Consider the following 1,015,087-nt stretch of genomic DNA (forward strand, 5'->3'; position numbering starts at 1 on the left):
ATACATATATAGTATATATACATATATAGTAGATAATTTGGGACTGGTCATTAGGCACAATAGACACTCATTCCATTAGCCCTCAGCCAGGAGTAGGCCGTCACAATAAAAATGCTTCTTGAATCGTCTGCCTTTTCTTTCGACTTTTATCAATTTACACAAGACAAGCGGTTGACAATAAACCAGTATGAAGATTAGCTAAAAATATATTTTGTTTATTATTATTAGCCGTTAAGTTTCCCACTTGACGGCTCATAATAACCTGGTGGGCAAAGTTCTCGTTTTCTTCTAACCATTTAGGCCGGTCTTGTGCCAAATCTTCCCAATTCATAACAAACTTGTTCAAAATCGTCTCGCAATCGGATATTTGGTCGTCCAGCTTTTTTATACTACCAAGTAGGCAAACAGCAATGCGGCCCACCTGATGGAAAGCCGTCACCGCAGCCTATGGACGCCTGAAACTTTACACTTGTTTGTAAGCCAAGAAATGGTTAAGTTCATTTCAATATAGCTATCTTCAGACATCCATGATTTCTGTTCGTGGGCGTAGACCGAAATTACTGACTTTGTCCATTAATTATGTGCGTATAATCTGAGGAAACCCACTTCTTGAAATTCTATGAAAATATGCTTGGGATTTAGTGAACATTCCATAAGAATTGTGAAAGTTGGAATTAGATTTTGTGAAAGGCAAATAAGCGCGTTACGATGTTTTAGGTAGGGACACTCACGATGCTACGAAGAAATAATGATTTATATAGCTTGTGTATGTATTCCAGTGCTGGGCAAAGACCTTTCCTTTGTCTTCCATAGGTTTTTGTATATTGCCAACTACGCTGAAATTTTTCCAGGTCTATCCTCACGCATGCGCCTTTCGGGAAATATGTGAATACGTGCTCATCTAAATGAATAAATAACATACTAAACTTAATAGATAATCATTAAACTTTTACCAACAAATATCGGTTACTAATAGGTAAAAAAAATCTATACATCAGTATCAGAAATCGGTAGCAATCAACACCCGTCGCTGTGTCATCAGCGTGGGCGTCACGTGATCAGGTTTCAGGTAATTGGGCGAAATAATAACCGCGTGCGCAGCGTGGGATGGTAGCTGTACACTCGATGGCAGGGATAATCGCTTATAAAAGTCTATTTTCAATTGTGTTGATTTTAAAACCTTTTAAAAACCTGATCAGTCAGTTTTAAAGAACTTCTTAATAAGTGTCTACTTATTAAGCCCCGGCCCCAAAGGAAATTATTAGAAGTGTATTCCATAGTACTAACTAGATTTTCTTAGATCTTTACGAATTAATTACAAAAGCTCTTTCTGTAAGTTCTATCTGTGAAATCTGCATCAGTTGATAAATATTACATAAAAATTTCTGCGATATAAATTAGTAAAGGGTGAAATCAAAATTATATTATTACAATATTTCTAATATAATACTCTACAAATGAGTTATTATAGAGGATACATTATTGAATAGACACACGATTGGATGGTTTTAAAAAAAGTTGCATATAAGACTGAAACTATAGTCAACTTTGTCGTCGAAAAACATACGTGAAAATACAGGTCGTATTTTCATTAACAAAAGTAGCATATTTTATTTGAAATCCAAAGTATCCCTTTTTCCGTGTCTGCCATCACACAAACCTACCAATGATTTTAATCGGCGATCCTAAACGGTGTTATGAAATAATGCCGACATAATTATGACGTGTGATGGTGTTGATTAGCAGTTAAGTGTAACGATGTCCACGTTGACAAGGCTTTTAATTTTAATCACTGTTACTAACAAAAATTATGCTTCCTATAAAAATAGTTTCACAATTTTTATGGAATGAAGGTAAAATTAGATTTTAATAATTACTTTTTTAATGGAGTAATATTTTAAGCAAATGAGTTGAAAATATGATTAGAAAATAAATTTTAATGTATACAAAATCTAATATGAATATATTTTATTGTGTTTGTTCTGTACTTGTCATGTTTTTTTTATTGCGAGCTTTTTGGTAGTATATTTAAAAGTTTGCACCGTTAAATTTGACGTTGATTTTAACCGGCGTGCTTTAACTTTGTGTTTTGGCGCACTTTAAAGTTAACGTCAAAGTTGATTGGTGCAATATACACTAACACAACTGCCTTTTGGCAACTTCGATAAAATCGTGGTTCATATGTCAATATGTAAGATTGTTTTTTTTTTATGTAGCTCTCAGGTCCCACTGCTGGGCAAAAGCCTCCCCTTTTTGTTTCCAACCACTTTTATTCCTCGTCAGTTGTTACCAATCCTTATCGACGGTCGACAGTTCGTCAGACCATCGCACCTTCGGCTTGCCTTGCGATCTGTTCCCATCAGTCGGGACCCAGGTAGTCACTCTTCTGGCCCATCATTCCTGCGGCATGCGGCTCACATGACCCGCCCAATCCCACTTCAGTTTCGCAGACTTCCTACCGACGTCAATTATTTGCGTGAGATGGTATTTCTGACGCGATACACTGTAATGATGTGATGTGATGATACATAACAAAAAAGCTAATTTTATAGAACCTTCCGTTAAGCCCTTTCAATTACACATATATCAGCAGATAAAATCATTATGCTATATATGATTAAGATTCTACGATTATGATTTATTATTAAATTAATAGTGGTGATCTACAACTTCTAGATCTATACAAGATCTATACACGAAAGACTACAGACGCATACAAACTCATTGCAAGCAACAATAAAGTAATAAATAATGTGCAATTCTCTATATACATACAGTCATACAAATCTACAATTTACATACATTGACCGATGCCATGTGTGGGTCTCAACACATGTCATATTTATTACAGTCGGATACGTACTTGTCCGTCATGAAGAGTCACATCTCTCTCTTATCTACGCGTGTTCACGGCTGTGGCCAATAATAAACCATTTGGAGATTGAGCTCTGATTTTGTGAACCCCCGCCCTGTCGTCAACCCTCTTTGGGAATACTATTGTTGCCTATCAGCTGCCAAGGCTAAATAGCCTGTATAAGGCAACCAACGTACACATGTACGTTGGTTGCCTTATACAATATGCACGGGATTGTTCTATACTTAGCTGGGGCCACGAGTCACGGACAAATTTGTGGAAACTAGCTGCGCCTCGGGGCTTCGCTCATGTGGGAATTTAGGGACAAAAGTTATGTAAGTATGTGTTATTCCAGTTTATATTCTACTGGTGTACCAAATTTCATAAAAATCTGTCCAGTGAATTTTGCGTGAAAGGGTAACAAACATACATATATTGCATTAATTACAATTAAAAAACAATGAAGGCTTACGACTAAAACTAATTACTTAACATAATGACCGCCTCGCTTTTTGTTGCATTAATTTTATACTACTGAGTGGCTACTGTTCAAATATAATCGACATTAAAGATCCATTCACACTGTCATAAGTAGTTTAATGAAACAGAAAAAATATTTTTGTACAATAGAAGTGATATTCTCTGAAACTCTGCATCAGATTTAAATAAATTGTTTCAAAAATATTATTAAAATGTGAAAATTGCTTGCGTAAAAAATATATATAATTTCATTCTCATAATTAAACACGATAAATAAATGTCACTTGAAAATTGATCGATTTTATTGATTGTATGATTTAATATTTTTATGTTTACATTAAAGTGTGACGAAAAGAAATGTGTTATCACATGTCTTATGTCATGATATCATTGTATGAGACAGTGTTTTTTTTTATTTTTGGGATTTCTAAAAAAATATCTAAAATTAACTTGATGGGAAAACTTTTCTATTGTACCTATAAGTAGGTATTACCAAAATATAGCGCGCTATTCTCGTAACACATATAAAACAAATTTATAAGAAAAAGTAGCTTCTTATAAATTTGTTTTATATGTGTTACTATAATCACTAAACTAAATTGTTTTTAATCTCAACATTCGAATTGATGTCGTATGTTTTTTTTTTTTTTCAGAGCAATATAAAATAAGAATTACAAGTGTGCAAGGGCTCTAAAACGAACAAAATAAGAATGACAATCAAATCCGAACCTTAACAACACCCAAAAGTAATCCTTTTATTTTAAACTCATACATAAAATCCTTGCATACAATGGATAGAGAACACATTAGTATTCGTCCATACAAAAATAAATTTTCCCATAATTACACCGATTTCAGTCTTACTCGTATATACATAACGCCTTTATCGAACGCACGAAATCCTGGTCAGACTAACATTACTTCTGGTTATGATTACTGTAATAAATACATTGGAAATTAAACTTAATGTCTTTGTACGTAGAGTTCAATTAATGTATTCGGACAGTTAAGGAGCATGCGTTAAACTTTGCCAAGTGGAGACAATGAGTTTGTAGGTACACCTAAATAGTCGAACGTGGATGTATGAAGAAAATGAATTAGCAGAGATCCATGAAGTAGTATAAAAATTATGAAATTCTTTACTCAACTCAATTAGGATGATATATATCACTTATCGACGCAAAAAATTTACTTAAAACTAAGTTCACTGCCGACTTCCAAAGCGCAGGTGAAGAAGAAGCGGCGCAACAAACTTCACCGAAGACTTTTCCTCAAAATCATGATTACCAAAGGTGGTCTTATCAGTACGTTTTAACTGAAATAGAAATAATATGTGAAAATAGGTGTAATGTGTATACGAGTACCTGCCACTAGATGGCGGTAAGTAGCCTTGATACCTGCCACTAGATGCCTTTAGGCGACTTGAATAAAATCTGACACCAGTGTCAGTAATAACACACTCTATATGACGACGAACTGAAATAGACAAATGTAAGTTATTATTGAATTGGGCTGCTGGGCCAAGGTTTTTCATATTGAGTATATCATATATAATATAATATATATATCATATATAATATACCAAAATTGTGAGAATACGAATCAAATTAAAAATTCTTTATTCAAATTAGAAACATCACTTATTGACGTCAAAAATGTATTAAAAAAAAATGGTTGTCTGTAAAGTCGGTTTTACGGGCGAAGATTTTACGTGACAACGTCTTTTTACGCGCGCGGCAGACCGATCATAGTTGAGTGGGAGAGAGACGCAAGGCATTCGGCGGGCCTCTCTCTCGTTCGGTGACTCATCGTAACGTTACCGGGCGTTACACTTTTTCATAAGTGACTCCCAGCCGCAACCTAATTTAAGACGTTGTCACGTCAAAACTAAATAAAGTAACATGACATTTTAAACATGCCTGCTCCAAGATTTATGACACCTTGTCCCAAGAACTAGTTGAATGACAATTAAACAACAGTTTGAACACAGTAGCTACTCGACTCCTAATGTATCAGAGATGGGATGGTCCGGGGTTAGGAGATCAGCTTTGTTTGGAGAATATTATGATATGACGTATTACATTCCACCCGTGGTGAAACTTATAGGGATTACGACATAAATGTCATTATATAAGCTATGTGTGTCAATAGATTTTCAATAGACTAAAATAAAAGACGTTGTAACAAAAAGCAAAAGACGTAGAGTATTTTTTTTTATAAACACCACAGATAACATTAGGCTGACCACAAAAGGTAGTTACCAACATTGTGAAAGAAAGAAAAGCTATTTATTTGGTACCACACAATTAGCACATCAATCTTACATTTATATATGAAAAGTGGAATATGTACCAAATTAGTTTCAAGCTCAGCATATGTCACGATGTTTACCACGACGCTGGTCTTCCGCGGACACCAATTGAAAAAAACATTAAAATTAAAAATTAAATCGAAATGACGGCAGTTTTGCGGCGCAACATTATTTGTGAATTAAACAAAAGAAAAAGAATGTTACATTACAAATAAATAAATTGAATAATATTAATATAATTATTTATATTAATTAATTTTGATATTTTTAACATAAACTATTGTTAATAATTCTGCCGTGTCTTATTCTGTAGTAGTTAAATATGACAATATCGTCAAAGTGCATCAAAATGTGTCCAATATATGTTGTGTGGAAGTGAAATATACGTATATAATATGGTAGTTGTCAAGGACAGAGAATCGTAAAGAATATGTATAATCTAGATAAAATATATTTAGGATCATTATAATAATTCACAGACTGTAAGCAGCTGGATCTAAATAGAAAGATTTAAAAGTTGGTTGTATAGTCAATTTTCAAAAAGTATGAAATTATAAAAATAAATTTAACCATCATAAAAAACTAAAATATAGTAACAACTTTTATTAAGAAATCATCACCATAAACGTAATATTTAATGTAGCTGTCGAACAAACATTTCTTCGCGAACATTTTCGCACGTTGTGACGTCACTTGTTCGTGGCATTTTATTAGTATGGAGCGTTTGGACGATCCAAAAATGTGTGAATTTATTTTTGTCATATCTTTGAAAGTATTGTCATTATCGCAGTATTGTTTTCACTGGTGTTTCTAATGATATAAGAACCTTCGAATAGTCATCGAAACAAAAATTCGGAAACTAGCCTACTTTCACACTCAATTTATCTATCTACCCTTTACAAAGAAATTTCCACACCAGGTCGATGTCTCTGGGGATCCAACTGATATTTTGGCCAACGTTTGAGTTTGGCCGTACAAAGAGGAAATGTCGCCAGCCCTCTGGGAACTTTACCGCACGACGACGGCGATTTAGTGTCAGTTTTTTATTTAAATTAATTTAATATTTATTATTTTAGTTTTAATTTTAACAAATAGCTTAAGTGTGCATGTGTAGTTAATTTTATATTCGATATTGGCATAATTTATTTTAACATCCCACTTATTTACTGCGAAAGTTTGAATAAGAGGATGTTTATTACTCAGTCATGCAAATTCTACTTGACAATATCCAATGAGTATTGGCAAACGGCTTGGACATAACCTGTATTACTCTAAAGAGAGCACAGAGAGTATTTTTTATCCCAAAATTGTCATGGAGGCAACGCCCGGAGGCGCTTATAGGTATATAATTGTAATCATCCTTACATAATATAAAACAAAGTCCTCTGCGGCGTCTGTCTGTCTATTCGCGATAAACATAAAAACGACTACATGGATTTTCATGCGGTTTTCAGCAATAGATAGTGTGTATCCTGAGGAAGGTTTAGAAGTATAATTTATTATGTTTTTTTCTCGAGCGCCGCTTTTATACCAATCGAAATATCAGAATGCACAACAAAGAATATTGTAAAAACATTATGTGAATCATAAAATTATTCCAATTTCGAACACGATAATAACAAAAAACCCATCGATGCGCGGGAGTCATACGAATTATATACTTTGTTTATCATACAAAAGATAGTAATGTGCATGCAGGTTTACTGATTGACAGATTGAAGGGTTGTTAACACCATCAGGGGCTTTATTTTGGTGTTGGGTGCGATTTTTATTGTTAATTTATTTCTTTGTTTTTACATTGATGCTTAATTTTTGTTTACTTTGTTATATCTTTAGGATAGTCCTTGTTGTGGTTTAGTTTAGTAAAACAATCTGTTGAGAAATTAGCGTTTTGTAACAGATTATTTTTCGGTTTTATACTTTTTCTATATTCAAAGTGTGTTCCACAATTTTATAAATAATTTAAGAAAATAACATTAAAATTTCCAGCCAGTCCTAATCCAACAGGAAACGGCAGTCATCGACCGTATGTAGTCCACATTACACATTCAGAAGTGGCACTAAAACTAATAAACACTTAACCTAACGTAGCACGCGTCTTATACATTACGTTTCGTACAATCTATTGTACTTTTCAACTTGTAGTGCATCAACTGTGTCCCTTGGTAATAAAGGCTATTTTGCAATAAATTAGAGCAAATAGTTGTGACTGTACTTGCTCCGAAGATCAATTTATTTGCATGCACGCATTCGGAATGACAATTACTAAGGACTACGAATGATCTGGTTGAATTTTTCCATTGATGTTGTTTTGACACTGTGTTCTTAGAACTTGAGGTGTGTGACTCCCGACCTAAAATAGGACCATCCTATATTCATCCGGAAATGTTGTACATCGCTAAAACAGTCAAGCATACAATCGGGAACACTTGAGAATATTTTAATATGTTTTTATTTGAATCTTCAAGATATTTTTCTCCTTGTCTCTGTTACCCGCAATAAAAGGGAGGTAAAATCGATGGCAGAGGACAGGTCGAAATAGAGTCTGCTCCACCGACTAGAACGACGTTCTTAAATACTTAAACATGTATCCATGTCACTATATACTATAATACAAAGTCGACAGTTGCGTCCATTTGTTTCTAAGCTTTCTTCAATCTCGCAACGGATTTTGATGCAGTTTCAACTGTTGTTTAGACAATTTATTAATGTACATTTATATATATACAAACAGCGTATTAGATCGTGCCAGAAGCCAGGCCAGATCGTTAGTAAATAATAAAATATGCCCTTGAAGAGCAATCTGTACTGTAGACTGCTTACCATGCGATGGTATCAGGGATTCCGGCTGCCCGCGGCACGTGCGGTTCGATTTGTCGTCCACTAGTCATTGTGTCTTGGTGTACGAGACATACTGACAGCGAATTACAAGACTATACTTTCGTAATGAACATCTATCCTATGTACAGCGTGTATCGTAAACCCCGTGCACATACGAAACGGGGTGATAGAACTGGTACCTTAATTTTTTACTACCTTAATTTACAAATAAAAATCTGTATTGGGTGTAGTGTAAAGTAAAATAACATTTGATTTTTAAGATTTTTAGAATTTATTTTGAAGGAGGGTAATTACGGCGGTCAAAACGCTCGAAAATCACGATGCCTAGTTTCAAGTAAATATTATCATTTAAAAATTTTTAATATTAAGATGCAGTAATAGCGGCTAGTTTGCAAAGAATTTGGACAGGTTGATGTGTTTTTTAATGTACCTATATTTTTATACAGACTTTTGAGATAGTTGTAGCTGACTTATTATTGGGTCATTGACCTACTGGGGCATCAATAAAAAACGGCAGTCCCATTCGCCACCTAAACAGCGCATTTGAATGGGACCGTTAATTGAGACCGCAGTTGCATAACTTTATGTGTTGTGTTGACTGTACAGTCAACAGTAAATAAAGTATACAAACGAAATAAATTGTCACAAAATCGCTACATCTTTATCCTTGTACCACAAGTAATACGTAATATGAATTTTAAGTTATCAATGTGACATCATTGGACGAACCTGTAGGATTTAGATATTAGGTCTCCGTAGTGCCACAGGAGTAGGGAATCGGAGAGAGATTAAGCTTCATACAAGGGTAGTTGACAAGATCAGAGAATGATCAAAAATATGTATAATCTAGATACAATAGATATATTTAGATATTAACTTTTATTAAGAAGTCATTACTATAAACTTAATTTAATATAGCTTTCGAACAAACATAGCTTTCTTAGCGTACATTTTAGCACGTTGTGACGTCATTCCTACATGTTATTTAGTATGGAGCGTTTGGACGAATCTTTGAAAGTGCTATTGTGAATATCACAGTAATTTTGTCACTGGTGTTTCTAATAATGTAAGCGCCTTCGAATAGTAATCAAAACAAAAATTTGTCAAGTAGCCTATTAAGTTTTTGTAGATACACTACTTTAAGTATGCAGTGAATGTGTGCGTGTCTACTAGCCGCTTGTCGCGTACTCACCGCAACTGGATAAAACCTGTTTACGCGCGATCGGCCAGTAGACTCAGCTGAGGGCTACTCAACGGCTGTCACAATATTTCGCGCTTAAGCTCAGTAAAAAATTAAGAATTTTTAATTGTTTTTTGTGGAATACAATGTAAATCTTACACTATTATTATAAAGAGGTAAGCGTTTGTATGTTTGAGGTGGGTAATCTCCGAAACTACCGAACCGATTTCAAAAATTATTTCATAATTAGAAAGGTACATTATCCGAGATTGCTATAGGCTATATTTTATCTCAAAATTCATACGGTAGCGAAGCCCCGGGCAACATCTAATAGGTAAATAATTAGATTCGAAGGTTTAAATACACATGATAAATATTTTGTTTACTTTATTTAGGTCCTTTGCCAATCCTACTAAAACAGGTAACAGTTTCGGAGCGTCCGAAATTCGAAAGCTTAGCCTCTGTTCCGATTCCTTACTCCTGTGATAGTGCCACTGCTGGGTCTAGATACAGCATATTATAATGCTCAGTGCTGGCAAGGAATATTGAGTAGAGAGGTACTAAAACGAGGAATGACATGACAGGGAATGTGAAGTGTTGGCTGTGTACAATTATTATAATAATTTTCTTTTGTGTTTTTCTTCTTTTGGTTCAATTTCACTAATTTTAATAATATTATTAATTATAAATTTTATTAATTAATAATAATTAATTTGACGACCTCGGTGGCGCAGTGGTAAAGTTCTTGCCACTGAATCGAGAGGTCCCGGGTTCGATCCCCGGTCGGGTCATGATGGAAAATGATCTTTTTCTAATTGACCCGGGTCTTGGATGTTTATCTATTTATGTATTTGTCATAAAATATAGTATCGTTGAGTTAGTATCCCATAACACAAGTCTCGAACTTACTTTGGGGCTAGCTCAATCTGTGTGATTTGTCCTAATATATTTATTTATTTAATTTCATCAGCAAAATTATTATATTTTATGGTTCAGTTACAGCTTTAAACAATTTAAATGAAATAGTCGATACATGAACCACTATGTCCTTATGCTCATTAAAAAATCCTAGGTTCAAATCCCACTCGAGTCATATTTTTTTTACATATTTGCTTTCAGTGAGAAAGCTGACACCTTGAAGAAACTTACGTCCTGACGTCAATAAGTGATGAATATCACGGTAAATGTGGGTTGCATCGTCAACTTTGCCGTTAATTGTAACATGCGCAGAAAAAATCAAATATCATTTTGTCTAAACGTCAGCGGCACGCCGTTTAAAATCAACGTCAAATTTAACGGTGCAACTGACCCTAAGCTAAAGAAACAATTTTGAAAAAAGAAAAGGAGAATTCCGCCAGCCAGTTGTAAATATCATCCGTTTTTTAAACATTTCTGAAATGGCCAGTAAACATTAAAACATTCAAAATATCTAACAAAGATTGGAAATGAATTCAGAAGCGCCTCTTCACCAGCTAACTTATCGCACATCTATCACAAACGCCGATGGACATTCCTGCTCGTGCGTCGGCGCGTGCGCACTGAACTGCTACGATATCGATCATGGGTGTAAAAATTGTATTTACATTTTTATGTTTAGTGTTTCCTGCTTTAGATTATCAGGGTTAATAGGTAGCAAGAAAAATTGACGTACGATATTGTTGACGAGCTTCTGAATAGCTAAGTGATTTCTTGCATTTTTTAAGTTAGATTGATCCGTGATGCATCCCTATCATTGCTCAGTACTGCATTAGATAAGAGCTTGAGATGACATGTTTGTGATATGATAATTTTTTTATGATAATGATACGATAATTATTTTAAATGGATTGGTTACACGTACGTGGCACACATGCTTTGTAACTTATTTCCCTTTCTAGTTTTCAAGTTAAAGTAAATTTAAAAAATTGCTGAAAGTATTAACTGTATTAGATCAAAAGAACCGCATTTATTTGTGGCTTCTTTTATCTTTTAAGAAAGAAAGAAAGAAAACATTGATTTGCCAAAAACGTGAGTACAAATAGACGAATTGATGTCAAAATTAAACCTACATGTTTTACCGAATATAGGTATGCAAATATAAATAAATAAAGAGGAGCATGCTATCCACCACAAATAACAAAAAAAGAATTATAATGTATACTAGCACTAAATTCTATCCGAGTCTATCATTAAAGAAATCATTTAAAGTATAATAACATTTATCAGTTAATAAAGACTTGAGGTGATTTTTAAATAGATGAAATTTACGGTGAAATAATTACTACAGGTTATATATATAATTCCTCTAAGAAATCTCCCTCTTAAAACATATACAATGTAGAATAGGAATTAGTCCAAAACCACGACCTCCACGTTCTCGATTCGCAACACGCCATTAAAATTCCAAAAACTCACATTACGTACAATTTAAGCTCTATTTAAGCTGTATTTATCAGGTACCGTGGGAATGCCCGCCTTATCTGCCATCTCATCTGATAAACTATCTGGCACCATCGCGCACGCGCGGGCCGCTTAGGAAATTCAAGCGATGATATGTTTTAGAATGAAGGTGGTATTTTTATACAATTCATTTTATTCTATTTGTTCTAGAAATTGCTCTAAATACGTTTTTTTTTTTTACAAAAATATAATTTTTAAGACAAGCTTTTATTGTTTTACTACCCTTTGCCCGCGGCTTCGCCCGCGTGGCTTTCCCACGGAAACAGTATTTTTTCCGAGTTGAAAGATACCCTATGTAATTCTCCATACTCCAAACTATATGTATGTAAAATTTCAAGAAGATTAGTTGAGTAGATAGAGTGACAAGAGGTAATAAATAAAGTTACTTTCGTTTTTATAATCAAATCTCAATCTGTGTGATTTGTATTCGTAATATATTTATATTTATTGCGCGACAAAAAACATGTCTTTGTAGTAAACCGTAAATAAATAAACTGGTTTATACGAATTTGGTTTTTGTTTCACAATTTAATCCCCAAACAATAAACATACAGACTCAACCCAATTTACTAATGATCTGATTCATACCAAACAGGATACAAGCGTTATTAAACACAACTTAAATTCATCAAATGAGATAAACATCATACAAAAAGCGATACGAATCATCGAAGTATCGATACATCGATACCAAACAAAACCTTAAACTAATTACTGGATCGTTTCACATCGGGCGAATCAAATCTGAATCGATAATACAAAATCAATAAAATTAAAAAAGAATAGATCTAGCGGTGCGTTTGATGGCTCGATATTACAGAGGAGAAGAAATGGAGTCAAAGCACTAATGAAATATTTGATGATAATTAGAAATCTATGTTTACTTACTAGCCAACTAATATATTTGAGCCATAGATAAATGTATGTTATACGAATTGAAAATAATTAACAAATGTTAAGAAAAAATATGTATTTTAACAATTTTAATTTCAATATAACTTAACACAGAGAAAATATATCTATCAGTATACAAAAGTTTATAAGTTATATAAAAATACATACATTTTGGAAATAAATTCGGAAATAAATTCAGAAACAATTAGAAATTAATACTGTCTGATCCTAATAATAATTAGATTAAATACAAATATGTATTATCTGCTTTTGTTTTCTGCTTCTTAGAAATAAATAAAACTATTTTTTTTTTGTACACAGAGTAAATAGAACTTTGGCTATGGGTGATATCTAATCTGTGGTTAGACGGCGTCTTTGAAGTCCTAATAATGCGACCAAATTAAGTCAAAAGCGCTAAGTGTGTGACGAATTGAGTTATCAAAGTATTTCTTTTGAGGTGATGACGGGTGATTCCATTGCAATATTCTTATTAAAGGGTGTTTAGAAACTAGATAGTTAATTGTGGATAAGTTAAGTGTCGATAGTTAAGTTTTGTCCATGAATAAATGCTTCGTAGATGCGTTTTATTGCGTGTATTTTCTAAAGGAACACTTTATCGAGAAATTATATTTTTTGTTTTGAGATTGAATTGCATGTTAGTATTTTTGGCTCGGTTTTTAGTTAATTTTTCAATTACAATAATTCATTACATAAAACATACTACTTACAGTGTACAAAGCGATATTTGAGTCTATGGCATTAAAAAAATAGACGATACATGTATGTATGTATGTATATATGTAGTAAACATAAAATACTACCGATATAGATAAATAAAGCAATATTATAATCATAATTACAGTTTAATTTACATTAATTTAATTACAAGTTCGTTTAATACAGATTGATTGAGATTTAAGAAATGTTCATTTATATCGTGAATATCATGGAATTCATACATGTCTACGCCAGTACACCACAACACTAGGCACGTCCCGCCCGCGACCCCTCGCGCGGCAGCCAATGGCTATCGAACACGACAATTTAAATTTTATTCCTGCGCGCGCACTACAAATCTAGTTTTTTTTTCTATTGTTTTTTTTTCCCTGTCATTCGATTCGATTTCTGTTCTTCATTATACCAATTTGTAAGAACAAAGGAAAATATAATTATCTAATTCTTAGCTCCAAGTATTTTATTTTAACTACCTATTAGTTCCGTAACGAACAATACACGTTAGACACTATTTTACTACTGATTTTTGTAGCATATAGATAGGTATTTCCTGTAATTCATAAAATGTTAAAAGCTAAAATATGTTTTACATCTCTTTCTGTTAATAAAACATATTTTAGTTTGGAACATGTTTCAACTTTTTTCATGAATAACAGAAACTAAGCATATTAAGCTAGTATTAATGACTTTAATACAAAAATATTTTTTGAAAATCATCCTATATATGTGGGTGAAACGTCTAGGCACTCGCGTTAATGTCGAGGTCGTGATTTCACGTCGAAAAATTATTGACTTTGTTCTCTAATTGCAAGATAATAGATCGATATCGCTTGATTTTTGGGCGTCAAAGTGGCTTCAGTACTAGTATTATATTAATATTAAGCTAGTTACAATAACTAGCTTTTCCCACGGAGACAGTTAAGTATATTTCCGGGATGATACACTCATGTAGTACAAAATTTCAAGAAGATTGGTCTAGTAGATAAAGCGTGAAGCGGTAACAAACATACTTTCGCATTTATAAATTTTAGTTAGGTTTACATTTGGAATTGCTTCAAGCATTTTCTACGTATATAATTAAGTATATAAATATGTATGTATGTATATAGTATATAAATAAGCATTCTAATGTATTGACATTAGACCTTTATATACACTACTAGCTTTTGCCTGCGGCTTCGCCCACGTTTAATTCATGCGTCCGCTCATAACTTATTGTCAACATCTCGTGTTCTAAGAAATATATCACGATGAAGAAGAAAAGTCGTTACGTCACTTCTTACTTCCCTCGAGGACAATTTTCCGCAGTTAGGCCTCTTGTCTGGGCCCTTTCTGCGTGCGGAGTCTGAGCCGCTGATCATTCCAGCCAGCCCAGATCCTTCAGGAAGCGGAGCACCGCCGATGGTGTACGGCAGGCTTCGCTCATGGTCCCTGGATTTCCCTGGAACTCTTCTCTTGTTGATGCAACGCCATGACACTCCAATAGGAGGTGGTTTGCAATGCTCAGCCTCCATGCATGCTCTGCACAGTGGGCTCTCTGTAAAACCTGGGGTAAAAGGTGTTTGTTTAGTACACAGTGACCAGTAATGATTTCGACCCGATATGATACGTTCTTGGTAGTGAGATCAGACGTCTTGAGTAGCGACTGTCCCAGTATTTTGAATTAAAGTAAGAAAAGTCGTTTGTTATGAAGGTTAATTTTCATGCTAACTCACAAGTCACATCTTCGCATGAAACCGGGGAATCGTGAAAATTAATGACAAAATATTTTTGTGTCTTTAGTTTAAATTAAAAAAAATGCTAGTTTCAAAACCATAACGAATTATGTGGAAATGTTACAAGCATTTATCTAACAAGCAACTTCTAGACATTCATTCAATGAATTTGAATTAAGAACAAAATGAATTTAAATTTAATTCTAGGATTCTAAATTTCTTGAGGCTTCATTACAAGCACCTACTAAACGTGGACCTAATTAAACATTTGAAACTGCGCGTGTCCGATAAGGGCTCGTTCACACGGAAGGCATTCCTGGACAGGTGACCGCGCGGTTGCGTGTGCGCACACCCTAATTGGGGAGTCGCTACTGTACATTACTGACAATGCAAATTGGCTATTTTAAGAATTTTGTTTCGGATCTAGCAATATATAAGGGACTCATTGGGACATATAGGATGTGAATAAAATGTTCTGTAAAATAATTGGAAAGTTAAAAGTTTTAATGAAGAGACAACGTGTTGTCTAAATTAAACACTTTTATATGTGTTTTTTTAATATATTATAGCTATGCTTATCTGAGATAAGATATTTGATATTAAAAATATAGATTTTGCAACATAGGTACAGTTAGGTACATACTTTATTTTCGACAATTTATTTAGATTTTTAAGATAATAAAATTAATAAAATTTAAATGCAGTGTGTGCTTCGTAGTAGCTATTCATATATTCATATTGAGTGTGTTATTGCTAACACAGATTTTATTAAGCCGCCTAAAGGCATCTGACATGACTTTTACGACTATAAACCGCTGTCTAGTGGCAAGTAGTCGCATACGCATTAGGTAAAGTATGTCTTGAAAAGATTTAAAAAAATGTATAGGTTTGTAATGAATAAACTCAAAAACTACTTGACCGATTTTGTTGAAATTTGGGACAGAGATAGACTAAATATTCAGGAGTAACATAAGCAAATTTTTTTATTATGTTTTATTTCCAAACTCAGTATTGTAACAGTTTAACATACTTAATATTTATTTTAGTTTTGGGGATACATTTTGTGGTGACAAAGGAATGTCTCAAAAGTGACAAAGGCAGACAAAAGGCAAAGGCAGCTTCTGATATAATTAACAATAATTTATTGGAGATCACACATTATTTTTTTTTTCACTAATTTATCTAATTTCGGTCGCTGGTTTATAATATTTTAAGCACGTATAGAAAAAAACTGAAATGATGATAATTTAGCCCACTGCTGGACATTGGCCGGTGGGCTGCGGGTGGTAATGGATCACAAAACAGTCATCAAGATAATGTTATCTTCGACATCGGGAGATCAGAACGTTCAGACACGCTTAATTGAGCGATTATTTGGTTCAGGGGTATTGCCGTTGATGACATTGAGTTCGATACTTATAACTTTATAAATTGTTCATACAAATAGTTTAATTGTAATCTCTTTATTTAACGAATAAAACACATACAGAGAAAGCAGAAAAATAAAAAAGGGAAATTATAAATAGTTTTATTCATTATTCATTTGTTTTTGTAGGATATGTGTAACATTTGTTTCTTAATTTAAAAACTAGAGGCCCGGGAGTGCCCCCGCCAAGACGAGCGCAATAGCACTACCTATCTTTTCACGAAACGTTTTGTCGTATTTTTGAACCCTCGTAACTTTGGTTTGGATAATGCCCGATAGTTAAAATTTTCAAGATATAATCAAACCTAACCTAGCCAAGCTGCACGTTTTAACTAGAATGTGAAGTTAGCTATGGTAAAGTTAGGGTGATCAGGGTTATCAAGAATCTTGGCTCTACATGAAACCTGACCACTTTTTTCATACATTTTGACTAAAGTGTAGGTAGAGTTTGTGAAGCAAACTAGACTCGTCTTGGCAACATTTTTTCATGAAAATGTTTTTGGTGTGATATATTATTCTGCTTGCTACACTTGAATATATATATTTTTTAAATGAAATATTATATAAATATAATCTCAGGAACTTTCTTGAAAATAATAAAAACAACTTTAGCATGTATGTATTTTAATGGCTCCTGTATTATTATGCCCACAATCTGTTAAAAGTACATTGCCTAGCATATTAGCTGTGTTGTCGAAGTATATTGCTCAATGTTCAATGTAGTGACGTATAATCAAAATATCTCTTTTATTTTAGAATAGCTGCTGCCTGTGGCTCCACTTTCGGCAAAAAGTAGCATATGTTACTCTGTAGCTTTCAACAATCTCCATACCAAGAATCATGACATTGGATTTCATGCTATCATTGGATCTGAAAGAAACACATAAAAACACAATTTATAATATCAGTATGGAAATATGGATAGGTAAATTAGTATCGAATCACATATCCTTAACGTAAGTAGCCCCACTAATCGTGTTGGCCGAGCCATCACTCTAATAATGATCAATGATCTGGCCCCCGTCTCAAAAATGCCAAATATTCCATACATCACACCATACTTTGGATATTGACAGGCGGATGGTGTTTGGTACTTTACAGAGTTAAGTAGTGATTAGAAGCGGGAAGCAGATATTATGATAAAAAGACGAGAAACAATTATATTATGTACTTAATTTAAATGTTAATAATAATAAGTAATACATTGATACATTGTGTAACGACTTATTATTTTCAAAAGACGAAAATATACATATTAATTGAAGTTATTACAGTAATAACATTTTTATGAATTCATCCAATTATAATTACATTAATATGTAGTCACAAGAAAGAATGACAATTTACATGACTTTAAAACAACTGATTGCCTTAGTTATAATACTTTTCTAACACATTTATATACCTTTGCAGCGTTTAAGAGTCGCATAAGGTCAATAACGTAAACTTAAAAAATCGATTGGCGATGTAACACAAGATCGCTTTTGATTACTATTTGTAACGTTTATATTAATCCAATTGAATGGCACCGCATTGATTGACGGGCCGTGTAACGAGTCTATTTTGTTAGGGTCGAATGCGATGGCAGCAATGGGAGTTGACCTTAGGTTAAAACTAACTCAGTAATTAGTTGAGATGATTTCTCCGTGTGAATTTTTTAAGCACATTCTTTGGCTTTCACCTACGTTTACTTGAAAAAAAAAAATAACATCTCCTGGAATAGAATAGTATTGGATTCTTACCAATATTTGCATGTGATTATCTTGGTTCCTTCTGTATGATACTGGGACACGTAGAAAATATATTTTTTTTTATTGCAAAAATAAAGATATTTGACGTGAAGTAAGTAACATAAACATTACCTAAACCTGACCTTTTGGGACCAAAGTGGGATACTGGACGTTATTCTATCTCTGTCTGTACATGATTATCTCCTAATCTTGACCATTGTCAATACCGCCAAAATTTGACCCTGAGTCCTCAGCCTCTATTATCAGTTTGACCAGCTGCTGTGAAGATAAAAGGTATAAATTGGATTCCAATGGACTTTAGCTTCTGTAAAATAAAAATGCCACGTATCATAACCTAACTTTTTAAAGTATTTTTTCATTGTACAGCAATTTTTAAAATTTGTGGATTGTGGATGTCAAAATTTTAAATTTATCTTATCACAATAAATAAATACTTTTAAAAATACCTAATACGCATTTTTTGAGCGTTATAACATTTTTGAGTCATTTTGCGTGTTTTATGGATAGCTTTATATAAATATTATCAAATGTATTGCAACAGCTCTCAATGTCATAATGTCTAAAATTCATTTCGAAGATATTCTTTGACAAACGTTAAAAATACACAACCAATTAAGCTATAGCTAATGAGCGAGAATCTGAAAGGGCAATCAGAATAACAATTTAAATAGCTGTCAATATTGTGTCATTATTTGAATTTAGAATAATGAATTTAGTTTTTAATTTAATATTTTGCAATGATGAATGTATTGCTGCCAGTTTTTTATTAATGCTTCATCCACTTGTGGTTTTTGAACTGATTCATTAGTATATGTTTACATGTACGTATGTAAATGCTGTAAAAAATATCACTGAGTTTACGTTTTTTGCGGTTAGCATTTGCTTGCGGGTTCACCCTTTCGAGAATTTCTTATAAGACTAGTACGTTTTTCCGGGACGACAGGAACCTTATAGGACATAGGGCCCACCTTTCGTCCCGGAAAAACGTAGTTCCAATACTTCTAACTACAGGTATCTATAACATCTATTCTTCGAAAATTTTTTAAAAGTTAATTTATTAATTAAAGCGTATCTAAAATATCTCTCTAATCTGAGCGTGTTCCTGTTTTCTTCGAGAGATACTATCCTGATTTTTTTTCACACTTCGCAATATACCTAAAACTGAATTAAAGCTTCACATTATAACAAACTATTAACTTCCATTAAAAACGCTGATGTCATTCCCCAAAAAGACCGTTAGCATAATTTCATGGAACTGAGCATTAAAAAAATATGTCAGTCAATATTTAAATTTGGAACACAAACAAAAGTAGCGCGTTAGAATAACAAAGGCATATACCCCGCAGGCTTCTGTGTTGTTCTCATTAACACTGGCCACTGTGACAGAAGAAAAAAAAATTTAGAACTAATTTTGAAGTCAAAACAGTCTGGTTCTTAGAAGCCTAGTGATGTCTGTAGCGAATTTTTAATTTTCGAATTTACAGGATGATTGAAATTATTCAATTGTTTTATTTCTTCGATTCTAGGTCTATATTTTTATAAGTCTTTGATTTGAATGACGATATAATATAAATTATTTAGTATATATATAATGCACATAGCATTATGTTCTAGCAAACGTAAAATAAATGTAATTTAGAATTGTTGTCAATAAATCTGAAATTATTTTTAAAATCAAATATTATAATAAAACTGTTTTTTGAGAATAAATTAGAACAAAATATTAAAAATAAAATCAAAATCATCTACATATAAAACCTTTATAACTCAATACATATTTATATTTTAAAGTTGAGTAATAAAAGTAACCGGGTTAACGCATTTGAAGAATACAAAATTTTTTTAAACCTTCGAGAGTACAATTTCAATCAACCTGTATACAAAATCTGTCAACCCATCCTCAAACAGGACACCCCGTGTCGTTCGAAAAAAGCTCATAATTAGTCATAAATATTCTACAAAGAATGTCAAAAAAGAGTAGCTGTCATGTCAAATATTGCTTATCAAAATGACACCGTATTCCGTTGCATTAAAGTCGATAATTAGGTTATGAAAAATTATGATGATTTAAGAGATATAATCCAGTTAAATCCAGTTATGAAAAGCCCATTCGTTGTGGTCATCTTACTTTTGTGTCCTGATTTATATCGGATATATGTTTGGATGTCTTAATTTATCAATGATTTGTGGTCTCTGGGAAGTACAGATTAAAAACGCACATACTTACATATTTTAATTTCTTAACGGGTTTAGAGCCATATTTTGCTCGTAAATTAAATGAGAAATTAATAGATTGACGACTTTTCACCGATTTAGATATAAATAGTTTTTTTTTTATTTAAATAGTTTTTTTTTACCGCGGCTTCGCCTGCGTTTTCCCACGGGAGCAGTTATTTTACCGGGATGAAAGTACCCCATGTCCTTCTACACACTTCAAGCTATATGTATGCAGAATTTCAAGAAGATTGGTCGAGTGGATATAGCGTGAAGAGATAACAAACAAACTTACTAGATGGAGAGCAACAAAGGTACGCGTCTCCACTCCTAACAGCAAAGCTAACCACGACTGCTCTGCCAAGAGCACCAGAAGACATGTCTTCAGGAAAAAACCAGCATCTGCATAATTATCCGCAAAACTATTCACAACATTGTCCGTATTGACCTACAATTTATTAAACAAAAAAAAATGTTACGCGCATCTGCACTCGACGCGCGATCTTCATAGTTCTTCCTCAGTCGTTTATAGTTGAAGAACAGTTGAAGGAGCGCGCCATTTTAATAAACTACTCACCTATATTAAAAATATTGACTCGTTCGCCATATTTAAAAAAAGGCTGGCCATATAATCTTAAATATATCTATCTAGACGTTACTTGATCGGGTGTGAGTGATATATTGTACTTGATACCTGCTACCTAGTGATAATCATGTTTTGTTTTATTTTCATATAGGTACTAAAGTTAAATACTTTATTTCACAATAAAGTATTTCACATTAAAGTATTTAACTAAAGTTTCAAAACTTTTAGGGACAAGGAACGATTATCTAATATAGAAAATATTAATTTAAGTTATCGTGTAAGTGACAAATTTAAGGTACTTTAAACCTAAATTTAAGGTACACAATGCGTACAGAAACCCCCTATTCAATAGAGGAGTTCTCAAACCGCTAACGGTGCGGTGGTTACCGCACAACGAATGTTTAAAACAGATTATATTTTTACACTTCCGCGGACAAACAGGCGACGACCGCAATGAGATTAGTTAAGTTAGGTAGTTTAGTTACCTTTTAGTTGACACAAATAGTTTTGATGCTTGTGTTATAGGTAGATAGATAGATGATTTATTTGCCAAAGAAACAACAGACTATATATAACAGACTATTATACAACAGACTATTATAAGACTATAATAAAAAAAAACATAAAATGAAACAAATTGGTGTGCTGCAGCAAGGGAAAAAGGCCATAACTCAGCGAAACTTTCTGCACCTTAGTACAGAAACATTGATTTTCAGTTATGGCCAGTATTGTAGGTGCGAGTGCTTATCTTAAACTTAACAAGAAGATGTTATTGTGAGTTTGTTACTAATCATTTTCGCTTGTCGTGTATTGAAATCAAGCCTCGTGTAAAATTATCCACAAGGCAAGTCATGTCAATGCATTGAAGTTATTAAATAATATTAAAAAATAATTTATGTTATGGTGACGGCAGTCACTTTGAGTTGAGTTTTCCAATATATTTTTCACTGATTTCTAATAAATTAAACTAGACTATCTACCATGATATTGTAATTTAATGTAATTCTCCAAAGGCACCTGGAAAAAATAATTTTAGCGATAAATAAGACTTTATCGCTTACAAATTTAAGCCTAATTTAATTTGTCCTGATTTTCGATTAGAAAAAGATATTTTCGAATTTCAATATGCATAAATTAATCACCGTAATTTCGACAGTTTTCGGATTCGCCGATAACATCGAGAATAGAGATATTCTAAAATTGTATAATTTATATACTAAATAACAGGTATTAAACGCGCCTAAATACCTTTTCTATTTCCCAGACGTTTCGAAGCTTGTTACAAAGGTCCGTGGTCACTGGGCGACTAGTTGTAATATCATTATGTAACGCGGAAGTTTAAAAGTTGTATTATTTCATTGTTCATAAGCTTTACACGTCAAAAGCAAGTATCAAAACTCATTACGCACGTTATGATGAAGACAGTAATATAATTTCATTCTATCTTTCTGAGCGACACCGCAGAAAATTCAAATATATATGTAATAATATACCTAACACAGACAATCTCATTTTAATGTCAATTACTTTAATAACATTCTATTTTTATTGTAACTGGAAACTAGATGATTACACTAGTTTCGACAGAACGAGGAAGGGAGTTATGTGTTTGACGATAACCGGGAAGCAACTATATTATATAGTGATTAAAATATTGATAAGGCGCTGTGCCGTATCGGAGGCATCTTATTGGTCCTCACTAATACGATTCGCCCAGTCGATACGCAAATAAGAAGAATTTAGAACAATTTTTGTCCAACGATTATGTTATAATAATATTTAAAAAACAAATTGATTTGAATTTTGGAAAATTTACTCGGAATTGTTTTTTGAATTAATAAAAAAGGAATATCTATATTATTAAACTTTTGTCATCTCTGCCATAATATATATATGTATATATTTTAATGTATAATATTCTTGCATGCAATTCACTTTAAGTACAACGTGTCGTTCACGTATCTGTATATCTGTCCGTGGCATCGTAACAGCCACACAGTTAATTTTGATCTAGTTTTTTTTTATTATTTAAAAGTGAATTTAATCGCGAGTGTTCTTAGCTATGTTTGAAAAATGTGCGTTCAGCTGTTTGGAAACCGTCAGCTTTTTTCTTGTTGACGAGATGACGAAAACAACTCTCGATTCAAAGATTTCTTTATTATGCATCAATAGATGACAATAAAAAAGTGTTTCCGCCCTAAAACAGTACTCTTTATCCTCTCGTGGATGTCGTACGAAGTGACTAATAAATAACAAATATTTTGAAAACAATAAATATATATTATGATAATTTACCGAATGAGCGAAGCTAGCTGAAATATTCATAATTTTGTATAATTATATTGTGATCGCGAGGTCAAGTTCGCGGCGAACAACTATTAATGAATGATAAATATATCATTAATAAGAGATAAAAAACACCTTAAGTATTATTCCAGGTTATATACTACCCGTGTACCAAATTTCATAACGATCTGTCCTGTAGATTTTGCGTGAAAGAATAATAAACATATACACATACATTCTCACAAACTTTCGCATTTATAAAATTAGTAGGAGTGCATGTAAAAGAAAATATAGCTCAAAAGGAAAAGAATAAAAAACTACAGATGGTAATTATTACAAAGAAAGGGTGCCTTTTCTATGCCTTTCTAATTTAATAATTAGAGAGTTTATTATTATAGAAAGGTACGATTTTAATCTTCTATAAAATCACCGTGACAAATCACGTGATGAAAGATTTCCACCAATAATAACATTATACCATAAAACGAAACTACCACAATAAAACGTGTAGTAATTATAATTATAAGATTAAAACTAAATATCTTCAAATCTCATAAACACTTTGAGAATTTCTTTGAAATTACAATTTACACTTTGCTACTGTTATTATGAAGTTTTGATCGCAAGAGAAATTTATATCGCACTTCCTCATAAGAGACCAATTTACGTTGACCCATGTCTTCAAACCAGTTTATAACATTTAATAAGAAAGTTTCCAAAAGCTGAGATCAATTTATTATGGTTACAATGATGCTAACTAAATACTGGTCGCTAATATGTTTAGCACAATTCATTCCCGTGTGAATACTGTCAACTAAAAATATAGGAATAGCGTATTACTGCACCTTTATCCCGCCAGAGTACAGCACTGTATGTTAGGTACACAAAAGCTTTGCCGAATTTTGCTATGTCGATGAAAACGTTTATTTTAGAGTAGTTTATTAATCCTTTCATTATGTAAGCATTCGTTTGTGAATATATAAAACAATGTAGCAATTCGGCTGCCGAAATATTGGGAAAAATCGTTTTCTATAAGATAAAAAACTTCGAAAACTATGGGTTTACGCCTCCCGCTGTAAAATTTTCGAGCCAGTAAACGATAGAAAAAAGCTCGAAACACTTCACACGTGAAGACTTATTAAAATATGGACTTCATACAGGTAAGATTTTCAGTCAAAATCAAGTTTATATCAGTTCATCACCACAGTTGACCAAATAATGCAGAACATAACCTAAAATAGTGTTATTATTTTCAGGATAATCCACTAAATCCTTCCTTTTCCCTTTAAACTCGCACCACGACTGCGTAGAATATTACACGAATATTGAACATTAGCGCTTTTTGCCCTATTATTTGCCCTATTATTTTGATTTAAAAAAAGGATGACTTTTTTTGATTAATAAATACCTATTTTGTTGTGTATATAATTCGTAAAATAGCCCAGTTGTAAAATAATTTTCTTTTAATTTATTATGAAGTTAATGAACAGATCCATGGTTGATTTTAGGAAACACCTTGAGAAACTTGTTGGTTCTTAGAAAAAATGTGCAATTTTTACTTCTAAAAGAAAATGTCGTTTTCGAAATTCAAAATTTAGTTTGTATAATTTTCCAGTCATCTGTCTTCGTGAAATTAGATTAATATATTATCTAATTATACTTTTATCTAACTTGAAAATATTTTTTTAAACTTTAAACTAGAATAATACCTATTAAGTTTAGCTTAATGTTGTGCTCATCTAGACGTGCATATTACGCGTGTGTGCTTACTTTGTTTTCTGTATAAGATTCATGTTATATTCTTGATGTGCCTAATAAATAAATAAATAATTATTACGTCCACATTTACTTTGTTTCTAGAATAAAAACCCAATGGTCCAACACGGGCACATCCTTTTAAACTTATGAGATCATCCAATCACGCGATGATTACTAAGAAAACCTATTTGTCCATCACGATTAGTTCTTGGTCCAATTACAAAAACCTTAGGATACAAAAATGAACATTAAAAAAATATAATGCAATATATTTTTTGCGGATGCACGTTGCGTTTGAGTGAAAAAAAAAATCAATAATGATGACTCGTGCCGTTTTTGATAAAGGTTTTTGAGAGCGGACATAAAAAATGGTAGGTACGAATTGTAATTAAAGTTGAGCTTCCACCGCCACAATTGCAATGTAGTGTTCTTCGTCGAGTCGACCGTTCTAATTGCAACATAAATTTAAATTATCCTTAAATATCATAAAATAAAGCCTGTCTGTTCGCGTTAAACTCAAAAACAAGTATTTTCATGCGATTTTCACCAATAAATAGCATGATTCCTGAGATAGGTTTAGGTGTATAATTTATGTTTTTAGCCGAGCGAAGCCGGGCGGTCCGCTAGTTTTGGAATCAAATTTTGCCAGTTCATTATTTGTGCTTTTCATAAGGTCCGCCACCGTACACGAGTTTGGGCAAAATGGACTCAAGCAATTGTGGTTTAGTAATATCGTGCATCCTTACATATTATAAAACAAGGTCCTCTGCCGCATCTGTCTGTCTATCTGTTCGCGATAAACTCAAAAACTACTGCACGGATTTTCATGTGGTTTTCACCAATGGATAGAGTGATTCCCGAGGAAGGAGGTTTAGGTGTATAATTTATTATGTTTTTATCCGAGCGAAGCCGGGACTGGCCGCTAGTATGTAATATGCTGAAAAAGGATAAAAAACATAAATTGGATAAAAAAAATAAACTGTTGTTTTTTTTTTGTAGAAACCTAATTAAAATTTTATTCTTATATTTATGTTTGATTATACCATGTTATGTTCGTTAAGCACTTTGTCACGTATAAACATACAAACATAAAACGGTACCCAAAAAAATATCTATCACGTCCCAGTAATTACGTTAGCGACTCGACGATCTCAAAAGTTATATAAGTATATAATTTCAAAATCATTAGGGTTTTGTACAACTGGCTACCGGTTGGGTCGTTATTGTTTTTTTTTTCTCTCAAGATCACGCATTTTGCGGGTGGATTGGGAGAATTATATTTTTTTTATGATGTCATTTTTTGATTGCGCGTGAAAATGGTTAATTGATTTGTTATAGGACACAATTTTGAGATAAAGAATTAAATTGTGCATTTGTTTAAGATTTGTTTATCATACTATGTTATTACGTTTCATTATCTCAGCCACAAGAAGTCCACTACTGGGACAAAGGCCTCTCAATACTTCCACAATGACCGATAGATATGGAAGATATACAGAGTGGTTATTATTCTAGTGCATAATATAGTATCAAAATTGATTGTAACTATATTCTTCTTAAGGTATTCAAATCATGTTGTGTGTGTATCTGGAACACACTCGCCATTGCCAAGAACATATTGGCAGTTTCAATAATAACAAAGCTATTGAATTGCCATCCAAAGACAAAGAAAATTATTTAGATGAAGGATGAGTGTCGTTAAATCGTTAAGTTGTTAAATTTGACGACCTCATTGGCGCAGTGGTAAAGTGCTTGCCTCTGAACCGAGAGGTCCCGGGTTCGATCCCCGGTCGGGTCATGATGGAAAATTATCTTTTTCTGATTGGCCCGGGTCTTGGATGTTTATCTATATATGTATATATTATAAAATATAGTATCTTTGAATTAGTATCCCATAACACAAGTCTAGAACTTACTTTGGGGCTAGCTTAATCTGTGTAATTTGTCCTAATATATTTATATTTATTTTTATATTAAATGAAATAGGAAATGTTCATACAACCCAGCTAATTATATACTTACATAGTCATAGAAGAAGATTCGGCCGAGCACACGAGGGTCAAAAGGTATCGCTCTGTCTCTTTTCTTCTATTTTCATATTCATATTATCTTTGTTATAATACGAGTGAAATGGAAGATATGACGGGGTCTACAGCTTTCTCTGTCTACGGTGTCATCAGTAAACTATGGTGTCTGAGCAATGTCGATTTAGAATCATTTCCGTAATAATATATACCCTGTATTGGCAGGTAGCCTACAGTATTCATGTCGTATGTTAATGAGAATCTATGCCTACTTAAAGTATTGTTATATGAGTATGTATACTCATATACAATACTATAAGTGGGCCGTTTGTTTGGGCAAAACGTAAAAACTAACTGGATGGAAAATGATGCGGTTTTCTAAGTTGTATAGCGAATGGTCTAAATTGAAATCTTGTATAGATTTCGTCGCGATATGCCTAGAACTCGAGATATCGACAATAATACGTTATGAGCGGACGCACGAATTAAGCGCGAAGTCGCCAGCAAAAGCGAGACTAATACAAACTGTTTACTTTGTACAACTTTTTCAATATTTTTGTATGTGATTTTAATCAAAATTCTACTGACGCTCTATTTTAATTTTGAAAAATATGTTTTTTTTTATATTTCTTACGCATATAACGCTTGAAGGATTACAAAGAGTTAGTGTTATTAAAGTTCGACAATTTAACCGATATAACAAATATTTTTTGTTTCTGAATACGCTGTATTTCCTGGCTTCCGCGCCAGTAGTCTAAAATGGAACCATATTAACCTCTGCTATCTGTGGAACGATCATAGGTAGACAATTGAATTGTTTAATGTCATTTAGCACAATATAATGTTGATAATTTTTTACAGATTTTGAATGAATACAACCTATACAATATTAAATTATACAACTTTATTTCCAACGCGGTATAGAAATCATTCCAAGCACCCACTGATAAGCAATAACAATTCACAGGACACGATCTAAAAAAGCATAGACACATTTCCATAGTTTAAAAAAAAAACTACGCCATCCAAAAAACTTCGAAATTGGAAATCTCGCCGCGTTCCAACGCTTCCTCGACAGCCTACGTGCCTTCCCGCGGCGCTTTACGAATCCTAATCGCTTGTGTGTACCTGTGCTATATGTATCCTGTGTTTTGATTGATAGGGCAGAGATGGACCGGCGAAAGGAATATAAGGCTTAGCTTGCACTGATATGCGAGCGACTAAAGCTATCTTAAAAAGCGCGTGTGTTCTGAGGGCCCACTTCTTGAAATTCTACGAAAATATGCTTGGGATTTAGTGAACATTCTAAACGAATTGTGAAAGTTTGAATTAGATTTTGTGAAAGGCAAATAAGCGAGTTATGATATTATAAGTAGGGCTCTCAGTCCTTACAGTGTGGTCTGAGGGCCCACCTGTATCTTAAAAACTATACATGCTACAGATAAAGTTTTGACGCCAAAATCTAAGGTTTTGCATAACAAATGTGAAAACAACACATATTGTCCTGAAACACTCTCCTATATTACACAATCTTCTTTTGAAATTGGCCCTCAGACAACACGTTCGTCAAACTTTCCAAGCCAATTACAGACTGACAACATGTTAATTATCTGTAGCATGTATAGTTATATCCTATTCCCATTAGAAAAGTAAACAGCCGCTAACGAATTAATATCAATGTCATTGCGCATTGTAAGCAGGAAGAAATTTGTTTGTTTTCTAAATATTTAAGGTTATCCACTTGACGACCTCGGTGGCATAGTCACCACTTTAATGTCCTGGGTTCGACTGAAGCGCCCCAAGCCCCTCCCCCCCGCGCGCGGAGAAAACATTTGTATTTGTTTTCATAAATATTTCTCAGCGTTTCAGGGTATACCATGCCTGTGTTAGTGTCCATCGGACCCAAGACAAATGTAAGTGTTTTCCATTAAAAAAATATAGCTTAGCTTAGCTTAGCTTAGCTCAAGCAGGACCACAGCCGAGGCCATCGAAGTAGCTTGGCGCGTGATAAATCGATCAAGTGCACTGCGGCTGTATGTTCGCGATTGGGTTTCGACGCGAGTGTTGTTCATATAAATGGTTCTCAGCTTTTGAACCCGGTCTTTTGTGTAAACTTTGACATTGGAGGGATAAACTCTTGTTTTTATGAATGAATGAATCTTTATTGCTTTTGAATATAGTGGTATCGTTTAATCGTATCATTGTCATAGCATGAAAATAAAATTTATTACAAATTTACAGTCGAAATACATATATGAGAACATTATGTTCTTATATGAGCCGAAAATAGATTTTAATGTCAACACAATTGTCACCAAAAATTCGGTCGAATACTATCCCCAGACTATCCCATACCATACTTCCCATCACACTCTGAGAAGTGAGAGGGAAGATATTATGACGTCAATTGAGAATCTGAATTCGTTTAAGAACGATGTTATACTCTCTTATAGTACAAATTCCCGTGAATATTTCTATCACGTCGATAGAAATTGGGATTCAGTTTGAAATTCCCTGAATAAGCGACGCAGACGGCGGAAATCCCGTACATAAAGATCGTATCTTTTCGATGCGACATTTAAATAAGAGTTTTAGAATTTATTGGCAAAGAGTATAGAGTATATAGTTTTTCAGAAAGATCACTTATATGTATCTACATATTAACTATTAACTTTTAATAAATATTAACCATATATTCAGTAGATACTTGAATTATTATATCTGGATAAAGATATATACCTATAATTATACCTATATACCTCCTAAGACCTGGATAAAGACGCGATATTGTTAATCGAAGACAGTCAGGACTTGTGACACTCTAAACGTTATATAGCGGGATTATTGGTGGAATTAAAATTTAATAGTTAATTAATTAACCAAATGTACTATCTAAATGTACTATCAAATGTAACTTTATTGTCTGTATAAGTAAAATCTTTAGTTTATGAGCTTTTCCTTTGATTAACTTTTCTACGTACTATGTTTCTCATTTGCTCGCTCTAAGTGTCTGATTGGAATAATTAATAAAATATGAGCCGAAAATTAAAAAACAATTTTAATCATTAAAGTAAATATTGGCGATCAATGGCGATCTGAAGCGAAGAAAATTTTAATGACATAATCTCAATGAGGAGCGTTCGAGGAGATTTTTAAATTATAATATACACATCAATCAATGTATTGCAGATGGTAAGGTTTGTTGAATAGATATTTTAAAGAAGTAAGATTTTGTTTATACTACTCAGCAAGCAAACAGGCATACGGTCCACCTGATTTGAAGTGATCTCCGCAGCCAAACCCCTGCAATACTAGGGTTGTCACATGCAATTTGCCAGCCCTGAATAAATCTTTTCACGCCCTTTCTGAAGAACTCCGTGTTGTATCTAGAAAAATAACACAACCACAGAACACACGGGTTATATAGAAGAAACGATAATGACATATAAACATTTGACAGTTTCGAATACCCTTCTGTTTTATTCACAACTCTATGCCGTCACTCCCGACTCTGATTATTAATTCCGCCGACGACCGCCGCTCGTGTACTCGTATATAGATCATTATATCGTAAATATTAAGGATCCAGCGGACGTGTGTTGCATGTGAACGTCTTATCAGTTCGCTATTGTTGGTCATGTATAACAGTATTGGTTTCTGGAGCATTGGTTAAATAAATATAATAGGACAAATTACACATTATCATTATCTCATTCACTCCAAAAGTTGGCTGGAATAAATTGCATTAGGGATAAGTCCGTCCGCCTTTGCGTTATATATATATATATATATATATATATATATATATATAAATAAATAAAATAAAAATAAAAAATAAAATAAAATTCATTTATTTCAGACCCACATTAGTCCATAGTTATATAGATATGTTGTTAGTAAATAGATTTGAAGGTTAGTAACAAAATGAACTTACATGCTATGTTAGTATTGTTAGTTACTTATATTAAATAACAATTTATATAAGGCCCAGACCTATCTCTACCCAGTGTCTCTGGATGGGGCAGTCCTGCCTACCACTAATCATCCTCAAGATGCTATTTCGACTGTTACGTAAGCGCTGAAGCAGGGAAGCCACTTTCTTACGCATAATGGCGTGGAAGCCATCCGTATGTGCTGTCGCGAACATTCCCGACGCGCTACAGCGCCACGGCAGCCGAAGCAGCATCCTGAAGATATTGTTGTACTGAACACGAAGGGCGTTATAGGCACGGTTTGTATACAACACCCACAGGCCACTCGAGTAAAATGACTGGCAGAACGCTTTAAATAACATCACTTTAACGTCTGCCGTACACCGAGCAAACCTACGGGCGAGCATATTGCCCCGCACTGCCAACGCCCTTCGCTCCCGCTCTATGTCACTATCATCCCGCAAGTCGCTAGTGACAATATGCCCGAGATACTTAAAACTATCAACCACTTTCAGGGCTAGCCCACCGAGATATACCGGAGGTACACGACGCGGCTGTTGTTTAGGTGCTTTGAAGATCATAATTTCGCTCTTTTTGGAGTTATATTTAAGGCCGTGGACCTCCGCATACGCCTCGCATGTCGAAATCAATTTCTTGAGGCCGCCCATTGAAGGACTGAGCAGCACCATGTCATATGCGTAGCTGATATTATTTACACAGGTATCGTCAATATAACACCCGACATGTGTGCTGCTCAATCGCTCAATGAGCTGGTTGACATACAGGTTGAATAACAGAGGCGAGCTTAGCCCCCCCTGCCTAACCCCACATTCCATTCCATACTCTTCCGATAGAGTACCGACCCACTTCACCCGGTTTGTCTGGTGCGCATACCAGTATCTGAGCAGGGATGTATACTCAGCCGGCACACCCGCATGCCTCATATATATATATATATTATAATCAGCACTCGGATCACACAAAACAGGTTATGATAACCTGTTTTGATATACCTTTTGACTATGTACATTATGTACTTTTATATATTATTAGAAAGAGAAAAAAAAACATTGTAAGAAACAATAATGGTAAGCCGATCTGGCATGATAGGGACCAACACTGTTCAAATGAGTTTCTTTCGGCATTTCTTCTCAGCAGTGGTCGTTCCGAATTGCCAGTAGTTTGTAGCTTGTGAGAAATAACTATAAATTTAAAGATTGACGAGAAAAAGTGCCTGTGAAGGTCTAATTTCTGAATAAATGATTTGAATTTGAATTTGAATTTGCACTCAGTATGTTTGAATATATTTTTGTAACTTATAACTCCTTTGTGAATGGTGCAATAAAGAGTTTATCTATCTAGCCCCTTCGGTGGGCGAGCGAGAAGGAACACAAATTAGAATCAATATTAGGAGATACTAGAGAAGTAAAGAGAAATAAAATATTTAACCTAGATGATAGAATAGTACCTCTGGTAATCTAATGGACATCATGTCAGACTACACAGGAGGTCCCGGGTTCGATCCCAGGTCAGGTCACGATGGAAAATTATTTGCAAATTGACCTGGATGTTCTGTACATGGATGTGTCTTAAAATTTACACAAGTCTCGAACTTATTTTGAACTAAATGTTTATCATTTGTCTTTAAATGTTTATTTATTATTTTTCCATGTCATATTACAAAGTAGAACAGAAAATCTTATGTTCTACATATCCCTTACCAAAACTTCATTTAATCGAGGTCACTCCCTTCTTGTCGAGGTTTGGGACTAATTTTGATTATTTTCTGATTTGCACTTAGAACTCGGATACCTGGACAATTTTTGTAACAATTAAAATTTGCAAAGAACGTTTTCATTACGATCCAACTGAGAGAGAAACGTTATTTTTCAACTTCTTATTGAAGATCATTAAATTGTATCAGATCATACATATAAAGTATCAATATGAAAAAAAATCTATTAAATTTAGATGATTTAAAATCCGGCTCGAAGGACCTGATTTATGTACGAGCCACTGCAATTCGTACGGTTAGATTAAGTTTATTAAAAGTTAGCTACTGCGTGAACTATAAAATCAAAGATACGTTAACACGTATCTTCACTTACGCATATATTTTTATCACTATAATTATATTAATTACATAGGTACAGCAGTTATGACGGCGGTGGGGCCGAAAGTAAATAATTAAATAAATATATAAGGACAAATCATACAGATTGAGCTAGCCTCAAAGTAAGTTCGAGACTTGTATTACGGGATACTAACTCAACAAATACTATATTTTATAACATAAACATATGTAGATAAATATCCAAGTCCCAGGTCAATCTGAAAAAGTTCATTTTCCAATGTTGAGCTGACCGGGGATCGAACCCGGGACCCCCAGAGAAGCAGTCCGGCGTGATGACCATTAGGCCACGGAGGTCGTCAAAGAACACACATGCACACATTTTTAAATTTCATTTTAAAATATGTACGGTTTTGGCTCGTATATTTTTGTGGCACGGTTGCATGTTGCATTCTGCAGCGATGGATCATCCTGTTTAGTATGTGGGCAAGGTTTGGTCGTGTCAGATCTACAAGTATAGTGTTTCCTGCATTTGATTTGGATCGCGCGATCCTTTCTCGGTATCGTGCAGTCATAGTGCTTAGACAATGAGCATTCATAGATTAGATTGCGACATGGTGCGTAGAAGTGACAGTAGGTATTTATTGATGAAGTGTTTTTTTTTTTCGTATCATCGGAGTGTTTTGTATAATCTATATCGATAGTAGACTTAAGTTTTAGGTATAATATTTTCGACGTTAATAAACTTGATTATATATAAACGTGATTTGTATCATCTTAAATTGAATTAAGAATTTGAATTCAAATGAAATGCTATTTACATCGGTAAACTTCAAATATAATAATATATATTTAAACAATTTTCGTCATTACTTTTAAATATCAACACCAATAGTTTAAAAAGGATTTTTTTATTAATTTTGATGTCTATAGGTTGTGTGTTTGTCTTGTTTGCTAATCTTCGGAACTACATATAGTAGTGTATGCAATCTTATAACAAGAGAGACGTCATGGAACGTAACTAGTAATTTAATAAATAAAATTGAAATATGTTAATTTTATTGTCTCTGTGAGACACTTGTGTGTAACTACAAAACTTGGCGACCAAACTCGATCGATTGATCTATAATTGTATTATGGATCATCTGTTACTTGAGCGTGGGCGCCGCCGAGGCGTGATCGCGCATATGTATAGATTCTAATCGAATTGTATCGTAGAATTAGTATATCGTGCTGTAGTAATGTAATTATGCGTATGCGCTGATAGACAATGGACTGTCGTTGTGATATGGTTTAATTATAGAGATTAGATTGGTCGAGTGATTTGATTTTGTTTTATTCGATTCTTCATTGCGTGTCGATGGCTTATAATGAAAATAACAAATTGACCCCATCCTCTTTATAGCTGAAGCTGAGGAAGGAACCGGGAAAGTCCTCAAGTAAGAGATTCATCAACATATCGAGGGTGTTATTGCTAACGCTGGTGTCAGATTTTATTCAAGTCGCCTAAAGGCATCTGACATGACTTTTACGACTACTTACCGCCATCTAGTGGCAGGTAGTCGTATACATACTAGTGAACCATACTGTCCACCAGTGTGCAGGTTTCCTCACGATGTTTTCCTTCACCGGAAGCATTTGGTAGTCTATGAAAACTACTGTATATGAGTCAGATTGGTAATATAACAATGTAAGTACACAATAAAGTACATGGTCAAAAGGTATACTGAAACATATTATGATTGTGATCGAGTGCTGATGAAAGGAATATATATAATTAACCACAAAGATCGAGCTGACCAGTTCCCCCCGGCAGCACCCGTTCAAGAGTTGACGCGTGAGTCAGCCATCGCGAAGCTCAACCACAATAGAGGGAACCTCCCGACCCGATCCACGATATAAGCGAATCCATTACAATCGACCAATGTGAACTACAAATAGTACCCAATTGTCTTCTATCGAACGTCACTGTTACTAGGTCATGTTATAGTTCAATATGTAAGGGTATAATTTAAAGTTTATAATTTAAACACTTTCGTAACTCATTGATGTATAATTTATACACTGTCACCTTTGACGGTGGGACATATAATTTTATTTATGAAAATTTTAATGGAGAAAGCTACGCGGCAAAATTAACTGACAATAGATGCTTGAAAGAATCTAGCCTTATCTTGTACTAGCGGTTCGCTCCGGCTTCGTTTGGATGCAATCACATATCCTTACTAATATTATAAATGCGAAAGTAAGTTTGTTTATTTGTTACCTCTTCACGCTCTATCTACCAATCTTCTTGAAATTTTGCATACATGTAGTTTGAGGCATGGAGAAGGATATATGCTACTTTTCATCCCGGAAAAATAACTATTCCCATGGGAAAATACACGGGCGACGCCGCGGTAAATATAGGAGATAGTAAATTATACCTTCCTCGTGAATCACTCTATCTCTTCATCACAATCCATCAAAATCCGTAGCGTAGTTTTAAAGATCTAAGCATACATAGCGACAGACATACACCGAGAAGCAACCTTGTTTTATATTACATAGTGATTAAAATATTGATAAGGCGCTATGCCGTATCGGAGCGTCTTATTGGTCCTCACTAATACGATTCGCCTATTATTCGATATAATTTAGAACAATTTTTGTCCAACACTTGTTTTATAATGTTAATATTTTTTTAAATTACATTTGAATTTGGAAAATTTACACTGAATTGTTTTATGACTGAAAAAAAAATATGCCATTATATTTTTTTTTGTAAAATATTTTGGTGATAAATAATTATGATATTTATTTTTTAATAACCAACCGATTGTATAATTTACTGCTCATTTCCATATTTTATTACTCATAATGAATTATATTTTTTTGTGTAAAACCAAAAGGTATTAAACCGATTATCGAACTTAATCCTTTATCTAACTTTAATAAAGCAATTAAAATAAAAAATAACAAAAACATATATAATGGTATAATAAAAATTAGAACTTCATCCCACATTTTAACTCGATAACAAATAAAATCGAATAATCGTGATTTCTGATCGTGATGCAATCGACCGATGGAGGTCAAATGAGGTTTATTCGATTAAATTAACAATCGATGCCATGATTCCGATTCATTTATTGAGTAGGTATGGATGATCTAATTTTACGACCGGCATTATGATCTCAATAGAGTTATAAACTTTTAGATATTTTAATATTGTAATTACATGTGCTTGCCTGTCCACATTAAAGAATTGGCTAATCATTGACATGTAAAACATTAGTTTAATTCAGTTTTAGTTAAACATCAGTTTAAATCTAATGTTTTTAAACATTAAACGAATGTTTTATTACAGAATTTATAACGATTAAACTTATTTTATGTATCGTTAAGTGTCCAAACTTAATAAGGGATAAAATAATAATTATATTATTTTGTCCTTTCATGACACTAAATTGGACACTAATTGGTAGAGGTAAAGTGTGCAGCAAAGGGTTAAAAGTCAAAACAGAAATTATATTTTCCCTCCACTATTCAAACAAATTTGTTAAATAGAAAGTATTATTTAAAGACATATATTTAAAAATACGAGCGTTATAACCAATTTAAAATACATCATTTTAAACATTGTGGTTTCAAATAAATGTTACATCATAACAAATCAGTCAAACACACTCTATCGAAAGTATTTTGTCTTTAATTTTCATTTCTAAATCTTCACAACTCTGCGTTCATTTTAGGAAGTGCTACAAAGAGTTCGTTTAATAAAACACGAATCGTCTGGACTAACATTACGATATTATCTGTCGAAACGTCTTCCGCATTAATTTCCTGTAATTAATTTACAATATTTCAAATACAAACAATAATATGATATATTATCATAAATCTTGTGGCGTGCCCACATATAATATCTATACAGTGGTGATATGTAGCGGGAGCTAGGTGATTATGCTCGACCGCCACAAAGGGAAGATCTTCCCGCCAGGCTAGGTGTTGCGCCTGGGGAACCGCACGGCTCCGACGGTGTCATGTCGGAGGTTGTATTTATGCTTCCAATCGAAAACGCACTGTCTGCGCGGTCTAGGCTTGTTAGCTGTCCATAGTGAGTCGACCGTTGTGCCATCTGTCCGTAGTGTCCTGGATCACTTGTGTGGCTTGTTATTAGTTGCGTTTGGTCGGCTTTTTACATCTGCGCCGTTGTGCATGTGGCGTGGTAGATGTCGCCACATTACTCCTCCCCAAGACCGAAGGTCTGATGAAGTCTTGATGTGCAGTCTGTGCTTCTCGTGTGTGCCATGTTACTCGATGTCCCAGTGAGTCGGGATGCGTAGGTTGAGCTCGTAGTCTGCGGTGAGTCGAGACTGTCGTGAGCGGAATATGACTTGTTGGCACCGGTCCCTACATGGCTGCCACGCCGGTGAGTGCGCGCGTCCAGACGTGGGCTGCAGGGTGCGTCGGCGTCGATGAAGTCGAAGAGAGTTGCGGGTGCCAGAACCAGGAAGCGCGTTGCGTCGGCTGCGATGGTCCTGTAGATGCCCTTGAAGATGAGTGATGGCTTGCTGCTGCGAGTGACTGTTTGCTGCTGACTTGAGACCAATGAGGGTGCGAGGAGTGATGGTGAAGATTGGAGAGTACGACGTTGGCGATGGCTGCTTCAATCACGTCGGGTGTGATGATGACGAAGGCTGTTTTCAATCACGTCGGGATCACACTGAAACAAAATATTATTATGTCACTGCGCAGCTGGAACCACGGTATGCTGCTGAAGTAAAGGATATCATTGTTGCACCACCATCGAAAGGCAAATACGAGAAATTGAAGTCGGAGTTAATTAGAAGATTATCAGCATCGAAGGAAAAACAGGTTAAGCAGCTCCTTATGCATGAGGAGTTAGGCGATCGTCGACCTTCACAGTTCCTTCGCCATCTCCAACACCTGGCAGGGCCTAACGTTCCTGAAGATTTTTTACGGACAATCTGGACCAGCCGTCTGCCTGCTAACCTGCAGACGGTAATAGCATCCCAGCCCGATTCAACCCTTCAGGCTTTAGCCGATCTAGCAGATAAGGTTCACGAACTCGTACCTTCAGCCCCGCAAGTAGCAGCAGCCAGCGTATCTCCTGATCCAACAATTGCCAAGTTGACAAAACAGATCGAGGAACTGACTCGCAAAGTTGACGCTCTCTCGTCAAAAGATAGGAGGAATCATCGTCGATCAAATTCAAGGTCACGTAGTAGTTCCCATAGCCAGCGTGGTCGTCGGTCGCAGTCAAATTATAGAAGATATCCTGTTTGCTTCTATCACTTTAAATATGGAGAAGAAGCTAAAATGTGCCAACAACCGTGCGACTACAAACCGGAAAACTCCAGAGGCGGTCGTTAATGGCGACAGATGACTGCCCTATTTCATACAGTCGCTTGTTTGTCACCGATCGGAGGACTAGAATGCAGTTTTTAATCGACACAGGCAGCGACCTATGCGTGTATCCCCGTTCTGCTGTTAAACAATGGCGAGATCGCACTACTTATGGATTATTTGCAGCAAACGGGACACCCATTGCAACTTATGGAATCATTCACTTGGAGCTTAACCTTGGTCTTCGACGGGATTTCCCCTGGCGCTTCATAGTCGCCGACGTAACCAAGCCTATCATTGGAGTAGATTTCCTCTCCTTCTATAATCTTGTAATAGATTGTCGGAATCGTCGTATAATTGATAATAAAACATCACTGTCGACAATTGCGTCACTAGCGACTTCAACGACCAGCATATCATCAGTAAAAACAATATTTGGTGATTCGAAGTACCACAAACTTCTCAGTAATTTCCCGGAAATAACACGTCCCTCTGGTACACCGCGAATACCACGGCATCAAACTGTCCACCACATACGGACAACGCCAGGCCCGCCCGTTTCATGTACCCCAAGAAGATTAGCGCCGGACAAACTGAGAATCGCCAAACAGGAATTTGAAGCCATGCTGAAGAACGGAACTGCCCGACCATCGGAGAGCCCCTGGGCGTCGCCGCTGCACCTAACTCCTAAAAAGGACAACGGATGGCGACCATGCGGTGACTACAGGATGCTCAATGCCCGCACAATTCCTGATAGGTACCCCATAAGACACGTACAGGATTTTACTCATCACGCATCTGGTTGTACAGTGTTCAGCACTATTGACTTAGTAAAAGCCTACAATCAGATACCGGTAAACCCGGAGGATATCCCCAAAACAGCGATCACCACGCCCTTTGGAATGTTCGAGTTTATGTTTATGACATTCGGTCTCAGAAATGCTGCACAGACATTCCAAAGGTTCGTTGACGAGATGACCAGAGGCCTGGATTTCTGTTTTTGTTATTTAGACGATTTTTTAATCTGCTCACGTGACGAGGCGAGTCATATGGAACACCTACGACAAATATTCACCAGACTCCAAGAATTTGGAATGGTCATCAACACTTCCAAATGCGTTTTTGGGACATCAGAGGTCAATTTCCTAGGCTACAATGTCTCAGCGCAGGGTATAAAGCCTCTGGATATAAAGGTTCGAGCCATACAAGAATACCCGGTCCCGAAGAATGTCAAGGAACTCCGTAGATTTCTTGGGATGATCAATTATTATCGCCGATTTATTCCAAAAGCAGCGAAGATACAGGCTCCTATGAACGCACTATTGACAGGATCAGTCAAAGGCTCTTCTCCTGTTGATATTACCGGAAGTCTGCTGAACGCATTTGAGGAATGCAAAACCAGTCTTTGTCAGGCAACTCTTTTGGCACACCCAGACCTAGAAGCAAAATTATCATTAGTAACGGACGCATCAGACACTTCTATGGGTGCAGCTTTACAGCAGCTGAAGGACGGCGACTGGCAACCCTTAGCTTTCTTTTCTCGTAAGTTGAGTCCATCACAACAGAAATATTCTCCTTACGATAGAGAATTACTTGCCATCTATGAAGCCATCAAGCACTTCCGCCACATGCTGGAAGCTAGACACTTTACCATTTTTACGGACCACAAGCCAATCTGTTTCGCGTTCCAGGCCCGTAAAGAGAATTGTTCGCCGCGCCAATTCAGGCATCTGGACTATATCGCACAATTCACCACTGATATAAAACACATATCAGGGAAAGATAATGTGGTAGCGGATTGCCTGTCCAGGATAGCTGAAGTTACACAGCCCATAGACCTGACAGCTTTAGCGAAGTCTCAATCGTCAGATGCTGAGCTGCAGAACTTGTTGGAAAACACAGAAACAGCGCTTCGACTTAAGCAAGTGAAGTTAGATGGAACTGATATTCCCATTTACTGTGACATCAGCACAGGAATAGAAAGACCTTTCGTCACTGAACCATTTAGAAGACAAGTGTTCGAAAGTATACACTCATTCAGTCACCCTGGTGCAAAGACTTCTGCAAACCTAGTTGCTCATCGTTTCGTCTGGCCAGGAATAAGAAAAGATTGCAGAGAATGGACGAAAACATGTCATGCTTGTCAATCGTCAAAGATTACCCGACATGCGTCATCACCTCTCAATTCATTCAGTCTTCCTAAAGCTCGGTTCCAAAATGTACATATTGACCTTATAGGGCCTCTCCCCATTTCAGATGGATGTCGTTATTGCCTGACAGCAGTGGATAGGTTTACAAGATGGCCTGAAGCATTCCCAATAGCAGATATCACAGCAGAAACTGTTGGAAAAACCCTGCTACAAGGTTGGATCTCACGCTTCGGATGCCCCACGGAGATCGTTACTGATCGCGGCAAGCAATTTGAATCTTCGCTATTTAGGTACCTGTCTGACATAGCTGGATTTAAACACAAAAGGACAACGGCATATCACCCCCAATGCAATGGCATGGTAGAGAGGATGCATCGTCAGCTAAAAGCCGCGATTACCTGTCATGGCTCAGCAAACTGGACCGAAACGCTACCCTTGGTGCTACTGGGCATGAGGAGTGCCATTAAGGAAGACTTGCAAGCGTCACCCGCTGAACTTCTTTATGGCGAAACCCTAAAACTTCCTGGAGAATTCTTCAACCCAAGTTCAGTCACATCGACGGACTTGACCGACTTCATTGTACGACTTCGTAACATTATAAGCAATATTCGACCAGTTCCAGCAACTCGTCACTGTAACAAAAGCATATTCATCTTCAAGGACATGGAAGCAGCAACTCACGCTTACCTTAGAGATGACAGTGTAAAGTCTCCACTCCAGCCGGCGTATTCTGGCCCATACCAAATCCTTGAACGAAAAGACAAGACATATAAATTGCTAATACGAGGCAGAGAACAAACTGTGTCAGTAGACAGGCTGAAACCAGCTTACCTCGTCAGTAATAATCCGGTTGCGGAACCTAGCTCAACTGAAAACAGAAAAGGAAGAAGCGCTGAGAAAACTGAGGGGTGGAAAGGAGAAAATGTAGCAAATGAAAAAGAAAATCCTGAAAGGGAAAAAGAAATTAAAGAAAATAAGACTGAAATAGATAAAAACATTCAGATTAATAACAAACGCACTCGTTTTAGAAGAACGATAAAGCCTCCGGCCCGTTATCGTCCGTCCTAGGACGGCCTCAGGGGGGGAGTGATGTGGCGTGCCCACATATAATATCTATACATATAAATACTTTATTTATATATCAACATATATATTTGCTATTTATAATAATTTCATTTACCTCGCAGTACGACGAGTCGTGCCGCAGATCTGCAGTCGTGTCGTGATATGTAGCGGACCTAGCACAGCATGCGCGCAAGAGGTCGAAATTTGTCCACTTCCGCGCAGACGGCCGCTTTCACCGTCTCGTGACACACCGATGATGTCTGCTGCACCGTCCGCATGTTGCCTGCTTTGTCGTCGACGCTATCCCTGATGCATGCGCTATTTTACATCCTTACTTCCTAATAATTGTATTGGATAGTGTGAGAGGTGTTCATATTACCGTTGTAAAAGAAGATTAAATAATACTGTTGGAACTCCACGAATTTCATTTCATCAACTCGTCCGTGGATTCCACAATCTAATTACTTGCATTTGAATTTGAAAATAATTGATTAATTGAAATTCGAATCTGCGCAAAATTTAAAAATATTTTAAAGAATATTATCATTAATTTCATTATAATTTATCGTAAAATGAATTTCTTACGATAAAACTTTTATCGTATATTGAAAATTCTATTTTGATTCGGTTTCGCTTGAATCGTATTTTATTGTAACGTGACCTCATGATAAATGTATTCAGGACTGATATCTCAATATATAAAATTGACCAAGGGGCTTACCATCTCTTAACGCGATCCACTTTACGACCTAAACTGAACTGCATCGCAAATTCGTACCAATGACTTAATTTTTTGTATATGAATGCGATTAATTTTAGGTCCTTAAATTGAACTGAGTTGCATTGGAATCGTTCTGTAAAAGTTGATGGTAGGCCTGCAGGATGCACGTTTCTGCACAATATTTTCCTTCTGGTAAGAGTCGATCAAAAGTTCCACAAATGAGTCAAATTAATAATTTATACCATGTGATACAAACTGGATTTGAATCTGAGACTATTCGGTTCAGAGGCATGAATCCTAACCACAAAACCACTATAGCTGACTAGCTAAACCACCTGGACGAAAGAAGCTGACGCTGTAACTACAAATTTTTTTCACTGTTGAATTGAGTTAATTTCACTTTCATCCTATCAGTCCACAGATCACATAACTGGATCAAAACGCTGGTCGTGACGTCGATACACATCAGAAACCCATAAACTTACTAATTCCCATCATGTTATGGTATAAAATAAATAGTGGCTCGTGAAACGGACAAGTTATTGAATTATAAGTTTGCGCCGTTTGGTTTGTGATGAGAGTGACAGGTTTTGATACTTTTATTCCTTTTTACCGCTTCATTGTTTATTAATACATGGAAAGTACTTAAATCAGTACATCCAGATCTTTATCGTATGTTCCAATAATTATAATGGATAAATAAATAATTGGAAATTTTACTGTGATAATATGTTATCACACACAAGAAGGCATAATTTATAAATCCTAATATATTATTATAGAGGTAGAAGTAAATGCGAAAGTTTGTAACAATGTATGTGTGTATGTTTGTTGCTCTTTCACGCAAAATCTACGGGACGGATTGTGATGAATTTTGATACACGGGTAGAATATAACCTGTAATAACACATAGGGTACTTTTTATCTCGAATTTCCCACGAGTGTGCCCCGGGGCGCAGCTAGTAACTTGTAAATAGTGTAACATTGGTTCCGCCTAAGAATAGAAGCAATTCAATAGGACGATTCCTCCCGTGGATATCATATGATGGTAATGATAGAAAAATATATAACTTTGGCAGCTGGTAGGTAACAATAACCAGCATTTAGCCAAGGAGGGTTCACGTCAGACAGGTCATAATAATATTACAGCGGAATAAAATAATTAAGACATTTTTTACGCTTTGCGACCTCACAACCCCGTATGAAACTGGGAACATTATAGCGATAGATAGCGAATTATGATATTTTCAATGACCGTCTTGAAATCATGACAAATATTTTGACCTGTGCACCATGGCAACGACAAAATTCAAAATCGGTACAGCAATGTCACCAATGCGTTTAGAACCCATATAACATACAATTTTCTATTTTTATGTATGTGATAATCTCGATTTTTTATATCTTGAACAATGTACTCGTATCAAATCGGATTAATTAAATGTAATTTTGAGTACATCATACTTACACAAATATTAATATAATTTCAGAAGTGGCCTTGACATTGAAACATGCAACCCACGCAAAGTTCAATGAGCAAAAAGAACCATTATTACACACCAATCATAACAAAATTGTGTTTCGTTCTTAATGATCTTTTTTCACACAGCGTAATATCGGATGTGAAGTGTCAAGTAATTTGGTCGTACTACAGTTTGAAGGAAGTGCTTGTACTAGCTTTGGTAGTAAAAAATTGAAATATAATAAATCAATTTGGAGGTTGTATTCGTGGTTAGTTCGACACGACGACGGGCTAAGGGCGAGGTCACAATAACGTGTGAAGTAATTACACTTTGGCGATCATAATGCAAGTGAATTTATCCGTATAATTAAGCTATTCGTTTAGTATATATACGTTTATAAATTTATTGGTGAATTTGATATGCTTTTATCAATTTTTAAAATAAATGGTGTGTTAATACTTTTACTTACTCCTAAATATATCATAAATTTTGCTTACATATATGCAAAATTTATAATAATAATTTATGGTATTCCTCATGGCTGAGGGTCGTGGTCATTACGTGGAATGAAACACACACAACTTTCTTGGTATTATTAATGGAGTGCCTTGCCATTGCCTTCTCCATTTCACACACAAGTTAATAAGAATCAACCAGTGTGTGTGGTTTCCTCACGATTTTTTCCATCAGCAAGTGGTGGTCGATGAAAACTACTATACATGAGTCAGATTAATATACAAACTCATGTGGTACGAGTAGGATTCGAACCTGGAACCTTTCGATCCACAGGCGGGCGTCTTAATCATTACACCACCACCGCTTCCGCATCCGCATATAAATTTAGCCTTCTATAAATAGCCTCCCATAAGAATGAACTGTGTATTAATATCCTACATAATATAATTATATCTACATGAAAATGTGATTTTAAAAAAGAAAATTAGTAAAATGGCCGTCACTGCTGAGACCAATCAGCACGTGCCTTCCAAAACTCATCTCTAAGAGTTCAAGATAATAAGTTTTTGGTCACCCATCCAATGACTGAACATCACGGATCAAGCGTGCTAACTCCTCATAAGATTAGCAGATTTTCTTTTTCAAGTCAAATCATTTTTTGTTTGTATAAAACAGTGCAGATCATATTCCCATAGGCAGTAGATAAATAGAAAGCGAAGCAAGTTATTTGAAATAATATTTTTTCATTATAATTAATTCTCCGTTTAAAATGAGAATTAATTTACAACATTCTTTTTTTTCATTATTACAGTTCTATTTTCAAATTTTATTCTATTCTCCGTGTTGTTATTGTGAAGCCAGCCTTAGTGTCGTGCCCCAACTGTTCTCCAGCGATCACTTTGGATTGATATTCACTTATTTATTTACAGGTCATTACAACCTTCTTTATGGAACGGCTCCGCGGGAACCAGCCAGTTGAAATCGAAAGTTCCTCTATAACAAGATCATTTTGTTAAAAACGAGCTATTTTGCTAGCGACCGATGTTAAGTTGTAGGTTGTACCAGTCAACTTTGACGTTAACTTTAACTCTTTACTTTAACTAGATTAAAGTCACCGTTAAAATTGACTGGTGCAACTGACTAATAACATTGATTGTACTTGATAGAAAAACGGGTGAAACGGAACACGGGAAAAAATTAGTAGTCATAAAATAGGCAGGTAAAGTGGTCACCACAGCCTATCGATGCCTGCAACACCAGGGGTGTCATTAGCGCGCATTGCCAGCCCTGAATTAATCTTTAGATCGAATATGCGTAATAGACAAACATACAGACCTATGGACTGGTAATAAGATGTTTACGATACGAACTCTGGTCTTACCCGAGCATTCCTATCTGCTTTCTAACAAAACAATTGATCGATAGACTTTAGAACGGATTGGATATGGCATACGTTATTATTTACCCCTGACGCAAAAAAGAGGGGTGTTACAAGTTTGACTGTTTAGTGTAACTGTTTGTCTGTGTACGTGGCACCGGTGAAACGATTTGGATTTGTTTTTTTTTTTTGTTCGATATCTAATTTTTATGCGATGGCGGTTCAAAGATATGTTTGATCAAAATCGGTTCAGCCGTTCGAAAGTTGTAGCGGAATGAATATTGAAAGTCGGCGGCTTTTTAATTTGTCTAACAAATAAACTTGTTTTTTTTTAGATATCGTTATCAATTGAAAAATTTACAAGTGAGATTATATTCATTGAAATATTCTGAAGGAGAAAAGTCTTAGACGATTGTGCGTAGAAGACAAAAAGTTGAAAGCCGGACCGAAGCCTCATCTCCGATGGCTGAAGAAGCACACGATAACGCTCTAATGAGAGAAAGTAAAAACTTCCGCATCTGCAAAACAATAATTGTATAGAATAACCGCTCAATTTGCAACATAATCTCCATTTTTCCCACATACTAGCCTATTTATGACCGCGGCTTCGCCCGCGCGAGTTTACCACGGGATCATCTTCTCCGTACTTTAAATTATAATATAAGCAAAATTTCAAGAAGATTCGTTAAATAACAAAAGCGTGAAAAGGTTACAAAGAAACAGACTTCCACATTTATAATATTAGTAAGCTTATCGTATCCAATGACTTTTAAATACCAAATTCAAATAATAATTCTATACATAGGTACTGTCTACGCCTGTACACTACAACACTAGGCACGTCCCGCCCGCGACCCCTCGCGCGGCAGCCAATGGCTATCGAACACGACAATTTAAATTTTATTCCTGCGCGCGCACTACAAATCTAGTTTTTTTTTCTATTGTTTTTTTACCTGTCATTCGATTCGATTTCTGTTCTTCATTATACCAATTTGTAAGAACAAAGAAAAATATAATTATCTAATTCTTAGCTCCAAGTATTTTATTTTAACTACCTATTAGTTCCGTAACGAACTGGTACTTTCTTTTCCTCCTACATAAACATTCACACGGTGCATCGTTTTAAATGTCTTTATTAATTCGTCACCACTTCAAACCAACGTTGCTCTAATTTCTCTCGCCACAAAATAAAGAGTCACCATATCAAATTAACGCACCTCCGAGTGAAATTCGAGACTTTATTTATTCAATCCAAGACCGAATATTCGAGTGGCATCTGAGAGCACTCGACTGAGCTGGAATCGAATGATTCGTTTCCGAAAAATAAACTCGAGTACCACTACTCGCTAAGCCTTTGGTGTAAGTTTGTTCATTTGTTCTGTGAAAGCAGTGTGGGTGTTGAGTTATGTTTCAAGGATTGGAAGATCCTCGACCAAACAGTTGATGTCGCCTGGGCTCCGTGGCCGTGAAAGAAACCACAAAGCTCAGATGAGAGAGAAATCTATCCAAGAGTATTTTTGGTTATCTCTTTCAATTACGTCTAGTCCACCGACTTAAAACTCTTAGTGTTGATATGATAAAAGTTATTTGTGACTTTAAGCAAGACAATTTAAGTGTTATGAACTACCAATTCATATAACAGGTCAGCGTAAAAAATAATCTTATAATATTAAGACCGCACACAAGGACCAGCTGCTCGACTGACGTAAACCCTACATGGGAATGTTATCTATTATACTATTATATTATACCTCTTAATCATCTTGTACGATATCTACGTGAGGAAAATGTGTGATTGTATTTTAAGGACGGCCGCACCACAAAAATATGACTCTTCTCTCAATATTTCTCTTCTAACTGTCTCGAAGCGCTGAAACGATTTTTAATACTTTCAATTTGAATAATATCAGATAAACATTTCTCGAAACATTATACCCATATCTTCATCTATATAATAAATAATAAACAGACGAATTTAATAATATTACCTATTGATGAATATAAACACTTGTATTTAAGTTATAAGTTCGTAAATTCTCGTATAAAATTCCATGCGATCCGAGCAGAGGGCACCGCTGGCCGAGCTGGGTCGCGGGTCTGAATGAACAATGTGCGAATTGCCAGCATTGTGCTAAAATAATATATTGAGACGCGATAGGTCGGATAGCTGAATAATTCGAGCTTTGACCCACTATAACTGTTGGTTGTCTTCATTCGCTGTTCCCATCTTCAGTCTAGTTGAGGGCATATTAGTTAAGTTCTCTTCAAACTTCAGCATTTATCCAACGAGAATATTTACGAATTCAAATTCAGCTAATTGAAAAATGTATAAGAACGTATATATACGAACCGGCTCAGAACTATTAAAAAAAAGAATATGTAGAATCTATTCGGATAAAATATGTAAATCTGCTGGAAATTCACGCATCTTATTTAACGCTAAAATGTAACGAAACTGGTGTGATTATACTTTATTCACAATATAATAATAAAGTTATGATGTACCAGATTTTGCCCGCGGTTTCACATGCGTAAATTTCCCACGGGAACAGTTATTTTTTCGGGATGAAAAGTACCCTATGTCCTTCTCCGTAATTCAAACTACGTATATGGAAAAATTCAAGAAGATTAGTTGAGTAGGTAGAGTGTGAAGAGGTAACAAATAAACAAACTTATTTTCGCATTTAAAATATTGAAATTAGGATTTAACGGCAAAATTTCTAATTAACTACGAGGAAAATTTAGTATTTCAGTCGTAAAAGCTTAATTTCGAACGCAATTTTTTCTTAGTATTCTTATACTGCATGTTATCAGCGCAGCAGACGACAATGTGCAATGATGTGTACGCGCAGTATAACCAATATACCGCGATCACCCCGCGACCTGCGCAAGCGACTCATTAGTATCACCTGTGTCTGTTAGCGGCACTAATATGGCGCTTAGGTATGAATATTATTATTTTAAAAATTCATGTTCAAGTTTGAAATCGAACTGAAATAAACTGCGTATAACCGGCTTGATATTTCATTTCATTGCTCAATACCGAATATACCTATATATAAAACTCATCTCCTCAACATTAACATAAAATATTTAGTCCCATTATCAACCCAAACATATATAATCTCATTGATATCATTAAGCTGAGAATCAGAAAACTAATAGGTGAAAACTAATTTTCCATATTTCCGCGTCAGTATTGCAAAAGCACAGTTTTCAATGTCACATAACCAATAAAATGGTTGACTATTGTGCCTGTCCATACTATCACCGAACTCCGGACAAATACCTATACGAATAAATAAATAAAATTAATATATATTAGGACAAATCACACAGATTGAGCTAGCCCCAAAGTAAGTTCGAGACTTGTGTTATGGGATACTAACTCAACGATACTAAATTTTATAACAAATACATATATAGATAAACATCCAAGACCCGGATCAATCAGAATAAGATCATTTTCCATCTCTGAGGTCGTCAAATATATTTAATAGAAGTATACATATATAAATAAGTAATGCCGGCATTAGATAATGCTTCTACCATTTATTGTGGAAATAAATTCTACCTATTTAATTTTTACAAAATTCATTGTGTACAAATAACGTTTAAATATATAGATAAATATACCGGCTAAAAGTTCAAATAAGAGAAAAAGAGAGAAATAAAAAATATGCTATACTTTTCCAGCTTAGACCGTTGGAATTATTCTACTTAAATCACCTGCCAAATTTACCCAAGTAATTTAAGTCCACTGAGTCGGTGTACTTAAATCACCTCCGCTCAGGTGATTTAGGTCGACCAGAAATTTCACAAAAATTTGTCCATCTAAAGCACCCGCAAGGCAATAAGGTGATTTAATTAAACAAATTGTACGTAATTATCCTAAGGATAATGTCATGAAAAGTTTATAAAAACAAAACTCATAGTATTTTTTCTTTTTTTAATCAACTAAATTATAAAATAATACTTTGCGTTTCATTTTCATATTTTCTTCTTCATGGCTCGAGAGTCGTGGTCATTACGTGGAATGAAACACGCATAACAACTTTCTTGGCATTATTAATGGAGTGGTTTGCCATTGCCTTCTCCATTTCACACACAAGTTCATAATAATCAACCAGTGTGCAGGTTTCCTCACGATGTTTTCCTTCACCGGAAGTAGGTGGTGGTCGATGAAAACTACTAAATATGAGTCAGATTTGTATACAAACTCATGTGGCACAAGTAGGATTCGAACCTGGGACCTTTCGATCCACAGGCGGGCGTCATAACCATTACACCACCACCGCTTCATATCTAAATATTTAATTTCATATGTAAAAGTATTCAATTCTCATACATTATCCTAAGGAGAATTACGTACAATGATTTGTTTAATTAAATCACCTTGTTGCCTTGCGGGTGCTTTAGATGGACAAATTTCAGTGAAATTTCTGGTCGACCTAAATCAGCTGAGCGGAGGTGATTTAAGTCCACTGAGTACTTAAATCACCTGGGTGAATTAGCCAGGTGATTTAAGTGGAATAATTCGACCGTTGTCGCAGCGTTTTAGCGCCCATAACAACATATGCTTTTAGTTTAAAACCTGTTGTAAATAACCGAGGTATTGTATTTATGGGTTATGTAATTTGAACTCGCGGAGTGTATGCGATACATACGCATATTACAGCTTATATAATGCGTATTACACATGGGAATAGTACATTATGTATGAAACATTAATGGTAAATCTTTCTGGCATGATATGGACCAACACTGTTTGACACTTTGGCTTATAATGTGTACGGGAATCACACACACACACACACAGACACTATCACATTGTCACCCTGCAAATACTCCAGTCTGGCTGCGACTACGACATCTGCAAAGTCGTAGAGATGTCAGTAAGAAAACAGTGCTAAATCCCGTTCATATATCATAATATATGAACGGGATTTAGCACCTTTTAAATCCGGGATTTTTTAAATCCGGGATTTAGCAGCTTTTTTCTTACTGACATCTCTACGACATTGCAGATGCCGTACTACATGTAGTAATGACAGATAACTGGACATTTTGAAATAATTTAGGCTTCTTGCTCATCTGTGGTAGTATATAAACAGAGGTCAATTAATAAATTAAACGCGGACGGGGCTCGCTGGTATGCGAGATAAATGCGCCGCAAGCAAGCTTGAATGAGGCGCTTTACTCCCTCGGTATAGTCACCGAGACAATAGTATATAATTGTGACGATTTTTTTTTGGTTACCCAGCGAGTCTATAGTATTTTGAAAGGTATTCGGTTCACGCTGTCTCGATAAGTGTGAAATGAATTCTGTGTTTGAGTAAGGTTGTTTTAATTATGCCTAATCATTAGAAGAATTTGTAAGTAATAAAAAAAATGAGTTTCCTTTGGGTGCAAGTCATCAAATGATTGATCAAAATAATTTCTAAATTAAATTTGGAATAATTTTTGACATAGCCGTATAGTTTTATTTTCAAATTTCAAATTGGAAAATAAAATATTTATATTTGACATTAATAATTAATTTATTAATGTCAAATATTATTATTTCATAACAAGAAAAAAATATTTTAAAAACGTTATCAATAATTCGATCTTTTATTTCATAAAATAAAATTAATTTTGTGACGTTGCGTGGGTACTTTATGAAAGACTTTTAGTTACGTACATTATATTTTTGTAAACTTCTATTCAAAAAGTATTTTGACCAAAGATAAAAACATGCATAAAATCTGTCCGTAAGCCATTGAAGAGTCAAAATTATTTCTGTGCTGGGCGACTATCTGACTACAATATAGTCTAGGGGCCGGCGGCGTATGCGCTCGCGCATCTATTGTGAACATTTTTATAGAACGCTAGAACAATGAGATCACTCCACAAAAGCTTAGATATTATTATTACATACGTAGCTCCAACCACCTGCTTGAAGTGTTTTTGAGTTTACCGCGAACAGACACATAGACAGACAGACGAGGCACAGGAGTTATGTCAACTCAGTCTTAGTGTTGTAATATGTCAACTTGAATAAAATAATGATGTATTTATGTTAAACATTCTTTCACAACCTAAAAATAACTACAATAAATAATGTAATAGACTACTGAGAAACATTTCTAAAAAGACACGTATCAATAGGTCACTCTCTCACGTTACCGAATACACTAATATGAATGTCGCAACACTCGAATCGATTGTCGATGGTTCGCATCTCGAATTTCACTAATTTACATTACAATCGAATTCTCGATAAATCGAGTCGAGAGCTGGGCAAACGTTGAATGCGTCTTATTAATTGTTTTCTTATGAAATTGTTTGTTTTATAATCGACTTTCATTAGATAACGGTCGATCGGTAATTTTTTAGGGTTCCGTGTCGACGATACCATGACCACAAGTAAAAATTAATTTAACTCACTTTAAATTGTCCACAAAAATAGTTGCAGACAAGACATTACTTTTTTATTTATTTATTATAACTTTATTGATAAAGCATACTTATAAACAAATGGCAAACTTAATGCTAAAATCCATTCCATTCCATCCCAGCTAACAATTAAGACAAACAGAAAAAAAATGTGCGGCGCAAAAAAGCAATACTATTAAACTTACGTAGATAAGAAGGGTTTTCTAAATACCTGCAAAATAAAATAATTATTTAATTATTGTTATATTTAAGTATAATAAACTTACATAATATATTTAAATTTAATATAATCGAATATAGTAATGGTTAAATAAGCTAAGCTAATTAATTATTTTTTGCAAGTATTTAGAGAACCCTTCTATAAACCGACTCGCGCTTAACCAATTTTTGTTGTAAGTGTTATCGATGTGACATATTGCCATCGATTCAATTTGACATCGAATAACTTGTACTCGTATTGACACGAATTTTCAGCCTATTCATTATAAAGTTGATTTGCATAAACGAATAATATTATTCGATTGTTTGTTTTTATGTTAATATTTAAAGTTAAACTGGTTTTATGAGTGACAGGAATAAAAAAAAATCAAGCGTTTATGAATGAAACTCATTCATGTTTCAATCGATTATTATAATGTAGTAACTTTTACATATTGCTAGCTGTTGCACGTGTACGCGGCAGAACGTAGCCTACAACTGTTTCCACAACTAAAAATATTTGTTAGTCTCTTTCGACGTGAAAAACAGACAAACAAATATACTTTCACTTAATATATATATTAAATAAATAAATATATTAGGACAAATCACACAGATTGAGCTAGCCCCAAAGTAAGTTCGAGACTTATGTTATTATGTTATGTTATGTTACTAACTCAACGATACTATATTTTATGACAAATTCATATATAGATAAACATCCAAGACCCGGGCCAATCAGAAAAAGATCATTTTCCATCACTGAGGTCGTCAAATATATTTAATAGAAGTATATATATATAAATAAGTATCTGTCTTATCTGAGCGTTTTTTCGGTATGTTCCTTGAGCTGTTGGACGTCGGAGCCTTGGGTCCGCTATCCTACGTTTTCGCCTCCGCTTCTCACGATCGTCGGCATCCCTAGTTGTCAGACCATTAGCACGGCAGCACGGATAACTATATTGATATTTAAGTAGTAGTATGAACTAGTTGTTTGCTTGCAATTCACAAGAAAACAAAAGAAAACTTAATGGCTTTCATTATGACGCAATTTTGTATGGGGCGCAATTGCCCTTGAAGGGTTATGAGCGCAAAATAGGAATAAAATACAGATTTAGAACAATGCAGTAAATTATTTTATTTTTACAGAGCAAAGCTACATACATTGTTGGCGACCATTTCTGAGAGAGAGAGGGAAACTATTTCTTTCTTCTTTACAACTGACAATGTCAGTAACATACAATGAGTATCAAAGTATTATATCTAATTTAGTTTAAACACTCTAATTCAGCCCTAATTCTCTTTATTATACTGTGTCCCAATATGTAAAAGGATATTACATATATGTCCACATGTACAATCAATTGCACCGCTACGTGGAAAATAACTTAATCATGAATGTCATTGTTAAATTACCAAAACGGATCGATTATGCGTAATCGACTCGTGGCTAAACAATAACTGTATCTCTCTGTCTCCAAAACGAATTGTCCGTAGAATATTCAAAATGAAGCCAATAAATGATCCATTAAAATGTCTAATATCATTTGCCCTAATTAAATAACTGTCTATAATTCAATGCGTCATGGGAAACAATCTAGCAATAATATTGTAATTTGGAGACTGGTCGATATGGTTATCATCGCAGAAAAAAAAAAACAAAAAGACAAACACATTTTAATAACTTAATTGTCCAAAAAGATATAAAGGGACACGCATTTATAAATAAGTCATTATATAAATTTTTATTGTCAGATTTCGGTCACGCAATATGCGTGTCTACTCCTTGGAACTATTGTATTTGTCCCACATATTTTAAAATCACTGGAAATAACAAAATCTCAATTTCTGCAAAATAGTATAATCGTATTATATTTAGTAACAATTTGGTATTATTTTGTATTATTATTTTCACCGCATATTGTTATATATAAATAAATGTTATAAATAAATATTATTATATATATAATATATAATATAATGAGATATATATCTCATTGATATAAATTGGGCATGCGTAATGGAAACAGTGAATTTTTTCAAAACATTTTTAACTTCTTTTATAATTAATTATACTATACAAAATATGCTCAGGAATACTATAGTTATATTATTATATTATTTGACGGGCCTTTTTGTTGACAACACATGTTTTTAATTTTTTTTAATGCTTACCCAAAAAATCTTCTATATAATATAATTTCATACAAGGAATCGATACACATGAGTACAACAAGAATAAATCCACATGTTTGTTTAAGAGAAAGTAAAAGACAATACGATTATGTTGCCTCTTTAATTCGTACAGATGAATTGACATCGAGTCTTGTTCGATGATTTATCGACGTTTTAAATCGATAGTTGTTAACAGCACTTGTGACTGTGCACATTCGCTTAATTGCGATTTAAATGAACACGAAAATCGGACATTTTTTATCGATTTTCTGTTCAATTTGAATCCGTTGTGTCTCGTGAGAATGGACGTTTGGTTTTTCGAATCACAATTCGAAATATGAAAAGTTTTAATTGTGATTGACGCTTGACGATTGACATTTAAGTTTGGTTATACGATTGACATGAAAAATAAGAAGGTAAAGTACTGGTACTTACCTATGCATAAAATAAATGCTGTCTAGGTCAAATGTCAAATAGATAAGTATAATTTAAGAATGTTTTAAAAGTGAAAGTCGATCGAATACGTTAAAAAATGTTTAACTTTAATTGATAATAGACTTTAATATTGGTAAATGACAGGCTCTAATAATACCTTGTAAACGTAATTTTATCATTTTGCAATTTAGGTGTAATGTTTGATTTTCAAAACATCGACGAATAGGTATACTATTAACCGATATTTCGAAAATATTGCCAATTATAAAATGAACATACAAAATTAAAAAAAAAAATGTAACCACAAATTGTAATTTAAAAATATCCATATTTTCTATAATATTGTATCTATATTTCATTAAATTGCTCCTATCCAAAATAACAAAAAAAAAACAAATCACTGCTGTCCAAATAATAATAGTGTTGACAAGAGGCCATCATCGAAATGTCGATATGGAAATAGGAATGAGTCAGACTCAGGCTGACATCATAAAAATCTACAAGTATCGTTCCTGACCTTTGCCGTGATAAATGCGATGAGTACGTAGGTCGGGTTAGGTTGGGGCCATAAAGTCCGCGATATACGAAAACAGAATAAATGTAGAGAGAGGAAGATATGAAAAGAGATTTATGTATGTTGAAGGTGACGTGGACGTGTGTATAACATATTTATTATTCTGTTCTGAAAATTGAGTTCTGTAACTGAAAAAAATTGCTTCATACTAAAATCTATAAATAAATAAATAAATAAACTACTTTTTGAAATTCTATGGAAATATATGCTTAGGAATTAGTGAACAGAATACAGAACAAAACATAAGAGACAAACAAAATAATTGTTCAAGTAGTTTTATAATTACATATATATAATGGGACTCAGCATGAACCTAATTCTATACGTTCATATTAAAGCCAAAATATATAATTTTATGTGCCCAAAGTCCGACAATTAAAAAAAAAAACAAATCGTATATATATTATTCGACGGCATATATTTCCTATTTAATTTTAATTCATTGCAATTGATTAGTAAAATAATTCTTATATTTTTTTTATCTCATAAAAAGCCTTATGTCCAAGAATCTCATGGCCCAACCTGTAATCTGAAATCTAGAAAACAATATCGATATCGATGAGGGGCGGTGCCGCCCCGCCCTATATGAATAAATATTTAATTAAACTTATGAGAGCGCACGATTTCATACACCAGCCCATGATTTGATTTTTTTTGTATGTAGACTTAGCCATAAAGCTGTCATAACTGTTTTGGTATTGATATTGTACATGTTGTATTGACTATAATTATTGGGAACGATGAACGACTCAAGTTTTAGGCTAAGTAAGTTAATATTTTTATAAATTTTCTATCAATTTAAATAAGTGATAAACTAATACAAATGCATCAGATATTGTTAAAATATTGTTTCTTTTTGAAGTGAAAACTTCTTTAGCGGCGTTGTGCACTTTTTGTGATGGGTGAAAAATGTTAAACTCGCATCTTGATCGAAAATTCGTAAGACGTCAAAAATGCACAACGTTGACATTCAAGTTTTCACTTCTGCCGGCACTCCCGGAGTGCAACCTGTTTTATTTTTTTTAATTCATACACGAATTCAAATTCAAAATTCTCTATTCGACTTACGATAACAAAAATGATTGATGTCACTCATTCACTTAAAATTAGTCTACTACTAACTTCCAAAGCGCAAGTGCAGAAGACTTTCACTATAAAACAGAAACTATTACGCATCATCACATGCTGTGGGTTCAATTCCCATGCGTAATTAATACACGCCTACTTCTATCGAGTCGAACTCGCGACCTCTGTTGTTTTGTTGTTGTGGATACTTCGATTTCTTATTGTATTTCGAGAGTTCATATTCAATGCGGTTCATTTCTAAACTCGAAAAACTTACCCTTAGGTATTTGACGACCTCGGTGGCGCAGTGGTAAAGTGCTTGCCCCTGAACCGAGAGGGTCGGGTCATGATGGAAAATGATCTTTTTCTGATTGGCCCGGGTCTTTCATGTTTATCTATATAATATGTATTTGTTGAGTTGGTATTCATAACACAAGTCTAGAACTTACTTTGGGGCTAGTTTGTAACGCAGCTACGCTTTGTTTGGAATCTTTTTCGATGTATTTCGCCTGCGCTGGCACATTTGGATCTACTGTCATAAATTTTAAAATTCAAAATTAGCTCGAACACTTTGACGCGAAAACATTACGATCAAGCTAGCGAGGCAAGAGGGCGGCCGTGATAAATTTATAAACATTAAATAAAATAATAAGAACAGACCCAATAAGGGTAAGTGCTCCATTTATTGTGAATATATATAACGTATCCTAATTGTACATTTGTCTGGGTACATAGTTAGCTGCAATTTAGATATATATTATGAAATTTTATTATCTACATACTTATAATATGACATTTATAATAACAATATTATGTTTCTGTAATCCGACCCGCATTGCTATATTACCTTGTCTAGTAGCCTGAATGAAAAAATGATTGAAAAGAGAAATTTTATCATAAGGAGTTAAGTAGTTGAAACCAGTTTCATAAAATTATGTAATTGTATTGTGAGAAATGTTTCAATTTTGTGAATTTTCTGCAATTTTTTACACAGCCATCGCTTATATGTTGGCTTTTCAAGTAGCTAATGAACTTTTTGTAAAACTGTTTTGTGTTCTAATACATAAATAAATTGTGTTGTATTTATGTAAGTTTTTAGCGTTAATTGAAAGGGGAATACAAGTGTAATTGAATAGATAATCGATTCTAAAGAACAGCAATTACAGACGCAGGCAAATTGTAATTAATATTGGAGGAGTGGTAGCTTTGATGGTTTATTATGTACTAGCATTTGGCCGCGGCTTCGCCCGCGTGATGTTGATTTCTTAAAAGTATTGAAGTAAAATCTCAGTCATTATTTTATCGTGTATTCTGTGAGACTGGTGAATTCGTATTTTTCTCATCTTTAGTTCATTTTCCCGTTTCCCGCTACGTGTCTCGTCCCGCAACTTGTCCAATCCGGCTTTCTGCAATGTAGGTATCCCGTACCGTTTCCTGCAAATTGTCCCATCACGTTTTTCGCAATGTGTCCCGTCCCGTTTCCCACTACTTGCCTCGCCCATTTTCGACTTGGTCTCCGTCCCATTTTCCGCTACGTCTCCCACTCCCGCTTGCTGCATCGCGTGCCGTACTTATTACCAACGACAAGTTACGTCCCGTTTTTTATTAACCACAAACGTAAATTAAACATTTCAATAGGTCTCTCTTCAAAAAATAATGAAGTTTCGTACAAATTTCAATTAATCCCTAGAGTTGAAATTTTCAAAATCTAGATAACGCATTATTATATTTTCTTCCTATTCCTCTTACCTAAGATTTCAAGTTATTTTCACTTCGAAAATGATGATGTTCCATACAAACTTGTAACCCCTATTTTATCCTCTTTGATTATCATAATAAAAAAAAACTGGATAGATATTTTCATAGCAGTAACAATATTGTCCTTCTTTATAGTCGTATTACTCACGGCACACTACAACTTTCTTGGTATTATTAATGGACTGGTTTGCCATTGCCTTCTCCATTTCACACACAAGTTAAAAATAATCAACCAGTGTGCAGGTTTCCTCACGATGTTTTCCTTCACCGGAAGCAATTGGTGGTCGATGAAAACTACTATATATGAGTCAGATTTGTTTACAAACTCATATGGCACGAGTAGGATTCGAACCTGGGACCTTTCAATCCACAGGCGGGCGTCTTAACCATTACACCACCACCGCTTCAATATTGTAATCTAAAGTAATGATTTACCTATGTTCATAACATGAAAATGGAATTATATCCTATCACTGTTAAAACAAATCAAAACTTAAAATAGATTAATTTTAAAATTGATGAAATGTCATTTTTGTAGCTGGTTATCAAAAACGGTTATAACTAAATATATAATATTCTTTTTGATATTCTTTTCTGAAAACGATGAAGTGATTTTGTAATTTTGAAAAACAGCAGTATTAGATGGAACAAGGAAAAAATTAAAATCAAAACACACGCGATGACGTATTTGTCAAAATGGCGATGAATCAGTCGATATAAGAGCATAGAGGGATCATTACCGGTAGCGAGCCCAATCTAAACCAACCGCAACGCTGATTTGCGAAAATAAAACGAGACCGGATTACAGACGGCGCCGAAGTAATGGACTAGTGTTGTGTTTGTTTCATACAAATATCGATAAAATAAATTATTTCAGACCTCATGGTGATCGACATAATAGCAGGTTAGTAATATGTCAACGTAAATTATAACAAGTGTTAACTAATATAAATTAAAATATTCTTTTTATTGTTAATAATTTTTTTTATAATTTATTTGTTCTATTCAACAATAAATAACAATTTATGATATATGTAATATATAGATCTTTTCATGACACGTTATTGAAATTATAATTTCCGTTATAAATTGATATTTCTTCCAATTTACATTTAAAACTTAGTATAAAGTAAGAATTATCAATGTGTAAAATACTCGAATAAAGATTTAATCGATAACTTATCTACTACCTATAGTTAAATTATGTTTAATATAAACCATTTATCTTAAATTTTTTAGTGGTAGTAACTTAATAACAAACAATTAAATCTCAACGTTTGAAACAACTGAATTCATTTCAATCCGTAGATCAATAAAAAGAAAAAAAAAAACCTAATTAGGTACTAAAATATTTCAAATATTTTTTATCGACATTCCTAATTGTAACTAAACACAACACTAGTAACGCAGAGGATTCGCAAGTAATCATTTGTCTACTTGACTAAACTGAATTATATTATTTTTATTATTATTTAATAATGAACCGTAATTGAAGGTTGTGGAGGAGCGCCGGCTTCTGTTCTAAGCTCGAGCTTATTCGATTCATTGTTATTAAGGCTATGCTCTTTTTATTTTTTTATTTAAAGCGCTAAAAGTTGCATTTTTTTATAAATTTGCCAGTAGTTAGTATGTCGTTTATTAGAAAGTTACTTTTTTGAGTTGCCGGTTTTCTAAAAACATTCTGAATATAGCTGAATTGATTGATGTCACATTTATGTATAAATAAGTGAAAAATTGGAATCATGATTCTAGATTTTGGTTAATATATTTTAGAAGTTGTAATAATACACTCTTAAATTTTATACAACTTTGAAATTGTCTGAAAACTCTAATTAAAGTTTAACATTTAACATTAAAACGAAACGTCCAGTATTTTATCGTACACCTTCTTCAACTATACAATTTATATATATATTTAATTTATATATATATTTCTGTGCTTATATATTATAATTTATAATATATAAGCACAGAAATCTATGCTTGTACGACAGAATATTATAATCAAGGGATTCTTCATGATCTCGACGAAGTACATTAGACTTGCCCTTAAATATTCGTTATTAGATTACTCTGCGATCTGCCTCGTGATGATCGCAAGTTCGCACGATATTTGTTGTGTATGACCTACTACGTGACTACCATATATCTCTTATGATAACTTAAATATAAAGATATTGATGCATAAGTTTTGTGAACAATTTTAAAGTAAACATATTGAAAAATCAGGAGAAGTCATCCTTATTCGAATTTCGTTTATTTTTGAAATTGTATGTCTAATTTACCATATCATTATTACCATTTTTTGTAACACCCTCTTTCTTTGCTTCTGGTTTCATTCGCGTCTGTGATGCCCAAAGCCAGGACGTAAAAAAGAAATCTTTGTGTTTTGAACATTCGACTCTTGATCGGTGGCACAGTGTAAATACATCAGTATAATGTTCAGTCTACCCAAAGTTACCTCACCTCATCGTAATGACCAACCAACACAACCTGTAACCTGTAAGAACTGAAGTATAGACCGGAGTAATAACAGTATTTAAAATGATTTAAGATTTCACAGGCTCTTAAGGTGAAGTGTACTTAACAGATATCATCAACTTACTATAAAAATGAAGGTCTATTAAGGTATCGTCTGAAAATTTGGGAATCTTTTTCAAAATCTATATCACGACCATCTTCAATCAACAATATATTTTTATACATGTTTTTTTCTATAGTTGTATGATGGACACTGAAAACGCAGCCTCCTTGGGAGTGTAGAAAATTCCTAGGAAAAGAAAAAACAGCTAGCAAAGCCAGTCACTACGTAGTTGCTCACCGAGTCTGTCTGTTTCTAAGCTTTATTCTTTTAAACCATGCAACGGATTTTGATGAAGTTTTCGCTGTAATGTTGTTTACATAATTTATTAACAAAGGTTTATACGTACAAAATAGCTTATTAGATCGTGCGAAGCTGTGCAAGATGGCTAGTTTCATTTGAAGTAAAATATTTTTAGACACTTTTCATATTGAACAATATGGCACCTTCCAACGACATACCCAGGACATTCCATTGTATAAATACGGATAAAACCTAGAAATATCGCATTTGTCCAGTACTTACCTGACCTCTCCCAGGACCACCCTCGGATTAACCCTATTAAACATTATCATTATACGAAATTAGTATTATTTGTTACGTAGTCGGATAAGCGCGGGTTATTCTCTTCTTGGCCACACTGACCAAAGTTATGTGGTCAGATTTTGAATTACTTATTTCAATATGAAAATCGTGTATCAGATAAAATCTTCTTAAAGTCGGTGTTATGTATGGAACATGTGATCACATGCGTATGTTTGTGCAAATTCACGTCCAAGTTACCCTTCTACGCGGCGGAAACAACGACAAATTTGCAAAGAATTTGAGTAGCTTGAAGTGCTGTTGATTATACGGCTAAATGACAAATCGATAAATAAGTTTGTTTGATAACTGGTACGTTCTTTTTGAACTTTAATTATTAACCAACCAACTTAATTAATCAGAAAAAACTTAATAAGATGGCACTCAAAACTAATTTTGGCCATAATGGTTGTAACACATTTTGCGCCGAAAGGTATCGACCATGTGCGCAAAGAATATGAAAAGATAAAGTAAAATGAAATTATAAAAAATATTTAATACCTATCCTTCGTTCCTGGAAATAATATCAATTAAACAACAATAGGATCACAGTCAGATCGGGCCGCGCGCGAACATTAAAGCTACGTTTCATTTACCCTACCTTCAGTTAACAATGTCCACGGTAAAAGAATGTGGGAATATTTTCTGCCATCTATATTGAATGAATACCCTAACAATATTTGTGAGTAAATAATTAATTTGGAAACCAGTATAACCAAATGTAAATTAATGCTTAAGAACTATATATTAACTGAGTAAATTTGTAATGAGTTGTGACTCGCCTTACCACGTATAAACCTATATAGGTTTTTGTTGGTAGTGCTTGTATTTTTCATGTAAATTATTGTAACATAAATAAAGAAATAAAAATAAAAAAAATTGACCACAGCCGTAAGCTCTGTGTGGTCAAACAGGGAATAACCCAAGGCCGCAAGGATGTGTAATTCAATAAATTGGCATATTAACTTGGAGTGTTCAAAGGTGTGCGGCTACAAATTAATTGGAGAGGATAAATCGTGATGTCGCGCAGCATTTGTGGATTTTTTCGTAAATTTCCTATAGCAAGTAGTGCCTAGTTGTATTAAGAGTCATTGTAGGTACTTATAATCGTAACAAACAAAGTGTGTAGAATGTTTATCCGATGACTTTAGAAAATATCGATTGTTTTTTTTTCTGTGTAAGTTTCCATTAAGTTTTAATCATTGTGCGTTTGATTATTGAAATATTTGACTTCAAAATAATAAAATATACATAAATATAAATGATGACCCCGAGGTCATCATTTAAGAGGCAAGTATTTTACCACTGCGCCACCGATGGCGCAGTGGTAAAATACTTGCCTCTTAACCGAGAGGTCCCGGGTTCGATCCCCGGTCGGGTCAAGATGGAAAATGATCTTATTCTGATTGGCCCGGGTCTTGGATGTTTATATATTTGTTATAAAATATAGTATCGTTGTGTTAGTATCTCATAATGTGTTAGCCCCAAAGTAAATTCGAGACTTGTGTTATGATATACTAACTTAATGGTCCATAATATAATTTATACATATACATTGAAGACCCAGGTTAATGACCTGATCTTGACCTGACCGGGGATCGAACCCGGTACCTCCAGTGTAGCAGTCCGGTATGATGACCATTAGGCCACAGAGGTAAAGTAAGATATAGTTTGCGAAATCAGAAAAATTGTGTATTACAAAATTTATATTGATGACTAGCTTTTGCCCGCGGCTTCGCCCGCGTGAATTTCATAGCAAAATCTCAGTAATTTTTTTATCGCGTATTTACCGGGATGAAATGTATCTAATTTTCCTACAGGACTCTCCTAATTTTCCGGGATTAAATGTCTATAAGATATCTATAACCCGGGATTCTGAGGCATTTTTAATTCATAATTAGTTTTTCAATTATCCTACGGGAACCTGACCATTTACCGGGATGAAATGTATCTAAGATGTTAACCCGGTATATAAGGTACCCACATACCTAATTTCAAGCAAATCGGTCCAGTAGATTTCGAGTGATGCGCGTTCAGACAGACAGACAGACAAAAATTCCCAAAACTATATTTTCGTCATCTATATCAGTAACTAAGATATTCCATGAAGAATTAAAAAAATATATCCAATGTACAAATTTGGCCTTTCTTCAATTTTATTATATGTATTGATTAGGTGGAAAAGGCACATGACTGTAAACTAGAAATAATTAGGATTTATAAAAAATTAAGTGTCTCAAAATGACACGAATAATTAACTAAGCCTCGGTTGCACCAGTCAACTTTGACTCCAACTTTAACCGGCGCACAACAACGCAAAGTTCGTCATTTTATCTAATAGGCGGCAGCACGCAGATTATAGTTAACGTCAAAAGTGACTAGTGCAACTAATGCATGTTGCACCAGTCGTTGCACTTTGACGTTAACTTCAACCTGCGCGTAGTCGTCGGTTAGATAAAACGGCGTGCTTTGCTTTTTACTGCGCCGGTTAAAGTTAACGTTAAAATTCACTGGTGCAACTGAGGCTAATTGTTCTAAATTCAATATCTGGTCGTATATAACCTTTAAAAGATCCGGAGCACACGATAACTCATCTGTCAATAGACACGCAATTACTGTATGATTTATTTGGAGCAATTATTTATGTATATGGTTATTCGCGTTATAATTATTGGAACGGAGATCGTATTTATTATATTTTTTTTAATGGACCACCCGGAGTGGGCTTGTTATGTTTGTAATATATTTTGTCTATGATGTGCTATAGTTATTCGAAGTGAAGAAATATACCATAAGTCACAGTACCTACATGAATTGTTTTGATACAAGCGGATATTTTATCTGAATAAAACAGTGGTAAAAAAACTAGTCTAGTAGTCATGTTCCATTGCTCAGTCGTGCTTTGTTGCGACGCAGCGCGTTGCAGCTCCGTTGTGCCACGTTGGTTTCTATATAGGTTTTGACATTGACGTGCGTCGAAATTTCATACAATTCCTACGTTCTCTCACCTCACTTTTATAGTTCAAAAACATATACGATAGTCATATTCATATGGGTCAGTACAAATTCTTTGTCCAATAATATTGCTATTCTAGTCGTGATATTACGTAAAACGAAAAATATGACAATAATATTGACCGATCAATTTAATAAGCGAACTCGCGCCTTTATCTAAAACATCTTGGTAGAAAACGTCTTGGCTCTGTCTACCTCGTAATGGATAGAGACGCGATACATCATCTGTATCTTGGTCATCAATCCGTCGCCATCACAAATTTATTTATTTATTTATTTATTTATTTAAATACACATAACAATTTGTAGTAAAACTATACATAGTAGTAAAAATTATAAAGTTACGATCTACACTACAATTCAAAAACAGTGTACATACAAAGACCATATAAGAAAAATGCAAACAATTAAGAAATATGTGACAATGATATATAGATAAATATTAACTAAGAAATTTTGGTTTACAAAATCATAGACAAGATAAACATTAACTGAGAATTTTTCAATAGGCTTTTTACCGGGTAAAAAAAAATAAAAAATAAAATGTTTGAAGTATCTTAAATATTCACATACAATAATTTATTTGTAGTCAGTGATGTCACTACGACATCACTGTTATACAAGTTCCATAGAAAAAAAAAATGTTTATGACATTTAGAAAAAAGTATTTGATTTGACCTGTTGTAATAAAAGCCTATTGAGTATAAGGAATCATACATCTGTGTAAAAGTATCTCAAAGTACAAATTCACCCAAAAAGATTGCAGGAGGGTTTAAGTCTCTATGTCTCTCTCTCTCTCTCATATCTGAGCGTTTTCCCGGTTTCTTCCTCAGCCGTTGAGCGTCGGAGACCAGGTTCTGTTTTAATACTTATGCATCTGCACTTGGCACGGTCGTCGGCATCCCTATTTGTCAGACCATTGGCACGCATATCATCCTTGACGACATCAAGCCAGCATTTCTTGGGATTTGTCCTTCTGCGAGGCCAGGTAGGTGTGGCATAGCCAGACATTTGTTCCCTACGCAAGACGTGGCCGTACCAGCGCAGGCATTCTAGGAGTTTATCTGTCGCTAAAAATAAAAGATATTCGATGAAAATGCGACGGTGAAACTAGTGTACAGGCATAACACTATAAATAAATAAATATATTAGGACGAATCACACAGATTGAGCTAGCCCCAAAGTAAGTTAGAGACTTGTGTTATGGGATACTAACTCAACGATACTATATTTTATAACAAATACGTATATAGATAAACATCCAAGACCCGGGCCAGCCAGAAAAAGATCATTTTTCCATCATGACCCGACCAGATCAGGATCGAACCCGGGACCTCTCGGTTCAGTGGCAAGATCTTCACCACTGCGCCACCGAGGTCGTCTATGACACATAAAAACTCGCAACCGAAAGCGGCTCGTACGAAGTTCAAACTTGAACCTAATACTTTACTAACCACAATATTAGCTGAGGAATTCCCATATAAAGACATTATAGTTTTTGCTGAATCAACATGTAGTGGTTACAAAAACTAAACAGCTGATAGTATGATGCACCGCTGATATTGATCCGGGAACACGTTGAAGTAATTCAGGTTCCAAAGCTACGAAACATTTGGAGTTTCTTAAATTGGAGTTATGAAATAATTTATTTTAAAGTGATTATGTATGCTTTACTCCTCGTAATGACTGTGACCCTGGTATATTAAATATAAATAAATATAAATATATTAGGACAAGTTACACAGATTGAGCTAGCCCCAAAGTAAGTTCGAGACTTGTGTTATGGGATACTAACTCAACGATACTATATTTTATAACATATACATATATAGATAAACATCCAAGACCCGGGCCGATCAGAAAAACATCATTTTCCATCATGACCCGACCGGGGATCGAACCCGGGACCTCTCGGTTCAGAGGCAAGCACTTTACCACTGCTCCACCGAGGTCGTCAAAAATATTCAGAATAAGACGAGATGATACCTCTAACATTTAGAAATTCACAACTCCTTGTTCCACAGTTGGAAAAAGCGCTACTGTTCAGTGGAACCTCACCGCAGTATAATGTGCTATAATAACTGAACGAGCATCAGCAATGGACCGATAAGTAAATAAACGTAACACTTAAGGTCCATATCCACTAACACGACCGGCGACCGCAATTGTTGTAATATTATTATATCAAAAGGTAATTAGATTTACCATTTTTGTACTTCCAAGTTTTTATACTTCCAAGTGGGCAAAAGGGCATGCGGCTCACCAGATGGAAAGTGGTCACCTAAAAACGAGAGTATATATCGCACATTTAGAATTAAAGAGACCTAATGGAAAAACAAAACTTTTAGGAAAATAGCGAATAAAGATTTCACAGGTGCTAATATTTTTAAGTAAACTGATGACAATTGGATACGGCCTAAAATAATTGCTGTTTGACGATTGGATTTCATAGTACGCTTATTTATCTACATATTTTTTAGTAAAATATATAAATAATATTTATTGTTAAATTTATATATATTTTTTTAAAATACGGTAGCAATTTAGGTCTTTGTTTGATTAAATTCATATATTTTTTAAAAGACCTTTTCTTGTTTAGGTCTTTCTTATTCTAAATATCAAAGCGTAACCTCGCTTTATTTATAACTAAGTCTGTATATTTATGAGATTATCATTATTTAAATGGTATTATTATGTAATAGGTTGTATACCCTACCATATTTAAATAATAAGAAATTATATTTACTATAAAATAATGTTCGAAACTATCTTGAAATATAATATTTATTAGATAAAAACCTTCTACAACATAAAATCTAAACAGTGTGTTTACTTAAAGTAGGTATTAAAAAAAGTATGTTTACTTCTATTCAGTCCTTTGGTTTGTAGGAACCTTCATAAAATCACATTATGACTTAAAACTATATAAAAATTACGTAATAATATAAGAAATAACAAAGTTAAACTTTGGTTAATAAGTAACTGAAACTTTTGTACTTAAAGAATAGTACTGTAAAAATTTGCATAATAACTAGGAATTAAATTTTTATTAATGAGATCGCGTAAGTCTTTTCTTTTATGTTCACCTAACTGTAGTCTTTGTGGGAATGCTTTGGTAAGCGTTATTTCTCCTGCGTTTGGCATTTTTTTTCGTTTATTTCTCACATTGACCATTGTAAATTCCTTTTGACTGTATGAAGTTTTATAATAGAATGCAAATGGTTCCATCTCACAAAATTTCAGAACCTTCACGTCGTTCAGTGGAACATTGTTTTTATGTTCATCTTCATTATAATTGTATCCCCAACTTTCTTGTAAAGCTTTCAAGTCGAAAAAAAAATCGTGTGTCAGCTCAATTACAGTGAATGGTTTACCATTTTTACGGGCGTTTTTAATTAACGTAACATATTGATACGGTGCGTATATAGGTCCAGATTTTTTATTTCTTTTTATTTCCTTTTCTATAAGGCTGTGGACGTTATCTCCTTCATTTTGAGTGTGCCCTTTTATTAAAAATTTGTGAGTGATAGCATGGATACTAGCTAGATTAGTTACAGCGTAACAGTATAAACTTGTGATATACTTATTTTTATTTTGAGAATAGGTATTGTCCGAGTAAAATGTAATGTTCAGTTTTTTGTATGGGTTTTGCTCATTTAATCTTCGTAGGTAATCTAAAACACATGACCCAATCTCATTAGCGCCTCTTTTTTCTTGAACCTCATCCCAGAAATAACTGAACACATTTCCATACGCCCCTATCTCATTGACTGTTTCTTCTTCGTTTTTGTTTCGCTTTTTAACTGTCTCTGTTTTTTTAAGCAGTTCTACAATGGTGAAATTAAGACAATTAAGTTTGGATTTATAATAGAAGGACGAAATTTCTCCAGTAGGACACTGCATAACTGCTTGTAAATCGTACACCGCGCAAATATTTACCTCATTTATATTCTGACGGTCCACACGTTTTTCTTGTCGGCATAAGTTCTTTTCTGCAAGATGATCTTCGTATTTCTTTTTAATTTCTATATTACGGTTCGGTGTAGCCAGTTCAAAATCTAAGCACAAGTCACATCTGTCTTTTTTTGGTTGAAAGAAACTAATATTAAATTCTTTGTTAAAAATATCATAATATAGCCAATACTCACAAAAAGATTTTCCTTGAATTTTTCGCATATTATCAAAATCCCTCCAAATGTCCATTATTGTTTTATCACCGCTGATGTACTCCCTGCTAGTATTTGCTCTTAAATAATGCGATTCTATTCGTGGGATTGAATCAATATGTTGTCTTATGCTTTCGATGAGTGTAGGATCTGTGGGTTTTCTTGACGCGTGCTTTCCTCTAATGTCTTTACTAATGAAACCTTGTGGATCTGTTTTCTTTTTTACAGTTCTGATTTGACGATCACAAATATCTAATGTATTTATAAAGAACGTTTTGCAGACACGAATCTTTAAATTATTTACTGTGAAATAGAATGCGTTATTAGGCAATCTTGGTTTATCTGCATTGGTATACTTGTATCTAGGTTTAATTTCCATCATACAAGATCTTATATAGGATCTCTGAAGCTCAATGTTTCCTATTGACCAATATGATTGAAACAATGTAGTCCTATCGGTATCGTTTATGTTTTCAGGACACTTTAGTCTACATTTACAAGGAGCTTTAACAGATCGGGCAGGTATTTCCTTTTTAGTAGTACATGAAACATAAGCTTTACCAGAATTTCTCAATGTTTTAGCTACATTTTTCTTCCATTTTGATGGATTTCGCTGACGTTTTCTTGATTTTCTATTTGTTTCTGGATCACAATTAATATCATTACTTTCTTCAAAGGATGAAGGTGAAGAATTAATGCTTGATGACCGAGATCTATGCACAGTAAATGTTGGGTCTGAGTCACTTAGATCCACGTCGCTTTCATTCGAGTTTATAGGAGATACACGATAATTCTTTTTAGCTCTCCATGTGACTTTCCCGGCAGACGAAGTGGAAGGTCCATTAATGACGGGATTTGACTTATTACTTTTGTCTGAAGAACTTGATGATGAGGTACTCGAACAAGATGAACTACTGGAGCTTGACGATGAAACGCGTGTTCTCTTGGATTGTTCTTTTTCTAATTCACCTGTCGTAATAATCTTCTTGGAAGTTAGTTCAGGCTCTAGTTCTATTCCACATTTATTCACGACTTTTTTTCCGCTATGCTGAAGGAACGACTTTGGATCATTATATAGAATAGATCTATCAGGAGAATTTTCTATTACCGAAGGACTAGATGACATGATTTTTTCATTTTCAGGCGTACTCTGAAACACAAAAATTAAATCAAAATGCTATTCTAAGGAAACAAACCAAAATCCACGACTGGTCCAGGCATTCACGACTTTTAAATGTTATAACAAATACGTCTTAAATTAAGGGTGAGTTGCACCAGATAAATTTGACGATGACCTTAACCTGCGCACTGCCGTCGTTAGCTTTGTGTTTTTCTGTGCAGGTTTAAGGTACACAACATCAAAGTTGACTGATGTAACCAGTTCTAAGAAGATGAATAATAGTGATGATTACTTAATCACTATTATTTATCTTCTTACTTCAGGAATATTTTGGTTACTTCACCTGATCTACTTGCCTCAGAAATATTTTGGTCCATTAAGTTTATAGTATCCGTCTCAGCCATTTCATAACGATGAGATGGTACAACATTTTCTTTATTGACATTATCCTGAAAATATTTTAAGATTCATAAAAATGCTTACATATAATTATATGTATAATAACATCGCAATATTTTCATATAAAAGGTATACCTACACTCAAAATATTATCATAGCGAATAATACATAATATTGAACTAAAATTATCATACATAACATATTATCTTTACGTAATAGTTATGTATTAAAAGTCATTTCATTTAATCTTACCCGATGTACACCAATTTTTTCTAATATTAAATCTGCCCTCTTCTTCATTTTGTATTTTGAAACCTAAATCATAAAAAACAATCAATATATTGCATGTTCAATGATACGAGCCGGCGACTTGAATTCGCCAAACAACATACCATATTTATGTTATAACAGACCCATTGCTAAAACAGTCACGGGAATTGCGATATATTTATTACAAGAGAGACGTATCTCTAAATACATTATAATATAAATAATTCTTTATAACACAATACAGACCAAATCGCTATTGGGTCTTCTTTTTGTATAATATGTTCAGTATTAGAGTGACTTAAAGACAAATACGTCAAAGTTAATATGAAAATTTTTGCTATAAAATAGACTCAACAAGCAATAGGTCGTTATTTTAATAAAAAAAAGTTTTTCCAACTTACCTAATGTTTAGCACTGCGCCGACGCAATCCAGATTAGGTCTTTACAGGAATAAACTAGCAGCGACCTGCTCGGAGCTCTCGCGGCGCACCACTGCTTACGTCACTCTCAAACCGAACGAACATTGGGCGAAAGGGTGGTGTGAAAGAGACCGAAATATATGCGTAGCTCTTCGCACGCAAAAATAAGCCTATGTTTTATTATAGGTCGATAGACATGGTTGTTTTATGTCATTCTATGAGTAAAAGTCGAAAGCCCAAAATTTTGAGTTAGGTCCCTGTAATTCTAAAGGTGCGATATACACACATATGGTTTTCTTCGATCAGAAGCAGGTAGAGTAATTGATGTGAAATGCTAGAACGTAACTCTTTGGACGTTAATTGAGCTTCTAGGAAGTTGAGACGCCATTTTTTTTTTTTTCAAAAATTTGACTCAGTGTATTGTTTGCGGCGTATAAGTTGAACCAAAATACCGACCGTCAATCAGCGCAGGCTTAATTAGAGGCGAGAGTGTTATAAATAATTTTTCGTGGTTAATATTTATTTATAAAAAATATCGCGATTTTAGAATTTTGCGGGTACAACCACGAAAAATCTAAAAAAGACAAAGATTATTTATTTGCAAAAACATGAGTTTACATTTTTTTTTTACAATGTGGTGTTAAAAGAAAAATTTAATTCTACATATTTCACCGTCCACGGATATGCAAATTTAAATGCGAGCTTAAAACATTTAAGAGACAAAAGTACTTTTGTCTCTGGTTTTTGGCGGCCATCTTGGTTCAACTTATATACCCGGGGCTGTTAGTTATTACGAACAAACAAAAATCAATTTAATACACACAAATATCGACCAATCGAATTATCAATTGAAATAGATAATTATCCAGTTTCCGTTCTCACGATACACAAATCGATATATTATACGAATGTTACATTAATTTTTTTGCCGATAATGAATGACAAGGAATGGGCGTGCACTTCAATAGTGTAAACACGCCTTTATTTCCAAATTGTTCGGTATACTTTGAAATGATTTTTAGAAAATATGTTTGTATCTACTTAGAACATGAATTGAAGAAAAACATCTCTAATATTACAAATTAATTTAATATCTTACATCTCTTCATAGTCGTATTCCTCATGGCTGAGGGTCGTGGTCATTACGTGGAATTAAACACACTTAACAACTTTCTTGGCATTAGTAATGGAGTGGTTTGCCATTGCCTTCTCCATTTCACACACAAGTTAATAATCAATTAGTGTGCAGGTTTCCTTACGATGTTTTCCTTCACCGGAAGCAAGTGGTGGTCGAAGAAAACTACTATACATGAGTCAGATTGGTATACAAACTCATGTGGCACGAGTAGGATTCGAACCTGAGACCTTTCGATCTACAAGCGAGCGTCTTCACCATTACACCATCACCGCTTCTTACAATATCTTATGTACATAATGACAAATATTTTTCTAGTAGTGTAGTGTAGGAAAGAATCGAGAAAAATCAGCAAAGATCTCTTTTGAAACTCGTGATCTCACAATGTTTTCGTACGTCAGAAAATAATTACAAAATGACTATACTCAAACAATAATTAAGCAATCAACAAGTCTCGTGAAACCAATGATACAGTTATTCACGATTCCAGAAAAGATGGCGCCAATTTCAACTCGTTCGAAATTTAAAAATCACAAACGTATATAAAAATGGACTCTCCTTGGATGGTATAAATTTTAAAGGCAGCACTGTATTTGAAAACGAGATAATTGTTCATATTTCGAACAGACAAATATTTAAATTTGAAAACGGAACTTTTGTTCGGTTCGTTTTTAGCGTTCCGCAAAAATGTACTGTCATGTGTAACTTGAGAATTAATTCAAGTAAAATTTTAACGTAGATTAAAAATCTTACTTGAATTAATTATATATATACAAAACTGTTTAGATAAAAAATGTATTACAAAATATATATTGTGGATTTTTGCAACAGATTTTTACTACTAACATATTTTTATGCGGAACCTGTCGTTTTATATTTTTCTCTTTTTAAACAAACACCCCGATTTTTGGAACACGCACTCATTCACTTAGCGATGCGTTCCGAAAATTAATTTTAAAGTGCTTTCTTTTTACTTGTTTTGACTGAACACAGGTTGCCAGTGACATTTAAGTGCAATAATTTTCGTTGCCCGAAGATAAAATATTATTATTGTTTTTTTTTTTTTAATAACTGGTCTTGAAATTTTTATTTATCATTCCAACAATTCGTAAGGGCTGGTTGATTTTCGTGGTAATATCAATTGAATATTAATATATGAATGCTATGTTGTCACTAGTTTTGACAAAAGGGCAATTCCAAAAATCTGTAATTGTAGGCTTGATCAAGAAACAATGTGAAGTAGAGAATATATAAGATAAATAAAACCGTGAGAAGGGGAGACACTGGGCTCCGACGCACTATGGCTATGGAAGAAACCGAGAACAATGGCTGGAGAAGTGGAGAAGATAAGGTAGGATACAATAGCATGCTCTCCATTTAGCGTACTCATAATCAGTGAATCATTTAGGATTAAGTTTTCTTAACACAACATTATTACATAGTATAAAACAAAGTCACTTCCCGCTGTCTGTCTGTATGTATGCTTAGATCTTTAAAACTACGTAACGGATTTTATATTTAAATAGTGATTAAAGACGAAGATATGTATATAACATATATAATAATGCTCCCGTGCGAAGCCGGGGAGGATCGCTAGTTAGAAACAATGTAAACTAACGTTTTTGTAAATAACCTTCATTTTGTGGAACCTGGGTTCCAACTCTCCATACCTAAGGAAGAGCGGAACCTGGGTTCCAACTCTCCATAGCTAAGGAAGAAGCCGGTAAGACGCTCAGTTGGTATAGACTGTTCGAGTTGTCTCAATGGGTGATGGAAATAGAAAAAAAAATGAAGCTACGTATCTCTGTGGCGTGGTCAGGTGAACTTTCCGCGTTGATATCTCTACGTCGGAGAAGAGAAACATAGAGAGATGTTAATACCACTTCTGGTAAAAAGTTTATTTTTATTTAACGTCTTACTTTCGAACTTCGAATGCGCCGGCAATATCAATTGCAATGGCAATAGTATTGTGTCTCGATTCTTTGTTTAATAACTTCTAATTTAAATATCGCGGATGTAAATATATCATGGTTAGGTTAGATTTTTGAGGCGTATGAGTATGTTAGCTGCCGTTAGTCCAAAGTACGCTATAAAGCGTAACAAAATTGTTAATAATTTCTGTTTAGAGCTTCTTATTTTTTATAATTATTTATTGATCTATTTAGAAAGTATTACCAATTATTTTCGAATACTGCTCATCTTTATAAAAAAGTCGAATAAACCAAGTTAAATTTTATTATTCCGCAAAAAATTCGTATTAACATCTCTATGAATATACATAGAACACATCAAACCCACACCGTCTCAAATGAAAACAATTTTACTACCTTGATATAAAGTTTAAAATCCTTCACACATCCAGATCACTGTCGAAACAAAAAAAAAAATAGCAACAGAAGCTTGCGAATACTGTGAGAGAGTCGACAAATAGGTAATTTACATATAACAAATACTGAAGTCACGTTTTCAGAATAAAAATCATCAGTTTGAGGACTAGACTCCTTAAGAGGTTATTGTTTGGTACCATTCGTTTTTTCCTATCTTCTGAGCATTTCTATACACAGTCGATAAAATGTGAGGGCTGTGTGTGTGTGCTTTGAATAAAATTACGTGTTTTTTTCTTTGGGAAATCGTGGAGAGAAAAGAAATATTATTATTACAAAGTTTAAACATTGATTGTTGATTCTCTGTTCAAAATTGAACCCGTTAGGCGACTATTTATCTTGAATTTATACTCTGTATTATTGGAGACTAGGTGTTGCCCGCGGCTTCGCTTCCGCGGGGCTTTTGAGATAGAATATATATAGCCTATAGCAATCTTGGATAATGTGCCTTTACAATGTTGAAAATAATTTGTGAAATCGGTTCGGTAGTTTCGGAGATTACCCGCCTCAAACATACAAACTGACAAACGCTTACCTTTTTATAATAATAGTGTAGATGGTACTTTATAGGAAAGTTCACTTTCTGAAGAATCGATAACTTTTGATTTAATTTATTATGGTAAATTTTCTGCCGCTGACGTCGTAAAGGTACGATTAGTAAGGGGAGTTTAGGTAAGTTAAAATATCGGGTGATATTTGAACTTATCTAAACGAGAAAGCGTTTTTGTTACATTTTAGATTGTGATTTTGTTCACGTATCACGTATGATATAAAAAAAATCTGGTTGTCAATTGACACAGAGAATGAAGGAACACTTTTCAGATCGTACTGTTTTTTTTTGTTGTAATATATATATATATATATATATAATATAATTTATAATCTTAAATTTCATTATTAAATTGTAATATATATATATAATATATTATATATATAATATAATTTATAATAATATATATCTGTTTTTTTTTGTTGTAATATATATATATATATATAATATAATTTATATATATATATATATATATATTACAACAAAAACAGTATGATCTGAAAAGTGTTCCTTCATTCTCTGTGTCAATTGACAACCAGATTTATATATATATATAAATTATTGTCATTATATCCCATGTCTTGTACTAGCCCTGATTTTAGGTCAAACGATTTGACAGTTGACTGAGCATGGCAATTTGATTGAATATGGTAATTTGTAAAATATTCAAACAAAATTAGACCACAATTTTCAAACACAAAATCATTTGCCTTTACTGACTTGTAAATTCTCACATAGCCTTCTAAATAGAGGTATAAGCTCATAAGGTTAAGTTTACGCGTTAATTGCGTACGTGCCCGTCTAGACGCGTGAGTATAGATACTAGATGGGAATCAACACATTAGGCAAAAAAAAAAGCTTATTGCGATTTATATTGGACTATATGGTCGCAATCTAAGAATACATCAAAAAACCAATCAGTCCACGATTGTCGTAGGTTTCGTCCTGTTTGAGTTCCTTAGCAAGTTTCAGACCTGTCTCCATGGGCGTTGCAGCTGGCTTGCAGTCCTCCATACGAAACTTCCTAAGTAGTCTCTGGATGTAGTTAGTTTAATATGACCTAATGTAGTTACTTTGGCTTGCGCTCAAGGGCCAGTGTTGGACTATATGGTCGCAATCTGAAATAAAAATAAAAAATGTCATCTTGACTTCTGGCTGAATAGTAAATACGTTTTTCACTCTCAACAAAATATAATAATCTTGTGCAATCTCGGCTGATGTTTTATATCATCGATTGCTTTTGTAACAATTTATGCAACAAAGTACCCTTTTACTAACAATATCATATAATCTATAATATGAGTTTTATGTGTACACGTTAATAGGACATGTTTTCTTCTATGTTTGGTCTGTGGCGTGTGACGCAGCCACTGAGTTTCTTGAATATGTCGTACGAGGCGACTAAGGGCTATATGCTCCTTAGTAAATGAAACCAAAGCATGGTTGACATTAAGCACAAATGTCTATGACGCTCCCACCTGGCCCTGGTAGAAGTGGCAAACCTAAGAAGTTCTGGTTTGATGTCGTCAAGGATGATTTGTGCCAATGGTCTAACAACTAGGTATGTCGACGACCGTGCGAAGTGGACACAAAAATATAGGAAAGCGGGTCCCGATTTTCGGCACTCAATGGCTGCGGAAGAAACCATAAAAACGCTGAGCATCTTTATGGTTACGAGAGACTTATATGTTTCTTTTTTCCAAGTATTATATTACTATTTTCTAAGTATTTACTCATGTTGTATGGTCGAGTGGTCGCCGCTCGGTTATGGCCGCCATTGTGAAGTCAGGTGTATGTGAAATATTTTGTAATGCCGACCCCGCCAGCAGAGATTTGTAGATAGCTTTTATTCGTTTGGACTCCGTACGTAATTCATTTATCATTGTCAGTGAGTTGTGGGGTAGTGTTTTAGCTTTCTACCATTGCTATCTTGGGCAAACATGGGTTTCCGACAGGATAGTTATGTTCAGTTTAAGTCCAGGCGTAAACATTTTTTTAGGAATCAGTTTCATTGCTCTGTCGTGCTTTTACATAACGCGTTGCGCTTCGTTGCTGACTATACTAAGAATGGTTATAAAGTCACAACCAATTATTAAAAAAATAGATGATCTGTAAATGATTTCTAGGTACGACTGCATACGTAATGCGAAAGCAATAGTGCATATTGAAAGAGGAGACCTATATCCAGCGGTGGGCTATGATGAGCTTGATTATATTCAATTAAAAATCATTTTATTGCACGATGCCCACTATCATTCTTAATTCGTTTTCCAATAATTTCAAGCAATCTGTAGCCTCTTGCCAACTAATTGGAAACTACAAATAAAGATCACATACTACAATTTACCCTCATTTCGTAACATACAAAATACTATTTAAGGGAAGAAGCAATCACTCTATTCAGTGTAAATTTTGCCAATCACAGCATTTAAAAACAAATTAAAACTAAGCGTAGGTTAAACTATTCAGGTCAATTGTTCACTAAACTTCAAAAGCCTTTATACTAAACACCCACTATTCCGCTACAAAAACTTTGTAACAATTAAAAGATTACACAAATCGACCTTGGATTTATTTAACTGGAGATTAATTATTTCTTTTATGCTATTTAAAGTTACATTAGATGTTTGCAACACTATAAATGAATCAATATTGTAATTCTTCCAAATATTTTTTATTGTTTTTAATATTTATTTCAGAGAGAAGTTTCTCCCGCATATTCTGAGGGTGGAATGAAATAGCTCATTCCAGTCATAGCTTTCCCCGAAGTCTACAACATGGAGTTCTTGTAAAAGGCGTGAAAAGTCAGGCAACGCGCGTGTTACACGCCTGGTGTTGCAGGCGTCGACAGACTGCGGTGACCACTTACCAGCAGGTGGGTCGTATATTCGTTTGCTTGCTTAGTAGTATAAAAAAAAACTTGGTGCCATGTGGAGGAAGGATTTGTTTTAACCCTATTTAGAGCACATTGCCCAAAGAGAGGGCTTTTTTATTAGTACTCTGATCACAATATCACAACATGTCTGTGTTGCTAATTGACTATACTTATTGATATATATATATATATATATATACCATTATTGTTTCTCACATATTATATATACACTGTTCAACAAATGAGTTTCTTTCGGCATTTCTTCTCAGCATTGGTCGTTCCGAAATGCTTGTAGTTTGTAGCTTTTAATTTGAGGATCTTTGTCTCCAATACTAGAGTTTTCCTTTCCCTATTGTTCTTCCCCAATCATAAAGTGTTGGATCCCAGAGTCGTCTTATCTAAGTTTTTTCTATTGCATTTAACTGTTATAATATTACTTATACAATTATAATACTTCTTATATACATCACTGACAATACCAAATTAGCACTTATTTGCAAAATACAGTAATTTTACTAATATCATAGATGCGAAAGTTTGTGAGGACGTGTGCATGTATTTATGTATATTTGTTACGTTTTCACGCAAAATCTACTGGACATATTGATGTAAAATTTGGTACACGGGTAGAATATAACCTGGAATAACACATAGGGTACTTTTTACCCGTAAATTCCCAAGAGAGCGAAGCCGAAGGCGCAGCTAGTAGTTACATAAAAGCTTCGTCAAGTTAATCCAATTCTAATCATCACAGAGCTAAATGGAACTTAAAGCTCGCACCCACGGCTACAGCTTTGAGCTTTTGACTCGCGCGGGCGGCCGTCAAGTGTGGGTACTGTAATTACTTTCCAACGTTTGCCGTAAAGCTCATTAGGAGCTTTTATAACTTACCGTATTGTTGACGGTTACAAAAATATACTTTAGGACAAATATAAATATAAATAAATATATTAGGACATATCACACAGTAGTAAGTTCGGTAAGTTCGAGACTTGTGTTATGAGATACTAACTCAACGATACTATATTTTATAACAAATACATATATAGATAAACATCCAAGACTCGGGCCAATCAGAAAAAGATCATTTTCCATCATGCCCCGACCGGGGCTCGAACCCGGGACCTCTCCGTTCAGAGGCAAGCACTTTACCACTGAGCCACCGAGGTCGTCAAATATATTCAATATCCTCACGTTGAGATAAAATTGATGAATGTATGAATTTATTTGCAGGATGAACAATTAATTAATTAATTTAGCGTCTATCGAACTGTTTACTAGTTTTTTAAATGCTGAATAAAACTATTTAATACCAAGCGATGATATTTGATATAGGCTTCTGAAAAATATTATTAAAAGACTTTTTCCATCATCAACCGTTAATCAACACTTCCTTTAATTTCAATTTATAAATTCAGCCCTTTTAATAATCCCAGTGCATGGTCTTATAGAGAATGTGTAATTAAACAAAAAAATAATAATTTAAAAATAAATCGAAAGCATAAATATATTTACAGTAATTTAAAGAACCGGATACGTGATAATTACTAATTAAATATTTTATAAATCCAATTAACATATTTATAAGCGGTTTTTTCAGTTGTATAGCAGAAGGTCTAAAATCTGTTATAGGATTCATCGCGATACGTTGCTCAGAACCCGAGATATTGACAAAAATAATTTATGAGCAGACTCACGTTATAAACGCAGCCAAAAGTTAATTTTATATATTTTTTTTTGGTCGTATCGTTGAGGACACTGATCGGAGAGTGTAAACGACGTTCAAGATGAACAAGGCTTTGCCCTGATTAGTGTGATGGGGCTGTGGGCGTGCCCTTGAGTTAATTCTATTGTTTTTGCATCCATAGTTTCGGGTAATCCATTTTGTAATCGAGTATTGATTAATTTGATTTAAGATAAAGAAATTTTAAATGAATTTAATCTCGCCAAATACGCGCACAAAGTTACCGCAATATTATCATCATCAATACATACATACATATAATAAGATTGAAGATGGATATTTTTTTAAAATTCTTCATGGAATATACTTAGTTACTGATATAGATGACGAAAATATAATTTTGGAATTTTTTTTGTCTGTCTGTCTGTCTGTCTGTCTGTCTGAATGCGCATCACTCGAAATCTATTAGATCGATTTGCTTGAAATTTGGTATGTAGGTACCTTATATATCGGGTTAACATCTTAGATACATTTCATCCCGGTAAATGGTCAGGTTCCCGTAGGATAATTGAATAACTAATTATGAATCAAAAATTCCTCAGAATCCCGGATTAACATTTTATAGACATTTCGTCCCGGAAAATGAGGGGGGTCCTGTAGGAAAATTAAAATAACAATCCACGGAGCCGATTTACTTTAAAATTTTGTAGAAAGGTGTAAACAAAATATAAACAAATTGTTTTTATCGATAAAAGTCTGATATAGATATAATGGGCGCAGTATGTATCAATATATCAGTATAAAACTCTTCCGTTACTGACTGACTAACTGACTGACTGACTGACAGACAACATACACCTGAAACTGTTGGGCGGGAAGCTGAAATTTGGCATGTAGGTGAGTGTAGGTGAGCACTAAGAGAGGATTTATATGATTGGTTTATTGTAATATTTATTAATATAACACAGTAATGATCTGCATATCTTTGAGAAAAATGTTTAACAAATCTAACCATTTTTCTCTTGTGAAAAATAGAACAAAGGAAGAAATTGGGGAAGATCTTTGCCTGAAAAAAAAAAGATCTATTTGTTAAAAAAAAACAATATAAACATCAAACAGTATATTATATCAAATTTACTTAGGTATTATTCAAATACGAACAATTTCTTCAACACAGCAAACACAGTGGATTCGTAGGTTTTAGTAAATTATCGTGGGCGTGCGAACCCGCGCGGGCGCAGTTCGCGCGATGCTTTATCTAGTTCGCTTATGAGATATCTGTCGGGTTAATCTCGATCGATTTGATAATAATGATTTCTGTCTTTTATTTGTGACAATTTTTTTTTTAGATTTATCGTACGTGTATAAAGGGATTTGATTTATCATAGTTAAGAAATTAATAATTTAATTGATTCATTCATTTAATATTGCCAAGAAAGACGTGGCTCTTATTTAAATCTACATATTGACTAAAACTGATTGCGCGTTTATTATCTACAGGGTACAAAATTTATATGTAGTAATAACTACAAATAAATTTTGATTTTTTGCTGTGAAGTACTAATTTTTGATTCTTTTGATTATTTATTATTAAATATTATATTAGGGCGAAATATGTCCTAGTTATATGCAGGTCCCAGTTTGCTTTTTCTTTTTCATACATGGCACATTTTTTTAATATTAATAATATGTCCCACTGCTGGGCAAACGCTGGTAGTCCCACACTTTTTACATAGCACGGCGAGCATGGCTAGCCCGACAACTGTTTTACCTCTGATTTTATCGCACTTCTCACGTTATCTACGTTGCGAGCACGGATTTTATACATTGGATAAAAATTTTACAGTCGACCTGTCTGTCTGTCATTTTATCATAGACAGCAATTATTTGTCTCGAGTGCGTGCGAAGTTTAAGCGCCGCGACTGTTATCTATCGCGCGTGCCATGCTCGGCCGCTGTCTCTGATATCTTCTATTCATCTCTTATCCAAATCTCTATTCATCTGACCATCTCATTTCTTGGTCACAATCATCTGAAAATTTGTGTTGTTGAGTCTATTACCGACAAACAGACCGACGCGACAAAAACTTCATATTATACGTTACGCACAACTATGTAATTGACAAATTTCAATAATATTCACTTTTACTTAATTGAAAATGAACAAAAGAATAGCCCACACAATCTAATCACAAAGCTTCGTCTGTTTGTTATGTCATTATTCCTAAACTGGGATGGTAATGAGATCGTGATTTCACTTTATGAGTAATTCCGCCTCATTGTCCCTGTGACATTTGCTGAACAATCCCCCAGGTGCTCCAAAATATGCTATTTGTTGGCAAATGAGCACAAATGTCAAATGGTTATTGGAATTTAAATGATTTTTGCCAATTTGTGACGTTGGGAATTGTACCAAATTGGAATGTAGGTACTGTGATTTGGCTGTGTGATTAGCCTTTTCCATAGTAAAAACGAATGAGATCATTTATTTCACAATGGTTCGTTTACATTATAAGGAAATATTTTATACCGACTTTAATAATGCTAACAAGTCATCATATTGACTGTATTATTGCTAACACTGGTGTCAAAATTTATTCAAGTCGCCTAAAGACATCTGACATGACTTCACGGCTACATACCGCCATCTAGTGGCAGGTAGTCGCATACACACTAGTGAACTAAACTGTCCACCAATGTACAGGTTTCCTCACGATGCTTTCCTTCACCGGAAGCAAGTGGTGGTCGATGAAAACTATATATGAGTCAGATTGGCCATAGTCAGGAATATTCTTAAATTAAAATCAATCATTATATTATGACGACCTCGGTGGCGCAGTGGTAAAGTGCTTGCCTCTGACCGAGAGGTCCCGGGTTCGATCCCCGGTCGGGTCATGATGGAAAATGATCTTTTTCTGATTGGCTCGGGTTTTGGATGTTTATCTATATATGTATTAGTTATAAAATATAGTATCGTTGAGTTAGTATCCCATAACACAAGTCTCGAACTTACTTTGGGGCTATTTATTTATTTATATTTATTATTTATTTGTTATCGTTATCCATCCTTACATATTATAAAAAAAAGTCCACTGCCGCGTCTGTCTGTCTGTCTGTCTGTCTGTCTGTCTATTCGCGATAAACTCAAAAACATATGCATGGATTTTCATGCGGTTCCATTGATAGATGCGAGCGAAGTCGGGACTGGCCGCTAGTATAGTATAAAACATACCTGCTGTATAGTATATAGTATAAAATATTCCTGCTGTTCGTCTGTTCTTATATATGCTTACGTCTTCAAAACGATTTATCTTTTGTAATAACTGAATTAAATTTACACAACACTTTTTATCGCGTTAGCTTGTTTAGTTATATCGTATAATTAAACTTTATATTTCAGTTGTGGACATTCTATGCATTAAAGACGGTTTTGTTAAAAGTGTTCTCTTTAACAAAATATTTAAACAAACAAAAATACCAAACCTATAAACACAACAATAAAATTAAAAATTTTATCAATATTTCATTGCCACTTATGTAATATTTAACAAACAAATATTACAGACTAGATGTTGCCCGGGTCTTCTCTCCCGTGGGAATTTTGAAATAAAATATAGCCTATAACAATCTTAGATAATGTACCTCTCTAATGATGAAATATTTTTTGAAATCGGTTCGGTAGTTTCAGAGATTACCTGCCTCAAACATACAAACTCACAAACGCTTACCTCTTTATAATAATAGTATAGATATATTACGGTAAGCCCTTCTGGCATGATAGGGGCCAACACTATTCAAATGAGTTTCTTTCGGCATTTCTTCTCAGCAGTGGTCGTTCCGAAATGCTAGTAGTTTGTAGCTTATGAGAAATAAATATTTAATATAAAAAGTGACGTGAAAAAGTACCTGTGAAGGTCTAATTTCTGAATAAAGAATTTGAATATGATAGCTTAAAAAATTGGCAAACAACTTGTGGCAGATCTAGGAGTAGCAATAGATCTAGATTTAATAGATTACGATGTCTGAGCGTTTTCTCGATTACTGCACCGATCAGCAGTTGATACCCCAATGTTAATACGCAGAATTCGCTTTTCTGCTTCATATCTGTTAGATTACGATACGATATTGTACCAGAAAGACGTGAAACAGACCATAACTTTTTGTCCCATTTTATTATTCGTCAAATAAAGTTTGAAACAAATGAATAAACATTAAACAGAAGTAGTTCCAAGCCATGTCGCTATAAGATTCATCGATCTAGATCCACGGGGCGTTGTAATGGGAAATACCAATAAAATATCAGATCATTTCCTGTCAACCGGATGTGCTAGCACAATGCTATCGCAGTCGTGCGACAGATGCGCGACGCCCACGCCACAGTGGTGTAAAGCTTGTTGAGGATATGACGTTGATTTTGAAAATTACCCCCATCAAAAGTTGAAGAATATTTTTTGAAATTTTTGATTGAATCATTCTTGTTTTATTTATGCTTAGTAAAAGAATGTGACCTTAACACCCGTTTAAGTCTTTTGATAGATAAAATATCAACGAGGTTTACGTTCATTACGTGGTTTGATTTGAACAAGTTTATGTGTTGGACAAATTAAAAAATCTCCGACTTCCAATATTCATTTCGCTATAACTTTTGATCGGCTGAACCGATTTTGATCAAACATATCTAAGAACCACCGCATAAAAATTAGCTATCAAATCGGCTCACCCGTTGATAAGCTGTAAAAGTTATAATAGCAATAAAATGCTCAATCGTCAAAATGTCCATCCATACAATCCACCATCACATCCAGAAAACTGCCGATAGTGATCTCTGCCTGAGCATAGTGTACTCTACAACTGGATAATTCAACTGTTTTTTATTTTTACGAGTATATATATTCTAAGCTTTGTCTAAAAAAAATAAGTTATTTATTCTTTTTAACCCCCGACGCAAAAAGAAGGGTGTTATAAGATTATCGTGCCTGTCTGTGGCATCGTAGCTCCCAAACGGATGAACGGTTCTCGTTTAGTTTCTATAGTGTCATAGATAAATAGATAATTTTATCCCGCGTGTTCACAGTCATGTTTCATGAAAATCGGTTCAGGCGTTCAAAAGTTGTAGCGAAATGAATATTGAAAGTCGGAGTTTTTTTTTCATTTGTCTAACAAATAAACTTGTTTGTATTAAACTGTGGTTCAATTATTTCACATAGGTATAAAATAAAAATATTTTCTTTGTATTCTTTTATGTAGTCCTTTATTCCTTATTATAGAAATAAATTACTCAGCTTACTTTACGCCAATATTACTTCATAATAATGTACCCAGGATCGGCTCCCACCGAGGGAACTTCTTAACGGTTTACTTGCAAGGAGTTTCTTCTTTTGTCACACATGAAATAAATATACGTGAAAAAAATATATATATTTTCGTAAAAAACTTGTTTTAAGTCTCATTATTTCTCTTAATAATAAATTTCAATAAAATTAATGCAAAAGTGTTTTTATTTGTCCTTATTTGACACAACAAAGCTGTTTATTGGTAACAAATATGTATGTATGTTAGTTTTTAACCACCCTTACAACTTTATAAGAATTATTAGTAGTAAGAACAAACAAAATTAGTCCACACATTCACACAAATCACTATAATCGAAACAACTGTGTGTCAAAATTACGTCTATGAACAAGAAATTCCCATGGTGTCCAATGATGACAAGTCAACATTATTATAAACTCATCACCTAACGCTTTGCCGGAAGGTCACCGAGGTTCATTGATACTTCCTATGCTTTTTTGGATTTTTTTTTTTGATGTCATGGGAAGTGATCAGGGATGGTCGTTTGGACGCCCCTGTTTTACATATTTTTGTATGTAACTGGAATACATTCTAGTGATTAACTTCTCCTTATGCCTCTATATACTTAAGACCTGTTTTGATTGTAATCTGTTTTTGTATCAACTAAATAAATAAATACATTTTCGTATGAGGTTGGTTTTTTTTCAGCCAATTTGGCTTATTTTTGTCTATATACAACAATAAATAATATACAAGTTAAAAATATAGATAATGAAACACATTCGTTGTGTTTTATTGTGATTAAATTTTACAAGCAAAAATCGACGACACCTATTGCGATGAAATCAAATAAAGAAATACTTACTAGTGTTAATTATTTACCTGTCTGACTCGGCTGTTAAGGCTTTGTCTCCCTTAGTCATCTCGTACGACGGGAGGATATGGAGTGGTCCTATTTTAGGGCGGAACCACACGTCGCAATTTTTTTGTTAGGATCCGCCATGTTTTGGATCATTACACGATGTTTGGTGATAAATTAAGCTAGTATTGTATTGCCTCGACAAAGATTTTCCAAATTTGTACAAATAAAATGTACTTTAAAATATTTAGCTTTCATTTTAAAACACAAAACATTCAGTAGATTTTCATGAAAATCTCCTTACATATGATTCAGAATCTAACCTATTGATCTGCATGCCATTCCACATACAAAACAATGTCCCCTCTCACCTCAAACTTTGAATTGTAAATATTCCCGCCCTCCTTTCGTTTTATAGGGTTCCGTATATAAATATATTATCGGCGGGAGCGTGAAAATGTTCCGTATTAAAACATTCATGAGTTATAACGCTAAACACGCGGTCCGCCACGATTCGCGTTGTCGCGAAGATACCAGGCGACGTTCGCACGACAGAGGCCTAAGGCCTGTGTTACACATGGCAATTATTGTTGAGTGACACAGTTTATTCTTCTTCTTCTCAGTCGTACACTCCTGACGGAGTGATCGTGGTAATGGATCATATGTTATGCTTGTTGTGGCTTTTGTGATATTTCTCCACTTCTTTCATGGCACTACGTGTACACTCCGTAAGGGAACCCTTCGTCGATGTTTTAATGAGATCTGTCCGTCTTGTGGGTGTTCGGCCACGAGAACGTTGACTTTAAATAATTACATAGTTTATAAGACAAGCAAAGCTAGCTTGGATTTGGGCGTTAACTCAAATTCAAATTCAAATAATTTATTCAGAAAATAGACCTTCACAGGCACTTTTTCTCGTCAATTTTTAAATTTATAGTTATTTCTCGCAAGCTACAACCACGACCAATGCTGAGAAGAAATGCCGAAAGAAACTCATTTGAACAGTGTTGGTCCCTATCATGCCAGATCGGATTACCATTATTGTTTCTTACAATGTTTTTTTTTTCTTTCTAAAAATACTAAACGAAGGATTATAATGCTTCACGCGTTAAGATGTGCATATTTGTTGGCATTATGTAAACAAATGAAATGCGTTCATTGCAGTATGTCATGTACGGTCTTTTTTTTTAATTACAAGATAGCCAGTTTTTAGTTTCTACGTGTTTCTTGAGAGATTGGCACGGCTATTCAACGAAGCAACAATTTTTTGGTCTAAACTAAACTTTACCAATTATTTGTTTGGCATAACCACACCAAAAATGTATACAACAGGCCACAATATATTGTTTACCAGTGTTGCGAAATGACAATGAGACATCTACCGTTACGTTATATACATCTTAAAAATAAAATATGAAACGTAAACATTTTAGGTTGGTTAGCTTTATATAGATTACATACATAGCGGACCACGGTCTCCGACGCTCAACGGCTGAGGAGCGGCTGAGCTAACAAAGATAACTGTTACACTTAAATCTATTAAGATTTCCTATTGATATACATACGACAATCGGCAACTAAGACTTGGTACCAAAAGTTGCCTAGTGCGTAGGAGTCTCAAACCCAGTTGACGGTACATGGATCGAATATTGAATTGGAAATACGTAGACGACACGAAGGTAGTGGTTATTTGAAAACTATTCGAGCTAAAGACGGGTTTACAATGTCACGAATCATGCAGATTTTACTAAATAAATGCGTCTTAGCTAGACATGAGAATTATAAAATAAATTAGATAATTATTAGGGTCATTTTCTCATCTTCTCGTGTTTCTGATTAGATTCGGAGCTGTGACACCGAGGTCAGTGTAAGAATTAAATTTAGAAATTTTGAAAATTCGGCTGTGGTTTTACAACCGACATCTACACAACCTTCAACCCTCCTTGCGATGCTGTTGTTCCTTGGCGAGTGTAAAAGAACTAAAAAAATACTGTTAGTTTTTTATGAAGAACTGATAAAAACTTTATTTTTTACACGCGTAGTCGCGGGCAAATGCAAATCCTACCTATTATAAATGCGATGAAGTTTGTTACTCTTTCACGCGAAATCTACTGGACGAATTGCTATGAAATTTGCTACACGGGTAAAATATAAGCTGGAATAACACATAGGGTACTTTTTATCCCACAATTCCCACGGGAGCGAAGCTCCTGGGCGCAGATAGTTATTCAAAGCGTCGAATATTCAGTCGTAAATTCATCTGAACAGTTCCTTAGTGTCGTGATAACCCGACCGTCAAGTTCACGACTGCTTATTAAGAGAATATTGTTATTATTGAAAAATTGTATTGTATTGTGACGTCACACGCCACGTAATTGGTCCTCTCACGGATTCTGTGTTCCGTTCCATCGTGGGAATGAGATGGGGACTCATGTCATATTAATGAGTAGTAGGTATTTATTTATTTATTTATTTACTTATATATTTATACAAAGAAGTCTGCACTCTAATTAAGTATATAGATATGTTTAAAAAGTGATTAATATTACATTTACTGATAACAAGACTTCGCTGATAACATGCCAATGGTGGAATAGAATACATGAAGACATGATTTAAATGCATGAATTTATTGCATTTAAATAAGAAGTGAAACAACGATCTGACTAATTAAGAGAATTTTTCAAGATATAAAAATAAAATGCACATTGTATTATGATAATATAATGTGTATAATATAACTATTCTTTTTTTTTTAATATATTTATTTCACATATAAAGAACAAATATATATAGTACATAATATAAGAACACTGACAAAAACCACAGAGGTTTGTCCACAGTGAGCATCAACGTCAGCAGTAGTATAAAATTCGTACCTCCTTGTAAAATTTGAACTCTAAAAAATTAAGTCAGGTGTGTACATTTAGTCTAAAATGTATCAAAAGGAGTTCATCATAATATTGAATGTTAAAACAAATCCTTGTTCAATTATCATATGTTCGGTATTACCTATTATCCTATATACCGTCATTATTTATATATTTTTTTTTTTTTAATTTTTTGTGTTAGTGTGTCTGTAGTTTTTTGAATAAACTTATTTCTGTTCTATTCTATTCTATTAAGATCAGATTGGATCAAGATCTAAATTTGTAGTCGATTATTATTGGCATAGTACCGATTGTATTCGGAGCTGTGACACTCGAGTCCTGTGTTTCTGGACATCATAACCGAAAAGAAATAAGAAATATGCAAAGATAAAAAAATTGAGGCTTCGATTTATGTTTTCTCGCTCGCTCGTTAGCGTCGCCGTAGCACTGACGGATATCGAGTCTGCCTCTGATTTTATCGTTGGCCTCAGATCAGGGAGGATCACCCGCCGAATTTAAGCATATTAGTAAGCGGAGGAAAAGAATCTAACTAGGATTTCTTCAGTAGCCGCGAGCGAACAGGAATGAAGCCCAGCGCCGAATCCCGCGGTCGTTCACGATCGCGGGACATGTGGTGTTCGGGAGGTTCCGCTTTCTCGTAGCTTTGGCAGTTTGTAGCTTTGGTAAATATCATTTAATTTATATGACGTGAAAAAGTGCCTGTGAAGGCCAAATTTCTGAGTAAATGATTTGATTTTGATTCTGTAATGGTATGTTAAGTTTGTTCAAATAAATAATTAGTTTAATTATCGTTGTCTACTTTAAAAACTGCTTTACTCGGTAATAGCACAGTATGTATGGCACTGAAAATTTACAACAAAATTCCAAATCAATATAAAAGCTTAAATTTAAATCTATTTAAAAAGCACCTCAAGTCTTTATTAACTGATAAATGTTATTATACTTTAAATGATTTCTTTAATGATAGACTCGGATAGAATTTAGGGCTAGTATACATTATAATTCTTTTTTTGTTTTGTTATTTGTAGTGGATAGCATGCTCCTCTTTATTTATTTATTTATATTTGCATACCTATATTCGGTAAAACGTGTAGGTTTAATTCATTTTGACATCAATTTGTATATTTGTACTCATGTTTTTAGCAAATAAATATTTTCTTTCTTTCTTTTTTTTTCTTTCTTTCTGTCAAAGATCCATAGTTTATAAAAATTTTGATGTGCTTTAAATAAGAACTAATATTATCACTAAATAAACCTATAATTAGACCTATCGTACGAAATGACTTTGAAGAAGAGCCTAATAAAATTAAAGTCTAACGACCCGATACTAACCGATATCTATTAAATGACACAGAAAATGTTGTAAATAAATGGTATTGAGTGCAAAAATCGTCTTTCTAATTAACTATAATGAAACCCATTTAAATACACTGGAAAGATAGCAATTGCCACTGAAAAGTATAAAAATAACTTTACGTTAGTACGCAAAAGGCAATTTTAGAAATTCATACATATTACATTTTTTATGGAAAAATAAACCTTATTTGTATCTTAATTGAGTGGAAGGAAAACGATGTAGGTGTAGTGATAAGTTGGTCGGATAGGTTATCGAAACCGTTTCTCGTGCTAACTCGTGAGATAATCAAGCACCTTTATATTACTGACACACAGTCGGATAGGATCAATAACATTATATATATATATATCTCGAGTTATAAATAAAGATTATATATATATATATACCTAAACTAAAGCATTGTTTTTTACCGTATATATAATATATATGGTAAAAAACAATGCTTTAGTTTATCTTTATTTATAACTCGATATATATAGTAAAAAGTAAATTCGAGACTTGTGTTATGGGATAGTAACTCAACAATATTATATATTATAACAAATACGTATATAGATAAACATCCATGATCCGGATCAATCAAAATATATATATATATGGTAAAAAAATATGTTTTAGTTTAGGTACAGTCAACAGCACAACACGTTACCCAGCTTGTATCTCTATGGCGCGCTAATAGCGGCGAGTTTGCGATGAATTTGCGTAGATTGATGTGCTGCTGTTGACTACGTACGTGTGGACGTGTTTTACATATTAGGCTTATACCCAGCAGTGGGTCACGGAGAACTGCAGATGATGGCGATGATGTGATTGACGTGCTCACTATACAAATCGAAGAAATTTTTGTATTATAATAGGTATAATATATAGGTAGGAAGCTACTAAAGCTTTCTATTTGATATGAAGTCTTCATCTATGTACTTTCGTGATCAAATTTTTCTTACCAGTTTTTTTTTCCATTGTGTAAAATACATGTATTGTATATTGCTATGTAAAAAGTTATGAGGAAAAAAATATATTAAATAATATTAATTATAAATAATAAATTACTATCCATAACCTTTTCTAATCATAGAAATAATTTTAAAATATGCATAAGAAATTAGTTTAAAAATAGTAATGTTCATTTATTGTCCAATCTACACAACCGTATGTGAAACAGTATAAATGGCGAAAATGATATCTGAGAAGCAATACTAATGCGTTTGGAAACATTCTGCTGATAGTCTATCTGCTAGATTTGTCTATCTGGTGGACATTAAATCGTTTTTATTAATAAGATATCGGAATGGACGCAAAATGTCCAATTTAAACTGTCCTTGAGCTTCAATTAGAGGCAATTTGCATAATGTCCAGATGATTACTCACTGTGTTACCGGGAGCTATAAAGCACTATGTTTAATCCAGACATTTTCACGCTTTAAATACTCATCTGGGTTTTTGTTTCACATATACAATGAATTTATTCAAAATCCGTTCAGTTTGTTCAATAAACATACGCATTACTTTTATCTTGAATATAAATAAATAAATAAATAAATTAGGACAAATCACAGAGATTGAGCTAGCTCAAAAGTAAATTCGAGACTTATGTTATGGGATACTAACTCAACATATGTTATAACGAATCCGTATATAGATAAACATCCAAGACTCGGATCCATCAGAAAAATATAATTTTCCATCGAGACCCGACCGGGTATCGAACACGGGACCTCTCGGTTCAGAGGCTAGCAGTTTACCACTGCGCCACCGAAGTCCTCTAATGTTTAATGCACAAAATGTATTTGTAAAGTTACATTGAGTGTAGTAACATTCTAATATATTTATAATTGATCATTCCGTACATATTTACAATAACAATTATATGAAACAAAATCAATACAAAGTCATTATTTAAAATAAAAACTAAATGAAAAATACTCACATCAATATTATTATATATAATAATAATAATCAGATCGTAGCTTTACTCCTGTAAGAGTTTTGGGATAAAAGTAAATTTTATTAAGTAAAGGTTATATTCTTAGTATTTACCTATCATAAAAATCAGTATTGCGTGTTTTTTTTTTAAATATTTTTAGGCCTGTTTCCCACGACGGCACAAAAATCGACACTCACATACGCACTTTTACAAGTTACGCATTTTTATTATTAGTAAGATATTAACTTGGCACGCTAGAAAACTATAAAGTTACTATATCACATATATTTTCGAACAGAGAATATTCTAGATTTTCCGTGTTATGTTTAAACCTAGGTGCGTATAAACGTTTTGTTATTCGATATTATTCTAGAATAGGTGTTCAGACCTTTATGAGCACTAACGTTTAGTTTAATACACCAAAGCAGTAAAATTTAACCGAGAATCGGGGTAACCGCTACCTCTAACCGCGGAGTTTAAACTAGCTAAAACTGGATTTTTTCACACCGATCCGGTTTCAGCCTTATTTATATCCTGTAGGTTTTAAAACTGCTCAGTTTAGGCCCGGCGCTTGCGTATAACTGGTGTAAACTAGATTTATGGCTAACAAGAAATAAGTTTTGTGCTTAACTTGTTGCTTAGTGTAAATAACTTATGTCGAGTTAGGATGGGAACTAAACATTTTAAGGCCTTGTAAAATTTATAACACATTATTGAACTTTGCCCGTAAATTACTATGAATATCTAAAAACATTGCTTTTGTGGTATATGTTAGTTATATTTTAGCATTTGTCTTTTTCAATTAAGTCTCACAAGTCCAAATTTGTCCTTTTGTTCTTTGGCATAACGCTTTTCGCATAAAATAATTTTTAATTTTAAAATATTTGGCATATAGCATAATTGTACCGTTCTAATACTAAATAAAGCAGTTTTTAATTTTATGAGATCATTCATTAGATCACGCCAATATGATGAAGAATACGAAGAAAAGAACATTATGTGGTAACCCAAATTTGAAGCGTTGGTTGAAAAATCAAATTATTTTTTTTATGGCCACTAAGGTATTTGAAAGATGTGCCGAAAGGTTGGTCCCTATCATGCCAGAAAGGCCTAACATTAACTTTAAATGGTCAAAAAGCATGTTATGACTGTGATCGAGTGCTGTTAGAAATAAATATAGATGCAATGAGAAAAATATTTGAATTCAGTGTCCTGTCGACTGTAAAACCTTATAATTTTATTAACATAACTATTATCATTCATAATTCCCAAAGGCCGTTAACATCTCAACGTTCCGTTGTAGCCTTGCTATATGAATGAAACAGTCGTGAGGACCGATCTTGTCTTGGTTTATTTGTTGAAACGGAACGGTCCGGGATGGGAATTATAGGCAATTGATTTATTTATATAACACGTTCGCCGTAAATAACACATAATTATTTATGTACTCAAAGTATTAACATTCTATGGTATGGATTTTAATTTTTTATAAGATAATTTTTGTCCCACCGCTGGGCAAAGACCTCCACTGTCTGCTTCAATAACCATCGATCCAATGCGATTACCGCCACTCTACCAGAAGCGTTGGCTATAGTCGCACACTTCGTTTTCGATTGTTTTATGGTCTATATGGAATTAAATTTAATTCAACTGCAAGTTCATAAAAAATGAGTTTTAATATTGGTAAAAGACGAACAGCGTAATGCGTATGTGTTTGAATTTATTGTATGGAATTGTGACTGTATACACAACACACGTAGTCTACGCCAGCGTTAGAATTCTGTGCAATAAACGTGATACATACTCGTACGCATTACGCAATAGTTTTGCAACATACTTTATTCAGGATTGTGTGGTTATGTGGCAGTGTAACAAACATCATTATCGTAAGCAAAATTGATTTTAAAGTTTAATATTGACAAAGAGATTAAACTTTAAGCTGAAATTTGATTGCACACAGTCATAGACAGGTCGTGGAGCTTGAATAAAACTAAAAAATAACCGCTTGGCTTTTCTGTGGTCTGTAGAAACCAAACAAACAAACAAACAAACAAAAGCGAGTTGCGTGTAGAGTGCTATGAATGGAACATTCATTGAGAGCTGATACCATCCGGTAGCAAACACGACTGGGAAAATGAGAATAAAAAGATCGTAGAATAAACCTATTATTTATTTATACAAACTTTATTTACCAATATGGTATGTCTACGCCAGTACACCACTAGGTACGTCCCGCCCGCGACCCCTCGCGCGGCAGCCAATGGCTATCGAACACGACAATTTAAATTTTATTCCTGCGCGCGCACTACAAATCTAGTTTTTTCTATTGTTTTTTTTCCTGTCATTCGATTCGATTTCTGTTTTTCCATTATACCAATTTGTAAGAACAAAGAAAAATATAATTATCTAATTCTTAGCTCCAAGTATTTTATTTTAACTACCTATTAGTTCCGTAAGGAACATGGTACAAGGTAGAACTTAATGCTAAAATCATTCTCTAACAGTCAACCATTGAGGAAAACTGAAAGATCATTCATACCTATAGGTTTCATTTCTATCTTCCTATCTTCGCTTGGGTGAATGTACACCTAAATCTTCCTCAGAAATCACACTATCCAATGGCGGAAACCGTACAAAAATCGTCCGGCAGTTTTTGAGTTTCATCACGTGTAACAGAAAGACGCGACAGGGGGACTTCTTTTTATTATATGTAAAGAAGTAATGCTTCTTTACATATTATAAAAAGAAGTAGCTAATCACTATCTCTTTCTGATCCAGGGTCATCAGGATCTGGAGTCCAGGGTTCGATTCCACGCTTTTTCGTTTCCATTTGGCATGATCGTCGATATCATTCCCTCATTGTCAGAATACAAATAAAATATTTATGTTGTGAACGCCTATTAAAATATTTTATTCGTGATTAACAATTTGACCACAAAAGCGGTTGTGGCGTAACGGTGATCCGAAAGGTCCCTGGTTGGAATCCTACTCGTGCCGCATGAGTGTATACCAATCGGACTCATGTGTAGTAGTTTTCATCTCTGCCAATTGCTTCTGGAAACCTGGTTGATTGTCAACTTGTGTTTGAAATGGCGAAGGCAATGGCAAACCACTCGATTAATAGTGCCAAGAAAGTCGTTGTATGTGTTCCATGTAACGACTACGACCATGAGGAAAACGGCTATAATTTGACCATAAATGTGGTCCTTGTGGTCGCGTAGTGAATAACCAACCTTTTATATTGTGAAAGGACACAATGGAGTATTAATCAAAATTATAATACCCTTAAAAGTGTTTAGTAACAAAATCACATATTTTATTGACAGTAAAGTGAGCAATTTTGTTACTTAGTTTAATAATAAGATTGTTTATATATACAGGGGATAAAGTAATCACCTATCGTTGTAAATTTTAATGGCTACGTGGGAAAGAAGATGGTTGCGGTCTGTAGTCAAAAGTAGACGCTAGGATTGTTTGGTACGAGTGTTGGATTTGTTTCTAGAACTGTTAGATGTTTGAACTAATCTATAATCCTAAAATAAATATTATAAATGCGAAAGTAAGTTTGTTTGTTACCTCTTCACGCTCTATCTACTCAATCAATCTTCTTGAAATTTTTCATACATGTAGTTGAAGTATCAAGAAGGACATTGGGTACCTTTCATCGCAGAAAATCACTGTTCCCGTGGAACAGTGAAATTTACGCGGGCAGTGGGCAACATATAGTCTACTGATATTATAAATTGAAAGTCTCTTTGTTTGTCCTTCTTTTACGTCAAAACGGAGGATTGGACTTTTATCTCCAAACCAAAAATCACCACGATTTTTGGTTTGGAGATAGTTGGAGAGTGAATCGAGCCGTCGATATACCGTCTATAAAATGTAAAGAAAGATAAGAATTATTATTATTAGTCAATTTTATACAGGAAAATATCTATTCTGGGATGAATGTCAAACCCATACTTTACTACTTTCATATTCATATTAAAAGTTTAAAAGTCTGCTCATCAAACTGTTTGTTCTCTTTTACGGCTACACTGATTTCGATGAAATTTGATGTCCCAAGGTCAAATATAAGTCACCGCGGGCGGAGCAGCAGATAAAAGCTAGTTTCACATAGTTTAGCTCCAAGCTGTAGGTGTGTATAAAATAATTGCATGAAGACCTCGATTTCTCGACAATTCAGACAGCATATTAAAAAGGGTGAATTGTGAAATTCTCGAAATTCCCAAGAGCACAACGCCTCAGGGCACAGCTAGTTGGTAATATTCAGGAAATAGTCGCTATTACAAACGTATACCAATTTGTGCTATGGTATTTGGAGCGGCGGGCCTGTATATCAAGTTCGCGTTATTCAAGGAGCTACGAATATTTCATTCTTACTTATAATTCTTCTCTTGAAACTGTTTCTTCCCTTATTTTCAATTTACTTTATTGATTTTTAAAATAGTAATGAGATGAAAAGATTCTAGAATCCAGCGGGAATTGAACCCGCCACGCCCTTATATCTATCAGTTTTATTTACTCTGTTGAGTTCACAGTGTTAATTTTGGGCTATTGTATTATCTTATGATACTCGCGTTTGGATTTTTCTATTTCATACTGTTATTTCTATATATTTTTAACTTACTAAATACTAATAATAGTTTATGCTATCATATTTATATTATGAGCTGAAATTAAGTATAATGTGAGTATGATTTTGAAAGATCGTAGCTGTTGATTGATGAACAAGTTTTTAGGCTGACATTAATATAGCACAAAACGATTAATAAAGACTACTCCATATTTTTCGCCGCTCCGTGGCAAGAGCCTGCCCACGCGCAGCTCTGGGAAAGGGCAAAGATGAACAGGCGCGTACGCCCTTAGAACTATGATATCTCATAACTATAATGCTTACAAGTGAATGTACTATATCATGTGTGGTTTAAAATGATTTTATGTAGGTACTTCATTTATATAACCTTTTAATCGATTCTCTCTCTCTCTCTCTCTCTCTCTCTTTATCATTTCCAAATGTTGGTTGCGTTCAAAGATACGATTATGTAATTTTGCCACAAACTTTTATAGTCCCCATACTGTTATTGCTATTGTGGATTTGTGTCTTTAGCAACAAACACATTGGATTGTTTTAATACTGAGATATTTCATAAAGTTGTTGTGTCGTAAAAATTGAAGCAAGAAGAGGAAAAGGAAAGCCAAGAAGCGCATTCCTAGATGAAATAAAAGAGAAGGCAGAGCTCGTGTCGTGTAGGGAGGTGAAATCAATGGCTGAGGACAAAATTAGACGGAAAATGCTCCACCGACAATAACAAAGTTCTCAAATTAATTGATGATTAATGCTGAGACCCGTTATGAGAATATCATTTCACCGTATCATTTGACGACCTCGATGGCGCAGTGGTAAAGTGCTTGCCTCTGAACCGAGAGGTCCCAGGTTCGAGGCCCGGTCGGGTCATGATGGAAATTTTTCTTTTTCTGATTTCCCCGGATCTTGGATGTTTATCTAGATATGTATATGTTATAAAATATAGTATCGTTGACTCAGTATCCCATAACACAAAACTCTAACTTACTTTGGGGCTAGCTCAATCAGTGTGATTTCTTCTAATATATTTATTTTATTTACCATCTTGGCATTTCACCAAAATTAAAACATAATTAGAAAATGTATGTTAATGAAGTACCTTCTTCTTCATTGCGTTTCGATGGGAAATCTATAAACGCTCTAATAGATACTAAGTATTTTCTTGACTGAACCAAAGCTGCCATCAATACCTAACAGGCAATGATCAGGCACAATAGAAAATTTAAATAAATTTCGAAAAAAAATAATCAAAATCAAAATCAAATATTTTTTCAGAAATTAGGCCTTCACGGGCACTTTATCGCGTCATAGTCTAAATTAAATGATATTTACCAAAGCTACAAACTACTAGCATTTCGGAACGACCACTGCTGAGAAGAAATGCCGAAAGAAACTCATTCAAACAGTGTTTTGCCAGTGTTGTTGTATTACGCCAGAAGGGCTTACTATTTTTTAAATAGAAATTTATGTATATTTTTTTATCAGTAATATAACAATGTAAGTACATAATAAAGTACATGGTCAAAAGGTATACTGAAACATATTATGATAATACAAGTCACATATAACATAAATAGTAAGTTATTGCATCAGTGACATTTTCGATAAACAAATGCGCCAATCAGAGGCGTGTATTTAAAACTCCCCGTACCGTTTACGAAACCACATAGACATTCACCGATTCTTTCAGCGCGTCCCATATTCAAACACACGGACATACAACGTGATTGTTGTGTGATTGATACATCTGATTTCATTTGCCACGTGAACTGTGCCTCTGAGGTCGTGGGACTGACTATCAATACTGCCGCATGAGTAAATATTAGAGAAAAGGATCTTCATCATATTACGTTGAATCTTTATGCTCGACGAATAAGAAATGTACATACTTAAGTAATATTAAGTTTATAAGTAAATGACTGTATGTTAAATGCTTGATAATTATATTGAATACCTATTTTTAAAATTTCCACCAACAACTGATGTGGAATTCATGAAGATTAGCTAAACTGTTCACCATAAAGTTTTCCATATATTCTTATTTTATGATAATAACTTGGCGCCCGAAGGAAAAGCCCTCAGTATATTGTTCGGCCACGCGAACGAAGTCGCGGGCATCAGCTAGTATTGCATATGAAGGATGGTTATAGTGGATAGGGATCAGGTGAATTTTAGTACTTTAGGAATGGATACGAATATAATAAAAAACAAAACTTTGTGGTAAATGACAGATATTATGTTAAAATATCAGACCAATAGGTAAGCAATGCGAGTCGGTCCAATAAATAGATAATAAAGGGAATAGTTTAAACTTCAACATTTTGCAGGTAAAATCTGAAAAATGCATGTCTACGCCAGTACACCACAACACTAGGCACGTCCCGCCCGCGACCCCTCGCGCAGCACACGACAATTTAAATTTGATTCCTGCGCGCGCACTGCAAATCTAGTTTTTTCTATTGTTTTTTCCTGTCATTCGATTTGTGTTTTCCAATATGCCAATTTGTAAGAACAAAAAAATATATAATTATCAAATTCTTAGCTCCAAGTATTTTATTTCAACTACCTATTAGTTCCGTAACGAACAATGCACAACAAAATATTTTAGTCATACCTCTAGTAGTTGCCAAGTAAATTGATACTGTTTTTAAATAAGGCTAATTATTTCAATGAAACTCTAAGGAAATAATTTACTAATTTACAATTTATGAAACAATTACTACTAAATCATTCTTCCTCTCTGGAGTGCTGTTATTACATAAGTTCGTATCGAACTCTGATTGCATTCTTACTCATGTGGCTTAACCTTCGTTTGCTAACGCAAGATCCAAGTCATTTTTAATTGATTTTCAGTGACAGATGCTTTGAATTATAACAATGAACTCGATGATTGGTTAAAATTTAAACTCAAGGTTCACCATTTTTATTTAAATAAGCAGTTAATTAATAATACTTGATGTATGCTTATACGATTTCTGAACTTTCAACATGTGATGAAATATTTCACGAAAAAAAAATATAAAAAATTGATTTAGTATCTAATATTGACACTACCTATTAATTTAACTAAGGAAACATATAGATTGTTATTATAGATAGCGGTTCTATTAAGCAGCTAGGGAATATATCTCGTTCCATAAATTAGTGAAAATATTTAACGAGATCGTTCATTTGTAAGAATCAATCAATTTTGCTAACTCATATAGATTTATCTTCCAATTTAATTAATGCGAAAGTATGCGGAAAATATATATGCGAAGCGGTGGTGGTGTAACGATTAAGACGCTCGCCTGTGGATCGAAAGGTCCCAGGTTCGAATCCAACTAGTGCCACATGAGTTTGTATACCAATACTATATAACTCGTGTATAGTAGTTTTCATCGACCACCACTTGCTTCCGGCGAAGGAAAACATCGTGAGGAAACCTGCACACTGGCTGATTATTAAGTTGTGTGTGAAATAGAGAATGCAATGGCAAACCACTCCATTAATAATGCCAAGTAAGTTGTTGTGTGTGTTTCATTCCACGTAATGACCACGACCCTCAGCCATGAGGAATACGACTATGAAGAAGAAGAAGGGAGAATAGATGGCTCTGTTTTACGCAAAAAATATGTAGGTAATTGGTAGAGGTTTACCAATTTTAGATTGTTGATTCCAGGATTGTTGTAGAGGCTCTAATACTAGACTATAAATGTCCCGGGATGTTTCCAATCGACCTTTTTTTAAGAGCTAGGCTGGCCCAGTTAAATTATCTTCTAGCTCATGACATTTTTGTAAAATATTTTGTATAATATAATTTTATTTTGTAAAAAATCTAAGGTGTACTCTCCCTGTCTAAGCATGTGACTTCACTTCTATAAAAAAAAGTTCAATAACTATTTAGTGGTCATAATTATCTGAATCTAACGTGTGAGAAAGGAAATCGCCCAAATAAGAGAGAGAGAGAGAGAGAGACATATATTTAGGTAAACAATAAACCCATTCTGACACAATACTCGGACGATTGGTACCATAGGCGCTATTTATGTTAGAAACTATAGTGTCGCTGTATTAAGTATATCATAACACGAGTCTTGAACTTACTTTGGGGCCAACTCAATGTTGGCCCCAAAGTACGTTCGAGACTCGTGTATTTTGTTCATACATATTTTTATTATATTTTTTTACTGTACCAGATGCCCTAACAACCCAAGTATCTTGGGTACATGATATAAGAAGTACAAAACGTGTTGCAGTCAAACAAAATCACAAACTAATGATCTAGTTTCGACGCGCACAATAACAAACTAAAAAAATTGAGCAATAATCATAATTTATAGTTACAAGATCTGGTAGATCACATGCGGATGTTGTGGCGTACAATTTACACAGACAGACGGACAAAAAACAGATGAGTTGCCGAATCGAGAAATTGGGGTCATATCGGTCATATGCCATTTGGTGCTATTAAATGGTTGACACTTCAATAAATGGTTGCGCAATGATTGATTTTTTACCGAATTGTTAAAGTAGAGGTTCTAAAATCAAAGATATGTTCAATTACTAGCGGCTTGCCCCGGCTTCGCTCGGGTAAAACTATAAAAAAGCCTATGTTATTATCAGTTATATGCATAGGCTTCTTTCGTCTATCTCTGTGCAAAATTTCATCAAAATTGGTCCAGTAGTTTTTGAGTGTTTACAAACGAAATAGGTAACAAAAAATCTTCATCGTAATTCAACCACTATCCATAATAATATTATTATATTGATTAGTATTTTTGTTATGTTGTTAATTATTAAATGGTAAATTTACGTTCTAATGCACTTTAAAGAAAAATATCGTGATGATACTTCGTTACATATTATAGAGGAAATAATAAAAAGAATAAAATTGTGGAATATATAAAAGGTTATAATAAACATCAGTGTGTCTCTCTCACAGCATCCTATCTCTTTTTGAATTTTTATTCCAACCAATAAACCTAGAATCTTTCGCATTTATAATAGGTATTATAAATGCGAAATCCTTCAGTCGGAACGAGTTAAAGTTAGATGTATGTGCTTAACAGCTGTGTTGTAAAAATTATACTTTTCGGCACTAATGCGCCAACCATACTAAACCATTTTGAAATCGGAGGTGATCCGTTGGACGATAATTGCAGCCGCAAACATTAAGACTAAGGACACTTCTAGTAGTCGGTTCGTGTTTTTATATCACCATTATGATCAATGTTATGATGGATCCCGGAACAAATGTCATTATTTTGGATGTGGCTTTTAATCATTCTAATATTATAAATGCGAAAGTTTTTGAGGTGTGTTGTGTATGTTTGTTACTCTTTCAAGTAAAATCTACTGGACGGATTGTTATGAAATTTGGTACACGGGTAGAATATAACCTGGAATAACACATATTATGGTACATTTTACCCCGAAATTTAAACTTCCACACGGAAGCGAAGCCCGGGGCGAAGCTAGTAAAAAATAAATCTTAAAATTTTAAAGATTGGTCTGTTATTTTCATATTCTACGAGCTGCCAGCTTGATGTTAACACTTTTTGGATATGTTGTTATTGTCTATCAGCTGCCAAGCCTACATATCCCGTGATCGCCTTAAGAGGAGATGTCGTAGGCGTTCCTAGGGCGGAAATACGCTTTATACATCAAGGCAAGCAATGGTTTTTTTCTTATTATGTATCAAAAAACACTTATTGTCTATAACCAAATATTGCATTCGCAATTAATGTATCTTTTCACTTAAAAAATAAAACACATACTTAGGTCATTCCAAAACATCTTAATTTATGACTGACTCATAACCATAGTCCAATTCGAATCCGATGTAATCGATATTATTAATCGATATAGTTAGATTGCACGTCCAAGTTTATTACATACACTCAATTGGTCACAACTAAGTGTTATTTGGAGTATAAAATGGCTTTAGGTTGTACTGAAAATTGTGAAATAATTGTTAAGAAATAGATTGTATTAATTAATTTGATATAGCTCGTTTTAATTTCCTTTCTCTTTTGTATTGCTTCTTTTTCCCTTTGTGTCTGTAGCTATGTCTTTTTCTGCCAGTTGACTGGAAGAGATCTCTCCATGGGATAAGTCCGCCGTTAGTAGTATTTTTGTATTTCATGTGTATCTGGGTTTTCTTACACAATACATTTATTTCAAACAAGCGGCCCGCCCCGGCTTCGCTCGGGTAAAACAAGAATAGAAAAGTAGCCTATGTTACTCCTGATGGTTTCGTTTATCTCTGTACCAAATTTCATCAAAATCGGTCCAGTAGTTTTTAAATTAATTCATTGCAAACAAAAAAACATAAATACAATATTTTTCTCCTTTCTCTTTATAATATTAGTATTAGTATGGACAAACGTATAAACAAATAAAAAAGGCTATAAATTTCGATCCAGAAGTTGACGCAAAGCCAGGATAATGACATTTAAAGTTATCAACAAATCTATTTAGGAATGCCACATCAAAACTTTCGCACATCCACGCGATCATTACTCGTCGTTCCCCACAACCTTGACATTTCCGATCGGTGTATGAAATAATTTGACATAATACCGCATCTGTCATTACATTGGGTCATTACTTCATGTGCAATATTGTTAATTTTGTTCACGCGAATATAGGTCTTAGATTACTTAGGTTTCAAAGGAATTCATTTGAGCAATTTGAATTTGATCTAGCCGAATATATTATTTGGACAATTTTGTTCGAAATTAGGAAGAAAGCTCGCCCCAATTTTTACTTTCGTTTCAATTGTATCCGATAATTTAGAAATTAATTTTATTTTCTGTAACATTAAATGTAACTATTATTAGCCTAAGTTAAGAATCTGTTACATTCATTTCTACCTCTGTTACCAGTTCTCGTCCGCGCCACCTCAAAGGCGCCAGCTGTTACTTTGGGTAACTGGATATAGCTGAGCTGTATGCTTTTTTGTTACTTTATGGCATAATGTAATTGTTCGTTTTATGTAATATTAGTTATATTATTTTTCTTTGTCTGTAATTGTGTGAAATAGTAACAAATAAAGCTTTTATCTGTCTATCTATCTATCAATTTGTTTCCTCAGCCGTTTAGCGTCGGAGCCCAGGATCGGTTTTCCTATTTTTTACTAATACAAGAAATTGTGCAATTTTCTGGCAGAATCTATGTGAATGTTTGTTACTCAATCACGTGTGGAGTGTGGTCCCTTTGATGGGATTCTCTCATGGATGTCGTACGAGGCGACTAAGGGATATAATTGTGAGGGTTGATGTCAGTCTGGTGGCCGGTTGTAGAATCAGAGCTGAATCTTCAATATTTTAATGTTTATTACGGGCTTTGAGGCGCCACAGCTCCGAATGTGAACATGCGGAGATGCTAACAAGCGTAAATGTTATTTGGACTATCTGTGATGATGTTTTCAGCTTGATGGTAATTATTTTACTAAAATTCGACTCATTATTTGTTTGAAGCGAGAATATTTTGAAAGTGTGTCATCGCCAACTACGAAATCAATTTGAGACTTGTGTATAATTGATTACACATATCGTAAAATATGTTTGTTATGATAATTTTAATTAGCATCTACGGATCAAATGCATTTTGTAACGTGTCAGTGACTATTTCATTTAATTGGAGAGATTTACGTCAATCGTACTGTCTTAAAAATTAGGTAAAACATGCAAATCAAATAAATATAATATCAGTAAAATAAAACGTGTTATTTGTAGTGTGTAGATAGAATAGGACCACTAGATGCCAATCCATTTCGGGGTTTAATAGAAGAAAGCGTAGAAACAAATAGACAGTGGACAACTATGTATTATATTATGTAGTGATTATTTGTGATTAAAAAAATCTGATACCTATCTATATAATCTACACCACGCTAAGAAGTAAAATATATATTTGAACCCGTTGCGAACATGCGTTGAAGTACATAAAATCATCATATTTCAACTCATAAAGTCCCATAAAAGATGCTTTGGCACTTCTGGATTCGTTGATGGGCCCATCAAGAAAATGTCTGGGTAAAAACCACATTTGTATGCAAACAGCTATAGAAATGGTCAACAAAAACTAGACTTCACAGGGATATAATCCGGTGATTTTGATAACAGAATGTGTATTTTGACAGGTGACATTTGAACGGTTAGATTTGGGTGGGGTGTCATTGGCGGCAGCAACTATGAAGATAAATTATTTGATACCATACCGTTTCATGGCAAATAAATAAACAAAATACAATATATTTGGCCATGTATGTGGCTATGGTGGCTTCTTTATTACCTTCTTTTCGTTCTACACAAATTGAAGTGTCCTACAGAGTTGGAACATATTTTTATATTGTCATCATTCTAAATTTTGTCGATGAATAAAATAATAACTGATTCTTCGTTACTATTTGCGGTTTAGTCACACTTGATATAATAAATAAATAGGCACGTTGATTATGAACAATAAATAATGCTTAAAACACTTTAAAATTTCATTGACGTTAAAATTTACTTAAAACTTAGTCTATCGCCGACTTGCAAAGCGCAGATGAAGAAAAAGCGGCGTAAGAAACTTCACCACAGTCTTTTTATTAAGGACGTCAATAAACAAATGTGAGTCGTATATTTATATTACAAATAAGTGGAAGAACTTGATCCTCGCTGTCACTGGCACCACACCCCACGTGTCACGAGCGCGGTCAAGTAAAGCGCACATAAAGCGTCATGAATGGTCCAGTTTAGATAAACCTGTGCATTAGTGGACGTCATTGTAAAGCTATCGCCCACGTGACTCTCTGGCTTTGAATTAGATTTAGTAAACGGGTACATGGATTATAGCGTAAAAATGGGAATAGAAGCTGGTATACATGAACTAAAATTAGTCACTACCAAGTATAAAACATTGTCCGTTGTTTCTAAGCTTTCTTTTTTAAAACCACTCAACGTATTTTGTAGCAGTTTTTACTGTTATTTAGACAAATTATTTCCGAGATACCTCGTGTGAAGCCTAGCGGGGAATATCATGAAAAATATCAAGACCAATCTTTTAGTCCGAATTATGATATAGTTAAGTTTTGTAGTACACTTTTTACAAATGAAAATGTTTGATAAATTGTTTAAAAATAATTAAATTCGTATGAAATATATGCATAATAAGGGAGAATTATTAACAATTATAGTAAGGAATAAAAAATATTATAATTCTATACCTACGTCTAATGCGAATCACAATACAGGTACAGGGAATGACCTCAAGAAAAGGTTACGTAGTAAACAATACTTACATAATATTATAAATGCCCTTTCCCTTGATTGAATTTTACAATCTACGCAGGTGGAAAAATAACTGATACTTTTTAGGTTTTATTTTGCTTTCAGACCAGCAGCAGTCACAAATAAATATGAAAAATACGAAGAAGATCAAACGCTAAATCAACGACCTAAATACTTCCACCTCCACTTTCCTTGCCTCATGATGGACTATCATCGATATAACCCTTCCATTATGACTACACGACAATAATTCATGAATATATTGCTATGGGTCATTTTTATCACGCCGATATTCCGTCCGATGATAAAACGGTAACACGGACCACCCATTTGAACACGTTAGAGTAATATGGATTTTATAAGTGTTGTGTCGTCAAAGATGATATGCATGCTAATAGTCTAACAATTATAGATGCAAACTATGCAAAGTGAAGAATAAGAATGGAAGGAAAGAATTCGGACTATTACTTTTCGGCAGAATACTTTTCGGTGACAATTTTAGTAAACATTGACATGAAAAGAGTGAATAAAAATATTGGAAAACAAAATGGAATTGATGATTTATCAGAGAGCAAAAAGCAATTAAAAATCATAAGTCAGGAAAGTTGAAGAGGCTCTGATATGTCCACACAAATCCAATGTGCCCGTGTATGTAATTGGATTAAACGATTTTTTCTGTCATTGTTTCCGGCCCATTGTTCTTGTTTGTGTGTTTGTCTGTGACTGCGTGCTAATAAGCCGTAATGATATTCGATATTTCATTGCGATAGTGAAGATCTAAGACATTTAAATATTGTTACAATGGAATATAGATAAGGTATTGGGCTGAATAAAATGTATTTTTTCAAGCTCTACTCAAGAACTTATATTCGAAGGAATGAAGATTTCTTCTTTCTATTTTAGAATGTTTGTGGTCTGGTTTTGTCATTTGCCTTTTGCATTTCACATTTTCATATCTTAACAAGATTCTGTGGAAACACAACATCAATAAAGTGATGCCTATTTGTCTTCAACATAAGTGGAAGTTCTTTGTTGCAGTGTTTTTGTATACTTTTGGCTATGCACTTTGTTATACTATTAGAAAAAATATTTAAAAAAAAAACAATAATCTCAATACATTATGGTATAATAGGATAAACACTGTTTAAATGAGTTTCTTTTGACATTTCTTCTCAGCAGTGGACGTTCCGAAATGCCAGTATTTTGTAGCTTTTTTAGGCTGTGTCTAGTATTATCAGCGACCCCCTATGATGTTTGCCTTCACAAAGATTTTTATTGTTCTAATAATTTTATTATATTATGTCATTATATATTTAACTGATTTTTTTGGATCATGAATTGTCCTGCTGATAGGCGTGACACGAATATGCCTGATTAAACTTTATAAAGCATCATAAACAATAACTACTTAAGTACGTTTAATGATATTTTCGATATACTAAACCAGCAAATTACCAATCGAAAATTTAAAAGAAAGTCCAGAGATGCGGCTCCAAAATTACAGACACTTATAATGAGATCCAACCGATGCTTACCAAGCGTTTAATACCTACAATCATGGATGCCAGATCATAGATTAAGCAATAGTACTGTCGTTCAGATGGTGCACCTCGTATGTTATTAACGTCGAAATTGTTCGCTTGGCTTAATACTCGCCAAAACCTTTTTTAGAAGCTATTATTAAACTTGCAATGTATGTATCGGATGGAAACTTCTAACTCAATTTTGAAGCAGATCTTGAACCAATTAAGCTGAAATTTTGTATACACCTTTAGTTTGGATGACCATGAAGTATTGTGACAAGAATGGCCTTGATGGTGCACCCATGATTGGTTTGCAACAAGGGAGCTCCTCCACAGTTGACTGCACGAACACGATTTTTTTGTCACGCATTGAATGCAATAAGATCTGACAAAAATAAAAGCTTGTGTCACAAAATCACACTTTTGTAAAATATCTCGCAGTTGAATTGCCTAACGGCTTTACCCCACGAGGGGCGGGGGGTATGGCGGACTTACCTAATCTTCAAAATGATACCTCCTGACTTTAATGCCTACAATCAGGTACGTTCGGCGGCATAACTTTAATAGCCAAATTTATGAGGTGACCAGACATCAATTTCGCGCAATTTATGGGTTGGTTCTGTTGAAAGCAACCTGACTTTTTTATTTTTTATTAACTTATTGTTAAGCTACGGTCTTCCAGTTATATTTTCGTGATTACACAATCACGTTATGTGCTGTGAACGAAGCGCCGCGAAAACAATAAAACCATTTGAAATGAGTGTATTATCTAGTAGAGCCAGTCTAAATGAAATTAATTATAGCTAAGCAACTTTTCAAAATCGGTTCAGACGTTTCGCTTCTATGATGCCACGAACAGACATATAGATACACAGACACGTTCAACTTTTATAGGTTAGTTGATCCAGTTATATACGGTATAATAGAAAGGAAAGACTAGCTGCGCCCCGGGCCATCGTTCTCGTGTGAATTTCGGGATAAAAGTACCATATATATTAGTTTGGGTTATATTCTACCTGTATACCAAATTTCATAACAATCCGTCGAATAGCCGTAAACGAGTAACAAACATACATACACACGTACATCCTCACAAACTTTCGCATTTATAATATACTCGTAAGTAGGATCAAATCTGTCATAATGCCCGCGATATTGTAACATCTTATGAAACTTTTCAACGGGAATTTCCATCGCTCAAAAACCTTACCCTTTAAACATAGAAATCTCATATACTGGCATATCTTAAAAGGCGTTTAGCACCATGAGCGATTCCTGGGTGGTCCAAAAATATATTATAAAACGAAAAACCCTACTCTGTACATACATTTTATGGAGTGTTAGTTGCTTTACGTTAAATTAATTTTATGGTGAAATGGAGCGTTTTAGTAGTAAATACGGCAATTTGGACCAATAACTGAGGCCTGGTATGGTTATTATGGTGGGTGTGCAAGTCATAAGTTTACGCCGGACTTTACTAATATAACCATCTTGAAAATTAGTTACATACTGCACAATTTTGTATCATATCACACCTATGCTACAAGACTATCTTAATTTATTGTCTGACCACACTAGTGGTTTATTTAAAAAAATATATTTACGGTCACATGAACGTATTGTAATGTTTCTATAGATAATAATTAAAATTTGTTATTTTATTAAACATTAATTAGCTATTGGCTACTGGACTAACAAATCAATGGTATGCTCAAATAATGAGTACAAAAATATTTTATTTGAACACGGAATTGTTAATTCTTGTTGGTCACATATTATCTCGCCATCTTATGTGATAAATCGCTATACGCTCATGAATTGCTACCGCTGTTATATTACACTGGATATTTAAAACTTTTTTTACATCTTTGGCCATTTATTCGCGATGAAATACGGCCTATTTATATAAATTTGCTACATTTTAGCGCATTCTATTGCCTTAATTGGGCAATTTTTAGTTACTTTGAATAGATTTTGTTTGTATCCCACATCGAAAGTGAAGGGTCATGTGATTTTTCTAAATTATTGATATTGATCGATTAAAATATGCCTAGTTTTATTATTATTGCTTTTGATTTGCACGATTTTAAAGTTACATTATTCACAAAAAACATCTTCATACTGGAAAGTCAGAGCAAATTATGTTAAAATTTGAAATTTAATTTTTTGTGTTTTTTCACCATTTAGTTCTACTGATAGAACTGAACGTTAGAAATGAACGGATAGAATGAAAACTGAAATTTTGTATGAATAATTATGTTAGGACAAATTACACAGATTGAGCTAGCCCCAAAATAAGTGCGAGACTTGTTTTATGTAATAATAACTCAACGATACTATATTTTATAACATATACATATATATATATAAACATCCAAGACCAGGTCCAATAAGAAAAAGATCATTTTCCATCTTGATCCGACCGGGGATCGAACCCGGGACCTCTCGGTTCAGAGGCAAGAACTTTGCCACTGCGCCACCGTGGTCGTCGAATTATGAATTGCAAAAATGGAATCAGTTTCAGAACCCACAGTTCAGTTTCCAAAATTTTATTACCGCTTCGCACGGTCTTCGACAACTTCAGTACTTTTAGTTCTTTGCGTGTCGATGGAAAGAAAAATATTTTATTTGATATCACAAACTTAAGTATTTTATATACAGGATTTCACAATTTGGGCGTATTTGTGTACACCAAAAAGGCTTCCTCTCAGCATAATGTTGCGGTGATAACCACAACGCTGGTCTTCCGAGGACACCTTTAGATATATCCTCCCTGGCATCCTCAAGCAAACACCTTTTAGGTTTGTCTCTTCTACCACGCCCACGGTTACAATACAAACATTTAATAGGTCGAGAGTATTTTACGGGGTCTAATATTCTACTTGAGGCTAAAATATTTTTTTTTTGTATGTATGTATATAATATAACTTTCGAAATGTATATATGTAAGATAACTTTCGAACCGTTGGTCTGATTTTGATGAAATTTAAATGTTATGTTTTTGTACTGCCAATGGAATTTTGGAAGTTCGTGGGACATCAAAATAGGTTAAGTCGTTTTTGAAATATTCGCAATTTTAAAAAATATAATGTGTTCGCGAGGTCTAAGATCGCGGCGAACAACTAGTTAACTTCAAATTCAGTTTTGTTTCTGAGAAAAGCATCACTCTGTACGTTATAAATCGATTGCTCCAATAAACTCGATACACAAGTCAACGAACTATTGACACAGACCATATCGCTCTTACACACCACATAAATCATATATAGCTACATCGATTAATCAAACCGATTCATCTCATCGGAACCATTCGATTCATCTCTCGATTAGACCGATTTGATTCGGTGCGAAACAATCGCTCGGGCATTTATGAATAATTCTTAATCGATTATGATTGTATGATTAAGCGTGGTGATTTAATGTTGGTTTAGATTGAAAGTAAATGTTGGTATTACATTCGACTTTCACTTAAGATAAGGTTACGTTTAAAGTTTTAATAATAATTACATAAAAAATAGGGGTGGGTTGCACCGTCAATTTTGAAGCTAATTTTAACATGCGCAGAAAAACGCAAAGTATGCTATTTTCTCAGAGGCGCGCCTGTTAAAATTAATGTCAAAGTTAACGGTGCAACTCACCCTTATGAGTTTTGACATACTTCTTTTGATTTTATGAAATACTTTCGAAGTAAAATAGAAAGCATAATCCAAATTAGTGAAACGAAAGTTGTATAACATTTCCCAAATATAACGTTTTAAGTAAGTGACAATTTACAAAACATTTAAAGTTTTTCACAATAACATTTTGCAAAAGTATCTGCATCAAGACCGTCCAATATGACTGACGAATGCAGCGCACGCGCATATAAAAGTCTCAACATTGTCTCGGCGCCCACGCCGGCTCTAGATAAATTATTAATAGTGAATATGTAATGAGTTGTAGATCAGACAGGTACAGAAACTATAGGCTATTATATACAATAATATAGTTGAAAACTGGATTACTGAAATGATACTAGTAACGCAAATAATCCAGATGATATTTAGTTACCATCTTTCAATCTATGGTCGATATTCCTTCCTATTGTGCCTCTCGGGTCGCCTCCTTCCTCGTGTCACGAACCATTAACTTTTGGAATTTCATCCGTGTGTCACTTTTCTCTAAACCTATGATTTAGGCAGAAAAATGCATAGCCATTTTTTGAGCTTACAAAATTTTGAATGCCATTTCAATAGAAGATCAATAATTAACAATATTGTTACGACAAAATAGCTATTTGTCGTAGCGACAAATGTGTTAGCCAAATACACGATCCTAGGATCGTGTTATTGGCTAACACACTTGAAAAAAAAAGCCATATAGTTTTTGTTTCTCCGTAGCAGTTAAGTACATTTTTTTCGTTTTTTATTGTTTACTTTTTTCAAAGTATCTCATTGTCGCTACGACAAATATGATTAAGTTTGCCAACTTGGACAAAAGATTATGTATAATAATGCCGACTTGTTAAATTTACAAAGAACGAAAATGGTCTTCCTTGTCTAAGACAAGACGCGTCAAATTTTCAGCATTATACCGATACCAACAGCACGGTAATATTTTCAACTTTTTTCCTTTCTGTTGTTAAGCTGTTACTTTCTTAGCTTTTTCATCCTTTCTCTGTCAAAACTTTTTCTCTTTAACAGTCTTTGCCACCCATCTACTTAAGCAGTTCAGGTAAGTTATATTAGTCACCGCACGACAATGGCCTATAGCATTGTTATAATACAATATAGGATATCGCTTTAACTGGCTATTTGCATAATTCGACACGAGTAATAGTCGAAACCATAGATTAGGGCAACGGAGATTTAAATGCGATTTTCGCTTCAGTATTTGGGCTCTATGGCTAAATTTGTGCAAATTATGTCCTAATCACGTCATATCTAGCTTTCTATTCGTCATTATGTCTAATGATTGAATAATTTTAATGTAAAATAGGAAAGCTACACCTATACTAGATTTTACAAAATTTATATGTAGTAAATAATTTCTAAAATCTCATAGTTAAAACACTTTATTAAGATCCATATCTACAATTCCGACATCACAACTCAAGGAATTCCACAAGCGCCTTTAACGACAATAATTCAGCTTTAGATTTACATAATGTATGAGCTATTCGCTTGTTGATACTGTTTACTGCAATGTACAGCTGTTATGACAGGGCAAATAAATCTGACGTGACAAATTGGAGCACAGCGAGTTGACTTGTTGGTGGTGTATGTTCGTGCATTTTCTTGAAATGTCTAAAGTAAAAGATCAATTTAGTTTTGTTGCTTTAAATAGAAATAAATAAATTATTCAGTTCGAATATCAGGAACAAATTCTAATCACGCTGAAATTCGACCTTCACATTTTTAAATTGGGGCAAAAACATAAATTTCTTTTCTATGTATGAATGTGACGCGATAACTTTCGAACCGTTGTTCGTCTGATTTTGGTGAAATTTAAAAGGTATGTAGTATCTGTCAATAGAATTTTTAAGCTCGTGGTGCAACAAAATCGTTGAAGTCGTTTTTAAACCTCAGGTTGCTGATTGGTAAATGTTATTATAATTCGAACGATTTTTTTTATGATAGACTCAGATAAAAAGTTAGTTAATTTCGTTACTTTTATTTATTTTAGATTTTTGATTATTTATTAGATTTGCATGCCCGTGGACGGTGAAACGTGTAGGATTAAGTTTTTCTTTCAACACCACATTGTAAAAAAATGTAAACTCATGTTTTTGCAAATAAATAATCGTTGTCTTTGAAATATTCACAATTTTGTAAAAATGTATTGTGTTCACGAGGTCTAAGTTTCCGACAAACGAGTATTAAATCAAAAATCACACAAAGTTGTAACTTCTCATGAAATTCCAACCTGGGAACTTTAGACTCACAGCTTCTGTTCTCTTCTCTTCTTATATTTTGTATATATCTCATATCATACCTACATTACATAACATTCCTAAATAGGTACCAAATAAAACTGTAAATAATATCTCCCCAAACAAGCCACAAACATTCCATACCATTCAATTAAACATACAGTACGGTGTTGACAAAAATTATGACACACAAACAGAGATTTTATCATTACCAATACCAATAAATATCGATTTTTTTTTCTGAGCCAAAAGAATTTTTGAAGTCCCCTATATTTATGGGGCAGCTTTCAAACAAATCATCGGTTTGGCTATAACGCCATATATCGGGAACCAAGCGTGTGAGATTTATGTACAGACAAAAAAAAAATATAGAGAATACAAACTTTTGTTAAGTGGCAAGCGTTACTTTATGATCTAAAGGACTCTTTTTAAATGGAATAAAGTTAGGGTATTCGGTAAAAATGGTTTAAGTAATTGCAAATATCTATATTAATATGTATATTGTAAATGCGAAAGGATATAGTTTAACTTATTTATTAGAAGCGGTGGTGGTCTAGGTAAAACCGTCCGTCTGTGGTCGTAGTGTTTCAGGTTCGAATCATACTCGTGTCACATGAGTTCGTATACCAATCTAACTCATAACATGTACAGTAGTTTTCATAGGCAACCACTTGCTTCCAATTAAGGAAAACATCTTGAGGAAATCTGCCCACTGGTTGACAATTTATGTTCCCTAGTGCGTACGCGACTGTTTGCCACGTTCACGTAAGTATGTGGTCGTAAAAGGCACGTCAGGTGCCTTTAGGCGACTTTAATAAAATCGGATACCAGTGTTAGTAATTTACGCGCTCGAAAGTAAAAGAAAGATTCGATTTTTCAGTTTATTTCTATATTCTCTAAAATATGGATGACATCAATAATAACTATTGCATTCGGGTCTGTGATGCCACGAGTCCCGGGGTAATCAAAGAAATAACAAGTCTAGAAATTAACATTATTATAGCCAAAATCTATGCAAGATATGTATCTATAACAAAAATGGGTTTAATTACTGAAATGACATCAACTTTTTTTTATTAAAACGCGATCTATCCGCATTCTTATAGATAGGTATTTATTAATTAATTAGGTAGTTAATATTCAAAAGTAAGTTTTATATTGTTATAAATTATTATCGAGTTTCACTTCCAGTTTTTGCGTCTATTATTATATATATATATAGAAATTCTTAATCACATATAATTATAATATTTTATTAATAAAAAAAGTAGAATACGAGTTTAATTCAATTTATTAAGCAAGAATTTAATTCAATTTATTTTAGTTTTATACCTATTACATACAAACTTTTATAATACAATTGGAATAGGTATTTCAGATTTGTTACTTCTCTAATAACATTCCCATAAAAACTTTCATATTTCAAAACAACGTGTGTTTGTGATCAAACCCAGACTTCCTGGAGTCACACCTGACCATCGAATGTAACCAAAAATATGCAAACATAAGAAAAATAGGTATATTAAAATTCCAGGCATACAATTTATGTAAAGAAGCGGTGGTGGTGTAATGGTTAAGACGCCTGTGGATCGAAAGGTCCCAGGTTCGAATCCTACTCGTACCAACATGAGTTTGTATGCCAATCTGACTCATGTACTTATAGTAATTTTCATCGACCACCACTTGCTTCCGGTGAAGGAAGACATCGTGAGGAAGCCTGCACACTGGTTGATTATAAACTTGTGTGTGAAATGGAGAAAGCAATGGCAAACCACTCCATTACTAATGCCAAAAAAGTTATGTGGGTGTTTCATTCCACATAATGACCACGATCCTCAGCCATGAGGAATACGACTATGAAGAATTTATGTAAAACTATCTGTATTAAAAATAGTCACATCGACGACCTCGGTGGCGCAGTGGTAAAGTACTTGCCTTTGAACCGACAGGTCCGGGTTCGATCTCCGGTCGGGTCATGTTGGAAAATGATATTTTTCTGATTTACCTGGTTATCTATACAGTATTTGTTATAAAATATAGTATCGTTGAGTTAGTATCCCATAACACAAGTCTCGAACTTACTTTGGGGCTAGCTCAATCTGTGTGATTTGTCCTTAGATATTTATTTATTTACATTTCTATTGACATCTGCTCTTTAAAATAGTCATAATAAAGGCTATGAGTAGTTGCACCGTCAAATTTGACGTTGACTTTAACCGGTGCACCGCTCACATAACGTAACGTTGAAACATAATGACGTACTTTACGTTTTCTGCACACGTTAAAGTTAACGGCATAGTTGACTGTGCAACCAAAGCTTTTGAATAGAAGTTTGACAAATGTCAAAATATTTCCCCCCTCATTATGAGGTTAAATAAGGTAACTAACCGACCGTTTTCAACTATGTCACTTAATTTTATTTATGAAGCGTGATCTTTTAAATTTAAACCATAAGGATACTCAATAGCTTTTCGACAATTTTAATTTTCAACTTAGAACACTATATTCTATGCGATTTTAAGCCTTGAGTGTTTTGTATTAAAGGTTATGTATATTTTTATCAAAACATTAGCACGTTTGTTCGGAACTGTATAAAGTAGCAATAAATAAAGTATAGTACAGAATTGTATCGAAATGTCGCTATTGTATGGGGCGCGACAAATCCTTTCAACAATTTGTTCTAGCCTTTAAATAAGGATTTAATAGACATTTTTGACTTTTATAAAGTACCAGAGGACTTGCTAAGGATGATACAATGTCTGTGTGAAAGGTAACATATTGCAGTAAAAAGAATTGGGCCAAATAGATTTTGTAATAGTTTTCTAACGCTTCTTTTTTATATAGGTGCTACTGAGCAAGCACGCTGTGTGCGGCCCACCTGATGGTAAGTGGTCACCGCAGCCTATCGACGCCTACAACATCAGGGGTGTCACACGCACGTTGACGGCCCTGAATTAATATTTTCACGACCTTTTTAAAGAACTCCATGTTGTAATCTGTTGGGTTTGAAGGTACATTGCGCTTATTTAACATATTAATTTAATAATAACAAAATCCCAAATATAATATTATAAATGCGAAAGTAAGTTCCCACGTGAGCGAAGCCCCGGGGCGCAGCTAGTTTAACATACTTTATCTTCGTGTATTCTTGACAGTGCAGTCGTGGTGAAAAACACTGGTGGTATCAGTGTATGAAAATTACATTCCCGGCCTTAATACAATACGTATTTTCAATTTCAAGTATTATTCAATAAATAAAACAATGGTCAGAATGCTTTTTGTTGAAAGTAATTTATAATTTAAATATTGCTAATTCTTCGCATTCTAAAGTAAAAAAAAAATAACGAAAATAATTTCCTTATTGCTGTAAAATAAAAAAGACAAGGCTATATTGTTTATGTAAGATTTGTAAGAACTGTGCTTTAGTTTTTGCCGGGTCAAATATTTGTAGTCTGTCATGAAACATAAAACACGTAGCGAGTCTCTCTCTTTTTACGTCGGTGACGACCTTGGTGGCGCAGTGGTAAAATGCTTGCCCCCGAACCGAGAGGACCCCGGTTCGATCCCCGGTCGAGTCATGATGGAAAATGATCTTTTTCTGATTGGCCCGGGTCTTGGATGTTTATCTATATATGTATTTGTTATAAAATATAGTATCGTTGAGTTAGTATTCCATAACACAAGTCTCGAACTTACTTTGGGGCTAGCTCAATCTGTGTGATTTGTCCTAATATATATATTTATTTATTTTTTATACGATGCGTAAACGATATTTAAAAAAAGATACAGCATGTGGACGTTGGTAACGTGTTACGTGTTTCGTGATAGGCCTTCTGTACTCGAGTATAACTCAAATTGAGACAATAAACAGAACATATCAGGAGCATTAGTCACCGAACGCAACGTTATGCTAATAAAGTAAGAGAAGCAATCACATCGGGCCAAGGTTAGCTCATGGAGCTAATATACCGCGAAGAGAGCGTAATTTTGTATGTATTTAATGCATAAAAATATAAGTTAGGCTGCTTTGACATCTTGACAGGAATATTAAAGGTGTCGAAATGGACACAGAGTACATAAAAGTGCAATGTTAATCAACTGAATAACCACTGTAACACTTTTCATTTATAATATAAATTTTAAGTAATAAAACATGTTAAGAAATAGTCGAAACGTGGTTATACATTTCACTCGTATTTGCTATCATATTCTTCTCCATTTTGTGGGTAATTAACAATGTTTTTTAACTTTTATTTTTATTTTATTTTTTCTCAAATTTGTTTTTTAACGTGGTCAGGCGAATATCTGCCCTTTTAATTATATTGTACTATACGGAAATAAGTATTTTGTAAATTCAAATCTAAATGCGTTATACTATATACTAACAAGATAGTCTAGATACTGACAAATAACATTTACATAAACTAAATAAAAAATAAATAAATAAATTTAATATTACATAAAATACATTTAAATATTTATTAAATATTTCCCGCTCGATTTCTGATTTTTTTCATCTCATTAGTAGCATGTATGACATGTACCTATTTAAATAAAATATACTTGTTACTTTTGTTTATGGTATTCTTAAGTCTTAAGCAATTGATTTCGTTAGCGCGGCCACAATAAGCTATTTTCCTCTGAAAGTCTGCCTCTCTTTTTTATCTCATGATCATTATGACATCAACAATTTAATAGGCAACTCCTCACCGGCTGTGTCTAGACTCATGTGTTCAATCCGTGAGATATTAAACACAGCCCAATAACTCGTCACAAATGTTCAAGTGCCACCTACGCCTTGGCACTCACCTCAACGTACACCTTGGCTTGCTGTCTTATTGTTGTGTAACACCGAATTGTGGTAACTATAGCAGCTGCCACAGGTACTAGGTTAATATAATTAATACTTTTAAATGTCATTATGCTTGTCGTCTTGTTCTCTTTGCTCGGATTTTTAACTTTGTCACCACGATATTTTTTGCTTCAAGTTGTACCGATCTGTAAGTGTTTTTATTCTTTTTTTAGCGTGGCGAGAAACATTTACATTTTATAAACTATATAAAGCTTCTTAACTTTGAATATCAAAAATGAGTATTTCGACTATTAATGAAACGAAAGAACGCTATTTTAATAAATAAAATATCCGAGAACAAATATCAGTATTTATTATTCGACAGCCATTACCAAAGTGGACGAGACAACACCAAACATATACTTTTTAATCTTTTAACGGTTTTACAGTACATTCATTCGGTCAACAGTGTTACCACTTTAATCATTCAATTGTTCGCTCGATTATTTCTGACGTTATTGTCCGACGGTTTGATCACAGACCATCAGGATAACACAAGACTAATTCGTTTTATTAAGTTGGCAACACTGATTGAACTTTGTCGATATTGTATACAAGTTCGAGTTGAAAACTGAGTGAACACATGTTCAAAGTACAAAATTAGAAATTTGATAAACATTGCCATTAACACTATGTAGGTATGTGTATTGTATATGTCAGTAACAGTGACAGTGACAGTGACAATATATCTTAGTCTTAAATAATCTAAACGTCTTAAACGTATTTTTTTTTCATTTATCATTTAAGAACATATTTTTTATCAGTGGAGTTCCTTCCATCTCTCTCCTCTCTATCCTCAGCCATTGTTCTGACCTCCCTGTACGACATCAATCTTGTAAAAATAAATAAATATATGGGACTGAATAAATAAATATATACGGACAAATCACACAGATTGAGCCAGCCCCAAAGTAAGTTCGAGACTTGTGTTATGGGATACTAACTCAACGATACTATATTTTATAACAAATATATATATAGATAAACATCCAAAACCCGGGCCAATCAGAAAAAGATCATTTTCCGTCATGACCTGATCAGGGAACGTCGAACCCGGGACCTCTCAGTTCTTCTCTCAAAAAATAAAAGATTGAGATCTTGATCTTGGTCCATTTAAGCCCTTCTTGGCTTTTCTTTTCTATTTATCGCTTCTACTTTGCCTTCTATTAGGTTTCTATCAGATTATCATATCGAACAAGGTGTCCAAACATTTTTCCACGCCTTAACAGTATAAATTTAATAATATGAGATACGACGACGTGAATAATCATTAATTTAGTTTTAAATCTGAAAACACAAGTCTAAATTAAAAACCCTAATCTTAACTCGTAATCTATAACAATTTACGATCGCAAAACCTTGTTACAAGATACAACATAATTTTATATGACCGTATTGATAAATGGTATAATAAATGTCCGGCGTAAAAGATTATCTCTATGCACAAAAACTGACGTAAAGTCGGAGCGTCTAACGAAGCGTATTGTTGGGAGGTGTAGGATCGTGTAAAATTGAACATACTGTATGTTACATGTGGTGTGAGCGACGCGCGGCAGCGATTTTGATAAACGTGACGTGGACTGCGTTGAAAATTGATTATCTTTTGTCGAGGTCTCAATATGTAATTTTTTAATATGCTATTTCAACAATCTGTGATTATATACATCATCAAAAATCCACAGTGACTTTTACATATAATTTACAAATTGAAACGTTGATTATTATGAGGTAGAAAAGCAAAAAATATTTAAAGACCTTTGTGGTAAGTTAGGGGTTAGCGTAAGTGGAATAACAAGTAACAGATCAAAAAACCAATTATTATACCTATGTAATTGGTTACATAGGTATAATAATTGGTTTTTTGATCTGTTACTTGTTATTCTAGACCAATTCACCAGTTTCTAGACCAATCTAGAAATCAATCCTATTAGGCTAATCCACGGAAAATTCACTTATCAGTTTCCACTTTTTATTACACTGTGTTTCATCGATGACTTTGTTGTGTTTTGTTTACATTTTTTTTTTCACAAACTAAAAACGCTATAAGCCAGTAAATTACACCAAGCCCGGACAAATCCGAGCAAAATCGAAGTGCCAAGCACAATGGCGAGTCCTCAATACAAAATTGACAATAGCGGAGAAGAACTATGGAATTTATCGCCCACTGTTTCTCGCGAACACATTATTCGAGAACACTGTGTCCAAACGTTTGTTATTTTTCAGTCTTTTCACAAGCCTTAGTTATATAGTTCAGACTAGAGGCTCGTCCCGGCTTCGCTCGGGTAAAACCATAACTAGCCACTATCGAGAAAGCTGTTCGTTTCGCTATAAAAAGTTTTGAAATCTCTATGTAAATCCAAGCCAAGGCTAAGGCTCAGATTTTACGTGACTTGGCTGTTGACTTCTATCTATCAACACGTATTGTGTTTGACGACCTCGGTGGCGCAGTGGTAAAGTTCTTGCCACTGAACCGAGAGGTCCCAGGTTCGATCCCCGGTCGGGTCATGATGGAAAATGATCTTTTTCTGATTGTCCCGGGTCTTGGATATTTATCTATATATCTATTTGTTATAAAATATAGTATCGTTGAGTTAGTATCCCATAACACAAGTCTCGAACTTACTTTGGGGCTAGCTCAATCTGTGTGATTTGTCCTAATATATTATTTATTATTATTTGTATCTCCTTTTGGGATTCACGGCACATAGTCCGGTCCTTTGAGAGGCTTGCGTGGGGATATGGATCCAACACGTAGAGGCCCTTTGGAGAATTTTGATGTTGTGTAGGTCTCCCGCCAAGACCCACTCCCGGATATACCAATGAAATGATATGCCCATGAGCAGGTCTCGGCGGGAGTGTGAACTATTGCAGAATAATAATAGAAGTACTGGTCTATAGAATGAAATTTGGATGGACTGAGAATGGGCTATTGCAAAGAGTGCGGTCACCTGCCATAATCATGATAACTGACTATTCAGTGGCAGGTGGTGACTCGCCGCTCACTAGATGGGCCCCTCAAATCAGTCGCCGTGATTGGCGACAAAGGGGCAACATTGACGTGGGCGGCTAAGGGTGTAGAGAGGTGAGTCTGCGGGGCGCGAAATCGTGGTGATCCAGTCAGACACCCCCGGCGTTATGACATTTTACACTTCCACCCTTCGAGCATATAGCTCTCGCGACTCCACTCTGGCCGGCCGGTGAAGGCAAGCCAGAGGTAGGGGTCCTGTTACCTCTCGGTTTCCACTCCGACCTTGGGGAAGGAAGGCGGAGGTGAGGAACAGGGGCCTCCCCTGGGAGCACTCAGGTCCGTGGGGTCGCTACTCCCCAACAGCTCGCCACAAGCTGCCCTGCGGGCTATTATTATTATTATTATTAAAGTATGTTCAACGGTCGGTAATTACAATTTTCAAATTATTTCCAGTAAGAAATGTATTTTTCTTAACCGCTAACTGATCGTTGCAACACAAATCAGTCGACCCGCATAATCGGATTGCAACTCTTGCGCCTATGACATTAAATGTGTGATTTCTATCTCAGCTACAGATGTTTCTGTTGATGATAGCATTAGTTCAATTTATTGATGAAAATATTATTACAATCTAAACAACGAATAGTACCTATACTTCCAGAGTATTAAACATACGAGTAGTAAGTCTGTCAGACTCATGTGCTGGCTTCAATTGCATTTTTATGGGATACAGAATAGTAGCCAGTTACCTGATGGCAAGTTGTAACCGCTGCCTAAGTGCAATATGCTGGAGCGTTACCGACCTTTCGAGAAGTAAACTCGTTTCTTGAAGATTCCATCATGAATTGGATCGAAAATTACACCGTCTTTTATTGCTAAATGCCATATAATTAATAAATCATTATATATAGGCATATAGTATCCAAGCTACTGTCGACTAGTGCCAAATTTTATTCCATTAAAGCAAGTAACGTGGTTTTTCCTACTAACTAATAGAAAATATTCGGAGACTGAGGTTAGAGTGAAAGAGGAGCCAGAAGTCATATCGTATCGAGACCTTAGAAGCAAAGTCGAGGATAGAGAGGCTTGGCGTATACTCCACCGACAAGAGCATAGCTCTTAAATATGAAGAAGAATACTATAAAATTGAACAGTTTTTGTACTTTGAACCGTAAGATACCAATAGTACTAGATTACCAATAATATATTACCGATATCTTGATTACCAACAATTTGATTAATCTATTTATATAACTGAACGAAGAAATAATTTAATAAAGCATCAATAATAAAAAAATATGCAGATCATAGTTCAGCACACTGAATTAATTTACGCAAAACCGCCAAATAGGCCACACCCCATTGAACGTCACCAGAAAGACAAAAAAAAATCACAATCAACACCTGGATCAGGAGATACGAGCGAGCAGAACAACAGATGTTCGCAACAATAGCGTTTATTTGGTAGGCGGTGATCAGTTAACAACATTGCAGTAGTCGGTGACAGGTAAGTATGGATACGCGTTTTTGGTGCTGCGCTTCCTTAAAAATAGTTACACTATAATTTAACCTCAATATGTGCTGTTATAGAATATGTATTGTAGAATATTATTAATATATTGTAAAATATTATATAAAGCAAAATGTCCCAATTCTACTTTATGATTATAGGACGAAAGTATATTTTAGAATAACCTGAACCACATTGGAATAAAACGTTTTTCGTTTTTTTATGGTTTTTCATATTTTATATTAGGTATACTATATGTATTGTTACAGGACACATCTGGAAGGCCTGTGCCCCAGCAGTGGGACGTTTAAATGGTTGATGATGATAGTATACATTTATCACGTTATATTTTTATCTAAGTCTCAACACATAAATAAATAAATATATTAGGACAAATCACACAGATTGAGCTAGCCCCAAAGTAAGTTCGAGACTTGTGTTATGGGATACTATATTTTATAACAAATACGTATATAGATAAACATCCAAGACACGGGACAATTAGAAAAAGATCATTTTCCAACACGAGCGGGGTTCGAACCGGGTCCGCTCGATTCAGAGGCAAGCACTTTACCACTGCGCCACCGAGGTCGTCAAACATGTTTAAACGTATCCACACTAACCTTACTAATAATTCAAACAAATTACTAGGATGGCAATAGTAATTTATCTTCACCAACCACAATAGTAACGAAAACATTGTTCACAATATTGACACGTTTTTGTCCAAAACTAAGGGACGAACGGACCCCCACTTAACATTTCATTGTACATTTAACGCGAAAGCGTTTTAGTGTTGATGGAGTGTCGAAGTTATGAGCGCAAGCGTTATTTGCCATACCTTTGATGGTACTTATAGTTTAATCCGTGAAAAGGTTAATGAAAAGGTTTTTATGCTTCATGTCCTAAATGTTACTATTTATTATGCTAGTAACAGCAAAAAGCAAGTTAAAATTAGCATCAACTTGTCTAAAATAGTTCTTAATATTTTACTAATCTTTAAATGTACATTTATGATGAAAAGAAAAAAAATATGCCGTACCGTTTCATTTTTCCGGAAAATGACAAGAAATTAAAGCATTTAATAATAATAATAAAAAATCCTTTTCAATAGCTTTAAAAGTACACGTTTATTTATTATTATGATAAAATTCCGTTTCACGCTCGTCGCCCATCGGTTATGACTTGAAACATTGCACGTTTCGAACTACAATATTTTGAGAGATTGTGTCAAATGATTACATTATTTTGCATTGGTTTCGCAACCCATACAAAGTGTATGTACTTGAATGGGACCTACAATGAGAAGTGGAAATGTATATCGGGTAGCCATTCGTCAGGGCACTTAAATCTTTGTGTGATTTCTTTGCATTTTGACTTTGAAAATATTGGTGTGTATTATTGTGGTCGAAAACGCAGATTTCTTAAAATCACATCATTTTCAGCTTTTATGTTTGTAAGCGGTCCAGCATCTGAGGAAGTGAAGGACAATTAAAAGAAAACATTTTTGAAAAAAAATATCTCCTCTACATACTTAGGTTGCGCCGTCATCTTTGACGTTAACTTTAACGTGCGCAGAAAAACGCAAAGTACGACATTTTGTCTAAACATCAGCGGCGCGCACGTTGAAATCAAGGTCAAAGTTGACGATGCAACCTATAGCCCTTATAATTCAGAAAAGTCATTATTTAACTACAAAATGATATCAAAATCAGTGATTGTCAGAATTTTTTGTTTGAGCAAGTGAAAAACAACGATCAAAACTTGTATCATTATTATTTTATTAGTCAATTGAAACTAGTAATGAATCATTGTATCTATAAAATCAAATTAACTTAATATTTATAACAGCTTTTCTCAGGACTGGGGTTTTATATTATTACGTGGAATAAAACACAATAATCTTCTTGAAAGCAGGTGAAACTAAACAGATTGCATAAAAATATTTTTGATCTCAAAATTTATAAAAGAAACATAACTGCAGTGACATCAACATTATTTATGGATGCACGAGAATTGCATAAATGCGCCTGCGCAGAAATGTTGCTCCAAAAATGATAAAAATCGTACGGATGCATTAATCAAATCATTGGACGCAAAAAATTGGATGCGTGTGGGTGGATGGAATGAACATGGCCGAAAAGAGAGCATAGCTTTAAAGGTTCCGTATAGGTTTTATATATTTGTTTATTATAACTTTATTTTTAAGACAGTAAAAAGGGCTTCATGCTAAAACTATTTTCTACCTGTGAATAATGGTTTTCTGGACTAACTCTGGATTTATTTTATATAATTGTTTAATGTAAATATCTAAATAATGAAACGCCATACGATTAAATTAAATATCAGTGAAGAATACGAAAAAAATTATAATAAAATAAACATTTCAGGTAGGTAAGTAAATTTTTGATTGAAATCTTCTTGGTATTAATTTAGAACTGATAAATACAAAATCTAAGTAGGTTTTATATAATTTTTTTTAACAAATAATGACAAAAAAAATCAACGACGTGGAAGAAATTAAAAGTGGCTTTTACCCAGCAGTGGGTCATTAATATGTAGCAAGTAAAAAAAAGTATAAATAATATTTATTTATGTCAGGCGTTTTTTAAGATACGTGCTTGAATATTTTATTCTCAAAACTAATACCTATGTAGATGGAATGGTTCTGATTATAGAACTAAGGAACCCAAAGTATTATATATTTTGCTTTTCTGTCCACACTCAATGGTAAACCATTACATCGATATATAGAGCATAGATGTGGGATTCAATAAATCTTAAGGACATAAGAACACTTCTAGGAACAGTCGAGTTTGCGCACTGATTTCATAAAATACTTAAACACTTCACACGATTTGTTTAACGACAATATCATAATCTCGAAAAAAAACATCGCACAGATCACAAGATTCGACTGCAACAAAGACAATCGTAAAGTTTACGAGACGTAAAATGTTAATTGTACTGACTCATATAATTTCCGTGGACAATTTCCAGGTTGTAATTTTTTGAGATTATGACAGATGATAGGTTTTATAATGTTACTAAACTCTCGCTACTTGCTGTGACGCCCCAAAAAAGCCCAAATCGAGTAAAATATGAACCTTAACATTTTAATATTTACCTGAGATTTTAATACCGGCCGCCTCTCTGACGTCAGTCACCAAGATAATTCCAAAAAAAGAACGAATGACATAAATGAGCACATCGTTACGTATTATAAAATAAAATCGTCTAGTGCGTCTGTCTCTCTTCGCGATAAACTCGAAAACATGGACATTCGTATAAATTTCATCTATAGATATAGGTTTATCTTTAAAATTTATTATATTCGTACTTAAGCAAAGCCGGGACGTGCGGCTAGTTTAGTATATATTTTTTTAGAAAGTTTTGAACCTATATAGGTATATAGGATCGATCGATCTGCCTAAAAAATATATTATTTAAATGTGTTCACTGGATCTCATTTTGCTTTCGGGTCGAATCCCATAGATCCAATGGGCCCAAAACCCACGTGTTGCTATTAAAAATGCTTCAAAGATTAAATCACATTTTAAGTCTTTAACATTACGACTCATAAAATATGATGTCATATGTAAGTAAACCAGTGTGCATTTAATTGACTGCAGTTGCACTTTACGATTCTCCTTTGTTTAACTGGAAGCATAACTTTTATTTGTTTTGGGTAAAGTGAGGCATAATACCAGGCATAAAAAATAATTGCCTACTATAATAAAAAGTGCGACTACTGGTAACTATTAAATTTAATAAAGTACATTTTTTTTGCGTGCATTTTTGTTATCACATAATATATTGTAATCATTGAAATAATAACATTTAAATTGCAAAGTAAATCGTAATTACCTTAACTGAATGTAACGAAATATTTTATTATACACATAATCGAAAATAAAAACATACAATATTGTCACAGATCTCTTTTTTCTTTATTTACGTGTACAAACAGTGACATTATATTATAGTTTAATTAATCAACTCAGAAAATGACGCAGTTTATTAAATTTCAATAAGTAAACTATCAAAATTGCCAATTAACAGCGGTCGATCTGCAGGTGGTACTCCTAGCGCCATCTAGTATACAACTTCGGAACTACTACGAGCTTCGTCAAGTTGACACGCATGCTCGAGCGCATACTTTGACAGTAGCCTTCATGACATTCCTTGCGACTGCAGTATGCAAGGGAAACTATAGTGAGGATAGAAATAGCATAATCTATACTATTATTCTAAAGAGATAAGCGTTTACGGGTTTGTGACTTTGTGAGTTTGTATGTTTGAGGCGGGTAATCTCTGAAACTACCAAACCGATTTCAAAAATTCTTTCACCATTAGAAAGGTACATTATCCAAGATTACTATAGGCTATATTTTATCTCAAAATTCCCACGGGAACGAAGCCCCGGGTAACATCTAGTTAATTATAATTAGTAGACAATATTGAAAGCGAAATTTGGTTTGTTCGTCTAATTACCCCTATTCCACAGATCTATCGTGAAATTTAATTTGAAAAAGTGTTTGAAATTTTTAGAACTTATTTGAAACAGATTCGCTAATCGATTTTCTAACTAGAACTGAATAATACTATAAAAATCTTATAAGAATGCGGATAAAAACCTAGGTACTTCCAACTAATATTGGATGAGAACGCTTTTTGTGACATTCTCATTCAATATTATTTGGAAGTATATACAAAACACAGATAGGTGGAAATGTGAAGGTATGTGTATGTATGTTACTTTTTCAAGCAGAATCTACTTACTGGATATCCATCAAGATTGAATTTAGTACATAACAATAATATCCACTTTAAATGTCACATCACTATTTACATTATAAATGCAATTACAAAATTATAATTGCATACCAAATTACAATCGTTTTTTTTATAAATAAAGACTTAACCATCATCGCATTTATTAAATACTTAGTAAAATATTACATTCGATAAATAAACAGTATAACATTTAACCTATTACATAACCCTGTTATAAATATTGCCAGCCATTTTATATCAAGTTAAACTTGTTAAATTACTCATTACTAAAGAACAGTGCCAGTGTGCCTAGTCGTCAACTTGATCTTTGAACTTTAAAGGTATCATTCCACTATAATATTGCGCATTACAAACACTATCAAAAGTATTTTTAATTGTATTTTACTTTTTGCATGTGCATGTAACGTCATTGGAAGTAAAACTAACATTATAAGTTTTTTATAGGCAGAAATATATAGATATATTGTATAGTCTAGATCATACGTTGCCGATCAGAATTGAGATCTCCGGAAAATTATTGAATTGCTAAAAGTAAACGATAGTACTATATATTGCTTACATAAACAAAATTACGTAGTTTTTTCTTGATTTTCTAGTGCATTATTGCTAACACTGATATCAGATTTTATTCAAGTCGCGTCGCAATATTTTTTTCGACAATTTATCGCCATATAGTGACAACATGTTACATAAACACTGGTGAACTTTATAGTCAAACAGTGTGCAGTTTTCCTCGCGATGTTTTCATTCACTGGAAACAAATGTTGTGTATGAAAACAACTAAACATGAATCAAATTGGTATATAAACTCATGTGGCACGAGTAGGATTCGACGAACCTTAGGATTCGAACCTTTTGGTTTGTGCCCTTTTGGTTCACGGGCATCACCACAATTTCAATATCTAGTGGATTTGCAGCTTTACCGCAAAAATACTTATAGCCAAACGCCTACGTAAAGTGTAGTTTTGAAATAATTTCGATGTTTCTTAGGTTTTTACTGCTTCTCAACGTAAAGTAATACGAAATCTTTGCGGTTATGCGCGAACACAATAAATTTTGATGAGTTTATACGAAATTGTGAATATTTTCAAAACGACTTAACCGATTTTGATGACCCTTGATGAGCTTAAAAATTCTATTGGTAGATCCTACATAACTTTTAATGTTATCGCGTTACAAACATGCATACATACATACAAACAAACAATGGATTTTTGTCCAAGTTGATTTGTAGAACTCGCCTCGCTTCGTTCGCTCACACAAAAAATCACAGTTGAAAAACTCAACTGAATATTTTTGATTTAGAATTTGCCTTCGAAAAAATTGATAGAATAATCTTCGATTCCGTTTTGCGTTCGAATTGGGCCCTATATTAAATTAATGTGACGTGAGTATGACTCGCACTTGGTCACATTTAGTGCTCAGGTTTTAACTGTTATAAATTACATTATTTATTTATTCGAAATTACATATATTTCCAGCTATGTTACATACATATCAGCCATCATACAGTTCCACCAGCCAGCTATCTATTGGAGCAATGGTGGTGACCTGTGGATCGAAAGGGATCAGGTTCGAATCCCACTCGTGCCACATGAGTTTGTAAACCAATCTGACTCATGTATAGTAAGTAGTTTTCATCGACCACCACTTGCTTCCGGTGAAGGGAAAGATCGTGAGGAAACCTGCACACTGGTTGATTATGAACTTGTGTGTGAAATGGAGAAGGCAATGGCAAATCACTCCATTAACAGTGCAAAAAAAGTTATGTGTGTGTTTCATTCCACGTTATGACCACGACCCTCAGTCACGAGGCATACGACTATGAAGGCTTGTTTTAAGAATGCTTTAACATATTGGTACAAAGACTTAATGCTAAAAGCATTCCCTACCTATGCACATGTGGGTAAAATTGAAATTTTATGTTCCAATAAGATTTTTTTATAACCTTGAAGTCCTATTTGATGCATTTGTGATAAACTTTCTTGACGTAATTTAGATTTGTATTTTATCTACGATTGCATGTTGCTGATGCAGCTTATTACGTATGCATTTGTTTATTAGGTATTAGCTTTTACCTGCGGCTTACCCCGCGTTAATTTCTCAGCGGAAGCAGAACTTACATGATTTTTGTACAAACTTTCACCCCCAATTATAGTCATTTGGGGATCGATTTTACAAAAATAAGTAGCCTATGTTCGCACTGAAATTTATAACTACGAAACATGTAACGGACAGACAGACAGACAGACAAACGCATTTGTAATATTAGCAAGGATTGCAGCAATAAAATGGAAGTTCGCCAGGTCGAAAGGACCGGTAGCCGATACCATATCAATAAAGTAATTAAACTATTAGCTTTATTAAAGGACAGCATATACTGTGTTAGGTTGTTTACTAACCAACACATTAGCCCTCGTGATGGTGACCTTATGATGTAGGTGAATATTTTTGTATTTAATTATAAAATTTCTTAGGTTTTAGAAATTAACACCTTTATTACTTAAATAATTCAGTGATTTTTGCTTATGTATAATTAAAATTAAATCGAAAAAAAATATTAAGTCGTATCGTATGATAATAAAAATTGTGCCACATAAAAAGACACTATTAGTTGATGTAAAGTAATAAACTAATAATTATAATTTAAATTATAACTAATAATCAAGAGATCAGGAAAAACAAAAGGCGCATTAATTAGCATTCCATTCTAACATCAACACGCAACATGACAGAAAAATGCGTACAAACAACTTAATAAACAAACATTTAATTAACCACAAGCCATATGTCACATCCCCCCTGCTCTAGAACCCCCCCCACTTTCAGTCAATGCCCCCTAACGGTCCAGGCGGGGCTTGAGCACGCAACACCAATCACAACAAATGTGTTGCGATCTAAACTTGTGATCTAGCTCGCGTGTCATTTCGCGACCACTGATTGGCTGACATGATCGGCGACAAATTCGGATAATTGTGATCTAGTTTCGCAATTGTTTAACTTTGACCTAGTTTTGATAAAAAAATATTCACCTTTTAAAAAATCGTACTGTTGGTTCTTCATATGATACTTATTAAAAAACAGATAATTATGTTAATAATGAAGCGTCGTATACATTAACGTCGTGGAGAAAGTATTTCAAAGCAGACGACGCGACCTTCTATCCCAAAGGCCGCGCGTCGACTGACTGATGTGCAAAGCTCAACCTTTGATAATAAGAGAAAGGGACAGACACATACCACTTTACGTGGCGTGAAAGAGACAGGCTAGGTATCTTCTTCGGTGATCGTGAAGTACAAGATGAGTATACAGTCACATACGAACCGTATCCGAGTGAACCTCGAAAAAGGTACGGAGTTTCGGCGCGCGCGCATACCGCGTACAATTTTCGAATTCGCGTACGCAAATTTTTTACAATTGACATTTTGTTAAATTTTATTTACCGATTGGATTTTTAATTGAATGTTTTAGTGCATTTAGTGAGCGAGCTGTGTAGTTTTGTGCGAAAATGAAAAACGAAAAATTCTAGTTTTTGTGTAATGAAACTTTTGATTTGATAGCGGCAGCAGCTGGTCAGAAATTTTCTTCTTTTCAAGGTATGTTTTGTGTTAATTCACGAGACACATTTTTATTTTTACTGTATGATTTATTAGTGATTTATTTAGTGACTTTTCATTTTAGTGCGATAAAGAGGACTATAATTCGATCGATACTATCATATTACAGCTTCTTTTCTAAGTTCCAATCAATTGTCTTTTGTTATTTTAATTGTGATTTCAACGAAAAAATATTCGAAACTTATAAGCGACCAGAAAATGTTATATTCCGGGCATTGAATCCAGGAAATATTTGATCTCAATTGCACTTTTATGTATACGAGGATATCATAATAAGAACGTAACAATGTTTATGACATAGCGCATATATAATAAACAGTCATAAATTTGGTTTAATTATGTACAGGAAGCTATTTCGATGTTACTAATATGAATACATTAATATGGAAGATCAAGAGTTCACAATGCTATCAAAACGATGTGTATTGTTTTAAATTTGGTATAATAACTCACCGCGAAAACGGTCAAGGGTGAGTTGAAATTTATTTCCACTATTATATTTGTTACAATTCATAAAATATAAAAATATATGATACAAAATTTGTATGTGGGATTTTAAGTGCTGACTATTTTATTTATTCAGGTACTCTGCGATTTTGAAATACCAAAAATGTTTTGTAGATTATGATTAAATTAAACAAACAATTTTTTTTTATTCCAAATAAAAATTCACGTTACTTAATTACTTTTTTTTATTCTGTTTTCAAATTTTCTAATTGTTCTTTCATATGTTTTTTTTTTTCAATATTTATCTTAAAATCAAGTTCATTTACGCTTTCATTTTGTGCAATTAGTTATGAGATAATATTATAATAAAAAAAATAATTCTATTGAAAAATTCTTCTGTCTTTTATATAAATCAAGCTTATATTTAGTTTTGTTTTGTATGTATGTAATAAAAAAATGTTTAAAAAGTCAAATTTCACCAACTTCCGCTTGTCCACGGAGTTGAAATTTTTCAAGTCGCTTCAGTTCCTATCGTTATATTACCGGATGCACCCTGGAACGGCTCCCAGCGAGGAGACTCTCCGTCGGTCAATTATACTGGTAATTTTGTCACATTAAATGCCACATGCTTGAATGACAATAACAGCAGTTAAAAATTTCGTTATCGTACATAAAAAAGTTTTCGCTCGCTTTTTAAACATGTAAATTTGTTATTTTATAACTGAACCCTAAAATGAAGTTTGAGACGTGACCTTAAGTTGGATATAAAATATCGTATGATCCCTAACGTGTGTCAGATTCAACACAATCAGAATTTTGATTGATTATTCTCATACATATTGCTCAATATATCGTATACCTACGAGATTTTTATATCACGAAAAAGACCTTGATGGAATTACTATAATTGTAATTGATGGTAAATTATAATGTAATTAACATCCTGATCACGAGTTCTGTCAACAAATACAAATTCAACATTTAAGTTAAAATCATTTATTCAGTAATAAGACCTTTACAAGCACTTTTTCACGACAAATTTTATATCATACTACATGTTGCCTGGGGCTTCGCTCCCGTGCGGATTTTGAGATAAAATATAGCCTATATCAATATTGGATAATGTACCTTTGTAATAGTGAAAGAATTTTTGAAATTGATTCGGTAGTTTCGGAGATTACCCGCCTCAAACATATAAACTCTTACCTCTTTAAAATATTAGTGTAGACTGATATTTCGGAACGATCACTGCTGAGAAGAAATACCGAAAGAAACTCATTTAAACAGTGTTGGTTCCCATCAAAACCAATCTAAGCCACCTTTCGCGTGCAAAAACGGCTGTGAAGCCTCAAAGCCCGGTCGTATAAGTTCCCTTTCAACTTTGAAGATTTGACATTGGTTTTACGCCCAGCCGTCTGTCTGACGCAAACCATCTTTGGGAATACTGTTGTTACCTATCATTTGTGAAGTACTTTTCACCTCTTAGTAGGAAGATATAAAATGGTTTTATTCTCTAGCAAAAATTACGAGACCGCCATCTATACTATTATTATAAAGAGGTAAGCGTTTGTGACTTTGTGCGTTTGTATGTTTGGGGCGGGTAATCTCCGAATCTAACGAAGCGATTTCAAAAATTATTCACCATTAGAAAGGTACATTGTCCATGATTGCTGTAGGCTATATTTTATCTCAAACTTCCCACGGGAGTGAAGCCCCGGGCGATGTCTAGTTAGGTATAAAATAAGATTTCACAAAAAAATATCGAGAATCGCCATTTGGGCAGTTGAACAAAAACTGTATGCAATATGCAGTTTAACGAGCGATACAAAAGTACCGACCAGTGAGTAGCAGATACAAAAAGTTATCTTAGTAAGAAAACGAAATAACAATTAATCTTTTCGATAAGTGACAGAGCTAAACAAAAACTTAGCTAAGTTAATTTGGCACTAGATATTCTTGCCACAGTCTAACTTAGTGTTTCTACTCAAACACTCGTCACTCTTTTACGGAAGTCAACTCCTTACAAGATAATTCTAGGGAATCACAAAAAGTGTTCACTGTAAGGGAATATTGTTTAGTCGTGCTGTAACTAGGTATTTTATGCCCTAGGTCGTAAACGTGTACACACGACTGTTTTTGTAATAAGTTTTATTCATTGCACAAAATAATTGTGGTTTTCGTTTTATTGTATTCACATTGGTACAGGTGGACGTATGCATAAGTATATTACTCTCGTATATTTACGCCGCAATATATTATCCATTTTGAAGTGTGAGAGAACCAGTGTGAGGTCACAGGTTTTTGCGTACAGTTTGTGTGCGTACTTGTCTTCATCTACATGCTATATGAAAAATGGGTAAATTTGTGTCCGTAATGAAATCTTGTAAGACAGTGGACATCTGATTTATGTTTTCAGAAGCCTGCTTCCAATGAAGGAAAACATCGCGAAGAAACCTGCACACTGGTTGATTAATAACTTGTGTATGTAATGGAGAAGGCAATTGCAAATCATTCCATTAAGAGTACCAAGATCGATGTTGTGTGAAAATAAATCGTCTATCCTATTATATGAATTCTTCAAAACAAGGAGACTCAATCGCTCCTTATGCATATCTACAATTTGTTAGCTCGAGATAAGTGAAACACGCTTTAAACTACCAAAACTATCCAAATTAATTGCAAACTCACCCCTGTTACCGCACCATTGAGGTTCATTCAGAGTAATTTGGTGTAATGTTGACTGTACATTGCTTTACTTCCATTTGAGCTATGTTAGAATACAAGATAAAACTTGGCATTGTAAGTCATTTATCTGCATCCTCACTGCTCTACTAATATTATAAATGCGAAAGTTTATTAGGATGTATGTGTGTTGTGTGTGTGTTTGTTACTCTTTCACGCAAAATCTACAGGGCGGATCGTTATGAAATTTGGTACACGGGTAGTATATAACCTGGAATAACACATAGGGTATTTTTTATCCAGCAATTCCCAAGGGAGTGAAGCCCCGGGGCGCAGCTATTATTTGAAATATGTCCCTTAAGGTTCACTAACATAGGATAATTTTTCTTATCTATTTTGTAGCGTAGCTAGTAATAGTATAAATATCTTCATACACTTTGTTAAGTATAACAAAAGCAAGACAATAAATCCAGATAATGCTCTTTGATATTTCCTTATTAAGTTTATCAACAATACACTGGAGGTGTTAATAACATTATAACATACGCATCGCCGTCTATTCATCTCGACGTAATGATCGCTGCAACTGCCCCGTTCCAACGGGAACGAGAATTCTGTTTACAAACTAATATAAGTACATTATGGATTGTGTAGGTACATATAGGTACTATTGCATCGTGACCCGTTTACATTCGGAGTTGTGGCGCCGCGAAGTCTGAGCTCGGGATAAAGAACAAACTTAATTTTGTAGATACCGTAAAATAGGAGCGTGTTGTCACATATTTTTTAAATTTCACTTTACTAATAATAAATTAATTACTAAACTTATCGATTAATATTTAATAAGATATATTTTGGCCAACGAGAACGCCAAATTCCATCAAAATCGGCCTAGTAGTTTTCGAGTTTATTTGTTAAAAACCAAAATACAAATCTTCTTTACAACAAAAACACAAAAATTATCTCTATAATACTGGTATTAATATAGATCTACGCATACAGGACAGACAGACAGTGAGAACCTTTATTTTATACTATGTAGTACTTTTATAGGTCTATTTTTTATAATGGTAAGTATTGAGAGCATTAAATGTCCCACTTCTGAAGGAGACGCAATTTTTTTTTTATATTAATTGTCATCCCATTTTGACGGGAAAATTTCTATATAATATAAAGACATATGACACGAAAATGTGTTTTGGTCCTAACACGATTTCACAAACTGTAAATCCCATAACACAAAAGCCACTAAAGAACTTTGAAATAACAGCGCGCGCCGTACAGTCGAGGCGACAAGCAATAAAACGAAATGGCTGGTACAGTGAAGCACAAAAGGTGAAAATGCCATCTTTCGCTGACCGCAGGCACACCCTGCTGTAAAAACCGAAACTTTCTACGTTCGGCTTATGCCGCTATGAGTTAAAGGAGTAAGCGATTTTTACATGGTAACTTTTAAAGTACTCGCTTTTTGTTTCACGAGAGTCTTTCATATATATGAAAGTCCTCAGCCGCGTCTGTCTGTCTGTTCGCGATAAACTCAAAAATTGCATAGATTGCAGTTTCAATTCGATCGTTTTTCACCAATAGATAGTGTGATTCCTGAGGAAGGTTCAGGTTTATCAATTGCTCCGTTTTTACTCGAGTGAAGACGGGACGGCGCCGCCAGTTAGAAAATATTTAAATCTGCCTGAAAATGAAATACAGTTTCCAACTTTACCAGTTCAACAGGTTACATATAGACTATCAGATATTTTATCAGCAAGTAGTTCAATAATGATATATTATAAAGGCTTGCTTGTTTTTGAATTTAGATATTTCATACTAGATTGTTTTCAAATTCAAAGTTACATCTTAATGTTACGATTTTGTGCAATATTTATAGTGCGATTCAGTCATCAAAATTGCCATGAATTATTAGTGAAATTCAGATCTCAATGTGTGAATTTTACCATATAACACTTTTATATTGCTTAGAGTATTATCAACATCACTATTTCCGCTTATAAGTAAATCCACAGTGCCTTTCAGACCAAAATCGGATAAATTATCAGTGAAATTCAGACTTTACATTACATTTTGTTTTGTCTCACATTAATATTGCTCAGAGCATTATCAAAATTAATACAAACCGCTTATCTCTCATCCTATGGATCCATAATCGTAACAAAGACCACAGATTATAAAATGGTCACATCACTCGTAGATACAATTACTACTCACAGAAACATTGCGCATGCGTGGTTGTAAACTCATACATGTTACAGCATGATAACTATGTTAATAACTGTATTTAAAGTGTTAAATAGATAAGGTATTCATTTCTGCATATTTTCATTGCTGAAAAGAGTTATGTATATTTCCCTATAGTTTTAATTTAAATTAAATTATCTTTTGTGGAACAAAATTTATAGACGTAAATTTGTTTTTTTTTTTTTTGGAAAAAAAAATTCAAAATTGCGGGATTACTTTGACAATATTTTTTTCAATGGCCAGATTTTGCCTTGGTCCAAAATGGATGGGAATAAACACAATAGTATGTTTATTACATAAATAAATAAACAATAGTTATTCTTATAACGTCAAATTGTCACGATAGTCATCTTCACACCATACATCTGCAATTACTAACAATTAATGCAAACAAATAAATCATTTTAATCTAATAATTATTTATAAGCCGTTTAGTAGCAAAAGGATTTGCACTTTTTGCAGCAATGAATCATAACACACATAATTTAATTGCTGAGATGCCGCCGCGTGCGTTGGATGCCATCGGACACTTATCTAGTGTCATAGGTGAGTGATGGAATGCTGCATGACGCGGTGCGACGTCTCCTCTTCCAAGCGTATCGGCTCGGTTAATTTGTTTGGATCAATATGCTATTGATACAACACTACTACTATTCTATTTACCTGCATTAACTAACTCTTTCACTATATTTACGCATGTAGCCAAGCGTATATAAGAGTGTCTTTGAGAAAATTTGGCTGCGAAAAGAGCCTATTTGAGACGCTTGATGGAGAAAAATGTTTTCCTCAGAAATGCCAGAGAGATGAGCTTAATAATAAATGGACAGACATTCAAAAATATATCATTTGTGACAATACAATTACAGAAATACAGAAACAATACGAAAATACAGATTGTATGTCGATCTTTACAGCAGACCTTTATGCTCTGAAATATTTAGAACAAAAATTAAATAATAACTATATCAATGCACATCATCAATATTCATTCCAACCAGTATACCTACTAACAATCGAAATTCAAATTGGCCACAAGTAAACAAAAGACTGTCAAATCATTTGATTTATAACTACTCAATGCGTCGCGCTGCCTTGCCACGTCTGTCGTTCAACTAGGACGCCTGGTGAGACACTCAGCTCTATACAAAATCTTTTTTTCATCTAAGTCGTATATAAGGAATGGAATAGCAGTACAAAATTATAGTTATTACGTTATTAAAGTTTAGCGTATTAGGTTGAGAGACGCTGCTAGAATACATAATATAATAAATTACTTATCAGACCTAAAAAGATAATTTTAAATTATGACTCTTGTAAAGTATGTAATAAGATGCATATTTTAAGTTATTATATACTAATATTATTGCAATTACACAGTGACTATGGCTTTTAAAAATGCGTCATTTTTGGTTAAGTTTTAGATGTTAAAACTTTAACTATAGAACGATCAATTTGCCGTGATTGGTTTGTATTAAAACAATTTACTCAATAAAAATTGTTTAAAGTTAGTTGCACCGTCAACGGTAACTTTAACCTGCGCATAAAAACGCAAAGGTATAAGTATTGTCTAAATGTCAGCGGCCGGTTAAAGTCAAAGTCAATTTGACGGTGCTACTCACCTCGAGTAGTTGTAAATATGTAATAAAAATAACACAAGAAATTTTCATTTTTATTTCATCACATTAGAAAAATAATATTTCAGAAAAAGTTATTAAAATTATTAACTTTGCATTTGGAATAATGAAAAAAATTTTGTGTGTTTCTCACCCAATCAAGGCCAACGGAACGGATCTGAACGGTTTTCAATAAATTTAGTGTACGTCTAGAATATAGAAAAGCACAAACTACTTTCCAGCAGAAAATGAAAAGAAAATGTCGAAAAAAAAAAAACTTAACTTTAAAAAAAAAAACTAAACAAAAAATAGTCAACCTGTAATTCACTTTTTGTTTGCGTAAAAACGAATTGAAATTTAAACTATAAAATATTCGCGCCAAAACGTTGATTGATTTATGAAATACAATAAATGACGCATACGCAATTACCGTTGGAATTACGAAAGCGCGTTAATTGTATGATATACTAGTTCTCTGGATGACATATAATTGTCACAATTACTAAGAACTCCTGCAATACTGCAATTTGTCAATCAGTCATACAGGCCTATATAAGGAACTGTTTTATCGGGTGACGTCTTTATATTCCTTTTTCAAATATTCTGTCGATATTCTGACTATTTGAAAAAGGAATGTGAAAAAATTCGAACATAACTATATTCGAATTTAGAAAAAAAATCGAAGAATCGATCGTAGTTCGAATTTTGATGGGTGAATATTAAGTCGTATCAACTGACTATTAAATAAATATATTAGCACAAATCACACAGATTGAGTTAGCCCCAAAGTAAGTTCGAGACTTGTGTTATGGGATACTAACTCAACGATACTATATTTTATAACAAATACATATATAGATAAACATGCAAGACCCGGGCCAATCAGAAAAAGATCATTTTCCATCATGACCCGACCGGGGATCGAACCCGCTGCGCTACCGAGATCGTCAAAGATCATAGAAAATGTTCGATTTTTTTAAAATAAAATCTATTTTAAATATTTCATATATGTATAGTGAAACAAGTAAGCATTAAAGCAATGATTAAGTCCCGTGAATAAATTAATAAATGCCAAGTGATTGAATAAAAGAAAATAATATATATTTTTTTAAACACAATAGTCACAGGTTCGATTTGTACTTTATATATAAATTTAGTTTTTTATGTTGGTTTATTATATATTTTTTATACAACAATAATATAAAAATAATGTATATTCGTTTTTGATGGAAAAATATCATGAAAAAAAATGTGCATGTTTCCAAATTTTTTTACATAATAATTAGCGCACCTAGTAGGTATACTGGTATAAAGTAATTTCTCTTACAAATTCAAATGCTAATTAAAACTGATAGATATTTACAAATCACTATAAAATTTCTCACACTACGTCACAGCACATTCCAGTGTGCTGTGACCCTTATGCCCTATTTCGTGAGATATGCCGCCGACAGATTTAAGCTCTCCAAATGAGACAGTTTTGTTAACTAGATTTATTTCCACACTTTTTATGTTCTTTACATAACAATGTGGTTTAAGAATACAAATACAAGGTTCCGTACATATTATTACAGATATCAAAGTAACAGCTTATAATTTTATCATTAATATTAAGTCTATTAAGTTGATTATTTGAAGTAATCATACATGTTTACTGCAAATATTTTTTTTATTATTTACAACTAATAATAATTACTTCATTGGTGAATTGTTCTTTTGGTAAAATTTTTATAAACACAATAATTTATAAGAATGCACACCTTTTTGGTGGTCGTATTGTTTAATTTGTATTTGGTGCATGCGATTACCTGTCACTAGATAGCGGCAAGTAGTCGTAAAAGTCATGTTAGATGCCTTTAGGCGACTTGAATAAAATCTGACACCAGTGTTAGCAATAACACACTCGATATGATGATAATTTGAATTTTACTACATTGTCTTACTTACTAACAACTAGGCTAGACTATTGATAAAATTTGCTGCTTAAATTGTATGCAGTTAAAAAAAATAATCTAAGTTTATCCTATGTGAGTGAATCTTAAGCGACATATTTTCTATGTGCGCTCTGGGGCTTCGTTCTCGTGGAAATTTCGGGATAAAAAGTATCCTATATGATATTCCAGGTTATATTCTACCCGCGTACCATGTTTCATAACAATCCATCAAGTAAATTTCGTAACAAACATACATAAACACATACATATTCATAAACTTTCGCATTATTAATTGGTTAAAACAGAATCTTCGCACCACTCGACCCGGGGGATGAAGTTAATAAAAACAAAGGTTTTACCATTTCGATACGGGACCCTAAAAGACCTGTTTCTGTGGCATACGCCGCCTATTGGTAATGTAGCATTTTGAATTGATTTAAACCTTATTTTTATCTTGTATACGACGTTACCTTAATTAGTTGCATTTGTTTGAATTTTAAATACGACTCCATTCATTCGATTGATTTGTCTCGATCGTATACATGTAAACAACATTATCAGCTGTTAAAATATTTGTGAGAAAACGTTTAAGTAAATATTTATTAATTTCGTATTTGCTAAATATTGAACATATATATATATATATATATATATATATATATATATATATATATTATTATAAAATTGTAAATTTGATGTTGTCACATGTCTATGATGATAGGAAACTAGATTCGCCCCAATTTCGGGATAAATAGTACCATATATGTTATTCCAGGTTATATTCTACTCGTGTACCAAATTTCATAAAAATCCGTCCGGTAGATTTTGCGTGAAAGACAAACAAACTTACAAAAAAAACAAGGATACTCATTATATTTTAAATGATATTTTTTAAGTGAACGCAACGATCCTAGTTTATTTATTATATCTATTGTCACGGATGTAATGTTAACCGTTATTATCAGGTCATTAGTGTATATATATATATATATACATCAGATATAGTAATGATGGTATTTATGTCGGTTTAAAGAAGTGCCGTTGACATCAATAAATTTATTGATAACTGGCGACAGTAAAGCCATTAAAATTAGCCTATGTTACTTCTGAACGTTTCGTCTATCTCTTTGCCTAATTTCATCAAAACCGACTCAGTAGTTTGTAAATTTATTCATTACAAACAAAAATACAAATATTTTATCTTTATAATATTATTGTTTGGATTAAAAAAAATAGAAGGCGCTTTTTAAGACAAAGATTATTTATTTGCAAAAACATGAGTTTACATTTTTTTACAATGTGGTGTTGAAAGAAAAACTTAATCCTACACGTTTCACCGTCCACGGGCATGCAAATTTAAATGGAGCGCACGCTATCATCCCACAAAACAAAATCGAATAGATAAAACTAACTAAATTAACAAAATTCTTATCTATCACTAAAAAAACGTTCAAATTATAAATAACATTTATTTAAGAACTAAGCTTAACGAAGAACCCCGTGTAGAAAAGCCCTTATTCAAGAAGAATTTAAATAAAGAGCAAGCCCTGGGCATTTAGTGAAAAAGTAGAATGGCCAAGTTGCAAATGACTCAAGTCACTATAATTTCCGAGAATCACCAGTTACACATAGTATTACTTAACAGTGCGCTCGGGATAATTGCAAAACTGGGCCCATTGAGCTTCGTTTAGATGTGCAAGTAAAATTGTTTAGTTACTTGTTACAAATATTTGTTGATGATAATTAACGACTTGCAGTGGCAGCACAAACTGTTTACATTATGAAGTGAGAATGAAAATTAATGTCCACTAAAATTTTGTTTTAAGTGCCTTGTTTGATATTATGTCATTTATTAAAGCAAATGTATTTAAGGAATATATTTGCCAAGTGTGATTTCTCGCATAAAATATAAATATGTTTTTGTTGCTAAATATACTTAAAATTATATTATGGGTTTATAAATAGCATTTAGATTTAAAATTAAAGTGCATATTTTATAGCACTCAATTAAATTATTTAAACGTCGCCCGTCTCAGTATCATATTCTGCTAATAAAAATATTCTGCTAATAAAATAAATTTAAGTCTATGGACTTATAGAAACATTAAGAACTTAGTGATAGGTTCACATTTATATTTAAAAGAAAATTTTAATGATTCAGAAACCAAATTTAACTTGCAATCTTGCATAGAGTACGATCTCACAAGAAAACCAATGTCTTAACCTATAAAATAGACACAGATTTTATTGAACTTAATTTTTTCTTGGCTCTTCATTAAAATTAGTAGCAAATATTGCAAACGCAGCACAGGAATAGTATGCCCGCACATCTGCGGCCAATTCCAGAATTTAGCAGTCATACGATGATGTGCTATGTGTGAAATGTAGTCCACACTTGCAATGTTTTGTTGTGATTAGTCGGAATCGAGTAGGCTGTGCGAGTTCTATATTTGGTCAAGTATTTAAACGCTCCTTCTAGCTGTTCACGATAACGTATTGTATGTGAGAACGTGAATATTCATTTGAATATTTTTTGCTTTGTTTTTAGTTTTTGTTATTATTATTATTTTTTTTTAATGAAAAATTACTGAACTATCGGAGGTTTTTTGAAGAAAACTTGGAACTGCGTGGTAAATGCCGATTTTGACTGTAGTGTTGTTCGCAGAGCGCTTCGACCGCTGCGGCCGCGCTGTCATTACGATCCGTCAATTTCCTTGAGGTGGGAATCATTTCCAAAATCAATTATTCATAAAATTTACATTACCACTTATTTTAAAGACATATAGTAAAACTTATTCTTTTAATTTTTTTTAAAATTGTAATGACAGCGCGTCACCACCCTGTAATGAACAGATAACCATATGAAATCATATAATTATAATACTTATAACAATGTCAAATAGACTATTATAAAAATAAATTTATAAATAATTTATTCTCAAATAGACTGTTATAAAAAAACTCTCAAATTAAAAATTATAATTAAATGATGATATAAATGAGATATTTTAATGCTGATAAAATCATATCATAACACACAAAATTACAATTTTTATTGGATAAACTATAAAAATTTGTATCAGATGCACGATGTTGTAATAAACGGGATTATATTAAAATTCTTAAATTAACAATTATAAGACTTTAACTTGAAACATAAACAATTATCATTATAATCTAGTTGAGCTGTTTTATAATAAATACATTTTATGACATCATCAATATGATGTTCCGAGTTAAAAAAATAAATAAGTTCGAGACTTGTGTTATGGGATACTAGCTCAACGATACTATATTTTATAACAAATACATATATAAATAAACATCCAAGACCCGGGGCAAAATTGAAATTGCAATTCATGAAATGTTTGAGTTTATCGCGAACAGACAGACAGACGCCGCAGAGGACTTTCATATATATAGAGTAGACTCTCCTGAAACAAAAAGGGAGTACTTTAAAAGTTACTAAGTAAAATCGCTTACTTCCTTCCTTTAACTCACAGGGGTATAAGCTGACCAATTTGATTTTTCTCAGACCAATTTGATAGTTGGGAAGTTTCGGTTTTTACAGCAGGGTGTGCAAGAAAATTAGTGCAGTAGTGTTTTAAATAAATAAATAAATAAATATATTAGGACAAATCACACAGATTGAGCTAGCCCCAAAGTAAGTTCGAGACTTGTGTTATGGGATACTAACTCAACGATACTATATTTTATAACATATACATATATAGATAAACATCCAAGACCCGGGCCAATCAGAAAAAGATCATTTTCCATCATGACCCGACCGGGGATCGAACCCGGGACCTCTCGGTTCAGGCGCACTCACTACCACTGCGCCACCGAGGTCGTCAAGTTGTTTTAGTTTGTCGCGAACAGACAGACAGACGGGGCAGAGCACTTTGTTTTATAATATGTAAGGATATAGAACTGTAGAAAACACACACACAGGAGGCCTTGGTCCAATTAAAAATGTATTACGTGTATAAGTGTACTAAAAACAAAAAGAAAGCACAAATTTTAATAATGTGAATATTTCAATTGTGATAAAATATTCAAAAATGTACGGAACTATGTATGGACAGACATAAAGACGAGCCAGTTTCACAATGCGATTTGCATAGATAATATTTTATTGCAGCGGCCCAGCTCAGATCAAATGTTTGTTGTGGCCATAGAGTAAACATACGTGGCTATAGAGCGCGCAAACATAACATGTGACAGGCAGTTTGTTTAGGAAAAAAATTTTTGTTAATCAACTATAAACATTACAATATTTTCGTTTTCTTTTATTTATTTTTTCTTTTTTAAATATATTTTATGCACACGCCAGTCTGCCTCTATGTACCACATGTACCACATATCCTCTCATGGGTCTACTGGAAGAGATTTCATTTGAAATAAGTAGCTCCCTTGTACTCATTTTTATAATGTAATTTATATTTTAAGTTTTTGTATACATAAATTGATAAATAAATAAATAAATAAATAAAAACTAGTATCAAATTTTCTCAGAGCTAAAATATATTAAAAATGCGAATGTATTTGTCATCATTTTAATGCAAAATTTGATGAAAAAATATTTCATATTATTGTAATTTACTGATTTTCATTCATATAATCACTTTCTCAAGGCGAGAGTCTCACCAAGAGCCACAGCTTACTACTGCACTTTTCTACATGTCTAAAATAAAAACCCACATTTTAAATTCTACCAACGTAGTTTTAAATCTTCTACTAACAGAACATTGGCTAGTATTTTATTAGTGTACAGTCTGAAATAAACAATTTAATTTGAATATACATATCGTTGTAATTGATTTCCACATTATAGGTATGTCAAATCTCATCAGTTTACTAAATTTTATTGGATTGAGCGACAAACTTGTTACTTCCTTGGCTATAAAGAGCCGAAGAACAAAATTCCGCTTACCAACATTTTTCTTCTCCATTTTGTAGTTGTTCTCTCTCTCTCTCTCATACCAGCGCATGAAGAAGCAATTCTTCATCTGCAAATATTCGAAGCTCAGCGACCGCGTTCCTACTTTTCGCCTTCGCCAAAGCGAATAAGAATTCGCCAGACTCGAATAGAAAACTAGTTCTATAGCAATAGGTACTCTTAGGATGTAGCTCTCACTTCACAAATATACTATGCAAATGAGACTAGTCAATTTACCGGGTTCGTTTGGTTTTATAACCTCTGTGTAATTTGTGAGTGGTTCTGACCACACATAGTTACACACACACACACACACTTTTACTCGACTGCCCAAAACGGAGTGTTGCTGTTGCATTAATTTTGTTATAGGCTATAATGACGACACCATATTTTTCATTGAAAAATAGACACTTAAGTCGTTATCATATTATCAACAACTGTCATTTTCTCACTTTCTTTAATGAGTAGACGACCTCGATGGCGCAGTGGTAAAGTGCTTGCCTCTGAACCGAGAGGTCCCGGGTTCGAGCCCCGGTCGGGTCATGATGGAAAATGATCTTTTTCTGATTGGCCCGAGTCTTGGATGTTTATCTATATATGTATTTGTTATAAAATATAGTATCGTTGAGTTAGTATCCCATATCACAAGTCTTGAACTTACTTTGGGGCTAGCTCAATCTGTGTGATTTGTCTTAATATATTTATATTTATTATTTATAGTATTTAATGAGACTGTTCGACCTATATCATCTTTGTAAATAAAACCCTTAAAACAAGAATGTTCATTGTTTTAATCACATTATATAGTATAATTATTCCAACACTAGCTTCATCTCGGGGTTTTACTCCCTTGGGAATATTAGGAAAAGTACCATATATTCACTGATATTTGTATATGAATATCTCTGCGAAAGCGGTCATGATTTTCATTTTTAAAACCAAAAATAGCCTTAATTTGAATTTGGGATTTAACTATACGTATATTAAATTTTATCAAAATCTGTCCAGCGTGCGTTTAGCCGTGAAAGTGGAACAGACAGACAGACTTTCGCATTTATAATATTAGCATGGAAGTATGGATTGTATTTTTTTTTAATCTGTCTATAACGTCACAAAACAGATAGACCACATAGAAATCTGACGGCTGTCGATTTCTCACAAACAAACAACGTATGTTTGACCCCATGACCATCAGCAATTATATTATAAGGCGCAGTTCACACAATAATATTGCAACATATCCGTGGTGTGATTCCCTCCTAATAGTGTCTTGAAAAAAACTCATAGTAATATTTATAGACCACCACTTGTATCCGGTGAAGGAAAACATCGCGAGGAAACCTGAATCTAGTTAACAAATTTATCATCTACTAGCTGCGCCCCGGGGCTTCGCATCCGTGGGAATTTCAGGATAAAATATGCCCTATGTGTTATTCCAGGTTATTTTCTACCCGTGTACCAAATTTCATAACAATCGGTCCAGTATGATAATGCGTGGAGAATTAACAAATAAAGAATTGCGTGAAATGGAGAACAACAATAGCAAAACACTTCATTAAAATTGCCAAGTCGTTGTGGGACAAATCACACAGATTGAGCTAGCCCCAAAGTAAGTTCGAAACTTGTGTTATGGCTATACTAACTCAACGATAATTTATACTGTATAACATATACATATATAGATAAACATCCAAGACCCAGGTCTATTTGAAAAATATCATTTACCATGTTGACCTGACCGGAGATTGAACCCGGGATCTCCAGCGTAGCAGTCCGGCAAAAAGTAATTATCCTAACTAATATTATAAATGCGAAAGTAAGTTTGTTACCTCTTCACGCTTTATCTCTTAAACCCTTCTTGAAATTACATACATGTTGTTTGAAGTATGAAGAAGGACATAGGGTACTTTTATCCCGGTATTATGTTCTCGTGTGAAATTTACGCGGGCGAAGCCGTGGGCAAAAGTAAGGAATGATAATAAACTTAATTAACATAAAACTAAACTGAAAATCGTATCTAAGTACTTATTATTACCTAAATATTAATTTATCTAAGACCTAAATCTTATCATCTACTTTTGTCAAGACGTCAAGTGTTTGGAGAAAAGGCTGCGGTGAAGTTTGTTGCGCCGCTTCTTCTTCACCTGCGCTTTCGAAGTCGGCAGTGAACTTAGTTTATTTAAATATTTTTTTAAGTCAATAAGTGATGTATATGGGTGATTCTCAGAGCGTTCCGACAGCTGCGCACGCGCTGTCATCACAATTTTTCAAATTTGTTATACTGTCTCACTTTACAATAATTAGTCTGTACTGTGGTAATGTCAGTTTTATGAACGATTGATTTTGGACATGATCCTTTCCTCAAGAAAATTAATGGATCGTAATGACAACGCGGGCGCAGTGCTCGAAACACTCCAAGCCACCAAGTGTTAAATTAAAGAAATAATTTTTGCTTGTAAAGTGAACATATAAGTGTAAATGAATAGTTATAGTTACAAGTCCGCCATGACGACCATTTTTTGCGCAATCGCTCATGTAAACATTAATTGCGTGGGCGCACTTTTTGCACGTTCAATATGTAATTGAATTACTTTTTGTTCCTCACTTAGGACTCGCCTGATTTATATTATTAAAATCAATACGGATATTTTAGTTAACAATTTAATCAATTTTTTGTCGAGACACTAAAAAGTCAGACCAAAAAAAAAATTTAGTATCTCTCTATTTTTATTATTATCATTATGTGGTGTAATGGCTAAGACGCCCGCCTGTGGATCGAAAGGTCCCAAGTTCGAATCCTACTCGTGCCACATGAGTCATGACTGATGTATAGTAGTTTTCACCGACCACCACTTGTTTTCGGTGAAGGAAAACATCGTGAGGAAACCTGCACACTGGTTGATTATTATTAACTTGTGTGTGAAATAGAGAAAGCAATGGCAAACCACTCCATTAATAATGCCAAGAAAGTTGTTGTGTGTGTTTCATTCCACGTAATGACCACGACCCTCGGCCATGAGGAATACGACTATGAAGAAGATCATTATATTAGAAATTGTTACCTTTATTTTATTGAGGTTTATTGTATCCAAAATTTTATTCACCAAAAACAGCATAGTACAGTAGATATTACGTGCTAATAGCATTTTAAACCAGTAAATTTTTAGTTGGGGAAAAATGAAAATAATAGTAAGGAAAAAATGTACTTAGATTTAATTGATCGTAGTCTTATTTCTAACACGTAATTAATTAATTACTTACATGTGTTTCTCTTTATGTTGAATTATAGACAAAAAAAGTAATATTTTACATTATATTCAAAGAATTCTCTTCACACACGTAAAATGTTGTTCACAGGCGCCCATAGCAGCGGCAACCGCTTACCACATACACTTATCAGATAAAGAAAGTAAGAATATCGGCTTACCGCAGACATATCATCAAAACTAGATCTTATCGCCACATGAATCACAGCGCAGTGTGCGTAGGCCTTTACGTAAAGGTATGGTCTGACATGACTGTGCATGTTGACACGACTTGTCAGAGTTCCCGACAGCTAGTGACAGACGAGTTAATTTGAACGATTTGAACACTTTAGCGTATTGTAATTTGGGGTTCCGTTTTGAGTTTAAGTTTTAGTTTAAGTTTGACTTTTAACGCTGTCAAGATATGTAGAAATTGAGACGCCTTATCAAAAGAAACTGCAACTTATGAATCTCTCTCTCTCTCTCTCTCTCTCAACTGAGACCAGTTTGGTCGAATAAATTCGTCTCTTTACGTCCTTTGTCCACATAGATGTGGGTTCAATTCCCCCTCGATTCCACTTTGTTTTTTCACCTCATTATTATTTTATAAATATTTATTTTTGCGCTCAAAAACAATTTTATAATACCTGGATATTTTATTATGAATGCAATTACAATACATTTCGCGTGGAACACTGATAGTGAAATTGATTCGCGCTTGACTATGCAGCAAGTTATTAAATTAAACAAATTTAGTTTGGTCACGACATTGCAGGGTCGATCGAAGGCCGCGAGTTCAGATCTTGAGCAATTTGGTTTATTTTTTGTAGTTTTCAAGTATCAAATTAATTTGATAAGATGTTTTGTTAAAATATATCTAATGAACTTAAGATTTTTTGTGTTTAAGTTTGTGGTTTGTTTTTCAAATGTACTTGAAGTATATTTCTGCTTTAAATCTGATTGATTTTGCTGACTTTGTAATTTTCCATAAACACAAATTTGCAAATATTTTTTATGCGCCAAAATAATAATGTAAAAAAAAATTTGAAAAAAAAATTGCTTGCGAATAACTTGAGTATTTATAAAATACAATATTTTCACTGATTAGCAATCAAAAATAAATAAATATATGTTCAACTACCGTCAACTAAAATTGGAACGTCAAAAAAATGTCCAAGAAGATTTACGAAGCGGGTAAACTTTGTGGGGGGCCCAGTGAACTGAGGGAGTGACCCACTGACGGGTCAAGCTGTCAACACTTGACCGTACGACCACCACTTCACTGGTCACTTTCGCCCTTATGTTAATGGGCTAACATCCTTAACAATTTAATTTTTTTTTAGATAATTCTTCCGTGATTATTTTGTAAAATTAGTCATATATATATATAATCTTATATCTAACTAGCTTTTACCCACAACTTCGTATGTGAGTAAAAATCCATTTCCCGTGGGAATTTCAGGCTTCCCCTTCCTAGTGCTTCTCTACACTCCCCAGGGAACGTGCAAGCCAAATTTCAGCTTCCTACGCCCAGTAGTTTCGGCTGTAGGTACGTTGTCTGTCAGTCACGCAGTAACGGAAGAGTTTTATATATATTAATTGATTTAAGTCCGCCTTTTATAAAAATCCGTTGTGTAATTTTAAAGATCTAAGTGTACAAATAAACAGACAGCGGGACGCGACCTTTTTTATACATTGCTTCCCACTGTCTATTTGTCGTAAGAAATATAAATCAAAAAGCTAATTGGTAAAATGGCTTCCGGGCCTCACAGGCGAGGAAGCAATAGCATAGAAAATCGGACATAAAATGGTATACATCCATACAAATATAATGCAAATATATAAAATCAGAATTTCTACGAGTATGCAAAATTCATATTAGCACAATAAAACGATAGAGGTCACTTTTAAATACATAATTTAACAATAACATGATATCTAGCATTTAGTATCGAATTATACGTGACTTTCCGATGACAACATGAAAAGCCGTTATTCCTAAACTAGATAAAAAAAAGGTGATGTCACCCGGTCGTAGTTCATGGTGCGGGCGCGGATCCACAGCTGTAGGCAAAATGGACAAGACAACATCCTTAATCTTTTTCCAAAAAATAAACTGTAATAATTACTAGATGTAAAATAAATTTTATATTTTTGTGAAAATAATCTTTTATAAATAATTCAACAATCATTTTTGTTTGAGCCATTACACTCTCATTCGCTACTACGCTCTAATGGATTCAGACAATGTATTCCAAAATCTGATTTCAACTATGACAAAAGAATTGGAGAACAAGCGTGTACGAGAATGAGTTTCAAGAGTCAAAGTAAAAGTATAAGAACTAAATAAAAAATATATATTTATGAGGTTAATCAAACTCAACACTCTTCTACTGTTCCATGAAATTCTAGGGAACTCTATTCTAGGGAATCTAGGGAATTCTAGGGATTCTAGGGAATCTGAAATTATGACTAGTAGTAGTAAATAAAGTAAATATACGAATAATATGTACGAAAACTACAAAAAAGATGTTTATTGGGTAAACATTAATTTTACATTTGATTAAGTTGTGGGAAACTTCCTTTTAAGCAAAGTGTGCTTATTATTTAGTTTAGAATATGACGTGAAAAAGTGCATGTGAAGGTCTAATTTTTCAGAATAAACTATTTGATTTTGTCTGCCTTTGATTTTGATTTTGATGCCCGGGCTCCCTTTTTGAGCTGGATCTGCGCTTGAAGGCACGGCAGGTAGCGCTATCAGTGATTTATCAGGCAGTTTTATTTGAAGTATCAGGTGTCAGTAAGATAATGTGTGGGCGGAATAACTCGATTAAATGAGTTTTGGATGAGTTATCATAGTACTATCGTATTTCTTTTGGATATCATTGGGATAAAATCATTTTAATATCAAACTCGTATTGAATGAAATTTGAATTTCATAAAAAAAGCCATTAGCATATTCGAAGTGTGATTCATTATTAATCATAATGCAGGCATTCTTGCACTGTGATTCCTTCTTCGTTTTCGTGTGGGTAATTTCAAGAAGATTAGTGTTTTTACTACACGCAGTGTTGACGAAGCATGTTGCAGATTTCATACAAACTTTGTCACCCCTTTTCACCCCTTTAGGGGTTGAATTTCAAAAAATCCTTTCTTATTTCAGTACTACGTGACAATATAAAGCTGTACATTTCAAGATTATAGCGTCTGTGGTTTAAACTGGGCGTTGATGGATTAGTCACTCGTGTTCTTTTATACCTATAAATGTTGACGAAGCATGTGTTACAAATATGATATTTCTGTATTTTTTATTTTGACGAAACTTTTGCTTATGCTACAAAAGTTGTAAAATATTTTAAAAATAATTTTATTCTTGTTTCTAAAAGACTTGTCTGCGCATTTAATCGAGGCAACAGGAGACAGAGCTGTGTGCAGTGTGGTTGTCGTTGAGTGACAATGGCGCACTGTGATTGGTCCGCTGCGTCTCACTTCGAAACGATTCGATGGTGAGAAGTGAAATGCAAACCCGCACTAACCCCTCTCGCATTCTTGAAGTCCTGCCTCAATCAGACGAGCGACGAAATATTTACAATTTTAGTTTTAATATTTGATTAAATTATTTTTTTAATACTCTAAAAAATATATTAAAATAAGCAAGTACTCGTATATTTGTTGCTTATATATTATATATTTTAACTATTTAAATTTTGCCTTAAATTATAATATCGCTTCGCGGTGTGGAAATACTTATTAGAATATAACTTATACCCTGAATTAATCTCAATGGCGCGGTAATATATTTGGGCATGTTTATGTGCTGTCGACTGTACAGTGAATTGAAAGTACATATTTCCCTTATATATTTCCAATAAATTGTCAACAACAAATCAATTTTGCAATGTTATGTCGCAAGTGTATGTCTGTTTGTCACTTTCTGAGAACTTAACCGCCTTTGGACAAAGTAACCGCTTTATGGCCATAGAGTTAGAACAATAACACGTTAACCCACTAAACGGTGTTAAAATATTCTTAGAATAACGTTAGGTTAACGTTAGAAATGAACATAAACAGAATTGTTCAATAAATAAATATGTATCCTAATTCCTATTATTATAAATTTGAAAGTGTCTATTCGTTTGTCAACTCAACACATTTTATCTATACTGCACATGTAGATTGAAGTACAGGGGGTATAAAATATGGTGTCTCGGAGAAATAACTGCCCTTTCCCGTGGGAAATTCACGCGGGCGAAGCCGCGGGCAAAAACTAGTTACTTGTAAACGTATACGGCTCATATACGAATTATCCGAAACGAAAGAAAAACATTTATTTGCTAAAAACATGAGTACAAATAGACAAATTGATGTCAAAATGAATTAGACCTACACGTTTTACCGAATATAGGTATGCAAATATAAATAAATAAAGAGGAGCTTGCTATCCACTACAAATAACAAAACAAAAAAGAATTATAATGTATACTAGCCCTAAATTCTATCCGAGTCTATCGAATAAATATATAATAAATAACTGATATTATCTTTCTTTTTTCAGGTAAACAATATTATTTTTCATGGATAGTTATCACCGTTGCGTAAGTATTATTCACATTTCTAGGAGAATCATGTAGGGTTGGAAATGTATGCGAAACTTTAATATTTTTGAAGAGAGGTCCATGAAATGTTTGGCACGCGTTACGGGAAGCGGGAGTGGGACACGTAGCGGGAAATGGGATGGCGCACGTTGCGGGAAACGATATGGGACAATTTGCAGGAAACGGGACAGGACATATTTCGTAACGAGACATGTAGCGGAAATCATAGCGGGAAGCGGGGAATTGAACTAACGATGACAAAAAATACTAATTTAAATCATAGTATGGATAGTAATAAATAAATTTTACCAGTCTTAGAATACGCGATAAAATATTAATTGAAATTTTACTTCGATTCCTTTTAAGAACTGAAATTCACGCGTGTGATGCCGCGGGCAAATGCTAGTACCTATGTATATATATTTAAGAAATTAAGTCCATCCTTATATTGCATCTATATATATATTAGTACCAGCATAGAGGTACCTATATAAATATGGTTTTAAGCGAGGAACACAATGTTGTAAAGAAATTTCAAATCACACCAAACCACACGTGTGTTGCTTTCCATCAGCTCGTAAACTTGGGAAAAGTGAATGTTCATCTGTTTGTTTATTGCTAAACTGTAATGTTTAAAACCACATCATTTTATGTACATTCTGCACCAGCTTTTCTCACAGCTTCGCCCGCGTTGGATGGAATTTCCAAAAAAAATATTACCCCATAGACATTTTTCTGCTAAGGAGACAGTCTATGCTCCTTGTAAACAGAAAAATCTGTCTGTTATATTATTATTCAAATAAATTTCAATTCAAGGTCTTCATAGAACTTTTCTAGGTGTGTACATGAGTCAGATTGGTATACAAACTCGTGTTTGTATAGTAGAATAAGTAGAATTCGAACCTAACACCTTTCGATTTCAGTCGTTTCTAGAACACCACCTCTTGACTATCGTAAATGATTCACAAATAAACAATAACTTTCACATTCATAAAACTATCATCTTTATATTGTTAATAGAATTAACAAATAAAGTTCAGCTTTGTTTATTTAACAATCTTAAATATGTCAAGTTTATACATATTATGCAAAGAGCCAATTATTTTTACTGTCTTTTTATTACGGCTAGTCGGAACAATAAACTGTGGAATCCAGTTATATTTTATGTTGAAAATATTTGAATTCTCATTATGATCGAAAAATATATATCTCATATTTTTAGGATGATTAAAGGTCGATGACAAATGAAAGCATCACGCTTAGGTTTTGAGGCAATTGATACTCACGCTGGTAACAGAGTAATTAAACAAGTTTGTCCTGTATAATATGTAGATTTGCTTTAAAACAAAAATACAGATTTTTTTTATATACTTTTGAGCAATTACATAATGGTTGATTTAATGGCAAGCGATCACCGCAGCCTAGACAGGACGCCTGCAACACCACAACACAACACAACCTGGTTGCCGGCGGTGTGTGTCTTTTCACGTCCTCTTTATACTCGTAGAACTCCATTTTATAGATAGTGTCTAGAGAAAACCGTGACAAAATTGACAAAATTCAGTATTTTATATGCAACTAAGCTTCGCTCCTGGGCTTCGTTCCCGTGGGAATTTTGGGATGCCTTTTATAGTCCAATGTGTTATTCCAGGTTATATTCAACCCGTGTACCAAATTTCATACCATTCCATCCAGTGGATTTTGCGTGAAAGGGTAACAAACATACAAACATGCTCGTTACACACACTCACATATTAGTAGGATTATCTTCGTACTTACTTCAAATCGATTGTATGTGAATGGTATCGATAAAACTTAATCTCGCAATTCAATCCTGATGTTTCCTTGTCGAGTTAGCTACCCGTTGATGACAGATTAAAGTTTAATCGATCTGTGAGAGCGCTCATCGGGAAACGAACCTATTTGACCTTAGGGTCATACGCGCCACTTTATGGGTGGTGTGGCCCAATTTGTAAGTTCTAGCGATCGTGTCTCTCGAACTCGTCGAGTTCATTAGTATCATATTATTACTTAGTATTGTGGTAATCATTGGTGAAGTACATGTCATTTATATTTATATTAGTTAACTCTGATGTAAAAGCTTATAAAAATCGAACTATAATCCATAAAATACCATTACTATTCATGGAGATACATGAAGGAAGGGATAAGGGCGCTATTGCACAAATTATTTTTCTAGTAATAAAGCAGCTGTGATTTAAGCCTGATGGTGTAAAAAAATAATCTTCATTTCTGAAAGTTAGACTATTTTGCGATCGGCCGTTGATATTAATCAGCTTTAGAACAGGAACTATGTTAAACATTCTAATATTGAATCTAGAATACGCACGGGAAAGAAACGAAATGGCACAGGTAGTTATAGAAAAAACGTAACGTTTTAATGCCTTTGTGGTTTCATCTATGAAATAAAATCGAACCTTAATACGTAAATTTTATAGCAGCCATTTTATAAATATTCATAGATGAAGGTAATTATATATGTAATTAATACCACATGAGTTCAACTCTAAATAAAGTGCGGTATTGCATTTAAATTTGCATAAATGATGACGTTTCTTACTGCATATGTAATTTTAATTGAAGACACGTGCATATTTAATTATAATAATCAACCATTATCCCGTAAATATCAACAACATCCTATTTATAAATCGTTAAAACTAGTATTGACTGTAGCTTCGTTTATCCAAACTCAAATTATTTCTATGTGGGTCAAGATGTTACATCTAGATTGCTTAAGTACCTATTAAATTTTACTTTAAAAGTGTGCACCTGAATTTAGAAAAAATATTATTAAGTTTTTACCGAAAAAATATATTTTTATAGCAAAAGGCTGGCCGTCCGGGCTTCGCTCGCATCACGCTACCTATTGGTGAAAATCGTACGCAAATCCCTGCAGTATTTTTTGTGTTTATCGCGAACAGACAGACAGATGCGGCTGAGAACTTAATTGTATAATATATAAGGATGTAAGGATTGCTAAATCCTTAATTTTTATACAAAATGTGTATTGTATTATTGTCATATTGATAAAATAATTCTTGGTTTACAAACAAAAACTAATTATCCTTTTGTAATATAATCAATTTAAATCTTGTATCCGATTAAATATTCATTTTATTATCAAAACAATACTATTATTGTAAACAGGTAAGCGTTTGTGAGTTTGTATGTATGAGGCGGGTAATCTATGAAACTATATTAAAAATTCTGTCACCATTAGAAATATACATTATCCAAGATTGCTATAGGCTATATTTTCAAAACCAAGTCCCGGGCTGTTGCCCGGGGCTTTGCTCCCGTGGGGATTTTGAGATATCTAGTCTTTATATTCATAATTGAGATTAAAGTTGTCATGTCTCAAATTAAATACATTTTTACATTTTTCTGGTATATTATTATACTTTCGCGGACACGACTGACAGCAGGTAAAACATTTTTTCATTTATTTCTTTCATCAAGTGTCCTCTAGCGTTAAAACACTTTCCGTTTATCGCTTGCACCAAACGTCAAGCTGCCTAGACTGTACCAGCACTTTTGTTCCACAAATTAACTGCGCACTGTTCGAAACAATTAAACAAATCCTAATTAGATCCACCGGCACGAAATACTCTGATTTACTGAGCATGGGAAGTGTTCTGTCCTATTCCCTTATATGGTGAAAGAAAGAGCCAGTTGACGATTCACAGATATGGTCAAAGGGTATTTGAGTCAAAGTAGATTGACTGACACAAATAGGTCTATTGTTTTGGATCCTTTACGGGTTTTAAAATAATAATTGAATGAGCTCGTTGGCGCAGTGATAGTGGCGATTAAGCTACTACTGCAATGGTCAGTTACGGGATGGGTGACCGAAAATGTGATAATTTCGAAATTTTCCGTTCTTTGGAACACACGTCAATCCACTGGCTCTATTTACAGGCGTATAAATCGACCAAACCTCATTGAGACAGGTATTAGACCCAATGCAGATGATGATATAGAGATAGATGGATTACTAGTCATCACATGGAATGAAACACACTACAAAATAACAGTAATTTTTATTTCACCATTTCAAAAGAAAAACAAAGTTTAGATTTTCACGTGTTATTTAAAACAAGATTCGAACCTGGATACCTAGCATCTTTAAGCCAATCTTCAAGGCTTTAACAATTAGTCATTACTATATTGAGTAAATATATCCTCTCAAACTATCACTTGTTGACTGGAAGAGATCCCATCATGGGATAAGTCCGCCATTGTATATTTACCTTCTTGTTATGTATGTACTTTTAACACGTGTTTTTTGTACAATAAAGATAGATATTATAAACATTTTTCTTGTCTATGACATTCATTTTTCTTGTGTATGACAGAAAGTAGATAAGGTCGTGTAACCCGATGAGAAGATGTAAATGACAGCACTATATTATTGCTAGTATCGTGTATCGATATTGGATATACTATAACTCAGAAGCAATATCTGATTCAATTAATAACATTTCATGTTTCGTGTTCAGGACAACGCTTGATAGATTTTATTTTTAATATAATTTTATTTCGATAAACGGTAGTAGGTAGGTCATGAACACTCAATACTATTTTTTTTAATTTGTTTATTAACGTCAATGAATGATATATACGTACTCCGTACGAAGTACTTACTAAGTCCGTGGATATATTAACCTAAATAGTTTTTTTTTGTAATTTAGAGCTGTAATATCACAGACAGATATACGGACACATCAAGCTCATGGTACCTTATATTTTCGTAAAGTAAAAATGACTTAAACAAATCATTACACTTGACTAAGTCAGAAATTTCCATGTCTTCTACGGTAAACTAAACAATTTCTGAGAGAACTTCAAGACAATTTTATACTACATCCTTCAACAGTAATTTATTTTTGCAAAAAAAAAAAAATGGCAGTAACAGCCGCAATTACATAACGACATCCGCCATTTTTCTGTCACGAGATAAAAAAATATTGAAAAGTAACATGTACAAATATAAAGATGTATAGAAACTGTCATGCCAAACAAATCGGTTATTAATTTTCCAATAATAGATATGGCCGACCAGTGGCCACTTCCTAATCTAGTAAGAGATGCGCCGACTACTTTCCTACTAATCATTAATCATCCCGTGTGCGAAGAAACAAGATCCTGTTTACATGTACTTAGTAATTAAAGTTAAAAAAATTAGAATATGTCGTCGCTTGATGACATTGTCGACCTCGGTGGCGCATTGGTAAAGTGCTTGCCTAAGAATCGAGAGGTCCCAGGTTTGATCCCCGGTCTTCCGGTCTTTTTCGGATTGGCCCGAGTCCTGGATGTTTATCTATATATGTATTTGTTATAAAATATAGTATCGTTGAGTCAGTATCCCATAACACAAGTCTCGAACTTACTTTGGGGCTGGGCTCAATCTGTGTGATTTGTCCTAATAAAATAAATAATATATTTATTTACTTTAGACTGGCATTGATTAGAAAATTTCTGCAGAACATTCTTTTCGTGAATTTCCCACGGGAACATTTATTTTTCCGATAGCTACCCTATGTCCTTCTCCATACTTCAAACTACATGAATGCAAATTTTCAAGAAGATTGGTCGAGTGCATGCAGCGTGAAATGGTAACAAACAAACTTACTTTCGCAATTATAATATTAGTTACGATAACTCCGTGCGAAGCCGAGTCGCTATTTACTTTAATAGTTTTCAAACATGTAATCTACTTATGTAGTTACTAATTATTAACTTTATCACCAGCAGGAAGGACAATAAGCTATAATGAGCTAAGTCGCAAGTTGTAACGAGCGAGTTCATACTCGCTCGTTACAACTTGCGACTTAGCTCATCCAAACAGAGCAACGCTCGTCCTTACCGTTCATAGGTCATCGCTTTCTAACCTGATAGGAAAGTAAAAGTTCATAGAGCGTTCAAGGGTATAAATTACTATAAATTAAATACTGGTCTGTCTCTTCCTTGTTATTACGCAGGTTATAGTTGCAACTACAGTTGAAAATGAAATGTTAAACATGAATTGATAAGTTTTACTCGGTGGATATAGTTATCACATATTATATATTTTTATTTCTCCACTACTAAATATGTTTCGCCTTCATTACGATGTAAGAAAGCGGATCCTGGGCTCCGACGCTCTGCAGCTAAGTAGGAAAACGCATGCCCGTTTCCTTACTCAGCTGCAAGAACTTACTTCTTTTACTCAAACTACTACTAGTACTAAACTGACTATTTAAACTTTTGTAAAAATAAACTAAATAAAAAACTTTTGTGTACGACTAATACTAGATCTGGCACAGTCTAAAAATCAAGCTTGAGATATATAGATCAAATTAATTATTATGATCCATAAACTAAGCACACTTAGTTAAAATCAAATTTAAGACAGAATGACGGCTGTGTTAAAACAAGAACTTTTGACAGTTTTAGGAATAAAGTGACGATAACAAAAACCTTGTAAATTTTGGTTACATTTCTAGTTTTCAATATCATTTCATATTGAAACAAAATATAGATAATCAGCACCATCATATGATAATTCTGCAGTCCTCCGTGACCCACTGCTGGCCTCATTCCGTTTCCGCCAACCATCTCTGTCGTGGGCCATCCTTATCCAGTTGTTGCCAGCAATTTCCTTTACATCGTCACACACTCCGAGAAGCGTTTTATTGAAATTTGAAAAATAAATTTTTAATCTAGACCATTTTATTCATTCATTTAACGTTCAAAAGTAAACATAACAATGCTTCATACATATATTACAATACAAGCATTCCCAAGGAAGATTGACGTCAGGCAGATGGCCAGTTGTAAAATCACAGCCATTTAAAAAAAAAATATAGGTTATTTCTTACATTGAGCGCGTTTAACAGCCCCAAATTATAAAAAGATCGGAGATTATAAAAAGAGATAAGTGGTAATTTTTTTTTATCTGTAATTTCTTCAAATAAAGAACACGCGTTAAAAAAATACCGAACACAAAACGAACGTAACACATTTTATACGGAATCCTCAAAATTGATCGCTCACGCTTGGTGGTTGCTATGTTTTTTTTTCATCGGGTCGTGGTTTAATTGGTCCGCGCGCCAACCCATCACGTCGACACCACGGCACGAAGTGTTTGACATGCCTTATCTCATATGTGGAGCGTTATGAGCTCGAATTTATATTCTAACATGTTAAAAATTATGACATATGTTTTGACCTCAGATTAAAGCATGAGCGATTTTATTAGATTGCGTTTTAAGTACAATTAGTTTTAGAAGCAGTTGAAACGTTAATAAATAAATATATTTGAGTTTTTTTTAACTGTTGAATTAATAATTAATTTGTTGAATTAATAACCTTTATGAATCGAGTTGACGATTACTTGAAAGGCGAAATCTCCTGTAATGCCCTCGTATTACAGTTGTTCCTAGGCAGCGGTGACCACTTACCATGTGGTGACCAGTTTACTCGTTCATCTATACAATGTTTTCGAGCGAACATATACACATTTATTCAATAGCCTCACAATTGGAGTATTAAAGATGCATAATGAAAAACTAGTTAAAACTTGGTCCATTCTAAGACATTTAAACAACATAAAAACGCGATTAAACAGTTTATAATCGCGTTTTTATTTTAAGGTTGTTTATATTCGTGTCAATTACATTTCCAGTTAAATGTATATAGCAAAGAATTGAGATAAGAATAATGTCTCAATGTTTTGGATAAAGAAATAAAAGCAATGTCTACTAAACGTTAAAACAATACCAATATTCATTGAAAATTCGCTTCTATTACGACTCCATAAAACACTGCGAAAGGTAACTCAACTTGCAGTGAACTGTACTTTTACATTCTAGTATATATAAATAAAATCTGATAAAACCAGTAAAGATGAGTGAGAATGAGCCAAAGAATTCAGTATGTATTGGCTTTGTCATAAAATAGAAGTATTTTTAAATTACAACCAAGACGTGGCTTTAAACTGTTGATCTTATTGGTTGATCTGTTGGTTATAGCTTCATTTCTTAAGACTATGCAGCTCATTACTCGATGTTTTAACGATTCATAAAATTAAAACTAACTGTGAATGAAAATTAAAAGTGATCTTTACTTTTAAGACCTTAAATTGTTGAGTAATATTTATTTTATCCATATTCATATTATAAGGGAAAGTGTGTTTGTTGTCCTTATTTTCATTTCAAAACAGAGAATTGGATAAAGATAATTTTTGGTGTTGATTTAATTGGAGATCTGAAGAGTAATTTCAAATGTCTTTTAGGCGGCTTGAATAAAATCTGACACCATTGTTAGCACACACTCGAAAAAGCCTAATTTTTGCCGCGAGTGGATTCCCCAGGAACAGATTGTGTAAATACAGACAATTGATTCGAGTAATAGAAAGAGCTAAGATTTAGTTCCATCAGTCACTTTGACGTTGATTTTAATGTAAACTCGATGTTCAGACTAAATGGCGTTGTTTGCTTTGCACAGGTTATAGTTAATGTCAAAGTTGACTGGTGCAACCCAAGCTTTATTCTACACGTGCAACCAAAAAGGTAATAGATCTTGAACTTCATTGTGTTTCAGAATACATAAGTTTCGGAAATTTTAAGGTTAAATCCACTCAACCTTTAAATCTGGTTGAAAATATTTTTTTAGGATTTTTTTTTTATGGAATATTTTTTGGTCTGTGATTTAAAGACGACGATGACTAATTATAATCGAAATTATTTAAATCGATATTTATGAATAGGAATGTCTATAATCGGATTACTGAGTAACCCACGTTTCCGACTCGATTCGTAATACATGAAAGTGTTATTTAATCGATACAAATGTGTGATTTATTATCTCGTTAGTAATAGGGATTCCAAAGCATATTTCATTACGATAATAATTCCATGTTTTGTATGAGAATGGATTGTATAATGAAATGAATATTTTATGAAAATCGATACATGCCACTCCGATTGCCGATTCGAATAGAGACTTATTATAATCGAAAGCTAGCGTTTTATCGTCGAATTTGAATATTATCGTCAGTTTGATCTTATTTTGATTCTAAAAAAAATAAAAACTTACGTTTAAAAATAAACGCTCCGCTAGATGTTATATATCATACACATCTAGCGGGGTAGACAGAGCCATGAGTTGCACACTAATCACTTAGTTTGTGACTCGGTTCCCATGGACACAAACATAGAAACGGACACACACCCAGAAACACAGACAAATATCTGTGATGTAATGTAAAAATATTTACCCGCGCTGGGAATCGAACCCAGGACCTCCAGACAACGGAGGTCGTCAAAACCTAAGCTTCTTTATTGGTGATCACTAATCTAACACGGCTAATTCGAGTACATATTACATTAATGTTACACGAGTCAGTTATTACGGGGTTACTTGTTCAATTTGTAAGATATCTTGTTTCTATTACCATTAAGGCGCGTTCAGACTGGTCAGGTGTGTGGTTCCGCCCTAGATGGGACCACTTCATATCCCCCCATGGATATTGTTCGAAGCAACACATACAACACATAACATTGATAGTTGATAGACAAAAACAACATAAAGGAGGGTTGACGTCAGGTAGGCGGTCAACATCATACGGTGCTTCGCAAAACGTTCGACCGCAGCGGCTGCGCGGTCATTACAATCCGTCAATTTGCTTGAGAATTGAATCATTTCCAAAATCAATTATTCATAAAATTGACATTACTGCAGTACAGAGTAATTAATGTAAAGTCATATAGTAAATAAAACTCATTCTTGTCTTTGTTAAAATTTGAAACATTGTAATGACAGCGCGACCGCAGTGGTCGTAACGCTCTGCGAACCACCCGAGTGTGTTATCGCTAACACTGGTGTCAGATTTTATTCAAGTAGCCTAAAGGCATCTGACATGACTTTTACGACTACTTACCTCCATCTAGTGGCAGGTAGTCGCATACACACTAGTGAAATAAACTGTCAACCAGTGTGCAGGTTTCCTCACGATGTTTTCCTTCACCGGAAGCAAGTGGTTGTCTATGAAAACTTCTATATATAAGTCAGATTGGTATACAAACTCATGTGGCACGAGTAGGGATACGAACCGGAGACCTTTCGATCCATAGGCGGGCGTCTAACATTACACCACCACTGCTTCAAGGCAGACGGGTGGTTAGTAGTATAAACATAGTCGAATCACAAGAATGTAAAGATTTATTTTTAACCGTCGACGCTTTGTATGTTTGAGGTGGATAATCTCCAAAACTACCGAACCGATTCAAAAACTCTTTCACCATTAGAAAGGTACATTATCCAAGATTGCTATAGGCTAAATTTTATCACAAAATTCCTACGGGAGCAAAGCCCCGGGCATCATCTAGTTTATAAGTAGCCTAGTCGTCAGCCAGCCGCGTCTGCTGCAATAAATACGGGAATCTCCTTATGACCACCCATTTTAGAATTATTGATAAGACTTAATACTTCAAAGGCGGGTATAGAGCCTTAGTTCATTAATAAGTGTTACACATTGAATCTGTTCCAGACAGATTCCTGTAACACTAATTTGGGTGTTTTAAACCTGTTTTGCTTCGAACACTTAACAAAAGTGTAACAGATATATATTTTCCTGTAACCAAACTGTTAGAAAACTGTTTTTACTATTTTCTGTGTGTGAGTAAACAGCGTCACTGTATAGGGAAGTCCCATTGGCTACCGGCATCGTCAAAGCGCGCGCTGTTGCCGTTCCGTCTTATAACGAACCGGCAACTACACGTCGGCTGTCTCATTGTTATACCATTATAAACCTTATAGGTTGTAACAGTTATAAACACTTTTGAACGTGTTTTTCAAAAAACAGATTTAAAATATTACAGTTTTATTTCTGCTTTTCTTTCAACCCTAATGGAAAAACCGTGTTCAAACACTTTATTCGGTTATCCCAAAAGTCCCTGCTGGTTACTGTATCTCACCATTTCGTATGGTTATTATTTTGATTACAGTGTGTACACGCCTTTACATAGAAATAAGAAATACAATGTAGAGCATTGGAAATCGTATCGGAAGGATTATAGCGATAAATTAGTAATGTTAGCTACTAACTGATTAGTGATAACTTTAATTAAGTAGAAGTTGTAATGGCTAGCAAGAATTCTACACTTTTCTGTGATATCTCTCAAGCAAGAAAGTATAGCATTCGATACGCATATAAACGTATGTAGTAGCTTGTAAGTACATAATATATTAACTAAGTGAGATGTAAAATGAATCTGCCATGAATCTATATTACAGTAAGGCCCTATTGAGACAAAATGACGCGATAATATAAATTTATGGAGATTCGCTACTGTGCGAGTTTCGGGATAGAAAGTACCCTATGTGTTATTCCAGGTTATAATCTACCCGTTTACTAAATTTCATAACAATCCGTTCAGTAAATTTTACGTGAATAGGTTACAAACATACATCGTAATAAAATTTCGTTTTTATAATATCTGTTCATAGTCGTATCCCTCATGGGTCGTGGCGATTACGTGGAATGAAACACACACAACAACTTTCTTGGCATTGTTAATGGAGTGGTTTGCCATTGCCTTCTCCATTTTACACACAAGTTAATAAAAATCAACCTGCTCACTGAGCAGGTTTCCTCACAATGTTTTCCTTCATCGAAAACAAGTGGTGGTCGATGAAAACTACTATACATGACTCAGATTGGTATACAAACTCATATGGCACGGGTAGGATTCGAACCTGGGACCTTTCGATCCAAAGGCGGGCGTCTTAACCATTACACCACCACCGCTTCGCTTTTATAATATACGTGTCCTACGAGTATATCTACAAAATGATTATTATCGTATCGCGTTGCAGCGCATCGCGTCGCGACTTAGAGATTTAGATTTTAGTGTAGATATAAAACTGTAATAAATTCTAATAAGACACATAAAATTATGACATAAGGACAAATCCCTGCTTTTATATAGGTGTATTATATTGTTCAATATTACCTACAAATAACGGATTCCAAATTCAAATGTAATATTTTGTTACTTTTTAATTGTAACAGTATTTATGGCCAAACTCTCTGTTTTAGTTAAAATACTTCTTATAATATTATGACCGATTTTGATGAAATTTCACGATATTGTACATTGAGCAGGTCAGGTTTTTTATCTATTTTATACAATTTATACCTTTTATACAAGTTATGCTTTTAAGTCTTAATTATAGACATATATAAAACTTAATTTAGGTTGAATTAAAAAAATTGTTCCCATATGACATATGTCACCAATACTCTAATACCCTTACACATAACCCCATTGTCTCACTGTATAATTTATTACACCACTTAAACCAGTCCAAAAATTGACTTCTGGTTTGTTGTCCATTGTTCATTTAAGTGGCGTAATATTCAAATAATGCACTTAGTTCTTTCAAAAAAAAAAAACTTAACCCTTACAAAGTAGTTCATGATTTTGGAGTACCCGAACCGGTTTTTGAAGGGTCATAATGTTTTTTTTTTTTTTTTTGGGTATGTAACTGTAACATTTATATTGTATGTCTGACTTCTCTATTATTGAATAGTAAATTATAATATGATGTAATTTCTGTGAAATAATGAAGTGACACGTAGCATTATCTAAGACAATCTGTTTTTGAAATATTACTAGTCTAAAATATTTAAAACTTGATGTTGTCCGCGGCTTCACTCCCGTGGGAATTTTGTGATAAAATATAGCCTATAGCAATCTTGGATAATGTATGTTTCTATTGGTGAACGAATTTTTGAAATCGATTCAGTAGTTTCGGAGATTACCCGCCTCAAACATACAAACTCACAAACGCTTACGCTCTTTATAATATTTATATTTAAATGAAATTTAGATAAATACAAAAATTGACTGACGTTTGACATTAAAAATATTTGTTGTAATCTCAATACATATTTAACATTTTATAAACATGCGTTTACATTTTATTAATATGTAACATTATGTAATATGTATATATACATACAAATAATATAATAATATATAATAATATATTAGGACAAATCACACAGATTGAGCTAGCCCCAAAGTAAGTTCGAGACTTGTGTTATGGGATACTAACTCAACGATACTATATTTTATAACAAATACATATATAGATAAACATCCAAGACCCGGGCCAATCAGAAAAAGATCATTTTCCATCATGACCCGACCGGGGATCGAACCCGGGACCTCTCGGTTCAGTGGCAAGAATCTTACCACTGCGCCACCGAGGTCGTCGGAATATATGGAGACCACACGCATTTTCCAATTAAAAATATTCTAAAATGATTGTTAATAAGACATAAAATTTGAATGTTGCATCTAATTTTTAATTTGTTATTGTTTTTAGTAAATTTTAAATTGATGAGATAATTATAAAACTTTTATTTCATTAGCTCCATGTATGAATTTATTAAATACAAAATAATAACAAAAAAATATTTCAAATAATTGATCATGAAAGAATAATACCTTTAAATTTAATTTATCGCAATCTATGAGAAAGTAAAATGTGATCTTTACTATAATATATATTATATATATATATATATATATATATATATATATATATATATATATATATATATATATATATATATATATATATATATATATATATATATATATATTTCTATATGTAACAAATATATTAAATTGTATGAGAGAAAACCCTCAAACACATGTATTGTGTAGATTAAACGTAAATTGAATTTCCACTGCAAATTTCAATTCACACCACTTTTATAAAATGTTTAGGGTTCCTCACAGTATTTCTCTTACCTCAGAACCCCCGCTAAGGAACCCTCAAAGAAAGTGGTCTCGCCTTCCACCCATAAAGTATGGCTACAATATAGTACATTATACCAATTGGCAGATGACCTTTTGGCAGTCGTCTTAAACATAAAATAAATATGCTACAGAAATGTAACTTACTAGATGTTGCCCGGGGCTTCGCTCCCGTAGGAATTTTGAGATAAAATATATCCTATAGTAATCTTGGATAATGTACCTTTCTAGTTTCGGAGATTACCCGCCTCAAATATACAAACTCACAAACGCTTACCTCTTTATAATAATAGTATGGATATGGATTTTTATTTTAAACTTCACTTTATACACGCCAAATGTAAATATATTATTAATATTGACAATGTCGTCGAGTTAACAATATTAAATATACGGCGTTTTAATAATAGTTAGATATTTTTTATAACATTGCTGTCTGAGATTGATATTTTGTGCGTGAACTATTGCCACTCACTCACATTCATTCAGTTTATTTATTCAGCTCATTCAACCATTTATTGTAATTATAAACTGGTTTTCTTCTCGTAGCTGTATCAACCTGTCACTATTAAATCTCAATTTCACCTACAAGTCCACATTTCACATACAACTCAATATAGCTTTCGAATTTCTGTCCCTTAAGGAAAAAGACGTATAACTTTATCTGTATGTACAGTAAGAAGTAATAAAATATAAAAAAAATATATATTTATCAAAATGTAGAAGAGGGAAAATTATCTTGTGTATACATCTGTACACTTTTATTTTGCATTTTAACGGTGCCTTGTACATTTTATTACAGTAATATGGCGCAATGTGATAAGGTGGATAAAAAGTGTTCGCTTTTGGATATTGTGATGTCATTTTTCACTCGTGTACTAGTTGTAATCTTTGTTGAGATTAAAAGAAAGAATTGGGACCGTTTGTGTTACTTTTAAGCAATTTCCATGCAGATTAAAAAATAATAATTTCGTGTATTTTGTTATCAATATTATATGAATAAATATTTTTGTCGCTTGAAAAAAAAATATTTATGTTACGTGTTGTAAACGTTTAACATAAAAAAAATTGACAATTTTATCTAATTTATTAAAAATATATTACAAGGTCTGATATATATAAAAGTCACGAAATTCCGATACACAAACACGAACAATATTAAAATCAATTCATGTAACCTAATTTTAAAAAATCGATCGTTCGAGAAGTTCGAGCCATATATGAAAATATAGAATATTTTTAATTTTTTCAAATAAATAATCACACGTAATATTGTCTGTTACAGAATAGGTTTATTGACTCGATTCGAATTTCGAATCGATCCGTTGCGGCTAGCAAATTTGACGTTTGACAGCTTGAAGGTGACGCGGCAATTTTTTTGGTCAAAATTGGATATGACGAATCTCATAATGATAGACATGGTGTAAAAAATTGTAACGAACACATGGAATACAATTTGAACATTCAATATTACTATTCAATGGTTGGTTTAAGATACAGGGTAGATACCATTTCGAGACATAAAAAAAAATACTTTTTTTAATTTAAAGGTGGTGTAATGGTTAAGACCCCCGCCTGTGAATCGAAACGTTCCAGGTTCGAATCCTACTCGTGCCGCATGAGTTTGTATACCAATCTCACTTATTATATAGTAGTTTTCACAGACCACCACTTGCTTCCGGTGAAGGAAAACATCGTGAGGAAACCTGCACTCTGTTTGATCATCAACTTGTGTATGAAATGGTGAAGGCAACGGCAAACCACTCCACTGACAGTGCCAAGAAAGTCATTATGTGTGTCTCATTCCACGCAATGACCACGACCCTAAGTAATGAGGAGGTTGTAAGTTTCTTGATAAATGGCATAACCAAACTATAAAATGCTCATTGCTATTCGGAGACTATATACTAAACGACAACAATCGTATACAATTCTATACTTAGTAGTTATATATTGACCATAAGCACCTATGTAGGGTATATATATACTCTTTTGAAGAATAGCTTCTTCAGTTTTCCGGACCCAGAAATTAAAAAAAAAACATTTGGTATCTCATTATTGATAACACAATTACATAAATCGAATTTGTATCGACAAAAAAAAACACATCTATGAATAAAATCACACCATACATATACTATTTTTAAAATTCATTATCAAAATAACATTTTAATTTATATATTAGTGTACAAAAAATTTAAATATTATATTACCCGATTTACATATTAATAGAGTCAAATTAATACATTAACAGTATCATTCAATATATCGCTCCTATTTCAATAATCGCAATTCTAAAAATACTTTTTTAAATATTACATTCGAAATTCAAAAAAAAAGGGTCTATTCACAACACCGTTCGTCTGAATGTCTTATTGTAGCTATTGTGACAATTTCTTTGACAATACGAGTAAAGAGTGTGCTCGTAAAATTAATCATGCGACACAACTGTTGTTGGTAAACTATATCACAATCCTCTATTGTGTTCTAAGCTCCCGGTCCCCAGGAGCTACAAACCAATTGTGTTAAAAAATGGAGTCCCATTAACTGTTATGCTTGCTTGGTGCCGAATTCTTATGCAAAGTTTACAGGATGAATGGTGTGTGCGGTTTTGTGATCTAGAGTATCTTTATGATTGCAATCACAAATTGTAGTGGAATAGAATTTATTGACATTACTATCTTTTTGTCAACTTTATGGCAAGTTTCGAACACAAATATTATTATACGATTATTATATAGTGATTTTCATTAACCCTAGTATGTACTTACAATAGAATATTATAATATGCATGCATATTGGTTGTTATAGATTATTTTGGCCGAAGTAATATTTGACGATTTTTAAAAATGATAAAAAATCTATATACTTATATCATTCACAAAATATAAATAAATAAATATATTAGGACAAATCACACAGATTGAGCTAGCCCCAAAGTAAGTTCGAGACTTGTGTTATGGGATACTAACTCAACGATACTATATTTTATGACAAATACATATATAGATAAACATCCAAGACCCGGGCCAATCAGAAAAAGATCGTTTTCCATCATGACCCGACCGGGGATCGAACCCGGGACCTCTCGGTTCAGTGGCAAGAACCTTACCACTGCGTCACCGAGGTCGTCAAAATATACACCTAATGTATTTTTTTAAAACATTTTTATAAAAATTTAATAAAAACTTCGACTGACATACAGTGTGTATCTATGTCCTAGACTACATCATAAATCGACTCGATCTTACGATCGAATTATACGCAACTGTGAAGTAATAAACGTATATTTGTATCGATAAAACGTATCGATTGAGTAATATCTCATTGAGCGAATGCCTGCGTGTGGCGAATAGTGGCGTAGCTTGAGTATCACGGGCCTGGTGTAAAGAAATCTGGAGAACCCTTTTTAATATGGCAACCTTTTTAATGTTGCACAATTTTTATGAGCAGATTAAGATAATGAAAACAAGAGTTTGATAAAGGTTCCAATTCAGTAGTATTCCAGGAAATCTATTTAAAATGTCACAATTTGGTTTTTTGTTCCCCCATACAAATTGACTGACCGAAATTAGTGTCGTAATTTTATTGTATTTATTATGTATTTATTGATTTATATATGTACAAAACATGACAGTTGTTATGTTAGTAAATAATTTCCTTTGTTTTATACCATATAGGTACTAAGTATATCGTAAAAATATGCAGTGAATAAGAATAACCTGCATAAAATCATTATGCGACCTTTAAACATTTTTTCCGTTAATCTAGATCTGAGGGCCCCTTGTCCTTAGAAGCCCCGTGCAGGGCACTATCTTCTCTTTAGATAGCTACACCACAGCGGATCATCCGAATCGAATAGAGAAAGAAATACGATTTATGGTGTATTGAAATGTCTCAGTTTTTCTCTCTCCCTGTTCTTAAGTTATTGGCGTGATAAATATGGAGTTCTTTTCAAGTGAGAGCTCTTCTATAGAGTTTACCAGTACCCATAAGGAGTGTTTTTAAAATATATCAGTAAATTTGTAACAGTTCTTTTTTATATATGTATTTTCACTAACAGTTCATTTTCATTAACAGTTCTTTTTTACAAATAAATATGTATAGACAAATCACACAGTTTGAGCTAGCCCCAAAGTAAGTTCGAGACTTGTGTTAAGGAATACTGACTCAATGATATTATATTTTATAACATATAAATATATAGATAAATATCCAAGGCCCAAGACCTGAACGGAGATCGAACCCGGGACCTCCAGTGTAGCAGTCCGGCGTATTGACGATTAGGCCACGGAGCTCGTCAATATCTGTTGTTAAAAGACTACAAAGTTTGACAAATAAATTAGCGAGTCGGCCTGTTGGCGATGACCACACTGACTGAAAACCTCCTCAAGTTTTAACGTTTTTCAAGAAAAAAAAAGTCCTTGAAAATAATATATTCAAAATCAAATCATTTATTCAGAAATTCGGCGTTCACAGGCACTTTTTCACGTCATATTCTAAATTAAACGACATTTACCAAAGCTACAAACTACTAGCATTTCGGAACGACCACTGCTGCTATTGGAAAATAAATGTTGCTTAACGCCGCTTCATCGTTTAACTCACACAATTATATAATTTGAACCAGCTGACGGTGTCGTCTACAAGGTCCCTAGACCCATGGAAGATAGGACCACTACACATATATTCCCCGGAAGTCGTACGAAGGGATTTAGCTTTAGCAGCTTAAAGGTAACAATAGCATTGCCATTACACACTAACATTGCATAGTCTGGCACGCGGGCGGTTGTAAGAATATTAAAAATTTTAATTTGTTTCGATTAGATTTGAGACTCAGTTCGTTACTGTGTCGACGGGATATTCTAGTGGAACGGACGGGAAATTTTTATTGGCGTTGGCATGTGTCGAGGGGTTAGCGTGTATATCTTGTAGATATACCTATCCACAGAATACAGACAAAATTTTCATGAAAAATTAATTGCAACTCGTTGTATGTGTTATGTGTGTGTCCCATTGACATTTTAAATTAAACTTATTAAATTTATTATAAAAATATATATAAGCAAATGACTTTTGTTTGGTAAAACGTAATTCCTGGAATTGTCATGTATTCTTGAAATATTTGTATTCTTGGTAAATAAATATAGAATCACGTACTGAAAAAAAATAATATGAACTACCAATTATTTTTCTACATAATATTTACTTTATTTGTACGATTACGTTCTCGCAAAAATTCATGCTAACATAATAAACTTTTGTAATTAATAATTTTTCTTTCAACACCACATTGTAAAAAGAAATTAAACTCATGTTTTTGCAAATAAATAATCTTTGTCTTTGTCATAAATAAAAATAGTATTTTGTAGCTTTCATAATAATCAAGATAAAATTATAAAACAAAATGTCCCTTAATAGCACGAAAAATTTAAATATTTACTTTCAATCCAACCGGTGAATGTTAAACAAATAATATCATGTTTAATTCATAAAATCCTGTTATATCAGAGTTTAGGCGAGATGAATGTGGTCGCATTTAAATCACATAATTAAGACGTGACCGCAACCGGCCATTAGTTTATTTTGGCACAAATGGCCGACTATATTTATCTTTGTAGACGATTAATTACTGTAAAACTGATACAGACAGTCTTAAAATTGATAACTCGTTTAATTCGTATTATCATATATGACTGAGCCAGAAAGGAACCAAGAAATTGCGGAGATATAACTTTTTTTTAAAATTTATTTACAAAAAAAAAACATCATATATTTAGTTTTTGAACAACGCTAGCGTTCTCCGCGCGGGTAATATGTTTTTCAGTTATGTATGTTTTGGTTAAGTGCCTATTTTCTTATTCCCTAATTGGTCACTTATGTATACTATAATAGTGTGGTAGGCCGGGTAATATATTTGAAGGTAAATCGAGAGCTTTCTTTGATATTCCATCTGTGTAACATTAGGATGATCTAATTTTAAAAAAATTAAGAAATTAATGTGCAATATATACCTATAGGTCTCTTAGTTCATTAGTAAAAAAATATTTTTTTAATTTTTTTGGTAATATAATTATATTTTTTTGACAACGGATATTCAGTCAAGGATGTTGAAAAAAATGTTCACAAAGTTTGTTTAGGCCGCCGTCAAAAATTGACATCATTAGTCTTCGTAACGTCAATTGAACAAAAACAGATGAAACAAATTGAATATTCCCACATACTGAGGTGAAAATCCAAGGATAAATACAGGATATTACGTTATAATAAATGATGCGAGCGACATCGCCGGTATTATAGATCTTATTGTTCAAGTGAAAGAGGATAAAATGGCTTGCAAGGAAGTAGCCGCTATAGATATCATTAGTAAGGAAGGTATTAAAGTTGACAATCAAAATGTAGTTTTGTGTGATACAGTCAAAAGAAAAGGCGATTCACATGTGTACTGTGTGATTAATGATGTTACTCCAAAACTATTCTCACTAGACACCAAAGAAAGCGAGACAATTGTTGGAATTATTGAAGATCGTGACGAAATCCACACGCAAATTTAATATCTGAACAGTTTACAATAAAGGTGGATTTTGTTTGTGTTTTAGATAAGATTTCGCGTGGCATTGTTGATAATAAAAAGTTGACTAATGATTCTGGTTTGAGATCAAATATTCATGTTTATTTTTTAACTGTTGGCATGTTTTGTTACACTTAACGCTTAAGTAGATCGTGTTCAATATGAGCGTCTGTTTCATTGTTATATGCTATTATAAGTGCATATGTATTATTCATGTTGAATATAAAGTACTTGAGACAATGCTCTGGTAGCTACAGTTTGGGGAATGACATGTATTTATTATCTAATGGTAGTGTTAGTCGTATTAAGAGTTAGTATAATGTAATTTTCGAATGCTAGTGGCTACTCTAAGTTATATGTTATTTTGATTGTGATAAGAAAAAAAATCTCACTTAATCTCAGTTCTAGATTATTAATAAGTTATTTTTTGCATACTGTCTGCAGTTCAGTCCGCGGTAGCCATATTTGAGCTTGGGTTAGTGACTACATCTACCGAATTTCGTCAAAATCACCCTAGCGTTTTGGCCGTGAAAGCGTGATCAATAGACTTTCGCCTTTTAAAATATTAGTATGGTTTTAAAAGGGTGCACAAATTTGACGTTGATTTTGACCAACGCGCGGTACGACACTTGCTATGGCAAAACTTCTGCGCACGTTAAAGTTGACGGTGCAAATCACCCTAAGTTTATTACTGGTTTTAAGGGCTTACGTTGTAATTTTCGATACTAAATTTCACCTACCACATAATTTAGAATAAACATAACTTTGATTCATATAAATCTAAAAGAAATACTAATTCAAATTTAAGAATTAGCAGTTTTTGTGATATTGTTAAAAAAAAATACTTTTACTTTTTAAAATTACGGAGATCTCGATGATAATACAACTAAAACACTTTCCAATCACATCCTATCGTTCGTAATAAAATTAAAAAAAACGAACAAGTGTGAAATTGTGTATGAAATCGACATCCCAGCAATTACGACCGATAGCTCCCACGTTGATGTAAAAGATAACAAATATCGTTGCGTAACATCAGCCTAGTTACCACGGCAACGTGTTTGTTACCATTTATTTACTTCTTCCGTTGACCAGTGAGTCATGACTTCTTTTATTTTGCCTACGTGTCCCACTGCTGGGCTAATGGTTCATTGCTTAGATTTTTTTTTAAATATATTTTTTAAGATTGGCCCGATAGCAATTTCTCTTATATCTACTAAAAGAATCACTAAATTAGTATTATATTTATTGACCGAGCGAGCGAAGCGAGTTGTAACGCGATGTTTGTAACGCGATAACTTTCGAACCGTTGGTCTGATTTTGATGAAATTTAAAAGGTATATAGGATCTTTCAATAGAATTTTTAAGATCTTCGGTCATCAAAATCGGTTAAGTCGTTTTTGAAATATTCAAAATTTTGAAAAAAACTCATCAGAAAATTATTGTGTTCGCGAGGTCTAGGTTCGTGGCGAACAACTAGTTTATTATAAGCAATCAGGTGTACCACAGTTGGGACTATAAGATATGGTTTTAAAATTCCTCACATCTCCTAGCTATCATATCAAAACTAAAAAAAAAACATTTTTTTAGAAGCTGAATACATTAATACCAATATAAATTTTATGTGACATTCTACGAGAAAATATATCTTATGGAGGGCAGTCGATTATGACTAACTATGCGGGTCTGTAATAAAAATTTACACAAATGTCTTAAGCGACTTCTTCGCTACATAAGGTAACTTTTCACGTGGTGTATATTAATCGTTAGTAAACACTTAATACTTACATTTCGTTCGATAACAAGATATCTGTTGCGTAATAATTTTTCCCACATCCCACTTTCCCGGCGACTTGAACTCTGGCTCCGTATCTTGTGCTATCGTCATTATTGTCACAATATACAATCGTGCGTGGTCAGAATTTTAATAAGATTGTTTTCCAATTGATCAGCCCACATATCTGAAGAAAAGATCTGTATTATACATATACTTTATTTGTCATTTTAATATAAGAGTGTTTCTGCATCAGTCAGCTTTGACGTTAACTTTAACCCGCGCGTCGTGGTCGTTAAGACAAAATGGCGTAGTTTTCGATTTTCAGCGTCAACTTTGACTGTTATTGCCAAAATCCACTCTAATTAATGTCGTGTAAAAAAATCACATTCGTAGAAGACTGGAAAATGTAATATTGTATTATTGTTTCTTACAAATGTTAGCTTTATTTGTAAAGAATATCGTAAAAATAATTAACTATTTAAAAAAAGGTCTAAAATGTATTGTGTTCACGGAATATGGAATATCTCATTGTCTGTTTCATCTGAGCTTTAATCCTCAACTCTAAAGCGTCGAAGTCCCGGGTCCGTTTTCCTCCAAAAATTACGGAATATTGTATGGTTTCTATAGAAACACATGGGACAGAATCATCATCTATACGATTAATTAGCCGATTCCATTCTGAAGTAACTTTCTCAATTTGATAATTAATAAGATTATTCGTATTAAAAGGAAAATTTAATTGCAAAAATTAATATTCATCCGATCACTAGAAAATAGGCTTCAGAATTCATTTCAATGCAAATTTACTATAAAATATAGTAATAAAATATACATTTTAATTAATTCTATGTAAGTTTACATTATATTCTTGTTGTCAAACATGTATATATTATTTAGAAATTTTATTTGCAACATAAAGAATTTTCATTATTATTAAAATGTATAACAAAGCGCGTATCACGTATCGTAACAAACAATAAAATATATAGACCAATGAGTCTATAATCATATTGACAAAACTATTTAAATTTTCGAATTAGATTTCTTTTTTGTTTACTTTGTACTCATTAAATAAATAAATAAATAATTATATTAGGACAAATCACACAGATTGAGCCAGCCCCAAAGTAAGTTCGAGACTTGTGTTATGGGATACTAACTCAACGATACTATATTTTATAACAAATACATATATAGATAAACATCCAAGACCCGGGCCAATCAGAAAAAGATCATTTTCCATCATGACCCGACCGGTGATCGAACCCGGGACCTCTCGGTCCAGTGGCAAGAACTTTACCATTGCGCCACCGATTGGTCTATATATTTTAGTATTTTCCCGCGTTTAACAGTTTGTCACGATACGCGATACGCGGATCGTAACAAACTGTTAAACAGTCGGAAAGTCGGTTTTCTTTCATGTTTACGAGTTCTACATACATTATATTCAATTTTCTCAAATCTTAGACATTAATTGAGATACTTTCGAGGTTCGCTTTTCAAATATCAATTAATATTATAAATTGGTTGAATTCAACATTTACATATTTCTAATTTATTGTATGTTTAAATTAGGAATCAGTATGTTAAGTTTCATGTTTGAATATCGCCACCTGAGTTATTGTCTAGTTACCTTATAAGAATATGTTATTACCGATAGATCCTATTAGATATAGGTTTCATTGATAAGAACTAGCTTTTGCGATACGATACACTTAGGACCTGTTCGCCTAGGCGAAGACGTTTTTCCAGGTGAACGTTCCAAAATAAACGTTTTTTTTTTCATTTCCTTCTATAGAAAACAGATATTTTGTAATCATTTTTAACACTGAATTGAGGTGATTTTTGAAATGGAGACAAATTGAGAATGACATTAGGTTACTTTATGTCACATGTGTGTTCCAACTTTTGCGTCAAATTTCCAGTTTTTTTTTTTTTAACGGGTGACATACAAATGTTTTACTGTGAGAAATTTCGTGGAAATGGAAATATATTCATGTATTCTATACAAAAGTACGTTTTCGGACCCATTCACACTCACTATTATCTGAGCCACGCTTTCGCTCAAATGTATGTAAATCTAACTGTTTTATTACAAATTTTATAGGTGCATCGATGCCATGATACCGTGTTAACGAGAGTTAATAGCCAGTTAAAATATAGTTACGTTGTTACGGGTTAACGAAGACTCTCCCACCATTCTTGTCTCCTACTCATTTTAATAGAATTACTCCCCTTTTCTCTCCTAAATAAATGTAAGTATAATCAAATGCAAAAATACAATGTACAATTTTTTTATTATTTCATTTAAACAACTTTCAAATTTTGCCACTCAAATTCAAATTCAAATTCAAAATTCTTTATTCAATTTAGGATGATATACATCACTTATTGACGTCAAAAATTACTTAAACTAAGTCTACTGCCGGCTTCCAAAGCGCAGGTGAAGAAGAAGCGGCGCAACAAACTTCACCGCAGCCTTTTCTCCAAGGACGTCAATTAACAAATATAGGTCTTATACACTAAACGATCATATTTTAACCCGTCGATCGCGCAGAATCGAGACACAATAGATGAACAATTGTTTGTTCCGCGCATTTGCACCAGTTCGTATTCACATTCTGTGAAACTTTGATTTTAACTTTTACACTAATAAGTATAGAGTATGACTGTAAGTATAGTAAAGGTAGTCTGATGCCTCAAAATTTCTATAACGGAGGCGTCCTATATGATCTTCATTGATATTGTTTGCAGAATCGACTCACTGAGAAGACGATAAATATACATTTATCGTCTTCTTAGTGTGTCGATTCTGCAAACAATATTAATATTTAAATACTTAAATGAGATCCTCTTTCCAGTAGAAAACAAAGCTTTGAAATATATTTCTTGTAACAGCGTTGCAGAATTATATATTAAACAACAGGTATTAAACGCGCACATACCTTCTTTATTTCCCAGATGTTACGGACCATTACGGTCTTTTATACCTTGGATCTTGGGAAATAAAAAAGGTATGTGCGCGTTCAATACCTGTTGTTTTTTTTTTTTTTGGTGACCAATGAGCGGCAGCAGTCAAAGTTGACCAGTTGTTACACATCTGATAAGTTACGTAACTTGTTACTTAACACGCTGACTATGTACTAACTCGAAGAAGGTTCTTCAAGATTAAGGTCTTTAGTTTTGTCACTGACAATATTTTTATGGCCTAGTGCCTTGACGTCGGGGAAGTTGAAACTAAAATAAATTTACATGTCGATGACGTCATAGATTTAATTAATACTTTCACTTATTCCTTTACTATACTTTCAATTATTCCAACTAATATACAACGCGAATGTGAGTTGGTTTGTTTGTTAGCTCTTCACACTTTAAATACTCGACCAATCCTCTTGAAATTCTGCGTAAAATTTAGTTAAGAATTCGGAAACAATCAAAAAGTTACACTATGTCCACGTTTTAGTCCAAAAAGAGTCTTTTTTTTTAGTAGGAATTTCGTGCAGGATTAGCCAAACTAGTTTTAAATAAATTGTTAAAACCAAATGTATTTTTGAAAGGGGTTTGTTTTGTGCTTTGATGGTTTATATTAAAGAAAAATACAATTATTTCCTTTTGTTTATGTATTTCTTTTTCAAATTTATGTTCACGAAACATAATCGAAACACATTTAAAGTAGAATAAAATTAAAAATGACAATACGCTGTTTTTAGGTAAGACGCAAATATTTTAAATTCATCACAATTTACTTTTTTATTATTGCACTGTTCACATCAGAATCGTAATGCTTTCCGAGCCAACGAAATAAAATAAATATAAATCTATTTAAAAAACAAACAAACAAAACATTTATTCCAAATTGAATGACTGTGCATTTCTTCAACCACTTGGCTCATTTTTCACAAACACTTGAACATCAACAGAATCATTAATAAATATTTAAAGAACATCTGTCCTTGCGTGACAATTTTACAATAAACAATATTTCGCACTAAACTATAACATTTATCACCACTCACGAAAATCAACCTTATTTTTGACACGATAGAGTTCCAAATTTGATAATTACCGTTGTTGATCTTTGGACATTTAAAAATGGACTTTATTTTCTTAAATTTAAAGCCAGTAATAAATGTTAGGAATTGGATTTTTGAATCGTAGTGTGTGGTATTAGTACGGGAGCTCAAGTTTGATAAATGATTTGATTTGATACGCGCAGCGAGGCTTGGGAACCTTACTGATTAAAATTTGGGACATGTTATATGTTTCCGTTGCAGTGACGAATATGTTGACTTGTTGATTTGATGGGAAGTTGTTCATTTTATGGAAGTAGATCACGCGCTTGAGAAGCGTTTAATTGGTTAACAACGTATTGACAATATAATTCTCGGAATGTAAATGTTTTTTTTTAAATATATTTTTGAAAAGTATTCAGAAAAGAGGTCACTAATTAGTTAATATATATTCACTAATTAGTTAAATTTTGAAATGCGAATTTTTTCATAACACATCAATGACATTATATATAGGTTAGTTTCTTTGTATAATGATAAACTTTATAGTCAAATATTTTTTCTAGTGAAGCATAGTTTCTTAATATTTTTTTTACTAATAAATAGAAAAAAAATTCTCAACCATGACATTTTTAGGGGCTAACGGCTTTTTGTAACAAATATCCACCATATCCCATACAATAATCAAAGCGCGTAAATAATATTAGGGTCTAGTTCTCTAGAAATAGATACTATACACACTCTAATACTCGTATGCGCAGGTATTACTATTTCTAGAACCAATTAAATAGAAGCAATAAAAACATATGCACATTACGAGCAACATGACCCTCTTAAAACGAAGCAGTTGAGTAAAACTGGGTGCATAAAATTTTAAATAGTTATAATAAAATCTTCAGTAAATGTAGGAATGTATGTACGCGTGCGCCTCAACTCGTCCTTGTAAAGTGTAGGTTATGATTTAATGAGCATACGGACTAGAAATGGGCAATTAAAATGCAACAAAATTGTGGGATTAAGTTTTATTTGTGTGTATAGTAAGAGTTCAGATGGTGACGAAATATGTATGGAATATACATGTCCTCTCAACCTATCGCCGGTTGACTGTTAGAGATCCCTGTATGGGATAAGTCCGCCGTTGTACAATGTATCATTCTTGTATTTATTTTGATTAATGCCCTTATTGTCGTGCACTAAAGTTATTACAAACAAACAAGTATTAAATTAAGTTTTAGGTTTAACACAGAAATTAGGCTTCACAAAGTGTTAATCGAGAAAATATTTGCTAGTTTCTTCCTCAGCTTTAGAAAGTTGGAACCCAGTGTACCTTTTTTTTACTCTTTTACTTACTTTGCACGCACATCGGCGTCCTTGTCAGGTCATTGGTATTTTAGTAGTGGTTTGATCAGCATTCAGCAACCTTGTACAATAGAATAAAATAGATATTTATTTAAAGTATATTTGTTTCAAAATATTTTTAAATTAGTTATCTTCTAGACTACATAATAAAGCAAAAAAAAACAACAGTTATACGTATTTAAAAATAAATACAACATAGTTCGAAAATTAAATCAAAAATGGAATTGCCTGTTTCCTCATTTACACCAACGCGTAATTTATGACAAGTGCAGTGTGGCATGACCGAACCTAAACCTGCTATAAAATTCGAAGCGACCACCTAGAGTTCAGAAAATTTCAACCTATGAGGTATTAAACTGTCGTAAAATGTTGGCTTATAAATTTTACGAGGCACACTATCGGTCTGTTGCGTAAAAGTATGGCAATTGTGTATTCGTATCACGTGTGAGATAAAACCACTAGGTAATCAATTATTGCATTCAGTCGGTATCTATGATAGAAGTACGTACGTAAGTACGTACGTCCTTGTAAGTACAAGTCAGCTGTTTGATATAACTATTTAAACGCAAAATTTGCAGGCTTTACAATTGTCAAGAAGGATAATTTGCCAATGGTCTGAATATTAAGCATGGCGAAAATTGTACGAAGTGAATATGAAAAAGTAGGAAAGCGGACTCTGGTTTCCAACGCATAGGAAGCAGAAGAAAGAGAGACAAATTAACTAACGAATCTCGATAACCAATGGCACAGAACTCAGAAAGTAATAAACCAAACAAAATGTGATTTGTTGTCTTTTAAAACGGCCTGTCACGAAACGCAAAATAAATTAAAGTATCAATTAACTTAATTATTTTTGTTTATTTATAATCGATAAAAATGACTTATTTAAGTACTAAAATATGGATTAGCATTTTAAGTACTCAAGGTCGATTTCCGGAAAGGACTTTTACAGCTACCAGTAATTTTGGGATAAACATAAAATTTTTACGTAACGTTCCGGTGTGAATTTACTGTCTCTTTATTTGACGGTAATAATAAATTTTATCTTTTCTTTACTGCTCATTTGCAAATTACGCATGTATCTGATAATTTATATTAATTTTTTAAATACGTAAGAATTTGCGAATTTTAATATCACGAGTACATTTTAAAATAAATAATTAGTGAATATGAAACATTTTGAATATAATTATTTATACTATACTGCGTGTAAAGAGCAGATACCTCTCTCTCTCTCTTCTTTCCATATTCTGTTTTATAATATTACGCCGCCTTACGTCAATATTTTATTGACAATTTAAATATTGCTACTTAATCAGTTGGCATTTATATCTCTAAGGCACTTCGTACGACTTCCACAGCAAGATATAGAGTGGTCCTATTCTAGGTCGGAACCACACGCCACACACTGAAAAACTATAACTAATTTACGAGAAAATAATGTGACAAAAGCAGTGTCATTTTGTGTGTAGTCGACTGTACATTCTAGAACACGAGTCACCCAACTAAAGCGGGGACAGCATTTAGCGGCCGATTACAAATTGTGATGTTAATATCGAGATTGAGTGTATGACTTAAAGTACAAGCTTGAGCGAAATTTAAAACATTGTTTTGTACAAATTATGAAATAATTGACTGCTTTTTTTTTAGTAGATTTCATAACAAATCTTCTCTTCTTATTCTCTCTTCAGCCTTGCTCAAGAAAATATTTGGTTTCGTTCAGTTCCCGCCACTTTTCCCTCGTCTGCAAGACGAGACCACTTCTCAGGTAGGCCCACATGAGTCTAGCTAAATTTTACAATATATACAACATACTATTTTTTAAATTAATCTATAAGAAAATTATATATAGATCTCAAATTGCGTTTTTATTTGGTTTCACCTTGTCTCGACTGAACAAATATTACAAGTTGAATTTCACATGCTCCAGGATGTCTAACAATGTTGAAATATTTTGTCTGCAGTTTCTTATCATAATTTTATTTATTTGTTTCAGGTATGTCAAGAAGGTGTACACGATTCGAGCAACGGCTAAGTTTATAAGATTTTACTCGCAGCCGGCCTATTATTGACCTTAGGTCATCAATTGAATGAATTGAATGAATGAATTGAATGAATGAATTGAATGAATGAATTGAATGAATTGAATGAATGAATTGAATGAATGAATTGAATGAATGAATTGAATGAATGAATTGAATGAATGAATTGAATGAATGAATTGAATGAATGAATTGAATGAATGAATTGAATGAATGAATTGAATGAATGAATTGAATGAATGAATTGAATGAATGAATTGAATGAATGAATTGAATGAATGAATTGAATGAATGAATTGAATGAATGAATTGAATGAATGAATTGAATGAATGAATTGAATGAATGAATTGAATGAATGAATTGAATGAATGAATTGAATGAATGAATTGAATGAATGAATTGAATGAATGAATTGAATGAATGAATTGAATGAATGAATTGAATGAATGAATTGAATGAATGAATTGAATGAATGAATTGAATGAATGAATTGAATGAATGAATTGAATGAATTAATTTAATGAATTAATTTAATGAATGAATTGAATGAATTAATTTAATGCATGAATTGAATGAATTAATTTAATGAATGAATTGAATGAATGTGAATTTCATTAAAATCAGTCCAGCGATTTAGCCGTGAACGCATGACTTTCGAATTTATAATATTTGTGTGGATTTCTTTTAATTAAAAATTTTATAATCGTCGAGACATAGGACAAGTTGAAAACACGCGTAAAGTAAATGATGTGATCTTCTTATACACAAATTATATAAAGTTAAACCAGTAATCTTTTCTTAGGTTATAGAAATCTTATAACTTAAACCATCTCCAACCGTGGGTGGTTATGGCGAACAATAATGTCGTCACCGCGCATAGAAATTGACACAATCTCACAAATAGCCACAAACAAAACAAAATTCAAACTGAATTCAATATTAACTAGATCACGATTGAGGAAAACAGACGGACAACGAGGTGATCTTATGGTTCTAGTTTTTCCTTTTGAGGTCTGTAAGGAAGGCCTTACAGACGTATAATATCGTATGACAGTATCGTAGTCATTAAGTGGAAAGAAACACACTGAATCTTTTGGAAATTTAATGGTTGTGTGCTTGCCATTGCCTTCTCCATTTCACACGCTAGGTAATATATCAACTAATGTGCAGGATTTTTCATGACTTTTTCCTTCACTGGAATGAAGTGGTGGTCTATGAGCGCCGAAATATGGGTCAGATTTGTATAAAAACTCATGTATCGCGACTATGATTCGTACCTGGGATCTTCCGTTCACAGGTGGGCTGTCTTAACTACTGGTCAACCTTCGCTTTTTTACTAGATAGATATAGGTTTATTTTTTCGAAATGTAAATCCTCCCAGAGAAATGATTACCTAGTTTCTACTTCAATATAACTTTCTCTCCGTGCCAAATAAGATATATTAATAAATAATAAATATATATTAGGACAAATCACACAGATTGAGCTAGCCCCAAAGTAAGTTCGAGACTTGTGTTATTGTTTACGTACAACTTTTTCATAAAAATAAATTAATAATTAAATTTAAATTTAAATTGATTCGTGTAAAAGATTTACCTACATTATTGAAACTTAATGAAAACAGACTAAATGAAAAAAAAAAAACTATTTTTTTTTAAGCCAAGTAACGAAGCACTTCACAGGGACGACTTGCACCAATCAACTTTGACCTTGACCCGCGCACCGCTGGAGTTTAAACAAAATGGCGTATTTCGCGTTTTTTCTGCGCGTGTTTAAGAACACCTAAAGTTGGCTCCAATCTACTTAAATAATTTGTTATGAGTATTAGTCATTCTATTGACGACCTCGGTGGCGCAGTGGTAAGGTTCTTGCCACTGAACCGAGAGGTCCCGGGTTCGATCCCCGGTCGGGTCATGATGGAAAATGATCTTTTTATGATTGGCCCGAGTCTTGGATGTTTATTTATATATGTATTTGTTATAAAATATAGTATCGTTGAGTTAGTATCCCATAACACAAGTCTCGAACTTACTTTGGGGCTAGCTCAATCTGTGTGATTTGTCCTAATATATTTATTTATTTATTTATTTGTTTAGCATTTCCAAAGAGATATGGCTATATAAGGAGGCGGCCTATATAGTCATATTTCTATTTTATTTTTCATGTCCCGGTTTGCAGTTTTACTCAGTATTACTTGGCTATTTATCGAATTCCCCATTATTATAGATTAACTGCAGATTATAATGTGACTGATGATTTCCGCATCTGTCCAATTCGATTACTATTTATTTATTTATTCTTTTATTACACAGAAGTAGGAAATATTGTTCTTAAATCTGCACCTTTAAGGTATCGTAATCAAAACCGTAATCGCCGAGTCAGGGAAATAAACGATAAATTAAAAATTAATGTAGATCATAATCATATATTTCTTTTTATTCGGCAAAGTAATCTTAACAAATCAAATCGTTATATATTTTTTCATATAATTTTCCTCCCAAATATAAAAAAATGTATATGCCTACATTTTTTTTTTATATTTGGGTGGAATTCTTAATGAGACACATTCAAATTTTAAACAATAAATAATTATTGACATATTCATTCAATTTATATTGCTATAATTGTACCACCTCGCTGTTTTTGATAAACATTTCCCATTTGGAACTAGTTTAGTACTCATTAAACGGCTGGACAGAATTTAATGAGACTAATTATCAGATTACAGCAATATTTTATGGGTAAGGTTGCCTAATCGATGGTTTTACGATGCGATCGATATTTACTGATTTATTGGTTGGGTAAGCATTATGTCATTTTAAATGTAATTTGTTATTACAATTCTATATTCATTTGTGGTATAAATTCAGACACATAATTCAAAAACTTTATTTCTTAAAGTGGGATGCTTGCAATCAAATATCTACATAACAAAAAAAAGTGTCAAAGTCGCCAGGGATTTTAATAAAATCTTATACTTTTTTCTCAATCCAGACCTACAGTTGAATACCAGCGACCACTGATATATATATATATATATATATATATATATATATATATATATATATATATAATTTTAAAACCATCTCATAAAGTAGAAGAATGGACGCACCCAACAAACCGATTCAGTATGCGATACTTTCGCAAATCGAGCGATTTTTCTTACGTATCGATACTCGAACAATTATCGATCATTAATCATTCGAGCCACTTTTGAACAACGGTTGCGGCATTTTAAAGGTTTCAATAATGGCGCCTTTTTGGTTTACAAATTGAAAACTAATTTATCTTGAAATAATACTAAGAGTGTAAATATTAACAACACACTCAGTTGAGAAAGAGAGGGATAGAAAAATAGAGAGAGAAGAATATTAAACCAAGGTTTATGCCATGAATTTCTCTTGAGACTACAACATTGAGTTCTTTAAAAAGGACAGACTTTCTTTGTTTTTAACTAACAAATTAACTTTTCGGTTAAGTAAGTTCAGCCCCTTTTGACGCTCATGGTTTGAAAAAAAGCGGGAGAAAATTATGTTCCACATCTTTTTTAACCCCCGACGACGGAAGGAGATGTGTTATAAGTGTAACGTGTCTGTGTACCTTTATGTCTGTCCGTGGCATCACAACCAAAGCCAAATGGCACACAACCAAAACAAAAGACAGACGATAAAGGTGAGCACATTTAACACTGTCCCGCGATGTTATTTAAATCGATATTTCCGAATCGATCTCTCGAATAATTGTCGGTAATAATCGAAATATCGAAGGTGTCGATGTAATAAGATATGGGTCCGTTACTTGCAGAATACAGGTGGTCCGATTTTTTTAATGAATCGGTGTGTAGTGATTCGATGTTTTCGATTCGATTCCGTTTGACAGATTGCTGTGTTTTTTTTCGATTTTGACACCGTAATGGATTTTTTATTGCATCTGGCAAAGGTAGAAATTAAACTGTTAATTAAATTAAGTACCTATATTACCGGAAGCGGTGGTGGTGTAATGATAAGACGCCCTAGCCCGCCTATGGATCGAAAGGTCCTAGGTTCGAATCCTACTCGTGTCACATGAGTTTGTATATATGACTCATGTATAATAATAGTTTTCATCAACCACCACTCGCTTCCGGTGAAGGAAAACATCGCGAGGAAACCTGCCCACTGGTTGATTATTATAAACTTTTGTGTGAAATGGAGAAGGCAATGGCAAACCAGTCCATTAATAATACCAAGAAAGTTGTTGTATGTGATTCATTCCACGTAATGACCACGACCCTCAGCCATGAGGAATACGACTATGAAGGGATATTACCGACATACATTTTTTAATGACTGCAAACACAGGCTCAACGTTTCATTCGAACCACGGAGGGACTCAAGATAATACATTTGTGGTCACCCATCCAATAACTTACCATCGTGAAAGTTGCTTAATTGGCACTATCGCAGACAAAACACACAACACATTGTGCTATCGTGCTTCTCAATAATCACGTATAAAAAAGTAAAAAAACATAATTTTTACTTTTTTATATCTATCTACAATTAAAAAATTTAATTACAATTTCTAATGGTACTTATTTAAAAGAATTAAATGCTTTGATAGCTCATGTATTTGTTGTACGCAATTTGCGTATCAGCAAATTTGTCCGTCTGTCCGTTATAGTGTTGTATGTTGGTTTTTCACACAGCCTAGTTTTGAGGCGCTCGAAAGTCTTTGAAGCGTTACACACGGGCGTTTTTTAAACGCTCGCTGTTATGTTTTTTTAAAATCTTTTTTGTCACTAGTTTTCGTTGAGATACTGATATAGTGCTGAAAATAATGAATTATTAATATTTTTCGTTTATTACTCGACAAACGTTCTACTTTTAAAACCTATGCTACTTATACTTATGTACACAAGAATTTTAAAACATAGATTACGTTATGTAAATGAGTACATAAGGGTGCTACTTATTTCAAATGAAATCTCTTCCAGTAGACCTGTGTGAGATTTATGTATCATGAAAAACCACTTATGATTAAAAGTCATAGATCTTATTGTATGTTAATAATATTGATTAATTGAAGTATTGAGTGTGTAAATCCATTCTTAATTACATCAGCTGTAAGTAATTTTAATATCTTGTGGTTATTTAAATTTGTTTCTTATTCGCATCTAAACTAGATTATATCATAATTCAAATTAGAACGTATTTTCTCACGTCAAAAAATAGCCAGTCTGTTTCAAGCACATTTGAATATAGAATGCGCTATAACAAACATTACCTATTGCTGTTCTTCGTCTTATGTTGACGGACTACAAGTTCATTGCCCAATCACCACAGACCTACATTCGGTCCAATAATGACTACACCAAGAGATCAACGAGTACTGGCTATTACAGTTTACATGTGTAAGGTTTTTTAGAAATGAGATCGTTATGTTGGCACCACGAGCTCTATTGTTTGACATGCCATTACATTTAAAATTGGAATTTGAATATACCGATTTCTAAATTAAAATTCGACATTTAAAAATAAAATGTTTTATCGTTACGAAACTGGCTGGAAATCGTACTTTATTCAAAAAAAAAAAACAACAGAAATTCCGTGAAGAGAAATTTACTGTATTATGGAACCAATAAATGGTCAATTTAACTGTATAATTTAATTATTACATACGATTGACAGCTCCAAATTAATAGTGAGCAGCATGACTCGACCATAACGAGAGGTCGTTGAAACTTAGCATCTGCAAATATCAAATGTATTATGTAATTTGGTTGCATGTTCGTCTAGCTGTTTGGTCATTAGTAGATACTGCTACTGGTCATTTGGTTTTTATATGTATACTTACGTCTATTCCTCTTACGGGTTAGACAAAACTTTAGCATAAAATAAACTTTGAAATTAAATCTACTTACAGAAATTTTCTTATAAGATCGGAGGATTTAGAAATTTTTCATTAGGCAAGTTATCAACAGAAATAGCTACCTAACATTAAAAAAAAAATAACAATTTTCTTGATATTGACTGAAATTGTACATAATTTTGAAATGGGTCGATTGTGTTACTAATTTAAGAAAAGAATACTATATTTTCAACATAAAACAATCAATGAAAAATAAAAATTAATTAGACAAAGGAGGCATAAATTAAAAAGTTTGACATTCGCTTATTAATACCGTTCGGTCAATCGTGACCAATCGCAATTTAAATATCAATTCATTACGACGATTTTTTTTTAATACCTATTTTTGATTTAAATATTATTTTACGAATACGATTTGTATGTTAATACAAAAAGTTGTAATAAATAATTTAAATAAGAGTATATTTTTGAATCACACGTCATTTTTTTTTTTTGCTTTTAACCCTAAGTTCTAATTAGATTCTAATAATCATATATGAAATGTATAGCATGGCTGTTTTCCGATTTTTTTTATTTTGATGTAATTTAATATATATATTTTTAATCGGAATTAACTATATTAGGATTTTGTTCTGTTTTTATTTCTCCTTTATATTTTATATAGTATAAGTTAAGGGAAGCAATTGTTATTCCTTATAATTAGTTTATCCGCTCCTGCTATAGTAGGAGACAGCCCAGCATTTATAAAAGGCATTCAAAATACATTTTATATAATGAAATCTTGTCATCAAGAAATTCAAATATTTAGTCGCGTTCAGATAAAAATCGCACGATTTAACCACGCTAATGAAACCACACCTTAATCTTCTCACTCCCTCAGGCGCTGCAACGAGACCTCTTTTGATTAATGAATTTCTGTATCCAAAAATGTGGAGCTATATTTTTTCTCTCTTTCACCCAAATTGAGGTGAGTGAACCCGTTTAAGGATAAGTCATTATTAAATACTGTGAAAAAAATGACTGCTAATACTTCTTCAGATTTGAGGGTTAACCTGAAATATGTTATTGCGTGTAAATGGGGTTATTCACAAATACACTTTTCCTCAACTGGACACCAACATAGCCAGACTAAGTAATTATGTCCATTCTAGTAAAAAATACTCATCATTATATTATTACGTTATTTTGTCTTGTCAATTGGACATGCCAAAGTTTTTTCTCATATCCCTTGTGCTTAGCCTGCCTGCATAGAACCTTGTACTTTAAAATAATTACATTATCAAAAATTAAAATATATTTTACAAATAATAATTCTATGTTAAGAAATTTTTATACATTCTTAAAAATACATTTTCAGCTGAAAGTGAAATAAAGATAGAAGATAAATACATTGATTTCGACAATTGGACACGCAAATCCAAATCCACACGTCCAGATAGAGAATAACCCTGTTGGGCAATGTTAATATGCATTGTGATTAAGGTTGCAGATTATGACACCTGATGTTTCGAGGTGAAATCGATACGAGCAACGATTGAGTGCAAGGCGTGACTTACTAATGTTGAGAATCGCGCCCTTGGCTTGCCCTAATGATCTCGGGGAATCTGAACTCGAGAAATTATTTAAGAATTGTGCGAAAATTATTTTAGGTCACATTATATGCCCTGCCTACTATATTTTGGTCGATATTATTTATAGTGGTAGAAGGTTGTAGCTCTTTGAGAAATACTTAATACTTTATATGAACTAATTTCGTCAATAAAGTATATTATTGTATTGTATGGAATAGATTAAGTACCTATAAATAAAATTATGTAGAATTAATATTTATATCCATCAAAAATTAGTATTTATAAGCGAATTTTGTTGTTTTTAGTTAAAGTCGGTTGTTCATTAAACTAATACTTATATAGGCAAAGTTGAATTGTATTTTGTGAAATATTCGTAACAAAACTCTTATAAAAAATATATATTTTATGTTATTCCAAGACGTGTATTTACAAGGTTAAATGGTATTAAGAAAAATAAGTCTTTTAAAATAATAAATTACGCGGGGCTTGATACACTCATCTTACCACTGAAATAACAAATTACTATTCGAAATGAGATCAAATGTCAGTGTCAGGTAACTGCTAATTTATCCAATTAAAATAATAAATGCCATCGAGTAGATAACAAAATATTTATTTATTACATAACGAACTAATTACCATAATTTATAGATTAATTTCATATGTAAAAACTACGATTTACTAAATTACACGCTTGTCATGACCTACCTGGTCAAAATTCAAGAGAAATGTCACAAATTTTCACAAAATTACCGATGTCATTAATTATATTCGAAATAGATAAACATCAGCAGTTATTTAACCGAATAATTATACACAATGACATGTCAAAAATCGATACATACCTCAACTCGAAATTCTCCGTCGATATTTGCATAAAAATCATTTAAAATCAATCGCACCAACGAAACTGCACCTTAAGTTTCACTATTAGAATTTGAAATTCGAAAATTCTTTTTTTTTTTTTCAAGTCTGACTGTACGTTTCACGAAACTGGTGCATAAAATCCACAGTCTAAGCTAGGTCGTTGAACTTTTAAGTATAACGGTTGACATTCGGAATTTCTAATATGTGTTTTGTTTAAATTTTTTTGGTCGTAACGTAATTTATTGTTACCATACACGTTCGGTCAACGGTGGGATAGCGACAAAGGTGTTTGTTGGTTGCTTGGAAAGCCGTGAAATTGACGGTTGTGCATGACATAAGGAAACTGTGACGTGTAACGCCGGTTGCGGCTTGACAATTTAAACTGTAACAGCCTAAAATACTCGAGTTAAAATATTTTGAACGTCTTTAACATTCATTTCTTTTTTAGGGTTCCGTAGCCAAAGGGTAAGACGAGATTAATGAGAAGCCGCTGTTCGTCTGTCTGTCAACGGGTCTCGTGACTCGTGATAGACAATTGAAATTTTCACAGTTGACGTACCTCTAGGTATTTCTGTAACCGCTATAACAACAAATATAGGTACTACCTCTAAAAACAGAAAATTACCTAATTAAAGGTGCTCTCATATAACAAACATATTTTTTCTTATATCAAAGTTATTCAAAACTTACATTCGCAAAACACGTTAATTTATTTTATTATGCATACAGAATTCCTGTGTTACAATACTTAAAAAATCACCTCGTCATAATATAATGAGCATTCAAATTGCAGGCTACTCAGTCATCTCAAAATAAAAGTTCGTGACAGCCGAAAAATGGTGGATCGTCCTTCACGATGTACACTGAGCGTCAAATTAAGGGGTACAATATTATACTGAAATAAATAAATATATTAGGACAAATTACACAGATTGAACTAGCCCCCAAAAAGTAAGCTCTAGACTTGTGTTATGGGATACCAACTCAACGATACTATATTTTATAACAAATACATATATTGATAAACATCCTAGAGCCAGGTCATTGATTTTAGATTGGCCCGAACCCGGGACCTCTCGGTTCAGTGGCAAGCACTTTACCACTGCGCCACCGAGGTTGTCACTTAATATCTTCTGTATTAGTCGCGTATGTGATACTTCTGGTGTCGCAGACGTCCATAGACTGCGGTGACCACTTACCATTTGGTGGGCTGCATACCTGTTTACTAGCTCTGTAGGTACTATAATATAAAATACATTTATTAATAGGTCAGTAATCAATACTAATATTATAAAAAGAAAATATTTGTATTTTTGTTTGTAATGGATAAACTCAAAAAACTACCGGGCCGATTTTGATAAAATTTGGTACAGAGATAGAAGTAACCTTCTGGAGTGATATAGTTAAGTTTTTTATTATGGTTTTACCTGAGCGTAGCCGGGTGAGACCTCTAGTGTATTATGTAATAACAAAAAAAACAATTGCAATTTACAGTTATATATTCCGGTAAGTGTACACCCATCCAATTAAAACTGTCTCGAACCACGCGATCCGCAAGCCCTGACACGAAATTAATTCAAAAATTAAACAAACACAGATACAGTTTTTAAAATCGCGATGGCGTAGGGTTGATCTCCAGAGCAGAGAGAAAAGGAGATCAGTATATACTTTTGTAAATAAAACGCTTGAAATATTACAACAAAAATTGTTACATTCTGAAGAGTTCAATGGATACCTATCTTTTGGATATCATGGCTTTTTCGTTAACTCGGTTTTGTGTGTTTGAGCAGTATTTTAAGACGTTACGTTTTAACGTTTACGTTAATTTTCAGTATTTTTAAAATAATTAGGAATTCAATGAGAGAGAGAGAAGCCTTTATCTAAGACTGGGACATAAATTTTTACATATACTTTGTTTAATTTACACGAGTTTTTAAATTATTAGGAGTCAGATGAGAGAGAGAGAGACCTTTACCCAATACTGGGACATAAATAACTATATTAAATAACACTGCAGTTATATTCTTCTGGCATTTTTTGAAAATTGCATTTATTACATTAAATTTTCACATCTTGTGACGCTTTATTATCATTAATATAATATTTACTGTCATACTCATGTTTTCTTATTAGAATAATAATCTTTATCATGCTGTGTGTTGGGCATATACACTTTTGGTCTTACAACCAGCCTTGTAAACTGTTGATTCTTTTTTTTACCATAAGAATGTATAAGTTGTAAGCTGTTGTGTGCACCAATAAATAAATAAATATGGGTAGGTATTTATTGGTTCCTGTACATTGTTTAAAGTTTATTGCAACATCTCCTTTCCTCTTTGCTCTGGTGTAGGCCCTAACCTGGTCATTGATTTCACGTGTGAGTGTAATTACATTTTGATTTTGAAGGGTTAATATTATCCTGTCAGCACTTTCCCTGAAGTGTGTGGTCGAGATCTGATTGATTGGTGTTACCGCTAACAATTAAAGGTTAAGTTTGTGAGAGGTGTGTTTTTTTGCTGGAGAAATGAACTCTCTTTACCGATCTGTTGTATATTTTGTATAGCAATCTGACTCATATGTACTAGTTTTTATAGACCACCACTTGCTTCCGGTGAAGGAAAACATCGTGAGGAAACCTGCACACTGGCTGACAGTTTAAGTGTGTGTGCGATTACTTGTCACTAGGCGCAGTATGTAGTCGTTAAAAGTCATGTTTGATGCCTATAGGCGGCTTGAAAAAGAAGTTAAAGTGTAGAGATATTACAGATGTTATGACAAGTGTTTAAAAAGACACTCCCTGATTATTAGCCCCGCCATCACGTTTTGTATCAATTTATTTTAATTTATAGCGTAAACTAATCACAATTTTAAGGCAAAATTAATAAAATAATTTCAAGTGCACTTTTTTAAAATAAAGTTTATTTGTTAGACAAATTAAAAAGCCCAACTTTCAATAAATGATTATTGAAAGTTGGGCTTTTTTTAATTTGTCTAACCGATTTTCATTAAACATGGCTAAGAGCACTATGGCACAGAAAGACAAACACAGACAGAAACGTTAAACTAACACGCCACTTTTTGCGTCGAGGGTTAAAAAGAAGAATTGATTTGAGAAATAGATGGGAAATTCTGTGCCAACGTATTATATAGTTCACGCATGTATCTCGATATTTTAACTGTCACGGTTATAATTACTTTTTTATCTACAAAAATTTAAATTAATTCGCAAAAATTGGTGGAACAGTTTTTTTTTTTTTAACGAAATTACTCGTTTTTATGGCCAGTGTTAATTTTTGTTGGCGAAACATTCAATTAAAGATAGTAATCGTTAAATTATAATATTGCTTATTTACGAGTTTACTCTTGTTCGAGAATAACGAGAATACAAAATTGACACTTTTGAAGAGGCCATAGTGGACGTGGACTGAACAAGTCCATCAGTGCAAATTTTGTGGCTGAGAATTATGAAGTTCTGCGCCCCGGGTACTTCGCTCCCGTGATAATGTCAGTATAAAAAGTACCCCATCTGTTATTCTAGGTTACATTCTACCCGTGTATAAAATTTCATAACAATCGGTCCAGTAGATTTTGCGTGAAAGAGTAACAAACATACATACACATATACATGCATACATATACATACATAGTTACAAACTTTAGCATTTATAATATGAGTAGAAATTATCAGAGAACCTCTGTTTCGTTTAGTTTATTTAGAAGGATGACTGTAAATATCACTAAGACAATTTTTTAACGTAATTTTCTGCAATGTATCTCCAGACTGCTTCATGAAGATTAACTATAGAACATCGCGAAAGCTGGTGTCTATATAAATTCTAATTTTTGCGGATCCTGGGCTTCAAAGTTCAACGGCTGAGGAAAAACCAGGAAAACGCTCAGATTAGAGAGAGTATAATGAATTCTATTGAAAAGCTTTGAACGTTTTAATCAAAGATAAAAATGGTTAATACCAATATTTTTATTCTAAATTTAGTAGAAAAACATAATAACAAAATACAAAACTTAATGAAATTACTTTACTTATTTACAAATAATATGTAGGCGAATCTCTTCCGTTACATCCACATTTTATATACTCGCGTAGGTACAAAAGTAGTAATTTTTGAGTTAATAACTTTCTGAAATTGGTGTCCTATTATTTCCAGATTGAGTCGTCATGTCAATTAAAATACTATAAAAATTGCTTCTTTTTTAAATCCTTAACGAGAAAATTAGCGGGAAAATGCCGAGTTATTTTGCCAAATTTAATGAATGACCTCTGTGAAATTCTTTTACTGGGATGTTTCAGCTTTTTGTCGATATCTTCCGTTGAGGCGAGAAAAGTGGGTTATATTAAGCGTGTTTTTTTTAAATACATGCTTTTAAACCGTGGTTTTTGCACGTTTTAATTTTAACTTTTAAGGCTTCGCTTTTGTGGGAACTTTAATATAAACATAAATTCTACCCGTGCAACAGATTCTATCAAAATTCGTTGTATTAACTGGGTGATCGACGATGAATCACATTAACTGTTACGCACCAAAAGTTAAAAAAAAAATCCTAATCAATTTTGAAGATTCCACTGCGTTTTTAGGACAAGCCTGGCTGACGTCGGCCCTCTTTGGGAAAGCTGTAGTTACCTGTCAATTTTCAAAACTGTTCTCGTACGGACATCCAAAAGAGGACAAGTCATTGTGATATACATATGTCAGAAACCACAAGATAAATCACTATAATCGTATTTGTATGTTAGGCTTCAATATTTTATTCGTATCAATAGGTATCCGGCTTAATTCTATGATTACCCCATCTAACTATAATCTAATCACTAACTAAATTCTAAATCAATCGCTCCGCGTGCCTTTCAAGAATTCAATTAAGACTCAAGCAGCCCGCATTTAGTACACCGGTGTGTTTAGAGCCTAGTTGAGGTTCCGTATAATGAAGCGTGTCATTGTCTGTTTAGGGCTTCGGTTTTACTGACAGCGGATTTCATAGCTATATATTTTATTTGCAATTTTATTGCAATCTCTAGGGTTGCCTGCAGTTTCGCCCACGGCAGCCTACATAATGTTTGATTCCGGATTTTTTATGGATTTATTCCACATAATGATCATACATTTCAGCTGGAATATTATTTTTATGCCGACCTCACGCTTCGCGAAGTTACAGCCTCAAATAAAACTATAAATAAAACATAGAAATGGTTTCCCAAGCAATTAATTTAATTTCGAAGACGTACGTATCTATAATATTTTTTTAAATGCGAATGTATATCTGCTACGCTTTTAAAATTGTTAATGACCCGGGACAAATTATGTTTTGTCAAAATATATTTTGTTTAAGTAAAACTGTTAGGTGCTGCACGTGGAAATCCTGACTAATATTGCAAATGCGAAAGTAAGTTTATTTATTTGTTTGTTATCTCTTCACGCATCATCTGCTCAACCAATCCATCTGATATATTTTTTTATCGTACACTTAGTAGTAAAATACATAGAGATTCATCGCGGAAAAAAACAGTTCCCGTAGCTCGTAAAAAATAATCAATTTGCTCTCTAAACAAATGTATATGTATATCTAATCCGCTTTCAACTAAACCCCAGCCGTACATTAATGTTAACAACTGTTGTCCTTGTCTTACACTGATTGATTGATAGGCATTTGTCGACCTTACTATACGAGATTGCGAGAAATGTACTATTTAAAGCGGTAAATATAATAGTTTATTGGTTGAAGCACTTTACATGGCCGATCGTTTTAAAGCTAAAGGTTATTTTACCAAGGAACTTATTTATTTATTTAGTTGATACACAAACAGATTAAAATCAAAACAGGTTATTACTTCTTACTGGATATTACTTGAGGTACAAGTCAAATTGGATACCTTTTTCGAAATGCCATACTAATAATATTATAAAGAGAAAAGATTTGTATTTTTGTTTGTAATGAATAAACTCAAAAACTACTGGGCCGATTTTGATGAAACTTGGCATAGACATAGATGAAACCTTTAGAAATGACATAGGCTACTTTTTATTATAGTTTTATTCGAGAAAAGCCGGGGCGGGCGGCTAGTAATTTATATAAATGTTGTCCGACTGTTATGTAAAAACTTAAAAATGAAAAAAAAAAAACATTGCTAATATCTTATGACATGAACTAAACAAATCAAGATTGTAGAAAACTGGTGGATTTCACGTGAATTCGAAATTAAGGGTGGGTTGCACCGTCAACTTTGACGTTAAAACGTGCGCAGAAAAACGAAAATCACACCATTTTGTCTAATCGTCAGCGGCGCGCCGATTAAACTCTAAGACAAATTTGACGGCGTAATAAAAAAAAAGTATACATAAGATTCAAACGATTTACATAAACATTTAAAAAAAACAAATCTTAATATCGTATAATTATATTTTATTATAGATTACACAAAATTTCTGTCCAGTTTAAAAAATGTAAATTCGTCTCCATTATTATAATAACGTTCACTGTCGCCATGCTAATTAATTGTGTCGGTATTTTAACAATAAAAAATGTATTTATAGTATACTAGCTTGTGCCCGCGACTTCGCCGTGAATTCTCACAGAAGCAGTTATTGTTCAGGTACCCTACTGAATTTTTTTCATACATACTAGATGTATGAAAAAAATTCAAAGAGATTTTGGTTGAGTACATGAGTTGAGTACCTTCTGGCATGATAGGGACCAACACTGTTTGAATGAGTTTCTTTCGGCATTTCTTCTCAGCAGTGGTCGTTCCGAAATGCTAGTAGTTTGTAGCTTTGGTAAACATCATTTAGAATATGACGTGAAAAAGTGCCTGGGAAGGCCTAATTTCTGAATAAATGATTTGATTTTGATTTTGATTTTGAGTTGTTTTTTTTTACCTTTTCACGCAATACTTTGCGTGAAAAGGTAAAACAAACTTGTTTCGCATTTACAACATTGGTTATAATCAGCTGCAAATTGCAATATTTCCCGCCGTTTATCATTATCTATAATTAGTTAAAAAGAATACTTATCCACGTGTTTTGTTTTATGCCCAGTAACGCAATAAAGCGTCATTGTCTGTTAGATAAGACACAAGATTATTATCAAACGACGTCTTAGTAGAAAAGGCTGCGGTGAAGTTTGTTGCGCCGCTTCTTCTTCACCTGCGCTTTGGAAGCCGGCAGTAGACTTAGTTTTAAGCAATTTTTTGACGCCAATAAGTGATGTATATCATCTTAAATTGAAAAAGAAAACGTTTTTTTTTCCCAAATCGAATCGCATTATTTCGAGATAAAATTGTATCAGCTACCTCAATATTAAATTTCATAAAAATTGTCAGGCCCAACCTTATGAGCGTGAATACGTAACAAACAAACTCACAAACTTTCGCCTTTGTGATAATAGTCGGTTTATCAAAACAGAATACTAATACAAGTAATGCTACTTCGAATCGCGTGACAAACAGACGTAAATTAACACTAACGGCGCAATATAATCTGAAAATTTCAACACTTGCTTTGTTATTTTGATTTTGAATGGTGTCAGTTTGTCGCTATCGCTAATGACTGTTTTAGGGTTCCGTATCCAAGGGCTAAAAAGAGACTGTAATATTTAGTAACAGGGCTATTTCGTAATAGTAATAGACTCCGCTGTCTGTCTGTCACCATTCTATATCTCAAGAATTATGATAGACAATTAAAATTTCAAAGTCATTAAGAAATTAGACTGTCACATACAATGATAGATAAATTAATAATTTTCACATATGTATTTCGGTTATAACTATTATATTATATAATGGCAAATACTAAAAAACAGAATAAAATAAATATTCAAGGGGGCTTCTATACAACAAACGCGATTTTTCAGATTGAACTGACCCGAATATTAGTATATTTTATAAAATATAGCACCGTCCATATTTATTTATAATTCTTCAAAACTTTGGTGTTTTCGAGATTTAACATGCAAACCAACGTCATCTACTGAAAACTAGAATTTACGCAAAAATAACACTATACCCGAAAAATCGCGCAGCAAGTTCTCGATTAAATTAAAATCTTCTAATCTCATAACAAACTAACCTGTGATACTAATATACCCTATTATAAACACATATTTACAGTGATTATTCAGAAAAATATATCTAAAATCGCTATAAATTGTATCGATAATCACCAATTAATCGGACAATAAATTCTTCCATAGCCGATAACCATATATGAAGCTGATGGGGTATTTACTACATTTAAATTATATAATAAATCAGTATAAATTTGGAACTATGTAACAGCCAGATTGTATGTTAATATCTAAAGGATAATCTTAACTCCTAATTAAAATTATAAATGCGAGAGTAAGTTTGTTTGTTACCTTTTCACGCTCTATCTACTCAACCAATCTTCTTGAATTTTTCCATACATAGAGTTTGAAGTATGAAGAAGGACATACCTTTCATCCAGGAAAAATAACTGTTCCCGTGTAATTTCATTTATAAAATCTTAAAATCAGTATTCTGTAAATAAAAAAAAAAATTACGAAATGTGAGAAATCGAATAATGAGTTTCATAAAAAATGCTTTAAATATTTCATACATTCAAAAACTGGTTTTAATCCACGTATTTCGTGCGGATTCCCAAATATGCGAGTCCTATCGCTGAATCGATCCGCCCAATCGATTTATTTGTAATCGATTGGAGTGTTCGCATTCGGTTCGGCCGGGACAGGTGTCGGGTGTAACAGTACGTGTCGGATATATAAATGACCTACTAATTGCAAAGAGGGATGATGTACTTAATGATATTGTGATGTTATAGTCAAGTTCTTGCCACTGAACCGAGAGGTCCCGGGTTCGATCCCCGGTCGGGTCATGATGGAAAATGATCTTTTTCTGATTGGCCCGGGTCTTGGATGTTTATCTATATATGTATTTGTTATAAAATATAGTATCGTTGAGTTAGTATCCCATAACACAAGTCTCGAACTTACTTTGGGGCTAGCTTAATCTGTGTGATTTGTCCTAATATATTTATTTATTTATTTATTTAAGTACCTGCAACGACCTACAAACCTAATTCAGGTTTCGTGTCTAGATGATTTTCATCATTAAAAGTATGTAAACAATTTTTTTCTAAGAAAACAATTTTAAGATTTATCATTTCAACAAAAACTTACGTAATTGATATATAGTGGTCATAATACTTATTGCGTTTACTGTTTCTTTCCTCTGAAAAAGCATTACTAAGAAGTGGAGATGACACCGAAAGGACCCAGGTTCGAATTTTGCCCGTGTCACAAGAGTTTACATCCCTGGTGTTGAGAGGCTGCGGTGCGTCCGTAGGCTGCGGTGTCCACTTAACACAGTTAGGCCGCATGCCTGCTATTTGCAATTATTATATATAAACGCCTATCATAGTTTTCAAAATTATAATAATCAGTGTAGAACAAGAGAACTCAACTACATTACACCGGATTTTTTAAATAAACCTCCTTTTAATGAGCTACAAAAAAAATATATAAGTATTTTTTTAAATACTAGATTAAAAAATATACTTTATTTCAAAACGTAGTAGTGACTCATCGAACACAGATAATGCAAGGTTTTCGCAGTTCAAGAATATATATTACGCAAAGCTCAGCGCAGATGGCGCTACTGGTACAACTAAGGTACATAAATATTGCCAATGGAGGCAAAAAGCGCCAATTTTCAATATTGTTGCAGATTTACGACCAAAAATACCTTCTACGCAATCGTGGTGCGAGTTTTAAGGAAAAAGAAAGAGAGAATTTAAAAAAAAAAAGAACGAATTTAGTGGTTTATCCTGAAAATAATAACACTATTTTAGGTTATATTCTCGGTCAACTGTGTGTCATAAACTGATATAAACTTGATTTTGACTGAAGATCTTACCTGTATGAAGTCCATATTTTAATAAGTCTTCACGTGTGAAATGTTCAGAGCTTCATTTCGACCATTTGACTCGAAACTTGCTCGAAAACCACCAAGCCACTGGCTCGAAAATTTTACAGAGTAAGGCGTATCCCATAGTTTTCGAAGTTTTTGTATACCTAACATACAGTGCTGTACTCTGGCGGGATAAATGTGCAGTAATACTCCCTATTGTCGAATTTGTATTTATTTTTAATCTTGCATAGAATAAGTGAACGATAAAAAAAAACCGTGTAGATACATCAAGCAATCCAGCCAGAGACCTTGTGAATGTTGTCGACGTGTGAAAAAGACAAAAGTGAGCAGTATGGTAAGATGGCTACCACCTTTCTACGTGCGGCGATTTGCGAAGACCATTTTTGATCATGACCACAAAATAGTGAGAGCACAGGAATATATTTAAGGTATCATTCGATTCGTCATCAAAATCTATATTACTATTTTTATGAAGAGGTAAGAGTTTGCATGTTTGAGGCGGGTAATCTCCGAAACTACCGAACCGATTTTAAAAATTCTTTCACCATTAGAAATGTACATTATACAAGATTGCTATAGGCTATATATTATCCCAAAATTCCCACTGGAGCGAAGCCCCGGGCAACATCTAGTTGTTAATAAAGAATTTTGAATTTGAAAACAATTATGAATTTAAGATGTGACGAGTTATCTTCCAGCTAATGGACCTATGGACCTTTGAAATTCATGGCAAATGGACTGTGACAAACTGACATTTTACAACTGGCAAATTGCCTGACGTCAACCCCTTCTTCGAAGTACTAATAATCAACTGCCTAGGCTATGTGTCCCTTAGTCGCCTCATACGACATCCACGGGATGATATGGAGTGAGTATTCTAGGAAAGAACCACATGCCTCGATCAATCAGGTGTAAACATTTATCTATTTGAATGTTAATTTGAACATTATACTGAATGCAGAATGTCTGGAAAGTTCCATCTACACAGCAGCTCAGCATATCTCTTTTACATGGCAATAATTATTCTGCAATATGTTAGAGTAGTCCTGTCTTGCAGCTTGTGATTCTGCCCTAAAGTAGACCCACTATAGTGGGTCTACTTTGCAGTCAACAGCACATCAACCTACCCAAATTCATTGCAAGCTCGCCGCTATTACCGCGCCATAGAGGTTCGTGCAGGGCAACTTGATGTGCTGTTGACTGTACAAGGCGGCTAAGAAACACATAGGCAAGGCAGCTAATAAACATGAATATAAGGTTCATGTTTGTCTAATGATGTCTGTCAAAAATAACAAACGAAACTTTCAAATTTTAGTATTATGTTTCACGTCGAACTTGGGCTTCGCGGCGTCACAGCCGCGGACGAACTCGGGTTTATATAGAGATTCTTATTCTCTTGAGTCTCATTTTCTTAAGTGAGACGATTCTGTAACTACCATATTTTGTCACAGAACGTCTGTAAATCTGCTCCGGGAATGCAAAACAGAACACCGTCAGTGTCGATCCATAGTTAGCCAGAATCCTTATATGCTACATTTCTCGCATTGATTTGACTCTGTTTAGCTGCCAATTGGACGCCTTTTTTGTTAGTAGATAACATTTTTTATCATAATTTTCCATGTCGAACTATAAGTGACACGGCTTATTGATGTATGTTCGTGTGGTCCGAGGGCCCACTTCTTGAAATTCTATGAAATTATGCTTGGGATTTAGTGAATATTTCTAAAGAATTGTGAAAGTTGGAATTAGATTTTGTGAAAGGCAAATAAGCGATGTTTATTTTGAATTGTAGAGACATCCCTCAAATCACTATGATAATTAAAAATTGTGTGCTGTAATTGGCCTAAAACTACTTAAACTTTCGCGTTGCATAATTGTATATTAAACTAATTGTAATTAGACTATGTATGTAAGTAAAAACACATGATTGCACCAAAAACATGACACAATTTAAACAAGACAGCAAGTAAGATATTATCACGTTGTATTTGGGCGCATTATAAGTCAAAATATTAGTTTTCATAACTAAAAAATATACAAAAGCCTATGTCTATTTTCACTTCTGTAAAAGTTAATAATGACACGGCCATAAAGGCTTGTTTCAATAACAGTTAAAAAAATTATAACAATCCAATTTCAAATTTAAATTTTATCGTTACGAAATTTACTTATTTGACAGAACAAACGTCATCGCCAAAAATCCCGTTCGGTCTTCGACAATTAGCATTAAAATGAAATAAAAAACAAACAAGAGTTGCGTGCAAACTTGTGTATTTTACTAAGATGCTGCTTAAACCAGTATTCACTTAGTTTCCGTGGGGAATTAAATAAATGTTTTGTAATAATATGTTGCGGATCGCGTGACTCCAGTCTGTTTGTTTCGACCCCTCGCTGACAGATTGGGCGCGCCTGCGTCTTTCTTTTTAACCGATTTGCAAAAAGGAAGGTGACTTAAGTAAAGTCGGGGCATTTTCGAATCGTGTTATTATTTTCTTATATCGTTCGATATCACAAGATTGTTCTAAATCAAACTAAATAATAGAGGTTCACGCTGACGCTGACTGTACCACCTTATACTTTGTAAGGACACAGTTAACGCAATAAATATTTTTGAGTTTGAATTTGGGAACTTGCATGCATTGAGCTAAGATTTTGGACACACGTTTAATTTGGATGACAATGCTTTATTATGATAATACATATGACGACCTCGGTGGCGCAGTGGTAAAGTGCATGCCTCTGAACCGAGAGGTCCCGGGTAAGATCCCCGGCCGGGTCATGATGGAAACTGATCTTTTTCTGATTGGCCCGGGTCTTGGATGTCTATCTATATATTATGTATTTGTTATAAAATATAGCATCGTTGAGTTAGTATCCCATAAAACAAGTCTCGAACTTACTTTGGGGCTAGCTCAATCTGTGTGATTTGTCCTAATATATATTTATTTATCTATAAACTTGATGCATTTAGATCCAGCTGATGCGAGAAGCCGCCGACGATTTTTGGTATAATAAATCGATTTTTACTACAAATAAGTCGCACACCACAAGCCCCTTATTAAGATTTCATCCCACAAGACTTTGATAAATTTACAAGATTACATCAAGCCAAAATACAGCAAGGTTTATTTCAAAATGGACGAAACCTTTAGGTTGCTCTGCCAGGTGCAATATGTCATTACGTTGCTCGTTAATTATTTTGGGAAATACTTTATTACTACTCATTATGTCTGTGATATAAGATTGTAGTATTGTAACGTGTATTTATAACTTAACATAATGATATTCTTATTTTTTATTGTCCATTTAATTAGTATAAGGTGTGACGGGAGGAAAAACACACGTTACAGTCTTAACAAGAATTGCCATTGCATTACTAACTCATTACTGCATAATAAATATGAATCTGTTACAAAAAAAAATATTATATTTCGGTAATATAATATACTCGTATTATATTCGGTATTTATAATATATTTCGGTAGTTTTATAAATTGTCAATTGTTGTCCCTGTACATATCAGAAGTACAGTTAGACAAAATACAATTAAGTATACCTAAATAATCTCAAAGGATAAGAGTGAATGAATAAATGAGCCAAGATCAAACCTATACATTTATACATTTACAACAATATATAAAGATATAAAGAAAAATATGTTTTTTTTTTAAGAAAAACAAACTAAGAGGCAATGATTTGCAGTGAAGTGCTTAGAGATAATACATTGGGTGATATGTATTGTGTATAAACGTAAGGAAAGTATGAATCTTGAGTTTACCAAGCCCCATCAACAATAACATAACAAAGACACAATATCAATAAAAAATAAATTAATGAAAGTAAAAGCAAAATGAAATTAAATGCCAACGTACACGTCAAGAAAATGTCTATCTATAGTCAGAAATTAGATAGAAAATAGAAGACATTTATATAGATAAACTCTATCTAAAAGTGTATAATATCGTCAGGCTGTCTAGTCCGGCTCTGAGTGAATTAATATGTTTGTTAGCTAGTACACTCTGTTTTTATTTATTTTTACTGCACTTTCCAATTGACAAAGAAACATTAAAAAGTACGCAAAATACGCAACCGTCAGCTTAAACAAAATTACACGCGGCTCAAAAGTTTTGATCTCAAAACACGTTACGTCACCTCACAATTGTAGACTCTGATTAAACATGGCGTTCTTCAGAATACACTTGTGACCACTCGACAATATTTTTACAATCGTGACCAAATGTTTGTTTAATTTTTTGGGAGCACCCGATTCCTCGCCCGGAATTGTACTGTGATAACACTCGATGTCCGAGTGACGATTCAATTTGAATTTGGAACCGTTTGGTGTCGATCGATTTTTGATCGATGATTTTGAAATGTGGGGTACAATAAGGGCACTATGATAAATTTATTGGTAATGCCACGCATAACAACAACAAAACGCAATTACAGTACCAACTCGGTCGTTACGTTTGAGAGTTTGAGTATTTTGATAAATACACATATTTTTCCTAAAGTTTTATTGAGACGAGTAGATGTGACTAGTAAAATCTTGTTTTTATTAATATATAAATCATATAATGAAAAATGATGACAAAAATTAAGATATAAAACAGATTATATAACGATGTATTGCCTTTTCACTTAACATTTCATTTTGAATTTAGAAAATAATTCTTTTATTGCACGAAAGTAAGTACATACATTTTGTAATAACCTAAAATAAAAACTAAATAAACACTAATTTTAACAAATAAAATTAAAACTTTTTGAAATCGTTTAAAATGTATATGTAAATATATGTAAAGTCTCTATGTAAATTCGATTTAATAAAATAATCAAAATATTTAATTACACTGCACTAAAAATTATTAATCAATAAGATGAGAGAGAGAGAGAGAATCTATCATAACAGGAAATATCATATAGATAATTTACAATATCGCTCCGCAAAAAATTGTAGTAAGACAAATATTGATATTTGAATTCTCACTTCACACTCGATTTAGTTTGGAGTTTCCGTTCCACAAATCGAGAATCGAGTTCAAATAGTACGGCTGCGTGATCGTGGAGTATGCGCAAGCGCAAATATTGGTACTTTAATGAGGTCAGAATCAAGGCGATTTTAAAATGATTTATTAAAGTTTGAGTTTGAGTTTTGTATACTTCTTTAGATATAGTAAAATATTACCTACTATACTATACGTATGCAAAAACTATACTTTAACGTATGCAAAAATATGGAAAGTACGCCATTTTGTCTAAACGTCAGCGGCGCGCCGGTTAAAATCAATGGCAAATTTGACGGCGCAACTCACCCTAAGTATACAAAATGCGTCGGTAGTTTTATAAATTGACAATTGTTAGTTATATAAATTATAGTTTTATAAATTATAATTTGTTAAATAAATAACTATACCAGAAGTATCACTTAATTCATGTGCCAAAGTACGATTTTTAAGAGAATAAAAAATGTTTCCGAAATTATATCATACTTTTTATTGTGTGGACTGACTTTAACATAGTTTAGGGAAAGGTTTCTTAGATTTTAAATTAGGTATCTATAATTATTTTAATATTGGGATCTATAAAATTAAATAATTTCAAAAAGGAAAATTTTAATGTAAACGACCATTTTATCAGAATATGTAAATTAAGTTTTTGTCTAAAAACTCCTAAAAGTTTTTTACTTAAACCCTTGTTACTCTTAGTCCTGGATTCTTAAAAAGAGCACAACAATTTTACCAATAATATGTCATAATAATTAAAGGGCGTGCATTCATGACACGTTTTAAAGTGCTTCCGTACAATATAAATAAAAAAAACTATAGGTCGTTGAGGATTTAAATTCATTCTTATCAATATTAATTGATTTCAATTAAGACAATTAGTAGCTATAACTCACGGGCCACAGGCATGTGATTGTTGGTAATAAATATTTAAATTTCATTGTGTTAATTTATTTCACGACCTCGGTGACGCAGTGGTAAAGCTCTTGCCTCTGGACCGAGAGGTCCCGGGTTCGATCCCCGGTCTGGTCATGATGGAAAATGATATTTTTCTCCGGGTCTTTGATGTTTATCTATATATGTATTTGTTATAAAACATACTATCGTTGCGTTAGTATCCCATAACACAAGTCTCGAACTTACTATGGGGCTGAGCTCAATCTGTGTGATTTGTCCTAATATTTTTTTTATTTAATATTCGCTTCTCTAAATAAGTGTCGAATAATATCTGACTGTCCAAAAAAGGTACATAGGATATGTAGGGTAAACATCAGCCATTTAATATCCCACAGAACTGGCCTTTCTTATGGAGTATGGGCCATGACCCACCATGCTGGCCCAATGCGGGTTGATTGGTATTAACTGACTGCAAACACAGCCACAAGCGACCACTTAATGCATGTGTATGAAAGTTTGTGTCAAAAAAATTACATCTTTGCAAAAACTTGTAATACTATATTGCTCTCCTGTATAGTACTCACGTAAAGTTATTTTTCCGGGATGAAAGGTACCCTATGTTCTTTTTCATACTTCAAATTTCATGTAGGTACCTATGCAAAATTTCACGAAGATTGGTTTGGTTGAGTAGATAGAGCGTGAAGAGGTAACAAACTTACTTTCGCATTTGTTAAGACTAGGATATACTACGTGCATTTATATCTGTTTATTCAATTTACATCTAACCTATTATGTTAAAATGAACTTAGCGCAGTCTGTAGCAAAAACATAAGATATGACAGAAAGGACTTTTAATTTAAAAAAATTAAATTAAAAAAGGAATTATTTATTTAACAAAATTTTCGTGTTCACAAATAGAGAATCAAAATCAAAATCAAATCATTTATTCAGAAATTAGGCCTTCACAGGCACTTTTTCACGTCATATTCTAAATTAAATGATGTTTACCAAAGCTACAAACTACTAGCATTTCGGAACGACCACTGCTGAGAAGAAATGCCGAAAGAAACTCATTCAAACAGTGTTGGTCCCTATTATGCCAGAAGGGCTTACCATTTTTTATCAGTAATATAACATGTAATTACACAATAGAGAGGGTTGGGTTATTACGCAAATATTAATCGTGCCAGACAGATACATACATAATACAAACTTATATTAATAATACACAACATTATATATTAATACACACTTTTTGATAAAATATATGTAAGCAATAACAACTTTAATATTTTAACATTTTAACTTAATAATTCAACTTATATATTCCAAATTCCGTGTATTGGTTATACTTAAGTGGCGAAACGTGTTATCTTGTTATTAACTAATTATCTCCTTTACAGATGAACCAGCAATGTAAAGTATGCGGGGAGCCTGCGGCTGGCTTCCATTTTGGAGCGTTCACGTGTGAAGGGTGCAAGGTAAATATCTCGGAAACTTAAGCTATAGATATTTTGTTTTATTTTATTTATTCGGAAATATACAACAACTCATTACCTATTTAAATGCCGATAACAAATCTTCATATTATGTAGATTTGAAATATAAAACTAACATTGTAAATAAGCAATGTGCAAAGAGAAAAAGGAAAGGACGAGTGCAAAATTTACAATTCATAATATTATAAATGCGAAAGTCTGTCTGTCTGTTCCACTTTCACGGCTAAACCGCTGGATCAATTTTAATGAAATTTGGTATGCATGTAGTTAAAGACCCCTGTTCAAACATAAGCTATTTATTTTTTTCCGAAAATCAATACCCAAATGAATAATCATTTGATGGGGGGGTGAAAATTTGTATGAAAATCGTGTATGTTCCGCTTTCGCAGATAATATCACGCAGGCGAAGTCGCAGGCAAAAGTTAGTAAAAGTAGAATTATTTTTTTACCTGACTTTTGAAATTGAATTTTTCTTTTTCATGAAAGTAATGCAAAATTTTATTTTTGACATGGTCGTAGTCGCGTCATGATACCATAATGAGTTAGCTATGTCTCACAGCGGTAAGTTTCGACAGTATTATATCGAATAACAAAATGCCACTTATGGCCCTCGATACGAGGTAAGGACTATAGTGTGGGCAAAAGCTTGTACAGAGTAATCTAGATCTTTCGAGTTCTACTTAATCTGTACACTTTTTCACTTCATTAGACATTCCAAATAGGGCCGCTAAACCATTTTTAGGGCCATCTTATCTGACATCTGTGAGACATATTGCTATCCCATCGGTGTGTGTGTCAGTGCCACCATTCAGACGTCAATCTCTTCTGTATTTAGTTGTGTTTTAGTACACTCTTTGTTATAGTCGGTTAATACTTGAAATATTTAGGATGTTTTTGTTTTCAGTTGTTCTCTTATTAATAGCTTTTGTTTGCGATTTTGAATGTTATTATTTAAACAGAGATGTTCATTTGTTATTTGAATTGGTTACGCCGTTTGAACTCGGCTCCTGTATTAATAGGTAACTAACATGTATGTTTCTCATGTAAAGAACAGTTTTCATAATAGTTAGCTACACACGAACCTATATATAGATCTTCAGCTTTCTACGTCCATTAGTTACGGCTGCTTGTTGTCTGTCTGTCAGATACGGAAGAGTTTAATATAGATTCAGATTTGATTTTTGCTAGTCACAAGTTTGAAGTTGTTACATTAGAAAGAATGATAAGTACAAGCGACGCCCTGCAAGGGCACAGCAAACATGAGGACTTTATTACCAATTTTACTTCGCAATTGTTTGCTTTTCATAAAACTTACATGAAGTAGAGAAATTAAGTGGATTTCATATTGAATATGATGAAAATTCATTAATTTGTGAATTTCGAATGAAGGATTTCGAAAGGAGCTACAAAAATCAATTCGTTACCCTCGTATCTCACATTAAAAAAAAAAATACTAGTACCTATATAAATTGTAAATGTCTCACACGGCTACAAGAAATATAGTCATTGCATGGATACCGCACATCATCACAAATTGCTGCAGACATTGAAACAGACATAAAATCAATCTTGTCAACCTGCCAGTAACTTTTTGAGGAAAAAATTACGATACTCTGTTTGCGTGTCAATACATTAAGACAATGTTACTGCAAAGTTAGATCAGAGTAAAAACAGAATTGTTTCTGTTATATACGCTCTGTATTATCTTCGAAAAACTGTTAGTACGGGAGCTAACGACTTATATTTTTCGATAATTTTTATCCCTTTTCCTTTTTACTTTTTTGTAAGTACATTTTGAATCTGTTGTGATGCAAATAAATTAAACAATTAGGCTTAAACAAGGCCAACGATAGAGCTATATCACTATATATTGGTCGAAAAATTGTTTGATAGCCATTCGGACTCGACAAGATTAGACATTTTTTTCTAACTTCAAAATTATAATATATATATATATATATATATATATATATATAGTCAACTTTGACATTATATATATGAACATTATATATATATATATATATGAACGACACAAATTCAAAATTAGCTACTTTATAAATATTGTTATTTTATGTTTAGCCTGGTGTTGACAATGACCTTTTGCCAACTAAATAAAAAAAATCTTAATTTGGGTGAAAATAAAGTACAAGAACTTTTCGAAAATTTAAAATTGTTTTTAATTAATTGCACAATAATTTCACAAATTAGCTCTTAGACCATATACTCGTATTGGCATTTGAGTACTCGATGTAAATCTTTTCTTGTTGGAGTTCAATTCGACCGCTACAAGGGCGACAGACTTGGGAGCGTAAGCGCAGATGGTCTATTCATATCGTACGGACATTATATCATAAGAGAATATAGAACATTTCAAAGAAAGTGACTTTATATTAACTGATTTTTGCATGGTCAGATTAGGCTTGTGTGATGGACAATAATAATATGTCATAACAACTGATGTAACCACATTTATGCAAATAAACTATTGAGTATTGATATTGCATCTATATATAAGTAAATAAGAGTGATACAATTAATGTAAATATTAAAAAAAAAAGATCGTTTGATATAACTTTATTGTATCCTCGGTGGCGCAGTGGTAAGGTTCTTGCCACTGAACCGAGAGGTCCCGGGTTCGATCCCCGGTCGGGTCATGATGGAAAACGATCTTTTTCTGATTAGCCCGGGTCCTAGATGTTTATTTATATATGTATTTATTATAAAATATAGTATCGTTGAGTTAGTATCCCATAACACAAGTCTCGAACTTACTTTGGGACTAGCTCAATCTGTGTGATTTGTCCCAATATATTTATTTATTTATATTTATTTATTTATCCTCCCCTTCTCCTCGCGTCGTTTACCTCAATAATCTTGACAACCTTGAACGAGCGACGAAATTAACCATGTATTTGATAATATACAATTATTCATTTTCGTTTCAATTTCTGCAATCAATAGTGCAATAGTGCTCGAAAAATTTGCTAAAAAAAAACAAAAACAAAACAAGTGCGACACGACTAACAAATTTTAAAATTCGAAAGCGTAGCGGCCATGATTTCCGGGAAGAGAACCTAACGGCTGAACCAGAAGCAACTTATCCTTCACGACACGTCCCCACTTATTCCGATGATTGGAACGTGAAGAGCTACACAAATTTTGGTATCCAGAGCAGCTGCTGCTCTGGATATCCTATTAGATGATCTGATCTGTGCAGCACAGATCAATAGGCAGTCTCTCATGCGTCTGTCAACTTTGCCAGTGGCCATTGCTCCAGATTGTGTCCGTCCTTCCGAGCGATGCGGCCGTAAAACTTCAGTATCTTTCGCAGACAGGTGGTAGAAAGTTTGGTTTTTATGCGTGTGTCATATATGGCCTTATTTCAGCGGAATTTAATTCATTGCAAAAGCGTCAATATGCTCGAGGTTAGCAATTCCATTTTCTCTAATGTTTCTTCTTCAATAGAATATTTTTAGTACTTTTTAATTTATCTTTTTATCAAATTATGTTTTTCTTCTAATACTAAGTGGTTAGTATTGCTCTGTCGTTAGCCTTGTAGAGATCCTCCATGGTACAAGTATCAAACAACTGTAGGTATGAAACGGCCCGACAGAAAATTGATTCGAGCGACATTACGGGTGACAAAAAGCGCGCGCAAATTGATTCGCAGTAGCACATTGCTTGCCACCGTCGGCTGTTGCCTGTCTTATTACGTGTCGCGATAGGAATCATATTGCCGGCTTTATACTATCGGCAAACAGTTCGCCGAACTTTGACGTGTTCGACATACGTTATATATATATATGTTACACGTAATAATGTGTAACACTCCATGTAATGTTTGTCAGTTATAAGTAAGAATACTGGCCGTTAATACACGGCAAATTAAAAAACTATTTTTTTTCAGTTGAAACGAATTATTTTCATTCTTGAGATTGTTAATGGCCAGTATTATTATAAATTTATAAGTAATATTTATATTGCAAATGGCTCAATATAAAATTGTTGTGCCACGGGAAGTATAATGTTTTCTAAATAAAATTTACGTACTTCTAAAACTAGGTATTGGTAACTGTGGTATTGTATACGTAATAGGACGTTAGATATCATCAATCATAAGACTGTTACCTATAGCAATGATTTTAATGAGTAATTTATAAGGGATCAAGTTTTTATTCTAGTTTGACTACCTAAGTACTGCAACGATTGGGATCGCTTATTAAATAAAATATATTATTATTAGATTTTAATTAATAAGCGATCCCAATCAACTCAACTAAAGTAGAATATAAGAAAATTCGAGTAAAATGAGAGAATAAAAATATATCGATTAACCGTGGTGACATGATACGAGTATAACGAAAATTTGTGTAAGCAATATTTTTTTTACATTTAATTTTTCTCTAACGATTTGATCTATCGAATATTCACTTACTTGATTTTAAAAAAATATGAGTCATTTTTTATACGTATTTTACATGTTTATTCAAACCTCATAAAACTTAATTTTATGGGTGTCACAATCTTGACTGTCACTCTTCATCAGTTTTAGAGCTGGTAGAATTGCTTTTAGGTTTCATAATTAGGCCACACCCACAATAAAAAGACCACATACAACGAATATTTTACCAAAAATTTGAACGCATCCATATGTCACTATAAAATACATTTTTAGTCAAAATTCGAACACATACATAAGTCACTATAAAATACCGAAAACGTGTATTTTAATATTCGAATCATATTTTAAAAACAAATTGGCCAATTCATCAGCTTTAAACTCAAAGAGCCGCATTCGAATTTCGAAATGTCATATTTCAACCGATTGGAGTAATTAGGCATCTAATAAATATAGTATTTAGTCGATAATTTGGAACCATAAAATTTTATAACCACATTATGGTTAAGTAGTTGTCACAGACAAAGATTTAAAGAATCTCTAATCAAAGTTTTTGTCAAAGCTAGCTTAGATTTAAACAAGTATTTTTTTTTTGCAATTTAATTCTAGTTTTGCTGTGTAATCGTTTAAAATTTAAGATTTCATTAAAAAATAATATAATAATAACTTTTTAAATTTTGAAATTTATTCGAAAATCAAAAATAGATTTTCAATTACAATCGTATCGATTGTAAATAAATTTACGTCCTACATCCAAAGTACGGGTTATTTACAATTCATTAAAAAAAGCTCCGTTCCACTGATTAGTTATTAACATAATTAAGTATTTATTCAAATGACATTAAAACAAACACATCTGTGACAATGAGTGGGCGTTATCACCAATTCATATGCAAATATCAGCCCTATTTCAACGCAGTAAGTGTCAAATTACAGTGAATAAATTACAATTATTTGAATTTCGAACCAACTCGAATATAATAAATATTATCTAATTAAAAATGAAATGGCGGAATTTATCATAACATATTTCAAAACTATATTTTTTATTACGTAATATTTTTACCAAAATATTTTTGAAATGGTAAACAGATATGACATAGATTAACGCTACTACTTAATTCTTTTGTCTAAATTATGCCTAACTTAAGTGTTAATCAAATTTTAAAATTAACTTGTATCACACAAAATACATTTATATATAGGCAAATAGAAAAACTCCCTATCGGTATGTTTAAATGCAACTACGTTATAAAGCGTCGTGCACTTATGATTAATACGTAGGTATACTTTTTTTTATATAAAAAAAGTATTTTAAATATAAAAAAGACGTTCGAACTGGCAGTTTAGTTATTGATTAAAAAGTGAAAACTACAGATATTAAAAAATATATATTTGGTACAAGTAAGTACATTTGAAATAAGAACAAACCGGAGATTTAAATTAAGAACTCATTACTTTCTAAATTTAACAACATTTTAATTAATTCCTGACATTAATTAAACAGTTTCCTTTGTCTAACTAGTGTTTCTCATTATTTTAATTGACTAACACTTAATAAATCCGAAACTGTCGTTTTCAAAGTACATACATTGCAATGAGCATTCGAATTACCATTTTAAATTATCAATTTTCTCTTACACTTCCGATGTCTCACTTAAAATAAAACGTTACGGTTCACGATCGTGTTAACGTTATTAAATAATCGATATAAAATCGATACAAGTAGCATCGTGTATATGTGGTACGGCGAAATTACAAAGAATTTAAGTGAAATTATCCGGGTCGGTAATCGGGATATTATTACAGGCCAATGTATCGATTACCCCGTAATTTGCACACTTTTCAATAATCGGCTCGATGAATCGATAGCGCTCGTCTTTTTTTATTATTTATTGCGGGTTAAACGTCTATGGTATGTTATGATCATCATCGATTTGTAGGTGAGAATCGAATGTTATAGATTTTGATGAAATGGTTTTCGAATTACCGTAGTGGTGTTCCCACGATTTGTAGTGATATTTTTTTTATTTATGTTTTCAGCATATTTTAGTAATAACTAGCTGCGCCTCGAGGCTTTGCTCTCGTGGGAATTTCGGTATAAAAAGTACCCCTGTGTTTTTCTTTGGGTTATATTCTATCCGCATTTCAGCATTTCATAACGATTCGTCTAGTAGATTTTGCATGAAACGGTAACCATCAATTAATTTATGAACCAATTATTAAAAACAATTACAAAACAAGCCACAGATATAAAAAATAATGAAATGTAGAATGTAAAGTGTCTAAAATGAAGATAACAATCACGAACTAATTAAATGTTAAGAATGTAGAATAATTCTTTTAACAGTTTTAACAATTTCTATGTAAGAAAACATTAATGATACACAGGTTATGCTCTGTGGGATTTATAAAAACAAAAAGAATTATTGATAAATATACTTGATATTGATGTATTTATTATACAGCTCGTGGTAAGCTAAGAGAAAAATAGAAAAAATATTTTATCATTGACATCGCAATTAATTTATATCCAAACTAATAAATACATGTTTATTTGTCCTTAACGTAGTAATTAATGTTATTTATAATGCAATACACAGATAAACAGAAACACATTATACAAGAAGGGTGGAAAATGCTATTAATGGATGAAAATATTAATGTATGTATGTATTTAAAATAGGGCTGTTGTAATAAAAGTTCCAGAGGTGACGAAATGCGTGTATTCGTCCAGAATGAGAAGGGAAGAGAGAGAGAGAGAGAGCGAGAGAGGGAGAGCACGCGGGAAATATATCCAATGACAATATATATATATATATATAAATATATAACAAGACAATGCTAAAATGTTGCTATTTCCAACAAATGCAATACTTTTTGTCGCGTTCAACGCATGGCTAATTTTAATAAGAAAGTAACATGAAAAAAATAAAGTTCAGTAGTTAAATAGGGCAACATTTTTCCCTTTTTTCATCCCTTTTTAAACGGGAATAGACTCTATAATGCTATTTTCATACTGTATTTTGTTATTCATTACATTTTTGTTAGACTAACTGGCAGGCAAGTATTATTATTTAAATTTTTGATTCTACAACACAATAAGTAACAACAAAAAAAAATAATGAAAATATTGGTCATAATTTTGTATTTTAGACTTTTTAAATGATCGTAAACTCGAAGAAACAAAGCTTTATTTCTGTAAAATCAGAAAAAAAATGTTCTATGCCGGACGTGTTATGTTGGACATTCCATACAAAAACGTGGCATTGGAAATTAGTTCACGGAATTGTATGATGACGTTAATGACAAGCATTTAAATATATATTAAACCTTTAAACCTCAACATAAATATGGAAAAATAACAAATTTTTAATTTTCATTACATTCCCAAAAAGGATTAACGTCAAGCAGGCGGCCAGTCATAAAATCACTGCCAAATCTTCGAATTTCATAATAATAAATACTAGGGGAACTGTGGCTTCGAGAGATCCCAACCACGAACGTCACCGGGAACAAGTTTGCATCAGAAACTCAACGAATAAAGTGATATTTTTTTCTTTCTAAATATGAAAATTAATCTGTCGTTCCACGGGTGATCTGTGGTCGGCTTTATACGAGGTAAGTACCTATTTTTATTTTTGATCTGTACTTTTTGAGTTGCAGCAGTAGTATCTACTTAAAAAAATTTCATTATTTTCCTATGTCCATACTTATATTAAATAGGTGTACTATTGCTGTAAATTATTAGCACAGATATATTCTTATGTAAACTTAAACTGCCTTTGCGTGGTTGGTGACAGCGAGCCGGACGCATTACCTTGCCGTCATACGGTTTGATGCTAGTACGGAGGGTAGTGGCCAAAGGTCAGCATCCCATCTAGCCAATGTATAATGCATATGTAAACATATATTTGTACCTAGGCTAAGTTATTGTGAAATAAAATTATTATTATGTGTCTCAAATCGCAAAATAAACTGGTAAAATGAGACAGAGCTAGTCACCAAACAATACCTATAACCATAGGAAAAATATAGATTACAAAACTAAAAATATTCTATGCCAGATTAAGGGAACAATCTTCTATCAAAACTAGAATTTTATATCCACGTAATGAACAAGTTTTACGACCTAAATTGAAACGATCCTTCCAATAAAATCTTGTTTTAAAAATATTTAAAGAATAATACCAAGAAGAAGCCGCACACATTGAAGAAATTAAAAAGTTAAGGCACGTAATCAGAGCAGTGGTTATTTAATGATTTTTTATCAAAATGTCGCGAGTTAATGTTGTCTGATGGAAGGTTTCGACTAAAACTTGTATTTTCACGCGGCCCGTGTGATTTTGATGGAATAAATACCGAAAAAATTGAAGCTATTAATTTCCGATTTAAAAACTTGTTCCTTGATGGATTTTGTGTGGTGGTGGTGGGTTATTTAATCTTGTGACTTCGTTGTAATCAGAAATAGATTAAAGATTGAGTATTCCGTACAAAAACGCATCAAAATCCTACATATTTTAAAAAATGTAAGTGCTAAAATTATAATTATGTATACTATATTAAAAAAGTGTTAAAAAATATTTGAGAATATTTCTGTTCATTGACTTAACGTAATCGGCTGTAACGAACTGTTCTGTGCCGGAGAAAGTTTGATATTGGCACAAACAATTCAAAATTCGCTCCATCAAATAACAAAATAATTTCAAAATGGTCTCTAAACGCGTCCATTCCAAATTTAAACATCGTTAACGGACTCAACACTTTCTTTTCTTTTGTGCCAGTGTCTAGGTGGACAGCACGTCACTATGTCGATCATTGAATCGATACTGAATCGAGCATGATTATATCGAATACGAATTATAGTGACGCAGTAACGGTAGTGGTTTTTGATTTCCGAACGCTGATTGAGTCTATTGTCAGCTTTTTGGGGTTTAAATAGAGTGCTCATTAAAAAGATCAAACGCGGTTTGTGAATCGTGTTCGTGAAAATATTAAGTCGATTGTATGTATGTGTGAATCGATTTGACTCGTTGTGAAACGCGGAAGCGTGGGATCACAAGATCATGGGATGTGACATCTAACTACCAGGTTGGTAAATGCTAAGTTAGATTGGAAAAGTTCAAGTGGTCTTTGGATATACTATCTTTCTCGGCAGGTAACTGAATGTATTTAACTTGCTGACATTTTTCGTATAAACAACACTTTCTAAGTATATAAACTTGGGATCTCGTAGATGTAGTAATGTAGATTTCACAACAAAATATTTGGAACACAGATTCATTGCTCATTCATTATATATTTAATTCAATTCTAAATATTTATAAAGAGTAAAAAGAGTAAAAATTATTTATTTACTACTTATATAAATTTTATTTATTTTTATTTATTTTTAAGTCTAATTATAAAAATAAATAAAATTTATATTTTCAATTTGAATCTTCACGCACAGTTCACACATAAAATTTCCTAATTAAATAAAACATTTATTATGATAAACAAAACTTGCCTTCATAATTAAATTCAAAATTTAAAAATTATTATTAAGTACATAAATTCATTTTATAAGCATTTTTTCATCTAGTTTATATAATTACACATGCAGTGTAGTAAATCAGTAAATCAATAAGATTGTAATGACACTGAATAAACCAGAGCCAACCGACTTCCCCGAAAAAGATAAGTAATGACCGCGAACGCATTCGGCAAATTCGCAACACAAATTGTGTACAATCATCGTGGAAATTATATCGAGAGCATGGACATCGATGGTGGGCTATATCACTCAACACTCGATTCATTGGAATCGATATAATACGCTCCCGTTGTAATGAAAATGATTATTTTTAACTTACTAAGAGAGTATTCACATGGAGAAAGTCATTTAACACGTAATACATAGATTATTAGCAGCATTTCATATTTGTTTTCTAGATTCGAGAAATAGTCTGGTAATTGATGTGCTTATAGCTGACAATAATAGACAGGACAATTAATAGACAAATTATAAATTTATATCTAGACTACCTTTTGCCTCACTTCAAAATTAACCCCTATTTCACCCCCTTAGGGATGGAATTTCGAAATATCCTTTCTTAGCGTACATCTTCTAGTCACAATGTACCTTCCTGCCAAATTTCATCTTCACGGGCAGTATGGTGCAGTATCCTCGTAACATATGTAATTGATTTATGACATTATTACGTACGTTTCGTACATTTAGCTTATATATATATATATATATATATATATATATATATATATATATATATATATAGTGTGACAATTTTCAATAATTTTATTGGAAATACAACTTTTATTTTATTTATTCATTAAAATTTTGACATTTTTAATAATGATGTAAATTCGTCCTCCTAATTTTTAATATATGTCTAAGACCTATATTTGTTAATTGATGTCCTTGGAGAAAAGGCTGCGGTGAAGTTTGTTGCGCCGCTTCTTCTTCACCTGCGCTTTGGAAGCCGGCAGTAGACTTAGTTTAAGTAATTTTTTGACGTCAATAAGTGATGTATATCATCCTAAATTAAATAAAGAATTTTTAATTTGTATTTTAATTTGGGCTCAGTAGTTTTCGAGATTTCGTGTTACGTGTGTGAGTGAGTGTTTTTCGCTTTTACATATATAGATATATTTGTATAATTTGAATGATAAAATTGTGACCAAATAAACGGATTTTCGTTCTTTGCCACTACATATAGTTTAAAATAACAAACGTATGTGTAAACTGAACTATCCTCAATACCCACTTTATGCTAAGCAATTCCATATTACATTCCCACACCCAGTAGTGTGGTCTGTTCTAGATTTGTTTGTGACCACAGAGGTTTACTGCACTACATAACTACTTATGTAGTGTAAGTGTGGTCAAAGACAGGATAATTTATATCGCGTGGTCACCCCTTGCGGTGGGCCCATCATTCGTAAAGGCACCGAGACAGCGGGATGACATACTCGATTCATCGTCAACTCAAATAGATCTGGTTTCGCTTCATTTATTTTAACTATTATAATATATCTTTAATATCTTATAATATATTTCAGTAAAATTCGTGCTAAAAATAAAAATAAAAAAATTAAAACTTTCGTAAAAAATTTCCTTGGTTATATTAGAAATATTCTGTATTTTATATTATTGATTAGCCTGCATAATAGCAAAGTGGCATATGAATTTATTCTACTGCACGCACAGGACACATGAAATTGCTATACCATTATCGTGGAGTGCTTTTTACCTATAAATCGTTCGGTAAATGTTGGTTCAAAGCACGTCACGCCTGTGCCTTAGTTTAAGGGATGTCACAGCGTAGATATTGATTCAATAATAGAGATACAACAAACCAATACGTGATTTGATATAAAAATAATCCTATCAAGTTCAACCAAATTAAAACAAAAAAAAAAAAATCAAGTTCCGATGTTTATCACGGACAAAAAGTAATGAAATCAATATTATTCACGCTCACCCACTTGGCCTCAGGCGAAAACTTTTCCATCCCAATGGATGGGGGACTATTCGCAAACAACATCAAATGTATTGCAATGCAACTAACACAGCGAGTGGCAACACAGTCGCCCGCTGGGGCATCTATAAATATGTTTGGGCAAAATATGGGGCTTTTCGTGTAGGCAACGATGTTTTAGTAGAATGCTAGTAGATTGTAGTTGACACGAGCGGAATATTTATTTGATGGTAGCTGCGTTTTTGTTACGTTATTTGGATATATTTACAAACGCAGGGGAAGTCCCTATGGGAACGGAGCGTGGCGCAGTTAGTCATTATATAAGATTAACTTAAATATTATGATCATACTTTAGTTTTGTTCTCTTATGTCATTGTACCGAAAGAGCGGGACTCGCCAGATACAGGTTTTACAAACTTAATTGGTGAGCCCCTGCAACCTCTGTATTGTAAATCTTTGTTATAGAATAAATGATTTTGATTTTGATTTTGATTTTGATTTTGATTTTGATTTTGATTTTGATTATAATACTTATTTACATAAAAATGTTGCATCAAAGAATAGGTTTCTTCGATAGATCGTGTGAAATATGGGTTCTGTTATTATAATATAATTAGCTTTTAACTAGCCCGCCGCTTCGCCCGCGTGATTTTCCCTTCAGTGAAATATTTAGACTCTTTAACTAATCGCGTATTCTAAAACTGGTCAAATTTATTTATTACTATGATACAAATTCGTATTTCTTGCCATCTTTTGCTCAATTCCCCGTTTCCCGCTATGATTTCCGCTACGTGTCTTGTTCCGAAACTTGTCGTGTCCCGTTTCCTGCAAATTGTCCCATGTCGTTTCCCGCAACGTGACCCATCCCATTTCCCGCCCACTCCCGCTTCCCGTAACACGTGCCGAACATTTCATTTTATTCTTTTTTACCCCTATAAGGATGTAATTTTCAGAATCGAATTAATGCATTATTATCTTTTATCAACTACAAATTCAAATCAAAAATTTCATGTGTCTCACTTCAAAAATGACGAAGTTTCATACAATCTGGAAACCTCTATTTCACCCCCTTAGGGATGGAAATTCAAAATATTCTTTCTTAGCGGATGTCTCCTAGTTACAATCTACCTATCCGCCAAATTTCATCTTCATGGGCTTTGGAGATTTCAGTAGTTTTGGAGATTTCGAGATATTACTCTCATACTCATTCTGACACTCACTCATTCAGTGAGTGTTTTTCGCTTTTCAAATTCAAATTCAAAAATATTTTATTAAACTCCACAAGTTACACAATCAGATAACACATTAACAGTAAAAAGATAAAACAATTACAAAAACTTGTTGGAGTCCTGGAGACTCAAACTAGGCCGGAACCTGTATCTTGGGCCACCAGGTCCCCTTGTTACTTCCGATGTTTACAAATGTGAAGTTACACAGTGTTCTTTTATACATATATATATATTTATTTATTTATTTAAGACATGATTTCCAAAATGCTCTCCGTAGCCTCATAATCTAAATCAATGAACCATTTTTTAAGTTTTAGTTGAAATTCTTTTTTTCTACAATTATATAAATCCAATTTCTTATTAATAATATTATACAACATTCCTCCACGAAAATCATAAAATTTATGTGCAAACGACGTATTTACGAATATACGCTCACAGACTGCGTACTTTCTTCTTTTCACGTCCATATCTTTCTTTACATTTGCCAAAAGGGTAGAGTGTATACGAGTAACCGTTGCCGATATATATAGCTGTCTAACTGTCAATACTCCTGCCTCTTGGTAAAGTTTAGCTGTGGGATAAAGTCGCGGTTTAGACAAGCTAACTTTGAGTATTAGTCTTTGCGCCCTTTCCAATTCCATCATATCTGTTTTGTTACATCCACCCCAAGTGGAAATGCAGTATGTTATAATTGACTTAGCCAAAGCATCATATACCATGTTAATTGTACTATTATCTGCCACGTCACGTAATTGTTTGAATAAATAAGTCAATTTCCTAACTCTTTGTGATACCGTATGTATATGTTGTTTAAATCTTAAATTTGAGTCAATATGAACACCTAGATATTTTATTGTTTGGACAGAAGAAATGCTTGGACAGTCACAAGTTAAATGTGTTGGGAAGATGCATTTGTGAGCAATGATAGACTGCGATATACCTGCAATTTCGGCCCAGTTACGAATGGAAAACAGCATGTATTTCGTTTTGTCCTCATTAAGAGTGAGGCTGTTGGCCATTAACCATTGAGAAACCCTATCAAAGCCCGTCTGTGCAATTTTGAAAAGTTGGTCCCATGTGGATGCATAGAAGGTGAGTGTAGTGTCGTCCGCATAAGATGCAATTCGACAATTTTCTAATTTCATTTGGCATAACTCATTTATATAGCAAAGAAAAAGTTTAGGCCCAAGAATACTGCCTTGCGGTACGCCAAATTCGACTGGTTTGTCGTCACTTATATATTCCCCTATTTTAACACATTGTGTTCTATTTTTCAAATAGTCTGAGAATAGTGACAGTGCTGAACCTCTTACACCCAGAGCTTCTAATTTTTTAATAGGGACGGAACAGAAACAGTGTCGAAAGCCTTACTAAAGTCCATAAAAATGGTTAAGCATTTCACTTTAGTATCGAGTTTTTGCACGATAAATTTCGTAAAATCTAAGACTGCGTCGTCAGTGGATCGACCGGACCTGAAACCATATTGCATATCAGATATCAATTTATATTTATCTAGATAATTAGTCAGGCGGACACCAATGATGCGCTCAAATATCTTTGATAAGGTATTCAAAATGGCAATTGGTCTATAATTTCCGACACATCCTCTGTCCCCAGCCTTGTATATTGGATGAATTACGGCTTTTTTTAGTGCATTGGGAAAAACGCCTGCCTCAAGGCAACGATTTATTATACTTGTAATTACAGGTGCTATGGTTTCAGAAATGGCCTTTAGTACCTCGGCACCAACTCCGTCCCAACCTGGAGAACAATCGCTTTTTAGATTTTGTATACATGCTTTAACCTCTTCGTCATCGGTTGGCAAAAGTACGAGTGAGTTTAAAATAGAATGTGTTAAGTTTGATGTTGAAGGTGTGCACGTGGGAATTTTGTCAGCCAGTTGTTTGCCTATAGTAGCAAAATAGTCGTTTACGTTGTTGATTGAAGTCACTTGGTCAACATCAGTGGTCAGAAGCTGTAGAGGTACGTTTTTACTCGCATTTGTATTTGTTATAGTCTTAATAGTAGCCCATAGTTTTTTTGCATTGTTTTTATTCATCAATAACTGGTCTCTTTCATATTGCTTCTTTAGTCGTTTAAGTAAATTATTGCAGTAATTTCTATACCTTTTATAGGAAACTTGCAATACACTATCATTTGGTTTTGTGCGTAATTTCTGGTGCATCCTATCTCTTGTACGAATACATCGCAACAAGCCAGGAGTTATCCATGGTTTTATGGTAATCCTGCTCCTAGGTATTATTATTTTTATTGAATTTTTGGTTATTAGCATTGAGAGAATTTCTATTAATGTATCGGTAGCCATATTCAAATCACTTTCCATGTATATTTTATCGAAATTATAATTACCACAATCAGATTTGAGACTTTCAAAATTTATTTTGAGTTTGGTCAGGTACGATTTGTGTTTAGGACTCTTTTGATTTCTCTTGATACAGCATAGTACAGAATTATGGTCAGTTATGGTTGTATTTAAAGTAAATGTATATGATGTCAGTCTGGTTTTTAAAATGACGTGATCTAGACAAGAATTTTCTCTAGTTAGTGTATTAGTTGCAGGGTGTAGACCGTGAAGAGCAACTGCATCCAGGTATGCCAGTGTATCATCACAGTTGTCCAGTAAGTTAATATTAATGTCTCCTACCACCATTATATTTTTGTATGATGACAAAGTACCCAATAACAAGTTAAGCGCATTAACAAACTTGTCTACGTTTACAAAACTGGGGGATCTATAAATCGCCACTATGACTGTGTCAGTTCCTATTTTTATGATTAATCCGGTTCCTTCCAAGAGATCCGTTTCGGTTACTGTACAGTTCATACTATTGCTTATATAGACTACCAATCCACCATTTTTGTTATAATTATTAATTGTTTTGTGAGACTGATATCCCTGAAGTATCGGTAATTGTGCATTCGTAGCACAAGAAAGCCAGCATTCCGAGAGCACTATCACATCTACAGGGCATTTGAGTCTGGCTAATAGTAAGTTCAGCTCATCAAAGTTATAGTTGATACTACGTATATTTTGCTGTAAAACTTTCAAATAGTCCTTATGCGATTCTAGATACTTAATACAGTTTTCTGGTTCACAAGTCACGCCTGTGGTTATGTCAAACCCGTCTATATTTTCAATTAATGTATTGGTACTATCGAATTTGTATAAATAAAAAATTATGGAACAATCTAGAAACGACATTACGACCTGTTTTTAATTTGTGATCGGTAGTTATTTGTATAAATATATCCTCAAGTAACAACTTATAATTTACTAAAAGCTTATCCACATGCAATTTACAAATTTGTTTACGAATGTGTTGAGGAAATACGAGTATGAGCAATTTTTGCTTATATGCTAGGAGAAGAATCATGCAATAATGTTTTTGACAATAAAAACAGCTATTTAAAGTATTAACATGCATAGAAAAAAGAAAATTGTATTGGATCTGCCACAAGTATTGTAGAGGGCTTGTTAGGTAATGTAATCTAATACTATTCGAACATTCAATATTACAATGCGATAAGATTATGCTTATTCTATCTAATAACACTAGTTCAGGTACATATAAACAAAATACAAAACTAGTAACCTCAAAAAATTTAGAAAACCTATCTAATAATTGAATTTGGAATTTTACAAAATAGTGATATTGACATTTGGTATCAAGCGAGTTTTTCAGAACCAACTGCTTCAGGGCCAAAAACCCTGATTAGGTCTTTGTTCGTGCGAATGCGTATTCGCGGAGAATTTGGCTCGTGATGTTGCCGTACGAAGATTTTGCCTTCCCGCGTCCAAGCAAATCTCCAGTTGTGCTGTTTGGTTGCCTCACGTGTTCGACGGAAGAGGTGGCGATTTAATTTGGTGAGCCGCTCATTTACGTAGAAGCGCCTAGTTGGTAATCCAGTATCAGCGGTGGTGATACCCCGTCGCACCCTGGCCGCTTGCAGCAACTCATCACGTACAGCTTTCCTCGCCAGTCGAACTAAAATTAGGCGGGGACGCCGAGGTTCCACTTCAGATCCGGAGAGAGCAGCGGCTGTCTCAAGTGATGGTCCCAATCTGGATACGTTCATTATATCCTGGGCGGCCAAAGAAACTCCCAGTTTATTGGCTAATGTCATCACTATATGAGGTAGATTTTCTCCTTTTAACTCCGGTACAGATGAAATCTCGATGTCATTGAGAAGAATATCTTGGTCGCGGTCGTTTATCTCCATTTTTAGGTTTTCAACAGATCTTATTAGTTCATGGCTATTCTGTTCAGATTTCTCAGCAACTTGCCTCTCCAATACTTGCAGGCGCGCCTCTAACTTTTCCACCCTCCTGTCGCTATCATCCATTCGTAGTGATAGCTTTGCTAGATTTTCATTTATCAAGCTTATTTGCCGTTCGCTTGCGTCCATTCGTTCTCGAAATTCACCACGAAATTGTCGTAGTTCCAACAAAACCGCCTGAGAATCAGACAGCTCCAGGGTCTCATTATGAGACGTAGTATCTAAGCATTGCACAGACATATTACTCTCTTCAGGACTTAACGCTGCAGCACCACGTCTAAGCATGACGGTCTCCATAGCCACTCGAACTGGTGTGTTTGAGTTATCCGATCTGGGTTGTTTACTAACGCAAAGCATACATTTCCAATTCTCCCTGTGCTCTGTTGACATGGTATTAAAAAAGCGCTGCTCGGAGACATTCGCGCATAATAGATCATAACTTTGTCGACAATATCGACAGGTCAGATACTGCCTATTTTCAATCTCCTTTAAGCATCCAGCGCATGTCAATCTATCTCCGTCACGGGACATTTCCAAAATAGTACCAAAAAAAAAAAAAATTTTTTTTTTTAAATTTTTATTTTTTTTTTTTTTTTGCTGGATTCGAACTTTTATTTAAGTTTATAATGTAATGTATATATTGTTTCACTCGATAGTTCACTTATATATTCACATGTATCATAGGACAAAGAGTCTAGTAGTATAATTTAGATAGCTAAATTCACAATAAATTCCGATGTTTAGATTTTATAAGTACGAGCAAACAGAACAACGTGTTGTCGCAGGTAGCGCGCGCGGGGGGGGGAATTAATTTATATAGATAGATAATATCTAAAACTTTTAATTCCAAAATAAATACCTACTCAAAATATGAAGATATAGGTACATAGATAAAATACATTTTATAACAATTACACACGTGTGGAATTGTTATAAAATGAAACCATGCCACAAGAACCACCTGAGATCGTCTTACTATAATCTATGCCCTCACTCTACGGAATCTTGATTGGTTAGAGAATTGATTTTTTGCTGATATTCATTGCAGGCGATTGTGAGGTATGTAGGTATGAAATATATTTATCATTAGAGTTTCTTACGATCCTTTTTATGTCTAATTTAAATCAAACGTCAACGGCATTCTAAACGGGAGTTGTATAAAAGAATTATAACAGGATGTAATAATTTTATGCACATATTATATAGATGTAATTGCATTTAAACTAGATAAAATTTATTACTTGCAGTGTTAAGTTCGTGTTGATAAAAAGCCATTATTGGTTCGACAACGATTTATAACATACGAAAATTATTACTTTTAGGGTTCCGTATTCAGAGAATAAAACGGGACTGTATTACTAAGACTCCGTTATCTATCTGCTGTATGTCATAAACAGTAAGAGACAGTTGAAATTTACACAGATGATTTAATGACTAGGCCGCCATAACAACGAATAATGAAAATACAGAATAAAATAAACATTTAACAGCTCATATACAACAATCATGATTTTTTTTTCATTTTTAGAGTTCCGTACAAAAATTGTGAAAACGGAAACCTTTTAGCATCACCTCGTGCTCACTCACTCCTTCTATCTATCCGTCCGTCTGTCATAGTGTAGCCAATTTGTTCCGAATGTACTGGACTAATAAATCATGTGAAATTTGGTGTGATGCTGTAATTCTATGACTCTAACACAGATGTGCAAAGTAAATAAATATTTTTTTGTAAATAATCGTAATTTTCGGAGGATATAAATTAATAAATTTAAAAAAGTTTTTGCATTATATCAAATGAACGGGTTTGTTGTGAGGATTGCAAATATAGTTTCGTTATTATCAATAAATATTCTAAAACAAAACTAAAAAACTACTGGATGGATTTTTATACGATTTTCACCAAAAGATAGTGCGGTTCCTGGGGAAGATTTAGGTGGATAATTTATTTTGATTTTAACCGAGCAAAACCGGGAAAGGCCTCTAGTTTATAATAAAAAGACGAAAATGGACCATTTAATACATAAATAAATACATTCAAATAGGATGTATGTAATTCAGAGTCAAAGGTTATAATAATCACTTAATATTCATATAAATTGATATTAATATTCAAATAATTTGTATTAAAGTAATATATTCTCAGATTTAAGGAATTTATGTTATAATTATTGAGATTTGCACTTTCTTACTTATTATTTATTGGAGCCTAATAAACTATACCGGAACTGATTGAGTTTGTATTTATGCATCATATCATAAATACATACATAAAATTAATGAATTATGATATTCATATCATGAATTAATTATATACACATTTGGCGTGGTCCTGTAATACGACCATCTCATATCGTCCTATGAATGTCGTACGAGGAGACTAAAGGGGCCATGCCAGCTAATATGCGACAGCAGCATTCCCAAGGAGGGTTACCGTCTGTCAGGTGGTTATAAAATCACAGCCAGTAGTTTGTAGCTTGTGAGAAATAACTATAAATATTGACGAGAAAAAGTGCCTGTGAAGGTCTAATTTCTGAATAAATGATTTGAATTTTGAATTCAGTCGTAACATTTTAAATTTTAATTGTTTCATTTTTTACCTCGAGCTTCGCGACGTCACAGCCTCCAATTCAATGAAGACCATGCAGTAATGATACTCAAAAAATGTAATAACCTTGTGCTATATAAAAACCATCGTTCTCAATATGGAGAATCTAATATTTCAACACGTACAGACAACAGCACTTCAACCTACACAGATTCATTGCAAACTCGCCCCTATTACCGCGCTATAGAGATTCATGCGGGGTAACTTGATATGCTGTTGACTGTACAATGTCATTTAGCATGGTATGACGCCATGAGATTAAAATTGAAAGTCAAAGTCTCAATTTAATCACTATATGTTTATATATTGATTAATTGATATTTGCACCCTTTTAATTAGCGCCTATATCAACAACACCTGTTTTTCACATTATTGCATCGACTGATTTAGATTAAAATCGTGTTAACCATACATCCATATCCATACAAATATTATAAAGAAAAAATATTGGCATATTTGTTTGTGATGATTAACTCAAAATCTACTGGGCCGATTTTGGGGAAATTAGCAGAGAGATAGGCGAAACCTTCACAAGTAATATGGGCTATATGGTATAACTCGAGATAAGCCGGGATGAGTCGCTAGTATGAAATAAAGAAAAATACGATATATCAGTACTGAAAAATATATATCTAATATATGTTATTTCGCGGACTGAAAAATATAAATCTAATACATTTTATTTTTTTTGTCCGCGAAATAACATATATTAGATATATATTTTTCAGTACCTCTAACGCAAACTTTCTAGAAAATTGGTTGATAAGGTAAAACGTGCAGCAGCGGAATTTCGACATTGTCAAGGGAGTTCCGCCTCGCCCCGCAATCACTTGGCTAGCGCTAGTGGATCTTTCGAAAAACTCACGTCGGATTCCTCGCGAAATCTGATGTGAGTTTTTTGACGTTTTTCTTACAGAATGCAAATTTGCACGTGATCTCATACATATTTGTCAAAATTCCGTAGTGAGTTTAGTTCAACTCGCCGACGCACCCGCAAGTGTAGCGCTAGTGTTCGAGTGAGTTTTACACAATGCAAATTAGCCATATCCGCGCGGAATCCGACGTGAGTTTTTTGACGTCTCTTACAAAATCGAAACACAGAGGTAACATACATACATACTTTACAAAAATAAATATGGCACGATGATATATTTAGATGGTTTTCTGTGGGGATAGCGAAGTACTGCATTTATTTAGAGAAATTTTCTTTATCGCAAAGCTACAATCGCCATATGTCACTTGCATAATTTGTGTTAATTCTAAAATCCACACTAACAATATAAATGCCAAAGTCTGTCTGTCTATCTGTATGTTTGTTCCGCTTTCACGGCTAAACCGCTAGACCGATTTTGATGAAATTTATGTGTATTGATAAAGGCTAGTTCGAATATAGGGTACTTTTTTGATAAAGGCTAGTTCAAATATAAGTTTGTCCTCGGCTTTCGCAGAATGGCTCACGCGGGCGAAGCCGCGGCCAAAAGCTAGTGTAAAATAAAGATTGGTGCTATTGAAATGGGTGCTAGTCAAACCAGTGCTCTGTTTATAGTCGATTGATTAATATCGTGTCATTTGTTACACTCTCAAAGCCATCTATTACTTTTTCTGCTTCATTAAGAGTTTGTGATTAAATGTTACACAGTAATTAATAGTTCACATTGCGCTAGTGGAGTGGCGAGCTGGATACTGAAATATTTATTTCGATTTTGAATTTAACGTCGGGCAGGCGACAGGTCGTAAACACAGCCGAATCACGCATCACGTAGAATTTCCAATATTTACTTTTTTACATATGTTAAAAATATCTTGTACCTGTAAATTATAGCAAAATTCACATTACATCAATACATTAGTAATAGTTTGCATTTTAATTAGATTTCAAGACACGTATCTTCTTGCTCTGTAGGGATTAAAATGTGATACTGTATAAAAATGTTTTTTTTACCTTTTTTTTACAATACCATTTAAATTCAACCTATTATCATTATATAAAACACTAGCTGCGCCCCGGGGCTTGTCTCTCGTGGGAATTTCGTAACCTATGTGTTATTCCAGGTTATTTTCTACCTGTGTACCGAATTTCATAACAATCGGTCTAGTATGTAATGCGTGAAGGGTAATAATAAATAATAATAATAAATATATTGGGACAAATCACACAGATTGAGCTAGTCCCAAAGTAAGTTCGAGACTTGTGTTATGGGATACTAACTCAACGATACTATATTTTATAATAAATACATATATAAATAAACATCCATGACCCGGGCCAATCAGAAAATGATCATTTTCCATCATGACCCGACATACAATAGACAAACAAACATACTATCGCATTTATAATACTAGTTGGCATTTAGTTTTCCCTATCTCACTTACAGAGGTGTTTCTCTACTTGCTATTTCACTCGCCCACTCTGATCCAATCTTGGATATTGATAGGCTTATGCCAATTAAACGTTTTATCGTAATTGATGCAATGGCACAAAAACTAAATTAATTTCGATGTACATCTCACTTTATTGCTTGTCAAGAGGAAACAGTAACTAGAGTACGCGATATTTATTGCGTGAACTTTGGTAATATCTACACTGGCATACAATTTCATCATTTACCGTACTTTATTATGGTATATAAAGTTATATATTTTTAGGCTTCGTGTCGTGTATGTTAATATATTTTTCTAGAGTCCTAAACGGTAAACAAAAATCTGGATATATAAAAAAAAATTTACCCGCGCCTTCGCCCGCGTTCGTTTCATGCATTCGCTCATAACTTATTCGTTAATATCTCTGGTTCTAAGCATTATATCGCGATGAAATCTATACCACATTTTAAATTAGGTCTTCCGCTATATAAGTGTGATAACTGCTACCAGACAAAAATTTTAAAAAATAATTATTTTGCCCTCTGTTAGTCTCATAAAGAATTTTTATTAATTATTGAATTGACGACCTCGGTGGTGCAGTGGTAAAGTTCTTGCCACTGGACCGAGAGGTCCCGGGTTCGATCCCCGGTCGGGTCATGATGGAAAATGATCTTTTTCTGATTGGATGTTTATCTATATATGTATTTGTTATAAAATATAGTATCGTTGAGTTAGTATCCCATAACACAAGTCTCGAACTTACTTTGGGGCTGGCTCAATCTGTGTGATTTGTCCTAATATATTTATTTATTTATTTATCTTTGATGATATACGTGCCAATTGTTTCGCTGCTAAGGATTCCGAAAGCCGTGCAAAATGGAAAATGATAGGTGAAAAATAGGAAGTGAAAAGTCGGACCCTGGGCTCCAAATCTTTGCGGCTGAAGAAGAAACTGGAAAACCACTGGATAGAAACACGGTTCCGCTATAGATACTTATTCAAAAATAAACCATTTGTATAACAATTTACGTTCTATAACTAACATCCAAAACTGTGTATTTAAAACATTTGACACATTGAGAAATATTAATCGTAGATATATCAAACTCGTTTCAAAACTAAACCATTGCTAGTGATCACGTAAGCTTTTCAAAATTCAATAAAATATTGTTTATTGTTATTAAAGTGTAACCAAACGAGCATTAGGAGTACAACCTCTATAAAAAAAAAACCAAGTACGATTAATTCACACGGGTGGTCTAAGAAGATGCTTCGGTTGTCTGTTAGTTTACATATTCCATTCGTATCGAGCATAAATTGTCATTACAGCAATCGCTCGATACATTCTATCGATAACTGCGCTCACTTCAATCGATTTCTCGACTCTCGGCTGGACGTCTGTAATAAGGCTTGCCTTCCAGTGACATAACTTTTCTCTTCTTCATAGTAGTATTCCTTATTGCTGTGGGTCGTGGTCATTACATGAAATGAAACACACACATCTTTCTTGGCACCATTAATGGAGTAATAACATTACCTTCTCCATTTCACACACAAGTCAGTAAACAACGAGTATGTGTGCAGGTTTCCTCACGATGTTTTCCTTCACCGGAAGCAAGTGGTGGTCTATGAAAAATATTATACATGAGTTATGACTCATATTGGTATACAAACTCATGTGACACGAGTAAGATTCGATTCTGGGATCTTTCGGTACTCAGCCGGGGATTTTAACCACGATATTTGTATGTTTGAAATATTTTTATACACAAAATGAAATATAAGAAAGCAGTGCAGATATTAAAGAGACAACTATTTCTATTTAGTCGGTAAATATATACATAAAATATATATATAAAACAGTGGGTAGGAGACTGTTCAAACACAAACAAATATATTACTAATATTATATTTTATTTTATTGTCTTGACATCGAAAACTCCATTGACAAGTAAACAAACGTGCTGAATCAAATAATGGGTTTTGTATTGTATATCTTTGCTTAGCTTAGCTGATATAGTTCGCGATGGATGCCCGGCTTTAATCGTGGCGCATTTGAGAATCTATTTAACCTAGAGATGTTACTTTTTCACGGGCAAATGGTAACGTGTCCGTTTACATATTTTATCTGTTACTTTATGACCCTTTATCGGTTTAACTTCGTAAATAAAGTTTCGATGATTCTGAGTACGTACGGTCAACATATCTCTCTCTCTTTCTCTCATCTCCGTATGTTTGCTTTGGTTGGGTTCGTGGCTGTGAAGCCGCGAAACCTGGGCTCGGCGTAAAAAATATTCTTTAAATCTTGAAGATTCGGGTGTGATTTTACAACCGGCAGCCTGCCTGACGTCAACCCTCTTTGGGGATGTTATTGTTGCCTGTCTGCTACCTATGCTGTGTCCTTTAGTCGCCTCGTACTACATCCACGGGAGGATATGGAGTGATCCTATCCTAGGGCGGAACCACACGCCACATCAACCGTACGGTCAACAAATCTACCCAAATATTATGTACACGCCATTATTATTGCCTAAAAAAAAAAAACTTGACTTGTTAACTGTTCTTCTTTCCATTGAAGCCTAAAAACCAAACAAATATATATTTTTGAGAAATATTGATATAAGTGAGAAGAAAAGTGTTACTATAACATGTAAAAAAAAAATGCATATCGGATTCCTGTTTACTTGTTCGTAACATGATCCTTATAAGACTCGTATCATATAAGCACATAAAATAGTGATCTTGCATCCCTTACAAAGTAACATAAGCATTGAGAACGAATCTATACCGCTTTGGTATTAACTATGTAGAATAAACATTTTGTGAATAAATTTATAAAGCGTAAACAAACCACAAATGTGTGCTACATACAGCTAAAAATTAACATTAAATTTGATTTCAAATAGGTATTATCAAAAGATATTTTATATATATATGGCAAAAATTGTGTGCTACATATAACTAAAAATTAACATTAAATTTAATTTCAAATAGGTATTATCAAAAGATATTATATATATATATATATATATATATATATATATATATATATATATATATATATATATATATATATATATATATATATATATATATATATATATATATATATATATATATATATATATATATATATATATATAATATATGACCCTGAAAGGGGTAAAAATTGGGGTTAAGGTTTATATGAAAAATAACGAAAATCTTGAAACTTTTGCCCAAAGGTTATGCAACAAAAATAATGAAAACCCTGTTTCGGGATTTTTTTTAATTTGACTTTTAGGTTAGTTAAATGAGGATGAAAAGAAATAACGAATAATCCCATTCGAAATTTCGTCAACTAAATATATGAGTAGACAGCACAGCGGTAAACACCACTGAATTCACGTTGTTACTGTTGATGGTTCGAATCCTGAACTTCAATTATTTTGAATAAAATCTGATACGGTGATTTATGTGAAAGTTTTATTATGGTTTTACCCGAGCGAAGCTGGGACGAGCTGCTAGTGTATGTATACCTAATAATTAATTAATTAATGTGTAATTTATTGCAAATTCAATTTCTTACAGCCAAACTTAGAGTAGAGTGCCATAGAATAGGATTATATCTTAATTTTAATAATGCAATCAATAATAATATGTGTGTCAAATATATGGATTTTAACTATCTGAAATAAACATGATTTTATCTTGCACATTATAAAACAAAGTCCTTTTCCGCGTCTGTCTGTTCGCAATAAACTCAAAAACTACTGCACGGATTTTCGTGCGGATTTCACCAGTAGATAGTTGATTCCTGACAAAGGTTTAGATGTATGATTTATTTCTTTTTACCGAGCGAATCCGGGACGAGCCGCCAGTTTTATTTGTAATATAAAAAATAATTGATGTTTAAAAACAAGGCTGTAAAATGACAGATTTATAAAGGCTAGATTTAACGATCAGAATAATCACACATCGATAAAAGAAAAATCGTTCGAAAAATTACCTTTTCGACCACAACAAACATCAAACTCTGTCTCGTAACAAAACGCAAGTTGAATTCAAATTAAAAGAATGAGTTCGATTACAGACCTTCAATAAAACGAACACATTGACACATTAATCCAATTCAACAAATTACATAATAGGATCGTTGTAGGAATTAATAATTGGAGATTGTATCGTTAGAGTATGAAAATTCTTTTAAAATATTATTTTTGTAAGTACGTCTTTGTCATTTTCATATTTAGGAAATGCCTATGACAGATACAAACAATGGACCAATAAAACAAGTTTAATTTATCAATTCTTTAACATCTCTTTCCGTTCTTTTTTTATTCTTAAATATTTACCATTCGTAATATAACACTTTTTTTTACGTTAAACTATAACTAAAATAAAAGAAGTTCAAACCAATTAAAAAAAAAACAAACTATTTAAAAAAAAAGATAAGACGACCTCAGTGGCGCAGTGATAAAGTGCGGGTTCGATCCCCGGTCGGGTCATGATGGAAAATGATCTTTTTCTGATTGGCCCGAGTCTTGGATGTTTATCTATATGTATTTGTTATAAAATATGGTATCTTTGAGTTAGTATCCCATAACACAAGTCTCGAACTTACTTTGGGGCTAGCTCAATCTGTGTGATTTGTCCTAATATTTATATTTATATATTTATATAATTATAGTGGCTATTACTCCGGCTACTGCTGGATATACCCAGGCTAGATGATCTGCAATAACAGTATAATAAAGGTCTCGAGTACAACACGACTGTAATGTCAATAACAACTGAACTATGTGTAACAATAGAACTCGATCAATGCCTTCGATTTTGTACGCAGGTTGCGTTCAGAAATGGTTATTGTGATGCACAGCACAACGACAAGCAAACGCTATCATTTAATGTTTTATCAAAACAGGGCTGTCTACTCGTGCATCCACATAGTTACTATTTGTCGAGCAGCGCAATGAAACACGGCGATAGTAGACAAAATACTATTTTATATTGACGATACTTAGCAGAAACCTTTATTTATATTTAACTAGTCGCCCGTCCCGACTTCGCTCGAATAAAATATAATAAATTATTCATTTAAACTTTCCTCAGGTTTCATGATAGGGACAAACACTGTTTGAATGAGTTTCTTTCGGCATTTCTTCTCAGCAGTGATCGTTCCGAAATGCTTGTAGTTTGTAGCTGGTTGGTAAATGTCGTTTAATTTAGAATATGACGTGAAAAAGTGCCTGTTAAGGTCTAATTTCTGAATAAATGATTTTCTATTGGTGAAAACCTTTTTGAGTTTATTGCGAACAAACAAACGCTGAAGAGGACTTTATTTTATAATATGATAGTTAAAATCCATATATGTAATTAATGTGAGGATTCAGTGATGTAAGGATGTGGCTGACGTTTCGTCGACATTACCACCGTGGTCGCAGTCAAACTGGAGTACCTATATAGATACGTATTAAGTTTTTTAAATCTTTAAACAAATATTTATGATTCGAATTGTGACATGAAAAAAATTAAAACTTGTGAGGAAATTGTGGATTCAATTCCCGCTTATAATATAAACCACACAAATTGAGTTAGCCCCAAAAGTAAGTTCGAAACTTTGTGTTATCGAATACTGACTCAACGATACTATATACATACATTCAAAACTTAGGTCTCCCTTAGTCGCCTCGTACGATATCCACGGGAGTATATGGAGTGATCCCGTTCTAGGTAAGATTAAACTTCGATTTTCTATCTCTTTCTCTTATATCAAAAGAACGAGTGTTCTTTTTTATGTTTGTAAATATCATCGCTAGATGATAGGTATTACTCGTGTTATTGTTTATGCGATAATAACAAACTTTTATTGGTAATAAAAGCTTTTGACAGAACGTCGTCAAGTAAGTCTTCGCTAGACCATGTTAACTGCTATAAGGGCCAGTAAATGTAAAAGATGTAACGTACTGTGTTGAGTAAACTTGTGGTGTGTGAAAGGGTCGTATACTTCATTATTAGGAGTATTTCATAATACTATATGACTAGAAAATTGTGAAACGCTTGTAAAATTGCGAAAACTATGAACAAACTGATATAACTATACTAACAATTTATGAACTTTTTTATTTTATTTAATCTGATTTTTATGAAATTTATTTATTTATTTCATCAAACTTAACCTACCATTACAGAAAACTATATTCCAATACGACAGGCTAACCTTTTATATTATTTGTGTATAACACGTTATTGTGAATTCATTCAGAGAACAGGAGAAAATATCAATTTTCTTGGCCAATGTTCGCGTTAGAGGCCTTGCGCAGTAGCTCGGTGCGGGCCAGCGGGCCTCTAGCAGCGGCGGCCTGTGCCGGCGCCTGTAACCGTCAGGAACCAACGTGTTGAAATGTTTATTTGGGTGGAATCTCCCAATCAATTTTGAAGCGGATATCTTCAATCATACTTGATTAAAAAGTCTGATGAGCATCTTCTGTATATGTATCGTTACGCTTTGTCTATACCGTTAAATTTCTCTAATAATTTTGACTCCTTACCAAAAATTGTTCGGCCACGCGAACGGATTCGCAGGCAGCAGCTAGTTGAAAATATTAGCATAAAAAAATGTATGAATAAATAAATTTCTTTCCCGGATTTTGCGAAACCAAATTGGTAATATAATTGCATCACCATCTGGTGTGATCACAATCATATAGTTCTAAGAATCACAGACTAACATAAATACATACGTTGATGTGATTGGTCATTAACATGTGGTCCAAATAGCGACCTTGGATCGACCGCATTCATGACCTTGAATTTAATTTCATCTTTAAATTTATAATTATTGATTATGTTACACTAGCTGCGCCCCGGGGCTTCGCTCCCGGGGGAATTTTGGGACAAAAAATACGTTATGTGTTATTCCAGGTTATATTCTACCCGTGTATCAAATTTCATAAAATTCTGTCCAGTAGATTTTGCGCGAAAGTGTAACAAATATCACAAACTTTCGCATTTTTAATATAAGTAAAATTTATGTCATTGCAAAGTGCAGTTACGGATAATTTATCATGAATATTTTTATGTTTGATTTGAGTTTTGTTTCAAATGAAAAGGGGTGGTTTTAAAGTTTGTGTGACTAGATTAGTTAAGAGTCTAAATATTCCACTGAAGGGAAAATCACGCGGGCGAAGCCGCTGTCAAGCTAGTATATTACAGGCAAAAACAAGCCTCCCTAAACCTCTTGGCTTAGCTGAGAGAGAACCATGGAAAGCACTTCACCGACAAGACCTTTCTCTTAATTGACGACCTCGGTGGCGCAGTGGTAAGATTCTTGCCACTGAACCGAGAGGTCCCGGGTTCGATCCCCGGTCTTTGACTTTGGGACTATTTCAATCTGTGTGATTTGTCCAAATATATTTATTTATTTCTTTAATTAATTAGATGACGATGATTTGATGATTTGACAACTTTCTTGATCAAATGGCTATCATACTACTACATTAGAACTGGGTTCGATCCCCGGTCTGTTGACGACCGCCGTGGCCTGATGGTCATCATGCCGGACTGCTACGCTGGAGATCCCGGATTCAATCTCCGGTCAGGTCAACATGAAAAATGATCTTTTTCAGATTGACCTGGGTCTTGGATGTTTATCTATATACGTATATGTTATAGAATCGTTGAGTTAGTATCCCATAACACAAGTTTCGAACTTACTTTGGGGTTAATTCAATCTGTGTGATTTGTCCCTATATTATTCGAAATGGAAAATTTTCCATTTCGAAGGCGAACATTTTCCGAAGATTGACCTAACACGCCTGTGCTATAAACAGCTGTCAGCAGAAGTTCGGCAGGAGGCCGGTTGTAAAATCACAATGGAATCTCCAATTTTTTAAAATATTTTTCCGCTGACCCTGAAATTTTCATAGCCCCGTATCCAGGCGGCAACATGCGAAGATAAGTGAGCCGATAGTAAATCACAACGGAAAATCTGCAATTTTAAAATTATTTTACTCTGACTGACGGGCTTCACAGCCCCGAAAGCAGGCTGCAACATGCGAAGATGAGATAAATTAGTTTGGATTTATTTATTGAATATATAAAAAAACACACCAGCTTATGAATCAGAAGCGAAAATAAACAAAATCAACAAGTCAACAGATAGATCATCTAAAATCAATATTAACGCCATTTCTATCATCACCGTTCATCGATTATGGTCCTTATTGTATTGGTATAAGTGCTAAGTTATTTAGATAAGGATAGAATTGATCCTTACACGTCTTGTAAGTGAGTAGTTTACAAATTGGTCACGTAAAGGCACGCGCGTGCGTAGGGACGCCAATAATAGTATGAAATTTATACAATTATTGACACATTTCACTTGGTTAGTATATTGTTCTCCATTAATACTACTACACTAACTTTTGCCCGCGACTTCGCCCGCATGTGTTTCTCAGCGAAAGCGGAACACAAACTTTCACCCCTCATTATAGTCATTTGGGGGAATATTTTTGAAAAAAAGTTACTCTGTGTTTGAACGGGAGCCTTTAACTATATGTATGGTAAATTTCATCAAAATCGGTCCAGCGGTTTAGCCGTGAAAGCGGAACAGACAGACTTAAAAATTTTCGCATTTGTAATACTATATGCGCCCCGGGGCTTCGTTTTACTATTCATTATTATTCCTCTAAAGTATCTGATATCAAAATGTTTGCCTAAATTAATCTGCAGCATATGCCTATCCCTACCTAGCAGAAGATAACAATTTCATTTCGATTGAGTACTAAAGTGATTTAGGCATAACAAGATTTCATTTTAAAGCGGTCTAGTCTTTAATACCTCCCCTGTCTCATATCTATTCATATTGAGATGTACTGTTTGAGATCCTATTCTATATATATTATATATGGATAGGAAAAAATTGATTAAAATCTTCTTCATAGTCGTATTTCCACTTGGCTGGAACGAAACACAACAACTTTCTTGACACTGTTATTGGAAAAGTTTGACATTACCTTCTCCATTTCACACACAAGTTGCATCAACCAGTGTGCAGGTTTCCTCACGATGTTTTTCTTCATCGGAAGTAGGTGCCACCACCTACAAAGCCCACACTTTGAAAACACTATACGTGAGTCAGATTTGTTATACAAACTCATGTGGCACGTGTAGGACTCGAACTTGGGACATTACGATCCACAGGGAGTCTTAACCGTTACACCACCACCGCTTCAATATAATGTTTTCAAAATTCTCCAACGCCGTCCCTGTCACCTCAATTTCAAAACCCTAATCTATTTATAGGATACAAATGTACTATTACAATCACTATCCAGCACTCCTTAACCAATTCCGAGCGCTTCAATGAATATTTAGTTGGAATTAATCTCCAACGACATTTGTCAAGATCTCATAAAAATTCCACCGGTAACCCTAAGCTACAAATACTTGAAGGATATATTGGCGTCCATCGGCCTTTACAAACGCCGACGTCACACACTCACCCATAGACAACCAGCATTGTATTTTAATTTCATTCGTGTTCAGAATCGACAAATAAACGTGTGCGCAATGTATCACAATCTAATAGATTTTCTACTTTATTCCTTTGGCTATAAAGTTTGGATTAGATTGAGTTATTATTCATACTAAGTTATAGTTTGTATGAAGAGTATTGAGATGGACTGTCGTATCATTTTATTGGTCGACGATAGAAAAGACGCAATGTTGTTTAAATTTATTGCAGTCTTTAATTCTTTTCACGTAAATTTCTCTAGAATTTATAGAATAATTTCCATCGGCTAAGGCTATTAATCGACAAATAGGCATGTATTTTCAGATGCATTAGACCTTTTCTACTTTCTATGTCATGTTCTTTGTGAAGTACCTATTAGTGGTTTATACGACCCTTGCCTTAGAGCACGGCATCACTGCTGTGTTGCGCTACGTTGCGTCGACGTAGAGCGTTGCCACTGCATTATTTTAAGTACGACTAAGTATGTTGATACTTAGTCGTTACTGAAATTCAGTATGACGGAACTCCTGAAGGAGGCCTGCCCCTAATGAGCAACTTTCGGAATAATCGATCAAGGGTTATATCTCACAAACTATTAACTGTAACGAAGAAACTATTAACTATTATATATTTGAATTCAATTATATCAAAGTCTAAAAGTTCACGTAGCAGGGTCAGAATTCGAACCTTAGACCTTTTCACAGGAAACGGCTACACCATTCGGCCACCAACGTTTCAACAATTTAATAAACCTGGATAATACACGAGTAAGTGGTAACAAAAACTGTCGTTTACGTGCATTATACATTGAATAATTACACGAGCAAAGTCGGCCGGCTTGTGACAAAAAGCAGAACTATCTCATTCGCATTTCACGATCGTCTTCTGTTTGCATTTCAATGCTGCATCTTAAGGGAATAATATAGAGTTGATGATACAGTTAAAAAAAAATTTTGAACTGGTATCATCAATTCTATATTACGAAATTTTTAAAAAAATCAAAAGCGGAAATTATTTTCAAGTCAGATTCTATGAAATAATGAATTTCATCGAATCATGATGAATCTAATAATTATGGGTGATTCTCAGAGCATTTCGACAGCTGCGGCCGAGATGTCTTTACAATTTTTATAATTTTAGCAAAAACAAGAATTATTTTTACTACCTATCTGACTTGAAATAAATTTCCGCTTTTGATTTTTTAAACAAAACCTTCCTCATGAAAATCGATGAATCGTAAGCGCGGCCGCGGTCAAAACGCTCTCTGATCCACCGACTGTGATTTCCGTCGACGACAATTCCTAATCAGCCACATAGCATTCTCTGTATGAGCCAAAGTTTGAAGTTAGTTTATGATTATAGCATTAATATCATATTTTACTTTTACAAATTGTATTTCTTGCAATATACGTTTAAAAATAAATTAATCAGTATCTACCATGTTCTGTGCATTATTCAACTAGATACCTCTACAGATTTTTTTTATCTCCGATCCGATACGATGTTGGAGTCTTCAAAAGATAAGAGAGACTAAAGACTTATTTAAAGACCGCCAACACTCATTTAATGCATCGAGTTTTGCAGTTATTCGCGAGCAGCGGTAAACAATTCTCCAAGACTCGCTCGCTCATTTGCAGTTATTATTGTATTTAAAAAACAAGTGTTACATCTCTAGAGATATCTACAAGCATATCAATATGTCGATCGGTAATCAAATCAGTTGGAGCTCGATTGCGACTCGTTTCACATTAAATTGTACTTTATGATACACTGGCGGCCCGTATCGGCTTTGCTCGGGTAAAAACATAATAAATTATACCTCTAAACCTTCCTCAGGAACCACTCTATCTATTGGTGAAAACTACGTGGAAATCCGTGCAGTCGTTTTTGAGTTTATCGCGAACAGACAGACGCGGTAAAGGACTTTGCTTTATAATATGTAAAGATACATGCTGACTGTCAATGCCACTGCACAATGCATAACAATTGGTCCAGTAGATTTTGGGTGAAATAGACACAAACATATATACACATATATCTTCACAAACTTTCGCATTTATAATAATTAGTAGGATGAGTTAAGTGATGACGTGAGCTTTTTAAAATACCGTTTTAAATTATAATACTTTGCTATCAACCCATATGCATACTATTATTAGATGGTATGTAAAAAAATTATAATACTCGGCTTAATTAAAGCCCTCTACTATCCGCGATAATCCCGCCTTATATTCCCGCCTACATTTTGCACTCTTGTATCTAATGTAGACACAATTTTAGTATATGACAAAATCTTCCAATTAATAAAATTTCCTAAACAACATAAGCTATAAATTCGCAGACACGTCAATAGAAACAGCAAAAGCTTTTCCCTCGGCTTTACTTAAGTAATGAACGGGTAATACCTAAAATAGAATAACGGATCACCTTAAGAGGAGTACTTGCGCGTCCAAAAGTGATTTCTGTGATAGATTTATTGAGATTAAACACATAAATATTCTGTGGGATAAAATAATTAGAACAAAAACCAAAGTGCTTAGTAAAAATACTGCTCTTTTAAATTATTTTACAGAAAATGTACTAATAATGAAAATTATTACCTAATAGAGATCAATATTGTTTCTTCAACAATGATAGTAGTGCTAGTGGTTTGTTGCATTGAGTATCAATATAATTTACAATTTGACGAGAAACTAAACTATACATACTGATATAATATGTAATTTTGTCTTGTCTTTCTTTCACGTCAAAACTGAACAATTGATAAATATAATTTCTGATGCAGATATAGTTGATGGTGGAGAAAGTATAGGCTACATTTAGCCGCGGACGGAGTAACGGGCAATTTTAGCTAGTTTCTGAATAAATTCTCTTAAAAATAAACTCAAACTCAAACTCAAATAATCTTTATTTCTCTCTACAATCCTGGTTGTATGATTTATACAGATATTTTTACATATTGTACATGGTAAATTTAAATAGTCAAGATTGTGAGAGACTGGTGTCTGAACTAAGCAGAGCTTGTATCTCAGTACACCAGGCTCTCCCCGCTAGGAGTAAAACAAAAGTACAATGTCTAGGAAAAACTAACATTTACAAAAGCAATACTTATTATGAAACAATGTGGAGCTTGTACAAAAATAATAAATCTAAGCGTTTAATTGATAAAATACAAATATTTTAATGTGTGAATTAGCTATACTTGTTCGAGTGGAATTTGCAACATTATTTCGAAGAATATAATAATCTTCAATCGATTGAGCTGAAATTTTGTGTACACATTTTGAATTACAAGCTTTATTATTATGTACATGATCTGATGGCGTACTCAAGACCGGGTCCAGGTGAAGAAATACCACATCGGTTTACGGATAGTATATTTTTTTGTCACCCGATAAAAATAAAAGGTTGTTTAAATATTTTTATAAAACTTTTGTATCAAAATATTTTTCTGCCCTATTGTACCCATAAAGCATTGTTAGCACTCAGTAATGTGTTTGAGCAACTAATGAGCTCATATTTGAGCTGTAATCGCGGTTACTTGTTGCTTGTTATGTCTGTTGATTTAGGAAAGTAGAAAACGGGTTAATTTTGAACCGTCATAGCGGACCAATAGAATCTCATTGGCGTAGTGGTTAGCGCGTTCGACCTTCGATAGTGGCGGTTAAGTTACTTTCGAAATGGTCAGTCATTGGATGGGTGGGAACAATTGAAAGACCAAATCTTGAGCTCCTCCTGCCATTGTTGCCGATTGTATTTTCAGTCGTTAAAATCAGACAAATCCGCAACGAGAGCACGTGATGTATCGCGACTCATAATTTTGTATATAATATAATTTTTGATGCAATTAGTTCACGAAAGTCAACCCAAAGCGCACAATTTACGTGGATAAAGCTGAGAAGAAACAGTAAACAAAATAATTATAGTATGTATGAGTCAATCAACAGCTTTCATTTATCGATTATTGAATAATTACTTCCAAAAATATGTTCCCATGAAATTGCTACTTTAAAATTAAAGTTTAATGACTTAATCTAAATCTTTGAAATTTTGCGATCGCTCATTTGATCAATTATATTGAAGTTTAATTTAAAAAACTGGTCAAGTTCGAGTTGAACTGGCACCTCGAGGTTCCCATATCTTTTGATGGAGTTAGATTACAAGTTGTTATATGTTGACATAGATAATAACCAGAGGTCAAACATAGCCTAGCTTGTGCAAAGCTGTGAGCAACAGCTAGTTCGACATTAATTTCAATTCCATACGCGTTCACGCGCGAGAAAAAAATCTTGACGGACGGCCAGACGACTACGTTGCAACAGTTACATTTTTAAATTTGTTATACGGATCACTAAAAACAAAATTATATTTTATATGTGATTAGGTAAAAGCCGGCGAGTCAAAGGAAATCGCTGTTTAATATAGATATAGAGCGGGCTGCGGTTTGTTTGACACGATTATTCATAAGCGATTAGTTTATAATATTATTATATAGAATCGATGCTTGATATTGATATTATCATTTCATGATACTGCATTATTCAGCATTATACCTACATATAATACTTGAGATTATTATATAAGTCTGTATGTATATATATATTATAGTTAATTATGAGTACTTTTGTCCGTATTTTGATTAAACTTATATATCAAACGTTCGTTGTCATCATAGAAGAAGAGGTCGCGGTGAAAGTTTGTTATAACAAATGCATGGAATACGAATATATCTGACTCTGTTAGACTATAAATATAGCTATCTATAGATATAAGAGTATATATATATATATATATATATATATATATATATATATATATATATATATATATATATATATATATATATATATATATATATATATATATATATATATATATATATATATATATATGTAGAATATGATACCTGACAAACTGTTTTAAATTTTGTTAGAAGATGTAAATCTTTTGTTCAATGACTTTAATAATGAAAATACAAAGCAAGTAACATTCATACATTTGATTATATTCAAAATGTGGATTACAAATAGACTACCTATTGAATAATAAATTCAATTTATATTTGCTTTAATCTTAATAATAGCTATATAGATTTATTTATTGTAAAAAAAATATCATTGCGCGATTGAAGCGTTTATTCAAACCCGAACTTAAAAAGACGTGGTATTCAAAATCGGTGATTAGATCTAATAACAGCTACCTCTAATTGTGTAATTTATACTTAAACGCCGCAATAAGGAGGTTATTAAAACGATTTAATTTCGATCGGATCGATTTTATATCGATCTTTATAGGTGCTTACCGGAACAACGGATTGGGAATCGAATTACCGGCCGGTCGCACGATTGATCAAATTTCATTGATTTTTTTTTACTTTTATAAAGCTCTATATATATATCAGGATAAATCACACAGACTGAGCTAGCCCAAAGTAAGTTCGAGACTTGTGTTATGGGATACTCACTCAATGATACCATATTTTATAACAAATACATATTATATAGATATACATCCAAGACCCGGGCCAATCAGAAAAATATCATTTTCCATAATGACCCGACCGGGAATTGAAACCGGGACCTCTCGGTTCATAGGTTCAAATTAGTGACAAATAACACTCTCGATAAAGAGAAAAATTAAAATCACAAAAGTTTCTTTTTTTCATTTATTTTGGCACAAACAGTCATAAGACAAAAAATAGTTATAGAACAGTTTACAATACTTTAGTTACAATAACCAATATACCAAACTTTGCCGACTATGTATATAACGTATAACGTAATAATATTAAAGCGAAAATTACACGTGTTAACAAACATCACAACTTAACTAAAAGAACATCAATAATAAGTACTAACATTATATTAGGTAGTATAGTAGATTATAATATTATAGGAGCTGCGTGTAGGCAAAGACGTTCTTTTTTTCATAAACCAAACCTTTACACAAGGCTTTACGCAAGTTCCCGCATAGTTCCACACGCTCATATTTCTAGTTATTACCAGCCAGTATTGTGCCTGTTATCAAAAACTAACTGTTATTACTGAAAATATAACCAACTGAATCGCCGGTTACCTTCCCACGACCTCAGAACTACATTTCGCTGTGCTCTATCCAATTCTACTTCCTAGTACGGGCAAATCCCAATTCTATTGCACTGTAACAGAATTCAAAATCGATTCGGCAATATCTAAATCCATTCAAAACCGATGGCCCAAGCACACATGTAAACGCAACACCTTTGAATTTATCTGTGTGAGTGAAGAAGATACCATTCATTGGATTCCAGTTTCAAAAGCCGCATTGAGATTTGGAACTTATTTCATTTCGATTAGAGTTGGATTTGGGTTGTAGGGTTTCGAATGTGTGCGTGTGTTGACCAATAGTCAAAGAGTATTAATAATGTAGTGGCTAGGAGGTCGCCGCCGAGTCGACAGGTGACGCTGACATGTACTATCGATGCTATGCATGTGTGTGCGGAATGTCAGAGTTTATGGCTTAGATCTGCGGTACATTGAGAGACTTTATTTATTATTATTTAATTACATAAACATACGATACCGGAACCTTGCAAGACAAGCGGGATTAATTGCAATAAGAACCTCAACAACATTTAGTTTTTGAATTTATTGTAACCGATCCCTAATTATTTTCAAGTATTCTTTGGTTTTCCAATATAAAATAAATCCATTTCACATACTATATAGATGACAAATTATCAAACAGAGTGTAAATTTCCTCACTATAATTTCCTTCACTGGACCTAAGTGGCGGTCGATGAAAACTACTATACATGAGTCAGATTGTTATACAAACTCACGTGGTAATTCGAACCTTGGAGCTTTTAGTTCATACCTCCCTTTGGCTCATAACCGTCACACCACCGCTGCTTGTGCTCAGATGCATTACCTTATGCTCAGATGAGAAAAATCAAGAAATAATAAATAAAAAAATCCCAGTGTGCCCCGGGCAGCGAGGTGACAGTGCGCACGAGTGGATCTACAGGCCAGGTGACTGCGCGCGTGTGTGTGAGGTCAGCGCGTCGACACAATATTGCACATGTGTTATTGAAGCGGTTCTTTACCTTTGGTCTATATTTTGTTTATTTTTTGTTCCAACATTTAAAACACTACATAAATTGCTAATATTAAACTTTTTTGTGTTGTAAAATGTTATTTATATATAAAATATTTGGCTTGGAAGTATATTGCCCCAGACTGTATGTTTTTTCATTAAACAAAACACATTTTTCAAGCCATATCTATTGCACACAGTACTTACAGTTACCGAACACATTGCTTGTAATTGTTAAATAATTGATTAAATTTAGATTTACCTTTCACAGATGCTTAAATTATTAAGATTTGTAATTATTATAAAGAAGGACATATAATGTAAACTGCGCATAAATTTTAATGTAATAATGCGCAATGTGCACAAAGGTTGATCACCTCTGTCGTAAACCTGTGTGCACATAAGGAAAATATCACAAAATGCTAGTGAACTATGCCCGCTTCCTAACACAATAAAAATGAAAGTTTATTAGACTGCAAGTTTCTCAATCAGGGTTAACTCATACATATGATTTGTGAGTCTGTTATATTTAGCTAATTAGTTTATATTTACATAACATTTTATTTGTGAAACACGATAATTTATTTTGGTTAACATTAGGCCAACGACCTGAGATTTATATATAGATAAGTTGACATTAAACATAAATAAAGTTATTTTTATGCATAAAACATTTTATTTGCTTGATAATCTTTTTTGTGCAAAGAACACATGCTAAAAGTACATAATTACGCAACAAGAAGGTACACCATAGGGGACTTATCCTTTGAAGGGATCTTTACCAGACAAACAAGCGATAGTTTTGTCTCCGATATTGTTAAGTTTTTTCTGCGTTCACCGTAATATTAACATACTAGATCGATTTTTTCAATTCTCTATGTATTGCGTGTTATAATTTGAACACTTTCACTGCGTGTTTCCACGTGTAATGACTTTGTATGTAATTTCGGTTTCGTGATATATAGAAGTACAAAATGCGCTCCGGGGCATACACAAATATATACAAACGTAACAGAAAGTCAAAAATTAGCGTGGAGCGTTATCAACTAAGTATTTTAGGATGGAGTTATACAGTTTTCTTTTTTACGATTATAATTTTCAACCGCGAAAAATAAATTGATTTTCACATTTCTATATACGTTCAACGCCAATTAATAAAAATATGGCGATCGGAATATTAATTCAATCAGTCAAGCTTCTATGAGATGAGACCACGTCTCTTGAATTAGATCAAAAATTAGACCATTAATCAACAAGCCATACAATACGATTGTCCGTCGTTCAATACAGATTTATAAAAGCCTAGATAACTCTTTTACATTCAGTGGCATGTGGCCCGCTTTAGCTACCTTTTTCATTTAGAATAGGACCACTCCGAATTCTACCGTGGATGTCGTGCAATGTGACTAAGAGACAGCTAATACAATAACATCCCTAAAGAGGGCAGACATCCCTAAAGACAGCCGGTTACAACAGCTTAGCGAAAATTTAAAGTTTGATTTTACAAACCTGGGACTTCGGGATGTCTCAGCTCCTAATGTAAGTAAGAACGTATGAGAGAGAGAGAGAGAGATACTATATTGAAGCATGTCATTGTTTCGTATCGACGATGAATAAAATGTACATATTAAAGTGGCTGAAAATTGTTGAAAACCTTTATTTTAAATGTCACTAAAAACTTTGTAATTTCTTCGTTTAAATTTTATCATATAATATTGTTACTATATGAAATCGCTCTAAATTGCGAAGTGCCAGCTTTATATTGACACGAATTAGGACAAGTCGAAACCAGCATGCGGTATCTATTCGAACATCAATCTATGAACTGTGGTAACCTCTAATTAAAGAAAGAGAGAGTCCTTATAGCCGCGGGCGATAACAATTTTTTCGGTAGCAGCTACCACACTTATCTTATACATGATAAATTATATTCGGTACAGATCATAAGATTTTTTTTTTCAATGACAGCGCCAGAATTTGGTCCGGATCATTTATTTATTTTAATGACAGCCCCTCATTTCAAATGATGATAATTGTCGATCGTGTTAATAATTTTTTTTATGATGATAGGTTATTAATTTTTTTTTTTATTATTACAATGTTATCGCGCTGATGAATGCGATAGGGAATTTTAATATGACACTTTTGATGGATATGGTTTAGTGTGATTTAATTTATTTCAGACACTTCAATTTTAAGTGGCGTGTTCTCATTAATATTGGCTATAACTGACGTTCAATCTATAATAGATATCTGTTCACATCATAATCTAAGGTCATGTAGTATATGAGTATTTTGTAAGTAACTAACGGCGTAAAAATATAACACATTATATGCTTAAACCTTCATCGGGAAACATATTATCTATTTGTGAAAACTGTACAAAAATCCGTTCGGTTGTTTTTGTGTTTATGGCATACCTATAAACAGACAGACCCAAAGCCCCTGAAAAATAGGAGAGCGGACTCGGGGCTCCGCCAGAAAACAAGAAACGGGAAAATCGTTCAGACGAGGGAGAGATATAATAATATTTTTTGCTGTTTCATTTTTCTTCTATTTTGTAATAATCCTACCTATATTATAAAAAAAAAGTTTGTGAGACTGCGTTTGTTACTCTTTCATACAAAATCTACTGGACGGATTGTTATGAAATTTGGTACACGGGTAGAATAAAACCCGAAATAATATATAGGGTAAATTTTATCTCGAAATTCCCACGGAAGCGAGGCCCCGGAGCGAAACTAGTTTCCAATAAGGATCTAAATATTGTTGTGATATTATCTGTGCGATTTACAAGATATTAGCATTTATAATTTTGTTTAAAAATGTAGTATTTAATAGTGTGCAATACTTAAGAGCAATGCTTGTTACATTCATTTTTCACCCAATTATGAAACTCCAGAAATTTTTCATTTTAGACCTCGACATTATCCAAACCGTTACGTAAAGTCGTTATCAAAAAGCATAATCGCATACACCAACAGTCAACTAAAAGTAGCACACATATCGATACGAAAATTCTTCCCACGTCAGAGCTTCGGACGGCTCTATTAGATGAGGATCACTTAAATTACAAAGTAACACGCTAATGAACACTCGCGCACTGTAATTACTGGGTATTACAAGTTTATACAACCGTCAATTACGGCCATGCTTTTTGTATTTAAAAAAAACGCTAGTTTTGCGCTGCGTTAAATTTGTGTAACGTTTACATTTTTCACACGGGGCGTGTTAAAGTTATTTTTTAAAGTGAAGGTAAATAAATAAATAAATATATTAGCACAAATTACACAGATTGAGCTAGCCCCAAAGTAAGTTCTAGACTTGTGTCATGGGATACCAACTCAACGATACTATATTTTATAACATAATATACATATATAGATAAACATCCATGACCCGGGCCAATCAGATAAAGATCATTTTCCATCACGACCCGACCGGGGATCGAACAGGGACCTCTCGGTTCAGAAGCAAGCACTTTACCACTGCGCCACCGAGGTCGTCAATGTGTTAGGAATAGTGTGTGTAAGATAACGCGTGTGCAATTTTTTAAGTTTTTTTTTTTCTAAATAAAAAGCCCAATAATTAAAAACATTTCAACGATTCCTATTATATAGCAAGAATTAAAAATTCATGTGTTGTAATTGTTCTGTTTTTTTTTTTCTAAATATATAAGAAGCGATGATGGTGTAATGTTTACGACGCCCGCCTCGTGATCCAAGGTTCGAATCCTACTCGTGCCATATGAGTTTGTATACCAATCTGACTCATGCGTTTAGTTTTCATAGACCACCTCTTGCTTCCGATGAAGGAAAACATCGTGAGGAAACCTGCACACTGGTTGATTATTAACTTGTGTGTGATATGGGGAAGGCAATGGCAAACCACTCCATTAATAGTGCCAAGAAATTTGTTGTGTGTTTCTTTCCACATAATGACCAAGACCCTCAGCTACGAGAAAATACGACTATGAAGAGAGATTCTTATGTGACACTTTCCTATGCACTGTGTTCCGCTATTCAGAATCTATCGGACGCTCTGCCGCTCAAAGGTGAATTTCACGAGCGTTTGAACGCGGCGTATAGCGTTTCATTAGTGTCCGACATTATTTTTTATTAAAGAATCTTTTTTTAAAAATTAAACATTTATATGTTCGAGGGTGCAAGTTCCCAATCCTCCGGCTTAGACGAAGAGGTTTCTCAGCATTGCAATACGTTGTCTGAAATCGCTATAGACAGGGATGTAGTTCTTCGCAAACTTAGGCAACTTGATGTTAACAAGGGAGCTGGTCCCGATGGTATCCCGGCCAAATTCTTAAAACAATGTGCTGAAGAGTTGAGTCTGCCACTTTCTTTATTGTTTAACATCTCATTGCGGCTTGGCGTGTTTCCCTCATATTGGAAAAATGCGCATGTGATTCCAGTTCATAAATCTGGGGACGTTTCTGATTGCAAGAATTACAGGCAGATTAGTATCCTATCCCAACCGGCTAAAATATTTGAATCCGTTGTGTATGATCATATTTACCATCAAGTAAGACCTTTGCTTTCAGATAAGCAGCATGGATTTATTAAACACAAATCTACTATCAGTAATTTGTTAGAATATAAACAATATCTTTGTGAAGTTTTTGATAGGGGGGGGCAAGTGGATAGTATATATACGGATTATAGCAAGGCTTTTGACAAGGTTGACCATAGTTTGCTATGCCAAAAAATTGCAAAGTTTGGTATCCATGGCTCAGTGCTAAGATGGGTTAAATCTTATCTTGCCAACAGGAGCCAACTCGTGGCTCTCAGAGGTTATGTCTCAAGTCCCATTGATATTACTTCAGGTGTCCCTCAAGGCTCCCACTTGGGCCCACTGTTCTTCCTAATCTTCATCAACGATCTGGTTGATAGGCTCTCTTGTAATTGCTTATTGTATGCGGATGATCTTAAAGTTTTCCGTAACGTTAACAACATCCAAGATTGTGAGCTGCTTCAACGGGATCTTGATGAAATTGTAAGTTGGTGCAGAGTCAACAAAATGTTCTTGAACATCGAAAAATGTTGTGTAATCTCTTTCACCAACAAACACAATAAAATTGATTTCTGCTACCAACTGGAGGGACAAACGCTTTGCCGCAAGAATATGGTTAAGGACCTCGGAGTCTTTTTTGACGACAAACTAACCTTTAGAGGACATTACGACTATATGGTCAAAAAATCTATGAAGGCCTTAGGCTTCCTTGGTAGGATAACTAAAGATTTTAAAAATATCAAAAGCCTCTTTCTTCTTTTTAATTCTCTAGTGAGGAGCAATTTGGAGTATGGATCAGTTATTTGGTCGCCCTTTTACGCAAACCATACCGAGCATATTGAGAGTGTCCAGAAAAAATTCCTTCGTTTGCTTAGCTTTAGACTTAAACCCGGCCGTAATCGTTCTTCATACCAGGAAAAACTTAAAACTTTTCACGTTTCGGATCTTAGTACCCGCCGTCACCAACAAGGTCTCATAACTTTATTTAAATTACTACATTCTGTCATTGAATCCCCGACATTGCTCTCTCAATTGAATATCAATATAAGATATAATCCCCGTCGCACCCTACCCATCTTTGTACTGCCCGTTTATAAAAATAATACGTCGTTCTCGAACCCATTGGCTAGGATGTGCCGGAAATACAATGAGATCTCTTGTAATGTGGACATAGACATTGATATATTTAATTGCAGATTGCGTAAATTTAAAAATGATACGTCCAGAATTCTCGGTACCACATCTAATACATAGTCTGGCATAATTATTTCTGTAACTGTTTGTAATTAACTGTATGTAATTGTAAATGTTTGTAATTTTAGTACATCAATATTGTAAATACTTGCTCATAACAAGTTTTATTTTTATATTGATTAATAAGCTTATGCAACTGAGCATACACGCTTAGGATGCTAAGTTGGAACATTTTTAGTTAGTAAGAAACTTTGTATCTTATCACTTAGTGTCTGGTGTGTTGCCTTATGAATAAATAAAAATAAAATAAAATATAAAGTTTACATCGTGCATTGGTATGATGTTAATTTTACAAATGTTTAATTTTAAAAAAAAACAAAAAAAAAGTAAATATTAACTTAGTTATTTTAATAATAAAATAAAATAAATATTTTAAGTAGTTAGACCTTATAGAAAATTTAGGACAAAATATAATTTGACGATTTTCTAGCTACAATTTGTTTTTATGCCTATTTATATGACATTCATATATAATATTATAATCGAAATTGTATTATTTAAAAAAAACCGTTATTTTTCGGTGTAACCCGTTAATAACGATAACTAATTTAACTCGCAATTACGATCGCCACAAAAACTAGACAATAAAAAAAAACAATAACTTTTCCAAATTCATTATTGAATATCAGTATGATATCCAATTACCGATAAGACACGCTCGACTTTCAATAGACAGACGGACGGACAGGCCGAAAATTATAATAAATGTTTTATATTTTATATGTGATGGAAACAATTACTATGTGTGAAGTTGAGACTCAAATCACGAACGTAAGCGGGTAAGCAAATTTATTTAAGGATATATAAAAATTATCCCACTAAAAACATTTTCATATAAAAATGTTGCCAGGGCGAGTCTAGTTTGCTTCACAAACTCTACACTTTAGTCAAAATGTATGAAAACGTGGTCAGATCTCATGTAAAGCCAAAATTATTGATATATGCGCCCTAACTTTACCAGACCAAACTTTGCATACTCTATATTCTAGTTAAAACGTGTATAGTTCTTAAAAAAAATGTGTTAGCAGTTGACGATTAATGAAATCACATCCTTCATTGAACATGAATTAAAATAAGTACTTATAACGGAACATTTCCAAAATCACAAAAATACCGTCGCATTTCGTGTTTATATTTCATACACGACAGTTATGAGAACAATAATTTTATCTGTGTGTTAATAAAAAAAAAAACATATAATTATTATTAATCAAATTAACACTTTTTTGTGTTCTTAAATTAAAATATTTGAAACAAAAACCAAAGATTTGTAACTAGGCATAGGACTGTCGGATGAGCATTCGACAGACATTGGATGGAGAAGACCAAAGAAAGGGACACGTGGAAAGATAGTAGAGAGGCTTTTGCTCAGCAGTGGGACATGTTATAGCTAATTAAAAAAATATCTGTAAGATCACACATCATCATACATAACATTTTTCGTCAAAATTGCATTGGCTACAGTTTCCGCTACAGCATATCAATTGATCCACATCGTGAGAATTAGTCAGTGGCAACTCTCGCTGCATGTGATTGATTTTAGATTTGAAACGAATCGCAAAGTGACTTCTATATTTATTGTTAAACTGAGGTATAAAATTTCTGTATCTTTTGTCGGTTTTTTTAATTGGAAGAACACCTTTATCGTGCATTTTTAGTTTGAAAACTAATATTTTTCCGACTAAACTAAATTAACTTTCATAAGTGTTTCAATTACCTATTATCAAGTTGGATTAAGTGGCTGCTTCTACATAGTCGTATTCCTCACGGCTGAGGGTCGTGGTCATTACATGGAATGAAACACACATAACAACTTTCTTGGCATTATTAATGGACTGGTTTGCCATTGCCTACATTGCCTACATTTCACACACAAGTTAATCAACAAGTGTGCAGGTTTCCTCACGATGTTTTTCCTTCTCCGGAAGCAAGTGCTGGTCGATGAAAACTACTATACATGAGTCAGATTGGTATACAAACTTATGTGGCACGAGTAGGATTCGAATCTGGGACCTTTAGATCCACAGGCGGGGGTCTTAACCATTACACCACCACCGCTTCAGTAAGTAGCTACTAAATTCACTTTAAAAACTTTTTGACAGAATGTCTAAAGACTTTGTATTTTTTTATGTAAAGGATGATGGCGCGATAGATTATATATTACATTAATAAAAGAAGTAGAGGAAATAATAATTTTAATTTCATTCCATTAGGTAAAATCATTGTGGTAAAAATATATAAATATTTATTCGATAAAAAATCCAAATTTTGCTAGAAAGAAAATAAGGAGATTAACATCAACTTCGGGTTTTTCTCTCTACAAGCATTTTCCAACATCTTTTCATCTTCTTCTTCTTTCAACAAAATTCCTTAGATATGGATTAATTGCTTCCTCCACAATCACAATTCGCCCAACAACCGTCAACATTAACAAATCAATTATATTAATACTATCAGTTAAATAGTTTTATATCTAAATTAATGTTAAAAGCCGGATCTCAACGAATATAATGTTAATATTTTTATAGTTTTTATCAACAAGTCCAAAACCTGTATTTTGCTACAGTTATATAATTATTATGGTAATATTATAAGGGAGTGTCATTGGTTTTATGTCTACGAATTAAGGTGTGTTCAAAAATTTATATATATTTTTATTATATAGGTATTAAGAATGTTAAATTCTCAATTTGTTAAATAGCTCATTACTTAATTGGTTTTAATGTAATATAAGAACTTAGATGACAAGTAATCTAAAATAAATATCCACGCATCCACTCGAGGCAAAAAATGGCTTATGTCACTCGACTCTTCAAATTTATTTTCACACACAAAATTCACCTCAATCCAATGCTTGATTGAAAGTATATATTATTTACATAAATGTTGTCAGAGAGATCTTATTTGCATTGAATGCGTGACAAAAAAAAATCATGACCGTTGAGGAGTTCCCTCGTCGGGAGCACCCTCCTGGCTACACCATCGTTCTCTGCTTATCATAATAATGAATTGTCATCGAATCTAAACGTGTGCACAAAATGAATAGGTTGAAGATACATATATGCGAGTTGAGGAGTTCCCTCGTCGAGAGCCTCTTCTGGGGTGCACCCAGAACTATTATTTATCATACCATGATTATCACTATAATGCAATGTCATCCAGTCTAAACGTGTGCACACGATTTCAGCTCAATCGGTTGAAGATATCTGCTTCAAAATTGAGTTGAAAGATTCCATCCGAATATACATGCATACATTGCAAGTTAAATGAAAGCATGTAAAAAGAAGGAACAGATATTTAAGTATTATTTATGTCGAAATATGAAAAAAAACCTGATATACCTACTGTTTTTCATAGCAAAAAAATACTATATCAGTTTTCAAATACTTTCTTTACCCGAAAAATGTCGAACATAGGTAGTATCAGGCAAATACGCACGGAACGTATCAGACGTACTTTAAAATTTCACAGCTTGTTCTCAATAATTAAATCGATATAGTTTCACCAGGAAATCGATCATTAATCGAGAGTTAATTATAACTTGGAAGTCGTAATAGTGTTGATGGATTTATTAAACGTAGTATATAGTAATTAATTGTTATTAATCATTACGTCGAAGAAATCATATTGATCTAAAAAAAAACACGAAAAATAAGGTATTACTAAACAAAATACATACTAATATTATAAATCCGAAAGTTCCGCTTTCACGGCTAAACTGCTGGACCAATTTTGATAAAATTTGGTATGCATGTAGTTAAAGACTCGCGTACAAACATAGGCTACATTTTTTTTTCAAAATTCACCCCCCGACTGACTATAGTGGGGGGTGAAATTTTATACGAAAATCAAGTCAGTTGTGCTTTCGCAGTGAAATTCACGTGGGCGAGGCCGTGGGCAAAAACTAGCATAATCTATTTTTGATGATGATATCTGATGAGTACATGCGCGTGCGCACCGTCGTAAATGGTACTCATGATAGATCTGTAGACTGGATGAATAGAATCTGACACTAACGTTAGCATACACATTCGATAAGAAGAATATTCGAACACAAATACTGTCACGCATAAAATTTCACAAAAAAAATGTTATCTCAAACATATCACTTTGTCGACCTTACTTAAACAAGTTTCTTAACATATTCCCGGACATCGAGAGACAAGCAAACCAATCCGAAGTCGCTGTTAATCTAATTAAAAATCTCGTGAGTCGATAGTTCGGTCAACAGCACTGCAACTACCCAAAGTCATCGCAAAATCGCTCTTATTACTATCACATAGAGGTCAGTCAGGATATCAATATTCAGTCGATAGTTCATGTTATCTAGCTTTCGGATCGGCCATTACTGGGTTGAGGCGGTCAAAGGTAATGAGGTGGGATGGTGATGAGCGGAGCGGAGAGGAAAGCGATTTGAGAGGTTTTGGAATAAGTATAATCTCAGTTAACGATTGTGTAGCTATATGCTCCAGTAAAATTTTGAGATTATATTAATTTTATAGTAAGATATATTTGTCTATGTTAAATAGTAGTTTTTAATAAATAAATAAATAAATATATTAGGACAAATCACACAGATTGAGCTAGCCCCAAAGTAAGTTCGAGACTTGTGTTATGGGATACTAACACAACGATACTATATTTTATAATAAATACATATATAGATAATCATCCAAGACCCGGGCCAATCAGAAAAAGATCATTTTCTATCATGACCCGACCGGGGATCGAACCCGGGACCTCTCGGTTCAGTGGCAAGAACCTTACCACTGCGCCACCGAGGTCATCAGAAATGTTTTTATATATATCTTGGTTTGTTAACTCATTAGGCTAAGTATTTCATTCTCAACGATTCGTAAAACATTTTATTTTAAATTTAGCGCAATTTAAAATAAAATATCTGGAGTAAAATAAAACAAAAAACATGTTTACGTTTTTACAAAAAGAGTATCTTTTTACTACCCGCCAAAGAAACATATTATATCTGAATTGTAAGTAATTTATGAGTAAGATTAAGTATTTACAGAAATCTGTTTTAACATAAAAAAACTTTTTCTTTGAAGATATACTATGTTGTTTTATATAACATTTAAATAAGATTGTATTTTCCCGCTAAAGTCCGTGTCCACTGTAACCTCACCCGACGCCCGCGCACCTTGCACCGCAACCTTTCCCGACATTAAGATAACACCTTACTTATAGTCCCCTTGTGCTATACTTATGGCACTGATCCCTAATCTTTGGATAAATGTTATATTTTTATCAAAGAGTTATGAGGCAGATTACACGTTATAGTTGAATTTTGATTACAATTAAAATTATTTTCGGCACATACCTATAGGTTCCTACATTGTTTTTATTTTAAAATCGGTTCCAAATCATGACAAAAATACTATCGATTTAAATACACGTTTCAAACGAATAAAAAATAGATCAAATTAAGTTCCGTTTACGAACTGCAATGCTATATATTAACACAACAAGTCAAACTTATGTCGAGAATCAAAAACAGTCTAAAAACAATTTATTTCGATTGTCACATGACATTTTCTACGGCGTACAGAAAAAATGCGGCCACCGACCAATCCCTAATTCACTAGAAAAAACCTATTAAAAGGGCCGTATAAATATGGATGGGCAATTTACTGACCGAAACTGGACTCCAGTTTTGGCCCAATGTATTTACATTGGATTCAGATTGAATGTTTTATAAAAAGCCTTAATTAAGTCCCAATTATTGCCCAAAGAGTCTCCGTGGCGTGATAAGCGCATATAAATTTATCACCGTACACGGGGCCCCTAAATCTCGACAATCTATAAAGCACAATGAAACACCGACAGTGTGTGATGACCCTAACAATAAAAAATAGTTGCCATAATTTTTGATTACGAAACTAAGTGGGGTTCAAATATCGGCGCTTAGCGTTATGGAAATTTAGAAACGGTTAAAATCTGTACATGTAATAATAATTATTTTATTTCAATAATATATGTGTACTTAATATTGTTTACATAGATTTTTTGTGTCACACGACTGCAACACGTAAGTTGAATAAGATAGTGGTTTTAAGTGTACATCGATATGTGTCGATATGGAACGTAAAAACTAGAGGCCCGTCCCGGCTTCGCACATGTTAAAACATAATGAATTATATAGCTAAACCTTCCTCAAGAATCACACTATCTATTGGTGAAAACCGCATGAAAATCCATGTATCGGTTTTTGAGTTGAGAACAGATAAACAGATAGGCGGCAGTGGACTTTATTTTATAATATGTCAGGATTAATGACGACCACGGTGGCGCAGTGGTAAAGTGCTTGCTTCTGAACCGAGAGGTTCCGGGTTCGATCCCCGGTCGGGTCATTATGGAAAATGATATTTTTCTGATGGGCCCAGGTCTTGGATGTTTATCTATTTATGTATTTATTATAAAATATAGCATCGTTGAGTTAGTATCCCATAACACAAGTCTCGAACTTACTTTGGGGCTAACTCAATATGTGTGATGTGTCCTTATACAATATATTTATTTATTATTTTAATTAATATTATAAACTTTTGCCTATATCACAAAACAGTTGGACCTTATCAATACCGCTACTGCTTTTATTAGCTACCATACTTCAACTGGTATTTTCTGGTATTTTATCGACTCGTGCCTCCGAGATAAAACCCGAATAAATATAAAAAGCAAGACGCATAAAGAAGCTGAATTAATTTACACAATTTTGATGTCCGCCGACTGCGAGACGCTGCTTCGCTAACGCACGACAAATTCTTCATGTTAATGGATGGTGTTATGCGGTAAATACTAATTATATTTATATATTATAATCAGCACTCGGATCACAATCATAACCTGTTTTGATATACCTTTTGACTATGTACATTATGTACTTTTATATATTATTAGAAAGAAAAAAAAAAAAACATTGTAAGAAACAATAATGGTAAGCCGATCTGGCATGATAGGGACCAACACTGTTCAAATGAGTTTCTTTCGGCATTTCTTCTCAGCAGTGGTCGTTCCGAAATGCCAGTAGTTTCTAGCTTGTGAGAAATAACTATAAATTTAAAGATTGACGAGAAAAAGTGCCTGTGAAGGTCTAATTTCTGAATAAATGATTTGAATTTGAATTTGAATTCAAAGCGGTGCGACAATATTAAGTGTACCATACACTTAATATTATTACCAGTTGCAGAATAAATCCATATTTATTCTGTAGTGTCCTGTATAGTCTCCATAGGACATAGACATATAAATGTCCATAAATTTAATAGTTTTTCAGCTCTCAAATTTGTTAAAAACATAAATACAGTGTGAAAAAATCAGAGATTTAATTTATTTCATATATAAGTTTTATTTGAGGAGTTCCCCGTTTGGAGCCTAGCCTGGATGCACTATTAACTCATGCTATCCGAATAATGCTTTGTTGTGGTAACTGAAGGGACGTGGGAAATTTTGAACTCTTGTATTACAAGCGGAAGTAAGGGAAATCCAAATTGCAAGATTTTATTACAGACAGACATCGGGGACAGGTGAAACTAAATATAGGGAGGGAGGCTGAGGTACATAGATAGTAAATAAAAATGAATGAATGAATATTTTTTGATATATAAATAACGAGGATTTTGTCCGTAGTGCTTATAAACTATGTTAGTACAAAAAAATAATTAAAATTAAGCACTAAAGTGGCCATTCAAAAAATAGTGTTACATCTTGTATAACGCACTCCTCGCCCACGCGCCACACCTATCATACACTTTTCATGTTTATACTCATCATAAACTTGAACTTAAAGCCGTGACGTTTGACCGAAAACTTTAAATTAATTAGCCGACCGTGAATAATATCGATTTATCGACATCCTGTGAGGTCGAGTACAGTTATCTGCACATCAACTTAGCCAGATTAATTGCGAATTCGCCCCTATAGTCACGGCATAAAGGTCAATATAGGGTAACGTGACCTGTAGTTAAAATTACTGTATGAAATATTTATGTTCTCACAAAGTTCATCATGATATTTTGGGATTTATGTTGTCATATCTGAAATTATGCAAGGAATATATTGTTATATTCCACTGATTGAAGACGCTTTGAGCCAAAGAGTCCCAGGTTTGATTCCTAGTTAGTGTCACGCGAGTTCTATACTAATTTGACACTAGAATCTAGATTATCCATCACTACTTACTTTCGGTGAATGCAGGATTCTTTGAAGACCTCTGTGGCCTAATGGTCATCATGTCGAACTTCTGTACTGGAGGTTCCGAGTTCGATTCGATGTCAAGATGGAAAATTATCCTTTTCAGATTTACCTGGATCTTGCATATTTATCTACATGATATGTTTTTAACATATAGTATCGTTGAGTTAGTATCCCATAACACAAGTCTCGAACTTACTTTGGGGCTAGTTCAATCTGTGTGATTTTTTTATATGTTTTTATTATTTATATATTATTATTCTAAGGACAGGTGAAACTAAATAAAAACTTGTAAAAATTACCATAAGTCAATAAAAAGATACTTTTCATTCGTTACACGTATTTTAAGTCTCGCGGCCATATTTTAAGTTTAAACAAGGTAACAGACTTTAATAAGCCATTAATTAATTTTGGCAGTAAAACGATTGTTTTTGAATTTTATGGTGACTTTAACTGAATACGTAAAATCGTATTGGACTAATTTATGACCTCAATTTTATATTTGTGTGTACTGTTTAAATTTTATATGGATTTTCCATTGATTTTAAGAAATTGGTGTCAGTATTATTTATTGTTTTACATCCCATGTGAAATATCGAGAAGAAGTGTGATTTAAACTAGTTTGTCACATCCCAAATGTTTGGCGGTGTTTTAGTAACAGACGAAAACAAATCTGAGATAACAAACTTTTATTTTTTTTTTCCTTCACCATAATTTTTGATACCCACTCTTAAGTTTTCGTGAGGTTCTTGTTATTATTATACCTGTCTATACTTTTTCTCTCACCAGAGCATTTGCCTGGTTTCTTCCCTGGTTGAGCGTCGGAGCCCAGGGTCCGCTTTCCTACTTTTTCGTTTCCACTTCGCATGGTCGTCGGCATCCCTAGTTGTCACCATTGTCACGCGTATCATCCTTAACGACGTCAAGCCAACATTTCTTTCCCCTTCTGCCAGGGCCAGGCGGGAGTGGAAAGCCAGACATTTGTTCCCTACATAATATGGCGCTTTGGATAAAACTATGATTAATATAATAGCAAAAACATTTTCTATAAACAAGAACAGATGCAGTGTGCAAATGCATTACATTCCAAGGTTACCAAGGTCCGCGAGTGACATCATAGACACGTAGAGGAGCACGAACTGTGTATCTGCAAATCTTTATTTATGGTCATCATCATTCGTAGTAATCATTTCCAATGGCTGTTGGTTTATTATCTTTCTTGTGTTCAGATTTATGTATTTCTATATGTAAAAAAAATGCAACTTTACCAATGAATAAACAACTACAAAATATATATTATAATTACGTTTGCGGAGGTTATGTACTAATAAAATGTAAAATAAAATAAGTAACAAGTATTTTGATAATTTTAGAATGATTATTTCAAAGATATAATAATATTTAGAGTGGTTTGCACTTGTCAACGCGGCGTACGCGTTTTTCTGCTCAGGTTAAAGTTATCGTCTAAAGTGACCTGATGCAACTTTAAAGGACATTAAAATATCAACTTCTTGTTGAGTTGTAATCAACGCGGTAGCAAAAAATTTGCTCGAATATTGTAACGTAACATTACAAATTTGAGATAGAATCTTAGCATAAAATTATTCGCAGATATTCCCCTATAAATTCTTACTACTTGTTCTATGTTCATTAAAACAACACACTGATACGATTGCGTCACTTTTATAATGGTCGGTCAATAGATAGGTGACCAAAAATGTATTATTTCAAGTTCCTCCGTGCTTCGGAAGGCACGTTAAGCCAACGGCTTAACCCGACTGTATTTACAGTCAGTTAAAACCCATAAATCCACATTGGATCTAGTGTATGCTCCCATAAGGAAGGTCTGTACCTCAGCAGTGGGAACATTAAAATGGCAAAAAATGAACGCACTGCGTAGTGTTTTCGTGCCGTTCACTTAGGACCAATCAAGATAGAAGATTACCCTCAAGATAGCCTTATTTACTTGAGACAAACCTGGCTTCGCTATTATTTTACGTAAATTTCTACCTTGGCTAACACCTAGAGAATACCTTTTTTATACAGTTTCTCGATTTTAACCCTTTATAGCCTCTGACAATCACATCTAACACGTTTCGCGTATAATTTCTTTTTAAATTTTTATACGATATATTAATTCATTGTTCGTTCGCGTTGTATAGTCTTAACTGATGTTATGAATGTGAAAGTATGTGTGTTTGTTAACTCTTGTGTGTTTGTTAACTCTTCAGTCTTTATCTGCGCATCCAATATTTTTGAAATTTTGCATAGATCTAGTTTGATGTACGGAGAAGGACATAGGATATCTTTCATCCCGTAAAAATAAATGTTCCAATGGGCAAAAACCAAAAACAAAAAAAACAAGTAGCGTGTGGTTTTAGGTCTTGACCCTGGAATAGGTGGATGTATTACTAAAATACTCTCATGGATATCGTAGGCGACTAAGGGATACATAGTATTGGCAACTGAGAGGAAACAATACCATTCCCAATAGGGTTGACGTCATATAGGCGGCCTGTTGTGAAATAACAGCCGTGAGAGGGGAAGAAAGAAAAGTCAGATGGCTGAACCGATTTTTATCTATAATCTCAAGTGATATACTTCTAAATATTATTTTAATGTCAATTACTTTTTTATAATTTTTATTGTTTCATTCAGCTATAGTAAAGATATGCTTTAAGAAGCACTTCATAGATCAATGCTCTGGCCTGTTTGTAATCATTGATTTCTGTTATATTCTCATTAATTTCATAAAATAAATATTAATGAGACATGAAAAACCTTGAACTAAAGACCTGAATATGTTTAATTTAAACGTTTCCATAACAAAAGATCAAATAAGTGGAGCTATTAATTTTAATTTATAATTTAAATGTATACCGGATCTTATTAAGAATTTTAAAATAATGAAATTAGTCATACAATACTTTATAAATATCAACGAAACAGGTATTGGTTGATTTCATAAATAAATTAAAATCTGTTAAGAACGAGTTGGAATCGCACTCGAAGGTTCCGTATTTTTTTTTCTTGTTAGTGATATATATTAAAGGTCGCGGTGGTAATGTGATGGTTAAAACGTCCGTCTGTGGATCGAAAGGTCCCAGGTTCGAATCCTACTCGTGCCACATGAGTTTGTATACAAATCTGACTCATGTATAGTAGTTTTTATGAACCACCAGGTTCATGAAAACTACTATACATGAGTCTTGCTTCCGGTGAAGGAAAACATCGTGAGGAAACCTGCACACTGGTTGATTATTATTAACTTGTATGTAAAACGGAGAAGGCAATGGCAAACCACTCCATTAATAATGCCAAGAAAGTTGTTGTGTGTGTTTCATTCCACATAATAACCACGACCCTGAGCCATGAGGAATACGACTATGAAGAGAGATATATTAATGGACATAGGATTAGTTTTTCTTATGTGCAAATATACTTTGCTTCTTACTAAATTGATTTTAGTGACCTAAAATCAATAAGACTCTTGGGAAATCTCAAACAATGCGACATTTGTCTTATCTTATGATTAAGTTCGCATTTATTGTTAAGTTTTTAATTTCTTCTTCCAAGCGTTTCGAATTGGCGATCGAGTTTTCTTTTATTGGAAGACTTTTCAGCTTGATACCTCTAAAATCTTCCTGAGACAGACAGACAACAAAGTGAACCCAGAACAGGTCTGTTTTTACCTTTTATGATACGGATCCCTAAAAATACACGGTCAAAGGCTATATTTGATAAAAGAAATAGTCGAATTAAGTAATAAAATGGTTTGGTTGAATATTACCAATCGAATTGGTTTTATAATGTTTTTGTATTTTTATAATGAACAACACTCAATGTACCATATAATACTTGTATTGTGGCTTGTAACGGACAGATTTCTATATACAATTTCGTGTATCTTCACCAGCGCTTTGTGCTCTATTATTAAGAGTTTTTTTTCGATTGCTTAATATTATATTTTTTGACTACTGTTTTCCTTTCGTCAGCACTTGATCACAATCATAATATATTTCAGTATACCTTTTGACCATGTACTTTATTGTGTACTTACATTGTCATATTATTGTTTAATAATTAATACCTACATAAATCCAACACTGTTTGAATGAGTTTCTTTCGGCATTTCTTCTCAGCAGTTTTCGATCCGAAATGCTAGTAGTTCGTAGCTTTAAAGCTAATAGAACGCAAATAGAAAATATGCCTGTGAAGGGCTAATTTATGAATAAATGATATGATTTTGATTTTTGATTTTTGATTAGTTTTAAGTAAATTTTTGACGCATTATACGATGTAATTCTAAGTATAATAAAGACACCTGAGCTTGACATGTTTTAAATTCATCATCATAATTTTCAGCGTAAATCAACCGAGTGACCTTGTGAAGGGTACAAATAATGCGCTGGCCTTGGCAGAATTCTATTCCAAAAAAAAATAAGCTAACTAACTGATATTATGTTGCAAGTTGCAATTAGAACGGTCGACTCGACGATGAAGCCCATGTCAACCCACGGCTGGGTATATTATAGGCCTCCATTTTTCGCGCCATTTTTTTCGGTCGTGTCAGCCCTATGCATTGCTTTCCCGTGCCCCGAACAATTTCAAACCGGTCTATCTAAGTTCCTGTCTTCGCCACTACTCCGTCACTGCTTTGGTGCATCAATTGTTTAGATTGCTTCCAAAATAAAAGATAAGAAGATATTTTATATGCAAAATTAAGTGTAAACTGATAAATAATATCTGAAAACACTTAGACTCATAATAATATGTGGCCGTCCAAATCAAAAGGGACCTTATGGCGCCCGGCGCTTACGCCCTTATTGCCGTTGTTTTGTATTCGAACAACTGCAATAAAGACCTAAGTGCCAGCCGCCATAAGGTCCATTATGATTTGGACCGCCACATATATCATCATAATATAAGTGTTTCTTTGCCAAAGCCAAGTTTTTAAAATAAATCCGTGAATATAGAATGGAAATAATAAATGAACATAAAATCAAAATAAATTCGTGACTATTGACCTCTTCATATGCAAATTAAATACTAGCAATAACGTTTTAGGCGCCACATCATTCTTTTCTACTATGGTAAAAGTGTTATTTATATATTAATTCATGTCTCACTATCGGGTTTCAAAATCTTTCACTTTTTTATGATCAAAAGAGATCTGAATTACTAAACTTATTAAACTAATTTGTTAAGCTTCAAAGATAACTCTTATTTGTGTAATTAAAGTGTAAGCTTCAACACTTAACAATTCGGTTAATGAAATAATTAATGCAACACGTGATTTCACTATAACAAATGAACTCTTTTGGTTGGGCGAGAATAAGGCCAGAATTGGGCTTTAAATTGACCAGTTACAACAGTCCTCCAGAGAAGTAATGTGGCCAGTCAGCACTTGGAGAACCATGATTTTGATGAGGTATTCGTCGAATTGTACCTATTTAAATGACGCTGTGTAACCGGCACACTAGCACTATGTCAATATATTTGAGAAAAAAAAATATTAAAAAAAAAAACACAATATTCGAATTACGTTTTAAAAATAATTGTTACCAAATTTATTTCTGGCCAGTTCATTTCGAATAAAGAATTCTGTTCATCAAAAATCTGGGCTGAAACTTAGTTTGAAAAAAGTCCTAAGTTTTTGACCGGCTTGAACATTTCTGGACTCTAATTAACTTGTTAAACCTCTGTCAAAGCAACGTTTTAACCTTTCAGAATTGAGATAAATTGGATTTCACAAACTACAACCTAGTACTTGTTGTCGTGATCGTTATTATTAATAAATGAAAAGATAATTATGAGAATAGAGTAGGTAACGAGTTATGAGTCAGCTACGTAAACATATAGATAAAAATATATATATTTCATGTAACTTTCAGAGATCCCGTTAACTCTAAATCAACTTTCCAAACCCCTGAAGCTACGAAATTCCCCAAATATCAACACGATTTTTCATTTCGTATGCTAATATCGGCTACTGTACTGAACAATGGCGGATCACAACAGTTCACGATAGTAAGAAGCACAGATTGTAAAGCCACGGTCACTCTATGTTCTCACGGGTGGGAACGCCTATCGCTCTGCTAAGGGTGCGGTTTTGGTGATGAGATCCGCGTGTAATTTTTTTTTACAAGTGTTTCAAGAGAATCAACTGCCCCATATTTGAATTGCCCTACGTTGTGTATTCGAATAAGACCTGTTTTCGAATAAGACCACTTACACTCCTGTGGATGCCGTCGTATAATGTGACTAAGGGATGTGTATCCCTTGTCACATTATACGACATTATACGAAGCTATGTAGCTTTGGTATATAGGCAACAATATACATATTTTTTACATGTGAAGGGCAAACAGTATTGACGTTAGGAAGACAAGTAAAATCACACATGATACTTTAAAACTGTAAAGTTTATTTTTTTGCCAAACTCGAACTTCGCAGCCTGTGAATCACAAATGTAACCAATAACCTGTGAGAATGAAGTAGAGCATTGTGTGATCTCATCCAGAATCCGCTCCGCTTAACACCAAGTCATTGGTACACCTGAGACGAAATCGCTCGCCTGAGGCGATCCGTGCGTATAGTAGCGATGCTTCCAATCGCTACGACCTATATGCACGTATATTATTATAATGATAGCTATAAATATACAATGATGTGTGTCTATGTATCATTGTCATGATCGCTATATATTGTATAACTCAATTGTTACACTTCAAAAATAACAATTTGATATATAGTTATTTATCATATTAACGATTTGAAACTCCTGTGAATATAAATACATATTCATAGTAATTATTCATTGTGCGAATTAAAAATATGATTATGATATGTAGCCAATTAAAATGGTTCTCGTTCTAGAATAAAATTAGCTACTCTATACGCTTCCATGGATGGTCGTAGGAGACTAGACGCTAGTATACAAGATGGTTGATATCAGATAGCTTCAAAAATAGGTAAAGCATTAAGTGAATGGTGACCTAGAATTGGAAAAACCAATGCAACACTTTCTAGTTACTTTTTACATTTGCTGGACAAAAGCTTATCTTAGTTTCTTATAGATATCAGTGAGGATGTATGTGTGTATGTATGTTTGTTTGTTTGTTACTCTTTAATGCAAAATCTACCGAACGGATTGTCATGAAATTTGGTACACAATTAGAATATAACATGAAATAATATATAGGTTACTTTTATCCAGAAATCATATTATTCCCACCGGAGCGAAGCCCCGGGGCGCAGCTAGTTGTCTATAATTTTATAGCAATATAAATGGCAATAATCAATTTAAACCAATAAATTTGACATCAAACAACTTGTCAGTTACCGTGACAAACTACCCGTCTTGAGAAGAGACGTATTCAAATATCACATTGCGTAATTTACTATGCGTTAGGTTGCGCTTGCGCATAACGTATAAATCAGCCTGTTACGCAGTTTATTGAATTTGCGCACTGGAATCCTAATATGTCTGTTTTAGGATCTATTGAAAATCAATTACGCATGACAAAAATATATTTCTAAATGATTTTTAAGATCTCATGCTAAATATAATTTTGTAGTTAAATTAATTTGTGATTAATTTAACTGATAATAAATACATTTTAAGTATTTCTTATACTTACAATACAGTTCATTCAGTTAATAGACGGTGTAAAAAATAATATGCACAAAGGTATTTCAAAACACGATAATTAATGCCACCTTAATTAATCAGTTTTAATTTGTCACACAGATTGAGCTAACCCCAAAGTTATGGGATACTAACTAATATATATATATATATATATATATATATATATATATATATATATATATATATATATATATATATATATATATAATAATCGTGCATCACAGTGGTAAATAACACAGTGATAAAACATAATACTGTATCTCTCTCTCTCTCTCTCACACCTTGAAAATAAAGCTATTTTTGATAAGATTCGTCTTTGATATGACAATAGCATTGTTATAGAGTCAGCGGACTAGCCTGATTAGAATGCTATATCTCCCTATGTTGCCAAATTCACGAGAGGATATGGAGTGGTACTATTCTAGGGCGGAATCACACAAAACGTTATATCTTTTAAATAATATCAAAATATTTTTATACTAACAGTTTCTGAAGACCAAAGAAGGTAAATGCGCAAATTTCTTACGTAACATTACCCGTGTCATAAATTTGTACTCTTCGAGGGTCATTAAAAGCGCTTTTAATGTGACATTTACATCGCAATTTGCGTTCGTATTCAGTGATCAAGTTATTCAATTCGTACAATTTATTATATATTTTTACCCGTGTCGAATAACGATTTAAAAAATGATACAAAGTAACTTTTTGTTTGTTATTGGTATCAAGTGAAAATGTTTCTTTTTTGTAATATAAATTGAAAAAAAAAAACTCAAATGAAATTTAATTAAACATTTTATACGTGACAGTTAAATTTGAAGAAGCCCATTTAAAAAACTTTCCAAGAGATAATTATTATAATTTGAGAAACCCCCTTAGCTGACACAAGATTCCAATTAAAACCAACTAGACTTAAGTCTATTCGGTTAAATCTAGGTGTAGCCAGCCGCTCTTCGGAGTTTAGCCGTAACAAATTTAAAAAATAATAATTTCCGACATTTTCCCAAATGTATCATCCTTTCACTGCTTTTATATCAGAATTACCATCATCAAACATCAATATTTTTATATTATACAATAGGCTCGTCATAACGCCAAACCCACAGAATAAAAAAAATAAAATGACAAACGCCCAAGGAATGTCAAGCGTGGGTCGAAATTCTCACGGCTTTGAGATTTATATTCTGTGCTTTTTCTATATTATGATGTTTTCCAACTTTCGTCCATTTAGACAAATGGTTATAAGAATATGCACATTCATTATATGTCAGTGTTTTGAATATTTAAGTGAATAGTTACAAAACGAGCACGTATGCAGAGAGCAATGAGTTTAGAGGAAGCGAATGAGATTTGTCAGGATTGTGGCAAGTGGAAATACCTAGTCTGCCTAGTGATTTCAGTGGGGGTTAAATGGAAAATGATATTTTCTGATTGGCCCGGGTCTTGGATGTTTATCTATATATGCATTTGTTATAATATATAGTATCGTTGAGTTAGTATCCCATAACACAAGTCTCGAACTTACTTTGGGGCTGGCTCAATCTGTCCTATTTATTCTGTCCTATATATTCGGTGGCATGTCTTATGCATTGATAAAAATACAATTTTCTGCCCAACATTAAATTAATATTGAGTGAAAATTGATTATATTAAGTATTCCTGTAAATATAACTTTTTCAGATGATAACACAACCAGACTTAGCCAGGTATTATTTAAAAATCCAAATAAAACGGCAGCAATTTCATAACAATCGGAGTTTATTTCACTTTCACAATCTGTTCGAGAATGACTCAAAAATTACATCAACGCTCGCTTTTATGCTTGCGACGGTGGTGGGGCAACAATATTACCGGTATTTTATCATATTTTGAATTCAAACATCTTTCAATTAAATCAAGTTTGTAAATACATATTTTATGGTATAAAAATAAAGGTATATTACATCATTTAATTTAAAAAACTATTTTATAGAAAATTAAAACGAAAACAATTGAGTGATTGTCACTATCAAATCAAATTCAAAAACACCTAATATCTTAAAATGTAAATATTTAAATTAAACAGTTTATTTGTAAATCATGTTTAGTATTTTAGGATACTTCTATATAACAATAATCAAAATATAAATTACTACAATCAACTTGACAACCGTTAATGTTTGAACATTAAATGGTTGTCAAAAGCAAGTGTAAACAAATCACTATAGTGACAATGTGTTAGATTCTAACAGTTCGGCCTTCCTGAAACATAAAGTTTGTCCTCAAACTACAAATCAGAGCCCAAAGAAAAAGTGAAACAAAAAAAAAAAAAAAAAAAGGCTGTATAAATAGTTAAACACAATATTTTAAATCAGGCAACTATACACAACTTTTAATAAATTATTCATAGAAAATCATTAATTAAACTCGTAATATAATCAACAATAATAACCTGGCACTTCTTCAGGTATTTTTAATAAATTGCCTGGCATTTCTTCAGGCTTTAATAGCTTATTTTGTACCTGGCACACTCATCAGGTATTAACCAATTCATTAAATTTAGATATACTGTTATTAATGATTAATATCACCTGGAACTCTCATCAGATGACCTCGGAGCACTCATCGAGTTCATTAATATCAATATACCTAAACACTTCAGTAACCACTAATTTAACACTTATGTCTGGGACTTCTTCAGACTCAATATAAATTATACACTTATGTCTGGGACTTCTTCAGACTCAATATAAATTATACACTTATGTCTGGGACTTCTTCAGACTCAATATAAATTATGAACAATTAGGCGAAATCACTTTATTCACTATCAGAACTATTAATATTGTTAATATGAACATTGATCCAAGGTTGAATTTGATCAACCGCCCATACATTGCAATAGTTTCTTTTACTTATTCCAGATCCTTCTATGCTCGAAACCTCATATCTATCATTATCAAGTATTTTACTTATTTTATAAGGGCCCGAAAATATTGGTAACAGTTTTTTACTTGATCCATCATTTGAATTTATTTGTTTTCTAATTTTGACTAAATCTCCTACAGAATATGAATTAGGGACTTTCCGTTTTTTGTCAAATCGCGTCTTTTGTTTTAGTTGATCGTCAGATATATGTGCCGACACTTCTGACCTGACAGTATTTATATCTTTGGAATTAACTCTAGTTTCTGGAAATATATCACTAAAAACATTTTCACTGCTACTTGTTAATGATCTCCCAAACAGAGCTTCAGAAGGGGTTTTACCTATTCCTTTATTCAAAGTATTGTTTAAACCCCATTGTATTTTTCCTAATTCTTGGTCCCATTTCGATTCACCTAATTTATCAGTATATGAAGATAGAGCATTTAATACAGTACGATTATATCGTTCCACCTGTCCGTTAGCTCTAGGTGAAGCTACTGCGTTTAAAATATGTTTTACATGTGATGATCTACAAAAATTCTCAAACTCTTTGGCTGTGAAGCTTGAACCTCTGTCAGAGATTAATCTTTCAGGAAACCCGAACGTGGAAAATATCTCCGTAAGTGCTTTTATCGTAAGGTTTGATTTTAAATTACGTAGTGGTTTAATTATGCAAAATTTTGTGAATCCATCAACTACTAATAGTAAATACATGTTCCCACGACTACTTTTAACGAAGGGTCCTAAGTGATCTACATGAACTGTGTTAAACGGAATGTTAGTTTTTGGTATAGGGTGCAAAAAGCCTTCTTTTTTTGTTGCCGTATCCTTACCATAAGCACAGTGTACGCAAGACTTGACATATTTAACGATAAACTTTTTCATTTTAGGGAACCAAAAATCCTTTTTTATTTTAGTTAAAGTTTTCTCTACAGAGAAATGTCCGATGTCATCATGATTTTGACGACATATCTGCCATCTAGCGCCTTTAGGTACTACCCACTTTAACTCGTCATTTTCTGCCTTTCGAAATAGTTTATTATCTTTAATTATAAAATTTTGCTTAATATCTACAATTTCAGAATACTTTGGATCCTCTAAAACTTCCCGAATGTGACACAACTTGGGATCAGTTAATTGTAAACTTAAAAGCCAATCTTCTTGTGTAATATTCATAACCCTAGTAGTTTCTAAATCAGTTTGAGAGGAATTAGCTGGTATTGGATTTCGACTAAGAGCGTCTACGTGCGTCATGTTAGTATTAGGTCGGTATATTATGTTACAATCGTATTCTTGTAAAATTAACCACCATCTAGCAATTCTAGGTAAAATATCTCTTTTTGTAAATGTAGCCCTTAACGCGTTACAGTCTGTTATTATTGTAAAAGTAGTACCTAATAAATAGACTCTAAATCTATTAAGGGATGTCACTACAGCCAAAGTTTCCAAATCGTATGCATGAAATTTTTGCTCGTCAATTGTTGTTTTTCGACTGAAATAAGCTACGGGTTTTAAAGGAGCACTATCTGATTCCTTTTGAAGCAATATGCCAGCTATTCCTATTTTACTAGCGTCTGTGTGAAGTTCAGTTATATAGTTTGGGTTATACAGAGCTAAAACTGGACGCTGTACAAGTTTTTCTTTAAGAGTATTAAATGCACTGATTTGTTCGTCACTCCATTTCCACGGATGATCTTTTTTTGTTAGGTCAGTTAATGGTCGTGCAATCAAAGCAAAGTTCTGAATAAATTTACGAAAGTAGCTTGCCAAACCAATAAACTGTCTTACTTCATGAACGTTTTTGGGTGATGGAAAATTTTGGACAGCCTCAATTTTAGCTTTACCTGGTTTAATACCTTCAGAACTAATATCATAGCCGAGATAATCAATATTTTCTTGAAAGAAACTACATTTTTTAAGATTGAGAGTCAAGTTAGCTTTATCGAGCGTTTCTATTGTATTTTCCAATTTCTCAAGGCCTTCATCAAAATTTTTTGAGGTAATAAGGAGGTCATCCATATATGCTAAGGCTGGTTTAGCAAAACCTCCGGGGTTTCCTGAACAAAGAGATAATGCCTTAGATATTGTCCTCTGAAAAACTGCAGGAGCATTGACAAGGCCAAACGGCATGCGTTTGAATTGATATAATCCGTCGGGAGTTATAAATGCAGTTAGGTGACGAGAGTCTTGTTTTAAAGGTATCTGGTAATAACCACTAGTTAAATCTAAACTTGTGAAGTATTTGCTACCACTTAACTGATCTAGCTGGTCTTCAATTCGCGGTAAAGGAAAATGTTCTTTAATTGTTTTACTATTTAAAGCACGATAGTCAATACAAAGGCGTTGACCACCAGTTTTCTTTGATACTAGTAAGATTGGGCTAGCATATGATGAAGTAGATTCTTCAACTATGTCGTTTTGAATCAATTCGCTAACCATATTTTTAACTGTTTCGCGTTCTTTGTAACTTAACCTATAAGGTCGGTATACCACCGGTGTTTTGTCAGATAATTGAATTTCCATTTCAGTAATATCAGTACAACCTAATTCGGCCAGATTTTGCGCAAAAGTTTTACGATGCTTATCAATTAAATCATAAATTTTATTTATTTCATGAGTCTGAAGATTAGGATTTAATTTAATTTCACTCTTTTCGATAATTTCATATGATTGAATATTGTAACAATGTGTTTCATCCTGATTAGCTGTAGTTTCAATGGTATCAATAATATTGGCTCGAGATATCAATGTGTCCTTTTGAATTTTAATATTTTCACAAGGAGTGGTTACAAAGAGACATGTTTTCCCATCAACAATTTTAAAGACACCTTCTTGAACCCAGTATTCATATTTTAAACAATTTCTGTAACCACTTGGAACAAAAATATCGCAATTACTTATATCGTTTGTATAACAGACTATTTTGGAGTCTTTATGTAAAACAGTGTCTTGAACAACGTATAACTTAATTATATTTGATTGCTCGTGTTCGATTTCAGGTAATTCTGTTGGCATGTTACGATTTAAAATATGTAGGGCATCATTTGTTTTAACGACTAAAATATTAGGGAGTTCTGTAAAATTCTGTCCGATAAGAATTGGTACATGTAACTGATCAGATATGACAACATAAGCAGTAATTAGAGCCTGTGTATCGTCAAGCATCAAAGTAAACTGTGTTTTACCTATTGGAACAATACGCGATTCACCTACCCCTTTTATAACAGCAATGTTATCTTTATCAATTTTAAGGTTAAATTTACGTACTAAGTCAATGGTAATTAAAGAACAGTCGCTCCCGAAATCGATAAAAGATAATATAGGTTCAAGAAAGTCGTCGATTCTCACCATTTTATAAAATTTAGATTTTAAGTTAGTATTAGTAGTTTCAGCGATCATTACTCTTTTGTCAGAAACTGGTTTTGGAGCACTACCTTTATTAGCCTGGCTAGACTGATTATTTTTATTTACATAACAGTCCTCCGATTTATGACCAATTTTATGACAAGTATCACATTTATTCACTGGTAAGGTACATTGGGAGATTTTGTGTCCAAATTGTTTGCAGTTGTAACACAAATTACTCCTACATTGTTTAAAGTGGTGACCTGGTTTTTTACAAGTAGTACATACGAGATCATTTTGTTGCAACTGTTTATTCCTAGAAAATTTTGAGTTAACTATGGGATTGTCTCGACACATATCTTTTAAATAACCTAATAAATCTTCAGGATTAGCAAAACGAGCAGAAGACGCACTAGCCCTAATGGTTCTATCATCAATTCCGTGTATTATACAATCAACTGCTTTTTTATGTTTTATATCACAAGCATTAATGAGAACCATTTTTTCATAATAATAATCATCTAGTGATTCACCGGGTTTGTAACGTCTAGCTAACATTTCAGACAAAAGAACCCCGTAATTACTCTCTGATGGAAAGGCACGTTTGAGGCATTCCTGCCATTCTGTCCAAGAACGATTAATGGAAAGCAACCCCTCATACCATTTTTTGGCATGACCGACTAACCGTGGCAAAGCAAAATGAGATGTCTGTTGTTCAGACCAACCATATATTTGGGCACATTCATTAACCTTACTAATCCAATTTTCTATCCTATGGTTTTTAACTGAGGGATCAAATTCAGGGACCATGTTCTTATCAAAATGTAGTTTATGGAATGAATCGTGCTTAGCAAAACTGTTCATAAACTGCATAAACTGTTTAAAAGGGTTATTTTCTTCAGAATTAACAAATCTTGACATACCGGAGTGGCTCGAGGTGCGATGTTGGTCCCCTGTGCTGCGGCTGTGGTGTAGCTCTGGTTCACGGCTGCGGCTGTCACGTGGAGCAGGACTGGGACTTCGGCGTGACCCGAAGCTGTAGCTGCGTCGCGTTTCTGGCTCGTTGACAAGGAGTTGAGATGCCCTTGATGGACTGCGACTACGGAGCTGGTCTCGTCGATGCGTTGTTATGTACTGGTCTTCTTTTCGTTCTCCAATATACCTGAGGTATTGTAAAGGAGATGAGCAATGGCGTGAACGAGAACGCATAGTAGTGTTACCAGTCTGCGACCGATTAAGTAGCAATATGGGGCTTCTACTCCTTGAAGCACGACTAGGCCTGCCTCGACTACAGCGACTGCGGCTTCTAGTGGTTCGACCATGCTGATTAAGGGCACGCGCACTTCTTTCGCGGCTGCGGGAAGCGCGATCTGTCTGCCGATGAGCATTAGGTGATGGAGTGGCCACTCGTCGTTCACCGTTCATGTTTACTTCTGCGGCAACTTCTGGAAAGTAAAATATAAACCGAGCAGTTTTTCTTCACTAAAGAAAACACTAAAATCAAAATCAATCAAAGGGTTTTTTGGCAATCCCACTCAGCGATATCATGTGTTACACGGTATTATGGCTAAGAGTCCGAGATATGATGCATACACGGTATTATGGGGCAGACAGAGCTAAGAGCTGGACGGAGAATTAAAAAAAAAAAAAAGTCAAAATCAAAAGTTTATTCAGAAACTAGGTCTTCACAGACACTTACATAATTATATTGAACAAAGCTACAGACTACTAGCATTTCGGAACGACCACTGCTGAGAAGAAACTAGTTACGCTTATGGACAAGAATAATTATGAAACAAAAACTTTTAATATATATTTTTTTTAATGTGCATTATATCATTACAATTCTTATATTCACTCGGAATATTTCTTTTTATAAATCTAATTATTTAACTAAAAAAAAAATCCATAAAAAAAAATACTCACATGTGGGCAATGATATCCTCCACTTCTGATTGATAACACAACCAGACTTAGCCAGGTATTATTTAAAAATCCAAATAAAACGGCAGCAATTTCATAACAATCGGAGTTTATTTCACTTTCACAATCTGTTCGAGAATGACTCAAAAATTACATCAACGCTCGCTTTTATGCTTGCGACGGTGGTGGGGCAACAATATTACCGGTATTTTATCATATTTTGAATTCAAACATCTTTCAATTAAATCAAGTTTGTAAATACATATTTTATGGTATAAAAATAAAGGTATATTACATCATTTAATTTAAAAAACTATTTTATAGAAAATTAAAACGAAAACAATTGAGTGATTGTCACTATCAAATCAAATTCAAAAACACCTAATATCTTAAAATGTAAATATTTAAATTAAACAGTTTATTTGTAAATCATGTTTAGTATTTTAGGATACTTCTATATAACAATAATCAAAATATAAATTACTACAATCAACTTGACAACCGTTAATGTTTGAACATTAAATGGTTGTCAAAAGCAAGTGTAAACAAATCACTATAGTGACAATGTGTTAGATTCTAACACAGAGAAGTATGGCACACATAAATTGACATATTGCACTCAAATGTTTATACAAACAGGCACAAATAATTCCATGAGCCGATAACAGATGAACTCTGGACCTCTAGAATGTCTGTCTGGCACGTTAACCATTACGCCATGGCAGTCACCCATTCAAAATTCAATCTGCCGCGCGGTTACATAAAGCTTGGAATCTGTAATAACCTCCTGTATGTTCTTAGGTCGCAGGTCGTATTGAATGTCGTAACGACATATGTTATGGCGACTTAGAATCGTCCTAATCAAAATTTCTCAATAAAACGTGTAAATTGATCATTACCAGACTGTTTTCGTCTACAAAACGCATTATAATTTTATTGCTAAGTTTTACTGGTTTCATTTATTTTAAGACTAGCTGGTGTTCGCGGCTCCGGCCGCGGCACGAAGCAGTATTCTTCTTGACCTTGATTTCCCGCATTATGGAACGTATTTTGCGTTTTTAGACCTCAAATCATAAAATGTAATAAAAAAAAACACACTAAAAATCATAACAATCGAATGCATGGAGCATCTGGCGCGGAAGGTCAATGAAAAACACTTTTACATTTACGATTTGTGTTTGTATGCTCTGTTCTCTGTAATAAGTCAGAATTTGATAACCCTTTTCCATCTTGTGTATGATAGCCGAATTCATAACGAAGTTTATACACACGGTCATTAGTTCCAAAGTTTATTGGAACCAAGCCGTGGATCACAGCTAGCAACAAGCGCCGAATTCTATAATCGAACGTTACAAGAAACATAATTATGCTAAAACATTAGGACATCTTTAAATTGTTGATTAAAAATTAATTGCATAAAATACAAATATAATTGAAAATGGCGTGTTTAATCTTCAAAATACGAACATAAATACAGAATTGATGCAGATTATTGTTTTTGTGTGGGAGTAATTGAATCGGACAGATGCGGAAATCATCAGTCACATTATAATCTGCCGTATTAAACAGTTCATCTATAATAATGGGGAATTCGATAAATAGCCAAGTAATACTGAGTAAAACTGCAAACCGGGACATGAAAAATAAAATAGAAATATGACTATATAGGCCGCCTCCCTATATAGCCATATTTCTTTGGAAATGCTAAATAAATAAATATATTAGGACAAATCACACAGATTGAGCTAGCCCCAAAGTAAGTTCGAGACTTGTGTTATGGGATACTAACTCAACGATGCTATATTTTATAACAAATACATATATAGATAATACATATATAGATAAACATCCAAGATAGATATATATAATTAATCAGCACTCGGATCACAATCATAATCTGTTTTGATATACCTTTTGACTATGTACATTATGTACTTTTATATATTATTTAAAAACAACATTGTAAGAAACAATGATCGGCACCAATACTGTTCAAATGAGTTTCTTTCGGCATTTCTTCTCAGCAGTGGTCGTTCCGAAATGCCAGTAGTTTGTAGCTTGTGAGACATAACTATAAATAAAAAAGTGCCTTTGAAGTCTAATTTCTGTATAAATGATTTGAATTTGAATTCAATTTCCAAGGATGATATGCGTGCCAATGGTCTGACAACTATGGATGCCGATAACTGTGCGAAGTGAAGACGAAAAAGTTGGAATGCGGACCCTGGGCTCCGACGCTCAGCGGCTGCTGAAGAAACCGGAAAATCGATTAGAGATAAAGAGAGCTTTCAAGGATGGAATAAAGGAAACCAATATGTCCCTTGGTCGCCTCGTACGATGAGAGGATATATGGAGTGTTTGTTGAAAACAGCATTTTTCAAATAAAAACATTTTTTTCTACGTATTTGCAACATTGAACCTAATTATAGTAACAACGTCCTTGTTATATAAAATGTCGTTGACCTCTAACTCTGTGCAGCCTCCGCTTATCTCGTACAAAATTGGTCAGTGCTATACTAAAGCTTATTGTCCACTGAAATATATTATGACGATATAATATCAGCTCGATAAACATTTTTAATCACCCATCTTGTGACCACCCATTATGATAGTCACGTAACTAACGCTATTAGAGGGCAAAATTAAAAATCAAATCATTTTGAAGGCCTAATTTATTCAGAAATTAGGCGTTCACAGGCACTTTTTCACGTCACATTCTAAATCGAATGATATTTACCAAAGCTACAAACTACTAGCATTTCGGAACGACCAATGCCGAGAAGAAATGCCGAAAGGAACTCATTCAAACAGTGTTGGTCCCTATCATGCCAGAAGGGCTTACCATTTTTAAATATAAATTTATGTATAATTTTTATCAGTAATATAACAATGTAAGTACACAATAAAGTACATTACAAGTAGGTCAAAAGGTAAACTAAAACAATATTTTGATTGTGATCGAGTGCTGATGAAAAAGTATATGAAGTTTATATTAATAACAAAGTCGTGTGTGATAACTAGCTAAATATGAGAGTATAACCTTGGAATTATATTGATGATGGGTTTGACAGGTAATATGGCTATCTTGTCTTTAAAAAATATTAAATATCATCACCATTATTAAGTGTTTTTTTTTTAAACATGTGATTAATAATATTTTACTATCGTAAATACAGTATTGTCTTTATTCCATAGACAAAGTCAGGAGTTGCGAAGGTCGAGGGCAAAACTGAGTTTAAATAGTGATTGATAGGTTTCTTTGAAGAATCTCCGATTTATAGCGTACTAGATGTAGCCCAGGGCTTCGTTCCCGTGGGGATTTTGAGATAAAATATAGCCTATAGCAATCATGGATAATGTACCTTTATAATGGTGAAAAAAAAATTGAAATCGGTTCGGTAGTTTCGGAGATTACCCGAATCAAACATACAAACTCACAAACGCTTAACTCTTTTAATATATCAGTATAGATTTCCTTCATTAGCTATTACAATATTCGAGGTATATAATAAATTCGTTGTTAAATTTGTAAAGACAACAGAACAAAAAAAAAGAGTTATGTTTTTTTAAATATTATTCGTATTTATTATAGTTTTATATATTTATTTATATATGTAGTTCTTGGACACGCCAATGCTTCTTTCCATTTTTCTTTCGTGGGTCTACTGGAAGAAATTTCTATAGATATAAGATAAATATAAGTAGTAACTTTGTACTAAGTTTTCTATTTATAAGTTTAATATTCACATTGTTATATTGTATTATGTACATAAATAAATAATAAGATGAATAAAAGACACTATGTACACCTGTTTCTGTATCGACGTCATGGAAACAATTTTAAATCAAATTAACTAGAGGTTTTTTTTTAATGGCTATTCATGGAGAATAGGCCTAAATATTATAGTTGAAATAACAAAGTCACGTACTGAGAAAGCTCAATTAGTTATATCTGTAAACATGCTCCCGTAAGGAAGCTGGGTTATCGCGAATTTCTAATCTTTTTAGTCATATGTTTTCGCGAATCTTGATCGCGTATGGGTGGACTGTTCCATTTACCGACTTCAAAAATGAGCTGGTACAATGCGTGGGTTTTTTTTTTGCGCACTCGTTGGATATTAAAAAAAAAGTACTTTCTTCTAATCGAGTTTTATTTTACAAATGGGAAACACTCAACGGCCCCATACTAAGCTTGTATCGCGGGTCCGATGGGCATTAAAACAGGCATAAAACACCCAAAACCGTAGACAAATATTTGTAATCACTAGTATACGGAATACGGAAAGCACACTTGTAATAACGGGTTAAAACAGTAATTTTCAAAAACTTCATAGGTGTACAGTCAACAGCACACCAATCTACCGAAATTCATTGCAAGCTCGCCGCCATTACCGCACCATAGCGGTTCATGCAGGGCAACTAGATGTGCTGTTGACTGTACGTGTAATACGTTGGTTATAAAAGGATAATTTTCACAAATTAGACCAGACACAAATGCATTGACCAACAAGTTAGGATTTAGTCGTAGTGTAATAAATTAAAGTGTGTCATTTTCAAGAGATAACGGTTCGAAGTATGCCATAAATTTTATCTGTGGGTGACGAAAACATCTCGTTATGTTTCCATTCATATGTAGATCCGAACGCTTCGCTTGTGGACTTAACGATTTTCTATTTCTTTTATTTAAATTGTTTCTTTTTTATTACTCTTTTTTTATTAAAGGTCAAAAGCTGCCAGTAAATTTTTCTTTTAGTACGAATTCCATTTTTTTTTCGTCACTATTAGTGGCCAGACACTGGTCTTTAGTAACACTTAAACTTGCCGCTTTTGATGGGTCGTATCTGGACGGTCATGACCAGAAAGTGCTGGCTTGATGACGTCAATGAGGGTATGGCATGCGTGCCAGAAAAGTGGACCCTAGGCTCCAACCTATTATGGCTGAGATAGGAAACAAGAAATAAGTTGATGTGCGAGAGAGAGAGATAGAAGTAGCCGGCACTACTCTCATTATCTACTTTTAAAATTATAGATTTAAGGTGATACATACCTGCACACAAGCGCCATCATCACATTTTTACTAAATTTCTTTTAAATTATTCTACACTAGATAAAGAAATTTGTTTGCAGTGTTTGCCATTACACGTAGTCACAATCTACTAAACCGAAAACGGTGGTCAACAAAATCTTCATAGTCGTCTAGTAAATCTTAATTTTCGCTAATAAATAAAATAAATTCGTAAAAATGTGATGGTGGCGCTAGTGTGCAGTTCTGCATCGCAACGTTAAAATAAATTCTTCTCGGTTCTGAACGCAATCAGCGTTCAATTCCTAAGAACAATTAGATTCAAAATTAATGTAGTTATAATTACAATTTCAAATTGCGAATATTCAAATAAGCCGGTTGGCATAAGCGCATATTGCAATACAAAATATTGTTATAATCCGAAATAATGTGGCAGACGCTTATTTACTGAAAGCGTACGCAACGAGAGAAACTGTAGCAGAATCACATATTTTACGCTTTTGTACGGATTTAATTGAGTAAGAAGAGACCTGAAGCCCAGAAAGGCGTACGGTCCGGGCATAATTGCCCTTTTGAAAACGGCCAATTTCAGCCCCATTTAAACTCTTTTGACAAAAAAATCGAAGCATTTTAAAAAGACCGATTTCAGTCTTAACATTGCCCGTGTGTTTCCGAGCCGCTTCTCAGCGGGTAACTTCCAAAATTTATTTAAAAAATCCGCGAAAGACACCCATTATTTACATCGAGCCTCGCTACAGGACCGGACAGTTGCTTTAGTAATATTAAGTGTGAGATACATCCTTATTCGCATTGACCCAGATTTTGATACGCCTCGCAATACACTTTACGATGACTTTTTGAAAAATGTAATTTTTAATTTCGTACCCATGATTCTTTCGCTTGGATCTTCGACTTGGACTCTCCCTGGATTTTTCTATTTGTTTAATTTGAATTATCGACTTCAGTATTTCATTAATTCGTTTTATAAAATCATTATTCAAACTTGTTATCTGGATTGTTATATTCATTTGATTTATCTGTATAAGTTATTCATAAAATTGTATCAAATCGCTTGTTGTGATTAATAAATATTGTATGATATAGATGAGTAACATAATAGCAGTTTATCTACACTCTCTATAACAACCCAAACACTTGAAAAATTTGTCTGTAATACTCGTAGTACAGTCGTCCACTTGGCTATTGTCCTAGTGGCTTTGGAGTAATCCTATGGCGGAACCATATGCTCAGTAAATTGAAAAGTATGATTCATGTAAAAAAAAATCTCTGACAGGAACGGCAATTTTAGGTCCATAAGGAATCGATGGATTGATATGACTACAGAAGATTCAGCTTAACTGTATTGCTTAAAAATTGTTATTTTGTATAGGTACCTACATTATCGACGGAGTCTTTCGATATGTTATACTGAATTAATGCCGGCCAAACTTTTTTGGAGGCGGTTTATGGTACACGTTTAAATTTTTTAAACACATTTCTTGGGAACCAAATAAGAGTAACCTATAAAAAAAATAAAGATGTTCCTACTTGGTGTTTTCTAAATTATCAATAAAGTTTGTTACTTAAAATGATTACCAAGAGTGTTTTATTTGAAATACACCAATCTTCATACCTTATTTAGGTACCACATAATTTATAATGTCATCCATATAAAACTATAGTAATGTTTGTATGTGTGCTTTTGTGTTTAAGAAAAAAAACCAACTATAAAGTGTAATAACATTAAATTTTCTCTTGTTACAGTCATTCTTCGGGCGGACCTACAATAACATCTCATCGATATCAGAATGCAAGAACAACAGCGAATGTGTCATAAACAAGAAAAACCGAACGGCGTGCAAGGCGTGCAGATTACGAAAATGTCTCTTAGTTGGCATGTCGAAGTCTGGGTCAAGATATGGCAGGAGATCCAACTGGTTCAAGATCCATTGCCTCCTACAAGAACAGCAACAACAACAAATCAGTCATTTACAGACAAATAAATCACCGCCTAATTACAATACATCCATAAATCCAACTTTTCTACCCACGAATTTACTACCAGCTGCTGCTCTAGCGGAATATTACAAAAACTCTGAAAAAAACCATTTCACTGATGACGTTATGAGACAAAGCGTGTCCCCATCTGATTCTGGAGCTTCATCGGCTGATCCAGAAGATGATAATAGTTCTAGAAGCACCAGTGGACTAAGCATCTTTAGACCAACGTCTTCTCCGTGCAGTGAAAAGGATGTTAGGTTACAAGGAATAAGGAATCAAACGAAGGATGTCAGAAAACGGAAACCATCGACTATGCCGCCGTCTCCTTATGGTCCATTAACGGCATCACCAAGTTTTTCTCCCAGGCTTTTCTTGCCAGCATCGTTACAGAATTTCAGAAATGTCCCACCTGCAATTGCCACATGGCAAGTTAGAAATGGTGGCGAATCAATACTTCAGTCACCAGCGGTTGCTGGAGTAGCGATTGACCAAGACCAACCTATAGATCTATCAATAAAATCCACAGCAGTTTTATATAGAAGTCCCAAAAATGATGAAGTAAGTGACTCAGAACCTGAATTGAGAATCGATTTGGGTGAAGAAAACACAAAGGACATTATGAAGAATCCTTTAGATCTATCTCTAGTTCCAAAAAGAACTGAAGAAGTACCCATGACAGGGTGAATGTTAATGAATCTATATGGATTCGGCCATGTTTATTTTTTATTTATTTTGTAAATACTCATACATTAGCTAATATTTCGACTTTTCGTATTTTGAAAATACTCTGCCATACAGTATTTATGAAACTTGTACATTCCATCTCTTCAATTTACCTAATATGACTGACTACCAGTTATAGTTATATATTATTATTATTTAATTTTAAGTTTTTTTTTTTTTTTATACAGAAAATGTTGAGAATAGTGTTCAATTCCGGACCCAAATTTGATTTAATAATTCGTGCTCAAATTAGATACGACGTCGATATAATCGTCAATTGTGAATCATTGTTGTAAAATGTTCCCTCTTCAAGCTGGTATTGAAGAAAATATTTAGGGTCGACTGCACCGTCAACTTTGACGTGAATTTTATCGTGCACAGAAGAACGTAAACTATTTTGTCTAAACTTCAGCTTTGACGCTGCAAGTCAATCTTAATCTCACATCCTTTTTATTGATAAATTTAGTATTGTGGGTATCAGGTTTTTAATGGGAGAGACTAACGTCTAAAAAATGTTCAAATTCAAATTAAAATTCAGAAATTAGACCTTCACAGGCACTTTTTCTCGTCAATTTTTATATTTATAGTTGTTTCTCAATTGAGAAGGTCTAGTATACCAGACCACTCTCCCAATTCATGTGGTGTTCAATATGTACAAGACAATTTTGTCAATAGTGTCATTTTTATGATACTAAAACTTCTAGTTTTAAGATTATATTAATGCCAGTCTCGAACTATGCCAGTTTTTATTATTACCACTAGATATAACTTAATGGGATCTGCGGCCAGTTAGCAAGAAGCTCAAAATTTATTAGACGTACAAATATATTTAGACTCTTGTATATTATTGGTTGATTTGTATGAAAACTTGTATAAGTATTTATTATCATAGTTCATAGGCCAGTGTATTGATTGAGTCATTTCTTAATTAGATATAATAAAGCACAGTAAGTAGTTATTATTAAGTTAGTTTTTTTTTTTTGTAATTTATAATGTAGCTTAGTATAATGGCTTGCGTGTTACTATTTGTTATTTGTTTCATTTTTAGAGATTTTAAATATATTTTTTTTACATTCCTGCAAAGATGCTCGTGCCAACAGTTTGAATTTAACTTTATAGCCATTTTATTATATTTACGAAAAATATTGCCATTTCCACAAGTTTTTATATGTCGATCACAAATTTTAAATAGGTAAACAATATAATAATTATACCTCTGATTCAGTACTAGATTATGAAACAAAAAATTAATTAGAACAAATCAAAAAACAAATCACAAAAATGTTTGATGATGGATTTTATACTCCTTGATTTTTTATTGTAAAAGTAATATTAATAGAGATTTATGTAACTTTTGTTTTTTTATCCATCCAGTAATAAAATAAGGTTTTCTTGAATGCTCAAAATTATAAATGAATACGATTATAATGATTCAATAGGTGCCATTTTTTTATTATAATAAGTACATTCGACATATTATTATATTAATAAAATTGAATGTGCGTTTAACGGTAAACGGAGATTAGATAGATAATAAAAATAAATGTCAACAAAGTGTTCGATTAAAAAAAATACGTTTCTAAATTTAAATGTATTCAAATGAACACTAATCATTTTAAATTTCGAACGAAGAATGTACAAATTGAATGTACGAGAAGTTTTGTTGTTCTGAATGTTGTTATCAGTGTGATACGATATTTTTATATGTATTTACATTTTTTTTACATTTATAAGTAAAACTTAATATATTGAAGGAAATAAATGTGAGTGCCTTTAAATATGTGAATGTTTTATTTTATCTTTGATATTACTACGATACGAAATTCGGTATTTTTTCCATTGAGATTAATAAAACTGGGTGGAATGCACCGTCAACTTTGACGTTAACTTTAACGTGCGCATAAAAACGCAAAGAACGACATTTTGTGTTAATGTCAGCGGTGCGGTGGGCCGGTTAAAAAATCAACGTCAAATTGGACGATACAACTCACCCTTAGTGGCTCCAGTCAAATTTAACGTTAATATTAACCTGCGTAGAAAAATGCAAAGTACGCCTTTGTATCTAACCTAAACGGTGCGCAGGTTAAAGTTAACGTCAAAGTTAAAAGAGAAGAACGGCAAAAAAACTTAACACGTCTAAAAAATTGTAAATATTGAACAATCTAAATTTACAATCTCAGGAAATAATTAACAATTCTAATGACATTGACTTAAGAGTTGTTATTGAATGAATTATTAAATTTTTTATTAATGAAATCCCGACATAAGTTTTGAATTATTCAGTGTAATGCTACCAACCAAACGACTGTATTATGAATATATAGTACAATTTTTAACAAACAATTATTTAAAAAATGCGACTGGCTGACTGACTGATTCAGTTAAGAATTAAAAAGGAATTTTTCTTCTTCGTTAAAATGGAGCATTGGTTGGAAGTAATTTTTGGTGTGGACATCGATATGAGACAATTTCCACAAGCGTAGCCGTGAGCAACAGCTAGTTAACTAAATAAAAGACGGAAATATAAGAAGGTCAATATAAAATTCAGAAAAAATAATCTCATAATAAAAATTATAGTTACTTGTAGTATACTAGACTTACTTTAAATCCTACCATCCTTAGAAATGCCGTTGTTGTCTACAGTCATGACTTTTTATCACTCAGTCGACATCATCTACATGGAGAATGTGGAATGGTCGTATTTTTAGGCGGGAACCAAACGTTGGAACGAAATAAATATTTAAGATTTTATAATTGTCCGAGTGGTTATCAGACTCTTTAACTTAGTGGTAAAAAAGCTACCTTGGATAGACAGAGATCGCGTGTTTGATTCCCGCTCGAATCCAGATTATTTTTCAATAAAACCAAAAATCCATTTCGAATTGAGTTATCATCTCCCCTCTTCCGAAGCAGTGTTGCCATGTTGACAAGATTTTTGTCACTCAGTTTAATTGGTATAATGTTGCAGCGCGAAACGGCAAATCATTATATTTTCGGAATGGCCGTCGGTCATTTCCCGATACAGTTGCAGAAAGAAATGTAGCTCGTTAGCTGGTATAATGGGAGCTTTACATTATTGAGCGGGGTACAGTCGAGTACAGATGTGAGAGAAAGGCCTATGTATAAAATATTTTAAATATTAAATGACTTAATAAAAAAACTTTAAGAAAGTTTTTTTAATCAAAATCTATTTAAAATTTTAAATATAATACGTATACCAAGATTTTTGAATAAATAAATTTAAAATAACGTTGTTTATGCTGACGGATTCCAACGACCGTGAGAAGTGGACACGAAAAGAAGAAAAGCGAACCCTGGGCTCCGACGCTCAATGGCTGAGGAAGAAACCGGGAAAACGCTCAGTGAGAGAGAGAGAGAAATAACGTTATTTCCTACGGATTCACAGTTGAACTAGTTGTCAGAAACAAACCATTCATTAATCGTAGAGTTGTTCTGATTTAATTATTCACAAAATCATTACATGATTGTTGTTTGTTTAAGATGTGAAAATTTGCCAGACTACTTTTCTACTCGACAGTACCGCCAAAAGGCCCAGTTTGCACGAGCGATTTTAACGAGAAAATATATCGCACTAATTGAGATTGCACCATGGAATAAAATATATAGTATACAGATTCGACCCCTGACATCTACCTTTCATAGTAATTTAATAAATAAAGATCGAATGAACTATGTTTGTAAATAAGTACTTATTCAGTTTTGCATTAAATAAGTAAAAAATACTGCTCCTACTTTTAATAATAATTTTAATTTTTTTCAATAAATATGAAAAAGAGTATTCAATGCTTAAGAACTATACATTAACTGTGTAAAGTTGTAATGAGTTGTGACTCGCCTCACCACGTCTAAACCTATATATGTTTTTGTTGGTAGTGCTTGTAATTTTCATATAAAAATATTGTAACATAAATAAAGAAATATTAAGAAATATTAGAAATATTATTTATAAAACAAAAAAAATAAAATTTTAAAATTTCATATTTAGAAAATGATTTCAAAAACATTCATTTCTATTTTTTTCTCTTTTATTCACTTAAGTATGTATAGCAGCGATTAAAACTATAACTATATTTGCACACCATTCTATGGGATGGCATGTTGTATCCAGGTGTTTTAAAAAAAATCTAAATTTACCAAAAATTAAAAAAAAAAGCTTTTTTAAAAATTTTTGGTATACCTACTCGTATCAATTTACACGTATTTTACAAATAAAACACAGGTATTTTATTTTTATGCCTAATATGTATATAGTTTGAACCTTGAAACAAACCCTCTAAATTTCCTCGTAAGCAAAGCCGTGGGGCAAAGCTAGTACGTATCTAAACGTATTTTTCTGTACTCTCAATGTTTGTGCCCATACATAGCCAGCCGAAAATCGCATCATTATAACCAAAGATGGCGACGATTTATTAAGACATCTCGCAAATAGACATTCGAAATGGGAGCAACGAAGCACTTTTTTCTCCGAGTGTACATTTGGACATGCCCGGACACTTTTTTATGTGAATATAATACTGACATGTTAAGATTTCAATTGTATTTTAATTCACTTACTAGCCGCTCGGAGATTCAGTTTTGAAATGTGTCAAAGACTAGAAATATGTAAACCTAAGGCGTATGAAAAAACATATTTGCCAAAGACCCGCCTTCACGTTTTAATTCATTATCTGCAGTCCTCAGTGACCTACTGCTGAGTAGGTATTGCCCAGGACAGAGATGGTTGGCAGAGACGGAAAGAGTCTCCGTCAACCATCTCTGTCCAGGGCCATCCCTATCCAGTTGTTGCCAGCAATTTCCTTTACATCGTCGACCCATCTAGCCGCCGGATGTCCTACGCTCCGTTTTCCAGTTCTGGGGTCCCACTTGAAATTGCCGATCTGACATGATAGGGACCAACACTGTTCAAATGAGTTTCTTTCGGCATTTCTTCTCAGCAGTGTTCATCGTTCCGAAATGCCAGTACTTTGTAGCTTGTGAGATATAACTATAACGTGGCGTGTGGTTCCGCCCCGACAGTACCTCCTGACTGCAAATACGTATCTATTTTTGTAAAAATTCGTCAACACTATTATATTTAAGTAAAACAGAGAACTAAAGAAAAATGTTATACAGTCAATACATGATGTTGCCCGTGTTATAAGATTATCAGCAAATAATAGAGGGGATATTTTTAAAATTTTCTTTAGCATATTTTCCAAACATTTTTTAATACTTACTTCATCGCAATAAAAATGGTTACAATGCACGTATTTAATAACATGTCGCACCAAAACTCAAGGTTGTCTTTTATACATTTTATTTGACACTAACAGCCGCCGCTGTGGTAATTATTTTGGACAAAAATGTAAATAACTTGACGCAAAATCCGGGATTGGTCACACGGTTCTTTATTTCGATATGTTTTGGATTTATTGATACTGACAAAATCGGTGTGTATTTTTTATAATATACGTATAAAGAAAAGGTGAAAAAAATTGTCAGTTTGTCTTTCTAAACTAATAAATAAAAATTCTGTTTATACTATATATCTAAACGTTAGATAGATATAATATTGACTGCTACTTATTCTATAGAAGTTTTTAGGATTTACCAAATAAATCAAAATTCAAAATACTTCCTTGGAAATTGTTTTTTTCTACTAAATCCTTATTAGCCAAAGTAATGTGTCTCTTCGACTCGTATCCATCCACGGGAGAATATGGAATAGACCTATTCCGCAACGGAATCAGATGCCCCAAATAATGAATTAATAAAAAATGACCTTAAAACACATTATAATTACTTTATGAGCGCAGTTGCACAAAAGTTATATGAAGATGTGACCTAATGCGAAAGTTTACGACACGTTTTTCGGAACTGGTAAAATTTGCATCAAATTCTAATGAAACACCCAGTGAGAAATATCGACATTTAAAAATAATCGCATTGTCTCAATTTTATTTGAGTATATTATATATTAAGTCTGGGTTATACCGATTTTAATGTGGGTCAATTTAGCATCGTAAATATTTTATGTACAGTTGACAACACAATTGATTTCTCTAAGAATATTAATATGCTCTTTTTGTACACACAAACAAACATTTGTTTTCACATCACACCAGCGCGCGTCATTGTACCAAAGTTATTCAATATGCATGTAAAACAAAACTAATGAGCAATAGTGTATTTGGCAAAGCCCCTTTAATATATAATAAATTGCCGAAATCGCTACAATTGACCATAGATGTGGGTAGTTTCAAAAGAAGCCTCCACGATTTGTTAGTTCAGAAATGTTATTATAATCTTAATCATTTTATGAGTGACAAATTGTAATCTTTATTAATTTAATTAGCTAATATATATTTAATTATTCTGACTGACATTTCTATGATTTAATTTTGATTTAATTTTATTTTAAATAATGTTTTCTAGATTTAATAGGTACTAATATTGACAAGATTATGTACGCCTGCCAGGCAGAAAACAGAGTTCTGTTATATTAACATTTTTATCGAGCCATTGTACCTGTTTTCACGAATAAATGAATTTTGATTTTGATTTTGATTTTGATGTAAATTCAAATTCAAATCATTTATTCAGAAATTAGACCTTCACAGGCACTTTTTCTTTTCAATTTTTATATTTATAGTTATTTCTCACAAGCTACAAACTACTGCTAATCAACTAATGCAGCTGAGCGTACGTACTTAGTACTTATTAAACACTGATATATATTTAATAAATAAAACAGTACTAGATAGAATTCCTTTATATTATTATAAAAAGATCAACACATTTTTTATTGTTCGTTATTTTTACACAACTATGGAAACTCCTGTCACGTATATATTAACAGCTATTGAAATTGATATAAGAATTGCGATAAAGTATTGAGTCGAGATTATCGAATTAAATTTGAGTTCGTTCATAATACAGTTTAATTTTCAATTGATGTACAATAGGAGAAATCTTGAAATACTCACATATTATGAGGTTAAAATAATTATACTCGTGCAATCGAGAAAAATTATAAGATTTTTTTACTTATTTTCGAATATTTCCAACACGAACTATAATTGATAATGAGTAGAATGCAGATTCAATCAGAACTGCAGTAATTGACTGAAAATACATTACATTACTCAAAACCTTTATATTACAGTTGCTTATATCACAAACAATAAAAAATGTATTTATATAAATACACAAATAAAGTTTATTTTTTTGCCTGACTGTACTTCATCTAATTTTCTGACTAGACATAATGGTAGCGATTCCAAAAGTTCATTCAATGCATAAAATCTAAAATGACAATATTGATTCCAATTTGTGCATAATTTTGACATAATTTACTTGAAATATCTGTTTTTGGAACAGATTATAGGTAGTTTTAACTTTTGTGTTTGATGACCCCCGTGGCTTAGTGGTGATCACGCCCGATCGCTAGGTATCTCAAGACCTGGATTCGATTTCCAGAGTGTGAAAATAGAATATACAATTATGATTACAGATTTGTCTGTGCTTCTGGATGTGCTGTGTTCGCTTCTGTGTGATAGGATGACCCAGGATATAAGCCAACGGCCCATAGGAAGTGCCAGTCCTATTGGCCTTTGAGCGTTGTCCATTTTTTGTGTTAAATTAATAATAATAATAACTTTATTCGCCAAAAAAGTATAATAGCTTACAGAATCATTTTAGAAGGTAGATTTACAATTTATAAGTTAGTTGGAATGTGAACTCTGCACTAAGCGAGGCTTGTATTGCAGCGTCCAGAACGTTTTACAATTTACGTTACGATTTTTATCGGATCGAAATAAATACAATTTGAAGTAACAGAAGCAAGACATTGTGGTTTGCTGTTGTGTATGAGTGTACGTGCGTATGAGAAATTAAATACGACTAAACTGCTATTTGCAAGAATTGTTCAGTTTGGGAATAATCTAACGTCTTTAACCAAGACTCAGCGACGCGTTTAGCACTAAAAGCTATATACTTAACGTGTGACGAGTGGCTTGTATTTGTCTGGTGCATTTGTCTGGTGCTATTGTGTTAGTTTCGGTTTAAATTTAATTCGTATTCGTTTAGTCTACCTCCTATTGTCTTCATAATATTAGCAATGTTATTATTTTAAATGTGTTAAGTGTGTATAATTAATTATATAATTACTATGGCACGACCGTCTTCGATATGCGTGAAACCCCGTGTACCCTCTGGTGGTATCTGAAAACCAGTGCCCTGCTCTCTTTGTCGAGCTGAATATGCACTGAGATACTGCCCTTTTATATCGCCGCGGCACATGAGTGTATAGTTATGCTAATGTCTAAGAACTAAGGATGCCAAATATCAGGCTAAGAGTGGGTTGCACCAGTCAACTTTGACGTTAATTTTAACCTGCAAATAAAAACGGAAAGTTCAACATTTACACCATTATGCACATATTTAAAGTTACTCATAAATCAACGCCATTTTGTCAAAAAGGCAGCGGCGCGCAGGTTAATGTTCGTCTGGTGCATATAACTGCGAAGATAACCGGGATACAGCTCAAATGAGATAGTTTTATAAAACAAGTATATTTGTTAGACAAATTAAAAAACTCCCGTCTTTCAATATTCATTTCATACAACTTTTGAACGGCTGAACAGATTTTCATGAAACATGGCTAACAACACTCGGGATAAAATTATCTATGACACAAAAGAAAAACTAAAGCAAAATCGGTTCATCCACAGACAGATATACAGACAGACACGTGAAACTTATAACACCCCTCTTTATGCATCGAGGGTTGATAAAAAAATAAGAGGACCAAAACAAGGCGTTTGAAAATATATTTACCAGTCCGTTACGATCTCTGGAAACCATTTCTAGCCATCAGATAGCTGCTCAGTAGCGCCACCTATCGCCATATCGGGGTGATTTATTTGTGCCGTGTTTTATCGGCGCTAATTTTGGTGCGCCTCGATTGTAGATTGCGACTATTGTTTTAAGGGTGTGGCATTCTTAGGATTTTTGAAATACTTTGTGCTTGTCCATTTCGGTTGTACGGTTCCCGTCTGAAAATATGACCACTGTATATCCTCCAGCGGATGTTGTTTGACCTACGAGAATATTTAAAGATAAACAGTAACTGATATGCATCAACTGCAATCACAAAAAGGGATGACGTCAGGGCAAATTTTCCTTTAATGATTTATTTTATTTATTAATAAAATATCTTAATAAAATATATATTTTATTTTATTGAGATCCAAGAGTGTTTCTTTGTTCAATAAAGCTTCACAGTCAGCGGGGAAATACTGCCAGCATTTCGGGCGCATTGCCTGGATGCGTCGCATTCGACGAGATTTTTTATTTATAATACATATTGTATTGTTGTAATTTGTGTTCAATAATGGATACTTTCAAATAAAATCAGAAAGTAAAAAAAAAACTGTAGTAACAGATTAAGTTTGAAGGATAGAATAACAAAAAGTAATAATTTTAGTAGCGTAATAACTACAGGTTTCGACTCCCGCGAAAATTAAGTGAGATCACGACGAGGCGGTGCGCGGGAGCAGGCAGGAGTCGACAACGTTGTTGTAAGTATTAGTGTTACCGCTCGATATTCAACTATCGATAGTCTTCCATAGTATCGATAAACTCGTCATCACGTTTCGATTTCATCGATAGTATTGTTTTTTATGAATAGTATTGCTCCAAAATCGATAATATCGATTGGCATATCGACAGTATTATCGTTTATCGATTGAAATCATAGATATTTCGGCAACTCTAGTAAGTATGTTAATATTTTATTCTGTTAAAAATTTATAATGGTAGCTGAAGCTCTTGAATTCTGTTTTAGAATCGATACAATATGCAATATCTTTTGTTTTTTGAAATAAATGTATAGAAAAAATTATTAGTTGATTAATGTTCTATAAAATATTATAAATACTTGTGCCAGCTCTTCCAATATACAAAATATCAATATCAAAAATTGTATTTTATAAATATTTTAGAACATATTTTTATATATTCTGTTTCCAATTTGCAATTTCTTATTACTTCAATTTAAACGGTAAAAGAAAGCACGTGTATGCTATGTTTTGAGAACCGAACCTAGAACCTTATTTCGAATAAATGTCTTGAAAAACAATACTGAAAAAATTAAACATTTTAAAATTACTTATCTGTGAGTTAAACAAAATACACATAAACTTTTTATTTAATTTTCCAACTAGCCAGTACATTCTTAACTGCACATCGAAAACTTCCAAATTTAAAATGTAACTATATCACACAGCCAGTACGTTTTGAACTCCTGTCTAGAGTAGCGGCGTCAACAAAGGGCGTCGAAGCCCTCACGACTCGCAACCCGTGCTTACCTGTTTAGCTACTGTATTTTACTCTATACGTTGCAATCTGTACTTACTACTTATTATAGTGAAGCAGTGGTGGTCCCAGGTTCGAATCTTACAACACATGTGTTTGTACGTACACCGATCTGACTCTAGATTAGTTTTTCTATTTATATAAATCAGTCATTAATTTCATAAAACAATTCACAATTGTGTTTTAAACACATTGTAGAAAACAAATGCAACAGTGATTTTTAGTGAAATGTTTCAATATTTGCAATAAGTGAATTAAAAATAGCCATTTTATAGATTATTATTTTCAATTGGCATTTTCTGTAGTAATATAGACCATACTAATATTATACTTGCGAATGTCTGTATCTGTCTGTTCCGCGTTCACGACTAAACCACTAGACCGATTTTAATAAAATATAGTATGCATGAAATTAAAGACACCCTAATATTTTTAACGAATATTTTTTTCAAACAAATTTTTTTTTTTTCAAAAATTAGCCCTTAAAATGAAGCCCTAAAGGAGGAGATGAAAGTATGTATGAAATTCACGTTCGTTTCAAATTCACGCGGGCCAAGCCGCGGGCTCAAGCCAGTAAAAAAGCTGTCTGGATATACAATCAAAGGTCAGGCGCTGCACGTATGGTGTCGCTACTGCAGATATAATTTGACTGTCGTGCATAGATCATGTCGAGGTTGACATGTCACTTCCTGTTTGCAAATACCTTTCGAAATTTCCCTTGATAATGTTTTTGAGATATTTTTTTCAAGTATACTTTCGTTATACATGCATTTTTTTAAATACATGTATAATTTTGTAAAAAAAAATCAGAACTCGAGCGGAAAATTTTGGGTAAAATAAAAAAATAACACAGGACAATAAAAATAAAGAAACTTCAAAGTTTTTTTATTGTATTTTATCGACATTGTTCATTTTTTTATATCAGAAAAAGATTTTTATAATAATTGATATTTATAATCATATATATTTTTTATCGAAACTACGACATTAAACAGAAGCTATAAACACTCTCGATTATTAAAAAAGGAACAATGTCGATTTGTCTATTCTACAGACAGATAAGGTAAATAAATAAATAAATAAATATATTAGGACAAATCACACAAATTGAGCTAGCCCCAAAGTAAGTTCGAGACTTGTGTTATGGGATACTAACTCAACGATACTATATTTTATAATAAATACATATATAGATAAACATCCAAGACCCGGGCCAAGACAAGAAAAAGATCATTTTCCATCATGACCCGACCGGAGATCGAACCCGGGACCTCTCGGTTCAGTGGCAAGAACCTTACCACTGCGCCACCGAGGTCGTCGATGTATATAGACACGTAAAATATATAACATTCCTGTTAGCGTCGAGTGTTATTTATAAATTGCCTCAAAAATTCGGGTCAGCCATTTTGATCTTATTCTTATTAGGATGTGAAAATTCGTGACCTGCCATTACGCTTTCTTTCTTATATACTCACAGCCAGGATGCTCGGGCATCGAATAATTGAAGAAAAATATATACCTAATAGCCGAACCCAAAAATTCCACCCGAAAAAGACCAACCCAGATGATTTCGCGACTCATGCGCACAATTGATGATGCGCGTTCATCAGATAGCGCTAACAAGCGGTAGCAGTGCGTGAGATAAGGCGAAATTTGGACAGGACCAATGGGCTTGACGGATTTGTGATGACTCACTTTGGAGATTTTAGCTTTTCAAAAATCCGTGGCAAAAAAAGGATTTTATTTCGTTTGACAAGTTCCGATGTTTATATGTTTTTTTTTTGATTGGCCCGGGTCTTGAATGTTTATCTATATATGTATTTGTTATAAAACATAGTATCGTTGAATTAGTATCCCATAACACAAGTCTCGAACTTACTTTGGAGCTGGCTCAATCTGTGTGATTAAAAAAAAAATATTTGTAATCAAATTTTGCATGTTAAATTTCAGCCACTTCAATTATTATGATAAGCATGACTGATATACCCAGTATAGGCTCCCGAAGAGGGTACTTTTCAAGGCTTAATATTAAGATTTTTCTGTCACGCGTTGTATGCAAAAATATCTTTTCGATAAAAGCTTGTGGCTAAATTACACATGAAATGTTTTCAATTCATGTAAAAGACTTGTTATTTTCAAAAAGACGCTGGTCTTACCAGCGTCTTTTATAGGGAAGGGAGAGATAGAGAATCATAAAATAAACCAGTTGTCTCTCTTCTCGCGCATATTGTAAAAGTCTATCAAGGGAAAAGAATTGTCGGAACTTCTTAAAAGCGATGAGTAAATTTCTATCTGTCATTATTTCTGAAATCGCATTTTTGTTGTCAAGTCCACTATCCAATCAAACGTTAGGTGATGGATGTCGCTTCTCTAGCTCTGTCTGCCCCGTAAGAGATAAAAACGTGATACTGTATTATAATCGCCAAAAACAATTGCTGTTTAAAAACTATACTGTCACTTGTTATATTATTAAGACCGACAATAATATAATATGTATGCCTTCTCAGATACGGCTCACTTATAAAATAATAACAAGTTAGTAGCTTTTCTTGTACCGAATACCCAATAATCATACCCTATTAATGCATTAATGTTGGTATCAATGAACGCAATGAGATACTTAATTGTAATATTTATAAAACCTTTACGAATTTTCATTGAGGCTTATCATATGCTAGCGGCCGGTGCCGGCTTCGCTTCGCTAATGAAAAAAATATATGAACATAAATCCTCAGGATTAAACACTACTTATTTATTGGTGAGGGAGGATCTAATGTGGAGGGTTTAATGTTTGAGTAAGGGAGGATCGTGGCGTTAAATATGTCGGGAAGGCGCCCAGTCGGACGGTCCCAGATATCGCTGGAGTGACACTGTGAAGGCTGATCTGCACGAGCAGGGAGCGGTTAATTAGCAGAACTCCGTGCAAAATAGAAGATTTATAGCGTACTCTCGTTTCGGAAGCCAAGATCCACTTTGGAGTCACTGAGCCAGCTTAGTAATAGTATATATTGGTGAAAACAGTACAAAAATCCGTCAGGTGGTTCTTGAGTTTATTACGTTCATACAGACTGACGCGCGACACTGGTCCTTTTTTTTAAACATGTAATGCATGCGAAGCGGTGGTGTTGTAATGGTTAAAACGTCCGCCTGTGGATCGATAGGTCTCAGGTTGGTATCCTAATCGTGCCATATGAGTTTTAAGTAGTCGTAAAAGTCATGTCAGATTCCTTTAGACGACTCGAATAAAATATGACACCAGTGTTAGCAATAATACACTCGATATGATAATAGGATAGCTTAAGGTAGGATCTGTAAACCAAAGTATGAAAAGAGGTGAAACGATTTTAGCCCGTCTCACTCATTCGCTCGCTCGCCGTGTGGCTTGTCCTTATAGAAAATGATAATGAAGTAGTTCCATTTTGGGGCGAGAACATGACCACACAGCACGACGACAAACAAAACGAGAGCTGTCCATTTTGTGATATTTTACTTTTGTGAGTACGGTATCCTGTCATTTTATCCTATTTCTTCTGAAAAGAGGATGATTTTAATCCTTAAAAATCATTGAATAGTAATCTTATACGCCATTAAACAAAAAAAAAAAAAACTGCATAATCTCTAAGAATTACTTCAAAATGATTACGCATCACAAATGGACAGTTACATACAGAATAATAAATCATCCAAAACAATTTTGAGGGCAAAAAAATTTGGCCAAAAACCGTTACACTTAGCGTTACTATAAAAGGAATCGCTGCTGGACCAGTTAAGAGGCATTCGCCGACAAATTGCCCGAAATTCGGCAAGATGGCGGCAAAAACTAAGCTGTCAGTAATTAACTGATTAATTGTTTAATTAATTGTTCACTTTGCACATTTCGTCCGGTTTGGAGTTTTTGATTGTGATTTTCGTTACGTATATAAGTAGTGCATATTACATTAACATTCGGTGATGTATAAAGTATAACATAATATTCGTTTGTCTAGATAAAAATTAAAACTTGTAATAAGAATTTTAGTCGTGGATTTCGAGTGACATGAATTACAACAACAGTCGATTGTATTATTTTGATTTTTTTTATATTTAATTTCATTTGTCCATAAATACTTTATCTGTAGCAAGTATATTTTTCGCAAAATCTAATTCCAACTTTCACAATTGTTATCGAACGTTTCTTAAATCGCATGCATATGTACATAGAATTTCAAGAAATGGGACGCACATTGTTTTGCTTGGTCCACAATGAAACAAAGTTACGACTTTTACAGGGGATGTTTTAACAGTCTGTAAAGGAAACTTCATTCTGTGTCTTTCTTTTACATAAGTTTTTATATTATGATAAATCACACAGATTGAGCTAGCCCCAAAGTAAGTTTGAGACTTGTGTTATAGGATACTACGAGTAACTCAACGATACTATATTTTATCTCGTAAATAGATAAACATCCAAGACCCGGACCAATCAGAAAAAGATCATTTTCCATCATGACCCGACCGCGGTTCGAACCCGGGATCTCTCGGTTCAGAGGCAAGCACTTTACCACTGCGCCACCGAAGTCGTCAAATGAAAATGAATTTCAGAAAAGAAATGTATTTCATATATTTTTAAATCTCTAACAATCTTAAGAAGCTGCATTTGAAAAGCTCGAAAAAAAGGGCTACAAAGAAACAACAACAGAAACTTTAAAAATTATTTGAGAAAATTCTAAAAGTGATTCCATTGTGTGACTATTACCATTGTGAATATTTTACTCTCAGTCATAGTTTCTTAAGTATTACTCTCTTGTCATAATTAGCGCTATCTTAATTAAATATTGGTTATCAAGTGCTATAAAATATTATAAAGATCGAACGCACAGAGGGTCGTCGCACCCGTTTCGCGGACAAAAAAACTGGAGCACGGCTACGCTCATGAAAATTAATAAAGCCTTTCGGCAAAACCTTTCGGCTCCCACTGTTTCTGCATTCGGGAATTTTTATCTGCAATTTGTCTTCTCCTCAACCTTTTTTGCCTATATACAGGCTGATGCGGTTGTGAAACGGCCAACTAATTACTTCGCCATATAAAACCGTGCGAAATTGAAAACAGTTACACCAGATAATTGACTGCGGACAGTTAATAAGGGTGCAAAATATATAAGAAAGTTACAATTACAAGCAAGGATCCTTGTCGAAATTTCAATATCTCATCTTCGAAAAAACAAAAAAAAAAATTGGGCATCGATTTTTCTTAAAAATTAAGGTGAAACAGTCAAAAACTGGTAGGACGGCAGGTCATCACATCGCCTTATACGTTCGCGTTCAGGGGGCCAGCATAAATGATTCAAAATTGTTTCCGCAAGCGCTCGAGACGACACAAAAAACACGTGTCATAGTAATAAATCATCCGGACCTGGCGAGTTGAGTTTACTCGATTAAACGAACCATTCGATTGCCGATTCGATGCCACAATTACATACTCGAATACTCGCATGTGTTTATAGAGAGAGTTGTGAGTAAGAATGTCGTCGGGCGCTTTTTGTTTAAACTCTTTTTGAAAGTACGTTTTTGCTTGCAATTTTGTAAGAACAATTAGTGATTAAAGTTAATAAGCTGGAGTTTAACGCTTCTTTTTAAATTGCCGTTTTTATATTTGTGTCAATCCGATTCGGGAACATGCACCTTGTGTGTTTTGTTTTCTTATTAAATCAGTCAATTGGTAAACGTTTCAAGAAGCAAAATTTCAAGAAGATTGGTTGAGTAGATAGAGCGTGAGGGGTAACAAACAAGCAAACGAACTTACTAACTACTAATATTACAGAGACAGAGATTATTAAACGGTCCAATGTTTGTCAATAACGGGAGGCCGGTGATAAGCTACCAAGCTTCTAAAATCTGAACTCACGGAGGTCATCGCAGGCGCCTTAAATCTTATTGGCAATAACTGTCTTGTTAGTACAGATTCAGTATCTTTAAGAATAATTATCACACCTATTAGTGTTTATAGTTTACGTTTTATTGTTAAAATTTATTATTTTTTAATCTTCTTACACGAATGAGGATTGTAATTGTAAAAAAAAAAAATTCAAAAGGTCGTAAATCAAAATAGAAGTTTACAACAGCAGCTTAAGTGTTGCAAGATTTAATAAGTTTACTTTAACTTCTAATTCAGGAAAAGAATTTTCGAATAGAAAAAGAAGTTGCATGCGAAGCCCAGGATCAGCGTAAAAAAAAACATCTTAAAATGTTGAAGATTAGACGTTAACCCACCCTGGGAATGCTATTGTTGCCTATCAGTTGCGTAGGCTGTGTGTCCCTTAGTCGCCCCGTACGACATCCACGGGAGGATATGTAGTGGTCCTATTCTAGGGCGGAATCACACGCCATCTCATGACCATCTGCCAAGCCAAAGCATATATCTTGAACGACTAAGAAGATTAATTATCTTTCTCTAAATTTCCACATATTTCCGTAGCGTTCGGAGCTGTGACGCCGCGAAACCCGGAGTTGACGTAAAAAAATCCCATTTTTTAATATTCATGTGTTCCTTAGTTCTTACGGCATCCACGGGATGAGATAGAGTGGTTCTACTCTAGGGCGGAACCACACGCCACACTAAGAAGAACTATCCATAAAACAACCGGTCATTGCCCCTTTATGCAACGGATGTTTCAACGCATGCGAAACAATTCGATGCATTGTCCCGTACAAAATTAAGCCATAAATATTGCACACGTAATTTCCGATTGTGCAATTTTACAATATACATATTCGGCCCACTTGCCTGTCAAACTTTTAAAATTATTTCACGGCGTAGAAAGTTGAAATTACAAAAAGAAACGGACTAAGATCAAAACAGCTGATTTTATATGAAAATCATTTTTTACTTTGAACTTTAGTATTGTAATATTGGGGTGGTGTAATGGTTAAGACGCCCGCCTGTGAATCCAAAGGTCTCAGGTTCGTATCCTACTCGTGCCATATGAGTTTGTATACCAATCTGACTCGTATATAGTAGAAGAAAAACATCGTGAGAAAACCTGTACACAGGTGGATAGTTTAGTTCACTAGTGTGTATGAGACTACCTGCCACTAACTAGATGGCGGTAAGTAGGCGTAAAAGTCATGTCAGATGTCTTTAGGCGACTTGAATAAAATCTGACACCAGTATTGGCAATAATACATTTGATGATCATTGTGATATTCGTTTTACAGCGGCTACAATATCGATAAAGTAATATATATTTCATTAGTTTTAGTAAAAATATTGGAATAACACATTATATAAATATGATAGCTGACAGGCTAGACTGTGACTTTGTCAATCATTCATGTCCCATTTCGGGGGGTATTTTTCAATAGTCCCTACTTAAGGGACCTTCTGTCTTAAGTTATTACGTAAGTTATTATCATATCAATATTGAAAATCTTTTAGACACTACTAATTTTAAACACCTACTTAACACTTTCTTTCTTTCATGGAAACATCAAGGGAAATTTATATACATGTATAGAAACTATAATTTTTTTCAATTCAGAATCTCCCACCTAACCACAGATATAAGAACCAATACATTGAAGAAAGTTACTATATCTGTGCACCAAACAAACCTCACAGAGTAGCATAAAAATAATTCGTAGTATATGAAATAATATAACCTAAAATTCATCTCATCATTGTTGTGTGAAAACAATTTGTTTAATTAATTGCATATATGGATATTCTAATCGTGATTAAGAAATTGGCACTACATTTATTAACATTAAAATATCGTTTCTTTTCTTAAAGTTTTGTTACTGAAAACTTGTATTTCATGTGAATCTTAATGTACAGTCAACAGCGCATCAGGTTGCCCTGCATGAACCTCTATATGGTGCGGTAATAATGGCTAGTTTGCAATAAATTTGGGTACGTTGATATGCTTTTGACTCTACATTTAAAATAAACAAAATAAATATTTTCTCACAGAGAAACTCAATTGTGTTTAGATTTAGTGTGTCGTCTAAATAACAAACATATTTTTGGCAATCTTATACACAATTTTTAATCAACACAAAGCAGTAGTCTAGTGCAAATAAACAGTGGTATCAATTAAACGGCCGGCCTCAGGCCACTGTCGGATCGTGACTACTATAACTTGCTCTGTGCTACCGTTCGGAAGCCGTGTGAACATGCGCGAATTGATTTTGAAATGAGATTTCAATTTTGATATCTATGAATTAGGTATTTATTTTAGTAGCTGTTGCCCGCGACTCCGCCTCAAATATATAATAGCATAATATGTATAATGTAACAACTACGTCCATACAAAAATCTATACCTAGGGATATTTTTAGGGATTTAGATATACTATATACTTAAAAAATCCGAAAAGTTACACATTTCTATAACCTTATTATATAATAAATAGAATAAGATATGTACTATGTAATAAACGTATGTACATAGAATGAGAATTAATCGGAAAACACCAAAAACGATGTGAATATTACACGAATAACCAGACTAATTAATATATATTACAACTGTAGTACTTTTTTCTTATCATATTAATGTAAGAAATCATTTCAAATACATGATATTTTATACAATTTAAAAAGAAAGCGCGTAACTAAGAAAAGGCTTTTCAATAATACCACGATATAGGCAAAATATATTTATTTAAACTATTCATAATCTACACTACATAAATCTCCCGTCGTCGGTTCCCACACCTATTCTATTAGCTACAGGGTGATCACAATTTATCTGAACGAAATAGCCATTCCACACGCCACCGAGATGGTTCAATTTAACTGAATGCAAACCAGTTTTCGGTTAAATTCCTGCTAAAGCTGGCGGTGTTCCAAAATTGTAATGTCTATTGGTAACCTCTTGTCGTGAGATTTTCGCCTTATAGGTATTAAGTGGAGATTTTCCTTACGTGTAAGCCATTTTGGAAATTCTTTGTCCTTCATTTGCATGTTTTAATTTTAATTTTGGACTGTGACGCCCTTAAAAGGGCCCGAAAAATAAAACTGAATTTTGAAGATTCAGCTGTGATTTTACCTGTTTGATCTCAATCCTCATTGGGAATGCTTTTCTTGCCTATAAGCGGTTTCAGTGATTTTTAAATCTTAGTCGCCTAATATGAAATTTTCTTGAAAATTCATAATGGACCTAATTTAATCCCATTTGGAAGCACGCACGCTAGATACGAGTAATAGTGACTCGATAGTGAGTTGCACAAGTTTACTTTGATGGTAACTTTAATCTGTGCGCCGCCGTCGTTCAGATAAAATGGCGTACTTTGTGTTTGTCTGCGCAGGTTATAGTTAACGTCAAAGTTGACTGGTGCTAGCCCAAGAAAAACCACAAAAGAAAAAGACTATCGCAAAATGTTACCTAAATGTCATAATTTTTTCAACACAGATGCTGTTCGCCATCCTTTACATGTCATGATATGAAATAAAATCAATACGGGGCGATTTCTGCTCGTGTTTTACGATGAGTTTACGAGAAATAAAGATAAACACGAATGTCTTTGAAATGACGCGTTATCATATGACCATCGATAATAGTATGGAAAACGATCTGATCAGTGTTTAAGAACAAATAAATATTACATTTTGCATAAAAAAATTAACAGTCTCTATTAAACATAAAATGGTATATTAAAATTTAACGTTTACGTGAGAGCTTTAAAAAAAAAACGAAATATCGTGTCAACCATTTTGAAAACCTCTACGTGATATTCCAGTGGTTTTGTATGCTTATACTACAATTTATCAAAAACAGTGCAGAAGATTTTGTTGAATTTATATTTAATATGAACTTTATCGAAGACAGTTTGCATTATTTACTAAAAAAGATTAACACTCCAGCAGTCTCAACACCATCTAATTTACTGCTCTTATGTCCCAAGCGAATGCTTTGGAAAAAGTGTATTAGGAGAACCGAGCCCAATTAAAAATGTAAGAAAGGCCTGACTGAAAAAGTAGATTTATTTAAAAAAAGAAAGCTTTTTAAATTTTGCAGATTTCTTGCTAATTAAGCAATATCACGTATATAAAAAATATTTATCGTTCCAATAAAAATATTTTAAAAAGTCGAAAACTGCTAAATATAAAATTTTAAATACATATAACAAAATGTAATGTATAAATAAAAAAGATTTTTTTTACGAGTGAATTCGCTTCCAGTGCAGTATTAATTTTATTAATTTATCTTTGAGTCATCTTGACGACCTCGGTGGCGCAGTGGTAAGATTCTTACCACTGAACCGAGAGGTCCCGGGTTCGATCCCCGGTCGGTTCATGATGGAAAATGATCTCTTTCTGATTGCCCCGGATCTTGGATGTTTATCTATATATGTATTTGTTATAAAATATAGTATCGTTGAGTTAGTATCCCATAACACAAGTCTCGAACTTACTTTGGGGCTAGCTCAATCTGTGTGATTTGTCCTAATATATTTATTTATTTATATAATCTTGAAATATTATTGTAAATATTGAAATGGGGAATTATAATTACTGCAAATGTCTTGCTTTATGTAATGTTTAATAACTTAATGATCTTTATTTACTTGATATTAAAAATGATTTTACAAAATAACGGAATTTGTGTGGTTGATTACAAGTTTTCATATAGTTTCAGCTGTCCCGATGTTTGCTTGTCTGTCTGAATCAAATCTTGCAAGATCTTGATCAGACAAATCTCTTTGGTTTTGAATTTGAAGGTCAAGAATTTTCGACATAGGTTTGTTGGATTAGCTTTTTTTTTAAATAGTATGTTTTAATTATAAACACGGTTAATGTCGACGAACTTTTAATCACAAAATTAATTATGATAGGTGTAAATAAATTTAAATCTGTTCGAAATTCTGAAAAAAAGGAAAACCTGTAAACGTCTTTTTTTATTATGATAACAATAACATACTAAAAATCATTAAGATTGAATAATATTTTGAAAAATCGTAGTCTTTTTCGCAAACGTTTGTATGGCCAAGAGTGACCGCTGGACCTGCCTCTTAAATTCATTAATATGCTATCAAATCTAACTGGTGAACCGGAGTAGGAAAAGCCTACAATCTTATATTTACTTCACCGTCTTTATGGACGAGGCAAAAAAATGTACACTTTAAAATTCGAGCATAACTCAACGCGTTGCATGCCTAGCAATACTTGCAAGTATTCTACATAATTTAATTACAAATGACAAATTTAACCGCCAAAAATGGCGCGAAATATTCAAATTTCCTGCAATGGCCGTAAATACATGTTTCAATTATACGAAAGGTTATGGATATGGCATGTTAGAAATGCGAGTATCGCCTTTTTAAGATAAAGTATTAGCAGCTTGAAAAACAGCGTACGATACGACTTAGGATTAGTGGGTTCTGCTTGGATCTTTACATTTGTCCCATAGGATAATGTGATGCATATTTTTGGTAATAACATTTTTGCATAATCTTGACATATTTGAACACAGTTCTAAACATAAATAAATGATGAAGTAGATTAATCAAAAACAATTGATATTTATATCTCATTAGTCCAAAAGATTTAATTTCACAAATCTGCTATTTCACTTGTTTTATACCTATAGAATATCGATACAATCATATTCATTTCTTATAATGTTATCATTTTTCGCATATCATTAAGTGTGACATGCACAGCGATCTCCTTTGCAAAAAGCCGACAATCGCCATAAAAACTGGACTGGTGTCATCTTGTCCCATCCTTCCTGGAACCGATGAATATTCAGATTGTTCAGTTTTCAAAAAAAAATACTTGTCTCTCCCGTATCACCATTAAAAACAATTACGTCCAAATACGAACAATTAATTATGGCTGGCCAAAGAAATATTGGTGAAATCTGTTCCTTGCGTACCTTATTGCGTCAAATTTATTGCTTGCGATGCTCCGTATACAGACAGGACAAACTTACCGATTGTATGAACAGTGACTCAGAATAATAAGAGTACAGATGTGACGCGTTATGAAATGATGATACAGCTAACAGGATATCTACCTTCCAAAATTCATTTCAAATAATATAACTTTCGTCTATCGATTTATCAGTGGCCAAAATTGGCAATAGATTGTTTATTTAAGTTTATTTAAAATCACAATCGACGTTAAAAGTAGAGTTATCGTATATCGAAATTTAATTTCACCCTCAGTGTGACTTTCCACTCTAGCCTATGGCTCGACTAATTTATTTGTCTAGCTTTTGACTGCGGCTTCGCCTGCGTTAATTTTTTGCGAAAGCGGAAGAGACATAATTTTCATACCTAAAATAGTACTTTGGGGTTTGATTTTAAAAAATGTTGTCTACCTTTGAAAGGGGGGTCTTTAACTATATGCATACCAAATTTCACCAAAATCAATCCAGCGGTTTAGCCGTGAACGCGGAACAGACAGACAGGCATTTATAATAAATATTCCTATGGATTTAAATACTATTACATGACTTTATCTATTTAATTGACATACGTAATAAATACTTTATTGTTAATACAGATTCGCAATGACGTATCGCAACACACACCACAATTCTGGACTCTTTTTAATTTACACCGATTGTAAGAGCAAAATCGATTTTTGGAATATCGATTTAAATTTTAATCCAGTTATTATGGACGTGAAATATTGCATATTTATCGGACACTGTAATTAAGAATCACGCTATGAGAAAGTAGTGACCGTTAAAAATTTAACTTTGTTGTTATTGATATGTTTAAATAACGTATGTAAATTTAGTTTTGATTGGAGTATTGGTACGTGTAATCAGAAATTAATATATAATTAGTTTTCGTGTGAAAAATAAACTTTATATATTTCCTCGATTATAAATTATAAGTAATTATTTAGAATATATTTGCCTGGTACACTTTATCAATACAATTTTTACCTTTTGTAACTTTAAGAAAAGAAATCAATAAATCCATAATTCTAATAGGAAAATGTACGTCCGTAAGAACCATTCATCACAATATTTCCACAATTTTATGATCGATGCTGAGCAAAGACCCCTTTTCTGTTCTTTATATAGGTACTTCCTTTATCGTCGATGTTGTCAAGGATAATATGTGTCAATTATAGCTAAAAATGAAGAAAACAACTTTTATTCTTTAACTAGTTGAACTATAAAGTTATATAAGACGAAGAAAAGCAATAGGAAAAAAGTTAAGATGTGAGAAAATATTCTGTGTACAGTGATTTACTTATTCAAGATTGTGTTGTAACGCCACGCATTATGACCTCTTTAGTCATATCGCGTGCGCGCTGGCATGATTTTTATTTCTTTCATTCTAAATTCAAAATTTTAAATTATTGTTCCACTTGATATTGATTGAAATCACATTTTGACTCATTCATTACCATAACGATATCGGCACGTACCACAGTACGGTGTAATAATAAAATATATATATAATAAAATATCTTAAATTATTTATAGACCCTTGAAGGGTAAGTGTTTTAATATGTTTCGGAAAAGTGTTCTAAATTTTAGTTAGTTTAGTTCTAAGTTTATATTTTTTGTTATTGTTCACAGGGTCTGTATTTTATTTATTAATTATATTATTATATAACTGTCTGCCTTTGACTATCAACCCTACCTGAGATTACCCTACCACCTAACAGTGTGAACAGACGCGACAATAAAATTTATGACTTATGCAAATCGATATAGTGGGGCGGGGCATATTCTTACCCGAAACCAATTGAAAGAATTGTAGACGAAAATGAAAAACGCCGTTTTCGAGCTAGGAAATTATTCGAAAAATTACATAGATCGAATCGCGTGGCCCCAATCGGACTATATCGAATCGATACGAGATCTATTCCACGCATCCAGATCACCCGCGACCAATAAATCAGGAGTACCAAATACGACAAGATGGCTGCCATGTATGGCGGGCCGAATGTTACGCGTGCCGCATAAAGCAAGCCCCGACGTAAATTTATAGGGATATGATGGGTTGCGTAAGTATTGCTCGGTTTTTGCAAGAAATATACATTTTATTACACATGTAGGTAGGCAATCAGACCGGTTACAATGACTTGTTATTGTTATGTAGATAGGACATAAGATACCTCTAAGAATCTAAGCAAGAAAACACAATTATCATATAATTATTATGATAATTGTGTTTCCTTGCTTAGATTCTTAGAGGTAAAGAATGTCTTTCTCTAATCCAAGTGTGTTCATGGTTTATTTCCGACTTTTTCTTGTTGACTTTTTCTTGTGGCGTCATTACGTCTTTTACTACTTTATTAATAAATATTTAATTCTCTTAGGCTTGGAGTAGTTTCTTTGTTTTGTCCCTCTTTCTTTTCAATATTTGACATTGAAAGAATGAGACAATACAAATAATAACAATTCCGTGGCTAATCAGAGGATAAGGTTATTAATAATAAGGGGGTTGGTATGCAGATGGTAGCATATAGGACATATCGAGTGTGTTATTGCTAACATTGGTGTCAGATTTTATTCGAGTCGCCTAAAGGCATCTGACATGACTTTTTATTTTTAGTACTACTTCTTCTCAGTCGTACACTTCTGACGGAGTGGTCGTGGTTATGGATCATCCGTTATGCTTGTTGTGGCTTTTGTGATATTTCTCCACTTCTTTCATGGCACTACGTGTACACTCCGTTAGGGAACCCTTCGTCGATGTTTTAATGAGATCTGTCCATCTTGTGAGTGATCGGCCACGAGAACGTTGAACGTTGTACTTCTACTTATCGCCATCTAAAGGCAGGTAGTCGCATACACACTAGTGAACTAAACTGTCCACCAGTGTGCAGGTTTCCTCACGATGTTTTCCTTCACTGGAAGCAAGTGGTGGTCTATGAAAACTACTATGTATGAGTCAGATTGGTATACAAACTAGGATACGAACCTGAGACCTTTCGATCCACAGGCGGGCGTATTAACCATTACACCACCACCGCTACAACATAGGACATGATATTGATTGAGCTCTGGTTTGGAGAGAGACACCATATTCGCAGGCGGTGTTACAGCTAACCCCATGTGGACATGTATTCTTTGCATCGGCCAACTTGTGTCCAGAGCCTATTAGTAGACTTCGATGTGAGCCATGGTAAACTAAGTCCAAGTGGAAGGTACCAGCAACGGGTTGGGAGACTCTGCGGTATATCTTTGCCATAGATCAAGCCGATATTGTGTTGGATTCGCCAGTTAAAGAAAATACTCCTTTAATAACTCCGGCTGTGACGCCCGAAAGCAAGGAAGTAAAAAATATTTTTTGAAGATTTTGCGGCCGGCCTCTTTGGGAATGCTATTGCTACCTATTAGTTGTCGAAGGGCTTCTTACCCCTTATTCGCACTGTCTAGACAAACTTTACGACTACATCTCAATAAGCACAGATAGACAAATAAACTGTAGCGAGAGTGGACTAGATCTATGTCAATTTAACTATGAAAGCGAATTTACTAAATCGAAATTGGACGAAGTTTCAGTTGGTCTATTTATCGTTAGGGTATATTCAAATTCAAATTCAAATTCAAAACATTTATTCAGAAATTAAACCTTCACAGGCACTTTTTCTCGTCAATCTTTATATTTATAGTTATTTCTCACAAGCTACAAACTACTGTCTACTATACAGTTTGAAGGTGTTGGTATAATGGTTAAGACGTATCAAACGGTCCCAGGCTCGAATCCTACTAGTGCCACAAAACTTATAGATAGTAGTTTCCATAGATTACAACCTGCTTCCGTTGAAGGAAAACATCGTGAGGAAACCTGCACACTGATTGAATTTTAACTTGTATGTAAAATGGAGAAGGCAATGGCAAACCACTCCATTGATAGTGCTAAGAAAGTTGTTGTGCGTGTTTCATTCCACGTAATGACCACGACCCTCAGCCATGAGGAATAACTGTAGACTGTGAAGATACAGTTTCCAGTATTCTTCCAGACTTGGTTGACGTCTTTTGAAATAAAAAAATACAGATATAAATTTATATTTAAAAGTGGACACGGAACATTGGTGGCGCATTGAGACGTAACTTGTTAAAGTTGTAGACTTCGGCTAAATTAAATACTTATAATGAATTCGACATTGTTAAGAATGAAACGAAACTTAAACCAATGGGTCGTATTTTAAAAACCAATTTATTTTTTACACATAAAAACGACATGGTAAATGTAAATAGTGTGTTAATTTAAAATGAAAATTACACAAAACATCAATAATGTATGTGATAGGTTTTGTTTCTTATTTAATAAACACGAATTGTTTTGGTTTTTGATCAACAGTTCTTTATTTATTTTTCATCAATACATTTTAAAGTATATATTTGAAATGAAAATCAAACAATTCATTCAGAAATTAGACAATCACATCACAGTTTTTATTAAACCTACAAACTACTAGTATTTTAGGTCGACCAATGCTGAGGAGAAATGCTGAAAGAAACTAATTTAAACAGTTTTGATCCTTTCATGACAGAAAAACATTTTCAATCAATTTTTTTTACTAATAAATAACGTGGCGATACATGTGTGTACGTAGTTACGCTTGATTATATCAAACAGTTAACGCTTAATCACATAGAGTGGGTTGCACCAGCCAACTTTGACGTTAACTTTAACCTGCACAGAAAAACGCAAAGTTCGCCATTTTGTCTAAGCTTCAGCGCCAGTCAAAGTTGACTGAAACAACTGACCTTTGATCTTATAATGATTAATGTGGTTTCAAAAAAAAATATTACTCCACAACTTCCCTACATATTAAAGCGAGAAAAAATATGGTATTCCGAAATATAATATCCTTAAAGTTAATTTTAAATTTGAGGTTAAGTTATTTAAACTATATCTCCCGTTAGTACTACTAGAATGCGGCAAACACATCTAAATAAGACTATATTTTATTCCCTGCCGTCATTTCGTTCAACAAAATAGACTTACATAAAATATTTATGTAGAACTGCCAACAATAAAATTGAATCACAGATTTGTATTCGAATAATATAATTCCAAAGCGTATACTTGCAATAGCTCAGGAGCATAATAACACCTCTCCGGTTAAGTCGGTTAAACCAATTTCCGATGTAGACGGTCTGGCAATTTTATTGGCTACCTACTCTATTGTAATGTTAAAGTACTGTTAGTAAAATAATTTTTAAATACAAATATAATAAACTGATAATATCTAGGAAATTAATAAAAAGAGAAATCTATATTTTTGTAGTGATCCGAATTAATTTTGATTTCTTCACTCATTCGAAGAATGTTTTCGTATTAATATTAAATATCTTTGCATTATTAAAAATAATCATGAATTCTTCTAAAGATATGCATTCCTGAAGCATATTCTAATTATTGTCATCAGAAGAGCAAGGAAAACATCGGAATAATACGAAACGAAAAATATTGTGGTATAAATAAATATATTAGGACAGTTCGAGACTTGTGTTGTGGGATACTAACACAACGATACTATATTTTATAACAAATACATATATAGATAAACATCCAAGACCCGGGCAAGTCAGAAAAAGATCATTTTCCATCATGACCCGACCGGGGATCGAACCCGGGACCTCTCAGTTCAGAGGCAAGCACATTACCACTGCGCCACCGAGGTCGTCAAATGATGTATGATAATATATTAAAATAAATATATCTTTTCAAAAATCTGCTACCTATATTTCTCACTCTAATTGTAATCAAAATGATCATTAAATCACATTCCATAATTTGGAAATTAAAATAATTCAATAATAATTTGATTATTAATATTTAATAGTATAATTTTTTTAATGATATGTATTGGTTGATAATAAGTAACTGCCTATTACCGATATTCAGTACCTACCTAAATTCTTGTGGTACACTTTTGTGTGTGAATTTTTCACACGAAAAACTCACACATAACATCACATGTTTAGGTTTGAGGTTTAACATTTAAATACCTATGTGTGGATATGTTTAAAATGTTTACAAAACAGACTGATTATTAATTAAAAATTCAATAAAAGGATGCCTAAAAATTATTATTGGGATAAAAAATATAGGGAGCCATTATACAGCTGTTTTTTGACAGATTTTAAATAAAGCCCATTATAAATGTTATTATACTTTAAATGATTTCTTTAATGATAGACTCGGATAGAATTTAGGGCTAGTATAAGTACATTATAATTCTTTTTTTGTTTTGGATTTGTAGTGGATAGCATGCTCCTCTTTATTTATTTATATTTGCATACCTATATTCGGATAAAATTAATTAGACCTACACGTTTTAACGTGTAGGTCTAATTCATTTTGACTATTTGTACTCATGTTTTTGGCAAATAAATGTTTCTTTCTTTCTTTAAAATATTAAAATTGTAAAAAATACAAGTCTTGATTTTTTTTTTGATAACAGTACAGCTCTGAAAATCGACATTCCAAGTCGTCATACAATGTCAAACTGACGGTACGGTCGGCAACATACAATCAATATTTTATAGTCAATGCTAATAGAAACTCTTCTGGACTTTATTGATATTCAACCATAATAGATAACATTTGTAGATCTTGACCAAGTATTCAGTTTTATCCAGTCGCTTTACTAACAATAATTTTAATAGGTAATTGCCCTAGGATTGTGTTTTTTTTTAAATAGTTATTGAGTAGCAGATTACAGAATATAATTCCATCACAAGGTACCGTGGAATGTCACATTTATTTAAGCTAAGTGCAAATTATTATCTAATACCAGTATAAACTAAATTATATATAAGGTAAAATTAGGAATACATTTAAATTACTAACTTAAGTTATAATATAACTTAAGTTATTGTAATTATATTGCACAGATAAATGAGCAATTCCGTGCAACGCACCAATTTGATTTTTCTATGGATGTTAAAAAAGCTACTTGCCAACTTCTAAAGCGCAAGTGAAGAACACGCGACACACTTCACCGCAGTCTTTTCTTCAAAGACGTCGATTGACAGAGGTGAGTATTTTGTGTTTATTTACTTACTAATTCACTTACATGTCACAACTTGACCAATTAACTGATTAACTAGTGAAAATTTTGAACAGAAACAGAAATTGTCACAGAAGAAAAATTTAATCGACAGACCACCCACGAAAATTAAATATTATAATCACAGCGTCACAAATAAAATTCGTAAGTTGTTTTAATTTATCCAACTCCGGAACTCGTGCCTTCTGGCAAAGGTTCAATTTTTGGATAAGCGATTCTTAATTGCTCTCGATATTTATTCGTTTATCATTCGATTTAAATCAATAAGTCTTTTCATTGGTTAATATTGTATTTTTTTTTAATGTGAGCGTCGGTGAATAAAAGTTTTAGCGTAACTTAAAAACTTTGTCTTTCTTTTGCTACCAAAACAAAATTATTTCTTTTTATCGAGTGTGTCATTCACTAGTATCAGATTTATTTTTTTTCGCCTATAACATTGTATACGACTACTCGCCATCTACTAGTGAACGACATACATACTAGTAAACTAGACAAATTAAATAAATAAATAAATATATTAGGACAAATCACACAGATTGAGCTAGCCCCAAAGTAAGTTCGAGACTTGTGTTATGGGAATACACATATTAGATAAACATCCAAGACCCGGGTCAATCAGAAAAAGATCATTTTTCAAACTGCGCAACGGATTTTGATGCGGGTTTTTTATATATATAGAATGATTTAAGAGGAAGGAGTAATTCATTATACTTTTACCCGAGCGTAGCACGGACTGGCAAACAGTCTTAACTTCACTACATAGTACAAAACAAAGCCTGATTCTGTCTGTCCATACAAACGCTTATATCTATAAAACTACGCAACGGATTTTGATGCGGGTTTTTTTAAAAGACCGTTTAATTCCTGAGGAAGGTTTATGTGTATTTATTAAGGTTTTACCCGAGCGAATCAGGGACGGTCCGCTAGTATATTATAAATGCGAAAGTAAGTTTTTTGGTTACATCTTCACGCTTTGTCTGGCTACCAAATCTTCGTGAAATTTTCCATACATGTAATTTGAACTACAGAGAAGGACATATCTTTCAGCCCCAAAAAATAAATGCTCCCGTGGGAAATACATATTCATTATTCATATTATATCACAATATCCAGTCAAAGTTCATACCAGGTCGTGTAGTTTGAGAATTAGGCCACACAGTGTCAGGCTGTCCGCGCGTATTGTCGTACTATGATTTGTGACGCTCCCGACTGGTACGTGAGTCTCAGGAAACTGAGGACACGGTGGCTTCGAAAGCGGATACCGAGGAGTGTGTGTGATTGCTAATAATCTCCTTTATGATATTGAAAGCCTCACTTTCTCGCTCGATGACGCAGTGGTTAGAGCATTCGGCCTGTCACTAACACAGTGACAGTTATGACCAGAAAAATCTGTTGATGATGAATGATGTTGATTGTATGTATATGAACCCGGGACCTCACGGTTCAGAGGCAAGCACTTTACCACAAGTTACGTATGTTTGTTACTCTTTTGCGCAAAATCTACTATATGGATTGTTATGAAATTTGGTACACGTGTAGAGTATGACCTGAAATATCACATAGGGTATTTTTTAGGTAGGGATAAAAAATTAATTACTTATAATTAATTAATTATTGTTAATTAATTTTTTATCAATTTATTATTTATTAATTAACTATTTATTAATTTATTTATTAAATTATTATTTATGTATTAATTAATATTATTTCTAACTTCGACTTTCCTCCTCCGCGGTTACTAAGCTCTCTTATACACAGTCGGCAGATGTCCCAGGTCACATACGTGTGTAGTCAGTAACTTGCCGCATTAGTAATAATTCGATTCTACGGTCAGGCACCGACGACGTGTGGTACACTTTGTTCCCATGTATGTTGTACTGGCTTTTGCTCGCGGCTCCGCCCGCGTGAATTTACAACGGGAATTTAAAAGCTATGTTTCCTGGATTAATGGACCCTATGCTCTTCTTTGTACTTCAAACTACACGTGTACGAAATTTAACAATCAAACTTACTTTTCCAATAGCAATTCCAAAATAACAGCAGAATCTTAAAAATTTTAAGGTTTTTTTTTACGTAGTCGAGAACATTCAGAGATGAGAGAGACAGCTATGGTTTTTAACCATCGGCGCAAAAAGAGAGGTGTTATAAGTTTTACTGCTAAGTGTGTCTGTTTGTGTACGTGGCACCGTAGCTCATCAAGGGATGAACCGATTTGGATGCAGATTTTTTTGATAGTTAATTTTCATGCGGTGGTTCTTAGATATGATCAAAATCGGTTCAGCCGTTCAAAAGTTTAATGAATATTGAAAATGAAAATTTTTTTAATTTGTCTAACAAATAAACTTGAATATGTTTTCTGTGTTACGTTAGTAACAGCCCGTCCTGATTCAAATCCTACTCGTGTACAATTTTTCGACTGTGAACAGGACTTCACAGTCGAAAAATGCCCTAATTTTGTTAATTATCAGAAAATCACTACTGATATTTAACTTCGTGTTAATTCTTCACTTGTTTTCAGCGACGGGAAATGTTTTGAGAAAATCTTGATACTGGTTGATTGTTTAGTTAAATTTTAAATTAGAAATTTAAAAAAATCTTAATTTTAAAATTATTAATTATCGAAACCTTTTTCTTCAATTTGACAGACCTGCACCGTGTCTCATGCGCAAGCCCCGCCCAACAATTTATCATACAAAATGTATCAGGATCTTAACCCATAAATAACATAATCGACCTCGTAACTCACTGATTGTCTCTTGTCACTGCTTCTCATTGTGAAACTCGACGCGGTCTCGGAATAAATTTCGACAATTTTGGTGCAATGGTTAAGTAAAATTTATTATGTTGGTGGAATAGGGATCAACACTGTTCAAATGAGTTTCTTTCGGCATTTCTTCTCAGCAGTGGTCGTTCCGAAATGCCAGTAGTTTGTAGCTTGTGAGAAATAACCATAAATATTGACGAGAAAAAGTGCCTGTGAAGGTCTAATTTCTGAATAAATTATTTGAATTTGAATTTGAATTTGAAATACTGAATTTAAAAAAAACATATAGAAACTGGAGTCAATTTTAATGCTTGCCTCTGAATTGAGAGGTCCTGGGTTCGATCCCCGGTCGGGTCATGATGGAAAATTATCTTTTTCTGATTGGCCCGAGTCTTGGATGTTTATCTATATATGTATTTGTTATAAAATATAGTACCGTTGAGTTAGTATCCCATAACACAAGTGTCGAACTTACTTTGGGGCTGGCTCAATCTGTGTGATTTGTCCTAATATAATTATTTATCTCATTCAGATCACGGTCTTTTTCAAGATTTATTAAGCTCGTCTTATTTCTGTGTTCCATACACTTTATGAGCATGAAAAAGTCAGAGAAAGCTGATTTACTCATCCGCGTGACATTTGGTTCATTGTACAGTCGACAGCAAAACAAGCTACGCAAATTCAATAAAAATATCGCTCTCGGGTGGTTCGCCGCGCTGTCATTACAAATTTTCAAATTTTAAGACAAGATTTAGTTTTACTATAATAATGACTAAAATAATTAATCTGTACTCTGGTGATATCAATTTTATCAATAACTAGATGTTGCCCGGGGCTTCGCTCTGGTGGGATTTTTGAGATAAAATATAGCCTATAGCAATCTTGAATAATGTACCTTTCTAATGGTGAAATAATTTTTGAAATCGGTTCAGTAGTTTCGGAGATTATCCACCACAAACATACAAACTCACAAACGCTTACCTCTTTACAATAATTGTATAGATGACAGGTCGTAAGAGAAAGAAAGAGAGAGAGTTGGCGTAGTTTAACTTTTGCAATCGACTGTACAAAATGAGTCATTAGACAAAGCGACAAGCACGTCTCAAGCGAGCTTATTTATTCATGAATATATTTTTTTTTTCGATAATATCTCGACACGTGTGTGGAATCCCGAATATTTTGTTTCATTATACAGTTGTTTTCAAAACTGTTACAATACTAGACTATAGAAATGTATGCGAGAGATTTTTGACCAACAGTGGATTTTTCTTCGACTGTAATAATATTAACTAATAATGAAAATATATTTCAGATTTTGTCTGTTTATTTATTTGGGCACACACCTTAAACATCAGTCAACAAAGTACTTTCAACATTATGAGCCAGACTGGAACCCAAAAAACTTGTACGCACATTATATAATTATATGATATATCGATTTTATGTAATGTGTGGTTCTAAATAGGACCACTCTGTAGCTTCTAGTGGATGTCGTACGAAGCTTTAACAGCTGATAGGCGGCAATATCATTCCTAAAGAAGGTTGACAGACAGCCAGTTGGAAAACCATAGTAAAATTTCAAAATTTTATGGTAATTTTTTTCGAATTTCAGAAAACTTGCGCCACGTTTAGTTGGATCGACGACACCAGAGGTTAATAAAGGGAATAGTGACTTTTTTTCTTTCATAATAAAGACATCAACGCGTTCCTACAACGTAGAATAAAAATCTGAATTTGTTGTTATTATATAACATGATTTGTAAAGATTTTGGAAAAAACTATAAAACATAAATTAATATTAAATTACCTAAGTAAAATATTACAGTATAAAATATAGTGCATAACAATTTGTCCCGTTGTCTCCCTGAGGTCCCGGGTTTGATCCCTGCTCAGGTCAAGATGGAAAACGATCTTTTTCAGATTGACCTGGGTCTTGGATATTTATCGTTGAGTCAGTATCCCATAACACAAGTCTCGAACTTGCTTTGGGGCTAGCTCAATCTGTGTGATTTGTAGGGACAACTATATATTTATTATATTTTTATTTTATATAATCGAATTTCAGTTTAGTCTAATTTTGACAATGGTTTAATCAATCTAGATCACTAGATATGTAAGCTTTTCAATGTTTTATTTCAAAAAAAAAAAAAACTTCCAAAATGTAAAATTGATCCACAAAGAAACAAAAGCGCTAAAATAGAAAAACGTTAAAAGCATGTGTATTTTAGCTTTTAACTTTTTCTATTTTAGCGCTTTATATTTTTATTTTTGAGCAAGTCTTTCAAGGCCTATTGTGAAACAGATAAATATAAATGTTAATGAGAGAAATTATTTTTTTTATTGAGCAAGTCTTTCACTTTTGAACGTTTTGATTTTTTTTTTATGTTAAAGCAGCGAGTCCTACTGACATTTTTGAAAAATCCATGATTGATGTAAGAATGAGTTCAGAGTGAAGCCGTGACGAAGTTTACTCTTTCACCTTGCTTTGTTTATTTGTATTGAGGGTACAGATTATGGATGTATAGAGCGATTGTAGTCAATGAACGGATGCTGTTGTGCTTTTTATTAATATATTTACATTCAGTATTATTATTATCAGTATATGTATTTGTGATTTTGGGAAATCATGAAAGCGTGATTTACGATTTTAACAAAAACTCGAATGTTTGAATAGTGAAATATTTTTCTAACAAAAAAAAAAACATTTTTCTTTTTCTTTCTCTAAACATATTGATCTAACCTTATCACCCTTGATGTTGTTAAGGATGATATAGGTATGTGCCAATGGTCTGACAACTAGGGATGCCGACGACCGCGCGAAGTGGAGACGAAAAAGTAGGAAAGCGGACCCTGGGCTCCGACGCTTAATGGCTGAGGAAGAAACCGGGAAAAACCCTAGTTTCGACCTGTCAGAAGTTTTAAACACTTGAAACTGCTCCGGGCTCTAAAATGTTTACTAGCCAACATCTCCACGCTCTCGTGAAATAATTTCTGCAAATTCATAATGCGTATTTCTTATACATTTGGTATTTATTGTCCTTTAATGTACAATCACCCTCACAATTTCTCATACAAACTAATCGACGCCGTGTGTGGTCTTATTGGAAGTAACAACATCGACACCTCGCGTCGAGTCAACATGAATTATATTCATGACGATAAAACAGGTCTTTATGCGATTGGGAGCGCTAGATATACGGACCACGGTCCCAGTTGTCCAAGCACTATATCAGAATGGGTTTATTGGGACCGCAGGTTGTTAGAGCGATCCAACCGCCAAATCCGGACCAAAATATTTTTGGTGGCTAGTTGGTGTCTGGTGGCTGGTATCAATGTAAATTGATTTAATGTATGCATAATAAAATTACGCGACTTCTGTCGTAAGAATTCGGTCCTAATTGTTGAATTCTAAAATAGTTCTTGAAGAATATTTGTCTAAGAATTAGTACTTTACAGTATTAAAATAGAATAATTAAAGCGTAAATAAATTTGACGTTTATAATTTATATTCTCATTCATGAGCTAATTTTGATATGATTGATTGTGATTTGTAATAATTTTAAAAATATGTGTTTCAATTTAAATGTGCAGTAGTAGGAATACCATCAACCTACTGGATTCTGGAAAATAAAAAGGGTTCCGATTTCTGGTCCCAGTTTCTTGCGGTCCCAATTGCGTAACGACCCGACAAAACAGTGTTTGCACTGCCTCAAAGATGACTTCTTAAGTAGCTGTCTCTTATTGATTGGAGATCAAACATGAAGGGCGTAGCTTTTTGTGGGTTTAGAAAGGTCATGTTAAATTAGTTTCGAGAGGAGAGGCAAGATTTATTACTGCAAAAATTATTCTCAGTGTCAAATATTTCTTTTTGTTAGAATTAATTTATTTTGTTTATATTTTACAACATAAAAATTGATTAAAAAAATAGTGACAGTAGTAAGTAGTGATTGATAAAAATTAAATATAAAAAATTATTAAAATTTGTTTTATAGCTTTTATTTTAAGGATAAGGGGGAATATTAAAGCTTCTATTTGAAGTATACATTTATTTAACTTTGACAGATTTTCTATATATATTTCTGATAATAAATTATATAATAAAAATTATATATATTTCTGATATAATAAAAATTGCATTATTTTCATAAACATCATAAATACTTGAAAAAAATCGCCACGAAATTTTCAAGAAATGACGCAGCGAGCTATTTCTTTTTGCTATAAAAAATAATTATTAATATGTTATTACTTAAATGTTAGTTGTCGTTTCTAATCTTCCAATGGCTATGGCAATTACCTATAGATTTTCAGTTTACTTTTCCATTTAGTGGTTTCCATTGTTAGTATAAATTTGTCTGTTTCTCCTGCGTGGGCTCCAGTGGCATGTTTAGATTACATAATTAATTATTATCACGAATTCTCTCATACATTAGAATATAATGAGGTCTCTTCCTGTCTTTTGATGAATTAAAACAGATGCTCTTATGTTTTCGATGTTGTATCTAAATTATTATATTTTAATATTATTTTTATCAAGACCTGGGTGTAACCATCCGAGTCTGCTACCGAGGTTTAGAAGGGGTGGTAACAGCTAAACCTATTGGATTATTAAGTTTAGTACCTACTAATTCCATAACCTACATCTATCCAAAGACATAAAGGATAATTGCTTGCCTTTTGTTGCAGACTGTATTTATATATATAGGTTCTGGTGTAGGTTCTTCAAATAAAATTACTATTTAGAAGAAATAGAATAATTATTTAGATAGGAGTACATGGGATACGAGCGATGCCGAAGAAACCCGAGAGCGACGAACACGTCAAGATTCACCTTCGTATCCTTGAGTCAAGCTCAAGGATACGAAGGTGAATCCTTGAGTCAAGCTCAAGGATACGAAGGTGAAGCCTTGAGTCAAGCTCAAGATACGAAGGTGAAGCCTTGAGTCAAGCTCAAGGATACGAAGGTGAAGCCTTGAGTCAAGCTCAAGGATACGAAGGTGAAGCCTTGAGTCAAGCTCAAGATACGAAGGTGAAGCCTTGAGTCAAGCTCAAGGATACGAAGGTGAAGCCTTGAGTCAAGCTCAAGGATACGAAGGTGAAGCCTTGAGTCAAGCTCAAGAATACGAAGGTGAAGCCTTGAGTCAAGCTCAAGGATACGCAGGTGAATCCTTGAGTCAAGCTCAAGATACGAAGGTGAATCCTTGAGTCAAGCTCAAGATACGAAGGTGAATCCTTGAGTCAAGCTCAAGATACGAAGGTGAATCCTTGAGTCAAGCTCAAGGATACGAAGGTGAATCTTGACGTGTTCGTCGATCTCTGGTTTCTTCGGCATCGCTCGGCTCCCAGCGCGGTTGTGGGATCCGATCGCCGCCAATCAACGTATGGATGCATGCATATGCATCTATTCATTTGAGGCCGGTTAAAACTAGATGTAACCGTGCTTTGGGGTTTAGCCGTAACACATATACTTGAGCATGAACTTCAAAATTCTAATCATAAATAATATGAAAGTAAGTTTGTATGTTTGTTTGTTACCTGTTTACGCTCTATCTGCCTGTTTGAAGTACTAAGAAGGAAATAGGGACCTTTCATTTTTAGAATAAATATTCCCGTGGGAAATCCACGTGGGTGAAGTCGCGGGCAAAAGCTAGTGTAGAAATTAATTTATCTAAATTAAAAATGTGAAATACTATATCAATTCCGAGTAAGCAATCAATCAGAATGCTATTAGTTTTAGAGAAAAATGACATTGATAGTCACACATACGAGGGGAGGTCAAAATGTTCGCGGAATAAGGGGGAAGGGGGTTGAAATTAAACACCAAACTATTTTTCCTTTTCAATATATTCTTCCTTAACTCTAATACATTTTTCAGATCTCTCAAATAACTTATTTCTACCATCGAAAAAAAATGATTTATCTTTGGTGTCAAAATAAGCCAAAATTGCCGACTTCACTTCTTCATCGTCGCCAAATTTTTTTTCCACGCAGCTCTTTTTTCATTTTTGGAAATAGATAATAGTCACTGCGTGCCAGGTCTGGACTGTAGGGTGGGTGGTTCAATTGTTCGAAGCTGCATCGGTGAATGGCAGCCGTCGCAACATGGCTCGTGTGAACGGGTGCGTTGTCGTGCAGAAGGAGCACACCTTTTGACAACTTTCCTCTTCTTTTTTCCTTAATAGCTTCTTTTAATCTTTCCAGTAAAGAAGCGTAGTACTGTCCCGTTATAGTCACACCACGTTCTTTGTAATCGATCAATAAAATGCCTTCTGTATCCCAAAAGACAGTCGCCATGATCTTGCCAGCCGATTGTGTCACTTTGTACTTCTTTGGAGGAGGTGTGCCTTTTTTAAGCCACTGCATCGACTCTTGCTTCGACTCAGGTTCATAGTGGTGAACCCAGGTTTCATCACCAGTAACAATCCGGGCCATAATTTCTTCCTTTCTCTCTCCACAGAGCTCCAAAAACTGACGAGAAAACTCGACACGTTCACGTTTTTGAAGTGGCGTGAGCATTCTCGGAACCCATCTTGCACTGACCTTAGTCATGCCAAGATGATCATGTAGAATATTCAAAATAATGGTTTCGGATACTCCAATCATTGCTGCAAGCTGCTTCTTCTTCAACCGGGCATCTTCCAATACAAGTTTTTCTACTTTTTCGACGATTTCCGAAGTGGTGGCCTCAATTGGCCGTCCGGAGCGTGGATCATCTTCAATGGACTCTCTTCCTTGTTTGAAAAGACCATGCCACTTGTAAACCATGGTTTTTCCAGGGGCAGAGTCCCCGTAAACAGCCAACAGCTCTTGAAAAATAATCTGAGCGGATTTTCCTTGCTTGGTAAGGAACTTAATAACGGCGCGGTGTTCAATTTTCTCCATACTGGCTGATTTCTTCCCGATTCAGTTGTTTACAGGTCGATAACACAAAAGTTAATGACCCGATTACGTTCAAACTTGATATATATATACTCTTAATGAGGTGCTCAACTAGTAACTACCTGGACGAGTAAACCTACCCCCACCAACCACTCCATTCCGCGAACTTATTGACCTCCCCTCGTAATTAATCAATTTTAATTCACATAATAACCTTTACATTTGATATAACTTGAGGTGCATTTTGAATCCTTCCGTATAAGATATGAATGTGCGCAAGAGCATCAATCATTTTTTTAATATAAGCAAAAGGTCATTTTTGTTTGAGTTACACGATCTAGATTGAAGTTAGTATAACGTTATTTTAGTTTGTAGTAGAGTGCTCAGAATCAACGCAATACACCTAGATCTTCAACAAACTTTATTAACGTCGCCTAAAGGCATCTGACATGACTTTCACGATTACTAACCACCACATAGTGGCAAATAGTCACACACACTATCAACCAGCGTGCAGGTTCCTCGCGATGTTTTCCTTCACCGGGAATCAAGTGGTGGTCTATGAAAACAACCTACTTACCATACAATACATGAATCAAATTGGTATATAAATTAAATAGTAGGATTCGAACCTGGGACCTTTCGACCACCACCGCTTCACCTAGATGACACACATCTGCGCAAACACAATTATAGACTCAGTCAGGTGTAATAATATGTAAATTTAGATGTTGAAGTGTATTTCCAAATTCATTGCAAACTCATCGCTATTACCGCGCCATAGAGGCTCATGCAGGGCAACTGCATGTGCTGTTGACTGTACGTTGTAGTAATCCTCTGCATTTTTTTTACTAAGTAAAGGGAAATATACGATTAATGTAAACATCATAAAATAAATAAATAAATGTTTTCATAAATTAAAAAAACCACTTACGCGCGTTCTGTTTTAACATTACTCAATGTAACCGTAATAGGAATTTGTAACAAAACGTGACACAATTTACTTCATCTACCCAAAGAATTCTCGACTTTACTACTCAACACATTAAGACCTGCGATTTTCTTTAGATTCAGTAAACAAACAATGATATATCCTTGATATTTGGATGATATAATGCTCTCATGGATGATCATTGAAGACTGTAGGGCAACAAAATGCCACGATGACGGATGCGAAGTACTAATTATAGAATAGTAAGTATAAGATTTTGTTTGAAATTGAGTTTATATTTTATTCGCAAGTTGATTATCCGTCCGTCTGTCACCAGCTTAGTTCAGTGATGAGTGTGAAAATCTCATCTCTCTTTTTTTATTTATTTATTTATTGCCTAATATTTAGGAAAACTTACAGAGTAAGTAACAAAAATAGTATGAAACAGAGAGTCAATTAAAAGTCTCCACAGGCAACATAAAAGTAAGAAATTGTATTTTCTTGAATGAAAACATCGTGAGGAAACCTGCAGACTGGTTGATTGTTATTAACTTGTATGTGAAATCGAGAAGGCAATGGCAAACCACTCCATTAATAATGGCAAGAAAGTTGTTGTGTGTGTTTCATGCCACGTAATAACCATGAACCTCAGCCATAAGGAATATGACTATGAAGAAGAAATTTTTGGAGACAGGTTTACAAACATTATTATAATAGAAGATTTCTATAGAAATATCATATATAATATATTTACCCCAAGAAGGATTAAGGTCCGTATTTTAATTAAGTTATTCCCAACTTAATTAATTATCTTGGATAACAATGCATCTCCTATTCCATATAGAGTACATACGATTTATTTGTAAACTTAATGTCGACTGCCACACGCGATTCTTGAGGCAATTCACACGGGTGGTTTTTACCCGTCTAGCGTTTTAATCTAGGAAACGTTAAGGGAAGGGCAGTAAAACAAATATATAGGATATTAAAAAAGCACTCCAAGTAATGTTACAATTTTATGATTTCAAGTTGTGTGCGCTTTGACCGCTGCGGCCGCTCTGTCATTACGATCTGTAAATTTTCTTCAAATATATTAATTGTTCATCTTGATGCTGTGGTGCTGTAATGGTTAAGACGCTTGTGGATCGAAAGGTCCCAGGATCGAATCCTACTTGTGCCATGATGAGTTTTTATAACAGTCTGATTGATTTATAGTAGTTTTCATCGACCACCATAACCTTGCTTCCGTTATCTTGACCTGCATACTAGTTGGTTATTAACATATGTGTGATATGGAGAAGGCAATGGCAAACCACTCCATTAATAGTGCCAAGAAAGTTGTTGTGTGTGTTTGTTCTACGTAATTAACACGACCTTCAATTATGAGGGATACGACAATAAAAGAAGAAATGGCTCGTCTGGTTGAGTCCAGCTACTGGTTCACTAACTGGGCTATCACACATCGCCCGCGGGCCAGTTTGCACACCATTACTTACCTCTGTTCATTAACACAACATTGTTTTGACTTTATAGTAGCTGAGGTGGTTATTTCAAATTTAAATGAAAATTTATATGAAAAACCACTCTTTACAAATGTAATAATTTAATAATAATAGTTTTGCAAGTGGAAACTAAGCTCCAATTGTGGCTGAGAAACACGATAGCTTTGCCTTGCGAGTTACCTTTTGGTAATAGTGTGTTTGTTCACACCAATTTTTACAAGCTTTTATTAAACTTGCAATATATGTCACAAAGTTTCTGTAGATTTCAGAATACCTACATGCTTTGATTTTGAAACAACTGTTTTTTAATGCACGCTGTGTCTTTGGAGGTTAAGTCCAAAAACGTCCTTCCTAACACTAATTTGCAATGAGTGACTTCTCACCTGGTTTGCTCATTACACCTAATTAAACTTGTGCGGTGCGCCTTAGCCTTTATAAGGGGTGATGTGCACAGCGCGTCGGAGACAAAGTAAATGGGAATACGGCTACGGTCTGACTATACGCGATAAGAGGTTTTGCATTAAATATTATTAGTTGTACAAGAGAGATTAGAGGTCTCGGTTTCATTCGCGGCTGTAACTACCTACTCGAAGCAGAGTTGCGTAATTACATATTAAGTTTTGAAAATTTGGCTGTGGTTTTACGACCGGCCACCTAACTGACATCAACACTCTTTGTACTCTTTGTAGCTTGTCAAGCGTAACATTTACGGCTTTTTATCACTTAGTTGCATCTTATGACACAAAGTATGTAGAATGGTTCTGTTCTGGGACGGGAACCATACACCACAGGAACGGGACGGGAACCATTTCAGCGACTGCTCAGTTTTAGACCTTTTATGATTGAACGACATCGTTATTATAACTTTGCAAAAAAAGTATATTTATTTCAAAATGTGATGTACGTGAAGATATTTTTGTAAAAATATTCACATAATATTATATTTACGCAGTTAGTTATGCTTTAACGCTATGACTGAATATATCGCTATATACTGACAGAATATATGTTGATTATTAGATATCATAAATTCTAAACACAATTTACAGTTTTTGTGATTATCAGTGTCTAAATATTAATAATATATTATGCCCAAATCGAATATAAAATTAACTACACATTCACACTTAAACTATTTGTTAAAATTAAAAATTAATTATGAATTAATCGACATAATTAATTGATTTAAAATTAATTAATTATGTTGATTAGTTCAGAGTACCTACTACTCTCAAATGAAAATACTGTACGTCGGCGTAACACGTAAAGAGATGAATTAATTCAGCCGAACTGGCATGGTCTCGATAGCTCAGTGGTCAAGAGCACTGTCCCGGATAGACAGGGGCGTGGGTTCAATTCCCTCTCGACTCCAGATTTTCATTATCTCATAATTTTTTTCAAAAATAAGTTGATAAGGATTATAATATTTTTCATGTCGTATTCCTCATGGCTGATGGTCGTAGTCATTATTGATGGAGTGGTATGCCATTGCCTTCTCCATTTCACACACAAGTTAATAAGAATCAACCAGTGTGCAGGTTTTCTCACGATGTTTTCCTTCACCGGAAGCAAATGGTGGTCGATGAAAACTACTATACATGAGTCAGATTGGTATACAAACTCATGTGGCACGAGTAGGATTCGAACCTGGGACCTTTCGATTCACAGGCGGGCGTCTTAACCATCACACCACCACCGCTTCGACATGTATAATAAATCCATTTAAATATCGCTATAAGTCAAGCTTTAGCCTTTAGATTTATCGACATTGCCCTATTTAGGTGCGACTAGGAAGTGAGGTGATGGGAGACGAAACGGTTTGCTTTATTACCTTCTTTATTTATTTATTTATTGTGGTTTTATTCCCTTTTGTGGCTTCTCCCTTTTTGTGCGATTGGGCATGGGTTTATGAAGTCAAAAGACCTCTAAAACATAAGGCTCTGTAAGGCGGAGAAAATTGGTGTTTCATAAAATTATATCTTCTTGTGATGTTATCATCAGCTAGAAGGAGTTAAGTATATTATTTGTTATACGTGACGCATATTCTTTTTAGGCAAATTTAAAATTTAATTTAAACATTTCGAGATTTCAGAGGGAATCCAACTCTGCTAGACCGAGTGGTAAAATTATTATTATTTACGTGTTAATTCGTCACCGATCTATAATATGCTTCATATACTGCATTTATTGACAGATGTATAAAAGACGTATAAAAGATAACATACAACCAACGTAGCAAGAACTAGATCATCAAATAAACAGATCAACTAAAGCGTATCAAAATTGTTAGCTCCCATTCTTGTATCATTTATAACAATCATTTTCCAGAACTTACCGTACAAGGCGCGGGTCGTTGACCCCAATAAAAAATCAATTAATAAAAGAAAACTTTCGCCAGACCAAACTCATTCATCTTCTTGCCTTTTTCATCGGTACTGTTTTTGCAAAAATCGAATGACATGTTAACGATATGACTTGTTCGGATTGAAATTAATCGATGCACCGATCGGCGGGTACACAGACACGAAATTGTTTTTTTTTTTTTTTTCATTATTAATGAGATTACTTCCATTGTGACGCTGTTTTAACGCCAGGTGCCTACAAAGTTGCTGATATTATATTAGCAAGCCTTTACAATAAGATCGTATTTTAGATATAATTATATTATTATTCTAAAGAGGTAAGTGTTTGTGAGTTTGTATGTATGAAGCGGGTAATCTCCGAAACTACCGAACCAATTAAAAAAAAAACAAATTAAATTAGAAAGTTACATTATCCAAGATGGCTATAGGCTATATTTTATCTGAAAATTCCCACGGGAGCGAAGCGCCGGGCAACACCTAGTCTTATATATTTTTAATAAAATTTAAAAATGTTTATTTTTCTTCCGTCGCGAATCGTCCCGCACTAAATAAGTCCAAATGAGGCGCGCAAAGATAAAATTTCGTCCAAACCAATGCGGTGCCCGAAATTCTTCGGAAACATATTTATTTTGTGCTTTCTCTTCGATTTAAAATGCTCGAATTTTTTCGCCGACCGTACACCATTGCATTGTATTTAAATTTGTACGGATTTATTACGATTACATAAGATTAAGGTTATATATTTTTTCGAAGATATCTTTGCCGATTGTGGATATTTAATTTTACCAGACAAAATGGCGAAGTCATGAAATAAAAATACGTCAAAAATATACGAAAAAATATATATATTCCCAAAAAGTGTACCTTATTCCCAGCATAATTATGTAGAAAACGAAATTCATAAAAAAATGTAACCGTGTCTGCATTTAAATAATAATGTTGACGACTAGACTATGCACTGCACAGCTTGTCCGCTATTGCAACGATGCTGCGTGCGGCTCCGTTATTTTCTATGTGTCTGATACTGATGTAGGTTGACGTATGTCGAAACTTCATGCAATGTCGACGTTGTACGTCGACGGACGTGAAAACAACACGACTGAGCAATAGGCCCGCGCGTCTGGCGCAGTGGCACGCTCGTCTGTTATTTTGTGGTACTGGGTTCGATGTAGACCGTTAAATTATTGTACTCGCGATCACAGATTTCTGTCCATCGATCGCACGATACATACAAGCTTGGCACTCAATTATGAACTGTTGAGTGTTGTTCATTTGTTTATAGAGAAAATTAACTAAAAGTTACAAAGACAAAACTATAAATATTGTCTCGCAGAAAGTCAAACGGATTGTTTTCAAGATTTTAGGTTAGTCAAATAATCTCGAGTCTCGCTAGAGTTTGTTCTTACTTTCAATGCAAATATTAGTTTTGCAGTTTTTGAGTGCGCTCTCATCCGAGTGTAGTGTAGGCGAGTGCTGTCAGAGATACTATTTTAAGATAATAATATCATGCTTTTATGACGTTTTGCGAATATCTAACTGCGACCGAGAGCTTATTTTTACATTTTTTTCCTCTTATTGTTTTTAATACATTAATTTAAAATTACTGATCTTAATCCTACTTAATCAAACACTATAAAATCACCTAAAAATCATAAACTAATATTATAAATGCGAAAGTAAGTTTCCTTGTACGTTTGTTTGTTACCTCTTCACGCTCTATCTATTCAAACAATCTTCTTGAAATGTTGACATGTAGTTTGAAATATGGAGAAAGTCATAGAATACCTTTCATCCCGGAAAAATAACTGTTCCCATGGAAAATCAACGCGGGCGAAGCCGCGGGCAAAATCTAGTAATATATAAAAGTGGCCTGACGCACGTTGCTCCTTAAAATGGACGGTTATAGTTAAAGCGATGTTTTAATTTTTCACAAACGTTTTTAATCTTTTTACATAAACCGCCTCCCCCTCGCGGGTATACATTAAACAATTTTAAATCATTTAGTTATGATTTTATCAGTCCACATTAAAGGCACACAGTTTTGTCGAGAGAAAAGATGCGGACACCTCCCGCCCAATTTACTTGAAATTAACTTAAAATTCAAGGCAAATGTATAATTGAATATACCATAAAGACAAGTCAAGCGTATGCGCATTTTGATGAAGCAAAGTGCTTAAATGTAGTATTAATTTAAAATTATAATTTTTTTGGTACGAAAAAGTGTGGAATTCGCCATAATGTTGCGATATGAAAAGTAATGGGAAATGGTTTTTATATTGTTAAATGTCAAGACTATGAATACAACAGATAAATAAGACACTCATGTATGTTAAGTCGCCATTTGTTAGGATCTTGTTTAATTCCAAAGACTGCTGTATAAAATATATTTTATTTTTATGACAGACTTCGTAGCCGAAAATTTTCATAGAATAACAACCTTATAAAAAATAAAAAAATAAATCTACTTGTGTTGCCAGCAACACTATGTATGCACACACTGTGCCATCATTGTGATTTTTATCAATTAAAATTATATTTCTCAGCGAAAAATTAAGAAATATGCCAAATTATGCCAATTTATGTTTATGAGAATGTATTATAGATTTTCATTACATAATGTAGACAATTTAAGACAATGAAGTCAAAGATGACTAAATCGAAAACGGTGGCACCCAAAATCCGTTTAGTCAACTGACCTCATTTTATTTATTGTTTAAGAACTTTATTGCACAAAATTACAAAAAAAATATATGTACGAAAGTTGGACACAGAATGGCATTCTCTATCAGTCAACCATTAGACCAAACAGTGATAGCAACGTGGTGCCAAAAAGTACATTGTATTTTTTAAATAAATAAATATATAAATATATTAGGACAAATCGCACAGATTGAGCTAGCCCCAAAGTAAGTTCGAGACTTGTGTTATGGGATACTAACTCAACGATACTATATTTTATAAGATATACATATATAGATGAACATCCAAGACCCGGGCCAATAAGAAAAAGATCATTTTACATCATGACCCGACCGGGGATCGAACCCGGGACCTCTCGGTTCAGTGGCAAGAACTTTACCACTGCGCCACCGAGGTCGTCAAAAACTATATATAAAACATTCTACTGAAATTCTTTATCTAGTGTAGCATAATCTGTTTTTTTTTTAATTTTCGCTAATGAATAAAAGATTGATGGAAATATAATTGTGGCGCTTGTGTGTTCCTAGTATGAGTAACACCTTAATTATCAAGTCGTATTTTAAACTCCATTTTAAAATATTCAAAAATATATGAATACATACCCTGTTTTAATTAAAATGTTAATTATGTTGTCGTAATTTCAATGGACGTAGCATATTTTGTCACATCGATGACTTATTGGTTGATTTCAACTAATTAAGTTCCGTACTGTTTTTTTTTTACATGATTTATGTGTATTAAGTATATATTACGTACATGATTCATCAACATTATACTTTAACTGGAAACTTTTTCAACTAACTAGTTATTTATGTCTTACTTGTTAAAAGTTATTTGTTAGCAAAGAGATTTAAAATATCCTAACTAACATTACAAATGCAAAATTAAGTTTGTTTGTTTGTTACCTCTTCACGCTCTATCTACCCAACCAATCTTCTTGAAACTTTGCATACATGTAGTTTGAAGTATGGAATAGGACATAGGGTACCTCTAATCCTGTAAAATTATCGCAGGCGAAGCTGCGGGCAAGAGCTAATCTAACTGTAAATTAATCAAACAATGAAAACAATGTAAATTTTTTTAAATATTATAATATGGCCTTAATTGTTCAAAGAATACGTGCTTAAATATATGAAAAAATAAATATTAATTATACAAGTAATAAAATATTTCACAAAACGTACCTAATTGATATTAAAAGTTAACCCAAAAAATAATTAGATCAATTAATTCGGTGGAAGATCTTGTCACTGAACCGAGAGGTCCCGGGTTCGATCCCCGGTCGGGTCATGATGGAAAATGATCTTTTTCTGATTGGCCCGGGTCTTGGATGTTTATCTATATATGTATTTGTTATAAATATAGTATCGTTGAGTTAGTATCCCATAACACAAGTCACTAACTAACTCGGGGCTCAATCTGTGTGATTCGTTCTAATATATTTATTTTATTTATTTATTAATTCACGCAATAAAAAAATACTGTTACTCGCTACTACATACGATGGGAACCAGTAGTTTAATATAAACGTTATAGCCAATAACTTAGGCGGCGTAATCAAAGGCAAATTAAAATTAAAACTTAATTCGTCTGGAGATATAAAATCATCAGCGAAAATTGTGCTTAATCGTGTGAACTGGTCCTTATTATAGTTCGTTATAAAAGAAATTGGATAACATTGAACGAGTAGTGAAATTAAATCAATCTAGCGCCTCATTTGTGTGCTCATATGCAAATGCATTCAATCGTTATGAGACAGGCACCACATCGCCGAGGTCAGACACATGCCGACGTGAACATTGCGTAGTTAGTACGAGTGCGGTTTATTTACCGCAATGGAAATCCAGCAATTTATACCGAATCCGACAAAGTTTGGTGAACTGTTCGACGACAGTGTGGAGCCGTCATTTAACATGGTATAAGTTTTACGTTGAGCTTCACCCTGGGGCTTCGTTCCCGTGGGAGTTTCGGGATAAAAAGTACCCTATGTGTTATTACAGATTATATTCTACCCGTGTACTAGATTTCATAACAATCTGTCCAGTAGATTTTGCGTGAAAGAGTAACAAACGTACACATACACATACATCCTCATAAACTTTCGCAATTATAATATTAATAGAATAGCATATGAAAATGTTGCGAGTGGAGAAAAATGTTAGGAAAGTGGACCTTGCGCTCCGACATCCGACAGCTCAGGAAGAAACCGAGAAAACACTCAGATGAGAGATAGCATACAAAAAAATATAGTATAGATCTACTGTATGATACTTATACGAGTATAATATATACTTACCAGAAAAAAAACTAGGGGTCTCGCGGGTTTAACTTCAGTACCACAGACAGTACAAGGTTTTGTGTTGGTCTTTGTTTTGTAATAAGACTTTTTTAGTCTATGGTTTGAACTGGGCTTAGTCCTGGTATTAAGGATAGTCCATATTTTAGAATAAGACGGATAGATTTTAAACTTTAGTCAAACTATGTTTGCATACCATTATAAAAGACCTGGTCTAGCGGTTAATGCGAGTGAGCTTCTTATAATAAAAATAAAATATATAATATAATTTTATTAGATACATACAATAGAATTTTTATATTCGATCGGTCAAAACACAAAATCGAGTTCGGTTAATTACATATTTATGATTCATTGTAAATATATTGTAAAAACTTGCACTGTTTTAATTGTTGTTTTCAACCGATACTCCTCTCATTAAGGCGTGATAAAATCACAATACTGGCAACATTAACGCACAGATTTGGACAATGACAATAAAATGAAACGAGGTGGTCCGAGTTACGCTTTTATGACAAAAAGTAAAAGCGCGCGTTGGAAACACTGCATACGAAAATGTCAATTAACAAAATTTTTTTAAAAGTTCTTATTGATTGCCTATTCGACTGGGTAAAAAATGAAATTTATAAAGGTATTTAAATAATCAAATACGGAAATTAAATATTACTTTAATTTATCAGTTTTATTAATTACGAGATTTACTATATTTTCGTTGTCTCCAAAATCCGTTACTGTCATACAAGCTCCATATAATATGTTGTTTTTGACATCTGGAAAAAGTATCTGATTCGACTAGATGGAGAATTTGTTTGTAAGTTTGTATGTTTGAGGCGGGTAATCTCCGAAACTATCGAACCGATTTCAAATATTCTTTCATCTTTAGTAAGATACATTATCCAAGATTGCTATAGGCTATATTTTATCTCAAAATTCCCACGGGAGCGAAGCCCCGGGCAACATCTAGTAGCATATAAGATACAATTTATTTCGACTTTGTAGTTACTACATAAGAACATTTTGCATATATTAACCACAAAGGAAACTCAAATATTAGTAGGTAGCTAAATTTCCATTATTAGTAATGTCACCTCCAGCCTGATCGGAGGTGACACCTGGTGTGGACAGAGTTCAACTTTCCTGGGGCATTACACCATCAATGACCGGACAAAGTGCCGTGCACCGCTCCCACTATTGATTTATGAAGCGCCGCCGTCTGTCTGTACGTGTGTTTGGGATCCTGAGACATATCTGAAGATATGTTTTTTAAAATCATTTAGGTAACCATGGTATTATTGGTTCAAGTTTCGTTTTATAAAACAACTAGATGTTACCCGGGGCTTCGCTCTCGTGGGAATTTTGAGATAAAATATAACTTATCTTGCATAATTTACCTTTCCAATGGTGAAAGAATTTATGAAATCGGTTCAGTAGTTTCGAAGATTACCCGCCTCAAACATACAAACTCACAAACGCTTACCTCTTTATAATAATAGTATAAATAATGCTGAATAAATTGAGTATAAATTCTTAACTTAATCTTTGTGCGTAGTCTCTTAAGTAAGTATTTATATTTACGTTGTATGTGCTGTAAAAAAATGGCTGAATAAAGAGTTAAAGGCCGTTATTTTTGAAGTGAACTTAAAACTTCTTTAGCGGCGTTGTGAACTTTTTGTGATGGGTAAAAAAATGTTAAACTCACGTCAGGACACGTGACCCTGATCGAAAATTCGTAAGACGTCAAAAATGCACAACGTTAACATTCAAGTTTTCACATCTGCCGGCACTCCCGGAGTGCAACTCATTTTTTTATTTTATTATACAAACCTATAAATATTCTTGACACATAAAATGATGCATGTTTTTGTTTCATTTAACCTAACATGCGTGTTCTCTCTTATCACGTACCAACGTTTGGATGGATGACCTTGTTCCAGCTCAGTTCTCTATTACTCTTGTAATTGTAAAAAAATGTTAAAAGTTTGTCGGCAGTTTTGCAACTCATGATAAAAACAAACGAGTTATCATACGTTTTTTTGTGGTTTAAACTTCCATGGAAACTCTTAAAAGAAAATATCTTATCACTTTTTTAAACCTTGATATTCTATTGGTTGAAGCAGCCGCGTTAATGCTAAGGCGTAAGAGAATGTATTGAGATCTCAAGATTCTACCACGTGTGAATCCCGTTAACCAGATAAGGTACACTGAAGATGCCCAGCGCGGTATCGGTATGCGTTGGAAAGTACTAATTGAGGTGGGCGAGAACCGGTGCGGGGCCATGCGAAATGCCAGGTTTTAGGTTATAATAATAGCTTTTGACTGGACGCAATTTGGTCTCCGCCTTTGATGACCCCATTGGGATATTTTATTTTACGTTAATCAAACAAATTGTTTTTATTTAACAGCCGTTTATGTCCAATTCTCTCTTTCTTCCACGACGCTCGGCCCAGAGCTGTATCAAGCTGCACGGTCGCATTTATCACAATTAAATGAAATAAATCAGCAGTAAGATTGATTAATGAGATTGTCATATTGGTTGTTAAGACAATATATAGATATATTATAAGGTCTTTATCTATTACGTTACGGGTTAAAACGATTAAACAGTTGTAAAACTCGGCTACGTTTAGCTGTATGGTTTAAGTGAAATAAGTTGCAATTAGAACAGTCGACTCGACGAAGAAGAAGAAGCTATATGGTCGGCTTATCGTTGGAACTGAGATTAAATAGTAACTCATCGTCCATGATAGGAATCTGCCGCTATAATTCATCTTTCAGTTTTTCCAGAAGGTCTACTAGATAATGCTTTTATACAAAGGGCGGTTTTTTCAGAGGGAAAAATTTTCGAATCGATTTGCAGTCAACCAATCATATTGCGGCGTGGTTATCGCCGCGACACAATGGCGCACTGTGATTGGTTAGCTGCATCTCACTGCGATCGACTCGATAATGAGAAATAAAATGCGAACTCACAATTCGACATCTGTACTGCGTTAGTTCTTACGTTAGGTTTTGGGACGCGAGGGGGTTAAGTCGACCCTTTGTACACTATATTCAATAAATAAAATAAATATAAATGACAAACATGTTAAATTTTATAATGCGTTTAACGGTGCGCCCATGGAGGTAATGAAAATAAAATCTTTTTCTCAAAAACAAGCCCTTTCAATCAAGTTTGTAAAAAGGAAGCGGTTAATCACTTACTCGTGTCTGTTGCGAACCGAATTTTAGGGTTATTCAATATGAGGCCATACAATGGTTAAATTTTTTTTTTTACTCTCGAGAAAAATATTTTCATTCAATTTTTGACCATGAATATATTAGTACTATAACAGTCGCGGAATCATCAACTAATATTACTATATATTATACTTTTCTTAATATTTGAAATATGTAAATTATATTTTTTTAATTTTACATCAATTTTCCATTTGTCAGCGAATGTAGTAATAAACAAATGACGCGATCTCAAGACGAATATATATTTTTTCCCCGGCGTCTAGATACAATAAACTTGTAAATGAAAGAGAGAGTGGGTATTTATATAACACAATATTGTGACAGACTGGTCTAAACTGAGCAATATCTGTATTTTATTTTTTTCATCATAATATTTTTTTTTTTATTTCATTTTTGATTTGACAATTTTATCACACAGTCGATTTCGTGTGACTTCAAACTGAATAGCCCAGTCGCGATTCGAATTTTAGCCTGAACTCGTAAACTGCAATAAGATATAATTTGCCGGTGTTAAGATTCCGATAATAATTTGTATAAGAGATTAAATTCTACTTCATTTGCATTGGCATGTTAAGTGCAAGTTATTAGTAAACATATTATCTTATTTATTTATATATTAGACGTTGTTTTTTAAGTTATTTCCAGTCTGCAAACTTTCGTCTTACACATGTTAACATGGTGATATAAAAAATAACCTAACCTAACGCAATTTATTTCAGTTGACTTGGGTGGAAAGGGAATAATGTGAACCGAAAACAGTGAAGAAAAAAATTATACTCGTATAATTAAGTAATACCAAATGTAATATTTTAATTTATTAAATAATTTTCTGTTCATATAATAATAAAGAGAAATATTAAAAATAAAAAATAATTATTATTTTAAAAAGGTAAAATTGAAGCTTCGCTTTAACAAAAATCTGCTTGAAACACTAAATTGATACGGAAAACTTTAAAACGTCCATAAACTTCTCGCGTCGCGTCGGCTATTTGATAAGAAGTGTAAAAATATATGCGCCTGCGCACGTATACAATGTGCAAGAAGTGGCGTATGTGAAGTTAACAGACTGCGATGTCGAGTTGGGTAATGTGTTTCTTAAATTGCTGCATTTTTTTTATACTGTTTTTTTTTTAAACTCCGTAGCGTAGTGGTCACGCCAATCTGGAAGTCCTGGGTGCGTTTCCCAGTGCATATAAATATTCACAATGTAGGATATTAGAAAAAAGTAAGAAACAATAATAATAGTAAGCCCTTCTGGCATGATAGGGATCAACACTGTTCAAATGAGTTTCTTTCGGCATTTCTTCTCAGCAGTGGTCGTTCCGAAATGCCAGTAGTTTGTAGCTTGTGAGAAATTGCTATTTAAAATAAAAGTAAAAAGTACCTGTGAAGGTCTAATTTCTTCCTTAGACTTAGACCTTCACAGGGAAGCTCTAAGTAATTTCTGAAAAAAAGATTTGAATTTGAATTTATCCTTGTAATCACAGGTATACGCTATACAAGCTTAAAGCTTAGTGTGGACCGTTGAGTGTTGTCCATTTATTGTCCATTCAACAATATTTGTGTCTGCTTAGGACATAATAAGCACAACATAAAAGTATATATGCGAAAAGATGCAAATTGAGCAACTCCAAATGAAATAAAAACAAAGGATAATGGCGATAGCTGAATCTTGATAAATTACAGTTTTCTTGTGTTATCATTTTAGGGTAAACACCTACTGATACCCTTGGTAGATTTATAAAAAATTTCTCAAATGAAAAACAAAGTTAATTTCACTATTTTCTACTGTGGGTGCTAACTTTTTAGTGGATAAGTCTATATCAAAAATTTAAAAAATCACCTAATCTTTATCTTTTACGAGTATAAGATTATTATAAAGAGGTAAGCGTTTTTGAGATTATGAGTTGTATGTTTGATGCGGGTTATCTCCGAAACTACCGAACCGATTTCTAAAATTATTTTCCTTCACCATTAGAAAGGTACGTTATCCAAGAATGTTATAGGCTGTAGTTTATCTCAAAATTCCCACGGAAGCGAAGCCCCGGGCAACAACATCGTCTTTTATAAGACAAAATGGGATTTATATAAAAAGTTTAATAAGTTTAATTCCAGTTTAGACTGTTATAAACAGCATACTGCTAATTTACGACAAACTATTAATTAAACAAAAATTTCCATTGCCATATTAATTAACCTCTATAATTATACAAATGGCGGGAAAAAACGAATTCCCTCAATTATTTATCAGTATTAACAAATCGCTGAAGTGTTCCCACCGTCTTGCCAGGTCCTGGATGGTACAGTCAGACAGACAGACACATTTCCCTAATTAATGACCGGGCAAACGACGCCGACGATCAAATGAAAGCACATACAAAAACTCGTATCATACATTTTTTGTAGTCTACCATCCATTACTATGACTATTTTGATTGGAAATATATCAAATTTTATGAGATTATTGAAAAAAATACTACGCTTACATGTTTTTAAATTGGGTATTATTAGGACATCATAGTAACCAAACCTAAAAATTGCCATGAATAAATTGAATATGTATTTGTGTTTATTTAATGGCCGTGTGCAAAAAAAAAAAAGTTAAAACTGATAAATGATTTGCTCAAATTACTGTGGATCTATTTGTGTGTGTTGTTGTTGAAACATTTTGAAAATATATCAATTCACATGTAACCACTTGATCATGATATATGATTCCAGACTATATAAAGGTTCGCGATAGAAATCACATATAAAGAGATAAACATGTTCAAACAAATTAGGGCTTCGAAATATTGTCCCCATGTCTCGACGACTATACCGCATCTTGTCGAGCGCAGGCCAGTCAGTGGCGGCAAATAGCGGACAAATTAAACGTAGCAAAAAGATTCGACCGCTATAGGAGCCCTACTATGGAGTCGCGACCACCATCATACGCAACTGCGTGTGTAAAACATCTGCACGTGTTAGTTGATAAATTGTTATAATTTGAACGCTACATTGTGGGCCGTATTCTGATCTTAGCGAATTTACCTCATTTTTCTTTAATCAGTAGAGTGTTGAGGTAGTACGTTTGAATTAACACCATACATTTATATTTTCGTACCAATTTAAATCTACAAATAAATAATATCTATTATGAATTTGACAATATGTAACAATTTGTAATTTTTTATTTATTTATTTAGACGATGTGATTTGGAATCAAACTCACACTCTCCCTCTTCCAAACGGGAATACCTTGATGCAGCTAATTAACATTAGCTGCCATGACATGGTGCGAACGTTTTTTTGTAAAAAGACATGCGATTTATTTGAAATACTTCTATTTAAAATGCAAATACAAAATTACCTATTTTGAATTTTAGGAAAATAGGAAAAGCTGCGCCCCGGGGCTTCGCTCCCGTGGGAATGTCGGGATAAAAAGTATTACACCTATGTGTTATTCCAGTTTATATTCTATCCGTGTACCCAATTACATAATAATCCATCCAGTAGATTTTGCATGAAAGAGTAACAAACATACACACATCTTCACAAACTTTCGCATTTATAATTTTAGTAGAATTTAATCATTTTCCATATCTCTCAAAATCAGACATGAGCCTCATCTCAAAATATTAATAATAATTTCAGTACTACTTCAGTATTTCGTCAACGTCGTAACAAATTCGTTCTTGTTTCGTAGTAGGGGCACAGATGAAAAATTCAGTACGGCCGGCTTTATGTCATCCGGCGGGAATATAGAATGACATGTGCGGCCATTGAATGACATATCGAGAGAGGACTCGAATAAAATAGAATCGATTTCAACCTGCTTATTGAGCAATGTATTCGGTATAATAAGTAGTTTTATTGATTGAATGCATACCTTGGTAGTATACAAATACTCATGATATGTATGTTCATTATATATCAACAAGTTTTTTTTTTACAAAAATGACATTTTTGTTACAAGCGTTTATTGTCATCAGAGAAATCTTGTGGCATTTAACGCCTTACAAAAAACCCATGTCCGTGCTGTAAACGGTTGAGGAGTTCCCTCGTTTGGAGCTGATACGGGCTGCAACATCATGATGTTGCAGCCCGTATCAGTTTTGTATGACAATGCGTATTATGACATGTCATAATAATGCATTGTCATACAAAACTGAAACGATGTGGGAAATTTCAACTCTGTAGGACAACTGGAAATAGGAGAAATCTAACTTACAAGATTTGATTACAGAAGTCTGTCTGTAATTCGGGACTGGTGGAACTAAATAAAAAAACTTGTAAAAAATGTTTATTATTAGTATGTTACATTTGTTTCTCTATAAAAATAGTAAGGAAGTCTTACTTGACAAAATGCATACAGTCGATACATATAATGTTCAAATTCTCAGTAAAATAATCAGTCTATAAGTATGTAATTGTTATGATTAATCTCATTAAATTTTGATTCCACTGGAATTATAATAAGAAATCACATCGACACATAATTATATTATTTATAAATTAGTTAATTACATCAGAACAACTTAGATTCCAATTACACCTCACATAAAAATTAATTATGAGTTATTTACCCGCCAAAATAATTAACGATTGGTCTCCCAAAAATATTCCGCCATTTTGTATACGATTACCATGAACATTTATGGTCAAAAAATGTGATGGCTCGATATCCAAGCGACTCACGTAAGGCTGGAGGAAAACTTATTAAATTTTATGAGTCTTTTCCATACTTGCCTTGCTCCAATTTTTTGTGTGTTCTTACGTTTCGGGTTTGGTGACTTAGAGCTACTGGAAGCGACTTTTGTATTGTCATTTTACGAGTATAATATTGTAATTGGCTCCGTCATATTTTTAAATATAAAAAATATTAGGTGGGCCATGTGGTAGTATAAACCATCAACTATTAAAAAAAAATCTGATTGAAATATCAGTTTTTTAAGGTGCTTCCTCGGTGATGACTTGGGAAGGAAAGTAAAGCAGAAAGTAGGTAATGGTTCCCATAACCAAGGGAAAGAGACAAAAACTAGATATTTTAGAATCAGCCGCTTGTCTGACGTCAAACTTCCTTACGAATGTTATTCTAGCTGCCAAGGCTACACAGCCTCATAGTCCTTTAGCCGTGTCGTGCGATATCTGCTGGATTATATAAAGTGTTATAGTCCTATTCTAAAGCAAGACCACACGCCACGACATGATACTATACTATTGAGCGTCGCTTCCAGATTTTAAAGATCATTGTCCGCACGGCAAGTCCTGGAGATCTTGATCCTCATAAAATTTTATGTGTTTCGGACAAAGAGAATTTTGTTAATTAACCATTTTGCCCACCACTCTCCTCAGCTTTCTTGTGTTACGATCGCTGGCTATATATCTTTGTAGATCACGAATGCCAAAAGAGTATAACATGGCGCCCATGGGTGTCTCTCGATTGAATGAGAAATTTCCTATTTCACTCCTGGGCAAAGGTTTCCTTCAATCCAACCTTCCGAGATCCAACCTTTTCTGAAAATAAGAACGCTTTGCAAGCCCATATGTTTTGAAAAAGTTTAGATTTTACTAATTGATCGCTCCTTTTTTTGTGCAAAACTACATTAAAATTAAATGGTCAAAATGTTAAAAAAGAAAATGTATCCCCAAGTTGAAGATTTAGTTCAGGATAACAGGTTTACTTTTTCACGTCAAATGTTTCGTCAAAAATTCTCAAAGCTCAACTATAATTTCAAAATGAAGAAATAAATAATAATAAATAAATATGTTAGGACAAATCACACAGATCGAGCTAGCACCAAAGCAAATTCGAGACTTGTGTTATGGGATACTATCTCAACGATACTATATTTTATAACAAATACATATAATAGATAAACATCCAAGACCCGGGCGAATCAGAAAAAGATCATTTTCCAACAAGACCCGACCGGGAATCGAACCCTACCTCTTGGTTCAGTGGCAAGAACTTTACCACTGCGCCACCGAGGTCGTCAAATTAAAAAATGTCTTCTAAATATTATTTGATCTCTATTAATATGGTGCGCTGTGGTTGCGATAGATAATATTTTTTTTTTTGTATTCTCCATTAACTGTCGAGTTTTGTTGCTCGTTATTTCAATTTCCGTATTTTGGATTTGTTCCACCTGAAAAACATTCAATACATTGTATAATATTAATTTAAATATACCTAGCATCACACTGTTATTATTTACCGTTTACGTTATCTTTATGTTAGTGCAACTATTTGTCAGGGAAAACTTGTAATTAGCCATATCTCATATTGTTATTGCATTGTAACATATGTCTTTCGGCATTTCTTCTCAGCAGTGGTCGTTCTGAAATGCCAGTAGTTTGTAGCTTGTGAGAAATAACTATGTGATATAAAAATTGGCACAGGACAGTGGAGGTTGGCGTACGCGAAGAGAGGCCGTGCTCAGCAGTGGGCTCAAAGAGGCTGAAATGATAATGATGATAAAAACTGACGTGAAAAAGTGCCTGTGAAGGTCTAATTTCTGAATATAGGTAAGTGATTTAAATTTTATAATATTATTTAGAACAAAATTTGCAGCGAATAAACTGTAAGTTTTGTTTGTTATCTTCGCAACTTTCTGGACATAACCAAATTTTTTTGACTTTTTCAAAATATAATCTGTACTTGTAACTTCCAGTCCAACTCAATCAAACCCAACCGGTCTCTTGTCATCTGTATTGTCAAAACGGTCGCAGTATGGCGCGCAAAAACCATGTAATTGCACTCTTCATTAAGACAATGGAATGCATGAGATAAATTCGTTATTTACGAGGGCCGTGCGCCGACGCTTCGCAATGTAAGTACAGTCGACAGAATATTAATATATCCAAATTTATCGCAAATTTGGCCTGTAATGCCGACGCATAGAGATCAATGCTATTTGATATGAAAAGCTTTAGTGCGACTATTCACTTTTCACTCTCTCCTGTTTTCCCGGTTATTTCCTCAGCCATTGGCCGTCGAAGCCCAGGGTTTGCTGATCACTTTTCACTATGAAATTTTTTTAATAATACTTTTCAACCAATCATTTTTCGGTATAGTTGTTGTCGTGTCACAATGCCGTGCCGTGATTGTTTGATTGCATCTCACTGCGAAAAGTTTCGATGGTGAAAAGTCAATACTCACATCAAGTCCTTGAGAGTATTTCGCCTAATGTAATTCGCTATATATATATGTATATATTTATATGTATTTCGTTTATTTTCTTTTTATATATATTCTTCTCTGTTCATGTCGTACGTTATATTACTATTATTATACTAGCCTGCTACTGTATACATACATGTCCTCTCGACCTATCGCCGGTTAACTGTAGGAGATCCCTACATGGGATAAGTCCGCCGTTGCACATGTTCTTGCATTAATTTTAAGGTGATACATAACTGCACACTAGCGCCATAATCGCATAATTACAATTTATTTTGTTTATTAGCGAAAACTAAAAATCCTCATTCCAAATTACTGTACACTCTATGAAGATTATGATGCCCATCGTTTTCGGTTTAGTGGACTGTTACTACATTGTGTAATGGAAAACTATAATACTACAAAAGAAATTGGTTAAAATGTGATTGGTGGCAAGAAAGTTGACAACAAACAAACAAACAAAAGAATTTTCGACAATCCGTCATACTCCTACGACCATACCGTTTCTGTGATTCACAATAGGTATCTTTTACAATGATTTGCTCAGCAGCAAGTTGCTAAAAGGTTATCTTGGGTCAAACGATACGCCAACTTTCACTGCCTAACCTTAAATATTACACGTGACAATCAATTATAAACTCTATATATATATGTGTGGAAAGTTCGAATTGTGGAAATCGATGTGTTATGTATGCGATATATTTAGTGGTGAACTTTATGGCTTTGTAAATTGACGATTGACGCAATGTATTGTGTAAAAATACGCAATTTATGTATAAATTGATAATTAATTTGACTAAAATATATATTTGCTTACCTGTTTTTTGTTAAACACTAAGCTGTAAGCTTGTAACGAAGGTCCGATGGACAAAGAAATAGGAATGGGCACAACACGTAAAGTATCGGCGAAAATATTTATTTATGATCGTATTGTAATATTTGTCCGCGCCGGCCGGGAATCGAAACCGTGATATCTAGATAGCGGGCGGGCGAAGTGACCACTATGCCACGGAGGTCCTCAAATGTTTTGCCAATTTCCTGACAACTTTGTCAATGCTGACGACCGTGCGAAGTGGAAACGAAATGTAATAACCATGGAATTAGTAAATAGTCTTTAGTAACACTAATTCCATAGTATCACATTGAACTGAACAGCTAAAAGGTAAAAGCAGAGAGTTCTTGTTTATTTAAATACTTTTAAAGCCAATTTTGTATCTTATTGTTGGTCAAAAGTCTTGTTATATTTTATATATTCTTTTTTTATCATCGTCATTTTCAGCCCTGCGTTTCCCACTGCTGGGCATATCCATCTCTGTCCTGGGCCATCCTTAACAAGTTGTTGTCAGCAATTTCCTTTACATCGTCGACCCATCTAGCCGCCGGATGTCCTACGCTCCGTTTTCCAGTTATGGGGTACCGCTCAGTTACAGTCTTACTCCACCTTCTATCATTTCCTCTAGCCAGGTGCCCAGCCCAGTTCCATTTTAATGTGACGACTCTGGAGACCGCGTCTTGAACTTTCGTTCGACGACGTATCACCAGGTTGCGAACTCAATCTTGTTTTTTTTTTATATTTAATTTTATTTGGTTCCTTTTCATATGAATACATTCATGAACTCAACAACCAAATACACAATTGCAACAATTTCTACAGCGATTTTGAAAAATCACTCGAACATTCCACAAATATGCATCTGATACAGTTACACATTTCTTTAAATTATGCATTTTCTAAATATCAATACGTTTTGTACCTTATATACACTCGAATAAGGTAAAGTTTAGTTTGGTGTAACCTTGAATGATAAATCAAGATAGGTATGCTGACGGTTACAATTTAGTAATTTACTTGTCAACATGATCCAGGCCAATTACTGGACTGGTCTAAGTGAAAAACTGATGCATTTGTAGTATAGCTAACACGCCAGTCTGTGATGGAAAGTATTACCATAACTCGAATTGAAAGTAGACGTTTTGCCCGTGGGCCAGTTTTTATGCAGCACAATCGTCCTATAACACAATTTTTTAACGTGTAACACTTTTTTATCCCATAAACGAACGAAATCGCTCATATTTTATACCTTAAATCACGTATTTGTACACCCAATTATACGTATTCTTGAGTTATTCGAGTTAAAATTGTGCAAATAGGATATATTTGAGAAATTTTATTTACATAGCACTAATGAATCTTAAATCTTATTCAATGTCCGCTGTTTAACTATTGAACCGGTACTAAATTGAGTTCATTTAGTGTTTAAATATCATGGTTTATTTAAATATCATTCTGACTTTGTTTAAAAGTGAAGAGAAATATTTTTTTACAGGTTTAATTTTTTATTTTTTTTTAAACTGAATTAAACTAAGTTAGACTTTTAAATCAACCCCCAAAATGTTTTAATATAAACGTAAATCGTATTATTAAGAATTATTAATTAATCGTTTTATTTTGCGCTGCTTCTTCTTCTGCGCTTTGGAAGTCGGCAGTAGACTTTAATACATATTTTTTTATAAAAGACTAGCCGCACCGCGCGGTGTTACCCGCGATTATCATTCGTTGTAATTACTGTGTAATTATTTTTTAAAATACTTACGTTTGATATTAGAACCATTGGCTATCAGTGAGAGGTAAGGGACCGGTCGTTTGAGCGTGAAGAAGTAAGAAACATACTCATAAACTTTCGCTTTCATAGTGATACTTTTTCCACGGAAAGAAGTAGCGGGCAACTTTTATTAAGTAGTATTATTAGGTAGCATTTATAAGTGGCGTTCCCAAGAAAAGGGAGCATTTTTTGCTTGATTTTTGGCACATTCAAGTTTCCTAGATAATATTCGATATGACGACCTCGGTGGCGCAGTGGTGTAAAGTTCTTGCCACTGAACCGAGAGGTCTCGGGTTCGATTCCCGGTCGGGTAATGATAGATAAACGATATATATGTTATAATCGTTGCTTAAGTATATGATATACGTTTTGCATATGTTCCGTTTTAATTTCAGTTTAGATAAGTAGTGTTTTAGGAGGGTTCTCAGAGCGACTCGACCGCTCCGCTCTGTCATTACAATCCGTCAATTCATAATTTCCAAAATCAGTCACTCATGAGATTGATATATTATGTACAGAGTACACATTAATGATATTAAAGTCATACTGTTGTTGTCTTTGTTTAAATTTGAAAAATTTCAATGACAGCGCAGCCACATCGTTCGGAACGCTCGGAGAAACACCATTTATAGAAATGTCCTTCCGATATGAAAGGATTTATTCTAAGAAAATCCATTGAAAAAATGTCAATGCGTGGGAAAATCGGAATCGTGAAACATCTCGAGCAAGATTACCGCGCTCTCGTTACGATTATGACAGACTATCGCATTTACTTCTGATTTATTCAGAAACACGGTGAGAATTCGAGATCTCGATTCATCATTTGACTCGTTCCTCATTGCACCCATAGTTTGTTTCCACATAAACAACACGCTATTGTGACGTCCACCAGTCCGCCGCCAGCCACCGTTCCTTTACGGATCAGGAGGTATTGGAAGCTAAACGTCCTTGGGTGCACATCGACTGCAATATATAATCTTTTCTTCCAGCTCAATATGTCGTACGATGCGTTTCCGACTGTATTGACAGCGGCTAATATGAATCAACAGCCTACTTAAAGAGACGAAATGCTGACGGTCGTAAAATTGTAGTCGACTCTTCAAAATTTCGAGATAATTTTTTACGTGGACCCTAGGCTAAAGGACGTCACAGTCGCAAATGAAATCAAGATCACGCGAGAGGATGACAGATTTATATTTTTTTAATGTCGAGTATAGTTACAATAATTAAAAATTATTATTTATTACTAATTACTTATGAATAAGAGAATGAGTTGTAAAATCATAGCAGTATTCACGTAAAAAAAACTATTAATTTTTGAAATTATAGTTATTTTTACTGGGCTCAGTGGCGTCGCAGCTCCGGATGTAACCGGGAATGCGCCAAGACGAGAAAGTAGAATTATAATTTGAGCGTAAATAGGTAGTGCCTAAGTAGTACAAATAGGAACACTCTAGCACGATCGATATTGAGATCAATCTGCAATACGATCATTGATAATTCAGATTAAAATAAGATAATTGGAGTTATTAAGGCTGCGATTGATTTTATCGAATTAATCGTTATTTAATGAAAATTGATTTCATTAATGTATGGAAATTAGAGAGCATTTCATTCAAAGTCACATTTAAGTATGAGAATTTTCCGAAAATGTTACTTAGGGTAAGTTGCACCAGTCGACATTGAAGTTAACTTTAACCTGCTCACCACTCTTTCTGCGCAGGTCAATTGTAGTCAACGACAAAGTTGACTGGTGCAACCCATTCATACTTACAATATTTTTTATTTTATTATACAAATCTGATACCAGCTTTAAAATAAAAATAAATAAAATAAAAATGAACTTTATTTATCTCCAATGCAGGTTTCTAGACTAAGTTTACAATATACAATTTGACGATTGTAAATTATCCGCTGTGGAGAACTGGTGCCTGAACCAGGTATCTAATGGAACTACCTATCTAATGGATGGTCCAATGGAACCTGTCATACAGGACACCAGGCCTCCCCTCAGAAGGAATAAACTGACTTAGGTTGTTAAGGGAATTTATACAAAAATAGTGCTTAAATCTAATTATGTCCTTTAGTAACTTCTCTTTCCCATTTGAGCGTTTTTCAGTTTCTTCCGCCGCCGCAAAACGCCACTAGATGGCGGTAGGGAGTCGAAAAACTCATGTCAGATGCCTCTAGGCGATTTGTATGAAATCTAACATCAGTGTTACCAATATCAAGCTCGATACACATACACACAATTCAACAAAAATCCAGCTATTCAACTATACTGTGATCTGGCAACGAGTTTCGCGACTCTCGGCTCTGTCTACCCCGTATAGTTATAATTTGAAGCACCTGATCAGATTAGCAAAGCGCCTAGCGACATTATAACGCAGATCAGTCTTACATTACACTACAAAGCGTCATAAATCCTCTATTCGCGTGTCGGTATGTCTGTATGGCTCGTAACTCAGAAACGTAACGAGCGAGTATCAGTCTAAATCTGCCGGGGACGAAACAATGCATAATTGTACATTAAACTAATCAAACAGAATGTTGTGTGTGGTTGATATGGTAGTTTGTTTTTTTTTTACAGGTAATTTGTTACATACGGCCACGTTTTGTGTAAATCCTAATCCTATACTAATTCGAACTAATATTATAAATAAGTAAGCTTGTTAAAGCGGTGCTGGTGTAATGGATAAGACGCCCGCCTGTGGATCGAAAGGTCCCAGGTTCGAATCCTACTCGTGCCACATGAGTTTATTATACCAATATGACTCATTTATATTAATAATTTTCATCGTCCACCACTTGGTCCAGTGAAGGAAAACATCGTGAGGAAACCTGCACACTGGTTGATTCTTATTAACTTGTGTGTGAAATGGAGAAGGCAATGGCAAACCATTAATAATGCCAAAGCTGTTGTGTGTGTTTCATTCCACGTAATAACCATGACCCTCAGCCAATGAGGAATACGACTATGAAGAAGAGAAGCATACACGTACTTTGAAGTAGGAAGAACTTACGGTACCTACCTTTCATCCCGGAAAATAACTGCTCCCGTGCGATATTACGCGGGCGAAGCCGCGGACAAAAGCTAGTAAAATCTACAAGCAGCTGGTAAAAGCTAAAATCTAAAACTATCATATCCCTATCATATATAACATCTGCACTTATTCGTGTTAAGTACAGATGTACTTAACATCCTTCTGTACAACACTCGCATTTAACATTGATCAAAATACGGGCATAACATTTGTGATCATGAGCGCATTGACACAATTGATATGAAGGATTTATCTCTTGCTTGTAATTAACATTCGAAAAAGCATTATTTTCATCAATCAACAGCAATTTTTAAAGGTTCCCAATCCTGGGGCACTCCTTACGGATGGATAAGGAGTTTGGGCCATGACCCACCACTGTGGGTTGACAGCAAATACAACCGGGACCAACGGCTTTGCGTGCCGTCCGAAGCAAGTAGGAGCTCAAGATAATTTTGGTCACCCATCCAACGACCGACCATTGTGAGAGTGCCTTAACCGCCACTATCACAGGCCGGGCGTGTTAACCACTGCGCCATTCAGCTCCTCATTATTTAAAAAATATATAATCATACCGCATCCAAATATTAAAAGGACGCAATGTGCATTTACCAATTGTAGAGCTATCACAATTTCAGGGTTCTTAATAGTTTGATTGTATTCATTATAATTGCAAGCCAATATCATAAGTCCACAGGAGTTATTGTGCCGTTTTGTGGCGACTTTTAATGAGTGACCGGTCTTAAATGGACCATACTGTCCATTGATAACCTGTATACATAGACTAAAGAGACCAAATAAATTGGTATAGATTCCAATAATTCTAAAAAATCTTTGGAATCACTCATTCGGCACTATGCTTGTATTAAAGGTCCGATGGACCGCAGACAAATATCTGTGATCACTAATGCAATTGTTTTCTCTCGCTGGGATTCGAACCCAAGACTGCCAGATAGCGGACGGACTTGATAACACTATTTCACGGAGGTTATCCTATGACTCATCCAATTCCTTTAAAAGTAAACTATACAAGATATACAATAAGTATGATTATATATTGTACCGTCAACACACATAGATTGAGACTGGAACCTGTAGACGGCTTCGACGTCAATAAGTGATGTATATCATACTAAATGGAATAAAGAATTTTGAATTTTGAATTTTTTTTTTGGATGAGCCTGTATCACTTCAATTTGATGAGACTTTGGTCATCCGAAATCTGATCATTTAGGCAGCAGGTGATCACTTACCATCAGATGACCTGCATGCTCATTAAAATTTGCCATCTTATATAAAAACAGTGGTCTGTAATCATCCGATTTCTTAATTCATTCGTAATTCATTCCTTACTCACCCGAATCAATTTATCCAAAAATTGGCATAGGTTCTCAGAGCTATGATACAAAAACCAAAAACTTGTGAATGATTTGTCGCTTAGACAAATAATTCACAGTTCGGTTGCTTAATAAATAAACTTATCCATTGCGGATGTTTAGGTACCATTTATATAACATATATAATTATATATATATATATATATATTACACACATTGCAACAGGTACGATTTGGATTCGGATTTCGGGGCGGTCTACTTGACTGACGTACTCAACGCCCCTTTTTTTTTATTGACATTTGTCTTTTTTTTTTCAAATTATCCTTTTTGTATTGTGTAATCGTTTTATTTAAACTATCATTTATCCATTTCATATAATATCAGTTCAAAAGTCCATTGTTGACGATTGATTTGGGCGTCGCATACGGAGCGGGGAAAATTAATGAACGCGGACCATTTATTTTATGGGATATTGTTTTTTTTTTTTACTGAAATAAACAGTTCAGCTTTTATCCCAAATTGAGGAAACACACGAGTGAAATATTTTCATTTTATCTATTTATCGGAATCCCAAAATCAAAACTATTTATCTCTGTTTAATTTTGTTTATTACATTCATATGTTTTGTTTAGTAAATCCATGTTTAACGATAATAATTGGAACTTAAATAACTTTTGAATAGACAAAAGCCCCTCGACTCTGTAATAAAATAATATATTCGTTTACATAATTTACATGGAATATATACATACAATTTAATATACATCGTTAGGCATTGCGTCAAGAACGCTAGCTAATTCCTACAAAAAGAGCCAGATCGCTTGTCAAAAATTAAATTAATCTTATTAAATAAATGTCAAATGTTCCAACAAGTTGTACAATACTGTTGTGAATCGATAGTTGTTTTGTTGGCTGCACCATGAACAATTTTTATGCTTTTATAATATTAATGCACCTAAAACAAGAATTTTTATTTTAGTTAATAAAATTTTAGATAATAAAATAGTTAATAAAAATATATGTGTCTATGTGTGTGTATTTAAAAGGGTTTGTTTTAAAGAAAAAATAACAAAATTTAAATATTCATTTTTTAAACATTTTATTAAGCAAATTTATAAAACGTTGAGTCTTAATAAACATGATAGGTTATCCTTCATTCGCGTCATCCCTATTACTCAACTTTTTCATTTTGAATTCTAGGTACATTTTGTTTGGTGATTATGAATATGCCATTAAAAAAATATTACTTGAATATTTTCGGATGGGATGACTTGTAATGGGATGAATTCGGAATAACGTAATAATACTATCCAATATTAGTAGCAAGTACCCTCTTCGATAGGTCACGAGCTACTCTGCGAGATCCACCTGTAAAGAAAATAATAATAAAAAATTAAACAAATAAACACTGCATTAAGTTGCCCTGCTATGGCGCGCTAATAGCGGCGAGTTTGCAATTAATTTGGGTAGGTTGATGTGCTGTTGACTGTACCTACTCGATTAGGAGTACAATATATTTGAAAACAATTGAAAGGTATTTTTCTTGTTAAATTTATTTAACAGCAGCAACGTCTTTACTGCTTCATATTAATTTGTTCGTTTGTAATATCAAGTGAAATTCAATTTCTGACGAGAGTGTGTGTTTATTTATTTTAAAGGTAGAATCAATTTTTCTGCCAGTCTGTATTAAAAAAAAATCTTTAAAAAAAAATAAAGCACGTCGTTGTCATAAAATTTAGATATAACTCGACGAAATTGTGTTCGGATCTGTCTTAGTGAAGTTTGTATTCAGCGAAGTTTTATTTATTTCCGCATACATACACATTTCCATATACATTATATTATTCCCGAGGGAACAATGGAATTTTATATAATTTTTCGCCCAGATTTTTGTACGACTGCAATACATACCTACTTTGTCTTACAAGTTCAAACATGGAATATGATTCATGGGATATAGTGGGAAACAGGACGGGACAAATTGCAAAAAACACGATGGCACAATATGTAGGAAACGGTACGGGACTTTACATTACATAGCAGAAAGCGGGATGGGACAAGTTTGCGGGACGAGACACGCAGCGGGAAACAGAAAATTGAACTAAAGATGAGAAAAAATGCGAATTTGAATCATATATCATATATCCGTTTACCAGTCTTACAGAGTATACGCGATAAAAAAATTACTGAGATTTTGTTATGAAATACACGCGGGCGAAGCCGCGGGCAAAAGCTAGTATTATTATAAAGAGGTAAGCGTTTGTGAGTTTGTATGGTATGTTTGTGAGTTTGTATGAGGCGGGTAATCTCCGAAACTACTGAACCGATTTCAAAAATTCTTTCACCATTAGAAAGGTACATTAACCAAGATTGCTTAGGTTATATTTTAGCCAAGTATGAGGCAACAAAAGGACCGAGTATGAGCCTAGACAGCGAATAGGTAACAATAGCATTCTCAAAGAGGATTGACGTCAGGCAGACATAAATAACGAAACCATAAAAAAAAACTGTGAACACTTGAATATTAACGTTGTAAATTTTTATCATGATGCGAGTTTGAAATTTTGTAACCATCACAGAAAGTCCATAAAAGAAGTTTTCACTTCAAAAATAACCTTACTTTTTCCATTCCATTTTCAGATGTACGGTGGTGTAACCTGTTCAGTCTCAATTTCACCAACCTGTCAAGATTGTTGATAAATTAGAAGAATATCCTGTGTCCTTGATCGAGTTTTACAATCTGCGCGGGAAGAGAAGCATCTGATGTATCTCCTATATTTTTCTTTCGCCACCACTACGTTTGTCAGTTTAGTTCATTAGTGTGTTTGCGACTACCTGCCAACAGATGGCGGTAGGTAGTCGTAAAAAGTCAAGACATGAATAAAAACTGACACCGGTGTTAGCAACACACTCGATTATGATAATGATGCTATTAGATCAGCATGGAAGAATACTAAATAAATATAAATAAATATATTAGGACAAATCACACAGATTGAGCTGGCCCCAAAGTAAGTTCGAGACTTGTGTTATGGTATACTAACTCAACGATACTATATTTTATAACAAATACATATAATAGATAAACATCCAAGACTCGGGCCAATCAGAAAAAGATCCTATTCCATCATGACCAGACCGGGGATCGAACCCGGGACCTCTCGGTTCAGAGGCTAGCACTTTACCACTGCGCCACCGAGGTCGTCAACTAAATTAGTTATACGGTTATACTTACAGAAGTTAAGTTACCTAACCTATACAATTTTACTCACTTGTTAAAACCCAAGGCGTGACTCCTCTAACTACCCTGTAATCTTGTGGTAGTGCTGTAACAATTTTAATTAATATATTTTCATATATTTGTTATCTATATCTATACATATAATAAAACTGTAAGTGGACTACGTATGTATTTTCGCGCAAAACGTAAAAACTATCGGATGGAATTTGATGCGGTTTCTCAGTTGTTTATAGTGGATGGTCTAACTTAAAATCTTGTATAGATTCAATAATAACTTATGAGTGGACACACCAAACGCGGGCGAAGTCGCGGCCAAAAGCTAGTATTTAATAAAATAATGTAATAATATGATAATGAAGTTTTTAGAAGCCAAATACAAAAATCAAAATATATTTAATCCTAACAATATTATAAATGCGAAAGTTTGTGAGTACGTATGTTTGTTACTTTATCACGAGAAATCTACTGGACGGCCTGTTATGAAATTTGGTACACGGGTAAAATATAACCTGTAATAATACTTAGGGTACTTTTTATCTCGAAATTCCTACGGGAACGAAGCCTCGGGGCGCAGCTAGTTTTTAATATGTTTATTTTATATTCACCAAAAGACTAGATGCGTTATATTCTGCATGTGATCTCATAGTGAAAAACTCTTTTATATAAATGCAACTCGATTAAATAGTAAATTATATTTATAGTAAATTTATGATATCTTACAACATAACATAACATTTCTTTTTGAAGAACTTAGGTGAACGTAAATAGACACAAATGAACTTTAAAATAATGACACTTCTATTCAGCAGTCACGAAACATTTGAGAAGAATTCTGTACAAATAAACACTTGGTTTTCTGAGAATGTGTTGAACGATTCAGTTTTGTCGTTAATTTAAACCTGCGCAGAAAAACGCAAATTACATCTAAACGTCCACGGCGCGCAGTTTAAAGTCAACGATAAAGTTGAATAAGTACTTCAAATAATAATTTTATGCCATAATGCCTAATTGTAAACGAGAAACTGTGTGATGATTTTTAGATGTACATATGTAATTCTATGTTAAATGTTCTTCTACCAAAACGGAACATTGGATTGAGGTGAATATTGTGGACATAAAGAAGTGAAAAGTGACTCAGGCAACTTTTTATAATAAATTAAATAATGATAACTTAAATCGAATTCGTATTCGTTTAGTCTACCTCATATTGTCTTCATAATATTAGCAATGTTATTATTTTAAATGTGTTAAGTGTGTATCATTAATTATATAATTACTATGGCACGACCGTCTTCGATATGCGTGAAACTCCGTGTACCCTCTGGTGGTATCTGAAAACCAGTGCCCTGCTCACTTTGTCGAGCAGAATATGCACTGAGATACTGCCCTTTTATATCGCAGCGGCACATGATTGTATAGTTATGTGGAATGTTTCTTGTGTATTTGTCCTTTATTTTAATGGTTTACTGTATCATAAATGTATATTGTGTGTCTTCGATATGAATAAACAGTTTATCAATCTATCTAACTTACCATTGGCAGCCACGGTACAAGCAACTAGAGCCAAAAACAAAAATATTATGAATCGAGACATTTTAAAAACTAAAAGCATTAACACAGCCACATCCTTTTATACTCTATGATGTTTTCTTCACCTATGACATTATAGGTACAGTCAACGAGCACTCCAACCGGATTTCAGAGGAAAGTCACCCCTATTACCATTGCATTATGACTTGTTATGCGGATGACTGTAGAAAAAAGCTAGTTTTATTTATTTTGCCTAAATCTTGAGCAGGAATTGCCTGTGTATCAGGTTTTTAGCGTTTACAAAATCTATACTATCATATCATATAAAGAGGTAAGCGTTTGTGAGTTTGTAAGTTTAAGGCGGGTAATCTCCGAAACTACCAAACCGATTTCAAAAATTATTTCATAATTAGAAAGGTACATTATTCAAGATTGCTACAGGCTATATCTTATCTCAAAATTCTCACGGGAGCAAAGCCCCGAGCAACATCTAGTAACATATACAAGATACGACTAATAGCGAATTGAACACGTCCGTAGTAGCAAACATATAAGGGACTCATGTTGAGAAAAATGACAATTCATCAAGCAAGAAACAGGTTGGTTTACCTAGTATTTGTATAAATAAAAAAATATCACAAAAACTACTGAGAGCAGGTACATATATCTCGATCAAAAAATTGATCGTACAAAGTGATAATCGGGTTTTTTAGATATTCTCTTATTCTCAAAGAGGCAGGATACACTTTATTCTATATTGGTATTGTCTCCTAAAGAAAAACAAAGTAAACAAAGATTAACTTCATTTGTTGATTAAAATAACTTAGGAAAAAGCTAGAAAACGAATCTTGTGCCAACACATATGGTCTGATTTCGACGAAATTTAAAAGGTATGTAGAATCTGTCAATAGATTTTTTTTAGTTCGTGAGGCATCAAAATAGGTTTAGTTGTTTTTGAAATATTCAAAATTTTGTAAAAAAAATATTGTGTTCGCGAGGTATTAGTTCGCAGCGAACAATGATGTATGTAGTATGAATGCATATAATGTACTTTTATTTTTTTTAATTTTCCTATTGCAGTTTTTTCATTAAATCTCTCTCTCTCTCTTCTCCCTTGCTGTCTTTCTCGCCATCTCCATCAAGCCCAGGGTCCGCTACTTTTGTCACAAAATACTCAAGTAATAGTACCTTCCTTTTGTGGAGAATGAGTGTAACTGGTTGTCTGCATATTGCCCTACGGTAATATATAAGTGTTTCTGTGAACTTGGCCCCGTATCGTATAAGCATTCTTTCAAAATCAATTTTCTTGTTTACTCTGACCACTAAAGGCAGGTATTGAGTTCCATTACTTACCCTCGCAAGGGTTGCCAATTAATCAGTTTTTTATATGTGAAAAAAAAAGTTCCACTATTCTAGAAATCTGGGAGGTAGATTTTGATAAAGATACGCAAGTTTGGAACAGGAAATAAGGGAAGTACATGCTAAAATATTGGCCTAATAGTTTTCTATAATCGAAGCATACTCCCATAGTTTGTTAGTTTTTATGAGCCTTTTTAACTTGCAATGTATGTAAATATGTATGTTCGGGTCGAATATTGTAACTCAATTTTGAAGATATTTCCAATCAATTGAGCTGAAATTTTATACATACACTTAGTACCTATGGATGCATAATCCAGAAATGACTCTCGACGAGGGAGCTCCTCAACGGCGCGGCCATAATTTTTGTCACGCATTGATTGCAATAAGATCACTCTGACAACAATAAAATCTTATGTCATTTGAAAATCACAGATCTTTAATTCAATTGTATTTAAGACTAGTAGATGTATTCGAGATTAAATTATTTTTTAAGTTTATTAATTATACATATTTGGCAGCCCTGGATCAGCGAATGTTTTCTAAGAAAGCACTTTAAAAAGATCCGATAACCGAATTTTCAATTAAGTGTCATAAGTGTGGCATGATGTATTTTCCTGAAATTTATTTTAGGGTAATTTTGTACGTGCCCGCGATCGTTATAGTAATTGTGGGTCTTGAAAGGTCTGTGTTTCTAGCATTAATTTTTTTCAAAAGTTTCACTTAAGCTATATTCTTTCAAAGACTAAAATAATAACCATATTACCGTTTGATATTAAAAATGTGTACAATCTGAAACTCTTCAAAACGAAATTATAATATTGTATTGTATTATGTATTGTATGGCTATGTAAAAATTCTTTTTGATGATTAAATTAGTTTTTTTTACAAAAAATACATTTTTGACACAAGCTTTTATTTTTGTCAGAGAGGTCTTATTGTATTCAACGTGTGACAAAAAAATTATGTCCGCAGTAAACCGTCCAACCCCACGTCTGGAGCCGTTTCTGTGTGCTGGTACACACAGAAACGGCTCCAGACGTGGGCATCCGATCACGCTTATCACAACAATGCATTATCATCCAAACTAAACGTGTGTACACAAAATCAGCGCAATCGGTTGAAGATATCTGCTTCAAAATTGAGTTTCAAGATTCCATCCGTGACATAGCGACGATAGTAGTTTACAACATACATTACAAGTTAAATAAAAGCTTGTAATGCATACGAGTAAGTCACTTTTCTCTATTAGCATCATGCTAATTTATATATTTTTACCCATTAAACATAGGGATGTTTAATGGATTTATTTTACCAACATAATTTTGTAACAATGAATACGCGCCTCTCTTTCTTTCATCTTTAACTCTTACTTCTGAATACAATCTTGTTCTATTTCCTTTGTAACATTCTGTGTTGCTTGTGGCCTTCGTATTATAGTGTGTTGTGCATACCATCTTTCATTTCTTCTTGTCATTTCACTCGTTGATTTATTTCATATAAAGCTTTCATAGCGCGTACGCTGTAATTGTAACCATATATATATATTTGACGACCTCGGTGGCGCAGTGGTAAGATTCTTGCCACTGAACCGAGAGGTCCCGGGTTCGATCCACGGTCGGGTCATGATGGAAAATGTTCTTTTTCTGATTGGCCCGGGTCTTGGATGTTCATCTATATATGTATTTATTATAAAATATAGTATCGTTGAGTTAGTATCCCATAACACAAGTCTCAAACTTACTTTGGGGCTAGCTCAATTTGTGTAATTTGTCCTAGTATATTTATTTATTTATTTATTATTAAATACCTGTTAAACAGAAAGTTAAAATTAACGCGTTTAAATTAATCCAATCACGGATGTAATAAGCAATTAACGAATATCTTCATTATTTAAATATTTTGACACCTTTAATAAATTATCCATTTAAGGGGCCGCCCTATTTAACTACACCTTTTTTGGTTAAATATAAATTGCTATATTTTCGTATGTAAGTGAGTTCGCTTGCTTTTTTTTTTACTTGAAAACTTGACGTTCCTTTTTTAAAATTTATGAAAAAACAACTTTTTTCGTTGTTCAAAAAATCATGTTGCATCATCAAAGACGCCTGAAATAATATAACATTTATATTTTTCCTATATTTAGAGCCGGTGTTAGATTTTAATAAAGTCGCCTAAAAGCATCTGACGTGAATACTCTTCTATAATTAAACAATACGTTTACGTTTTCGATTACTTAAATAAATAAATAAATCACACAGATTGAGCTAGCCCCAAAGTAAGTTCGAGACTTGTGTTATGGGATACTAACTCAACGATACTATATTTTATAACAAATACATATATAGATAAACATCCAAGACCCGGGCCAATCAGAAAAAGATCATTTTCCATCATGACCTGACCGGGGATCGAACCCGGGACCTCTCGGTTCAGAGGCAAGCACTTTACCACAGCGCCACCGAGGCCGATTCAAAATATTATATTCCGTAGTCACAAACAAAATCAAAAACAAAACAATGCCGCTCTGCTTTAGTAAAATGTGTAGTTGATTGCTTTTAATCCTGTCGTAAAACCAAATCTCGTCGTGCAGCCTTCCGTTACTCACCTAGGGCACTGTTCAAGTGAAGCCACGAACCGAAGCTCTGAATGCGTTAAACAATACAACCATTAACACGTCCTGTCAGTCAGCGACTAGCGACGCGCCCCGGCTCTATTCCATGTCAATCTGGCTATCTGATCAGATACCTATCGGAGAACGAAGAAGCCATGGGAAATTATCTGATATGCAAACAAGGTTAAAAGGATTCGTGTATTACTATTTTTCTTATTGTTTTTGATTTGATTTTGATATTGATATTAAAATCTCTAGATTGTGAAAATTTCTGGATAGACGACAGACAGTATAATTTTTATTTATAACTTTCATCGTCAAATCGAAGAAAGAAGAAGCGGTGGTCGTGTAATGGTTAAGACGCCCGCCAGTGGTCGAAAGGTCTCAGGTTCGTATCCTACTCGTGCCACACGTAAGTTTGTTTACTAATCTGATTCATATATAGTAGTTTTCACTGACCACCGCTTGCTTCCGGTGAAGGAAAACATCGTGAGGAAACCTGCACACTGGTTGACAATTTAGTACCCTAGTGTGTGTGTGCGACTACTTGCCACTAGATTGAGTTAAGTAGTCGTAAAAGTCATGTCAGATGCCTTTAGACGACTTGAATAAAATCTGACACCATTGCAGTTAGCAACACACTCGGTATTATGATGATGATCATTAAATCAATCATGAGTTTCACCGTCAAATTTCACATTGATTTTAACCGGCTCTCCGCTGATATTTAGACAAAATGGCGTACCTTGCGTTTTTCTCCGCACGTTAAATTTGACGGTGCAACTCACCCTTAAAGTTTTGATCAACAGCTTTTACCACTTAAACTCGTAGGTGTTCCTGCTCTCCCTCTTTCAATCTGGCGTTTTCGCGGTTTGATGCCGGAAGCCAAGAGGTTCCGCGTAAGTCTGGTTTTATGACCGTCTCATCAGGCCGGCGACGTCAATCCTCTACGGGAATGTAGTGGTTGTATCTCGGCTGTTAAAGTTTCTAATATCTTAAATGCCTCGTACGTCATCCACGTGAGGATATGAAGTGGTCCTATTTTAGGGCGGGGATTACTTAAACTTCGTTTATTTTGCATCATGTTAGTACATACAAAATACTTATAATTATCACATAATTCTTGATATTTCAGTAAAAAAAAGATCCATTACTTTTAATAGGCGTCCATTAACAGTTTTCCTTTAAAAATTCATCGTGAAATCGTAAATTTGTATTGATAAGCGTAATTTTTATGTATTTCACAAAGATTTCGTCTTTGATAAGCAAGTTTTGACTGTCGATAATATATAATGAGATTATTTCAATTCAAAAAGCGCTCTTTATAAAAACCTTCAGTAGTTTGGAAGGTGCTTAAGGTCTGTTATGGTGTTTAATGATCGATGTGTCAAGAAGATCATATCTTTATTATATGTTTTTTATACCAAGAAGGAGGTATATGCAAATCCTATTCGATTTTAAAGCATAAGTGATTTTAGGTGTGGTCTAAAATTGAAAAATTATTCTGATTTTTTTTTTGTATACTTTTTGAGATGTACCTTTTTTACTATTAGATGCCGGAGAGAACTGGTCCGCTCGATTATCATATATTTTTGTGTGATTATTTGTGTTTTACATCAATTCAATTCATTTATTCATAAAACAAAGTAAGCATTGCATTCAAATATAGGTACATACAACACAATTATACATAATTAAATTAGAAAATAACAACTTAAATTAATGTTAGTAACAATAAATAAATAAATATTCAATTGGACAAATCACACAGATTGAGCTAGCCCCAAAGTAAGTTCGAGACCTGTGTTATGGGATACAAACTCAACGATACTATATGTTATAACATATACATATATAAATAAACATCTGTATCTGTTCGCGATAAACTTAAAAACTACTGCACGGATTTTCATACGGTTTTCACCAATGAATAGAGTGATTCCTGAGGAAGGTTTAGGTATATAATTTATTATGTTTTTACCCGAGCGAAGCCGGGACGGGCCGCTAGTTAAAAGTAATTATGGTAGTAGAATCTATTCAAAATTCAACCTTTTGCGGATTCGTGGCGTCACAGACAAGAATGATCTAGAAACATGCAAGGACGAGTAGTGTATGTAGAATAACTAAAATGAATAACCACTTGAAACAACTTCTCTTTTTAGCAGCTACATCGATTTTTCTCCTAGATCTCTGTAACATGTCAGTTTGGTTTTTGCCGCGCGCCACCGGCGCAGTTTGAATTAAACAGTGTGAGGTGTCGATTCAATTCCGATGAGGCGCTATTACTCGCCTCTCCTTAAGGGAGGTTATTAATTGCCTCCACGTTAAATTATTGCACTACGATGTAACTAATCGGAAGCAAGTTTTGTATCAGTTATATGACTGTATGTATAGATAGAAAGACTGTGGTATTTCATAACATTATAAAACACATTTATAAAATACCGTGCAGTCTTTAATTCATATCTCATTATTTTTCACATCCTTAAAAAGTAAAGTGCTTGCCTCTGGACCGTGAGGTCACGGGTTCGATCCCCGGTCGGGTCATGATGGAAAATGGTCTTTTCCTGATTGGCCTGGATCTTCAATGTTTATCTTATAATGTATTTGTTATAAAATATAGTATCGTTGACTTAGTATCCCATAACACAAGTCTCGAACTTACTTTGGGGCTGGCTCAACCTGTGTGATTTGTCCTAATATATTTATTTATTTATTATAAAAGCGAAAGCTAGTTTGCTTGTTATCTCGTCAAGACTCATCCACACATACAATACTCCTGAAATCTCCCATACACATAGATTGGAGTGCAAAAAAGGGGACTAGAATAGTTTGAAAGAAACGCAAGCATTGCTACAGACTCGGGGGGGCAGTATAATAGTGTTAGGTGGTAGGGTAATCTCAGGTAGGGTTGGAGTAGGAATAGGCAAAGGCAGACAGTTATATAATACCTAATATAATTAATAAATAAAATACAGACCTGTAAATAAAAAAAATATAAACTATAGTACTATAACTAAATCACTGTAAAATTTAGAACATTTTTCCGAAACATATTAAAACACTTACCCTTCAAGGGTCTATAAATAATTTAAGATATTTTATTATATATATATATTTTATTATTACAGCGTACGTGTGGTACGTGCCGATATCGTTATGGTAATGAATGAGTCAAAATGTGATTTCAAAATATCAAGTGGAACAATAATTTAAAATTTTGAATTTAGAATGAAAGAAATAAAAATCATGCCAGCGCGCACGCGATATGACTAAAGAGGTGTGCGTGGCGTTACAATATTATACAAAACGAAGGTAAGTTTATGTACTATCTTTTCAAAATTTATTAACCCAATTTAATCTTCTTGAAAATGTACATCGTACTAATATTATAAATGCGAAAGTTTGTGACAATGTGTGTATGTATGTTTGTTACTCTTCAGGATCGATTGTTATGAAATTTGGTACACGGGTATAATATAACCTGGAATAACGCATAATGGCACTTTTTATTCCAAAATTCAAAGCTAGCAAGGAGCAAAGCTCCGGGGCGCAGCTAGCATACTTAAATAGTTTGGCGAAGAGGTGTTGGTATAATAGTTAACACGCCCGCCTGAGGATTCAAAGGTTCGAATCCTACTCATGCCACATGAGTTTGTATATCAATCTGATTCATATATAGTAGTTTTCATCGACCAACACTTGCTTCCGGTGAGGGAAAACATCGTGAGGAAACCTGCACACTGGTTGACAGTTTAGTTCCCTTGTGTGTATGCGACTACCTGCCACTAGATGGAGGTAAGTAGTCGTAAAAGTCGTGTCAGATGCCTTTAGGCGACTTGAATGAAATCTGACACCAGTGTTTATAATACGATGCGATAACACACTCGATATGATTATGACCGCCTGCCTGACGTCAGCCCTCCTATATGTTATTTGTGTCTATCAACTATCACTAAGTTGATTATTTACTTGTGTGTGAAATGCAGATGGCAATTGCAAACCGCTCCATTAATAGTGCCAAGAAAGTTTGATTCCTGTGCAAGGTTTAGGTGTGTAATTTATTATGTGTTTACACGAGCGACGCCGGGACGGACCGATAGTAGTTGATAAAATCCTCCGATTACGATATTTTGTTTCTACTAAAGACTACTTGAGTCTTTAAAAATAACCATAAATGACTCAAAATGGCACACAAAGTCACAAGGCACCAGTAGGATTCGAACCTGGAACCGGAGGTCATCTTAACCACCAGATCACCATTGCTTCCAACTGTGATAAATAGTCTGTCCTTAGTCCCTTTGCGCTGATACTAAACGTGACCACAGTTGAATGACGACTGAATGGCCGCGTACGCGAGTGATGCGCGACACTGCGTCTGCGCAATCTGACTGGCACTTTGGGTCCAAGATTAGTGAATATACGAAGGGATTTATAAGAATCTCTTTAACAATAAGTAAATATTATATTGACAAATCGGCCACGCATTGCGTAGACTGGAAAATCACGGCCATGGGTTTGCCACCCATGAAGTGGTCTGAAAACTATATGCCGTGCGAAGTAGAGAGGAAAATGTTTGAAAGCGGACCCTGGGCTCCGCTCAACGGCTGAGGAAGTAACCTGAAAAACGCTTATATGATAGATTATAATAACAAATCAATTATTTAGATCCCGAATGATAACAAAAGTCCAAGGATGAGATGGTCCGAGGAACTGTCGTCCTTCGATAGGTGATGACAAATGCTGGTGAGAGAAAAAAGTGATTGGATAAAGAAAGACATTCCTTTTACATATCTTTGGGATCTGATAGCTATATAAAAATATTAGCTTCGCCCCGCGGCTTCGCTCCCCTGAGAATTTCGGAATAATAGGTTTATGTGTTATTCCAGGTTATACTCTACCCGTGTACGAAATTTCGTAACAATCTGTCCAGTAAATTTTGCATGAAAGAGTAACAAACATATACGCATACATCCTCACAAACTTTCGCATTTTTATTATAAGTGGGATAGGATATTGACAAATCAGACACTCAAAGTAAGTTAAAGATACGTGTTATGTGATACTAACTGAGCGATATGACATTTTATAACATTTACTTAGTAATATAAATATCAAAGACCCAGGTCAATCTGAAAAATTATTTTCATTTTTAATCAGAAATTAAGTCAGATAAAATGCTATATTTCTGTATATTTGTCGTAGGGTTTAAAATGCCAAAGATAGGTTTCGTGTCAAGTGATATAAAAACATTCGACCAATAGAAAATGGCAATGGCAAAAACTGTGCAGAAACTCGCATGACAAAACTATATCAGTGGCTGGTAGACTATAGTCCTATTCAATGGCGGCGCGATAGTTATCTTCAATGGGCGATGTCTTACGGAAACATCGCCTGTCGCGTTCGGGTAAGATCGGTATGCTAGCGCGGACATACTACGATAGGACAAGTTTATGTTTCGCTGGATGGGCGACTATACTGTCGTGTTGGATCGTATCGCGGTGATGAAGCTTTTGTGGATGCCGATTTCAATTTGATCGGTTTGTTTGTTTATTGGATCTTCCTAAACTCCGAACATAGATTTGGAAGAAAATAATGACAATGATCTGCCAATAGGCTACTTGACATTTTGTTGTTTTGATGACTATTCAAAGGCCCTTATAATATTACAAACACCAGTGAAAATATTATTGTGACAATGATAATACTTTCAAAGATATGACAAAAATAAAATCACACATTTTTTGCCGATTGCCGTGCGAAGTGGAGTAGCTGTCTCTGCTTTTTGTACACGCAAAGTGCACTTCGTATATATCAACAAAAAAAAACTTTTTTTTTCTTTTTGTTGATAAATACTACAAAACTACACTTTTCACACACTGGGCATTGGGCATCTATCGCGAAACATGTATATGACTTTCCTAGACTGAAAACAACTTACGTCCGTCTTCTCTCTCTCTCTCTCTCATCTCCTGTTCGCGTTCGCGGCTGTGACGCCGCGAAGTCCGCGGTTAACGTAAAATATGACCTTAAAATTTTGTAGATTCGGTATTACCATTAAAACCGCCGCCTGATTGTGATTGATGTTTTTGCTACGTGTCCCTTATTTGCCTTGCACGACATCTACAGGAGGATATATGTGTCCTATTCTAGGGCGGAACCACACGCAATCGTCTTCATACATCAGCTTATACAGTTCCGTACACATTACATTACGTAGGTACATCCAAAAAAGACTTAATTCTCTTTCCGAATTCATACTATCTGTCCTCTTCTAGTTATTTATGTCTGCAGGTACGATTTAAATGACAGCTCGTAATTATCACATTTGGGCGTGAAATTCAATTCTTTGGTCACAAAGTATGGAGCAAACAGAAGAGTAACAAGGTAAAGGAAAATGTTTTGGCACTTGGTTAGAGCGGCGGTGGTTGGTAGGGAAGGTTGGAAAGGTACAGATTAACAAAGTTATCTGTCTCTTTAACAGAGTCGCTGCTGTGTAATAAATTTGAAAAAAAAAACAATATAATTGTTGTTTCTGACTATTGTCCTCGTCACAGATTCTCGATAGTACATAAATTAGATCGTATTATATTATTCAAATTTCTATGGTAACAGATAAAATTAATGTTAAAGATTAACCAGCCAGTGCTCGTTCATTCATACAATTTACTAACATAATACATATTATTATTTTAAAACATTATTCTAAGACACAGATTAAAACAAAAATATATTTACCAATTAATTATAATAATGTTTCGGTTAGGGCTAAACAAAATAAATTAATAAAATATCTTCACATTTGATTTATATTAAATCTGTGACAAATTAAAATAATCAACTTCTATCGAATACCGACGATTTCTGACTTCTCTATAATTTTCTCGGATGTCGAAATCAGTGATTATAAAGTGTCGTTTTAAATGTTTCCAATTTACATTATCTCACAATTTTAATTGCTTGTTCTGATAACGAAATATGTTTCGACACGAGTCACGATGAGCAACGTAAAGTTTAATAAGCTTTTAAAGCACATATATAGCACTCCTGCCGGTCTCTCTGCTATTCCCGGCTACGTTGCCCCAAAGCCCAGGAATTGTGTAAAATTAACCTTTAAACTTGAAGTTCTGATGTGATCTTACTTGCAATGTTTTTATAGCTGTTTTTATTTTTATTCCTTAAGTCATTTCTTACAATATCCACGTAAGAATAAATGAAGTATCAATATATGGAGTCAAAGCTATATACACGCGAATTCGTACGCCCATCATCCTGTCCACAGTTATCTTTTAATTGATGACAAAACCAAGGAAAAAGCAACCGAGAAAAGAATATCAGCAATTAGAAACAATCCACACGTTGGAATGCGCCGACAAAGCAAATTATTCTGCTCATTACATTAACATTGGATGCAAAACAAATCATTTGGACCAACATTATCTTGGCCCATTCAGCGGCAGTGGAAACCAAGAAAACAATATTCATTAAACGAATACCGAAATGGCAAAGAGTTTTGCAATGAACGCGCACAGATGCGTCACGGTTTATAACAAAAATAAAAACAAATTATCTCGAACTCATGGCGCCGGCGAGCAGATGCGTTAAGTTTGTAACAAAAATAAAATCAAATTTAATAAAATCATGGCGACGTTGAAACTAATTTTCAGTTGCCGTAGACCCGACTGGGATATCATGCAATTACATGGACGGTTTTTTTTTTTTTGAGAACAAAAAAATTTCGAGCGCAGGCAATCTGCCCTTTAATTTTATTATTTTTAAATTTATAAATTTGCCTATTTTTCAATTTGTCCTAATTTAAATGAAAATTCTGCAAAAATTTTGTACTTTTATTAAAGCAGAGATGATGTTGAATGAAATAGATTATATTTATAATGTACCTAATTCACATTATAGTGAATGACGTATGTAACACATGTTTATTTTTATAAAACATGATTTCAAATAGACACCTAATCTATATTTAAATAAATTTAAATTAATTTAATTTAAATTCAATTCATTATTTTATGTTAATTTTAATTTTATTCTAAATATGAAAAACAATACAATATGAATGACAATTAATGCATTTAATTAAATTTTAAAGGCTTCAATTGATTATTTTATAAATTTCGTCTTCTTTTATGAAAAGTACACGAGCCTTCTGTAACATCAAAATGTTTGACCCTATTATTGTTATGAATTATTAACCTAGCATTAAAAACATATAAGAGTTGACGCATCTACACCCACACCACATAATCTCTGCGAAATAGTCGCTCCAATAACTGCTGCCTCCATTTAGACGTATAAAACTGAATAGGAACAAATTTGTCCGTGCAAGCTTTACAAAACCGCTTTAGAAAAGCGGACATTTCCAAAGGCCCCACTGGAAACTTCTGATACCTCGTTAGTTATCTTGCGTTGCTACTAAATAATTGTAGCAACGATCACAATTTCAACTTTATCATCGACTTGGTAAGGTTAAAATTCAGAATTGTCCTAATGCAACAGCGATATCTAAAATTAATGTAAATTCTACCTTATTAATTAACAATAAAGTTTGTTTTTAAATATTAGTAGGGAATTTTTATCCAGATATACTTTTGATCGATTCTGAACCTAGTCGAAAGATGTTTAAGAGATATTAACTTTCGTTAAGGTGATCTAAAGACTTGCGAGCAATTTAGCTGTCTCCTGTTTATATAATAGAACTTAATGATATATTAACATACAATATTTATTTGGTACAAGAAGATTAAGGATATTTTATGGTGACAATTAGGAATAACAATTATTTACGAGGCCATAAATGATTTGATTGCAGTAATATTTAAAAGTCATTCAGTAAATAGGCTATCGAGAATCTCGAAATACATAAAATAAAAAAATTATACTAAATCACAAAACAAATATTTATTAACAAAAAAAAGTTATTCAATACAAGAATTATGTTAGCCTACGGCTGCTACTTTAGCTATAATTTTGTGGAATTACGATTAAAAGACATTACGAAAACAATACTTATTTAACACAATATTCATATATTAAATCCTGTAGAAGTATAATAATCAATAAAACACCATATTCAAATATAAAAAATAAATACCCATACACAAGCGATGAGCTTGATATTCCTCAAAAGTTTCATAAGAATTATTGCGCAAATCGAAACAATGGTATCAGATAAAGTTGAAAAATTGGAACATATTAAGTACAGCGTGATACGGACCACAAAAACAGTCAAGCTTTTTAAGGTTTACATTGAGTCAAGATTAAATTTTTGGTTCCGTTTTCGAATGGTAAAACCACCTATGGGGCTTGAATAAAATCTGATACCAGTGTTCCTGTGGGGGTAGCAGCGTACTGCAGTTAACAGACATTTCTGGATTCTTCCAGAAATCTTTAGTAAGGTGAGGCAGTTCACCAGCAGTGGGACACAACTACATTAAACTAAACTTAAACTAACTACATTAAACAAAACCTAGAGGAAGAAAAATTGAATCGACAATGATCACAAAACAAGAAATTAACCAAAGGTACTTAACCGTAGTTAATTTTATAACGATGCAAATACACATTAAGATGTTTTATAACATGCCATAACTCGATCATAATTCCAGCTCCAATATCGTTAATTAACATTAACTTCAATAAAACAAAGATAATAAAAATTAATTTCCAATATTGCAACTGCAAAATGACAATTATAAAGTGTAATAAAATGCGTCTTACAAATCTGCTTGCGTGTCGGTGTCTTTTGTCTTTATCTGCCTCGCAACATCTGAAAGAGAAATGAGATGTAATGTTGTATAAATATATGATTGACTTCTACAGAAGTAAGTCGGTGTACGTGAGATATGATTTTAATGGTCACAAACAATGTCCTAGCCAGTTTAATGGCATAGTAAATCTCTTTAATTGGATGATTTCTTACTGATACCCATTCGTTAACCGATATCGTGTGAGAAAAACGCATTTCTTTCTGGACGTCATTCATCTTGGATTGTGAGGCGGTGGAGCAAGTGAAATAAATAGATATATACGGACAAATCACACAGATTGAGTTAATCCCAAAGTAAGTTCGAAACTTGTGTTATGGGATACTAACTCAACAATTCTATATTCTATAAACACAAACTCGTATATAGATAAACATCCAAGACCCAGCTCAATCAGAAAAATATAATTTTCTATATTGACCTGACCGGGGATCGAACATCCCGGGTTCGATCCCCGGTCCAGTATAGCAATCTGGCGGACCTCCGTGGCCTAGTGGTCAATAGACCACTAGGCCACGGAGGTCTTCAAAAGATTTTAGCGATTTCAAAGATTTGGCTCGACGACAATTAATAATGAAACACGGAAGTTTAAAATTAGTTCAGGCTGTGGAAGTTCTGAATTATTTTCAGTGGCTTGCTTTCGTCGAAGGAAAATATACAGGTTTCCGAATGAATATAATGCTGCTACATAGCGGTAGGTGTTGTTGATTCATATCTTCTTCTTCTTTTTCTTCTTCATAGTCGTATTAAACACACGTGGAATTAAACACACACAACAACTTTCTTGGCATTATTAATGGAGTTGTTTGCCATTGCCTTCTCCATTTCACACACAAGTCAATATTCAACCAGTGTGCAGGTTTCCTCACGATGTTCTCCTTCACCGGTAGCAAGTGGTGGTCTATGAAAACTACTATAAATGAGTCAGATTGGTATACAAACTCATGTAGCATGAGTCGAACCTTGGATCTTTCGATCCACAGGCGGGCGTTTTAACCATCACACTAATTCATATAAGATGTACTAAATAAACACTCGTATAATGTCCATTGGTCAGCATTTAGTCGTTTTTTTTTAATATTTTACTTCGGCTTTAAAATATGTAGAACAGCTTCTTAGATATATGATAGTTGAAGCGATATATGAAGTGTGTTGTGGCATAAAAATTTCTTAGTGGAAAAAGCAAGCCGCTTTAAGATCAGATCTAAGGACTTTAAAGTACATAATTTTGACTCCCATCAACATTATCGTTTTAAACGGTAGTGGCTAAAACATAAATGGACTTTACATAAAGCAAGTTAGACCTATAGCGATGTAGATTTGAAGAGCTATAACACATTCGACTTATTATTATTGAAAATGTTATGATAACCGCTCTGTTTTCATGACTTGTATACCACGACCGATTGAAATCCTCTGAAGATTAGTACGTGTGCGTGTCGATGTTCCCATTTCTACGAAACTAAGTGGTGTGAGATTCCGACGTGTTCATACAATTGAAATGACATGTATGAAACGATTTCCGAACAATTTGTAAGCGACAAAGATGTTTTTGTGGACTGAAATATTTCTATAGCAATTTTTATACGATCGCGTATGAGAATTGTATTTCATTAAAATCAAAGTTATGAACGCCACACAAGGAGAGGTCTTTTTTGGAAGTCGGGAAAAATATCATCCCACTGTATGTGACAGCCCGCGGAGAATTAAAAATTCTATTTCTCTATACATTTATAGAACAAGAAACAGCTTGTCATACAATTAGGTTTTCGAGTTTTGCTACTCTGTCTCCTTCCACATCGTCCATTCAATATGAAGTAAAAGTAATATATAAATCTGTGAATTTGAAACAAACATGATTTTCATACAAACATTCACCCCCAATTAGTTATTTGGAGCTTGATTGTTTGAAAGAAAATGTCCTATGCATGAACGGGGGCTTTTAACTATTTGCGTACCAAATTTCATTAAAACCGGTCCAGTGGAAGCCGTGAAAGCGGAACAGACAGACAGACTTTCGCATTTATAATATTAGTATGATAGTATGGACATTAGTATGGAATTTTTAAAGAGTTTAAAACTCGGCTGTACCATGGTTCGCCATTTATTAGAGTGTTATAGAATCAACTACAGGAATACGTTAACCATTGAACATCCACATAATTTACAACGTAAAGCGATAAATAGTAAGGTGATATTGACATAAACTTAATCTGAATAGCCGATGACATGCAATGATCGCAGATTGCAGGATCATTTGCATTTTAGTTAAGCGACTTGTACAGCCTTTTTTCATTATAAAGGTGTGTTCACATAACTTCATCTCTCTCTCTCTCTCTCTCTCTCTTCCCTAATTCAAATTCAAAATTCTTTGTTCAATTTAGAATGATATAAATCACTTATTTACGTCAAATATTACCACAGCTGAGTGTTAAGTTCTTCTAATGCACACTTCACTTCATTCGTTCCTGTTTTGAACGCTTCCAAGTCTTTCCTTTTATTTGAATTCTAATCATCTGCGTATCTTCTCAGTGTCTTTCCCATGCTTCTGGGTGTTTCTTAGAGCGTTTCGAAAATTGGTGCCGCGCGCGTCAATACAATTTTTTAAATTTTCAAAATTTCAACAAAGTCGAGAATTAGTTTCACTGTCTGACTTTGAAATAATTAATCTGTACTGTAGTAATGTCGATCAGTCAAAATTGTTTTTAGAAATGGCCGACTGGCCGAAGAAAATTTACGGATTGTTATTGTGATACGGTTATGATTGCGGTCGCAGCGGTCGTAACGCTCTAAGACCATTTCTCAAGATAAATAAATAGAAATATTTATTTGCCAACTATACTACTTCATAATGAATAATCTTTAGTTTAAAAATATATTAATTCAGTTTAATTCCGCGAAACAAAACGAAATAGAAAATTAAATCTGAACAAAGAAAGAGATAAACAATTTATATTCTGGTATACGTAATTTTTTGTCGTGTGTACAAGACGCCTTACATTTTTTTTTTGCTTTTTTCTGATTGCGTGTTCAATTAGCAAGTGTTTAAATTACAAGATATGTATGGAGATCACAATAAATGTCTGATAACGTATTTTTAAGGGGAAATGAGTAATGGAATGGAAATATACTTTCGTGCCTATTAGTAGTTAGTTAATTTTAAACCAAAGATAACCATATTTGTTTTACTTTTTATAAACTAAAGAAATATTTCGAAAAATATTGGCCGGTTTTAAAGTGTCAAAGTAAAAGTAAATTAAAAATATTAAAAGCTAAACTAAATTATGTTAATTGTATTCCAAAAATAAAAATGTGTTCCGAAATTGAAAATGTATTCCAGCATTTTTTTTCATAGAATGCTATATATGCTGAGCACAGTGTCGTGCGCGATCATTAAAATAAAAATGTCTAAATTACCACAAGATTCGGTCTCGTAATCTTATAAAATCAAGTTTCAAAACAGACAAAAACCGAAGGAATACTTTAAATCTCTCGAGGTCTTAACTAACACATCTAAAGGGGCATTTACACTTATAAGGCAAATCGTTCTGCGTCCAAGCGGACTTTTCGCTAATTGTTCTAGTGGCATGCCAAGTAATTCCCTTAGTGGTACTAATGGGTCGTTAGTTCCTTAATGGCGGAGTTGGGTACCATCCACCTGAGTATTTAGTATTTGGTTGTGACCAGTTTGTCACTTAGAGGAATTTGAATTGGTTTTTACGCCCCGTATGGCTGTATTAAAGGTACTGGTCAGTGATTTATGATTTGGCAGTAGCGCTTGCGTGATGATTTAGATTCGCTCCGGATCCGGATGAAACCGGAATCGTTTTCCATTTTCAAATAAAAGGACTGAGTGAAATTGCACTCATTAGCAATTCGCGCAATCGGACGTTTTTTCATTATAGATTTATTTATCCACTTAATGTCGCATAGTTTATCATTGTCACTAAAGCATTTTATTAATGAGGTGAGGAAACATTAAAATTTAACTTTATGATTTAATTCTTATTTAAGATGTCATTAAAATTTGTTATGTATACACGAGTCCACGGAAAATTGACTTTAATATTGTTATAAACCTAGAACTAAACAGTTCTATATTTCATACATGTAATTGTTAGAAAATAACTAAGCTCTGCTACCATGTTGGAAAATTATAGGTGGAATGAAACACTCGGCCGAGATTACACAAGATTATTTATTCTCCTTGAGAGCGATACAAAAAAAACCTACATTACCTAAGCACAGATAAAAATTAAAAAGTAAAAATGTCAACTTTACTTGTCAAGTTGACATTTTTACTTTTTAATTCTAGATTGCGACCATAACACAGTTTTCAACAGTAATCTCTATAACCTCAAAGCTTTATGTACACGTTTTAGCGGATTTTTGTATTTGTCTTCTTAACCGGATGCACGTGCTTAATTTACTTCGACTAACATGTCATTTTCGACCTTAAGGTCCTTGTCTTAAGACTTTCCTGTCAGACGTTTCACTTGTACAGGTTTAAGTGAGTAGCCATGCCGTGTTAAACTGGTGTTAACTGGAGTGTGAAGTAAACACGACTGTTTAAAAGGTTTTAGAAGCATTGGCGAAGTCTATTGTACTTACACGTAGCGTTAGTAATTTTCATTATTGTTTAATTAATTATTTGTTAATATTTTCAAATAAGAAACAATTTAATCCTAATCCTTACTAGGTAATATTAGAAATTGAAAGTAAGTATGTTTTGTTTGTTACCTCTTCACGCTCTATCTACCTTATTGAAATCAATCAATGTTATTGAAATTTTGTATACATTTAGTTTGAAGTACGGAGAAGAATCGAAAGGTCCCAAGTTCAAATCCTACTAGTGCCACATGAGTAACAAAGCGAGGTTTATTTAAACTGTCATCCTTTAATAAATTGTCCAAATTTGTAATTTTTAAAAGTAGCCCAGTGTTACAAAGAACTAAAATGGCTAAAATAGAATATGAATTTCTATGACGTGAAAAAAAGCCAGAAAGTTCCAAATTTCTAAATGAATTATTTGATTCGATACCTCCCAATTAAAGATGTCACGTTTTAAAATAACATTCGCTTATTGTCAATACCTTTTTATTTTTAACGGGTAACGTATTTAATTCTAATAAAGCTGTTCCTTTTTTTTTTTTTTTAATAAAGGTATTTCTACATTTCAAATGAAGATTAATACATTGACATTAATAAATGGGACTGATTGTATCTACATTCAACTTTAAACTGATAATATTATCTAGAAGACGTATCTGTTGCCGAAATTATAAGGATGCCTCCAGTAGTGCTATAAAAATATATTTGATTTTTTAGTAAAAAAAAAAATCAAATATATTTTTTACAGCACTAAAATTTGCAGTATTCAATAAGAACTTTAGATGTATTCTTCAAAAAATTGTAATCTTATGCAAAATTTGCAAATATAAATATTTTCACGTGCATTAATAAAAGTTTAGTAATCTACATGAAATGAAATGTAATTATATTCATTTATATTATTGTGAGAAGAACTGTTTTAATATTAAAAGTTTATTTTGGTGTCAGATTTCAATCCCCAATATCAATCAATAACAATACACAATAATACACGTTTTCTAGAATGATTAAAAATACTTGAAAAAAAAAAGCATTCCAGTAAGTGCATTAAGTATCTTGACTACCTATATTACTTCAAGATTTTGTATATGTTGGATTGGAAATAGATTTAAATTTTTTTGAAAAAAGAAAAGAAAAAAAGACTTATTTTTCTTACAGCAGGCGTCATCGAATGCCATTGTTTATATTGTGTCTTGTCCTGGACCATAAATATCTTTATTTTCTCAATTTTCAATTTCATGTATTTGCCAGTTATGTAATGATCTTTAGTAGCGGTAAAAGAGTGCCAATAACGTAATTATTACTGACGCCAGTGCAACCACAACCGAAAAAAATCAACCGACATTTCTGTCAACGCCGATGACCAATCAGATTCTTTTATTTTTGACAACACAAATTTACAAATGCGTTTTACAGTTTATTCTTAAAACGATGTAGCTCTTAAGCTATTAAGAATAAAAGTTATATTGCACCTTATTTTGGTTTTCGAAATATTATAATAAAATTGTCGTTCGATATTCAAAAAGCCCGCATCATGTTCTTTTGTTCGAATTTTATGCATGCAGTTTTATCAAAAACAAGTGAACTGGAATGTGCCTGTATGTTTAATTTATTTTTTGGAACAGTTTAAATTAAGCTATGGTTTTGATGTATTTTAATATCGCAATAAAAAAGAACTTTTATTTATCTCAATGACATTGTAAAACGTGACTCACATTTTTATTCAATGAACATACATATTAGTTTTCAAACAAAATTTTACTTTGTCATTATATTTAGTTGTTAACATTTTCACATTTAAATAGACATTTCCTAAATTTTCTTAAATAACTACATTATTTCAAATTATTAGTTATTAATAAAAAAGAGATATTTTAATCTCATTATGAAAAATTATTCGTTATTATTGAAAATCACAAATATAATAATATTAAAAAAATCGGAGGTCGAAGTTAGATAATGAATTAATTATGAAATCATAAATTCTCACCAACCAAAGCCATCATCAGTGTCAATCAAAATAACTGAACTACATTCGATGGCACAATTACCCAACAAAATTACATTATAATCACCATTAGGTCCAATTAGGACTTTATTTTGGCCCAAACCCACTGACCTATGGCAAGAACATACACTAGATTGAATTTTTCTGTCAAGCCTATTGGTATATACCATTTACTTAAATGTTTTTGGATAGGCATGTTATTAAAATTCGAGTTATTATAATTGCGAGCGAAACGAGCGAGGTCTCACATTCTACTTGGGGCAAAAGTACATATTTTGTACGTATGTAAGTATGTATGTATATATGTTTGTTACGCGATAACTTTCCAATCGTTGGTCCGATTTTGATGAAATTTAAAAGGTATGTAGGATCTGTCAATGGAATTTTTAAGTTCATGGAGCAAAAAAATCGGTTTTGTAAAAAAATATTGTGTTCGCGAGGTCTACGTTCGAGGCGAACAACTAGTGTCATTAATTTCACAAGCCATTTATTAAATCATATAGCGGTTTATTTGGTAGGTGTATGTATACTCATTAAAATAGCTTCAGTGTTAGCCTTATATAGGCTAACACTGAAGCTATTTCAATGAGTATTCTTCATCCAGATAGGCTAGCCAATCTACAGCTTCGGATGTTATATATAAAGGTTTCCCGGGTCACCACGATATTGTATTTTATGATAAGTAATACAATAATGCAATTTTGAAGAAAACCGAGAAGTGGCATGAAACGTGTAGTTTTCTTACATATCTTATACTAAAGAATTTTTTTATTATGATGCAAAATCACTAGACTCGTTCTTCCTAATAATATTTTAGCCTACAGACATTTTGCTTTGTTTTCAAAAGTTCTATATATAAAATTAAAATCAAAATATTTCGCCATTCTTTAAAGTGCTGCAAGCACGCTAAAATGCATTTTCGAACCATAATTGGCAGTGTTCAACAGTGCCCACTCCAGGACATTTAGAAGTCTACTTTAGGTCATAAATTCGCACGCATGATGACAGCTGTCATTACAACGTCCGCCATCTTGATATCGGCGAATTTCACTTAGCTTCTTTATAATTTTGATGTGAATACGAAACGTGACTCCGACGCCTATAGCGTACGTGTTTTGGACGGTCCAAATTTTGGTAATACACCTACCTACATGGTGTTTGAATCCGATCGGCATTTCTTCACAGCAGTGCTCGTTCCGAAATACTAGTAGTTTGTAGCTTTAGTAAATATTATATAATTTAAACTATGAAAAAGTGCTTGTGAAGGTCTAATTTCTGAATTAATGATTTGATTCTGATTTTATAGGTCTTTAAAAATAAAAAACAAAAAATCTCTTTATTTTTATATATTTAGCATATTTATTTTAGTTTTAGAGAAACATTTTGTAATGACAAGTGACAAAGGAATATAGGTCTAAGCTTCTGTTATCACCAATAATAATTTGTTGGACATAACGCTGATATGCAGACACCACTGTCCCTGAGATTTTGTGCGGAAGTTAATGTGTAACGAGGGCAAAAAAAATGTTACAAAAGCCTGGCCTTATTGACTAATATGCTAAAATATAATTCTTTGAACAGCAGTTGGACATCATAAATAAATATATATATTAGGACAAATCACACAGATTGAGCTAGCACCAAAGTTGGTTCGAGACTTGTGCTGTTATGGGATACTAACTCAACGATACTATATTCTATAACAAATATATATGTAGATAAACATCCAAGACCTGGATCAATCTGAAAAAGATCATTTCCCATCATGACCAAACCGGGGTTCGAACCCGGGACCTCCAGTGTAGCAGTCCGGCGTGATGACCATTAGGCCACAGAGGTCATCACATAATAGACTAATGCATATACAAAAACGCATTTTACCATTGCATGTTTCTGCGTTGTAATAGTCTAAATAGTTTCAGGAATTCACATTATCATCCTGTATACACTATTAAGACCTAATTGAAATTAAAGACTATACCATAATGAGACAGTACGCTGTTACAACACGTCGTAATTTCCACTGCATTATGTCGATACATTTGTCTGAAATTGAGTGGCAAAGGAATAACAGGTGATATGATATGTTCTCTTTGGCACTTCCTTGTAATGACTTATTAGTAATGCGAAATATGCAGTGGGCATACAATGCCAAACTGCAAAATATCGAAACGAAACGATTAAAATTAAAATTTTAAAGGTCATTTGTATGATAATATTCTTAAAAACAAAATCAATACCAGATAAGCCTACTTCGGCTTAAATAAGTTTGTAACGCTATAAGTATTAAACATTTTATTTCAAAAATGAATCTTCAAATAAAATTTTGTCTCTCTTAGACTATTATAGACCATAGTCAAATCCACCAATACAATAATATAAAATATTTAAAATGAATACATATTATTTGTACAATGAAAATGGCACTCATCCAACGTTGCTTCAGTCAAGTTTGAAGTTAACTTTGACCTGCTACGAAAAACAAGTACGCCATTTTATCTAAACGTCAGTGGCATGCAGGTTAAAGTCAAAGTTTCCATAACTGCTATATGACTATTACGCCTATGTCCATTCCAATGGATTTACAAAATATGACTGAGATGATAATAAATGGGGGTAACATAAGGAACCACTCAAGTTACCATCGCCCGTAGCCCAACCATCATGGCTCATTAAGGTTAATATCAAATTTTGAGCGAATATCGATTTAAATGTATCGATGAAAGTTACGATTCCGTGCGATTATAATCGAGTCCTCCAGGCGTCAGGCATTTAGTTAATAATGACCGTAAATGTGGTTTCGGAAATTTTATTGTCGATTTTATTTTGTTTTTGATAAAATCTTCAAGTCATTCTAGGTATGTGTTCTTTTTTTAATTTATTTTTTCGATTTTATCAATATATTTTCATTCAAGTATATAGTTAGGAAGTTGGTGTCGCGATCCACAATTGGTTGAAAAAAATTATTTAAAAAAAATATATTGCAAATATAAGTTGTCTTTTTAATTCATTTTATACATAGCCTTTTTTTCGTAGTCCCATTGCATCCAATAGGATACCTCCCATTAATGGGACGATGGAAAAAATCATTTAACCGTAGACCCATTTACTTACCCTTGTAGATTTACCACGGTTCAGCGCCTACTTACACAAAAACTTCTCCAATCAGTACTTTTTTTAAATATATCAATGATTTATTGTAATCGATATGTTTATACGCTAATAAAATACTTAAATAAGTATCTTCTTTTATTATTACATATAAATAATTGTTTAAGCTTGATACAATTTAATAATTTGCGTGTGGTCCGAGGGCCCACTTCTTGAAATTCTATAAAATTATGCTTGGGATTTAGTGAACATTCCAAATGAATTGTGAAAGTTTTAATTAGATTTTGTGAAAGACAAATAAGCGAATTACAATATTTTAGTCTAGTATAGTCTGAAGGCCCACCTGTATCTCAAAAAATGAAAGAAAATATAACGAAATACATAAAGTGAATCAAGCTTTCTATTTCTTAATGACTAAGTTACAAGCTCTCACTTAAAATGTTTGAAAATTTAATTACCGCGCTTTCTTGGTAAACAAGTATCAACATCGAATTCTACTCAAAGTAACACACGTACACCACACAATCTAATCAACTGAGATCTGATCAAATATCACAAAAACTTAAAGTAGAGATAATGGCGGCCTGGGCCGGGTCGTTATGGTTGTGCTACGCGATGGCTGACCCATGCGTCAACTCGTGAACGGGTGATGCCAGAGGGAACTGGTCATCTCGTTTCTCATATATTTTTGTGTAAGTTAATTGTGTTTCATATTCATAACTTGTTTTGATATACCTTTTGACTATGTACAGTATGTACTTTTATGCCCTTCTGGCGTGATAAGGACCAACACTGTTCAAATGAGTTTCTTTCGGCATTTCTTCTCAGCAGTAGTCGTTCCGAAATGCCAGTAGTTTGTAGCTTGTGAGAAATAACTATAAATATAAAAATTGACGAGAAAAATGCCTGTAAAGGTCTAATTTCTTAATAAATGATTTTAATTTGAATTCGAAATAAAAAAATATTTTTGAATATCTAATTAAATGAAAACATAATAAACACATTATTTCCTACTAATATTATAAATACGAAAGTTTTTGAGGATATACCTGTTAGTATTTAACGCAAAATCTATTGGACGCATTGTTATGAAATAGAATATAAACTGCAAGATCACATAGGGTACTTTTTATCCCGAAATTCCCACGGGAATGAAGCCCTGGGGCGCTGCTAGTTTGTAAATAAATCTGTGAAATCTAATTATTTTGGAAGTTTTTCTAAAACAAAATTATCTTTTAAAGCGATCCGGGAAGATTTGGGTTCCGTTAGAATTTTCCACTCTTTTCTGTTAAGGCATCAAGCCACATCTAGAAATATTGAATATGGAATATATATTTAAATAATTACGTTTCGCTATGGCTTTTTTACTGTTGTTTGAACTCTCTTCGAAAATATACAAATCGTTCACATTATAAGTTTTCCTTTTAATTTAAGAATGGAAGAAGAATCTTTCGCTTTAAAGCAGTCTTTTGAAAATAATCTAAAAATAATTATAAAATATTTTATATAAAAATACCCGTGTCTACGTAGTCTGTGTAGATTTAAAGCATTCAGATTTTTAATTTTGATATAACTTTCACTTAAAATTTTATTTTATACCAAATCTCGCTCATAAAGCAATGTATTTTCTCCCTTTCTGTTTTGTATATATTTTTTACTAAAATGATTTGATAATTAACGGTTTATGGACCTAAATTGATGACTTCCGGTCGGTTATCGTACATTAAGAACATTTATTTTTATTCCCTATATGGGCTGGGCACATCTTTTTGTGAAAAATCCGACCGATTTTCATAGAACGTTCCGATATTTTTTTTAATTAGTCGAAAAGTAAAAAATATAAAATTTTTAAGACGTTGTTTCAGATTAATATTGTTTTTTTTAATCTACTGTTTTACGTATCCTATTGTAATAAAATTACAAATTCTAAAGTTTGTAATTTTACTACTAGTTACTTTTTTTCGTTTACTAGTTACTCTTTCACGCAAAATCTACTGGACAGATTGTTATGAAATTTAGTACACGGGTAGAATATAACCTGGAATAACACATAAGGCACTTTTTATCTCGAAATTCCCACGGGAGCGAAGGACACAGATAGTTTTATTATAAAAGTACGTTTAAGAGTGGTAATTTATTTATTTTTAAATCGAATTAGGAATTCATTACAAATTGATTTGTCACAGTCCAGTTTATAAGACTAAAAAATCTTGACCGGTGTGTTTAGCTCCCACGAAAATTCTGTTTGATGTTAATATATTATTTCGGGATAAAAAGTACCCTATGTGTTATTCCAGTGTTATATTCTACCCGTGCACAAGCAACAAACTACTGGCTAACAAACATACATACACACATCCTTACAATCTTTCGCATTTATAATATCAATAAACGGTTTCAAACATTACATTGGCTTCCTGTGTTCCATTAATTAGGTACCTATAATATGTGTCGCTATTGAACAAGTTTCTTTTATTCATCGAATATCCATTCTACACCCAAGCATTTAGGAAAACACTGGAAAAGAGTAGTGATATTATGAAACAAGATATTAGACAATTTAAATACAGAAGCCGGTGTTGTATGATTATTAGTATTAACATGAGGATGGTAAAATAATAAATCAGTTGTTGTCTAGCACTCACGGCGTTTCATTCAACATAACATGGTGACAGCGGTGGGATATTTGATGACCTCAGTGGCGCAGTGGTAAACTTCTTGCCACTGAACCGAGAGGTCCCGGGTTCGATCCCCGGTCGGGTCAAGATGAAAAATGATCTTTTTCTGATTGGCCCGGGTCTTGGATGTTTATCTATATATGTGTATTATGTGTTATAAAAAAATATAGTATTGTTGAGTTCGTATCCCATAACACAAGTCTCGAACTTACTTTGGGGCTAGCTCAATCTGTGATTTGTCCTATTTTTTTTAAATATATATATAAAAAAAATAAAAAAAAATAAAAATAAAATAAATATAAATACGCTTCATTACGTGAAGCAAACTGTAAGAATGTTATTAAAAAACGTATTTGGTGCTTGTGCAAAAGTATAAAATTTGTAAAAGAGGTGAAATTTGTAGTGAATAATGGAGCACGCTTGACCACCACCGGAATTAAACCTGGACGGCGGTCCCGTTAGCAGGGCTAACGCGTGGAAAAAGTGGAGACAGCAATTCATGTTATTTATAAAGGCTTCTGGAGCGCACTTCCTAGCACTCACTGCGTTTCATTCAACATAACAGCCGGCTTACGATTATTAACTGTTATAAATAATACCTGACTTGCAAATGGATATATTACAGCATCATAATAAACATATAATCACGACAATAAAATTCAAAATTTATTGTAAATATGACTGTCCGTTATAAGCAAAGCAATTCATGTATTCTTAATACTCAAATATATTATAAATAACGAAGTAGATTTTGCATGCAGCTTCCAGTGGGAAATATTATATTTTCTCCTATATCATAACTAAATAATTTTTCTGATATAAATCTCAAACAATACAGATTTTGGTATAAAACTTAAATCGTTGGAAACAATAGTCATTATTTTTTTTTAGTTTCATTATATTTCTTGGTGTTTAATTGACGACCTCGGTGGCGCAGTGGTAAAGTACCGATAGGTCCCGGGTTCAATCCCCGGTCAGGTCATGTTGGAAAATGATCATTTTCTGATTGGCCCGGGTCTTGGATGTTTATCTATATATATGTATTTGTTATATAATATAGTATCGTTGAGTTAGCATCCCATAACACAAGTCTCGAACTTACTTTGGGGCTATCTCAATCTGTGTGATTTGTCCTTATATATTTATTTATTTAATTTTCTAAAGTATATGCGAAATGCATTCTTAATATATTCAATTTAAGTACTCACATTACATATATATAATTATTATAATATTCCTAGTACATTATTCTTGATATTATAAATGCGATAGGGTAGTTTGTTACTTCATGACGTTGTATATACTAAACCATTTATTTTTATTTCGAATAAATATATCGCTATATAGAGAAAACAATGGAGTGTGAAATAGGCCACTTTTCATACTGGGATAAAGGATTTATTTTAATTTAGAAAATATTTTTAATATGTTAACAAATGCACAAATGAGTTTTCCCGATTTGTTATAATAATAAGGATTTCTGTTATATAAATGTTACTACTATTAAAAATGATAGTTAATATTTAAATTTACTTACTATAACTTTTAACCGTAGAACATTTATTTAGATGTACCTACATAATTATAATCACTTCTGTTCATTGCTAAGTAACTCATTATTTCGTCATATTCAACTTGTGTAAATTCAAGTGATAATTTTACAGTTAGATATTAGTATCATAAAATATGAAACCGTATAAGATACGTCAAAAAATTTACAATATTATGATAAAATATATATATTTATAAATAAATAAATATATTAGGACAAATCACACAGATTGAGCTAGCCCCAAATTAAGTTCGAGACTTGTGTTATGGGTTACTAACTCAACGATACTATATTTTATAACAAATACATATATAGATAAACGCCCAAGACCCGGGCCAATCAGAATAAAGATCATTTTCCATCATGACCCGACCGGGGATCGAACCCGGGACCTCTCGGTTCAGAGGCAAAAACTTTGCCACTGCGCCACCGAGACCGTCATAATCATTGATTTAGCTTTAACTGATTGATCTCGTTATTTTTTTTTTTGTTGAATTTGAGTTTTGTGTACATAAGTAAATACACATAAAATTTTTAAAACATTTGAATTGAACTGCTGTTTAACGGCAAAAATTACTATTCATACCTCTAAATTCATAAAATTTCATAAAGTATACGATAAGTTGTATGTTACCTACATACTAATATTATAAATGCTAAAGTCTGTCTGTCTATCTATCTGTCTGTCTGTCTGTTCCGATTTCACGGCTAAACTGCCGGACCAATTGTGATGAAATTTGATAAACATATAGTTAAAGAACCCCGTTCAAACACAGGCTACTTTTTTTTTTCAAAAATCAACCCCTAAATTACTACAACGGGGGGTGAAAGTTTGTATGAAAATTGCAAGTTCCGCTTCCGCAGATAAATTCACGCGGGCGAAGCCGCGGGCAAGAGCAAGTATTTTATACATATTTATGTATTAGTAAACCTACAATATTGCTTTCGTGTGATCACTATTATAATGTTAAGTATATTAAAAATTTGTTAAACAAATGTTTATTAATATTACATACGTGATTTTTTAATTTAATTGACAACTGAATTAAAGCTAAGAGCTTAATTTTATCTTGTAAACACGACGACTCGCAGTACGAACGAGCTTTTAAGCTTCGACTTAATTACCTGTTACACCTGTATTTTATTTTGTTTCTTTTTTATTTAAGTCCCATATTATGACGATGTGTAAAACAGGTAAGTATATACTTTTTTAACATGTCCAGTAGCATGCTACTTGACAAGATTTTAGAATGGGGAAATACACGAATTAGAAATCTTATATCTATAATTCATACATATAATAAAACTGTAATCTGGCTATGTATACATGTATGTACAGACATAGCCCACATACAGTTAAAGAAAAATAATTAATAATTATGGGTGTTCTTTTGAAACCAATTCTTTTAGAATGTTTGTCTGTCTGTATGTTTGTTGGCGCATCACGCAATAACTATTAGGTGGACTTTGATGCGGTGTTACGGTGTTATAGCGGATGGTCTAACTTGATATCTAGTATAGGATTCAACACGATATGTTGCTTAGAATCTAAGATATCGATAATTAATAAGTTATGCGCATGAAACGCGGGCGAAGTTGCGGGCAAAAGCTTTTTTTTTTGTCAATAAAAAACAATAACAAAATGTGACATTAAATTTACAACTTCGATTTTTAATTTAGTAGAATTTTGTTACGGGAATAGGGAGTGGGTCACGTAGCGGGAAATGGGATGGGGCGCGTTGCGGAAATCGACTTGAGACAATTTACAGGAAACGGGACAGGACACGTTTCGGAACGAGACACGTAGCGGAAATCGTAGCGGGAAACGGGGAATTGAAATAAAGATGACAAAAAATACGAATTTGAATCATAGTAATAAATAAATTATATGCGATAAAAGGATAAATTAAATTTTATTTCGATTCCTTTTAAGTACTGAAATTAACGCGTGCGAAGCCGCAGCCAAAAGTTAGTATATTATAATACCTTGAACGATAATTAAATCCTAAATCCTAGATCTAGATTTAGAGTACCGTGAGAACGAAACCGAACCATTTTAGGAAATCTCATCGATCGAAAATCTATCCAGTTATGATACTGACGTTTTTGATTCACACTAGTGCCCGCGCGCAGCTTTTCTTAGTATATTTATTTAATATCATAAAAGAATACGTAGAAAGGACGATTTTTCTTTTGCTAAATGTCATGGTGAAAAATTGGGACACTTTAATGTCATTTTTATCAATATCACTATTGCAAAATGTTTTGCATGTTGTAATTTTTTTTTTCTCATTACTAATCCATACTTCTATAATAATAGTGGTGGTGTAATGGTTAAAACAGCCGAGTCAGAAGATCCCAGGTTCGGTAAGCAGTTGTTTTCATTGATCTACAGTTACTTCGGGTGAAGGAAAACATCGTGATTAAATCTGAATACTGATAGCTTATGACAACCTCGGTGGCGCAGTGGTAATGTTCTAGCCACTGAACCGAGTGGTCCCGGGTTCGATCTCCGGTTGGGTCTTGATGGAAAATGATCTTTTTCAGATTGACCCGGGTCTTGGATGTTTATCTATATATGTATTTGTTATAAAATATAGTATCGTTGAGTTAGTATCCCATAACACAAGTCTCTAACTTACTTGGGGCTACCTCAATCTGTGTGATTTGTCCTAATATATTTATTTATATTTATTATTTATTTATTTAGAGCAGAGGCCTCTTTAGAAAAAAATAATATTTTGCCAAATGAGCTAATTCTAATAATTTACGTACACAGTTTGTACAATCTGTACATACAGACTGACAAACAATATTCCAACTATACCCAGACCGCGTGACGGGACCCGCTCGATATTCACGACGTCTTTCGGTTCGATTCCCGGGTGTGCCGTGACATAGATTATATAATACTATGCTGGCCGTGACTGAGCGCACAGTGGTTCCATTGCTGTGGCAAATAGGAAAAAACGTGACGGAGTTTTTTGTATGAATTACTGTATTTTTTTTTTCATTTTTTATTATGGACATAGCTCTTAATGGCCATTTGTTTTAAAATATATATTTTTTAAATAATTAGATGATAGATTAGATTTTTTTACTTTTCGACGTCAATAAAATTCCGATACAGATTCAAATAAAAATATAGCTTACGATTATTCAAGGATGAATATACTTTTTTAAAGTCAATCTTTATATTCAATTTTATAAACAAATATAAAAATTAAATAGCATTCATCGCGAAGCCGCGTCCAATAATTTCGGTCTAAAAACCAACTTGCATGAAATATTCCCGGAACCCATCTCAACCGTATTTGAAAACCAATAAATACTCACACCATACAATTTGCTTAAAGTTATCGTTCAATTTGCCGCTATAAAAGAAATTCTGTTCCGTTTTAAACTGGGCCCCGTAAGGATGTATGGGAGATTGTTCAGATAATGTTGGAATTAAGCAATAACACTTACTCTTTTAGGCGGTCACTTCGATATCGAAGCAACTCATAAAATTTTATATTTTCTCATCGATACACATTTTATGTTATAAGCGATAGCGGGTTTAAAGTTGTTGCTACTAAGTTCAGAGTTCTGTAGGCTTACTTCTCCACGGCAGTGGTTAAAATGGTGAATGTGCTATGAACTTTATTATTTTGATGTTAAATCACAATTTAATCATCACTATTTACGTTACCTTTGGCTGCCATCAAAACGGCTGGCTTCGTTCGCTAGTTTTTGGTTTAGATTCTGAATTAGATTTATCTTCTTCTTCTTGTAGTGCCTCTCCATTACTAGAGGTTGGCCGTCAGTTCCGCAAACTTCTCCCTGTCCATCACCAGGCGAAACAGGTGTTCCACTCTGTTGATTCCAGTCCCTTATGTTTCTCAGCCATGGTTTCTTACGTCTACCAGCACGTCTTTATCTATTTCCATCCTACTAACAAATATCGACTTTTAGAATAATTTTTATATCACTCACTCGATTATTCGACTGCCTCTGGCTCTTAACATTTTATTATTAATATAAATATCATAATTATTACTAAACTATTAAAAATAAAGTCAAAAAAGAAAAAATATGAACTGCATTGTGGTCATTTTAATTTTTCTTCTTTCATGTTTTTTTTTTTCAATTGTCATTCCAAATTAATTTACTTTTATTGGACAATCGACCCATTTTTCTCATAACTTATGCCGCATGCGGTAAAAAGCCTAAAGCGTGTCGTTCCCGATATTATTGCAACGCTACTGCTCCACGACGAAATTAACTATCATAAATGTTAACGTCTCTAGATTTCACAAGCGTTTTGCGTGAAACAGATCAAGTTTGGAATTAATATGAGGAAGAAATATGGTCACCCACCCTTCCGAAACTTGTTACATGGAAATTTAACTTTAAACCTATAAGACCCACAGTTGCCTTTGGCGAATCGGCTGCGGTGAAGTTTATGGCGCCGCTTCTACTTTATCTGCGCTTAGAAAGCTGGCTTGTTAAGTAATTTTTTGACTCAATATCACAATAAAATTACTAATGTTATATAATATAATTGTATACACTTATATAATATTTTATCTATTCATCTAAATCAATTAAGTATCAAAATGCGTTATATTATTAGCCATATCTGTAGAACGCCCAGTGGTACGCTTTCTAACTGATATAGGATAAAGACATTTATTTATTACATATTTTAATAAATGACGCCATAAACTATTCGTTTAATCCATAATCAATTAACAAGATATGCCCGTTCATTCTTATTACGACACAACTTAAAATAATTTAAAAATGTCTACCAACAAACTTAAATCACAATTATGTTACGCATACGATATTTATCACTCGTATTCGGATCATAAATCGGACCGAATCGAATTCGATGCCAAAAGAATCGATTCAATCCATTCTTGATTGTAAAATGTTATTGTTCCATCGGAAAATTACTTTCACTGTAATATTTTTTATTTTCGATAACCATAAATATGTTTTGGTGTAATTGTGTTTATGGTGTATTTAAGCCGATTTATTTGTATAAAAATCGGTGTAAAAACATCGATTTAAGGTGTTTTACAGCTTTTGGGCTTGTGTCAGTATTATCATCACTATTATGTAAGTACTGTCGACTGCACGTCAAGTCTTGCATGGAACTCTTACGTCCTTGTTAATTGATGCGAATTTGGTATGATTGTCTCTTCATATTCGTATTCCTCATGGCTGAGGGTCGTGGTTATTACACACACATAACAACTTTCTTGGCATTATTAATGGAGTGGTTTGCCATTGCCTTCTCCATTTCACTTACAAGTTAATAATAATCAACCAGTGTGCAGGTTTCCTCACGATATTTTCCTTCACCGGAAGCAAGTGGTAGTCGATGAAAACTACTATATATGAGTCAGATTTGTATACAAACGGGGACCTTTCGATCCACAGGCGGTCGTCTTAACCATTACACCACCACCGTTTCTTCATGGTATGATTGTACTGGCTGGTAATTTACTTGATAAACTTTATGAGTAATTTATTTGAAGTCAGACACCCAGATTGAAGGTTGTAGTGTATCAGGTGTCAACCTTTTTTATTGGTTTAAAAATATAATTCGTATCACGTCTCTATATTTTGCGGTGTAGGCAAAGCTAAGATTTTGCGAAACGTGAAGGGCACTTATCGCGAACTTGTGAACGATTGGTGTGATTGCATTCAATTAATAATTCAATAATACTTAATCCTAAGATATTGCTAGCGTCTTTGAGAAAAAAAAACTGGTTATAGATTTTTTCCTTGATCAACTTTTACAATCTGCGCGGGAAGAGAAGCAGCTGGCATATTTGTATATTTTCCCAACATAGGTAGGTATATACTACTATAGGTAGTTTTTTTTTTCAAATTTACATAATGATGTAAATTTGAAAAAAAAAAGACGATATAATATCGGTATTTTATACAAGAGTTAGTTTAAAAGTCTAGGTTAATAGCTAAATAGATTAAGTCAATACCAATTTAAACCTAAGTTAATATTCAAGAAGTAGTAAATCTTATAAAGGTGCTATTAGTCAAGGCTTTCGTCCTATAATGGTCATTAAAAAATGTGACAACAGACGCACCCTGCTGTGTTCCTAACAGTAGCTATAAAGGTATAAATCTGCACTGTTGCCGTCTCCCTCATACGCATTCTATCACACTTTATTGACACTTCAAGGGCTCGTAATGAGCAATTAAATGATACTTTTTAATTTGTGGGAAATGTTCAACTCTTGGGTGGCGCGGAGTCGGAAAAATTGATACGGCATTTTTTACTTAGATAAATATCTTTTTCAGATTTATATGTGTATTTTTTACATTTATTTTGTAAAAATAAAAAAAAAACATTTTAATTTAAGAAAAATAAAAAATATTTTAATTTAAAAGATTTTAATTTAAAAAACATTTACTAAGATATTTATCTCTCTCTTATTTTCTCCCGTTTTCGTTTGGATTTGAAGATACGGCGCCGCGAAGCTTATAGCGTAATTTTATTTTATTTTTTCTGCTATTAATGATTTTACTACAGGCCGCCTACCTGACTACAACCCTTTTTGAAATGCTATTGTTGCCTGACTGATGTGAAGGCTTTTTATCCCTTAGTCGCCTCATACAACATCTTCAGGAGGATATGGAGTGTAGTAACCACACGCTAGGCATTTAAGCTGTAAAACATCTAAATATATAACCATAAAATATTCATAACTCAGTAATTCTATAAATTTGAAGATTCTCACATGCGTGTTCTTATTTCCAAGTAGCCGTTTTTAGTAGAATTCCCGCGTAAAAATGTCGGTGCGTGTGCGCAGGTGAGAAATCCGCGCCAACTAATAAGATCTAAGTTTTTCTCAGTAATTGCTTACTTGCACGGTTTTTTACGCTAAAGCTATTTGTATAGTGCACACTGTGCATTTCACACCACGTTATATACACACGAATATACATATATATTTTTATACTTAAACGGCAGGTTTTTTATACAAAAATGTCATTTTAGACACAAGCTTTTATTGTAGTCAGAGAGATCTTAAGGCATTTCATGTGTGACAAAAATATCATATCCGTGCAGTAAACCGTTGAGGAGTTCCCACGTCTGGAGGTGTACCATCAGGTCAGGGTTATCACAATAATGCATTGTCATCCAAACTAAACGTGTAATTACGACGTCGGTGGCGCATTGGTAAAGTGCTTGCCTCTGAAACGAGAGGTCCCGGGTTCGATCCCCGGTCGGGTCAAGATGGAAAATGATTTTTTTCTGATTGGCCCGGGTCTTGAATGTTTATATATTTGTTATAAAATATATTATCCTTGAGTTAGTATCCCATAACACAAGTCTCGAATTTGCTTTGGCGCTAGCTCAATCTGTGTGATTTGTCCTAATATATTTATTTATTATTTATATTTAATAGGATCAATATATCGGCTTCAAAATTGAGTTTCAAGATTCCACCCGAGACAGAGACATAGCGACACACAAGTTAAATAAAAGCTTGTAAAAATAACAAGTAGGTAAGATTTTATCATAAAAAATGAGTTCAACAAATCGTCGTAAGTACATAATCATGTTACAATTTTTTATTGTAATAACACATTGGTATAACTGGACCAGTTAAGAATGATGACTGGACAAAAACGATCGACAATGATTCCTCAAAGTATTGTCTTGATCATCTCATTATGATGATTTATAGTTGAATGAATGAATGAATGAGTTTTTTCTTTAATACCTTCGCTTATAGGTATCTAATGATAGATTCTGATTGAAATGTATCATGTCTTCGTTATAATTTCATTCAGCGCGTGGGCGTAGGTAGAAGGGGGCCAGGTAAGTCGTACTCACCCTAGAGAACAGGCACCTCACTCTCGACCCATCCCAGAATTTTGATGAGAAGAAATATTCCCGGTCAGAATCCTGATGTCGTAAATGTTAAAGACTGACTTTAAAAAGGTTATTAAAAATTTCCAAACGTTCATGATAAACCTGGACCTTAGTCCCACCCTGATTAATATCTCTAGATACGCCATACTAATTATTTCTTTCTAATCTATACATATAATAAATTTATAAGTGGGTTATGTCTGTATGTAGAAAATATTAAATAAAAATGATAATAGGGGTATTTATGGGACAAATAAAAGCCAAAACAATTATTGTTAGAATTTATGTCTGTCTATCTGACTTTTTGTGTATAGCAATAGGTGGTTTGTTTACCGAAGATGCTAGTGTCGCCATCTGCATTTAGCTTTGCATTATCTTATAAACTATTTAATGTACTCGTAAAGTTCAGCATAATTTAAATTTATCCTGCAGAATTTGTTCATTAAGCTTATACACACTATTAACAAACTTCGACGTATGCGCACGCACACGAATCACCATACATTGCCTAGTTTTAACGTAAGCTACATATGAATGCAATAAAAATCCTGCAATGTACGATAAATTCGCCACGATTCCGTGAATTTGCTTGTGCATAGACGCTATAAAATAGGCTATAAATTAATGTACAACAGTATTCAATATGCTTCAAGAAGAGAAATGAATTGTATGCTCATCTAAACATCGTAAAGTGTATTTATGAACCCTTTTCCTATATTATTCGAAAGTGGATCAGGTAATTGAATTTCCCCATAGAGTTAATGAAGTTTAAACAGGACAGCACTCAAATGTATAATAGAATATTTCACTTCTTATCGAGTGTGTTTATTTGACATGACTTTTACGACTACTCTCATCTAGAGACAGCAGTTGTATACATACACAATGGCTATTATATATTATATATATATATTATATATATATATATATATATATCATAGGTGAAGTATAATTCGATTTTGTATTTTGCCGTTATACACACGTGGACTCTAACTGGAAAAAATTTAAACATTACTTCTGTTTTTTAGTGGCGTCATCAATAAAAAAAATTAATACTTTTTTAACCTTTAATTTATATGTCCTATACTAATACCAGAGTTATTGACCACAAAGTGGATCTTAACCACTAAAGATACTGTTTTTTTTAGTAAAATTATATTTTTCGTCTGGCATGTCTAGTGTCTGCCTCTTTTATAAGGCTATCCTGAATGATTGATGATGACGTATTTCGATCTCTGCTACCCTCAATCTGTATCAGCCATTTGCTTATAATTCGCTGAGCAGATTCAATTTGCTCGCTTTTTGCGTTAACCTCGACTTAATCGAGTTTCCCATGTGAAACCAGCTTTATATTAAGGTTTGTTTCATTCACAGATTTATGAAAATACAGACGTGTATTTTGAAAAAGAACTTATAATGTTCCACGCACATATTTTTACGAAACAACTTTCGAAAATTCATTTAATATTTATTTATCGATAATAATGTAATGCTTTTTTAATCACAGTAATGCTTTTATTTATTTGATATTAAAGTATTCAATTTGATATAAAATAATTAAGCCAATCGGGATCCAATGGAATTTTGTATTCTTCTAAAAACTTACATAATCACATACACTTTTATTCATTATAAAAGTGTATTAAACTTAAATAATATTAAAAATAAACTATTTTCAACATTGTGAAGAGCGCTACCGTCATTAAAATCACTTCTCTGTACATTAATATGTCTATAATTATAACGCAGACGGCGAGAATGTGTTGATTGATTTTTTGTAAAACAACTAGAGTAATCATTATAAAGAAATAAAGTAATGACTTTTTATCTGTTGGAGAATTTGTTTTAAATATCTTTATAGTACTAGGAACTTAATTATGTTAAAAGTTAAAATATAATATAAAAAAATAAGGTAAACATATAATGTTGAAAAATATCCCATGAAAGGATCTCTTCCAGTCAACCAACGATAGTTTCAGAGAGAATTTATCCTGATTTGGACACCAAATATACACATAACAATATAAAATAATTTTAATATAAAAAAAAAATATTTAAACATTGATAATTGCTATTATATTATATTATTTCAATAGCACAAGTGCGTGAAATTGTTTTTAACCCCCGACACAAAAAGAGGGGTGTTAAAGTTTGACCCCTAAGTGTATCTGTCTGTATATGTGCGTAGCAACATAGCTCCTCAACGGGTGAACCGATTTGGATGCCGTTTTTTTATTTGATAGCCAATTTTTATCCGGTGGTTCTCAGATATGTTTGATCAAAATCGGTTCAAAAGTTGTAGCGAAACGAATATTGAAAGTCGAAAGTTTTTTAATTTGTCTAACAAATAAGCAACTTGTATCGTGCCCAAATTTAAACTACAACCCGAAAACAGTTAAAACCACAAGGAAGTATCGCATAAAACTGAATACATTAGCTCACAGAGCCGGTATTTATTTTGCACCTAAATATTTGCCTCGAAGCAGCGGGTCAAACACATAACTCTGCGCGCGCATGTAAATAAGGGCATATTTCAAATGGCTGGTCGCTTCTTCAAATGGTAAAGGCAAGGTTTCACTAGTTGAACATTGGTTTTAATTTGCGCATGCACAGAAGTGTTTGTTTACCTATTTTGATGTTATCTTTACTGATATATAAATAGAAATCTGAAAATTATATAAATTCAGAAATTGGGGTTGATTCAATTCAGAAATTGGGCTTTCACAGGCACTTTTCACGTCTTAAAATATCATTTATCATAATTTCTCAATAAACAACCACTACTGGAACGACGACAATAAAAGCTTGTGGCAAAAATGACGTTTTTGTAAAAAACTTGCTGTTCCTCTATTTTTTTCCACGTGTGACAAATGGTGTGACAGCGAGTCTGCACCCCCTCCATTTCAATTTACACATGTGTAACCCCCTTTAAATGGTTCCTTACTCCTCAGGAATGTGTGTGTAAACTTAAACATGTCTAACTTAACAACACTACCATCTGCGAATTGTATATCACAGCGCGTTATCTGAAGTCCTAAATCAATTACAAATGAAATAGCTTGAAAGGTATAGATATTTACCTTAGTTATTTGTCTACATAACAATACCAAAATAAAAAGACAACTTTCTATTGGTATTGTGTTTTCAAATAAATAATTCTGTTTTAACATTCTATGTACAAATATAGTTCCAATAAATTTTATGGTACAACAGATTTTTTATATTTATAAAGTCTGTTTTGATTAAAATTTTAACATATTTTTTTATGGATGGCGCAGTAACAGGTGAGGCTTTTGCCCAGCTGTGGGACACCACAGGCTAATAAAAAAAAGTTAATTCGTTCGTTCGTTCGTTCGTTCACTCGCTCGCTCGCTCGTTCGTTCGTTCGTTCATTCGTTCGTTTGTTCGTTCGTTCGTTCGAAATCAAAATCAAATCATTTATTCAGAAATTAGGCGATTCGTTCGTTCGTTTGTTGTTTGTTTATTTATTTATTTATTTATTTCATACATTATATTATCTTATACTATCATTACAGGTGCTCCCTACGCAATAGTTAAGATATAAAATTACACATAGTTTCTACCATAGCACATTATATACAATGTAGCTCATGTGAACTCTATGAAAGGACAAACAAATAGGTCGATTTGAATTGCAACTTCTTTTAGGACCCTCAACGCTCTATTCAGAGGTACATGTTTGAGAATATTCGCTTGTGGTGTTGGTATTGGTATTATAGATAGTATAGAACTCAAGTACCTATATCAATAAGCTTCTAAATAATAAGCGTTACGTTCACATTTTGCCCCACTTGATTCTGTCCACCCCGTAAGAGATTAAGACATGTTTCTATATCATTTTATGAATACTTTAACTAAATATTATTAAAATTATCATTAAAAGTTTAACATGGTTTAAGAATGTCTACTTATCTCAAAAGTTTCAACCAGCCTTCAGAAGTCCGATGTTTTATGGTTTAACCCTCAAAAATTACTGGAAAGGTTAAATTATTATTACCATTATTATGCATATTTTAACATTTAATCTTAACAATAACCTTTAATCTTAAAGATGCCAGGTTAATATGATGTAACGCACTTTGTTTAACACTAATTGGAACTTTAAGTTAAAAAAAATGGGTCGGCTATAATAAATGTCAATTATTATGATTGTTTTTATGAGTTACAATTTCATAATGTCGAATTAACTGTGTCATAAAATTTTAATGTAAACGTTATGACCAAACCCCCAATCGCGTTTCAACCTTGGTTTAGTCGGCTGGACCGAATTCAAATCCATATAATTTATTCATAAAATTAGACCTTCACAGGCACTACTTTTTCACGTCCATTTTTATATTAAATAGTAATTTCTCACAAGCTACAAACTGCTGGCATTTCGGAATGACCACTGCTGAGAAGAAATGCCGAAAGAAACTCATTTGAAAAGTGTTGGTCCCTACCTCAGAACCTACCTACCTTTGAACAGAGTTAGGTCAATATGGAAAATGATCTTTTTCAGATTGACCTGGGTCTTGGATGTTTATCTATATGACAATGTATATGTAATAGAATATAGCATCGTTGAGTTAGTATCCCGTAACACAAGTTTCGAACTTATTTAGGGGCATTCTGTGTGATTTGTTCCTATATGTATATTAATAAAAGTATTTATAATTTTTATTTAGTTGCTATAAATTAACGTGTGACATCGTAATCAACAACAACGCCATACAAAACTCACCCATACACTTCCATAATTACGATAATCATAGCAATAAACTACTGGACGCCGAATACCCAAAGTTAACAGTTAACCGGTGATTAACTCGCTAATTACAACGTCAGTTTAACTTGTTAACATAATTTTATACAGGAATTTCAACATAATCTCTCTCTTTCTCATCTGTGGTTGCTTCGATGTCCCTTCGGATCCCTTAAAAAAAAAAATTTTTCTTTTTCGCCTGAAAAAAATTTTTGTAATCCCGACTTGAAAAAAAATCCCGCCCGATTCCAGAATTATTTCATCTCATATGAAAATATGAAAATATAAATTACAATTAAAATGTTCTGAAGTCTTTCTTTTCATAGTTTCCCAGTGTCCCAGTATAGTCTTTTAGAAAATTAAAATATTTCATAATTTAGATATATGGTGAGGCCACAATATAAATAAGTATAATATGTTTTAATATTTATATATGTAGGTACGCCACAGGTTTTTTAAAGGACCATGGGCTTTGAGACGTCACAGTCGATAATGCAACAAGTTCAGTAGACAAACGGAGAAAGCGTCGGTTTCTCATAATTGTCATCACTGTTGCGGTGTAGGTAGATATCAATACAGCATTATATTACGTCCCTATAAGAGTCACGTACTTACACAGACAATCATGCCTGAGATCTGTTTTAAATAAACTTGGTAGACCGCGATAGTGAATCATAATGATTTAGGAGAAAAAAAGTGACGTCTGCATATATTGTTTACATGGAATGAAATGACGAATTTTGTGTCCTTTCTCTTTGGTTTTCCTTGTTATATTTTATTAAAATTTTTTCTACATTTTCTCCATTGTCTATGTGAAGTTAAAATTATGTTCGTTCAGAATTAAAATAAACTATTATAAAATGTCGATTTAAAAACAAGATTAAAAAAGTAGGAACGCGGACCCTGGGCGCCGACGCTCAATAGCTAAGGAGGATCATGCTCAGACGAGAGAGAAATATTTTCTAAAAGTTGGTGCTAAATTTCTACTAAAATGTAATTTTTGCCACATGCTTTCGATGTCGTCAGAGTCATCTCATTGCATTCAACGCGTGTCGAAAAAACCATTTCCATTCTGTAAGCCGTTGAAGAGTTCCCTTGTTGGGAGCTAATCCTGGTTGCACCATCAAGTCATTCTTATCATAATAATGCATTGTCATAGAATCAGAAGAACACTTGTAAGGAAGTGAAATTTAACTTGTAAGATTTGATTACAGACAGACAAACAAACACTAGTGCAGTTAAGCTATAAAAGCATTTAAATAGTGGCGTTCGCCCATCGTAGATCATAAAAATATTCAAAATTATATATTGAAAAAAAAAATTAAATCTTGACAAATAACTAAACAAGTCTTGAACAAATTTATTCAAACTATCCGAATTCGACTGACCACGGGCAAGGATTAAAATTCAAAAATTCAAATGAATGTGGGAGCGGCCGCTGGATCTGAATTGATCTGAATCTGAATCGATCTGAATCTGAATTGATAACGATCGGAGTTCGCATGATGCACCTGGCACTGCCATTTGTCTAGATAATATCCGACGGTTATAATTATTTATTAGTTTGCCGAGTATTTTAAATATTTCATTTATTCAACCAGTATTACCAATTTAGGTACCCTGTTACCCAGCATTGATCATTAAAGTTAAATTTTAATACAGTTTAATCCAGTTTTCAATCTGATTATGATGGAAACACAAGTTTTTTTTTATGTGCATCCAAACATGAAGTAACTTTATCAATTAGTAAATGCATTTTAGGGTTCCGTAGCCAAATGGCATGATTTAGTATTAGAATTAATCAGAAATCTAATAGTTTAAATGGAATTAACGGTGTAATGTAAAGTTCATTTTAATTTTTGAATATAATATTTTTCACTGTAAGCGATTTTCCCATGTCCCAAAATCATTTTTGCAAGGTGTTGCCATATTATATAAATCTGTAAGGTTCACCGCAAACCAAGGTAACGGACCAACAGTCGTGTCACATGTAATGTAGTTTATGTGAACAGAAAATATGCAATTGTTGTGAATTTCCAACTTTAAATTATTGTCACCGTACTAAAGTACGTCTACGTTTATATAGAAATGTATGTTATAGATATATACGTATTTTAACAAAATGTTGATTTAAAAATAAACGAAACTTTATTTTTGGATTCCATTAAGAAGGTTCCTGGCTGTATTCGCAGCTATGACGCTTCCAAACCCAAACCAAGTGCAAATGAACTATTAAATTTCGAAGATAGCCTTCAACTTCACACCCTGATGTCCAACATTTGCTTTATCAGCTATAAAATACCTAAGCACAAAAATACTACTTATTTCTATAGAAATATCTTCCAGTAGAAAAGGTGGTGGTGTAATGGTCAAGTCGCCCGCCTGAGGACCAAAAAATCCCAGGTTCACATGAGTTTGTATACCAATGTATAGTTTTCATCGACCACCACTTGTTTGCGGTGAAGCAAAACGTCGTGAGGAAACCTGCACACTGGTTGATAATAATTATTAATTCGTGTGTGAAATGGAGAAGGCAATGGCAAACCACTCCATTCATAGTGCCAAGAAAGTATGTTTAATATCACGCAATAACCACGACCCTCAGACATAAGGAATACGACTATGAAGAAAATCTTCCAGTAGAACCGCGAAAGAGAAAATTAACAAAAAAAAATGAGAATTATAGTTTTATTAACTTTTACCGCCAAGAGTCCTATTCTAGGGCGGAAACCACATGACGAACTTACAGAACTATGTAACAACGTACGTGCACGTACCGTATGAATTACACCAAAGTAGGTACATACATACAACATACAGCAAAACTGAGTGTGAATCAGAAATTTCGTTATTTTCCTGTCACACTTCTCAGGAACATAAACTAGGTCGACTTTATTGTTGTGTCGTCACGTACATTATATTTATCGTAGACGCGTAAATTTACATTGGTCGAGTTTAAATACAACAACAGTTTTCGCAGACGCGGCAAATGCAGAAAAACGTTAAGCTTAGATAAGGGTGAATTAAGAGACCGTTTGAACGCGGCGTGTAGCGCTTCATTAGTGTCGCACATTTTTTTTGACGTGACAACGTCTTAAATTAGGTTGCGGCTGGGAGTCACTTATGAAAAAGTGTAACGCCCGGTAACGTTACGATGAGTCACCGAACGAGAGAGAGGCCCGCCGAATGCCTTGCGTCTCTCTCCCACTCAACTATGATCGGTCTGCCGCGCGCGTAAAAAGACGTTGTCACGTAAAATCTTCGCCCGTAAAACCGACTTTACAGGCAACCCTTTTTTTTAATTTAGAAAAATTTTTTTAATAAATATTTTTAAAATTAACATTGTATCAGTACTCTACTTGTTTATAAAATAGGATTAATAAATTGATTACTGTGAATGAGAGCCCGCGGCGAAGTTCAAAACCCTCGTGAAATTCACCCATAAATTAAGTCAATAAAAATTAGTTCAAAGAACGTGTTCAGTGGGTTTCAGTTTCATTAATGAAATCAAAAAATAAATTTAAAATAATACTTGCTATTTCACTACCTACCTACCTATATCAGTTAGCAACTCGGCTAATCTGAAAAATGTGTAAATATTTCGTTTCGTTTGTGGTTCTTTTGCGCCTTTGTAGGTATGTTCCACTACTAATTGGTGACAAAACATGAGCTAGTTCATTGAAAAACCAAAAAAATTTAGAATATGACGTGAAAAAGTGCCTGTAAAGCCTAATTTATGAGTAAATAATTTAATTTGTTTAAATAAGTTTTCATTCCGCACTTAAAATAAACTGCAATTCGTGGGGCAGATTATAAAATAGCCGTTACAAAACGCAATTCAATAATATTTCTGTATACTGATGCGTTTCTCGAGATATATCTCATTTCGTACAAACTCATCAATTTTAATGCCCCATACGTTAACTCGAACCGTTTCATGCGCGATGTATCGGATTCAGTTTGTGATAAATAGTTCGATTTATTTCGAAATGGTTAAATTATGTCTAAACGGGTATAATAACCTGTAAATTATCCTAGTAGTACATAAAAATGTAATCAAAAAATGATCTGAGTTTAATATAGCGACCGAATCTGAGTTTAAATTGACGACCTCGGTGACGCAGTTGTAAAGTGCTTGCCTCTGAACAGAGAGGTCCCGGGTTCGATCCACGGTCGGGTCAAGATGGAAAATGATCTTTTTCTGATTGGCCCGGGTCTTGAATATTTATGTATATTTATTTATAACATAATAAAATATAGTATCGTTGAGTTAGTATCCCATAACACAAGTCTCGAACTTACTTTGTCTAGCCAATCTGTGTGATTTGTCCTATTATATTTATTTATTTATATTTATTTCTTTAAAGAATAATCTGAGTATGAGAAAATTTCTCCTTTTCTCTAATCCCGTCCTCGCGTGTTATCCGTTTCATTCCAGATCCATACAATAAACGAAGAGTTACACTTCACAAATTATACAAAAAGTCTATTCTCCAATTAGTCATACCTATCATATATTGCTTCAGCGGCGGGCCGATTGAAGTCAACGTTAAATTCACCCTCATGCACCAAGGTTTTCTGTAACCTGCTTTTCAAAATTGCATCCTTTTATTTTTTCACTGATACAATCTACTGATTTAAATTGAACCAATGCATATAGGGATCTGGATCAATATGTCAACGTCGTATTAAAAAAATTAATATGTTAATTTATGGCTCGACGGAACATCAATAAGACATCTTAATTTGGGAGATTCGTATTCGACGAATTATTGGGAAAATAATGAGTCATTTCTTGAAGAGCCTCAATACGTTTTTGTATTTTAAATAGATTATCAACATTCTTATGCAATAAAAACAAAAAAAATAATAATAACTCAAATGGAACATCAGGTCAACTACAAATTATTATTATAATAATAATATAATCATTTATTTGCAAATCAAAGATCGTTTAAATTCATGAAAAATTTGTGACATTCATGAGGCCGTGGTGGTGTAATGGTTAAGACACCCGTCTGTGGATCGAAAGGTCTCAGGTTCGTATCCTACTCGTGGCATATGAGTTTGTATACCAGTCTGACTCATATAGGTATTGTAGGTTTCATCGACCACCACTTGCGTCCGGTGAGGGAAAAGATCGTGAGAAAACCTGCACACTGGTGGGCAGTTTAGTTCACTAGTGTGTATGCGACTACTTGCCACTAGATGGCGGTAAGTAGTCGTAAATGTCACGTCCGATGCCTTTAGGCGACTTGAACAAAATCTGACTCCAGTGTTAGCAATAACACACTCGATATATATGATAATGATGCTGAAAAAATCGTTAAGTTTAACGATAATATGAAAGTTTCTTGTTTTTATTTTTTATATTGTACCGTGAGGAATTATTAAATCACAGCGTCTCCCGGTTGCTTGCTCCGCGCTAAGCGTCGAAGCCCAAAGTCCGAATTCCTACTTTTTCTTATTCCCTTCGCAAGATCTTCGACATCCATAGTAATCAGACCATTACACACGCACCCTTGACCTTCACATAATTTTAAAACATTTCATCAACACAATATTTTGAGTTACAATTTTCGAATTGCATTACCTTACTTATATTTCAGTGGCATATTCATATTTTAAGAGGATATACTTTTTTAAATGTCAACCTCTCCTTTGGTTAAATTTATTAACTACAAAAGAGAAGCTGGTTAAAGTAAGCAGTCCCTGCCAATTTAAATGGGTTTTTACGACACATTCAGTTTACAACTCGAACGAATGTTAATTTGTAATAATTGCACAGGGCATATTACAAATCATTCGTTGAAATGACTACGATATATATGAACTTTACAATACTTGCAAATTTAATCCTAGTGAGGATGTGAGGATGCATGTATGTTTGTTACTCTTTCACGCAAAATCTGATTATTATGAACTTTTGTACATGGGTACAATATAACCTGGAATAACACATAGGGTATTGTTTATCCCGGAATTCCTACGGAAACGAAGCCCCGGGGCATAGCTAGTGAAACATAATGAGGTAAAAACCGAGCAATATCTGAGATTGCAAAAATAAAGAATGGACAGTTTTATTTTTAAAATCTAAACAATTAAAAACATAAATGAAGAATTTAGAGCCACTGTTTCATTTTTAAATTTCATCTAATATTAAATATACGGAAAGAAGATATTGCTTTTGCGATAAGATCTGCCTTAACAGTAGTTTTCATCGACCACCACTTGCAAAGGTGAAGGAAAACAACGCGAGAAAACCTGCACAGAAAAACTGGTCGAATAAATATGAACTTTGTGTATACAATAGAGAAGGCTATGGCAAACCACTCCATTAATAGTGCCTAGAAAGTGGTTATGTGTATTTCAGTCTACGTAATGACCGCTGCCCTCAGCCACAAGAAATACGACTATGAAGAGAAGAAAAATATAAACCTCTATTTTTCTTGTCTTCATAGTCGTATTTCCTTTACAAATTTAAAAGGAAAAGTTGGTATTTTACAATACAATCTTAATTTCATAATTTCGGTAAAAGTGACGAAATCTTTCAAACAATTTTGACAAAGTCCATATACTTTGCGGTCGCATTAGCAAAATGTCTTCATCTCAATTCGTGTATTTCTAGGAAGTGTTTTAAATCTTACAATGAGCAGATTTATATGGACAATGTAATTACATGTGGTACAGGAACAATAATTAGTGTTCGTAAATATGCGTCTTTAGTATAATCCGTACTGTTAACTGTGATCAAAATACGTTTCATCTCCATCCTTATTCTTGCATATTACAAAACAAGGTTCGCTGCCGCGTCTGTCTGTTCGTTCGCGATAAACTCAAAAATTGCTGCACGGATTTTCTTGCGGTTTTCACCAACGGATAGTGTGATTCCCGAGGAAGGTTTAGGTATATAATTGATTGTGTTTTTACTCGAGCGAAGCCGAGACGGGCCGCTAGTACTGAGAAGGCTACTGGTACCTTATTTTCGAGGCTGTTGTAAGGATAAACCGACCGACCGACAGACGAATTATATAACATAGAAATATACAAGGTAACTTTTTATACATTGGCAATATTTTTTCTACATGTTCAGTCTATGATTCGAAACAACTTTTAGTATGAGAAAAATGCGAAATCGCGAAAAAAAAATCCGCTATTCTAAACAAAATTTAATACCTAACTTGTGGAAAATGTATGGATCAGCTGATTTTATTTTCGGATTTCAAGATTGTTTCCATACGAAAAGTTGTTCGGTACCATGGACTGAGTATGTAGATAAAATAGAATAGAATATAATTAAGTAAATATTCAAAAACTACAGACACACATACAATAATCAAAAAAGAAAATTAAGATAAAATATAACATAACGTGGGTACACGCACACGCACCCATAATCACTTTTTGTACTTACAAAAAGTGATTATGGGTGCGTGTGCTGCAGCAATCTAAACAGGCCACAACTCAGTGATGTTATTACTCTTGGAGCAATACACAGATTTCCAGTTGGAGCCTTTACTACTAAGTAGGTGCTGGAAAATCTAATACGGCGCTAAAAATGTATAAGAAATCACCCTGTAAATTTCTCCAAGATACCAAAACTTTTGTACATTATCCAAAGTACTCATCAAATTAGTTAAATAATTAATCTATCAATTCCCGCACGACCCGATCGGAAGCGATCCTATTATTGTTCAATTGCTTTTATTATCTCCAGGATGGATTAGTTAAAAATATTCATCAGCAGACAGAACAGAATCGTCTAACAAGTCTTCACCAAACTAGGTATACCTGAAATACTTTTTCTTCATAGTCGTATTCCTCACAGCTGAGGATCGTGATCATTACGTGAAATGAAACAGACAGAACAACTTTCTTGGTATTATTTATGGAGTGGTATGCCATTGCCTTCTCCGTTTCACACATAAGTTAATATCAACAAGTGTGCAGGTTTCCTCACGATGTTTTCCTTCACCGGAAGCAAGTGGTGGTCGATGAAAACTACTATACACGAGTTAGATTGGTATATATACAAACTCATGTGGCACGAGTAGGATTCGAACCTGGGACCTTTCGATCCACAGGCGAGCGTCTTAATCATTACACCACCACCGCTCCTGAAATACCTGAAATACAGTGTTTTCAGATTATATTTTTATTTATATTTTTCAGATTAAAGTACAGAGTATAGAAGTGCAGAGACTAAACGAACAAACCCTGGGCTCTATGAATCTCTATGAATCTCTATGAATCTCTATGAATCTCTATGAATCTCTATGAATCTCTATGAATCTCTATGAATCTCTATGAATCTCTATGAATCTCTATGAATCTCTATGAATCTCTATGAATCTCTATGAATCTCTATGAATCTCTATGAATCTCTATGAATCTCTATGAATCTCTATGAATCTCTATGAATCTCTATGAATCTCTATGAATCTCTATGAATCTCTATGAATCTCTATGAATCTCTATGAATCTCTATGAATCTCTATGAATCTCTATGAATCTCTCTATGAATGAGGAAGGCACCGGAAAACGCTAGAAGGAGGTAGAGGCTAAAAATATTGCGGACGTAGAATAATAAATATTTACCGATTTTTATCGAGTACGTGGCACCGTAGCTAATCAACGCGTGAACCGATTTGGATGTTGGTTTTTATTTATTTGATAGCTACTTTTCATGCGGTGGTTCTTAGATTATGTTTGATTTAAATCGGTTCAGCCATTCAAAAGTTGTAGCGAAATGAATACTGAAAGTCGGTGGTATTTTAATTTGTCTAACAAATAAATTTGTTGATTAAATCTAATAACAGTGTCGCCTTCACCATATCCTAAATAAATAAATATATTAGGACAAATCACACAGATTGAGCTAGCCCCAAAGTAAGTTAGAGACTTGTGTTATGGGATACTAACTCAACGATACTATATTTTATAACAAATACATTATTATTATATAGATAAATATCCAAGACCCGGGCCAATCAGAAAAAGATCATTTTCCATCATGACCCGAACGGGGATCGAACCCGGGACCTCTCGGTTCAGTGGCAAGAACATTACCAGTGCACTACTTATTTATATGTTTGATCCCATAAAGCTATTACTTACTGAAAAGAGAGTAGATATTACAAAATAATACCAAATTGGTGTTACAGAATGTAAATCAACAGAAACGCCATTTTGCACAATCAACCATTCATTGTCATAAGAATTAATGAGTGTAAATATACGAAAAAAAAAAACATTTTTATTACCCAATATCACCAGCCATTTGTGGACGTTAAGAAGCCCAAACTGGACATCAAAATGGCCGGCATCCTTCAGACGTGACAACAAAAAATTAGTCCGGCAATAAATATTAAACGCTTGATCTCGTTTAAACACTTCCTTGAAACGATTTTCGTTCAATACGACTTGTGATGCGATGCGATAAGTTTTTATCGAATCGATAACAAAATTACATGACACACATTTTAAAAGTTTGTATCATGTGACAAGTTTCATTATCTTTACTCTTTAATATTTAATGTATTGTGTAATTTCTGTACATTCGCAGTTTATAAGTTTACATACGAAGAAGTATAATTAAAAAAACCCTATAATTTACATACGGGTAAATATATTTCTATACATAGAGTTCTAAAGGACACTTTGATAGAAGTGTCAAAAGTGATAGTTTTTTGATATTTTAATATTATTTATTTTATTTGAGAAACATACATACATTATTATTATTAATTAGAATACTTTTTGAACTCGATTATTAAACACAATATTACTGTAACTGTATTTGAGGATTTACTATAAATAATCATTATTTATAGTAAATCCTCAAATCCAGTTACAGTAATATATTGTGCTTATTAATCGATATCACTAGTAAGTACAACCAATTTCTCAAAAAAGTTGTACGAGTGGACGTCCATTTTCGGCGGCGCGCGCCGTTTTCCGCCACGATGCATAATACGAGAACAGGAACACTTTAACTATACCTGTATGTACTTAATATACATATAGCATATATTAGGGTACTAGATTTTGCCTTCGCCCTCGTGAATATAATAATCTGCGAAAGTGGAACTGATATCATTTTCATACAAATTTTCACCCCCCACAACTTCCACACCACCTATAGAGGGGAAATTTGGGGGTTGGGGTCAGACTTTCGCATTTATAATATTACAATGTGTGTTAGCGCTTAATTAAAAATAAGTTTTTTTTTTACAAAAATGTCATTTATTCAGACCAGATCTTTAGAGAGCTGCACAAAACGCGTGATAAAAATCACATCTGTGCAATAAACAGTTGAGAAGTTCCATTGTTGCAAACCGCGACTGATACATCCACCATGACATACGTACCTACCATCAGGTCATGTTTATCATGGTCATGTGATTAACGACCTCGGTGGCGCAGTGGTAAAGTTCTTGCCACTGAACCGAGAGGTCCCGGGTCCGATCCCCGGTCGGGTCATGATGGAAAACGATATTTTTCTGATTGGCCCGGGTCTTGGATGTTTATCTATATATGTATTTGTTATAAAATATAGTATCGTTGAGTTAGTAACCCATAACACAAGTCTCGAACTTACTTTGGGGCTGGCTCAATATGTGTGGTTTGTCCTCATTTATACATTTATGTTTTTCAAATTTAAACTATCATAATATTAATTACAATCATTAATTTTTTTGGCGATGCTATTTATGCACTTGCGTACGTCGCCAAATAGTTAGCAAATACTCAAAAATATTCGTTCTTTTTTTGTCTTTACAATTATTATTTTTTTAATGTTTTTCATCGGAAACAAGATGGTGTATTTAACCCGTATACGAGTCAAACTGCTCTACAATCTCATGGATTCGAACCTGGGACCTTGTTATTATAGTGCTGGCAAATAATTCAATGGCGATCCCGGATAACGTCGCATTAAACTCGTGCGCAGCAATTTGCTTGGTTTCCGAAAATCCAATTATCACAGTTTTGCGATCGTAAATTGAATTCGAACAGCTTCTCGGAATATGTTCGGGGGTTTTGTAAATGCGGGAGCTACGCTATTTATCGATAAATATTCGATTTTCAACGTTGAAAAATCGATAAAAGAAATAACTTTTAATTCTCTCGTATTTAGTTCTTAAAGCGGTGGTGGTGTAATGGTTAAGACGCCCGCCTGTGGATCAAAAGGTCCCAGGTTCGAATCCTACTCGTGCCATATATAGTAGTTTTCATCGACCACCACCTGCTTCCGGTGAAGGAAACCTGCCCACTGGTTGATTATTATTAACTTGTGTGTGAAATGGAGAAGGCAATGACAAACTACTCCATTAATAATGCCAAGAAAATTGTTGTGTGTGTTTCATTCCACGTAATGACCACGACCCTCAGCCATGAGGAATACGACTATGAAGAATTTACTTATTTGCTTAAGTATATAAATATTATTTCCACATTGCATAATAATTTTTGTTTTAACATTTTTCAATCTCCTTTTAGGTCCATATTATATGTGAACTAATGAAGAATGAATGATGTTATGAACTAACAAACTCGACGTCTTCTTTAGATATATTTATAGAAGGAAAGGAAGAAGGGGCCCAGGAAGACATCTTGCCGGCCATACTTTAAAAAACATAAAATATTAACGCTGACATCTATTTACATTTTAGAAATCTGCAAATTTGTACGGAAACACAGTGAATTATATACTAATAGGGATAATCACAACAGAAGAAACAATCGGTATTTAAATAAATTATTAATTCCACTTACTAATATGGCATTAATTGGATCTAGTCCTCATCATATGGCAATAAAAATATTTAACCACATTCCAAATGAAATAAAAAATATTAAAAAACCACACATATTTACTAACCATCTCAAGGTTTTTCTTTTGGATAAATGCTATTACAGTATCGCAGAGTTCTTTGAAGATCAAATCGATCAGTGATACCTTCGACTCCCCTTCATTTTATTAATTTTAATCATTTTTAATAATTTAATAATTTTAATCATTTAATGCATGACAATTAACAATGTTAAATATTTAAGTAAATGGCATCTAGCTGCCCCAATGTTTGCTGTGCCCTTGCAGGGCGTCACCTGTACTTACTTATTATCTATGTAACACCTAACATTTCCACTTGTGACATTGCAATAAATGAATCTGAATCTGAATCTGAATCTGAAGACCAAGAGATAGTTACCAGGTATCAGGCAAATAAAATAAAAAGTGGGTGTTGTGTCAAGAAGCGCAGGAATTAGCTATGGAGAGAGAACAATAGAAAGAACTCCACAACAAGAGCCTCGCTTTTAAATTACACTAGCGACCCGCCCCGGCTTCGCACGGATACAATATTATGAATGTTATATACATACAATTCTTCCTTTTTCTTGTATTGTATATATTTAAAAAACCCTTATAAAATCCGTTGCGTACTTTTAAATATCTAAGCGTACATAGGGACAGCGAGACAGCGTGAAGCGTTTTGTTATATGCTATCTATTAATCATGATGATCAATAACAAAAAAAAATTATAACAAAATTCGAAAACTAAGGAAGAAATTTCTGGATGGAATATTAGAATACCATTATATAACTTTCACACCTGTTGGTAATAGCCCTAATTCCCTTGTTGTAAATTTCAAGTGCAATTCTCGTAACTTATTCAATTATTGGTAAAATAACGATCGAGGAGCTTATAAACAGGGTTGTGGAACACCTATATCTATTTGAATTAGTCTACTCTCAAATTATCGCGGGAAATCTGGACATTCGGTAAATAATCATCCTAATATTATAAATGGGAAAGTTTGTTGAGGATGTGTGTATGTATTATGTGTACTCTTTCACGAAAAATCTACTGGACCGATTGTTATGAAATTTGGCACATGGGTAGAATATAACCTGAAATAATACACAGGGTACGCTTTATCCTGAAATTACCATTGGAGCGACTAGATAGTGCTTCATATTTAATCATAAAGAAAAAATACAGTGCTTCAGGGCCCGTCAGGGTCCTTAATTGTTACTATTTGTTGTAAATAAAGACCTGTATGATACATTAAGGAAGCAATAAATTATTTGAATTGATTTGATTTGATTTAGAAAGAAATTCACGTGGATAAGGCGTGTAACGTGGTCGAGCCGCGGAAGAAACTCGCACATCATTCGGACAGACAGATGCCTACGCTAGTACGGTCATGTTCTACGTAAACTTAGGAGTTGCTTGCTCCACCGGATTCTGGCAGAAGATGCAAAGTCAAGATGTGCTGACTTGATGTCGTCAAGAATGATATGCGTGTTAATGGTCTGACAATTTCTGAAATTTGGAAAAAAAAAAAAGAATACTAAAAAAATAAAGTAAAAAAAATAAAGCTTGATTTAATGCGATGTCCATTCCCTTACCTCATTATAGACACTTTACAATCCAATTAGTAAACGCTAACTAGCTTTAATATAATAAAGCAGCTCATATATTCTACCCGAGATGTTGTATAGTATTCTATATCTACGGCAACACCGGTAGCCGGGAACATTAATCACACATTATCACGACCTCCGAGAGCTACCATAGATTATCAAATAGGTACTAAATTAGCAAGAACTCTGTAACAGCACTGCCATTATAACATCATTGGAATACAATAATGTTTTTTTTTTTTTATTAGAAGAATAACAACACATAAGAGTGTCCCGACCTAGAATAAGAGCGCTTCATATCCTTCCGTGGATGTCGTACGAGGCGCTTAAGGGACAAAAAGTCACAGTAACTAATAAGAATATCTTTACACGTCAGACAGAAGGCGGTCGGTTATAAAATCACAGCCAAAGCGGTTTATTTTTTCGTTGACCGCGGACTTCGTGGCATTACAACCCCGAATGCAACCGAGAGTGAGAGAGAGATATTATACAGATAAGAGACAGTTATATCTCTTTCTTACTACTTTATCTATATACGGCAATACCAGTAGCCGAGATTGCCGAGAGCATTAATCACGGATTATCCAGACCTCCAGGAGTGGTCATAGATTACAAAATAGGTATCTATTTTACTCAAAGATGTTTTAGACCTACTAGTATTTACTAGAGAAGGAATAAGTAATTACTCAGAGTTCACTTGAACCATTAAATAGTTTTAATGTCTCAATATTTCTATTAAAATGCTACGTCATCAATTACTAGTTGGTATAATAGTAGAACATGACGACTGATTAACTGATATTGTGAATTCAATTTCAGAAACTATATATATATATATATATATATATATATATATATATATATATATATATATATATATCTGGTTATTTTTTAAAACCAGTTCGCGCGCATCTCCATACAATTTGTGATGAGCGTTTTTATAAGTCGAGAAATTATGATTCCTCCCGATCATAATTTTTCGACTTCTGTTCGAAGATGTGACAATATAATTTAATAACAACTGATGTAACCACATTTATGCAAATAAAAGTAAGTCAATACTTACTTTACAATAGAACAATACTTACTTCTCAATAGAATAGGCATTTTCATTTCGTTTTTTTTTTCATTTGAATAATCTGGTAAACCCAAAATGATTACCCCTGACCCATTACGTCAAACGAACCTACACAAAAATGAAAAAACATAGCGTGTTCCTTTTCATACGCGTGTTCAAATCAACCAACTCACATAATGTTTTTTCTGCTACCTAATTCGTCAAACTAAATTGTATCTGTTATTCTGTGAACGTATTGTGAGAGGAAAGAAATTAAAGTTTTTTTTTTATTATTATACTCTTTTCAACAAAATAGGTACCTAAATGCTCTTCTGCGCTTCAGTCTTCAAGCTAATCTATGTGCATTGTTACACTAATAATATATGAGACGATTCATCTCCTGTACAAATGCCGCGTAATATTTTACGAGCATTGTGTTTGTTCACTTCCGGTCGTATCCTGCACTTTTGTCCTTATTATGGTTAAGGTGCACTTTCTTTACTTAATTTCAGATATTTACATCGAATATCATCATTCGGATGTGCGGTTCCCGACTTAGAATAAGACCAATTCATATCACGAATGTCCCGAATAGCTAATATGCAACAGTTGAATTCTAAAGAAGGGCTAACGTTAGGCAGGCGGCCGGTAGTAAAATATCAGTCTTCAAAATTTTATTTTTTTACACTGACCTTGGGCTACATGGCATCACAGCTCCGAATGTAGATGTACAAGAACGTGAAGATTAAATAAATATACATAAATTATTGTTGAAAAACATTTTTTTTATTAGCTCTTGCCCGCTGCCTCGCCCGCGTGAATTTCTCTGCGAGACACAATTTTCACACAAACTTTCAGCCCCCATTATTGTCATTTTTGAAAAAAAAAAGTAGCCTATGTTTGAACGGGAATCTTTAACTGCATGCATGCCAACTTTTATCAAAATCGGTCTAGCAGATTTGCCCTTAAAGCAGAACAGACAGACAGATAGAATTTCGCATTTATAATACTAGTATATTAATATGGATTTAATTCTTCTGTCGTTCTTCACAAAACGACTCCTTAACTTTATCATAACCAGATGAGATACGAGCGGCGTATGTTATGAATTTTGTATAATTTACTTGTGGGTGGTTAGGCGATTGAGACCACAAAATATTCGGTCCGCGTTGGTCCCAATAGCCCATGTGTTCATTGTCACCGCAGTTGCTGGAGCGATTCGAATGGACCAATGTAATTCTTGGCATGAATTAATCAGGACCACGAGAACAAATAAAAAATAAATTTCAATTATATTCTCGATCGAGAAATACCAAATGGTCCAACCTGTTGCGGTGGAGTTGATAAAACACACTTTTTTGAAACAAAAAGTTTTAAGGTTGCAGAGAATTTTCCTTTCCACTATCTAACAAACACAAAAAAACACTTAACTGTCTCGAAAAATCGTAGCTTAGTCTCCTGTAACAATCTATCACATGGCATATTTGGCATATCAAGAACCTCTTCATGAATATGACAATGGTTTTTTTTCTTTAATCCATTATGTAAATATTAATTTAGAAAAATAAATTATATTATAAATAATATAATTCTCTGTTGTGAAGAGAAAAATAAATTATATTATTTATTTTGTATTTGGGCGATTGGGACCGTTGTCCGTATAGCTTGCAGTCCCAATCACCCACCGACCCGTCACCTGTGGGAAAGCCACAGTTTCTGGATTTAGTGCAGTTACCTACAGCGTCCATGAATTACACTTGCATAAACCTTAATTTATTGGGTGGCTTGTTAAACTGCATATCATTTGTGTCTCAATAGATCAGACACTAATTTAAACGCAGCTAACCTATATTTGTTAATAGATACCGTTATTAAATTATAACCCGTGGCGCGTGGTTCCATATCCTTCGTTAGATGTCGACTAGGCAGCTGATAGGAATCAATAGCAATGAGAGTTGACAAGCAGACGGCCGGTCGTAAAATCACAGCTTCTTTCAATCTTTATACTTTTAAGTAATTTTTTTACGATGGTCTCGGGCTTCGCGGCTTCACAGCCACGAACGTAACCGGGAACACGTGGAGATAAGAGATTGAACAACCAACACTGTTTAAATGAGTTTCTTTCGGCATTTTTTCTCGGCAGCGGTTGTTCCGAAATGTCAGAAGTTTGTAGCCTGTAGAGTAACCATTCTTGTAAAAAATTTGACGTGAAAAAGTGCCTGTGGAGGTATAATTTCTGTGTAATTGGTTTGATTTGGTTTGAACTAAAATCTCATATTATTTTATATCTCAATATCGTCTTGTATGTGAGTCTACACGGATGAATAATTACCGTTTGACGTCATCCTTATTTTTCTACATTTCTACCTATTCAATAAGCATCATACAAACAAAATATCTTAAAATTTTATACAGTACCGATTATGTTTAGTAAGTACCTAAATCAGATCACATTTTAACATATAAATCCATAACTCACATAACTAGTCCAAACATGTAGATCATAACGGTTAATCCCAAACTGTAATTAACAGTTAATAACAGCTGGCCTGTGATTAGCTAAGAAATAGTTCCCACGTTAAATACATAATTGATATAATTAATTTGTATTCGATTCGTGTGAACTATACCATCCATTCGCTAAAATGTGCTGAACACATCAAAAAATCGATCATTCTCAGTCCTTTTAACTCATTTTAATAAATTACATAATATGTCAAGTCGAACCACTCTTATATACAGCAGGCCTACCATCAACTTTTACGGAACGATTCCAATGCAACTCAGTTCAATTTAGGCACCTAAAATGAATCGCATTCACACTAAACATTAGCTCGATGGTACGAATTTGCGATGCAGATCAGTTTAGGTCGCAAAGTGGATCGCGTTAAGAGATTATGGTAAGCCCTGGATTAAGGTGATCTAACTGCACCTGACGATATTAATTTAGAGCAGTAACGATATCTTCGATCAGACGATGTCTTCGTCTATAGAGAATTTTCTGAAAAAAACAATGTGTTAGTGTACCGTATATATGACGACCTCGGTGGCGCAGTGGTAAAGTTCTTGCCACTGAACCGAGAGGTCCCGGGTTCGATCCCCGGTCGGGTCATGATGGAAAATGATCTTTTTTTGATTGGCCCGGGTCATGAATATTTATCTATATTATGTATTTGTTATAAAATATATCGTTGAGTTAGTAACCCATAACACAAGTCTCGAACTTACTTTGGGGTTAGCTCAATCTGTGTGATTCGTCCTAATATATTTATTTATATTTATATTTACCTATTTGCAGAAAAAATCTTAAAGGTTTACATAAAATACCTTTCTATTTCGAAAAATCTGTAGTTTTAATGTTATCATGATGCGCCTAATACTAAATTGAAAGCAAATGCGCAAGTATGTATCTTTCCTTCATTAAAGTTTCTACATGTAGTTTCTAAGTATAATATATTATATAATAATGTAAGTATATATTTTTAATTTATTTAATATTAAATTTGAATGCCGTTTAATGTGTATTTACTTCTAATTAACGAAAAAACAGTAGACAGTTAAAAAAGATTCTATTACTTTCCATTATATTTTAAGAACACCTAAATAAATTAACAATATACGAGCCATACGAACATGTTTTATATTAAATTTTTATTCCATACACTAGCTAGCATAGCAATATTACACACTAATTTGTCCTATGATCAATTCTGCTGCCAAATCCTACTAAAATTATATGTATAATATTATATACCTATAGCAAAACAATACACCATATTCAAAGGCGGTGCAGCGAAAATTAATCAGTGCGCAAGCGTAGGTGGCCACCAAGAACTACATATCAAAATGGAGAATTTAATTTACCTACTTCTATCAGATTTTTATAACCTTTTATTTAGTAACACATATCCCAATGTTTAAGTTTCAAATATTGCACGTTTTAAAAATTAAATTTCATCTAAGTAGATTGTTTCCATGACTGGATGTTGCACCTAGGAACGACTTCCAACGAGAAAACTCTTAATCTCTCTGGTTTCATAATGAGCACTACTAATTACAGTAGAATATAATATGTAAAAACGATAAATTCAATCAGTAAATTCATTTCTTATTCCATAAAAACTTCTATTGTGTTTTATGGAAAGCGTAGGAATATGATTTTGTTTTAAAGTTATAAACGCCTTTATCACAGAAGGTAACAACATACTCCATTTACTACTTAATTCTTGTTGCAAACCCAACCAGCAATTACCAATTAACTGCCTATATGCATGTTCGAAATTCAAATTCATTCGGACACCGCCCGCTGAACGGGTCACACGTCTAAAAAGGAACTGTGAAATTGATCCATTTAAAAATTCTTTACTTCTCCGAAATAACCTCACTGGACAAAACAACAATTTAAAAAATAACATGAATATATATATAAGACTACAAAAGAACGATATATGATGATAAAATATGCTGTGTTTATATTTACTTAAGTAAAAGAAAACGACATCGAACAAAATAATTTATTTATATACAAAATAAAATCTTCAGACCTTTTAGGATTTATATATCATATAATGCGACGCAAAATATTTAACTAACCATTTAATGATGTTAATAATTTAATTTCCTATTAACTATACATCGATAACATTTTATGAGCACATAGTATTTAATTGAAAATCTCTAAAAACAATTTAGGCAATAATATTATAGCAATAGTACTGATTGGGAACTTGCTAATCTAAATTAAATTTAAAAAATATTAAAAATACTTATATTTGCAAATTATTCACACACAAAAATATAAATAATTAATTTAGCACCGCATTTTCCAAAGACTATAGAATTGTTAAAATATCGTTTTATATACAAAAGGAAAGCAAAATGACAATAAAAATATTTACAAAGAAATCACGCAGAATTGGATGAGTACATTTTATTTTCGAATGAGGAAAATATAAATTAACGGTTTATGGATTTACTTTTTCCACAACATTACTTCAAATGTTTTTTTTTGTAAAAAAAAAAACATTTATTTATTAGCTATACTGCCTACATGAATAAATGTTTAAAGAAATTGATTTATTTTGTATAAAAAACGTAATAATATAAATGATTTAATCAAAATTATAATGTTTCCTAGATTTTCCTCTTAAAATAACTTAAATTAAACTTTTATTTTTTAATTAAATGCGAATATTACTAATGTTGTCATGTTCCAAAAATAATCTCGTCTTACAGCAAATATCTAACTAATTTAAGTAATTAAAGTATTTACATCCTAATCACTCTGCAATAATACTATAATTAGTTACTAAAACACAAAATTAATTACATACAACTGTTGCGATAAAATATTACTTCTAAATTTGTTAATTTATGCTGAAATCTTTGGCAAATATAAATTAGGTTATACAAGTCTTTGATTACAAAGCTATTATTAACATAACGAAATTACGTAAATAGCTAGGAACACTGAGAGTGAAAAATAATGATTAAATTGATAATTTTATGATTAGTAATTTTTTTTTCAGAATATCATACCTACTTGTACTTACATAGCATAAAAAATATTATACATTTAGGCCCGCCATTTAAATACATTATAAGTATAATTAAATTATTATTGTTAAAATATTATATAAATACTTAGTCAAATATAAAATTAGAGTGTACATTTTTAGAAAACTTGGGATATGTTATTATTATTATTATTAAATATGTCACTGTATTAAGTATACGCATATTTTTTACTTTTAGTCCAGACAATTAGTTTCAACTTACTTTGAGACCCCGTAACCTACTGGTCAGCTATATCGAATTTAGAAATTATACTAGGTACCTTCCATAATATAAATTATATCATTAGAGAATTATATTAACCACCATAATTATTCTAGTCAGAAATGTCTTTTTTTATACTATATGAAAATAATATAAGATCTGTGAAGAATATAGGTACATTGCTGCTAAAGTTCTTAATAAATATTTTATCTATAAAAAAAACTACGTCATTTTAAAAAGAGAAAAACTGGACCGGACAATTTTGAAAGTTTTGAAGAAAATCTCATCTAAAACTGTTCTAATTTGACATCTTATAGCAACCAAACATTTTAATCAGAAAATCAAAAACACATACTTTTTCATTATTATACATAGTATCTATTTATAGAAAATCTATCCAATATTTGGAGTTTTGACGAAATAAGTAGTCAAAGTTCCCTTTCCTTTCACATAGGTGGGTCCACGGCACTCACAGTTGTAGCCAGCGCTCATCAACACTCTGAAAATAAATAAATTATTAGTTAAATAAACACTCAATATTGATAATTACATTATATACCTAATAACAGTAGAACGGACGCCAGTCACAAAATTCTCTTAGCAAAAACGCGCATGCGCTGTGACTACGAACTCGCACCTGCGCGATGTTTCTTTTCTTTAAAAACAAATGATGTCATCCACCATTTTTAGCTGTTGTTACTTTTAAATGTATTGCTCGTGATTTACCAGCCCTAAATAAACGATCTTTGTCTAATACCGATTATAATTATTTATAATATAAGTATACCGGACAAGATCCTACAGAGACTTCAAATTCGTATTCTTCAATTGCAGTTATTAAATAAAACACATACCCAATTATGAAATTAAAATAATTGCATTTGATACTTGGGCATTTATTTTCTGTAGAACAAAACTTCTGAGGAATTATAAAGAAAAAACATTTTTCTGCCAGTTTAGGAATTAGAAGCGCCTGGTATATCTCAACAGCAATTACGCTTTCACGCTGTGTTCTTGTATTTTTTTAAGGTTTAACCATGGAATTAATAGGTACCTACTCCGGTTGTACGAAGTACTTACTAAATCCATGGGTATAACACTTTTACAAAAGTATTCAAAGATTTTTTCAATGGAATTTAGTCCTAAAGAGTCTTTCGAGTATATCATCAAATATAAATAGATACTAAAACCGTTGAACCGAGAAATGCCGAAATAAATTAATTTCAGTACACAGTCAGTAACAGTGTCAGTCCTTAATTTACCATGCTTACCTTTAATATTTCTTACATTGCTATTAAAACATATTAGGTACTTTTATTCAACTGTCCACTCACTTGGCGGTATCCTCAGTAACCTGGATCTTGCCCATGACTCCTGTGGAGTCCATACGAGAAGCCACATTGACTGTGTTCCCCCAGATATCGTATTGCGGCTTCTGAGCGCCAACCACGCCAGCTATCACCGGCCCGTGGTTCAAACCTGGTGTTAAAATGAATAAATATATAATACTCAACAGTCCATACTAAGCACTACACTAAGCTTGTGTTCAAATATAAACAGAAACTTACACAAGGACACAACACATCTTTCTTTACTTTTCTGCGTCTGATTTTGTTCATGTCGACATACCCGAAATCGCAGACAAATAACATGTGATAATAAGTTCCTATTTATAATTTTCCAGGGAAAATTGAACCTAGGAAAGCCAGATAGCGAACGGGAGGCATAGTGACACTACGTCTCGGAGGTCGTCATTATATAATACCTTCTAAGTACCAAAAGAACTCATGTAAGTAAATGTTTTGTTTTCTTTTTAACTAAACTTCTCAAGATAAACATATATTGTTAAGGATATTATAGGATTAAGTAAATAAACTGTCACATCGTTATGGTAAAGATGATCTTTAAAACCCCTTCCACAAAACCCAATTTTACGCCCAATTTGATTAGATTGACAATCAAATTGGGTCATGTGGACGGAAGTATGAAATTCAAGGTCATTGGGTGGTCGATATCGCCCGATTTGGGATTGCTCAATCAAATACTGAAATTGGCGATTTAGTTGTATACTGTGGACAGACGATCAGATTGAACCCAATTCAATCGTTAATCAAATTGGGCAATCAGATGGTATCGGTGTGGAACGGGTTTAGACGCATTCATTAGAATAAAAGAAAACGTAGAAACAAATCGAATATTATTTGTTTAGTAGGTTACACTACTAGATTACTAACAGTCAGTTGGTACTGGATGACAATTTAAGTTCACTAGTGTTGGTAGCCGTATAGTTAGTTAGTACCGTAAGTCAGGGCCTTTAAGCGACTTGAATGAAATCTAACAACAGTATCGTCAAATGACACACTCAAAAAGAAGAATAGTTTAGAGTGGGATAGATCAAATGCTTGAATTTGTGAGCTAACCATCAAAGGAATTTAACTCACCTATCCTTAGTTTAAACCTCTGAAACGATTCCCTATTTATCTGCTCCAAGATCGTCATCAGAGCAACAGCAAACTCAACTAAAATTGCAACAGTATGTTCTTCTTTCCTATTTGCATCCTGAAATCAAGGTACGAATGGTAAATTTTTGATATCATTTGTAGAGTCGAGCTCGTTAGGCAGATTATGGCTAAAAAGGAAGTAACAGATCGGTTAACATCAGACATGATGAAGTGGAGGAGACCGACATGCTGACACGCCGACCCCACATAAAGTGGGATAAGGGTAGGCTGATGATGTTGTACCTTATTGATCCCCCTCATAGTTTCAACCTCCTCCAGCTCTGAATCCAACACCTTATTAGTGTAATTAAACATTGCAAGAATTCGACAAGGACATCTATTTATTACATGATTAAGTGCGCTATATTTTGCTTGTACAGTTTTGAACATAAGATACCAGAAGTACCTATATCGTCATTAATAGTAAATGTTAATCCACTTTTTTTCCAGAGATCAAAAAACTGGTTAGTTTTTTGAAAATTTCTTATCTTTTTATTATTAAGATATATACCTTATATTAGGATATATAGATAGAAAATCAGAATTTTTTCACAAACCGTTTGGTCTTCTTTGCCTGGCCTCAAACCCGACGCAATCATGTATGTGCTTCCAATAGTTTTGATCTTCTCGATGCAGCTGAACTTCGGTTTCAACAGGAGCTGCAACACAAATACATTTTCCATTCTATTTCGTTCTTTTCACTTCTATTGCTGCCGAATTCTAAACTTGTTTTCCATTATCGTCTTCCTTGTGTGAAAAAGATCTTGGAGACCTAACTTTTTCTACATTTTATTTTCCAACCTTTTTTGAATGTTGATATATTTTAAACTGGCTTTTGCCCGCGGCTTCGCCCGCGTTTATTCGTGCGTCCACTCTACTAAGCAAACGTATTTATGCAATATAAAATAGTCGACGAAAAATCCAATCTGCAGAATTGTTGGCTTGGTATCGTCAAGGATTTTATGTGTGCCAATAATCTGACCATTAAAGATGCCGAAGATCATAATCCTGAGAGAGAGAAAGAGAGAGTGGGATTACAGTATGATATCTTATTATTTTGAAAACCTAATTCAAATTTACCTTATCAAAATCACAAATGATCTCATTGAGCAGCCTCAAGCACTCCAATCCTTGCTTGTTGACGTCTGTCTCGTCGTAGAACTCTTTGTAGTTCGGTATTGATGCGAACATAACCGCTATAGTGGAGTACCGCTCGTGGTATAGATCCTCCTAAAAATATAAAGATAATTTGAAAAGAAGATTGTCGATGAACATATCGACATCTGACGCAAATTTTAATAAACCATAAAATATTCATTAATGCTAAGAAGAACGAAGTAACTAGTTAATAATCTGTGATTTGACAGTTATATATTTTAAAATAAAACCGTAATAACATAGGTACCTCCGAAGCAACAGATGTCAAAAAATGCTGGGCCACGTGAGCAGGCAGAATATTCTCCAGAAGAATCTGTAATGAAAGATGTTTTCAAAGTTATTACCCCTAGTTTTTAGATTAAATAATTTATTGAGGGCGAACATGCATTTTTAACTACATTCACAGGCCAGTAGCTTATCAGTGAGGACATGAAAATTTTTATTGATGCAACTTACAACTGGAAAGTAATTGGCTTCGATGGTATGGTCACGTTATAAGAAGGAAGGAAAATAACATTGTAAGAAGGACTGGATTTTAAATTGAATGGGAAAGAATTAGGGGCAAACCGAAGAAGAGGTGGATCGAGCGCGTTAGGTAGATTATGGCTAAAAAGGAAGTAACAGATCGGTTAACATCAGACAGGGAGAAGTGGAGGAGACCGACATGCTGACACGCCGACCCCACATAAAGTGGGATAAGGGTAGGCTGATGATGATGTACCTTATTGATCCCCCTCATAGTTTCAACCTCCTCCTGCTCTGATTTCAGCTTGTCTTTCCACAGGAAGTCCGTCCTAGAAGTGAACTCGATCTGTCTGTCCAGAATGTGCAGTAATGCTGCCACAAATACTAGAGCCACCCCGGCTTTGGTTGCGTAGGGCAGCATTGAGAATCTGCAATGAAATGTATTGATATTTTGGATATATTTTGTTACTCATCATATCTTACACTATTCAAGGAGCATTATTTCTCATACATCTGAACGAATTTCGTAAACGACTTAAATTATCTCGTTGAAATCTCATTGAAATTTAAAACATATGTACTTACTTATATATGTTTAAAAAACTATCTAGCTCGATCCCATATCTGGGGATTATTTTTTCCATAATATTGAAATTATTCAACAAAAATATCTAGTGGAGCTCGATAACACAATCCTTTTTTTTTAAATATACATCAAACGTGAGTATAACAGCAAACAGAATTCTATGGAAATAAAAAACGTATTAAGGAAGATAATAACAATTATTATTATTATATATAAACCGACCGTTTTCGACCATGGAGTCTGTTAAATAGACAGTGACACATACAATGCAAGTCAAATGAAAGCTTAGAAGAACAACATAGAAGCGAATTTGAGAGAACTTATATAATTCTTACTTGGACTCTAACTCCGACATCTGATACATATGGAAGACTTCGGTGGAGGCGAACAAGGATATGTGTGTGATGAGAGTCAGCAACATGAGGGCCAGCTTGAAGACAAAGCCCACGTGCAGGAACACTGAGATCGAGGCCAATGTCAGCACCGAACTGTAGATGTAGCTCTGAAAATGGTGTGAAGTGATAACAAACTAGGCATACCTAGTTTGACAACATATTGTAGACAACATATTGTCTGAGGGCCAATTTCAAACGAATATTGTATTTTCAAACGAAGATTGTATTTTTTCATTTTGGGATTTAGTGAACATTCCATTGAAGAATTGTGAAAGTTGGAATTAGATTTTGTGAAAGCCAAAATGAAAAATCGTAATTCGCTTATTTGCCTTTCACAAAATCTAATTCCAACTTTCACAATTCTTATGGAATGTTCACTAAATCCCAAGCATATTTTCATAGAATTACATGAAGTGGACCCTCGGACCACACGCACATTATTTGAGGAAAGTAGGGGAAAATTTCTAGTCGCTGTCGAGTTCTATCTCTTACAATCGTTGTTCCTATGATTTCCTTAGCCATTAAACATTGTAGCTCAAGTTTTGTACAGAAATGAATTTTTTAACTCAAATTCAAATTTAAATCATTTATTCAGAAATTAGACCTTCACAGGCACTTTTTCTCGTCAATCTTTATATTTATAGTTATTTCTCACAAGCTACAAACTACTGGCATTTCGGAACGACCACTGCTGAGAAGAAATGTCGAAAGAAACTCATTTGAACAGTGTTGGTCCCTATCATGCCAGATCGGCTTACCATTATTGTTTCTTACAATGTTTTTTTTTCTTTCTAATAATATATAAAAGTACATAATGTACATAGTCAAAAGGTATATCAAAACAGGTTATGGTTGTGATCCGAGTGCTGATTATAACACAAGCCATTATTGTTGTCTGAGAGATCTTATTGCATTCAATACGTGGCAAAAATCGTGTCTGTGCAGTAAATCGTTGAGGAGTTCCCTCGTCAAGAGCCAAACCTGGTGCATTGTCATCCAAAATAAAAGTGTGAAATTTCAAAATTTCAACTCATTCGATTAAATATATCTGCATCAAAATTGAGTTACAAGATTTCACCCGTATTTTTCACGCGTAAAATTGAATTATTGTAAAAAAAAATGCAAATTCAAAAGCATAAGCCAAAGTTTAGATCTATAGATATAATTTTTTTATAGGATACTTACAGGTGGTGCATCCATTTCTGAATAAAACATTGGTGTGATATTCGTGTCATCTGTGTAGTTTACATCGGTGGCATTTCTCTGAACATTAAATTGAACGATGGAAATCTGAAACTGAAAAAGGTTTGATATTAGTTTTAATTATTTTCTCTTTATTTCATTGGCTACTTTCCAACTAGTCAAAGCAGGATAATATGTATGATTTTCCACTAAAGAAACTTACCAGGTTGATAACAGCACACGCCCCTATAAGCAACACTGTGACTAGAAATATCGTGAGCCTTATAAATCGGTTGCTAGCCACGACCTGAAATAGATTTTCTTTTATGAATTATTTGTTTGATGTGAATCATTGATAGAGTTAACGAATTTGAATTAGTTGAGGCAAAGATAAAGGCAAGAATTGGCTGAAATTAGACGGCTATTGTAGGAAATGTATTTATTTTTATAGGGGCTACTTTTTATCACATAAACCTTTTTTTTCCTATTGTTTTTGACGTACAATATTTTGGCATAATAGGTCTAAGGCATCATTGATTTTTGGCATACGGGAAAATGTGGCATAATTAATATTGATATTTTAAAATGTAAAAAGGAGAGAAAAGAAATCGATTGTTTTAAAATTGTTAAGAAATCATAGGAATAATTTATATAGACTATGTTTACTCCCTTCCAAAACGGCTGAGTAATGCCGTAAAATTATTATGTGTGTGTATGGCATATAAAAATTTGAATTTAAATTTATTTAAAATGCACCTCAGATCGTTACTGATTGGTATATGTTATTATAATTTAGTAAACGTTTTTTTTTTAAGTACAAACTCAGATAAAAATTATAATAATGCAAATAGTATTAATATTTATTAGTTTCCGTTTATTTTGCATTTAAATTTGCATACCCATAACCGGTGAAGTATGTAAGATCATATTTTCTTTTATTGTAAATAATGTAAACCCACGTTTTTGCAAAGAAATTACCTTTGTCTTTTTGGAAAACATTAGGGAAAGCTTCTGCTCAACAGAGGGCGATTTGGTCTCTGCCTGCAATATTTTGAATTTAAATTAAATAGCAATCAATAAATACCTGTTCGGGTTTAGTGCAGTTGTCAGCGTACAAATCATCCACGGGAACATCTGATAGGGGCCTCATTCCTCTGCGCAACATCCTGCCGTCATACCAACACAGGTACACGAACACTAGCAACGCGATTAGCGTCGGCCCGAACGATGCGTAGAGGAATATTCCTCTGAAAAATAAAATAACAAACTTTATCTGGCTTTAGTTAGCTTATGGCTTATAAGCCATAAGTTTAGTTAGCCTTATGGCTTATAAGCCATAAGTTTAGTTAGCCTTATGGCTTATAAGCCATAAGTTTAGTTAGCCTTATGGCTTATAAGCCATAAGTTTAGTTAGCCTTATGGCTTATAAGCCATAAGTTTAGTTAGCCTTATGGCTTATAAGCCATAAGTTTAGTTAGCCTTGTGGCTTATAAGCCATAAGTTTAGTTAGCCTTGTGGCTTATAAGCCATAAGTTTAGTTAGCCTTGTGGCTTATAAGCCATAAGTTTAGTTAGCCTTGTGGCTTATAAGCCATAAGTTTAGTTAGCCTTGTGGCTTATAAGCCATAAGTTTAGTTAGCCTTGTGGCTTATAAGCCATAAGTTTAGTTAGCCTTGTGGCTTATAAGCCATAAGTTTAGTTAGCCTTGTGGCTTATAAGCCATAAGTTTAGTTAGCCATATGGCTTATAAGCCATAAGTTTAGTTAGCCATATGGCTTATAAGCCATAAGTTTAGTTAGCCTTATGGCTTATAAGCCATAAGTTTAGTTAGCCTTATGGCTTATAAGCCATAAGTTTAGTTAGCCTTATGGCTTATAAGCCATAAGTTTAGTTAGCCTTATGGCTTATAAGCCATAAGTTTAGTTAGCCTTATGGCTTATAAGCCATAAGTTTAGTTAGCCTTATGGCTTATAAGCCATAAGTTTAGTTAGCCTTATGGCTTATAAGCCATAAGTTTAGTTAGCCTTATGGCTTATAAGCCATAAGTTTAGTTAGCCTTATGGCTTATAAGCCATAAGTTTAGTTAGCCTTATGGCTTATAAGCCATAAGTTTAGTTAGCCTTATGGCTTATAAGCCATAAGTTTAGTTAGCCTTATGGCTTATAAGCCATAAGTTTAGTTAGCCTTATGGCTTATAAGCCATAAGTTTAGTTAGCCTTATGGCTTATAAGCCATAAGTTTAGTTAGCCTTATGGCTTATAAGCCATAAGTTTAGTTAGCCTTATGGCTTATAAGCCATAAGTTTAGTTAGCCTTATGGCTTATAAGCCATAAGTTTAGTTAGCCTTATGGCTTATAAGCCATAAGTTTAGTTAGCCTTATGGCTTATAAGCCATAAGTTTAGTTAGCCTTATGGCTTATAAGCCATAAGTTTAGTTAGCCTTATGGCTTATAAGCCATAAGTTTAGTTAGCCTTATGGCTTATAAGCCATAAGTTTAGTTAGCCTTATGGCTTATAAGCCATAAGTTTAGTTAGCCTTATGGCTTATAAGCCATAAGTTTAGTTAGCCTTATGGCTTATAAGCCATAAGTTTAGTTAGCCTTATGGCTTATAAGCCATAAGGCTAACTTAACTAGTGTGCAGTGTTTATATTATTTGATACTATAAATCTTATTACATTATAGCATAAACAAAAATTAAATATTGTTATAATCCGCAATGTAGATAACTATGGGACGATAATTTTGTGGTTGAAATAGATTAATCTTCATTCCTTTAATATATTAATATATTATTTGTTAATATATTAAATATTTTGTTATAAGATTTATAGTATCAAATAATAGAAACACTGCACACTTATTAAATAAAACTAATTATAATATCAAAACTGAAATATTTATTATAAATAGTTACAAATTAAATATTACGTCCAACGCATCTGATCAAGGCTTGGCTCTGAGAACGCTGGCAGCATTTCCTCGCTGTATAGCGAGATTTACTCGCTGAGCGAATTCACTGCCAGGTCTGGAGTCTCCTGTAGCCTCCATTACATTTAAATTCAAATAAGTCGGATTGTTATGAAATTTGATACATGCGTAGTATATAACCTGGAATAACACATACGGTACTTCTTATCCCGAAATTCCGAAGCCCCGGGGTGCAGCTTGTTAGAGAGAAATAATTGATTGTCCATGTCACGGTAATCTTTCAGGGGAGGTGAAGTTTATGCCTAATTTAACATATTACCGCGACAAGTTAATTAGGCATATAGTGTTAGAAAAGCAATTATACAAATATATAATAAATATATAAATATGTAATAAACATATAAATATATATTAGGACAAGTCATACAGATTGAGTTGGCCCAAAGTAAGTTCGAAACTTGTGTTATGGGATACTAACTCAACGATACTATATTTTATAACATATGCATATATAGATCCAAGGCCAATCAGAAAAAGATCATTTTCCATCATGACCCGACCGGGGATCGAACCCGGAACCTCTCGGTTCAGTGGCAACTGCGCCACCGAGGTCGTCAAATTGGTGAAATGAAACATCGGCCGAGATTGCACAAGATTATTTATATTTTCATTATTAGTTATCAAGTCTAAACAGAGAAGAGACAAAAGTCAAGTGTTTTAATATTATTTATATTAGTATCTATATATGGTTTTATTTTATTTATATTATTTTGATTCTGTACTCATTGTGAGTAGTTATAATAAAGTAATTCATTGTTTGTTATTACTTGATATTTCGCGTACTTCTATTTTCTTCACAATGCACGTTTATGTTACGCTACCTTACTTTGTGCGCTAAATTATTTATTTTCAAATACTTTATACTGGAAGAAATCCCTTTCTGGGATAAGTCCGCCTTTGTACGCGTCTCTCTCTTTATTTTACTGCTTTCTTTGTATTCGTTTTCTTCGTGCAATAAAGAGTTTAAAAAACAAACAAATGTCAAGCTGACATTTTTATTTTAGATTGCAACCATCATGTAATTAGTAGATACTCCGTACAACGAAGTACTTATTAAATCCATGGCGACCATATAGTCCAAGATATAGGTACCATGATCTATTAAAATACCGCTTACGTTTGCACAGTGAACATCTGTATGAACGCCAGCAGACAGTAGAGTAACGTTGCGCAGGTCACATTGTATTTGAACTGGTCGTCGCGCTGGTTCCGGTACTGGCTCTCCTGTGTGCTTCGCTTGAACCAGAGCGTCACTCGGTTCATCCCTTCAGAGTTGTTGCTGGAATGGATGTCGTAAGTTTCTTTTTAAATGAATTGGTTCTGTTTGATCGAATTGCTTAATGGTTAAGAGCAAGAGCCCGGATAGACAGGGGCGCGTTGTAATAAGTTTCATTACAAATGTGGTGTTCCGCACTAAAATAGGACCACTTCATATCCTCACGTGACATACGACGTGACCAAGGGACACAAAGCCAAAGCAATATTAACGTCCTAATGAACGTTGACGACTGGTAGGTGCCCTGTTGTAAAATCACAATCGAATCAAACATTTCAAGTTATTTTATAGTGTCTCCGGATTTCGAGGAGTCACAGTCCCGAATGCATCAAAACATTAGAGAAAAAGTACAGTGTGTGTAGTACTGCATTGCACATCGAGTCGATTCGCAAAGATACGCATCTAACCAATCATATTAGGTCATTATGACGCAAGGACAACCACACACAATGTGATTGGTTCGCTGCGTCTGTATGTTCTGCTATAGTGAGACGTGAAATGTAAACCCGCACTTCGCTCTTTGAACATAGGTAGGATACCTGCAATCGCAACACGTTGTCCTTTGAGGGAGTAGGTTCTGCTCGATCATCGCTAAGCTCTGAAAGAGAGAATTAATCATAATATTAATACAAAATCAATTTAATGCGAGCAGATGGAAATAAATCAATGACTGTATCTGTGACTGTTAAAAATGACAAAATCTAAAATTAATGACGTTGGAACATTATAAAAATGCGTAAATTATATTACTATGTTGGTCGAGTATGTAAAAAAAAAATAGTGACAGTCATAGGCCATAATTATTCATATTTTTACTCTATATTGAATAAATAGTGATCGATTATAGCAATGTGGTTCTAGGACGGGACCACTACTCCACATTCTTCCGTAGATGTCGTCAGCTAAGAGGTAAGAACAGCATTCCAATAGAAGATTTACGTCAGGCAGGCGGCCGGTTGTAGAACCACAGACGAATTTTCATAATCGATACATTTTTTGGCGTTACCGAGGTAAATAGCTGAAAACAAACACGTTCTGATGAGAGAGAGTCGAACCGTCTTACCGTGTTTGTCCTACAACTTGCACATCGCAACATCACAACGCTACGGAGGTCGTTAGACAATCGTCTGATTGCCTAATAATTATTATTCATATTCATTCATCATTCATTCATCCAATACTTACAGAGATGCCAATGTTCTTGGCCAGCGTGGAGTCAGTGATGTTTGCAAAGGGTTTATCGGCCCCCCAACATTCCACGTATTTCGTCATCTTGCTGGATGGACGAGACCTTGACGGAATGCCTGGAGTTGCTGGAATATATGATAGGACAATAATGAGAAATTAGGCTGACATTTTATAACAAAACTATTGTTATTTGAATGTTTTAGTTATGGAAAAAGTGGGTTTTTATCTTTTTTCGCTTTTGTCAGCTTCGCCTTCGTCTATTGCCCATGCGAACAGTTATATTTTCCGGGATATAAAATAGTCTATTTTCTTCTCTGTACTCCTAAGTATATGTACCTATGCGAAATTTCAAAATGATTGGTTGAGTACCTATATATGGAAGTATCAAACAGACTTACTTTCGCTCTTATAATATTAGATAGAATTTGAACTTATTGATGCTTATAACTGTTTGAGAAACGATTTTAGATGGGTTAACATTGGTTTTTCATCAAATTAAAACTATATTTTGATGGTAACATTATTCGATTTTTTATTAAAAAAGAGGTAACAAAATTTCTTTCTTAATTTCTGCTTGCTAACAGCAGAAATCTTAAGTCCATGCAGACAAACATTTGATGAATGCTTTCATGATATTTACATGCACATGGACGAAACAACAAAATCAATCAACATGTTGTACATAAACAGACAAAACAAGGCTATAAAAGTCCAACTTTTATATTTATGTCATAAAGTTTTAAAAAACCATTATCTAAATTAGATACAGATAAATAAACGATGATTCTGAAGCCCCTATGGAAATTTACTGATGTCACAAGACATGCTGTGAGCACAAGAGGTTACACTTTGAATTACGATAAATATCTCCACAAGAGAACTAACTTAAAGATTCTGTAGAAACTGTTCTGGTTGAGATTGTACTAAGCACCCTAAAGAATAGTGTTGGTGCTATCACTTCTGACGGTGTCGGAGTTGATTCACCAGAGATTGAACGATCTTCTGTAAAATAAACAGTGAACTAGCAACCATTATAGGTACTTAGTTACTTTGTTGGCTTAGAGACCCAAAGAGGATCTTGGCCTCTGATATATAATTTTTCACTCTTTCCTATATATGCGGAACTTCCAAATCTTGTCTATCCAGGCACTTAGATCTCTCAGCACTTCCACTCTAAATTTGGAATCTTTGTTTTCTTATAAACTTGCCCGGTTCTAAAGAATGAACCAAAAGGCATATCATAGCGCAAAGCTCTTAGTACCTATTTATTATTCTGCTATCTTTGGATAGAGCTGTCTAATTTTTTCATTAGTTGCATATCCATCAAAGTCCAAATTCTAGAATCAATGAAGGCATAAATAAAATGAAAATTCTTCTCATACGCGATGGGCAACCTGTCACTGTTCAATCTCAATTCCACCAATAAGCCAAACATAAATAAGCACAACTAAGGCTCTATCTACCCCGTAAGGAATAAAGCCGTGATACTATAAATGCCATGATGAATTCCAGATTTTGTATGTTTTGTTATGTTCTAAATCCAACTCATTATAACCTACAATGTTAATTGCTAGTTGTTCGCCGCGAACTTAGACCTTTGTTGAACTTATAAAATTGTGAATATTTCAAAAAAAACTTAACCGATTTTGTTGCCCCACGAACTTAAAAAATCTATTGACAGATCCTACATAGGTACCTTTTAAATTTCATCAAAATCAGACCAACACCGTTCGAAAGTTACCGCGTTACAAACATACATTACATTCAAAAACTGTATTTTTGCCCAAGTTGCATTTACAAGCAAGCTGATTTGTAGACTTCGCTCGGTCGGACAAATATTTAGTTAATCCGCCATTTTGTTTTGGCGGCCATCTTACCTGTGCCCATGATAGGGCTGATAGCACCAATGATACTGCCACTTCGGCTCTTAGGCTTGACGGCGACGACGCAGCCGTTGGATAGACCCTCGCCTGGACTAGTGGCTGGGCCGCTTTCAAAGGCCACCGTTTTCCCTTCCACCTTCACTGAAGCTCGCCTGCTTAAATCTGAAAAGTATTTGGTTTAATATACAATCGTTTATTTAGTTTCAATGTGTCTTTGTGTATTTTTATTCAATAATTGTTTTATATATCAGGATATGAATTTCAATCATCCATCAATATCTACAAAACTTGTGTTTACAGAGTCCGCTCTTTTATAATTTACATGCATATAAGTTAATTTATAGAACCTATACCTGAATAGGACAACAGTGGTAAAGTGCTTGCCTCTGTTCGATCCCCAGTCGGGTCATGATGGAAAATGATCTTTTTCTGCTGTTTGGCCCGGTCTTGGATGTTTGTCTATATTTGTTATAAAATATAGTATCTTAATCTGTGTGATTTGTCCTCGTGAATTTTATTATTTACTTCTATATAGTACCGTAAAATGTAGTTTGTCTTGATTTATCCTCCTTACCTTACACAAAAAAGGCTAATTTTGGATAAACTGTTTAAATAGAAAGCCAAGATTAAGAATACGTATTATATAATCAATGTTTTAACATGTATAATATTTTGGTATTAGATTTGAATGAGAAATCTATACTCCGCAGCGGTCCTTAACAACATTTTGCACAATATAAAAGAGAATTTCTATAAATCTAATCTGAATAAAATCAAATCGACCACCGGCTCTGCAAAGCTTTTCAAACTAAGTAATTTCGTTTGCAAAAGATACAGCAAAATTGAATTTGTCTACTCCGCTTAGATCCACCTACTTCTTCGGTATTAAATAGTTCTCCGATAACAGAATTATCCGTTTTACTGGAGTGGGAATGAATATTTAAGTTACAATTCAAGCAATTCCTTGCTCCGATTTTATTTTAAAACTAGAAAGAGATATTTTTCTATATTCTTTATAAATCAATGTCCCCTGCCGCCTCTGTCCGCGATAAACTCAAAAACGACTGCATGGAATTTGATATGGTTTTCATCAATGGATAGTGTGATTCCTGAGTAAGATTGTGGTGTAACTATAATTAGTAGTCTCGAGCAAAACCGAGTTAATAATATATAACATCTAGTATAGTAATTTATACTCATAAAATGTATTTTACTAGCTGCGCCCACGTGCTTTGCTTCCGAGAGTAGTATGGAGTAAAACGTATTCTATTGCTGTTTTATTCATAAGGGTTTATGAATTCATGATCTCATGTACTAGTTCATTAATCATGAAGGGCCTGGTCGTGAGGTTCCCTCTATTATGGTTGAGCTACGCGATGGCTGTCCCATGCGTCAACTCGTGAACGTGGTGCTGCCAGAGGGAACTGGTCATCTCGTTTCTCATATATTTTCATGTAAGTTAATTGTGTTTCACATCGATATATATATATATTATAATCAGCACTCGGATCACAATTATAACCTGTTTTGATATACCGTTTGACTATGTACATTATGTACTTTTATATATTATTAGAAAGAAAAAAAAACATTGTAAGAAACTATAAGGGTAAGCCGATCTGGCATGATAGGGACCAGTATGCCAGTAGTTTGTAGCTTGTGAGAAATAACTATAAATATAAAGATTGACGAGAAAAAGTGCCTGTGAAGGTCTAATTTCTGAATAAATGATTTGAATTTGAATTTTAATTTGAAGATTCACTTAATTTCTTTAAACTTATTAATTTAGATGTAATTGGATAACAATAATAACTAACAACCAATTAGGATATTCTTGCTCAAAGACAGAAGATTAGAGAAGGGCTTACTAGATTATGATCTATAGCCGGGGAAGCATGAAAAATTTGATCAATTCCCAGTAATTGGATTTACAATACTTTTGGGTCTGCGATATTTATCCAGTAATTAAAAGTTAATTCAATTACAAAACCAAATGATAAATCCAACGATCAAGAGAGTTCCCTTGATCGTTGGAGACCGTCGACACGCTAAGAAGAAGTTCAAATTCGTGATAAGAAAAACCAGCAACATTTTATAGGTATACTATGTGAATTAACGCTGTTAATTATATGAATTCATTATAGTTAGAACACATCGAGTTCCACCTCAGGGGCGGTGAGTAGACTAACTTCATTATACTACGTAATACTAAATACCTTTATGATGCCATCAGTTAGTAATTATTCTATTAACCACTGGACCACCAACGCTTCGTATAAAATTACCAAGTTTTTTTTACAAAAATGTAATTTTTGCCAAAATCTTTTATCGTCGTCAGAAATAACGCCTGACAAAAAATGCATGTCCGTGCTGTAAACGGTTGAGGAGTAACCTCGTTTGGAGCCCATTCGGGCTGCACCATCAGGTCATGTTTATCATAACAATACATTGCCATGGAAACTGAAGCGACGTGGGAAATATCAACTCTGTAGGTTAACTGGAAGTAGGAGAAATCTAACTTGCACGTTTGATTACAGACAGGTGAAACGAGATGACATTGCAAGTGTGTCATACCTCCAGTAGTTCTCATTGACTCCGTCCTCAGTACTTTGACTGGTTCCTGTTCAACGAAACTGTGCTGCGATGGAGCTGGACTGATGTTGTCTCTGGTCCTGGTCGGGGACACGTCCTGGCACAATGAGGACACGACGCTTGCCTTCCTGTCCACTGTGGTGACTGAGAGGCGACCGTTCTCGCAAAAGCCTGACGGTTTCTATGAAAAAAATGGTAAATTTACTATATTTGTTTCCTTACTATATGATTGTTTAGTTATATATTTCCATACATTTTGTTATATAATATGTAAACACAGTAAATTATATTATACAAGTTTATTTGTTAGACAAATAAAAAAAAACCCGACTTTCAATAACCGATTTTCATGAAACATGGCTAAGAACAATCGGGATACAATTATCTATGACACATAAAAAAACTAAACGAAAATCGGTTCAACCGTTTGTGAGCTACGATGCCACAGACAGGTACACAGATATACAGGCAGACACGTTAAACTTATTACACCCCTCTTTTTGCGTCGGGGATTAAAATCAAGGTCCTCTGCCGTCTCTTTTCGCGATAAACTCAAAGACTACTGCACGGATTTTCATGCGGTTTTCACCAACAAATATAAATTATATAGGGACAAATCACACAGATTGAGTTAGCCCCAAAGTAAGTTCGAAACTTGTGATACTGACTCAATGATACTATAGATTATATATAATCCATAAAAATATATAATCCATAAAAATATATAATCCATAAATGTTATAAAATATAGTATCCCATCGCTTCTGGCTTGATATATTTTATCAAAGACGTCTTTTTTTATATAGCAAAGTGGACACTGCAGTACGAAACGGGTCGCCTACGCTCTGCCGTTTTTTGAGTTGATTTTGAAAAACTATCTACTTCTTTCTATGTAAGTACGAGTATATACCTATATATAACTTTACACCTATCTGATCGTATTATTACTGAACAAATCAGTATACAATCCCATGTCCCATCGAGCGCTGTTCAATCACGCGATTCGATATGTCATCGGAGGCGCGTATTGCCAATTTCCGGATGTATCGAGTCGAATCAAATCGAACAGCTAGAGGAGCACGTGTCCCATCGTTCACTAGGTGTATCGAGTTTCGAGTGTTTGTGCGTTTTATATCGCTGTTCATTTATTTTATTCTGGATATTTTTTTTTTGACTATACAAGGATGTTGCACAATACTACTGGAATAACATATTACACAATATTCTGTGACATTCTATCTATATATATATAAAAGCGAAAAACACACACGTATCACGAATTCTCGAAACTTACTGAGCCCATGAAATTGAAATTTGGCAGGAAGGTAGATTGTGACTAGGAGACTTGATTTTGATTTTTTGAAAGGATATTTCGAAATTTCATCCCCAAGGGGGTGAAATAAGGGGTTGCCAGTTTGTATGAAACTTCGTCATTTTTGAAGTGAGACACATGACATTTTTGATTTAAATTTGTAGTTGGTAAAAAATAATAGAGCATTAATTCGATTTTGAAAATTACATCCCTATAGGTGTGAAATAGGGGTTGCAAGTTGGTATGAAACATCGTCATTTTTGAAGTGAGACCCGTGAAATTGTTAATTTAAATTTGTAGTTGGTAAAAGATAATAAACCATTAGTTAGATTTTGAAAATTGCATCTCTAGGGGAATGATGTAGGGGTGGAAATTAATGCGAAATTTTATTATTTTTGGAGAAAGGTCGATGAAATGTTCGTCACGCACGTAGCGGGAAATGGGATGGGGCACGTTGCGGAGAACGACGTGGGACAATTTGCAGGATAGGACAAGTTTCATAACGAGACACGTAGCAGAAATCGTAACGGGAAACGGGGAATTGAACTAAAGATGACAAAAAATACGAATTTCAATCATAGTAATAAATACATTTTAGCAGTCTTAGAATACGCGACAAAAGAATAACAACATGTTTACTTCGATTCCTTTTAAGAATTGAAAGTCACGCGTACGAAGCCGCGGACAAAAGCCAGTACATATATATATATATGTATACTTACGAATTGGTAAGATACTTTGGGTATATTACTTAAACATATTTTCAAATTAATATTATCACTTTTAAAAGTTTTTGCCATAAGCTTATTGTCGTCTGAGAGATATTATGACATTTCACGCCTGACATAAAATCCACGTCCGTGCTGTAAACCATCAACCTGTCAACCTCATCTGATGTCATGCTTATCATAATGCATTATCATGGAAACTGAAGCGATGTGGGAAATTTCAACTCTGTAGGACAACTGGAAGTAGGAGAAATCTAACTTGCAAGAGTTTGATTACAAACAGACAAGCAAACATCGGGACAGTTGAAACTAAATAAAAGCTTGTAAAAAGGGCCGCTTGTAATGAGGATTTTATATTCATTACAGTGAATGAGACAGACGATTACGTTTTAACACCCGACGCAAAAAGATGGTGTTATAAGTTTGACCGCTAAGTGTGTCTGTCTGTGTAGGTACGTGGCATCGTAGTTCATCAACGGGTGAACCGGTTTGGATGATTTGGTTTGGATGTTTTTTTTTTTTTATTTGATAGCAAAATTTTTATGCGATAGTTCTCAGATAATGTTTGAACAAAATCAGTTCAGCCCAGCCATTCAAAAGTTGAGCGAAATTAACATTGAAAGTCGGGGGTTTTTTAATTTGTCTAATAAATACACTTCTTAGAAGTGTATCTCGAACATCTAATCTATAATAAATCTGTAGAACTTCTAATACTGCTCAAAATATTTTTTTTAAATCTCCGTTTTTATTCCGTTCCAATTTTCCTCACGATATTTTCCCGCGCATTGTATCATGACGTCACATCAGTTAAGGGCATCATTGTTCATACAACAAAGAGCGATGCACATGATAAATGATGGCGTCAGATTAAAAGGAAATGGAAAGGAAATTGACATACGAAAATAATAAAATTTAGTTTACAAAAATGACTTTTCGATGGAAACCCAGCTTTTGTAAACCCTGTCCAACAGTGTAAATCCTATCCATATCTGTAGTGTGATAGTTAAAATCATAGATAAAAGAATAATATCTATGGGTAAAGTAGTCTCCCAAAATAAATGGAGGTATAAAAACTTATATTTGTAAATTTTGTAACACGAGTTGGAATAGATATTTATTTATATACGTTTTAAAGTCATTTATATACAACGAATAGTAGTAATAACCTAGGCTACTATATACATACAGCTAAAAGAAATTAAAAGTAATAAAAACAAATTATTTAAAAAAAAGAATTAATAATTTATATTTACAAAAATGCCAGTCCCTGCAATTCGTTACCTTGAGGTAACGTGCCCAAAAGGCTGACATTATTGCCACGTTGAATGGCAATGCTTAATCTCTGGCCTAGATATATGCCAGCCTTTGTTACCTCAATGATTTTATACGTATTTATAGGTTACGTTCTCAATCGGTCTCGTAAATTAGAGAATCACTATTTTCACTTCAAATGTATATGTAAAATAGGTAATATAGAATATAAATATTGAAACATTGTTTTCAATTTTCAATTCGACAACATCCACCAGTTGACATTTCACACTTAGTAGAATTTGAATCTAGAATCTTACGATAGGTATTCTTAGTAATTACAGTTCATTACGCGCGGGCCCTTCTAAATCTGTGGTCACAGTCTGCGGTTTCATCAATTTCGTAAAGTAGTAAGTACTCGAATATAGTTTTTGTCCACACTGAGAAATCAACATCGATAAGTTCATTCGAATCCATCTAAGACTTTGCTTACTCATATCCGAATAATATTCTGTACTCACTTCTGTTTGTTACCTATTTTATCAAACCCCCTACGACAGAAGGCAGGAGGCGATGGGGAGTTATAAGTTTAACGTGTCTATCTATGTCTGTCCGTGTCATCGTAGCATCCAAACGGCTTGACCGATTTTGATCTAATAATTTTTTCAATTGACAGAAAATTTAATCGAGATTGATCTTAGCTACGTTTGAAAAAATGTGTCTATAGCCGTTTTAAATATGTGTACAAAACACGTGTTTCGTTCGTTACATACGTAGTGAATAGAGCTGCTACGGTAAGTCTAAATAAATTTTAGCAACAGAATTAATAAAATGCTCTCTGAAACGTAAACTGTCCCATCCAAGTTTAAATTCCTAGACACGGTTCCATAAATGTTCTGGTAATAAAAAAGCATCTTGTCAAGTTTACGAGACGCAATAAAATATTCAGTTGTGAGTCAAGTCTACTCCTAGAGATGGAAAAATCAATTACTTCAGTTTATCTCTATTTTCAACCCCCGACGACAGCAGAAGATATAAGTTTAATGTATTTGTATGTCTGTCCTGGTGCATCATAGCAGGCAAATGCCTGATCCGGTTTTAATCTATTATCTTTTTGTTTGAAACAGAATCGAAAGTATTCTCTCTCTAGCTATGTTTGGAAAATGAGTGTGTAGCCATTTGGAAACCATTCTCATTTCAAGCAGACGCCAGCAACATTGAAGTTAAATTTTTTATTTAATTTTTATTGTGAAAAATGAGAAGTGACTTGCTGTGAGGTTGGAAAAACATAATATTCATAAGGCTTTTGACTACCTTCGTGGCCTAAAGGTCATCATACGGACTGCTATACTGGAGGTCCCGGGTTCGAGCCCCGGTAAATGGTCTTTCTAAGATTGATCTGGGTTTTGGATGTTTATCTTTTTGTGCAATTGTTATAAAATATAGTATCGTTGAGTTAGTATCCTATAACACAAGTGTCGAACTTACTTTGGGGCTAACTCAATCTGTGTGATTTGTTCCAATTCATGTATTTATTTTTACAAAAACATTTTTTGACAAATTGCTCACCTTGGGTGGTATAATAAGGTACGTCTCAACCTTATGATCAGCCAGATACCCCTCCCTGGAAGCGCCATCTCCCGGCTCCACTTCGAACCTTCCACCCAACTGTAGCATTGTGGCCTTTGTGATGTGAACACGTCTGTAACACGCATTTTCTAGTTTATGCCGGCTCCACACTGTCGTCGAACAGTTTGTCAAACTTTGGCGGATTCCGTACACATTGCTTGTTTTTTTTTTTTTTTGCGGTAAATAAAAGCACTCATACTAACTACGCAATGTTCACGCTTCGCGTCGACATGTGTCAGGGTTCGGCGACACACTTGGATTGCTGGAGAGTGATATAGATTAATTTTTCTACGTAATCTAAGTAGTGACTTATAATTTAATCAGGTAAGTTTTCAAAGAAAAGTTCAAAGTAAACAAACTGAGTTATATCACCTCCCGCTACTTTGTTCGCATTGTTTTTGCGCTATATATTTTTATCACTGTCAAAATATTATCGAAGTCGGTTCAGAAGTTTTAGAGTTTATTATTTACAACGAAAAACAATATAAATATTCTTAGTATATACTTTCTCCTTCCCATTCAATCAATACTCGTTGCTACATTTATTTCAGTATTTTTTTCTTAAATTACAATTTGTATTAAACCAGTTTCAGTTGGTTTCTTTGGCCACATACAAAGGGGATCCCAGTTTGAATTTCTAAGACTGATTCTTGAAAGCAAAATCCCTGGCAAAAGACCTCCTGGCCGCCCTCGACGAAAGTGGTTTGATGACATAAAGGATTGGACCGGACTTGGATACAACCAACTGAAAATAGCGGCCCAAAGCCGCGAGGGTTTCCGTATGCTGACCTCCAAACTTCAATTCGAAGATGACACCCCATGATGATTATGATTAAACCAGTACCGAATTAAAAAAAGTCAATCGACCCAGTCAGCCATAATTTCAATTCCAGTCCGAGTTTTAATAACTTTTATTTGAATATCCTCCATTCTCCTGGCATCAATTAACAAATTTCCAATCACTTATAGAAGATCAACTGAATTGGAAAATTAAAGATAACGTACAAAAAATGGGCGACGTCAATTACTTTTTGCTTTTATAAAAGACACTTTTGATTTTTACTAAACTTCGGACTTGAAATTAATAATTTCGAGATTTGCTCCAAATATTACTTCAGCGGGTTTTAATTGATGTTTTACGTCGACTTCAAAAGGTGAAGTCGTATGTCACGCGCACATTGACCATTGTATCGGCTTTATTATCGTGCTCCGATTCGAGTCGCGCGAAAATCTCGCCTCTCGAATTTGAATATTAAATACGTTGATTTTGATACGAGTTTTAAAAATACTGCCATCTGGAATATAGAGACAATATTTTTCAATATTATTCATCATGTGAAATATCGGACAATTACCTGACAAAAGCTTTTAGAGGGAGTAAAAGCTTTTATAAAATGCCCCTTTAATTATCTCAATAATGCTTGTGCACTTTTATGGGGGAACTGGTCAGCTCGATCTTTTATTAAAAGTATATATATATATATATATATATATCCTTTCACAGATCACAATCATAATATGTTTCAGTATACCTTTTGACCATGTACTTTATTGTGTACTTACATTGTTATATTACGGATAAAAAATTATACATAAATTTATATTTAAAAAATGGTATTTGATTGAAAGATTAGTCTATCTGACACTTGAAACGTGAGATTCATCATATTTCTCAGATAAATTACGGGTAGAATACATTAGACCATGTCCTTAATCAATAGCACGTCGTCAAGTTAGCATAAACTTGTTATCTGCAATGAACCAGTCAAGCTTGAGTTCTCTTAATTATAACACTACTCAGTAAAGTCAAGATGAAAGTCTTGTAAGAAAGCTAGAAGATACGAGGACGAGACCTTATTTTTGCTTCCCATCAGGTCAAACGCACTCCAATCTTAACTAATATTATAAATGGTAAAGTAAGCTTGTTTGTTTATTCGTTACCTCTTCACGCTCTATATCTACTCAACCGATCTTCTTGAAATTGCATACATGTAGTTTAAAGTATGGAGAAGGACATAGGGTATCAACGAACAATTATTTTCGCGTAGAAACTTATAATTGTTCGCGTAGAAATTTACGCGGGCAAAGCCGCCGGCAATAGCTAGTTTATTAAGAAAAATAAATCGGGTTTTGTTTGTTTGTTATAACGTTATTGCACAAAAATGAGTACATTAAAATTAATTCAAGAAAGATAGGTGTAAAACTGGAGACTTATGCCATTATAGGAATTTCTTACAGTCAACCGAGTTTTCAGGGAATTAGATGAAATGGACTGAGTATGCTCACTGGTGCTTGCATTGGCGTCTCTAAAAATTAATAAAATTAATACTAACCCAGCTATGCCACCTGACTCCATGTGGTTAGCGAGCGTGACGTCATCGCTCCAGACATCAAACTGCCACTTGCGAAGCCCCAGGACTCCACACAACACATTACCGGTGTGGATGCCTATCCTCATGTCCACGTTAAAGCCAGTCGCTTCACGGACGAACCTGTGGGAATGGATTTGGAAGTGACACCGGTGGGACAACGGTAAAACGCAGTTTGTGGTATAACCCGAGTAGACAAGTAATTGAGCCATTTCAGAAAAAAAAATCATCATTGAATAATATAAGGAACTGGTGAAAACGCGCGTTTTCATGACTTTTTCGTTTAGTATGATAATATAAAATAGAAACTTATGGATGCCAAAAGGGCGTTGAGGTAAGGGAAGGCCGAAAAAGATGACGCGATGTCATAGGTGGTTTTCTGCGATAATGGTAGCATACCGCACTCAATAGAGATTTTTTAAAGAAGGAAACCCTCTTGGAAGCCTGAGCGAAACACAACTAGAGGCTAGAAGAAAACCAAATGGAATGCCATGCAATGCAAACCACTCCAGTTCGGTCTTCTTCATAGTCGTATTTCTCATGGCTGAGGGTCGTGGGTCGTTACGTGGAATAAAACACGCACAACGACTTTCTTGGCACTATTAATGGAGTGATTTGCAGGCAGACCGTCTTAACCACTGAACCGCTTCAATATCTAGAATACAATAAAAAATTCTGATATTGAAAGAAATTTCTTCAGTCTCGATCTATCTCAAGAGCTCTTCAATAAATGTACTTTACTTATTCTATACCTAACCCACCTTATAGCATCAATCATCTGTAAGCCCATATTGACGCAGTTATACGCGTGGTTGGGTCTCGAGACAGGCAGTCCAGACACGCAGTAGTAGCAGTCCCCCAAGATTTTGATGCGCATGCACTGGTTCTCCTATAAAAAGATAGATAGATAAACTCTTTATTGCACCATTCACAAAGGAGTTATAAGTTACAACAAGATATACAAACATAATGAGTGCAAAGGCGGCTTATCGCTAATGCAATTTCTTCCAGACAACCTTTGGGTTTGGGAAAGAGAGACAGGTAAACTAAGAGGGTGAACTTAACAGTATTATATAAATTAAATAGACAAAAAATAAAATAATAAAAAGGTCAACATCAAGATCAATGATCGAATAAATATATTCGACAACAAAGAGAAAGTAAAATTAAAATCGACGGGCTGGCGTACCAAAATGAGACAGAAGAATATCCAGCCCGAACCGGAAGGTCCTCGCGAAACGCAACTTTTAGCCACTAACTCTAATCCGGTAATTCTCATAATTAACGGCAGATTATTTGCCTTGTAAAACCAGATAAGGCGAGGGACAAAAGATTTAGCACTGACGTTTCTTGTCGTGTAGGTATTTCTATTATGCATTTGTGTTTCGTGTTTACTTGCGACAACGCCATCTCTATGTCGATTTCACAGTCATAATTTGCAAAATCCTAGTTGTTTGGCAAATGGGATAAAATTACATGAGCAATTTAACTAACAACTAAATTTCGCGTAACTCCCAAAGAACGTTTGTTTCAATTCAGTGTTTGTGTATGTAATTTGTGTAGTAATAACTCTGCAAACTAATCTGATAATATATTCTCTCTCTAGATCTAGTTTCTGTTAGCGGGGTAATTAGATTTCCATTAATCACTGACAGTGCAAGATATTGTTAAGTTACCTAACTGAATACAATGTTCGTTACAATATTTGGTTAAATATCTGTCACTCGCGCCTACCGCGCGAACGCGTATGACCGGAGTTTTAGTTTTGATCTTGGCTGCGACGCTTTGAAGTCTGAGCTCCGATAAATATAATATATACCTATAATATGACTTCCGTGTCCTAATAAATAGTCATCATGCAGGACTGCTACATTGGAGGTCCCGGGTCCGAACCCCGTCCTTGGAGAAAAGGCTGCGGTGAAGTTTGTTGCGCCGCTTCTTCTTCACAGTAGACTTAGTTTAAGTAATTTTTGACGTCAATAAATGATGTATATCATCCTAAATTGAATAAAGAATTTTGAATTTGAAAAGTTAACATAGAAAATGATCTCTTTCGGACTATCGTGTTTGTATATTTATGTATATGGTATAGAATACTGGATTTTACCCGCGGCTTCTCCCGCGTAAATTTTCCGCGGGAACAGTTATTTTTCTGGGATGAAATGTCCTTCTAAATGGAAATTTACTACTTCTAAATTCTTCCTTCATATATGGATATGTTCTTCAAACTACATGTAGGAAAAATTTTAAGAAAATTGGTTGAAAATTGGAATTTTAAGAAAGAGGTACTAATATTTTAATGCGAAATTTAGTTTGTATGTTACAAACTTTAGCATTAAAATATTAGTATCCCATAACACACGTTTCGAACATACTTCGGGGCTATCTCAATCTGTGAGAGACAAATCAGTCTCTATATATTTATTTCATTAAATCGCAGAAATCCAAAATGCACGTTTCCATTCTTCGAGCACTTTCCAATGGCAAAATAAGGACAGTCGTCAATGTGGCGCCTTTGAAAAATGGCTGTTCCATTTTAAACTGACCGGCGGAACAAAGGGTGGCACGTGCTGAGTGCAAAGAGCTTTTGTATGGGAAGATCGATAGCCTGTGAATTGTACATACACTGTAATAGACGATATACTGCGAAAGAATTTAATGCGGAATTTTCATTCTAGTTTGGACAATTTTTCGTGTCCAAATTAAGTTTGTTAAAATGATGAAATTTTTCAATATAATGTTATTGGTTTTTCTGTAAATGATAGTACTTCCATATTTTTATTTTATTTGTTAAGCGTATCCATGGATAAACAAAGCTGGATGAACAAAATCTAAAAGGTAACTTAATTAATAAGTTTTTGTACATCAGCGTGAACTGTTCAATGAATTTATTTCGGCTATTCTTTTCTCAGCGGTGATGGAAATGCCAGTAGTTTGTAGCTTTTTGAGAAAGTACTATATACTTAATATCAAATTTGACGTGAAAAAGTGTCTGTGAAGGTCTAATTTCTGAATAAATTATTTGATTGACACCTGAAAGAAGATATCCTTTAATATTGGACTTTCACTCTTCGATATTTTCGATTTTATTTATGAAACATCCAATACATTTTGTAATACTTTTGTAATATACAATTTGTAATACTATCCAAGGAACCATCCACCTTGGAGTCAAGCAAAATACCAACTTTTCTCAGGGGACTAGCGGTGGCATGTGGGTTTGAATGAAATTCTTGAAGACGATCGATTTGCTAGACTACTAATGTCCTAACATTAGATGTCATGTCATCCACGGGAGTATTGGACTGGTCATATTATAGGACGGGGGACAATACACCTCTTATTTATTATGTAGCGGGAGCTAGGTGATTATGCTCGACCGCCACAAAGGGAAGATCTTCCCGCCAGGCCAGGTGTTGTGCCTGGGGAACCGCACGCGACAGACGGTGTCATGTCGGAGGTTGTATATATGCTTTCAATCGAAAACGCACTGTCCGCGCGGTCTAGGCTTGTTAGCTTCTGGTAGTGAGTCAACCGTAGTGCCATCTGTCCGCAGAATCGTGGATTACTTGTGTGGCTTGTTATTCGTTGCGTTTGGTCGGCTTTTTAGATCTGCGACGTTGTGCATGTGGCGTGGTAGATGTCATACTCGTTGTACGGAGTGCCTACTAATTATATTTGCTTATACACATTGGCTTACACACTGTTTGAAATTTTAAAACTCTCGTCTCTAATCCTCGTGTGTTTTTGGTTTTATACTCGGCTATCGGCGACGCAAAATCATGTTTTTAATTAAAAACGATCCGATTAATTGGCCAGGATCGCTCTGTTTTAACAAAATATCAGTGTTACTACCGGCTTTTAACTTTAACATTATTTCACAGTGATCCTAGCAAATTGGATTCCCCAGGCCTTTAACTAGGGTTGCCACATTTGTTGAGCAATAATGTCAGCAAACTTGAATACAACAACATATACCTACCGACAATAAAAGATTAGGTATTTTATTTTAAAAGAGTAGTTGCCCTATGATCAAAATGAAAAGAAAACATCTTTATTTCAACTAAACATGATTAAATAGATGTCAAAACGTATTGTTAGGATAAGTCTATAGACTTTCAAACTCAGGTGAAGCATAATCATCACATAACAAAAATACCTGTAGGGAAATGACCCCCAAAAATTGACACTAGTATAAAAAAAAAATCATCGCGTTCATCTGTTCTACGCATTGTTCTTTTAAATGACCCAACAGATTTTAATGAAATTTTCACTGATATTTAGACAATTTCTCAAGATTTATAGACCTTGTACGAAGCCGCTAGTAAAATACAAAGATATACAGGGTTATTTGGTATCAAACGCAAAACCTCCTGTAGACTGTGTACTTGGGTACATCAACTTTTATTTTACGACTTTCCGGGATTCGTAGTTTTTTTTTTTTTTTTCATATAAAAAAATACAATCTAATTTGCGATTCTACACATCTTAACTCTATGTAATTGCCAAGTAACACGAGACAGTGTACAGGAGCGTTATGTAGTGGAATTGAAGATATATGTAACGTTTTATAGAAACGAACTTAAAATTAAAAAAGGAAAGTTTTCGTATTTATTACGTTTAGACAAAAATCGTAGAACTAAAGATGTTAGTCTCTATGTACCTTATGCGCCTTTGGAAGGTTATGCGTTGGATACCAGTAACCCTGTACAGTATATTATATTATAAGTAAACTATTTATTTATAAGTAAACTAGTACAGTATATTATAAGTAAACTATTTATGGTGTAAATATATAAAGCAAACGTTTTTGATAAAACTTTCGCCAAATATATATTTGTGTACATTCTAGGCAACCCTAGCCCTTATTGCAAAAGGTTCACGCTTCGTTGAATGTTTATTATAAGCTGTTTTAAAACTATTAGATCGGATTAAACGATATTTTAAACAGAAAAATTTAGTGTTTGCATTTCCTTTAAATCCTACTAATATACGTGCGTAAGTTTGTTAGTATGTACTTATGTATGTATGTTTCTTTGTTACTCTTTAATCAAAATCGTGTATCAATAGATTTTTTACAAGCTTTTATTTAGTTTCGTCTGTCCCGATGTTTGCTTGTCTTACCGTAATCAAGTTAGATTTCAAGAAATCTTGCAAGTTAGATTTCTCCCCACGATTCTTCATTTTCCATGACAATGCATTATTTCGATAAGATTCTTCAGTTTCCATGACCTGACAAGATCGGCTCCCAACGAGCGAACTCCTCAAAGGTTTACAGCACGGACATGGGTTATTTGTCACGTGTTAAATTCCACAAGGTTAAATGGCGCTGGTGGTGGAACCCATACACGAGTGCACCAGGACGACTACAAGCAGGGAGAGATGGCGCGATATCGTACGGCGAGCTACACCTGTCTCCCAGAAACAAAAACATGTTGACCACAACCGCTTAACTCTGTCAAGAGACAATAAAAAGATTGTGGGAAAAATGACATTTTTGTAAAAAAAAAAAAACTAAGAAATATCCTAAAGACAATTTCCCACACAAATGTTTGTCATCGCAAGTTTAAAATGGAGTCTTGGATCAATGTTAGCTCAACTCATTCGATCCTAATCCAATGTTAGCTGTACTCTTCGACGTGGTAGAAACTTCTCACGTCTAGCGAAAATTGGTGAGAAAATTCCAGATTTTACAATCGACTAGAGTTTGCTCACGGCTTCTAAGTCTAAAGAACACAGTACAAAATAGCATTCCGAATGAGGATTGTAAAATCGTCAGACAGGCGGCCGGTTGCAAAAACACAGCCAAGTTTAATTTTTTTTTAAAGTTTATTTTTGTACTAACTACCGGGCTTCGTGACTACACAGCACTGAATTTCACAGGAAACGAACACGCGACGATGAGAAGGGATAAAGTACACTAACTAGAATTTCGAATGCACAATACAAACTCTAATTAAGACTGCAAATGTGTTGCAGTGAAAAAGCACAAAGAGAGGCTTAACAAGACTTGCACGAGCTAATGAGGTAGGTATACTATAGTCTAGAGGAAAAAACGAGTTCCACTCCGAGAGTGCCGTTACGAGTAATAGTGAAAACTTGAACATTAATTATGTCTTACTAATTTCCGATGGTCGAATTAAAAAAATATATATCCATCAGAAAAAGTGCACAACGCCGCTAAAGAAGTTTTCACTTAAAAAAATTAAACCTGCACACTTTTTCTCTTGAAATTGTCTTGAAAACACATGGCAACGTAACTAAACTGCAATATTTCTTTTGAGTGTATTATTGCTAACACTGGTGTCATATTTTATTCAAGTCACCTAAAGGCATTTGACATGACTTTTTCGACTATCTACGGGCATCTAAGTAGTGGTAAGTAGTCGCGTACACAATAGTGTACTTAAATTGCCAACCAGTGTGCAGGTTTCCTCACGATGTTTTCCTTCACCGGAAGCAAGTGGTGATCAAAGAAACAAATACTACTACAAATGCGTCAGATTGTTATACAAACTCATGTGGCGCGTGTAGGATTCGAACCTGGGACCTTCAAATCCAAACGGACAGTCTTAACCACTGGGCCACCACGGCTTCAATAAACTGCAATGGAACATGGTAGAGGCGACGATTAAGATATTAAACTAGTTATTTCTTGAAGTATAATAAAGTTTGTAAAGTTACTCACACGAAAGCCTTCAAAATTCAGTTAAACAACCGACTCTTGTAAAGTTCATTTTGAATGTGCACTGTAGTGGCAATTAGATTTTATGTGTCAAGAATCCGTATTGTCGATATCATTTTCCTTCCTCACAGTCGTATTCCTCATGGCTAAGGTCGTGGTAATTATGTGGAATGAAACACACACTATTTGCTATTGTCGATTTCATACACTAGATGATAAATTATATTAATAATTTCTCACGCACTACCAAACATGAGTCCGATTGATATACAAGCTTATGTGGCATGAGTAGTATTCGAACCTAGGACCTTTCGATCACAGGCGGGACGGTCTTAACCACAGGCCACCGTCACCGATATAACTTTAAAAACTTTTAATTAATGCATATAATTTAATTTACAGTAAAATTATGTTGCTTATAAGTCACAAATCTCAATCGATTTTATTTACCATTTAATTTTTTTAACCTTACTCAATCTTAATCGATTTTTAATGACTTCAAGACATAACATTATTATTATTATGAAGTCGATGTAATTGCAAATGAAAATTGTTTTTCTTTATCAGATGAGTTATACCACTTCACTGACTGTATCTTAAAGTCTTTACTTCCACATCACTGATCACAAACTTCATTAAAGAAATATTAATATCTGTTTCAGTTGAAAGCGGTTCTTACGATTCAAATGATTTCTGAAACCTTTGATTTCATTTGTAAGAACAATGCGCTGTTAAGTCTATATTTTCTTTATGGAAAAATTTTGATAGCCATGCTTTGGAAATCAATTAGTTAGTGAAAATTAGTATTGCTCGAGACTTGAAACTGACTTTTCCCCATTTTCAACACATATTTTGTTGTCTCATCTTATGTAAAAAGATTTATAGAAACAAAAAAATATATTCAAGCACGTTGTGGCGCTGCACGTGCATTTTTTCAATTTAAAGTGGTCTCCTTGCTTTGCAAATACTATCAATGATCTTACTCTCTCTGTCTTTCTCTCTCATCTAAGGGTTTTCCTGTTCCTTCCCCAGCCGTTGATCGTCCGATGCCAGAGTCCGTTTTCTTACTTTTTCGTCTCCAATTCGCACGATTGTCAGCTTACTTATTCTTTCTTTCATCGTAATTACTTCAGCTTTTACGCATCACCTCCACTTTCTGTCGTTTTATTTTTCACTTCAACATGCTTCAGTCTTTTGGTCCTCCTTTCTACTGGTGTGTGCTAGGTAAGATATTTGTTCCCGACGTAAGACCAAGTAGAATCTATACCACGAAGTATTTAATTTTCAATTATTCACTTCAACATGGTTCATATCTTTCGAGCAGCCTTTCTGTTACTGAGTCGCAGGTCAGATACTTTCCTACGTGAAATCGTGCAGAATTTGGACCATATAATCCTTTAAGTATCGTTATCATCAATTAATTTAAGAACTTTGTTCTTGCCGGTGGAGTACTTTCCATCTTAGCCTGTCCTCAGCCATCGATTTCACTTCCCTTTCCTCCTTTTAAGTAAATATACGTACATATAAAAGACTACCTTCACCTTTAACCTACCTGAGCAATCTGGTCGAATCGCCCAAACAGTTCGTTCAGGGTCTTGACCAGATCCGAGGCGCTGAGCCGCTCCGACAGCGGCGTGAAGTTGACGATGTCCGCATACAGAATGCTAACGTTGTTGTGTCGCTGTACGTGCATCTCGTGGAACCTTGTCTGCTTGGAGCTGTCAGCGCACGCGTCCGCCATCTTGAGCATGATTGAGCGTTTCACCTGGAACAATATAGATGGCGCTGGTGAATTGTGATATTTTGATAAAACCTGGATCTAAACATGAATCTGGTGATCCAGTCATTGTGTACCCTTGCTTGTGAACCAAAATGGTGGAACCAGGTATTAAAAGATGAGTGTCATTTGAATCTGGCGTTTGTTTATCAATATGATTCATGTGTAAATATCGTGAGGAAATCAGCACTCATTGAAGGAATAGAAAACCATTGCCTAGGAAGTCGTTGTGTGCATTATATTCCATATAATGGCTCAGCTACGACTACAAGAAATATATCGGCAAAAATTTGCTGAATCGTTTTAAAATCAGTGTATATAGATAGGTTTTTCCTTGCTTCAATACAAAATTTATATTAGCTTCCAACTTCATCAGACAAGTTCTATAGAAATTTATTATTTATGACATTTAGAAAAAATAATTCTGATTTGACTTGCAGTGAAACTAGCCTATATAAGAATACGAGTATGTCTGAATTCTTCTTGTATGATTCAAAAGTATTAAAGATTAAACTAAAAGGTGCACAGTATCCCTATTAAGCTGTTTTTAGTTTCATCTTTAATCTCATCTTGACTGTCATTTAGCATTATTTATATACGGAACCCTAAATTGAAATAAGGAGAAAAAAAAGGACTCGCTTAAACTTTCAGCGGGAGTTTTCTGATAACACGATTAGGCACTTTGTTCTTACTTCACTTTTTTAATTTGTCAGATGTCCAAATTGAAATTTTAGGTATCATCCATCATTTCTATAACTGTTTTCTCTATAATTATTATTAATTCTCTAAAAATAATATATATTATATATTATTTTTAGAATATATATATATATATATATATATATATATATATATATATATATATATATATATATATTAATTATTTTTAGTCTTAAAGCTACGTGTAATATGTATGTTTTGTTCCAAACAAAATCAATATAATTTCATTTGATTTTCGTACTTCTATTTAGCCAGCGAACTCCTTCGAAGTAGAAGGAAGAACGGGCCCAGGATAACTAAGACATAGTTCATTAATAGATAAAATGAGAGTTGGATGTCGTATCAAGAAATAAAAGAATTAGCTATGAAGAGTGAACAATGGAAGCTTGTGGCGAATACATTTCTGTAAACTTTTTTATTAATTCAAATTCAAAATTCTTTTTTTCAATTTAGGATGATATTAAATCACTTATTGACGTCAAGAGAGTGCATTTTACAAATAAACTAGCGACCCGTCCCGACTTCGCTCGGGTAAAAACACAATAAATTATACACCTCAAACTACCAGACGAATTACACTATTTATTGGTGAAAACCGCATGAAAATTCGTGCAGGCGTTTTGAGAGTTTATTGCGAATAGACAGAGAGACAGGCAGACGCGGTACATGGCTCTGTTTTATAATATGTAAGGATATGGAAGAAACTCCGCCGACAAAAGCCTCGCTCTTAAATTATATAATGATGATTCTGTACCTATAGAATAGCAGTCACATTCGAAATGCTGAATGTGGGCACTATTTACCTCCATTTCCAATTTTAATTAGAATGCAAAATTATTAGTACCTTATTAAATGTAGTATAGTTTGTAGATTAAAATAATAGCTATCCAGCTTTTAATTAAAATAATAATTAACATTGTTACCTTTAAATTAGATAATAAAAATTATGGATAATCTCGTAGACGTGTTTTTGCAAATAAAATGAAATTTTATAGCGAGAATTAATTATGTAAAGTACATGCATTAATTTTGCTGAAAGGAATACAAATAGACCACTTTTAATCCCGATATTTTCACGGGAGCGAAGCCCCGGGGCGCAGCTAGTTTAATGAGTCTGCATAAAAGAAATGAACTTTCTTAAAATGCTTTGATTATTATACTTTCTTAATTGCTATGACATTTTTGAAAGTAGGTAGGTACATAAAATTACTAATGAAATGATTTAAAGCGAAAAAACATAGGTAAACATATTAATATTATAAATGTAATATTGTCTATCGGTTGTGTATTCACGGTAAAACCCGTTGGGCCGATTTTGGTGAAATTTAGAATAGACATTGTAATATAACGCGGACGAAGCTCCGGGCAAAAGCTGGTTTATATATTTATAATACTTTAATGTTCCTCATAATGTCTAACTTTTCTAATAGGTATTCTTACATATTATAAAGTCATATGCCGTGTCTGTCTGTCTGTACGCATTAAACTCAAAAACTACTGCATGGATTTTCATGCGGTTTTCACCGATAGATAATGTGACTTCTGAGGAAGGTTTACGTGTATAGTTTATTGTTTTTACCCGAGCGAAGCCGGGACGGGCCGCTAGTTAAAAACTTAGGCATGAAGCACTGTGATCCAAATCTACTATTCAAACAGTCCAAATATTTCACACATTTTTCTAGATCATGAGAAAGTGACTTTCTGAAAACTCGAATCATATTTTTTGTTAAATTACAAAGGTAAATATTTTCAACAGATGTGTGTGTTTTCCTTCTTTCGGTGACAATATTACTCTCTATTAGCGCGTTCAAACATACAAAAACTTTTTCAGCCATATTTTAATGACTTAAAACAGTTTAAATTAAAATACACATTATATAGGTATTTAAAAAAAACTACATACGCAGGTCAGGTCGTTTTAAATACCATGCTTTTTGATCAAAGAATAAAAAATGAAAAATGTTATACCAAAATAAAAAATTATCTTGCATTTCACAAAGAAAGTTTATAAGTAGTTTTAGTTTAGACAAAAAAGCTTTTAGCTTAAACCTTTTACAGTTCCTTATAGCTTTTACAGTTATCCGCTATCATCATATCAGTTATCGAAAAGCATTGTTCTCGTGCAGAATTAACAAAATCTGCATTGGAGTCTAAAACATGGTAAGTACTAACTTGGTTCTATGTATAGATAAAAGAAATATCTATGGTTTCTTGCTATCCCTTTCCGACCCTTTGTCTACATGCCATAAATAGGTAAGGCACTAAAGGATTTCAAAATTTCACTGTACACTTTTACAATGGGAGTCGGACATTTTTATTGCAATATTGTTGGGGACAGTGTATTATAAATTACGACAATTATATAGGTTTACCTAGAATTAGAAAAATAATCATTGTTGAAGACATTTTCCTTTTAAGATTTATGATGAAATAATCAAGTTTGACTATGCGGCTCCTATCTGTATAAAAATTCTTGAAAATCGAATTCGGTCTACTATCCCACTGATAAATTAGTTTTTCATGTGAAAACTTCAATGTGTGTGTATTGGGATTTGTTACTCCTTACTGTTATTTATTTATTTATGTGAACCCAGGCTCCCCGACATCATAGCCGTGAATGCGACCAGGGACACTCTCAGATGAAAGAGATAGATAGACTACCCAGATTCCCAAAAATATCCAAAGGAACAAATGGCTATATTATTTGTAAAAATAGATATAGGCTATTAACACTATACAATTCGGTGGCATTATGACGCATATTCGCCACTTATGACGTGACGTCATTGATTCCCTATATAGAGAGTAGCACATATATTTATGTAAATAACTTTGAGTATTTCATGAGAAGAATTGATTTGGACTGATATTCATTATAGCTTTGACATGAATCAGACTTGCATCAGTGACCATTGGTCAAGAATTAGGTAAAGAATGGAAAAAGTATTAAGACAGTAAGAAAAACTATTTATTTAGTACCAAAATATTAACACACTTAAGCAAGAATTAAATACGGACAGTTACGAAATTCGTCCCCAACTCGGCATGTGTCATTCAGTATTCTTATATGAGACAGACAACCTGCAAGCGAGATGTATTGTAGTGACATTACGTCTAATGCCAGCTCCACACTGTCGTCGAACAGTTTGCTGCATACTTATCCTTGTCTTGTGTGTGTTGTAAATCCAAAAAAGATTGTAAATATATGTATAACCAATACCTAGGCAAATGTTTGGAAGATTTAAGTAAAGGGTGCGCTGAAGTTTGTTCCGCCGCTTCTTCTCACCATCGCTTTGGAATTTGGCAGTAGACTGAATTTTAAGTAATTTTTGACGTCAAGCAGTGATGTATATCATCCTAAGTTGAATTTGGAATTTGATGGTAACTCTTCCTCTTCAGTATTGGAATGTTAACCAACCGGAATACACGTATCTTTTAATGAGTGCATGTCCCACATGCTCGAAATCAAAAATGTTTTTTCTCTCGCTCCTAAACCAGCATCAAGGAATACTGTTATTGATCCACATATTGACGAAGTATGAAATCAATTTTGTTTACAAGCTTTTATTTAGTTTCATCTGTCCGATGTTTGCTTGTCTGTCTGTAATCAAACTCTTGCAAATTAGATTTCTCCTACTTCCAGATGTCCTATAGAGTTGAAACTTCCCACATCGCTTCAGTTTCCATGACAATGCATTATTATGATAGCATGACCTGATGGTGAACCAAGGATCGGCTCCCAACGAGGGAACTCTGCAGCGGTTTGAAGTACGGATATGTGTTTTTTGTCAAGCGTTAAATGCCACAAGATCTCTTGTGGCAAAAATGACATTATTGTAAAAAACTTGTATAAGAGTAATGTCGTTTGCTTCTGTTAGAAAAACTTTGACAAACTAATTCGGATACGAATTAAGACACTATTTCCAATATCGACACCTGGCAATCAACGTCAAACGTTAAGGTCCCATTTTGCAATAAATATAATGCCACAACCGGTCCTTAATTTAATGGTGATTGTTCTAATGATGCATTAACCCGTGCCTACGTGACATAAGTCTCGTGTAGTTTAATTGTTTTAATAATTGTACTACTTTGTGTCCAGAACCACATTAGTATTAGCACTGATTTTGTTCAATATTCTTTACAAGCGCGACGCATAATGCCCATGAAATTTTCCAGCTCTTCAACTATCTCCACACTAAATATCGTCTCAATACAGTTCGACGCGAAAGGAGTAATAGACAAACACACTTTCATATTTATAATATTAGTATGATAGGATGTGCGGTGTGATCGATTGATTAAAATTTGATCTCCCATACAAATTGACTGATAAGCTAATTGAACTTCATCATAGAAAATGACTGCCATTTAATGTCAAGTTACACCAAATATCAGTAGTTTCCATCCGATCACGCTTACTATATAAGGCATTGTTATCCAAACTAAATGCGTGTAAAAAATTTCAGGTTTATCGGTAGAAGATATTTGCTTCAGAATTTATTTAGTTGCAAGATTCCACACGAATTTATAGCTTGGCGGTTTTGCTACCGTCACAGAGCATTCATTATCATCTTAATTGTAGAGAAACGAATCGGTCAAGCCACACATTTTAACTAGAATGTAGAGTATGTGGAGTTAGGTCTGGTGCATAGGTATATCAAGAATATAGGCTGTACATGAGATCTGACCACGTTTTCATAAATTTTAAATAATGTGTAGAGTTTGTGAAGTTAAGGCTTATAGGTTTAGAGCGTGTACGTGTTCGGAGCTTGGCTTTATACGATAAATGATAACTTTTTCACAGGATAAGCAAAGTAGAATCGACTTGGCAACATTTTTACATGAAAATGTTTTTGGTGGGATCTAATATTTTGCATAAGACCTACTTTAGTAATGTACATTCATACTTGACTTCAAAGCGTGTAACTGTACCAACCAATAACATTTAGGCACACCGTTACACAAACAATGTTTTTCAGTACATATTCAGCAAATTGAGGTATCACGCCTGACCTCGATATAAAAACAAAAACGTGACATCCTGAAGGTTGTTGTGACAACAATGAGTGATATCTCGGACTCATTATTGAGAAACAAATGTTTAATTAGTGCAAATCACAGCAGTCTTTAAAACCGCCTTTACTTCCATAAAAAATATATCATCCCTGACGTATCTTCTCTGTTTCATCTTCGCGTGTTTTCGATTACATTCGAAGCTGTGACGCCCCAAAGTCAAGGATTCTCATAATATAGAACCATTTAATTTAGCTGTGATTCTGCAACCGGCCTTTCAATGGGAATGCTAATGATGCCAGATGAAGAGGTCCTATTATAGGGCGGGACCACACACCTCCAGTAACTGACGTATCCGTCAAGGGCTTCAGACTGCTTCGTGGGGTCGTTATCTATATGTATATATGCTAATTTCAAATTAGGTTTTACAACTAAGATTATATAAAGTTATTCCCCAAAAATATAGTAAGATTTTTTTTATAATTATGTTAGACGAAAAATCGCAGTTTATGTACTGTGATTTTTATATCCAAAACTTGCCATGGAAGATAAATATTACATGAATAAACTTTTCAAAAATATATGGATCATAAATAAGTTTATTTTTACAAAAATTTCATTCAAAAATGAAAATTTTCGGGGACATCTTGTTACATATTATATTACGCATGACAAAAAATTATAAATCGTTGAGGAATTCCCCCGTCTAGAAACGACTATGGCTGTACCATTAGGGTTTTCCTAACAATGCATTATTATGGGATATCAAGCGACGTGATAATTTTTGAGTGTGTAGGACAATGAAAGCGATACAAGAAACATTTAGAAGATCCTTAATTTTGACGACCTCGGTAGCGCAGCGGGTTTGATCCCCGGTCGGGTCATGATGGAAAATGATCTTACTCTGATTGGCCCGGGTCTTGGATGTTTACCTATATATGTATTTGTAATAAAATATAGTATCGTTGAGTTAGTATCCCACAACACAAGACTCGAACTTACTTTGGGGCTAGCTCAATCTATGTGATTTATCCTAATATTTATATTTAATGGATAGTACTGGGTCAACTCTTTGACACACATCAACTAGAATGCACTGAGCTAAATCACAGTCACGAGACAAATAATACTTTAAACAAAATTTTTGTCTCATATTGTCAATTTCATTTGCCAAGAGACACACTGAGCTTAGTGACATTTTTTAAATGTAATTTATAAAGGGCAAGAAGTGAAAAAGTAATGCAGCATACACATAAAAGCTTTCGAAAATATCACTATAGGAAAAACCCTGTCACTGTGTCTACAGTAATAGAATTTGTGCAGTAGTAATTTTTACACGTGACATGAATACGGCACGTTACGAAGACGTGTGGCACAATTTCATATGATCACATTGTGCCAGTCGATAGTTCTAGATCTAATTCACCATGTAATTTTCCTTGTCGTTCAGTGAAATTCATTAATTATGATTAATTAGCCAAAAAACTTGTAATGGATATTTTTGCGTAAGGTACGATTCGGGGCGGCCGTTTTGGTTAAATTATAAATTTGTAATTATCATGTATTGACCATATTACTCAAGTGTTAGGCGGAAAGGCTACAAATTTAAATAATTAGTCAAATTTATCAATAAATTTATCAGCATCAATGTTTAGACATGTGAACTTAAATTGTCTGAATATATATTTGTTTAATATTAAAATAAATTTGTTCCCTACATGAGAGTTCTCGATTGCTATTAATTTTTATTTGTAATATACTTTACTTTTTTATGTTTAATTGTGTGTACTATTTTTTTTTAAATTTTGATGACATTATTGAGATATTCTTATATATATTTTTGTAGCTGAACAAGAAAAGGGCTTTAAAGCCCACTGCTATTTCTTGTCTAATCCTTTATTAATGTGTATGTATTGTTGTTACTCTTTTACGCAAAATCGACTGGATCGATTATTATGAAATTTGGTACACGGGTACCAAATACCAGACTATAATCTGGAATAACATAGGTACTGTTACATCCCGGAAAATTAACTGCTCCCGTGGAAAATTTACGCGGGCGAAGCCGCGGGCAACAGCTACTTTTTATATAATAAGATACGAGTCGTAATCTTGATAAATTTAGCTGGTGCAACAAATAACTCGCCCATTCACTTGCATAATTTAAAAACTCCACGCATAAAGCAATTAGGTAATTGCAATAAGGAAAATAAGATAATTGCAATATTTTATTATATCGCATTTCTATATTAATAATAAATATCATGGTGTGACAGCCTTATAATTAGATACAGATCTAAGAGGGGAAAAAATTACAGAACTTAACCCCTACCGAACATGGGATTAAGTTATGGAGATCCTCAACTGAAAGGAGTGCCCCTTTTAAAGGTACATACATACATGTATATAGATACAAGTCGCTTGTATTTATAAAATAATTCTTTATTGGTGTGGAGAGATGAAGTTAAAAAAAAAGAACAAAGATTAAAAACATATTTTTATAACTTAAGCTGCGTCGTGGGGCTTCGCTTCCGTTGGAATTTCGGGATAAAACATATTCTGTTATATATTATCTATACTAGTTCAGGTTACATTCCACCAGTAAATTTTGCATAATTTGACTAACTTACATCCTAACACATATCCTAACTTGTAAATAATAGTATAGTGTAATATAATTAGCATTTATTTGGATAATCAGTTATTTAAAAAGAAATCTCCCATGTCACTGACGAATATCACAACAAAAACCTTTTTTAAACACATGTATTTGTTATAAAAACTCATTAAAATTTCAATGGATTTGTTATACATGTCACACGTGGTCTTTAACTTATTGTTGAAAATAATAATGACATGAAAAATTTCTGCGGGATTCCGGCTCGATTCCAGTTTTTTTTTTTTCATCTCATTAAAATTTGTTTGTTACCGTTTTCGAAAGTTGCTCAAACATGGAAAAATGCGTCCGATACGAATGGAAAACTTTTAATTAATGTATTTTTTAAAACATAGAAAATTTGTTAATAAGTCATTTCTTAAAAAGTATTTCTTTATGAAGTGTCAACTTTTCGTTAGAAAACAAGAACAGATATATATATATATATATTTTACTAGCTATATATCTTTCAGTTTTTCCTAAAGGTTGGCTGATAGAGACTGTGTTTAGCATTAAGACCACACTTTGTAACTATTGGTCAATAAAGTTTAAATAAATAAGCATACATAAAAAAAAATAAAAAGTCGTTGAATTATTGAGTGTTAATCTAGGTTGCCTGTTATTACTTGACATGATAGGAAAGAGTGGAAAAATAATTCCCTTTGTCCACCAGGAGGGACAGCTTGTAGGGACTGGAATAGCCCAATAAAAAATGGAACATTACATAAAAGAATATTGATAGAAGCACTTAATGAAAACAAAGACCGCCGAATTATCTCCCAGATAAGATATCAGTGACCTGGTTACGATATTAGCTTACTTGTTACCTGTCGGCTTGTTTGTGTCATATTTTATCCTTAATAGAGATAATAGACACAAAGCCTTGTTATTTCAGGATTTGTTCGCTTACAAGCGTGGTCTTTTTATCCATTCTTATTTTATTTGAAATATAGACAATGCTTACTGCGACGTCATTTTTTTCGTACCAGTATGAATGTATAGATTTAACTACACAAGTTTGTTAGACAAATCAAAAAACCGACTTTCGCTACAACTTTATAACACCTCATTTTGCGTCGGGGGTTAAAATGTATTCTGTGAGTATTTAAAGATTATAATCCCATAGCCCATAGCATTCTGATCTGAGACATCAAAGACACCAACATCGTAATTTTTTTAGTCCTAAAAATTACTTTACATACATTATGATATTTTTTTAAATTAGGTAAACGTAGAAAAAAGAATTTTCGAAAAATTATAAAATTTCTAAAATTTTTCAATTCAATCCACTCGAATCACAAAACTTTTCTAAATATATTTAAAAAGATCATTATCTGTAAATGAAAAATGTGCAGAGGTCGAGGCTAGAGACGTGAATCACAACCATCACCGAATAAATAAATATATTAGGACAAATTATACAGATTGAGCTAGCCCCAAAGTAAGTTCTAGACTTGTGTTATGGGATACTAACTCAACGATGCTATATTTTATAACATATACATATATAGATAAACATCCAAGACCCGGGCCAATCAGAAAAATATCATTTTCCATCATGACCCGACCGGGGATCAAACCCGAGACCTCTCGGTTCAGAGGCAAGCACTTTACCACTGCGCCACCGAGGTCGTCAATAATAATACAATGAAGAATAAAAAGTATTTATTTCATAAATAAGTATCGTGACTACAAACATAGTTATGAGAAAATAAAAATTAAATACCAATGCAATACATGTAACAAAAAATGCATGCAGGTACAACTAACAGACATAATATATTATATGAATACTGACCAGGGTAACTAGTATACCTTATACCTACAATATCACCGTGTAACGCCACGCATTATAACCTCTTTAGTCATATCGCGTGCGCGCTGGCATGGTTTTTATTTCTTTCAGTCTAAATTCAAAATTTTAAATTATTGTTCCACTTGATATTTTGAAATCACATTTTGACTCATTCATTACCATAACGATATCGGCACGTACCACAATACGGTGTAATAATAATAAAATATATATATAATAAAATATCTTAAATTATTCATAGACCCTTGAAGGGTCTGTATTTTACTAATCAATTATATCATTATACAACTGTCTGCCTTTGCCTATTTCTACTCCAACCTACCCTGAGATTACCCTACCACCCAACAACCGGAATGAGTGCTGGGTTTAAATCAAAATCAAATCATTTATTCAGAAATTAGGCCTTCACAGGCACTTTCTCACGTCATAATCTAAATTAAATGATGTTTACCAAAGCTACAAACTACTAGCATTTCGGAACGACCACTGCTGAGAAGAAATGCCGAAAGAAACTCATTCAAACAGTGTTGGTCCCTATTATGCCAGAAGGGCTTACCATTTTTTAAATATAAATTTATGTATAATTTTTTATCAGTAATATAACATGTAAGTACATAATAAAGTACATGGTCAAAAGGTATACTGAAACATATTATGATTGTGATCAAGTGCTGATGAAAGGAAAAAATATATATTTATATATATATATGTATAATTAACAAACAAACAAAAAAAAACTTTTAATAAAAGATCGAGCTGACCAGTTCCCCCGGCAGCACCCGTTCACGAGTTGACGCGTGAGTCAGCCATCGCGAAGCTCAACCACAATAGAGGGAGGGGGGGTTGGTGTTTATTTATATTAAATAACTAATTGGACTTAACTGTGAAGCGGTGGTGGTGTAATGGTTAAGACGCCCGCCTGTGGATCCAAAGGTCCCAGGTTCGAATCCTACTCGTGCCACATGAGTTTGTATACCAATCTGACTCATGTATAGTAGTTTTCATCGACCACCACTTGCTTCCGGTGAAGGAAAAACATCGTGAGGAAACCTGCACACTGCTTGATTATTAACTTGTGTGTGAAATGGAGAAGGCAATGGCATACCACTCCATTAATAATGCCAAGAAAGTTGTTACGCGCGACCTATCCTTCTTGGACGGCGCCTCAACACTGCCTAACGAGCAAATAATATTTGTACCAGACAGACATGCTCCTTCATAACTTAAATTTATATATAACACACTTTAGTTTACATATGATTTTGAAAGGGCTCACGCAACCCAGGACAAACCGTTCTATGAGGAGAGCCGATATAAGGAGACATAGAAGAGAAAAATTAAAACTGATTGTGATTCAACATAAACAGGCTACATGGAAAATTTTTAATATAAAACGTTGTATTATTAAACAATAAACGTGTATTTATGGAATGAACACATGATAAAAACAAGGTTAACTTCAAACTGAGTTATACTTTTAGCAATTACGAGATTAATGGAATAGATACATACAATTATGATAATACTGTTAGTACATGTATTGTATCATACATAATAATGTTAATCTTCACACGCCACGCTTCGAAAATTGCATAAGAGTGCTGCAAACTCCACATCACTCTAACCTTTATTGCCAACTTGCTACTAGTAAGAAACACGATATTGGCGGTTAATAAATTTTGCAATGGTAGGTCATGTTATGAGATGATTGACGACCTCGGTGGCGCAGTGGTAAAGTTCTTGCCACTGAACCGAGAGGTCCCGGGTTCGCTCCCCGGTCGGGACATGATGGAAAATAATCTTTTTCTGTTTGGCCCGGGTCTTGGATGTTTATCTATATAGGTATGTATTTGTTATAAAATATAGTATCGTTGAATTAGTATCCCATAACACAAGTCTCGAACTTACTTTGGAGCTAGCTCAATCTATGTGATTGGTCCTAATATATTTATTTATATTTATTTATTATTATTATTGATCATATATATCAAACTTTTCAGTACTTCGAAAGGCACATAAACCCGTTGGTTCCGGCTACAGTCTGTGGTTCTCTTTTATCCATAAGGTTGGCCAGTAACTAAGCAATATAATAGGCAGAATGTCATTGGTTTTTCAGGCTTCAATGCTGCCGAAATTTAAATCTTCGCAATTTTGTGGTGTTCGATATTTTCCTATCAAGCGTTAATAAAAGTTCCTAATTTTGATGAACACCGCATAGGAATTTATTTAACTCCGCGTGTAGTTAACTAATGTACAAAATTTGCAATACACAGCACATTATGCGGTAAATACGATTTAAACGTACCTACTCTACCAGGAGTTATCATCTACTAATTACTTGGTCGTTAGATAGTTACACCAATAATTATTTCATTGCTAAGACTCTTGCAGCACTGGTACATTTAAAAGATAGTTTATCATTCATTGATATGATAGATAATTAAAAATGTGTCATCATTAAATATATAGTTTATTATTCACTGATATCATAGATAATTGAAAAGGTTTGTCATTTGTACTTAGAATTTATAGATGTGATTGAACGGGATTAGAACGGGAAAAAAGAATGGTTTTCAATAAATCTATTCTACCATCGATAGATACGGATACCAGCAGTACACCAGTCAATCAATTCATTAAACAAATTCAACGCTATCACCAAGGCATAAAGAAACAAGTGCTGTTTGATATGGAGTTGAGTGTACCGTAGAAACAGAGCAAAGCGTAGTAGATCAGGTATGTCGACGATGACAAGAATGTTACTGACAAGAACTAAATAAGTATATAGATGACTGGCTTGATTCTGAAGCAAGAAATACACGATCTTAATATAAAAAAAAAAGCCATTACCATAAAATTTTGCTATTAAAATTATTATTGCTGTGGTGATTGTAATTAGATTTACCATGAATTTTATATATTTCCGCTTGCCTTTAAGTTCAATGATAATGAATTATTATTGTGATTATGACCAAATCATGCAGCCAATAACAAAAAATAATTTTTAAATACTTAATAGGTACTTCTTGGATCTCAAAGAAGATCATATCATATCAGAAACTCACACCTAGAAGTACTAAACAACAGAAACACGATACATAAAGATAAAGCTATTGCTAGCGATTTGGTTGACAGGTTAACAGAAAATATAGAGGTTGAAGGAAAGAAAAGTTCTTGAAAAAACTCTATTTATACTATATTAAAAGTTTGCTGATTCATATAAATAACAGTTTAAAATTTAAAGCCATCACATGATGAATGTGTATGCCCTACTCATCTGATTTCGTCATAAAAGTAACAAAATTACAGTTAGGTGAATCATTTCACACCACGTGGTATTTTCTTACTAAAGTATTTCACAAAATATCGTGATCTCATTTTCTTTGTTTTGTGACTTACATATTTCTAAATGGATACATTTCCCATGTTACCTAGTATTTCAAGAACACTCATAAGGCTTAGAGTATTTAAGTCCCTTTTTAATTATTCCTGCTATTCAAGAAATTTTAAGAAGAATTATGAAATTATTATGGACCATTTTAAGTATTAGCACACACTTATTTTGTTCAATGAATAAAGAAGAAAAAAACCTCTTGCGCTCTATTTAATATTGATACTATTAAATGGATGGAGTTATATTTTATTGCGTTTAATTTTCGAATTAAAAATATTCATTGTTTTCCTGTTGATTACAACATAATACAATTGTTGTGCAATAAAATAGAGCATACAATTTATGTGTACAAGTTAAATGAACCGAGTTGCGAAGTAAAAAGTAAGCCAATGGCCTACCAAGAATGATGAGAGACTTAATATTTATCATTAAAGATATGTAGGGACATACTGCTTTAATATTGAGAAAAGTTCTTTTTATAACTTAAAATCACAGATTAGAGGACATCAAACGCTTCGCAGCATTGGATCGAGAGTTAAGGAAGCAGAAGCGAGGAGCCCTTGTCCAGCAGTGGGACACAATCTAACATTAATAAGTCACAAATAAAATTACAATGAGTAATATATAGGACAAATCACACGATTGAGCTAGCCTCAAAGTAAGTTCGAGACTTGTGTTATGGGATACTAACTCAACGATACTATAACAAATACATATATAGATAAACATCCAAGACCCGGGCCAATCAGAAAAAGATCATTTTTCATCATGACCCCTCCGGGAATCTAGCCCGGGATCTCTCGATTCGGTGGCAAGAACTTTACCACTGCGCCACCGAGGTCGTCAATATGAATTAATATAAAATATGAATTAATGTTTCCTACATTCTCATAATATTGACTTTGTAAAACCCTACAAATCGTTAAACAAGACTAACCATATACTTTTAATTTTATAATTTGAGCTCCATTTAACAATTGTTTATGAAATCAATTGCAGTGGCAAATTCTATTTGATATTTTATTAAATTTCTATATTTATCCATTAAACCCGGGCAAAGCCAAAACTCAGGTTAAGTAAGTAATAGTAATACCCGAACAAAAAAAATAATACCACCCCTATAGAAGATACTAAGAAACTACAAAATATCAAAAAAAATATGACCCAAACAAAAGATACAGGTATAAACAATAACATAATCCGAGTAACAGATAATAACCCCCACTTTGAAGCTAATACCCAGAAAGGCGATAATCTAAATCTAAAAACACGATTTCAAACAAAAGATAATGCGGGCGAGCCTCCAAGCTGGCATGAATCAGAGCCACTTTACGTCGTACGTGCAGTGTGGAACGCAGAACTGATCGACGCGTCGACTCGTGCGCACGTACCCAGTACACCGCCCTGAGGTGCTCCATCAGTGTTGTGTTGTGATAACAGGTTGTTGTGCTTGTGAAACAGTTTTTTTTTTTTGTGTGATCATGTTTCCGAGGATCCAGGGATTGGTGAGTTTGCTCTTTAAATATTTCTATTTTTAAATACAGATTTTTGTTTAAGTTATTATGTTTTTGATGCTTTAAAATTCCTCGATAATTCTTCACACATAGTTATTGGTTTTAGAAATTATCGCGTGTTGTTTTTTGTCTTCAAATTTTTATTAGTAAAATTAAAAATTGTTGTAGAATGTAAACTGAACATGTCAAGGCAAAAAAACAAGTTCATATATTTTCATTTATATAAATATTGTTACATATTCTTTTTTATCCATAAACTTTGACAATATAAAAGATAACTAAATATATATAAAATACAACTTTTTTTATATAGATAATTTACATTATTTTAGTTACAATGACAAATCGCGCATAGAACATACAATGCGTCGTTGTTTATCTCAAAGGCTTCCAAAACTACAATCCCTAGAACATAACATTACTCAACAAAACTACTTCAACGGAACGACCTACATCAACAATCACGCCTAAACTATCTATATCGTAAAATTTGTCCCACTTACTGTACATGCGATCGATTAAATACGTCTTAGCATTGTAGTCACGTACACTTCTGGATTTCACTTCACTCAAGCGTGTTTAAAATATCACGTGGCTACGACCACATATGAGTTAAGAGAGTTATCCCAAAGGAAGCGATAGGTAGCTCATTATAATTCCCTACGTCGTCGTCGATGGAATACTAAAATATTCTATTGGGGTCGTGTTCTATATTGATTTAAAACTCTGTGAATGCCTTCGTTTACAAAGTTGAGATTATAAAAGCATTTTATGAAATGACCCGTGTTTAAATCAATAAGCAGCAAAATGGAATCAGTCTGTTTCGTAAAATTACTTAAAATTTAAATATTACAGTCTGAAGATTTTGCAACATGTAATAGACAGTTCATATTTATTTATAAGTCTCTACAATATATGAACGAATCGTTCATTGACCTTAAATTAAACATAATATTCGGTGAAGTTGGTATAGTATTTATTGTTATAGCTTCATGACAATTTAATAAAGTCATTAAATCCAAAGACCATATGAGTCCGGGAATGATTGAATATTTCTCGGAAATATTCGTCACACATTGGGGTAATTTTATGTTCTACCTGACTCATGACCTCATGGTGAATGAGTAAGTTTGTTAAGTGTGTCAATGTCTCATAAAATGCTAATAACCTGACAATTATAGTGCTTTAAGTCAAAAAGATATTTTGAGCATATTGAACATAAGATAATATTCGTTTTAAAAATGACACAGCTAACTGTTTTTCTTAAATAACACAGAAAATTGGAACCTAAACTTCAATAGTTGTACTTACCATGTCATTAGTTAATTTGTATTGTGTGTGATAGTCATCAAGTCATCGAGATATTCATTCAATTCTTTGAGTTGGCGAGTTATAAATCGAGTTTAGGAATTGAAAAGTTCCTACCATCAGTATTTTCTGTTAACAACAAGGACTAGAGAATTCCCCTTAGAAATTAAAGATTTTAATTCTTTTCCATATAAGTTACTATTGTGTCATAAGCTTTACGAATACTATTTTGAAATGATTACAAAAGGTTTTAATCTACCTACTCCAGTTTCAATACAAAAAGACTTAAGCAGAGTTAATGTTTACAAAAGTATTTTTATGACTTGATAATAAGACAAAACAATTTTATTATGCCATTGAAACCATTTATCTAAACAAGTAATGACTTCTGAGACTTTTAAAAGTGATGAGATTTCGTAGAATTTTGAATGGACGAAATAATAAAATGTATTTTTGTTAAATATTTTTAGACTATGGCAAAAATGTCACCTGGGTTAAGGTTAGACGTATTGTTTTATTATCATAAAGAACTAGGTTTTTTGTTTTAGTTAATGTAGGTAGGTAAGTATGTATAGATTTTTTTCTTAACTAACAAATTGGTTGTTGATAAATTAGTGTCAATGCCAAAACGTATAGAATAGAGTTTTAGTCTAGCGACAACGGTGACTTCAAGTCTAGGATATTATTCACAAATAATATCCTAGACTTGAAGTCACCGTTGCCATATTTGGAAAACACACACCTATGTGTTGTGTATGCTCAATGACATTCGTGTTAAATATATTTTTTCTTATTTACTTTTACAAAGGATCTCTCATGTTAAACAGGCACGAGGCGTTGTCATTTCAGGGTGAATTTCACGACCGTTTGAACGCGGCATGTAGCGTTTCATTAGTGTCCCACATTTTTTTAAATAATCTTTTTTTTTTTTTTAAATTAAACATTTAGAAAATTGACATCGTACCAGTACTTTACTTATTTATAAAATAGGATAATTAAATTGATTACTGTGTATGGTACAATTTAATATACACTGATGACGCTCGTGAAATTCACGTTGTAGCGTTTATTTATTTGTGTACCTTTTTGGCAGTATAATATTTTAATGCAAATTGTTTTTCAATTCCTATTGTCGCCGTTTCGCTTAATTTTTGAGGACATTGGGAATCAAGTTCTAATGAATGAAATATTACCAACATTTCCACCTAAACCCAACAAAGTGCGAGTCAGACTTCTGTGCAAAGGGTTCCGTACCAAAATCTTAAAATACCAAACCCTAAAACAGCAAAAAATATTTTGCCGTATGGAGCTCCGCCTCATCTCTTTATTGTAATCTGTTTTGTCATAGTTGTTATAGCAGTAACAAAAATACATCATCTGTGAAATATCAACTGTCACTATAATGGTTCATGAGATCCAACCTGGTGGTAGAACGGACAGCAGAGTATATAACTAATCTCTACAAACTTTAAATAGCATTGCAATTAGGATGGTCGACTTAAAGAAGAAATAATAGGACGAAGCAATCGACTCATCGTCTGATATCATGAAACAGCCTCAAAGGGAACCAACTCGTACTATGTAGGTATGTCTGTGACGCCACAACTCCGCACTGACGGACGCCTTTGTGTAGAAAAAACAAAGGTGTAACGATAAAATAACAATGCTTTATTTAATCGAACCTGCAGAAAATAAACGAACCAATTGGCACTATAAAAGTGATTCTTAAATGAATTTACGACCTCTGTAGCCTCATGGTCATGTCATTATCACTCTTAGACTCGAGGTCACAGGTCGAATCCTTGGTCATATCAAGAAGAGTTATTTTTCTCTATGGTCTATGGGTTTGACTATGGTCGCCGCCATTTGAAAATATTTTCGAATACTAACTGTTTATAAAAATGGTCAAGAAGGACAAAAATGTTGACTGAAAGAGAACCCTCCGTGGGATAAGTCCGCCGTTGCTAGCGCTTTTCCTGTTTTTTACGTCTATTATAAACAAACCTACAGGCGTTTTTTCACTAGATATTTGCCGTGTTATGAATTTGAACCTATTTGCAATTTCCATAAATATAATAATTACAGTGTTGGCGTATTATGGCGCAGTTTTATTAATGTGTTTTCCTAGTTTATATTTACATAACCTATAAGAAAATTACAAGTATAAATAAAATTACTACAACTTGTGTAGTAAATAATGTCCTTATGTAATAAATAATAACCATTTAAACGTTCCCACTGCTGGGGCACCGGCCTTCCTTATGGATGGATAAGGAGCATACTGATGACCCATGACATGACATATGACCCATCACACGGGCGCGGTCTTGACCCAGTACGGAGGAGCTCAATATAATACATTTTTGGTCACCCATCCAATGACCGACCATTGTTAAAAGGACTCAACCGCCGCTGTCACTAATAAATAGGTATGATTTATTTCATTCTTCTTCATAGTCGTATTCCTCATGGCTGAGGGTCGTAGTTATTACGTGGAATGAAACACACACAACTACTTTCTTGGCATTATTAATGGAGTGGTTTGCCATTGCCTTCACGATTTCACACACAAGTTAAAAAGAATCAACCAGAGTGCAGGTTTCCTCACGATGTTTTCCTTCACCGGAAGCAAGTGGTGATCGATGAAAACTACTGATATATGATGATGATGATGATGATTCAGATTGGTATACAAACTCATGTGACACGAGTAGGATTCGAATCTGGGACCTTTCGATCCACAGGCGGGCGTCTTAACCATTACACCACCACCGCTTCATTTGTGATTGAAGATGATTTATTTATCATTGTAAATATTGAGAAGGTTTTTAGCGTTATTTTTTTCTGTAAAAACAGAATGATTTCATAATATGGCGTTTATTTGTTAGCACTTAAGCGTCAGTGCTTGTGATAGCAATTAGTCACAAATGATTGTAGGATCAATAGATAGGGACGCAGGATGTGAAGGGCGATCAATAAAATGAATCAACTCGCTGGTCTGTCTGTATGTACTTAACTAAAATATGTACAGGCTCATCAACCTACCCAAACTTATTGCCCTTATTACCGTTTCATAAAGGTTCATGCAAAGGGTAACTTGATGTGCTGTTGACTGTACAGAAAATCGACAAACTTATTTAAAAATATGATAGTAGAGGTATGATATTATAATAATTTCGGGTTTTATGAAAATACCAAAGTAATATTTTTTTAATCGAACTAATAGTTTATATATAATGTATAAAATCTTCATCAAAAAAACCTAAAGAACCAGTCTGATAACCTACCTAATCAGTCAAGTTAATATTCGCATCTGCTTATCCCGTATTAACCAGTGAAATCTAGTTTTTTTTTTCCCAAGAAACAAGTCATATGTGAAACGGACGCGATGGTTCGGATATAATTAGTGTATCCTGTGGGATAGGCAGATGGGAGATGTGTTGCTGTGCTGTTTTGACCTGGTATGGCAAGTCGTTATAAACTATGTCGCTGTAAATAATTGTGAGACTATTTTGTGATCCAAATAGTTTTATCCTAAAATTATTTTATTTTTAGATTAAATTGCCACCGGACAAAATTTCGTAGTTCAGAAATTTTAGCTAGTAGATTTTTTTTTGTGTTTGAAGCCTTAAATCTTAATCTTGATTAAAACACAGTTTACAAAAAAGTAAATTATACTGAATAGTTAAATAAGGCTGAATTACTTTCCCATAACGTTGTCATTTTACATTTTATAAAAATAATAATTATTTAGTTTGCATTTTAATACAATATCTAATTATCATACAATTTGCCAATGTGTGAAAGACACCTAGATCGAAAACAAAATTTGGGTTAGATTTGCCAATTTTGACTACACGAATCGTATGCATGATACAAGAGATGTGTTTCAATGATTGGCTGGTACGATAGCACATTTATCGTTTCAAATTCATTGGCTTTTATTACCGTTACAATATATGTAATGTATATCTACGCAGGTGACTTTAGCAGATACCTAATTATAGGTACAAATAAATTTTCTTTTAAAAATTAAAAAAAATCAAGTTTTAGGCCATGAAAATGAATATAATATATTGTTCTTAACTAACTATAATATATTGTTCGTAACTTTTGAAACTGCGTCTAGCCTCGTACCTCTAGATCCTCATAGGTAGAACACTTATCGTATGATTTTGTCATATTTTCCGTGTACAGTCAACAACATAACCAACTCAAATTCATTGTAAATTCGGCCATTTTACCGCGCATAAAGATCATTGCAGGGTACATGCGATCGACTATACATTCAAATCAAGACAAAATCAGACTCATAATACTTTATCATACGGCAGACGTGTTTATTTACACATTTTAGTATTTATTTGAATAGTTAATAAAAAGTGTAAATACTTGAAATCCTTGAGAAAGATAAATCTAATCCTATATTTTAATTCCTAAAATCTTCATCAAATTTTCTGTTATTATTTTTATATTCCATAATGTTACATAATCATTGGTGATTTTATGAAGTTCTGCCATCGAAAATTACTTCTTTCAATAATTCAAACAAAACAAAAACCATTTCCGATAGGGAAATATCAAAAGAAAAAAAACAATGGAAATTTCCGATATCTGCAAAACAGCACATCGCCGAGTTCCTATACTGTCCAATACAAACGTCAATCAAAAATTGGAAAGTCAGCTAAACATTTCATTGCAGACAATCACTATTGTTATTCAAAAAATATACGCATTTATTTACTATATTTCATTTTACTATATTTTAAAATATTTTACAGTAAAAATATGCAGCCCAAAAGCAAGACGATCAAATATTTAAGGAATTACGCATACGACAGGGATAAACAGCGACGTAAAAGCGAGTTTTTTTAAAGAGTTTTGCGCCCACTGCTGGGCGAAAGCGATGCTTTAAAAAATATTTGACAATAAAAACACTTCCTGAAATACATCCAACAAAGAATTTCCTGTCCATTATATTATTATAGATATATTCATATCACATTTGACGATTGACATTGAAGATGCGACAACATGCAAACACAATAAACAAACGAACGTCGCCTTGTTTGAATGAACAAGGAAACTAAATCTTGACCTTAGTGACACACAAAATAGTTGCGTGTTATTTAACACGATGTAACTAAAGTGATGAGAGAAGCTCTGAAATAACAAGGAAATAGTTATGTTAAACAGCTCAAAGAGAAGGCAGACATTGTTATGTTAATGTGATGGAATCGTCACAAACGCACTGTGTAAAAATCATTCAGTTTTTATAGTACAGTAGCGAGGCGTTACACGCGTAATAATTTTAAAATATATTTACATTTCTATGCACATTTACTTTATAAATCAAAAAGTCTGATGAAAGTAAAAAAAATGTAGATGTTCAAAACCACATCCCGTCAAACATTAGAGGCGGGATTTTAACGCGTAAATTTTTGACATCATCAAGTGATGTAAGTATATCCTACCCTAAGTTGAATAAATAGTATTGTTAGTTTATTGCAATAACATCTTCTGGTGAAAAATAACATCGCGTGGATTTTACATACTGTTTTGTTCACTGGTATATACAGCTATATATGAATACTACCGCTAAACAGGACCAAAGTCGTGTCAGATTTCTTTCGACGACTTGGAAAAGTCTTCACTTTAAAAAAAGAATAAACCATGAGCTTAACCCGGCTCTAAATATTTTACTCACTCTGCTTGATAAATATTTTAAACCGATCAAAGGAATTTTGGCAACAATTATATTTATACTAATTTATAGTTATACTATACTAGTAGGTTATTTAAAAAAAAACATACGTACAGTTAAAGCAAACTTTCAGAGAAACTCATTAGATTCCCGGATGACACAGCTCGTGAGTCAGTGTCCAGGAATAAACTGTACAGACAACTGCACGATATTACCTTCATGGACCTTTGTGTAGTGGTAATAAAGGCGAATTTTGATGAGTTTATTCGTTATATTTACTGGACGTCTGCATGGAATTAATGTCTGGTCTGTATAGATTTTTCGGTTTTATTGTAGACAGACCAGTCATAAATGTATTTTCTCTTATTACTTTCGATGAACAAGAGGAGAGTCGCTTTCTCTTTAAGTTTTCAACTTGTTAGAGAAGATCGATCGATGGAATGAGATCAAGTAAGAGTTGGATAAACTGAGTAGCGTGTGGTTCCGCCTTAGAATAGGACTCCTCCCGTGCACGTCATACGAGACTAACAATTTGAAGATTACTTTTAACGTTGACCCCAGGCTTTGTAACGTCACAGCCCCCAATGAAACCGGAAACATGCAAAAATTGATAAAGTCCGATTCGAAGAGTGAACTCTAGTATGACAGGAAATGAAGACTTATGAAACGATAATACATATACACATAGTAAGAAATTATGATGATGAGAATAACTATTATTATATAAAATTATTATAAAAATATTATAGAGAAAAATCACACAGATTGAGTCGGCCCCTAAGTTCGACACTTGTGATATACCAACTCAAAAATATTATATTCTTTATCATTATACATAATTATTGCGGGAATCGAACCCGTACACCTCCAGTACAGCAGTCCTGTATGCAAACCATTCGGATAATATTAAATGACTGCAAATATTTCAATAGGTACACATGTGATTAATAAAAAGTTAGTTCTATAATTTTTTCATATTGTTCTGCTTTAACATCCGTAGAATATGTAAACAGTATATAATCAAGCAAATCTAATGATAATGCACTTTTCGACGTCAAAGATGTAGTAATTTATTATAATGATCTATGTATCTTACGTCAAAGAGATTATATAAAGTGCGCCTATATAACGTTGCTTCCTATATATCTACCTGAAAATTGTCTGTTTTATAACATCACTTTTACACATGATGACATGCCGAGTAATGTTTGTTGGCAACAATCTTAAAAACCACTGTATGGATTTTGATGCAATAGATACAGTGATTCCTGAGGAAAGTTAAGGTGTTTTAATTTATTATGTTTTTACGGAGTTTGGTATACTACAAATTTAATCGTCATAACTTATCTTGTACCTGTGTAATACAATTTTTAAGATTGCATCATCTAGCTACAGTCAGTAAAACATTTTATCACCGAACAGTCTCCTAAACCCAAAACGATAAAACAAAACTGGGTTGCGTTATCAAACATGTTAGCTTCTCTAAAATACAGACTTAAACTGAACTGAACTTTACCTAAGGACAATGACCTTGTTTGTTAACCGACTTCGAAATGGAGTGTTCTCAACCATTTTGAGAAAATTGTGTAGTATAGAGTATTCTTTGTGTCATAATACATTTCAATTCAACATATATTTTACCCTGACAGTTAGTTCAGTTATTTGAACTTAATACCTTGATAAATAGTTTATTTTTTAATTTAATATTACCTTTATTGATCTAAAATAAAGTCTGAGCGATTCATTTACATAGGTTTTTTATCTTTATTAATGCAAAAATATATATGACGATGCTCCATAGATAAAGGAAATATATATCGATGCTTAATGCGATCTGCTACAGCTATTTACAATATATACCTAATTTCAGTATTATCAAAAGTAGATGAAGTACTTATCTTAGACTTTATCACTATATTTGGACTAGATTCTTCATGATTGATATACGTGTCGGCATACAAGTCATATTGATAAGACAATCGTGGGAATTATGTTAGGTATATTTACTCAGGTTTCGTATACAATGTGATATACACAACTATGTCAGTCTTGGTTGTCTGTGATCGACACGTGAGTAACAAGGAAAACATGAAAGGAAAAGTATTATATACATTTTTTTTAAACCACCAACTACCGATGACATACGCACGCAGATTGCCTACTTTGTCGCCCAGAACTTTTGCCACCGTAACCCGTAATTACACAATATCTGCAAAGGAAAAATTTGATACACAAGGCAACAACATGCCATTGTATCAGGCCACGTGCAACTCTACTGTAATATAGCTATATTACATTATGTATTGATGTCAAATTTGTTGAAAACACAACACTTCCAAAATAAAATTCCGTACCGTATTCCAATAAAAAATAAAATAAAAATGTTTTCGCATAAACAACTTTTTCAACATTGAACAACTGTTTCTCCAATGATAAGATTTTATTTTATTTTCTCTTATCACTATGTTTTATCGGTGAATGTCAGTGACCCCTAGTATGCAGATGTCGACACATCTGTGCCAATGTGTCGACCAAATGCGCATTTTTAGGTTATCATCTGATGTTTTATGATTATGATAGGTTAGTAAACAAAATGGTTTTTTGTAGATCGTTTACGCAATACTGTATAAAATAATAAACGGATATCACGTCTTTATTCCTTACAGGGTAGACAGAGCCGAAACTAGTCGAATGTTAATATGTGCGATAAACTGGAGATTCTTATCGTAGTGATTTCTCGCTAAATAATTGAAAATTCTTAACGATTTAATTGAAATTCTAGGCTTATCTATCGTATTAGTTTACCTGTAATAATAGTATCCGAGCTATTGTATAAATAAATATTTATTTCCGTCAATGAGGAGACGTCAAGCGGAAACTTTAAAATTTTAAGGTTATTTTTACGCTGACCCTGGGCTTTGCGGCGTCACAGTCCCGAGACGAGAGAGAGAGAGAGCTTGAATAAATAAATATTTAAAAATAACATAACCCTTTCTCCGTATTCGGGTAAATATCTCACGAAACGAAAACAAATCAATTCGCAACCCGATTGAATCGCTTATGCAAACGTTACACAGTTTTGCGTGTTTGAATCAAATTATTTTATATTTCACATTACATCGACGAACGATTTGAAAATAACAAAATTTTAATTCACTTATATTCTAGGAAATTTGATAAAAAATTGTCTAGACTATTTAAAAACGTGGAACCGAAAATGGAAATGTTTTTCAACATCTTATAATTTGTTTGTAATATCTTTATTATACAAAAACACATATTAAACGTAAATATATAACAAGATAAATGCATAATCAACAAGCGATAGTTTAAGAGGATATATTTATTTATAAGTATTCTTCAGACATATTTAATTAATAGCTTCAAAAAGGTTATTTTCTTCCGACAACGGACATCGACAACGAAATTTTATTATATATATAAATAAATCGCAAAGTTAATGTTTTTAATGAATAAAGTAAGTCACTTAAATCGCGCTTAAAGGTTACGACTGAATGACATTTTTATTTGCAACTTATTATAATTCGCCTTCAAATTTATATTTAACTCTTAACACGAGTATAAAACTTGTACTTAACCTCCTTCTTCGGACACTATTAAGTTCTATTTTTAAAACTGAGAGTCAAGGTCTTTTCCATAAACTTGTTATAATTTTACTTAAATAATATAAAAGACCTTTGGTGCAAAGGTCGTCTGCATAGGTAGGTACCACACTCTCATCAATTGCTGACGTCAAACATGGCTTGCATTGGAGTATTCTGGTTTGAAGGGCGAGAGAGGCAGTGTAATAACAGGGCACTGTGGCAAGACAAGCCACAAAGTAGACCACCTACGTGTGACAGCCCTGGTGTTGCAAGCGTTGATAGAGTGTGGTGTGGAGACACTTACCATCAGGTGGGCCGCATGCCTGCTTGGTATATAGTAGGTATTTTAATAAAATAACTTTAGTTTATTAATAGAAACCTAGAATGGCTTTAGTGTATTTTTAACTCGAGTTTCCTTCGGCAATTGAAGTCCTTGAGCAATGCTAGTAGTCTGCAACATAAAGTGATTGCTTTTACGGATATCCCCGCAAAGCTGCAGATTTACAAACACTTATATTTACGGAAGCCTTTGTGTAATCACTTTCGAATCTCGTAAACATTCATACAAATTCGTTCAACAAGAAAGAAAAAAACTCTTTAGAAATACCATTGTCTACTTGAATGCCGTTCGCACAGTTCTTATTGTGCAACTTTTTTTTATGAAGTGTTAAATTGTTACATTTAGTTACCCACAATCTCTGGGATAGAAAGGTCGTTGAGACCATTCGGTAGTTTAAAATAGCGCTAGTAACATTTCCAATTTTATTCTGTCAAATATATTGCCAAGTTAAAACTTTTACCACGTTTCCAAATTCGAATCTTGTTTTCGCCCGACTTGATTTTCAGTTGTTATTGATATTTATAAATGTTTTAAATTGTGTACAACTAAAATATATATTTTAAATAGTAATAATGAGGCGAAATATAGTGTATTATGATACCCCATATTCGGATGATGAGGAAGAATATTATTACGGCGTGAGAGACTACCACAATCTTAGGCGTGAATCCAAAATGGCCATTTTTGGAAAATCTGTGAGTAAAAAAAAAATACTAGATATAGTTTATTATATACTCTTTTAGTATTTTTTTGCGAAGTTATTAATTTTTTAAAAATTTATAATAATTAGAATAGAATGTTAAGAGATTCTAAATTTGAATTATCTATGTTGTAAAAAACACACTATAAAATGTAAAGTAGATGATTTTCCTTCTAATCTTAAAAATAATTGTTACGATTAAAATTGAAATATGATTTCGAAATTAAAATAATTGTTGGTTAACAATCATATTTTTGATAATAACGTAAATAGAATAATGTAAGCAAATAAGCATTTTCCTGAAACATCACGAAATAGCTGAGAAAAGAATGTGAAGATAGAACAATAACCCATTCAATTTACCTTATTCCACGCGAATCCTACGACATTTCAGCAACGACATTTATGGGAATTGGAGGGTAGAGAGCGTGAAATTTTTACAATAAGACTCCCAGGAGCCTACGTTAGTAAATATACATATATATCTTTATGACTACAGTTTTGTGATGGAAACTGCTCATATTTTATTTATAATATTGCAATTCTATTTTCAAGACTAACTGTTGTTATTTTTTTTTTATTAATTTTTAAAATATCTATTCGATTATATTTATTTGTGAAAAATAGTCCAAGTTTAATAATTTGATCACTATTATTATAGTGAACACTAGGGATGCCGACGACTAGGAGTGCGTAATGGTGAGAGAGGTAGGAAAGCGAACCACGGACTCCACCGTTCAACGGCTGAGCCGGAATCAACCGGAAAATACTCAGATGTGAGAATCGAAAAATCAAAATCAAATCATTTATTCAGAAATTAGGCCTTCACAGGCACTTTTTCACGTCATATTCTAAATTAAATTATGTTTACCAAAGCTACAAACTACTAGCATTTCGGAACGACCACTGTTGAGAAGAAATGCCGAAAGAAACTCATTCAAACAGTGTTGGTCCCTATTATGCCAGAAGGGCTTACCAATTTTTAAATATAAATTTATGTATAATTTTTTATCAGTAATATAACAATGTAAGTACACTCAGAGAGAGTCTCAAGTTCGAGAACGAAAGTGGCGCGACGACGTTTTTTGGCGGAACTAGAATCGATATCTATGGAAACTGGACAGCCCAGCAGTGCGACACTTAAAAATTGTCCAGGGCTATGAAAATAATCAGATCCATTTAACAAGCCATCATGCACAAACTTAGTGACATTAATTTGAACCAGATTAACTATTTATCGATTCCATTATCGAGCTGCCGACAACTCGTGCAAAATCGAATCAAACAAAATTGATATGACTATATTGGTTATTTGCTATAGTTATTCACTATAGGACATTACTTTATTATACAAAATAATTTTGTCACGATACCATTGTGAGTTGAATGGAATAGTAGGGAATCCAATACATCGTCACTATGGTCATGTTGATTCATCACGATTTCGAACTGGATGTAACCGGATTTCGGTTAAGCTCCATCTATTTTGTGAAAGATTGTAATATGTCTTATTTTTTTTAATTTTGTGTGATGTATGTCACAAAATATAGAAGAACTAGTCTTGCCCGCGGCTTCGCCTGCTTGAGTTTATCTGCAAAAGCAAAAGAGACGATTTTTATACAAACTTACACCCCCCATTATATAGTCATTTGGGGATTGATTTTTGGAAAAAAAAAGTACCTATATTTGAACGCGGGTCTTTAACTACATGCATACATATATTTCATAAAAATTGGTCCAGCGGTTTATCCGTGAAAGCGGAACAGACAGACAGACATTCGCATTTATAATATTAATTTGGACTTTATTGAGTCAGAAAACAACAATATTTTGGAAGTAAATATATAAAATACATAAATAAACTTATATACCTAATTGTAACTTCTATTACGCGGCTTTCGAATAACCAGGCTCTTAGTCATATATAGGCATATATATATACAAAAAAACAAAATTTCCAAAATTAGCCCAATTCAATAATTACTAACCAGTGTGAGTCGTAATAACATAATTTTGCACATAGCTTGCAGCAAAATCATTTTTATTTTTAACTCTCATTTGGCAAATCGTCATCAGCCATAAAATATGCGATATGTTTACACCGTTTCTTGTTGTCAGCCAACTGATTTCCGACACAAATTAGAAAAATCGACGAAGCCATAATAACCATTTCCTTTCATTTGTACCGTACCACGCAATGCGCAGTGCCACTAGCGTGTTCCCACGTAAAAATTTTAAAAAAATGTACAATCGACCGCGTGTCAAGTTACCCTGCATTGATCTTTATAACGCGGTAATAGGGACGAGTTTGCAATAAATTTGGTTGGGCTCATGTGCTGTTGATTGTACACGTATTTCTTGCATTTATGACTTTCCGGATAATTTATAGTACTTTTGTAATTTCTTGCTCTTGTACGGGTACTGCATTTAATGTCATTTATTCATAATAAGATGAAACACATCAAATATATAAGTAATTGAACTGCGGAAACCTTGTAGGGTTTACCTAAAAATAAAATTAACGTCGGTAACTTTATTGGTATTGAGCTGAAAAAAATATTATTTATGAACGAAATGGACCACGATTTGAAATACTTAATAAAAGTATGAATTTTTGAAGAATATCAATTGCATACCTATCACGCTTAAGAGGACGATATGAGTAAACCCCTCATTTGAAGCCATTCGTGATCATAACCAATTATTTAAATAAAGTCACCGTGAATCAACAAAAGAATAACAAAAAAGTGATTTGCAGTTTCTGTCACAGCAGATTCTAACACCAAATTTTTATTTTTCGTTTTCTCATTTTCTCGTTCAGCCAGCTCATATTTTCTCACAAGCGTCAATACTAATGTCAATACAAATAATGGAAAATTACATTAAATTTATTGGCCAAATTAAAACGCAATAAGTAATCTTGTACGTGACATTACGCCAGAAGTTATGCTCATGGTCAAATTGAACCACAATACAGTTCCCCGAAAAAAATATTTATAAACAATTTGGTAAAGAGATAACAAAATGACTTGAAACGATAAGACCACTGCGGCTTACCTCAATTCATTATGGTCATCAAAAGGCAGTTTAAGGCCGAAATATAGCAACAGACTTGATACTTTCAGCGACATTGCGACTGTTACCCATTTGAGGCAAAAAAAAAAATAGCATAATATTTTATTGAATAAAATTTTGTGCCAATTAAAAACAGAATTGTGACTTTTATCGGTTTAAATACACAAAACTGTTTTTTTTTAAATAAAACATTTAAATACACAGAACTGTTTTTTTTTAAATAAAACATATATTCTAGGTACAGAAATAAATAATAGTAAAATAAAATAAGTGCCCAAAATTTCAAAGCACAATTGAAGACATAGATACTAACAAAAAAACTGCCTAAAAAAATTTTTAATAAATAGGATTGATGAAATCCATTAAAAATGACTACTAAAATACTAAAACGTATAAAGTTATCAACCTTTTTACTTTTAGAGGCTTGTGGACGTGTACCTCTATAGGTACACGGCACACTTTGACTATTCAAACGTCAAGTTACCCTTCCTGAATCTCTATGCGAAGGTAATAGCGATGTATTTACAATTAATTTTAATAGATTGGTATGTATTGATTTCTTGTACTTATGTGCAGTCGGCACATAAGTACAAGAAATCAATAAAACGTAATTATTAGGCATTGTAAAAATCGCAAATGATGAAACTCAGTCGCTCGTCTGCAGCAACCGTAACCAGAGCAAGTGAAACCAGTTTGCCGGGTATTGGTTGTGCACTGAACTAAATGCATTGGATTGCAAACCTTTGTGCTTTAGCGGATACTGTATTTATTTTAAAACTAGCTATTGCCCTCGGTTCCGTTATTATTGTCAATATCTCTGATTCTTTGTGACGATGCAACCTATACCAGACTTTAAGTTAGACCATAAATATGAAAACTTTATTAAATTCCTTATATACAAATGGTTTTTGCGTGATGCGCGAACAAACATACATATAGACAGACAAAAATTCTAAAAAAAAATGTTTTGGCTTCTATTAGTTCCCCCCCTCTCCTAAAGTGCCCAGTGCCCCCCATAAATATTGTCCATTATTATCTACTTACAATTTTATTATTGCCTAAATTTTTATGCAAAACAAATTTGAATGTATATATCACCCTGCTAAATATGATCTAGGAAACCAAACGTTATAATACTATGATTTGAAATAAAATAAAATTGTTACCACAGATATTGCGCTTGCGCTCAACCGGCAAGACTTGCGCAACAGGTGGTTTAACCACATCAACAGCCGATTGGTAAGGCGCAACTCACACATTAATATCGAAACTCGATATTTTATTGATATTAATAACTTTTATATTTATTTTACTAATCAACAATATTGTCATTACATATTATAAAAAGTCCTTTGCCGCGTCTTCTGTTCGCGAAAAACTCTCAAACTACTGCCCGGACTAAAGCGGTTTTCACCAATAGATAGAGTGATTCCTGAGGGAGGATTAGGTATATAATTTATTATGGTTTTTACCTAAGCGAAGCAGGAAAACAAATAATAAGACTACATCTTTTGTACTACGTACTCTACGACATTTGTCTAAACGTGATAAATACAAAAAAAAATTCCATTTTTTAGTTTTTATGTTGTTTCTATAAAACGTTGTTACCTCTATGTTCGTTTTCGCTAATGTAACGCTACTATACTGTCTCGTGTTACGTATTACATAGAGTTAAGATGTGTAGAATCGCAAATTAGATTGTATTTTCCCGAAGAATCCCGAAAAGTCGTTGAGTAAAAGTTGCTTGTTTTGATGTACCCAAGTAGTCTTTAGGAGGTTTTGCGTTTGATACCAGTAAAACTGTATCTCGCCATGTCGAATTTTGTAAAGATCACATAGCCTATGTCATCCGGGATAATGCCAAGAATCTAATGATACACATCGTTATCTGATAAAGAAGAATCTGATCCTCAACATAGCCTTCTAGTCCCGCTCTCGGCTCTGTCTACCCGTCAGGTATAAAGACGTGATACTGTATGTTGTTGTCAATGACAAGGCAATTGCTATGACGATGTACTGAATTAATATATTTTTATGAAAAAAGTCTCACGTGTGGACTGCGCCTTAAAAGCTCACGTTTAAGTCACGTGTTGTCTGCAGCGCCTTTGGTGAAGAAACCTATCTCTACATTAAGCTTTTGGTGTCAAGTTTATCCGCCCAATAAACAAATAAATGTTATTAATGAATGCATCTTTATGTGCAAATCTATTGGCAAACTACATGTAGTCCGCAACTTCGCCCGCGTTTATCGTGCATTTAAGCTTACTTTAAAAAATACTCACACCGGCCAGGGCCAGGCAACAATTCGGAAACATACGTTTTTAATCGTATACCTTTATTTTACAAGTGTTTATATATTTATTAAATAAATATATAGACAATACTCAATGGTCAACATTAAGTACTAAGCTTGTATCGCGGGTCCAATGGACACAAACACAAAAACAAGCACAACACACCCAGAGCCACAAACAAGGTGCAAATACAGATCTTGTCCGCGCTGGGAATCGAACCGATTACCGAAATCGATTAATTTAATCTTTTCCTATATAACAACGGGTACACCTAGTGCAGTATATGATAAAGTCACAGTTAGAACATACAATAAAAAACCGATCAACGTATTTTCACCTTTCTAAACAAACAAGGTCGTAGCGAAGGTCGGTTAGTGATCGGACTATTTGATTGAATACAAAATAATAAATAAAGAATTGTATCAATAAATAAAATATCAAGCCTTTCCCTAAATAATAAACGTCAAGTTATTTAAATTCTTTACGGTTTAAAAAAACTGTATGATGTTAAACTTGAACTAGTCAATACTTAAATTTCCCAAAGGGAATGTCATAAGTCATAAGAATGTCAGTAAAAATATCCAAGTCAATTTATTTATATCCATAATAATCAAATTTAAACTAAGTACATGAAATCCTAACATTTATAAAGATAAATTGGTTGAGTTAAGACCTTTATGATCCTGAAGCCATTTTACTGCTAGACTAGGAACTAAAACATAATTTGTTTAATATATGATTTCTCTGAAACTGAAAAATTCAATCAAAAGAAGAATTACAACAAATTCCAAAACTAAAATATACTTATAGTTAAGCTGTTACATATATAGAAGAACATATATTTAAAACAATTGAACAAAGAACCTCACTGGACACCGAGTTATACCGGCACAAACCGGTAAAACCAGTTTGTGTGGCTTCGGAGCCCCTTTTTAATAGGAGTTTTTAATTAAGCCACAATACAGGTAACTGTATCATTCACGTTATTCGAGTATAATAATATTAGCTTTTTAGATGTAAAACACGTTTATCTAAGTACAAGCCGGTCACGTGGATATTTTGCAAGGACTACTTTAAGGCAACAACTTAAATACATATGTTAAATGTCAGTAAATGACAAATAAAATGTGCAATGCACAAAGACGATGATTGGGTAAACATTAAAGAACTTTTTTTATGTCATCTACGTATTACAGGCAAAACCAAAAACATATAAACAAATACGTCTAAAATTGATTTCCTTAATATTTTAAAATTCACAAGTATTAGTTTCAGTCTTCCTTTTTTCTTTTCATGTGTTTTGTTTATATAAAAATTATATTATGTAAGTATGTTATACATTTATAAATTAAAAGGTTATCATTATCACGTCACATGACGTAATTCACATAACTTATTGATTAATATCCATCTTTTATAACATTTTGTTATTTTATTATTAAATTGGTAAAAGAAAATAGTTAATTTTTTTTATATTTAGAGTGTAGGTATAAATTGCGTCAATGTTACTTAAAATGGATTAATTAACATACTTAGATGTATTTTTTAAATAATAGTTTTCATAAACGCAACAACTTATGACTATATACTTTTAATCATAAACAAAACACAATAAATAAAATAAATAAATAAATATATTAGGACGAATTACACAGATTGAGTTAGCCCCAAAGTAAGTTCGAGACTTGTGTTATGGGATACTAACTCAACGATACTATATTTTATAACAAATACATATATAGATAAACATCCATGACCCGGACCAATCAGAAAAAGATCATTTTCCATCATGACCCGGTTGGAGATCGAACCCGGGACCTCTCGGTTCAATGGCAAAGTTCTTGTCAACTCAAATTTAATTCGCCCGTGTCGACACGCTAATAAGAAGAAAACACACAACGTCAATATCATACTGGAAGATTCAGATTTATTTATTGCAAGTCACAAGTTTGAAGTTGTTACGTGAATGGATAAGTACAAGTGACGCCCTTCAAGGCCACAGCGAACCTGAGGGCAGCTTATTGCTAATTATTTACACATTACATGACATATTTTTATCATTTACAAATAAATGATTGAATGAATTGAATTCTCAAAAAATGTGAATTTGTGAATTCAAAAAATGAAAATATCTTGTGTGAATTTGTTTTTCATTATAGATTAAATTTTTGCCAGAGTGGATATCAGCAAGACAAAATGTAGTACATATTATATAAAATTATTGATTTTTAATTGTTCAACTTTATATAGTTTTGAAATTTTGGGCGTGTCATTAAGTTTATTTTCAATGTCAACTCGTTGGACACGTGTAGACAAAATGTTGGATTTCATGAGTATATTAATATTGATTTTGAGATAATAAATATTTTAGTTCATTTGAATAGATGAATGTTTAATAAATACACAATGTTGAAGTTACTATAATATGGCTAGTATTGAATTGATAAAGACAAATTAAACTGATAACAATGACCTTATAGTAACAGTGATAGATTTAGAGACGGTAATTCGCAATTATCAACTGTTACCAATCTATTAAACGCACAATAAGCAAACAGAAGCAATATATATAAACACAGAAATACAAACACAGTACAAATTTACTCGGTACTTGGAAAACTTGGCGATGTTTAAATTTTATATCGCATTGACTAACCGTTACCACACCAGTATAATATGTTGCTCTCACGACTCCTCTCATTCATGTAACGCGATTTTGTGCCTGATAGAGTTTGTTAAATGTACATACCTATCAAACTTATAATATCCATCAAAATTATAACTGTTCATTTTAGTGTGTCGAGTTGGTTTTTGTGAAGAACAAGACGACGCCATTGATACAACATTAACTGTGGCTTTATCCGTATGTCTTTCAGTGACAGGGCACGCAGGGCAATATAATAAATATTGCATGGTTAGCGGAGAGACTCATTGGTACCTAGGGTCAGATTTGTAGCCCAACCATAATGACAGTTATTCACTTATTTCGCTGGCTCATAGCTGGCTCTGTAACGCCAAATTGGATCTTGGCCTCCAAAACACGAGTGCCAGTGTCTCCTGTTAAAGTATTGTGTATAATGACTATTAATAAAGTGTAAATAGTAATAAGGCCTATTTTTGTCCCCAGTTTCATTCGGTGACGGATAAACGATCTCACCATAGTGGATGTGGGGAGAACAGCCTCACAATAGTCTCAGATAAGAAGATAGAAGATGAATCATCAGACTCCTCCAGTGGTGAAAACGTTGAAATCGAAGGTGTGTATGAATTTTGTATTGAATCAGGTCTTAAATGACGTCTTGAAGTGGTCAAAGATGATCTTTATTTAACAGAAATATTGGGCTTATTAACAATAGTATTTCTACTTATTACCTATAAACATTCGTTGGGAATTAAGCATTATTATCACTAGGCAAGGTAACTTGATACATAATCAATTTGTGACATATCGATATACCATTTTTTTTTACATAAAATGGACTAATATACTATATCTTGATTTGCAGTTCTGCTTGAAAAACTCAATCATGTGCTACATTCAGTTATAATTTAAAAAATCTACTATTTTAATAATACTTTAAGTAGGTATTTAAATTATTTCAATGCGTAATGACTTTCCTTAATCACCTTTATAATATCTAAGGCTGAGACAATAGCCATTGTTGTGGACATGAGCAATGGGGAAAAAGTTAATGAAGCGTGTAATAGGACTGGGAAATCGCAAATTATATCCTTGTCCGCTGAATAGGCAGAAAGATTTCATATTTTTGATAATAATATTTAAAAAAACCAATAAGTGAGGTAAATAATTTGGGAGTGGGTGGAAAAAGGATGAGGAATAGGCTAATAAAGGCATTAATAAAGAAATCTAAAATATTTTCTAAATATAGTTTGATCTGAAATATTTTGTTATTTAGACTCTAATTCAACAATTATCTTTTTAATTTCGATATTATTTAGTACGCGATTGTACTTTTTTGTTTAATATTAAACAGTATTTTTTATTAAACATGTAATTTCCAACACAAGGTAAAAGTTTGGTCGAATCAATGATTCATGTTCTCAAGTCTACATATTCCATGTCATTTGAAAAAATTTCAACGTCTAACGTAACGTTCGATTTCTATTTTGGCTGATAAATTTATTACTAATTTAGAAGGTACATCGCTGATATTTCCTCCCAACTAACTCCAAAACTAATGTTTGTTTTCTCATTAAAATTATTCACAGTTCGTCATAGTGTACCCAATACGTCATCCTTATCCGAAATGATATAATGACGATGACTGATGTTAATCACAGAAAGACAAACAGTCATACGTCAGCCTACATTTATTTGTCCTCAATCTGTTATGAAAACACCTAGAGACTTATCAGTCCGTGTTTTTTTACTTGTCATTGTCTACTCATATTTTTTGTCTGGTGTTAAAACCTAAATCTAAACAATTTTATTTCTCTCTTGGCCTATAATAACATTTCTCAAAGATATTGTGTATTTTTTCAGTTTTAATATAGTAATGTTGACCGTTTAATACTTAGGTTTTTCATTCATTTATTGGAGATTTTCTATTAACATTTCAAGCTCTGAATCCTATTTAATTCAATTCGATTATTATAATTCGATTCGTAATCTACTACTTTGCTTTTACAATCATTTTCTTTATTTATATAAATATAGTCATTATCACGTGACTGAATAAAGATAACAAGATCTTTATTGTGACCATAAATTATAATCAGACCACTACTTTCAATGACACCTTTTAATGTCCTTATAAAATCTCCTTAAAAATAACGCAAACTATTTTCTGCAAAACAAGATTTTTCTATTTTAAATTAAAGTTGATAATCAATTGTAAAAGTACTCATTCCCCAAACATTTGCTCAGAGTAAAAGGGTTCATTCAGAAATCAGACCTTCATAGGCACGTTTCCATGTCAAGCAAGCTACAGGCATGTGACGCGACGACCATTGCTGAGTAAAAATGCCAAAAGAAGCTTATTTAAATAGTCATGACTAATGGTACTATCATCATGATAATACCTGATGCAACTTCTTCACGATCTCCATTCATGGCGATGTCGATGTGATCTTTTGATTATTTTGAAGCTATGGTCTGACCATCGTCCTACAGATCTTCTGCCATCTTTCCGGTCACATTAAAAACTAAGCAATGGAAGACTTAACAGAGTAACAGAGACCAAAACGTAGTCAACACTGCATTGATCTTTATGTACTATAATAGATACCATTTTGCAATGAATGTGTGTAAATTGATGAGTTGTTTGCTGTACATGCGGAACGACGTCAAATAATCACACAACGTCAGTGACTCACTTCTTTAAGAACCATTTCCGTTATCTTATGCTTTGATTCTGACTAATAAATTTCACAAGCAATGACGGTATTTTCAGTGCAAATATTGTGCATCATATTAACGTTGCAGTTTCAAAGATACGTACCTAATTTCTATAATATTTTCTTTTCGTACTATCATGTCATGCACTACCTTTACCCGTTAAGCCATCCCCATTGCTCGGTCATGCTTCGGTGCGACGACGCAGCACGTTGCAGCACCGTTGTGCTCCGTTGTTTTTCTATAGGTTTTGACACTGACATATGTCGGAACTCCAAACCATGGAACTAATAGGTACTACCCACTAATTCTATGCTCCAAAATATTTGCGTTGATCAATCGACGGATGCCAACGAAACGAATGACGATGGAGCGCGATTTAGCAATGGGGTAATAATGCCCTTTGATGTCCCAACTATTGGGATGCTGGCCTTTGTTAACATGGTTTAAAGTATGTAAAAAAGCACGATTCCCTTGAGGGATTCACGTGTGCGAAGTCACTTAAAAGGTTTTATTTCTACATAATGTATGTCGGATGAGCTACCATTATGCTCGTCATGACATTGGCTCACTACAAGGTTACTAAATAATAACACAACACTTGGTTTGTGCATCCTTGACATAGATGGAGCCAGTTTCTGCGTTATATCATAACATAACGTTACATAATTTGATTAGAGCGGTCATTTTTTCAAGTACGTTAAGTCTTAATTTCTCAGACTCAAATCTCAATGCATATGATGTGTTAAATTTTTACACTTCATTTTGCTTGTAAGATAATAAATTACAATGGGTCTTGTCCATCGAAATAATTTGTGTAGTTCAAATGACGTGTACCTATATCGGTTTAAGCATTTAATTTGCAATAGGGGCACACGTCATTTCAATGAAGATTTCGCTAACTACAATATAGTAAACATTGACGTCCTCCTCCGAGAGAAATCACTCTCACAGAAAGCATGTAAACCATAGGAAAATGACATAAAAAAAATCACCTAGTTTTGGACGAAATGGAGAAATAGCGGATAAAATTTCAAAATTCAAACGTGAGACATTTTTGTGTAACATTTTTTAACCAACAAAAAACTTTAATTCAATCTATCATTACTTTTTGCCCATTATTTTTTTAGAATACAATAGCGTTTTATTTGCACACTGGCTTCATTTTTTATTGCATGAAAAAGGTAACTATTAAAATGTTAAGCAAAACAGTCCAAAACATGTAGATTAGAGCTTCAGATACGATTAGCTATACTGCTGGGCCGATTTTGATGAAATTGTAAATAGCGAGATGAAGACATAGACTACTACGAAATGCGATCAACAGTTAGTTTTTTATATTGAGTTTAGCATGTAAAATCTTTAACCTTATAGACATATTTAATATTATCTTTATATGTTTGAAAACTGTTTCTACTAACATATAAACAGTTGCAATCATCTGTACTGTATATAATAGATTCAAATATGATGTAACATTCCAACCTTGACATCTAAGAATATTTTTAATCTTCTATGCATGGACCATTTGAATACATATTACGTATTTTGTGGCTTTGATCACCTTATCTTTATTTATATAGCTTTTAGCGTTGATGGTCCAGTTGTAAAAATATTCATGTGACCGAAAAGTCCCAAGTTCCAATCCCAATCGGATTACATGAGTTTATTTTCATGGTCCAAACATGCACTAGATGAAAATAACTTTTTATTATGAAAAAAAAAAGTTAAATGAGTCCCTCTTAATATGATGGATGAATATGACTCATAAAAAATAGTTTTAATAGACTTCAAGTTGCTACTATTGATAGAAAACATTAGTTGTACTAAGGATAAAACTTTATATATACAATGATAAAGATTTTATCATTGACCCAAACTTTCCAGAGGCTCGATTCTCATGCAATCGAAGTCAATTTCACCAATTTTTTTAGAAGGTTTAACACGGTTACTTGACTTACGAAAAATCACAATTGAAAGAGTTTAATTCAATGCATCAGTCGATCGATTTTTCCCATAATAAATTAGCTTAAAACCTTCGAAAAAAAAATTGAGAAAATTAATGATGTGAACTTCGATTGCGTGAGAATCGGATACATACACATAGACGAGTTGGAAGAAAAATATAGTTGTTAAAATTAAATTCAAATTCAAATCATTTATTCATAAATTATACCTTCACAGGCACATTTTCACATCAATTTCTATATTTATAGTTATTTCTCACAAGCTACAAACTACTAGCATTTCGGAACGACGACTGCTTATAAGAAATGCCGAAAGAAACTAATTTGAACAGTGTTGGCCCCTATCATGCCAGAAGAGCTTACCATTATTGTTTCTTACAATGATTTTTCTAATAATATATAAATTAAATATGATTATGAATGGAGGACTTAAAAAATAATTTTTAATTAGATACTATTCTAAATCCAATCATATAGCTCCTATGTATTTTATATACTGCCATTGAAAGAGTTTATATAAATGTAAATCTGTCAAATCTTAAAATAACTATTTAAATATTTATTACATGTTAAGATGTGCATCACGTAACGCAGTTTGGTCAGTAACGAGTATTAAAATATTTTTGTTCGCATCTTCTTTTCGGGTTATTACATATTATAGCTATTTATATATAACAATAATAGGTATGTGGTCACTTTTATTATCTTTGTCGTTTGCCTTGTAGAGGTATTTAATTGTACAAGAAGCATTCTTCGCGTATTATTGAACTAACAACAATCTATCTATTTAAAACATATCAAAACAAAAAATATATTAATTGAACATTTTTTTAGACGTTAACTTTCAATAATATGCCATGGTAAGAGGTTAAGAATATTTAAAAGGATTTTAACCTCGTCTTTACGAGGTACATTACAACTAACCCATATATATCTATAACTGTGCGATAATGATATACATAACTGAACTAGGTTCTACCAACGGGACTGTTTTGTCGTCTCCTTTCACTTTCGTATACAATATTTGTTAAATAACCTCAATATTACGTCAATACCTACAACGGTACATTAACTTTTGTGACCTTTTTCACAGCCTATCTGTTATCTGAGAGTTTTCCCGATTGTTTCCCGAGCCGGAGCGATTTCGCAAGATTTTATTTAGATTCACCTGTCCCGATGTTTGTTTGTCTGTCTGTAAATCTTCCTTGTCGTACAGACTTGAAATCAAGTTGATACCTTTACCGTTTACCGTAGATTTTTGACGTACTTGGACACAAACAAAAATGTTCCATGTTTAATTTTTTTCAAGTACGGAACCAACCAACAGACAACACATGCTTTACCTATTATCATTTCTATTATTCAATTATCTCGTTATCAGAAGAGCAAACAAGATTAGTTAGGTACTGGACGATAGAATATAATCCGACTCAGATTGTTTGTAGAGAGCAGACGTTTTGGGATTATAACTTTATTGTGGCGATTAAGTTTGTTTATGCATATATTTAGTTCTATTTAACTATAAAAATAGTTGTTAGAATATGTATATTTTCGTTTATAATAATAATAAATATATACTGATGACGAAAACAACAAAGAAAAATATCTAGAACCAAGGAAACAATTTAAAAAAACGTTAAACGATAATGGGAAACATAATCGTACGCCTACTCTTATGTCACTTTATGTGTGGTCGGTACAGCATGTCAGTCCCCTCCACTTCTCCCTGTCTGATGTTAACCGATCAGTTATATTCCTCTTAGCCGTATCCAGCTGCACTCGATCTCTAGAGGTCCAAGCTCAGATCCCCGGTCGGGTCATGCTAGAAAATTATCTTTTTCTGATTGGCCCGGATCTTGGACGTTTATCTATATAATGTGTTTGTTATAAAATATAGTAACGTTGAGTTAGTATCACATAACACAAGTAGCGAACTTACTTTGGGGCTAGCTCAATCTGAGTAATTTGTCCTAATTTATTATTTATTATCTCATCTTAGGCCTTCCCCTACTTTTATTCCAATTCATATCCCTTCGTATAATATTTCCATACCATCAAAGCCTATTCTTACTAATTTCCAAATTTTCAATGACAGGTGATACCTTCAGACTTCTCCGAAGTCAGTCATAAAAAAAACGTTTCCCCATGAATTAAAATATAAATTTCTTTATTCAAAGATTCAAACATTTATTTGCCATTATGAGTCATAAATACAATACAGGTGTTATGTATAATTCTTGTTCTTATCATATCAACTAAGCGAATATTGCAAATGTGGTTAATAATAATAGTATACTTTTTATAAATAAAATTCTATAAAACAATTTCTATTATTTCTTAATAGATATGAAATTCTTTTATTAACAAATTCATTATATGCCAAGGTATCCCTTTATAGAATAATAATTCTTTGAAAGAAGAAAGTATTCTTCTTACAGACTTCTTCAAGGATTTTTCTTCTTTTATTACAGACAAAGAACCAATGTCGATAGCGAAGGCTGCCCTTGAGTCGATAGACATGGGTCATGCTGCGCAGTGCTCGTGTCCTAACTGTGATGAAGTACTGTCCAGATTTTCTGAATGCAGTATATGCTTGGAGCCATTGCAGGTGAGATATAACACATACACGTCCACATCCTTACATATAATAAAACAAAATCTTCTGCCTAGTCTGTCCATTCGCGATTAACTCAAAAACTACTGCACGGAGTTTCGTGCCGTTTTCACCTATAAATATTGTGATTTCTGAGGAAGTAGATATATAATTGATATATTTTTACCCGATCAAATTTTACCCGATGGTTGATATAATCATTTACAGATATTCCATACACTAGCCCATTCAACACAATACTTAGCCCCATACATAGTAGTGTCAAATCTATTTTTCAATACTCTTCGACTCTGAAAAATGGTCGCAAGACCCAACTTACGCTATGTATAATATAGTTAATATTATACTAGCAATCGTAAGTGGCTTCGGATGACATGAACCTTCGGGAATAAAATATCTTACAGAATAAAGTTCCGAAGCACCGGGCATTTGCACCGTGATTCTTTCGCTTTAAAAAATCTCGAACAATTTACAAAGAGAAAGAGTAGGCTGTATGGCTTATAAAAGTCACAATACTAATTATGAGATGAAATTCTCGTGATCGACATCATCTCCTATAACGTAATAACCGTAGAGATTAACGTCTAAAGTGTTATTAGCGAAGTCATAACGTTAACCGAGACCTTATCTTAATTTTGTTATAACAAAGTGTAATTTGGGAAACATCTAGTTATACACGGGTGCTTTCTCTCTCATCTTCGGTGGCGTTAGGGCTGTGACGCAGCGAAGCCATCTAAAAATACTTAACCTTAATTTTATTTATTCGGCTGTGATTTTATAACTGCATAATGTGCTATTATGGCCTATTAATTGTGGTGCTTAAGCTATGTGTCCCTTAGCCACCTCCTACGACGTCCACGGTAGGATATGGAATACTCCTGTTCTGGTCAGGAAGCACACAGCAAAAATATACAAGGGTACTAATTATAACAACAAGTTAACCAAGAATCTTGGTTAACTTGTTGTGTCTGTAATATTGTTCCAAGATTTCCCAAAGTGGCACCGAAAAAAGCCGAAATAATCTCATTATACAGTATCGATCTTTATAAAAGACTCTCAAAATGTATTTTATGTTACTTCATTTTTATTATGAAAACAACTGAAAATATCACATTTATATTTGTGCAAGAAGACTAAACAAATATACCCTTGTATTTATAATCTAAATTGCAGTATATATTATTATTTATAATCTAAATTGCAGTATATATATATATATATATATATATATATATATATATATATTATTTACATTATTATTTTTAAACTACTTAGCAAACAAACAATGCGACCCATATTTAATTATTACAGAATTGCTTATTATAGTAATTAGCTATATAAATAATATACTTTTATTATTTATATAACTAATTCTATCTAACAGTTATCAAGTACTTTATCTTCAAGCTAAAGATCAAATATAATCTAATTGTTTCAATTATATGAAATGCTGCATGTATGTAAATAAAACACATAGCTATTGTAAAATGTAAACTCATGCTTTTGCAAATAAATAATCTTTGTCTTTGTCTTTATTATTTATTTAAAACTGGCGTGTGCTGGTTTATTATAATTAAAATGTATATTTAATTAATGACAATCAAAATTGTCATGCATAATGTTAATCTTCTAAAAATTTCAAATACTATTATTCCAATAATTACCATTATTTATTCTGTATCGTATCTGATTCAATACTAACATTTTCTTTAGCTCGGACCCCGAGCTTCGAGGCATCGCAGCCAAGAATAAAACCGGGTACACGCGAGGGTGTAATAGAGAGATTACGAGTTGGAGCTTTTCAAATCGGTGTTCTAAAAGGAATACCTAATTAGAAATCAAAATATCTTTACATGGAAAATAATCTTACTAATAATATAAGTTTATGAGGATGTATGTGTGTGTATGTTTGTTACTCTTTCACGCAAAATCTACACGTACACGGGTAAAATATAACCTGGAAGAACACATAGGGTACTTTTTATCCCAGAATTCCTACAGGAGCGAAGCCCCGGGGCGCAGCTAGTGTACTCATATTTTACACGACTATTCTAAAAACCGAATGCCCGCTAAATACTATCGACAAACAGTTCGCATCAAATTTGCAGATTCGACGTACACTGCTGGATTTACCTTACATTAAATGAAAATTATCATTAAGTATAGCAACGTTTTTTCTCATTTTCAGTGTTTTGGCCCCTGTGTATGTCCTTGGTGCGGTGGAGTGTGGTGCGCTCGTTGCTCACGTCGTATGTCTAGATGTGCGTGGTGCAGGGGGTCTTTACGAGCGCCAGCCACGCCGTGCCTCGCCTTGCAGAGATTGATCAACGATCTAAAGTTGCCTTGTCGGAACTACAGGTAATTATATCTTCTTACTATCAATATTATGGGGTCCTTGCAAGCCTCAGCCACTCTGTGCATAGTTTTGCAGAGATTGATCAATAATCTTAAGCTGCCTTGTCGGAATTACATGTAAATTTATGTTATCTAGTTATTATATTAGAGACGTATGGTTGTGATGTGCGTGTAGCTATGGGTCATCGTTAAAACCGTGATCATGAAGCCTATTTTCTTCATTTTTTTTTTAAACTCACAAACATCATCTCTTATATCTGTTACAATTGACGTAAATCGCACATAAAACAGTTTTATGTATCGTAACACTTAATTTTTCACGTTTTTTTTGTTTATCCAATAAATTTTGCTTCCAACACAACTTGAGCCATAGAATACTTAGATAAAAAATCGTTGAAGAGGTCTTTTGAAAGTGGTTTTCACGTTATAGCTGGGTTTAAGTTTAGTGTACTTCAAGGGTCTTATTACGGTTTCAAGTTAAGGGTTTCATCAAATGTTGTGAGGAGATCAAAACGAAACAAAAAAGCTAAACATTTGTTATATTATTGTTCCCAATAATAATACAACTTAGTATATATTCACGTGGCAAACTTATATGATAAATCGGAAAAAAATAATTAAAAAAAAAAAGTTTTAATCACGATGATCAATGAACAAATTTACAAGATTTTTTTTGTTTGAAAATCACATAGTCGTCGTATCTTTAGGTGTTGTATAAAACTTGAAATTAATTTAAAAGCATAATCACGATACAGTTATTATTGTTTGAATTTATTCAGCGAAGTTTTATGAAAATAAATTAAAAACACAGTCCCCTACCACCATTTTTTTATTCCAGGAGAAATAAAATGGCACAAATTGCTTTCACAATTAGCGAGGCTTTTGAACATTAAAAATAAGCCCCTTTAATTTAGAATGGCCCTTTATTAACTGAGAATATTTAGCTATGTTGCAATTACGTAATCAAATTAAAATATTTGAACCTTCTTCATTGTTTAAAATCTCCACTACATTGCTATTATTTATTTAACATTTGCAAGGTTCGTTACGAAAACCTTCCTTTATTTATTACCAAAGGGATAGATATTATATTATATAGTCTTTCATCAGAACTGGTTGTTAATAAACTTTCTTTGGACTCCTTCCGGCTCAACATTATCATATCGGCTTCTTATATCTTCATGGATAAATTATCCATCAAAATAATTATATCAGACATCTTTATTCGCCAGATTTTGGCTCTTTTAATATATAAACTGAGAGAAATGCTAGCGATGACCGATCGATTCTGATCATGGTGATAACTTCAACAATTTTGCACTCGCAAAATATGAATAAATTGAAATAACTAAAGATTTTTGTTTTTTTGCTAATTCCAATGGTCTTTTGTCCACAGACGAGGTTGCACAGAACTTCTCACCGCCACTGTGAGATCGAAACACGAAGAAAACTGCAAATTCGACTCCATGATGTGCCCGGTCACTACCAACTGCTGCTCCCTACCCTTCGAGGAACTCTCCGTCCATCTCCAAGCGATACACAACATCATCGCCGTCTACTCACAAAAGATCAAGATTTTAATAGAAAATTTCCAAACGAAATTGAAGAAAACCGCCTGCTGTAGAACTAAATACAAGATCTTATTGCTACATCAAAAAAGTGCCTTCATAATCAAAGTTTGCATCTACAATTACCATGTCAGAGTTGAAGTCATGAGAAGAAAATTAGGTTATGTTGCCGACGCTAAGAATGATAACAAAAAGAGCGAATACTATGCATTAGTTGAGTTCCAAAGTAAAGCATTAAGCACCAAGTCTGCCATACTCATAGAAAATGAGACGTATGCTAAAAAGGCTGAGGTACAATGGAATGACGTTATAATGAAGTCAGATAATGATGAAGCCATTACTATACATGTAAATATTGGAAAAGCTGACGCAGAGACGCGAAAGGACTTATTGCTTCCAGAATCATAATTGAATAGTGGTGTTGAAAATGGAAATGTGATCTTTATTAAGGCTGAATTTCCAAAGACATTGAACAACGAGAAATATTATTGAGCAAAGGAATAAGTTTACTCGTTTGTACAGTTGTGAAATGTTACGAAAACAATGATTTTAGCCAATTCGTGGATTGACATTGAGTTTGCAGCCAAACGTGACTGACGTAGCCTTAAGTCTAGTCTAAGTTAATTTTAAGTAATGACTTTTAATGGAATAAATCGTAGTATTTTTTATAATTTTGCATTTTGATACTTATATTCCTTTTCCATTTAATTTACAAAGTTCCATAAAAAAATTGCCATGAGTCCTTAAGATAAAACATAAACTATCTAAAAAACTCAAATACACAAGTTTTTGCTTTATCACAATAACTGATTAAAAGACTAAATTTAAACCTCTCTATACCCAAGTATTTTTGATAACTGTTGGTATATATTTATTGATGGTAATTATACAGGCGTCTGCAAAAATACCTGAAGGTTCATTCAGGACCGAAAAATCGCAACTTTCAGGGAAACTACAGCCTAAATTATTCGCAAGGTAACTTGATTTTTCAATCACTCAATAAATTCTACAGTTCCCTACTCTGTAATTAGGTAACTTTGGCGCTTAAATATTCCACTTAATTGAAGACTGAGACGAAATATTTTGCATTGCAAGATAAAAGCTTGTACGAAATACGTAGTACTACCGCACCAGTAATTTCATTTAAATTAACTATTTTTTTATGTTTCAAATCCAATCCTAACTCTTATTTTTTATTATAGTTAGTAAATGTTTGAAATATTTTTTTACCACTAAATTCTTGCGCTTACTAAAAACCTGGTAGCTATTTCCCGCAGGTCCACCTGCATGTAACAGCTTATAGTTTTCCTCGGATTATTAGCTATAACTATTCCTTTCCAACGGGTTGAAAGTAAAAAAAAAATACGACAGACAATCGCATTTCTATTATTAGTGTGGATGACATGAATTTCAATTCGTTGTTTTCAAACTGAATCTGTTATTTATTTGATAGGTTCCAGTCCAAAAATACGAACAAATACGAACAAGTAATATCGAAGTTGAATTAAACTTTGAATTAATAAGGAGGACTTGATTGAAACAAGACTTTCAAAATAATCTCGTGACAAGAAAGTTCAAGCAGATTTGAAGGCTGAGTATACTTAATTTGTTACTTGTTTGGTGTCACTCTTATTTGTATGTAAATACAATAGAATTTGCAATAACTCAAATAAAAGTCATGGGAAACCAATGACGCTATGCTTGCGTTATAAAATATTAAGGATTTTCACCATTCGAAACTGTTTTAAATAGAATACTTTACATATATTCACACTCACGATGCAATCTCATTATTAGAAGAGGTGAGAAGTTAGCACAGAAGCTATATCAGAGACGGGAAGACAGAGAATGTTTAAAAAACTTTAAATTATGACAGATAGATATATAACAAGAATATCTTTACAAAATAACTTTAAGCGTGGTCCTCAGAGCGTTTTGACAGCTGCAGCCGCGCTGTCATTACAATTTTTCAAATCTTAACAAAGACAATCACTATCTGACTTTAAAAGAATTAGTCTATACTGTGTGTGGTAAGGTCATTTTTATGAATGAATGATTTTGGAAATTACTCCTTCGTCAAGAAAATTGACGGATTGTAAATAAAAATATTGAGTATTAAGCACGGTCGCAACGTTCGCCGAAACACTATGCGAGAACCAGACAACATTCTTGCGCACAGGTATGTGCATCCGCACTCGACTGATTGAGAGTTACCAAATTCGGTCATATAATCAAATATCCTTGTCATGATGTAAATATTCACAATGCATAAAAATCAATTAACTGTAAATAGCTTCAAAAAGCCTAGTTTGCTATGCAAACCGGGTGATCCCGTTATATTGGTCCCTCGAGCCGGATTTCGCGACAGCAAGTTATAATGGTATTCTCAGATATACATGAGGGACACCTGCTTCACAAATAAGGGATGATAATAATTATGGTAAGACAAATGAATTAGCTCTAGCAATTTTTATTAGAATTTCATTTACGATCAAGAATTTTTTCTTTGCATTCATAAATTTAATTATCATCGAACTAAAACAGACGGGAATGCGCGAACATTGCGTATTTTGTATGTGTGCTTTTATTTACCGTAATGAAAAACCAGCAATGTATATCGAATCAGGAGCCGGCATAATTAGCAATATTACGCCGCTACAAGAATATGTAATACACAATTATATTTCAAACGACAACGACTACATTGCGTCTAGTGGTGTTTGTCTATATCCTCCTGTGGATGTCGTACGAGGTGGCTATAGGATTAAAAGCTAATTAAGAAGCCAATTGGCCGCAACATTCCCCGGTTAACATCAGCAGGCAGCCAGTCGTAAAATCACAGCCGAATGTTCAAAATTTATAAGTTCTTTTTTACGTGAACCCTGAAAATTGACGGAACAACTAAGTCCACGGAGAATAAGACAGATTGTTGTCTAGATTTTTTATACTGCGTTTCTAAAAATATATATTATTCTAGATGTTACCCGAGGCTCCTGTGGTAATTTTGAAATAAAATATAGCCTATAGCAATCTCGGACAATTTACCTTGTGCCTTTTATTTTATTTGTATGGTTCTTTTATGTAAATTTCGGTGCAATAAAGAGTATTGTATTGTATGTACCTTTATAATGATCAAAGAATTTTTGAAATCGGTTCGATAGCTTCGGAGATTACCCGCCTCAAACATACAAACTCACAAACGCTTACTTCTATAAAGAAGTATTATAAAATATTAGTATGGATTATCGAACATTTATTAAAATGCCTATTAATCATAATTGTTGAAGGTCGGTTGTCTGTTTTAAAACGTCGATCGTCTGACAAAATATACATGCTTTTCTCGAAGATTAGCCAATTAACTTGGACCAGACCGAAGACTTCTAAATGCGACAGACATACTCAATACAATAAAAAGCATCTGTGGCAAATTAACGCTCGTCTGTTTTTCATGATGCACACGAACTCTCGGTGCGGTTCCAATGTTGTATGCGTCACGACACGAATATTTTTACAACCTTTTATTTAACTTGCAATGTAACTATCTGGGGTGGAATCTTACAACTCAAATTTGAAGCAGGTAATAATTATCTTCAACCGATTGAGCTGCAATTTTGTACACAGTTTAGTTTGGATGACAATGCGAGCGAAGCAAGCAAGGTCTACAATTCTACTTGGGGCAAAAATACATATACGTAACGCGATAACTTTCGGCCCAGTTGGTCCAATTTTTATGAAATTGAAAAGGTATGCAGGATCTGCTAATATAATTTTCGGGCATCAAAATCGGTTAAGTCGTTTTTGAAATATTCACATTTTTTTATAAACTCATCAAAAATCAATTGTGTTCGCGAGGTTTAAGTTTGCGACGTAAAACTAGTTATGATAAACGTAACCTGATGTTGCACTAAGGAATGGCTCCAGACATGGGAACTCCTCAACGGTTTACTGCACGGACATGTTGTTTTCTCACATTGAATGCAATAACACATTTAATACTCACAAGTTTATATCATAAATTACATTTTTGAAACAAAAAATTTGCAATATTGTAGAACACAGACGGCGGCGTACAGGACTTGAACGATTGTCTGAATAATCATTCCGACTCGACAAGATATTATCGTCTTGCGATGGAAACAAACACAAACTTATTGTGATTCATAAAGAGAGTAGGCACACCCTATTATATTTTGTCTTCCCCATAATTATATCTCGTCGGCAATTAAGCATATGTTTGGCAAAACAAGGATCTTTTAAGAACTGAATTCACTGAAATAATATGTTGGTCGTGACCATATTTATCTAACTGTCTTAAAAATTAAGCAAATGAAAAATCGAACTGCGTGCGAAGTGCCAGTCTGTATTTCACTTCTCACCATCGATTCGATTCGAAGTGAGACGCAGCGAAGCAATCACATTGCGCCATTGTGACGACAACCACACTGCAATGTTCGCTGCGTCTCACTTCTAATCGATACGATGGTGAAAAGTGAAGTGCAAACCCGCACTAAGCCCTCTGTATTCGAAATAGTTATTTTACTAGCGGCAAGTCCCGGCTCCGCTCGGTTTAAACCATAATAAATACGCCTAAAACTTCTCAGAAATCACACTATTCATTAGTGAAAATCATACATAAATCTGTCTTGTAGTCGAGTATATTGCATTCAGATAGACGCGACAGGGGGAGGTCTTCCTTCTTTATCCATACATTTATTATGAAACAAATCTTCTGTTGCGTTTTTTTTAAAGCGCGATCGGTCCATCATCAGTTGCAATATGGAGTGGACACACCATCCATCGAACAACTGATGTCGTCTCTAAAGTGCTTTGTTTTAAAATACTAACCTGGAAATTTCAAGCATTCAAATCAAATTCAATCTTTGTGCCGGAAGTCGCCAACAGCATAATTTAATTTTCGCGAAAAAATCAAAACTACTGCGCGTATTTTCATCAATAGATAGTGTAATTCCTGAGGAAGGTTTAGGTGTATAATTTATTATGTTTTTACACCAGCGAAGCCGGGAGGGGTTGTTATTTTTATAATATGTAAAGTACGTCCCAATGTGTAACCGCGCAGTCATCAAAATAAAAATCTTTTCCTCATCTTACTACCGTCTTTTTTCATGAAACTCGCAAGGATACACAAAATACGGTTCTCGAAATTGAGGATTCTTGAAGCTATTACAAAAGTTCATTAAAATTTTGAGGCATTCCTCCAAGCGCACTTGTTTTGAGCGCACAAAATAAGCGTGTTTCAAGGAATAACTCAAAATTTTAACCTAATTACACTTATATAACTCGTGATGATAAATACTCAATCCCAAATAAATATAATATCTCTTTCGCGGAACAAATAGTATGCAATTTAATTACGAAATGAAACGCAAACATAAATAACTGTGAATTATTAATATCCTTCAACGCTGGCATCCCATTGCTACATCGTCGTATCTTGTATCAGAATATGAAAATGTTATAGAGATATATATATTCCTTAGGGATGACACAGCGAATTTTGATCGTGTGTGAGAATGAGAAATTATTTTAGGAAGTACCCACATTAAATTTTATAATCTGATGTGATGGCTATTATTTATAAATAAGATTACTTGCAATTTTTTTCCAGTTAAGAGCCAGGTCTCATTGCTCAGTTCAGTCGTGCTCCGTTGCGAGGACGTAGCTCATTGTAGCACCGTTGAATTCCATTGTTATCTACCTATAGGTATCGACACTCGCATACGTTGACGTAACTAATGAACGACAAAACTTGATAAAATATCTTCGTTGATCCATCGACTGACGTCACGTCAACGTGACGGAGCGCAACGGAAAAATGGGATTTGATTATAGATGCGAAACATCTTGGACACAATGCATACATATTTTTTATATAAAACTTAGCTGTAAAAAATACTATACTTACTAACCACAGAAAATGCAATGATTGATCAAACCGATCAATACACACATTTACACAAAAAAATGTGTGAAAGGGCGAAAGCGTTGGGAGGAAATTAAAAGAAACCCGTTCCTAGCCTCCTTCGCCACGCATCAATCTAAATTGAGCATAATGACTCTCAGCTGCAATTTAAGCTGGTATGACAGTAAACAGAGTATTGTTCCTCCTCACCATAATCTTCACCCGTTGCTCCAGACAAGGCTAGGTACCAGCAAAGGTATTCCTGTGGGCGCAATCAGTCATCACTCAGCAGGACGATGCTTCGAGCTAAATTGAGCGTAGTGACTATAGATTTAGAGCTGAATATAGCTTGAAGTACTCACCTCAGCAGCAATATAGGCCGGTATGACAGAAAGCAGTAGTCTCTCTTGCTGTTCCTTCTCGCACTCAAGCTTCACCCTCTGCTCCAGACAAGTCCTGGTGCCAGCGAATGTGTTCCTGTGGGCGCGCTCGGTTAGCACCCGGTAGTATAGGCCGATGCCGTTGGAAGATAAAAGGAGCAGGATCTCGCAGACCAACTGGGAATAAAACAAAATGTATTTACAATACACGTCACGTGCTTACCACCTTACTAGTTTCCCGCATCGTCTTCGCTAGGGTAAACCTATAAAAAAAAGCCTATGTTTCTCCTGAAGGTTTTGTCTATCTCAGTGCAAAATTTCAACAAAATCGACCCAGCAGTTTTTGAGTTTATACATTACAAACAAAAATACAAATAGTTTCTCTTTATAATATTAGTATGGAAATGGGTTGATGGAGTTACGAAATTCGCAGGCTACATTTGGACTGATATTATACATCCCGCGCAGATTGTAAAAGTCAATCAAGGGTAAGACTTTACAATATGCGCAGGTAGAGAAACACATTCTATATGAAAAGAAAGAAGTAAACATTGGACTACTAAAACTAAATTCTTATTTTTATAAACACTTCAGGATGAAGTCATTTAGGTTATCTTTATAATAGTTGGATAAATTATAATGCTCATTATCGATAAAAACCCAAAATAGGTAACTCTCGGGAGAAATCCAAAATTCTGATTTATTTTTCGGGACGCGCCTCTTATTGCGCTAAAAATAAGTTCACAGACTGGGTAAATAAACTGGAAAAAGTTGTTGTCAAACAAAAGTACATATCTGTTATTCATTATTATGACTGTACATTTTTTGGGTCCAGATATTATACATCTCATAATTATCATACATACATAAATTATCTCGATCAAATAAAGTTCAATTCAAATTTCATTTAAATTTTAGTTAATTTTAACTTATAGTGCATATGTTATAAATATAAAAAAATATTTAAATAATGGGAATAAATTAATGTACCAACTGAACAGATGAAATGGAATAAAGTTCTACGTAATTTTAAAATATCTTCACCCTGAGGCGCAGTTAATATAAAAATCCTAATGAATATTATAAAGTCAATTTGTTTGTTTGTTTGTTACCTCTTCACGGTCTATCTACTCAACCGATCTTCTTGAATTTTTTTTTTAAGACAAACCACACATATTGAGCTAGCCCCAAAGTAAGTTCGAAACTTGTGTTATGGGATACTAACTCAACGATACTATATTTTACAACAAATACATATATAGATAAACATCCAAGACTCGGGCCAATCAGAAAAAGATCGTTTTCCATCATGACCCGACCGGGGATCGAACCCGGGACCTCTCGGTTCAGTGGCAAGAACTTTACCACTGCGCCACCGAGGTCGTCGAATATTCATAATTTTGCTTAGATACATGTAAATTGGAGTACGCAGAAGGACATAGGACCTTTTATCCCGAATTGTTCGCGTATGAAATTTACGCGGGCGTAGCCGCGGGCAAAAGCTAGTTTAACTAGGTATAAATTAATTTAAACGTCATAAACAACGTATAATCGAGTAGGAAATGAAAGCATTTATAGTCAATTTTCGTGTTATTGCGAAATAAACCCACTAAATTATAGGCCGGAAATTGTTTTTTTCAGACGAGCTGTTCCAATGGTATTAATACGGTATTACTGAATGTGGAAATCGGGATTTCCTCAGATCACAGAATCACACTTCATCGTTAGCACGTTTCGCCGAAAATTTTGTTACTTAAACTTTATTAACATGTTCTTACCTAACCCAATCTAATTATGTCAAGCAGAAATGATTTTACCGATCATTATAATTCAAGCTTATCTAGAATTTTGAGACACCAAAAAAAATTTTCGATCAAAAGTGCTTTCGATTAAGAATGATTCTGTGAACTGTGTAACTATTAGCACCTACGATAAAAACACCGATATCTAAATTAAACAGCTGGTGTTTATTTAACGCCAAAACACTCATGACAAAGTATGATACAGTCTTCGATTGCGTCCATACATTTTTTTACACGTTGCGTACATAATTTATGTGCTTACCAACGTGTTAGCTTTAAGAATTTCACCTGCGACAGTTTTCAATAGAACTGGGTATTAATATTATTTGTGTTTTTGAAAAAGGTGCAATTCAAACGGTGGTTTCAGAATACAGTCGCATTTTGTATTATTACAAAGTTTCAGTTGTACGATATATGGAAGTTTTAAATCTCATTGGTAATATACGGAATCGCTTTGATGAAAAAATTTTTTTCAGATTCTGAACAAAGGGATTTAATGTCATTAGCTGGAGATACGCTTCATTATATTAACATTTTATTGACGAGGGTCGCGCTTGTTCATTTTAATTAAGCCTGATGTTATTGGATATACTTTTTTTATTAGGTATCTAAAAACATTGTAAGTAGCTTGATTTTCTAAATTTCATACAGACTGTTCATACAGCAAATTAACAAATTGCATAATGAAAAACATCATTTGTATTAATTTTATTAAAGACATAAATATCCAGCTTTGCTTTGCAATACTACAAAATTAACAAAAGCGAGATGGTTGCAATGGCCTGAAGCGCCTTCATAACTTGAATAGCAGAATGACAATTAGCATATTGCTTATCTTAAAATGTCAGGCGTTTGCGAACTATTTGTTTGCCTTGGATTCCGTGGAAAATGCGAAGGTAAAGAGTTGCAGTCATTTTAATATTGGTTTTCGGAGTAAAGTAAGTATCAGACAGTGATGGACATGACCTGTCATATAGACGTATAGAATAATATATTATACTCCTAAGTAATGTTACGAGTACCTACACAAGGTGATTATATTAAAAGTTGTATGTATCTACCACATTATTGAGTACGTAAGAATGTAAATATTGCAAAAATATTTTTAATCTATCAAATTTCATTGCTAGGAAAGATCAACATATTCTTCAAATTCAATAGATATTATAAAAAGAATGTCATGTCAGCGGTAAACTCCAAAACTACCGGATGTATTTTTATTCGGTTTCCACCAATAGATAGTATGATTCCTTAACAAGGTTTAGGTAATTTATCATAGTTTTACCATAGCGCACACAGCACGGATACCTAGTTAAGTGCGATATAAACATGCTACTTTGATTTTATTTCTTATTAAAATTGTTTCGGTAGCCGTACATTAGGTATTTGGCTAGCTAGACGTTGTAAACAATTTTCTTTAGTAAGTCAATTTTCTTTAATTAGTCAAGAGATAAGGTTTAAAATCAGAGCCTGATATAGTAATTAGAGGGTAAAATTAATTAACAAGATACATAACCCTTGTTGCTAACCCATTGCGGTTTTTGTGGCTAGACAAAAGTGGGTTTTGTGAAAATTAGGATAACGCTTGAACTTTTTAAGCAGTTAGTGGTTTTCTATCATAATATAGCTCTAGCTCAATATAGACTTTAGCTCAATAATAATATATATATATTTTAGAGATAATATAAACATTTCTACAATGTACAACAAACTTACAATTTAACTGTGTCCCCGTTGTTATTTCCATATATAACGCGAGAAAATTAAATTTGAGATTTGGCACGGCTAAAACGAACGAATGAAATTTTAATTCCCTGCTTTAAGAATTCCAATCTCCCCATGCCTTTAGGCGCATCGGGATTTTCCCCTAACGACGGAAATATAATGAATCTTGAAATGATTTGGTGGAACGCTTACTTAGCTCTTTAGAGACGTTTGGCGCTTTCTTTCGCGCACTAACGCCACGTCACATTAGTCATATTACCAGATTATGGCACACTACATAAAAAATTTTAGTAGAAAGTATTCTAATTTACCATAATACAATGTGGTCACAGAAGACTAAAATGTATTCAATGGCCACCGTTTTCGATTAAGTAAGTCAAATTAATGTGATTACATTATGCAATGGAAAACTATAATAGGTACTTTCAACTAAAATTGTTTATCCAGTAGGGCATTGTCTTTTAAACTAACTTTAAAATTTCGCTAACAATTAATGGAATATAAATGCCGAATCAAAAAAACTAAGATATATTTTTTAAACCGTCCCTGGACTTTGCGGCGACACAGCTCCGAATGCGGCAAATTTATGAGAGAAGTATTTTAACCTTCAGTAATGTAAACGCAATCGACCCAAAAATAATAGCTGCAGCTCTACCATCAACTTTTACAGAACGATTCCAATGCTACTCACTCAGTTAAATTTAGGAACTTAAATTGAATCGCATTCTTACTAAAAAGTAAGTTGATGGTACGAATTTTCGATGCAGTTCAGTTTAGTAAAGCGAATCGTGTTAAGAGATGATGGTAGCCCCCCTGATATCCTTATTCTTCATAGTCGTATTCCTCATGGCTGAGGGTCGTGGTCATTACGTGGAATGAAACACACCCAATAACTTTCTTGGCATTATTAATGGAGTGGTTTGCCATTGCCTTCTCCATTTCACACACAAGTTAATAATAATCTACCAGTGTGCAGGTTTCCTCACGATGTTTTCCTTCACCGGAAGCAAGTGGTTTTCGATGTAAACTACTATATATGAGTCAGATTTGTATACAAACTCATGTGGCACGAGTAGAATTCGAACCTGGGACCTTTCGATTTCTTTCAGGCGGGCGTCTTGATTTTGATTTTGGCTATACTGATATTTATTCCTGTGAAAACATTTTGAACTATCATATGTGATACCTTTTATGGTTTTCCTAAGAATTGTTAGTTATTGTTAGCTTAATACGGATTCGATACTATGTAAACATCAATGGAGAAAATCAATATGTATCACCAGAAACAATTAGGTACTTAGTGGAAAATTCGAAATATAACTAGTTCATGATCTAAACACACACTTAAACTTAATCAACGGCTACTTTCATAGTTGATTAAGTTGAATATTTGATATACTGGCTAGTTAAGATACAAAGTGCAGTTTTGTGAGATTGACGAATGTGAGTCGACGTGTTTAGGATGATAATATTATGTTTCTCTAATAAATTTTTGTAAGTGCCTATTTTTTCTTACTAAATACTTTAAAAGGATACATATTGTGTACCGTTGTATTTAGCTAAATAAATAAATAATGCAATTATTATTAGTATTTTCAGGGGAATCTCGTGTTAATGACACGAATAATGAATAATTCTAGTGGATTATTATTTTCTATTTGAAGACCTCTGTACAGGTACACTCCTAATGGGATGCGATTTAACTGGTAACCCTAAGATGGCCGCGGTCTTTATGCAAATCCTCACCTGCTGATAAAATTGGCCCTCTTCACTGTCAGGGCGCAAACCCAACGCGAGGCCCGCGTACGCCACAGTCAAGGCGGCAGACATGCCTAAAGCTATCGTTCTGGCTATAGGCATCATTGTGTGCACCATCTGGGAACAAAAAAATATATAGTGTATAATTTTATTTGCTTTATATAACAAAATAAAACCGGCCAAGTATGAGTCGGGCTCGTGAGCTAAAGGATTCGTGCCGTAGTCTATGAAACCAGCAAAAAAAACATTTGTTCTCTCTTCTCTTCATAGTCGTCCTCATGATTACGTGGAATGAAACACATACAACAGTACACACATAGTATTGCCAAGAAAGCTTGGCAATACTAATGGAGTGGTTTGATATTTCCTTCTGCATTTCACACACGAGTTAAAAATCAACCAGTGTGCAGGTTTCCTCGCGATGTTTTCATTCACCGGAAGCAAGTGGTGGTCGATAAAACTACTATACATTAGTCAGATTGGTATACAAACTCATGTGGCACGAGTAGGATTCGAACCTGGGACCTTTCGATCCACAGGAGGCGTCTTAACCATTACACCACCACCGCTTCATATCTGTTATATGACCCCATTATTCTATTATATTTTTATAGTGGTGTTTTAACTATACAAATAGAAATACATCTATGCAAATTTTAACTATCAAATTATCTGTTTATGAGATACCACTTGGTGACAGACGAACAGTGGAGTCTTAGTAATAGGGTCCCGTGTATTTAGAGTACAGAAAAATAATTTCGCATTATTTTAGAGAATCAATGATTGGGATCAATCAATTCTGTTTAATGTAATATTGACATACTTTTATCACTTTAAACGTATGTAACATATATGTATTAATCCAACAATCGTGATGTGAGTCCAGTTTGCCATGACTAAAACATGTCAGGGTTTGTCACAAGTGAAGATCCGAAGTACAGCCAACTTCAACCTACATTTGAATGCAAATTCGCTACTATTACCGCGGAATAGAGACTTGTAAGTTAACCTGTACATTGCTTGTGTACAACAGTTATATAAGATTGAGGTCAGAATATCCACTCAATAAGCGTGAGATAGATAAACTTTGTAAATGCATGATTGATATAGCCATTTCGATCAAGTATCTTATTTGTGGTACTAGGGAATTCTATAAGAATCGAATCCAACGGCTACTCAAATGATTGATTCCGTTAGAGTGTGAAAAGACAAACAAACATACTTTTATATTTATAATATTAGTATATATGAAGTTTTATTTTAATTCATTTGGGAATCGAAATTAAAAAAAAAAGATTACTAGACCCCCCCCGCACTGGCCGTTTAGACAAAAAAAAAAAGAGTGTGAAAAAATGTGACTTTATTTTTAGCGCAATTTTTACAAAATCTTTTCATAATAATAAAACAAAGTCGCTTCTCGCTGTCCGTCTGTCCCAATAAGCTTAGATCTTTAAAACTACGTATGTAAATGATTTATAAGCGCATTATTGAAATAGATACTTTCTGAGGAAGTATAATTTATTATGGTTTTACCCGAGCGAAACCGAGACGGTCCGCTAGTTATCAGTACAGCCTAACTTCAAGTACTGAAGGAAGTTCGGTTCAAGGGTTATTAGGTACATAAGTGTAATATGGTTTCTCCTACTTTCAGTTCACCTATCCTTTTCTAGACTCTAGTATTTCCTAACTACATTTCTAACCACCTCATGCATTCTAAGCACCATTTTTAATCTATATTTATCAAAAAACTCACACTCGAAATTAAAAACAAAATCCTCACTCCGTAAAGTTCTAAATTAAATTTAAACATTGTTACAAATCACGCCCTAGAGTGCAGCAAACACGGAGATAATTCCCACTTGGAGCGGATGAAAATTAATGCTGGTCTATTGCAGTTTTGTTCAGTCAATTAACTTTGTTTCTAGTGTGTCATTATTACTAAGGCCTGGGGAAAGAAAATAAAAGTAACTGATTAAAACTTAACAAGTTTTGTCGCAATATTTTCAGGCTGGTTTTAATATCACCAATTTATTTATTTATTTAAAACTTTATGGCCCAAACGCCGACGACAGGCGCACAACCATGTGTTCCTATATGATTTCCGTTGTAACATTTTGAGTTAAGAAACCCTAGCAAGACTTCTTTAAAACATGCGTATAATTTACTACATAGCTGATGTAATCACTCCTACAAATACACACACACTCGTCACATACACAGATACCAGTAATTGCCTGTGAACATGCAATGCAATTAATTCGTCCTGAAATGAATTCGCTGGTTTCGTCTCACGTCATCTTGTCACTAAGACAGATAGATTGCCTACATTGTAAGACTTCAGAGGCTGGGAGAAATGGACTGCTAAGCAGTCTACTATCAGTACTAGTAGCATTCGAACATAGAGCCCGATTCTCACACAATATTGGGATAAAAATTACCAGTCGATTGTGTGTGAAAGAGTAACAGAAATACATAAACACATACCTACATCCTCACAAATTTTCAAACTTATATAGTTTATATCAGTAGGATATACAAATAAAGAATTGAATATGATCAGACGCCAAATTCTCCGGTTAAATTCCCGTTTCTGATGTAAATTAAAACTAAAATGACAACACTTTATTACAAAAATATTATGTGGTTTGTCAGAAATAAGCAGTGATTTAATTTCTCACCGTAAGCCTGTGGGATCTTCGTGATAGCAGCAATGTGGCAACCGAACCACACCTTGGTCAATAAAGTGTTTTAGTTCTGGGCAGCATCGAAAGGTAGAAGAGGGAACATGATTGGTAACTTAATACCAATAATACCAACTCCACACTGTCGCCGAACTCAGATACACGCCGACGCGAATGCGTGAACATTGCGTAGTTAGTATGATTGCTTTTATTTGCCGCAGTGAAAAACCAGCAACCGAATCCGCCAAAGTTCGGCAAACTGTTCGATAGTGTAGAGTCAGCACAATACGATACAACTTTTTAAGAAATATAATTGAGGGAAAAGTACAAGGAAAAACGTCTGAAAGCAACAATGGTCCAGTGGTTAAGACGCCCTTCTCCTCCTTTGACAGTACGCAGATTCCTTTAAAAATGCGAATTTTTTACTTGGAAAATATAAAAATATTGTATTTGACCGCGACATGGCCTGCGTCAATTTCTCGTGAGAACAGAAGAAGAACTTTTTTTTAATGAAAAAGAACCTGTGTCGGAATAGTCGATAAAGCGTGAAGTGGTAACAAACTTACTTTTACCTATTATAATGTGACTTTAGTTTGGATGGGTTATTGCCTTATATAGGGCTTGCACAGATTATATAAAACTATGCCAGCCCTATACAAAACTAGAAATGTTTAAAACAAACACACCAATGTAATATAAACAATCCTATGTTTCAAGAACTAGTGGCCATCAAATCACTAAGCAATTTGCTAAACGTATTGCCGTGGCGAGAGAAAAATACCACTCACTCTTCAATACGATTCACGAGCTCTTGTACTATAAATATATATCGATGTTAAATGTTTTCTGGATATATTTTCTTTATACTTTGTATACGATTATGGTTCTACTCTTTGTACATTTTCTTTGAAGTTTCGATCTAAAATTCTATTCGCTACTTATATATTTTACTCGTATATCCTCTCAATCAACATGGGATAAGTCCGCGATTGTATATTTATTCTTCTTGTTGGGTGTTCTCTTTGTACAATATCTAGTAAAAACCACAATAAATTATAAATATTTTCAGGAATCTCAATATTTATTAGTGAAAACTGTACATAAATCCAACCGGTGGTTTTTGACTTTTTCGCATTCATACCCTACGCAAACTTTAGTCCCGTCAGATAAAATACTTCTGGCGCGTTTTAACTACATTGAACGTTCGTATTTGTTCCATTGTTTAATTTAGAAATAAATCAACAAACATCCCGCCTACAAATAATGCAACTCGCAATCATTTTCTCACAGTTTTTATTTCAATCAAATCAATTTATTTCAATAAATCAAAGCAAAACAAAATAAAAAGCAAATCCAATTATAAGCTTCGATTCGTATCTACACGTGCTGAAGTGGCGCCATCTTCGACACTATGCAATTTGTTGAAGCGACAAGATAAAAAGACCACTCGTTCGGGAATTGAATTTACAACGAGCTCTCCAACTAGTTTTGTTTGGTAGTGTGGACTGGCGTTGTTTTAATTGATGACGAATAATTGTGGTGAGCTGGATTGGGATCGGGATAATGAATTGTTTTCAGTACTTTAGAAAATGCTTGATTATAGTAGGTATGAGAAAAAGTCTTAATAAAATTCATTTTATTAAGACTTTTTCTTCAACGACCAATTTTGCTCGGGCAAAAACATCATCGTCAGAAATCGTAGTATATTATGGTGTAAACCGCATAAAAAATCGTATAGTTTTTGAGCTTATTAAGAACAGATACACAGACTTTGTTTTACAGCGGCAGAGTACTTTGTTTTATGTATGTAAGGATAAAGATTATACAATTAGAGAAGCGACTGGGACAAACGAAGAGTTTTTTTTTTGGAATATGGAGCAAGATTCCACGACGAACGCAGAATGTATCGAGAAAAGTGTTAATCAGAGAATTGCCAGAGTTTAGTTTCTTGATCACTTTTCTCTCCGATTGTAGTACTTAGTTGATAATGCACCATGTGTGTTTATGATACCACTATCGCCATCTATGAGTGAGAATTCTTTATCTAGCTCCAATAAAATTAAGAAATATGTTAAACTTAGTAAATTCATCAAAAAATCTGAAAATATTGTTAAAAAACAAAAGAATTCTGTAAAGGAAATTCCGATTAGACAACAAAAGTTAGATTTAAAAGTCCAGTTACTGTCCTGTGAAGACACCATTAAAAGTAATAATAAATTTATTAAAGAATTACAAAATAAGATATGTTCTCTGCAGTCGGAGTTGCAGTCCATATCAAGTAAATATGAACTATCAAAAAAAGTGGTAGGTGAATTTACTCAAGCACTTAAAAAGCTAAATGAGGAAAAAAAAATGTGTAGTTGTAGTTCAGGCGAGGAAATCCAAAACATGGAGGCATTCTCCCCTGACAATGCTGCTTGTGCAGCGGCTACAGCCTTGACAAAGGTTGTGTTGCCCCTGGAGACTTTGCCCCCTTTACAGGTATCTCCGGGGACTTCACAACTGAATTCTTCGACAATCAACAGCACCACTAGTACTTTGGTTAGGTCAGGATCTACTGACTGTGAGACCCAAAGAACTGTAATCTACTCTGATGAATTGGGTGCTAACCTGGGTCCCTTGCTTTCGAATTATACTACACAGAACACATGCAATATTTGTATGCCAGGATTACACATTTCACAAATAATGTCCAAGATAAAGAATGAGAAATTTGATCACAACACTACTCTTATAGTAGCCATAGGCAATAGTAAAAATGTCTCTCGTGGAGATTTATTAAACTGTAAAAATGTTCTGGCAGAAATTGAAAAATCGGGTGTTGGCCAAATAATTTTAGTTCTCTTCCCATATATTAAAAATTATTCTAACAACAAGTATATCCATACATTGAATACATGTTTATATAACCTCACTTGGGATTTAAAAAAGATTTATATTTTAGATTTAAATAAATATATTAATAACTGCTTTTACAACAATGGTACTGTGTACCTGCCCCATAGACATAAGTCGACTATTGCTAAACTTTTAGCATACAATATTTATAGACCCGTTATATCAAATATAACGAAGTCACCAGATATTAGTACTAGTACTAATAATTTAGTTTTAAACTGGGTAATAAGACAGAGGTGAAACCTTCTTTTATAAACCTTGTTCATCAAAATATACAGGGTTTCACCAGCAAATATAATGAAATTTGTTTATTCTTGGAACATAGAGAGGTTGATATTTTTTGTGTTACAGAACATTTTTTAAAAAATGAAATTAAATTAGCTTTTCCAAATAAATATATAGTAGGAAGTACATTCCTAAGACAAAGTTCTGAACACGGAGGGTCCTTAATTTTAATTAATAGAAATTATAAGCATAAAGAAAGGAAAGACATAGTACGGTTGTCAGTTGAATGCAAAATAGAACTTTCCTGTGTAGAGTTGGATAAATACATTATTATTTGTGCTTACAGACCTCCTACAGCCTGTTATGAAACTCTTTTAGATGTTTTAGAGGAAGCCCTCAGGCGAGTTACCTCCTGCAATAAGCACATAGTTTTATGTGGTGATTTTAATATAGACATTTTGATTTCATGTTCTGAAAGCAATGGCTTTAAAAATTTGCTCGATTCATTTAATTTAAAGCACACATTCTTTGAACCCACTAGGATAACCTCGACCTCAGCCAAATGTATAGATAATATTTTCTGTGATTGTACTGTTTCTGAAGGAAAGCTGTTCGCCTGTCTGGGGTCTGACCACCTGGGCCAACAAGTGTCACTTATTCGTAACGAAGAGTCTAACCTTATCTCCGCTCCTGTAATCCGTAGGCCGTTAACTAAGTACCGCAAAATGCGTTTTCGCGAAACCATAAATAAGAAATTGCCTGAATTAGATTTAACTAAAAATCCTAATGAACATTATAATAAGATTTTTAATACAGTGGAAACAGAATTCAAAAAAACTTTTCCTCTTAAGACCTTTAATAATAAAGTGAAACTTAAATTTTGCGATTGGGCTACAAATGGTATTTATATTAGCAGAAACAAGTTATATGAACTTTATGGTCAAAAACAGTATAATTTTAATGCGGAATTTATATCATATGTTAAACGTTACTCTAAAACTTTTAAAAAGGTATGTTCAACAGCAAAATCTTTATATTTAACTTATAAAATAAAAAATTCTAATGACAAAATCAAAACAGCTTGGTCAATCATTAATAAAGAAACCGGCAAGTTTAACCCACGCGACAACAATATTTCTTTAAAAATTGGTGATAAAACCATTAATTCAAATGACGAAGTGGCCAACGAATTCAATAACTTCTTTGCCAATATTTCTAAAAATATTACGGGCTCCCTTTCGTCTTGTCCCAGTGCTGCAGATGATTTATTAAAAAGAAATGCCTCAGATCCTAAATCTACCTTCCGATTTAGACATATTTCTCCTGAAGAATTATTATCTGCTTACAAAGCACTCAACATGAAAAATACAGAGGATCTGTGGGGTATATCTGTCTCAGTGCTTAGCACTATTATTGATCTGATTGCTCCCCACTTAACTATTATATTCAATAATTGCATCTCAGATGGAGTTTTCCCTGACCTCATGAAAATCAGCAAAATTATACCTCTTTTCAAACAAGGCGCTAAAAACGATCCCACTAATTACAGACCCATTTCTATTCTACCTGCATTAAGTAAAATTTTTGAAAAGCTAATTTTAACTCAATTAGTTTCTTATTTTAACATAAACAAAATATTACACAATAGTCAATTCGGTTTCACTAAAGGTCGTTCCACTACTGATGCAGCAGCCACTCTAGTTGGAATTATCAATGATGCTTGGGAAGCCGGACAGGATGTTATAGGTGTATTTTGTGACCTTTCAAAAGCTTTTGACTGTGTCGACCACAACATACTGAAAAATAAGCTTAAATTCTATGGTGTCACTGGAGCGGCCCTTGATGTACTATCTTCTTACTTAGACAATAGAACTCAGAAAGTAGAAATTAATAGAGCAGCCTCTAACAGCGCTCCTGTGCACATGGGCGTGCCTCAAGGCTCCATTATTGGTCCTTTTCTATTTCTAGTTTATATAAATGATCTTCCTTGTCTTGCCCAACAATTGTGTGATGTAATTTTATTTGCTGACGACACGTCACTACTGTTTAAAGTTGATAGAAAAAGTAGAAATTATAACAATGTAAGCAACATTATGTCACTTGTGCTTGAATGGTTTACAACTAATAACCTGGCTTTAAACACAGACAAGACCAAGTGTATTAAGTTCTCTCTTTCAAACGCACCCCAACTTGATATTCCTTTAGTAGTTAATGGTAAAGTATTAGAATGGGTACACAGTGCCAAGTTCTTGGGCATTACTGTGGATAGTAAGTTTAAGTGGGATAAACATATTGAAATCACGGCCAAAAAACTTAGTTCGGCAGCTTTTGCAGTGAGAAGGATCAGACAGTGTACAAACATCGAAACAGCTAGGCTCGTGTATTACAGCTACTTTCATAGCATAATGTCCTACGGATTATTGTTATGGGGTAATGCAGCTGACATAGGAAAAATTTTTGTTTTACAGAAACGAGCAATTCGTTTTATTTATGGACTTAAGCCTCGGGATTCCTTGCGAGAATTATTCAAATCGATAAATATTATGACTGTTGCATCTCAGTACATCTTCGACGTACTTATTTTTGTTAAATCTAACTTACACCTGTATAAAACATTGAGCGATGTTAACAGTGTAGTCACTCGTAATAGGCATAAACTTTGTATGAACAGATTCCGACTTAAAAAGGTTAGGCGGTCTTTCGTGGGTCAAAGTGTTAAATTGTTCAATAAACTCCCTGTAGAGGCTATTAACTTGCCAATGCCAAAATTTAAATCATATATTAAAAATGCTTTAATGGCTAATGCTTATTACACGATTAGCGACTATTTAAATGATAAAAAACCTTGGACCCTTCCTAAAACTTCCACCTCTCACACTTGATTTTAATTTTTTTATTATTATTTATATATTTTCTTGACATGTTTATTACATATATTTTGACATTTATTGTAAAACATATACGTGATTTGTGATCTCCAAGTGTCTGAAAGTAACATAGGTATCTATTATGTTAGATTATGGAGATCGAGTATGTCATGCACATTCAAATGGTCAAACCGGTGGCGGCGTCGTGGATCGGGTCGGGAGGTTCCCTCTATTGTGGTTGAGCTTCGCGATGGCTGACTCACGCGTCAACTCGTGAACGGGTGCTGCCGGGGGAACTGGTCAGCTCGATCTTTTATTAAAAGTTTTTTTTTTGTTTGGTTAATTATACGTATATGTATAAGTATATATATATTTTCCTTTCATCAGCACTTGATCACAATCATAATATGTTTCAGTATACCTTTTGACCATGTACTTTATTATGTACTTAATGTTATATTGCTGATAAAAAATTATACATGAATTTATATACAAAAAATGGCAAGCCCTTCTGGCATAATAGGGACCAACACTGTTTGAATGAGTTTCTTTCGGCATTTCTTCTCAGCAGTGGTCGTTCCGAAATGCTAGTAGTTTGTAGCTTTGGTAAACATCATTTAATTTAGATTATGACGTGAAAAAGTGCCTGTGAAGGCCTAATTTCTGAATAAATGATTTGATTTTGATTTTTGATTTTGAGAAGTCGGCAACTTTTTCATCGATCATCAGTTGTACGCGCCCCACCACTGGTAGATCTCTCTAGAAAAACTGTCTCGTCCACGCGCGCTTGAGATAGCACAAATTTAATATAATTATTCTGTTTTACTGTAAATCTTTCCAATAAACGTATTTTAATCGTCTAATAAAAGGAAATTATTGAAGAGCACCCCGAATACTGCACAAAATTGATCCTGCGGCCGGATGACGAAGAGGATTCTTCAATCGTGAGAAGACCACGTCGATGCGAATACTATACGTCGTGGACCTCCTAGTCAACGCTATACGTCTACGTGTGAACCAGATCAGCAGTTAAACGGTTAGGTTTCCTTCTGAATATCCTTCCCTCCCCAATCGAATTGTGTTAAAACTGTGTTATTTGTGCTAATTTCAGAATCGGTTAGTGACGTGTCGGGTGATTGCCGTTCCAGTCCCGCTTAAATCGTGAGTACTTTACCCTATTTTCCAAGCCCACAAAATGCCTGGTGATGATAATTTAGCTGTGCCTTCAGCACGATCAGTTTCTCCCTCAAGAAAAGCGATTAATTCAAATATTTCTGACCTCAAAAAACAAAGAGGTGTCTTGAGAGGTAGATTGACTCAATTTTCTAAATACTTAGATTTATTTGAAAATAATAGCCCATCTAAGCTTCAAATCAAAGAAATAAAGTTTAGAATGCAGGCGGCGATAGATATTTATCAAAATTTTAATAAAATCAATAGTGAAATTCTTTGCTTATCAGATGAGTCAGTCGATAACGAATATGTCGAGTCATTTGAGTCGTTATATTTTAGCGCTTTAGCTAATGCTGAATGCTTAATCGAAAGTGATGAGACTGGGGACAGTTCTAGTGATTTTAGGTCTAGTTCGAATACGAGTAAACCTCGCGCGCATGTTAAACTTCCCGAGATAAAGTTGCCTACCTTCGACGGGCAGTATGATCAGTGGCTTGAATATAGAAATTCCTATATTACAATGATCCACAAACGTACAGATTTAGATGCGATTCAAAAATTTCATTACTTACGTTCTTCACTCAGTGGAAGTGCCTTACAAGTTATTAGTGCATTGGAATTTACTGCGTCTAACTACCAACATGCGTGGGAGTTACTAGAAAACAGATTTCATAATGCGAGACTCCTAGTTCATAATCACATAAAATCGTTATTTTCTCTTTCCAATATAAAACAAGAATCGGCCTCACTAATTCGCAAACTTATTGATACTGTGTTACGCAACCTCCGTGCATTGAAGACACTAGAGGAGCCTGTGGACACATGGGATACCTTATTAATTTATTTAATTGTGTCGAAGCTCGATTTAGCTACGGAGAGTGACTGGGAAAAACATAAGGGCACTCTTGTTTTAAATTCGTCACGAAAGTTGAAATTAGATGATTTGCTAAGGTTTCTTAGGAATAAAGCGGATATGTTGGACATGATCAGTGCTAATCATAACAAGTTGCAATCGAAACCAACAAATAATGCAACCAATCAGGCCAATAATAAAGTTCATAGTTATGTCTCAACAAATAATAGTAATTCCAAAAATAAATTCACTAGTAATAATAATAAACGTCATAAATGTCCTTCATGTAACGGTAATCATGCTTTGTATATGTGTTATAATTTTTTGAATTTATCTGTACAAGACAGGTCCTTATTCGTAGATAAAAATAATTTATGTCGCAATTGTTTACGATCTGGACATGTACTTTCAGATTGCACGTTTGGCCCATGCAAGCAATGTCAGGGCAAACATAATAGTCTACTCCACTTTAATAGTTCTAATAAAAACAGTGTTAACAGTGACGCCATGTCCAGTTCTCCCCAGGCTACCTCAATGCCGACCGCGGCGCTGTTATCAGTAGGCGGTGATCCCTTCTATTCGAATACATACACATGCGCAGGCGATCTACCACTGCAACCTGTTTTGTTATGCACGGCATTAGTGGATGTGATTGATAAAGATAATCGTATGCATACAGCCCGAGCGCTGTTAGACTCTGGGAGTCAACATAGTTTTATTTTAGATAGATTAAGAAAACGTCTTAATGCGCCTCTTATACAGTCCACTATTCGAATTTCGGGTGTCGGACAATCAGTGTCGCACTCTAATCATTTATGCGAAATTACTTTTAAATCAAAAATATGCGATTATACGGCGAAGGCCAGATGTATTGTCTTGCAGCGCATAACAAACGGTTTGCCCACGACATGCATTGATGAAGCCCTCATACGAATGCCAAATAATATTCAGCTTGCTGATCCGTCTTTCTGTGTTCCTTCAGATATCGATTTATTGATTGGTGCAGATTTATTTTGGAGTTTGTTATGCGAAAATAGGATTCAATTATCGAATGGTCCCTGCTTACAAAATTCGAAGTTAGGTTGGCTTATTTCTGGTCCTATAAACAACAATAAAATTTTGTCTACCAATCTAGTACATTGTCATTTGTCACAAACTCTGAGCGAACAACTTACGCGATTTTGGGAAATAGAAGAAATGCCTCAGTCAGGTAGTCCTCTGACTAACGACGAGCGTTTGTGTGAGGATTTGTTTGTTAAAACTACTATTCGAATGGCTGACGGTAGATTCTCGGTACGTATCCCGCTTAAAGAATCAGCTGACTCGTTAGGCGATTCTTATACGTTAGCAAAAAATAGATTTTTTTCATTAGAACGTAAATTAGAACGTTCTCCTGATTATAAACGTATGTATGTCGAATTTATGCGTGAATATGAAGCTTTGGGACATATGGAACGCATAGATATGCCCAAAAGCCCTAATTATTTTTTACCACACCACGGTGTTTATAGGGAAGGTGCTGTGACTACTAAATTACGCGTTGTTTTTAATGCTAGTGCTGTCACTACTTCGAATAAATCGTTAAACGATATACAGTTACCAGGTCCAGCACTTCAAAATGATATATTCGGTATTTTATTAAGATTTCGTCAGTACAAGTATGTTGCCTGTGCCGATGTTTGTAAAATGTTTAGGCAAGTCATGGTTCAATCAGATCAAAGGTCGTTGCAACTTATAGTTTGGCGTGAAAACCCAACTGATCCTTTACAGGTCTACCAATTAACTTGCGTGACTTATGGTACTGCGTCAGCCCCGTACCTTAGTATGCGTTGTATTCGTCAGCTAGCCTCAGAGTGTGAAGATAAATTTGTTGCTCGCGTTATTAATGATGATTTTTTCGTTGACGATCTAATAACGGGACACGATAATTACAAAACCTTGCTAGACATTTGTGAGAAAACACGCCAAGTCCTGCAGTCTGGATGCTTCCCACTCCGCAAGTGGACATTCAACTCTGACGTCACACGATGTGCTTCGATAAAGAATTTCGAAGGCGAGCATACTCAAAACAAAACATTAGGCGTAGGTTGGAACAGCGATAGTGATGAGTTACACTTCACTACGAAAATTGATTTTAATTCAGATAATTCAAAATTGAATAAACGTCAAATGTTGTCCATCATAGCTCAAATTTATGACCCCTTAGGATTATTATCAGCATCTATAATAATTGCAAAAATATTATTGCAAAAGTTATGGGCTAATAAACTAAGTTGGGATGATGAAGTTCCTCAGGACATTGCCGAATCATGGAATTATTTTATCGGTACATTAAAGTGCTTAAGCGAATTAAAAATTCCACGTTGCGTTTTAAATACGGATAGGCAATATACTGAGCTCCATATTTTCTGTGATGCTTCTTCGAATGCATATGGTGCATGTGCCTATATACGTACCTATAGCGATGGCTCGTCAAATCCCACAGTAAGACTTCTTTGTGCCAAAACAAAGGTCGCACCTTTAAAGTCACTTACTATCCCAAGACTTGAGCTGTGTGGTGCTTATGTAGGTGCTAAATTGTATAAACATATTGTAGATTCGTTGAGATTGTCCTTCACTAAAACTTACTTCTGGACTGACTCGACTATCGTACTAGGATGGTTACAAATGTCTCCACATTTATTAAAAACATTTGTTCAAACTCGTGTAGCAAAAATTAAAAACATAACAGAGGAGTCTGAGTGGCTACATGTACCTAGTAAAGACAATCCAGCAGATTTATTGTCCAGAGGCGTTTATTTAAATTTATTAATTGATAATAATTTGTGGTGGAACGGACCGTATTTTTTACAGTCTCGTGAATTCAGTTTAGATTTTATACGTGATAATAATGAGTCGGTAGAATTAAATGATTTGCCTGAGTTAAAGCCTCCTACTAAAGTTAGCTTTGTTTGCATTCCAGTCGAGAACGATTTATTTGAATTCAAAAGATATTCGTCATATATTAAACTTTTACGCATAGGTGCATTTGTTTTGAGATTTATAGATAACATTCGCAGCCGACATCAGAGCGTCTCAAAACAACAAACCGGTTTTCTAACCACGGACGAGCTGCGTGCATCACAGGCATTGCTAGTAAAGTGTGCACAACGCGAATCGTTCCCGGACGTTTATGACAATTTATTGAATAATACGACCGTAAAAACAAATAAATCGCAATGGAATCGTTTATCAGGTCTTAATTTGTTTTTAGATGATCGTAAAGTAATTAGAGTCGGTGGTAGGCTGTCAAATTCGTCTGATTTCAACTACGATAAGAAACATCCAGTGTTGTTATGTAATAAACATTATTTTACGTTACTGTTGGTTAGATACGAGCATAGACGTTTACTTCATGCCGGTCCACAGCTGCTATTGTCTTCACTGCGCGAGTGTTGGTGGCCACTGAGTGCTAGGAACTTAGTAAAGAAAATAGTTCGTGAGTGTGTTACGTGTGCGCGAATAAAAGGCAAAATGTTATCTCCTATAATGGGAAATTTGCCATCTGAGCGATTGGATGGTGGATTTCCATTTATTACAACCGGCTGTGATTATTGTGGGCCACTGTTCATACTGAACCGGAAGGGCAGAGGAGCCCAGTTAACTAAAGCGTACGTTTGTTTATTTATTTGTTTTCTTACTAGAGCTATACACTTGGAACTTGTTACCAGTCTCACTACTGACGATTATATTTTAGCTCTAAAGCGTTTTATTAGTAGAAGGGGTAAACCTGATACTATTTACTCTGATAATGGGAGAAATTTTGTAGGTGCAGAGAAAGAATTCCCTAAAATTTTGAGTGAAAATTCGGATAAAATTATAAATTATTCTACAAGTAATGGAATAAATTTTAAGTACATTGCTCCGTTTAGTCCCCACCAAGGCGGGCTGTGGGAAAGTGGGGTAAGGTTATTTAAGTATCATTTTAGACGCATTGTAGGCAACGCGAAACTAACTTATGAGGAGTTTAGCACAGTTTTGACACAAATCGAGGCTGTCCTCAACTCCCGTCCTATGTCTCCTCTTTCCTCAGACCCTTATGACTTCAACCCGCTAACGCCTGGTCATTTCCTTATTGGCCGGCCGTTGACTGCTCCTGCTAGCACCGACGACGTAGCAGCTGCGACATCTACGACTCCGGCGCTCAACCGATATCGACGCATCGAGCAAATTCGTTTACATTTCTGGCAACGATGGTCGAAAGAGTACATAGCTGAGCTCCAGACGCGGACTAAATGGAAGACGAATAAAAACGATATTGCCATGGACATAAAGGATGATAACCAGCCGCCTCTGAAGTGGAAATTGGGACGGATCGTGAAGACTTATCCTGGTGCGGACGGAGTTTCTCGTGTTGCTGACATACGGACGGCTACAGGAATAATAAGAAGATCGTTCTCCAAGATCTGCCCGTTGCCGCTGCAGCCCGAGAGTTGAATAAATCCAGAAGACGTCATACTTTGGAAGTCGGAGTCTTCCAAGGCCGGGGGCATGTTTATGATACCACTATCGCCATCTATGAGTGAGAAGTCGGCAACTTTTTCATCGATCATCAGTTGTACGCGCCCCACCACTGGTAGATCTCTCTAGAAAAACTGTCTCGTCCACGCGCGCTTGAGATAGCACAAATTTAATATAATTATTCTGTTTTACTGTAAATCTTTCCAATAAACGTATTTTAATCGTCTAATAAAAGGAAATTATTGAAGAGCACCCCGAATACTGCACAATGTGTGAGATACTAAAAAGACGAAATGTCTCTGATGCGGTTAATAATTGCCACTAGACGAGATGTCTTGTCAATTAAACCAGTCTATCTAATCTATGGGTGTGTTATTTAAAAATCTCCATTGTATAGAATGGATTATTGTGCAAGTAAAAATATTGTGTAATAAGAATCCGACCTTATTAATATTATAAATGCGAAAGTTTGTGAGGAATGTAAGTACCTATGACCTATTCAGTTTATATTAGTTTTTAAGACAATTTTTATTAGTTAGTTACTTCTGAAATAAAATATACCTATTATAATTTTTTAGATGTGACACTATAATTGACTAGACACTTAATTTGTTAATCCAAAATCGACGGTAATTTAAAAGACATTACGATGTAACAATTTATGGTAATTTGTTATGAAAATAGAATACCTCGTTGTCACTCGTAATAATACAATGTGTTTACATTTGAGGTTAGCGTTTTCCTTTGTCCGTAATTTTTAAGGTATTCCGATCGGGAACGGGAAAGGAGTTCCCTCATCAGGAGCTGTTCCTGAAGGCACCATCAGGTCATGCAAACATTCGTCCAAACTAGACAGGTGAAGATATCTGTTAGAAAATTAAGTTACAAGATTCAACACGAACATACAGTCATACTTATTGCAAGATAAATTATGTAGTTGCTCTGTGAGCCGTAGACTTCGCGAACTTAAAGAGATTGCATATTATTGCTATTATCCCTAACTATTTATTTAACTTGTAATCGATGTATGTATTTTCGAGTCAAATATTGCAGGATAAATTTGATCTACTTTCCGGAAAATACTGTCACAGTTCTTCTTATAACAGAATTTTCTAGAAGTTCAGGGTGAATCTTATCTCAAACTTAATACTTTTGTAACTTCCTAACATGAATTTTACCCTTGTTTTATTGGAATTACTCCAATCCAAAGCCGAGGGGCCAAATATTTCAACAAACTTAGTTTTCAAGCTGAAACTTCAAATGCAACGATTGACGATCTTCGATAAGACGGATTTGTCTCCAAATCTGTTAAAGGCACTTATTCATTGGACAAGAAGCAAATAAAATTAAATCATTTATTCAGAAATCAGGACTTCACAGGCACTTTTGCGCGTATATAATGTGAGAAAGTGAAAAATTTAGTCTAAATTAAATAATATTTGTGAAATGAACTACTATCATTTCGAAACGACCACTGCTGAGATGAAATGCCGAAAGAAATTCATTGAAATATTGTCGGTCCCTATCATGCCAGAAGGGCTTACCACTTTTCAAACATTTTTTTTTTTCTCAGTAAACAATGTAATTACACAAGTAATAATTAGAATTTTTTTCTCAGTAATATAACAATGTAAGTACACAAGCTATAATAGAATCCTGGCCTTCTGAGGAAGAAGCCGAAAAATAAGTGATTGATTCGACAAAATGCTTTCTAAATATTCATTTTATCATTAGATACTAGTTAAAATTTATGTACATCGCTAAATTTCTGTAGAAATAGGTAGTTTAGTAGTGTAACACTTGTACTGTTTGTCAATCACGCAAAATTAACTGGACGATTTTTCATGAAATTTGGTACATATTTAGGACCTGGAATAATTTTTACTGAAGCACACTATAGACTTTTTAAAAAATAAAACCTCAGTTCTTCCATCACAGATTAATACCTTACTCAGTCTGATGATAAATCCATCACTCACGTCAAGGAATTACTCATAAATATAAGGAAGTGATTTCAACAAACAACCTCTGTGTGCACTCGACTTTACCACTTCCACTTGCCCTTTCTCGAACATCTAAACTCCCACAATCTTGATTAAAATCTGCCGGGTTTCGCTGTTAGAGATTAAGACAAGATTATTGTGAAACAAGTTTCGTTCAACATTATGTGTTCAACTGTATTCAGAATATCAAAAATAAAAGTAAAGTGAGAAACGAGCAAGCGTTTCATCTAATGTAAAGTAATAAAATACTAGGCACATCACAAAAGCGTAGACCCGTTTTTGGAAGGCTTCAATATATATAGGATTGGGAGAAGTGCGGATTCGCATTTCACTACTCGATCCGATAGTATCGATTCGAAGTGAGACGCAGCGATCCAATCACGTTGTGGTGTGGTTGTCATTGCATCACAGTGGCGCACTGTGATTGGTTAGCTGCGTCTCACTGCGAATCGACTCGATGGTGAGATGTGAATAACAAAATCGCACTAAATCGGAGTAAACAATGTTTCTAACTGTGAACCAATAATAAACAGTCCATATTTTTTTGCAAATATATGCAAATGTCCAATTATGCGCAAGCAGGCACCACCTGACTCCTTCCGGGATTTTACCTTTAACTGTTAACTTTTGCAAGTTAAAGCACTCTTCATAAGCTTAGGCAAGCTTTGTAACTTAATTCACTTAACTTGAAACACTAATATTGTAAAAAAATATATATATTCTTTCTTCAGAAACTCCTTCACAGAAAATCCCTCAGATGAAACTGTAAACATTTATCTGAATATTTATAAAATTTTGCCTGTGAGCTTGGTGAAAAAGAAGTTTTATCCTCGCGAACCCGTACATATGTCTGTCTGTCAGTCAGTATGACACACCGCAGATCTTAATGTAATTTTGTACGATACGAGTTATTTCCTGGGATACTACTTAGGCTATTAATTTATTATTCTTTATCCCAGAAAATATACGGTATCCATGAGAATTTTTTTTCACCGAGTAATAAGGGTATTTCCACAAGGTTGAAGTCGCGGGCAGATAAAGATAATGCACAGTATAAAAGCTATAAATTTCACCCCGAAAGCGAAAATGTTGAGCGTAGCAATCCTACTTATATTATAAATGCGAAAGTATGTGACGAGGCGAGTGTATGTTTGTTACTCTTTCACGCAAAATCTACTCTACGGATTGTTACGAAATTTGGTACACGGGTAGAATATAACACATAGGCTACTTATAATACCGAAATTCCCACGCGATCAGAGCCCTGGGGCGCAGCTAGTATTTACATATAATCTTAGACTTTTTTTTAAATTCGTACGAGTAAACACATTAGAAAATCCGTTTCGAATCTTTCACACATTTTAACGCAACAGAAGCACGAATATAGTTATCGAGCTCCTAAATATCAAAACATTAACTTTGTAAGTAACCGTTCGGCAGTTAACATCGTGGCGCCAGGGGTAGTTTACTTCAAAGTTTAGGTACTATAATAGAAGTTGAACCCCTTGAGGGGAACTTATAACTACTCTACTACTAGTTATGAGTAAAATCGCCCAGATTAAAACCCGAGTTTAAGTTAATACCCAGGCTATAACCCATTTGATGTATGCATTTAAATGGCTGACAAAACTAAGATTTACTCGGGTTACACAGGCCGACGCGCAAACACCTCGCTAAGTCACCGTTTGAAAGTAAAAAAATATTTGCGATGACATCGAAGAGTTTTGAACGTCAATATTCATCTTCCGTAATAATCATATCTATTATGGCAAAGTGAATACTTATTTGTTTTTATAATGAACATTTATGCGTCAGATCTTGATGGCTGACAATCAGAAATGGGTTTACTTCCGGGCACAAACTGAGCATAGAATTTCTTTCCCAAATATAAAAATTAAAAAAATATTTTTCATCGGCGTAAACCCATCAGAGGAATATGAACGTTCACACCAAGCTATGCGATTTAATTTAGAATGTTATATGTAGAATGTAATAAGAACACAATAATTACGTTATGGCATCAAATTTGAATGACAGTGCCGTGCAATAAGGTTCCATTTTGTTCGAAATCCGTGCTACAATGTACTTTCTGTACCACTGTTAAATATTCTATGGCACGCGTTCAGAGTTAAGCTACGCTACTCAATCTGGCAAATTGCTATGTACTTTATTAATGAGTAGCCTTCTCATTACGTGGGTATAGGATTAATAATATTAGTTACTGTTAGGGTCTAAGGACACAATATTATTCGCTCGAACGGTATGGACCTATGCAATTTAGCACAAGCGTAGCCAGATTTTAATATAGGGTTCAATAAATAGTACATATTATATCATAATCTTAAGAAAATTGAAAATTGGCGAGTTTGTTTTCGAGCAGTAGGACAGTATATAAAAATATCATTTTGTTATACTGGGTGTAATATATATATATATATATATATATATATATATATATTAGTGTAGGAATAGTAATGACTGAGATATGTCCACCCCTGTCTTTATTTTAATTTTGTGAATATCTTAAAATTAAGTATATCTTTTACTTTTCGGTTGTTTAACCCCCAAAATTCAAATATTCAATCGTGATAAGTTTTTAGCCTGTGACAAAATTCTGTAGTTTATATAATTATAGCCTCTTCCGTTTACAATCTGCGCGGGAAGAGAGAGAGTATTCCTCTCCCACACCAGTGTGGAAGACAGGTAAGAAACAAATTAAAAATTGTATAACAATTGCATGTCACAAAATATAAATATTATGTTAGTATTGTGTAATAGCTAATGCTTACAATATAAATGTCATTAAGGTTTCCAACCTTTTGCAAAATAACTGAGCGACAATTTATCTTCGTTCCATCTATACACTGTCATTCACCGTGATAACGCATAATTAAGACGAATCACAGGATGAATAGAATGACAGTTAGAAAATTTTAAAGAAGTGTTGAATGAATGATCTGAGAGATATTAAATTATGTTCCAAAAATGCCTTTAAAAATGCGCAATTCGGTGCATTTTTTATCTTAAAACTTACATGAAGAGAGTATTTTATAGGTATATACATTACTAGGTGCGCCCCGAGGCTTCGCTCCCGTGGGAATTTCGAGATGAAAAGTACCCTATGTAGTAAATTACCCGTGTAGCAAAATTACTATTATAATAGCTTGCGGCTTCGTACAGATAAAAGAAAAATATATTATTTTATCTATGACGAATACAATTTTTTTAAAGGTGAGTTTCACCAGTCAGCTTTAACGTGCGCGCTGACGTTTAAACAAAATGGCGTACTTTGGTTTTTTCTGTGCATGTTAATGTTAACGTCAAAATAAATTTTATCTGACGAATTGAGACTGATCACGGAATCAGTAGGTACTACGGGGCACCTACTAACTCCATGAGACTGATACAACCTAAGCATATCTATATTGTCTTCTTGAATTCATAATACCTCATTTCATGGTTAATTTCAGAATTTATTACCACACACGACAAAGCTGTGGTAGGATTTTAATTTAATGACAAATCGTTTGTGGCTTCTTTGAAGACATTTCTACATAAAATATTACATCTCTTAATTGTATCTACACCGACATACCTAAAATACCTACCTACTTATATTATTAAATGAATGAGAGTTCTGAATGAATACCTACCAATTGTAAGTGATAAAAATAGTGTTTTTTTAGGCTCATTTCCAAAGTAATACAAAGTTAATTTATCGAAAATTGTATAGTGCACATCAATCAATATACATATAATAAAATTGGATTTTTTTTAAATTCTTCACGTAATATACTTAATTACTGATATAGATGACAAAAATATAGTTTTGGAAATTTTTGTCTGTCTGTCTGAACGCGCATCATTCGAGATCTACTGGACCGATTTGCTCGAAATTTGGTATTTAGGTACCTCATATACCGGGCTAACATCTAAGATACATTTCATCCCGGTAAATGGTCAGGTTCCCGTAGGATAATTGAAAAACTAATTATGAATCAAAAATGCCTCAGAATCCCGTGTTAACATTTTATAGACAATTCATCCCGGAAAATGGGGAGGGTCCTGTAGGAAAATTAAAATAAAAATCCAGGGAGCCAATTTAAATCAATTAACTTTATTCACATTTATTGGAAAAAATTCAAAGTTCACACTTACCAAAATCAAAATTGTTGGGAAATAGGCATTAAAAGTTTAAACAGCAATAGTTAAGAGTTCTAGTTACGTAGTTGTGTAGATGATTTAGAGACGTTTATTGTATGAAAACGTAGCCCTTTGCATGTTGCATTAAAATCGCAAAATGCCAATTTTCCATCATTTTCACAAAATCTCAAATTTATCTAAAACTAAAATCTGCCCAGTGGTAGTGGTGGTGGCACTAGATATACAACACGTTTATTTGTTAGACAAATTAAAATCGCCCCGACTTTCAATATTCAACTCATAACTTTTGAACTCAGGATAATATTATCTATAAACTGAACGAAAATCGGTTCATCCGTTTGGGAGCTTCGACGCCACAGACAGATACACAGACAGACACGTTAAATGTATAACACCCCTCTTTTTGCGTCGGGGGTAAAAGATACGCATACTAACGCTATCCATACTCACAACTAAGCAATTTTGTGTGAAACTTATTTACGACATGAAGCTCTCGGCGTGCACTTAATATCAAAGCTTCGGACGTAAATCGAAGAGCTTTATCTACCCAGGCTGGGCTTTCAAGTTTACGAGCGTCGACGCTTTGAACGGTGAAAATGTATCATGGTTGCTGTTTTAACCCATGGCGAAAAAACAGGTGTGAGTTTTAGTTATATCTATGACATAGAAGGTAAATGTTGATTTGATATTTTTATTTATTTATTTATTTATGTACACAACAAAACAATGTAAATATAAAACTTACAAATAAGAATCTAATTACAAAGGTACTACTCATTTCCATATATAGAATTTTATAATATAGAAATTTCTTCCAGTGTACCCGCGAAAGAAGAATGGGGAAAAAGGAGGCATTGGCGTGTACAAAAAAGAAAAGATACAATAAACCTTTCATCTCTCTCTCATCTAAACGTGTCCCTTACTATATTTTCAGCTGTGACGTCCAAGATTCGCTTAAAAAATAAATTAAAATATTTTTGAAGATTCTGTGCTGTGTTTCACAACCGGTTGCCTGACTGACGTCAACCCTATCGGGAATGCTATTATTATATTTCTATTGTTAAGGCATTTTAACTCGGAGTCGCCTCGTGCGACATCCACGGGAGAATAATGGTCTTGTTCTAGGGCGGGAACCACACGGCACAAAAAGTACTTTTACTAGGTATAGCATATATCACGTCTCTATCTCTAACAGGGTAGCCAGAGCCAAGACGCATATACTTATCTACAAGACTAGCAAATTAAGTTTTTATAGTGAGTTTTTTAGGCTAGCTCATTTATCTATACTTTGATTGATTTTTACAATTTACAGTGAAAGAGTATCTTACTTTTCGATTGTTTTATTTTTAAAAGCTTTTATTTTAGGTTGACATCTCTTAATTGTCTCTCTGTAATCAATTCTAGCAAAGATTTCTCGTCATAACAAAGTGGAAATTCGATTTCTAACTTCTTGTTTCAAAATATAAATAAAATAAAATAAATTTATTAGCCTGATGAAATAAAACAAATTTCATTTCATCAGACACAATGGCTTGGACACCAGGATTTAATTATAAAAAAACCCTACTAATATTATAAATACCAATGTTTGTGAGGATGTATGCGTGTATGTTTATTTAAATTTGGTACATGGGTAGAATATAACCTGGAATAACACATATACTTTTTATGCCGAAATTCTCCGGGGCGCAGATAGTATTTATATAAATAAAAAATACATACCTAGACTTAATATCTCGTGTTGACCTGAAAGGATTCGAAATTGAACCCAGGACCTCCAGTGTTGTATGATGACCATGATGTAGAAGAAATCTGGCATGATGACTACAGAGAACGTCAACCTTTTAAATGAAATGTTTGTGTTGCCAAGTTAATGCTGTCAAGGCTTTTGATCCCTTTCGTATAGAATATTATCTTCATGTTACAACACGTTATGTCAACAAAGAATAACTACTAGCGACCCCTGTCAGCTTTAAGCAGTAAGTAGACACATGGCAGACATTTCGTAGGCTTACTGAACCATGCTCAAGGATTATGTGCCAAATATAGCTCTATTGGGTAACATACCTAACCTTTTAGGGTAAGTTTAATACATTAGTGAACAACTTTCAGCAATGAACATATTCGTGAAATCAAATTATAACTTTTTATCTATATAAAACTGCTGATTCATGAGATTTAAGAAGCGAATAAATACTGACAATATCGTTCCATCTTCCCAAAGATTTAGGCCTCCTATTCTATCCAAAATTACGAGTATTTATTAGGATAATTTGGAAGGCTTTAATTCAACATATTTACAGCGATTTTAACAATACCGTCTACGCAACGTAAATCAAATGATTTCAGTACATACTGTATAACGTCACAGATAATGACGTATTAACGGCGGCTTTGGTCCTCACAAATTTAGCCAAGTCGACACGCTCTGAAGAAGGATATATTGATATATCCTTCAGATTATCCAGAGTTAACTCGAAAATACCTAAAAAATAAAGGAACTCGACAAGAGTATTGCTAAAGTAGTAAAATCCCAGCTTCTTTATTGGCTGTCACTAGTATGGATCTCCTAATCTATAATTAAGTATAATTTTAACTTTTTCTTTTCACTTAACACAGAAACGAGCAATTCGTTTTATTTATGGGCTTAAGCCACGGGATTCCTTGCGAGAATTATTCAAATCGATAAATATTATGACTGTTGCATCTCAGTACATCTTCGACGTACTTATTTTTGTTAAATCTAACTTACACCTGTATAAAACATTGAGCGATGTTAACAGTGTAGTCACTCGTAATAGGCATAAACTTTGTATGAACAGATTCCGACTTAAAAAGGTTAGGCGGTCTTTCGTGGGTCAAAGTGTTAAATTGTTCAATAAACTCCCTGTAGAGGCTATTAACTTGCCAATGCCAAAATTTAAATCATATATTAAAAATGCTTTAATGGCTAATGCTTATTACACGATTAGCGACTATTTAAATGATAAAAAACCTTGGACCATTCCTAAAACTTCCACCTCTCACACTTGATTTTAATTTTTTTTTTTATTATTATTTATATATTTTCTTGACATGTTTATTACATATATTTTGACATTTATTGTAAAACATATACGTGATTTGTGATCTCCAAGTGTCTGAAAGTAACATAGGTATCTATTATGTTAGATTATGGAGATCGAGTATGTCATGCACATTCAAATGGTCAAACCGGTAGCGGCATCGTGGATCGGGTCGGGAGGTTCCCTCTATTGTGGTTGAGCTTCGCGATGGCTGACTCACGCGTCAACTCGTGAACGGGTGCTGCCGGGGGAACTGGTCAGCTCGATCTTTTATTAAAAGTTTTTTTTTTTGTTTGGTTAATTATACATATATATATAAGTATATATATATTTTCCTTTCATCAGCACTTGATCACAATCATAATATGTTTCAGTATACCTTTTGACCATGTACTTTATTATGTACTTAATGTTATATTACTGATAAAAAATTATACATAAATTTATATATAAAAAATGGTAAGCCCTTCTGGCATAATAGGGACCAACACTGTTTGAATGAGTTTCTTTCGGCATTTCTTCTCAGCAGTGGTCGTTCCGAAATGCTAGTAGTTTGTAGCTTTGGTAAACATCATTTAATTTAGATTATGACGTGAAAAAGTGCCTGTGAAGGCCTAATTTCTGAATAAATGATTTGATTTTGATTTTGATTTTGACTTAAGAGTAATATATAGCAGCGACTCTAACTATATTTTCACACCATTACATGTTAAAACATGTTGATCCTATGGGATTCTAAGGCTTTATGTATTCAATTTACATGTATATTGTAAATTAAATTATCTTTATCTTATTACAAATTGTACTGATAGTAACACAAAGACTAGTATTAATAATGATGATTGAGATGAAGATATAGAACCGGCTAATAGTAGAACAGAAACTGAAGATATACTCACCAATATAAGTGCAAATAGTGGCAATGGAGCATGATAGGTCGCCATTAACGTCCCAGCTCCTATACTGGCAGTCACCAATATAGATCCAGCTAAAGCTAAGGCCTCCCATTCTGCGGCAGCTGGTAGCAACGCTAGGGCCAGTACTATAGACAGTACGAAGGTGATTACTGACAGGGAAGCTATGGACAGTACTTGATGGGCGAGTTCCTGAAACAATAGAGAAATTGTAGAATGTAATTTACACAAGGCAGTAAATCATATTCGTCTTCGCAAGACGACTCAGCTAAATTTGTGAGAACCAATACGAAACAGATCGTTCAGAGAGTATGTGGTAGGGCACATAACAGAAATGCAAGAATGTTATTATAGGTATAACAAAAGCAATTGATTAATTCAATCTTTGAATTTTGTTCTGGATATTTTAATTTTGCAATAATGTAAATTGAAAACGGTATCGTTATACATCATCCACTGTATCAAATAAATCTCTTTTAAGTTTAGAAACACATTGTAATTTTATGCTTTCGCAGACGTGAGTTATGAATTATGCTCCAATTTTATCAGGTAAATACAAGTATCGTGTAAGTTGTGTGTGATCAAAAGGTTTGCATCTTACTCCAGCCACATGAGTTTTCATGTCAACCTGACTCATGTATAATAGTTTTTATAACCCACCACTTCCTTCCAGTGATGTAAAATGTCGTGAGTCTTATTGGTGGATAGTACGGCCAGTAGGTAGGTCATGTCAAATGCCTTTAGGCAACTTGAATAAAGTCTAACACCAGTGTTAGCAAAGAGACACTCGATATTTTGAGTTACACGTTTTCAAACTTAAGCATTTCAAACTTTATCATTTCCTCGTATTATTAGCGAAAACAAAAAAAATATATATTCAAATAATTATGCAACACTCGATGAAGAAATTTAGTTTTGATTACAATGTAATCACAATTTACTACGCGAATTTTGATGGCCACTATGACAAATGTGGCCAAAAGAAAAGTATTCTTATTTTCCTTTAGAATATTTTTGTACTTTTCGACAATAAATTAAAAAAATATATAAAAATGTGATGCTGGTTCTAACGTGCGGGTTTGCGAAGCCCCAAGATGAATAGTCGAAAAGCGTTTCACATTGAGAATCACGTCTTTAACTTTGCCCCATTTGTCATGCACCAGAAGCAGGTATTATATCATCTAAATAAATAGCACATCTCTTTGAACTTTCTCCATTCGTTTTACTAGAACATGCATGACTAACTTACTCTATTTTTGGATTAAAAGAATATGTTTTGTGTCATGTAAAAATGTTTCTCGTAATTCCGTACATTTTTAAATCATTGTGTTTGTTTACACAGCCGAGTCCACAGCGCTTGTTTCGTTATACATAATCATCAAAAATATATCAACATTGAACGAAAATGTCAACACAAAATTATTACTCCACTACATCTTTTTGCTTACACCAACTTTTTTTTTTTTTGCTATCCGTGCCTGTTGGAAAACACGTACACAAAAAAAACGTAGATACGTTAACGCAAACTGTATCATCTGCCATTTTGTTGGCTATATCTAGTCAAATATAAAACTAAATTTTTATCCTAAGCGCGTGAAATATTTTAAGCCGTACGTTATAGATACAAAAGTACATGCATTCGACCATTTATAGGCCCTCACAGTTATGTAACTTGCATTAGAAACAATTTGTATAATATTTTCGCTGTTAGCAAAAAATGTTTTGGTGAAATCTGATGAATATTCACAACTTCAAGCCCGCATAAATATAAGACTTCATATATCGATGTGATTTAAATATTGCTAAAAGTAATCAAGTTGTCAAGTTGTTGTAATAAGCATTTCTTGTGTAATTTATATTAATACAATATTAAATTGATCTTTCAGGCAGTTACATGATGTAAAATTATGCGATGCCAAGTTATTTACAAACCTAGTTTCAAATTAAGTCACTGTTACCCCAAAAATTACAAGATACTAGATGCCAGAGTGATGTCCCAAAGCGAAAGCCGTAAATAGTATTAAGAATTCATGTTGCAGATTATCTTGGATAAGGATTGTGGCATCTAGTTTCGTTTAGTTTCTACCCTAGAATGAATTCACTTCATATCCACTCTCGGATATCGTATGAGGGTTATAAGCCTTGACAGTTAAAGGTAAAAACACCATACCTAAAGAGGATTGAAGTCAGGCAGGCGGCTGGTCGTATAACCACAACCAAAGCTTCAGAATTTTAAGTTTATCCAGACCGCCAAATCCTTTCCGACTTCGAGTCTCGAGGCGTTACAACCGAGAATTCATCCGTGATGAAAGATATAAATAGAAATATCCTAGTTAAGGAAATACTTATGTTTTGATCACAAGGGTCGCTCAAGGCCCTTGTCTTATAACATCCTAGCTACTTACAAACAAATGACTGCTTGCATTTAATTAGACAACCTAATTACTTGTATTGTTCACAAGGGTCTACCAGATCCCGTTTTAACCCTCTACAAATTGTAATATCTGCAGATGTACGGTAGAATAAATGTTATGGTTTTCATTATTTATTCATTCTTCCTATTTATGTGCCTATAACTTACTGAATGTTGAATGTAAGCTCATTAAATTTCGTTTTATTCAGAGCTAGTCTGAATAATTGTTCAACTGTTTTGAAATCCGTCCATTCTCTGATGTTATTGTACCAAGAAATCTTGCGTCTTCCCACTCTTCGCTTTCTGGCAATCTTTCTTATCATTATAATTAGAAGCAGATTGTATAGGAGTTCCAATATCAGGTATGGGATTTTTCTTATTTTAATGGTCTGCACAAGATCCACCTTTTTGCCCTGAGAACTTCCTCATCTGAGTGTTTTCCCGGTTGCTTCCTCCGCCGCTAAAAGTCGGGTCCCAGGGTTCCCAAACGTTGCCCGGCCAACTTGGCCAATGCCCAATATGAAGAGGCAAAGTGCTAAACATAAAAATAATCAATTCGACCCGATATTAATATGCTCGTCCCCTAAAAGGAAGTATATGGAACAGAATAATAAAAACCTGCTGATACCTCTGGTAGAAAGAGATGGAGTGAACAACTGCTGCTAAATATAGAGTAGAATAGAGATTGAAGACGTCCTAAATATAAATAAATAAATATAAATATATTAGGACAAATCACACAGACTGAGCTAGCCCCAAAGTAAGTTCGAGACTTGTGTTATGGGATACTAACTCAACGATACTATATTTTATAATAAATACATATATAGATAAACATTAAAGACCCGGGCCAATCAGAAAAAGATCATTTTCCATCTTGACCCGACCGGGGCTCGAACCCGGGACCTCTCGGTTCAGTGGCAAGAACTTTACCACTGCGCCACTGAGGTCGTCGAGGTAAACTGGTCGAAGATGGCTTAAGATAATGAGATGTTGATCACTAGTTATGAGTAGTATTTCGTCCGAAGAGGCAAGCCCATATTCAAAATACACGGAGACTACGAATAATATCCAAATTAATCACCTAGTAGTGGTGTGGAAAAGTATATTACCTATTATGTTAAACTACTAGTAGTAGTGTTAATAAGGTGATTCTCCGTTATCATCTGCTTAATTAGCTAATAAAATAAGGATAAAGCCAATTAGCGATAAGATTTCATTGTGATGTATATGTAGAAAGGCTGTGGCGTGGAAAAGTATAATTTTATACTATTTCGTAGTAGTATAACATAATATATTTTTCCGTGGACACCATGCACATATTAACATCGCCAAAAGATACTATTACGGATATAAGGAATGTGAATAATTTGAATAATGTGAAAAATTGTAAATTATTTTTTACATCTTATTTTGTCGTAAAAGGGTAACATTCTCATTATTCTGTTCAAAACTGCTGATCTCAGAAATTATGTAGTCAACTAGCCGTATCGTATTAACCACATCTGTCACTTTTGTTCAGGATCTAGTTGGGAATTCCAAAATTTTATAACCAACCCAACTTCCGTGATAGTTACAGAATACCTATATATATTAGATTAGACAATGCACGATATAATTAATTTAATAATAAAAATTATGTGTGGATGCCAATATTCTGGCAACTAGGGATCCTGATGACAGAGCGAAGTGGAGACGAAAATGTAGGATTACAGACCCCGGACTCCGACGCTCAGATCTAAGGAAGAAACCAATCAGATTTCAGAAAATCAGATGAGAGACACTAGATAATAAAAACAAAATTAAAAATTTAAGAAACTCCCGGCCCAATTTGCTGTCATTATCACATCATCTCAAAAGTGCTGACGATTTTCAAACGATTGAACATTTATTTTCCTAACATAGCTAAGAACACTCTCGACTAATTCATTTTCGAATAAAAAACTCTCGAACTTACTTTGCGGCTAGCTCAATCTGTGTGATTTGTCCTGATATATTTATTTATTTATTTATAAACTAGATCCAAATCGTTTCAACGGTCTGGCTGGTACGATACCAGTGATATACAAACAGACACACAAACAATTAATAAAAAAGCGTAACGATCGAAAATATCACGCTCTGTAATCAATGTTTATATCTATAGAGAAGAAGAAAGTTTCTTCATAATTGATTTGATTTTGATTCCGAATTTCTCGCCGGATCGGAGCCTAGTACTTAGATAATAACTTGATTATCGTATAAATTGGTTAACCCAGAGCTCGGACTAAGTGCCTACTCTTAGTCGTGATATTCCTTGTTTGATGGTCAATTACAATGGAAGGTATAAACCAGTGGTATGTACAGTCAACAGCATGTCATGTTACTCTACACAGATCACTATTCCGAAGTAAATAACGGCGAATAACAAGAATTCTGCTAATTGGATGAAGTTATGTTGTTTAAACTTGCTGTACTGAAAGTTTTCGTATATTTTCTTTGTTGTTACATTCATACGATTCGAATTTCCTGATAGGGATGAAAAGGGACCTCCAGTAATAAATTTCCAATGTCACGACATTTTTGACTAACTTGCAAAATGTAATACAATTAACATGTAATAATACATCATTGACCAATACAACTCTCAAAATTTTATACAATTAACACACAGTATTCTAGCAAAAACTACAGTCTTTACTAATTTTAACTTATACACAATTAGATTTTTTACCACAAACTTTTATTGTTGTCAGAGAGATCTTATTGCATTCAATGTGTGACAAAAATATTATGCCCGTGCAGTAAACCAGTGAGGAGTTACCATTTCTGGAGGCGTTCCTGGGCGCACCATAATAGGTCATGCTTATCATATCAATGCATTGTCATCCAAACTAAACGTGTGCACAAAAATTCAGCTCAATAAAAAATTGAGTTGCAAGATTCCAACCGATTACATTAGGGACATACATACATTGCAAGTTTTATAAAAGCTTGTAAAAAAAGAACAAAATAAAATATAACAAAAACTTTTTGTAGAAAATGTAGGGTACTTTTTAATTACTTGTTAATATACCTTCTTGGATTTCAATAACATCAGATTTCAGAATGTCAAATATATACATTATGTAAACAGTTTCTTTGTAATTTCGCTTGTTAAGCCCGAAAATCTTTATTGGCTATGTTTTTCGGCCGTTCACTCAAGAACCTACTCTGTTTACGTCTAAAAGCTTTTGAAAAATCATTATGTCCATAAAATGTGATCGGTAAAAGTCATGTATCATAATTATTCCGATAGTTTTTATAATAATCTAGTTCAAAAGACGGCCAAAGGCGACTTAATTGGCTATCACACAAAAATATTTGTCCTATAAATTAATAATCTGGCATAGTATACACATTAATCACAAAAAATATAATTATGTTGTTTAGAAGTAAAGCTATTCCACGCTGACGAAGTCCCGGGTAAAAAGCGATTATGAACTATTTACGTTTTTAAATAACGTATAGTATAAGATAATTAAACGTTTATTTGATCATACTTTACGATACAGCACATTATTGATATAGTCTGTGTATCAACCCATGAAATTGCGTCTCACCCTGTATCACTATATACCACATTAATTAAAGAGGTCAGTGACCTAAATATTTTGTAACACCCTGTTTAACCGACGCTTTCCATACAGAGAAATCGTTTAGTTTAGAAATTGAGTCTAGGGGTTATAGGTTTGTTCATAATAGGCTAGATGATTGTTTTTTTTTTTATTTTGATGACTATTCGAAGGCCCTTGTATTAATACATCGGGTAAAATATTACTGTGATAATGACAATGCTTTCAAAGATATGATAAAAACAAAGTCTCATATTTTTGGACTCATCCAAACGCTCTAGGTGTACTAAATGACACGTAAAAGTGACGTCACAACTTTGTACAACATTCGCAAAGAAAGATATGTTTGTTCGACAATTACATTAAACATGACGTTTATGGCTACTTAATAAAAATTGTTACAAAATTTTAGTTTTTTATGACAGTTGTTTTTATAATTTCATACTTTTTGAAAATGGACTTAACAATATAATGAATGATCAAGGTGAATTGTTACAGTATATCTATCATACTAATCGTAAATATATCTATTTTATTTCGATTATAAATATTTTTTACAATTAGGTATAGTTAACAATATGATTGATACATGTCACCTACACTATTAAACGCATGAATGAATGCAATATGTGTTTTTTTTTACTTTTGTTAAAGTATAGTTTTTTTTTATTATTTTGTTCAGAGTATTGTTAGAAATTATGTTTTCCTTTTATCGAACCCCTGGTGACCCCTGGTGACCCCTGGTGACCCCTGGTGACCCCTGGTGACCCCTGGTGACCCCTGGTGACCCCTGGTGTTGCAGTCGTCTATAGGCTGCGTTGACCACTTCCCATCAGGTGGACCGCATAAACTTGCATGCACTTTACTAAGCATAAGCAAGTTTAGATCGAGATAGATAGATAGACTTTTGTTAAAGTATAGTTTTTTTTTATTATTTTGTTCAGAGTATTGTTAGAAATTATGTTTTCCTTTTATCGAACCCCTGGTGACCCCTGGTGACCCCTGGTGACCCCTGGTGACCCCTGGTGACCCCTGGTGACCCCTGGTGACCCCTGGTGACCCCTGGTGTTGCAGTCGTCTATAGGCTGCGTTGACCACTTCCCATCAGGTGGACCGCATAAACTTGCATGCACTTTACTAAACATAAGCAAGTTTAGATCGATTCCTTTCTGAATTTCGGCCTTGCAGTATTTTTTATTATTCTTATTGTATCGAAGCTACTGAGCAAAGATAATCCAAAATGTGCCTTTGTTGCAACTAGCAACATTAAGTTTAGTTTTTATTAATATTTACTACTGGCAATATTATCATGTATTCTTCCTGCGTGTGCCACAAACGCATCGTCTCGAAGCCCGCAACTTTAATACCCAGCAATGGACCTACGGCGTTCTAACAGTCACAATGACATCAACCCACAAATTCACTACCGAGCCTCTATTACCACGGCATAGAGGTCGAAGCTGCATGCATGCAACTGCAGGTAACTATAGCTGTCTACAGCACTAACATAATTACTTTGGGTTGCTCAAAGACCATGAGCATATTTGCCATATATATATATATATATATATTAATCCTTCTAAATGCTTAGTATAATCAATATATTCTTGAAACCAGATATTCTGTCATGAGTGGAGCATGCATGTTCTCGGTTGCGTTCGGGGTTGTGAAGCTGCGAAGCCTGGGGTCAGCGTAAATAAAAGCCTTAAGGTTCTGTTGATTCGGCTGTGATTTTACAATCGGCCGCCTGCCTGACGTCGACCCTGCTTGGGAATGCTATTGTTGGCTGCCTAGGCTGTGAGTCCCTTAGTCGCCTCGTACGACATTCACGGGAGTATATGTAGTGGTCCTATTCTAGGGCGGAAACACAAGCCAAAATCAATTTTTCGCTAAAAAATTTCTAATCAATTAAAATCCCGAAACACGTCACAAGCGCCGAATATAATCAGCTACGTCTTTATGTACAGTCTGTTGACTGTACATAAAGATCAAATTACCTGTAATAACAAATTATGAACTTCTATGTCGCGGTTATAGCGGCGATTTTGGAATCATCGTTATATCGAGAGTGTTATCGCTAACACTGTGGTGTCAGATTTTATTCAAGTCGCCTAAAGGCATCTGACATGACTTTTACGACTACTTACCTCCATCTAGTGGCAAGTACTCGCATACACACTAGTGACCTAAACTGTCAACCAGTGTGCAGGTTTCCTCACGATGTTTTCCTTCACCGGAAGCAAGTGGTGGTCTATGAAAACTACTATAATATGAATCAGATTGGTAAACAAACTCATATAGCACGAGTAGGATACAAACCTGAGATCTTTTGATCACAGGGGGGCGTCTTAACCATTACACCACCACCGCTTCGAGTTTGCAATGAATTTGTATAAGTTCATGTGCTGTTGGCTGTACCGCACGCCAGTTAGTAGGGATCGGCAGATACGATAGAACACATGGGACGGCACCGGACATGAAAGTAGCATCTTTTGTTTTTTAACTTAAACAACAATGGCCAGTTTCCAACCACCCTGTATAATCTGAAAGATAAACTAACCGAAACTGATAACAAGTCGCCAAGACTAGTTATATAAGCGTTGGCCAACTGCTGGCGAGTTTGTTCAACTTGTCCCAACTTGCCGAATTCATTATTGGAGAATCTTGGATGACTTGTCCTTTTTATAACTTCTGTGAATTATTTTTGTTACTAAAAGATATTTTACACGGGTAGCTTTGCATGAGGTCCGAAGACTCATGTTATAAAATAAATTATGTGATTTTATCATTATGTCGTGAATAATTATTGTAAGTAAGCGTAAAGTAATTTTTGAATCGGATGTACGTATAAACCTGTCAAGGCTTTTGTACATCTTATATGTTATTATAAGGTTTTTTTTATAAATAAATACAATAATCTGGTTCCCTATTTTTATGCATACAATTTTATGTCATAATTTAACATGGCACTACTTATCATAATAATAGTCACGCACAATATCAATTCGACATATTGTTTTAGGCACAATTTTTTACGTATACCTACCATAAGCATAACAATTTTTAAGCATAATATTCTAAAGCATATTGGTAGCTTATGGGTGGCCCCAGGACCACCCCGCCGCACCTTAACCTACTGCTACACTATAGCTTTATACAAATCAAAATTATGGTAAAATTAAAAATGAAAAAATATTTTATTTCCACAACAACACAATACATGAGTATGTATTGGGAGGTGGACTGGAGCCTAAACTAGGTTTAACCTGTATTTCAGGCCTCCAGGACACCCACCCGCAGTAAGAGAAGTACAGTCTTTTGTTGCATTAGATATGTTCTTAACTAAACTTATGTTCTATGTAGGTTCATGACATGTAGAATTAAGTTTATAACGTGGAATGAAAGCTATACTTGCTTAGTTTAAAACAGTAATCAAAGATTCCGTCTCACAGTAGTCCAATGTAAGTAAATAAGTTTGAACAGTGGACTTGCAAACATAGGTGGACTTTGGAAAAATATCCAATTTGGCGTTAATATTAATATATATATGAAAGAGGCAAGGAAACAGGAATGATGTCTAAAGATTAAGAATACATATTAGCCTAAACTATAATTATGCTTATTTAAAAGGTATGCCAAAAAACAATTATGTCAAAACATTATTATGTTAAAAAAATATATGCCTAACTCGTTATGCTAAATTAAATTAGGATAAAAAATTTATGCGAAAAAAAGGGATCCCGTTTCATCTACAAAAAAAAATTATAATAGTATACAAAATGATATGTTTTAAGCGAACTAGGATTAAAAGTACGCCGTTCTCATTAAAGAGAAAGATAATGAGATAAAAGATATTTTATTTGCAAAAAACACATTAATTTTGATTTTTAACTAGTTTTTGCCCGCGGCCTCGCCCGCGTTTATTTCGTGCGTCCGCTCATAACTTATTAATGTCAATATCACAGGTTTCAAACAACGTATCGCGATGAAAATTATAACAGATTTTAATTTAGATTATCCGCTATACAACTATAAAAATCACATCAAATTCCATAGAATAGTTATAAACATAGACGAAAATTCCAAAAACATTTTAATCCCATATATAGACCCCAATATTTTATTTTCTCTTTAATATCTTCTAAATACAGACACTTACAGATTATGTAATAATGTTTATTTATAAAAGAGCATTCATAAAAGTATATAGTAATGAGATAATACTCACGTGCGAATGTAGTATACACACAGCACACAGAAGCACCACGCTACAGAGTAGAGTGACGCACAGAGCCGACACGAACAAAGCGTGTTTCAGCCGCACACAATACCGCCGATACAGGGCCTCTAGCTCCAGCTCTGTGCCTTCCTCTTCTGTGGACAAGAAAAATCAAAAATAAATTAACAAAATCATATTTTCTAAGATCACCAGCATAAGAAAACCAGCGCCGTGAATATATGCCCTGAATAGAATTAAAAATATTAATTTTAATCTCTATCACTGTTATTTTAATCTTCAGCCATTTTAAGACAAGCAAATATTGCAAAAATCACATATGAAACAATCTAATCATACATCTAATAAAAACAAAAACGTACAAACATACAGACAGTCGAAAATTAAAAAAAAATTTTTGGCTTCTATTGGTCCCGAGACCTAACGAAATTATTTTCTTTAATATCTCCATGTACAGACAGACAGCCCACTAAGATTTTTATTATATATATAGATCAATGCCCAGTATAGTCGAAGTGATACCACAGTGAAATAAAGACTGTCAAGTATATTTAGTAAACATATTCAAACATCGCATTGTAACCTGTAATTACATTAACTTCTAACCTGTGGGGAGTAGGTACGGTATACAGTATCTTTTGTATATAAATCGATATACAATTAGGTAAATTAGAAAGGGTGTCAATGTGGAAATCGTCACGTTATCGATTCATGTTGGCCCTCAAGGGTATTACAAAATAAAAATAAAAAAAAAAACAAATTCTTTATTAAACTTGGGATAATATATAAAACAGACAGAATGTTTGTTAATTCGCAGAGCGTACGGGCCGCTGCGGCCGCGCTGTCATTTACGATCCGTCAATTTTCTTGCAGAAGGAATCAATTGTCTTTGTTAAAATCGAGTGTGTCATGCTCACTCAAATGGTCAATCTGGTAGTGGCGTCGTGGGCCGGGTCGTGAGGTTCCCTCTATTATGGTTGAGCTACGCGATGGCTGTCCCATGCGTCAACTCGTGAACGGGTGCTGCAATAATGATAAGCCGATCTGGCATGATAGGGACCAACAACACTGTTCAAAGGAGTTTCTTTCGGCATTTCTTCTCAGCAGTGGTCGTTCCGAAATGCCAGTAGTTTGTAGCTTGTGAGAAATAACTATAAATATAAAAATTGACGAGAAAAAGTGCCTGTGAAGGTCTAATTTCTGAATAAATTATTTAAATTTGAATTTGAAAAAAAATTATAACAGCGCGTCCGCAGCGGTCGTATCCTATTATCAAGGCGAGTTAAAAATTCGTCCATGCGAAAATGACCTGAGACTGGATATTTTAATTAAAATATAATGTACATCAAACAAAGAGATATCACTCAAATATATTGCTTGTAATAAATTCTATATTCCTCCGCGAGCAAATTCACTTTATCGGGGGATTTTATTTTAATAAGAGCCGTGAGCTTCAGGGATACATTCGGAATTCAGAATTATGACCAAATGTAAATATAAAAGAACAAAGAATGGTTAAATACAATGAGAAGCAATAAAGATAATCAAAGGGAATTTGTAAGGGACCTCATAAAAGTAATTCTGCCATTTTTTACCAGACTCTCGGCGGAAGGTCTATGTTTTTGCAATTTTTGTAGTATTTTCATTTGAAGATTTTCTTATTTCATTTCAGAATAAGGTGTCTACGTAAAAATAAATAAATAAATAAATCAATGAGGACAAACCACACATATTGAGTTAGCCCCAAAGTAAGTTCGAGACTTGTGTTACGGGATACTAACTCAACGATACTATATTTTATAACAAATACATATATAGATAAACATCCAAGACCCGGGCCATTCAGAAAAGATCGTTTTCCATCATGACCCGACCGGGGATCGAACCCGGGACCTCTCGGTTCAGTGGCAAGAACTTTACCACTGCGCCACCGAGGTCGACGTGAAGACAAAAATGAAGGGAAAGGAAGGTAGGAAGAATGCAGGAAGGCCGAAGGAGATATGGATGCAGTGCGTTCAGCTGGATATGGCAAAGAAGAATGTAAAAGATCGGTTAACATCAGACAGGGAGAAGTGGAGGAGACTGACGTGCTGTACCGACCACACATAAAGTGAGACAAGAGAAGGCGGAATAATGATTTGGGAAATTTCTTCAAGTATGTATTGAATATTGGGTATTTTATTGTTGCCATTGTTACAATAATTTATTTCTTAAATATCTCATATAAAACATTAATAATGAATACATTTATTGAGACAAAATCCAACCCCCAAACTTTGTTTCAATAAATGTCAAGACAGAACTCATAAATTGGCATCCCTATATCTCATGCGAAGGTGGTATAATGATTAAGACGCCCGCCTGTGGATCAAAAGGTCCCAGGTTCGATCCTACTCGTGCCACATGAGTTTGTATGCCAATCTGACTCATATATAGTAGTTTTCATCGACCACCAATTGCTTCCGGTGAAGGAAAACATCGTGAGGAAACCTGCACACTGGTTGATTATTATTAATTTGTGTGTGAAATGGAGATGACAATGGCAACTACTCCATTAATAATGCCCAGAAAGTGTTTGTGTGTGTTTCATTCCACGTAATGCCGCCATGAGGAATAAGACTATGAAAAAGAAGATATCTCATGCCTCTGCTGAGTTATATCGGTGAGTATTCCCCAAAAAGTAAGGCTACAAGTTGATTAAAAAAATGCCTTGATTGTAAATACTTTTGGGGTCAGCTGAATCAGTTAACTTTGACGTTAACCTGAGAACAATGCTAAGTACGCCATTTTGACTAAACGTCAACCGTAGTACCTAACTAATGATAAAAGCTTTTATCACAAATCTCATCTAAATTTCTATGGTAAAAAGAAATAAAAATAGCAAGACACTTTAATAATAAACAAAAATAATAAAAGGGTAGGGAAAAGATGCCAAAATACCTACAGAATGTTAGCCTAAATAATTATTAACTTCCGTTTCACGTCATGACTGGTAGGCCTGCCAACGTAAAACCGGAAGTATTTAATATGGTAAGCTAAAATTTCGCAAGTAGATGAAGTACCTACGTATATTTATAATGTCCCGAAATTCCCACGAGCTTTCAGTAACTATGTTGATATAAATAAATATTAAACTGTTATTTGGGAAAACTCTTTACTAATATATGCGTTTTCTTCTTACTTTTACACAGTGTTTAAGTTGACTAGTTTATCTGCGACTAGATGTAGCCCGGGACTTCACTCTCGTGGGAATTTTGAGATAAAATATAGCTTATAGCAATCTCGGATAATGTACCTTTCTATTGGTGAAAGAATTTTTTAAATCGGTTCTGTAGGTGCGGTGATTATTCGCCTTAAGCGTTTGTGAGTTTGTATATACAAACTCTTGTATATACAAACTCACAATGTTTGTACATACAAACTCTCAAAAGCTTATAATATATAATAGTATAGATTAATTGCCAATAGACGCGGTAGGTCGTTAGAAGTTTCATAGTGCCATTCATAGTGCCAGATTTTGTTACTTGGGCTATTACAATAATTCCCTTTTAATTTATATTGTCTGTAACATCATCATTATCATATTGAAGAATTCTTTCCATAACACTCTCTCTCTCTCTCTCCATCGCTCTTCTGTTCATCTGCATTGTAATGTAACGCCTCAAAGTTCTGTTTGAAATATAATATAATCTTTGAAGATACGACTGTGGTTTTTCTACAGACTTTGAACAGTGTTTCATAAATCGGACACATACCTACGTAGTTCTAGAGATTATTTAGCGCATTCAAACTCTCCAGCTACGAAAGTAGTTATAGCTTCCGTCCTTAGTAACAAAATCTCTTTGAACCCAGCTGTTTTTGAACTTTGTGTAGTCATGCAGCATCAAAGGCCAGAAGTAATACCATCCGACCCTTCGAAACTGATGAAGAATGCGAAAGTTAATGTTACCGAATACTGAAAAAAATCTCTTTGCCGCTCTCTCTGGGGTAAATTGACACCCTATTTCCTATCGACAAATCGAAACGGCCTCAGGGGTAAAATAACGAGGATGCAGTAATAACAGTTCAACAATTTTTTTTTTAATGTACTAATACCCGGGCCCGGCCCGGCTTCGGGTAAGAACATAATTGAAGTCCCACAAATCGATTTGGGGCAAAAATACAATTTGGCCCTAAGTTTATTATTTTAGTATGTATGTTTGTAACGCGACAACTTTCGAATCGTAGGTCCGATTTTGATGAAATTTGAAAGATATATAGGATCTGTCAATAAAATTATTAAATTCGTGGGTCAACAAAATCGGCTAACTGGTTTTTGAAATATTCACAATTTTGTAAAAACTCATCAAAAATTTATTGTGTTCGCGATGTCAAGTTCGTGGCGAGCAACTAGTTTCTGTGTGTTCGTCAATTGATGTCTTAAACTTATCAATCTGAAATAGGAGGAAGGAAAATGCTTCTTGAAAAAATAATATTATGTTTTCTCTTTATTCTGGCCATTTCATAAAATTTTATTTACCATTTTTTATGGCTAATTTAAACAACATAAAATATCAGATTTTAGTTAAAATACTATCGGAATGGTGAAAAGAAATTGCTGAAAACTCGAAACTGTTTTTTGACCTCTAATATTGAAGGAACCTAATGGACCGTAACGGAGTTGCTGATAAACTCTGGTTACCGAATTTTGTTGACCAAATCTTGCTGCGCGAACAATTATTTTGCTGAGCGACGTATATTTAAATTGCTGAACATTACGAACATGACAATATCAACGTTTGGTTACACCGATTTTATAGTCTTTGGCCGATATAGTCTTATGATAGAGCTTTTAAACTTTGCAATTATTTATAGTCACGTCATAACGTCATTTAATATGTATACAGATATGTTACGAACCAAATGATTACTCGGACGTTATCAGAAATGCTCACTTATCTGGTACAATGTCGAAAATCAAAGTGCCCGGGCATTATTAATAATGTTATAAATATCAGATTATGGTCACGTGGTCCAAGACAGACACATTATTAGGCAACAATATCTTTAGATTCAAACATATGTATGTATACGAAATTTATTATTTATTAAAAGATAAAACAAACAAAGGGTGCTAACTTTGTATAACAATCACTTAACACCTCGAATAAACAGGAGAACTCAGGAAAAGGGGGCATTATTCTCTTAGTTCAGTTAAAAGTTGAACAATGAACTCCGTTCAGCTCAACGAGTCTTGTAAAGTTAGAAATTTATTTCTGCTTAGAAAATTTTTGCACCAAAACATTTTAAAATCAAAAATATTTTTATATTCGAATAGTCCTTTAATAACCCAGTTAAGGGTTATTAAAGGACCTATTTGAAAATTAAAAATTAAGAGTAGTAAACTCAGGATATTAATAATAACGCGAGTCTAAAGGTAACAACTGAATTATGAATATCGTTATCATCAGCCGTTTAAACGGCCCGACTGCTGGGACACAGACCTCCTTTAAAGATGGATAAGGATATTGCGGACATATTGCAGACTGACGGCACACCATGGTACATTGCGGATTGACAGGTTTTAACGACAGCAAATACAACCGGGACCAACGGGTTTACGTGCCTTCCGAAGCACGGAGAAGCTCAAGATAATACATTTTTGGTCACCCATCTAATGACCGACCATACTATCGCAGGCCGAGCGCACTTGCACCATTAAGCCATTAATGAATATGTCATTTTAATCCTAACTAATATTATAAATGCGAAAGTAAATTTGTTTGTTCTCCCTTCACGCTCTATCTACTCAACCAATCTTCTTGAAATTTGGCATAAATATTTCAAATATGGAAAAGACATAACATAACACAAAAATTAACGAGGGCGAAGCCTCGGGCAAAAGCTAGTAAATTATATTTTATTCTCTACATACCCATGGGGAACAGGCGTGATACAAAAAAGTATATGATAAAATAAGTTTCATACAATAAAATACAAACAAACATAACAATTTCTTATGAATACTACGTTGCATTTCTTAGATTTTGTCAAAACGGTCACCATTAAGGGTCGTTTGGCCGAAGGGAGAAACTGATTGAGGATGAACCGGACATTTTTAGCGATTAGGGTCGGCATCGATCTCCGGAATATTTGGACTTCAGCAATAATAGTGAACGCAGGAAGTTATTACAGGAGTTCCGTTATATGGGTTCCGTTTTTAGGGTTATGTAACAATGGCAAAAATTGATTTATGATTTTAGTGTGTTTTGGTGTCTATATATTTTTTTTTCAAGCTAAACAAGGATTTTTGTTTAGCTTGATTTGTGTTTAAGTTTGGCTCTGACGCTTTAAAATTTTCAAGGCTTGGCTGTGATTTTACCAGCTGCCTGACGTCAACCCTGTCTGGGATACTATAGTTGCCTTTTAGCTTACTCTTATACTTTAATAATCGAATGGTGTACTTTGCAGGTTAAAGTTAACGTCAAAGTTGACTGGTACAACTCACCCTTTAATAATGGAAATAATAATGGAAACAATAAGCATTAATGTTTACTACGCCAACAAACCCGACTGAAGGCAAACCCTTTGACTCGTAATCCGGCGGTGACAGTAACACGGGATTACCGGGTTTCCGGGGGAAAATCCGGCATTACCGGGACCAAGACAACTATTAAATCCATGTGGTATTAATTTTTGAACTTTGGGATCAAGTCAAAAATGAAGTAAACGAAAATAGGCTTAGTTATCAGTTGCACACTTTGGCTGGTGTTGTGTTGTTCAAATGAGTTCACTGTTCAAGTGAGTTTCTTACGGCATTTCTTCTCGGCAGTGGTCGTTCCGAAATGTCAGCAGTCAGTATTAGCTTTTGAGAAATTACTATATAATATAAAATTTTACGTGAAGAATTGCCTGTGAATTCCTTCCTGTAGTGCGTCTAATTTCTGAATAAATGATTTGATTTGACGTTAACTTAAATCTTCCAAGAATAGATTTTTGAACTTTCTCACTCTGATCAGTTCCCAGATCAGCGTGAGTGGATATCAGAGATATTTTATTTAAACAGCTGATTATAATGATTGTATCACATTACGCCATGCATCACGACTACGGCCCGGTAGAAGGGTAAACCATGAGAAATACTGGCCTAATGTCCACAGGAGGATATGGTGTGGTCCTATTCTAAGGTGTAACCATACGCCAAATAATGGAAATGACAACAGTCATTACAAAATCTGTTCTAGGTGCAGTATGCGTGCCAACTTTCTGATAGGAATGCCGACGACCGAAATGGAGACGAAAAACTAGAAAAGCGGACGCTGGGCTCCTTCGGCCTTCCCGAAAGTTGTGGAAGAAACAGGCAGAACGCTCAGATACGAGAGAGAGAGAGAAATTGCTTAATATATAGTTATCACATAAGCATTTCATACATTTTCACATAATATTAGTCACGAAGGATATTTCAGGAATTCCGATGCGCCCTTGGGAATCTAGGTCAGCTCAATGACAACTATTATTGTTGAACATCGCCTATATTTACCTGAATAAATGTTTATTTTGGTTTCATTATTAGATGACTAATTTAGTCAAAATATTGTATGTAGAGGCCCCTGCACTATCTAGATCCTGGTTTCGATTCCCAGCGCGGGCAAATCCAGTGAACTACATGTATTATAGTTAATTTTTCAATGAGGATAGCCGGATATGTATATTTAAAATGTTTCGCAATAAAGATATTCTATTCTATATTTTATCCCGTAAACAAATAAAATATTACTTATTAGTATCAAATACCAATTCCACTTGGGCGAAGGGTGAACATTTTTCGCAACTTTCCCGCCAAAATTAGAATGCCTTGAAGTTTCAACTTAATGAAATGCCGGATGTCACGTCACAGTCGTTGGTTTCCTCATAAAAATGTCGCAAACTTTGAATCTCACGTCTATTCTTCCATTTTATTAGAACAGTGGATATCAACACTAATATTATAAAGACGAAAGATTTGTATTTTTGTTTTTTGTTTGTAATGAATAAACTCAAAAACTACTGCGCCAATTTTGATTAAATTTGGCACAGAGATAGATGAAACCTACAGGAATGACATAGGCTACTTTTTATTATTGTTTTACCCGAGCGAAGCCGGGGCGAGACGCTAGTAATATTATAATAAAGAACTGTACTATTTGTTTGAAACAGTACACTAAACTTTATTCCGGTGAATGTCCACGATGTTTCCCACATCCGTAAAACACTCCGTTAATAGTGCCAAGAAAGTATTTGTATGTGTTTCATTTCACGTACCTAATGACCACGACTTTGAGCCATGAAGAATACTATTACGAAAAATAATGACAAACGAGCATGTTTTGACACGAACGTCAAACTATTACTCATATTTACAAGAATTACATCATTTATTCAAACGTGTAATTTATCGTTCACCGAAATATCAACGGTCATTTGTCTATGCCATCTTATATCAGAAACTGTTTCCCAGTAAAATTGGATGGAGTATCCTTGATTTTGTTTTGATATATTGAGCATCATGCCAATATGTGTGGGTGACGCTGTAATAAATATGAAAATATTTTTTACATTGAAAACAAGCTTTTTCCCGCGGCTTCGCCCGCGTGAGTTTCTCTGCAAATGCGGAACAGACGTGATTTTCATACAAAACTTCAACCCCCATTATTGTCATTTGGGGGATGATTCTTGAAAAAAAAGCCTATGTTTGAACGGAGACCTACATGCATAGCAAATTTCATCAAAATCGGACTCTGGATTCTGGACGTCTCAAGAGTGAGCAAGAAACAATAAAACGCGGAAATAAATAAACATCGATAGGTACCTACTAATAATAATATTATAAGTAAAGAGAAAAGACAGGCCGATTTTGATGAAATTTGGTACAGAGATAGACGAAACCTTCAGGAGTGACATGACACTTTTTATTATGGTTTTACCCGAGCGAAGCCGGGGCGAGCGGCTTAGTATTTCATACAGGTGATTGTGACATGTACGCAGTTTTTTCAAGCTTCAAAAACTAAAAATTTTGTTTTGTAACGCTTTCCATGGTATTTAAGTAGTGGAAACCATCCCAAACTGTTATCGGCGGTCGTGTAAAAACTGAAGTATTACACCTACAAATAGTTCTCTAATAGATATGCAATATAGATAACATTTATTGATTTTTTTTACAAGCGCTCACGTATTTGTATAGTGCCATTTTGACTGTATTCTCACACCATAAAATATTAAAATAAGTACATTCTTAAATCTAAATAAATAAAGAGCAATGTCAAAACAGAATTCAGAATTTTCACAATATATTTTCGGAATGTTCAGCATTTCGGAATGTCCAATGCTGTAGAGAAGAAATTCAGAAAGAAATTATTTTAAATATTATTGTTGGCCGAAAATAATTAAGAAAAAAAAACCGGTTGCACACCGGGAGTGCCGGCAGAAGTGAAAACTTGAATATTAACACATGGATTTAAACTACTAAATCCAGGCGAAGTACTAACTTCGCCTACTAATTCCATGTATTAACGTTGTGCATTTTTGACGTCTTACGAATTCTTGTGTCATGGCGCGAGTTTACATTTTTCACCCATCACAAAAAGTGCTGAACGCCGCTAAAGAAGTTTTCACTTCAAAACAACAATAAATACTGTATGTTGTAATCTCGCCTTACAGCTAATCGTCACCTTCGAATTTCACAACTCTTAGATCTATGAACCTCGTATGGGATAAAAACTTGTTACATTCCATGTATGCATCACCGGACCGAACTCATGATCAGATTATTATAATCCTCATTCGATACATCATATGTCAATATCGATGTTATCTCTGATACTCGATACGACATGTCGTGTGTTCCGTCTAAAAACGTAGTAAATATACGTTTATATCTTCTTATTTTCCCCACGTGTGTTTGGTTTGATATTTAAAGGTTCCCCACACATCAGAACGTGGCAGCTTAACAGCACGGGCACAGGCGCGGACGTTTGTGACCGAGTTTATTATACAATGTTGGGGTCAATTAATTATATACTATACATACAGTCTGTCTAGAGTAGAAAATTAAGAGGGTACTGCGTCTTCTTGGCTGGCAATGTTGGTTGTTCATTATCAATAATCAATATACTGACCATTCTATTTTGTATTGCAATGACAAATAAATGTAGTTCATTTAAAATCCGTTTTCTACTCTTTATAAGCCACACAAGTACAAATAAATACCAGTGGTAATCGAATAAATGTTTATTTTCGTCCATTCGTTCGTTCATTCATTCATTCTGTACAGAGCCTGATTTTGTTTCGATACTTTGACGCCGGAAGGGGCAGTTTCCTGTCTTATAACCTCGCATATAAAGAAACAAATATAAAGTACAGTATTAGTACAAACTAACTCTGTTTTTCATAAAAAAATAAAAGGTATGTTTTGTCATTATCGCATTTTATAATATTTGTCTTGTACAGAAAGAATTAGCAGACTTAGCTTCAGGTATGCTTTACCGTTTTTATAAATAACAGGGTAAAACTATTGTCCCATAAAACAACGAAATTTCCCAATTCCAAGACCGAATGTAAGTCCTTATACAGATTTTTTTTAAATACACGCACATTCGGTAGTTTTCCCATACTTAATCCGTTCAAGAGATTTGTTATGGAAACTGGGTTACTTTTCTCATTTTTCGGGAAAAATAGTTTAGAAGGTAAGGTAATAATAAAGGCATTATTTATATATTATATTAGATTGCCACAAATTCATTTTTTTATTTTCTTTATTTATCAATGGTATCCACAGCACTTAAAATATTATGGCTGATATTTTTTATAGTTTTAATTGTGTTAAAAATTGAACGAATTAAATTAAAGAAAACAATAATTTCTTGCACTAATTTTCATGCTTATTCGAACGATTCAACCTTCTTTCTGAGAAAAATGAAAAATATCTTAATAAATTATGCTGCGCTCGATAAAGGACTTTATTAGAAAGTGTTACAGTTTTCTATTAAACAATATAATCACAAACACGGATTTTGGTAGCCAAACTTTTAAGGCTTCCGTAGCCAAATGGCAAAAACGGAACCCTTATAGATTCGTCATGTCTGTCTGTTTGACCGTCCGTCCGTCCGTCCGTATTTCACAGCCACTTTTTTTAATCAACTGTGACTAATAAAATTCTTTAGAGGTCCCGGGTTCGATCCCCGGTCGGGTTATGGTGGAAAATGATCTTTTTCTGATTGGCCCGGGTCTTGGATGTTTATCTATATTATGTATTTATTATAAAATATAGTATCGTTGATTTAGTATCCCATAACACAAGTCTCTAACTTACTTTGGGGCTAGCTCAATCTGTGTGATTTGTCCGTATATATATATATATATATATATATATATATATATATATATATATATATATATATATATATATATATATTTATATTTATTTATAAACAGATTATTTTTCGTTAATAAATAAAATAAATTGACAAAAATGTAATAAAGATTTTTTTGCATAACAGTCCGTAGTTAGAAGCCTTTACATTCAGACGCAATTTCAACAAGCACAAATTGTTAAGGGGAATACCCTCGAGAGTGCAGTGTGAACTTGACCTTAACTGCACCGCGGCATTATGGCTTGCATTCATTTGCATCGTAATAATAACACTGTTGACAATACACGCGAAAATGTGCCTTATGGAGGGCAGTGGCTAAGACTTTATTATGCGCATCTATAATAGAAATTGCAAGTGAAACGTCTTAGGCGACATCCCTCCGTAAGGTACCTTTTCACGTGGAACGTCACATATAGGAAGTAAGTAAATATATTAACAATGCGTGACTGAGGAATATATATAGCTGTATTGTTCCCGCCCTAAAATACGACCAGTACTTCTTTCAGACAGTATTTTCAAATGGATGTCGCACGAGGCGATTAAAGAATAAAATACTGCATCAAAAGAACAAAAAAAAATACTTTTTTTAAATGAAACACAAAATTGGGGACAACATCTTTCTAATTACGAGTAATTTTGAGAAATCGAATGGACAAAAATATCATCAGAAAAATCAGAAATGAAATATTCCCGTACGCTGGTAATCTGCCAAAGTGAAGTCAAGGTTAATGACCTTATTGTGGACACCCATCCTTGTGGCTCAATCATGGTTACTCCTGACTAATTATTCTTATGATTCCAATGCGACCGCGAACACGCGAAGATGATAGTTATGTCTATCATTCGGGACTATTCGTACGCAACGAAAAAAAGCTATTACTTCATAGAAATTAACGTATACCATATAACCGTAAAATGATACAAGTATGATACTAAGAAAACGGCTGTTAACTTTTGACACTCGGATAATTGGCTTCAAAGGTCGGATCTGTTGTAGAACAGTTCCGGGCATCAATCTTGATGTAACAGTTGGCTTGAGAACACTCACGAGTTGGTGTTTCTCTGAGCGTTTCGACCGCTGCGGCCGCGCTGTTATAAAAATTTGTCAAAATTTAAGACAAGAATTAGTTTTACTATCTGACTTTTACATTAATAATCTACGTACTATATTAATGTCAATTTTATTAGTGACTAGATTTTGCCCCGAACTTAAAATATAACTTAAAATATAGCCTATAGCAATCTTGGATAATGTACCTTTCTAATGGTGAAATCATTTTTGAACTCAGTTCGATGGTTCCGGAGATTACCCGCCTCAAACATACACACTCACAAACGCTTACTTCTTTATAATAAAAGTATAGATTGATTTGGAAATTATTCCTTCCTCAATAAAATTGACGGATGGTAATGACAGCGCGGCCGCAGCATTCGAAACGATCTGAGAACCGCCAATTAAACTTTGCTATGAGGCACTACACGAGAGAGTAATTGAGGGTGATGGCTATATCTACCTCGCAATGAAAAAAACGTGGTGATGGACATTTCACGGGTAAAAAGTACCATATTTTCCATCGAGGAGTATTTAACAAGACGAATTCGGCTAATGAAAGTTCATTTCATACTTACTTTTGAACTTTTAAACGAATTACATGTAATTTATTTAATTTGACCGCTGAAAATGCTTTGATAAATAATTAATACACTGAATATATCTCGCTTAGAGAATCAGCATACATCATGGCTACCAGCCTTCTGGGCACTTTACCTCATATTAACGAATTGCAGGGACTAGTATTTTTGTAAATATTTATTACATTACTTTCGTTTTATTGTATATTTTTTCATGATAAATAAAGACTAGATTAGGATGAAAGCTTAATACTAATTGCTTCACCGGCTATTACTACTTAGGTATTTGTTTGTTTGTATGTATGTTATAGTAACTGATAAACTTTTTTGATTTAAGTATACATATGTTCCTTTAGTTTTAAATTTATTTTAGTTTTTAGTTCATAATGTTAAGTAAATAGATTCTAATTTATTGTCAAATTGTAAATGTTAAACATTTCAACGTATTCAATTAAATATACACTAAAAGTAATGTAGGTAATATGTAAAAAAAACACAATGTGACCTCTAGCATTTCCACGTCCATAACATGAATAATAAAATGAAAACATCACGACCAACTTTCCATTAAAAATAATTGGTCAAAAAACAATTCAAAGTAAACCTACCGTACCTTCAATGTTTTCGTCCTCAGTTTCAGTCATAGCCATTACTGATATTTATTCACAATAACACAGAACTCATATAAAAACATATATTTAACTCATAACAAACATTTAAATGGAACACAGCGCAAAATTAAATAATATTGAAAATAACTTTTTATTTCGCCGCAACACGCGAAGTTTTAACGGAGCGAGCGACCGACCCCCACGACAGTCAAAAGGGTACTGGATTTTCCTTGATAGAATATTATCAGCTGTTGTGAAAAACTGCTACCTCACACGATTTTTTTTTTCGTGTGTACGAAGTAAACAAAATTTTGTTGCAAAGGGTCGTTTGAACTTTTGGAGTTCATTCTATCGAACATGTTTGCAAAAAGGCCTACCTATATATTTTTTAAGTATGTACAGTCGACAGCGTGTCAAGTTACCCTGCATGGATCTTTATACCGTGGTAATAGCGTCGAGTTTGCAATGAATTTGGGTAGGTTCATGTGCAGCTGTTGACTGTACACGGCTTCCAAAACATAGGCTTGATATTTGAAAAAGAAGACCTGATTTAAAATGCTTTTTTAACTTGCAATATACATACATGTATTTTGCTATATTTTTAAAATATCATTACTATGTTTGTTCGAATGGAATCTTGCGACTCAATTTTGAATCAGTTATCTTAAAAAATGATTGAGATGACAGTACACAAGTTTAGATTGCATGAGAATGAATTTTAATTAGTGCACGGGCGCGGATTTTTAAATACCTAAAGACAGAACCTAGAGTTCAGACTAGTTACATTATGTAAATAGATGAAATGAAGACTTTTTTGACACGTGCGTTGAATGAAATACGATCTCACTGACGGTAAGGTTGCCTCAAAAATGATTTTTTTGTTAAAAATGAGATATTTTTGACAAATATTTATTTAATAGGGAAAGGAAATTTGGATTTTATTTTTGTAATAACGATAAAGAAAAATTCGTGTTGATAAAACGACGTCGACGTCGGTGGCGCAGTGGTAAAGTGCTTGCCTCTGAACCGAGGGTTCGATCCCCGGTCGGGTCACGATGGAAAATGATCTTTTTCTGATTGGCCCGGGTCTTGGGATGTTTATCTATATATGTATTTGTTATAAAATATAGTATCGTTGAGTTAGCTACCCCCAAAGTAAGTTCGAGACTTACTTTGGGGCTAGCTCAATCTGTGTGATTTGTCCTAATATATTTATTTATTTTGTTTGATTGGCCCAGGTCTTGGATGTTTATCTATATATGTATATGTTATAAAAATATAGTATCGTTGAGTTAGTATCCCATAACACAAGTCTCGAACTTACTTTGGGGCTAGCTCAATCTGTGTGATTTGTCCTAATATATTTATTTTAAATTTATTATTTATTTTAAAACAAAAAGCTCAAATTCTAAAGCAGTAAAGCTGGATAAAAAAAGGAAAGGTGATGCTTCATCGCGCTTTACAGCAAATGTTTTACTTCGAAAAACGGATTTGCATTCACAAACAAATATACAAAAGGTATGTTTATCGCTAAAAGTTTACTCAGGTAGCAGGGACAATCTGTTCTAAAAAGCCCGGGACGTCACTGGACATACGTTACGGGAAGATTATGGAATTAGGAAACTTGCAATATTACCAGAATATATGCAAAACTAATTTGTTGTAATTTATGTGTGTGTGGGTCTCAGTACAAACTGAACTGATTTTTCAAAATTTATATAGATAAGAAAATAATTTAATGATAATCTGTAACTTTTCTCTCTTTAGAATGTGCGATAGTAACAAAACATACATAACATAAAATATTATAAAGTGTATCTTTTATTTAATAACAGGGTTTGACTTAAAACTATCTATAAGAATAGAACTAATTCTTAGGTAATTATTTTATACTTTGTTGTACTTTTTTATTAGTACTTTTATTATTATTCATAACTAATTCTTGCCCGCGGCTTCACCCGCATGAGTTATTCTGCGAAAGCGGAACACAAACTTTCAGGCCCCATTATAGTCAATAGGGGGTTGATTTTTGGAAAAACATCTATCGTATCGTATCGCACGGGAGCCTTGAACTATATGTATACCAAGTTTCATAAAAATCGATCCAGCGGTTTAGCCCTGAAAGCGGAACAGACAGACAGACGGATAGAAAGAGAGACAGACTTTCGCATTTATAATATTAGTATGGATTTGAGTGCGTTCGATCTCAGTCTTGCCAGATGGGGAGTAAAGATGGCGTCTAGAGTTTTGCAAATCTCAGAAAATGCCTATTCACTCTTGCCTTGTTGATCCCAAAGCTGTCGGATTATTGTTAATCAAACTCGTTTTTAACCCTCTACGCAAAAAGCGGAGTGTTATAAGTTTAAACGCTAAGTGTGTCTGTCTGTCTGTCTGTCTGTCTGTGTACGTGGTACCGTAGCTCATCAACGGGTTAATCGATTTGGATGCGGTATTTGATAGCAAATTTTTATGCGGTAGTTCTTAGATATGTTCGATCAAAATCGGTTCAGCCGTTCAAAAGTTGCAGCGAAATTAATATTGATAGTCGGGGATTTTTTAATTTGTCTAACAAATGAACTTTGTTCTATACGTTTATACAATTACCGTGACATTGAAAACCCTTAATAAAACACGCTCAACATGATTACATATGGGTCCGCACGGCCGTGACCCGGAAGTGTAAATAGCCCCTTAATTGACCCGAAATTAAACTGCCTGAATTTTTCATTTCACCAAATTCAAATTTAAATGGGATCCGGTTCAAGTTGTTTGGTGTTGCTGTGACATGTTTGTTTCATATATTACTATCGGTCTGTCACGGCTTCGCTCGGGTAAAAAATAATAAATTGTACACCTAAACCTTAACTAACCCGATATTAATCTCAGGAATCATACTATCTATTGGTGAAAACCTCATGAAAATCCGTGCAGTAGTTTTTGAGTTTCGCGATCAGACAGACAGACGCGGCAGAGGAATTTGTTTTCTAATATGTAAAGATTATGTGGAAATGCTTGCCCCTGAATCAGTAAAGCTGGATAAAAAAGGAAAGGTGATGCTTCATCGCGCTTTACAGCAAATGTTTTACTTCGAAAAACGGATTTGCATTCACAAACAAATATACAAAAGGTATGTTTATCGCTAAAAGTTTACTCAGGTAGCAGGGACAATCTGTTCTAAAAAGCCCGGGACGTCACTGGACATATGTTACGGGAAGATTATGGAATTAGGAACCTTGCAATATTACCGGAATATATGCAAAACTAATTTGTTGTAATTTATGTGTGTGTGGGTCTCAGTACAAACTGAACTGATTTTACGAGAAGTCCCGGTTTCGATCCCCAGTCGGGTCATGATATAGACTTTTCAAACCTACTTATGACTTAATAGGCAAAAATTATAGATCAATAAAAAAACATGAATTCACTTTCCCATAACGTATGATTTAAACTCTAACTCAAAAATATCGAATTGTGTTTAATTATACATATTCTATGACATTATTGCATACTCGTTTTTGCCCACAACTTCGTAGGTGAATAAAAATCCGTTTCCCGTGGGAATTTCAGAAAATCCCTTCTTAGTGCTGCCCTACGCTGTCCTAGGAACCTACACACCAAATTTCAGATTTCCGCGCCCAGTAGTTTCGGCTGCGCGTTGTCTGTCAGTCATTCACCAACGCAAAAGTTTGATATATATAGATTTTTGACAATTCACACACATTGTACGGTTGCTCACGGAAAAATAAACTCATTATTATTCCGTGGGTCCCGTATTCTTATATCGTAGACTAACGTTACTTTTCCTCAACGTTTGATGTTTTTAACAATTTAAACCAAAACATTAACCCGAGAGACATACATCACGTTTACAAAAGCTAATGACGCTTAATAAAAGAACTGTAAAAAACTGTGTTTTAATGGTACAACCATCTGGCACCGATTTTTCATGTACAATTTATATAGAAATTGTTTGCGTCATAGACGCATGGACATTTTAATATTTAATTGTTATATCGTAGAACTTCTATGATGTAACTACTATATTGTATATTAATTTGTAAAGTAATTAATGTGTCAGAAATTTAGTCATTACAATTCTATAACTGATTTTAAACGGATTAGTGTATAGTTTTATAAAAGCTACTCTAAAGTATCATTCTAAGTTATTTTTAAACCTCGACGACAGAGTTAGAATTTTAACGTGTCTGTCTGTCTGTGTATGTGTATGTCTAGGAATATCACTACATGAGTACCTAGGCACTTAGTCAGAGCTCTGGGTTAACCAATTTATACGATAATCTTGTTATTATCTAAACTAGGCTCCGATCTGGCGAGAAATACGGAATCAAAATCAAATCAATTATGTAGGAACTTACTCTCGATGATATAAGAGACAGAATATTTGCGATCATTATGCACTTTTAACCCTCGACGTCAGTCGGAGAAGCATTTTGGAACGACCACTGCTGAGAAGAAATGCCGAAAGAAACTCATTTAAACTGTGTTGGTCCCTATCATGCCAGAAGGGCATTATTGTTTCCATTATTGTTTATTATAAAAAAATTATATTCGACGAGAGTGTTCTTAGCTATGTTTACAAAATGTATGTTTAACCTCTTTTCTAGCGGATCATTGAAGCTTCTTAAATTTCGGAAGTTTCTTAAATTTTTAATTTTATTAACTCTTCCTAAATCTGTTGCTTGCTACTCAAGCCGCAATGTTGTTCAACAATAAGATATTTTTGTTATGTACTAATATTAGATTATATATATTTGACTAGCTTTGCCTGCGGCTTCCCCGCGTGAATTTCTCTGCAAAAGTGGAACGGACACGATTTTCATACAAACTTTTACTCCCCCATTATTGCAATTTATGGAATGGTTTTTTTAACAAAAAGTAGCCTATGTTTGAACAGGGGTCTTTAACTACATGCAAATCAAACTTTATCAAAATCGGCCCAACTGTTTAGCCGTTAAAAACGGAACAGACTTTCGAATTTGTAATATTAGTATGGATCTCCACATAAAAGTTACATCACAGCAGGTAGTTCAACAAAGAATAGATACCTTTTTCTACTAAAGGTACGGTAACTTCATGAAACTTCAATTTTAATGATACTAAATAATAACAGTTTCATATAGTGAACCTTTTATAGCTTTTCTTTGTATTACTAGTCTATAGATAAACCATGTTTATACACAGTTATCTATCTATCTATCGAAAGACACGTTGGTTGAGGATCGACATCAAACAATCTATTTTTGGGATTAAGGAACACGCATACTTCAGAGATGTTTTAAGATAATTTTGATGATTACGTTAAAAATTTCATATTAGATCTAGCTTATGTTACACTAGCGACCCGTCCGAGCTTCGCTCGGTTTAAACCATAATCCCAACTAATATTATAAATGCGAAAGTAAGTTTGTTAGCTCTTCACGCATCATCTACCAATTGTTATGAAGTTTGGTACACGGGTCTAAAATAATCTGGAATAACACATAGGGTACTTTTTATCCCGAAATTCCCACGGGAGCGAAGCCCGGGGGCGCAGATAGTAAATTATACGCCTAAAGCTTCGTCAGGAATCATTAGTATTTATTGGTGAAAACAATGCAGTATTTTTCGAGTTTCGCGAACAGACAAATGCGACAGAGGGCTTTGTTTCCAGACGAAGGTAAATTTATTATGTTTATACCCGAGCGAAGCCGAGACGAGTCGCCAGTCTTAAATAATTTAAACGGGAGAAAATGAGTAGAAATATTGCTCTGAACGCTAAATGCTTTATAAACTATGTGTTTTATTCAGATTCAAATTCAAAATTCTTTATTCAATATAGGACGATATACATCACTTATTGGCGTCAAAAAATTACTTAAACTCAGTCTACTGCCGACATCCAAAGCGCATGTGAAGAAGAAGTGGCGCAACAAACTTCACCGCGGCCTTTTCTCCAAAGACGTCAATTAACAAATGTAGGTCTTATACATATAGATATTAAAAATTAGGACGAATTTACATCATTATTAAAAAATGACAAAATAAATAAATAATTGAAAATATTTTCAATAAAATTATTGAATATTATAATAATATATATTATAAATACAAGTAAGATTTATATATGTAGATGTCATGCAAGAAGCAGGACTCGCCAAATGTCCAATTGGCGCCGGTCCAGAGCTCATATCACTTTATCAATCAGATCCACTCAAGGACGAGTTGTCAATCACCTCACTCGAGCATATAAAAACAAAATGGAGATAACCCCGCTCATAGTTTTTTTTTACAACTGAGCAAGCAGGCGTGCACCTGATGAGATGTGATCACCATAGCATAGGCTATGTGTACGCCTGCAACACCCAGAATAAATCTTTTCATACCTTCTTTGTGATCTTATTGCATTCAACACAAGACAAAAAAAAACATATCCGTGCAATGAGCTGTTGAGAAATACCCTCATTGGGAGCCTATTCCGGGTCCACCATCAAGTCAGACTAGCATAATAATGCATTGATGTCAAAAATAAACATTAATACAAAATTCAGTTTAATCTACTCGTATGTATCTATATACATTTGTTTCAAAGTGTTGATTGTTTATTCCACTAGTATATAAACGACTGTCGTTAGATGAAATAGGCGATTTAGAAGAACTTCACCGTTAGCTTACCATTCGTTATCGAAGAAAGGCGTTCATATTCACTTATACGAGTAGTATACATTGGATTAAAACTAAAGAGAATATAGGTATTATCGCATATGTCAAAGTCGGGAAACGTCAGTCGCTAAGAGTATTTTCTTTATTTTATTTATATTATATTATATGTATTCGATTTTTAAATTTTAATCTATTCTATTAAAATTAAGAAAAAACACTTCGTTAAAAAAGAAATACCTATACGTCCACTATGCAAACTCCGTTCGATTTCTAGTTCCTGAAACTAATCCGATCGACTACGGAAATAGATTCTTTGATTACACATCAGGGATCTGGGCATCGACAACTATCAGGAAGAGCTCGTGTGATGAATATCTTGTGATTTCAGGTCCACTACGTCATTCTTAAGAACGTTTATTCAGTAAATAGACACGTTGTGTTATTTCAACCATGGAATCAGTAGGTACACGGAGTACGTACTAATTCCATGATTTTGACATATATTTTAAGGCCACCAATTAAAACGAGCGAATGCTCAATCTATGTATTTCTTTAATTAAAAACTTTATTTTACAAAATTACTATATTTGCGCCATTAGTAGACAGGAAGCATATATATTTAAACTGCCAGTAATTACCTATTACCTGTACCCAAACCGCGACAACAATAGCCCATAAAATGATACAAGTAAAGTCTGTGGCACACGATACAGATTATCAGGTAAGGTCACAGCTTTGTCATTTTGTTAATCATCCATCCATTTTAAGAATCTCTTCTTGTATTTCTTACAGAAGTAGTCGCTAACCGACCCAGTGGAATACAGACTTCTGCAATATTTTACACAAATAAATTATAAAAATTTATTTGTGTAAAATAATTTAATATGTATAATTTAATAATTAATTAATTAAATGAACTTAATTATATGACAAATTTATGTTTTAACAATTTTAGAATCAACAGTAAAAATCACAGTTTTCTCGTTTAAGTACCAGTCTAATATTAATATTTAATATTGGACTGGTATTGTGGTATATACATGTTATGTACTTTGAACAAAAACAAATTTATATTAAATTAATGATGATGAATAAAAATCTGTCAAAAATTGATAAAATTTGAACCCTAACTTACTGATAATTTCCGTTTTATAATGTTTATAATGATATCATTATTATTCCGCAGTTTTGGACGTGCATTGCATTGAATCTGTGCATAGTCGTATTTACAATTTGTTTATATGAAACGAATTATGTTATCTGAAAAAAAAACGTTGCTGTTAACACTGCTATGTAACACGAGGCGAAAAATACCCCATGGATTACATAAATCAAGATAAAACTTACCTCACTTCTTCTTTAAACAGCTACTTTGTATGCTTCGCGCAAGGTTAATTTTAATAAGCTTACGTGCTGAGCGCACTTACCGAGTTACGAGAAAGCTTAAACTCTGAGCTAGCAGTACATTGTTTACTGAACTTACTGAGCTATAAGCTGACACATAAACAAAAGTTTAATGAATAGAGTTTATTACCTACCAAATTTTACCTGATTTTCCAAAAATACTTATTTTTAACCAATTTATTAGACAAATAAAAAAAAAACACCGACTGTCAATATTCATTTCGCTACAACTTTTGAACGGCTGAACCGATGATCAAACATAAAATTTTGCTATCAAATTAAAAAAACGCATCCAAATCGGTTCATCCGTTGATGAGCTACGGTGACACGTACACATAGAGAGACATACAGACAGACAGACACACTTAGCGGTCAAACTTATAACACCCCTCTTTTTTCGTCGGGGGTTAAAAAGCCATTTAAAGGGGCAGACACCACACACCAACATTTTACATCATATACCTACCAAAGTATTCCTAAGTTTCAAATACTTTTGAGTGGATGCCTTTGACCTCCTTTATTTGGGAATTTCCTGTGCACGCCATGTGAACAATTTGGGAATTTCATTTATTATCTGAAGATCTTAAACTTCAACTGCTTTTCGAATATGTTATACGTAGGTAATGTTCATATTATACGGTCTGACAATTTAGGATGTGGAAAACGCTGCTAAACTGGCGATTACTCCCTGCACACTACCACTAAAATCAAGTCTGCTCCGCTTTCACAGAAATATTCACGCGGGCGAAGCCGGCAATACCGGTGCAAATGCGCCGGCCGGTCAAACAATCCTTAGATGCATATTAAAAAACAAAGTCTTCTGCTGCGTCTGTCTATCTATTCGCGATAAACTCTTAAACTACTGCCCGGATTTTCATGCCGTTTTCACCAATAGCTAGAGCGATTCCTGAGGAAGATTTAGGTGTATCACTTACACGAGCGCTAGTATACTATTTCATAAAAAAAAATCAAAATTCAAAATTCTTTATTCAATATAGAATGATATACATCACTTATTGACGTCAAAAAAATTACTTAAACTATGTCTACTGCCGACTTCCAAAGCGCAGGTGAAGAAGAAGCGGCGCAACAAACTTCACCGCAGCCTTTTCTCCAAGGACGTCAATTAACAAATTTTATTTTTATTTTTTATTTATAAGACTTTATTGTTCCAAGTAAAAACATACTTATAAACAAATGGCGAACTTAATGCTATAAGCATTCTCTCCCAGCTAACCATTAGGAGAAACAGAGAAAAGTTGTGCGGCGCAAAAATATCAAACACAAATAAGTACTACCACATACTAAAATACAATACAACATATATAAAATATAAATATAAATAGCAAAGCATATATACATAAGACTACATATATATCAATATATGAATACATACAAACCAAAATAATAAAAATTATGTCCAAGAAATACAGATAAAAGCTAAACAGAAAAGAGAAAATCAGGAGGAAAAGGAGTCCAAAAGATGAGCATGAACTCTTTTCTTGAAAGAAAATTTGTTGTTTAAGATGGTAATGTCAGCGGGCAAAGCATTCCAGAGTCGTGAAGATTGGAGGGCGAAGGAATTGGCCATGAAACAGGTCCGGAAAAGGTCATATACATATATTAAAAATTGACAAATATAGGTCATATACATATATTAAAAATTAAGAGGACGAATACGAAGAGAATTAAGATTACGAAATATTGTGTCTAAATTCTCCGCAATCGACGGGTTAAGAAATAAATACACAATGTTCTATTGTGTATGCAGCTGGTATGCACTACCTATATGAACGAGCGAGAACAATATGAATATATTAAAAACTCTCCTGCCTTGGTGGTCTTAGCTTGATTTAAAAAGATTTTGTATACCTATACAAAAAAATATATCTTCATGAAAATCGGCCCAGCTGTTTAACCTTAATAGCATGAGATATAAAGATACACTTACACTTATATTGTTAGTATGGATTATAATTTTTTTTATAAGCGAAATACCTTCTACCTTCCTACTACTCTCTAATAAAAATACTAATGAATTAATTCGTTCAAACTGGCATGGTCTCGATTGCTCTGTGGTTAAGAGCACTGTCCCGTATTGACAGGGGCGTGGGTTCAATTCCTGCTCGAATCCAGAATTTTTTCATCTCATTATTATTTTCAAAATTAGTTTAAATATATATATATGACAAGCATATCAAAACCGTTTAAAATTCGTTATTACCTCAATGTGCTTTACTAATTACAATTGTTCAAAAGTAGTACAAACTGGTTATTAATGGTCGCAATTGAACATGACACATGGCCATACAAGATCAAGTAACTAGTTTAATTTCTTCTCAGTAGTCAGTAGGTACTGCGGCCTTACCGTCATCTCTTAAAGCGATCCACTTTGCGATCTACTTAAATCTGCACCGTAAATCCGTACCATCGACTTAATATTTAGTATGTATGTAAGTTTTCTAAATTTCATTCTGTCCATGGATTTAGTAAGCACTTCGTTGTACGGAGTATCTACTAATTCCATGATTCTGTCATTTGACATTTAGATTCTTCTTTCTGAAAATAACAAATCGTGATCATGACATTGACACGATTAAACGTCAAATAATGCAGGTAATCTCATTTCTCTGTCACTCTCATCATTGTCTATTCCCAATTACAATTTTAAAGATTTCAGTGATTTTACAACCGGCCGCTGGTCTGATGTCAACCCTACTTGGGAATGCTTTTGCTGGCTATCCCTTACTCGAATAACATAACATCCATGGGAGGACTCGAATAATATAACATCCATCCACACGCACCTATATATCTATCATGATCATAAAAATGATCGTAAATCACGATGTGGTCGTCAGTTTGTCTGGCGTATCCGGCATTTTATGGATTTTCCACAAAATGCGCTAAATGGCCGAAATTAGCGGTCTCAGTCTAAATATTTATTAATAACTTTTCCTCCCGTGTGAATGTCTGGATATTTTGACATCCTCACAAATTTACAATGATCGATTATCGTCCAGTAACCAGTGTCATAATTATTATGAATTTCGTCACAAACAAGAAATGAAGAATTAAAAAGCCTTCTCCATATTATTCTCTCACGTTTCTTCCCAACCGTTGAATGTCGGAACTCAGGGTCCGCATTCCTACATTTTTGCATCCACTTCGCGCCGTCATCGGCATCCCTAGTTTTCAACTAAAATGAATGACCAATCATAAAAAAAAAATATATAATCAAAGTAAATATACCTACTTTATCCTTATTTCACGTCAAAATATAACATTGGATTAAGATAGTTTTTACTGATATAGCTAAAGAGTGAGACTACTTTTTGACGAGATCCGATTCGCGGGCAAAACCTAAACTATATTTTCTACTCGATGTACTTCAACCTCAACAATTAGACGATTACGGTAAGTAAACGATTTAGGGGCCGGATTCTCATTCAATCTAAGCTCACTTCATCAGTTTTGAAGGTTCTTCTGTTTCTTCATTGATAAAATATCGCCGTCACAAAATTACAATTTCAAATGTTCATAGAATCGGTATCCTGTTACTGAACATTCAAAATATATTATTTATTTACAGATATGGAAAAGAGTTGCACATAAGTCACAAAGTCGAAAGATATAGGTAGTATTATGTACAAGGGTCCTTTATATTCATGCATATTTATGAACCTACCTTCAAGGAAGACCCTTTAAGGATAGTGTGGCATGTACTTCTTATTTATGCATATTGTAAAAAGGAAACATATAAATAGCTGTGACATTTATTTCGCTTTTTATATTTTTTTATTTGATCTAACGATAAAAATTATTTTGGATTCAAGCAAATTGTGCATTACTTAGAATATGTACTTAATGTGTATATGGCACCTAAAATTTATAACAAAATTCCCCAACAATATAATGATTTGAATTTACATTTATTTGAAAAACACCTCAGAGAATCTTTTAAATTATCAAGCAGTAATCATGGATAAATGTTATTACTCTCAAAAACTCAGATAAAAATTACAATAATGTAAATTTTATTATCAGTTTTTGTTTTCTGGGATGATAGCATGCTTTCCATTACAACCTGACTACACTCCAATTTTTCTTGAGTCCTAAACATGTAAACAAACTTCACTGTTCTCTGTTTTTTTTTTAATAAATCAAATAATAGTTCAAGACAATTTTACTTTAGAATCACCATCTTCGAATTGAAGTTTGGAGTTTGGAGGTCAGCAAACGGAAACCTTCGCCGCTATTTTCAGTTGGTTGTATGTAATGTATAGGACAACTTTTCTTAGGCCTCGAAAAAAAAACAAAATATATTTTAATTCATATTTCTGTTAAATCATAAAAAGTCATGGTTAGATTGTATACATAAAATGAAGACAAACTGAGCGTCTGCAAATATTTTCCTCAGGCGGAACCGCAAAAATCATCGAGTAAATTCTGCTGTTAAAATATAATATTATATGTGCGTCTTTATATTCGCCAAAGTCGCCAAAGGTTCTCCATTTGTCAAATTCAAATTCAAATTCAAAATTCTTTATTCAATTTTCCTAAATTGAATAAAGAATTTTGAATTTGAATTTATATCATCATAATTTATATCACTTATAAAATAAAAAAATTACTTAAACTAAGTCTACTGCCGGCTTCCAAAGCGCAGGTGAAAAAGAAGCGGCGCAACAAACTTCACTGCAGCCTTTTCTCCAAGGACGTCAATTTCAAAATCAAATCAAATCATTTATTCAGAAATTAGGCCTTCACAGGCACTTTTTCACGTCATATTCTAAATTAAATGATGTTTACCAAAGCTACAAACTACTAGCATTTCGGAACCACCACTGCTGAGAAGAAATGCCGAAAGAAACTCATTCAAACAGTGTTGGTCCCTATTATGCCAGAAGGGTTTACCATTTTTTAAATATAAATTTATGTATAATTTTTTATCAGTAATAAAACATGTAAGTACACAATAAAGTACATGGTCAAAAGTTATGATTGTGATTGTGGGTTTGACCATTTGAATGTGTATAAATAATAATAAAAAAATTAAAATCAAGTGTGAGAGGTGGAAGTTTTAGGAAGGGTCCAAGGTTTTTTATCATTTAAATAGTCGCTAATCGTGTAATAAGCATTAGCCATTAAAGCATTTTTAATATATGATTTAAATTTTGACATTGGCAAGTTAATAGCCTCTACAGGGAGTTTATTGAACAATTTTACACTTTGACCCACGAAAGACCGCCTAACCTTTTTAAGTCGGAATCTGTTCATACAAAGTTTATGCCTATTACGAGTGACTACACTGTTAACATCGCTCAATGTTTTATACAGGTGTAAGTTAGATTTAACAAAAATAAGTACGTCGAAGATGTACTGAGATACAACAGTCATAATATTTATCGATTTGAATAATTCTCGCAAGGAATCCCGTGGCTTAAGCCCGTAAATAAAATTATCAAACATAGTTATTAATTAACAAACATAGTTCTTATACACATATTAAAAATTAGGAGGAAGAATTTACATCAATATTTGAATGAATAAATAAAATAAAAGTTGTATTTCCAACGTACGTAATAATGTCATAAATCAATTGCATATGTTATGAGGATACTGCACCATGCTTGGGCCAAACATTATTGTCGTGCTTTGAAGTTTGTGCTTTGAAGTCCGTGTTATTCAAACGTTTATTGAGAAGTTTTCCACTTTATGAACTCATTAAAGTTCATATTCCACATAAAATATAGTGATTTACTGTAAATGGTAATTCCCAATTAGTGTAGGTGTCGAAAAATAGGGTTCTTCCTGAGTTGAATCGTAATTACAACTATTAACAAAATGTATGGATATATGCGGGAACTGGTTTCAAAAAGTTGCCCTGCTCTGATTGGCCATGACCAAAATGCTACACAAATGCATCCTGCAATGAAAATGTGATTAAATAAATCTCGCCAAATTCACGCCTCTTGGCTACCAGTTCTCTCGGGGTCGTAAACTAATCAATTCAGAAATAAATTCCTGACTAAGTGTTCCAGTCGCCATCACGGGAAGAAATAAATTATGAAATTAATATTCTGTGACCAATTTGAAACACTGCGATGTTTATTTAGGCACTACTGATATTTGAATGGTGCTAATTGATGTTGATTTTAGTTTCTGAGATTATTATTCTTATATATTACACTTATATACATATATACTCGTATATATAAGTATACTTAAATACGCATGAGTTTACGTCCAGTATTTTCTCAATCAATTTCTTGCCAAACAGTCCGTCCTTACCAATAAACCTATAAGATGGGTTTTACGATGGACTTTTTGGGAAGATATTGGGAATTTCTCAATTCCTTCATTATCATAGTGATGATGATAGAAACGTAACCATGACCGTGACTAACCATGGCGTGCCTGTAACACGAGGCAAAAATAGCTTAGATAGCGTCTACATAAAAACAATCTTAAATTCATATAATTTATTCAGAAATTAGACCTTCACAGGCACTTTTTCTCTTGTAATTTTTTATATTTATAGTTATTTCTCACAAGCTACAAACTACTGGCATTTCGGAACGACCACTGCTGAGAAGAAAGGGCGAGGATATTATTCGTCTTATAGACGAATGATAACCCCTACCATTATTTTGTTTTACTTTACAAGAAAAATCAAAACGAATTAGGTATATTATTGCATTTACACTAATCCGATTTTTTTCACTAGAACTAAAAATATCGATGGATTTTAAAGAAATTTGTGTTTTTTTTCGCCTTTTCTGTCTCTGTACATACCTATGTTTACCATAGCCACCTTTTACCGTCCATCTTGAGAGTCTACTCAGTCTATCACATAAAAATATCATTTTCCATGTTTCCATTTCGGGTCATGACTCGGGGATCGATCTCTGTTCAGAGGCAAGTACTTTACCACTGCGCCATCGAGGTCGTCGGTAGTCATAATCGAATTTTGATGAAATAAATGTTTTTTTTTTCTGACGGTACATACGTACGTTTACCATAGCCACCTGTTACCGTCAATCTTGAGAGTCTACTCCACCGTAACGTAAATCAGATTGACTTTATTACAGCACCAACTGTTACAGGTTTCATTGCTACAAGTCTCATAAACTGAGCCGAGAGTTTTAGGCGGCTTGATAAATATAAATGTGAAAATTTTGAATTGTTTTGCCAACTTCTTCTTCGTGTAACGGTGAATATGCAGCCGTATTTGTTTACATAAAACAAAACAGATATTAAACGCGCACGTATATTTTATACCTCTGACTTTTCGGGTTGCGTTACACGGAGCCATGGTCACTGAGCGACAGCCATGTTTGGTCTTGCCAAGCAGTTTATAATCATTATGTGCCATAAATTTATGACTTCTATAACACAAATGTTATACCACCTAAAACTTTAAGCACAAATGTGTGGTAGGTAATAATAATAACCCTGTTAGTATATTCGTGTAGGTCAAGCTTGACCTACTTCCAAGCGTCGCGTCGCGTTAAAAACGCACGCAATTACGCACGTAGATACGTAAACGTACCGTCATATTGAAAGTTGTGTCGTGTCAAAAATATATTCTTATGTTGAATAAATAAATATGAGTATAAAAAGATAAAGTTTGGCAAATCAAGGGTAGATTGTTGATATAACAATTTACCAGTTATTATAGTCCCAAAATTTCTATCTAAACGGAGCCTCACAGAGTAGCTAGTCAATATTAAAACACTTTAAGTACATATTTGTAATGTAAAATCGTCCCACATCCACTTGATCCCAACTCCAGTCTCTCGAGAGACCAAATAAGCGTCATCTCGCCTGACATCGGGGCCAATCGACACTTTTATTGCATATGCAGACATATGAATAAGAAATTGCACAAATTTCTTGGAGAAAATAACTCGAGATGCAGTTTTAGATGTTGGAAATTGAACTGCAAAAGTAAGCTACTTATTTACATTTTATTCTCAACCATCATGCTAGAGAGTCAGATATATACCAAACGAAATTCTTAGTTTGCGATAGAACTCAAAAGTAAATCATACCTTTTCTAAATTGTAAATATCTGAGATACAGGTGGGCCCTCAGACCACACTATGAGGACTGAGGGCCTTTCGTAAAACATCGTAATTCGCTTATTTGCCTTTCACAAAATCTAATTCCAACTTTCACAATTCTTTCGGAATGTTCACTAAATCCTAAGCATAATTTCATAGAATTTCAAAAAGTGGGCCCTCAGACCACAAGCACATCTGTATTATTATACCTATGTTTGACAAATAAATTGATTGATAAATTGAGAATTACATCAAAATTTTTAGTTGTTTGCTACATATAAAATAAAAATACATACTAATATTATAAATGCGAAAGTCTGTCTGTTCCGCTTTCACCGTTAAACCACTGGTCCGATTTTGATGAAAGTTGGTATGCATACAGTTAAAGACACCTGTACAAACAAACATAAGTACTTTTTTTAAAAAACAACCCCCAAATGACTATAATGGGTGTTGAAAGTTTGTATGAAAATCATGTCTGTTCTTTCGCAGAGAAATTTACGCGGGCAAAGCCGCGAGAAAAGCTAGTAATAGATGAGTAATAGCCACATGATTCCCGAACCGTTACAGTCCTATCTCCAGTAGGTTTCCAGCATCAAATTGCTGAGACAATCTGTGTTCACATTGGTATGCGAGTTCGCATCATAAAACAATTTCACACTCGCTTCACAGGGATATTGACGATTTCAACTGTAATCGTATTATGTTTTATATGCTTTAGGGGAGCATATACACAGAATAGGTACCTATATTGTACGTGATTCCTCTCTTCTCTGAATAATAATTGCAGTTACTAGATGTTGCTCGGGGCAATCTTGGATAATGTACCTTGTAATTGTGAAAGAATTTTTGAAATCGGTTCGGTGGTTTCGGTACTTACCCGCCTCAAACATACAAACTCACTCTTTATAATAATAGTATAGAAGTTACAAGTAGTCCTCACAAATTAAGCCGAATCGACACATTTGGAAGAAGCGCACTCTTCGCAATTTTTAAACCTGCATCTTCTTTGTCGAGTCGACCATTCTAATTGCGACAAAAAGTTTAGTTTGTTAATAATAATTTTCCCGTGACCTGCGCGTTAATGTGCCTTTAATAACTTACGATTACAGTTTATATTCTCTCATCCGTTATTAGTAAATTTTGGGTGAATGAGTGGCAAACACTATCCATTACATATATAAAATACATATTAAATAAATACATATTATTATTATTACATGTTACATGCTTACACAGTTTCTCTTTTTTATCTTTTACTTAAATAGAGGTGTAAATCAAAGTCGCATCCTTCTGCTGTCTGTCCCTCTCTATGTATGCTTAGTTAGATCTTTAAAAGTACGCAACGGATTTTGATGCCGATTTTTTTAAAGTGTAATTCCTGAGGAAGGTTTAGGTGAATAGTTACTTATATTTCTACCCGAGCGTAGTCAGGACGGACCGCTAGTTGTGTAATAGAAAACAATGTCTAATAAGTATATCGCATAGCAGTTAGTAAAATAACATACAATTTCTCAGAGCAATGTTTCTCAAAGTATATACCGCGGTGAAAGTTTGTTGACAAGTCGCACGTGGCTAATTTCAAACATACTGAACTTTTCGTGTGTTTCATGACAATGAATATTTGTGTTCAAAAAACATAATGTTTACGCCCAGTTTTGGTGTTTAAAATGTGTTCCTAATTAAGGAGAATATTGTTGAATAAGTTAACTTATTATGGTAAGATTAACAATATTCTTGGTTATTTTATCAGTTTCATAAAATAACCAATTTCATTAATATTAGTTACTTCTTAAACCAAAAGGTTTTTCGCTGTCGGATAAAAATTTTGATTAATTCTAAGGTTAGTATTCTAGGGTGAGTTGCAACGTCAAAGACGTTGATTGTGAATGTGAAAGACCAGCGCACCGCTGACATTTAGACAAAATGTACTTTGCGTTTTTCTGCGCAAATATACGTCAAGGTTCACGGTGCAACCTACCTTCAATATACAACTTAATTTTGCCTACAATAGACCGTCCTCCCGTGAAAGGCAATAGCATTCCTAAAGAGAGTTCACACCAGGCAGACGGCCTTAGAATCATAGCAATAACTACTCAATTTTTACTCAAACCCTGGGTTTCGGAGCATCACAGCCCCAAAGTAACCAATAAAACGCGAGGATAAGAGAGAGAGATCCACAGACTTATATATTAACATCAAGTAGACAACGCGTCTCATCGCTTTGGAGAGATCTGATGACTGAACAAAAACTTTAGAAACTGCATTTAAACAATATTACACGAAACACAAAACGTTTTTTTCACTATTTGCCCCATTAACGTCTAGTATTTTGAACCCGGCAGCGGGCTTTTACTATGTTGTGACATTGGCCCTGTGCCAAATGTCACCGGCAATCTACTCGAACTTGGGATATTCTTGTAACTCTGGCTTTTAAAACGGCTGATGTCAACGCAGGAGGCATCTTTCAATACGTGGCGTATTTTTTCTTTTAGTTATAGTCCTTGACTATATTTTTTAAATAAGTTTATCATCAACATTTTATCTCATTTCAACATTTTAAGGTTATTTTTTCACTGAACTTGCGTCACAGACTTAACGCAACCGGGATCATTAGACGAGAAAGACCTAAAAATAACATAATTAGCATACCTTACCAATATAAGTAAATATCGCATTCAAGAAAATATTTCGTCTGCAGTATGGCTGTTTGTATTCAGGATCCAATATACTCATTTTTATATGTATGATTGTAGAATGATTCTCGTTTTTCAATTTGCAGTTCTTTTCTATAATAGATGGTCCCTTTTTATCTATTGAAAGTATTTGGAAGTTAGTAATTGGTAAATGAATTGCCATGCCACCTGCACACTGAAGGATATATTATTTAAATACAAAAAAATTAATGCAAAAAATCTTAAAACAATATCAGATTATGGCAATTAACAAGAAACATAGAAATATTATTATATTTTTATATCAGTCGCGTTGTATTGGTCCACACAAATTTAGCCGATTTGACACGCTATGAAGAAGTTGAATAGTTAATATGACCTTTCATATAAGGTACTAGCTTTTGCCCGCGGCTTCGCTCGCGTGTATTTCATAGCAAAATCTCAGTAATTTTATCGCCTACTCTGTAAGACTGGTTATTATTGATTCAAATTCACATTTTTTCTCATCTTTAGTTCAATTTCCCGCTTCCCGCTGTGTGTCTCGTCCCGCAAACTTGTCCGCCTCCTGCTATGTAATGTAGAATTGTAGATATTCCGTACCGTTTCCTACGTATTATGTGCCATCATGTTTTTCGCAATATGTACCGCCCCGTTACCCACTACGTGTCTCCTTCCTATTTCCCGCTCCGACTCCCACTCCCGCTATCTGCAACACGTGCAGTCCCATTTTCCATGACGTTTTACGTCCCGGTTTTTTATTAACCACAAACATAAACATTTTTTGTAATTACTATTACTGTTAATTACTATAAAAAGTAATAAGTAATTTCAACTATTTAGCTATCGCGGTTCATGAGATATAGCCTAGTAACAGACAGACAGACATACAGACGTTGCCCGCGGCTTCGCCCACGTGATGTGTTGATGATGACGTGATGCTCTGTCTACACCGTAAGAGATAAAGTCGTGTAAAATAGGTTTCTATATAGAAAAAGTCTAGCAGGGACAAATCACACGATTTTATTGGCCTCGTCTGCTCGTCTGCTGTAAAATGAACAACGTAATGCGCGCAACGTTTGCACTGACGGACACCCAGGCTTTGATATAATCATAACAACCCCATTCCACCCTAATAGGGATGATGGTATTTTACTTCCACCACGTTAGATTTCAAATACGTTGTGTTATTCGTAATCAGCGACCCGAAAAACCGTACAAACAATACCCGTGTTGATATTTGACTTTATTAGCTTCTTTTCCCCCATTTAGGGGAAAATTTTTGAAAAATCCGGAGACCCGTATTTACTCATTTATTGATAGAAGTAATCCTGTAAAGTTATCAAACAAAACAAATTAACTAATCTGGTTTCCCCATACGAACTTTGAACCCCACTTCCACCCCCTTAGAGGGTGAATTTTGAAAAATCCTTTCTTAGTGCACCCCTAGGCCACATAAGGAACCTACGTGCCAAATTTGAAGTTTCTAGATCCAGCGGTTTAGGCTGTACGTTGATATGTCAGTCAGTAAGTCATTCAGTTTGTTCTTTTATATATTTAATATTTACTAGATGTAAACATAGATTTTTGCCAGTACTCACTCTCAAAGAGTAACGCTTGAATGATCGCCAACATACGTGAACTATACTCAACTCACGACAAATGTAACCCAATGTCAATCAAAGTTGAAACAGCCGGGACCCGAGAGTAGAACAGATTGGATAATATCTAGCAATGATCTTGAATTTGTCACGGCTGTTGGTGGCAAATTGTTCGTAAATTGTCTATCTTCTAAGTTTGTATCAGTTTAAACGTGTTCCGTTGTATTTAGACCGCGAACTTCCTCATAAACTTATTTATTGTTCCCGATTTAAGTATAATTTCCAACGGAGTATAATATTGCAATGGAAATATTGTATTATTATCATCAACCGTCTACCCTTATCCCACTTTATGTGGGGTTAGTACAGCATGTCAGCTTTCTACACTTCTCCCTGTCCGATGTGAATAGATTTGTCACTTTATTTTAGCTATATCCTGCCTAAAGCACTCCTATTACCACTTTCCATTCAATTTAAAATCCATAACCAAAACATTTAAATTATATATTATATTTGTTACATTAATTTCTAGAAACGTATTGACACCAACGTAAAGCTAAGAAATACACTTAATTAAAGTCAGTTATTGACTCGCTTAATAAAATCATCGACGTACTTGTCGTTAAAAGTACTAGTGATGTTTCAAAATTGTAACGTTTTGTCAATTTTTTAAAACCTTTTGATAAAAAAAATTACCTTAGGGCCTGTTTCACAGCTTGCTGATAAATTATCTGGTAGCCTAAATGTAACATACCAAAGAAATAGTGTTGAAAATTGTATTTCAGAAGTGTTGGACAAGGTTAACTGGCCAATCACAACAGGTAGATTTATTTAGCAGAACACTAGTTCTGCTAAATAAATCTATCTAATTAGAAAAAGTTACGTTTAATATTGCCTACTACTATGCAGGCAATATTAAACGTAACTTTTTCTTTACTTAAGTAAATATATAGCAGCGAAACTATATTTGCACACCATTCTATGGTATTCTAAGGTATGTTGAGTCGTGTTTTGAGATTTTATGTATCAATTTACACGTGTTTTTGCAAATAAAATATTTTGTTAACATTTTATTTTTATCTTTAAAAAACTCCTTAATTTTAAAAGTTGTATTTCCAAAATTAAACACGGATTTCATTCAGAGTTTGTCACAATAAATTGTGTAACTAATATAGCTCACTATCGCGACTATCTTGATACAAATCTTTGAATAATATTGGCTCCTCGCCCGCGTTCTATTGTTTTGATATACGATTTTAACACTTGATTAGAAGACGGACGTTACTCCGTTTATTATTAGATAAATTATGATATATGTGTACGTAATAGTGAATATATTAGTTTATAGCTCGTGACTAAACCTTGGATATGGTAATCAATATGAAACATATACTCGAAGAACACAATATGGTAAGTCGAAATACACATAGTGTGTTTTAGTTGTAATTGTAGATGTAAAGACGTCTTTCAATCCTATAAATAAGGTTTACATATCCTACTAATATATTCAACAGATGCAAAAAATTTACATTTATGTGTGTGTGTGTGTGTGTGTGTGTACTCAATCGCGCAAAATACTGGACGCATATTAACAAAATTGTGAAAAAGAGTTGATAAAGGTAACTTTTTTTGTGAAATCCTTCTTTAAATACTTCACTAGATACAAGGCACACACAAAATCATATATTCATAAATAATAATTATCTCCAATATTATTTTATCCTCGTCATTTACTTAGGTAATCTTCCAACTAAATGATCAAGAACACATCAAAACTACAAAAACGAAATTCTATTAATGTTGACGTAACAAAATCAAGGGGCCGTGAACTGGAAGGATTTTGTCATCTTTTGATGTCGGTATTTGTTTACTAAAGTCTCAAAGGTTGGCAACTTGGAACCAAAAAGTGTAATGACAAATTTGTGTAAACGCCTGTTCAATCAATATAATGTTGAATTATAGACTAATTTAATTGTAAGGGTCGAAGTCGAAGTGTCGACTTGCCAGTGGGATGGTGAATTATTAACATGAAAAATAGGCATTGCCATTTAAACGTGGCAGTAGCAATGCTGGCACAATTCTGGGTACTTTTCCGCTATTTGTGGACCATTTTTGGCTGTCGAATTAGATTCATTTTAGTTTTATTATTAACTAGCTTTTGCCCGCGACTTCGCCTGCATTTATTTTGTACATCCGCCCAAACTTACTATTGTCAATATCTTGAGTTATAAGCAACGTATTGCGATGAAACCTATTCCACAATTGTAGAAACCTCATCAAATGCCATCCAGAAGTTTCTGTGTGATGCGAACAGATAGACAGACAACGATTCTAAAAATTTGGCTTCTGTTAGTCCCGTAAAAAAGCCCCGTAATTGTTTCGTTTTGTAACTATTTCAACACATAAAGCAAATAAATATTCTGCACGAGACGTTATAACTTTGTCTTATAATTTCATAGTAACTTTTTAGGACATCGATTTACGATTTAGCATAACAATTCAAATTATTATTCATTAGCCCTTTCATTAACATTCCAAATTAAACCCACCGGAGTGTGATTCGGTGCTTTTTCGCGGTTAAAATATTTCATTTAGAATTAAGCTAATATTTTTTGATTGTCTTAATTATTTCATTCAGTGTAATGGCTTTTTACTGTTCCTACTAATATTATAAATACGAAAGTTTGTGAGGATGTATATATGTTTGTTACTCTTTCACGCAAAATTTATTGGACGTATTGTTACGACATTTGGTACACGGGTAGGACATAACCTGTAAAAGTGTCCTATGTGTTACATAGGGTACTTTTTATCCCGAAATTCCCGCGGGAGCGAAGCCGAAGTATACTTTATATCGTCTCTCTCGAAGTCTCTCGTATGGAATAAGTCCGTTGTTGTACATGTGTCTTTCTTACATTAATTCTAATATTTGTACTTATTTTCATACAATAAAAAAAGTACACGCAAAGAATTACTGTCAAATTCCGTCTTCAAACTGTCTCTCACTTATCCGATTGTCACTCCTACTCCTTCTACAGCTGTAAGACTTCTCTTCTCTCTTTCGCACGATCTTCAAATTCCTTCAGAACAAAAACAAATAACATTTTAAGGTTGAACAAAATCAGACTCCTATACAAATTAGTATATTCTTCAGTTACATGTGACGTATACCTGAAGTTGTTTTTAACTCGCAACGCAAACATTTGGCATGGCGTGTGTATGTCTGCATGTCTTTGTCCTCGTAGCTCGCAAACTATAATTTTATTTTTTTTTAAGTAAGAAAACATCCAGTAGATAATATTAGTAGGATTGTCGCATACAACGTTTCATATTAGAGACATGGTTGTGGATATGCATTGTACTCGTAAGTAGTTTGTTGACTTGCGGGAATTTATTGTTATTGGTGTATTTTCATAAAACGTTGCAGAATATTCACGACGTACTTTGGAAAAGTTTAATATACTTACATTCTTGTGTATTTTTCTTCGTGGAAAATTCAATGTTTGGTGAGTCACTAAAACTGAGATATTTTTTAAAGCAACATGCTTCATCATTACAGGAATTCATCCGCAACGTGCATTTAATAATAGAACAAATTAGTTAGTACAATAAACTAGAATCTTTTTTTTTTATAAAATAGATTTTAAATAGGCTATAGAATTCAAATTAATAATGGTTTACAGAAATGCTTATTTTATTACATCACTAGCAGTATTTTTAATAAATAGTTTTTTAATATCCAATACAATTCGAATTAAAAATGGTTTATACACCTATTTTATTATAACAAAAGCAGTTCGTAAAACTGTACAAAAATCTGTCTTGTAGTTTTTGACTTTATAACGTTCATACAGACAGTCGCGATAGGGACGCGACAGAGTTCCTTTTACAATCAAGATTGTCGCTCACATTTTTAAAACGTAAAAAATATTCATTTGTTTTCTTTAAGTTATCAAGACTCATTTCGAACTATAAATAGTTCCACTATCGATAGCTGTTGACCTCGAAATTCGGTTATTTACATTCATTTATTTGCCAGCTAAGTGTTCATTCTATATTACTTCCTTGCAAGCTATCAATCGATGTTTTTACGTGGAGGTGAAAACAAAACTCACAAGATTCGGCTTTTTTATGACCGACCACATGCCTCTCTACGAATTCCATTGCTTATCGACTATCAGGGCTTTTTATCCCTTAATCGCCTCGTACGACACCCACGGGAGGGCTTGGAATTGTCCTATTCTGCCTAGGGCGGGAACCGCACACCACACTGTGAGAATTGTAGTTAATCTGTGATTATGCAAATATATTTTACCTTCTACATTTTTAACGGTTTCATTCCCTGCATCTTCACCAGCCATTGTAAAAAAAAAACAAACTCACTTCAAATGTTCACCCTATGAAAATCATCACTTTATTGCTCACAACAAAATTACCCCTAAATTGTCCACTTTCGCTTCACTTCACATAAACCACTGTAATTTATAACATCAAAGGCTTTTACGAACTTCAAATATTCACTAACTAGATTCCTACCAACGTTTTTGTTGGAAAAACAAAAAAAAAGAAGTTTTCAACGCAAAAGAACACGAAACTTTCCCGCCGATTTTCCGATATTTTTTTAATGGCGCGCGCGTCTTTTTCTTGCCAGTGCTCGTCACACACTGTTCTATTTTTGTTGATAGGCGAAATTAAAAGATTTTATTACCACCTATACACATCTAATTTATTAGCATGTACAATTTGGTTATTTTATTTATTTCAACTAGTTTCATTGCTTGAGTAATTGACTAATTTGAGATATACGCGTGACGTGGCCATATACAATTAGATACGTTTTTTTTCATACTCCCGCGTCAATTCGTATTTTGCATATTTGAAATGATTTTAGTATTAATTTATTGTTATTAATATTTTATATGTACTTATCTAAGTATATGACGAAATAAGACGACTGCTACACTGGGGGTCCCGGGTTCGATCCCCGGTCAGGTTAAGATGGAAAATTAACTTTTTCAGATTAATCTGAGTCTTGATATGTACACTAGCTTTTGCCCACGTATGTCGTATATGTAGGATAGCCGGGAACATGGCAAATAAATTTAAAGGTTCATTGGGTATATTTGAAATTGACAACTATTCCCGCGTTTCAGAATTGAAATATACATAGATTTACTTGAATTTTCTAATAACGAGTGTTATGTAATGAATAAACGTGATGATAAACAATTATTCATTATAATAGAGATAAATTAAATAATAAAACGTACTTACATTTCAACAGCGTTTATTCTCCTCTCTTTTTCAACCATAGAGGTCTGATCGCTCACAAAAATAGCGGCAAATGTATAACCGGTCATAACAACTACTTTAAAATATAATTACACAATGCGATTAGTCCGAATTAATCATACAATTAATATATTATTTATTTATATATTAATACAACGCAAGAGTTATATATATATATTATTAAATACAATGTTTATTTACTTATTTATTAGATTCCAATCTCAAATATTATGATATTTGAGATTGGAATATATATATATATATATATATATATATATATATATATATATATATTATTAAATACAATGTTTATTTACTTATTTATTAGATTCCAATCTCAAATATTATGATATTTATTGAGTCTTTTTATAAGCATAAAAATATTTGCTAATTATAAAAAAAAACTCTAAACTGAAATCGATGCATTTGATGGAGTCAATTGGAAGTTTTATGTTTTTGCTCTAAAAAAGTTAAGGAACGCTATAAAAAGGCTTTCAGGGTATTAAGTGAACTAGTTTGCTTGATCAGGGCCGCTTCACCACGAGTTAAAAAAACCGGTCAAGTGCGAGTTGGACTAGTGCACGGTGCGATACATAAAATTGTATTTTTTTTTTAAATATACGACAATGCATTACTATCATATGCATGACCTGATGATGCATCATGATAGGCTCCCGATGTGGGAACCCCTCAACACTTTACTAGACACAGACATGACTATTATGTCTCGTGTTGAATGCTGACGATAATAATATGTTCAAAAATATTTTTTGTAAAATGTAAATTTGTTTAGACATTAGTATTAGTTACGGGTTAATCTGAAAAAAAAAACTGCTTTTCACCTTTATCTAATTAAGGTATATATATATATATATATATATATATATATATATATATATATATATATATATATATATATATATATATATATATATATATATATTATTAAATACAATGTTTATTTACTTATTTATTAGATTCCAATCTCAAATATTATGATATTTATTGAGTCTTTTTATAAGCATAAAAATATTTGCGTTACTTGTTTCATATTTATTACACAATCACGTCTCAAAAATATATTACAATGTACTCAAATATGCTTATATTATTAACATCTCAATGGCGTAATTATCGCGTTACACAAGTCTCAAGTTCGTACCTTAATTAGATAAAGGTGAAAAGCAGTTTTTTTTTTCAGATTAACCCGTAACTAATACTAATGTCTAAACAAATTTACATTTTACAAAAAATATTTTTGAACATATTATTATCGTCAGCATTCAACACGAGACATAATAGTCATGTCTGTGTCTAGTAAAGTGTTGAGGGGTTCCCACATCGGGAGCCTATCATGATGCATCATCAGGTCATGCATATGATAGTAATGCATTGTCGTATATTTAAAAAAAAAATACAATTTTATGTATCGCACCGTGCACTAGTCCAACTCGCACTTGACCGGTTTTTTTAACTCGTGGTGAAGCGGCCCTGATCAAGCAAACTAGTTCACTTAATACCCTGAAAGCCTTTTTATAGCGTTCCTTAACTTTTTTAGAGCAAAAACATAAAACTTCCAATTGACTCCATCAAATGCATCGATTTCAGTTTAGAGTTTTTTTTTATGGTATAGTTTCGATAGTCTCGATTTACGTTTCATTCACGGCTACCACACCAGGAAGCCCAGGGTTTGGGAGCTAAGCTGTGGTTTTAAAAACCTGACGTCAACCCTCTTTGAGAATGCTGTTGTTGTCAAGAATATTTAACCGATTGTCGCCTCTTACGATTATTAGTACGACATTCCTATAGTCATCTCTCTCGTCCTTGCTATGTTCCAGATTGCATTTTCGGCTGTGCTGTGATACCAGAAGCTTAAAAAATATTTTTTTTTTTTGTAAAAATACATTCGTGTAATTTTGAAAATACGGCTCAAATTTTATTGTCTGTTGGACATCAACCTTCCACCGATAGCTAATAATTGCAAGTGAGCTGCAAAGACTTTTTGTCCCTTAATCGTCTCTTACGTCATCCACAGTAAAAGTGTACATAATCACTGAAGACCGAGGCAGCTTTAGAACCCATAAAAAGTCGACCTTTTAAAAAAATGGCGTAATAAATCGTAGCTTGTGTGCTACGAATTTTTATACTACGGTCTACGACGCTACAATGAAATAAATCGTAGCCATACTTTCACTGCTACGATTTGAAATGCTACAATGTAACTGACTACGAGGCTACGAAATATTACTACGAATATTTGAGTAAAACTTGCCTTTGAATATTATACTCTCTTATCTGAGCCCCGATGCCAGAGTCCGCTGTTGTACATTTCATAGGAGTAAAAACAGTAAATTAAAATGTCACCATTTTGCCCGGGAATTATACGATTTATTATTTCTATGGACAATCTATTTACCATCGTACTAAAAAAAAACCCTTTATTTATTAAAACGACGACCTTTTTTATATCGACTTCAAATATGTACAGGCTTAATAAGTTATACTTACACTTGTTTTAGAGATATTGTTATGTTTCTCGGGCCTTACAGGTTTAAGTGTACAAAAGCAAGACCAAAATTCCTCTTAATCGAATCGAATCTAAATAAGTACACCTGTTTTTTTTACAAGGTAATGGTTACCTAAGTTACCGTAAATCCTTGCCAACTATATATCACACCGAAACGATTTATTTTATACCCTCCGCGTTCTATGGACCTTAATCTCAGCTAAATCTACTCGGAAAACTATTAATATTTTATCCAAATGTACAGTCTTTACGGCTACGTAAATAAGGACTAAAATACAAACAATACCAGCCAGTGATTTTTGGCTGTACAGACCTGAATACGTGTGCTTCTAAAATGATCATGCAATGACAAGATTCGAATGAATGAATTGCATTTTTAAAACCCATTCTAGTAAAGTAATTGCTTTTCCGCACATGCACATATTGTGATTATGTAAGTTTATTTATTCATATAATGGTTTTTCTATCAGATTTTAGAGTGGGTTGGCAATTTGCGGGCAAGCATAGCGTGCCATCGATTAATTTGTTTATCAAGGTCAGTAGTTACTGAATTGAACTGAATTCACTGCACGTCCATGTGGTATTATTAAAAAACATAAGAATTCCATAGAATTTTGCTGTAGTGCACGTGCTACCACAGGTGTCACAGATATAACAACATGTAATGTTCTTTTATATCTGCTATTGGTGTGCACGAACCTTAATAGTTAGACACTAAAAAATGTTTTTTTCAACCAGATTCGGCAATCGACATTAAAAACCACATGTTCAATCACAAATCTACAAGGCTGTGTTATAAAATATCTAGGTATAATGGTTCCAAGTACCTAAATAACTATTAGGTACCTATATGTATTCATTCTCCGAGTACTCCAGTTAGTCAACTGGAGTAGTCGGAGAATGATCTTAAGATTAAGATAAGATTAAGTGTAATTTAAATTATTCTGTAATGAAATGATAAATTAAATGTGTATGATTTTATCAAGTATCAAAGAAATGATAATAGGAACATTTAAACCCATATTAAATTAATAAGATGGCAACCCTTATTAGACGTCAATGTCATACTTAAACGTCAACGTCAAGTCGTCAAAAGCAAGTCGTCTCATGTGTTTACTATGTCACTAGTTGGTGCAATGTTTTGTATTTTAATTATAATATAATTGTACAGTAAAGTAATTATAAATAAATTGTAATTCCTTAGCACTAAAGTAAATATAACATAAACTGCTCATTACTAACATTTCATACTTCGCTCGAGAAAGTGTAAAACATGTCAGAAGAGGATGAAAGTGTCCATCGTTTAGAAGGTACGTCAGGCAATGCTCCGGGCGGCTTAATCATCAAAAAGAAGGATAATCCAGAAGAATTCCAGTTCGCCAAACCTTCCTTACTGGGGCTAGATAAACTAGCAGCCGCCAAACGCAAGCAAAATAGGCTAATTTCGTTTCAAGATGACACCAATGAAGACGATCTTGTGGAGGATGATAGCGAGTCCAGTACTGCAAAAGGACGTAAATATAGGAGACATAATGAGGAAACGCCGACTTATACTGGTGGTATATCGGAGCAGGCACGGGAACGCATGCTAGAGAGGTTACAGAGGTAAATATGCTGTTGATTTTAAACTTAGTCCTCTTATCAAAATGGTTTACTGTTATTACTTAGTAATGACAGAATTTTTTATAACATTAGTTAAAAATGTAATACATTTCTACAATGTGTATACAAAGTTTCTTTTTCTCATATTTAGTGCCAAATACCATCAGATTTGTGGTTGATATGATAGAACAGTGAACATTTACTTATTATTATTATTATTACTTACTTACTTTTGGAAACACCAATGCAAGCACCAGACAGGTGATCAGTCACCTTATATTGGAACCTTTCACAAAGTTCCCGAAACTTCTGATAGCAGGTTAACTTGTAACCCTAACTTGGTGGAGGTCCACTAAACATACCTGTACCTTTACAACACCTGAGTAACTGTCCTACAGTTAGATCTTTTGAATCCACTTCTGATAAAATGTCAGTAGAACAGTAAACATATGTATCTACCTATAGTTCCTATCCACATTCGTCTGTTTCTTATAAGTGAAGCTAGAAGATAGTTTGTCTGTAGTCTGTAGCATTAATTGTAATGTGCTTCTTTTTTCAGAAAAGAAAGAGAATCAAAAACTAAAGGAGTACACAATTCCACACAAGAAGAGAAAAAATCAAAATCCAAAGATGAGGAAGATGATCGTTATCGAAGCCGCTACGACCGGAGAGACCGCGGCAGAGATAGAAGATATGACGATCGAAGAGACAGATATAGAGACGATCGAAGGAGGGACAGAGACAGATATAATCGAGATGGTGATCGAAGTGAACGGAGGGGAGACAGTGAAAGGAGAGGGGATAGTGAAAGAAGAGGTGACAGTGAAAGAATAGGAGATAGCTCTAGAAGAAGTTACTATGGACCGAGGTTCAAGGATGAACCAAAAACACCTAAGTATGAACCCAAACCTGCAATTAACTTTAAATATTAATACTAATAGTTGTAATTATAAAAATAACACCATTAGGAAAGTCATGATTTTAGTCTGTCTATATATTATTAGAAGAAAACCTTCTATCACCAAGATTGATTTAAGTATCTTGCATTTTTTCGTTAGCGGACCACTAGTAAGACAGTTGAAATTTTCACATATGTTGTATTTCTATTGCCAATATAACAACAAATACTAAAAATTATGTACAATAAATAGTTATTAAACACACATAAATCTATATACCTAATCCTTTAAATTTTTTATAGATTTACTTCTTTGTGTGCACTTGCTTGCGTTTCTTTTTTTTTTTGTTAAGATAGAAATTGCTGAAATTGCTATTTTCTCAGGAGTTTAAAGCAAAATAAATTATTTATACAATTAAATTTCCAGTTTGAAAGCGCTGAAACCAACAGACAGAACAGCGTGGGATGACGATGACGAAGATCCAAAAATACGTAAATCCAGTTGGGACTTCCCCACACCAGTTCCTCGAGGGGCCGGACCTTCGGATCGGTCTGAGCGGAGCGAGAGAGGCAAGCCCCTAAGGGATTATAAAGGAAGACCATATGATAATACTCCAAGAGCTACGCCACATAAGTAAGTTTGATTAGAATTAATAAAGGCATCATTCATTGTATAGAATGCTGGCTTTTTCCCATCTTCGCCTGCGTGATTTTCCGGCGACCGAAATGTAATTATCCGTTCTTCATATTTCAAACTAATATGCAAACTTTTAAGAAGATTGTTTAAACAGATGATCGTGTGCGGAGGCAACAGACAAACAAACTGACTTTGACATTTATAATATTAGTTGGAATGGAATGGAGTTAACCGATAAAATCTAAAGAGTATATGGAATAAGAGTAACAGAAACCGCCAACACACCTTGACACTATGACCTTAAATAAAAGAGTGTCGACCTCGGTGGCGCAGTAGTAAAATGCTTGCCTCTGAACCGTGAGATCCCGGGTTCGATCCCCAGTCGGGTCATTATGGAATATGATCTTTTTCTGATTGGCCCGGGTTTTGGATGTTCATCTATATATGTATTTGTTAAAAAATATACTATCGTTCAGTTAGTATCCCATAACACAAGTCTCGAACTTACTTTGGAGCTAGCTCAATCTGTGTGATTTGTCCTAATATATTTATTTATTATTTATTTATGATGATGAACAGAAGTCTCGAAGTTACTTTGGGGCTAGTAAAATCTGTGTGATGTGTCCTTATATATTCATTATTATAGTTTATTGCTTTCTTAAAAAGTCGGCACGCATCGGTGACTCGATTTGGGTTGTTGGTAACCATTGGCTGTGTTTGCTTACCATCAAAAAATCACATGCTTGGTTTCCCAATATGCTTTAAATGGAAAATGGCCGACGCGTTATATTTTTGTGATCGGTCCTCTCATTCTGAGACCATTTCCAATGGAACGAAGCCCAGGGGCGCAGCTAGTCAGATATAAATTTAAAAATATGTTTTTTTTTTGTTGAAAGTGAATTTTATTGAATTATTTTCAATTAATATCATGTTAAATAAATACTTTGTGTCTCAGGTTTGCCAGTTCGAGACGCGGGCTGGATATAGACGATCCAGAATGGCAAGAAGCTGAGAAGAAACTGGATCGAGCCTGGTATAATATGGGCGAAGGTATGTCTTATTCTAATTCACATTCACACGTCTGGTGCGGTTTCTGGGTGCACCATCTGGTCATGCATATCGTAATTATGCGTTTGTCATCCAAACCAAACGCGTGTACAAAATTTCAGTTCAATCGATTGTAGATATCTTCAAAATTGAGTTAATGATTCCACAGGTACATACAAACTTACATACATTGCTAGTTAACTAAAAGCTTGGAAAAAAATTATAGCATTTTGTTTATACATATACACTTCCCGATGCCTGTCCTTATGTATTCTTAGATCTTTAAAACCACTCAACGGATTTTGATTGATTAAGTGATTCAAGAGGAAGGTACAAGTTATATGTATAACATACAAGATGTTGCCCAGGGCTTTTGAAATCGGTTCGGAGATTACCCCAGCCTCAAACATACAAATTCACAAACGCTTACCTCTTTATAATAATAGTATGATATAATATAGTATAGTACAGTGCGGAGCCGGGGCGGGTCGCTAGTTTTTTATATATTTTTTAAATAATTCCGTAGGTGAGGCGGACGAATCAGATCCGTTCGCGGACACGAGCGCGGAATACATCGCGCGCAAAGAGGAACAGATCGTGAAGCGACAGAACAGGAAGGTCTCCGCCCAGAGACAACAGATAGACAAGGACAACGAGCTGTGGGAGCGGAACAGAATGCTTACCAGCGGTGTCGTGCATTCTATCAATGTTAACAACGATTTGGACGAGGTGAGGATGAAACTGAATCAAACGTTTATTTATACACATAGTAGCTGTTGTCCGCGATTCCGTCTGCGGAAAAAAGCCTATGACACTCCAGCTGTCCAACTATCTCCACACCAAAAATCACCTCAATCCGTTGGTTCCGTTTGGACGTGAGGCATGGACAAACAAACACACTTTCACATTTATAGTATTACTATGGATACTTAAGTAATTAGTGGTGTATATAGTGTAGTGTAAGTGTGCTCTATGCTATTCCATTTGGCATACAAAATGTATTAAATTACTAGATGTTCCCCGGAGCTTCGCTTCCGTGAGAATTTTGAGATAAAGTATAGCCTATAGAAATCTTGTATAATATACCTTTCTAATGGTGAAAAATTTTTTGAAATCGGTTCGGTAGTTTCGGAGATTACCCGCCTCAAACATACTCTTTATGATAATAGTATCGATGTAAGAAAACTGTGCAAAAACAATTCTTCGTCTTTGAAGATTCGGCTGTGCTATCACAACCGGCTGCCTGCCTGACGTCAACCCTCTTTGGAGATAGTTATAATATTCCCCTCTATTGTTATAATATCGCTGTAACTTTTGAACGGCTGAACCGATTTTGATCAAACATAGCACCGCATAAAACTTTGCTATCAAATGAAAAAAACCGCATCCAAATTTCATCTCATTATTATTAAAAAAACGCATTCAAATCGGTTCACCCGTTGATGAGCTACGGTGCCACATACACAGACGGACAGAAACTTATAACACCCCTCTGTTTGCGTCGGGAGTTAAAAAGGACAAGACCACACGCCAAGTTGTTGATTCTTGATTTGTTTTTATTTTAACAGGAAAGCGTGGACCGAGTACACTTGCTGGTACACAATATCGTGCCTCCCTTCCTGGATGGGAGGATCGTGTTCACGAAACAACCTGAGCCAGTCATTCCTGTAAGTATCTGTTTCAATATTCGTGGTTATTTTTAAAACGACCAATTGACGACCTCGGTGGCGCAGTGGTAAGGTTCTTGCCACTGAACTGAGAGGCCCCGGATTCGATCCCCGGTCGGGTCATGATGGAAAATGATATTTTCTGATTGGCCCGGGTCTTGGATGTTTATCTATATATGTATTTGTTGTAAAATATAGTATCTTTGAGTATATATGTATTTGTTATAAAATATAGTATACTTTGGGGCTAACTCAATCTGTGTGATTTGTCCTAATATATTTATTTATATTTAACACAAACACATTATCAGCTGACATCATAGTTATATAGTACTGGATGTTGCCCGCGGCTACGCCCACGCAAATTTGCCCCGGTAACAGTTATTTTTCCCAGGTGAAAAGTACCCTATGCCCTTCTCCATACTAAACAACATCTATTCAAAATTTCAAGGAGATTGGTTGTGTAGATACAATGTGAACAGTTAAAAAACAAACAAACATACTTTCGCATTTATAATATTAGTTAGGATAGTTTGTACCCACACAATAACTTTTCAAATTTGATTTTTGATCTATTAAAAAAGACGGTGTCAGGTTTTATTATCGTGGGTTATAATAAATAGGCACTAGGCAGTAGGTGGCAAAGTAAGTTTATTGTAAAACTTAAGGTAAGACCTAGAACAATTAAATATAAATTAAAAATCTAAAATAGAGATTAGGTGATACGTTATATATATTCACAATAAATGGAGCACTTACCCTTATTGGGTTTGTTCTTATTATTTTATTTAATGTTTATAAATTTATCACGGCCGCCCTCTTGCCTCGCTAGCTTGATCGTAATGTTTTCGCGTCAAAGTGTTCGAGCGAATTTTGAATTTTAAAATTTATGACAGTAGATCCAAATGTGCCAGCGCAGGCGAAATACATCGAAAGAGAATCCAAACAAAGCGTAGCTGCGTTACAACGGTAATGTACTTCGTGACACTGTATTTTAAAATCTCAATACAAAAAGTTGCCGAGAATGTCCGGGCGGCAACTATGACAAAGGCAACATTTTAACTTTTTAAATTTATCGTCTTGATAGAATATCGTTTCGATCGGTCGTTTTATATTTCCAACATAATATTCATTGCTGCGTTTTGAATTGTTTTAATTTTCTAGGTAAAAGACCCGACCTCAGATATGGCAGTGAATGCCAGGAAGGGCTCGGCCTTAGTGAAAGCATTCAGGGAGCAGAAGGAAAGGAAGAAAGCTCAGAAGAAACATTGGAAACTAGAAGGCACCAAAATCGGTATGGTTTCCGTTTACATTTTCATTATTACTAGCTGCGCCCCGGGGCTTCGCTCCCGTGGGAATTTCGGGATAAAAAGTAACCTATGTGTTATTCCAAGTTACATTCCACCCGTGTACCAAATCCATCCAGTAGATTTTGCGTGGAAGTGTAACAAACATATACAAAAGAAAGAGGGAAAACATAGCATGGTCCTTGTCATGCGCGTGTTGGGATTAACCAGGTTAATCGCAGAAGCGTTCCCCTCAGAGCGGAGCAATCACGGATACTAACCTGGTTGAATTATTTTTAAACCAGATCAAGAAATACCAGTTTCGAGCCCGGGACAATGACATTGATTACTAGCTTTTGTCCGCGGCTTCACCCGACTGAATTTATCTGTGAAAGTGAAACAGACATTATTTTCATACAAACTTTCATCCCCCATTACAGTCGTTTGGAGGTTGGTTTTTGAAAAAAAAAAGTCGTCAATATTTGAACGGTGGTCTTTGTCTCCTAAGTGCATACCTAATTTCATCGAAATCGGTCAAGCGGTTCAGCCGTGAAAGCGGAATAATAATAGTATTGAAGTATGGATTATATTGGAATAGTGAAATCACAACTTATATTTTTTACAGGTAACATTATGGGCATTCAAAAGGAAAAAGAGGAACTGGAAGATGGACCAACAAGAAACGCATATAAATACGCGGAACATTTAGATAAAGGTAAGTTCATACTGTATTCAACATCTAGTTGCACTGTACCTCGAACTGCCGCTGCTGCTATAGTTGCACCGCACGGTGTTAGCCGCGGATATGTTTTTAATTTTATACACAGTAGCGCCATCTATATAGTGCTCTACTTTATAAAGCACTACTAACTATCAGATTTTTTAATCAAATCTTACGGGAATCGTATACTTTCGAGATAAAAATATCTGCCACTAGATGGCGGTAGGTAGTCATAAAATTCATGTCAGCTGCCTTTGGGCTACTTGAATGAAATCTGACACCAATGTTAGCAATAACATTCATACACACATTATATGATGATGATGAGATAAAAAATTTTCAAATAATCCAAGTTACCTCAATACCAAATTTCATAAATGTTAGCCCAGCCGTTTGAGCGTGAAGAAGTAACAAACTTTTGCCTGCAAAATATTAGTGGGACAAATATGCTTCGAATTGTTTAATTGATTTATTTTGTAAAATATGTTGATATATTAAATATTTTATATCACCTAGCTCCCGCTACAATATCATCCTAAAATTAGTAATCAATTTTGAATTGTTTTCAGAGGAGCAAGAGCCAGAATCGAAATCGGAATTCGTGAAAAAAATGTCAATTGGCGAACAACGTCGCTTCTTGCCCGTGTTCGCGGTCAGAGAAGAACTGATGCAAGTCATCAGAGAGAACAATGTAGTCATAATCGTTGGTGAGTTTTTTTTTTACAGTACTGGCGTGTCTCTTTTTAATATTAGTGTGGAAGTATGGATATAGGTCAAATTCAAATTCAAAATTCTTTATTCAATTTAGGATGATATACATCACTTAGTGACGTCAAAAAATTGCTTAAACTAAGTCTAAAGCCGGCTTCCAAAGCGCAGGTGAAGAAGCGGCGCAACAAACTTCATCGCAGCCTTTTCTCCATGTACGTCAATTAACAAATATGGGTCTTATACATATATTAAAAATTAGGAAGACGAATTTACATATATAGGTATGATTTGAATTATGAATTCGAGTGTATTTTCAGAGGAACCTATGACAAAGCGACATTGTATTTTCGTTTTTTCTCAAATTTATAACTTATATAAGCAGTTTGTCTGGTATGGATATGGTTCACGGAAGTTAAGACGTGAGAAAATCTTGGTTTATCACAATATAGTATAAAACGAACTCGCTTCCCGCTGACTGTCCCTACGTATGCTTAGATCTTTAAAACTACGCAACGGATTTTGATGCAGGTTTTTTTAACAGATAGTATTGTATTATTCCTGAGGAAGGTTTAGTGTATATATTTATCATGGTTTTTTTACCCGAGCGAAGCCGGGATTGGCCTTGGTCACTCGATGAAAACTATTTTACCTGGTTCTCAATAACGGGATAACCAAGTTATAATTGCTCTAGCGCGGAACTTGTAATTTGTAGTGTTTTAAGAAACATTACAACAGTAATTTAGAAGCTTTTAATTAATTTGCCATGTAACTATGTCTGTAAATCTCGGGTGGAATCTTGCAACTCAAGTTTGAAGCAGATATCTCCGACAGATTGAGCTGAAATATTGTACACACGTTTAGTTTGGATGACAATGCATTATTATGATAAGCGTGACCTGATGGTACACCCAAGGATGGCTCCAAACAAGGACGAACGAACATGATTTTTTTTGTCACACATTGAATGCAATGAGACCTCTGCGACAATAATAAAAGCTTGTGTTAAAAATGTCATTTTCGTAAAAAAAACTTATTCCACCAAAAACATTTTCATGTAAAAATGTTGCCAAGACGAATCTAGTTTGCTTATCCTGTCAAAAAGTTAACAGAATAAAGTATAAAGCCAAGCTCCAAAGACTACACGCTCTAAACCTACAAGCCCTAACTTCACAAACTCTACACTTTTGTCAAAATGTATGAAAAAGTGATTAGATCTCATGTAAAAGAGCCAAGATTCTTGATATATGCGCGCTGACTTTACCAGACCTAACTTCACATACTCTCCATTCCAGTTAAAACGTGTGGCTTGGCCGTTTCATTACTCTAGATATAAGATAACGAATGCCTATGAAATCTACGTGACGGTAGCAAAACGTGTACTACCGTGCCCCCACATTTGTCTTACGAACCGGTGTCGCAATATATTCTAGGTCCGAATGAGCCGGTCTAAAAATTATTTATCAGTCGAGCAGAGATCGCGCAGATCAGATCGTTTGTACTGAATTTTATGTGTCGTTTGATCCTAACTATCCTAACTAATATTATAAATGCGAAAGTATGTTTGTTTGTTTATTTGTTGCCTCTTCAAGCTCTATCTACTTAACCAATCTTCTTGAAATTTTGCATACATGCAGTTTGAAGTATGGAGAAGAACAAAGGAAAATTAACGCGTGTTAAGCCGCGGACACAAGCTAGTACGGAATAAATGTCTTATCTATCTATAAATAAATAAAAAATATATTAGGACAAATCACACTGATTGAACTAGCCCCAAAGTAAGTTCTATACTTCTGTTATGGTATACTAACTCAACGATACTATATTTTATAACATATACATATATAGATAATCATCCAAGACCGACCGCCGGGCCAATTAGAAAAAGATCACTTTCCATCATGACCCGACCGGGGATCGAACCCAGGACCTCACGGTTCAGAGGCAAGCGCTTTACCATTGCGCCACCGACTTCGTCAAACAGCAACGTCACGAGTCAACACTCGCGTCATGTATTCTAGGCGAAACGGGCAGCGGCAAGACGACGCAGCTAACACAATACCTGCACGAGGAGGGCTACAGCAAGCTGGGCATGATCGGCTGCACGCAGCCGCGCCGCGTCGCCGCAATGTCTGTCGCCAAGCGGGTCTGCGATGAGATGGACACCAGGCTAGGTAAGAAAGAAAGAGAGGGAGAGGTAGAGTGAGATAGATAGATAGAAAGAGAGAGAAAGAAATCATTTTTTCGGCAAACACATATGGTATAGTCTTATTTCCTCATGGCTGAGGGTCTAGATCATTGCGTAGAGTGGAACACACACAACACATTTACTAGGCTACATAGCCTGGTATTTAAAATTCTATATACATATATAGGATGTTAAATACATAGTTCTTTCTCTTTCTCTTTCTCGCAATTTTGTGTTTGCGATGTTACTCAAGGCCAGGTTACATGATGTTAAATACATAGCTCTTTCTTTCACTCGTTTTGTATGATCTCTAATTGCGTTCGGGGCTATAGTCGCGAAACCCGGGCATATTATATATATATAATATATACAGATATTATCATTTTATCATTTACGGGCTCACATTAACTTCTAACGATAAAAATGACCTTAAAATCCCAACATATAATAAAACACAGTCCTCTGTCGCGTCTGACTGTATGAAAAATTTGGATAAGTTTTTACAACCGCCTGCCGATGTCAATTTAAAGTGTTCATTGCAATATGAATGGCATTAAACACTTTGAATTGGATTTTGCGTGACGTCAACCCTCCTCGTGAATGCTATAGCTTAGTCATACGACATCCACAAGAAGGTGTAGAGTGTTCCAATCCACACGCCTCGTCCAAAATAAATCCATACTAATATAAAGAATTTGTATTTTTGTTAATAATTAATAAACTCAAAAACTACTGAACAGATTTTAATGAAATTTGGCACAGAGATAGATGAAACCTTCATGAGTGACATAGGCAACTTTTTTTATTATAGTTTTACCCGAGCGAAGCCGGGGCGGGTCGCTATTACAAAATAAATTCGTACATTTTAAACTTTGTGTCAGGTGACGAAGTCGGCTACGCGATTCGCTTCGAAGACTGTACGTCACCGAAAACGGTGATAAAGTACATGACGGACGGCATTCTGCTGCGTGAGGGGCTCCGGGAGCCGGACCTCGACAACTACTGCGCGGTCATCATGGACGAGGCCCACGAGAGGTCGCTGTCTACCGACATGCTGTTTGGATTGCTCAGAGAGGTAGGTATAGGTATTAGGACAAATCCCTCAGATTGAGCTAGCCCCAAAGTAAGTTCTAGTTCTAGACTATATATATATATATATATATATATATATATATATATATATATATATATACCCGGGCCAATCAGAAAAAGATCATTTTCAGTCCACCTCTCGTTTCAGAGGCAAGCACTTTAACACTGCGCCATTGAGGACAGTTTTAGTATAGATTTCTTGGTAAACTCCTTTCTCATTTGCTTTGTAATCTTTCTCTAGCTCTTTCTCTCGTTAGAATTCGATAGGTCTATAGGTATAGGAAAGATTTCTAGGTAAACTCCTTTCTCATTTGGTTTTTAATCTCTCTCTCTCTCTCTCTCTCTCGCTATTTCTCTCACTCTATCATCTATTTCTTCCGCCGCCATTGAGTGTGTGTGAACAGGGGACTCTCTCTACTCATAGGCGATATGTTAGCAACTTATTTCTGAATAACAATATGAATAAGGCCACTATTTAGCTAAACGTTGCTTTCAGCTAAATTGGTTCTGTATATCTCTTACGAGATAAATACGTCATAAAGTATCTGTATTAATCAGCTTTGGAAAATTCAGATAATTTTATGTTGTATAAATGTTTTTAAAATGGGTAGGCTGTTGCAATGGAACGCAACGTCCACAGGCTAAAAACAAAAATGTATCCGGTAAATAAAAATATTTTTTTTACACGTAAGTTATTGTGTGTGCGGTGCCAACGTTATAATACGGTTGAGGAAACAGGTAAGTTATATATATTTGTTATGTTCCTTTTTGTGATAATTATTTAAAAACCAGAAGTCCCTGCTCGAGTAAAACCGTAATAAGTTATGTAATGACACTATTTTTTTGTGCCAAATAGACTCCTTTTTATAATATGTATACTGTGCCCTGGGGCTTCGCTCTCGTGGGAATTTCTGGATAAAAAGTACCCTATCTGTTATTTCAGGTTATATTCTACCCGTGTACCAAATTTCATAACAATCCGTCCAGTAGGTTTTGCGTAAAAAAACGAACATACATCCTCACAAACTTTCGCATTTATAATATTAATAGGATAAAATTGTAAGGATTTGTTTTGAATTATTGTTCATTCAAAACAAATTCTTACAACTCAGGGACGGTCAGGGAAATTAAAAAAAAAATAGAGATATTTATTTTGACATCAACAGTAATTTCGGACCAGGGTGATAAGGCTTGTACGGTTAGAAGGTTCCTAAGAAGTGGAGGAGACTGACATGCTGTACCGACCCCACATAAAGTGGGATAAATGTAGGCTGATGATGATGATAGTTAGAAGGTTCCTCATGAGATCTGATATATTTTTGTTGCGAATATTGTCGATATAATTTACATGGATATGTTTTGTTGTACTCTTTTTAATTCAATTGTTATCACGGTACAATCATTAATGATTGATTGTCGTGTCGATAAGAGAAAGTGATATTATAATCTCAACTATGAACGCGGAAAATATGTTTCTTGATTTATATATTCGCTCATTAGCTGTTCAATATATTGAAACAGTTATAATAATATAGATTATTATATAAATAATAATAATCTACACTTGTAGAGGTTTGTGAATTTATGTTTGATAATCTCCGAAACTACCGAACCGATTTCAAGAATTCTTTCACCATTTGAAATTATCTCAAAATTCCCATTCAGGAGCGAAGCCCCGGGCAACATCTAGTAATATATGTTTTAACGGTGAACGTAACTGAGATCACTCGCTGTGGCTCAACAATGACTCTCATTCGGTATAAGCGAGTGCAATGACGTACGAACACCGTAATTTCCGATTATTCATCCCTTCGGCATTCGATTCCGTATCCGTTACGATGATTTTCTATTCTTGTGTGTGTGTGTTTGCCAATTCAGTGAATAGTACCGTAAAAGTTATTCTTTATTATCTGAACTTAGCACCTATATACTCTTATATATGGATAATTTTAGGCATTTCTGATCTATACATATAACAAAATTGTAAGTGAACATAGAATATAATTAAATAAAAGAAAATTTGAATGGGCTTTATGGGACTAACGGAAGCCAAAACATTTTTTAATTTTTGTCTGCCTTTCTGTATGTTTGTTCGCGCATTACGTAAAAAATACTGTATGGAATTTGATGTGGTTCACAGTTGTATAGCGAATGGTCTAACTTAAAATCTGGTATAGATTTCATCGCGATGCGTCGCTTATAACTCCAGATATTGACAGTAAACAGTTATGAGCGAACGGCAAAAGCTAATAGCTTGTGAGGTTCCCTCTATTATGATTGTGCTACGCGATGGCTGACCCATGCGTCACCTCGTGAACGGGTGCTGCCAGAGGGAACTGGTCATCTCGTTTCTCATATATTTTTATGTACGTTAATTGTGTTTCACATATAATCAGCACTCGGATCACAATCATAACCTAGTTTAGATATACCTTTTGCCTGTGTACATTATGTACTTTTATATATTATTAGAAGAAAACATTGTAAGAAACAATAATGGTAAGCCGATCTGGCATGATAGGGACCAACACTGTTCAAATGAGTTTCTTTCGTCATTTCTTCTCAGCAGTGGTCGTTCCGAAATGCCAGTAGTTTGTAGCTTATGAGAAATAACTATACACATAAAAATTGACGAGAAAAAGTGCCTGTGAAGGTCTAATTTCTGAATAAATGATTTGAATTATAATAAAACAGTAAATAATAAATAATACTATAATATTAATCAAGTAATCATTTATTTATAAAAATGCTTCGTTATAAATAGAACATTAATTTAATAGTAGAATACTCTCACAACAGTCAACATCTGATTGTCTCATAATATTAGCTCGCATTAAGTATACTTTATAAATTAAAAATACTTTAAACAACATTTCAATACTTTTTTAAAACTCTTTTTTTCGACCACAAAAAAAACAGTGATGTTCAAATGATGTTGATGATGTTGACAAGGCAAATTTCTCAGAAAATGTACTTTTGTCAATTGTGCAATTTTCATAGTCACTCGTTTACACAACAATAATTTTCATAGAAAATCAAAACAGTCTTCTTAATCAGAAAATCACCATATAAATACTCATAAGACTAGGGTTGTCACTCTCAGACCATATAATGATTTCCTCTTAACTATTATCGCTTATGTTAAGATTAAAGTATGATAAACATTGTAATATCAATAGATTAGAACTTTATATCGAAGATTTTAAAGTACAAGCCTAGGGGGCGTCTTTTATCTTATCAGGAATGTTTTAGATTTAAATTTTCACATTTAAAAATCGAATAGAAGAGGCTATAAGTGGAGCAAATCAAAGAGAGACGAAGAGAATACTGTCACAAGAGAGGAGACAAAAAAATGAGAATCAAAAAAGGAATATCTTTTCCGAAGCGTAATTCGAATTCAAATTAGACGCTGGCGATGTTCTTTGGCCGTGGTGGCCAGAAGCACGCGTAGCAAGTGTAATGGCCAGCATTGTTGCTGGCAGGTTGTACTCAGACTGATTTAGCTTTTTCTCTGCCATTGTTCTGACTTTGACTGACGAGCATTACGCCCATGTTCATGCCGATGTTGCCCCACTTGAGCGACTCGCTTATCTGTAACAATGAAATTGGACTATTAGCTGATATTTTTTCTATTTCATTAAGCCTCATATATTAAACTGCTAGTACGATTATTAATACATAGCTTTTTGGGACTAATTATTATATTTAATATTTCAAACTAGACTACGTACTATTTTAATACCCAGTTTAATTTAAAATGATACATTTGACAAATGTTTTAAATTAACAAATGTGCAATTAATTATAACATATATAGTCCCTTTCTACACGCGTTAAAATTTCTAATCTATACAATAATTAGAATAGGGTTGAATGGACACGATTATAACACATATCTTACTAAAACCAATCACCATTACACAATGTATTACATATACTTAATATATACACAATACACAGATAAGGTTTAAGGAAAATTATTGACTGGCTATCGGCAAAGAGAGTTAATTGTTTGGGAAAGATAAATTCACGTTTATTATATCGTAACGTGTGATAGGTCATATCAATTGTAACCACAATTAATATATAATAATTATTATTTATATCAAATTTAAGACAATACACAATGTCAATATTGTCAGAAAGATATATATTATGATGATGATTTACAAATAATAGTTACAAATGAATAAATTTGAGTCCAAAAAGCCAACATTAAAGTTCGATCGGAAATACATTGTTTGATGTTTTTGGCAGATTATTCTGGATTTATATTTTGTTTTTATTTACTTTACGCATATAATTACGCATAATAATAGGATATATACCTTCTATATAAATAGTTCATTAAAAACATTTTTTTTGTATCATTATAGATATATAATAATAGTTGAATGTGACATTGCTTGTTATCTTTTATTAAACAACCGGTTATTTGTAGTTTATCCTATTGCGAAGTTCTATTTATCGCGGTAACCTCAATTTTTTATCGAGTTAACTTATTTATTGAAAGAACGACTTTTTTTTAATCAATTAAATAATAATCGTGTTATTAATCACGCACTGGCAGTATAAATATTATAAAATTAAAAAGTTCTTATATAAGAATGAATTTAGCGTTTTCTGTATGTTCTACGTTATATAATGTTTTTATGAGAAACAAGTTCACTGATAAAATTGCAATGATATTGTATCTCATAAAAATGTTCGATAAACGATTGTTTATCGAACATTTTTATGAGTTTACTGTTTTTTATTTCAATATCATTTTTCTCGAATTTTCTATTGAATATAGAAATATTATTTTATGTGCTTATAGGTTTTTAATGTTGTTTAAATTTTCAAAATAGTAATTCTGTAGAATTTTTGTCTTATTCGATTTTGAGCTCATTACAGGAATTTATTAATGTCTATAGAAAATTATCGTTGAAGTAAACGCCTTTTGTGTTATAAAACTGAATGATCTCATTATTGATTCAATTGCCATCGCATATCATTAATTTAATAATGCATAACTATATTTTAAATTTACTATCATATTAATTTTTAGAAAATACAACACAAAGTAAATAATTATGATTTTTTAAAAAAATGTGTGATTATTGGGGCTAATATTATACAACATTTATTTGCATATTTTCTAGTAACCGAATCTCCTATAATAAATACTACTTTTAACATAATTGAATCTAACGTATTGTACGGATTAACGATCTATGTCGATTTATTAAAATGTCAGGTTATTGTCGTGCTTTTAATTATTACATTTTCTAGATAATAACTACCGATTAACATTCTTTAGTAGATAATTTATCATCGCGTGCAGTTTTGTGCTTGTTAAATGCTACGCCTGATTTGAGAATTGTGTAAATATAGATGCATCATAACAAAAATATGTTGCTAAGTGAACGCTTAGCAAGAATTAATTATAGATTTAGTACAATCGTATCGCTATAAATTTAATTATATATGTGTAACTAATACGTTATTTCGGGTCATCACACAAATGTAAGGGCACATCGAAATCCGGTATCTCAAACCATTGAGTAAAATTCAAAGTCTCACCGGTATCTTTGTCGCCAGTTGTAATTGTCCAAAGCGCCTCAACGATTACCATCAAAAGATGATAATCATGGGTGTTTTCGACGTCGTTAAGCTGATCTGTAACAAAATTGCTACTTTTTGCGATCTCTTTTTTTTATTCGTCGACCCCTTCATGCATTGCTCCCTTGATGTATGATCGCCGCCGCCTCCGTCGAACCAAGTTTCCAATGTGTCACGATATCACCCCCATCGGTATTTCCACAGTGCGTTCACAATCACATAAAGCGATTTGAATTGTACAACACTCGAAAACTGTCATTACACCTCTCACATAAAGATAGAATGGAATTATGGCGACAATAAGCGTTGTAAGGACAGCTTTTTATGTTCATCCATCGTATATGGCATGCATTTGAAAACATGTATGTAAACGACAAAAGTTTATGTTTTTATATGATCGATGCACCAAATTCAATTTTGGATTCGTTTCATAGTGTATTTTTGAATGGGGAAAGCAAATGCGATATTTTTTAAAATGATATGCAATAGGATTTGCCAAGCAAAAAAATAACGTTTTGGAAATATGGACCTTACTCTTACAAATAGACAAAGCAACTCGGTTGATAAAATGCCATTATAAACAAAAATATGATGATTGTCTAATTTTTGAAGACAAATATTATAAAGAACATAACGCTCTCTTTTATGAGCCAACAATTTAAAAATATCATATTTTCAGTCTGAAATATGATTCTTTTTTTTAATCGTGTAATTTATTTTTCGGCGCATGTATGTACGTGCAAACTTCTCACTACAACATTATTTTATGCATAATGAGAAGTGTACTGCAACAATAAATTAATATGGCTTGAATCATCCGTGTAGCTATCGTCGGTTTTAGAAATCTCAAAATAACAAAAGAAGTTTTAAAAATTGGGAATATTTACCTGTCTCATGCGAGCTTCCTGGGGCGTTTCTCCGTAACGACACCAGTGGACGAAATGCAGTGTATTATGCCAGTTCCTCTCGAACCTTGACTTTGTTGCCATATCCAGCTGCAATCAGTAGAAGCTCCTTAGTAGCCGTTCCACTGTTCACTGTGACACCACAGTGGCCAAGGAACGAAAGCCCCACGAGGCTTTCGCTATCTGAAATGAAGAGGTTTCCAATTCTGACGCAAGCCTACGCATTTGAAGAGGAACTTTAAAGTTCGATAGAGAATAATGACACACCATTGAAGGTACGAACTCAGTCATGCATTAAACCAGCTAAGTTACAAGTTGATGAGATTAAAGAACGTAATGGTATTGTTAAATTGGATCATCTTGAAGACCTAGAAGCCGGCGAACCGTGAAAATGCAATCACAACAACGCACATCTGTTTTAAAATAGGGACGTTTATTATTATGAATTGAGGTCGTCAAAAATCTGGATTCGATTACATTTTAATAGAACTTAATGTATTTAATGAAATGTGCACTTTGACAAGGATTGTTTACAAATCGAATGAGGTTAAGGCGTCTAGTCTATAATTGCATCTGGTGATGCGAAGTTGCAAAATGTTAGGAAACAAAATCTCGTGACTAAACATTAATGTCGTCACTGAAGGTTGTTCTATTGTAAACAAAAGAAACGTGTTCAAATGGTAATAAATGATCCGTCACACCTCATCTTTACGCGATTAATTATTGTAATTACTAAATTGATCTTTTGTGATGTAACGAAGCTGTGGGAAGTGCTATTTATTACAAAATTTTCTGTGTTATGAATTTTTTTTTTTAGGAAATACAAGGAATTGGAAACTTTCTAACTTTCCCATTTTTACCTTTGATTATAATTACCTTAGCTCTGATGTCCTTTTCATTGTTGGGCGTTTCCTGTTTGTCATCAACGTTGTTGATGCGAATCACAGAATCCTTTTTCCAAAAGGCACCCAGTGTAGTCTTGACTACTCGTTTCCGTACACCTTTTTGCTGCACTGTGTATACTTCTATCTGTTCCGGGTTCTTTGTTTTTTCTGTTGACAAATTATTTAGTGTTTAGTAAATTGTATCATGTCGGTTTAAGTGTGTGTGATAAGATAACATAAGTTCATGTTATGACATGCCTTTTTATGTCAAGGCGACCTATAACTTTTCATTTATCATTAAAACTTTTACGAACCTGTTTGTAATAGGTTTAAAGAAAGGAGATGCTTGAAACCGGCGATGCACATCTGTTGATGTAATTACAAGGGGCGTGCGGACGCGATACAATGATTTATGTACAAATTCTATTCAGCAGGCGTCGCTGTACGTGCGACCGTGACCAAACGTGCCGAGCTAACTTTAGTGCGGCTCCAACTGCCTCACGTATCGCACGTACCACCGCCCTAAATACTCGACGATAACTTTCGATTTACAAGGCTGGCGAGTTATACAATGAATTTTAAAACTAGATACACCTACCTTTACCCTTCTTCCACATCGCAATGGCATACATATGGTAGTCTGGTGACAAGGTAGAGTCTGGAGGCAGCGGGTCCTCCGCCCTGACTTCGAGTACGAATCCTGACTCGAGGACAGCACACAATATGTTCTGTTCTTCATGTTTGAACCACTTGGTTTCGCGGAGTTTGTGAATAGCCACTGAAGATCCGAAACGGGGTTTCTTGGGTGCGAACAAAGCCTGGGCTTGGCTCCCGAAACGTGACAAGAGCCCCTTCACCGTCGGTGGCGGCGCGAGGCTCTTTTCGGGCGGCTTGATCTGCTGGAAACTCCGGCAGGTCACGAACCTCGCTTCCATTGAACCCTCTCCTCTCTAAAATTCACGAGATAATCCTTCCCCACTTAACTGTTGCGAAGTTGGTATTCGGCGGCCGTCGGCGCGGCAAAGTACTCTCACTCGTGAAATCGCGTTTTATAAGCAACACTTTCACAATTGCGCGTGGTTTTGTTATCGCGGGAGCGTAGAGCTACACGGCTGCGTTGGAACGTTAGACGCGGCGCGCGTGTGGACCTGGGTTTATATAGGGCCGGAGGGGGGGCAGGGTGGGCGCGGGGCGGGTGCTCTTGGTTGACCTCACTAGTGATGGCGAATGCACGATAACGAGTTAATACGCAGCCTTCGAATACTCGAGCACGTGTTTTATAAAAGTATTTAATTTCAAGGACAAGTTTGTGTCCTTGAAATCAAATGGTACTGATAAAGAACATGCTCGCTTTCAACCTGTTACAACGTTTACTAGATTTGATCGCAGGTCACGCAAGAACATCAGATAAGAGCTAGCCCTTGGTCAAATGTATGTCTAGATATTAGGAATATAATTTGGAACTTCTATCACATAGCAGATTTATTTATCATCATATCAATAAAGTGCTCGTTTAGGTTCCTATTTTAAAGATTTTAGAAGAAAAATCCATACGTCCAAATCCATGCGCAGAGTTTTGCTCTATTATAAAACTGGTATCCTACCTTCTTCTTTTTATTAGGTATATTGATGATTATTTAATCAATCAATATGTCATCTGTTTACCCAACTTTCGTTACTGCATCTTCTCAAAATAACAAGTTAACGTTACAGCTATTTGCTCCTCTCTCGCGTTCCGTTGCATCGAGCTTGACCTCACTCAACTGTCACCCCCCTCTTCGCTCGCTCCCCCCTGCCCCTGCCTCGCCCCCACGACATGCCGGCGCCAAGCAGCAGGTAGGTACGTTTTTTCTCGTTTCAATTTAACAACTCGCAGTACTATAATTAAATTACAGATAACCGCTAATCTGGCTGGTAATGATTCATAATGAGACGCTAGCTTTGTTTACGTTTATATTTGAAATTACTAGGAGGGAATGTGATTGATTGTAAGTGCTGAAAGTGGGTGGCGAATGTGGGAGTGAAAGGGAAGATGCGGCCTTTTCGGGTTAGGCCGGTGGAGGCTGAAACAATTAAGATTATCCTGAACTTACTTAAGCCCAAGTTAAATCGTGTGATCTTAGAAAGATAATGCCTAATGCCCCCTCTGACGTCAAATGTTCGTACAGTTATCACATAGAGGCATATATACATAGCACATCGAGGTTTTACCCAAAATCATTGCAAATTCGGCGCTATTGCCACAGCATCGAGGCCCATGCAGGCTTGACTGTACAATTATTTCTATTGGCATTGAAAATTCTTCACTTCAACAGTAACTTCATTTAAGTACAGTACAGTAAAACGTTTCAAATAATACAAAATATATTTTTTTCTAAACTAGCAAACAAAAACAAAAAATGACCAGACACAAGACAGCTACTTTAAATTAGCTGATAAATATTATGAAATGTGATACTTTTATGTTACGTAATCAATAATAATATGGAGTCTCACCTTACGACATATTTTTATAGGTATCTAACAAAGTTCAGCGCCTCTATAAATAGTGGTTCTATAAATAAATATGTAGTTATACCTACCTACTTGTAAATATCAATGTTGACTTTACGATCGTGCGTGCCGCTTAGGAAAGATTGACAAACGTTCGTTTCCGTATTTGTAATATTATTTTACTTTTAAAATTCTGTACAGTCAAGGCTGATTTTAATGCTTATGGAAATTATTTAACGGCTGCATTATTTCATTAAAAAATCTAACTATTTTAGGGCGTCACAAGATAAATATACTTACGAAGCAAACAAAGCGATGTGCCGATTGTTTTTGAAGTTTGAAAGTTTGTGAATCTCTAAGATACCTTTATTTTTCTAAGATACCTTATAAGATACCTTTATTAAAAGAGAAATATAATTCTTACGAACAGGTTCATATAGTTTTAAAAATCGTCGTGAAAAAAACTTAGTTCATAGTTGAGCGTGTGCCCTTCAATCCACATACCTAACAATTGACAAAACCATAAATAGAAATATAACTAAAATCTTTAATAGCAAAATGGTGATAATCTCGAACAGTCGTGATTTCCGATTAACTCCCACACTTATTACTATGTAATGTTTAGATTATGTCAACTCTAGTAAGTACAATAAGTAAATAAAAGTAGGTTAGGTATACCGAGGTCGTCCACGTAACTTCCGAGTGTGACATGTCTCGGAAGAAGCTGATGGATAGGCGTTTAATACAAGTTAAATTGCAGACGTTAATTGGTTAACACTACTAGAAACATAGGAATTACAGAAAATTGCAGTTGAATCAGTAGACATTTAGCGATTAGGAAAATTGCTCGATTTCTTGTTAATATTAATAGTTTTGTTTATTATATATTGACATATAAAAATTACAAAAAACAGTAGGTACTTTTACAATAAAAACAGGTACAAGGTTACAACTCCTATGAATCTCATAACCATTACCAATTAAGTAATGGTTATTAGATTCCATAAGAATTACAGAAAATTGCAGCAATCGTTTAGCAATTTTAAATTCTTTTTTCTATATTATCTTATTTTTTCTTGTAATCCAGTCTTTTCTGGCCAGTGTTATATACATATATTACTACTTTATCGAAGTCATGCTCGTCGTAGGTGGTGTGACGCACAATTCTTGACTTTATGGGCTTTTAAATGCTCTATATTTGTCATGTAATTACATTCACCATTTTGTATTCATGGACATGTTCAATATAATTTTTCTAATGTTTTTTAGATGATTATTTCTAAAATACAGATCCATATTTCAGCTAACATAGATATTGTTTTTACTATTTTCTATCTTGTTATTTATATAAGTGTGTACTGTTTTCATATAAATAAAGATGTTATCTTAAATATATGTATCTCAGGAAAAGAACTTTTCTAGAAAAGTCTCTATAATGTAAATAGTATTATGAAACGATAATATTTTGAAATTCGTGAGAGTTTTTGCATAGTTTGTGTACTTGCAGCAGCAAGTACACAAACTATGCAAATAAATATTAAATTATGCTCATATTACAATTAGCATTATCTACTCAATTAGTATTAAAACATATTTGGACCATATTTTAACTACCGACGACAGAAGAGGAGTTAGGTTAGTTAAGTTATGTAAGTTTGTATATCTGTATGTGTCCATGGCATCGTAGCCGCCAAACAGCTCAACTTTGCAAATCAAGCTTTGGAATCGGTGTTGCCTTAAATTTTTAATTTAATTTTATTTTAATTATTTATATATTCACAAAACGTCTTGATCTTTGCACCCTGAAGAGATTTGTACCTACCAAAACAAAGGACGTCACAAAACATACTTTGGTACAACACCAAAATTCTAATGTAACAAGAACGTAGGCATTGACGTAGGAACATTCTCGATCAAAGTGTGTCTCCGAAAAGTTGTGTGGTAAAAATTTACATTCATTAACTTCTGGGCGACGTGATTTTATGCTAATTCCAAAGCAGTATATATTAGTCATCGTTTGGCCTACAGAACTTTGTTTGTACCATGACACAAGACAAAATCGTTTGGCCCACAACACGAGAAAACATTTGCTCTTAATGGTTCCGTAATAATTCCAGAAACCGTTTCTTTTATTTATACTCCTTCGTCATTTGATTAAGTCCTCGAATCTTGAATCTCTATAAGGCCTATATTTGTTAATTGACGTCTTTGGGAAAAGGCTGCGGTGAAGTTGTTGCGCTTTGGAAGTCGGCAATCGACAATCAATCAATATCTTAACATCCTAAGTTGAACAAAGAATTTAAAATTTGAAATAATTAAGTTACCATTTTCAACTCTAAACTAATGCACTACCAAACTAGCTTTAATTACTTCATGTATGTTTCAAGGCAACATTTATTTTAATTGATAGGGATATGTTTTCAAATTAGATTCATTAGATAGATATATTAATATACTCGTACTTCATTTTTGAGAAAACGAAGTCGCATATTTCTAAACTACAAACACTGGTGCTAATATAATATTTATCGTTGAATGAAACACGCGCAGTTTCACACGTACGTGGTTACAATTCTCGTCAATTTGCATGTTACTTGTAAGGCGTTATGTCACGTTTTGAATTACAATATCAATATTCAGATTGCTATTGATATGAAATGTTATCATGCCTTTTATGTAGGTACTTTTATATATTTTTTATTTCTATGTTATGTTTTGTTTAAATGCAGTATTGGACTGATAAGATAGTTCATTTCTTTAGTTCTTATCATGACATATTAGAAAGTTGGAACTTTGTAACCGGACACCTCTCTGATAGTAAGTTAATTGAGGGTGAGGTTTATTTGCCAATGACTGTTACATAAATATATCTTATTACCTTTTCCAATTAGACACAAAAATCTTCATTATATTAAATTTTTGTGTAAAATCTTATGTTTCTACTTTTATTTTTGTCTTGCCAGCACTCTCTTAAACCCTACTTTCTAATAAAACTTAGCACATATTCAAAGAATGTTTTGACAAACTTCTAGTATATTCAAATGTAGAATAAAAACTATTTCCTCATGTCCATTGGCATTCAGGAATTCGACTTGTGCAATTTCGATATTCAAATATTTAGATGAATCGAAAACCAGTTCGGATATGCGCGTAGACAACCTCTACAAAGCAGTACTGTAGTTTGCCTTGATTAGGCCCCATAAGTGACTCAACAATAACTATTACGCTATATAGTCTGTAGTTTACAGTAATTTTGATTTTAGAAGGTCACACACCTTCACATTATCAATTGGCTCTTAAAATTATAAAAACAATGATAAACAGTTTTGCGGAATTAAAATTAAGTTATTCTTACATTATTTCCTAGTGTATCTGAGGTTACATAATGTATAATGAGATGAATTGGCAAGGTAGCAAGGACTTTGTACCAAAGTTGAATTTAATATGATTTACTAGTATCACACGAACTTAAACGGAACAGCTCTGATTCTAATAGCTCCTAACTACCACACAGAAAACCTATTAGTTATGTCATCAATTTTCTTAAATATTTTGCACAATAAGTACTCTAATTAAAGACACTGGATGTTATTTGAATCATAACTATTCAAATGGGTGTTCTGGCAGGAATACCTCTTGTGGAAGGAACGCTGTCAATGTAACATGTTTGGACATGTTTCTGAGCCGACGTAACTTTGAGGTTTCCCCAATAGAATCCAGTTCTCAATTAACATATTTTGATACTTTATATGTATTTGCGGTTGCAATATTCAAGTCAATGTTATATGCGTCGTATCTAGATCTTGTTTCGATAAATGATTGTAAACCCATCTTATATCTGCTGTCTATCTATACTGCATCAAAATAGGTATCATTGATTTCTTCTCTTCATTGCACTATCTTGGAACGACATCTCTTAAGATTAAATCCTTTTATTCTGCATTATGTTTTGCATTCTTAAAATAATTACGTTTCATACTGTGATATGTATACAAGTAATCAATTATTGTAATAACTATACTATAGGCACTTACCTAAACAAAAAATCATGACATACATATAATATTATATAGTAGCTATGAATATTATGTGTATGTATGCGTCCAACTCCCATTTATGTCACTCACTATTGATTATACACCCTCGAAATAAAAAAGTCGAGGTTAGATCTAGGTTATGAGTTTCACCAGATACATTTTTAAAATCTTTTGTTAACAATAGAAGGTTCAAGGCTTGCATCATGCTGATACTGCATTACGCAGAATAAGGGAAAATTACTGAGACTAGGTTTAATCATTTGAGCTAGATTTTATCGATCACGCAGATAAAGGTGACAGGAGCACTCAATGGAAATAAGCTTATCGCGGCTGTTTACCTGTAGGTAGATGTTTTCGAGAAGATTTCTTTTACGAAGACGATGGAAGATTTGTAATTGTTGAGATTATACTTGTCTCAGATTAGGATACGGATGTTGTCATGGATTCAAATTTAATTAATTCGTAAATCATCCAAATAGTGTTTTTATCCTAGCTTGGCCTAAAAGTCTTTGACCTATATATTAATTTCTACCGGCCCGTATAAAAACTACAAGAGAACTATGGGTATGCTAAATCTTGTAACTGAAATAATTTTGTGATTGATTTTAAATCATACAATCTTGAATCTATGATTCAAAGCAGAATTGGAGTATTTCAATAAATAATACTTGGACTCTGAAATTCAATGTTTATATCTAGACCGTTTCTATCAAACAATTTATCATTTTAAATTTAATCGTATTGATAACTTTTTGCAGTAGATACTGCGTTTTCAATAATTAAAGTTTCAGTGTCTTTATCTTATCAAGTATATTACATTTGTAATTCATAATATGCAATGCACTCACTTTTCTTGAATCATTTTCTTGATAAACATGTACTTTATTGGGAAAGTAAACAGGTACAGGAAAAAACAAAGCATTCATAGATCTAAATAATAAAATTCCGATTATATCTATATTGATGACATTTCAGTCATGTACATTACATATCACGTTTTTTGAGATACAAAGTTGACTTGTATTAGACTTAAATTTGTATTATCAAAAATATTAAGAAAAATGTGATCTTATTTCTATCCATTATCATTTATCATCAGTGTATTTCAATCGGTGGATTAAAGTGTAATTGAAATTCTTAGGCTTATCAGTGAATATACGAGAATTCGAAATTGTTATTGTGACTGTCATAGTGACAATTTAGATTTTTTAAAACTGTTTCGTCGTCAACAGTTTAAACCTTTGAATTATTCGGCATACATACTTGTGTATATCATTTTGTACAGCGATTTATATTTTATTGAAAGGATAAACGTGAGGGTACCAAATTAATGAAGAATTTTCTCGATTATCTGATAAGCAATGTTTAATGTCTATGGCGTGGCGCCAACTTAATACCTGATCGAGTTTTTATGATATATTGCAATTTTTAGTTAGCGACATATCTAGCGGATGTGACATAAATGTTCAAATGCACTTAGTAATCTGTTGTTTACGAGTCATTTATGCACTTGCCCCGAATTATTATCATTGTCAATAAATTATATTGTTAATTACCTTTGAGTCACGTGGAATTAGAACAAGGAAACATTTCTTTTGTTAGTGTTACTGGACTTATTGTTGTGTATTCTTCATTATAATTACCTATTATATACAAGTGTATCGACTTCCTTAACAATGTTATATGGAGCTGTTTTTAGTCAAATTTATATTATTTTTATTACTCTGTAAATTGTGTCACTATCAGCTATCGTAACTACCTTCTCGAATGGCCCTATTCTAGGGCGGGAACCACACGTCTACAAAATCTAAATGATGTTGTAATGGATCTTTATTTAATTTTCCTTAATCGTCTAAAGTAAATGAGATAGTACACGTGCTTTACCTCGTTCCAATTTACGGCAAGTCGCTAACTGAACTCACGTATACGCTCCGGTTTAGTGACTGGCAGTAGCGCCACGCCACGTTCACAAAATCAAATTAGAATTTATTAGCTTTTGCCCGCGGTTTGGTCCACGTTTATTTCGTATTATTACTATTGCCTATATCTCGCCTTCTAAGCAACGTCTCGCGAATAAATCTATACTTTACAGATTTTAACTTAGACCATCCGCTGCATTAATGTGAACCGCATCAAATTCCATCTAGAAGCTTTTGCGCGATGCGCGAACATACATAAAAACAGAAAACAGACAGACGATAATTCTAATAATATTTGTTTTGCCTCCTGTTAGTCCCAAAAAGACTCAAATATTTTTTTTTCTTCAATATCTTACTTACAGTTTTATTATATGTATAAATAAATAATAACCATGAAACCCTAACTAACACATGAGAAAATAATTTTGTTACCTCTTCACGCTTTATCTACTCAACCAATCTTCTTGAAATTTTTCATACATGTAGTTTGAAGTATGGAGAAGGACATAGGGTACCATCCCAGAAAAATAAGTAATTATTACGCGTTCGCGTGGAAAAGAGATTAAAAGCTACTATTCTATAAAAGAAAATACGAGCGATCGGTTTAGTGGAGGTTGAAATCGAATTTTTGTGTAATCTTATCAGTATAACCTCCAAAGCAATTTAACAAGCGTTATGCTTGTGTTGTATTAGTAACCTTGAACTTCATAAAAGTGTAATGTAGAGGAAATCTTATTATCCAAGCCAGTGAAGCACATAACATAATCCATACATATTATAAAACAAAGTCCTCTGCGGCGTTTGTCTGTCTGTTCGCGATAAATTCAAAAACTACAGCACGGATTTTCATGCGGTTTTCTCCGATAGATAGTATGATTCCTGAGGAAGGTTTATGGGTATAATTTATTATGTTTTACCCGAGCGAAGTCGGGACGGGCGGCTAGTACAATATAGAATCATGCCTGATTCCCGCGGGAGATGCAGATTATGATTATGGTGTGTGATCGAACATAAATTGTATTTTACGCACCGTGGTTGGTTGGAGTGATGTTAATGGAAACTTAAAAAAATACCATTTTTGTTTAAAATACAGAGTTTTTGGCGATTCGGTGCGTAACACAGAACTAATAAAAGTGCGTAACAAAGAATACATAATAATGGTAAACCCTTCTGGCATGATAGGGACCAACACTGTTCAAATGAGTTTCTATCGGCATTTCTTCTCAGCAGTAAACATTGACGTGAAAATGTGCCTGTGAAGGTCTAATTTCTGAATTGAATTTGAACTTTATCTAGATTGACTAATGTGGTGCGTAAGTATTCGAACGAACCTTAAAAATTTGCATGAACGCGTGGTGCGGATCGGCCCAAAAGAGACCTAATTATCTTCACTCTATTGTTCTTTTCAAGATAAACTTTGATTTAAATGTCTGTCTTCTAAATAACCTTTCTGTTTTCAACATATGCAGTGAAGTCAGTAATCTAAATTGTGCGACACTCTGGGGGTTGTTTGCAGCCCGTCTGAAATTGGTTTTCTTATCTCTATATGCAGAAATTGTACGCATTGACGGCAAAATATAGAACTGATTTTGTAAGTTTTTCGTACATAGCATCCTTTTAGATGCAAAAAATACCGAGCGAGAAATTAGAATAAGTTATACACAGGTTATAAATAAAGTTCATGTTTTTATTGACTCACTAGGTGCGGCCCGGGGCTTCGCTCCCGTGGGAATTTAGGGATAAAATGTACCCTATGTATTATTCCAGGCTATATTCTACCCGTGTACTCAATTTCATAACAATCCGTCCAGTAGATTTTGCGTAAAAGAGTAACAAACATACACACACATACATCCTCACAAACTTTCGCATTTATAACATTACTAGATGCGCCCCGGGGCTTCGCTCCCGTGGAAATTTTAGGACAATAAGTACCCTATGTCTTCTCCGTACTTCAAACTATGTGTATGCAAAATTTCAAAACATTTTTTTGAGCAGGTAAAGCGTGAAGCGGTAACTAACAAACAAACTTCCTTGCGCATTTGTTATATATTTGTTATATATGGATTAGAATAGTTAGTATCAGGATGTGGACTCCTATAAGCCACCAAGACCCAGCCAAAACGAATCTTTTCACGCTCTTTTCGAAGATCGCTTTTCACGCTCTTTATGAGATAAGTCTGCATATCTTTTATGCGAGTTCCAGTTTTTTGCGTACAATAAACTTATGACAAAGATTCTAGCTATCAAAATTCCTTCTTTCTTCATCACTTTTTGTCGTCTCCATGTAATAATATTCTACATGTCCTACATTGTTATCGAAATGCTAACCAACACGTAGCGATTGATTCGTTTGATTTTAACACAGTTGACTGATTTATGTAACATGGAAATCAATTTTCACATCTATACGTGATTAAATTTTTCGTTTATCAACTTAGTGATTTCTTGCCTTCTTCTTCTTCCTTGCAAGTTCATGATACTTGAGGTCGTCCCTCTTAAACGCCAGGACGTTTACATTTTAGTATATACTAGAGGCCCGTGCCGGCTTCGCTCCGGTAAATCCGTAATAAATTATGCACCTACTACACCTTCCTCAGGAATCACACTATCTATTTGTGAAAATCGTACAAGAATCGTCCGGTTTTTGAGTTTATCGCGAACAGACGACAGACAGACGCGGCAGAGGACTTTGTTTTTAACCCCCGACGCAAAAAGAGGGGTGTTATAAGTTTAGCGTGTCTGTCTGTGTATCTGTATGTTCCATCATAGCTCCCGAACGGATGAACCGATTTTCGTTTAGATTTTTTTTTTTGTGTCATAGATAATTTTATACCGTGTGTTGTTAGCCATGTTTCATGAAAATCTGTTCAGCCGTTCAAAAGTTGTAGCGAAATGAATATTGAAAGTTTTTTTTAATATGTCTAACATATATAATTATATAACATGTAGTAAATGTTCGTATTTAGTTCGTATATAGTGAGTAATATTGTATTTCTTTAGATTTCTCTATATCTGTCGATGAAATCAAATAAGGACAGAAAAATTATTTATATCTAGGTATAGCAAAAATTATATTATATATACTTCTAGAGGCTTTATTACATATACACATGGCTGATAATACGTTATTTAATTATTAAATTACGTAATAAAGTTAATGTCGTGTGCACTGATCTGCTTTATCCATCACAATGACCCGTCAGTTTGATTACAGAATACGTTTCGTAGAAACAGTTCAACACATACAATATGCACGCACACTGGTGCATTTGTTTGCAGTTTTCTAGAAACTTAAGTTAATTTACTGGGATTAGTAGTATGTGAGGATATTTTGATGATTTTCTCTCTTTTGCGCATCATCTACTAGAGGGACTGTGATCAAGGTTGAGCTAGTATTGGTCTTCTTTGCGTGTCGACGCTCTCCAATGATAACAAAATTAGATTTTCCCAAACAAGTTTATATAATGGCCACATCTTATATACGTTGCAAAAACACATGCTACTCGGGGGAACATTAAGGTTTTGTCGCAAGCAATTTTCAGCAGATGAAATTATGGTCGTGAATAAAATTTTAACATGTATATTATATTTTTCTACGAACTTCGAACGGCCACCATCGCTTCCTTCAATGAATCATATGAACCCTAATACAAAATTGGGTTTATAAGATCTTTATTTCTTGAGGAAATTCATTACATTTAACATTTCTACTTAAAAGTTAGTGTAATACATTTGTAATTAAATTAAATTCAATGTGAGCACTCAATACAAAACAAAAACTTACACAAATATTATTGGAAATTGGTTGCACATGAACAGCACAGTGTTTGTAGTAGCGGGCCCTGAGCTCCAACGCTCAACGGCTGAGGAAGAAACGGTAAAATGCTCGAATGAGAGAGAATTGTTATTAATGCGCAGATTTTCTTACGTCATGCGTCGTATCCCGTAAAGAAATCAGGTCAGGGATAAGGGGTGCCAACATCCTTGATTTTGATTTTCATATCATGTTACGCGCAAAGATTTAGGTCGATTGCTCGTATAACTTTCACAAAAAGGGCATGATTACATATATATTTTTATATGCTTTTATTTAACATATACGTCGTTAGTGTGAGTCAAATCTTGCAAGCTATATTCGACCTATTTTTCGTTGTTCGATCGAGCTGAAATTTTACACATGGCTTCAGTTTGAGTGACAATACATTATTATTACAACGCATGACCGTAGTTTTTTGTTGTATTATGATTGTTTATCATATATACTCTTCTCAACACACTTGATTATATTTGAATTATAATCATAATAAGAATAAATAGTGCGCAAAAATTTTGTTAAAAGTTATTGTCAGAATCTAGGACCTTACGACTAAGTACATATTTTAACAATAACAAGACTTTTTTTTTCATTATATAATGGAAAAATACTACTCTTATGTATAGGCTCTCAACACATATAAGACACTATGTTCTAATTAATCTTCTAGATAATTAATTGTAATTAAATACGAAAACTCCAATTTGCAAAGTCAACTTTGGCTCGACACTATCAACTACGTTAGCTACGATGCCTTTTACAAGCTTTTATTTACATGCCTCGATGTTTGTCTATCTGTAATTAAATTGTGCGAAACACCACGCACCGATATGATTTTTTTGTTACGCGTTGAATGCAACCAGATCTCTCTGATGACAGTAAAGGCAAAAATGACTAAAAAAAACTTGTTTCCATTTAGACATTGTCTAGTAAGCTTGGTAGTACAAGTGAGATACAAGTTAGATAGTTTTTCTCAAATAAATTTTATCCAATACCATATTCGACATTATTAAACACAATAAATAAATAAATAAATATATTAGGACAAATCACACAGATTGAGCTAGCCCCAAAGTAAGTTTTAGACTTGTGTTATGGGATACTAACTCAACGATACTATATTTTATAACAAATACATATATATAGATAAACATCCAAGACCCGGGCCAATTAGAAAAAGATCATTTTCCATTATGACCCGACCGGGGATCGAACCCGGGACCTCTCGGTTCAGTGGCTAGAACCTTACCACTGCGCCACCGAGGTCGTCAAACAATGGAGAGAAACTTTAAATTTAATAAATGTACTTAAATGATATCGAAAGACCAAGGCCGCATACCAGACGCATTTTTATCAAGCAATACGGTAGTAATATAATCTAATCGTATTGTATGTTATTCCGAATTTATATATTTTAAATAATATAAACCCATAGATGTTAACCATGTCTCATGTTTTTGATAAGCATCAACAGTTTTTTATGCAAATATACGCAAAGGCAAGTGTATATTTAATGTATGATTATAATATGAAATATGTTTTTATTTTGGTTTGTAATTTACGTACGTGTACATACTATTTTCTTTATCTATACTATTATTATAAATAGATAAGCGTTTGTGAGTGTGTATGTTTGAGGCGGGTAAACTCCGAAACTACTGAAACGATTTCAAAAATTCTTTCACCATTAGAAAGGTACATAATCCAAGATTTGGCTGTATTTTATCTCAAAATTCTCACGGGAGCGAAGCCCCGGGCAACATCTAGTAAGTTTTAATCAGTCTAATTCTTACTCAATCGAAGTTAATGAACTTCGATTGTATCCATTTTTTTAAATGTTTTATATTGTTTCTGCATCTACAGAGAATAAGAATCGAACGAACTTTTTAGATTGTGAATTTGTATTTGTAAAAAAATCCTTGAATCTTTAATTTGCAATGAATTTAGGTAGCTTGATGTTGACTGAATGTAGGTCACTGCTACGTGACTTCAAATGCTTTATATATTAATCAGTTTATCGATCGAATCGACTATGTGCGAGCCTGACATACAATACAACATTTTGTTTGAATAATTTATAGCACTAGCATAGTATTTTTAGCCAACTTTTAAGGGGATAAGGCAGGCACGGAAACTTCCGGCTTCAAGAATAGAGTCACGGAAAAGAGAAGACAATATTTTTTGAAAATTTAAGGTTTGAACGTGAGGTTTTTTCGATTGCGTGAAAACGGGACCCCTGCTTCTCAAAGGGCAATCAATGGCTTTGAAAATAATTATCTTTTGAATCCTATACTAGTTATCTGAATCTATTTTTTTTTTTTCTAAATTTTGTATGACAAAAATTTTGTTGTAATTTTTTGACATCGGTTTGTTTTGATACCGAGTTAGTCTTATCATACACTAGACGTATCCCGGGGCTTCGCTCCCGAGGAGTTTTGATATAAATTATAGCCTTTAGCAATCTTGGATAATGTACCTTTCTAATGGTGAAAGAATTTTTGAAATCGGTTAGGTATTTTCGGAGATTACTGAACTGATTCCTGAACAGTTAGTTCAATAGGTGTATTATAGTTATATTATTCTAACCATTCTTATGCGCGATCTAAACAAATTATACACTCTAAATGTCTGTCTCTGTGTGAACCCTATGTCATAATACAGTTATCATCAGCAAATATTACGTTATTTCGGTACGTCCTGACCTTTCACAACAAAAGTGGAATTGTACACGTGTACCCACAAATATTTGCATGATAAAATGATAATTTGCAATGTCAAATATTTACTTCTGCCAACTAATCAAATGTTAGAATAAAATATAGATTTATTTATTGATATAGTCATATAAAGTAAGTCGACTTGTGTTATGGGATAATTCAATAATATTGTTTTTATAACATATATTACACATATATAAACATCCAAGACTAGATCTAGATCTAATCTGGAAAAGATCTTCGGAATCGAACACGGGACTTTCAAGAGTGCAGTTCGACGTGGCTACATGTGGTAATTTTTTCATATTTGGTACGACTGTACCACTGCAGCCGAGTGGCTACATAGACATGCAAATTAGATGTTATCACCAGCACACAATAGCTGTCTGCCTAAAATTGCCATTAATTTTAGTCGATTTCTTTATTTGCTTTATAAGCTGTCATTTTTTTTACCAAATTTCGTCATGTTTTATTATTTTTTGGACATTCTTGGAATTCATTTCGTACGTTTTTATATAAATTGGATTTATTGAAAAACTAGTTCTTTGCCCTGGGCTTCGCCTGCGTAAATTTCTCACAGAAACAGTTATTTTTCCGGGATGAAGATACCTTATGTCCTATTCCACACTTCAAACTACATGTATATATGCAAAATTTCAAGAAGAGATAGAGCTTGAAGACATAACATACAAACTTACTTGCTAATTTATAATATTAACTATATCTGGCTTTGTTAAACCTGATTGATTAAACTACGGGTTTCCCAACCTTTGGAATTCCGCTAGATGTAATCGTAAATATTTAATATGATAATAGGACGAAACAAACCCTTGCTTTATCTAAGTAAAATAATTCGATTACGGATAAGATTAAGAAGTATTAAGGTACGATAATTGTCACGTGGCATCAAATATGCTAATTAATGATGATGAAATATTCAGTTCAGCGGCGTTGCTTTAATTATATCAACATCAAAATTTTCATGAACAGGATCATTAGGAGCTCGATGGCGCTCGGCCTGCGATAGTTACGATTCAACAACATTCGCATTAGTCAGTTATTGAATGGGTCACCAAAAATATATTACCTCGAGCTGCTTCATGCTTCGGAAGGCAAGTTAAGCCGTTAAGTTTATTTATTTAAAGCTTAGTACACTTATAGGTACACCTTAACGCTGAGCATTAGACAATGCTACGCGGACTGACGTCCGTTATATATTTTTTATCTATGGTTGTACCTTTGAGACACTTGGAGAAGGGAATATTTATATTATGAAAGCGTGACTTATTTTTATTATAATTCGTAAAACGAAGCGTATATATTGACCGTGACTTTTGATAATCGTCATCTATATTACACAGAACCAATACAATTACTTGTGAAAGTGTGCCGGTTCTTCTAAAACTATGTGAAAATCGCTTGTCTTAAGAATGCAACGTTACTGTGCTTTGTCATTGTCTCACAGTAGGGTTGCCATCCGAACTAACTCACTCTTTCCCGGTCGTATTCGGCTGTGACGCCGCGCCACCGCCATGCTCGGCGTGAGCGTAAAAAATAATCTTTAAAAACCTTTCTTGGAAATGCTTTTGTTGTAGACTAGAACTTTCCAAGGCTTTGTGTTACCTCCTACGACATCCACGTGTAGATATGGAGTGTTCCTATTCTAGGACTAAACCTCACACTCTGTAAGGAAACGTATTATATTTTTGTAAACTATATAATGTATTTTAAATTTTAAAAAGAACGAAAATTATTATTTTTATCGATTGAGCTGAAACTAGAAGATCACATACGTTCTTTGTCTTCGTTGTTTTAGCTCTTTACAAAATAAATGTGTTTTCCGAAATGATTTTTTTGCAATGTTTTCAATGAAACACTTTAATTATTTTTATACTTTAGTGACAGCCCTACTCACAGCCAACTGGCGGCCCCATTTCGTCCCAAAAGTGGATGGTTATGTTTTAAATCTGCTAAAGATGATTCATATATTAAAAGAAAATAGTTTTGCCGTATAAAGATTCAGATTCATAAACATCATCCGTTATTACATACATACATACATACATCTGCACAGACTTTTATGTTTAAATTAGTTTAATGATTGTATGATTGCGGATCTTCTTATAAAGGAAGATGTTAATTACTATCCTCGAAACTTCATTTCTTGTTATATTCATCTATCGAATTTAATCGATATCTGTCTAGTATAATTTGCGTGATTGAGACAAATACTCAATTATTCCATTCCAGTCATATTCGAACTTTGGCAATTTTTAATGCCCGCTTATTGCTTTTTCTTCTTCACATCACGCAGGTCTTTTGTATTCTTAATATTCGGACTATTGGCACGGATATTCTTCTTGCCCACTGTATGCACTTTCTATGTTTGTGTGTCCCTTCTGTTAACCCGAGAACGGTATGATATTTTGGTTAGTAATTTGGATTAAACAATTTCATAGACCAGACTATAAAGTAGATTCTCTACTATGATATTCATATGACGTTTGGTTGTGTAATCAGTTACACCTGCTTTGTTGATATTTACACGCCCACGTTCCGTTATCTGGTGTCACGTCGAAAACATGCTAACACCGTTGAACCTTACGTAAGGTAAAATAAGGGTTATAATAGTATCGCATGTTTTTCGCGTAATGTTGTAACGGTACTCAGAATAAATTATAAAGTTATTTGGCTAACCGTCAACATGACCTGTAACACTATGATGTGTAAAACATGCATGCAACATATTTAGATTATTTAGGTATGTTATTGATTACAAATATTATTGTTTTCTAGGAGAATGTATTTAAAAGAAGATATGGGAGGACTATGTCAAAAAGGTTTCTCATCTTTTCGGTTTCATTCTGTGCTATGACGCAGTGAAACATAGAATCCGGTTCTAATTTTTAGTTCCAATTCTAAGTTTAGTTCTAAGGTTTTTGATTTTTTACTTCACTTTTTCTTCGCTTGCAAAATGTTAGACCTACTTCTAACATTCCCGAGAAAAGATTATTGAATTCATATTTCATCATATTATTTGTAATATATCTTTATTTATTAAGTTTATAATGGGCAATAGGCCTTAAACTATTGGTATCACAAATTATTACTAAAATCTGAGTAAATTCGGTGTTTAAATATTGAACAAACATGTTAATAACCCAAAATATACTCGTAAATGGGAGAGACAAATAATTATCGGAATTTAGCATTAGTCAGCGTAGTGTAGAACAATATTTGGTTCGCTGACTAAGGTTAATACACATTTTGTCCTCTGATAAGTTAGGTAAGTATCGCTATCTAAAAATTTTAATCATGTAGAAACTGTTTGCAAAACATTCAGATGCAAAGGCTGTAGGTAATAAGCAATTTAAAGTAATTAAAAAAAAAATTACACGACGGTCATAGCGACAGTCTTTTAAAAAATCATCTAAATAAGAAAAATATTTCTCAATGTCATAAATGTGTACTGTTGTACTACAAAAACTGAAGCGCCAATTGTTAGAAAAATCTAACAGTCTGCATTCCGGGTTTTGACGGACAATCGGCTACATATCAAGTCAACCTAAATAGACCTCTATTAGATGGTATTAGCGGCGAATTTGCAATATTAGATTGGTGTGCTGTTTATTGTATGTCCAATACATTTGGCACACACAATAGGTAGAAATGCATTGTATTTGATGTGCCAGGTATCTTTTGCGATTAGATAAGGGAAGGTGCTTCCGTAAGCCAAACATGGAAAACAGTATAAAGAGTAGGTACACTACATACTAATTACTACTAGAAATATGGTTGACAAGCATGGTCTTTTTTTTAAATTTTGCTTGGCCTCGCTCTCACTCATCTCAATGTGACATTAAAGTTGCTCCTTGTTCATTATCATAATCTCTGTGTTCTTGGAAATCACGAAACTGACAATGTAAATCATAATTGAAACTCTGGTAAATAATTGTCTTCTCAACAAAAGTACTGAAATCTTTCTTTTTTATAATTGCAAAAAGAGAAGTATCTTATTCCTGTACTTTGTATCCCTTATAAAGATTATTCTAAAGCGCGATTCTGACACTATCGAACTTCACCAAAGATTTTAAACAAATTCATAAACGTTAGAAATCGATCGATGCGTTCAATCGAACTTTTTCGATTGTGATTTTCTTTGAATACTTACAGAAACTTCAGATAAAATTGCAGAATAATAATTAAATTAACCTGATTTCACGTGAATCGGGCTCTATGTTCCTCTACATACATACATTTACATTCCCAAAAAGCAATATTAGAAGCAAATTATCCTCAGCCACTCCTCAGCCAAAATGGAATAGATCTGCAATCCATATATCAACTGTGTCCCGCTCGACTTCCCACACGTGCTCATAGTGTAACGACCACAAAATCTGATTACGCAGGACGACATTGTAGCACGTGAATACAAACTGACCAACGTACATGTAACTTTATTCTGGAAAGTCTCACTGACCACCACAATTTACGCGGAATTTTATGGCTGTTACACACTATCGCCGAACTCCGTTTGTATATAACCTTTTTATTACCGCGAAGATAAACGTCGACACCGCTAAGTTCGACGAACAGTTTGCCGATAAATCGACAGCTTTAGACGATTTCGGTATGATGTTGGAGCCAATTTGTAATCAAAATGGAAAGCCTTTAGTATCCGTCACCGGCACGGACATATGTGATGGTTCACATCCAAAGTTTAGCAATGCTCCGATATTTTTTAGGTTTTTGAAGACCCGCATACCTGGCACGGCCCTAATGTGTGGAGGTATGTAATATTAACCTTTACTAAAAAAATTTAGACTAAATTCCAAATTGTATGAAAAAAAAATTTTTTCTGACTTCAAAAAAATGTTTCTTTTTCATTCCAGTGCTGGTCAAAAGCTTCCCCACTCTCTTTCCATGTATCCCTGTCTCTGGTCTTTCCATCCATCTTTTATCGAAATCTCTAAGTTCGACCATCTCGTCCTAGGGAAAACAACATCTATGCCAATAATACAAACAAATGAAAAATTACATTGGTTGGCATAGATTTAGCGATACGTCTAGTGTGCTTATTATGTGACATGCATTTCCTATACAAAGCAAAATGGGTTTACCATTTTGCTCAAGTCGTTTTAGAAGAAATCAATTGTTTTATAAGGCATTTGTCCTTATTTATATTAATAACCTGTTGAATTAGTTATGTTATTATTCCAGCCAATTACTTCTCACTCGTCGCATCTCGTTTTGCTGTTGTTATCATTTTGTTCTTTTTTAAAATTACATGTATATTAGTAGATGATAATAATAGAGACCTGTAAACATATCGATTGTTAAATTTTAATGCACAATACATTGCATTGCCAACGGCCGTGTGTAACAATACTACGTGTTGTTTATTATTTAGATAATTTATAAAATGTGCAATTTTATAATCGTGTGCAATTTCAATTCTGAATCCTACTACATAATTAACTCTATATATTCCATAACGTAATAATCATGATTATAATTAATCGAATGTTATTTGTTTAGTGACAGTATCTAAAGAAACTGAAGTATTGAGTTTGTAGAACAAATAATTAAATGTTAGCCTAAACATTATTTTTCTTACGATCGTTATATATCTTTAATCATATTTTAGTCGTTACATCTACATAATATTCCGAACTAAAATTAATCTACATAATATTCCGAACTAAAATTAATCATTGTTACATTACCAAATATAATATTTGCATTTATTGGCATGTCTACAACTTCTATTAATAGATTATATTTTTATGATGTAACAGAAATTTTGTATATTTGTCATGCGATTATAGAATAAACAACATATTAAATATTAGTGCAAAATAATATTTAAAAAAAAAATTGTTAATCTATTCGCATGAACAGCCAAAATGGCGTAGTTTGCAGAAGAAGATCCTCTCTTACTTATATGATAGAAATATTGTAATTTAACGGGTTCATCACAAATCTACAAACTACCATTATACATATACAAAACATTATCTTGCGGGATACGATCCACTTTGATGGCTTTATCAGAAGTTGCGTTCAAGTTAGCTCGTGCTATTGCATACATGTCATCATAAGTTGACAAAAAATACCAAAAACAGTACTATTGTTTAGTACTAACAACATTATTTCCAAGAAACTGGTCAAGTACTGATATTTCACAACAGTGTTAGTACAAGCTTATCAGTTCGTTGCTGACGCAGTTGGCGAGCTGAATGCTACAAAATCCTTGTCAAGTGCATTCGTAGTACATTCTATAACAGTTTTAATGGTCATTACAACGGCGCCAAATACAAACTTTTCATTGTTGATAAACTGATTGTTTCGAGTGCCTCTATCGTTTGTGGCCTAATTACCTAACTCACTTCAATTGTTTTCTATAACTAAATTTTCGCTGGATAGATCATTTGGTCAAAATTGTCTTACTTCTATTTTTTAATTGTCTACTCTCTCTCTTTTAACCTGAGCGTTTTTTGCTATTTCTCTCTCTCTTTCGCTCTCTATTTTATCTCAACTTGGCACGTTTGATGCATCCTTCATTGCCTGATAATTGGCACGCATATCCTCTCTGACGATATCAAGCTGGCTCGTTTTGTTTGACCCTTCTGTAACAAGGTCCACGCAATATATCCTTTCTTTTGTTTTATTGATTATTTTTATTATAGATTAGGTATTGTAGATTATTTTCTAAGCCTAAATTCATGGATTTTCGCTAAATTCTTTCTATTGGCTTTGTAGATCTGAATGCCTCAATTAATTAAAGTTCCTTTATATTAAATCATTTTATTTCTCTTCTATTTCTATCAGCTACATTTTAACGTCTTACAAATTTAAACCATTTTTCACAACAAACATGTCACTCTATGAGATAACCATAAACAATATATATAATAGAATATAACCTTTAAATGTGGTGGCTGTCCACTAACTTACTTATACTCAACACTCTTCCTCAGACATCACATTTAAAATTCCTAACTTAACAACAAATTCTTTTAAACAAAACTTACTAACAGGCTTAGTAAAAATATCAGCTAATTGGTTATTAGTACTTATATATTCAACTTTAACAAAACCTTGCTCAACCTTTTGTTTTATAAAATTATATTTAATTTCTAAATGCTTCAGTTTTCTTTGATCATAAGTTTGAACAGATTTGATAGTGCTTTGATTATCTTCAAAAATTTTAAAATCCTTTACTTCAATATTTAAATCATTTAAAATCTTAATAACAAAACAAGACTCAACACAAGCTTCACAAAGTGCTACCAATTCTGTTCCGTCGTACTTAAAGCTACTACAGATTGTTTTTTAGATTTCCATACAACAGTGTTACCAAAAATTAAAAACAAATAACCAGTAGTTGATTTCCTATCAACGTCTCTACCCCAATCTGCATCAGCAAAACCAACTAATGAAATATTATTACAATTCTTATAACATAAATTATAATACAAAGTTTGTTTAACATATCTCAAAATTCTTTTCAAAGCTTTCCACAAAGTCAAATTCGGTTTACATTGATATCTGCTTAAATAGTTTACAGGGAACGTTAAATCTGGCCTAGAATTCACTGTTACATATAACAAAGAACCAATTAAAGATCTACATTTAGCTTCATAATTCATATCAATAGTTTCATCTTCAAATTTAAAATTTACATCCATAGGTGTATCAATCCCTTTACAATCACTCATCCCATGTATTTTAAGAATATTTTTTAAGTATCTTGTCTGATTAACTAAAATACAGTCATCTAGTCTCTTAATAGAAATTCCTAAATATGTCATGTCAGTATTACCTAGATCTTTCATTCTAAATTGTGTAGTCAAAAACGTCTTTACTTTTTCTATCTCTGTCTCCTGCTTCGCGAAAATTAAAAGATCGTCAACGTATAATAAAACATAAACATTATCTTTCATGTATAAACAATAATCATTTTCAGAACGTTGAAAGCCATAATCCAACATTGCTTCAGTAAATCTCTCATACCAATATTTCGGAGATTTTCTTAAACCATAAAGTGATTTTTCTAATTTGAAAACGTAATTGTCTTCTTTTCCAATATAATATCCTTTAGGTATTTTTAAATAAACTTCTTCATCAATTCGACCATAAAGAAAAGCTCCTTTTACATCCATTTGTTTAATCTTAAAATCTTTCTTTGCAGCAACTGCTAATAATGTTCTTAATGTTTGCATCTTCAATACAGGTGAATATAAATTATCCATATGTCCTGTTTGTTGATATCCCAAAACAACAAGTCGCGCTTTACATATCTCTGCATCACCTACTTTTTTCTTTGTAAATACCCATTTAGTATCTAAAAGTTTCATATCTCTCTTTCTTTCTACTTTCCTCCATGTTCCACTATCTTCAAGAACATTAAACTCTTCCTTAACTGCATTTCTCCATAACTCACTATCTTCTCTCTTATCTATTTCCTCAAATGTATGTGGCGTATCTTCTATTTGTCCAGTCATTAAAGCATACATTACTTCATTTTCATTTCCTTCAAAATCAGTAACATAATCTTGTTGCCACTTGGGTTTTCTAATTATTCTTTTCTCCCTTACAATTTGTTCTTTTTCAGAAATTTTCTTCGAATTATCATCTTTTTCTAATGTATCTTCCGCTTCATAAAATTCTTCATTATCATTTTCTTCATTATTATTTTCTTTGTTAACATCTTCTTCTTTTACCTCTCCGCACTCTAGTTCTACATTATTCTGTCTTTCTTTTCGTTCTTTTTCATCAAAAATTACATTTCTTCCTATCACCACTTTTTTAGTATCTTCATCGTAAAGTCTATAACCGTTTCTAGCATAACCTATCATTATCATTCTTTTTCCACAGTTATCAAGTTTATGTCTTAATTGAGATGGCACATGATTATAAGCAACACTTCCGAAAACTCTCATATTAATCACGTTTGGTTTTCTTCCTTCCCATAATTCACTTGGTGTACAATCTTTCCCTTTTGTTGGGCTTCTATTAGTTACATATGCAGAACACAAAATAGCATCCGCCCAAAATTCTTTATTCAATTGTGAATCTAATAAAAGTGTCCTAGTTTTTTCCACCAACGTTCTATTCATTCTTTCCGCCACTCCATTCATTTCAGGATTATATGGCACCGTGTACTGAACTTGAATTCCGTTATTTCTACAAAAATTATAAAATTCTCTAGTTACGTATTCTCTACCATTGTCAGATCTCAATTTTAATAAGTCACAGTTAAAATGTTTCGTAGCATAATAATAGTACTCTCTAAATATTTCAAAAGCTTCACTTTTCTGTTTCATAAGGTAAACCATAACAAAATGAGTGTAATCGTCAATAAACGTGATAAAATATCTATAACCTTCTCTACTAATTGGAGTAATAGGACCACAAACATCTGTGTGCACTAGCTCAAGTGGTCTTTTAGCTCTGTAACCTATCTTATTAAAGGGTAATCTAGTCATTTTCCCTAACACACAAGTCTCACATAACATATTTTCGAGGTTTAAATTTTTTAAGTCACTTAATCCGTCAACCATATTATTTTTAGTTAAAACATTTAAATTATTCATGCCTAAATGACCAAAACGCCTATGCCATAACAAACTATCCGAATTAGATAAAAAACAGTTATTACAATTTTTCTTACTGAATTTCATATAAATTTTATATAGAGAATTGTCAGAGTTTCCAATCATAATTAAAAACTTAGAAGAATCGTAAACTCGAACTTTACCTCTTTCAAAAGTGACAGACAAATTACTTGACTCCATTTTTGACACTGACAATAAATTTTTTCTTAAATCAGGCACATAAAAAACATTTTTAATTGTACATGTAGTTGACTTTTTTCCAACATAACATTGAGTTTCTATGTTACCTATACCTACCGCTTGGAGAGAGATACCATTTTTGGCAGCTGAAATCAATTTTGGTTGTTTTAAATCTATATACTGAGAAAAGTAAATTTTATTATTAACTAAATGATCTGAGCATCCAGAATCTACAATAAATTCCACCCAGTCATCAGAATCTTCAGATCTTCCGAAAAATGCAACATTATCTTGATTACTACTATTACCATACATATAATATGAATTTCTTTGTTCTCTTCCTCGACCGTTAAATCTTCCTCGACAATTGAATCTTCCACGACCATTAAATCTTCCTTGACCATTAAAACTTCCTTGACTGTTATAATTTCCTTGACCGTCATATCTTCCTTGACTGTTATAATTTCCTCTACTATTGTAATTTCCTCGAACACATCCTCGATTATCATAACTTCCTCTATTATTATAATTACCTCTTCCTGCAAAATTATCTCTTACTCCTCTTTTTCCGCAATTAAAAGCACTCTGTCTATTCTCATTCTCCTGTGACGAATTCTTTCTCTTCTCTTCTTCTCCTAATAATCTATCCATTACCATATTTATTTTCAAATCTCCAATCGTTTCTAAAGCTGTTACTATTGGCTCATATGATTTTGGCATCGACAATAATATATAATTTACCTGTTCTTCTTCCGAAATTCCTCCTCCTGCCTCTTTTAATGAAGTACAAATTTCTTGTATTTTTGTAAAATGATGTTTTAAAGGCTCTGTTTCTATATATTTAATTTCATTTAATTGTCTTCGTAAAAATAGTTTACTTCTTGTACTTTTTTCTTTAAAATTTTATTCTAAATTTCTAAACATTTGGTAGGCCGAATCTTTTCTTACATATTCTAAATGGCTATCCGCTACAGCTGCTATTATTAGAGCTTGGGCTCGTGCCTCTAGATTTTTTTGTGTAGCTATTTCTTTTTTATAAAACTCCTCATTTTCTATCGCTTCAATACAGTTATTTTCACGTAAAATACTTTTGATTCGGAAGGCCCACGTGTTAAAAGATTCTCCGGAAAATTGCACCACATTATATTTTAAAATATTACATTCTTTGTTTGCCGACATCTTGTGTAATTTTTCTAAAATTCAAATAAATTTATTACATACTATACCGTACGCATCTGGCGCAGTGGAAGCGTGCTATTGGCTTTGTAGATCTGAATGCCTCAATTAATTAAAGTTCCTTTATATTAAATCATTTTATTTCTCTTCTATTTCTATCAGCTACATTTTAACGTCTTACAAATTTAAACCATTTTTCACAACAAACATGTCACTCTATGAGATAACCATAAACAATATATATAATAGAATATAACCTTTAAATGTGGTGGCTGTCCACTAACTTACTTATACTCAACACTTTCAGTCGATTCCAAATCATTGGTATTACGGGTCTGATGATAAAGATAAAAAGTGCCAAACAATACGCATATATTTCTGAACTAGCTGCGTCCCGGGACTTCACTCGCTTCCGTGGTATTTTCAGGATAAAAGTACCCCATGTCCATTATACAAATTATTAGGTTATATGTATATAAATTTCGTTTCGTCCAGTAGGTTTTTCGTGAAACACACGAAACAAACGCACAAATTTCGCATTTATAATATTAAGTTGGATTGAATCCACATCTAGGTAAGTAAAGTTATTCACAGACACGCGGATGACTTTATTTTTCTTACACTAGTATTGTGCCGTAAAACAATGGCGGACAATATAATAATATAAATATTTATAGTTGTGGAGTGCAACGAACTTGTAGGGCGGCCTTCAGCACTCCATTCTTTCGCCGCAGGAAGTCAATCCGAAGATGCATATTATTTATGAGCCGGAACTATTAGTTAAGGTCAACCAGTTTGTCCGTGCTTCTCATTTATCACTTTATCATCATATTATATCACCAAAATATCTTTATTAATTAGCTTTTGCCCGGAATTTGAATTTTGCCTGTAGCAGATAATAACGATTTGATCAGCAAATTTTAATACATAGATATCTCAACAGCTAGCGCTCAGTTACACGAAAACAATAAAAGGACATAAAAATACCCTGCATTCAGAAAATATTCCATTAATATAGTTGTTTCCTCAGCGATAGAGCGTCTTAACCCAGATATCCTAAGTTGTCAGACAATTGACAGCTTTAATTTTACTAAAATAAGATTAATTTTAAATTAAAGCTTAGATTAATAAAAAGAACCTAGAAAGAGAAAACCTAGGGACAGATGTCTCTTTCTAATTAACTCTTCTTCTAAGAGAGAGAAGAGGGAGAGAGAAGTGTTCAATCCAGTAATCCGTTTTATCGATTTTTTTTCATAGCATCTAGGGTTATCATAACGATAACAATATTTTTTACATGTTTAAGAAAGCAATAAACCCATTCATATAAAATACCAAAAACAGTACTATTGTTTAGTACTAACAACATTATTTCCAAGAAACTGGTCAAGTACTGATATTTCACAACAGTGTTAGTACAAGCTTATCAGTTCGTTGCTGACGCAGTTGGCGAGCTGAATGCTACAAAATCCTTGTCAAGTGCATTCGTAGTACATTCTATAACAGTTTTAATGGTCATTACAACGGCGCCAAATACAAACTTTTCATTGTTGATAAACTGATTGTTTCGAGTGCCTCTATCGTTTGTGGCCTAATTACCTAACTCACTTCAATTGTTTTCTATAACTAAATTTTCGCTGGATAGATCATTTGGTCAAAATTGTCTTACTTCTATTTTTTAATTGTCTACTCTCTCTCTTTTAACCTGAGCGTTTTTTGCTATTTCTCTCTCTCTTTCGCTCTCTATTTTATCTCAACTTGGCACGTTTGATGCATCCTTCATTGCCTGATAATTGGCACGCATATCCTCTCTGACGATATCAAGCTGGCTCGTTTTGTTTGACCCTTCTGTAACAAGGTCCACGCAATATATCCTTTCTTTTGTTTTATTGATTATTTTTATTATAGATTAGGTATTGTAGATTATTTTCTAAGCCTAAATTCATGGATTTTCGCTAAATTCTTTCAGTCGATTCCAAATCATTGGTATTACGGGTCTGATGATAAAGATAAAAAGTGCCAAACAATACGCATATATTTCTGAACTAGCTGCGTCCCGGGACTTCACTCGCTTCCGTGGTATTTTCAGGATAAAAGTACCCCATGTCCATTATACAAATTATTAGGTTATATGTATATAAATTTCGTTTCGTCCAGTAGGTTTTTCGTGAAACACACGAAACAAACGCACAAATTTCGCATTTATAATATTAAGTTGGATTGAATCCACATCTAGGTAAGTAAAGTTATTCACAGACACGCGGATGACTTTATTTTTCTTACACTAGTATTGTGCCGTAAAACAATGGCGGACAATATAATAATATAAATATTTATAGTTGTGGAGTGCAACGAACTTGTAGGGCGGCCTTCAGCACTCCATTCTTTCGCCGCAGGAAGTCAATCCGAAGATGCATATTATTTATGAGCCGGAACTATTAGTTAAGGTCAACCAGTTTGTCCGTGCTTCTCATTTATCACTTTATCATCATATTATATCACCAAAATATCTTTATTAATTTGCTTTTGCCCGGAATTTCAATTTTGCATGTAGCAGATAATAACGATTTGATCAGCAAATTTTAATACATAGATATCTCAACAGCTAGCGCTCAGTTACCCGAAAACCATAAAAGGACATAAAAATACCCTGCATTCAGAAAATATTCTATTAATATAGTTGTTTCCTCAGCGATAGAGCGTCTTAACCCAGATATCCTAAGTTGTCAGACAATTGACAGCTTTAATTTTACTAAAATAAGATTAATTTTAAATTAAAGCTTAGATTAATAAAAAGAACCTAGAAAGAGAAAACCTGGGAACAGATGTCTCTTTCTAATTAACTCTTCTTCTAAGAGAGAGAAGAGGGAGAGAGAAGTGTTCAATCCAGTAATCCGTCAAGAAATATTATACTTATCGATATTTTTTTTCATAGCATCTAGGGTTATCATAACGATAACAATATTTTTTACATGTTTAAGAAAGCAATAAACCCATTCATATTAATGTATCGTCGAATACCCAAATGACATGCAATTCAGCAGATAGTTTATCAAAGACGCCGGCCGACTGTCAGATATTAATAAACTTCGGCAATTTCCGACCGAACAGAGTCTGTTGTTTCATATCTGACAGTGATACTGTTAGCACAATAAATAACAGGGGTCAGACGAACTAAGATAAGTGTACCACGCCTTTATTTAGTTAAATTCTCATAATTGTTGATACATTTGTGGCAAACGGAATATTTATACCCTTCCATAATTTCAATTAATAAAGGCGTTGCAAAGTGTGTGGAAATCCCAATAAATTCATATGGTAGAATCCCGATATCTAGGTTAGAAAATTAATGAGAGATTTTGTCTGTGTTTACTCTGTTAGCACCATAAACTACCAAATATATTTTACTTACCTGAATTGGAAGATATCCCTGTATGGGATAAGATACCATTTTTGCCGGTTCATACTTGAAATTCTTCACATGAAGACGTTTATTATGTTCATGTTCTAACGTAATAAACAGATCGTAATCAGCTAATAAATCTTCGTAACACAACATCTAATAATAGTATAATAATTCTTTAACTGCGCAGTATTATCACTTTGGTCTGATGTGTTATAGAACTGTGATTTAATTCAAGTTCACGCTAAGTACAGTTAGCATAAAAGTCTAATTCAAAAGTACCTCTGTACACATCACCAAATAGTCGAATCAACTTCCTGCGTTACGACATCCGAACTTTCAAAAAACTAATCTACCACTATATTTCTTGGAGATGGCAAGTGGTGATCACTTACCAACTGGCGACCCTATAGTTTATCACTCTATTCCATAAAATAAATATGAATTAGATAATGCCTTTGCAAATTATAGTTTTTACTATGTACTGTACTGTACCTGCAATGAGATGTGCGAACGAATATACTCGTATACGTACGAATATAATGAAAGTCACAGGTCCTACATGAATAAGAGAGGCACAGTACAGAGAAAAGTGGCGTACCTATGCTTTTTTTTTAAATGGGCTGAAATTAATACTACTCAACTGCACACTTATAGAAAATTTTGTAACGGACTCGATTGATTGATATATTAATAACCTGGTTTGCTAGACGACCACCAGATGACGGTAAGAATTTATGGTTCAGAATATAGGTCAAAATAAAATAATGTCGTCTTTGCAAGACGCTTTATAAAATGATATAAATTGCCATTAAATTGAACAAGTTTACTATTTATCAGTGCAATTTATGGCACCACCTTGCTATCTCTGTTTGATCTAGTGGTTTATGGAATTATATTATATATTTCCGGAATTATGAAGTTGAGAATACCATATATTGCGTTATATACCCTTTTTGAAATTTTGTTCGATAAAATTTTTAAACAAGCGCACCTCTTAAAATCGCTGCGATGGAAGAAGCGTGTGATCGAAAGGTCCCAGGATTGAGTCTTGCTCGTACCACATGATATGTACTTTTTCCTGTAATGAAAGTACCCTATGTCCTTCTCCGTACTCTTAACTGATCGGTATCAGAAATTTCGCGAAGATTCATTGAATAGATAATACGTGAAGAGATAACACATAAACTTACTTTCGCATTATTTATTATTCAGGATGCGGTGAAAATAGGTATATTGATCTACTAATTTTCCTTCGCCCTAAGGGGCCACTTTCTCCATGAAGCAAGACGTCCTCCGCTACCCACGCGTCCAAGTTCCATTCCAACAATTTAGGAACTTATTAGAAATGTAAACTTTCGCATCTGTTTTCAAAGTAAAATGAAAGATAACATCTATGTGTAAGTGACTTAGAGTTATGATAATATGGTTTTACAATTCACGGACAGTACCCGACTCGTCTTCATGTGCTGTGATGCCGCAAAATCCGTAGTCGGAGCATAAAATAAGCCTTTAAATGTCGAAGATTTTTCTGTAATTTTACAACGGGCTGCCTATCGCCAATCCATCTGGGTATGTGTCCATAGTCGCTTCGTACGATATCCACGGATGCATATGGAGTTGTCCTATTCTGTAATAGTATACTGTTGCCAACCCATCGCTTTCTAAGATCTCTTCTAAGAGTTCTTCTCCTAAGACCCTCAGATTATATAGCTATATATATATATTTTATTTCCAAACAATCTGTTTTACATTGTCGCTCAGGCCAACCACAAAATAGTAAACTGGAAACAATAAAATAGTAGTAGCTTAATTTACATCAGACATTCAACTCAATCAATTTACTACATTGTCTAATAAAAGATTAAAAGATAAGATCTCATATCACCTTGATGACTTATTTAAAATAGCACGTATAAGTACGTGATTCTCTCAAATATAAATCTATATACTAGTCCCAGTACAGACTGCTCACCTCAAACCGATCAGGTTGATACAAAACATGAAATAAAAGTATTCAAATCCGTTGCAGTTAGCTGCTACTACCGTCACATAAAGGTCTATACAGTATAATTTGATAAGCAGTTGGCTGTACAGCGAGTACTTTCCAAGTTATTTATAGAAACGTGTATCGTGTTTAATACCTGTCTGAGAGACTTGTGTTTCTGTAAATTCTCAGCCTAATGATAAAACCATCATTCTGATGAAGTTCGCATAGGAATTCCATATCGCTCTGATACATCAAATTTCTCGCTTTGAGAGTCCTTTCTCTATATTATCTAAACACTTTTGTGGTTTCTTCTTCAGTTACAAAACGTCGGGTCCTAGCCCAAGCTCTTACTTACTATTTCTTCTCCGTTTCCCATGGTTGTCAGCATCTTTAGTTGTCAGATCATTTGCGCGCTTTTCATCCTTGACGATATCAAGCCAGCACTTTTTGAGGTTGCCTCTTCTGCCAAAATCAGATGCAAGCAGCATAACCTTATTCCCTACGTAATTTACCTGTTTACATACAACAAATGCTGGCTTACAAAGCATCGTATTTAATTAATTCTATTCGTTTGCATCTGTTAATTCAGTGAAGTCTATTTATATCGACGATGCACGCAGTGATGTGTCAGCGTCGGCGTCGCCTACTACATTATTTAACATATTATTCATCATTAATATATGCACTTCAGTATTTAGATTATTATCAAGGAAAATGGTCGTTGTCATTTCTACTTTATCTTTGAAACAATCATTTGTATTAAACTTTCCTATCACGCGTGGTCTTCAAATCTAAAACTAACATGTTTTGTTAACTTTACATAGAAAAACTCTAGATTGATTCATCAATCAATTTTATTGTCAATTGACCTCTATTTTACTACCAAAAGGTTGCTGAAATAAATTGCAACACAATTTTTAATTTGTATTTTTGTTATCTTTATGATCAATTAAGATTATTTGTAATATTATTTTGACTAGCATACTTAAGTTGTAATCGATTAGAAGTGATAACCATTCTTTGATCTCGTGTGCTTTAGGTCGCGTTTCGGACGTCTTGTTGCTCGTGTAATTTACTTATTTACAAATAGACCACCATCTGACATATTTATCTATAAAAATTACGACGCCTTCCGTTTAGTTCAAACCAATGTTTCCCGTTAACAGCGGTCAGTTTCAGTCAATGGGATCCTTAGCGTTGTCCTCGTGTTCCTGGATAAATTATACAATTACGACATTGGTCGTATTTTCTAATTTATTGAGTTATATATCATTAGCGCGAATTGCCACACCTAATCTCAGCATTCCCACGCCTTGCAGTATGCAGTTGTTAGACCGGTCCATTAATAGACGAGTGTGTATGTATGTATGCAGTCATCGTATCTCCTTAACTGAGCGCCTACGGCCCACGTAATTTTAAATTTACACTAACATGAAGTTTGTCGCGTATTTTTTCTATTTTTAGATAAAAGTCTTTGAATGTTTTCCTTTTTAAGTAATATTTACGTAAGATTTGTTACGAAAAACAAACTAATGTTTTGTTGAGGCTATTCTAATTTCAGCGATGTTTTATTTCTATGACTAAATTCGAAAAAGTTTTGTTATGATATTTTTAGAACTGAAACCTTCCTGTAATTTTGCGAAGGTATATTTGTTTGTTTATTATATAACAATTTCAATATACTTCTGCCTTTACAGGACCTTATTGAGACATCGGTTCTTTGCGTTTGAAAACTTTTCTGTATTAGACACGTAGAATTGTTCCGTCAAAAGATGGTACCGATGTATCAAATGATGGGTCCAAGTAGTATGAAAACACAGAGGTCAATCTCTGATTAATTTCAGGAGCTATTTTCACGAAAAGTAAAATATTTTGCTTTCCTAAATCCAACAGGTAAATAATCTTCTCAGACTTCCGCTTGATATTGATAAGCGATGCTGGTGTGACAACCAAGCTGGTTTGAACGCCAAGTATTGTTAGTAAGTTAATGTTAATTAATAATAAAATCAGAGGCCGGAGCCATCGTCATAATGACTTGTCACTCCAACGTACTTTCATTGGCACTCCCAATGAAAACAGTGGCAACGTCTAAATTAAGTATTTTTGCGACTAGCCGTCGTATTGCCCGGCGCGTGGCTGCTTGCCAAAACCACAGATAATATAACAAGTAATTGCTGATATTTTTTGCCATTTGTGTAGCTCGAGATGGCTTGAAGCAGTGCAGTTGTTAAGATTCCAGCTTGTGATCGAAGGATCCTAGGCCTTTATTTTCATAATATGAGATGAAAATATTCGATTCTCAAAATAGCTAATTATCAATATAACCCAAAATTACACTCTTAAGGCGAAAAATGCATTTAATACTAGGGATTTTACTAAATACATTTAGCGAATTGACATAGTTATATCCAACGATGGTTTACCAAATTGCGGGCTTCACGCTTTAGCGTATAGTAACAGTAAATTCTCACAAACTCGACATGGAGTAGAATACGAGGAAGCAATGGGAACAAAACGAATGTTTACGTTGTAAATTCGCGGATTCGCGCGTGTCCAAGCGTTATTGTGTCGGAAAACGGTCAAGGTTCTTGCGTATTCAGTGCTAATCTTTGGCGGGAAGTAGGTTGTCATTTGTTTTTACTTAGCGGTGTCCCTCCTAGAGGCGTCCTCTTCCTTCTTCCAAAAATCTCTATATCCGTGTCATCTCGCCATCTCTTTCGTAGTCTTCCCATAAGCTTAGATCCTTAGAACCTTCCTCTTCACAAGATTTATACCAGAAATATTTTTTTCCATAGATGTTTAGTAAAATACATTAGTGATTTCTCCGACTTAGACCTATTTTCGAATTCTTTAGCAACCACTAAAAACTTTCTCCACAAAAAATTGTTAGCGATACAATAATTATACTCTTTGATTGTCCGTATCTCTCGCCTTTTATTCATAGTTTATATAAATTTGGTAATGTTTGTCAACACTGTGTTAACGTAATTATACTATGTATAACTTAACTGTTTTTGTCTAGTACTTAAAATTTGTTTTTGTTGAATGTAAATATTCTGTATAATGACTGTTATGTGCCAAAATAAATGAAAAAAAACCCTTAGACCCATATGGCTTCAACAATGTGTGACACACATATCCAGCCTAATCCCACGTAAGCTTGGTTAAATTGGAACCCGAAAATGCAGAGATGCTAGTAATTAGGATTTCGGACCAAAATATTTATTACTAGCTTCATCTCATATCACAAGCCAGATTGCAAAAGGCAATCAAAGGAAAACATGCATTACACAGAATTAATTCAATCGAATAGTATATAGGTCAATCGGCAGGCACAATAATGATGACAAATGTCTATGTGAAACAATGCCAGTATGTCAATTGCTAAATCGACGTTAGCGAAAAATACACGTGCAAGTCCTAATAGAAAGAGAGAGAAATATAGGCATCGTGATATTTTTTATTTCGCTTATACAAGTAAAACGCGAATTGGAATCTTTCTTTCATCGTGTATCCAGTTTTAAGTCTTGCCACTTTGTATAAGACTAAGGTTCGCTCGGGTAATATATATATATATATATATATATATATATATATAAAGTAGCCTATGTCTGTCATCACTCATGAAGGTTTCGCCTACCTTTGTGCCAAATTTTATCAAAATTGGCCCAGTTGAGTTTATTTACAGTTTATTACAAACAAAAATACAAATCTTTCCTCTTTATAATATTAGTATATGAATAGATCATTACATTTTCGTTTTTGTTGGGACTCTTGGGCTAAAGACATGTTCTGTCTATCAAACTCGCGTGTTCCTTTTTTCATTTGTGGCTGTGACGCCCCAAAGCCCGCTTAAACAAGTTTATTTGTTAGGAAAATTAAAAAAACCCGACTTTCAATATTCATTTCGCTACAACTTTTGAGCGGCTGAACCGATTTTGATCAAACCTATCTAAGAACCACCGCATAAAAATTAGCTTTCAAATAATAAAACCGCATCCAAATCGGTTGACCCGTTGATGAGCTACGGTACAACGTACACAGACAGACCGACAGACAGACACATTTAGCGGTCAAACTTATAATATAATATACTCTTATTGCGTCGGGGGTTTAAAACAATCTTTAAAATATATAAATATAAATTTGAAGATTCGGCTGTCCGTGGTTTGTCAACAGACAACCATTGACGTCAACCCTTTTTAGAACTGCAGATGTCTCTCTGATTTTTAATCAAAATTTCTATATAAAACAAATTATGTCCCGAAGATTGTGTCGTGAAAAATTTTTATGATAGACATATAATTATGAAATATTTGAAATAATAGGCGTAATTCAGTTCTTTTCCACGCTAAATTAAAATGGACGAATTTCAATGTAAACAACACACAAATTCGCTAGTTTAAAAAAAAAGTGGCGCTTCACTGTAACGCTTTCTGAAAACGTGCCAATCGACTCCCGTTGGCAAATCTTCAGCTTTAATGATTTTTGATAAAGAATACTGTTGTCTGCATTGTACAGTCAGAGGATAGATACGTTAAGTACTGACCTTTTATAGACTAATCAATTACTTAACCCATTGCAATAAATACCACTATTGTGTATAGTACAGGGATAGGCACATTAGTAAATTACCTTTTACAAGCGAATCTAATTTGTCTTTGCCTGGATTATGTTCTGTTTCAGTTTGAACAGAAGTATTAGACAACACGTTTAGGAATTTAAACCGTGTTAAGTAATTTTATGTAAATTTGAACTCAGTTGCCGACGCGAATGCACGAACAGAAGGGTTAATCCGCGTTTGCATTTCACTTCTCACCATCGAATCGATTCGAAGTGAGACGCAGAGAACCAATCACATTGCTTTGCGGTTGTCATTGCGTCACAATGGCGCCATGTGATTTGTCTCACTGCGAATCGATTCGATGGTGAGAAGTGCAATGCAAAACCGCACTTCGCCCAAAGGGTGTAGTTTGCATGAGAGTATTTGACGCAATTAAAAACTAGCATTGTATGACGTGTTCGCCAAAATCGGCGATTTGTTTCGCGATAATGCGTAGCCGGTATAACGGTCGGGCAATTTTACATCCATTCAATTATCTTTTATGCATAACTATACCAACGTTGCCAAATATCATCGTTGTAGGTCAACGGGACACTATAGGTTTTAAATCATAAAATCATATCTTTTGATCGCGTTGACTTAATAAGTTTTATATTCTTCACAGCCAATACTGACCATATAACCGATTATTTGCGTTTTTAAAGTTTGGTATTAATTATAAATTATATTTTGTCTCCTGTTTGTCTCGTTCAAAATCCCATTTTTTTTAAAGTGACAAAACATACTACAGATTAAAATAGGCTTTAATTTTTGAAGATTTTTTTAAAGAAAACTGCTTTAGCGACGTTGTGCACTTTTTGTGATGGGTAAAAAATGTTAAACTCGCGTCAGGACACGTGACCCTGATCGAAAATTCGTAAGATGTCAAAAATGCACAACGTTAATATTCAAGTTTTCACTTCTGCTAGCACTCCCCCGGAGTGCTACCCGGTTTTTTTTAAAGAAGAACGAGCTATGTTAAAACATGTATCTTTATTGTGCATATAATTGTTTACATATTACCAGACGGTATCGCCTGTCGGAAGGAAATAATGGAAATAATTTAATGGTGATAATATTGTTGCTAAATAGGACTCTGTCTGGCTGGTCTGGGCCACTCATTGTTCATCATATTTAGCTACATTTGCTACGGACATAAGTGTCTAATTTGGTAGATATAGGTAGGTATTAGGACAAATCACACAGATTGAGCTAGCCCCAATGTAAGTTCGAGACTTGTGTTATGGGATACTAACTCAACGATACTATATTTTATAACAAATACATATATATATTAACATCCAAGACCCGGGCCAATCAGAAAAAGATCATTTTCCATCATGACCCGACCGGGGTTCGAACCCAGGACCTCTCGGTTCAGAGGCGAGCACTTTACCACTGCGCCACCGAGGTCGTCAAGATATAAGAGATATGAGAGATATGTTACGGCTAAACCCCGATTTAGTAGTTCGGCTACTACATTTAGCTTTTTACTTATATATATTGTGTGACAATTTTCAATAATTTTATTGGAAATACAACTTTTATTTTATTTATTCATTCAAATTTTGACATTTTTAATAATGATGTAAATTCGTCCTACTAATTTTTAATATATGTATAAGTTACCTATATTTGTTAATTGACGTCCTTGGAGAAAAGGCTGCGGTGAAGTTTGTTGCGCCGCTTCTTCTTCACCTGCGCTTTGGAAGCCGGCAGTAGACTTAGTTTAAGTAATTTTTTTGACGTCAATAAGTGATGTATATCATCCTAAATTGAATAAAGAAATTTGAATTTAATCGTATTGAAAGTAATCTTTATTACGTAAGGCTCTATCAGTATAATCACCAACTTTTTTAAATAAGTTTAAATTTTTCCGGACATGCATAATGTTGTCAAATATGTATTGTGCTAACATATTTTTTTCAATACAATGTAATTTCGTAAAACAACATACCTATGTTCTTTTATTTAAGAAATAACTAAAATGTTGCCTAAAACAAGAAAAAAAACATACAATGTTTCTTCGAACATTAATAACTAAGCGATGTTATAAGGCAGATATTTATGTAATTCAAAATGTACCTATTAATTCAGTTTGGCAATGTTATTTATTTTCATAACATTACAGAAATAAATAAATGCCGAACAAATGTTTTCATGTATGTATATTATTTGTCGTGCGTGTCATAAGCGAGTTCATGTTTCATTCTATTTATAATTTTATCACATTTAGCAAACGTCGGACGCGAATATATCATTTTGTCTCATCCCGTTATCCAACTAATATTATAAATGCGAATTTTTGCGAGGATGTATGTTTGTTACTCCTTCACGCAAAATGTACTGGACCGATTGCTTCGAAATTTGGTACACAGGTAAAATATAACCTAGAATAACACATATATACTTTCAATCCCGAGATTCCGGCGGTAGCGAAGCCCCGGGGCGCGGCTAGTCAATTTTATAATGGCCAAATTTGTATGTTTGCTACGTCTTCACGCTCAAAACTGCTGGGCCAATATTTCAGAAATTGGGTTTTAAAGTAGCTGATGCCTTGGAATTAGACATAGGCTACGTATGCCGTAAGTACGCGATTCCCGTAGGATTTAGTCCAAAAGTCTGATAATCAATGGCGCTTCATAAAGTAGATACTGTGAATAAAATTAAAGCGTGAAAATTAATAATGGAAACGAATGATAAACCGCGATTAACACCGCGGGATGCAGCTAGTTTAAATATAATAACGCCGGGGATATTGTAAATCTCGAGAAAGATTCAAGTAAATTATCATCTATCTAATTTTCGTAACGCAAAACTTTATTATTTTAATCATGTTTACTTACCTACTCAGAAGATTAAAAGCAGTTTCTTTTTAAAATTGAAAACAATGCATACTTTTGTTTGAATTTATTTTTACACCACACTGCGCAGTAAGACGTTGACTAATCTCGTAAAAATGTGTTTAATTCGACTCGACTCTTGTTATGTTATTATTAATAATATATTGTAAGTTGTAAGCTTATTTTGTTTCAAAAGGCATTTTTCCAATTTTTTGCCCTCGCCTCCCATAAGGAGGGGAGTTATATATTTAACGTGTCTGTGTCTTAACGTATCTGTAGGTTTGTCCGTGGCATCGTATCAGCCAAACGGCTGGACCGATTTTGATCTAGTTTTTTTTTTTATTTGATAGAGAATTTAATGAGAGTGTAAAGTCCAATCATCATTATGTCTAAGTTAAACAGATAAGTATACCTCAGTCCTGTTCACTTCCCGGTTTGTGACAACATGAAACATTAAATTTATCGTTATCAAGTACGTGTTGCGATCTCCACGCGATTTGAAAACGTGACTTTTGTCACTATCGACATAGAAAATGACTAGTAATAATTATTTGTTTATTTTAGATAAACATAGATCCATATTCACTGCTCAAGCTTTTATTGTTGTCGGAGAGATCTTATTGCATTCAATGTGTGTCCGTGCAGAAAACCGTTGAGGAATTCCCTGATCTGGAGCCGTTTCTGGGTACACCATCTGGTCACGCTTATCATAATAATGCATTGTCATCCAAACTAAACGTGTATACAAAATTTCAGCTCAATCGGTTGAAGATATCTACTTTAAACTTGAATTGCAAGATTCCATTTGAGACATAGGAACAAATAGCGACATTCCTTTATATGTGAGTGTACCAATATGGGTGTCACCAACTGTGGGGCAAAAACTTGGTTAATATTGATAAATGATACCAGAGTGCCCCTGTAGAATCCTAATATTATAAATGCGAAAGTAAGTTTGTTTGTTACCTCTTCACGCCCTATCTACTCAACCAATCTTCTTGAAATTTTTCATACAGTAGTTTGAAGTACGTAGAAGAACACCTTTTATTCCGGAGAAATAAATGTTCCCGGGGGAAATAAACGCGAGCGAAGCAGCGAGCAAAGGCTATTAATCTATATTTACTTGTGTGTACGGGCTTCACAACCCGGAACGCAGTCGGGAACATACGAAGAAATGAGAGAGAGTCTTCGGCATTGTCACTCTCTTGAACTTGTTAATGGCTAAAAATAATCAAGCAAAGCATTTTTATAACAATTCACATAGTTTAGTCTAGAAGGAAGTGTAGTCTACTTTCTACATAAGAATAACATCATTGTTCAACAGATGGTGTCATGTCGATGGAATTCTAACAGCGAAAGTGAATGAAGATACTTACTTCGATATGTTCATTCAAAGTTTGTTCGATGCGTGTGGTTCCCAACCTAGAATAGCCCTAGAAACCACACCATATCATATAATGTTTATATAGACATGTTCTGTTTTAATTACTGGCGGAAAACTTGGTGCGTATTATGTAATTATGTGACTATTTTTCCACTAGATGGCGGTAGGTAGTCGTAAAAGTCATGCCTTTAAGCGACTTGAATTAAATCTTACACCAGTTTTAGCAATAACGCACGCGATATGAATGAATATCTTCTAACCTATCATAAATTTCCCAATTTTTGAGATACCTATGCTTTATTGAGTTAGCCCCTTTGCGCAGGTCAATCTGAAAATTATCATTTTCCATCTTGATCTGTCCGGGATCGAACCCGGAATCATGTGGTAATCCGGCATGGCCACAGATCCTTTCTGGCTTCTTGTGGCTAAAATGGTGATGGTGACGAGGGCTTAGTGCGGCTTTACATTTCACTTCTCACTATCGAGTCGATTCGAAGTGGGACGCAAAGAACCAATTACATCGGGCTGTGGTTGTCGTTGCGTCACAATGGCGCACTGTGATTGGTTGACTGCGTCTCACTTTGAATCGACTCGATGGTGACATGTAAATAGCAAAGTCGCACTACACATACAGTCAACAGAACAGCAACTAACAGTTGTTTAGTGATGAAAACATTTACGTCACCAAAACTGAAGAGTTTTATATTTGATCAGTTGTTATTTTTGACAGAAATATGACACGTTGGTTGGTAGTCCCAAGAATTAAATATTAAAATTACAAAGTTATGATCTTCGCATATGAAATAAATTGAAGACTACTTATGTCACTCAAAGTTTTTCTTGGCCTGCGACACTACATGACATAATAACTTGCGTTCTTGTACTAATTCTCACCAGCCTTCAATTGTAAAGGTCCTTGAGACCCTCTCGTTCCAGCGATACCAAGGGTAGTAATGTGTACAAAACAATTTTAGAAGCGAAAACTTCTTTAGCGGCGTTGTGCAATTTTTGTGATGGGTAAAAAATGTTTAACACGCGTCAGGACACGTGACCCTGATCGAAAATTCGTATCGACGTCAAAAATGTCAAGTTTTCACTTCTGCCGGCACTCCCGGAGTGCAAGCCTTTTTTTTATTATTATTATTATTACAATACATTCAGCGTCATATGCACCTAATGTTGGCTTTCCTTACTGCAGTATTTCCCAATTCAATGTATACGCAGAAACGCCTTGGCTGGCACATACGGAAGTATAAACATTTTGTTATGTACACACACGAATTTGTTTAGTCATCCGTTGGAATTTTCGTTATTGGTAAACCCAAAAATGAAAAAATACTTTATTTCTAATTATCGACGGACTCAAAGGACCATATTACAGAGTTATTTTCTATGTACTTAGATATCAAAAACAAAATTTATGCTTTAAAGATGCGTTAAAGAGTTACTGTAATCAATTATCTTAAATAAATAAATAAAATATATTAGGACAAATCACACAGATTGAGCTAGCCCCAAAGTAAGTTCGAGACTTGTGTTATGGGATACTAACTCAACGATACTATATTTTATAACAAGTACATATATAGATAAACATCCAAGACCCGGGTTAATCAGTAAAAGATCATTTTCCATCATGACCCGACTGGGGATCGAACCCGAACCTCTCGGTTCAGTGGCAAGAACTTTACCAATGCGCCACCAAGGTCGTCAAATCGTTAATCCTTAATTACATAATCTGTACTTTTCTCACCATCAACATACTTTTAATCCTAATATCCAAAGCGCCACAAAACACAGCAAAAATATTAGCAATTATCCTATTAATATTATAAATGCTACAGTTTGCGAGGATTATGTGTTTATGTGTGTACACACACAACATACACATGTTGTTACTCTTTCACACAAAATCCACTGGACGAATTGTTATGTTGGTACACGAGTAGAATATAACCTGGAATAACACATAGGGTACTTTGTACCCCGAAATTCCCCCGGGAATAAAGCCCCCGGGACGCAGCTAGTTAGAATATAAAAATGAATTATATTATAACTGTATCCTTTAAAAGTTTGATGACTTGCCTTCAGACTTGATAAGTCAATGTCACAGGCAAGAGGCAGACCAATCAATCAATAAGAAATATGACGCAAATAGTATTTGACTCCTGACCTGACTTTTCGCTTTTATATTTGTTTATAAATGATTAACTTCCACATCTCGTTTTTTTTTTTTAATTTAAACTTTATTGCAAAACGCCATAAACTTATGGCGTCAAGTCCTATTATATTCTGACATCAAATGTTATCAGAATATGACAAACCCAGATCGTTTGTATCTACTCGTACGTTTGGTCTAACTCTAAAAATATTAATCTAGAACCCAAAAGGTTTTTTCACATCAATGGATGTCTTTTTTTACCCCCGACGCAAACAGATGGGTGTTATAAGTTTAACGTGTCTGTCTTTTAATCTGTGTATCTGTGCTATCGTAGCTCCCAAACGGATGAACCGATTTTCGTTTAGTTTTTTTTTTTTGTGTCATAGAAAATTTTATCCCGAGTGTTCTTAGCAATGTTCCATGAAAATCGGTTCAGCCGTTTGAAAGTTATAGCGAAATGAATTTTGAAAGTCGGGGATTTTTTAATTTGTCTAAGAAATAATTATTTTGCGAATATTTGTATGGTATTTGACTCATCACCATCATCATTCATTGCGACAAAATGAATTAAATTAATCTAATGACAAAGTTTCTCAACATCTTGATAAGAGTGACCTGGACAGACCTAAACCTCGGCTTCTTCTCTTAAAACACGAAGATACGTCGAAACTCCACTAGAACATATAATTACACGGAGCAACTAAAAATCTAGATGTATAGTTAGAATATAGTACGTATGCAAGACAGTAATAGTCGGACTCGAGAATCTATGATGAATGCTAGTGTATACATTGACGGGCCCGCCTAAATTCTACAAAGATATCAGGTAACTGACAGACAAATGTAACAGGTGCGGCGCCAACAGAGGCCTCTAACCACGTGACCTATATAAGGTATTGTTCACTGTACAATATTATTGGTAGGAAATATAAGAATCCAATTGAAAACAACTAACTTATTGACACAGCTTGCTTGCCTTTATTTATTCTGTTTCTTATATCACAAGCTTCTATTTAATTTGCAATGAATGCCACTGTGTTTGTTCGGTTAAGAAGCAGATATATTCAACCGATTGAACTGAATTTTGTGTAAGTACATGTTTAGATGACAATGTGTTATTATGATACATGACCTGGAATCGTCTCCCGACGAGGGAACTCTTAAACTATTTTCTGCATGGAGATTATTTTATTGTCAAGTGCCGAATGAAATAGGACAATAAAATCACTGATGACAATAAAAGTTTATGTCAAAAAAACTTGCATTCAGTTTTATCTTAACAGATTGAAAATTCGCATGTATATTTTCTTATATTTTTTTCCTGTTTGATCATTTACACAAGTGTGCAGTTGTGCTAACATGCTTTATATGACGCGTGCATTTATAAGCTATTAGATTTCCATACGGCAAATCTTAAGTGTGTTCTTAAGTAATTAAGGTAGGTATCTATCAATGCTAGTGTAAACTAGCATTGATAGATACCAACCTTACTAACTTCCTTGTAGAAACTTGTCAAAGTACTGTTTTACTCAGACGACCTCGGTGGCGAAGTGGTAAAGTGCTTCCCTCTGAACCGAGAGGTCCCGGATTCGATCCCCGGTCGGGTCATGATGGAAAATGATCTTTTTCCGATTGGCCCGGGTCTTGGATGTTTATCTATATATGTATTTGTTATAAAATATAGTATCGTTGAGTTAGTATCCCGTAACACAAGTCTCGAACTTACTTTGGGGCTAGCTCAATCTGTGTGATGTGTCCTAATATATTTATTTATTAATTTATTTATTTATTTATTTATTTATTTATTTATTATTACTTACAATACTAGTACAATTATTAAAATTACTAGTACTAAATCCCGTCTAATCCGACTGTTTGGCAATAAAAGGTTTTTAGCATATAGATACCAATAGAGATATATTGGTATATAAGAAGAAGATACAGATATATTATATTAGTACTAGAGGATTTTGTGATAAACTTGACAAATTTGCCTCTGCGATCACATACATAGTAAGTCTTAAGACGAAAGTGACATCACAGCGATACAACACACTAAGTATACGGGTCTCATGTAGCCTTGACACAATGTCTCATTGTCTTTGCAAATATATGATTCAGTTTATCATAACGTATCATTGCATGTCCTCCCTAAATGGAATGCAGTTTTGTGATGGTTTCAACGATGCAACCTAATTAATCATTATTTTCTTCTTCATACATAACCATTCTGTTTCATCTGAGAGTTCCCGGTTTCTTCCTCAACCGTTGAACGTCGGAGCCCAAAGTCCGCTTTCCTACTTCTCCACTTCTCACGGTCGTCGGCCTCCTTAGTTGTCAGACCATGACATCAAGCCAGCACTTCTTGAGTTTTCCCCTTCTGCACTTCTTGGGTTTTCCCCTTCTGTTTCATCCACCACCAGAAGGAAACGACATAGCCAGATATAAGAGAACTCTATTCTCTATATATTTTTTTTTTATTTTATTTTATATTTAACGTCTTGGTTACACCGCATGTTGGAATATTTCAAAACAATGCAACCAATAAATGGTACAAAGTTATGTAAAATTACTCTTGTCAGGAAATGCCCCAGGTGCCTACTTAACCATTCCATCTGCGCTGATTTTACGAGCATTAAGTGAAGGCCTATTGGCAGACACTTTCCTATTTCATGGCAGATTTACGACGTAATAGAAGGTAACTGTTCTATCGTTCAATATAAAAAGTATCACAATATCATTTCTGTAACTGTTCTTTCGAGTTGGTTCAGTGGCTTATTCACATGATAAAAAAAAAATTAACAATATTCATATATTAGCTGCGCCCCGGCGCTTCGCTCCCGCGGGAATTTCGCGATAAAAAGTACCCTGTGCGTTATTCCTGGTTATATACTACCCGTGTACCAAATTTCACAATCATGACATGACATGATCACAATCATTGCAGATATCATGGATTAACACAGGGAGCTTTTTACCCGAAAAGTAAGTTTTAAGATTTGAAAGGTTAAAAATGTTAAAATAACATCACGTTAGCACTGGACGGCCCCAAACAGGAAATTGAAGACAAATTATTCAGTATAAGCAATTTGTCACAATTCACTTAATGGCTCTCTAATGGAAATCCATCAATTTTCTGACATCTGTTTTAACCTTGGCCTTTTAACATCACCTTTGACTTTTGTTTAACTCTTTCGTTTGAACTGTTAATTTTTCAGTTATAAATTCACCTGTCTCGGTATTTGCTTATGTTATTATGCTTTCAAATTCAACATTCAAATTCATTTATTTCTTTAATTGGTACATAATTTACTGTGGTTGTGACCTCCTATTAAGTGAAGTACATCTGTATCAGGACTTCAGGAGGTCACGCTCTTACTATTCATAGCTAATAGTAATAAAGTATCTGTCAATAAAACACACCTGTAAGAACAAAATCGTGACAATAAATTTAACTGAGTGTGTTAACACTGTAGTTAGAGATATTAAATGTAAGATTGGTACTTCAACCGCTCACTCCTATCCCACTTTGTGTGGTCGGCACAGCATGTCAGTCTCCTCCACTTCTCCCTGTCTGATGTTAACCGATCTGTTACATTCCTCTTAGCCATATCTGTTACACTCCATCCATCTCTGTTACACTCCATCCATCTCTGTTACACTCCATCCATCTCTTCTTCGGTTTTCCTCTACTTCATTCATCTTTTATTAAATATTGTTAATAATTTTGGATTAATCTAAATGTAATTATAGCAACGGAATAGGAAGGATTTAGTAATGATTTATAAACAAAAGCTGTATGCACATAGGTAGGTATATATTATAAAGATAAGGGTTATTATATAATCCATTTGTTTTGTTTCTTTCATTTGCATTCACCTCAAAAATGTTATTTTCTACTATATACTACTACTACCTATGTATTTGTGATGACTTTTGTTAATTATTTAACGCAGAAATCTACCCTTATTATATAATAAGCTCTTATGAGTCCAAAACCAGATACATTGATGAAAATCTTGCCAATAGTACACCATAGTAAACAGATCAGAGGTCGATAAACTGTCACATTGCATAATTCGATGATTGATGCTGAGAACAATGCGAGACTTAGCCAAGAGATAGTTGACGTCACGAGTTTCCATGCGTCATTAATAGAACTAAAAGTGAATACTTTACGCAGGTGTCCATTCATCCAGAAATGTATGGGCGGAAATGGCATCGCATGTTCATTGATGGTGTCGTAGTGAACATGCCTATTATAACTATGAATAATTATACCGTATGTTGGTTTATGTCGTGCTGTTTTTACGGGTTTTGTTTCATAGCGCTGGTAAATATTTCGTCGACTAATGCTGTAATTTTGTATCAAAACTCAAAATCATTTTTAGCCGGTTATATTGTTACTAACAATTAATATGGATCAATGGTCTGAATAAATTTATTGTTTATTATTATTGTGTATCGAGGCATCCATAATTCTTCTTTATCAGTTTCTATTTTTTATTGATTCAGTTCAAAATTTCTTCTTTACAAAGTATCTTTTTCTAGTAATACTTTCACAAATTAACATTACATATCACAACGCCTTTTTCCCATGGGTGTAGACAGAGACTAGGTATTTCCACTTGCCACGATTCTGAAAAATATCACTATAGCTTCCTCTACACTCATCTCACTCTTCACGCATGCTCTTTGGTTATGTATGATCCATTTTTTCTAAACAATCATTATTATCTTATCTTTAAAACCTGATATCATTCCTAATGAAGAGGTTTGTACTTCTTCCATCTCTCTTTCGGTCTTCTTTTTTCTTTTTCTATCTATCCCACATTCATACTAATCTATCGCCGTTTGTATATTTATATCTGAGAAAAGTTTGCAATCATATATTTGTTCTTTGGTATTGGGACACAGACTCGGTGCTTACTCTGGATAATTAGTAATAAATTTACAATAATTATCGTCCATTTAATTATTTTATTGCTGTTTAACTACTTCCATGATTGAACAGTTATCCTCAACTAATGGTCGTACTATCGATGCAATATAATATTTTCTTTTTTCCTGTTGAATATTACCAGGGAGATCACAAATGAAAAGGAAGGATGACAACAAAACGATGATGATACAAAAAAACGTAGCCGGTAACAAGACAACTGGTTGTTCACTGCCCTGAATAAGGAAATGTAGCGGGAAATGAGGGAGACCAATTATAAGATTTACAAATCCACTGAATAATTGTCTTACTTACTTCAATGTGTTCATTTCGGGAATTTAGAATTTCATTCTTATTACTTGAAAATTGCAATATTTCTGGAATTGATTTGAAGTTACTTTCTATTTAGTTTTTTTTTTTCCAGTAAACACTATATTGTATGGCGGAGATAACAAGTCGACTAGCCCCTATCTGGTGTGTCGTGTGTTTTCACTTTTACTTCGAACAAAAACTAATCTAACCACTTTCATATAAATGCATACGTATTTAGATAAAAGGTCCCATTCCAAAGAAATACAACTATGTACATTCATAGAAAAAGGCGGTCGCTAGTCGTAAAAGTCATGTTTTAAATTAAACTCGATACTCTCAAATTACAACTCGAATTATGTCTCTTTTATAAATCGATTGTCATTTGTTATTTTCTTGAAAAATGCTCCACGGGAATAGAACGTATGAATAGTGAGAAGTTATTTTGGATGTGTTAAAAATACTCTATCAGTTCGGTATCAAGATCATGAACGTACGTTGCAAAACTGTCTATTGATTCTATATTCTAGAAATCACATGTAACATCAGATAATTTATTGTCAATATTGCACGTTTGGCAGGTAGGGATCTCACGTTCCTTGCACGTTTCCCTTAACCTACTCCACGTGACTTGAAAACGCATTTATGTACCGTTTACAGTACACAAAGTTCTTGAGCTACATTGTCAGAGTATTTGTGTTAGTTTTAATAGGGAATCTTACTCGTAAATTTAAAGCTAATATTTTTTTTTGTTTTGATGACTATTCAAAGGCCCTTACGTTAATGAATTAAGTACTGTGATAATTGCGAGATATTCATATCTACTTTTTCTCCATTATGAGCTGTCTAGTGTTATAATGAGATCGATTTTTGCTAATATATTTAATATTTTGGTAAATTCTGACTAATTTAAAAACTTATCTGACATATATCACTATGAATTAACAGTTCAGTATTTTACTACAGTCATCTTGTAATGCCAATAATATGAATCGCCGAAGACTTAAAATCAAAGTAGCATCTACAATGAAAGTTCTAGAAAAAAAAACATGTTTTCTTCATTGGTTTTAACCTTCAAACCTGCCAGTACATATCTAATTCTCTTACACATAATTTAGTTCATTTAATTGCCCATTCGACAATAAATTCTACTGCCAACCGGCGCGGCGGCGTGTTTATTGTTCGGATTTCGAATCCCGTTTAAATTTAAAATCCGATTACGTGATTGGGGGCTTGGCTCGAAGAAATGTGGTATTTTATTTGGCGCGAGAGCGTTTCGTCCGGGGATTGATCATCACAGACTTATATTAAAATAGATACCGCATGAAAAACTGAAAAAATTACAAATCTCGTCAGCGGTGCAAAGTTGACAGAAAAAGACATGATTTATATACTGTTGTTCAAGATGGATTACGACAAGACAAAGTGGCTGGGATTTTCCCTTATTTTGGATTTCCATTGGATGTTCCATTTCTCAATAAAAAGTTCTTCTCTAATGCTGACTGGATGTGATGATGAGATTTCAAGTGCAATAAGACTGAGCGGGCCCTACAAATTTTATGAAGTTAGATCAAACTGCCGTGAATCACGGCACTAAACTGAATCACGGCCCGTGAATTCAGTTTAGTGCAAAATTTTACCACATAGCACGAAAATACAAATGTTTTCACTAAACACCTATCCATTGAAATAAATCAGAAGACTTTTTTACGGCTTTTCACTTTTAGCAAGTATGAAAAAAATTACAAACGGTCTGTTCCAAATTGAATATGCAATATCTAGCCTATTTTAAATCTGTGGACCCAATATATTTGCCAATGTAATTCTATCTCATTCCTTTGCAGGCAAAGAGAGAGGCAGACATGATCGAAATTTACGTTGTATATTGGTAAATATATTTGGCCAACGATCGGACTTTTGATTGTCTGTCTGTGTGTTGTTTACACTATAGATTTAATGGGTCAAGTCAGGTACTGAGATAATTATAGTTCATTAATGTTGGATTGAGATGTAATTTGGCAATCAATGCCAGATGTGAAAGTGTTTATACCATTTATTATTATTTTATAGACAGCCAAATATTGTAACGAGACGCGGAATACATATATATTTTTAACAAACACATAATTAGCATAAATTCCAGCTAAAACACACTCAATTCTTATAATAATAATATTTTAATAGGATGGGAAAATTGCACCAAAACTAACACATCCATTGAAAATTTTATTGAGAAGTAGTACTAATTCGAAAAAAAAAACGTTAAATAAAAGTTGACGTGAACATGACAAAATGAACAGTTGAACATAAATTGGTTAAACAAGTTGTTTTGACATTTGTGCCTGATTGCCAAAGCACAATGACGTTTCTGCACGTAATGCAGATGCTAATGCACTTTAATAATCATAAAACAGATTCTTTTATATATTAATTGCCAATTTTTATTGTGTTGTATTTTTAATGACCTACAGAAAAATTATGTTGATTACGTTATTTGATGGGTTCGAATCCTACTCATGCCACATAAGTTTGTATACCAGTCTTACTCATATATCGTTTTCATCGATCACGACATTTATTTATAACAAAATATAGTTATAGACACTATAGCACCTAAAACCTAAACTAAACCTAAAATGGTTTGTCTAGGCGCAGCACATTCGCATTAATATACAAAAAATAACACTTTTCGCATAACCATGCATAATATTGAAATATTAGATCTAGTAAACGATCAATCTGTGCGGAAACGACCCATTCAGTGTAGCAATAGTAAAGTATTTATCGTTTGCAACATTGAAGTTCTTGTTTCCGGTGAAGGAAACATCGAGAGGAAATCGTGCGAATCTTCATTTTTATTTTGTTTCTCATTCACTAGTAAATATTTTACCGTATTATGTTTACTTTTCTCCAAAAAAAATTGTACTGTGTCCCTATTCTCTTTACACTCTTTTCTCCTTAATATTCAACACGTCCACATTTATTTTCTTTGTCCAATTATTTTCTTCCATGACATTTGACACCTGTCATACTCCAACAAGCAACTGTCATTGAAATGAGGCTCTTGAAGACTTAATTAATTTCATCTGTTCCACGCGTGATTGGTGAATATTTTTGGCCTGCAAGATTCGAACTCGTGACTGCTATGTCGTCATCCATCCCACGTAAATCGTACGTAAGCATAGAGATTACATCCTGTGGATTTTTGTGAAAATAAATTTTTATCGCCCAGCCAGTGTTTTGCAAATTTACGATTTGCTGATGTTCTTTATTTCTTATTTTTCTTTAGATTTTTTGTCTTCCTAATCTTCTTATAGGTTATATACCTAGGTAAAGGTAGGTTAATCTCGTTTTTTACAGTCCCGTACAAAAAATATAAAAAAAACTGAAACCTTTTAGTATCACTCGTGCATCTGTCAGTCCGTCCGTCTGTCACAGCCGCTTTGCTCCGAATCTATCGTCGTAATTTTATAGTATGTATTAATGCAAAAATGGATATCATGTTATTAAAATTTTTTAACCATCTCATTATTGACGACGACATGACGACCTCGGTGGCGCAGTGGTAAAGTGCTTGCCACTGAACCAAGAGGTCCCGGGTTCGATCCCCGGTTGGGTCATGATGGAAAATGATATTTTTCTGATTGGCCCGAGTCTTGGATGTTTATCTATACATATATGTATTTGTTATAAAATATAGTATCGTTGAATTAGTATCCCATAACACAAGTCTCGAACTTACTTTGGGGCTAGCTCAATATGTGTGATTTGTCCTAATATATATTCATATTTATTTATTAATCTGACACAAATCCAAAAATCTCAATGAAATGAAGAAATACTTGCAAAAATATGAATATACAGAACCTTTCTCTGTAAAGCAAGCTAATTCACATCTTATTGTACACCTCTCTATAGTTGTCTTATTCAAAGTTAAATTACTCAAGTGTTTAAACTTATTAAAGAGATGTGACGCCAAAACGCCATGGCGCCTGCCATCAACAGTCTAGACAGCAGACAAAAGTAATAGAGACCCACCTCTGTAATTCTGGAAATGTGACGTCAAGTTGGAAAAGTTTCACATGTGATCTAAACAAATATAATAAGGACCACAATAGAAAAGAAAACTACACAAAATTTGAGCCCCGTATTCTCTCACATCCCAATCTAAATTATTTTGTTGCTATAGTCGAGACAATGCGACCTCGGTGGCGAAGTGGTAAAGTGCTTGCCTCTGAACCGAGAGGTCCCGGGTTCGATCCCCGGTCGGGTCATGATGGAAAATGATCTTTTTCTGATTGGCCCGGGTCTTGGATGTTTATCTATATATGTATTTGTTATAAAATATAGTATCGTTGAGTTAGTATCCCGTAACACAAGTCTCGAACTTACTTTGGGGCTAGCTCAATCTGTGTGATTTGTCGTAATATATTTATTTATTTATTATTATTATTATTTATTATCCCGAAAATCGTTATGGAAAAATAATTCTTTCGTAAGGTAAAACTCTAGGGATATAATGATGTGTTAGTTATTTAGCCTCAAGAAGCGGTTGTGGTGTAATGGTTAAGACGCCCGCCTGTGGATCGAATCTTACTCGTGCCACATTAGTTTGTATACCAATCTGACTCATATATAGTAGTTTTCATCGACCACCACTTGCTTCCGGTGAAGGAAAACATCGTGAGGAAACCTGCACACTGGTTGATTGTTAACTTGTGTGTGAAATGGAGATGGCAATGGCAAACCACTCCATTACTAATGCCAAGAAAGTTGTTATATGTGTTTAATTTCACGTAATGATCACGACCCTCAGCCATGAGGAATACGACTATGAAGAGAAGATTTAGCCTCAATAATTTATCAGTTTTACGGAATTAGTTAGAAATTTTAATAAACCAATGTTTATTAAAATTTCATGACGATCTCGGTGGCGCAGTGGTAAAGTTCTTGCCACTGAACCGAGAGGTCCCGGGTTCGATCCCCGGTCGGGTCATGATGGAAAATTATCTTTTTCTTATTGGCCTGGGTCTTGGATGTTTATCTATACATGTATTTGTTATAAAATATAGTATCGTTAAGTTAGTATCCCATAACACAAGTCTCGAACTTACTTTGGGGCTAGCTCAATGTGTGTGATTTGTCCTAATAAAATAAATAAATAAATAAATGTCGATTAAATTGTGAGATGTAGCTTGGCAATAAAAGTGTGTTAACCTAGTAATGTAGTAGTTGTGACACGGTTGCGTCCTCGGATCACGGTAAGATAGAAAGTAGAATCATGATTGCCATGTATCGTTATAGTGAAAACTGAAGAAGTTTTCACTTAACAGGCAATGTACCAAACACTAGAAAGAAAACGGCAGAGACGAATTCCGCCCGCGGCAAAAGATAACCAATTGTCACTCTCCAAATGTCTCTAAAACAAAAATCACCACAATCCAATACTCGGAGCATTGACGTGGAAGAAGAATTTTAGAACACACCTTAACATTATATGGATTTATCATATTATTTACACTTAAACTTCGACTTTTGTAAATCCACACTGGATGAGTCCACTCTGGAACATGTAGTCGAATGCATACTATTTATTCTCTCGCATCTCCTCGTTTCTTACATCTGCGAACATATTCTCGTCTTTAACATATCTTTCTAAAGCCGTTTTCTCGCGCTCCACTCTCGTAACAACAAATTGTATTCCGTTATTGGCACTTATTGGAAATTGCAGTGAATTAGATCCATTAATCCGCTGCGTCAGCGCACGGCTTTCTAGAAAGATATGCGGTTGTTCCACGAGACATATCTGGATCTGGACCAAGATTTTTTACTATATTTCATATAATTTTTCACGTGTTTCTGGTCTAGTGGCATCTGCCTTGAGCCGATGGTAGTAGGTCCTATAGCCATGAAGATAATGTTTTCTTAGTTTTATGTATTTAGTTGATTTTTTTACTTGATTATGCGTAATAAAGACATGTTTCCTAACCTTGATTTTTTTACTTGATTATGAGTAATAAAGACATGTTTGCTTCCTTGTTCAGGATGACAAACACATTTACACCCAGTGGGTCCCTATTGGGACCCACTGGGTGTAAAAATGTCGTCCGATCTCAAATCCTTACTTTATACATCATAATCGAATCAGTGTCAGCTCGTCAGTCAATGTCCCTCTAGAATTAGCAATATTTGAATATGCATTGATTTAAATTAAGGCTGTCACTTCGCTTTAGCACAATAACTTATAATCAAGTTATGATTTACAGATGTTGGTGATCAAAAAACTATATATATGCAGCTGTAATGTACAGGTTTTGTCTTCATGTCTAGACAAGCAAATAAATCCTAGCTGTGTACGCAAATGAATGAAATAAATCTGCTCTAATAAATTACCTGCTTCCCTAAAGCTGTCTTAACCATTGGTCCACCGCTTCAAGGAAGCATACCTATATCATCATCGCAATTAACCAATCAGGATAACTCGCCGATACTGGATTGCGCCAGTTGAGTGCGGAAGTGTGCAATTTATCGTCGATTGTTTAGCAAACTGCATCACGTACGCGACACCAGAATTACGTGGGTGCATCGGGAAATGTGAATATTCGTTTAGTCACAAACTTCACGTTGATGTCCAATTTCAAGAAGACTTTGAGTAGATAGAGCGTGAAGAAACAAACTTACTTTCGTATTTATAATATTAGTTAGGATCGGGTGTTTCTCAGAGTTTCGACCGCTACGGCCGCGCTGTCATTACGATCTGCCAATTTTCTTGAAGAAGGAATCATTTCCAAAAATTCATAACATTGACATTATCACAGCACAGATTAATTATTTTGAAGTCAGATAGTGAAATTTATTCTTGTCCTTGTTAACATTTTTAAAATTATAATGACAATGCGACCGCAGCGATCGAAACACCCTGAGGTCCACCCATTAAGTGACGACCTCGGTGGCGCAGTGGTATAGTTCTTGCCACTGAACCGAGAGGTCCTGGGTTCGATCCCCGGTCGGGTCATGATGGAAAATGATCTTTTTCTGATTGGCCCGGGTCTTGGATGTATATCTATATATGTATTTGTTATAAAATATAGTATCGTTGAGTTAGTATCCCATAACACAAGTCACGAACTTACTTTGGGGCTAGTTCAATCTGTGTGATTTGATTTGTCCTAATATATTTAGTACTTATTTAACAGATACATGAAAAGAAATTTCAATGCTCGAAATATGTACAAAGGACGTATGTGTTGAGCTTACGTCTTTTCAATTTGTAGTAATCCATTATCAAGTATTTATACTCATCTGATTGTCAACTGGGTGGTTCGACTGTGATGCCTAGGGTCCATTTAAAAAAATAACTTCATATTTTGATGATTCGGCTGTGATTTTACGACAAGTAGTCTGCTTGACAACAACCCTCTTTAGAAATGCTCGTTGAAACATTAGATTCAAGGACTTATAAATTTGCCATTATCACGAGTTTGAAAATAAAACTTGTTCGGTTTGCGCGTAAAAACTTCAACACAATAAGCTAAAGAGAAAAACTACGAAACTACCTTGAGTCATTCCGGTCTGATCCACAAGAATTAATCCATAGGGGATCAGATATTTTTTAAATTATTTTATATTCAGTACGGATCCGCTGACTTTATTAGTAGATAAATTCAACTGTTTTAAATTTTTACTTATTCATAATAAAGGGACCGGATCAGAACGGAAAAAAAAAAAAAAAAACGAAGTAAATAGTGTAAACACTAGAAATAAGCACAAACTTTGTATGAATAGATTCAGGCTTAAAAAGGTTCGGCGGTCTTTCGTGGGTCAAAGTGTAAAATTATTCAATAAACTCCCTGCAGAGGCTATTAATCTGCCAATGAAAAATTTTAAAACTTATGTTAAGAAAAATTTAATGGATAAAGCGTATTACACAATTCACGCCTATTTGACTGATAAAAACGCTTGGATCCTCCCGACAACTTTGCCACTCCACACATGATCTCCTAATTTTTATTTTACTGTTTTTTATTATTTTATTCACAATTTTGAATTTTGTTATAATAATTCGTATGGCATTTAAATTTTATTTGTAAAACATGTACGTGATTTGTGATCTTCAAGTGTCTGAATTATACTTCTATTTCGACGAATAAGAATTGTAATTATGAAGTCGTGGGAATCGAGTGTGTCATGCTCACTCAAATGGTCAATCTGGTGGTGGCGTCGTGGGCCGGGTCGTGAGGTTCCCTCTATTATGGTTGAGCTACGCGATGGCTGTCCCATGCGTCAACTCGTGAACGGGTGCTGCCAGAGGGAACTGGTCATCTCGTTTCTCATATATTTTCATGTAAGTTAATTGTGTTTCACATCGATATATATATATATATATATATATATATATATATATATATATATATATATATATATATATATATATATATATATTATAATCAGCACTCTGATCACAATCATAACCTGTTTTGATATACCTTTTGACTATGTACATTATGTACTTTTATATATTATTAGAAAGAAAAAAAAAAAAAAACATTGTAAGAAACAATAATGGTAAGCCGATCTGGCATGATAGGGACCAACACTGTTCAAATGAGTTTCTTTCGGCATTTCTTCTCAGCAGTGGTCGTTCCGAAATGCCAGTAGTTTCTAGCTTGTGAGAAATAACTATAAATTTAAAGATTGACGAGAAAAAGTGCCTGTGAAGGTCTAATTTCTGAATAAATGATTTGAATTTGAATTTGAATTTGGAATTGTAAAGTTTACTACAATGGATCAGAGCGGAATTAAATAAGAATAATCACCAAAAACTTTCTATCTTCTTCCAGTGTTTCTGCTGGGTTTTCCATTTAGTTTCTTGCTCCTATAGCTTGGCTACGGTCCGCATTAGTTATATTAACCTCTCTCAAGAGGAGAAAAATACACATAATAATAATAATTCGCAGTGGATCAGACCGGAATACACCTCATTTATTTCAGAATTACCTCACCTTTCATATTTTTATCCAATTTACTTTTTTGGTCACCCATTGTCGAACAAGTCTGCGAAAAGCTATGCTTTATTTATTGCACAACTGAAGTCTTTGGACCGTGTAATTGGAGTTTGTTGGGAGTTTTTATTAGAATGTTTGAATTTAGATTTGCACCAAGAACCAAAATGTATAAAATTTTGTTAATGTACACGATTTATCTTTGAAATCATTTATTGCTGCCCGAATGTATGAACAACTAGATGTTGCCCGGGGCTTCGCTTTCGTGGGAATTTTGAGATTAAATACAGCCTATAGCAATCTTGGACCATGTACCTTTCTAATGGTGAAAGAATTTTTGAAATCGGTTCGGTAGTTTTGGAGGTTACCTGCCTCTAACATACAAACTCATAAACTCACAAACGCTTCTTTATAATAATTTATAATAATAGTGTCTATATATCTAAATATATATATATATGTTTTCATTACATTAGACCTAACGGGTGCTCCAATGAAGGAAGAGCTATTTTATTTATAACACGAAAAGTAATTACATTTTCTATTAATATACATAAATAGCTAATTCACATAACACGTTTCTTATAGTTATGTAATCTCAGTGTGTGAGCGGTTGTTTCTGTTTCACCGCAATCGTTGCGTTCGGGGTTGTGAAGTCGAGAAGCCCGGGGTCATCGAAAAAACAGACTTAACATTTTGAATATGTTGTCATTTTACGACCGGCCGCCAGCCTGACGTCAACCCTCTTTGGAGATGCTATCGTTGCCTATCAGCTGCCTAGGCTGTGTGTCCCCTAGTCGCCTCGTACGTCACCCACGGGAGGATAGTGAGTGGTCCTATTCTAGGGCGAAACCCCAAAATACAATTACCCTAATGACAAAAGACAAATTAAGTCTGAAATAAAACATTTTTTTTCTTCTATTCCAGGTGGTGGCTCGCAGATCAGACTTGAAGCTGATAGTGACATCAGCCACCATGGACTCCAGCAAGTTCTCCACATTCTTCGGCAACGTGCCCACCTTCAACATCCCGGGGAGGACCTTCCCCGTCGAGACATTCTTCGCGAAGAACGTCTGCGAGGATTATGTAGATGGCGCTGTTAAACAAGTAAGTTTTTATCGAAAAGATTTTGGCAACAAGTTTATTTGTTAGACAAATTAAAAAACCTATATTCATTTCACTACAGCTTTTGAATGCCTGAACAGATTTTTATCAAACATATCTAAGAACCACCACATAAAAATTAGCTGTCAAATAAAAAAAAACCGCATCCAAATCGGTTCACCCGTTGATGAGCTACGGTGATACGTACACAGACAGACAGACACACTTAGCAGTCAAACTTTTAACACCCCTCTTTTTGCGTCGGGGGTTTAAAAGACCTCTTTGACAAAAAACATTGTCTACTATTAAGTAGTACCTACCGAAAAGCGAAATCACAAATACATGTTCAAATAAGAAATCTGATCAAACTCCATTTAACAAAATAACTATTAAGTATATCCATTTTCGAATGAACTCGAAAGCACTAACTAACCAATCACTGTTTTCCAAACAATTGACGTTAAACGTTTGATTGTATTGTTACCTTGCATTGACCTCTATGGTGTTGGAGTTAAGGGCAAATTTGCAAGTAATTCTGTAGCAAATGGGCGGCGTAAATGGTTTAACTATATTAACTGGTTCCGTGCTTAATATGCGAATAACTTAATGAATCGTGACCTGGTTAATTGGAAATAATTATATATTGGCTTGTTCGTTAGTTTACATAATAATTATTCAAATGTATGCTTTGTTATCAGCTTATAGTACAGCCAAAGACACATAAACCTACCGAAATAAATTGCTAAACTCCATAAGATATTGATTGCCATGCGGTCGACTGTATTGGATTTTTATTTAATTAAAAATGTAAAGAAATGAACTATTTCATATTTTTATGTCTGTGTTTATTTCTTATTATTAAAAAAGACAATTACAAAAAGTATTAAATGCATTATGATAAAACTATGGACAATTCTAATGCAAATCTACAAAAAAAAAATTACACCGCAGCTTCAGAAAAGGCTACGAGAAAAGTGATAAAATATAAGGATACTCATAATTTTATAGAGATCACGTGACATAATTATATTACTCCATAATGTATTAATAATTCATTATGAAGTATAATAAAATTAAATATAAATTAAAAAAGGTGGCGCTAGTGTGCGCTCAATACGTTCTGTGTCGCTCGATTCAGTTCTTTCTATCTTTCTCTATGCATTGCTTTGACCTCCCTGTATCCTGAGCCATTGCTTTGACCTCAATGTACGACATCAATCTTGCTCCCTCCTTTATTTGGGCGCCGTTTGGTGGCCTATCTATGCATGTACTACAGTCAACATCACAACAACCTACCCAAATTCATTGCAAACTATTAGAGTAAAGAGTTTTCTAGAACATGACAACAAAAAAGAGAAAAAGTAGTCATGACAGTTGGTTGTTATTTCTGAGATGGTACAATTGTTGTAATGATTTAATGTATTTATTATAATAGAAATAAACAAGTGATGTTTTCTCTCCATACCCTGTGCATATTTTATGATAGTTTATCTACGGTCCTCAACACAAACTCGTCGCAATTACTGTACATAATATATCTTTCAGTTTTTCGTGTAGGTTAACTGGCATGGAATGCCCTTAGCATTGAGTCTGCCCTTGGTACCATTTTGATTAAAAAAAAACCTAGTAAATAAATGAAAAATTGCGAATTTTACTGAAACCTCGGATTGCGAATTCATGTCGCATTTCTTCAACTTTTTTATCCAGGTTGGTACTAACGTGGTACTAGCGAAGTGAATAAAATATTGTATTGTGTGGGCAGCTTGCATGCGGCGAGGTCGTCGACCCGGGTCGGTGCAAGTATACGAAGATATTCAGTTTCGTAATGGATCATTTAATACAGTTATATTAATATCCTATCAGTTTTATGAAGGCATTAGTATATTATGTTGTGTAACATCTTCATCAACATTCTCGCAATGATAAAGATGTATGGATACATCATATTTAAATTATAAGCAACTAGCGTGCATGTTACATATATAAAAACCGTCCTCTTGAGTCACTCTATATATTTAAACAACCCATATCAAAATTCGTTGTGTTTTAAAGATCTTAGTATAATAGGGACGTACAGACAGCGGGAAGCGACATTACATTAAACAAATATAAAGTTTGTAACAAATATACAATAGAAACAAATCACACAGATTAAGCTAGCCCCAAAGTAAGTTCGACTCTTATGGGATACTAACTCAACGATGCTATATTCATATACATATATAGATAAATATCCAAGACCCAGGTCAATCTGAAAAAGATCATTTTCCATGTTGACCTGAGCGGGGATCGAACCCGGGACCTCCAGCGTAGCAGTCCGGCGTGATGACCATTAGGCCACGGAGGTCGTCAATATCATGCTGCTCTTGTCTCACTATGTGGCTCATATCTTGTGTCCTTCCTAAGATTACTTTCTTTCGTCCATTTGAAAGACACACTCAGCTCCCTATTACGTCTACGATAAAAAATTACACGAACAATACATAGTACTATTTCTGACAGCCTTCGAGCGAGCGAGCCCGTCCATTAGTAGATTGGAAAAGTCCATTAGCAGATCGTTTTTTATTATCGACACTTTCTGCCGTAGCTTTAAATGGATTACTTAATTAAAAACATCGAATTTTCACTATTTACTCGTTTCTTTAGATGTTTTTAACCCCAGGGATGTTATGGCGACTCCCAAAAAGAAGATTTAAATGTATTTTTTGTCAAGAGCGTTTTTAGCCATGATTCAATGACGGGGATTTTTTGTTACTGTTAAGATCTTCCTTGTATTCTTTCTATTTAATAACTCCAAAGACGATTGCTGAAAGTATTTTATTTTTATATTATTTGGGATACACACGACGGACTTTTCGTAGACGAAAAATTCATAGTGAGAACCTTATAAAAAATAATAAATCTACTTTGTGTAGCTTTTATTTAACTTACAATGTAACTATGAGTATGTATGAAGTCGCTATGTGCCGGCTCGAATCTTGCAACTCAAGTTTGAAGAAGATATCTTCAACAGATTGAGCTGAAATTTTGTACACACGTTTAGTTTGGATGACAATGCATTATTATGATAAGCATGACCTGATAGCGCAGCCGGGAACGGACTCCATACGTGGGAACTCCTCAACAATTTACTGCACAAACATGATTTTTTTGTCACATATTGAATGCAATAAGACCTCCCTGACAACGATAAAAGCTTGTGTCAATCATGACATTTTTGTAAAAAAAATATTAAATTTAAGTATGATTATGTGCCTAGCAGTAATTTCACAGAAACTTGTAACACAGACACAATTAATAATGCCGGGAAACAAGGAAACGAGATAATACCAGTTAATTTATGTGTCTTATCAAATGTTTAACATCCTTGCGAGGGACGATGTCCATATGTAGATAGTTAAATAGTACTACAATACTGTAATTGTACCTGATAATTATCATTTTGCCATTTTAGAATAAATGAATAATATGCGCCGTTGTACATGTATCTTTCTTGTATCAATTTTAATTGATATAGTTATTTTCGTGCAATAAAGTTATTACAAACAAACAAGAAATTAATTCATACATACAAAGTCAATTCTTGTTATAATGAAATCTAAACCTACGGTTAGTAATACATAAATTTAACAATACACCACATATTATAAACATAAAAACTCGTAATAACTTTTTATAGTGTTTTCCATTAAAAAAATACTTTGTGGACTTTGTATTAAGCATGTTTTCTCTTAATAATTTTTGTTTTCAAATAGTTTTTAGTAGTAATAGCACTCACGTTTTACAATTAAGTGTGCAACTTAGTATGAATCCACAATTATAATCTAAGAAACAACAATGTGGAACGGAACAAAAATCCATTTTAGTTTTTACTACAGCTTTTAATACAATATTCATCACCAAATCAAAACAGAAACCCATCCATTGCATCTTAATTTGAAATCCTGTTATTTTAAACAGCAAAAAAAAGTATATTCACTGCAAAAGCATCAACAAATATTTGCAAACTTATAAACCTAATCGATCAGCCAATCGAATAGCCAGGGTCGCCTCAAGGGCGTTTACTATGACCTTATCAATTTATGGATTCTTTTACTGACGCAGTACTAAAACACATTATTTGTATGTTTATGGTGTGTTATAATAATTGTGGCTTAATATAGCGTTTTATCTTTATATTGTTGAAGAGGGGTGGTTTAATGTTATCAAAAGCTCTCAGGTTTGAATCCTACTCGAGCCTACGTGTTTTATCAATCTAACTCCTGTATAATTTTCATAGGCTTTCTTCCGGTGAAAACATAGTCTAAGAAACCTGAAAACTAGTAAAATAATAAAGGTCATGGTGTATATCGGTCTATTGCCACAAGGTGCCCGCAGTTTAAAGCGATGGTGGTCCTGTGGTAAAGTCCTGTGATCGAAAGGTCCTAAAGGTTTGAATCTTACTCGTGCCACATTAGTTGACAATTTAGTTTAGTAGTATATATGCGACTATGTACTTGCCACTATATATCGGTAGGTAGTCGTAGCATTAGGTGACTTATAACAGTGTTAGCAAAATCACACTCAAAAAAGAATATGCGTAATAGGAGTAATACGAGTAACACACTCGATAAGAGGAAGATCTTTAAGTCTTTTTGTTGTGTAATCCCCTAACCATATTTGTAAGTTATATTTATCCGTACAATGAACTTGTAGTGGTGTCTATATCGTACATAATGTTGGTATGTTTGTTCCCAAAGTTTAACATTAAAATCGAGTGTTTATGTCTTTAGAAATAAGTTGGACTTTGTAATATACTTTTGCTTATACATTAGTAGAAAATGATGTTATGCTTACATCTGTTAAAGGTTTTACATTATTCACAACTCATAATTTGCATAAAAATTACATTTATGCCCTATCCTTATCCTTTCCTTATATATTATAAAACAATATTCTCTGCCGCGTCCGTTTGTCTGTCTATTCGCTATAAACTCATAAACTACTGCACGAATTTTAAAGCAGTTTTCACCAATAGTCGTATGTCAAAGAGCTAAACTTATATTTGTGCATCCTTCATCGTCATTGCAACGAGTCATATTTGACGCACTTCCATAGATATATCTAAGCCATGTTAAATGCAGTTTAATGTCGTATAATCTTAATGATTATATAGAATCGTAACTAACAATCTTACCGATTTAGAACAATTGTGAAAAAATGTCCTTCTCACGATGTGTCTTTCGCCCTGTGCCGTGCAGGGACTTTGAACAATATTTTTGATTCATACAGATGTCTTTTATCAACGTTGTAAACTAAAAAAATCATGATGTCATAATTTAAATTCGCTACCTCTAACGAAAACAGTAATATGCCAATCTTCTTGAAATTTCTTGTACATATAGTTAAAAGTACGGAGAAGAATATACGCATACATCCAGTAAAAATGACAAAGTTGATTGATAGCCTACTTATTTTTGTTACATAGAAAAGCATTCGCAAATAATGAATAAACAATCCAGGAAAAAAACACGAAATCACTTTTAATTAGTTTCACCTAACCCGTTATATCAAATCTTGCAAGTTAGATTTCTCCTACTTCCAGTTGTCCTACAGAGTTGAAATTTCGCACGTCGCTTCAGTTTCCATGACAATGCATTATTAAATTATGATAAGCGTGACCCGATAGTGCAGCCCGGACCGGCTCCAAACGAGGGAACTCGCTTAACGGTTTACAGCGCGGACATGGTTTTTTTGTCAGACGTTAAATGCCATAAGATCTCTCTGACGACAATGAAAGCGTGTGGCAAAAATTACATACATAAATATGTTTATATTTTTAGGCTCTGCAGATACACCTTCAGCCAGATGACGGCGACATCTTGATCTTCATGCCTGGACAGGAGGACATCGAGGTCACGTGCGAGGTATGGTATAATTCTTATCATCTCAGTCTCAGTTCTATCCTGTGCTATCCCTAGCGCACGCGAGTTTATTTTTGTTATTTGCTTTTCTCTCGTCTATGTGAAAATTAAATGTGTGTGTCATTTTGATTTCAATAAATAAATAATCTATCTATTATTATCAGCCATTTTGAAATCACTGGCTTATTTCAATTGAAATGATTATTATATTAGTATCATGCAGTGGGGTCAGTATTGATTGCTCATCGAACCTTTGATGATAGAAGATCTTTAGTTTGTAGCGTTTGGTCCCGCCCTAGAGTAGGACCACTCCATATCCTCACGTGAATGTAGTACAAGGCGATTAAGGGACACAAACCCTTTTTTTTTTAATTGGTCGGGAAATCGTATAGAATATATCTGTCTCATATAGCTAAGTTGGCTCATTGTGTTTAAGTTTTTGTTGAAAGTATCTTCTTCATAGTCGTATTCCTCATGGCTGAGGGTCGTGGTCATTACGTGGAATTAAACACACACAACAACTTTCTTGGCATTAGTAATGGAGTGGTTTGCCATTGCCATCTCCATTTCACACACAAGTTAACAATCAACCAGTGTGCAGGTTTCCTCACGATGTTTTTCCTTCACCGGAAGCAATTGGTGGTCGATGAAAACTACTATACATGAGTCAGATTGGTATACAAACTCATGTGGCACGAGTAGGATTCGAACCTGGGACATTTCGATCTACAGGCGGTCACATCGGTATTAACCATTACACCACCACTTCTTTTATGTAAGAATGAGCCTACGTCACTCTCCAGCTACATTCAACTACATTCAGACCAAAAATCACTAGTATTCTTTCGATCCACAGGCGGGCGTCTTAACCATTACACCACCACCGCTTCTTAATTGAAACCAACCATAGTTGAACCATTGTTGAAAGTATAGACATACCAAAAAGGTTCAACGATACCTGTTCGAGAGTAGAGTGTATAGTTTGTTATTCCTACAGTATTAATTATGTCTTTGGTACAGACGCTAACAGAACGGCTAGCAGATTTGGACAGCGCTCCACCGTTGACAGTGCTGCCGATATACTCTCAACTACCAGCTGACTTGCAAGCCAAGATCTTCCAAAGGGCGCCACCTGGACAGAGGAAGTGTATCGTCGCTACTAACATTGCTGGTGAGTATCTAATAAATAAATGAATATATTAGGACAAATCACACAGATTGAGCTAGCCCCAAAGTAAGTTCGAGACTTGTGTTATGGGATACTATATTTTAACAAATACACATATAGATAAACGTCCAAAACCCGGGCCAATCAGAAAAAGATCATTTTCCATCTTGACCCGACCGGGGATCGAACCCGGTACCTCTCGATACAGAGGCAAGCACTTTACCACTGCGCCACAGAGGTCGTCAAATCTTTGACGACCTCTGTGGCGAACTGAACTTTGACCCGCACACTAATTGAAAACTACTTTTCATAGAACAAAACTAATTTTCAATTTTTTTTAGGAAAAAACTGCGGTGCAATTCTTTGTGCTGCTCCTAGTAGTCAGCAATTAACTTACGGTCTGTCCAGAAAGTGAAGAAATAAAATGTTGGCTGGCAACACTTGACAACACAATCAACCAATATTGACCATTATATTTGGTATTGCAATGCCAAAAAAATGTAGTTGGTCAAAATCAGTTTTCTTCACTTTCTGAATGGTCTGTAGTTTGAAGTAAATTTTTGATGTCAACTGTATGTGATGTATTTATTTTAAGTTGAATAGAGAAGTTGAAAAGTTTTTTTTTTTTTTCAGAGACCTCATTGACAGTGGACGGGATAATGTATGTGATCGACTCCGGCTATTGCAAGTTGAAAGTGTACAACCCAAGAATTGGTATGGACGCCTTGCAGGTAAGAAAGAAGTTAAAAGTATTTTTGCAATGTGAACAAACAAAAATAGAAATTAAACTTGAAAATGTCGTCGCATTGAAATATATTTCCGATCCTAAGTTATTATAACCAAGTTATAAGTTCCCTATATATATAACTAGCAGCGCCCCGGGGCTTCGCTCCCGTGGGAATTTCGGGATGAAAATTGCCCTATGTGTTATTCCAGGTGATATTCTGCCCGTGTACCAAATTTCCAACAATCAGTCCAGTAGATTTTTCGTAAAAGAGTAACACCACATGTGTGTTGCATACATACACACATCCTCACAAACTTTCGCATTAATAATATTAGTAGAACTTGGTCGTGAAAATATCAACAAGTATAGTTAAAATACATTGTCTAAAAGCTACCAAAATGTACTCTGCATTATGCTTATATGCGTTATGTATACACATAACGCAAGTACATATACATAGTATGTATACATATACGCATAGTAAGGTATAATCCGTACGGATTATACCTTACTAGGCGGCCCGTCCCGGCGTCGCTCGTGTAAAAACATAAGAAATATACATCAGATTCTGAAATAAGACCTTCAGGCAGGCAGTTTTTCATGTCAAAATTTCTCACAAGCTACAAGCTACTGGCATTTCGGAACGACCACTACTGAGAACAAATGCCGAAAGAAACTCATTTGAACAGTGTTGGTCCTTATCATGCCATCACCTAAGCCTTCGGAATCACACTATCTATAGGTGAAAACCGCACGAGGATCCGTGTTTCGAGTTTATCGCGAACAGACAGACGCGACAGAGAACTTTAATTTATAACATGTAAGGATACATAACAAGCCAATATTCAACAAATGAAAACACATTACGTGACAACGGACGGTCCCTCAACATGAATCACACCCAGATCTACCCGGTGAGCCAAGCGAACGCGCGACAACGCGCGGGGCGCGCGGGCAGGACGGGCCCGGGCAAGGCGTTCTGTCTGTACACGCAGCGGCAGTACCAGCACGAGCTGCTGCCCGCCACCGTGCCCGAGATACAGCGGACCAACCTCGCCAACACCGTGTTGCTGCTCAAGTCTTTGGGTGTCGAGGATCTACTCGCGTTTCACTTTATGGACCCGCCCCCACAGGTAGGTTTCTGTGGCCTAATGAAGCCAGAGATAAATTATTTTTATTTAGTCACAATCTACGTGATAATTTCGGAATCTCTTTTTCAACAACATTTTTTATTATCCCAAGTGTCCCGCGTCAACGTCACTCCTTTTTTTTCTAATCACAAGTAATAAAATGTCATAATTACTTAAATTTTATGTAACAAGTTGTATTTAAGTAATTATAACATTTCTACAAGAACTATTCAGTTTCATTGGCTCCAGGCAAAGACATGTGATGTGCACTCTTCTTTTTCTTTTATGCATAACTAGCTTTTGTCCGCGACTCCTCCCGCGGTATAAAGTAGCCCATGACACTCTCCAGCTCTCCAACTATCTCCACACCAAAAAGCACATCAATCCGTTGCTCCGTTATGACGCGAAAGACGAATAAACAAACACACTTTCACATATATAATATTAATATGGATGTAATTAAATTTGTCTTTTTGATAGCGATAAACAAATGATCTATGTTATCTAATTTTATCTCTTCCCCAGGACACAATCCTCAACTCGATGTACCAGCTGTGGATCCTGGGCGCCCTGGACGGCACGGGAGCCCTGACCCCGCTCGGCCGGCAGATGGCGGAGTTCCCGCTCGACCCCCCTCAGTGCCACATGCTCATTGTCTCCGCTGAGATGGGCTGCAGCGCCGAGGTTCTCATCATTGGTAAGTCTAAATTATAAACAATATAATATTATTTTTAATATTATAAACTAATTTTATGTACATAATTTTACTTATGTGTCTATAAATTAGGTAAGTAAATAATAATTGAAACAATTCAACCATATTTGATTCGATTAATATTTACGCAAAATTTTCGCCATTTTTCTTTTTTTTAACGAACCAACAATTCGACACAATGATAACGACAGCAGAATTACATTGGCTAAGGAATTATTTTCATTATATCTGAGGCGATAGCGAGCTCCGATATCGTGTCGCAAGGAAGCGATGTAATTTTGTCTAAGCCCCCTTGAGCCCTGACTCCTTTAGGCCGGCAAATGGCCAGTTCCCGCTCGACACAATTTTAACCTATTATAGTCTAATTTTAACTGCTGTTATACTAAAGGATATATGGGAAATTGTTATTGAGGTTTTTCTTCCTTTCCGAGTGTGTTATTGCTAACACTGGTGCCAGATTTTATTCATGTCTCCTAAAGGCATCTGACGTGACTTTTACGACTACCTACCGACATCTAGTGGCAAATACTAGTGATTTTTGGTCTGAATGTAGTTGAAACCGCTGGAGAGGCTCATTCTTACATAAAAGAAGTGGTGGTGTAATGGTTAATACCGATGTGACCGCCTGTGGATCGAAATGTACCAGGTTTGAATCCTACTCGTGCCACATGAGTTTGTATACCAATCTGACTCATGTATAGTAGTTTTCATCGACCACCACTTGCTTCCGGTGAAGGAAAAACATCGTGAGGAAACCTGCACACTGGTTGATTATAAACTTGTATATGAAATGAAGAAGACAATGGCAAACCACTCCATTTAATAGTGCCAAGAAAATTGTTGTGTTTCGTTCCACGTAATGACCACGACCATGAGGAATACGATCATGAAGATGAATAATCTTATTATAGTATCGATGCTGTCAGTGCCGTCAGTGTTCTACCGACCGCAGGGGCGGGAGGAGGAGGCGGACTCGGTGAGAGAGAAGTTCCAAGTGCCAGAGTCGGACCATCTCACTCTGCTGCACTTGTACAACCAATGGAAGTCGAACAAGTGAGTTACATGGTTGTAGAACTTGGCCTAATGAACATTTTATTGTTAGAGAGATATTAAAGCTATAGACCCCGTCTTTTCCATTTCGCTCATACATAAAGAGAAGAAACGAGATAGAGTGCTCACATGTTTTGCCCCTCGTCACGTGCCCGACCCAGTTTAACTTAAGATTAATCGGATTGACGAACCGGGAATTTGTATGGAAATCTCATATGGTTACACTTGTCCGTCGTTTAGTATAGTTTTGTTGGTATTTGGAATATTGTTATTTATAATTTATATAATATTATAGGGGCCTCGCTCCCTAATTTCCGGATAAAAAGTCCAGGTTATATTCTACCCGTGTACCAAATTTCATAATAATCGATCCAGTTGATTTTGCGTCAAAGAGTAACAAACTTACAAGCTTTCAGATTTATAATATTAGTAGGACGTAGTTAATAGTATTCAAAGCGCAAAACTTTAAAAAAACACAAGAAAAAAAATGTATAGTAAAAACTATTAACGTTAATTATGGGACTAATAGAAGCAGAAACAAACAATTCAAATTCATATGAAATTCAAAATTCTTTATTCGATTTAGGATAATATATAACATCAGTTATTGACGTCAAAAATTACTTAAAACTAAGTCTACTGCCGGCTTCCAAAGCGCAGGTGAAGAAGAAGCGGCGCAACAAACTTCACCGTAGCCTTTTCTCCAAGGACGTCAATTAACAAATGTAGGTCTCATATTTCAACCGACTTCAAAAAAGAAAGGATTAGCTCAATACGTCGCCGCCTTTTATCAGATACTCGAGTCAGTGGTGCACTGAGCACTTCGTGCACGGGAAGGCGATGCGCAAGGTGCGCGAGGTGCGCCAACAGCTGCGCGACATCCTGCAGCAGCAGCGGCTGCCGCTCGTCTCCTGCGGGACCGACTGGGACACTGTCCGGAAGTGTATTTGTTCCGGTGAGTGACGCGCTTGACCACTAGGGTGGATCTCCGAACGTTTAGACCGCGAATGACGAGCAGCCGCTCGTCATTGCGAAATTTCAAATTTTAACAAAGACTTTTGTCTTTGTTAAAATTTGAAAATAGTTTTACTGTCTGACTATAAAATCATTAATCTGTACTGTGGTACAAAAACAATTTTATGAAAGATTGATTTTGGAAATGATTCCTTGCGCAAGAAAATTGACGGATCATAATGACTGTGCGGCCGCAGCGGTCGAAACGCTCGGAGATTCACCCACGTCTATGACATTAATTTATGATTTATTCAATCTGTAACTGTAACAACAGCAGACATTTCTTTTAAGTATAATTTACTAAAGATTTTTGGCTATCAACACAGAAGTTAGTTTGTGTACATTTTTAAGTTTGCGATGTGCAAATATGTACATTTTTAACATGAACATTTCTATAAGACACGTCAAGATTGTTTACTTTTTTAAAACCTACAAACGGGGTTAGATAACACAACCCGTTATTCATATAAAAAATACAAAACACTATTATCTTGTCACTTTATGTTTGACATTGACAGAACGAGACAAAACGTCCTTTAGCTTAAAGTACATATGCTTACCGTGTTTCAATATTTATAACTATACTATATACAGTGTCAATCTTAACCTTGGCGATGGCAAATCATCGTTTTGGCGAACGAAGACATTTAAAAAAAAGTATGCTTAACTTTTTTATGAAAAAGTTCCATTACTCCGTTTCCAGCGTACTTCCAACAAGCGGCGCGCCTCAAAGGCATAGGAGAGTATGTGAACTGCAGGACCGGCATGCCCTGCCACCTGCACCCCACGTCGGCGCTGTTCGGCCTCGGCTCCTCGCCCGACTACGTCGTCTACCACGAGCTCATGATGACCACTAAGGAGTACATGCATTGTGTTACCGCGGTCGATGGCCGGTGGTTAGCCGAGTTGGGACCTATGTTCTTCTCGCTGAAGGAGGCCTCGAAGTAAGTAATGAATCTTAAATTCATATATGACATTATAATTGTTAGTCTCTTTCTTTCTCTGAGCCTTTTCCTGGTTCCTTCTGCCGCCATTGCGCTTCTGAGCGCCCAGAATTCGCTCTCCTATTATTTCTCATGGTTTTCGGCAACTTTAGTAGTAGTAAGCATATGCTTGACGGCGATATGAAGCCAGAACTAAGCTTTTTAGCCTAAATTAATATTTTGAAAACAACTAGAGTCAAATTTTGTTAAGACATTGTTAGGCTAACGGGAAAGCGATGGTAATTAGATTGCAGAAAATGACGGGAAATTAAGTCTATACACAGCAATGATTTGGGATATATGACGAAAGGTACAAACTACGAAAACTAGTTTAGACTAAGGTAACCGTTCGTCGTAATAAAGGTTGCTAGGTTTCCATAGAAATATAATAGTATCTCTATTATCGTAATATCAAAATTATTTGTGCTCAGGTCAAATCGCGACAAACGCAAAGAAGCGGCAGTCCACCTCGAACGAATGGAAGAGGAGATGAGACAGGCGGAAATCAAAATGGCGGAAGAGAGACGGAAGAAGGACGAAATGGTGCCCGACAAACAAGAAGTCGCTACTCCCGGCCTGGACACGCCGAGACGGACGCCTCACAGGCTCGGCTTGTAGTGCGGCGGTCGCTCACTAGCCGGCGACAATGGCGAGTGAGGTTGACATTTAAAAAAAACGAAAATCTAAATCGCGCCAAAAATTTCTATGCTAGCAATGAATTCAATCTTTAAAGCTGCTTCTCCTTCCTTGTAAGTTTTAAATGGCAATTAAGGAAACGGCTCCAAAGTGACAGCTGTCAGAGTGACAGCGCGGTGTACTGTCAAATTGACAGATATTCTGTTTACCGATGTTTTTGGTTTAACATTTCTAAAGCGCCTTATAAATATTCCTCTCTTTGCTTTAGAAATGTGAATATTTTCTAGACTAGGTATGTTCATATTAAAGTTGTTTTAGGAACCGCAACGGATAAAAAACACTTATTTTTTAACAAACAGTGAAATAAAAGATTAAATTGGTGAAACATTTTTTTTTTATTTTATAATCTTCATCAAATAATTACAAACTTAACTTGAACAACTACGATTAGGAAGCTGTTTGGCAGTCGCGCTACTCGTCAAATTTACTTCGACCATAGAAAATAAAATGGAAAATAAACTATATTCCAAAATGTCAACATAGCTGTATTCAGTAAAAAAAAAAAGTGTGCGTCAAAATCATAGACAAAGAAAACTAAAGACTTCAATCTTTCATTTCGCTCATACAAGAAAGAGAGAAACGCGTATTACGAATAAACAGGGCGAAAAGGACATAATTATTATCCTTGTATGACATCTCTTACATCTACTCATTTTGCTATTGTATTTATGCATATTGTCGTGAGAAAATTGAAAGTTTGTGTTACTTTCAATTTTCTCACGACCATTTTATTTTCTGTGATCAAATTTTTACTAATAATGAATGCCGTATTTTCATGAATTCGCATTTTCACTATATCTTTACCTATTGGACTATACACACTTTATATTTATTTTAATAATTTTACCTTTACATACTATAGAAATTTACCTTTAAAATACGAATTCATGCAAAAGATCCTACCACTTATTAAATGTCGAAGTAATACTAACCATACTAAATTTTAATATATTGCGTGTTTCTTTTTCAATTTTAATCAAATTAGATATTAATGAAATTTAGTAAAGTATAATGCAGTAATCGAATATTTTTAAACCTTTCTTTTTAAAATATAAGTCGTTAAAATAAGAGCACTAGACATTGATGTTATTAGTACCTAAATGAGATCTAATTAAAATGACAATGATCATCTATATTGATCGATTCTAGTAATTTGCCATTATGCGTGGAGCATGGAAGGACAATATTTTTTTTATATACTAAACAACAGGTATTAAACGTGCAGATACTTCTTTATTTCCCAGACGTTTCGGGCCTTGTTGCAAAGGTCCGTGGTCACTGGGCGTCTGGGATATAAAAAAGCGTTTAACACCTGTTGTTTAGTATATAATTATGTAACGCGAAAGTTTTAAAGTAATATTTTTTTCATGGAAAAAGTCATAGAATGTCTAATATTGCTTGAATCAAATTGAGCAGTTGTTGGTGTGTTTTCATAGTCAAGTATTTTGTCATTGTATATTGAACGCTATATTTTCACGAGATCATAGCCATGGTCTAATGAAGAGTTGTCGTTGGTCAGATATTTATCATGTATGATCAGCGAGAATTTCAATTTTGTACCGTTTGACAGTTTTGCACCTAGAGTTCAAATTAACGCCATCTGGTGTCAGAAAATAGCAACAGCCTCATGTATTGCTTATGATTATGACTTTTATAACTAAGAAAACATCGTTTTTTAATAGTGACTACGTTTGGATGCATCGCTACAAAGGAAAAAGAACCTTTATATACACGGCCCGAATGTCGAAATTGCTTTGGCTGCATGGGCGTGCATAATCGTTCACAAAATCTATATCGAGTTCAACATACCTGTTTAAATCATATATTTAATTAAATCTGAATAGTATCGATTGTTAGGAATAGTATGTTAAGTTGATGAACAATATTTTAACAGTCCTTTAATATAAAACACGCGAGCCTCTAGAAAGACTAGAAATTAATTTTACATCAAATTCAATGAAACTACTATACTCTTTGAAAACAAAAGGATATTTGTAAGACATATCTCGATATTGCCGACTGTGGTTACGTATTTACGCAAAATTGTCTTTTTATGATGTAATTTACTATTAAAATAATAGCGTTAATAATCGGACAATAAACGTAGTAAATAAACAAAGTAAAAGTCGAGTTAACAACTATGAAACATAATAAAATTGTTAAAAATATACAAGTATATTAAAATAAATGTGATAAAAAGAGAAATCTCTAAAAACTTCGTAAATTTTATCGAAACCTTGGCTTTAGAGCCAATTCTAAAGCCAAATTTTCATTAAGATAGTAATGGCGCGAAAATAGTGGTCAAAAATTACACATGTTCAATTATCGCAGTGAAGTCAATGCATGCATTGTAAAACGCGATGTTGACACGTGAAATTTATGACGAATGTCACTTATTTGATGTCACTAGTATAGTAATGAAAATAAGGTTTAACCACCACGACATCTTCCGGGGCACAAAGAATAATGCGAAATTTGAGTTACATTCAAAGTCATTATTATAATAAGTAATAACCAAATTGTGTTCCTCAAAGCAATGAGCAACGCGAGAATTTCGCACATAAATTGCAAATGGCGAATGGAATTTGTGACGCCATCTTAGAAACCGTAATGTTTATTACTACAGCAGGCGGGCAAATGTCAATACTTCACATATTTATTCTTCGGCATATCGCTACATGCGACGAATTTTTCGATAATGCACGGAAACGTTCTAGAAAATTCCTGAGAGATTTCTCCAGAAAAATCCGGAAATTTTCAAAAGAATTTTCCGAGAACAGAGAATTTCTCGACGGCACATTACTAGTGTGAAAGTCGTGACAACACACATGATAGTTCCTCATTGGGCGTGACATGGGACATGGTGATTGTCGTCAAATTAGGCACTAAACAAGAATATTAATTCCCTTCAAATATCTTGTTTAGTTTTCATATCCTCAGTCTACAATCACATGGACACAAATTAACGCAAACATGCAGAGTCGATATTTATATTATTACAACCACAAGTTTCAGTAATTTTATGTATAAATTAGTATAAATTCTTCATTATTTCGATCTAAAATTCCGCTTCTATGGAGTCGTGTTGCCTACATAAAGACATAGTTAAAATTACACTCACTGTAATTCCATATTACACACATTAATCACAATTTAAGGATGGATCTGTCGAGCATAACACTCAATATGTCATTTGCCATAGTTTTTTAGTGTCAATCACATATCAAGCTAGTCATATCTCAACTTCATTTTAATTTGCCTTAAAACTGTTTTATTAATTCACCAATAGTTTTTCACACTATAACTTTGACACAGTCCAGAAGCTACAAAAATATATATCATTACATTTTACCAAGGTACTTTTAGTACTTATATACATTCTATAGTGTGTTACATTTAGAATTGAGATTTTTTTACAAATACTCATAGAACCGCGTGTTACCCTACGTGGACCTCTTAACCGCGTTAACAGTGGAACGAATTTGAGCAATTGATTGTACCAATATGTCAATAATGTCCATTGTAAAATCAATTTCAGTATTAAATGGAAGTCAGAGTCCATTCTCTGTCGTTTAGATAAATAGATAGATATTTTATTTGCACCATTTACAGAAGAAATATAAGTTATATCTAAGTATTCAAATGAGCGCGAAGGCTGACTTCTACTAAAAGCAATTACTTCCTAATATGTATTTTCAGTTAAAATTATAAAATTACAGTATGAATTTAATACATTTAGTTGAAGAGGACATGAATCTAGAATAAGGTTAACAACTTTAATCTACGCAAAGCTGGTTCGCTAGTTGAAGATTCGAATCACGCTATGACACATTATCGTACAATCGCAGTGCGTTCGGCAACGTATTAAGCGGCTTGTGTTCATTTCGCGGCGCAGTCATAACTGTACGGTAACGATGCTGTAACTGATTGGCGAGGTCGTGAGGTACTCTAGTACTATTGATCCATCCAATATTGTTCAGAATCGAAAATGTAACACACACTACGACACATTATCCATAAAATTACCTCAATTTCAGGCCAGATTCAATCCATGTTTCTCTATATACTTCCTTCTCGCTTCCGCTATCATCTGCGCTTTTCTTTCTTGAAAGCTGAGTTGCCTCTCTTTGGCGCTCTTTGGGAACACCCCCGTGGGGACGGGGGTGACGTACTTGGGGGGCGGGGGGGAGCTGGGGCCGGGAGGGGGGGTATCCGCGCGCTCGGGGGTGTAGGGGGTGATCCCCTCCAGGAAGTTCGTGATCGTCACGTCGACGCTTTGCGTTACAGCTGTGGGAAATTGACAAAAAATATAAATATTTAATTTTAAAGTTACGAGGTTATTACACGAAAGGCCTCTTTCACCAGTTTCTGATAATCATATCGTAATCTGTCAGATAAACTAACTACTAAATAGATCTGACTGAAATTATTCGCCAGTTAGCCCTATACAACACTAGTTTGATATGTTACATTTATCAGCTACTTTATCAGCAAGCGGTGAAATAAACCCAAAGGTTTCAAAAGCTTTGGGTTCTATCAAGTATGCAAACAGCCAAGCGACCCACCTGATGGTAAATGGTCACCATAGTATATCAACATTCAACGCCAGGTCAACACCAAGGGTGTCCCATGACCATGGTGATGATCCATACTAATATTCTAAATGGGAAACTCTGTTTCTGTTCCACTTTTACGGCTAAACCGCTGGACTGTTTTATATGAAAATTGATATGCATATAGTTAAAACCTCAGCTAAAAACATAAGTTACTTTTTTCAAAAACGGGTGAAAGTTGTATAAAAGTCATAGGAGATTTATCTCTCTTCTTCTGGTCGAGTCGGAATAGCTATCACACACGACGAATCAGACTTCTGCTATAAGTTTACGTGGATGCACGCATTCACAGAGGCTTATATCGCTTTATGTTCCTTAATGTCTAGAATTCAGATTTTGGAGTTGGTGACGATTGAACTTTAGTGGAATTCAAAACATTTTTGTAAATGAAACATAATGGTCAGGAAGGCCACAAGACAAACTGACCGAGGTCGGCGAGCACGTCGCGCAGCGGCACGCGCGGCAGCACGTCGCGCACGCGCGCGGCGCCGCGTCGGAGCTCGGCCGCGCTCGCGCGCGCGCGCCACGCGCCGCTGCTGTTCACTTGCTCCCAGCGGAACTCCAGCATCTCCACCTACGCAAGACGGGGCGCGTCCGATCGTAACTGACTCTTCTATTTACTTGAGGGTCGTACTTTAATCAGTGTGAGCCTCGAAAGTGAGTCAACGCCTTACACACACACACATGCATCCGGGCATCGCGCCGCCGCTCTCCCCACTCTCTTAACGGCCTCATAACCATACAATACGTGTAACACATGCATTTTGTAACTGACTAAATTATAGATTATAAGTTTAAAATATCATTGTCAAGTTTGAAGAATCCACATAGTAACCACAAAAGAAGTCGCTCCCAGTTTGTCCAGAAGTAAATTGCAATTAGTTTTTATTTCAAACGTATATATCATTTTATGCATGTATATTCTATAAAATTAAATATTTTTACCTACAATCTTAAAATTCTTAGAACTGGGTCCGCAACCTAAAAAATTACACGTATTTTTTATATTCTTAAATATCACCACGTGTCACAAAGAGTCAAAGTTAAAAAGGCTAAAAAAACATTACGTGATTTGGACGGCCCCTAATATATACTATTAGATCCTTACATATGAAATTGGCGTTTTATTGTACTGGCCACTTTAATCACAAATTTCTCCTCTTTGGTTAGGAATTCCAAATTCAAAATTTATACAGCCATTTACACAGCATCGCATTATTTACGAGTACGAGTTCCACCGTGGCACCAGTGCTGCGGAAACGGCTCGAAGGGTGGTGCTGATGATGCATTCACCATCATCATCACCCTTATATTACCCTACACATCATTATGTGTATGGCGGTCGTGTCGCAAAAGAAAACACGGTGCATTTTTGGTTCCAACGTTTTCGTTCTGGAAATTTCGACCTCCAGAACAAGCCCCGTGGACGGCCGGAGACCCTAGTTGACAAAGAAGAATTGAAGGCTATTATGGAAGCGAATCCATCGCAAACCACGTCCGAGTTAGCTGCAGGCTTCGGTGTTAGTGATAAAACTATTTTAATCCACTTGAAACAAATTGGGAAGATTAAGAAACTTGAAAGGTGGGTGCCTCACGAATTGAGTGAAGCAAACCGGCAAACGCGTGTCGACTGCTGCGTTACATTACTTAACCGGCACAATAATGAAGGGTTTTAAAATCAAATCATTACCTGTGATGAAAAGTGGATTCTCTACGATAATCGCAATGGCTGGTCCCAGGCCAGCCAGCCAAATCCTGCCCCAAGCGAAAATTGACCCAAAAAAAAGTTACTTGTAAGCGTTTGGTGGACTAGTGTCGGTGTCGTTCATTACAGTATTCTCAAATCTGGCCAGACGATTACGGCAGACGTCTATTGTCAGCAATTGCAAACTATGACGAAAAAGCTAGCTGCTAAACAACCGAGGCTAGTCAATCGCTCCACGCCACTGCTGCTACACGACAACGCTAGACCACACACTGCACAACAGACTGCTACCAAATTAGAGGAGCTTCAATTGGAATGTCTAGGACATCCACCGTACTTCCTGGATCTTGCTCCAACAGATTACCATTTTTTTCCAAATTTGGATAACTTCTTGCAAGGGAAAAATTTCAACTCCGATAGAGCAGTCCAAACCGCCTTCAAAGATTTTATTGATTCCCGTCCGAGTGGTTTTTTTAGTAATCAATGAACATCCTATGAGATGGCAAAAGCGCATAGATAATAATGGTTCTTACTTTGATTAAATAAATATATTATATTAAAAAATATTCGACTTTTTGTTCCTCCTATAACAAACGCAAATTTCATATGTAAGGACCTAATATTACAAACTACTATCTATAAAGAGTAGATAACGGATTTTCAACAATGGTATATGGACGATTTCATAAGACGCACCACCTGTGTTCCAATGAAGGAAAATATCGTAAAGGCACCTGCACACTAGTTGGTATAAATTTAACATCTAGTGTGTGAAATGAAGGTAACGGCAAACGACTTCCTTAAGCGTTGAGCGTCGAGGTCGTGCCTGTCTATATTCGTGAAAACCACTTACCCCAAGAGATCCCGCAATGGACTGTCTTAATCTCTGCACGAATGCCGCATCATCGTCGTCCCCTCTTTCCATGGCTGGTAGTAACTGTATCGTGAATACAGTCAGCGGGGTCCAGAGGAACCATAGAGCGTCGCTCCAGGGGAACTTGTCCCTGGTGTCTCCGGGGCGGTGTACTGTCACGTTCGTATACATCCGTTCTACCTCTATGAAAGTTAAATTTGCCAGTTACTTTAGGGATACTATAACTATATTATAAACTAAATGTTGCCCGGGGCTTCACTCCCGTGGGAATTTTGAGATAAAATATAGCCTACAGCAATCTTGGATAATGTACCTTTCTAATGGTGAAAGAATTTTTGAAATCAGTTCTATAGTTTCAAATATTACCCGCCTCAACCACACCACAAACGCTTACCTCTTTATATAATAGTATAAATATAGATTATACACCTGAACCTTCGTCAGTCAGGCTGCCCTCTGGTAGTAACCGAAGACAAACCGATTGTGCAGACCGGTGGATCTACCATTGATGAACTTCGCACTAAGGGACATTCTGAAGCTTATGCAAACCTTCAGAAATCCCGGTGCAGGACAGGCGTTGGAGTAAGTACAAAAGAGCCAAACGTTCGACGTGCGACAATGATGGACACCGCTGCATGATAATAATAGTTTCACCCACTCACTTATACTGACGGGCTGGACACGGTTTCCGATTGGGAAGGGCCAGTCGGTGAACTTCAGCAGTCCCCTGCCATTGGTCGGGCCTCCCTCCGGCTGCAGCAACACCGGTCTACTGGGAGACTCCGCGAAGTGTTGTCTGGAACCACTTGCATTTGTTATTTTCGTTCGTGTTGACGCAATTTTTGAAGGCTTTTAATGATTACAAAATAAATTAGATGTTGCCCGCTGTAGTTATGTTTGACCTCGGGTCATTAACTACCTATATCTATTACAAACATCAAAATTGGTCTGGACCAATTTTTAACAATTAAATATATATATATACATTTTATTTATAATAAATGGCAAACCGCTGGCGATTTGCAACGCTAGTATATACGAGTAGCATTTTGAAGAGAATGAAAAACTACTTACTTTCTAACAAACTGTGCAGCATTCTTTATTCCAAGCGTTGATGCAAAAAACGGTGGCACTTTCCATTTTCTTAACTAGAACAAAAATAATCGTAATCAAATCGTTGTAGCATGTAATTCCGCCCTAAAATAGGACCACTCCATATCCTCCCGTGGATGTACGACGCGACTAAGGAGCACATAGCATACAGCTGATAGGTATTCTCAAGGAAGGTTGACGTGAGGCAGACCAATTGTAAAACCACAGCCAATACTTGAAAAATTTTAAGGTTATTTTTTCTCGGCGTCGAAATCGGTTTCCGCCCCGAATGCGAGATGTCCTTAATGGCAATACAGATCACCCGCGCTGGCGTCCCCAACCCAGGAAGCAATAATAAATACCTGTTTATTATTATTTCCTGGTTGAGGGAAGAGGGGACGTGGCTGTGAAGGGACTTGATCTCCCAAGCGGAATGCATACTTTTTCGAGATACAGATCGATATTTTTTTTTATAGGAACTAAACTAAATGATCATGGACGAAACGCCCACCTTCTCTGGCGACAACAACAAAAATTATTATTAAAATATATTTAGATATTGCAAATTTTAAGTGCTTAATGCATTGGTATTGTACATTTATACTTTTTAAACATAGTAGACGGTCATTCGGAATTTTGAATGTTTTTGTTAAGTTATTATTCTGTGACACAGTAGTAAAATTCTTGCCACTGAACCGAGATGTCCAGAGTTCTATCCCCGGTTGGGTCATGATGGAAAATGATATTTCTCTGATTGGTCCGGATCTTGGAATTTTATCTATATATGTATTTGTTTTAAAATATAGTATTGTTGAGTTAGTATCCCATAACACAGGTCTCGAACTTACTTTGGGGCTAGCTCAATTTGTGTGATTTGTCCTAATATATTTATTTATATTTTGATTTTATATTTATACAATGAAGCAAGCACAAATTTTAAGTATCCTTTAAAGGTTTTAGTTTTCGATTATATTATTACATAATCTATTATTGTTAGGGGTACAATAGTACCCCTAAGCATGCTTAATTCATACACCACAAAATTATTGGTATTTATTTATAGTTTGATAAAAAAATACTTTGTTGCTAATCAACGATGCAATACATGTTTCTCACTAAACTTTTTCTGATTAAATATTATTACAAGCCACAACAAACTTGATTTTAGGTCGACATCTGATAACCTTCAAGAAAAATTTAAAACAAAACAACCTTTTAATAATCCATGTGATTCCTGCATGGTGTGTGGTTTCACGCTATAATAATAGCACTCTATATCCTTATGTGGATGTCATAAGAGATGACTAAAGGATAAAACATCTTTGATTGTTATGCAACAGCAGTATTCACAAACAGGATTGGCACTACCCACAAGGATGAGAGAACTTTTCTAAATCTCTTTTGCTTTATACATGGCCATTGTATAAGACACACCTACCCATATTTTTTCAAGTACATTATTATTTATTTTCCAGTATAGAGTGAAAAAAGTAATTTCCTTTCTTTGTCTACTGTTGTTCAATGCAACTAAATCTCTGATGACAATAAAAGCTTGTGTCAGGAATTACATTCCTGTAAACTTTTTTGTTACTTTTCTAGTCTGTTTTGTCAAAGTGGTACGTAAAGGACACATTTTTCTTATTCACAAATTCCTCCTGTCATTAAAAATCAACTTACACTGATTGTGCCGAGCACATGTGAAGTGGCTAGGGAATCCAGACATGAAACATAGTTGGCCACCATCACACTACACCGGGGGTCTCTATTTCCCTTTAACTTTACATACACACCTGAAAATATTAAGTCATTATTAATAAATAAATATATTGACACAAATTAGCCCCAAAGTGAACTACAGACAAGTCTGGAAACAAAAATACAATGCACTGGGAATTAAACCCAGAATGGAATGCCAATGTAAAGGTAGGACATTAGCCTAAAACTCTCTTTTGTATGAGTGTTTTCCCTGTTGCCTCCCCAGCCATTGCAGAACCCAGGATCCACTGGCCTATATTACATTACCCTAATTGGATCTCCCGTGTTTTCAAGTGTAAAATAGATTGAAACATTCCAGACTGTATAAAAAACATACAATATCAGTTTTATACTTTTACTATGTAGTGACAAGTCATAACATAGTGATTGTTTTAATTACACAGATACAAAGGGTTCACAATGTTATTTATAAACATATCTGATAAATGTCAAAATTGCAAAGATCATTGAGGAAATTTTTCCTGTTTAGGTATAAAATGAGTGAAAAATTATTATATGACCTAAATTCCACTTACCAAAAGTCCAGCAAGCCAGTGTTGACAACAGTTGACCTACAGCTGATTTTTTTGGCAATAAGATCGAAGCTACCCACAAAATTAACGCTAGTAACGTCCTTAGCGCTAGAATTAGAATGCCGAAAGGCAAATACAGTAGAAACTGGAATACATTATCACCCGAGAACCTGTGAAACAAAAAACATATATTCAAGATTTTGAAACGCAAACTTTCCCTTGGTACAACAAACACGTAGGTTATTATGACAGTCCCTCTATTACCTATCGTCATTAGCCAGCTTGTCTACTGTAAGGGCCATGGCGAGTATATTGGCTAAATATTATCCTTTATAGGTTTATTTTACTTTTCTTTGGGCAATTTCGAAATTAAGATTTTATCGTCACACACACGTATAACACCAACCATAGACAATCCGTTTTTTGACATATCGTATATTGTATCTATCTATGATTAATCTTTGCCTCCTCAATAAAATGAGGGAATAAACAAAAAAAAATCTATGATTAAGTTGTCATTTTCAATATCTACCTACCTTCTACACGTAATCTAATCATTGTTAACTTTAGCACACATATGGCAACACTGGGTTATACAACGATGTAATGTCAGAATTTAGATGTCATTGTCAAATGCCAAAAATGACACAACCGCAAAAGCGAGTGACAGCGAGAGTGACCTTCCTTTTGTTTGTCTTGTCGAGACAGACAAAGTAGTACGTAGGTACCTAGGTACTTAGTATTTTATTTGTGTTGCACTTCCATTAAGCAAAGCAAGGTTCGTCAAGTGATTTGATTTATCATCTGTGTCGACAACTCGACATGGGATATATTTTTTCTGATCTTAATATTATACACAAAAAGTAAATATTTAACACTTTATTGTTACTGCATTTGACGAGTGAGTTTGCGACAAAGAAGTGCCCTAAAATTTAGTGTTACGCTAAAACACCTGATTTGTGTTTACCATTGATATACACCCTGAAGCAATAACAATGGAGAACTTCGTGTCTTCTCCAGAAAATACTTGCTCAGAAGAAGAAGGTGAGCAGAGAACTGCAAACAATAGAGCCAGCGATAATGGACAGCCTTATGCTACAGCCAACACTTCGTACGCAGCTCTGAATCAGATGGAGGAAAAAATGCGCCGTAAACTACAGTTTTTCTTCATGAACCCAATAGAAAAATGGAAGGCCAAGCGCAAGTTTCCTTACAAATTCGTCGTACAAGTCATCAAGATTGTTTTGGTGACGTTCCAGCTTTGTTTGTTTGCACACAACAGATATAACCATGTTAACTATACATGGGACAATCGAATTAGTTTTTCGCACTTGTTCCTGCTCGGATGGGACTCCACTCGCGAAATTAATGCTTATCCACCTGGAGCTGGCCCCTTAGCTATCTACAAACAAGAAGATTTTTATAGCACGTTAGATTTTGCATACACTGGCTATATGAACCTGAGCAATGCAATCGGACCTTATTCATATAACAACGAAGACAATAAATTTGTGGATCCCGTGTTCTGTCAGTACAATTACAAACAAGGCATAATTTATGGATTCAATGAAAGCTATGTTTTCAATTCTGAAATTGTGGAGACTTGTGTTAATTTCACTAGTAATGACAATGAATTGTTTTCATCAGAAAATTACTTGAAAAATTCTGGTATTGATATCCAATTTGCAGCATTGGTGAGGGCTAAGTTGATGTTTTCAGTAAATACTATTAATTTTAGAGCAGCGGGGCCTATTACTCCACCAGATTGTTATAGATTTGATGTTGAAATCATTTTCGATAATGAAGATCACGATGGACAAATGTCACTGGTACTAGATGCAGAGCCTTATAAGTTGACCTGCAGGGGAGACACAGCATATGTAACTGACAACAAAATTGACCAAGTGCTTCGCAGCATACTGAACTTGCTTGTTATTTTGATATGTTCAGTTTCATTCGCACTTTGCAGCCGAGCCATATACAGAGCACAGCTTTTGAAGGAATTAACTGTGCATTTCTTCCGACAAACATATAGTAAAGAACTAAGCATTGATGGAAGATTAGAATTTCTAAATGTTTGGTATATAATGATAATTATCAATGATATACTAATTATAATGGGATCTGCTGTGAAGGAGCAAATTGAGCGTAACCAGTTCACAAATGATCAGTGGAATGTATGCTCTTTGTTCCTAGGAACTGGTAACCTCTTAGTTTGGTTTGGAGTCCTCAGGTATCTAGGTTTTTTCAAGACATACAATGTTGTCATACTAACATTAAAGAAGGCTGCTCCAAAGATTTTCCGTTTCCTGATTTGTGCCCTTCTCATCTATGCAGGTTTTACGTTTTGCGGCTGGCTCATATTGGGACCATATCACATGAAGTTTAGATCCTTAGCAACTACTTCTGAATGCTTGTTCTCTTTGATAAACGGCGATGACATGTTTGCTACGTTTTCAATTATGTCAAGAAAGTCTCCCATGTTGTGGTGGTTCAGTCGAATATATCTGTATTCTTTTATCAGTTTGTACATTTATGTTGTGCTTAGTTTATTCATTTCTGTCATAATGGACGCCTATGATACAATTAAGCAGTATTACAAAGAAGGCTTTCCGAAGAGTGATTTGCAGCAGTTTATTGGAGAAGCTACTTTCGAGGAAGTTTCCTCAGGACTGTACAGGACGCAGAGTTCGACATCTCTAAATGCAGTCATGAACTCGCTGTTTTGTTGCAATTTTTACAGAAGAGCATACTCAAAAATTGGTGGAGGTACTTCGAGTCACAATTTGATATGAGCTCTATTTTGCCTATCTATTTCTGAATAGACAATAGATGTACATAACTAGTACAATCTTTCAATATCTATTTTCTTATCTTTAGAGTGTTTACTAATACACAATGTCCTTGTTTTTCTCTGATTCTTAATGATTTTACCTGATATTTTGTTAAGGTCAAATTCATGTGTTTTATCTGTGTTATAGGTACAATCAAGTACACGTGTATAATTTTTAGAAAACTAAAAGTTATAACATTTTTTAAATTTTGTACTATTTGATAAGGAGATCAATTTCTAGATTTACATATTACGTAAATTACATTAGGTATTTTTTTTAAATTAAATTACATTTGTTTGTATATTTTGTTCATTTTGTTAAGTCGCAAAAATATTTGTAATAGTAAATTGATATTAAACTTGCCAAAACACGATATTATAGTTGAACATGGCTTTAATGTAGGTTTAATTTTTAAAGCCCTATGCTATATTTTATTTTCTCAGTGATATCATTGATGACATGATGGATTATGTAATCAAAACAAAATGTTAGTAAATGTTAGTAAATGTTGTGTTCCACATTTTGATTGGATTTTTCACATAGGTATTTATTTTTATGATCATATTGTTCACCTTAACAGTCAATGTGAAAAGTTTTGGAGAATGCCTATGGGCTTTTTGCAGGCAGCTAATGAACTCTAGTTGAAATTTTAACAGGCCGAAACATAAATTGCTTATGGAGAAACCTACTGACTGACTGTATTTGAAATTGGATGATATTGATTTACGTTATTCATAAAAAGTTAAAGCATAGTATGATTTGTTTCTTTCTGTCAATCTCAAATATTATTAAGTGTAATAGTCACAAAACATAGTGCTTTAACTATTTTATGAATGACGACGTTAGTGTAGTTAAATTATTCATTTTTATTGGATTTTATAAATCATCCTATCTACCCATATTAATTATTGATTTAGTGATATAGGATTAATTATCCTATATCACTAAATCAACTTCATTGTCACAGGGTCTGTTAATTTTTTTAGTAACCAAATTGTTTTAATTGCATAACAGTTACAAACATACCTAGTTACCATTTTATTAACTTAATATTATTTTTAACCAACTAGTTAATCTTATTCATCTGGAGTGGCCAGAATTCGTAATCAAGAATATAAAATAGAAAAAACTCCTCACTCGACATGTGTACAATTTACATAGATATGATTTTCAGTGTATGATATAGAAATGATTTTCAGTGTGTGGCAGAAAATTTATTATACGTTCACGAAAATATTTACATACCTATATTTTAATTGGGTTTATATCAGTGTACTTTTAGTCACAGAAGTGAACATAATAGAACTTGCACGGCATGTTAGTTTGACGTTGTTATTGTCATACATTGCTTGGCCATTGTGAGACACGCACATTGACAAAAACAAAATAAGCAATGTTTAAACGTTTAAACCAAAGTATGAATCACGCCACATACTGTCTCTTCGAACAGTGTATTGATATTATCATACAGGCAACTATAGCAATGCTATAAAGTAAATAAAATGTATTTTTGTACCAAAATGTTGTTTATTGCTTCAGGAATCTGGTTCCCCTTATCTAAATTACCATTTGGCTTAATCTCCTGCATTGTTCGATTTATTTAAGTACACAATTATGCTATCAATTACTTTGAAACGCGAAGGCTCATTTAGTGTGATGCGGGCTTATTTGTGGAATTGATATCTTCTATACTGTGAGAAGAATCTCAAGTTTATGTTTAGCTTTTTCCTTAATGATTTTTATAATCTGCGCAGGATATTCTCTGCTGGCAGCGGCTATTATTTTGCTCACAGCAGACCTACCATCAACTTTTACAGAACGATTCTAAGCAACTCAGTTCAATTTAGGCACCTAAAATGAATCGCATTCATACAAAAAATTAAGTCAGTGGTACGAATTTGCGATGCAGTTCAGTTTAGGTCGTAAAGTGGATCGCGAGATGATGGTAAGCCCCCAGGTCAAGCAGAACGCATAAATTTGTGTCTACCTAAAAGGTAGCCTATTTACTACTGTCCTGAGAGGCTACGTAGTAGGTAGTCGAATTTCATCATTTCGGTTGACCAAAATTTCTTAGTTATTAAATAGCTATAATGTCCCACTGCTGGGCATAAAGGCCGTTACATGGAAATAGAGTGGGGAGGCCCTCTGTCTCAGGTCTTTTCCATAGTATGAATGAATAATTATAATACAAAATATTTTAAACTGTGTCACCTACCCGTGTCGACCGCATTAGTGGTGTACAATTTCACACCGCAGCAGCGTTGAATTGAAGCCAGTTGCTATAAATTACTTAAATCCATCGGAAATCATTGCGGTTTCGCCGCTATTTCTATTAGCGTAGAGTTCTATGCAAGGTAATTTGAGTTGCAGTTGATTGTACATACATACTAGATACCACAGATATAAGAACATTACTCGTACGTGTAATATTTTTAAATCTGTGCTAGATACAGGCGATGAAGTTTTAATCAATTAGGTATTCCGTTTCGGTCTTACCTACCTACTTTTTTTTAAATTATCCGTTTAGGTATATAGATATGTGACGATGTAAAACAATAAGTATAACACAAAAACCGGCCAAGTGCGTGTCGGGCCACGCACTGTGGGCACAGGGTTCGAAGTTTACTATAAACCACCCAAACATGATTATTTGTTAACATAAGTTTAATTTAAATTTTGATAAGCTATAAACATTTCCCAAAATAAATACCCAAGGCAAACAAAATTGTTAGTATCTGTTTTAGGTAGATAACGGCCTAAAATGTGTGGAAACAAATATATCATCATATCGTGTTGACACTCTTCTTGTAATGTGTAATGGATAATTTTAAATTGCATCACATATCTGGTAGCAGCTGAAAATCTGCGCTTAAACAGCTTCTCTTGCAACATCGAGCTGTGCTATAACCAATTTGTTTCTGTGGCAGACATTGTTATTATAAACTATCTGTGCCCCGGGGCTTGGCTCCTGTGGAAATTTCGGGATAAAAAGTACCCTATGTGTTATTCCAGGTTATTTTCTACCCGTTTACCAAATTTCATAACAATCGGTCTAGGAGATAATGCGCGAAGAGGTACAAACTTACCTACTTTCGCATTTATAATATAATATTAGTTAGGATTATTATATTGTTAAGTAGTGTGTAACAGTATCTGTCTATAGTAGAGTTCACCCACCGATGAGATACGATGTGTCGACAATTAGGTACTCGTAGACATCATAAATTTGGTTAATAAAATAAAAATAATTTATACAATTCACATTTATTTATCGCTTTCAAATCATTATTACATCGATTTTATGGCTGATAACAATACATATATACAAACAAATTAATTATGAACTATTGTATCATTTATATAGGTGGCTTGTAGAAGCGAAGGAAATTAGAGGTATATTGATACATACATACAAAATAATTTAGAATCTCTCATACTTAAAATCCAAACAATGGACTTTTTTCAGTGGGTTTTGAATCGGTAAAAACATGTTATCCTTCAAATGAAAATTGGCCATCCTTACAACTAATATAATACATGCAAAAGTAAGTCTGTTACTTTTTCACGGCAAAATGACTTAACAGTATTTACTGTAATTTTGCATAGGAATAGCTCTAAATATAAAAAAGGTCATAGATAGGAAATTAGCGACGCACCAACACTGCAAAAACTAGAGTACTTATACATTTTATAATTTAACTTATTCTCATAAACGTATTACTTTTCCAACACCACTACGAGCCACCATGTTTCAACATTTTCAGTATTACATAATATAGGAACAATCAATCAAGTCCAATCATAATTTTTATGTAGATAATAACAAATAAATTATAAACACAATAATATACTGATCCACTGGCCTAAGTAACATTTTCTAGATTTTTACTATTTATCAAAAAGCATAGATTGAATAAAAATATACAATAATCAAAAATAAATTCTACAGCTGACCTTTTACAATTAAATTTTAATATAATTAAAAACACTAAATTGACGATATTTTGTATTTTAAATATAGTCTTATAATAAAAATTGCTTGGACCATGAGAAACGATAATATTAGTGGATGGAAATTTGAATTTATGAAAATAATATATTAATAATAAATCACTTTATTTCAGGTATATTTTATTGTATAATTAATGTTGTCTTCGTTTAAATATTATATAAGTAAATATTACGCTAATTAAATTAATTAAATGGTTGAATAGAAACATATTATCATAGTTATTGCGAAAAACACAAAGTGAACTTCTTTTTACATTCATATTACATTTTCTTCTATAAATAACTTTTTGCCATTCGTTCATACATATTAGCTCTTATATAAGTATTCGATATAATAATGCTAATAGACAATAAATATTGCGACTGTCAATAAAAGGCAGCCATTTTTTAAAATTTTAAATATCGATATAAAAAACTACACTGACATCTGAACTATATGGCATAATCTATATGATATGAAACCATGGAATTAGTAGGTACTCCGACGGAGCACTACTAATTCCATGTATGAAACACGTTACACCTATTTCAAAATGTTATATGGCATCGTGAAATCTAAAAGGACCTCTTCACATTGTGCGTAATGTATTACCTATTTCGCTTTTTAGGTTATGTTTTACTACTTCATCAAACAAGACGGCGGGTATGAACGAACAAAATTGTTTTTTTTTTTTTTAATTTAAACCCCAACTATTGTGACATAGGGTTCACCATTTCAGTATTCCTTTGTCTTTCTCTACCATTGTCTTTATAAAGCTAAAGAAAAATTTGAGGTCCTTTATTCAACTTAAATTAATAATATAACAATTTCATTATAACACGACATTGCTTCGGCCCCGTAGAAATCGCAAATGCGGAAAAGATGGGATGGGGTGTTCCCAAAGATTAACATCTAATGATACACTCCACATCCATTTACTTTTCGGACTAAAGCTTACTCACATTTCTTAATAATCTTTAATCTAGAGCTACCAGGATCTATTTTATTAAATACAAATAAGCAACTGTAAAAATAAATTAAAACTCTATTGTCCAACGACTCGTCTTAAATTCGCCTTTAAATTCGCGTACGTGTGTAAAAATCGACAACTCTTTGGTCTATGAAATATTGCTTTGAAGCGTTTAACACCAAAGTACATGTAAGTCTTACTTAGTATAAAAATACTACATGGATTATCCATCAGTCTATAGGTTGGTTTATTTCTTTGTGTCCTCTGCGTTTCTCCTCTGTGGTTCGGCGCCGAGCATGACTTGGATTTCGTCGACACTCTTGCCTTTCGTTTCGGGGACGATGAAGAAAACGAAAATAAATCCAACGACCATGATGCTGGCGAACAGCCAGAAGACTTGACCGGAACCGATGCTCTGGTTTAAGGCATTGAAAGTACTCGTGACCGCGAAACTGAGAAGCCAGTTGAAGGTCCCAGCTGTTGATGAGACGAAAGCTTTGATTTCTATCGTGCATAACTCTCCAGCCATCATCCATGGAATTGGACCCAGACCGATAGAGAAAGCAATAATAAAGAGAGACAACGCGAGAAGAGGGAGCCAAGAAATTGATGAAACAATATTGGAATCTGCTCCGTGAACGTCTTGGAGGAAGAAGAAGGTACCTAAAGCTGTCGAGCAAAGACACATGACTAAAGTCGAAAACAGTAAGAGAATTCGCCTGCCGAGTTTGTCGATGACCAAACTCGAGCTGAAAGTGGACGCTACTTGGATGATGCCGATGATTATTGTGGCTACAGCGGCCGGGACGGCGGCGCCGGCTGATGCGAAAATCGCTGACGTATTGAAAATCACGGCATTGATGCCAGAAAGTTGTTGGAACACCATGAGGGCGAAGCAGATAAGGATAGCTTTCAACGCAGTCTTTTTAGTGATCGCTGATAAATAAGATACTCGGTTGTTGCGATTGTCCTCAGCGCGTTGCTTCAAAGCGTTCAACTCCCCATCGATATCGTAATTATTCCCGCGCAGTCTGACCAACGCTTCTCTCGCTTCATCATTATTGCTCTTGTTGACTAAATACGTGGGACTTTCTGGCATAAAGAAGAAGACGATTCCGAAAATGATCGGAATACACGTACAGAGAATGTTGAAGGCAAAGACGGACGTATAACTTCCGATGACGTACGCGAAAAGGATACCAATAGTGATCATAAGTTGGAAATAACTTCCTAGAGTGCCGCGGATGGAGTCTTGAGCTATTTCGCTGGTGTAAGCCGGGGCAGTGACACAAAATGCTCCGCCGGCGAATCCAGTGATGAATCTTCCAGCCATCAGCATAGCAACGTTGGAAGCGAAGGTGATTAGTAACCAGCCTATAGTGAAAGGTAAGACGAGTAATAACATGGTTTTCTTACGTCCTATAGCGTCCATTACTATACCGATTGGGATGCAGACGCTGGCAGCACCGAGGTTGACGAGAGAGGAGATCCAGTCGCCGTTGGATTCGCTCACAGAGAAGTTGTAATCGGTCTGGTTATCTTGGGTTATCTTGAAGATGACGGGTGACGACCACCCCAAAGTCGAACCGGCGGCCAACGCGCCAAGGGTTGCTGGAAGTGACAGTATTTATTTTAATAATTACGTCGTTTAAGAAAATGTTAAATCCGACAAGATATAGGCACATCAAACATTTGATACATAAATTCAGAATGTGCACTCCATCCACCTTTTCTTCGGCCTTCCCCTTCTTATATTCCCATTCAATTTAAAAGTGAGAGTGTTTGAAATAACACACTCAAAAACAAGAAGTCCGATATCTTGTCGCAAGCTGGTAAAAAGAATATTACCTGCGATAGCTGCAATATATTGAGGCAGCTTCCGCCCCCCCTCGCGCGGTTCCACCAACACCGTCTGAGACACACCCACCTCAGCCATTGTGCCGTTACCCTCCGCTGTCTGGAAGTAAACAATAAGACCTGTATTAATATGGTCCTAGGAACCGAGTATGTCGTGCTCACTCAAATGGTGGCGGCGGAGTCGTGGGTCGGTAAAAATAGCACATGAAAGGTCTCCAGCACTATATCTCCACACCACATGAAACATCACCACAATCAAATGCAGAAGAAAGAACATACACACTTTAAAATTTATAATATTGCTATGGACAAAGAATAATAAGAATATATTTGAAAAAACTTTATTTTTTAAAATGGTGGCCTATATATTTTTTAATATACTTCGAAATAACAGTATTATGTATACAATACAGCAATAAGTATCATTGCTAAAATGTTAATAACAAACAACATACAAATTATCATTCTGTGTACCTATTAGATAACATTGAATATATTGATGTCATCCTGCACATCTATCAGTAAACAAAATATATTTTTAATTTAAACTTACTTAAAAAGATTTATTTTTGGTATCACTTAAAACCTTACATATTTTACTTTAACTATGACATTTATTGACATAAATCATAGGTAAAGAAAAAGTGAGGCTATGAGTAATGTATAAGTGAGGATGTCTTGACTTTGGGTAAATATAATTTGATTCATTTATTAACCTATCAATACCCGCGCGGTTCGATCTGAAGCCTTCCTATTGTTGTTCAGTTGTTTTTATTATCTCCAGAATAGAAGGGTTGAAGAGATGGAAAGGACTCCACAGACAATTATGTTCTTAATATGTTGAATTAATTTATTATCTTGTGTTATTTAACTTTATTTAAATTTTGTATTGACTTTATAGGTACAGATACATTTTTAATATAATTATAATCTTATTATTACAGCCAGCCAGAAATATAGATTATTTTAAAGCAAGTAAATGTTCTTCAGCAAGAACTTTATACATTAGTTGTATAATAATGTGAATGCAGGCAGCCTTATTGGCACAATGCATTACAGCCATTTATATATTGTGTATATTTTTGAGTTTCAGTATTTAGTTCTATTTTAATTATATTTTCTTAGATTTTTTCTTGTTAAAATGTTATTTATTCACGCATATTTTCAACTAAGTATGACCTTACATTCCTCAGTCATTGTTTCCACTTGGGTGGTCAATCATAACTTCGATATGTGATCTATAACAACTATCATAGTGAAAGGACTACAAATTGCTTTCTATTATATATAGTACTACCAACTTAAATTAGATTCAGCCTCAAGAAGAGATCAACTAGAATATCGAATAATGTATTAGCATAGCATGACTTCATACCGGCCCGTGGATGATGCATAAGGCAACTAAGAGACACATAGCCTTAATCTTGGCAGCTGATAGTCAACAATAACATTCACAAGGAGGGTTTATGTCATGTCCAGATGACCAGTAGTAGAATCAAAGTGGAATATTCAATAGTTTATTTTTTTATGCTGACCTCATCGATAGATAATAAAACTGTATAGCAGACCCCAACTTTGCATCACAGTCAGAAATATAGTATGTAGATGTGATACCTGCATATTTCGAAACACTACTTGTCACTTTGTAAGTGAACTCAGCCCTACATTGTAATTGTTGAACCACAGAACAGACCAGAAACAAAGCATGTCAGATCAGACTACAAAGTTTCTGATAAAATCCTGTTCAAAATTTCCTGAAAACAAGTCTATAAAATATCAGTTACTTATATGCAATTTTTATAACGCAATAAAAATGCAATTACCTCATTTTGAATATTACTTGGTCCTGGAGTAGAGAGCAAAGGTTCGCGCTCACCGTCAGAATCGTCCACAACATTATTGCCACGATTTCGAAACAGAGAAGACTTCATTTTTTTACAATATAACTAAAACCTATATAACAGAAACTGGTTGTATTGTATTGGGTTTAATTAAGAATATATAACGCGTTTTACGCGGGTGCACTTGTTACCAAATCGGACGGAATAAATTGAATGTTTGCAGGAGGTCGTATTTTCAAACAAGCTGCTAATTAATTTGTTGTTTTGTTTTATCAACTTTGCAGATACAAATTGACTCTTAATCCATTGAAATAAAGCAGTTTTTTGCTAAAAACACTATAAATTCCTGCGCAAAATCTTGACGGACACAAATGCACTGCTTTAACGTCTATCAATGTCACTGTCAATGTCAAAGAAAAATAATCTGCGTTCACGAGGTTCAAATTTATCTACACTACACGATTGATTATGTATTTATTGGACATTATTTTAAATGAATCACAGGGTATATGTCTGTGAAATAAATTAAAAATAGCCGTACTCGCGCGCGGGGGCCCTTTCAAAATCTATGGCCCTACTAAGTAGTACGACTAGTTCGGTAAATGAAATAGCTCAGATTCATTTTTACATTAGTAAAATATTGCTTTATAAAAAATTGCAGGCGTTAGCCTTTACATAGATAAACAATAGGAAAAAGAGATTATAATTAGGAAATTCGTTTAAGATAATTATTTCTCTTTTCTTCAATTAAAATGAACGCGCTCGAATAATGCATTAAGTCTGTATATATAGGTAATATGTTGTCCAAACACAACAAAGGTATACTTACCTATACCTAAGTACATAAATTCACGAGTGAGTGTTTACTGAACTATAGCATGTCAATTTACAACAGTTTTCATTACAAGATACACTTTACAATCGTCACTTTAATATTTAACTATGACTACATAATATACTTATTGCAATGATTAGTCTAATGACCGAAAACTAGCGCCTGACGATATTTTATCTTTCTTTGGGTGAATTTTTGAGCATTTCGATCACCGGATTAGTATTACCTCCTTCAAAGTTCAACAAAGACAAGTATCAATTTACTATCTTTATGAGTTGTGTTGGGGGTAGTGTAAAATGTTATCGAAATGTTTGATTTTATAGATTTTAGAAAGGGCTTTTATTTTAAAGGACGGTAATCATCATCATCATATAGAGTGTGTTATTGCTATTTTATTCAACGATAGTAATCAATGAAAAAATGAATTCACCGAGTTAAATATCTCATACGATTTTTCTTACGATGTAAAATCTAAGAGTAGGAGAACCCCACTAGATGTGCAAAACTAACTTTACACCAAAAATATCATAAATTTTTCAACGTGAACAACAACAACGGCCCGTAAACTGATTCGAACTTGACATTGGCACGGCGGCTCGCCCTTGACCATGTTCAATTAGAATAAGCCTGCCAAGTTGAATTGTTTGCATTATAATCGCGACTATTTCATGCCAAGTGACAACATTATGCACGCGTAGGTATTAAAGCGAATAGCCGCAACGGATATGTGACATAGGTACATCTATTGAATTCGTTAGATTGTACCCCTGAATTAATGGCAAAAATCTAGCATTTTTACTTTGTACTCGACAGTTCAAAAGATAATTTGATGTTTTCAGAGTTAGTTTGATTGTGTTTATGTATAATAAATGGAATCAACCCATAGTGAAAAACATAGATAATCTAGGAAAAAACTAGATAAAGTATATACTCTCTAAGTATAGGCACACAAGTTAGTGCAGATTTCATTCCACTTATACCTACTTATAACTCGAAATGGAAATCCGCCGAGCAATAAAATTACGACCTCCGTGGTGATAGTGGTTACTGCTACCGCTGGAAAATATTTACTTGTGACTGATTCCAAATATTTGTCTGGGGTCCTGGGTGTGTTGTGCTCGTTTCTCTGTTTATGTCCATAGGACCCGCCATATGAGCTTAGTGCTTAGTGTTGGCCGTTGAGTGTTGTCAATAAAAAAAATCGTCGAAAAAATTTGTGTTTAACAAAAAGCAGGATTTCCTACATGATTCTGAATATATAACTTACAAAAAAATCACGACATGATCCGATATGATTACGTGCTATTTCTGTATTAGTACCTATTTAAAAAAATACCTAAGCTTTTTAAAAACACTCCATGTACCTATGCACAGCCATTCAACGTGAAATTGAATAGACGTTAGTTACACTGCGATGATATTCGCAAAGAATTTCAATAACAAAGACGTGTTTTGGAAACATTCTAGAATGGCGAGACGTTGAGAGAAAATGTTTTGTCTTGAATTTCAGTTCCAACTTCCAATAGAAGCGTAGAGTTTTCACACTGTTTTCTCTTTTCAGTGTTATGTAAATAAGGTAAAAGGGGATAAAAGTATTACTACCAAAAATCCTAGTTATTGGGGCATCAAACAGGAGGGAAACAGACTCTGGGGGGCTACCACGAAACGTACAACACGTAATACATCTTTGCGTCCACACTTTTTTATTTTAAACGACGCGTAGGTACACGATATGGGAAAGTGAGAGCATGTGGACGTTAGTAACGTGTTACGTGTTTGTATGTTTCGTGATAGGCCTTCTGGGCCACCAACGTTTTATTGACCATAAGCCGTTTCAGCTTGGCCAAAAGTGCTTTCGTATGTCTGTGTGTTCTCCTCTAGAGGTCGCATTTCTCAACAGATTCCCGTTCAATTTTGGGAGCAGGTTCAAAAAACATGAAAATCTATTGTAGAGCCATTTTTTGGAAATTTTTGAAAATGGCGGAGTTTCATTTCTATTATGACATACACATACACATAATAGACGGATATTTTCATAAGCGTTGTCAAAAGATGAATAGTCCAGTTCGTTTACAAAAAGATAATGTCTGACTTGAGCATTTAGAGTTCGAATCCCGCTGAACGACCTCTTTTTAGTTCATTATATGTATTTAGTTTTATTTTTACGAACGCCATTTTAAACTTTATTTTACAAATTATTTTCTTACATTCTACTTGGGGCAAAAACACATTTTTTGTATGTATGTATGTTTGTTTGTGTGTAACGCGATAACTTTTGAACCGTTGGTACGATTTTGATGAAATTTAAAAGGTATGTAGGACAGTAGGTAGGTATGTAACAAAATCGGTTAAGTCGTTATCAAAATATTCACAATTTTGTAAAATCTCATCAAAATTTATTGTATTCGCGAGGTCTACGTTCGCGGCGAACAACTAGGTTCAGGGATTGGTAAAGTGCTCAGGTGAGAGAGAGAGCAACCATATGTAAAGTATCTCTATGCAGCGTTAATAAAAGCGAATATATATTTTTTTTAAATGAGGATAAACCACACATATTGAGCTAGCCCCAAAGTAAGTTCGAGACTTGTGTTATGGGATACTAACTCAACGATACTATATTTTATAACAAATACATATACTTATAGATAAACATCCAAGACCCGGGCCAATCAGAAAAAGATCGTTTTCCATCATGACCCGACTGGGGATCGAACCCGGGACCTCTCGGTTCAGTGGCAAGAACTTTACCACTGCGCCACCGAGGTCGTCAAATATGCAGTGAATTTGGGTAGATTGATGAGGGGGATGCCCTAAAGACATACCATAACACTTCTGATGATGTCCTTTGTAACCATTGTAGCTATAATCGGCCCAGGGCCGAATACTGGCACTCCAAAAACTGCCGAACGATTGCCACCCCACATTTCACAGATAAATGAAAAAAAAAAACAAATGATAAATCACACTTGACACAAAATTTCGAGTGGTATGAAGAAATTCAGTTCTAAGATTTGTTATATACCTAACCTCTTCACTATATATGATAAACATGTCGAATGTAGATTTATCTCATAAAATGTTACTTGTTATTGTAAAAATACTCAAATATATTGCAGTTTTAAAGTACATTTACAAACATTATTTACCAAATTGTTACAAAACCTTCGAGAAAAATTGAAAGTTAATTAAAGATAAGCGATAAGACTCGCCAATTAATGTACTTACCCAGAAGGTTTAGTACCTAAGTTAATTCTTTATATTCGGCTGTTTGTGATTTCAAATATATCTAACTAGCGGCCCGTCCCGGCTTCGCTCATGTAAAACCAATATAGATGACACCTGATTCCTGAGGAGGGTCCTCAGGAATCACATTATCTATTGGTGAAAACCGCTTGAAAATCCGTGCAGTATTTTTGAGTTTATGGCGAACAGACGAACAGGACAGACGCGGCAGAGTGCTTTGTTTAATTAATTTTGTACTGGATGTACAATAACTGCTGTCTCGAGTTAGAATCTCATAACCATAACACAAGTCTCGAATCTGTGAATTTTAATTACATTCGCTCCTTTTTATTTACACTAGCCCGCAGATTCGCCCGCGTAATTTAAAGCGCATAAACTTCTTATTGTCAATATGTCGGGTTCTAAGCAACGTATCGCGATGAATCCTATATTAGATTTTAGGTTAGACCATCCGCTATATAACTGTGCTATGGCTAGCTTAAGTTCAATTAATGGTCGTCTTAGGCCGACGTTTAAACTACCTTTCCAAATTGAATGGCTGATTAACACATACATTAGCTAGCAGCTCCATTAGCAGGCATACAAAACTTCATACTATATGGCGTTAAATTTGAAAAACCATCTACTTATATACATTTTATTTTTAAAATTCCTGCAATAAAATTTCAAATAAATAAATAAACTTTGCAGGCACCGTACATCCGGGCGAAGCCATGTGCGGAAGCTGTCAGTTTGAAAAATATTTGACATACCATATATGTATCTTTGTTGCAATAGATAATATACAATTATGTCGTCCATTTTATGTGCGGTGGATGCCAGTACTCATACTCGCATAATGCGAATAATAGTATGGTCTGTTTTCCTCATTATCAATTTGTATTGGCATGCTAAAACAATGCAGATCATGTCACTATCAGCTAATTAGATATGTGTGTACTGCACAAGGGAATTATATTTAAACTAGCTGAACTTCGTGATGTTATCCGCGTATTTATTCAAAAATATATATTTAAAATTGTATGCACAGTACAGGGGGCTTACCATCATCTCTTAACGCGATCCACTTTACGACCTAAACTGAACTGCATCGCAAATTCGTACCATCGACTTAATTTTTAGTATGAATGCGATTCATTTTAGGTGCCTAAATTGAACTGAGTTGCATTGGAATCGTTCTGTAAAAGTTGATGAAGTAGGCCTGCAGTACATTATAAAGCGCCATTGATCTGTCAGAATTTTTGACCAAAAGAAATCTGACAGGTCTGGGGATCGCTAATCTCGGGATAAAACGTACCCTATGATTAGCTTCCTCAATATCAAATTTCATAAAAATTGACCCAGCCGTTAGAGCGTGAAGAAGTAACAAACATACTCACAATCTTTCGTCTTTACAATACTTATTCGTGGAATCGAATGGGATGGGATTGCAGCACGATTGCAGTGATATGTGCAGCCTCCTTACAAAAATCGACAGAACTAATACTAACTTTAAAAGATACTAACTACTATAATACTCATTCAATATTTCATTACAGTATCTATCACTACACGCATACATTACAGTATCTATCACTGTATTTGTTACAAGTAATCATTTCATATATCCGACACGAGAGACGATTTGCAATCGAATCTTATTAGCATACACGTCATACCTGATGTGTGTCATAAAACAATTTAATCTAAGTATCAGACAGGATAAGCTTCTAATTTGGCGGGAAATATTGTAAAGAATGGTCTTGCATGTTTATAATAAAATGAGAACTAAACGATAAATATTCAACACCTATGTACTGAGATCTCAATTATTTAGAAGTAAGTTTAAAAGAGTATGTGAATATATATGAAAATATAAATGATGTAAGTGGTACCTTCTACTATAATAGTAGTTTATATTTTAGTGTATAAGAGTGTTTTCCTGCGAGGTCGCCCGCGTGAATTTCCCAATTACACTTAGTGAAATCTCAGTCATCCGAATGGAGGTTGCTCCTTTTTAATTTCGCGATTTTCCCACAGTTAATAATTATAGGTACCTAGTCAGGATTCGGATTAAAAAACGCAGCAATTTATATTTTGATTTTCGATACAAATTATTTACAAATTTTCAAATCGAAATTCAGCTGTTTTTCCGTCTCGCTTTTGGAAACCTGCGCGTGCACAGCAGGGTACGCCTGAGCAGCGAAGACAATTACCCGATAGTGGGAATTGCTCACTAATTTGCCAATATTACGCAATCGCTTATGGAATATAAATAACTAACGTTATTATATTATTTTTATTTTTTTTTATAACTTGGCGCTCGCGCCTACATTCAGACGGCAATAAATGAAAATCAGTGTTTTTGTACTAATGTGCTGAAAGTTCACTGAGTTACGGCCCTTTTGCCTTGCTGCAGCACACTAATTCTTTTAGCATTACGCTTGTATGTACACGTAATATCAATATTATTTTAATGCTATATATGTTATTGTTTTTAGCGTCTGTGGCGACACAGGTAAACGTTTTCTGTGTCTATGTCAATTAGATTTTTAAGATTACTAACATTTAATTATTCACATTTATTTAGATAATTATTTATTTTATTTAGAGACCTTTAAATGACAAAGTAATGGTTTTATGAATGTAAAACTAAGTTTATCTTTACCCACACAAGGTTTTGTATATTGATTATCACGAACCGATAATAAACACTTGGTTCTGCGATATAATGTTTATCACATGTATATGAATATGGTTGATCCATGTTTGATGCAATAAAAATATCATACGAGATATGTAAGGTGCCCAACAATCTGATTTTATCGGGACACCTTGTTCTCAATCTCAATCCAAGCCTTTATGTCGTCCCGCTTATAGATCTATCTAGCTGTTCGGAGGTTTTGTAAATAGTGAAAATTATTATAAAATCTATTCACAGTGCTATTCACAGCGCTATTTTCGCAGCCAAGCAATTACATTGCGGTATGGTTATCGTTGGGCCACCAATAGTTGATTGTGTAAATGTGTGGCTGCGAAAAGATACGATAGTGAAAATTGAGTTGGACGAACGTCCTCCGTTGTCCAGCGAGAGGTTAAAAATGTTACTGTTTTTTTTTTATTAAATTGATGCACAGCTACGTATTTCATCATAGCATATTTATAAGTATAGATAGTAAGTACCTATAACCATATCCTACAAACAATCGGAAAGGTCATTCACAAAATTTTGAAATTGTCACAAAAAGTTTGTAAATGTCCCGCTGAAACAAAAAGCAATGGTCACATTAGCGATATCACATACATGTATGAAACCTGTATGGGTACTGTACTTGTATGTTGTCGACCTTTCCCCGTGTTCCGTTTCCGGAAGATGTTTGCGGAAATACATGTATGCATGTATGACCAACCGGGTCATAAAATTAAAATTATTATATGTATGTAAAGTTGGTCTAAGATGCAACAGTTAAATAGGATATAGTCGATATTCATGATTTAATTGCTTTGTTTAGCAGTTACAAGTAAAGCTAGGTAATAAAGTAAACATTTATTAGATACTTAGCTTATGCCCGCGGCTTCGCCCGCGTTTATTTCGTGCGTCCGCTATTTAAGTATAACTTATTATTGTAAATATCTTGGCTTCTAAGCAACGTATCGTATCGTATATTAAAATTCGTAATGTAATTGATTGCGGTAAAATTGTATCTGTTATTTTTTGTTTTATAACAATTTGTGTCAATGAAAATATATAAAAGTGTAATATATGACAAAAAATTGCATGTATTTTAGAATCCTAAAATAGTTTCCATAAGAATAAATCTATATATATATATATATATATACAGATTTTGGGAAATTACCACGTAAAGGGTCGAAAAACTTTTATATGAGAGTTCTACACCGTTGGATTTTGATTGTTTACAACAAATTACAGAATACGTGTTTCAGATTTTTCTGAAAATTAACCCTCAACCCCTTCAATTGAAAGATTGTATGGAACTACTTAAATATAAACTTCAAAATAAAAAGCTGAAAGTTGGTAAACATACTCTCTTCATCATTTTTCTTAAATTAATGACCGAGATTTTATTACTATGAAATTCACGCGGGCGAAGCCGCGGGCCAAAGCTAGTTTAATATAAAATAAATATTATGATGAACATAAAGATAACACACAGTTTTACAACATTTTATGTGAGTTATTGACGTGGGTGTACAATAAAACGTATTATAGCTTTAACTGTAGAATTTATTTTAACAGATAAAGAATGGCGGCGGAAAATAAAGAATTTGACAAGATTTGATAAAATAGATTGTGTTTTTAAATCAAAATAATTATTCCACGTTCCAAGAAGTGGTGGATGCCGAAGACAACTCTGGATCCTCTCTCTCTCTTTAACTCTTTCTGCTTTTGTCCGCTCTGCTAAACGACAGCTAATTTTATAATATTTATAGTTACATACCCTGTTATTCATTAAAAACTTAAAACATATTTCAAACTAAAATATTTTTGTTTTGTATAGTCTCGTTCTGTCAATGTCAAATATTGTAAAGTGCGACAGTGACAAAAGATATTTTGGATTTTGATATACCTACTTACTAACTTTTTCTGGGGATAGTTTGTATTATTTTTTCCAAAACAAAGCTGCCAGTACCCATTCAGTTAATCGAAAAACCAAAGAATTAAGCATTTTTGGAAATGTATAAGAACCACTGATTTATAAATATTATTAAATGTTTTCCACACTCGGTACTTACAATGTTCATCCAAAACTGAACCTTGTTTATCAGATAAATAAATCTTGATGTTCCCGCGATTATATTTCGACGAGACAGCTCGTTATTATTAGAAAAAAAAACAAATAGATTTTTGGTAGTTGCCACAAAAAAAAGTATTTTGCACGCAACGTTCTATATTTTAAATCGCAAATTACGAGATTTTAAAAAATGGTAGAATGCATGCGTTTTTAATCCCCGATGCAAAAAGAGTGGTTTTATAAGTTTAGTACCTATGTATCTGTGTGTATCATCGTAGCTTCCAAACAGATGAACCGATTTTCGTTTTTTTTTTGTGTCATAGATAATTTTATTTCGAGTGTTGTTCTTAGCCATGTTGTAGCGAAATTAATATTGAAAGTCGGGGGTTTTAAGACTTTTTCGTAATTCTGAAATTATTTATAACAATGTCAGGTTAGGTTAGGACATGTAGTAAAAAATTACTATGGGTATAACAAATTTATGTTCTAAAAGCCCAGATTAGTATTGTGATCGTAGGTAATAGGTCAGTGGGATTTTCGGCTAAATGTTGCGTGAGATTGTGAAACAACGGAAGGAAATTGAAATGTTATTCGCGATTAAGAAATGGAATATTACACTACATGGACAACGTCTGATATCCCGTATCAGTGGGATTTTATTAATTAATATCATGCTTATTACATTCCTATCCAATAGATAACATATCTGAATAATTTCGTAAGATACTCGATTCACACGTAGATTTTTATCTAAATATTTTTTGTCAGTTTTTATACTCTCTATAGTATTTTTTTATACTTCTTTAATTAACATTGGATTAACAAAAATAAGTAGGCAATAATTGATTAAAACGAAATGCTAAATATAAAATATGTAAGTTACATTTTGTGAATTAATTTCTTTCAAATTACTACCTACATATAGAGCACTCGTTTATGGTAAAGCGTGGTTCATGTGTGAAAAATGTTGTTTAACTAGTTGTTTCAATGTTTGATTTATTAAATATCTAATAAATATTTTGTACGATGATACACTTCAAGACTGAATCATCAAAACAGACAACAAAATAAGGTAGATAGTAATATCTAAAAGGAAAAAAATTATATTATAAATGCGAAATTAAGTTTGTTAACTCTTCAAGTTCTCTGTCTACTCAAACAATCTTCTTGAAATTTTTCATACAATATGTAGTTTGAGGTATGGAGCAGGACATAGGGTATCCGTTTATACCGAAAAATTAACGCGAACAAAGGCTAATAATAAACTTAACGACTAACTTTTGATGCGATCATTTCGCTCAGACCACGTTTTGTACGATTTTTTTTTACTTCTCAGAATACCTAATTAAATTAAATACATTGTAGATATCCCTCGAATTAATTTTAGACGTCTGTGCATTTGTTACAACAAAAAATACAATCTGATTTAATTAATTGTACTTATGTGGGTAGATTATTGTATGTGATTATATCAATATGCGTAGTATTCCTATGGAATGTTAGATAACTGTGGTAGTAATGAAAAGTAAATTTTACCTTTATCTTGAAGAGTAGGACAGGTTCCCTTCAACATTTAAGAAGGTAGGTTTATTTACACAATTATATAGCTACGAGAAGATAATAATTTGCCTACCTACGTCAAGATTTGTTTCTCATGTATTAGCCAGGTGAAAGTCAATAAAGATTAAATATACCTATTTGTTTATATTAATAAAAAAACAAGCTTATATTCTTTCTGAAATGTACATTGATCTTACTGAGTCATTTGCCGGTGTTTAAAAAAATCTTTTCCAAGTAGGTAGTATGTATATTTAGAGGATTTCATCCCTCGTGAAACGTATGCACTTGAAAGTAGGTATTTATTTTACATACCTATATTTATATTCAGTCAAAATATGTGTATTTTTATCCCAAAACGAAAATAGATTGGTTTTAAGAGCGTACGTAAGTAATTCGTACCGTAACGTTATTCATTAAATTAAATAAGTAGATACCTATTTTTAAATAGTTAAAAAATATCACCATACTGAAAATAAAATTACGTAAAAAAGTTCAAAACTCACCAGTCAAAAATTTTATGTAAATCGCAGTGACTTTCCTCCTTTTCCGGGGAAATTTCAAAAACAGAACACGGGTACTCGGATCTCACGCGCGAAATATTTTTTCTTTTTATATCGGAACTAATCCAGAGACAATTTTCGATTTTCAAAAACTTTTCTCGCGCTCGAGTCAGGCAAAGGCAACCAGATAGGCGGCCTATTTTCCTGATTAACACGTTGTTACTGGCCGGTTGTGCGGCAACTGAACCGAGTAAACTTACATTGCAGGAAATGTATCGCGTATAAGTAGTTATGTTTGTGATTTACAGCGCATGCGTCGAACACAGGGTGTTAAATATAATTAAGAGATGTGTGTAAAATAGTAATTAATTTCATTTTTTTCAACAACTAATGACTTAAACACTTTATCAAAAATATTTTGTTTTGAGTTTTTGTTTATTACGAAAACAAAATAAACGGTGTTTAATAGGGCATATTACGCAAAGCGCAGATGGCGCTACTGGTACAACTAATACCTTAGTTGTTACCACAACATTGCCAATGGAGGCAAAAAGCGCCAATTTTTTGTATTGTTGCAGATTTACGACCAAAATTATTTTTTTTGTATCTATGTATGTATAAATAGCTAAGTAATATTGTTGTATAAGTAATACTGTGATGTAACTCTTCCATTACGTGACAAATCTCTGTGGTTTTAGCATAATGCATTATGTGTATTGTTTTTTAATATAGTCTTTAAAATTATAATAAATAAATAAAATAAATAATAAAAATAAATGTACTTATGTACGTTTGTAACGCGATAACTTTCGAACAGTTGGTCTGATCTTGATGAAATTTAAAAGGTATGTAGGATCTGTCACAATAATTTTTAAATTCGTGAGGCATCAAAGTCGTTCTTGAAACATTCAAAATTTGGTTAAAATTGAATGTGTTCGCCAGGTCTAAGTTCGCGCAGATATCAACACTTAATTTCTACTAAGGTCAAGCTAATTTTGGAAACAGACATTTAATTTAAAAAACTTTCAATTACAATTATTTGATGACTAAAATTAAATTTGCATTCAAACCATCATGTTACCACAAGTATATTTGCATATTCTTACGGCCTTTTAAATCTTGGGGAGAAAAAACAAACGTTCGTAGAATAAGTGCTACGACTTTCGAATAAAAAAAACTATCACGTTTTTACGAGCGCGACTACGAGTTATATAATAAAGCTACGATCGTCCCAATTTTCCATTCAAGAATTTGCTGTCCGCGCGGGACAGCTCTTTCCCGAGTGAACTAATTAACAATATTAATTAGGGTTTTTTTTTCTATTATGTTCCGCTTTTGACGATATAATCCCGCTTTTTTACTCATCAAAATCCGATTTTGCTCAAAATCAGGCAACGCAGCTGTAAATTGACATCAAACTATCATTATTATTATTATACTTTGTGTAATGTGCCTTTCAACTACCATTTTATGTTAGGGATTAAACTTTATCTATACATGTTTGCTTCGTTTAGCAATAGTATCATTTTACACCGATAACCTCACATATCAATAGCTCGACTCGAATCAAAATAAGACATGTCTTATCTCGATAATCGCAAAGCGAGTGCTCGAGTTGACTATCGATAAGACGCGTGTGGTAGAAGAAACATACTGAATTCTGACCTGAGGGAGAAGTGCGGGTTTGCATTTCACTTTTCACTATCGAATCGATTCGAAGTGAGACTCAGCGAACCAATCACATAGCACAGTGTGCTTGTCGTTGCGTCACAATGGCGCGCTGTGATTGGTTAGCCGCGTCTCACTGCGAAACGACTCGGTGGTAAGATGTAAATAGCAAAGTCGCACAACTCACACTGAAACGAACTTGCCAACGTCAGTGAAAACCATTTCTAACTTATCGATTAATGTATGTGTTGGAGACCTTTGACTTCGTATAATCGATAGTGCATAGATCTACTTTCTTTCGCGTCACTATTATACTAGTGTACGGCCGATATAGCTGTTTCACACGCATTAGTAAACTTGCAAGTTAATACTTATCAAGATCTCGTACGTAAATGATGAACAAGAAATACATACATAACTATTGCCAAAATTCATAGACAAAATGAAAACAACTCCTTCCATGCTAAATTAGATTAATAGTATTTTTATATCTGTAATTTATTTTGTATACAGCCCGAGCCTGCGATATACAAAAGTGATGTTTTTATTACAATAAGTGATGCAATAATTTTGAGGGTACTGACGATATTTACATACGGAAATCGGTCCGATTTGGGTGTAAAGTCATTTATCACTGCTCGATTGAGCTGTCGTGAAATAACTGTCTACCTGAGGTATGCCATGATGGGACTTATTTTTAAGTAGTTGTTCGCCGCGAACTTACTCGCGAACACAATAAATGTTTGATGAGTTCTTACAAAATTGTGAATATTTCAAAAACGACTTAACCGATTTTCTTACTCCACGAACTGAAAAATTCTATTGACAGATTCTACATACCTTTTATTAAAATCAGGACAACGGTTCGAAAGTTATCGCGTTACAAACATACAAAAAAATTATTTTTGCCCCAAGTTGATTTGTAGTGATCAATATTTTTATTTTAGAATACTTGCGGCATGTGGTGGTTGTCTATTGTCTATGAAGGCCACAGAAAAGTAAATGAATACCCAGGTCTAGTTTTCACAAATGATGTACATACTTGGATGAGATGGTTTAGAAATAATATAAACAATATGAGAGAAGAGAAACTATTAGGTGAATATAACTATAACACGAAATGTATAGGTATTTAAAAACTTGATACGTTTTGTATGATGCTAATTTTTTTCGTAACAATACCTGTAAGTATAAACAAATTGCAGCATCAAGTACATTGAACTTGAATGCAGCGAAGGGGCAATGATCCGCGTATTATTTTATCCTCGAGCCAAATGCTATCAATTGGCAGTTTGAGAGACTTGAAGTGATAACACTCAAGAAATCATCGCTGACTGTCATTTTTTGAGTCAATATGTCAGGTTTGACTGCGATATTACGTATACTTTACTTACACAGAATATTTTTTTGTATATATTTTGATGTAGTGAGCGTTACTCGTACGTCAAAATGTTTCTTTATTGACCGAGCGAGCGAAGCGAGCGAGGTTTACAAATCAACTTAACAACGGGGCACAATTATACATTTTTTGTATGTATGTATGTTTGTTTGTTTGTAACGCGATAATTTTCGAACCGTTGGTCTGATTTTGATGAAATTTAAAAGGTATGTAGGATCTGTCAATAGAATGTTTAAGTTCGTGAGGCATCAAAATCGGCTAAGTCGTTTTGGAAATATTCACAATTTTGTAAAAACTCGTCTATTAAAAATGTATTGTGTTCGCGAGGTTTGTGTTCGCGGCGAACAACTAGTATAGTTCATTTCATTTCAGAAGCCAATGTTGCATTTAATTTACTTACTTATGGTTATTATAACAACGATCATTTCCTTTAGAAAAAACAATGTTAGTTAAAACGATTAAATTAATTGAAAAAATATTATCATAATCGCTTATGCACAATGCACATTGGATTAAAAATCACTTCATATGTTGAGCAAGAAGTTTAATATATGTAGGTATATGACCTATATTTGTTAATTGACGTCCTTGGAGAAAAGGCTGCGGAGAAGTTTGTTGCGCCGTTTCTTCTTCACCTGCGCTTTGGAAGTCGGCAGTAGACATAGTTTAAGTAATTTTTTGACGTCAATAAGTGATGTATATCATCCTAAATTGAATAAAGAATTTTGAATTTGAAGAATATTCTAATTAAATCAAGATGGAAGATAAGTCAAAAGACTTATCTATGTATTTTATTCGTATCACGCATCCGATCTATAAATTAAATAATATCCTATACGTCAGTATAAAATAAAAAAAATTAAAACAAGTAAAATAATTCAGTGTAGAGAATATAATAATAAGATACGAATTAAAAAAATAGATAATCTATGAAAAAAAAACACGAAGGAATCCTGACAATGTGTGATATATTTTGATATGAAATCAGCGTCAAATCTAACGCACCGTAGTAGGTTCAAGATGTCACGAGTGAAGATTAGATTTGCTTATGGATTGTGGTCATGAGACCCCTGCATGATGCTTTTGATGATCAAATCATTTATTCAGAATTTACACCTTCGCAGGCACTTCTAAATGTAAAATTTAATGTTGTAGGTACCTAAGTACAATAATTTCCTACAAAACTACATACTTGCGTTTCGGAGCGACCTGAGAAGAAATGCCGAAAGAATCACATTTAAACAGTGTTGGTTCCTATCATGCCAAAAGGGCTAACTATTATTGTTTCTATCTGCATATTTTTCTCTGATAGTATAACAAAGTATATGAAGTACATGGTCAAAAAGTATTAAATGCTGATAGATAATTAAAGATAAATCAATGACACTTCGCTTCGCATTTTTATATGTGTAGATAAGGGTGAAAATAATTTGAATTACTATTGGCGTAGGTAGCTCATCCGGAATTCAAAAATTCCCACACGAAAGGCGACTGGCTACGCCATAATAAAACTGAAACTTTTTAAAGTTTGTTTGTTACCTCTTCACGCTCTATCTACTCAACTAATATTCTTGAAAATTCTTGCATACATGTAGTTGGAAATATGGAGAAGGACATAGGGTACCTTTCATCCCGGAAAAATAACTATTCCCGGAAAAATAAACTGAAATTTTACGCGGGTGAAGCCGCGTAAATTTTTCACGGGACTAAGTCATTTAGTGTTTATGGCCATAAACACGTAGTCTTTGTCGCTTTTATATTTGGTTTTATTCACAGAGCGGATTGGGCCGTTGAGTGTCGTTGTCGTCCCTTTAAAATAAGGACAACGAGAAAAATATCAATTTAGATTAGGTAGATATGCTACATACAGTCAGTATTTGGTTCCTTCCGCGTGTGTTTTCCTCTAATTCAAATAACATACAAATATTATATATATGATTCATCTAGCTATTACACATTCTACAAGTGAATCATTGTAACTACAGTAAAACAAAGTTATCATGTTACCTGGTTCCCTTTTGATATCATATATGTATCTACTTCATTAAATAAGTATTTATGAAGCAGAAGATTGTTCGACAAGGTTTGAAAGGAATCAATTCCCATATCGGGTAGGCTGGGTATATCGGTGTTGGAAGTGATACTTTCGAACGTGTCAATCTATTTTCCATTTCGAATTTGCGGTAAATAAATAGTAGTTACCTATCTATGTAGGTATATAGCCTTTCTAAAATATTTATGGACAAATATTTAAAAACAAATAACCAAATAGTATTTTTTAAAGTTTTTTACAAAAATGACATTTTTGACACACGCTTTTATTGTTGTCAATGTCATGTCCGCACAGTAAACCGTTGAGGAGTTCCCACGCCTGGAGCCGGTCCTGGGTGCATCATGTTTCATAATATATATATAGTCATCCAAACAAAACGTATGTACAAAATTACCGATCAATCGGTTGAAGACATCGGGTTCAAAATCGAGTTGCAAGATTCCACCCGAATTTAGAGTACGTATGAGAAATGAAAAATTGAAAATTACACACCACATTGAATAAAACAATTAGAACATACATCGTTATTGCGTCAGGGTTATGTACTAGGTACCTATGTCTTCATTCTATCATCATGTGTCTTGTGGAACTATGAAAATTGCAACATTACGTAAACAAATACGGAAATTACTTAGTGTTATGTATATAGCAAGAATATGGTTGTTCACATAAAGTTATAATGCACTTAGGTATAAGTGTAATTGTGTAATGTAACAACTATAGGTATTATCTAGGTACCTATGTTCGTTTACATTTCAAAATATAGTAAATGGCTAAACAATAAAAACAAAACTTCCTTAAAATTTGTTTGTTATACCTACGTCGCAAAAAATCTAGAATAAATATCATAACAGATGTCGCAGTAAGTTAAGGAAATCCCACTTTTGACAATAATTACCTATTTTCTAGTAACTACTACATTTCATGGTAGATATTTTTCAATTAATTATTTTCTTAATATAATTATTGTAGTTGTCCTAAATTTTAGTTGCAGAAAATTAATTAAGTACATATTGTTATTCAAAAGTTATGTAATTATTGTGTAATAATAAATAATGAACATAATTTTCGTAAATTATGCTTTACATGTTTTTTAAAATCAGAATTGTATGATTCTTAATTTAAAATAAAAATAAATTCGTACCTCGTCGTACGTTTTTCGGAAATATTTCAAGGCCACCATAGTTCCACCGCCGCTCTTCATTTTTTTTTTAATAAACACACACGGCACAGGGACAACGCGTCGAAGGCTTTCCTTGAAAGCAGTGGACTGGCCTTCCCATATAGTAGCCATTTGCTTTTATTGGACCGCATACACAACACATACTATTTTCCTTGTGGACTTGTATGAGCGGTTTTAAAAAAACCCAAAAATTTTCAAATGCGAATAATATCACCTGTGCATAATTTATACAAAACTAGCTTTATTGGAGGCACGTATTATTTTTCTTCTTCAAGACAAATTTTGGAGCTGTCTTAGTTATAAAATGAATAGAATTATTCAAATAAATATATATTTTTAATGAAACAAAGGAAAATCTAAAAGTAAAATTTATTTTTCTAAGAATCAGCTATCTTGGTGAATGTTTGCAGATCCATTGAGAGATTATAGTATCACAATTCACACCACAAGTCAGAAGATAGAGATTCTTTTAAAGATTAATTACAACTGTATGTATATACATCAATATACACTAGCAAACCGGCCACGCATGGCACGGGGTTGTTTGAAGAGTGCGATTTTCTGAATCTGTGATTTGTTTTGATAAAGGTTAATACTGATTAGGAGATTATTAAATCTGATTATCAAAAAAAAGTTTTTTTTATTTATTTAACATATTACTGGCAAACGAACACCGCACCGCGTTCAGCCGAATTTCGGTCAGGGCATTGACCCATCCCAATTTGGGTTAAAAAAATTAAAATCCAGTAAATGAAGTCCAAGATGCGAGCAGGTTTTCTTACCTGCCATTTACATTGCATTATTGTCTTGCGAAATACTGGTATTCTTCAAATTCGGTGTTCAGTGCCCACCGAAACTACCTGTTTCGTTGGCTTTTAAAAAGTCATAACTTTAAGAAAAAAAAACGAGATTAGGTTAAATCCATTTTTTTTGTGACTTGTTTGTCATTTTTGTGTGGACGATTAAATAAAAGGTCTCATTTTATTTTTGGAAATCGCTTATATTAAATGTAATTTTTAATTTAAAGGCGTTAAGTCTGAAGTCTTCATAAATAAATCAAAAAATCAAAATCAAAATCAAATCATTTATTCAGAAATTAGGCCTTCACAGGCACTTTTTCACGTCATAATTAAATGATGTTTATCAAAGCTACAAACTACTAGCATTTCGGAACGACCACTGCTGAGAAGAAATGCCGAAAGAAACTCATTCAAACAGTGTTGGTCCCTATTATGCCAGAAGGGCTTACCATTTTTTAAATATAAATTTATGTATAATTTTTTATCAGTAATATAACATGTAAGTACATAATAAAGTACATGGTCAAAAGGTATACTGAAACATATTATGATTGTGATCAAGTGCTGATGAAAGGAAAATATATATACTTATATATATATGTATAATTAACCAAACAAAAAAAAAACTTTTAATAAAAGATCGAGCTGACCAGTTCCCCCGGCAGCACCCGTTCACGAGTTGACGCGTGAGTCAGCCATCGCGAAGCTCAACCACAATAGAGGGAACCTCCCGACCCGATCCACGAATAACGAATAAGTATATTAGATATATAAAAGTCTTCATTTAGCTTACAGACAGACATACCCGGTCACAACCGCATAGACGGGTAGTTCGCAGAGCGTTTCGACCGCTGCGGTCACGCTGTCATTACAATTTTTCAAATTTTAACAATTTTAACATGAGTTTTGCTATATGACTTTACATTAATTACTCTGTACTTCAGCAATGTCAATTTTATGAACGATTGATTTTGGAAAAGATTCCTTCCTCAAGAATATTGACGGATTGTAATGACCGCGCAGCCGCAGCGTTCGAAACGCTCTGCGAACCACCCAAAAAGCTTTAAAGCAGTACCAACTTTTCCAATGAAATTGCATAAAACGGTATTTCCACACGCGTACGAAGTCGCGGGCAAAAGCTAGTATAAAGTTGAAGCAGTTGAAAATGTGGTGGCGTGATTTTGACCATCAGGGAAAATCCCTATACTGCTTGTTTTGCTACAGTTAAAATTAACTTCGACATTGTTTTATCAGTTTAATTATTGTTTATGCATCGTTGAACCAGATAGAAAATGATGGAAGTAGGAGCTTACTTATTCACCGACGTCATCTGTCCTTCTTCCTACTAATGTTATAAATGCGAAAGTTTGTGAGGATGTGTGTATGTATGTTTGTTTACCCTTTCACAGACAGATTGTTATGAAATTTGGTACACAGGTAGAATACAACCTGGAATAACACATAGTGTACTTTTTATCCTGAAATTCCTACGGGAGCCAATCCCCGGGGCGCACCTAGTATATTATAAAAAAACTATCTGGTCTATGTCTGTATAATGGAACATGAGAACATATTCAATACGTGCTAATATTAATAATTACTAGGATTATCTTAATATATAATATATTTTCTTAAATACATAAAGAAAAAAGTGCCTGCAATAAATTATTTATTCATTAAGTATTCAGCTTAAGAAAAATGCATCACTATTTAGTGAATTCTTAATCAATATCAGGCAGAATACCAAAATTCGATAGGTACTGTAACTGGACTGGATATTTTATGACAGATGACATTTGTCATAGAGGAGTTAGAAGAACTGGTCAAGCGTGAAACGTACGGTTCCGAGGGTATGACCTAGTTACAAATACTCGACTGCACTCATTTGTCATTTTGTGTACTTAGAAAATAGCAGACGTGCACCGCAATCGCGAACTAAATGACGACGACTGTGGGTGTGTCCGGTTTGTCATACCGTTGTACCTACAGGTTTACGTACGTTAATGGTTTTAGTTGTTAAGTGTTGCGTAAGATGCGCCGTGTGGCCCTGGAATACGACCGCTCCATATCCTCACGTGGATGTTGTACGGGGCTAGACTATGGGACACAAAGGTAATAAGCATGGAAAGAAGGTGCTTGACTATAGCAAGCGGCCTGTTGCAAAATCAGAGTCAAATTTATGAAAATTTTTGGTAATTTTTAAGAGAACCCTGGACTTTGGGGCTTCATAGTTCCAAATGTCATCACCAACACGGGTAGATTAGAAAGTGTTGAAAGTGCAACGGCATTTGTGTAGCATGTGGCGTTTGTGTGCTGGGAGTAATCGCCTTAACATAATATGTGACGTTCCACAAGAAAAGCCACTAAGACGTTTCACTTGCTAATTTTATTATAGACTAGCTTATTATAGACGTCCCGACTTCGCTTGGATAAAAACATAATAAATTATACCCCTAAACCTTCCTCAGGAACCACTCTATCTATTGATGAAAAGCGCATGAAAACCCGTGCAGTAGTTTTTGAGTTAAACGCGAACAGACAAACGCGTTAGAGGACTTCGTTTTATAATATGTAAGGATGCACATAGAGGTAAGAAAAAGAAAATGAGAAAAAATAATTTAAAAAACCTTCTGAGAATTTTCCGATCACTCAAATAAAATCAAATTAATAGACGTCTTCTAAGTTCAACTTGAAGTAAGTACTTACCTGTTGCAAATTTTATTACAAACCGGTGCAAACCAGTTGTTGGTAATGCGCAATGTCTATGTCAAGGCTGCAACGTGATACGGATTACATCACACTCTGACATTTAAAAGTGTAGCGGATTCGACATTTCGCATAAAACTGGCCACTTTTTACTTTTTTTATTAGTTGTTAAGACATTGGTAATACTGCTGGCCACTTTTGTTATAATATGAATACAGAAAAAAAGGTGAAGTGACTATGTGAACGTCAAATGGAAACCATCAAGTTTCTAACGATTTTGTTAACGTATATTTGATTGTCTTAAAAATATATAAACAACTTTGTACCTAGTTACTTGATTTTTAGCAACCGAATCTACATACATACTGTTAAATGAAAAATATAAATTATTTTCCCGGAGCTTAATTTGTTTATTCTTTTTTTATTTGAAGTAAAATTCAACGCGATCATTGCATTATAAGGTTTTAGTAATATTCCAAGAATTAGCGCTAAGTATGTTTCTTTAACAAGGCAATTTTTAGCGCGTGTGCGATGACTACAGTTCAAACGTAATGTACCTATGTATAATGTGACAAATTCATTATTACATAGTGGAAACTAACTTAAATGGAAGTATCCTTACATTAATATGTAATATTAAAACAAAGTCCACTGCCTTGTCTGTCTGTCTGTTTGCGATAAACTCAAAAACTGGTGCATGGATCTTTATGAGGCTTTCACCAATAGATTCCATAGGAAGGTTCAGGTGTATAATTATGTTTTTACACGGGCGAAGCCGGAACGGGCCGATAGTAATAAATATGTATGTATTACGTTGAAATGTATGGTACATTTCAATGGAACTAATTTACTTCCGTCTTTTAATACTTACAATGATTTAGGTATAATACTAGGTTTTGAAACAAAGCCAAAACGATTTTTGAAATTATTATTTTTTAAATTTTTATTTTCTAAAATAAGTTAAAAAGCATGTGTGACATGTATAACAAATCCATTTAAAAAGATTTAATAATTTCCTTAGAGGAAAATATCATAATTACATCATAGAAAACGTAACATGAGATGACATGAACTGGCGACTCCGCGGTAAACAAAATAATGGCAACATTTTTTCAAAATTATCTATATTATCTTTTCTAAATTATCTAAACCTTCAGAGTGAGATACGAGTCAGATGTGTACACAAACTCATTTGGCACGAGTAGGATTCGAACCTGGTACATTTAGATCACAAGCGGTTCTAACCACTTGTCCACCACCGCGCACCGCACCAAGTTGCCATTGCCAAGAGCTTACTCGATAACTATTGGTATTCAACACAAAAACATCATTAATAACTTCAAATAGCTTAACTGTAGTCAATTTGTTTTAATTGCTAGACAAACTTTATGGAATGGTCCTGCATATCGTAACCCTCGCAACGACCACAGATTAACATACAGTCAGTCCACTCAATAGAACCAATAGACGTATTGTATGTATGAAGTCATTGCCACTTATAAATTGTTATAGTTTTCTCTATGGGTGTTAAAATGCAGTATATGTACTCAATATAAAATGCTTTGTCCGTTTTCATTCGCGTGGATTAAATATTCAGACCTTCCTTATGTATATTCATCCATAAATAACTTAATTTTACTATATGTGAAATTTTATATTCAATCACCTAAAAAGGCAAAAGTCTTACTTCTCGAAAATAAGTGCCACATAAGCTAAATTCGCTTGTATTTCTCTGCGAAATCGGTACACATGGTTTTATACAAACGTTCACCCCATACTACATTTACATTTGGGCATTTTTGAAAAAAAGTAACCTACTTATATACATTTCAAATTTCATCAAAATTGGTCCAGTGGTTTAGCCGTGAAGTGGAAGAGACAGACTCGCATTTATAGTATTAAGTATGGATATGGATAAACGAATCTAAGTGAGAATGATAGTGCTTAAACGAATCTAAGTGAGAATGCTTAGTTCAACCAATTTTTTTGAGATGAACCAAATGTTTGATATCTGTAATGTGGAGCCAACTTAACTTCGGTTGTATGCACGTTACAATAGAGCCCAGCTCGGAGCTGATAATGACACCAATTTGTTACATAACCGATTCTAGGACGTTCACCTATCGCGTTACACTTCTAAATCAGATGAAACGTTATCAATTGGCCATTAATGGATTTGGTAGACGATTGTGAAAATTTTCCTGTTCTACTAATTTGTTTATTGTTTACTAGATGCGCCCCGGGGCTTCGTTCCTGTGGGAATTTCGGGATAAAAAGTACCCTATGTTATTCCGGGTTATGTTCTTCCCGTGTGCCAAATTTCAAAACAATCCGTCCAGTGGATTTTGTGTAAAAGAGTAACAAACACTAACTAAACGTCCTCACAAACTTTCGTATTTGTAATGTTAGTAGGATTATCATCAGTTAGTAGTTTTAATCTTGATTTTGATATTCAGTGGACCAGCGATTTTAACCTCCGACTACGTAAGGAGTAGAATTGTAAGTTTAAAGTGGCATCGTAGCAGGCAAACGGCTAGACCGATTTTGATCGCGTTTTTTTGTGTTTTAGCTATGTTTGGAAAAAGTACGCCCAGCCGCCTAGCCGTTTGGAAACTGTCAGGTTTTCTAGCAGATGAAATGATGACAGCAACTTCGAAATCGGGTTTTTATTTAGTTTTTTTTAAAATCTTTTTTTCAGTAAATTTCCATAAATACACACATTAACATTATCGAACCGCGAAAACCTCGAATGGTTTATCTGTGTTCGGTGAGTCGCTATTACATTTAGAAATAAAATATGTTTTCAAATTTAATTTAAACTTTCTGAAATTGTTGTTGTAATAACTCCTGTAGTTCTAAAGGAATTTTATTGAGATAATTGGATTGGATTAAAATAAATTAATAGACTGTATTCAATTGTCCACTGCATTTTCGTTTCCGTAAATCTGGGATATCTCGGTTTCAACTCTGGTTTGGCGTGTCGACGTGTCTGTTTATGCTTAAATATGTTTGTCTGTAGCATTGTTAGCATTCGTATCTCCCAAACAGACGACCCAAATTAATCTAGTTGTTTGAAAGAGTATTCTAAGCTATGGTTAAATGTATTTAATCCGATCATAATCGGTTTTTAACAGTCACAGTTGCTGGCTGGGGATTAATATGTAAACAAGTAATAATATCCAATTGGTTTTTTCCGAAGTGACGTTAAGACGCTAATGAACGTATATGTACTCAGGCGCATGCAAAGTGTTTTCTAAAGAACATTTACATACTTTTAATTCCGACTAGATTTTGGCCGCGGCTTCGCCCGTATTAATTTCTTCAAACTTTCACCCCCATTATAGTTAATACAGGGTTGATTTTTTTAAACTATATGCATACCAAATTTAATCAAAATCGGTCCAGCGGTTTAGCCGTGAAAGCGAAACAGATAGATTCGCATTTGTAACATCAATTATGGATATACGTAATGTTTGTTTCTGTTTGCTTGTTCAGTAGATCATCTGTCCGCTCTAGTTAAAGGTACTTGTAAAGATAAGTTTTTTGCATTACAGAATAGCAATAAAACAAAAATATTCCTAAATCAATGTTGTAAAAATCCATGCTCTACTTCCTCGTGCCGTCTAGTAAAATCTTGTAAATGACTACATTGTTTTATTCGACCTTCAGTCTGTAAAATGCTTCAATAAATCTTAGACAAATTATTTTATTATTTACTGTTTTTAAGTAATGTTAAAGTATACACGTGCAATGTGTCATTTTTATTGAAGACACGTGACTGTTGACCAATGCTTGGATCATCATGGATCTTGTATGTAAACAAACGAATAAAAAATTCTTATCCTTACATTGTTAGTAGAAAACAAAGTGCTCACTTCCGCATCTGTCTGTTCGCGATAAACTAAAAAATGTCAGCACGGATTTTCATGCGGGTTTAACCAATACATAGTGTGTTCCATTATGTTTTTATCCAAGCGAAGCCGGGGTCGCTAGTTTTCAAAATTCTTTATTCAATTTAGGATGATATACATCACTTATTGACGTCAAGAAAATTACTTAAACTAAGTCTACTGTCGGCTTCCAAAGCGCATGTGAATTACATCATTATTACATCATTATTAAAAATGTCAAAATTTGAATGAATAAAAGTTGTATTTCCAATAAAATTATTGAAAATTGTCACACAATATATATATATATATATATATATATATATATATATATATAAAAAGCTAAATGTACAAAACGTACGTAATAATGTCATAAATCAATTACATATGTTATGAGGATACATATGCACCATGCTTGGGCCAAACATTATTGTCGTTCACATAATCGTCAGACTTGTAATATACCTTTTTACAAAGTACTTCTTTTATATAATTTCTAATTTTTTTGCCGGGGACAGACAATTTATCTTTATTACGTAAGGCTCTATCAGTGTAATCACCAACTTTTTTAAATAAGTTTAAATTTTTCCGGACATGCATAATGTTGTCAAATATGTATTGAGAGGGTAAAGTTAAAATATTAATATCTATTCTTAAACCATATATAGCACGGATTGCTCTTTTTTGTAAAATGAAAATAGTGTTAATGGTACTAGCACTCCCCCAAAGTAGTATCCCATAGGACATTAAGCTATGAAAATAATAGTATTATTTTATATGAACTTATGAAGGAATTTTGTAAATTATAAATGAATGAATTATAAATGAAACGAAGCCGCCGCCGTAACATAAAAAAAATGCATACCTATTTTTTAATTATGCGTATAAAACCTATTTACATGTCATCTTATATACCTGTATTTTGAATGCTTTTTGCGATCATTTAACTAAGCATAGAACTCTAAGGCAGACTTTTCGTTTATGAGTTCAACTGCTACGTACAACTGGTTGTACCACTAGAACATAATTTGACTCATGGTTCAACTGCCAGAATACTTAATATACCTTATAATACCTTAGTAACTTGTAAGTATTGTAACCATGTGATTACTGAAATAGTAATCACATGGTTACCACATAGTTTATAAACTCGTCAGTTATTTCCGCTCTTCATTCTGCGATTTCCGACAATGTTGTCATTTTGCGAACAATACAAAGGCATTTCAAACACAATGTGTTGTTTGCAACTACTTAACGAAGGTCCTATGGATTACTTTCCTTCGATTTTTTTAGACTTTGCCCAACATATAGGTAATAAAATCTCGAACCGGATTCGCTAGAAATAAAATTATATGCAATTCTACTTTTGTAAGTGCAAATGTTTGTGTGTCAGATTAACTCAATAAGTATTCATTCGATTTCCCAAAAATGATAAACTATAATCTAGGTAGTTATATTGTCATTTTTGAGATTTTTTTTTAAATGAGTACCTACTTATTCTTCTTATTAAAAAAATATATATTTGTTTGTTACGTTTTGCCGACATAATAAAGTAATTGTAATTCAAAATTTAATAATTAAGGCTATCTACATCTCTGTCTCTTTTTTGTATTCTTTCTGAGGGGAGACCAGGTGCCTGTATGACAGGTTCCACTGGATACCCAGTTCAGGCACCGGTTCACCACAGCAGATCAATTATAATGTTTTAGTTATAGTGTAGTCTAGAAACCTGTATTGTTGTGGAGAAAAAATAAAGTTTATTTTTATTTTTTATTTTTTAAATTTATATACCTAATTTATTTGTTTAATTTTTCATCAGGTTATATCTTGTATACCGTGTAGGTAACACAGAGACAATTATAGTTAATTAGGTAGTAATAAAGTCGATGCTTATTGCGAATTTGTAATGTTATTGTGCTGAATCATTTTTGTATAATTAATTAGTTTATATGTATACTTACTATTTTATTCGTTAAACGTATTACTTCTATTGGTTACGGTCTGAAGCACATACCTAATAGCGAGGCCAAAACTCAAAACGTTTCAATTCTTTAAGATCCTTGCTTTTATGTTGACCAAATACTTCAATAACTTTACGATTCAAGTAATTACCTTCTACTTATATGATTTTTTTTCATATACCTTACTTATTTTCGTCAAGAACTCAATAAATGATTTACTTACTTCCGATTTCCAAACGTTTTTCTCAGTCATAATAAATCCCGAATTGTCACAACCAAACTTTTCTTTCTCCATTTTCTCGCGTCCAAACGGAATTTTATCACTGGATTCCATTTTGCACTTGCACTCTGTCACTTATAGTAAATTTCTTAGCTTATCACTGGAACCACGTGTGACGGCAACCTTGAACACTGTACATTTGAAAATGAATTACAGCAACTGTTCTTCTATCGCAGTATAAATCGACAGCGAAAAAAAAATCCAGGTGCAAAAATCATGAAAAGGAAAGTCTATGCTTTCTTTTTCCCGCCAATTTACCTGTCAACGTGACAGCGGTCAGCGCGGGAAAACCGTTCAGTTAGTAGCTCCGGTGTGAACTGGCGACGAAAGAAGAATAAACCTTATAAATACAAGAATTGCACGAACCGGAACCCACCGGTGGTGCCGGCGAATCGGCAATCATTTTCAATAGCAATATTTGTTTAAATTATTCATTTGGAACTATTGTATCATAACTACTCCAAGATGGTTACTCCGATATAAGTTTCGGATTGCATTAAACGGATAGGTATAATTAGGTGCTATCTTTAATAATAATTAATAACTTAGTAAATTAATAAAACTATTAAAAGATTTTTATCATTTTCAGCACTAAATTGGATTTTCCCTCAAATATTCCTTTAAGAGAGGATTAATTTTTAGGTAAGTAGGTATTTTAGGCTTACGCAGATGATGTCGCAGACTACTAGTAGAGTACCAACAAAGTTCCTGTACGTAGTTTTAAAAATAAACATGACGCTTATAAGCAGTCTCAATTACCTACTATTTTAATGATGATGATGGTGAATTGATTTTATTATGAATTTTACTGATTATTTCCGGATAATAGAAACTCGTAATTTTCGTATTAGATAGTTTCCTGGTTGGTCCTTTAGGGTACCTACATACCTAAACAACATGTACCTATTTGTATTTGGTTAATATTATATTTTAAATCACAATTTCACAATCACTATTTTAGGATATATTTGTTCAACTCATTAGATCGCACAAGTTATCTAGTGAATTCTGTTTGCCGCACATTAGATGACGAGAAGATTTTCCATGTGGTTATTAAATAGATAAATATAGGTATAGGAATCGAACAAGAAGGTCTAAATTTTCCTTGAGTTATACTAAATGTAGCTTAAGTAATCATTGGTGTCAGATTTTAATCGGTGGTAGTCCAGTGTTCCGAAAGGTACTAGATTCGATTCGAATCGTACTCGTACGATGTGAGTCTGACTCATATCACTCCCACTCGTCTGAACGTTTTCCCGGTTTCTTCCTCAGCCGTTTCATCGGAACCCAGGATCCGCTAATACTAGCTGCGCTCCGGGGCTTTGCTCCAGTGGGAATTTCGGGATAAAAGTACCCAATGTGTTATTCCAGGTATGTTCTTACCGTGTACCAAATTTCATAACAATCCGTCCAGTGGATTTTGCGTGAAAGAGTAACAGACTTAAGTACATACATGGTACATATATCCTCACAAAATTTCACATAATTTTAGTAGGATTTTCATATATTATCCTTCATGGAGTATTTTCTTTTTTCAGAACATATTTTTACGAGAAGAGTTAAAATATAATACCTACATCGAAGGGTGAGTGAACTGTGATTAGCTTTTCCTCGACAAATCTGCTGTTATTGACTGCATTCTAGTCGAGACGAGCATCAATATTGAACTGTATGGTAAAGACATAAGTTTTATGTTTGTTTAAACTGTTTTCCAATTTCTACGGTGCGGCATAGATTTCTCGAAATCGTTTAGCTTACCTCGCCGCCACCGTACACTCCCTATGTAGGTATGTGGGAATATAAAAGTGCTATTCTATACAAAACAATCAATTCGGGTACGTATTATCCAATTAGTACTTAGTTAATAATATAATAATAATATTATAATAAGAATTTCAACCCATATTTAACTTAACTTAATAGACGTGATAACAATTAAACTTATTTTTTGTCATATTCTTTATTTGCTTAAATATCTCGTTCAATGTCTGCACAAAAGAGTAGAAGAATGAGAATTTAATTTTTCATTGTTCTATTATTCCGTTTCTTTTTTAATCGCACCATTTTTTTTTCTCAGAATCCTCTTACTTGATAATTCAATTATTTAACTCAACAACTATTTCTCAAAAAGGAAATTTTCTGACTAAAGTAGTCTAAAAAAAGGAATTTCCAGAATGAAATGTCTAATCACCAACATCGAACATAAATTAAATAGTTAATGCCGAATAAACATAAAGCTCAATTTCGACAACCACCAGATTTAATTGCGGTTGTTAAAAAACACGGTGTGCGATGCGGTGTGTTTTACTTTTATCTATGGGTGTTACGGCTGTATGGGCTTAGATCCCTTTGCCTTTCCACAAGGATAAACGAAACAAACAAAAAATCTATGGGTGCGGTGGGTCCATGATAAGTACGTCGTTGTACGGAGTACCTACTAATTCCATGTGACGCACACGGCGCGTTGAATTTTATTTAACTTATAGTTTAAGTATAGAATCTTGTAACTCAATTTTGAAGCAGATATCTTCAACCGTTTCATCTAAAAATAAATTACAAATGTTTAGTTCGAATACATTATTATGATAAGCGTCACACCTGTACTCCTCAACGGTTTACTACACAATATCCAGTATACACAAATATATTTAACTACAATAAGAACTTATATCAAAATAGTCAATTTTGTAAAAAACTTCGCAATGAAAGTTGCTTTATGATTTCTGATATTTGTTGTTTATGATTTCACTTGTAACAGCTTGTAACTAAACCTTCTTCAGGATAGGTAAGTATTTTTCCGGCTTGTTTAGGAGATCGCATGCTTGGATCACTTTATTGTGGCTTATGAAAGGTGATTCCGCGTTCAGAAGGTCGAGTTGAGGAAACCTATAGCTTCATTGCAGGAAAAAATATCATAAACTGGATTTTTATTGAAATATCTTAATTCAATTCATTATATATATGTAATAATATATATGTAACAAAGGGTCATTTATTACTGTATTCTTAATGATTTTTTTTGATTTAAAGAATATGATTAGGGCCTGCTTCACCGGTCTCTGACAAAGTGTCTGATATGGAACTTATCCAACAGATTTAGTTATAAAATGGTGTTTTACATCAAACAGATTTATCTAGCACTTAGTTTTATCTGTCAAATCAAAGAGTGGGGCGTGAAACAGGGCTTTGGTGTTGGATACAACCCTTTCATCATAAAACAAAGTCCTCTTCTGCGTCTCTCTGTCTGTTCGCCATAAACTCAGAAATGAACAAAAACATAGATTTTCATGCGCTTTTCACCATTGGATAGCGTGATTTCTGAGGAAGTTATAAATATATACATTTGTATGAGTTTTTTTGACAAATTTGACTTTGAATTCGTGGTGTGTATCCACCTTGGTGCATTTATCCTATCTGAGGCCGGACGTCTCTTGTTGTCTCGTATTACTGCCCATTGTGCTCTAAATATAGCAAACAGACAGACAAACAGATAAGACAACATTTGTTATTGTCTTTGCGTACAAAGAACTCATTTTCTCACTAAATAGTGAAAACTTCAAAATATAATAAAAACACATATACGTCAATTGAGAACCTCCTATAAAAAAACGCTTAAAAAAAAGATTCAAAAAAGGGCCAATAATCTATGCCAATAATAAAAGTGGCTATTTTCTTTTTCTTTCTTTTTGAGCCATAGAGCACAGATTAGATAAATAAATATATTATGACAAATCACACAGATTGAGCTAGCCCCAAAGTAAGTAAAAATCAAGGCATTTTCAAGATTTGTTTTTCTATTTCTTGACCGATTAATTCTTTAAGCTAAAGTATATTTTGTCTCTTTCTATTAATGTCAAATATTATAAAGTGCAACAGTGACAAAACATACTTTAGCTTTAATTTTTTTACTAATAACGAGAGTTTTTTTACCTATAAATTATTAAATACTTAAATAGATATAATTATCTACTTATATACTATATGTATCTTGCAACGGGTCATAAGCTAACTAATTGCGTTAACTACTTAAAGATAACCTCCACCCGTAGTGTAGGTTGAAGTGAGAGATGTTTTATGAAATTATTTATCTAATTGTAGGGTTGACTTACAGGATAACTAAAAAATCAGTACAATTTTGAATAGCTTACTAATTGAATTTTGACGACCTCAGTGGCGCAGTGGTAAAGTGCTTGCCTATGAGCCGAGAGGTCCCGTGTTCGATTCCTGGTCGGGTCATGATGGAAAATGATCTTTTTCTGATTGGCCCGGGTCTTCAATGTTTATCTATATATGTATTTGTTATAAAATATAGTATCGTTGAGTTAGTATCCCATAACACAAGTCTCGAACTTGCTTTGGGGCTAGCTCAATCTGTGTGATTTGTCCATATATATTTATTTATTTCATTATACAGGTTGACTGATGTAATTGGTCTGTGATGTGAAAATTGTATGGATCAGCTGAATTTTGGTTTGCGATTTCGTGGTTACTCGCATACAAAAAATTGTTCATTATCATGAAAAAGAGCATATCGTATTAATAACGCAGTATTGTATATAGACAAAAGGATACGAACGTATATTAATCCCCCTTGTATTATTTAATTTAGTTCACAATAAAATACCTGTAATATTGCCTCTCTGTCATCCTTATCATCAACCCTAACATAAATAAGTAATTCTAATTAAAAAAAGTTAAAAGCATAATAAATTTCTTACAACAACACATTTATATCTGACAAAGCGTATGCTAAAAAAATATGCAAAAAGAAACCTGGAAACATAACATTCCTTTCTAGGCAGTGGTGTAAGTTATAAACTTAAATTACTTATTTGTGGCAACCCTAACAATCTTAGTTTGAACATTGCCCCTTGATATTTCTACCAACTAATCAAGTGACTTGCAACATTGATCAATTGATATCAGTTTTCATTTAATTGCATTGATTTTAGATACTCAGTAAACATGCATAAAGAAGACAAGACGGAATATTAGTTTACCTTTTAATCTATTATTTTTTCTTTTCAAATCTTTTAATAAGTAGATGAGATTCGAGACCACATTGTTCAAATCCAAATCGAAATCAACTAACGTTAAGTCTTAACTAATTTACTTATTTCGACTTAAATTAAAATTAAATTTTAGATTTCACAGGAGCGTACTATTGTAAAATCGTAACGCCGCCGTCGTAATGTACCCAATTTGTAATCACGTGTATTCGTAGCGGCTCGTAGATCGACTACGAATATACCAGGAACCGCTTACGCCACAGCCTACGAATTCTACACGGATATCGTCCTACTACCTAATACACAGACCATTTAACCTTAAGACCACGCCTATCTAGGCGTGGTATATACTACTACTAAAATGTATCTACATTTTAGTATGAAAACGCAATGATGCCGGTGATGCGCGGTCTTAAGGTTAAATGGTCTGTGGCCTAACACTAATACTAATACTAATTTCTTTCTATACTATAAGAATGATTTCTTCATAATGTCACTCTTTAAATGTTTTCCTACGTATGAAAGAAATTGAAAAGTATCCGTGACAATATGTGCACTTTTGCTTTGTACTCTAATGTATCGTACGTGTTGCACTCTAATCTATAATGATTTAACAAAAAAATAAGTCAAATAGAAGAGGGAAAGGAAAGCCAAGAAGGGCATTCGTGGATGAAGTAAAAGTCGTGTCGTTTAAAAGCGAAGCTAAAATATTATAGATCGACAAGAACCTCGTTCTTAAATTTATTGATGAAGTAAAATCTTTCCATAATTTCCATCGAAGTGTAGAGTAAGTTTGTGAAGCGATCAATCTAGTAATGTTTACAAAAGGTGATTCTATTTTCAAACATGTAGAAAGCTTTCACTTACGAGATTGGTTGATGGTGGTAATATTGATTTTATAGATATTGTTACATGACTGCGATGATTTTATGATTGTAAAACATACATATAGAAAAATCTGAAACTTTTACTCTTATATTATCACAAACGAGATATTGATTTTTTAATAAAAGAAAGTTTATTTGATAACGAAACGATAATTCATGAAGGTCAACGTTACTTTTTTAGTTTTAGAAATAGAAAATTTATATATTTTCTGTATTGTGAGGGATTTTTTTTTTGTTTTAAGGTATTTAAGCACATTTTGTATTGAACATGTACAGGAGAAACAATAAATGTATTGTTAATAGTAATGCGTAGATTAGAATTATACAAGCCTCCTTGTCATAACAGAATAAGCACATATATGTTATGTTTGGTAAGCGAGTTGCGTATTAAATATCAACGTGTTAATACATACAGTCAAGACGGCAAGTAAATATTTGTATGGAAATAAGTTATATTTTTATAAGTTTGCCTCAATAACATGTTTCTTAATACTATTTTTTTTGCTATAGTTAGATCACGGTGGGAAAAATAATATACATATAACAATGTTGTTATACAAAATGTTGAAAACCGTTACCTAACCCTACAGAAAATTGAATTTGCGGCAAATTAAAACTGTATTTTTTTTTTCAAAATTTTGAACACAATGTATTATATACGAGAAAAATAATTATTTGAACGTCGCCAATACACGTCACAGCGCGCGTTACAAATTCATTGACGAAAATCAACCTTACCACTTTCACTTAACGGAATATCACCCTTAAAGGGTGACCTTTGCTTGACATTACAACACAACAATTTTGTAAAACACTTACCTTAATTTCGAGAAGTTTTATAGTCTCTCCTGGTTCCTTATCTTGAGACATGGTTGATCACAGGATATAATACAAACAATAGTAATTGGCAAGACCGGTATCGTGGTTCTAACTGAGCCAGTCTGTCAGTCCCCTTCGCACATGCGCACTGTCCCGAAGTTCTCCCGAACTGTAGGGACCCCTATTTCGATATTTTGTCTTTGGGGTTCAGTGATCTTTTCATCGCGATGCAAGCGTTCGAAATTTCCAGTTGTATTGTTAAATATCGACTTAGATATTCTTTTTTAAATAACGCAAAGGAGTTTTTATTACACAAATTAAATAGGCTAAGCCGAATGCGGTCTAGCCTTCTAATTAAATAGCTGATTTGACAAGATGGCTGAGAAATATCTATTAAAAAGTATGAGGTATCAGTACTAAGTAGGTATTTACAAAGAAACAAAAACGTTTTCTCCATATTCCTTAGACAAGATAGGTTTCCCTAGTTTAGGTTCCCGATGTTTATACTGTATACATTGTTGATAAATAAACGCATTTTTTACTTTATTTTATTTTTATTAAAACCGCTTTAAACAGATAACTTTGTTTTGATTATAGTACCTACCCAATGTAATGAAACTGATCAATTGGGTCTACTTGGGTATATCAAATCAAGCAACTTTTATTGTACGACTTCGGGATTCGTAGTTTTTTTTATAAAAAAAAATACAACCTAATTTGCGATTCTACACATCTTAACTCTATGAAATAGCCAAGCAACACGAGAAAGGCAGTAGCGTTATGTAGCGGAATCGAACATAGAGTTAAACGTTTTTTAGAAACGTTAAAAATAAAAAAGGTTTTTTTTGTATTTATTACGTTTAGACAAAAGTCGTAGATCAAAAGATGTGCTTTTGGAAGGTTAAGCGTTAGATACCAGTAACCCTGTATAGATAAACATTCTTTATTATCTACTTAGATTATATTATTGTGCAATAAAGCTTAAATAAATAAATGACATTCGTTTGATCACGGTCCTTTGAGGAGATGAGAAGAGAGGTCTCATTTATGTACGGAACCATAACATATTTTTAGTAATAAAAATGTATTTTAGTGCGGTCTCGATAACCTTTGACCGCTTATCACCGGACCGGCCTTTTGAGATAAATCCGTAAGTTGTTTTTCACCACTTACCTATTTTAAGAGGCGCGTCCTTTTATCATTTTACGAGGCAGACAGAACTCCGGGTTGGAAAATTTAAAGTATTTTTATTTATAAATAAATGTAACTATATGAGTTTATGCTTCCATGATATTGAAAAAATGTTCTCTCACATCCAAGTGTTTTTCCACATTCCTCTGCAGCTTTGGACTAACTAGATTGAAATCGGTTCAGCCGTTTTGCTGCTACGAAGCCAAGGACAGACATACAGATACACAGACACGTAACTACCCTCCATCTGTCGTCGGGAGTACCTAAATAAAAAGGCCTGTAAGTGGTTTTCTTGCGGCTGGAATGATGAAAGATTTGATTTGTGTAATAATAAAAAATCGTATACCTAGTTCTTCAAACATAAATTAAGCAATTTGTTTTACTACATGATGTGCGGTAGACAAAGATATTCGATTTCGTTCCATTATCGCCATAGTACCTATTTCATAACATTAGTATCAGTCCCTCCCCTGGCCGCTCCCCCTTCCCCGCCATGACGAAATCCTGTGACATCAGAATTTCGTCATTCGATAATATAGATACCTACTATACATACAGTCAACTATGGTGTGAGTAGAGATGGGCAGGTGGGTAAATATTGGGTAGGTAAAAAGTGATAAATACCAGTAGAAAGGGTAAAAATTAAAAAATACCCATTCATACCAGGTTTTCATTAAAAATACCGGGTAAGAATTGAATATTGCCTTCAAAAATTAGTAAGGTATTACTTTATTGGCTTAACCTTTTGCCATTCAATATAAGATTTATATTTAGAATGAAACGAACAAATATATATATTATATACTCTTTAATCATCATAAATATTTCTATAAAATATATATTCCAATAAAATTTGTACTTATCAACAAATATTATGTCACACTTTTTTAATTTTTGGGATGCACGATCTATGTGTTCACTTAGATTTTTATAGGATATAGATATGTAACACAATACCAACAATCTAAAGCAAGTAAATGTTTACTATAAAAATATTTCGATTTTAGTTTTAAAGTAAAAATGCAATATACATAGTAATAATAAAAACAAATAATCACAAATATCCATTTACCGCATAAACATACGCATAATTACTATAAATCTTGTAATATCACACACATCAAAATCAAATCACAGTCTTCTTTTTGACATTTAAAATATAATCAATAATATTAACAACATATCAACAATACTAACATATATCTCCTCTAATAGAACTAATTTAGTAGGTTGATATGGCACTGTTTTAGACATATAAAATAAAATCTGAATCAAATTTAAAATACCCATTATATCTATGTCAGTCTTCATTACTGCTACTATTACTACTACCACAGTCAAAAAATTCTATATTATATTCTGGTGATCTAATTATTAAGGCATTATCTACTCTAGTGGAGTTATAGTGACTTTCGTCCAAGCTTTCGTCTTCACTACCTGTTTGTTCAGTGTTTTTATCATAATCTGGAGTCCATGGACCAGGAGAGTCACTGGCTTCAGATCGCACGGTTTCATTGTATTTGTGAAGCAGATCCCAGTTATAAGAAGCGAAAGTAAGTTTAGCTGCTCTTTCGGTAGTTAAGCGATTTCTTTTTTTAGAATGAATATGACCATGCTTGCTAAAGGATCGCTCTGTGGCCGCAGATGTACATGGTGCAGTTAAAATACGTACTGCTATTTTACTTAAGTTTTTAGATGAACAAAGTCCCTTCCACCATGTAACAGGAGTTATATTTTCGACTTTTTCCCAAAGAAATCGCTTTCTCCAAAATCCATCTCTGGCCTTGTAATTGGCTAAATCTGTCATAACATTTATATTCTGGGTTTGGGCCATTGTTTCTATAAATTCCATTGCTTGCAGGTCTTCGTCGTCATTCAAGATTAACCCTTGAGTTTTGGGGTCCAAAAGATAAGCCGCTAAATGTATAGGTTTTATACAGTCTTTCGTTCTTTTATCGACTGCATTCAAAATTTTTTGCTTGTCTGCGTTGCTAATTATTGTAACTTTCGGTAAAATGAACTCTAATTTTGACTTCATGTCTTTGAATATAGGAAAGACATTGTGTATATTACATTGGTTTCCTTCTAGTTTAAAAATTGGGTTGGTGATGGGTTCCAAAATAGAGATTAAATGTTCTAACATACCCCAAAAACTATCATCTAGAAGAGTACTTTTAGTTTCTGAAGGAAGCGCTGTATCATCGTGAATAGCCAGTGCTAGCAAGGCTGACTTTGTTGTATTTAAACTTTTTAGGGAAGTTACATGGCTACCCCATCTTGTTTTAATTGGCAATTTCAGGGTTTCGCCGGATTTTTTTTCTTTAATAATATTATTTAATAATGAGTTCAAAATTTGGCTTTTTTTAATTGTTTTTACAACATCTATTGCTATTTCGATAAACCCTTTAATAACTTCACATTTGATGATATCATGCGTTAATAAGTTTAATGTATGGGCCGCACAATTAAGAGGCACTATTTGTGTAATGTTATTTTTAACTAATTCGAAAGCTTTTTGTATATTTCTAGCATTGTCTCCAATCAAAGATACAAATTTTGATTCACCGTAAGCCCGCATTACTTTTGTAATTTCTTCGCTTAAGTATAAACTGGTATGCCTGTTGTCTTCCGTGGATAAACTTTTCACAAAATAAGGTTCAGGATTTGAAATTATAAAGTTTATTACTCCTTCATTATTAACATTAGTCCATCCGTCACACTGCAAATGCAAATAATTGGTTGTGTTTAAACATTCAGTCACTTCTGTTTTTATTTCGGCGTGTACTTTATCCAAAAGTGTTGTTGACAAGTTCTTCCTGGACGGTAATGAAAACAATGGCTGCAGATCTTGAAAAAAGTCTATCCATAATGGATGTTCCACTAGGCTCAGAGGTGATCCAGAAATGAATATTGCTTTTGCAAATTTTACCGTCAGTTTTTCCATGTCTTCATCTCCTTTTGATTGCTTCTGCGAAGACGACGATGGCTGATTCAGACAGTGTTCACTATTTTCTGATTCCAACGAATGACAAATATAGGATAATGGGTGCGATGACGTTGTTGCTATAACCGCATCGTTAGTAGCACTGGTGTCATTAACAGCGGTTTTATTTTTCAGCTCCTTTCTTACAATTGCTGGACACTTATCACATTTGATTAAATGACTTCCCATTTTGTTGACATTTGCTATTTTATATTTGTGGTCGCAATGCTTGCAAAACACTGATTTATTAGGCCCCACACGATAGTGCTTCCAAATGTTTTCGCGTTTCTTCCTGCCTTTTCCCATTATCTAAACAAAAGAAAATAATTGTACATTATAATAAGAACAAAAGTCATTTAACAAAAAAGTGACGTATATTTCACGATGGTTGAATGATTCTATTTAATAGATCCAATAGCAATTACTCTACGCATTCAACTATTCTACAAATTCAATGTGTACGGCCTGTGAAAGGTTGCTAGTTCAAATCTCGCCTGGCACGATAGTCTGTCGTTTGTTGACTAAACTAAAACATATGTAGACACACATATCTACCACTTGCTATTGGTAAAGGAAAACGTGATAAGGAAACCTAACAACCTCACTAACACACACGATAATAAGATATTAATAATATATTATTAAAGTATTGTAAAAAGTATGTATTAAAAGTGACTCACCTCTTTTGATTATATAAAATGAATGAAATTGCACTGCGTTGATAATAATAACTGGATATATATTTAAAAAAATATGATTCAAACATTAGGTACCTGGTACATAATAACACAACCGATGCGTGGTGCATGCAAAACAAAATGGCGAACCTGTTAACAACATCAACTCAACTATCCCCACCACTTTCCAACTTACCCGACAAAGAGATAACACAGAGACAGCACTATTGTTAATATTCTTTTGTTCTACTGATAACGAAATGTCTGGATATATTAAACGATGACGGTTTTACTCAAAAAACCAGTATAACGTTTGGTTTCTTTATTTACTAAGAACTATATATCTGTCAAAATACAATATTTTAAATTACATATATATAGATTTAAATTTTATTCATAGACATTTTATCTTACGGTTCTCTTCACTTTCCATGGAAACAAATACAAAATTGTTTCAAAAAAGGAGGTCAAAAGAAATTTTCCATCAACATGTTTATAATAATTACTCTTTTAAACACTGTATTTTGGAAGTATATATATATTTATCAATTTCGGTTAATTAGTTGATAAGAAACCAAATTCTATTTAACATAAATATCAAATTATCTGTTGAAACCCGTTTTTTTAACTGCTTTTAATTTATACCCGGTATAAATTCAAAACGGGTGGGTAAATATAGTAATAAATGGGAATTTAACCAAGTCTCAGGTTTTTACCGGGTAGATGCCCATCTCTAGGTGTGAGGAATCGTATTTACGTCATTCTAGGGGCAAATACGAGTGTTTACATTACCTACTTTGTGTGATATGGGGCCATATGGCTAAGATAAGCATATATCTAAGTATACCTATCAGATTTAGTATTAATATCGATGTAAAGAACGGGGATGTACAAATGTAATAAAATCATATATGTATAGCTGTACCCTGCAATAATGTATGTTTGTTAGTGATAATTTTATTGTGAAGACTAGAGCTGGTCTGCTCACTGGAGCCACCATCAATGTATCAAATAAAATGAATTATTTATTTTATATATAAATGAATAAATAGCGAAAAATAAAACTAAGAGATCCTACCACATAAAACAAAGGATTTTGTTATATAATATTATAGTTTTCCATTATACAAATGTAGTCTTTTTGACTACATTTTAGTACAAAGATTTTGTTGGTTTTCTAATTAATAAATTGTGGTAGCTGTGTCCAATAGAACTGTAAAACTTTCTAATAAAACTAATTATCAAGTGTGGCATAATCTCCTATAACATTTTTAGATGTCACTGTTAAATAAAATTGATAAAAATGTGATGGTAGCGCTGGCGCGCTAGGGGCGACATCTGTGCGCGTAGTGCATCATAATTAAATTCCCCATTAACAGAAAAAATATATGACATTACTTTTTTTCGAAATTGTATAATTGAATTTTTGGAATAATCTTTGTTGATTCCGAATATTCCGCATTCCAGAGACATACATTCAAACAAACAAAAATGACAGATGCGTCTTTTATAAAATTAAAATAGAACTATTGTACTAAATTATTCACCAACTAATTGAATTGTTTCTACTTAACAGAAACCGACTGTTTCAGTTCGATATTTCTTTTTCATATAGGCACCTACCATGTTCTATTCATTAATTTAGGACAAAAGGAGTAAATAACAACATCCACGCGGGCGAAGCCGCAGTCAAAGGACGAATAAAACAAGAACACGTACCTCATATATTTTTATTAAATTAAATTACCTCACAAACATCCGTACGGATTTGGGGCCGAAATGTTTCGATACTATTTACACAGAACTATGCTAATTATTTTGAGATGGCAATCTTTATAATTAATAATATCAGTCCACATCACAACTGTTATATGTTATTTTATAATAACTATTATTATACTAAATCTAAGGCTGGGATCACACATGGCTTTACTTTCGCCTTAATTCTCAAAAAATGTAAGGACTTTTATCATTATAATTATTGGTTATGTTTCAGGATGCCGAAGACCATAAAAATTAAGTGGAGAAAAAAAATAGGAAAACGGCCCCTGGGCTCCAACGCTCTATGGAAGGATAGGGAAATGCTCAGACGATATTATAGACCTAGTTAGATAGTAAACAAAAAATATCCTATGTAATAAACTTACACGATATATCATGGAAATTTTAAAACGAAAATTGAAGTGCAATTTTTAATTACTTAGGTTATCGCGCCTTGGCAATTATTTGTTAGGTATAATTTCAATAATCAATAAATTATATAAAGCAGATCTGATAACATTTGGACTACCCAATAAAATATTGATAACAATAAAACATATAAATGTCAGAACTCTTAGGTAAAACTTATATAATTTAAGGCTAAACAGTCAAGTGACATCCCAGCATGTAACTACAAAACACAATCTAAACAAAACGATTGGGCTGGTATTTATTTGCGTTGAAACATGTGCAAAAAGTAGTGAAACGTCATCAAGCAATAACACGCCGTAGGTCCCACAGTTTTAAGATTTACAATAGCAAATTTCAAAATAGCATTATTATAAATAGTATGTCTACTGAATTGCTGTCGCATCCATCTTCAATTATTATCTTTTGCCGATTTTAATGACAAAGGCAAATGGTTTTGATCAATTTGTTATCATATTTGCTTATACCCAAGAGCCTTTGTGTCGCTGCAGTATTATAATTATATATCTATATAATTACACGTAAACAAGGACAAATCTGTGACATTTCTCGTTTACTTATTTACATGTGTACTTGTGTCATACAGAGTTTCTTGACTCATTAAACAAATAAACATTTTATCTATTTATTGTTATTAAAAATAATTTGGAATCGAAAATGGAACAACATATTGCACATAGAATAAGACAATCAATTTAAATCTATCGAAAATATCAATAAAAAAAACCTCCAAATTTAAATCTATCGAAACGATAATCTAGCAACATCCAAAATCAGTTTGTAAAAAAAATCTTCGAAAATACAATAAAGAATAACAACGTTTACCAAAATTCTAAGCAAAGACACTAGATATTCTAACAGCCAAATGAAGTAATAATAAAAGAGAACTATTAATACAATCTTATAAAATATCAATATTAATTATTGCTGGTTGGAGAGTAGGAAATTTGAACAGAAAAAAGTATTCCTATTTTTTCTGTTCGATTTTGGCCCAACTAAATAACGCGCAAGCGCATTATTTCGTAATGAATAATGTCCTTAAATATAATTTCATATGGTACTTAATATAGTGCCACATGTCGAATTTACAAGCTAATTTTTTAAACGGAAATAACAATTTATAAAAAGAAATAATTTAAAAAAATCATCAATCATTTTTCGCGACAATATAACCTTGAATTTTTTATTAAAGCTGTGTTTATTAAAACTTTCATATATATTGTATACATCGTAGAAAACATCTAGAATAAATATAAATATTTAAAAGATATCCCACGATATAATTATTTTTACACATGCATTTTTTTACTATTAACTAGTAAATAAAGTAATTACAATAATAGTAAAATTTTATATATATATATATCTATAACACGGAATCAAAAACAATAAAATTAATAAACTTTATACATGTCTAATTTAGATACATAATCAGAACGTATGTGAAAATTATAATTCTCAGTAAAATATTCTGGTCCCATTAACGACCAAACAAATTTTATTAATTAAATAAAAACTTAAAATTTAACTGTACTATGTACAAATGAATCATATTAAATCGAATGAGCAAGATACGACTAACACACGACGACTAACACACTAAATATAATTCTATAGTTAATTAATACTAATAGTTTTCGAAAAAACTTCGTTTCATTAATTATTAGGCCGGTTCTACTACTCGTTGTGTGTTTAATTATTTAATATAGAATAATTGACGATAAACTAGTTTATACTCTTTCTATAGTCTAATATTAATAAATATTTACATAAAGTTATTATATTAAATAGAGTCACAAAAACCAAATTAAAAACAATAATTGAAATTATTGCCAAAAAACAGAGCATTAGAAAACATATCACTATGTGTACATAAATATAAGCAATTTATAGGTACTTTTAACTAATTTTATTTTTAGTAGATTTACAGATCATAAATAGAATAAATTAAGCATAGAATGAAATGCTGATTAGAAATGATAAATAAATACAAGCGGAAGCAAAAAAAAGTATTATATTGGAGGCTAACAAAATCCACCGCTAGGGGCGCTGATGTGCTTTGACGTTTGTATTGTGCGCATGTTCCAAAGACAAAAACAAACTAAAGACGATGAGTTACCGTAGCCAAATGAGATAGAACATATATACAACTTCCCGGTCAATATCTTATAAAGCGGCAGATACAGCGTTGTATAATCGGGCAAATGGTTTGTTTCATTTCTTCTCATATATTTCTTATACTCATTTCTCTTTCTTGTATGAATAAAACGAAAGATGTGATGCAGTCTATAGATTTCTCGGTCTACGGCATATTGCGCACTGATGCGCATAAAACAAACGTTAAAATTTTGTTTAAAAACGAATATTCAAAACTCCAGCGCTCGCGTTAGCCGCCATTGAATTATTATTTAATTGAATTACGATAATAATATATTCAGATCATTAATGACTACGAAACTAATAAAATCTAAAAGTAATATTAAACAGTAAGGCATTTTATTTATTCAAAAATGCCTTTAATAACAATGTATATATGTACATATTTACATAATCGCGATCCGGAGAATAATTTATTTTATTTTAATCGTAGATAAACCTTATATTCTAGACATGTATCTAGGTTACAGGTACCAAGAGAAGTATTAAAATTTAATATCGTATTGTAAATTCTAAGACATGATATGTTTTTATAGTCGACACATCCGCAAATAGTCCTTATGGCGTTTTTATACATATTATTATGTACACTATGATCGAAAATGTTATACTATTTCTTGATAATATTAAGGGAGGGGGGGGGGGGGGGGGCAGACTGTACAATGTTTAGTATACAAGAGCAACAAAAACTAATAATAGTAATTGGCACAGAAGCACAGATAAAAAGAATTCGTAGTTTTTGCTTTTTGTAAAATAAAAATAATTTATACATTTTCGCGTGATAAAAAGTATATTGAAATGTTTTTTTATTGCGAGTGAATAAGATGTCGAATTATCACTTTAGGTTAGGATATCATTTGCAAGACGAATAAAGGTGAGTGAAAATGATCTCCTAAAGAGATTGGCTATGTAAAATTTTATTGCACTACAGTGGAAAGTTGAAATTATTCAATCGATAAATAATCTTAAGCCGTATACAGTTAAAATTAAGATCCAAATTCGAGTAAATCACAGGCACCGTGAGTATGTTGTTTTAAATTCGAATCTGCTATTTTGAAGTTACACTAATTTGATATTTACAAATTTACATGTGCCTTTATGTACAAAGATTTAGTCTAAAACTGACAAACGATTCAACAATCTTCCACAATTTTGCGAAAATTTTCGTTTTAATTAGTCAAATTTAAGAGATAAATCTTATCCGTTTTTTTTCTAAAGGCGAATGGATGTTTAATATGCAGGATAAACGCAACTATTTAGTCTTGTATATATTTTCTGTAATTCTTTATATATTATTTAATTTCGTCTTTCCTTCATTAATGATATTGTAAAATAATATAATAAATAGGTTTAAAAATCAAGAGGCCTGCTCTATCAACTTTACATCACACTTCATTGTGAAATATTCATATATTATTGCGTTCAGAATCTGCTTATTTTCAAACGTCAAAATTTATCCCTTATCACTGACACATAAGGTACAATCTTCAACGACAACACACCTAAATAAGAGTTACCAATAAATATTACTCACAAATCTATTATTACCCGACTCGGAACGAAAGCGCATCGACGATCTCCCAAAAGCCGATGTCGCTCCACCTCCTAACTTTGTATCATAATCTGACTGTGACGTCATCATCTTCCACATCGCAGCAGGAGGCTAATTCTTCGAAGGTCATACCGTCCAAGGTCATTGACACCGAGGATATGCTCTTGAATAGCGCTTCAGGATCGAGGTCTTCGGGCAGTTTGGTGAGGAATTGAGCAGCTGATATGAAATCCATGTCTTTCAGTTCGTCTTGGTACAGATGGAGTATGCCTGTGGAATAATAATTAATTTCTCGGGTCAGTGTTATGACGTTTCATGGGAAAAGGTACGTTATGAACGGTTTTTTGGTTGGTTATATTACAAATGGGAAAGTTTGTTACTATTTCACGCAAAATCGATTGGACGGATTATTATAAGTAAGTATGAGTATAAAATAACCTCTGATAATGAAATAGGGTGGTTCGCAGAGCGTTACGACCGTTGCGGTCGCGTTGTCATTACAATTTTTCAAATTTTAACAAAGACAAGAATGAGTTTTATTATATGACTTTACATTAATTACTCTGTATTGCAGTAATGTCAATGTTATGAATAATTGACGACGACCTCCGTGTCTTAATGGTCATCATGCCGGACTGCTACAGTGGAGGTCCCGGGTTCGAATCCCGGTCAGGTCAACATGAAAAATGATCTTTTTCAGATTGAACTGGGCCTTGGATGTTTATCTATATATGTATATGTTATAGAATATAGTATCGTTGAGTTAGTATCCCATAACACAAGTCTTTTTCGTTTATTTTTATTTTATTTTATTGATTTTGGAAATGATTCCTTCCTCAAGAAAATTGAGGGATGACTGACCGAGGGCAGCGTGGAAGAGGAAGGTGTCGCCGTCGCGGAGGAAGACGTCCCAGACGCGGCAGACGGCGTCGAGCGGCATCGCCTTGGCGAAGGCGGTGTAGAGCCACTCCACCAGGTACAGCTCCGGCGCCGGCGCCGTCGCCAGCGCCGGCGCGTTGTGTCGCACCAGTCGCGTGTACGCCTTCCACAGACGCTGGGTGTGACAAATATTGGAACTTTGATCTATGGACCAATCTTCTTGAAATTTTGCTATAGTTTGAAGTATGGAGGACATACAGGGTACCTTTCATAACGGAAAATTAACTGTTCGCGTGGGAAATATATACACGAGCTAAGCCGCGAGCAGAAGCTGTTATATTCATTAAAATGAAGTGTTTTTTTCCCCTTTATTTGCGTCAAAACAAACCGCATTACATTGTATGTAACTTAAAAATAGTTTACATTTAGTATGTATAGATAAATGTAAAGCCAACATCGTTACCCACGGGTAAGTGTAAGAAAAAACATTTGTTGATTTTATATCTCCTTTTTGATCATGAGTTTAATGCATAATATTCTATAGTACTTTAGGATTTCGTACCAAGAGGGTATACTGAGACTCCGCAATCCGTTTTTCTGTCTGTCCGTCTGTCGCCATATAACTCTCATAAACTGTACGAGTTAAAAAGTTGTCATTTTCACAGATGATGTATTTTTATTGCCTCTATAATAAAAAATACTATAAAAAAGGATAAAATAAACATTAAGTGATATGACACACAATGTTTTTTTTTCTTTAATAATGGTACGGAATATTTTATGCGAGAGTCACACTCCCACTAGCAAGACGAAGCAATAATATGGCTGGAGGATAAAATAAAAAATTCGGCATGGACTTTCATGCAGGTTTTCACCAATAGATAGTGTGATTTCTGTTTCCAGGGGAACATTTAGGTATTTAATTTATTATAGTTTTATCCGAACGAAGCCAATACGAGCAACTAGAAAAATACATCAAAACAAAAATTGTCATAATTGTAAATATTATGTCTTCTAAAAATTAATATTTTGTATTGCGATGGTCTGACGAACTGTCGGCCTTCAATAAGGATTGGCAACAACTGACGGGGAATAGAAGTGGTCGGAAACAAAGAGGGGAGGCTTTTGCCCAGCAGTGGGACATGAGAGCTACATAAAATAAAAAAATAAAAAATGTGGTTAAGTATGAGTCTTAGTCACTTGGAAATAAAAATTCAAATATTCTATTCAATTGTAAAAGCTAGTAAGGTAGTACCTGCATAGTGTTCCCGTCCCTGGTGAAGGCGGCGCGGAGCACAGGCCCGGCCAACATGTTCGCGAAGCACACGAACGCCTGCGGGGCCTCCATGTTCAAGATCAGCACCGCCGCTATGAACGACATACCCTGTAAATCATTTTCCATTTTATCCCCTTCGTGTAAAATTCGCGTCTCATTTATAATATTTTAGTGGGATTATTGTTTGTGTTAGTGAACCTGAATACCGGTTGTCGTTGAGTGTGCATGCGACTTTTAGTCGCTAGATGGCGTTAGGTAGAAAAGATATGTTATGATCAGATGCATGCTTGTTTTCTAATCTAGGAAGATTATCGGCTAAATAGAGAACATACGCATATTGATTTTATTCAAGTCGCCTACATTTATAAAGCCATCTAGCACACTCAACGTCAACCAGTGTGCAGGATTCTTAACACAAACATAAATCCTACTAATATTACAATGCGAAAGTTTGTGCGCACGTATGTGTGTATGTATGTGCAGTAAGCCAATGAGGAATTCCCTCGTTGTGAACCGATCCTGGGATTACCACCATTAGATTTTGCTATTCATAAATCATTGTCACGGGAACTGAAGCGACGTGAAAATTTTCAACTCTGTACGACATTTTGAAACTGTATATTTAAATAAAAAGACATGTTTATGGTTGGTTACTTTTTTAAATAACTAAATTAGTGATAAATGCATAGCTATTACAATGTCTGACACGTGTAAGTCTTCAGACTTACATAGTCTCTCGTAAAAATAGACGGCCTTCACACACGTGATACACATCAAATCGATACACGGAAATAATTCAAACAAGGGTAGGTCAAAGAAAATAAATGCCTAGCCAAAGTAAGCCTCGTAAAATATCTGACGCGAGTCGATTTGTCACAGATTGGTTACTTGACCCGACTACTACTAAAATTGCGTACTTTTGACAACAAGTTTTGTTATTGAACGCCATGCATGCCGACACCGGAATATATGAGTTTTTAGTGTAAAACTGAACCCTATTACTAAAACATAAAAATAGAATAACACAATACTAAAATACAAATTATTAAATTCAGTTGAAATTTTCGTAGGTGTGCCTATATTTGTAGTCGCTTTAGTATTTATTACTAAAAACATAATAAAACTAAATATTTAAAGGCTCTGCCAAACGTGATTCCTTTGTCGCTTTTATAGATAAAATGGTACGGAACTCTGTGCGCGATTGCGACTCGTAATTGGCCAACTTTTCTCTCCCTATCATCCGAGTGTTTTGTCTGAGAATGAAACCGGAATTTCATAATCAGCCGTTAAGCGTCGAAACGGCAGATAAAAGATTGCATGACAAAAGCATACGATAAATTTTGCCACGTGCATTTCTACAGCAGCCAAAAAAACAACATAAAAACTTGCCTGTATATATCCAATGTCAGATCGATAGCACACGTACGCCGCCAACAATTCGTGCAACACATCAAAATATGGCCCTCCAGGTTGGAATATACACAAGTGTGGGAACGTCCTCGCTATGTCCAACTGAATCAGCTCCATTGAACATTCGTCACTATACTCTAGTAGATTAGGGTTGGATTTCGTACAACAATTTTTCGCTTCCGCATCAGTTGTATGCGATTTGAGATTCTGCTCGCTCAAGTTCCTAGGTATACTTAATCTTGCTTTAGTGTCTTCTAAATCCTCAGTTGATTTCTGTTTCTCTTCCACTTGGTTACAATCGCAGTTTCTGTGCACTTTTAACCGTTTTCGCCTCAACTGTGCCTCGTGCAATTTTTGTTTCGCTTTTATGACGTACTCTTGGTACATTTCGTGGGTGATTTTGAGTTTGTTTTCAATGGCTAGCTGCCACACCTTGCCCCGAATGGACGGTGGAAGCCCGCTCCACCATAGGTCCAAGGTGCGTTTGTTGTTTTTCCTGAAAATAAAAATTAAAATACGTTAGGAATCGAACCACTTTTGCAACAAAAAGATAATGTTTGCATTGAAAATAATATTGTATCCTTATAATTACAACTCCAGTATTATAAGAATTATAGTAACTTAACTCTTACATAATGAAACAACGACTTTGAGCACACACTATTCTTAAGTGGCGTGAGGTTCCGCCCTATTATACGACCACTCTATGTCCTATCGCAGATGTCGTACGAGGCGACATTAGCCTCGGCAACAATAACATTCTCGAGGAGGGTCAACGTCAGGCGCCTGCCTGCAATTGTAAAAGTATAAAGGTTCTATGCGTGCCTTTATCTTTCACTTCGAAATAAAATGTTTAAGAAAATACACAAAGTACCACAAATGTCTCTCTACTTGCATGTTCTCGGTTGCGTTCGGGGTTGTGAAGCCGAAGTCAGCGTAAAAAAAAAACTTAAAATTCAGAAGATGTTTTGAAGATGAAAGTACCAAAAATGTCAGCCTAAACGGACATCTCTGATAATCATTCAACGTAGTATATGGGCTATAAAATACCTGGGTAACTCCCTAGTTCAGCTATTCTACTATTCCAATGCAAAATGAAACCTTCAAGCCATAATAGGCTTGTTAAAGCCGTATAAACACCTCATAAGGAGAGTGCAATTTATGTATTCGAGATTGTGTGATAGGCCCGGAGTATAGTACAGTCGCCCGCGAAATAAATTTCATTGCGTGTATTTTGCAATTAATTTTAAATGGTTGGTTGCCAGATATAACTATTGACGAAGGATTCGCGCAATCGACTCGAATTCAGATACATTGCTGGTTTTTCCTTGCGCTGATATAAAGCTCATACAGTTGTATGACAGCAATGTATGTAAAAGTTAAACTATTTCTCATGTTTACAATAAGCCAATTGTTTTATTAACTTTTTACATTTAGAAAGCGGCAAAACTCATCTAGTTTTTTTCACAAATTGCACATATTGCTCTTTGATTGTTTTTGTCGTGTTCGGATTTATCTATATTCATACCAAATCTCATCAAAATCGGCCGAATGGTATAGCCGCGAAAGCGACAAACTGACAAACTCCCCTCGTACGAACAAATTTATTCAATACAATTTGTAAAAGTGTAATAGGCTTTAGCAACTAAGTACAATATAAATTAAATGCAAGTTATGATGTCGAGTCAACTGTACTTAGCGTCTAGAAAAGCCTGCTCTTGTGTGAAGAATGTTTATCACTTCTTGGTGCATCTACTTTCTCCAAGACGCTTTCTGTCGAGAAACTAAGTGAAGTGAACATTTGTTATGGTATGTCGAGATAAATACAATCGTCCAAGCTCGAGTCGAACTTGAGCACGATGGGACTATCACAGGCACTTTAAATGTTATCATCTAAATCATAGACGTCTACATCATGAACAAAAAAGAGAAGACCTTACTGCCATTTCGGTAACAAAAATTGCGAGATACGCGGGGCTGAGGCAGACGACCGGGTAAGCGTTTCCGGCACGGCAAATAGACGTATTAAGCCACGTATAGGGGATACTTGACGTCTATGCTGTGTGGACCTTTGTAGCTGTGCACAAGTTAATACACGCGTCGTTCCATATATATGTATTTGGTTCCTTAATCAGAAGTCGTAAGTTATTGAAACATTATCCGGTTTCTATTAAAGCTGAGAATTAGCCAGAGTAAAATGGACGACAATGCAATGAATATTATGAATGTTTCAACACACATACTTCAAACATTTGCTGTTCCCATAGACTCGTGTCTAATACAATCCCATCCATGATCTAGATTAGAAAACCAATGTTTACAATACAATACAATACACGTTCTCATGCCAACAATAGTAGGGGAAAACACAGGAGTGTAGAAGAAATATAATAATATTTTATATTCAACAGACAGTCGTGCAATGACTAAGTGACCTGCTAATGAATGAGAGACAGAAGAAAATAATCACATCAAAAACATTCCGTAAAATAACTAATCGAGTTTGTATCTCTATGTATAAAAAGTAATGCAATCATACTTACACACACATACATATTACTGCGATTTCTTTATTAATAAAGTTAGATTTTATATGACCGACCGTTAGGACATTCTCTAAGCAATTATCTACGTGTTCGTAGACAAAAGTCAATGGCCAAATCACATATAATCTAACAATATGGCAATACCAAATAGTATGTCAACATTATATTACAAATTGTTATGAGCCCAATAGACATCCTGATATATTCCTCATCTCACATTCTGCTGTAATCCTGTCCATTTCCCACGGTCCAGAAGCAAAGCAACTTACATGTTCTGCCAATCAGGCAGTATGTTCTGCGCCCACTCCCGCGTATGCCTCGCGAGGCGCTCCTCCAGCCGCCACGACTCCTGCATGCGCGCGTGCCTCGCGGCCGCCTCGCGCTCCACCTTGCGTCGCGCCGCCTCGACCATCCGCGCGTGTTCCGCTTTGTGACGGAGGGCTTCCTCCGTGCATTTCGCTGGCAGGTTCGAGGGCCTGGAAATATTATTGAAAATTATATTTTTAGTTTGTTGGTAATAACAATACACGAAATGTACCTACATTAATCAAAATTAATACAAGAAAGATACATGTACAACAGCAGACAAATGGGATAACCCATTTGTACTCTTAATAAAATGATGACGTTGTCGTGAAAATGACGTCCTCGGTGGCGCAGTGGTAAAGTTCTTGCCACTGAACCAAGTGGTCCCGGGTTCGATCCCCGGTCGGGTCATGATGGAAAATGATATTTTTCTGATTGGCGCGGGTCTTGGATGTTTATCTATATATGTATTTGTTATAAAATATAGTATCGTTGAGTCAGTATTCCATAACACAAGTCTCGAACTTACTTTGGGGCTAGCTCAATCTGTGTGATTCGTCCTAATATATATATATATATATATATATATGTGATGTGTTGAGTCAGTATCCCATAACACAAGTCTCGAACTTACTTTGGGACTAGCTCAATCTGTGTGATTCGTCCTAATATATATATATATATATATATATAATAAAAATAATGTTACAAAAATGGTTTTTATTAGTCTATAGTATCCCAATGCTGGGCAAAGGTATCCTTTCTACTTCGCCATTAATCCCTGTACGTCCATCGCGTAAATCCTGCAATTATAATTTTTTGCATCCGACCTTATCATACATTACGTGCTCTAAACGAAGTTTAAATTTATAAAAAAATCACACTAATATTTTACGTGCAAAAGTTCGTGATTGAATGTTGCAATGTTTGTTACTTCTTCGCGCAAAACATATTAAACTGAATTCGATTAAATTTTGGACATCATGTAGTATAAAATCTGAAATAGTGGGTACTTGTTATCCCGAAATTTCCATGGAATCCCCTGTTCGCAAATAATTATTATGCATGAAACAACCTCAATTCCAATTACTTGATCGATGCTTGGTATAGCGTTACATTGTACCAAACGAACAGACATAAGTCCATACAAGTAACAGACCTTAGCCCACTTAAAAACACGACATGAAACGCTTATTATTCGAAAATGGCGTGTTTCATGATTTAATTATGTATCTGTGATACTAGAATTAGAATACATAATAGAGTAGCACTTTTGTCGTCGTATGCTGTTTAGAAACGTGAATTTGTTAATGTAGTTTACAGTAAAATAGCTCTTATATCCATACTTATAATAAAACTGTATGTTAAATTCCATGATAAAAACACAGGAGATATTTACGAAAATATTAGGAGATAACTATTTAAGGTAACAATAGAATATTTTATAAAATTGCAAAAAATAATTAAAATCTCTTCTATCGTCTTGAAATACGTGAAAAAACAAAGGAAATTTCAGAATTAACTCTTATTGTTTCGTCTACTGCTTCTACTATTGCTATTTTTGATAACCACATTTGTAAATAGGCAATTTACTGAAGCACTCATGAAAACACAATATTATTTCTCAGACAATGAAATGTTGCATTTTTTTATGAGAAATGAAATTATTTAAACCTAGTATAAAAATAAAATATATGTTTATATTATACTAACACTATAAACACAGAGTACGGTTCCATTTTGCGACCTGATTGTTTCGATGTCTGTTTGTTACACATTTAAGTAAAAAACCATTGGACCTGTTTTGGCGAAGCAGGTGTAATTAAATCTGGAATATATACTCTTTAAGGTCCCTTTTATCCTCAAATTCGTTGGAATTACACACTTGTGCGAAATTAGTAGTTATTAAATGGTAAAAAAACTCATATTTCAATGACGACAAAATGGCGAAAACAAATTAACTTTTGACGTCAACAGACGTCAAAAGTTAATTTGTTCAAAAGCTAATTTCATATTCTAGTAATGAATTAATAATGCAAAATCCATGATATTTTTATTTACATTACAGAAAAACTGACGGACGTGAGACTTCCACTTTGAGCACTCATTTAAACGGAATCGATTTATTCTAAAAATTACATTAGCAAAATTTTCTATGAAAAAAATGCAATGGAAATGTATGAGTATGTGCCGGTTGAGGCTCCAGCTGATATTTAAATAAGTGCCCAAAAACAAAATCAAATCATTTTCAGAAATTAGGCCTTCACAGGCACTTTTTCACGTCATATTCTAAATTAAATGATGTTTACCAAAGCTATAAACTACACACTGCTGAGAAGAAATGCCGAAAGAAACTCATTCAAACAGTGTTGGTCCCTATTATGCCAGAAGGGCTTACCATTTTTTAAATATAAATTTATGTATTATTTTTTATGGTTTCAAAATGGAATACGTCCAGTTTTTCTGTGATGTAAATAAGAAAACCTGCAACAGAGTTTCACATGGTAATCTGATGTATATTCATAGTTAATTAATGAACAATAACCAACTAGGCGAGACGTGCATAATCTTCGAGTGAACTGTTTCGTTTCGGTTTCTCCGTTATGCCACATTATTTATGATTACACAAACACAACACCTATATATTGTGCAACGAAAGATTTAAACAAAACGCATTCAATAAAAAAACATACAGAGAAAAATAAATCTTTTTAAAAGTTTGATAGTGTCATGCCTGTCATCTGTTTTAGACTAACTTTCCTGCACTAAACAGAAGACCTCAAAAATGACAATCAAGACGGAATTGTGGCAGTGTGGCAAGACGATGATTGATCAATCAGGTCTATGCAAAGTGCGTCTCTGCGGAGTTATAAATCGCATGGTTCACACGCAAAAAAAAAAACAAAAGACTATCGCCACAGCGATCAAAATAACTTGGGTATAAACGACTGGTAGTTAATAACATCGTAAACATCCGAGTGGCTACTACACACAACCATTTGCATGTAACATGAGGCCATTAACATTCCATGATAAAACTACCATGTGTGCATCTATTTTGGGAGGAATTCTGTGTGGATGGAGCTACTAATCTTGTATAAAGCCATGGAACTAAGGAGTTTGATAGCATTAGGTAGTAGTATAGTACAATCTCGAAATTTTCGAGAATACACGGAGACTGCCTAAAGTTTTCTCAAAAATTCCCGAGAATTTTCTTCAGATTTCCAATGAGAATTTCTTCTGAAAATGTATGGAAATTTTCAAGTGAAACATTTTTCGAAAACAGTGAACTTCTCGGCGGCCAATCTCTAGTTACAGTACGTTTGTAGTACTAGATACTGCACAGAGATATTAATGATTAACACATCACAGACAGAATTACATGTACTCAACTATGTACTCATATATGAGGCCACAGCCGAATCCATTGCATCAAAATAACTTATGTATGTCCAAATCATCCCTTAATGCCTTTAAATAAATTAAATTTCACTTCCCCCTGTGTCATTCTGTAGGTTGACTGGTAGACAAAGCCTTAGGCTTTAAGTCCATCTTTTACGTTTCTTGTAATAAAAATAAAGAAATGAAAATTCAAACCATACATTTTTTCCAAAACCAAAATGAACTAGGCAAAAACGCTCATTACGGGTGTCGTTGCAATGACGTCACTGTTCGATAGAAAACAATAACTTAAAGTGAAAATTCTCAATGTCCCCAGGCGGATCGTGTCGTCGCGCTCTGTCGCCTATTAGACAATTGACATTAGGTAAATTAGTGCTAAAAATAGGGCTAAATGAATTTCGGTGAGACACGAACTAAAATTAGTGGAATTTCTCGCGTCGATTAACGATTCGACTTTGACGTTGATAGAATTTAATTACTACGACTTACTTTTTTTTTATATGTATCGTGACCATGAAATATTCTGCCACTAATTAATGAGGCAGTTCATTTTTTATGAATTGTAACAGATTGCTTAATATCAGACCGTCAGAGGAGAAGTAGAGGAGACTGACATGCTGTACCGACCCCACATAAAGTGGGATAAGGGAAAAAGGCAGATTGTTTATCATTCAACTTTTATAAAAGAAATACTTTGCCATTGTACCCACGAAACTAAATATATTAGGACAAATCACACAGATTGAGTTAGCCCCAAAGTAAGTTCGAGAATTGTGTTATGGGATACTAACTCAACGATACTATATTTTATAACAAATACATATATAGATAAACATCCAAGACCCGGGCCAATCAGAAAAAGATCATTTTCCATCATGACCCGACCGGGGATCGAACCCGGCATCTCTCGGTTCAGAGGCCACCGCGGTCGTCAGAAAATAAACTATTATCTTTTAACCACAGAATATACAACACACGCCCCAAAAGTTTCTGACTGGTCACATGGAGTGTAGCTTGGCAAAGCCCGTAAATAAATGCCGAAGTATTTATTTACGGGCTTTGCATATAGTCTTACCCATATAGTCTTACTAAAGCATTAGTCGAAACTAATGCTTTAGTAAGACTATATGGGTTGCTTCGTTTAGCAACAATTAAAAGTAACTGAGCGCTGAACGCTGCTGGTATTAACACGTACCAAAAGTGGCGATCCATCACACTACGCCTTGGTTTGCTTAACGTGTGTTAGCGCTACATAAGTGTTAGTTGCCAAAATGTGAAAGAGAGCTACATCTAAAATCAATATTTTTCTTTTCAAATTAATCATCTACAAAAATCTATGATTACAATTTTATCAGAAGTCAAATAAATTCAATAATTACAAAAAATTTGTGTCTGTTCACGGTAAACTCAAAGACTACTGCACGGATTTTTATGCGGTTTTCACTAATAGATAATGTGATTCCTGAGGAATGTTCAGGTGTATAATTTATTGTGTATTTACCTGAGCGAAGCCGCTAGTCTGAAGTAAATATGACAACAATCATTTTTAATAATGTTATTGGAAACACAACTTTTTATTTATGTATTTATTTAAATATTGACATTTTAAATAATGACGTAAATTCGTCCTCTTAGTTTTTAATATATGTATAAGACCTACATTTTGTTAATTGACGTCCTTGGAGAAAAGGCTGCGGTGAAGTTTGTTGCGCCGCTTCTTCTTCACCTGCGCTTTGGAAGTCGGCAGTAGACTTAAGTAATTTTTTTACGTCAATAAGTGATGTATATCTTCCTAAATTGAATAAAGAATTTTTAATTTGAACAATTAGCCTAGAATCTGCTCAATTAAACATAATGTATATAGGTGAAATATTAAATAGTTACATTATTGTGTATCATATACACGAATCTCAGGGAAAATTCCTGGGGAAATTAATATTATGTATCTGTTTACAGTTTTATCAACTCTGTGCTGTGATTTTGTAGATAATAGATTTGCTATTGTGTCCTACAGATTTCTTGTTTGATATTGCTACTATTGTGATTCGTACATAAACGATCATACATTTTATATAGTTTTTTTTTTCAGATGAAAACTGATAAACAAACTGATGATACTGAACGAAATATGAAAATCAAATAAAACGAACTACAAACAAATAATGCATGCTATTAAATAATCGTGCAATGTGAATTGTGAAAACAAACCGAATTAAAATTGCTTTTAGGTTTCTCCTTAATGGATTTGACACATATAGTAATGTAACTCTTATATCATCGAGAATTCAAGAGTCTATAACAGAAATACAATTAAATACCGGTGTCGTTACACGCCTATACATATTTATTTGGTCTTAAAAGTCTAAAATAAATCACAAACAAAGAAAAAAATAAAATAGACACTTAAATAAATGAACATAGTGCTCTGACCGCACCTGCGCGGGAATTATTGCACTTTCTATGAAACTCTTTTATGCGAAAATGTCCGCTAGTTTGGAGTTAAAATGCAGCCAAATGCTTTTCGAAAATGACTAAACCCTGCTTAAAATTATACAAGTTAACTTTGAATTCCGATGAGAAATGCGCAGCCATGGATGAACGCGCATACAAACAGGTTGGTTTAGGATGAGCGACCACTGACAGAGACAAATGGTGGACTTAGACCTGATATTCTTTACAGACCATGTCACGTTTAGCGTAATACCTTAATTATATTTCGAATCAGTCATTAATCAGTTAATTAGACCAGGGGATTTCCTAGAGACGTTGTAAAAAGGTTAATTCAAGGTAGTTCCTTACATAGAATAAACCTTTTTACGAGTGTGCGCCTTGTTTAAAAGGCAAAATAGGTGCGACTGAAAACAAAAGAAAGTGACATATACCCTTACATGTATTCTTACACACACCTTTTTTGACGTTCTAACTAGTGATGTACCGCAGAGAAATTCTGTTTTCGGAAATTTCTTTCTTTACAATTTCCGGACATTGCCTCAAGAAACTTCTTGGAAAACTATCGAAAATTTTTCGTGATAGTTAAATTCTCAAATCGATCCGCACATAGCCAGTCCGCCAGAGAAAACACATTAGAGAAACAGTGCTATTAGTGATGGACAGAGGTCCTAACACGAAGCGCCGTCCGCCTACGGAAATGCCTCGACAACGCCTGCAATTTGCCGATCGTAACCGCGGGATAACTGTACTAGTTAGACGGGAGGTTTATGTAGAACCCCATGGTTTAGGCCCCTAACTAGCCGTACACTAGCGCCACCAGTTATCACAACAGTGGTGGTCACCAAGATCCATGTAGTCAACTATGACTGTATTCATCATCACCATCAATAAATAGCCATTTAAACGTCCCCACTGCTGAGGCTCAGGCCTTCTATATGGATTGATAAGAATAAAATAAATACAAATAAAATACATACGGACAAATCACACAGATTGAATTAGCTCCAAAGTAAATTCGAAACTTGTGTTATGGAATATAACTCAACCATACTAAATTTTATAACAAATACATATATTATATACATAAATATCCAAGACCCGGGCCAATCAGAAAAAGATCATTTTTCATCATGACCCGACCAGGGATCGAACCTGGGACCTCTCGGTTCAGAGGCAGGAGCACTTTACCACTGCGCCACCGAGGTCGTCAAGTGTGGGCCATGACCCACCACGCGGGTCCATTGCAAATACAACCGGGACCATCGGCTTCGAACTTTCCTGATAAAGTATCAAATAGCCTAAATGTAACATTTCTAACATATGGCGTTAAAAAGGGCTAACTGGCCAATCAATACAGGCAAAATTTAGCTGTTAGATTTCAATATGATATTTTATCAGAAAGTGGTGAAACACACCCTTAGTGGCATAACGAGCAATAGTAGCAGAAATTGTTAAAAACTTTTATATTTTTCGAGAAGGAATAAAAGCGAAGGGATATTTTGGCAGTTTTGTATCAATCATCATGATAAATTCGATTTTTTGCTCGTGGTATTTTTATTTTGTACTGAAAAATGTCCTACCGTTATAGTCTCACTAGAATCATGTCCTAATGTATATTTTATGACAGTCGTAAACGTAATTCTCATACGTATGTGTGTGTGTGTGTCATAACAATAGCATACATTAGGTATGGACCCAAATAAATTATAGAAGTATAATAGACACAGAATCAAAAGACCCAAATCCACTTGAATTCCAAATCAAACCTATTCATTGACATGAATAGACTTTGTGACCTTTAACCTTTAGCCTGTCCCCGTTTCGTTGGGAAACGGGAAACAATTAGAGGCTGTTGAACTGAGTTAATGTCTAGGAAACGAATTCAGTCAAAATTATAGCAAAAAGTATTAAATACGAGAGTTAACTATCTCACAATTCAATTCGTAAAATTATCGTACTACGCAGAGACGCTGCGTAGACCTAGGACCTACATAAAAAAAAAGCTACTGGCATTTCGTAACGACCACTGCTGAGAAGAAACTTAAACATTGTTGGTCCCTATCATGCCTGAAGGTCTTACCATTATGCATTCTTAAATATATCTTTTTTCTCATAGTATAACAAAGTACAAGACGCTAAGAAGGACTCACCGGTCATGCTGTATCAACGCTATAGAACTGGCGACTAGATCTTCGAACTGCTTCTCACTGGCTGAGCTGCCTTGCCTCTTATGATGATGTGGAGTGTTCGCCGCAGACGAGACAGGGGTCAGGGACTTCTGGACCTCGGAACTGGCTTTGGAGGCCAGGTTCTGAGTGGACTTGCTGCCGAAAAGCCGCCATGTTACTGTCGGTGTCGATTCTTGGCTTTTCGACGAACTTTTCCAAGGGAAGACGCCTCTGCAAAAAGAAGAGAGGTCACGTTAGTGCATTTAAAATTAAATTCACCATTCATTGAGTACAGTCTACCGCGTAGTATAACTGTGAATTCTCTGATCGACTCCAACTGATGTGCTGTTGACTAAAAATCAAAATATTACCATAGACAGGGTAATATCTTGATTTACGATAAACTAAAAATCTATTGCACGGATTTTCATGCGGTTTTCGCCAATATGTAGTGTGATTTCTGAGGAAGGTTTAGGCGTATTATTATGTTTTTACCCAAGCCTACCAGTATACCGTACGCTAGCCTTTTACATATTTTACCAATATTAGTAATTTTATATACAATATGTTAGTTCGAAACGTTATCACGAAATGTAAACATTTGAAACATACAACACACCTACAGCGATTATTTAATTGTAACATCTATATACCCACATTGAAGCAAATAAATGAAATGAATTGAAGCCGGAAATCGGAATACATTGTACGAAATCTAATTCTACCTCTACACATGAAAACCTAAAAGTAGACCCACCAAACATACACACTTTACAACGTAGAAAATAATAGAAACAAAACAAATTTTGTTATGAACTCCGAGTAAATCCAAAACTTTAATAGCTCCAGATAGTGTTTTGTTTTTATTACACTACATCTGTTAAATGTTTCCAAACAGTGACAGTTGACAGACTGTGTCAAGTATACGTTGGCGCGTGGTAGGGAAACGAAACTAATTTTAAATTACTATACTTTCCTTTTAAAAGCGTAATGTGGCGCCTCCAAGTCCTCAACTTACACTTAACAAGATTGTAGTGAATGACATAAAAGGCCATATGCTATTGAGTTGAGTGAGTCTACTTGTGATTGGCTTATAAAATAAACATGTACCTACTTCATAATAAAACCATCTCAACATTGAGTAGGTAAATATAGATATCGATAATGTAAACGCAAATATGGCGTAGGAAAAAGTGGTAATGGAAAACGTGACAGAAATAAAATTTGATTTGGTAAATATATTTTGTAAGATGAACATCGATATGTTTGTATAGCGTAGTGTAGATATAAATCAGGTTATCTATGAATTTTAATTGTTCTTATTCCTTAATTGTAACGAAGATAGCCTTGGTCTGTTGGGCAACTGTTAGTGCAGTGAGTGACTTTATAAATAAATAAATAATTGGTTCCTCTTCGATCCTGTGCCCTAAGAATCAGGGAAAATCACTGGTCCACCATTGGATCCTAGACGGTGGATCATAGAGGAATGATGGACACATGCGTCGATTTTATGAAGTTAAATTAAATTATAATCATGCTTATTTATTATTGTTTTGAGCATAAGCTCAATCAATGTTGATATGCTGTTCAGTATACTATTTACCCTACTAGCTGCTAAAGACGCTGCTGAAAATAACACTCCATGTAATAAAATCCCTCACCGCTCCATAAAGTGGAGCCGAAAAGGAAATCTTTCGTATCTTGTAACAAAAACATAAATAAACAATGAGAGCGCCAGCCAACCATGCACTGGATTAGAAACCCAGTGGAAATGAGGCCGTTAATCTGCAATACATTGTGGTACACGAGGGAAATGCCAAATACTGTTGCGATGAAGAAGATCTGAAGAACTATTTTGTTGTTGAATTATTCGAATTTCGTCTGCCAAGAAAGTGAAGAAAATGGATTTTTTTAACGAAGTCCATTTTTTTGGCATTGCAATACCAAATAGAATGTTCAAGATTGGTTGATAAACACCTAGTGTTGCCAGCCGACAGGCGACAGCACCCTCATTTGTTTTCTTCACTTTCTTGACAGACTGTACAGTATTAATTAGAGGCAGTAGGAATATAATGGACGAAATGGATGAAACTAATATTCTGTTCCGACTGCACGTAAGTGATACGTACAGTATCAAGTTTTTATCCCTCACGGGGTATACTGATCCAAGAGTCACGAAACCCTAAGGCACTGGTGGTTAATGTAAGTGAAGTAATCACGACATAGTATAAAACAAAGTCGCCTCTCGCTGTCTGTCCCTATGTTTGCTTAGATCTTAGAAACTACGCAACGGATTTTGATGCGGGTTTTTTTTTAAAGATAGTGTGACTCCTGAGGAAGGTTTATGTATACAATTTATTATGGTTTCACCTAAGCGAAGCCGGGACGGGACGCTAGTAGTAAATAAGATGATGTTGATGTGTGATTGTGACGGACTTTTAGACAAGAAATTGTGATAATACGTAAAGACGTAAACATATCTCTGAAGGTCAGATACAAAGACTGGAAGCAAATATCAATAGCCCTATATTGAGAACATTAAATATACTTAAGTATAATTTATTTCCATGTAAAAGAAAATAGCCAGTTTAGTATAACGAAAGTGCATTACACACAGACGAATGAAACTAGCAAAAACGCACACACTTGAGGAAACAAAAGTAGCGGTGATGTGATGACACAAAAATAACCAACCTTTCACGCATTTTCCATTTGCTAAAGTCAACTTCAATACATAACAAACTGTATAATTTACGAATACAAATACGCAACACTCTGGCAGAAGTGCCATTTTAATCATGAGTGTCGCGGTAATACACACACAGGCGAATATAATTGTGATAATTTTGTACACAGCTAAAATATTTTGATGCGTCCTGTCCATACAGCGGGCAATGCGTGTGGGCAGATGATAAGTCTGGTAGAATCCTGATTTAAATTAATATGATCTTCACTATTATTAATGTCCATACTCAATGAACGCACTAGCCAGTTTAAAGTTGAAAAACCTGAAAGGATCAAAAGCTCTTTTGTGCATAGATAGTAAATAATTTTGAAATACTTTTAACATTTACCTTTATCGTGAAGTCGAAATTCCAGCAGGCATTTAAATTTGTGGAAACATTGCGAATAAACACCATCAATAGATTCACATAAACAATAGGTAAGTACAAAAAAAAATAATTAAACATTCGATCGAATTCATAAACTACATGTTTACGAAATCGAAACGACCACATCTATAAATAAAGATGATAACAAATATCTAAATAAGCCCTGAAACCGCAAAATCATTTGCATGCAAGAAGCGTGCACTTTATCCCTCATATTATTTGCGTACCAATTAAACACTGTTCCAATCAATTGATAAATATTTCTTAACTCCTTACAATAAGATCCAAAATTGAACGACACGATAGTAAAAAAAGATATGGATTTTTTTTTATAAGTCGTGCCAGATTTTTGATACAAAAGGAAGTGCTAAATTAAACTGATGATATGATGTTAACGTACGTAGAGTACAAAGTTTTGATTTCTGAGAATTAAACACGGACGAGATTGGAAATGAAACATGCAAATAAAAAATAAAATAAAGAAATTATACATAGACCGCTGCATCGTTTTGTTGTAAACGGTGATATATTTATCTAAATAAAATAGTATAAATAATTGAAGAAAAGCATTACTTTTTCTACTCAAGATAATAAAGAAAATTATCAACAACATATTAAACGTTTACGTCGCCAATGAGTAGCTTAACAATGACATTACACCAAAGGCAAACAATGCAAATACATAATTCTATTCGATTTTCCAAACACGAACGTCATACACTTGATAAAAACTCGAATAATCGCAAAAATTACAAATAGCCAACATTAACAATGGGCTTTTAATCGCTTGAAAAGCTTGCGTAATTCCATATTTCCTTTGTATTGTTCGCAAAAAGACATGAGGGAAAATAATTTAAAAATTAATTTGAACGCTCAAAATACAACCATTACTTGCTACAGAAGCACAGAAATAAATTTTATTATAAGCCACGCGCAATGTATTGCGGACAAAGCGATAAGTTCTAGGTCCGTGTGACCTGGGTATGCGTTTGCGCACAGTTCTAGCCGCGCATGGTACACCGTGGTACGCTTGCAGTCGTAACTAACACGGGTCTAGTTATAACGTGACGACAGCACCGCCTGTCGCGTGCGGTTATATAAATGTCAAAGCTGAAGCTGTTTGTGTGACATCTCATTTGGAAGAACATTGTGAAATCAATACTTGTAAATGCGAAACAAGAAACTTGAGTGGATATAAGTTAAGAATCGAACACAACCTTTTATTTGCGTTAGATAAAATAATATCGGACAATATATTTGAATGTAATATAAATCATAAATAATAATATAAAGTTCCTGATGATGAGAACTCCCAATAAATTAATAGATATTATCACACCAAACCCAAAAACAACTATAATAAACTAATATAATCAAATAATTTTATAATACCATAGCTTTTCAAATTGATAATGAGATTTGAATTTAAACAATAAAGAAGTACCGCGGCGAAACGTGAGCAGTCTTGCAATACATGAACTTCAATTAATCTAAACAGGTTCTCCTCACGGTGTGCTGAGTACTGAGTCTATGATATACATATACATTATATAATTTAGCAAACACATATTATGTAGTATATACGATCTTGAAAATGTACGACAAAAAATATTACAATTAGTCGTATTTCCCTGTTATAGTTCCGTGAGAACTGACCAAATATAATAAATAACTCCTTTAACGTTAGAGGTAGATAAGTGCTGCTAATATTATAAATGCGAAAGTTATAAGAAGGATGTATGTTTGTTACTCTTTCATGTAAAATCTGTACTGGACGGATTGTTATGGCATTTGGTACAGAATGAACGAGAACAGCTAGTACTATAGAAAAACAGACATAGTAAGGATAAAAAAAGCTAATATAATGAAGCATATTATGTACTTTGATATACTATTTATGTACTTTGATATATTGTTGGAAAAAAAATCGTAGGAAACAATAATGGTAAGCCCTTCTGGCATGATAGGGACCAACACTGTTCAAATGAGTTTCTTTCGGCATTACTTCTCAGCAGAGGTCGTTCCGAAATGCCAGTAGTTTGTAGCTTGTGAGAAATAACTATTTAATATAAAAATTGACGTAAAAAGTGCTGAAGGTTTGATTTCTGAATAAATTATTTGAATTGAAGAATAGACACCACATTACAATTTTCTCTAAACAACTTTCTTTACAAAGAGAAACAGTTACATTCAGTGACAGGCAATATTTAAACAAATAAAATACTAATACTAATAATGACATTGATATTAATCACAGTATAAATATTTTGACAAATCAAATCAATGTTTTCAAATGCACCAGTATAAAATAACACTGTAGGTAGCCCATTGTCCCCTTTCGAAATACAACAGTATTTCAAACAAAACTAAATAGCTCATGATGTCACTCAAAGAGAGTAATGGATAGGATATACAAGACATTGTCCTTTAAACTGTTACACATACTATTAACGATGTATGAGAACCTGAAATCAGCTTTAGAATTACAATATTTGGTGTGAGTTTTTGAAACAAAAATTGATATAGGTGGTTTTTCTCTGCGGAAATAATTCTTCAACAGCCGAAATTACTAACTATGAATGATGTTGGATATCAAATTATCGATCGTGCGTTTTTATTTCGCTCAAAAATTGTACCCATAATATTTCCATGAATGTGACGTCATGTACATGCACCTGACTATTTGTAAATCTACAAAGAAGCACGTATTCGTGATACATGTATTACCCTTGTAATAACGTTTGTTCATACAATTTAGGACAATCTATATCTCGCTAAAGGACAAAATAAGCCATCTAGCCTTGTCATGCCCAAGCTTGAACGACCAGTTTAGCAAGATGTAGCCAATTGATTTCATTAGTATGTTTGTTGATTTAACGAGTATACTAGCGAATAGGACGTACTATTAGAAATGAAATCAAACCTACACTGAAACTGAATTTTACTAATATATTTAGTAAAATGCGGCTATAGCTTGTGTAACTAGCAAACACTACAGTTTCTCAACTGAGTGAATACCCGCATTCTTAAGCCGTTAGGTGTTGGAGATAATAATCCAACTTATGCTCTTACTAATATTGTAAATCCAAAAATGCTCCAAGAAGTTGGATAGAAAATTTGATACAATTTGTGTAGTTATTCAAAACGTAATGGGTGCAATTTGTACGTAATATCAAAGTCGATAGCTTCAATTGTTGACCTTCTTGTAAATTGTCTCATATCAACTGAATGGGGCAAGTAAAAGAGTCTTCGGAGTACTTGTGATGTAGGGCATTGACAATAAAGTGAGGTCAGACGACTGCGACCTCACAGATAATCCGAGATGAACGACCCAATAAAAAATACGAGACGTGGACACATTGTCCGATGTCATATAAGAAGCAAGGAAGATGGAACCTTGCTGGAGAGAATTTATGGCAATAAAACTACAGAGCTGATTGCTCCTATTTAAAGTGCAATCTTATGTAGAATGTAATTCTCTTCAACCGTAACCTGACCTGCTGATAAAATAAATATCTAGCAAACGGAGAAAGGAGTCCTTGTCCAATTTGGATGAAATATTCTTAATGTCACATCCAGTACATGAGGAAAACGTGTAAGCAAAGAATTTCTTATAATGAAGATGATAGTACAAAAAAGACGATGAATATGATGGTTGCTTGAAATTAACAATACGAAAGACAAACGATGGTAACCCTAAAAGTTAATCTTTTCATGTAGGGCACAGACAATCAAGAATTTAACGACTCTAACATTACTCAGACAAACGACCGATTAAAAACTTAAATGACTGTTTGTGACAAGTAATTAGACGAAGGAAACATGAAATATTTAAGATAGATTCGTAAATGAATAAGACTTTCTAAGAAGAAAGCTAGCTTTTATTTATCTCATAAATTGAATGATAAACAACCATAATATAACATAATTTACGTTTATAATGTCAATGATGGCTTTTCAATAGTCTACAATGAAGTCCTATTAAATATTATTAGTTTAGTCTTGGGGAGAGTGATTTTTACGATAGCTGTACTTAAAAAGATTTTATTCCATACCCTTCGTCTTGAAATAAGAAACCACAAAATTTTGGATTGAAATTTCATGTTGCAGTCAATAGACGATCTGCTACCAAATAGTAAATAGAATCTTTACCATAAAAGTTCTGAAATTCACGACGACATTTCTTCACAAAATTGCACTACAACACCATTGAAATAACATTCTAGTAAATCAGAAAAACATATAATAAATATAAAAATTATGATCGCAGTCGTAATATTTGATACGGCAATAGGCATCAATCACGCTACATCGAAGGCTATGGCATTCAGACCACGCCTGGAGCCCATCCATTGTTGACTTGATGGAATTCCATTGCGTACAGTCAACTGTTGATCAACTCCTCCTGTACAGTCCTCTACACGGCGGTAATAAAGATGTATTTGCTATGAATTTTGGGCAGGTTGAAGAGCTGTGAACTGTATGACCTTCTGGGATTAGACGCGTACAAATTATTGGTTAGAGTGTGGGAAGCCCTTGATTTTTATGTAGGCTTGTGGGAAATGCTAAATTATGCCTTCAGGTCCTCCGAATTGGCAATCAGAGTCAATAGGAATTAAATTTCTAAGGTTCAATCTTGCCCTTTTGTAAGAAAATGTGGCATTATTATTACTGACCTGATTGTTAAATTTATTTTTATTCACTCCATCCTTGAATATTAGTTCTTACTTACTTAATGTTAAATCAAAATTCATTAACAACGCAAACGTGAACGTATATCTTTTTTTTTTAAATTATATTTGTAGCACGTGTTGGTGTGGTGTTTGTAATCATATTATTATGTGTGTAATTTAAGCAATTGCATCCTCAATACATAAATAAATCTGCTTCTAAAAATAACTGTATATTGTAGGCGAAGCAAAATATTTGAATACTCCACATCTTCTCCGGATTTTAGAAAAATTCAATAGAAGCTCTTCTAAAATATATTTTTAACTTTCTATCATCGCTATAGTAATGAAATTTTGTCTAAGTTGTTACGAATCCAGTCGAGGCCTTCTATTTGTGTAATAAGATCTTATGGTCTGGGTCAAGTCAGCCAGAAACTATAAAGTTTATCATTTGGAATAATTTATCTTCAACCATTCAATCGTCTACATAAACAAATATTTCTGTATAAATAGTGTCTTCAGCTTTGTTCGTTCCTGAATGTGTAAATATTTTATGTTCCGTGTCATTAATCTCTTTTGCGTTGACGGAACTTGTATGTGTTGTACTAATCGCATGAAGTATGTAAACAGCGACATGGAAGATAAAACAGTGTTTAATTATTTTCCTTTGAACATATATGGGTGAATATAATTATTATCCAAATTAAGTTTTAGGTTCTGTAGACAGGTTTGAATAATGAACATAGAATAACTGAAATACTAAAGCCTTGTCCGGTAGACTTTTAAAATCATGGAATTAGAGAAGCATCTTTTTTTTCTTACATGTTTTTTCTTAATTCCCAGACAAAACAAACATTATCACGTACTCATTATCAAAAAGTGGTGCAGTCTTAAAACAAGATACGTATAAGATCAAAGGCATTATTTTTTTCTAATTTGGAGTTACGTAAACAACGATATAACTGTAAATGGAATTAATATCTGACCTTCATTGTGTCAGGAAGCATTTTAAACTGAAACTGCACGACTTTGACCTGTGGTTTAATGTCATATAAAAACGAAGGAACGTAAAATGATACAAAACTTAACAACATTCATGTAAATTCTGTGATTACATCTAGACATGTTGATACTTTGAAATGTGTGAGAAATCGCACAAGGAAAAATATATAGCCTTAAACATTTTTCACGTTAGAAAAACCGACAGACACTTATGTTGCTAGGTTCCACCGAAGCTATTATCCACCTACCTGTAGGTCCAGGAAAAAGTATTATTTTTAGAATGGATCGTATTATTAAATTTAATGTTGACGGTCTGGGGGAGGCTGATGACCATTTTGTAGTGTAAATGACGTTATTTTACATATACGCAATCATGTAACAGGTAACCATGTTAGAAATCCTCGATGATAACGGAATTAGATCAGTAATAATATTTAATCATTTGAGAAAAAGCTGTAATATGATATCAGGAAACATCGACTACGAAGCGGACATGACATAACAAACTTGCATTGCAACAGAATTGTCAACCCGTTTTAAAAGCGCGAAACTACAGTAGTCTACCTTGAATTCTGCTAGTAAGACCTTTCCCGGATCTCACTGTTTCTGTAAGAATTTATGTACCGTTTGAGATAAATTGCGACATTTTACTAATGTCACTTTTGTAACATTTCCCAACCTCCGGTTTGTCGAGACGACACGAGACGAGGCGTGAGAACAGCAAGGTCTGATGTAAAGAAACGTGAGCAAAAACCATAATCAAATTCATAAAATACAATCCTTAAAACAATAACAACAAAGTTCATAATCGCGAAGGCAACTGCAAAAACGTTGGCAGTGATTTGCACTCTCGCAAACCTGCTGTTGCGTTTCGTATTTGCTAATGTAGAAGCAGTAAGGTCCAAAATTACATAGCACAATGTAATACGGAAGATATCGTGACTAATTGAGAGGTTAATTTAGTGTTTACCTTAGTTTAAGACAAGATCTTAAAACTCACTAATTCACAACAGCTGTATTATGTAAGTTAAAATAAGAAATTAATTTGTTAATGATTTCATATTGACTCGACTACTATCAGTGTTTCTGGCGGCCAAACGTTTTTAGCTTTTAAATGTTGAAGCGAATTACGAATGATCAAGCTCGGAACTTCGAATTCGGTAACTCCATTGTATTTCAAATAATCTCACCTCACTGTGACATAGAACCCCACATGTTCCATGCATAGAGAGAGGTCTACTGTAAGAAGTACTTTACGAGTGTACTGCCCGGGCAGTAGTAATTATAGAGAGCATAGCCTATTTTCTGTAAATTGACTTCTATGTGATTAACATCGCATCAACGATGCACCACATTCACCTAACTATTACAGACGTCGACAAATGAGAAACACAACCTGAATATGATTCAGATATTTCTAAAGTTTGAGTCGACACCATGACAGTCATTTGTTGTAATGAACTTTGGATTTGACTGTCATCTGCTCATATTTCTAGCTGGTGAAAGTTGTCATCATGAAATGTCTTCACATCATCATAAATACGTTTTTGTTAAATGTCAAAGTTCGTAATTAGACTGGCAAATAACATAACTTCATTTTTATTCTATTTTTATTATTGATGGAATTCTCATTTTTGAATCATTAATACAGATTATAAAAATGATACAGATTAATTATTTCCGCAAATAATAAAGGAAATTAAAACGTTATTACCAATTCAATATTTTATTGAGTCGGCGGCAGCTGACATAATCCTGACTCGTAAAAGCGAGTTTTATTTTCCAACCTTTAGGGGCTGGATAAAAAGTTACGTAAATTACATGTAATATTAAATGTAATTGTAAAACAATGTTCACGGAGCCAAAGCAATTTTAATTGTAACGTAATGCCTGAATGTCAGGGTCAAACGAAACAATGAAATGAAGGAATAAATTCCAACGACCGCGCGCTCGTTAACAACGAAAGTGAGTTTCTAAATGCTAAATATAGCTTGGCTATTTTTTGATTGATTTTAATAATTAAACCAATATTTATTGTATTTAAACGAGCTCTGACAATGAAGATAGTATAGGACGAGACGAATTATGTTAATGATGATATTAAAGATGATAAGAAAGTTTTGAGAGTGCAAGAGAATGTGACTAAAAATCGAGGATTGTGATTAATAAATAAGTAAGCCAAACAGGCAGCTTAAAAAATTACATTAGTGTAGTCACTAAATAAATCAAAACAACAAGTAATGGTTAGGTTTTTCAATGTGATACTTCAGAAATTGCAACAGTAAATACAAATAGCTTCTTTGTAACCATAATGACTTAACTCAGTCAAATAATAAAATGTAGACCAACTCGTTCAAACAATCTTACCAATAAAATGGTACCATTAGCCGATGGATCCTCATTCCAATAATACCATATTCTAATTTCATCACATGTGTTTTTAATGATGTCGATGTACGTTTAGTGGGTTTAGAGTCAATATATTAGGGTGCTCAAGGAAAAAAAGCCGGAAAAATAATGTTACCACATTTCATCTGTGTGGATGGTACACCAAATATGCTAGACTATACTCGATGGTTTTGTCGTTATCGACCTCCATTATAAAGGAAACAGACTCCATTCGACTCCACTCTATTTATAAAGGAAACAGGCATGCGGCCCACCTGATGTTAAGCAGTCACCGTTGCCTATGTATGTCTGTAAAATCATCAATTTATCTTTACGAACGGCCTTGAAAAGAAAATTAGAGCTGAACAAACATACACTCGCCGTGTCCTATTCATATAGTTGGCATCGGCCCCTTTGGTTCGCGTAAATGGAATGATAATATTAATATTTGTTCGTACAAATTAACCCTTTGAAGGGAAGTAAGAAGAAAAACGTGTAAATATTAGTACACTTTTGATAGATCTATGTCTATCAACAGCCTAAGCGATAAAGTGTTAAGCTAAGTAATTAAAAATTCAAAGGAATGAGAAAGTGAAAATGCAGAAGACGAATTTACGTTACTTACCAGATAAAAGTGCGAATAATAATGTTCTTCCAGCACTTTTACATTCCGTAACTTTATCAAATTAAAAAAAAACAACTGCAGTCATAACAGTCGGACGATAAAATAACAAATAGGTTAAACAACTAGTGATAGAGACAACTAAGAGGGAAGCTAGTAGATACAGAAAGGCCAAAAGTAATAAACAAGTGCTGTCCATACTCACATAGTGTTTGAACACATGGTTATCACAGAACGTGAACAGAACAACGTGGAACACAACAAAAAAAAACAAGCCAACGTGACACACTCTATATTTATACAACTCGACAGAAAAACTGAAAAACAGATGGCTCAAGTTGATATATATAATATAGCCATAATATCAAGCTCCATTAGTAGTAGTAGTTCTTCAAATTTTCAAAATGTATAATCTGAATAAAATTTGGGACGATATCCACAAACGACAAACGATATCATAATGGCAATTAAAATCATACAGGTGATGCTAAAATTGAGAAAGACTAACGCAAAAGCAGTTACTATAAAAAGCAGTTCTATACTTCTTCAATGATATTTCTAAAGCTGTACTCGAACAGATTAGAATTTAAAAAATATAATAATAGACAATATCATGATAAAATAATATCTTGGATATTAAACACGGAAACACGTTTGGATCTAGTAAATAAGATAATTATGAGAAACTGTTCGATCACGTTTCAGCGAACCTGCTCTATAAGGTCAAAAGCCTCTAGGCTTGCAAAATATCAAATTGAAATAAGCCAATCAATATAACGGAGAAGTGATGATATCTCTATTGGCTATCTTTGATAAATATATAAGGAACTATATTTTAAAGCGTAAAGCCTATTATGCTTTGATGACTCTTGATGACCTCGGGGCGCAGTGGTAAACTGCTTGCCTCTACCGAGAGGTCCTGGGTTCGATCACCGGTCGGGTCATGATGGAAAATTATCTTTTTTGATTGGCCCGGGTCTTGGATGTTTATCTATATATGTATGTATTTCATTATAAAATATAGTATCGTTGAGTTAGTATCCCATAACACAAGTCTCGAACTTACTTTGGGGCTAGCTCATTCTGTGTGATTCGTCCTAATATATATTTGATAAATACCTGACCTACACGTAAACTAACTACTACCTTTAAAGGACGTGCTGGACGTTATGGATATATGGATAAAACACTTATCCAATAGCGGCAATCAATCTGACCAAAACCGTAGGTGGCCATGATATCACTACTGGAATCATTCCAGTTCACTGCAAAACTGAAGCTCCTCGGGAATTTAGAACTTAATACATTTGTTAAATTTATTTGCAGACACAAAATCACGATCGATGCTTATTGCCCTAAATTATTGTATCTTAGTCAAAAAATAGAGACTTATGGAAAGATAAGAAAAAGTGATGATGAAATAATGGGAAAAGGTAAGAAAAAGTGAAAAAGAAGGGGAGTTCTCAGTTACAAAACATACACTTCGCCATGACAAAGATCATGGAAAAAGGCAAAAATGTATTTAAAATGTATAAAGATACATTTAGATGAATAATATGGAATAGATGGCACTATGCAGACAATCTAGGGCCAAGTTAGTACAAAACAAGCGCTAATGTTCTCTAAGTAGGAAGTACATAAACGACATTGATGTATTAGGCGATCTGACCCCGAGAAGATATAGAAAGAGATGGAATAAGGCCGAAAGAAGAGACGACGTTGTACCTAAAAGAGAACAATGTTCAGCTGTCACGAAAATCTACGCAACACGTCATATGTAATCAAAAGAAAGTTGAAAAAGAATGTGGCGGTTAAGTAACCAACAAAATACATTCTTCAGTTGCAATATTATGCAGTAATGTATTTTTAAAAACACAGTTCAATGTAATCAGTGAGTGTGAAAATCCGATAAATTTAAATTAAAAAGAAGCTTTAGATTTAAAAAGAAAAAATATAAATGAATTTGTCTGTATGACCCAAAGGTTGACTATTAAATGTTTTATCACTAAGTCCGCCTATTTGTACTTTTACAAATTCTATTTTTGTATTTAATAAATAAATTTAATTACATCAAGTAGTGACAAAGTCAAAACATTAAATAAATATAACGAAGCCAAAAATGTGTAATTTAGGAATAATTAGAGTGCTGATGTAATAACATCTAAATATAGCCACTTCAATTACAGTGGATCAAAGCCACCTTGGTGGGGGAAACCCATAATGAGAATCGATTGAACAAACAAAGCACCCTGTAAATCCATGACTACATGCAATTTGTAAAAGAATTCAATCAATTTCAATCAGTGAATCCCAGTGAATCCCTGCATAACAAAGGGTGCACAGAATCTAGGGGAGCTATGAATTTTGTTCAATAAACGTTGATTGAAATCGAAAAGGCATATTTACACAAAGAATAGAAGCGTATGGTTTCCGCCTAGTCTATCCTCCAATGGATGTCTTGCAAAACGACTAAGGGATAAAAAGCATTCCCAAACAGAACAGCATTCCCAAACAGTGTCGAACTGTTGATATGAAGCAGATCAGTCTTACTTTAAAGTTATTTTTTATTGTGGACCATGTCTTCGGAGCATCACAGCCTAGATTGGATTGAACAATGAACACGGAAGGATGAGAGAGAGATTTAAAGTTAGGGATGGCACAACTAGTTCTGCATACTATGTTTTCATGAGTAAAACTTGACGCGAAACCGAGCTGTACGATACCTTTTGTAGAATAACATTTGTTTTGATTTACCTCAATGCTCTTATTCGAACAATGACATATTTGATAATCGACAACCAATCTGGAAGGAAGGAAGGAAGCCATTTTCCTCTTCCTGAAAACAATACTGTTTACGAAGAACTCCAAAACGATTAATTGTTTCGTTGAGGAATCAATCGTTCTTCACAATTCACCTATTTTACGATTTTATTATAATTTATGTTAGAGCCAATTTGTATTGCAAGCGAGAACAAATATTTTTATAACAAATATTATTATAAATTCCTTAGGAAACCTATTCAGTTACCTTATCGAAATAAATTAAAATTAAATAATTATAAATTATTTAATTAAAAAACCCTGTACGATCGGGTCTCCTTTCGATTACAATACGTGCACAGTGTACAGTCGACAGAACACCAACCTACCCAAATCTATTGCCTCTAATGCCGCCACGTAAAGGCCCACGATGGGTAAATTGACGTGCGACTAATTGCATATTGTACATCGACAACTTTCAAGTAATTCCCACAATATAATTGATAGATGCCGGAATCTACAACGAAACGTGGGTTTTTTCTAGGCCATGAAGCAACCGAACGATAGTATCTAGTTGCCTAGGTACCATTCAACCGAATGGAGAAAATATTAAGTCACTTGAAATGTCCCTATCAGGCGACTTAAACATCTGATACCTAGATCTACATCGACATCGGCATTTGATAAGAAGTACCGTAGAAAAAATAAATATGTGTCAAAAAGTTCCTTTCGGCGTTTCTTATTGATACTTAGTACTTACCGTTCTGAAATGGTAGTTTGTGATTTAGACAATAATTTGACCTGCACTAATAGTTAGTCGAATTTCTGAAAAAACTCTAGATTTCGAGCAAATAGAAAATCAATGTGTGTATGTATCAAAATATGAAAGAAATGATGAATAAATCTAATGAACAGATAAATATAGAAGATGGAACCCTTGAAAAAAAAATGGATTGGCCATTCAACCAAAGGCAACGTACTACCTGGGTGAAAATACTCGAAATTTTCAGCAACCTGATTCAGTCAGTTGACGTCATAAGCGATCGATTCGTTCGTACGATGACGTGCATTATTTGATGAGGGTCCGAGCTCAGAGCTTTAAAAATTGACGTCTAATTTTAGAGAAATTCGTGGATATATCCCAGGGGGGACCCAAAAGTGATACCAATATATATAAATACAAAATGGAAGAAAATATCGCAGGCAGGTCTTTCTTTTTAAACAATGTATGTGTGTACCATGTACTCTTTAATAAAATTTATTTATATCTTAAGAAACAGGCGGACAGACATCTCTTGAACGAAACAAAACAATAACCCACAGTGTGTTTATAATTTAAAAAGTTTATACCTACAATAGGTTGATTTGTGTAAACAATGCAAAAATAGACAACATTAACATTCCAAGTATTTGTATAAACGAGACTATAACTTTAATTCAAGGCAACATGTTATCAAATGTAACTTGTGAACTGCGTAATTAAAAGAGGTATTTGTACAGTCAACAACACAAATCATCGCCGTATTCCCAGCTATTACTGCCGCATAGATAAATAATGCAGGGAAACTTGATGCAGCTAACTGTACTTTGCACAAGTGATTAATTGAAGCAAGCAAAGTTAGGAAACGCTATTTAGTTCAACAAATCGCAACGTGTCATAAGTTAGTAGTGATTCCTAAATGCCTGTAGTTTGTAACTTTTGAAAAATACATAGTTTTATACTATATATAGACTAATAGTGAAAATTGTAGGTTCTAATAAATCCTGCAAGACACCTTTATAATATTTTCACTTGGAACACAATCGATAGTCTGAAGATTTTGAAATTTAATTTAAATGAACTGGCATATAAATAATAATTTAATTTAAAGTTTTGAATCCTTATGCCAGCATATGATACATCGTAGTTCGTAGTGTATAAATTATTTGTCATATAATTGATGTACGTAACGTACATACTTTTTTATTCTGCAACTGTTAGTGGGATGAGTGACATTATAATAAAGAAAGCTGAAATGCTAAAAACATAAAGTCTGGAGTAATGTTGGAACCGAGAATAATAAATAGAAACTTTATCACTTCAGTAGAGCTGTAGACAATTGGCTCAATTATTCTTATAAATAGACAACGCCCATTCATTCAACATTCGCCTGACCTTATCAATTGAACCTCTTGACACTGTGAATTGCTGTGACTAGCGAAATTTGTTTAGGACGCCCAAACTCGTTTCAAGGATACGTTTAAATTTAGAAAAAATATATTTTAACAAAAGGTGAAATTTAGGGATAAACACTTAACGTATTTCCCAAGCAGAAATTAACAATATCAGCGAATAAATACCTGCACTGATATATACGTCCAAAGTACAACAAATAAAGTTACTTTACAGCTAAATCTTAAATCTTACGAAAACTAAAAAAGGAATTATGAAATGTTTCAATGCGTTAAGTTATTAACAATTCGTTTTAAGCAATAACATAGAATCAGAATCTAAAATTATTGTTTCACGCATAACTATAAAATGTTTGTTACAAAACAATCAAAATATCTGTGTCTATTATATTAATTGTTTCACCGGTTAATTAAAATAGTTTCCTATAAAACGTAAAAAACAAAGACTTCTAATTTAAATTCTAGTAGAATTGAAATCCTTATGGCGTAGTGAAGAAGAATTTAATATTCATTTTGAATGCCTGATTAGAAGGAAGGGACAGCTTTTAACCCAATATACCATTAGCCTTAAAAGAGATATACAAATAAAATCATCAGATGATACGTTACAATTACATAGTAATTAAATTTACGACTGTAATATAATTGAGTAAGGAATTTATGTGAGAACAGCAAATTATTGCCTCGTAAAATTACTAACGCTATGCTAAATTGGTTTTAACAAGACAACAATACACGGCTGTTAGCTATTTTTTATGTTAAAACATCTGCTATTCATTTTAATTAGAACCACACAGTTTTCCCAGATGTTGCTTTATTTTAAACTAGATGTTGCCCGGGGCTTCGCTCCCATGGGAATTTTGAGATAAAATATAGCCTATAGCAATCTTGGATAATGCAGCTTTCTAAAAGGTGACAGAATTTTTGAAATCGGTTCAGTAGTTTCAAAGATTACCCGCCTCAAACATACAACCCCACAAACGCTTACCTCTTTATAATAATACTATAAATTAAAACGTTATCTTGAATCTGATCTAGTTTTACCCGAAATCGCAAGCAAATTTATCATTTATAGAACAAATTTTGTACTAAATTCAAACAGTATGTATTGACATCAGAACTGTAAGGTTCTCAGTAAAATAGATATCAAATTATTGACAAACCAAAAAGGCATTTTCACGTCCAAGATTTTATAATAATTTATTGACTTGAACTTACATAATAAATGATGATCCATAGCCATAGCAATTATCTTTGTGTAGGTAATAATGAAAAAATGAAAGTTTCATGTTATAACTTGCCCGAGATAATCTCCATGCCATGGCACTTTCACTGGTCGAAATTTTTACCGTGACCAAATTGACTATTGTTCGGCACATTTAGACCATCAAAATTAACAAAACACATTTGTCTGTGATTTTGTCTGAATACCAAATAATTAATACAATAACACAATGACAGACATTATAGAACTAATGTTCAAAATACCCAAATTGGCCATTCAAAATGTGACTTTGTGATGATCAGAATAAAGTAGGAGATCGTCAATATATACAAATACTCGGTTATAGATTAATGCTATTAATAGAATTATAACTTGTTTTCAATGTTATCGCCCTGACCGTGCATTGAGTTCAGACTTCAGACCAGGTTCAATGCGCAGTTTAATAAGAATAACAAATTGCTTTACTGAGAAACTGCTACAAATCTTCCATTATATCTAGCTCAATAGATCTAAGATTTAATGTGAAGTATCATTATGCTAGATAACTATCACCACGGACTATCATGCTATCGCAGTATTTATCATTAAAACGGTTTCATTATTATGGTTCAGATAATAGTGGCAATAAATTCCATTTTAAACGTATTTTTGTTGTGATTTAATGCCAAACCTATTACGGTCTGGAAGAAACACTTGGTCGTATATTTCTATTTGATAAATCCATTTTCTGCTGATAGTGAAAATTAAACTATAACTTACAGAATCAATTTATTATCAAGAGATCCTTCAAACCAATGTTTTAATTGACGTTTTTTTAGAGGAACAACTGACCGTTAAGAACGTCAATTAAGAACAACTAACAGATCAAAAAATTGAAAATTTTAAAGAACGAATATTAATTTAAAATTGCAAAGAGATCACAGAGAAAACAAGACATCTAAAGAATCTCGAAGTCAACATTCGATTTCTTGGAATAAAATAAGACAAAATGGTTTTTTTTTCGTAACACGGCACATAGCAAACAAAGGTAACATTTTTACGCAATAGATAAAATATATACTTTAATAGATAAATATATGACATGATGAGATTATGATTTGACATCTTACCCGTTATACATTGAACGGTATTTTTAGATAGTATTTTTTAGTAGCTATAGGAAATAGCTACAAAGTAACTTTTAAACATCAATGGAAGCGGAAATTCTCCAATTTCCGTTAAGGTACATTACAATTTTCCAAGGGACTGCTTAGTACTATAAACAAACAACAATACAATGTCAGCACCAAAGTTAGCCTGTGGAAGTAAGCGCAAATGGCAAGCATAATATTTAGATTAAATATCGACGACCGCCACACCTCTCAAAGTAGGCCAAATCCGGGGGTGCGTCCAGGACCGGTATGTAACAGATACGAGCCACGGTAGGAGGACGACGAATAATGAAATTTATTTCTGTTGTGTTACGACACTCTTTATTCCTACCAAATAATGTTTGAATGTTGCCCGAAGTTTTGAGAATAAAAAGGTTATATGGTAAAAAATTGTATTGATTGACTGGTAGAAAAAACCTCAGGATTTAAGTCCTTTTCAATGTTTTTGTAATAAAGGTAAATAAATAAAATAAAAATAGGGAAATATTCTCGAGTTCGAATACATAGAATAATTTAAGATACCATTTTGAAATATTAAAATTTCAGGGTAGGATACAGTCTACATAAAAGAAGAAAATAGAATCAATAGCTTCTGGGTAATAGTCGACAAATCTCTGATTTCACCAAGATTTCATTTTAAAATCTTTAGATCAAAATTATCGTTTGGACAATGATCTGGATATCAAAGATGTTTCGTACATTTTCAACATCACTTGACCGTGGGAACAACCCAAAACAATCTACTTTTTCAAAGAATTACTACAAGCGGAGGAAGTGCAACAATGTTTGGACTGAAATCGTTTCAAACGGTCGAGGGTTATGCAAACTATTGCAGACCGATTATAGCAATGTAATTCGAAACTATAACATGGATATTTAGAGCAGAGGTGGACTTTCCACGTTTACAAAATCTAGTAGAAACACCAAATATTCATGTATACCTCAATAACAATAATAGCCTCTATTTCGTATGTAGCCTTTTAAGTAAACTCACTATTATAACACTTATGTAAACTAAGTAATCGGTTTTTTTAGTTTCTTAGAACAGTCTCAGTCGAGTGTCGTCCGTGAGTGTTGGTGATTAACTAAAGTCTGAAAAACAATGTCCTGCCAAAACAATGTACCTGAGGATACTTCAATTTTAATGATTTTTCCATGAGTCAGTGTTGATAATGAATGAACTTGATTTTATCATTCTGAAATTATGATGGCTGGTTGCCCGGTGAGTCATAGAAGAATCATAATAAACGGATAAACATATCCTTGTCTTTAATATTAGTCAGTAGTCCATCAATAAGGTGATATTATTTTAGAATTACGTGAAAATTGTAATCCTAATAACAATTCTTATAGATGAAACTACAAATCCTATTATTATTGTAAATCGAATAATGTTACATATCTTTGGATATATATAGGTTGGTTAATTATCACAAAAAATCCACACATCGAATTTTATTTACTAAGTCCACACAACCAATTTCCGTCAAATTTGGACTTTCGTAAAATGTAAACTATAATAGCACATAGTACACTTCTTAACCCGAAAATACTATAAGAGGGCTGCCCGGGGGCCCAGCTAGTCTAAACTAATGATGGCATCGACAGGGCATTTAAAACACATAGATAGAAGAATTTACAAAGTGTTATTTACAAAGATTTGTTTCTCTAAATTACGAAGTTAGTATTTCCCATCGGAATAATATAGACTACAATGTCGTAACCCACATTTACATGGAGAAGCTTCACAAAGGAACAACGAAGGCGATACGGATTAGTCAGTTAGTCATCCTAAATCAACAATGGCGTCGGTTTTTAGCTAGTAATACGATGCTCTTTCCTAGAATCGGAATATGAATACATTACTAGCTATAGCCATTCTTTTTCAAGATATCACATGTTTCACTGCTGGGGAAAATGTGTCCCATTGTGTACTCGAGCTTGATGTTAGATTTTGATGAAGCCATTGGTGTGGCTCGGTTTTGGAAAAAAAAGATTTAGCAGCCAGTGGTGTAGCGTTTTCGGATTTGCCATCAACAAGCGACAGAAGACTGTGTGGTTTTGGAATTGCCCGTTATTATGGAGTCTCTCTAATATATCATCGTGTCCACACATATACGGCTTGCCAAGTTTTCGTTTATATGTTTGTGCAAGAGGTTTTTAGTTTTAGCAATCGGTAAAATTTACAAGCCCATATTTTATCATATTTCTGAAGTAGGTCATGCCATGAGATCGATAAGGTTAACCGGTTGGAAACAGCCTCGCCGGATAAATCAAATATTCAATAAGCTAATCTGCTTCATACTTCGAAAATGTCAATAAAGGGAAAAGGCAGAAATCCAATATTGAACTAAGTTTTAGTGTGTCGGTTCGGCAGTGGTCACACAAGTTTAGGTTGGTTTAAGTTTGAGATTGAGAGAGTGACTAACTTGTATAGAAGATGTAAAGTCTCGATATTTCTGGTATAATTCAGACAATTGATCTTACTTTTTATTAATCTTACCTTCAGTTGTCTTATTATACATGCTCCTGACGATTCCCATATGGCCCGTTTTTTTTTAATGCATTAAAAAAGTGATCGAAAAAATTGTAACACAATATCCGAGTATTAGGTTGACAAGGGCCCGATGTTTCGTTCCAGTTCGTAAGTAACATGAGATTTATTTTGTGTAGCCACTGGCGCGGTAAGCAATGGTTGGATGCACGCAAATTTGTTAAATTATGGGGATCATTCCAATGTTATGTATCAATGCTAGAATCTAGACAGCGTTTATAGGATCGCTTTCGAGCGAGACAATATACTATACTAAGAAAAATGACAAAAATAGAATCAATCAATGGTTGTGATAATTGCTTTTCAAATGTTTTTCACAATTCAAATTTTGATTCGGAAATAGACCATCTATTGCATAGTTCAAATTTAGTGATTATATGCAACTGGGTTAGTTGAGTAGTAATGTTTCTTACGATTGAAGTCGGGCAGTTTCCTTTTCCATTCATACACCAGCATTAACTTAGAATTAACCCTACAAGCAATTAGTCTCACGTTTTCTCTTGATTTTCCTCTATGACATTATAGTCTACTTCCGCTAGAAGACTGTAATTTCTTATACAATTAATGACGTCATAAAAATAACCGTAAATCGCATTTTAATCAAGTTTTACTACTTTCATTTTAACGAGTAAATTACTTTAGTGTTACAATATTAATGGCGATAATATCTAAAAAACCGGGAGATAAATTTAAGGCACAGAATTCTTGTTTATGATGTATCTCTCATCTGATCGTGTTCCCGGTTCTTCCTCAGCCGTACCTCAAAGCCCAGAATCCGTTTTCCTACTTTTTAGTCTCCTCTTCGCACGGTCGTCTGCATCCTTGATTGTCAGACCAATAGCACACATATCATACCTGACGACATCAAGCCAACATTTCTTAGGTTTATTACGTCAACTTTCTATTTCTGCAAGGTTGCTGATTGTGCTCAAACAATCCAAAAAGAGATGTCGAGATATAGATCTCGAATATAATAGTAATGGAAAAGTATCTGTATCTGTCTATTTAAGAGAACGATAAGCAGATAACACATACAAAGAAATGAAATAAAGAAAAGACAAGAATAATGAAAAGAACTGCACGAATATAAATAAAACTACTATCGTGGCGTGTGGTTCTACTCTAGAAAAGGACCACTCTATAGCCACTAAGGGACATACAATCTAGGCTGTTGATAGGCAACAATAGCTTCGCGAGGATGACTTCAGGCAGGCGGCCGGTTGTAGAATCACATCGGAATTTTCAAAATTTTAAGGTTCTTAGTTTCGCTGCTTCACAAACCCGAACGCAACCAGGAGCATATAGAGATGAGAGAGAGATAAAAACATTATACGTGCGTTAAGGACGGGAAATGTAGTATGATTCGCAATTACCCCGATATCAATAGCTGATAGTGACGTCATATTGGATGAATGAAAGGCAGCCTTGACAACAGCTGACGCTAAGTTTAGACACGGCATCACTGTCTGTATAATCTGTGGTATCAGACGGTCAGAATAATTTGATGTCAAGAGAGATGATATTTATGAAAGGTTTCATCTTGTTAAAGGTGCAGTTGAAAGCGTGGGTAGACCTGTATTAGTGAAAAATTGAAAAGGTCAAAGGGTTAAGATTTACAGCCATATAAATATTTTGATGATGATGCGTTGAAGTAAAAAAAATGTGGGCTGTCAGATGGAAAATTTTAAGAAGGCGAAATGAGATGTTCATTCAAAAGATTATAAATATCAAAATTAAATGAAACCGGAAACTTAATCATTGGATACGAAGAATACATAGTATAGTTCATCAAATAACGGAGAAGAATCTTAAATTATTCAATTTATATGTTTAACTGGCTTCTACCTAAAGATCCTATTCTCATATTTCATCAAAGAATTAAATAATTTATTCTAGAACTAGCATAGCACAATGTTTTACGTTTGTTTCCTGTTTTATAACGATCCATTGTGCTCATTCTGTAATATCGATGTGACAAACAATTGGAATCGTCATTGTTTTTGTTATTTATAATGGCGGAGACTCTTCATCATTCAGCGTATTCTCCTTTATGGTTCAATCCGCCATAGATTAAATGAAAACTAGGTGTTGCACTATTAGTTGTAAAGTTCTAGGTATTGAGTAGTAGTTAATTTATCAGCGAATGTATTAAATGTGTTGACAATACCTTGTTTAATTAATACATTGGTAGACAGTAAAGCAGACACAATATATTGTTATCAACCACGTCCACAGTAGCTTAGTTGTAGGTTTAAACATAAATATTACCCTTTTATAGATTAAATATACCTAACTTTACTATGTAAGACTTCTAAAGAATTTATAAAGATACTAATAACTTCAAACTTGCATCAGCGATGTACTCGTATAACTTATCTCAAGCACGCAAAAACACACAGCATTTATCTTACAGGTGCAATGCCAAGCCGTCTACAAGGCCCTGCATCCTGTCTGTATATCATTAGCATTTTAATCATAAACATCTGTTACGATTACGATTCCTTTAGATCTTTTTGAATATATTTTCTTTATGTCATCTGTTTTTTTGTAATTTGAAAAGTCATTACATTATGTTTCACGGATTGCATGTTGTACATGTACTGTAGTCATATTTTGTATCTAAAATGCAGCCCACGGACTTTAGAAATTCAATTACTTTTGAAATATTTTGTACTCCTGTATGCATTATACAACGCTTTCATTCCGAAGTAAATACAAATGTTTACATCTCGGCAGCTTCTTGTTTTATAGTAGCTATTACTGGCAAAGTTCACAGTCAGTTTAGCGTCAAACCTTCAGACGCAGCGATGGATTTGCTGCAAATGGAAGGTGCAGCCAAGGTCAAAGTATTGGTGAGGCCATCGGCCTGCAGTCGAGCTTCAGAACAGGTTCGTCCGGTTGGGGGGAGCTATTGTGATTACGCATGCGCCAAGCTCCAATGTTTTGCTGCATTGTTTCTGGTTCAGGAATGATGGGATTGTTTTGTTTTGCGATTTTATAATGCTTTGCCGGAGTTTGAGCGAGATATTTGTTTCAGAATTAAAAGTTGAAAAAAGGTTACTAGTTATCTTGATCTGTTGTTTACATTAGATGTATAAAATCTACAAAATGATTGTATGTATGTAAGAAAAAGGCAAAAAATCACCAACACCAACTTCTCCAGAAATCTTGGTAAGAAAATTTCATCGAGTACTGCTCAATAGTTTCCTTGACAAAAGTTTTCTCGAAAAAATATTAAAAATCTACAACAAACTGTCGTAAACTTAGTTAAAATATTAGCACGATAATGTTTAGATAGCAACAGTATGCAAAATATCCAATTGTTTTCGTTATCAATGCACAATAAGCATAGGAAAAATCCAACTCAGTGTTTGTGAGTTCATGAAACTTGTTATAATACGTACGATGTATTTTCATGACGTGTGTATTATTGTAATTGGTAACACAGAACGATAAGATTATGCCGCAATTAGGCCATGCCATGCCATGTTAACATAAGATTTTAATTAGTGTCAATACTGCCAAAGAAATTACGAGATTAATAGAATTTTCGCCAAAAAAGGAATTAAATTATAAAATAAAATGGTTTCCTGCCAGTGCCCGCTTGTCATATCCGTTAATTGTCGCAATGTTTTTAATGCCTTTGCCGTGAATTTCTTTATTGCGAATAAAAAATCTTAAGTTCTTCGCTAAAAAAATCTTGCTTTTTACACAGTATTTTTTTCTACTACCAGGCGTTTCCAGTTGTTTCTTCTTTAAATTGTCTATCAGCCAATCCTAGCGAGTAGTCTGAATTATCTGGAATGCACCAATTAGCATCGCTTGGCCTTATGTAATTACGAGCTGCCATTAAACTGCTTCCATCCAGAGCACCACTACTTACTTTAAATACTTGCATCCTTTTAATACTTTTTATAGGAGATGGTCATGATTTCTAGAATAAAATGTCAGACATTTTTTTGCAGTCGAGTAAAGAAGAAAATGTAGTCAAAACATTAGACTCATATCGGTAATTAAAGGCTGAGTAGGGGTTGCTATGCTTAAAGCGAAATGTACCTAAATTAGTCTAAATCTTGTGTGTTATATATGTAATTCCCAAGAGAGCATTAATAAATTAATAGATATAAATGATAAATCAACCAAGAAGGACTAAATATTAATCTTTTTTTTTTACTTTTAACTATATCTTGCTTTAAACGTTATAAAACCTCGAAGGTATTTTTATTTTTTTATATATTATTTTTAGTATTTTTCCAATGCCTTTTAGATATTTGCTTGTCAAGATCGGCGCACGTGCAGTACATTCTGCCGATTCGAATACAGTTTATTATAATTGCCGGCCAGTCTCCGATAAACTTACAATAAGATATTAGCTGCGCCCCGGGGCTTCGCTCTCGTGGAAATTTCGGGATAAAAAGTACCCTATGTGTTATTCCAGATTATAGTCTACCTGTGTACCAAATTTCATAACATTCCGTCCAGTAGATTTTGCGTGAAAGAGTAACAAACATATTTAAAACATACATACTCACAAACTTTCGCATTTATTAATATTAGTAGGATTAGTAGGGTACAAATAAATCAGCTGTTCAATTGGACATTTTTGCGACGACCATGTACCTACTTACTTATGTACTAGCGAATTATGTTTCTGCTACAACATGAAGAATTTCCATTAACATTTGTGTTGCTAACACTGTTTTTGTTTTGCTAGATATGAACAAATTTGACGTCGCGATAAAAACATATTACCAAAGATAATATAACAATAGACGTAAAGTAATATTGAAATCTTGACAAATTATTAAAAATCATATTAAGATTAAAGATATTGTTGACATGATAACATGACACGTTCGAAGATAATCCGTGTACAACAATCAAATTTTATCATTTTATCACTGTCTATGTCATATGTACCTCAGAGTCAGTGACAGAAGTCAAACTATGTCAGTCTAGTCATCAAGCCAATAGGAGATTCAGTTTAGTAAATTCCAAGAGAACCTAGAGCAGCAGAATCCGTGGTATTTAGATCAACAGTCCGTTATGGTCAACAAAAAGATAACAAAGCGCATTACACTGATGACGTCATGGCGTACCGAGAACTATGCAAGTACAAAAGAGTTCACAAACGTAAATAAACAGCAGTGCGAAATTGCGTCATTCTAATTCCATTCCTATTCTAACGCCACGCATCATTGCTGCAGCTGCCAGTCAGTTCAAAGACCCTTTAATTAAATCTCAACGGGCCAATAAGCTAGATACCGCTACGATAAGGTCCATAGACCAAAGATAAGATGGATTAAAAAGCAAAGATTCGAAATTTGAAAACGCGTAAGAAATAGAAACTAGTTTCGGTCGGGTTCGTTATTGATTTATTGACCTCTATTCAAATAATGAACTGTAATTACAAACGGAACAGTAAATTCTAGAACGTAATAAACGCATGCGCGCTCTTTGATTATAGAACCGAATAAATAAACACCTGTCACGAGAGTACGAATTTTAAACAGGACAGGGGCCCCTCTTGACAATATTTGTCAAATTCATTATTCATCATATCTCGTCCGAGTGAGTCCGCTTAGTAGTAGACATTCAAGGCTGAACGTACGGCCTGATAAGTCAAGTTGTTCATCCATAAATATTTTGCTATAAATTAACGTTAAATTTAATTATTCTAATAAGGTACGTCATTCGAACTCAGGACTAACGGTACAATGAGAACCCAAACAGCGCAGTGAGAGAAAGCGTTGAGTGAGGATTTCCAACAGAGTGAAAGCAGCCGTCGCTTCGTACGGACGATAACATAACCTCAAACATGTCGGTCGCCATCGCGTCTGCTGTTATTTTAACCACCGCAGCCGCTTATTACTGGTTTATAAACAGACATAAACCGCTAAAGCACATCCTGAGTGAATTGAAACACACTATCGACATGCAGGGAGCCGGCGTTGGCGGATTGATCGACGACTGGGTAAACGTGTGGCGGAATAAAGTAGTGTTGCCAGATGCGAGCGGGAAAATCGCCGTTGTGACAGGAGGCGCGCGAGGCATCGGCACTGAAGTAATTCGCGGCCTCCTCAAAGCCAATATGACTGTCATTATTGGCATAAGAAGACCAGAACTTGCTCAAAAGTTATCGCAAACAATGGAGAATGGCCAAAATTTAACAGCGTTCCAACTTGACTTACAATCGTTGAAATCAGTTAAACAGTTCGCGGAAAATGTTTTGAGGAAACACTTAGCTATTCATATTCTCGTAAACAATGCCGGAATAATGTTTGGTGATTACAAACTGACGGAAGATGGCATTGAAAATCAGTTGTCAACAAATCATATAGGTCATTTCTATTTGACACATCTATTGTTGCCAGCGCTGAAAAAAGGCGGCACTTTTGAGGAGCCCGCGCGAGTTGTGAATGTCACTTCCTGCGCTCACCATCCAGGGAAAATTTATTTTGAGGACATTAATATGAAAGAGCATTATGATACTACTGCTGCGTATGCCCAATCTAAATTGGCTCAGGTACTAATTTATTTTAATGCTATTATATTTACATTTATGTTGATTTTTTTATATTATAATATTTACAATCTCAAATAGAAACTTCTGCAATAAATTCTATGACATGTTAATATTAATTTATATAACAAAAATATATTTATTTCAGTTAATGAGTGCTCGCTATGTAAACAGGCTACTAGAACAAGAAGGCAGCCCAGTCAAATGTTTTGCAGTCCACCCTGGAATAGTAAACACAGATCTGTTCAACGGTACTTTATTTCGGACGGTATTCCCATGGGCTATGAAGCTTTTCTTCAAAACACCAGCAAAAGGTGCTATCTCCATACACTATGCGTGTTTTAACAAGGACTTGGAGCAGAAAGGAGGACTGTATATTAGCAACTGTGTAGAAGGAATAAGTAATGGCTTCTCAAAGAATGTTGAAAATCAAAAGAAATTGTTTGATATCTCATGCGAATTGATAGGTGTTGAACCAAATAAGTTTGGCAAAGATATATAAAGTTGTCTAGTCTGGGTGTGTAGGAATTAAGTCTGATATTATAGTGACAAAACTTTAGGTACATATTTTTGTAATGTTAAATATTTTTTATTCTGATATTAAAAGATTTATTATATGATTATTTGTTTTGTTGCTTCTATATTTTCCCTGGTTTATTTACTCCCTAAAAAAGTTCACATTTTATGAACTTTCTTATTGGCTATCTGTCACCTGCTGGCATTTCAACATTTTTGTTACTTAGCTATCATTTTTCCTAAATAGTAATAAATAAAAATAAACATTTTATTCTCAGACACAATTAGGTTTCATTCTAGTACTTCTCATATTTTAATGGAATGTAATTTATTGTTTGTATTTTTCCTAAGTCCTATTAGAAATAGGCTAGCTGAGTCGATATTTAAAATTTGAATGATTGAATTTGTAGAATTACAAAATATCTTAAGAAAAAAAACATATAAACTATTGGACATTAAATTAATTCACAAGTTGATGAAGTAACCCAAGTCCCTATATGTGCTTCCTTCTATTACGATATATGTTATGCAAAAACATATGAATATTAAATTTAGTAATGTGTTACAATTATACAAAATGATAATGATATGTCACAATAATAATATAATGAACTTGTTTTGCAACAAGTTTGGATAAACTTGGTGACACAATGCTTAGATTTATCAGGATGGCAAGTAGAAATGCATTTAGTTATCCTGCAAATCTCCCTTCTTCTCTAGGTACTTATCCATCACTCTCTTCATATATGCTTTTTTGCTATGAATTCTCTTAATATCTCCCTTATGAAGGAGATTTGCAATATATGTAAATTGCTAATAAAAATATTTTCTTATAAGATATTAAAACTCACCTGCTAAAGAAGCTAGAAAGCCCTTTCTTTTTCAATTTTGCTTGTTCCTGATCAACTCCAGCCTCGATGGTCTCCTCCTCCTTGGAAGCACTAGATCCAAGTGAGCACTCAGACAAACTAGACACAGTACTCGAGAATGAACCTCCATCTTTACCGCGCTGATGTCCACTCACACTACCCCATTGTAATGTACTTTTAGGGGAATCACTAGTGTCACTCTTCTCGCATGTCGACATAGAGTAGTTGCCCTCATCACTGAAACTACTTTTCTTGGATAATTTGTCAACTTCATCGACACTTTCTTCCGACTTTTCCGACTTAGGGCTCACAAAATGCAGCTGCTTTGTAATTGGATTATAAGCTAGTTGCATGTTATCGAGGGCTTCGCTGAGCCGCATCCCGCCTTTCGGACACGGGGTCGACATTTTGAACTAAGGAACTTACACAATCACAAATGACATCCATAATCTTTGTACACAAAATATTTTGTCCTCGAAAACGCCATTGTTCATTCTCCAATTAGTTAATTGCATGAAACACTTAAGTTGTTTATTTTCACATGTAAAAACACCACTAATTACAGCATAATTGATAATTTCAGCAAACGTATTTACGATATTTTTTCTATTTTATTCGATTACGAGTTTACGTACGACTGGTAGGTATTCAGTAATATCGCGAATTACTATTTACACAGCTACACTAATGAATGTTATATACACTTATATATTTTTCTTTATAATGATTTTGAATTTTATTTTATAAAAACTAATCATTCTAACTAAATTAGAAAATAATAAAGCAACACACCCATCGCCTTTCACTTTCCACTGTAAATAACTTGACATATACATTGCATTTTGTGATGGGTATACAGTACACTAGTAAAATTTACCCCAAATTTGCTTCAAAAACATTTGTGACTCGGCTTCGTCTTTTTTGTAGCTTAGGTCTGTGCTGTACATACCTACTGTACCTACTACTTTTTTCAATGTTTTGTATACCTATTCAACATCGATTCTACATCATTTCTTTTGTACTATAAACTGCATGTATTTTTTTGTTAATGCATGTTTAATGCTTTACATTAATAACGACGTCTTGCATTGTACTTATATTAATTTACCAATACTGTATACGTACGTTTAACGCAATCTCTAACTAAAATATTCAAATCTATTTCGCCTTCACTTTTATTTCCCCATTATTTGCGGTGTAAGTATTAATCTGGCAACCCAGACAATTCTTTTAGTTCAAAAATCAACCAATGCTGCCTACTGTTGTTTGACATTTCGTTATAATACGACTAAATACAAACGTCGGATTTGCAAATTAAATCTAGGCAAAAAGGATACCAACCTAAAATATCAAGTTTGGCATAATCAATTTCTGAACGCTTTGACAAAACAAGTTTTCTCAAAGAGATCTCTTTTTTTCTTGTGTTTCTATTAATTACTGTATCTATCCCATGGATTTAGTAAGCACTTCGTAGTACCTACTAATTCCATGATCCATCCATCCATTAAGATACGATGGTATCTACCACAGAAGTATATTTCTGTGGTATCTACCCTTGCGATTGCGAGGGATATGTTGTAATTATTAATGAGGATAAAATAGAATCAAGGGTATACACATCATTCAGGCGTCTTAAAATAAAACAAAGCATATGTCAAAATAATTTAATTTGGTGTTGTTGTTTCTACAATGAAAACAGTGAAATATTTCAAAATACTCTCAAATTAAGTGTTCATCACGTATCAATCATCAACGTACCTCCGGGGTGCGATTGACAACACTAAAGATATAAAAATAGAGTTAAATATAATACAATACAATATTTACATTTAAATACAAATAACTAGGTGGAAAAGAGTGATCACATGCGATTTACAAAATGCGCAAACAACCGTATAGGTATATCTTGTAGTTGACATTAAAATTAAATCGCAATTTTACTATTGACTCAATCGGACTTATTTTTCGAGTTGCATAATGATAATGATATTTCCCGATCGATAACAATTTTACGTTTTTATCCCTTGCGGATAGACAGAGCCTCAGATTACATAAATGATGACACACACTACCACAATACAGAAGAACACAATATTTTTGTTACAGTAATATACAAATATTAAAATCAAAACTTTAAACATTTTCTTGGTAGGTAGTAGGTTAGGTAGTTTAAAAAAATCTAATACGATCTCGAACTTGCTTTTAGCAGGATTTTATTGGCAACTCGAAATAAAACATTACACGATTATTCCGTATGAAAATAGGCCATCTGATTTTCATCTATGGTCGCAGTAGAGTCATATAAAATGAAGCATATAAAATGACAATTCCTTGCGCGATGCGGCAGTCTCAACTCTTTGGCTGTTTTTTGTCTGTGGCACCCAATTCCGGGAACAGCTCCATTAGGCATAGATCGAGTAGATTGTACACCAGCTGAAGAAAGATAACGTTAATTTAGTTAAGGTTTCTCAAACTATGACACGATCTAGCATTGAGTTGATGGGACCCTGTAAAAATATGAAACCGGATACTGGGCTCCGATGCTCAACTGCTGAAAACTTGAGTCGTACTCCAGATAACTTTGGGAATCACTAATTCAGATTTAAAAGAAGAATTTCTATTTTCATTAATTTTAAGAAAAATATCACTTTTTCTTTTGAATATTACTACCGGCTTACTTGGTCAGTAAGCGATGGGTATTGAATACACGGTGTGGCGAGGGCGGAAATCGAATTTAAATTTAGACTTTCTGGAAAAAAAATTTACTAATTAACTTAAGTTTGCTGTTCGAATTCGTCAATTTTGGCATAATGTGGACTTTTACGAGTAGAATAGGAGATCAGTAGTAGGTATTATCGGTATCGACAAAGCGTAAATTTGAATCGCTTCAGAGCGTTTGACACTTGCCTAAATAGGCCCGCTGGAAAGCGAAGGAGATAAATACCGGTCACCTGTTTGTTATAGTGCGGCGTCTGTAACAGTGTGAAGGCGGGCGACAGCTGCGGCGCCGGCAGCCGGCGCTGCGCCCGCCGCCGTTGCTGCGCCGCGTCACTGCGCACCGGGGACTTCTTACCGAACAGGAGATCTACATACATAAATATATTAGGACAAATCACACAGATTGTGCTAGCCCCAAAGTAAGTTCTAAACTTGTATTATGGGATACTAACTCAAAACGTTACTATATTTTATAACATATACGAACCCGAAATTCGGACAAGGACAGAATGTTCTAGAAATAATTTAGGGTGCAAACAATAGTGAGCCTTATGACCGATATAAGGTCCACATTCGTATGTAAAACCACGGGGAGCATCAAAACTTGATTTATGACCTATATTCTATAACTGCGCTATAATACGCGAGGATTCCAAATTATTCTAGATCAGTCAGTTGTATTGGCATTATGTAAGCGCGAATAAGTGCCGCATAAATCTATACTATTATTAAGGTAAGCGTTTGTATGTTTGAGGCGGGTAATCTCCGAAACTACCGAACCGATTTAAAAAATTCTTTCACCATTAGTAAGATACATTATCATCATCGAAATTCCCATGGGAGCGAAGCCCCAGGCAACATCTAGTCAGTTCTATTTTGAAAGAGCTACAAGTCTGAGGTCGCTCGCCTTCACTTGTGTACCGGGAGCTCGTCGCATTCTCACTCTTTCACGCAAAATTTACTAGACTTTAGTATAGTATAGAGATTTATGAAATTTAGTACACGGGTAGAATATAACCTGGATTAACACATAGGGTACTTTATCCCGAAATTCCCACGGGAGCGAACCCCGGGGCGCAGCTAGTATAAAGTAAAGTGACGATACGTACTGTGTCCCAATCGTATAAAATGCGCCAATCTCCTCTCATTGAACCACTCCCTCAGTTTGTGGTCCAGCCAGCCGCAGAACACAGCATCCACCTGAGACGAGCACCTAGACAGGAGGCAGCCGATCGTGTGAGACACCACGCTACGGGCTGATATCACTCGCATCACTGAAAGGAAATACAAACATCTTCACAATTAATATTTTTTCTCGACCTCCGTGGCGTAGTCACCACGCCGCCGTCCGCTATCTGTAGGCCAAGTGTCGGTTTGAGACACAGCTAACCTACCTAATCACAGTGCGCTATTGTGACGCAACGACAACCACACCGCAATTGTGATTCGGTCGCTGAGTCTCACTTCGAATAGTGAGAAGTGAAATGCAAACCCGCATTTTGCCCTCTGGATGTCTGGGGTTCGATAAGGTAGTTGCCTATTCACATAATATAAAACGATAATCAAATTTCACTTTTAATCCTGCTAACTATTACAGTACCGGTTAGGTAGTGGCATGATGGTTTCGAGTCCCGCTGAAGACCCAACGTAAATAATCTAACGATATCTAATGGTATATTAGATTATTTACGTTGGGTCTTCAGATTCGATATGTATATATCGAATAAAGAAACTCACACACATACAAACATGTACCCTGAAAACTATTCTTTTTAATCGACTTAAAAAAAGGAGGACCAAACAAAACATTTGTTTTTTTTTCATGTTTTAAACAAAAATTTTCACGGGAATTTCCGGCGCATATAAGTATTATCGGAGATAAATTAAGTAACTGAGGAAAATACCAGGAAATAGTTCATATGAGACAAAGAGAGAGTGAGAGTGAGAGAGAAAGAGAGAGAGACAGAGCTAGCAGACAAATTAAAAATACTCACAAAAATACATAAAGCACTGTGTGAACCCCTTCAAAACGTTCTGGTGTGTAACATCCCTCGTCTCGTATCCCTCGGGTGAGATATCCCAGTTGTTCCCAAACACGGTGTTGTGTATATCCCGGACGTTGCGAGGTCGGAGCAATGGCGCATCAAGTTCCGCGTCTTCGCTAACTTCCACGCCTTCTTCGACATCGCGACCAGTGCCTTGTTTGCTGAAAAATTACATGTTCACTTCTCATGCTCGCGAAGTTTGACATGTTTCGATGTAAAACGCCTAAAATTCGATTTTAAGCCCTAGAAAATACAGTAAAATCATTGTCCATTATTTTCTCAATCGGTGAGAATGTCAAGAGTGATTAAGAGCGTAAAATAAAATCTTACACAAACATATAATTCTCTAAAGCATTTATGTAAAGTATTCGTCTAATCAGTTTAAAATAGCTAGTAAATTAGGTAAAAGATAAACATGTGCATATATCTACGAATAATATATATATTTGACGACCTCGGTGGCGCAGTGGTAAAGTTCTTGCTACTGAACCGAGAGGTCCCGAGTTCGATCCCCGGTCTGGTCATGATGGATGAAATGATCTTTTTCTGATTGGCCCGGGTCTTGGATGTTTATCTATATATGTATTTGTTATAAAATATAGTATCGTTGAGTTAGTATCCCATAACACAAGTCTCGAACTTACTTTGAGGCTAGCTCAATCTGTATGATTTGTCCTAATGTATTTATTTATTAATTTATATTATATTATCGCTTATTTATTACTAGCTGCGCCCCGGGGCTTCGCTCCCGTGAGAATTTCGGGACAAAAAGTACCCTATATCCTTTTCCGTACTTCAAACTACGTGTATGCAAAATTTCAAGAAGATTAACAAACTTACTTTCGCATTTATAATATTAGTTAGGATCAATTTCTTCGCAACCTCGATCATTAATTGACACTTCACCATTAGAGTAACTACTGGATATATCGTATTGTAAATTAAGCACATTGAGCGAGGCGTTCTAGTATAGTTACTATCTTCTTCGTTCTATTACTATCTTGATGTTGTATTGTGTGTATGAATAAATAGATAATGATTTTTTTTTAAAATACTCACAGAGCCTGAAACCGCTCCAGATCGGTGGAGAACAGCAAATTCATCAGGAAACTCTCTAAATGCTGTCCCTTCTCCTTCTTCAACTTGTACGTCACTGATTGGTAGAGGTTCGCTAGGTCCGTGCTGTTGGCATTCAGGGTTGACGCTTGGACTACGGTGGAGAAGTCGCCGTCCACTGTGAGGAATAAGTGGAGAAGCTCGCTCGTTTGGAGAAGGCTCTTTTGGAGAAGCCGCTGGAGAAAGTCCTCGTATTTGTATCGGAGGGTCTCTAATGGGCTGTTGTCTCTGTAATGTAATTTATAGAATAGTATCATGCGTCGTATTTGTATCGGAGGGTCTCTATTGGGCTGTTGTCTCTGTAATGTAATTTATAGAATAGTATCATGCGTCGTATTTGTATCGGAGGGTCTCTATTGGGCTGTTGTCTCTGTAATGTAATTTATAGAATAGTATCATGCGTCGTATTTGTATCGGAGGGTCTCTATTGGGCTATTGTCTCTGTAATGTAATTTATAGAATAGTATCATGCGTCGTATTTGTAGCGGAGGGTCTCTAATGGGCTGTTTTCTCTGAAATGTAATTTATAGAATTGTATCATGCGTTAAATCAGGCACAAGACCGTATTGCCTAAAAGGCACTAGTCAAGAGAGCCACAGCTACGATCATGATCCTCAAACATGAGGATACGACTATGATAATGATAGATTGCATCTATAGGAATACTGGCTGATATAATATTTTCTGAGAACCAAACTCTAACATATTTTTCGGTTACTCGGATGTGTTTGTGATGTGTTAAGATCAAAGTTTTTTGAAATCAGCATATTGATTATTTTATGGTGACAGCAGTGAGATATTAAACTACGTGTTCCAACAAATAGCTGATTAATTTATGCTGGTAATAGTATAGGTCGTAAGACTTAATATTAAAATTAAATCTGTAGCTGAAATGGTAATAGTGTAAATGATCTAATGTCTTAGACCAATCGGGAAAGTAGACCCGATCGTTCCGGAGGGCTTTTTAAGACTATAATAACTAAAATACTATGTCAAAAACAAAATCAAAGTTTTCTTTAACCAGCATATTGTTTATTTTATGGTGGCAGCGGTGGGATATGAAACTATAACTTCGAAGAAACAGCTAATAAAACGAAGTAGGTCCAAGATTCCTGTAGTTGAAACGTTACCTTCTCGAAGGCAGAGGCAGGTCCAGAAGCAAGCTGTCGCCGTGGAACTCGTGCAGCTTGCTCCTGAGCAGATGGAAGTCGTGTTCGCTGCGCTGCACCGTCCACAGGCGCGCGTCCAGCGCGCGCGCGCGGTGCGCCGCTAGCGTGAACACGCGCACCGTGCCGCGCCGCGGCGGGTATTGCTTTAACAATCAAATTGTTAGGTCCCACCGCTGGACAAAAGCCTCCCCTCTTTGTTTCTGGCTCTCATTGGTGTTTATTACATTGTACCATAAACAGTAATCAATTTAATTATCCTATTTTATAGATAAGTAAAGTACTAGTACAATGTTACAATGTTTAAATTAAAAAATAAATATTTCTCTTAAAGAAATGTTGGACACTAATGAAACGCTACACGCCGCGTTCAAACGCTCGTGAAATTCACACATTGATACTTGTCTGAATCATCCTGCCTTGTTCTTATTTGGCTAAAATCTATACTTAATATTATAAATGCGAAAGTCTGTCTGTCTGTTGCGCTTTCACGAAAATGACTCAAGATAGAACCTTTGGGGGACAAAAAGGGGAGGCTTTTTCCCAGCAGTGGGTAATACAGGCTATAAAAAAAGGGGGGTAAACTCACCAATCTCATCTCGACATCGGTCAGCACGACCTTATAATTGGTCAGGTCGTGTTCCCTAGTGTGGAACTCGTCCGCAGAGAGCGCGTCCAGATAGTGGAGTATGTCCATCTTCTCGCTGCCGTCGCCCTCCAGCTCCGGGTTGATGAAGCAGTCGAGGACTTGGCCGTCGATCGACTCCGGTCGCAAATTGCCACGCGGCCTGGGAACATAAAAACGGTCAAGTGCGAGTTGAACTCGCGTAATTTTTTTTATTCAAAATGTTTTTTAATTTATTTTTTGTTTATTAATTTATTTCTGCAATTTCAGAGATCAGGGGATGTACTATCGTGAAGTGGGGTTCCGTACATTAAATATAATTCTTATAACTTTTCTTGTAATCTACAAACAATGATTGTAATTTTATTTTCTTCAAAAGTTTTATCTCAGAAAATTCGATGATCAGGGAGTCAAACAGCGAAACGTTAATTATTGTTTTTAAAACATTGTTTCGTTATTGTTGAAAAATAAATATTTTTTCAATAATAACAAAACAATATTTGTGATCCTCATAAGCCCTTTCATTGATATATGACACATTTGATTATGGTCTTGGCCTCATCGTAGATGAGAGTGAGGTTTTTAGAATCTCCTAAAGTTAGCGTCTAAAATAAACCTTAAGATTTGAGGATTTGGATCTAATTCTACGACCGGCCTATGTGTCCCTCAGTTGTCTCGTACGACCACCATCCACCCACAGAGTTATTATATGGATTGGTTCTATTTTAGGGCGGAACCACACGTCACGGAGATAGTGAGAGCCTAATCATACCTTTTCACCATTTTGACTTGTTTCTGATATCCCATTGGCAATCTTGGTCCCAGGATCATTTTATAAAACTGGAAATATAAAAACATCATATATTTTTTGACGACGTCGATGGCGAAGTGGTAAGGTTCTTGCCACTGAACCGAGAGGTCCCGGGTTCGATCCCCGGTCGGGTCATGATGGAAAATGATCTTTTCCTGATTGGCCCGGGTCTTGGATGTTTATCTATATATGTATTTGTTATAAAATATAGTATCGTTGAGTTAGTATCCCGTAACACAAGTCTCGAACTTACTTTGGGGCTAGCTCAATCTGTGTGATTTGTCCTAATACATTTATTTATTTATTTTCACACAGGTAGTGTCGCCTCAATATTATATTATATTATATTATATCTTGTGTATTACTCCTCTGACTCAGTGACCCCAAAATGGATCTGAGAGCTTAGTGCGGGTTTGCATTTCACTACCCATCATCGAATCGATTCGAAGTGAGGCGCAGCGAACCAAACACATTGCGGCATGGTTGTCGTTGCGTGACAATGGCACAATGTGATTGGTTGCTAAGCTGTCTGGTCTACTAAACGAGAGATAGAATTCGAAACGAGAGAGAGAGAGTATAAATTGGTATAGATTGATACAAAATCATACCTCCTCACTATGTAAAAATCTTGGCAACATAATTTTCTCTAATATGGCATGCGACTGTCGCGCCGCTTCGTACAACGCTCGGCTGGTTTGCAATCTGAAAATAAGTTTATAATAAAAATTTCATTTTTAACACAATCTTATATCGTTGTCGGAGATTAAAAACCAGCACACTTACACTGAATCCGCCAAAGATTGGCGAATTGTTCGACGACAGTGTGGAGCCGGCATACAAAGGAATCTATTAAACAGTTCCCTATTTTTATGCATATAATTTAACATGGCATACTTTTACTATGACATAATGATTTTTAAGCATAACGTTGTTACGCGTAACGGTTTACGCATAACAATTTGAACCATAACTAATCTGACCTAACTCAATCTAAAAGTTAATTATGCCACATTTACCCGTATGCCAAAAATCAATTATGCCAAAATCGTTATGCCAAAGAACAATAGGACAAAATAGTGTATACGATAAAAAGTGGTCCCCAATGAAACGATATTTATGAAGCGGAAGCGGAGGTGAATAAAAGTATAGGTCAAGGTCGACCTCGAAAACATGTTTTTTTTGTGTACTTTTTGTTCAAATTCAAATCATTTATTCAGAAATTAGACCTTCACAGGCACTTTTTCTCGTCAATCTTTAAATTTATAGTTATTTCTCACAAGCTAGAAACTACTGGCATTTCGGAACGACCACTGCTGAGAAGAAATGCCGAAAGAAACTCATTTGAATAGTGTTGGTCCCTATCATGCCAGATCGGCTTACCATTATTGTTTCTTACAAAATTGTAATTTAATATTGTATACTTATTCTATGTACTTTGTTATATAATATGAGAACAAAAAATAAGTAAGAAACAATAATATGTATCTATTAGTAGAATTTTCGACTCAGTAACAGTTTCAGACTTAGTAACTTGAACTACTAAACTCAAAATTGGTATAGAAATAAATATGGGAATATAAAACTCACTTTTTTATCCCGTCTTCATTCTTAGCCTCCGCCAACAGTTCCTTCAGTTCGGTCAGTATATCCGGTCTGAGCGGCAGCCCTGAGTCTGTGTATTCCGCTAACAACGACGCTTCTCGTCTCAGGGCTGCCACTTCTGAGGCGCAGGGCTCCGGGTTGAGTAGCCGCGATTGAAATGCCTCTGTAAAAAAAAAATAGAATCATGAGATTGCTTTCGACACGTGACGATGAGACATTTACTGAAGAAGGCATAAATCAATACATATGTGGCCGTCCAAGTGAAAAGGGACCTTATGGCGCCCGGCACTTACGCCATTATTGCCGTTGTTTTGTATTCGAACAACGACAATAAAGACCTAAGTGCCAGCCGCCATAAGGTCCCTTTTGATTTGGACGGCTAAATATATTAGGACAAATCACACAGATTGAGCTAGCCCCAAAGTAAGTTCGTGACTTGTGTTATGGGATACTAACTCAACGATGCTATATTTTATAATAAATACATATGTAGATAAACATTGAAGACCCGGGTCAAACAGAAAAATATTATTTTCCAACATGACCCGACCGGGGATCGAACCCGGGACCTCGCGGTTCAGAGGCAAGCACTTTACCACTGCGCCACCGAGTACCTATAATAGAGAAAATGGTTAACAATCTTACTGATATCCCTGTAGAACTGCAATAGTTGCAACCAATGAGTAGTCTTCATATACTGCACGAACGCATAGAAAGTAGCCTGTTCGGAAATGATTCCGTCCAAGTCCACGCGCAGCAGCTGGCGGCGCTGGCACTGCGGGCGCCGCGCGAACGTCTCCAGCAGCTGCACCTGCGCGGCGACACACCACGGACTTATTTATTACTAGCGACATGGCCCGTCTTCATATGGGCTCATTTATGTATGGGTAGATATTTTTTTGAGCAGACTAGCTATTGCCCGCGGTTACGCCCGCGTAAATTGCCCACGGGAGCAGTTATTTTTTGCGGGATGAAAGGTACCCAATGTATAGCAACATTTCAAGAAGATTGATTGAGTAGTAAACTTACTTAATTTCGCATTTATAATATTAGTGAGAATTCGGACGAGGTGGTTTCAAAAATAATCTATCTATTTAATCTGTCAAAAAATTTCTTTTTTTTTTTTATTTTCCCATACAACATGCTGATAGAACTTATTATGTAAAGTTTGAAACGGTGGTGGTGTAATGGTTAAGACGCCCGCCTGTAGATCGAAAGGTCTCAGGTTCGTATCCTACACATGCCATATGAGTTTGTATACCAACCTGACTGACATATACTGTAGTTTTCATCGACCACCACTTGATTCCGGTGAAGGGAAACATCGTAACGAAACCTGCACACAGGTGACCTGTTTAACGACTACCTGCCACTAGATGGAGGTAAGTAGTCGTAAAAGTCATGTCAGATGCCTTTAGGCGACTTGAATAAAAACTGACACCAGTTAGCAATAACACACTCGATTTGATGATGATGACTATGGAAAGTTGAAAAGCAATCTTTACGCATACATACCTTATAATTAGGAGTGGTGGGTAATTGAGCCATAGTTTCGTCTCCTGTCGCTAGTATAATAATAGTATTCAGTATATAGGGGTCTGCTAACACATCTGTGATCGACAGCAACACCCATCCGGCGAATATTTCTCTAATAAGTACACGAAACACTCTGGAAGGAAAATTAAAACTGTTTTAAAAATGTGGCAGATTCAAAATAATACAACATCGAAGCGATCAAAAACTTAAAATATTTAAGTAAGTTTTAGACCAGTTTAACATGTAATGAGTGGCTTATTGGTGGAATTGAAATTAATTAATAATAATAATTTATTCATTACTAGCTTTTGCCCGCGGCTTCGCCCGCGTGAATTTCTCTGACTTTCACCCCCCAGTGTAGTCATTTAGGGGTTGATTTTTGAAAGTAAATTTTAAAAGTAGCCTATATTTGAATTAGGGGGGTCTTTAACTACATGCATACTAAATTTCAAACAGAACAGAAGAGACAGACAGACAGACTTTCGCATTATCGCAATATTAGTATCTTTGTTATTTTAATAAAAATTGTGATAGCAATTGTTAACTGTTGTCACTTACAGTTTATCTTTCGTTCCTATTTGGCCAAATTTCATACGCTTTCGAAACCGGAATAAACAGACAGACAGACTTTCGCATTTATAATATTAGTATCGTTTGGTATTGTAATAAAAATGGTGATATCAGTTGTTACTTACAGTATATCTTTCGTTCCTATTTGACTATCGGAGAAAATTGTAATACTCACGAGTTCTGAACTTCATCGGCGTGCAACAAATACGGCATCACAGCATCCGTGACGCATCTCAGATATTTGATCTCCGCGTCCCGGCTGGCCGCGGCGGGGTGGACAGAGCCCGCGGCCGCCGACGCTAGTGAGTACGAGCACGTTGTGAAGTGGCGGAGGGCGCACGGCAATAGGCGGTCCGTTATGAACCGGGCGTAATCTATCTGAAAGGAAATCCATACTAATATTACAAAAAGATTTGTATTTTCGTTTGTATTGAATAAACTCCTAAATTACTAGATCGATTTTGATGAAATTTGGCACAGAGATAGACACGTAGACACGCTTAGAAGAAGGGAGAGACTTAATCAATCTGTAAACTCACTTTGAATGCACGCTGCAATAGACAGGCCGATGCATATCTCAGTTGATACCTCAACTCGTCTACGAAGAATGGTTGGAGGGTGATTCTGCTGAACCAAGAGCTTATAAACTGCTCTAGTATTGTGTTGTAGAACTGGAAAGAAGAAAAATAAATTTAATAAATTTAAAATACCTCGACTCAATTCTAAAAAGTAAGGTTATATATTTATTGGCCCTATTTTATTTAAATAGCGGCCCATACCGTAATCGCTTGAATGAAAACCTTAAACCTTCTTCAGGAATCACATATTTTGAATCTGAAACGGTTCTCCGACAATTACTTCGTCTACGAACGATTCGCCGACAGAATAGAGAAGACATTCTGTCGTCGAATCGTTCGTAGATGAAGGGTTCTTCAAAGGGTCGTTCAAACGCCCGATGTCGAAACAATCTTTCGACGCAACGATCGTAGAGAAAGCAATTGTCGGAGAACCATTTCAGACGCCATATTTTAGTATCTTTTAGCCTATATAGACTATCATTTAGTGAAAACCGTACAAATATACGTCTAGTAGCTTTTGAATTTATAGCGTTCATACAAACAGGGGCGACAGAGGGACTTCTTTTTATAATATATAAGGATTTCAATTCATAACTTTAATGAATTGAAACTGAGTGAGACTAGATAAATAGATAGATAAACTCTTTATTGCACCATTCACAAAGGAGTACAGTTACAACAGCAGTTAGAACAACAGACTAGCTATATTGTGTAGCGAGATTTGTTATTGTGCAGCCCTCATTTGACAATTAAAGTTTGACAGTTGATAAAACATCAACAGTAGTTGATGATGTCAGAAAGGAGATCATAAAATCACAGCATCTTCAAAACTATAAGGTTCATTTTTGGATGCTCAGATGAGAAAGAGGTGGACAAGTATTTCTTAGGTTAAAACTCGATAAATATATAGAAATCGATAATAACAATACAGTGCATTGTTCCAATAACACATTAAACACGTGATAATGGCGCATGACTCAAGTGTAATGCCTTCGATGGGGGAACTGTTTCCAATTCTTAAGTCAAATCCATACTAATATTATAAACGTGGAAGTCTGTCTAGTCCACTTTCACGGCTAAACCGCTGATGACCGATTTTGATGTTTGATATGCATGTAGTTAAAGAACACCGTTCAAACATAGGCAACTTTTTCTTGAAAAAATCAACTTGCTTAGTAGTAAGAAAAAATTCTCATGAAAAAGCAAAATAGGCAATTCTTACGCACATACGAAATCGCGAATATAATCTAATACCAATATGATGATAACAGGTACACACCTGATATCAGTGAACTATTGTAATTATTACACAATAGGAGCAGTTATTGTAATGTTTATGACTTCTTGCATCACCTTCATTAATAAAGTTGCAAATTAATGATGAAACAAAATTCAAGTTTCTTCATGTCAATTAGTGTACTAATAAAAGAAACCCAAGCACATAATATACAATACAATACAATACTCGCACATATACTCAATACTTTGACGACCTCGGTGGCGCAGTGGTAAAGTTCTTGCCACTGAACCGAGAGGTCCCGGGTTCGATCCCCGGTCGGGTCATGATGGAAAATGATCTTTTTCTGATTGGCCCGGGTCTTGGATGTTTATCTATATATGTATATGTTATAAAATATAGTACCGTTGAGTTAGTATCCCATAACACAAATCTCGAACTTACTTTGGGGCTAGCTCAATCTGTGTGATTTGTCCTAATATATTTATATTTATTTATTTATACTCTCTGCAGAAAAAGAAATAAATACTATGTATTTTTTACGCAGCTTTACAAAATGGTCCAAAACCTTTCTTTGGTCCAATAGTTTGTGATAAATATAAACTAGCAACTTGTGCCCAGCTTCACTCAGGTAAATCCATCACAACAAGTAGCCTATGTTAATCGTGACGGTTGCATCTGTCTCTGTGCCAAAATCTGTCATATAGTTTTCGAGTTTATCCATTACAAATCTTTCATCTTTATTACATCAATATGAAAGTATGGATATTCCTTTTTCTCATATTATTTAGAAGGATAGGCATAGGAAGTGAAACATCATCTTTGGAGCAAGTTAGGTCTGACACTCAGACAACACAGTGTGACTGATATTATAAAATGTGAACTTCCCAAATTACTAGGTAACCCGCCGTACAGATGAAGACGTGCGCAAAAGCTAGTTACTCAATAAAATTTAATACTATACTTACATCTTCTATGGCTTGATCAAGTTGCTTGTGTATTTGAAGCCCTATCCAGGGCTCTGCTGTTCCAGTCTCTTCATGGCGAGAACAATCTTTTGATCCACATGTGACACAACCCTAAAAAATAACAAAACTATTAGCCGTATTAAGTTTATTAAGATAAACTATTAGCAATGAAAACAAAACCTTCATTTGTTTCCCATGTAGGGTCACAAATGAAGTTTTTGTTTTTGAAGCAAATTTCAAATTGCACATATTATAATAATAAATATTTGAAAAGTATCCAGAATAGGGTCAAAGAATATTCCTATATATATGGATAATTATTTAATATTTTGTGTCATTACAATTCACTGTCTTTTGTTATGATTCACATCATGATGATGATATGTAAAAATGATTATTCATTATAGATAATTTCAAAGTCTATTATAAGACAATGGTCGCTGCAGTTGTACTAATCGATAAGCTAAGTACAAAAATGTTAGTGTAGCAAAAACTTTAGCTTACGAAGACATGAATGACTCAAAAAACAAGTATCAACTTACTTTGAGGGCAGTGTCCTTTGATTTATCTACTGGCGGGTTTTTGTCGAAATGGCACTTAAGATGATCCACGAATTTGTTTAAATAACTAGAATTCAGGGCAAAATAACAAGCCACACATCCCAACCCATAGCTAACAGCTAAAGTAACAAAGTGAAATCTGAAAAATACAAAACTAGGTTAGACACTGTAATTGCTGGAAATTCAATATCTAATGAATTATAATGATAACATACCTGCAAAAGTACAAAACTGTTAATGAAGCAGTAATAACACCGAAGTAAATAATATATTTTTGATTATCAAATTTTTCTGTAAACTTTCTTTGACATCTTTCAGTCATGGTTAGGCGAAAAAATGACATGACATTTGTAATTTGTGTTGTGATTATAGTTGTGATGACAGTTGAATGTTGCCATCTTTACATCATGACAAACAACCAATATTCATAAAAAAGTTTTGTAGTCTGCTCTATCTTTTTAAATGAACTACATAATTTTTTTTGCCATTGCAATATCAAATTGTCAAGATTAGTTGTGTGTGAAGAAACACCCAGTGTTGCAGAAGAGACTGCTCCCTTTTATTTTCATCGTCTAGCTTAACACACTGTAAAATATATTATATAACGTCAGATTTGGAGTTTCCTCGAGTCTGAACGGATAAATGACCTCATCCAAGATGCAGCGCTCATGGAATTAGTAGGTACTCCGTACAACAAGTACGTACTAAATTCATGGCAGCGCCTGCCTAGAAATAGACGTTTGATGAGGTTTTTTTCCGAGTGCGGCCGCGCTTATAGACCTAAAATTTGTGTCTAATGGGCAGCTTTTCTCTTCTTTTGTTTCATTCCCGCCTCAAATAACTGAAACAACGTACACAAGTAAATAATTCAAATTCAATATTTATTTTAGTTTGTGGGCTTAAATCATATAAATATAAATTTCTAAGAATAATTTAGATTTTGTAACTCCGATTATGGTAACATTTAGTCATTTGTCATCTTTCTGTCACTGCACTTTTCTTAAAGTTTGATTTCAGATTTGGTTAATTTTGGTTGGAACCGTTTGGTTCCAACATACGAAACGAAATATTATTTTATTGTAGAAGAGGAAGATTTAATGGAACACATAGTTTTATAGGCTTTGACCAATCCCAGTTACCTAAAATATGTAAGTTTCACTTTTATCAATTTTTACATAAACATAACCTAATTGAAATATCTTGCACATTCTATCACTGACCCATTTCTATGAAAATCAGTACATACATAAAAAACTTTTACGTCAAATTTTAATTGTAAAGCCCTGCGAAGTGGACCTAGTATAAAAAATAACGTTACACGGTATCCACCCCATTATGAAGATAAGGGAGTTATTGACACTGAATGAAATCACTGTCCGTACCTATAAATATGAACTCTAATGGTTATCTTGGTTTTATTATATTTTTTTTCTTTTAAATCAGTTCTTAAGTAGTTTACACCAGTACTCTTGAGTGTGTGTATATTAAATATTCACTGTTCTTTCTCTTTTTAGATAAAAATGTCCTTCCAACGTCACCTTTTTCAAGCAGCTAAACAGTATGTATCGAAATATCATAGAATACAGCCTCAAATTAGACCAAGCTACTCTATACTGCATCACAGATACAGTTCATCAGCCAGGAGATACACAGAGAGGCACGAATGGGTATCAATGGATAATGAAATAGGCACTGTAGGCATTAGCAACTATGCTCAAGAATCTCTTGGAGACATTGTCTTTGCTCAACTACCTGATTCCGGTCAAGTCTTAATAGCGGACGAAGAGTGTGGTGCCTTGGAAAGTGTTAAAGCTGCGAGCGAAATATATTCTCCTGTTTCTGGAACGGTAACAGAACGAAACAAGGCAGTTGAGGATAAACCGGCACTTATAAACAGTTCATGTTATGAAAATGGCTGGCTTTATAAACTGAGGCTATCAGACATCAAAGAAGTAGATAGTCTTATGACAGAAGCAGAATATGAAACATATTTGAAAACGGATGTTGAAAAGGAAAAAGAGACAGATTCTTGAATTTCTAATATTAAGTTGTTACTTTGTTTTAGTTTAGTTGCTGTTAGTTATTATTCTTCTAATTTAAGAAATTGCTCTTAATAGGCACTTAATGGAGTGGCATTTATGTCTTCTTAACTATAAATATATTAAAATGGCCTCACATATTATGCCATAGATCTTTGACGATCATTTATTATTTAAAAAAATATTAAGTTCTTGTCATTAGTCTCTAAAGTTGTGAATATAAAAGAATAAAATATATATGTTGATATGAAATTGATAGTTGAACCAAATACATAAAGATGAAGAATATATTAAGCCTTAAAGGGATCAGAAGGAAAAGGGTCTATTCATATTTTCTGTACATGTACATATTTTACATGATACTTAAGTATGTGAATTCTGTGAAGAATTAGGTCCTTACCATGTTTATAAAATGGATGAATAAAGACAGATTTGTTAGTGCAGTGTCATCTTTTATTAAAGTGCATTCTTATATCTATAAAAAATAAAATCTACTTTGGCTTAACAAAGGGAACATTTTAAACGGTACACCTAAAATATTATCACAATTATAAATTTTTTGGATTTTATGTGCGTAAATGTATAACATGCCTATCGCAGTTTTAAATGATATAAGTCCTGATAAAATACTTAGTCACAAATAAATGTATACAACAAGATATGTTTTAATTCCAACAAATTGCTTGTTTCACTAGTCTAATACATAACATTTAAGATTGTGAAATGGGGGGGAAACACTTCTTTGTGTCAGATATAATATTTAATAACTAGCAAAATCACCATCCTATCTACAGCCTAAAAATTTTTAAGTCTCATAATAACCAAACCAGTTACCAAACTTAATTAAACATATACATGCTAACATATGTTGTTTAACTTTGTTTCGTATTTTTTAACTTTATAGTGTGGCAGTGTGCAAATAGGCTTTTGTACTAGGAAGACAAATGAGAAAAGCACCGAAATTAAGATAAGAGAGAAAATGTATTATAGGTATCTAGTCTTGATGAAAGTCGTAATCTTTGAACACTGTCATTATATAAATCAGTTTTTTTTTTCTAATGACAAAAACAAAAAAATATATATCGAGGTTGTGCGTATGACGGTAATGTATTGTGATGTTACGAATTTTGGAATCAAAATGAATTGCTAATAAAAAAAAACCAATTAATTTCGTAATTAATAAAACTGACCAATGAAAGTGTCATTTTATTGTTGTTTGGTTATTTATATACCTTTACATATTTTTTTATCCAGTCAAGTAGGTAGCCATTATTATTACAATATCCTATTTTATTTAACACTTAGTACAATATTATACTAATACTAGTCTAGTATATTATATTTGCTTCCTTGCTGGTTTGGGAGTGATAGTAAAACAAAATGTACTTGCTCCTACTGGGAACATTGTAAAAGTTGATCAAGGGTAAGGACTATTAACTGAAATTTTTTCTCATAGGCGATGAGCCCGCATCCTGTTACTATTTTAGAATCTCAATTCCACCAATATACCCGCTATATAACCAAAAAGCCTTCAAGATTCTTGGCTCTGTCAACCCCGTAAGAGACGTGATCTGAATTGCACTCGTTCCAATGATTTTGGCTAATTTAACACTTAGAATAAAATTATAGTGTATTTACCAGGTACCTATATTATGTGAATTTATTGACAATGGTTAAACTACATCTACAATAATGGCATTATTTATACCGCAATAATTGGGTAATTCACATTTAAATTTTTAACATCATTTTCATATCAGAAACTATAATAAATGAATATTCACAATAGGAATCACGATTTCCCCGATGCTTGTACAGTCAACAGCAATGAACCTCTATGGCGCGCCAAAGCGACGAGTTTGCAATACAATTAATTTGGTTTTAGGTTGCTGTGCTGTTGACTGTACATAATAATAATGCTTACTTATTATTATTATTATTAGTTACTTATTATTATTAGCTTTAAAAAGAAAATGAGGTAATGAGTACTTACCTCATTTTTAAACCATATGCAATAAAATATTTTGGTACATTTATTTCAATATATCTTAAACCTTACGACTAGACAATCAGACATCGCATCATAAGCATATGGTCTTAATGTATAATTGAATAATGATTTTTTTTACCATTGCTTAGAATATATTAAAAATATTACTGCATTTTGCTTTGGATAAAAACACGACTTGCATTTTTCAGTGGTAACTAACTTTAAAATATTTCCCCCTTAACCATGCTAATACTATAATACGGGGATTTGTACAGTACATTACTTGGACTTGTACTATAGTATTGTAAGCGCTATTGTGTACAGGCTAACTTTGTACGTCAAGTTTAAGTTTGACGTATAGTACGCAAACTTTAAGCAACTACCATTCCAGTACTGGATATAACATATACCGAGATCGTTAAAATTACTTGTATTCACTTTAAATATTGACTATATACTTAAAATGCGAGTAGAGGCAGATTTAAACCTTTAAAAATAGTGAATAGTCGAACTTATTTATCTTCTAAACAATAAAATTGATGGTCATTAAAATTGACATGGTGATTTATTATGGTTGGTTAATAATTATAATTCGTACCCGAATATTAGAATTTTTTTCTAATTTATAGGACTTTTTATAACTTTTATGACTTTATAATTTTACTATATCATAAATGATTTTACCTAACTGACAACTGACGGGGAGTTCCCGTCTCAGTCACAAATCTTATGTGCGACAGAGATGGAACGAATCCGCCAGTCGTCTATTCAAAAATATTTTCAACACGCTCAAAACAATACGGGCACTGGTATTTTATTCGATATTTCAAGTGGTAGTAGTCACGTAGTATGACACATAATTGCGTTAATCATTATATACTATGTTTTATTTTAGTATGAAAATCCCACCTCGTGTGTACATGAGTAGTAAAGTACAATTACTCCGCAATGTACCATACTTTGTAATGTACTATTTCTACGTGTTGCAGTGCCGGATTAGCCATGTAGCAGGAGGCAGCAAATGCTACGGGCCCCACGCCTTGGGGGGCCCCGCGCCTGTGCCCAAAAAAAACACAAATATGTAAAATATTTAGCATTAATGGATACACCTTAACGCTCAAAGTGAGCGTTGGCCATACTGTAATTATGTATTAATAATACATACATAAAACGCAAAGGTGACTGACTGATCTATCAACGCACAGCCCAAACTACTGGATCGATCGGACTGAAATTTGGCATGCAGATAGCTACTACGATGTAGGCATCCGCTAAAAAAAGATTTTTCAAAATTCATCCTCTAAGGGGTTGAAAAGGGGTTCAAAGTTAGTATGGGGGAAATCAGGAGTCTAAATATTTCACTGAAGGGACAATCACGCGGACGAAGCCGCAGGCAAAAGCTAGTATAGGTATATTATTATGTTGCAAGTTGGCAATACCACAACACTTACAGGGGTAACCCCTAATATTGTTTTCGTTTCGAGTAGAATAGTTACACGAAAAGCCTCTTTGTAAATGTTCTGTTGATATTTGCATCCTAAATTTCAGTAGGCAATGTAACTCTAGGTCCCATGGACCCCATGGTCACGTTTGCTACGTGCCCCGCACCGGCCATCTTATCCGGCACTGACGTGATGTACTGTTGCTTCGTAATGTAAATACTACTTAGTTACTTACTATTCTTACATTAACAACTTCACTTATTTATCTGGGTAACTTTGTGTCAACTTGCCCGTCCTTGCTATACGTCAAATCCAATTGGAACATGGAATTCAAAAGCAGTTTTACATTGTAGAGTTCTAGCACTCTTGTTTTGGGGTAGTAAGTAAATTCGCAAATCGATTGCTTCCCCGGCTCACAGGGGTGGTTGTTTAGAACCACCCTGGATACAGGGGGTTGTTCGAAGATCGTGATGTTGTTGATGGGGGGCACCCCGTAGCCCCACCATTTTGGCGTCCCAGTGAGGGTTGTGCCGTTCAGGTTGAAGGTTACGATGGAGTAGACATCTTCTTCATAGGACCCTGAAAATTAACGAATTTATAAATTGAGAACGTGGTAGCAAAAGTCAAGGTATGTTTCACCGCTTTTTGATAGCTTGTATATGATATATCGAATAACAAAACGTTGACAACTGGCTTAGACGATTTAATACACATTAGTCAGAATAAATTATAGGGATTAGCAACTGGCAAATAACTACAGGCAGATTTATCTAGCAGTTATTTTTTGTCAGATTTCAATATGATATTTTATCAGAAGTGAAACAGGTCTTGAATAGTCTAAACTCTAACCTAATGTCATAACAAAATATGATTAAATTAGAGTAACGTTATACATAATAAATAAGTAAAAGTAAGTTATGATAGATTAGAAAATCATATAATTTGTGCTAGTACAATTTCTGATCCACTAACTATTGTCATCATCCTGTTGTCAAGTGACACTAATTAATGAAAAACTGATAATTAATTAAGTTTAGTTTATTAGTGATTTTTCTAATAATAAAAGTAGCACGATACAGACAGAGCAGCTCGAGAAGAGAGACGCAGAAGGCGGAAAAAAACACGACTTGACGTTTGATTGTCTATTCTCAGAATAGGGTGCGTTCTATATTTCAACACTAATTATAAGCTGCTTTATCCTAGGAGTTTGTACAATGTCTGATCTCTCTGAGTGTCGTTGACGAGAAATGTCTGTGTAGGTCTAATTATTTCTTGATTTACTTGCTAAATACAGAATTTTATTGGAAGATTATAATGCTTACACTCCACAAGTTGGTATGTATGTATAATGTCTGATGTACTCACGAATTATTCCTTTATACTGATCTGTTATTGAAATACTATTATATTTAGACTACCTCCGTGGTCTAATGGTCATCACGCCGGACTGCTACACTGGAGGTCCCGGGTTCGATCCCCGGTCAGGTCAACGTGGAAAATGATCTTTTTCAGATTGACCTGGGTCTTGGATGTCCATCTATATATGTATATGTTATAGAATATAGTATCGTTGAGTTAGTATTTAGTATTAACACAAGGTTCGAACTTACTTTAGGGCTAACTCAATCTGTGTGATTTGTCCTTATATATTTATTAATACCATAATGGCCCACTCTAGAAGGTAGTATGTTTGTACAATATCTGATCTACTCACGAATGTTATCGCCAGCGTCCCAGTACAGTTCTCCCGCGGCGTTGGATGAAGAATCCGGCACAACCAGTAACTGCTGCGGCTGGCTGCGGCTGTTTGTGGTCGTTACTGGACCGTGGGAAGGGGGCTCTTGGCAGACTATTATGGCTCCACCCTGGTGAAACACAAAATAATTGCAAGATTCGCAAGATATAAGGTAAAAAGAAGAATCCCATCAATACCATGATAATGTTAAACGAAAAAGTAAGTGTCGGTTCGTATCAAGAAGTGAAAAGGGCTAAAGCCAGCGAATTCGCCGCTAGGGGCGCTAGTGTTGTAAGAGGTTAGTTTTCAAACTACATTTTAACGTTCGTATCGTCAAAATTTTGTGTGAAATCGCTGTAAGTCGTAAAGTATTAACTTAAATCACAACTCATGTTGCCGTATGGTAATGGTGTAGTACCATTTGTCTTACGTCGATGATGTCAAAGCGGTCTAATTAGAGAATACGCAACTGTTGACAAAATTTTAGAAATTTAGTTGCAAAATTATTATTATTATTGAAACTATGACTCAAGGAAAACGCGTGAGCCGAGTTGTGTTTTCCTTCGACTATTTCGTATTTTTGATTTATCTATAGATAGCTCTAATATCAAAAGCGTCAAATGGTTTTATATGATGAATGCTTATGTATATCACTAAATCAAACATAGCACTGTTAATTTAGAATATGACGTTAATAAGTAGGTGGCCTGTGAAGGTCAAATCCTACTAATATAATAAATGCGAAAGTTTATGAGGATGTATTTATTAAGTTTGTTACTCTTTCATGCAAAATCTCTTGGACCGATTGTTATGAAATTTGGTACACGTATAGAATATAACCTGGAATAACACATAGGGTACTTTTTATCCCGAAATTCCCACGGGAGCGAAGGCCCGGGGTCTAGTAGCGCAACTAGTTTCTGAATAAATGATTTTATTGTGATTTGATCAAGGTTATTAGCCAGGTGACTCACTCGTATAGCGACTGTAGCATTTTCCCCCACTTCGACAGTTTCATTTCGTCCCAGTCTTGTCCCGTCGCGGATGTTGTACCACGTGTGAGGACCCGGGTAGTAAGCTTTAGTTGTGGTGGCCCCTTCTTCTAAAATGGGGGTCACCATGATGTAGGGGCCTATGAGGAATTGTGTGTCGATCGCGTGGACGGCTACGTTATCTGGGTACCTGTGAAAACAATTGAAAAACGTAGAACATACATATGCCTCACCAACTTTCATTAATATACAGTTATTTTTTAACATTGGCATAATTTTGTCTACATGCTCAGTCCATGATACTGAACAACTTTTTGTATGGGAGCTACCGTGAAATCGCAAAAAAATATCTGTTATTCCATACAAAATCCAATACCTAACAGGAAAATGTATGTGTTAGTTGAATTTTGTTTCGTGCTAAGGGACACACAGCTTAGGCAGCTGATAGGAAACAATAGCATTCCCAAGGAACCCTCCTTCACAGACGTCAGGCAGGCGGTTGGTTGTAAAATCAAATATTAAAAATTATAAGGGTATTTATACGTTGAACCTGGGCTTCGCGTCGAAAGCGGCACTTTTATATAGAAAACAAGTTGTAATATGAGCAAGAAGATATTATATCAAATTTATTTTGCTTTACATACACATAATAAAATCAGGGGCCCGATACTCACGCAATCGAAGTTCATTACATCAATTCTCCATCTCTCTCCAATTTTTATCGAAGGTTTTAAGGAAATGAATGGATCGAATGACGCGTCGAATTGAACTCTATCTAGATTGTGATTTTTTCGCAATCCAGAAACAGTGTTAATTATTTTGTTCAATCGGCGAAATAAACTTGTATTGAAGGAAGCTCACAGTATAAGCACAGGTCACTCACAGATAGAAGAGCGGTCGGAGCACAGTGTCGCCTTGCAGATAGGCGCGGTAGAAGAGAGTGTAGTAGTGCGGCAGCAGCCGGTAGCGCAGCCGCAGCGCGCGCACGCTCGCGCGCACTGTGTCCGCGCCCAGGCTCGCCGGGTCTTGCGGCTACATTGTATACATTGCATATTCTAATCATTTATTTTTGAAATTAGACCTTCACAGGCACTTTTTCTCGTCAATTTTTATATTTACAGTTATTTCTCACAAGCTACAAAGTACTGGCACTTCGGAACGACCACTGCTGAGAAGAAATGCCGAAAGAAACTCATTTGAACAGTGTTGGTCCCTATCATGCCAGTTCGGCTTACCATTATTGTTTCTTACAATGTTTTTTTCTAATAATATATAAAAGTAAAAGTATATTGTAGTACAACCTTCAAATGTCACACCTTTTTGAGAAATCCTACTAGTATCATAAATACGAAAGTTTGTAAGGATGGTCAGTATGTTTGTTACTGGACGGATTGTTGTGAAATTTGGTACATGGGTAGAATACAACCTGGAATAACACATAGGATACTTTTTATACCCAAAATTCCGCAACTAATTACTTTTATATAAAATTTTACGTGAAAAAGCGAGTGTAAAACCCCGATTTCGGAACAAACTTTAACTTGAGACATATTTTCAACATGCTTAATATGATCTGTTATCTTCGTTACCGATAGATTATCAAGAAAGAAAAAAAACCTGGGAAATTGAAATTATTCCCCATACAAATCTTTCTGATAACTATTGCGAAAGGAAAGTTTACACGCGCGCGCACTATGGCGTGCGTACATAAATATAAATCTGTGACTATGACACCACAAACACAAAAAAAAAAACTATTTATTGATGATGGAACTCACTGAGCCTTTCGATATACGAAGTCGATAGTTTACGTAAATAAAATGCCTGCCGGCTTACCTCTCTTAATGCGATCCAGTTCAGGACCTAAACTGATCTGCATCGCTAATTCGTACCATCAAGTTGACATAACGAACCATTATAGATAGTCACCAAAACAACACGGCGTTTCGATTTCATTCACTCATTTTGCATACAATTCGGTACCATGATAAGCATTGAGAACGTAAACTGGATCGCGTATCTGTCAAAATTCGCGATTCAAATAAAGTTACTATTTCTGATTGATTACCACGAAAGGGACTTCTTTCGTGACAGACGTGGCGCTACTGTCGCTGAAAACAATGACGTGGTCAATCTGTTATTGATAGTTCCTAGTTTTGCCACCGAAACTCCATCGTGGTACGGTTTTTATGTTCCGAAGTTTGTGTTTAGTGTTATGATTATGATCGACAAATTTGTTAGTCTAGATTATATTGCATTTATTGTAATTGAAATATTTTATTTTATTGTTTTGTATTAACTTTATTCATGTAACTAACACAAATATAATAATATACATTTTAATTTTAAGTAACAAAAAAATACATATTGTTTGCTCAAAATGTTAAGAATTTGATATCGGAACGCAACTCTTGAAACGAGATAAAATATATAGAGATCGTATAGTCTTATCTCTTTCTTACATTTGGCTGCTGTCACTGGGGTTTCCGATTCTGGGACAATTTTTACTTTTTTTATGAGTTTCATTCACTCCTTACGATTCAAATGAGACTTTGTTAAGATAAGTTGGTGGTACCAAATAACGCGATTCATTTTAGGTTCCTAAACTGAACTGCCCTGCATTTGAATCATTGTGTATTAGTTGATGGTAGGCGCCCTGTTTGACGAAGATCTTTGTTCATATGGCAACCTGATGAGACGGTATAAACAAAAGCAACTACTTTTGTAATATAATAAAAATGTATCATTTATGTTATCAAATCGAAATAATGTTATAAATGCGTGTGTTTATTAGTCCATCTTTTACGTTAAAACGGAACAATTGATTGAGGTGATTTTTGATATTGATAATTGGAGTGTGTCATAGATATTGTGCCACGGGCGAAGCCGCGGGCAACAGCTAGTGAATAAAGAAAAGAAATATATATATATATAACCAACCTTAGAAGTATCAGAATTGTGGTTCCTCGAAAAGGGATAGAACGCCCCGAGTTGCATCCACCGCTTGCACAGCTCGGCTGTGGTGTCTCCGCGAAAGCCGCATATGTCCGCGCCCATCATCGGCACGCCGAATATTGCGAAGTTTAGCAGCTCTGAATAATAATACAAGCACATAAATAAATAAATAAATATATACAACAAATCACACAGATTGAATTAGTCCCAAAGTAAGTTCGAAACTTGTGTTATGGGATACTAACTCAACGATACTATATTTTATAACGTATAAATATATAGATAAACATCCAAGACTCAATCTGAAAAAGATCATTTTCCACGTTGACCTGACCGGGGATCGAACCCGGGACCTGCAGTGTAGCAGTCCGGCGTGATGACCATTAGGCCACGGAGATCGTCAAAAGCAGCACATAGGCTACAAAAAAGTTTTTACAAAAACGACACGTTTGCCACAAGCTTTTATTTGCCGTCAGAGAGATCTTATGGCATTTAACGTCACGACAAAAAACCCATGTCCGTGCTGTAAACCGTTGAGGAGTTCCCTAGTCTGGAGCCGACTCGGGCTGCACCATCATTCATGCATTGCCATGGGAACTTCAACTCTGTACGTGGTCCACCTGGAAGTAGGAGAAATGTAACTTGCCCGGCACAGACATGCGCAGGTCGCGCCACGAGCTGGCCACGTCGCCGCTCCAGTGGCCGCAGTACGCGCCCGCTCCGGTGTACGTGGACCGCGAGATCACAAACGCCCGTTTGCCGCGAATCTCTTTCAGCGCACTGTACAAATCAAAATCAAATCACAAATTATAGGCCACTTCGGAAGCACTTTTTCACGTCACATTCTAAATTAAATTATATTTGCCAAAGCTACAAACTACTAGCATTTCGGAATGGCAATCGGCATTCTGTTTTGTAGAAAGAAACATCATTTTTATTTTTTTATATACAGAAAAAACAATAATAAAATACATATATGTATATTTACTGGGCATGCGAGATGAAAAGTCGTTGAAACATCAGCTGTCGCTTCACTTCACACTTCACTGTCTGTCTCCTTCGCGATAAACTCATAAACTTTATGAACCGATTTATCAAAGTAATAAAATTTACTAAACTTAAATTTAAGTCAAGCTTTTTGAAACTCCTATTGTTGTTTATCAGCTGCCAAAGTTGTGTCCCTTAGTCGTCTCGTACGACATCCACGGGAAGATATAGAGTGATCCTTTTCAAGGGCGAATTTACACGCCAATCGCAAAGGAATTAAAATATAATTTACTAGATGTTGTCCGGGGCTTCGCTCCCATGGGAATTTTCATATAAAATATAACCACTATTGCAATCAATAATAATAATTGAAGTGGTTTGAGGTGTGTGCAGGAGATGATGAAAATAATGTCATCCACAATATACACTTTATTGTCCTAAACACACGTACAATTTATAACAATATAGAAGGAGAACAGAAGAGATAGAAGAGAAAGTAAGAATAGTCCAAACGCGACACAAGAAGATAGATAAGAAAGTTCTGAGCACTAGCGATAGTTTGAGAAAATAACCAATAAGACGATAAGCGAACGCAAGGCGCGGTGTAGCATCAAGCGACGTGGGCTTCGCTGCGCGTGAGCAAACCTCGGCTAGTAATGTCCAGCGCATCGAGTTATCTGTTAGTTGTAGCTATACATGTACGACGCGGAATCGCTGCATTTGTAATGCCGCCTGACTTTACTTGTTGATTTAATTTTAGTAAACATTGTAAATACGTGTGAATGTGTTGTATGTAAATTATGTATGATATTTATATATGTGTAAATAAGTGTTTTATATATATTATGATAATTATAAATATATTATGTAATATTAAGATATAATAATTTTTAGGCGTATAGTTTTAAGTAGAATAGATGTAAATACATAATTATGAAGAGTTATATATTTCTTAAATAATAATAGGTAAGTTGCCTACAATAATCAACAATACAAGCAATCTTGGATAATATCCCTTTCTAATGGTGAAAGAATTTTTAAAATCAGTTCGGTAGTTTCGGAGATTACCCGACTCAAATATATAAACTCACAAACGCTCACCTCTTTGTAATAATAGTCTAGATTTACTTGTTTTTGCCCGAGCCTTCACCCGCGTTTAATTCGTGCGTCCGCTCATAACTCATTAATATCAATATCTCGGGTTCTAAGCAATGAATTCTATACAAGATTTTAGACCATCCACTATACGACTGAGAAGAACCGTATCAAATATCATCCAGAAGTTTTAACATTTCGCGCGAACAAACCTAGCCCACTTACAGTTTTATTATATGTATAGATGTAGAGATTTACAAAACATAAGTTTTTTAAATCGCACTCCAAAAATATAATTAAATAAAATAAAATAAAACTTACAAATTAGTGACCATAGCCTCGGCGATCCCATACAAATTGTGCCAGTCGTAATGGGAGCCAGCGTAATGTTGCGCGTCCATACACAAAGTTTTGGTCCTCAGGAGCTGGTCCCCACCTAAATGAGGTTTGTATGGCAGCTCTTCCGGTTTGCACGAACCGATCAGAGCGCCATCTACCATGTTGGACGGTTCGTTCATATCCTGGAATAAAATGTGTGTATAAAAAACATAAAACTAGTAATTTTGGAGATATTTAGATAACAAATGGATCGATTTCAACATAATATGAGTTTATATAAAACTAGCGGCCCGTCCCGACTTTGCTCGGGTAAAAACATAATAACTCATACACCTAAACCTTCCTCAGGAACCACACTATCTATTGGTGAAAACCGCATGAAAATCCGTGCAGTAGTTTGTGACTTTATTGCGGACAGACAGACGCGGCAGAGGACTTTGTGTTATATTATAATATGTAAGGAAGATGTAATAAGGGAATATAAAAAAAATATATATCAAGTATGAACACATCTCTCTCATTCTTCATCTTTTGCTGGTTTCTTTCTCAGCCGCATAGCGTCGGAGCCCGAGGTACGCGTTCCCACTTTTTCTTCTCCACTTGTCAGACCATTGGCACGCATATCAAACATATCAACTATGTAAGGCATGACTCCTTTTGGGCACTCAAATAAAAAATAATAGCCTAATTGGTAAAAGCATAAAAACAATTCTAAATATTTGGTTATTGTAGTATACTGTCTAATATATACAAACAATAGCTTTTGCCAGCGGATTCGCCCACGTGATTTTTTCTGCGGAAGCAGAACAGACACGTTTTTCATACAAACTTTCACCCCCTATTATAGTCGTTTGGGGGTTATTTTTTGTGGAAAAAAGTTGTCTACGTTTGGTGGTCTTTAACTAAATGCATACCAAATTTCATCAAAATTGATCCAAAGGTTTAGCCGTAAAGGTAACAGACAGACAAACAGAGTTTCGCATTAATACGCATACAATATTAGTATGGAAAAAACAACACACAAATTATGAAAACTCAGAACAGTGTATAATATTACTCACGATCCAAACACCGTCATATTTAATTTTCTGGTGGAAACTCTGCAGCATTTCAACCCAGTATGACGTCACGTTAGGGTGAGTGAAGTCTGGGAACACTGTCGATTCTCTGTTCCACACCTGTAATTATAATTCTTTGTTATTTAGAGGCTTACTTCTAGGCAAACGCCTCGTATGCTTCCACAACTCTCGCTCCAATGTATAATGTCAGGACTAGAATTTCCGAACCTATGTTAGTAACTTAGATGTGAAATTTCTTAACTGAAGTGGAACAAAAGCCCGCCCAGAAAATGTGTATTTTATTATTCCTTCAGTAATAATACAAATAAAAACTGGAAAAAATCCGACCGGAAAAATTGTATGGAAATGCATTATTCCCACGGTAATAATATAAAATAAAATAATAATAATAATGTCTTTATTTCGGACATTATCCATAGTGAATGTTAGTAACAATGTTCTTAAGACTATGTTAGTAACTTATTTAAATGAATCTGGGTCCAGTGTTTGCGCATGGGCCCGCCCACTGGCAGCAATAACAGAGAGAAGGCTGCGCTGGCTCCCCCACCCGCGCCTGTGCAAACATTGTGTCTCGGTAACCGCAACCAAGCCCTCAGCCCGTTATTATATTGAACACTTTATTATAACCATATATAAGGAAAACTTTATTTGTCACATGTAAGAAACGTTTCAAATCGGGTGATCGCGGCCGTCGTCTCGCACCATCAGGCCCACGATAGAATATAAACACACACACGACACTTGAAAAATATCGGAAAAAAAACCTAATATTTTAAATTTTAAAATTGTAAATTGTCTAATTTTATAAGGCATATTAGTCAAATCTTTTGTAATATTTTTTTACCCTCGTTTTGTCACCTTGTTATTATAAAACTAAAATAATCTCTTAAACTAAAATAAATAATAATGTTGAACTATGTAATACTAAGTTTGGAAATAAAGTGTTTTTTTTTATTTTATTACAATTTGTTACTTTCTTTATTCCGTGTACAATATGCTATAATATAATATTATCTTTATACAAATACACACACAACACGTAAGAAATAATTACCTTTCCAACCAGCGGCAGTCCTGAACTGTTCAACGTAAATATATTCATGTCCATTCCTCGTTCGTACGGCGGGTATGTACCGGGCGCTTCTGATGCGCTTATACCGGGGTCTGTACACATGAATACATAAATATATAACTGTACGACATCACACAAATTGTGTTAGCCCAAAAGTTCAAGACTTATGGTATACTAGCTGCGACCCGTGGCTTAGCTACCGTGGGAATTTCGGGATAAAAAATACACGTATTATTTCAGGTTATACATAGAAATAAATAAAGTAAATAATATTAGGACAAATCACACAGATCGAGTTAGCCCCAAAGTAAGTTCGAGACTTGTGTTATGGGATACTAACTCAACGATACTATATTTTATTACATATAGATATATAGATAAACATTCAAGACCCGGGCCAATCAGAAAAGGATCATATTCAAAATTCATAGAAAAAGATATTCAACAAACATACAAGAAATCCATTGGTAGTGGCCACTCGACCAGTAAGCCGAGAGTCGCCGATCTGACCCCTACCATTTTTCGAGAATGTCCAACTTGGCCAGTGGTCCAGATTTTTAAAGGCAGACAAAAATAGTTTTGATTTTTGTTAATTCCATAACCCCCCCCCCCCCCCCCCATATTTTCTTCTATGTACAGACATAGTTTTAATGAACGTATAGATAGATATGAAGCGGTGGTGCTGTAATGGTTTGTATACCACCAATCTGACTCATGTGTAGTAGTTTTCATCGACCACCACTTAATTCCGGTGAAGGAAAACATCGTGAGGAAACCTGCACTCTGTTTGATTATCAACTCATGTGTGAAATGGAGAAGGCGATGGCAAACTACTCCATTAATAGTGCCAAGGAAGTCGTTATGCGTGCTTCACTCCACGTAATGACCACGACCCTCAGCCATGAGGAATACGAATTGAAGAGATAGATAGATACAGATACGTGATGTTGCACATTATTATGTATAAGCAGAAGACATACCAACAATCATGACGTAGTGCATGCCAGCCTTATGTAACTCGTCCACGAACTGCGGCAGTTCGCCGAACTTCTCCTCGTCGTACGTGAAGTCGTTCCTGTTCTTCATGTAATCTATGTCGTTCCATTGCACGTCCTTAAAAATTAATTTGGAAATATCTTAGTTCACACCATCTATGTTTTAAATTTTTATTGACATTACCTGTCAATTTGACAGGTAATGTCAATAAAAATTCATAAAATACAAATAACGATTGACGAGTAACGATTGTTGTATGTGTGTGTGTGTTTATTATTATTTTTCACGAGAAATCTACTGGACGGATTGTTATGAAATTCGGTACGCGGGTAGAATATAACCTGGAATAACACATAGGGTACTTTTTATTCCGAAATTTCCAAGGGAGCGAAGTCCCGGGGCGCAGCTAGTAGGTTATGTATATTAGTTGGTGTTCGTTAGGTAATATCAATACATTTTGCCACCAATAAAGAACAAAGTTGTTCAGTATTATAGACTGGAGAAATCACCCTGTATTTTTATGACCAGCCGCCCATCTCACGTCAACTCCTCATTGGGAATGCTGTTGTTGCCCACCATCTGTCAAAGTTTTATCCCTAGCCACCTCGTACTACATGCACGGTAGGAACAATTCCAGTTAGTTACACCATTTCTAAATAAGAAAAAAACGCAACTTGAGATGTCCTCGTAAAAATCGTAATGGTAGCAGAGGAGAGCCCTTCGCACATCACTGTACATCACAGCCAGCGTCACTGATGTGCCCCCACACACTGTATGTACATCGTCCTGTACGTCACAGAGGTGACTCTATAACAATTTCCTTTGGTAGTTGCATGCTAATATTGCAAATGTGCAAGTGAGTGTTTCACGTCAAAACGGAGCATTGGAGAGTGACTGAAACCGCAGGCAACAGCTAATAAAGACAATGATAAAAACAAGATGACTTACAAACGGTATGCCAGCGTTTCTGTTGTTCGCCCAAACCTGTCGGGTGTTGTTCAGCGATCCATAATTGAATCTGAAATTATAGTGTTTACATTACATTAAAGACATCAGTGCGTATACAAAGGGTAAATACTGTCCACGGTGGTATTTTTCAATAAATAAATAAATGTAGTGTATTGTTTTGCATAAATACCTATATTATGCATCCAAATGAAATGTTCCGTTTCACCCAAAGGTGAGTTGACTTTGTATTTTGTATGATAAAGGATAAAAAATAAGATTTTTACAATATTTTTGACATACATAAATCTAATTACAGAAATCCGTGACCGCGCAGTTTAGCGCTGAGAACTCCTCAGCGCTAAACTGCGCGGTCACGTCTGGAGCCGATACTGAGTGCACGATTCGGTCATGCTTATCATATAGTAACCCATACATACTAAATGTGTGCATAAACTTTCAGCTTATGTTCAATATAATTTGTAAGTTTGAGTTAGGCAACAGATAAATTATATATTTGAATAACTTACATGCATTAATTATTGCTTCCGGTGTAGGAAAAAACATCGTAAGGAAACATATATACACACACACACACACACACACACACACACACACACACACACACACACACACACACACACACACAAACTGCATACTGGTGGACAGTTTGGTTTACTAGTGTGTATGCGACTACCTGCCACTAGATTGCGGTAAGTAGTTGTAAAAGTCATGTCAGATGCCTTTAGGCGACTTGAATAAAATGTGACTCCAGTGTTAGCAATAACACACTCGGTATGATGATGATTCTTGTTTCGCTACAAGGTTTTATAAAAGAATAAAACTCACCGACTTAGATGGAATCCGAGCGACCAATACGGCGGTAGGAAAGGTTTGCCGATGACGTCAGACAACTGCCTTGTGACGTCATCGGGCGTCGGCCCCAGGAAAATGTAGAAATCTAGCACACCGCCCACTGTTCTGAAGGTCAATGCCGGTGTTGGCTGGGTAACAATATCTGTAACGAATATAACTAAGTTGTAGAAAAATCAGCTGATCCATACATTTTCCATAACTTAGGTATTTAATTTTGTATGGAACAGCCGATTATTTTTTTTCGCGATTTCGGAGTTACCCCCATACAAGACTTGTTCAGAATCATGGACTGAGCATGTAGACAAAATATTGCTAATGTATAAAAAGTATTCATTTGAGTTTCGTAACTTTTGGCTCTGTCTACCCCGTAAGGGATAAAGACGTGTGACACTGCACCTACCTGTTTAGTACAGGATTTGGAAAATATATATTCCATCATGAATCAAGAGATGAATACCTATATAAACATACCCATAGCATTAGCATTGTGAAACAGAACTCCGTGTGTCTTCCCGTCGTGTTCAACGCCCATGTAGTAAGGCTGCGTTCCGTATAAATTGGCCTGGAATACAATTTTAAACTATAGACAACCCAACTAAAATATAAGACATTGTCCTGTCTTATTTTGTTGGGTTGTCTTATAATCAACTATGGACTAAACAAAAATAATTTTATTAACGTTAGACATTTCATGAAACAACAAAAATAAGGGACATCTATAAAATTAGGAATTGATCCGTAGTATACAAGCATAACAGATAAAATGGAACGGGAAAAATTTTCAGAACGGCAATGATAAAATTGTAAACTCTTGCTCAATTGTCAATAAAGCAGGTTGATGTTTATTCATGTCAATCAGAGGGCTTAGTGCGGGTTTGCATTTCACTTCTCACCATCGAATCGATTCGAAGTGAGACGCAGCGAACCAGTCACGTTGCAGTATGGTTCTCGTTGCGACACAATGGCGCACTCACTTCGAATCGATTCGATGGTGAGAAGTGAAATGCAAACCCGCACTAAGCCCTCAGGAGTCAAGTTCGTGTCAGCGATAGTCAAGAGATGTCAGACTGATAGCTACTGAAGCGTTTAGTCTATACTAAACGCTTAAACGTTTACAAATATGTAATTTTGTTAGAAAGTCTTGAAAATAGACGTTTAGTATAATGAATCGTGTATTCGTTTGTCAGAAAGAGATGAAAATAGATATAAATCTCACATTTTCAACGGGCGCACGGTCCCTGTTCCACAATCCGAAGGTCCGCCAGTCCATATCGACCATAAACCTCGCGCGTCTCTCCCCGAGCCCGAATATATGATCTGTTGGCGTTAAGATCGATATTTGCAGGAATTTGTCCGAGAGGATCAATCCGCCCACGTCCACCGTGTCGAAGCTGTGGGACAAACACATTTATTTATTTATATTTGGGAAACACAACAGTTATATAGAAAAACAATAAGTAACTTAACTATTACAAATACCAACAGTTTCCATTAATTACTGTTACAAATTTATCGAACAGACTCTACATGTGTCTCATACAGTGTGTTAAATGTTATATTGGAAATAGTAATATCACAATTTTTAAGGCGCTTTGTCGGGTACACAAGCACATCACATTTTTATCAATTTCGACAAAAAGTAACACACATAAGCTTTTATTATTGTCCTCTGACAACGACAGAATAAGATCTGGATATTGGGAGCCGTTCTTTCACACGTAAAAAGTCACATTTTGTTTAACTTACATAGTAACATTGTCGCTGTTCCGTACAATTTTCAGTCCAGTAGACGACCCATCCTCTGGTATTTTGACGCGGTACTGAGGATTCTGCAGTTTGGATCCGATTGTTGGCACATCAGGGTATGGCGGTTCAAATCTCTGATTGTTCCCGTCGTAGATCTGAAATAGGAAGTAATAGAAATTACATAATCCTTTTGAAAATCGTTACCCAGAGAGCACAGTGGAAAGTTTATTACTGACAAAAATCTTTCGGAATTTAAAATATTTGATGCATATAAATCATGCTGGTTAGTCTGGGAGCGAAGGAAAAAGACAGAATATGTCAGCTCAAGTATTCTTCCCGCTTTCTTCTCTTCCCGTTGAGGAGTTCCCTCGTGAGGAGCTAGTTTACCATGGGTGGGTCATGTTTATCATAATAATGCATGTTATGGAAATTGAAACTATGTGGAATACTTCAACTCTGTAGGATATGCGAATGTAGGTAAAAAGGTTCAGTAGATAGAGCGTGAAGCAAAGAAACAAACTTACTTTCGCATTTATAATATTAGTTAGGATTATAATATTAGGTTTTACTGGAAGGAAGTTGAGACAGCTCGCTATTAAAATAATATTCTTCCTTACCGTAACCCGTACAGTAGTATCCGAAAGCTTCTTAACTCTCATGACAGCAACTTGGAAGTCATCCGGATATCCGGATGGGCGATTCTTCTCGTAGTACACGTATGTCAGCCGGTTGCTCTCGCTCATGTTCACCATTCGATACGTATCATATTTCGGGGGGTAGAAGCAGTATGGGATACTGTCCTGTTCCTTTGTCGTGGCCGGCTTCCAGCAACAACCTGATAAATTCAAATAATTTATTCACAAATTAGACCTTCACAGGCACTTTTTCTCGTCAATTTTTATATTTGTAGTTATTTCTCACAAGCTACAAACTATTTCGGAACGACCACTAAACCGATAAATAAAAATACTCCACTCACCTTTTCAAAACTCGGAAATTTTTGAATATTCAAAATTTCAATTGACTAAATTATAGAGTACACTGATTCCTGGTTGCATGCGTAAATTTTTGTCGAAAAGCAAATGACTGTCCATTCAGATCGACTGTGTTATTGCTAAAACTGGTGTCAGTTATTCAAGTTATATATAAAACTAGATGCGTTGCTCAAGGCTTCGCCCGCGTGATTTCTCACGGAACCAGTTATTTTTCCGGAATGAAAGGTGTCGGAATGTCCTTTTTCATACTTCAAACTACATGTATGCCAAATTTCTTGATTGGTTGAGTAGATAGAGCGTGAAGAGGGAACAAACAAACTTACTTTCGCATTTATAATATTAGTTAGGATACCTCGTTCGACACAATCTGCTTCGTTAGCAGCGCCCTGCGGGAAGCAATCGAAGCGCCTGTCCTGTTCCATACTAGTGCACAGCTCCTTCACATCGACATCTTCATCGAGGTAACTCTTCTTATTCGGCTCCTTCTTCTTCTGCTCTGTGCTGTTCTTGTTCTTAGTGCTCAGGTTGTTGTGGTCGTGGTAGCGGTACTCTGGGAGTATCTGTATATGACAATAGGATAATTTGAATAAAAATAACGTAACATTAACTTAAAACATTATTGATGAAAATAAGGGTTACTTAAGTATGATTATCGAAGAAAAAATCGACCGTGAGGGAACGGTATTTTCATTTAAAATATTAAGATAGTTTTCATCAGTGGCGAGAATGGCCAATCCCAAAAAGTATTGGCTTGATGTTGTCATAGAAAGCATACATGCATTGGCATGTATGTTTTCTATGACAACTAAATGGTGACTCCATTGGGTCTCACTACCCAGAATGGCGAAGACCGATCAAAATGGAGTAGAAAAAGTAGAAATGCGGTCTCTGTGCTCCGACTCTTTGAGGCTGAGGAAGAAGACAGGAAAAAGCAAACCTCAAATGGTACAAAATTTTTGCTACGGTCCTAATGGTGGAGTAGTCCGCCCACTGTCTGTCTGAATCATAGGAACCAAAGCCAGTGGTCAATAAAAGTTTGTAAAAATAAAAACATAACCCTTTTTTTTGAGCAATCAAGTACCTTTTCGTAAGTGAGTGGAGCTGTAGGCTTTTTAACATCAGTCATATCAGGATGAGCTCGCTCCCACAATTTTCTGAAACAAAAGGTATAAATATAAAAAAAACTTCCTTCTAAATTTTTTTTCCCAATCTGCGTGCATTGTCTTGTGTTTCTGTAGTTGATAGGTTCATGCTCAAAATACACTGTAGAAGAGAAGAGAATAGAATAGAATATATGAGTATAGAATAGTACATTCTGTGAGAAGAAAGAGATAATAATTATTGGACAAAGACTTGAATGTCAAGAATAATTACAAAAGGTAAGTGTACAGTCAAAAGCACATCAAGTTACCCTGCATAGACATCTATGGCGGCGCGGTAATAGCGGCGAGATTACAATGAATTTAGGTAGGTAGATGCGCTGTTGACTGTACCATAATATATAAAACATTATGCATAATTGTGGCAGCAAAATAGTTCAAAACACAGGTTCAAAACTAGCAAGGTCCTGAGTCCTGACTCAGGACAGCAGTTGTACAAATTTGTAGGAATTTGTTGTCTTAGGACTAAGACAACAAATTCCTGTACTTCGTGGCGATTCCGCCAATGCCAAGACCTTTGAACTGTAAAACAAAAATAAGTAACCTGTAATGTTCCTCTTGCCAAGCGCCGCCCATGGCCCCGGTGGCGGCCCACCAGACCCCCACACACAGCGCGCACAGCAACGCCAGGCCCAGCACTCCGGACCCCATTGAAGGCAGGTGTTCCCACCACCGCTGGAAAATGTTGCGGTTCTCCGAAAACCGCTGGTATCTGTAATCCCAATGTTGTTGTGCCTGTCATAAATACAATCAATGTGATGTGCAGCCCTAAATTAAAAGGAAACATAGTTTTATGTTATTGAACATCAGTACACATAAAACTATGTTTTCTTAACCAAAAGGTGATACTATTACACATTTTATATATAAGCAATATTATTATCAATGTAGCTTTTGAAGCTCTCTTCAAACATATAAGAAACTACATCACACTTAGTGATAATAATATGCTGTTTGATTTATGTATCAAAATTGACTCATTAAAGAGACTGTGGATGCATAAAATATTGTAAGTAATTACATATTTAACAATACATTATTATTTTAATATAGGTAGTCACAAGTCTTCAGTCTCAATAATTTTATGCACATTCTTCAAAATAATATATTATTTATTAAAAAAATAGCATAACATTTAACAAATAGATTAATTAATATAGAATAGCATTTAAAACAATTTTACTTTAGTTGCACCAAAGACTCACCTAAAAGACTGTTTTTTAAACAAATTTATCCAATCCTAAATAAATAAGTTATTACATATGGTTTTATATTTACACTGGCAAAATTGACAATGAGATAAACGTGGATACCATGTTTATATTAAGATTATTGAGTATATAAAGTTCAATTAGTGACAATAATATAAAGATAAATTATACACAAAGGAACTCACAGTGACCTAAATTAGTAATTTATATTAAATTTTTCAGTGCTTATGTCAGATCATGTGCAAGTTGAAGTCAAGTTACATGAACAATACAAACAACACTAATATTTTAAGCGATTCATTTTTTATATTGCCAAATCAAACAGTTTTAGTTAGCCTAACATAAATTTCTGATTTTTTAAATAAAAGAAGAAGGTGAGTGGCCTATGTCTAGCAGTGAACTGTTATAGGTTGATAAGTTGAAAATATTTAAACAAAAATGATCTTTATATTTTTCTATTCCTTAATATTATATATTATAGTATCCGTTTAATAATGAACATTGTGCATTTACCATTACTATCATTGAAAATATGTGAATAACTCTAGAATTGTTTGACTGGTTTGAGCTTATGAATTTTGAAAATTTCCAGCAATAAATGTATGCCAATTATAAGCATGGAACTTGGTTTATAAGATTTTCCACATTGTTTTCGATGGAAAGACTACATAATACGTTTTTTTAAATTATTATTTTAAATTTACTTATTTTTATGCTACTAATAAAAAAATCTATATTTCTGAATTATGGTCTGTCTCACATTATATTTTTTTAATAAATTTAAAAACAAGGGGAATCCATGGGAATCCCTATGTGTTATTCCAGGTTTTATTCTACCCATGTACCAAATTTCATAATAATCTGTCCAGTGGATTTGGTGTGAAAGAGTAACAAACATACACACATACATCCTTACAGACTTTCGCATTTAATAATATTAGTGGGATAGTTGACTAACCTGTGTTCCCTCGATGTAGACTCCCCATCATTTCTAGGCTTAGGTATTACACCACTGAAAAGTGGGGGCCTCCCGGTCTTGACATTAGGAGATCTCCCAAACGGCGCGAAAGAATTTGAGAGTCTTCTTTTAAAAGTGACATTCTTGGAGTCATTCAAGGACGTTTCAGAATGCTGCTCAGCATCCCTATTCGACCCCTCACCCTGGTTCTCGTACTTAGACCCCTTGTCACTCTCAAAACACAGCCTATAGTTTATATTATCATTTAACGTCAATAAATCTGTTTTAGAATTAGGAGACTTGTCGCAAAAATCTTCGAAAGACACAATCTCGTAATCATCATTTTCATCAGAGTTCTCCGGTTTGTAAGGTATTTTCGGCATTTTATTTTTATTGGCGAATTTGCGATTGCGACGCGGGGTTTCAGTGGCTAATATTAGATAAACACATTGCCTTCAGAAAAAACACACAGGAAATACATACACTATTTTAGAAGATTTTAAAATATACACAATAGGTACATATTTTTAGTTAGAATTAGAAATATGTTTTTCAAAATAAATAAACAATAAACCTACAAACATAAAATGAACGATCATTTAGGTGAATGATTGATAAGAATAGTGAGGTGCACGGGGTGAACAAGAAGGGTGAGTGAATGAAATTAATTAATTCGTGTATAGTGCGGGTAGTCAATAATTGTATAGACAGAAGGTAGAATAAAGTCTTCTGCTTTCAAATGCGTGGACAACATGGTGGACTGAACATATAATAAAAGATTGATTTTAATTTGTGGTAAAAACAAGCAAGTCAAAGGAGACATTATGGATTGGAAAAGTACCAAAATGATTCTGGCCTCAACAGCCACAGTTGTTGTGGCTTCTCAGGTAGTAAAGAAGTTGTACAAGTACTTTTTTGGCTCTCCACATAAGCAACCTGAGCCTAATATTGATGACACATGCAGTGAAATTCTCTCTTTGAAGAATCGTGAAATAAACGATGTGATTTTATTCTCCGATGACATTGTTCGCCACACAATTAGAGTCCCACCTAATAAGGATATAACCATATGTGAAAGTCGAGAGCTCAACTGCTTCAAGCTAATAAAATATATCAAATCAGCACGTGAGACATTGGACGTCTGTATGTATTTGATTACAAGCAGTGAAATTGCCGAACAAATCATAAGGTTGGGACAGAAACATGTTCTAGTACGAATAGTAGTTGACAGTGATATGGCGTTCACACCTCCGTCACAAATTAAAAGACTGAAGGAATATAGTAAGTAAAACTCGTTTTGTGTTAATCAATTTCTCATCCATTAAATTATATAATTTCTGTGGTGTTTTTACAGGCTTCATTCAAGTGCAGACAAACAAAAAGTCTATACTAATGCACCATAAATTTTGCGTCGTTGATGGGCCAAAAGCAATCAAACGAAAAAGTACTCTAAAAGCATATGCAGAAAAACTGAATGTGCACGCGCAATTTACTAACGCAAAGATGAGTACAAAACAAATGGCGAAATCTAAGCAAGTAAAAGGTTTTGTTATGTCGGGTTCCTTAAATTGGTCCACCCAGGCTATGGTATCCAATCACGAAAGCGTTATTGTGACTTCCCATCCAAATATTGTGGGAAAGTTTGAAAAGGAATTTGAAAGTTTATGGGTGGAGAATGAGCCGGTAAATAATGTATATATTATTATTAATACGAAATTATTATAACTTTATTTTTATTCAATAAAATCTTAACGGTGGAGATTAAAAAATATACAACTTACTTTTCATTGTAATGATTTTATCTTGGATATGTATAAAGTGGCATGAATTTGAAAAACAAAAGATTTAAGCTAAATAATAGTTTTTTTACAGGCCCTCTCGGCTACAACATCTTCGTGATGATGATACCGTTATAGCAAAGGTAATTATTAAATATTTGATTTTATACTTAAAATTAAGTTTGTTATCGCCCAAAGCAAGATGTGTGCATTTAATTCGTGTAGATATTATATTATGGATAATAACAACCGCCCATGACTGAAATAAACGAACGTTTTTAACGAAAATTTAAAAAACGAATCAATAACAATGTATAGAGGAAATATTCCAAGTAGGTATGTACATAAATATTTTTAACAGACTTCAAAAAATTTAAGAGGTTCTCAGTCGTCGTGATCTTTTATTTTTATTCTTACTTTTAGAAGTCCTTTTCACCCAAGAACTACATAATATCCAATTTCGATGTTTCCTTTCATTCACTCATTCCAAATTTCCAAAATTATAATCATAGACAATAATATTGACATCTCACGCCATCTATGTTTCTTTTGAGTAAGTCTATATTTTGACAGAGAGGTAAACCATAGACACATCCATGTGCACTTCAAGTTCTTACGATCGATCATATGTTTTCTTTGTGTAGTTTTTTAAGCCGCTGTAATTCGAATTAGTTATATAGTTCACGTGTTAAAACCCTAATAAATTGCTTTGTGCTGTGATACCAATGGATCTCTCATGCAGACTTCGCAAAGTGTGCTTTTTGAACAAAAAATATTTAGTGCATAAAGTTGCAATTGGATGTGCACGTGCTTGCATTTTGCAGGCTAACTTATTAATCTTTCAGTGAAGTGATGTAAAAAGTAGTTTTGTATTTCAGAGCAAGTCTTTGCTACTGTTAGCTACGTATGCCGGATAATTTATTCGCGTTTTCGGTGACAAACGTGGTTGTAAAGTACGTGCAATTACTAGCTTCAACATTCCCCTCTCGTGTACTTGAAAACCCAGATCTAAAAACATTATTTGACCGTACCAAATTATTAACAAAATCGAGAGCCATTACTATTCCCATCAGTATACTTAAATACGCTCTTCAGACACTATTGCACCTTCAGGTCAGATACATGAAATTAAAGTGCTATGGTCCTTGTTTTTCTAAACTGACAAAGACATACTTTCGTCTTTCTGAAGTGATCTTGTAGGTTAGAGGTAAAATAGTTAAATCTTTAGTAAGCGGGATGTTAGTGACACAGATTATGATGTACTCTGTTCCTTCCAGAAGGTTATCCATGGATGAAGTGTCAGTGGTATGTATAATTATCTATCTAAAAATTACTCTGTATATTTTATCTCTAGGCTCTACATATTACTGAGTGTTTAAAACCATGTGTTCATAAAACATTTTTTTACCATGTGAGGTATGTTATTAGTGTTAGGTATTAATTAACTTAATGAAGAAATAAAAAAAGGGAGTGCTTTGTCCAGCGGACACAGTGGGACATCAATATAAGATAAAGAAAAACAAAATGTTATCTTAAAACAAATTAGAAAGTCAAATTAAATCTAAACAACAATATCCCTAAAAAATAACATTGCAATGCTAGTATTCCGAGTTGCCAAATTTTTACTAAATCTGTAATTTATAATATTAATGAAAAGAAAAGTAATAAATAGTGCTATAAACAAATATACAATACTACATTAAATTAATCTAGATTTCAAATTTTGACCTGAAAAAAATAATATTAAGTTTTGTTAATATGCAGTTAACTATGCCACATGGTTCTTATTTTCAATTTATTTTTAATATTAGACAGCAATTAATCAATCAAAAGAGATGCTATATTATAAGGTAGATACTAAAAATAGTTGTTTATAACATTATCTCAATGCCACATGCATATTGTTTGATTAAAATTAGGTTATAGATGTATGGAGTTGCATACTGCAGTATATTCCATCATCTCTAGATGAATTGTAACCTAAATAAATCATTTTTAATTTTACTTCTTATTCTATAATATTGCAATTAATTATTATGCTCTCTCTATTATTTGAAAACAAATAACCTAATTATTAACCATCTTTGTTTCAGATGAATGCACCAATGATGCAATATACCCAGTGCAGTGTTATTAGTGCCACAGATGATCAAGTGGATTTTAATTGTAGAATTTATTGTGCAATCGACCATTTTAATAGGTGAAAATAAAATGTGAACTGCAAGTTATTAAAAAAATAAATTATGTGAAGTGTGCCCATTGGATGCAGTGATCTTCGTTAGATGGCGCTGTTGGGATTATTGCTAAGCAAGTGAAATGCTTGTCTTGCTATTCACCGCTAGGTGGCGCTGGTAAGTAAAGCATGCTTTGTGTTCAACACTCTGAAGTTTCTTCTTGCCGCTCTGCAATAGATGGCGCTTTAGTTTAAGAGCGTGGTCAACAGAATTTCTATATAAAGTCAATAGATGGCGCCACACGTATCGTTTGCTGATCATATAATTCAACAATTTTATGTACTTACAATCTGAACAAGCTTTTGCACCTAATAATAATATAGGAATAATAATAATCTATTAAAATATTATTCTGAAAAATATATGGTTCTTACTATATTTAGGTATTATTATACAACTTTAATTTTATGAATCTCAATCTGAGCATTATATTTCGTAAGTCAACATTTTAATTAAAATTGTATGTAAACTTCGCCCATGAACCACGCAACATTTCAGGAATCCATTTCCCAAGAAACTTATTAGAATTCGAGCAGTCATTCTTTGCGGTTCCACTTAGAAACGCGTTGGAACTCGGAACGCACATGCCGTCTATCAGTCAGTCAGTTCGCCGAATTTTGGCGGTCCAACATACATTGCTATTATTTTCCTTGCGGTACATAAAGCTCACATACAAACTACGCAATGTACATTCGTTCAATTACGGTGATAGTGGCTTTAATTAAATGGAATGAAACTTTCTGCTAGTTACGTTGTCATTTCAATTAGATTCTGTGTAAAATTATTTATATCGCACGGGCTATTTCAGCTACGAATAATTAGGTACAATTTTGAAAATGTTTTTGGGCTTGTAAGATCAGGATGTTACAGTCACAATCTAATTAAATCATAGTACAACGACATTACAGATCTCTAACTTTATTTTGGGATCTAATTTTAATTAAAAAAAATGGACGAAATGTATCTACATATCTAAATGAACTACATATCCTCCCGTGGATGTCGTACGGCCCACTCGAGTAAGGGATGAAAAGCCTTAACTGAAAGCCTTCAAATAGCCTTCACAAATATTCCACATAGGGATCAATGCTCTTATCTTTTTGGTTGTTACATATATTATATATTCTTATATGTTACTAGCTTTTGCCCACAATTTCATATGTGAGTAAAAATCCGTTTCCCGTGGGAATTTCAGGAAATCCCTTCTTAGTGCTCCCTACACTTTCCTGGGAACCTACACACCAAATTTCAGCTTTCTACGCCCAGTAGTTTCGGCTGTGCGTTGTCTGTCAGTCAGTCACTCAGTAACGCAAGAGTTATATTTGTATATGTATTATGAAGAAATGAATGCACAGCCTATACCACACTATAATAAGAATATACGTGGGTGCTTGTATGTACTAAAATTACCTAACTTTTTGTAAAAATAGCACGCCCACAATAGCAATCTCCCGGAGCGCAAAGGAACTAATGTCCTTGTACACGTTATTAAAACCTTTATAAAACTTTTATTTACCACTGTAATATACAAAAACGCTTAAAAGCCGCTTAATAATCGAATAAGCATAACTTATCAATTGTAAAGACCCGAAGTCGTAAAAATGGCGTTTAGCTAGATCGTTAAATTCAAAAATAGCTACTCCATAGGTCCTTAAATAGATCACACAAAAGTAATACAAACAGTGACTTGTTTGGACTATTATCAATCCCTTTTTGTGTGCCTCATTCTTGCACATGACAATGATGATCGCCGTACATTGCATTTTTTGTCTTGTGTCAATGCGAAGCTGATATTAAAACTAAGCAATGTACTAAGTCCTTATCCTTACTAATATTATAGATGCGAAAGTAAGTTTATTTGTTTGTTACCTCTTCACGCTCTATCTTCTCAACAAATCTTCTGGAAATTTTGCATACATGCAGTTTGAAATATGGAGAAGGTCACCTCTCATCCCGGAAAAATACCTGTTCCCGTGGGAAATTAACGCGGGCGAAGCCGCGGGCAAAACCTAGTACACAATAAATGGCGCAATGTTGGGCGTTTACACTCGGCTTTACACCAGCAGAATACGTATTGGGTTGTCTTGTTTTATTGCGTTTTAAAGACGAAAGTGGAAAAATATTAATAGCAGGATGTGAGTCGTAAAAGTGGCGCTTTCTTGTAGCTTTATCAGTAAACAGATATAAGTATTCTTGTCTCGTTGGTTGCTGCTTTCTTGCGGCATCATTTCAATGGTTTTCTTCTATTTCACTTCTAATATAACGTTTACAGACTTAGATCACAACTGAATAACAATAGTTTTATATAATTAAAACATGTTATATTTAATTATAATTGAAACTAATGATTAACTATTTTAGAAAACATCTTTCATAAAAGGTGCGTGACATGTGAAAGCCGCAACGGACCTATAAAGTACTTTTAAATAAACGTTGACTTTGAGCCCTTAATAAATTCAGGTGATAAGAACTTTACTTTGGTTATTTTTCACTTACATATTTTTTCCGCCAAACGAAACGTTATTACGAAAAATGTATAACATGTTTTGTATATACACTTATTATTCCAGATCAGAGAAAATTTTCATTTTACTTTCACACTAATTATAAGCGACAAGCTGTAGTTCACTAGTTGATATCTTTTTAATTTTTTGTTATTAGTTTTTTTTTTAATTAACGAATTCTCAACATGGCGTCTTATTAAAATTGTAAATGGTTTTAAACATGACATGACCTCAATGGCCCGCGGCCTGCCCGATTAGTCGCTTTAAAGTCAAAAACCTTTATATATCAACATTACCATTTTGAATAAGTTTTATGTTCTTCCTTCGATTATCCGTAGCTGGCCAACATCCTGTGTTGCACCCCATTGCAGCCACTGTTTGTAAATATTAAACATTTTATATGTTAAAGAGTACGTGACTCATGTAGGGAAATTAAAATGTGACTTTAAAACAGGCGCGTTGTTGCTACACACAGTTGCTACATTAAACTTTTGTCAGTCGCCATATTTTAGAAATTTATTTTAACTCATTTATTTTTACAATCGCGACATGTATTTTATTGAAAAATTGAAGATCGAGATTTTCAATATCTTTGTATATTATATACCTATATGTAACCCATGTTTAACTGAAATGAGTAAATGTATTTACTAACGATGTAAAGTTTGTTCATCTTTCAGTTTCATGTAAAAAAAAATCTCTATTTAAAATTGTTTGAAGAATCTTTTAGGCTGGTAGTGATAAAAATATCTTATGCTGTAAAAAGTGTTATATTGGATATTTATTGATGTACCCAATAAATAACGTAACTAATACAAAAAAATATATAATATCACATTATTCCGCATATAGTTACTGCGTATTAATATATAAATTGATTAGATGAGGTTGGGGGTCACAAGATAAATATAACCAAAACCTTACCTATAATGGAACCTAGAAAGTTGGAAGTATAATTTAATACTCCAGTATATTTCAGTTTTACAGTATCACTTTTTATCCCTTACGGGGTAGACGAAGCCAAGAGTTACCGACTTAACAGGGTGATTTCTTATGCCAATGTATAAGAAATTACCGTGTAGTCTTTTTTCCACATGCTCAGTTGACAGTACTGAACAACTTTTCATATGGAAGCAAACTCGAAATCGCGAAAAATGATCAGCTATATATTTTCCGCAACTTAGGTATTTAATTTTGTATAGAACAGCTGATTATTTTTTCGCGATTTCGGAGTTACCCCCATACTAAAAGTTGTTCAGAATCATGGACTGAGCATGTAGACAGAATATTGCCAATGTATAAAGTCTCCCTGTATTTAGCTGTACAGGTGTGGTTAGTAGAATTGAGATTCAATAATGATCAGTTACTAGCCTATGAGAATCTCCAGTTTGTAGCCCATTCGGCATTCCCTTGATTTACATGTATGCAAAGTAGGTGTTTTATTACCTACGTATATAAATAGTTCAGTTTGTCCATCTCAATTCAAATCAAATTCAGGACTGTCCGTCGCCGCAATAATATGCAACGTCCGTAATACAGATTTAATAGTAACTACGTGTAGTAATACTCTATGGGCAGTAAAATTGTGCTCCAACACAATACCATGGATGTCCCTGAATCTCAGTACTTACGTTTTATTGCTAGGGAGTAAGCATAATAATAGAGTCTGCCCCTCATCGGGTTCATATTCACTTACTCATATAATTTACGATCAATTTGTAAAAGTGGCCGTTTTATGACACTCTAAGGATACGAGGCTCCTCGCAATAAAGCCCCTTTCTAATGTCTGCAGCCGTTCGAAGAAACTGCATTCGCAACGCTCCAGATTCGCATTGTCAATAGACGCATAATTGAATTTTACGTTTTCTATAACAGTAACATCACCTGCATGAGGCTATCTTTAAAAAAATAGATCCCCTGCAGTATTTCGCTTCTCGTTACTCAATGTCTTGTATTTTTTTCCATCACAGATCAGTCTATGAGTGCAGTTCCGTATTGTCCAATTAGGGCTCTATTTATGGGGGATAATGGTGATTTATGAATGATCCATTATGGCGGATACAGCGTTTTGATTTCGGCAGAAGCGGCGTCTTCCCGCCAGGTGCGACTTGGGATTTTTTTCGTTTGGATCTTTGTTCGATCGAGCTTCGGTTTCGTTTCGTTTCACAATGGATGCGAGATTTGCACAAAAACGTCTTATAAGAAGGGGGATTTGAATTGAAAAAAAAAATTGTGCACGGCAGCGGTGCAGCAGGGCGAAGCGGCTAGCGCGGTCGCGTGCCGGTACACTATTTTATGATACGTTTTTATAATCTCCATGCGACGTGTCTTTTCTTATTCTATTTTTTTCTATGCTCCCGAGTCCAGAGTTCATTTATTATTTAATCATTTTTGAATAACAATACGCGGAATTTGAAATGCTTATTTTATAACCGGAGTTGTTTTAACTCTTGTGCCTTTTCCTTATTTTTTCAAGGCGTTTGGAGAACAATGTTGCTCGGTTGAATCGTAAAACATCTGCCTCGGGCCGTAGAACTTTGTGGGTCTTTTGCAATACAAAGATTTTTAATCCTTTCTTCTCGCTCCGGTTTTTTGTTTGCAAACTCCGTTTGTCGTGAAATTTTGTCTGTCATAGCGCGAAAACGGAGTTTAATCGGTAGATTTGTTATTTGTTGAATGAGTCGTAATTATATGAATTAAAGGAGCGTAAATTACTCAAAGTAACTGCGTACACGCTAATAAACTTAAATTGTCAACGAGTGTGCAGGTTTCCCCGTGATGTTTTCCTTCACCGGGAGCAAGAGATGGTCTATGAAAACTACAAGATGCTACAAATGCGGTGTACAATTTGATGGACTTCGCGCATTTAACCAGGCCTGGCATTCAAAATAGACTATACAGCGTGGAAGGTACAACTGAACTAGCAACATTAATCGCAAAAAGTCAAATAAAAACTCATCAAAAATGTTTATTAAAAAGTATCGAAATTCTGTGTCATAGTGGATGACAAAAAACCAGTTTCTAATTCGTTAATTGTACTCGTCAATAAAATGTCAAAAATCACTTATAAATTCTTATATTATTCAGGATTTATTGAATCGCCGCGTCGAGCTGTGTAACAAACACGTCAGATTATTTTTTTTATTGCCCAACATTGAATGACATAAATGGGATTTGATCGCATTCGGTTCAGTTCGGTGATGAATGAAAAGGTGATTGTGGGAATTTTATGGACTTGACAGTTTTGCTACATCTCATTTTTGACAAGTCCCGCCGTTTGCTGCTGTCGACTGATCAAATAGAAATGTTCTCTTTTTTTCTTTACCAAGTAGGGCAAAGTAATGTAAATTTCATTAAAAAAAAATACTCTTTTTTGCAATTAAAGAAAGAAATTCATGTGTCACAAAAATCCAATCGTATATCGCAATTTTTATTATATATATATATATATATATTTAATTAACATTACAATCGTAATAACTACAAATACGAGAAAATTTTGATACAATCTCACACTAACTTCACCTCGAAGTTGCATTCCCGTTGTAGTAACTTCGGGACTACATACTTATTGAATGTGACTAGCAGACACAAAAATAATTTTCCAAAATGGACCACCTTCTTCCTAAGATAAGCGCGTCTTCAGATTACATAATCATTAATCATTAGTAAAGATTTCCTTCAGTGGTTCACCTGCTTGAATCCGTTAAATAAATACATATCAAAAGAACTTCAAACGTCACTTTTAAATATTAATTTAATGCAACTCTCTTGAAAAACGTCGTAATTAGCTACTGGATATCCGTTGTTTTTTATGACACAAGTTACTGTACCTGTATGCCTATTGATTAGATTTTGTACATAACGATGTGCGCTACCGTCAATTTAGTCAATTTAATGGTAGACAAGAAAAAAACGCATATTCTCTGGCATTAAGCGTATAATCTGCAATTATGGTTTGTTTACATTTGGCGAGTTGCTACTACTTACTAACCTGTTAGTAAACGTACTTTGTCGTTTCAATTGCTCTTATTATTTATTATGTACTCTCTTATCTTTATGTTTTTTCTGGGTGCATTTAGGGCTGTAACACCGAGAAGCCCGGAAAGAGCGTAAAGAATATAAAACCATAAATTTTTAAAGACTGCTGCGATTTTATAAAAAAATTCTTATGGTCCTTACGATTCAAATGGTGAATGGAAAGAAAATGATCAAATTGACGAGACGTGCGTTTAACTTGCATCGTGTAAACCAACATTTACGGCCACGGATCATAAATTACTCAAAGTATATTTTTAGAACACGCCAATTATCTTTATTATTAGATCCAGCTTAATAAAGTTGATTGACCGAATTTTTAAAAACAACTTGAAGCATTGCCCTCTAAAAAATATTTTACATATCGCAACACAGCATTTTATTGTTATTCGATTTAAGTTTTATTTATTCCTTACATTAAATTTATTGTTGTCAGTTGGTTCTTATATAAGTAATAAGTCTTAATATTTTGAGAGACATTAAGTAATTATCATGCAATGCCAATACGAACTCGATAAAATATCCGACTTGTACTTAAAATAGAAGTATAGTGCTTCGCACAAGTGCCTGAGTTCGATTTTCAGTTGTGGCATTTTTTTTTACATATTTTGTCTTTGTTCTACGTCTGTGCCACTGAACTTTATCTATTGTCTGTGCCCATCGCACCCACGTCATGCTGGACCATATTGTGATGCTGGCTGCAGTATAAGCATCTGCAAAAAAGATCATTACATCTTTCCGTGGATGTCTTACCAAGGGATAAAAGGCATTGAAAGCTGATAGACAACAAGAGTATTCTCTAATATGGTCAACATCATGCAGACGGCCGATCGTAAAATCTCGGGCGAATTTCGGAAATGTGTTTTTACAAAGAGACATCTCAGTCGGAAATATAACCGACACGCAAGAACGAGAGTTGGTCATAGTGTGTGTTTCTTCAACAAGAATAACATTTAGTGAAAATTCCATAAAAATCTGCCCAATGCAAGTTCAACTTATTCGGGTGGCAACAGGGCATTGTTAACTCGAAAATTAATTATTGCTATTGCAATTGCAATTTTATGTAAAGCCGTCGTGTTTGATCGCGTACGGTTCGCGTGTGTACGCGGTTCCGTCACAAAATGTCGATATAGCAGAAACTATTTTTATGAAACAAATAGCGACCCGTCCGGTTTCGCTCGGGTAAAAACAAAATCTTAACAAATATTAGAAATGCGAAAGCAAGTTCGTTTGTTACCTTTTCACGCTCTATCTACTCAATCAATCTTCTTGAAATTTTGCATACATGCAGTTTGAAGTATGAAGAAGGACATAGGTTACCTTTCATCCCGGAAAATTAACGCAAGCGAAGCCGTGGACAAAAGCTCGTAAATTATATACCCAAACCTTCCTCAGGAATCACACTATCTATTGGTGCAAACCACATGAAAATTCGTGCAGTAGTTTTTGAGTTTATCGCGAACAGACAGACGTTTTTTTTTGTTATTAATGTGTTTGTACGAAGTGGAGACGAAAATTTAAGAAAGCTGATCTGGGCTCCGACGCTCGACGGCTGAGGAAGGAACCGGAAAAAAGCTCAGATACGGTTGGTAGTCGTAAAAATAATATCAGATGCTTTTAGGCGATTTGTATAAAATCTGACAACAATATTTAACAATTGCGTAACACACACGAAAAAAAAGGTAATTTACAGAATGTGTGTTTTTCGTTATTAGAATATTGATAGAGAAACATTGTTTGGCGAAACTATTTTAACATCGAAGCTTAGCATTAGGCATTTTATTTAATTATTATGTACTTAAACTGACAGTAAATATATATGATCGAGATTATAATGACTAAAATATTATTTAGGTGCCCTCTATAAAATAAATTATCGTTCGCTAAAATAAATAACGCAAAATCCAATTTAACATGAAATATTTGATGACACGCACTTAAGGATGGAATGAAATAAATGCATGTAATAAACCTTGGGTGTAAAAAGCAAGCCACATTATTATACTCTCTGTATTTTATATTCCCGTATAGCTAAATATTTATGTATCAGTTTATTAAATATTAATAATGATCGTAACACGCCATAACGTCTAGACGGGAAGTAGTAGCGTTTTTTATGGCTTAAATAAAATCTGAATGCTCCCCTTTGTCAAAACTCGAGGGCTGAAACCGGTTATGGCTGGTGCGAACCGGTCGTTTGCCAAATTAATTGGTGGATTACTGCTTATTAGTTAGAGGATTAGCGGATTTACACTCATGCGACTGTCGCTCTGGATTGGTTTTGATATAAGAAACCGCATTGAAATCTGTAGCGTAGTTTGAAATTTGCGAAAAATAGAATTGATAGTAAATTTATTTACATTATCTATGTATTTTTTTATTGATCTAAGATTTCGCATGATTTGTACTTATTAGGTAATTATCTGCACACCGGGGCTTCGCTCCCGAGGGAATTTCTGGATAAAAGTACTATATGTCTTATTCCAGATTATATTCTACCGGTGTAGGCATGTACCAATTTTTATAACAATTCATCCAGTAGTTTTTGCGCGAAAGAATGCTAATTGAAACAATTATGATATTGAATGTGAAGTTAATCTTTAAGTAGTTATGCACAAAATACGAGTATCATAAATCTTTTGTTACACACACACTATAACGGTACAACGATTAACTAATATTTTTGTAAATCCACTATTCAAAAACTATTAAATTCAAAAACAAAAACAGTTACCACGGAAGCAGACACCGCAACTAAAACTTTTAGTTAAAGGAGACGTTGTTAAAATCCCTCCCTCAAAGTCTAACCCAAAACTTAAACGCCAAATATACGAGCTATAAAAAACTGTTTACCTTACGTTTGGCGCTATATTAATCGACAGGTCCCGGGTTCAGTTCTCGTGTCGGGACAAATATTTGAACGCGTAAAACAAGTGCTTGATCTACTCCCGCTGTTTGTCATTACCGTGTTTTTAAGACAATGGCGGCGCCGGCGTAGGAAATGTTTTATACCTTTTTGTTTAGAAGGGTTAAAAAGGGTGAATAAATGGATAACGGTTTCGAAAAATGTGTTTTTTAAATTCAGACTGGATTTTAGAGTAAAGTAGGAATAATTTAATTATCGTACGAAGCAATACAATGTATAGTATGACTACTTTCCAACTAAGTCAAATTAGATTTTTTTTTTCTAATATATTTTAAGTCACAAATTGACAATTACAAAACGCTCAAGTACAATTATGCTGTTTTTTTCATAATGTAAAGAATAGAAAAGTGAATAAAAATATTTTCATGGCCAACGTTTTATGTTTACAATTTGTAAGAAACATTTACCACGAGTGAATCCTGCAGTATCGTGACTTAATAATATTATATACATAGGTAAATAAGTAGACGTAAACAACTTTTCCGAAATTTTCTTAGAAATTGTATAATGGAGCCAGTTTAAGTTATTTTGTTCGACTTTTTTTATAGTTTATATGTATCAACTGAGCTAAAATTTTCCACCGTATTGATTTATCAAACATTTTAGTATCTTCTTCCATTTCGATAGCAAATCTACTAACGCGCTATTGGATATTAAATATTATCTTGCCAGAGTCGAGCCACTTCGATGTCTTCACCAGAAGCTGCTATCAATTCAGCTCGAGTACAGATTAATTGACATTTTAATATGAAAAATAAAGTTTTTGGGGCGTTTTGGTAAGCCCAATATGTCGCTCAAATCAATTTGTTGTTCTTATATTATCTTGGGTGTTACTTTGTGATTATCACTGATGATTTATATGATCTGAGGCGCTTTTAAAATACATCATTAAACTTTCGTCTGGTCGCTTATTGAGTACATGAAAATCGTCAGAATAAAACTCGTTCCGCCCTTGACAACATTGAAACGTTTCAAGTGTAAATACATTTATAGACCATATCTGAACTTATGATCCCTAATAAATATTATCTATGGCCTACTTTAGATAATTTGCCTTCCTGAATGATACAAATTGGAAAACTACATATCACGCTGTTGGACGTAAGTCTGTTTGTGTCATTTAAGGCTATCGTAAGGTCAAGTGATACCAATTTGAGTGCGCAACACTGATTTCGTTGTTTATTTTAGGTTGTTATATTTTTGGATTTCCCTAGATTCGACTTGTTGCAGATCAATTCTAGACTGAAATGTCAGTTTTTATTTAGGGTAATCTTTTCAATTTAGGGTAATCTTTTTCTTGTCGCTGTTGCGTATGCTGTAAAACCCGCGTTAGCTTAAAAAATATCTTATCCTTTAGTCGTTTATTGGTGGTATTGAATAGTTTTGTCTGAAACAATGAAGTTAGTGAACGCACATAATTTTGTATGAGAAGTTGCATTTTCTTTAAATTTGGTGGATAACAGCATGCCTTGACTATGAGAAAAATTGAATTTATGTAGAAAATACTATTGCGCTTTCTGTAGTGATAAGATCGTATTAAGTATAGTTTCAGTTAATAAGTAAATGATTTTCACGGTAGCTTGCTTCAATTTTAAGATTGTGAAACGGTTGCCTTAGTATAAAAGCTTCACTCGAAAAAGCCTAAAAGCATGAAGAAATACATTACATTGTGTTGACATTCCTGTTGTCACATCCACAATCAATTCGCATCTCTCAAAAAAAAATATATTATTAACAAAAAAATCACAAAAACGTTTCGTTTCACGTTTCCCGGTACTCGTAGGCGGGCAAAAAGCTGGATTGCAACTTTTTTGGAGCTTTCAAAGCTCCATTCACGTTCGGGAGGTAGGTAATTTGAACCTCGCCGGAGGGATTTCTCACGCGTTCTCGTTTTTGGAACTGAGTTTTGGACCGCTCTTACAACGCGGCTGATGCTTGTGTGAATGCGGTTTTAAAATAAAATAATTCAGGGCTGGAAACCACCAAAAAAAATAATCTTATTTGTCAACAACACCCAAAAATAGGTATTGAATTAAACTTCATAGTTACATCGTAACATCCTTCAACGGAGATCAGGTTGTTCTTCTTCGTAAAAATTGTAACAATAACAAGTTATGCCATGGCGTGATCTGCCGCCGCAGAAGACAGCCTAAACTCAGAGTGGTTAATATAATCACAAAGTGGTTAATATAATCACATGTCAAGGAATCTAGTGGTTAGTCTCATAACTATGTATTCAATTGCCGTGTGTACTTTAGTATTTCCTTAGTTTCTATCGTCATACATTTAGTAATTAATTTACAACGTAGCATATCACGATAAGTGCCTATTTATTAGATCAAACTAACTGGCACTTTGAATAAGCCTTCAAATAAGACTCTAGAATTTTCTGGTTTCGGCGTGTCATTTTGTTCAGTTTTCCCGTTTATGTCGCTCCCGCTGTCAGTCAAACCGACGCTTTACATGTCAATCATCGGCTCAATATTAGCGGGGCATTAGCCTGCTTGTGACACGTTGGGAAAGCGAACGTTTGATTGCGATTCAGGTGGAGCTGTGTAAATATATATACCTCTATATACCTCTGTCCAACCATCAAGATGGTCATACATCTTTCTCTGTCGCTCTCATTTCGAATGAATCGGTTCATCCTGCTGTCGTATGAAGTTATATTTTACAAAGTATAGTATAACATTATTATTACTATTGGACAGTATAGTAATAATTATATATTATTTTTTTGCCCGTACACATAGCATTATCTGTATGACCCAATGGTTGACTGTTAGATAAATGCTTTCAGCACTTTTACTAATTCTATTTTGTGCAATAAATATTTTCCCTCAGACCCTTCTCTCGCCATTTTTTCTCCTGTGAATTACCCAAGTAATTTGCAATAAAAACGCGCACAAGTGCGGTTTTGGAGACCTCGCTTGGCCACATGCCTGACAACCGCATAATTCAATATTTTCTCTACCTACCAGAAGCCCACGGCCACAGACCAGACGTCATACTTTATATTTTCGAAATCATTTAAAAATTATGGTGGGTACTTACATAGTTACGTTACAGTTTCTATCTCTCGTTCTCATTTGTCTTACAAGTAAACGGCATACATAAATTAATTAATAGAGAAACATAGAGTGTGCAAGCTTCTCTTCTTGCGCAGAATGTAAAAGTCAACCAAGGGAAAGGGCTTACAAGAGATTCTTCTCATAGGCGATGGCTAGTTGAACAAACTAAAGGAGAGATTTCAAATCTTAGACTAGCAAAGAAAATTTACAAGATTTAATTACAGACAGAACCCAGCGAAAATTCCCTCTGTCTAATTCGACAGTCAAGCTTACTCGAACGGTGAAAGATATCTTGTTTGAATCGCAAAACATTTGTTAGGTGTAATCTCAAGTACCTAATACAAGTATTGTTGAATAGCTAAACACTGGTGTCAGGTTTCTACTATACTTGGAAGGTAGGTAGACTCATGTATAACAGCCGGAATAAAAGCTTAGTGCGCTTTCCGAAGCTCATCTAGAGATAAAAGCTCCATTTAGCTCTTTGACATTTGTGAGCACTTTTAAGATATGTACAACTAAACTGAATCCTTTTGGCATTGTAAATTTTGTAAAAGATCACATTATGCTATTATAGTTTGAGCGCTGAGAATACAAAATAAGGGTAGACTGAGAGCTAGGAAGTTAAAAATTCTGATATTATTATATTATTTGCCTAATTGCATCCTACTAAAAAAGTAAAATGTGTTGTTTTTGGTTCTTCGTATGTTTCACATAGAAATATGTACATACATGTCTTGTGTCTGGTCGTATGTCTCTCCTATGCCTTTGAATATATATATACGAACCGCGTCTTTCATTTTATCGTCCGCTAGAAATGGACACTGTTTGATTGACAATGTCAAAACCATCTACACTGTTCGATTTTTAATTTAAGTCCGATTTTTATATTAGCCAAAATGTGCCAGTGTTATCTATAACACACAAGAAAAAAAGAACGCAAAAAAAATTAAGCCAACTGGCTGGATCATATCTCGCTGATACCTTTTACCCAAATCTCAATGTCAAAGCTAAGGCTTAGACAAGACATTTGGCTCATCCCAAATGTACAGTAGGGTGCTTTTTTTTTATCAAATTGCGCTATAGAGGCAACACGTGCTGTCGAGGTATTATGGGACGGACGAGCCTTTGTTCGATATAGTTTTGATATGACGTATGGTCGTAGGGTGGCGAAGTTAGTCGAAAGTACGGGATATTGTTTAGGGATTTTGGTTGTTTAGCTTGGCTTTGTTATGTAGAGATTTGAATTTGGAATCCTTAAAAAGATTTGATAAATAACTATAATTTGTTGTCTTAGTTCGGTGTACATTTCAAAATAAAGATTTGAACGGATTTTTGCAAACAGTACCATAATTTCTAAAACTAGATTAATTGAGTTTGTGTGTTGAATATTTTATTGTTATTGAAATACATGAATATATGATGTTCTGTTAAATATTTATATATATCTTACTTTATTTAAATACCGGTCGCAGTGATAGTACCCTACGATTTAGAAATACACATTGGAATTATTATTTCAATTAAGAGACATTAATGAAAGCAAAACTTAAACCGTTTCGCCAAAATTAAGATATTAAATTCGATCTGTCCGCTCTTTCGCCAACGTCTGCTCGCCATAGCCTAAAGAAAACGACCGACGGCTGCGACATATGGCAAGCCCTGTTGCTCCCCATTCTATTGGCCATCTCGTCGAAGATCCAATTTTTTTCTAGTCTCAAACTGATTGTGATCGCTGCCATTGTAATGCATTGTGCCCACGGGTGCATTGTCCGGAGAAATTCAGCGATTCTTAGGCAAATTGCAATTTTTCTTTCGGCGTTACATTTCTGCGAATACTGTGGGAACTGTGATCCCGGATTAGGATCCCGGATTATGAGGGTTTCCGACTACAAAGAGCGTTTGATTATGTTCTTGTGCTTTTTTCCATTTGGCGACTTAAACTCTGTATAGTTTTTGGAATTGGGGATCGGTTTTTGCAAGCTTATTTCAAAGTAATGAACAGAATTTGTTTATAAGTTGCAATTTATGGTGAGAAATATTTTGAAAACTACATTTTGTAATTCAAAGCGTTCGTTTAGTATCACGTAAATGCAGATTTCAAAAATCTATACGATGATACTATTGGTTAGGCTTTCACATGAAATCCTAAACGCACCTCTGTGTTTTCGTCGATAAAACATCATCAACCGCTGTAAAACGTTAAGAATTAAAAAAAATGTAAAGACAGAGACAGTCGAGGATTTAAAAATTCAAACATCGTTCATGAAAATGTTCTCGCCGACTTAGCACTCCATATTCAAATCCTTCGTGTTTATTGGTCCATAACTCCGAACCGGCGCTATTAGTCCGACATTCCATCTAGATTAAAACGATGTGCCTAACGGCCTATACGTGACGCGCATCCGGTAAAAAGTGCCCGCTAATTTTTTTAAACGACTCTTAATGATTTATTACTAAATTTCTTGTGTAATAATACATGTTGTGGAATTGGAGAAATGTCGTGAAACAAATGATGATTTGATATGTGACTAATCGAATGCGTTGGCTTGTTAGAGCGTTGATTTGTGAGTTTTATTCACTCCGTTTTACTAATATACGCCTGCGGATTTGCGTGTCTCTATATCTAGCACTGTTAGAACACTGTTAGCACTGTTAGTTTATTTGTATAAAGAACCCAAATTTCATTATAAAATCATGATAATTGTTTCCGCCATTTTCATGTTGACTACATCATTGTCAGTGACTACAGATTTATTTTTCTATAATTTCTATTACCAATTTCTTGCTCAACTTGATACAAAAAGAACCTCTTATTATTTGAACTTAAAAACACGTATCTACTCTTTGTCATGATTACAAATCGATTATCACTCATAACACGAGTTACATTGCGCGGTTATAGCATTCCATTTTCATTCTAACTTACTTCTAGTGAATAATGTAAATTGTTTAGTTTGTCATAGCTGCGGTTGTGTGATATGGGTAGAATGATATCGTTTAGTGTAAATCTTGTAAAGGTCCAATGGGGATGAAGACCAGTCCAGATGTGTCGGGACTCGGGACACGTTATCGTATGTACGTGACCAGTCTGTTCGATTGTCGACATTATCTCTTAAACAACCCCTTTTCTTTTATGACAGTCTTTGTATAAAGATGGTGTTTTTATATTCGAAGTTGTAACTGTACGTGACTTTTTGAATATCTAACACCTACAACTTTTTGTCATAAGAAATCGTAAATAGATTAACTTTTCATTTTGATATTGGATTTTGAATTTTTGATCGTATCTATCTCAGTATTGTTGTTAGCTAGTTTTCATATCATTATTAGGTCAGCCGGTGTGATTATGCTGATTATACTTACCATCTAAACTATCATAATCCTAAAATTTAGAATTTAACCAGAAGTTGTCATCGAGTTCGTCTATGCATTATTGTTTCAGCGGGAGAGATTTAATCTAGAAAATACCAGTTAAAACCGGACACAGCTAGTCCGAGCGAAAACCTTATACAACATAAACTGAGTTTACTTCACTGCCGAGATTAAGCAATAAATAAACACATAATAAGACGTCCAAAACTGAGCTAGTACACAATTGCAGCAGTAAACTGCTCGTTGGGTTGTATCGAGATCGTAAACTTTACTGCACAGACGAGCTAACATTCGTGGTTGGTATTACGCGCACGTTGACGTACAAACTTGCCAACTATCTTTGTTATTTGAGAGCCGGACTCTTGGGCTATGTTTCGCGTAAGTGCTGCATTTACTGCCGAAGCGACAGCCTCTCCTAGGCAATGAGCACTCTCATTTAGCTTTATTAGTTCTTTGAAAGCCATCGATTATTTTATTGATGTAAGTAAAGTAAGCTAACGTTTTATTAAAATCAATCTAGCTGTTTAGACGTGGTGGTAGAAGCTTTGTCTTCTTGACCTTTTTTTGCACGGTATGTTAACTTCTTCTATTTAGCTGTGTCACTTACCATTTCACTTAAAGACTTCTACTCATTCATTCCCCAAATCTACTTCTTCCAAGGTATCAGATAAATATCTCATAAAATATTATTATGGATAGGAATATAAAATTTTTTACGTTGAAGGCTGTGGTATTTTACTCATTTGGTCGTCTTGAATACACCCTAGGGCAGAAATTACCAAAGCCACCAAATGGTGAACTATTCGCATGGAATTCTGGCATTCCCTTTGACCTTCGGAAGCATCTTCAGCGGTTGCATTGACCCTTTGATGTGTTAAATAAAGTTTGGCTGCGGTTTTGTTTACCTGAAATACCTAATGTAACTCATTTTGTTCATGATTACGTGTGCCTGAAATAAAGCCGTTCGTTTTGTTGTTCTAAACAAAAAAAAAACAGAATCGTTGGGCTAAGCTGCTTACTTACGTATAATTTTTGCCCCTTATTTATTTTAACTTTTTCGTCTTCTTAAATATACTAAATAAGACAAACTCTCACTCTCTCATTTGAGTGCATTTCCGTTTTCTTCCTAAACAAATTCTCCGTGTTCGGAGCCCAAGCTTCGTTTCCTTCTTTATCCTTTGTTTGTCTTTCAGACTGATGGCTTGCTCATAATCCAAACACAACCAACCAAACGAGCATTTAGCAGTAAATAAGCATAAATTCAATTTCATTGCAAATCCCGACGACTCCCAGTATGTGTTCGCTTATAAATGCGCTATTTTCTCATAAACCCCATGTTATGGCGTGTCTGCCACCCATGGAATGCAGACGGCCCTTTCTATTGTAATGATAACGCGCCTTTATTGACAATTTCAGATGTATTCTATGTTGATCCGTTTGAGGGACGTTTTCGAGTTTTCAAAACTATCCAAATCACTTTTCCTGCCATGAAACTTTTATCGTGCTTTTATTATCTTGTTACGATAATCGCGTAGATCCTGTGAAATATTGGCAATTCAAATTAACATTATTTATTTAATTTCAAACGTTGTCACTCTCTCATCCAATCGTATTCCCGGTTTCTTCCTCAGCCGTTGATCGGAGCCCAATTTAAAGCTTTGTCTTTTTTTAAATATCTTCTACGCGGGAACAATGTTGCGGTAAAACCTAGTTATAATGTAAAAGATTTGCTATCAACTGAAATTTATCGGTATTATTTATTACCAATTGAACTCATATCATCCAATTGGTTTCGATTCCAATACATTTCTTACTAGAATTTATTTGTTTTGTCTAGGTATTAATTCGCAGACAAATATTTTATCTTCAATTGCCCTAAAAATGTTTGCCAATTGCGTGGCACAGACTATGTCCTATAATTATTTACGGCTGTATATTTGACTGTGTATTTGTGTAGAGTATACGTCCCTAGTCCCGCCATTACTTAGGATTAACTGCGTTAATGTGGCACTCGTATTGCCCATCCGTGCTTTTCACCTTCATGCCCCAACAGCAAAATAAAAAGAATACAGAATCAGGTTCTGCTATGACAACAGATAAACCTCAGGACCGCCACAATTTCTATTGGTCTTCACTAATATGGTTCGCTGAGTCAACACGCAAAGAGGAACTGGTTGATAGGGCCACGTCTTGCGTGTATAACAGCAAATTAGGTAGGGCACAAATGCCTTGCAATTGTAGATTCTGCCCGGTCGTGTCAGAAGGAGCAAACCTAAGAAGTCTTGGCTTTAAGTCGTCAAGGATGCTCGTGCCAACGATCTGATAACTAAAAATGCCGAAAACAAAAGTGCAGAAGTAATTATAGAAAAGCGGACCTTGGACTCCGACGCTCTCAATTTTGGCCCCGTTTTCTATTTTCAAACTGCCCTTCTGAACTCTTATTATTTTGTGCCTCCGAGGGACATTGTAAATCTTGTATATTCAAAAATAAAATGGTGCGTCTAGACACAGTAACTGTTATGAGGGGGAAAAAATAAAATCTCCTCTGTTTTTCTTTCTACCCTCTAATTCACGTGATTTGCCACTTACGCCACTTAATCTCGACGAATATTTAACTACAAAAGTTGTATTTTATGTTTCTAGACGATTTATTCGATTCTATCGCCAAATGTTGCCAGTTTTATAGCTTCGACTTACAAAATGTCTTAATTTGAATGCTATTTTATTGTTGTTATGTTTGAGTTATCGCCAGAACAAATATAATTGAACGTTGTTTAGAAATGAGATATTTTTCGTGCAGAAACGATATAAATTGTAATAGTATTTTAATATTTCTTGACCTGATAAAAATTAAATTACTTAAGTAAAGTACTCCTAGTACTTTTAAAATTGTATTGGACACTTGTTCCTGCCAAACCGTGGACTGAAATGGAATGAATGGCACCTGGGCAGCGGTGATCACTTACCATCGCGTGACCCATTTGTTCGTTTGCCGACCTATTCCATAAAAAACTTCTAAGTTATGTTTTTGTGTTATGTAATCTGCTAGTGAGTTGAAAAATAAAATAATTAATTTCGCGATGCATTTTACTCAGGAAATTAAAGATGCTCAGAGTTATCTAGACCTAAAGTTTATGTGATTTTTTTTTCTGTGTACTTTAACTTTTTATCTCACCTAACTAGGGTTACCATCTGACCGTACGCAAAATAATATTAAAATTAACAAATGTTACTAACAAAACTTTTTAGTTTTTACTTTAGTGAGTTTTATTTGTCGACCAAAAACGTTTTTACAAAAATCAGGATTTTTAACACTTGCACCCGACTTTTCGATTTAAACTGCTGGTAACCCTACACCTAACGGACGTGTTAACACGGCGGCCGCGGTTCTAAACTCTAAATATTGATTGATCGGGTCGTGACGACCCGGGCGGTCGGTGCCGAGTGCAAATATTGTCCGAGCGCATTCCGTGCCCGTGCCGCAGACGCGACTGTTTGGGGTTTGAGGAAAGGTCAGCCGTTTACGATACCTACTCAATGAAATGTATCACTATCAATATTAGTGTGTATGCGACTAGTTGCCGGTAGGTGGCGGTAGGCAGTCGTAAAAATTTCAAATGCCTTAGGGTAACTTAAAACAATTAGACAAATGTTAGCAAGAACATACTCGATGAGGGAGACTAACCATACATACTTATAAATTGTATAAATAGAAACGGAAGTAGTTAAGGCCAGTTTAATAAATAATACTACTATAGGTTTTGATTTCTTGTATAATCACAAAATTTCAACTGGATACCTTTACGCGTTCGTGATAAAAGGGTTTTGACAGACGGATAGACAGACGGACAACGAAGTGTTCCGTTTAATCTTTTAAAACACATAATTTTAAATGGGACGGTTTTCAAAAAATACCAAGTTGCAATAAATCGAGTAACAAGAGTTTCGTCTAATAATAATATAGCATCATGATCAAAAAAGCGGTGTTTGGAGCCGATCAAAGGCAAATAAGGATAAAATTACGACAGATTACTGAGAAGGGTCAGTTTAAATGCTGAGGTCAGACGTTTAGGACACAAGTCAGTGTCGTAATCGTTTCTGGCGGTCCAATTAGAGCTAAAGTGATTTGCTTTGACAGGTCGTTTCGTGTATTGTTTTATTAGTTTTTTTTTTATTGAAATAACTCTTATAGTCGTATTTTACATGGCTGAAGGTCACGGTCGTTGCGAGGATGGAATTTAAACATCAAGTTTCATGCCAATATTAACTGACTGTTGGTTTCCTTTTGCCTTATCCTTGATATCGTCAAGGATGACACGCGTACCAATGGTCTTACAACTAGGGACGCCAAAATCCATCCGACGTGAATAAGAAAAACTAGTAAAGCTAATGCGAGGCTCCGCCGCTCTGTGGCTGAGGAAGAAACGAACAAAACGATCGGATGAGAGCGAGATTCCCATAGCAACAAAAACGTCTCAAGTTTAATCGACGAAGCGCGACCAGAATAAAAATCAACGATCGACGAGTTCTGTCTACTATTTTTATGGCGAAACAATGTATGTTGCAAATCCAGTGAGATAGAAACGAGTATTTTAATCGTAATATACGCGTGATAGTCTCGTGCGGTAATTCTGAGCTGTTGCTACGCGAATGATACTTGTAGACGTCTATATTTATGGAACTACTGGACTAAACACAAACTTGCCTCAGCAGGCTTACCGAATAGTTCGACATCGCTCTATAGTGGCAAAACTGAAAAAACAAAGGAACTGAGAAAACTCAGATGGGAGAGTGACTGACTCCTGTTGAGTTGCTGGTGACATTGGACTGGACCGTGTTTGCTTTCAATCAGGCAACTCATGCTTGTTAGCCTACATACTATGCCATAAAAAGTGACAGGCACTTTTTATCCCGAATTCCCGTGTTCTTTCAACAGAAGAAATCAATATTCTCCGAGCAAACATTTTTGTCTGTATAAATCATTTGGCAAAATTTTCCTCTTTACATTACTTCTAATGAAAATCTCTATTTTATTTAAAAGTTGTTGTGCTTTTGTTGTACTATCTCTTGTATTCCAAATGGGCCATCGAAATCTATAAAAATTTTTTTACAACACTCAACAGCCCACATCACGCACCAAGCTTCCGTTCAAAAAATTCAGAGAAAATATATAAATTTTTTGTCCTCTGTTTGAAATCGTGCCATGTATGATCCCACAATGCCCTACCGGGTACTAGACCCATTACAAGTCCTTGTGTTCTACGAAAGTGCGCTCGTGACGTGGGCGTCTAGCCTGACTCACCCGGTTATTCCCGACATCCTGCCCCAATTACCTCCCGGTTAAGGTGGAGCGATGCCAGTTGAGACCGGTTTGGGCCAGTATCGGCTCTGGGTAGACCAGTCGAACAGATGGCGCGGGCTAGCCAGTTTTACGCTGTTTGTTTGCTGTTTTTTTCGCATTGAAATTCCTTGCCTGATGGTCTGAGCTCGGAAGGTCTTTATATATTTTTTTAATTTACTTGTAAATAATTTTACATGGTAATTTCCCATGACCAAATGCCCACTTCACGGTAGCAAAGATCAACATATGATTAAGTATGTAACATTATTATTAAGTATGTGAATCATACTGTGAGTGATGATACTAGAAACCACTTATTCTGGTATTGTTAGTCGTAAATTAATAGTGATAAAGTAATTATAATCATGAACTCAATGTGATTCGTGTCGGGTGAAGTTCCCCGGTAGATCTAGGCCAGCAGTAATGAACGCCGAATAAATTTGGGTAGGTTTGATATGCCGTTGGCCCTACAGATTAATTTTCATCATCCCCAAGGCATTAAGTTATTATGATATTTTAAAGGCATGGCTAATTAACATATACTTGCTTTTAATTCTATAATTATATGTTTTATCTGCATTTTGTTTGGTGTAAAATATTATACGTATATTCATTTATCTGCCAAGGAAGTGTACGATTCATGGTCTTATTTTACGACTTCTGTTAGTACAGTTCGTGTAGATGTTTCTTTTCAACGATTATCGTTTTAATTGTACTTGTTTGGTGCTTCTTTGATAATATTGTGTGCACGTTTCGTTTCAAACTACCCTCCTTCGATTTTGATCCATATTAGTACAGGTCCATTTATTTTTTTATTTTTACACAACTAGAGTAACTGTTCTATCTGCGCTTTCGAACTGACCCAATGTTCGCATCGCGTTATTATTTAGCCATTTTAAATTGTGTTGTAACACCATTAATGAAGTGTCCTCCCCTTAACACATCAAGACGTGGGTGATAGCGACGATTAGCCGCGCATTCAGCAACACAACAGGAATGCGGAATATTGCCAACTAGTTCAGAATTTCAGATCGTTGCGAGGCGAGGACGTGTCTAACGATACACTTACTGTGATTTAGGTTGGGAGCACGGGCAACCTAATTGTAAGATAGGCAGTTACGTTCCTAATCAGCCCAAAGGGAAAAGCTGAAAAAAACCAGAAATTGCTTTCTAACCTGTTTTATTAGTGGGAACCTATAATTGGCTTCCGGATTTATATTTAAGTAACCATTTTGTAAACACAGCTGGTGGTTCTCATAAAACTAAATAAATCAGGCGTGGTATCAATCGATATTGATGATGACATATGGCTTATATTTTCAGACTAGCTATTAATTATAATAGCGAGAAATATTAATTCTCGCTCCGCGAATACACTCCTTGTACACACTTTGGCTTTGATAAAAAAACCTAGTATCAGTTTGTTCTCGACTCTTTAACATATGTAACTATAACTTATTTAAGTTTAATCAAAATTGTTGTAGCTGTTTCGCCATCGAAGTTTACTATCATTGATAGTTCAAATTATTCTTATATTCTAAGCGGATGACCAACCACCAAACAGCTACGTTTCGTTAACTTTTTTTTTACTTGGTTTTACGTAACATCTTACGAGACAAGAAAATTAAACACGACCTTTACGTTCAAAACAGGTTATCAGCCTTTATCAATCCTGTCACGAAAAAACAACACAAATGTTGTTACTGCGCTCTGTCCTAATACAATTGACATCGCCAGACAGCGTTGACATTCATGCAACCTTTTCGTGCAGTGCATGCATCGTCGGACGTGTCGACCGAAATAAAAATGTACATGCAATTTCCTTGTTTTCTCTGCCTGGCAGGTGCACTTATTTCCCGAACTTACACCAAGTTGTAATTTTAAACTGGAGTGAATTTTCATGTTGAACTCGATCGTTTACTTTTTGATCGCATCACATCAACAGATATAACTAGAATCGTTTTTGGGCGTTTGAACATCATCAGCTCATTTCTATGGATCAAAGTTTCTATATTACTTGCCACAGATGGCAAACAGAGCCATCTAATACCTGGGTTTACGCCGAGAAAAGACATTTACACTCCAATTTACGCCCGGGCGTAAAACCCATCTCCAACCAGATTGCCGTTCACTCATTGTCCAAGTGAAATATCAACGTCTATGTTATGACTAATAAACACGAGTTTATTGCGATTCACTTTTGAATACATCCTCTTATAGAAATATCATCGGGGGTGTGACACATTAAAACAGTCGTAAAAATCTTAACGACTTTAAAACCCCTCTCATGCTATTTGTATGCAACATGCGTGACATAATCCACTAAAATATATGATTTAATAAAAAATTTTACAACTTTGTCAAAAGGTTTTATTTTTCTGTGGGAACAATCTTGATGCGCTAATCCAGCTTGCGCTTGACCGGTTTTTATTACATTACAGTTTTATCTACTAAAATAGAATCTCTCATCAATTCGTCATGCGTACGATACTTATCCTATTAATGTATTTAATATGCGATCATTACTTTAATGAGTTACTTTAAGCAGCTAATTTTAATTTAGTCTTCGTTGCCACGACCTAAAAAGTTTAATGTCTAATACGAATAACGGATCAGCTTTTGTCAATTGGACGCGAATCGTCCACTTCTCAGTATGTCAACTTCTTAGATTGTCATTTTCTTAAATTGATTTATATTTCCTGCATTGTCAACTTTCGTTCTTACTTAACTAAAACTTAACGAAAACTTAACCTTTTAAATAGGGTAGTATTTTCAAAACGTTTAGTTTTAGCTCCGTCGATCGCTAGGCTCACAGTCATCATAACAAAACGCAGCGAAACACTCGCGCGCAACTTTCAGACGATTGAAAATCATCATAAAACTGATCATAAACCCTCCCCGGCCGTTAACTTTAACTGCCACGTTAAATGCAATGTATTTTGACTATTACCCCAAGCATTGGTGTAGTTTAAGTTTTATTGTAATATTTATTAAGTAAGATGATGGGGTTGTCGTCGCTAAGTTATTTACAATATTCAATTTAAATTAAAATCGTGGTTTTCGTTTTTTTTTACCTTCTTGCTACTTTCAAACAAATCGTATAAATAGGTGACGATAAGATTTTAGGATTATCTGCAATTTTTTTATGTTACTTGAGGCAAATGAATTTGTACCTATAGTAATTTCACTCATGTAATATGATACTTTTCATCGAGCACCACTTGCATCGTTTACAACATCCTGCACTAGGTTGATCAAACTTAACAGCTTATTAACTTAACAGGTTACCTCTTTTCGAGTGCGTTATTTAATATGTATGGTAAAAAATGGCAATGAAATACCACGACCCTAACATGAATACGACTGTAAGAACACAGTATTTTCGCCCTTATTGTTAATTATCGTATCTATCCTAGGAATTGCTTAGAACAAAGATTATAATGTAGGCTGCACATAATAATACTTACCTAAGCGAGCGAAACCGCGACAACAACGAGTCGTCGTCGACCAGCGGCCCCAACAAGTAATCATACTAAATTTTCCAAAATTATGAACACAATAAGCCTCCTGAGGCGCGACACTATAAATTTCTTTTAATCGCAGTGGCAATAATTGTGAATAGCGTGAATTCTCCAAGTACCCCCCAAATTATCGGGAATCATAAATCGCGACGGTTATTTCTTGCCCTCGTATTTAAACGTAAATGACAGAAAAATCAAGAATACATTTCATTTGCAAGAAAGTCTTTGCGTGTTTTCTAAGAATATCCTTATAATTAGGTAGGTACAATATACATTTTAAAAAATCATCATAATTGACACTGTTTTTGACACTTCTTCAAACTTGATTTTTTACAATTAAATTCTCATGCTGTATCTGTTTAGACATTGCCACCACAGGAGTTAAGATATCTTTGCTACTTTTGATGATTAGGAACTCTTCACTCTGCTCACAGTTTCTGTGCCTGTACGATTCCGAGTAACTTTTCTAACCACAGCATTCTTATTGTCATCCATCTTCTGTATCCTCAACACTAAGATGCCGTACATCGGCCCTTTCATTATTTTGCTCTTTGGTTATAATTCTTATTTGTTTTATTCCAACATATCAAAAGAGCTCCAGTCCAAGTGCTCTTCATTTTTGAAAAGAGGTAGGAGCCGATTGCTTCTCTTATTTATCGTTCGCACTCCGTTTTTGCATCGTTTCGGTGAGAGTTATCGGTTATTGTCAGCGGGTGTGTATTGTTCGCTTCAAGGAGGGTTGTGGTCTTCGACTTTTATTATACTGGACTTGACAAAATTGGACTAGGTAACAAGATGTTTAGAAGAAAGGAAGCAGTTTGTCGGCATAATACGAAAGAGATAAATTGATGATATTCGGTGGTAATTGGCCATAATAAATCAGTTGGAACAGCCGCTGCTCTGGGTGTCGATTCTACTAACGATAAATCATTATCATGTCGCAATGGTTGGTTGTATTGCGTGTTAACAAGAGCTACTCTTAAAATACAAATTTTACTTAACTTAATCAAGATTGGTAGAGATGTCTTTGTTTCGATCGCCACGCAATTTTTTTTCACCCAAATACACTTTAATAAATGAGTCACGGGAAGATCTTGAAAACTCATACAGAAAGTTGTAAGGTAAAATGTTGCTGATGAGAGAAGTCTCCGTGTAGTGCGCAGACGAAGTCTGCCAATGGAAGTAAATAACTTAAGAATCAAGACAAGTTAAATTTGAAACATCGTTGACAGCTTAAAGCTTATTAACGCATATTTTATTTGAAGGTAGATTTAAAAATCGAAGACTTTAGAAGTAATAGAACAACCAAATTCAGTCCAGGGCATGAGATGTCGTCGTCCCCAATGCAGACGTTATCTGTTCAAACGGCAGTAAATTCAAATAAATCGGTGTGATAGCGATCGTCGAGTGTTTACTGATGCCGGCGCACTCAGGGCGGTGAGACGTACTTAATGAGATCGGCTTTGTACGGATGTAAGATCGCCATTTGATGTTGGGCGTTTCGACAGTTATTTGGGGTCACACGGCTAATTTCGAGCCGAATATAGAAATAAGTCTAAATTGTTTGTCTTTAAAACATTTTGCCAAATTGGACCTGTTTCGAGATAATGTTGATTAACCTGTGGAAGAAGGTTGGGTAAATTTGTCATGTTCGTCTTTTCTACGAGTTCGATTTCTCTTGTATTTCCCGTATTTTATAACTACCATGGAACCAATATTTATGTGAACGTGTTTCTGTTTTCTTTTTCTTTTATTCACTAAATCCCAGATCCGTTGTAATTTGCCTTCAGGTGAACTTTATCTAGATATCTAGATAAGTTCTGTGGGTGAAATATTGCGAAAAAACCTGTACACATGTAGTACCTATGTACGGTCGTTGAAAATGTGGAATATTGGCACGAATCTAGAAATCATGTGATACCTACTAACGGAAATAGATCAGCTAGATATGGAACTCGTCTACTCGCGATTAATCCGCGTTTTAAAATATCCTCTGTTAAAATTTATGAAACCTGGCGTTCCGAACTGTTTTACCGAACTATTTTAATCAAACATTTTTATACAATTGCATCGCTCGTTTAAGTATTCAAAATTTTGCAAATGTGACAATAACTACACATGCTGTAGTTATATAGGTACATATGTCACCACAAACGCATATTTACCCTAAACTTCATCCATAACCTTCATAGCAAAAATGTATTATTAAAATGTCCATCTATTTCGTACTGTCTCTATGGCGATGTGATTATTCGCGTCAGTCCACTCTCTTTTTCTCGCTTGTAACAATTTTATATCAAAATGAATGGAACTGTAAATTTTGAATTTCAATGTCACACGTACAGAGCCGTGCCAATTTTTTTTTACGATTTATTTCAAGGTTGAATGCGTGTGATAGCACAAATCTTTCCGGCAGCCAGCTAATAAAGATAAGATTTAGTGGGGAAAAATGTAGATAGAATGTGTGTGATACAGATAGATAAAGTACACGGCAGTTAGCCTAGTTTTGGAATGGGTGACTAACTATTAGATAGCCATGTCTCTGGCACAAGGACGCGACATAGATATTGAAAAGTAGCGGCCCGTCCAGGCTCCGCTCAGGTTAAACCTGAATAAAGTATACACTTAAATCTTCCTCGGGAATCACATCGGTGGAAACCATATATTTTAAGCGATTTAAATAATTCGCCATGATTCGTTTTTATTTTGAATTTTGCTTTGATTAATAAGCGTACAAAACGGGTCTTTTTTCATACCCTGCTTATGTCTTCCATAGTTAATCTGGGACTTATTCTCATCGAAGATTGTTTCCAATCGCGCTGTATCTTTACTAAATTGTCTCGCCTCGGGCATCCCATCCTATGAAAATGTATTTAAAAAACATCTGGCTAGAAAGGATTTCGCGAAAGTAAACAAAACTCTGATACAATATTAACCACGTGCATTTGTTTACGACTGCGCCTCATAGCATCACGTGTAGAGCATTGCACGTACGTCATCGCACACCGTACATTGTGCTATTTTTAGATCTATTGCGCAATTGAACCTAACACAACACTTCGAAATTTGAGGTCTAATTGTTTCCACTGTATCTAGTTATGGAAAGTTTATTGAATCTTATCAAGGATAAATGTATCTTATCGTATACGACTTTGCTAGAACAACGAAAGTATTGCACAATATGACCTATCACAGCGCGGCTAAAACGAATGAGGCCCGAAGTTCTATCTGCGCAGTAAATTCTGTGGAAATTTTAGCGACTATTGCACCTACTTTTATTTTATCAGGTCATAGACATGTCTTATCATAATAGGTATGCATTTTTAGAACAGTGTAAGTATTGCACAATATTGGCTTTGGTTTTTCACCATCATTAGTTTACATATAAAGAAATAAAAAAGTTGGCGCTAAATATCTTCTCCCTAAAATCTCCTGTTTTCAGATAACACAGATGTTGATAATGGGCCTCAATATTTTTTCACTATAAAATATTCAATGAATACGGAAGGATTTTATTCTTTCTCACAATCTAAAAAGCGAAGTATTCAGTTTTCACTCTTATTGAGAAGAATAATTATACACACAGGTATTATAAGGGGGTTACATTACAATCGAATGTAACCCCCTTATAATACCTGTGGTGGTGTAATGGTTAAGACGCCCGCCTGTGGATCGAAAGGTCCTAGTTTCGAATCCTACTCGTGCCACATGAGTTTGTATACCAATCTGACTCATGTATAGTAGTTTTCATCGTCCACCAATTGCTTCCAGTGAAGGAAAACATCGTGAGGAAACCTGCACACTGGTTGATTCTTATTAACTTTTGTGTGAAATGGAGAAAGCAATGGCAAACCACTCCATTAATAATGCCAAGAAAGTTGTTTTTTAATTCCACATAATGACCACGAACCTCACCCATGAGGAATACGACTATGAAGTAGAACATTACAATCCGTTTGTATCGAATTATTCTGTTAAACTAAGAGTGGTGAAAGAAATGAAAATTACTTGTCCAACCACCACTAACGATTATGACGTTGCATTTAGTTGGAAATTGCACAAATCTGTCCAAAACTGCGATATATAGTATTACGGAGACGACTCCTTATAAGGCAAGGAAGGGTAGCATATAAATAACCCTACTAATATTATGAATGGGAAAGTTTGTGAGGGTCTATCTGTGTATGTTTATTAATCATTCGCGCAAAATCAACTGAACGGATTGTTAGGAAATTTGGTACATGGTAGAATATAGAACACATGGGGTATTTTAATCCCGAAATTCCCACAGGAGCGAAGCCCCGTGGCGCGGCTAGCACTACATAATTACTAAGTTTCCTAGAATTTTCGAGATCCGAGACGCAGTATTTTTTTAGCAACTCACGCGCATGCTGGCCGCTGCATTTGCCAAAACGCGTTCTAAATTTAAATCTTTGTTACATTTATCTGTGAAATTGTCGGGGATATTCCGCTTCCGTGCGGATTTATGTAACTTTTTGTCGATAAAATGTCTTGTTTATTTTTTCGCTGAAATATTTATTGATTAATCTTCCTCAGTTCTTACGATGATCTTGTGAGACGATTACTATTGTCGTCATAATTTTTTTATGATTTACAAAACTGTATGTGTAATAGATAAGCTTAAAGTAAACTTAAACATAGCATTCACATAAAAAAATTACACTTCAACTGGAACGTGAGTAACATGATATATTTTCACTATGCAGTGAAAATAATAAAATTTGAATTTCAATATCAAGTTAAATATAAATAATTATCATGTCATTCTCTGGGCCTACCCAGAAAAGATGTGCACCCAAATATATGTAACATTTTTAAACAGCAGTAATTTTATTTGTGTTTATTAGTGCTTTAATTAGAACACGTGAAATAAATCCTTATACTTACATATTATAAAACGAAGTCCTCTACCGCATTTGTTTGTCTGTTTGCGATAAACACAAAAACTACTGCACGGATTTTAATGCGGTATTCACCAATAGATAGAGTGATTCCTATGTAAAGTCTAAGGGGTATAATTTATTATTATGTTTTCACTCGAGCGAAGCCGGGACGGGCCGCTAGTTATAGATAATTTTATCAATTCCCGAAAGGTCCTTGAAAAAACTTTACCTACTGATATCTTTATCAGTAGGTATTCTGATCTTCGCTCTTATTAAACTTTGTGTGCCTTGAACAGAAGTATAATTGATATAAAGTTATCTTATTTAAATTATGATTACACATAACGTGTAGCTGATAAACGTAAATAACTTAACGAATTCCTCGCAGTTTTGCAAATGTAATTGTAAAAACCCGTTTGAAAAATAAAAGCTGCACAGTTTGAGGAAAATTTTGATGAGAGACTTAGCAGCTAATTTATTTTCGGAGATTTAATTTACTTGACACATGAAACTTCATCAGTTTTATGTCTGTAAAGATAAACAACATTTGCTAATCGATTTAAAAGTTACTGACAAATATTTTTTAAATATTTTATTATACCAAATGATTCAAAGTTTTCGTTTTGAAGTCAATTTTCTCTATAGAATTAAGATTTTGAAGTTGAAATATCGATTTAGAATGTTCAATGTAACGTGAGAGATATGTTGGACATAAAACCAGCACTACAAAGGCAAAATACTAAAATATGACATTACAGTAATTTACATGCGTGATAGTATGTTTCGTGAAACATTAAAGACTATCCACTTTATTTATAAAAAAGTTAAACATATGTATTAAACATATGAGTATGTTTAACTTTTCTATCAGTTTTAAATATTATAAAATGCAATTAACAAAACAAATTTAAGTACAGTGAAGCTATGTTTTGTTACTCTCGGACTTTACAATATTTATTAACATAACGAGACATAACATACTTTAGCTAAAAATATGCTTTAACTTTGATGAATAATAATAGCCCAAAATACCACAAGTTCGGAGGAAGCTAATCACGTGGTCATTGCGTAATGTGCGCAGACGCCGGCGCCACTCGGTCACTGTGACACATAGTCACGCGCCAGATTCTAAAGGTGTGGGACTCTAGGGCAAATATATTGCAATATTGTAGTTAGATTCACCTGTAATCAAATCCCGTAACTAATTTGACCCACTTAGCTTTCGATGAAATTAATTTTGTTAACCAAATTAGTGAGGATGTTACAATCGTTAATCATGTGTGATGCAACTCAGATACATACATATTATGCCTGTATTTCCGTGGATATCCAATCCAACTTCAACAGAGACAAAGATTATTTATTTGCTAAACATAACATTTGTTCTCTACGTAATTTTCCGGTTGCGCAAGTGCACTCCTGGAGTTTGCGAGAACGCACACATCCAACGGGAACATTCTAAAACCTAATGACATATGGCCTGTACAGGCCTAAAGCTGTAGAATATGGGCGCCCAAAGCGATATTTCGGATGACATCGATTTATGTGACTCGACGTGCCTTACTATGTAATCTTATGCAACACATACAATTACTATAAAAGTTGATGTTGATGACCGACATTGTTGATATGTGTACAATGTAGTGCTCATATTGTTACAAGGTTACCTCGTGTTATACACCACTGTATGTGCAAAATTTTACAGTTTAATGTATTTTTTGGTTGTTGTCGTGTACGTAATATAATGGTTGGCCATATTGTGGTCGTGGATTCGAGTACAACGATTATTAGCAGCGAGAATTAAAGTCACAATTACTGTGACAAACTTCAAACTTGCTTACCGAATTTTAAACCTAATCCTACTAATATTGTAAATGCGAAAGTTTGTGACGATATGTATGGGCGTAGGTATGTATGTTTGTTACTCTTTCTCGCAAAATCTACTGGATGGATTGTTATGAAATTTGGTATACGGGTAGAATATAACCTGAAGTAACACATAGGGTACTTTTATCCTGATATTCCCACGGGAGCGAGCTAGTATATCATATTCGCATATTTCTTTTTCTATATGTATATAGCCTATACCCGACAACCGATGTCGGGCTAAGAACCGCGATCATATAGGCTCGCCCTCATCTAATCTATCTTACCATTTTAAATATTAGTGTAGTGTTTATAGATCATTTTCTTCTCTTTTCTGTTTTATCTATATAACAAATGACTTCTTTATGTCTGGATCACAAATCTATTATTAGATATTAGGTGATTTACTAAATAATGAAATGCCCTAGGGAGTTTCCCCTAACAAAAGTTTGAAATCAATAAACAAATCGCATCTCACGAGATATGAAGCTTGCACATTATTTTCCCTCCCACTCGTGTGATGTAATAGTGCAATGTCGAAGTGTCAATAAAGTTATTTATTAGACGGCTACATACTATACTGATAGCTAATGAATAGCTATATGCACCATGAGTTTGGAGAAAAATGGGACTGAACAAACTTCAGCTAATTGTGATTTTTTGAGATTGTGAAATATTTGCTAGATAAACTCTCTTAGATGATTTCTAAGATGAGATACAGATGATACAGATGATAGAGAAGAAGATAGAGGACAGATGATTTCTCTCTAGATTAATAACAAAATCAAAACTCAAGTCATTCAAGAACTAATGAAAAATAAATGACTATTTTGCGTCTCCTATACCATATGGCAAAATTCACAACAAAAAGTGTCTAATGTTTCTTATTTATATGTATGTGATATGTTTACGTACTTGATAGAAACACATCAACTCGGTAACTCACCTAAGAATATAAAAATATCATATGTTAATTACAGACTTTCTGGTAGTAACAATTTGCTGCAACTTTGTTATTTAACCAACTTAATAATATATTTGAACAGTTTTTCATATAGCTTTATTATGATTATATACTTAGTAGTTTTATATCAGCTCTGCAAATTAGCTAAGTATGGATTGATCTCTCTTAATAATTGTATTTATTTTTGTGTTATACTAGCGAAACATGGCTGCTGTTCTACCTTTATCTTAGAAATAGATCTGAAATATCAAAATAACTCACACACTCAAACACGCTCTCATACATATACAATCAAACTACACTACACTACACACACAACACACAAACATCTTATGCTGGTGGCAATATTACAATTTATTTATAAGTACATATATTTTCTACATCAACACATAAAAATTATATTAAACTATGGATAGTACACTTAATACTTTAAACGATGTAGATGAGATTGAAACTGCCTTTTCTGTTAGATGCAATATTAACCAACTGAAACAGAACATAAATATAACTGAAAAGGACACGACTATTATATCGCAAAATATTAGAACTATATATAGTAACCTTGACGATTTTCAGATTCTATTAAATCAATTAAATTTAATCCCTGATGTCCTGGCATTCACAGAATGTAGGCTTAATCCTTGCAAGCCAACCCCGTCGCTAGATAACTATTCTGCTTTTGCAACCAAAAATAATATGAATCAAAACGACGGGGTTGTGGTTTATGTAAAAAAGGACATACATGCTGAGGTTGAAGAGATTAAATTAACACAAGCTACTTGCTTACAAATTAAAATGTTAAATATTATAATCCTTGCTATTTATCGCTCACCCTCAAATCAAAAAGCAAATAATTTTCTTGACTCGCTTAGCCAACATTTAGACACTATTGGATCACAAAATAATAATATTATAATCACAGGCGATATAAACATAAACTTATTAACTAAGGAAAACGAAACAACATATGAATGTAGTAATAGAGTAAACTATTTAAATACAACAGCCTCACATGGGTTACTACCAGGACACACCTTACCAACAAGGCTCATGGGTTGCCTTGACCATTTTATGTTGAAAATACAACCTAACAAAACATCAGCACGTATTGCGGTTTTTGACACAACGATTACAGACCACGCTACCATATTTTTAAGTCTTAAAAATCTGAAAAATGAGGTTGTTAAGTGTAAGCAAATCGAACACATTGATTATGAAAAGGCGCACTCTATCATTAAAAATAAAGATTTTATTGATTTATTGACGAGTGACGATCCTAACTTTGTTGTTATGAAATTGACTTCTGAGCTGAACGAAGCATTGAACTTAAGTAAAACCATTAAACAAGTATCTGGTAGGAAACAACCAAAAATGCCTTGGATAACGCCTGGAATCGTTAGATGTATAAATAACAGAAATGATATGCAATTAAAATTACGGTCTGACCCTTACAACGAAACACTTAAAATAACCTTCAAAAGATATAGGAACTTTTGTAACAACTTGATAAAGAAGCTTAAACGTAAATATCAAAAAAATGAATTAGAGAAATCAAATAAAAACCCAAAAGCCCTCTGGAATACTGTTAATAAAATTACAAACTTTAAACGCCCTAAATCATCAAATACCGAACTATTAAAATCGTGCACAACACATGATATGTCTGTCAATACTGTAAATGAGCATTTCGCTAATGTCGGAAAAAATCTAGCTGAGAATATTACGCCTGTCACAGGACCAATCAATTTTGAACAACAAAGTTATGTGAATAGCCCTCCGCTAACATCGTTTGTTTTGATGAATACTGATCCAGAAGAGGTACTTGACATTATTGCCACCCTTAAACCTGACAGTGCTCCTGGTGTTGATAACCTATCCACAAGATTCATTATGCTAATAAAAGAAATTATAGCCCCCATAATTTGTCATTTTGTGAATCTCTGTTTTCAGAAGGGAATATTTCCTGACCCTCTCAAACTAGCCTTGGTTACACCAGTGTACAAGGGCGGTGACAAAACGGATCCTAACAACTATAGACCTATCTCTGTTTTGACTGTGTTTTCCAAAATTACTGAAAAATTAATAAATATTCGGCTATTAAATTACCTTAAGACTCTCAATATATTATCGAATGAACAATACGGCTTTAGACAGGGGAGATCTACCGAAGACGCTATAATAACGCTAACAACACAAATATCAAAGCTACTAGATAGTGGCAAAAAATGCGCATCAGTATTTATTGACCTCAAAAAGGCGTTTGATACTGTTTTTCTCCCCACGCTACTGAGGAAATTAGAAAAAATCGGGATTAGAGGTATTCCCTTGAAACTTTTTGGCGAATACTTACACGGTCGAAGGCAGAGAGTTCGCATAGGAGACTGCACAAGTGAGGATAGGGAAGTAACACATGGTGTACCACAAGGGAGCGTGTTGGGGCCAACCCTATTCCTCCTATACATAAATGACCTCACTAACCTAAAACTTGAGGGGGGAAGTATTGTATCATATGCTGATGATACTGCCATTGTATTTGAGGGATCCACATGGAATGAGGTGTTTCTAAGAGCGAATAAAGGGATGGATAAGGTTTCACTTTGGTTAAGATCTAATCTGCTATCACTGAACACCACAAAGACAAAGTACATATGCCATCACATCACCAAAAAAACACAACCCAACCATAACTTTAAACTTCAACTCCATACATGTGACGGGACTAACTATAACCTCTGTAGCTGCCCAGCACTGGAGAAGGTTGAATCTATTAGATACCTTGGAGTAATACTCGACCAGCGTCTATCTTGGCACCCACACATCGAACATGTCAACAAAAGAGTCAGGAAACTTATTTGGATTTTTAAATTACTTAGACACGTAGCATCACGAACATTAATCAAACAAATCTATATTGCCTTGGCTCAGTCGGTAATTACCTACTCCATTTCTGTATGGGGTGGAGCTACAAAAACTAAATTCCTAGAGGTAGAAAGGGGACAAAGATGTCTTTTAAAGGTCATGTTCTTTAAAAAACTACGACATCCTACTAAGGATCTTTACGAACTTTGTAAACTTCTATCAGTCAGAAAATTATTTATTTTGTCAACAAGTTTGAGATTACACAAAACTTTACCCTATAGCCCAAATGAACATATGGGCAGGAGGAGGAGGTCTAAGGTCGCTCCTATTCATCAAAGCAAAACATGCTTTGCTAAAAGACAATTTTACATAATTTCGGCAATGATATACAATAAACTAAATGAACAATTAGACATCCACAAACTCAGGAAATACAAATGCAAGACCTTAATCACAGAATGGCTTTCTCCGTTAGACTATGATGAAACAGAAGAATTCATAGGTAACCTGTAATTTGCTACAAAAATAATAAATAAATAAAAAAGTCGAAGGGTTGAGAACAACAATAAAGTATAAATCAATCTATATTTAAAAGGATAAGATGATAAGAAAAATAAATAGTAAGTAAATATTATTACGTATGCCATCAGTAATAACCATTGCTTCACACACACACGCACGTACACACACACACTCTCACACTCACACACACACACACACACGCACACACACACCAACGAACACACATATCAAAAGAACTGAAACTTCAGCTTTTCTAAGTTTTAGAGTAATGTTTTGCTTTTCTTTCTTTCTTTCTTAATAAGTATATCAAGATTGTTTAACCAGGCCTAAGTAAATATTATGTTTTTGGAAGAGCGGGTCCTCCTGCCACAGGCTTTTCTAAGCTTACTAGGAGGGTCCCAGATATGTCTATTATTAGAAACTAGGGCTAAGTAAATAAAGAATTTTTCAATTTTCAATTTTCAATTTTTCAAAACTAAAGCTTTTTCTTTAAATGTTTTTATATGTATTTGGACTACTACAATATCCCAGAAATAATGGAAACATTATGGCAAAACCCTTTTTATTTTACACACAATATTATCACACATTGCTATTTTTTTTCGCCATTCTATTCAAACCCGTGGTCACCCTAGTGAGGGCGGGAGATAACACGACCAATTTGCAGATGTAATATCTGCGGTCCCAAATTACAGCAAGGGCATGGTGACAGATCTGTGGACAAAAACCCGTGGTCCCTTTCTGATTTGGTCCAATAGCACAGTATAATATAATACATAGTATTATTTATACATATATATACATTATACATAGTAGGTATCATACATTTGACGACCTCGGTGGCGCAGTGGTAAAGTGCTTGCCTCTGAACCGAGAGGTCCCGGATTCGATCCCCGGTCGGGTCATGATAGAAAATTATCTTTTTCTGATCGGCTCGGTCAATCGGGTCTTGGATGTTTATCTATATATGTATTTATTATAAAATATAGTATCGTTGAGTTGGTATCCCATAAATTTATATTTATTTATTTATTCTTATTATATTATTATACTTTGTAACATTTAGTCTTAGTTGTATACTCATCAAAACAACAAGTACCTATAATAATTTTTCGCTCCAATAAATTGTGAATTTTCGGGTTTGTTTCACGGAATTGTGTACTATTTGAACAATTTAATTTATAAAATAATTTAAATTGTCGCTTAGCGAATCATAGTACAGTCTACAGCACACCAAGTTACCCTTCGTGAATCACTATGGCGCGGTAATAGCGGCGATATTGCAATGAATTTTTGTAGTTTGATATGCTTTACAGCTGAAGGCAACAGCCTAATATATTATAGAACGTTTTGATACAGTCCAGGCGGCTGCCCACCAGTTGGTGACAGACCAGAGTGGGCTTACATTATGACGTCCGAACTATCCCTTATGGCCAAATAAGGCGCGTTACACACTCTTGGTGTTTTCGCTTTTCCCATTTTGTTTTATGCTTGTATTTTTGCGGTATCGTGACATTATCCTTATTATTTGTATCTATATGTATGCGTGTTTTCGTTTTGGAGGTGTATTTTCATGTTTTTCGTTCTATTCAGTCATTCATTATTAATGTATTTAGGGTTCCGAAGTAAACAAACCCTTTTATTTTTAATCAAAGAAAATCAAATAAAGATTTATTTTACCATGTAATGTATGACTTATATTTTGGTTATAACAATTTCACCTTATATACACAAAACATGTTTTAGCTCGACCTTTTTGTTCTTTAAGCATATATTGCTCTCTGTCTACATTGATATAGAGGAACATGTGGAAATGTGTTTTTATTTCATAAATCTTATTTTTATCCATTTCACGCGCGTCAACCTTTTGTACTCCAGAAACCTAAAATAAGCAAATAAATGAAAAAGCCAACATTTACCCTTCCGTAAAATTACCTAAAAAGATCCACTGGATTTTGGGCCCTAAGGCGACAAAAGCCACCCCAAATAGTTGTTGAAAGGAAAATTATTTTTAGCTTTTTTAACATTAATATGAAATAACATTTTGCAAACACGCGCTCGGGCGGAATACTTTTTGACTCCCTTGCTATTTTTACTAAGCAATTGCATTATAATAAACTTTAAAACGCATTGCATGCGGTAGCCATGATCCAGTAAGTGCGAACTATCGCTGGGGGCAAAAAAATAACTTATAGACAACTGAGGGCGAATTGAGGGCTTGCATTTCACTTCTCATTATCGAATCGATTCGAAGTGTGAAACTCAGCGAACCAATTACATTGCGGTGTGGTCGTCGTTGCGTCACAATGGCGCAATGTGATTGGTTCGCTGCGTCTCACTCTATTCGATGGTGAGAAGTGAAATGCAAATTCGAATTTCGCCCACTGTTCAAAAAGAATCTTATTCTATGTCTAATCTAAATATAGGTCAGGGCAGTAGTCATCTTAATGGTGAAAATTTCTATCCCACTAAAAACATTTTCATGTAAAAATGTTGCCAAGACGAGTCTCGTTTGCTTCACAAACTCTGCCTACACTTTAGTCAAAATGTTATGAACATTTTGACTTACAAACATTTGGTTACAAAAGTGGTCAGATCTCATGCAGAGCCAAGATTCTTGATAGTAACTTACCAGACCTAAAGTAATAAATAAAATAAAGAAATAAAATAACGAATGCGTTATCTTATTTCCACAGTAAGTCGATCAAGGTAATAATATAATAATTATTTGTTTCGGTATAAAGCCATATCTTGTAGTTACAAATCTGACAAACTATACACTAGTTTGTCAGATTTGGAACTAACTATAATTGAGTTGCCTGTTTTTATTGTCTTTTCCCGTTTTTCTCGGAAACCGATACCTCGTAACATTTAGTCTGATAGTTTTATCAAAACAAAAAGTATAATCATTCGTCGCTTCAATAAATTGTGAACTTTCGGGTTTGTTTCACCGAAATGGTATTATTTGAACCCTTTAATTATAACATAATTTAATTTGCGTCATAGCAAATTCTGTCATTTCACGTTTGATTGCGTTCTATGATATATTACAGTATCACGTCTGTATTCCTTACGGGGTTTACAGAGCCGAGAGTCGCAACATTTTAAAGGCTAGGTTTAGCGATAATTAATCATTACTTATGATTGTTCAGTTCGCCAATTATACATTCGTACATTACATAGTTAAGTTTCTCAAACTGTTTAATTAGAGGCAGGCTCGAGAAATTAAATATATTTTTTATAGGGAACGAACCGACTTTGTATACAAATGCAATGTTGACTACATTCAAGCACTTATACAATTTACATGGATTAATAACGAAATCCACTCACGGCATACGCGGTCTGGGCCGGATGTCTGGCGGACGATTAATATGTCTGCCAGACGGATGTGTCCTGTGAAACAGCCAGAATGCAAAGGAAAAGTACTTACACAATTATTTATTTACTGGCTTTTGCACTCGGCATCGCCCGCGTGAATTTTCCACGGGAATTTTTTATTGTTCCGGCTTGAATATTTTATTGTTCCGGTGTATGCGAGTTCAAGAAGATTGGTTGAGTAGACAAAGCGTGAAGAAGTAGTAAAGCAACATACCTTCGCAGTTATAATATTAGGATTTCTTCAAACTTATTTACCAAGATGGTACAAAAGGCGGACTTAATGCTGAACGCATTCTCTACCAGTCAACCTTTAGGAAAAACTGAAGAAATGAATATTGAATGTAATGTAATGTAATGAAATGTATATTGGTAGGTTTATTTGGGTTAACAAACGGTTTTACAAATGGCTTAAAACTATATATTTACTTATGTATAACCATCGACGTTATTACATGGTCAACGTGTGTCTATATCTATGTATTAATTGAAGTTATGAAAGGAGAAACTTTAAGTAGTAAACTTAGGCTTTCTAAATGATTGTTGTTAGCGTAAAATCTTTATACTATGTACACAGTACATATTTGTATCATCGTAATCGCATTTTCAATTCGAAGGAAGAGGATTGGGCGAAGTGCGTGTTCGCATTTCAACCAATCACATTGCGCCATTGTGACGCAACGACAATCACACTGCAATGTGATTGGTTTGCTGCATCTCACTTCGAATCGATTCGATGGTGAGAAGTGAAATGCAACCCGCACAACCCTCAGATCGCTAACTAGATGGACGGTTATGATAAGGACTTCTACACACAGCAAAGTTCATAATGTCAAGATCGTATTGCCTGGAAGGCACTACTCAAGAGAGCCACAGATACTGGTGTTACGACCAGCTATCAGTATGTGACTATGATGTGAGTTGCATTTTCATCCGATGCACACGTGCATGCAAACTGCTCAACCAAAAAGTGCTGTTTCAACCTTAATTTATTAAGAAATAGAAAAATATTTATTTGGGGCAATGTGTAACGTGATGTTTTTTTTTTTACAGGTAAGCAACTTTTTTATGCAATAGAAGACGAGGAATGTAAGTAGGATTAAATGATTAGTGTTTTACTGTTTGTTTGTCATCATTTTAACACGATCATTCTATAATCTCACTAATATTATAAAAAGGAATTGTTTGTAGGCTACACAACCGATTCCCAAATCTGAAAAATTATCGCCAGTTCTCGTGTTCGTTTGCCTTGACATACTATTCTGTTCAGGCAAGCTAAGCTGTATTTATTGTTTAAGAGGGTTCATTTTACGATGGCCCAACACAGTTGGTGGTAGTAATAATAATAACAAACGATTGTACGAACGAATATTGTTAAAGTGGTCGCCTTACAAATGTAGATGGTTGGATGGTTATTTTTTTTTAATAATTACAAATCATATTAAAATGATATTTCATACTATATAATCTTCACTTCAATAACTACATTTTGTCCATGCAGAAACACGATTCGATCTTTTATGTCGCTGAAATATTTTTCAAAGCCACATTTATTTTAAAATGGTATTCGCGTTTTAAAAGAAAATTTGAATGATTTAATCTATAAATTATCTTAGCCAGTTAAATGTACGCACTAAAATGTCCGTGGGATTTTTTAATGATTTAGGTTTCAAATTAAACAAAAAAAAAAAACGGCTTTGCGTCTGTGCGGGTTGCGGAGGGCTAAAAGTTTGTGAACCAATAATTCCATACAAGACCTCAGAGTTCTATCTCCTTTACAACTGCGTACAAAAATTCATAAAATTAAAAATTATAATTTAACGACTGAAATACAATTTACTAATCATAGTTTATCGCTTGTGCTGCTTTATTGTAAAAAATCCCAAGGGCATTTTATCAGAATGTGGTGCAAAAACGCTTGGCGAGCGAAGCATAAAACAATACAAATCATTCATGAAATGTGTTCAGCCTAGCGATTTACAATTTATGGATAGTCACATAATTATGGTTCGTTTGTATATTTGTGCGTACGTAAATACCGTGTTTCAAGGCGTTTTTCATTTATGCCGCATATATGCGGTTGTGTTTAACGACTTGTTCAATGATAGAGTTCGTTATGAAATATGTGTGAAAAAACTGAATAGGTACCACTATTTTCGGGGAAACCTTCAAGCTTCCATAATTTAGGATTTCAATTATGATATTGTAACTTGTGGTGGCCACACATCTTACCTTTTACCGTTTTGTCTATAATTAGTTACGATTGCTTCTCTTTGACTATATTCAGTACTTCCTCGTCTTTATTTAGGAAGGCCACGAATGGATCAGTTGAAGTGGAAGACAGGGGTCGTGTCACAAACATATGTAAAATCGATTGCAGAGATGTAAATGGAAGAGCTCCATCGACAAGAACGACGTTCATAAATGCTTGATGATGACTTTAACGCGGGAGACGCTTTTGGGTGCCACGTTGAACCTATTAGAAATTTAGGAAAAAATCGTGTGTGCAAACTTCTCGTTCAAAGTATCAGGTGCCATTTAAAATATAACCGACGATCTCCGGAGGTTCGCTGCTAAAAGGAAATATATCGCTTTTTGCAGCCAGCCACGGCGTCGGAACGTGACTTTGGCGCGAAATTTTTACGCCGCCATTTTATTACGGGCGTTAAAAAGTGCTTCGCAATAAAAAAATATCATCACCTGTATTTTGCACGCTTTGTTCCCGTGGATATCACTTAAAATTATTTACTGCACAATTATTTTTCTTTACTGCGTTTAGTGTAGTCGTTCTCGTGTCATGGCGACGATCAGGTTCGCATAACAAAACATTAAGCAAATTAAAATGTACTGTTTATTTACAAATTGCACCTTTACTAGCACTCTCTCTCTCTCTCTCTCTCTATCTCTATCTCTATCTCTATCTTATTTATACTTTCGTTAGAATTTAGTTGTCTTAAGGCACTTTAGAATTACAACCAGTTTAGAAAAAGACCACATTTTCAAAAATACTGATTTGTATATATTTACGCACTATTTTATACGTAGCGTTTGTAATTTATGATTAACTAGCGACCCTATAAAGTCATAATAAATTATACCTAATCTTTTTCAGGAAATACACACATGTATTGGTGAATTTATTGCGTTCATATAGACGCGACAGGGGGACTTCTTTTTATGTATGTATGTAAGAATTGAAGAGTTCAGGGAATCATAATTTCAATACTTGAGGGCCTACAGCTATAAACCACAAACTAATATAGTGAAGGTAGTAAGCAACTTTCGGGTCGAAAGTCAATGACCCGAATCTCTCGCCCCCCGAAACCAAGCTGAGCCTTTGTCCATGCCATTGTTCTTAATTTTATAGTAAAAGAAAAACAGAACATAAAAGCTTTCCTTTTCTTTCGCGCCTTTGGTAGACAAAATAATGTACAGTACAGAGTCCAAGGCTCATTGAGCCACTGTTGAGAGCGCCGAGACTTTGGAATTTCTGATTCCTTGAATTATTAGATGAGTTCGATGTTACTATTATTAGATTTTCTACAATTTCCTATGACTTTAATATTACTTCTTAGGGAATATAAGCTTAGTATATGTCAAGTTTCTCATCTGTACATCTACTTAGGCACCTGCATTTGGTCCGGCGTTGGCCACAGTGAATAAATAAATCTTATTTTATACCGCCAACCGTATAAAATATTCAATGCGGCCAGCTTTTTGGCATCGCACACATGTACTAGACATAATTTACACTGATTTGACGCAGTGTAACGTAGAAAAATCCCCCTTTACAGGCATACGTGAGTGCATGAACACATTTGGCAACAAATGAGCATCCAGAGTAGTTGCAGGAATTTTGCAGCGCTTCGAAATTTGAACATTACTTAATTTTTATTTGGTTATAACTGCCAGTACCTAATATAAAACGTTGTAAGCTGTTAAAAATATAAGTTGAAAAATGATTTGTCGTTACTTGCAATAATTTTTTGTATATTAAAAAAAATTTTGGTCTTTGGAATTACAACAAAAAATTGTCACTTGATGTAACTTCCTTCATAAATTAGTACCATTGTTGAAAAGGTACGGTCATTTTAGATAACAAAACTGTATGTCAGTGGGTGTTTCTCATGCATAATAAATTCAAGAACTTAACCGTTGGAAATCAATGATTAATCATCGTTAACAATAGTCATGCAAATGTGTCGGTCTGTCTATGCGGCCTACTCACTGTTCCTAAGATTTCTCTTTACAAAAGATTTTTTATGCGCAGGTGAGTTAAAGCGTGCATTTCACTGATTTTGTGTAGTGTTTGTTTTATTTATGAGGAGAACATTAAGTAAGCAGCCTCACGTTATTACACAGACTATGTACGTGTGTCCTATGTCATATTAAATTAATTAATATCACGGATATTGTACGTATATGTATGCTTGGATAAGTAGAATACATAATTCGCTAACAATTTGTATTATGCCATATATATGTATAGGCCATGCCGTGATCAAATCAATTGTTGGATTATCAAAGCGGTGATATAAAGCTCGTAAGCAGTAGAACTCATGACAGATGTCTTTAGGCGACTTAAATAAAATCTGACACCAGTGTTAGCAATAATACACTCGATAAGAAGAAGATTAAAACAAAGCAATGCACTTAGATTCGCCACGACCATGAACGACAGTGTTTTCTGTCGGTAGATTCATATTATGACAATCAAAACAAAAAGTTTAAAATCAAACTTGATATCACTAAACATGAAAAGACACTTAATAAAATTCTAAGCCCTTAAAATAAATAGAATTTATTACGCCCTTGAAATAAAACAAATTAATTCATAACACCCAATGTTAAACATTAAAAATATTTGTCATTGTGTTTCTATTCTACCTGAAATCTTATACAAATGTTAAGTAAAATGAGAAACTATTGAATAATTTCCACAGCCGATAACGCCACCCAGCCAGACATTGGACAAAAAACTGATGAATATTCAATATTAACTATAACTATTTAGGCTCATGGCGCTATGTTGAAGCAAAGGCGAATTGTGTAAAAAATCCGTTAAACTATTAGTGACAGAATTCCCGGTTATGTCGACAATGGCTTTTTTTTTCAATTTTTGTACATCATTTGTCACTAGGCCTCTTTCGGAGGGGCTAAACAGGATTCTGGGATGGCGGGCTGGGTGCGAAACACAGGCTGAAGCGATTTACTGTCGTTCTAACAGTGAATAGGTGACGTTCAGTCCGTCGTGTGAAAGAGACCAACATTGTTTAAATGAGTTTCTTTCGGCATTTATTCTCAACAGTTTCTAAATACGTTCTGGAATGCGAGTTTGTAGCTTTTTGAAAAATTATTATACAAATTTGTCGTGTAAAAATGCCTGTGACTGTCTTCTGTATATATTAATTGATTTGATCTGGGGATTTGACATTTGAAATATACTAAACACAGAGAACGACAGTGTACTGTAAGATAGAATATTTTTTTTTGCCATTTAAAGTGGAGATCGAGGAGCCCCTTGTCCATTGCCGGTTGAATAAAATATAATTATATTTCCCTATTTTATATTAGTACTTATTTGCTCATCTGATATTCTCTTGTTTTATTTATCTCGTCAAGCTGCCACAATATTTACACATAAAACGGGACTTGCCATGAACCTTTTTTAATGTAGTTGACGTTTCAAAGCGTGAAAATTTAAAAAACACAAATATTGACACAAGCCAAAAAAAAAAATTACAATATCCTTAATAATAGAACAAATATCATTAGCGTTTTAGAATCCTCGCAGTCTGCGGTCTTCTATAACGCTGTCTCTTGTAACATCCACACTTACATTCCCAAGCAAACCGCCGATAAGTAGTGGATTTAGCAACCATTATGTTTACTATGATTAATGTATTGCGATCCGCAATCTGTATAAGTTCGCCACGCGTGAAAACCAAACAAGTGACTATTGTATGTGTCACATTACAGTCACACATTTTTATGTCATGTGTGACTAATGGCTGCATTTTTAATGATACTTTTAAGACTGGCGGAGCGTGTGCGCACAATAGATAATGTATTGAAATCCCGGACAAATTGGAGCAACCGTTGTCGATGGAGCTTGCATTTTTTAAACATCGTTTCCGAAGGATAAACGGGTCAAATACAAGATCAAATGTCTGTCTGTGAGGTATGGTCTATCGGACGGTAAAAATCACATTAGTTTTAAAACATGTAAGATACACATTTAATATTTCTGCAAATTTAAAATTTCAACGACTTCAAAATCTTCCATCCTCTATAAATGGCGCATAGGTGGGTGTGTAACACATATAAGTAACATTTACAACTACACGTTTATCCTCCGGAGACATTAATACGCCATTTTGCTTTCATCTCGGCTGTATATCAGGAAACCAGGCCAGGTTTGTGGAGTAGGCATCGGCTAAAAATAGTGCGTGCGCCAAGCAACGGTCAGTTCACACGCACAAATCATAAACATTCTTCGCCGTACTGATTCACTAAAGTAAATGAAATTCTTGTTAGTGTAGTGACGCATAGTTTAGACACAGAGTATACGAGAGTACAAGCTTGTGTTGCAACTTGATGCTAGCGACGTGTAGCGGCGCGTAAACGCGACTGGTTTATTTGTATTTCTATAAAATTAAATATTAAAAAATATGAAATAAACACTAGCTGACGATACGTCGCCAATATCGGTTTCATACAAATATTATGCTCATGAATTTTACTTCATCTTACCTACTTATGTCATCTTTATTGCACAAATTAGTAGCATATTATTTATTATCACAAACGAGTACTTATCGCTTGAATTGACATTAGGAATGTCACAAGCCAAAGCTGCCTTCAATCAAGAATTGCCAAGATAACACAATATATTTACAACACCTACACCTTACTAAAGTACCTTACACTAGCATTTATTATATAAACTATTGGTTTAACAATATGATTTTCTCTTTTGGTTAAGACTAATTTTATATAAACAATTATATATAAATTTATATTTAAAATATGGCATAATAGGTGCCCTTCTGGCATAATAGGTGGTCACCAACACTGTTTGAATGAGTTTCTTGCGACATTTCTTCTCAGCAGTGGTCGTTCCGAAATGATAGTAGTTTGTAGCTTTGGTAAACATCATTTAATTTAGAATATGACGTGAAAAAGTGCCTGTGAAGGCCTAATTTCTGAATAAATGATTTGATTTTGATTTTATACCTCAGCTAAGTTCAGCTAAACCATCTAAACGGTCAAGTATTGTGAAGTTGCTTTGACTCTACAGTTTTGGTTGATCTATTTCTGCATGGACGCAATTTCGGCAATGCTCTAATTCATAGTGCAGTAAAAATAGGCGCATTTGCGGCGAAGGTTTCACGAAATCTTTTGTTGACTTGCCACAATGCTATTGAATTATGCTAATAGCATAGCATGTGCTATTTCGTTTCTGCGTGGCTATTTATGTCATAACTACGCATTTTCATTTAAAGCGTTTAAAATTACTATGCGACGACAATACTAAATGAAATAATGTTAAAAAAAATTGAAACTCTTTTATTTACGCGTTAACACAGTGTTTTGCAATTTTGGGAATTTAAATTGCCAATAGAAAACCTAGTATTAGATAGCAAAAATTATAAGTGGCTAGATTTAAACGATCAATTTGAATGTTGAATTTGAAAAAGGAATAAAATACTGCCAGTATTTCAGGATACATCATTCAAATCCAGCGATATCCTAATTGTATTATCGATTCAATTTCACACGATTCACTCCCATTTTCGTCAGTTCGTCCTTCGAGTCCCTTAATTTGAAATCCGTTCACCTTTGCGATTGTGTTCGTATTCGGATCGGCATAATTAGGTGAAAAACAGGAAACTCGTGGTTGTATTTGCAAGTAATTGACTGTTTGTTGTTAAATTTTGTTTGTGGTCTCATGGCCACAAACACGAAGATGTAGGCGTTACAGTTGTGTGCACAAATCAAATAATGAGAAAAGTACGATTTATATATATGTATATTTAAATTTCATACTTACTATCATTACTGGATAATACTAATACATATGCAAACAACCTACCAAAATAACATATGTATGATTAATCGGATCATATAATATGACACGCAATGACACGTGAAAATTTTTACCATCATAAATAAATAATTTAAAAAATATTTCTTCTTATCGAGTGTGTTATTCCAAACACTGGTGTCAGATTTTATTCAAATCTCCTAAATTCAATTGAATTCACACTATTGTATCCATGGTAAATCATTTTCATGACTTTTACGACTACCGCCATCTAGTGTCTGTATTATTATTACTATAAAAAGTCTTAGGTTGTTAACTAGGTATCCATCTGGGTTGGTTCTAATCTAATGTTTCGTGCATTTTACAAACCGTGCATGACCAATTTAAAAGTAACAAACCAATTTTAAACAATATTGCACTTTTTAATACAGCACGAACAGTTATCGCATTCCGAATCATATTTCACCCCAAACGTCCCTCGGAAAGTCGGCAAATTACAAACTGCCCACATAACAGTTGCAATTTTTGATATAGGGGCCGTGACTCACTTAATTGTTGCTTTCTACCAAAATAATCTTTAATGGCGTCGAAATTGGGCTAAATTAACAGTTGCATTGTTGATGCTATCAGTTTTGTACGTTGTTTTCAATATACATACGGATAGACAGATGGGCATGTACAGCATGTCAAATCAGCCTCTATGCGATGGCGGGTGTGAAAAGAATAGAGTAGATTTTTGTGCGGTTCTATGTATATTCTTCATCTTTGCGTGTCGCTGCTCTACTAACAATATCAGAATTACATTATCCAAGACAATTTTGTGTCGTCACCATAGCTTTGTCGGTGGCCATCGTCAAATCATTACGAGTGCACGAATTGGGGCATAGGAGGCAACATTGTAGGTGCTTCATAGACTGATGCGACACGCCACACTCGCAAAAGTTTAGCTAATCGTCTGTAATGAAACCCCATCTGGTTAAAATGTCCTTCTAGGTTATTTTAATAATAAGAGATCTACATTTTATATGATATGAGACTAGAGAGACATACTATCAACCAAAACCTCATCTATCCAAAACGTGCCCACACAAGTCCACTCCAAGCTTATATGGGGTGAAAACGGGGTCCAATTTCTGGTCGCGTGGCCATGCGGGCTGATAAATAATACCGTGTATTAATGGCTTAATATCTGTGTCGTCATCCACCTTATTCCCGTATACGCACGCGCGTGGGGTGAGCATGTATTTTTTCTAAATTGACACTAAGGCGAGATTAATCAGAGAGTGCTTGATGTGGAACGAAACGCCCGCATGCTGTGTTTTGATTTTTAGGGAATTTATGTGTTTATGATTTTCGTTGAGTCATCTAAAATTATCTTTTAATGATTCCATACTAATATCATAAATACGAAAGTATATCTGCCTGTTCCACTTTTACGTCTAAATCATTTCTCTTCCTTTTTGCCCAATTTTGGTGAAATTTGGAATAGATTTAGTTAAAAGATCCGAAACCAAACAACAGCGATCGTAATAATAAAATTTAAAACATTCGCCATTTCTCTCCAAACAGCACAGTAATAAGTTTAAAGAAAGTTAAGACCTTTTGTAGAAAATAAACAATCAAAAAGCACTAAAGGGGACAGCACCATAAACGCGACTTAATTTAACACCAGTCCAGTGTTTTTTACGAGCTAATAATATGTGGTTTGTCATTATACGCCTTGAATACGAAATGCGGAATCATAACATTTTATTTCCGAACGATATACTGTCAGATATATTTTATCAGATATAATCTCCCGGCCGCGGTGAGAGTAGTGTGTGAGATGCATTTTTATTTGTTTACGTTTCATTTTGTTGATAATCTTCTTCATTTTACAATAAATTTTTAAAGCGTTAGGGGGCTATTAAAGTCAAATATATGAAAACTCCTTATTCAAAATCAAGTCATCATTCCCAAATACGCAAATGTTTATTTTTAAGACTAATATTATCCTCCATTTACCATAATATAAAACCAAGTCCTCTGCTGCGTCTGCCTGTCTGTTCGCGATAAACTCAAAAATTACTGTACGGATTATCATACGGTTTTCACAAATAGATATTGTGATTCTTGAGGAAGGTTTAGGCGTATAATTTATTGTGTTTGTACCCAAGCGAAGCTGCGACTAGCTGCTAGTTATAATTGTAACGTATCAAATATCCAGTTCTTTTATCTGTATCCTGTATTGTTTCTGTTGTAATATTTTCGTAACAAGTGATATTTGGCGTTCATTATCAACTTATCCTGTAATCTTCCACTCCCAACATTCCGTCGAATAAAAAAAGTCTAAAACGGAAACGGATCAAAGTCTAGCTAGTGTCAACATTGTCCTTCTGCGAAACTGCAATTAGGATACCCATGACATAAATAAAAAAAAAACAAGCATAGATTTAAATAATTTTGTTACAAAGGCGCCGCTATATTTGCATTTAATTATAATAGCATCGAGAAAATAAAATGTACTATTGATATTTTTGTGTCAAAGTCGATTGAGAAGGGAAAAAAGATGGCCGTTATGACTGTGAAACGGTTTATTTGAATTGTGAATGGATCGGCGTCCATTTTAAATTGGATTTATTTGGTGTTTATAAATTTTAGATATTGAAATTTAGAAGATTGTTATTTAAACTGAATATATTAATCACACACTCACACCCAAACTTTCGTATTTATAATGTTTAGTAGAATATTATTATAAACTGATATTATCGTAAGTATGTGACCTATGGTCTAATATATATTCCTTATTAATGTATTTAAATTTAAAACACACTGAATCGATCATAGACCGCAAACTGCTTCTTTCAATTTCATGGAATTTTGTGGCATTATGTGATTGTTTACGAGTACATTATTAAACTATTTCATACATTTTTGGACTAAACAAATTAGTAATGACAATGACAAAAATATAATCGATATTGCTGAATGTCACAGCTCAGAATTAAACCATACACGGGATGATGGCAGAGAGAGAGAGTGATCACGTATAATTTTGATTATATATTGATCAGATTTAAATAAGTTAAATGCCGTACCGTGGTTAATAAAACTAATCATACAAGGAAATAGTTTTACCGAAAGATAAAGTAGAAGGAATTTAGTTTAATAATAAAACTTCCGTTGCGTTGAAGATAGCAAGTTACATAATATAATAGTAGCGTTGAAGACAAGACACGATGACGGATGACATCAAGTATCGGTCGACGGCACCGCACGATAAGCGATGGGAGGTCGCGACACAGCACGGTAACCGATAACTACGTTTTGGTACATTTCTGTGATAAATGTATTTTCCTCAAAATTACCGTTGTCACTTTACTAGTGTTTCTTTAGATAAATCACTAGTTCCTTTTTAAATATAATAGAACTAATGTAGGTTTTGACAGTTGTGTGTTTTATAAACTTAAGCGACAAGAGCTTTTAAATAGATGGAAGAAGCATTTTCAGAGAGAAAACACTGAAATGTTATATTGAATTAATACTTAAAAAGCTCTCAAAATTAAAAATGCATCATGTAATAGCGCGTTTTAGTATTAATATATCATAGAATATTTGTTGTCTTGTCATTGTTGTCTTTTGTCATCATCTTTTCAAACATTTTCTGCCCACTGCCAAGCATGTCTTTCATATTGACGACCATGGTGGCGAAGTGGTAAAGTGCTTGCCTCTGAATCGAGACCTTGGCCCGGGTCTTGGATGTTTATCTATATATGTATATGTTATAAAATATAGTATCGTTGAGTTAGTATCCCATAACACAAATATAGAACTTACTTTGGGGCTAGCTCAATCTGTTTTTTCCTAATATATTTATTTATTTTATTTATTTATACGAGTATACGCAAAATAGCTAGCTACATCTAAATGAATCATTTTGCACACAAAATATATAAACGAATGTTATTTCACACGTATCTTACATAAATTATTAAAGAGACAAATAGAAAAGGTCCCGCCAGTTTCGGAACATTAGACAAATGATGTGGGTACAGTCGAATACCTAAGGACTTTTAGTGTACTTAGACAAATGAGATGACGTCTAGCTTTTCATTGTTTATTGACGTAGAGCGTGCATGAGCAGCGGTAGGTTTTGTGTAGGTATAGTTGCGTCGAATCATTACATATACTTGCCAGAAATGTCCGGCAAGGAAATGATGAATGAAGTTTAGCATATTTTTTTCTTCTTCTTGACCTTATACCACTCACGTGGGGTGGGGTTACATACCCCACCTTCCTTCCTTCAATTTCGTTCTGTCATTTGCCATATGCATTGATACTCCTTTCCTGTTAATACTATCCTTGACACACTCCATCCATTATTTCTTAGGTCTTCCTCTATTCCTGGAACCCTTTAATTCCATCTTTAATGCCCTTTTTTATACTCTTATTGCATAAAATTACAAAAATATTGTATCAATGGTGGACTTAATGCCATGTGGTATTCTCTACCAGTCATAAGAACAAACAGAGATATATTTTGCTATTCTTGTGTCTATGTAACAGAATAATCTGAACTGATATAACCGACTATAATTTATATTCTTCACCATATTATGCACCATTATATCTAAACTTAATTTCAACCTGGACATTTCTGGTTACCACGGAATAACCTATCAAAACTTTCGTAAGTCAACTGATTTTAAGTACAACTGAACTTCGTAAGTCATGAAAAATTCAATCAGGCAGGAATTGTGATGGATTATTGTCCCTTGTATACCCTTCTACAGACCTTATATACCTAAATACAATCTGATCTACACAAATAAGTCCCCAGAGCGCTAAATGAGCAGGCTGCGTGCGAAGGGCGCCCGCAAAGTCACTTCTATTCGCCTTTGCCCGGGAGAGGTAAACAAACTGGGTTCCCGTTCCCACTGCTCGCTTTGTGGGGATTGGGGGGTCACGGGATCTTGGGATTGTTGAACTTTGTGTGCCTTGGTGTTCTGGGTTGTGGAGACGCACTGTGTTGGCTTTGTTCATATGACGGAAAGGTAGGTAGGTAATGTATTTAGTGAAACTTATGTTTAACTCATCTCTTGATGTTATTACTCTCCGTTTTGTTTTAATGCTTATTTCACTCGCTATACACTTTCGACTTATGTTCTCTTTCACATAACCCCTGTTTACGTTAGTCTTCCTACATTTTTGATTCTCTTGTCTGTTTTGTATGTCGTACTAAAATGTTACAACATGGAGAGTTTAGTGGAAACGTTTTCTCTACGCGTTACAATATTCTTAAATGAACTGTGTTCTTACCGCAATACAGACAATTTGAATGTCTAGTAGCCCTTACGTGTTTGTAAAATAAGACTTTATAAAAGTCTAGATCTTGTCCGGGGCTTTGCTCCCGTGGGAATTTTGGGATAAAATATAGCCTATAATGGTGGAAGAATTTTTGAAATAGGTTCGGTAGTTTCTGAGATTACCCGCCTCAAACATACACACTCACATAGTCACAAACGCTTACCTCTTTATAATAATAGTATACATAATACAAAGGACCTGTTCCTAGGTAGAATATTGAAGGTGACTTGTCGATGAGGTAAGGTTGATTTAATTTGAAATTTTCGTTATTGAGTTACCCGAGTCAATTGGAAACGTTTTCTGAAAATGTGCTCGCTAAATCTACTTTAATTTAATGTAGTTAAGATTTTATAAATGACATCGAATTTTCCATGAAATTCGATTATCGCGTACGTCCTTCTGTCTAAAGATAACAACGATTCTGTACAAAAAAAAAATTGACAGTAATTGAATAGATCTAAAAACGAGAAGGACTTTTGCAAGAGATGCTTTTATTTATAACGTAACATCTATACTTCCATCTGTCTGTCTGTCTGTCTGTCTGTCTGTCTGTCTGTCTGTTCCGCTATGAAATTTGGTATGCATTTAGTTAAAGACCTCCGTTCAAACATAAGCTACTTTTCTTTTTCCAAAAATCGACCCCCAAATTACAATAATTGGGGGTAAAAGTTTGTAAGAAAATCGTCTGACTGAAAAATTAACGCGTACGAAGCCGCGGGCAAGAATCTAATAAATCTTTATGGGAATTATTATCAAATATTTTTTGTCTTCTAGCATATCGTGTCGTAGTCGTGTGTCGAACACAGAACTGAAATCTGTGAAAATGACGCCGGCATCTGCGGAATGGCGGATAGCGTAAAAACTATATTGCCTACGAGCCGCAGGTCGTCAATAACTTTATAATTACCATTTCTACAACAAGAGTACCACGAGCGTTATAAAATCCTTGTCGCAGTAAAAATGCGCTCAGGACTCTGGGAAAAGGTAGGAAACCGCAAAAGCAATTTACAGTTTTATGTTCTCTATTTGTTGTGCCCATTAATGGGATAGCCAGACCGAAACTATACCGTTTCCATTTCAGCCTCATAGGATCAAATTGGGCTGAAACTTGGCGTTTTTAAAATGGCCTGATTCGGCCCATCCCCGATTGTGCATTTGACTGAGCCAGCGAGGGTCCTATTACAGTATCGAGTGGCTTACGTGTCGATGAAAGTGCTAATGTTGTTGTTTTACGCTGTTATTATTAATTTTATTTTCCTGCACAAGCGAGTTACGCGATTTGGACCTCAATGCCGTCGTAATAGTTTTTAAATTGGAATCAATTTAGGTACTATGATGTTGACTGTATTACCAGTTTTGCAATACTAGAGCTGCATATATATAAAGATGTTGCGAAACCGGGAATCCTCGTGAATATGATTTTATTTGTAATTTTTATTTTCGAAATCTCTATACTATTTGAATTATTAAATTACTTATGATATAAAATTATAATAAAGCATATCTTGGTTTTTGCGTCTTCAATCGTAAGACAAATGAATTCTCATTTTCCCTATGCCTAAAATGATGAATCGAGACTCGGGAAACTACGGCCCGAGTCAAAAATGGAGCATTTATAAATGTAGCCTTATTTTCGTGACCACTTAGACGGATCACTGCACTTGCCAGAATTAGACTGCATTGGGGTCAACGACCCGTCGAGTGTCCTTGTTTGTTCACATTCGGCGCTGTTATCAGTCCCAAAGCAAATATTATTAGATAGACGTTACCGTGATTTGCGTTTTAGATTCACGATAATGACAAATGGAAATCGTTTGTGTTGTGAACTCGACCGATCACGGTCGAGTGTATATAAGATATAATACTTTCGAATTAACGAATCGTTACTCTTGGCCTGTTAATGTCGCCAGTCGTATCTTTATTCTCGTGCAAGTCCTTCGTTTGTGTAACAGCAACATGCGAGTTTATAATAAATTAGTATAAAAGACTTTTGAAGCGAGCTTAGGACACCCATTGACCAAGTGGTTAATGACCTGACCAAAGGCGCAGCGAAATGCTAATGCAGGTTCCAACTGGTCGTCTTGAAAATCCTTGATCTATGTCCAGTCTAGTACTTTCTGTAGCTTAAAGAAATGATGATGTTGAAAAGACTACGACACACGTGTCTTACCCCTACGCAATACTAAATGTTATCGTTAGACAAACATCACTAATTCTGCCTAGATCACAAAACAGTCTCAAAGAGAAAGCATCCATCAATCCCGCATAAATGTTTTGAAAGTAAGCCATGAATGATTCAATTGTGGATGTCGGGCAGGATAACATCGCGTCACACTCTGACATTGGACTACATGTTTACAACGTGTCGCATATCGTTGACCTTAGGGCGACTGCACAAGTAGCTCTTCTATATTCTGCCGATACATTTCATATCCTTTCACTGATTCGAGCGTTTTCTCCTCTGCTAAAAGTATTGGAGCCTAGGCTCCGGGTAAAATGTTATACACTTTTGATGACTTGAAATTATTATCCTTACAACTCCGGAGCTTCTATGATAACATTATCATTAGATCTACGATTTTCCTATTCTGTTGTTACTTAAACATTAAACTTGTACCCTGAAATATTTATTTCATAACTACATTAGTTTAAAGACATTTTTTCGAGTACATTATCTACGAATTCTCATTGCAAAAAAGCATTGAACGTCTTTTAATTACTATCATTAATAAAAATATATAGTACATTTTTGTACTATATCGTTCCCGCATTGTCTAAGTTAAAGTATGAAAACAGATGATTTCATCCACATAACTTTTTTTTCTAAAAGTAAAAGCTCGTTGTACAGAAATCCTATGATTATTCCCGCTGAAATATCCATAGTCCCGTTTTAAAATGGTTAGTATTCCGTGCGTCAGAGACTCGAATATTTTGACTACCAGGTGATAGCATTTTACATAAACGTGGATGTCGCGATATTTTGGAATTCGTTACGAGGAGATCTGTAAATATTTATGTTTTTATCGATTCCGCCGCTGCCACTATGCTGATAAATATGGACCTGTCTTGACTTACAATTTCAAAAGATTTTCATCTTTTTGCTGTAGTCTTGTTAAAAATATGTCTAGAATTAGGTTAGTCTCTGTTTCCACGAAAAGTGGTATTACCAGAAAACGATATTTTTGCTGGGTCTAAACTAAAGGTATTTGTTAGCATAGCTGAAATCTCTAAAAATAATCAAAATATTTAAGAGATCAATCTGACATTAGAAAAAGTAATTGACTTATAAATTTGTTTGTAGCGAACATAACGCTACCGAAGTTAGAATTAGTTAATTTCACCACTCCTTTTTAAAACGTCTGTAATCCCCATGCTAATTTCAGCCACGCAAGCTTGCCAAAACAGTTTTTGTCTAGTATTCTGAGAACTGAAAGTTCATGGAACTCACCTTGCTAGCGACCTCTGGATATAGGTTTTTTAACTTTTGTAAACACAGTTCGCTCGGCAGAAATGCTATAAAATTGCTCATTTCAAACGCTTAAAACATAAGTGTCGATGGTGACTCGCGTCGAAATAGGTTGCGAATACCTTTAGAATACCTGGTCTTTAGATATGAATATTTTAAATGTATGCTATCTAGAGCAAAGATAACACGCTAGTTCTTGCATTTGTAGGTTTAAAAAGTTTGTATTATTTTTGTTTAACAAGAAACTGTTGAAAACTATTAACATAGCTAAGAAAGTGTTCCCTTCCATGTGGAATACGAGAAAACTGTTCTCCCTTTGAATACAGAACAGATGCAGTTTTTTCAACCCCATAAGGAAATCCCAAAAGTAAATGCTTGTTTGCGACAACCATAATAAGTCAACACATGTATTGTTATAGAATTCCTTGTAAAAGTATAAATTGGTGTGGTTGCGTGCTGGTCCCGGCGCGGCGCCGCTGAAACGAGTCGCGTCGCAAAAAGTCGCATCCAGCCCGCATTGCACCACTGTGCAGGCAGCACGTCGCTATTCCTGACGAGGTAGACGGAGATTTATTCCTTAAAGAAGAGCGGGAGTTAAATTTGTCATTTATTAACGCTAATATATATATATATAATAACAATGTTAGAGTTTGTAATAAAAAAAAAAATACATTTCATTTAAAAGATCTTGCTTTTTTGATTAGATTTTTGGTATCCTAAACACTCAAGAAGATGACAATAAGCGACATTTCTAGTCATTGCAATTTTGAGAAATGATGTGATAGTGACAACGTTATAAAGTGTCATACACAGAAGTAGACGGATTTCGATGTTATTACTGCGAAAATCTTAATGCGATTTTTTTGGTCGCAGACAGTATTTTTTATTTCTCTTGCAAGACCAAAATCGCTTTGAAAGGTAATGGAATAAAAAGCGGCGTCCAGTCCGCAATGCAGCGGCCGCTGGCTGCAGGAATGCGGGCTTCGTGTCGGCCATTATTGAGTTGAGACTATCATCCATGTCCGAATGTGCTTTAGTAACGCGACTAGGCGGCGCAATCAAAGTTTCAGTTTTATACGTATTTCATGTGTTTTCTTAGCTTTATTTCTACGAATTCCAGGTACCCAATTACACTTCTCGTTTGAGTAACTTGCAGACGTCTTTACAACCTTTTCTTTATTCCCTCGAACTTTATTTTATCATGTTTAATTATTGCCGATGATATCCGAGTGTAATCGCATGTCTCATCGTAATACATTTTACATTTACCTTGAAATTTTACACAAACTAAAAGCGACTCCTATGACTAAAATTTTGATTTCAACGCTGTGTTCAAGAACGCTGTGTTAAAATTTAAACAGAATATGTAATTCGTTTCCATTTTATTACTTTCAAAATTGCTGGAATAATCAATACTGAACCTTAAGTCCTACGTGCAACTCACACTTGCCTCTTTTATGATATTGACTTTACCACAGGCGCTATCGAAACATAGGTCATTGCACCTCAGTTATGATATAGATAGAACTTTTTTTGTACACGCCAACTGTAGACGATTTCACTGATAGCATCTACTCGACCAAGTTCAAAATAACTATTAGTGATGCAATAATAATTATGTTAATTACAACAGGATTAATTTCATTTCTTAATTGAATTACCAGGTTTTTTGTTCAACGGTTTCATAATTTGTGAAACGGTTTCATACAAACGGAATATTTTTAGATGTTCTTGTAACTCTTAATATGTCTACCATGCTGTTTCCGCTCGATCCCGGTACTAGAGGCGAACCCAAAAATACCAATGGTCTGACCACTAAGGATATCTAAGAGCATGCGGGCGGAGTGGTGAAGAGAAAGTAGAAAAGCGGACCCTGGGCTTCGACGTTGCGGCTGAGAAAGGAAGCGGAGAAATTCACAAATGAGAGAGAGTGATGTTGAAACCTTGTATATTATTTGCCAATGTTCTCAGAATCGTGAGTGTATTTTCGTAAATGATTACTTTGTCAAATTTGCCCATTGCTACAGCTGAACATACAGAACAAGAGACGAAAGAAGTTGCTTATTACTACTGGTAGTACGGCTGGTAGTTACAAATTAAGGATAGGTTAGTTTACGTCAAATGTTGCAAAAGCTACGACGCTATGAAAATCAATGTTCTATAAAGAATTGGTAGACGTACACTTTTTTTAAAGATCTCAGTGACGTAAAACAGTATTTTTGCATAGTTATTAACCACCAAAACCACGGTTACGACTTCACGAGTGGCCACTAAAACCACCAGTGCCTAAAACATAAAACCTTTGTTAGACTATCACAAAAAGTAAAGCTCGTGTTATTATTAATTAAGATAATGTGGGCCCATTATTACGTCTAATTAGATTCTAGAGCGTGTCACACATGACGGAAAATCTATGTTCCGAGACCTTATGTAATGCTGGGCTTACACGGAATTAGTTTGCTGTGAACTGAGCCTGCTGGCATACAGACAGACACAAAAATTACAAGTTGTATTAGTGTAGTATTTGCATCTAGTGTATTACAAAACATGATGAAAGCGAAAACTTAATCCAGTATAATTATTTCTCAAATATTTACAACGGTAAATATTGAATAGTAGACATATTGTATGAGTGCATCCATTTATATTGTATAAGTCTTCCGGAATGAATTGTCTAAATAAAAGTGAAAATCCGTCAATCAAACAGACAGACGACTTGTTGTATATACCATGTAGTGATGATTTATCTTATGCCCCCTAGTAACGTTCCATTTTTTTTACAGGTCTGGGTTCAACACTCGATAACTTCTGATAACACGTGAGTGGCTTTTTTTTTGCACAGATTCTGTTGCCACGGTGATACGGAGCGTATCTGGCGTGATAACGTTGCGTTATCAGCGTGATGAATTGCGCTGTTGCGTTACATTTGAAATTGTGCGCTTGGAATTTCTGTTGCCTATGCCATATCCCGTTTCACCGTGATGTTTTATTTTAATCTATTTTGATTTATTTTCTCTTTCTTATCTAGTGTGTTATTGCTATCACTAGGATGCTACCATGAAACATAAAACATGTAGCACGTCATTGCGTCCACACAAAAAAAGCGAGAACTTTTTTTTTACACAATGAGTGATGATTATGTCCGACCGATTTCGGTTATGGCGACAATTCTTCGTCTTCATAATACTATGAGTACACGATATGGGGAAAAATACAGCATGTGGTCTGGAAGGAAAGAATATATAACCCAGATTTTATTGTCATTGTTTTGCAGTCTTGCGAATATCCCCATCTAGTGGCAGTAGTCATACAGTCAACAGTAAACTTAACAGTCAACTAGTGGGCACGTTTCCATCTCGATGTTTTTCGTTTTTTTCATCGGTAGCAAGTGGTGGTTTAAGAAAGCTACTAAACATAAGTCTGATTGGTACACAAATACAACACACGTGGCACGATTAAGATTTGAACCTGGGAACTTCATCACACAGGCGGCTTAACCACTCCACCACCACTGCATTTTTGGCTGTGGTCATAGTAAATAACAATTACCATGCCGCATAATATCTCACAGCCGCCATTTTTGATTCATACTAAAGAAAAGCAGAAAAATGTTTAACCTCTTCTCCATATGTCGTACGAAGCAGTAAATCTTCAGAACAAACAAATTATATCCAGAATTCCAGATGATACAATTTTTTGAGCCCCAATAATTTTATAAATTCTCACCAATTATATCCCCAAATTCTTCTGGCCCCGGGAGCCATATGTACGGTCCATACGGGCATCATCAGCGTATAAATCAGGGCACTCCTCTATATGGCTTAATTGTTACCGTTTTTTTTTTCTTGCAATAACTCACCTATCGATCGGGCCGTTATCTCGAATAAATCACGGTTTCCTGCAAATTTCAACCGTTCAGATAGCTATTGTTCGTTCTATGATGGATGGCATCGGTTAGCCAATAGGGAAGGGACTCAGATTCGGCGTTCGCGCCATTTTTTTTTCAACTGCGGTTTTCGAGAATTAGTGCACATTTTTTGTGTCTCATTTGCCAAAATGACAGTTAATGTTGTCGGTAATAAATCTGTGCAGTCCCGAAACGACGCCATTAGTCAAACAAAAGATCAAACAAAATCATCGGTTCTCAAAATAGAGCACGGTTTCGTCTAAAAACGCAGTCATTTGCATCAAAGCCACCATTTCTCTTCTTTTATTCTATTATTTGAATTCTTTGTCATATCCGGTGACTTTTATGACTTATTAATTGACAGTTATTCCGAAAAAAGTCGTAAAATAGGTTCTTAAAATGTAAAAACTAACCCATTTCCCGCTTCCCGGTTTGCCGGATGCTTGCGCACGTTTGTAACACATAGCACATACATACATATACACAAAAATTTAAATAATTCAAAAAGTTAGTTTAAATACTTACCTATACACATTCCGAGTGCAGACAAACTTAATATCATTCAGAGTCCATGCCGTGCCGTATGACCGGATCATGTGAAAAAGGGTCGAAAAATGTCGTAAAATTTGTTCCTGGAACTGTAAAAGTCGTATTAGATATCAAACCCCTCGAAAAGGGACCGTTTCGTGCGTTCGCGCCATTTCGCAGTATTACCACCACCACGCGCCGACGCACCCTCTGTTTTGATCTGTCTCCAATGAATCGTAACCAAATATCACCATTGTTAGAACTCACAAACGGTCACACGAATTAATTACCTCATAAACATTTGGCGGAGGTCCAACCCGCGATCGTTGACACGCTAAAACACTATTTACATCCGTCATTTTGTATATTTAGCACTACTCCGATGAAATTAGAAAGAACTACAAAAGGTAGACCACCTGTAGCGACTATTTCAATTAGACTTCGTCGCCATTCGAAAATACCGTTCTGCTTGCCGTTCCGTTGGGTCTCTTCAATTTAAAATTTCTTGGAATTTGTCCCCATTTTATTTTTTAAATAAACGTAGTTTAGATTTCTAATAAAGTTTGTCTGAAGATCTGTAAATTGACGAAATAAAGGGGCCTGCATACCGCTGCGTTCAGAAACATTTTCACAACATTTTTATCTATGAACCACTCGAAAGTATAAATAAAATTGAAAACTGCATCAAAACTTTTGAATTTAGAACAAGTACAAACAGTAAATCCAATTTACAAAGTACAAAAAGTAAATATTTTATGTAAGGCCATGTTTTGATTGATATTAATCATATGGTGTGTGAAAACAGTGTCGACACCTTTGATGTTCGCCCTTATACCGTCCTAGTTGAGCGAAAAACATGACATGCAGGCGAGCGCGGTACGTCAACTCAAACAGTCAGGCAAATGGGCCACTGTGTAAGCCTGTTAGAAACTAGGCTATCTCAAGTCTGTATACGGTTTAAAATAGTATTTAAATGCAAATTCAAAATATTAATAAAATATAGGCAAATAAATACAGATCTTTGTTACATTTCACATAGTATCACTACGTTTTATCCTAGAGAGGATGTATTATAATTTAAAATAAATTATTTCTATTTAATCATGCATCGAAACTTTAATATTTAATAAATCAATTAGGATCCTAATCCTTTTATTACAAAATTATAGCTATTTAAAAATAATAATGGAATTTTATTTACGCTGGTAAATAAAATTCCATTATTATTTTTACGACCAGTGTTTTCCCCGTTTCTTTCCCAAACATTCCGGCGCAAACCATTTGGTTATTGGGTTTGCACCCGACTTAATCTCACATAGCGTCCCACAGCGTGTTGTAGCATTGCGCCGCTCGTAAGTGTAGCATAATACTCGTATAAATAGCGACGCGTGGGAAAACACACGATCACGATAAACATTGACTGGGGAAATCAATGCGGCGCACTCACGACCGATAGTGTTTGATCAATGCAACGTTACCTCACAGCGATTACGCTGTTGTGACATGCAACAGATAGTGTACCACCGGTCTTCACGGTGCAGACCAAACGCGTATGCAGCACGTATGCGTGCACAACCAGCCACAATCCCGTACAACGGGCAACGTTACGCATTCGGGTTTTTCAATGCAATCTTAAGACCCTATTCTTTAATATCAAATTTCATTTTCATCTTAGACAAGTACTTTTATTATATTTTATGATATGATATGATACTTACATCCTATGGATACTTTATGGCACTACCTTGCTCTGTTTGGTATAATGGTTGACTGAATGGTATAAAATGCCATATGCATATTCCACATTTTGTACATAATAAATCCAATAGAAATATTAAAAGCTTGTCCAATAGATAATAATTCGCAATGTGACGACCTCGATGGCGCAGTGGTAAAGTTCTTGCCATTGAACCTAGAGGTCCTGGGTTCGATCCCCGGTCGGGTCATGATGGAAAATGATCTTTTTCTGATTGATCAGGGTCTTGGATGTTTATCTATATATGTATTTGTTATAAAATATAGTATCGTTGAGTTAGTATCCCATAACACAAGTCTCTAACTTACTTTGGGGCTAGCTCAATCTATGTGATTTGTCTTGATATATTTATTTATTTATTTATATTTAATTATTATTATTAGTATTGATACTTAGATTTAGCGGAAACGAATTGCAACTTCTCCCCTTTTCGAATGGAAATGCGATCTTTTGCGCGGGCATGTTGGGGTGAATAAATTCCATCGATCTCGATCCAACGTACTTTAACGGTCTCTCATACACAGTACACGGAACTAATACCGCAGATTATATCTATCTATTATATCTCTGATCTGAGTGCATGAGACTGCTTCCTCAGCCATAGAGCGTCATGTACCAGGATGCGCGTTTCTACTTTTTCTTCTCTTCGCTTGGCCTCGGGCATCCTTTCGTCTGATCTATCTATGCTTCATTCTCAGAAAAAAAATCGTCATTTTTAGTTTTATTTACCTACCTGTAGTCTTAGATGAGCCGAATCTGGTCTAGTTTTTATCAAAGTTGAATTATTAAAGAGCGTTGTTTCGGATTAAAAATAAAAACTTATTTATTGTTTCTGGTGTCACAATATCCTTATTACTATTTTTACTTATGTATAAAAATGCATGAATATACTTCCCCCTCAGTTTTATTCGTGCAGTACATCGCATGCCAGCCCTCCATGAGCCCAGCAACAGTTTTTAACTATTAATGAACCATGCTAATATATTGCAATTTGTTCGTGCAATTATGTTTGCTTTTCTCCACTGCTGGAGCACGATAATTGTTACAACATATTCAAAGCAAGCTAGTTAAATGAATATGGATGAAAAAAAAGGACGCGCGTCTCACAAATCACTTGTATCTAATCAATGCTTTGTGAAATACGTGGATATGGATATGCCGAGCGCGATTCTCGTTTAAGTTATTGTTTATGTCTGCGGAAAATTCCCAGGTCAGGTGATTCCAGACTATCTTTGGTATCAGCGAAGGAAAATATCGTGAGGAAACCTGTAATCTTGTTGATGATTATTATCTAAGTAGATAGATATGGCGACGGTATGTCACTCCGTTAATATTGCCAAATTCTTCGGTGTCACACTCATAACATCATCATACGTCTCTTCTCTCTCTATCCCACTTTATGCGGGGTCGGTACAGCATGTCAGTCTCCTCCACTTCTCCCTGTCTTCGGTGTGACAAAATAGTGTGACAGAGAGTCGGCGCCCGAAAAACACGCTTTTCTTCTGTTTAGAGAATATTCACACGACATCAAGCCTTATTAACATTAGGCTACATTCAAGTCGTGACTTGTCTCGTTGTCAAATGCCATAAACACGCTAAATAATAGGTGTCCAAGCATCCAACAAAAGCAAGACATGCAAGTCTTACCAGCCCAGTGGTCAGATATACCACAACATATACAATTATAGACAAAATGTCCGTTTGCGTGTCATAAAAACAAAACCCCATTTCTCTAGACTAGCGCCCCGTAACCACCCGTGTCTTGTTTATCTATTTACGCACCCACAGTAAAAACATCGTAAAAATTCCACCAAGCTATTGTTGTAGAAACGTTTTTACGACTGTGTGTAGTTTGTACCGGTCCGAACGTTATTTGCAGTTTTTATTTATGGATTTAAATGTGATAAACATTTTCTTTCATAACCCTTCGTACGCGCGGGACGTGAAAAAAATACTCGGCGTATGTGCATTTCTATTGGATTCGACGAAAGTGTTATTTATCCTCCCCCGTCCAATAAAGAGCGCTGAAAGTGTAATAAAAATTTCCGAATCAAATTAGTTTATTTTGTGAACATAGGTAAAAAAAAACATGTTAGTATTTGTACAAAATAATAAATCTTACAATTTTGAAGATTCTCCAGTCATTCACTATGTGGAGCCCACAAACAGTTTGAATAGAAACAACGCGACGCGACGCGCGCTCCGTTCAGCGCGCTCCCCACCACCGCGCGAGTTGTGCCGTGATGCGAATTACGTGTGCAGTATCAATGTTGTACTATAAATATATGTAAATATTGTAAAATAAATTATTCTACTTCCATTCTTCTCATTGGCATTTTATTTCGAGTAGTCTAAGCACACTACAATTGGTGACCCCGAAAAAACGATGGCAGACAAGATGATGGAGCACACAGAACAAGCGGTAGCAGAAGTCCGTGAAGATTCAACCCCTAGAAGCAGCAGCGAAACGCAAAACAACTTGCAATTTCAAGTCTTAAGCAAACAAATAGAAAAGCTTACACTTGAGATTGCCGCTCTCAAAGAAGGTCGGTCCAGATTTCGTGGTCGTCAACCCTTTAGAAACCCACGCCAGAACAGATCATCAACCAGATCGAAGTCGAGAAACGGAAGAAAACCAGGTGACCCAGAATGGGAATGCTCGTATCACTATCGCTTCGGTGATAAGGCCAGAAAATGCCAGTCACCCTGCGCTAGGCGACGGTCGGAAAACTAGAAGCAACATCGACGGTGGCGGGCGTTGGTGTTACTAAAGGGAGTAACCGCCTCTGCATCAGGGAGCTGAACACGAAAGAGCGTTTTCTCGTAGACACCGGCGCAGACATATCTGTATTAGCAGCGAAAAACAGAAACCAAACTCCGAGCAACACCTACAAGTTGTACGCAGCGAACAATACGCCGATACGAACCTACGGAGAGAAAACTATAAATCTCAACATAGGCCTTCGTCGCACATACAAATGGACATTCATCGTTGCAGACGTACAGACATCCATACTGGGCGCAGATTTCTTACGAAGTCACAAGTTACTCGTCGATCTACATCAAAAGAAGCTCATAGACAGCGTCACTGATTTGAAGATAGAAGTCATAGAAACAACAAGCAATCAGCCCACAGTATACATCATAGACCAAAATCACATATATCAAGATATCTTAAAAAAATATCCCGAAGTACTACGCCCGATGTCAGTGAAGGAACCAGCAAAACACAGCGTCACACATCACATCGAAACCGCCGGCCCCCCACTCTTCGCCCGGCCTCGACCCCTCCCACCCGACAAGTACAAAGCGGCCAAGATTGAATTTGAGAAAATGATGGAGATGGGTATTTGCCAACCATCCAAAAGTCCATGGGCGAGTCCATTACACGTCGTCACAAAGAAAAATGGCTCACTTCGTGTGTGTGGAGACTACAGAAGACTTAACGCCGTGACTGTACCCGATCGCTACCCCATACCGAGAATTCAAGACTTCACATACAGATTGCACAATAAGAAAATATTTACGAAATTAGATTTAAAAATGGCATATTATTGGATCCCAATTCGAGACGAAGATAAAGCAAAGACAGCCATCATTACACCGTTCGGACTCTTCGAATTCAACTGCATGACGTTTGGCCTACGAAACTCTAGCCAAACATTCCAAAGATTTATGCACGAGGTACTACGAGGCTTGGATGACATCGTCTACTCATTCATCGACGATTTATTAGTATTTTCAAATAATCCGGATGACCACAGAAGGCACGTAGAACTTGTCCTGGAACGCCTAAGTAAATATGGAGTATCGTTAAACATCGAGAAATGTGAATTCGGAAGAAACAAGATTGAATTCCTCGGTTATCAAGTCTCAGTGGAGGGGATAACACCGACCGAAGAGCGCACTCACGCCATCTCTAACTATCCGAAACCAAACACGGTGCAAGATCTTAGAAGATTTCTTGGCATGGTCAACTTCTATCGTGACTGCCTACCTCATCAAGCCGAACATCAACACGAATTAAACAAATACTTACATAACGCCAAGAAGAACGACAAGACACCGATAGTATGGACAACTGAAGCCGAAACAGCTTTCGATATATGCCGACAAAGCGTTCTCGAAGCTACTACGTTATCACATCCAGTACCCGGTGCACCGTTATCTTTGTTGACCGACGCGTCTGACTGCAGTTTGGGCGCAGTGCTACAGCAAAAAGAAAATGAAGTATGGAAACCACTCGCATTTTTCTCGAAGTCAATGAGCGAGACGCAACGGCGATACAGCGTGTACGATCGCGAATTACTAGCTATGTACACCGCTGTCAAACACCTACGACGTCTTATAGAGGGGAGCGAAGTGACCATTTACACCGATCACAAACCTCTAGTAAACGCCTTAACAAGACTGCCGAGCAACAGCGACACACCGAGAAGAGAGAGACAACTACATTATATCAGCCAGTTTTGTTCAAGAATCAAGTTCATACAAGGAGAAAAAAATCTAGCAGCCGATGCCATGTCACGCATAGAAGAAATAGATCTACTCACATGCATAGATTACGAAAAATTATCACAAGAACAGAAAAGAGATATCACCCTACAAGATTTGAAAAATCATCCGAAATTAACTTTTGCCGACACAATTCTGACAGGCGTCACTCAACCTATCACGTACGAGACATCGACAGGGAAAAATCGACTGTATCTACCACAAGCTTTTCGTTATGCCGCTTTCAAAGCGCAACACGAATTAAGCCATCCAGGAATACGCACGACGAGAAGAATAATGACTTCAAAATATTTTTGGCCGTCTATAAACAAGGACGTCGGAACATGGGCCAAATCCTGCATTGGTTGTCAGCGTGCGAAGATTCATAGACATGTCGTCAGTCCCTTAGGCGAGTTTTCACCGGCAAGAAGATTTGAACATGTACATACAGACATCGTTGGACCTCTACCGATCTCGCAGGGATACCGCTACCTCGTCACAATCATCGATCGCAACACGAACTGGATGGAAGCGATACCGGTCAAAGAAATCACCGCCGAGATTGTTGCTCAAGCAGTCTATGAAGGATGGATATCGAGATTTGGATGTCCTTTACGAATCACCACGGACCAAGGACGGCAATTCGAGTCATCATTGTTCAATGCACTAATGAAGAAATGTGGCATAAGGCGCATAAGAACTACAGCCTATCATCCTCAAGCCAACGGAAAAGTGGAAAGATTCCATCGCACATTGAAGGCGGCATTGATGGCAAGAGAGGCCAGTACAAGGTGGATAGAAGATTTACCTACAGTTTTGCTTGGCATACGCACTGCACTACGTGACGACAACACTAGTCCTGCACTGATGACGTATGGTTCTACGCTACGAGTCCCGTTCGATTTCTTTGTACCTACAAAGTCAAAGAATGAAGACGCCCAATTCATCCGCCAGTTCACAGAAACAATGTCAACTCTATCACCTGTACAGAGAATAATCGCATCGAGTAAGAACCTCTTCGTATATAAGGAATTATCAACATGCAGTCATGTATTCGTCCGCAATGACACTGTGAGAAGCCCCTTGATAGCGCCATATGACGGTCCATACAGAGTGATAGAGCGAAACAACAAATATTTCAAGATTGAATTGCCACTTCGAGCATCCAATATATCCATTGATCGACTCAAACCGGCACACATAATCAAGCAAGATGACGACGTAGCGGCAAACGCGCAACCGAGCCATCCCCACTCCTCGAAACCCGCACCAGCAACGAGTACATCTCAGCGCTCACTATCTGCTCACACGCCGAGTGCGCCGCAACCACGTATTGTCAAGCCGGGAAAACAGGAAACAACAACTATGCCGAAGATATCAAGACATGGAAGAGTAATCAAACCTTGTGTACGCTTCGCTTGAAGGGGGATAATGTGGAGCCCACAAACAGTTTGAATAGAAACAACGCGACGCGACGCGCGCTCCGTTCAGCGCGCTCCCCACCACCGCGCGAGTTGTGCCGTGATGCGAATTACGTGTGCAGTATCAATGTTGTACTATAAATATATGTAAATATTGTAAAATAAATTATTCTACTTCCATTCTTCTCATTGGCATTTTATTTCGAGTAGTCTAAGCACACTACAACTATGTTCACACAAAAAAAATCAATCTACAACAAAATAATGATAAACATAAACTTTCACATTTATTATATAATTTTAGAAATATTTATAAAAATAAAAAAGTCTTCTGCCCGGTCCGTGTATATTATGCGACGGAAGATTGCAATTAAATAATGTAATTGTAATATTGATTTTAATCGAACTACCGGGTGGTTTCATTATCTTGAAACGATTGGTTCTTTTTTTGGTCCACTTTTTGTCCAAATTGTTGTTTATTTTGTAATTACAAGGGAAGTCAGGTGCCTCCAACACGCAGTGTCAGAGATGGGTTTCCGCCCGGCTTATAAAGGGCGTAAACGATTATTCCCGGGGCGTAAAACCATATTGGGCACGAAGCCCTTTTTTATTATCATAATAACACCGCTGTAACTAATCGAACACAAAATTGATCCACTTTTATTTTTACAATAAATCTTATTGGTTTCTTCCAAGAAATTTGTATTGTTTTGTTTGTATTGTTCGTAATTAAATCTATTCTTTAATTACTAACAATACAAAATAGACACCACGTAATGTATCAATTGAATTGTAATTGTACATACGAAACTAACAACATAATTGTTACGTCTTCCTTATAATTTTGTTAAATGAATGATGGCATATGACTTACATATGTCTATTTTATTCAGTGAGAGAGATCTATATCTGGTAAACCGTTGAGGGGCTCCCACCTCTGGAGCCGTTTCTGGGTACACCACCAGGTCATGCTTATCATAATATTGTCAACCAAATTAAACGTACATACAAAATTTCAGATCAATCGATTGAAGATATATATCTGCCTTAAAAATAAGTTCTAAGATTCCACTCGAATAGTCATAGGGACGGACATATATAGTTACATTGCAAGTTAAATAAAAGCTTATAAAAAGCCATAGTCAACTATTGATGAGAATTTCAACTTGACATAGAAACTGTATTTATAAAGTACTAGATGTTTCCCGGGGCTCCGCTCCCGTGTGAATTTTGAGATAAAATATAGCCTATAGCAAGCTTGGATAATGTACCTTTCTAATTGTGAAATAATTTTTGAAATTGGTTCGTTAGTTTCAGAGATTACCCGCCTCAAACACACAATCTTTATAATAATAGGTTTTATTCCTAAACAACTGATTTTATAGCGGTTTTCACTGCATCTTGAATATAACTTAGAAATTGGTCTTTTATTATTGGAAGTCTATGTACAGTTGACAATGGTTTAAACATCCATAAACCGGCCGTTGACACGTTTAGAAACTGGTAAAATAATTTCATGTTCTTTACAGCGATTTATTAGTCTATAAATCTATGTTCAGTTGCTGCATGGGTAGTTATAGTTACGCTTTATTATGACAGTTAATAATGGAAAAATGTGTATTTATTAATTGTTTAAATTATAGCGATCAAAGAAAAAACAAAAAAAAAATGAATCATACAAAATCGTCCGATGAAGCTAGTAGAATTACAAAATATTTTCAGTATTTTACATATTATTTTATATTTAGTTTAAAAACACCAAAGTTCTTCTCGTACGAAGCAGGCGCGGGTCGCTAGTACATAGGTACATACATTTAGTGATTCCCCACGCGTCGAAATGCGACTCGGCTAATACAACCCTACTTGGCGTTACCCCCCGCGGGCCGGGGTCAACAACCCCCCGACCTTGGTACCCTCCGCTGAAATATCGACCTTCCAATGTTTTGCTCGAGGTTGATTGGGATAAGTTATGTTTTGAACGATCGTGTTTTCAGTTGCTTGTTTAATAACACGTTAATCTACTCAAGTGTATTGTTACTTAAATGTATTGTACTAGCGCCCCTTTCCGGCTTCGCTCGGGTAAAAACATAATAAATTATACACCTCAACCTTCCTTAGAAATTTGGTGAAAACCGCTTGAAAATATGTGCAGTAGTTTGTTGTTTTATCGTGACAGACAGACAGATGTGGCAGAGGATTTTATTTTATGTATATAAGGGAGTATACGGCAATATTTTTCTTACATTTTTGGTCCAAAATGAGACTCTCTCTAACATGTAAACGACAAAATGATGTTACAGTTACAATCTACTTAATAAATAAAGGTATATCGCGCATCTACATAGTATCTAGATATCCATTGCTGTACAGCAATGGATATCAACAAGGAATGAATGCCAACAAAATCGAATTCAAACGGCGAAATACAAACATATCGTGACTAGGATGTGTACGGTTCTAATACACAAGTGACCAACAAACAAACAGACACGACACACAAATCTGACCTCGCTATACATGAAGGGCCCTACTCAGTACTTGTGTTGATACTCTATCAATATTCGTAGGTACCTTACCTTACAATCGTGGATATTATATGGGAATTTCTTATGTGGAATAGAGATGTTTCAATCAGTTCAAATTTGATGCTCTTTTATAAAAAATAATTACATAGATAATTTATTCTTGAAACCGTCTTGAGGCCGCGGTGTCAGAGCGCTCGGCTTCAAAAGGCGATTTTTAAGTATCAGTACATTACATACACGTCTGATTTATAGATCAATCTGTGGATTTTACCATATAATTTATTACCATATATTTAAGAGCATCAACTTTTGGTGAAGGAAATCATCATATACTGCTGCTCAGATGGTGGTAATTTTTACGACAAGGCAGATGATTTTAGATGACTCAAAATGTGACACCAGTATTACCTTTAAAACAATCGAAAAATAAAAAAATACAGACAGATCCTCAGTAGCAGGTGTTTTTGAAATGGTAACTAATTTACAACCACATAAAATACGATTCCCTATTAAGACAAAAATCTAGGGTAGAAAAAATAATCAAAAAAGCGTGCATTAAAAAGCCATTGGGTGCGTATTAACAAATGTTTAGGGGTCATTACGAGATGGGCGGAATCCGAAATAGATAAGGTCTATTTCTCACTGCGTTGCTACGACAATGATACGATAATTATGTTATGTTTTGTAATGTTAAATCGTTGAATAAGAATTAGCCAGCTCTCACACATTATTTTGTTAGATAATAATCATAATTTTTACGAAATTATGTAAAAAATATCCAACATCATTCATAAAATCAATAATGTACATATGTGCTTTAATTATGTAAGTCATATAATTTTTCTAGAGTCGATGATAAATTTTATTCTATTTACTTTAGCTAAATTGGTATAGAAGTACAAAGTTACAAAGTCTTAAATTGTGATAAGTCGCCGATATTGAAAATTAAGTAGAATATATCACAAATTTCGGCCCTTATATCTTACTCGTGTCTGTCCAAATCAGTGAGCGGCCTAGAAAGCCAAAATTTACGACCACACTGCCGGTCACCTGCCACTCGTGTCAGGATAAACATGCGCGGGCGCAGGCGGTATTTATTGGTGGCTTTGATAATTCTGTTTAAATTAATAGCCGGCGATCTGGAAGAAATATTACGTCTTGTATTTGTTACGTTAATATGTTTTATTAAGTGTTTTATCACATTGATTTGATGATTATTATATTTTGTTTATATGTTTGTGATTGATGTTAATTTGTGCTTAATTTTTGTGAAAATCTGAAGATAGCAAAAAAAATTTCTTTAATCCAAAACTTTGCAACTCCAAGTATATTAGAATTTTGAAGCTGTGAACATTAATAAGATCTTAGATTATTAAATAATCGATAGATATGAATTCAATTGTATTGATATAATAGATATATAAAAAAACACAACAGGAAGTTGAAATGATCAAGCGAATGATACAAAACCTTAATCAATTCCCTAATCCAAACAATAATTACTTTTGACAAAGATAAAACCACAAAGACAACAAAAACAACGTAAGGCAACACTCATCAAAACGAATGCCTCAACGGGGACAAAGATAATTCAACAAGGAAACAGCGGGCAGGTGCTGCCAATTACGAATAGAGAAACAAAAAGACCTTCAAGGATCACCTTACCTCGAAACACCTTTCCAACGCAGCTGCTGTCATTAAAAAGGGAAGTGTCATAAATGACGCTTAGGATAATATTTGCCTTCTTTTGACTTTAAATAGACAATGCAAAGGCATCTAGTCTGTTCGTAATTGTTACCATACCACCCATAGTTTCATAAACCGAACGCTTCATAAAAGAGATTCAAAACCCTGTACAATGGGTCCCGTTTTGCTTTTGTTCTCGTTCGAGGGTAGTTTTGGAAATGCGTCTTCCCGGTAAGAGGTTTTGTTGTTTCTGATGAATATATTTGTATTGTTTACTTATTTAGCATGGTGTTTTAAATGTTGCTGGCTGGGTGTAAATTCCTGTAGTGACTACATACAATGTCGTTATACCTATATAGATTGATGATATATTTTACGTGCAGCAATGGTAAGCTCTTTTGGCATGATAGAAACCAACACTGTTTAATTGAGTTTCTTCCGGTATTTCTTCTCAGCGGTGGTCGTTCAGTAATGTCAGTTTGTAGCTTTTTGAGAGATTACTATATAATATAAAATTTGTCGTGAAAAAGTGCCTGTGAAGGTCTTAATTTCTGTATAAATTGATTTGATTTACGCAATTAATTTTTATCTGAGCACGTATCGTGCATTTAAATGGCGACATACATTTAAAAGTTGCATCTAATGGGAAGTGTTTGTCTAATCAGAAAATTTTAATAAATAATACATCTTATTACTTACTTAATTACACGTACATATGTATAATTAAAAACTCAACATACCCATAAATAAATTTCGCTACACCTCGTAGGTCGTCATCAACTAGGTATATATACTATAGTTATCAGTCTAATCATATTAACTTATTAATTTAAAGTACGTAGATTGGTAAGTGATGTGTATGATGCACTCAGAATGTCAAGAGTACTAACTACTACTTCAGGCATTTTCCTTGAATCGCATTACTGTAGTGTAGAATGATTTGACTTTGACGACATTCTTAAATCATGTCTGATTGCTAATCAAAATAATTTAGTGCGTTCCATTGAATCATACTTTTTGCTAAACGTCTCAATATTATTTTGAATTGTTTTATTTTTTGTACAATTGTCTTCACTAAATTGATATTTTACTTCGGTTGACAACTAATTTGTCAAAACGTCCACTTTTTATATATCGTTGATATCCTTATCTCTAAAGCACCGCTCGCTGGAATCGATCATGGCAAACGAAGATAAGGCAAAGTTTACAAAAAAAGGGAAAGAAACGTTCCTGTTATCGTTAAATTGTTAAATCTCCGACAATTTCGGTGCATCGGTTCGTGAAACCGTTTGTCGGCGAAGCAGCTTACTTTTATAGCTTTTTTCATTCATTCCCGTTCTAAGAATAGAGGCGGCTTTTTGGCGCCTTCGAAAAACCTCACCTCTCTTTTTTTGTCAAAAAAATTTGGCGCTGGGATCGATTTTGAATGCATTCTGTTTACTTACGTAATAACGATCAACAGTATTGTTATTTTTAAATTTTCTTGTTGCATTCATGAAGTTTGAGGCATTATCCAGTTCTTTACTTTGAAATAAAACTTTATGAATGACCTGGCAATTTTCAGTCTTCGTTTAATAATTTTGATGATTAATAACTTAAGCTTGAGAGCAAAAAGTAAAGAGCCAGTGTGTTTCGACAGATTGAAGTCTTTGATCGAAAATTGATGGTCAAATAATTGCAGGGTGCAAAATTAAAACTCGATTTCGGCAACCCATGCTCTTTCCTTCATTCATTCAAGTCAATCACAGATATTATAAGCTTGCTAACGGAAATCTGAAATTAAAATGTTCGCTGATTGACCTTTTTCACCAGCTGGTTTAGTACTGACTTGTCCGACGCTGTAATTATTTGCATTAGATTACAAATTTTAAACTTTATTTAAAATGAAATAGTTAGCTAGGGATATTTAATATCTATTGGAAATATGATATCATTAAAAAGGTTGTACAGAATGTGTATTTTCATTTCAATAAATATAATTTCATTGTTGTACCCATTCTATTGGGCTAGCAAAATGATCCCTTCAAATGTTTTAATTTAATCATTTGTACGTAAACTTCTGAAACGACTTTAATAAACGGGGTTTGGTGAAATTACACAGCGAATTTCGCAGCGATTAAAATCTCGTGCCCGCTTTTTTACCCTTCGATGGAACAATAAGGTGATTAGCAACCCTTAGGGCTAACCCTACTCCCTTTTTAAACGTCAGAATTACTTCTCGGAACTTTGTTACGTTGTTTTGATAACCAGGATCGCTGTTTGAAATCTTTCCTGGCTTTGAAATCTTTCGCCGCTCGCCATTTTGCCCTTTTTCAATTTGGCTAATGTCTTATTAAGCCGTCACTTGTGTTTTAGGTTTTGTTACATTGTACAAGGTTTTTATTGGTTGTTTTTGTGTTCGCGGATTGATTTGATTGGTGCGCATCGTCTTTTATTTTTAGCGTCAAAATTAGTTCAAGCATTAGTTAATTGCTTTGTATAAATTAAATCAAATCATATTTCTGTCTGTTATGAAGTCAAGTTTATTGAAATATGTTGTTCTTTCTTTACTTAAAGATATTATTTAGCTTAATTGTGTTTAGCTTACTCTCTATGCTTTGAAATATTATTTATTAACTTTATCTTCAAACGTCGCGTCCGGCATTAGAAAGACAAATTTATGTGAAACGAAAGCCGCGCAGGCAATACAAGTGAGCTCTCCGTAATTTCATCAAAACAAACGAGTAATTCCAATGCCAATGATTTACGAAGTAGATCCGGTCATTCACTGTCTGCATTCTCATCCCGAGGTCAAGGTGAACATGGGATGCATAATTAACACAGTCGAATTGATTCAACACGGTAAGGGTTTTGATAACCGGGAAGATATCATTTACGCGATCGTCAAAGACATGCTCTCAAATACGGCTGGGTCGATTGTGATGAAAATTGGAATAGTAATAGTCATGCCTGTGTTAAATATAGGTTAGCGCGGGCGGAGCTCTGAACAAAATGTATCATTTCTGTCTACTGTGTCATGTGTTCGGTTGTTTTTTTTCCAGGGGTTTAGGGAATTAAAAACTCACTAGTCACAGTTTGATACTCTGTTTCAGTTGGATAAAGAATAATCTATTTATCCTTATCAAAATAGATTAGGTACTGTTTAACCCACTAAAGCGGAGTGAGAGCTGATTTCTATGGTTTTAATTTTGAGCAGCAATTGTTAGAGAAATATCTATTTTCACAAATTTTCAATGTATTAGTACTTACTAATACACTGGGACACTTGTCCCAAAGGTAAACTGACTGATAGTGCTTGGCATGAAGTTGAAAATATTTTTGTCAAAATAAAATAAATAAACAAATTTGAGTGCAATAAACTTAAGATTTATTCTAAAAAAATGCTTATGTAATTTTACATTTCCATGTCCGATGGGTGTTTTGCGTCTCCCTTTTTCATATTTTTCTGTGGAAGAAACCTATCTTAACAGTAGATATCTGTCATTCCCACAGGTGACAAGTTCCGATTTCAAAACGACGACGTATCTTTTCCCCACCATATAAGTCAAGTCCCCTCCACTTCTCGCCGGTGTCTATTACGATACCAGTGTAGGGTGTCGCCGGTCCAGAAATATCTGGCTGTTTGACGAAGACCTCTCTCATACGGCTGTGTATCATTGGCATGGGGAACATTTTGATGCATAACTTAGTCGTAATTATTCATCTATTTATACATTAAGTTTTTATGAAACACGCAGAACTTTCTTGAAGGAAGCATACAGTGTGTGGTCGCAGTCGCAGGTCTTCTAAAATTATCTTGCGTCCTTATGAAATTTAAAAGCAAAAAGGCTACTTCAAAAATCTTCTAATATCTCCTGTATTGATAAACTGCTGCAGGTCATTCTTCTATTGATACATCACCTGGAAGCCAATATACTATCAATTCGTATGTGATTAGTTGATTACTCTTTAAAAAAAAACGAAGCAATCTACCACTGTCTTCGATACTGCTTCGCCCGTCCGCAATCACTTAATGTTGACTTATCTGAGCAAACCATCGAACCTCAATACACATGTACACCTATGTAATTACTTAAAACTAAAAGCACTGTCAGTCCGGATTATCTCCAAATTGATTGGATTTCGACCATTTGATTGATGATTTCACCGGGCAACTGTTGTTGTTTTAGCAAGACTAATTGTATGTGTTTTGAAGCCATTGATTTATCTCATTGATGGACTGTCTGGAGCTGTGGAGAAAAACTTGAACTGATTCGTCTAGTGGATGGAGATAATGTTTTAATGTATTACGCATAGCTACCATTTTTTGTCCAAATTATATTGCCAATTATTATTAAGGTTAATTCCTATTAATTCCTACATTGAATCGATAAGTTAGATCTTTCTTACTACGAATTCCGAAACTTAGAAGCACGACAAACCTTTATTTGTGTTTAAATTAATTAATAAAATGTTGAATAATTATAGTTGAATAATTTATTCAAAAGTTAGACCTTCACTTTTCACGTCAAATTTTGTATTATATAATTAATAGTAATTTCTCTAAAACTACTACACGGATTTTCATGGGGTTTTCACCAATATATAGGTGTGATTCCTGAGGAAGGTTTAGGTGTATAATTTATTATGTTTTTACAAGAGCGAAGATGAGACGGGCCGCTAGTTTAACATTAACATAATTTACAATGACTAAATCAATTTCATTTGAAGACTATATGTATCAGAGTAAGGAAGAAGAAGAAGCATCGTGACTTTATATCACGAAACTAACAGTGAGAAAGAGCGCTTTCTATATAGGACCCGTTGTGTAACGTGTTCACCCGTTGTGTTTGTGTACACAATAAGAAATTGATTTCCATTTTTTGTCGTCACCGATTTCGATTGAATCGAATACGGAAAAATAAAGAGATTCGTCTCGATGTGAATGCGTCCACGTCGAACATTATGCTTGCGTTCGACAGGATTCGATGCTCCTGCCATAGACTTCCTTTATTGTCTATAGATTATAGAGATACTATAGTTTTTTTAAAACTATCTCTTATTTCTTAGAAAATCAGTTGGTGATCAAATATTATTATGTTGGGTTAAGGTCAATTTTATCTAAATCGATTGAACGTGGTGTACGTTCATCATTTTCATTTCTTGATGTGTAGCTCAGACTCACATATTTCTTAATTATTTAATTTAATACTTAATATCTTTAGCATTTTAACTGGTGTCGTTGTTTTATAGACATTAGCTTTTGTTTCTATAAACAAAATTTGAAAGTTGTGGTTTGATCAAGTCAATTTTAGAACACTATTTCTAGCTTCCTCCTCATATAGTCTTGTCTCGTCCATCTCTCTCTAAGTCTTTGTCATCAGCTGGATTCATTCGTCCCTACATACTTTTTGTCGCTGGGATAATTCTAAATCGGGTTGGGTCGTTGCCGCCTTATTCTGGGCTTCCTGTTGCGCAACACTGGCAACACTGACAAATGGGAATGTTGAGATGTGTGTTTTTAAAACGGTTGAAAAATTGCCTAGCTTTTTTTTCAAAATTAAATTTGGATATAAGTGGCCAGGCATGTTATGACATTAATCAATATCTTCTAAACAGTAATAACTTATTTGAGTAAAGCAGATGGTAAAGCTTTGATTAATAATGACACAAGTTATTTAAAAATGTATTTTATGAGAACGTTCCTTTCGTTGGAAATTATTACGATATGTTAGTCTCTCCCTTTACGTTTTTTGTAAGTCATCTTTGTTCTATGATGTTGTATCTTTACATGGTTTGGTATTTATTCATGTCAAGATTCCTATATCTTGAAATCTGGTTCTATGCTCAACATTTTTGTTGCCCATTCATCGATTAATCATGCAGGGATTATGATTTAACCTTTTTCTTTATTTTTCAATCCTCATAAGTCCGACATAACCAAGCCACACACTTATCTGCAAAATACGTATTAGCACCAAAGGAGTTAGAATTAAAATAGTTCTTCATACGATTATATGAAGAATAAATTCTCAGCAATTTACGAGTAGAGATCGGAATTTTCTTGCTGCTATTAAATTTACGATGTTTCGTTGCAATTTTCCTGCTCACTTAAATCACGGCGCCTGTATCGTGCTGCCAGAAGTATAATCACGATGTAATTATCATTTCATTATCATATAATTTATTTTTATGTGTAACTGCTACTATTATCTCAACTTGGTTACCAAAAGGCACTATATTGCGCAACAAATAGTCTGGAAAGTCTCTGTGGTCATTATTAGCATAATATGACACTTTATTTTATTGTGTATAATATTTTTAAGAGCGTAATGGATCATATCTATTACTTCATCTTGTTTGCGTCTTGATCCTACCATCGAGTCCCACGGTGAATATAATTACTTAAATTTATTTTCAGGTTCGATTCTTCTTCGCAAACCATTGGTTTTCGTCCATATGAGGATTGTCATTTTAGTTAGGTTTTTCTATTATCTCGGATTAAAGTTCTTTAATTCCATTTATTATCTCGATATCTTCATTTAGCCATGTTTTAATGTAGACTGCGAGTCGGTTTGTTTATAATAAAGCGTCTTCTATTGATATTACATACGTTAATTATATATTTGTACTGTGGCATTGTTAACTGTGGTAACACAATCATAGTTCTTAAGCTGCAGCCGTTAATTTTAATGTCATCTTAAGTGCATTAGTTAGTAATACATTAGATACTCGTAGATAGATCCGATGGATTCCTTCGATTCCTCGAGTGTTTCCAACTCAAGTGTCTCACTGAATACAAATTAAACGTGGACAAGCATTACATACCTGTTTAATCGATGGTTTATTCAAATAGTTCCATGGCTTTTTGTCTACTGATCGTTTTAAACAAAGACAATCGTGAATAATTCTGTTGTTTTAAATCGATGTAGTTTTGGTTCCCGTGTTATTGTGCCCTTAGGTGGCATCAATTGAATTTTAAGTAGGGATTCAATTATGGTAGCAACATTTATTAACTTTTTCGATTATGGATCATGTTAAAATGTACATGATCCCTGACTCTCCATCCAACCTCTTACGTATTTATTGTACTTATTTGTTATTTGTACGATTTTTGGAAAATGCTTTTATCATTTAATTCATTCACACAATATTCTTCTCAAGTACCTAATTGTGTATCTCATTATATCCTACTGAAGTAAAATATAATATGACGATATGGACATTGAACTTCACATTCCTCATAGACACTCCTCAAACTAAAAACGTAGTAACTTCAGTTTAAATTATGACTAACTTATGGTTTAAAGTTTGAAGTCATAAAGCACGGGTTGTACGAAATAATTGAGAGGTGTAAAATAGCTAATTAGAAGAGTGTTTACTTTTGAATTAAGTCTTGTAATTAACTGGTATTATTTATTAGCAGGGTGTCGACCTGCGGGCTTCACGGTCGTTCCCAAATAAAAAATTTAGGCCGAGTTCTGTAAGAAATAAACATTTATTTATTTAACATTCTGAGCAAGGCATGCGGCCCACCTGATGAAATGTGGTTACCTCAGCATATGGACGCCTGGATCTGCTAGTCAGCTTTGCGCGGCGTCTTTATTTGTTTTTGTAAGGCGGCACGTACACCCGGGTCTGCAGCTACACACTCATTATTTGATTAGTTTATTTTCTTGAACGCGGACGATGACATAACGCTTGTAATCTGCGAAACTAATATTACTTTGTGTATTATTTTTTGGTGTGGTTATTTTTTGTGTGGTGTGTTAAAAATATGTATGAATGAAATCCACCCAGGATTTCATTCATACATATTTTTAAGGGGACAGACGGCGCGTCTTCGTGCATTTGTATATTTTATTGTTAATTTGGTAAATCAAAAATATGTTGTTTTAATTGAAATAATAAAAAGATATGTCTCAAAAGTGTATGTAAAAATATCTATTGTTGTAATTATTTAGTAGGTAAAATTACGTACACAATTCTTTTTTGTAATTTGTAATAACAAGAAACGAAACAACTGATGTTTTTTAGAACTGGTTAGGAATATATAAGTGGATTATCTTTCCCAACAGTGGGACTGAAAATTTGACAGAATTATTACAATTAAATACAAAATGTAGATAAGCTGAAGGAAAATACGAAAATATTGCCATTTAATAAATTGTATTCAACAAATATTGCGTTTCGTTTTCCTCAAACTTGGGTCTTTCCCTAGCGTTGGGTTTTCACATAACCTACAAATTAGGTTTTCACATAACCTACAAATTAATATCAGCAAAGAAATACCTATTGTATCCTATATTTTAATACTACTAAATCAAAACAAGTTAGTTTTGAAGGAAAACTTTTTCCACGAATATATAATTGCCAAAAATCATCGAATAAACCACACCGATTTCAAAATGCCCGTTATTTTCTAAGATAAGTTTGATAAAATCAATTCCTGGTTGAAAAGCTAGTATCATTTCAATATAATATTGATTGTAATAAGCAATTTCAATTTATTCTAAATGATCCTAGTATAACAGAAAAATCTGATGTTAAATATCTGTTATTAGATTTAAATTGTTTCATTCCACTTATCCTAATAACAAACATTTTAACCAAGATGTGTTTGCGATTGAAAAAGCTGCAACAATTCAATCAGAAATGTCAAGTGTCACATATCTTAATCAGAAGAATCACGGTGATTCTCCTGTCATCGTGATAAATGAAGTCTGTCAAAGCCGCCACGCGTCTTATAAATAAAACTCCAAAGAAAACGTATCTATTCGTGATCACATTGAAATAGTTAAGACAACAGCCACCGGAATAGCAACAGCTAATGTGAGCCCTTTTAGACGATCATTAGTCGCAAGCGCAAGGCTAGTAATTTGTTACCCGACTTCGAATGGTGGTGTGTTTTAACAGTATTCTTATGTAGGTATCGTTACAGTACACTCTAATAATAATTATCTAATTTTTTCTTGTCTAATCTGATATTATTCTAAATCTTTAAATTTCCTAGGCACTCCAGTTTTTCTGTCCAATATTGAGCTTAGAATTGTTTGCATAGTGTCTTCTCTGTTCAGTACTTTTCTTAATGTTGTGTTGTTGCATTAAAGTATGCCGACCTTAATCACAATGCTGGCGCCTCTTTTGTTTTATGCTCAATATCATCACCACTAGCTTAGGCTAGTGGTGATGATATTGAGTGGTCGTCTGGTATTTAGATACCAGACGACCACTAAAGAGTACTGTTTCCTGACTAAACATTTGATATTGCAGTTCCTATATTTGTGTGAAGCGATATGATTCGAGTTGAAGTGAAGTTCCCCCTTTGTTTGAGAAGCCCTTATTCAGGAACGAGCGCTTATTAGCTTTTTAACAAAAACTATATAAAGTTACGTAGCAGGCGTAGCAACTAGACTGCCGTCGCATACCATCGCCCGACTGCTCGAACTGCTCGCCCTTTTAGATCTTCATTAGACTACGTGTATGGGCCGCGATCTCGTCAAAACTGGTCTTTCTCAAAATGGCCAGTTTCAGCCCCGTGCACACCAAGTCCCGGCCCCATTTTCAGTCCAATTAAGGCCGCACCGTTTTGCCCATTTCTGGATCAGACGTCGGCGTTTCTGAAATGTGTTTTTGCAAGCATCGCGTGTACGCTGAAATGATATTTGAATTAACCGCTTTAATCGGCCGAGTTGTTGGTAATGATGATCCACTTTTATTATATGTTCTACCATTTGAGTTTTTTCGCTGCTCGTTTTCAATTTATGGTACATAAATTGCCTCTTGCAATAAAACTAAACACGGATGTACTCAATTAAATGTAATACCTGATAAAGCTGAGATATTTTTATATTGCTACTAAAATTTCAAACAGACCGCAGATTTCTGCAGTCGTAAAAAGATCCGCGATAAAATGAGCTAACACTAGGTAGAAATAGGTTATACTTAGAACTGAATAGCAAAATGATTGTACCTAAATAAGCTAGTCCTTGAATTTCTTAAAATATTGTCCAATTAGGATCGAGACAGGTTACAGAAGAATCTCAAAATCGATCAACGTAATATCATACTACTATTCGTAATGTACTCAAAATTTACGCTTTTAACACGCACCATCATTGATGAATTGGACGTGCATATTTGGATTGCCATAGATTTACCGTATATATATAGAGTCTGGGTACTTAAAAGTTTATTTACGTAAGCTTTAGAAAATCATTCCTAGAGTGTAACGGCTCGAGGCAGGAAGCTTCGCAATCGGCGTGCCTGGGGCGCTACGGACCGTCAACTAGCGAGCTTAAAGCTCTTCATTACGAGTCAGACGGGTTTTTGTTGAGCTTACAACTTTTTCAGGAAGCTCGCGTGTGCGGTTGGAGTTACTTTTGGTCTAAATGACAATAAACTATTTTTTTTGGTAAATTTTTAGTATTATTAAAGTCTTGATTTTTTGCCTACAAGTTAGTTAGGTTTAGGTCAAGATTATATAGTATAGTCTTGAAACCTGAAAGCAAAAATATTATTGAATTATAATTTTAACTAGTTCTGTCTAATGTACGCACACAGTTGTATCAAGTGCAAAACCCTTGACCAAATCTTATTTAAACTATTATTTTAGAGATATGTAGACCATATAACACTACAATCATATAACTATGCCCGTTACAGTTCCCTTAAAATTCAATTATTGGACACAGAATCACATATATAACACAATCATTAAATGTTACGCAACGACGATGATGAGGTACACAAGTATACGATACTAAGGAGTAACGAATCTTGACGATGTATCAAAGGTATAAGCGAATACATAGACGAATGAAATGTAGATCATAGAAGATATTCTTACATTACTTCAATAACACAGCGACCCAAGACGACCTTGATCTCCGATAAAACTTTACTAATTCCATGTTCTTGTAATTCTGAAATGTTTCAACTCAGTAATTTTCTATGCTGGGTAAAACTGGATTCAGGAGCAATCAAGAAAGCAACGCACGTATATTAAGTATTTTGATTTGCTATTCGTCATATTTCTATCTCTTATCGTTCAATGTTTACCTATTATACAAAACTATTACTTTGCATTGAAAAAGTTGCGTGAATAGGCACTGTTTGTTTACCCTCGCTGTATTTTGGGGCCACTTGTTGTGTACACCAATGAAACTGATATAATAAAATATCTCTTACTCAATATATGTCAGAAACGTGCTCTCTATTCGTTCAAAAGGTCTGTGCGATGCGCCTTTTAATTTATAAGTGCTTATTATGATTCCATGATTTCATTGTTTCCGGTTTTCGAGTGGCCGGCTCACTGATTTATTTTGATGTTCTACTTAAATATTCCTTAGTTGTGTAATTAGGCTTTACGAGTACATACGCTTCTGGAGCTCATGTACAAATTACAAATTTCTGAACTTTTTTTTTTACTAACTTATTCATAGAGGAGTAACCATTTGTTAAAAACGCGTTTCGGATATTTTTTCCTGACCAAGACAAGCATCACTTACATTCGTATCTTGATTTTCGAACAGGTCTTGATTTATTTTAGTAGTTTCTGCTGTGGTAGGTGCGTTTAGTTATATGTCTGTTGCTATTTCGGCTATTGGCCCCGGAACTAAATTCTTTGCTCGATTGCGAACTCAAATGTAATCTTTAAGACCTAAAATGCCACCAAATGTCTCCCATAATTTATCATCATCGTTATTTCCAAGTTCATTGCTGGACGTACATGGTCGTCTCTCGATTGATCATATCTGTTATGGGCTAACTGGCCCTTGTCAATCTATAACGATGTCAGGTGTGGTTATTGAGAACACTGATCACTGACCAATGCTCAATGCTAGTCATACCTTACGTTTATTGACCGTTGTACATGATAATATATCAGAATAGAGAAAGGTACATTATAAACTTGTGCAGTGGGTCTGTAATTGGACTATACTATTAAAGGAGTGGCATATAGTGGAATGTACGTTTAATTTATTTTCTTTATCCTCACTCAGTCATGTATTTAATACATAAAATGTATGTAATACATAAAAGTATTTCCCAAGGATTTAAATAAAGGTCGTTTAATTCCACGTAATGACCACGACCACAAGCATCAAGTAAAACGAAATAATGAGAGTGTTATTGACGATGTTCAATCTCAATTGGCTACGCTAGCTCGTTGTCTTCTGTTTTCTTTGTCTCTGGTCCAAGGTGCTCATGGAGTGAGGAATGCGGATTAGAAATGTAAATCTCATACGAAAAAAAGGAAAGGAGCGGGCTTCGATCGAGCCTATTTAATTGTCGACGACAGGAGTTTTTGTCCGACATACAATCAGCTGGTATCTATCACTGCGGGCGTTGACCCCGATCGATCTGATATCTTGGAGTGAGAGATTGTTGTTAGGGCTGCTACTGATAAGTTTTGAGAAATATTCAGAAATTTGATCTTCTTAGGTACATTGATATCGATGCTAGAAACGACAGTTGTTCACAAGTAACATCAAAACTGACTTATTTTACTCTTATCTCTTATAACTATTTCCATCATCTATTAATTCGAGCTTTTGAATATTGTCGTAATGTATAACCTTGAAAATGACAGACGTTCGTAATTAACAAGAGGTTTATTCAGGAAGATGAGGTCTCAACCATAGTTCTCGGTATATTTAGATCTATTTAGCTTGAAATAATCCTTTGTATATCGAATATTTTTTGCGCAGACACGTCAACCAAAAAACAATGTCTGTCGGAGGCTGTAAGGCAATAAATCATCTGTGACAACCCTAAGATAACGGAATAAATGCAAAATCACGGCGGGCGATTCGGACGGCCAACTCGGGTATAAAGGCTTGTGACTTGTAGATTTGGGAGATTATTTTTATGTTTTGCTTGCCTATTCTCTCGAAAACCATCATTATAGAGTTTCAATTTATTGTTTGCCCTTTCGTCTACTTTGACAGAGTGGACAGATAGACCAATTTGAATTTTGGATTTATGTTATACGATTTTATACTTGCTAGACAAGGTAATATGAACATTGTATATCTAATAGCAGGATATTTACTGAGCTATCCAAAAATGTTAACTATTTATATACCCATTTACAATAATGTACAAGCAAGTGTTGAAACTACCACTTCGTCCCATATTTTTCTGAAATAAATTGATATGGGGCAATATATTACTCTCCCACAATCCAATATCAATATTCCGGACATAAATCCTATTCGGTCAGCCTAAACCAACAAGCTTATTGAGAAAATACCTACGACGCCTACGTTACATTTTGCATGATAGCTATCAACATTCTGCCAAACTGTGCTATTTGTTCATTCATTTGTGAACGAATATATTCACAATTTAATACGTTTGGACATTCTTGGAGAACACGTCATTAGAATGTCACGAGTCGTCGTACGGCTCGGGAATATGAATGGATTTGTTGTCAATGAACAATTTGCGGTCATTGTTTCATTGAATAAAAATATGTACATGTTTTTACAGATGTCAATAATGTAGAGGAAGATTGGAATGATGAATGGAATGCCATAATAAGCGTAACATAACTTGTTAAAGCTTTTCTCATTTACGCTCCAAATTGATATGACGCTAGGTGGATTCCATTTCTGAATTAGTATTTATGGTATTTTACCTGTAATCTAATTACGTAACTTTTTTGATCTTCTGTTACAAAAGAAACTGAAGCGATGAATTAAGAAGGTACAACTGGACCCTTGAATGCACAGTAATCGCGAAATTAGCCATTGCGAAAACCACTTAACATGATTTTCTTGGATTTAATGAAAGATGTTAAAAACGGACGCTACAATGTTCAACGTATAAGGAACGGAGAAAGAGATAGCAATATAGAAAGGACATAAAAACAGCAATTAAATGCAACAGACTTGTATCCTGATGCCATTTAGATTTCCCTCAAAAGGTTTATGTAATGAATACGGCTGTTAACCATTTATGTTTATTGTCCTTGGCCCATGTCATACAACTTGTATGACAAAACTATTTTATTTATAGGAAGTGGATGTCCGTTTTCTATAAAGAGAGCTTGAGGATGAGCCATATCCGCCATCAATTTACAGAAGATACAATATGTATTATTTGTACATGCGTCAATGAATGTACGTACGTAACGTACGTGTAAGTACAGTGGATGATAGCTATGTTCAATATAACGTTGATTTTTGCGTCTTTATTACCAAACTCTTCTTTTTCTTTATTAGTGAATTCATAATTAATGAGCATAGCGACGTCATTATGTCCTTCTACACAGATTTTAAAGATTAATCTGACTGATGCATATAAATTTTAACGAGAGATCCGATGGAAGCGTAATAAAGCGGTTCGCTTCGTAAGATTTCGAAAAATTGTTTTATCTGTTAAGCTTAATATCCACAAGGTGCGCCTTTGAAACTATAAAATTAATAGTGATTCCATTCCCAGTCACAACAAAAATAAATGCGTATTTTAATCAGCTTTTTGCCTCTGGTTCTTTACATATTCCACCGCTAAGTAGCCCGAGGGACATTATTCAGCTGTCATGAAAAACGTTATTTCAATTGCATCCACTTAGTTCTCCGAGACTGGAGCGGTAATGCATTTATTAACTATTAATACAAAACAAGACAAATCGATCTTGAATGGGTAATAAATGATCGCACGACGGAGCACAGTCGTTAATACAACTAAATGTGAATCAAGAAACTGATTCAATTAAAAGTTTTTGTATGAAGAGTCGAGGCATACATTGTTCGAAGAACACACCACACGCACCTGATCTTTGGGTCTGACATTGAAGAAAGAGTACACACCGCATCTTTAACATGTGAATATGCTACCGCATTTAACAGAGTCTTGTATTAACACCTCAGTCCTCTTTGATCTGGTGAACAATACATATCAAATCAACACCGAAAGAAAACCATCAAAATAATACTGTTAAACCTCGAGTTGAAATTGTTAAGCGAAGTTGCAAGCACAGTTGCGCCAAAGGCACAATACAACGCTGTGCTCGAACAATCTACAAGCGAATGTTCTTAGTCGGTGTACTTCTTAAAGATTAAAATCGCAGGAACAAAGTGGTGTTATTACTGGTGTACCTTGACACCGACACTGTTATGAAGCTCACTCAGATCTAATCAGGCTAGATTGCTTTTCATGTACAATTGTTGTTAGTAGATCCACATTTGATATTAAACTTCTTTATATTTGAGACGACATTGTAACTTTATGGTAATAAGGACCATAATTTAATTGAACATCCGGGTCCTTTACCTTTTAATTTTTTTTTATGATAAGTGTTATGAACTATTTTAAAGTAATTTAAGATATCATAGACTTATAGTATTTCTATTTACATTTTCGATATTTGGAGTTTCTGTTTTCTTTTAAATAGCTGAATCTACATTCTACGTGACCCATTGGCATTTAAGATTATTTTCTTCAATTTTTTGTGCTTATAACAACCTCCTAAATAGAATTCACAATCTTTATCCATACTTATTGGTCAATGATATAATAGTTTTTTGCAGTTGGCACATAGCAAGCTTTCGCTATAAACGACTAATCAAAGCCACATCGTAAACTCGTATAACCCAGCAGATCTATTTTCGCGCGGCCTTGCCAATGAAAAACGTTTTTACAACCTCAGTGCCTCCACCGCACGAATCGATATGATACATTTATAATGCCTTATCGATACAGGTTCAAGAACGGTCAAGTCTTTATATTAAGCATCGTTTGAATAATTAACCTCCACTTTCATATCAGGGGTTTTTGCAACTTTCAAATCCTTTCCTAACTTGCAAATCTTTTACGTGGTTTGATTTATTCATGCTTCGGGGTCCCGCCGAGTTTGGAACATCGGTTCAGACAGAAATAGATTAGGAGATTTGGAAGTTGACGTACTTTTACCCGTTGCTGAAAGATCTGTTGATCGCACCTGTTTAAATATCATTCCCTGTGATACTAATTCTTTAGAAAATTCATTCCACTGCCAGTACTAATGGAGTAAACAACGCGTCAGCGAGACAGTGCATATTAAATGAGGTAATGATGAATGAAGTTCTTCTGAATTTCCGAAACATTGCCAGCTATTTAGGTTTGAATAATAGATTGGTTGGCTGGATTGTTGATTTATATAGTGTATATGGATAACCTAAAATCCTTTATTGTATGCTGTTTCTTGATGGTATGCTAATCAATTATGGCAAATCTATCATTTTCTTAGATATGATAATCCCAGCTATGCCTATCGGGTCTTCAAGTCACGCGCGTCCAAATGTCTCTCTAGCTTACTAATCATGTGTTTCCCTATTCGTCGCATTTGCATTTGGACGCTAATTAACACCTATGTTTTTAAAGTCAGTTGACGCGTTTGTGGTTAGATCACTAGTCTCAGTTCCAATGTCTTTGAACTCAAGACAAACCAAAAAGATTAGCATAGTTAAAAGTATATAAATATTGTGAAACGTAATTTCAATATTGTAATAAGTCATTATCTATATGTGGGTTTTCCTGTGTGTATCGCTCTTCGTATTTTGCTACTATTTATTAAATTAAGTAGGCTGGTACAGCCACGCTTTACGCAAACTGATAAGTTATGTAGCAAACAAATGGATGACCATGTACACACTTCTCGTCCGGACCTGGCACAAGAGATAAAACCAAAAAGTGCTGGCTTGATGTCGTCAAGAAGACTCCAAAGGTTGCTGAAGGACCGTGGGAAGTGGAGAAAAAAAATAGGAAAACGGACCCTGGGCTCCGACGTTATGTGGCTGAAAAACCACAGGCAAAACGCTCAGACGAGAAAGAGTAATATAACCTAGGTGTCTCCTTTTGAAATAGTTGTAAAACATTTATTATGTCTCGGTACGCAATATGTCCCATCATTAAGTATATTAAATTAGCTTTTGCCCGCGGCTTCGCCCGCGTCAATTTTCCAAGGGAAAAGGATTATGTTTCCGGGATGAAATGTAAGGGAAATTTTAAGAATGTTGGTTGAGTAGATAAAGCGTAAAGCGTTAACAAACAAATCTATTTTTCACGATTAAAATTGGTTCATCAATTGCGGGCTACAATTACAATGCCACAGACATATCACAGATTACGTCACACTTATGATACCACTCTGTTAAATTTCACTCACGGGTTAAATGTTTATATCTTCGTTTCTTTTCGGACACAAGATCCATAAAACAAATTACAATAAAATAAAAATTAAAACAATAAATAACTAATTAACCTAGTAGGTAGTTATAATGTATGGGTTAACCTTACCCAACAACCATACGTTGAGGTCGTCATAGGCTTCACCTCAAAAAAAAAGTGTTAAAGGTATGTGTGTTTTAAATATGTCGGTTTCATACAATCCGCGAACAGTTCGACAAACTTTGGCGGATTCAGTATAAATTGCTCATTTCTCATTGTGGTAAATAAAAGCACTTGTATAAACTACGCAATATTCATTCATTCCCGTCAGCATCTGTCCGAGGTTGGCGACAGTTTGGAGCCCATTACATCTAAAGTTTCCGAAAATCTAGTTTTCACGAACAAAGACATGCTCTAGTGCCGCATATCAGATTCTCCGGTTTTGAGAGGAACAAAAAAAAGGGTAATAAAACGGTGTTCTGTTCTAGCCAGAGTTGCCAATTCTAAATCTAGTTGGGTTGAAGGTCGGTCGGGGCGCACGGGAGCAACGCCTTCGCTGCTGGATATTTGGATGCAGGGGTTCGTTATTATATATTGCATGTACGTCTGGGGATAAAGGCCCTTGTAAAGGACGAGTTCGGTAATTTTTTTAGAGACGGGCTTTGAGAATTAATTGTATTAGTGAGAGTAATCGTGCATTTTTTGATGATTTAGGGTGGAAAATTGAAGGAAAGAGAGCTACTTTCTTCCTATAATGTATATGTATGTAATCCTTTAATTGGGAAAAAACCGATATTAATCCAGCCGTTAATCGTAAATTGAGTCATGCCAGCATCTTATCATTAAAACATTTAAATGGATGAAATCATCGTCTTGGCATTTGAGAATATGAACGATCGTCTGTCAGTTGAGTTTTATTAACCCTCCAACATACGCATTTTTCATGAATATGTTTTATTTCGAGAACTGTTTGCATCGCCTGGTGTTTTAATGAAACTGAATTATATAAGTACTAGCAGCACAATTGAAAATTTCCAAATTTGCAAATTTCCGCCAATTTTAATATTCACGCACAAAATTTTGTCATAATCTGGCCAGTATGTTTTGTAAACAACAACAAAGTGCAACAAATACGAATGCATATGTTTATGCTGCTATTAAGTCAAACGAGAACTATTCTTCTTGAATGTTGTCAACTAATGGCTTCGATTTTTTTTTATTAAACGTAATTTTATGCCGAATCAGATCAGCTGGCGGCTCACGTGTACAACTATTAATTAATAAATAAAGCAAGCCTACAAACAAGCAATCAGAGCTAGAGACACAGGTTGTTAGCCTATCAAGAGGTTTGGTTTATAAAAAAAGTTGACAATGATCACATCGCCGTCAAGAGGCACGTGTCAAGTTCAAGGGCGGCCCCGTTGGGTCGTTACTCTCTCGGTTTTTGCGTCGTTTGCGCAACTAACCTCCCAGACATGTGTATAAATGGCTAGCATGTAGAAACAGAATAAAATTCCACTTTCACGAAACGTCTTTTTGGCACCATTACAGATGTAACACGTCTGTAACTTGCGGGGCACACAGAGCCAGGCAATGCTACGTTGGTTTCAGTAGCGAAAATTCTATCTCCAATTGGCGTTTACAATTTGCGCGGTGAAAAAGCTGCTTCCATATATATATGTCTTATTATAAATACAATACGAGCTCAGACGCTCAATGGCTTAGGGAAATCGGAAAAATACTCAGGTGAAAGTGTTGTCTATTATTGTTTAAGCATTTATTATAAATACGAATGTATGTCTGGCTTCTTCTGCAGCTATTTAACCGTAGTCGCCGCGCCCATTATGATGAAATTTGATAAAGGAAGGCACGATGTGAAGCTGTGTTATTTTTTAAATCAACCAAATGGAGCCGGGACATATTTGAAAGATTCAGTTTCGGTTGGGCCATTTCCAGTAGATATTAACACCTGACTCTCGTGCATATAGCCGTCGAGTAGCGAGATATTTTCTTGGCACGATCCAACAACGTTATATTTACTTCTTTTATTTACATTTCGCTACGTTAAAGTATTCCCTAACATTATTTCGACAATAACGTGACTAGCTTGCCAGAGTTATTGGATGTAAATATACTACCAATATGGAAATTTTTATGACTAGTACCTAACATAAAAAAATATTTAGCGACTTTTTGATTACAAAATGAATCTAGATATTTATTTAACCTAAATTAATTTATCAACTTTAATGAACAATCACAAATGTATAAACGCATTAAATTATAATATTTTTATTATGGTCATAACGATAAATAGCGAATTGAAGCTACTTATATTGTCAGTCAATATTAACATTTTAACTAAGTACATAATTTTATACCGATGACTGGGCGACTAAACGGTCTGTCTGGCGGGCGGTCGCGCACCAATTGTCATGTAAAATAAATAAATAAACCATTACACGCTCGTTCACACCTTCAGGCGTCCGTCTGCGTCTCTTGTGCGTGTTGTTGAAATCGAACTCATGTAACATAATATTACATCGTATTCGAACATTGATAAAAAACATCGTAATCGTAAGATTGACTTGATCATTCTTGCTGATATGTTGCACAACAGATGAAGAATTTTATACCACCATCTGGGCGACTACAACAGCCAGCGTGATTGCGCTTCGACTGTTGTGATAATAGCGGCGAGTTTGCAATGAATTTGAGTAGGTCGATGTGCTGTTGACTGTACTCTTATTACGTTCATTTTCCACAAATGTAGTCGATGGCGATACGATTATATTCTCGCAAATATTCAGGATTCTGGATTTTATTGGACACTGATTTAGAACATCGATAATTCTGCCATTTGCAAATTGATAAAAAACAAAACTATTATTACATATTTATTGCATAACTCTTGACACAAAAACAAAGAATAAGATATATGTGAATATGTAACATTTGAACTAGACTTAAACTTATCTTCGCGCGTAAGCAAAACATTTTAAAACAATAATAATCGTTTTAAATTTATCCATACTTCCATACTATAATATTATAAAGAGAATTTCTGATTTTTTTTTGTTTTAATGAATAAACTCAAAAGTACTGGGTCGATTTTGATGAAATTTGGTACAGAGACAGACGAGACCTTCAGAAGTAACATATGCAACTTTTTTAACAGGTTTTACCCGAACAATGCTGGGACGGGCGGTATAAGATAATTTTCAACTAATTTTTTTTTTATTGATAGTCGCTTGTCAAAATTCCCAATACATACACAAACGATAATATCAAGTGAATTAGGACTGGATCTGTCAAATCTACATATATGGTGACATATTTGTATGTGGGCGTGTGACTCACACATCGCCTAAACTGCGCAAGGTCGCGAGGAGACCTGCGCCATAGCATAAATTTGACAGAATGTTACCTACTGTTGTTATTAATGGTGTTACGAATCCGAATGTGCTATCATTTCTTTATTTAAAAGTTTCCACTAAAAAGTTGGCTGGAAGAAATTTGTTTTGCGATAAAAGAAGAACAAATAAAGAAGATTCACAGAAAGTTCAATGTATCTTCGGAGTTTTTAATAGACCATCAAAACTGATAATTTACCAATAAATTAATAACACATTTTAAACAAAATCAATATATTACGATATATTATCGCGATATTATTTTCTCAAATCGATAAGTGTTTTCGACTACTTATTCTGCCTCTCATAAGACAATCGCATGTTTTCACAAATTTTATATTTTTTCTATGTAAATACAACCATAATGATTATTCTGCGCCATCGACTTAATGTACTAGCCAGATTGTACAGTCGACAGCACGTCAACCTACCCAAATTAAATGCAAACTCGCCGCTATTACCGCGTCATGGAAGTATATGCAGATTAACTTGATGTGCTGTTGACTGTACTATGTCTGAGCCATCAACATTTTATTGTACCCCCAATGTAGATGTAGTTACACTATATAATACTTTTTGCTGCATGTTTCTGTACGCATTTGAGGAAAATATTTTGCAATTGCAACTTTAGTACATGACTATAACATTGTGACCGGACTATATACAATAAGACGTTTCACGGATAGAGGTATCATAATATAGTCGATTTTTAAGGTACTCTTATTTCTGTTATCTGCTAGTCAAAAACTATTCTGATCAAAAATAAAAATACACAAAAATACAGTTCATAAGGTGCCCTTAACCCTCGGTACGCAACAAATGTTCAAGTAAAGTAGTAGAGAAAAGAAATACTTAAATGTAAATTCGGGGGTAAATTTGGACCTTTGTTTACATGGCTCATGTCCCTATCCTATGCGTAATTACCTGCTTAATTTGTACACATACTTCAAATTCCATAATAATATTATAAATGTGAAAGTGTGTTTGTTTGTCCTTTTTTCATATCAAAAAGGATTTTACTGAGGTGATTTTTATATGGCAATTAGTTGGGGAACCGGAGAGTGACATCTAGGTTTTTGTCATGTGCTGAGCCGGGGACAACATCTAGTACTTTAGAAATTAAATTTGAGACTTTCGTACTAAAACTTGCATTTTAAACAATTGATAAAATTTAAACTATTTATTTATTTCATTAGTGGTTTAACTAATTAAAAATCGGATTCCATGGTCGGTTTTGTAACTTCTACGTACTCACCGGCATAGCAACACAAAAAAAACGAAACCCCCAATTCATACATTGTCTTTGACACAAAGACACGTTTAAATATTCAAAACCTTATCTACACACAGATTGCATTGTACATTATACAGTGAAGCGGAAATCTTCCAATGCTCATCGGGAATCGAACCCTGACCTCGTTTCCGCTAACGTTTGTCGGGCCTTATCGACCTATGCCGCCTGGAAAAGGGTTATCAACCTTCTGTTTCAAGGCTCTAAAATAAATAATTTTACACTATGGTCTACCGAAATACCGAACAATTGAACATGTTGATCTGAAAGCGAAAGAACTGCTTACTGTTGAACTTCTGCTTAATTCTTTGTTTATTATTTAACTAGCTGCTAACATTTAACTAGTAGTTTACCGTGGCTCCTCGCGTAGCAAACAATGTCGTTTGCGTTTTCCATACAAACTTTTATCTCCCAATGGGGCCACATGCCTGTTCGCTTGCTCATAAAACTTTTGATCAAAATCTCGTGGTTTAGACGTGGTTTAGTTTCCCGTTTATAATATTCCTAACCTTTACCCGCGGCTCCGCCCGCGTGGATTTCCCTCAAGTACCCTACATCCTTCTCCGTACTCGGGGCTACATGTATGCCAAATTTATAAAATTTTTAAATTTTAGGAAGAATAGTTGAGTAGATAGAGTGTGAAGAGGTAACAAACAAACTTACTTTCGCATTTATAATATTAGTTGGGATAAATAGGCATTTCAATATTGAAAATAGCAAGGATAAGAAATAAAACGCGTGCTAATACCATAAATAATATGTTATCAATCGACATAGACAAATTGCATACAGTTACAACAGTAATGTGTGATATTGGAGGCAGTAAACATCGGGATGACGTTTATTGCACTTGCATTCTCTGATAAAAAACGTTATAATTGGCATCTAAATCAATTTGGATTTATACCAGTTTAATAAATTTATCCCGGTTATGTGTAATTTTTTTATTTAGGTGAGAAAATTTCTTATCGAGTGTGTTATTGCTAACACCGGTGTCATATCTTATTTAAGTCGCCTGAAGGCTTCTTAAGTGTTAAGGCTAGATTGAGTTCACGCGTACTAATTATTATTAAAAAGTATATGTATAGTATAGAACGGGGCTCTCCATACAATATTAACAATAACATACAATATATGCTCTTAGGTACTTAAGACAATTGTAATATCTCAAGATACAGTTTTCCTTATCGCAAGCGCCAGTGAGTCATTAGTCGACAATCCATTAAACCTGTGTGACTCAATTCTAGTACTACTGAGAATCGATTCGCATATTATTTTAGGATATCTTAGCATTCGCAAACATGTGTTGATTTCATAATATTCACAGAATTGTCCTGGTTATAACTAGCTTTTGCTTTAAATCGTGTGGAATACGACCTGGAGCCTAGTCTCTCCCTGCCACCTGGCACGACAACCAGGATGTCTAACCCGTGATTGTCGTGCCGTGTGGCAGGAAGAGAATCTTGACAACAACAATTCCCAAAGAGGGTTGACGTCAGTTAGGTCGGTCTCTAATAGTATGTGCTTGTTGGGTATTATTCGAATTTAGCGCATATCATCCTTGCAATGCACTGCGCATAGTACATTAATTATCAATGTATTTCAATTAAAAGTGAACACTAAAACATGCCACATTATTTTAGTTTTTGAGTTTATAGCGAACAGACATAAAGTACTTTGTTTTATAATATGTATAAGGATGATGAATGAAATGAAAAATGTTTTTTTTGTCGTATGATGCTCCCCGACCGACGGGAGCACCCTCTCAATAAGTCGTATCGTTGGATGTTATCAAAAACTAGTAGGTATTAAATTAAACATTCTGTTTTTTTGTACACATTGCAGTATAACAAGTTTATTGACTCTGAAATCAAATATGGATTGAATAATATTTAATATGCAGCAATTATTTTTGATAGACCGAAAATGGCCGTTGAGTCTACGTCTTAATAACCTAGGATCGTGGGAATTTACGTTTTATTGCTATTAGATATAATTTTTATAGAGAAATGTAACCAATTTGCATTTTATCAATACCAATTTGTTTGATTTAATCCTGGCTTTTTCGAATTTTTATTAGCAAGTAAGGCATTTTATCAATATTGTTTCCATTTATTATTAGTGGGTGAGGCCGTGTCCTATTTCGTATGAGAAACAAGTAGGATGTCTGAGAAAAACTGAAATTCTTTATCCAAGTAGTGATAATGATATCTGCATTTTAAACTATTCAAAACTTATGATACATATTTTGTTTCAGGTTGAACCGACTACAACTTTTGATCAAGTAAGTTTATTTATTTGTTAAAAATTACATTGTTCATTTATTCATAAAACAATATAACTTCATTTGACACATTCTTGCGAAAATTCAAAACATGATGATTAATTTTTTTTCATCAACACTACATCATCAATAATGCAAACTCATGTGTTTACAGATAAATAATCTTGTGGTGTGTAATATAGGAATAACCTAAATAATAAGTAGATGTTATAAGTTTAATAAAGTGTGAATAAAGAGTCTATCTTATACCATTGTTTAATGCAGTACAGACTGGCAGGGTCGCCATGTAATGATTGGACGTGTGATTGAAATGATGGATCATGACCAACTCTTATATAACCTTATATCTACTTAGGCTCCTCCTACATTACACATCTACTGAGCTGTAACATTACATTGAACGGTTTAAAAGTACATTAAAGCTCAAAATAAATGACATCACATTTTACTACAAAATTTTAATTTTGTATTTCACTGATGGGGAAAATTACCCATGCCGTGGTGTGTCCAAAATGTACATTGTGTCCTTCTATGGCCTCTGTACGTACTTCTATATTACTTTAATTTATCACGTGTGTGTATAGTTTGCAAAATACATGTCTAAAGATATATCTATATGTTTAGTATATTTTATGCTAGTTCTTTTTCATCTCCACATGTTTCCGTAACGGGGCTGTAACGCTGCGAAGCTCAGTGTCAGCGTAAAAAAATAATTTAAGATCCCGTGTGGGATCTCTTTGGGAATGCTATTGTTGCATATCAGGTGGCTAGGCTATGAGTTCCTTAGTTGACTCTTAAGAAGATCCTATTCTAGGGCGCCGTTTTAAAGCTAATAAGGCTATGTGTCTTAATCGCCTCGTACGACTATGGGAGTACAAGTCATTAACAACTTGACATTAAGCGCGGCATTCCATCAACATTTCAGCGTAATAAATACGCTGTCTGTACAATATGATTGCCTTGAGCTCGCTCGCATAAAGATTCTCTTTTATCTTTTTTCGCATCATTTCACGTCATTTGCATCTATAAAAATGTTGTTTTTAGCCGTTTCTGAGAACTGCAGGCTCCGATGGTGCCATTAAATAAAGCGTTATGTGGACGAACCCCATAGCGACGGCTTGATGTCTACTTAAGTTTATTTTAATATGAAAATCGTGTGAAAATCCTGTAAGAGTTGATTCGGTTTTAGGATTTTATACCGCTGAGTAACTAAAACGAAAATAAATTTGATTATTTTGTAGATTGCATTGATGTTGGTATTGTTTATTATTTCCTCGGTTAGCCTTAGCTAGGTTGTCTATAATAAACATGCTGTTGAATACATTATCAAAAATACCAAAATAACTGTAGCATATTATCTAAACTTCATCATTAATATATGATTATCGTTGAATTGGCCAATTTAATAGTAATTTGTCAAAAGTCTTATTAATGGCGACAGAATTCTGCACGTGCACAGAAATCTAAAATTCGCAGCGCCAACTCGCGGATGCCACATTCAGGCAATGGTAAGGAAGACTGATAAGACCCTTCCAATCATTGTGTCAGACCTGGCATTTATCGTAAGAATGGCGATATTACAAACAACATAAGGAGCATTTATACTGAACGAACATAGGACAAGAGCATTATTATCCTTACTTCGTGCGAACAGCGTTTACACTAAACGAACAAAGAGGTAGCATTCTTAGAAATACTCTTCGGAAGCTCTAAGCAACTGTTAGAAATACTCTTCGGAAGCTCTAAAGCTTCCGAAGAGTATTTCTAAGAATGCTACCTTGTTGCCATTTAACGTACAATCTGTACCGGCGTCGCTTTTCCCTTTAGGCCCTTAGAGTATTTTGAGCAATATACCGCTCTGGCCATTTTTGAGACTAACGGCCAAAGCCGAGGTTTGTTCCCACCTTTATGCTGTTTCTGTTTCTGATTTATGGTCCTTGAGATTGTCGCCATATTTCCTCCGGTTAAGCAGTAAATGTCGACGTAGCGAAGCAGCCAACTGCAAGTTGGCTTCGATAAAGCAAGCAAACGAGCGCTTATTTTATATTCCTAAAATCTGACAGAACAACGAAAGAATGAGCATTCGCTCGTTTGGTGTAAACACACCTTTACACTGTCAATCGAGCCGGCGGAAATCTCAGCGTATCGGCCGGCCCCGATATCGCGCGACGATAACCCGGGTTCGTGGTAGCGATAACGCTTGTGAATGGAACTGGCTGGAAAAAAGTGAAATAGTGAAATGCTAGGGAAGCGATAAGGGACCCCAGGCCACAGATTATATATTACTTGCTCAGTTTGTATTGCTTTACGATAAAGATTCGATTTTCGTAATGCGTTTGTTCAAAAGTTCTCTCTCGATGTTCTGAATAATCGTATCATCTATTCTTCTTCTTTTAGTCTCGATGGCAAATCTGAAAACGCTACTACTAAATCTTTTCTTGCCAAAACCAAGCCGCTTCAATGGCATCGATTCCGCTTCAATTTCGAATCAGAAGCTGTCTAGGAATAAAATCAATTATTTCTCGCTCAAAGCTTTTCACTCCACCCACATCGTTAATACTCTAAGCTCCATGTTTTTGCATTTGATCTTTATTTAGAAATACGAGTAGGTTAGGTCAAATTATTTATACCTATTGTAGGCATAAATAATTTGAAAACAGTTATATACCTATTCTAAAAATAATTTGTCCTATTATCCTAGTGGAATCATCCAACCAGCGCGATCCGACTTTTTGCTTAGCCTCGGAATACCGTTACTCCACTTTTTTCCCTCTTTTTTCGTCATTATCCCTTTCCGAACTAGTCAGAAATAAATTAAAAAGTCATCAGAATTAAGGTTTTTGTCCTGCCGATTCGTAATGATGGTGACAGTTGTACTATCGTGACCATCATTTATGTGGTACCTCTCCACATTGGAACACACCTGTGATGAGTTTCGGATATAATCGACAGGAAGAAACAGTTTGATCTACTTAATTGATGTTTTGCTTTTTGTTGCAAACGGATCAAGTTATTAGTATAATATCTCACTGTTAAATAGGATATTCAAGCAATAATATTGTATACCACTTGGTCCTAGTGCAAGGCGTCCTTGATGACGTCAAGGAGGCTAGAAGAGTATCGGTGCAGGTTAGTATTATAGACAGTATAGGCACAATCATGTGACGTGGAGATAAAAATGAGAAAGTAAGGACCCTGGGTTCCGACACTTTTGGCTGCGGAAGGAACTGGTAAAGCGCAGAGAGAGACAGAACTCCAGCTATCTTGCTTTTTATTGCACAAGTGCTAGTGGTGTAGTATAGTGGTTGAGTGGTAAAAACTCCATCCTGTGATTAAAACAATTTCAATTTCAATTATACTCGTGAGTTAACAGACAAACCTGAGTCATGTTTTTTAACATTCAGTAGTTAGAAAGATTCTATTCCATTATCCAAAATGTAAACAACTACGTGTTTGTTTAGTATTCGCTCGCTTAACCTAGGTCTTAGCTAAAAATAGAAGAGGCCAACACGGGTGCCTCACGAAATTTTCCCCAATTGAGCCTATGACGTGTTAGCGTGATTCACCCTTGACTGGGGGTGGGATCTTTTATCAATGAGTAAGAACTGACCTTTAAACGGTTTGAAGCGATTCTGGCGAATCAAAGGATATGAGTAACATTAAAATGTATCACAAAAATAACATCTGTTTTGAATATGTTTGTGATTAATTTATCTGTAGCAAGTTGATCAAGTGGTCTGTATTCCTTTATTACTTGATTAACAGGAAAGGATTATGACTAATGGGGCCTCAAGATATTTAATTTTGGTACACGGGTAGAAAATGACTTGCAACAACATATAGGGCACTTTTTATCCCGAAATTCCCACGGGAGCGAAGCCCCGGGGCGCAGCTAGTGTATTATATATATATGAACCAATCGATTTGGGATCCTGTTACGCGGGATTACAATCACTATTTACGACACTAGGTACATGTTTCTGAACCAATTTAAATTGGAAGTCACTGTCATATAAAAATAAATAAATATATAATGACAAATCAGACAGATTGAGTTAGCCCAATAGTAAGTTCGAAACTTGTGACCCAGGTCAATCTGAAAAATATCATTTTCCACTTTGAGCTGACCGGGGATCGAACTCCGGACCTCCAGTGCAGTCCGGCATGTTGATCATTAGGCCACGGAGGTCGTCAATCAGTCACACACGTCAACATCAGTTCACACCTAGCAGGTCATCCTGCATCAAAATAACTTCAATTAAGTCATAATAATATTTTGTGTCTCTCTCTCATCTGGGCGTTTTCTCGGTTACTTCCTTTGTCGTTGAGCGTCGGAGCCCAGGGTCCGCTTTCCTACATTTTCTCGTCTCCACACGATCGTCGGCATTGTTAGTTTTCAGACCACCATTTTGTGACATTTCATATAAGTACTTATGAAATAAAATTCACTACAGCTACGTATCGTAAACATACTAATATAGTAGATCGCGAGTACATTGATATCGATGCAATTTGATTATTCGATTGTAATCTGACTCATCGCAGTGCAAAGTCCCCGGCATCCGGCGCTGACGTCACACGGCCGATTCTACTCAGGGTTGCCTTCCATCCAGTTCCTGGAATTGAGAACGACATTTCAAAGAAAATATATTGATGTTCTTCGCTGAAGATGATGATGATCGATCTATAAAAAAATTGACGGTTTTTTGACAATCTTCAATCGTTCTCGCCCATAATCGTATATTGTTGCATTTGAGACTGTGACGCCGTGAAACCCGGGTCAGCGTAAAAAACCTTTGGTGTGCCTTAGAAGCCGAACACAGCCAAATGTAAGAGTAAATGGTATCGTGTTTACGTTTTACGACGCTAATCTATATCGGTCTTTAAATAAGGACAAAGTTATAGATAAATATCCTATTCCATCACACCATAACTCATGCTGCGATGAAATAAGTAATGTATGTCTATGTACAAAGAGTCGATATTTCATTGCTTTTACGAGATCACCTAGAAACCCTGACCTTAGACAACCCTTATCCATTTTGCCCACGCAGTACGAATTGCGTCGTTTACCCACTGTCCTAGTTCAACGGCGGATTGCTACATGACGCGATGCGATGGTATGCATCCCTGAGTGTGTATGACTACAAAGATGCCGTCAATAAAACGCGTAACGCGCCGCCGTCCTTGCCGCTTTTGTCGCTCACCTAGGACGCCGGGTCAAATGACAGACGCGAAGGTGACTTTACAACAACATTCGTTCATGCATTTTATTATGTTTGCGTTCTTTGACGCATACGGCTCTGTTATTGTTGGCTGTCATGACACAGGTTCAAAAATGTTAGGGTAGGTGGAACCTCGGAAATTCCCTCGAGCAATAAGTCCAACAAATTAATTGTTTATGGTAAATAAATAAAAAAAGTACAATAAAAATTATAATGGTGTGTTAATGATAATAATTGAGTTTCTTGCGGCATTTCTTCTGGGCAATGGGCGTTCCGAATTGCTATTGCTAGTAGTTTGTACGTGTAGCTTTGAAAAATATTATATATTAGGTAGGTATAATTTTGAGGTGAAATAGTGCCTATAAACTGAACGTCTATTTTACGAAAACCTGTATACGATTTTTAAAATCCTTACACAAATATAATTCTATATTGACTGTTTGTTATATCTAAATATTGACTAAATTGTAGTGTAGCCTAAATTATATATGAGAATTGAATAAACTATATATCAAAATGTTTATTAGTACAATGAAAATTATAACAGTGTGGCCAGTAGAGGACAGGCACTCATATTTATGATTTTAATGTCGCGTAAGCTTCATGTCGTAAACCGCTGAAATTGTCTGTGGTTTGACATTCAAGGGTCTATTACGTACACCACCAATTATTGACCGATCAGTACACTTAACCACTCATCGAATTACTCTCCATTGAGCTCTATGTGGCGGTGATAAAGACGAATTTCCAATGATTGTTTCAATGATATGTTGAAGCTACAAGCTATGCCTGTAGGTGCCGCGTTATTATTGCGTGAAATTATACTCGGCATGACATTTATAGTGGTTAAGTCGAGGAGATAGCTGAACTGCGATGTCGACGTTCCATGTATACACGGTAATATGCTTCGGTAGCATATTAAAACAATTTTAAATATGCTTAAAGTATATTTAAAATTATTTTAATATACTATCTGACCTTCGCTCCTGTAAGTATTTCGAATTGTGACATGTTTATCAGGCTATACTCGCATCTTCTTTCATTCTTCTTCTTCTTTCTTTGCATTAAATCTCATATTAAATTTAAATTTGTCCCAGTTTCCATCGTCCAATGATCTGAAATTTGGAATACACCTTTAGTTCATCAGCAACACCAGATGATATTCTAGGACCGGCTCCCGGCGAAAAAACTTCAATGGTTTAACATCATGGTTCTGAATTCGTAAATTAAAATAGTGTGAATGTTATGCTATGTTAATGGCCAAAAGGACAATTATCTGAAAACTAAAGATGGGGAAACCATGCCCAAATTTTTCGTCTCCACTTCACATTTGGACTCGATCCTGGACTCGACGGTCACCAGCTGAGGAAGTCTGAACACCTATAACTGTCTTGTACTAGAAATCGATATGAGAAATTATGATCCTCTGTCGTATTGTGTATTGTAATGTTTAGAGACATTGAATATAATTATACACCTAACAGGATTTCCAATGAAGATTGTTCGCAGAATTCACTTTATTGCGTTTCAGTTGCGAGTTTATGGTCGGTAGAAAGTATACTTTATCTGTGGTAAATTACGTGTTCCTTATGGTATTTGTATCTGTAGGCGGTGAAAGGTTTCAAAAGTTTGTCCGATTTGTGATCTGCATTGTCGACGTGTATTCAAGCACTTTTGTAAAGTTTTGTATACACAATAAAAACACGTGCTGTGTTAATTGTAATGACAAAGATAATTTATTAGCAAAATGATGTGTGATTTACAATTATGATTAATTGAGAATTCGACAATCTTTTTTTTTTAATGTGGATAAAATTTGGAACGAAATTATTGGAGCGAATTAGTAATCGCAATAATCATAATAAAAAGTCGATAGCAAAAGTGGTTTAGATTAACAACAGTCCATAGAAGTCAATGTGACTTAAATTTCCTAAAATTCCTATGAAATGTCTGTAGTCTTTTAATTCTTAGATTAGATTTGTTCTATCAATTGTTTAGATTAATTATACGAGGTTTTACGACTTTACCACTTTGATATAATTCGATTCGGATATCGATATCGAATACTTCGAAGTATTCGCTCTTTTGTATATATTTCAATACAATGTTTTGGTCATTGAAATAAAATAGATATACATAAAAGCATATTTTATGTATTGTAACGATTTAGCGCGATCTTTTACTGGTTTGATACGGCTAACGTTTCAACAGAGTTACACCCGTCGCCATTTATTCTCAGGACGGTTAAAGTACTTATGTACATAAGTACAAAGTATATAATTAAGAATGAATGAATCTCCGAATGAAAAGAATCTCCGGCTATGCCGATTCCACCTTGTCTCTGGCAAACCCAAGAATTGGCTTGATGTCGTCAAGGATGAATGCGTGCCAATGATCTGATAACTAAGTGTGGCCGTGTAAAGTGGACAGAAACAGTTGGAAAGTGCAAAATGGCTGAGGAAGAAGAGAGCTCAACATAACTAGGTTATGCTAGGTCAGGTTTAAAAGCATTTGAACATGACCTTGTAAATTAGTGCGTGTGGTTCACACACACACAACCTAATCTTCACAACAAGGTTATTTTCTACGCTAACCTCAGGCTTCATGGCATCACAGCTACAAACGAAACCGCGGAGATGAGAGAGAGAGAGAGCGTATTGCGTATGCGTGAGTGTATATTTCGCGTCGCGACAAGGCCGCCAAGCGACATCTGCCGGCGACCGGACGTCGCGCGCCGCCTGCGACGCCAGCGCTGGGTTTACATGGACTACATATCAGTGGGACCGTATTTTGTAGCTTTATGAGAAATTAATATATCATATAAAATTTGACTTGGAAAAGTGCCTATGTTGGTATAAATAGGAAAAAATGCTTTTGACTTTGACTAAAGGAAATAATAGCAAAGTTAAAATTAGCAAATAATAATATATATATTTTTTTATTCTGACAATAGTATATATTCTAGTATGTATTCTTATTCTTATCTAGCTCTTGACCCAGATGTAATAACTGTGATAGATATAGTGCAGCTATGAATTGATTCTGTGTTTATAGTTTGCTCAACAAAGTTACAATCCATAAATAACATATCAATGAATTGTTTGATGTATTTGTTCCAATATGAATGACTAGATTCAGTCATCGCATATAAAATCTGTTTGGTCCATTTTCATAACTAACAACGATTGTAATCGAGTTCGATGATAAAAAGAAAGCGGTTTGGTAAATAAAAATTTATGAGTCAGAAAGTAAAATGTGAACTGTAATATTGTGTAACATTACAGTTTTCCACTAAAATTTTACCATTCATTCATTTCACCTAAAAGTTTATTTACTTATTCATTGTTCAAATCTAAAATCATTCTCTAAAATAATTCTATTATTACAGATAAGCATCCAATCCAATAGAATGTACCTACATACACGCTAAATGACAGAATATTAGGAGTCAAAATGTATTATATTCTCAGCATGACCTAAAAAAAAAAAAACCAAATTATATTAAACTTTCCACAGAAATATATATTAGGACAAACCACACAGATTGAGCTAGCCCCAAGTAAGTTCGAGACTTGTGTCATATACTAACTCAACGATACTATATTTTATGGTAGTGATGTAAGTGTCAAGATACATACTAGGATTATATTTAGATGAGGCACTTTGTCCATTGACTTGTACAAATGGGGGTTTCTGAAGCCAACTTTTTGAGAAACATGAATTTTTGAGTTTTGTCCCAGGTATTATAATCCTTATAAGATGGATTAGATTTTAGAATGGTGATAACTGACCCCAGGTCTCTATTGAAGATGGCCATAATGGATTTGGGAGATTTCACATTGGATACAAATCTAGCCAACACTGATCCCTCTTCACTTTCAGCAGTGAAACTTAGATTGGTGTCATCTAAGAATCTTAATGTCCCGTATTGGCATTTGTATTCACAGCCTTGAACTAAATCCAGAGATCCCCCAAAGTTCACATCTGGTGAGCCTTTAGAGCTTAGTGATGGAGATGCTGCTTCTTTCTTATAATACTGCCCACCAGGCTGAGTCATGGCTAGTAGCCTTTGATCTATCTCCCCCATTAACTTATATACTTGTATACTATATATACTTGTTCCCATTGAGTTCCAGGCCAGGGTGTGATGCTTTATTGACTCAAGGTGATACTCTTGCTGTGTTAGTATCTCTTGAGTTAACACTTTCATATCTGTCGCAGTAGTGGATATCTGTTCAATGGCAACGGTGGTATTTCTAGCTTTGGCTGCAGAATAGGCAGTGATGGCTATTTTTATCATTGATTTCACAACAGTAGGCCCCAAATTACAGCATTGGATTAAGTCATCAATCAAGATAGGGGTATCGTCTGCAGCAATGCCTACCATAATGGTATATTTTTGATGAAGATCTTTTCTGGTATCTCCAATTTCAATGCAAATTCGATCTTATACATCAAGAATCCTCTCGTTTAGTGGATCTGAGAGTTGGATCCAATAGTTCTTTAATTCCCCCATCAGATGGTGAATGTTACCATTTTGTATTTTTTCGTCATTTGATGAGTAATGTGAGACTGGAGGTTGACATGTAAAAATGTCTGAACACATGTCTAACTGTTCTTGTCCAATTTCCAGAGCTAATTTAGGATCAATTGGTTGATTGTGATCCATTTTTGATATAATTAAATTCAAAGTTTTTAGGATTACCGGTTTAGATGATTCAGTTGAGGGGGATTTAGAACTGATAAACAAATCTCGGAGAACTTTGTGAATTCTTGAGATTGAACTTTGCATTATTTTATAACAAATATATAGATAAACATCCAAGACCCGGGCCAATCAGAAAAAGATCATTTTCCATCATGGGATCGAAACCGGGACCTCTCGGCTCAGAGGCAAGCACTTTACCACTGCGCCACCGAGGTCGTCAATTCTAAAGGTTGACAGTTAATGCTTTTAGCATTAAGTCCGCCTAATGTACTTTTACATATTGTTATTTGTTGTGTAAGTATTTATTCAATAGATAATTAACCCTATCCTTACAGCTTTACCCAATTTAATAGGGTATTTAGTTAATTACAATTCAATTATGAAATATAAATCATTGACTGATTTGTTTTTAAATACACGACTCGCAACGTAAAAAATTTAGAAAATAACAATTTACTCTCATTTCTAGTTGACATCTTCGTGAATGAGAGTAACATTATAATAAAATTCCGCACCATATGAACCGAGAGTTACCAATGCCCGTGCGAACCGGGTCACTGAGGGACCTAGGGCCTGACTCATGAATGCAAGACTGGTACTTACCGGGGTGACTGCTCGCGCCGCATGCCTCAGGTAACTGACACGGGTTGCTAGGCGACGCCTGCTAATTGTTTCTTGCTGCACTTTGTGTTTCGATGCAGGCTTGTTGACTATTGGAACTGTTCTCTGATTGGTTTACTATGATCTCGTAAGTGCTGGAATTAAAGGTGTGTTTAGTGGTTATAATTTTTTGGTTAAGAAGTTGAGAAAGGTGCCCAGCATGAGACAAATATATAAGGGAAATTGATCTGTGTTGTGTATATTTTCAATGGTCTTGTATAAGTTTTGGTTGGCATGTTCTTATTATCACCATAATCCCTTTTCTGCCCATTACTGGTCATAGGCCTATCGTCGTTTACGCCTTTTTCTGTGCTAATATAATCCACGTATAGAGATGTATACGCCAAAGATATTTTGGACACAATTATATTTTTGATTAGTGTCTTTTGTGCTTTCTAAATTATATTTCAACCCAACTGAGGATTGCAAATCCTCAGTTGGGTAGAAATTGCAGTCAGGTGTGCATAATCAAAATTACTTTCTTCAAACGAAGCCCGTTCATAAGGAAAATTTGTTTTATTAAACTAACATTTGCACAATTTTTTGCACCAATTCTTAGACAAAGGTGAGGATTCTCAAAATTGCAGCCATTCAGCACAGGCAATATTTCATAAACATTTTGTCTGGCGCGGATGAATAGTTTCTATTATCCGAAGACAATATCTGCGTCTCTCAGTCGGATGGCTCCATTGATCGGGAGTTTTGCATTAGAAAGCGGGAGATTTTCACTGAAGCGCATCTAAACCTTTCCATTTACATCTGTGTCCATAAATCAGAAGTTTACCTTTTCACGTTCCGCCGCAGGTGTCCACGCGGTGTCGTCTCGCCGGGACACCCATTGTCCGACCACTTATTGTACACGCATTCATTCACCTGTGATTTGTCCATCCCTTTATTAGCTCGTCGATACCGACCTCCTCGCGTCCTGTAGACGCCTCATCACAAACGGTCGTATAATCGCGACGCATCTTTTCATCTTCCGCTTAAACTCTATCTTCACCTCCATAAGATTCAAAGTAGCTCGTTTGATTTCATTAGACCGGATGGGAAGCCGAGATGCTGTAATTTGGTCGTACAATACCGTGCAATAATAATCGGACGGTCGTAATTGCGACGACATCCGTTGCACAAGATGTAAGTATACTACATATGTGACGGCCGTGTGAAAGTTCGAAAGGGAGTAGTCTCCAACATCGAGCACTGGTTACCACGCGAGACATGTGTCGCAGATGAGATAAATGCAGAGACTAGGTTTTATAACACAATGAAATTGTCATTGACACACTGAATCTCTGCAAATTAGTGTTTAGTTTTAAAAAACTTATATATAATAAATAAATTTTTGATTGAATTTGGTCATTGCTTTCTTCTGCCTCGAATGCGTGCCTGAATTTTAATCCTACAGGTATGTATGTGTGATGGTACAGTGCGAGCATAGAATGATATCTATGTAAACCATTCCACCAGTCTTATTTAGGTATCTGTAAATTCTAGTTAATTCGTTCGGAAACCATAAAAGCCAAGCTTTTTATGCATTTCGATTGTGTTGACTATAGCGCGTGACGTTATCAACGATGATGCTTCCAACTTTTGTCTCCTGGGTTCATTCTACTTCGTGTCTGCGTTATCAAAACCTGTTTCAAGCATTTCATATATCGGCTTTCATCACTCGATACCCGAGATATCTCCGGAATTTTATTGCTTTTAAATTAACACGCGCATTCTTTGTATGTTTATGTCGAGCTTTATTTATACCATAATAACGGATTAGACCGCCGTTTCACACCTAATAACAAGTCGGGACAAAGCACCAGATGGCTACCGGCTATTATCGTTATTGTCCGGCATTTTTTCCGGAGCGGAAGTCCCATTGTGGCGTATCGTGTGGCCACTGTCAAATTTGATTTGTGGCCGTATTTTGACAATCGACGTTAGATAAACGCAAATCTCTCGTCGGAAAAACATAATGTCCGGTTTCCGCTAAAATTGAATGCGGCTAGAATATAGAGAGTCCAAAGAAATACTTTGTGCAAGTTCAGGTGAATAACATTTTTTGTTGCGTTTTAAACTTCTATTGTAAATGAATGCCGTTTAATCCGATAAGATCCGTTTCCCATGGGACACCCTGCACCCGCCCTCTATAAGATAAAAGGTATACTTTCTTGTATTTATTTAATTTTGTCAATTTGTTGACGGTAAAAAAAGTATTCGGGTTCAGGCGTGGGATCATCGGATCGATTAAAAAAACCGGAAATCCTTTAGTGGCGTTTTGTTATATTTTATAATATGTTCAAAAGTATTTCGCTCCACAACGCAGGTTCGAAAGGGTGGATACTTTTTACTATTAAATTATACATCACGTGTACTTGTAAAATCATCGTATCCATTTCCATTTCTTATGAGTTGGAGCAAAAAATTGAATGTTTCGTGGTGTGTATCGGAAATTCGAAATCATATTGAAAATGTAATGTACATATTTTAGACGCGGTGTAGTAAAAATACATATTTTTTACTATCGGGATGTTTTTGTTACTCACTAGTGTACTTTTTGTACATACTTTTTTTTTACTCGCTCAGGTCAGAGACGGGTCATTGAATCGTATTTATTTATCAAGACATTTCGCCCATAAAAACGGAGACTTGCAAACTCACAGTGCATTATAAGGAAGACTGAATATATGCACGTTGAACGGGTCATTTCACTGTATTTATAAAATCTAGCTAATCTAGCTTTTACCCGCGACTTCGCCCGCGGAAATGTACTTTTTCCCGGAATGAAAAGTAGCTTATGTCTTTTACCGTACACTTAACAACATGTATGAAAATTTCAAAAATACTAGTTTAGCCGATAAAGCCTGAACATGTAATAAATAAATTCACTTTCGCATTTATAGTTTTATCTGGGATTACTAATGCGAAAAATAAAAGACAAGGATTACCAATATTCCAGTTATTTTACTGACAAAAAAAAAACAAATGTTTATAAAACTCACACATCAAAATTAAAACTTAAAAGAACAGATTAAACGATCATTTTTCTCACGGTGAATTTAAGTTTATCATATGAAAATAAATTTATTACATCACTCACAAATAAATCCATAATTTTTGTGTGTTTATTACAAATGTATACTTTCACCTTTCATATTTCTTACTCAGTTACTTTAATGTTTTCTCATAAATAAATAGACAAGAACCACCACATCCCCCGTAAGTCGTTTGTCTGATACTTATTTTGCTGCGTTGGGAATCGAACGTAGTTCAGGTATATTCATTTATATAGGTATATTCTGTACTAGCATTTTAGATTTCTCTTTTGGAATGTGATAATTGCTAACACTGGTGTCAGATTTTATTCAAGCACTTTTAAATGGTGACAATGTACGTCTTGAAAAGGGTAGGAAAGCGGTCCTTGGGTTCCGACGATGGCAGCAGAGACGACCGAGAAACGCTGAAATTAATATCTCTCTCATAAATATATATATATATGTTTCACTGAATGTAATTTCTATGTATCGTTAATTAGCTGTATTCCGGAGCTTCACTCCCTTGAGAATTTCGGGTTAAAAAGTATCCTATGTGTTATTCCAGGTTATATTCTATTCGTGTACTAAATTTCATAACATTGGTCCAGTAGATTTTGCGTGAAAGAGTAACAAACATACATCCTCACAAACTTTCGCATTTATAATATTACTTGGATTTGATTCATATGTACGGATCTTTTGGACAAAGTGGACTAACCCTGCTGTAATATAAAACAAATCACCGTCTATGGACCAATCAAAAAACGATAAAATAAGTAGGCACAGGTACTTAACTCTTGTCTGGTCGAAAGAAGATTCAATCACGACAACGCGGTCTCGCTTCTCAGAAGTTATGTTTTTTTATTTTTATTTTCTCTATAGATTCGGCTATGCTGCCAGTGCGTGATTGTTTTTTTTTTATTAAATCAGGCGGTAAATACGAAGATTTTGTTAAATAAGGTTCATTTTGGTGTGCGCCTTCCGGTTTTCCTCATCTTTACATAGAAAGTAATAATTACGTATTACTTTAGGTCTATAAACTTTATATTATTATTATTTTAATCGAAATTAACGCAATTTGTGTTTTCATTTAATATAAACAAACATGTCGATTTACTAATATACACTAATTAACAAATAACTGCGACTGTACACACATTGTGTACTTTACTATTTTCTGGTAAACATCTTGAATTGTTTCACGTTATCAGGGAAGAATACAGAGAATTAATTAACTGGTAAACGTAATTGAAACCGAAACAGAAAATTGAATATTGTTACCAAGCAGCAGTGGTCCATGTGCATTTGCTGGTCGATGGACAGCGGACAAACTGGTCAGAGATCACACCTCTCAGTCTCAATCACTTCCTTTATTTCAAGTTGTATATCGTCCGATAAATTTATTTCTATACACAAATATGAAAGGTTTCGTGTTGCATCTTCAAAAATACAACGTAATTTCTCCAATAGGATCCTTATAGAAGACATTTTTTTTACTAAAACACCAATTCGACAGTCGAAGTTTTTTATTCCAATGGGGTATACTTACACGCCCCATGACACCAACCATCAACGCTTCTAAAAAGTTACGACAAAAAACAATAACACACTATACATCTCCGCGTAAGTACGTATAATTTTTCCACTACTTCACAAAGAAGTGGCAACCGATAGCGTCCTTCAAAAATATTTCAGTAGATTTCACCGTTAAGTGGGTGTTTTTGTGTACAACAGACGGATTTATTACTTTTCTCACAGACCACCTTAAAGACGACAATTTGATGATGGAGGGGTGCGAAGATGCGAGCCACGTGTTGTCTCTTTTTTTTTTCATTTCTTACGAAGTCTTATGAAATACGTGACCCGTTTTGTCATTCATAAAATTAGGGTATTCTAGGAAAGCTAAGTGCATTTTGAAGTTCTTTTTTCGTGAGTTCCTGAAATGTTTTCATTATGTAGGTAATAGTTTTGGTCAAAATTAGCTCATTTCGTTTTACTCAATTAAGAAAGTGCTTGTTCATTTGCATAAGACATGCAAATGAACAAGCACTTTGAAGTTGCCTTAAAACTTTTTCTTAATAAAAACATTTATTGGTACATACAATATTTCTCCATTTGAGTGACATTTATAATATATATAAATTAAATCGGCTGTTATTTTCACTTCTGAATGTACTCATTAGTATAACTGGTAAGGATTATGTCGAAATTTACAAGATCATGATTTTTTTACTGACGACAATTAAATTTAACAGGTTGACAAAAGTTTATTGTGTCGTTACCGACACTTTCGTAACGGATACATATTTGAAAAAGCTTTCATAATAATTTATTTTTTTTAAAATAAATACATAAATGAACAGTGTTGACTGACACTAAAAATAAAATAATTAAATAAAATTTTCTCCTGTTTCTGTACTTTTTTGTGTTTTGTCGCAATAAAGTTATTTCAAACTAACAAAGTCGTTCTACAAAACCGTTTCGGATGAGTGAGGCTTTGGGATGAATAAAATAAACCAAGGTTTGACGTTATACCTTCATAGTTCGGATCCTGCGTGTTGTATGATAATAATGCATTGTTTGACTGTTCTGTCCACTTTCAACATTTTTGAACGTTTAAAAAAATAAATCTTCGTCAGGAATTCGCATACTAATTTTCCACGTGAAGAAGCTCACCTTCGTATCGTAAAATATGATTTTATCCGTGATGGATACTATGCATTACGCTGGTCAACGGCGTGACGGCAGCCTGTCAGCTACGCCCAGCCGGCAAGGATGACAAAAGGATGATTTTTTAATACTACCAAGCAGCGAGGCATGATGGGAAGTGGTCACCGCAGCCTAGCAACACCAGGAGTGTTATACGCGTTGCCGACTTTGTGGCCACACTGTGGAATACACTGCCTCTCTCACCCTTCAAGCCGGAACACAAAACAAGCACTGTATTTTAATTTGATTTTATTGTTTTACTAAAATTTATTTTTAAAAGGTTGTCCTCCTAGGTTGTAGGTAGAGCCTACCGGAATAGATAGTAATCTATTCCGGTAGGCTCTGTCAACCTTGCATTTTCTTAGTTTTTTTTACGGCTGTGACGCGCCAAACCCCGGCTGTGATGGTGCATATCAATTGATCCAAGAGGAAAATTTATGACCGGCCGTCTGTTTGACGTCAACTTTCTATCGCTTATATCCCCTAATCGCCCAGTACGTACGACCTCAGGAAGGATAAAGAGTGGTACTATATTGTTGCGTGCGGTTCTACCCGCAGCATAAACTAAGGCTAGAGGTAAGGTGTTACGGAACTTACGGAACATAAAAGACGGATTAAGAAATGTTGACGATGAGACTGATAAACATGTCACTGTGTAGTCGCTGCGACCATCGTCATTACCGTTTATATGTCTTCTTTTACTGTGGAAATTGATCCACAGGTTCAGAAATACATGACATGTTTAATATATCCTATTACTTAACAATTACAGCAATTTGAAGCGAAAAAAGTATGAAGAAGAATTATTTATTGAGAATACTGTTGTTCTATTTTCTGAAGCCAACTTTGTGTTACAGAAATATGAAGAAAATTGGGCCATTAGTTATAATTAGAAGAATGTATTTTAAATACGTGTTGGGTGATGAACTATTGGCTCGTCCTTGTCCAAAAAAAAGGTAGACGTTACCGTCCAATTCCCTTTTTGTTCCAAAAAATAAATGTTCGCTCGTGCCAGCCCTATTAGAAGACGGCAACAATGTCAGAGGCGCCGGCGCCTGTTTTATATCATTTTATTGTATGATTGGGGACTTCCACAGCGGCGCTCGATTCATTCAACTCTGTATGTACTTTCACTGGATGGAGACACAATTTTAATGAAGATTTTGAAGAATGACTATGATCTTTGATTGAAAAGGACAAGGATTATTTCTTGTAGCGTAGATGATTTGCAATAAATCATGTCTAACAAAAAGTAATGAATTATGAATAATATTAAACATAAAAAACTTCATATACGAGTATTTTATCGTACATTGAACTCTTTCGTTTTGTAATGTTAGTTCGACAAACTTTAAGGAGTGGCATATTAACAAAAAGATAGTTCTTTTTTGTGTTGCATCTTCTCTTTTGAACTTTAAACTCGCACAAATTTATTTCTTTGTACTCGCATTTCTAGTATTAAGTGCGCCGCTAAAGCTTGATTTACTTTCCTAGTCCTATACTTATTTCATAGCCGCGAGGGTTTCCGTATGCTGACCTCCAAACTTTCAATTCGAAGATGGCACCCCATGATGACGATGATAATGATGGTACTCATTTTGTTTGTGAATTTCCATACACTAACGACTTTCTTGGCAATGTTTATGGATCGGTTTGCTGTTTCATTCCCAACTTCCACATGTGTATTTATGTAAATTGCTACATTTCATAAAAGCGCTGTGGGATAATTATTTCATTATATTACGATGTCGTCGAGATAAAACAAACTAGTTTATCCAATACATCATGCTACCCGATTCATCGCAAATGCGCCGTTATTACAACCACATAGTGGTCCATGTGTGTCAACTGGACATGCAGACTGTACTTTTATGGCCCCTATGAATACACATTAAGCTTAAAGGTCGGTAATTAAATTATGAACACACTTACAGGATAGATTTTAATTTAGCAAGGTAGGGCGTAGCTGTGGTGTTAAGCGTTATTTAGCTAATGGCTTAGTTAATGGCCCTTCTGTTTTTAAGAACTGACCCAGCAAGGTAAATGATGTTTGTTGTTTGATATAAATTGACTCCATAAAAAATATATATATACATATTTTGATAAATAAATTTTAGCTTCTCAAATCTTATAAATTGTTAAAAAAGTATATATATATATAAAAATTGAGAGATAAAATGAAACGAGTGACTATTCAAAGTTTCTTTCGGTTCCTTAGCAGCTGTAGTATGTACCTGCAAACATTAAAAAACCTGGAAAAATTATAACTGTAGACATTATTATACAAAATATATCAGTAAAAGTTTATTTCTGAATAAATTGTTCGATGTACTATAGGCATTTAAGTACGAGGTAATAATATCATGTATAATCAAATTCATATAATGTATAATTCATATCAAATTCGTCATCCGTCTAGCCAAGTCTATCCTAATCTTATTTTCCCGCAAACAAACGTTTCATTTGAACCCGCGCACTCAACAATGGATAGTTAAAGTTACTTAAAGTTAAAACACGAAGCTGACTCGTATCGCGCCGCTCGATATCAAAGTTGCGAATGCACTGACAAACAGAAATTCAAACTGCGACCGACTGTCTCGAAACTTAGTCAAGTTAGTTGTGCTCAGACTAATGACGTTTGCTATATAGCTAACGAAAAATAATCTCCCTTATTTGGGGGTAAAATACTCAGTACCCAAAAGGGTAAAATTGGATACACAACAACAGTAGACAGCGAAATAGACTTCCTTTTCTGGGGATGACTAAAAATGTAATTTTTATGTGTTGATAGACCTTCATGTGTAATTTACCATTTACCATAAACTTTTGTCCTGAATAATTCGTACTTCGTAGAAGGAAGCAGTTGATTCATTAAAATCTGTTAATGAACGTTATGTGAATCTTTTACATCATCCCCGTGAACCAGTGTAACCCGGCCCTTACTGCATCCAGCCAACTTAATGGCGAACATCTCTATAAATAGAACTGCGCCGGCAGACGTTGCGTGTGAATCGACCTTAACGTCGGCCGTATAAATTTGTCATTTATAACGTCTTCTAAAACCATTCGAAATTCAACTCTAATTTTAAGCAATATGGTGTAAAACAGCGCGTTAGTAAACAGTGTATAGGCTGTAAAGTTAAATCGGAAAACGAAACACCGTTTATAGTACTCCTATCGTACTATCGTAGTAGTTTGTGTATGTGTGTGCGGCGGGCGCAGCGGCTGCAGTCAGTGTGGGTGCAGTGTAGTTATATTTTATGAATGGAGTTTATATTTGCAGACTGAGGTCTGGCCGCCATATTGATTTTTTCCCGCCGTTTATATGCACTGACGCGTGTTCGTGGAACCTCTGGTGATTTTTGTTCTAACGTGGATGTTGTTTTGATGAAACTGTTGTTTTGATGAAACTGTTGTTTTTATAAACATTTCTTTTGTACTTAAACATTATCTTTTATAGGTTTGAAATTCATAACCCTTTTTTAGCATTCGCGTGAATTGGTTTCTGATGCGTCATCACATTATTGATGCATTCACAGAATGGGATTTTTATCGACTGACGGCACATGTGTATGTCTGTCTGTTTGTTTAGGCCCATTGTGGATGTTTCCGGCCCTTGGGTCGGCAAAACAATGTTCTACCCGTTCAACATTTTGAACGCTAATTTTTAAATAATAACAGATTTTTGATTTGTTAACATATATTGATACTAAATTGTTAAATTCAAAACTGCCAAACACTCGATGAGACTCGAAAGAAGTTATTATCGTTATAACAGCTATAGCAGGTGTGCTTCCGATGTAGTCACGTTTTTGTATTTTTTTTTTATGATTGAACAAAACACACTTGTTTAAAACTTGAAAATTTAAATATATGTACAAAAGGCGGCCTTATCGCTAGCAATTTCTTCTAGGCGACCTACAAATTTTTATGGCAAAATTAATATAATAAAATAATATTTATTTTTTTGTTTCAGGTGAAACCCCGTGATACCGATGCCACCCAGATCTCAACCACTTGCAGCAATGGTAAGTAACTTGTTGTCTTGCTCTTAACTATATATAAATATAAATTAATTAAGTAGTTAAAACAGGTATTAAACGCGCACGTACCTTTTATACCTCAAGAGGCGCTGGGAGTCCACGGATCTTTCGTCACACGTCTGGGGTATAAAATGTACATGCACCTTTTAATACCTGTCTGTTTTATGTAACCAATAAAGAAACGCGTATGTCTACAATTAGTTCTATGGGAATTTTTATGACATCGGATATATTTTAGTGTTATGAAAGCGTGAGTCGTAATTTTCGTTGAATGTACGCTGTTTAAAACTTTCTTGAGAGAAAACTCGACTAAATGCATTTTTGCCAGTTTATTCTATACTAGTCTCTGCTTCGCTCGAGTAAAACCATAATAAAAAAGTTGCCTATGTTTTTTCCGAAGTTTAGATAGACAATACATTTGTTTGTTCAACTGTTACACACATACATAATACAATAATAGTTACCAATAACATAAAACTCACTTAAACTAACTTACTATATCTGTTTAGGTTTCGTCTGTGTCTCTGTGCCAAATATCGTCAGAATCGACCCGTTTTTGAGTTTATTCGTTACAAACAAGAAAACAAAAAATCATATCTTTTCTCTTTATAATATTAGTATGGATAATATAAGTCCTTCCAAAAGGAGTATTACTAGTATTACTATTTTTATCGTCACATTTCCCACAAATTAACAAAATCACTATTTTAAAATCATCATATCATTTTACATTTTATCTTCTATCATTATCATTTTCAATATCGTTAGAAAATGACAATGCGATCATCAATAAAGTATTCCTTGAGGAATCGTGATTCGAATAAATTTAATCATCGTAAATCCATATAGTTACATCAAACTGATAAATAAAATTAATACATTTTATTACGTCTATAAACAAATCCTTATTGCATTTAAACGTGTTATCTATATACAATCTCGATTGTGTCGGTATCTGGTGCCAGTCCTCAAGCATATCGATGGGATAATTTATTTATCAGATAAGTTCCTGATAATTGAGGCCACACGGTAGTGAATGCAATTTGGACTTGAGGCGTCTATCTTATCTTTGTTCTAGACTAACAATTTTTATTTCTTAGTTGTAGTTCCTATTTATTTTTTAATCCCCAATGACAGAAGTAGGGGAGTTATAAATTTAACGTGTCTGTGTATCTGTATGTCTGTCCGTGGTGTCGTAGCCGCCAGACGGCCGAAACGATTTTGATCCAATTTTTTGAACGGTTTTGGTTTTGTACAAATATAGTTGCCTCAAAAAATCAACTGTAATCATCTTCGTTCTAATGCATGATTTAGATTTAGAGAAGTTATGTCGAGATTTTTCGCCAGTTAAAATATTAAAATCCCTTATAGCAACTTCGATGTATTCTTTTCGCAAACGTATTTAATACGCGTATAAAACTCAAGTGTACTTGCGACATGAGCAGTCCCATACAAAGAGTACAAGCAATTTGCTCAGGTGCGCCGGCGCCGGCCACGCCACAATGAAATTCACAAGGAATATATGTCACTGGGTCATTTTCCGAAGAAACATCCATAGAGTTGGTAATTTTATTAATATAGATAGCGCACTGTGACGTGTGTATGTGGATGATGTGTGAGTTCTGACAGCTAAGGATGTCAAAGACCGTGTGAAATGGAGAAGAAAAAATAGGATAGCTCTTTCTGGACTCCGATATTTTGTAGCTGCGTATGAAACCGGGAATATGTTCAGTTAATACGAAAGAGAGAAAGACAGCGACTGTGGTTTCCGTCTCTCAAGCGTGCTCGTTCCCATCGCATACCCAACCATGAAACGTGGGTGCCTAAGATCAACGATACTACTTTGTCATTCTATTCGATCTGATCTCAGTCATTTTCACCAGCAATGTTCTTTTAACAATAAAAGAGAGGCTATAAATATATACCCCGTAAACCGTAAACGATGGCATATCGTTAATATTTCACGTTGATAGATCAATCCATCACATAATCGGAACTAATCGATTTATACAATTGGCGTACAATAGTAACAATCAGAATATTCCAATTAATTAGCGCTAGAATATCATATCAAGACTGTGGTACGATTTTATTGCACTCTTTCGTGTGAAATGATTGCATGTTTTTTTTTTTCATACTCTTAGTTCCAATTGTTATGTACAATGATTTGATGTTTTATGACTTGGTTTTTGGCAAAAGACTCCCGCTTTGTTCCCAGACGGTACTATCAGATTTCTCTTTTATCTTTCTAATTGTATCGAAGTCTGTGGTTCATTCGGTTGCACAATGACGTCAACAGCACCTCATTATTGATATTCATTACCCCTTACAGCTATACCTATTGTTCTTAGAACACTTGGATGTTGTAATTATTCGTATCTTTTTTATCATTTATGTACAAAAAATAGAACAACTAGATAAATGTTGATTCAACACGCTAAGCTCTTTCTTCAATTTATTTGGTATCGTTTACTTCTCAACTCTATAATTATTTAGTTTTACGAAAAAAAAATGTAAACCGTTCCGGTACTTTTTTACTTGATTCCATTTTAATGTAATCTGCCATATTTTAGTTGCATTTGTTAGTAGCAATCGTCATTGATACTTAATTTATTTAATTTTTTTAAAAGTACCTATTCAAGATCGAATTTAAAATGTATACTATGTTGCCAGTAATATAATTGTTAATGATAATGTATGATGGCCGTTGAATAAAAAAGTCGAGTACATTGACCAAACTACACGTAGTCGATTTAAATATTCTTTACATTCAAAGCGAGCTCATTGCTCATACCAGACAGGAAGCTTTGTGATATTATATCCAGTTCCTGCCTGCCCTTAGAATTAATTTCGAGTATAGATTGACTGAATGATAAGTAAGCACTTCACAGCGAAAAAAAACGATGTAAGCCCGATAATGCTGTTTACGTGACTGATAATATCAATATGACAGTTATTCCAATTTTTATAGAAATAAAATTAAAAGACGCATAACGATGCATGGGCAAACTACAAATTATGGACATTAACATAGATTCTATGGCATTTAAACGGAAGCCCCAGAAAAAGGGAATTTTGGCAGGCATTATGTAAACAAATTATGGAGATCCCTTATAATAAATTACAATATCACTAGGCTTATTTCTATAGTCTTGTTATAAAATGAAAGAGCTCTGTTATCTAAAATTATATTTGATATGAGAGCTCTTTACATAGTGGTCTTGATTTGGATTAGGAATTGAGGTAAATCGTTAAGATTACGATGGGGCGTAGGCGCAATCGAGGGCATGATGAAATACTGATTGATAACGTCCTAAACTGTGATAAGAATATCGTTGTTGCCATGGTGACAGTTTACGTGCCAGTAGTTCCCCTCCCACTGTTGTTTTAAGAATAATTATAGTCAACAACTTAGGACATTGATCTTTTACAAATTTATCTGACGCACACTTTACGTCAAAGATAATTTTGACTGATACAGTTTCACTCAAGATAACGAAAAGCCTTCCAAGGTTTTCCTTAATTTCTCATCGTCCTTGAAATGAATAGATTTATAAATTCAAAAATAATGTTTTCTGATTGTATATGTCATCATCTGTGCTGTGAGATTATTCGACAGTCACTCGTACATTCATCTTTATTATTCCAAAAAGTTTAAAAAGACAACGTCATCTACTACATATTAATCTCAGCCCCCTCCTAGATTTATTACGGGATTCGTCACGTCGTAATTTGACCAAATTGAAAATACATTTCGCGAGAAGTTGGCACGTCGGCGGTCTTTGTCATCTACGACAATGTGCAAGTATATTAAATCTAATAGTTGGTGCTGCGTCATACTTTTGGAGCGCACTTGGGACTGGTAAATCCCGTGAGACTGCACTTTGGACTTTTAATTGACTGCCATTTCACCCATTCACCAGATCCACTGTATATCCAGATGTGTTTATTTCGAAGCATTCATTGTAGTGACTTGCCATATTTATTCAGATTTTGAGAACCCATCCATTGTTGTTAGGTGTATTTATCATATCTTAGGTAAAATTTAGGTTAGTAATGATATTTGAAGGATCCATTGTAGTAGTATCTTTTTTGTTTCGGGTTTTTCGCGTAGCAATGTCATTTCATGTCATTGTGGATTTTAGGATAATATGATTAGTTTTATCTAATTAGTGTTAAATTACATGAATTCTAAATTAGTCTTCTTTGTTACAGATACAACGCGAAACATCTGTTGCTATACAAGTTCCTTCAGTCATCATCACAGTCCACCGTTCTAGATTAGGCTCTTCGTGTTACAATGATATTCTTTTTATTTATATTACCTATTATCCTACAAACATTTGGAACAGAAAAAACTAACAGTTGACTATTATCACTAAGTTCAGTATATCTTAATTTTATTCTCAGCATTTGCTACGTGATAATGTTTCATTGTAGTTTCTTTTGTTCTTAGGAATAATTGATTTGTAACATTTAGCGGTCCAATATTGTCACTTGAACTATTATTATTGTTAAAGCAATCATCGTTATTGATGAGGTCATGGAGGGAATCGCAAAAATGCTCTGTTAGTTTATAAGTTTTATGACTTTGCAAATTGTGATCCTCACGACATTTTTCCGATTTCCTCCACGATCCAAACACGTTCGCGCATTTATTTATTGTTTTTTTTTTTAATTTATTTTATATACAATGTTTATTTATTAGAAAACTTTTATTGTGAATTTTGAATAATATTGACTAACAAATACTAAAATTTCTAACGCATGACCATATATTTTATAAATTCAACTCGCGAGTGTGCATGACTTAATGTTTTAATAGATTTAATTTTGTTTTTACTCATTGTTATTTAGACAACTTGCTACGCTGACATGCTTTGTATTATTATTGATTTTGAAATGTTTACTTCAACAATTTGTGTATATATTATGTGATCAGAAATACGAGATCAGTTGTAATTCGTACGCCTTGCTCCATAAAACTTGATTTTAGGTTTAAATCGAATCAATCGCTTAAATTCGAGTTTTAGTTTATGCATGGCAATACCCGGGGATTGCATTCTAGTTTTTTTAAGAAGAAAAATTTGATTATGCAATCTGATTAATCTGAGAATAAGTAAATCGATGTAATTTTATTAAATTTGATTATTAAATAAACATTTCGGCATGATGATATTGTTTTATTATACGCCCAAAAACGGCATATCAAACGCAATTACTTTAATAAATCAATGAGCTTTATCACAACTAAATAAGGTTTAATATGTAGTGGTTGAAGACACAATAGTCTCATAAAGGTTTAAGCTTCCATGTGATGGTCCTCAGAAGATGTTCCCAGCGACCATATGAATGGCACGTTTGGAGGTCGGACATAAAGTCATTTTTCAATTAGTCCAATGTCATCAGGACAGACCGACCTTTGCACTAACTGTATTCGATAAATTTGCATTACCACACGAAAACCCACTTTATTATTTAAGTAATATAAATTAAATTAAATCGATTGTTGCTCTGCTATCGATATAGACGTTCGGCAAATTTAAACAGTTGTTGCAATAATTTTCTTTTGATAATCGGTCGCGACATGTTGAAGGTTGGTTTCTGCGGGTTTTGAACTAGCGGTTTCTAGAGCGTATATATTTAACTGAATTGGGTCGTGTCAGTAGAACATTGCTAATTTACTCATTGTATAGTCTCCTTCTTGCGTAATATGTTCTAAAATAAATTTTACAACAATAACTCAACTTTTTGCGCCTTCAGAAAACCTATCCGCGTATCTAGTAGACGGATTAGTCAAACTAATTAATTCATCATGTGAAATGGCTGTCGGAACGTCAGAACGTTATCAGTTATGATCTAGCGGGTCAATCACCCACTAAATCCCACAGATAATTAAGTATAGAATTTAGAACGATGGCCGATCAAAAAGCGTATCTATTTGGAGTACGTGCAATCTATAAGTAGGTAATAAAATTGTAAGAATCAGTTATATTATAAATGTTTTGTACATACTCTTGTACCCTTTTTATCGAATTTTCAATATAAATCCAATAACTACTAAATTAGATCTACATCGTATTCGCAAACATGCACTAGTAGTGTTATACTTACCATATGCAGCAAACAAATCATATTAGTCTTCATTTATCAATATTTTATAGTTTTAGCATAGGTTATTTTCCCAAAAGAGAATAATCTCAGTCTGACAATCCTTGTCAGTCTTGGCGCCAAAATAATTTGGTGTCGACCCAATGTGGTGAAGTGCAAAGAACAAGTTTCGATTAAAACATGCACTTTTAAAATGAAATCAATATTATAGCGGAACATAAAGTACAAGAAGGGCAATGCGCAGGAATTTAGCGCAAGCCATCAAAATTAAACTCTGACATTTTTATAAGCGGCTTCTTACGAGCGCCTCTGGTAAATAAAAGTTGTCACGCCACTGACTTTCGTGCTTGCGAAATTCGACTTAATTGGGTTGCCTTCAATTTCAAGTTTTTAAGCTTAATATCCACTAAAAGCTTGTGCTGTAATTGATATATTATAGCTTGTGCTGTAAGTGATATAGCTTGTGCTGTAAGTGATATATGATAGTGAGAGATATATTTCGTTCGCGAACATTCTAGAAATATTTGCTATTGTTCCGCGCAGGGCTCGTTCAATTCGCTGAGGAAAGGAAAAGTCATTTACGCTATTGAATATACCAAACCAAATACATAAATTGAAATAATATAATCTAAATTTTTATGTAAAAGTGTTTTGAAGTGAAAACTTCTTTAGCGGCGTTGTGCACTTTTTGTGATGGGTAAAAAATGTTAAACTCGCGTCAGGACACGTGACCCTGATCGAAAATTCGTAAGATGTCAAAAATGCACAACGTTAATATTCAAGTTGTTCACTTCTGCCGGCACTCCCGGAGTGCAACACTTTTTTTTAAATAACTTTATCACTACACTTAATCACTACATGACATAGATACAGAAATTAAAAATAATAGAAAAGACAACAGAGAACTTATCTTACTCCATTCAAAATAATATTGGTTTTAACCTGTGAATTTATTTCATGAAATTATTATTATTGTGTCAGCGCTTTCAAAAACCTCTTACGTTGTTAGATTATCTAGATCGGTCAGTACAAATCCTAGTCCTAGCCTCTGTATTAAAGTAGCTCCTCGTCATAAATCTCTGCCAACGTCTCCTCACTCTAGACATCCATTTGTCGAAAGCCTTTAAGTGTTATCTAACATTTGATAAGAGAACAATTCGCAATTAATCATAATTCACATATAACATCCTCGCATACTTTAATGAAAGTTCATTCACTCACATCAATCATCGTTTTGAAAAATCAATTTTGATTGTAAAGTTTAAAAATAAATTTATAAATGCACTAAATATCTATAGGGTTTCCTGCATTTGCACACAAGTCAGCAAGCGCACAAGCTTGCTACCTAGCAAGGTACCTACCTACCTAGCCTGGATACATGAAATAAAATTATTTTTTGATATTTTATTATGTCCGTGTTGACATTCGTTTGTCTCTGTTTGAGTATTTGTGTTAGCAACACCGTAACAAAATTATAAAATTACTTTTGTATTCAAGCAAAATTTTACAAATTACAAACTTTATTTTTTGTGATGATAGTTACATTGACCTGTGTTTAAAAAGGAACCTTGTATAAAGTTTTTCTGCGGGGCTTATTTATTGAAATTTTGTTTGGACAAAGAGAAACAAGCGGATTTGCCCTTTGCATTAAATTTTAATCCCCAATATGACACGAGAAAGTGGATGATAGACGCCCTAACATTTTTTTCTGTATGGAATATTCGCGAAAACTCCCGGCACGCAACTAGCATAGCTTAAAATATATCTTCAGAACTGCCTTCACTGGATGACACCCTTACTTGTGATTATTGGCCCAAGCACCCGGGCCGCATAAGACACAGAAAAACCTCTTGTATAATATAATTATGTAATTATAGTTAAGCGTATTGAAACGTCTGTCATACTATCGGCATATATCAATGAAATTTTAATCCACCGATCGGAACGCCATTATTTTGTCAACTTTTTTTCTTTGACAAACACTAATTACGCTTAATTTTGTTTTGACTTCAATGCAAGTGTTACGAGAAAGTGTTACGATTGAAATCAAAGTGATTAAAAAATGTTTACATCTGAAATCAAGACAGGAGTTTGAAATTATAGATTAGAATATTTACACACCCAGCAAGTATTATACTAATCCTTAGTTTAACGCTTATTCCTTTCTAAATATTAGGTACTATTATTGTATACTAAACCGTCAAACCTTAATCATTTGGCTATAAATATTTAGTAAAAGTGCTCTTAATCTATTATTTTGACAACCGAGATTGGAATGACTTCGGTATATTCTAAGGTAAGCGAAACAAGAAGATATGTCTAGAAGACAAAAGAAGCAAAATTTTTCTTGACACCACATTATTAGTAAAATATGGGTTTGATTTATGTGTAATTTTAAACATAGTATGTGATAACAAAACATAATGTGGATCTATTTTCTTTTGATTGTTGGTAACATTGTAAAACATCAATAATTTGTTTAGAAATAACAACTTTACTTTCAGGTAGGTCTGATTGTAGTTACTTTAGTCGCGCCTGCTGCCCGCCGACCTAGTTGATTTGCGATGGCTTTTAAACACTATATAGTCTTCCAAACGCTGCGCCTAATTCCTGTTTTTTCACATTTTCCAACGGCGGTGATTTCATTTCGTACGATCTTATCAATAGAAGTTGAAGAAAATTATCACTGCATGTCTCGTAATTTCGCAACGTGTTCGACTACTGGCTTTCATAAGAAGAAAGAACTGTTCGTGTCCTAGTGAATTTTTATGAAAGTCGTCTGTTGCTGAACAACGTGAGAGATTAAAGGTTAGTGACATACATTGTATCATAGTTAATATTACATTTACGTCTACTAAAAGTCAGTGTTAAGATGCTTTGATTGATTTTAAAATTGCATTATCATATTCAACTTCAGACACATGTCGGCTGAGCCAGGTGGAGTTATAGCTCTAATATTGGTTGCCAAAGTGGTGCCTCTCCCCAAACCATGTCACACTTATTGTCCTGCCCTATGTGTCCCACCACCTGCACACTGAAGGTCCTCTACGACGTCACACATAGTGCTGTTTCGGTGGCGTTGTATTGGTGGGACAAATTTAGCCGAGTCAACACGCTAAGTAGAATTATCATATTTACATTTGTTGCATTGCGATGTTTGTTATTTATTATGATATATGTTATATCTCCTTTTTTCTTTGATCCACGGTCCAATCTGAACAATAGCTAGACAGGCATTTCTTAGAAGTCTGGCGTCTAGACCCAGCCGATGCTTCACGGATCTATTTCCATTTGGAAAGCCGAATACTTGCATGCAATATTATGACTGTGGCTTGGAGATATTAATTTCCTGGTTCACATTCGATCGTTCAATTCAGCGGTGTTTGTCATATTAATGACAAAGTATGTAATGTTTTTATTGCTATTTATAACGCTAACCTCATTGAACAGTTGAACTTGTGATTTTATTTTAATCTTAAACTAATATAGATCTTTGATTTAAGTTTTCAAATGTTTCAAGTAAATGCAGTCACCATTCTTCTTTTGTAGGACGTTTTCAACACTGAAGTTTCGTCCGAAAATGATTCATGATTTTTTTTTCAATAAAACACATTAACGTAAGCCCCGTACATTAAATATAATAAAACTGTCTCGTTAACATAACTACTTGTTAAAAACGCAACAACGTTAAAAACTAACGACTCGACGGCAAAAGTAATAAAATGAAAATTGGCTTTCGTCGAATTTGACAAGTTAAAATATTAAGTATCCTTATTAAGTACAACTCCGTTTACGGTTGTTAATAACGCAAAACGTTTTAATTGGTCCAACCCAGGGCTATAATAGGCTACTTACCCAAAAACACACATAAAACGAAGAACAAATACTGTAATTTACTAGGGAAAAAAAGGTAAAACGAATACGTTAACAAGATGTCTATAACAAGTGATTTATCTGCTAATTATTGTGATGGAATCCCCTAAATAATAGTTTAATGGTACTTTTGGAGGCATATAAGTTTTAATTGCCATATTCCCGTATTTTGGATTCACAATTTGAGCATACATTAATGAAAGAATAGAAATTGAGTGATATGTGAATCAAGACAAGATCCCCTCTATAAATTTATTGTATACTAAGCTTCGCTCCCGTGCAAGTTTCGAGATAAAAAGTACCATATGTGTTATTCCAGGTTGTTTTCTACCCGTGTACCAAATTTCATAACAATCCGTCCCGCAGTTTTTGCGTAAAGGGTAACAAACATAAATACAAATATACCTCACAAATTTTCGGATTTATAATATTAGTAGTTATTTAATTACATCATTAAAGTCTTTGAAGTTTTTATTTTCGACCTTTTTTCACAAATAAAATATCTAATGTCAGTATTAGTCGTTCAAAGCGCTCCGTCATCTGTATACTTAATAATTTACTTGTTCATGCACGCATGAAGAAAATTTGAATATTATGGAAGTACCCTTAATTGATTTAGGCCGAGTAGGCACGATAAAGGAGGTCGTAAAGGAACATTAAGGGATTTTTATGACTATTATAACTTAGGAAATCCTGAATTCAACATTTTTATGGAAATGACGTACGTTTGTCGAAATCTATAAGTGCTACTGCAACGCTTTTGGGGAGGACTTAATATGGGACACGGGTTAAATATATTCCTGAAATTCACACTAACGAACGAAGCCCAGGGCGACAATATAGCAGTGCCTATGACCATAGAATAATATCTACGTATGACTCATACGCGGATATTGTGAGTTATTTGTCTTAGTAAAATCAAACATTAAATGTGATCAAATCTATAATCTACTTTCACCCTCTATATGTCAGTTGAAGTGGTCTAGACCACAGGTCTGAGCCTCTCAAACTGTCGACGTTTTACTGTCACTTACGCTTGTATTAAGAGATAAGAAAAATAAAATTGTGAACGCATTTATAATGTCTTTATTGTGTGTACATTCGACAGCACATCAACTGTCATGTCCTTATGACAGTGTAGTGTACACGAAATGTAGTGTTTAATTAACATGCAATTGCCCGTACCAATCAAATATATAATATTATTATAAAGAGGCTAAACTACCGAACCGATTTCAAAAATTATTTCACCATTGGAAAGGAACATTATCCAAGATTGCTATAGACTATGTTATATCTTAAAATTCCCATGGGAGCGAAGCCCCAGGCAATATCTAGTTAGTGATAAATAGAGTAAAATTTATTCGCTTCTACGTATAGGTGCAAAATGTTAAAGTTTTCATTTTGTTACTTTTCTCAAAGTGATCAGATACAAATAATATATCTTCTGTGATTGTTTGTTTTTTTTTTCACGTAATTTTTGATATGGAGATAGTTTGAGAGCTGGAAGTTGACATAAGCCACTTTTTGCTGCGTTCGGAGTAACACTCAACAGCTGGTTCACCTAAACCTAGAATCGGGATGAAGTGACCAATTTCAAAATCCCAGTTTGGAAACCACTGGCAAAATCATAAGACATTGTCATGCCTCGCGGTGTTGTCTGGGGTCCTTAAGACTAGATCTGTTTACAGCTTAAATGTAACATTTATATAATACTTGTATAATGAGCTACTTGAAAGTCAGAGGTGCAACTGAAGTACTAATTATTTATTTATTTATTCGGCATGAGTATTTGTTTTGTATTTAAATGTTTTGTAAGAAATGTGATCCTATTTGGTCCTCAAATGTAACTTGCTCTAGCTATATGCTACGGTTTCGCCTACAATATTTTTATTTAATTCTCTCTCTTTCTCAACCTCGCGTGATCTCTTTTCATCTCAATCTAAGAAGCCTTGAAGCCTGTGTAAAAAAATAATCTTTAAGAATGCTGTCAGCTGCTGCTGTCAAGACTAATTGTATCCCTTAGTCGCCTTTTATGACATCTGCAGTAGGATATAGAGTGGTCCTTTTGTTAGCGCGGAAACCACACGTTTGTGTTAATACAAATAATAAGGTAAGGTTTAAAGCGGGTAAGTAGTTTAATTCAATTATCATTAACACGAAGAAAACCCGAGTTAAATAATTACGATTGTATTTGGTATGCATATTAGACGAACGAAATTCTACTTGTCAGTTTAATTTTATTACCTATTAGATAATTGAACACATCATCACATCACATCTATCACATAAAACTACTCTTATTGCAAATTCGACTCTATTATCTACAACAATTCGTATAAAATTCCAGGTCGGGTAACTTGATATTAGTGTTGCAAAAACTATCGATAATCGAGGCTAATATAAAAAGAATAATAATGGTCGATAATAATTATGAAATATATACTACGCCCACCGTCTTCTGTCATCCTCTCTCCATACACAAAGGTTGCAAGAGGTTATGTATCAATAAGCCCACCATTGGTCCATATGTATACTTTGTTTTATTCTTTTGTACTGTTGATGTTAGATATTTTGTATTGTATTGTATAATATATATGTATTCTATCAATTTCTATTAACTTAAGGTAAAATTGTATAAATGGATGAAATATACAGAACTGAGAACAGGACAAATGTGTATTCTGTGATCGCTCAAAGAAGGCTGGCGACTTCTTTCATAGTTTAAGGTATAATTAAGTTCTTGTGTTTTTCAGCCATATAGCGAGCCAAATATAAATAAATACTATCGACAATATCGATATATAGCGACATCGTAAGTAGTTTTACCTTTCGTCGACACCTAGTATGGAAAACTGTGGTTTTATCGATGGCATGCTGTTATCGTGACTTAATAAATTATCGTGATCAACTATCGATAGTTTTGCAGCACTAGTTGACTGTACCAGTTCAGTTAAGGGAAGTAATAATAAATGTATAGGTGTTGGTCGATGCAGCGGCATGTAGCGGGTCAATGACCCCGTTGGTCTCGGTGTCGCAAAGAGTGACACTTCACCTCCAGGGAATAGGGTTGCTAAAATGAGGATAGAGTCAGTCGCGCTTGTCGAAGTCAACTTTTTGGCTAATTTACTATGGGGTGCTTGCTAAAATGGTGGAGGAACGTCGTATCTATATATATATAAAAGAACAAGCGTTTTTTATTAATCAACGCCCAGCCTAAACTATAGAAGCTATAAACGCGCAATTTGTTGCAGTAGCTTTAGGTAATTACGTAGTGCTCAGATAAGAATGAAATTTTCAAAATTCGACCCCTAAAGTAATAATAAGGGTAAAAACTGTAGAACCTGTAGAATTGGGGGTAATGTTTGTATGAAAAAATAACGAAAATCTTTACTGATCTACTTGGCACAAAGGTTATGCAACATAAATAATGAAACCCGTATTTCAGGATTTTTTTAAATTTGACTTTTAGGTTAGTTAAATGAGGATGAAAAGAAATAACGAATAATCCCATTCAAAATTTCGTCAACTAAAGATATGAGTAGACAGCTCAGCGGTAAGCACCATTGCATTCACGTTGTTACTGTTGATGGTTTGAACTACAATTATTTTGACTTAAATCTGTTTATAGGATGATTTCTGTGAAAGTTTTATTATGGTTTTACCCGAGGGAAGCTCGGGCGGGCTGCTTGTTATATATATAGGACCAATTCATTTCCTTCATTTGATGACATACACAACTATGTGTACGTACTAAGCAGATAATGCTGGTTGTAAAATGACAGCCGAATCTTTAAAAAATTTTAGGTTACTTTTTAGGCTGAACCCAAGCCGTGAACTCATCAAAACTCATCTACTAGTTTTCCCTCGGCTTCACTCGTAAGAATGTTCGACGGATATAATTCCTTTGTCGGGGATGAAATGAGTTTCATTGATTAAATAAAGCGTGAATTGGCAACAAATAAACATTAAATTTGAGGATATAGTTTAAATTGATTTAATATCTATGATAAAATATTGATATTGTTCACAATTTTGCAAATTATAATTCAACCCAAATACCACTTTTAATTACTTAGGGTTGCCAGCCAAACTTCGAAACTTAGGGTTGCCAGTCAAACTTCATCATACATCGTTACTTAGGGTTGCCAGCCAAACTTCGAAAATTGAAAATAATGTTTTGGGAATTTTAAGAGCGAGTCAAATGCGACTAGAAGACTCTAGTCAAATTCACAATCATAGAAACATTATTTATAGTAGGTATTTATATTATTTTTATGGCCTCTATATTCGTTTTCAATCAAGAATTAAAAAGCTAAGCTCACAGTACATTGAACTATAATATCTCGATGGCTCAGCCCGACTTTCAATCGGAATCAACTTATTACTCACGAATCCAGGTTCTACAAGTTTTTTTTTTTAATTATTACCTGTCCTGTTTGTAATCAAATTTAATCTACTTCCTAAAAAAATTGAATATATATTTGTAAATAAGAAAAATCCACGAAGAAAAATATATAATATAATAAAATAAATATCTCATTATTCGAGAAATTGGAAAAAGATGAACAAATATAATCCAGTAATGGCAACCCTGTGGACTACACTACTTTGCCCTGTGTATTCTACAAATCAACGTTACTTTTTATCACTTCGAAGTTTCCAATGTGACATGTCACGACTGAGGTACACAGTCAACCACATGTAAAGTAACCTTATATGGACCTTAATGCGGTCGTAATAAAGACAAATTTGCAGTGAGTTTGCCTAGGTTTATGTGCTGTGGAGATTATCAAGACAAGTTACTATGTGCGGATGAGTTTAATCATTTTATTCTTTAAATGGGTTGACGTAACAATAGACCAGCACACTATGGTGCTAGGGCGTCTACAGCTCCTAATATGGAAATATTTAAATATTATATCTCAAAAGCTATGATTGGTATTGATATAGTCTAGGCCATCTTTGTCTATGACTCTACAGTCACAGAAAATTAAAGTTATTGATGCATACATTTGACGACCTCGGTGGGGCAGTGGTAAAGTTCTTGCCTCTGAACCGAGAGGTCCTGGGTTCGATCCCCGGTCGGGTCATGATGGAAAATGATCTTTTTCTTACTGATTCGGGTCTTGGATGTTTATCTATATATGTATTTGATATAAAATATAGTATCGTTGAGTTAGTATCCCATAACACAAGTCTCGAACTTACTTTGTGGCTAGCTCAATCTGTGTGATTTGTCCTAATATATTTATTTATTTATTATTTATTATACATATCTAGATCTTTATATCATAGTGTAGCATAGGAGTATGTTTAATAGATATAAATTTATGAGTAAATATACGACCTCTCGACTCGACCACTCGGCTAACTCACTCGATTCTTATTCTTTCATTAGCATTAAGGCACAAGGTTAGGTGATAATGAAAGTTTTTGGGTGTTAGAAAGTATTTCAATCATATTGGTTTATACATGTATTACAACTTTTTACCGAGAGTAAAACTCCTACGTCGTCATTTTGTATATCAATTTGATTCGAATCTCTATTGTTTGAGACGGCACAAATTCTTCTCTCATTCTTGTCGCGTGGGCCATTGCGGAAATCACTTCGCCACTTCACCTTCTTCACTTCACTTTCCCGTGTGGTCCTTATTTCAGATTTAATCGAGTCATCTAAAGACATTTGACATGACTTTTTCCCCATCTGCTTCTTCTGCTTGACCTTTTCCCCATTCATGTGGGATCGGCACAGTATGTTAACTCCTTCCATTTGACTCTTTCGTTTGCCATTTTAATAGACCCTCTTCCTATTCATACATTCTTCTACGCAACCTATCCATCTCTTCTTTGGCTTTGACCAATCCCTGATAGATTTAACTTCCATTTTAGCGTCCTTTTGACAAACCCAAAAACTTTTGACTTATGATTCGATTCCCGTCTCAAATTCAATAATATTTAAACATTCAAAATGCCTCATTAAATTTGGGATGATATACATCGCTTATGTGACGTTAAAAAATTACTTAAACTGTGTCCACCGCCGACTTCCAAAGCGCAGACGAAGAAGAACGCGCCATCATATACAAACTAGTCAACTTAAATTTTACCATGTCAATATATTTTCATAATATATACTTATCATACCTATTATATGGCTATTAAGTAGATCACCCATGCTTTTTCTATTTGATTTACATACAAAATATGACCAATTTAAATAATTTATGTTCACGAGCCATAATGAAATTAACGGTATGTTATATTTTTAGTATTACACTACACATAAACGACTTCGCAGTAATTGTGCTCTAGAACTATTCAAAATCGCACACGCCCAGAATTTACATTGAAACGACATAACGTGTGTGTGTTTTTTTTTTTTTCAATCGGCCAAGTGTGAATCGTACTTGCGCACCGAGAGTTCCGTTATAATCTAATGTGTGTAAGTGTATTATATCTATATTTTATTAAATAACTATTTTTATACAAATAAAGAAATTTCAATTTTAATTCATCGGCGGGATTTCACCACGGTTCTTTGCTTTTGAAAAAGTATTGGCGTTTTTGGCTATCGCTCTACTCTTATAAGGTGGTGAATGGTGGTTATTCTGTTCGAGTTTATTTTTGGTGTCGTGTTATATCAATCAAATTGTCAACCATTTTCCCTCTACTATTTATGCAATTTTCCACAAAATTTTACTGTTTGCACTAAAGTAGTTTATCAAAGACTAGCCGCACCCCGGGGCTTCGCTCTCGTGGGAATTTCGGGATAAAAAGTACCCTATGTGTTATTCCAGGTTATTTTCTACCCGTGTACCAAATTTAATAACAATCAGTCTAGTAGATAATGCGTGAGGAGGTAACAAACAAAAACTTACTTTCGCATTTATAATATCCGTTGTAACATGATGTTATGTTTATCAATCAAAGGCGATATTAGAGGAAAGGGATTTGATGAAATCCAGAATATATCAAATGTGAAAGTGTCTTTTTTTGTTCATTATTTACGTCAAAACGGAACACTGGATTGAGGTGAGAGCTTGATAGTAAATTAGGCTTGTTGCCACGGGCGGAGCTGCAGGCAATCCGTGGACCATAAAGGGGTTTCTTTCTCAAGTGCGGAACCCCAAAAGTCCGATTGTAAGCCCACTCGTGGTGAATGAAAGCCGCAGACAACCTGATTCACACCCATCGATCATACGCTGACTCATACAAACCGGATTGAAGACTGTTAAAATGTACTGGATATTATTTCGCCTAGATACGTCAAAACAAATTAATTGGATATGAGGAACATTTTCTTTATGCAACAATGTTTGGACGCTAATAGAACTAAATGAAATTTGAACTAAATAGTCTTTTAGACATATTTATTTTATCACACATTCTAGTTGAGTTTCTGATAAATGAATGAATTGACTGACTGAAACAAAAACTGTTATGAACTGAGAAATTCACACGATCGTACTACACATACATACAATAAAACGTATGATTGTTGTGTCCCGTATATTTCATTAATAATGGATTCAGTGATTTTGACAATGTCAATTTAAAATTGAAACAATTATTTAAGCGGAGCCCGGTTGTTATTAGTTGCTTTAGCGGTAAGTCCGCCTTGTGCCTTTAATATTATCTTAGTTTTTGTATATTTCTCTCTATTGTTTGTTATTAATAAGTATGTTTAAGAAATGACTCTTCAAAACCAATTTATATTTGTTTTAATTTACCGCTGAAAGGAATAATTAAGAAAATACTACACGTCTTATTTTTTTATCATAAATTGACAGATTAGTTGTTAATGCACCTCGATGCTGCCGATCCGTATAAAAATGTGGCTTAAAATGTCAACTGCGATCAAAATCGATGATAATGGCCGCCAACACGCGAGGATCGTAAACCGCGCGTTTCGGATACACACCCCTGTAACCCTATAAATAAATAATATGAACTCGGTGCGTGTATCCGATTGGAAAGCCAAGTGGGTCTTGTATTGCTGTAATTTATGGGAGAAAAGGTACATGGTCGGAAAATAGGGGGAAAAAGAGAAAGCAATGGCCATCTAATGTTGTAATCTTAGACAATGGAAGCACTAAGCTACTAGACCGCTGATATTAGCTGAAAAAGCGTGACAAGTTGGTGCACGAATTCTGACAGTTGGTGGTGAACGTTTTCCCAGGCTTCTTAGCTAGTGAGTGAATGAAAGCTTAGTATATAATCAATGTATTTTGTATATAATAAGGTAGATTAATAGGTAATTTTCTCAAAAAAATTCTTTCATATAGCAAACATTATGGAACATTGTGTTGTCATTTTGATTTCTGAAAAGTTGAATGTTTCTAGGAAACTGCATTGTTGGGTTCTCATTAGATTACGGACACAATCTAACAAGGTTTGGTAACGATCCATTTTTTAATCCCTTGTGATAAACGAACCTGCATAATGATTATGATTGTTTAAGTGCGTAAATCAATCGTGCAACATCACTAATACATCTGTCTTGTTTACTAATATAGTTTATGGTCAAAAACGTGCTCACACACACACGAGTTGTTTGGAAGAAATTGGATAGGATCACTCTGTATAAACTCTAATCCTTTCGGAGCGATTGGATCCGCGACAAAAATAACGAATGAAGGGTCGAGGTTGACAATTTTATCTTATTAGACTAAACTGTTGACGACCTCGGTGGCGCAGTGGTGAAGGCGCCTCTGTCTGAACCGAGAGGTCCTGGGTTCGATCCCGTGTCATGATGGAAAATGATCTTTTTCTGATTGGCCCGGGTCTTGGATGCTTATCTATATATGTATTTGTTATAAAATATAGTATCGTTGAGTTAGTATCCCATAACACAAGTCTCGAACTTACTTTGGGGCTAGCTCAATCTGTGTGATTTGTCCTAATATATTTATTTACTGTTCGTCTGAGGGTTGGCTTCTGTAGGAATTGTGTATAACAGAAAATTTAAGGTAATATAACACCCTCGTCATTCGATACAGGGTTAAAAAGTTATTTGTTTTGGAGCACATGAGCAAAAAAAAATCACAAAATTATATTTAATCAACATGAGAACATAACACACAAAAACTTGCTTAAATATTTATTTTAATGTTTATCGCCCTCGGTAACAAGCCTATGACTTGCCCAATACTTTATCAGTTTATTGCTATACTATGTATAAAAAGACTTAAAATGATATGCTATATTTAGAATCAAGGCTGACTGACACGAGTCGAGCATCGCTACATATAAATCTCAATATTTTTCATTGTCTATGAGTTGCTTTTGGTGTCATAGTTCTAACAGATATATAATAGGTTATGTCTGTTGCTAACTCGCGGTAACCACAGGTTAGACACGTTACTCGCAAAAAGCCTAATTCTCAAAATGGCGCCGTAGTCGAAAAAAATAACTATTTAATTCGCGAAATGGTAAAATAATTCTCAAAAGGACTAATTCGCGATAGGACTAATTTGCAAAATGGCCATCTTTTACCAACCTATGTGCTTCGAATTGATGTCATCAAAGTGCAAGTAAATTTGGAAGTTTTTTATCATTACAATATTACAATGTAATTACCATCGGCTGTGATGCCTGGAAACCCAGAGTTTGTTTAAAAAATAAACCTTATGAAAACCAGTTGTTAAGGTATCATATTCCTTAGTCGCTTCGTACAGAATCCACGGGAGACGAATTGGCCCCATTCTACTATTGGCCATAGACAGACAAACGCATTTATAATATTTGAGTGGATGGAATGACATCATCAAGTGTCACGAGCGGTCGTCTCCCTGTCGTCTAGGAACGCGTTTTGGCAACATTTGTAAAACAGGAAGCGTTGGCCCTTCGTCAACCTATCAAGAAATAAAGTGGCACGTAGTCTAAATAAACGATGTTGGCGGAACGGGCCTTGGACTATAATCAGATATTCACTTTCTTTTATTAATGATTAGCTTTCGCTCGCGTGAATTTGAAGCAAACGCGATTTTCATACAAACTTTCACCCCTCCAACTGTAACACTAAGCTCTTGCTTTGAATCTTAATTTTGAGGATGAAAACGAAATCGAAATCCATTAAAAAATTATGTTTTGATCAGAAATCCCCTGTCTACTGATGAGTTTTTGGACAAAAAAGTTCTCCAAGTCCCCTGCGAAGGGATCGTCTAAGACTAAGGCTTAGTTTGTAATTGAAGGGGTTAATAAAGCTCTAGCTGAGAATCACTTTCTTTAAAAACTAATTTCAAAGGATTTCTAGTTCTTTATTAAACCACAAAGAACCATGTTAAGAATTCGCAAGGTAAATTCGTGGACGGAGACTAACAATATTGATAAAATTAACATTATCTATAGATTAGTAGCCCATAGATTAGTGAAAATTCATGCATGGTTCCGAGAAGTCAGATTTATTGAAATTGTGTACTATTTTGATAGCAAAAATTTCTAGGTATCAAAGCGCACTTTTAACTTCACCTCGAAGCACGCACCTTTTATCAAAAAACTAAAAATTGCGCTTCGTGCAACTAAAAAGTGCACTCGGAGAAATTATAAGGTGCGCTTCGATCTATTAAAAGGTGCGCTTCGAGGAATTAGTTAAGGAGTGCTTTAAAAACCTGAAAATTTCATGACGCCCACTAAAATAATTAATAAAAAAATAAATAATAAAAAAATGCCGCCTCGCTGCAATCGTTTTCAAAGCACAGTATGGATAGATATATAAAACGTTTATTTACTATCGATGTATATTATATCTATAGGTTATATGATTTAAATATCATATCGAGTCACTTCCAGTAGCCTCAGCATCTACATACAGCACCAGTGAATGAATTTGAAATATTCGTCTAATCGTGCGTGTCCATCGAATGGTCTAATTGCTCGATTTTAGATCGATGCTCGTCGAAAACAATGTGTTTTGTCCGTGTTCATAGAATACCATAGAGAATAGAGATTCTGACATAGATACATTGGGATCTGACGCATGACGGAGTTGTCTTCTTTATAGTACAGTTATTGGTCTAGAATTTATCAAGTTATGCATTTAGTCAAGTCGATGGTTTGCGATGGCTCAGTGACTCATAAACCATATGCTTTTTCCAGTGCAAACATTTTTTACTCTTTTTCTGATTTAAATAAAAATACTTCTATGCGTGTGCAGTACATGCGACCCACCTGATGGGAAGTGGTCACCGCAGACTATGGACAACTACAACTCTAGTGCTAACACGCGCATTGCAAAATTATAATAAATTCAAAATTAATATTGGAAGAATTATTTATATACATTTATTGACGCCAAAAAAAATACTTTTAAACTAAGTACTTCCTTTTTTTAAATTGACGACCCTGATTAAATCTTTTCCGCCCTTTTTGAAGAACTGTTCATACAAATTAAAAATGTGTCGTTTTTTCTAAGCTTATTATACTCGCCTTTTCAGTGTCATTTAGAGTAATGTCTTCCGGAAATTTCTTCTAGTATAGCAATTAAAGATTTTGAGGTCAGGACCGGTTGTTAGACAATATCGTGAGGGAAATTCCAATGTCCGATTTCCTAGGCTTACTGAATATAGAAGTTTTTTTTTTTACTTTTATAACAAACTTTTACTTAACTTGCAATATATGTGTAGGGATGAAGCTAAGTTTGTTCGGATGGAATCTGGCAACTCAATATTCAATCTGATAACCTTTCCCCAAAATTTTCATCCGAGGTCGAGCATAGGCTAACGCGGGCATCAACTAGCTATCTATAAGCAAGATCATGCTATATTTCAATGGTTAATCTCCTTCTCTGTCTATCAAATGGCAGACGGTCGTCTATGCAGACTTTTTTTCAAGGAAATGATATCTATCTATTCTCATCGGGCAACCTATCGAGCATTTCCAATCTTTTTTCTCCTGTCAATGCGTTATATCGGGCAACAATGTGCCGGAGAGAGCAGCTCGCCTACGTATCATTGTCGAAGCCCGGAATAAAACGCTTTCCAAGACGACCGGTCTGGCCGTGGGTTGAGATCGACGCAGACTGAAGACCAATTATTGTAGAAAGCTTTATAACTTTCTCAAGGAGGGCCGACTTCAGGCAGTTTTGAAATCACAGACGAATCTACAAAATTGTAAGGTTTAATTGTACGAGGAAGTATATTCTATAGGACTAAATACAAAAGTCCAAATATGACGTCACTGTAATGAATAAAAAGGGTTTAGTGAACGTCGCGGTTAAGACGTAGGTGCGCCCGCGCATAGTGAAATGTGAACGAAGCACTGAAAGTTATACTTCTGATCGGTGGGCGTGCATAGTGACGTCATGGATTTGTTTACACGCCCGGCTATTGACTCGCTGTTATGAACTTGTATATATTTGCCATTAGAGTTTATTTTGTGTTACATTTTCATGCATAACGCAGAGAAGTGATGCTTGAAATGCGATGGAAGGAAAAGTTGCAAAAGCAAATGGCGGCCACGAACTGGTAAGCGCAATGACAAGCCCTCGCGCTTATAACTTTAGCTGGATCGCAACTAAACCTCGGTCGTTAAATTTTGTTACTATTTCGTTTAGAAGTTTCTCCTTAATGTTTTGACCACGGCGGTTCAGTTTTGCTCCAAGAATTTGTCAAACTATTTGACAAATCTTAATGTCATTATCCTGGCCTATTTTATATATTTTTTCTAATATAATCGATGTTATCAAGTAATTAAATAAGCTCAATGATAAATTACATCCGCTTCGGCCCAGAAATGTTGATCAAAAGCATTTAAAAATCAAATAAAACGTGTGAGTTGCGCACAATCACGTCTTTTAATGATTGTCAATCAAAAATTATCACATGGACCGATATATACCGTGATTTTTTCTCTTCTTTTTATAATCTGTGCTATAAACACATTGATCTGAGTGGCCAGTGTTAGTTCTTCAAATAATGGGCTATTTGATCAATAAGAAATGCGTAACAAAAAAGAAATTAAAACAAGATATATTGATGTGGGTTTGAAGTTCTTTGAACTTATTGAAAATTTAAAATCATGTTTTGCTTATTTAAAACCTTCTACTGTTGAAGATAAGGTTGTAATTCGTTTGTCGAACAAGATGAAATGTTGAATCTGACAGTTTTCGCGTTGTTTTTTGTGTATTTCCAAATACTTTTTTGATGTCGTTTTTTCCACGTAACATCTAACTTTTGCCCGCGGCTTCGCCCGCGTGATTTTCCCACAGGAGCAGTTTTTTTTTTCGGAATCACAGGTACATATGTGTATGTCCTTCCTCCGTACTTCAAACATATTTGTATGGAAAATTGGTTGAATATATAAAGAGTGAAGAAACTAACAAACTTACTTTCGCATTTATAATATTAGTTAGGATAGTTACGATTAGGTTAAGTACACGTAATTTACTTATAGCAAATGTTAATCGTTACCTAACTACGTATACTTCTTTATTGACAATTAATAACTTTTTCTAAGTTTCGAAACTCGAATGCCAGTTACAAACTGGCTTGTGAGAAATAACTATAAATATAAAAATTGTCTAATTTCTAAATAAATGATTTGAATTTTTGAATTTTGAATTTCGAAAATGTATCGGCGTAAAATATGGTTCAATAAGTTTTAACTTTTATCGTACGATTATTTACATTAATTGCTTCACTAAAATAAGTAATACATTCACCGTATCGACTAATTAGTGTGTTAGATTTCATTTCGATTAAATTTAATTTATTGATCAACTTAGTCACACATGATTTGTAATGTTTTTAAGTATGTAAAAGGAAAAATAATTAAAAAATTACTTATTACGGTATATGTAATCTATATAATTCTTATTATTGATAGATTCGTTCGTTGCCGAAATTTAGTAAGACACTGCCATGCATCTAAACTACGGCCACCGTGGCATAAAAGGTCCTGGGTTCGATTCTCAGCGCGGACAAATATTTGTACCTGTTATCATAAATATTTGTCTGCGGTTCTGGGTGTGTTGTGCCTGTTTCTGCCTGTGTCCATCGTAGGCGCGATACAAGTTTAGTGCTTAATGTGGGCCGTTGAGTGTTGTCCATTTATTAAAAAAAAAACTGTCGAATCATTATCAACAAAAAACTCGACTATAGTTTTAGTCACACTTCTGATAATCACACGCATTTTTCATTAATAATGTCTCGCGTCAGTCTTAATAAAATTAAACTGACATTATTAATAAAACAATCTTTATTTTAGGTAGTTCATAAAAAGATTCAAACTTGATAATGTCCCCGGGGCAAAAATGGCCAAATAAGATAATGTTGGCGTTTTGTTTGCAAATTACACATCGTCCACAACAGGTACGGGGCTCGGACCTCCGTCAAAATTAGTACCCAAACGATGCCTGTCTCGTTTGGACCCGCGTGAATGTACGTGCGCTAAACTTGACTGCAATTTCATGAATGCGCTAAAGATGACTTTTTCTATTTTGTTGGCTATTCGATAGTTACATTATTAGAAACACCAGTGAAAAAAATACTGTGATAATGACAATGCTCTCAAAGATATGACAAAAATAATTTCACACAATTTTGAACTAGTCCAAATGCTCCATACTACATATGACACTAAAACGACTGACGTCATCAGTAATTTAACAACAGTCTTCTATTTATTTCTAGACTTTCTTTGTATAATGATCTAGCCAATTTTTTACAGTTTATTAATCATCACAATCATCTTAAATGTGACTATTTAATTCAGTATATACATATTTTTTACAATATTCTGAACTTGTCATCTACCCTGTCGCTATTTCTTACACTCGCTATGAAAATCTTTTCATGTCCGAAGGATACGCGACTTTTTGTCCGGTAAAGATCTCTTAGATTTTGCCAATGTGTTGTTTTGAATTGTTACAATTGAGAATAGCGCACCTATTGGCTCAATTCCGTATCAAGAGTGTGTGTGTATTTTTCAAATGAACGCTGGAAATATCAAGTTATGACGGTATTTATTGCGTTGTCGAAATAAGGTTTTATCTTGTTAATAAAATAAAAAGAGGTAATTTCGCGGTTCTGGCTGACATGTACAATTTTGTACCTTTCACAATGGAAACGATGGGAAGCTGGGCCCGATGCAAATAATTTTTTGGCGGAAATCTCAACGCGTCTTATCGAGACAAATAGAGATCCAAAAGCGGGTGCTTTCTTTGCTCGGCGTATAGTATAAGTCTGGCAGTTCAGCGGATAAATGCTGGCAGCATTCTGGGCATATTTCCTAGATACGCGCGATCGAGGATATATTATATTCAAAAGACGCATACAAGATGTTCTCAAACAATATTCATAAAAAAATTATCGGGTATTATCGGTCCGAAATGAAAGTTGTTTTTCACTCACTACCTACTAAAAATAAGAATTAAACAAAAAATGTTGTGTAGGTAGATACTGAGCTAAAATAGGCCTATTCACCTACCGAACCAAAACCGCAGGCCATCTTTGATCTGTTTCATAAATCCAGCCAAAAATGTATATAGTATGCTTTGAAATTTTCTTTAACGAGTTCACAAAAACGGCCCATTAGTATCGTGATTCATCGGCTAAAATATCAAGGGTATCAATTTTCAACGGTTCCCTCGAAGAATAACTAAGTGAAAATACAAAATTGTCTGGCCATTCAAAGTCTAGCTGAACAGTATCGGTAGCAGCATATTGTAAAAGCTGGCTGGTAACACTATTGTTTTTTTTTTTTAACTGATTTCATTCGATTTTCGTGCGCGTGACATCTTTTATATTTTTAAATTACGCTTGTATCACACCAAAAAAAAATGGAAAAAAGCAAGCAATATTAAATTAGTGAAATATAGATATCTAAAAAACTGCATCCCAATATGATTGGATATCTCTCATCTAACATTAGCGCACAGAAAATCTCGCGTCCGCGCATCTACCTACATACCTATACTTATTCGCACTGTCGAAACGCTCCGGTTATTGACCCCAAAACTGGTACCTGTCGCTTTGAGAAACTCCAAGTAGACTCCGACCATTTTCATTCCATGTTTTTCGACCTCCTTCGAAGGAATTTTGATATGATTTTCGTTGAAACCCCGCAGTAAGTACGCCGAGCCTGATTAAAGTTGCCCCACAGTTTTTTTTTTCTTAAATTTGAAGCACTCCAGTGCTGATTTCGTATGACAGAGACGTGATACAATTTTTGGGGTTGTTGTACTCTGTCTGTAGTGAACAAAATCACGGAGTACACGTAAAACAAGCTGAAGCCAAAATAAACATATCACGCCACAAAAAAAAAGGTTAAATTAGGGTGTATTGTATGGTTGTCAGCGTCGTCGAAGCGACGAGGTTGGATACACCAAAATCGCAGATTATGGAGTGATTAATTATTAAAATACGTTTCCTAAATAATTTATGAAATTTCAAAGTTTTCAAAAGTCCCGTGAATTTTAAAAATACGTTCATAGGTATAAAGAGCATAGTTTAAGTCTAACTACAATCTTCGTATAATCGATGTCATTTTAATTACTACAATAATAACTAAATGACGAAAGTGTTAACAAAATCCTTTGCATAACAACACAGGCTGTGTACCAATCCTACCAAAATAAATGCAGACTAGCCGATGAGCGAGTGTCAAGTTTTTGCGCGCGCGCAGCCACCCACGGTCGGGTGAAGGAACTCACCCAAAATATTTCACCGAGTGAGCTCATGCCAGGAGCCACTATTTCTGTCTCGGTAGCTCAAGGAGGCTAGTTGTTACTTTAATACGTTATACATCTTTCTTTGATAATATTACAGACACTAAGTTTGATGATTAGACGGAATGCATGGTATTTGTTAGCCTTTGACAGTACATGTCCGTTTGGACTCTCTCTCATTCGAGCGGCTTTCCGGTTTCTTCCCACCCGTTAAGTGTCGGAGCTGAGGGTCCACTTTCCTACATTTTCGTCTCCACTTCGCAGCCTATTGTCATACCATTAAACATACATATTTAAATAAAATCATGTTTAGTCCTGAATTTCCTATGAAACAATTTTCATGGAAATAATATACCGATGCGTAATAAGATTAACCCTGTTATTAAAAGATAAAGCATACTTTAAGGTAAAGTATGTTTTATCTCCTTGTCAATCCCAAATTTTGTAAAGTGTGATAGTGACAAAACATACTTTAGCTTGAAGTCCATTTTGCTTTGTTCTATTGTAATCTATCCGGGAAGTAATATGAAGGTATGTTAACGTTTTTTTTTTATAACTTTAGTTTATTATATCATGAGAATCATTATCATAACGTGTGCCCCCTGGTGTGGGGTCGTGGGTCTGGGCTTGTGCGACGCCACCGCTTCCACCCGGCAAGGTAGCGGTCGCTGGGAGGCCAGCTAGGGAACGTCCTCTGATACCTCGTATTGACAGCAAAAGTAAGCGAGCTCGACGCTGTTTTGTTGGCAAGGTGAAGCATGTAGACGAAGGACGTATATTCCAGCAAACGTGACTTTGATGGATGGAAGCAGCGTCGCATAGGTAAGGCCTACGGCCTGTATTCGGCTCGTCCGTTTCAGCCTCCGAGCTGGCTGGGTGTGGTGCATATGTTCATGTTCATGTGTTCACGAGAATCATTATCATAACGTGGATGACATAATTATAAGAGATGTTAATTTCGTTACCGACTTTATTGCGGCAATTCTTCACTCACACCTGGAAGATATTTTAATAGTTTTTCATTTTTTAATAGTTTTTTGCTGGCCAGTTCAAAAAAAAAAAAAAAACAATTTTTTACCGGCCAGTAACAACAGAAATATTACGGATGATTTAGCCCCTTAAAAATGGCAAGTAATTAAATGGACAACCAGCAGTGCACAGGTACTAGACCATAAACCTTCATGGCTAAACTTTATGGGTTCGTTTCCATGGCCGCTCTTGCATGGAATGCAAAATAATTTTAATCTAGAACTTTTTGCTGCTTTTGTCTATTTTTTTTTTATTTATGCCCTCGTAAAACGAGTTTGTTGAGACTAGATGTTGGCTCCTGATTTGTCTTCGTGAATTTCTCTGTCATTTTTTCCCAGTTTCTTTTTTAATCAAAGACCCACCACCTCCTCTTCGCACGGTCGTCGGCATCCCTAGTTGTCAGACCATTGACACGCATATCATCCTTGACGACATCAAGATTCTATATTTGTAAGTACTCATGTTTTTGGCAGATTTTTTTCTTTCTTTCAAGCCAGCACGTGATCGTGGTTGTCCCTCTGCTTGGGCCAGGTGGAAGCGGCATCGTCGGACGTTTATTTTTGCAATTTGCTGGTTTAAAGAATACGTCGCTGTCTGTACCAGAGATACTGAAGTTTGTCTTTGTTAATTTCGTACTAAACGTAATATTATCTTACGCGTGTTACTTAAAACCGATTAGTTCAGGTTGTTAGCGATCCCGCGAGATTGTAAACTTCAACAACGAATTGACAATTTTACTCATAATTTTTTGGTAGTCCATAAATCTGAACATCAAAATTGAAATGATAGATTTAAATTTCATGCGCCAAATGCTTGAAAAAAAAAAATTAATTTAATAAGAATAGCAAAAAATAAACATTAAAAGACGTGTAGAGGTCAATCTATGTGCCATTCAAAACATCGGGTTATTCACAATTAGACCACATCCAGAATGGGGCTGACCACGCAATTCGTCCTTATGGTCAGTTGGTTAAACTTGAAAATATATTTATTTTGCATTCACCATGAATACACCAACGTAACGATTTTGATGCTGGTTTTTAATAGAGTGATTAAGTAGAGGAAAGTTCAGATGTATAATTTATTATGTTTTTACACGAGCCAAGTCGGGACGGAACGCCAGTTGCTTATTAAACAATTATTTTATATAAACGTAACACGACGTTTAATAATTAAACTTATTTTTAATTTCTCATATACAATGTTGTATCTGTTGGACATAATACTTAAAAACAATGTTGTGGTCAAAAAGTTAAAGCAAAAAAAATAGTCTACTTACACATTTGACCACACGTGTGGTCTGCGCCGTGTGGTCAAATGGGGAATAACCCGTTTATACGTTTGCAATTAAACAGCTTGCGCGCCAAAAAAACTACGGTACTATAATAAATTCACGCCAATCACATCGGATGAAGAAATCAAAGCAACGTCTTTCGTTTACCGAAAGAATCACCTCTCGCTCACTCGTTATGTAAAAAGAAAAAGACAACGACAACGTCCGACTTTTTGGCAACAAGAAGATTCGAACCGAATGGAGGTAATTTTTTTTAAATATTTAAATTAGTTTTTTTTTAATATATACTGCAACTTAATGAGAAAAAATAGTAAGCTTCGAAATATAAATTGGGAGCGTTAACTGTACTGAAACTTTAACTGCAACTGCCAATATCCCATGAAGGGATCTCTTCCAGTTAATCGAACCTAAGTGAACAAAGAAACACAAAACAGAGGTTAGCAAACAGTAAAACGAATAAGTAGACATATATTTTTATACAACTGAGCAAGTGACCCACATTTACATTATCATTGATGGAAAGAGGTCACCGCAGCCTATAAACGCCCGCAACACCACGTGCGTTGCCGGCCCTGAATGAATCTTACACATCAATCATACTTTCCGTTTGAAATATGAGTCCACCTACCAGTTTCACCCACTAGCGGATCCACGGGGAATTCTGTTTACCCATGCACCTACTGCAACCGTATAAAGCGGGGAAAAAAATATATATCATACTAGATGTTGCCCGGGGCTTCGCTCCCGTGGTAATTTTGAGATAAAATATAGCCTATAACAATCTTGGATCATAATGTACCTTTGTAATGGTGAAAGAATTGTTTACATCGGTTCGGTAGTTTCGGAGATTACCCGCCTCAAACATACAAACTTACAAACGCTTATCTCTTTATAATAATAGTATAAATGTACTCCAATCTTACACTTCAAGCTCGCATTTTCTAAGCTCCTTGTCAATGCCTATCAGTGTACAGGTATCGGAATGCAATATTCGTTTTAAATAAAAAAAAGTGGCCCGATTACTCCGATGCTATCTCGCTCGGGTTTGCTCGGACTGTTGCCATGGCAACGGGCTCGATGCTGCGGTCCGTTGCCACTGATTTATCATTTGCTGAACTGGTCCAAGTCACAAATTAAGGAATTGTAGAAAGAAACGTACTTTAATGTTGCTGCCTTAAAAGCCTGTAAATAAATGTTATTTCATAATCTTAAATGCGATAATGAATTACTTACTATAATGACGAAGCATGATCGGTGATGCGTCTTGTGTAGACTGGCAATCTAAGAAGAAAGCAAATGTCTGGCTATGCCGCTCCCGCTTGGCCCAGGCAGAAAACCCAAGAAATGACTTGATGATATTCTTTCCAATGGCCTGATAACTTGGGATGCCGACGACCGTGCGAAGTGAACACAAAAGTAGAAAAGCGGACCTTGGGCTCCAACGGCTGGTAAGCAACCGAGGAAACGTTCAAATGAGAGATAGAAAGATTAGTTGCCAAGAGTTTGTCCCTTAGTAGCCTCTTACGACATCCATGGGAGTATATTATACGAAAAGAATCCTATTCCTGGGTGGGACAATACGCTTTAAGATAGACCTGTTAAAAGTTCATCTATATATCTGTTTGTTTGATTTTGTGCCCAGGTCTCACTAATTTTCGGCATATTCTCTTTAAGACCAGTTTTTAATGCATTTTGCGATAGTTTAATGACGTCTTGTTTTAACGAGTTAAGTGTATAATTTAATTTAATTGCGTTGTATGACAGTTTGATTAATTTCGAACCGTTGCGTCGCGTGCAAATAATAAATTTTCAATCAATACTTATTTTATTTAAAAACTTCCGAAAGTTTTCATGGCTACGAACACTCTCGGTTAAGATTTAGAAGCTATCATGTACACAAACACGTCAAACTTAGAACAGCTTTTTGATCGGGGGTTGAAGATTAATTTCTAAATAAGTCATATGAAGTGTCTGAACCTGAATGCAAAAGCTAGAGATGTCTTATGCTATTTCTCAAATAAACGTTGTGTGACGATACGCGGGGCTGACGGACGGGTGGGGTAAGCATTTTCGCTACTGACTCAACTTCTTTTCTTTTTATTTACAGACACTCAAATGAGTCATGTTAATTTTATACTTCAAATACAAACACAGATTTTGAATTTTAGTTTAAAATTAAAACTAGGTGGGCAAACATGTTTCTTTATTTTTTACATTAGCTGTGACAGATCGGTGCAATGAAAATAAGTATCGCAAAAAATTTTGCAAATCTCGTTTTGGATCAATGTATTATATTATAATGAATAGATATATATAATCAACTATTCTGGGCTTGTTATGCATTTTTATTTCTTTCTGTTTTTTCCCCAAAAAACAAGTTTTAAATTGACGTATGCGTGTGGAAAAAATTAAGATACGAGTCGATTCTGTTAACGGAGAGTCCAATTCGTTTCTCAATTGTATTTCAATAGTAAGTACTGTTTTACTACAGAACTACTATTTAAAAACCATTGAAAGGCGTTGTCAGAATCTACATTTACGTCTTTTTCCAAATATTTATTGTAAATTACAAACTGGGTCTCAGATTTTTCGACACTTTTTGCCAGTCTGCTGTTTGGGAGAACTCATCCATTAAATATCTTAAAATGTTTATTCCCCAAACAAGTGAAACCGACCACTAATTTTATTTCGAAAGTAATTTCTTACTTGTCAAACTCATCCATTATTTGATAGCATTTAAATTTCAACTCAATGTGCAAAGACAGAAGGTTGCAATTATAAATTAGAAAGTTTCCCAAAATAGGTATGTCAGATTCACCGTATGGTATATCGCGATAGAATCGACTTCTTTTGGACACATGTTGGAGATAACATCGAAATTTAATTAGTGGTAGACTTTAGATTGACACAAAGTTAAATGGTAGCTTTTTGTGTATACTTCCAAAGTCGTATTTGTGTAGTACATTGCTGCAAGAGAATTGAGATTTCGAAGCTTCTCGTTAACATGAGTGTCATCTATGGAAATCTAATTAAAACAACTACGATGCGTGGTTCAATTACTTTTCAAAGACCAAATTGTCACAATTAACTAAATACTAATATAGAAATTATGTAAACAACTTAATCCGATTATTTGATCGTTATGATATCTGCCAAACTGCTCTGAAAAATTGTCTGTCTATTAAACCATTTATAAAAAATTTCCGCTGCTCGTAGATATAATAGAAAATCTATTATTATAGCAAATTAATATAGGTAGTTACCGTACTAATCGTTCCTCTACATTTTACAATACATACTTAATACGTAAATTAAATTAAAATACAATATAACACACAGCCTGTGCTCACTTTTTGATAAAAAAGGGTTATCACGAAACCAACAAATAAATAAATACATGAAGTAAAGCTAAACAAGCGATTGAAAAAAGCAACCAGTCGTCCGGATTACCTTCGTTAAGTTTTAACTGTGTTTAAAGCAGCTAAATAATTATAATCACGATTATAAGTGCATATGCAGCGGTCTATGAAAATGTAAATATATGTATTAGCATAGCTCAATGTTTCTTTGGATGGGCAATGGGCGGTAAGCGATTATGTATTCCTAAATGTGGTATGGTATAGTCTGCCAGCTATTATTCCTCTAAGGTTTGAACGAAGAAATAAAAGCTCATGTTTGCAACTTAATATTAGTAGTAATCTATATAGTTGGCTGGTTTTTCCAATGGTAAATGACTTAATAATTCTGTGTTTCTACATATTCCGTTTCGTAAATAATGAGTAACAAAACATCGTCCAGTTTTACACAAAAAATACAAAAATAAATTGACACGCGACAACCACAGTGCCTTCCACAACCATTCTGTTATTTACAAAAAAGGCTTCTTGCCTCTGTGTTTTAAAACCATTTTTCCAGAACGCCACGTTAATCAGCTTGGATGAAAATGTCTAAATGTCAACTGAAAGGTCAAATGTAACATTGTTTAGCTCTCACATGGTTAAAGAAATCATTGTAGTTACTTATGTTGCCCTGTTTTCTGGTCTAGTACGTCCTCATTAGAAAGAAAAAGTCAAAAAGTGTCATTCAGACCTCATTTACAGTGCGCATTGGACCACGTATGAGGTGCGAAGAACAAAAAACTATTCTCTCTATTTACCATGCGGTTAACTTGAAAGCTGGTACAAAGTTAAATGTGCACGACTGTACATTGTAGCGATCACGCGATCATCTCAAACAAAAGAAATGGTCTATGGATGCTTTTGATTCTCGACTAAAATTGCTATTTTTTTTTGCACCTTTTGTACTTGTTTTTTGTACGGAAACAGTCGGCATGTCGGTGTTTACAAATAGCCTCTGTTCTATATTACTGTTTCGAGTTAATCAATGATTTCTATTCACTTTTTGTAAATTTAGTATTGTCTTATTTTTTTTTTTTTAATTTATCAGTCGATATTAGCACGTTTACCTTTATAATTGACGTCATTATGAACCTTCCTTATACTATACTGATCAGTATAGAACTATCTTGTCTGCGACAACCCACTCTGCTAAGGCAGTAGTATTGTAACCCGCTTTATATACAGGGTGGCTTTCAAACACACCCCACTTCTTTTCGGCCTTTTCTCCCACAGGAGTGTCCAGTAAATTATAGCAGAAAATGATTATTTTTTGCACTCCCACACTAATTTACCGATCGGCTGATTGGTCTTAGTATGGAAAATCGAAAATTTAACTAATCTTGACTCAGCACGGACAAAATGTAGTTATTGTACTGGAATTGGAGAATAAGTGTACTCATAAAATATCAATATGATATGATTTGTAATCTTAACTAATATTATAAATGCGAAAGTAAGTTTGTTTGTTAGCACTTCAAACTCAACCAATCTTCTTGAAATTTTGCATTCATGTAGTTAATATAACTTACAATCTAAATTCGGCTGTATTATAGGGTGTTTTTGTTATGTTGAAGTGTAATTTTATCTAAATTCTACAGGGGATTCCCATAGAGAACTTGTCCATTCATATTTTTTTCTGACTCGGGTTCAAAAAGACCACCGCTTCGCGCCGACTAGCGGTAAACGAGGAAAGTTGAGGATCATTTATTTCAAGTTATTTATTTTATTGCTGAATCAGAAGTTTTTGGATTTTTTTTTTAATAAGGGCATCATATTTATAACTTATTTCACCGGGCTATGCACGGTATATTGGGCTGTTTAGTATTTATATATCTTCGTTGATAAATTGTCTAAATAACAGTGAAAACTGCATCAAAATCCGTATGGTAAGAAAGCTTAGAAACAAGCAGACGCGGCGGGGAATATATGACAACACATTAGTACTGTTTATTATACTGTGACAGTACAATAGAATAATATTTTTTTTTATTATAATTTATTTTATTACTCATCAATCATGATCGATTTTAAGTGCCTTAGAAGGAATTTAGGAATTGCCCAGCAGTGGGACACCTAATGGCTCTAAATAAATAAATAATAAGTACCTTAAATTTCGCTCGAGAAATGCGAACGTTCAAACAATATCGAAGTTAACGAGTTCTCAGTCGCAAAGTGTAAATAACTTACTGTTATGCAATAAAAACGCATGTGCAACGCTATTCCTCTTTATTACCGGTTCGGTAAAAAGTATCAGCACGGACACTCATTAAGCTAATATAAACGAAACGCCGCGAGCCTTCCCAGAATTGCCGGCTGCCACAGAGCAGTGAACGCAGTAGGATATCTTCAACATTTTCAGGAATTACATTTGCAGGTGTTTGTCTGGAGCGAAAGGGAAAGGTAGCGTACGGTAACGGTAGGTGTTCGCGCTGCTTCCCCGATCCACGCTTGTTGGAAAAGTCTGTCAAGTGAGGACTGTAAACTGATTCTTGTTATAGGCAATGCAAGGTATCAACGCTGACGGTCGTCCTCTGTCCATTTTTATTTATACAATATCTTTATACAATAGGAAATCATCTATTAGTTAAGTAATTTAATTTTAAATTCTGTAGATATAATATGTTGATTCAACATATCAGACAACTAATGCTGTTTAGAATTTTAGAGGCAAAAAAGATACAATCTGGTTTCAAAAAATCATCCTTTGTGGCAAACGATTACTGTCGCCCATTTTCTTTCTAATTCTTAAAAAGTTTCTTCTTTCTTTCGTTTGTTCTTAAATTCGTTATTTACAATATAAATATGTTTAAATTTATTAAGTTTACCCTACTGGTATTTGCCAGCTATGGCATGGGCAGTCTCGAAATTTATAACCCGACAAAATCAAATCAGCGCCGTAACGTATGTTGGCACTACGTCACGCCCTACCAACACAATTCAACCCTCAACAAATTGTGAGTGTAAAGCCACCGAGTCGCGGAGACATCGGGGCTACGGTCTCCGCTTACATTGTGACTACTTTGTGATTTATTCGGGTTATAAACGCGATTCGGGATCTAGTGCCCCTTGACGAAATATGAAAACGCTTCTTTGGAGTAGTGTTCTTAGCTTTGTTGCGTTTTGTGTTGTTCTTAACGTTGTAATTTGATTTTGAAATTGGGTTTTGTGAATTCTGTTGGTGAATTACAGAAAAAAAAATAAGACTAATACAGAACGATGAACCGTTCATTGTTTATGAAGAGGACAGAGCTAAGACCTAAAATCTACGAAAAGACATGAAAACATGGGTATTTATTTCCGTAGTGTCTCTTCAAATATTATATAGGACGGTCCACCGAACTCTCTCTCTCTCTCATCTGAACGTTGCCGGTTTCTTCCTCAGCCGTTGAACGTCGGGGCCCGGTCTGTAATGGATCTTTACCAATATTATGTGATGTATGATATATTGCACATCAGATATATCAGAATCATAATCATATTGATATATATTTGTGATTTTCCTCTCTTTAGTTTCAGTTTTCAGTTACCAAATATGAGTGGTTAGCAACTCAAATTTTAGTAAAATCGGAAAATGTTAGTGAATCCAAGACCCGGGCCAATCAGGAAAAGATCATTCTCCATCATGACCCGACCGAGGATCGAATCTGGGACCTCTCGGTTCAGTGGCAAGAACTTTTACCACTGCGCCACCGAGGTCGTCAAGGTCGTCAAAGAATCAAGTTTTGGTCACACATGCTTCATCCAATTTTAATGCGGAACCTTTGTCCCAATTCGGCTCACTCTTGGCTCCCCCTTAACGACGTACCACACAGGACAGCGGTGATCCAATTAATAATAATGCGTGGAGCAAAAACAAAGCGCAACGTGCGATTTTTAGTCCAAAATCGGGCCGAATGCCTCTGCGCCCGCGCAGGGTCGTCGGACCCAGAACTGGTTCAAAATATTTGGCCAAAAAAGCCCTTGGCCGCCGTGGGATTGGAAGGGTTAGGCGTGCAGAATTTCGTTATACCTACCTACCTAAATTATACCTGGGGTGTACTTTAATTTCTAGAACTGAACGAGTCCATCAAATTACGTTTACTGACAGACAACGCATAATTATCTCACCGTGGCGATTGAGGCTGTAGTTTGGCAATAACAGCATTTCCAAAGAGGGTTGACGTCACGCAGGCGGGCGGTCGTATAATCGCAGTCGAATTTGAAATAAATCAAATCACGAATTAATATTTTCGAAATTTAACATGAAAAATTCTTCTTCTTCGTAGTCGTATTCCTCATGGCTGAGGGTCGTGGTCATTCCAGCCCCATGGCGGACCACCCGGGACCTAAGGTGCGAATCCATTATACATTGCAAGGCATGACAATACATGATGTGACGAGTAATAATGTGGCTATGACGGAAATCCCTTTCAGTGTCGTACTCTTTGGACTTGCATAATTCGACCTCTTCTCTGTAGTGCTTATTCGACCTCCGATCAAAAATTGGATATCTTATTACCTACATCCTTATGCCTATAACACACTGGACCATCAAGATGACACATTAGACCTTTCTAATGTGTCAACTTGATGGTCCAGTGTGTTATAGGCTCAAACATCGAAATATTATATGTTAAAGCTACGAGCCGATTTATACCCTTTTGGGGGAAAACGGTTATATTAATCTAAAATTTAAAGAAAGAACAATGATTCCTGAGATGAAAATCAAAATTATGTCTAATGGGCACTTAATACTTTGGGGCCAAATCTTGTAGATCCAATGGACGCGTCAAATCGTAAACTTTCACGTTCGAGGATTTCACGAGATTTGATATTAGTATATTTCCTTCATTTTCATTTGCATCACACTAAGACACCGTTTCATTATACAGATATAATTCTGTTGTATGCTGCGGAACTGTGCTTTACTGGCGATATTAAAATTATGTCAATAAAATAGTTTTAATACCAACAAGCTTATTTAAAAATACTATTACACGATAAAGTTTTTAAAGGTAAAAATTAAAAAACTGTCATTTTTATACAGGACCACCGTAAATACTATAGTTATTACGACATTCATAAAATCAGGGTGTCTGTCCTTAACTTCAAGCCAAAACTGCTTTTCAATAGATGCTCTTATTGACACGAAATAAGAACTTACTATTGAGAGGCGTTAACAATTTATCGTTAGTAGAATCGACACCCAGATCCTTTGCTTACGATTGATTGAAAATGTTATTTAGGAGTACAATATTTTTGATATATAAAACAAATGAAGTAAGTTTGACAATGTGGTACTGGGACAGGGCAAAACAGGCGTAATTTAATACAGAAATTACTTTTTTGACTAAATAATTTCCCAGGTTCTAGAACACAAGTAAAGGGTCCATGTTTATTTATTAACTAGCTGATGCCCGCGACTATCCATATAAATGTATAAAAATATTCATTCGCACTTATGTTTGTTTAGGTTGTCAAAATTTTCAAACTTTATAAGCGTATCCAAGAATTCGGTATTAAAATTTCACCTGTCTCGGGAGTTGTCAAGAGGCGGGATACTAAAGCAGAACTGCCAAACACTCGGTATCGAAAAGCCGGTTTTGGTTTCGCATCAATGGGTACGCCCGCGGGAGTATATCCTGTAAAATTGTACTTCATATTCATTAATACACCATATTTTTTACATGAACTTTTATAATCGCAGAACTATCTCTTTCCTTTACCATAAATTGAATGTTATTTGGATGAAAGTTTACAAGTGATGTTTATGAAAATAGTACTTAACAGAACAGAATTATTTTATTATCCACGGACAATTTGCCTCTAAAAAATAATGTTGCGTTCATTGTAAGCAACATATCGATCGAAAGAAACTTTTTTTTCATTCTTTCGAAACCCTACAGGTCATCGGCCTTTAGTACAAGCATAGTTAATTATTCAAATGATCACAAACTCCGCAATATCTACTTTGGATTACTCTGCAACTGCCCCGGGGAACATCTCATTTGATCTGGAGCGGCGCCATTTTGTTTTTCTTTTCTTTTTTTTAATCTGCAGCTCGGTAGGCACTGGCCGAACTGTGCACGAGGATATAGCGCGATGGAATCGGTTGTAGGACGAATAAAAAGAAGAATATTTAAAAATGAAAAATAAAATATTTTAAAGACTTAAGATGGTTGGAATAACAAATATATTCGTAACATTTCGTTCGTCAAATACTAGTGATGTTAATACAAAGATCAGTAGAGATTTTCGAAGACATCAGACAATCATAAAAAAAAAACGCGATTATCAGTCAAATTGTTGACCCGAACTATTTTAACGTCAGGTCTGACAGTTGGTAACTGTTATCCTCTTTATTTATTTTATCTTAATACAGCGGTAGATAAGACGTATCCTATTATAGTATTTAGTAAACAAACATTTACATTCTTAAATAAAATAAAGTAAGAGAAAAAGTGGACTCATGAATTCGTATCCAGTCACATATCTATATATCTGTAAAGCCCCCGTCCCCCCCTAAACACCTTATATTATGCACTTCGCAATTTTGAACTGTAATTGCATAGCGTTTTTCGAGTCGAAATTTTATGTTAAGCAGTTGATATTCTCGAAATAACAAGTAACCCGTAACTGGCCAAGTAATGGGGCAAATTGCCCTTTATCACAAATTTGAGTCATGCGTTTTTAAAGTGCCGACTTTCTTACACACACAAAGAAAGTAGGGTAAAGTTTATTTCTTTTTGTTTTTCTTTTTTGCTAGACTTTACGACTTGTACAGTTAGCGGCAGATAGCTCTAATCTACCTAACTACCTACCACAGGGGGGATCAGGATTATCCGTTCCGGACTGTACTATAATAATAGGTCCAGTATATTTTGCGTGAAACTGTAACAAAATATACATACACATACATCTTCACAAACTTTCGCATTTATAATACAAACTTGTAACTCTTTACATGAATTAGATTGGTATACAAATTCACGTGGCACGAGTAGGATTCGAACACGTGACCTTTCGGTTCACTGGCAAGGTCTGACCTCAGGTCCTACCTAGGTTTTAACTTCAACACAGTTTTAATAAAATCCTATGTCATTTAAATATTTCTGGCGGTTCATATTACTTAGGTAAAGGTACCGCGGCAATTACTACGTCAGTGTTTATCAAACACGTTGAAGTAAACAATTTGATGACACGCCTCTATTAGTAATGGGATACAACGTCCATATTGCTCGAATTAGGTGTTAAATATTGCATTGCAATACACGTTAACAAATTATTGTATGTACTAGTTTACACACCGATATGTTAACATTTATGTATTGTAAAGCATATTTGAAATTGACTTAACTGCTCGGTCTTGATCTGAGATTAATTTTCATATATTTTCTAACTTTTACAGGCGGCTTCGTCGGCGTAAATTTCGCACAGAACACTACTTTTTCCCGGAATATTACGTTCAGATGTAACATAACCCTATGTTACTTTCGAACCTATTTTTTTATTAAGGCGCGCAGGTAGTCCTTTATAAAATTATTACGACATTTTAGCAAATTCGTTGTTTAACAAGAAAGTGGAATTTTAATTTTGTATACTTATTCATGTCAATTACCAACTTTCATAGATCGTATCTTCAATAGCAATTTTTGTATCACCAAACTCGGCGCTTGACGCTCCCATAGGCTTCGGCTACAAAATAAAAATTACACAGAACAAGGACATATTCTGGAATTTATGTGTCACTATTGTCACTAACATTGGGAAGATTTGTGTCACAATAAAAATAATTTTATTTTGCGCATAACTTTGATTCATTGCGCGCATAAATTTGATCACAACACGCCGTCCTGGCTAAAAAAAGATTTTAAATGTCTATTAAGCTCCATTATTTACATCGATGTTGGTGGTTCGATCACATTTTGAAGCGGTACGAACGATTTAAAATTTTAACTGACTTAGCTAGGCATCTCTCCACTTATGATAGCAGCTGAAAATCAACGCTATTGGAGAAGGTGGAGAATATTTGATTCTCCACCTTCTCCAATAGCGAAATTTTGAGCTGGTCCCCTTTTCAACAAAAAATACAGTACTATTTTATGTTTCTCCTAAATATTAGCTTTCATTTGTATATACTTATTTATGTTTGTTTATACTTGAAACAATTTAGTCCTAAATAAATTTATTAAATTTAATCGTAATGAAAACGCTCTTTAAAAAATGTATGAATATTCCCGGGTATCTGAACCTTGAGTTCCACTTCTGTACTTTATTCATACCGCGACTTTGTTTTAAGGTTTCCGCGAAGAAAAATTTAATTATCGACTTTCGTGCTTCCTTTCAATTTTGTGGAGTTTTGGGGGCGAAATATCGTATAATTGTGCCTTAAAATTGTCCGGCGTTTCCGTGAGTACGGACAATTTGGACGGCCGATTAAGTAATTTTACATAATTTCGATATTCTGCTAAGTGTCGCGCGATTTTCTGCCACAACCTGACGCTTTATCGATCTTAAGTTAAGAAGTGATCCATTTTGCTTATTGATTTAGTAGTTAATTGATTACAAACTTGATTAACTTAGATTGCATTAGGGTTGCCTCGGTCATGATGGATAGATAAATTGATGGGAGACCGTTCCCATGTGGATTTCGGGGTAAAATTACCCCATGTGCAATCCTGGGGCTACTTTAACCGTGTTCAAATATGAGTTCAGTAGTACTTTATCAAAATAATCGTATCTTATAAGTTTAACGTGTCTGTCTCTGTGTATCTGTCTATGGCACTGTAGCTCACAAACGGATCAACCGATTTTAGTTTAGTTTTTTTTTTGTGTCATAGATAATTTTATCCCAAATGTTGATGACCGATTTTCATCAAACATGGCTAAGAACATTTGGCCGTTTCAGCCGTTCAAAAGTTATAGCGAAATGAATATTGATAGTCGGAGGTTTTTTAATTTGTCTAACAAATAAACTTGTTAATAGTACTTTTACAAAAAGTGCCAAGTAACGTGAAAAAATGTCTGTAAGGTCCTAAATTCTGTATATTTATACAGAATTTAGGACCTTACAGACATTTTTAAATATACAGAATTTAGGACCTTCATTATATAATAGACTTTCATTTCTTATTACCATTATGAAGTTGGAGAGACGGTAGTCGTAAGATGTCAGAGGCCTTTGCGCGACTTGTCAATTATAGTAATAACATTAAGATGAAACAATTTTAAGTTGTAAATTTCATGATATTTTTTTACAAATTACATAATATAATATTATATACGAGATACATATTAGAGAAAATATCGTTCCGTTAGCTCAGGAAACAAAACCAACATGATTTAATCAGGGATAGGCGCTTCTTCTCACCAGTTTAAATTGATCTATGACATTTTGAGAGGCCTCTAGAAATTACAGGTCAAGTTAAATTAGTCCTATTTGTATAACAAATCCACAGAGTTGGCAAAGAGAAATTGATTTAATGCTAATAGACATAAGAATGATAATTATTCTTTTCTGAGTTGGGTCACGTTTCGCCTCAGGCGGACATTATGTCCGTAGGGTGCTTACATGCGTGCTGATCTGTCAAATTCGTGGTCTAATATGTGATGTCATAGATTGAAACGGACCAGCTGTACTGTAACTGAGCTCAGTGTGTGACCTGCTTTACACATTGGGCCGAAATCTTGGGACCAAAAGACGTAATATAAATTTGTTATAAGACACAATGAAAATTTGTTACGCACACTGGAATAGGTCGTACAGAGGAATGCGTACAATGTGAGAGTGAGATAAGTCTCCAGGCTTGGCGCCATAATCGCAGTGCATTTGAAAACGTATGAGCTGGCTTGAGCAAATTGCGAGGACTGCTCTCAGGCGGCAACTATAAGGTGACTGAATGTGAGTACGGTGGTTGTAAACGGAGGACAGGGAGTGGCCGTGCTGTTTATTATACTATAACTGTGGTGACCAAAGTTGTCCAAATTTAGCGAGCTTCACTGGTTGCCTCATGCCACATGAGTTTGTATACAAATCTGACTCATATATAGTAGTTTGCATAGACCATCGCTTGCTTCCGACGAAGGAAAATATCGTGAGGAACATGCACACTTGTCGAGTTTAGTTCACTAGTGTGTATGCGATTACTAACCACTAGATGTCGGTAGGTAGTCTTGAAAGAAAGCCGGAATGGGGCCGAAACTGGATGCTTTCAAAGGTCCAATTATTAAGACTACATTATGCCCATGAGTTGAACAAAAAAAAATTAAGACGTGGTATGGAGAATGTTGACAGTGTATCAGTTTTTGTACGGTAGATTGATATGAGATATTATTTTGTTTTTATTTTATTAGATGTAACACCTGTGGCAGGCTTGTTGCTACGCGTCACTGCGCACTTGTGTTCAGATAATTTCTTCTATTCTGTCAATCTCTCATGTGTGGTCAGCACAGTACCGATATATTCGCGCTCTGTCTTGTTTTATCGCTTCCTATTGTAGATATTTCACAAAGACCCAAAAGGGAGACAATGATCTAATTATTATAGCTGATGCCCGCGACTTCGTTCGCGTGGCCGAACAATTTTTGTTAAGGAGTCAAAATTATTAGGGAAATTTAGCGGTTGAAAACAGACGAATCTTCAATGGGCTTCGCGGCGTTACAGAACCTAATGCAACCAGGAACACGCGACCATGAGATCGAATATTCGTACCTAATGATAATGTCAATGACATGCAAAACGGTACAGTCGCAGCGAAACTGCGTGGCACCAACTACTTTCTACTAGACCCGGTCAGCTCCGGGGCGGACCACACACGAGCGTTTTTTGCCGCGATTGCCGATCACAGACGAACATACAGCTATGTTTTGGAGGACTACCACGAAATATCAAAGAATTAGCACGTCATTGCGTCCACAGGTTCTAATTTTTTACACGATGCGTGCACGATATGGGAAAAAGAGACAGCTTGTAGACGTTAGTAACGTGCTACGTGTTTGGATGTTTCGTGGTAGGCCTTCTGCTCATTTATTTATTAACTAGCTGTTACCCGCGATTAACCTTTATAATAACCGCGATAAGCCTTTGTCACTCTCCCCAGCCCAGTTTGAAATTTTACAAATGGTTAAAATACCATCAACAATGTCGAAACCGATGTTCATTAACAGCTGAGTCTGGGTTATTGTGACTAAGGTTTTGTAACCGTAGGCCCTATTAGCCTTAAGTTTCGAAAGGAAGCGTGTCGCGGTTGTCTAGTTGCATTGACCAATAACTACAATAGACGCGGCAATCGATGACTCAGAAAAATCTGAATGTACACTAGCTTTGGCCCGCGGCTTCGCCCGTGTGAATTTCTCCGCGAAAGCGTAATAGACTTGATGAAGTGAACTTCGATTGTGTGAGAATCGGGCTCCTGGAAATTAGCAATATGGCATTAATAAACAGATATATAACACAAATATAATAGAAGTAACTATTCTACGCTGACGAAGTCGTGGTTAAACAGTTAACGATGAATTCTCTATGAACATTACACATAAGGGATACTAATAAAGTTAGAGTGCGCGAATAGATAGTTCACGAGTATGATAATGCTTTCACAAATTTGCGATGGTCCTAATATGCTACGCTCCTACCTATTGCTGTTACATAAACTTTGGTTATTGCCAAAATTTTTGAATTAAGTTTTTTTTTTTTTTCACTCTCCATTAGAGGCATTTGGGGGTTGATTTCTGAAAGAGAAAATGGGCGTATCTAGACATATGGGAGGGCTAAGTCTGTACTTGCCTGTTTTTTGCTTTTTGTATTGTTTTTTTTTTTTTTGTAAATGGTATTCCATTTACAAAAACAGGCAAAAACAAAACACAAGCGAAAATATTTGAAAGAAAATATCATGTTCACAGCAACATCCATACATGTTATAAAAATAAATCCCGCGTCCGTCTATCTGTATAAACGCGATGAAGTCTATAACTACAGAACAGAATCTTGTACGGTTTTCAGTAATAGATTGTGTTAGTCCTGATGAAGGTTTAAGTGTAACATTTTTATGATTTAACGACCGGCCGCTCGTGAAAATCCGCGGTTGTAGATTAACCGTTAGAAATAAAGTTTTAATACACAACGAATCAGCGTAACACAACACTCAATGACAGACATACCGACATTTATATTCATCAAATTGAAAACTTATACCTAATTTGTAATCTGAGATTTTGTAGCAATTCCCATAGCCACAGCAAACTAAATATTATTCTCGATTTGCAACACCTGGATGGTAAAGCTAAGTTAGTAACTCGTGCGTGCTATATGAGTTTGTATACCAATCTGACTCAAATATAATATCTATCGTAGACACACTGGTGGACAGTTTAATTCACTTGTGTGTATGCGACTACCTGCCACTAGATGGCGGTAAGTAGTCGTAAAAGTCATGTCAAATGCCTTTAGGCGACTTGAATAAAATCTGACACAAGTGTTAGCAATAACACACTCGATATAATGATGATGATGACGGTCTCGATCATCGGCTAAAATGCAGGTTTCCTCACAAATGTGACAGAAGTAAGATTCGAACCTGGGACCTTTCAGACTGTATACGCAATGGAAATAAAGTGAAACAATTTGAAACCAGGGAAGCCACTGTCTCCGGCCGAGGTCAACGACTGGGAAATGAAAAAACTGTCTATTTGGCAGCGGATCGAGAGGTGACATGACGTACCTTTAAAGTTTTTCTAAATCTGTACATAGGCAACGTTATAGGGCTGCCATCGACTTTAAAAATTTGTTTTATAAAAATATATATTTCAGGTGACTAAGACGCGTAAATTTTGTACAAAATACTTAACGCTCGTAATAAAATAATGAATAACATTAAATCAATGATATAAATAATTATGATAGCACCCGGAGTTTATTTAAAAAAATCTGTTTTATGTATGATAATAATACCATGCATGAGTTTAAAAGTGAAATTTAAAAATGTTCTACCCATTTCTACGTTTTTTTTTCCTCTGTGTACATCCCCATGCAATTATCCTATGTATTTTGTTTCGTGTACATGAACTTCTAAATAAACAAATAATATTCGAAGTTATTCCCTACCTTAGCATCATATTAAGATAAATATTTTTCTTAACAACCAATCTTAGAATGTATCAGTGACAAGTTTGATTTTTCTTAAAAATTTGTTTTATCTTAAAAAGTGATCATGTGGCATCCCTGGCCTGTTCGTTGATAGATCGTGAGCTCTCTGATTAAAACATTTTAATGTAGCACACGTCCAGCAGTTCATCAACACGGATGTATGTAAATATAACGCGTTATGTCTGTCAAAAAGTCGTGGATTTTATGTCTGGTACTCTCCACCTCTTCACGGTATCTCTCTATTCTCTTGAATTTTTTCCCTGATCGCCTTATACTATACTCACAAGATACGAAGGAGTATATAACTTGAGTATTTTGAGTTTTTTTTTCTCACCATCGAATTGGTTCGAGTGAGACGCAGCGAACTAATCACATTGCGCCATTGTGACGCAACGACAACCACATTGCAATGCAATGTGATTGGTTCGCTGCGTCTCGAATCACTTCGAATCGACTCGACAGTGTGAAGTGAAATGCACGTGAAATGCACTAGCCTTTGCATGTTCCGGGTTGCGTTCGGGGCTGTGACGCCGCGAAGTGTAAATTATAACCTTATTTTGAAATCTTCGGCTGTGACTTTACAACCGGCCACCTGCCTAATGTGGACTCTCTTTGGGAAATCTAATGTTTCATCACAGCTGCCTGGCTACGTGTCCCTTAGTCGCCTCGTACGACATCCACGGGAGGATATTGCGTGGTCCTATTCTAGAGCGGAAGCACAGGCTTAGCAGGGGAGGGTCACCCATACATCGTTCCATTTTTTTTTATCAGTTCCAACAATACTTTGATTAGGTTTTATTTGAAATATTAGTTCAAAACTGTAATCACAGAATATAATACTCCTTCCGGCCCAAGGCTCGTGTTACATACAAGCGAAATTTTGCAATTCCGATGCGAAAAAATGCATTAACGTAGTTAAATAAAATATACAAAATATTACATAACTCATAATATAGTATGAATGGAATATGTTTTATTTGAATTGGCGAAGTCGCATGAATGAACATTGCGGCAGTGTCATGTGTTGAATTGGCCATTTGTTAATATTCCTAACAAAATTCTGTCTTGTTTAAATGATAACGGTGGATTTTCTTCGAAAAATGGAGAATTTGAAATGGATAGGTAAAGATTCTGAAAACTCTTTACTATATTTATTTTATCTTCTGTTGAATAAAAGAGATTGCATGAGCCAGCCGCTGCGTTGCAATAATTCTTTTCTCACATCTAATTTTCTGTATTTAATGTTTTTTTTTTTATTAGTAAAGGCACTTTGACAAATCATTGATAAACAATATTGTTTTGCTATCTCGATATTTATTTTACGAACGCTTTTTTATTTTAATAATTATTATTTTCTCTCATCTGGTTATTTCTTCAGCCATAGAGAGCTGGAGCACGAGATTAGTTTTCCTACGATATCGTTTCCACTTCATATTCTACTTTAATATTATATATGCGAAAGTTTGTAAGGATGTCTGAGTGTATGTTTATTTCTCTTTCTCGCAAAATCTACTACACGGATCGTTATGAAATTTGATATATGGATAGAATATAAACTGGAATAACACATATTATCCCGGGAGCGCCGAAGAGCAACTAGTGATACTTAATTCCCTTTTTTTAATTTTATAAGTTACAATAGTGGAAATAAAAAAAAAAAGGATGAAAAGAAGGAGTTTTAACTATTTTCAGAACAAAAAATGTCTAATTTCACAAACTGTCTGCAACCTCGCAAAAGGAGCGAAGAGTCATTCATTAAAGTCCGAATCGTTTTGGTTTTATTTGCGGGTACTAAGTGAGAAACGAAATAACATCCTGTCGGGATAACGCCAGCAAAATATTCGCGGCATGATTTATTTTGATGACTTTTTCAAGACTGGCAAGGCCTGTTTTTGTAATGTAGTACTCTGACTGATAAACTAACTGCTAGATAAACATACCTGAACGTAATTGCCGGTTAGCCCTATCCGATCCACCTGTGCAACACGATTTTTAACTCTACCTAGATATGTTACATATATGTATCAGACAGTTTAACAGCCAGCTGTGAAACAGGTTGAAGTAATAATTGGATACTTCTAAATGAATAAGAGGAATATTTTATTCTTAAAAAAGTTACTGAATAAATTTTGAACTTCTTTGTTTTTTTATTGTTTTATTTAAATACGAAAAATAGTTTATTAATCTATCTCGTATAGTACTTGCTATAACTCGGTTATTAACCACGTTTTCTTTAATTTACACTGATTTTAATAATGGAACGCAACCTATTGCTTGCCAGTAACATTTGACTTCAAGTTTAATAAGACTTTATGGATTTTTCTTTTTTTTTTCTATTGTTTTATCCTTGTTTTATCTGCGGTCGGTACACGAGGATGGTGTGGGAAAATCTTGCGAGCATCATCGCTAATTTAACTCGACATGCATGTGTCCGTTGTATTGTTTGCACGTATGTCTGTGTGTTTGTCATGTCACGACCATGTGTACCAGAAACCAGCGGCTCGGCGCTGTCAACTTTTGTGTTTGTTTATGTTGCATACTGAAGTCTATATTTTCGAGATGATAAAGGTTTTATAGGTTGTGCGAACAACGAAAATTGGTACTAAAATAAACTATCTTTAAAGCATTTATCCATACATTGATATGCTAACTTATAATATTAAAAAAAGACCAGATTTGTTATTTTTTCTTTTTTTTATTATTTTTACGAGTAACCTAAAAAAGTACAGTGAAGTAACTCAAAAGGTCCAGTGACCGATTTCGATTAAATTTGGTATAGAGATAGAGATAAAAATAACATAGCATATCTTTTATTACAAAATAAAACTGGGAGAAAATTGGAAAAATTAATAAATATATTTCCTAATTGAGTTATAGTTATATCTAAACATCAAAGTAACTAAGAAGTCTGCAATAGCTAACTAAAATTAAGTGTGCCAAAATTATAATTTGTCATGATTTAAAAAAGCTATCAAATCAAAATGTCAAGTTTGAATATTACGTAAATTATCAAATATTGCAGATGCCTGGCTCTATAAATACGCCCCTATTTTCTAGCAGACAGTGTGAAAAAATACAATATAAAAATAAAATAAAATACAAGAATCAAAACCCTACGCAGCCGGTCAAAGTGCTACCAAAAAAATGACAATTAAATTTTCAGATAAGTCCAAATTGTATCGTGTTTGTGAACCACATGGTCCCACGCCTTATTCGGAGGAAGCATTTGGCAATGATAATTATCTGTAACCGAGGTCGCGGACAGGGAAGTTGTGTTATCAACCGTTTTATTGTATATTTGCTTAGATTGTAATTGGATGATGAGATGTCACGAGACTTTGTCCCACCACGGCCGGCGCCACGCTATCTAACGTGGCGGTTCGACGTCCAACGCCAGAAATTCTGCAGTTTTTCCTTGCAGTAAAACTGAGGATAATTCAATAGTCTGCTAGTTATATGTCGTGATATACGAATAGGGTAAATAAACCTTATCCCAACATATTATAATACAAAGTCCTTTGCCACATCTGTCTGTTTTTTTTTTGTTCTGTATTTTTACTATTCAAATGTGTAAAGGACAGGTTTTGGTTTTAATTTTTATGTTGTTATTTTTTGTACTACATAGTTCGCATGTGTCTGTTAGCGATAAGCTCAAATACTACTACTGCACGGATTTTCTTTCGGTTTTCACCAAAAGATAGAGTGATTCCTGAGGAAGGTTTGGGTATATAATTTATTATGTTTTTACCCGAGCGAAGCCGGGACGGGCCGCTAGTATTATTATAATCATTATCGAATCATAAAAATAGCTATCTATTTCATGTAATTTCCAGTAGTTCTGACTTTCCCCATAACTGATAAATAAACAAACTTTAATATTATTATATCTCTACCCAAGATATATATTTTTGGTAAGTCCTAGATTAAACTATTAGAGCTGCATCACACAGTGCGATTTGCACCCTCGGAGCAAGTTAGTAGAGTTCACAACGGCATGGCGTTCTTCGTTATCATAATTTATCTTATCAGTGAAGTGATTAACCCACATTGTGGCTATGTATATAGAACATTTGTTTTGTAATGTTTGAAAAGTCGCTCAAATGGTTAGGTAACATATGTCATATCATTTCATACTAAATCCATCTTTCGTGGTGCAGTTTTATCAAAAATGTGTGTAAAAGATTATGTTATGATGATGTGCTTTCAAACTAAACATGGATGTACCTAGTATGGCCATAGCTAGGTGATGAAACTATTAACAGACCAGATTTGAAAAATATTGCCTAAAATTAAATGTTAAATTAATTTAAAATAACTTCAAAAGTAGAAAAGTTCAGTTTAAGACCTTGTTGATTTTTGACTGATATCAATATTGTTGTGTAAAATTAGTTTTATATAATTGTATTTTTATATAACTTTGAATAAATAAAATCAATAAAATGTTATCTATATTTTCAACTAATTAATCATTTAAATGTAGGTGACTTTGATTAAACTAGTCTAAGTGACATATTGATAATTTAAATTTATTTTTGTCGTCCTATTTTGTCTTGATACAGAATCAAAGTTGTTTTTACACTGCACAAACTTAACTTTCTTGGATGATTAAACTGAGTAGGTATACAAATAAATCTATGTCAAAATATGATAAAACAATTTTCCGCCTCACTTACAAATTGGGTAATCAGCTGAGCGGACCTAATATGGAAAGTCAAAATTTTTCGTAAGTACATATATTTCACTAATTAATTCTTTTGGAACTCTGTCCATTAACTAAGTATATTGTAAAAATTTGTGCAGTAAATAAAAAACCCGGTATAGTTAGACCATTACACCTATTGAAGGCCCAAGTAGGTACAGCTGCTTGTGAGGAGCAGAGATTTAAGAGAGCGTTATCATTGCTCCGTTGCGCTGCTCCGTCCTCCGTTATGTTGACATACGTCGACGGATCAACGCACGTAGTGACTATAGAAAACAACGGCGCACGACGGAGCTAAGACATCGACTGAGCAATGCACGCGTCCTAAGTGTCCACTTGGATTTCTGCAAATTTCCTCCAAGTTTCCGAATTAAAAAAAAAAAACGAAATGGCAACAGCCTTATCAATTGCATAAAATAAATTGGTTTTTACCGTGGATTATTAAAGGATTAGTGACAAGGAATTCGTATCACTATCTAGCGACGCGGCGCCACGGTTATCGTTTCCGAGATATGAAGACACGTTATCGGCCTGAATGTGTTACAGCAGGAAGTCGACGGTATTTACTCTGGTTTATTTAATGCCTGGCTTTGTGACGTCTTTAGGTTCTATTTTTTTATTACTTATATACTTAGTATTAAAATGGTAGTAGTCACACACGTAACGATTTTTCCCTCCGAGCGCGAGTCAGACTTGCACTTTCCGGGGATTCCCGTCCATCCGTTAGTGTTAATTTTAACTGTTTATACGAGTAGATACTATATATGATGTTTGTAGATTTTAATCCTACAGGTACGTGCAACTAATCAGATTTGTCAGTAATGGTAATAAAACATTTTGTCATGATAAATCCATGATCGTTAATCGACAAGACATACATACGAAATGTAACACTAGTTGCGCCCATGTGCTCTGTTCTCTTAGGAATTTTGGAATGAAAAGTACACTAAGGGCGTTTGAACAGGTAATATTCTCCCCGTGATTCGAGTTGTACCAAAACCTGTTTATAGATTTCAAAGTTGTCTGGGAATTGGAAAAAACTAATTATCACCCGCGACGAAATCTAGTACACTTAAGCGCATATGAATGTATATCCGCAGCAGAAAGAATTATGCTGCGGTAATAGCGGCGAATTTGGTCTGAATTTTGAATGCTTGTTGTGCTGCTCACTGTACAACCAATATGTTTTATTATTGATTCTTAAACTGTATTTGACTGAGGAAATTGAAAGAAATAAGTTATAAACAAAAATGTAATTTTTGACACAAGCTTTTATTGTTGTCGAAAAGATCCTATTGTATTCAATGTGTGACAAAAAATATGTCTGTGCAGTACGCAGTCATTCTTATAATAATGCATTGTCATCCCAACTAAACGTGTGTATAAAATTTCGATTTACAAAATCGGTCGAAGATGTATGCTTCAAAATGGAAGATTCCACCCGAGATATAGGAACATAACTATATATGTTCCACGACACATACTGCAAGTTATATAAAAGTTTATAAAAATGAACATATGTATGTGGGACAAATAACACAGATTGAGTGCCTGAAAGGTTAGTTCGTTCAATTCGTCACTTCGAATACAAAATTTTATAACTTCTAAAAATACAGATAAATAACCAAAACCCAGGTAAATCTTTAAAAAAAGATCAATTTGGGTCTTGACCTGACCGAGGATCGAACCCGAGACCTCCAGTGTAGCAGCAATGATGACCATTAGTCTACAAACAGAGGTACTTGCAGGGTGTCACATGTACTATCAACTTTTGCATATAATCAAACTATGTAACTTGGACTTGCAAAAAAATCAAGCAATAAATCTGAAGTCTTCTTTGAAAATCTACTCCGTTGGGTTACGTACGCTCCATGCAAATATTTATGTCCCACGTGGTTATCAATGTGGGATTATCATTGATAACCTGAGTAACATGTTGACTTTGTCGTTCACTCCGTTATCAGTGCACCTTTTTTCACGGAAATGCATGTAGCGCAATAAAAACGTAAAAAGAATTGTGTCAACGCTTCAAGACAATATTTCCTTAATCCTTACACTATTAAAGTAAGCCCCCCTGTCGCGTCTGTCTGTTTGTCTGTCTTTGTGAACGCGATAAACTCAATAAAGTTTTACCAATAGATAATGCGATTCCTGAGGAAGAAATAATATGATAATTCAGTCAATTGTGAGATACAACACAATTTCTTTGGAAGTTTGATATTTCTGATGCCGTTTTACGGTAGAAAACTGAAGAACGCGGCATGACAGCTGCTACCCATGTACTCGCGCGGTCGACTTGATCTAGTTAGGAATTTGAGTACATTTTATTATCCATGCAATCTTGATGACGTGTCCCTTTCGCTTTTGTTTTAGCAGAGGGGTGAGAGCTATAGCCACTCCATTTCATCAGTACTTAATGCAATATGCCGATAAAGACCAACACACAAATGTAATAAAATATTCATACGACACAATACCATCGTGTTTAATTACATAATATAACTGGAACTATTTAACATAAAATACTACATGGGATCATAACATATTATGCGTGTTCAATAAATATACATATCTAACTAGATTACAAGTAAATAACCAATAGTGTTTAATTACTCTGTGTGTGAGTGTTTAATTATGTCTCAATAGTCATAATGCTGATAGAACTGGGTAATATTTTATTTAATTACCATTTTAATTCACATTTTAGTCAAAGTAAGTTAGTAATTAAAACACATAATGCATAATACAAAGCATTAGAACTAGCAGATGCCCGCAACTTCGTCTTCGTGAATAGATAAAATGTATGTAAATACTTATCTTTCCGTGTCGATATCGTTGCCGTGGGAAATTTACGCAAGCGAAGCCGCGGGCAAAAGCTAGTTTATTATAAAAAATATTATACACATACCATCAATTGTATAACATTGTCTCCGATTTTTTTCCTTGGTATGTGTGTACAATTGGCAGTAATTGGAATTACGTCAGCGGGGAAATATGTTCACTTGGACTTGTCCTAATTCAATTGTACAGTGAACAAATGGTATAATTATAATTATAATTACTAAGTATATAGCAACGCACTTTTTTCCATTGCGCACTTGTACATACATCTAGGTAGAAACCGATATCCCATCAAAAACATTATGTGTGTGAAATTGAGTGATCTTATTCTAGTGCACACGCCGTAGCGGTGGTGGTGTAACGGTTAAGACGCTTGTGGATCGAAAGGTCTCAGGTTCGTAACCTACTCGCGCCATGTGAGTTTGTATACCAATCTGACTCATATGTGTATAGTAGTTTTCATAGACCACCACTTGCTTCCGGTGAAGGTAAACATCGCGAGGAAACCTGCACACTGATGGACAGTTTAGTTCACTAGTGTGTACCTGCCACTAGATGGCGGTAAGTAGTCGTAAAAAGTCATGTCAGATGGCTTTAGGCGACTAGATATCTGACACAAGTGTTAGCAATAACACACTCTGATTATGATGATGATGAGTGCACACGCCACATAGCGCAATACGGCTGACGATATTAAAAAAACCATAATGGCATTTCCTCCACAAACTGTGCTTCTAATAAGAATTCTCAGAACAATAGGGCGCCTTCTTTCTTGAAGTGTGATATTTTTAATTCATGAATCGAAACGCAGTCTGCATTCGCGTGTTAAAATGTGCGTTTCCGGACGCTACAAATTTTGCACACTGCAGCAACGTGACGAGCATGTTTTGCGGCATTTTTGTTACGCGACTGCCTAAAAACAGAACACGTGAACAGAACATTTTTCTGAAATACAAAAGTTAATTGTATCATAATTATACTCACACAAAAACAACAAAACTTTCGCATCCTTATAAACTAAATTTGTAAATCAGAAAGTTTTAATGTGAGTTAGGATGTTTGTTACCTAATAACGAAAAATTTACTAAATGAATTTTGATGAATCTCGGTACATATGTAGAATGTAATCTGGATTAGCAAGTGCAGCTATCTTGTTATAAAAATGTTCTCTGTTTATTTTATTAGTGATGTCAAATTAATGTCAATATGCTTTAGAAGACGGCCCTCATTAATACAACATAAGCTAAGGTGTTTGGACGACAATGGATGATCGAATATTCAACCAAAATGGCGGATTTCCTTCGATTGAGCAGCATCACGCCAGGTGACTCGAGGGCAAGCATGTTTAGAATGCTAAATTAACCTAAACAAAAATAAACGTTAGAAAACGACAAATGTAAACGATATTAGAGACATGGTCTGTCCACCTGATGGTGGTCACCGCAGCCAGCGTTGCCGACCTTGTCGCCCAGTCTTTTGCCGCAGTAAGTACATTACACTGCCTACCTCACCCTTCAAACTGGAACACAACAATGCAAGCGCTGCTATACGGCGACTGAAATAGATCAGTGTTAGGTCTCTGGTGATAAAATATATAATCTACTATATTTCCCATTATCGGAAATCCCAAGTTGTTTCAAACATTTGCAGTAGTATCATGACATTACTAGATTACCTATCAGAATGGTCACTTTACATGGAGAAAGGTTGTCAAATTGCGACAATAAATAACTCATTAGCATGTCACTCTTGGGACCACTAACGGAAATCAGACGTAAATGGTGTTCGTATGCTCACTCCGCGAGTGTACCCTACCTGAATATAGCTCAATCGACTCGTTTTAAGCTTATTGTTTAGCGTAAGTGACTTATGAGAAAAAAATACTAAGCCTGGAATGATTAACGGGTTTGTTTAATAATGAGAGGGATAAATGATATTCTATTTAGCGAATACATTTGGAAACAAATAGTTAACTAATTCGTTTGAGCAGCTATTTTGTCTTGTCTTGTAAGTTACCTTAACAAGTCAACAGCAGCGACGCGATGCTCTGATCTTCGTCAACCTATACTTACTAGGGTATATTTTACACTGCACAAATTTCATAATCAGATTTGGATGAGAGACCGGGTTGGTATCCCAAAAAATGACAAAATTGTTTGGTTTTCCCAAATTGGATAATAAACTGATCGGACTTTTTTTCGAAATGTTTTGTTCTTCTTTCTGTGTTTACATTTTGTAAGTTGTTGCATTCCATGTACTGGGTACTCGGTCATTCTTTGAGAAAAATGATGAAGAGTTATGTTTTCCAATTTTCAGCTTTTTATCTTAAAAAGTTTATTAAGTCCCATACAATCTTTCACCCCCCCCCCCCTTTTAAAAGGGTTGAGGGTTTTCTTACAGAAAAATCTGAAACACGTATTCATTAATAAGCATGATTACACAATTGAAAATATTTTCTTAATATAGCAAAGGGATGGTGCCATGGAGAATAAACCATAAACGGAGAGAATTTTATGTGTTTGTTAAATAAGTTTGCCGAGACGCCCCAACTTTACGTCCCTGATTGATATTACTAATAAGGTGTCGTAATGAGTATGTCTGTTTGTTGTTCTTTTAGCGCATGGGAAGAGCAAATTTTGGAGGGAAACCGATGTTTATCGAACCTGCAGATTTACCTGCAACTGTTTGCATTTCTTTATATGGTTTTCTTAAGGTCTTTAGGTTTCAAGAGTTTTTGTAACCGAAATTTCAATGAAACGGTTTGTATTTAACATGTCTCCCGTACTTCGGGCGTCACAGCCAATAAGGCGAACAATACGCGAAAATAAAAGAGTGAGACCACCTGGATTATAATCCATTATGAATTAATTTATCTTTACCATAAAAAATTACGCGTGTTCCTAAGCAATAAACTTAACAATTTATTACCATGGAAGGAATTATTTGGCTTCTACATAATATTACTGAATTCCTATTAGCGTATCTAGTTATGTAAATGTATTTATACACTATATATATATGTTAATGCCTATATTTAATATTAGCTGTAGACATCAGTTTATAATTTTAATCAGCATTTACGATCTCCTTTCAATAAACGCTCGAGTTTTATGCATTACTTTACATGACTGAATATTCGAAATAAAATATTCAATTACATTGAATGTAGTGTGTAGCAGCCGTTCACTAGATGACGCATGCGTCAGCCGTCAAAAAGTTGTACATGACTAGATTTTATTTTCATCGATCATCAAAATCGGTCCAGCAGCTCAGCTGTGGAAAACGCTCGAGACGAGAGTGACATGGAGGTAAATAAATATATAGATGATAATTAAAATCTTGTCCTATATTTTAGAAATATTATAGAGGCTTAGAATATTTTTCTTTCAAAATTCGCAGATAGGTGAAAATTATACTGGTGGTTGGTTCAGCTGCCCTCGTGCGCGTGAAATTTATTCGCGAATTTGCGTCACTCATGACCTTTTAAATGAGTTTGCACGCATTATTTGATAAATATAGTAGGCGGAGATCACACTGCGCAATTTCTGCGTTTTGTTTTTTTACTTTTAAAAATCATCACAAACATTAACAATCATTCACAAACGATGAAATAAAACGAATTTAATATAGTGTGGCCGAAAATAACATGTATGTTGAACAAGTACGAGTATTTTCACAAACGTAAACTTGTTCAAAAAGCGAATTATGAAAATACCCTTTTTTCATAACGATTTTTAAAAGTTTGTTGACATTTATTTGGGTAGAAATAGTATTTTTATTTTATAAATAAATATAAATATATATTAGGACAAATCACACAGATTGAGCTAACCCCAAAGTAAGTTCTAGACTTATGTTAGGGGATACTTTTTTTTTTTTGTTTACCCAGGGGAATGCTTGTTACGCACTGAGTGTGGGACTCCTGGGCCGCTAGTCGGCCCAGCCTACCCACTAAACCCCTGGGGCGTTTTCACGCTGCCGTTATGGGGGACGTCACAGGGTCGCTAGGCATTCGACCGCGACGCCCCCCCGGCCGGCCTTTCGGCCCCGACCTGGGCGGGCAGCAAGCACAAGTGCTAACCACCCGCCCCTTACGCCACGCGAGCGTGGCGCGGACCATCAAGCCCACTCCGCACACCAGTCAGAAAGCTGACGGGGGGAGCGGGCATCACCGACCGCTGGTCCTGAAGGGACCAGCGATCACAACACACACAACACACACACAAAATCTTGGGTGCCACAGGGCACCCAAGTCTGCCTCTGTACGGGCAAGAGGTGATAGGCAGGTGACACCCACACATTGCACCCGATACAGAGGCAGCCACCCTTCGGCCGCAGAGGACAGGGGGATCGTCGAGAGACATACCGACTCTCCTCTTCCCCTGCGGCCCCACCGCACCGTGTTCAGCGCCACGGCCGCGCTGTGGTCGCGGAGGACAAACCCCCGCGACCCCACCTCTGGTCCCCTCTAGTTTCCACATCCAAAGGCTGGTGGCGGGTCACCAGCCAATGGCAGTACTACTGAGGGGACCGTCCACCAGGCCCAGAGCACCCACCAAAGTCTCTGGGCCTTGGGTTCCTCTTGGTTCACCGGGGTGGCTGGTTGTGTCAGACCAGCCCCCCCGGTTACAAAGCCCACCATCGCGACAAGATTGGAACCCGTCGGGGGGAGGGGATACTAACTCAACGATACTATGTTTTATAATATATACATATATAGATAAACATCCAAGACCCGGGCCAATCAGAAAAAGATCATTTTCCATCAAGACTCGACCGTAGATCGAACCCGGGACCTCTCGGTTCAGTGGCAAGAACCTTACAACTGCGCCACCGAGGTCGTCACACGTATTATTTATTTAATATTATATTATATTTATTAATATGATATTTATTTAATATTATTATTTATTTAAATTTACTTACACAAAATTTAATTTGCAAAAGTACAAAAGGTGGACTTGATGCAAAAAATATTATCTAACCAATCAACTATCGGATCATGCAGAAAATGCTATGTGATTTTTTAGGTTTATTAGAATTGTTGTCCATACGGAAGCTGAATAAAACTTGTAATCCCAAAGATATTGGGGCTCCGGATCTCCGACTATTAATCCACATGCGATAATGATTCATGAAATCAAACACGACTCTCAAGGACCTAGAACAATTAATAAATATGTCGTGTTGATTAATTTTCTTCATTGAATTTTTGTAAACCATGTTTGAACAGGTGGGGCGAAAGCGCAGGGCTATTAGCCGACTCAAGGTTTACGATTTTTTGTGCATAGCTACAATTAAAGCACAGACTTCACGTAAACGTACAAGGCTTATTTCTTTCTCCATTTGCATAGAGAACTGTTACCTCACTCGACTGTCTCAGCCCCGCGTATCGACCACGTAGATACAAAACAGTTTGGTGTGGTTTATTTTTATTTTATATAAAAAAAAATAACCAAGTTAGTTTAGTTCATTATAGGCGATGAAAGTAAACGCTATGAAATTTTAAGATAGAGAGGTGTGTACTTACTAACATTCCATTAACGCTTTCCATTCAGTTTTCATGCCGTTGAAACTTTCTTAAAGCCTTTTCCTTGTCAACAATACAATAACCCGGTCATACGTGAGGGACGAAACGCTGCACGACGACGCGACGCTGCTGTGCGTGTATGAATGGCGAGCGTATAATAAGGCGACAACATAGGCTAAATATATAAAGGTACATTTGATATAGACGCGCTTTCTTTTTTATGTATGTATATACTTAATCTAATCTGACAAATGTTTATTGTCTTTAGCATGTCAGAAATGACTAACATGTGATAACATATATTACAAAAATGGTATCTACTACTAGACCTAATTGTACCGGATTTAATGCAATAAATACATTCATTCATTCAACTTATCGAAAGTATCATTACAGTATCACATTATTCAGTTTCATTTTATAAAGGCCTTTGAAATGACATGACTTTTACAACCATAGCAATCTAGAGTCGTCTGCGTCGCGCAGCTTCGCCGCGTTCGTCGCTCACCCAGGATACCGAGTAAAGTTATCAATGGAAGTCTCGATCGCGTGGAAAACAATGTTTTCCTTAGTCATTCTCTTTGACAGTTTGACAAAACTCGTAAACCCCTGACCATGGCCCAGTGGCCGAGGACGCTGGGGCCGTGAGAATGGGAAAACTGCATGGGAAGCGTCTAAAAAACGTTTCGCTGTGGAAAACTGCTATTGAAACTGCTGTATTTGAAAGAGAGCCGGTGACAATTCAATGATACGCTAATAGATGTTGCCCGAGGCTTCGCTCCCGTGGAAATTTTGAGATAAAATATAGCCTATAACAATCTTGGCTTATGTACCTTTCTAATGGTGAAATAATTTTTGAAATAGGTTTGGTAGTTTCGGAGATTACCCGCCTCAAACATACCAACTCACAAAGTCACAACGCTTACATCTTTATAATAATATGTATAGATTATTAGTTTGGTGAAGCTGTGGTGGCCCAGTGGTTAAGACCGTCCGCCTGTATTCTAGAGGTCCCAGGTTCAAATAAATAAGTAAAAAATGAAATGCGCTTATAGTAGCTTGTAGTTTAGTGATTTTGTTGTGAAGGTGGAATATTTTTTTATTAAAAATTCTAGGTTATCTTCAACAGATTATTCAGGAGGATACATAAATACAACAGTATGTCATACGACGATCATGGCACATAGCTACATGATGACGCAACTCACACTATTGCGCTAATTAATTGAAATTACAATTTTAGCAGCTATTCGCGTTTGCGGAAATGAGTTAAAGGTACAAAGGGTTAGTTAGTACAGTAAACTAACGGATTCTATGAACATAGTTGATTACATTCTGATGAAGCGGCGGTGAGAACCGAAAGGTCCCAGGTTCGAATCCTACTAGTGCCACATGGTATACAAATCTGACTCATGTGTAGTAGTTTTCATCTATCACCACTTGCTTCCGGTGAAGTTTATCATTATCTAACTTAGAGGTCCCTGCATAGTCCGGCAACTAGGGCTGCCGACGACCGTGCGAAGTGGAGACGAAAAAGAAACTGGGTGTCCGAGTGCTCCCACGCTCAACGACCGAGGAAACTACCGGGAATACGTTCTAGTAAAAAGAGAGAGATCCATCCATACAAGATTGAACTTTCATTGTTATAGGAAAAAAAATTAGGTTAATTTTATTTATCTAAAATGATAATGAAGCGATGGTGGTGTAAGGGTAAGACGCCCGCCTGTGGATCGAAAGGTCCCAAGTTCGAATTTTACTCGTGCCACATGAGTTTGTATACAAATCTAACTCATATATAGTAGTTTTCATCGACCACCAATTGCTTCCGGTGAAGAAAAACATCGTGAGGAACGCACACTGTTTGATTATTAACTTGTGTGTGAAATGGAGAAGGCAATGGCAAACCACTCCATTAATAATGCCAAGAAAGTCGTTGTGCGTATTTCATTCCACGTAATGACCACGACCCTCAACCATGAGGAATACGACTATGAAGAAGAAGAATATGATAATTAGAGACCTAGAGATGGTGCAAGAATGCCAAAGTAGTGTAAAATGTCTAAAAAAATAAGCCAAAGTATTTGTTTTGTATGATAATTTACCAATTTACGTTTAACGGTAACTGAATTAAAAATACGTTGTTTGTTTTCAAAGGTTCCGTATATTAAATGTACTTAATATTTTCTCTGAAAATAACGTGATCGGTGCAGATTAACGTCTACCTTGAAAACAATCGTTTATGTCAACTGGGAAACTGGGAAAAGAAAAAGCATTTTAAGGATATGTGTCATGTCATGGAAATCGGTAAATAAATAAAAAATATCAACTTTAATGAAACAACTGTCTATCTGTCCCTCTACTCTAAAAGTGTACCTCTAAATTAAGTATTTATTTTGAAGAAAATCTTCCAAACTCCCAAAAAGTGTCTGAAAGAAAAATACTTCTTTTTAAAATCCCAAATCGACCTAAAATACACAATCCACAGCCTAACCTGAATAATTAAATTGCGTAACCCTGAAACGCAAGACGAGATCTGTAAGCGATTTTTCGTGTAACTCGTAGGACCAGCGAAGTACCGTGACTTGACAAACTGGTGACTTGCTAATGAGCTGCTCAAACAGTGGAAGAAAATGTCACCTTTTGGCCTCTAAGGTTCGGTGACACAACTTTGACTATAAATGAATTACAATAGAACGATAATTGAGGGCTTTGTTCATTCCTGGCTATGCCGCTCCCGTCTGGCCCTGGCTGAAGTGGGAACCCAAGAAGTTGTTATCGTCAAGGTTTAGGCGTGCCAACGGTCTGACAACTAGGGATGCCGATAACGACTGTACGAAGTGGAGACGAAAAAGTAGGAAAGCGGACCCCAGGGTCCGCTTTCCAGCCCAGGCTGGGACTTAAGAAGAATCCGGGAAAAGGCTCAAATGAGAAAGAGAGAGAAAGATAATTGACGGCTTTATTACTTAGCTACACTGTTATACGTGTGCTTGTGTAAATTCTATGCAGAGACAAGAAAATGACAGTAGTTGAAATGGTGCAGTCCCTGGAGACTCAAATTTGGACGTAAAAGTTTGATTTTTTTTACAGCCAAAATCGAATAAGTACTCTGGATTTTGCACATAAAAAGAGTCATAGCAGACAAACAGACAGACGGACAGGTAGGTGGATTGACGGACATGCGGACAAAGCAACGATCACGTTCACTTTCTAATGAAGCGATTGTGTTAGTTTGAGAAGTAAGTTTGCTATCTAATTATATATTGTCTTATTTAATTGTTTTTACTATAAAATACTTATGTTTACACAATATCGCGGCGTGGAATAAAGTTATTTTGCTGACAATTTTCCCTTCGCTCGGTCATATTGTGTTTCGTCGACATTCTCAGTACTATTGCAAAATGGATGTTTTAACAAAAAAAGTCGCCTTGGTGTCCTGTTACGTTGGAATTTCGTTATTGAAGTGTACTTGATCAAAAGCGTGTTAAATTCAAACATAATATACCAATAGTATCAGAAAGTATCTCGTATTTTACATACAGTCACCCATACAAGACTACATACACGTAATATTATCTCTCTCTCTCTATCTCTCTCATTTGAGAGTTTCCAGGTTTCTTCCTCACTTGTCGAGCGTCGGAGCCGCTAACGCTACAAATTCGTAAAGGCAAGGCACTATTGCCAAACCTACTTCCGGTTGCGTGCTGGGAATCAAATCATTGTTTAATGGCGTAGCTAGTGCAGGACTAGATGGTGCCGTGCCCTGGGGCTGCAAAGTCTAGGGGGGACACAAAGGCCTACCACGAAACATACAAACACATAGCACGTTACTAAAGTTCACATGCTGTCACTTTTTCCTATATCGTGTACACATCGTGAAAAAAGTGAGAACGTATGGACGCAGTGACGTACTACTTGTTATGATATATTTCATGTTATGTTTCATAGTTCCCTGGGCGTTTTCAGCAACATTTTTTGCGGCGCACATTCTATGTTTATATCGATTTATGTAATTTTAATTTATCTTCTTATTTTCGTATAATAAAGTTATAACAAACACAATTTGGGCGACTTGGATAACGATGTATTGGATCCCAGTCACCTAAGAACTTAAAATGGGGTGGTAGGGCTCCACATTGTTTTCTCACCAGGGCCTATGTCTCCCATTTGTTCCTCCTCCAAAGGACACTGTTTCACAGCGACTGCGGTGATGATGATGTGATTTATTACATTATTCTTCAATAACCACTATTTGTCCACACAGGAAATCGATCGTACATTATTGCGATAGCGAATGTCTTAAAACCAAAATAATACTCAATACTCATTTATTCATAATATTTTTACACGTCAAAATTAGAACGTTATTAATATTAAATTATATCTAAGATAGAAGTACACGTTTTTAATTATAAATAAAATAAAAAATAGTAATACTAAATGTCAGAATAAAAATACGAATATATTTAAATTTTAATTTGAGTTTATGAATTCCTCAATGCTGTACTTCTTTTAGTCTGTCCTTTCAATTAGCCACCGTTTCAGTCTCGTTTATGTCCAATGTCCAATAATCTGATACTACTGGACATACATAGATCTGTCAGAATGCTAGGTTATGCAAAAATGGCGGGAAATATCCTTGCATGATGAATGACCGGAAAATAAGACTTGTACTATTTTATTAACATTATTGCCATATTTATTAATATAGCTTAGTTTATTCAACAAGGAAAACTTAACAGGAAAACAATTGTAAAGAACTAAATGTGTATTTATACCGTTTTATTATTGTTATTATATGTAAATTATATTTTCCTGTAATGGAAATATTTATATTGTAACAATATATAACCTACTTGAAATGGAGGATCAAGATTTAATAACAGATAAACAACTGTCAATGCCCAAGGAGGGTTGAGGTCAGGTAGGTCAGCGGGCCGGTTGTAAAATCAGCGAAATTTATGAGTGAGTTTTTGTTACTAGTTTGGATAATATAAAAAGTGAAAATTAAAACCTACAAAGTATCTGATAATCATGGACTCTTCGTCTGTAAATGAAGAAATTATTGTTAACTAACTGCACCCCGGGGCTTCGCTCTCGTGGGAATTTCGGGATAAAAAGTACCTATAGGGCACTTTATCCGTGTATTAAATTTCATAACAATCGGTCCAGTAGATAATGCGTGAAGAGGTAACAAACAAACTTTCACATTTATAATATTATTTGGGATGGGATTTATAAATCAAATGTGTAAGGTTGCCAGTGATTTCGAAATAAAGTACAGCCCTATTCCACAGGAAGGTTTGCCATTTAAAAACTACGCGCGCATTCACGTCTGGGCTGCGTCTGCGCACCGGCTGTCGGTGTCAACAAACTTGCTTTCCTCCCGGTGACGTCACAGGAAGGTTCGTGGCTCCTGAGTTACGGCTCCAGAATCACACAATGGTTGACATGATTTGGTACAATCATTTATGGTTTGGGTCAATGACATTTTAAATAATTTGCATTGTTTTTACTTCTGAAGTCCAAAAACTGTTAAGTACAAATGTTGTTGTGTAATTTCGCAAAGCTATTTTCTTCCTAGATGAAATAATTACGATTTTCTGATCATAGATTTTTTATTTATTAAGAAAACACCCCTTGCGAAATATATTTTTATAGGTAACGTAATCGGCAGGAAATGGACTGACCCATCAAGTTTCTAATAAATTAACCGAGGTTTATAAGCTCGCGCTGAAAACTCTTCGCTCGTAGGAGTAAATGTATTCTGTCTTAATCGTCGCCCGCCGCGTTTATCTGCTTCTAAGCTTTTTTCCTTGGAACCACAGAACGAATTTTGATGCAATTTTCACTGTTATTTAGATAATTTACTAACGAAGATTTATACTCGTAGCATACAAAACAGCAAAGACTGTTCGAAGCCGGGCCGGGACGTTAGTAAATTATATTTTTACCAAATTCTTATCGATATCGTGTCCCCTCTGTGTAATGCTGTCTGTTTCTACGTTACCCAATCGGCCTCCACGTGTTGCCTTAGCTGCACAATTAATGTGTACTTATCATTAATATATATAATTAAAGGCTCTTTTACACTTAACTCGAGAAAATTATTAATGTGAACTCCAGAAAATTATAGTTCCGGGGTTTTATTAACATAAAAGCATGTTTGTGTTCAAATATACATATTTATGTAAACGCAAGGCCGCCTAATGATTTTTCTTGGTTGAATTCCTTAGCCTGACATTTGTGCTTAAATTCCTGAGTACCCGAAAACTATTTTAATTATGCTTAAAGTAACTGCTTCCTTGACGGCTATGTTGGAGTGATTTTCTGTTCCTTTTTATTATCTCCTTTTAATTTTCTAATGTCGCTTATTTTGTATAATTTTCCATTCATACATTGTAATGTTTCGTTTTTTAACAAAAAAAATGTATTACGTCGAATATTTATTTTTTTATATTCAATAATCCTTATAAATCACTAGTTTTGCCACACACATTATACACCCACAGCTCATCACTGATCCAATTAGAAGAAATAAGTAAGGCTCCTACCACATGCCATATTATGTAACAGCAAAAAATTGACAGTTTCGTCCTGACAATCTGAGTCAAACGTATATAGTAGTACCTTAATTATAACCTACAATTGTCGTAATATTTGCTATCGACGACAACGCCGGCGCACACTTGAACAAATTCAAATTATGACAGTAAATCATTAAAGTCTTTGTTACAACCAGACGCTCGTGTGTATTTAGGAATTTTCCCACTAATTACTTACTATTATTATTACAGTTGGAAATGAAAGTTAAGTTTTTTAGATATTGTTATTTTATCGATTATAGGTAAGCCCTTCTGGCATGATAGGGACCAATAAAGTGCCAGTGAAGATATAATTTCTGAATAAATGATTTGAATTTGAATTTTGAGACACTCATGCTTTACCTCAAAGTATGATTTAATTTTTTTATGAATAAGAGGTCTAGACTAGAACTTTGAACGCTTCAAAAATAATACCAACGAAGTAACACTGTCTCGTTGCTGTGAAAAAGTGTTAATATATATTTTGTTATTTCACAAAGGAATGGCCTAGAATAATGAAATTTGGTACGAATACACAATATATATAGATACCGTGAATGATGCAAAACGAACAAAAATCTGTTATCGTGAGCACGATAAATGGAACAAAAACATAAGAACAACACTCAAAGTACGAATAATGTTAAGTAACATTTATGTTACAACCCTAAATATAGATACTATATGTCTAGTATGGAATAGACTAGTAAGAATGGATCCAATAATAGTCAGAGGATACATTCTCACTATTTTAGCACATATTTTTAGTCACACTCAAACAGCGTGAACCGGAGCACTTAGTCTTTAGCCTAGCAGGTCAAAAATAAATGACCTGTATAGTATTGATCTGATTCTGTGAATAGGGTCCATTATCGCGATAGGAATACTCGATGATAGTACTATTAGCGTGATACTCTGCTGAGCTGCTTTTAGACGACCGCCATAAAAAGTATAGTGGTGTTTGAAGAATTCTTGGATGTATATTTTTATAATTTGCACCAATGGTAGAAATATGAATATGACTTATGCAGAAAATTTTATTCGTATTTCACATGGATGAGGGTCGTGGTCATTACGTCGAATGAAACGCACACAACCACATTCTTGGCACAATTATTGGAGTGGTTTGCCATTGCCTTCTCCATTTCACACACAAGTTAATAATCAACCAGTGTGCAAGTGCAAAGTGTGAAATTATAAGTATTTAAAATAAAATAAAAATAAGTATATTTACTTGCATATCGGATAGGTTCTGCCAAGAAAGAATTCAGTAGCCTTTGGTATACTGTACATATGAAACCCATTTTTATAGTTTTTTTTTACAGTTTATTGTAGGTACAAAATATTCTACTTATGCGAGAGAGCGTTTCTATCAATACATATAAGAAAACAGTAAAAAAAGTTGTGTCTGTACATTTAGTATACAATTTCAAAAAAATAATTTAGGGCGATGTAGTAGTAGAATATGTTTTTTTTAAATAAAAAAGTCTTGTCGGTTTGTCTGTGTGTCTGTTTATACACGGAACGGATTTGGATGAAACTTTTTTTGTTGCATAGCTATTAAGCCTGGGCAACATATAGGGTATAATTAATTTTGAAAACTGGAACACCTGATGCAGAACCAATATAGACCAGCTAAACTATAAGAAATAAGGGAATGGCGCCATAGCAAAAGTTGTTCACCCTGATGAGCATTTTCTGTTATGATATACAAATCTAAGATCTGGAACATCTGATGTAGACCCATGACGGTGCAGCTAAACTATAGGAAATATAGAAATGACGCTCTAATAAAGGTTGTTCAGTCTGATGAGCATTTTCTGTTGAGGTATAAAAATCGAACATCTGGAACACTTGAAAAAGATTCATAATGGTCCAGCTAAACTATAGGAAATATAGTTTTTTAGTCTGATGAGAATCTTCTGTATATGTATCGTTACGCTCGCTAGGTACCGTTACGTTACGTTTGTCTGTACAATTAAATTTCACAAATAATTTTGACTCCTCACCAAATATTTTTCGGCCACGCGAAGGAAGTCGCGGGCATCAGCTGGTCACACATAAGCTGCACAAAAACACATCTCCATTATTTTTAGTTGGGATTAAATTACCGTAAGCATGCAATGCAAGTGTCTTAGTGTTTCTAACTCCGTCCTGAAAAACTACCATGTAACTTAAAACATGTAATTGCGTCCACACGATCACTCTTTTTTTGCACGATGATAGTAACGTGCGACGTTTTGTGTGTTTCTTGGTAGGCCTACTGTGCTTACCATTATTTTAATCGTAGTGTTTCTACTGTTTTTCTTTTTGGCAGTTTAATGCTGGTATTAATTAATCTTCTACATAATTAATTGGCCAAATTCACATCTCTAGCACTATTTTCAACATTCCCCGAACATCTCATCGGTAATTACCGCGGTTTATTTACGGTTAATCTCGTGCTTCGTTGCTATATATTATGAAACAATTAGCCTGCTAAGCGGCCTATTTTCATATACTAGGAAACATTTACGGTCGCTTGCACAAACTATAACAGACATAACAAAGAAACGTCTAAATTTACACGGAAAAATTTACGGGAGCGCATCACTTAATTCGCTGTCGAATGCCGCGTACGTTCTAGAATTGCTCCCGAGTTTGTTTCGGACGAGTAATGTATGCAGTTTTGATGATAGAATGGATATTTTGGTAGTAAGAAGTGAGAGACGTTATGGCCTAGTTGGCACTGTCCCTAGTACAGCTTACACCCACGACGTCGCGAGGGAATCAAAGAAATGTTCTTTCCAAACGACATATAGTTATATGGTGGATGAGTGTAATGCAGTTAAGCTTTCCTACTGGATTTACAAATTGCGTATATTAATCTCCCTTACCCCGTGTTGCCAGTACATTCTGCTCTGTAAGTGCTCACAGTGTCGAAGCTGAAGAAGTGGGCGTTTGCCCAGCAGTGAACATATGTCCTGCTGTGCAAAAACCTCTCCTATTTTCTTAATAGTCATCTGAGATTTTTTTTTTTCAAATAAAGTCGTTAATTATCGTAATCATAAGCCTAATATAATGTTACCACTCTTATGAGAAGCACAGAGTAGGTGCGTTTACACAGATCCTACTAACAATATTTGAATGAATGTTTATTTTATGTATTTGTTATAAAATATAGTATCGTTGAGTTAGTATCCCATAACACAAGTCACGAACTTACTTTGAGGCTAGCCCAATCTGTGTGATTTGTCCTAATATATTTATTTATTTATTTTATTTTGACCAAATTCCATTCTTCCATTACATGGAGTCGCCATGTAATGATAGAATAGAATTTGCCGCCTAATCAAATCAATTTGTACTTGGTAACGAGTAGAAATCGAACCTGTGAAGTCAAAAAGCATTTCTATTATATTTTAATGAGACTGAAAAAATAGTAAATCTCGTAATTAATAAAAAAACATCAATTAAAGTGACATTTAATTATCGTGTTTGATTATTTAAATACATTCATACATTTTATTTTTCACCCAGTCGAATAGCAAATCAGTCGACTCTGTGCTGCGGTTAGTCTGTGGCAGCTGTGTGCACATGTGCAAGTTCTTTGCGTAGCAACAGCGACTATTGTTGTCTCTGCCAAGTAACTCTAGAAAATTAAACGATAAAGACATGTATTAATGTCTTCAATTTATTTCTCTCACTTATACTGAAGACTTATATACTTATACGTAGGCTACTTTTTTATGAATAACAATTCATAAAAAAGTAGCCTACATTGAAGTATGCTTTGTCACTATCACACTTTACAAAATTCGACATTGACAGAACGAGACGAAACATGAGCACGAGCTTAACGTATGCATTATCTTTTTTTATTAATAACTGGGTTAATTAATATCATTTTACTTCAATTTACTGGTTCATTAGGTATCGTTAAAAACTAATGAAGCGCAAAATTAGTTTTTTCTATAATTTTAATTATTTTTACGCTCACTTACGATATATAAATTAATAACTTAACAGGTTTTTTGACGACCTTCCTCTGAACCGAGAGGTCCCGGGTTCGATTCCCGATCGGTTCATGATGAAAAATGATCTTTTTCTGATTGGCACGGGTCTTGGATGGATATTATGTATTTGCTATAAAATATAGTATCGTTGAGTTAGTATCCCATAACACAAGTCTCGAACTTACTTTGGGGCTAGCTCAATCTGTGTGATTTGTCCTAATATATTTATTTATTTTGCCAATCTCGAACTTACTTTGGGGCTAGTTCAATCTATATAAATAGCTTAATCTAAATTTTTGCCATTAGCTTTTTAGATAATATCAGCACAACATTAAGAATTCTGTTGTTTTCCTTCACACAATTTCTGCGTTGTATGTCGACGGACGTGAAAACGACGTAGCGTCACTGATTAAAAGAGCATGGTTCTAATGTCTACGATAAAATTCTTCCTGGTATATACTATATCTTAGTATCATATAAATATTGACCCAATTACCTATAAATTATACTTTATCGATTTCTTATCATGTCGGATTTCTAATACAGACTACTGGACACACACACGTGCGTTATATCAACACTTAAAACATTATATTACTTAAATTAGATGTAATAAAAATGGCCGTCGGTTTTTGATAGATATTTAGTTGTTATAAATCACTTAGCTTAGTCACGTGAAGGATATGATTTACCAACAAGATTACAAATAGCTAGTCTGCTACCGTGTACATGTCTCTCAACCTAATGTCGGTTGACTGTAATGGATCCCTACATGGGATAAGTCCGCCGTTATACGTGTATCTTTCTTGTATTGGTTTTAATATAAGTGCTTATTTTGCGTCATTACAAATTATACATGATATTACTTACCTGACTTTATAGTAGTGTTTCAAATTGAAAGATTATCAAGAAAGATTAT

General features: G+C 34.3%; 17 protein-coding genes and 1 long non-coding RNA gene across 34 annotated transcripts; 9 read left to right on the forward strand and 9 right to left on the reverse strand.

Annotated features, from left to right (window-relative positions):
• The first annotated feature begins 38,090 nt into the window (after positions 1–38,090).
• On the forward strand, positions 38,091–38,876 carry LOC128673251 (uncharacterized). The gene has a single exon (XM_053750981.2). It carries the CDS (start codon positions 38,091–38,093, stop codon positions 38,874–38,876), a length of 786 nt encoding a protein of 261 aa, XP_053606956.1.
• Positions 38,877–130,961: 92,085 nt separating this feature from the next.
• On the forward strand, positions 130,962–286,444 carry LOC128672953 (protein embryonic gonad-like). Its single transcript, XM_053750488.2, has 3 exons — positions 130,962–131,232; positions 208,073–208,150; positions 283,718–286,444. Exons 2-3 carry the CDS (start codon positions 208,073–208,075, stop codon positions 284,636–284,638), a joined length of 999 nt encoding a protein of 332 aa, XP_053606463.1. The 5' UTR covers positions 130,962–131,232; the 3' UTR covers positions 284,639–286,444.
• A 36,319-nt stretch (positions 286,445–322,763) lies between these two features.
• Positions 322,764–323,684, reverse strand: LOC128673252 (histone-lysine N-methyltransferase SETMAR-like). Its single transcript, XM_053750982.1, has one exon. The coding sequence runs from the start codon at positions 323,682–323,684 to the stop codon at positions 322,764–322,766; it is 921 nt and encodes a 306-aa protein (XP_053606957.1).
• Positions 323,685–351,930: 28,246 nt separating this feature from the next.
• Positions 351,931–355,706, reverse strand: LOC128673202 (uncharacterized). The gene is made up of 3 exons (XR_008405052.2): positions 355,631–355,706; positions 354,129–354,182; positions 351,931–352,224 (listed from the first exon to the last, which is right to left on the reverse strand). It is a non-coding gene; the product is annotated as an uncharacterized LOC128673202 (long non-coding RNA).
• Positions 355,707–414,991: 59,285 nt separating this feature from the next.
• On the reverse strand, positions 414,992–580,097 carry LOC128672903 (adenylate cyclase type 2-like). Of its 3 annotated transcripts, none has more exons than XM_053750410.2 (26): positions 579,760–580,097; positions 541,400–541,545; positions 531,151–531,357; positions 505,811–505,939; positions 500,520–500,714; positions 448,011–448,223; positions 440,535–440,662; positions 439,738–439,896; positions 437,345–437,477; positions 432,467–432,665; positions 429,887–430,054; positions 428,895–429,011; positions 428,007–428,134; positions 427,361–427,419; positions 426,663–426,824; positions 423,641–423,803; positions 422,780–422,863; positions 422,560–422,670; positions 421,315–421,481; positions 420,650–420,821; positions 420,176–420,241; positions 419,851–420,000; positions 419,328–419,429; positions 418,711–418,828; positions 417,604–417,748; positions 414,992–416,768 (listed from the first exon to the last, which is right to left on the reverse strand). In XM_053750410.2, exons 1-26 carry the CDS (start codon positions 579,803–579,805, stop codon positions 416,663–416,665), a joined length of 3,573 nt encoding a protein of 1,190 aa, XP_053606385.1. In that variant the 5' UTR covers positions 579,806–580,097; the 3' UTR covers positions 414,992–416,662. The 3 variants fall into 3 exon arrangements, with proteins under 3 accessions (XP_053606385.1, XP_053606386.1, XP_053606387.1); XM_053750411.1 differs by lacking the exon at positions 579,760–580,097 and adding an exon at positions 555,041–555,238; XM_053750412.2 differs by lacking the exon at positions 428,895–429,011.
• Positions 463,174–494,908, forward strand: LOC128672910 (uncharacterized). 2 transcript variants are annotated; one of them, XM_053750427.2, is made up of 5 exons: positions 463,174–463,342; positions 483,505–483,634; positions 490,172–490,308; positions 492,503–492,672; positions 494,066–494,908. In XM_053750427.2, the coding sequence occupies exons 1-5, from the start codon at positions 463,319–463,321 to the stop codon at positions 494,643–494,645; spliced, it is 1,041 nt and encodes a 346-aa protein (XP_053606402.1). In that variant the 5' UTR covers positions 463,174–463,318; the 3' UTR covers positions 494,646–494,908. The 2 variants fall into 2 exon arrangements, with proteins under 2 accessions (XP_053606402.1, XP_053606400.1); XM_053750425.2 differs by lacking the exon at positions 463,174–463,342 and adding an exon at positions 474,667–475,003.
• On the forward strand, positions 515,196–521,253 carry LOC128672900 (uncharacterized). Its single transcript, XM_053750405.1, has 2 exons — positions 515,196–515,529; positions 515,605–521,253. Exon 2 carries the CDS (start codon positions 515,689–515,691, stop codon positions 520,993–520,995), a length of 5,307 nt encoding a protein of 1,768 aa, XP_053606380.1. The 5' UTR covers positions 515,196–515,529; positions 515,605–515,688; the 3' UTR covers positions 520,996–521,253.
• A 4,254-nt stretch (positions 580,098–584,351) lies between the features above and the next one.
• Positions 584,352–673,907, forward strand: Prp16 (pre-mRNA processing factor 16). 3 transcript variants are annotated; one of them, XM_053750407.2, is made up of 21 exons: positions 584,352–584,868; positions 585,425–585,760; positions 586,191–586,397; positions 587,356–587,450; positions 587,974–588,176; positions 589,016–589,114; positions 590,279–590,408; positions 591,026–591,115; positions 591,691–591,828; positions 593,851–594,003; positions 594,899–595,092; positions 660,020–660,199; positions 666,019–666,102; positions 667,120–667,270; positions 667,901–667,998; positions 668,900–669,127; positions 669,650–669,821; positions 670,751–670,892; positions 671,684–671,844; positions 672,607–672,847; positions 673,318–673,907. In XM_053750407.2, exons 1-21 carry the CDS (start codon positions 584,537–584,539, stop codon positions 673,502–673,504), a joined length of 3,621 nt encoding a protein of 1,206 aa, XP_053606382.1. In that variant the 5' UTR covers positions 584,352–584,536; the 3' UTR covers positions 673,505–673,907. The 3 variants fall into 3 exon arrangements, with proteins under 3 accessions (XP_053606382.1, XP_053606383.1, XP_053606384.1); XM_053750408.2 differs by lacking the exons at positions 584,352–584,868; positions 585,425–585,760; positions 586,191–586,397; ... (6 more) ...; positions 593,851–594,003; positions 594,899–595,092 and adding an exon at positions 604,242–604,338; XM_053750409.2 differs by lacking the exons at positions 584,352–584,868; positions 585,425–585,760; positions 586,191–586,397; ... (6 more) ...; positions 593,851–594,003; positions 594,899–595,092 and adding an exon at positions 604,324–604,342 and having other exon boundaries at positions 673,318–673,652.
• l(1)G0469 (lethal (1) G0469) lies at positions 597,828–603,635 on the reverse strand. Of its 2 annotated transcripts, XR_008405007.2 has the most exons (5): positions 603,101–603,635; positions 602,495–602,670; positions 601,601–601,708; positions 600,675–600,770; positions 597,828–598,700 (listed from the first exon to the last, which is right to left on the reverse strand). XR_008405007.2 is itself a non-coding variant. In XM_053750438.2 (4 exons), exons 1-4 carry the CDS (start codon positions 603,435–603,437, stop codon positions 598,599–598,601), a joined length of 723 nt encoding a protein of 240 aa, XP_053606413.1. In that variant the 5' UTR covers positions 603,438–603,633; the 3' UTR covers positions 597,828–598,598. The 2 variants fall into 2 exon arrangements, 1 of the variants encoding a protein (XP_053606413.1); XM_053750438.2 differs by lacking the exon at positions 600,675–600,770 and having other exon boundaries at positions 603,101–603,633.
• Positions 669,689–684,573, reverse strand: LOC128672911 (lipid droplet-regulating VLDL assembly factor AUP1-like). 2 transcript variants are annotated; one of them, XM_053750429.2, is made up of 9 exons: positions 684,419–684,573; positions 684,158–684,324; positions 683,544–683,656; positions 681,849–681,922; positions 681,437–681,570; positions 680,754–680,956; positions 678,622–678,769; positions 677,609–677,869; positions 669,689–669,827 (listed from the first exon to the last, which is right to left on the reverse strand). In XM_053750429.2, exons 1-8 carry the CDS (start codon positions 684,454–684,456, stop codon positions 677,616–677,618), a joined length of 1,131 nt encoding a protein of 376 aa, XP_053606404.1. In that variant the 5' UTR covers positions 684,457–684,573; the 3' UTR covers positions 669,689–669,827; positions 677,609–677,615. The 2 variants fall into 2 exon arrangements, with proteins under 2 accessions (XP_053606404.1, XP_053606403.1); XM_053750428.2 differs by lacking the exon at positions 669,689–669,827 and having other exon boundaries at positions 677,475–677,869.
• Positions 684,574–684,840: 267 nt separating this feature from the next.
• On the forward strand, positions 684,841–688,509 carry LOC128672907 (mucolipin-3-like). Its single transcript, XM_053750418.2, has one exon. The coding sequence runs from the start codon at positions 685,150–685,152 to the stop codon at positions 686,947–686,949; it is 1,800 nt and encodes a 599-aa protein (XP_053606393.1). The 5' UTR covers positions 684,841–685,149; the 3' UTR covers positions 686,950–688,509.
• A 1,726-nt stretch (positions 688,510–690,235) lies between these two features.
• Positions 690,236–729,339, reverse strand: nebu (nebulosa). Of its 5 annotated transcripts, none has more exons than XM_053750423.1 (3): positions 729,177–729,339; positions 693,798–693,906; positions 690,236–693,560 (listed from the first exon to the last, which is right to left on the reverse strand). In XM_053750423.1, exons 1-3 carry the CDS (start codon positions 729,225–729,227, stop codon positions 692,197–692,199), a joined length of 1,524 nt encoding a protein of 507 aa, XP_053606398.1. In that variant the 5' UTR covers positions 729,228–729,339; the 3' UTR covers positions 690,236–692,196. The 5 variants fall into 5 exon arrangements, with proteins under 5 accessions (XP_053606398.1, XP_053606395.1, XP_053606394.2 ...); XM_053750420.2 differs by lacking the exon at positions 729,177–729,339 and adding an exon at positions 722,405–722,569; XM_053750419.2 differs by lacking the exon at positions 729,177–729,339 and adding an exon at positions 712,786–712,950.
• Positions 729,340–735,743: 6,404 nt separating this feature from the next.
• Positions 735,744–784,756, reverse strand: LOC128672906 (TBC1 domain family member 12-like). Its single transcript, XM_053750417.2, has 7 exons — positions 783,912–784,756; positions 754,347–754,595; positions 746,307–746,513; positions 743,471–743,987; positions 742,061–742,189; positions 740,788–740,980; positions 735,744–740,196 (listed from the first exon to the last, which is right to left on the reverse strand). The coding sequence occupies exons 1-7, from the start codon at positions 784,334–784,336 to the stop codon at positions 739,991–739,993; spliced, it is 1,926 nt and encodes a 641-aa protein (XP_053606392.1). The 5' UTR covers positions 784,337–784,756; the 3' UTR covers positions 735,744–739,990.
• On the forward strand, positions 780,245–783,164 carry LOC128672912 (retinol dehydrogenase 11-like). The gene is made up of 2 exons (XM_053750430.1): positions 780,245–782,547; positions 782,693–783,164. The coding sequence occupies exons 1-2, from the start codon at positions 781,840–781,842 to the stop codon at positions 783,044–783,046; spliced, it is 1,062 nt and encodes a 353-aa protein (XP_053606405.1). The 5' UTR covers positions 780,245–781,839; the 3' UTR covers positions 783,047–783,164.
• An 823-nt stretch (positions 784,757–785,579) lies between the features above and the next one.
• On the reverse strand, positions 785,580–799,833 carry LOC128672905 (sorting nexin-14-like). Its single transcript, XM_053750416.1, has 17 exons — positions 799,677–799,833; positions 799,444–799,600; positions 798,902–799,012; positions 796,658–796,789; positions 796,294–796,496; positions 795,528–795,681; positions 794,658–794,823; positions 793,998–794,175; positions 793,019–793,112; positions 792,372–792,439; positions 791,564–791,762; positions 790,939–791,120; positions 789,752–790,036; positions 788,642–788,853; positions 787,757–787,921; positions 786,881–787,014; positions 785,580–786,362 (listed from the first exon to the last, which is right to left on the reverse strand). The coding sequence occupies exons 1-17, from the start codon at positions 799,802–799,804 to the stop codon at positions 786,279–786,281; spliced, it is 2,652 nt and encodes an 883-aa protein (XP_053606391.1). The 5' UTR covers positions 799,805–799,833; the 3' UTR covers positions 785,580–786,278.
• Positions 799,834–800,434: 601 nt separating this feature from the next.
• Positions 800,435–802,866, forward strand: LOC128672915 (glycine cleavage system H protein, mitochondrial-like). Its single transcript, XM_053750439.2, has 2 exons — positions 800,435–800,609; positions 800,976–802,866. Exon 2 carries the CDS (start codon positions 800,982–800,984, stop codon positions 801,492–801,494), a length of 513 nt encoding a protein of 170 aa, XP_053606414.1. The 5' UTR covers positions 800,435–800,609; positions 800,976–800,981; the 3' UTR covers positions 801,495–802,866.
• LOC128672904 (lysosomal alpha-glucosidase-like) lies at positions 801,932–824,693 on the reverse strand. 2 transcript variants are annotated; one of them, XM_053750415.2, is made up of 21 exons: positions 824,074–824,693; positions 822,449–822,616; positions 821,826–821,898; positions 821,097–821,304; positions 820,367–820,584; positions 819,750–819,904; positions 819,220–819,394; positions 818,475–818,565; positions 817,977–818,145; positions 817,131–817,200; positions 816,167–816,299; positions 815,169–815,278; positions 814,097–814,213; positions 813,018–813,217; positions 811,261–811,394; positions 810,600–810,751; positions 808,543–808,691; positions 807,642–807,849; positions 806,647–806,797; positions 805,168–805,511; positions 801,932–804,546 (listed from the first exon to the last, which is right to left on the reverse strand). In XM_053750415.2, the coding sequence occupies exons 1-20, from the start codon at positions 824,454–824,456 to the stop codon at positions 805,195–805,197; spliced, it is 3,381 nt and encodes a 1,126-aa protein (XP_053606390.1). In that variant the 5' UTR covers positions 824,457–824,693; the 3' UTR covers positions 801,932–804,546; positions 805,168–805,194. The 2 variants fall into 2 exon arrangements, with proteins under 2 accessions (XP_053606390.1, XP_053606389.1); XM_053750414.2 differs by having other exon boundaries at positions 801,932–805,511.
• Positions 824,694–824,794: 101 nt separating this feature from the next.
• Positions 824,795–950,198, forward strand: LOC128672913 (mitochondrial cardiolipin hydrolase-like). Of its 5 annotated transcripts, XM_053750434.2 has the most exons (9): positions 824,795–825,354; positions 825,428–825,756; positions 825,946–825,994; positions 827,129–827,156; positions 827,945–828,202; positions 886,997–887,031; positions 924,628–924,654; positions 944,959–945,010; positions 949,241–950,198. In XM_053750434.2, exons 1-3 carry the CDS (start codon positions 824,898–824,900, stop codon positions 825,970–825,972), a joined length of 813 nt encoding a protein of 270 aa, XP_053606409.1. In that variant the 5' UTR covers positions 824,795–824,897; the 3' UTR covers positions 825,973–825,994; positions 827,129–827,156; positions 827,945–828,202; positions 886,997–887,031; positions 924,628–924,654; positions 944,959–945,010; positions 949,241–950,198. The 5 variants fall into 5 exon arrangements, with proteins under 5 accessions (XP_053606409.1, XP_053606406.1, XP_053606407.1 ...); XM_053750431.2 differs by lacking the exon at positions 827,129–827,156 and having other exon boundaries at positions 824,796–825,354; XM_053750432.2 differs by lacking the exons at positions 827,129–827,156; positions 924,628–924,654 and having other exon boundaries at positions 824,796–825,354.
• Positions 950,199–1,015,087: the final 64,889 nt, after the last annotated feature.

The sequence above is a fragment of the Plodia interpunctella genome, chromosome 10 (assembly GCF_027563975.2).
Source record: "Plodia interpunctella isolate USDA-ARS_2022_Savannah chromosome 10, ilPloInte3.2, whole genome shotgun sequence".
In the NCBI taxonomy this organism is placed as follows: domain Eukaryota; kingdom Metazoa; phylum Arthropoda; class Insecta; order Lepidoptera; family Pyralidae; genus Plodia; species Plodia interpunctella.

Bases quoted from the DNA above. Each gene is read 5' to 3' on its own strand.
- LOC128672903 (XM_053750410.2), bottom strand. From the start codon at position 579,805: ATGGCTGGTGAAGATGCAGGGAATGAAACCGTTAAAAATGTAGAAG. The intron at 429,012-429,886 runs GTAAGATGGCCG...TTTATTTTACAG, and splicing joins CAGCCCTATCATGGGCACAG to AAGATCGTTCAATCTCTGGT. The intron at 420,242-420,649 runs GTACATCATCAT...CTTTCATTACAG, and splicing joins CTATGAGGGGGATCAATAAG to ATTCTTCTGGAGAATATTCT.
- LOC128672910 (XM_053750425.2), top strand. From the start codon at position 474,881: ATGAGGCGAAATATAGTGTATTATGATACCCCATATTCGGATGATGAG. The intron at 475,004-483,504 runs GTGAGTAAAAAA...TTTTGTCCCCAG, and splicing joins TGGCCATTTTTGGAAAATCT to TTTCATTCGGTGACGGATAA. The intron at 492,673-494,065 runs GTAATTATATCT...TTTTGTCCACAG, and splicing joins TTGCCTTGTCGGAACTACAG to ACGAGGTTGCACAGAACTTC.
- LOC128673251 (XM_053750981.2), top strand. From the start codon at position 38,091: ATGAGGGTGCGAGGAGTGATGGTGAAGATTGGAGAGTACGACGTTGGC.
- LOC128672907 (XM_053750418.2), top strand. From the start codon at position 685,150: ATGGAGAACTTCGTGTCTTCTCCAGAAAATACTTGCTCAGAAGAAGAA.
- LOC128672912 (XM_053750430.1), top strand. From the start codon at position 781,840: ATGTCGGTCGCCATCGCGTCTGCTGTTATTTTAACCACCGCAGCCGCT. The intron at 782,548-782,692 runs GTACTAATTTAT...TATTTATTTCAG, and splicing joins CCCAATCTAAATTGGCTCAG to TTAATGAGTGCTCGCTATGT.
- nebu (XM_053750419.2), bottom strand. From the start codon at position 712,935: ATGGCTACTATATGGGAAGGCCAGTCCACTGCTTTCAAGGAAAGCCTT. The intron at 693,907-712,785 runs GTACGAATTTAT...GTTTACTTCCAG, and splicing joins TCCGAAAAACGTACGACGAG to ACAGCGGAGGGTAACGGCAC. The intron at 693,561-693,797 runs GTAATATTCTTT...TGTCACTTCCAG, and splicing joins ATATATTGCAGCTATCGCAG to CAACCCTTGGCGCGTTGGCC.
- LOC128672913 (XM_053750434.2), top strand. From the start codon at position 824,898: ATGGATTGGAAAAGTACCAAAATGATTCTGGCCTCAACAGCCACAGTT. The intron at 825,355-825,427 runs GTAAGTAAAACT...GTGTTTTTACAG, and splicing joins TAAAAGACTGAAGGAATATA to GCTTCATTCAAGTGCAGACA. The intron at 825,757-825,945 runs GTAAATAATGTA...GTTTTTTTACAG, and splicing joins TATGGGTGGAGAATGAGCCG to GCCCTCTCGGCTACAACATC.
- LOC128672915 (XM_053750439.2), top strand. From the start codon at position 800,982: ATGTCCTTCCAACGTCACCTTTTTCAAGCAGCTAAACAGTATGTATCG.
- LOC128672900 (XM_053750405.1), top strand. From the start codon at position 515,689: ATGCCTGGTGATGATAATTTAGCTGTGCCTTCAGCACGATCAGTTTCT.
- LOC128672904 (XM_053750415.2), bottom strand. From the start codon at position 824,456: ATGCCGAAAATACCTTACAAACCGGAGAACTCTGATGAAAATGATGAT. The intron at 814,214-815,168 runs GTAATTATTTCT...TTATAATTACAG, and splicing joins GACTGCCGCTGGTTGGAAAG to GTGTGGAACAGAGAATCGAC. The intron at 805,512-806,646 runs GTGAGTAGATCA...GTTAATTTTCAG, and splicing joins GGACGCTGGCGATAACATTC to GGTCCTATGAAGAAGATGTC.
- LOC128672906 (XM_053750417.2), bottom strand. From the start codon at position 784,336: ATGTCGACCCCGTGTCCGAAAGGCGGGATGCGGCTCAGCGAAGCCCTC. The intron at 742,190-743,470 runs GCAAGTTTTTAT...AATGATTTACAG, and splicing joins CTGACATTGGATATATACAG to GGTATGTCGTTCATAGCGGC. The intron at 740,197-740,787 runs GTCAGTCATCCC...ATTATTCCACAG, and splicing joins CCTCTTCCACGCTGCCCTCG to GCATACTCCATCTGTACCAA.
- LOC128672911 (XM_053750429.2), bottom strand. From the start codon at position 684,456: ATGGCCCTTACAGTAGACAAGCTGGCTAATGACGATAG. The intron at 681,571-681,848 runs GTAAGTAGTTTT...AAGTGGTTCCAG, and splicing joins GCTGCACAGTTTGTTAGAAA to ACAACACTTCGCGGAGTCTC. The intron at 678,770-680,753 runs GTAAGTGGTTTT...CGTCTTGCGTAG, and splicing joins CCATTGCGGGATCTCTTGGG to GTGGAGATGCTGGAGTTCCG.
- Prp16 (XM_053750407.2), top strand. From the start codon at position 584,537: ATGTCAGAAGAGGATGAAAGTGTCCATCGTTTAGAAGGTACGTCAGGC. The intron at 591,829-593,850 runs GTGAGTTTTTTT...CATGTATTCTAG, and splicing joins CAATGTAGTCATAATCGTTG to GCGAAACGGGCAGCGGCAAG. The intron at 671,845-672,606 runs GTGAGTGACGCG...CTCCGTTTCCAG, and splicing joins CCGGAAGTGTATTTGTTCCG to CGTACTTCCAACAAGCGGCG.
- LOC128673252 (XM_053750982.1), bottom strand. From the start codon at position 323,684: ATGGAGAAAATTGAACACCGCGCCGTTATTAAGTTCCTTACCAAGCAA.
- LOC128672905 (XM_053750416.1), bottom strand. From the start codon at position 799,804: ATGTCATTTTTTCGCCTAACCATGACTGAAAGATGTCAAAGAAAGTTT. The intron at 793,113-793,997 runs GTGAGTTTTATA...ACTTATTTTCAG, and splicing joins AATGAAGACGGGATAAAAAA to ATTGCAAACCAGCCGAGCGT. The intron at 786,363-786,880 runs GTGACCGGTATT...ATCTTTCTTCAG, and splicing joins CGCCGCACTATAACAAACAG to CTGGTGTACAATCTACTCGA.
- LOC128672953 (XM_053750488.2), top strand. From the start codon at position 208,073: ATGAACCAGCAATGTAAAGTATGCGGGGAGCCTGCGGCTGGCTTCCAT. The intron at 208,151-283,717 runs GTAAATATCTCG...CTCTTGTTACAG, and splicing joins TCACGTGTGAAGGGTGCAAG to TCATTCTTCGGGCGGACCTA.